This window comes from Akanthomyces muscarius, assembly GCF_028009165.1.
Source record: "Akanthomyces muscarius strain Ve6 chromosome Unknown contig_15, whole genome shotgun sequence".
Lineage (NCBI taxonomy): Eukaryota > Fungi > Ascomycota > Sordariomycetes > Hypocreales > Cordycipitaceae > Akanthomyces > Akanthomyces muscarius.
Genome location: NW_026611615.1, coordinates 1 through 875,598, shown reverse-complemented (window position 1 = coordinate 875,598; position 875,598 = coordinate 1). Strand labels below are relative to the sequence as shown.

Below are 875,598 nucleotides of genomic sequence, written 5' to 3'. Positions count from 1 at the left end.
CTAACCCTAACCCTAACCCTAACCCTAACCCTAACCCTAACCCTAACCCGGACCCGGACCCGGACCCTAACCCGGACCCGGAGGGTCACCCTAACCTTTGTATTTACTAGGCGAAGCCTAGATTTCGCTTTTAAAAGATACTTAGGGTTTCTTCTATAGGGAACGTAAAAAGTAGCTTAGGGTCTAGGTTTAGGTCTAGGTTAGGGTTTGAACGTGTCTTTTAACGCGAATTATTTCCGCTAGCGCGAAAATATAAGTCCTTTATAGTACTTTTAAACGTAGGGTCTAGGTTTGGGTTTAGGTTAGGGTCTCTTCTATAAGGAACGTAAAAAGTAGCTTAGGGTTTAGGTTTAGGTTTAGGTTAGGGTTTCTTCTATAGGGAACGTAAAAGGAAGCTTAGGGTCTAGGTTTGGGTCTAGGTTAGGGTTTGAACGTGTCTTTTAACGCGAATTATTTCCGCTAGCGCGAAAATATAAGTCCTTTATAGTACTTTTAAACGTAGGGTCTAGGTTTGGGTTTAGGTTAGGGCTTCTTCTATAGGGAACTTGAAAACATAGCTTAGGGTCTAGGTTTGGGTTGAGGTTTGGGTCTAGGTTAGGGTCTCTTCTATAAGGAACTTAAAAAAGTAGCTTTGGGTCTAGGTTAGGGTCTCTTCTATAAGGAACTTAAAAAAGTAGCTTTGGGTCTAGGTTAGGGTCGGATATAGGGTTACTTCTATAAGGAATGTAAAAAGTAGCGTAGGGTTTAGGGTTGGGTTTAGGTTAGGGTTGCTTCTAGGAGGAATGTAAAGAGTAGCGTAGGGTCTAGGTTTAGGTTTAGGTTAGGGTTACTTCTATAAGGGTTAGGAAAACGTAGTGTAGAGTTGGACGTAGGGTTGGACGTAGAGTTGTTATATGTCTTTTAACGCGAATTATTTCCGCTACCACGAAAATATAAATCCTTTATAGTACTTTCTAATATAGGGTCTAGGTTTAGGTCTAGGTTAGGGTTGCTTCTAGAAGAATCTTAAAAATATAGCTTAGGGTCTAGGTTAGGGTAGGACTTAGGGTTACTTCTATAAGAAATATAAAAAGTAGCGTAGGGTCTAGGTTACAGTTAGATATAAGGTGGCTTCTTTAAGGGGCATTAAAGGTAACGTAGGATCTAGGGTAGGCTATACGTAGAGTGGCTTCTATAAGGCATAGAAGAAAGTAGCGTAAAGTATAGGGTAGGGTCTTATAGAAAATAAAACGTAATAGTAAGAAGAAAAGAAATAACTATAAAGTGTAAGATAGAGTAAAAAGGTTTTATAATAATATATACTTAGTAAATAGTTTAATAAGATAAGTTATAATAGTGTAAAAAAGTCCTTTTTATATATACTAGTATAGAAAATAAGGTAGAATTAAAAGTACTTTTAGTATAGGGTAGGGGAATAAAAAATAAAAAGAAACTAGTATAATAGAAAAAGAAGAATAGAAATAGTAGATAAGAAAAAGTAATATAGAGAGTGAAAAATAGGCCTAAAAGAGGTAGGAGTGTCTTATACGACAGGTAGGGGTCCTAGGGCGCTAGAAACAGGGGTCTAGCTACGTGGGTAGCCCTATAAGACATGGAGAGCCTTGTAGAGAGCTGAAAACAGGCCGGGAAGAGTGCTAGTTGCCTTCCGAGACAGGTAGGGGTCCTAGGGCGCTGGAAACAGGGGTCTAGTTACGTGGGTAGCCCTGTAAGACATGGAGAGCCCTGTAGAGAGCTGAAAACAGGCCGGGAAGAGTGTAAAGGCTGTGAAATTGCCTTGTAAGACTTGGAAGGGCCTGGAATCACCCTAGAAGACCTGTCGGAGTCTTTCCGAGGCCTTTCTAGCTATATAATACCTTTCTTTCCCTCCTTCTTCCTTCCTTCTCTCTCTTACACACACACTTCTTCTTTTCTTTGTTTTTCTACCTCTTCTAAGTAGTCTTTCTACTTACCCTCTTTCTTCTCGAAGAAAACACATCTTCCCTTTTTTACTAAGCACTTCTCTACTCTTTACTCTCTACCCTTTACTTCCTACTCTTTACTCTCTATCCTTTTTACCTTTTTACTTTTACCTACCTACCTTTACCTTACTATAAGGTCCTTTCTAGTAGAGAATACGTTTATTCTCTTTAGATACTTTTCTCTACTAGAAGATACTTTATATTTTCTACTAGATGTCCTATCTCTCTATAGAGGATACCTAGTATCTTTATAGACGTCCTATCTCTCTACTAGAAGCACACTTTAGAAGTCCTTCTAGTAGATATATATAGTAGAGGCACACTTTAAAAGTACCCTCTAGTATATACCTCTTTCTACTAGAAGAATCTTAGTTTTTCTAGTAGGTGGCCTCTCTTTTACCTACTTTTTAAAATACACTTTATAAGTGCCTTTTACTAGTAAATCGTCCTATCTTCGCCTTTCTAGCGATAAAGAAGTATATAGTACTTTTAGTAGCTAGAAGGGTTCTTTTTTCTCTATAAAAATCCTTCCAGCACACGCCCAGAGCCGCCAGCACACGCCAGCACACGCCCGAAGCCGCTAGCAGCCTTCCGGCACACGCCCACAGCCACCAGCACCCTTCCAGCACACGTTGGCACACGCCAGCACACGCCTGAAGCCGCCAGCAGCCTTCCGGCACACGCCAGCACACGCCAGCACACGCCCGAAGCCTCCAGCAGCCTTCCGGCACACGCCAGCACACGCCCAAAGCCTCCAGCACACGCCTGAAGCCGCCAGCAGCCTTCCGGCACACGCCAGCACACGCCAGCACACGCCCGAAGCCGCTAGCAGCCTTCCAGCGCCTATAGCAGCCTCCAGCACTGGCCCAAGGCCGCTACGATGGCAAAGGACAGGTGCCCGACCTGTAAAGGCTGGTACGCTGACTTGCTCGACCATATACGCAAAAACCACCCCCAAGCCCACTATACGGACCGTCAGTTGCAAATTACAGGCCTTGTTAGCTGCCCTGACTGTGGCACAGCCTGCCGTGGCCGCCACGGCGTGGCAACCCACAGAGCCAAGGTCCACGGCGTAAAAGGAACCTCCCAGGTCTCTACACTTCCACGGGTACACACACAGCCTGTACAAGTCAAAGAGCCCTCCCCCACGCCTTCAGACGACTCGACCCTCCCTATAGACCTCCTAGTACACCTAGAAGGCTCTATACAGTACCCGGAACCCTCTCCAACCCCCTCAGAAGGCCTCTACGACAGCCTAGAAGACTCCCTGGCACCTTCTATCGAGCTAGGAGACGCTAGAAGCTGTACGCCGGCCTCCCAGGTCTCCTCGGTACCTGTGGAAGACTCTCTAGCGCCCTCTAGCGACCCTTTCGCCTCCGAAGACGACGTTCCAGCGCCTTCCCAGGCTATCCAGGTCCAAATAGGCACAAAAAGACGCCTATCAGGACCTTCAGAGGGTCCTAGACCTGCTAGAAGACCCGTCCCACCTGCAAAGGACGCCCCTAGCAGCCAGGAAGAGACAATCCGAGCCCCAGAGAGGCTAGCAGGCCTCCACAGCTCTATCAACACATCCCAGGCCGCTGCCTGGTTCGAACCACCCACCCCAGCACAAAGACCTACCCTATACACATCCTCCCCGAGCGCCCAGGAGGCCCACGCGGCTATTCTAGCACCTATACTCGCCAAAACAGCTATACAGCAGCTGCAACGCTTTATGAAGGTACCTATACCGACCTATAAGCTCCGACCTAGGCCTGCCCGGATCTTCCATCTAGCAGCGAACCGGCTTGCTGTAAAATTCGTCGCTAGGCCTTCGGAAACAACCCTCCTACACTTCCTACTACTCCCTAGGATCCTAGGGCTCGGGTTAGAGCAGGGAAACCTCCCTAGGCTCTTAAAGGACTATCCAGACAACCTAGATACCCTAGAGGTCCCTACCTACCCTATACGAGAAGACACGTCCTTCTCTACCGCCGAAAAGAAGGCTACACACCTTCTAGAAGCCGGTTTCCTAGGAAGAGCGTCTAGGACGATAGTGGACAATTCGCCACTAGCGCCTATAGACGCCTCTACCCTAGAGACCCTCCGTCAGAAACACCCTATAGGGCCTTCTGACCCCTTCAACGCCCCAACAAGCCCGTCTCCAGGCCAGAAGATCCCTATAGAAGCGATCCTATCCACTATAAGCTCTATAAGCAGGGAAAAGGCCGCCGGACCGTCCGGCTGGACCCGGTACCTGCTAGACATCGCTATAGCGAAGGATTCAGCGGTCCTAGAGCTCCTACGGCTGCTGGCGGACATGATACGGCAAGGCACAGCACCTGGAAAGGACCTCCTAACGTCCTCACGGCTTATTGCCCTGAAGAAGAAGGACGGGGGTATAAGACCTATCGCGATAGGCGATATACTCTATAGGGTAGCTACGAAAGCGATCCTAGCTACCCTATACCAGGACGGCATGCTCCTACCGAACCAACTAGGCGTTGGAAGCCCGGGAGGCGTGGAACCAGCGATCTTCCTCCTTTCAGAGGCAATTACAGGGGGGAATAAGCTAAAAGCACGCTCTATCGGCTCGTTAGACGCCGAAAACGCCTTTAACGCCCTCCCTCGGAAGGCTATAGCGGCTGCTGTTAGCCTCTATGCCCCTGTATTTTACAGGTCAGCACAGTGGGCGTATAACCACGCCGCGGTACTCTTCCTAGAGGACGGAAGCACTATAGCGAGCTCTTCAGGGGTACGCCAGGGAGACCCTCTTAGCGCCTTTATCTGGTCCCTAGCGTACCGCCCTACCCTAGAGGCTGCACAGAAGGCCCTGCCAAAGGACGTCTTTATCTCGTACCTAGATGATACCTATATTATCTCTAGAGAGAAGGACCCTAGGGAAAAGGTCTTCCAGGCCTTCCACGGGTCCCCAATCAAGCTAAACCCCTACAAATCCACCTTTTATACCCTAGAAGAGGTCAGAAAAGAAGGACTTAACGCCCTAGGAACCTATATAGGCCCCCTAGAGCAAAGAAGAGCCTTCCTACAGGGTAAGATAGAGACTCTTAAGAGAGTCTTATCTACTCTAGAGAATATGCCTAAACAGTATGCTCTCCTTCTCCTACGAGGAAGTATAACCTTCCTACTTAGGCACCTTCTTAGGCAGCTAGCTCCTAGTGGCCTGGAAGACCTATACTACGAAATCGACCGCCTTACCCTACACACCGTCGAAAAGCTCGCCTCGAAAGATCCCTCAGCACCTATCCAAGCCAACCAGGACCTTCTAGCCCTCCCAACACGTATGGGAGGCCTAGGACTTACCCTGTACGCGGAGATGCCTCACACACACTATAGCCACGCCCGGAAAGCGTCCTCTATAGTGCTCGACGGCTTCCAGAGAGGCCCCCTCCTCTCTAGCGCCCCTATAGCGCTCCCAACGGACCTCCCAGCGGACCTGGCGTCCTTCCCAGCGCCTAGCTGGGGCGTGCAGGTACCCCTGGAAGCCCCGGAAGGGCCCGGACAGGTCCGAATCCCCCCAGATAAGCCCTCTATAAAGGACATCAACCAGGGAAGGCTCCAGAGGGTCAAGGACCAGCTTACCCTACACGGACAACGGGCCCTACTGGAAAATTCGACCTACCTTAGCCGGAAGTGGCTGGAAGTGCTGCCAACATCAAAACAAACCAAACTAGCAGACTTCCAAGTGACAGAAGGCCTTAGGGTACGTCTTATTCTTCCTGTACGCCCACTTAACGTACCCTGTACCTACTGTGGCTCTATAGTCACGATAGGACACGAGGATACCTGTAAAGGCGCTGAAAGGCACTGGCAAATCCGCCATAACGCCATCGTCAGGGCCCTGTTTAACGCAACCGTTGCTACCCTGGACCCAAAGCTCGAGCCGAAGCTCCAGGGTAACCAGGACCTCCGCCCAGACCTATCCACAACCTTAAATGGCTCGGTTAGGTACTATGACGTCCAAATTGTCGCTATAAACAAGGCGTCAGCACGAGAGGACCCCCAGAAGGCCCTACAGGAGGCTGCAGACGCTAAAAGGGCTAAATACAGGTCCCTAGGACCCCAATTTTACCCGATTATTATCTCTGCCGGTGGCCTGATGGAAAAGGCTACCACGAAGACCTATAAGGACCTACAGACCACTATAGGACCTGTGGCAGCCACCTGGCTAGACACAATGGTCTCTTTAGCGCTCTATAAAGCCCGGGTACACTCTAGCGCCTCTATCGCTAGGAAGCAGCCGCCTCCTAGCACCTCGTGGGCCGCTATACGCGAAGGGCTCCGGGGAGGACCTGCCACACAGACCCTCATGCCCCCCCAGCACGTCCAGCGGTCCTTTCAGCGCTCTTCAGCGCCTACAACAGCCGCCCAGCGCTCTTCAGCGCCTACAACAGCCGCCCAGCGCTCTTCAGTGCCTGCAGCAGCCGCCCAGCGCCCTTCAGTGCCCGCAGCAGCCGCCCGGCGCCCTTCAGAGCCCGCAACAGCCGCCCGGCGCCCTTCAGAGCCTGCAACAGCCGCCCGGCGCCCTTCAGAGCCTGCAACAGCCGCCCGGCGCCCTTCAGAGCCTGCAACAGCCGCCCAGCGCCCTTCAGAGCCTACAGCAGCCGCCCAGCGCCCCACGGGCGCCTCCCGGTACATGCAGCACCTGTTGGAAGGAACCCAGCGCTCTCCAGCGCCTTTAGAAGGCTCCCAGCCACCGGAATCCTCGTCCCAGCGCTTCCAGAGGGAATATAGGGCCATGACAGCCGCCCAGAAGGCCCGGAATAGAGCCGCTAAAGGCCTGCCGGACCTCCCCTCCCCGCCGCCGCCTCTCCGGCGCTCCCAGCGCTGCACAACAGCCTCCCAGCAGCCACCCCAGCGCTCCCAGCGGTCAACCAGCTCCCCAACCGCCTCCCAGCAGCTCCTAGGCAACTAAGAGCCACTATAACGCCCCTCCACCCACTATAACACCCATACCAACACCCTCTACCAGCTAGAACACACATTCCAGCACCTTCTAGCAGCTAGAACACACACTCTAGCGCCCTCTATTAGCTAGAACACACACTCTAGCGCCTCAAGCAGCTAGAACACACACTCTAGCGCCTCTATCAGCTAGAACACACATCTTAGCACCTTCCACAGCTAGAACACATATTCTAGCACCCTCCCTCCACCTACCCTACACTACCTCCTACCCTATACTACCTACCCTATACTCTCTTTCTTAGGACACTCTCCTTTTTACTTTCTTTCTTTACTATTACTTTCTCTAAATGTATTATTAGAAAATTCCCGAGCGAGCTAGCTTAGATAACTCAATTTACAGTGTCTAACCCTAACCCTAAGTAACCCAGCGCTTCCAGAGGGAATATAGGGCCATGACAGCCGCCCAGAAGGCCCGGAATAGAGCCGCTAAAGGCCTGCCGGACCTCCCCTCCCCGCCGCCGCCTCTCCGGCGCTCCCAGCGCTGCACAACAGCCTCCCAGCAGCCACCCCAGCGCTCCCAGCGGTCAACCAGCTCCCCAACCGCCTCCCAGCAGCTCCTAGGCAACTAAGAGCCACTATAACGCCCCTCCACCCACTATAACACCCATACCAACACCCTCTACCAGCTAGAACACACATTCCAGCACCTTCTAGCAGCTAGAACACACACTCTAGCGCCCTCTATTAGCTAGAACACACACTCTAGCGCCTCAAGCAGCTAGAACACACACTCTAGCGCCTCTATCAGCTAGAACACACATCTTAGCACCTTCCACAGCTAGAACACATATTCTAGCACCCTCCCTCCACCTACCCTACACTACCTCCTACCCTATACTACCTACCCTATACTCTCTTTCTTAGGACACTCTCCTTTTTACTTTCTTTCTTTACTATTACTTTCTCTAAATGTATTATTAGAAAATTCCCGAGCGAGCTAGCTTAGATAACTCAATTTACAGTGTCTAACCCTAACCCTAACCCGGGCCCGGACCCGGACCCGGACCCCGTGGCGGACGGGTACTTCTGCACGTGCTTGGGTTGTTTGGGCTCCCTGTGTTGTGTGGGCTGCTTGGGCTCCCTGTGTTGTGTGGGCTGCTTGGGCTCCCTGTGTTGTGTGGGCTGCTTGGGCTCCCTGTGTTGTGTGGGCTGCTTGGGCTGCTTGTGTTGTGTGGGCTGTTTGTCTTGTTTGGGCTGCTTGGATTGCTTGGACTGCCTGTGTTGTTTGGGCTGCTTGCGCTCCCTGTGTTGTTCTCGGCTCGTTGGGCTACGTACGTCTACTACGTTCACTTGGGGCTGTCTGGGTTCGTTTCTGGACGCGCTATGTTAACCTTGGCGTCTTTACTGCGTATTCGCGTTCCCCCCCGGCGGCGTGCGACTGTCCGGGGTCTCTTTGCGTGAACTGCCTAACCCTGGGTTTCCTCGGCCTCTCTCCACGCTCGGTACGGAACCCTTGCCCTGTCTGGCCGGTCCCTGTCTTCTTCGCGTTCGCTTGTGGCTGCTTGGGGCGTGTCCTCGCCTTCGTTTCCTGCTTTGCTCCGCTACTCCGTCCTGCGTCCCGTTCTTCGCGGTTCCCTTGCGTCGACGGCCTGTACTCGGGCTTTCTTTGGGTCTACTACGTTTGCTCTGCCCTATCGGTGCCTCTTTGGCCTACTGCTGGTGTTTTGCGGTGCTGCCGGTTGTTTTGGCTTTCCGCCGCACCGGGTTGACGTGCGCCTGTTCTCTGTATGCGTTGCCTGCTTTGCCCTCCTACCAACCCTTGGCCTGTCTTCTCACGAACTACGTCTTCCTCTCGCCCACCGTGCTTTCTTTTGCCGTACTACGGACCCTTTTCTCGCCACGTGCGCCCTGAAACGGGTCGACTTCCCCTACCTATGCCTTGTTATCGCGTAAACCGGCTACCTATGTTTACGTATGCTTCTTTGTTATCTTTCTCTTGTACTGCCGGCTGTTTTCGGTCTCTGTACACACCGTCGCTTTCTTGGGGCGTACCACGTCTATTTCCCTTTTTTCGCTTCTTGTTTGGGTCTCCGACGTAACCCTGGGCTCTCCTGTGCCTAACCACATCCGCGTTGGCTCGGTTGGCCTTGTCTTGGTTCTGCGGCCTGTACTACTGTCGACTTGGCGTTAAACCGGTGAACCACGTCTATCTGTGCTTCTCCACGGCTTGGACGGGGTTACCTACCTCTACCAACGCTTCCTCACCGCTTTTCTCTCTTGCTGGTCGCTGTTTGGCCAATCTGCGCTTTGTCGGGGCGTACCACGTTTGCTTCGGCTTTTTTGGCGCTCTTCCGGCTTACTCCCTTTACTTGGCCTTATCTGCGCCTACTCCGTCCACCTGCGTTTCCGTACTGCATGTGTCGACTGCCTGTCCTTCGTTGCTTGGCGTTGCGTTGTCTTGCTACCGTACCCTGGCTTTTGTTGTGGCGAACCACGTATACTTTCGCCTGCTTGCGGTTCTTTTGCGTGTATAACCCCTACTTCTGTTTACTTGGACGTTAAACGGGTCAACTACGTCTACCTTCGGTCGTTGTGGTTGTAATTCGTGGTAACTACGCTTACTTCGGCACTGTCTGTTGCTTGTTTGGCTTCTTTGTGTAAATCCCGTTTAACCACATTATACTACGCTTGTTCTACGCTTGTTCTACGCTTCGGCGGCTTAACTACGTACTTGGGGCTTGTTTCGTCCCCGGTTGGGCTATCCACATAATACTGGGTTTGTTCCTGGCCCGTTTACGTTTTCCGCGTAACCCTAACCCTTGCTTCCGGCTTGCTTATCGGTGCTATATAACTCTGTCCTGCCTCTGGTTTGTTTGCCTTAACCACTTACCTTGGGACTTGCTTTACGCTTATTTGGCTTAACCACGTTATACTTGGGTTTTTGTACGCTTATTCCGATACACCACACACTTCCTGGCTTCTGCGTGTCTTCCTTGACCTTATACTGGCTCGTTAATGTGGTGATGCCTCCCCGAACACTTAATAACTCCCCCTAACTATCAACGACTCCCCCTAACCCTCAACGACTCCCCCTAACCCTCAACGACTCCCCCTAACTATCAACGACTCCCCCTAACTATCAACGACTCCCCCTGACCCTTAACGACTCCCCCTGACCATCGGCGACTCCCCCTAACCCTCAACGACTCCCCCTAACCATCAACGACTCCCCCTGACCCTTAACGACTCCCCCTAACCATCGGCGACTCCCCCTAACCCTCAACGACACCCTTAATAACACCCACTATAATATATTATACACTCTTAATAACTCTCTCCTAATTCTCTTTACTATTACATCTTAATACTGGGTTCCCCTCCAACTATCTGTTGAAACTTGCCCCTGTTATATACTATGTCCTCCTACCGATGGTACAACCGGTATGGTGAAACATACCCCTACCAAACCATTGTACTTGGTAATTGACCCTATTCGCCTGTCTCTCTACGGTGGAAATATGCCTGTTGATCTTCTGTGTCCTCTTCCGATGGTCCTCCTTGACTGGGCACACTGTCCCGTGCTTGTACTATAACCCTTAATACGGTAACACACACAATACTCACCCTAACTCGCTAACTACGCCTTGAAACTATCCGCTAATAATAAATTGCTTAACACCTTGTCGTTCTCCTTCTAAATCGCAAACTCCTGCTCTCTGGGCTGTGTGTATATCTCCACGTCCAACCCTGCTTCTCCTGTCTTCTTCGTAACCGCTGGCCGCGCCAAACCTATCATCCGTCTGACTTTTTAATAAACGTCTATACCTCCTCTTATGGATACTGCGCCTGCTTACACTATATTATGGTGGACGGTTGGGTCTGTGAATAATTGTTGGGTGCGTGGGGTTATGTTCAATTTTATATCCACCTTGTTCTATGACACATCCACCCTATAATCTCTACCGCCTATTTAACATATAACACCTTACTACTACAATGAAAATACTCTTACTCCTATACTCTTTAAACTGCTCCTATATAATATTAATAACTTTTTTCTCTTTTACCTCTTTTTATCTGGGTAATAAACTATATATTCTCTTTTTAAACCCTACGGCCACTACCCTATATCACACAACCTAAGCCACCTTTTAACCTTATCCACCTATTCTTCTCTATAATGCTTTACTCTACTAACCCTTTCCCTTTTACCTTAAATATAATATATAAATAAACTCTTTCTCTAATTACCTTTCTCCACCCTTAAACTTTTTCGCTTCGCTTTATCCTCTACTAACCCGTCCTTAATGGTTACTTTCACTTTCCTAAACACGGACGGCCTGCTATACACACCACTGTAAACCTCCCCTACCCTGGACACTGCATCACCACTTATACTATACCCGAAATTACCGATTTTAATGTAAACCAAATATACTCTGTTATATTTCTGCCACACTTCCCCCCCCTCTGCCTGTATATGGTTATATCTGCCTTGGCTATGGCCGGCCTTGTCTCTGCTGTTTCCGAACCTTCTGATCGATCTTTGTGAATAAAACACACATCTGGTTGCTCTCCATTCCCTGCCGCCCCTCTACCCTTCTCCCCATCCATTGATAAAATGCCGCCGTGCCTGCCTCTGCGCCGACCTTGCCGGCAACCCACCGCTCATATATGAAAATCGTCGCGCCTAACACGCGAATTAACAACCCGCCGTGCTGGCACACGCCGTCCTCCAACCTCTGCCACCGACCTTTATCGCCCTCTACCGCCCGCCATTGTTCGCATATTTTCTGCGGCAACCCACATTCCCAACACCCACTGAACCGTTCCATCCGCTGCTTGGTCCATACCTCCTTCTCTAATGCCGCCCTCGCCTCCGTCACCTGCCGCTTTAATGTGCCTGCCTGCATCCTCACACAATCGGCTTCGTCGTGGTCGTCCGCCCGACCTATCAACCGGCACACCGCGCATCGTCCTGCCGCCCAATCCTCTAAATGGATCTCAAACTCGCTCCACGTCTGCGCCTCCTCCATCTGCCTTGTCAACGCTGCGCACTCGGCCACCCGTGCCGCGGCCGCCTGCCGCTCTATTGTCGGCCTTGCTTCGCTGTATGCCCACTCCGCCGCCTGCACTGTATCCTCCTTGTCTGCGGTCGCCGCCGCCTCCCCGCACACGTCGCACACCTCTTCGCCTTCGCCGCATTCCTCCCGGTCCACCTGGCCGTCCATCGTCCTGTCCAACGTGATCCGCCGACACTGTCTCTTGCTCGTGTACTCCACCGTCGCCGCCTCCCGTGCCCACGGGCCCTCCTCCGCTGCCCCGTCTGTGATCGGCCCACACACCACTACCGACCGGCTCCGTCGTCCATCCCGCCCGGCCCGCCCGCTCTCCTGCACTAAATCCCGGATCCGTCGCGGCATCCATGCGTGCACCACCAACCGTACGTCCGGCACGTCGATTCCCATCCCCAACGCATTTGTCGCCACAATCACCCGCTCGTCCGCCTTCCACGCCTCCATCATTCGACTTTTCCCGTCTCGCGTGTCGGCGCTGCTGTAATATGCGCTGCATCCTAACGTCGCCGCTAACGTTCGCACACGCTCTACCGTCCCTGCGTATATAATCGCCCGCCCTCCGCTGTCTTCCGCCTGCCATGTCTCTATAACCTGCTGAACCCGCTTGTTCTCGGCTTCCTCCTGCCTGGCCTGGGCTGAACCCGTCTTGTTGCCCGTCGTCTTACCTGTCGTCTTGTCTGCTTGTGTCTCCACGTCCCCACCCTTCACCACGTCCACCCTGTACGTAATGTTTCGACGTGTCGTCGGCGATCGGAATACGCGACAACTTTGCATCTCCACCGCCGCCACTTCGGCAAACGCCGCTATCTCCGCCGGCCCCAACGTCGCTGTCAAAAACACCCGCTGTATACCCCAATCCCGAATCACCTGCCCGACCTTCCTCATCTTCGGTCGAAACGTCGCACTCGCGTCTAATAACGTATGGCACTCGTCCACCACCACGCGGTCTAATACCCCTTGCTTCTGTAACCGGTACACGTAATCGCCAAATCCCTTCGTGCATGCTGACTCTGGCGTCACGAACACCACGCTGCTGTGCGCTATGCCACGTCCGCTCTGCCACACGCTTGATGTGATGCCCGCCGCCTGGCAACGCGTATGTAAATCCTCCTGCAATGCCACCAACGGTACAATCACAATTGTCGTGCTGTCTGGTGAACAATACGCCGGCAACATGAATGATACGCTTTTGCCCTCCCCGGTACTCGCAATCTGTAACACCGCCATATCGCCCTGCACGATCGACTGCACCACCGGCTCCTGCTGGCCGCGGAACCTCGCACCGGCCCCGACCATTTGCTGCAATGCGCCGGCCGTGTTGATATGCTGTATCCGCTCGAACCGTCGCCGCTTGGCCTCGCTTCTTTCGTTATCGTATCGTTCCCTCTTCCGCTTCGCCCCCGGCTGCACCGTATGCCCGCCCCGAAATCCGAACAACCGGTGCCACCGCTCGCTGACCGAACGGAACCTCTCTCGCATCGCCGCCGTCCCGTTCGTGTTCTCGAACATATCACGGGCGTATATCATACCCGCCACGTGTGACCCGTGCCCGGCCTGTAAATCCACCGGGTCGTCGTCGATCCCGTCTTTATCCTCGTATCCCTCCGAACTCTCCGCACTGGCGCCCAAAAACCGCCGCGCGATCGCGATCGCCATGTGCCGCCATCCCGCGATCGACACCTGGCTTCCCACATACCGCTCGCTGTACCCCTGCATCACTCGCCGTACCCTGTCTGTCGTCCATTTGCGCTCGCGGATCCAATCTTGCCAATCTGTCGGCAATGATGATGCGCACGATATCATCGACCGGCCCGACTCGCTCTCGTACCCGTCGTTCTCTCTGTCGCTCCCGCTGTGGTACCCTTCGTCCTCCCCGGGCTCGCCCTCCAACACCTGCGCCGCCCACAAAAATGCACTTACACGCCCCGCGCCCTTGACGATGCCTTGAATCCTTTGCCAAAACGGCAACACCAACCATAAATACCACACTAATAACTCCCCCACTTCACGGGGCAAAAAACGATGGATGATCTTCGCCTCGTTGGTCTGGCGGAAATTCTTGTGGTATGCCGTTACGAACCCGACCTGCTCGTGGCTGATGAATATGTTGCGTGCCCCGCCGTTGCGCGTGTTGCGGAACCGGATCTCTAACGACTCGCTGGCCCGCGCCGGCTGGCCCGACGTCATATGCATTAAACACCACATCACTTCCCGGAATCGTTCGACACACCGCTGGTACCGCCGCACGGCCTGCTCTCGTAACGGGGTTCGCAAACTGCTCTTGGCCGTGATCCACGCGCGCCGATGCTTCTCCTGCTCCACGACACGATGTATCACATACCCTTCGCCGGTCCGCGCCTACTCGTTATGCTCGTCGGCCAAAAACCAATACCCATCTCGCTGCTCGCTATTGTTGTCCTTAATGCTGCCCCACGGGATCGCCGGCAACTGTCTGATCTCGCCCTGATCCACTAACGTCAACTCCTCCAACATGGTGCGCGCCTTATCGACCATCCCGTGGAACATGCTCGCTAACTGGGCCATGCCTACTTTCGTCTGCTGGAAACGCAACGTCTCACCCTGCCAATCGACGGTCCCCGCCGCTGTCGTGTTAAACCGGATATGCATTCCGTACGTTCGCGTCTCCAACATCCATTCCATCGGCACCGGGTACTGGTCGCTTTCCTCGCCGATCCGCGCCATAAATCGGCGCACCATCTTGCGCACGCGCGGGAACACGCCCGCCACCCTCTGCTTGGCTTCTTGCTCTGTTAATACCACCGCGCCGTTCCCCCCGGACAACTGGCGCCGCTGGTCTGCGGCAATCACTCGGCGAATGTCCTCTTTCCGCGCCTGATGCGCGCTGTACACTGCCATCATCCGCGCCACCTTGATGATGGCTGACATTTTGGGCGTGTAATTCATCGGGCTGCACCAACCACCGTCCTCCCCCTCGATACCTATCACGGCCATGGCGCTTATAATGGCACTGCTGTACTCGTCGTCTTTAATGTCGTGGTCTAACAAATGCATCACGGCTGCTAACCCCTGCTGGTCGAACTCGGCGTCGTCGACCACGGCCGCCTCGGTCGCCGGGGTGCTGGCTCTGCTCGCGTGACTGGCCGTACTCGCCTTGTCGGGCGTCAACTGCCTATATATCGCATCCTGTCTCGCCTGGGCCTGGCGTCGGACCTGGCTGATGGCCGCCTGGCTGCGTGCCTGGGCGCTGCTCTCCCACGCATCCCATGCGTCGCCCTGCTCCTCTGTCATCACGTACGGCGGCCGCTTCTCGTCCTCCACCTGCTCGGCGCGGTATATAATGCGAATTATATGTGTCCACGTCTCTTTATACCGTGTCCATGAATCGCTTTCCATCCGCGCGTCAAACGGCCGGCTGGCTCTTTTACTGGCTTCCCTCCGGTTGATCTCGAACATGGTCGCTAACCCGACGTGGCGGCGATGGCATACCCGCTTGGCTGCTTCTATCACTCTTTCGATACTGAGGTGCATCGCGTCAACTGCCGCTTAATGTACATCCCGTCGCAGTATTAGTGTTATAGTAGTAGTGGGCTGTTAATTGCTGTTTTTTAACCGCTAATCAGCTATCTAGCCCACCATCCATCTATCAGCCCTGGCGCCGAATGGCCCTATAGAGTATCGCGTTGTCTTCATCCTTCTCATTGAACCACTCCATGAGTAAACTCATACCTATGCATAAGTTATTCGTCTCCATCCCACCCCAGTCTTCCCTCTGCTTTTCCCCGATCCGCAGCACGTCTTGTATATGGTATGGTGTCTTGGGCGCTTTCCCTGCTAACCATGAGAAAATATTCTCCACGGCTTCCTTTGCACCAGACATCGCAGTTCCTAAAACTTGCGCTAGTAGGTTGGGGTATTGGCACGATGTGGCCGTGGTCCGCCGTATAGCCACCCTACTATCTTCTCCGATATCAACCCAGCGGCTACATACCTGGAATGGTAGCCCGCATTCTTGGCATCCGGAGTATCGGCCACGTCGCGCTGCCTCACTCAGCCATGTCTGCACTGCTTTAATATCTTTGTTGATTATCCTCTCTGCACTGGTGCGGTCTGTCGCCCGGGGACAGACTGATGGATCCTCGTCGTCGGCGTAGTGGTGAGGCTCATTGTGGACCAGGCAGAATATACAGCTATACTCCCAATGTCGTAACTGCTCCTTGAATATATGTCGCACCCATGCGTCTTCTCTAACCCTCTCAGTCTTTTGCCAATAGAGGAACTCTTCCTTCCGTTTCTCTAGGAAAAGAGCCGACGTTGTTGCCTCCTGCGTTGTATAGTCTGTGCTCGGATGCTGTCGAGTGGTCAACGTGCTCTTGCCTAACTTGTTGTCCTCGTCGCTAGTGATCGACCGCTCTGAGCCACCCCATCGTAGGCTAGTGTCGCTCCAAGGTGGGTTGAGGGGGGCATTCTGGCTTGTTAATGCCCCCTGTGCTGTATTGTCCGCGCTTGGAGGTTGTTGAGTGGTCAACGTGGGCTCTACTGTCTGTTGCCCCTTGGCGCTGGTGGTCGACCGCTCTGAACCACCCCAACGTAGACTGTCGTCGCTCCTATGCACATAGATGGGGGTATCTTGTCTACGGCTGCCATCTGCTGCTGTCTCTGGCAGTTGTGGTGTATGCATCTGGTTGCGGTCGCTTTGTTGGGTGTTATCTGCACCGCTACGACAGGCACGAACGCTATTCGTGGGGAACGTCAGGGGTATAGCCCTTCTGCGTCTCTGAAACAGCTGGGCGGCTACCCTAGCCGACGCCACTGTTGCCGTCCTGTGAGACTCTTCCAGCTGTGGCTGAATTTCGGTCTGAGCGGCGACTGCTACTGGTAGCACCCCCCTGCAAAGACGCTTACTAGCCGGGCCGTTGTGGAGGACTATGTCATCGTCAATTGCGGCGGCGGCGTCGTCGTCGTCACTGCCACTGCTGTTGTGATTGATCGCGGTGTGGCTGTGCCTCTCTCGTTTTAGCGACGCCTGTGGATGACTTTCTGTAGTGCCACGGCGAGAGCCAGCCTTACTAGGGATACGGAGAAACTCATGCCATCGTGTGGACGCCCATTGATATAGGTTTAGCAACTGTGGCTGTAATGTGGTCGGGAATGCGCCGTCCAGCCCGTAGGTGGACCCTCGTTGTCTTGGTCGGTGGCCCGCTTGCCAGGCGAAGATGATGTTCCGGTCAGCCGCTGCGCTCTTGTCATCGTACTGGTTGAAAGGCTCGTACACCTCCCGGACGTGTTTCTCCGTGACGCCGATAGAGAGCTGACGATAGATGCGCGAATTGACTACTTGGCCCCATTTCTCAACCGTAACGGTCTTGAGCGTTTTGTTGAATCGTGCGGATGGCCACGGCTTGCTGTCTGGCATAGGGTGCGACCGAAAGAGCAAAGGTGAGCTCGACAGGAGGGGCATGTGGTGTACCTCGCGGTAGAGAAGGTCTATAAAGGGCCGTATGTATACTAGATACTTGAAGAGGGCGATGCTTAGTTCGGCCCCGAGGAAGCGGGCGACGATGAACTCGTGGTTGGTCGACCGTTTAGCCTTGTGGTGCCGCGAGATGTACATAAGCTGGGACCCGTACACGAAGAGACCCCGTGGGCCATACTCAGTATTTTGACACCACAAGCTTAATAGCTCTGTCCATCGCGCGGCCTGGCCACCCTGGGTTTGCATGGCCACGCCGGCGGACGTGCGGAATGCCTCTTCCTTCTTGAGGTATGCTTTAACCGCTTGCCGATCCCAGCGACCGCGCTTTGACAGGCCTGTCCGCCGAGTAGTGCACGCATGCTCTGCCAGCTGCAGATATGCTGATGTCAGCTTGTTCGCCGGCTCGGTAACAAACGAGTATCCGCTTGCTGTATTTGCTATGATATCCTTGATGCCTGCAAGGTCAACGGCCGGTCCTAGCCCTAGCATCAGCTCGTCACAGAGTCTGCCTGACTCCTCAAGATAATACTGGGCAACGAGGCGGAACTGTGCCATGGGCAGCCACGCAGAGTCGTTCCAGCGCACCGAGCCGCCGTCATCACTCCAGAAGAGAAGGACAGGAGGCGCGTCTGTTCGGGCTATCACGCGGCCGTAGTTCATCAGGCTGAATAGCTCGTCAAACGATGATGGGGCTCCCATGACCATGAAGCGCTGTCGGACGCTATTGAGCAGCTGGAGGGATTCGGTATGTGGTCTTTTGCTGATTGCTAATGCTTTATACGGCCGTATTGGGAGTATGCTCTCTAGGAATAATAGTCGTTGGTTGTAGAGCTGGGCGGCGAGGTAGGGTGTATATGATCGCGCGGATAGGAAGCTTTGGCGCGCGTCCGAGAACCCCAAGATGCCGCTGAAGAAGACGATTGTCAGCGATGCTGGGTTGTCGTGTAGTGGCTTTTCCTTGCAGAGCGCAAGGCTAATTCCAAACAATAGCTCGAGCAGTCTTTCCTGGTCTGGGCCTTGTTTGTTGTCCGCAGTTGGACGGTAAGTAGTCCATCCTCCTTGAGCCGCCGTAATAGCTGACTTCTTCAGTGCCTCGTTCTCATAGTCTGCCGTCATCGAATTGTCCGTCTCGTAACGAGAGTCATCGTCCGTGGTGTCAATAATATCTTCCTCCTCCTCCTCCTCCCCTTCCCCGCTCTCACCACCTTCTTCCACTTCCACTTCTTCGTCTCCTTCTCCTTCTTCTTCTTCTTCTTCTTCTTCTTCTTCTTCTTCTTCTTCTTCTTCTTCTTCTTCTTCTTCTTCTTCTTCTTCTTCTTCTTCTTCTTCTTCTTCTTCTTCTTCTTCTTCTTCTTCTTCTTCTTCTTCTTCTTCTTCTTTATCCTCGTTATTATCGCTATGCTCTCCGCAACCGTGCTGTACATGATCGTAGACATGACGAGTTATATGGGCGCCGGAAGGATGCTGTACCCCTGTTTCACGCTCTGCCCAGTAAGTGTCCTGCCAGAGCGCATCAATCAGTTGCGTTGTAGCTTTGTCGAGTCGGAGGCCGGTTAGCTGTCGCCGTAGAGGCGCAACCATTCGGTAAAGTCGGAGGACGAACGCCAACAGCTTCCGCTGGAGCACCCTGTACCGCTGGGTCGTTGTGGCTAGCCTGACTAGGCTGAAGGGCTTGGGGGCGGCGGTGTCCGGTTTTACGCTCTTGAGCCAGCGGCGGATATTATGGCTGGTTCTTCGTGCTGTCTCGTCGCACCGTTCCATCATAGGATCGACCAGGGCCACGATGGAGGCAATTCTAGCCTCGTCGTCCGCTGTGGTTACTAGGCCGCCCTCCCAGTCGGGCGTGCCTTGGCCGACGACGAGTGGGAGAGCGCGAAAACGCTGGTTGGCCTGCTGCTCGGGCAGGGATATGAGCTGCAGGAGGGCGGCCCGGTCGCGGCCATGGAACATGGCCTCCCAGCACGTTCTCTCCATCCACGGGCTCTCTTCGCCAAAGGTCATCCTCCGGCCACTAGCTTGTGCTGGTGTGCCGTTAGACTGGGCGGCGTCCTGGAGGGATTCAATCCGTGCCATGACCTTGGCCTCGTGTTGCCTGACGGATAGGAGATGCTCTGCCGAGACTGCAGAGTGAAATGGGCGCACTGTGCTGCCGTTGTGGCTGATCAGCCAGTACTGCGACCTGGGGCCACGACACCACGTCTGAAGGTAAACGTATTCGATGAGCTTGTCGATCTCCGCGAGACGAGGCCGTCCGCATGCCGCCGCAGGACAGACGGGCTTGGTGCTTGGGTTATCGCTGTCGGGGTCGGTGTCGCGGTCGCGGTTGAGGCGAGAGTAGTGGCGCTTCAGGATACCGAGGTTGATGTTCCGCTCGCCGCAGGAAGTGCAGTAGTAGCCGTCGACTACCTGCAGGTGTGGGTGCTGTGGCGATCCGTCGGGTCGGGGCTGCACATTGGCTGGGTCGGGGCTGTAGAGTTGGAGCTGGCGCAGAATGCTCGTTAGGTGCCTTCGTTGCCGTAGCGGGACCTGGTGCTTGTCCCGGAGGTGCGTCGAGGGACGAGAACCCTCCACCGGTAAGGCCGTCTTGCAGGTATCGCGACAGCAGAGGAGGACGTTGGCGTCATAGTCCACGGTGAGAGCGAGATCGCTTAGGTATCGTAGCTGGGGATTGCTCATGATTTCTCTATTTGGCGTCAACGAACTACTGCGGTCGGCCACCACCGCTTTTGTTGGATCTACTGTAATAAGTTGTTAATGGATGGCCAAGTGAATTGGATCCGATCGAAACCGTGGTATTATGGCTCTACTACTGTACTACTAGGTCTACTGTGACGATTGATGGGATGCCCCTTTCTCGTTGGGCTGTGCACGGACTTAAAGTATGTAATTTCATGAAAACACGAAAATGCGCCTAAAAGGGAAATCACTAGTGGCCGCGGGATGAACCTTGCGTTCTAGTCAGGGTTCGTCAAGGCTAGTGCGGGTGCGCACGGGTAAAATTGTTGTTTTTCAGCATTTACGCAGTACTCTGCCCACAGTAGTAGTGATAGGTTACCTGTGGACAGTTGTGTTCCGCCTTTACTGGTCTGATCCATGTATGGCGATAGGTTCGCGGTGTAGATAGCTTGCGGGCTGACCGGCAATGTCGAATCCTCCATATTCTCCGCAGAACGCTTCTAGGGGACGGCCAGTCGCATGGCGATATCCGGAGCTACGGGATCCGCTACACGGAGGAACGCGTGCCATTGCCGTGAAACATCATGATACATGCGAAGAAGCCCAGGTTGAAGCTTGTCAGGGAATGCGCCATCCAGGCCGTACGTCGAGTGCCTTTGCATTGGCCGATGGCCGCTCTGCCACGCGAACGCAATGTTGTCATCCCATCTAGAAGCCGTCTCGTCATAGCGGTTAAAAGTAGTGGCACCGATAACGTGTTTCTCTACAATGGCTACAGACAGCTGCCGGTAGAGCTGGGCGCCTATACCCGGTGGTACTGCAGGTAAGTCCAGAGCGAGCTGCTTGAGGTGCTTTGAGAATGTGGATGTCTTCCATGTGTAACCTGTAGCCGCTGGTGAAAATAGAAGTGCTTCCTCTTTGTCTGCATGGAGGCAAACACGGCGTAGCATAGACACCGTTGGCTGGATATAGACAAGGTACTGGTATAGAAGCTCACCCAGCCGAGTAGGCAGGAATCTCGCTACTTGAAACTCGCTATTGGTACTGAGCCGACTTTTCACATGACGAGTGATACAGCAGGCTGACCCTCGGTGGAAAACCACACCTCGAAGCTGAGAAGATGTGTTGACGCGAAGAAGCGTCAAGAGTTCAGAAATGCGGCTGCCCTGGCCACCATATCCATGGACGGCTATCATTAAATCTTTTAAAAGCGCATCATGCTTCTCAATGTAGCTTATGACTGCGCGCAGATCCCATCGCCTTGTGCCGTCCCCAATACGGTCTTTTCGTAATAACCCATCTATTGGCGCGATGCAAGCTCTTTTCACAAGCTGTATGTACGCGCTCGACAACCCGTTGGCGGGGTCTGTCACGAAGGAGTAGCCGGCAGACCTTTCTGAGATTCGGTCTCGGAGTTCCCGGACCCGCGGTGGAGGAGGTTGCCAGCTGTATAGCAAGTGCTCACTCTGCTTGGCAACCCGTTCGGTCGCTGCAGCCAGGAGGTTACGAAACCCGTCCATGGTCAAATGGTGCTTCCCATCCCAGGAGATCTCCTCCCCGTCCTCGCTCCACTCAAAGAGAAACGCAGGGCCATCTGCACGGCTCAGACTTATGCCGTACGCCAAGAGGCTGAAAAACTCACCAAGAGGCGCGAGGGTGCCGTCACACATCTTCTCACGTCGCACACGGCAGAGGAGGTCGAGCTGGCCACGTCTCGGCCGCGCCGGCAGGCCAATATACTCATGGGCCACACGAGGCAGGGTACCTTCTAGAATGATGAGGCGTGCGCAATAGATGAAGCCTGAGAGGTGCGTTGTATAGGTCGCCGGGCGTGCAAATTCAGCCCCGTTGTCGCCAGAAAGGCCACACACAGCGCTAAAGTAGACGAGCAGCGTGGAGCTTGCTTGGCCATCGTCGAACTCTTCCATGGCCATGAAAAGACAGAATCGCAGCACAACATCTAGCTGTCGATCTTGCGCAGGCTTCGTAGTAGCCTCCTCCTCCTGGCCACTCTCCGCGTCAGGATCGCTCACTGGGCTTGCGCGGCCTGACTCCATGTAGGATGAGGGCGGCGTATTCGCCTCCTCCTCATCGTCGCCGTCATCTGCACTGTCGTCTTGGAAGTCAGAGTCTTCCCTACTGCTGCCATCGCTATCGGAGTCGTGCTCAGACTCGGAGCTGGAACCGCTGAGCAATCCATAGTTCATGTCATTGTGCTCTCCCACCCCGGCGGCTGGAGAGAAATTCATTGTATCGTTGACACATGGGTCGGAGGCAGTCCCCGGATCCATTCGGGTCCCATGGAGGCCGCGTGTGCGGCGGACGCCACCGGTGAACTCGACAGTCCCTGACCACACCGGATCTTCCCATAGCTTCTGTAAAGCCTGGCCCTGCTCAAAGGTAATGCTCCGTCTCGTTACCGCCTTGGCGGAGGCACGGGGCATGCGCCATAGTCGCAGCCACATGCAGAGACAACGCTTCAGAAGACGCCGATACTGGCGCTCGGAGCGCTCATGCACGACGAGCTGAAACGGCGCCTTGTATGGTCGGTCGATAAACCTACCACGCAGCCATCGTCGTATGGCCGTGTCGGTATGAGCCACTGTATCTGCGCATCGATCAAATAGTCTATCGAGCGCGTGCATGATAGTTTGGAGTCTTGCTTCATCTTGTGCCGGACTTTCCAGTTGGACACAGCCGTACGCACCAAGATAGTACGGTCCGTCTGCCGCCGGCGTTTGATACAGTGCAATGAGAAGGCGCCGGTCCGCCTGCGCGAAGAGCGTCTCCCACTGCGTTCGGCGCATCCAGTTGCTCACGAGGAGAAGGGAAGGCTGTTCCCGCACCGTTCGAGGAGTAGATTGCGTAGACGACGGTAGAGGCGAAGATAGCGATGTGCTGGTGAGACGATGCAGCTCAGCGTCGCAGATCGCCTCGGCCTGCCTATCCAACTCGGCGTCCTTAACAGCCAGGGCCGCCAGGTCGGTTGTGCCAGCAGTCGGGTCGGCAGACACACGCCAAGCGGCAAGGATGTCACCAGGGAGCCAGCTCTGGAAGTGGATGCCCTCCTGGAGGTGCTCTCGCAGCCACGGTTTGGACGAACGTCTCGCTGTGATCTCGCGAGGATGCTGCTTCTTCAGGTGTCGGGAGAGGAGGTCTAGGCTTGTGGAGCGAAAGCGGCAATGAGAGCATGAAGCCGCTTTCTGCACGGCCAGGTGCGGATGCTGCGGACAGCCATCTTCCCTGGGTGGCAGCTGGCGAGGGTCAGGGAGCTGCAGCGCGTTGATGAGCTTGTTCAAGCCGTGTCTTGCCTTTCTCGGGATACCATGCTTCTCCCCAAGGTGCCGAGACACACGGTCTTTGTCCGCCTTTAAGGCGAAGCCACATTCGATGCATATAATCGCTAATTCTGGCTGATTGAAGTAGAGGCCGAGTGCAGCCATACGTTGCACGTCCTCGGGTCGCAGCGACCCGCATACCTGGGGCGCCGCCGTTGGGACATCAGGTCCCCCCATAGCGCTAGAGGGGGCCCGCTAACTTTCCTCCCTTGAACCCCGAGCGAGTAGCAGACCGAGCCTACTTGCAGGACGGAGCGGGAAGAAGCGAGCCACATGTAGAAGAAGCTTACAGACAGTAAAACAAGGGAATTTGCAAAGGAGAAGCAGTGGCCGCGTAGCATATACTATAAAGCACCTCTACGGCAATCTTAATTTCACACGCGTTTGAGTACACTCGTACGCGTGCAGGCCGACCTGGGCGCTCCGCGGCCTGCGCATCACTGTATGGTGTCGTCTGATTGGCTGCCTACGGTTTTGGGAACGGGCCCCGTTTCGAGTGCTTTGGGACGCGTCTCGCGCACCAGGGTGGCCATTTGGGGGAAACGGGGCCCGTTCCCGAACTGATCTGGGCAGGGGTCGACGCACGTAGTTGATTGGGCGAAAAGCGGGAACGGGCCCCGTTCCGGTAGACAATACTTGAGTAGTCCATGGTTGACTTGCTTTACATCGCTCGCTGCACGCTGCGAAGGATATCCCGCCTCTACCCGGGGCCACAGTGGAAGTCAGGCCAAGTTCACACGCAAGTGCCAGAAGACTAGCAGCCTCTCCCACCTGTGTTGAGGAAGACCGCGTCTGAATCTAGTACGGTCGGCCAAATAAGGCGCAAGTGAGGACACCGAAGCAATAGCAGGCGGCGACATTGTCGACATCACGTCCCCGTCAAACTAAACAAGAACCAGGTTACCAGGGCCGTTTGGCCAATTTTCCTTGCTCACCGCCTAGATAGCGGCGAATTTTAAATGGTCAGCTATGGGTATGCCTTGACGAAAGAGCAGATCCAGGATGCCGAGGAGGAAATCTCGCGGGAGGAATCCACATACAGATTCGCTAGACAAGTGGACAGGCCATCCATCGGGCGTCAGTTAACCAACTAAACAAAAGCCCGACCAATATCGGCCTCTCGTCGACGTAAGGGTTCGTTGGTTCCAACATCAGCTTAGTCGACTGGTCTGGGCGAGGTCACGGCGGCAGCGTCGGCCGCGTCGGCCGCGTCGGTAGTCGCGACGCCTCATGAACTTGTCACGCGGGAGTAGCGGTACATGGAAGTAGTATTAGCAAATCGTATGTTCTTCGCTCTATAGACTTGCGTCACTATTGTCGCTTTCAGCACCGGCAGTGCTGTTCCCACTGCTGCGCTCTATGTCTTCGTCTTCGTCCGCGCTCTCGTCACCCTCGTGTAGAGCCCTATCGTCAACATATCTATACGTCTGAGGTGCTTCTGCTTGGTCTAGAAATTCGAAAAGTAGCCTATCATCACCTGACCCGTTATGCATGCTCTTGATTTCTTCTAAGAGTCTAAGTTTGGTGATAATCAGGCTCCGTTTACCTGAAGGGTCCTCAAAGAGCTGCTCAATAACGTTAACAAATTCTTGGAGACGGCATAGCTCACCACGGGCTTGGGCAGACGGCGGTTCGGTGAGCAGAGGCATGGCACCAACGGCAGCTCGGCTGGCGTGCCGCAGAAAATTCAGGACAGGTAGTGTGGGCAGGATCACGGTCGGCGTCGCCCCCCCATGCGGCGAACCACTCTCGACCGGCACCTCCCACAGCTGAAGGTCGATCGAATCCGGATCATTGAAGTTCCAGAAGCCAGATGGTGGACTCCCTGGCAAGCTCAAGTGCCGAGGTCCGGCCACCGGCAAGAGACATGCAAAGCACCTTTGAAGATCACCAGCCAGGCGCACCACCGTATCCAATGGTTGGCGAGCTACCCAGCCTGTTGTTATGGACAGTCCGCGCACCGCGCGGAAACTTTGGACGAGCTCTGCATTTCTATAGTGAAGCGCCTGATATGCTCTTTTCCACTTCGGTGAAAGAGGGAAAGCCGTTTTTTTTATCTAGACGTTCGCGTCTTAGTATAATGCTGAATCTACTCATGACCATCTACGTACCTCGAACGTGTCCGCTAAGTACCGGTATGGGTTGATGAGGGGAGCCCAGAATTGTATGCGAAAGAATGTTGGCAGATGGTTATAGCAGCAGCTCCGTCCGTGGCTTACGCTCATCTCTTTCGTCCGGTCTGGATTGAACATGACGGTGATGTAGCGACCAATGGTGTCCCGAAACAGGTTGCCAAATGGGACCGCGTCCGGGTGGCGCGCTGCGTTGTATAGATCGCGTAGTCGCTCGTAGAAGACCCGGAACGCGTTCCCGGCCCATGTCACTTTGTTCGGCGTCTCGAACAGTGTGTCGAACACGTTTCTGCTCCATAGCTGCTCTTTGGGAGCCCGTTTTGCCATCCAGTTTGGTAGGCCCGTAGGGAGGTGTGGTGTGCTGTCCGGCGTCCCTGCGAGCTGCCGAATCTCCCACGCCTCGTCCAGAATATCCAGTATAGTATGCGGGGTGACCATGCGCCCAGTAGGAGTTTGAATGGACTCGAGAGCTGTCGCGAGCGAGTTTGGTCCATTGGGATACTTACGCCGTATTTGGCTGTTCTTTACTTGGTCGTATTCCTCCAATGCCTTACGCCAATACAGCAACAGCTTGCTCAGCATGTGGAGCCCGTATTCTCTTGCCACCTCCTGCGCTGCAATGTGAACCGCCGTTTTTTCGTCCGTTATGGCTATGTGTAAGCTGGCTCGGTCGTGTTCGCGTAGATGTGCTGCTTTGAGCATTAGGTCTTCGATGATGTACGCAGCCGACACGTTACTACACGCAAAAGCCCGGACACTAGACTGGGCTGCCCATTCCGGGTGCAGAGGATTGCGAGGTATGTACAATTGCAGCAGCTTCGGAATGGACAGGTGACCGTGCATCCAATCGAGCTGGTCTAGTCTGAGCCAGAGAAAGCCTAAGTCGCAGACCGTTTCGCGTAGGCCGAGTCCACGTCGTGTGTACTGGACACGCCGTCCATCTTTGATCTGCTTCAATCGCCATTGGTTCTCCCATATCCATTTGTCGGCGAAGTAGTCCCTATCGCTATTTAAGGACGACACGAGCAGTCGCAGAAAAAGCTCGGCGGTATAGAAGCACACGAGTGACCGTGAGCTCCGCTTGGCATGGGAGGATGCCTCGTCTTTCTCGCCGCTTTTAGCGAAAATATAGTCGAGTGGTTTGACAAACCGGCGCGCCATGGTGCAGACAAAGTCATTCACGTCTGCTGTTGGCAACACCCAAAAAGGCTTATGCTCAAGATCTCCCACGGACGTACAAGAGGCACCACCTACAGTTTGGTGGTCTAAAGTCCCGTCCTGCTCCCCTCGGTTAAACTTACCACCATGAAGCATCGTGAGAATGGCGTCAAGCCGAAACATGATCTCTTTGCGGACGGCGTACCCGTTCGTGGGCGCGTCGTGGTCTGCTACAGCATCAAGATGGCGTTTATTGGCTTCCCACGCCCCCACCAGCTTCCGCCTCTGTGGCGCCCCGGTAATGGCGCTGGCACGGTCATGGCCCGCAGTGAAAACATCTTTCATCATGGTGTCTGTCAGTGCCAGGGCTGCAAGCGAAGGCGCGGCAAACGGCCGGTAATCACTGGCAATGACAGAGAATCGTTCTTTATCACAGTTGTACGCCTTCGCATGGACGACACCTAGTTTTGGACAGCTGGGGTGGCCAGGGTCGGTTGGTTGGGGCACACGCGCCGCCACACTTCGCACTTTGGCGTCGTAGGTAGCCGCATCACGAAGGTGGTACGTGCGAAAGTACTCGGACTGGAGCCCCATATCTAGCGAAATGTCTCGAAGATCAGCGTGAAATTTCTCTAGACATCGTTTCTTCCACAAAAGTGTGACGGGGACTTCGTCCCGACCCTCTGTGGTGGACGCCGTGGCCAGATCGCGGAGCCCGATATCCAACCAGCAGGACCGGAAGTCGAGGAACATCGGGTTGAGTGCGCGCATCAAATTGCTCACAAAAAGGTCCAAGGACTGACCAAGAGTCGGCTGCGCAAAGCTGTTCTTAGTGTCATGGACCTGGAATAACAGTTTGGGGTTCTGGAAGTAGGCGAATGCAGATGCGCCGTTTATGACGGAAATCCTGATTTGAGCGCATCTTGCCTGGAAGGCCTGCCAAAATTCGCCAAGGTACTGCCCTGGAACGGTGTAGCGTAAGTGGGCGGCACGAGAGCTGTCGTCTGCCGACCAGCGGTCCGTCGCTGGTTTCTCCTGATAGGATTTGCACTTGGCATTGGCGATGGCAAATGTGGAAGGCATTTCTTGTCGAAACAAAGCCGGTAGCGTGGACTGGACGGCTGGCAAGATAGCACCGTTCACCAGTTCCTCCTGGCGCGCGAGCGACAGGGTGTAGGGAGACTTGGCGGCACGTTGCTGTCGTGCTCGCTGTGGCTTTACCGGCTTGCCATCGTTGGTGTTGGGGAAAAAGACAAACACGTCCATAGGAATGCCGCCGGCGACGAACGAACCGAGCAGCGTGTGTCGTGTGTGGCCCAGGTCGACGCCATGCGGCGCGATGATCTGATTCCCCGCGATGGACCGCGTATAGGGCGGGTTGAAGGAGAGCCGGAATGAGTTGTTGTCAGGCCGGATGGCGGCGAGGCTTGTGGGGCCGAGCCAAATACTGTCCACATCCCATGCTCTCGTGATGCGCACGTCGTGTATGCGGATGTCGCACTCCGACTTGGACAGCGACAGCGATGCTGGTGGTTGGGCAAGAAGTGACTGCCATTGTCGACCCTCGGTGTTACGAACCAGAATGCACGCAAGGCAGACCGGGGAAGCGGCCCAAGGAGCGACCAGACGGGCGCCTGCAGGTCGCCCGATTAGGATGCTAAGTCACGTGACTGGATCACCGTGGATCACGGTGAGCCAGCAGCGATCCAAGGTAGCATCTTCATCGGATGGATCACTCAGGATCACTGGTGATCCAAGTGATCCAAGGAATACAATAGAGAGATAGACGGGTACTTAAGGAGGAGGTATTCCAGTAGCTAGGTAGTCTAGATCTCTATTGATCAATCTAAGCAATAGTTTCACTATTGAGAGTTCTACTCTTAACGAACGCCTACGATACTGCTCAACGTGCTACCCTGTAGCTTCAAGCCTGACTTACTCTCTAAGAAACAGACCTACTGTGACTTAGTAAATAAGCCATCGTTACACTCGGTTCGCTCGTGCTGCGGTTCCAGTGCAGGCTCGAGCCTATCTCGGATCCACTGTGTCATTTCCTGTATGGAAAAGCAGTCCCGGTCTACATCAGGCGACTGCTGATGGGGCTCTTGACCTATATGCTCCGTCAGCTCTGCAGATATGTTGGTATGTAGAGGATACATACAAGCGCAGCGACCAGACAGCATCTCTTGGAATATGCGCAGGTAGGCATCGGATTGACGTGAGAGAAAGGTACGACCGGCGGTAGACTCAGCCGACTCAATGGCGGCAACAATCTCATCAAGAGGATGGGGAGCAACGGATGATGCTGACCCAGCTTCAGTGGGTAGTGCGTGCTGAGGTCCGTCTGGAGAGGACAAAGTCTCGACGCACGGCGTAGAATCGTCCCCAACATACCCCTCCACACTGAGATCCCAACTCTCATCCGACACAAACAAGCCGGACTCATCTCTCGCACTGCATTCTGGCTCAGAATGGTTGTCTTGGTGCTCACCCGCGCAGTCGCTGACCGTCTCGTTCACGTTTTTCGTCTCGTCGGCGGCGGACGGGTGGTCGCGTTCTTCCTCGTCATTCTCTGCGGTGGTACCAAAAAAGGTCTCGCCCGTCGACACAACAATCACCGATCGTACAAGCGTGGCGTCCGCTCCATTAGCTTCCTCTGCAGTGTGCTCATCGCCCGGGTCGGGCGGGTCGGCCGCTGTGGGGAAGGTCGCACTTGTCGATTCGACTGGCGGTTCAATCGGAGCGGGTGACAGGATACGCACTTGACTCTGGGGTGTGTTTGCCTCGTCGATGTGCTCCTGCCAGCGCGTAATGCGCTGCCTGGCCCTGTGTTGCTGGACTCGACGGGTGGAGGAAGATGTTTTGGTCGCCGACAGTGTAGGTGGAGCGTCTTCACCTCGCTTATCCGGGATAGAGACACTGCCAGTAGCAGGCCGTAGAGCAAGGCAAACAGGTGCGCTCTTCACCGTTGTTTTCTCGTGCTCTCTTGAGACTTTCGTTGTTTGGTCTGAGAGGAAGGCGTTCGGCGTAGGGCTCTTGCGCTCACGGAGGTTGTATCGTTGCTCGGGTGCTGTCAGACATGGTGGACTCTGCCTCGTCAAGTCAGGTGCTTCAACGCGGCCTAAAGCAGCACTATGAAGACCATATGTCTCGCATGACTTTTGAAGTTGATCCTTCGAACGGCTTTGTTGGTCTTGCCGTTGACCATCGTCGGTGTCTAGGACATTGTCTTGTCCGGCATGTGTTGACGCCGCGTTGTCTCTGATCTGCTCTTCAGCATGATCGACTGTGTCTATAATGCTGATGGCAGGTTCTTGCGCCACCTCGGCAATGGTTTGGTCTCGTCTTGCTTGGGTGGCGGCTTGTCGTCGACGGAGTGACCGCTGTCTCTCCAATTCCCGCCGAAGTTGTTGCTCTTCGGAGGTGAGACTCACTTTTCGCCGCGTCATGGCAATCCTTCAAATCACGTAGTTGGGTACCTGTATACACGTTTTATTTTCAAACTTGGTTATTATTATAGCAAGAGAGCATAGAGATAGCTGTGTTGGGTCCTATTGCAACCGCATCCTTCTATCTAGGGTAGAGCCCCTGGGCGCAGACAGGAAAGAATGTGCGACGACACCACCGCTTGGCCATTGTTGTCTCTTTCCACCCCCTATTCTGCGCCTGTACACTCGCCGTACAAAGAACGAGCGGGTGCAGTGTGGTAACGCGTCGCAGTTGAACAGATCATCTCTTCTTTGTTTACACATGGCCGTCACAATCACACGAGGCTGAGCTATGGACAAGGGGTCCGACCGAGCATTTCGACCAACGGGAGGTACTGTGGCTTTGACAGGGGTACCGACCATCCATTTCCATGGTCTGCATTGGCTGCCTTGCCCTTGGTGGGGAAAACGCGCTCGTTAGGAGCCGGGATGTGTAACGCTGCGGCCCGTGCCGTATCGCAGCTTGATATCTGCGTCGTCTCGAGCCAGATCTGCTTCTGCTCCATCCTACCGCACGTTAACAGGAAGATGGCATGCGCAATCCGGAATACCACTGATTTGCAGTCTAAAATCTTCGTAGAGCCGACCAAAATGTCCATTACAATCTGCTACAGTCAGCTATCAACTTTTTAGAGCGTGCATCCTTACCGCCCGTTCGCTGTTCCCACCTCTTGCTCTTACTCTTGCTAGTCACTTCACTTTTTTTTCTGCCAAGTTTTTTTCTATTTGCTATCCAACTGTCTAACCCGACCCCAAACCGCCCCCTAATCTAACCCTAGACACTTTTCTCTAGTAGAAGATACGTAGTATTTTCTACTAGATGTCCTATCTCTCTATAAAGGATACCTAGTATCTTTATAGACGTCCTATCTCTCTACTAGAAGTACACTTTAGAAGTCCTTTCTAGTAGATTTATCTAGTAGAGGCACACTTTAGAAGTACCCTCTAGTATATACCTCTTTCTACTAGAAGAATCTTGGTTTTTCTAGTAGGCGGCCTCTCTCTTACCTACTTTTTAAAAATACACTTTATAAGTGCCTTTTACTAGTATACTGTCCTATCTTAGCCTTTTCTAGCTATAAAGAAGTACCTAGTACTTTTAGTAGCTAGAAGGGTTCTCTTTTTACTAGAAGTACACTTTAGAAGTCCCTTCTAGTAGAAATCCTTTTCTTATAAGAAAGGCTGTGTTTTTTTATACCTTTTCCTGCTTTCTATAGTAACTACTACTATAAATAGCCCTCTAGAAGCCTTCTAGTACCTCTTATAACTCTATCTATTATAACAGGTCTTAGAAGTGTCTTTAGCGGCCTCTTTCTAGTACTAGTACCTGTGATAGTAGCGCTAAGGCGTCCATAACACACGTCGGCACACGTTGGCACACGCCAGCACACGCCAGCACACGCCAGCACACGCCAGCACACGCCAAAAGCCTCTAGCAGCCTTCCAGCACACGCCAGCACACGCCAGCACACGCCAGCACACGCCTAAAGCCTCTAGCAGCCTTCCAGCACACGCCAGCACACGCCAGCACACGCCAGCACACGCCCGAAGCCTCCAGCAGCCTTCCGGCACACGCCAGCACACGCCCGAAGCCTCCAGCAGCCTTCCAGCACACGCCAGCACACGCCAGCACACGCCCGAAGCCGCTAGCAGCCTTCCAGCGCCTATAGCAGCCTCCAGCACTGGCCCAAGGCCGCTACGATGGCAAAGGACAGGTGCCCGACCTGTAAAGGCTGGTACGCTGACTTGCTCGACCATATACGCAAAAACCACCCCCAAGCCCACTATACGGACCGTCAGTTGCAAATTACAGGCCTTATTAGCTGCCCTGACTGTGGCACAGCCTGCCGTGGCCGCCACGGCGTGGCAACCCACAGAGCCAAGGTCCACGGCGTCAAAGGAACCTCCCAGGTCTCTACACTTCCACGGGTACACACACAGCCTGTACAAGTCAAAGAGCCCTCCCCCACGCCCTCAGACGACTCGACCCTCCCTATAGACCTCCTAGTACACCCAGAAGGCTCTATACAGTACCCAGAACCCTCTCCAACCCCCTCGGAAGGCCTCTACGACAGCCTAGAAAACTCCCTAGCACCTTCTATCGAGCTAGGAGACGCTAGAAGCTATACGCCGGCCTCCCAGGTCTCCTCGGTACCTGTGGAAGACTCTCTAGCGCCCTCTAGCGACCCTTTCGCCTCCGAAGACGACATTCCAGCGCCTTCCCAGGCTATCCAGGTCCCAATCGGCACAAAAAGACGGCTATCAGGACCTTCAGAGGGCCCTAGACCTGCTAGAAGACCCGTCCCACCTGCAAAGGACGCCCCTAGCAGCCAGGAAGAGACAATCCGAGCCCCAGAGAGGCTAGCAGGCCTCCACAGCTCTATCAACACATCCCAGGCCGCTGCCTGGTTCGAACCACCCACCCCAGCACAAAGACCTACCCTATACACACCCTCCCCGAGCGCCCAGGAGGCCCACGCGGCTATTCTAGCACCTATACTCGCCAAAACAGCTATACAGCAGCTACAACGCTTTATGAAGGTACCTATACCGACCTGTAAGCTCCGACCTAGGCCTGCCCGGATCTTCCATCTAGCAGCGAACCGGCTTGCTGCAAAATTCGTCGCTAGGCCTTCGGAAACAACCCTCCTACACTTCCTACTACTCCCTAGGATCCTAGGGCTCGGGTTAGAGCAGGGAAACCTCCCTAGGCTCTTAAAGGACTATCCAGACAACCTAGATACCCTAGAGGTCCCTACCTACCCTATACGAGAAGACACGTCCTTCTCTACCGCCGAAAAGAAGGCTACACACCTTCTAGAAGCCGGTTTCTTAGGAAGAGCGTCTAGGACGATAGTGGACAATTCGCCACTAGCGCCTATAGACGCCTCTACCCTAGAGACCCTCCGTCAGAAACACCCTATAGGGCCTTCTGACCCCTTCAACGCCCCAACAAGCCCGTCCCCAGGCCAGAAGATCCCTATAGAAGCGATCCTATCTACTATAAGCTCTATAAGCAGGGAAAAGGCCGCCGGACCGTCCGGCTGGACCCGGTACCTGCTAGACATCGCTATAGCGAAGGATGCAGCGGTCCTAGAGCTCCTACGGCTGCTAGCGGACATGATACGGCAGGGCACAGCACCTGGAAAGGACCTCCTAACATCCTCACGGCTTATTGCCCTGAAGAAGAAGGACGGGGGTATAAGACCTATCGCGATAGGCGATATACTCTATAGGGTAGCTACGAAAGCGATCCTAGCGACCCTGTACCAGGACGGCATGCTCCTACCGAACCAACTAGGCGTTGGAAGCCCGGGAGGCGTGGAACCAGCGATCTTCCTCCTTTCAGAGGCAATTACAGGGGGGAATAAGCTAAAAGCACGCTCTATCGGCTCGTTAGACGCCGAAAACGCCTTTAACGCCCTCCCTCGGAAGGCTATAGCGGCTGCTGTTAGCCTCTATGCCCCTGTATTTTACAGGTCAGCACAGTGGGCGTATAACCACGCCGCGGTACTCTTTCTAGAGGACGGAAGCACTATAGCGAGCTCTTCAGGGGTGCGCCAGGGAGACCCTCTTAGCGCCTTTATCTGGTCCCTAGCGTACCGCCCTACCCTAGAGGCTGCACAGAAGGCCCTACCAAAGGACGTCTTTATCTCGTACCTAGACGATACCTATATTATCTCTAGAGAGAAGGACCCTAGGGAAAAGGTCTTCCAGGCCTTCCACGGGTCCCCAATCAAGCTAAACCCCTACAAATCCACCTTTTATACCCTAGAAGAGGTCAGAAAAGAAGGACTTAACGCCCTAGGAACCTATATAGGCCCCCTAGAGCAAAGAAGAGCCTTCCTACAGGGTAAGATAGATACTCTTAAGAGAGTCTTATCTACTCTAGAGAATATGCCTAAACAGCATGCTCTCCTTCTCCTACGAGGAAGTATAACCTTCCTACTTAGGCACCTTCTCAGGCAGCTAGCTCCTAGTGGCCTGGAAGACCTATACTACGAAATCGACCGCCTTACCCTACACACCGTTGAAAAGCTCGCCTCGAAAGATCCCTCAGCACCTATCCAAGCCAACCAGGACCTTCTAGCCCTCCCAACACGTATGGGAGGCCTAGGACTTACCCTGTACGCGGAGATGCCTCACACACACTATAGCCACGCCCGGAAAGCGTCCTCTATAGTGCTCGACGGCTTCCAGAGAGGCCCCCTCCTCTCTAGCGCCCCTATAGCGCTCCCAACGGACCTCCCAGCGGACCTGGCGTCCTTCCCAGCGCCTAGCTGGGGCGTGCAGGTACCCCTGGAAGCCCCGGAAGGGCCCGGACAGGTCCGAATCCCCCCAGATAAGCCCTCTATAAAGGACATCAACCAGGGAAGGCTCCAGAGGGTCAAGGACCAGCTTACCCTACACGGACAACGGGCCCTACTGGAAAATTCGACCTACCTTAGCCGGAAGTGGCTGGAAGTGCTGCCAACATCAAAACAAACCAAACTAGCAGACTTCCAAGTGACAGAAGGCCTTAGGGTACGTCTTATTCTTCCTGTACGCCCACTTAACGTACCCTGTACCTACTGTGGCTCTATAGTCACGATAGGACACGAGGATACCTGTAAAGGCGCTGAAAGGCACTGGCAAATCCGCCATAACGCCATCGTCAGGGCCCTGTTTAACGTAACCGTTGCTACCCTGGACCCAAAGCTCGAGCCGAAGCTCCAGGGTAACCAGGACCTCCGCCCAGACCTATCCACAACCTTAAATGGCTCGGTTAGGTACTATGACGTCCAAATTGTCGCTATAAACAAGGCGTCAGCACGAGAGGACCCCCAGAAGGCCCTACAGGAGGCTGCAGACGCTAAAAGGGCTAAATACAGGTCCCTAGGACCCCAATTTTACCCGATTATTATCTCTGCCGGTGGCCTGATGGAAAAGGCTACCACGAAGACCTATAAGGACCTACAGACCACTATAGGACCTGTGGCAGCCACCTGGCTAGACACAATGGTCTCTTTAGCGCTCTATAAAGCCCGGGTACACTCTAGCGCCTCTATCGCTAGGAAGCAGCCGCCTCCTAGCACCTCGTGGGCCGCTATACGCGAAGGGCTCCGGGGAGGACCTGCCACACAGACCCTCATGCCCCCCCAGCACGTCCAGCGGTCCTTTCAGCGCTCTTCAGCGCCTACAACAGCCGCCCAGCGCTCTTCAGCGCCTACAACAGCCGCCCAACGCCCGTCAGTGCCTACAGCAGCCGCCCAGCGCCCTTCAGTGCCTGCAGCAGCCGCCCGGCGCCCTTCAGAGCCTGCAACAGCCGCCCAGCGCCCTTCAGAGCCTGTAACAGCCGCCCGGCGCCCTTCAGAGCCTGCAACAGCCGCCCGGCGCCCTTCAGAGCCTGCAACAGCCGCCCAGCGCCCCACGGGCGCCTCCCGGTATATGCAGCACCTGTTAGAAGGAACCCAGCGCTCTCCAGCGCCTATAGAAGGCTCCCAGCCACCGGAATCCTTATCCCAGCGCTTCCAGAGGGAATATAGGGCCATGACAGCCGCCCAGAAGGCCCGGAATAGAGCCGCTAAAGGCCTGCCGGACCTCCCCTCCCCGCCGCCGCCTCTCCGGCGCTCCCAGCGCTGTACAACAGCCTCCCAGCAGCCACCCCAGCGCTCCCAGCGGTCAACCAGCTCCCCAACCGCCTCCCAGCAGCTCCTAGGCAACTAAGAGCCACTATAACGCCCCTCCACCCACTATAACGCCTCTCTACCCACTATAACACCCATACTAACACCCTCTACCAGCTAGAACACACATTCCAGCACCTTCTAGCAGCTAGAACACACACTCTAGCGCCCTCTAAGCAGCTAGAACACACGCTCTAGCACCTTCTAGCAGCTAGAACACACACTCTAGCGCCTCTAGCAGCCAGAACACGCGCTCTAGCACCTCTATCAGCTAGAACCCACGTCCTAGCACCTTCTATAGCTAGAACACATATTCTAGCACCCCCCCTCCACCTACCCTATACCACCCACCCTATACTACCTACCCTATACTCTCTTTCTTAGGACACTCTCCTCTTTACTTTCTTTCCTTACTATTACTTTCTCTAAATGTATTATTAGAAAATTCCCGAGCGAGCTAGCTTAGATAACTCAATTTACAGTTTCTAACCCTAGGTAACCCTAACCCTATACTAGTATTATAAGACAGAAATAGTCTCTACTAGGGAATATTTGCTATCTAGGGAAGTATAACTTATAGCTGTTATAGTTACACGCCTTATTTCTATAAATTTACCTATTTATATTCCACCTAATAGTAATCTTCTATTACGCGCTTACTTATACTAATATATACGTAATCCTTATAGTGTAGGCTATTTAGAGTAGGCGGATAAATAAAGGGGATTAGGTAGTATTTCTGTGGTTTAATAAATAATCGTAATTCCTCTTAGCTCACTATAATCCCTAGCTAGCTCTAGACAGTCTTTTATATATTTTCTCGTTAAGCCTATCTAAAAGCTTTTTTATATTTGCCAGCCTAAAGATAGCCTATGACCTTATTAGCGTATACTATAGTCTAATACTCACAGTAAATAGCCAGCCTAAGATCGTCTAGGTAGATAAACAGGCTGTTAGCTAAGTCTAGCTATATATCTAGGTGGCTTTCTATTACTAGTTAGCTATTTTCCTATACTATAATTTTATAATTAATTACTAGGTCACGCCTAGGCCTCTTAGCGTTATGTGCTTTACTCTTAATAGCACTATAGCTATTATAGCTAATTAGCCGTTTCTATAGCCCGTGTCTATCTTATATAGTGGAGGTTTAACGTAGCTTAGCTGTTTCCTAGTCTATAAAGGAGTGCTACTTCCTAGATGCCTATAGGTAGAGTTAAAGTAGGTAAGGCTAAAGCCTGTTTAGAAATACTATATTAATACTATAGTTTACCTAGCGTATCTAAGGTCAGTGTCTGCTTTACTATATAAAGACAATTTAGTCGTTATTAGTAGTGTTAGACTTATTAGATCTGTTAAACAGCGCACTACCTTTATAGATATGTTTATTAGTAATAGCGATAGATAGCTAATAGTATAGTCGCGCGCTAATACCTATTAGGAAGCTTTCTAAGTGTGCGCTAAGCTCTTAGAGAGTCTTTAAGAACGTACTTATTGTCTATTAAGTGTCTCCTAAGGCTAGGGTGAATAATAGTGACGTCTTATCGCTCTAGCTAAGGCAGGTATAACGTAGTATTTTCGTAATAGGGCGGATATAGACTAGATATTAGAAAACTAAACGACCTACTACTACTAGTAAGAAACACGCTACCTAGAACTCGTTATTTATACTAAGCTAGTTCTTAATATAGCGGGTAATATAGTATATATAACTAGCATATAGCACTACCCTGTAAAGCTATAACACTATATTTTCACACTATAGTAAGCTAAACTCTATAATATAGGCTCCCTAGCCTCTAGTAATATAAATAGCGACTATAAGATTTTTTAGTATTATATTATACTCTTCTAAGTAGATACTAATAGCTTATATGTCCTATATTAGTAGATCGCCCTTATATATATAGTGTATAAGTAGTTACTTAGTTAACTTATAGGCCTATTATAAGACTAGCTTATAGGTATTAGCTAGCTTATTACTTAGGTCTATAATAAAAGAGTAGCCTACTATTCTCTCAGCTATACGATCCTATATCTCGCCTAGCTTCTTAGGCGGGGGCACTATACTATAAAAAAGCTGCCTACTTTACTCTATAGCCTTACTAACTGCTTTCTAAAGAATACTATAAAAGCCCTTTATAGTAAGGTACTACCTGCTATCTAGGCTAATCTCCTCTCTATCTTTACTTTACGTAAAGTAGAAAACCGGCCTATCCGCGCTACCTAGCGTCACGCCGTATATAAGCAGGCTAATAAATTCACTAAATAGGGAAAAGCTGCCGTTATATATACTCTTAACCTAGACCTTCTATAGTCTTTCAAGCTAACCCTATAGGGGCCTAGTAGGAAGTCTAATATAGTTGTATAAGATATAAGGCAGTGTCCCCTCTAGTAGTATTAGCTAGATATAGTAAATAAGACTAGATATAGTCGTTATATACTACACTAAGCGTGTAAACGTTAAGCCGTCTAGGCCTATAAGCCTACTAGTAGCGGCGAAGTATATAAGGAGTATAGAGCTAGTAGTAGTGTTATTAAAAGTCTCTCTCACTATAAAGAAGCAGAACTAGAGGACTATATCTACTTAAGGGTCTTACTAGACTTCTTTTATCTTATATATACTAATATATAACTATAGTACTACTTAGGCTTTTAGTATAGCTATTATGTATATAGAGGGTATATCTATCTTACTCTTAGAGCTCTTATTAGATACACTTCCTAGACTATACTTAGCGTCTAATATACTAGGGTAGCTATCTAGCACGCTATTATCGCTAGGAGTGTGTCTATTACGTCTTATAGCGGCTAGCGCCCTCTAATAGTAAGGGAGCTTTATAACTATAGGGAACTAACCTAGCGGGTAGTAGTTAGTAGGCCTGTTCTACTAGGTGGCTAGTATTGCCTATTATATTAGGTCTGACTATAGCTACTCTAGGGCGCGCCTATATATAGGTAAAAAGCGGCGCCCTATAACCTACTCTGCCGTCTAGGCGGGCATCTAAGCTAGGCGAAGCTATATATATAGACAGTGCTTAAAAAGACGCCTATACTAGCGCTCTAAGTAGGTATAGGCTATAAGCTTAAACGGCGTCTTATATAGCCTATTAGGATACCTACCCTAGAGCTAGCACTATATAGCTATATCTATATAGCGGATAGTATTAGCGTATTAGTTAAATAGGTAGTTAACTATACCTATAATAGTGCGTAGCCTCTTCTTATCGTCCTAAACGCTAATAATTAGGCCCCCCTTATAGCTATTATAGAAGTGTAAAGGGCCGCCTAGTATAGACGCTAGCTACTATGTCTATACTAGTATAGAGTGGTCTGCCTACTAGAAGATCCTATCCTATTAAGTGTAGCGTATTTAGTTTGTCCTTATAATAGCTTCCTCCTCTAGATTAAGGCGGGGCGGTCCCCTACCTGCCGTTTTATCCACGTCTATAGGCCGGCCGCCGCTCTATTAGCGCTCTGCCTTATATAGTGTATTAATAGCGCTATAGATAGCCTTAAATAGCGGGGTTAAGGGCGTAATAGTCTAGGGGCTAGTAGCTAGTAGTGGCACCTTAACCCGCTATACTTATTATATATTACTAGTAATTTAGGTTTAGAATAGTATATCCTTTTTAGTGTTATCTTAGCTCTTAGTCGCTTATAATAGATACTCCTTCCTTAAATGTTATAATAGTATATCCTTACTAAAGGACTTAAATAGGCAGTATTAGTATACGCCTCCCTATAAGATAGCGAGGACTAGGTGGGCTAGAGACCTGTCTGTCCTAGGCGGGAGCTATATAGGGTTAGGCAAGTCTAGCTTAGTAATAATAGCGTTAATAGTCGCCCTTATTTTCTTATTAATACTATACCTAACTAGTAAGTACTATAACACTTAGCCCTAAGTTATTTTAAGCGCTAAGCTATAAAGGGCGTATAGAAGGGCGGGTTTATAGTTATTTAAGTAAAGACTAACTACTTATAGCTAGCTAGCTTCCTATAAGGAGAGATATTACTACCCTATACTACTACTAGTAATTAGTATTATACTATTTAGACGAATATAGATAGAATAAGGTAAGGTATATTTAGTCCTTTACTATATAGTAGGTGTGTATATTATAAAACCCTCCGCTAAGTTCTCTTACTATATATAGCTAGTATAAGGGTTCTAAAATAATATAGCTATTTTATATTAAGTGTCCTTCTCTCTTTCTTCTTTCCCTTCTAGACTACCCTATATAGTAAGGCTATAAGACTCTTATTATAATTTCCTATTTATAAAGTATAGGTATTCTTTTTTCTCTATTTAGTAAACACTTTATAAAGGTGTCTACCTTACTTTATAACTTCCCCTTTAAAGTTATATAGTAAGAGGGTATATATAGTGGTATTTTAATTATATATAACTAAGCTAGTCGCCACTCTATAACGTGCCTTTAATTCTACTAAATCGAAATAGGCGTTCCTTTAAAGCTTATATATACTCTATAATAGGAAAGGCGTACTAGCTTTATATAGAATAAATCTAATAAGGGAATATAAAGTAGGGCATAATAGAGTATTTCTATAATTTACTAATTTAAAATAGCTGCTATACTAGCTAATAGTTTAATAGGCCTGTACTAGCTTACTCGCCTACTTTAGCCTACTTACTCGCTCACTCCTTCACACTTCCTACTAGCGACCTACTATATACTATAGCTAGTTACTAGTATGCCTATATAGCCAGCTAGAAAATCGGTTTTATAACCTATTCCTAAGCGAAAAGGGTATTTTAGGACCTATCCCTAACTAAAAAGGGTATTTTAGGACCTATCCTGAGGGATTAGGCTATTATGATTAGCTATAACTTAGAGCGGGCTACGGCCAGGGTCGAGGGCGACAGCGACGGCGGAGGGAGAAAATAGGGCCCACTCCTCAGCCAGGCAGAATAGGCGGCGTGTAGGGTCGAGTTATAGGCGTGTGTGATTAGCTGAAAAGCAGGAATAACGGTAATTCCCGGACGTAATACTAGAGTAGTTTTATTAGGGGCTTACCCTTTAAACCCCCTTAGTTCTTAGCGCTTTATATAATAAGTTCTCACTCTATAATAGTACAGGCCTATCTTAGCTAAATACACCTATTTCTAATAGAATTTAACCCTATAATATCTATTTAACCTCCTCCTGCCTGTTTTATTAGGGGCTTGCCCTCTAAACCCCCTTAGTTCCTAGCGCTTCGCGTAACAAGTTCTCGCTCCGTAATAGCACGGGCCCTATCTTAACTATATCACAACTATTTTCTATAGAATTATTACCTATAATATCTATTTAACTAAAAATCACTAAAATATATACTCTATATTTTTATACTTAATTTAACCCTCTTCTTTCTATCCTACCTCTCCCTTTTATTTTACTATACTCTATACTATAACCTATTATAACGACCTAGGGTCTAATTTTATAACGACCTGGCCCCTAGTTCGTCGCTATATGAGTGATAGGCTCACTTCCCTGTTAATAGTACCTAGGGTCTAATTTTATAATAACCTAACCCCCTTATAGTTTTTATAGAGTCTAAATTTTTAGTGCACTTTATAACAACCTAGCCCCTAGTTTGTCGCTATATAAGTGATAGCTTTTCTTTAGTATTTATATTCCTAGAATTATATTATAATAAGAATTTAATGTTAAAGCTTTATTATAGTTTATAAGATATAATATTAACTTTTATAAAGTAACTTAACTTAAACTAACTTAATTTCTAAAAATTATAATTAATTACTTAAAAGTTTACTTTATTATACTAATATTTAATATACTATCCTTATAAAGTAAAACCTTAATATTAAAGTAAGTAGAGTACTCTATAAGTAGTATATAGCTTTTTTTAGTGTTTATATTCCTAGAATTACACTAGATATATTAAGGCGCTACTACTAGTAGTTATACTTATTAACATATACAACCTAAATCGTACTAAGAAGCCCTAGGCAAGAGACTCCCCGGGGTGTGGCTTCCTCCCCCAAACCACATATCCGGGCATGTATGAATGTATACGTGGATCGCAGAGCTCCTTACGCACACTCACAAGAAGTACCTATCATATTTAGCATCTTTATCATTGTACAAGTTTTTATAGGTATCGCAAAAAGTTTAGCTGACTGGATACACACCTCGGTCTCTTCTGAAGTCCTGTCGAATACTCTGTTAAACAGCTGATACGCAAACCCGCCGAGACCCTCCAGGAGATTAGCCTGCCAGGCAAGCCCTATGCTCCTAAGACGGCTGTCCTTGGCCCATCCGCCAATCGGCATCTTGAGCGGAATCTGCTGGACGTCGACAAAGCCAGCAGCCTCGTACGCCTCTTTGAGGATGGCGCCGAGGATAGCAGGCCGGTTCATCCGTTCCGAGGCTGTAACCAGGTCCCCGAAATATTGCGCCAGCGCCCCGTCGGGATTTAGGGTGTCATCGTCGCAGCAGATGTTGCCGTCGATTTCCTGCGACTCGAACCAGCCGCCAGGCTCGAGAGAAGCAAAAGCCTCCTGCGCAATCTGCGTCTGAAAGTTACCCCAGCACCCGACAGTGCTTCTGGTGTGAATGTAGTCGAACTTGTGGGTAAAGTCCCATGGGTCAGTACTGGTTTGAAAAAAAAAAAAAAAGATTGTCAGCAGAGAGTTTCGTGTCGTAGGCCTTTGTCGACTCACGCATCTTCTACGTAGAAATGAACGTTTGGCGGTACTTCGTCTGGCTGGATGGGAGACAAATCTGTGCCAACAATTATGGACCCAGGGAACAAATCGCCCATCTCGATGGCCCAGTCGCCGAGCCCGGTTGCCACATCAATGACCCTCAGAGGCGGATTCGTACGTGAAAGCGGGGCAAAGTACAGTTTGTTGCCCAGGAGGTGCTTCACGCAGTCGCTCTGGAGCTTTAGGCGATCCTGCTCGGCGATGTCGTTTGGAAACGGGTACGCTAGTTGGATACTGTTAGACACAGTCGGCGCGCTGGACTTGACCGCAGCAGGCATACTTACAGCCGGCGTGATAGGCATGGTAAGTACGGCCGAATTCTTCAGGGTACGCTTGCGTGCTCTCTGACAGTGACGCTGAGTCGCTCCTGTGGTTGATCAGTAAGGTGGTGATGTGATATACGAGGTTTCTTTGGAGGTGGTCTCACAAGCTCCAAGCCTTTTGATTCAAAGTGAAGAAAAAAACAATTAGCGGCCAGGACTATAAACCACGTGGATATGTATGCAGATCAAAGGGTGTGAGAACCCAAAAGCTCTTACTTCTGGCTCAATGACATTGTCGTGCCCGAATATCTTTGTCACGTCAAAGTCGAATATGCCTGCCACGTCAGCGTCCTCGCGCTGCGGATTGCGCTGGCTGTCGTGCTGCGACAGCTCGTAGTGACCATGGCTTTGCATTGTGTTGCGTGTGTCTGACGGGAAAGTCCTCGATGTGCATAGGTGAGAAAGACGGAAGCTTCCAATAGGCCCAGTGTAGGGGGGCGGGCAGTCGTCATATGTGACGGCACATGGTGTGGCAGATCTCGCTACCAATTAGTCGGTAACTAGGAGGGGGGTAAGACACAGCGCATGCAAAGACAAATCACTAATAATAACTGATACCTGAGTCGTACAGGCTAGGCCTCCGTAGTTAGCGCGCGCAGGGGGCTGTCAGCTCCAGCCACAAGAATATAGCTAGCAGCTGACAGCAGCAGCGGAAACAAGAACGAAAGGCATTGGCTAAAACAAAAAAAGTCGCGCTGCACCAAGAACTAGCAGACAGACAAGTTTATGACCATTCCAAGTCCAGGGAGACGAGCACTATGTTAAAGCATAGACAACTCATCATCATCGCATCATCATCAGCATCATCATTAGGAGCGGCTGAAATCTGGAATCCAGCGTCCGACAGTGTTCTTTCCTTTTTCTCAGGGGAGTGTGGGCCGCGCAACCCCCTGTACGTCGCTTTGCGGTAGCTACCAAGTGGTTGGGTCGAGAATGTCTTACCACAAAGAGCGGTGTAACTAATAAAATTCCCGGTATGTAGGAACTGACCGGCAGATGAGGACGCATGGACCAGACTATCCACTCGATGGCAATCCCGGGAGTCAGGTAAGGCATATGTATGGATGTACGCACTTGAAAATTGGATCACATCATTGTCGAATTACCTGTCTACCTATGCGTTAGCCTATAGGGAGCAAAAGCAAAGAAAACAGCCAAACGCAGCAGAGCATGCCACATAAGAACATGCAAACAAAGACTTGGTAGTCGGCTTGGAGCTTGCCCCTAGCAGGCAGTCTTCCCCGTTCTTGGCTTTTTCCATGTGACGCGCCCCTGCTTTGCTTGCTACCCGTTCGATCCGGGCAATAGACTGGCTCAACGTACGCCCCTGGAACATAGCGCCCCGTCTTCTGCGTATGCCACGCGTAGACACCCTGAACCATGACGCCCAAGTCCTCGGCGTACTCTGAGGCCATCTGCTGCCAAAGGCCAAAGTCCGGCAAGCTCTTTTGCAGGAACGTGAATTCGCCTAGGGCGTCGTCGTGTATGTCGAGAGCTCTCGCCCAGGCCTGTTGCAGCGTGCTCAGCCCGAATTCCCTCTGCACGACCATGACGAGGTTGACCACGTCGCCGCCTCGAGCAAGCTCTTTGGGGAGCGAGATGAAGTCGTTGTGGTAGCCGATGAGCAGGCTCGCCAGGCCGTGCATCCGGCGAATGGCCGGGTTCTGCAGCACGTGGTTCGGCAGGAGACGGTAATTCTTTTGCATGCATAGGTATTTAGCATAGCAGTTGCCTCCAGATGTCTGCAGACGGAGCGTCATGTAAGCATTAAGCGGTGGCGGCGTGTCCGCCGCGTTGAATTGCTTCTCCGCCCCATAGCCCGTCAACAATCCTACGATGGCGTCAACGAAATGTCGATATAGATACTGAGGCATTTCGCACGCCAAGGCATCTTGCCGTATCAGATATACCTGGCGATAGAATCCTGCACGGGGCGGCTCCCTGTCATCTATACCAAGGAGAAGGGCGGTGGCTTCGTTGCGGACTCGTTCCAGCTCAGCAGCATCCGCCTTGTCTAGAAAGTCATCGATGATGGCCAGACATGACGTGAAGCGTGCCACTGGTCGCAGTTCCTCCAGACTCAGCGACGGAAATGCCCGGGCAGCAATGTCGCTTAATCTGTGTCGCTTGTACGCAGCGCGAGCAGACGCAGATGTAAAGTCGCAGTCGGTGTCGATCCACTCGCGATATTCGGATGCAAGGCTGTCAATATGCTGGTTGACTCTGTCCGGAAAGGGATAACAGGGACGAGGTAGGAGGGATAGTTCTTTATAAAGGAGTTCTTCCTGAATTGGATCCATGATGCAGGATATGCGACAACTCCGTTATTGAAGAGCAACCAGCTAACACGCCGCGGGGTTACCTGGGCAGTCCGGATCTGATAATTTTGAAGTAAAAGGGCGTTGGCTTGTCTAATCCTTCTGGTATCGTCGGCAAAGTTTGCTCCTATTTTAATATAAGTAGTTCTCCGCTCTGTCTCGAACCTCTTTCAGTAAAGAAAGGGTCACCAGTCCTATTTACAAATGTGGTTCTGAATCAGGCCCACGGATTTGCTTTCGTGGTCCAGATCTGGCACGGCGTCTAGCCTCGGAAACGGGGTTGACGAGGCTTGCTGTCAGTATCATCTTGATAGCACGCCCTCCACACGAATCATATATTGCTTCTCGTGGACCGAAGTGAATGGAGCCCGCTGAGTCAATGTCTCGGTGTTTATGATGTGGCTTGGCCTAATTGGCTACGGCATCTATCATTAGCCCATCATACATCAGTCCCGCAAGGCATACATTGCATGCAGGACTGGGGGTTGCGACATTAAATGGATGCTACCGTCGCATTACAACAGCGGGTTCCCCGCTGCTCGCTTCCTTCGAAACTATATCTACCTAGTGCGAACAGCTTCAGTAAACTTCTTTTCTAGCCTGCCTTCGTTCGGCTGCTCCAAGGTAACGAAAATAACGAAACCCTCCGGAGTGCAACTCCAATCAACAGACACAATGGGACTTTCAATTATAACCGCCTACACGGGTTCCAGCATGGAATTTGTGGGTATAAGCTTATTTGCGGCTATCTTATGTCTGTATGCTACTGTTGTTGTCACCTACCGCGTCACCTTCCACCCGCTCTCCCAGTTTCCGGGCCCAATGCTCGCCAGGGCGTCTTATGGTTATGAATTCTGGTTTGACGTTGTCCACAAAGGCCAGTTTACACGCAAAGTCGCAGAGCTGCATAAAGTATACGGTAATCTGCCACAGAATCAATCGATAGTTACTTTTTTTATAACAATGTATACATTCCAGGCTCCATTGTACGGGTTAATCCGGATGAGCTGCACTGCAATGACCCTGCTTTCATCGACATCTTATACCGGCAAGGAAAGGAAAAGCGCGACAAATCTAGCCATTATTTAGCTGCATTTCCCAGAGGGTGAGTTTATTCCGAAGTATTGTGCTGTTATCAACTACTCTTACTGAACTCTTTCCTTCCAAGTGTCAAGCTTGTACGTTTCACCTTCAGCACCACATAGGTACGAGCACTTACTAATGGTCATCCGAGGCCACCGTCGGTACAGCCAACCATGATGAGCATAGGCAGCGGCGAGTTCCTGTTGCAAAGTATCTTTCACGTTCCAGGATATCGAAGCATGAGAGTGTAGTCCACGAAAAAGCACAGCTTCTCTGCGCCAAGCTGCTGGCCTGGGACAAAAATGAGCCCTTTCAACTGACCGCTGCATACTCTTGCTTCACAACAGATACGCTGACCAAATATGCCTTTGGGCATAGCCTGGAAAACCTCAAGGGGCCCGGCTGGAAACCGACCTTCAAAGGTACTGTTGACAAGATGACGGGCTTGTTTTATCTCAGTCGACATCTGCCCTTTCTGGCATGTCTTGCCGAGTATTTACCCCTGTGGGTTTCCGAAAAGGCCTATTTCAATTTTATCGTAGCATTCTAACTCACTAAGGAACGTCTGCCGATACATCTCAACCGAGATCTACGCGCTGTTGGAGCTCATTCGCGTTTGTCATACTTGGGTTGCTCTGTGAAATGGATCAAACTGATACTTAGCTTACAGATCGTTATCCCGCAACTTGTACAGGACAGCTTAGACAGTGAGTCTGGCAAGGTCGTCCACCCAAACATTGTTGATGCACTCCTCGAGTCAGATCTTTCTCCGAGCGAAAAGACGTTGGAAAGACTTACTGGCGAGGCAGTCGCGCTAGTTCTGGGCGGGACTCACAGTATATCCACCGTCCTATCGATCGCCACTTTTTACCTTCTCAAAGATGCCAACAGCCTAGACAGGCTGCGCGCGGAGTTGCGCAGCGTAGTACGGGATGAGACGGCATTGCCGCCATGGTCTACCCTAGAGCAATTGCCGTACCTCAACGCGGTAATCCAGGAGGCCCTGCGATTGATGCATGGCGTCGCAAGCCGAATAAGCCTCGTCGCACCAGACGGGGACCTGGTTTATGTGGCACCCGATAATTCATCCCACGTTATCCCTTGTGGTTCTGCGATTGGAGTCTCGACGTACATGATACACACCGATCCGAAGCTTTATCCTGATCCCACGTCATTTGTGCCACAGCGATGGCTGAACGCGAATGGGTTTCGGAATCGGGAGCTAGACAAGTATATGCTGTCTTTTTCCAAAGGCCCTCGCCAATGTGTTGGCATGCAGTGAGTATAAACCAACAAGGCAACACAGAACTGGGCCGGTCTAACTCTGACAATCCGATTTAGCTTAGCGTATTGCGAGCTGCATATCGCCATGGCAGCGCTGGCGCTCCGTGCACTACCCCACATGAGGCTGTATAATACCACAGTCGCGGATGTCGCCTACGACCACGATCAGCTTATCTCCATGCCAAAGACGGGTAGTATCGGTGTGCAGATTATGATTCATTGATATATGGTTATTCTCATGTACATTCTAGTTATTACAGATTGTTCAATCAGCCCTTTTACATGTAACACAAAGAACTCGCATTGAACATCTCGTGTCTTCCGGACGGCCCTCGGTGCCGGCTTAGGAGACTGTGGTGTCGCGATTAGTCCCCGAATTGCATGTCACTAACGTCAGCCACCCACTCGGGAACACCCCCACTTGGGAACACCCCTTTTACACTAAAACACTACCTTTTCAACTAGAGATAAGACAGTACTAGTATACGTTAAAAGGTTAAAATTATTATCAATAGATAGATAATCCGCAACCTAAGCTATATATCTTTAGTTTTCATTAATAGTAAATTTATCCCTAATTCTAGATATTTCTAAAGATTAGGTATAAAATTTGTTAAGGTTTAGTAGGAGAATACTAGTAGTTTCTTAACACTAAAGAACTAATTCTAATAGCTTACTAAAAATAGTTATTAATCTTTTATAAATACTTTAAGCCTTTTAAACTATATATCTATTAGAAGATAATATATATATAATTCTAAAAAAGCTTTAATATAGACTAATAGAAAGTAGGTAAATTTTTACTAGTAAAGATTTAAAAGACTTATATATATATACTATATTAGTATCTATTTATAATATTAATAGAATAAATAATAGATTCTTTAAAGAGTCTTTCTATATCTATTCTATTATTATAGCTATTTTCTAAAATTAGATAATTATTTTTTAAATTACTTAGTATTTACTAGTAATTTATTTATTATTACTTTAACTAATTATTTCTATTATATAGATTTTAATACTAAGCTAAAAACTCTTTCTTAGCTTAATATAGCTATAATAGATTTATTAATATGTTTTTAATCTTTTTAGATATATTAGCTATAGATATATAATCCCTGTAAAAAGCGCCTTTTTGGTGTGAAAGGGGTGTTCCCAAGTGGGGGGTGTTCCCAAGTGGGGGGTGTTCCCAAGTGGGTGGCCGACGTTACTAGCTTGCATTCTCACCTAGTAACGTTAACAACCCACTTTCGGGCCATTCTCACTTTCGGGCCAGTAATTTCCAGCCACCTCCATCCCTAACCTATATTACTAGAACTGTGTTTTCTTATATAATAATGATAATTTTAGTATTAAAATTAAACTATTATATTATTATACCTTAATATACTAAATAAGAGCTTTAAAATACTATATAGGACATTATTAGTAGCTATCGTATCTAGAAAGCGGCTAGCTAATAGGGAATACCTTATTAGATAATATAGAACTATATAAATAGCTAAATAATATAAAAAGAGGCCTTTAAGCTAATATAATAGCTTCTAGCCTGTTAAGAAGTGTCTCTTATTACCTAAATCTTAATTTAAGACTTTATAAGTAACCTACTAAGCTATAAGGGCTACTTAAAGATAGCTAGGTTCTTATTTATTACTAATAGTAATCTTTAATAAATTAATATAAATTAGTTATATAACTCTTTAGCCTAAAATATAAAAGTTAGGTCCTTAAAAGGTAAGAGACTTAATTTCTAATATCTTAATAGTACTTTAATTTATACTATATAAGCTTTCTTTAAGCTATTAATAATCCTAATACTTATAAAGATACTTTTAGAGAACTAATAGAATATAGATAAGATAGGGCTTATAATAGGCCTTTAAGAGAATAGCTTAATATTAGGGTTATCTTAGAAGAAGATTACCTTAAAGAGATAATTAGGGTTATATTATTAGAGTATAATCTTTAAGTATATTTTAGCTATTAAGATAAAGCTAAACCTATTAGTACTATTTAATATAAAAAATATTTAATAATAGTAGTTTCTAAAAGAATTAAAGCCCTTTAAGAAGTGGTTTTTTAAGATAATAGACTAAAATTAGATAAATAATATAATTATAGTATATTAGTTTAAAATAATCTTTATATTAAAAATAAATCTAATTAATAATAATAACTAATACCTTTTTATTATTAATAGCTATAATAGCTACTATATATTTAAGTTTATATATAAATATTATCTTTATAATATATTCCTTTTATTCTTACTAGCTTATAGCTTTTATACATTTTATACATTTTATACATTTTATACATTTTATACATTTTATACATTTTATACATTTTATACATTTTATACATTTTATACATTTTATACATTTTATACATTTTATACATTTTATACATTTTATACATTTTATACATTTTATACATTTTATACATTTTATACATTTTATACATTTTATACATTTTATACATTTTATACATTTTATACATTTTATACATTTTATACATTTTATACATTTTATACATTTTATACATTTTATACATTTTATACATTTTATACATTTTATACATTTTATACATTTTATACATTTTATACATTTTATACATTTTATACATTTTATACATTTTATACATTTTATACATTTTATACATTTTATACATTTTAATCTTTTAATATATATAATAGTTTTTAGTCTTATTAAAGTTAGTTATAAAAAGGAGCTAGGAAAATAGCTAATAGATAATAACTTATTATTTTTTAAAAAGTGAAATTTTCTTTAATACTATATAATTACTAAAAAGACTAAAATATCTAAAAAGAATATTCTTATAGAGTAAAAAGTAGCTAGCTTATAGCTAGTTAGTATAGTAAAGCTATTAATAAGCTTATTAATAGCTAAAAGCCTACTAATATACTAATAATAGTATTTATAGAGGTAGAAAAAGCACTTAATATTAGTCTTTTAGAGGTTAAAACACTTATATAAAGATAATAGCTTTACTGCCTTCTTTAAGCTAGTATAAGCTATTTAACTAATTAGTATATAATCTAACTAATATAGTAGAAGATTAAGAAATAATTTAATATCTAATAAGTTTAAATTTGTCTTTAAGTAAGTTAAATATTAAAGCTTAAAGTAAAAGTAAAGCTTATTAAATCCTTTAAATATAAGTTAGTTAATATAAATCCTAATAAAACCTTTACTATAGTTATAGACATTAAAAACACCTATTCTTAGCTAGAAGAGCAATTAATAGACCTCTAGTACTAGTATACTATTATACTATTAGAACTATAATTATTTAGCTCTTAGGCTATTTAATAGTGTAATTTTATAATTAGTTGATTTTTAATGTATTTATTATAAGGCAGTTACGCGGCGCCTCCTGACTAGAGAAACTGGCCCGAAAGTGGGAATGGCCCGAAAGTGGGTTGTTGACGTTAAGGGCCGTTGGGATGGAACGAGGCGAGGGTGCGCTTAGCCTATGAAGGGCCCCGTCTTCTGCGCATGCCACGAGCAGACACCCTAAACCATGACGCCTAAGTAACCCCCCGAGGTGTCCTGAAGCAATCGGGCACTGGCACACCACAGGACAGCTTTTTCCGTTTTTTATTCTTTCAACACAAACACAAACAATCGCAGCGTGGCTAGAATATTATTATTAGGGTTACTTATTTCGACCACCACGGCTGCGTGGTATCGCGGTATGTATTACCAAAGCAATGGACGTCTCCGCTAGCCAGATGAAGCCTCCAGTCATCCACAAAGTCGACGGTGGTGTAGCCTGCCTTATGGTACACACTTGTAGCCACAATCTCAAACATATCGCGACCGTTAATCAAGGGCCCGAATGGCTTCGGAGTCACGTAGTGCGAGTCGCTCAAAGGTACACCATTGACAAGACTGGGCAGAGGCGACTCGAGAGAGAAGGGCTTCGAGACATCAATCTCACGGCGACGCTCGGTCACGGCCGTCTCGTTGCGCGCGTCACCTCCCGGCCCATGCTTATCAATCAACTCCAAAACTCGGCGTCGAGCGCCGCTTCTTCCGCCTCGTCTTCGCGGGTCCCGATACTGCGCTTTCGGCTCGGCGAAAATAAGCAGCCGCGGTCGTCTTTACAGCAATGAGTGCGGGCAGCCGGAAGATTTCGCCGTCGGTAATAACCGTCTCCTTCTTCAGGAGCTCAAGGTTGGCCGTCATGCGATCACTGCTAATTTGGGCTGCCTGGATATTTTCCGGCTCTGCGAGGAATTGGGAGATGGTTGGCCCAAACTTAACTCCTTTACCATTGACAACTGGCTGGCTCGCCGCCGAGACCGCGCTCCTCGGCCATGCGGAGCCAGGTTAGGCCTAACTGCGGATCAATAGCGACAATAGCCCAGCCGCGCTCCGTCTTGACAGGAATGGCTTGGAGCATCTCGTCGACGTGCTTGACAAGAGCCAGGTAGAGTCGAGAACCAAAGGGTCCTGCATCACCCGAGCCTTGAGAAAATCCATCCCTTGGGGCTGGTTGTTATGATCACCGCCGACAATGATGCGACCGGCCGGGAACTTCTGAGCATTATATTCATACGGAGGAAGCATTTCCATGTTACCGCCGGCATTATAGGTTGAATCCTTTAGAGTCAGGGGAGATGGAGGAGGGCGCGCCGCGACCCCGCCGACGTGATCGCCGCGGAGAGTGGTGTAAATAAGGCCGGTGGAGTTGCGACCAGGGTTGTGTCTGCCTTCAATTATGACACGCAGCGAAACGACCCTGCCGTCGGGCCCAGGCATGCTCGTGTACCCAGGCTCAAAGTAGTCCTGCGCCCAGGGATCATCGGTGGCGAGCTGCGTGATGGGGCCGGGCACCTGCGCCCGCTGCATGCTGTCTTCGATACTCTTGATGAGGCCCTGAAGATAGTTGGTGATTGAGGGGGTCAGTGAGCCCTCTCGGAAGCTAGACGTGAAGACTTTCTCGATCGGCTGGCGGTGGTGATGGAGCAGCACGGGCGCAACGCGGAGCATGACGCTATCCTTGGATACGGCCTCGCCGTCCTTAACCGTAAAGTCGACGGTGGTGCAGCCGTCCCAGCCGCCATTACGGCGTGTATCGCGGGCATCGATGCCCAGAGTCAGTCCTTGCTGCAGGTCTAGAGCGGAAAAGACGGTATTGTTGTTGACTATTTCCCAGCTGTTGTCCTTGCCGGCACGGAAGATGCAGACGAGAGAGCGTGCTTGCGTGTCTGAGACAGAGATGGTGCCGGTGGCCGAGTTGCTGAGTCCTTGAATCGGCATGGTGCGCATGGGAGCCATGTTGCCAGGCGCCCGCTGCGTGTCGTCGTCGGCATCGCGGCACTTGGCAAGCTTGCCGAGAATATCGGCCAAGTTCTTGGTTGTCAAATTGGAATGGAGTTTCTTGCAACGATTACCCTAGTCACCGATGTTGGCGAGAAAAATGGCACCCGAAGTGTCAGTCCAGTTGGCCTTGCCCTCGACGTCGGGCTCACCTTCAATGTCGACCACGCCGTCACTATTCGTGTCAACGCGGAGATCCGCGTTGAAATCGTTGGTGCTGGTTTCGGTGCTTGTGCCGGTTCTTGTGTCCGTGTTGACGGCTCCGGGGCGTTTTTCTTCGAGGCACTTTTCGATCTTCGTCCACGTAAAACCCCCCTGGATCTCGCCGCCGCATGCGAGAGTCGCGCGCTGACAGGCGTCAAAGTCATTGTCGAAACAACACAGAGCTGCTCTTTAGTGGGCTGTGGACTTTTTTTCTCGAGACAATCGGATATTTTCTCCCAGTTAAACTCGCTTTGAATCTCGCCGGCGCAGACTTGGGTCTCGCGCTGGCAGGCCTCGAAGTCCTTGTTGAAGCCAGCGCAGAGCTGCTCTTTTGTCGGAGGAGCGGTGGCCCGTTTATCACTTGGCTGAGGTGTGGCCAGGGCAGCGAGACCGGTGACTGGGATTGACTTCATTGTGGTGAGTAAATTGTAAATGTCCCGGTAGTTGTCAAGTCTCAGGGGTTGTACAAGAAAAAGACAGGAGGCGGCTAATATGCCAGAAACGAGAGTGACAGGAAATGGCTAATACGCCGGGACAGAGTGCCTGGATCTAAATGGAGAATGAATTCTGAAGAGGTTGAACCTTCGATGGGCGAGAAACCCATTTACACATAAAAGCATTTTGGCACAGTGAGTCGATTCGGAACTGTTCTTCGCTCTTACGTAGTAATCAGGCGTTCGAATTCCATGAGTCGCGCCTTGCCTCAATTCAGGAGCATATTTGATGCAGGCAGTCTTGCACTACGTTATTCCACGAATTATGGATAGCATAGAGTGATGCTCGACAGGGCTTAGAGTCGAAGCCTGTAATTTATATCGCGCGATTTGAAATTTGCAGGACGACTCTTACCTAATTAGGAGACAGTGGAGTAGAGGTTCTATCACATTTTATAGGGGTTTATATAGAGTTAAAGGTTATAAGTGTATTGCCTGTCTAGCTAGATTAGAGGCCCTACCTAGTAATAGAAAGTGTACTATTAAGGCGGCTGCTAAGGCGGCCGAGGCACCTACTACGGCAGGTATTAAGGCAGGTACTAAGGCAGGTGCTAAGGTAGGTGCTAAGGCACGAGATAAGCCTATAAGACTAGTTAAGAGAAGCTATATAGGGCTATTCGCGATATAGAATACGGCGGAGGAGGCGTATTATAGGCAAAATAGACAGGTACTATAGTAATATATATCGTCTAAGACCCTATAAAGCCTACTAGGCTAATCCTCGCCTCTAGCTATACCTTAAACACTATAAGTAAGTCCCTAATAAGCTCTTATATAGCTACTATATAACGCCTCTTATAGGCTATAAGGCTACTACTAGCGCCTTTATAGCTATATACTGCCTTTCTATACTAACTTATAGAGCTTCTTAGTGCTAGCGAGCCTCTTAGAGCCTATAAGGAAGTTATTACTTATAAGGTAACCTATAAGGATATAGTATTACTATTTTCCTAGTAGCTTAACTTACACCTAGAGGTAGCTATTAGGCGTAGCTAGTGGCTATTAAGTGGCTAGTGGCGAATAGAGAGAGGATTTAACTTATATACACACTTAAGGATAGCTTTTTACTCTAGTATATCTACTTAAAGCTACTAGTAATAATTTAGGTTATTTAGGGTTATTAACTCGCCCTACTCTAATAGATTAGCTATTATATAGCTATATAGGAGCCCCTATTAGGTAGTAAAGCTATTAGTATAAAGGTAGTAGTAATAAGGGTTAGTAGGGTTCCTTAATAACTCTTTAGCTTTTATAGCCTACTTAATTATCTTATCTACTACCTTCTAACTAATTTGCCTATAATAGGTAGTAACTTAAAAAAGTTATCTTAGTTAACACGCCTTCTTAAGAGTTAGTAATTAAGAAGGTAATTATAGTACTTTAAGTATACTATAACTATACTATAAATCTTCTTATATATTATAAAAAGGTTAACTATATAGTTATAAATAAAATTCTTAAACTCTAAGTAGCTACTTTTAGCTTATAAGGTAGTAATTATACTATAGTTATAAAGGCTATAAATTAGTATTAAATAGGTATATATATTTAGTATAAATAATTAATAATATTTATATCTAATATTAATAAAAATTATATTAGTAGATAAAGAAAAGATTACTTACTAAGTTAATCTAACTATTTTAATACTAATTTATCTTAATTATTAAGGAACTTATTTTCTATTATAGTGTTTTAGATAAGATCTTACTATTTAGAAAAAAGTGTTAGGGCGTTATATATAGAGCTACTTACTATTTATAATATCTCTTCCTTATACTATTATATCTCTTAAGGCGCTAAAAGATATATTTATATATATCTTACCTACTAATATAATCTTAAGGTTACTTTTTAGTTACTACTATATAAGTTATATAACTAGTAAGGTTAATAAGGCGGAGGTTTATCTAGTTTAAAAGGCGCCTTTTTACTAATATCCTCCTCTTTTAGTAGGCCTAAGGTATTACTACTAAGCTATTTCTCCTTTAAATTATATAATATATTCTTTATAATATATTATATATAAATCTATTACTATACCTTAAGAAAGGTAGTTTTTAGAGTGTTCTTAATAGCGTTATTAAAGTCTATAATAACTATATTAGGTAAGGCGATTCTAGTATAATTAGTAAGCTCTTAAAGCTCTTAAAGCTACTACTTAAAACTATCTATATCCTCTTTTAATACTATATTAAATACTACTAAAAATATAGTATATAAAGATATAATACTATTAATTTAAAAGAGTAATATATTAAAATAGTTAACTTTATATATATTATCTATAATTAATACCTTTAGATTTCTCTACTAATAGTTAATATAGTCCCTATATACTTAAAATATATAAGAAATACGCCTATTAGTACCTTAATAGATATTATAGTAGAAAATTTCCTTATTACTTTATAATAGCTAAAAGAAGGCTATAATAAAAAAACTAATACTATACTTATATTAATAGATCTTAGCCTAGATTAACTAAAGGTCCTATAGGTAGATTAGAAGCCTAAGGTTCTTATTAGTTAATTAGCTAATAATAACTATAAAGGTTAATTACCTATTAGTGCTCTTTATAATAATAAGTTTATAAAGTCTCTTTTTATTAAAAACATATTAAGAATAATATTAAATTAAAGCTAAGCTTATAAGCTCTCTTAGTAGTATATAATTATATTCTATAATATTAAAAGATATAGAAAATGTTTTTAAGAAGTTATTAAATTAAATAGTACCTTTAAAGCTATAATTATACTTTTTTAAACTAGTTTTATATATAGTTATATTATTAGTTTAATTCTATAATTCTCTACCCCTATTATAATACTAGTACTTAATATTCTTATAGTTATAATAGTTATATTTATTACCTAAAAAAGAAATAATAAAGCCTAATAGATTTTACTATAATTAAAGAGTATTTAAAACACTTTTAGCTAAGATAAACTAATTATCTTTAAGGACTAAAAGTGAATTTATTATAGTATGTTATTCTTATTTTAGGCAAAAAGGGGCTTATAGTGGAATTATTATAATATTCCTATTATACTACTAGTAGTATTACTAGGTTAGGAGTTAAAAGACAGCCTCTAATTAGTCGAAAAATACACTAGCGTCGTGCTAACTATACTAGCACAGAGCTAACCTAATCAGGAAGAAGTCGTCCTGCAAATTTCAAATCGCGCGATATAAATTACAGGCTTCCTTAGAGTCGGTTTGGCACGATTGACACAAAGTGGGGAATGCCACGCCATATATTACACCAGTATGGACATCCCGCGAGGAAGCGCCCCTCACCCTGAGCTAGCGGCGATCCCACCAACTACTGAGCCCTGTCGTCGGAATGCTACGATAGTTGCGAGGGAAGTGGCATCGCACCATGGAGAAGGTAATACTTCGATCAGAAAGCACCCTGAGATAGTCAGTACTGTGCGCCTTTGTATCGGAGCATCGTCTCATCACATTTACCTCTTTTTCTCGGCAAAGTGGACCAATATTATCATGAAGCTCATAACAAGGCGCTCATATAACAAGGGCTACATACTATCAGGCTTGGCCTGCTTAAATTTTTCTCGCTGGATTTGGATACGCGCTATACTGGTACGATTGATGGGAGACTAGCGGTTTGAGAAGACTATATTAAAATTACTGGTATTATTGATCTCGTCCTATGACGTCAAGATGCTATCGCGCCAGAACCTACGAGCTATTTATTCCGGTGCTTCCCTCCATGCCACGCTATACATGGGGAAGGCGTGAGCTGTGATGCTGCGCATGTTTCCGACGGGCGCTTGCCTATTTCTGAGGCTCAGACACCTGAGACGTGGGAATCTCCAAAATCTCGGCTTGCTTCACGGTTATCGCCGCAAGGTGTGAGTCGAGTCGTGCGTTGTGAGCAACGGTGGTCTCAGCCAGGAGTTGTTGTGTCATGGAGTGTTCCACACGGCCACACAGCCGAAATCACGCTACGCGCTCGCGCCGGCCTCCAAATTGTTGAACTGGATAATTCAGTCAAAGCTGATGATACAGAGTCCTTGCCTCTACCACTACATTCGTTTTGTCGCATTTGGCTATTCGTGAGCGCATGTTGACGCCGCCGTTTTCAGGGTCTCAGAGTCAAGTATCGCCAACTTTGTCCAAACCAGGCGTTAGCGACGGTGATTGACAGCGCATGAACAGCTCGATCTCCACCGGGAAATTTTCCCGTCGAGACAAAGCCTTTGAGATTGCTCACTTGTTGGCGGCTTTACGCGTATGTGCGCCGTGGGGCATAACCCGGTCGAGAAGCAGACCGCTCAATTGGATATTGATAATGGTTTGCTTAGTCACTCTTGTTGATGTAATGGAGTGGGCTGGCCAAGCTCGCAAGTTTATCGCAGACATCATCCGATGGTTGTCGAACCGCATTTCTTTGAATCCCTGATGGGCGCATGGTAGAATCGCCCACTTTCGCAGCTTTTCACGCTCCACAACATTCACTTCGGCGTGGCCGTAATAGCGATTTAAGACTCGCAATCATATCTCTTGATCGTGGTAGTTCGGATGAATATGTCTTTTCAAGGTTGACACACAGCTTCGTCCAGCTAGTATCGCGAGCCTGGTCCAGTGTCGCGTGGCATGACTTTTGAGTAGGCAAACCGAGATGAGACAACGAGAAAACTGGACCATAACGTCAACCATCCCCTTCTCGGCCGCTTACCACCATCACACCAAAGACTCATTAAAGGACCAGCGTTTTTCATGCAAAGCCCCCCCCAGATTTCCGTTTTGAAATTTAAATATGTATTATGAGGCCTGATTGAAGACCAGATGGAATATGCAATTAAAGATGTTAATGGTGGCATGAGCATTCGAAAGGTGGTGGAGACCTGTGGGTTGCCTCGTGTAACCATTGGCGATCGAATGGTCTCCAGAATTATTTACAATTTATAACGACTATTTAGTTGGGTCCTATTTAATTGCACTGTGGGAAAAGGAATGGTCTCGCCGGGCGCAAATTTCAGTTACCTGTCTAATATGTTAGCTGTCGGACCTATTTCCATTTTCATTTTACGCCATGCTAAACGTTGCGTTGGGTTCTTCTCTGGAAGCAGCTTGCCGATCTGGACCCCGCAATACATTTCCATAGCCTTTCTTTCATCTACCGGCGGGTAGAACCCTCTCTAGTAAACCTAAAGGTAGATTATACATATCTCTCTCTTGAGATGCATCTAAAGAGAGAGAAGGACAGACAAAGAGAGAGAAGGACAGACAAAGCGAGAGAATATAACTACGCGATTAGTGTGTTATTCAGATGTCTTTACGAATATACTGGACAGGGCCTGCGTACACCTTTCTAACCCTAGCAAAGAACCAGATGATTGAGAAAAAAAGCGTAGCTCCATACATCAAGATGCTCCAGTTAGTTCCGCCATTTATAGCCACACTACCTGGAAAAAAGAAAAATTTGAAAATACACAAAAGCTATAGCACTGCAAGCATGTTGATCGGGCCTCCAAATTGACCCAGACTCCATCGCGAGGGGGGCAGTTTCTCTCCACAACACCTCTTAATTGCAACACAAGTGATGGAAATAATGTAGGAAGATATGAGGGCTGCTGTTCCGAGAGATGCGATGGCGTTGAAGGCCACAGTGGAGTCGATGTTGATAAAGGATAACAAAATGGTGATGCAGTAAGAGACGGCAATAGCGTTGAGGGGAACATCCCATCCTGGGTGTACCTGACGAGTGCACAAGTTTAATTAGTCACGTGCGCAATTATACCTGGAGTACTTACATGGGCAAGGGACGTCGAAAATGGCAGCTTTTTATCACGAGCAAAGGCAAACATTTGACGCGATGCTGTAGCCACATTTGTAATGCATCCAAATGTTGTCAACGTAATTAGAATCGCAGTCATGACAGATGTTCCGATGTGTGGCTCTGTTGCAATAGAAAATGTCTGGACAAATGGCATAATGCTTGGGTTGGAAGAACGGCTTGAACATCCCCGAGGCAAAAACAAAATATAACAAGCATAACAAAACCGAGGGAGCCGTTGATGACATTGGGCACATCATGGCCCGAGGAAGTGTAATTGAGGCATCTTTGATTTCCTCCGCCATCTGCAACAGTCAGAGTCATCACTTCACGGAAAGTCTAGAACACTTACATGGGTCGCGGAGTCGGGTCCAATAAATGTGAACACGGGAGACGGCATGTCCACAAGAGTGGATAACCCAATGCTACTTCAACCACCCCCGTTATTAAATGTCCCAAAGACCTTTTGAGGCCGTACTTCGAGGCGCCAAGGCCCAAAGCGGGACAAGAAGGGCAATGAAGCCGCAGATGTGAAACAGCAGCACAATGCCTTCAACGAGCGGCAGTCTTTTGGCAAGATATGTGTTGAAGATAATAGCAATGAAGTTGAACAATAGAATAAGCAGCGTTGTGTGCCGTCTCTCGAAAACATACGAAGGGTTATTTATGACAATCGGACTTTGGATCTCTGAGGACGTGAGGACAGCGATGCTGGTGATTCCCGTCTCTTGACCGAGAACACAGACACGTCCGGTCCCGTAGCCGAGGAATCTTTGGCCACCTGCGGGCGCAAATTCAGAGACCCAGTGGTACTGTCCGCCGGCAGTCGGTGCCATAGATGCCATTTCGGCCATAGAGGCAATAACGGCGAGGAAGCCCACAAAGTTGCCGAGATAGCAGTATATCAAGCCCGCAGCTCCGCCATTTATGACACCAAAAGTGCTCGCGCTGTTAGTTTTGTCAGTGTCCTTGCTTATCTGTCTTAACTCGCGCTTCAAAAATAGAAACCTGCGTCAGCTGTCCTGCCCATGTACTCATGAGGATACAAGTAAAGCCAAGCATCACTCATGAGGATACAAGTAAAGCCAAGCATCGATAGGAATCCAAATTACGCTGCCATGGCCGCGAGTTAGCATTACTACTGCGGCCTTGGAATGGGAACAGCGAGTCAAGACAAACCTTGAAGTGCTGCGATTTCCCCATGCGCATCATGTCGTGCTGATCCATTCTGGTACCAACCTTGTCTAAAGTAAATGCAGCTCCCGCTATTTCGTCCGATGCGACGCCGTCTTTCGCCGGTACAGCAGCAGCAGCATGACTAGCCGCTTTGCCACCATGTTTAGTAGCTTCTGATCCCATCGTGCTTTAGGGTTCGACGATAGACGAGTATAAACAACGTGATTGATGAGTACAGGTGTAGGCAAAGTGCAGAAGTTCAACATGAGCGGTTGGGCGTCTGATGATGCGGCTGATTAGTCACTGTGACATGGTTACATTCATGTGGGTGAGGAGGGGTAAACGTTGTAGCCATGCCATATTGCATATCCTCGAATCCCACGGTGCGAGCCAGCCTTTTTTAATACATTACGAAGCCTGATATGCAGGTCTAACAGGAGAAGTCGACGATATTAATTGCAATGATACGCTAACAGTGGCCTGCAACTGCGCGAAAGATGCTGTGAACCCTGTTTTACAGGAGCTATATTCCAGCCAACCCCGCTACTCCCAACCGGGCTCGTGTACGGGCGCTGAAGCACATTTGGGGTCGTAACACTGGCAGGGGAAGTATTTTGAATTTGCTACGCAGATCATTCCGGTATTCTGCCACTAACGAGCTTTTACATGGCACTGGCTCCGTGTGCGCTGTTTCGCTATTAGACATTAGACGCCGGCAAGTGGGAAGAGTGCGCTATGTAATTTGATGGCCATTAGGCTAAGGACAAGTTGAAACAGCTGCCATGTCCTATTGAGTAACGCAAGCCGGACGATGGTATTGCACCGGTCTCGTTTTCCCAACTGCCTACGCACCTACAATTTTAAATAGACTATCCTTGGCAGCCCGGCATGGCGGGACTTTGATGTTAACTACAACAGATTAAAGTGTGGAGGAGAGCGCTGAAATTGGGCCAGCGAGGCGCGCGGGGTGTCTGGGGCCGCCCCAACAGGGGCGGCCGCCGCATTTAGGCAACGATTGTGAACTGGCATCCCCCGATGATGTGACAGTATGACAGATGCAGACTCATTCTACTCAGGCCATGGTCGAAACAATCCATTTGCAGCTGGAGGCCCTACAACAACGACTTTAAAATGCGGGCTTCGCGGCGAATAGTGGCCTATAGCTGAATGTAATCTCTAGTGCAGCTTGCTTCGGAAACTGTACCGTCCGCCCCAGCGGCGTAGCCACCCACGCCGCCAAAGTCTCCCTCGCGTGGCGTATTATTTACTCCCATAAATATAGTTGAAAAATTGTTCTTAGTTATTTTATAAGATATATTCAGTTATCCCATCAATAATATACTCGCACTCCTTTTCTGTAATTGAAAAGGATAGGCAGTTGAACTACTTATCTACCGCCAAGCTCAGCTTCCAATGCACCAGTGCTGTAGGGATACTCTTGTGGGCGCGGATCCTCAGCCTTCCACTGCTCAGGTAGCCCGCTAGGAGGCATCGGCACCTGGCCGGGTTGATCTTGCCGGGCTGAGTTTTCTTGGTTGTCTGATGTTGCGATGGTTCTGACAAGCTGGCGGAAGTGCAAGACTTCGTCGAGAATCATGTGGCGCATGTCGCCAATCTCGTCAACCACCTCAAATGCGAAGTCGAAAGTTATCGTGCATTCAGGTTCGTCCGACACATCGTGCCAGATCTGGAGGTAGGGGTGCTCGAGAGCAGCCTCGACCGTGATGCGACTCGATGGGTCGAAAGCGAGCATAGCGTCCAGCAGATCGTTGGCGTTTGTGTTGGCGTTAGGGAATAGGGAATGGAAGGGCTTTCTGGCCATGAAAGGGAGGTTCCGCACGTATTCTTGGGCTCGGGGCGAGCCAATGCGGCGGAGAGCTTCCTCATTAGGAGTCCCAAGGATGTGTAGAATCTGGTTCAGCTGGTCGACGTAGTCCCTGCCCTTGAAGAATGGGCGGCCCCCGATAAGCTCTGCGAGGATGCACCCGACGGACCAAACATCAACTGCGTTCAACCCATCAGTCAATTGGGAAGCGGCGGCGCGCTGCGCGCGCAGGTGGGGGGTATCCATCAATACACCAAGAAAAGCGACTTACTAGCTTTGGTGTAGCTCTGAAAACCGAGCATGATCTCCGGCGCACGATACCATCTTGTCGCGACGTACTCGGTCATGTACCCGGCATTTTCTTCTGGGTCAATTGAGAAGCCTCGCGCCAGGCCGAAATCAGCAATCTTCAGCTCACAGTCCGCGTTGACAAGCAAATTGGCAGGCTTCAAGTCTCGATGAAGCACATTAGCCGAATGGATATATTTCAACCCACACAGAATCTGGTAGATGAAAGACTGGAAGTGCGCATCGGTTAGAGGCTGGCCAGATCGAATGATGGCTGCCAGATCAGTCTCCATCAACTCTGTTTCGAGACTGTGTGTTAGCTTGTCGTGGATGTAGGGCAGCGCAGTGGGTTGGTGTGGCCGTACCTTCGTAGAGATAGGCCTCGTTAAAGTGGTTTGGTCGAGGAATGTCCATGTCATAAAGGCAAGTGATCTAAATTGTTTGCAGAAAAACTGTCAACATAGTTTGCGCTGGCAAAGTCTTGCAGATGCTGACGCGTGGGATTCAGAGTAAGGGTAGTCCTACGTTTCGATGGCCCCGGAAATGCTGCAAAAGCTTGATCTCGCGCAAAGCGCGCTTGGCTAAAATCTTTTTGCTGAAGATGTTGGTGATCTTCTTAATAGCGACACCCTCGCTAGTCGCATTTTGAATGGCGGCGCTTTGCGAGAAAGGTGGGAGTCAGCCTGGGCTCGGACAGCATTGCAGGCGTGCGAAGATTCGAGGAATCCGTAATCATGGTCCGGCGGGCTTACCAAACGATGCCATATGCTCCCTGGCCAAGCTCCTTTGTCACGGTGTATCGTTCCTCGACGATAAAGTCCTGGTTGAACACCTTAAAGACCTTGCGGCCTGATAGTTCGGCCATGTTGGATCACTCAGGCTTCAGGCGTCGGCAAAGTTGTGCGGAGCGCGTTACAGGCAGGGCGAAGATGAATCGCAGTAGAGGCAAGAAAGAGCGGTGACTAGGTAGGAGATAAGTTTTCACTTTCGATATAGAACTTTCTTAGCAGGCCGATGGCAAAGAATCAAAATGAGATATTTTGTTTATGCAAGAAATGAACAGGCTTGGTCCAAGTCTAGGCTAAGCTGACAGCTTGCGATAGAGGAGCATGAGGAGGAGGGAGGTACTTCTGAATGGCGGGCCGCTAGTTGGGTTTAGGGCTAGCGTTAAACCGCAAATGTCCCCTTGCCGAAGTTGCAAAACGAAAGACACTACGACACCGTTTGTAAAGAGGGATCAAGGATAATGAATTCATGGTAGGTGTTATGCAGTTGTTCGAGAACGAGCTGCATACAGGAAATGAGGATATATATTACCTATAAAGCTAAAAGAGTGTGCCCTGCCGCCTCTAGGCCTAGTCCAAGGGACGTCAACCTTAAACGCCTAGCACCCTCTCAGGTGATGATGGGTCTACCATAAAACTCCTTCAAAAATACGTAATCATAAACAATGACTTTGAGCTTTAGTGTTATGTCCTGTTCAATTCAAACGATTGTACAATATAAACAGCTTATTGTTGATGGAAGAACTATAAGCTTGTTTCTCTCATAATCTGCCTAATAGTTGTTATTTTCGTCTAGTGCCCTGTCCTTTTTGAAGTCATTCCAGATCTCTACTGCCACAGTGTCATCGCAGAGGATTCTCCATCCAGCAACCGCCATGCCTTTACCGGCTTGCATGGCCAGATCATGCGCCGTTTCTGTGCCAGCGCACGCTGTAAAGCCCTTAGTGTGGTTGTATGCTCCAGGTGGGCAAGGGATGGCGAACCCCCCGTGAAAGCTCGGAACCACATACGACACGTTGCCCTGATCGGTCGACCCAGGTAACGGTTGAGAGTGCTCAAAGTCACAGACAACGGGGGAGTTGATAGATGGGTTTGCCATAGCGGCCGCGTACAGGGAACATATCGTACGATTGGGTCGAAGATCTGCATAAGCGTTGTGGCTGCAATTCGTCGACAAACAAGTCAGTGATTTTGGAACCATCATTTTTGAGTGAAAGCATTTCTTCTTTCAACTTACACTTCATACGCAACTTCACATTCCGTTGCAATCGCTGCTCCATCCATGCATTTTTTAACTCTTCCTTCAAGTGCTGTCGCCTCTTTCAAGCTTGCGCTACGCACATAGTATTGTGTTTTGGTAAAGCTTGTAATGACGTTCGGGCGTTGACCACCCTCAAGAATCACAGAGTGAATTCTATCATGCGGCCGCGTCTGTTGACGCAGCATACTGACGCCATTGTAACCAAGCACCACTGCATCGAGCGCATTTCGTCCCTGGAACGGTGCCATGGCAGCGTGCGCCTCGCGACCCGTAAAAGTGACATTGAACTTTGTGTTGGCGAGTGATGTGGCATATGCGGATCCAGAGGGCACGCAGCAGCCTTGGCCGCCTAAACTTACTGGGGGAGGCATCGGCGGCCCAGGGTGGACCATCAGGCAGGCGTCAACATCTTTGTACGCACCAGCGTTAATAAGTTCGACTTTGCCGGCCCCCCCTTCCTCGGCGGGAGTGCCGTACAGACGGACACGCCCGGGGATGTTGGCAGCTTTGAGCGCAGTGGCCACACCTAGAAAAGATGCGATGGATGAGGCTGCAATGAGGTTGTGGCCGCAAGCATGTCCAATACCGGGGAGTGCGTCATACTCTGCATTGTACACGAGAACGCGGCCGCCTTGGCCAACTTCACAGGAGAAAGATGTTTTCACACCGAAAGCGTGTGGAGTGACTTCAAAATTGAGGGACCGCAAAAGCGTGACAATGTTATCGTGCGCTTTAAATTCTTCATATGCGAGTTCTGGATTGTCAAAAATCTAGAATCTTGGTTAATGATTTGCATCGGCCAGTTGTTCTTTTCGCTTGCTTTTTTGTTGATTGCACGTAGTTCCCTGTCATAACCGTCAATTGCACGTAGGGCAATCTCGTCGCCGTCGGTCGCTGAGGTATTCTGGAACGTCCCACCAGACGCGAACCCTTCATCTTGAGAAACTGAATCTTCGACGCCCTTCATCTTAAACGGATTGCGCAATTAGCGTTAACGTGAAACAAAGTGTGATGGCCAATGTTGCTGCATTGATCTCTTGAAGTGGCGAAAAGTTCAGAAGGTTAGGCTTCGCGCTGGATGATACCAGCTCTCCCATCATATAAGTACTTGCTCGGCTGTGCATCGTGTATACCTGCGCTATGCTCGGTAAAATGGCTCGCGATTGAAGCAAGACGGTCGGCTCTGAGACCAATCGCCTTCTTTGTTTTCACCCGACTCAGTCTAGTTAGTAAGTTAGTTTCTTACTGGCGGTTTAGTTGGCTCGCGGAGCCGAGAGCGCCTTCTCCCAACAACCCGGTGGGTCAGTGGGGAGAAGGCGCTGCGGTGATGTAGCGGTGGCTCAGGGAAGCGCACAGTACCCTATCCAATAAATCGGTAAACCAGAGATTGTGCAAGTTTTGAGGAGATGATTGGTGTCAATCCAGTTTCTGCCAACTGCTTGATTGTGCCTTGAAATATCTACTTTAGCTGTCTGCCAACTCTTACAGGGCCGTAGAAGCCTTGCCAGCGAGGATCTGCCTAACGGCAGACATGGGTAATCTTATACCAGTCTCCTCCCGGGTAGAAACTATTCTCTGGAATGCCTGCGACATTCTTCCCGATTTTAATTTGGACTGGACCCATTCTCTATGAATGCAATCTGCAGTTTCTATTCCCGCGACAAAAAGCGGCCATTGAAAGCGCGCCCGCATAGGGTCCAGCGTGCCGCTGGACAGTGATCGCTGAGCGAGAGTTAAAGTGGAACTAACGAAGGATTGAATGAGAGGCGGAGTAGGCACGCCAAGGCTGTCCTCTGGGAGAAAGCATAGAAAACTGTAAATCCGAAGCGCATAGTAGAATGGGACCATATAATCAGCATTCAACATTACTCGAGAGCGCGGGTGGGAGGTTATCGTTGTGAGGCGAATCAAAGATCGCGATCGCTAGTTGAACAGGGTCAGTATGTACTGCGGACTTGCATCGTGAGGTCGCGATGAACCTACGGCCTCAAACCTGTCGAATTTGTCCTCAAGTGCTGCCTTTTCTGTATTTGAATCGGGTAGTGTATAAGCGACCCGATTTACCTCCGCATAAAGGGTCATGACGTCGTAGAAGAATGTGACAATCGGCGCATTCTGCACGTCATCGATGATCTCGCGCTCTGGGTAGTCGTCCCCAAACATGGATTCCAACTCGACGCCAGACTGCTGGTATATTTCCCGCGATCGCTGCGACTCCGCACACCAGTGCAGGGCCAGCGAGCCTCCGTAACCTCTGATACTTGCGAAAATGTCCTCGTAAAACGTCCAGACCATTACGCGAGCAAGGTGAGCTTTCTTCGCTGGTGTAAGCGACTGCCACCGAGCCGAGCGCCCCCCAGCAGCCGCTGCTGAGGTAGATCTTACGCTAGTGCACAAGTCGGCCAGACAGTTTTCTCGAACATAATTGAACGCACTTGCGCTCCATTTCGACATCTGGGGTACATCAGCTTCTTTCACCACTGACATATATCTGTAGAGAAAGTAGAACGCGGTGATCACGTCGCTGGGATTTGAACCAGATCCGGACTCCGAGGCGCTCATGAGCAGAAGCACGCCAGCGTTTGCATGTGCTTGTGCTGCTCTGCACATAGCCTCGTCGTAATTCTGCGATGTTGCGAGATCCATCAATGATGCAGCAATGAGCAGATGCATAGTCATGGGGACTTGAGAGCCGTGGTCTAGCATGATCCTATAGCTTGACCAATGTACATCCTTAGATATCGTCATTGTCGGGTAGACACTGGTATAATATCGAAGTGCATCGACCTCTTTACCGGTCCGCACAAAGTTCTGGGAAAGGGTTATGTGTTGCCATAACGCCCCTGCACTTGAAACAGCAGAGGGCACACGGTCGATTCGGGAAAGATCCGGTGATCTAACCACAGGTAACAGTGACTCGTGGCTGACAGAAGTGTTAGTCACACAACGCGACGAGAGCCGTCGATGCAAACCTACCACAGTAATGGCTTGGCGGCAGCGGCTGATGCGCTCTCTGCTTCAATGTCATGGGCAGTGGAGAAATCAAGACAATCGATGTCGAATGCAGATTCCAGATCACAATCCCCAAGTATTGGGAACAAGTCTGGGTAAGAAGCATATGATGCTAAGAATGGGAATGGGTCGAAAGCTTGCCGTGCTGTCGCTTCATGCCTGCGTGTCGGTTGACTGCTGCTGCTTGCCTCCGGGATCTCGTTACCTAGGGCAAATGTAAACGTCTTCGAAATGTCATCAACCGCATCTCTGATCGCAATTGAGTCGCGTGCCACTTTTGGGGATAGTTGCGGCAATAGAGTCCGGTGTCTGTTCCGATATCTCGCAGGTGTTCGTGATTTGCCGCCCTGCTTTGCCCAGTCACAACGTAGTCTCAACCGCTGGCACCGAAGGCATCTTGGACTCTCTTCGTCGCACTTGACTTTCTTGGACCGACATGTGAGACAACCTGTAGGTGTGCTAGTTAGTTCTCATACGGCCCATGGCTCGGGGTTGAAAGGAAAATGAGACTGGTAAATTGTACCATTCTTGGACCGCGCATGATGCGTGGTACTCATTGGAGGGCCACTGGATGATTATGCGCGGGGTACAGCAATAATTTCGCGATAAAATGTGCGCATTCACAGTCCTTGGACAGATGACACGATTGAGAGTGTCAGGTTGGTTGCGAATTACCGATAACCACGCGCTTTGCCTTCTCCATCTACCGGCTCGCCGGTGTCGGGCTGTGGCTGCGGTGCGGGGTGGTACTATTTGAGAGTGGGCTGGCTTTTAATTGGCCAAACTAGCCGATCGGGTGCATGAACCAGAGGTCGCTCGATAATTCCCAAGCCAATGTCTGGTAAGGGTTGGAGTTGGGGCTGCAAATTAGTGGTGGCGGCAGCTGAAAACATGACACAGCCAAAGCCAAAAGTATTTCTGCCATAAATTCCCCGCAACACTCTTCTCTAAAGCCACGTCGGCTGTAGTTCCAATCGGTCTGGTTATAGTCAACTCCTGGAGCGAGACTATGGAGTGGCGCAAATCCGGGGTAATGCAGGACCGATGGACGAGTTGTAGCCTGAAGCGCTGTCAATAAATATCACCCCGTTCCAGCTTCACTGAGTCACTTCATTGTTCTACTAGAAGACCTAAGATTTTGCGACAGTTCTCCCAAGAATTCTAGAAAACTACTTATTAACATTTTTTTTCGGCATGGCTTCCAATCAAGACTCCGGCTGCAAGGTGGAGACAAAAGACCCTGTCGTGCAACCTATCTCACTTTGTGAAACCAAAACCAGTGAAGACAGGTTGGTACCGATGACAGCCGAGGATGAAAAAGCCCTTGTGCGAAAAATTGACAGACAGTAAGTCAAGCATTGCTAATGGTGCCAGAAAACCTGGGTCTTTCTAACCATGGTTGGCATAGTTTGATGCCGTTGCTCCTTGTTTCGTACGCACTGCAATTCTTCGACAAGACCACGCTAGGATACACAGCAATTCTTGGTATACAGGAAGACACTGTCAGTATTACAGTTGAAACCCATCGTATCATAGGCCGTTTACTTACCTAGCCTATAGCACTTGACGGGGTCTGATTATTCGTGGGTATCCTCCATTTTCTACTTCGGATACTTGATAGCGTCCTACCCTGTATCGCTTGCTTTCGTCAAGCTGCCAATTGGTAAATTTCTCTCGGCCTGTGTGCTTGTCTGGGCAGTCATACTGGGCTGTCATGGTGCAGCAGCTAACTTTGGCGGTTTAATGGCGATGCGCTTCCTCCTTGGTGTATTCGAAGCATCAATCTCCCCTGGCTTCTCTTTGGTAACCGGGCTTTGGTACAAACCGTCGGAGCATGCCGCGCGCCATGGGATCTGGTTTGCCGGCAACACAACAGCCGCTATATTTGGTGGCCTCTTGGCCTACGCCATCAGTCACATCAATAATGGCCTGGCTAGCTGGCGTTGGCTATTCATTATATTTGCTCTCATTACGTTTTTCTGGAGCATAATACTGTTTTTCTTTCTCCCTGACTCGCCGCTGAATGCGCGATTCCTCACTCAGGATGAGCGCGCCTACGCAAACCGTCGGCCGCAGCAACAGACCCACAGCTTCAAGACGACAGAGTGGAAAAAAGATCAGTTCGTGGAAGCTCTGCTGGACATCAAGACTTGGTTGCTTTGTGCGTACACCTTCTGCACGTCCCTCCCGAATGGCGGCTATACGTCCTTCAACGGCATCATCATTCAAGGATTTGGCTTCGATACCTTCACAACGCTGCTTCTTGGCATGCCTGGTTCCGCGTTTGGCCTATTCTTTGTTCTAGCTGGAACTTATATTTGCCATCGCGTCAAATACTCTCGATGCATCGTTGCTGCAGCTTTGCAGCTAGTTGCCCTAGTGGGTTGCATAATGGTGTACGCATCCCCAATTTCGGACAAGTGGACTAGACTGGGAGGAATATGGCTGTTTCCCGCGTATGCCGCGGGATTCCCTTTGTCGCTCTCAATTATTGGGTCCGACATTGCCGGCTACACCAAAAAGACGACAGTACTAGCGGTTTTATTCATTGGGTACTGCGCAGGAAATATTGCCGGGCCACAGCTATTTATCGCGAAAGAGGGGCCAACCTATAAGACCGCATTTCAAGGGATAATGGTATGCATGATCATTGCGTGTCTCTCCATGGTTACTTTGAGGCAATACATGGCTTTGCAAAACAAGCGACGTGACCGGGAACAAGGTGTTTGTATTGATCCAGAGACCACGGGCAATCAAGACACGCAAGAGCATCTTGTTAGAGCTGGTGTAGACGAGACTGACTGGTCGAACAAGAGCTTCAGATATTTTCTATAGCGGTGCATTGCTAAGCCTCAGTTGTTGGAATCTGCCTGCGCCGGAATTTCTGCCGGCCGTCAATTTCCGAATTTCCGAGCTTGGGGTAGTGTTTAGGACAGCATGACCAAATTTAAGGTTATTATAGATTCAGGTTAGTTTAAGTCCTGCTTTATGAGAAAGAAAGAAATAGCACTGTTCAGCTGTGGCGTCCGCAGGGCTATGCAAAATCCACTTATAGGGTTCGTGCCACGTGTGCATTTAAAACCACACCTTATTATATTTCGGGCCTCCCACTTCGTGGGTGCACAATGATACGTCTTTCGGCAGTCCCCGATCAGACGTTAGCCTCTTCTTTCTCGGCAGTTCAAGAGATAGCGCCATCACGAATGACCCGGGCAATGTCCACAGACTTGGCAGCTTTTTACTAGTCAGGCACGGCGCCATTCTTTTTTATTATACCATGCGGCCTGCCTATGCACAGCCGCTCGTTAGAGATAATTGTGGAAAATATGCTCAGCCGTTGGTTGTGGTGTTTTATGAAACGGGCGACGAAATGCATGGCGTGTACAACGAGTCGTGATCCGCGGCTAGTCCGAGTAGGGATCTCACGTTGCAGCGGCGTTGAGCTCCCACGTCGTTTTTTTTATAAAGCCACGAGGCGACTCCTTGAACAACTCTCTCTTTTGGTTTTCGGCACGGACTAACTCTTCTTGCTTTACTTTCCTTTACTTTAAGCATTTGCCACTAAAGCAGTCACGTTCGCTAGAAGTCCATAATATTCATTTCTAACATCTCAAATCGCCCATCTCTTTTCTCGTCTTTCGCAAGGAAAACAGCAACAATGAGGTTCTCCATCGCCACTATTGGTGCCGTCACCCTCGGAAGCGGTGTGATGGCCCAAGCTGAACAAGCCAAGAACATCGTTGGAATCCCTGTCTTGAAGGAGATAGAGGAAGTTGAGGGTCAATGGAAGTTCGACGCCTGCCATAAGGTTGACTCTGCGGTTGACGGACTCATCTGGCCTTGTGCCTCACAGCTCAGGACCCGCGTCAAGTTTTGCCCCAAGTCTGCTACCACGGCCGAATCGCGCATCGCGCAGCGAGAGTGTCTTTGTGCCGATCCAAGTTCATTCCTCGCGGACGCTGTTGCCTGCTCAGAGTGCAAGATGCAGAATGGTCTGCAGCCAGAAAGACAGCGCGAGCACTGGATCAAATACTACAAAGAGGTGGACGACAAGTACTGCCAGCCTAAAAATGTGCCTTTGAGCTTTGAACAGTTCTCTACTGATCTGAATAACAAAATGCCCGTGCCAGAGGGTGGAAGAAACTTCAACCTTCACGTCGGCAAGGTTATCGACCCCAGGGCATACTACAAGTCGGCTAAGCTTGAAGTTCCCAACGTTCAGGGCGCAGGCAAGTTCATTTCTGCCAAAGCCGAGACCGGAAACAACAACGCCACCGTTGTTGTATCGGATCCTTTGGCCGGCCAAGTTAGAGTACCCGTCTTTATTGCTGTCGAAAATTTGCCTACTGCCAACGATACCAAGACCACCTCGGCTATTAGACCGATCTCCTCCGCTCCCTTCCGAAACAATACTGCGTCGATCAGACCTTTCTCCTCTGCATCTACCTTCCTCACTTCCACGAAGACGAGCTCCACCGCATCAAGCAGTGCCTCTCTACTTCCTGCAACTACTCTTGCCCCTGCCCCTGACAGTGTCAGCGGCCCTGTGGAAGAACACATCATCGTCATTGACGGCCAGCGTTGCGTCGTGCTCATCATGTGGGTCATTGTTGATTGCTCTCCCAAAATGGATGCCGCTGGCAACTTTGCCATCGACTTCAAGAACATCGGAGTCGACAAGAAGGAGCCGGTCATGATGGTAGAAAATGGCTCGCAGTTTGACAAGATCAAGGACGCTATGCCCGATGCTGGTAAGGATCAGAAATTGGCAGAGCAATGCAAGGAGCGCGTTGGTACTGTAGCCCCGGTGGTTGCCGCTCCTGGAAGCAGCAAGGTGGCTCTCCCCGCTGAGCAAGGCGCCGGTGAATCGAGCATCCCGTCTTCCAAGAAGAATAACGGCAGCTCTGGCAGCCAACCTGCTGATAACCAAGAGAGTTGTCCCGACGCTACTGAAATCCCCAAGACGCAAAACGGCCCCAGTGTCGGCTCTAAGGCCGGTGTTTCCGCCCCCAATGGTGCCAAGCCGACTACTGGTGGTAGCCCTACTCAGAAGCTTGGCAGCACTCCTGCCAAAAACTCCGGCATTACTCCTGCTCAGAACGGTCAGCCTGACAACGAGGACTGCATTTGCCCGACGGACAGTGCTGCTTCCACCACCCTCGATGCGACCGAAATCTGCACTAAGAAGGTCAAGACCGAGACCGACTGCAGGGCGCTGTCGGGAGAAGACGTGCGAAAGTGCCTGTGCTCAGAGGCCGGCTTTGAGAACCTCCGATTTTTCGACGAGGCCATTATCTGCTCGCGACGCTCCGGAGATCTCCGACAGGGAGAGTTTGAAGCTCAGGTTTTCTTCGAGACCAAGTCCCGATACTGCGAGCGCAAGCAATTTGGAAACGATTTTACCGCAGCGTACGAGAGTGTGAACAGCGAGTGGAGAGAGGCCAGAGCCCCGACTGCTATTCTGATGTAGAAGTGTCGTACGAGGTTTGATGAGGTAGTAGCTAGTTTTTCCTCGCTTGGCCGGGTTTTTTAATAGCTTACATTCTTACATTTACTTTTCAAATAATCTTTTTTCCAAATCTCATATCAAATGTGGGAGAATTGATTCATAGATTTACATTTTCTGTAAAACATTCTAATCTGACTTTGGGATTTATGGTACGAAGCAATGTTCGTGCGCAAAAGAAACAATGTGGAGCGCTGCAACGGGCGCGCCCTGAGTGATCCTTCTGTAGGCCGCCGTGGTGGCCGGCCGCATTGAGTCACTGGACCTTGGAAATAACGGCGGGGTACAAAGCGGCAATTATTTGCCGTGAAAAGGCCACACAGGCGCTTGCATTAATAAAGCGGGTTTCTTTCGGCAGATTAATTCTGGTGACGAACTAGAGAAGGGGATAACTCACTGCTTACATTGGGCATCTCCATATACCTCTGGGCTGTAATATAAATGCAATGCAGACTGATATCTACCTGACGCAGACTGCAATACTTATGCAATGCAAAGAGTAATACTTATGCAATATAGGAAGCCACATATTGAAATACCAAGTATTCTATAGTAATATTGACGTGTCTTGGATGACATCACGTAAAGGTGCTCGTTGACGCCCGTACATCGGTTTGACGGATAAAACCAGGTGGATCCGCCAGTTCTCTGAGTATAGCTCGCAGATTGCAGCTTGCAGTCCCGATAAGTGTTTTCAAGTTATTTCCCAGAGCGGGCTTCCAGGTTAAGAGTTCATACATTTTCTATCCGTTTCCGATTTACCCTCTTGACCGTAGATATGGCTGCAAACGAAGAGCCAAACGAAGAGCCAAACGCAGCCTACAACAGATCCAATACCGAGCTCTTCGATTACTCGATTGTCCATTCCGAAAGCGAGGGCCCTTACTCAAAAAACCTCCATATTGATGTTGTAGTTGTTGGTGCCGGTTTTGGTAAGCAATTGTTACTTTCAAGATACGTTCCTTTTAACAGTCTTTGCCCACTGCAGCTGGTATCTTTATGCTGAAAACTCTTCGCGATGCGGGTTTGAAAACTGTCATTTTCGAGGCTGGCAATGACATTGGCGGAACTTGGCGCTGGAACTGCTATCCTGGCGCTGGCGTCGACTCCGAAGTGCCCGTTTATGAGTTTTCTTGGCCGGAAGTCTACAACACCTGGAACTGGTCCACCAACTACCCGGATTATCGAGATCTACGAAGCTATTTTGACCATGTTGATAAGATTGTGGGCATCAAGAAAGACTGTTCTTTCAACACGGTAGTTGTTGGGGCTCAATTCGACACCAGCCGGGGGAGGTGGTCCATCCGGACGGCGGATGGTCGTGCAACAAGCGCGAAGTACTTGATTTTGGCCACTGGATTTGTAAAATGTCTTGTTTCCTACCTTTCCGACACATGGAAGCTAATGAAGTTATGCGCTATTTCTCAGGCTGCCAAGAGATACATCCCGTCATGGCCCGGCAGCGACAAGTTCAAAGGACTTATTCACCACTCCTCCTTTTGGCCAGAAGAATCTATCGACGTTACTGGAAAGCGCTGCGCCGTCGTTGGTACAGGAGCTTCGGGCGTGCAGATGACGCAAGCGTGGGGTCCCAAGGCTGGCACCCTCCAAGTCTTTCAGCGGACACCGAACCTTGCATTACCCATGCGAAAGCGGGAGCTGACGGTAGCAGAGCAGGAGAATAGCAAGCACCTCTACAAAGACCTGTTTCAACTCCGCGAAAAAACTTGGGCCGGCTTCTTCTTTGACTGGTGCGAGCGCAGTGCCCTAGAAGACAACCATGAGAGGCGCGAGGAGTTCTACAACAAACTCTGGTCCGAGGGTGGGTTTCGGTTCTGGGTCGCTTCGTACAAGGACCAGATGCTTGATGCTGAGTCTAACAAGGAAGCTTACAATTTCTGGGCTAGCAAGACACGGGCGAGACTTTCCGATCCCGTTGCAAAAGACGTGCTTGCACCACTTGAGATGCCTCATTACTTTGGCGTCAAAAGACCATGCCTCGAGGATACCTACTACGAACAATTTAATCGAGAGTCGGTTCACGTGGTTGACATCAAACAGAACCCCATCAGAGAGTTCACTACCACTGGCATCACGCTTGAAGATGGAACACACCACGAGTTTGACGTGATCGCTCTTGCTACGGGATTCGTGAGTTTACTTCTTTACGATTGACAGCCATATCACTACCTTCAACTAGTCTTTTGCTACCACTCATCTCCTGTCTCATTCTGCAAAGCGTGTCCTGAGGGATGTTTTCAGCGGACCACAAGTCCATATATACTTATCAATAACATCTTCTCCTAGGATGTCGTCACCGGCGCCATGACCCAGCTCGGCCTAGAAAGCGTTCACGGTACGAAACTGGAGAATGACTGGGCGTCTGGTGCGAAGACATATCTGGGTTTAACCATCAGCGGGTATCCAAACATGTTCTACATCTACGGCACCCAAGCTCCAACTCTTCTCTGCAATGGTCCAACATCTGCAGAACTGCAGGGCAGGTGGATTGCTGACGCCATCACAAAGATGGAGTCATCCGGTATCAAGTACATAAATGCAAAACCCGAGGCTGCAGACAAATGGAGAAAGCACATTCTGGATGTTTGCGACAAAACTCTTCTACCTACTACCAGGTCAACATATATGGGAGGCAGTATACCTGGCAAGGTCTACGAGCCGGTCGTCTACTCTGGTGGTACTGCGACATACGCTGTTGAGATTCGAGAGGCATTGGACAATATAGCGAGTGGCTTCGACCTTGTTAAGGACTGACGGCTCTGCATAGAAGACAGATTACGTGAGCGATGTATCAGGGCACATCATTGACAATCCATGCCTTTTCTTGGAAAGTGAATAAGTTATCCACTCAACACTATGTTTAGTATATATAGCGAAACTGCGTGAGTTGCTTGTCCGTGTGGTCCTCAATATCCTTGACCACTCTTTCACCCGAGCTCATCAACTGTTGTTCGCAATCGCGGCGCCCATTCTCCCAGACAAGATTTGCGCGGAGCAGTAAACTGCCTATGAGTCCTATAACGTAGCAAATTATGATTGCGAGGAACCCGGTTTTGTATGTGGGGTATTCTCGCTGTAGAAAGAGCTGCGGTCCTATGATGTTGCCTGTACAGTAGGCAATAAATATCTGTTCCACGTTAGGGCTCTGGTAAAAGTTGAGGATAATGTCATGATCCTACCATTGCATTTACTGTCATTTTTTTCGTGAAGCCTGCGATATTTGCAGAAAGCATAGACAGGATGATAGGTAGATTTGGCGTGTAGCCCATAGTGAGGCAGTATCCAAAGAAACGGCTCCATTTGCCATCTAGTTGTCCAACCATGGCCGCGCCAGCAATTGCAAATGCCATGTCAAAAACAATCCACCATGTCCGTGTGTTATGCAGGAACGTGCTGCCTATTGTTGCGATCAAGACAAAAATGAGCTGAAACACGTACGCCACCATCTGTACCTGAAGAGTCTTTAATGTTTCAAAGCCCATACCGTGGATAACGATGGAGCCAAACTGAATGAAAATTAGCGAGAGACGGCTTCGTAGACTGGAGCAATACTCACACCTTGGACACCACCGTTCGCGATCTGCCCCGACAGCTGGATCAGCACCAGCAGCCAAACTTGAAGGTCACAAACCGCTTCCAAGCACTGAGACCAATCTATTTTCGTGGCTTTGCTGCCAGTCATGTTGGTCTTGACTCTTTTCACGGCCTTTTCTCGTTCCTCTTTGGTCGGGAAACGGGCCTTGCCGGGATCCTCCGGCAGAAAGAAAAATATGACCACAGACCACGCAACAGTGGCGGCCCCGAAAAAAAAGAAAGACGGCCTATTGGACCGGGATTAGCCTCAGCCATTTCAAGTATGGAAACGAGTCACAAACCTTCCAAGGCGCAATTGTCTTGATGTGCCCAATCCCGTACGAGACGAGGCCACCAAAGATACCGGCAAATGTATTGCCCAGGAACCAGGCAGCCTGTCTCAGTGGCTGTTCAGACCTTGTGTACCACATAGAAATGACAACCGTCAATCCAGGGGCCACTGCGGCTTCAGAGACTCCAAGGAAGCAGCGGTTGGCCCATAGACCCGAATGGTCGTGGCACACAGCCGTAAGCATCAAAATCATGCCCCAAATGGCGCTGGTGGGACTAATGAGCACTTGGGAAATAATTCTGCGGAGAATGAGGGGACTCACACAGACAAGGCTATAACCTTGCCGACAGAGAATCGAACCATTAGCAAGCCAAAAGGATATGAGGCAACGAGGTAGCCGAAGTAATAGATGCTGTTCGACCATGAGAACTGGGTTCCAGTGAGGTGCAGGCTCTCATTCAGTCCAAGGATTGATGTATATGCGAGGGCTGATTTGTCCAAAAATTGAAACATGTACGAAACTGCCATTACTGGCAGCAAGCTATAAAGTATCAGACAATAAAGCCGTCTGTTTGAGAACTCTGTTCACTGACCATATGTCGATTTTTCGGACAAGCCTCCGCATTTCCCTTGGGTCTTCTTCTGTAATTTCGATGGTTTCGTCCACTGCCTTTTGTGATTCGTAGTCCATTGTATCGTTGTGAGGCGCCATGTGAGCAAAAGACTAGTGGAGACTGTACGACGTGTACGAGTATTCGCTAGCGCTATCTCGTTACAGATAGGACAGAGTTGAGGGCTTGCCAAGTCAGAGCAGCCTCGTGGCTATATACAATGCTAGTTCTCCCATGATAAGTCATCTGTATCTGTGGTCCAACTATTTGTCTGCTAATAACCCGAGGAGCGGCGCAACAAGCCAGGTCAAAGGGGGGTTTGCCCTTTGTTGTATTTCCGCATTGGGCACGGGAGCCGACGTCTCGCAACACTAGCAAGCGACGTGGTGGCGCGGCCTAGTGGCGCGGCCCATTATTAAAGTTACCTCCCCGTGGGGTAAAGACGTCTCCTTCTACTCTGATTGCGGTCAAAGTAGAACGGTGGAACATCATTCTTCGCTTTATGAGGTGATGAAAAAGAGCAAAGCGAGGTTTCGCTATGTAAATATATGATATGTGGGGAGTTTAAAAATCAGACGATGAATGGCGTGCCATCTCCTGAACGAAACCAGCGGCGAGGGTCCGCCCAAGCTACACTGGTTGCTTCCGGAGGGCCCGCGGAGTTCCTCAGAAAGTCCTCGGTACGCTCCATATTCTTGCTCAGACCCACCATGGAATGGAATCGAGAGACTATCCAATCTCGCGTTGGCTGGTCTCGTGTTTCCAGAGCCACGACGAGCAGCGGCCAGGCGATACGAACCATGGCGTCGACGCCTTGATGTCGGTACGCCTGCCGGGCGAGGCTCATGATGGAATTGACGTGCGCTTTCGGGTCCGCAATGACAGGTGATATCGGGCTGTTCTCTGTGAGCCGGGACAGTAAAATAACAGCGGCGTGGTAATGGGGCACGATGCCTCGCAGATTGGCCACTAATCTGTGTGAATGGTCTGTGGAAGGCAGGAGTCCGCTGGCAACTTCCAACAGCTCACGGTATCGCGCGGCGATGAACTGAATCAGGAGCTTTGTGGCTTCAGTTTGATTTTGCGACTCTTCCACATCTCCAGCTCTCAGTGATTGGGCGACGGCTGCAAGAGAGTACCTGGCCCGGTAGCAGTACACCATCAGTTCGAAAACACTCCTGTTTTCGATGTCGTCCATCAGCTCGTTCTGCGGGTACGCGTTACCCCACATGATCCGAAACAGGGAATTTGAAAATGTGTGTAGGCTCTCAGTTCCCCCGGGGTCAGTACGTCCCAGAACTTCGTCCAAGGCTGCGTTGAACGATCCGCCGATGCCATAAGTTGCCGCGCTAGCGTCACACAGCGAGATCCATATCAGAATACGTGCCGAGTATAAGGAAAGTCCTTGCTCTGACCCGCGTCGGCATATGGCCAACGGTGTCGCCAATGTCTCCAGGTCTCTTTTGATATAATGCCCACGGTGCCGTAGAATCATGGCAGCACCATGAAAATGATGCGTGAGTCCCGCAAAGCCATCGCCACTGAAGTTTTGCTCATAGAGCAGCATAACATAGAGCGCCGTGAAACAGGCATCAAAATTAAAAGACTCGTCGCTTTCGGAGCCCGTCTCTATCTCCTCCTTCAGCCGCCCCAGGGCCGACGAGTAGTGGCATAGATGGCTCCAATCTTGTTTGTGGGGTGTTGTACTGGTCTGGTCTCGGGGCTGGATTGCCCGGCAGCCCAGTGCCAATACAGTGTGCATGACAAGCGGTTCGGATTGGGCAATATTGAAGATGATGGAGTAGACGGAGAATTCTGGATTCTTTGTGTGGTGGCGTCGTGCAAATATGGTACGAAAGTATCGTATGGCCTCGTGGTCTGTAGGCGTCAGACTGATGGAGCTGGGGCTGGTACTGAAAGCCGGCAGATGTAGAGTCATCTCCCCTCGGCTTGCCTGCGTTGGCGTCCTTGTGGACTGCACATCACGCTCAGCCGGGTTGCTGTAGTCGCAGAAACGGCGGAGTCGGCGACACCGTTGGCACTGAGGCTGCGCCTCGTCGCATTTGACTTTCTTGATACGACACGTCTGGCATCCTGTCCGGGACCGGCTGGCCTTGCGCCGGTCGCAACTACTAGGTGTGGCGGCCGGGGTTGAGTTCATCACCTGGCGTCGGCAAGAGCAGCTAGCGCAACTGCGCATCGGCAGGCTGGCTGAAATAGGTAAGAAAATTGTGAAAGAGTGAAAAAGTATTCGATGGGATGGAGGTCCGCGTCGGGCATCAAATAGTTGGCGCCGAGTCAGCTCAGCCGCTAACTAGGCTAGTTAAATGCTGAATGGAGACAGGGAGTTTTCAAAAAGTGGCAACTAAGCCTTGCGGTTGACACACTTTTTCCGCACTGTACTAAGTCAGTATTCCGGGGAGTGCCATTGCATATCTAGCCCGAGGTACTACACTGGGCTCAAGACTTCCCTCCTTGACATAAACTACACTACCACTATTACAAAATTCTTTCTAACAAATTTGGCCTGCTTGCCAAGCACTCGGTATATTTTCAATGACGAAGCCACCAGTCGACAACAAGGAGGCGCTTGCCATTGCACAGGCCTGGATCACGCAGGCGGATGCAGCCCTATATCAGACTAACCAGTCGCTTCACGCAAATCCCGAATTGGCCTATCAGGAGCACAAGGCACACAATAATTTGTGCAATTTTCTCGAAGACCAAGGTTATTCCGTTACTCGCAAGGCATATGGCCTAGACACGAGCTTCGAGGCCAGCTCCGGTAGTGGCGGTCGTGAGGTTGTCATATGCGCCGAGTACGACGCGCTGCCTGCGATTGGCCATGCCTGCGGCCACAATCTCATCGCCACGTCATCTATGGCAGCGTTTCTCGGGGCATCGAAAGCTTTGTCTAAACTACAAGTACCAGGTCGAGTTCGGATCCTGGGCACGCCAGCTGAGGAAGGTGGCGGAGGCAAGATCTCACTGATACGGGCAGGCGCTTTCAGCGGTGCTTCAGCGTCAATCATGTCGCACCCTGTCACCCCCGATAGTCTTTCCACAGACACAGAAGTCTCCGGCTCGGCAGCTTTGAATCTCGTCGCAAGCATTAAATTCCGAGTCGAGTTTCGTGGTAGATCTGCTCATGCGGCCGGTGAGCCGTGGAATGGACTCAATGCTTTGGACGCTGCCGTCGCGGCGTACAATAATGTCAGCCTTCTACGCCAGCAGATCCGCCCAGAGGAACGGGTCCACGCGGTGTTTGAAGACGGAGGCACTGTTCCCAATGTCATTCTAGACTACACACGCATGAATTGGTACATTCGCAGCCCAACAATCGAGCAAGGGGAGGAACTCCGCAACCGTGTTGCGGCGTGCATTGAGGCTGGCGCCAGTGCAACCGGGTGCAGTGTTGGATATATCCGGTGAGTGCTTCCGACATAACTTATCTGCTATTACACCATAGTAATACTGAAACAATGAATCAGGGCGGAAGATTACAAGAACGTCGTTGGAAACCGGACAATTTGCGAAACGTATTCGAGGGTAATGGCAATGGTCGGTCGCAAGGTGCTAGCAGAGCAAGAAAAGCCGCTTGTGGCGTCTACGGATATGGGCAACGTGAGCCATGAATTGCCGAGTATGCATGGCGCGTTTACGATTCCTGCGTGCCCTGGTGCAGCGCTTCACAGTAAGAAGTTTGCGGCGGCAGCTGGTGAGAGGGCGGGACACGAAGCCGCAATCGACTGCGGTACAGGAATGGCGCTGCTCGCTATTAACATTCTCTCCGATGATCGGCTGGCTGAGGAGATGCAGCAAGACTTCATCAACAAACGCGAATAGCTACAAACTCGAACAAAATCGTGAGAAAGGCCATATAAGCCTAATAGTAGCTGTGGTTGGCGATTGAAGTAAACATGATTCGGTACCGCGACCTTCATAGTGCATGTTCCGTGTTCCGACACTCAGCAACAGGTGCCCACCACTGACCAGTATGTACCTAGCCAGCACTAGCCTGCCGTGCATGGCAACAATATTTACTACATTACCTAGCGTGCTTAGTTACCTACCCGGCACGTAGCCACGCCAGAGCCATTCCACATCTGAATGTGTAAGGCTACAGACGGCTATAGACCAAGTAGATACACTGGACAGTAGGGCGCCAGAACCATTCTACGAAATGGAGACTGAAGATCAAATTGACGCATAGTCTTGCTCTGTGATTTTGCTCGTTCGCTCCGTTCTGTCTCGTACGACAATTGTACTCTCATATTCCAAGTGACCAGTGACCAGCGGCGCCGATTGAGACGCTGACTAACGTTGGTGATTAACTAACCAGTACGTAACTAGTCCTCGACAGAATAGCTGTGCACTTTAATACGTGGAGCGCGGCCTAACTATGCAGGTGTGCATGGAAGTGTATCACGAGTCACAGGTACGCAACAGGAAAGAACTGATTGAGAGGAAAGTGTAAGCGCATAGATGATAGTGCTCACTTCACAGTGGAATTTCTCGTACTTGCCAATCCTGGTGCAACTGAATTTTGACAGCTCACAAAAATTGCCTCCACAGCCACATTTACGTGAGACATCACGAACGCGTGCTGCGCGGGCCAACGCTGGCCTGGCGGCCCCGCCGCGGACCCTGACATCTTGCTTGTTTCAGCGGGAATGCGCCTAGGTTGCCGACGCATCTTTGGCAATGAAGACATTGAATCGAGGACAAATTAAAACTGGCACTTACTCTATTTGGCGAGGCCGTGCAACCATCCCACTCGCAATAGCCTGCCACTTTTGGAAAGGATCCGTGACTTGCTGTCAGTTGATTCTTGTCACGTACGGAGTACGTGACAAGTTACCACGCGACGGACCGCAGCTATCGTCAAGGTTCGGGGCTAGTGGTGAGGTAGGCGCTGTGGAGTTGGATCCGAGGAGTTCAATTCTGGGCACAGTCAGTGTGTTTCTTTCTCCCGCAAACGCTGTTGCCGCTCCACTGTCTGGCTAACGTTACCACAATGCAAAGGATATAATTCCTAGGCAAGGCTTTATTTGTGTGTTATTAGCTACCGGGGTTGGACATCGAATCGATGGCCAAGACAGCCAAGACGAGCAAGCATAATGTAAGCCGTCCCTTTGCTAAGCCCACAGACCGGCAGTTGGTCGCTATCTGCGTCGGTTGGCAAAAAGGGCCTTGTCTAATGAGGAAGGAGCTTATTGATCATCGACATCGGCCGTCGAATGTAACCATGGATGGGAACCTACAGAGATGGCAGTCTACCTTCCGGGAAGCTATAAATCGACCGAATCCCACGTCCCTATCATGTGTCAACTCAACTCAGCTTCTCAGGCACTTTTCGTTCCGTTTAAAAATCCAACAAGCCAAATTCTTCGACATCTTTAAACATGCTTTTCCAAATGTTGGGTATATGGCTCCTGGCGCCTAAAGCCGTTGCATTAGCTGGTAACGTCAGCCACCCACTTCTTGGCCCTACCCACATCTCGGCAGCGTTTCACACCAAAACACACACTTTTAATCTAGCTATATTATAGCTACTAAAGAAAATTAAAATATACTAAAATATAGATAATATATTTTCTAACTTAGTATTTACTATAAAAAAGTATTAGTATTTTTTATAAAATAGTTATTTTTAAAGAGATTTTTAAAGTTAAGGAAAATAGTTTACTAGTTATTCTACCTATTTTATTTTTATTTTTATTTTTTTAAATATCTTCTTTAATAAACTTATAATCTTAATAAAATAATTATATAAGACTCTTTTACTTATAATCTATATAAAAAGGATTTTTTTCTTATTTTTAATAAAAGCTTAATAATAGTTTAATATAAAGTACTTTTTTAAAATTCTTTTTTACTCTCTTTTTTAGGCTTTCTTAAATATCTTTATATATATAGAATAAAAAGACTATCTATTAATAGTCTTTATAATATATAGTTATATCTAATTATCTATAATTTTTTAAATATAATATATAAATATATTAAATAGTTAAATAAAATAAAAAAGTGTTAAGATCTCTGAGTACTTTTATAAGGTACTATTATTAAAGAGCTTTAGTTACTAGATGATCCTTAGGTTTTTAGAATAATAGTGGAATTATTGCTGCCTCCTCGCTACTCCCTTATTAACAGCCCGCAGCTATATAGTAGCTTCTTTACACGTAATACCTCTAGTTACCTATAACCTCCTACTAACTAACGTGCCCTATAGGTGCCCTAACAGGCTGCCCTTCCTTCTTACACGCCGTCCTAGCGCGAAGCCTTCTCTCCTTCTACTTCCCTATATACATATAGCTAATACGCTATTACTCTATACTACTTCTATCTTAGAGGTTCGCTTCTTATATAGTTATAGGGCTAGGGTTTACTTTATAATTTACTTTTCTCTTAGTAATATTATTACTACTTATATATTACTACTTATATATTATAGAGTTAAAGCTTCTTTATAGTAAGCCTATTATTTATTTAACTTAGTTTTAGCGCCTTCTAGCCTCCTTTATAATAAGCTTCACTTTATTCTTATATTATATACTATTTATCCTTCTTATTATCACTTCCTTTCTATTCTTAAGTTTAGCTGCCTTTTACCTTTATTCTCGCCTTCTTAGCTACCTTACTAGCCCTAATAAGCTCTTATAATAATAAATAGCTATTAAAGACTTAATTTCTTACTTCTTCTTTCCTTCTTCTTTTAATAACCTTAAATTATATATTTTAGTATTATCTTTATATTTACTTTATATATTATTATCTTATTTACTACTAACTTAATTTCTAGATTACTAAGTTTAGTTGCCCTACTACTATTTTTTTTTATATATTTATTTATTATTTAGTTTAATAAGGTTATAGCTAATTTATATATAAAATTAAATATATTTTTTTTTAAAAGAAATTATTATATAGGTTTATTACTTCCTTACTAGGTCCTTACTAACTTATTATAGGTCTACTATTCCTATTATAACCCCCTTCCCTTTTATATAAGTCTATATAAGTTTAAAGTAGGTTTATAGCTAACTTACTATTTAGTACTATATAGCTTTATATAAGTAAAAATAAGAAAGGTCTATATATTATTAGCCTATAAGTACTTCCTTATTATATTATTTTTACTATTAACTTATATTAAAGTTAAGATACTAAGTGTTATTACTACTTTAAGTAGCTTATTAATAAGGGTACCCTTTATTAATATCTATAAACTAATAGTAAGTACCTTTTTCCCTACTAGTTCCTTATAACCTAACTATAAGCTAGATAAGTTATAAAAGTGTTTTTACTATTAAGATAGTAGTAAACCTTATATTATATTTACTATAAGTAAGTAGTAAGTTTTTAACTTACTTTAAGTTGCCTATTATTATAGCAATTTAATAAGTAATTCCTTTTCTCTCTTCGCCCTTATTACTAACTTATTACTAAGGCCTTATTCTTAAAGGTCTTTTAACTTAAGCTTAGAAGGTACTAGGTTATACTAATAAGGTTATTATAACCTTATAAGGTCTAAAGCGCTATACTAACACTATTATAGACTAGGGCGCTTATACTAATACTACTATATATATATAGATTTTCTATATAAGAATAGCTTACTATTAGGGTATTATTACTATTATTATAGCTATAAGTTTACTACTTTCTTATAGTATCTTTAAAGTTAATTTATATATAGGCGGATCTTAATATTAAGGTCCTACTAGTACTAGCCCTACTAGATTTTAGTTAGGATAATAAAAAGGAGGAGGAGGAGTAGGCGTTATACCCTTATTATATTATTACTAGCTTTTAGGTAAAAGTGTTTTTAAGAAAAGTAGAGTTTTAATACTATAAGCTTAATTTAAGCTTAAACTATTTTTATAGTATATTTATAGTAATAAATTTATTAATAAAAATCACTATTTTTCCTTACTTCTCTTATACTTCTTTTTTACCTCTTTTACTTTATAAACTTAATTTATAGTTAAGACTATAGTCTTAACTTATACTTTTTAGGTAGTGTTAGATTTATAAAGTCGCTATACTTAACCTAAAAGTTTTCTATATTATTATAGCCTTTTTATTTTACTTTAAAGAGCTTTTATTTACTATTATATTTATACCTTATAATTTCTTTAACTATATACTTATTATTATTTTTAAATAGGGCTTATATATTTAGTATTATACTTTTATAGTAATTATATAGTTTAAAACTAGATATATTAAATATATTATAAATTCTTAAACTTTAAGGTAGATTTAGTTTATATACTTATTTAGCTATCCTAATTACTAAGATAATCTAAAAAGGTCTTATATACTTCTTTATAAGTTTATAGGTAGGTTATATTAGTTTTAGATTTTTTATTAATAGTAATACCTAGTTCTTTACCTTATATTCTTTAAGCTATTTTTTATTATTATAGTATCTTATATACTACTTATTAGCTTCTTATATATATTTTATAGTGTTTTTATATATAATAAGTATTTCTTTTATATATTCCTAAGTTTATATATTACCTATATTTAGGGTAGGTACTAAAGGGTAGGTAGGTATATAGCCTAGTAGTAACTTTATAGGTATATTATAGATTACTATTTACTAGCTTATATTATAAATAAATTATATTATAGATAGTTTTTTAACCTAATTAGTCTATTTAGTGTTATAGAATATATATAGGTAGTATTTTAGCGCCTAATTTATATATTCTATTAGGCTGTCTATTTATAGGTAGAATATAACACTAAGTCGCTACTTATACGCTATAAGGTAATAAAAGCTTCTCTAAAAGCTAGATATAAAGATACTACTTTAGTCTAAAACGATACCTTTAGGTGCTCTATATACTATAATAATTTTCTTATAGAAGATTTCTATAAGTCTATTACTAAATAGGTATATATTTATAGTAATATAGATATTATATTATATTACCCTATTTATTATTACTAGTATTATATTATATTTACTATATTACCCTTATTATTCTAATAATCTAGTAATAAAGTCTATTAATATTTCTTTAAATAGGTAAGATAGTAGTAGTAATAGTATAAAAAGGCTATAAAGTTAATATATTTTAGGTTTTATTATTTAATATATATAATAGTATTTTATATATATATTAATATTATATCTTATTCCCTACTAAAAGAAAAATATAGCTATTTTATATAGTATCTAGTAAGTTCCCTAATATCTTATAGTAAGGTTATTATAATATAATTATAAGATCTCTACCCTCTCTCTAAGTAGTATATAGATTCTCCCCTTATTTACTAAAAGACTTACTATATTTACTATTTAATAGGCTCCCTAAATTCTTAGGTCTTCCTTATTACTATTATATAGTACTTTCTTAGTTTATTTAATAAAGATATCTCCTTATTAAGCTACTAGTAGCTACTTTTATAGTGTTTTCTTACTTAGTATATTATTTATATTATTACTATTTCTTTATAGTATATTCTCTAGTTACTTATTACTCTTAACTACCTAGGTGCTCCTCTAACTTACCTTAGTATAGTAAATTCTTATATTATACCTATTATTCCCTATTTATATAAAACAGTTTAAAAAGTATAATAGTAGTTATTCTATATATAGCTTATTTATATCTATTTTATAGTCTACTTAGTATAATAAAGTATCTATAAGGTTATACTTACTTAGTCTAAAAATAATTTTAAAGTTATATAGAGATAGTTTATTTATTATTACTACTTATCTATATAATAGTGTCTTTTTCTTTATAAGATAGTTATAATTTAGGTAGTTTATAATAATATTAATAATTACTATTAGGTAAATTAGGTAGTATCTTTACTAATAGAATACTATTAAAATTACTAGTATCTTTATATTTAGTATTTAGTAATTTAGTTTAACTCCTTATAGCTTCCTTAATAAAAATACTATAAAATACTAATAAGTTCCTTATAATTATAATAGTATTATTTTAATTATAAAGTCTAATATATCTATTTTTATATATATATAGGCTTTTAGATTAAACTATATAAATATAGGCGCTTTCTTAAATAATAGCTTAAGGTATTAGAACGCCTATAATTTATAGATATTTAGTATAAATTTTATTAGTACGCCTCTTTTTATTTTTTCTATTAGAGGTACTATAATTTTACTAAAGTTCTTAATAAATTATCTATAGAAATTTATAAACCCTATAAATACCTAGATTTTTTTAATAGTAGTAGGTTATAGCTAGTTTACTACTCTTTTAATATATTCTAAATCTATTTTAATTTTACCTAGTTTAATAATAAAGCTAAGGAATTTAATTATATTTATATTAAACTTACACTTTTTTAAGTTTAAAAATAGTCTAGCCTTATATAGCTTTATAAAGACCTAATAGATATACTATAAATAGTCTATAAGGTCCCTACTAAAGACTAAAATATTATCTAGGTATATAATATAGATATAATTAATATCCTTATATAGGGTAGTATTAATATATTCTTAAAATAATATAGGCGCTTTAATTAGCCTAAATAGTAATACTAAGTACTTAAAGTGTCTAAATTAATAGTAAAATACTATCTTTTACTTATTACCTTTATAGATTCTTAGCTACCTATATATATCTTTTATATCTAGCTTAGTATAGAACTTAGCGCCTTATAATTAATTAATTATTTCTATAATTAGAGATAATAATACCCTATTTTTCTTAGTAATTTAGTTAAAGCTATAATAATTAATATATAAGTAGAGTTTTCCCCCCTTCTTTAATATAAATAAGATAAGAGCTCCTACTAAACTAGTAGATCTTCTAATCTATCCTTATTTTAGCCCTTTATTAATAAAGTTATATAGCTTATATAGCTCTCTTACTATAAGGGGGTAAATAAGTCCTTATAGTAATATCTTATTATCTTCTAGTTTAATAGTATATATAGGCTTATATAATAGTAGTAACTTTATAGCTTTTTTAGGTAAAAAGAGCTCTATAAATTCCTAGTATTCTTATAGTAACCTTATATATATTCCTTTTATAGTTATAATAAGTAGGTCTAGCTAGCCTCTTACTAGTATTATCCTAAATTTAGTGTTCTTTATAGCCTTTTAAGCTCCTTTTAAGTTTAACACTATCTTAATATCTTTTATATTAATATTATAGTTCTAATAGTCTAGGCTATTATAAATTAAAATATTTTATTCTCTAATCTATTATTAACTAAAAATAAAGTCCTTTAAGGATATTATAACTAAAAAAGGAACTTATATCTCTTTTCTATACCTAAAGTTATCTATAACTTATAGCGTTTTTATAACTTCCCTATTTACCTAGACTCCTTTTTTAGTTAAAAGATATATTAGTATAGTTAGTTTAAAAAAGCTATAAACTTCTAATCTTTTAACTATACACTTATTAATAATATTTAAATTACTCCTTATATTAATTATTATTATTACTTTTTTTTAGCTATATCTTATTTACACCTTTATTATAACCTTATATTAAGGGTAGATTTAATAGTAAACCTTATCTTATTATATCTCCTTTATATAGTAGTTCTTAATTAGGCTATTATTTAGGTATATTACTATATTTTTACTCTAAGCTACCCACTTTATCTTAGTAATTTTTAGCTAATCCCTATACTTATTAGTAATATAACTTCCTCCTTTATAGATAGTATAATTATCTATAAAGTAGTTTCTTTATAAGTAGTTACTTTTATATTTAAAATATCTTATAGAGAAGTCTTTACTAATATATAGTATATTTATAATATTCTAGTTACTTTATAGCTTATTTTTATCTAATATAGTAGGTTAAGGCCTTAGGATTATCTTAGTTTATAAGATTATACCTACTACTCTTTTAGTATTCTCTATATAGGACTTTAGCTTTTTTTATATTATAGGATTACTATTATTACTTATTACTATTTAGAGCTAATAGCTAAGTCCCTTTAAGGCTATTATAATTTAGAAGCTAAGAGGTAGAGAATCTAGTAACTCTATTATAGCGTTCTCTATATAATATAGATATTTCCTTATTAGCTTATTAGTATTATATTTACACCTTAGGAGGTTATAGGTTACTTACTACGCCCTAACATTCTTATCCCCTAGTTCTTCTTTATACTATAAGTTAAAGTCTTCTTAGGTAACTCCTCTATAAGTTCCTTATAAAGTTATAGTAAAGTAGTAGGCTTATTATATCTATATATCTCCTTAAAGGCACTATACTATATATATTACCCTATTAAGGTTATCTATATAGTCTTCTATATATGCCTAGAAGTACGTCTATAAGGTAACTATAAAGCTTATATACTCTTAGAATAATTGTTTAGTAAATACTATACTAAAGAGCTTTATTATTACTATACGTTTCTTATAAATTAGTTCCTTTAAGAGGTTTTCTAATTTTAGAGTTATTATAATTAGATACCCTTTTACTAGCTACTTATAGTATACTACTAGTTATACTTACTTTTATTCTTTTACTACTTTTTAGATACTAACTTATATCTCCTTTACTATTATTAAGCTAATAGCTATACTTACTATACTACCTAGTAGGTTAGACTAAACTAGTAATATTATTTATTATACTCTTATAGTAGTCTCTTTACTTACTTATAGTAAGGTAATAATTTATTTAGTTATAGTACTATAAGTAGTTTAGCGTCCTATATACTAGGTAGTAGCGATAATCCTATAAGGTGCTATTATTAAAGAGCTTTAGTTACTAGATAATCTTTAGGTTTTTAGAATAATAGTGGAATTATTACTGCCTCCTCGCTACTCCCTTATTAGCAGCCCGTAGCTATATAGTAGCTTCTTCGCACGTAATACCTCTAGTTGCCTATAACCTCCTACTAACCAACGTGCCCTGTGGGTGCCCTGATAACTTTATACTTAAACCTTAATACTTTATTTTTTTATTTTAAAAGAATTACTACTATTTAGAAGAGTTTAGTTTAAGTATAAAAAGGATAGAGTATATAGAAATCTATAGAAAGAAATTAATTTATAATATTATTTCTTTTATATATAAAAAGTGGACCTAGGGTAGGTGGGTAAAAAGTTGTACTTTTGGTGTAAAAACGCTGCCGAGATGTGGGTAGGGCCAAGAAGTGGGTGGCCGACGTTAGCATCCCCAGAGGCCGCTACGTTCGACGAGACCACAGCTCAGGCAACTGGTGTGGTCAAGTCCTTTATGGCAAAGACTTTCGAGATGTATCTGCGTCTTGGGTAATGCCAGAATCATCGCCTCTGCCTGCCCAGTACTCTGTGCAGCCAATCTACAATTATCAATGGGTTGGAATTGACGGAGCCACCGCAAGTTGTCAGGCCATCCTTCAGGCTGGAACGTATGCCACGGTCAGTTGTGATGAGCACTTCAACGATACTTTCCTCGGGATGGGCTTCTAGCAAACTTAATCCACGGTTCTTACTGAGACGAGAAAGATGCAAAACAATGCCCTAAGTTACGGGTTTTGGTACGAATTCTACCCAAAGGACTCCTGGCTTATGGATGAGCCAGATAGTTAGCATGGCCTCGCCTCTTTCGCCAGTAAATCCAAGCTTACAGTGGCTTTATTAGTCAGCCCCGGAGACAGCGTTTTCGTGCAAGTCAAGGCGCACAACACCACATCAGGTTACGCGTGAGTACTGACTAAATTCTTCTTCGAGGTTTAAAATTATGACTATTTCGACAGATACATGAAAAACCTCTCTACTGGAAAGGACATCACGATTAACTTGGAAGCTCCTGCTGGCTCCTCTCTGTGCGACTCAACAGCCGAGTGGATTCAGGAAAACGCTACTGGTGGCAATAGCGGCGACGCCGGCCTGGCACCTTTCAACACCTTCTCCTTTGACTACTGCCACGCGTTAGATGTCAGCGGAAACAACTACAACCTTCGAGGATCTGAGAAGTGGTTCATGCAACCCAACGGCAACACCATTTGCTATCCTTCAAATGTTTTGGGAGGTTCCGTCCAGATCAACTACAATGGACCACGCGCGTAAAGAGCAGCTACTGCAACTGGACGGCAGCCTAACTTAAAGCTAGTGTGGTGACATTACGTTGGGCTTCTTTTCTTCTATTATGGATGCGCATTCTGAGTCGGCTAAAAATTCTTAAAAATAAGGCAATAGTTAATGTTACTGCAAATGTGTCGTTTTCTGTTCCACCTCGCATTGCAATCCTTTCTACTGCCAGTGCTCAGATTGTAGCCACGTGTCATTGTTGGAGAACGTTAGAGCGTTAATTTCACCAACAACTCAGCGCGCTGTTGGCTGTTGCTTGTGTGGAAGCCAGGTTGGATGGCAATCTGATTGCCTCCGCCAAGATCGGCGCTTTCCGTGTCGCAGTTAGTCCAGATGGTGTTGATTGCCTGCTTAGGACCTCCGCCAAGACTAAGAATTTGCTAATCAGAAAAATCTATCAGAAATACCAACGGTTAAAATGTATACGTACAAGCCTTAGCGTGCATTGAAGTAAATCTCTTCGGCGATGTTGCTGCAACACCATCTGGCCGGCAGGAACAGCGCCAGCATAGACTGCGACACCAGCGCAAAGTGACGTAAAAACCCATATTATGAGTTGGAGATTCTTGGAATAGGTAAATGTATATATGAAAGCTATTTTCTGGGAGACTGGCTTTTTATGTGTGCCACGTGGGCATCCTGGAACCGAGTGATCCTCTGTTGTTTAATTGGCTAGCTAAAGCGATTCTCAGTCAGTGAGCCCTATTTCCCGTGGGCTAGACGGTGTTGCTTGATAACGAAGTCAACATTTGGTCAATGGCGCTCAAGAGCTCGCCCTCGCTGGATCTGCGACCAAATATTTGCGACCGAAAATTCGTCAGACCTTCGACTAATACTAATACTTACTGTTGGCTTCTGAACGCCGTTATAGCGCCAGCCGTTGGTGTGAAAGCTGGGCACACTTAGTGAGGCGCTTGATGTAATTATCCACTGGCAGTGTGGCTTGGCATAAGTTAATGAGATCTCAGTATTAGCTTTAAGGTGACGATGACGACACGTGCGGCAATGACATTGATGTATGACTTAGGAGAGGGCCTATACTGTGATGACGCCCTCGTTGTAGACCGCAGGTACGTTACCCGACAAGAATGATCCCGACAATGTTATTGTGTGATCCTTCATGTCCAAATCAAGATACGATATGTACAAAAGACTCTACGTTGAAGAATGCGGTTATTGTTGTATTGATCTTTTAAACTTTCTTGATCGGGCTCGTTTAACTCATGCTTTGGCGAGGATAGCTCGACTTTCCTTCTGCACCAGAGACGCAGAGCCAGGGTTAAGTGGTATTCAAATATTTGTAACTATCGCGCTTGATATACTGATAGAAGCATCTCTGACTCACTTTGTTGTTTTCGCTCACAGTGAAAGACAGTCTCTGTAAGCTTCTTGCTCATGGTAAAAATGTGAATGGTCCTTGCCAGCAATCGTCCCAGGATCCTTCTCCCCGAAGCCAGAAGCACTGCAATCGGGCCAAGAGTCGAGGAGGTATGCAGCCAAACTCATGCTGCATGTCAGTCAATAAACGACCAACTAACGCTCTCTCAGAATAGGTGCCTTTGTCCGCAGCGTATCCAGCAACTGCAACCGGCCACAAGATACGGGTACTTAAATCCCGATCGAACTCTACTGCCTCGCTAAGTAGGTGAAGTAAACTAATACGTTGAGCGGAAATTTGGGCTGAACTCCAAGAAGCGAAATCGTCATCAACCGCCGAAGCTGGAACACAAGCGCAGCAATATATACCAACTGCGGCTTTAAATATCTGTGCCAGCAGTAACGCAACGCGTCCTCTTGGTATACTGTATGATTCTTGCCAAGTATCTGCAGAGAACGCTTCGACCTGCGCGGAAATCCTTTGCGCATGTCGCATCACAATCATGCCACCCGAGCCTGTGTGCGCCATGGTCCTAAGTCGCGAAATTTCGAGGATCTGGGCCCAGAGAAAGCTCGGGCAAGGAAAGTTATTCTCCAGCGTAAAACAGTACATGTCTTTCAGCTCTTTATCACTAAAGGCGTATATCTCGTCAAGCTTGGCAGCGTAACTGGTAACTGTGTTCGAGAGCACGCCGCAACTATTTCTGGTTAATTGAAAAGGTCTCTAAAATGTGGAGGTACTGGTTCAACGAACAGTGTCATGCAATGAATCGCATTGCCGAGGCCGACCTGCCTCTTTGCAAGATTCATTGGTGTTCCACAAAGCCGGAGAATACCTAGGAACCCGCGAAGATGAGCTCTTCCGCCAGCTAGGTTGAGATACTCCTGATTGAAACCCAAAGATTAGCAAACGCTAGAGATAGCTGAAATTAGGGGTTGGATGCCATTACTTCGATTCCTGTCATGTCACAAATCCTCTGGAGGACTTTGTTTTCCACAACATTTTCTATGTCGGTCACTTGCCGGCTGAGGGTTCTAACTGAACTGCTCAATAGATGCCCGAGCCGGACCCAGAGATGCACTGATGATGGCGTCGGCTTCGGCAGGGTATTTTCGACCCCAGCAATATGTGAGAGTCGCATACAGAGCGAATTGGCAATAATGATATCATTGGATGGATTATACGGCTGCGTCCGACACAGTGCCCTGTGGGTGCTTTCTGCGAGATCGGTGTCTCGCTGATCTCTCTGCACCACGGTGTTACCTCCCCAAGTTAGCATGTATGTATCTCCATTTTAGATTGAGGTTGATGGGACCAATGCCAAGATTACAAGAGGAATCGGGTTTGTCTAGGCGGCAGATGCAGTCAATCAATGATTGCCCGACTTACAGAAATGCACAGCTTCAAAAGCCGCCCATCCTTCAGGGATAAGCCACACGGGTACAGGACCAGTGAAAAATGATTGATTGTACCAGGGCCCCGAACTTGCATACGTGGCCAGTTGAAGTTCATAAAGCCCTCGTCGGTACTTTGTTGTGCCTTCATTCTCCGCCCACAACTGTTCATCTTGCCTGCCTGAACGGTAGCCAGGCTGCCGATGAGGAAGCCCATGAAGCCAGGATCTCTCACAATGGGGTTTACCCGGAAGTGAGTCAGCATTGCCAACTGAGTGGTTCATTCCTGCAGGGTTGAGCTCATAATGGCATGCCATATTGCGCTTTGTGCAGCTCGCACATTTAGGCCTTCGTTCGTCACATCTTACGCGGCGTATCCTAACCCAGGATGCGTCCATTAGTGACGACCGCATAGATGACGTGTTGCGATTGCTCGGTTGGAGAACCAGGAACCCCCTCACGACGACTGCGAGAAGGCGTACGGAAAGGGGGACCGAATCCTGCAGTGGCGCCGCTCGGCCTCGATCACAGGGACGAAGATACAAAAGAAGAGGAGAGAACTTCAAGACTCACCGGCAGCCAAGACAGCCCGTTTTTGCTCTCGTTGCCCACTGTTTCTTCCGCCGCTGAGTCGAGGATGGCGCCAGCGACACGAGAGGGATTTGGCCAGGGTTGGTATCGCGTTCGGTTGACCGTCTTCCACGTTCTAACGATGTTATCGGCATGACGTCTTCAGGCTTTCGCTCTCTAGAGTTGGAAGAGACAGTCGCTGCGGAGTCAATCGATCGGCAGCCTTGAGCTCAGGCTGTAGGCAGGCCAGATGAGTCGTCACGGGGGGCGGGGATTTTCTGTGACCGGCAAATGCGGCCTGTTTTACTACCCAGCGGGATGGGGGGCGGGAACGGCGGAACCTTGCTAGCAGCGACAGCTACGAGCCTGAGCGTTTCCCCCCGACACAATACAGAGTATCATTAAAAACAAATTTGCAACCAGCCTTTCCCGTTGCCCATGCCTTTTGCATCATTAGTTCTACGACTGCTCCGATTGCACGTGAAATTGCTATTGATTCTGGGCCCTAAAAGTGGCAATCTGAGGACGTACTAAGCACCTAGCGCTGCTATGTTCTCAGAAGCTAACTTAGCATGGTGGTGACCCAACCACTACTTAACGTCGGCCGCCCCTAAGCCGTCACCCCCCCTAACCGTCAGCCTCAACGCACCCACTCTATCACCATAACTACCTTTTAGTAACCGCGTTTTCTTATATAATAATATTTATTCTCTATTAATTTTAGTGTCATTTAATTACTATAAGTAATTATACCTAGGAAAGCCTAAATAATACCCTATAAGACGTTTATAGTAGTGTTAGTATCTCTATAAGCATAAAGTGATAGGGAATTCCTTAGATAACGCTATCTAGTCGCGTTAATAGAGCCTTAACTAACACTATTAAGAAATTCTTTTACCTTCTTATTATTCCTACTATTAAAGATATCTAACTAGTATAATAATATAATATAGATAAGATAGGCCTTATAATAAGCTAAAAAGATAATAGCTTTATATTAGGATTAGCTATAAAGAAGATAGCTATTAAGAAATAATCTAAGCTATATTATTAAAGTATAATCTTTAAGTATATCTTAGTTACTAGCTAGAAGCTTAACCTATTAGTTATCTTTTAGGGAAAGACTATATAATAATAGTAGTTTCCTAATAATTTAAAGCCTTTTAAGAAGTAGAACTTTAATACTTCTAATAAAGGCTAAATAAATAATACTATTACTATCTACTAGCTTAAAATAATCTTTATCTTAAAGATAGTAATAAAGAAACCTTTCTACTAGTTATTAGTTATTAATAGTTATAAAAGTTATTATATAACTAAATTTCTATATAAATATTATATTAATAATATTTTTATCCTTTTCTTACCTACCTATAGCTCTTATATCTTTTAACCTCTTAATATAGCTATTTTTAGCCTAGTTTAAACCTATTATTACTAGTAGGTTAATTACTAACTTTATACCTCTAACTTAGTACTAATTAGAAAGTAGATATTCCTTAAGTGTTATATAAAGACTTAAAAGCTTAGGATAACTTTAAAAAATATAATTATAGGCTAAAAGGTGTTAGGGCTATAGCTAGAGAATACTATAAAGCTACTTATAAGCCTATTACTAGTTTATAAGCCTTTACTACGCCTAATTACACTAAAAACATAATTAGAGTAGCTTCTTAATTATATAAATATACTATTAAATAGGTAATATATAAAGAGGTTATTTTCTAACCTTTTAGCTAGTAAGAAGGACTCTCTAATAGCACGTCTTATTATAAGGAAGGTATAGAAGAGATTTAATATATAAGATAGTATTATTACTACTTTAAAGACTAATTTTATTAGGCTTTAAGAGAAAAATAAATAGGCTATAATATAGAAGCGTACTTAGGTTCTCTTAAACTTAAATAACTTATTTATTAAAGTTATAAACGTAGAAATAATATATTACTAGCTTAATATATAACTACTTAATACCTATAAGCCTAGTATAATTAACTTAGAAGAATTTAAATTATCTAATAATAAGGCTATTAAGACTTAATTTTTTAATAATAATTTATATTTATTTGGTTGTGTTATAAGGCATTAAAGTGACATAGTTGTGTCGCGTTAAGGCTGACGGTCAGGGGGGGTGACGGCTCAGGGGTGGCCGACGTTACTAGCGCGCGAGGTGTACTGACCCAACTATGCCAGTAGAAACATAAAGAGACGGCGCGATTTATCCAGCTCAGTGAACTTTGTGTGAATACTAGCGGACTGCCTTTATTCCGCGCCAATGTTCTGCCTGCCGTAACTAGCTATTGCCCTAGGCTCTGCGAGTTATGGTACTAGCCTTCCGATACAATACCATTCTGCACGTGGAGGGTTACGAATATGCTCAGAACAGTGGTCGATTGGAAATTATTTACAATCTTACTGGGGAGCATTCAAATAAGACTCGGATGCGCCGTTTATCCAATTTCACAGAAGTCCATGTCGCCGTTTGTAGCACCCCTACATTCTAGACTTGTGGAATTCCTCTACCCACGCCCTCACAAACGCGACCTCCTCGTTGTGCACGTCCACAATCTGCTTCGGAGGGTAGCCAGACTTATACTCGCTGGCCGGGATATCCGATTCGTCCCAGTGGTGAGTTGCAGGGTCAATGAGAATGAACGGTTGTTCAGTTGTCGACTTGCGACCGGCATTTTCGCCAAGACGGTGCGGTGTTGCCCCACGCCAGGGATCCTGTTTGCCATCGAGAATAGCCAGGCGTGGAGAAGAAAAGTTGACGCCGCCCAAACGATTGATAGACTCCACGTTTGGCGGGTCAGAGATACCAAAGGCCTGTTGGCATCCGGCGGAGCGGTCGTCTACTGTTACCGCTCGAGAGAGGATACCTCGGATGTCTTTAGGTACACCGGCACCGGAAACAAAGAATCCCCATCTTTCATGCTTGTCAGGTGAGGCACTTCGCAAGATTATAATAGGACTGGAGTCTCAAACTTACTGGGTGCATGTCTGATAGAACCAACTATAGCCGTCGTCGAGCTGCGCATTTCGCTGGCGTAGCTCTATTTTTTTAGACTGTTCATCAGAGTTACGTTGCTGGAGACCAACGTAGTTCAGAAGTGTGGTCGTGGTGTCTGTATTAAACCCTGCGTCTTGCACGAGCTGCTCCGCCGTGGAGCGACTATTTTCTAGGCCTGGGTATGCAAGCTCCTGTGAGGTGATTGTGGCACAGTAGGTGCTCAGAGAGTTGTCGCTCTCCCCATGTACCCAACTTTCGCCTTGCAGTGCAGAGAACGGATGAGCAATGTTCGAGCCAAACGAGGAATCGCTGGTAGACGAGTTGTAGCCAAAGAGATTTTTGACGGTGCTGGCTCTTGAGCTATCCTCACTGAACAGTGCCGTATCGACTACATACGTCAAGTTGGACATGATGGCACCACAGTTGCCCGGGGCAAAAAGCCTGGTTGCCTCAGTGTACTCCCAGTAGTCATAGACTGCCCTGGTGACGCCCGAGGAGGATATGGCGCCCCAGTAGGCCTCTGGATACAACTTGCGAGTGATGGCCGCATATGCTCCTGCGTAGGAGCCACCGTAAATAATCCACGGCGTGTCAGCAGATGTAAGATTGAGGTGCTCCATTCCAGGGAATTGCACATTCTGTGCAAAATAGGCAGCATCGGCCGTAGCCTGTTCCGTTGTGAGAAAGCGATAGTTCTCGCGGGACAAGTCAGGAACCGGGAAACTAGTGCCATAGTAGCGATGCTCCAAAACAAGCACAATGCCACCAGTAGCCCTAGCAAGGAAGGGCCCGATGCCATTGTTCAGAGTGGGTTTCCGGTACTCAGCAGCTGCCTCTCCCGCCGCAATGACTATGACAGGACCACCAGGCTCATAATGAGAGGTTTCCAGAAAGTAGCGAAGAGGAAACAAGTCGTCTGAGTGCGGCTCATACTGCGTGTCGTTATGAAAGTGGTCCACAGGCACAGAGAAGTTGCACTCCTGTATATTGGAGCTCTTTAAGGCAGCACCTGTGTGCGGGACTCTGGCGGTGTCGAAGTTGCTTGTTGGAAGGCCGTTTGGCCTGATTGCTGTTGCCGACTGGGCAGTGAGGAAGATGGCGGCTGCATGACAAAGGCGAAGACTCCACATGATGGCCAAAGTGAGTGCCTCTCACGCCACAATCGAGTTATCAGAAATGGGCTACGGAGTAGTAACACAAAATGGCAAAAGAGATGCTCATTCTTTAGTAGTTTTCCCACAGTTGTAATCATGCGATGGCAAATTTGCCACTTAAGTGGTAAACTTCCCGGCCTGCCTCTTCAGGAAGGTCACTAGCTTCCCATTGTTACCATCCGTTACTACCATCCACACAGATAACGGAGACATGATCAAGATTTGTACGTAAGAAGTATTGCGATCGACAAGTCTCTTTGGAGCTCGATTGCAAAAAAAAAAATTGGTCGTCGACTTCGGCAAAGAACAAACGGTTTCGCAGGCTATAATACTCCGTCTCCTGGACTTTTAGAAGTAGGACCTCTTAGTCGTATAACTAGCAGCACGAGCGGTATCCGCAGAACCTTTGGAATTACACGTTTACTAGTTGGTGGGTGCGTGGCAGCCAAGCACACCAAGGCCGAGTTACAGGTTTGCAGGGGCCGATGCGGGGCATCTGCCTCTAGGGTGCGGCTAGTCTCGCAAAACAAAGAGCTTTGCTGTGGAAGTGTATCGTGTGTGCTGCGACATTCTTCAACTACATTGAGAAAGTGGCATTGCATATTGAGATCTCAAATCGTCGATGAGACTACCCCTCGACTGAAGGCGGAGCGTTGGCAGTTTAAAGCTGATACGTATACTGGGCTTACATGCTTTCACGTCGATGGTCAATTTCTGAACCTGTTTTACTAGGATACCAGCCAACGATGATATGGAGAGGAATTATCTGTATGCAGATTGTATTATTTGCTTTGCATCATAATTATTTAAATAATGAGCCCTTCGGCCAGCTATCCCATTGTCGTTTTAGACCACGGCTGTCTTGACAGGTGCAAATGTGTCTTGGTTGTAGACGCCAGCGCGGGAGTAGACATCCTTGTACTTTTGTACGACATAGTCCTCGACACTCACAGGGGCATATTTCTCGTCGTCAGATTTGGCACGGCATTTGTCCAAGCATTTGATGATGAAGTCTGGGTTGCCGTTATAGTTGAACGGAATACTGTATCGCTCAGTTCCCGAACGGTTGATGACACGATGGACGTTGGAGATGTAGACATCATTTGTCCACTGCTCGAATAGGTTGCCCATGTTCACAACGTAAGCGCCCTCAACGGGGGGACAGGGATACCAGTCTTTGGCCTCATCGTCCCAGACCTCAAGGCCCGCTACGTCGCCTTGGAGGAGTAGCGTAATAACACCAAAGTCTCGGTGTGCACCGATTCCTATAATTTGTTAGCCAAGAGCAGTTATTTTTGCCACTTGCCGGTACTACATATGACTCCTTAGCTGAACTCCTTAGCTGAACTAACCTCGTTGCAGCGCGTGCGCATCAGGCGGCTGAGGGGGGTAGTGAAGCATCTTGTAGAAGCACATAGGATCCTTGCAGAACTCATCAAAGTAGCTCGCATCGTACCCAAGACTCATAGATGTGGCGCGAAGTACTTCCTCTGTAAGCTTGGTAATTTGATCCAAATAGTCCATGCAGATTTTGCGAAAGGGCTCCCCGAGAGATTCGGGCCAGACGTTCGGGCCATGAGCGAACTTTTCAGCCTTCACTTGCGGGTGGTCCAAAGGCAGATCACGGGAAACGTAATAGCCTTCCTTCAGATCAGGTCGCGTATTGGCTTCGATCATTTGGCCATGCATAACCTCGTAGCCACGGTTGTACTTGTTCTATATTACCGAGTTAGACTATTGTGGTGAGGAGGAACACTGGGAGCTCCTAGAGCCTACCTTGGATTTGTCCAGTTTCATCTTCTCACCCTTGTCGAGAGCAAAGAACTCTTTGGATGCCTTCATGATGTCTCTCTGAAGCTGCAGAGTAATACCATGATTGACGATTTGGAAGAATCCCTGTGTGGTACAGGCCTCGTGGATTTGATCCGCGACATGTTGCATACGCTTGGCGTCGCCAGAAAGAAAGTCCGAAAAGTCAATGACGGGGGGCGACTTGAGAGAAGGCATGTTGTAAAAATTATAGTTGCCAGATGTAATGGTATAAAGAGAAAACAATGTATCTTAGATATCAGGTGATGGTTCCTGTAGATGTGTGTTGCTTTAGCCTGTGAATGGTGTTGTAAATAGAATCTGTTTCTGTGGAGGATTACCCCTTTATATAGTTCTATCAGTCGAACATAAGAGCCTTCATGCGCTGCATGGCAGTAAGCAATGCGCAAAGCCCTTTGAGGCTCGCGCAGTCAGCTGCTCCAGAGAGACAGCAAGACGTCTGCAGAGTTATGTCGGATTAGTCGTGGCCGATATATCCGGGGATCGCATCAGAGCAAGCATCCACCAGCCGAGAACTCTGCTCAACTTTTTTTTCTGACTGAATAGTTGCATAGGATGAGGCCGACTCACTTCCGTGAGGTAGCGTGATCGTCGCCAAGCGTTTTCCACACCAGGGTGTAAGGCTAAGAGATCTCTTCCGAGTTGCGCTGGCTAGGGTTCAGTAGCGGGGCACTTTGTCAAGCTGAATTGGGGGCTATTCTGGCATCTGAGCTCTGAAATGTGTCGATCCAAAACTCAGCTTGGACTAGTCAAGATCCCACCCCCTTGTCAGACTAGACCAGCCGGCCTCGCGCGCAGTTACCTGAAATACTTTGGCAATTTAGCCACTCTAAGAAGCATAAGCCGATTATGTCATGGTTGGTATCGCCATCTAGGCTTGCCTAGCTGATGCGGCAAGCGAGTCCCGGTAGGATTCCCGTGCATAAACGAAGGATTATGCCGGTACTTTGAGAGTTTGTGATTTCTATGATCAGCGGATGGCAAACATGCGTCATCATCGAATCCTTCGAAACAGAAGCCGAAATACGTAGCGGGACGCGAAATCATACGAATGATTGCAGATCACAGCAGATGCGTGAGGCCACAAATGGGTGTGAACAGCCATTGACATTCAATCAGGGATTGTGCTTATTGCTTATGTGTAACATTTGGTGAGCTTGGCGAGCGCGCAAGACGCACTTTCATGTATGTTCTTCTGCTACAGTTTGGCCTCATTGATTGACAAGAGTTGTAAAAAAGGGTTTACGGGGAGTCACGCGAAGGGAGCGGCATCCATTTGTGGTAGCAGGTATTAGACAACAGAACAAATTCAGCTTCAACGAGCAGGCGGTTTGATCATCGTCACCTCGTCTTTTTCTAATCTGGAGACAGGGCTTTGTATAACATACTACATAAAAACTTACGAAGAATAAAATCCCGCCATGGACCTTAACGCTGGAAAATATGGGCGTTGTCGTTGATGAGCCTTATCTGCTCCTTCCGGAACGTGTCAGGCTCTAAGTGACTCTGGCCGGGCTTGAAAACGAAGTTGTGGGGGTTTTCCTTGCCATAGACAGGCCATTCTGGCTCTAGTCCATCCCACTGGCCCTGTCGACGCCATGAGTTAGGGTCGTGGTCCACGATAAAGCTGACCCAAGAGCGACTTATAAGTTTTGCGAGCTGGAGGTAACTGTCTGGTTTTCCGGTGAATGGCAGCGGGTGAATTGGTAGGTGGTATCCTAAGCCCTTGGTGTTGTCAAAGACAAATGATACCTCATGAAAATGAGTTGGGGCCTGCTGTCCATGGGGGATGGCATCAAAGCGGTAGCAATACGCCGGCATACCAAATCGCGCAGCTGCTTCACACATAGACCTGCGAGGGGCGATGAAGACTGCATCACCAGCAAAGGTAGATGCGCGAAGATCTGCAGTGAGAATGAAAGTTATTAAATTGTACGCGGCGACAGTCTTAGTCAGTCTAAGTGAACTTACAGGTAGGACTCATGCCATCAATTCGAGGGCTTTCATAGTTCGTGCAGTTGCCATCTGGCGCGTCAGGACAAATGCTTGGCCAGTAGGTCTCGAAAAGCCGATCTGCAAGCTTGGCGGGCAGTCCGAGTTGGTAAGGGCGGCCGGTGAAGACTTGCGGGTCTGTATGCGACAGTTAGCTAGGTTCGAAGGAAGCTTAGGACTACAGAGAATGTAGTACGTTTGAGGTAGGTCAGAAAGTCTTCAGGCTTGTCCTCAAGTGGTGGGACAAACCAGTGGCCCTCGTTTGTGGTGGCGCCTGTAATAATTGGTATCCTGACAAAGCTACCTGAGCTCAGCTGTCGCGATGGATACTCGCGCAGAAAGTCACCGTCCACAATCGGAAACCACTTTTGACTTATATCGCGAGATCCGTTGAAGACAGCATTGAGCTCTTCAAGCTTCCCAGTACGCAAGCATGCAAGACTATCTGCAGCGTTGGCGCAAGTCTCCTCGGATGTCATGTCGTTGGCTGCGGCGTACTCCGGCGATGGATGCACGTGTTCTGTAACATTGTGGTACAGAGGTTGATAAAATTCAGTGCCATTGAGAGCTCGCCAAGGCTCGGGGTTTCCGCTTTGCATGATGCCAGCAGAGAAGAGGCCATCGTCGCGACCGCCGTACGCCAGCATGTGGAAGCCGACGCTATTACCACCGCAACTTTGGCCCCAAATGGTGACTTTGCGCGGGTCGCCACCAAATTGACGAGCATTTTCCTGGATCTGTATGCGACCGTTAATACGGCAGTGCTAGTGAGCTGCGCGTGAACTAAGCCTTACCCAGTGCAATGCCAAACGCTGGTCTCGAAGACCTAGATTCGTGGCGCCTTCGCCACGGATCTCATTGGAGTACAAGAACCCAAAGCCGTTCAGACGGTAGTTCAGACTAATGGCAATAAAAGGTGTACCGGCTTTTTGAGCGTTGTCAACAATCATGGACATGTTGAAGCGAAGGTCGCCGCTACCGCCCATGTAAAAGCCACCTCCGTGGATCCACACAGCAATGGGCAGAGGCTCGTCTTGAGTCCCTGCTTGATCGGCCTGAGATACATGGGGCCGAATAATGTTCAGGTACAAGCAGTCTTCTGAGAGTGGGTACCCCCAGCTGTCACCACCAAGACCGATACAATTTGGCGGATACTTGGCTGCCTCTCTCGTGCCAGTAAATGAGGTGTTGATGCTCTGTGGCAGTCTCCACCGAAGGTTTTCAACGGGCGGCTGAGCGTAGGGCACGCCCAGAAAAAAGTCTTGGTCGTAGTTGGGTGAGTAGATACCAGTGTAGGTACCATTTCGCGTATGTAGCAGAGGTGTGTCGGCATCTGCATACGCCATAGGATGCTGCGCGAGTATGTCTTCGTCATACTCGTGAAATTTATAGTGGTGATGGCTTGCCCGAGCTGCGCCCAGACAGCTTAATAGAATAACTGGTAGGTGTGCCAACATGTTTTCAAATAAAAGAAAAGGCAAATAATGTTAGAGATTGGATAGTTGCAAAAAGACAAGAGACGAGCAATTACGACGGGCGACGTGCGAGACCAGCTTGTTTCTATGCGAAAAGACGACAGTAGACGCTGCAAGGCAGGATGCATCCTTCGACGTCACTCGGCATTGCAAGCGTTTAAACTAGCCGAAAAAAAAAACAATACAGAATACCAGTAAGAAGTAGATATGCTCAGACCCGCCCTGACGAGATTATGCAGCCTGCAAAGCCCAGTGGACAACCGTAACAAGGCATGCAGCGAGCGGGCGTACAAGGAGCCGTCAATTGAAGATCACTGCCAGCCTTGGTTTACTGTAACTAGTTCAGCCACTGGAAGTCGCAGCTGGCAGTCGGGTGCGAGGGCCGCGCTAGTCTTACACCAATCCAGGGAAGAAGCAAGCAGGAATCTGACATGCGTCCGATGAGTTCAGCAAGTTTGATTGGGAAAGGATTACCAGGCCTTCATTGTACCAGTATGCGATATTTCTGCGCCGCGAAGAGCCTCGTCTACACACAATATTCGCTCCGACGCTCGGATCCGTTGAATCGGGGGGGTGGGACCCGCGCAAAGCGATCTACAACGGGAAGGCAACCCCTAACTTGTCCGTACGTCAGGCTCTGCTGAAAGCAAGCTTCAGGCCCGGTAGGTTAATGTACACCCTGCCGACTTAGCCGTTTTCGTTCGTTTGATTTCAAAGCAGGGTCCAGGACGCGAGTACAATAACGCGTTTGATGAGAACCTCGAAAAATCTTAGGCGGCCAGATCTTTTCCCAACCCTTCACTCACTTACCTTGCCAGTCTCCAGAGCTAGCTTGATCAAGGCCGCAATCCCTAGCAAAATTGTTGTCCGCCACCACATCAATTACCACTTGCTGCAGCGCGCCCAAGTTGCCACAAACACCGCAACAGCATGGACGAAAAAAGGCAAGAAAAAGGCAATAGCCAGGAGGAGCATGTCCCGACCCTGCTGCCCGACGCCAGCTCAGAAGAAAAAGACACGTCTAGCGATGACCATGTTTTCGTCCCACCTGACGGCGGCTTGACTGCCTGGCTACAGGTGCTCGCGATGCTGTTGATTAGTATGGTCTCATGGGGCTCTCCCTCGGCATTTGGCGTATACCAGCTTTACTACAAGGACACTCTGAAGATCTCGCAATCGCAAGTCTCGTGGATTGGCTCCATCCAGTTCCTCCTCACCTACGGCATGTGCACTGTGTCTGGTCGGCTTGCAGACGCTGGCTACATCCACTCCACTGTTGCCGCTGGAGCGTTCCTCGTGGTGCTGGGAACCTTCATGACGAGTCTTGGCAGCCAGTACTGGCACTTTCTTTTGTCCCAGGGCTTGTGTGTCGGCTTTGGCCTTGGTACGATGTTCATGCCGCCTCTGGCTGTGGCAACTTCCTACTTCGACAAGCGGCGCACAATGGCCGTTACTTGTGCGGCCACGGGGACTGGTATTGGTGGTGTCGTATTCCCCGCCATCATTCAGTACTTGATTCCCAAAGTTGGTTTTCCGTGGGCGGTTCGCGTTTCTGCTTTCGTCGCGCTGGTTGCCACTGGAACAGCCCTGTTGTTGCTTCGACCTCGCCTGAAACCTCGCAGATCTGGCCCTCTTGTTGAATGGTCTGCTTTTACCGAGAAACCGTACCTCTTCTTCGCGATTGGAGCATTTATGCTTTATTGGGCCCTTTTCTTTGCTTCTTTCTACGTATGTTTGATCCGTCCCTCTTTTTTGGTACGACTTTGCTAACATACGGTGCGCACTGAAGATCAACAGCTTTGCTCGAAATATTCTTGGTTTTTCCACAGAGGATTCGATTCAGCTTCTCCTCATTTCTAATGGCATGAGCGTTCCTGCTCGCCCGCTGATTGGCTTCGTTGCCAATCAGCATGTTGGCGCCATGAACACGTACATTGTCGTGACGGTGGTTTTTGCCAGCCTCATGCTGACTTGGATCGCCGTTCACGATCGGGTGGGGATGTATATTTTCACAGTATTTTTTGGCCTCGCCAATGGATTATGCCAGGGCATGTTTCTTGGCGCTCTCGCAAGCCTCACTCAGGATGCAACAAAGATGGGTAGCCGGTCAGGAACTGTCCATACCATCGTGGCATTTGCTACACTAGCTGGGCCACCTGTAAGTTCTTCCACCAAACAGCTCCATTTAATGGGTTCCCGACTAATCAGGGACTTTTTGTGGACGAAGACGGCGGGTGCCATTATTGATCGCTCCGGTGGTAAATATACAAATGCTCAGATATGGGGGGGCTTGATGATTTTTGTTGCGGCAGCCTTTTTTACTGCTTCGCGTCTCTCTAAGACGGGGCCAGTTCTTCGCGTGAAGATATGAAGTGTTACAGGTTTGCTAGTTATGAGGCACTTCATCTAAACGCAGTATACCTAAGCTCTGCAATGCAATAGGATAATCCGTCAGCTCAGAGAGACTGCTTAAACAAGTTGTTATTCTGCATCACTCCTAAGCTTCGTCTCGCACGCCATGGATGAGCTTAAGTTTGGTGCCGACTCATTTGCAGCCAGCCCCACGGTTCGCTCATGGCATCCCTTGAAGCCTTGTTAAGGGTTCGCGTGCACCCGAGAACTAGGGAGCATAGCAGCGCCACATGTTCAGAGTGCCGTCCCTCATACTCAAGCGGCTGCAGCTATGGCGTGATGTCAGTAGTCGTCGCATTTTTTCCATGGCAAGGCTTTCGGGCTACCCCACGACGCATCTTGGTGGGTACAATCATTCATCAAGTCAGACACTACGATAGCCTCGCGCTATTCCTCAGAAGTGTGTAAATAGCGAAAGGCGCGGGGTGCGATTATCACCAGAATATCGGGGGTCGCAAATCGGCAGCATCCTCACTAGCGGTAATGAGACGAGAGGACTGAGCGACTGCCGATGTCCGAACGGACCCTGCCTCAACACTAACGCGGTCATCATGCATCCAAAACCTGAATCCCCCTAATTATGTGACAAGTGGTTTCCGCCAGGCAAGCATTGAAGAAGCGCTGACTAGTAGGGGTTGCGAGAAGTTCGTATGGACACCACACCAAGCATGCAATGGATTTAGACGAGGAAAGTTACAGAACCGCGACGAAATGCAGCGTTGATCTTACATCTCGGCAAAATGCTTGCCGTGTAGATCAGATTACTGGTTCTGACACGATTGATGATCATGATGGCATCCTTCGGCGTTATTCATTTCCAACTCGGGTCGTAAGCTCGCCGTGTCCCGAGATGCGTACTAAAAACTACTGAGGAATGTCTCAAAGCCCTTATTTGAGCTGCTTCTTCGACTTTTCACAACTCCACAGCATCTTCTTTCGGCTGTTCGCACGTGGCTGAATGCTCATTGACTACTTTTTACATTCTCAATTGGATTCTCAATTGCATTCTCAATTACATCTTTGACTCAAGCAGTTTGGACTTCAAGATGAACATCGGAATCGTTGGCGCAGGTATTTCCGGGCTGTACACCGGTTTGCTTTTACAACGCGAGGGTCATAAAGTGACCATCTTTGAAGCCTCGGACCGTGTAGGTGGCCGCATCTACACATATCGGTTTCCATTACAGAGGAGATTCGAAAGCGGTGTATCTGAAGAGGACGTATCTGCACACGGTAGATCTGAGTTGGACACTTCCAGCGGTGCCTACTTTGAGGCCGGAGCGATGCGCATCCCGCGTTCATCGCTGCATTCTCAAGTCTTTGACTTGGTCCGCTATCTCAACACCTATGGCCCAGCTGAGAAAAAAGTCGAGCTGATCCCCTACATTCTCGATCATGAGAATAATCTTTCATTTTTCCAGAACAAGAAAGGCAGGCTACAGGATACTCGATGGGCCGCCAAAGCAGGACTACCGGAGCAATTTCACGGCAACTCGGCGCAGGAGCTCCTGGGCAGCGTCGTCTTGCCGTGGCTCACTAAGCTGCGTACCAATTTTGACTCTGGTTTCGAAGAGCTGCTAAAGTACGACGAGTACTCCTTTCGCGCGTATCTGCGGCTCGTAGCCCGCTGGCCGCATGAGGTGGTTGACTTTGTTGAGCTACTTTGTTCGCAGACCAACCAGTACGATCTATCATTCACCGAAATCATCATGCAGAACCTGGATTTCGATACACAGGAGGTAAGCCTTGCCACGTTAAAAAAAAATTGACTGTTAACCTGGTCACTAATGTCATTTTCCTGTGTTTCTGTATAGTGGGCGACTGTCAAGGGTGGCATGTCCCGCATTACCGAATGCGCTGCGACCATACTTGGCTCCGACAATATCCACCTTGGCTCGCGGGTTGAGCGGATCTCGTATGTGGACGATGGCCGAGTGGAGCTTGGCATTGAGGGCGACCCAGATCAGATCGCCACCTTTGATGCGGTGGTCCTGGCGATGCCCCCGTCGGCGCTCCACACCATCGTCGACCGGCCCAAATGGTCATTCATGAAAGAGCAGTCAATCCGTGGCACGCACTTTGAGCCACTTTATAAGATTGGCCTCCATTTTCGTACAAGATTCTGGGAAAAGTCTTCCACACCCGCCCTCGGCGGTCAAAGTACTACCGATCTCCGCTTTCGCTGGATTGTCTACCCGTCGAATGACATAGGCGGAGATGGGTCTGGTGTCTTGCTCCTCTACAGCTGGATGACTGACGCTATGAAGTGGGCAGGCCTTTCACCAGAGGAACGCATCAAGATCTGCCTACATGATCTCAACAAGTTTTACGCGGATGAGCCTGATATCAATGTATATGACCAATACATTGAAGCATACGATGTCCTGTGGATGAACGAATTTTGTGGCGGTGACGCCATGTTCCTCCCAGGGCAATTCTCGCGTTACCACCACGTCGCAAAACAGCCGGAGAGAAACGTCTACTTCGCGGGCGAGCATTTGTCAAAGCACCATACATGGGTAAGTTCCTATTACCAAATTTCACACCAAAACCTCCGGTCTCTTTTATTTCGATCTGTTTTTTTCGGCTCTTCATCTGACATGTTGTACGTGACTAGATCGCTGGCGCAGTGGACTCCGCATTGAATACAACGGCTGCAATTTTGGGTAAACAAGCACAGTTCCACTCTGGTAAAGCGGTTGACAAACCTGTCACAATTATCCCGCTTGGTAGAGAGCACGTGCCTCTAGAGGAGGAATCAAGCAGAGTCATGGAAGAGAATGTGGCCCCCATGATGGACATCAGCAGCCGTCTACTGAAAGCTTTCATCATTCCCAGGCACATGAACGTGCAGTATGTTGAAGTGGCTTAGATCCAGCATGGTGCCGCCTGTAGTGTCCAGCCCTGAGGGCCTAAGGGTCTCATGTATCTCTCTGTCTCTTGCCTGCACGTCATGGCTTCAGCTAGGTATGCATTCCAGTTGGCGGCATACAAACAGCACATCGCCAACCGCTATCCAGTGTCAGAATAAAGCAAAGTTCAATTACATGCGAAGCTTGCGACGTCGCCCACAGAGACTACTTCGGCATGGACAAGGGCAAGTCAAACAGGGCTCTCGCCCAATTAGTATGGCGCCCCCAACGGGGTCACTTACAGCTACATCGCTGCATGGTTTTCATTAACCCTTCTACGTTTGAGAACTCTCCTCGCAATCATTCATTTGTCTATCGCATTATTGTGACCAATTCTCTTCTCCATTAGATTGCAATAAGAGGCGAACTGAAAGCCACCTTAGAAAGTACTGTAATAGGTGATCAGTAGCTTTCAGCGCCGGTTTCGCCAGGTAGCGGTGTGCGACGGCTGATTCATAGCGCTCACTCACACCACGGCACACTACAGCGTCGCCACTTAGTTACAGAAACAAGCCCTAACTTACACAACACACTCACGGCGGCACGTTGCGTAGCTAGGACCAACTTTGAGAATTGGCATTAATCAGCTTTGTGTTTTCTTTTTCCAAAGAACGGACAAAAGCCTCCGCTACGACGAGAAATATTCTATCCATTCCAATCGCAGAGGGATTCGTGCGTAAATCGTGACTCTCTTCAGTAACGTTAACTCTACGGCATGCAAGACGGAAAGTGAGACCGCAGTATACTGGGCCGCTGGGTCCTCATCGCGGAAGGCTAGGGGGGCAAACGACCAACTTTTGACACGAAATTAGTACTCCCTGTGTATAATTAGTTTTATTGGGGGGGACTACAACCACGCTTAACATCTTTAGTCATAAATGCGGTCTATCTACAGTGGGTCCCAGGTAATTCCGCTCGCGATAATTTCGAGAGGGGTACCGGTACCTTCCACCAGATATTTTAAACGCCTATAGCGCCACTAATAGTGTAATAAAAAACAAATTATATTAGGAATAAAGAAAGTATTAAATTCTGCGTCGATTAATATAATTAATACTTTATATACTATCCTCTATTACTATAGAGAGCCTAAATACGGTGTAGTATTGTCGAGATAAGCTAGTAAAGAAGGTTATCACTAAAATCCTCCTAGCACTCCACAGTAGCCCTTTCTAATAAATTAAATAATTTAAGCGTGTTTAGTATATTATTAAGCTTAAGATAGCAGTTAATAATTTTTTCTTTAAATAATGCCTAGACGTTCTTAATAGGGTTAAAATTAGGCGAATAAGGCGGCTAGTCTATAATATTAATACTAGTACCTAGAGCGAACTCACGTAACTAATTTTAGACTCTATAAGCTATATATATAGGAGTGTTATCCTATATGAATATATTTTCTAGTTCTAGAATTATAGGCAATTCTGACTATAGGACGTTAAGTACTAATTATAAAGAGACACTACCTTAACAGGAGAGAGGATCGCTTTATATTACGATTAAAGACGATCTCCTATACGCGCTAACTACGCCCTAAAATATTAAAGAATCACGGCCCTAGGGCGCCTTTAGCTGGACTCTATCCTTATTAAATCTCTTATCCTATGCCCTATTAGTTATTAAGTTATAGCTAATTCTCTAGAGGGTTACTAAAACGCACCTTTTAAGTAAAACACCACTTTATCTTTATATTATCACTACACACTATAAAGACCTTATTAGAAAAAGAGTAGCGTACTTAGAAAGAGATTAGCTTCCTGAGATACTCTTATATAAATCTCTAACAAATTACTATATGTCTAGTTATTAATCTAGGCCGTTAAATTACGCGCTTATAGAGGATACCCTAGCTTTTTAAGTAGCCGATTAGAGTCGTTATAGAATAACAAATATTTACCTATTCAATAAGAATTCTGTTTTAGATAAAAGGCTCTTTATTAATAATTCGTATAATACATCCTTTATCGCGTTTAGATATCTTCTTTAGCTGCCTAGGGCGGGGTCTATCCTGACCCTTAATTTAGCGTTTATAGCGTGTCGTGATACTAGAGACGCTCCCTTTTAGTACACGCTCTATACGCGCCACGTTTTCGTAAGAATAACTAATAGACCAGAGGCGCCATACCTTTCCCCTCTTATAAGGACTATAATTAGGATTTTAAGTGTATCTAGGCATCGTGGCGGGGGATAATTATAGTTACAAAGTTGAGTGTTAATTTTCTATAGGACGCGTTTTAGTACTAGTATATAATTTTGGTGTTTTGCGAGCGGAATTACCTGGACCCACTGTATGATGCTTTCGGATTCGGAAAGCGTATCGCAGGCCATAGATATCGCTGCGACGAGTCCAACTCGACCCAGATCACAGGGACAGGTTAAGCACGAGTACTAACGTCGGCCACCCACTTAGGAGCCAACCCACCTAGGAGCCACCATTATTAATTTTATACCTACTAATAAAATGCCTTATTATAACTATAAATAATATTAATTAAATATTAAATAATTATAAGGTAATAGCCTTACTATTAGAGATCTTTATATCTAATAAATTAATTATTCCTACCTCTTTTATACCTAATAATTATATATTAAGCTAATAATATACTAAATCTACCTTTATAACTATAATAAAGGATTTATTAGGATTTAGTTAAACTCTCTTTTTCCTATAAGACTTTAAGTTATCTATCTATTATTAAAGATAATTAATTTACCTTTTAGAAGTAATATTAATACTATTATATATATTAATTCCCTTCTATATCTTCTACTTAATAAAATAGTATATAGGTAATATTTTTTAGGTACACTTAAGGCTAGAAAAGAGTTACTTAACACCCTAACTATTAGATAGTGTTATAATATAAGTATAATAGCTTATTAAAGGTATTAGAGGCTTCTTTAAAGTAACTAGGTGTTATAGTGCCTCTAGAAGAAGTAAAGGACTAAGTAATAGCCTTACTATATTAATAGGCTAAAGTTTTACTACCTACTAGCTAGTAATAATATTTACTTTAATTATTCTAAGCTTTTATACCTCTAAATAACACTTTAAGAAGATCTTTTTACTAAATAGTAATAAGTTAGTAATAGTTAGATACCTATTAAGATAAGCTATATAATATCTCTTTATAAGCCTAAAAATAGCTATATTAAGAGGTTAAAGTATATAATTACTATATATTAGTAGGAATAAAATAAAAATATTATTTTAATAATATTCTTATAGAAATTTAGTTATATAATAACTTTTATAGCTATTAATAACTAATAACTTATAGTATAGTCTTTATAGCTTTATCTTTAAGATAAAGACTATTTTAAACTAATAGATAGTAATATTATTATTTATCTAGCCTTTCTTTATAGCCTTAAAGAACTAGTAAGTAAATAGCTTTAACTTATCTAAAAAGTATTACTATTAAATAGTATCTTTTTAGAAGATAACTAGTAAATTAAGCTTCCTTTTAGTAGCTAAGATATTATAATACTAAATAATACGCTTAATATATACACACTATACTACCTTTATATTATAACTATAAAAGCCTAATACCTTATAGTAGGTAGTAGAATTTTAACCTTTTTTCCCTTAATATAATATATTTTTAAAATACTATAATTAATTAATTATAAAGCCCTATATTTATAGACAGGAATTGCCCTTCTAGGTATTCTCTTTTAACCTATAATAATAACTTATTATTAAAGCCCCTACTATAACGTATAAGACATAAATTTAACCTATATAAAGTAACTTAACCTAAATTAACTTAATTCTTAAAGATCGCGATTAATTACTTAAAAACGTCTTTTATTATACTAATATTTAATATATAACCCTTATAGGAGTAATACCTTAATATTAGAGTATATAGAATATTTCTATAAGTTAGTATATAGCTTTACTTAGTATTTATATTCCTAGAATTATAGTATACTTAATAATTATACTCTAATAATAAAGCTTAAATTACTTCTTTATTACTATTTACTTCTTTAATAACCTAAATATTAAGCTATTTTTTTACTAATTTATTACTAGGCTTATCTTATTTATATTATATTAATATTAAAAAAAGATATTATATAAGACTAGAAGGTTAATATAATAAAAGAATTCCTTAATAATATTAATTAATATACTATTAATTCTCTCTATATTATAATAATAGCTTATTTACTAAGTTATAGTAGGTCTATTTCTTAGAGAGTAAGTTAGGCTTAAAGCTATAAGGTAGTACGTTTAAGTAGTATTATAGGCGTTTATTAAGAGTAGAACTCTTAATAGTGAAACTATTACTTAAATTAATTAATAGAGATTTAGACTATCTAGTTACTAGAATATCTCCTCCTTAAGTACCTATCTATCTCTTTATTATATTTCTTAGATTACTTAGATTACTTAGATTACTAGTAATCCTAAGTAATCTATTTAATAAAGATACTACCTTAGATTACTACTAGCTTACTATAATTTATAGTAATCTAGTTATATAACTTAGTATCCTAATTAGGTAACCTATAGGCGCCTACCTAGTTGCTCCTTAGGCCGCTTCCTTAGTCTGCCTTATATATATTCTAGTTTATAATATAATACTCCTCCCCTATTAGTCTTATCCTTAAGGCCACTATAACTAGCCTATCTTATCTTTTATATTTATAGGTCCTTTCTTCCTCCTATATTATTATACTTTATTATATCTAACTATATTACTAAGCCTTATTTTACTAAAACTAAATAGTGTTTAAAACTAACTACTACTATTAAAGAATTTAGAGTTATTATTATACCTTATTCTTTTTACTATTCTAAGAAGCTTTCTTATAAAATAATAGAAGGTATTTCTTATTATAAAGAATATATCTATTAAGGTCGTTCTTATAATAGCTTAAGGGTACTAGTATCTTCTTTTAATTAGATTATTTTAGAATCCTAACATTTATATTATAAAAAGGAGGAGGCTACTACTCTTCTTTAATGTCTTTAGTGAGAATCTTCTAAAATGCTAGCTAAACTAGAGTATCTATAAAAATAATATAAGTCTCTTATAACTTATAGTTCTATTATAGTTAAGTATAGTCTTTAGTTACTAGATAAACTTAATAAGTCTAAATAAGCTAAGTTAGAGGCTATAATAAAGGTGTAGTCTTTTAGCTATATAGATATAGTAGACTAGAATATTATTTTCTTAGATTTATTATAGATACCTAAAAAGGAACTTAATAAGTAGAATATTACTTATTAAACTATTAAAGTAGGTCTAAATAACCTATAAGGTTCTTAATAGGTTCTTAGGTGTTCTTAGAGTTTAGGTATCCTTTTTATTTAATAAGATATTCGCGTTTTTTATAGTTTCCTTATATTTTAAGTATTTATTTAATTTTATATATATTATTATTTTCTATAATAATATTTATAGTAATTATAATATTATTTAGTGCTTTTTTAAGTAGTAAGATATAGAATATAAGATAGATCCTTATTTTATTAGGTAATAATAGTTTATAGTTAGTATTTAATATTTTTTATTTAATAAAGAATAGTCTAATTTTCTTCTAATTAAGTTTATTACTAGGTTATTTTATTTTAATATTTTTATATATAAGGTAGACTTTATATCCCTCCTTTAAGATTAGTACTAGTAATCTCTTTTTATTTATATAGTATTTTATATAGTTTTATAAAAATATCTATTTTTATTATAAGTGTTTTTATATATCTATAATTATTACTATATATATTATAACTACTAGTATATTTATATTCTATATTATATATATTTTAATAATAGGGTTAAATCTATAATTTACTTTAAATAGTAATATTTTTATATTATTAATTTTAAAGCTATTATAAGCCTATTATATAAGTAATAGCTATTCTACCTAATTATCTTATTAGTAGTTAATATAGCTTTATAGATATTATTTTAGTACTTAGTTTAAGATCTTAGTCTAACTATCTAACTATAAATAGAATATTATAAATAAGCTTTATTTAATCTTTATTATTTCTATAAGGCATTTCTAGAAGTTTAATATAAATAATTTATTATAATTTAATATAAGTTTTATTAGTAATCTATATTAAGTAATAACTATTTTAAAGAATATATATACTAGGTTTTTAGTATTATTAGATTCTATATAAAGAATATAGTAGGTATACTTTATAAGTTTATTAATAATAACTAAGATACTATTATAGTATACTTTTATTATAGGTTTTTTAGACTTTAGTAGCTTAATAATAAAGTCTATAATAATAGTTTACTATACTCTTTTAGATAGTAATATTAGTTATAGTTTACTATAAGGTATATATTATACTAACTTTACTTTATTATAAATATTATATTTTCTAATAATTTCTTATATAATCTTCCTACTCTTAGGGAAGTTATATAATCTTTATAGTTAACTAATTATTTTTATAACACCTTAGTATCTATATAGTAAGTATATATATATTTCTTCTATAAGCTATTTTTATAATATAGTTAAGATATATAGTTAATTATTATAAAAATAGTTATTTTCTTTCTATATAAGAAATAAGGTTAATCTCTAAGTATTAATTAAATAGTCTTTTTAAATTCTTAACTTAATTCTTTATAGTTAGATATTATCTAGTTATACTTACTAAGTTATATTAATTTCTTAAGTGCCTAGTATAAGGTTCCTATTTTTAGTTTAATATAGTAAGGGTATATTATCTACTTACTATTCTATCTTTAAATCCTCTTTTTAGCTAAGTATATCTACTCTTCTATTTTTAGATCCTTTATAGTATATAATTTTAAAATTATAATTTATAAGAGTTTTATACTATCTAATCTATTATTTATTTAGATCTTTTATAGTTATAAAGGAGGTTAGGTTCTTATAGTTAGTATAGACCTTAACCTTATAGTTCACTCCTTTTAGATAATACTTCTATTCCTTAAAGGCTTTAATAATAGCTATAAGTTTTTTATTATATATATTATAGTTTAGTTCTAGTTTATAAAGTTTCTTTAAAAAGAATATAACTAAGTAAAGTTAGTCTTTATTATCTTATTATCTAAGTTATCTACTAAACGTATAGTTAGAGGTATTAGTTTTAACTTTAAAGGGTTTATTAGGATTAGCTATAAGTAGAACTAGCTTATCTAGGATTTTTTCCTTTAGCTTCTAGAAGGTGTTAGCTTTTTTATCTATCTATTAGAATTTATTATCCTTCTTTATAAGGTTAGTAAAAGGAATTATAATTTCTCTAAATCTATAAATAAAGCGTTAATAGAAGTTTATAAATCTAAAAAATCCCCTTACTTCTCTAATATTAGTTAGTATAAGCTAGTTCTAAATATCTTTAATCTTAGATAGACTTATTCTAATTTATCTTAGTATAATTTTATATCTTAGGAATTTAACTTTATATTAATAAAATTTACTCTTAGTTACCTTAATAAGGAGCTTATTATCTTATAATATCTATAATACTTTATATATATATTTCTTATATTCTTTAAGTATATTAGAGAATATAAGAATATTATTAAGATAGATAATAACAAATTTATTAAGCTATTTCTATAAAATGTTATTAATTATAATTTAAAATATTATAGGTATATTAATAAGACTAAATAGTATTATAAGATACTTAAAGTGTCCTCTTATAGTTTAAAAGGCGGTTTTCTACTTATAACCCTTAGTTATATAAATTAGATTATAAGCTTCTTTTAGGTTAAAAGTAGTAAACTATTTAGCTTATCTAAGTTTATCTTATATCTTTATAATAAGTAGTAATAGATATTAGTTCTTAATTATAATCTTATTAAGTTACTAATAGTTAATATATAGTTATAGCTTTCTATTTTTCTTTAGTACCTATAAGATTAGGTATCCTATTAGGGACTCTAATAGTTATATATATCCCTTTTATAATATCTTATTTAGATACTCTTTAAGAGCTTTATCTTATATAAAGTTCTAAAGATATATTTTATTAAATATTAGTTTAGTACTAAGCTAGAGCTTAATCTTATAGTCTTAATATAAATACTCTAATAGTCTTATTTCTAGCTCTTTACTAAATAGTTTATTATACTTTAAGTATTTTTTAGGAATCTCTATTATACTAACTTTAAACTCTTTAATAATTATATATATTCCTAAAAGCCTATCTTAATTTAATTAAGGTACTCTTTATAAGCTACTCTTATTATTATAATTATATCCTAGTAAATCCTATTAGAGTTAGCCTATTTTCTAGTTAACTTAGGGATTACTTACTTATAACTAAGATATCCCTAATATAATATTATATTTTAAGATTACTATAATATCTAAGGTAATATAGTATTTTATATCTTATATATTAATTAAAAGTTATACTACTTCTATATTAACTACTTTTTAGCTAAATTTTACTATATATCCTTTTATAGTTATAAGTTAGTAAGGCTTATCTTTTATAGTCTAAGATAATTATAGTTTATTAATAAGATTTAGTAAGATAAAGTTTCCTTATACTCTATTATTAATTATTATTTAGATCTTTCTTCTTATAATTTTTATAGTAATTATAACATATATAGTATTACTAATATTTATAATATATAAAGACCTATTAGATCTCTATTAAGGAATTAGTCTTAATTATAATAATAGCTATTATTTCCTAATTCTTATTTAGTATCTTCCTCTTATTAGTCTATTTTTTAGAATATCTTAAAGATAGTTAGTTTTCTTTTATTAGAGTTTTAGTAATAGTTAAGTTATCTACCCTTTATATTAATTAAGTATAGGTTAAATACACTTCTTATCCTTATACTATTTCCTCTATCCTTATAGTATAAGGTTATAATATAGATAGTATAGGCGTTTTTATCCTTAATATAGTATATTTAGGTATTAATTTTAAAAGAGATTAGTAACTCTCTATATTCCTTAATTATCTAGTATTAAAGTTCTTTTTTAGTAAAAGGTCTACTATATATATTACTATTAAGGAACTATTAATATTTAATTTTCTTCTAAAGGTAGTATTTATAGTTATTAAATAGGTAAAAGGCTTATAAGATTATTATATAGTTATAGTATATTATACTTACCTTAGGTGTCTTAGGGTTAACTCTTAAAATTAGTAATTTTCTTATCTTAGTATCTATTAGGATAGCTATAAGTATAATAGGGTCTAAGATATTAGTTCCTTAGATAAGAACTAGTTTAAGTTATCTATTTTAATAGTAAAAGTATCCTTTAATTATATATTATTTAATTAGCTCTAAAGGTGTTATAAGAATATAGTTAAATACTTCCTTTATATTTAAAGTAATAAGTGTAAGTTTATTATCCTTATTAAGTACTAGTTAGGTTCTAAATTCCTAATCTTTATTTAAGTTAGTATTATCTACTAAATAGTAATAGCGTTTAGGCTTAAAGATATATTCTTTACTATTTACTATACTAAGGTTTTAAGTAAGTAAGTCTTTATAGTTAGCTATATAGAGTTTTTATCCTTCTCCTATAGGTTTCTATTATTTCTTTAAGGCACGACACTTATTAGTAAAGTGTCTAGTCTTATTATAGTTATAATAAGTTTTACTTTTTTCTTTATTTATAGCGTCTAACTTTATTAGGCTTAGGTAAACACTATAAGCTATAAATCTGTCTTATTATTATTTTGTGTTTAGTTAGTATTATTAGGTTTATAGTTTAGCGTTTCTTTACGCCTATCCTCCTTTCTTAAGGCGTCTAGTATAATTTTAATTATTAATTTTAATTACTATTTCTATAAATATATTAAAAGAATCTAATTAATCTATTTTATATAGGTTATCTTTTATATCTTTTTAAAGTCTATTATAGAAGAGTTCTATCTAACTTTTATTATTCTATTTAAGTTTAGTAGTAATTTATTAGAACTTATATATAAAGTGTTAAGTAGAACTAGTTTATCTTAAGGTCTTAAGTTTATATATAACAGTTTAGATTTCGTCTAGGTCTTTAAATATAATAGTTAGGGCTTCTTTAAAGTTTATATAGTAAGTAAAGATTTAAGTAGTTTTATCTTTAAGGGTTTTATTATTAAGATAGTCCCTAAGAGTTAGCTCCTACTATTCTATCGCCTTACTAATAAGAAGGTTTCTAATATAAAGTATCTAAGTAGTAGGGTTAGAGATAGTAGTGTTAACTTAAAGGTAGGCCTTAGCTTAAGTTAGGAATATATATATATCTCCTTTAGTGCTATTAAATAGTTTAGGTTTAGGGAACTTAAGGAGTGTAAGGGTTACTAAGTTATTCGCCTATATAGATTAGATCTAGGCAGTAAGGGCTTTAATTTACTACCTTATCTACGCTATATACTAGGCAGGGTTAGTAGTGCTTCTACTTATAGTAGATATTATAAAGGTTAACTACTTAAAGTTTTAAGGGTAACTTACTAAATAGGATTAATTAAAATATAATAATAGCTTATTTACTAAGTTATAGTAGGTCTGTTTCTTAGAGAGTAAGTTAGGCTTAAAACTATAAGGTAGCATATTTAAGTAGTATTATAAGCGTTTATTAAGAGTAGAACTCTTAATAGTAAAACTATTACTTAGATTAATTAATAAAGATCTAGACTACCTAGCTACTAGAATACCTCCTCTTTAAGTACCTATCTATCTCTCTATTATATTTCTTAGATCACTTAGATTACTAGTAATCCTAAGTAATCTATCTAATAAAGATACTACCTTAGATCACTACTAGCTTACTGTGATTTACGGTAATCTAGTCACGTGATTTAGTAACCTAATTAGGCGACTTATAGGCGCCCGCCTAGTCGCTCCTTAGGCCGCTTCCCTGGTCTGCCTTACGTGCATTCTAGTTCGTAATATATATTAAGTCTCCTACCTCTTAGAGTCTTAATTTCTAGATTTTAATAGAGGAATCTTTATAGTTAGTTTTTACTAAGTAGTTTAGTATTACTATTAAGATATACTACTCTTTTTATTATCTCTTAGACCTAGTTATAAGTTAGAAAGAGGCCTACCTTATCTTAAAGTAAGATCTAACTATAAAGATATCTCTTTTAAGTATTAAAAAGGCGTTATATTTACTTAAATATATCCTTTTTAACCTATTTTCCCTTTAACTAGCTACTAAGTGTTTATTTAAAGATTCCCTAATATCTTCTAGTTTCATATTAGCTTATACTACTAATAATATCTTAAATTATATTTTAAAGGTCTTTTTTAGTATATTTAGTATTTATAATAGTCCTATTTAAAAGGAATTAAATAATAATAATATTTATATAAGTTATCACAGTTATTATAAGAAGGTGATAGGGCTGGACGCGACGCGTGAGAGTGGCTCCCAGGTGGGTTGGCTCCTAAGTGGGTGGCCGACGTTAGTGATCCCGCCATAGCACCAAAACGCTACATTAGCAGCAGCGAGGCTGCTGCGCGAAGAGCATAACTTCAATTGAGAAAAGTGAGCGAATTAAGGAACCAAAGATATCGCAGTCAGATTGGACCGAGAGAGACATTATCAATCGCAGAGCGTGTGTACACTCTACAGCACATGCATCTCACAGCATTAAGTCCAAACCCAGCATTCAAGATGTATTCGAGGCTACCAGCAGATCACTATGGTTGCAGGATGATATAATTGAATCCCTAGATTAACTGGAATAATCTACATTTTGCATTTTGCCAAATACAATTCTGATTATTGTTTATTGGAGTTAATGTAACATTCTTCCCACAACATTTCTTAGGTTTACAAGGTATGCCTAGAAGAATTGGAGATTATCCTGATGCTTTTGCAGGATGAAATTTAATCAGTAGTGTTGGATCTATAGCAAGTGTAGTTGCCGCTTGATTATTCTTATATATTGTTTACAGACAATTATTAGATGGTAAAGTTGCAAGTAGAAATCCTTGATTAATACCAGGATTCTATACTGATATTTTACAAAGTAATTTAAACAGATCTTATAGTAGTTAAGATTGAGAATTGTTAAATCCACCGAAGCCTTATGCTGAATTATAGCCCTTGGGATGCAAATTGTACTTCGCCTTGAATATGACCGGCTTCTGGAAGTTGGTGGCTAAGGCGTTCGCGACTAAGCTAAATCGCTATTTAGTGCATTCAACTCAACTACGTATTTCACCTCCTGGTTAAATCACCTTGCTCATACGCCGCCGGATATTTTCCTTTGTATTGATCAACCCTATAGCCACGATTGGCTTGTGGCTGGCGACGCTGACCTGGCCAAAAATTAGTCATAGTGCTTCAGAGCCAGGTCTATGTTTTGCCATGTCTTGCGAGGCAAGGCCGCGGTAGCCCAAAGATTGCCTGCCCAGTCTTTCCCAAGAAGATAAATACAATCTGGGCCACAACCCAGGCGGTTATTCATGATGTGGTAGTACAGACATGTCATAGTTCCAGGCGGGGTGTCTCCCGACGTGCTGTGCTCCGTCAGTGCCGCGGCCTCAAAGTTGACGGTGCCTAGGAGGTCCTCCTCGAGGAAGCTATTACACACAATGACATGTGCATCTCGTGGACCATAAAAGAGTTTGAATGTGCCACCATTTTGTGTTGCGCGACGATAAATTCGCAGAAAACTCAGATATTGTTGTTCAGTAGACTGCTCGCGCATGTGGCGGGCATTCTCCCTTACCAGGACACCGAGTCCGCTGCCACTCGCAGCCTTGCCTGTCAGGAATGAAAAGGCATATCCAGTCATATTTTGGACATTGACTCCGCTGGCGTTTTCTTGCCGTATCGATGACAGCAGCTGCCTACCCTTCAGAAAGTTGACCAAGGTGATGGGCCTGTGACTATAGACTGTGGAAGCGGCAAGTCTCGCGAAGTATGCTAGAAGCACCGATTCGTCTTCGTAAGGTCTGTCCCCGCTGCCAACCACTTCCAGCGACGTATCGGAGGAGATCTCATCGCGACATGCCAGCTGTAGCTTGTTTAGTGCCTTTTTGGGGAGGAAGACAGTCTTCACTTCCCGAGGGGTCCAGAACAGGCTCCAGACAAACCGCAGGAGAAACAATACGAGGTTCATCCCAATCAAACGGCATTTTTGAACGACCCATTCCTCCTCCGGAGCAGCGAAATCGTTGTTTTCGGCCTGCAAGAGCACATCCTCTTTCGTGCCTAGAAGCCGCGGGACTTCACTCTCCCTGCCCTCCACCATGAGCGACCACGCGCGCAGGAAGTCGCCGAAACCCTGTCCGCCCATGACTGAGTGTGGCCAGCCAATACTGACGAGTGTTGCGTCCTGGAATGAGACAATGTGTAGAGACATTTGCGGCACGTCACGGTCCATCATCTGATCAAAGGTTTTTGGTGCATCTTGCGCGACCCCCAGCTCGATTAAGTTGTACTGGTTCGGCTGCACACTGATGCCCTCTGTTGGGAATGGCAGCTTGCTGGCGAGTTCATGATCCGCAACAAGTGTATCGGTCAGGTCGTCGTGCGAGAATCTCACCGGCGGTCTCTCGATGGAAAACTTCTGCGGTACGTGAATTTCCAATTTTCCGTCGGACTAGACGATAATAAGCATGGTACTGCACAAGAAGCGTGCCTGGACAATGGCAACTCACCCGACACCGTACTCGTCCTCCAAGCTTCCGCCAATCACTCTTCTCCAACAACCGTGCCAAGGCGGTATGCAGCTTATAAGCGTCAAGCACATGGTCAAATCGGAGCGTGCAAACCATGATGAGTTTCCGAAAATTGAAATCTTGCAAGTGGATTGGGTATACATCGTCTTCCTCCACGGTACCTTTTGTGCCGGCTGACTGCCGATGTTGGCTAGCGCAAAATGAAGCCTTTTCCATGTTTATCTTAGTCGCCAGTAACTGGAAATGACTGATATAGCTTCCTGTGCCAAACTAGTGCATGGCGCGTCAGGCTCAGCTAGTAATGTAGGTCGAAGTTGTTTTGGGCTGACTTACAAGAGATGAGAGCAGGGGCCTCGGCGCGTAGTCAATTGAATCTGAATTTCTGGAATAATCTGTGTATAAACACGAGATTGTATCCTTCGCAAATTGGACCGTATGGAAGCGCTTTCTGAAAGCGTGTGTTCAGACGCGTCCGATGTCTCAAACAATATTAGTCTCCATTCAATCGCGACTGTTGTAAAGTTAGCCCCAACCTCAGCACGCTAGGAGTTGTAGACCTAGACAGCGACTATCACGAACTCGCGGCCGACAAGTCGAAAGGCGCCGAGAATTTATCGCATCATAAAGGCATATACTTGCATTCGTACACTTGCTTTAGGTACCCAAGCTAGCGCAAAGCACATCGACCGGACAATACGCGGAAAGGCGGCCATTACGATCGCAAGTGGCGCAGCCAATCTGTAGGACTGCGGAGACGTCGGTGTTCGATACAGCACGCCACTCTGTTCATGACTTGGACAGAGTGTAAGAAAAAAAAGTCCGCCGTCCTCGTAGGCCCCCGAGCTTGCGGAGTTGAGGAGCTTCCGACGGAAGGCAGGTCCGTGAGGTGGGCCACGACGGAGACGGAGCTGCTTCCGAACACGGAAAACAAGTCCGTAGGGACGGTCGGGCTACCCAGCGGCGATGACAAGATCTGATAATCGCTACTTACATTAGGTGTGCTAACACGCGACGGCAGCTGTCCAATCACACAAACAGGGGTAGAAGCTTGTACACTCGACGGAGATCTGCTGCTGGAGAACGTACAGCACGCATACATGGTTACGCTTTGGTCTTCTTGTTGCGGCAGAATGTGCCAAAAAAAAGCTGTTTCCGGAGCTTGCCATGGTGGGCTTCAATAAGTGGGTTTGTGCCTCGGCATAGGTCATTGATCACCGACCATAGTCTCCGTTGCAGCAGGCTGTAACTACGACGTTGAAGGATTAGAAATATCGATGCAGCGAGGCCGGCTTATAAATCCGCATTGCTGCCCTTGCCGGAAAGTTGGTGTTTAGTTCCTCGACGTCGGTAACTACCAGCAAGGTGCCCGCAAACTGTTAGCTGAGATGAAGCTTAATACCTAGCCCCTACATAAATAGCTCTGCCCCGTAATACATCATCGATACTACTTTTTGACCTCATCACTCCTTCGTCTGTTTTCTTAGGTCCTGGTTCCCTTTTTCCTTTAATATACAAATATCATTTCACAGCAGACATGGCGCCCAACAAGACCCTCATTTTCAAGCAAATCCCCAAGGGCCTGCCAGTTCCCGGTCAGGACCTTGTCGTCGAGAACCGCGACATTGACCTCGAGACCCCTCCCAAGGGCGGCCTAGTGCTCCAGGTACTCGAGGCCTCATACGACCCGTACCTCCGAGGCCGCATGCGCGAGGCCGGCAAGAAGTCGTATGCTGCCGCTTTCGAGATCAACGACCCCGTCACCAACGCCACGCTGTCTCAGGTGCTCAAGAGCGACAGCCCCAACTTCCAGGAGGGCGACATTGTGCGCGCGCACACACCCATCGCCGAGTACGCGCGTGTCGAGGACCCTGCCAAGGTGCAGGCGTACAAGATTACGAACCCGCACAAAGTCGATCTGTCGTACTTTTTGGGCCCGCTAGGCATGTCCGGCCTGACGGCATGGTCGAGTTTGTACAAGATTGGCAAGCCCAAGAAGGGTGAGACCATCTTTGTCAGTTCGGCAGCGGGCTCCGTGGGCCAGATTGTTGGCCAGATTGCCAAGCATGAGGGCTTGACCGTCATTGGCTCAGTCGGCTCAGATGAGAAGCTGGACTTTATCACTAAGGAGCTCGGTTTTGACGTTGGCTTCAACTACAAGAAGGAGAAGCCCGCCGATGCCCTGTCGCGTCTCGCCCCAGAGGGCATCGACATCTACTACGAAAATGTTGGCGGCGAGCATCTCGTGGCCGCGCTCGACAACATGAAAGTGGGCGGCAGAATTCCCGTCTGTGGCATGGTATGTGTTTCAGCAATCCTTGGTCGAAAAGGCAAAATTTCAACACAAGAAAGTAATTAGACTGACACATTTGAACAGATTAGCGGGTACAACCAAGACGCGAGCGAGCGCGCTGGCATCCAGAACCTCTTCCAACTTATTGCGAAGCAAATCCTTATGCAAGGCTTCCTTGTTGGTACACCCGGCTTCGGTCCCGACTACTTCCAGGAGCACCAGGAGAAACTGAGCTCTTGGCTGGCCGATGGCACGTTTAAGTCGAAGCTGCACTTTACCGATGGCATTGATAAGGCGGCCGAGGGCTTCGTCGACATGCTCGAGGGCAAAAACTTTGGCAAGGCCATTCTTAGAATTAAAGCTCAGAAGTAATTCGGTGACGGTCGCCGAAACGGACTACCTGTGTTCTCGTTGGGCTCCTATTATATTAACACAGGGGATTTGCCTGAATCGCCAAGTTCTGCCTGATATGTACAAATTTGAGTCTATTTCCGAGGTATCTCATGAAAAACCCACACTCTAAAACGCCACCGTGCAACTCTTCATCTATATTCTGCGCCGCCTCAAATATGCAGTCGATAACAAGTACATTGCTCCTTTACTCATCACAGCTCGTCGTGTGCAGGTCGGCCGCTATCCTCGTGTAGATCAATGCCCTTCTTCTTCCGCCACTTTTCCCACAGCACCCAAAAGTCTTTTTCCATAGCCTTGTCCATCTGGTCGGGCAGCACAACTTCGTAAGTTACGTACAAGTTGCCAAATTCGTGTTTGTGGTAGACGGAATCACCATCTTCGTGCCATTTGGGCATTCCCTCGCCAATGACCGTCTCGACATGGCCGCTCTGAACCACTTGCCCTCGTTCGCGGCCTAGGCGCACCACATGCCGGTCAAGATGTGTGAGGTTCCGAGTCCAGTCGCCCATCCAGGCTTCGCGCAAGCTGAGCACCTCGGTCCAGTAGAGATCGTCACCTTTGCGGCGGAAGAAGACACCATCAACGTGGTCGGGATTGTCCTCTGGTGAAGGGCTTTTCTCTGCCAATGTGACCAGCAAATCGCCAGCGACCCAGTCGGGGCTCTCGTCGGCTTCGTTTTCGTAGGCGACACGCGAGTCGCGCTTTGCACCGCGGTCAATCTTGAGTGTTACCGTCGTGGGTTTCTTTTCGACTCGCATGCCGTGGCATGTCGGGCATACATTCCGGATCGTCTTTCCTCGGCCGCCGCACGCGTCGCAGCGCATCTGCATCTGCTGAAACATGCCAGGAGCAAGCTGCTTTTTGACAATGCGCACTCCGTGGCCATTACAGGTAGAGCAGTGGTCGACTTGTTTATCTTTACTTCCGGTACCCTCGCATGTCTCGCAAATATGTTGCTTGTTCCACTGGAACTCGCTTGTGGCACCGTTGTAAAAGTCGCGGAGAGAAATTTCGACCTTGACCTCGACGTTATGCCCGCGCGGCTCGCCAGGAGAAGCGCCAAAGTGGCCGTGGCCACCGAAGAATCGGCTGAAGAGATCAAACGGGTCGCCGCCGCCCCCTCCTCCATTGCGCTTATTCTGCACGCCCTCGTGTCCGTGTCGATCGTAGATTTGGCGAGTTTCGGGGTCGCTCAAGACTTCGTAGGCTTCGGACACGGAAACGAACTTTTCCTTGGCGGTATCATCACCACTATAATCGGATTAGTATCGCGTTTTGTAAACCATCAGAGCGGACGTCGGCGTACGGGTTCTTGTCTGGGTGAAACTTTTTGGACAGCTGGCGGTAGGCCGTTTTTAATTGCTTGTCGTTGGCAGACCTGTCGACGCCAAGAATCTGCAGAACTAAGTATCAGTCTTGAAGATTTTGAATTGCAGCAGTCATGCGGCGCACCTTGTAGTAGTCCTCGGCGCAGAGCACAAGCTGCAATAGTGAGAGCAGCAGCACCAGCCCGGCAATCTTGGCTAACATTGTTACCAGTAGGAGAGAGCCGGATTCGGGACAGGTTGCTGAATAAAACAATGACAGATGGTTTCCAGATCAAGAGTTCGGCACGTATATAAAGGAGTGACTACTCTACATCCAGGCCAATTGCAGAGAGGGTGAGTATCAAGGAGAGAAAGGTTGCGTCAATCTAGACAGACAAACAATGCGCGGCGAGGAAGCAAGAAAGGCGCTTTGTAACCGACCAGCGTGTTAACAATTTTAGTGGGGACGGCCCTGGCTTCCGCTTATCGGTCTAGGACTCTACTGGTAGGTAGACAAGTTTAGTGCGTCAAGCTGTACGGATACAGAGTACTGGTATTTGCTGTGGCGATTGCACGACTGGACTGGCCTTGGCATGCGCATGACAAGTTCATCTATCCAGAATACTACAACCATGGCAAGTGTCTGATCTGAACGAGAAGCATCTGCTTCCTTACTGGCAATTTCCTACTATTGGCTAATCAACGAAGGCTATGAACAAACTCAGAAAGATAGCTTCAAAGGAAACTCCAAGAAAACGGGGATGTTGAGGATCAGCAAGCTGAAAAGACGACAAAAAGAAGAAAAGCAATTCGCCGACTCTATTTAATGGCATATGTTACCTACCAATGAACCGCATGAACCGGATCCCCACGGCTCGCCGCCGCACAGTGCCTGTGTCTCGCAGCGCATCGCCCTAGCAGCCCCGCCCGCCATCTTCACCAGTCAATTTGAGATTTGAGTCACCACCATCGCCAAACCTTGACAGCTGGCTCCCTTGGTTGCGCAACGCCGCTCTCCACGTCCAAAAACAGCTTGCGCTATAATTGACCTGTTCAATACCGGAAGACACGGATACATATCCGTGATTTGATCTACAACGACTCATTACTCGTACCGTAGCCCCAACAATCGGGTCTGCACATCGCAAAACATAAAATTTCCGCAGCTCGCGATTGCTGCCAGAGCTCACCCACGCGATGCCGTCGGTATCAGCAGGCTATGCGCCTGATCTTGACAAGCTAATAAAGTCGCTCAAGGGTCAGCCCCTCGATGCCTCTGTCGAGAACCTCCTCTCGTACGCTAAACTCTTACTCTTACCCATCATTATGTAGCGAGGAACAAACCGTCAACTAACAAGGGTATAGCCTCCTCAAGAGACGCCAGATCAAGGGTTCCGAACCCTGCGCCATCGCCACTGCCCATATCCTTCTCCAAGTCGTCGCGCGCTCGAAATGGCAGGACGTCGACGTCCTCATCGACAACGTTTCCCAGGTCGGCCGTCGACTCGTCAAGGCACAGCCTACAGAACTCGCCATCGGCAACATTGTGCGCCGCGTGCTCGGCCTGATCCGCGACGAAGCCGCTGAAGAGCGCCACGATCCAGAAGATGAGACACAAAGTGAGGCATCGGTGCCTGCCGCCCGCCCCGACACGGACGGCTATGCGTCTCCTAAGCCGCGACCCCAGCTTAGCTCGACGCTCAGCTCGGCCGGTCTGCCCAAGACTCTCTTCCACCTCCTCTCTGCCTCGCCCGATGTTGACCTCGCCTCGAGCGGCCCTGGTTCGCCCTTTCACAACTCGGGCACCTCGACGCCGACAACATGGAAGGGCACTTACAGCCAGATCCATGCCCTGCGATCTGAAGTCATTGATGGCATCGAGGAGATTATGGACGAAATCAGCCAGGTGGATGATCAGATTGCGGCTCTCGCCGATGCGCAGATTCGGCCCGGTGATTTTGTCCTGACATACCGTCCGTCCACCACGGTCGAGCGTTTCATCCTACGCGCCGCTCAAAAGAGAAAATTTACGCTGTTTCTGGCCATCGAAGCTCCCAGCAAACCCATCACCGAAGTGCCGCACGCTGCGTTCCGTAAGAAGCTGACGGCAGCTGGCATCACCGTCATCAACATTCACAACTCGGGCCTGACGGCCTACATGTCCCGCGTGGATAAGGTGATTCTTGGTGCCAAGGCCATTGTGGCCAACGGCAGCGTCATGGCCACAGCCGGGTCTGCAGCCATTGCGCGCGCCGCTAAGGAGCATGGCACTGCCGTTATAGTGCTAAGCGGTGTATACAAGCTCAGTCCTGCTAATCCGTTTGCGGAGGATAGTCTCATCGAGTGGGGAGACTCGTCAAGCTTTGTTAACTTTTCCAACGGTACTATGGTGAACAATGTCGAGATTCGCTCCGCTCTGACAGAAATGGTGCCTTCTACATTCATTAATACATACATTACAAACCTGTAAGTCTATCGCCGAGGCCGTCTTTGGGCAGTACTAATCGTTGTCAGGGGCACACACTCACGCGACTACTTGTCCAGTATTATTGCTGACCATTACAAACATCAAGATGTTAATTTTGATTTGGTTGGAGAACGTATGGTTTGATTAGCACGGCACAGTAACTGCAGCAAGAGAGGTGGTAGACACTCCATATAGATTCTTTCCCTCAAGGCTCAATACCCAAACCACATATTAGCATCTACTTCGCGTGATGCTAAGCCATGAGATTCTCCGCCGACTCGACAGTAAGTATACCGTAATAATGTTGTTGAAGAGTGAGTCGGGGTAGCATCTACTCAACGTCAACGGACTGAAGCCACTGTAAACGGCCAGCGAAACGACTCTATTGTATGCAGCAGCACAGAATAGCAGCTGCTCACGAAACACGTTTTATGGCCGATAAAAATCCTCATGCTCGGTAAATGATGCCGAGCATATGTAGTCTTGGTCTAGCTCCCCGCTTCTTACGGATGATGTCGTGGCCCGTCCAATCACCCAGGAGGCTGACGCAAGCCCGCCCACAGGGCTGAGAGGAGACGCGCAACTCACTGCGTTGGCCCCAGCCCAGCAAGGCTGCCCACTGCCCGCCACGGCTGGCCGAACAGGCAACCGTGGTTAAGTGACGTTGGCGAGGTAGCGAACGATCTGAGTTATTCTCCTCCCTCCAACATTTGTATCGCTTTCAGTCAACTGCGTGATACTGACCATCTCCGGGCCATCATGTCTGGCGCTGCACCTCTTCACGGCGGCGATGCACCGCCGCCATACTCAGAGACAGACATATATTCCAACTCTGGTGCTGGTGCTGTCCCGTCAGCGCCGCCCACCCTAGCCGACGACGTGACATCCCGCATGTCGTCAAACGAAGAAATTATCTACACTCCCCCAGATACCCCCCGCACAACCAACTCCCGTAGCGTCATCACTGGCATTCCGCAAGCCGGCGCCGACCTGTACTTTGAGACAAGACCCCCGCCGCCGCCAGGTGTGATTCCCCAGTCGACGCTCGTGCATGCGCTGCATCTCGAGACGCAGTCACTGCCCGATGATTTTCCCTTTCCGAGCGACTGGGAGAAGCGTGACATTAATGCGCAGGACTGGGCCACATTCATCAACTTTTTACTGCCAGATCACACCACGCGCGGAAACGATGTTATCCTGGAGCGCAAACTCCGCGCCGAGGCGGAAAGCGAAGCCGGCGACAGTGTGAGCAGTGGACGCTCGCAGGCTGAGCTCCAGCGGCATATGATGCGCACAGCCGGCCCTGAGGCTTTACAGGATGAGGCCCAGCGACAGGCGAATGCGATGGCCACCGTTCATGAGTGGAACGATGGCTTCTTTACGCCACGAGGCATCACCATTAGTATTGCCGCAAGCGAGGACGACGAGGTTGATTATGGTGCGACTGCGCGGGATGGGGAAGAGCAACCGGCCCCTGGTAGTGGGTGGTGGCCGAATGCGTCGTCTTTCAGGATCGACGCCGGCGGCATCGCGTATGGCAAGAAATTCGTCATGGATGGCAGGGGTATCCGCCTTGGCTCTCTCATTATGGATGCCAATGGCATTCGAACGGCGGGTCATGATGGTGACGCGCCGGGGATATTGCAGGATGCAGGAGCGGGACCGTCGTCACGTAGCGTGCCAGATGCTGAACCCACGCGTGGGAGAGCTCAAGCCAGTGACAACATGACAGGCAAAGGTAAAGGCACGGCTCGGGATCGATCTGCCTCCTCGGTCTCATCAGCATCGTCTACATCTTCAAGCTCTAGCGTCTCTTCGCTAGATTCACTACCCGACTACGACGAGGTGCGCGAGCAGCAATTGCCTGCTTATCTCAACATTTTACGGGATTGGACCTCCAAGCCCAGTCACCTTCGCACCAACACGGATGTAGTCTGGCTCAAAAACGAGCTCAGTCTCGCCAAGTTTCACACCGCCAACCCCACCACGGATAAGAGGGAGCTCAAGGCACAGATCAAGATGCTATTGAAGCAGTGGAAGCAGATCCAACGCGAGCAGCGCAAAACGCAGCGCGGTACTCGCAGCGCACGCAAAAAGCAGCGTCGGCAGGAAAAGCGTGAACGCAAGCAGTGGAGGAGAGACATGAAGAGGTCGCAAAGGGATGTGCGACGGGCAGAGAAGGAAGCGAGACGGCACGGCGGACACATGCCCCCGGTGCCCTTTGTACCTCCTCTACCGCATGGCCGTTCTATGCCAGCTGTGCCCGCTGGGCCAGCTGTGCCCGCCATGCCAGCTATGCCATCGATGCCCGCCCTGCCTCACGGGATGCATTGCCCGCCCTCCATGCGTCTCCATAACCACCACCCTCACCAACGCCACCATGAACATGGAGTTGGTGGTAGAGGCGGCTGGTCTCATCACGGACGTGGCGGATTCGGCCGGGGTGGATTCGGCCGGGCCGGATTCCCCGGCGCTTGGCCCCCTCGCAATCGTCACGGACCACCAGGGTGCCGGTCTGACAGCGACCGACAAGGCGACGCGCCGCCTGCGCCGAATCCAGCGCTGGCGGCCAAGTACACGGCGGCGCAGGGCATCGAAGACGCCATACGCAAGCAGCAGGAAAAGGCCGACAACATGTTCGAAGGGCCCGGAAAGGACGCGATCCAAAGCGCCATTGCGTCCATGATGCAATCGCTAGAATCTCTGCGGATGGATGCTGATGAGGAGTATGCGCGCCATGTTGTGGGCTCGCATGTTACTCCCGAGAGATCGGTCATAACAAAGGGTGTATACTGGACGACATCAAAAGACCGTGAGTGGACTGCTTCCGCTTGAAGGGACGAGTTAAGGGACTAACTTTTTTTTCAATCCAGTTTTAAGCTTTACAAAGGGTGCCAAAATTACCAACGTCACGTTTCCTTCGGACGAATGGTGGCATGGGACGTACAAGGGCAAGAGCGGATTCTTTCCGGCTCATCATGCAAAACTGTTGCCATTGTAATCTGCCAGTTGCCTTATAGTTTAAGCAGGTAGTTTGCGACGCGCGCTGGTTTGGGTTAAGTCGTTCTTCATCTTATTTTGAAGCCCCTAGGCAAATTAGGCACCCTCGTTTCCATTTGGCATTTTTCAAGCCTGCAAGTTATTTCGGATTTATCAATATATACCAGTAATAGTCATGGCATTCCATATCTATCGCTCGCCGAGAAACAATTCATTTTGTCTAAACCCTAACATCGCAAACACATATATGCAAATCCGCCCTCTTATCTAACCCTTGAAGATGTTAAAAACAACGAAAGCACAACTGCTCTACTTGCTCGCCTCCTTGTTCCGACCCACAGGAATCTTGAACTTCATAGGCTTCTTTCCAGCCTCCGGATCGCGGCCTACCTCGCCGACCGCCTCGCCCTCGTCCAGGTGCTCGCCATTGGTCTTACTACTGCCATTGGTCTGCGCCGCCGCCGCTGCCTCCTCGCTCTCCTCCTCAGCCTCAATCTGCTTCTTTATGTAGTCGAGGTCCAGTCGCATAGAGAGCGCATCTTCGCCGTCGGCGTAGTACTTGGCTTCGGGCTTTTCAATTTTGAAGCCCAGCGTCGTCTCGTAAAGGTGGCGGGCGGCCACGTTGGATACGCGAACGTGGAGGGAGACGTATCTGGCCTGGTACGTTTCCACCATGGCGAGTTCTAACGTCGCAAGAAGTTAGCAATATCCCTTTACATTCTCCAGTCCTCCTTCCACTTACGACTCTGACGCATAAGCTTCTCGGCAATGCCCAGCCGGCGATGCGTGCGCATGACGCTCAGGCTGGTAATGTGGCCGTGGGGGATACCGTCCGACGGCTCCTCCTCCATCTTTGCAATGACATAGCCGACAATCTTCGGGTAGTCGTATGGGTCCTGGGACGGGCGGGAAACATCGACGGCCACGAAGCTGAGCTGCGGCCACGACAGACTATGGTAAAGGTAGTACTTTAGGAAGTAGTTCTCGGGGAGGTTCTCGAGATTGGCGTGCTGGATCAGCGGCAGATCCGAGTTGCGCAAGGGGCGAATATCCATAGCGGGCTGGAGGTCGAGCGTTGAGGAAGGTATCTGCAGAGGCCGAGTAGTGACGAGGGACGGAGAGGGTAATGTGTCGCGAGATAGCGGATTCGATGCGAGGACGGAGTCTGAACGTCGGCTTCCGGGCGAGGAGAGGTAACGACGGGACGTATAAGATACCTGGTCCAGTCAGAGGTCGCGATTCGGGGGAGGGAGCGGACGAGGAGCGGTGGTAGTGGTCGGATGCAAAGGCTCTTTACTGAGTACGAAAATGAAGCTCGCCGATGCTTCGTCGCTCCCCCACTACCTACCTAACTACCAGCCACTACCAGCGTCTGTAAAAAGTGGAACCCAATGCGTCTTCGACGGCGAGATGGTGAGCAAGGCCACGGATGGGAAGCGATCGAGAAAGTGTTAACCACCCCAAAAAAAAATCGGAAAGATCAAGTCTGCATGGGTGGTTGGGATGTGAGCCGTCGTGTAACTTTGTAGATCTGTTGCAACACAAGCCATTGTCCAAAAGCAGGGGAGACGCAATCAGGCACATCTCCTCTGGATCGTGTATGAAGTCCGGTATTCGGCCTGGTGCGCTTCGAAATAAAATATCCGATGATTATAATAGTCACAGTATGACATTATGAGAAATTCTCGATATATCATTTATTAAGCCTGCATAAATGCTGCAAATTGCTAACACCTCGTCATGCCCCGCCACCATGCTGCAGATGGTGGGGTGACAGATATTTCTACAGCGCCTTCATGACAAACTTGCGTCTTGCAGCCTCGCTCAAAGCACCTCACCTCCCTTCGCCACAAGATGGCGTCCGATCCATTCGACGACGTCTTCACCCTCGAAGACCGCTTCTACCGGCAAGGCTACCAGCAGGGCCTCGAGGATGGCGAGGCCGCCGGGCGCGTCGAGGGGCGCCAGTTTGGCATGAGCACCGGCTTTGACAAGTTTCTCGAGAGCGGTCGCCTTGCCAGCCGCGCCATCGTCTGGGCAAACCGTCTCCCATCATCACAGAACACCACATCTTCCAGCTCAGCTGCGGGCGCTTCAGCTGCGGCAGACACAGAACAACCCAAGCAGGCCTGCACGCTGCCGACATTACCAGACAACGCGAGGCTTGGCAAGAATATCAAAATGGTCTACGCCCTGGTCGAGCCGGAAACGTTATCTACATCCAATGTGGACGAGGCTGTACAAGACTTTGACGACCGCTTTAAGCGTGCGCAGGGCAAAGCCAAGGTCGTCGAAAAGATGATTTGCTAAGCCTCATTACGATGTTATGAGACTTGCGGCGTTTGGAGTTTCCGGACCACTTGGGAGCATTAGAAATAGACTCAACACGAATCACTGGTTTCAGAGATGTGTTGCAAAACTAGCTTTATTGATGTCACAGTACAAAAGAGAAAAGGCTAGGCGTCTATGCCTCCCCAGTTATATACAATGTCTTCTCCGTCTATTGGAATGATCTGCAAGGGTATCTGCGAAATGTCAGTCTCGTGTTCAATTGTTCGGTCTGTCGAAGACTTACCCATCAGGATACGACCGGTCCGTCAGCTCATACTTGTGCACGTTCCACTCTCCGGAGGAGAGCGACTGTCCGCTCGGCAGCGGCGGAAGGCCATTGACGAATAGATCCTTGGCGACGTCCTTGGGGGTGGCCTTGGCCAACGCCTTGGCCAGGCCGGTCGTCTGGCCCTCTTGCTGCGCAGCCACGAGAGCCTTCTCACCTGCCTCGCCAATCAGCTCGACCTTGGGGTTGACAGCGCTGCCGACAGTCAGCAGGCTCACGACGTCAGCCTGGCTGACAACGCTGAGCTGTGGGTAGTTGCGACGCGTGTCGCGCTTCCAGTAGGGGTTGCCGGCAATGTCACCCGCGGGTAGCGTGACGGGATCCTCAAACGACGCCGGGTCGTTGGAGCCTGGCGCAGGAAGGCGGTAGTACGGGTTCAGCGGCACGCCATTGGAGCGGTTGGGGTCAATCGCGAGGGCTTTGCGGAACGACTCCCAGATGCCGGTCGACTGAAGAGTTTGCTTCTGTTCGGGGAGTCGTGTGTGGTCAGCTTCGGTTCGTTGTGTTCGGTTTCGCGGGCTGCGTGAGGGTAATTTTTTTATTGTCGAGGGAAATTGCAGTCGCATGCGCATCCAATTGACATGAGGCTTGCAAAAGGCTTGCTTACCTTGGCGATGGAAACAACGCCGCCCGCGGCTTTGGCTACCGCATTGGCCGACATGTTGGCGTGGATGGTTTGGTGCTGGAGGAGAGAGTGTCGTGGTGAGCTTTGGTGGTGAGAGTTGCGTTGCTATTGCCGATGGTGGGATTGGTTAGAGTTTAGCCGCCAATTTGCCGAAGAGCCTACCCTGGAGCCGCATGTCCAAAATTAGATGTGCTGTCGAAGCACTTGGACGGTGAAGTTTACCAGAGAGAACCTGAAATACTGTCGAAAGTAACAAGCACATTAACTGAAGTGGCTAGCGAAATATGAGGCCGTTTGGTTAATGTCCCTATTTTGTATGAGTAGCTGCGGATACACCTCCGCACATCCGCGTTTGAAAGCACTTTTTCCCTCACGTCATATCATGGAAAATCCAACAGCTCGAAACATTCATGCAAAAAATAACACCACACAATGTAGCAAAATTTGGTGACCACCTTAAACCGTTTATTTGACCCGAAATTTGTGTCCATTGCGCCATGGCTCACCACCATTGTGGCTTATTAGACTCGCTGCCAGTTTATATCAACGTCACTGGCAACCACCTTTCACATGCACAAGTACCCAGTGGCCAGAAACATTACAGGTGGTGCGCCGCAGTGCTTTGAGCGAGTCAAATGCCAGAAAGAGAAATCAGGCTTGGAGAAGTACACCGCCGGCGCAGCCGCTCACCACCCAAGAAAAAGCGAAGCCTCCGCGGCGCCGTCTGTTCCATTCATCTCCTCTGCCCAGGCGAGCAAACGAAACATAATGCAGTGCCGAGACTCCGATCAAACCCATACCAGGCTCCTGTCACGACTACCCGCGAAAGAGCGGATCCGGGTACGACTGCATGTGCTCGGCGGGCAACTGCTACACATGACCTGTATAGCTACACAAGAAATTGTGCGCCTTCGCCTGCCCCAAAGTAGACACGCTTGAGACAGAGATTGAAGTCCACACGAGACGATAATGAATACTCTCCCCATTTCACGCGCTTTACGCCCTATAGCGTTACATACCTACGAGATACGAGCTCCCTCACTGCGCATAGCTGGCGCACCTCGTCCTCTTCTGCAAACTTGCAGGCTCATGTACTCGTAAACCGTCGACATGTTGCACAGCCAGAACACATTTAACTTTACTTACGCGGACTAGTTTCTGTACTTTGCGCAGCTAGCTCTGCCGCACCGTCTTGCGCGCGTCCGATGCATCAACGTGGCGTGGCAGGATCTGCTCAACTACCACGAGGAGAACATGCCACGCGACATGAATTTCTAGGCGAGCTGTGTACTGTGCTAAAGAGATGCGCCGGATTGGTGCAACTGATGGTTCGGCGGGGTCTTATTTATGCGGAGGGCGGGCAAAGCGCAGACGCGCTTTGTGCTGGCCTCGCTGGCCCGGTGCTGGCCAGTTTGACCTGACTATGACGTGGTCGCAGCTGCGAAGTCCTCAAGTCTCAGCAGAGCGTGAGTATCCGTCTCGGCTCATGTATATACTGGATTATGATTTGGCGAAGGCTCGATGTTCGGAGCGCGTCATGCGTATGTCAATCGTCCTGACCAGTGGCAAGCACAGGCGGCCAGCCGAAATCTTTGGTGGGATTGAGCGAGTCTGAATTACGTAAAGAATATGCTTGTAATGGTCTGTCGACGTAAAGCCATCTCGATTGTATCAATAGATGGTAACAGTCGTTTGCTGAATTCGGAGTTGCTTAGTTCTATTGCCGCTGCCGGTGCCGCGTTTTGCAATTATGCTCGGCGCTGCAGCTTGTCAGCAGGTGTCTGCGTTTCTTTGGTCCCGGCTTTGCATACAGTCTGACTTCGAGCAGCGCGGATAGAAGATCGCGTATAGCTACAGTATTGTTAGCGACATGTATGAGCGAGAAGCGAGGTCGGTTGCGTGAGGGTTTCGTACACAAACAGCACAGTGGCCATGGCGAAAGCGGCGGCCGGGGCCATGAATTTCTACAATAGTCAGGTTTGAGGTTTCTTAACTGTGCCAGGCTGCTTACTCTTGGATCCATTATCTGAGCAGTTTATCTCTTGAACCACCAAGAAAAAAGACCAAAAAAAACCAAACAACAACGGGCAGGCTAGGGGCGAAACGTGGGAGCGCCCGAAGCGTCTGATGCAAAGCAACCAACCCCTGGACCGGCTGTTGTGCGCCGGTGAGCTGGAGTAGCTGATTGACGGAAGCTAGTCTGTAGGGCCTGAATTACTGGTACAAACGGCTAGACTGAGCTGGGATGCAACAGTGGCCGGGGTGAGCGGGTTTTCGTTTGGGAGGATCAAAGAGAGGTGTGCAGCTGGTAAATCGCCCCGCGGTAACGGTCTGGACTCGCAATCATATCATGGCCCCATGGTTGGACGGGGGCTGCCTGGGAGGGGGGTTTGCATGACAGCGGTCTATTTCCCGGGTCATTCTGATTGGGAACTTTGAGAGAAAAAAACTGCTTCTAGGACAATTCTGGCCACCCGTAATCATTTCGCCTGATTAAATCCGTGTTCGTGCTGTGTAGCGAGTGCTGCGCAGAGATTGCCAGCTTGATGGCTGTTCCAAACAGGCTGCCAGGCCTTAGCTCCATGCAGCGTGCTGCGTCGTACGGTGGGCGCCAAGTGCGCAAACGCCGTAGAAAGTCGGAAAAGGAAAGGAAACCGAGAAGGAAAAGAAAAGCCAGTCATTGATTTCGCTATTTGCATACAGGAGATGCATGCAGCTAAATTGGGGGGTTGGTAGTTTGCTGGCGCAATCTGTCGCACATCCCACACCACCGCAGCTCTCCCGCCCGCGCTCAAGCTCGCTCGCTCGCTCGCTCCTTCGCCCTCTTTCTCATTTCATTATTACTTCCCGACCCTTTCCTCAGCTCTCCTGCCGCAGCAGTCTCTCGTCTCTGTTCGCCATCGCCGTAATTGCTAGGCATCTGCGTTGTACCAAGATTGACAAGACCCCTCGCTCTTTAATTTATCTCGCGCAAAACACACATACACAGCTGTCGCAATGCCTCCTACGCTTCGCAAGCGCAAGGCGCCTGAGCCCGCGCCCGCCCCGCCGGCTCCCAAGAAGGCCGTTGCCGCTGCTGCCAAGAAAGCGGCAGCTCCCAAGAAAGCGACCGCGCAAAAGAAAGAGTCCGCGCCCGAGAAGGAGGCCTCTGCTGTGGCCGCTCCTTTGCCCGCGACAGCCAAGGGTGCCAAGCAGGTAGCTGTCGGCGATCTTGTCAGCCTCGACGACTTTGGCGGTGAGGTCGAGACCAACGACGGCGAAAAGACGACGCTGAAGAAGCTCGTCGACGAGAGCAAGTCTGGTGTTGTGATTTTCACCTATCCCAAGGCTTCCACGCCTGGCTGTAAGTTGGATCCCCCGCGACGCGACGCGCTCGCGCATGTTCAAGCTTGGGCAGCTGCTCGCAGCCCTTGCTCACCCCTTTCCGACGATGTACTGACAGTAGTTGAAACAGGCACCAAGCAGGTCTGCTTCTTTCGCGATGCGTACGAGACCCTCACCGCCGACGGCCTCGCCATTTACGGCCTTAGCGCCGACTCTCCCAAGGCCAACACTGCCTTCCAGACCAACAAGAAGCTGCAGTACCCGCTGCTTTGTGACCCAGACTATACTCTGATCGACGCCATCGGCCTCAAGAAGAGCCCCAAGGGTACCCAGCGCGGCGTCTTTGTCATTAGCAAGGACGGCAAAGTGCTCGTGGCCGAGGGGGGCAGCCCCCAAGGCACCTTCGATCGCGTCAAGGCGCTTGTTGAGGAGCTTGAGAAGTAGGTCTCTTGTCGTACGGATTGGGTCTCCTAGGCTGAGTTATACACGGAAAGGAGTATGGGGACCTTACTCTGATGGACAGGGAGAAACACGGTGACCATGTTGGAACTGTGATGGAATCGCACAAGGTTGAGACGGGATGATAAAAGAGCATGTATAGCATTTATTTTATGGATTTGTATCGAGATTATATAAACAGTCACTGCATTCCAGCGGCAGTCATGCTTCAAAGCTGTCTGTTAACATTGGCTAGCTCTAAATGCCGACGCGGGGATTTTTGATGCCGACCTGCCCAACAGCTAACTGTCCTGACAACAGCGAATGCCTCGCGTTCGCAGCCATTGAGACGCTACCCCCCGAATAAGGAACTTGGGATGCTGTCAGTAAGTCCAGACCTGATTTGCGCACACAGTGCTTACAACAAAAAGCCTGCGATCAACAGACAGGCATAGCCGAGAGAGCCGCAGCGACTTCTTAGCTCACGTCGCCAGCGCTGCAGGTGACGCCGTCAAAGGCGCGAGGGTCGCACTGCGCGTCGTGTTAACCTTCGATTTGAAATGTCAGTTTTTGGTAGACTAGTTACCTGCTACATATCAGTTAGCAAGCCTGCTTCGCATAGTTAGCCTGCAGCGCCCACGGATATCATACCTTGGCATTCTGCAGTCCAGTAATATTAGTCACATATTCAAATCGGAACAACAAGGCTATGCTGGAGACAGAAAACATACGTTGAGCCTGCAAGCGTTACCGTAGACGACACCGTTGGAGCAGGTGATAGGAGCGTACTCGTCCGTACAGAAACCATCGCAGTTGGTCTTCTCAACGGGGGCGGCGATGACGGCCGTGGCAATGGCGAGGATGGCAAGAGTGAACTTCATCGTAAATCAGACTAGAGGTTTCTTGATTTTTGATCAAGGAGAGGATTAGGGGAAGATGAAAAAAAAATGTATACCCTGGCTCGGCGAGAAGACCTCTTTTATAAGTGTCTCAGTGCCGCAGGCAAGCGCCACGGACGAGGCATGCTACCAGCCACAAAAAAACGGCAGGATTCCATCCTTCATGGTGTTGCCTACATTGGGAAACCGGCACGTTTATTAGTACTCGGAGGAGACATTTCGGTGACATCAGGAGACTTCTGTGTCATTACGCATAGCTTCGCATCATGTTACCCCATTTCTGCATTCGCCCAGGACATGGCGCCACGGTCACTAGCCAGCTGTTGAGTCGAGCAACGAAAGCGAATACATGACGAGTAGACAGGTAAAGGGTGGCGAATGGTTAGGGCTCTAGCTGAATGTTCGAAAAGTGTTGCTTGTGTCCTTGACCGGCCTGCCTGCTGCTTGACTCATAATTCAATTAGCGCTTTGCCCATGCCAGTAAACGAGGAGGAATTCTTCCGTCTTTATTTCGCAATATATGTACATAAATGTCTTTCTAACCCGCGTCCTCTTCCCAATCATCTACGCAGCCCCACCATCGATAATGAAATACCAAAAGAAGGAATATTAATAGTCAGAATGCGAAATACCATGCCCAATAAAAAGTATCGTAAATGTCAAGGTGCCTTTGCCCGGGGTTGTTTTCAGATCGTTTCAACCCGCCAAAAGAACATGAAAGTAACAAAAAGGGTTCTAGACCGTACAGTAACCTGCTGCCAACTCGTCTTCCCAAAGGGATCAGGCTATACAGGACAGCCAGCTCGCGATTATGCCAACACCTCCCCTCAGAAGATGCGCTCTAGCCTTTTGTAGACTCTATTCTCGAGCCAAAAACCTCCATGATTAACGCCATATTGTTCCCTTCACTTGTGTTCCACCGACAGCCCCAAGCCGGCACGTCCTTCTGCTCGGGCGTGTCGCAGCTCGCGCATGACAAACTCGTAGGTGAGCATTGTCACTGTTGCTGCCGGCACTGCGCGCATCATGTTGGTTCCGAGACCGGCGTAGAATGCCCGCCAGCCTTCTTCTCGTAATATGGTGCGAAAGGTCATAACAATGCCCTTGTACTTTGGCGTATAACTCGAGCTAGAGTTGGCTTGTGCTTGGACCCCTGGTGTGGCGACACCGAGACCCTGTAGGTACTGCTCGCCTGCTACGGGTCGCCGTTGCGTTTGAAGTCGTGTGCGAATCACTTCGTGCGGGTATGTTGCGCTGCTGGCGAGAATCTTGGATAATATTGACGCGGACAAGATACCAGACCAATGGGCCTGCTCGCCAGGGGCCTCTGGCTCACCCATGCCTTGTCCGGTAAACCTCGTCTTGAGGTATTCGTAGGTTGGGAATTGCACCGCCACGTGGGTCAAACCAAGGAGTGCCGGTGTTAGGCCCGAGTAGAAGGAGAGGAGGCCCTCGGAGCTGTACATTTTGCGAGCGGCATCGAGCGTTGACCGATAGTGCCAGGCTGTGTGTAGTGTTGGGCGCGCGGTTGGTGTGTTGCCGGGCCTGGGATGATCGTTACGGTGGGCGTTGGGGTTGCTCTGTGACATGAGCCGGGTCTTGATTACCCAGATCGGGTTGGTAGCAATGGTGCTGCTAGCTCCTGCAATAATAGAAGACCAGAAATTTATAAGATGGACATTGTCTATCATGCTGTCAGTAAAAATATATATCGCTATTGTCGAAGATTCTTACGGTGATAGTCGGCCAGGTACACTTTGGATTTGTTGTACACTGTGAACCAGACTGCCCAGGTAGGGAGATAGCCGAGAACAATCGGCCCCAGACCACGGTACATGCCTCGAATACCCTCTTCTCGCCAGATCACACTGGCCGTGCCAACCAGGCCATTGTACATACGCGAGTGGCCAGCCTTGACGGCGGCCTGCGCCTGGAGCTTGGTCTTGATAACATCGAGCGGGCAAGTTACCACGCCCGAGGTAAAACCACCGAGCGCACCGGCGATAGCATTAAACTGCGACTCTGAGGCTCTGGCCGCCCACTTCTGCAGGGGCGAGGGCCCCTCGGCCTGTTGTCGGTTCATCGTGGGGTTTGCGGAAGCGTACGGCGGTGTCGCATGCCCTGCGGTCGGGATAGGCCGGGATTGAGGGCGTTGATCGTGAGACATGCCAGGAGCGACAGATGTAGCGATCGAGACGACAGGATGATATGCTGGCGATGTCGGTATCTTGCTTAGGGTGACGGGAGGTGGTCCGGTCGAATTCCGTGGATAGCACACCGTCTCCGAGGACTTCGACGTGGGCTAGAGGAACGTCGAAGGAGCCTCGTGGGACGGTGCGTCGGCGGAGAATAGTAGAGCGACGTGCGAATTTCGATTCTGGTCAAATTCTGTGTCGAAATCGATGCATCCGAGAATGGCGTCTGGCGGTTATGCTCGCATGGGAAATGAACAGGGCGGCCGACTTTCGGCTGCTGCGGGGGAGCAAACGCCTCTCTCGCTGTGGTAGCTTTTTTTTCCTTCCGCGGCGACTTCTGTAGCTTCGTTCTAGCGGCGGCAGCGGGCTAACGACTACGGCGCCACCAGTAGTATTCGGGCAGACGCAGATGAGGTAGAAAGTCGTGGGAGCCAGTCGCGGGAGTGCTCGGCCGGCAAAGAACCGGTGATATGATATGCTGCCGGGGAAAGTGTGGGAGGAAAGTGGGAAAGGTAACCACGCAGAGCAGGTGAGAGCTTGGTTGACAGTGGATAGTGAGGGTGGAACTGCTAACGGAACAAGGGTGGGCGACCGACAAGCAAGTGTTGGCACCTCTATCAACGCTTGCAAGCGGGGAGACATGAAAATGTGAGAGCAGAAACTAATATTGCTAATTAAGAGACTGCCGATGTTTTTTTGCTGTAATTTCTACTGTCGAGAACCCTGCTGCAGCTTCCTGCTCGTGCTCCGGCATTGAGGCTGGTGATGTCACAATCCCTACCTGCTATGGCTGTCCCAGTGGCATCATTTCGGCACGATGTGGAATGACTACAGGATTATTTTGAGAACGTCAAAGACGTGTCTATCTTCAACATGTGAATTCATTTCGTGCGACCATAATGTAAAATTTCTCGACTACAAAGTAAGTATGGTCCCTCGAAAACAGCCCTGATAAACGCCGCTCCCGTCGACTACCTCGGATCTGAGACATACCAGTAATAACGGAGCCCACGCGCCAACAAGGAAGAAATAGCTTCTCAACAATAGCTACGGATACTGCTCAACCAGTTGCACCAACAGTTTGACACCGGACCATCCCTCATAGCCCAAAGTACGTCAATGCAAAGGATACCAGGCCCGGCATCATCTGCACTGTCCAGATCCTCCTCGTCGCTGTCGCGCCGCCGTACGCACCGGCCACGACGACATTGGACAGGAAAAAAAGGCGCAGCTCCTGCGCAAAAACCGGCACCGGGTGCAGCAGACTCCAGGCCAAGCCGGCCGCCAAGAAGCCGTTGTAGAGCCCTTGGTTGGCGGCGAGCGCCTTGCTCTTTTCCGCAAAATCTTTGTCGAGCTTGAACGTTCTGAGACCGCGGGGTGTCGTCCAGAGAAACATTTCCAAGACGAGGATGTAGACGTGCTCGGCGGCAACGAGGCCGGTTGCGATTTGGGAGAGGGTGATCATGTTGTGAGGTAAATCTTATGATACAGTTTCGGAAGCTGTGGAAGTACGCGGGCTCAATTGAGAAAGTAGTCAGTACGTAGAGAATTTGACAACTGTACGAGATTTAATAAAGGACGAGAGAAATATGCCATCCGACGCCTGTCAGATTTAAATTTCTGCTGCTTGAGCTAGTAGACGCCATCAGCACAGCAACAGCGGAATGTCCGAAACAAAAACGCCGTCTGTGGGCGCACTGCCCTCCGCAGGATGAGGAGTCACCACAAAAATATGCCAAAAACCTGAGCGGATCAGGCTGATGATCCTGAGACTGAATCTCCCAACTTAATTATCAATCGATTGAAGCTATCGTGTAAAAACTTGAGACGGGTTGTAGAAGGTTGTACTCAGTAAAAAGGTGTACCACCTGCGGCTATTCGTGTCCGGACTGTCACGTGACATCCCGAGCTCTCCCAGCGCCAAACTAAAGCATACCTGCACCAAAGCCACATGGCCAATCAGATAACCGCTGATGACCCATCGTCTTTCCTCTGCGCGCAAAACCGGCCTCACCTTAGTATCCCTCGCCCACTGCACTGCACCAGACAACCACGCAACTCAGTCCAACGACACGCAGTAACCATGGTCTCTCTCGCCCCCTTTGTCCTGCGCCGCCCATGGCTCACCAAGATGCTGATGCCTGCTGCCACCTGGTACGCCAATGCCGCCGGCTACCGCAAGCTGGGCCTGAGGTACGAATTGCTCAATTTTCCGGCGATAATTTCCCCCAGCTTCCCGAGGAACGACGACTGCGCGATGCCAACAAGCGCCACGACAGCCGGAATCGAACCGAGGCAATGTAATTTCTGGTCATTCGTGGCCAATTGTTCACTTGGTGGACAGTGGCACATTTTCGCAGCCCCCGACCGGGTTCATGCGCAGCCCGTGCGGCAAGGAGTCAGCTCAGCGTTATCCGCGCAACCCTGACTTCTCAACCACCCCAATTGCACCGTTGACGATTCTTCGACATGAAACCATTACCAAAGCAGCCCTCGAATCCGAAAATCGCGTCGCCTCACATGAAGCCGAGGGGAAATCGCCCGCTCAGCCAGAGCCGCATGCTAACCGCATATCTACAAACAGATTTGATGACCTCCTCGAGGAGGAGCGCGAGGCCGTCCAAATTGCCATCAGACGCCTTTCTAGCCAGGAGTCATACGACCGTATCTACCGTATCCGCCGTGCCACCCAGTGCAGCTACCAGCACAAGCTGCTCCCCAAGGAGGACTGGACTACGGCCGAGGAGGTAACTTACCACTTCCATCTTCGTCCTTCGACCGTCGACAATTTTCATCATACTGACTGGCGTAAAATAGGATACCCCGTACCTTCGCAACATCATCGCTCAGGTCGAGGCTGAGCTCGCCGAAAAGGATGCGCTCGACTCCATGACCGTCATCAAGAAGCACTAAACTATTCTTAGAACTGAAAAAAAACCCCTTGTTTATATAGAGAGCGAAGGAGGGAAAGAAGTTCCAAGAAAACAAAAAGGTCCGGAAAGCGAGCAAGACATTAAACTATTAAGTATGGACTTGGCTTCGGGTCCTGTGTATCCTATGTATAGACAACTAGGTCTTGAGTGCAAGACCGTGTTTTCTTTCTCAGCCTATTGAAAAAGAACTCAAATCTCTTTTGTCACATCATTGCTACCATTGGAGAACACTAGTGATTGTGATGCTTTCCTATCTACAGATCATTATCTGACGACCATTTGTATCTCAGTCCACTATGCATTGCTCTCTCATCTACTAATACAAAGATACCAGCCATATCCTGATCTTCCAATACACCGGCCACACCCAAACATTCTACATACTGACTTTCTCGATCACTTTTCTCCATAGTAAATGTCCGTGATAGGATGACACCAAACATAGATGCACGAGAGCGCCATCGTCGGCTCTTGTTTCCCCTGCCTTTGGGCCGTGAACCCAGCTCCATTTACCATTCCCGTCTCTGATAGCTCGTTCTTACCCGAAACCATTGCTTTTCAGTATTCCGTTTTTCATTGGCCCCTGCTAATGAGACGCCGCAACGCCGCATGTAGTCGGACCTGGGGGTATATGTACATTCAAGCACAACGTCGCTTGTCATCCGTTTCTGCACATCAAATTCCCCTTTTTCGTTACAAAAGTACAAAAACATAGTGAAAGTCTCCTTAGTGGCAAGTTCTGCTCAGCATCACTGCCAGGCACGCTGGTAGAATAACAAATATGCGACTTTGTTGTCCTTGATGCTTTCTTTGACGTACTTGTCCTTGTTGGCCCCGTTGGTGGCGCCATTGACAACGTTGCTCCATCGCTTTCCACTGCTTCCCGCAGGAGCAGTCACCTGATTCCATCCCTCCTCGTTGCCTTCATCTTCATCATTCATAGCGCCAAAGCGGTTGCTAGTGGCGGACTGGCTGTTATCCTTGCGGATATCCTTGATTTCCTCCTCAGAACCGCCTTCAGCGACCTCCTCGCTGCGGAGACGCCGTAGGACCGTATCATCAAGGCGAAGCCACTCGCGACCGTCCTGGCGACGCACATCGGCAGTGTAGTGGCCACCACTAGCATTCTTTCCGTGGTGATAAATGACGCTGATCAGCTTATACTTGGGCAGAGTGCCATCATTCAAGCTCTGGCGAGTCTGGCGGGAGAGAGCCTCGCGTGGAATTTCGAGGTCAAGAGGGTATCCGACATTCTTCCAGATCTTTGTCGTACCACCTTCAGCATCAAACTGGAAGCGCTTGAGGTGGAGGATGAGCACAGGAGGCAGAGTCTCGATGAAGACCTGTTTCGTCGCAGTGACGTCTTTGCCGCGAGGCGAGTTGAAATCACCCTGCAGGCGCTCGGGGCGGGTGAGCCCGCGAAGGGCATCGACAACGTTTCTGATCTCAGGCGAGCCGATGTCAAGCTGAAGAGGCTGGTAGGGCTCCGTAGTAATGGAGTCCTTCAAACCAGGAACGCGAAACTCGGATCGCAAAAGACCTCCAAAAATCTTAGTGACGGGGGTAGACGAGTTGGAGCCTGAAGAGCGAGTAACAGCAGCACGCTGCTTGCGGCCAACCTCAAGCCAATCGCCGTTAGGATCAGCGGAAGCGTCTACTGAAGTAGCCTCGGAGCCAGCAGCTTGGCTGGCAGCCTGTGATGCGTTGTTCATGACATGAGTGCATTCGTCATCAAGAGACTGGAGTAGGAACCCAAGAAACTCCTCTGCGTCTTGCTGGTGGCCCCGACGCATACTCGCAAATCGCGAAAGTTGTCGTATAGCTTCGTACACAAATTCGGGGGTGAAAGGCTCTCCGTAACGCTCAATCTCCTCGCCACGGATAAGCTTGCGCAGCTGCTCGTTAGTTGGTGCCGACTTGAGGATATTGTATTCGTGCATAAACATAATCATGGCGTCGAGGAGTGGCGTCTCGCTCTTGAAGCTATGAGCAGCACGCTTGCTAATCTGGTCGAGGAAGTTATAGAATGGGGAGCAAAACATGAGGACTTGAAGGACCGAGTTCATGTAGCACATGTTGCCGGTGTTAATCAGGCCCCGAGGCTCCAGAAAGACAGTCATTTGGTCAGCTCCACCAACCTTGTATGAGCGAATAGCCTCCGCGACAGAGTTGGCATTGGCCTTGAGTGCAGACGAAACGACACCGCTATTGCTTCCCTCAGGAGTGACGCCGTTTGTCTCGTCCGAAGCATCATTGCCTCCATTTATGTTGACAACAGCGGCAACGGGAGTCTTGGCGAAGAGATTGGCCCAGCTGCTCGGGGGCGCACGCGCGACAGGAGCAGACTCGCTGGCCTCAGGGGCAGGTTGCTCAGATGGGAGAGCTTGAGTCACTTGTGTCTCCTGGTGGGCGTCTGTAGTCTTTACTTGCTTCTCCGTCTCTGGCGCGGTAGAGTCATGCTGCTTGGTGGCCTGAACACCTGCTGCGGCATCCTGCTGAACCTTGGGGAGTGAAACAGCCTTGCTATTTTTGTCGATCCGTTGCCGCGACTTGCGTAGGCGCGTGGTCCGTACGGGAAACTCGGCGTCAGCACACGAGTGCCACGGTAGTGGAGGGCGGAACGGTGATTTGTTAGTCGCGACAGGTGGGAGAGGAGAGGCGGGCTGTTGTGCGACTGGTTGGGCCGCAGGGGGCGGGTTTATGATTTCCTGTATTTGCGGCGTTGGCGGCGTGGGTGGAGGCTGAATCTGCGAAGAGTGCGTTGACGAAGGCGTGTGCGGAGGAATGGGAACAGTCGTCTGAGGTGGTTGATAAGGAGTCGACAGACTGGGAGAGTTCTGAGCGTGGCGAGAGTAGTTGGGAGGAACACTGACGCCGACCATGGGCACATATTGTGGCATGGTAGGCGGCGAGCGACCGTATCCCTGGTAAGGCGGGCATCCTGGCGAGGGCATTCCCCCGTTTTGGAACTGCGGGGGCATACCATAGTATTGCTGAGGGGGGGCATATGGATTGTGCTGGTGGCCGTAGTTTTGATACATGGGATTCATCTGCTGATGATACTGCGGCATGTATTGCTGCTGCTGTCTTCGTCGGGCACCTCCTCCTGCCGGGCCGGGCCCGCTCATATCCATGGGCATGCCGCTGTGGGCGTGTATGTTCTGCCCAGCCGGCAGATGGTGGCGGTTACTCATCCTGCCGGCGTGGGGAGTATGCTGATGCCTCCCCGTGCTTGGAGGGGCTTCGGAGCGTCGGGGTAGGGCGCGCGGTGGTGATGCGCAATAGTGTCGCCAGGGGCTCCGCTGATGCAAAGGAGCTGCGTCGGATGCGTAAGAAATTGCTGACGAGAGGAGCTGGGCGATACCGGAGTGACTCTAATGCGGTTCGGCCTGATGCGGTTGCTTCGTTGGTGACACGCGCAGACAGGCGCGGAATTGGGTCGGGGGTGATGGGGAAAATAGGCAGCGAGAATTAGGAAAGGTAAGGGCACAGGCGAAACAAATAAAACGGAGGGGCAGAAGAAATTGGAAAGAAGTTGAAAGATGCGCCAGGCTGTTGCTGGAGCGAGGCGAGGGGATGGGAGAAAATCAAGAGAAGATGAAATTTAGGCCGACGATGAGGTGGAAGAAGCAGCGCACGAACTGGAGCTTGTCAAAGATGCGCCTGGGCTGGCGCCGCGGAGGAGCGGGCGAGGCCACCCAAAACTTTTGTGGGCTCGAGCTATGACTAAATCTGTCCGCCGGCCGTTGGCGGAAATGTCTGAGGTAGCAATTTCGGAGCAAGTATGGAAATAAAACAAGATGAAGTTGAAAGAACAGTGAGGTTGGGCCTTTTATATAGACTTCCCTCCGGGGAAGATCAATCTCAAGCTTTGGGAGCCGCGGGCGGCTCACTGCACCCATTTATCTGCCCAACATGCAGCTTAGAGGCACAATAAATTTTGGAGCCTCGAAATATAATTTGAAACTTTGAACTATAATTATGCCACAAACACCCGTTCGTTGTAGAATTACCCTGTTGAACAAGGCGAGGGCTATTTCAAGGGAGTCTTGCTACCTTTTGACTTTTTACGCTTTTACCTGTATCCTTCGCCATGCTGTACCAGGCCAAGGGCGTCTACGAGGCGTGCGCGAGGCTTGTGCGGCGGCTGAGGTACCTAGTGCACTAGGCACGAACAAAGTAGAATTGAACTGAACCAGCATCAAAGCTGACACGCCGGAAGAGCTTCATAGCAGGCGATAAGCCACATGTCTTTTACCGAAATAACAAAAAAACGAATTGATATGTAACGCCTGGATCATGCCCAAGAAACGCACGCTTCAGCCCTTGAAGCATGCATCATCGCCGATACCACCACTGACACCGACAAAATGGAGGAATATTGATATACACAGGTGCCACCCAAACCCTACTCATCCTTAAACAGCCAGCGCCCCCCAGGCTTCATCGCCTCTCTGTACCGCTCCCGGACCGCCCGCTTCTCTCGCTCTGCTGCCTCCTCCCGGTTCAACTCCAATTCCTGCGTGCAAGGAAAATCCGCGTCCCAAAATCCAGGAGGCGACTGCATACGTGAGTATCGGTGTCGGTGTCTTCCGTATTTATTCGCGAGGTCCTGCGTCTTTGCCTGTATCCAGGCTTCGGCTCGCTCCTCTGGGTCCATGATCGCCAAACGATAGGCATAGTCGCCAAGATGCTGCTCTAGCAATTTTTGCTCTTCCATGCGTTGTGCCGCCGTCAATGGTAGATCAGGCCGTTGCGAAATTGCCAAGGCGCGAAATTGCTTGCCGCAGCAGTGCATCTCCGCGCATCCTGTGAGACAGGCTCTATCATTCTTGTCTCTGACTACATCAGAGTAGGCAAAGTCGTGGCCTTCGTTGGCTACGGGATTGATTCGAAAATCGTCCAGCCGCAGCTCTCGAGGTGGCTTGTCGCGAATCTGGCCTTGTCTGGCCGGCCGCTGCGGCGAACGTTGCGGCGACCGAGGGGATCGTTGTGCGATAGCGGCTGGAGGGAGAACGGGCCTGCTCTGACGTGCCTGCTTTTCGAAGGGCAGCTCACGCCGCTCGGGGATGTTGAGTTCAGCAGTCATTGTAGAAGGACCTTTTCGAGTTTGACGGGTTAATCGAGACAGTGCTGGACTGTCATCAACCTCTCCCTGTTGCAGAAGCTGCTCCAGACGATTCTCAGGCGTCTGGTAGCGGCTCTGCACATTTTTAAGAGGCGTGATTTCTTGACCAGTTCTAACCGAGGTACCATCGTCCGCAATGTCCGCAATGCCTTCATCAAGCTGTCGTTTCCGCAACAGTTTGGCAGGCTTGTCTCCTCCCGAGCGATTCATTCTCCTGTTGGCGCTAATCGGCGTAAGAGCAGATGACATGAGACTAGCTCTCGCGCTCTGAGGTACGGGCACGTCGAGTCGGACGTATCTTGCAACCGGTGTCACGACTGCATTTGTGTCTGCCGGTGTAGTTATATGGATCGGCGGAATTCTCGGGGTCGAGTCTGCCTCTCTTGGCTTGCGAGGTGTCGTCATATGGGTAATATTTCCCAGGTCAATGCTCTCTTGAGAGGCAGCTAGTCGTGATTCTCCAATTACGGGACTTGAATCCTGTTCCGCCTCCTCCTTCACACGGACGAGTAGCCGCGTCGCCGTGGTGCTTTCGTCGCTTCTGCGTTTCTTGACTGGTCGCTCCGAGACTACAATAGGGCCATCCGACGACGGCTCTCTCTTAACGAGGGGTTCAGATGGCGCTTCGGCGGTAGTAGGGAGAGAGGGTAAATCGTTTGCTTCGGATTCGCCCTGCGTCGAGTCGAGCGGTCCCAGCACGGTGCTAACAGAGCGACTCGAGGTAAATGACTTAGGAACTATGGGAGGCAGTTGCGGTTCCTCTGACTCTGGTGCCGCGTCTTTAGGGTCGGAGGTACTAGAAAAGCTGCTTCCGAATGACGCAGCAACGGGTTGCAAGGTAGCCAATGCCGCCGACGCGCGACTTGATATCTCTACCCCATGCTCGTCTTCGGCAGCCTGAACTTGTTCCTGCAGTGTCTCGAAGCGTCTCTTCCATGCATCACGTTCGGCTTTGCGTCGTTCAAGAGCACCGCGGGCTTTGCGAAAATTCTCGTTGAGCAGCCGGAATCGTTGCGCAAGTTTGGTATATTCAATCTTTTGCGCCACTTCTGGGTCGGATGATTCGAGTGCTCCGTTTGGCATGGATGAGCCAGGAGGTGGAAGAGGCTCAAGGGGAAACCTGTCTATAGTGGCGTTGAGATGTCGAAGTTTGTCGAGCTCAGACCGAAGAGCCGTGTTTTCTTTTTCGAGCGAGTCATTTTTGGTAGCCTGTTGTTTTAAAAGGGATTGGCATTGAACAAGTTCCCGCGCATCGATGGAGCTCTCCAGATCTGAAGTAAGTCAGTATGTAGTACACATGGCTCGGCAGGCTGAAGTATGTACCAGCCGCTATGTCTGCATCTATTTCGTTGCATATTCTTTCCAGGGCCTCCTGAAGAGCAGGGCGACCCTTGTCGAACCAACTCGTCATCTTGTGCCTCGTAGAAGCTGGATAGGCGTTGCGTAGAATTAATGCCAAGTTTGTAGGACGCGTAGCCACACGCGATGCGGCGGTGCGGCGCCACTACACGTGATGTCACTGGGGAAGCACCCGGTCACAAGGTTTCAGCAAGGGTATAGATGAGATGAATTGGTAAATCTAGTGCCGTATTTAATACAGAAGAAGCCTTCAGGCATTAAAGTCTTCCGCCATTAGAGTATGTCTTTACTCATGAATGCTCAGCCGCGCGCCCAGCGAGACTCACCGCTCCTCAGCCACAGCACAGATCATCCGCCGCAGTCTGTAGCGGGTGCTCCGGTGAGTTAGAGACGCAGCTGGCAAGAGCTGCAGGCCGGCAGCTGGCAACAACGTGCGTGCGGCACAGTGCAAACGGACAACGTGGGCATCGGGCAGAAGCGAATTGGCAGATAGCGAGAGTATCAATTGTTGATCAAACATTTATATGCTTAGAATACAAATTCCGCATTGACGTCTATTAAAACTCATCTGCTTGACTTTCCCCAAGCCTAACTACTTAGTACCCGATTTTGGAAATACCATCCGTCAGGCAAAGTAGGGCGTGCGCTAGCCGTTTGCTTAGGCAGTATCTACGCTGGTGTGGGCAGTGAACGGCCCGCCCAACCCAGTAAAAAAAAAAGTGCTAAGCTGAGCGGCACTTGGCCCAAAAACTTTTCGCGATAACTGCTGCAGCTTTTCTATCTTGTGCATCACCACATTCCGAGCTCAATTTCTATTGCACTTGCATTCGGCGCCAAGTCACAATTACCTTTGCATCCCGTATGTCTCCCATGCCATCGCTGGACCCTGCAGTCACCTCTCCTTCCACTTTCACGTCCAAGATTGGCTGCGACCCAGGCTTCCTTTTAGCCCAGCACTTCGTTGACGACACCACCGCCATCATCTGCTCTGTGCGCGCAAATCGCTGACCTGTTCATCTCCTAGCTTTCTATTTGCACGCTTCCAACCATCAAAATGGACTTCACTCCTTCGGACGCTGCTCCCGCTCCTAGCCGCGGCGCCTGCTACTCTTGTGAGTCCATCTGCTCCACGCAAGCCCAAGCATTGAATCCGGCATCACCGAGCTGCGCTTGACTCTAGGCCCTCTTGTAACCTAGGCAGCGCGCTCGACTGTGACTGTAACTCTGCGAGGTCTTTCAGACTTCCACTGGAAGCCTTGCCGCTTGCGCCTCGATTTGTGCAGCTCCTTCACTCAGATGCTAACCAGATCCCAGGCGGCAACTCCGGTCACCAGGTAACCGCAACAACAAACTTTTCTCATAGCGTAACACACACTTACAGTTTTCAGGCTCGCGATTGCCCCTCCAAGGGTCCTGCTAAGTGGTAAGCTCCCAAAGCATGCACACTGCTCGCCACCCACTAACAGTGACACAGCTACAACTGCGGCAACGAGGGCCACATGAGTATGTTTCCCGCTCCTTAACACCGAAAACTTCTGACAAAACAGGCCGCGACTGCTCCGAGCCCATGAAGGAGAACAAGTCCTGTTACAAGTGCGGCCAGCCCGGCCACCTGTCTCGCGAGTGCCCCACCGCTGGAGGCAACGGCCAGTCCACCGAGTGCTACAAGGTAAGTAAATAATACTCATTTACCAGAAAAATGTATATTAACAGGCACAGTGCGGTAAGATGGGCCACATTGCTCGCCACTGCACCGAGTCCTCGTATGGCGGCAGCTACGGCGGCGGCGGCGGCGGCGGCGGCTACAACGGCGGTGCTGGCAAGACCTGCTACTCTTGCGGCGGCTACGGCCACATGTCTCGTAAGATGACCTCTCCAAACATTGCACGCATTTGACTAACACTTCTCAGGCGAGTGCGTCAACGGCATGCGCTGCTACAACTGCGGCGAGTCTGGCCACTACTCTCGCGACTGCCCCAAGGAGTCCACCGGTGGCGAGAAGATTTGCTACAAGTGCCAGCAGTCCGGTCACGTCCAGTCTGCTTGCCCCAACAACTAAATCGTGCGGTAATGGGACACTCGGATGGTCCGAGATGAAGTTGACGTGGCAGCTCCATGATACCCACGATTATTTCTTGGCTGTTTGTTTTACAAGTTTCATTTGTTACATCTTGGCTTTGCAACACTGTTGTGTTTATCGACGAAAAGCTCGGCATTTTACGCTACTGGAACGGACATATGGAGATTCTAGGGACAAGATTGATGGCCTCGCCGGCAGCACGACGAATGGATCTCTTGGGCATTAAGTTTTGTTCTTTCACTTGGGTGTTTACGAATTTAAAAGTTTGGCAAACGACGATGGACGTTGGCACGCGACCATGAACAATGAACGTTGGTAGCTAGTTGATACTAGGGCAGATGAATACGCGATTTGGAAAAGGTGTATCGACGTGAAGATGCTGAGTGTATGCAAGTTGTTACATTTCTATATGATACGCGAAAAAGATAAAGTACACAAAAAGAGGCCGGGTCAAAGAGAAATGTGCCTCTTCCGACTTTTTCTTCTCTCTTGTCTTTTACAGCATGGACTTGGGAAAGTTGCGCATGGCCTGTCGCACGCCGAGATCGCCGAGGATCTCCTCGGAGCCGCCAAGGATCGAGTCAAACTTGTAGGTGCGGTTGAATATCTCAATGTGCTTGCCCATGCCCGTCTGGGTCAGACCGCGGCCACCCCAGATCTGGACAGACTCGTCGGCAACTTCGTGGGCGGCGCGGGTGCAGCTCATCTTGAGCAGGCCGATAGGGCCGGCGAGGTGCTGAGCCTGCTGCTTATAGGGCATGTGGCACATTTGATAGGTGATGCTCTCGAGCCAGGCCTGGTGAGACTCGACGAGGGCAATCATTTTGGCGATGCTATTTCAACATTAGCATCGCTGTTCTGAAATCATGAGGGGAGAAGATACATACCGATGGCGGATGACGGCCTGGTCAATGAGACGCTGGCCAAAGACGAGGCGCTGGTTGGACCACTTGAGGCACTCCTCGACAATGGTGCGGATAGAGCGGACCGTCGCTGTGCACATCATCCAGCGCTCGTGGTTAAAGTTGGACAGAATGACGTGAATGCCCTTGTTCTCCTCGCCGAGTAGGTTCTCGACGGGAACCTTGACATTGTCAAAGGTGACGTATGCAGTGCCGGCGGCCGGTGAGTACGACGTCTTGATGGGCTTGGTCTCGACGCCCTCGCCGCGGGGAATTAGCAGGACCGAGAGGTGCTTGCCCGTGCGCACGCCGGTGACAAAGTAGTCGCTCCAGCAGCCGTTGGTAATCCACTTCTTGGTGCCGTTGACGATGTAGTGCTTGCCGTCGGGTGTCTTTTCCGCCGTAGTGCGCAGGCCAGCGACGTCCGAGCCGGCGAAGGCCTCGGTAATGGCGAGGCAGAGCTTCTTCTTGCCGCTGAAGACCTCGTCGGCGATTTGCTTTTTCCAGGCCTCGTCGTGCGCGAAGTTCAGCACGCAGGTGAGACCAATCGTCATACCGGCCATGTTGCCGTCCTGGAAGCCTCGCTGCATGGTGCGCGAGAACTCCTGGCCGATGATGAGGTCGTGGAAGTAGTCAAACTGCTCGCCCTTCATGACACCGCCAAAGAGGCTGACGCCGTTCATGTGCTTGCCCGGGCCTAGGCGCATGTGCAGGATGCCCTCCTTGGCCATGCGGTCAATCATTTCCTGGGAGATGTATCGGCCTGTGGCTTCGCAGTCTTGCGCCTCGGGGATCAGGTGCTCGTCGACAAAGACGCGGGCGGCCTTCTGCAAGGCGCGGTGCGAGTCGTTGTAGTAGGGCGTCTTGAAGGCGGGCGTCAACCAGAGAGGCTCGGCGTAGGGAATCTGGGATAGGTCGCCGGGCTGCGGGACGACGACCTGGGGCGTCTCGCCCTTGACTGTGCCGATGGCAAGGTCACCGTACTTCTTGAGGACTTCCTGACGGTGCAGGTTGTAAAAGGCCGTGGTGGCATCCTGGCCAGCGACCTGCTGCAGAACGGCCTCGCCGCCGGGATGTGCCATGACAAAGTCGGTCAGATCGTAGACGATGCTGTCGATGATGCACCAGAGAGAGTCCTCAGAGGTGTGCTCGCGCACTTCCTCGCGGGTAAACGTCTCGGCTGGAGGGGCCATTGTGTGTAGCGTGGGAGAAGTCGGGATGGAAAGCGTGTAGAGCTGGCGACTGAGTGCTTCTTGTGACGAGAAAACAGAAGCAAGTCACGGCGGCGATTCGAGGAGGATAGAGGATGAGGGAATAAGGTTGGCAGAGAGAGGATTTTTGGGGAGAACGGCGCACAAACAGCCGGAGTATCATTGAATGCCGATTGAGACTCGAGACCCACCAATTGCCTCGGCAAGGTGACGATGTTCCCGGCGTTGTTACGTGGGCAAATTGGCCGGGGCTGCTTATCGCTAGCTGACAATAGCTGCTGCTGATTGGCTGATCGAAATCTGGGGGAGCAGTTAGCATGTGCGTTTTCCCCCGCCGGCCTTTACCGCACAGCCGGGGTTGCATGTAACTACGGCTGTATCTGAAAAGCAAGATACGTGAGAAGAAATGTGTGCTTGAGCAAATATAAAAGCGCCCGTAGTAGCGTGAGTTTCAACTGACTGCTGCTGGGTTGGAAGTACCCTCCCCAGATTGGTCGGTAGGTTTCAGTCGTGGCCCTTCATGAGGCGCGCTGCGAGACAGATAAATAAAATGCCAATGATACTACAATAAGCTCTTGTTTCTAAAGCGGTGTTAATGTCAATAGTCTTGCAGCAACGACCGTGTGTCAATGATGCTGCCGCAGATATTTATTCACTCCCAAACAGATGTGTCAACACGAGAAACACTGACTGGCATGATACTCGTCGCAAAAGTTGAGGCATTGTTAAAGTACACAGTAATTTTCTCCGTCTGTGATGGCGAGAATGCCTGTATTTACACGCTACTGATAGCCAGCAGGCAAAGGCGACCACATCATGACCTAGGCTTCGGCATAGAAAATCAACATCTTTTCATTGTGATGAATACGCGAATGATCAAAAGATATTTAAATAATGCGATCTTTGAGCTTAAAGAGACCAGAAATGCTTTGGACACCCAGCTTCTCGCACCCGCTTTGCTTCAGCGCCGAGATTGTTTTTAAGCTCCGATGCAGCTCCGACGCAATTTCGCTCGTCGTCATGGCTTCTAGCAGGTACTTCAAGACGTCCCTCTCACGAACCGTCAGTCGGTTGGGGTTGACCGCGGATGCCTCGTCGCTCTCGACAGGGCCTTCCAGGATGGCCTCGATGGCAAACACCAAGTCCTCCGTTTTCTCCTCCTTTTTCACGACCCCAGTCGCAGTCTTGCGCAAAACAATATTTTCCAGCGTGTCCGAGGCAGGGTTGTGCGAGAGGTAGATGGCGGGCAGCGCCGCGTGGCTGTCCTTGATTGCCTGCAGCACAGACGCCTCTCCAAATGTCTCCATGTCTAAAAGGACGGCATCGCAGCGCGTGGACGAAAGCGCGCCTTTGAGCTCGTCAGGTGTGTTTGCCGTACCGACAATATTTGGGTACGTGTCTGAGGAAAAGGCTTTTTGGAAGTAGGCAACGACGTCAGGCTTTCCATCAGCGAGCACGACGCGGATTGCTCTGCCAGTGAACGCTGGAGCGCTAGCCATGCTGGGGGTTACCGCACGGGGTGTAAATGCAGTAATACTTGGGCTGCAAAGCGAGGCGTTTATTTCGGGTCGCAATGGGGACGGATGAACTGCTCAGCATGAGACGGACTGGTCGTCCTGAGGTGGTGTTTATTTCCTTGACGTACGGAAGCATCGGCCCAATCAATCTGCGCCACGACGGTTCTCTGTCAGACTGGAGACGGCGCCTGTATCCACATCGTGTATCCGTACACCTGCTGTTCTTCTCACTACGTTACTCTGCACTTGATCATTGTTTCATCTCTCTTGATCTTGTCTGGTACTATAAAACCAGCAAAATCATTTGTTTCAACTCCCAAACCCAAGCATCGAGGGCGCTATTCAAGAAAACTGGATGACAGCCTTTCCGGCCTTGCCACGCTGCCCAGCATACTTCCACGCCTCCAGCGCCTGTTCCGCCTTGAATTCCACCACGGGGAGCGTCTTGAGCAATCCGCTGTCAAAAAGCGTTGCCGTCTTGCCCAAGTTCTCCCCGTTCGCCGTCACAATAAAGTACACAAATTTGGCATCTGGATTCTCCTTTACTTCCTCTGGCTTTCCGCCATTGAATGCCCACGCCGGGGGCGGATCCGCGACCGTCACCATGGTCCCGCCCTGTCGCAGGCTGTGCCAACTCCTGCGATAGACCTCACTGCCGACCGTGTCAAAGACTGCGTCGACGCTACCCACAGACGTCTCCCAGTCTGCTGCATTGTAGTCCACGCAGCTGCTTGCGCCTAGATTCTGCAGGTGCGCATGACTCTTGGGCGACGCGAGCGCAACCACCTCGGCACCGAGCAGCTTGCTCGCAATTTGCACAAGCATGGCGCCTACGGCCCCCGAAGCGCCAGTAATCAAGAGCTTGTTTCCCTTTTCAATCTTTGCATGCTCATACAGCGCCTCCCATGCTGTCAGAACCGGGATCGGCAGCGCCGCGGCCTCGCCCATGGAGATGCGCGCCGGCTTCAGCGCCACTTCGGTTCCCGAGACGGGCACATAGTCGGCCTGGCCGCCAGCTTTCGTCGCCGCCTTGATCATGGCAAAGACCTCGTCGCCGGGCTTGACGCTGCCCTTGTAGGCTGGCCCGAGAGCAGCTACGGTGCCGGCAATATCGTGCCCGGGGATGCGGTTGGATTCGTACACCTCTGGCCACGAGACTTCATCGGCGGTGATGCCGGCGGCGGATACCCGGATCAGCACCTCGCCGCTGGTGGCAGACGGCACAGGGAAGGTGCTAGAGAAGCTAATCTGGGGCGACGATTTGTCTCCGAGGATCTGCACTGCGCGCATTGTTTCAGGCATACTTGATTGTTCGTGTTGACGCAGCTTTGTAAGGCTATTAGCTGTATAGAGTCTGATGCTTTTGCGTGACTGGCAGTGTCTGGCAAATCGTTCCTTTATACTTTGGGCAGCGGTGCGAGGTGAAAGCGGGCAGGTCGCATCGGCAATCGTAGGCTAAAAAAATCGACCCTCGATGAGTAATGACGTAAAACTACTAGAGTCTTTTGGTCTCCTATCCGTTCGTTTGTATACGAGAGCTCATGATTGGCAATGGCCAGATCAATCAGCTCCGACCGATCCAGCTGCGGCGTCGGTTCGGGACCGGGCCAAGTGGAGCTGCAATACCCGATGCGGAGGCCCGAAGTTGAACGCCGCGATGGAGGCGACGGGTTCGTGAGGCCAAATTATAGTGGGAGAAACCAGAAATCAACGTAAATTCATCTCAAACGTTGGACTTGAAACATCACAGCATCCTCCGGAGCTTCGAGGGAAGCGACTGCGGAGCCTTGACATGGTTCAGTGTACTGTAAACTCCGGACAATCCCCAGGTTTACCCGCGGGCAGGTGCTTACGCACGCATGACCATTTACCAGTCTCAGCTCCGTCATTTACCAGAAAATTTCAGTTCCTCGTACTTTTCCAGGATTCTCTCCCCAACCGCCTCGCCACTCAGGTACGCGCCCGTGCTTGTGCCAAGGGCAACATACGGCGCCGTATGCTCGCCCGCAAACCACAAGCCCTGGTCCGGTAGGCCCTCGCGCATCGTCTTAATATGCTCATCGCCCCTTTCTAAACCAACCTGAAAGTTGCCGTAACTCCCATTCCCTGCAAGCTCATCGTTGAGCCACTCGGTAGCCACGCATTCCACTGGCTGACACACCACCGCATCGGCCATGTAATTGGGCAGCCGAGAGTAATACGGCTTAAAGTATTGGATGATGAATTCCGTCTTGTCTCTTTTCTCGGGACGCTTGGTGAGTTCCGAGGTAAACCACTGCGATTGCTCGCCATAGGTGTAGAAGAGTAAGGTCGGGTGCGCGTCGTCATTGCCGAGGCTGGACAGCTCTACCGCTTCCTGTGGCCAGCGGCTGGCGTTGTGTTCGGGGTGATAGGTGGGCGATACCCACTGAATGAACCCTTTGGCAGTTTCTGGCTGGTCGTCTTTTGCTCTCCAGAACGCTTCGGGGAAGCTGATATATACCTGCACTGGTAAGCGATGTAGAATCGATGGTGCGTCGTAGGAAATACCTTTTCCAAGCAACCATAGCTGATGGCGTCGATGGCAGAGGTAAGCGAGGTTGGAAGAGGAGGGTCAAAAGCCTTGTTCTTGTTCTTTTGCAGCCATCCCAGCGGGACAGTGACGACAACTTCGTCAAATTCGTGAATCTTTCCATCTTTGACGTGAACAGTAACCTTTTCCTTTGCCTCCTTTTTATATGTAATGCTATCGACGATAGTATTGAAGGAAATATCTGCCTTGTCCCCTGCGGGCTTGGCAACGCGCTGTAAGACCTTGCGATACGTACCAGCGCAGAACAAATTCTCTGCTTATTATTAGGAGCGTTTCTCTACTACGTCTCTTTCTGACATACCGTCATCGATACACTCCTCTAGCCAGAAAAACTTTAGGCTTTGCTTTGTGACCGGCGATCCGATAAAGGCTCCCCACGTCTCGCAGATCTGATACACTGTGTTGCGCTTGGCCGCTGCGTTGGGCTCATCATCTGGTATCTTTAGCGGCACTTTTTCCCTAAAGAAATCCATGAGACTCTTTTTTGGATCAATCTCTGCCTCTGATGCTGTTGAGTATGCAAAAGCGTCGTCGATAGTCTCCCACATGATGGTCTCGTATCTGAGGCTTTCGGCGACATCCAGCTTGACTCCGGTCTCGTCAAACGCGCAAGAAACCTCATCAATATCGTCGATGCCTGTGCCAGTGTCCATAGCCAGGTCTAGGATGACGTTGCCCGTGGTACCGTGTATCCAGTTGGGCCCCATGTCAATCCAGTGGCCGTTGCTGAGCTGCGTCTGATGCACCCGTCCGCCGACGCGGTCCCGCCCTTCGAGGATTGACACCTGGAAGCCGTTTTGCAAAAGTACGTCGGCGCATCGCAGGCCGGAGAGGCCGGCACCAACAACGGCAATGTGCGCCCTGGACTTGGATGCCATGGTCATTGTTGGATAGGCGCAGAGCAATGTTTGCGGCCATTTACTCTGGCATGCCTGGCCAGCGGGGCATCGTGATGGGCACCACGTGAATAGAGCACTGCGCCGCAAACTACCTGGCATGCATTAACTTAAGCTTGGATACAACTTCCGCTTTGAGCTTTGCGTGGCTTTGATAAGAGGAATCTTGCGACAGCCGCAGTCTGCGAACAGGGCCAGTCGCATTCGCGACCGTGCCTTGCATTTACCCTACCATCAGGGCATCGTGACCGGATGTTGCTGGTAGCGTGAATCTTAGCTGCAAATTCATCACTTCAGGTACTCCAAGCCTACAGTTGGCGTTTCTAAGGCACGGCCGATGATGAATCAACGATGACCACGAGTTGGAATGTGGTAGTTACTAGGCACAAGAGTCGCCCTGTCTTGGCCACATGTAGCTATCTACCTATCTAGTCTAATAAATCTCGGTGTCAATCTCAGTGGCGTGCCGCAAGCTGCCGTGATGTGGGCACGGTGTTTGATGTGCAGCTGTACTAGGAAATAAGTCGAGGAACGACGACCTTTGGGGGGGTGAGAAATAATCAGCTTCAAAGTAGATATATGCACATTTTATTTGTGAAGAGACAAAATTCCGACGTGTCGTGCCTCCCTACCTAGGTAGGTAGGGAGGCACATCAGCGGCGCAATGCTCTCTTGGGGGGCGCAATGCTCTCTTGGGGGATCGCGAGGGCAGTTGTGAGCCAGCGCAATCGCACAGCTGGTCAGGTCAAGTGACACCGCTGACATGGTCCCTCTAGGTAGGTAAGGTAGGTACCTATACAGGGGTAGCGGTAGCCACTGAAGCAGGGTCCGCGCACTGAAAGCCAACTGAAAGCCCCTCTCAATCACGAGCGCAGGGCAGTTTTATTAGCGGGGCCAAACGCCAACTGACCCCAACACAAACCCTTGCTACCTAACTAGCCACTAGTGCCCTGCTGTAGGCTGCTGAGCACAACAGATGTCACTCCTGGCACCACACTTGCGCACACATTAGGTACTGCCATGTCGTGCAGCACCCCGACATCTGCCTGGCCAGACTCTCAGACTCGCACACCGGCTGCACTGAGCTGCATCACAATCAGCCAGTTCTGCTTCGCCACAGACCACTCAACTCGACCTCTGTAGATTCCATTCATCGTCTATATGTCCACTCCGCCCTCCGCGCCATGATCTCGCTTCCCCGCATCTTGACGGGAGTGTCGTGATATCTAGGCACCTACCCAACTGCGCTCGACAGGCAGCCGCGGAACCGGTAATACCTTGGGCACATTCCCTACCGCTACGAAGAAGACACTTGACTTCATACCGGTTGGAATCTCCACAGATACATCATGGCGTCCTTCTTCCCGTCATTTACAAGCTCTAGCATGCCCAAGCGGCTGCTGCGGTATGCGTTGTCGCGCCTGGAGCTGCTGGATGCCGACGCGCTGAATCTTGACAACCTCGACCTTGCACTCGGAAAGAATACCGTTCTGGAGTTTCGAGATGTTGGAGTCAAACTGGATGTATGGAAATCCCAGTAGCCATAGTGTGCCGCGCTAACTGACGCTGCGACAGAAACTCCAGAAGCTGCTCAGCCTCCCGCCCGCCTTTATCCTCCAGAAGTCCAAAGTTCTGTTGCTTCGAGTTACTATACCCATGGACTTTTATAGCAGTCCCATCGTCGTTGACGTGGATGGTGTCGATGTGCAGCTCAAAGTCCTCGCTCTCGACCGGACGCCGACCCATACGACTGCAACAACCGACACTGTACCGAGTGCCGTGGATCTCGCACAGTCTTTCCTCGACACTGAGTCTCCAGCCGAGCGCCGCAAGCTGCAAGACGCCCTAGATGCCGAATCGCAAGATCTCGGAGCGTCAGTTTCCATGAGCGAGGACGGAAGCGAGGAAGGATCCCCCACAGGTACAGGCCAGGCGCTATCTCTGCCTTTGTTCCTTGCCGACTTTCTGCAGGGCATACTCGACCGTATGCAGGTCAGGATCAGTGGAGTCAACTTTCAGCTGCACATGGAGACGCCGACCGAGCTCGGATCTAACCGCTTGGAACAAGTTACGTTCCAAATTTCCCTTGACAGCATAGACATTGAAGGAGTCACCACGCCATCTTCCGCGGCTAGCGATGCGCCCAAGATCGTCCCCAAGGAGGGCAAACGCCACATCTCTATAGACAATATCCAGGCATTCTTAATATCAGAGGCCAACATCTTCCCGACCCTCTCACGGTCTCCTTCGATGCTCTCGCCGTCGTCAACGTCGTCGCCGTTCATGACCCGCAATCCGCCCTCAAGAGAGCCTTCTGATATACCCCAATCCATGCTTCAGTCACAGCAGTCCATCAATCTTGAGCAGAGCTTCAGGGAACATCTTACCGAGGAGGCTGAAATCACCGAGTCTGACAATCCCCTTGGAGACAGTGAAGACGCCTTGGCTATTCCTTACGAGTTGGAGACAAACGACGACGAAAATCCCGCCACCCCTAGAGCCTCCATTTACCACGATTTCGGAGACTCAATGCATTCCGACAGCGATGAAGAGCCTGCATTTTCAGTTGCCAACTCTCAGCGAATAGAAACATCGCAGTCGTCAACTTATATGACACCCTCGGGATTCATGCGAGAATTGCCTTTCCGTCCTGCGAGTATCCAAATGCAACCGTCTGGTCTTGGTTCAGACAAATCGCAGTCCGATGACCTAGAAGAGTCGCGTCTCTATAGCCACGAGGAAGCTGAAAGCATGTACATGAGTGCTTTTTCGCACGGTGTTGCGCAGTCACAAGTAGTGCAGGAGATGGCGGAGCCCATCACACCACTTGAAGTGCTCGAACAGAGCGCCGAAGATGTTGTTGCCCGCAAAGCAGAATTTGTGGTTTCACTTGAACCGTTGCAGTCTGAGACCAAGTCAGAAGTGGAAGTTCTTTCTGGCAAGGCAGAAAATGAGCCTGATGACAAGGTAGAACTGGTGTCCGAAGAGCTGCGGCAACCGTTCGCAGATATTACGTCTATGCCCGGTGCGTGGGGCGAAGAGTCAGCTTGTGAACCAGGGCAAGACACCCCTGAGGCTACCGTAACGGCTGCTGCTCTACCTGAGCCCATTCACGAGAACGTTGCAGAGTCAGCCCCCAAGAAGGCCCCTGCAGGCGAGCCAGAAAGTATTGGCGATGACAATATTGCACCAGAGGATGCACCAACACCAATGGGACCAACCAAAGTCGTTAAGAAGATTCTCGAGCTTGAGAAGCTGTCTATATATGTGCCATCTTCGCACCGGCATATTGAAATCCATACGACGGGCGACGAATCCACGCCGCATCTCGCCGCATCGATGACTCGGTCTATCTACCCCCAGGCTCCTGGAGCCTTCTCGGTACAACTTCCCGAATCTCAGACGGCAAAGAAAGAAACCACGGCGACGCAGCTCGATGACACACTAGAAATTGTCATGTCACCAATGACAATCAACTTCGACGCTTCCATCGCATTCCTGCTTTATATGATCACCACAAAGCTGCTCAGCTCCGTCACAACCGATGCCCCGCAAAAGACGTCGCGATGTGCTACCAAGAAAGACGAAAAAGGAAACCGGCAGTCACCAATCAAAATTTCCCTCAAGCAGCTTTCTCTCAACTTTTTGAATCATCTGAGTGGCATTGCAGATACCGCTGATAGGTTCCTGGACCCCTCTGCCTTTGACTTCAGACAGGAGGTCTTGCTCAATTTGACACTGAAAAACCTGGCTGTGTCAAGGACTGTGGCCTCGCCCGCGTCCTCGAAAATTACAAACGCTATTTCGTATGAAACCACAATTGCGCTTGAACGGCTTCGTCTTGGGTATGCGGACGGCGATATCATCTCGTTTGAGGGTGGCAAGTCGATGAGCACTTCTATGCGCGATACATTCTTGTCGGCTGGCAGTGATCTTGCGATCAAAATTCTAGAGTCTCCAGAAGGCATTCGCACGGAAGTGGAAACTCTAGCGCTTGTATTTCAGCTGGAGCTACAACGCCTGGACGAGACATTTAGCTGGTTTGGTGGTCTGAGCAGCTTTCTTAACATGAGCGCCTCGATAACGTCGAGCACGCCGCCTTTTAAGACGCCGCCCACACCGCAGATGAAGCCTCGCGGCGTGCGCTTCGATACACCAATTTATCCGGAGGACAAGTCGGTGGCGTCTAGCAACAAGCTCAACGTTCGGATTGGCGGCACTCGTATCAATATTCTCGGCAGGGAGTGCAGTATCTCATTGGAAAGCAACGCCTTCAAAATTGTCAGCAGAGATGAAGGCATTGGCATTACATGCAACCGCATTCGAGTATCTGGCCCCTACATTAAAGGCTCCGAGGCGGAACCTGCTATCAATACGGAGATCAGCGGTATTCGTCTAGAATTCTTGACTGCGCCGAATAATTCAGATTTGGAGAAGCTGCTCGAGCTCATCATCCCGTCTAAGGTCAAGTATGACCATACAACTGACGAAATTATGGTCGATACACTGCTACGACAGCGTCGGAAGGGCTCTGTGCTCCGGGCCGCTGTAGATGTCGTCAGCTTCCGCATCAAAAATATTGGCCAAATGGCAGTGCTGCCCAACCTGGCCGAGGAACTTGCTAAGCTATCTACCGTTGCCAAGTACCTGCCCGAAGATGACCGGCCGGGTCTGCTCACCCTGGGAAAGATCCAACGTATCAGCGGCAGTGTCGACGTCGGTGGTGCTCTTGGCTCCTTCACTGGCGGAATTGAAGAGTTGGAAGTTAGTCATATCACGCTCCCCTCGCTCGTTGCCTTGTCTGTCGGCGGTGTCTCTGTCAGCAGAAACAAAATGGAGGAGCTGGTCAAGTGCACGCCATTTACCGCCTCACAAGAAATACCAAGTCGCGGGCCTGTCTTCATGGCTCGGATAATTGGCGACGAGATTGAACCGACTATCAAGTTGAAGCTCCGATATCTTGTTGTTGAATACCGTGTGCACACGATCATGGACCTGCTTGGTCTCGGCGAGGACACCACTCCACAAGAATTTGATGATTCACTCGCAGCCTCAGTAGCAAACCTGGGCGACCAGACTCACTCGGCATTGGCTCGTCAGCCTCAGTCACCCAGTCAGTCATCCAAAGGAGCGAAACCAACGAAGCTGGACATTGCCTTTTCTGACTGCCTGATCGGCCTCAACCCATTGAACCTGCCGTCGAAGCTCACGATTGCTCTGACCGACGCTCACTTGGATGTTATGCTGCCCAAGGACAATCAGATGAGAGCCTCATTCAATATTAACAAGGCATCCCTCCTCCTTATCGATGACTTATCAACCGCTATTGACGAGCCTGCACCTGTCAAGATCAAGCGACCAACATCATCCGTCACATCTGCCCTTGTTACGGACATGTGCTCCATGGGATATGTAGATATCTGCTACATTTCCTCGGCCATGGTTGTGGTCAAAGTTGCTCCAGGCGAAGATGGTGGGCAACAGGTGGCTGTGGATCTTAGAGATGACTTGCTTGTTCTGGAGACCTGCGCCGACTCTACTCAGACGCTGATCACGCTCGCGAACGCTTTGAAGCCTCCGACACCACCGAGCAAGGAGAACAAGTATAGGACCAATGTTGTGCCGGTCCAGGATCTCCTGGCCTCAATATCTGCGGAAGCATTCGGTAGATCCGAAGGCGATTATGACTTTGACCAGGACTTTGCTGGTGCGCAAGAGTTGGCTGGCAGCGTTTCGGATGCCGGCGGGAGCGAGACTTCGTTCCCCGTCGACTCACAGTACTACGGCACTGCATCGACGGGCGAGGAGCTGTTTGATGCCACTAAGAGCATGCTATCCGAGGGCACTCGAATGGAAGAAACCACCGAAGGCGTTCTACTCACTGGGTTTGATCCGACCATTAGTCAGGGCTCGGTGGATAGCGAAGAGCTCGAGATACACGACAATTTTTATGGTCAAGACGCTGCTGGTGAGCAGGCTGCCAAGGTCTGGAACTCGTCAAAAAACACATACGATAGTGCGCCTTCCACGCTTGTCAAATGCAGTCCCGTCAAGGTCTCAGCGCGAGACGTTCATGTCATCTGGAATCTGTTTGATGGGTACGACTGGCAGCACACTCGGGACACCATCAGCAAAGCCGTGCAAGAAGTTGAGAACAGAGCCATGGAGCGTCAATCTCGTACTATCAGCGCGCAGATTCAGGAGGAGGAATTTGACGATGGCGAAGCTATTGGCGACTTTCTATTCAACTCGATTTATATCGGCATTCCTGCGAATCGCGACCCCCAAGAACTGTCCAGAGCAATTAATGAGGGGCTCAACGACGCCGCGACTGAGACCGAGTCAGTTGCTACCACGGCCTTTACTACAACGACTAGCCGTGGTATACGACGCCAGCAACACAAGCCCAAGCGTCTGCGGCTTAGCAGAAGCAAACACCACAAGGTCACATTTGAGCTACAAGGTGTGAACGCGGATCTTGTGGTGTATCCTCCAGGATCTGGCGAAACACAGAGCAGCATTGATCTTCGTGTGCAGAACCTGGACATTTTTGATCACATCCATACGTCTACGTGGCGAAAGTTTGCCACATATGACCAAGATCAAGGCGAGCGTGAGATGGGTACCAGTATGGTGCACCTTGAAGTTTTGAATGTCAAGCCGATTCTAGAGCTTGCAGCTGCGGAAATCGTTCTCAGGGCTACGCTCTTGCCATTGCGGCTGCATGTTGATCAGGATGCGCTCGACTTCATCACACGATTCTTTGAATTCAAGGACGACAAGGTGCCGGTACACGCTTCACCCAGCGACGTACCGTTTGTCCAGCGAGCCGAGATTAACAACGTATCGGTAAAGCTCGATTTCAAGCCCAAGCGCGTCGACTATGCGGGACTCCGATCAGGACACACCACCGAATTTATGAATTTCATCGTCCTGGAAGAATCTCGCATGATTCTGCGCCATGTTATCCTCTACGGCGTGTCTGGATTTGATCGTCTTGGTAAGATGCTGAATGACATTTGGATGCCTGATGTGCGGACAAATCAGCTACCTGGAGTGATTGCTGGACTGGCACCTGTGCGGTCGCTTGTTAATATAGGCAGTGGCTTCAAGGACTTGGTCGAGATTCCGATTCGCGAGTACCAAAAGGATGGACGAGTTTTCAGAAGCATCTCCAAAGGCGCGACAGCATTTGCACGGACTACTGGTACAGAAATTGTCAAATTGGGAGCCAAGCTTGCTGTAGGCACACAATACGCCTTGCTCGGGGCCGAAGACATGCTCGCGGAGAAGCGCACAGACGAAGGCAACTGGGATGACGATGAATTGGATGAGGAAGAAAAGAAGCAAATCTCACTCTACGCTGACCAACCCACCGGCGTCCTCCAAGGAATTCGAGGAGGATATCGATCACTGGCGCGTGACGTCAATTTGGCGAGAGATGCCATCATTGCCGTGCCAGGGGAGGTGATGGAAAATGCGTCGGCGGCGGGCGTCGCCAAGGTCATGCTGAAGCGGGCGCCGACTATTATTTTCCGCCCGGCCGTCGGCGTCACGAAGGTAATCGGGCAGACGCTCATGGGTGCCACCAACGCGATGGATCCGAATAACCGAAGGAGAATTGACGAGGTACGTTGTTCTAATCCTGACAACTGATGAGTACTAACAACTAGCAGAAATACAAGCACTGATTTCCAGTTTGACTCCTTGTGCACGAATGCAACGACTTGATTTTCAACCAGCACAGTCTATTGCAATAGAGACTACCAGTTTGTTTTCGTGTGTTTCTGTTTTGCGTATCATGGCTGGAGTTCTGTATCGGCGTTGGCGTTTGCTTCCTTTGAAGATATCTCGGCATATACTGTTTTGGTAACTTGAAAGCCAAGAATGGAACGGGCGTCTACCCGTATTCTCATAGTACTAGATTAGAGTAGATGAACAATGACGGTACATATCAAGTTCAATAGCCTGAGTGTGCCTGTAATGGGCGCATACCTCAATGATAGGCGTAATTGAGAGGATAGTCTCGGACCGAGATATTTACTAGTTATGCTAAGCTGCCGTGTTGAAGGGACCACAAACCAGCCTTGATATCGTAAATTACACCAGGTCTTTGCAGATGTGCAACGTAAGTCGTTGAATTGTTCTATGCTCTAGATATCTCATAATACGTACACGGCGCTCTCTATACTTTTCGCATTGCAACAAACCCTCGCCCTTCCCAACTCGGTTGCCTTAACTCCGCGAGATCGTGCAACAATGGGGTCGATCAATAACCATCCGCTATTCCTCTCATCTTCTCATCCTTCTTTCGCTTCTGATTCGCCGCCACCCACCACTGATGCGTCTCATCCTCGCCCGTGTAATTGCCCTGCTCGTCCACCTCATTCCATGGCTTCGGGCTCAGGATATAATGCACGTTTTTTACCTCGTCATCTCGCCAGATATCGTCGTGCACGCCTTTCCTGCGCATCGTCTTGAGCGCATTGTACACATACGGCAAGGCCACCCAGCGGTCCCGCCACAGCTCCGACACGACCTCCTGGTCAGGAAAGTACATGTCGTGGCCATCCTTTTCAATCTTGTCGACAATCTGCTGATACAGCGCCTTGGACGGGCGCAGCACCGCCAGTCCGCCGTTCATCATGGCCACGGCTCGCCCGCGCGGATCCGCGCCTTCGCGCTGCGCGTTCTCCGGATCGGCCGCTTGGCTCGTAAATGCGCAATTCTCCTTGACCCACGTCTTAGGGTAATGCGACCTCTTCAATGGATTGCATGCGCAGACATGACTGGCGGCAAAGACTCTTGCCGACGTTTCTTTCGTTCCGTTCTCGCTAAGCGCTGGGTCGTCGAGCGGGATATCCATGAGCTCGTCCATGTTGCGCACCACGAGCATGTCTGAATCGAGCTGCACGATGCGGTCGTACTCGGCGAGGGAAAACGTGGCGAGCTTGGTAAATGTGTCAGCGAAGCGAGGATCGGCGGAGAAGTCGCGCGAGCCGGCCGACGGGGTGAGGTGGTCGACACGCTGCGCGGGAACCCCCCGAGCGGCGAGGGCGGCGAGCCCAGTGGCGGGAAAGGTGTCAGTGTATAGCGCGAGGAGAGGATAGGCGGATCGGACTTGGAGGAGGGAATGGTGCAGGGTGAGGACGCCGGCGAGGTAGTCGAGGTTGGTGATGAGCGTCGCCCAGACTGTATTTTTGCGACGGTCAGCGGAGGGCCGGGATTCAAGGGGACGGAATGGAGGAACTGACCTTTGTCGGAGGGGGCAGCTCTTTTACGCCCGGTCTGCGTCATGGCGACGGCGGTAATGCTACTCGCAGGTAGCAGAAAGTATGTATGGGGAAAATAGAAGAGAAAGGCGTGGGAATTCGCAGCGCGGGTGGCATTTCTCTCATCGGATTTTTAAGTACCACAATCTTGATGCGCCAGTGACGTGCCCGATGGCGGGGTCCTACGACTGGCTGACGCGCATCGAATCTGGTGCTGTCGATTTTTGGATGCGCCACACAAGTTAATTTTGAGGAGCCGATCGGTGTGACACTACGGATAGACGGACCTGAATTAGGGAGGGAAAGGGATATTGAGCAAGCACTTCGCCAATCGCTTGTCTGTATGCCAACGTGCCATCTCTTCTGCACGACTAATTACTAGTATTCGTTGATGCTTCACAGTTTACGCGAAAACAGCGAGGAAGAACCGGCAGAACTGAACGCACGCTGCCGTCACAACCCAGGTACATGGTGCTGTGCCTACCTACCCAGGTATCCATCAGACGCACGGTTTATCTGTATCCTGCGCCGTCAGACACTCTGGGACGCTGGACAGGGCGGACACCCCCGAAATCTAAGCCTTGGAACGTCACCCGCCTCAGCCTCAAGGCCATTCGGAGACGGCATTACTTATGAACCAACTTTTTGGCAAGGCTAGATGGTTCAGTTTTGGTGATTGACTTTTTACTGAACCGGGTTGTCAGGCTGCCAGGAGTATACTTTTGTACATCACTCACAACCTAACACCCCGAGACAACCACGAGAACCAATCCCTGGAGCAACCCACTGATGCGTGGAGCTAGCCAGCCTCATTTGTAGCACGCTTCGGACGTTTCCTTGCTGAGACAAAACGAACTCCGATTTTCCCTTTTCCCACGACTACAGACGCGCCTTGTGGAAAATGCCGCACATCACTCCCCCGTCGGACGTGTCGCCGGGCGTCATGGTCACCGGCGTAGATCCTTCGAATGCCGGCGCTGCCGGAACCAGCATCCAATTGTCAACAATAAATGCTGCCTTCTTCCCCTGACAGCTGATTCATAAAATGTACCTCCATTCATATTGCGCGACAGCATGAAATTCTTCATCGTTATTCCCACTCTTATTGGGGCCGTCCAGTCTCTTCTGGTCCCTAAAACGCAAGGCCCATACTCTGTTGCATCCAAAGTACAAGATCTCACCGATGTCAGTAGGCTAGATCCATATGCTCCCACGGGGAGATCAGCCTTCCGCCGCATTCTTATTTCCACCTTCTTGCCCTTGAACGCGAGCCGGTTCCCCTGTTCTCCAGAAGTGGTTCCTTACTTGCCTCCAGAAACAACGCGTGTGTACACTCAGTTGGCGGTAGGCATGGGACTGCCTGCCGCCTTCGTCAGTGCGTTTGAGGTTGACTACTGTAAGCTACCACCGGCTGCAGCTTGCAAGGATTCCAAGAAAGGTGTGGCATTTCCTGTCGCCATCTTTTCGCCGGGCCATTCAGCTTCGAGGCTTTTGTACACGGCACTTGCGCGCAGCCTAGCAAGTCGCGGCTACGTCGTCATCACAATCGATCACCCACACGACGCGGATATTGTTGAATTTCCCGACGGCACCGTCATTCGCGGTCCCGACAACACGACATCCGAGAGTGCCATACTCCAAAACCTACAGGTAAGAATCGTTTGCGAGTATCGGGGACAAGCGCTTACAGCAAAATAAAACAGGTTCGAAGCGGAGATATTTCCTTCGTCATAAATCAGCTGCACAACAGGACTATGCTCAGTCACTTAATAAAAGGGTTTCCTCACCAAGTCGACGTCTCTAGCATCGCCGTCTTTGGCCATTCCCTTGGAGGCGCCGCCGCCGCCGCCGCCATGCTTACCGACAGCCGCATAAAGGGTGGCTTGAATTTTGATGGTGAAATACATGGCCCAGTAGTCGCCGATGGACTGGCCAGACCATTCGCCTTGGTCAGCTCGGCGGCAAACAAGGGATCACCAGCCCTCGAAAATTGGAACCCATTCTGGGACCATCTCAATGATACCCGAGTCGAGCTAACCATCTCCAACACTACCCATGTTTCTTTTCTAGACATACCCTTGCTCCTTACAATTTTCCCTCTCCCAAGCGAGCTGAGGCCCAAGATAGAAGCCGCATTCGGAGCCGTTGACGGGAGACAGATGGAGAAGATCGTTGATGGTATCTTGACGGCCGTTTTTGACGTGCTATTTCGGGGTTGGGTGGTGCCGTTGTGCGACTTAAAGCGCAAGTTTCAAGAAGTATCCATTGTGCGAAGTTCTTTGCCGCAGTCCTGCTCTGCGTGAGGCCTGAGAGCAAAAAAAGAATCTAACTACCAAGTCCGCAACAGTTGATTAGTCGAACGCTTTACTTTCTGCTAGAAAGAAGGGTTGTTAACAGGGACTGGACCGGGGGCAATGAGAATAGACCTGAGAAGCAGATAACAAAAGGACGCGGCGAACGGCTCCGAGTAAGATACTTCGAAAGGCATTCATTTTAGCCCCAACGCTCTCATAGAATCTTTCACACAGTATTTGGCCACTCCTTGACAGAGACTTGTTATTATTTCAGCAAAGCGTGGGGGCTACACCGCAGCAGCATACGCATCTTCTCGTGTACAATTAGTCTCAAGTGATTCCACTCTAACCAGGCAGCGCCCAAGGGGAGCGCTATCGCGTCCTTATAAGCTGATCGCAATAGTATGACAATTCCGTGTGAGGGCGAAGAGAGAGCTGCGCAAAAAGCGGCACGCATGAACTCAAAGGCGGATGCGCGAGCGACGGCCCAACTACGTCACTTTGTTTTCCCAATGCTACACGTGCGCATGGCTGGCCACTCAAAGAAAAATCATCGAGGGCTGCCTGCGATCCTCCTGACCAGCAATATTATGCACGCCCGACAAGGCATTTTCTGCCTTGCCTTCACGGTGGCGTGTTTACCGAGCGCTGCAAGCGGGGTCTTGGCAGGCGCGTTCCGGACTGTTCGCGAAGCAAAGCGGGTTTGCTGGTCCTACTGCTAGTTACTGTGTAACTAGTTATCCTGTATCATGTGCACCTCACCAAGACAAAGGCACCCCCCCCCCCGTTTATTCGCCGATAGCTATGCATTTCTCCGAAAAGTGGCTGTGTTACGTTTCGCTTGGCTCTTTGCTTTTATTTACTCACCTTTGTCCTTCTCGAACGACGAAAAGGAACATAATGACATCGACCCTGACCTAAGTACGGATAGCGCTACAGACATCCTCACCTAGTTACTCCTAGGATGGGCACCCAGCGCGGCACCCAAGGCTCACCAACACAAGCAGCAGGTCGCGACGACCTACTGCAACAGCGCCAGGAGCTGCTCAACCTCACATACAAGCGCGGCCAGTTCGCCACCTGTCCCGCGTGCCGACACGGTAGTACTACAATAATCGCCAAAGAGCGCCTTGCAGGATGGCGGTTGGTCTTTTATTTCATTCACCCAGCTTCACATCCACGATCGCCGGCTAACTGAACGAAACTAGATACGCAGCCGGCACGGCCGTGGCCATCATCTTTGCGCCCCTCACGCTCGGAATTATGCTCCTTGTCCTCCCATTACTCTTTAAGCCGCAGTTCGCAATCCATTCCTGTCGGCGTTGCGGCCTGCGCCTCGCCATCACTACCGGCGGCATGAGCGACTTTGGTTTCACGATTGCCGCCGACGTCTCCGAGTCCAACTTTGCGCCGGCCGAGGACGACTGGCGACCCGACTTGGCGCGACTGCCAGGCGGCATGCGCGTGGCGCGGTCTCCCCTGGGGCCACGACCGGAGATTACGGAAAAGGAAATGAAGACGTGCAGTCAGCGCTTCGCAACTTTGAAAGCCAGGGCGCGAATAAAGCTCGTATCTGATGATTGGCTCTGCGGTACAGTCAGGTGCATGGAGATGACTGGTGCTGATAATCCGCCGACTGCGCGAGAGTTAGAGGAAGGAGAAGGAGAGGTCTTTTGTCAAATTTACCTCAATAGCGTTGACGACCTCGGCTCGTACAACAATTCCAACCCACACATCATAGTCAGCATGCGAGCTGCAGCAGCAGCCCGTTTGCCAACAGCATCAGACAGGAAGCAGCCACCGCCACCACACACCGCGGCCAACAACGACGATTCGCAGCCCTTCGAATTCACCGAAGCCTGTCGCATCCAATTATTCCCTGGTGACGACTACTCCGTCCACTTCTACCTCCCCTCAAACGCCCCTCCGTCCTACTCGTCGTCCTCATCGTCCTCATCCCCGCCGCCTGTCGTCAACAGATCTCCCGTCTCGAAGCGCTTCCGCACGCAGTTCTGGGGCGCCATGCCCATATGGCGCTGGAAGTCGTCCGAGGGCAATCTTCTGTGGGTCTCGCGGCGGTTCCGGGACGCAGAAATGACGAAATTGGATGATAGGCTGTGCCTCGTCGACGACTACGAGCGGATATTGGCGTCCGTGGACGGCTGGCTTAGTAGGCGAATTCCTGGTGTAGTCTCCTCCTCTGATGGCTCTGGTGGCATGCTGCGTGAGTGTAGGCTGAAGCTTTATGCTGATTTAGACACTGGAGTGCTGGGAGAAATATTGGGCAGCTACTGTGCGCTCCTTGCGCAGGTGAGAAGAGCCACCAAGGTACTGGAGAGAGAAGACCGGGAGAAGCGCAGTGCAACATATTAGCTCAGTGAGCATCACTCAATTTCGCCTCTTCAAGTGCATTCTTGCGTCCAAAGTTTCGTGAGGGCTATCTACTATGCACGTAAATACAGTGCGACTGGAAGTAAGGAGTACATGCATCCGGGCCAAGGAAGTCGCGTAGCCTTGCATCAGGAAGTCTCGCGACCCCCGAAACATAACCTGGGTTGGTTTGGGACTAATCATTGGGACTGCCAGCTGAGCCTTTGGGCTCGGACAGCACATATAGCGGGTAGTCTACCCTTGGCCGAAGTTGTCGTATATGTCTATGCCGTGGCTTTTGAGTCGAGAATGCCCGCTGCCGTTTACATGCGCGCCCTCGCTGCTAAAGGCACGCCTTGTTTAAATCGCTCTCGTGAAGGATAATCCAATTCTCTCCTAAGGTTGCTTTTTCCATTTGTCGTTCGTACGCCATCAAGACAGAAAAAATGAGACTAGTAGCCGTGAAGCGACGAAATTCCACGGCTGCTTCAATTGACGAGGTTTATAGCATGTTGACCATTTGTTTTGATTCATGAATTGACTAATCACAATATGCTAATTATTTGATTCGGCACCTTCATGCTTGGCGAGTCAAGGAAAAAGTGCCCAGCATAGCCACTAGGGAAAAACCTCATCTTCTGGTCCGGGGGGCGTGGCGTTGCGGAGTTGGTGGGTGTGCAGGCTTAACTCAAGCCATCTGCCTGCCCACGCGCTTTATTATCGGCGCTTCTCGCCACATTCTACTCGGGAGGCTTCCCAGGTGGTGCTATCAGGTTAGAGCCATCAAATGGCAGTCTTTGTACCTGCGTGCATTTGCCTGGGGTCTTCTCGCCGTTGAATCGAGCATCGATCCAAGCCAACCATTCCGCCGCTGCGCCGATCACCACAGGAGAGTGATCTAGAGCGGCATACTCGCTCAAATGAACCTCGTTCGAATCACTGCAGGCTTGCTGCCACGACTCGTGTGTGACTTGCGGAACCACAGCGGTGTCATTGAGACCCTGCACGACCAGCATCGGAGCTGACGTGCGGCCGCCAGACGCTGGAGCCATCTCGGCCTGCCATCTCTTGAGCAAATTTAAATCAGTGGCAAGGCCTTTCTCAATGATAATTTGATCTCGAGATAGGCCAACACTGATGGTTCCTTGAGCTGCGAGGCAGGGCTGCGCACTATCCGCAATGGCCATTCTTTGCCGCTGGATGTCGCCGAGCATAGTGAAGTTGTAGGAGGGCGAGAATCGCTGAAGCACTTTGGCCACAAGGGTCAGATAGCCGGATTGAAGGATGAAATTGATGTGGTTTCCAAGCATATCTGCAATCTTGACCGCTGCGGCGAGAGAAACAGTTCCGAGATATGCCTTGTCTGCCTTGACAAACCCACTCTCTGCTAGTTTCCACACGGCACCGCCGCCCTCCGAATGGCCCACAGCCATCCATTCATTTGTGAATATCTGGCCCATAGCCTTTCTCGCCGCTGTCACGGAATGCACAATATCTTTTACCTGGACTGGAAAACTGCAGTATTTGTGCTCAGTTTCGTTGTTTCCCGGGCCAGCATAATCCGTAGCAACGACAGCGTATCCTCTTTGAACAAGGAGCTGCACTGTCATAGTCATATAGAGCCGGGCCATTCGATGGTGCGCATCCAGTGTATACACCACTCGTGCCATGAGCATAGGCGACAAGTGGGAACAAGCCTGCAGCAGAGGAGTCATTCTTTGTGGATTTCTTCAACTGCACTGGCGCAAATGGTAGGACAATAAAACCGGTGGCGGGTACAGAGGAGTTGTCAAGATCCTGAGATGTGTACTGTATGCGGTACACGGTCGTCCCGGGCTTGACCAGCAAGCCGGGAGTCTTCGGGTCCAATGGTTGTAGCTTCAAAAGGTCGCCGGGACTAGAGCCCGAGAAGTTGCTTGCAGTTAGGAACCATTCGAAGTCAAAGTCACGCCCAAATGTATCAAGATCCGCGGCATTGGCTTTGTTAAGGGTTTCCAGACATTTATCGTCACAACCGTTTGCGGTGGCAAACTCGGCCGTGAGGTTGAAATTGGAGCCTTGTCGTGCAACCGAAAGACCCAATATCGCGAAGTAGAAGAGCCTGAAAAGGTTTCGCATTTCCAAAAGGGATATGGTGGAAATGGAGGAGGTATGCACGGCGGAAAAGTTCAATGACGCGGCGTACTTGTTCAAGGTCAAACGAATAGAGGAATTTGGAGCTTTGAACGAAGTAACAAAAAATCTGGAGCTTCCCAGTCGTTGTATTTAACCAAGACTCTTGCACAATATCCGTGCTGGCCTCCCTCCTTGTCTCGAAGATGTCACACTTTGGACATGCCATTGCGAATCGTAGAAAATTGCCGTGGAAACTGCTGGATACGCCCGCATGTTTTAAAAGGTCCAAACTACCCTGATCCGCCATTGTGGGAGAAACTTTTTTAATTCGAAATAAAAATGTCCGTTGTCACCAAGCGTGCGTCGGGCATCCCATGTACTGGTAGCATTGGCTGGCCAGCCTCATGTCGCTTATCATCCGGTTACGAGAGCCGCCTTAACTCCGACCACTTTGTCCTTCTCTTTCCTTGTACAAGTAATGTTCCCGCCGATCAATTAATGCACTACCCCGGTCTACCCTGACCGTTAAGGACGAGCGGGGAAACGGGCGAAAACAATTACCACGGTTGGCAAAGGAACGCATGCTTTCAGGACGAATTCCGCATCGTTTTATCAAAGGCATGGAGAGATAATATCTTAATTATTGGCAACGGCCTAACCACCTGCTACTCAAATCCTTTTTAATCAGTTTAATTGTTGCGTGTCTACTATACTAGGTACGTGTAAAAGTATAAACGACGTAGTATAAAATGGTAGTAGCTAGCTAGGTGTAGGGTATAAGTGTAATAATAGCTTATTTACTAAGTTATAGTAGGTCTATTTTTTAGAGAGTAAGTTAGGCTTAAAGTTATAAGGTAATATATAAAGTAGTATTATAGGCGTTTATTAAAAGTAGAACTCTTAATAGTAAAACTATTATTTAAATTGATTAATAGAGATCTAAACTATTTAAACTAGTAATAATTCTTCTTTTATATAATAGTTTACCTTTTTATTACTTCTTTTAGATTACTAACTTACTTATTCTTATAATCTTTTTATAACTTACTAGTTTATTTATTTTAGTAATTTAATAAGATTATATAACTATAAAGCTTAATTAGAGAGCTTATAAGTATTATAAGACTATTCTTTTAAGTTACTTTTTTAATTACTTTATATTACTTCTTATTATTTATAATATAATACCTTTTCTTTATTAGTTTTATTTTTAAAACTATTAATTTTATTTTAACTATTTATTTAGTAAGTATAACTTATTAATAACTATAAACTAGATTAAATTAGTTAGTTTTAAAAAATATTATACTATCTATTAGATATATTATAACTCTTATTTACTACCTACTATTTTTAAATAAATAGTAATATAAAATATACTAACTAAGATATATAGGTAGTCCTAAAAGTACTTATCCTTTAGTTATAGTATAACTAGTTATAATAACTTCTTATAATATAATATACTCTTAATAATAGGGACTTTAATATTATAGGTTTTAGTTTAAACTTCCTCTTATATAAATATAATACTAAAATAGTCTAATTATAATATAGTTAATAAATAAGTGGTATAGATAAGTAAGTAGTATACCTTTATTATAAAACACTAAATTCTATCTTTATATTATAATTACTTAATAATAACTTATAAAAAACACTTTTATAAAAAGTAATATAATTCTTACCTTACTTATTATTAAAAAGTCACCTAAATTAAATATCTATAAAATAATAAAAATCTATAATATCTTTATAATAACTATTTAATATTAATATAATACCTAAAACTTATAATATAATTATATTACTAATTTAAAAAAGCTTACTAATTTAAAAAAAAAAGAGTTATAATAAAATATATTCTCTAATTAGATTTATAAAGCTTTTATTTTTAATATATAAATATAAAAGATATAATAAACTAACTATTAGCTAAATATAATAATAAATATATTAAAGTATATTAAATAAAAAAACTTATATAATTATAATTAGAGTTTATTATATATTTTTAATAAAGATATAATTACTAAAAGACTAAATATAAAAATCTAACTATTATTTATAATTAGTTTATACTTTTAAAAAATATAATTATAAAATATAATATTATAAAGTCTAATATTTATAATTTTAATAAAACTAGGTTTTTAATAAGCTTTATTATAATAAAAAGAGTTATTATAAACTCTAATTAGATTAAAAAAGTAAAAATAATATAGTTTAATAATAAAAAATAAGTTATTATAATTTAAATAGTAAATTTTTAAAACTTAATAATATTATTATATATTATAATAAAAAGCTAAAAATACTTTATATTTTAGTATAAAAATAAATACTTACTTTTAAATTACTATATTAATATAAACGTAAATAGTTAAATAATAAATAAAATTAGTATAAATTAAATTAAGTATTTTAATAAATATATAAAAGATTAAAAAAAGGGTAATTATTACTTTTTAATCTTAAATAGTTATAAAAGTTATTATTTAATTATATTTAAACTTTTTTATTAAAAAAAGAATATTATTACTTTTTATATATTTATATATTTTTCTTATATATTTTAACTTTTAAATATTAACTATTTTAGTTTATTTAAAAAAGCTTATAAATAATAAATTAAAGATTTTATAAAAACTAATATTATATATATTATTAAAAAAGATTTCTTTTTTATATTTTTTAATACTTTTAATAAGTTTATTATAAAAAAGATATTTAAAATAGTTTTTAAAATACTAAAATTATCTCTTTTAATTTTAAAAAGATTATTTTTACTTTAAAATTTAAATTTATAATATTAACTCTTTTAAACTTATATTTAAAATTAGTTATATTTTAAGTCTTTAGATATTAAATATAATAAATAAAGTAGTTTTATAGTTTTTAATTTTAAAAAAATAAATTATTAATTATTTAAATAGCTTTTTAACTAAAAGTTTTAATATATTTAATAGTTTTAAAAAAAAGTATAATAATTACTATATATAAGATTATATTTTTATATATTTAAATATAAAACTTTAAATTTATAAATAAACTAATTAGTAAATATTAATAAATTAAAAAAATAAAATTATAAACTAAAAGATTTTATTTTATATAAAATATAAGAGATTTAATAAAGTAAATAGATATAAATAGTTAAATAAAAAATAAAGTATAAACTTATAGTTATTATAAAGTAAAAGTTAGAATATATAATTAGTAATATAGTATATATAGTTAGACTAGATATAATATATATACTATAATTCTAAAAATATAAATACTAAGTAAAGTTATATACTAACTTTTAAAAATATTCTATATACTTTAATATTAAGATATTACTTTTATAAGGGTAGTATATTAAATATTAGTATAGTAAAAAGTACTTTTAAGTAATTAATTATAATCTTTAAGAATTAAGTTAATTTAGATTAAGTTACTTTATATAAGTTAATTTTATATTTTATATATTATAGTAAAAGCCTTAATAATAAGTTATTATTATAGGTTAAAAGAGAATACTTAAAAAGGTAATTTCTATCTATAAATATAAGACTTTATATTTAATTAATTATAGTATTTTAAAATATATATTATATTAAAAGAAAAAGGTTAAAATTCTATTATTTACTAAAAGGTATTAAACTTTTATATTTATAATATAAGGGTATTATAATATATATATATTAAATATATTATTTAGTATTATAATACTTATATTATAAATATAAAAACTAGTATAGAAGAGGATTTTAATTAGTTTTAGATATTTTTTAATATTATAGTTAAATTATTTATAATTAAAGGTTAAAAGGTTAGTAGAAATATAATACTTAATTATCTATCCTAATTACTTATTAACTATATTATAGTAATTATAATATTATTTAGTACTTTTTTAAGTAATAAAATATAAAATATAAAATAGATTTCTATTTTATTAGATAGTAATAGTTTATAATTAGTATCTATTTTTTTATTTTCATTTTAATAACTTTTATTAGTTAAAACTAAGTACTTATTATAATACTTTAAGTTTAAAAATAAAATTTAAAATAAACTCTCTTATAACTCTTTAATACTTATCCCTTTCTTAGAATAATACTAACTTAAAGTTATACTATCTTTATAGTAGGTATAATAATAAATTTAGGATTAAAAGCTAGCTTAACTAGTTATACTACCTTCTTATTACTATCTCCTTTTAATAAGCGAGCTTTATAATTAACTTAAAACTATATTAAAACTATTAAAGATATTAAAAAAGAGCTCTTTTTTTTAATCCTAATTTATATATAGGGCTATACTATTAACTTCCTTTATTACCTCTATAAGGTAAAGAAATATATTAACTTTAAGATATTTTTATTACTTTATATAAATTATAAAGTAGTATAAATTAAGTACCTATATTAGTATAATTTAATAGTAGTATAATTTATAATAGGTATAGTATAAAAGACTTTTTATTAGAGGATCTTTCACTACTATTAACTGTCTTCCTATTCCACGTATTATAGCTTTCTTATACACACTACCTACTATATCCACTACTTTTAGCTATTATCACGTAAAATAATCACTGTCTTTTATTACCATCTTTATTACCGCCTTTATAAGATGTCCTTTAAAGCAGTTTATTATCTTTTATAAAGCTAGTTCTAACTTTTATAAAGCTAGTTCTAACTTTTCGTCCACACACACCTTATAGCCTCCCTTAGAACTAAGGAGCTATAGGTATTAGAATGCAGACCTTCTAATAATAGTAGCGAGTTGCGGAGATTTTTCCTCTCTCCCAGGGTTAGGGTTACTTATGGGTCGTCGGCCGCTAACTCCTTCCTAAGGGTTTCCCTACCGCCGCCCTAGCACTACTCCTATCGCTCGGTTGCTAGAGGGTAGACTATGGTAGCAATGTTAGCGTAAGAGCGAGAAGATTCTGACCACAAAACCCAGGGGCGCAGGGCCCCTGCTGGTCCCATCAAAAGACCAGGTGACAACAGTTGTTAACGCGACCCAACCACGGCGTAAGCCTAGGCGCATCCGGCCATCATTATCGTGATCACGCTGCCAGATATCGACTAAGACAGACATATGCCATTGGGCGCGAAACTACTATGGCTGGAGGACAATTATGTGGAGGGATTACCCGGAAATATTCTGTTAAGAGTATCAGCGCGACTTGTCGCGGTCTGTGCAATCTACTCAGTGGGTGCAATTATATAACAGTAGTCTTTCGATAGCTCGATAGCACGTCTGAAACCTACTCTAAAGCGTAGTACAGTCGCTTATTACACACACACACATTTTAAAGAAACAGATCTACTGTGACTCAGTTTTAAGCTATCGCTACACTAAGTCTCTTCCAGTCTCCAACCCGTGACAGATACCTCCCTACTAAGCAGTTCAAAATTACTAAAACAGTTAGAAACGCCCCGAATACAAGTCTACCGGAATGATATTTTTGCTCCCTTACTGCCAGTATTTGTTAAACGCTTGCTTATATGCCGTCATCATATCTTCCTTGCGTAACGCTAGCCTGCGCAGTATACGTGCCCCAATCCGCACAGGTCTTGTTGAGCAGCTCGTAATCGATCAGCGCCCGTGCTTCTTCTGCCCGTTCCACAAACTGAAGCGCTAGACCCTGGTTGGCATGCCACCCAATGTGACAATGCATCAGCCAAATACCGGGATTATCCGCTTTAAAAGCCAGCACCAGATGCCCGGAACCAGGAAGTAAGGCCACATCACGACGCATTGGATTGGTCAGGCTGAAGAGATCAGTCGACTGGTTGAAAGTGCTAGAGCCTTGTGCCAAGATGGAGAAGTCGTGCCCGTGTAGGTGGATAGGGTGTGCAACAGCATTCTGAGCCTCAATAATAACATAGATCCAGCTGTCTGCTTGATCGAACGAAATAACGTGGTTGCGTCTGGTATAAGTGTTGTTGTTGTTGTTGTTGTTGTTGTTGTTGTTGTTGTTGTTGTACAGCTGAAGTAGGGTAGGATTCTTCCAATCGACATAGAATGATGTATTATTCATAGCCCAGAGGACGACACCTTCATTATTGCTGGGTGTAAGACTTACTGCTTCCTGATCGGACTGGTCTTGTGTGCCAGCGCTGAGCGCCACCTGGGGGATCAAGCTTGCCACTGGCTCATCAACACACGCGTCGACGTAAGGATACCCCGAGGTAGTTGGTTCTGATGGCTCGTCCCTATAGTATACTATGCCACGGACGTCGCTGGGATTTCTGCCACCAGCGCAAGACTTCTGCGGGATAGCACGCATCCAGAAATTATCGGCCACAGATTGCTGATCTGCTCTGACAACGATGTCGTATCTTTCACCTATTTGAGTAACATGATTAATCCTCAGTTGATGGTTCATTAGTAAGCCTTGATGACTTACCCATGCCAATGTTCAAGATCGTGGTATTATACGGCACAATGGGCACAAAGTCGGCTGCGATGACAGTCATCGTATGATTGTCAATGGTGAATTTGAACTGTGTATCAATGGCGCCATTAATTAACCTTAGTCGGTGCGATTTGTCTGCTGTGAATGAAGTGTTGAATCGATAGCCAACGAGGGTTCCAGAGTTGTTCCATATGTTGGTACCGTTAATGAGGCCGTTGTCTAAGGACGGCGGTCCAACTAACAACGCCGAGGAGTAGAGCTCATCCGCGGTCCGATGCGTCCAGTCCGATAACAAAATAGGACCTATGTCAATATCGTAGTTTGCAGTTGCCGGGCCATTGATTTTAATAGCACCAGCGGCACCATCCCAGGCTTGTAGACCAATGTGCGAATGATACCACGAAGTGCCGTACTGTGTGGCGCGCCAGGTGTAAGTCGTTGATCCACCCGCATAGATTGGGCATTGTGTAATGGCCGTTACACCGTCCATTTGGTTGGTGTAGTTTTGACGAATGCCGTGAAAATGAACCGATGTACCATTCTTCGACAGCGTAAGATTGTTGTTGATACGAACCACGACAGTGTCGCCCCAGTCGGCCTCAATAGTTGGTCCGGGCACCACGCCGTTAAAGGCATACACGGTACGCGGAAAGCCATCTGGTGCAGCAGTGATTTGGACCAAGTCAAAGGTGTACTCCTTCACGACGCCAGTATCGGGAACTTCGTCGTAGTAGTTTGTGTTGATGTCGAAATTGCACCACTGTGAACGAGTTGTTGCAGTGTTCCCAGAGCAGGCTCCACGGGGAAGCATGCTACTGCAACTGGCAGCAGAAAACAGAAAAAGAAGAAGAAAAACGATAAGATGCATACTGTGTGGTTTTCTCTGCCAGTAGATGAAGACTTTGTAGTGGAACTTTGTGACGGCTTGTAATGCCTGATGGAGTGGCTGGACAAGGACCTCTTGAGCTCCAAGACATCCAAATTGACAACACCTTTATATACATATCTCAAACAAAAAGGACCATCGTGTCTGCCTTGACTTACGCGATGTTTTAGAGTTTCTGGTATTACTAGTATCGAATCATCGTGACTAAGTTTATTTACGCGATGTTTTAGAGTTTCTGATATAACTAGTGTCCCATAGCTAGTTTTCGGCCCTCTCGGCTTTTTCGGCGCCCGACTGTTTCGTTTGCTTGTCTTTTGAGCTTCAAATTCTGCTGCTGCTGTCTTGGTCGGCGAGAAACTTAGACTCTATCAGGGCTGACGTGGACATGCTCCTCCCTGGGGTCAACGAGCGGAGCCACACTGTGGAGGATTGCCATTCTAAATGTCAAAGCGTATCAATAATGATAATATTGACGTGGGTGAATGTGGAGGATTGCTTTTCTAAATGTCAAAGCATATCAATAATGATATTGTTGGCGTAAGTAAATGACGAATCTGTATGAATAGAAGCCTTTAAGAAGTTTTATTTATTGGCTTGGACGTCCTCTAGTTCTGAACTAGAATGGCACTAACATCTGCTCATCTGCTCCTAGACAGTCTACTTTCTACGCTTCGTTCTACGCTTATTATCGTTCCATCAAGCAGAGCTCCAACCGGGAGTATGAAGTTTTCTTTGGGTCCTGAAATCTTTGGCTTCATTCTGGCTGCTGCTGCTGCTTTAGCTGCCGATGGTAGCTTTAACTTGCTTTGCTACACTACAAACGGGTCTTTTGGAGCTTCTGAGCTCTATTATAAAGATGGTTTGTTTTTTTCCATCTGATCAATACAGAAACATTAACCACGTATAAACAAGTATAGGATTCATCATGATATCGAATGTGACCTCTCCTTCGAACCTGACCTCCATTTACTGTAAGAGTGATCGCCATTTCTTTCTTCTCGGGATGGCTTGACATCATTCTAATCCGCCCTTTCCTCAGTTACCCGGGATCAGAACTTCCCCACTGCACCCTGGACGGTCTCTGCCAACACGACCAGGTCCCCTAACCCACAATTCGGCAACGGCAAACTCGCCCTTCCGGCGGATGACGACTTTACCCACTCAGAGGTGACTGTTACGAACAGTTCGACCGGGTCAGCGGAATTGCTTCTTTATGGGGGGACTGTCTTTGCCCATGTGAATGGCAGCCTCAAGAACCCATTCTACGCGGCTGCTACCGATGATGTGTACATTTGGCAGCTGCTGTGGAACCCAACTGATCCGAATGGCAAGGAATTTACCCCGGTGGTGTTGCGTGCGAGCATTGTGATGTGATCTGCCTACGGTTTTCGCATACCTAGCCTAATAGCGAACTACTCTGATAGATTTTCGCTGTATCGAATAACACGACATATAAATAATACTACTTAATGGCCTCAAAAATCGGCTATATATTTAAAAGGCAATCTTGAACTCTAGAATCCCTACGGGTATGTAGTCTGCACTGCTCGTATCGACAAAACATACATTCTGACCCTATTTATAATCGCTACGTATTTACTTTCTCGGCGACTTGCCCCGGTACGGCCCAATCACCAGACAGAAATTTTTAATTACCTAATCACAGTTACATATTCAAGTCATTTTTAACCAAAATAAGCTATTCCACAGCAGTTCCTCATTTTACCTATTATCTATAAGTGTTTATAATATATACGTAGATAGATGTACTTTCACCCCTTTTCTATTACACTTAGCCTTTAAACTTCTAATACTAAATTAATACGCTAATTATATTCTTCTTTAGTGTAGGTAAAAAAGACCCTTCTACTAATCTTATAGAAAGTGTTTAATATAGTATCTAAAGTAGGCCTAATCCCCACCCTACCTCTAATAAGTAATCTAGTATAACAAACTATTATAGCGGCACTACTCTACGCTATATACTACTATTACGCCTATATTAATTATTAGAATTACTTTTAATTATAATAATAGCTTATTTACTAAGTTATAGTAGGTCTATTTCTTAGAGAGTAAGTTAGGCTTAAAGCTATAAGGTAATATATTAAGTAATATTATAGGCGTTTATTAAGAGTAGAACTCTTAATAGTAAAACTATTACTTAAATTAATTAATAGAGATCTAAATAATCTAAACTAGTTATAGTCCTTCCTTTATATAATAGTTTATCTTTTTAGTATTTCCTTAAATTACTAGCTTACTTACTCTTATAATCCCTTTATAGCTTACTAGCTTACTCACTCTAATAATCTAGTAAGGTTATATAACTATAAGGCCTAATTAGGGGGGGCTTATAGGCGCTATAAGGTCGTCCTCTTAGGCCGCTTTCTTAGTCACCTTATATTACTTTCTATTATTTATAATATTAATGCCCTAATCTTTTACCTTATAGTCTAATAGTATAGGCGTTTATTATATCTAGCTATACTAGAGGCCTTTAACACTATAGAATATACTATTACTATAATATACTATAATTAATATCTACTTATAGAAAATCGATATATAGCTAATTTGCTATAATTAGAAGCTATAAAGGATTAGTAACTATAATATAAAGTATAAAAGAACTAATATAATATATAGGTATACGTATACTAATAAGATAATAAAATAACTGCCTAGTTATACTATATAAAGTGGCCTAAAGTGCTTTATAGTCGCCTACTAGATATTATTATAAGCTTTAGCTAGCTGCCTAAGTATATCTTAGATTAATATTCTAACAACTTAGTGCTTAGCTACTAGTTATAAAGGTACTAGGCTTTAGCCCACTATTATAACTAAGATAGTATAGGTTAAGTATTAGCTAGCTGAGCTTAGGGTTAACTTTACTAAGACCCTAGCTAAACTCTATACTAACTCTATATAAACCTAAACTACTATAAAATAAGAAGGGCTTACTATCTTCCTATTTTTTCTCCTTCTTTTCTTTAAGAGAGTTAATAATAATTATAACGCCTATTTATAGACGCCCTAAGGCTAGTCTATAATAATTAACTCTTTTTATTAAAAGAATATAAAATAAAAGACTACCTAACTTATAAGGAGCCTTTAAATAAATACTATTCTCTTTAAGAATAAAATAAAGTGTTATAAAAGTAAAACACACTTATATAAGCCTAAATAAAAGTAATATAAGAATAACTCTAAGCCTTATAAGGTATAAGGAATCTACCTTATTATACTACTTAAGCCCCCCTAATCTAACTAGGAAATAACACCTATATATCTAAAAGGAAACCTCTCTTACCTAAAGAGAAGTATAATAGTAAATTAGATTTATTTTAAGGTTAGAAAAAAATAATTAAGTATAAGTTAGAAATTAATATAGACTTTATTAGCCCTTTAAAGTCCTAATTTATATATATTTAAAATAACCTTAACTTAGTAGCTTAATAAAAAGTTATTATATATTTTAAAGAGGGCGGCTAATATAGTAATACTAATTTATATAATTTCTTTTACTATTTAAGTAGAGTGTTTAATAACTTATACTAATAGGAACTTACTTTAAATAGAATTAGTTAACTATAATAAGGGGAATAAAAGTCTTTCTTTAAGTTCTATATCTATTTTAAGTAATAGCTAGCCCTAATAGGAGGTCTATTATAGATAAATAAGATTAAACTAGATAAACTTTATTTTATACTTTTAGATACTATAAGATATCTTATTATTAGCTAGGGGGTTTTTAAAAGCTATTATAATATTACTATATAATAGTTATAATCCTTTATAGTTAACCTAAAATCCTACTAGATTAAAGTAATATTAAAACTACCTTTAAATAAAAGAAGTTAATATTATATTAATTATAAAGGGGACTTTATTATAATAGGAATTAATATACTCTTAATACTACTTTTAGTTACTATCTAAAATATCTAAGGGAATTTAGGGTAAAAGTAAACTTTATAGGTTTTAAAAGAAGTTATAAGGGTATAATAAGAATTTAGTACTTATTTTTAATATAAGTAAAATAGATACTATATTAAAGAATATAAGTTTATATAGGCCCTCCCCTTAATAGGTATTAATTAAATAAATACTAGTTTAGAATCTAATAAATTTACTATAAGTTTAGAAAATAATAAATCTTAAAGAAAAGTCTTTTTTTAAGATAATTAAAATAGTTAGTCTTAAATAATATACTAAATACTAAGTTATAAAATAAAATAGCTTAAAAGTAGGTAGAAAAAAGAATAAATACTTAACTCTTCTTAATACTAGCTATATTAGAGACTTTTACTTTATTTAATATTCTTATAGACTTAAGCTATAACTATTATAGAGCTATCTAAAAGGGTATAGTTAAGTAATTAGGCTTTTAACTTATACCTTTACTTATTAAATAAAATATTTAACTAATAATAAAGAAAAGCTTTAAGTTTATAATCTCTTATATAGTATAGGTAAGTATTAATATTAATAGTTAGTCTTTTTTAGTACTATTCTATATTATCTTTTTACTAACTTACTTTATTATTTTAAGCCTTTTATAATTAAAGTATTATAACTTAGTCCTAAATATAAGTATAAGCTATATATACCCTTAATTAACCCTAGACTAATAAATATATATACTAGATAAAAGGTTAAAGGTATAAAGATATTCCTTTTTTAATAAATACTAGCTTTATAAGGTATTAAAATATAAATATATAAAAACTAGTTAAGAAGTTTTAGTATTTATAATAAGTATCTTTAAAATTAACTCCTTATTATAAAAGTCCTTATTTTTTAGGAAATAGCTTCTAACTTAATATAAAGAATATACTAATCTATTTTTAGAAAATACTATATTAAGCTTTTTACTAAATTAACTAAGCTTTAATTATATAATTAATATTAAAAGAAAAGCTAATAAGATACCTAAATAACTCTTATATAGGTGTTTATACTAGATATTATATAAATAATTATTAGAGTTATATTAATAACTTATATCTTTATTTAATAAGGGCTAGATTTATATAAGTTCTTTATTAACTATAATACTTATTTTACTTATTAAAAAACCTAATAGTAAATAGAGATTTTATATAGACTATAAGGCCTTTAATATAATTATAAAGGAAGACTAATATCCTCTTTTACTTATTAAAGAGACCTTATATTTACTCTTAATAGTAAAATAGTTTACTAAATTAGATATCTAAATAGCTTTTTATTAGCTATATATAGCTCTTAGATCTAAAAAGTATATAGTGTTTTATATCTATTTTAGCCTTTTTAAGTAACTTATATATTTATTTAGACTTATAAGTACTTTTATTAGTTTCTAATATTATATTAACTAGGTTTTAAGTAAGATACTTAATAACTTTATATCTATATACCTAAATAATATAATTATTTATAGCTTAAGTATATTTAAAAAATATAAGGAAAAGATTAAGATAGTATTAGATAAACTAGTAAAAGCTAGACTATTTTTAGATATTAATAAGTATAAACTTTTAGTTATAAAAGTTAAGTACTTAGAGTTTATAATAAAGGTAGAGAAATTATTTAAACTAGACTTAGAGAAGATTAAAGCTATATAGTAGTAAGAGGCCTTTATTAAAGTATATAGAGTATATAGCTTCTTTAACTTTATAAACTTTTATAAGGACTTTATTTTTAATTTCTTTTTACTTACTAAACCCTTAATATATCTTACTTATAAGGGTGTCCTATTTATATAAAAAAGGTAAGAAGATGATACTTTTAAGTAACTTAAGTGTAATAATAGCTTATTTACTAAGTTATAGTAGGTCTATTTCTTAGAGAGTAAGTTAGGCTGAAAGCTATAAGATAGTATATTAAGTAGTATTATAAATAGTCATTAAGAGTAGAACTTTTAATAGTAAAACTATTACTTAGATTAATTAATAGAGATCTAAACTATCTAGACTAGCTATAGTCTTTCCTTTATATAATAGTTTACCTCTCTATTACTTTCCCTTAGATTACTAGCTTACTTACTCCTATAATCCCTTTATAGCTTACTAGCTTACTCGCTCTAGTAATCTAGTAAAGTCACGTAACTATAAGGCCCGATTAGGGAGTCTATAGGCGCTATAAGGTCGTCCTCTTAGGCCGCTTCCCTAGTCGCCTTATATTACTTCCTATCGTTTATAATATAATACTCCTCCTCTATTAGTTTTATCCTTAAAGCTACTAATCCTATTCTAGTTATTTATTTAGTAGGTACGTAAAACTTCCCTCCTTTATTATTATATACTAATAATATATTAGGTTATATAGAAAAACCTTATTCCTAAAAATCTAATAAGTAAGACGCCCTAAGGTCTTTTATCGCTCTTTATAGCTAAGACGCTAAGATACTATATACTTATTATTTTAACTATTAGTTAAAGTGTTATCTAATAGATAGTAAGACTTATTATAAAAAGTATATCTATTATAGTTATTCTTATAATAGTATACTAGTAGTGTCCTCTTATAAGTTTTATTCTTCCTTCTTTTATATATTTCCTTACTAATTTGTTTTTATAGTTTTATATCTACTTATATAATAGAAGAAACTAGATAATATTAAGGAAAAGGCTAAGAAGTATTTAGTTAAACTATAGGTTTAACTATCTTAAGCTATAAATTATTTAATATAGATCTATAAAACTTATCGTCTAGTAAAGAATAAGAGCTAGAAGCTATTTAAGCGGGGTATTTAAGAGCTAGATAAGGAGGATAATATCCTCCCTACCCTAAGCTCTTATAAATAGTAGGTTATTTATAATTTATAGGCGTTAGGTGTCCCTAATAAGCCTAACTAGTTATAGTTTAGTTTAGGCGAGATTTCTAAGCTAGGCCCCTTACTAACTACTAGTAAAAGCCTTATAGTAGGTCTAAGTAACTTATAAGGTTCCTTATAGGTTCTTAGGTGTTTTTAGAGTTTAGGTATCCTTTCTATTTAATAAGATATTCGTGTTTCTTATAGTTCCTTTATACCTTAAGTATTTATTTAATTTCGTATATATTATTATTTTCTATAATAATATCTATAGTAACTATAATATTATTTAGTGCTTTCTTAAATAGTAAGATATAAAATATAAGATAGATTCTTATTCTATTAGGTAATAATAGTTTATAGTTAGTATTTAATATTTTTTATTTAATAAGGAATAGTCTAATTTTCTTTTAGTTAAGTTTATTATTAGGTTACTTTATTTTAATATTTTTATATATAAGGTAGACTTTATATCCCTCTTTTAGGATTAGTACTAGTAATCTCTTTTTATTTATATAGTACTTTATATAGTTTTATAAAAATATCTATTCTTATTATAAGTGTTTTTATATATCTATAATTATTACTATATACACTATAACTACTAGTATATTTATATTCTATATTATATATATTTTAATAATAAGGTTAAATCTATAATTCGCTTTAAATAGTAATATTTTTATATTATTAATTTTAGAGCTATTATAAGCCTATTATATAAGTAGTAGCTATTTTACCTAATTATCTTACTAGTAGTTAATATAGCTTTATAGGTATTATTTTAGTATTTAATTTAGAATCTTAGTCTAACTATCTAATTATAGGTAGAATATTATAGATAAGTTTTATTTAATTTTTATTATTTCTATAAGGCACTTCTAGAAGTTTAATATAAATAATTTATTATAATCTAATATAAGTTTTATTAGTAGTCTATATTAAGTAATAACTATTTTAAAGAATATATATACTAAATCTTTAGTATTACTAGATTTTATATAGGGAATATAGTAGATATACTTTATAAGTTTATTAATAATAACTAGGATACTATTATAGAGTACTTTTATTATTAGTTCTTTAGACTTAAATAGTTTAATAATAAAGTCTATAGTAATAGTCTATTATACTCTTTTAGGTAGTAATATTAGTTATAATTCGCTATAAGGTATATATTATACTAACTTTACTTTATTATAAACGTTATATTTCTTAATTATTTCCTATATAATCTTCCTACTCTTAGGGAAGTTATATAATCTTTATAGTTAACTAATTATCTTTATAACACCTTAATGTCTATATAGGGGGTGTATATATATTTCTTCTATAAGCTATTTTTATAATATAGTTAGGACGTATAGTTAATTATTATAAAAATAGTTATTTTCTTTCTATATAAGAAATAGGGTTAATCTCTAAGTGTTAGTTAGATAGTCTTTTTAGATTCTTAACTTAATTTTTTATAGCTAGATATTATCTAGTTATACTTACTAAGTTATATTAATTTCTTAGGTGTCTAGTATAAGGTTCCTATTTTTAGTTTAGTATAGTAAAGGTGTATTATCTACTTACTATTCTATTTTTAAATCCTCTTTTTAACTAAGTGTGTCTACCTTTCTATTTTTAGATCCTTTATAATATATAATTTTAAAATTATAATCTATTAAGGTTTTATACTATCTAATTTATTATTTATTTAAATCCTTTATAGTTATAAAGGAGGTTAAGTTCTTATAGTTAATATAAACCTTAACCTTATAGTTTACTCCTTTTAAATAATACTTCTATTCCTTAAAGGCTTTAATAATAGCTATAAGTTCTTTATTATATATACTATAGTTTAGTTCTAGTCTATAGAGTTTCTTTAAGAAAAATATAACTAGGTAGAGTTAATCTTTATCGTCTTATTATCTAAGTTATCCGCTAAGTGTATAGTTTAAAGTGTTAGTCTTAACTTTAAATAGTTTATTAGGGTTAGCTATAAGTAGAACTAGCTTATCTAGGATTTTCTCTTTTAGTTTCTAGAAGGCGTTAGCTTCCTTATCTGTCTATTAGAATTTATTATCTTTCTTTATAAGGTTAGTAAGAGGAATTATAATTTCTCTAAATCTATAAATAAAGTATTAATAGAAGTTTATAAATCTAAAGAATCCTCTTACTTCTCTAATATTAGTTAGTATAGGCTAGGTCTAAATATCTTTAATCTTAGATAGACTTATCCTAATTTATCCTAGTATAATTTTATATTTTAGGAATTTAACTTTATATTAATAAAATTTACTCTTAGTTATTTTAATAAAGAGCTTATTATTTTATAGTGTTTATAGTACTTTATATATATATTTCTTATATTCTTTAAGGTTATTAGAAAATATAAGGATATTATTAAGGTAGATAATAATAAATTTATTAAGCTATTTCTATAAAATATTATTAATTATAGTTTAGAATATTATAAGTGTGTTAGTAAGGCTAAATAGTATTATAAGATACTTAAAGTGTCCTCTTATAGTTTAAAAGGCGGTTTTCTACTTATAACTTTTAGTTATATAAATTAGATTATAAGCTCCTTTTAGGTTAAGGGTAGTAAACTACTTAACTTATCTAAGCTTATCTTATATCTCTATAATAAGTAGTAATAAGTATTAGTTCTTAATTATAATTTTATTAAGTTACTAATAGTTAATATATAGTTATAATTTCCTGTTTTTCTTTAGTACCTATAGGATTAGGTATCCTACTAGGAACTCTAATAGTTATATATATCCCTTTTATAACATTTTATCTAGATACTCTTTAAGAGTTTTATCTTATATAAAGTTTTAAGGATATATCTTATTAAATATTAGTTTAGTACTAAGTTAGAGCTTAATCTTATAGTTCTAGTGTAAATACTCTAATAGTCCTATTTCTAGCTCTCTACTAAATAACTTACTATACTTTAAGTATTCCTTAGGAATCTCTATTATACTAGCTTTAAGCTCTTTAGTAATTATATATATTCTTAAAGGCCTATCTTAATTTAATTAAGGTACTCTTTATAAGCCACTCTTAGTGTTATAATTATATCTTAGTAGATCCTATTAGAGTTAGCCTATTCTCTAGTTAACTTAGGGATTACTTACTTATAACTAGGGTATCCCTAATATAATATTATATTTTAAAATTACTATAATATTTAAGGTAATATAGTATTTTATATTTTATATATTAATTAGAAGTTATACTACTTTTATATTAACTACTTTTTAACTAAATTTTACTATATATCCTTTTATAATTATAAGTTAGTAAGGCTTATCTTTTATAGTTTAAAGTAATTATAATTTATTAATAAGATTTAGTAAGATAAAGTTTCTTTATACTCTACTATTAATTATTACCTAGATCTTTCTTCCTATAATTTTTATAGTAATTATAAGGTATATAGTACTACTAATATTTATAGTATATAGAGACCTATTAGATCTCTATTAAGGAATTAGTTAGAAGTTTAGTAATAGCTGTCTTTTCTTAAATTCTTCTTTTATTTATATTCCTTCTTTTATAATTATTAGTAGTAGTCTTCTAACTATTTAGAGCTTAGGCAGCTTTCTATTTACTTACTAGTTATATTAATTAAACTTAGGCTAGGTGAGTTTCTTATTACTATATAGTTTCCTTTATCCTTATAATATAAGGTTATAGCTTAAATAGTATATATATTTTTATCTTTAATATAGTAAGTTATATTATTATTCTTCTTAAAAAGTAACGTGTTAGAGGTTCTCCTCTAGATTTTCTAGTATTAGAGGTCTATCTCTAAAAAGAGTCCTTAACCTATATACTATAACTTAGAGAACTATCTATATTTAAGTTTCTTCTAGAGGTATTTTTAGTATCTATAGTGTAGGTAAGAGGCCTATAAAATTATAGCGTATTCTCTATATAATATACTTATAATAGGGTTCTATTAGATATAGGTAGTACTTATTCTAATAGGTTAGTATAGTAATTCTATAAGTATTATAGAGTCTATAATATCTATACTATAGATCATAACAGCTATAGGTTCGGGGTCCCCTTCCTCTATTAATAGTGTACTAGTAAGGGTGCTAGGTCCTTAAGGGTATAGAACACATATAAAGGCGTCGGTTAGGTTAAGCCTAGTTATATATACTAGTAGCTAAGTGCTATGTTCCTAATCTTCTTCCTTAGGTACTAACTAGGTTCTAAAGTCCCAGTCTTTATCTAAACTAGTGTTATCCACTAAGCGGTATTTATCCACTTCTAGGTATTATTTAGTATTAGAGACGTATTCTTCACTATTTACTATACTAAGGTTTTAAGTAGGTAAGTCTTTACGGTTAGCTGTGTAGAGTTTTCGTCCTTCTCCCACAGGCTTCTATTATTTCTTTAAGGCGCGGCACTTATTCGTAAAGTGTCCGGTCTTATTATAGTTATAGTATTTCCCCTTTTCTTTATATACAGCGTTAAGTTCTATTAGTCTAGTATAGTGTCTATATATAGTAGAGGTTTATTAGGATTTGCCTATATTAGGTTTATTAAACCTTATATAGTTATTATACTTTTATCTACCTATTTTTTCTTAATATCGTTTATATAGTTAGTTATTTACTTTAATAACTATCTTAATAAAAGTATTAAGTAGTTTAGGTTGTTCTTCTTAGTAGATAATATCTTTAACTTCTTCTTTAAGGCCTTAGTAGAAGATTTTAATTAAAGCTTCCTACCCTTAGTTAAGTTTAGCTATAATCTATTTAAACTCTCTTATATAGTAAGTAGTAGATCTAGTTTATTAGAGATAGGTAAGCTATTAAGTAGCTTCCTTATACTTATTAGGGTTTCTAAAGGCACTAAGGAGTTAGTCCTTAAAGGTTTTATAGTCCGAAAAGACGTAAATAACGTTTATACTAGCTTTAACGCCATACTTTAAGTACGCCTATAGTATAGGCTCCCACTATTCTATAGCTTTTCTAGTTAAGAGGTTTCTAATATAAAGAATTCTATCCTTAGTAGTGTTAAGTGTTTTATTATTAACCTAAAGGTAAGCTTAAGCTTAGGTAAGGAAGTTCCTTATATCTCCCTTATAACTATTAAACGGTTTAAGTTTAGGAAACTTAGGTTTATTTATCTAAGCCCTTTTAGGTATCCTAGAGGTAGTAATTTAGTTCTTATATTATTCTATAGTTTTATAAAGGGTATTAGTATAAGAGAGAAGGCTTTAGTTCTACTTCTTAAGCTTAGTAATCTTAGCTATAAGTTACTAGATCTCTATTCTAGGGTTAGTAGTTCTTCTACTTATAATAGACATATTAACTACTTAAGGTTTTAAAGTAACTTACTAAATAGGATTAATTAAAATATAATAATAGCTTATTTACTAAGTTATAGTAGGTCTATTTCTTAAAGAGTAAGTTAGGCTAAAAGCTATAAGGTAGTATATTAAGTAATATTATAAATAGTTATTAAGAGTAGAACTCTTAATAGTAAAACTATTACTTAGATTAATTAATAGAGATCTAAACTATTTAGACTAGCTATAGTCCTTCCTTTATATAATAGTTTACCTCTCTATTACTTTCCCTTAGATCACTAGCTCACTCGCTCCTATAATCCCTTTATAGCTTACTAGCTTACTCGCTCTAGTGATCTAGTGAGGTCACGTGACTATAAGGCCCGATCGGGGAGTCTATAGGCGCTATAAGGTCATCCTCTTAGGCCGCTTCCCCGGTCGCCTTACGTCACTTCCCATCGTTCGTAACATTAAGTCCCTATTCCTATCTAATCTCTACTTTACCTTATAAGATCTTAATTAAAATATAATTATTAAAATAAATTATTTAAGAATAAGGCTTAGTAGTTATCTATTATAAGTAGATAATAATAGTATTTTATACCTAATAGTATATTATTTTACTAAACTCTTACTAGCTAAATATAACTATACTATTTATAATAAGGAACTCCTTATTATAATAGTATATCTAAAAGCTTAAAAGGTTAAGCTATAAAGATAAGAAAATATATTTATAATCCTTACTAACTATAAAAACCTTAAATACTTTACTAAACTATAAGTTATTTCTAAATAGTAGGTATAATAGTTAGAATTCTTATCTTTATTTTAGTACTAATTATACTATTAACTAGGCCCTTTTATAGCTTATCTTAACGCCCTTAGCCGCCTTAAATAGTTTAAAGATAGTTTTAACTAACCTTTAACTAAGATCTTAAAGCCTATTAATATTATAGTAATTAAATTTAGTTATACCTTATCCCCCTTTTTAAATAAAAGTTTAATAACTTTATAGAAGACTAGTTTAAAGGTAAATATATTTTATATAGAAAAGGTAAAAGCTATTTAGGAAAGAGCTTACTCTTTTCTATTTAAAGTAAATTATAGGGAGTAAATAGTAGACTATACTATCTTAGTATATAAGATACTTTAATTTTATAGCTATATATAAGTACCTAGTTAGGAGCCCCTAATAACTATACTTATTAAACACATTTATATATCTAATATAGTAGTATATTTAAAATAGAATAATATATTTTAAATACTAATTTATAACTATTACTAATTAGGATTATTATAAGATATAGTGTATTATATTAGGAATTACCTTTATTATAATATATATAAATTAAAGAAACTATATTAGAGCCTCTTATAGCTTATCTTAACTATAAATTAATATTAGAAGTAAATCTTAGTTAATTTTATAATAGATCTACTAAGTAAAGGACTAAAATAACTATATTTTTTTATAGTTATTATAGACTACCTATTAAAATATATCTAGTTAGAAGTTATAATATTAATAAGTACTAAAGTATATATAGAATAATTTCTTTATATATAGTAGCGTTTTTATAGTTTTTTAGACTAACTTATTAATAACTATAAATTAAATTAGGTTAGTTAGTTTTAAAGAATATTATACTATCTATTAGGTATATTATAACTCTTATTTACTACCTATTATTTTTAAATAGATAGTAATATAAAATATACTAACTAAAAAGTATAGGTAGTCTTAAAAGTACTTATCTTTTACTTATAATATAACTAGTTATAGTAACTTCTTATAGTATAATATACTTTTAATAATAAGGACTTAAGTATTATAAGTTTTAGTTTAAACTTTTTCTTATATAGATATAATACTAAGATAGTCTAACTATACCTAAATAACCTATACTTATTAAATAAGATATTAGTAGGCTATATCTAATAGTTTTTATAATATATTAAAAATAGTAATAACCTAATATAGTTTACTATTATTTATATATAATAATAGTAGAAGAAAGTGTCTAACTAAAACTAATATCTAGTAGAAAAATTCTAGATTAGTAATAAGGTATAACTATCTTTATATAATATTATAACTAACTATCCTAATAAAAAGTTTAATTAGGTCTACTTTAAATACTATATTATAGCTACTTTAAGTCTATTAATAGTAATATTAGACCTACTTAAAAGCCTCTATAAGATATTTTATATTAATTTAGTTAAATAAGTAATAATAGACTTTTTACTATCTTAAGTATAGAATAATTAGGCGTTTAAGCTAATCTTAGTTAATAATAAACTAGGGGATAGTTAATACTTAGAATAGGTTATTAAGGAGGTTCTTTATATTTATAATACTAAAGGTTAGGGTAAAAAAAGGGAAGTCTTAGTAAAATAGGTAGGCTTTTAGGACCTAATATAAAAGCTATTTAACGCCTTATAGAACACTTTAGTACTAGCTATATTTAAGGCCTATTAGGGCGAAGTTAATAGATATAATAGTATATAATAAGTATACTATAATAAGTTATAATAGGTAGGTAAAATAGAATAATTAGAGAATATATAGGTATAAATAGTAAGAAATAATTAATATTATAATATTTTAAGGGGGGGGGCTACTTTATAAACTTATAGCTTTATTAGTACTATATTTTAGATTTTTTACTATTTAATCTAAACTTATAATAGTAAAAACTAATATAAGAAAAAATAATTATAATAAATTCTTTAAACTTTAAACTAGTTTATTTAATATATATATTAATAGTAATATAAAAATTAATTACTCTAATAGGCACCCTAATTAGGAACTACTATTCTATTTCTTTCTTAAATAGGATTTTATTTAATTCTTTAAGGTGTTTATTAAGGTTTATATCTTTAATATTATAGGTTTAGTTAGAATAATAGTAGCTATATAGGCGGTATAAGGTGCTATTAGTGAAGAGCTTTAGTTACTAGATAATCCTTAGGTTTTTAGAATAATAGTAGAATTATTACTACCTCTTTACTACTCCCTTATTAGTAGCTTATAGCTATATAGTAGCTTCTTTACATATAATACCTCTAGTTATCTATAACCTCCTACTAACTAGTATGCCCTATAGGTACCCTAATAGGCTGCCCTTCCTTTTTATATACTATCCTAATATAAAGCCTTCTCTCCTTTTACTTCCCTATATATATATAGCTAGTATATTATTACTTTATACTACTTCTATCTTAAAGGTTCGCCTTTTATATAGTTATAAGGCTAGGGTTTACTTTATAATTTACTTTATATATTATTATCTTATTTACTATTAACTTACTTTATAAATTACTAAGTTTAGCCGCCTTATTACTATTATCTTTTTATATATTTACTTATTACTTAGTTTAGTAAAATTATAACTAATTTATATATAAAATTAAATAACTTTTTTTTTAAAAGAAATTATTATATAAGTTTACTACTTCCTTATTAGGTCCTTACTAACTTTTTATAAGTCTACTATTCTTATTATAGCCCCCTTTCTATTTATATAAGTCTATATAAGTTTAAAGTAGATTTATAGCTAACTTACTACTTAGTACTATATAGCTCTATATAAGTAAGAATAAGAAGGGTTTATATATTATTAGCCTATAAGTACTTCTTTATTATATTACTTTTACTACTAACTTATATTAAAGTTAAAATACTAGGTACTATTATTACCTTAAATAGCTTATTAATAAGGGTGCCTTTTATTAATATTTATAGACTAATAGTAAGTACCTTTTTCCCTACTAGTTCCTTATAATCTAACTATAAGTTAGATAAGTTATAGAAGTGTTTTTACTACTAAGATAGTAATAAACCTTATATTATACTTACTTTAAGTAAGTAGTAAGTTTTTAACTTACTCTAAGCTACTTACTATTATAGTGATTTAATAAGTAATTCCTTTTCTCTCTTTACCCTTACTACTAACTTATTATTAAGGCCCTATTCTTAAAGGTCTTTTAACTTAGGTTTAGAAGGTACTAGGTTATATTAATAAGGTTATTATAACCTTATAGGGTCTAAAACGCTATACTAATATTACTATAAACTAGAGCGCTTATATTAACACTATTATATATATATAGATTTTCTATATAAGAATAGCTTACTATTAGGGTATTATTATTACTATTATAGTTATAAGTTTACTACTTTCTTATAATATCTTTAAAGCTAATTTATATATAGGCGGATCTTAATATTAAGGTCCTACTAGTACTAGCCCTACTAGATTTTAGTTAGGATAATAAGGAGGAGGAGAAAGAGTAGGCGTTATACCCTTATTATATTATTACTAACTTTTAAGTAAAAATATTTTTAAAAAAAAGTAGATTTTTAGTACTATAAGCTTAATTTAAGTTTAAACTATCTTTATAGTATATTTATAGTAATAAATCTATTAATAAAAGTCACTATTTTCCCTACTTCTCTTATACTTCTCCCTTATATTTTCCACTCTATAAACTTAATTTATAGTTAAAGCTATAGTTTTAGCTTATACTCTTAGGGTATTATTAGATCTATAAAGTTACTATACTTAATCTAAGAGTTCTCTATATTACTATATCTCTCTTATTTTACTTTAAAGAGTCTTTATTTACTATTATATTTATACTTTATAATTTCTTTAACTATATACTTATTATTATTCTTAAATAGGGCTTATATATCTAGTACTATACTCTTATAGTAATTATATAGTTTAAAGCTAGATATATTAAATATATTATAAATTTTTAAGCTTTAAGGTAGGTCTAGTTTATATACTTATTTAGTTATTCTAATTACTAAGATAATCTAAAAAGGTCTTATATACTTCTCTATAAGTTTATAAGTAGATTATATTAGTTTTAGATTTTTTATTAATAATAATACCTAATCCCTTACCTTATATTCTTTAAGCTATTTTTTATTATTATAGTATCTTATATACTACTTATTAGCTTTTTATATATATTTTATAGTGTTTTTATATATAATAAGTATTTCTTTTATATATTCCTAAACTTATATATTACCTATATTTAGGGTAGGTACTAAAAGGTAGGTAGATATATAGCCTAGTAGTAACTTTATAGGTATATTATAGATTACTACTTATTAGCTTATATTATAAGTAAATTATACTATAAATAGTTTTTTAACCTAATTAGTCTATTTAGTATTATAAAATATATATAGGTAGTATTTTAGTACTTAATTTATATATTCTATTAGGCTATTTATTTATAGGTAGAATATAATACTAAGTTATTACTTATATACTATAAGGTAGTAAAAGCTTTTTTAAAAGCTAGATATAAAGATACTACCTTAGTTTAAAATAATACCTTTAAGTGCTCTATATAATATAATAATTTTCTTATAGATAATTTCTATAAGTCTATTACTAAATAGGTATATATTTATAGTAATATAGATATTATATTATATTACCTTATCTATTATTACTAGTATTATATTATATTTACTATATTACCCTTATTATTCTAATAATCTAGTAATAAGGTCTATTAATATTTCTTTAAATAGGTAAGATAGTAGTAGTAATAGTATAAGGAGGCTATAAGGTTAATATATTTTAGGTTTTATTATTTAATATATATAATAGTGTTTAATATATATATTAATATTATATTTTATTCCCTATTAGAAGAAAGATATAGCTATTTTATATAGTGTTTAGTGAGTTCCTTAATATCTTATAGTAAGGTTATTATAGTATAGTTATAAGATTTCTACCCTCTTTTTAAGTAGTATATAAATTCTCCCCTTATTTACTAAAAGACCTATTATATTTACTATTTAGTAGACTCTTTAGATTCTTAAGTCTTCTTTACTATTATTATATAGTACTTTCTTAGTTTACTTAATAAAGATATCTTTTTATTAGGCTACTAGTAGTTACTCTTATAGTGTTTTCTTACTTAGTATATTATCTATATTATTACTACTTCTTTATAGTATATTCTCTAACTACTTATTACTTTTAACTACTTAGATACTCTTTTAGCTCACTTTAGTATAATAAATTCTTATATTATACCTATTATTCCTTATTTATATAAAATAGTTTAAGAATTATAATAGTAGTTATTCTATATATAGCTTATTTATATCTATTTTATAGTCTACTTAGTATAATAAAGTATCTATAAGGTTATACTTACCTAGTCTAAAAATAATTCTAAAGTTATATAAAGATAGTTTATTTATTACTACTACTAACCTATATAATAGTGTCTTTTTCTCTATAAGATAGCTATAGTTTAGGTAGTCTATAATAATATTAATAGTTACTATTAGGTAGACTAGATAGTATCTCTACTAATAGAATACTACTAAAATTACTAGTATCTTTATATCTAGTATTTAGTAATTTAGTTTAGCTCCTTATAGCTTTTTTAATAAAAACACTATAAGATACTAGTAAGTTCCTTATAATTATAATAGTATTACTCTAATTATAAAGTCTAATATATCTATTTTTATATATATATAAGCTTTTAGATTAAACTATATAAGTATAAGTGCTTTCCTAAATAATAGCTTAAAGTACTAAAATACCTATAATTTATAGATATTTAATATAAATTTTACTAATATACCTTTTTTTATTTTTTCTATTAGAGGTACTATAATCTTATTAAAGTTCTTAATAAATCGCCTATAGAAATTTATAAACCTTATAAATACCTAGATTTCTTTAATAGTAGTAAGTTATAACTAGTTTACTACTCTTTTAATATATTCTAGATCTATTTTAATTTTACCTAGTTTAATAATAAAGCTAAGGAATTTAACTATATTTATATTAAACTTATACTTTTTTAAGTTTAAAAATAGTCTAGCCTTATATAGCTTTATAAGGACTTAGTAAATATATTATAAATAGTCTATAAGGTCCCTACTAAAAACTAAAATATTATTTAAGTATATAATATAGATATAATTAATATCCTTATATAAGGTAGTATTAATATATTCTTAAAATAATATAAGTACTTTAGTTAGCCTAAATAGTAATACTAAGTACTTAAAGTGTCTAAATTAATAGTAAAATACTATCTTTTATTTATTACTTTTATAGATTCTTAGTTACTTATATATATCTTTTATATTTAGCTTAGTATAGAACTTAGCGCCTTATAATTAATTAATTATTTCTATAATTAAAGGTAATAGTGTCTTATTTTTCTTTATAATTTAGTTAAGGCTATAATAATTAATATATAAATAGAGTTTTCCCCCCTTTTTTAGTATAAATAAGATAAAAGCTCTTACTAAGCTAGTAGATCTTTTAATTTATCCTTATTCTAGCCTTTTATTAATAAAGTTATATAACTTATATAGCTCTCTTATTATAAAGGGGTAAATAGGTCTTTATAGTAGCGTTTTACTATCTTCTAGTTTAATAGTATATATAGGCTTATATAATAATAGTAACTTTACAGCTTTTTTAGGTAAGAAAAGCTTTATAAATTCCTAATATTCTTATAATAACCTTATATATATTCTTTTTATAGTTATAATAGGTAAGTCTAGCTAACCTCCTACTAGTATTATCTTAAATTTAATATTCTTTATAGCCTTTTAAGCTCCTTTTAAGTTTAATACTATCTTAATATCTTTTATATTAATATTATAGTTCTAATAGTTTAAACTATTATAAATTAAAATATTTTATTCTCTAATTTATTACTAACTAAAAATAAAGTCCTTTAAGAATATTATAACTAAGAAAGGAACTTATATCTCCTTTTTATACTTAAAGTTATTTATAACTTATAGTGTTTTTATAACTTCCCTATTTACCTAGACTCCTTTTTTAGTTAAAAGATATATTAGTATAGTTAGTTTAAAGAAGCTATAGACTTCTAATCTTTTAACTATATACTTATTAATAATATTTAAATTACTCTTTATATTAATTATTATTATTACTTCTTCCTAGTTATATCTTATTTATACTTTTACTATAACTTTATATTAAAGGTAGATTTAATAATAAACCTTATCTTATTATATCTCTTTTATATAGTAGTTCTTAATTAGGCTATTATTTAGGTATATTACTATATCTTTACTCTAAGCTACTTACTTTATCTTAGTAATTTTTAGCTAATCTTTATACTTATTAGTAATATAACTTCCTTCTTTATAGATAGTATAATTATCTATAAAGTAGTTTCTTTATAAGTAGTTACTTTTATATTTAAAATATCTTATAGAGAAGTCCTTACTAATATATAGTATATTTATAGTATTCTAGTTACTTTATAGCTTATTTTTATTTAATATAGTAGGTTAAAGCCTTAAGATTATCTTAACTTATAAGGTTATACCTATTACTCTTTTAGTATTCTCTATATAGGACTTTAACTCCTTTTATATTATAGGATTATTATTATTACTTATTACTACTTAAAGCTAATAGCTAAGTCTTTTTAAAGCTATTATAATTTAGAAGCTAAAAGGTAAAAGATCTAATAGCTTTATTATAATATTCTCTATATAATATAAATATTTCTTTACTAACTTATTAGTATTATATTTATACCTTAAGAGGTTATAAGTTACTTACTATATCTTAACGTTCTTATCTCCTAGTTCTTCCTTATACTATAAGTTAAAGTCTTTTTAGGTAACTCCTTTATAAGTTCCCTATAAAGTTATAATAAAATAGTAGGCCTATTATATCTATATATCTCCTTAAAGGTACTATATTATATATATTACTCTATTAAGGTCGTTTATATAGTCTTTTATATATACCTAAAAGTGTATCTATAAGGTAACTATAAAGCTTATATACTCCTAAAATAATTATCTAGTAAATACTATACTAAAAAGTTTTATTATTATTATATATTTCTTATAAATTAGTTCCTTTAAGAGGTTTTCTAATTCTAAAGTTATTATAATTAGATACCTTTTTACTAATTACTTATAGTATACTACTAGCTATACTTACTTTTATTCCTTTATTACTTTCTAGATACTAACTTATATCTCCTCTACTATTATTAAGCTAATAGCTATACTTATTATACTACCTAGTAGGTTAGACTAAACTAGTAATATTATTTATTATACTCTTATAGTAGTCTCTTTACTTACTTATAGTAAGATAATAATTTATTTAGTTATAATACTATAAGTAGTTTAGCGTCCTATATACTAGGTAGTAGTAATAATCCTATAAGGTACTATTAGTAAAGAGCTTTAGTTACTAGATAATCCTTAGGTTTTTAGAATAATAGTGGAATTATTACTGCCTCCTCGCTACTCCCTTATTAGCAGCCCGTAGCTATATAGTAGCTTCTTCACACATAATACCTCTAGTTGCCTATAACCTCCTACTAACTAGCGTGCCCTATAGGTGCCCTAATAGGCGGCTAGATAAATAGTAAGGGGAATAATAGTAGTAATTAGAATAGTAATAACTAGAATGCCTATTAGAAGGCAATTAGGAATAAGACTTATAATAGTAATATAAAGAGTAAAAGCTATATAAATTATACTTATACTAGTTTAAAAGGTAATAAAAAGGCGTTAATAGGAGTATAAAAGTAGTTAGGTATATAAAAGTAGCTATTAATAATATATTTATATATATACTTTTTTTATTATAGTATATATTATACTTATCTTAGATATAAATATAAGAGTATAAAGTTTCCTAAAAGTGTAATTAGATTAGTAGTAGTTTTATAATAAGATAGATTATATTAAAGTAAGGGAGAAAGAGGGTTTTTAGAAATATATACTATAAGTACTTAAATATTCTAGCTAAGCTAATTAAAGGTATTAATAGTACTAGTAATATTAGTTTAGTTAATATAGTTTCTATTTAAAGAACTAGTAAGGAGTACTACTTATAATAAGGTAGTAATAGTGCCTTTACTAGTACTAAGACTAAAATAATAAGAAGTAAAGGTATTTTAAATAAAGATAGGGTAGAGTATAGTAGTATCTAAGGCGTTATAATATTATTAGATAAGGCGTGCTATAATAGGCTATAATATAGCCTTTTTAAAGCCCTTCTCTTTTAACTTACTTATAGTAAAAGTCTTTATAGCCTTATTAAAGTTATAAATCTACTATATATTATAGATAAGATAGTATAAGGTAGGGTTTATTATAAAAATAGTAGGGGCCTATTTATAAGTTTAATATCTATTATTATAAGATATATAAACGTTTTTAGGCTTTAGCTAGTAGTTAAGTATACTATTATTAATATCGCTTTTAAGATAGGTTAAGTAAGGTATATTAAGTTTATCGTCTAAAGTAAATTCGTTACTATTAAAGTTACCCTCTATAATAAAGCTAGCTAGAGAACGTTAAGGGCGATAATACCTAGTATTTAAGTTATAGCTATTCCTATTAGAAGGAGGGGGAGGGGAAGATATAGTAATAATAGATATATTATTAAGTTTAAAATAAAAATATAATAATATATAAGGAAAGTTATTAAGTTTAGAAGGGTATATAGTAGGATATAATAGGAATATTATTAAGGTAAAAAGGGAATAAAGTAATATAAATATAGTATTATAAAGAAATAGAATAGTTAATAGAGGGAAAAGAGGAAAATACTATTAGGTATTATAATAAAGACTTTATTATTATAAATATTTTTTTTAAAAGGGTATAGTCTTATTACTATATAGTTTACTTTTTTATAATTACTTTATTTTATTTATACTTAAAGTACCTAAATAGTATTATATATTATATAATAGTTTATAATAAAGGCCTAATTAAACACTTAAAGGAGTAGGTAGGGCCTAGTTATAGCTATATAATTACTAACTACTACCTACTAACCCCTAGCTAGTAGTAATATATAGCCCTATTAGAGTTACGTTTTTCTATACTACGCTTAGAGAGCTTAAGAATAATATATACTAAAAAAAAAAAAAAAATAGTTTTTACTAGTTAGTAGAGGGGGATAGATAGGAGGGGTATATAAAGGTACTAGGTTTTAGCCCACTATTATAACTAAGATAGTATAGGTTAAGTGTCAGCTAGCTAAGCTTAGGGTTAACTTTACTAAGACCCTAGCTAAACTTTATACTAACTCTATATAAAACCTAGACTATTATAAAACAGGAAGGGCTCGCTATCTTCCTGTTTCTTCTCCTTCTTCTCTTTAAGAGAGTTAATAATAATTATAACGCCTATTTATAGACGCCTTAGGGCTAGTTTATAATACTAGTAGAGTAAGTGTCTTATTAGTAATAGTATAATAGAGGGTCTTTTATAGGTACTTTTATATACCTTAGATAACGTTTTTAATTACGTTAAAGCCACCTTATTATTTATATTATATTACTTATATTAGTAGGTTATAAGTTATAAAAAGAACACCTTCTCCTAATAGCTACTTTAAAATTATAAGTTATTATTAGAAGTTAGGTTTATTTAGAAGTAGTTTATTAGAGGGCGGTTTAGAGTTAGGTTAGATAGTTAGATAGTAAATAGAGAAGAAATTAATAGAATAATAAATAAAGTAACTAGTAAGAGTAAAAGTAAAAGGTGGGAATAATAAATAGGTAGTAAAGATATATACTCTTAAAAGTTAATAGCTAACTATAGTAGATTATAATAGATATTTTAGTTAGCTTTATAAAGATTTTAGACTATAAATTAGTAGTATTTAAGATTATATATACTATCTTCCTATTAATGTATAATATAATAGAGTAAAAGTAGATCTAGTTTAAAATAATATAAAATATAAAGTTATAACTCTAATATAAACTATAATATTATATATCCTAACTTTTAGTAAGTATATTTTCTCTATTAAAAGTAAAATAAATAATATAAACTATAAAAATAGATAGTTACTACTCTTATTAAAATTATAGTACCTTTTATTAGTTAAATTATTTAATTAGACTTTTTATTTATAAGTTAGCTTTATATAATTATAATAGTGTAATTCTAGGAATATAAACACTAAGTAAAACTATATACTAACTTATAGAAATATTCTATATACTTTAATATTAAAGTATTACTCTTATAAGGGTTATTTATTAAATATTAGTATAATAAAAGGCGCCTTTAAGTAATTAATTATAATCTTTAAGAATTAAGTTAATTTAGGTTAAGTTACTTTATATAGGTTAAATTTAAGTCTTATATATTATAGTAGAGGCCTTAATAATAAGTTATTATTATAAGTTAAAGGAGAATACTTAGAAGGGTAATTCCTACTTATAAATATAAGACTTTATAATTAATTAATTATAGTATTTTAAAAATATATTATATTAAGGGAAAAAAGGTTAAAATTCTTCTACCTATTATAGGGTATTAGGCTTTTATAGTTATAATATAAGGGTAATATAGTGTGTATATATTAAGTGTATTATCTAGTATTATAATAATTATATATAAATAAAGAAAAGATAATCTATTTAACTATAATATATTATTATATTATATCTAATTAATTATATTATATTAAGTTAGAAAAGTACCTATTTAGTATTATAATACTTATAATAAGAAAAGGAAAAACTAAAGTGTTTATATAAAAAACTCTTTTATAGTACTAAGTTTAGTATAGTAATATATTAATATATAAATAAAAGTAATAAAAGCTCTTCCTCTTAATTATAATTAAAGTTAAAAGTTTAATTAAAGAATTAACTTAATAAAAACTAGTAAATATATTATTATTATTATTATTATTATTATTCTAACTAGGCTTAGCCTATCTAGTACTTCTATAAATAATAATAAGGGGAGGAAAAACTAGAGTACTTAAAGGAAAACCTCCACTTCTATCTATTCTAATACTAGTCTAGTCTAGTATATAAGTAGGGTTACTATAAACCCCTTCTCTTAATATTTTTAAGTGCTATCTTTATATACACTAAACATATCACCTTATAGTAACGTTCTAGTTAGGCTAGTATAGGTTAGGGGCGTTGTAAGGTTATAGCGGGTATAGTAGTGTAGTAATAGTAGGGACGGGAAGGTAGCTAGGAGGTTATATAGTTTATAGAAGTAAAAGAGAAGTAAATACACTTTATAATAGCTATACTATCTCTAATATAGTTAATACTTAGCTTTATAGTGTTACACTAAAGCTAGTATATAGTTACTTAAGCCTCTAGCTAATTTTATAAAAATAGTGTTTATTATTATTTATAGTTTAGTATACTATTAGCTAGTCCTTAGATAGTACCTATATTTATATAGAGGTAATAAAGGGCCTAAAAAACGCCTTCTCTTCTACTTTCTTCCTTCCTTAATATTATTAAAAGTATATATCTTCCTTTCTATATATACTACCTACTATTAGTGTGTATATATAATATAGCGGCCTTAAGTCTATAGTGGCTATATATATATATATATATAATTAGTAATTATATAGGTTTTTATTATTAAGGTCCCTACTAACCTATTAATAGATCTACCTACCACTACGCCGCCTTCTATACGTCCCTCCTTCCTTACTCCCTATACCCGCCTCTAGTATAACCCTAGGGCTCCCTTATACTAACTTCTTAAGGTAGAAATAAAATAAAACGTAATTCGCTAAGTCTAATTATAATATAGTAAGTCCGGCGCTATATTAGGCCCGGTGTGAGGTTAGTAGTTAACCGTTCCTAGTCCGCTATTAACGCTGGCGCTAATAAGCCCCCTCCCCCGCTCCCCCCCCTAGCTCGGGCCCCTCTAGGCACTAGGGTGGTACTAAGCCACCCTAATTAGTAATATAGTATAAATAGTTAGACTAGTTATAATATATATATTTATATTATAGATATAAATATAAATAAAAAAGAGAATTCTAATTAATTTTTAGATATTATTTTATATTATAGTTAAGTTATTAATAATTAAAAAGTAAAAAGTTAGAGAATATAAATAACTTACTTATTTTAGTAATTTACTTATTAACTATATTATATATAATATAGTTAATAAATAAGTAGTATAAATAAGTAAGTAGCACACTTTTACTATAAAATACTAACTTTTATCTTTATATTATAATTACTTAATAATAACTTATAGAGAACACTTTTATAAAAGGTAATATAATTCTTACTTTATCTACTAATAACAAATCACTTAAATTAAGTATTTATAAAATAATAAAGATTTATAATATCCTTATAATAACTATTTAATACTAATATAATAACTAAAACTTATAATATAATTATATTACTAACTTAAAAAACTTACTAATTTAAAAGAGAGAGTTATAATAAAATATATTCTCTAACTAGATTTATAAAGTCTTCCTTTTTAATATATAAATATAAAGAATATAGTAAATTAACTACTAATTAAATATAATAGTAAATATATTAAAGTATATTAAGTAATATAGTTAATAAGTAAGTTACCTAGATAAATAAGTTGCCTACTCTATCTAGTTTTTAGTACTTTTTACCTTATTACTTTTATTACTTAATAATAATTTATAGAAATCCCTTTAAAAAAAGTAAATATTATTTTTATCCTTTAAGCTCTTAAAAAAGACTTAAAGCTAAGTTATAAAAAAGCTATATTAATCTATAATATACTTTAAATAACTATTTATAACTAATATAATAGTTAAGTTATATAATATAACTTTATACCTAATTTAAAAAAACTTATTAATTTAAAAATAAGAGTTATAATAAAATATATTTTTTAGTTAGATTTATAAAGACTTCTTTTTTAATATATAAATATAAAAAATATAATAAATTAACTACTTATTAAATATAATAATAAATATATTAAAGTATATTAAATAAAAAACCTTATATAATAATAATTAAAGTTTATTATATATTTTTAATAAAGATATAATTATTAAAAGGTTAAATATAAAAATTTAATTATTATTTATAATTAGTTATACTTTTAAAGAATATAATTATAAAATATAGTATTATAAAGTCTAATATTAATAATTTAAAAAAAACTAGGTTTATAATAGGCTTTATTATAATAAAAATAATTATTATAAGCTTTAATTAAGTTAGAAAAGTAAAAGTAATATAATTTAGTAATAAAAAATAAGTTATTATAATTTAAATAGTAAATTCTTAAAACTTAATATTATTATATATAATAGTAAAAAGTTAAAAATATATTATATTTTAATATAAAAATAAATATCTACTTTTAAATTAATATATTAATATAAGTTTAAATAGCTAAATAATAAATAAAATTAATATAAATTATATTAAGTATTTTAATAAATATATAAAAGATTAAAAAAAGAGTAATTATTACTTTTTAATTTTAAATAGCTATAAAAGTTATTATTTAACTACCTTTAAGCTTCTTTATTAAAAAAAGAATATTATTATTCTTTATATACCTATATATTTTTCTTATATATTTTAACTTTTAAATATTAATTATTTTAATTTACTAAAAAAGACTTATAAGTAATAAATTAAAGATTTTATAAAAGTTAATATTATATATATTACTAAAAGAAACTTCTTTTTTATATTTTTTAATACTTTTAATAAGTTTATAAAAGAAAATATTTAAAGTAGTTTTAAAGTACTAAAACTACCCCTTTTAATCCTAAAAAGGTTATTTTTATTTTAAAATTTAAGTTTATAATACTAAATCTTTTAAACTTATATTTAAAATTAGCTTAAATTTAAGTCTTTTAAATATTAAGTATAATAAATAAAATAGTTTTTTAGTCTTTAATTTTAAAAAAAAAATTATTAATTATTTAAATAGTTTTTTAACTAAAAGTTTTAATATATTTTATAGTTTTAAAAATAATATAATAGTTATTATATATAAAGTTATATTTTTATATATTTAAATATAAGACTTTAAAGTTATAAATAAGCTAATTAGTAAGTACTAATAGGTTAAAAAAATAAGACTATAAAATAAAAGATCTTTTTTTATATAAAATATAAAGGTTTTAAAAAAGTAAATAAATATAAATAGTTAAATAAAAAATAAAATATAGACTTATAGTTATTATAAAATAAAAATTAAAATATATAATTAATAATATAATATATATAGTTAAATTAATTATAATATATATATTTATATTATAAATATAAATATTAGTAAAAAAAAGAATTTTAATTAATTTTAAATTATTTTTTATATTATAATTAAGTTATAAATAATTAAAAGGTAAAATATTAGAGAATATAAATAAACTTACTTATTTAAATAACTTACTTATTAATTATTTTATACTCTAACTTTTAAATATTAATTATTTTAGTTTATTTAAAAAAACTTATAAATAATAAATTAAAGATTTTATAAAAACTAATATTATATATATTATTAAAAAAGACTTTTTTTACTTTTTTTAATACTTTTAATAAGTTTATTATAAAAGAAAATATTTAAAGTAGTTTTTAAAATACTAAAATTACCTTTTTTAATTCTAAAAAGGTTATTTTTATTTTAAAACTTAAATTTATAATATTAAGTCTTTTAAACTTATATCTAAAATTAACTAAATTTTAAATCTTTTAAATATTAAATGTAATAAATAAAGTAATTTTATAGTCTTTAATTTTAAAAAAATAAATTATTAATTATTTAAATAGCTTTTTAACTAAAAGTCTTAATATATTTAATAGTTTTAAAAAAGATATAATAGTTATTATATATAAAGTTATATTTTTATATATTTAAATATAAAGTTTTAAAGTTATAAATAAGCGAATTAGTAAGTACTAATAAGTTAAAAAAATAAAACTATAAACTAAAAGATCTCTTTTTATATAAGATATAAGAGATTTAAAAAAGTAAATAAATATAAATAGTTAAATAAGAATAAAATATAAACTTATAGTTATTATAAAATAAAGATTAAAATATATAGTTAATAATATAGTATATATAGTTAAATTAAATATAATATATATATTTATATTATAAATATAAAAGTTAGTAAAAAAAAGGATTTTAATTAGTTTTAAATATTTATTAATATTATAGTTAAATTATTTATAATTAAAGGTTAAAAAGTTAGTAAAGATATACTATTTACTTATTTATATTACTTATTTATTAATTATATTAAAGATAGTATTTAAAAATATTAAAAGAAATACTTTATAGTAGCTTTACTTATATATTAAATTAAACTAGAATTAAAAAATAAATAAAAGTAAAGGTTTTCTTTTAAGTACTCTAGTTTTTCCTTTTTTTTTTTTATAAAAGTATTAAATAGATTAAGTTTAGTTAACATAATAATAATAATAATAAAACTAATAAAAGACTTGATTATAAAGCTAATATAAAACTATAAAACTAATAATATATAAAATATATATTATAACTAATAAGATAAAATAAAAACTATTAGTATTATAACTACTAACTATAATTACTAAATATAAGGCTTTTATTAGTTTAAATCTATAATAGACCCACTTTTAGCTAGCTTAAATCTTCTATAATAGATTATAATTACTTTAATTAATTAAGTAGCTTTTAACTACTACTACTAGACCCTTATAATATATATTATATAAATTGAATCCCTTATAATTCTAACAGACAATCTAAGCGAAGTCGCGCTGGTAGCACTATAATATCAACCACCTGCAACGAGTGCCTCAAAAAATGACGCCGAGGACTTTTTTTTCTCTAAAACCTCCTTCTGCTCATAGCTTTGGTTCTAGGTCGCTACACACATGCGAACTATGTGAGTCTTAATAAACCCATGTTTCTCACGGTAGCGAGAAAGAGCATAAGCAGGGCCGCCTAGAAAAATGCCACCAAACTACTAGTAGTACACTTGCCTACCTTGTCTTTGGGCTACTTCTTAAGGATCAATTTTAGCGGCTGAAGAACACCACGTAACGTCAGCCACCCACTTCTTGGCCCTACCCACATCTTAGCAGCGTTTTACACCAAAACACACACTTTTAATCTAGCTATATTATAGCTACTATAGAAAACTAAAATATACTAAAATAAAGATAATATAGTTTCTAACTTAGTATTTACTATATAAAAGTATAATTATTTTCTATAAGATAGTTATTTTTAAAAAGATTTTTAAAGTTAAGGAGAATAATCTACTAGTTATTCTACCTATTTTATTTTTATCTTTATTTTTTAAATATCTTCTTTAATAAATATATAATCTTTATAAAATAATTATATAAAACTTTTTTACTTATAATATATATAGAAAGGATTTTATTTTATTTTTAATAAAAGTTAAATAATAGTATAATATTAAGTACTTTTTTTAAATTCTTTTTTACTCTCTTTTTTACTCTCTTTTTTAGATTTTCTTAAATATCTTTATATTTATAAAATAAAAAGACTATTTATTAATAGTCTTTATAATACATATTTTTATCTAATTATCTATAATTTTTTAAATATTATATATAAATATATTAAATAGTTAGATAAAAAATAAAAGTATTAAGATCTCTTAGTACTTTATATTTAAATTTTAACACTTTATTTTTCTATTTTAAAAGAATTATTACTATTTAGGAGAATTTAGTCTAAGTATAAAAAAGGTAGATTATATAGAAATATATAAAAAGAAATTAACTAATAATATTATTTACTTTATATATAAAAAGTGGGCTTAGGGTAGGTGGGTAAAAAGTGGTACTTTTAGTGTAAAAACGCTGCCGAGATGTGGGTAGGGCCAAGAAGTGGGTGGCCGACGTTAGTGGCTTCAATTCCGTTGCGTCGCCCCACATCTGCGAAATCCGACGTAGTATAAATAGTCAAGCAGCTCTTGTGTTACATGCCTGCTTACCTCCGTTCCTAGTAATGTCATCCTGGTGAAATCCTTCCTGTGTCTCGCAAACTCTATCTAGGATCTTGTCAAAATGGTTCTCCGCAAGCTGCCACAGCCCGCTCATGCTACATCTTCCAAGCCGAACATTGTCTTCATTTTAGCAGATAATCTAGGATGGGGTGAGCTCGGCTGCTATGGTGGAGGGACTTTGGTTGGTGCCGCGACGCCTCGAATCGATCGCCTCGCCTCGGAGGGGCTAAAGCTGCAAAACTTCAACGTGGAGAGCGACTGCGTCCCAACTCGTTCTGCTCTCATGACAGGGCGTCACCCTATTCGAACTGGCTGTTTACAAGCCGTCCCAGCAGGGTTCCCGCAGGGCCTCGCTCCCTATGAGATCACGCTAGCTGAACGGCTGAAGGAGCAAGGCTATGCGACTGCGCACCATGGAAAATGGCACCTGGGCGATGTGCAGGGTCGGTACCCGTCAGACCGCGGCTTCGATGAATGGTTTGGCATCCCTCGCACGAGCGACGAGACGCAATTTACAAGCTCCCTCGGGTTCGACCCAAGTGTGGCTCAGCTCCCCTACATCATGAATGGTATCGCAGGACAGGAGTCCGAGAACGTCAAAATCTATGACATCGAGCAACGTCGCCTGATTGACGAGATGCTCGTGGAAAAGTCCAAAGACTGGCTGAACAGACAGGTGCGAAAGAAGGAACCTTTCTTCTTGTATCACCCGCTCGTGCATCTCCACTTCCCCACACTGCCACACAAGGACTTTGATGGGAAAACCGGTAAAGGCTTTTTCTCAGACTCTCTTGCAGAGATGGACTATCGCGTGGGTCAGATTCTCGATCATATCGACGAGCTTGGGCTACGTGAGAATACCCTGGTGATATTTGCATCTGATAACGGGCCAGAGTTCAGGGAGCCCTGGCGAGGTACTGCTGGGCCATGGACAGGTACCTACCATACTGCCATGGAGGGCAGCCTCCGGGTTCCCTTTATCATTCGTTGGCCCGGTCAGGTTCAACCGGGCTTCGTATCTAACGAGATTGTACATGTCACGGATATATTTTCCACGCTCCTTTCCATTGCAGGTGGCCGTCCGCCCAGCGATAGGCCAATCGACGGCGTTGACCAGACCGAATTCTTCAAAAACCCCACAACGGTTCGCTGTCCCCGCGAAGGGTTCTGCTTTTACATAAAAAATGATCTTTTTGCGCTAAAGTGGAGAGACTGGAAAATGCATCTGATTTGGTCGCCGGCTGTCAATGAATCCAAGGGCAAGCTTGAGTCGCCCTATCTGTTCAACCTGATTCGCGACCCCAAGGAAGAGAGTGACGTTGCCACGGCCAATAGATGGGTTCTCCAGCCAATGGAGAGACTACGGACTGATCTAGAAAGAAGTTTGGTAAACTTTCCAGCGCCGGAAGACCCGCAGAAAAAGAAATTCATGGAAATGCATGGTCACAACTACTGAGGCAGCCATCCCGGTTGCTTCGCGCAGCTGCTCCTTCACTGTAGGAATCATCTAAAGCATATATTCGTTTATGAATTAGTGCAGCGAAAAAAAAAGGGCATACTAGATCAAACCTTGGCACATGATGAAATGAATACATTTTAGTATTAATCTACCTACCTACTCTTCTCATAGAAACTATATGCGAGATACTTTTTGACTGGTACGCTACCATCGCATTATAACTACGGACGCTCACACCGGAGATCGGCCTAACTCGGTAGGGGCATGCTAGTTCAAGGCTTGGCAATTCACGCGATCGGAAGGCCTGATCAAACGCAGGAATTCCGTTGAGTGGTTTTTTAGATTGTTATTAATTATCAATTTAAGATGAACCGTTGTGACATTCAACACGTCGGTGGTGGCTGCTGGCTACGCACTTAAAAGAGAGCGGCCAAGGCAGCAGCAATAAGTGACATGCCGCCCTTGAGAACTGAACCACCGGCGGTAACGACGGGCATGCTGGTAGTTTGGCCGTTGTTACCATTGTTTCCGTTGTTGCCGTTGTTACCATTACCGTTGTTCCCGTTGTTATCGGTCTTCGTGATGGGCTTGCCGCTGGCATCACAGAGCAGAGGGCAGCCGTCAATGGTCTTGCATGTCTGCCCATTGGGGTACTGGTGAGCAGGATTGCACGAGTAGCGACCCTTGCTATCATAGTCGCCGGCGCCGGCGCACTTGTTGGCGGGGTTGGTCGAAGTGGGCTGAGCACCAGAGGTGGTGGTGCTCATGATGGGAGTGCCATTGCTATCACAAAGCACAGGGCAGCCATCAATAGTCTTGCAGGTCTGCCCATTGGGGTACTGATGAGCCGGGTTGCATGAGTAGCGGCCCTTGCTGTCATAGCTACCACCGGCAACGCAAGTCGAGGTGGGCTGGGCAGTGGAGCTAGTGGTCATACCACTACCCTTCATGATAGGAGCGCCGTTGGCGTCGCAAAGCAGAGGGCATCCGTCAATGGTCTTGCAGGTCTGACCGTTGGGGTACTGGGTAGCAGGGTTGCAAGAGTAGCGGCCCTGGCTATCGTAATCGCCGGGTCCCGCACAATCGGCAGCGGAGACGGCGGCGATGCCAGAAACGATGGTGAAGACGGTAGAGGTTCTCATTGTGATGGATTGGATGAGGTTGCTAACTTTCAGGAAACCCTTATCGGAGGAGTGGCATTACCTCCCTTTTATAGACCGCGCTGCCATTCAATGCACTGTTGCAAAACCGTCTGAGACCTGGTATAGCCAGATGACTTTCTGCGCTCAGCCGGTTGTTATGCTCCACTGTCTTCCAGATCCAGATACCTGCGCACCGTTAGCTAGTTTCCGATCTACACCCGCAACCATAACCATGACGCGAGCTTGGAATGCTCTTCAAGACAACACGGATTCGCGGCTGCCCTCTTCTACTCTTTCCCATTTAATTTCTGCTCAAATCGCCGTGCTCTGGATGCATATTTCTGGCTGTCGTTTGATAACAGCCTCGATTTACCGACTCCTCGAGAGAAGAAATGAGCAGGCCTCTTACGTTGTCTTCATATAGGAATTAGCCTAGCACTTGTACCAATACTAGACCATACATGCGCAATGCTTGGGCGAGCCTCTCGAGCACTCTGGAAGTCAAGTCTCGGAATGCAGTCTTGTTTAGAGCCGTACGGTGGTCGGTTTGTCGGAGGACGGCTGATCACATTCGGATCTCTAGCTCCAGGTCCCCACTCCTTACAAATGCACTTGAGGCGATGCAGGAGACAACGGGTGCGTGCTGGCAATGCAGGCCAGAAGAAGCGCCAAAATTTGACTACCGTTTTTCGGAGATTTGGTTAAAGTATCTCAAGCTACTAACTATTGCCAGGGAAATTTTTTTGGGCACATAACTCGCCTGATGCTAACGCGTGCGAGTGCAAGACATTGCATACCAGTTAGGCGTAATGGGACTGCGAAAGCATCCACTAACGTTAGTGGAATCCTATGACTGCCTCCATCGGCTACCCTACGACTAACTTCAGATGAGCCGCTCAATTGTCGAGAGGCAGTCAAAGAACTAGGATTCCGGGGAATCATTTCCTCGATTGATTCGTCGCCATACAGCTGGCCTAAGCCGTCGGTTCTTAGTTTCATCATTTCATCATGTATCCGTCTCGCATATTTATGTAGTAGTCATGCTCTGGCACCTTTTCTGGCAAGCCATAGAAATGGAGCCTGCGGTGCCAATAGCAAAAGCAAAATGCTCCGTGCAAGGCGCCACCTTCCATCGTCGGCATCGCATGTGAATAGGCTGCACGACCAATTGGATGTCGCGTGAATAAATGCGCTTGAGACAGCAAGTCGAATCGGCCAACTAGATGAAAAAAAGCGTTCCAAGGCAAAAGAGGAAAAGTGAAAAGCAGGGTACAATGCACGTGCTTGTATGCACAGATGTTAGAGTGCGGGCCGGTACCAATGGAGAGAAATAAAGGACGATAACAGTAGATCAATTCTAGGCACCACAAAGAGCAAAAACGAAAGGATAGGAGCGCCGTGTCTGTTCAAATGCCATGGAAATCTTGCCACCAAAGTATCGAGATAGACACGGGCACCACTGAGGTTAGAGCACATCAGAATTTTAATCCTAAACCTTGGAAATAAGCATAGCATATTATTACGGAGTGTATTCACTGGTGGTGTGTGCAGGGTACTGCGACGCTAGTCCAGTTGTTCTACGACTGCGTGTCAGACTGCAGTTCTCATTACAAAATCAGTGTAACACTACAATCTTTTTCTTTTGATTCCGCGTGATTCGGGCTCATCCGCCCACAGCCCTCGCTCATTTTCGAGGCTTTAGTCCTGCCTCGAATTGACAATGATGCTCACCCCGCTCCTGCCCAAGCTCTCATGAGCAGATCTCGCACTTGGCTGCTCCTCCACGCCGGTCGGGAAATATTTGAGCAACATGTAACTTAGCTACTGATCGCGCAGTGATCCCTGACGGTCGGGAACAGGCCATGTCGGCCAACCGCGGCGGAGACTCGACGAGCTAGCACAGGCGGTGGATACGTAAATGATCGGCCTGGACGTGGAGTGGCGGGAGCCGCAGCCGTGGCAAGTGGCACAGAATCCCTTGCGTGGCTGTCAATGGCTGCATCTGGCGGACAAGATTCGGCTTCTGTGGACCATCTGATGCACGTCGACTCATCTTCTGTCATCAAAATCCGTCAGCACCGGGCTAACTGGATTTGAAGGACTAGTTGGCTCATTAGCTCTTCCTCCCATGAATTAGCCCTGCTTTAATAATCTGCCTCAAGGCTCAAATTTTATCTGTCTTCATAATCTACTCTTTTGTCTCATCATAGCGGCGATATACTGCAATAGGCGCAAAGTGTCTGCTGGCAGACATACTGAATGCTGAGCACAATAGCCGAGAAAAACCTTCAACACGAAGTTAGAACAGCTACGTAACACTGGCACCATTCTTTCATCATGGCTTCGACACAAACGACAACCACAACCATCCACTTAAAAGATTACGACTCTTCCAGCACATCGGCCCCTGTCAACACTGGCGCAGAACCTGCCCAAGATGTCACATTGAATACATCCACGACCACGCGCCGCCGCGGTGCGCAACCATTTCCCGTTCGTGCAGACGACGATGCCGCAATTATTGAGGCGTCTCGTGCGCTTGACGAGGAATGTCCTGATGGCGGCTATGGCTGGATCATCGTGCTTAGTGGTGCCATGCTCATGTGGTGGGCGTCCGGAACGACCTACGCGTGGGGGGTCGTCCAGCGCAAGCTTGTCGAGGAGCATCTGGCAGGCCCGGCTACTCTGTCGTTTATCGGCTCTTTACAAGCATCCATGCCCGCATGGTTTGCAGTGCTGGACGCGTTCGTCATGCGTCGCTGGCTGGGGTCAAGAAAGCTCGCCATGCTGGGCATGTTTACCATGGGCCTTGGCGGCATCCTGGCCAGCTTTTGCACAGACAGTATTCCCGGCCTCTTCGTTACCTTTGGCTTCCTTGCTGGCGCGGGTGGAAGCTGTGGATTTGCTGTCGTCGCGGCTGTCCCTGCGCAATACTTCAATACTCGACGTGGCCTCGCTAATGGTCTCATCTTTGCGGGAAGCGGCTTCGGCGGCGCCACGAACAGTTTTTTCATGGATGCGCTCATCCGCAACTTGGGTATTGCGTGGGCTTTCCGTGTGCTCGGCCTGGTGACCATTGCGACTGGTCTATTCGCGGGCTGGTTCATGATGGAAAGGACAAAGATCCCTGATAAACGATTTGTTGATATGTAAGTTGTTCATGCCCGCGGAGTTATTACCCGTATTAATACGCGGGTCTAGGAAATTGTTTAAAAACACGAATTTCACACTCTTGTGGCTGTGTGCCGCTGTCGGCAACTTCCCCATCTTCGTTCCGCCCTTCTTCCTCCCCCTCTACAACCAAGCGCTGGGATTTTCTTCCAGCACAGGCGCTGGTCTTGTAGCGGGGTTCACCTTGTCATCTGCCATTGGCCGTATTCTTTGCGGCTTTTGCTGCGATAGATTTGGTCCCGTGAATGTTCTTCTGGCATCACTGCTACTGTCTGCTTTTAGCATGCTTGTCATCTGGCCCGTCTCGCAGTCTCTCGCGCCCCTCGCAATTTTCTGCATTCTCAATGGTGTCTCGAACGGCGGATTCTTTTCCTGCACGCCCACTGTTGCCACTAGTATCTTTGGTAGCCAGCGCGTGAGCGTCGTTATGGGTATGATCATGACTGCTTGGGCTGGGGGTTATCTCTTGGTATGTTTTCTTGTCCACGGATATCATTTTTGCGCTTCTCAGTCTAACACACAAGCACAGGGCTCTCCCATTGCTGGTTACCTGCTGGAGGCCTTTGGTGGAGCTAGCGGTGGCTTGAAGGCGTACCGCCCTGCTATGTTTTACGCAGGCAGCCTCGCTTTAATTTCCGCGATTCTCTTGGCAATTGTCCGCTTTCGTATCAACAAAAAGTTCCTCGCGGTTGTATAAATATTCATATCTTACCGGATGGGCGCTTTCATGTGCGGCATAAAATTGAACAGATGGCGCACTACATTGGGAAACACAGGTTCATCAATCATACGCTGGTACTGGCAGGAGGCGCAGGGTTGTTCTTGGGTGAGCTCGAAAATACGTAGAAAAACCTCCAGAGTAGAATATAATGCCGCTTTACTGATGAATTCTCGCGATGTAGACTCTGTGATGTCCACGACTGGGACTAGACACACGCAACGTAATTATATCGATAGCGCCCCACCAACGCACATTCGATTGAAAACAAAGTCGAAAGGGCAAAGTCCTCGTAAAATAGGGACATGCTTGGGGTAATGATGGAAGTCGCAAGTCCAATCCGTGTACGGTATATACCGCCAACTGAGCCTTTGTTATGTTATGTACTAGACGCCCGGAACTTGCAGCGATCCTTGCATCCTGTCAACCTCAATTAAAATATGAGCTGATTTCGGGAGAGGAGAGATCCAGCCGGCAACTGCTCCGACGTGTCTGCCCCACAAAGCTTAGAACTATGTTGGCTGGCGCGATTTAACTGTGTTACAGCTTGCAAGTGGCGCAACCCCTGGACATTGCTGGTACAGGTAGAGCCAAAACCGACAGCCGGAAACGAAAACGACGCGATAGGCTCAGAATGGATCTGTTGAATCAGCCAGTCGAGCTGCTGCTCCTGATCGCGAGCTTCCTGTCTTCATACAGCGATCTGAGTAACTTCACGAAAAGCTGCAAGCTTCTCCACACTCATTTGACAAGCCTGTTGTACCAAAGAGACCACACCGAGGCAAATAGCTCAGCCCTGAGTTGGGCAGCACAGAATTGTGTACCGGCCACGTTTCGGCGAGCTTCCAAAGCGGGCATCAGTATCAATGGCCGCAGCGCGACTACTCTCCTCCACCTAGCCGCCGAATTTGACAGCGTGGAAGTCATTCAGCTGCTGCTGGACAGTGGTGTTTTTATTGACGCCCAATCGGAGACCGAATCAACCGCGCTGCATACTGCGCTGCGCTCATGGAGCTGGGGTGCTGCTAAATGCCTGCTGCAGGCCGGCGCTGCAGTCAATGCTGGGGATAATGAGCAAGATCGGCCGCTGCATCTCCAGGCAGTTATCATTCCCGTTGAGTTAGTCCAAATGTTGCTGGTATCTGGTGCTGATCCCTCAGCTCTGAACAACGGTGGCTGGACTTGCGCAGCCGTACATGCGTTTCATGGCCGGGCTGCAACTCTTGCCCTTTTACTCGATGCTGGGGCGGATGTGAATGACCGAACATCAGGATCGCCACTTATCACGTTGGCCGCCGCAGGCGGAAAAGAAGAAGCACTTCAGCTTTTACTTGATCGTGGAGCAGATTTATCTGTGCGAAATGACGAAATGCTTACCGTTTTCCACATGTGCATCCTGAGAGAAAACTTCGTCTTTGCCGAAATTCTTCTGGATCGTGGGGCCGAGATAGATATTCCTAACGGTAGCGGCGCTACAGCCTTACATGCGGCTATAGAACAGAGTAGCCCAAAACAGGTCGAATTCTTGGTTGCGCACGGCGCAAGCATCTCGACACTATGCAATGAATTGACACCACTTCAATGTGCAGTCGCCACCGGCTGCTACGAGGTTGTCAAAATCTTGCTGGAAAAGGGCTCCGACGTCTCTGCCTGCGAAGATGGGCAGAGGCTACCGCTTTGCACCGCCGTTCGGCGAGGCTACACTGAAATCGTCCGCGTTCTTCTGACGTGGGGAGCAAGTGCCTATTTTACCGACGCCAGAGGCTGCACCATGTTGCAATTCGCCAATGAAGCAAATTCTCCTGATATCTTCAAGCTTCTACTAGAGAGTGGCACTGATTTGGACCGAGTTGGCCGCGATGGTTGTTCGCCACTATACAGAGCCGTATGGCGCGATAATCTCGAACTCGTCGAACTTTTACTGGCGCACGGGGCGAATGTCAACAACGAAGCTGACGGAGACTGGTCCCCCATCAAGCAGGCAGCTTCAAGCGGGAACTTGGCAATTCTGCAGCATCTTGTTCGGTGGGGTGCCAATGCGGAGGCGGACATCGTCGGACAGAGGTCTAGTCTCGTCATGCTGGCGAGTGCTGGTGGAAAAGTTAACGTCGTGAAGTGGCTACTTGCGAATACAGGGCTGAAGTCTCAAGACGTAGATACCTTTGGGCGAACCGCTCTACATTACGCTGCTAGAACTGGCAAAACGCCAGTGGCTCGATTTTTCGCAGAAAATCACCCAAGCATATTCAGGGTTCAAGACTTAACGGGAGCGACAGCCTTTATGCTTGCCGCACGAAATGGCCAAACTGCCTTTCTACGGTCACTCTTAGACACCGTTGGTACCGACGCTTTAGCTGACAGAGACGATGGTGATCATTCTCCAATTTACTGGGCCAAAAAATGCCGCGAACGTGAGGCAGCTCAGCTGTTGTCAAATTACTCAATTGACGCGGAGTTGAATCTGCCGGCCGACTTCCTTGAAGATCAAGACAGTTGCCAGGTCCACATCAACACAAAAGCCTGTTACTGTGATATATGCGGCTGTCACTCTACGGCCCCGCCCAATATTGAGGCATTTGAATGTCATGAATGCTTCTCTGGAGAGGACGCTTTCGTTGTCATCTGTGGCATCTGCGCTCGCGACAGAGGGAAATGCCTCCAGGTAGGTCATGAATGGGGAAAGCATGTTTGCGATTGCATAGATGAGGATGAAAAGGCCGAGGAGCGACGTGAACAGGATTCATCAAGTGAATCCCAAGATGAGAGCGAGAACGAGGAAGAACAGACTTCAAGCGAAGCGGAAGATGAGAACGAAGATGGGAATGAACAGGACTCAACTAGTGAATTGGAAGCCTAGAGTCGTGCACTGTAACTATACCGTCCACTTCTCAGCAGGGTCATTCACTAAGAAACACAGGGTTAACCCCTTTTTCGATACTTACATCAATTCTATCAGTAGCGAAGACAAATTGGTAGTACTCTAGGTGCAAAATGCTAGCTTCTTGTAAGTTTTTGTACGCTCTGAAGTGTAGTTACGATGTGCATTTGCCAGCATCGTATCACGATCTTGCGCTAGAGTAAGGTGTTTTTTCTCCCACATAAACTGCAGTGAACTAGCCAGTACATGTCAAGCCGGCACAATATTGCCTCGAATATGACCTTGCTTTGCTACATACTTCACTGTAGGAAATGAACTGAACTAACTCAAATATAGCGGGTCGCCAAGATTTTGGGCGCATCACACGTATTGAGTAATTTGTTAGAGCAAGTGACGGTGTCGTGCCGCTGATAGGATTGTTCTTCTCCTAACACGGAGGTATGGGAAGCAATGTTGCGTGTAATACCACGGAATTGTGCGTCTATCCTTTTTGGGGATACTCTACGGCCGCTTTTACCATAAAAGTTGAAGCATTACTTGAATTTCGACTCAAGTCTCTGATTGATAAGATGCGATTGATAAACACTCGTAACGGTCGTATTGCGCCACTGTAGCAGGATCGCCCCAGACGCGCCGAATCACGAAGAAACATGCACAAAGTCAACCCCCACAGCCTCCAGAGGGCTGAAATGAGCTGAAAAAAATTTCCTCGGTGGAAGGGGGTAAGTCCGATACTGCCGAATGTATGATCATTTATTAATACTCCTCATAATCTCAATCTCACACTGAATGGCCGATAAAACACTGCGAGCTTTTGGAGTTGGCAGCGAACGACATTCAACACTCGCCTATCGCTGGTTTCCGCCATTTCCCGATACCCTAGCCGAAAACGTATCCCGAAGAGAGATTCTCGCGAAAGTATAAAAACAATGAAGTCAAAAGTTGATGCTGAAGTGCAATACAGTGCACCGGAAGAAGAACCCTCACTGGAAGAAAAACGGCGCGATACTCAAAGGAATCATACCCACGTAGCGGATAGGGATTCCGCAACTCCGCATATTCACAATCATCAGGAATTTCAGTTAGGTGTGCAGAAGGCACTTGCCTTGAGGAAGGCATGGTCGCATACCACTTTAGCCATCGCGTTTTCCAGGTATGCAATTAGCTATTCGGTCGACGGCCAGTATTCGCAACTAAAAGCACAAAATGATCTCAGTCTCTTCGTTACTACCTTGATCATTACTTTCTCCGATTATTCCGGCATGTTGGTAGAGCCATATGTCACCAGCTCATTTAAGACGCACTCTGCTATGAGTGCCGCGCATGTCGTTGTAAACATCACGCGCATCATCGCATATCCGGTTATTGCAAAACTTAGCGATGTGAGTACCATCCTGTCAGCTGAACATACATTGCGATATCCTGACAATCTGAAATCCCAGGTATTCGGACGAGCCGAGATGTTTGCATTTTCCATCTTTTTCCAAACACTTAGCTACATTCTCTTTGCCACCAGTCAGAATATCGGAAACTATTTTGTGAGTATGGGTCATGAGCTTCTACTCCTGCGCACGACTTACGCAACGATAGACAGCTGGACTATTTGATGCGGTAGGGTCGACTGGATTCGGCCTGACGCAGCAAGTTTTCATTGCAGACTCTACCAGCTTGGTCAATCGTGCATTTTGGTCGACTTTACCGGAGACCATCACAACTCTACCCGCTCTCTACCTCGGATCGGTCATGGGAGAAAGCTTCTTGAAAAACACGAGCTGGAGATGGGCATTTGGCACGTGGGCAATTGTTGTGCCAATTGTATCCATCCCCTTGATTGGTATTGTAATGATCCTCCAACGCCGTGCAAGGAAGCAAGGACTGCTGTCACGTCGTCGAGCGGCTGACGTTGGGACCGAGCTAGATGTCTCCAAGTGGAAACAAGTGTATCTACTTATATGGACTGAGATCGACTTGCTAGGTTTACTTCTTCTGGTGGCTGGAATGTCGCTCATTCTGATTCCGCTTTCTTTGACTGGGTCTTTGAACCCTAACAGATGGAAGGAAGGATCATTCATCGCCATGATTGTTGTTGGCGCCATACTCTTCGCCTCATTTGTTGTCTGGGACGTCAAGTTTGCAAAGAGACCATACATCCCTGCTCGGTTGGCAAACCGAACTGTGATTGCTGCCTGTCTAATTCAAGTTTTCGACTTCATGGAGTACAGTCTGTTTACAATCTTTTTTTCAAGCTATTTGCAGGTCGCTGGTCACTACTCGCCGGCGCACGCGACGCGCATAGAGTGAGTACAGGATCTGTGTATTACTTTCTTGTAGGCTCAAAACTTACAAAACTAATGTTTCGTCAAGTAACTCGTTACGGGTGGCCTTTCAGGTCAGCGGACTTTTTGTCGCCATTGGCATGAAATACACGAGAAAATCAAGAATGTGGGCTCTCATGGGTCCGCCTCTGGTTATTGTCGGACAGGGTGTTATGATTTATCTCGTCAACCCGGGCGCGAATACGAGGACCAGCGAGGCTGCATTTGTCACTTGTAAAGTCATATCAGGTGTAGGACGAGCTCTTTTCCAGACAGCTGCCCAGGTATCCGTGCAGGCTGCCGTGTCTCAACAGGAGGTTGCTGTTGCGACTAGTCTTTTCCAGGCCGGGAACAGCGTTGGCGCCGCAATTGGAACAAGGTGCGTTCACAAAATCATACAACAAATCATTCAATATTTCTAATACACGCAAAAAAGTGTATCTGGAGCGATATGGCGAAACACTTTGCCTGATAAGCTGTTGAAATATCTCCCGGACGGCGACAGGTCCAAAGCAATGAGTATTTTTCAGTCTATTGTGACGGCGAAAAAATACGAAATTGGGAGTCCCGTTCGCTTAGCTATTGATCGGAGCTTCCGTGAATCTCAGATGCTTCTCGCCATTGTTGCAACGGCCCTGTGCGTACCAAACTTGGGTATCATGTGGTTCATGAAAAGTATTTCCTTAGAGAATGAGAGCAGAGAGAAAGTCAACCAAGAGTTGGCAGAAAACGAGGAAGAAGCAGGAAGAACAGATGGTATGGCAAGGCTACCCATTAAATAGGGGTATTATAGTTGGACTGTTCCAAGTATATATACTTTTAGATATATATAGCTATCCTCAAGGAAGTTAAGTCACCCATGTCCGTGCTGTATTGTGAATGCCAGTGCGTGTACAGTAACTAGTCAATGGCCGGCAACAGCATCCATCGCCGCGCAATTTATTTTTTTGGGGCATATTTCTGGCGCATCCGGTCCAGAAAACCAAGAACTGGCTCGCCGCCAATATTTATGACGTCGTAAATGGCAGTCCAGCCCAGGCTGTGGTAGAGCATTTGGCCGTGCGGCGAGCCGTTCAAGAGCCCATGCGCGGCGCCATTGGCAAGCGCCCAACGCACCAGAAAAGCCATCACGCACGTCGCCAAGCCGCGCCGCTGAAACTCCATCTCGGTGAAGATGCCATCGAAGGTTGCAACACCGTCCTTGACAGTAGTCTTGCCTGTAGATGCTACCCTTTCGCCAGCCATGATCTGGACAACACAGCAGGCGTTTTTCTCCTCGATCTGTGCGACAAATGTAGGGTCGACAGCAGAAAGCCTTTCCTCTGGAGTAGCGTCCCCTGGCGTGGGAGACAGATTCGCAGTCATAATCTTGCCGCCGTCACCGACAAACTTGGCGCCGAGCTGCTTGGCTGTGGCTGCGTAGTTGCTGTCGCCATCGGCTGTTGTGATGATGGCGAGCATCCGCAGAGTAGGCTCTTCGAGCGCTCGGACGAGGGCCTCAAACTGCGAGGCGACTGGCTCGACTGCGACTGTGTCGCGCAAGCATTCGCTGTCGAGGCGTATGACGGTCAGGCAGCCTAGGTCCTCTTCTATGCTGTACTCTCGAAGGAAAGCCCAGCTGGCGAAGGTATTCTCGACATGGTTGGCTGGCAATGCGCGGCGAAGCTGCTCCGTACTGCTCATTTTGGCTTTGGTTTACGTGACGCAGCCTGAGTAACAAATTAGAGCAGAGGGATATCGAGAGCGGGTGGCCGTCCATCTCGGCGCATTCGACCCTTATATTAAAATTGGGGTCTGCTTTGCGAAATTTTATAATTGTTCCATAATCTGTTGTGAGAATTGTTTGACTCATTCGGTCAGCCTCTTTGGGCTTAGGAAGCTCTTCTGTCAATTTCCGTGCGCGTGGCAGCCACGCCACAAACACGCTTGGTGTGCTGACGGTGCCCAACTAGTTAACCTGTCTTTGGCAAGACGACGCAATTACACGGCGGGAGCGGCTGGCTAAGATTGGTTGAAGGGCAGACTCACGATTCGCGCTTTTGGGGTCCAATACGGGCAAGAAGTACGAGGTCTGATAATTAATTCAACCATAAAGCAGTATTTCTCAACGCTGATTAGGGTGGTATTGTTAATTTTATAACTTGAGCCCAATTTCTGTAAAACTTAGTAGAAAGGGGAAGTTGAGGGATGGAACGTGAATGGCCGAGGGCTAACAAGGAGCATTCTACAAGTTAACTCAAGTGCTTTCTAGGAGTTGAAGCTTCGCTTTTATAAGATTCTTGGAACTTGAAATATGCGCCGAAGCTTTTGTAGTGCCAGGGGAGCCCTGGGTGAGACTACAGAATTTAGTCAAGTCGGGTTCGACGATGCCAACCGCATCAGCAGGCTAGAGGGGTTGCAGTGGTTTTTTATTTTTTATTTTTTATAAATCTTTGCTACTTTTATAGCTCCTAGCTATTGTTGTCTGTTGCCACGCCCCAAAAGTACGCCACCCAAGCACCCAGAATAAGCAAAATAGTCGCTCCAAAGCAGCACAAACTCACGACACGGTTCCTATTGACATGCCCATCCTGTTCAAACTCGCGCTTTCTCTCATTGATTAAGTGTCCCTTTGCCAGCCTCTGCTTTCGCGTCCACTGCAGCCGGCCGAGAATGACGTCAAACTGGCTCCAGACCAACAACAGCAGCGCAACAGCGACGGAACCCACGGACAGAAACACGTAGACAACTACTACGCGATCGTAGCTGTTGTTGTCGCGGTCCTGTATGACACCTGTGATGATGCGAATGATAATGTTCATGCTATTGTTGATGGCATTCTTGATGGCGTACCCCGATCCAAACACTTCCTGGTACCACATTGTCGTCCGAATGCTATCGATGATGACGGTAGGTCCGAGAGAGGATGCAAAGGCGTAGACGCCAAAGCTTGCTGCTGTACCGCTCACGGTAGGACCCCACGCCGCGAGGACCATGGAGGTGAGCATGCCGATGCCGCACACGGCCATGATGCTTACGCGCTGGCCCACGACATCGATGAAGACACCGAGTGCAGGAACGAGGAAAAAGCCGAGGTATTGTGACATGGCTGAATACCACCCGGCCGTCTCGGCCGTCACGTTAAAGCGCTGCTGCGCGAGCTCGGTGGCATTCTGTGTAAAGACTGACGCCGTCGATGTCTGGAAGAGTGTAAAAGCGGAAATAAGCCAAAACGACCAGGGCAAGCGCAACATTTTTCCCCATTCAAACTTTTTGTTGCTCTCGGTGAGGGCCTCCCCGGTGGCTGGATCGGCCGAGGGCGCGTAGGTGCGGTGGCTCCAGCGCGTGAACCACCAAAATATAACTGTCACGACATTGGTGAACAAATTCATGAATACAGCGCACCAGTACACCCATGAGAAGTCCCCTGTACGCTTGGCAATGATATTTGCCGTCGCCTTACCTACAAAGCCTCCGACTTTACCGAGGCCGAGCTCGAGGCCGAGGGTGGAGGCGAAGCCGTTGGAGGGCGCGAACCAAGAGGAGAAGACCTTGTACTGGGCGACTTGGGTGGCAATGTCTCCGAGGGCCTGAATGATGACGCCGCCAATCATAAACTTGTAGCTGCGGACAGTGGTGGCAGCGGCAATGAGGATGGCGCCGACGGAGTAGATTGCGTTACCATAGAGTAGCGCATTTGCGCCGCCGATGCGGTCGGTGATGGGACCGCTGATGAGAATGAGGGCGGTCTTCATAAAGTCTTCGCTGGCCTCGAGGACGGCGTACTGGGCATTATTGATGTGGAGTTTCTGGATAACACCTGTGAGTACATGTTTTGACGGAAACGTGGGATGTTCGAATGTTATGGTGATTGAGTCAGTGTTGATTTACCTTTTTGATGGTACTTTTCATAGCTCCCGTGACACCGCTGCTCCAATGTGAGCCGAAACCGATGAAGCTCACGAGAAAGACGGCGATGAGCTTGATGCGGAGCGGGATAGCCGTCTCCTTGGCTGGTATCGATGCCGCGCGATTTTCTGCCTGCTGCTCATGGTCGCTGTCGACCGAAACGACATTCGCCTGCACCTTGGTCTCAGTCTCGGACCTCATCGTAGGTAGAAGATACGAAAGGTTGGATGGGAGTGAAACATGGCAAGTCAGGGGGGGCTAATGACTCTTATAGATCAGAATATGCAAATGACCTCTGTTTTCGGGGTTGTTTCCGGTCTGATTGATAAGATGTGGATAGTGGATTAACGGCAGTTCGTTTGCCAAGGCGCAGGGCTTGCCATGAAGTGGACAACGGGTTCATCAGAGACTGTGAGCTCTTTGGCATTTCCTTATATTTTTGTGGGAATTAACATGGACCACCGGTCAAATTAGCGATTCGCTGCCATTACTTCGGATGTACGAAAAACTGTAAAAGATGGAGGACACCCACGTGGGTTCGGCGATTTCTGCGAGCGGTGATTCTCGGGGATACGAACGCTACAGAGGGTCTCTGCTAGAATCGTGAAGTTTGCAGCGACAGAAAGAGCTACACTGAATCGTATTTACGAGACATGGCACTCTTTCAACTTTTGCACAAATCAATATATCATCATTGGCTTAATTGGCACATCCACGATGGCGCTGCAGAGTTTCCGAAAACTGCGAAGGTAATCCAGGCTCGACAAATTAGTCGCCATCGCCAAACTCTACCACGAAATAAATGTCTCGCCTACAAGCTTAGGACGCGTATAAATCTGTGCAAACGAATGAGAATGCATCCTTGCAGGATCCTCTACAAGGATAAATGCCCCACGCGCTAGCTTGTCTTTACCACGTAACGGTCCCATCCGCATTGCTGAAAGTTCCATTAGGACCGTCCCTTTGTGGCGTAGCGAGTTTAGCAGTCTCCGTCGCACCGCTCTCTGTCGTGACTTTGAAAATTGGTCGCACAGAAGCCAGGATCACTGGCATCAGTTTTTCCAGCCTTTGGCCTCATATTGACTGGCGTGGTGGCAAGTTATCGTCTTGATAGCAGCCTCGCTAGCTCGATAAGCAGGGAATGCGAACCTAGGAAACTGGTCGTTCGGATCATTGCGACCAGAGCAATATCCCAGACCAGACGAGACAAACACAATTCGGGGTGAAGTCAACTCCTCTAACAGAGCCAAGAAGGCCTCGGTAGCTACGACATGGGCGATGGCGTTGAGATCGAAGCCATCCTGCCATGTTTGTCGCAGCGTGGTGCTCTGCGGAAGGTGACCCTCGGTGATGGCGCCAGCGCTTGATTAAAACATCGAGACGCCCAAAGTTGCGCCCAACGGGATCGGCCGCAACCTTTGTTGACGCATCATCTGTGACATCGATACAGATGCCCTCAACGGAAAGCCTTTGGCTCCCTAGCCCCTCAGCAGTTTTGGTGCCTTTTCTTTCGTCGCGATAACCCATCTATACATGGTAGCTTGGATCATCAGTCGTGATTTCACTTGTCACCTCAAACCCGAGACCCTGGTTAGCGCCAGTGGTGAGAACAATCGGATCGGCTGCAGTCATGGTGCGAATCTGCCTATTTGGAAGCAGCGAAAAAAATCGAAGTCAGTGTTTCAAGTCTATGTAAAGGTCCGCCGGATTCATGCAAGACTATGTAAAGGTAGAGGGCTACTTTAAAAAGCGCTGCGTAGCATCATCACCAGGGTGCTAGGCGAAACCTGCTTGGGAGCACCACGAGCTCCAGCAAGTTGCGCGGATGGCCACGGATTTGCCAGCTTTTATGTCCGTTCAGCCCAATTGCTGCAATGACTTTGTGCAATCCTAGATGTTACGCATTGCCGGCGGGTAATTGAGCACTGGGAAGCTATTACAGCGAAGGTGCAAACAAGCTGTTGAATCCTGCGTTATCGTAACATAAGCGTCATCGCTGTACGTACATAGTTTCGGCATTGCTTTGTAAAGGGCGCTGACTGTATGGTTCGAGTAAGACCATCTGGTCTCACATTCCCCGACAAGGTTGGGCTGTCGCGTATTCAAAGACCTGCTAGGGTCTACAAGCAAAGACTCAGCACATTCGCCACCCTTTTACGGCGGTAATTGATCACCTACGACGCGCTCTCATTACATTGTTATACTGAGTGGGCGGCAGAAAGCGGGGCGTCTAAGGATCTATCGCGACCATAAATTCCGGAGTTCCAGTCCCCTTTTGTCTAACGTTAAACGGTGCATCCTCGTTGGCATGCACTACTTCGCTCCTTAGATTGGCTTGTCCGCTCCGCGCGCGCTCCGCGCCATGTTTTCGACATTTTCTGTCCGAGGTGATGGCGACGTGCCTCCTTCGGCGCGTCGCCGTCCCCCACATGTCATGCAGGCGTGCACGCGATGTCATCGAAATCGCATTAAATGTGACGATGAAAGGCCATGCCGATCCTGCAGGGAAACCAGATCCCCATGCTTTGACCGAAGCTTGAATGCACGAGCTACGGCCAGAGTAGCAGTCGAGTTTCTGATCCCGCATCGCCGGGTGCCGAGTGCGCATGCTAACTCGCCAGTACACGCAGCCGACCGCGTCCACGATCGCATATCGAAGGCCTCCCAGCAGAGAGTCTAGGTGCTTCCACCAATACAGGCTCAGACTCAACTCAGAGCGCGAGAGAGTACGAGGGCCAACGTCCACCGGAAGCCAACTCCTGCCCCGATCAATCGACAGGATCGTGGCAGCTATTTGTACAGCACTTCAACAGTGCAATCAGATCTGGAAAGTCTTGTCCCGACGACTACGATGAAAATCTCTTAACACTAAGTCCATCGCCACCCCCAGTATCATTTTCAGGGACTACGCCGCTTGATACTCTGGACAAGGCCGCAGAAGAGCGCCTTTTAACTGCGTTCCTTCAATCATACCAAGTGATTGCGCCCATCATTAGCGCGTCATGGCTATGGAAGTATCATGCGCACCTGTGGTCGCACGGGCCAGCACGGCAGCCCTGCCATTTTCTTGATATACTCTTAGCGCTGAGCGTCCACCAAGCCATCTCTTTAGCGGACGATGATGCGAATGATCCGTACCAGATGGGCGGGCCACCGGGCTATTATTATTTTGAAAGGTCGCAAACTTACCTTTTGAAGTCGACGAACCGTCCAGATTTGCTGACTGTACAGTCATACATGTATGCAAGCATATACATGATGCACCTTCATCAGGCATACAAGTGTCACCAGATGTTGGCACTAGCTGCACGGAATGCGGACATGATGGATCCTCAAAATGTCCCTCCATTCATGGAGAGGGTCAACAGCGTTATTGTCAGAGCACGAACGTGCTTGGCACTACAAGCTCTCGACAACGTTTTGTCAACAATAGCCAGCATCCCGCATCTCGTTCCCCGCCAAAGTTCTCAGGATTTGATCAAGGTTGCTCTTCAAAAGTCTTCCGAGTCCATGCAGATATTTGAGAGAATCTCCGACACGGAAAGCTTTGTGCAGGTGACAAAGTTGGCACAATTGGTCCGCGATGCTTCTGAGAGCTGCTCCCTCTACCCTAGCAACAGAAGCCGATCGAACAAAGGCTCAAGTTTCGACAATTTGACGGAGTTTTGCGGGATCACGGCCGCGGCCGTCAAATCGTCAATCATACCTATACACGTCTGGGCCTGGCTCGCTACCAACGGCATTGAAAGGTCCAGAACAGAAAACCAGCCCGGACGCTTTTGAAACGGGATGCGAGGTTCCGATGTGGCTTAATCGACAGAAGCTCTTTCTCCGAATGTGCTATCACATGGCCTGTATGATACTCCTTCGTCCGTTCGCATGTGTAGCCCCTCGAGGCGAAGACCAAAATCTGACGGCAAATGAGCTTTCCGTGGCTTGCGCGAAGCATGCATCCGCACTGACGGTAACCATCGACGCGAATCTGGACAGCGGCTCATTCAACGTGCTATCTCAGGCTACTGGCTGTCAATGGCTCGCAACGCTCTGTCTTGTCGGCTTTACGACGACGCATCCCACTGGTCCTCATACGCCGGCGGCCCGAAAGACTTTGTCACTCTGCGGGACCAATTTCGAGAGATTATCAAAACATCGGGTACCACAAGCAAGAGAGGCGATGAGAAAAGCAAGGTTGCTTTGCGCGATCGCAGAAGAAGAGGTACAGCAGTCCATTGCAGCTTTGTCCAGCCTGCAGACGCCACTGGACTCGGCGCTGGACGTACCTTTCCCGCCAGTCGGTTCAACAGAGCATGTCGATTCAGACACTCCTTTTCTTTTTACTGATCTGGGTATGGAAGTGGAATGGGGCAATATTCCGGGCGAAATGGACTTGGGCGACAGCATCCATACTACAAGTGCGGCGCGAACAAGCTAATAAGCAGATAAAATAACTTCCAAGAAAGCTTTCGAAACAAACAAAAAAGCTATATTTCTATTGCTAGCTATGTTCAGTCTTTGTTTAATCTGGGGAAGAGTTTCAGCGCATTTCTAGAGCAAACGCTCTCGATATCGACACCCGCATCGGCCGCGACACTGTGCATCCGTTTGGTGAAGTACGTTATGCTATCGTTAGGTGCGTTAGGGAAGTCGCTGCCAAAAAGAATATGGCTTGGATCCGCAACTTTCACCAAGCCGGCGAGCGTCGCAGGATCGCTCGAAAGAGCCGTGTCAAAGTAAAACATTTTTGCATCCTCACGCAGTTGCTCAGCCGTGCGGGCAACAGAGTGCGCCGTGAAGGGCAGCAAACCCGCGACGCGGCCAATGAGGGCCGGGAGCGTGCCGCCCGCATGGGACAAGATTATTTTGCAATCCTGGCAGTACTCGCGGAGCGCACCCGACGTGATGAGGTCAATCGCAGTGCGCCCTGTTTCGTGGGGGTAGTCGAACATGGGCTGGGGTAGCTTGCTGTTGATGAGTGCCGTGTCGACAGAGTGCGTCGGATGAACAAAGACGACGACTTTGCGCCTGTTAAGCTCCTCCCAAATGGGACGAAACTGAGCGTGTCCAAGGTAGCCATTCGCGTCTCCGTAGCGTGTGTACACGATGACCCCGTCAGCGTGCAAGTGATCAAGGCCGTAGGCAATTTCTTTGAGGCACGCATCAGTGTCAATCAGGGATGGAAGTACGGCAAAGAAGCCGTATGCATCTGCGTGGCGGTCGCGAATCGCGGCGACGTATTCATTGCACTCTCGCGCGAGTGTCGCCGCGGTAGTAGGGTCGCCCGTACATGCTGTGCCAGGTGCTGTCACAGAGAGAATGGCTGTTTTCACGCCTATAGCCTTGCAGAGATCTTGGTCTGCTTCGAGTGTCCAATCCGGGACAAACCACCCGGATGGATCTCCACCAGCTTCGTTGAGTTCTAGCAGGCAATGCTGTTAAAAAGTGGCTGGGCGGACAGGCGGGCAAGTCGCTTACTTTTGGTGAAGACGGGTGGGTAAACGTGATGGTGAACATCGATCGACATTGTGAAAAGTAAATAGACAGAAAAAAGGCTAGGTTGCAAATATAGCCTGGAAGTCAGTGCAAATGGTTTTGAAGTTTTCTTGGAACGACAACCTCTATGATTTATTGTGCAGGCAATCAAGAGAAACTTTGGCTACATTTATATCCGGTGTGGGCATTTCTAGAGTGCCACTTTCCGGTCGTTTAGTCGACAATTCTGGAAGTACGTGAGCTCAAAGGAGTCGTGAGCCAGATTGACCCGATTAAAGTGCTTGCGTCAGCTCCACTTTCCGATGCCCAAAAAGGCATTACTCCTTTTGTCCTGTCTTGCCAGGCTCCCTTGCGCGGATGAGGACGGGAAAATGTTATCGCGCTCAGACAAGAACCCTCTTTGTCGAGTGGACTCTCCCTTGTCTCGGTCAGCAAACAGTTCAGATATCATCGTCATGGACAGGTGGTAGCTCTGGAGTGAAGAAAACGAAAGCAGATGGTCGCTTCTGTGTCAGAGAAACCTCTAAAAACGTGAAATAAACGTAAATGAAACTATGGAGTATAGAAGACTATTGGCATACTCTATGCGCTCATTCACGATTGTTGTTTTGTTTTTAATTCAGGAATTGAATTCTATATTTTATCTCGTCGCTATTCTGTTGAAGATTGTCTGGGTGGTATTTCGTGAAATCGCTTCTGTTCACACTTACCAAAGAGCGGGATTTTACTCCCTCGCGAGACGAAATAACGAAAAAAGGACTTCAGACGGCTTCTCAAAGCGATTAAACAAAGAATTACTATATCTACAGGCTGCCAAAGGCCATAGGTATTAGTTGTTCCCCCCAGGATAAGTATGCTTTATGATGCAGGGTAGGCGTTGTAGCTATACCTCGTGGGATGCGGCATCTCAGTAGCCCGCCGGTAATTTGGCTTCGAGTCGAGCTCGAGTGCACATGCACTTGAACAGTCACTATTCATTAATACGTCCCGTTTTTTATTCACTGCTCTAAAAAGTGTTTTGCGCTTTTTAATCACATCTGCGCCGCCGTTTCTGGCTGCGCGCATGTACAACGCAGCGGCTACAACTAGCACCAAGAGCTTCTACTAGATTGCCCTAATCAACAATCTTCCAAAGGGGCACGTCGGTAACATCGTGCTGCCAGCTATTCCTGAACTCCGCAGTATGTGATTGGACAGCAACCGACGACCAGCATGATCGACAACAACGTTTTTTCCAGATGCAGTGGCAAGCAAAAGAAAAAAGGAAAAAAAAAAACAACCATCGTCTGGATCTGTGACAATAACAGACAGTCAACAATTGAGTACACATGTCTACAAAGAGGTTAGGAACATCCGAACATTGTAAATTCCAGGCGCGGCTCGGATGTCAGGGCATCCGACGCGGTTGTGGATAGATCCAACGTAAGGGCAGGAATGACCCCAGCAGGCTACAGCCGAGCCAGATTCAGTGACATGGCTCGGAAATCTTGACCTCGCACGCGGATGCAGACACAGGAATGCCCCCCCCGCAAGCCATGGCCGGGAGAAGATCTGGCCAGCGTGGGGTTTCCCGAGCAGGTATGCAAGTCTGCTACTACTAGTACAGTTGAGACGGCACATTATGCTCGGTCTGCCGATGGTATGCGGCACGACCCACCAATGGCGCGCTTGACCTATCCTGCCACGATTCCGACCGCAGTTCCATCTGCTTCATGTTCTACTCTTCTTTGTCCCTGTCGATCTCACTTCCAGTCAGGGTCCTGCTCAACAGCAACGCGCGTAGGCAGGAGAAAACCGTGGATTTGATACAGGGCATGATATGCCACTTGTTTCCTCTGACTGGGTTCTCGCTTTAGAGCGCGCGTTGCATGACCGCGTCGCGCTTTTGACCTGCACTACGACGGAAGGGAGACAGCCACCGTTCCATCCAATACATGTACAGCTAGGGCATCCACAGCTGAGCCGCCTGCACTAGTTTGTCTGATTGGCTGAGTAGGGAGAGACACGGAAGCGAGAGACATTAAAATTGCGAAACAGAACACGCGCGGGCTCACTCAATACAGTGGAATCGAGTTCTCCGAGTCCCCACAGGATCAACAGGGTCGTCACCCCCAACCATCATTGTCGACCCCACAGGGCTGACCTGCCGTCCCAAAAATGGCAATCCTAGACAGAGCCTCCTTGTCCTATGAGCTCCCGTGGATGCAGGTAGCTTGCGAGCCAAACGTCAGGCCTGGAACGAGCCTGTGGGGTCCCGCACAACTGGGTCTTCAAGTTCGGACTGTTCTACGCCTCTAGATGAACGACAACACCGTTGCTTGCATCCCAAGCAGAGTGGCGCCGATGGGCCGAAGGCCTTGGCGGCGAGACTCGGCCGCCACCAATCTCCCCGGTTACAGCTGTTTTGTTAGTAAACTTTCCACCCGATGGGGATGTTGCTGTCCTAATGCGGAAGTCTGAAAACTCCAGGTATGAGCTGCAGATATGCGTTTCTTTATGCCTCAGACTTGAGTTCGTGTCGTGAGTGACGAATGGTAACTAGCCTGTGTTTTCAAAACAGATGGAAATTGAACTTTACTGTAGTTCCAAAACAGAGGCAAAGAGCATCGCGTCTGTGTATAAGTATGCCTCTCGAGCTCGAGTTTTGGAAACTTTTTTGATCATCGACAACCACAGCCAACAAGTTTGCTTTTCTTTTCTAACCCTATTCCAGCGCATAGACTGGTTTAGAACACATTCACTTAATCATTCACTCGTTGACCTTCATTCAAGATGCATCTGCCATCCATTCTCAGCGGCTTCATCGCCGTTCCCCTCCTTACCAGCACCGTGGTTGCTGAGTCCGGTCGCTTCCTCAAGGTTGTTCGCAACAGCAACAACGGCCGTCGTGCCGTTAGCTTGCCCCGCGCCGTCGAGAGCACCTTTGTGCTTCAAATCTCCAGCCCTTCTTTCAAAGGCTCTTGCTACTGCCCCGGTGAAGCTCAATATGTTGGCTTCAACGGCATCTCCACTAGCAACATCTATGGTGCCATGATCTGGACACTCATTGACGGAGAGCTGTACTCAATCACCGAAGGTGGTGCTGTCTCTATCCCGTCTGGTCAGGACGCTGCTTTCGTCGCCTCGCTGCCGAGAACTGGTGCAATCACCACTACCTTTAGCACTGTCAACAACACCCTCGTTTGGGAGAACCAAGGCTTCCCGTCAGGCAGTGCCCAGTTCTGCCAGCGCGGCCTGGATGGCGCTGTGATTGCGTATGGCGCTGGCGCGCCTGAAGGCTGCGTTGAGACTGGTCTTTCGATTGTCACTACGTTCACTACCAGCCCTCAAGCAACTTCCCCCACTGGTCCTGCCAATGGCAACGGAAACAATGGTGCTGCCGTTGGTCAACCTGGCGGTCCTGGTCAGCCCGGTCAGCCCGGTCAGCCCGGACAGCCCGGCACACCCGGCACACCCGGCACACCCGGCACGCCTGGCACGCCTGGACAGCCTGGCACTCCTGGACAGCCTGGCACCCCTGGACAGCCCGGCACGCCTGGCAGTGGCGGTAACGGGGGCAACGGGGGCAACGGCGGTAACGGCGGTAACGGCGGCGGCGGACAGCCCGGTCAGCCCGGTCAGCCCGGGCAGCCCGGCACGCCTGGTCAGCCCGGCACGCCTGGTCAGCCCGGCACGCCTGGTCAGCCCGGCCAGCCTGGCAGTGGCGGTAATGGCGGTAACGGACAGCCTGGTCAACCCGGACAGCCTGGAAACGGTGGAAACGGCGGCAACGGCGGGGATGGCCAGCCTGGTAACGGTGGAAACGGCGGCAACGGCGGTGATGGCCAGCCTGGTAACGGTGGAAACGGCGGCAACGGCGGTGATGGCCAGCCTGGTAACGGTGGAAACGGCGGCAACGGCGGGGATGGCCAGCCTGGTAACGGTGGCAACGGCGGCAACGGCGGTGATGGCCAGCCTGGTAACGGTGGCAACGGCGGCAACGGCGGGGATGGCCAGCCTGGTAACGGTGGCAACGGCGGCAACGGCGGGGATGGCCAGCCTGGTAACGGTGGAAATGGCGGCAACGGCGGTGATGGCCAGCCTGGTAACGGTGGCAACGGCGGCAACGGCGGTGATGGCCAGCCCGGTAACGGTGGAAACGGCGGCAACGGTGGTGATGGCCAGCCCGGTAACGGTGGAAACGGCGGCAACGGCGGTGATGGCCAGCCCGGTAACGGTGGCAACGGTGGAGATGGCCAGCCTGGCCAGCCTGGAAACAACGGCGGCGATGGCCAGCCTGGAAACAACGGCGGCGATGGCCAGCCTGGAAACAACGGCGGCGATGGCCAGCCTGGTCAGCCTGGAAACAACGGCGGCGATGGCCAGCCTGGTCAGCCTGGAAACAACGGCGGCGATGGCCAGCCTGGCGAGCCTGGACCGTCCGGACCTCCCGGACCTCCTGGACCTCCGGGACCTCCTGGACCCAGCGGCACCGGTGGCGGCGATGGTGGCGAGCCTTCTACCACTCCCGCGCCTGGTTCCTCCACAACGCCTGGTGAGACCACGATGCCTAGTGGTACCATGACTGGTGGCTCGTCTACGCCTGCTCCCACCGACTCCTCCATGACGCCCGGTTCTTCCATGATGTCTGGTTCGTCCATGCCCAGTGGCTCTATGACTACACCCTCTCCCACCAGCCAAACCACTCCTGTTGGTAGCACCTGCCCCACGGCGACGTGTGCCGCTGCCACGATCGCCGAGGGCGCTCAGTCTGTCGTCGACGCCATCGACAAGGTCTCTGATCTCTCCATGGCTCTCCAGGATCCCGCCAACAACATCGGTACTGGCCCGGCTGGTATCGCCGCCGGTACGCAGGTTGCCATGGGCTTTGCCAACATCGTGACTACCATCACCGGCTCCCTCGGCGCCATCACCTCCCTGCAGCCTCTCGATGTCGAGTGTGACGCCACCGCCGTCAACATCGCCTTGACCAAGTTTGTGAACATCCACCAGGCCCTCCTCAAGATTGTTTTCGGCAAGGGCTCCGTCCTTGAAAGCATCCCTGTCGCTGGTATTGCTGTCGCCGCCGCCCTCCAGACCCTCGAGGGCGCTGTCGACTCGCTTGCTTTTGCCATCATCAACCTCATCCCTACCCAGAAGCAATGTGCCATGGACGAGATCATGGCTCTGAACGGTACCCTCACCATGACTCAGGGCACAGTCGACTCTTGCAACAAGCCCGACATGTGCTCCGCTAGCGCGATCGGAGATGCTGGCCAGGGTGTTATTGACGCCATCAACAAGATCACCGACCTCTCTATGAACCTTCAAGGACCCGCCAACGGCCTGTCGATCACTAACCCTGCCGCTTTTGCCCAGGTTGCCTCGGGCTTCACTCAGATTGTCACCCAAATCACCGCGGATATTGCTACGCTGGCCTCTATGCCTCCTCTGGACCCGGGCTGCGCTGCTGACGGCGTCTCCATTGCCCTGACCAAGTTTGTCGAAGTCCATCAGGCACTTCTCAACATCATCATTGGCAAGGCTGGCGTGATCTCTCAGGTCCCTCTTGCTGGTGCCCCTGTTGCAGCCGCTCTCCGAGCCCTCGAGGGTGTCGTTGACGGCATTGCCAACGCCATCATTGGCCTCATTCCGTCGCGCAAGTGCTTCACCACTCAGCAGACCAACAACCTCTCTGGCACTCTGAACGACGCTCTCAAGGCCGTCCCTTCATCTTGAACATAAGAGCGCTAGGCATTAACAACGCTTGCAACTGAAATACTTATTCTATTCTTACTATTTTTCTCTACTTTATATTGCATTGTTCCTAATTTTCTCAAATTCAAAACTTTCTCACTTTGACCCTTTTTCAAACTTTTCCTCATTTCTTGACACTTACTTATCTTCAGCACAACGGCGTTCGCTCTAGTCACGCCAACAGTTCGTCGCTCTAACAGGCATCAAGGCTGGCACTTGCTCACAAAATATACAACGGGCGCGATACTCGAGAGTTTCCAATATTGCAGCAGGCACTGCTGACATTTTAGCCCCCAGTCCTAAAACCTCTACTGGCTCTATCCTTACGCCGCTTTTGTTTCGCGTCGACCACAATTAGCACCAAGCTCTCCATCACTTCCCATCACTTTTGCCATTTCCATCGCCATTTACTAAGGGATAGCGAGTCAGACCGTTAAACTATCCCAATACAATTTTTTGACAGCCCCATGAAGCAAGCTAGCTGCTTTCACTATTCTTTTGTAAATTGGTTTCTATCTCACAAGGCCAACCTTTTCAGTAACAAGTGTAACGTCGCTCTATTAACGACAGCACCCTTTCATGTAGTGCCTTCCCAGGCCTCGCAATAGCCTTATAGGTTGCCACAGGCAGGCTACGAAAACCATGCTGTGCTATGTCGAAGCTGCGCTAACAAACCTCCCATATCTGACTGCCCATCGCAATCAAGCGGTTAAACACCTCGTCGCGCTTGACAACCGGATCGAGATGATGGCATTGACCAGTCGACATTGTCAGCTTCAGGCCCATGACGGACTCTTTGTCCAGCGCCCACTGTACAAAGTGCTTCGTCTTGAAGCTCATTCCATCAACCTTGGAAATGTCTGCAATGTCATTTATCATAACAACCCACGCCGTTTCCAAATTTTCGTCATGACTTTGCCAAGCTACTGATGGAGTAGTCGCCGCCGTAGCTAGATGCAAGTATCCTGCCTCGCCATTGTACCGTGCCGGGAATTTGTAGGGTCCAGCGTCGGGCACCTCGCGCGTGGTCTGCCCAAGATCAAGCCGCGCTTGCGCCTGCGTACTTCCACGACTCGCCCTCATCCTGTCTGTCTTGTGGAACAAAGTGACGGCGCGCTTGGAGCCGTGCTTGAAAAATCCCATTACACGCTCTATGTTCTTCGATCTGTGTTCATCGTTGCCGTCTTGGCCGCCGTCGTCAGTATCTGGTTTGGCATCTTCTTGAGGTTGTTCGTGGAGGGTCCCTGAATAATAATTAGTCGTCAAAATATTAGTAGAAATTTTTAATGGTTGCGAACCTAGCTCGGGTACACTATCAGCATTCGCTGTGGCTTCCATCTTCGGGGACCCCTGCGAAACGGGAGGGGGAGGGAGTGGCGAGCTGATTCGCTCGCCAACGCGGAGCATAGTGATGGCAAGCTGGGCGTTGGTCGGCACTCCCTTCAGTACGGTGTTGCGAAGCTTGCAGCCGTTGCGCCAACTGGGAAATTCTCGGTCAAGGAAGGCACAGCTTCGTCGAATCACCGGCTCGCCAAACATAATAAAACCTAGCAACAGTTCCATGCTTTTTATCATGACGTCCCGCGAAAAATAAAAAGTGATCAATGTCGGGACTGCAATAGACGCGGCTAGTAGCAGTCTAGAGTGATCACCCGGAAACAACGGTACAGGATTAAGCACGTTTCCGAGACGTTCCCAGACATCGATGAACGCAAATAACGTGTCCAGAAGCGGCTGTGGGTTAAAATCCTCAATCGCATGCTTCATAGGCTCCTCCGTTTTATCATTATTCGACTCTTGTCCATCCTTGTCGGTTTTGCTTTTCGCATTCGCAATCTTGCCCGATAGTTTGGCAATACCCGGCGAAGGGTCATCTTCTGGTGCACCTTTATCCTGATCTTTGTCGGATGTTATACTCATAATCAACTACAAGAGGAATCGTTAGCGCCCAGTCTTCCCCTGCAATGGCAGTCAAGGATTCCACGTACCTTGGAAAAGCTGGTGATGAAACTGTGGGCTTCTTGCTCGACGGCTTCTCCCTTGTGGGTTTCTGGGCCCCCCGTAACGCTCGTCTCCGACGCCATGACACCCGCAGGGGCTTTTTGCACACCACCGGTTTTGGCATCGACGATGGAGGGCGGTATGTGTGGGAAGCACAACGGCCGGGAAGCAGGGAAGATGACCATCACTATGATGAAGAGGAAAAGAGTCGGCGCGAGTAAATTCACAAGCCACGCAGCAAGGTACACTGATAGAAATTTTGACGTTCTCTGTGGCTCGCTCCAAGAGCGCAATCGAACCATGTGCTTGTAGAGAGCAAAGAGCCCGATGATGACAGTCATATAGAGGCGCGCAAGCTGTGCTTGAAGCTGCTCCGGCGAAGTCTCCCCTTGTTCACTTGAAGCCATGTCGAAATCTGTTAATAGCCGGCCTTTTGTGGCCTTGACCCGAAAGACCAGCAAATTAAATCGCCGTATCGTGATCCATGCATCATCCTTTGACATGCCCAAGATGTGAGGCTGGAAAGCTGCGTCTGCGTCTATCGCATTGCCATCGCAAGTGTTCTCTCCAGTGCCGTCTGGTGTTTCGCCTATTTGATGGGCTCTTGCTTGCGCCAAGGCATGGCTTGCAGTCAGTCCCTGGGTTGCAGTCGACGCACCATGCTCATGCGATGCAAGACTCTCAGGCCTTGAATGCTCAGCAGAAACCGAGCCAAAAGTCGTTCCCGGGTTCGTCGTGCTGGAGAGGTCTAATGGCAAACTCATGAAAGGAATGGCATTGATCAGAGTCGGTTGCGCTTAGAGTCACATGGAAACGTGGCAGTTTCCAGCAGTAGCTGGTCTTATAAGAACGCCCAGGTGCAAGTCAGTGTCGCCTCTCTACTGCACACGGTAGTGTCACCAACAAAAGGGTGGTTCAGGGCCTTGACGTCATGATTTTCAACAATTTGACATCTCCCGAGAAAAGCAAGACTATTGTAGTACTGGGTTCTAAAACACAGGATTGATGTAGACGGATGACACTGCTTCCGTTACGGGGCTGCACTTTAATGGTGGCTTGGATGATGGGTAGGGGGCGCCTGCGCATAAGTAGTGTCTGCCCCAAAGGCACACAGTTTCAAAGTGATCTGACGGCTGTCGCTGTCATATTCCACGTGCAAAGGAATGGTATGTTCGAGTTATAGCGGTCTCGTATAAAGGAGTGAATCGTGTCCTGCGGCTAGGCACAGGCGTCTGAGATGCAGCTGGATCCCTGCGCAGGAAAGATGGAAGCGGCAGCAATTCCTGTAAGAAATACTTGCCATCAGGTCAGAAATGGTTATAAGAAACCACTGTGTAGAAATTCAAGTCTTATTAGTGCAACAATGAGGCTGGCTAGTTGGCTGCTTGACAGTGAGACTTGGACGTCAGAATGCGCGAGCACATGACATCATAACTCAGCCACCCGCTTTTGCCAGGACATACTCTGTACCAAGGCAAAGCCAGCAATCAATCAGAAACTACTTCAAGGATATGTTTTCGAGTTATGCTGCCGAAATTATCAAGGCAACTCTGTGCAGGAGTTTGGCATCCTGCAGATCCTGGGTCAAGTGGACAATGAGCGCCATGCCCGTCGTTCCTTGTAGGCGCTTCACAGGACGAAGACGACCGTGGATATCGATACTTAACAACGGTCCCCACCTATGTAGCAATTGACTGGTACAAAGTGCCGAAGTCCTCGCGCTCAATGTAATTAATCACGATCAATTCCAGCTACGCGGAGATTCTACTGCATAATATTGCACACCTCCAAACTTTGCGCAGAAACCGTTTTGTCTATAAAATCATTCAAATCTCATCACAGCTAATTCCGCAAGACGAGCCAGCAATAAAAACATCAATTTGGCAAGGACAAAACCAGCAGCCGCAAAGCGACAAGCAAATATTAGACAATCCATCGTAAATCGTTACTCGTGAAACATATTCTGCAAATCATTCTCTTCGTCTTCGTCTGCTTCTTTCCTCCTCTCGGCCTCCGTCCCGTCCACCTTCTAACCTCGGCTGCTGTTCTTGAGCGTTCGGATTAGCGCCGAGCGCTCCACCAGCAAGCACCTCTCCAATGACCTGCATCCAGCTTCCGCGGCCGTCAAGAGCATTCGTTACGCCGTGCGCCAGGCGTTCGACAGCCTCGTTGTTGGTGCCACCTACATGCCATACTCCCTGTACGTCCCAGTCATCTGCTCGTTGTGGCTCACGCCGAAAAGCGCCAGATCGGCTCGTCCACCGATGATGACTGGCAGAGCGTCCATCTAGTGATCGGCCGTGCGAATCGAACCGGTCGGGTAAATCTTCCACTTCTTCCTCTGAGCCGGAGTCATGGCTACCACGACCACGCGGACGATCATGAGTAGTGTCTGAGGAGCGACGGTGATGAGCAACACGCCCATCATAGACACCTGGAGTGCCGTAATCCTCTTGAGATGAGGTGTCTCCAGCGACGGCCTGCTCTTGTTGTCGCCGGTGCATTTCCATTGTATGCGAGCTCTTGGGCGACATTGGAATAAAAGACACCGACTTCGCCGCTGCTGGTGGTTTCTTCGGACCGACGTCATTAGGGGAAGTATTTACAACGGCTGCTAGCTAGTCAGTACAAGAGTCTTCCTTCACGTTGATACGATCGGCTATAGCCAACGCACCCTCTGAAGGTTCTGCAATATCTGCATCTTGGGTATGGTAACTCACATGCTCGGGTGGCCTGCTGGGCCCAGCGGTTGGGCCTGGAGGACCACTTGGAGGCGGGCCAGGAGGTCCCGGTGGTCCGGGCGGCTCCGGTGGGTATCCAGTCATCGGCCCAGGAACGGGGGCCGGGGGCGGACCGGGTGGTGGCGGAGGTGCATAGCCCATGTAGTCTTGGGGGACGTAGGGCTGATATTCGTGCGACTGGGCAGCAGCTGGATCGCCGTAAGGATGATAATCCCCAGGACCTGCAGTGCCGGGCGTCGTCGGGTAGGGAGGATAATAGGCACCTCCGGAGGCATGCGGGGGTGAAGAGGGCCTATCATCACGGCGTTCGCGGCGGTCATAGCCGTCATCGTACTCTGGAGACAGTTAGCCAAGTGTGGCGCAGTGAGTAGAGCAATATGACATGTATCTTACCATCTCGCGACGGCTGTCGCTCTCTAGACTTGCGTTCGCGCTTCTCGCGATCTTTCTTATCCTTATACTCCTTGATGCCGAAAGCCGCTGCGCCGGCGGCAGCCATGTTCCGAAGGCGGCTCCGGCTTCTCTGGCGTCCGTCGTCGGAACCAGAGGAGGAGTCACGGTCGCGCCGCCTGCTTCGGCGCCTCCTGCTTCGGCGATCGTCGTCGGAATCGTATCCTCGTCGGTCAGGAGGAGGGGGCAGCTCCCCGTTGCCGTACTCAACTAAGCCTAGCTCTCTATCAGCCCCAGCATCGGAATGTAGGGATCGGGCCATCGACCTGCTGCGGCTGCGACTTCTGTCCCGCCGGCCATAGTAGCGGTCGTCATCAGTGTCACTCCGTGCGCGAGAACGTGAGCGTTCCTTCTTTTCTTGGTGATTCTTGTACAGTTTGCCGGCGACGCCAGCGGCCGCGGCCGCGCCAGCAATCTTGGCACCAGTTCTCAGACGAGACTTGCTTCGGGACCGGCCATCACCGCCACGAGACTTGGATCTGTTGTGCAGGTGGCGCAGGACACCGGCTGTGGCCGCAGTGCCCAGAGCGGCCTTGGCGATTCTAGACATACTTCTGCGGCGGCTGGGGGCACGACTAGATCGCGAACGGGAGCGTGAGTCGTGGTACCCGTCGGATGTGTAGCCGCGAGTGCGACTGCGACCGCGGTGAGCTTCCTCCTTTTCAACCTTGTTGGTCTGGAAGTACTTGGCGGCACCAGCAGCAGCCAAGGCAACAGCAGCGATACCAAACCCGGTCTTGATTCTGGAGTGGTGATTGGGGGACTCATCACGATCACCCCAGCGGTCTTCATAGGCGCTGTGAGCTCTCTTGAGCGCCTCAGTACCGAGGGCACCAAGGGCGGCACCTGCAAGAACCTTGCGGCCACGGTTCTCAGGGAGGTCACCGTGGCCATCGCGTTTGCTCTGCAGCAGCGCAGTTACACCAGCACCGGCAAGAGCACCCTCGGCGAGGTGAAGTTTGTGATGGTCAGAGCTCTTGCTGCGACTGCGGGAGCGGCTTCGGCTTCGGTGACGACGAGAACGAGATCTACGACGGCGACCATTAGAGACATAATAGTCTTCATCCTCGCTGTAGTACTCTTCCCGACGACGGCCATCATATCTGGCCATGCCCCAGTCACGATCACGGGCGTAGGGATCCCTGCGGTAGTAAGGGTCTCGAGGGTCGCCGCGGTATGGTCCAACCGGGCCAGGTCCGAATTCGCGACGCTCATGTCTGTAGTAGTAGTCATCTTCATAAGGGCCACGACGGACGACCTCGCGATCAACGTCACGCTCTCGGAGCACCATGGGGCCGGCTTCAGGGCGCTCTTGGCGGTTGTAAAAGTAAGGCTGTGGTGAGGGAGCCTCCTGGACAATAATCTTCTGCGGCTCGGGGGCCTGTTGACGGATAATGACAGGAGGTGGCGTTGGTTCGGCCGGGGCGAAATACTCAGTTTCCTTGCGGTAGCGCTCTACGTCGTGACCACGGGCGTCCTCAAATGACTCGTCAACTCGCCTCTCGACACGGAAGTCGTCCTGTCGGGAGCGCCGGTCCCATTCGCGGTCGGTTTCCATGACGGTGCGGGTGCGCTCGGCGGGGTCAAAGTTTGATCGGGGACGGTCTAGAAGGTCGTTGGAGACTCGGCGCCCGCCAGAGGAGAAGCGAGAGCGCGTGTCGTCTTCGACTTCGATGCGATCCAAACGGTCGCCGTTTCTGGAGCCAACCTTGTAGCGTGTTACAGTGGTGCTGCTCCGCACGGCACCACGGTCGTCATCGTCGTCCTCACGGTAGAGTCGGGTCGACCTATAAGTGTCGCCCATAGCTATGGTGGTGGGCGATGTAGATGTAGAGTCGGTGAGATCAAGGTGTTGGGTGTGGTAAGATTCGGGTATTAAAGTAAAGTATATGCGACGAGAATGACGAAACGAAAAAGAAGCCGAGAAATTAAGAGGTGCGAGGCCAAGTGGGATAATAAGAGTGGCTGGGTTGGAGGGGAGCGGCGGGTTGGGTGGGTGGACACGACGGGCTTGGACGCGGGGCTCCTATTTGCTGCAACAGAAAGCAGGTGAGCAGCCGGCGCGTGGATGCTGATGGAGGCTGCTGGACGGCAGTGGATGGCTTGCGAAGCCAGCCCATGGCCAGGTCGGATCGGAGTACTGGTAGCTGAGCATGACGAGCGGAATGATCCACGGGGTGAAACAGGCTTGACATGCGAAGGTTCCCGACGGCGTGGTGTCGCTGAGGCTACCAGCTAGGCAGTTCTCATCGGGCGCGGGGCCAAGTCATTCAGACCATTGAGGGTCTCGCCAGCACTCGGACTGAGATGTCGATCACGAGGCCGCTGGGTGGGCGTTCATGGTGTAGGGCTGCCCCTTTGCTGTGCGTCATGCTGTGCGTGGGTAGTCGGGCGGTTTTAGTGTCATGGCGGTGCAGATGCCATGGTCCTTGTCTTTAAAGTTCAGGTTGCCTTTGTTGCCCCTCTTCTTTCCTTGGGCGGGCGGGCCGAAGCGGCATCCTCTCCCGCCAGGCCGCTTTGCAAGCAAGAGCACCAGAATCTACACGGCGGTAGATTTGTATATATTTCTACACGGTACCAAAGAGACGAGAAAAGCAACATATTTAGAGTCAATGCACACCACAACTGCTGATGCGGAAGCCAGCTGAGTGATGCGCGCGCGGCGACTGCAAGGCAGCGTGTATGACGTCGGAGCTACCCAAGAGGTACGTACCGCTAACCACGGACGACTGTTAGTTGCGGACGCCTCCATGTAGATCAAGTGCTTCCAGTTGACAAGCAATTTTTTTTCTGAAGGAATTCCGAAGCAGAATCCAGCTCATTCACCCAGGTACAAAGATTTCTCCGAGCTTGCCATGTACAGATGCCGTGCTGTCGTGCATGGAGGTGTCACGCCACTGACACCACTCACAGCGAGGCTACCACGGAGAGGTAGGTAGGTACTTTCGTGGGCAATGCGGTTTCACGGCGCTGCTGCTGAAATTCAGCTGCTGACTGCGTTGGACGCCTTTCAGCCACAGCACGCAGGCAGCTCAAGACATCTTCCCAACTTGGTGCGACTTTTGTCTGGCACGAAGAACTTCCACAGCTCTCTCAATGTAAAATTGTACCTATGTTGAGAACGACTTGATGCGACAGAATTTTTTAATCTCGAAAATAAATATACTATCAAAGCCATGTCTCGCATCTGGTGCGCTCGCAACAGTGAGGGATCCGCTGAGCGAGGTACCTAGGTACTACCACACGGTAACCGCACCAGGAGGTACCCACGGCAATGCTTGTCCCAATTGGGTTACCAGTCAGGGACCGACCCCGGCCCAGCGCCGCTGCGTGTCAAGGTGTCCTCTACTGTAGCAAGTTGGCAACCGATCTGGCATCTAGGTAGAGCCTCATTCGACCACTGCGCTTGCGCATCAATCCAGCTTCATCCGGCCCGCCACTCGATTGGCTACGACACATATACCCGGCCGGCATCCTCACAATCTACTTCTCGGCCGGACGACTACCCGCGCATTGGTTATGAGGTAGCCCACTCCGTGTCGCATCCTCTTCCACCCTCGCACTAGATCCCATCCAATTCGTCCCTCTTCCCGACAACGCGTTCTCTGGCCGGCAGCGCCAGCGATCCGCAGCCATGAACGGATTCGAAAAGCATAGCCTCGATGAGGACAACTTCGGTGCCAAGGGCAGCGTCGTCAGCGCGTTTGACGCCTTCCGTACGACCATCACCTTGCCTACAAATTACACACATCGTTTGCTAACATGCAATTGCGCGCGTGCACAGCCAAATCCAAACCCGAATACGTTACCCGCACCGCTGGCGGCGGCAAATGGACTGTCGCCATGATCTTCATCTCTCTCGTCCTCATGGGCTCCGAGGTCGCTCGCTGGTGGCGCGGCCAGGAGACGCACAACTTCGCCGTCGAAAAGGGCATCTCCCACGACATGCAAATCAACCTCGACGTCGTCGTCAACATGCTCTGCGCCGACCTCCACATCAACGTCCAGGACGCCTCGGGCGACCGCATCCTCGCCTCCGCCAAGCTGCACCGCGACCCGACCACCTGGTCCCAGTGGGTGGACAAGGCCGGCGTCCACAAGCTCGGCCACGACGCCCACGGCCGCGTCAACACCGGCGAAGGCTGGACGAGCCTTGCCAACAACGAAGAGGGTTTCGGCGAGGAGCACGTCCATGACATTGTCGCCCTCGGCAAGAAGCGCGCCAAATGGAGCAAGACGCCGCGCTTCTGGGGCACCGCCGACAGCTGCCGCATCTACGGCTCCCTCGACCTCAACAAGGTCCAGGGCGATTTCCACATTACCGCCCGCGGTCACGGATACATGGAATATGGCCAGCATCTGGACCATAAGCGTACGTTGCACCCTTGCCTGGAACCTGAACCGTAGCTGACCACTTTTACAGAGTTCAACTTTTCGCACGTCATCTCCGAGCTCTCCTACGGCGCCTTTTACCCGTCCCTCGTCAACCCCCTCGACCGCACCGTCAACGTCGCCAGCGCCAACTTTCACAAGTTCCAGTACTACCTCTCCGTCGTCCCCACCGTCTACAGCGTCGGGAGCAGCACCATCCAGACCAACCAGTACGCCGTCACCGAGCAGAGCAAGGAGATTGACGAGCACGCCGCAATTCCCGGCATCTTTGTTAAGTACGACATTGAGCCGATCCTGCTCGCCGTCCACGAGTCCCGCGACAGCTTCATCGTCTTCCTCATCAAGCTCATCAACGTCGTCAGCGGCGTCCTCGTCGCCGGCCACTGGGGATACACGCTGTCTGAGTGGTTCGTCGAGGTGATTGGCAAGAGACGCCGCACCAGCGGTGGTGAGGGCGTCCTCGGCACCAAGGGCGGATACGATGACTAGATGAGGCGTGGGGTTGCGAAAGATGAAAAAAAAAAAAAGGTAGCAAAGATGACTTACGGGCAAGTCATTACTGGCGTTCTGGTGTGGCGATGCATAAGCACAGTTGTTTGATACGGTATAGACTGGGCTTGTATATAATACGTGGCATTTTTCTGGAATTATTCACGAACGCATTCATTGAAATGCCAACCTCCCTCTTTCTAAACGTAACGGTGCGAGTTGCAAAAGTAGGACCAGTTGCAAGCGTGATACTCTGGTACAGTTGAGTGCTTAAAGCATGGAGGAATAAGAAGATCTCGTCAAGAAATAGCACTATGCTAAACACTTTATCAAAGGTACATACATGTATGCAAATTACATCTCAATAAAATTCCTCCCTATGCGGGCGTCTTTCTCAGGCCCATAATCACCTCCTTCTTCTCCTTCAGCTCCCCTTCCAGCGTCGCGTCCATCGCCGAGTCATCCACATCCAGCACACTCCCTTTGCCTTTGCCCTCTACACCACCACCACCACCGGTGCCTTCCTCATCGCTTTCGCTCGTCTCCACGTACGGGTTCGGACGCACTACGCCCAGAGTCACCGTGTCGCCTGGAGCGGTAGTCTTGTGGTACACGCGCAGGCCGACGACGGCGACGGCGTTCCAGGGGTCCTTGGCAAAGAGCCCGTTTTCCTCGTCGCTGTCCTCCTCTTCGGCGGAGCTGTCAAACATGTTGGGGTCGTCGCGCTCCAGGGCATCGATTTGAATATCGAGCTCGCCGTCGGAGTAGTCGGTGAAGGAGGCCAAACTCTCATTGTCCGAGTCCGATTCCGGCTCTTCAGAGTCTTCGGACTCCTCCTTCGCCTCTTCTTTCCCAGTCTCTTCCTTGGACTCCTCCTTGGACTCCTCCTTGGACTCCTCCTTGGGTTCTTCTTTGGGTTTTTGCTCAATCGCTTCCTTTGTAGGCCCCGTGAGTTCCTCCTTGTCTTCTATCTGAGATTCCTTCTTCGAGGCTTCCGCAGAGTCTCCCTTAGCCACATCCTTGGCCACTTCTTTGCTCTCACTTTTCCCATCAAGGTCGGCACTTTCAACCTCCTTCTTCATCTCAGCTGCCTCCACGCCGTTCGTCTTGGAAGTCTCATCCTTGGCAGCAACCCCATCCGCTGTGGCCTTCTGCTTCGCGAGCTCCTTGGCTGCTGCCTCCTTCGCCGCCGCCTTCGCCGCCTTTCTCTCTTCCTTGGCCTTGGCATTTTCCGCTGCCTTGGCCTTCGTCTTCTCCTTCTTCTTTGCCGCGCGGGTCTGACTCCTCTCATGCTCCTTTTTCTTCTGATAATACGCATCCTTGAAACGCTTCTGCAAGTCGCGCTTGGCCACAGCACGTTTCTTTTGCATCCTGCGGTTCTCGTACGCCTCGCGCACCTTTTTCTCTTCCTTGGACTCGATGATCTGGCCGCGACTGTGCGCCAGGTCGTATGCTTTGCCGATCCGGCTCACCTTGTCGCGCTTCGACTTGGCCCACTTGCGGATGGTCGCCTGCACAGGCAGCACGTAGTCGTTCCTCCACGCCTTAATCTTGACATACACTTCGTAAGCGCCGGCCTCGAGATCCAACTCTACGTTGGCTGACCGGCGCATGCGGTGGGCTGTCTCGCTGCGCACAATGTAGCCTGCGACGCCAGCCTTATGCACGCGGAAAGACAGCTGAAACATGTACTGACCCTCGAGACCACGAAAATAACGATCGTCAAGCTGTGATGCCACAATGACTACTGGTCCCGACTGAGTCGTGCTGAAAGAAAAGTACGTCTCGTTGTACTCTTGCACCCAGGGGATATGGAGAGTCGTCCATATTTGGGACACGTTCCACTCAGGGCCGAACAGACGGACGCGCTCAAAGCACTGGTAGTGGCGCAGCAGATCTTCATAGCAGATCCAAAACTCGCCATCTTCGCCAAACTTGTGTTCGAGTTTCTTCATCCACTCGGGGCTCCATTCCTTGGAGCCGTCCGCCCACGCGCCCTTCCACTCACCCTTGCCCCAAGGGTTACGCAGCAGAATCAGGCGCTGACCTTCAATCTCGACGACGCGCTGAATGGAGTAAGCATGGTTCTCGATGATGCCCTTTCGGCTCCCGAACCCGCCGCCGAAAACACCGGTGCTGCAGCCAAAAAGGAATTCCTTGTTCGCTTGCAGCAATTGCTTCCAAAAGTGCTCCTGAGCCTTGTTAGATCACTGGAAGGCCAGATATAGGTAAAAAGAGGATCTAACCTTGTCAAGAATATCGGTGGCAAAGAACTCGGAAGCTACACCGCCGGTAAGGTCCTCGACTCCTTCGCCGCCGAGCCCGCCTTCAATAGCGGCATAGTCGCCGTGGGCTTTAGCATAGCATTTTTCCAATAGCGGCAGCCAGGTCTCCTGTGGATGCTCGCACTGCGCAAAGTAGAGTGAGTTGCTGTTGGACTGAAAGATGCGCGTGTATGCCTCTTGCGGGTTTCTATAGTCCAGCTCGTCAAACATGATGCGGTCATTCTGCTGAGCATCGTAGTCCGCCTTTGTGAGGTACAGCTAACACAATACATCAGCACTATAAAACCCTCACTGCACTGTTCAATACTCACAAAATCGTCAACAATTTCCGAAATCCACTCCCCATCGCGATAAAAGACAAAGCCGTACACGCCCACATCCTGGTCGTGCGCCACGCAGAGCTTCTCAATCAGCCCCTCTTTGAAGCTCAGCGCGCACAACGCCGCCATTAGCCAGCAGTCCCCATCGTTGCCTTGCTTGACGTCGTTCGCCGTCGGGCCATTAATGTAAAACCGCGGCTTGGTAAAAATCTCTGGGACTCGCTTGGCGCTGCGCGGCAGTAAATCAGCGCCGGGGGCCGCTGGATGCGCGCCCGTCTCGGGGTCTGGCACCGCGTTGGACAGTGACTCGAGGCACTCGCGCTGGTTGAGCTTGAGGTCGAACTCAATGTTAAAGTGCGGATCGCGGTACTTGCGGTTCACGCGACGGCAGTCCTGCACGATTTTGGCAACCTTGGCCCGGCAGGTTGCGGCGGCGACTTCGTAGGAGGCCTCGGCGCGCTGTGTGGAAGGTGGCGGCGCTGCCTTGGCTGCCTTTTTGCTCTTGGTTCGCTTCTTGTCCGGGATAACAGCGGTCGCTTTTCCAAGTCAGTTCATCAGCTAGAAAGCTCTAGAGGGCGCTCATTTTGTTCCGTACCTTTTCCAGGAGCTTTTGTATGGAAGCTCTTCCAGAACATGTCCACTGCGCGTTGGGGCGTCTTTCCGTCCATGGTTAGTAGCGTGCGGCCCAAAGACGCAGCCTATGCGTGTAAATCACCAACAATTTTTGGTAGTTTGAAGACAGAAAGAGGGGGAAGAGAGGCTTGGGTGGCTCCATGTCTTTCAGTCTATATATATATATATATAGTTAAGCTTCATCTGCGGGACGATCCGTTGCCGCGCCCAATCCCACACGGCTATGGCAAAGCCCCTAGATCGCTCTTGCTGTACATTTTGGGGCACAGGATGCGAAACGCGCTTGCCATTGTCTCCTTTCAGCTGGTGGCTTTTCTCACAGGGCCCGGGGCTCTCACCTGCGGGACAAGGCTGCCAGGTGTACCACCGACCCTGATTCGTGCGGCATAACGTCGGCCACCCACTTCTTGGCCCTACCCACATCTCGGCGCCGTCATTCCACCCACTTCAACACCAAACCTACATTACTAGAACCGTGTTTTCTCGCGCAATTATAATTATCTTAACGTCAAATTTTATATATATAATAATGCCTCCTAAATATACCAAACAGGCCCTTTAAAATGCTATTCAGGACGTAATTAGCGGTATAAAACTCTATATTGCTGTATAGCGGTAGGAGGTACCGTAGTTAACAATATAAGAACGATTAAAGGGCAGAATATCACGCAAAGAGGCCTTTAAGGGCATATAAAAGCTTCTATCAATATAGGAAGCAGATTTAAGAGGCTAGATATTAATTCAGGACGCTCTAAGCAACCCACCGACCTATAAGCAGATCTAGCAGATAGTAGGCGAGTTAGCTAGAGTTAATAGCGATACAGAACTAGTCGGTAAGAACTAGATATAGGGTTTTATTTAAAGAAATCCAGAAATTAAGACCTTAAGAGGCAAGAGACTTGATTTCTAAAGGGCTAATAGCGCTTTATCTCACATTATATAGAGTTTCTTTAAGCTTCTAATAATTAGCGCTATTAATAAGATACTCCCTAGTAACCGATATAATATAGACAAGACTAGGCTTATAATAGGCTAATAAGAGAACGGCCTAGTACTAGGGTCGTTATAGAAGAGAATTGCCTTAAAGAAACAGTCTAGAATATACTATTAGAGCATAATCTTTAAGTGTATCTCAGCACTAGGGAAGAGCCTTACTCCGCTAGTCCTTTTTAATAGTAAGAACGTTTAAGAATAGTGGTTTCCTAAGGAACTAGGCCTATTTAGAGACTAGAAGTTCTAGGCAATAGACTAAGGTTAGACTAATAATAAAATCGCACTCTATTAGCTTTAAGCTATCTTTATTCCAGAGATAAAACCGCCATAAAGCTAGCGCCGCCTTCTTATTATTAATAGCCACAGAAGCTATTATATAATAGAATTTTTATATAAATGTTATTATCATAATATATACCTTCTTTTCCTACCAGCTCATAGCTCTCACGTTCTTTAACCTTTAGATATAGCTATATTTAGCTTAATTAAAGCCTGTTATTATAAGGAGCTTAGTAAACGACCTACTAACAACAACTCCTCGCCTATTAGAAAAAGGATTTTTCTTAAAAGTTACACTATTGCCAGGGCAGCTAGTCTATTAAATCAAAATATTTATACTAGGTAGCGAAGGTCTAGATTATAGCCAGTTAACGTGGCGAAGCCACTAATAAGCAAGTTGCTAGTTAATCTAGTCATAATAACACTAAAAATAACACCTTTAGAGCCGAAAATAATACTCACGGAAGCCCTACTAGAGGTCAAAACACCCTCTAATAAACACCCACTATAACGCCTTTTTACCGATAGTACGAACCCTTTAATAAGCCGGCGTACTATTAAGCTGATATAACGGAAGATTAAGAAGCAATTTGATACCCAAAGAGTCTAGTTGGTTATTTCAGAGTGAGAGAATATAAAGCTTAAGGCATCAATAAAGCTATCAATACAAAGAAAAAAGAAGAAAATCAATCCTAATCCTAATTCCGTCTTTATTGGAATTATAGACGTTAAAAACACACGCAGCCTACTTAAGAGGCAATTGACTAGACGCTCGCGCGATATTCCGATAATTGAAGCTGATGAATAATTATTTAGTCAATTCTGTATCTGCTAGTGTATTTACTTTTTTATTATGACTTGATTTAGATATGTTATGGAGCTTCTAGAAAGTGGTGTATGAGATGTGTGTCGCGCCGAGATGTGGGTAGGGCCAAGAAGTGGGTGGCCGACGTTAAGTCGTGCTTACGGCCCAATTTCACTAATAACACATAAAAGGCCTGCTCTTTGGACGCCACTTTGTATCAGCCCTGGCCCGCAGCAGGGCCAATTTATTGTATGGCTTGAGTTTAGACGGTGCTGCTTGGCTGGAGCATGGCAGCTCATGTCGCTGCCGAAACATAGCTGCGAGTACCTAGGCGCCAAGACTGCAGGATACACCCACTGCAGGCATCACGGCTCACGTCCAGGTCTACACATGATATTATCAATGTAGAGGTACGGATATAGATCTTTAGTTCACCCAACCTCGCCCCGCGGCGTGCAAGCAATAAGTGCTGGACTGAGGAGGCTCGAGTCTGTGAGACAGCTCTACCGCACAGCCGCTACCACACCGCTAATAAGTTGGAGTTCCGTAATCATCGTGTACGGATAATCAAAGGCGAAATCGTGAGCCGGATGCTGAATCGCGTTTCATCAAGTGCCCGTGAGTCAGGGCACGTCTACTGGTATATGCCGGCCGGAGGCTCTTTGAGAGCTCTAGATTGAGATGTGGTACTGATGGCGGCCACGCCATGGAACATGGCGTTCTGCACGACGGGAAGAGTGTCGTGCGCCGCCGGAGTAAATGAGGAGGGCGTAAATGAGAAGGGCGGCCACGGTTGCGCAAGAGCTTGCTGATAGGTCATAGGTACTTGTGATTCCTTGTTCAAAAAGTGTGGTACAGCTGAGATTACTTAGATGCACACCAGGGAAAATACAGTAATCAGGCTCCTCGTAGCGAACCCTGGGAGATATTTTAGTCCAGACTTTACGGCCAACTTGTGCAGCGGAATGAATACGACGGCCGAGATGGGCTTGCAGCCATGACAGATCATAAAAAGGGCACGGTCTACAGAAGCATCGTGTGCAAGATTGAAATGTAGATCTCAGAATGAAACGGCACGCAGACGGGAAAGAAACCGAATGCCGAGATTAACGAAAGGACCTTTTTTCTTCTCCGAACAGCCCAACGAGTCCAAAGACCCTGCCGACACGTCGCTTTTCGCCTGATGGATCGAGAATCGCTCGCGGCGGGAGTTCGTTGCTATCTGAAGAAGAAGAAAGAAAAGAAGGAGAGCAAAAAAAAAAGAAGCTCTCGCCTTGGGTGACTCGCTGCTAGAGTGGGCCTGGCCTAGCTTTTGGTGCGTTGCACGTGAGAGCCAGAGTCACGTGGGGCCAGCTTGTGAATTGGCGGTGCTTGATTGGCGCAGCTTGAACCGAGGATCCGACCCAGCCCGTGGACCGGGAGCCTCATCACCAGCGCTTTCTCCAACCGAAACGAACAACACCACGACCTCACGCCACCGGGGTTCTGCCAGATTGACGACATCACCGACCGATCCTATCGACGACTCGATTTCCTCCGTCCCACGTCGCCATTCCGCAATCATGATCGCCCAGCGTGTCGGCATCGCTGCCATGCGCAGAAGTAAGCATCCCCGAACATGACCTCACATGCTCGGCATCGCCTTTGCGCCATTCGTGCCCTTCATTGGCGTCGTCAATTGGCAAGCCGCGGCATAGGACGGCCAATGCTAATCTCTTGTTCCCTCATTTCCAGCCGCCTTTAGCCAGAACATGCCCCGTCTGGCCATGGCTGCGCGCATTTCCACCACCCAGGTTCGGTAAGCTCTCCCGTGACAGCACGACAGGACAGGACAGGCCCTCGAGATCGAATCCCGAATCCGTTGCCATCAATCACCAGAGCCCTCTTCGAAGCTAACATGCCTGCTTTCTCTTCTAGTCCCATCGAGACCACCCACCTGTCGCCTCCCGAGGGCCAGGACATCCTCGCCAAGCAGCGCCTGCAGCGTCCCATCTCCCCCCATCTTGGCATCTACAAGCGCTCGCAGACCTGGTTCTCCGCCTCGGCCTGGACGCGTATCACCGGCTGCACGCTCTCCGGCGCCGCCTACGCCTACTTCCTCACCTACCTGATTGCGCCCCTCGCCGGCTTCCACGTCGAGTCGCAGAGCCTGGTCGCCGGCTTCGCCGCCCTGCCCTTTGCCGTCCAGGGCCTCGTCAAGATCGGCCTCGGCTTCCCCTTTGTCTTCCACTTCATCAACGGCATGCGCCATCTGAGCTACGACTTGCTCAAGGGCTTCGCCAAGAAGCAGATCCGCGCCAGTGAGCGCACCATTCTCGGCCTCAGCCTGCTCAGCACCCTCTACCTTGCCTTTGGCCTGTAAATTGGCCTGGCAGAAAACAAGGGGAAATAGCGGAGCCTGTTTTAATTGTATGAAATACTCGCATAGATCTGGACATGGGAGTGGAAGGCGGAGTCGACGGTGTGGCATGCGCGCCAATTGTGTAACTACGGATATCATCGAGCGGACTATTCGGGGCTTATAGAAGTTGAAAATGGCGTGGACGGTTGGCCATATATTGACGTGTTAGAATACGTGCACAATGCACATTTCCTTTGTTAGCACAAATCAAAAACACATATCCAAAGGCACATGCTGCTACGAGAAGTGACGTGCAAGAAATCTCTTTTATTGTTCAGTTGGAGAAGCAGAAAGCATCAACCGCGGCTCTTCCTGTGGCCGGTTCTACCTAACTACTTCAAAAATCGACGGTATACAATGCTCATTCCGTAAACGCCGTGTTGCGCCTTGCCAATGTCCAATACCCAAAGTCAAAGGAGTTTTACTCAAAAGAACGTGCCTCGAGGACAGTCTTGACCAGTCGAGTGTTGTTTGACGACGCGATTTTATTGCCAACAATGGGTCCGATAAACTCATTCAGCTCATTAAGCTCAGCAGGTGTAACAGAGCCAGCACCGTTGAGTAAAGAACTGTCGATGTGCGCGACCAAAGATGCAACAGCCTGGACCAAGCCTTGAACGAGCATCTCGTATTCGATGGAGCCCTCCGACTTTTCTTTGAGAGGCTGCAGAATGCCCGAGTCGAAGCTCTTGAGATTACGCAGAACCAAGAGGCGGACAGCCTCAGGGCCACCAGCTTCAAGAATTCCGTTCACAGCACCGTACAGGACCGCGGGAGGCTTCGTGGGGTCCAGAAAGTAGCGCAAGCAAGTACGGGTAAGCTTGGGACGCAGTAGCGAGTTGGAGGCCGAGTACTTGTGCGCCATGCGACCGATGAGGGACGCAGCCAGCTGCCTCAGCTCGTACTGCTCTTTCATCGCATCGACACCATCGTCACTGCCCAGCTTCCGCGCCATTAAGCACGTCAGCACCGGGGCAGAAAGCGAGGAAGCATAAGGATCCAGATACAGCGTCTTGTTCTCAATAAGAGCATTCGTCAGTTCCATCATCTGCTTCAGTGTAAAGGTGTCGTCGAGCTGGTGCGTCACGCGGTCCATGATAAAGTTGATAAAGTACGGCGCAAGCTGATGCAAGCCAGGGTCGTCCCGGACAGAGCCGAGGGCTGCTTGGCGGAGACGAACTACTTCTTCATCGGGCGTCTCGTCGAGGATGGCGGCTTGGATCTTGTCAAAGTACAGAATGAGCTCCTTGCTGACAATGTGCTTGACGGATGGGTTCGCCGGCGAGCTTTCGTTGCCCGCCAGGGCCGAGAGCGCCGGGTTTGCGCCTGTGCCCTTGGGCAGCAGGTCCTGCGACCTCGACTCGGCCGTGGTGGGGTTCTGGGGGATGGCAGGCTGGACGCCTTCGATGGCAAGCCAATGTGCTACGAATTGTTAGCCTGTTGACATTTCCGCCGAGTCGCCATCTTATACCTGTAAAGTTCATGTCGCGTGGCACCTTAGGCAGTGGCGCGTTGATGAGCTTCTCAAACTCGACTTCCTCGTCGTCAATGTAGAACAGCGGCTGGCCAGGCCCGAGGCTGGCCTCGCCGAACCGCAACGGTCTTGTCGAGTCGTATCCGTAAAGCGGCTCGGCGTCGAGGACGCGCAGGGCGAGGGAGACGTCGTTGACGGTGAGCGTCGTGCGGCGCGCGGCGCGCATCAGGCGCAGGCTCTCGATGATGACCTGGCCGACACGATACTCGACGTCCTGCGCGAGCGCCTTGGTGGCCTCCTCGTTGAGCGCCCCGATGCCGACCGACTCGGCTACGTCCTTGATGTTTTCAGCATTCCACAGAAGCTTGGGCACTTCGGACGCCATGGTGTCGATGTGTTTCGCCTCGTGCGAGCGAACGCGGTAGAATCGAGCGGTGCGAGAGCTGGTGCTGCGTGAGGTGCAACTACTTTGCGCCCGCGCATGCGAGATAGGGCATCGACAAGTGGGTGGTCCGTGCATCTGGAATGGGAGTATAGGGTAGGCCCAGCTGCGCAACGAAATTTCCATATATTCGCACACGTCTCGATGGATGCAAAGTTCATTTGGAAAATCGGCATGGATAAAACAGTATTGGGTACTCATCCAAAAAAAAAAAAAAAAAACCAATCAATAGAACACAAACGAATAGGGAACAACAGGACGTTCTTGCTATGCGTCGTGTCACGATATCGCCGGTTACTAGACGCGGGTAGTCGTCAAAACTGGCATTGTGGACGGTCAAGAGTGACATTATCAACTACAATGGAGATTCTCTGTAACAGGAGAATGCATGTCGAAGGTCACAAACCAAGCTCTAATCTACAATCATCTGCCAAACAAAGAAAATGAGAGCAGCATTTTTCTGTGCATAGCTAGCTGTCCAGTCACTCCATCTAGGTCTGATGGTGTAAGGCGAAACACTTCTACTAGGCTAGGACAGAGCTCTGTGGGCGACGAGGAAGTGTGCACGCATCTCTTCCGGACAAATACTTGGCACCTGACCTGACCTGCATCAACTTCTAAATTGCTCCAGCCTTGGCGCGGCCGCCTTTGCGGCTAATGATATGGTGTTCCGCGTTATGATCAAGTGCGTCGATCACGCAACCTTAGTGTGACAACGTAGCCACAGACTTGTCCTAACTTGCTAATTTAGGGCGTTGAGGAATTAGAGAGGGATGAGCCGAGAGCTTATAACGTGAAGCGGAGTCCCCTGAGATTATCTTCGCAGCGCATACGCCAAATTTAACTTTATTTGCTAACCGCAGCTTGGCTTAATACTTTATTAAAGCGCATATAAAATGGCATGACTTTCAGTTTGGTGGTCTAAGCTTTGCCTAACCGAGTCAGTGCTATATTTGAAGTACTATAACTAGCACGATTAAGAGCGGCAGTTGTCGTGCCTTACGATCGCGCATCCCACTGTGGAGCTGCCGGTACCAAACACCGAGATTTGTTCGCAACTTCTTATAGATATAGACAAGGGTTGGAAGCTTGACTCAGGCAACCGTGAATGCACCACTGCTCGTATCAAGGCGGAGTCGTGGAGTGCACGTATCACGGAGTACTCATCAATTGACGTATGTCGAGTAAATTAACAACTGCGTCGCAGCTATCTGAACTCAGTATTTATAATGTCCTTCGGGACGCATTCTTTCATGTAGCGCCCATAGCCGCTTCCCAACCATCAACCCTTACGACTCTATCCAATCCCACCTGCTCGCCGCGAGTATGCGTTGGTGTAACTTTGTTACACTGAGCGAAGTCCTATGGCTCTCTTGCCTTAGCTCTGGGTCTGCCAGTATCCTCCCAAAGGAGAGCCTTGTCCTGAGACAAACCCCTCCGAACCAAAAAGGCTTCGTCTATCGCGGTGATGGAAGATCACCCCGAGACATTCGTGGAACCGGCGGATTCCAGCCACAAGGCGACGGCTGGGAGGACTATGATCCATCTTTCGACCTTGATCGACACTATACTGCTGGTCCAAACGGTTGCGGGCTAGACGACTTCGACGAGCCCCATTTCGTCTTTAGGACCGCCTATGTTTCGACGGCACTAGGGCAGCCTACAGCAGAAACGTATGGCCAATGGCTTTACGAAATTCGTGCAACACCAAACATTCTGGACAACGATTTCAGCGAAGGCGAAGTTATGGCGCTTGGCGGAATCCACTGGAGACAGATTCGAAGATATACACGAATGAGAGACACTACCGACAACAGAGTTGATGAAGCGTCCTGGATCGATAATCCTGAGTATGACGCCGAAACATACGAAAGAGGGCCAAATGACTCTAGATGCCGCGTTAGCACCACCTTTCCAGGCATTCTAGCTGGTGATTCGAATAACACCGATTCGGACAGCAGCAACTCTGACAACGAGTCCAATGAAACCACTCCTCCACGCCGCCTGTTCAGCGCAGCGGACCGTTTCATGGACCAGACTCCTGGCGTGTTCGAACTATACGGTGGATTTCCGCCTAGCTTCACACAGTATGCCCCTAGGGACGATGTTCCCGGGCCGGACCATCCTGCGCCGCCGGAAGCAGCAGATGCCCAAGGTAAGAGCCCTGGCGGATATTTCGAGGGATTTGATTCGCCTTGTAGTGTTTGTGCTAACAACTGCCAATAAAGTCGGGAGCCTTTTGCAGCATTATATCGACATGGGAGCTCAAGAACTCGACCGACTCTTTCCCGATGGCAACCAGATGCTACAGGAGCTTCTGAGAGATATCAACCCTGTTGGGTGTCCCTCAGTCACAGGCTTCGGGTCGCATTTGGGTAGATCAAACCTGAGGGTTGATCAGAGAGCTCGCAGAGGTAAGCAACTTACATAATTCTAATACTTGGATTTGAGTTGACACGCTTCAAGCAGTGGCCAGTAAACAGGGTTGCTGCAAGATACTTTCAGGTTTCAGAAAGAAGACACAGGAAAAAGGTAAAGGAATCACATTCAATAGGCCAAAAGACTTGAGACAAGAACAAGTTGACTAACTGCCACGGCCTCAGGTGCGCAGCTAGATGTTGATATTTGCAAGAATAGCCATCTCAACCCACCTTGCACCACCATCAAAGCCCCCCGCGGCAAGTGCGGTAGGTTCCTTCCTGATTGAAACTGTTCTAGTTTTACAACTGACACGTTGAAGTCGCCGTGCCGCAGGAGTACAAGGACAACGTATCTGGCGTGAAGGTGCACGACACTGCCGGCATTTGCCGTTTTTATTTGTAAGTGAGCTTGTTTTTGCCGGCTAGTCACATGAAGACTGACACGATTAAAATTTCAGGAAACCTGAGTGCCAGGGCGAGTACTTCGAAGGTGGTCACCACGGCGTTGATCTCTATCAGTCGCGCCCCAAATTCAATGACAAGGTCGCTTCCTTTCTTTGCAACACGCTCAAACTAGATGCGGCACCCGAGCGATGGGAATGGGCCCCAGAAAGTGAAAAGGCACTCTGCGCTCGTGTGGATAAGTTGTCCTTTGACTTTGAGCTGGCTAACAATTATGGATCGGGAACGTACGATAAGATCAAGCTGGACTTCAAGGGCGCGGGGCAGAAGCCACACGTCATAGTGGAAGGCCCCTCGCCAGGCTACAAGACTTATCAGGAGATTGACATGGTGGACATTTTTGGAATGGAGACTGTTGCGCTTGACCAGATCAAAAGACTCCGCCTTCTTGATGAGATTACAGACCATTGGTTTGGAGGAGACCCCTGGGATGTCTTTGGTAGGATCGCTGCGCGCTTCTCTTTGTTGGGAATTGACAGCTAATTACCCTCTAGGGATCACGCTAAAGGCACGATGCGCAGGCTCCGGGATCGACATTGTGCTCGACAAGTTCGCCTCCCTTAACAAGGAATTGCAGGCCAAGCCTACCGAGCCAGGCCGGTTCCAGTATAACAGGGACTGGCAGGCCTGGGCCGACAATGTTGACACCAAAAACTGGGCTGCTAAGCCTCTATGTAGCCATTTCCAAAGCCTCGACATCAATCTGCACATCGCCGATGCAAACTGGGCTGGAACTGACAACAACCTATACGCCAAGGTGGGCGAGGGCAGGTTTCTGCTCGCTCGCCATCCTTCTCGCCGGGAAGTGTTCACCGTCGACATCGATCTAAAGAAGGCTTACAGCACCAAGCTCGTCCCCGTTCCAAAAGTTGAGCTTGTGGGTATCTCGAGTGAAGGCGGAAACGACGCGGTGCTGCCTAGCGGTAAGAAAAGAACTAAACCTTGACAGCGAACCTGCTTCTCTGATGGAAAGCGACTAACACATTCATCTGTAGAAGTGACGGTATACGGAATCTGCTCGGGAGCACATACATCACTCTCTGTTAAGCAGGAAATCAAGGACTGGGTGTATGATGGCCAGCAGTTGAACATTAAGCTGACTCCCGAGATGTGGGTAAAGGTTTAGAGATGGTCGCAACATGTGTAGAGGTTTTCCCCTAGGCACTCTAGTTTTTCCTTTCCTTAATCTGAATAGATATTTTAGATGAGCTCGCTACTTGTAACCAAAGGTGTGATTTAATGCCGATACCCGCGAGTTGTGGCGTCTCTGCTGTAATTGTTGCACTGTCTTGCCTTCTCCTAGCCCTGGCGCTGGCTTCCACCACTAGCGGCCTGTCAGTAGGTTGCGCTACATTCAGATTGGGTATTTTTGAATGAGAAAAGTGCAAACAGGGCACTGAAAAAAAGGTCGCGTTTCTGGAGAGGGCCATGACTGATGCTGAAGGCGTACATACGATATGGTTTCTATATTGGGGTTGATTGGACGATATACCGGTGATGGGTCGCCTTGCCGTGCGCCGCAGCCGTCCGTTTACTTCGCAGCTCCTATGGCTGCTTGAGATGTGCTCTCACATGTCGTAATGACCAGTCAATAGTTTTAGATGTTATCTACAAAAACTTCCACCCATAATATCTCCGACAGCTTTGGCCAGTCATGCCAACTTTCCCGAGCCTGCCATTGTGCCCTTCTGCGACACACTACAGACAAGCGTAGCCAGCAGCTACTGACGGGCCTCTAGGTCTCACACCACCCTTCCGCTTGTCCGTCCTCCTTCCCATGCAGGCAGCGGGTGCAGGCAGCGGGTGCGATCAACTTCACAGGCACGGAAATCGAACTAGTGATCCATCTGCAGCTATTCTGACGTCAACCAATCCCACGCTTCGCCATAGTTAGAGGGCTGTGGACCCCGCTCCTAAGAGGCTAGAGCTGTCGCGCATCGTCGTCATAATAGTGGAAGCTCAAAGAACCCTGGATCGCCTTTGCCGGCGCTGTTTTGCTAAATAAATAGCTAAGCTTTGCTGTCCCTGAACTCTATCTGCTTTTTCGTCCCATCTACCACCCCTGCAACCCTGCACAAAGAAATCTACGTACCATCGCAATGGCTCCCAAGATTCTCGTCGTCCTCACCAGCGCTGACAAGATTGTCAAACTCGACAAGCCTACAGGCTGGTATTTGGTAAGAATTACGTTGCCGAAACAGAAATGACTGAGTGGGAATTTTTCTATTAGCTCCGGAGTTGCTAATCGCAGCTTTACAGCCCGAACTTGCTCACCCCTACGATGTCCTTGCCCCCAAGGCCGAGCTTGTCCTTGCCTCCCCCAAAGGCGGGGTCGCACCACTCGACCCCAGCTCCGTCGAGGCCTTCAAAAACGACGAATCGTCCAAAAAGTTTCTCGAGAAGAAGCTTTGGGAAAAGACCGCACCCCTCAAAGACTTTGTCGGCCGATCGAGCGAGTTTGCCGCCATCTTCTACCCCGGCGGCCACGGCCCGATGTACGACCTCGTCGACGACAAGGACTCGATCGCGCTGATCGAAGAGTTCTACAAGGCCGGCAAGCCCGTTTCCGCCGTGTGCCACGGCCCCATTGTGTTTGCCAACGTCAAGATTGACGGCAAGCCACTGGTCGAGGGCCGCGAGGTCACCGGCTTCACCAACGAGGAGGAGACCCAGGCCGGCCTCACCGAGGCCATGCCCTTCCTGCTTGAGGACCGACTCAAGGCCGTTGGCGCCAAGTGGAACCAGGCGGCTGAGGCTTGGGGCGAGAAAGTTGTTGTTGACGGCCAGATAATCACTGGCGAGAATCCTGCTTCCGCTCATGCTGTCGGCGTTGCTCTCGCCAAGGCGATTGGTACGTCAGCTGTACTCGATATGTGAAGTTTTGCTAAAAAGTCTTTAGGCGCATAATCCTGATGTCAGACTCGATGAATTATTGAAACATGTTTACGATACAAAATTTACAACCTTATTAGCAAACCGAAGTTCCATCTCAGTGCACCCTCACCCACCATGATCACTTGTGCCCCGTCGTAGCCCAGGATTACTCAGTAAGAGGATGCGCCGAGGAAGGATTATGAAGAGGAGCAAGACGGATCAATCGAAGAGAATGTATAGATAAGAGCTGCGCATCAGCTGTCCGACTTAGAAAGTGTAGAAGATATGTGTGTTCTCATGCGACAGTCATTGTCTCTTCACTCCGCCGATAGATTGAAATATGGCGGACCGTGGCAGGTACAATTCCTTGTGAGAAAATTGATCACTGATTCACACCAAAAGAATCGCCTTCGAATAGGGAGCCAACTCCACCTTTGTGAGAATGATGTGCAACATGAAGCAGTTGGGCATGGATCGAAGAAGATGCGCATGCTTAGACTGGTGCAGTGACCTTTTTACAAGTAGGCACACTAAGGATCCGAAGACATCGTTACAATTTCCAGAAATGCAGAAAACGCCCACCCACGGTATCCTAAATTGTGACGTTTCTCATCTTACTAGAATGCTAAACTAAAAAAATAAATATCGAGTGAGAAAGGTGACTCGTGTAGGATGCCATCCAGTGCCCGGCAAGCTATGGCACGTGGGACATCGCGCTGCCACGCTGCTTACGCGCGGCCGTCTTGTAACTCCTGAAGTTTTTCTACTCTACAGATTAGGATGTTCTGACTCATGTACGGAAGAAATGTAAGCTGTCGGTGTTTTTGCTTGTTTCACAGAACCGGGCAACAGGCGAACTTCACATCGTCCCGTAAAGCACATGTGTATGTCGTCGGTAGCAAGTGGGTAGTTGGATTTGAAGGAATGGCGGGAGCGGGTAAGCTCCATAAGTCGACCTGATCTTGGAGATTGCTTTCTTCCTCGTGGTCAAATGCGGTGACGAATAACGTATCTCTGATTTGCCGTTTTCCGGATCAGCTCATGATAACGTCAACAGCCCGACCGGCCGAGCGCTGTTGTGGGGGCAGGGCCGCGCCTCGCAGGCTAGCTGGTATAGGGCACATTCTGGATTTAAACTCCCTACAACTGCTTCCTGTGATACTGTCATCTTCACATGCAAATCGAGCATATCGAAAACTTTGATCTCTCCCGCCAACATTTCGCGGGGTTGCGACGCGTTTTTGTGCCCGGAATTGAGATTTGTTGCATATCTCGCGTTGGGGCGGAGCCGGAGCCAATCTGGTGGACACATGAGGATTCAACATTAAAAAGCCAACAGCCTTATTACTGGCTCAGCTCGAAATTATCTTAAATACGGCTCATCGCTCGCCCTCTGGTGTTGTCCGATCACCCCACGGAAATGTCTTCCCCATCAAGCAAAATGGCAGTCAAAACTCCCGTCCAGATTTCGCAAAAGGTCATCGTACCATTGAGCGTCCTCATGGTAGCCGCTGCTATGCTTTCCTTTCTCGAACATGATGGCGTGTTGAATTTTCGCACCACCCCAAAGTTGTTCACGACGAGTCGTGTGCCGGTACAGTCAAGCCTCAGCAGTGTCGCAGCCGAATACGGACTCTACTGACACGGAGACGCAGACGGGCGAGCATTTCCTCTCCTATCGCCAACGAACTGCCCCGATGTGGATATATCGCGGTCTACACGCCATTCCCGCCATCATTTGGAGCATTGGCATGCCGCTACAGCATGTGGATAGCCTTCGCAAGAAATGGCCCGTCTTGCACCGGACGGCTGGTTATGTGCTCCTCTCGCTCTCGCTCCTTCTGAGCATCACAGGCTACTGGTTCTTCATTTCAAAAAATGCCTACAGCCACGAGAACTTTTTCCACATGCACAACTTCAACGGCGTGTCGCCCATTCCGTGGCCAACCTTTGAATTCTCAACCTGGCTCTTGGCACCATTTTACTGGCTTACCATGTATAAAACCGCCGTGACTGCGCGCGCCAGGAATTTCGTGCAGCATAGGAAGTGGGCTGTGTTGCACACGATATGTGCTTCTGTCATCGCCGCCGAACGGCTCGGCCTGGTCACGTTGTACGCCATTGGTTTCGGCATGGCGCGTCTGCCACAGGCAGTGGTGCATGACTTTTTCGGCGTGGGGTACACAGTCGAGGAAATGGCAGAGGCAGAAATGGGCGTGTTTGCGTTCGCGAATGTGCTGGCTTTGGTGTTTGTCCTTTCCTGGCTATACTACGAATTTGGGCGCGCTGGATACTTTGGCAAAGTGGAAGTTAAAGATTCTTCGGTAAGCGGCATGTCAAATAGTACAAAAAGGATAAAGTCATTATAGGATAGAAGTGCCACATCGAGTAATGAAGAATAAAATAGGATGAAACGAAACTGTTCCACTAGGGAGTGGCCGGCAACAACGGACGGCACCTATAAACATTGCAACAAGCGTTGAGATACATGTTAAGACTTACGTCAATATATCGCAAAAGATAATGACTTTCACCTGGATCCTCTAAGACGCACTCTTTGCATAGCTTCGGAGCAGGAAACAATGATTGAGAAACGGTCGACGAGCGCTAAGCCAGCCACTGCTACAGCCACTAAAAGCACCGAGCACGACAGCTGACAACGCCCGGCGATGTCTACTTTCTAGTTCACTAGGTCGATACCTAACTGCTGCATGCCTTCGAAACCCTCGTGCCAACAATCTCGCTCTGGCCCTCAAGTGGGCAAATATCAGTGATGGTTTCAATCAGGGCATTCTGTGCAAGCTGTCTGAGACTTCACCGCGCCTATCCCTTAGAGACTTGATGAAGCCCGAGTCTGCTCAGTGCTGGTGGCGGCGTTTCTTGGCGCCGCCACGTCCACCTCGTCCACCATTGCCACCGGCGCCATCGTTGCCATTTCTGGTTTTGCCGCCATCGCCTCCTTGACCTCCTTGGCCTTGACCTCCTTGACCTCCTCGGCCATCTTGACCATCTTGATCTCCTTGACCTCCTCGACCATCTTGACCTCCTTGACTTCCTCGACCATCTTGACGATCTTGACCGCCGTTGCCACCGTCACCGCCATTCTTGTTGCCGCCGTTCTTGTTTCCGCCATCGCCACCATTCCTGTTACCGCCATTGGTTACCTGGGGCTGATTGCCACCGAGAACAACCGAGGGTGTTTCTTGAGGAAACTGCTTGGTTGTGACGGTCTCGGCCAGTAGCGCATCGACAGCAGCAAGGTTCTGCTTCGCTTCATTCGATCCAGCCTCCTTGTTGGCCTGGACGGCCTTGCCAAAGTCGGCTTGGTTAATCTGCACCTGGTCCAGAACAGCCTTAAGGTTTTGTTCGGTGTTAATGTTATTGGGGCTGTTTTTGGTCGCGCGCGTGTCAGCCTGCTGCACGGGAAAGCAGCCTCCAAAGGGTCCAGCTACTGCGTTGTTGCGACAGCGGACTGTGCAAACATTTCCGGTTGAGCCTTTTACATAATTAGCGATTTTCTTGGGTCACTTCTTCTTGTCCCAATTTCAGAACTTGCAAACTCACCACCAGTGCATTTAAGGTCGTCGGGCATTTTCACCCTGACGTCGAATGCCTGTGCCTTGGCCTGTGACAGGCCATTGGTTCCAGGAACATTGTCGACCACGGTAAGGTTCTGCACTCAAGTCAGTTTTGCCATGTCTCTAGATTCCTGAAGGGTCAGCGCTCACCTGTAAGTTGACACCACTATTGCTTGTCTGGTCTATGTCGCAGAAGAATGGTCCTGCGCCATCGGCATTGACCTGATGAATAGTGACAGTAACTTCACCACCGGCTTTGACCTGAGTCACAGCGCCTGCCGATAGAGCGTTCTCCGTATTCTCGCCAACATCAATGTTTCCTTTCAACTCGGTGCGACCGCACTGATTCACAACATTTGCCTGAATCTCCGCGTCACGGATGATGGTTGTATCTTGCTGGCAGGGATTAATAGTGATGCAGTTGCGAGCCACAGCAGGATCAACTAGAGAGAGGTTGAGCAATAAGATTTATTAAATTATGCGGTGATGCTTACCTTGAAATCCCACGCTTGCTGGTGAGCCTTTGATGCCTTGAGCATTAAGAATGACGGCGTGGCAGGCGCCCAAAGAAAAGAGCGGCGCAGCCGCTATCAAAGATGTCGTCCAGCGCATCGTAATTAAAAGTAAAAAAGGCGCTTTATGCCAAATAGAGTCCAACTTTTGAAAGAAAAAAAATAGATCTCCAGGATCACGAATGTTACTACCAACAACAGACAATCAGAGAGCCACAGACCAGCGAATTTTGACGTGCATCAACTATGTTGGGATTTGAGAAATGAGACGTGTATATATATCCGAGAGTCATACACATCCACATAATTCCGGTGGAATCTGGTGATAATCCACCTCTCCTCATAGTCTGTTGTTACAATTGAATGGATTCGGTGGAACTCAGTTGTAGTAGGCAGCTCCGGCGGGTTTCGCAGCTCGGCCCAACGGGCGACTTTTTCCCAATGTGGACGATATGCCGCAGCTCCCGGGTCCATTTTATCTTGTCATTCACCCTCGGTATACTTTCGGCGAAATAAACGTCGCTCTGCGCACATCTCCGCCCGCCGAAGGTCGCCGCTCTTGTCGAACGCCGATTGTGTGTGGCAGCCCAGCCAAATTGGACTGGTCATGATTACATTACTAGTCATGTCTTCCATTGCGATTTCACGCTCTGCATAGATGGTGCGTTTTGGCAATTAATCGTACATAGGTCCGCGTGGGGCCTGGTCCCTGTGTTGCACACAATGAGGCCTTAGCCACATGGCATTGTTACTTGGCCGTTGGATGTGATCAACCAAGCCGACTATACATGACTTATTTAAAATACAGCTGTCATGACTTGAAGGAGTTCGAGCGTTGGACGGTAAATTCTCCGGAGTTGAGCGTAATGAGGAACATGTTGGCTCATTCGCATATGTGATAATAGTTGCCGCGACTGTCAGCCGACAGAGCCACCTGACATGAGTCACTCGCAAAAAAAGAAATCTTTGGTGGCTCTGCTTTGGGACTACTTGGGAGAATGCTTTCCTAATGCTGCTCCGTTTTGCTACGCATGGATAATGGGTATTCGATCCGAAACTTGGAAGATGGCGCATACAATAGCCCGTGTAGATAATGTGATCTGCCCGCGTGTGTATAGAAAACCCATGACTATATAGACTGAACGGAATTATTACGGTGGGTATAGGATGCAGTGCAAAAAAGGATCACGTCAACCATGAAACGAGCTGTCAAGGTAGAAAATCACTGCGACCACTCGAGGTTGATCCTGTTCACTAGGCAGGGTGAAACGCACGGCGGTGACGCCGCATCGGGTTTTATATTCGGCTTTTCGCAAGTGCGCCACATTTTTCGGAATCCACTTCCGCTCTGCGCCAATCTAGTTCGTTTCCCTCTCACAGGGCCTGTGGTCGCTTGAATGATCCTTCCACTCTAGTCTGATCTTGGCAGCCAACTCGAAACAGTTGTGACAGCCTTCTGTGGTTCCACCAAGCTTCCACCAATGCGACGGGATATCCATGACTCGGCTGATGTTCAAACGGCTGATCCGGCTTGCACCCAGCGGCTATAAAGGAGGATATCCCCGCCGCCCGAGCGAGGAGCGGAAGTTTGAGAAAAAGCCCCCATGTCCTGAAGATGTGAGACATGGGGTGAAGGCGAAACCAGTTTCATCAACGGAATACTCTAGCACAAAACTTTAAATGCCGCAACGCAATGTTGTTTTAGTGTCTGGCTCGGAATATTCAAGTTTCGAAAGGGGATTTCACATGAGACCTGCTCTTGCTTTGTCAGTCTTCCTGGGTTTTGAGCCTGCCCGCTGTTGTCGGCTCGTCCGATATATATACAGTTGATGGGCCTCCGAATGCACTGGGCCGCTAAGCCAAAACTATACCAAAAATTGACTCATTCAACCGCAAAGGAACTCACTACTTTATCCGTCACAGCAAGATAAACCATCATCAATTTATTGGTTTGATGAAGTTGATCAATTTTTTACACGCCTCAGTAGCGGCGCTAGGCCTACTGTCGCCAGTCGCTGCGAGAGCGCACAGCCGTAGCCACCGTTTCGTTAGTAAGTATTTCAAACAATTCACTCTGCATGTCAAAGTTAATAACTGTCATGAAAACAGTCCGCAGAAACGTGGTAGCAAACCAAACGACCGGCAACGCGCTCATCCCTGTGGTAGTAGGCGGCCCGCAAGATCTGTTTGTACCAAATCTGGTGCGCGCAAATGTCGGCGATGTTGTGCAGTTCCAATTCAGCAATGGAAATCACACCGTGACTCAGAGCACCGAGACGGACGGGTGCCAGCCCATGCAAGCATCAGAGCCAAATGCTATACACAGTGGCCATATCCCGTTCAAAGCGGGCCAGGTGAACGTCGGCACATTCAACATGGTGGTGACATCCACAGAGCCCATGTTTCTATACTGTGCGACTGGTCCTCATTGCCAGACTGGCCAGGTCATGGTCATTAATCCGTAAGTCCTTTTGGAAATATCACTTCAAAAAGGGCTGTCTCGAGGGCTAATCAAGGATGGGGAAACAGTACGAATGATGTTCAGCTGGCAAACTATGCCAAAGTGTCGCAGTCAACAACAGCCAGTGTTGATGGGAAACACGTTGCAGGTGGCATCGTCGGGACGATCCCTCTCGAGAAGGCTGCATTTGTCCCAGCACCACCGGAAGAAGAATAGCAGGGCTCCCATGTTTCATGATTGTTCACGAGTAACTATCCGCGCGCTTGCGTGGCAGGAGACAGAGAAATGGAAAAGGGCGAGGATGGTCAGGCCCTGGTACTCATAGCCTAAGCGACATTTTCTGTAATAGCATTTCCTGTGGTCAGCGCCTCGGCGAGGCTGCAGCGGCTGGGCCGCACGGGTTTGATACCAATTCGTTCGGCGCAAAAGGGCTTTGCATCATTGCAGTTAAATAGGAAGAGCGATTGGATGCAATTTTTGAGTCGGTTTGACAAACCTTTGCGCATCGTATGCGGCGCCCCGTAGTCATCGCAGTCAGTGAAATTGACGTCCCATTTCCGCTGCAGTACTTGACCTACACCACAAACCGTTCATCCCTCGCCTTTTACCAGTTCTCCCAAATTTTTGATGCACCTCAAGATATACTAGTATATCTCGTTATCCATACTGAGCAGTAGGTTAAAGATTAGCTTGCTATCTTTAGTTACTGGGTAGCTCGTTGACTGCGCCCGTGTAGTCGCGTGCGAACATTGAGTCGGCAGACGTGTATATCACCCTTCGGTCGCGTGTTCACCCGCCGCCAACTTTGCAGAACATTTTATTGGGTTTGTAGGCATGACTGCTCAAAGATTTGAGAGTATCGGCGTAGAGCTGTTTGGCCTTTACGTCGGTATGGAGCTGTCAGCAGCCGCAACAGTGGCAACCCCAATCTGCAGTTTGGAGTCATTTGAGGGACCAGTTTGTCCTGTTCTTTGTCACGGCCCTTTGCATAGTTCTATAGCCGCTGTGCTTTGCTAGAGCAGTCCTTGACTTGACTTGTCGTGTCAGTGAATGGGATCATTTCCGATGTAATTAAGCGTCGAGCTCCTGCAGCAAAGACAGATCAAGTAACTATAACTAGTGGGGGCTGTGAATTCACTCAGCCGCAGCAGCACAGCAGCCGTATGCGTGCCGACAAGATGCAGGTCAATGCGTAAAACCTCACCTAATAGATAGCGAATATGGCATCCAACTGGTACAGCCAGACCACCCCACCCTCGTCTCCCACCTTTCGGCGACGCGCAACAAATAAGTCCCTTGGTCATCGTCGCTCCGGCTTCGCATCAATGTCAAAACCAAATGCAAGATACTAAACTCCCTTGCCCACTCGTCAATAGTCGGTTTTTGCTTCTTCATCGATAGCAAATCTTTTCTAGCTCAAACCCCTGGGAAATGGAGCGTACGTGCGCCGACTGCGATCTGGATCTCCCTCGCACATCCTACACCGCAAACCAATAGTCCAGGCGTGCAGGCATTTCACGGTGTGCCAGCTACGTTCATGGCCACCACTCTGACCGACGAAACGAGCCAGCTTCTGGGAGTGGCCGTTATAATTTATAATCTAGCGCCAGTGTCAACAATGACCCATTTGCTGAAGGTGCATTTCGCTGGATGGCTAAGGGTACATACACGTCTGGCCCGCGTTCCGGCCAGCCTTCCGTTCACAAATGGTTCAAATCGGGCAGCGTCTTCTCCGATGACTTTTTCACTCTTGACATAAAAGCCGTGGACAAAGCGCTGGAATTCATTGACAAGTTCAATGAGCTAGGTGTTGTTGGCAAGGTCATCAAGCTCAACATATCAACGGTCTGGGAGTTTGTAGAGGGTCATCGTGAAGGCGAAAAGATTCTCGTCGAGCCATTCATCAGAGACTACCAAAAGTTCAATAGCAACAGTGGCTGGACAAACGACGGCGATGGCTGGGCGGAGGTTATGCAGGCTCTCAGCCATTTCAGCTACCACATTAGCGGCGGGTTTTACGATTTATGCGACATTCAGGGTGGCATCTACTCAAGAGAGGTTGTGCTCTCTGACCCAGTCATCCTCTCGCGTACTCGTCAATTTGGCGTCACGGATCTCGGTCCTGCCGGCATCAGCTCATTCTTTTACGAGCACCGCTGTAACGACTACTGCCGCCCACACTGGAGCCGCCCTGCAAACCCGGCGAGGCACTTTCGCCCTGTGAGCGGAACCTCTATGCTCCGTCGCGATGTCCCAACAGGCGCGGGAGGACATCCATTATCTGGAATCGTTGGCTTCTCGAACAACGCGATTGCTGAGGAGGATGAGGAAGATTATTGGTAGAAGGATTGCACTTGAGAACATAGACCGCCAACCAAAGAATTTTTTCTCACATTTCCTACACTTGTTCTGATGCTTCTTTTTCTCGAAAATAGGACTTCTCCATTAGCTGCGCGAGATCTATAAGTTGCAGCTCGTCGGCCCAGACGGCTCTGTCGAGTTCAAGATTTCTGGTACAAAATATCGATGTGTAGGGGCAATAATACAAGCGAAGCCATTGTAACAAACAGAACACCTGCGCACTGGCGAGTCTTGAATGATTTCGTCTTCCTTTGTTTTCGTCAGTGTTGGCGTGTCCGGCCTTCGCAATTGGCTTGACTGTGACGACTCGTTGCCAAAATCCGTAGCGTCAAGGTTTACGGTTAGTTGCTGCAGACATTTGCCCCCACCGGTACTCGGGCCGTACGGGCTAGGGCTCCGCGGGATGCCTGTGGCTGAGCATCACGAACATTATTAAGGTTTATGACTTGGCAACGCTTGGCAGACACTGTTGCCTGTCGCGTTGACTTTTCAGCCTCGATAAACCCATGGATCGACATCAATCGTGACTGCACTGTCCCAGCGCTTACACCAACGTGGCTCGCCGAAGCCAGAGTGTATCCACCGGCTGGGAGTCATGATCTTGGTTTCGTCGAGCTCAGGTCTCAAGCCTTCCGGACTATTGTAGATGAAAGCCAAAGGGCCTTGCTGATTCAGCGGTGTTCCGAGTTTCCGAGTTCTTGTCGACAAGATACGACTCACCGTGTCGCCCCATTAGCTGCTCCACCAGGAGTCGGACTATTTAATCAACGTTCGCAGCCCGCCGAGGCTGTTCAAGACCATCAACAAAAAACACAAACAAGCATCTTTCATTCAAAACTAATAAAAATGTCGACGAAAAAACCAGACCTTGGCCTGCAAATACAGGTCGCGAAAACAGCCGACGAGGCCTCCCGGGCCTTTGGACCCATGTGCGAGGCGTTCGGCGTCCAGACCCAGGATACAATCTTCATCGGCACGTGTCCGGGCTGGGACACCCCCGCCGGACGGCAAAAGCATGCGGACCGCCTCGGCGCCCGCTTCACAAAAGCGACCACGAATCTTGCCGGGAAGCCCAACACCGTCTTCCTCCTGGCCACGGTTGTGGACCCCGCGTCGGGCGACCGGGTCGTTGCCGGCATGGCCGTCTGGGAACAGTGCTCGAGCGTCCCCGGCCACGGCGACTTCCCGACCGAGGACGAAGGCGCCGACATGGGCATCGAAGAAATCTACCCCGGCGACCCCGTGCAGCAAAAGTACTGGACGGCCATTATGAGCTCGATGCACAAGCAGCGTTGGGAGGTGGCGAAGTCCAAGGCCACAGAGTCCTCGCCCGCCATCATGGCGCTCGATATCTGCGCCGTCGATCCCCGGTTCCAGGGCCATGGCATCGGAAAGAAGCTTGTCGAATGGGGCTTGGAAGAGGCCAAGGCGAGAGGCGATCTGGAAGCGGTTACGGAAGCGTCCGTGATGGGCCGCCGCGTGTACTTGAAGCTGGGCTTTGAGCAGGAGGGCGGCGATATTGAATACAATGTCGATGCGTCGGTCAGCAATCTGCCGCTTCCTTCCAACATATTTCTTCGCACGAGAAAACCCTAAGCTAGACGGTCGCTGCTGCTCTGATTTATTGATTGGTCGCTCACCCGCCGAAACTTGGTCGTTGATGAGAAAAAATGAGTTAGCTATAGACTTGAAAGAATAGAATATGTCAAGGGTGTTAGCGAGGCGCATTCAAATAGACTTCAGGGGCGCTTTTTGGGTCATGAGAGTTGAAGATTTAGCGATCTATATACCAATTTTCATTATCTTTTTTCTTAACGCTACCCAACGTGTAGCTTTTTCTCCGTCACTTGTGAAAGAGTTAGGGTTCTCTCATCTATGGCTCTGGTGGTCCAATGTACCCCTTCATCAACGTCGCGAATTTCTGCGCGGCATCTTCACCAAATAGCAACTGTCTGTTGCTCTCTGTCTCCTCCGCTTTTTCCCCGGCTCGAGTTTGCATTTGCGCCTCGACTGCTTCGAGTAACAGGGCCAACGCCTTCTGAAATGCGACAATGTCCGTGTGGTTAATCTGCCATGCCTCCGCGACAGCTGCGCCAACATCGAGAGCGTCGCGCATGGCCAGGTTCACACCCTCGCCCGCATAGGGCGTCATGAGATGGGCTGCATCTCCAATGATGGTGATACCAGGCACGTACTTCCAGTGGTGGCCGATGGGGAGCTTGTAAAACGGGCGTAGGTCGTATCTGGTCGTAGCGCCACGGTTTACCGGGGCTGCGCTGTCGTCGCAGGCTGCCTTGATGAGTTTTTTGGGCATGTCGGCAAACGTCTTGTAGAGAGAATATGTCGTCACAAGATATTGATGTAGTGCGTCGGCGTCCATGTCGTGGACTTTTTCGCGCTCCGCAAAGTCTTCGTGGGCAGAGGCCATGGTGATGTACAGGCGCTCCGACTGTCTTACCCCGCGCTGGCCCATAATGATGCCGTCGCCGTCCTCCAGAACGCACATAGTTCCGTCGCCACAGAAATGTGCCAATTCTGGATAGCGCTCTGGCAAGTTGGTGATCGTAAGAGTAAGATTCTGCAACCCCGTGTACTCTGGTTTGGCGTCAGACACGAGCGGTCGGATCCGCGACCAGCTGCCATCTGCGCCAACCACCACGTCAAAGACTTCAGCGTGGTCGCCAAAATCAAGTTTCGTCTTTCCGTCGCCGACGCGCTCCGCGGAGCTAATCTTGCTGCCCCATTTGATCTTATCGTCTGGTAATTTTGACAGAAGCAGGCGCATAAGCTGGTGTCTCGCTATCTCAGGGCGGTTGCTGCTGCCCTCGTCGGTGTAGAGGGCAACGCCTGCGGCGTTAATAATCTTCCAGGCCTCGGAGCAGTCGCTCGTGTAAGCGAAAAATGTGTCCAAGAGGCCACACGCCTGAATAGCCTTGAGACCGGATTCTTCATGAAGGTCAAGGCTTCCAGAAGGTAGATCGAGCTCCTCCTCGGTAGGACGTTGGCGCAGCTCGTAGACAGTGGCTGGAACGCCGTGTTGATGAAGCACCAGCGCAAGAGTAAGGCCTCCGGGGCCGCCGCCGACAATGGCAATCTTGGGGTGCGCTGAGCTCATTTCGAGTTATTATGCGATGGGTATTGTTTTATGGTGGTGATTGGTGAGAAGAGGATGTCTTAGTTATGCCCAGGAAAACCTTAGCTTCATGATGGAAGTGCCGGGCCTTTATACATAGTTACACCTGTCATTTACATGCTAGTGAGGTTCGGCACCGCCATCAATGGTCCACTTTGGTTTCGGGACCGAGAGGCTCGACTTACAGCAGCTCGGTTGCTAACAACACCAGCAAGTTTATTTCGGCGATCAAGTAAGATGATAAGATCTCACTCGCCCAAATGTAACATTAATTGCCTCAGTGAATTTACCCATTTGTACCCGAAAGTACCGATCAAACAATGCGTTATTTCCATAGATTTTGTTGCCTGCCAGAAAATGCGAACTGAGCGCTAAAGCAGCATAGTAGAAGTCAGCAAACAGCTTCAGAGCCAAAACTCCCCTTGAGCCGTCTTGCCAATACTTACAAGTAGATCTATACATTAACGGCATGAAAAAGCATACCAGTCACCGACTTTGTTCCTTCAACAAAACTTTGCTTAACAAACTTTGCTTTCTGACGAAAGGCTCATACAAGTTGCCGCCTCCGACGAAGACGTTAGACGAAGTGCCGTTGTCAGCGCTAACCTGAGCCCGAGAGAAAATGCGACTGACTCGTTTAAAGTGGCCAGTCACTACCTAGTCGCAGATTCGGTAGCATAGCAGCTCTGAAAATTCCCGTAATTAGCACTTCAATCGCATTTTGAGACTGACCTCTCTGTCTTTCTTGTCTAGTATGAGCGCAGTCACTTCAACTCGGGATCCGTGGAAGTCGGAAACGGACCACCCCTCAACCTAAATTCTACTTGGACATACAAACAGCGACATCATTTCTTTTATTTGGATCGATTCAACACTCAAATGTCCAATGTGTCCATTGCAGTGCTAGGCTTTGTTTCTTCCCTGCCTGCCGATAGCCTTTGGGCATGGCATCACGGGCTACTTCCCAAAAATAACCACAAAAACAATCCTTCCATTTCCACCGAAACAAATGTCTTCTCAACTGTCCTCGTGCTGCAATCTATTCTCACCGGTACCCGCGACCTTGGACTTTGCCCTGTTAGTTATCTGGCCCTTAGATGCCCCTTTTCTTGGCTCATAAGCGAATGCCGGCAATCTCTATGGCTGTCTCTCTCCTCACTATCGCCCCCCTACCCTCGTGCTATAGTAGGCATTCGCACCGCTATCAGCGCTGTGGAAAGTGAGAACATTCTGGTATTAGCGAGCCTCTTCTGTAGCATCTATGCCAGAACTTTCATCTTGGCGCGTTGGCTGATTGTTGGATCGTGGAGTATTGTATCTATTCTGTGGTGGCCACTTCCAAGAACCTCTTGATAGACATGGCAGACAGCAAAATATCAACGCCACGAGACCAAAACCAACAGAAAGGCCTATCGTAAGATTGCCTAGTCCCCCAAAGCCATCTCCTTCCTGTGGCCCAGAATGAGCTTGAGTTGTGGTTGCGATAGATGAGATTAGATCAATGCTAGTCGTTGCTGAGGAGGAGGGCGAGAACGAGGTGAGCGTTCGCTCCATAACAAAAAGCCCACTAGCCGAGCGTTTAAAGATGAGAGGATTGTGACTTTGGACTGCAAAGCTCAAGAGACAGCCTCTTTATTATATCTGGTGCCAGTTTGTTATCGCGCTCGAAGTGTTGTTGGTGGCGTGGATGTTCTCCGTCAGCTGATGCAATTAGTGCGATACTTCTGCGAATCCTGCAGCAGAGTGGGAAGCACGCCAGCCAGCCTCGTTGGGAATTCTGGGCAGAGCAGCTACCAGGCTAGACGTGACAGCAAGAATGACGTTCTTGCGCTTTTTCGTGTTTGCAGGATCTTTGCAAGATTGTCTGCTAAACAAGAACCTGCAAAAGGCATCTTCATTGTCATGTGCATAAAGAATCTGATGTTTCATAGGGGCAAGTGGTGTCCGACGAATCTAAATATAAATGCCTGGATCGGTTAGGCCAGCTGTGCATATCAGTCAAAGTTGTATAATCTTGCACATCATTAGCATCTTTAGTGTTTCTCGTCGGTATGAAACAGCTTTATCTCCATACCCGGTACTTTTGATGAACACCACAGATAAGAACAGCAGAGTACAGACATAGTGTCCGTTGTGTAGACGTTCAATTCTTTCGAAATCATAGTCTATAAACGATTTAAAGTTACGATGATTCGATTTTTAAGTTCATAATAAGTCCCGAACGTGACGAGTATTTTTCTGAGCGCGTGTCCTCTGGCAACAGATGCCCGTCACCACTGGCGCGGATTGCCTCTGTCAGAGTACATCTCCCGGTCTGCTTAAACCCAAGGCTCTCATACAACTTCACCACTGCCTGATTATCCGGCTTGATCATTAACCGTGCGTGGACTTTGAATGGAGGTGCTAAATACGACGTGAGGTAGTCGAGCGCGGCTTGACACAGCTGCTTGCCGCGACCGCCACCCCGGTGCTCTGGGAGCAGAAACAGCCCAAGGAGCTGCCACTTATCCTCTGCAGCGGAATCGATCGAAAGCTGCCCAGCCTCTACAGGAAGTGAAAAGTCCACGCTCGACATTGGCCCCCGGAGAGTGACTTGGCCAACCCACTCGCTGACTTCTGGATCCTTCGGTGAAGTTGCAGCGCAGATAAAAGTCTGTCTATCACCAGCTGATAGGCTGCTTTCCCATTCTGAAGTCGTAAAAGCGGCCTCGGTTGTGTATGTCGATGCAAAGGACGAAGGCGAAATCTGAAGCCCGCGCAGTCGCAAATCTCGATACTGATGGGCGGATGCTTTCAGGTCGCTAGTTTTCGGCACGCGAAAATAAGAGTAGGTGAGCTCGGTAGCCATGCGGAATTTCCCTCGCTGGGCTCTTTGCAAAAAGAAAAAAAATGGAGAAGGAGGCATGAAATAGAGATTTACGCAAGAGAGGTGCACGCGGTGTTTTATAAATCACTCCGGTCTGCGGCATCTCGAAAGTTTGTTGGCTAGGAAGTGGAGTGCGACCGGCAAGATTTATTTTCGCCGAACGCCCTGCTATCTCCGAACCTGCTCTTCCGTACTGCATAAGACCAACGTATTCTCGGCAAATCAACATTAAACCGACCCGATATCATTTCCGCTTTTTGCTCGCGGGCAGAGAAGGATGTGACTATGCCTCGCACCAGAGCAAATCAGCGTAGCCAAACAGCCCAGTCACGCACGGCACCGGCGGCGTCACGGCGAGGCCGTTCTTCCGTCGCACCAGTCAAGAAGTCGATCGCGTTAGTAAAATTTGTCCGTCAATACAAGAAAAGCTCTAATATTGTGGCTTAGGTGCTCTAGATGTCATGCACAAAAGAGTCGGTGTTCCGGAGGGACGCCGTGTGCGAAGTGCCTATCGGCAGGGTACGGCGAACAGTGCCAATATGTTTCCCGAGATCGCATGGTCCGGGTAAGCGAGAGGTAAGACGTTGCATGTTCTATTTATCTACAGCGAAATAATCTAATGATACTTCCAAAGTTACCTAGAGCAACTACATCGCGACAGCCAAGAGCTTCACAACGACCGCGTTCCAGCACAAAACCAGCACACTCCAGCGCGTGCTGCTCCACAAACTCAATCGAGTGAACCTGTCGCAAGCTTACAGTCTAATATTTTTTCGGAGAAATTCCCCTCCTCTACCAAAGCAGACTCGGTCTTACCTATACATATTGGCGAGACAGCCGCTACAGTATTCGCTGCGCGAGTGTGCCAGTGCGTTGGCGGCTCGGAAACCTCGACGCACTCTCTTCGGTGGAACTATGTCGACGAGGCAGATCTTGCGATTCTTCTCAAGGAAGACACACCATGGCCGAGCCTGGCGCAAGCTAGACTTTTGGTACAGACGGCACTCACACATGTGAACCCAGCATTTCATCTTGCGCTACGGAAAGATACATTGCACCTGCTAAATGACGTGTACAAAAAGAGGAGTTTTAGCAACGTTGGTATAAAAAGCAAATATTTTGCGCTCTTTGCGCTTGGGAGATTATATTCCACGTCTCCCTATTCTGGAGACTCGGCCATACCGGGTTCGGCGTATTTTGCTCAGGCTTTGAGCTTGATGCACATCCCGCCTGAGCGACCGAGCATAATGCATTTAGAGGCAATGCTATCCGTGGTATGTTTCCTAAATTTCCTTGATCTCCTTATTGTCTTTATGTACTTTCGATGTTGCTCTTGCTTTCGCCTTGAACTTGGACCTTTGGCATTGCTCCTGCTCTGTTAAGTCACTTGGTGTTTACTTGGTTTGAAGTCGAGTCATTCATTAATTGTTGACAGGCTTTATTTTACCAATACCTGAACCGGTTTCACTCCGCATATTCCCTAGTAGGAAACGCCTTGCGACTCGCACTAAGCTTCCGCTTGAACTACAATACATCCAACGGCAGCTTGAGCGCGGTGAATCGAGAGCACCGTGTGCGCTTATGGTGGTCAATCTACATTATGGACCGCTTCTGGGGTCTCCGTTCTGGTCTGCCAGTACAGGTCAGCGACGACGATATTCACGTCAGCTTGCCCAAGACTCCCGCCGGTGACATGCAAAGAGAGCAGTTCTTGGACCCGGCGCTGCAAATTGCTGGCATTGGACTGGCGCGATTGGCCGGTACTATCTCGCAAGACTTGTATGGGCCGAAGAAAAAAGACGAAAACTTTATGCAACGAGAACAAAAGCTTTTGGCCCTTTCCCAGCAGTGGGTAGAAGCGCTGCCCGGGCACCTGAGACTCCTTTCATTCGGACCTAGCCCGAAAACTATTACTGTGATGCATCTACAATTAAACTACGTGAGCTGCTCTAAGCTAGTGAAGGTCTTCAGCGCTAACAATTATCACAGTGCATCATGCTTGCTATCAGCCCGGCGTTGCTTCATATGCTGTCGAGCAAAGCAGAAACGGGCTCTGATGCATTCCATACATCACCAGCTATATCGAAAATTCGGGAGGTCTGCGTTCATACTGCTAAACATTCTTTCGCCCTATGCGTAGAAGCTTGGACCAGTGGATCGATCGGCATGTTTAGCTACGATTTTCCTGGCTTTCTCTTTACTGCGGCGTTGGCTCTCCTCGTCTCTGCCTACATCCAGAAAGAGACAATTGTGGGTATTACTGCCATTGACACTGTGAACGAAGTGCTGCAAAAGCTCGCAGATTCTGGCAATCTGTCTGCTCGGGATTTCTTAGACCACCTCAACTTTGTCATCAAGTGTTTCGAGGAAGCCAGCATTAAGTCGTCGAGACCGGCCGCTGAACTAGCCCTCCAGCAAGATGACGACGTGTCTGTGTCTCTGTCGAGACCTGCCTCTGATTCTTTGCGACCTTCACATGAAGTTTGCAATGATGGATTTGATGTTTTCGGAAACATTGCCTCCACGTTCTTAGATGCGGGCGCGATTGCGACGCAGTCGGGTTTCAACCAGGCTAGTATGCAGGACTTCCTTGCCCAAGCTGACACAAGTCTCACACATGATGGCTCAACGTTTCTCGACGACCCAATGTTATCATTTTGGTGGCTTGATAAACCTTTATATATCGAATAAAATTGATGGTTTGTCTAAGCGCGGACTTGTAGCGCGAGTCCATACTTGCGAACACGAGCTCCCAAGACTGCCGCAGTGCCCAGCATCATGGTGAGCCCCGCGAACAATTGAACGTAGAGGTAGCTTCCATTCCCCTTTTCTAGCAGTACGCCGGCAATCGGTGGTCCTGTCAGCGACGCAAAGCTTATGATCGTCATGACCATCCCAAGACGGGTTCCCAGCGTCTTCATGTCCAGGCAGATGGAGGCTAGCGTCGCCGGCCACAGCGCCTGGAACGACGCTGCGAAAATTCCATAAAAGACCACAAAAACGTACAATCCTTTTCTATCTGACACGCAATTCCATATCAGCATCATTATGCCGGATAGCAGCGCTGACGGTATCGTGAGATTCATCGGTCCCGTGTACCGATCGGCCAGGAAATTGGGGCCGATGCGCGTGAAGACTCCAGCACCATTCATGATCAACAACAAGTCGACGGCATTCTCTTGACTAAAACCGATCACTTCTTTTGCAAAGTTGCTAATATAGAAAAAGGCAACATATAATCCCCAGAAGGTAAGAAACATGCCCACACTGTAAAGCGTGTACGACAGGTCTCTAAAAGCCGCCAAATCCACAATCGGGCCGGACTTGCGCGGCGGAATTCTTTGCTTCATGAGCAGCCCCGATGGCAACAGCATAGCCAGAGTCATGAAGCCAAGAACTCGCATCGTCCATGGAAACCCAATCTTTGGCAAAAGGCGGCTGACTATGGCCGGGAATAAGAGCCCGCCGACAGCAGAGCCCGCACCGGCTACCCCAATCACCACGCATCGATGGCGGCTGAAATACGTCGGCAGCAGAGAAACCACAGGGCAGAACATAAGCCCACAACCCAAACCCATGCAGATGCCCTGGCTGAGGAACAGCTGCCAGAACTGCGCGGCAAAGGAAGACGCAAAGATGCCGAGCACCGTCAAGACGGCTCCGATACTCCACGTCAGTTTGAAGAAGCCTGCATCCGCGGCGCGGCCGGAAAATGTGCCGACAAAGAAGAGCATAAAGACCTGGATGCTGCCGATCCAGGAAATGTCAGATGCCGGTCGGGAGAGAAGCTCGCCGTAGTAGGTCTGGAAGACGCCAAAGGCCGAGACATAGCCCCAGGAATTGCAGACGGTGAGGTGGGCACCGAGGACCTGCGCCCAGGCGACGAAGCCTCCGTCTGGAACAGCCCGGTGTTCGCTCTCCGGGATCCGAGACCGGAGTTTGGAGTCCAGAAGCTCGCACAGTCGCTTATGCTTATCTGTCTTCCACGACTTTGCCATCAGGTGCAGGAGTTCTTAGAGCGAGGGGGAGAGGAAAGGATTCGTTGTATAAAGTAGCGTGGCAAATGATACAGAAGTGGACGTGGATCGTGCTTGCTATTGGAATTGAAGCCATACTACCGGGTCTTTTATATAGTTGTAAAACTTTGGTACTCATACATCGCGAGTCCGGGTCTGGTCACGAGGATGTGGTCCGGTACTAGCATGGCCGGCAAAAGTTGAACTTGCCGGTGAGCTGGGCACACAGGCTCGAATTATGTAGAGCCGGCCAAGGGTGTACACCTCGGCCAAAGCTGTGGTTATGAAACACACAAACATTGCTAACAATGGAGCAGGAAATCGGTTGATGGAGTATTCCCACCCATTTTATTCAATATTCGTGAAAGACTGTCCTCGTCAACGATGCGAGGCGCAAATCGTTTTGGCGACACCAGTTGACCAGCTGTGTCCACACCTCCTATCATTAAGGCTATGTTCGGTGTACACATCTCTGAATGTATGTTTATGCATTCATGCACCTATTTAACTTAGTCCAATTTATTAATTCGCCTCAATTCAAACATGTGACTGGCCTGCACGCATGATACAGTGTGGTTCACTCCGTCTCGGCTCTTTACAATTAATCATCCTATCCCCTAACGTAACGGATATTCCGGAACCCACACGGCCGCCTGTTCAAATATCACTAACAATAATCCGTAGATGCGCCAACTTCCAACAATTGTGTAATTCTCATTTACAACTTGTCACTTGACGAAGATTATAGATGCAATATCTCCAGCGAAGACGGGTCGGGCGAGATTTTGTCAGCACCAGTGAATACACCCCAAGATCGTTCACTACTTGTGTTTAGCTGTAGTATGCTTGCAACTGCAGCGGCTGAAACTTCGATGATGCTGAATGGCAAGCTACCAAGCCTCCCATCGCCGGTATGCATAGTGGCGGGTCCTCGGCTGCTGCATCGATTGCCGACGCGGAGGGCCAGAAGCTGGCTGCACTTACAAACAACGCTCACCAAGTGTCTACAACAAAACACCATACTGAATCTTTAAAAAGAGATACCTCAGTGAACGAATTTAGCCTTGGGCAGGAGCCTTTCAGGTCAAACTTGTGCACATTCGAGGAGAAAGGGGAAAGCTTCCTACAGCCGCGTCGAGTTGGGCATTCGAACGCGCCGGCAAAGACATTCGAAGCACCTTCACTTTGGGCAATCTCCATGGCCCCCCGAAATCGGACGCGAAGTTGCCAGACCGGGGGGTAGGGGGTGATCAGTCTTAAAAAGACAAAGATTTTGGCGTGGGCGCGGTTTGTTACAATCACAGTAGGATGGCACACAGCTACTGAGGAACAAATCCGCGGCCGTCAAAAAGAAAATGGACTGGGTAGCAGCCCGTCATAACGTTCAACGCCGTGAACGCGCAAAGGCATTTTTTTCTCGACAAAAAAATAACATTCGCTTCTATTCTTGTTTGAACAATTGTGCTATAAATCTTTTCTCTCTTCAATATCGCTCTGCAACTCTTTCAAAAACTTTGCCACGTCAGATAGGCGCTTCGCCTCCGCCTCCTTCAAGTACCACTTCACCCCCTCCCTTGTCTCCCTCTTCACGTACGGTCTTGTGCGCATCCAGCCGCACCACTTCTCAATCACCCTGACCGCATCCTCCGCCGGCACCTCGAACCACTCCACGTGTTGCTTGCCGCAGCGCTCGCAGTACAGCCGCACGCGGTGCTCCATGAGCTCCGCGTGCACAAGCCGCTCGACGCGGTGGGCATGCGGCACCGCGGCCGTGCACGTCATGGCCGTGGGATATACGGCGGCCGGCTCGCGATGGCAGTCCTTTTTCCACTTTTCGAGTCGCGCGGCGACGCTGCCGGTGGTGAAGCCAATCTTGACGAGGTGCTCGTTGCCGGGGACTTGGTAAAGGTAGACGAAGCCGTCGTTGACTTCGTTCTCGGACCTTTCGGTATCAGTATTCAGCAGCTCTCGGGTAATGTCGCGAATTTCGTCAAAAGTGGATTTGCTCTCGTCGACCATGTCGCATTTTCCAAGAACGTCAAATCGGCTTGTCTCGTACCCAGTATCCCAGTAGGTGCCTGGGTCGTCGTCCACCCTTTGAATTCTTGGCGTCGGCGGAGGCGATGCGAGTTTGCTTGAGTTGGTATTATTTCTCGTGATTTCTTCCTTCTCTGTCGGCCGTTTCGATGATTTGCTCTCTTTATTCCTCGCGTTCATCTCGTTCTGACAGGCCGCACGGAACTTGCTTATGCGCCTCGTCCACTCGTCTTGTTGCTTGTAAGGCGGCGCGCGATGCACATGACACAACATATAGTGCTGCATAACCTTGGTAAGGAGCATTAGGGGGTCATCTTCGTCCTGAGGCGCCATTGCCATGCGTATCATCTTCGTGATCGTCTTGTCGCAATAAAATCGCTTTTCCCGTCCTACCGCGTTGCCGCAATTCTTGCCATCCTTTTTCAAAGATGTACACTTGGTCGGCGCGGACCCCAAAATGTTTCGCAGACGCTTTTGGAGTGATGGCGGGCGAGGCTGACCCGGCAGCACAACCAGCCACTTACTAATTCGAGCTTCTCGCGCTGGTGGATGGTCATGGTAATAGCAGTGAGCCAGCTTGGCAAGACTATCGAGATGTGTCTCGACTTCCATCGACGTGTTGCTCGGGACCCAGAGCAGCTTGACGACATCGTTCATTCGGTCTGCCTTCTTTGCTGATATCTTGTTCTCACAGGACTTATTGTCCTTTCGAGTGGCGCCACATCTCATGTCGGCAAGAGATAGCGCTATCTTCCAAGTCCTCAGCTTCAGAGCTTCTTCCGCGGCTTGGGGGTCTTCATCGCCCGACGCCGTGGATTCGGCCGGAGTGACTGGGCGGGCATACTCCTTTTGCGACGCTGGTGCTGTTGCTGATGCAACAGAATCGACGGCAGCGTCGAGCGTTGCTTTCGTTATGTTTTTTCCCGGGGCTACTGCGGCAGTCCGCTTTGCTGACTGCGGCGACGTGGGCGGGCTGGGATACGAGTCCGCCGGCGACAACTCGACCGCTGCGCATTCCGACAGCGACATGATGAGTCGCTGGCGCAAGCTAACGCTATCGCCGCTCTTTCATGAGGATAAAAGAAGCAATCATCCAGCGCAGCTCGCCAGACGGTTCAAGCCATCGATGGAAAAACGAGGAGAAACGCCTCGAGTTCAGCTGCCCAGCCAGCCCCTCACTTCCGGCGCTTACAAACGCGCGTCGTTGGCTGGAGGCCGTCAGCGACAGCGCACCTTGCATGCATCTCATGCAGGAGTGTTCTCAGCCTCTTTTCCATCGCAATTCCTATTTTTTGGGGAAACGACCATTCGCAGAGAGCTTTCTGCTCTGCTGCTTCATCCTCTCACCAGCATTGGTCGCAAGCTCTGCCTGTGGCGTAAGTCGAGACCCCCAGGTTTGTACACCGAGAGCAAAAGCCTATTGCTATTGTGGTTTTATGTAAGATCAGCGGGGGGGATAAACCTTGATGTTCGTCTGAATTCCTTGGATGGAAACCGAATTCCAGGTAATTTTATGAATTGTCCCATTGTGCACCCCTGTTTTCCCTCAACCGCCGATCGCCGTTACACAAACGGTGGCGGAGCCACTAACACAAAGCTTCAATGACCTCATCTTGATGGCATAATTACAGCGCCGAAAAAAATACTATTTAATTACACCTGGGTTAGGTTTGATTCAGATCCCCTCGACGTACAGCTCTAGCGCCCATCCGGCATAGTCCCAACATCTTTATTGCTACAAAACTTTCATCACAGTCTTTAGTTTGCCATGTCGGCAAGGACCGTTACCATCAAACCCAACTTGCCCCAAAGGCGCGACTCTGAGCAGCTCGCACGCTGGAGGAGTGACGCGCGAAATGTACCCGTCACGCCTGCCTTTGGGCATGAACATAAGAGTCTTCATGGAAAGGTCGACCCTGAGGCGGCAGGTCAAGATTATTTCGGTTTGAAACCAGCACTTCATGGCAATGTCATCTCCGCCACATTTACTGTCCCGCATATTTTGTATGAAAAGGGAAAACTGCAATGGGTAAGCAGCTTCAGCATAGCCGATTGTTACCGTTGTGTACTAACTGTGCTAGGAAACTGGCCATCGTTTCTGGCGTTCTGGGCATGTCGACTGTCTGTCGCACTTGTCGCTCGAGCAGGCCCCTTTGCGACATACTGTGGTGGCCTGGACCGGGGAAATAAGCCAGTCCGAAGACAAGTCTACGAAGTCCTCGGTTGCACCATCGTCTACTACCATTGATCCGACTTGGCATGTTCAGGAAAATAATGACTCAAATATCGACAAAACTTTGTTCATCAGTACCAAAGAGCAGGATCGGCTGGAGACGGATTTGTATGAGAGCCGCGAGAGAATATTGCCAGTCTGGCTCTGTGCAGACTCAGAACGCAAAGACAGCGGAATTGAGCTGAAAAACCAATCGAGATGGCGAGAATATGCTGAGCACGATCTATACCCGCTCTTCCACTACAAGCAACGAGAGCCAACAGGTGGCGGTGATGAGAGGCTCCGATGGAATGACTACCACCGGGTCAACGCAGCCTTTGCCGACAAGATCTGCACAAACTACAAGCCGGGCGACATTATCCTAGTACACGACTACTACTTGATGCTCGTGCCCCAGATGATTCGTCAACGGCTACCCCATGCCCGCATTGCCTTTATACTTCAGACGCCATTTCCCACGAGCGAGTTTGTGCGATGTCTCCATCGCCGGCAAGAGCTTCTCGAAGGTGTGCTCGGCGCGGACGTGATCGTCTTCCAGGCCCATCTCTACGCCGAGCACTTTGCCAATTCTTGTGCCCGAATCCTCCAGACAGAGGTCCGGACGAACCAGCTCATCCACAGCGGCCGCTGCATCCAGCTGGCGCACATACCCACCGGCATCAACATCCAGCACATTTCCCAGCTCGCCTTCAACCCGGCCGTCGATAAGGTCTGCGAGGACGTTGTGCGCGCCTTTGCCGGCAAGAAGATCATCCTCGGCCACGACCCCATGAACAGCCTGTCCGGGCTCGACAAGAAGCTCCAGGCTTATGAGCGCTTCCTGCACGACCACCCGGAGTGGCAGGAGCGCGCCGTCCTCGTGCAGCTCACGAGCCCGGCCATGCTTGAGGCCGGCGGCACCGAGGAGGCCGAGTTCGCGTCGCGCGTCAACCTCCTCGTCGCGACCATCAACTCGCGCTACGGCTCGCTGGGCCACACGCCCGTGCAGCTCTCGCCGCTGCCGCCGCAGCAGGACGCCTACTTTGCGCTGCTGCGCCGCAGTGACGTGGCCCTCATCACAAGCGTCCGCGAGGGCATCAGCACCACCGCCCTCGAGTACAGCATCTGCCAGCGCGACCGCCGCGGCACCCTCATTCTCTCCGAGTTTAGCGGCACCGCCGGTGCGCTGAGCAACGCCGTTGTCATCAACCCCTGGGACGTGTCGGCCGTCGCGCGGCAGATTTACACGGCGCTCACGGCGACCGAAACGGACAAGATGGCGAGCCATGAGGCGCTGTTTCGGCAGGTGCAGGATATGGGCGTTGAGCGCTGGGCGAGGAGGCTTTTTGGTATACTGGAGCGTCTGCCAACGAAAGAGGGTTCTCATGGCACCAGGACAAGTCCAATTCCTGAATAATAAGCATGTTTTTGCTTTGTAACAGAGCAGCGAATAGAATAGAGAAAAAGAAAACTTGGATGCTCCTCCGTATCGGCATCAAATGTCACAGTTCAGCCAGAGATATGCGTCGATGGAGCTCGCGAGGTTTTATTACCTAGTAAACCATGAATGCATCGAGATTGTAGAAGTCCTGGAGTCAGCCGCGAATAAATAAACACTGTGACAGAAACTGGTTTGGGTCGCAGTGACAGTAACACCTTTAGGTTGGGACAGCAGTCACCCGATCGCTACGTGTTCTGCAAGTTTTAGCAGCCGTTTAAACTCGTTGATAACTGGAGTGAAGAGAAAACTCTGCTTGTATAAATCTATGACATCCAATACAACATATATCTATCGCTACATCAAATCAAAGTATAGCGCAACTCCCTACTCGCTCGAGCAGTCAATCGTGTCCGCCTGATCACACCACAGCTGCGTGATGGGCGCGCCGCGCACCCCTCGGGCCAGCATGCGCTCGCGCATCTCGGAGAGCCGCGGGCGCGCATCGTACATGGATCTGTTCTTGCCGTCAGCGTCGTACCGGCCGGACCACCAGCTCTCGCCCGCGGCGGCGGCGCGCGGCCAGACAATGGTGTCGAGGCTGGTGGCGTCGACCGTTTCCGTCCAGAGGGCCAGCTCGCCGCCAATGACGTTGGCGGCTGCGTCGTCGGAGATGCCGGCGCGGGGATCCTGGGCGTAGATGAGACGCCAGTTCTTGGTGGGCGCACACCAGTCGGTGAAAGGGTAAGCGCCTTGAAAGGCAGGGCCGTTTTCGTAGTCGATAAATTCGCCGCGGCCGCAGTCGAGATACTGTTCAGTTAGCATGGGCTCTTTCTTTTTCTCTTTTTGTCCTCTTCTCCCTCTGTCTGGAAGTTTTGCTGTTGAGTACTTACATAGGTATCCGAGCTGCTGACAATCACTTTGTGGCCCGCCTCGGCCAGCTCCTTGACCTTGTCCTGGCCAAACCACGACTGCACAACCACGTCCTTGCCAACGGTGGCGTTCCACTCGTTGATCATCTCTTCCCAGACCATGGGCACAAGGCCCAGCTCGCGGACCTTGCTGTGCGCGTGGTCCAGGAAGCGCTGCAGCAGGGGCTGAAGAATCGAAACGTCATTTGTCTTGAGAGCCGGATCCAGAAGCGAGTTGTTTGCCTTGTACTCGTCGCCGCCGGTGTGGAAGTACGCCGCATAGGGGGAGAGACGCGGCAGCAGATCTTCAAACAAGGTATCCAGGAACTGCTCGACCTTGTCGTTGCCGAGGCGGAGGGAGCCGCAGGGAGGCTGCGCGCAGTACTCCCCGTAGGGACGCTCGTTGTAGGCCACGGACAAGCCAGGATAGGCGCGCTCAATGCCGAAATGGCCCGGCATGTCGATTTCCAGAATCACCTGCACGCCGCGGTGGACGCCGTATTCGTGCAGATCCGCAATGGCAGCCGGCGAATATGTCAGGCCCTTGCTGTACGCGTGGCGCTCGGCGAGCAGCGGCAGGGCTGGAATCTCGAGGGGCCAGGACTGGGTGTCGGTGATGTGCAGGTGCAGCACGTTCATCTTGGCCATGGAGAGGCCGTCAATCGTGCGCTTGATATCTTCAATGGCGAACCAGTGGCGACTGACATCGAGCAGCATACCGCGGTGCGGAAACTTGGGCGCGTCGGCGATGCGCACAGGGGCCTGGGTCATGTACCAGGCGCCGCCCGAGGAGTGCTTAAAGAAGAGCTGGGAAAAAGTCTCGAGGCCGCGCATCACGCCGATGGAGGATTGGGCCGTGATGCTGGCTCGCCCGTCAATAGTTACATTGAGAGAATAGGACTCATCGCGCTGGCCGGCGAGCGGCTTGAAGGTACTTGACTCATCCTTGCTGGTCTGGGTGATGGTCAGCGACTGCACGCGGTTCTTCCTGGTCGGCCCGCAGCGCGGCTCAAAGTCGGACCCGGGCTTGTACAGCATCCACGGCACGTAGCCATCGTCGAAGATGGCCTTCAGCGAGCGCGCGAGCGCGCCCTGGACAATGGTCTTGGAGGTAAAGTTGCTGCCCGCGGGGGGGTTGTAGCCGGGTTCGTAGGTGAGCTATCGTATCTGCAGTCAGCATTTGCATTTTTATAGTCGGTAAAACGTGCTTGGAATTTTTCCGGACAACATACGGGCGCGCCATTATAAGTAATATTAATGGTCTTGTCGATGAAGAGCGTCTTGTTGCCGGTGGAGATGTCGATGGGTATCGGCCAGAGCGCGGCCGCTGGCGATATAGCGAGTGCCGCTGCGAGAGAGGAGTACAAACGCATGACGTGTTTCGAATGGCGGCGTGAGTCCTAGAGAGCAAATTCCAAAACAGGAAGCAAAAAAAGTCCTGAGAAAATACAGAGCGCAGCCCGCTACTTATCACATCGTCGGAAAAAAAACAAGTCACTGCCCGGTAATCTAATCTTCGAAGCTAATTAACCGTGACGATTGTTGTCACTGCGCCCCCACGCGACGCCCGCTGTTCGTGGGGTACAAAAGCTCCACGATTTGCCCTCTACTCGCCTGGCTTGGTCCAGTCTTTGCCGAGTAACGTTACGTGATGCCTGCCATTCACTTCTCGAATTAAGATCTGACATTTGTGCTTCAATGCATCTCGCTCGCTAAAGCAATTGTAATTCATGTTTTTACATCTATTCCTTACTAATATTAGCAACCAGCAGGTTCTTATCTCTCCTGGCCAGAAGCCAGCGTTCGCTTTTCGCCCCTCGATCAGTTGCCCGACGTCTTTTTTCTCTGCGCGCTCGGCAGCAGCTGGTACAGCGACTCGAAGCTCTTGTGGTCCGTCGGCCACTCGTTCATCCACACATTCGGATCAAGCATGGGCGTGCCGACCACGTTTGGCTTCGACGTCAGCGGCTTGACGCCCGCGCCGCCATAGTACATAAAGTCGATCCTGTCGGGCGGCTCCTCAGATGCCGGGTGCACCGGCGACCAGGTGTCGGCCGGGTCCTGCATGGGGTCGGGGTACAGCTCGCGGAAAGTGTCCTTGAGGCCGGCCTCGAGCGGGTACTTCGACGTCGGCCACTCGTAGTAGCCGACGCCGCAGTGCGCGTCCTTGTTCGCCTCGGTCCAGTCCAGCTGCGAGGGCGCGTTGAAGTCGCCCGTCAGAAACACGGGCACCTTGTCAGCGTTTGGCAGGAGCTTGGCGATGGCGGCGGAAATGTCCATGATCTGCCCCGTGCGGCCCGACTCGGCCTCGCGCGCCGTGACCTGCTCCGCCGTCATGTTGCTGAAGCAAAAGTCGTAGGGCCCGTATGGGGTGTATCCGAGATGTGCCGTGTAAAAGATGATCTCGCTATCCTTGCCATCGAGCTGGATGCGCACGGCGTCGGCTGCTTCGTTGGCATCTAGGTTCTCGACAATGGGGTAGCGGGACAGGATGGCCTTGTCGCCCTTGTCGTGGTGGTAGTAGCCCATGGCCTTGGCGAGACGGGTGCCTGCGTCGCCGGGCTTGACCGTCTCCTGGAGACCAATGACGTCCGCGTTGGTGCTCGTCAGGTAGCTGACCTGCTTGTAGTGGCTCTGGTAAACGTACTTGCCGCCGATCCAAATGTTCATCGTCGTCACTTTGAGCTTGTCGACCATCGGCGCGTCCACGGCCACCACGGGAATCGTCACTTGTAGCGTACTTTTAGAGCCATTCTCAGCGGTAGCTCCAACAACAACGGTCGTGGTGCCATCGTCGCCCTTGGCAGGCGTGCCCGAGATGAGGCCGTCGCTGCTGACCTTGACCCAGCCAGACTTGGACGAGTCGGATACAAGCTTGAAGCGCGGAGCCTGCAGCCGCGCCTTAACCAGACCTCCCACGCGCGCCGAAAATGCTTCCTTTTCTCTTGCATTCTGCGTGGTAAAATTGCGCACAATAAACTCAATCGGGCCCGTCTCGCCACGGTTCACCACCCGGAGGGGCCCGACGAGCTTGTTGTAGCCGTCCTTGGCCAGGAAGTAGGCCGTGTACTCGCCGGGCTCGGCGTAGGCGACCTGGATCTGGGCGGTGCCACGTCTGTCGGGCGCGTAGGTCCAGTAGAGGTACTGTGTGCGCTGGTCCGCGCGGGCCGGGTCGTAGCCCTTGGGGTAGACGGCAACCCAGTTCTTCTTGTCGACGGCCGTAGTGCTGTAGTCAAAGGTGAAGACGGGCCTGCTGGCGTCATACTGAAGGGTGCTGGCGGAGGCGGAGGTGCTGCCGGCGCTGACCTGCCAGGTCAGCAGTGCCGGGACCAGCGCGGCGACGAGCTTCCGAAACTGCATCGTCAAGGTTTGGATGTTGTTGGAAACTAGACAGTGAGGCTTGTGGGTATAATGGCAACGGCACTCGGCGGGGGTATTTATGTGTTTCGACACCCCTCCTAGTCGTCGATTGATTCCGGCTAATATATCGAGCTCTCGTAATTAATAAATGAGATTATTCTATCACGGCATAGTCGTTCGTTGCCGAAGAGCTGAGGCCTCATCGTGGAGACGGGCTTGGACCCAATGTGGAAGGTTCTCAGTCGCACTTGGCGAAAGGCTAGGTTTGTCGTCCAATAGCTTTGGGTGCTAATTCAACGTGGATTGACTAGTAATGTGGGTTTTATCCAGTCTACCTCCGCAATGTCCTCACTTTTACCTAGTCTTGTTAGCACTGTCGGTTTCCATTACGTCTAGGTGCGGTTCTAGCGTGAGGCCTGCGGCCAAACCTTCATGCCTCGGCATGCAGATTGAGTGCACCTAGTTCCCAACTTTTCTCACGTCGGTGTTCATTTAGTCACCGATTCTAGTTTGTTGGCTGGGAGCAATTATCGAGTGCTTGGTACTAAAGTCTTCGACTCGAGAAACGTTGACTAAAGTTAGCCGTGTCCCTTTCCAATATCATGCATGGGTGGTGACAGCCTGCCCCTCTACTACATAGGGCTCATGATTGCGGATCCGAGCCGCCCCAGACGGCCGTGCAGATCGGGGAAAGACTGAGCGAATTTCGGTACCGAAAGAGTGACATGCGGTTCGTCATGTGCCTTGGCAGCAGCCAATGTTCAATTAGCGGTCAGTGACCGTACCCGCGGATGTCCGGGCTCGCCCAGGAGGTAACATGCCAAAGAAACAAAAATAGGAGCTTGTCTTCTCCGTGCATCTCGAATCGATGTATAGCCTGGTTAGAGGAAGCTGTCACGCGAGCTGCCTGCGAGCTGCCGAGATGCTAGGAGGCGCTAGTTGGCAAATGTAACAGTTTAAAGCTGTCTACTCCAAGTCAGGCAGGTTACACCAGATTAGTAGGAACCGTGTCTGCTGTGGAAATTTGCGATTCGTATTGTGGTGTGAGATTAGCGACATGGCCATGCAAACGACGATTCGAGTATCGCAGAACAAAAATGTCTGCGGGAGACGCATCGTACGTGACAGTCGGTGTTGGCTTTGAATGCCGGGAACCGATATAAACCGGTAGCACTCCGCTGCAAGAGGGCAATACCTTGCGCATGGTGGTGGAGGGGGTGCTAATTCGTCAGCTCGTATAGATGCCTATGTATGCGTCAGTCTGCCAAGATCAAACTGCTTCAGTTCTGCTCTATGTGTTGTGATGATTATGGCACCTCAGAGGCGATCGTTTCCAGTCCGAGGCTTTTTTTTTTTGTGGCTTTTTTTTTTTTTTTTTGCTTCACGATGGCATGCGCCGCTCTCCGGACGTGCGTTGGGCGAATCTAGGATACTGTCGTTTTGCCTGTGATGCTACGGACTGGCGGACTGGCGGACTTACGAACTTACGGCGGCGCTCAAAACCACGATGAGAACAAAAACAACCAAAAACATCAGAAGAAAAAAGAAAGAGAGAATGCGTTTTCAAATGGACATGGACTGCAGTGCGCCACTGTCTTATTAATCCGTGACTTTAGTGTACCTTTTCGCGCCCCAGAATCGGGAAATAACTCGACAGCCCCCCTACCCTACATAGCAAGCAACGGGATAATGTATTTACGCGGAGTTTGTTGTGCGAAATAACGGGGGCTGAGCACGAGATTACTGGTAGTTGACAGGGCCATTATTATTTTTAGCCGACAGCGGACTGGCCAACATGCACGGCACGGCACCACTGTGGGCAGCTGGTGATATTGCATGGGGCTTGCGACATTGGATCGGTTCGATGCATAGCAAAAAAGCCAACCTGCTACTTGACGATCAATAGAAAACTTACAGGCACCAGATTTTCGCGAGTATACGTCAGGGGCAAATTGACTGACACGAGCTCACGGGAAATCAACCTACAGCGAGCGATATGAGGAGGGAAAAATGCGCATCAGAAAAACACGGAGTGTCGAGCCTTAATAAATCAAAACGCAGATGGGCGTCAAATGTCGCGATTGTTTTTGGCTCATTCCAAAACAGAGCGCCACGAGAGATCTCAGGCGTGCACAAATCAGGCACAAATCAGGGACAGCATCTACGAATAGGAACATATCCTTAAGGACAATCAGGTACGAGATCCACCCGTGGCACGCCAATCCCTGAATGTCCTTGGTTTTTCACGGGCGATGTAGCGGGCGCCAAACCCAAGTCGGGATGGTGCGAGAGGCTGTGCAGTCTGTCTCAGACACGCCGGCTCCTTGTCCTTTTTTTTCTGGCACTATTTTGGTGGTTTTGGTACGGCGACTGGGCGAGAAGCAGCCGCCTCCTGTCCAGGGGAAGATGTGAATCACGTGAAGCGCGTCCGGGCGCCTTGTGCTGCCTCACCTCCATTCCATGACCTCGTTTGCTTTCCTTCAATTCCTCATTGTTTCCTCTGACTAGACTTTCTTCGTGTTTTCCCTCATTTTTTCTTCTTTTTCTCTGCATCATCTCACTACGCCGCTCGTTTTCTCAACGCGGCCTGTCACTCGTTCGACAAACCAGACCAAGTTTCATCTTCACACTCCCTTTTTTTCTTTCTTATTACGCGATCCCTACACAAACAGCCGTTCACCATGCATCTGACCTCCACCCTCCTCGCTGGCGCCGTCGCCGTCGCCTCGGCCGCCGCCGACAACAACTACCTGGGCTTCAACTCGGGCGCCACGCTCGCCGACCGCTCCGCCAAGTTCAAAAAGGACTTCGAGGCCGAGTTCAAGACGGCCCAGGCCCTCAACGGCGCCCCCGGCAAGTTCAACGCCGTGCGCCTCTACACCAACATCCAGGCCTACTCCACCGACGACCCCATTGAGGCCTTTGATGCCGCCATCGACACCGAGACGTACATGCTGCTCGGACTCTGGGCCTCGGGCACCGACAACATCGACAAGGAGCTGAGTGCCCTCAAGAAGGCCCTCGACAAGTACGGCTCCAAGTTCACCGACCTTGTCATTGGCGTCTCCATCGGCTCCGAGGATCTCTACCGCAACTCCCAGACCGGCACCAAGAACAAGGCTGGCGTCGGCGCCGACCCTGACGTCATCCTCTCCTTCATCAAGGACTACAAGAAGGCCTTTGACGGTGGCGCCCTAGCCAAGGTCCCCATCGGTCACGTTGACACCTGGGACGCCTGGACCAACAGCACCAACAAGGCCGTCATTGACGCCGTCGACTGGATCGGCGTCGACGAGTACCCCTACTACGAGAGCGGCAAGGGCAACGACATCAAGAATGCCGGCAAGCTCTTCGACAAGGCTTACGACGCCACCCGCGCCGTCGCCAACGGCAAGCCCGTCTGGGTCACCGAGACTGGCTGGCCCGTCACCGGCGAGAAGTGGGACGAGGCTGAGCCTTCGGCCGAGAACGCCAAGTACTACTGGGACGAGATTGGCTGCCGTCAGCTCTTTGGCAAGACCCCTACCTTCTGGTACAACCTTCGCGACTCCAACCCCGACAACAGCATGAAGTTTGCCATTACCAAGGACCTGAGCACCACTCCCCAGTTCAACCTGACCTGCCCCACCACCTTTGACACCGACAGCAGCGATTCTTCCTCTTCCTCGAGCTCCAGCGCCAGCTCCGGCTCTAGCACTGCCAGCTCCGGCTCTTCTGGCTCGTCGGGCTCGTCCACCTCGGCCTCTGTCCCCACCAGTACTAGCTCATCCGGCTCCGGTTCCTCCGGTTCTGGCTCGTCCGGCTCTGGCTCTGGCTCCTCTGGCTCTGGCTCGTCTGCTGCCACTTCTGGTTCTGGTTCTGGCTCTTCTGGCGCTGGCGCCAGCGGATCCGCCAGCGGCTCTGCTCAGCCGACCAGCGTCAACAAGGACTCTGGCGCCGGCAAGATGGCTGCCTCGAGCTCCGTTGCTGGCATCCTTGCCCTCGTCGGTGCTTTCTTCCTGCTGTAAGCGCATTAAGTCGCTTCGACTTGAATGTACATCAGCTGGCTAGCCAGTGCTGCCTTTTTATTTTGTGTGTCCTTGTTTGCATGCTGGTCGGATATGGGCACGGATAGACATTTGTACTTTAATTCCATAGACGCATCAAGTATTGAAATTCAGATTTGCACCTAATACTGTTTAATGTTTTTGGTTCAATATCTTGGTTACTATCATCACTACATCATCCACAGTTTGTCCGCTATTCGATGCATTGTCGGCTATAGATTGTCCACTGTAAATTGCCCATTGTGCTCGTTTATCTGATCCGCTGCGGCCTCGACCGTCTCCATTTTATAGGATTTGTGATTTTAACTTGTCGGTGCGTGTGTGTGCCTGCATGCGCAGCCCTCATGCTTATGTCCAGACTTAAGGCCATCCGAGCTCGCGGTGCTGAGGATGATGTGAGAATACATGGCAAAAAGCCACACCCTACGCCTCGCCGGGTAGTGTCCGAAGCGGACCTGCATTAGCGGCGGATCGCAAAGTCACCGAACTGGTGCCACGTTTTGTAGGGCAGAGGACCTTTCCGACTGGGTCGCAACGTATAAAATTTCCGGAGTGCCAGAATAGGGCGTTCTGGACTCGGCCAGTTAATCTGTTATATACTAATCAGGAACTCCCCGCGTCGCCCTCGGCCTAGGTTAAGAGTAAGCTCAAACTCGGACTGATTTGCACTTGGCAGCTGAACGACTCCCAGAGCCTCGTAGCTGGATATGACCTAAACGACTGTTGGCCTTTGAAACATGTTTCTATATCCAATAGCAAGCGAATTCACAAATGACCCTATTGGTAGAAGATTGACGAAGAAGCGACCGAGCATCTCAAGCCTCTCTGCACCATCGGCGCCATTTGCTTCCTCGCGTGTTAGTGCTGAGGCCGTCGCTCCACACGGAATCCGCCCTGCTAGTACTCCGTTTGCTGCTTACACGGGTACCTAGCCGAGAAGGGCAGGCCCGGGATCATTAGAGCGAAAAAATTGACTACTTAGGCAAATAGAGTCGACAAACAAAACGTAAAAAAGAGGGTTAAATGAGTGGACAGGCTGATTGGCACCCATCTCTCGGACATATTTGGCGTTCTGCCTCACCTCGATCCTTCGCCGACGCCCCCTTCAGCTAGATGGGAGTACGGAGTTTCTCTCGCAAGTCGGCATTGACGCCAAGACCTAGAGGGGGAAAAGGTAAGCATCTCATACCGTTGTAGAGCGGTTGGGCAAGTATAGTAGTTCGTTCATAGCTGCCGAGGGCAAAGTGAAAGCGGCCAAGTATATAAGATGCCGGTAGAGCCCTCCTAGACATGAAGAAACTCTTGCCCCCAAGACACAGACTCCCGCCTCTACCCTCATACCTCTTATTTCTGTACAGAGTTATTTGTATCAACCTGAAACCAAAATGCTCGCCAAGCTAAGCATCATCGGCACCCTGTGCCTGGCCCTTGCCGCCGCCAAGCCCCTCGACATGGCCGACACCATCACCACCGTCGCGGCGCCCACGCCCACCGGCGACAACTACGACCCCTCGGACCTCGACCCTGCCAACCGCGCGCCCGTCACGCCCGTGCCCAGCATCGTGCCCGAGGAGGAGGCCCGCAAGAGCTTGTCCCTCGGCACCGCCGTCGGAGGTGCCCTGGACCTGCCGCCCGCGCCGACCGCCGGGCCCGAGGCCATGGCTGTCGCGGCGGCGGCCAACAACGCGTACATTACCATTGTCAACAAACACAACGCGGCCATCACCACGGTGCACGTCAATGGCGAGGGCCCTGCGCCCAAGGGCAACGTCGGCGCCGGCAAGCTGAACAAGGGCCAGCACGGCATCTTTACAGTCGCTCATGGCTGGAGCGGCCATGTCGCTCTCAACGTGGCCGGAAAGTAAGCAGCCTAAGCCCCAATCAAAGATGATGAGACATTGTAAAAGTAAGAATGCTAATGGATTTAGGTCTGCGACTACCGGCGACGAGTCTCTGATTGAAGGCAGCTTCAAGAACCAGGGCCACGGTTTCATTGGCGACATCAACGTCAGCTACGTGTAGGCGCCGCTCCAAACCCCATTCATTTTTGCTCTGCAAGCCACTGACACCGTACTTGCAGTGATGGATTCAGCGTTCCTGTTCTCTGCTGGTGCAACCAGAACAAGAAGACGGCCGGCTGCTCCAAGAACCTCTTTGCCCTCGGCCACTGCGGTGTAAGCCAGACAAACCAACCCGCCCCCAAACGGAACTCACTTCGCTAACCACAATTGTTTACTGAACAACAGACCCCCAACGGCCAAGGCTCGTGCAAGAACCCCAACCGTGGCAAGGGTGGCGTCAGATCGCCCGCCCCCTTCTTCAAGCCTTGCTTCTACCCGGGCGGCGCTTACACCTTTGACAATGACAGCGCGGCCAACAGCCTCAACGGCCGCTGCCCCAACGAGCACTACACTTGCTGCGTTGGTAACGGCTGCCACGCCTAAATGTGGAGTCTGCTACTTGATCTTGGACATGATACTTTCCTGGGATATGATAGGCGGAATGGCGAAAAATGATTGTATATATTGGTGTCAAGTTGCACCTACCTGGTATATAAAGAAGTACGGATTTACAAATACTACTGCACTGGTCTGTTTGAGACGAGTCGTCCTAGAAACCCGTCTTATAGAAAGAGAAAGATGAGGCAAGCAGTAAACGTGGCTTTAGATAATTCTGATACATGATTCTCGAAACATGCCGTATTCAATGCTGCTAGGGGCACACCTCCTACGTTCTATTGCATTTTCATCCCGCCTCCGAACACCACTTCTCGAATGTTTGCATATATCTTTTGCAAAACCAATACAGTTTTCTTTCCTTTGCCTTGGATGATCGACAGCAAAACCGCCTTTCCAACCACCCTCGCAGCCGCCCTTTCACGGGTAGTCTTTCATTCCTGCCGACTTGCCGCTGCGATCCTTCAGATACATGAATCGCTCATCCTCTCTGATTATCGGCGGCAAGTCTTCATTATCTTGTAACAGCTCAAATTTATTGCCTTTACGCCCCCATATATCAATACCCTCGCGGACGGCGTCAGCTATGTGATCGCGGTCTCGGAACTTGTCGCCGTTCATCCACTTGTGCGAGAAGCTCGCCATTTTATTCAGATATAGTTCAACCGAATCAAAGCAGCTACTACAGTGCCAGCCTGAGTTGGCAAATTTTCCCGACTCCAGCCAGCGTGAGATGAAGTTGCTGCCGCGACTGCCGCGTAGGCTATTGGGCGTCAGCGTACGCTGCCCATCATAGTACGTCGCCTGCGGGTGGTGCCACTCAGGGCCAATGCTCTGGAATTGGAATGAGTTATAAAAGAAGCGTGTGTACAGAGTCAGGCGGCGTGGGAAGTTGCAGGCGCGGAGGACGCGGAGCGTCTCTGGTCGTGGAATCTCATCCACGTCGGCGACAACCATGACGTCGCCCAGTCGTGGGGCGCGCGGATCGGTACCGACCAGTTTGGGGAAAACCTGTTCGTAGCTGGCGTCACGCTGGAAGTACTCAAAGTCCCAGGTGCGCTGTGAACGGAAGCCACCCGGGAATTCGAGCTCGTGGTAGAGCATCTTGTCGTGGTACTTGGTAAAGCGGCTCCAGTTCTCCTTTGCTAGCAGCGGCTTGTCGTAGCCGTGAAAGGTCTTCGGTGACTCTACGATTATGAAGAGAGCGACTTCATTGTAAAGCGAGTCTATTCGAATCTCGAGACAGTCGAGTTCTGTGTTGATCATCGTGAGGTCAGAGATTTTGCGACGCGCCCCGCCAGTCACGGCAGGATATGGTGTGAAGCCATGCGCGGCGCAGAGCTCGTGAACCTCGGGCGAGTCGTGAAGGGTGCCGGTAGCGAGTAGGTCTTCTGAGCCGGGAAAAAGTCGTGAGAGGACAAAGGCGATGGAGACAAAGACCCCAAGGCCGAGAAGTATTCTGTAGGGCTGCTTGCTCGGCAGCCCCTGCAGTGGTATGACCATGCAATGCGCGCGGAAGTGCTGTGAGGACAGGCCGGGGATGATGTTGCTGGGAGTGGCAGAGCTGGCCGACACGGTTCAAGTGAATTCGAAAGAGTAGAACAGTTGCTGACGTTTAATCGGTAAAGTTAATCATTTCTGGCAGCAAGTTATTAAGAGTAGTTAGACGGGCAAGGAAATGGAACCTCAGCCCCTGTTTGTACGAGAATGCTGTTGCTCGGGGTAGGCTACCTACCACTGGACACGGCCAAGAAGCCCTACCCCTGACAAGGCTCCAGGTAATATTGGCTTTGAACAACGACGGGCGTATGCCGGAGACCTTTTCGAAGTACGGCTACGAGCTGTTATGGGACATCAGGCTGGGTGCAGCCTGGTGCAGGTACCACAGAGATCAGCCAATGCTCGTCAAAGATTCGGGCCATCGCCTGTGTTCCACTCTGGAAAAAGAAAAATCGCACACCATGGCCGGAGGCAAGTCCTATCAGTGGAACTGTCAAATTGCCTGCGGGCCGTTGCTATGCCTCGTTGGCTCGACAGTTCTTTGTCACTTGACGTGGACTTTCGGAGTGGTCCCCGGAACGTAGCGGGCAACCAAGCAACCACCCAAGAAGCTAACGGCACAGCCAAACAGCTAATAACGGGTGAGGCGCAAAGCCAACTCGACAGGGAACGGCCTTGGCAGCGAGCGGCCCGTATTGCCTAACTGAGCGCGGCTGCGCTGTCGGGCAGGGTCAACGCAATGCAGGGGCGAAGACAATCTCTTAGCATGCGGGTCTGCGTCTTCTCACCTAGATCCTTCTCAAGAGTTACTCGAACCGAAATTCGCACCGTACCCGTCTTTGTAATGTATAGCATCGCCGTCATGTAGCTAATTCTCTTCATCAGGAGCACGCGTTGCTCAAACACGCCCCAAGATGGAGACCTCTCGGCTTGACCAACGGCCAAGACCCCTATCGGTGATTTGTCTCCGCGCCGACTCCACACGGTCACCACATTTTTTGCCAAATAAGCCTTGTAATATGTCGGTTTCGTATGCCCCAGGTACTTATGTGTCTGCCGGTAGGAATCATTTTGACAGCTAGTTATGCGGTTGGATAAGTCTAGAGCCCCAATTCGCCCCGCTCTCACGCGACCAGTTCCCAATATGATATAGAAACTGCATTATTCCAGTGGGCGTTCAACCAAACGCACTTCATCTCCCTTCTTTGTGACTCGCTGGCTCGCGGCAGACGAGGACGAGGGAGAACCCCGCTCTTCTCCATTGCTGCATAGGTTTGGTGGAGGGGCTAGCCAAAGGGCCTCGTTTACACGGTAAATTGATGACTAGCCTAGGAATAGCTAAATGTATCGCATTGTGCTTTTTGTAGGGCTATAACCGCCCACAGCAGCATGCTCCCTCTCCTCTCCTGCCGTCGAGGCATTATGTTATATCAAAGAAGTTTCCACCCCATCGTCCGTACGCTTGTCCGCAAAATGAAGTTCTACTTTTGCTAGGCGTGTCTTCATCATTTCCATCACCGACCACCAATGGAAGGCCAACGAGGCTGGAAGTAGAGCAATTTCCTGCAGTGTAACAGCCTACTCGCTTCAAGGCTGCATGCATTGGTTCGATAAGCCGCAGTAGCTGCCTGTACTCCGCTATATCAGTAAATGGCCCTTGAGTTCAGACGAGGTGCATGCCACGCGAGCAGTGTCTGCTTCCTGGCTCTACTCCGTCGGCTGGACTTTGTCGCGAGCCTGGTGTAGTGACGCCGCAGGAGGCTATGAGGCAACTGCGAGGTGACGAAGAACGAGAAAACTCGCAGAGTGGAAGGGCTGAAGCAGTGCTAGGATGTCGCTATCTGATGCGGGTATAAATAGGCAATGCCACGTCCTTTCTCAACCGGCTCATCACGAAAAGCTTTCATCACCCTTCTATCTTACATTACAATCAAACCCAAAGTCTTAAAAATTCACTTCTCCCTTTTCTTCAATATGAAGTTCGTAATTGCCATCCTTCTTCAGGCAGCTTCTCTAGCAACCGCACTCACTCGCGGAGATGTCTCGTATGCTGAGGCTGAGGCAATCTGCGGTGACCTTGGAGTCCTCGAAGTGCCTTTTGGCGTCGACCCCTACACTGTTCGCGCGTGCAACGAACATCCGACAATTAAAGAGACAGATGTCTTGTCACTGGAAAAGCGCAAGTGCTGGTACGGTCCTCAAGACTCGGGCTGTTCCAAGAAAGGCTGGTGCTATAGAAACTGCGATAATGGCGGCACAGGTGCCTGGTGCTGGACTACCGTTGGTGGTCCACTTGATTCTTGGAAGAGTTGCAAAAGAGACAACGAATGTGGACGCAATGACAGTTGCGGCGGATGCGGCTGCAAAAAGTGCGGATGCGGCTGCTAAATTTGTTAAGGTAGCCACGATCATTGCTTTACCTAGAGTCAGGCTGTAATGAACTACCTCACCTATTGTATCGGCGTTGTCTTGAAAGTCCCTCTTAACACCCTCGGGCTATTTATAGACTGTTTCTGCATATCTAATGCTTTTTGGTTGAATACTGGGCCATTCAAATACCCGCCGATTGTCTCATTTCTCCACATCTTGCACAATGAGATCAAAACGGCAAACGCATCGAAACAACAAGACACCATAAATTACAGCACAAAGTTATTTTCTGCTTCAAAATGGAACTTGCGGGCTCTTGACAGTCTCAACCTCGCCGCAGCTTCTGGAGGTGGCCTCGGCGGCTAGGTACTAGTTGTCAGTTCCACCCCATGCAATCATCTGTTCGGTCAAGTCGTCGGTCAAAAAATTCCTTTTCAGCCCATCAGCGGCATTGGACGGTCCCGTGCTCGTCTCCCAGCAAAGCCAGTCCTCAGCCCTCGCCCCGGACTCATCCTGCAACACTCCGACAGCCACATTGAGCAGTTTTGGACGCGTTTTGGATATCAAGAAGATGACAGCGCCACATCTTCCGCAAAAGTAACGATTCACACCTTCCGAGCTGGCATAGTGCTTGATTGTCCCAAGCACGGGCGGGTTAGGCAACGGTTTATTGTTGAGCCGGAGATTGACGGCAGGGATGAATGCCCACGCCATCACTTCACAGCCTGCCGAAAGACGGCACGAGTCACATACACATAAGTCCGCGGTATATTTTCCGTTTCGAAGCCACCACGTTCCTCTGCTCGCTGACTTGCCTGTGGAGTCGATTGCTTTGTCTTCTGCCCCGAGGTCAACAAAGGAGAAAGAAAAAAAAAACCTGCAAAACTCTTGACAACTGACCTGACACCTCCGTCGCTCTCGTCACCTCGAATTGAAACCCTCCACATCTGCAACTCGCCTTCAAGTTCCCCTTCCTTCCGTCCTTTGCAGTTGCCGTGTCAAATTCGGACTGTAGATCATGAGTGGCATACTTCTTCAGCCGAGTGCCGTTCGCACTCTCCAACCAAACGGACATGCCACCGTCTTTGGTATCCGCTAGGCAGAGATACATGCTGAGTCTGCATATGGTCGGATCCTTAATCGCTCCGAGCGCTAACCCCGTCCAGGGAGGGGCTCTCTTATACAGGAACATGAGCGTCCCGCACGTTGTGCAAAAGTACACGTCTGCGAGGGTTGAGAATGCAGCTTTCGTGCAATACGGGAGCTCTGGAATCGGAAGTGGCCATGTGCACGCTGTGAAGCCCAGTGTTCCGGTACCGTGGCGACAGGAATCACAGCTGCAAATTCCTGCATCGAGGGGCAAACATGATTTCGGCAAATGCCAGGACAGGTTGTTCGCTCTGCATAGACATTGTGCGATGACCTCAACCGTGTCGAGGTCAGCCATCACGTCACGAGTACGAAGTGAGGGACAACGAACAAAGTTTTCCTTGTGCAGCTTTCCGTCGCATTATATTAGTGTGGCCTGTTGGATGTCGCGTTTGGGGGCCAATTGAGAGTCAAGCAGCATTGTGCTGTCATGTGACGTCATCGATCTTCCCCTGCACTGCATTATATCTCAGTGGCATAGCAATAAAGCTCTCGTTGTATCATGGCCCGTCCCGCTAGCTACTAGTATGCTGACGAAGAGTTTACTTGGTAACAAGCAACAAACAGATGAGCAGATGGGCGAGGCCGTGGGTTTCATGGCCTCATTTTTACAGGCCGCTTTTAGAGCACTTTCTAGCCATCTGGTGCCCGCCCACAGCAGCGATAATCCAACTACGCGTGCAGCAACCTATATAGCAAACTATGTGGTAACCTTTATCACGTTAGGCTAGACCGTAAATTCAGGTTTGACATTCGTCTGCCTAGAAAGGACCCATAAAGCAACTGCCTGTGAAGTTGCATTTCATTCTTTTATACCGTCCAACTACCAAGATTTAGCATAATAACCCTGACCCTAGGTTTTGTACACAATATTTCCCGATTTGTACCGTTTTTTTTTTCAAATTACAGAAATTCACAAAAACTGTGTCAGTAACACCAGCCATCATTGAAGTCAGAATTTCTCTGTGGTAATGCTAGACTGATTGAAGAATGTATTTGAGTGATGAGTTGTATGACTGTAGTATACATAAAATTGTCAATATTTGAGAGCAGAGTAACACTCGGTCGAGTCTGAGTGAAACCAATTGCAAGCTGGTGCATTTTTAAAAAAGAAGCAGGCTAAAACTAAACAAGACTTTGAGGCAATCATCGAAAAAGCCTCGATCCTTGTTCGATCTGGCCACGCCACGCCCCTGCTGCCCCCACGTAGTGCCGCGGGGCTCATTCAGGACCTGGAGGCCAGCGCCTGCTCATCCATCACACATCTCGAGCGACATTGACAATCAATACGCCAAGGAAATGTCCATGCGTGACAAAGTCTTCGCGGTTACAGGCGGCGCCAGCGGCATCGGCCTTGCCACGGCCAAAATGCTCGCCGAGCGAGGCGCCATTGTCTGCATCGCCGACGTCAACCTGCAAGCCATAGAAGACGCCAAGTTGTACTTCCAGGCGCAGTACCAGGAGCTTTGTGCGGAACGATTTGCCTTTAACAAAGTGGATGTGTCGAAGCGCGAGGACGTGGATGGCTGGATCTCCGACATCGTGGCCTTGTTTGGACGGCTCGACGGCGCCGCCAATGTTGCGGGCGTGATTGGCAAGAACCATGCTGCAGGGACACTGGCGGATCTGGAGGATGACGAGTGGGATCGCTTGATGAACATTAATTTGAAAGGATGCATGTATTCACTTCGCGCAGAGCTGCGCAGCATCGAGGACCGGGGGTCCATTGTCAATGTTGCCTCTATACACGGAACCAATGGTAGGCTTACCCCCTCTTAAAGTCAGAGCGAACAAAAATACTAATGATAATGCGGAATATAGCAATGGCATTACATGCAGCATATGGCGCGAGCAAGCACGGCGTCATCGGCTTGACCAGTGCCGCGGCTAAAGAAAACGGTAACCGCGAGATTCGCATCAATGCCGTCGCGCCCGGCGCCATTTACACGCCTATGATGCAACAATCGCTGATCCAGCTTGGACAAGAGCCAGCAGAACCAGAGAACAGCGATCTGAGCGCCATTCCGAGACAGGGAAGGCCGGAAGAGGTCGCGTCTGTGATTTGCTTCCTTTTAGGACCGGAGAGTACCTATGTCACGGGGGCGGTGTACCCGGTCGATGGAGGATGGCTGTAGAATATGCTTGCGGCAAGGGCTGAAAAAGAGCCGTAGCGGAAGGGCACCCTCAGCTTAAATCATGCATGGTCCGTGGGTTGGTCCAAAGGCATCTTGGCTGAGGGGAGCTGAAATTGGTCAGTGACTCACACGACTCGTGCTAGTAACTAGTTATGCCGTACAAAGACACTGGATTGGCAGATGGAACGTGAAACCATGCTGTGGAAACTCACATTTTTAAGATCTTACATCAGTATTTCTCGAAATCGTCTGCAACTGCTACTTACACGTCAACATGAATACACTGCCAGTCGAGGTCCGCTATTCCCAGCTGTTGTGGAACTGCCCTCTATCTGAGCCCTCCGCAAAGCGTCTCTTGGACAAACTCCAACTCAGTACCGAAACAGCCATAGTCGACATCGGATGCGGCTGGGGCGAACTGCTCCTTCGCGTGGCACAGCAGTCCGGCGCGCCGGCCTTTGGCATCGACACCGACGACGCCCTGCTGGCGCGCGGCCGCGCCAGCGCCTCAGCCGCGCATGTGCCGGTCCAATTCGCCAACATGCGCGCCGACGATTTTGTCTCTCGACGCCCGCGCGCCATCTGCATTGGGTCGTCACATGCATTTGGCGGCACTCGGCAGATGCTTGAGGGTCTGGCCAAAGTTGTACCGCAGGGTCGGGTTCTCATCGGAGACATGTGCTGGGAGACGAGCCCTTCGAAGGAATGTCTCGACATGTTTGAAGACGAGGTAATGCCGTTGAGTAGCATCGTTGCGCTGTGTCGGGAGACGGGGTGGAAGGTCATGTACGTAGAGACGGCAACGCAGCAGGACTGGGACGCGTTTGAGTGCGGACATCGTGCCGGAACAAGAGAGTGGCTAGTGGAGAATGCCAGTGATGCAAGAGCTGCGGATGTGGAAGAAGAGTTGACGAAAAAGGAAGATGGCTATTTTAGGGTGTACCGCGGACATTTGGGGTTTGTGTTTGCGGTTCTTGCACGATAGCCATAAATGAGGACGACAGTGAATCACGACACTGGATGTAAAGATTGACAGAATGTACTCATAGCGATAGACTGAAATTTGAATCTGTCCTAAATAGACACTTTTGTACTACAATCCGATGCCTCTTGCACCTTCATTCCAAAGACCGTCTACGAACACTTGTGAACAGTGACGGATCGCCACTTTGGCGTATCAACAAAGGTCGAGTTGACCATGACTTCAGTCACCGTCGCCGGCTTCGAGAAAAGGTCAATCTTCTTGTGACCGACACTGGTACCATTCGACAGCAAGCTCCATTCGTTCTCCTTGCCCTGTTTACCCCAGACCTGGTACGTCCGGATGACCTGCCCGCCCGTCTGGTCTTCCATCAGCACGACGCGGTCAATCTCCGCGGGCTTGTCAAAAGTGAGCGTATAAGTGCCTTTAGCCTTGTTGCGCTTCTTGCACGACGGCTGCACGGGGTGGTCGTAGCACTGACGGATGAAATCGCCGAGCTCCTTGTACCGCGCGACGTGGGAGTCGGGAATCAGACCGCGGCGGTCGGGCGATAGGTCGAGTGCGAGGACGCAGTTGCGGCCGACCGTCTCGTGGTAGACCTTGATCATCTCGTCGAGGGATCGCAGCGGCGTGTCGACTCCAAAGAACCAGCGGTCGCCCGTCTGCAGCGTGGTGTCGCACTCGGCGGGTGTGAAGTAGGGGCTGTCGGACGCGCCTGATTCCGTGAGGCCACTATGTATCTGTCAGCTGGGGATGATGCTCTGATCATGATGAACAAAGAGCTTACGTGGACCAATTTTCCTCCTCGGCGTGACCTAGTTCATTGCCAATCCAGCGGACTACAAAGATTAGCTCCTGGATTCGCGAAATCTCACAAAGAAGAATCATACTGGAATTGTCAGATACACAAGTGCCATTGTCCTGGCAGCCGCCAAAGATGACGGCGTTGGGCTGGGCCTTTTGCAGTAGGGTTTGGATGCGCTCCTTTTGGTCGCCACTGTAGCCGCCGTCGAACCAAATCTGCACTTCATCAGCCAAGTCTGCATTATTACCGTTCCTCACTGCAAGCTCACCTCGGTCAAGTTGCCGTACTTGCCCCATAGCTCTTTGAGTTGCTCAAAAACAACGTCGTTGTACACGTCGGTGGTGATGCCGACCTGACCCGGCGCGGCCGTGACATTGCGGACCTGCGCGGACTGCACATTGAGGTAGTTGTTGACCACCACGCTATAATAAAATCCATGCCCGAAGCCGTACTTTTCCGTCGACTCGACAAAGCTCTCCACCACATCCTTGCCCTTGACCGGGGACTGCGCAATGGTATAGTTGTACGGGACCGTCTCGCCCGCCACGTCCTTGAACGTCACCTCGGTGGGCCAAGTGGTGAAGCCGCAGTTGTGCTTGGCGACGAGCGTGGCGTACTTGCCGCCAAAGCTCCGGACCGTCTCCATCCACTGGTCCGTGTCGAGCTGCTCCGGGTCAAAAAGGTCGCGCGCGGGGACGAGGGTGGGGTCGCCGTTGCAGCCATCCTGCGCAATGTAGGTGGCCATGTTGAAGTGCACCAGGCAGCCCATCTCGCGGTCCTGGAAGGCGAGCTGCTCCGCAGTCGGCAGAGCAATCTTGGAGCCGTCGAGGGGCGAGATACGCCACTTGCCGGGTGGCGCGATGTCTTGTCGTTTTCCGGGCGGGGGAGGCGGGTAGCCGGAGCCGTCCTGGGTCCGGACGCCGTGGGCCGCCGTTACGGAGGCTAGGGCCGCGATGAGTCCGGCGTTAGTCTTCATGGCTTCTTTGGTCGTGGTTGTGGGGTTTGATAGTGATGAGAAGAAAAGGCTGAGTGAGACATGGTTGCATGCAAGGAAATGACGTTACTTGCAGGTTTATATAATGTTGGCATCTCAAGGATCCGTACGCATCGGACCCCAAAATATAGGTATGCAGACCAGGATAATATGCAAAATTATCCGCCGGGCCTTGCTACGTCGTACAGTCCGCGCACGCTTGGAGACCACTGGCCCTCGTCGATCAAATCGGCGAATGTCATTTCGCAGTGGGCCATGCTACACAGCCTACAATTTCTTTATAAAACCCTCAGGAATGACCAAAGTTGTGCAAGTTCTCATCAATTACAGAAAGTAACATAATCCGTCTACGTCTGTACACAGTAGCCGTTCTATGAAGACTTCACGGATTGCGGCCCATTACGTAGCTCCTACTTGTACAATCGACCCTCAAGATATTTCAATACAACGACGTTCCTTGTTTCTTCCCATTTCTTTGACCGTGGCCGGATGGGGAAGGTGGGAGAATCAATAATCAGGGCGGGGAGCATTTAGCCGTCGGGCATTACTGCCAGACACTAGCTGTGGAGGAGCCAACGTGCGCAAGTCAGGAGGCAAAACGGCTAGCCTCTATTGATCTCGAATCGCAATATTTGCACTTATCACGGATCACTGCGCTGCGTCTGCAATGGCAGGTTACATGGTGCTGGTGGGACGGGGATGATCTCGGAGCTCCAAGTTCTCCTCCCTCCGCCACCGCCAGCCGGGGATGGGCTTGGAAAGGGAAAGGCGGGCGCCGGCAGATACATACCGATGGGATCGCAATAGTTAAATGCACAGTTTCTCCAGGCTCGAAACATGATAGTGAAAGATATGATATTTTTCTACGCGGAAAGAAAAGAAAGTGATCTGCAGAATGAAACTCTTCGTACTCTCGGCACTAACATGTGTTGCTGCGGCCCTGTGGCCGGTGCCTAAGTCTCTAGAGACCGGCAATGACACCGTGTGGATCAGCAAAGATATTCAAGTCTCCTACAGACATGGCAATGTGAGTACAAAAAAGCGATATTCGACTTTTACGAAATAATGAGAGAATTGCAACTAACAGAGCCCAGAACTCCTTCAACTTTGACTTTGGCAAAGGGCAGGACAATGGCCACGACGAAGTCACAGTCCGGGCTGTCGTGCGTGGTGCCATCTCGCGCGCCCTCGGCAACATTTTTAATGAGGGACTCATTCCATGGAAGCTTGTCGCGCGCAATGAGCTGGCCAACCATGAGCCCTCTGCCAGCACTGACAAGACCTACATCCGGAAGCTGTCCATTATCCAGACGGCCGTCGCCAACGACAGCAGCTTGATTGGCCCCAGCAACGAGTCGTACGCGCTGCGCATCGACGCCGATGGCACGGCCTCCATCACCGCCGCAGCGCCCGCTGGCATCCTGCGCGCGCTACAGACCTTCACGCAGCTGTTCTACCAGCACTCGAGCAAGCGCGGCAGCTACACCAGGCTCGCGCCCGTGCGGATCACGGATGCGCCGCAGTTCTCGCACCGCGGGCTGAACCTGGACGTGGCGCGCAACTTTTACCCTGTAAAAGACGTGCTGCGCACCATTGACGCGCTGTCGTGGAACAAGCTCAACGTGCTGCACCTGCACATGACGGATTCGCAGTCGTGGCCGATGGAGGTGCCCGCGCTGCCGGACCTGGCCGGCAAGGGCGCGTACTACCCCGGCATGAGCTACACCCCGCAGGACATTGAGTCGATCCAAAAGTACGCGCTGCATCGCGGCGTCACGGTGCACATCGAGTTTGACATGCCCGGCCACACGACGGCCGTCAGCTGGGGCTACCCGGAGCTCGTTGCCGCCGCCGAGGCGCAGCCCCGGGCCAAGTACTGCGCCGAGCCGCCGTGCGGCACCCTGCAGCTCAACAACCCGACCGTGGACCGCTTCCTCGACACGCTGTTCGACGACGTGATGCCACGCGTCGCGCCGTACGCGAGCTACTTTCACACCGGCGGCGACGAGGTCAATGCCGAGGCGTACACGCTGGACCCGACGATGCGCACGAGCGACAAGTCAAAGATCCAGGCGCAGATCCAAAAGATGGTGGACCGCAACCATGCGCATGTGCGCAAGGCCGGGCTGACGCCGATTGTGTGGGAGGAGATGCTGCTCGACTGGAACCTCACGCTGCCGCGGGACGTGGTGGTGCAGACGTGGCGTGGGGATGTCGCCATTGCCGAGACTGTGAAGCAGGGCTACAAGGCGCTCGTCGGGAACAAGGCATCCTGGGTGAGTTCGAGACATGTACCTTCTTCTGTGTAGCAACTTTGCAAAAAAGCTAACCCCCTTGTCAGTACCTAAGCTGCGGCATGGGCTCCTGGTACAACGCCGCCAACGGCGCCGAGTTTCGGCAGCAGTATCCCTTCAACGACTACTGCTCGCCGGTCAAGAACTGGCGGCTCGTGTACGCGTTCGACCCGCTGGCGGGTGTGCCGGCCAATCTGACGCAGCTGGTGCTCGGCGGCGAGGTGCACCTGTGGTCGGAGCAGGCCGATGGCGTCAACGTCGACGGGCTGCTGTGGCCGCGCACGGCGGCCGCGGCCGAGGTGCTGTGGTCCGGACGACACGACGCGACGGGCCAGAACAGGAGCCAGGTGGACGCGGCGCCGCGGCTGGCGGAGATGCGGGAGAGGATGGTGCTGGGTGGTGTGCAGGCGGGACCGGTGCAGATGGTGTTTTGCACGCAAAAGGACGCACGGGAGTGTGTATTCTGAACAGGTTGGCGGGGTGGTCCTTGACACCATATTACTGATGCTCGATTGATAGGGTGTTGGGAATTGTAGTACATATCCATATGCACATTGGACAGTTTGTGGCGGAGTAACCCAGTACAAGTCATCCACTTACAACTTGTTTCTGAGACTACAAGAAAGATGCACAAGCACATTGCTTGTAGTGAAGAGATGTAAAAGAAATATTGTATCGTCATTACGCATCTAGTATACAGACCAAGTCTAGCTATGTAAAGAAAAGGGGGTATAGTTTAAATGTTCTTGGAGTTTGCGGCAATCATGTTGCGGACGGGGAACTGGATCCAGGCGGGCAGCGAGCGGAAGCCGGTGATGAACTGCAGCCTCTCGGGGCAGACGACCTGCGCGCCTCTACGGGCAAAGACCTGGTTGGTGAGCTGGCGGGCGACGTCGTCGCTGGTGAGGAGGCGGATGCCGCCCTTTTCGAGCTCGCTGCTAAACTTGGCGACGAGGGGCGTGGCGACAAAGTTGGGGTGGACGACGGTCGTGAGAACGCCGGTGGCGTCGTAGGTGTTGCGCAGCTCCGAGTTGAGGGACTCGTGGAAGGCGAGGGCGGCGGCCTTTGTGGCCGAGTAGTCGGCGCCCTTGGCGAGGGCGACAAACGAGGCCATGCTGGCGACGGTGACGACGTGGCCCTTGTTGACCTCGACCATGTGCGGGACAAAGGCCTGGACCGTGTACCAGTGAGAGATTGTGTTTACGGCAAAGACCTTGTTGAGGGTGGCGGGGGGGATCTCGAGGATGCTCTTGGGGACGGTGATGCCGGCGTTGTTGACGAGGATGGACGGATGGCCGTACTCGGCGCGGACGGCGTCGGCGGCCTTGTTGACCGACTCGGGGTCGGTGACGTCGCACTTGAAGTAGCGGATGTGGCGGTGGCCCTCGAGGCCCTTGGGCAGCGCCTGGACGTCGAGGATGGCGCACTTGACGCCCTTGGCCGTCAGCTGCTCGACGACGTTGCGGCCGATGCCGCTGCAGCCGCCGGTGACGACGGCCACCTCGTTCTGCCAGTCCCAGCCGGGGGCTTTCGTGAGGCGCCACGCGTTGGACGCGGCCGAGTTGAGGACCGCGTTGACGCCCTTGACCAGGCCCCAGCCAAAGACGACCTTGAGGGCCAGCTCGACCGTCTCGGGCTTGACGTTGTCGCCGAGAAAGGACAGGCGCCTGACGACTTCGGCCTGCAGCTCCGGCGGTGCCTGGGTGAAGGCGAGCAGGGCGGCGCCAGTGACGACGGGGCTCGTGAGCAGCTTGGCGAGCGAGCCGAGGGCCTGCACGGGCGAGGACTCGAGGTAGTGGATGAGAGTCATGATGTCGGTGGTGTGTTGGTCAAAGGAGTGTTCGGCTATTGGGTGGGAGGAGGAGGAGGAGGAGGAGGGGATGGAGTAGGTTGCCGAGGAGCAGAATCGAAGGCGAGCTGCAGGAATATTCGATTGGTCAACGGGACAGCTAGGATGATGAAATGAAGGAAAATCCAATTGTCAATGACGAGAGAGAGAGAGCGCGACAAGGCACAAAAAGATTTAAGTAGCCTGTCGACGGGCCGGATCTGGAGGGGCTCGCTGCTCTGATCCTCGGCTTGGAGAGACTTCTCTCGGCTGGGGAGCTGCCATTTTGTTGGAGAAGCATATGCGCTAACCTGGTTGGGTGCCTAGAGTGGGGAGGGTCGATTTAAGCTCAATGCACAAGTTACAGGGCCTTGTTGGGGGCGTTGAAGCTGCTGATTGTGGCCTGTCGAATGTCTTTCAGCGGCCTCTAGCACGGTGACGCCACCAATGCGGGGGAAGGGACACCGCTGTAGCCGAGAGACGCCGCCTGTAGCTCATGCTAAGGGTATAACGGAGACGGACACGCAAGCAGCCTCGACAAATGAATTAACACACGGACGGAGAAGAATGGCCTGAGATGATCAAGGGTGCACATATGGCCCCGAATTCAATGCGAAAAAAAAAAAAAAAGAGAGAAGAAGAAAAGAAGCCACTTCGAGGCGCAAAGCCCGGGGGCCGGGCCAACCAGCGACCCCGGCACTGGGCCGTCCCCGCCACCGAGGCTTGCGCCGGGACACCCAGCACACCGTTGGTACGTAGTACCACCAGCACCGGCTCTCTAGCACGATACGAGAACCCGAACCCAGCTTGTCTCCCCTGTTCTAGCATCGCCAATTCTCCATTGAATCAGCAGGGCATTCATTGGCACATCGTTCCTGAACAAAGTCGCTCCGCCTCTCCCCGCTCCCGCCTGGGCCGCCGAGAGCCACGAGGTTCAAGTGCATGTTGCGTCTACTGGTCTGACATTTTCCTCAGCTGTATGTGGCTTAAAAAATTACCAACGTGCACCCAAATCCCCCCCCTCTCCAGAATTGGCTCGTGAAAGCGCCCCCAACTCTCTCTCCCTTTTTGTGCTGAATTCTAGCGACCCTTTGGTTCTGGCTCACTAGCGGGCGATCCCTGGCCGGGACCGCTCGAGCGCAATCACATGCCTCCACAACCATTGACCAGACACGGCTGTCGATAGTACAGGCTGTCGATATTGCAGGCTGTTCACTGAATCATGCATACATATGTAGTTTGGCATGCACATGGTGCTCGCCATGACAACTTGCGGCCACCCAATAGCAGTCTGGGGATTACATTACCCATATCAAGCTCGGAAATAACAATGCTGGCCCTAGTTCATCATTGATTCCATTTTATCAGTCTTTGATCCCCTCATATTCGGCGCTAGTGTGTAAAATCGCGTCCAGGTGCACACTCGATCGAGTCTATCCGCCGTTGGTCCTCGTGGCTAGGTAGCACCGCCGGTGGTGACGACGCCTTGAAAACGCGGTGTCAACAAAATCTATTCCTAACGGCCTGACTAGAACCGCGGTTGCGATCTGTCAGTCAATTTTTTGGGGGGAGGGGGGCCCCTCGCCTCGATCGCGGCATGGCACTGCGATTTCTCGTCCAGAGAGACACTAATAATACACCCAGAACACGGCAACTCTACTTGCTCATAACTCATCAATTCAGAGAATTCTTGACAACATCAAATTCTTGACCACGCCAAATTCTCGATAACAAAGTCCACGGCGGACAGCACCAACGTCCGATCCGTTACATGGGCAGCCTGTGCCAAATGATCATCCGGTACAGACGCGGCAAGTTCCGTACCCAGAGCCCAGTGACTTCATCCCATGGTTGCGACAAGCCTGTTTCAGTCCTGCTCTCGCTTATAACTTGCTCGTTGATTGATGGCTATTCTGTATCAACTCCATCCACCGTAGGGCTAGCAACGTCAGCTCGTGCATTCTGCAGCCAACTATCCGTACTCAAACTCTAATCTCCGTAGCAATCAAGGCCCCTCCCCACCCTCGTATTTAGAGCTCTGAAGCCCTGTCCGTTGTCGATACTGTCGCCAGTCTTTCAATGCAGCCCTCACCCTTCATGCACCCGACGGCTCGTCGCCTCCAATCACAGCCAGCGCATAAAATACACGGAGTTTCATCTCATCGATGCCCAGCAGCCGCACCGGCTTCCACAGCCAAGCATCTCCAACTAACTAAACACACAAGAAGGACCAAAAAAAGTTCCAGCTTACCCCAGGTAGTTATGGTGGGGCGTGGTCCGGACAGAAGCAGCCCGCCACCCCGAGAGGCACACCAATTTGCGGTGCTTCCAAGCCTCATCTGCCCGGCCCGTCTGACTCGAAGCCATCATCACGCAACAACACGAAGCACCCAGCAGCTCTCCCTCTCGCCGTATCTCCAGCTTATAGAATCACCGTCACCGTGGCTTCCTCATGACGCACGTCAAGGCTGGCCAGCGACGCCGCGCCAAGGCACCCAAGGTCCGCACTGGCTGCCGCACTTGCAAGTGAGTACCGAGCCGGCCCCTCAACGCAGTCTCCACGAGGTACGAGATCCGATCTCTCGCGCTCCAGGACCATGCACCCCAGACCCGTGCAATGACACGTCGCTAACGAAATGCGTTTTCAGAAGTAAGAATTGTCACTTTCTTCGCAGCGAAATTGCGCCGCCCAATCACTCATGAGTGAATCATGGCCCGCCGCTGACATTGCTTTAGTCCGCCGCGTCAAGTGCGACGAGGGTCGCCCAGCCTGCCATAGATGTACGTCTAGAAACTCATATCAAAGACATATTCCAGTGTCTAACCCGACCCAGGTACATCCACTGGCCGCACATGCGATGGCTACGGCCCCATTGTCGTCGCCACGCCGTCCCCGCCAGTCTCCCTCTCCCAGGTCAAATACTCGGGACCGGAATGGCGCTCCTTTCAGTACTTTCACGAAAAGACGCTCAAGCAGCTGTGCACATTCTTCCCCGACGACTTTTGGACCTCGTACGTCCTGAAAATCGCAAACACCGAGACCAGCATCTGGCATTCCCTCATCGCCCTGTCCTCGTACCACGAGCTCTTCTCCGAGCAGCGCATGCCGCGCCAGCAGGTGGAAGACTACTTTGCGCTCAACCAATACAACTCCTCCATTAAACAGGTCTTGAACATGGACAAGAGCTCTAAAAGCGCCCACATACAGCTTGCGTCTTGTATCCTTTTCATCTGCGTCGAGGTGAGTCAAGTAGCCCCGGCTTACGCTGAACATGAGCTGATGGACACGACAGACGCTTCGAGGCCAAATCCTGCAAGTTGTAAGGCTAGTCACTCTAGGGTATAGAATCCTACAAGCAGAAGATGCCCTGGATAAAACGTTTCGGCCGCCCGCCCCGGACGCATCAGACAGGCGAAAGCTTTTTGCTCTCGCCCGCAACTTTCTCAGCCAAGTTGTCTGCCAAATATACATTGTAAGTCCAGCTACACGAACAACTTCACTCTGATACACGCCCCGTCCCTAACAATACCTAGCTTATAAACGATCTTGATCCTGGCGTCAATGCCATTGCCGCCAATATTATCGAGAGCGGCCACGGCCCCGGCCCGCGTGGCTACCGCTTCAACACCACCACCGACGCCCAGTCCGTCCTCAACAGCATGCGTCTGCACTTTGACCAGTACGACGAGGGCGCGATCGAGGTAGCGCGCTCCAACCTCGCCGCGTGGACCCTGGCCTTTGACGCCTTCAAGCGCGCTATGCCGGCCCACCTCGTCACGCCCGCCGAGCGCCGCGCCATGGCGCTCCTCGAGCTGCGCCGGCTGTACTTTGCCGCCGAGCTCTCCGTCAACCTCGTGCGCGGGCCCGTGGACCCCATGCTGTGGGACGCCCACCGCGAGTCCTTTGTCAAGATTCTCGCCCTCGCCGAGATTGCCATGGCGCAGGACGACGACGACGGCGGTGACGGCGACGGCGACGGCGGCGGCAGCCGGCCCCAGTTTCACATGAACTCGGGCCCCGTGCTCGTACTGTACGGCCTGGTGCAGAAGTGCCGCGACATGGAACTGCGCATGCGCGCGATCCGGCTGCTCGCGTCGCAGAACCGCCAAGAGGGCATATGGAGCAGCAGGATGGTGCTGGGTACCGTCCTGCGCGTCGTGGCGATTGAGCAGCGTGGCCTCGTCAATCCCAGGACATGTGCTGATATTCCCCGCGAAAACAGGGTGAGCACTATCAAGGTTGTCGAGAACAGCCCTGGTGACTACACGGTAGGATTTCTGCTGCACACCGGTTGGCACTGGGAGAATGCCAGCGCATTCCTATCATAAAGTCATGTTCTTCTGCGTGGAGAGGGGAGAAATCCTTCTTCGTCAATGTATATATGTGTATAGTAGATTCGTCATGACCTACTACGCAGCGCCACGGCACGTGTCTTGGTTTGACAGTCTGGATCTAGGCGGTTCATATGCCAAGGCCAAGGAAATGATTAAAAAATGTACATATTATCATTTAGCATCCCATATCTATGTTAGCATATCGCCTTGTAAAAGACTTTCCATCGCGGCCAGTTCTCCCGCTCCTCCTTTTCCTGGGCTATTAGTATCGGTAGGTTAAACTGCCGCCGCCCCGTATCAACGTCCAAATCCTCAATCTTGACGTATCGTGTTCTATAATACAGCTTGTGCCCGATGAAGAAGACAAACACGACCGGCGCGCCCATCCACTTGAGGAAGAAGTTTTCTACAATATCCCGCGTGGCCATGTGCTCCGAGTTGACCGGCGACACGCCCACCCAGAACTGCGTGACAATCACCAAGCAGTTGAGCGCGAGCCCGACGTACGAGCCCGCCACGCCAAAGTGCGCCTGGAAGGGCAGCTCGGCGGGCTCGTGGCCGTGGGCGGCCCACGCGCGGCGGAAGCGGATGTGGCAGAGGCAGATGGAACCCCAGGTGAAGATGGAGGACAGGCCCGACGCCGTCAGCAGCCACTCGAGCACGACACGCTGCTGCTTCAGGTCCGCGAGGTACGCGAGCACGCCAATCAGCGCGGCGAGGGAAATGGCCACCAGCGGGCGGCCCTTGCGGTCGACGTAGCCGAGGATACGCGGCGCCTGGCGCAGGTTGGCCATGGCGGCGAGCGTGCGCGTGGAGCCAAACACGGCCGAGTTGCCGACGGACAGGATGGCGATGAGGATGACGGCGTTCATGACGGACGGCAGGATCTGGATGCCCGCGTCCTCGATGGCGATGACAAAGGGCGACGTGTTGGCGTCGACCTGGCTCGTGCCGCCAAAGAGGCGCGGGCTGTCGTACGGCACCAGCAGGCCGACGAGCGTCAGCGCGACGACGTAGAAGAGCGTGATGCGCCAGAAGACCTGCTTGATGGCCGTGGGCAGCGACTTGCGCGGCGCGGCCGTCTCCGCGGCGGCAAGCCCCACGAGCTCTGTACCAGCGAAAGCAAAGGCCGCCGTCGTGAAGACGCTGCAGATGCCCTTGAAGCCGTTGTGGAAGGCACCGGGCTTGTGCCAGTATTCGCCGCCAATGTAGCCCCGGTCCGGCGTGCCGCCGAGGTTCATCACAATGGCAAGAAGGCTGTGAAAATGTCAGCAACACAAGGCACAGACACGGAGGGGGGCGTGTGGATTAATCAAAACGTACATGAAGCCAATGATGGCAATCACCTTGACCATGGAAAAGATGTATTCTGCTTCTCCGTACCCTTTGACCCCAAACATGTTGATGGTCAGGATGACGAATAAGAAAATGGTGACGAAGACGCTTCTTGGAAGAGAATTGTTCCAATACTCAATGGTAAGTGAGGCGGCAATGACCTCCAGCGGCAGTACAGACAGCCATTGCAGTGCATAGCTGATGGCACATGTGGTCAGCCCCGGCTCCCATACGCTTGAGGATTTCGAGCGAGCACTTACTTCCAGCCCATGGCAAATCCCCATGAAGGGTCTAAAAATCGCGTAGACCAGGATGAAAAGGACCCGGCAATCGGGAACACGACTGCTAGCTCACCAAGGGCTTGGCAGGTACAGAACAGCATAATGCCAACAACTGAGAATGCCAATAATAGCGATGCAGGGCCGCCGACGGCGAGGGCCTTGCCACTGGCGACAAATAATCCTGCTCCTGGAAAAAAAAGCGTCAGCTCTTGCACATTTCTCCAAAGTCATCTAAACGTCAAAACATACCGACTGAACCGCCTATCGCTATCATCTGGAGGTGGCGTCCCTTTAGACTGCGCATCAATCCTCCCGTCTGTGCATTCTCAACGGTAGCGCTACGCAGGTCGTAGTACGGGCCAACATTCGAGCGCACAATCGTGTCCGCATGGTCCCTCGAGTAAAACTCGGACTGCGGATCCCGTCTGAAGCCTTGCAAGAACCGCCGCACCCGCGCCGGCGCCTCCTCCTCAAAGGTCGGCTGCATCAGGTACCCCGTAGGCGTCGGCGATGCGCTGTGCTTGCTCCAGTGGTCGTCCATGGTGTCACGTTTGCGCGCAAGCGGTGCGACAGTCGCGGGCGGCGACACTGATCTGTCGCATCTATTCTGACACACTTCTTTTGAACCCGTCTTTGGCCGTGCCGTTTTCTTTCAGGCGAGAGATTTGGACTTCTGGGAATCTGACGAGAGACATTCGCGGGTTATCAGTCAGGTCCCTTTGTTCCCTTGGTGGTCAGCGAAAAAACGTGACCCTCAGCAGAGAGTTGAGCTAGCGTGGGGGGGCGACGCCGTTGTGGCAGGGCGCCGTTGCTTTTTTCTTTCAGTTGCCGATCATCTCACGGCTGAAAGGCTGACATGAGTCGCGCCCGTACAGAGCAGGATCGAGAAGGTTGTGAGGATCGGGTGCGCCAGAGGATCCAATAGGGGCGAAGCTATTGCGGCCCAAAACTGATAATTATCTGGCACAGAGAGCGCCTTGTCCGTTGATGGTCTTGGTAGGGCAATCTGTCTCGACGGCAGCGGTCCACTGGTCTCAGATCCACAACGTGGGTAGAGGGCAGGAGGGGAACAAGGAAGGACCAGGAGCTGTCAATTGTTCGTCAATATTTTATAGCAAACAGGCAATAGGAGAGAATGAGAAAAGGCGAGGCTTGTAACATCTTCAAAGATAGAGTGTAGGCATACATAGCTATGCGTCAGTACGAAAGAGTATGTAAGCAGCAAGGTCATGAAATAAGTTGATAAGGTGTCAGGTCTATTCCTTATCATAGGGCTATCTGGCTATATTGATGCCCTCTTGATATGATGTATGCGAGGTGTACATGGTGGCGCTCGAAATAGCCCGCCACCAGGCACACCAAAGATTGGCCGCCCTCTATAATCGCCCAAATGGTCCAATACTCGCCAACAGTCGCACAATACATCCACCCATTTTCATTTTACATCTCCCTTTCTAGTCGCAGCGAACAACGTAGCTGTGCTCGCGGGGCTCAAAGTGAGACATGCCGGGCGTGCACGGCACGACGGCGTAGACCTCGTCGGTCGCGTCGCAGCCCTTGCCGGCCGTAATGTACAGCTTGCAGTTGGCGTCGCCGGGGGTGCCGTGGTGCACCTTGTAGCACGAGTTGCTGTGCTTGTTGGAGCACTTGTCGCCCTCGGTCTGGTCGCCGACCTTGCCCGAGTCAGAGCACAGCTGCGGGAACTGGTCCTGGATGCGGTCAAACTTGCAGCGGTACGCCGAGGCGGCGACGGCAAGAGCGGCAAACACGACGGCGGTCTTCATGATGAACGATGGCAAAGTGGAAGAGAAGAGGAAGAGTTGTTTCGGTTTTGGTATGTAGAAAGAGAATATGAAGGCTGTTTATTTTACTGACCAAACCCAACAAATTTACGCAGGATGCCTGAGCCTTTTATAGTCAACGAGGAACCTCTCAAGCAACCCAACCTGCTACCTACTGAACAGTTCCAAGGAAAACTTGCCAGACCTTGCCGGAGAGCATAGTCCGCCCCGCACGTTATCCTGTTTATCGAGGGATCCATGAGCTAAAATGCTTAAAATTCGAGGCTGAAGTCCGTCGACGTCTAGCTTGGGCAAGGTCACAATCGACTTGTCGCCATCTCTCAATAGCGTGCGGCTCTTTGCACGTACAGTGCCTCAAGGCCTAGTAGTAGCGAACTGCAACCAAAACAACGCGAGGCAAGAGAAGCAAAGATGGTACTATAGCCCAAAACGACTTGTCCTATATTACCGACAGCTCATTGACTTCACAAGCACTGAATCTATACAATAGGCGTTGTATGAGGGAACAGATGCCGCTCGTATACACAAAGTCCGTTGTGCTGACTGGCGCGCGCTAGCAGGTCGGGATGTGGATGAGAGACCAAGGCTAGAATCATTCCCAGGCCATTTTTGCCCAGTGTAAACGTACTGGACTATGCTCTGGGGCGGAAGGATTCAGGGACCTCAGCTCAACCTGCAGCAGGGCCTGGAGGGATAACAGCTGCTATACTCTTTTCGCTGCGTACGCGGGCGGGGGCCAGGGCCGCTACGCTCTAGTTTCCGTGTATAAGCATTCAGCTGCCCCGCCGCTACGATCGAATGAGGCAGGTTGGAATCGTAGCACGGAAAATCTGGGTTCTAGAAGTGAACGAGAACTATCCTGCATGGCTTGCTCGGGGTTTGGTGTGCGCATGTCGGCCGGATGCAAAACCACCCGGCTTTTTACAACGGAGAAGAGAGGTGAGCCTCCCGGATCCCTCAGATGTCAACTCCGGTGGCTGCACGTTGAAGGCTTCATTGGCTCTTGCAACCCACCCTTGATGAACCACCGCCTGTTGCCTTGTTGCTACTGCATTTGTCCATCGCTTCCCCCGAAGATCCACGGTGGCTTGCAAGAACTGGGTCAAACGCACAGGTTATACACTCGCCTTGGGGGTCGCAGCGTAGGCCAGCGAGACATTTTGCGCGTTGACCTCGTGGGTGAATTGGCTTCGTTAACAACACCGCAGTCCAATTCAAGGTAAAATTGAATCCGTAACGATACCATGATGCATATAGCATAAATCTCAGCTGGTTCAGTGAGGCGGCATCGATCTAGCCAGCTCATGTGGACACAATCAATAGAGGCGAGTATTCTCCCACCAGTGCAGGGTAGCCTACTGCACCATTAAATACAGCTCTTGCGTCGCGAGGGCACATCCGTAAGCCACCAGATACAAACTTCTCTCTAGCCAGAAAATCAAATCGGACCTGCCGTTAAGTACAAAGACATTGTGCCTAGCTTCATGTCAAGTGCGGATGGTTTTCTTTGGGCATGCACTTTCCCACTACTATTGAGCCCATGGTTTGATAAAATACTTGCTTTCTTGCCTCACCGGAAATCGCTAAATAGGCAAGGCATTGTAAGTTCCAAAATGTTATTGCAGAATCTGCGTTCCTTCGGCGGCCACTTCTATCAACCTAAGTCTCCGATTGCTATACATACGTGAACATAATCGGCGCGGATAAATGGAGGAGTTGGAGCCTAGGTATGCTGCAGCGTCTTGCAGGCGCGACGCAGCACAGCAAAACGAGGAATCAACACAAAGTTCAAATACAACCGTGAAAAATAAAGTTTAAAAAATACATTGTATTATTTACAAACCGTATTCCTCTTTCATGTCGTCCTCGGGAGGCAACTTCATATGAGCACCGTTACCAAAAGGCGCTCTCGTAACAGTTGAGCAATTAGTCGCCAAAGGCTGTCCAGAGAACCTCGCGTCCATCCAATTAAGCCACTCTGGCGCAGAAGCCGAAACTGACGGAGAGTGCTCGATTCCAGGGTACAGGCTGAGATGTATAGTATTGCCAACCCGGCATGCTCTGTCGACCGCGTTCTTTGTTGTTTGAGGGAGAATGCTAGTGTCATTGAGGCCCTGTACAACGAGTATCGGCGTCAATGCGCGGCCGTCCGACGGTGCGGTCTTGTTCTGCCATTCTTGCAGCAAAGGCAAATCGCCGACCGCTCCCTCTAGGCTGATGATTTCTTCTAGCTTCAAGTCAATCGTCAGTCCCGCCAGAGCAGTCGCGCAAACCTGGGCGCGGTCCGCGATAGCCAACCGTTGGCGCATTTTAGGGCCGAGCAGAGTCAGGTTATAGGATGGCTGGAATCGCTGAATGCCTATAGCGAGTGACGGCGCATAGCTCGCGAATCCTCCAGAGTCTGAATCTTCGCCTCCAGAATCGAGCAATCCATCAATAGCCATGTCAATTATGTGTGTGGCTGGTGCCAAGGCGACAGTGCCCAAGTACTGATGAGTTTCCGAACTGAGAAGATCACTCTCCGCCAGCTTCCAGACAGCACCACCGCCCTCTGAGTGGCCAACGCTCATCCATTTGCGGCTGAGCACATTACCGAAAGCGCTTCTCGCAGCGACCATTGAGTAGTATATATCATTTGCCTGCGCAGGAAAACTGCAATATTTGTGCAGGGTTTCGTTGTTGCCAAGGCCAGCAAAGTCCGTCGCGATGACAGCGTAGCCGCGCTCCAGGAGCAGCTGCCAGCTATCGTAGTCAAAGAGCGCCGGGCCGTTGGACGGTGCGCACCCGCGATATACACCGATTGTGCCATGCGCAAACGCGACCGAGTGATATTTTGAACAGCTGGGGCTGCCAAGGGGCGCATAGGGAAAAGCAATGAACCCAGTCGATGGCACAATCGTTTTGCCGTCCAAGTCCAAGGAGGTGTATTGCATTCGATATACTGTCGTCCCGGCTTTGATGTTGAGGGGCACAGGGTCCGCTGCTTGGAGCTTTAGCAAGTCTCCGGGCTTGGAGGCTGTGAAGTTATGGGCCGTGTCGTAAAATCTAAAATCGAAATCGAGACCGACTTGCGTGTGGTCATAAACGTTCGCGTGTCGCAGAATGTTGAAGCAATTGGCATCGCAACCGTTGGCCGCCGCAAAGGCACTGCTGACGTTGAAATTGCAAGCAATGTCTGCCGAAATAGCTCTGGCCAAGGCCAAGGCCAAGGCCCCAATGGCTGTGATTTGTTTCATTTTGCATAGAGGAGAAGTCTGAAAATGCTGGCAGTCTGGGAACAAGCAGCTCCTCGACATGCTGGTCAACTGACGTTGATTGGCCCGTTTTGGCAGCTACATATGTGCACTTAGGACAACCTCGTCACGCTGGGGTCTCCCCAGACTGCCCGGCTGGACTGCGTGGTCACTCACGCTATTTAAACAATTCTGTTACCATAGCCGCTTAAGATCTACCGATAAATTGTATGCTGTGTTGATCGTTATTTTGCCTCAGAGTTTTATTCTTTGAGGTGTCCCTCTCAAGTCTCAACTACTGCGGTCGAAGCCGGCCAGACGGAGATGGGGCGAGGCCTCGGGCGTAGTGTCTTGTGCGGGGAACAACACTCACGGTTCAAAAAAAAAAAAAAGTCACTACATGTTCGCATTCAGTCAGACATAATAGGCCTTAGTCCAAAGGTTCATAGGCTGGTTGAATATCCTTTGGTGTCAAATAGCAAGTTCACCAGTATGTAAACAAGGCTTGTATCTGCATGCAGGGACCACCGAGTGGCTCGAAGTAGCAAATGATGCACATCAGGTGTCTAAAGTGTCGTACTTAACCCTTTAGGCTTCCGCGGCGGCTACTGCCGCCCAACTGGATAGCGAGAAGACCGTGCACATGGCTGGAAATATGTACAGACGACGTTGATTGATAAACAAACGTTAATCCAGTCATACCTTGGCCATGTGGAAGTCGCCAGATAAACTTTGGAATGCTTTCATATAGCGATAAGAGGCCATTCCACGTTTGGAAGGTCGCAATCTCCGACGCGTATGCATTAACTAGCGAGTAACTACTCCGCATTGAAGAGTCTAAGCTGGCTACGACCTTTCAAAACGTGAGAGCAGAACAAGGAGGAAATTTCAATTCCGACAGATCAGGCTGCCTCACTGTACAACGCATGTCGCTGTGGCTGCACGATGTAACTTCCACACAGCAATTGGCAAAGCGCCCAGCACTTTCGTCACACTAGCACCATGTCAAACCAGGCTCTAATTAATATACGCAGCCTCAATTGCTTTATAACTTATTAGTGGTCGTGGGGGCCGCGGAGAATAAATGGCCCCTATAACGAGCGAGAGCGGCCACTAGCTTTATCTGAGGGAGGGCGCAGCCTCAGATTGACTTTAGTGCACGGTAGTTATTGATAAAGACGATCGTCGCCACCCCTTTCTGCTCACATCTCAAACACCTTTTACGGCAACCGGACGATGCTCTTTCTTCTTGCTTGCCCTCTCAAAATTGCTGTGTAGCGATCCAGGCACAGCACCTTGGCTTTAAGCCGCAATGGCTTCTCACGAGGCAGTCGGCGAGAAACCAGCAGAGTCACTGCCGCTGCGAGCAACAAAGGACTCCCCCTCTTTTGATCGCCATACGTCCAACGAGCTCACAAACGCTTCTGGGCACAAGCAAGAGCTGGGGCGAAATTTTTCGTTACTCAATATATGCGGCATCGCTGCTACGACGGGCAACTCTTGGACGGCAATAGGCGGCAGCGTGGTCCGTTCACCCTCTTACAGCGACAGACTGTCGGTCAGCAAAGAACACGACGAAACTAACTATCGCCCGTTTTATAGGCTATTGCTATCTACAATGGAGGACCCCCTGGTGTCATATATGAGTTGTGAGTGCTCTCACGCCCGTTGCCAGTCGAATATTGATTTCTGACCGTGATGCGCTACAGCATCGCTGTATCGGTATTCTACTGGCTGATCGCAGCATCCATTGCCGAGCTGGCATCGGCGATGCCATCTTCGAGCGGAGGTTCGTTTTTAAACATGCTTGCATCCCAGATTCTTCTTCTGTGCATTCTAATTTGACACTAGTATACCACTGGGCAACCGTAAACGCCGGTCGATACGGACGCATCTTTGGCTGGTTTGCTGGCTGGTGGAACTTTTTCGCCTGGATCTTCGGCGCAGCCTCCATGTCCTCCATTGTCGCAAACCAGACTGTCAGCATGTACAGCCTGTTCCATGTCGACTTCAAAGCGCAGCCATGGCACGTCTTTGTCAGCTACATGATTTGCACCTGGATCTGCTGTGCCATTGTTCTCTTCGGCAACAAAGCTCTTCCTGCTCTGGGAAACATTGGGCTGTTCTTCATCATCTCTGGCGTCTTGGTCACAATCATTGTCTGCGCAGTGATGCCCAGCGTCAACAACACCCCGTACGCCTCCAACAAAGACGTGTGGCAGCAGTGGACAAACGAAACCGGATACTCGGACAACGGGTTTGTTTTCGTCGCCGGCATGTTGAATGGTGCCTTTGCCGTGGGCAGCACCGATTGCGTTGCGCATCTCGCAGAGGAGATACCCGAGTACGTACAACCTGACAAAAAGCACATCGATTGTACTTGCAGCTGACTCGAAAACCCATAGGCCGAGTCGCAACATCCCGAAAGCTATGGCCGCGCAGTACATCATCGGTTTCACTACAGCATTTGTCTACATGATTGCAATTTTTTACTCGATTCACGACCTTCCTGGTGCCCTCAGCTCAACGCCGATATTTCCTCTCGCAGGCCTGTATCATCAAGCGACGGGCACACGAAGCGGCGCACTAGGTTTACTCGTCATTGCCTTCATTCCGACTTTTATTACTGCCATTGGCTGCTACATTACGGCAGGTCGCACATTCTGGACCTTGTCCCGCGACAACGCCACGCCATTCAGCCGTGTCTTTCGCCAGATCCACCCCCGGTTTCACAACCCATTCAATGCGACGCTCCTCTGCGGTGGCATCTGCACAATCATGGGGTGCATCTACGTGGGTTCGACGACAGCCTTTAATGCATTTGTCGGGTCCTACATCATCCTTTCCACTCTTTCATATCTCACTGCCATTCTTCCGCATTTGGTCAATGGTCGCTCAAAGCTGACGCCTGGGTGGTTTTGGATGGGGGGCCCAGTGGGGTTCATCGTGAACGCCATTGTTTGCGTATACATCCTGGCTTTCATCGTCATTTTCTGCTTCCCCTACTCATTACCGGTGACAGCATCGAACATGAACTATTCGTCGTTGATAACAGGCGGATTGTCCATTTTTGTTTTGCTGTTCTGGTTCTGGCGGCGAGGGGAGTACGAAGCACCTCAGGTAGGAGCTACAAGGTGATTTCGAGTTCTTCGATTGCAAGTTACATTCTGGTAGACACAAAAGGCCTCTTGATATCCGGCTTCAGAGCATATTGGTGTTTGTTGTTCGACAGTAATAGATTGCGCGCGGGCCTGGCTCATGACGACATGTAGTTGCAGCCGATAGCGCCGAGATGCTGTCAATAACCCCGCCTAATGCAGTCACACCTTACACCACATTAATTGTCGGTTAGTATGTAGACATGTGTCTACTAATATCAAAATGTCTGTGATCGATGCACTGTCGCAAGGCTCGGGCTGGCTTCGAGCTCCATTTATACATTGCTGCCTGGGCTCGCCTCATCGTCAAGTTCAGCCTCACTGCCTGCCTGGGGGGGGTTTGAAGAGCCGCAATTTGCTCCAAATTCTGGCGGCTCTAGGAGGAACAGAAACCTCGATTTATACATCAGATCTCGAAGCGTTCTTGTTCATCTCCTCGTCTTTCCATTGCGCGCCCTTCAGGACATGAATGTCAGACAAGTTGCGCCATGTCTTGTGATGTGCACAACTTCCCGTTGTCACTCACCAAATGATGCTGGCGCCACCGATGGATTCTGTCTCGGCACGCTCACCCCGTCTATCCTATCGCGGGCTAGTGCTGGCGGTATAAGCCCACTTAACGGTCGGCCAGACCTAGACAGGGAAAAACCGTGTGTCCAGCTCGTCATTTTTTTTTATTACAATATGCTCGCATTTAAAAATTGCAATGGCCCCAGTCTCAAATTCCCTCCTTCTCTTTCCTTCTCTTGCACCCGTTCACTCGGTCCAATTGCTTGCGTCTCTACGAAAGAACCGAGCAGGTTACCCAGGTTCTCCGAGTCGAAAAGCTTGAACTGCGCCAGCGTTACTCATGGCCGGACAGATTAGTGGACGCTCCGAGGAGCAGCGCGGGGACTCCTGCAACCCCGCGAACCGTGCAGATGCATCTACGGCGCCGCAGCCACGGGAGCGTTCGAATGACGAGGGCGACGAATATGGGGCATTGGCAACGCCAACTGAATCCTCAGCGTTGCTGGGAAACATTGACGGCCGATATGACGCTGAGAGTGGCGAGCAGAAAAAAGGAAGCGATTGGGATGACTTGCCTGCTCAAGGGGACCCCAGCTGGGCAAGAGAGATCAAGATGGTCCTGAAATCCTCGCCGCCTCTCATCATCACATTTTTCCTGCAGTTCTCGATCAATGCCACCAGCGTCTTCGCCGTGGGCAAACTTGGCAAGCAGCAGCTAGCCGCAGTCGCCTGTAAGTACACCACCTCTTTGTTCCGTCACACCGTGACAGGTTCGAAGCTGTCACTAGACCAGGCGCGTGTGCATGCTAACTCCTCACAGTGGCGAATATGACTGCAGCCATGACCTGCCTTGCGCCCTTCATCGGCCTCGCAACCAGCCTCGATACGTTGTGTGCGCAGGCTTATGGTGATGGCCGCAAGCACTTGGTAGGCATACAGTGCCAGAGATGCTTTTGGTTTCTGTCCTGCGCAGCTGTACCCGTCTCGATATTGTGGTTGTGCTCTGAGAGCATCCTGGGGCGTATTGTCGACGCAGAAACGGCCCGTCTTGCCAGCAGCTACCTCAAGGTTATGATTTTTTCCATCCCGGCGTACATCACTTTCGAGACCGGAAAGCGCATTCTTCAAGCACAAGGGCTGTTTCGCGAAATCTCGTACATCATCCTCATCGTTGCGCCGGTGAACATTTTCATCAACTGGCTGCTGGTGTGGAAGCTTGAGCTTGGATTCATTGGTGCCCCGATTGGTGTCGTGATATCGAGAAATTTTCTCGCCATGCTTCTTGTACTCTATATCAAATTCGTCAACGGTTCTCAGTGCTGGGGAGGGTTTGACAAGAAGGCTTTTGTCAACTGGGGCATCATGATCCGCCTTGCCTTGCCGGGAATGATCATGGTGCTGGCGGAATGGCTTGCGTTTGAGCTCATCACACTTTTGTCAAGTCGCTTTGGCACGGACTATCTCGCAGCGCAGAGCGCCATCTTCACGATTGTTGCGCTGCTGTATCAGATCCCCTTTTCGGTATCTGTGGCTTCCTCCACCAGAGTTGCCAGCTTGATAGGCGGTGGCGTCGTGGATTCGGCGAAAATAGCATCTAAAGTGGTAAGCTACGGCGTCAGCTTTCTTCTTCTTCTGGTATCGCAGGGAACTAATGGATTGAATAGGCTGTCATTGTTTCGTGCCTCATCAGCGCGATGAACATTGTTCTATGCGTGACGCTTCGATGGTACATACCTTTACTTCTCACAAGCGATGAGGCAGTCATCGCCATCACCGCAACTACCCTACCCGTTGTTGCCATTGCTGTTTTCTGGGACGGTGTCAGTGCAGGCGCCCACGGCATCCTCCGTGGCATCGGCAAGCAGTCGATCGGCGGGCCGGTGAATGTAATTGGTCACTATTTGATCGCACTACCCACATCATTGACGCTCGCCTTCTACTTCGATTGGAAAATCAAAGGCATGTGGACGGGCATCACAGGCGGTCTTTTTGTGTGAGTTATTCCCAACTTCCCCCGCGCAGCTTCAACTAACCTTGAAACAGTGTTTCTGTCATCGAATATTACTATATCTTAAAGGTCGACTGGCAGAAGGCCGCGTCAGAGGCGAGAGACCGTAATGCGTCCGGGTAGTGCGGGCAGCTACGCCACCTCTCACAATGCGCGCGCTAATACGGGAGGCGTGTTTGGACCCAAGGGGGGAAAGGGGCATCATGAGCAGCACGAGCAGAAACGGGTGTATCGATAGATTGCATATTTGCGGAGTTTTGAACAGCATTTTGTGCGAAAAGTTTGTTTCCTAGATTGCACGTTCAAGGCACACCCTAGTCAGAGAAAGAGAACCATGAAATATCTGGTAGCACAACTATGTCTGAAACGCGTATAACCTATGTGTGGCTGATGTTGGACCAAAAAAAATTGGCGAGACTTCTCACCACGCGTAGAAGTCTCCGATTTTGTTTCTCGGGTGCTCCGGGCACTTTCTTCATGCGCTAAACATATGCTATTGTCATTAGCACTGGACCAGAATCTTTTCGAGGCTCCCAGTTCTCCGCAATTTTACAGTTGTACAATTTTACTACAAGATGACTACGGGTGTGGCAGCCGTATTTGAGTCACTTCATCTACTATTTGTTAGCCTAGTCTTTAGCTTTCAGCTTGGCGTGCATCCACAGGCAAACAGGCTAGTAAATGCTCGTGTTGTGTTATTAGGGCGTCAAGGGGCGCGTCTTGGAAAAGCAACATCTGGAAGGCACGCCACATTGTCGCACGAATTGGTCTCCAGTGTGGCTGTCTGGGCGTAAGCAACCAAGAAGACGCTGCACAGCCTGGTCGCGTGCTCTCCCCATTTTCGCTGATCGTGGGCAGCTCGATCGTATTACCTGCTAGACCCAGCATATTACCGGCAGGCATTAATTTGCAGTGAATGCCTGCTCGCAAAGTCCAGCTACAATAAGCTCTATTTTAAATCTTTCCGTCAGGCCCGGTATAAATCCTTTTACGACCCACTCAGTAGAATAACACAAACCTGCTGTTTCCCGTCGTGAGATGCACGCCAAGCATAGGCGTCGCAAATAAACCGGGCGGCGCCAATGCCCGAACCGCTTCCCGTCAAAGGCAGCCAACAAAACAACAATGTGAGAGATCCTTGCCCACACGCAAGCCAGCTCTCGCAAGCTGCCCAACGGCCGGCAACTTCGGCCACGGCTGGCACGTTCGCCTACGTCATGCGCCTGGAAAGGGGCCGCTAAAATGTGTCTAATAATACAGAGACGGACTTTGGTGGAAGACGAGCCAGCACTACTGGCCAGCCACGGGGCGTCGCCAAGCCACTACTCCAGCTCTCAAGCCGCCTGCTCCAGTTGACGAGTCCGGACTTTTTCCCCCTGGCGTAAGGGGTGGTGGGTTTACGCGGTCGCTGTGTGCGGCGCCGAAGCGGCCCCCGTCTTGGCAACGCAAAACCTGTGCCAGTGTATAAGGGAGAAACATGCCGTTGCTTGGCTCTCCGGATCGTCTGGTTTGCTCACGCGACATTTGCATATCCTCCAAACCCTAAAAAGGTTGTTGTTGGAGTACTTTTTTGTTCGCCTTTCGACAACTCGATCGCCTCTGCCAATATGAATGGCAGCCACTCCCGGCCGATTGGCGATCGCCAGTGTCTGTCGAAAGCCCGGCAATATGCAGTCGCTGTAGCCTTGTTTGCGTCGCGCGCTCCTTTGGCTCTGCTCGCGCCGTTTCCCAAAGCAGCAAACCGAAAATTCGCCTTTGCCTTTGTGGCTGTCGCCATCGTCGCCGCCAAGATTATCCACGTCGTCGCTCGCGAGAGAGCGCTCCTGAGAAGAGACTTGGTCATTTGGATGCTGTCCTTTTTCATGCAAGACTTTGTCCTGCTCTTGGCCCTTCGATACTTGACAGAGTGGTCCCACAGCACCTCCCGAAAGCACATCCTGCTACGCATACTTGGACGGGCGTTGAACTCCATCGTGAGCCTTTTCTCGGCTCTGATCTCCGTCGTCAACATTACCTTTTTCCTCTATGCGAGAGCTGAGGTCCGCTGGCGCGATGTCGCCTTTGCTAGTGACTCGGGCTCTCGCGGCGTCCTCCTTTCTGGCCTCGTGACACTCCTCACAGTACTATGCTGCATTACGGCTGTCGCGGGTTTCTTCCAAAACAACATCTTCAGAATTGGGGGCGCCGCTATCGATGCGGTGAAATGGCCTTACCAGTATTTCGTGCAGCGACGCCGAGCCGATTCGAGCCACGGATTCGCCCGAATTCCCTCCGATGCGCTAGACGATCCTGTGAGCCTGGAAGAGAAACGAGACGACGACATCCGACCCGGGACCCCAGGATCAGCGGTCGAAAGCCGATTTTGGCGATCAGTGTGGAGCGGATTCATCGTTCTTCAGGTGATCTTCTATCTACTGCGCCCCTACGAGGGTGCCCTAATCTTCATGTCCTGGACGACGCCGCTCATTCCCTTTGTCGATTTCAAAGAGTCTGCTTCGATACTCCGCGATATCCGCCCTTACAACGACGTCGGTATCAACTACGCATGGGACGACAGAACAGCCCTTGCCGAGCCTATTCGGCTCGATTGGTTGCCCGAAGACAATGTACTGAAGGGATTTGAAGACTGGTATCAAGCAGGCCGGCCGCACTACAGCGCCGAGGCCGATCCCCTCAAGATTTCCAACATGGACCAAGACCTGCTGCCGGAGTTGAAAAATAGTCTGGCTGATGTGTCTATCAAGCATATTGTACTCGTTGTCTTGGAGAGTACTCGAAAGGACGTGTTCCCGCTTAAGAAGGACGACTTAATTTGGCGACGATTCGAAGAGGCAGCCCCTCACAACAAGCTCTCCGGCGAATCCATTGCTCGTCTCGAGACACTGACACAAACGGCAAACTATCTGACGGGCGATTACGACGACGGCTTCGAGCACGAAAACACCACTCGCAGAGGAGGAATCAACTTTAAGGACGCCAACACTGCCTCGACATATACGCGCAAGAGCATGATTGGAACAATGTGTGGCATCTGGCCCCTCGTTGCCGATTTCAACAAAGAGTACATCCACCACATTTACCAACCCTGCCTGCCGCAAATCCTGGAGGCCTTTTCGTTTCTCGATCAAAACGACACAGCAGAGAGCCCATGGCGTTCCCAATATCTTCAGTCCGTGACGCTTAGCTACGACCACGCCGACACGAGCACCGAACAATTCGGCTTTCCCAAAGACAATATTATCGGTGCACGCTACCTGCGGTCGAATGCCGCCAAATTTGGCAAGGTCGATCTTCCGGACATCAACTATTTCGGTATGGCGGAAGCGCCATTATTGGATTACTTCCGTGACACCTTCTCCTCTGCGAAGCAAAGCAATGAACGTGTGTTCTTGACGCATCTCACCAGTACGACTCATCATCCATACGCCATCCCGGCCGAAGAGCAATATGTTCCACTTGCCAGTGGCCGATGGGACGATTTATCGCATTACATCAACGCGGTCGGATACGATGATCGATGGCTCGGCAAGATCCTGGGCGTCCTGGACGACGAAGGGGTTGCCAATGAGACTCTTGTCATTGTCACTGGCGACCACGGCATCTCCCTGCCAGAGAACAACAAGCCAGCTTCGTACCACAACCCCAACGCTGGGTGCAACCATATCCCCGTCGTCATGTCTCACCCAAGCCTTCCTCCAATCGACGTCAACGACTCGGTGAGCACCATGGAAATTTTGCCTACGGTCCTGGATCTGCTTCGCGAGACGGGCTCTCTATCCGAAGCTGCCAGCAAAGCCGCCGGGGACCTAATGGTAAACTATGAAGGCCAGTCCCTCATTCGCAAGCTTAGACACTCTGACTACAGAGTTGAGAACCCGACAGAGGTCAGCAACGAGGACGAATTGCGCAATTGGCAATTTATCGTCATGAACCCCGGGCGAGCCATGCTGGGTGTCCGCGATAGACGGCACAAGACATGGCGCCTAGTCGTGCCCGTCATTCATGACGTGGAGTGGCAGTTTACAGACCTCGAGTCTGACCCCACCGACACGGATTCGGTGCAAGCTTTTGAGTTTCGCGCGTTTCTAGACAAGATCCAGAGACGCTACGGCAAGGAAGAAGCCAAATGGGCAGAGGAGGCGGCCTTCATTGCGCGGTGGTGGGTCGAAGAGAATAATAAGAGATACGAGTACGGACCTTACGCTGCTACACCAACATCGTCATGATTTGGCAGAAAGCCAGACAGCACATGCATCACAAGCGAGCATAGATATTCTTACACGATATATATCATGGGGTCAGTTCTTTTGACAAGGGCTCTGTCAGCTGAAATATTTAATACTGTATATATATTGTCATAATTCCAAGCACACTTTCTATCAACATAATAATACGGCGGTGCTCTAGCTTCTAACAACAGCCAGTGTGACCTTGATGCAGAGTCGGCTGGGACTGTCGACAACTACGCACGTGTTAGCATTTCTTGCACCAAGATGCGCACGACCATGCAGAAATTACTTACGGGTATTTCCTGGGGGCGAATAGCGGAATTCGTGTCGGTTGCCGGATGCCGACCTGATGCACAAATGGCCGCCCGTGACACCGGACCGTTCTTTGAAGACGAGCTCCGTCTGCACGGCGTCGGTGTCCGGGTTGCATCCGTACCTGACGTCGTAAATTGCACGAGGATCACCGCGCTCCGTCATGAACATTTTGGTGGTGTCGTCAGAGGCCGTGTACTGGTACGTCCATTAGCGGGTGTACATCAATTGCAGCAACACACGCGCTCATACCTCGCCGTTGATGACAGCCCTGATTGTCTTGCCGCCTTTGAGCTGCGTGATGACGCCGTTCACAAGAGTCAAGTCGCCCGCAGCGGCGCCAGCCGGGCTCAGATACAGGTGCTGATCACCCCCACCGGCGGCCCATTGGTTCATCAAACGGTTGTGAATAATGGGGTAGGACGCATTCTGGACCTGGATGGCAAAGCCCTGGTTGATGGTGTTGCTGGGCGTGTCCGTCGGCAGCGTACACGCAAGAGCCGCGGTGGCGGACGAGGCAGCGAGCATGATCTTGGAGAACCACATTGCGACGAGTTTTTGCTAGTAATCAAGATTTCTGTAGAGTGTTTAAATAGACAAAAGAGAGAAAAATGCTCCTCTGCGCTGAGTATTTATACCCGAATCTGTCTGTGGTACAGCTGCGGCCAGCCGGCGAGCCCTGCACGACGCTGCTGCAAGTATTCAGCTCCAACGCGCCAAGGCCATGCATGTAACCTGCAGCGGGCCATCCCAGCCTTTTTCTTGCATCAATACGAGACACAGTACTGGCACTATTAAAGCCATTTCCTGCAGGAGAAATGATGTACAATTGGTCGCCGGGCAGAACCTGGCAATCAAGGAGTGAAACATTGGGAGCTGGGAGGCATTTATGTCGCTGACTGCACCTCTGAAATGCCCATGCTCCAGCGGTTTTACGAAATATGGGAGTTTGTTTGCCTCAATGGGCAAGCTGCAGCTTCCACCATCTCAGCTGTCTGTCGCCCGCCGTCCATTTCATTTCAGCACCTTCAGCTGGACCCTCCTTCGTAGGTGGGACGCCGTTCTGGCCAGCAATCGAACGCAGAGACATGCATTTAATATCGACGACATTGGCGCGGGGTCCGTTTGCAAAGGATTTCGAGTGGCTCTTTTTGCAGCGCTGCCCTTGCGCCACAATAACAATGGCATGAAGCTGCAGATGCTGACAGGCACCAGGTGCAGCCGAGCGTTGCTTTCGCCATAGTCGTGCTACTGATTGCGACTCCTACTGGCTGTTGCGGTCTCGTGAGTATTGTTGAAAATTCCAGCAATGCTGCCGAGTATCAGTAGGCAGCGGCCGAGCTAAGACATATTTGACCCCAGTAGCTTTTGGGCTCACTTCCAGTGCACAACAGAACGATTGATGACCGGTCTAAGAAGTCAACCCCGCGCCAAACTAGTGCGAAAGAATGTCCGAAGTGGCGGTTCGGCAGGTTCTATACTTTGCTTCTCAAGTCGAACTACCAGGTCATCTCAAGTCCAGTCCAGATTAGCTCTCTGCGGCCGCGATTCCATCGTCATGGGGACGCTAGCTGTGGAAGAAGATCGGCGCGAGAGTCAGCATCACCCAGAGCGCGTCACGCTGCTGATCGTCGTTTGAGGCTCGATCCTTTTTCCTTTTCTGAAGGGGAAAATGGCTGCCGATATCTACCAAGCCCTCGATAGCTCCAATGGCGAGATACGATTGCTGCACCTCTGCTCTTCCAGCGGCGCCGCTCAGCGGTGGGAGCTAGTAACAAGCACTCTCCAGAGCTGCCCGCCTTTTACGGCCCTGTCCTATCTTTGGGGCGACGACGTAAAAAACGAATTCGTCACCGTCAATGACCAGCACATACCCATCACGTCCAATTTGGCCTGTGCTCTTCATCATGCCGCGCAGCATTGGGGTGGCGAGTTCCCGGCGCGGATGGATGCGGACTTTTACTTTTGGACAGACGCCGTATGCATCAACCAGGGCGACACCCGGGAGCGAGAGCAACAGGTGAAGCTCATGGGCCAGCTCTACGCAACGGCAGAGCTTGTTATTGCGTCCCTCGGTCCTCTCAACGAGGCGATAGAGCTCAGCATCGACACGCTTCATCGCGTACGCGACGAAATCAAGGACATTCCCGCAAATGCGTCGATGGACGAGAATATCAGCTGGCTGCAAAAACACCCAGATCTTATTGACGCCGACGTCGGGCTATTGGAGGACCAATTCGACGCAAGCAAACGCTGGAAGCTTTTGCGGCAATTTCTTTATCTGGAGTACTGGCATCGCGCGTGGGTCTTACAAGAGCTGGTTCTGGCACAACGCTTGCTCATCATCTCGGAGAGCAAGTCTCTGGACCCCGATGCTCTCTTTGCCGTGCTGAAATGGGTCCAATCCACGAAGGACATTGCACGGAACCGAGTACTTGTCCGTCCCGACTGGCTCATCACATCCGTGTGGAACTTTCTGACCTATGACAACCTGCTCGGATGGAAGTCTGTCCTGCGGATCAGCGATGCGCGGGAGAGCGACAAGAATGATCGTCTGCTGAGGGTCAATCTGGCATGGGCCGGAAACGACCTCCGAGCGACGGACCCCAGGGATCTCATCTACGGCACCATGGCGCTTACGAAAATGGGCTTTGACCCCGATTACTCCCCCACGTCGCAGCTCAGCACGCTGTATGCCCGGTTCATGCAGTGGTGGCTGGAAGAGGTCACGCTGTTGCAGACCAAAGATGACAATTGGGCGTATAACCATCTTGATCTTCTCGGAGAAGCTGGCATCGGCCAAGTGGCAGACGGCGATGACGAGAACAAGGACCTCGCGCGCATCGTCCCGTCGTGGGTGCCCAATTTCTCTCTCGGCACAAAGGTCTATACACCGCACCTCCTGCTGTCACCGCGAACCGCTGACAGTAAAGTCTTCCCAAGCGATGCGCCGCTACCTCGAGCAGACGGTCTTAGTCTCTTCGTTCCCGCCATCTCGCTTGACACAATTGTCAAGATTGACAAACTCAACGACATCAAGAACGGCCGAGGGCTTTTTGACTTTGTTGCCGCGTACTGCAGCCGACATGCACAGTATCCGACAGGATGCGCGTCGTTGCAGGGCCTATTTCGCACACTCATGAAGGACGTTCTGGAGACATCGGATCCTGATGATGACGATGTCATGATACGCTTCTTTGGGTTTGTGCGGGCTCTGATTCACGGTCCAGAAACGGGCACGCTGCCAGTGCAACCCGAAATTGCGTTGGAGAAGCTTGGATTATCTACCGAATCCGAAAGTCACTTCACCAAATCACTCTGCGCAGTCTATGGCTGCGACTTTGTTCCAGAAGAGCTGGAGGCGATGAAGAAATGGCTTCCGCTGCTGCTGCAACCGGCTTGGCACGGCCACTGGTCCGATCCCGAAGTGCTTGACCTATGTCTGCGGACTGTCCTGGAAATTAGGGAGCTTGATTATACATGCGTTGCCGAAACGTCGCTTGGCTATCTTGTCGTGGCGCCCGTGGGAGCAAAGTGCGGCGACCAGCTTTGCCTGCTCAACCGCAGCGACAGCGCCTCTATCCTCCGTGATGGAGGCGAATACTGGGAGCACGTTGGCCGATGCTATAGTTTTGGGCTCTCCGAGTACAGAACAGAGGTATTTGAGAAGACTATGAGCGAGTTTAGGATTTTAGAGCTACGTTGACTTGGATTGTGGCTTGTACTTCGTACGCGCTGCGGCTGACAAAAAGACTGCTGCCATCAAGCCAAAGGTGTGAAACTGTACTCCTGCATGATAGTCGTATTGTTCTCTTTCTGTTCGCGGTGGAAGTACGGTGACAAGCGACATGCGACGTGCTCATAAGTTTAAACCGAATTCTGGAGAGCAAATACGTAAAATCATCACGAAGTGGAAGCAGGCCACGACAGCAATTGCGCGTAGAAAGGGATTGCGGCCACGCGTTCTAGCCCATGAGGCAAGCCACTCGGTCAAGCCGCAGCCAGTCAGAAGTCGCGCGGCGCAGCCTTGTGATGCCCTCAAATATGTGATGAAAAAGCTCATGAAAGTCTCACCAGAGCAGCTCTCAACTTTCGCACCAGAACCCAGATCGATTCCAGGCGGTTATCCATACGCAAAAGATCATTACTGCTCGCAGAACAAATCGCGCATCATGTCCTCCGGCAGCGAGAACCCGCCACCCTCGTACAACGAGGCCACATCGCAGGCGACCAGCGGCAGCCTCCGCGACGAGGTCCGGCCCGAGGGCTGGGTCGAGGGCTACGTGGAACCTCCGCGCGCAGCTCATCAAGCCTCCGAATACCGTCCTCCGGCGGCGGCGACCGAGAAGCCCGCGCAAGCTACAGGAATAGCAGCGCTGGACGGAGAGCGCGGCAACGCTGCAGAGGAGAGCGCGCAGGACACAGCGACGGACCAGTCTCGCTCCCGGCTGGCCTTTGGCGGCCTGGACCTCGGGGGCCGTGTGCTCGGGTACGGCAGCGGCAACGACGTCGGCGGGTGGGGTGTCAAGATTGGGCCGGTGCTGTTCGGCCTGGTGGATGTGGAAGAGGAAAAGCAACGGCGGGAACGGGAAGAGGGCGGGAGAAGCTGATGGGTTGCGTTTACACACGGCCGGTGGTCTAAGCAAAGTGAGGGCGTGGGATGTACCCCGAAGCACTTGGAAGAGGGCACCCAATACCCATCATCGCTGGGACGGCGTAGAAAAAAAAAAGCAGTCCCTTATTAGCGCTCAATTCAGTTTAATGTTTTGGAATGAGTCAAAATTTATGCTTGTATCATAGACCGTCGCGCCAAGACGTTGCAAAGAAGCTCGGATACGACGCAAATTACCGTAATAACGTGTCTTGGGCGCCTTTTGGGCAGATGAGATGCCGAGATTGATGGGCGGCACGTGCCCCCTGCGGAGAACTGGTGCCAATCTACAAAACTAATAATAGTGTCGCATCAAACTCAATTCCAATGTCACAGCAAGCAGTAAGCCAGTGTCAGTGCAACGGGTAGTCTGAGACGCTGCTTGCCCCCAGGATGAGACGAGAGGCCGTCAGCTCCGCAGTTTGTGATCTGGCAATGGCTTTTGACAAAAGGGTTCGGCTTTCGCACAAAGTCCAAGAGAAAGAAACCGACGTCGAAGAATGAAGAAAAGGGAAAAGTCCCCCATTGGAGGATGCCCGTATCCGTACAGGCCTTTGGGGGATGGACACGCGGTTGCCGGCATGTTGGATGGTGGCTTTGGGACTAGGAGGGGGCGGTGTCTAAGATTTGGTTGAGGACCGACACCACACATGACCCAACAACCCTGGAAATTCATTTCACGCAAAAACACAACGTAATTTGACGCTTTTTACGGATACTGGAAAGATCATGTTGTGTCTTTGGTTTAGTGGTTTTGTTTTCTTGGCTTGGAAGCAGACTTGGCAGAGCATCTATCATTCTTGGCTGCAATCGTGACGGCGAACCAAGCCAAGCCAAGGCTGCACGGGATCTCGGATGTAAGCAGACCAAAGCCCAGCCAGGCAGCCATCCCCATCATGTCAGATTTCAAAAGAGATGGTCCCAGAAGCAACGGGATTTCCTATCGCGAGATGGCAACGAACCCCGACGTGAACTCCCCACGAGGCGCGCGTGGCATGCTGAGATGCTTGTCGCGGCCTCTCAACCTCTGCATCCACAAGGTAGTTTGTTCCGTCAGCATTCGCTGGCCGTCTTCTAGCGCCAAACGCTTCACCGCAAAAGAGACTCCAGCAGCCTAGATGCCATGTCGCAGGCAACAGGCTAGCAAGGTAGATCCCCCAACATGGTTGAGACTTGGCCTGGGAATGGAGACGAGGGGACCATCCGGGACTGGTCCCGAGTGGGGCCGGAGCGCCAGAAGATGGCGCTGCGTGCCTGCACCTGTATCGCCAAGAGGTTCTCTCCAACAGCAAAGCCCCCTCCCCTCCCTCATCCCAGTTGGTTCATCTTGTTTCCCCAACGATGGCCGCGCGTAGCTATTCCTGGAAAACGTCTAGACCGCTTGGCTGTGCCCTTGCATGTGTCCCCCGTGTTGGGCAAGAAAAAGAAGAAGGGGTTGGAAAAGTTGCAAGTTTTCAGTCGAGGAGGTATGGCTCTTGGCGGTATTTGTGTGTTTGTCAACGTGTCAGACAAGAGGTCGCGGGGGGTTCGGAGAATTGAACCACTGCTGCATTTGGCAGGGAGGGTAGCATCATTCCAGAAACGTATACGGACCATGGCAGTCTGGTATCTGTGTGGCCCCGTGGCAATCAGCGATGCAGCACACGTTTCTTGGGGAGACACGGTTCGCTTGGCAGATATGCACCATTACTACGGCGGACGGGGTCATGGTGGTGCGAGAGGGAGTAATACAAAATAAGCGTAAAGTGGTGTCTTACACGCAGAGCGGGTTTCGGATCCCGGGAGGGGGGGTGCAGTTTACTCACCAGACCTATTGCTTTCAGGAAACGAAGAAGAGATGACGACTGCTGCTGAAGAGGCATCTTTGTGCTCATCAGAGGTTCGCAAATAGCTTTACGTGTTGGCGCTGGCTTGCGTACTCGCAGCGGTGTCGGAGCCGTTGGATAGCGGCGGCGGGCGAGGGCCGCTAGCGGGGAAAACTGAAGCTGCCACGGCAAGATGGGAGCCAGCTTCTAGGGACCACAGGCAAGGAGGGACTCACCAAAATATGCCCGTTGATAGGAAGCACGAGGAGGGGTGTGTACAGCAATCAACTCTGACTTCTCAGTACTGATACGGATAGATAGGTAGGTAGGTAGATACAGAGCTTCTCCAAGGTAGGCAGAGATATCCAGGCCCACTCACTGTCCAGACACACACACACACACAGCGGTGCAGCTGCTGGAGCTTGCAGCGGGCCATCTCACTAAAAGCTCACTGTTTTGGGTGGCATTCTTGGTAATCCCCCATGTTCCCCTTACCCAGCAACCCGCTGTCTAAAAAGGTACCTCGTCGCCACGCGCTACTCTGCTGGATTCTGCAGGTACCTCTCCAGACCAGCAGGGCCTCGCGCACACACCCCGTCCCCATCACTGCTGCGCCCGCTGGGATTGTCGGCTTCAACATTTAAAAGCATCCGTCACGCGCCCTCCTCGCTCCCATCCTGTTCCCTCTCCCCTCTTCCAGCTCCTGGCTTCATCTCTGCTCCTAGCTCTGCTCGCTGGTGCTCGCTCCTCTTACGTACAAAAGCTTTTCAATACACTCAAGTCCGCCGCCTGACTCTTCTAATCTGCACGTCTACAAATCTGCTTGCCACTCCTGCACTTCTGTCAAGTACAGCGCTCCCCCATTTACACGGGCCCTCAACAAAACTTCAAACCACCACAAGACCTCTTTCCCCCCCATCACACACACAAACACACACACATCGCCGCCATCATGTCTAGAGTCACTGCTCCCGTCGCCAAGCTCTCCCGCGCCATCAGCTCGACCGCCGCGCCCGCCGCCGTCTCCCGCAGCAGCGGCTCCCTCCTCGACAGCACCGCTCACCACGGCGGCGCTCCTCTCATGCCCAAGTATGCCGATCTCCTCCGCGACCGCGAGCACAACAAGGTACGTCTCCATCACTTGCCCTCTCCTCAATCCCTCCCTTCTTGTCACCGAGCAGCCGCTGCTGACACGCATCCTCCCTCCCGCACAGTCCCGTGGCATCACCACCACCCACCGCCCTACTCCCCAGCCCAGCATCGCCGACCGGCCCCGCCCGCTCATGCAGACCTTCCACTCGAGCGCCAGCCAGGTCGGCGTGCCCCCGACGCACCTCGACGCCATGATCCTGCCCACCATGGACTTTTCCTCCGCAGCCCCCGTCGCCGCCGGCCCGCGCGTCCCTCTTCTCCCCGACAACTACGGCGCCGCGCACGCCCTCGCGCCGTCCGCCCCCGAGGTCGCCTTCTCCAAGCCCACCATCTTCGCCGCCGAGCCCGACCGAGTCGCGCCCGCCACGCCGCTCTCCGCCGTCGAGGGCCTCTCGCTCGACGGCATCGAGCTCAAGTTTGCGCATGACGCGCCTGCTGCCGACGGCAGCGGCAGCACAGCCGCCGAGCACGGCCACATGATCCGTGACTTCTGGAAGGGCATGGTCGACGACGTTCTCGGTCCCGTCCCCAAGACCATCTAATTGGCCTCTCAAGGACCAATCCTTACTCTAATGACTCTTGATGACCATTTGCTTCTCTCGGCACATTTTCTTTTTCCTTTGCAATCTGTTTCTTGCTCCAATCACCTCAAAGGAAACCTGTCCAGTGGACAACGGTGTTGCAACACCACTATATATATATACAACACGCAGGCTGGCATAATGCCACGAGCATAGTGCATGCGAGGCATTCCCTGCAAAACAAAACACAAACTCTTTTTAACTAGCTTTTTTTCTTGTACCTCTACCTATTGGCATAGCTTACTGTACAATCCATCTACCTAATACACTGCAGCTCCTCGCGGAAACGCCGGAGAGCTTCCCAATGCAAGCATGTCTTTTGTCTACCACCACAGTCTAATATCCTCTCGTGAAGCTTGCCTTGGTTTTCCATTCCTGCCCACTAGCGAGATTCTTCGTCTCGTCTTTAAACAGTATTTCCCGATTCATCCATTCATGCACGGCTATCGCCAGCTTTAGCTTCCTAGGTGGAGAATGCCGAGGTTCGAAAGACTGGGGCAGTCAGCGAAGGCAGACTCACGCGAGCTTCTGTCGTATTAGTCCTAGCTATTCGTATCTTTCCTACGTCCTATTTGATTCTTTTATCCTTTAAATTTCAAACCCATTCATCTCATCTCATCAAAGTTGTGCAGCCGCAGTCCTTCACGACCAATTGCAGCTACAAACCTCCGGTCGCTAGCATCACTCACACGGCTCTGAACCCACACAACACCGTTACAACACGCGGAACCATCTTCACCATGTCTTCGACTCTGGCCCAGCCCAGCTTTCTCAAAGCCCTCTATGTTGGCAATGCCGTATGTCCTCTAGCAACGTCATGCCCTCTCGTGCCGACTAACACATGGCCCTCCAGCTCTGGTTCACCAGGTACGCCCAGCTTCCCAACCGGACATCCCCCAGCTGCTAACACTCCCACCTCCCACAGCGCATTCTACCACTTCTCCTTCCGCCAGGATTTCATGATGCGCAAGCTCTCCCTGCGCCGCTCTTCCCCCGACGCCGCCGTCGCGGCCCTGCCTTCTGGCGACGCCTGGCACCACGACGTCATGGCCTACCTCGGGGGCATGAACACGGCCATGGCCGCGCTCGCCGTCTTTCGCGTCTACGGCCTCTTCAGGCGCGCCGTCACCGGCAGCACCGCCGCCTTTTCGATCCGCAACGCCGACGGCGACTTTTCGCCCGACTTCATGGTGCTGATTGTGCTGGGCATCGGCAACTGCTCGCAGGCGGTGCTCAACTTTACCCGGAGCCGCAGCTCGGACCGCTGGATCATGGGCAAAGGCCTGGATCGCATCACGGTCCTGGATGCCGTCTTCACGGTCCTGGACTGGGCTGCTGCTTTCGGCGGCCTATAAACAGCAAAGCGCGACGGCGTGGCAACGCAGAGTCAGAAAGGTTGCGGTCTGTACAAGTAGTGGACAGCATCTTCGTTACAATCATCCGGATCCAACGCACAACTCTGGATATGCAGTGTTTTAGTGGTATTGTGAGTGTGTCTGTGATTATGGCAAAAAGGGAGGTAGGAATGCATTCTAAAAATACAAAAAATGTACAACACCCGGAGTTCGCTGGTCGTCACCGACCCAGCTACTATTCGGGCGCTCGAGTGGTTGTCGCTCGGAGATCAGACGGGATCCAGAATTTGTCACTCGGCTATGGCCGTACATGTTAGAGCGCTCGTCAGACATGGTCTATAAAGCAAGTCGCAATCAGTGGTTATGCGGCAAGCCGCAAGTCTTCAAGAGCAGAACGTCAATGTTGGCGTAAGCCTGTACGTACTCGCGAAACACATCCGAGTTCCCTTCTTTTTTTGCCCATTTACTTGTACCTTCTACAAGAAGAGGAAGAAGAAGAAGAAGAAAAGAAAACCTGCTTGCATGGACACGTACAGAAAACAGAAGTCTGCAACTCGTTCATTGTCCGTACGATAGCAGACTGGGCTTCCACCTTTGGCTTTCGTAGCACCACAAAAAGCTAAAAGGGCCTTTAGAATCCAAACGACAGCAGTTCAGAGAATTGCGAGCAAAAATAAAAAAGATGGATCTCCGATGCGGGGAATCGAACCCCGGCCACTGCGGCACTCAATAAATCTTGAAAGCGCAGGATCCTAAAACCACTAGACGACATCGGAGTTTCGCCATGATGGGATGACCGGTCGGCTCGTTATTTCCAATTATACATGTGGCAGACTCTTAACTTTTGTAATGCTGTGCTCATCGGTTCAGTTCTCACCTGACGGCCTGCCATTTTTACTAGAGACGTAATTCGATCTTCTTTGTTTGTATCACGGCGTTTTACAGCTGTGGATCACAATGGGGTGTAGCAATCGAGTCTCAACACTTCGATTCCAGGGTGCACCACCAGACTACAAAACATGGACACACGCAGTGTAGTTCCTCGAGTGCAGCAAATTCATTTATACTAAGCCCTGGCCATCATAACTAACTACTATACAGAACATTTGTTCTTTACTTATTGGGATTTTATATCGTCCTTTCTTTCAGCAGCCCTGGTATCGCCTCCTTGTCTAACAAGGTTCTTCATCCAAATTGCAGCACGGTTTCTAATCCTTGGCACGAGAAAATGAAACGGAAATCTACCACCAGACACCATATCCTCCGTCTCTTCCTCTACCGCTTCTTCGTCGACGGGCGAGGCCTGCACTCGTCATTGTTGACGGGGTGCAGCATGACCTTGATGGGGTAGTTTTGCGTATTATGCTGGTACCCCTTACTCCAGTCGTAGCCGACGGCGTAGGCAAAGATGGTGCCGCTCTTGTTAAAGGTCGTGGCGGTGATGCTGCCTCCGACGTTGGGGTAGCCCTTGAGGCGGTGCTTGGCGTCCTTGTCCCAGAAGTGAAAGGTGCCGTCCGAGCCCGCGGTGCTAAAGGTGCCGTGGACGGGGTGGAAGGAGATGGCGTTGACGGCGTGCACGCTGACGCTGTTGTTGACGACGGGATCGCGGTGGCACTTGAAAGAAAAGTTTGATCTGTAAATGTTAGCAAGCATTTCCAGGACAAGGAGATGTAGAGGGGGGGCACAAACGTAGAATCCTTGTCCTCGACGTATTGAATCGCGCAGCGCCCCTCAATGCTGCCAATCGCAAAGCCGGCAGCGTCAGTGAAACAACTAACTACTCTGGTCTGCCATTTGAGCGGGCTCTGGAGCGTCTTGTAGATCTTGGTCGGGTCCTTGAGGTTGACAATGTTGATGTAACGGTCGGCGGTGCCTACGACACACAGGTTGTCGCGCACGTCGGCCGTGTACACGCGCTCCTGGCACTGCAGGGTAGCCGCAGCGCCCTGCTGACGCAGATCCCAGTACTTGACGGTCTTGTCCCACGAGCCGGTCACCACCATGGGGGTGCCGCTGCTGTCGAAGAAGCGGCACGAGCGCACGGGCTGGTCGTGGGTGCCAATGACAATGTCCTGCTGCGAGGCGAGGTCGCAGACCTTGACGTTCTTGTCGGCCGATGCGGAGGCGATTTTGGTTCCATCCTAGACGTCCCTCTGTTAGGATTTGCCGTAGGGCATGGCGTCGCATCGAGCACGTAGGAAAACTCACCTTGGAAAAGTCGCAGTCAAAGACGGGCTGGCTGTGCTCAAACGCGTGGCGGCCCTGGCTCTGGCCGTTCTGGTTGATCTCGTAGATGCGGACTTTGTTATCCCAGCTGGAGATGGCAAGGAAGTCCTGCTGGCTCTGGCCAGGCGAAAAGGACAGTGCCGTGATGGTGTCGGTGGGAGGATCGCTCAGCGCCACGTCTGACTTGAGGTCGCCGAGCGCATTCGACGTGGCCGACGCTGCCGATGTCGCGGATCCAAAGAGTCCCGACATGATGAGTTCTGCGAGATTGTGTCGTAGCGTAAATGGATGGTGGCTGGTGTTTTATCTCGAGTCCTCAAAGGCACGCGTGCTCGAGGGCGTCCAACTCGGGTTGGTTTTTCTTTGTGTCGGCGCCCTGTCAGCTCACGCGGAGAAAGCACGGCAGCGTGTTATTATATCTCTGCAGTTCCCCCTCGTGGCCAATCTCAGGAGCGCAGCTAGGCAGATAAGGCAGTAGTTGGCGGTTGTTCAAGGCAGAGACGGCAGTGAATCGTTGCCTGGGCTTCTAGCTGGAATCGCGAGCTTCGAGCAAGCTCCCGCTTAGAACGACACTCCCCTGTAAATGCATGCGCCCACCCAATCCGCTTTCCACCGCCCGGCGCCCAGCCCCACAATAGCACCAGGCAGAATTAAGAGCTCCAAATTTTCTGCCTCGACTTTTCTCTTTTCCCTTTCCTTCTTCATCTCCCCTTCGCTCAACAGATCGCTGTCGAAGCTCACACACAGAGATGTTTCATCTGAAAAATCTCTTCCTCTAGCTTTGGGAGAAAGTCCCCGGACACCTTCTTCTTCCTCACGGAAAAGAAGCATGCGGAAACGCGCCGCCATAAAAGCACTGCGGCTGACTTCCGTGCCTTGGCCGCCTCTGGCAATGACCATGCCCGGCTTGCCGCTACATTCGCCCGCCTCGAGCCGATGCGTCACCTCCTTCTCACAGCCGCCGCTCGAACCCTCACAGGATGAAGATACGAGTCCGAGTCGGGTGCGGTCCCGGGATGGAGTGTGCGTTTGGCAGACAGCAGGTGGGTGGTAGGTTGACGCTTGTGGCTCTTGCTGTGGTGGTTTCGGGCGCAGAAGGTATTTGTCGAGATCGATAGTAATGCGATTGCTGAGCTTCACGGCTCAGTTACTCGATGGGGCTCATTCTTGCGGCGAAGGGGGTTCCGAGTCTTTTTCCTTTTGGACTGGGCCCGTATTTCTTGTTGATGCTCTCCGGCATTGATCCCAAATCTTTTTTTTTACACTCTGGGATTTCTTTGGGAATTTCTTGGGAGATACGTCTGTTGTGCAGAAACGATCCAAGCTCATATGATGATGACAAATATTAGAGTCAAGCACCGAGCCAGAAAAACTGGCGATGTGGACCATATATATTTTTTGACTGATAGCTTGGATCTTCTCTTTTTTTTTCATTCTATTTTCCGTTACCCCTTCCTGCTTTGTTACTGTTTCTGTTTTTCTTTTGCTCCTCTCGTATCGCGTTGTCTGGCCGCCTCTATCCGTGCCTAGCTGCGCTTGCACTCGTAAATTTCCACCTCGCATTACGTCGCTGCTGAATGAACCACACGTCGCCCCCGGCAGTCGTGGTTATTCTTGTCTGGTTAACATGGTCATTCTAAGAGTATTCAGTCACCCGGTGGCAAAGAGATCAGGTGCTTGTAGGAGCGTTGCCGCGCACTCGAGCTGATGTGCTGTGGTGTAACAGCTCATGGGTGGACAGCTTGACGCCTATGTGGATTTACACGTATGGATTTTGTCTCCCGAGTACCGCAACCACTGTAAGAAGCAGCTCTAAGTCAAACCTAAAAAATTCAGCTTAATTCTGGGACTGAGTTTACTGCCTAGTCTTTTATCAATTGGCGTAACAATACAGGAGTTTGTTGCACGAGGAGCAACTGCCGGGTAGCTCCACGAGCTGGCACCCTGCAGGTCACTTGGGAGCTTGACACCGCCGACTCGGTTCATGGTTGCTTGCATTGAAGCCTCCGACTTAATCTGAAAATGTGATTGGCAAGAGTGTAGACTTTTTTGAGACGTTGACAAGTTTGAATCTGACTCTCAGTCATCCTGGCATTCGCCATTTTATATCCCAGCGTTTGACTCACAGGTGCAGCCTGAAATTTGTAAGGCTGCTACAAATACGGAAAGTCCGGTCATCCCCTTGCAGCACTGCGGCTGAAGTAGGAACAGCGTATTCTGGCAACTGCAACATCAGCCTGTAAACAAAACACCGCAAGCATGCCCATCTCTACCACTAATCTAAATACCATTGGCCTAGGTGTTGCCGCATTGTTTGCGGGTTTCAGCATCATTGGTATCGCGAATCCTCGGAAAGTCGATGACCTCTTTGGCGTCACCCACGAAAGCTCACTCAACACCGCCGAGGCGGGGGGAGCTACCGCTGCGGCGACCAGAACAATCGACTATACAACACTCGGTGTACTGGTCTGTGGGCGAGACTTGACCATCGCCGTCGCAATCTATTGCCTTGGCCGAGCAGGCAGAAATAAGGAAATGGGCACCGTGATCCTGAGCACCATGTGTGTCGCCATTCTGGATATTTGGCTTGCGTGGAGGAACAAGAAATACCCCGAGTAAGCCTTGAGCCATACATACCCAGACAGTCACTCGACGTGATGCTAATATAGGCTACAATATTCAGGGCATTGGTGGCCTCACTCGGAACTGTCGCAGTCGCCATGGTTGGTGTCAAGTTGCGAGGATGAATTCTTACGTCTTGGAAAGGCTGCAGCTGGCTGCGCTCGAGCAGACAAAGGCAAAATTACACACTCTCTACTCTATATGCCGTGATAGTTTTGAAATGATCGTTCCTCGTCATAACTGCATTTGCGATTAGATGCATTGTAGCGACCTTTGCCATAAATCAAGTACTTGCCGATTGGAGGTCCACAACATGACCGCGTAGAGTCTGGTGGCTTTGATGGAAAGAGACGAGAAGAAATGGCATACTCGAGGGGAATTGTCACGAATCCGTCATTCTTCTTGCAAAAGCCGTCGATACTCTGAGGTGGCGGTCTTCTCGCCCGTGCGATGAGGTGTAAGTCATGGCTGGACAAAACTACCCCCAAGTAGCACATGCGCCGACATACAGACTGATCGCATTTGACATGGCGGTCCTCATGCGCGACTGTAGATAGCCTCTAAAAAAAGCCATGGAAACTATACCGGCATGTCAAGCACCGGTTTTGGATCTGGTCGCAATGTTCTTCTTTCACATGGATTGCGTGCGACTGCTGCCCGCACCAGCAACGCCTGGGCATGTCCACGGTGCCAGAGGTGGGTGGTGCCGCCGACGACATGAGATGCTCGACCCGCAATGTTGACCGATCCGAGCAGAACGTGTTTTTGAGGTGGAAGATAAAACAAAAAAAGCATTGCGTCAATCCCACGATTATAACTCCCACAAGGACCAGACCAGGCTACTCAGCCCGATTCGCAATCCTCACGGCTGCGGCGTCACGGCTACAGCGGAGACGGGGATCCATACGATAGCGTAACTAGCAATTGGGGCCTTGGACAGCGGTGATATTTGAAGCCGTGTTCCGGGAGACAATGGCCAAGAAACCAAACAAGATAACCAGAGCTGAGAGGAGCGAAAAAAGCAGCGAGTCTTGCATGCCTGTTTAGACAACAGTTCGACTGCCGAGTCTGCAGTTTTGTCCCTTTGTCTCAGCTGCCAGAGTACCTTCTTGTCCCATCATCTTCATCACATGGCAAAGGTGGCGCTTTTTTCGGGAACCACGCAAAACCACGCTGTCATGCCGCTACTGCAGGCCACGAACCACATCTGCACCCATGCGAAACCAGACCAGGGGCTGCCGGCCTTGCTAGCTCTGGCCTGATGGCGCCGCTTAGGTTCACAACTTGATGCTAATAACGGGCGAAAACCAGGCTGAACTATAGCAGGATTTGGTCCTTGCATGTTGCCCCCCACAATTCCAACGCCTCTTTTCCTCTGCACGGATGTCCATTTCCCCTGCCCATCCCTGCGCATGCCGAGTAATGAGAATGCATAGTATGGGGAAACTATATAGCAGAGCGGGTGCTCCCTCCACTCCTTTGCCTTGACCTACTGGGTAGGTTTTTTGAAATTTGCGCATTTTGCCCCGTCGAAAGGTCGAGTTTGCTAGTTACACCCATCGTTGGCATACTGGCGGCTTACACCGAATCGTCGCAGCCACCCGCCAAAATCTATATCCTTTATCGACACCATAGAAAACCAACGCGATCAATAAATTGGCTTCGCCAAAGCCAATTGCATAAACCAGTACACCCACACCTCGATATGCGCGTCTTCCTCCTCCTCGCCGTCTTCGTCGCGGCCGCCCTCGCCGGGCTCAACCTCACCGCGCTCACCGAAGAGGTCCCGAAATGCGCCCTCGGGTGCGCCGTGGCCGGGCCGGGCCAGGCGGGCTGCGGGCTGCTGGACATGGAGTGCATCTGCGCGCGGCTGCCCAATATTTCCGCCCTCGGCGCGCCGTGCATGGTCAAGGCCGGCTGCAAGATTGACGACATCATGAGTGCGTCCTCTCTCCGCCTCGACACAACGACGGACGGGCTGTAGCTAACAAAGAGTTTACTTTCCACAGAAACCGGCATCGTCATTGTTGGCGAATGCGAAAAGGAGTACGCGCGAACGCACAATGGGAGCACCGAAGGCATGTATGCCCTGCCCACGGAGACGGGGTCGGCAAAGACGGGCGCAGCGGCGACGACGGGCGTGTACGGCGCTGGCTGGGCTATCATGTCTGCGGTATTCTTTACGGCGACGGCATTGTGGCTGTAGGTAATTGTTCTAAAAAAATTTGATCCGACTTGGTGGAGGCGTTATCAAGCAGGAGCTTTGGCGTTGGTGCTAGGCACGCCTTTTCCGTGCCCGTCGGCAAGTCTGGCTGACAAAATCGTGTTCTTGTATGTATTAAATTGGCGGACAGTTGATTCTAGCTGTCGCCCGGTTCTATAATGAATACGTGTCTATAATCAAGTTGAGGCAAGACGCCTCTCTATTCCTTTATCTTGCCGCGTTCATTGTCCGTTTTCCCTTTCGTAGTTAGTACACAGCAATGGCGCCGTTGTTACCGCCATCAAACGTGCCATGCAGTGACTCCAGTTCCTGGACGTGATGCGCCGTCGCCATGCCCCGGCGTCGCGCCGCCTCAACGCGCTGCCACGTGCACTCGCCGTCCGCCTCGAAATCAACAGGGCCCAGATCAGCCGACTCATCGCCAATGTGGTTCTCACCGCTCACCCAGCCACCCGGGCGCGGTGGCAACAGCCCGCTCGCCTCAAACACCACCGCCGGGTGCACCGTCAGCCGGCCGAGCTTGAAGACGTACTTGCTGATGGCCGTGGCGTGAATCTTGCTCTCCCAGCCGCCCGAGGCGTCCTGGCCCCTTCGGACGCGGCACCCCGCGAACCCTGGGTCGAGCCACTCGGTCGGCCGCGCGGCGCCCGCCGGCAGGAAGTGCGTCACAATGTACGCCCACTTGCGGTCCCAGCAGAGGATACGGCTCCACATCTCGTAGGAGCGGTAGGCGCCAATCTCGCGCTTGAAGCTGCACGAGACGGAGCCGAGCATGATGCCGAGCGAGCCCCGCGCGGGCCTGCCCGTCTTGGGGTCGAGCACGACCTTGAAGCGCGGGTTGGACGCGAGCTTGGCCAGCCCCGGCCGGCAGAGGTACGAGACGAGCTGCGTGCGCGACGAGTCGAGGTCGGCAAAGTACGTCGAGTTGGACTTGTGCAGGTTGTAGTCGATCTCGAGGAGCGGCGCGCGCGTGCGCGTGATGATGTGCCGGTAGAGGGCGCGGGGGCCGAGCTCGGGCGCGGGACGGATGACGTTGTGGTGGATGATGGGGTAGAAGATGCGATACTAGGAGGCAGGCAGGCAGACGTGAATTAGCATTGTTTTCGCGCGTGAAAGGGGTTTCCCGAGATTTGAGCCGCTTACGGTCCAGACAAAGGGCATGTTCTTCATGTTGAAGAGGACAAAGATGAGGAGGAGAATGCGCGAGGTGCGCCCAGGGCCGGTGAGAAAGGCGCGAACGGCCGTTTGCCAGTCGACGCGCGAGGCGGCGTAGCCCGCGGATCCGAGGACCAGCGGCACGCCGACGCGCACCATGACCTTGAAGGACATGTTTGGCGCAATGTGGTGGTGGCTGCTAGGTGACGAGAGTCTTGGTCGAGGGCGGGCGGAGGACGCGCTGAGCGATTGCGCCGCGCAGGGAGACGAGGACGACGAGGACCAGCGCAGCGGCCCAGAGAAGCAGTGTTTGGGAGTGGCAGATGATGGTCGTGGCGACACACTGACGCATGAAGAAAGGAGGAAACAAAGAGCGACAACAAGAAAAGGGAAGAGGAAAAATAGACAAGGTGGGAGAAATGGGCTTTGATGACGAGCTCCGGCTCCCCTTTAGCGTCGAGGACACCGAGAGGTCCGATGAGATAAAAATCGTCTGTGCCTGGGCCGAGGTACTTGCCTGTTCCAGCGGCCGCTGCGAGATGACTTATTGAACTTGTCCGCCCGCCGCAACGGGGGCGCCGTAGCGTAATTTTTGTTGGGGACGAGCCGCTCCGCCGACGAGATTCATTATTGTCAGCATGCCCGGCGATTTAGTTATTTCCCGAGTCCAACCCAGTCGGATGTATCTATTTCAATTTTCTCTTTCCCCCGTCGCCTGCCGAAGCTAATGCTGTATGCGCGTATATGAGAAAGTATCCGACTCGATCAAGCACTGGGCACATCAAACCTGACGGCGCAGGAGAAATAACAAAAGATGTACGGCATATTATAGCGCCTTTTCCAGCTCTTCCATGTCATCCAAGACGCACTTCCAGTTTGCCCATTCCGCATCACCACCGGGCAGTCCCCCCGCAAGCGGCAGCCTCGTGCCATCCTTGTCCCCAAAGCCTCGCAGGCGACTAATGGCCTCTTTGATCCCCGGAATCCCAAACCTGACCACAATCTCCTCCATGCAGCTCACGCGGTACTGCAGCAGCCTCCGCTCGCTCAGCTCTCCCTCGGACAGCGTCTGTTGACTGGACAGGTGAAACAGCCTGACCAGCGCCTTGGGAAAGAAGCCCGCCGAGCCGTCAATGGCGCCGCCGCAGCCCACGCTCACCACCGGCAGCAGCTGCTGACCCAGCCCTGTAAAGACGCGAAACATGCTCCCGTCAATGGCCGGGTTGGACGCAATCTGCGTGAGCTGCGAGACGTCCCCGTGGGAGAGCTTGCAGCCGACAATGTTGGGATGCTGCGCGAGCGTCGCAAAAGTAGCGGGCGTGACCTTGACCATGTTGGACACGCCCGGATAGTGATATCTGTAAATAAAAACATCAGTAACCTGTCATTCATACCAACGTCATCATTGATTACTTACACCAGAATCGGAATCGGGCTCTGGTCCGCCACGGCGCGGAACCACGCCACGATGCCTTCTTGCGGCGTCACCGGCGCATTGTACCCCGGCACGAGCACCATGCCCCATTGCGCGCCTGCGTCCTTCGCATCGCGCAGCTGCTCGACCGTCTCCTCGACGCTGTTCGTCGCCGTGCCCGCGATGAGCGGGTATTCCGGACACCCGGCCTCGTCGAGCGCGCCGCGGAGACCGGCCAGAAGCGCCCGGCGGTCGCGCGGGTGAATGTGCACCGCCTCGCCCGTGCTGCCGAGCACGACGAGGCCGGCGATGCCCGCGCGCGCGAGGTACACGGCGTGCGCGGCCTGCGTGCCGTGGTCGAGCGGCGGGGTGGTGGGGTTGTAGGCCGCCGAGGCGCGGGCCGCGAAGAAGGTTGGGATGGGCACGTAGATGCCGGGCGGAGGGGCAGACATTGTTGCTATTATAACGGGCGGATGCTTTTGATGAAATCAACTGGATGAATGTAAGTGGGCGAGGGAAGGTTGGGGCGTGGTTATGCGTCTATAAATGTTGCTTGCTTGCCATTCGGTCTTCGGGATAATGCATCACGGATCTGTTGGTGGGGGTCGCTCCGGTGGCGGAGAGCGGGCAAGCTTCCGGACTGCAAGACAGACGTGTATCTGGTACGAGCATCCTTGCATGTATGCACTTTGGGTACAGTGTTTTAAGTTTTGCACTTTTCTTATGTGTATAATGCATCGGGCTGGCCGTGACGCAGTTTGCTTGCCGGCAGAGTTGAACTGCCAGAGACGCTCGCTGCACCGACACCCAGCCAGACGCAGGGTATGCCTCTTTTCCGGCTTACCAATTTCACCATCTAACCAGATCTACGCCAAGTCCTGGTCTAATGAAGTCTACATTGTACCCCGCAAATCACGATCGAATGACCTCTGTCCCCCTGGCCGGCTCCAGCACCATCCAGCGACACTCCAACTCCTTGTTCTCGTTGTGCAGCTTGAGCTTCTCGATGATCTGGGAGGCAATCTCCTCAAAGTTGGACGTGGCCAGCGCCAGGATGGTCGGCCCGGCGCCCGACAGGCACACGCCGAGGAAGCCCGGCTGCGTCTTGGGCGACATGGACTCGACGACCTCGGTGAGGCCGGGGATGAGCGTCTGGCGGTACGGCTGGTGGATCCTGTCCTGCATGGCGAGGTGGATGAGCTCGGGGTCGGGCGGTGACTGGCCCAGCGCGACGGGCAGCAGGGCGATGCGCTGCAGGTTAAAGGTCTGTGATAAAGTCAGTCCCGGGGGGCGGTCTCCGTCTCTTGGCAGACCCGGGGAAAACATACCACATCGTTGCGCGCATACTTTTCCGGCAGCACGGCACGCGCCTCGGCGGTGGGCACGACAAACTCGGGCACAATGGCCACGGCCTTGATCTCCTTGTTCCAGGGAAACTCGATGCGGTGGCCGATGCCGACGGGTGGCTCGGGGGGCCTCTTGCCGGTGTCGACGCCGCCGGCCGGCGACGGCAGCACCTCGCTGAGCGGGACCTCTATGCGCGAGGCGTCCTCGGGCTTGAGCGGCATGAGGTACGTCCCGACGAAGCCACCAAACAGCGCCGCGCCAACGTTGTCCGGATGTCTCTCTACAAGTTCACAACGGTTAGCTTTCAAAGTCAGAACAGCTGGCCGACGGCCCGAGGGGTCACACGTGCCAATCATGAGGCAGTAGTCAAAGAGTCGGTTGTTGTCCAGGTGGTGCAGCCCGCCCAGCTCGCGGCCGAGAAAGACGCCCGCGACCACGGCGGCGCCGGAGCTGCCCAGGCCGCGGCCCAGCGGGATCGGGTTCTTGATGTGGACGTGCGTCTCGACGGGGAACGCGCGCTGGTCGTGGCAGCGCAGCACGTAGAGGGCGACGCGCGTGATGAGGTTGCTCTGCGGGTCGAGGCTGATGTCCGCGCCGCCCTCGCCCTGGCCCTCGTACGTGATGCGGCAGTTGAGCGGGTGCTCGGAGCGCGCCCGGCCCCGGTCGACCGTCACCTGCAGCTCGAGGTAGATGGACAGCGCGAGGCCGATGACGTCGAAGCCTGGGCCAATGTTGGCGCTCGAGCACGGCGTCTTGATCGTAAACGACTCCATTGGCTGTAGTTGAAACAGCAGGGAGACAGAGGCGCGGAGGGTCGGCGAGGGTAAAGTTCGAGGCCAATTGGTAAAAGGGAAAAGAAAAGTGGTGGTTTGTATGGCGGGGAGAAGCATTTTCGAAAACGGCCCATCTGACTCTTGGCGGGGCACCGATAATCGGAGCTCTGTTCTCAGACATAGGATGCAGCTTTGTTAGAGCACAAGGATACGTGGCTGCCACGACCAGGGTATACTACAAAACTGGAAGATAAAATGAAAATACCAACTCAGTCCTAATTGTTATTGCCGTTTCAATAGTACTGTTCTAGTCGTCCTCGTTTCTTTGGCGCATAGCCTCATCCACTGGCAGCTCCAGGATACTCAGTAGAGGCCGCTAATCTACAGTGGATCTTAGCGCCTCCAACAGGGCTGCCCGATCTGGCCATTCCATCGCCCTCACGGCCGCGATGTAAGAGAAATATAGAAATATGCATTCTTAAAACTAACGGCCGGGCGAAAGAGCCCAACCAAGTTCCATCAGGTTCAAATTCTAAATGATCAGGCTTCTTAGTGACTTGCGGTCCGGCGCTATGTATACCTCCTCGGCCTCCTTGCTCGCCCACAGCATCGACGTGTAATACACCAACGGAAGCTCCCTGTACGCCAGATGCGCATTAGCCCGAACAAACTCCCCAAAATCAGCTCCCTCAAACTTGCCTACCGCAAGCAAGACCTGCTGCACCCAAAACATCCTCTGCGTCAGGCCGTCGACGCTGGCGCAGGGGATGTCGAGTGCCTTGGCAATGGCCAGCGACTGTGTCCTCTGGCTCGCCGTCGGGTCCTGCTTCATCTCCTCGGTCGCGTGCAAGAGATCAAATAGTGCCTGCAGCATGATGCCATGATCTCTGCCAGTCCCGTCTTCGAGCTCTCGCGCAAGCACGGCGGCCATGACGGCGAGATCCTTGAGCGGCGGCATCTCCGACCGAGGCTCCTTTTCCGACGCGTAGCTCTCCACCATGGCGCCCCGTGCCGCGCTGACTCTTGCCTTGTCGTGCACGGCAATGACGTCGGGAAGGGGCTTCTTGTCCGGGGGATGGAACTGCATCCGCGCGGGGAGGCTGTTCCATGACTTGGCAGAGTAGTGCTCGCGCCACTCATCCCCGGTGATGCCAAAGAGGGCTTTGAAGGCTGGGAGTGTAAGCGACTCTATGGATCCAGACCAGTTGAGCGACTCAGCCTTTTCAACTTCTGAGTTGTTGGCCGCGGCGACTGCGGCGTGGACCATTTGCACCCAGAAATAGGCCTGGGTCTCCGAATATGGCGGGATGGCCGCGTTGACTGCGCGCTCCTGCATTGTCGAAGGCTGCAAGGCAGCCAGCGCCGCCTTGACGATCGCTCCTCTTCGCGCCCTAGATACTATTGTTTGCTTGACCACAGTCAACCCAAATCCGACCAGTCTGTCAACGTCAGAAGCCATTGCCGGTGGACCGAGCCCAGCTTTGAGGCGCCGTCTGGTTGTCACAGAGGGCAAGGGCTTCAGATTCGGTAGACACCAGCCGTCTTTGGCATCTTGCGTAAACAGTACATCCTCCGAATAGTGCTCACTCCACAGCCGTTCATCGGTGAGTTGGGGAGTTTTCAAAAGAACGTTCTTGAAATCGTCGCGCTGCAACGGCCGCGCCGAAGCCAAGCTGTTGATGTAATTGGCAGCAGCAACTTGAAGCTGCGCTAGCCAAAAAGTCGTCATTGTGCTACATCCTTTATTAGCAGGAGTTTTATGTAGAGTGACAGTTCTTGATGTCGCCTCACCGGTGACTTTCATCGCGAAAGAGCTCTGGATCCGCCGTTCGCAAGCGATCAAGATGCCCGACGAATGTCTCTGCCGCGTCTAGAATGGCACCACCCTGTTCAAACGTCTCGATGAGAACAAAGAATCCAGCTTTGAGATGGTTGTAGTGATCCCATGGGGCTAGTGATCCGTCTTCAAACGCGCTCCAAAAACTTTCCATGTTCTTGCCATCAGCATCCGTCATCGTCTTTGCTCGCTCAACGTCCGAAGCGCTCGGGGGAGAATTGGGGGCTTTTGTATCTGGGGTTTTAGTTGCATCACGACGCTTTCCCGGGAGCATCTTGGCGACCTCGTCAAGCACAGTCTCCGGGTTCTCAGTCGTTCTCGCAGAAAAGCCAGGGCAATTAAATATCTTTATAGGCTCTGGCCGCCTGTAGTTCGCAGCGACATTCGCGTATGCGGCCATGATTTTTGCCAAATCTTCAGTCTTTGTGTCTGGAGCCATGGTGTCTTGCACGGCGGGCACCACCAGGATCGGCGCATGATACAGCTCGCCATCGGTGGCCAAGGTTTTGAACCAGTCCAGCTGCTCGTCAAACATACTCATGTCTGCACAGTGATGGAGGAAAATGACTAACTCTACGTTGTCATAATAGTGCCGAAACAGGGGTCGCGCCTTGTCGCTTCCTGAGGAATAGTTAGCCGAACTCCTCAGCAGCAGACACAGTGGGAGCTTACCTCCTGGCTCCCACACCTCGAATGTGTGGCCGGAGGAATGTCTTATAGTCTCGACATTGAATCCAATAGTCGGTATCGAGTTCACCACCTCTCCAGTTTTCCAACGGTACAGAAGCGTCGTCTTGCCCGAGTAGTTGACACCCATGAGCAGCACCCGCCGCTCGTTGGTACGCCAGAACATCCACTTGGCACGTTCTGTAAAGAATTAGTGGCGATGCTACGCACAAGGATCAGATCACGCAACTCATTTTGTATTGACCGGCAGAATCAAGATATGTGAAGTCAGTTAGAAAGAGCGCCGCAAATCATGAGAGGGATGGCAGGTTATATATGCTGGTAGGCAGCAGGATATTCACCCCCTGGCACCGGCTATGCCCAGGCAGACGGCGATTCAGTATGATGAAGCCACGTCGCGATACTATCTAGGCAGCATAATAGCAGGGATTGGACATCGGGAGTTGGCATTTTGTTTATTTTAGGTTTGCCAAATAAGGGGACCAGCCCGGCATGGTAAGAGCAAGGCAGCTTTGACGCAATGGGCATTTATTACCACTCATTGCGCTCGCATACAATCCGAAACGCAAAAAAAGGCGCGACATCGACTCAAAATGAAAAGTGAACATTTTTTGTAGCCATGTGGCTAGCTAGTGCACTGGCAGTTCTGTATGGGCGGCATCCCTGTTCTCGGGTACATGGTGGCCAGCATTCCAGCGTGCAGACCCTCGAGGCACATAATAAAGAATGGCCTGGGACTTGGGCAACAGTCCCCAAACTAGCCATCGTTTGGAAATCCACACAATATCGAGGTTTATGCACATTTCATTAAAATCTGAGCCATCGCGGTTGGGCACCCGATATGCAATGCCTGATTTAGCTCCATCGTCCAGTGGACAGCGCCAGCTCGTATGCTGCGCGCCCGGACCGCTCACGCGGGACAGGGCGTACAGATCCGCACGCAGTGTGCCCCTGCAAGCCCATTTTCCATTCGCTACGTGATGTTCGCCTCCCCACGGGATCAATACGAAGTTCCCGCTGTTGCCGTGGCATACGTCGTCTGCCGGGTCACTCGGTCGCTCAGCCACCGAGGCCGTGGAGCGATTGTCCGTCCCGAGGGGATCACCGAAGAAAGAGGGCTGGCAGCTATTTTTAGTCGTTGCGAAGATGAACAAGATGGGAAATGCAACAGCGATGACAGGGTTAGAACAAAACAGTCGCTAAGGGATTTCTTTTCGATGGGTCGCCTGGTCTGATGAAAGTCGAACATCATCCGGTTCGACACCGTCTTGTTTGCGCGCGTCGCCTTTTCATGCCACTCACATGCCCGTGCCAGAAGACTGGGCTGAGATGCTGCATGTCTTGGAGTGACGGCCGCATCGTACTTGCGTCGGGCGATGATGCCAAACCCACATTTACACGGAACACTGCATGTCCAACTTCGTATCAGACGGGGCGACCTGACTGGCCGCTTCTCCAAGCATATTTTGCAAAGTGGTGTATATAAAGCTTTCAGCATGCCCGCATCAGCTTCATCATCTACATCTACATCTACATCTTCTGGAAAGCTTGCAATCCTGGCATCCATCGCTACATATAATTAAAACAACACCAAGCACTATTCTGCAGCTTTCGATCCCTGCACCTCGCTGCCTATAAATACAGCAACGCCAAACACGATGCATATCTCGGGAATCCTTGGACTCGCTGCTCTTGCCAGTACTGTCATGGGGGATACTGGTACGTACACACCATCAACCAAAGCAACTGAATCGCTAACATATCCAGTCTCCTACGACACTGGCTACGACAACGGCAGCCGCGCGCTCACAGACATTGCCTGTTCCGACGGCGACAACGGCCTCATCTCTCGCTACCACTGGCAGACCCAGAGCCAGATCCCACGCTTCCCGTACATTGGCGGCGCGCAGGCTGTCGGCGGCTGGAACTCGCCATCGTGCGGTACCTGCTGGAGGCTCGACTACAAGGGCCGCTCCGTTACCATTTTGGCCGTGGACCGCGCTGTAAATGGCTTCAACATCGGCCTGCACGCCTTGAACGATCTCACGGGGGGCCGCGGCGTCGAGGTCGGCCGCATCGAGGCCCAGGCTACCCAGGTTGACGTGAAGGAGTGCGGCCTGTAAATAGAATCTGCACTATTCGCTCGGGATGATGTAATGTTATTAACTATGTTATTATTAATGGAGATTATGGGCTAGTAATACAGGCTGTGCCCAGCCATCATAGCATGTCTTGCATATTCGCGGGGTTTTGGTCCACCATGCATATGTGCTCCTTCATATTCCCCCCCTCATGAAGCAGTGACCCCGTCGCTGAGATGCAACCAGCGATTTACTTGCCCAGCAGTTTCTCTAAACAGCGCCGAGGCGTATAATCTGTGAAACCGCAGTAGGACGCTGCTCCCGGTGGCGTCGCTCTTGGGATTGCAAGCGTAGCACTGCAACTGCACCTTTATCCTCTGCGTCCCTTCAGTGGCGTCCACTTCCTGTCGCTCCACGCTGATTCTATGACATCCCGCAAAAGTAGTCATGTCGGACCCAAACAAGAAATCGGCGTGGCTTTGCCCAGAGCTGCTTGGTGCCTTGCTCGCCTCATCGGCAAGATGAATGTCGGCCAGCCGAAACAGGCCGAATAGAACCGTATGCAGCCCAGGAAGTGCATTTTCAGAAAGCTCTGAAGCGCTCCATATGTGTGCAGGCACTGTAGTGGAAGCAAGCTCTGGAAGAAATGCATCAGTACCATATTAGATCAACGCAGTGCAGTGGGGGGTGAACATACTCGAGTATTTGCTGTCCTCTGGCTTGGATAGACCTAAAGCTGTTGCTTCGGGATAAAAGACCCAGCCATTGAAGAAACTCTTCGTCGCTTGCGCCAAGATTGTCTCATCCGAGATGCCCTTGTTGAGCGGCACAGTGAGTGTCACGCTGTGCGTGTCCAACACCCGACTTGCTTTATTCAGAGGGTTGACATAGTTGTGAATGGTGTGGGACTCGACAAAAGATGGTTCCGCAACATTTTCATCCGTAACACCCAATTTGGAGGATGCAGTGATGCGTCGCGCCGTGCGACTGACGTAGATGGATGTAGCAACAATAGCCGTGCCGGTAGCTAGGGTGGATGCAACACGCCAAACTGTTTGTGACCGGGTAGACATTGAAATGAAGAGCCGATATTCTGAATTGAGATGATTGGGTTATAGAGTGTTTCGTTTTATGGCTTTAGTTCATCACCCTTTATTTTTGCGCAGCTGTCAGCGACCTTTAAGAAGCTGGAGCTGGCGAAGCCTAGCCCGATTCAGCCCGGCTGGCCCCGGGTTGCACCGTGCCAACGGTCAGCTGAACACTTCGTACGCAAGCTTGACGGAATCTGTGCAAACAGGGCAACTATGACTCAATTTCAAAACTATCTATTATCGCAACCATGGCAACTTGCACTGCTGGCCGATTGCAAGTTTTCCGCTCCCGGATACCCACCAAACTCCGTCCGTCTCATTTTCGTGGCAGTCAATGCACGACCAATGACTCCATTGAGATACAGCCCGTCTCTCCATGCTAGGTTCCTCCAATTCACGATTCACGATCAATCAGGCCGTCCGAGTTTTGCGTGCTAGACTCGCCTCTCAGCAGCGCCCCGGACGGAGGGTGCGCATCTGTCCACGGCTCAAAGATGGCAGTGCTCTTCAGCATGCCGCCAATCGTCTCCCAAATTGTCAAAAATGCAATCAGTCCCATCACGATCACCATGAACTGAGTCGCGCTGAAATGCTCATGCGTAACTGGGATAATCATCAAGATGACGGCAATGACCAGACGCATGCCGATGCGCAGGTTCTTGGGCAGCATGAGGTCGTGGCGCACCTCGTCCGCCTTGTAGAGCATGCCGTAGGCCCAGAGGCACAGCACGCCAATACCCAGACCAGCGCCGAGCAGCCACCGCTGGCCCTCCTCAAACTCCTCCAACGCGACGCTCATGGCGCTGATGTGGCCGGCGATGAGAAACGCGGCCGCCATGGGGAGATGCAGCAGGAAGAAGCCAAACGCGGTCCACGGCGAGCGACGGATCGGGTGCGTGCCCGCGAGGCTGCCGTCGCCGCTGACATAGATCCAGTTAAGGCAAAACGCAATGACGAGGGTGCAGACGGCCTTGGCGTAGCCCGGCGTGAGGCCCGTGCCCGCCGGGTTGCCGACAATGACAATGTACACAAACTCGCCGAGGATGATGATGAAGAAGGCCGCCATGCGGTCAATCTCGTGCGCAATGTCCACGGCCGTGCTGTAGCGCAGCTTGAGGCGGCGCTTGAGCCACGGGCTCAGCGTCAGGCTCCACGTCAGCTCCTGGTAGACAACCATGACGGCGACGACGCCCGCCTTGGCGCCGACGCTCACGCCCTCGACAAACAGCGGGACGGTGATGAGCAGGCCCACAAACATGAAGCCGGCCATGATGCGCGCCTGCACCTGGTGCGCGTAGCTCGCAAAGGAGCTGATGAGGAAGACGAGCATCGTGGTGAAGCGCGCGGCGACGTACGCCCCCGCGGCGGTGCGCATCGCCGACAGGTCATCGTCGACGGCGTTGGCGTTGTTGGCGAACAGCACCAGCAGCGCCATGACCCAGAGGATGACGAGCCGCTGGATCAGGTCGTCGGTGTAGTACGAGTTCATAATCTCGCGCAGGTCCACCCAGATGTGCCACGCCGGCGTAAAGGTGAGAATGTACTTGGCGACGTGGGCGCCGTCCGGGTGCTCGCTGAGCTCATCGCTGAGGTTGGCAACGATTGCGACATCTACGCGGGCGCGCGCGTCGGCGTCAGTAAAGCATTCCTTTCATGTAGGGTGGCAATCGCCGGTTTCAATCGCACTCACACAGAAGGTCTAGGAACAGCTCGAAGCGACCGGCCTGGCGCTCCTCGTCGCTGTCCTTTTGCAGCTCTCCGTCACAGAACCACTGCAGCGCCTTGGGTCGCTTGATGATGTAGCGCTCGCCCTTGGCGCCCTCTTGAAGCTCGTCGCAGTTCATTGGTTCTCAGCGCACAGCGTTTGCGCGTGTGCTTTGATGCTTGTTTGCTCCCCGTGTGTCGTAGGACCTGCTTTTGATTGAGAAGGACGAACGGCAAAATTCTGGGAAGCTGCCCCGAAGTTTGGTGCCGGATATGGTTCACCGAGGCTAGCCCGAAACTCCAAGATTGTGTAATTAGAGTCACATTGCTGCTGCGCTAATGCTGGCTAGTGGCCCGACGCACGCAACTCTATTTTCGTCACGGCCTTGTGGCTTGTGTTTAGCAGCCGATTTGCGCACGACGACGAGGGGCCTGGAGGGATGGACCGTTTAAAATCTAAATTCGCCATCTCTTATATAGTGAGTATCGCTAAAAGGGGACTTTAAACATACGGCTTAGCTCTATCTGCTTAATGCATGATTTCACGACAACACCTCGGAGACAAAGGTTTGACGGACTCTATTTCTGGCCTACGCAGCAGAATCATGAATTCACAGGCTCAAGCATGTTTTCATTTATACATAAACGCATATTCGTACCAACTCTCGGCCCTGGATCGCCCTACGTTCTCATCTGCTTTCCACAATAGCGTTGAGCTAACTTAGCGCCGTGGACACCAAACAAGCCCTTTATACTAAAGTCGGCCATCCGAACTCTGGACACACCCCATCTTCGGCTAGAAGGCCTTGAAATCATGCTCCCTTTTTGGGTCCCAAAAGGTATTCCTAAAAGGTATTCCTAACACAATCCCTTAGTTCCACTCCTGAGGATGTCATCAGATGATGAGCTGGTAGCAGCCTCACGTTCGGCAATGCCGGATAGCTCGACGCAAACATACTTCAGCTTATCGGGCACATCATTTACAGCCTTCAAAACCAACCTTCGGAATGTTTGGTTGTCTGCTTTTGAGGGACAACTTTTGCGATATGATTCAGGGAGCGCCGGTGACGCCGTCGCACTGTTCCTTGGTTTTTCAAAGTATGCGGGCCCATGCGGTCAAGCTCTGTCAAGCTGTCGAATCCGAGCGTCTTGACTGGGAAAGGAAGCCGTAGTTCAGATGGCAGATAACAGTTTGTATACATAGTAACGTCGTCATCTTGGCTGGTAGATATCGAAATCGGCCTCTCGGGGTCTGAGAAGCGAATTCCCAAGACATCCGTACCAAGGTCGTCGATGTGCTGTCGCAGCTGTGCCAGGCATATATCTTCTGTTCCCTCAAGGTTTTCGTCTGATATCGGAGCCGAATTGCAATATGTAACTGAGAAATGCCTTCGCTGATCGAAATCGGTAATGTACCATGTGCAAGGCCCTCCACGAAGCAAGTTGCCGCTTCCAGCCCAGAGTCGATCTTCGGGACTGATCATAGCGAGCTGCCAGATGGCATTATAGAGAGGGCAAATATCAGACATGGGGAGTCGTTAGAAAATGCTATGCAGAGTAGAATATGAAACTCGAAGGTGACTCTAGACGCCGCTCGGGATCTATTTGTGCTAAATCGTGGTATGTCCGAGCAGACAAACAGCGTCGTGCATGGCAAACTGCTAGCAACTACGCTAGCTACATATACGCTGCTATTAGACTTTTCTTATACTATATTATAATATTAGTAAATATTTTATTTATATTAAAAGAAAAAGTTTATTAATTTATTTAACTAAAATTTATATTATAATGTTTTATAATAAGTTTTATCTTTTATGTTTTATAAAACTTTAATTTATATTAACTTATTTTTTATTTCTATTATAAAATAAAAATAAATAAAAATATTTATGATTTATACTTAGTTAATAGTTAATTTATATATAATAATTATAAGCTTTAAAAGATAAATTATTTAAATTTCAGATTTATTAGTATTTATATAATAAGTATTACTAAAATAGGACTTTAAAGATATAGTCTAGCTCTATCTGCTCAGTATATGTTCAACATGTCTCTCTTAAACCCGGGCCAGAACCTCTCTCTAGCATCCTCCGCAAATACCTGGAGGGAGGCGAGAAGCTGCACGAGGCCCCGTTGCGAGAAAGTATTTCCTAATGGCAGGATGTTCCCAACACCATGCAGGCTCCAGAGTCTACGGGAATAGACGCGCTGAATTGCCATTCGTGCCCTCTCACTATGATCCCGCACTGAAGTTTGGAATAAGTGTTGCCATCGTTTCCCCATTGCAGATTGCGCCATTGTAAAGTATGCCAGATGGTGGTACGCCTGGTTTCCGAGCCATAGGGTCCACCCGGGGAAGTCATGCTCACAGTTGAGTAGATCGGGTATCTCTTTGTAGAGCTGACGAAATTAATTGATTGGCCTGGTCGATCAATGCGGAGGTAATCAATTACTTCTTGCTCTCTCTCTTCGGGTCTGACCATGATGCAGAAGTCGCTCCTGCGGGTAACTGAACCAGCTGAGTATGCTGGTCCGTACTCTTTCATGAGGTCGATTCTATTTCTAAAATATCAGGAAATTCAATCGCCAGACTTCGCCAGACTCGAAAAGATACTGACCAGGGCTCATAGCAGATACTGTATTCACCACGATTGTTGTCTTTAAAATAGTCTAGAATTCTGGCATAAACCTTCTCTTCCATGAATCCAGATCGTTGTCATTGCAGTCACATTTGGTCGCTTGCTGGGTCATCTCATGGACGAACTGCAGAAAGCGATGTGGCCTCCAACGCTCTAGGGACCTGAGAGAGGTCGGTAAAATTGAATTCGTGCCAAAAAAGTAATCGGGGAGCCGAAAGGATCTGAACTAGACCTTATCAGCTGTAACTTTCTGGCACAATAGCGTACGACACAAACCTCATCTCTCAGCTCGGTCGGTAGAATACCAACACCATAATGGGAGACCCGAAGCTTTTTTCGCAGGGTCATCAAACACGGCGGCGTGAGCTGTTGCAGGTCTATACTTTGGTGATTTTCCGGCTCAATTACTGCGCTTACAAGCCATTCAAACCATTGAGCGCGTGTTACAGTGATGGGGTCTGCTGATTCTGCAAAATCCGTCGTGTTGCTCGTCATTTTATCATCTGTCGTACTTGTAGGTCTTGAGCCATGATGAAGTGTTTGACATGGTGAAAGGGGAGACGGGTACAGGGTCCCTGCGTCCATTGCGCGGGAAACGTCGTGGTGCTCCAGTTCACTTCCATTTTCCGGGTCTCGTAATCCCATGTGAGTTATGTCGGCTTCCTCGTGCTGCTGCATGGTTTCGATAATGAATAGTGTGCTGTCTGCAGTGCGACGTTGATCTGTGCGATGCGTTTGCAAGCTTCAGCAATCCGCTCTGCGTCACCCATCCGCAGGAATGGTATTTAAAGCTCGCTGGCCCCTTCCCTCGTAGCAATCATCAAAGTATAAACTTCGACAGGGTAAAGCCTTTTTTTTCGGGTAGTGACAGAGCAAGAGAAGCCAAGTACTTCTTTCCCTCACTGATGGAGTCTGGTTTTCAGGGTTTTTCAGACGCCTACCAGCCACAATCGGCAAGCATCGAGGCGCCGGATGCCACAGTGAGCAAAAATCAGATATAAGCATCCAACTGAATGATCACGAGCTACTTCATGACCGTCTGTTGAATCTGAGGCCCCATGCCCTGCTCGCAAAGCTTTGACGAGCCACGGGTAAGGATGAGTACCGCGCATTACCGATTCTTTGGACTGAAAAGTTTCTTCCAGAATTCGAGATGACGTTCCGAGAGACTAACCATATAGCAAACGAAGCGGATTTCCAGTCTGTGAGGAAGTCACAATCTAGTGCTGTACAAAGCATTGCGTTGCTCGAGCTCTGGAGAAACTTCAACCACGAAGGCTCAAAGGATACAAAGACTTTCTTTGCAGTGCGAATACTAAACGCATACGGAATGAAAACCCTCTTGTATGCCACCTAACCTATCTAAAAAAGATCCCTACAACGCATATCCTGGCTCTGGAGCACTGACAAATAAGATATGCGCGACGGTATTCGCAGGTACTGTCTAGGATCCGCTGTCGACGCAAGCTTCGCCGTCAACGCCTCCAGCTCCTGCCATGGGAATTGCCACTGCTATTTGGCGGCAGATTGGCATCAACAATAGTGATCCAAGCGCTTTTCACATCAGCAGAAGACTGCAGCTTGATGGCATATATTGACTTCTCCTCAATAACAAGGATCAGGTCCCGCCACTGCAATGTTCGGCATGATTCTTGGAAAACTCAACCGCACCGCGATCCATATCTAGTCTTTATTCTCCTTGCCCTGGTACAAAAGACTTCTGCCGCTTTTCAAGCCCGAAAAGAGCATTCTGTACATCTTCTCGCGGCAAAATCGAATGTCAAGGTCCAGGCGCTCTACCTGTACTCGGCAGTCTTTCCACAGACCCTTGTCGACGGCTTAAAGCGCCCACATGAAGTGCGAGATGCTTCTATCTTGAGACTCAATATTGAGTACTCGACAATTGATTTAGTCGACTTGCAGCCACAGATGGCTTCATGCCTTGTTCGGAAGACATTGGCGGAAAGGGGCCTGTGTTCAGGTGAATCAAGCTTGATCTCTATGGGAGAAAGTGAGGCAGGATGACTTTTGAACGACCGATGACATGGTATTGCAAGATGGAATTCACGATTTTTTTTCTCAAACACCAGGCAAAACAAGCAACCTGTACTGCAATTCGCTGAAGTGTATTTGTATTTTGTGCTGTCTATGTGCTCGAGCGTCGTTTGCCCATCAAACGGTAGCCACCAGCCCGGCCTGCCCTCCATCACTGCCGAACTGAGCTCCAACCGTCGCAGGTAACTACCATACTCATTCCAGCTAGCCTTTATGTTTGAGACCCAGTTGTCCGAGTGTTTTCCCCAATAAAGACAGACGTCGTCGCTACGAGGCTGCCAACGCTGTGTGTTCTGTTTAGCCACTCAAGTCACATAGCCAGGGCGTGGGAGTAATAACTAGATGCCTGCGGATACTTCGCAGCGTTCCCTACATTCAAGAAACAGTAAAGAACCTGCCAGCAGCTCTACGACACTTTGATATCACGCACGAAAGATACGTCTTTGCATACGCTGCGGCAATCGCACCCTTTATTTACCGAGATCTAAGCAAGGCCTTTCTCAAACACGTCCCCTGTCGCCCTCGAGTCATTTACACGCAGACATGAGAAGAAAAACCTCCTGGTAGATTTTTTTCTGTACAGAAAGTTTTGTTCCGCCGTTGCACGTTGCAGCCGTGGCCGATCATGGACGCGTTGCTACAAATGGCATCGCACACCGGCCGTGTAACGTGCCAACTCTCCTTGCTCACTGATAGCATGGCTCAACGAGTTTATGCTCTATGTTTGAACAAAGATGTGGAAAACTGGAACCCTTCGGCGCATTGACATTGATTCGGACAGGTGGCGGGTTACTGGGCACGGCAGCGGAGTCGGCTCGACGCTGAGCCAAGTCGCCGGGACTCCCAACGTCGGTTGGGTGGCATGGTGGGTGGCAAGATGGCAATGGTGGTGGCCGAAGGCCCAGGGTGTTGGGTCGCAGACCCAGCCCTTGTTACCTCGACGGTGGACTCTGGAATCACGAAAGTCGAGCAGCCAATAGCCAACTGCTTGGGACCACAGAAAGTGTCTGGCACGGACTGGGCTCTCACAAGCCACTGTGATGCTTCGTTGGGGCAGATCAGTATTCTATTGGTTTCGCGCTCCCAGTGTGCCTTCTCCACGACACGAAAAGTGGCTCCTCCCGAGGTCCGCCTCTTATTAGCACCATTATACTGTCTGTGTTATGAAAACGGCTTTTTTCTCTTCCGAGCTGCTCGAGCTCGACGTTACGCCACGGCAGATGTTAGTGGCCCGAACTAAGAATTCGTGGAGGTGCTTGTGCCTCGTTCGTCGCCGCGATGCTACCAGTTTCGTGGGACCGATTGTGCTATATACATGTTGCGTTTGCACTTGGAGGAGACGATTGTGTGTGCCTCTTTCAAAAGTCTAGAATTGCACCTGCGGATTCTGAGGTGAGGCTTTGTGGCGGCGGGCCAAGACAGGAACTATTAGCTACAACTTCCACCTGCCAAGCAGAAGTCTCGAAGCCGATGGCAAAGAAGCTAACTAACGTAGTGCTGTCGCTGCAAAACGCTAACAGGCCGCCAGAGTAGTGTATCTGTCATGACCCGGGCGCACCCCTGGCAATTTTGATACATCGTGTTTGGAGAGAGGGCTGATATCCGTGCGCGCGCGAGCAGGCTGGGCGTCTTCTACAGAATATTCCGTGGTCGGAGTGCCTCTCCTTGGCTTCGAAGGGATAGCTGCCAGCACATAAAAGCAAGTAGCCGAGACAGGCTGGCACACCAGAGACGAACATCTTGCACTAGAACTGTGCTAGTTTGATCGTTACAGTGCCTGCCCTAATCAAACAGCGAGACTACATTCACATGCGACGCTAGTCTAGCCAGTAGCGAGAGAAGGCAAAGAGGCACGAACCACCGTTCTAGTGCTGCTACGCTACGGAACTGGCACCAAGTCAACGCTAACACAAGACATGGCCGTGCCAGTAATTGCATCGAAACATTCTATGAGACGGTTACTTGCTCATCGCATTCCGATAATCTGGTCGATACTCAACGGAAGATAAATTGCCACACCACAGAGCTAGGATACATGTTGCCCTGTCTTGAAAGAGAGTGGCATCCCCCCAGAAGTTAGTCAGTGGATACTTGTTAACGGCTTCGGCCAGCTCACGCCTGGCTCTCATCGCCTCTCTCCTGTATCTCGTATGAGCTGCCAAACGGCAATGGGTTTGTTGAGTGGCTTGCATTGTGCAACATCAATTTGAGACGTGAGGGCGCTGCAAAGAGAGGAGTCTTCCTCCGCACAGCATGGGTAAGGGGTTCAAGGGTTCTCTGACGAAGCACGAGTCGCATCCAGTTCGCACAGGGTACATGGGGCCCTAGGAGCCGATCACCGGGGACCTCTTGCTCCGACACGATGGTCGACGCAACACTTAACAAGATTGATTGGCAAGCTCCTGTGCCAGTGTAACCTATTTCGATGGGCGCGTGGCGTTGAGACCTTTCCGGAGACGGTTATTTAATTCCGTTCTCGTAGGGCACGAGGAAGGTCTCATGCACACCTGCTTCTAGCGCCGAGCGCGTTGTACAAGGTGTTTCACAGTGCGGATTGCCGAGGAACTGCTCGACAGAGCCTGTGCAGCGTGTCCGCCAAGTGCTGCTTAGCTGTCTCTCCCTTTTTCATTTTACATTCGTCTCTCGGGGTTAATTTCTGGTCAAATTCAGCAGTGTGTGAGTGGGTTGTTCTTTGCCGCGCCCACCTTCAGCCAAGACGCCACCACGTTCGACAGTCCTTTTACAGCGAGTTTCTCTCTGTTGAGGCAGAGGGGCCGTCCGCCTCTATAACAGCGACCCTCTTTATAACTCTCCGCCTCCACCTACGTACATACAAACCACATGGTGTTGTTGCAGAACAGGGAGTTCGTGCAGGCCAGTCGAGGCGCAACGATTACCAGCTCTAGTTTAGCTCTTACTCCCATTGCAGAGTGCCGTCTGTGCCAATGTCTGTGCAGGACAATCCCGACTTGCCATCAGTGATCCATCGCTGCGATGTATCAGAGTGGAAGTGACGATCCACTGCCAGGTTCATGTGCAGCGGCCCAGGCAGACGGGTAGACGGACTGCCGATTGATAGGGAGGGGCAATATGGTAGTGGTGCTACGACGCTGTTTTGCGGAAGGAAAAGAAAGAACAACCTTTCATACCCTGTTGTATCACCAAGCGTAGAATTTGTATAACCGATCTGTCGGTTCATCTTTCGCAGCCTCAGAGATTTCAATCGGACATTTTCACGGCATAGCAAACTCTAATTACGCCTCGTAATAAGTTAGGGTGAGAGAGGCGGAGATGTTGTTCCTCGATTGGAAGCCAGAGCTTTAAAAAAAAATGGCATTCCAGCCAAGACTGCGCTAGCAGCAGCAGCGGCAGCACGGATGTAGACAGCAAGCCAGGAATAAGAAGAGCAGCAATACAACCACACCGTAAATTAGAAACCGAACGAAAAAAGAATAGATGCTACCGAGAGGACCCAGCGGGCGTAGACAACCCCAGTTTTAGTGACCCCTTGGCTGAAGCTGGGGGTGGATGTGTGTGGAGGAGCGCGCTGCGGTGCATCCTGACTCGGCGCATTGCCCATATAAACGGCGACAACCCTCATCCATTTTTTACTCTGGGATCTGCCGTTTCGATTCTCGTTTCTCCCGTTTTTGAATAATGGAGTGGACATGACATTTCGCCATCCCCGCGTTTGAATCCTTTCGCGACCAAAGATCTCTCGCTGCTTGATCGATGTTGGTGATGCGCCTACGTCGACTCATACTCCCTCAGACTATCAAGTGCGCCACCCGGGCAGCCTAACCGCTCATAACCGACAGCCCCGGCCTGAAGTCCCCGGACATTTACCACGTGCCATTCAATACATATTTCTGTATTTCTTGCTTGAAGAGGACGAATCCTCCACACCGAGCGCCAATCGCCGTCTCGACATGCGGTTCCTGTATGGTGTGTCGACGGTCCTGGCGGCCTCGATGCTACAGGGTGCCGCCGCCGCCGCCGCCCAACAGTCCAACGGGCTGTCATTAACTGATGCAATCAGCCAGATGCCCACATGCGCCGTATGTAATCACCACTTGGATGGTGCTGTCCTGAACATGGGCTAATTCGCTCGCAGTTGTCGTGCTTATTAAAAGTCGTCGGCGACACTGGCTGCAGCCCTACCGACAAGACTTGCATCTGCAAGACCAACTACCACAAGATTGAGACGATTGCCTCACCATGTATCCTCAAAGCATGCAGCTTCACAGACGCCCTGCGTAAGGAACCATACACCCTTCTCTACCATGGCGAGATTTATATACTCATACCCCAAAACAGAAGCCAGGAACCTAACCGCGCTGTCCTGCGACGCGCCCATCCGCGACAAGACGATGCGCTACAACGTCATGGCCATTGTCCTCGGCGTCATCACCAACCTCCTCGTCATCGTCCGCCTCATCTTCAAGCGCTTCTTCAGCTACCGCCAGTCGCTCGGCTGGGACGACTACACTATCATCGCCGCCATGCTCATCGGCATCCCCGCCACCATCATCAACGTCGTCGGCCTGACGGCCAACGGCATGGGCCGCGACGTCTGGACCCTCACCCACGACGAGATCAACCGCTTCGGCGCCTACTTCTACACCATGGAGGTGCTCTACCTCGCCGAGATTGCCTTTATCAAGCTCAGCCTCTCCATCTTTTACCTCTACATCTTCCCGGGCGAGTGGACGCGCCGTCTCCTTTGGGCCACCGTCGTCTTCAACACGGCCTCGGGCATCGCATTCGTCGTCGCCGGCATCGTGCAGTGCATGCCCATTGCCTTTTTCTGGTACCGCTACACCGACCCAAGCGCCGCGGGCCACTGCATCGACATCAACACGTTTGGATGGAGCCACGCGGCCGTCAGCATCGCCGTCGACGTGTGGCTGATTGCCATTCCGCTCAGCCAGCTGCGAAAGCTGCAGCTGCACTGGAAAAAGAAGATTGGCGTGACTTTGATGTTCTTGCTCGGTACTTTGTATGCTTCTCTCCCATCCCCCAACCTGTCCTTCCTACTAACCAGTCTAGTGTTACCGTCGTGTCCATTCTTCGCCTCCAGTCCCTCATCTATCTCGCCCGCTCCTTCAATCCGACCTGGGACCAGTGGATCGTGGCCTGGTGGTCGACTATTGAAGTACATGTGGGCATGATTTGCGCCTCTCTGCCTACACTCCGTCTCGTGCTGGTGCGGCTGTGCCCCCGAGTTTTCAGCACCAACATCTCGCGTAACAAGTCGTTCACGGAGCGCAATACACGGCCAAACAGCAGCACCTATATAATGCAAAGCAAAGAAGTGACACTATCAGAGATTGAGATTGAGCTAGGTGCTACGAGCAGCCCTGGAGCCAAACGTACGACTTTCTCTGCCCTCTCATTTCCTGTTCATCACTAACCCTTCACAGCTGTACCACCACCAAAAGACTACCCCGGGCCGCAGTCATCTAAGCCATACGTCCCACCCAAAGACTGGTGAGAGTGTCCAAAATAACATTCAAAGATACCCAATTATGTTATCATGTCTGCACAAGGTACCAACAGCACCAGTGGGATGCATGGCTGTTTTGTATGGCGTCTGTTTCTCTTTACTCCTAATTTGGCGTTTATGAGCGAGGTTACATAATCACTATTTTACCTATTTAATATTATGCTTTTCACGCAGTATATCATGAATAGCCTCCGCGGATATCGCGCACTAAATCCTCCAAAATGTCCTTGTAGCGTAATAGATCCGGTGATTCCTCAGCCCAAAATTCAAATTGTATCAAGACTTTCCCAATCTTGCCGCCGATGGGGTCCTGGCTCCCATGCCAGAACTGACCCGATGTTGGACCCCATATTGCGTCTGCACCGCCAGGGATCCAGTCGGCCTGGCCGCTTTTGACAATGGCGAGCAGAATCACGGACGCCGTCATGATGCTACGCAGATCATACCACAGGCCGTGGTGGCGGTGGCCCCTGGACCGCACGTCGATTGTCTTTAAGCAGCACTCAATGCCGGGCGCCACCAGCGAATGTAAGAGTTCCAATTCTTCATGGTCCAGTTTTGGCATATCGTCGATGGATTCGAGGCTGTCCGCGCCAAGGGTGGTGGTTGGCGGCGAGTTAAGTAGGCTGCTGATTGTGGGCTCCATGGCTTTTGACGCCGGAATACACCGCAACAGGTTCGGCTTAGCGACATGGATAAAATAAAACAGAAATGGTTGGTACAGCCACGTCTGCATCTCCAACAATCTATTGTCGACCGCCCAGCTAAGCTCTCGTGTAACGTGATTTGATGTTCCTTCATGTGGCGCGCGAATGACGGAGGTTGTTTCGTAGTGCTGCATGGCTGGAGGCAAGTGTGCCGACCAAGCGGATACCTGAACCTCAAACTCTTTTGCCATTCGTAGCAACGGCTTCATGTTCAGGATCCAAGCCGACCGCCCTTGACGAAAGAAGGTGTTGACGATGCGGTTGCCAATACGTCGAAGGGCGATTTCTGTCAGATAATAATACCAGCTTTCTTCCTCGTTGCAAAGACGCACCGCGTGTCGGCGAAGTTCCAAGTCTTCCGCGCCTGTCGAAGTGTGGTCATCAGTAGTCCCATCTTCGCTAGGGTTTTCTGTCGGTAGCGGCGAAGGCGGCGATGGGAACAAGTCAGGATATTCACTCAGGCTTATTTCAGACTGCTGCAGTGGCAACTCGACGCGAAATTCGCACTCTGACTTGAATGCAGACCAGTACAGGCTCTGTTCAAGACGCTTGAGCTTTCTTGTTGTGGAATCCAACTGGCTCGAGGGAGCGTTGAGAGCTTCTCCAACGTCCCCGGCTACCCCGTGAGTCATTCGGAGATGTACTTGGAAGAAGATCGAGGCATGTACAAAGTAGTGCCAAGATGCAAGTGGCCGTAATGTATACATGAGATATACTGCTTTTAGTCAGCGGGTCTCCCAGTTCTTCTTGATTCTCATGATTCCCCCGTGCCTCTAGGTCGTCATGTCGGAGAAAGGAAATTCGTGCCTACCTCCTGCGAAAAAGTGGCACTGAGCACCGAGAAGAGAGTATTTGAGGGAGCCGAGTCGTCGACATGCCAGCGCAAAGCAAGAGTCGGCCTGCTGTAGCTCCTTGGCATATATTGTTGAAGAGGATGCAGCAGGCCCTCTCATGGGATCATTCGTACACCGATAAATGTTTGGCGACTGTGGGATTGGCGTATCAAATGGCTTGACAACGGATCCCAGCGCACATGCCAGGAGCACCAAGCATGACCGGCCGTCCCATCCAATGCCTTGATCAGCGCATCGTCTGCCGTGCTTGACGAGCGCCTCGACGTCCAGGATTGGGTTCTTCGTATGTACATTTTGAAGGAACTTATCAACAAGCGATGGGATGTTCTCTTCATCCAGAGGCGTCAGACGCGAGGGGGAGGCAATGAGGTCGTCAGCTGTGTCAGCTAAACTGGGCTTAAAGAGGCTGCTTATCAAAGCGTTGGCAGGAAACTTGTCTTCGAAAATCTCCCAGCGAAGGACAGTGTCTGCACTAGCAGGGTGCTGCGGAATTTGCAAAAAGTCTCGAGACGGCTCCAGCTGTTGAGGCGGCAGAGGCGGCAGAGGCCGCTGAGGCGCGACATTAATTGAGGCTGGCGTGTGTACGGGTGCTGCTCGCTCAGAGACGTCGGGAGAAGGGCCATATGCTGGCCCTTGGTCTTTCAAAGTCAGTACTATAAATTTGATCACCCGCAACACTGCTTACATCGAGGCTGTACGAGGCCTTTGAGACTGGCAAGCTCAGAGCTAATATCCTCAAATCTCTGTAGCAGAGTGGTTGTGACAGTTTCCAGACTGAGCGCAAAGTCGTTAGCATGGTCGTGCGCACCAGCCGGGGCAATTCTTACGTCAGCTTCTCGGCCCCGTCCTCCAGGTACTTGCACTGCTGGCCTCCAGTGTCGCATATAGTACAAGATGGTCGTTTCTTATCGCATTTGATCTTGCGGAGTCGACATGGCTGGCACGCAGCTTGGCGTCTCTGTGGGGCCTGTATGAAAGCTGTATATTAGAGCTTGTCCACTACACATGAATAGAGGACAGAAGATTATTGCTGCCCAGCAGCTCATAATACGAAGGTACTGGGTTGGTGTGCTCACTGTATTGGGACTATCATTGTGTCGCTGTCGTTTCGCCGGAGGCTCAGCCGTCAATTCATCGGCAGCTGTCCGACTGTGGTAGCTGGCTGTGGCAGGGCTGCCATCTGGGGACCCCGGAGCCATGACGCGCGCAAACGGGTCCTTCCAAATATACTCTGGCCGTTTGTGCAAAGTCTTGGTTGCGCACAAGGCAGTCAGGGGACAATCTGGATGTCGTCTGAAAAAAAGATCGTGAGTGGTGCGGGAGTGCGGCGAGAGCGACCGAATGCCCCGAGGTGGGTGGTGGTTCGTTTTTATGTTGGCGGAGGCGTGGGGTGGCGCCTTAATTTCGGCGGGGGTAAAAAGAATGCTTTCGATCAGGCTAGGCGATGCCGGGGAACGAAATTGAAATGTTTGGACCATCGGCAAAAGTAATCATTATGCATTGGAAAGTTGAAGTCGGCCATCTACCGCTGGTTATGTAATTTCTTGGCTCAGCCAGCTGCCAGCAGTGGTACGTGCCAGCAGCCAGCAAACGGGTCTCTCCAGCCAGCGAGTCCTTGCCCAAACAGTTTCGCCCTTCCATCTGCATCGCGTGCATCGCGGCTGAGCTCTGTCGCCAGACTGCAGCATTAAATCTACTGCGAAAAGGTGGCCATATGGCCGCCCGACAAAGCTTGTGCCGCTGCACAGGTATGTGGTTTCCCCAGACTCGCTTTTCCCCGGATTCCCAGACAGTGCAGCAACAGCCGGCAGCCTGACTTTGACAGTGCCAGTAGCTCCCGGCCAGGTGTGTCCTTGTCAAGCCACAAAGCCAGACTAGAATCAAATTCAATTGCCGACCAGCCCGATCGCATCACCCGACGTCAACGATTTTCATTCGCGCGGCTAAGCAACAACGCCACGACTCGCTCGCTCGGGGACCCGAGTCCAACTCCCCGACGCCGCCCCAGTTCGCTCCGCTGAGGGGCCCCAGAAAATGCAAGACAAGGTTATTCTACCGCGTGCTGCCTTCGGGGAAGAAAAGCTGGGGAATTATTCTTCTCGAAACCGGGGCTTGATGCTTCCAATTGCCTGTTTTCTGCCGTTCAGCTGACCGAAAATCTGGGGGCAGGGCGTTGACGCGCTTTCTATATAAACAGCGGCATCGTCCCCTCTGTGTCTCTCATCAGCGTCGCAGTCAGTTCTTCTCACGCTAGCTCGAATACTTCCGGCTGGCATCTGTTTTGGGTTCCCCCACATGTTCTATTTGACTTAGGACCCGGACGCCTTCTTTCACCTTTGATTGAGTAACCATACGTGCATATACTCATCATGTTCGACTTCAAGGCCTTCACCGAGAAGCACAATGTCGCTCACAAGCTGTACAAGAGCTCTCTGCTCAACACCGTCTGTCTTGTGGCGGGCCTGTCCATCTTCTTCTTTGGCTATGACCAGGGTCTGATGGGCGGTGTCAACACGACGCGGAATTATGCCGAAATTATGGGCTTTGGACACTGGGACGAGCAGCAGGGTATCGTCGTGGTGGATAAGCCGCTGCTGCAGGGCGGTATTGTAAGTGCATACGACACGATTGGATGGCCTTGGCTGATCAGTATAGGTCGCCGTCTACTATCTTCCCGGTACTCTTGCCGGCTGCCTGCTCGGCGGCTGGATGGGTGATCGTTATGGTCGCATTACCACGATTGGTCTCGCTTGCATCTGGTGCATTTTCGCTGCTGCCCTTCAGTCTGCCGCCCAAAATGCCAATTGGATGTTTTGTGCGCGCGTGCTCAATGGTATTGGCACTGGCATTCTCAACGCCATTACCCCAGTTTGGGCCACGGAAACCGCAGCACACACCTCTCGCGGCCAGTTCGTCGCCTTTGAGTTTACTCTGAACATTTTTGGTGTAGTCGTCGCGTACTGGCTTGAGTTGTAAGTCTCCTATTCAAGCAGGCCCAGCATAAGAAATGCTTGTTGTCGCCTTTGCTCTTGTTGTCGTTGTTGTACTAACAGGAGCACAGCGGCACATCCAAGTACCATGATCCCGAGTCCTCCTTCATCTGGCGCTTCCCCGTTGCCTTCCAGATTCTGCCTCTTATTCTTCTCCTGGTAGTGATTTGGTTCATGCCCGAATCGCCGCGCTGGCTTGTCAAGGTCGGGCGCGAGGAAGAAGCCCGCTTCATCCTCGGCCGTCTGCGTGGTACTGAGGGCGAAGAAGGCGAGGCCGCTGAGGCTGAGCTCCAGGACATTGTCAACATCAAGAATCTCGAAGACGACACATCTGAGCAACAAAGCTACCTACACATGTTCTTTGGCATTGGATCCGGAAAGCTGCATACCGGCCGTCGCGTGCAGCTCGTCATTTGGCTGCAGATTCTCCAGGAGTGGATTGGTATTGCTGGCATTACCATCTATGGCCCTCAAATTTTTACCATTGCCGGCATCGGGGCTTCCGACCGTCTTTGGGTCAGCGGCATCAACAACATTACATACATGGTGAGTTGGCAAAACGTGCTGACAAGATCAAACGGCACAGAGCGCAGTCGCTAACGTGACCCAGTTTGCCACTCTGATTTGTGTCTTTACACTCGACCGTATCGGCCGCCGCTGGACTCTGTACTGGGGTGCTGTTGGCCAGGGCATCTGCATGTTTGCCGCCGGTGGCCTCGCCCGCGCCACCATCAACGCCTCCGACTCGAACCGCGCCCAGGTCGGCGGCGCCGCAACCTTTTTCGTGTTTCTCTATACTGCGATTTTCGGCGCCACCTGGCTGACCGTGCCGTGGCTGTATCCCGCCGAGATTTTCCCTCTCCAAGTCCGCGCCAAGGGCAATGCTTGGGGCGTCGTCGGCTGGTCCATTGGCAACGGCTGGTGTGTAGGTTACATATCCAAGCACACAGGCTCTAGAATTCGTTGCTGACTTTGTCAATTCCAGGTCCTTCTTCTGCCCACCATCTTTGACAAGCTCAAAGAAAAGACGCTGTACATTTTTGGCGCCGTCAACGCCCTCAGCATCGTCGCCGTCTGGGCGCTGTACCCCGAGTCCAACCAGCGCACGCTCGAGGAGATGGATCTGGTGTTTGCCAGCGACAGCATCTGGACGTGGGACGCCGAGCGCAACTTTGCCAAGCTCAAAGCCGAGAACCCGGACCTCATTAGAAGCCACAAGGATACGCGCGTCGTAGATGACCCGGAGCGCGGCATCTTCGGGTCACGACGCGCAAGCAAGGTGTCAACGGCACACCCTGTGGTTGAAAAGGAGACGACTTCAGATGATGTGGAAAAGTCGACTGCTTCTCATCACTAAACGTTGCGAGTATTATTTTCCCTCTGCGATCCCGGTTCGATCTAGGCCGTCTTTGTAAATTACTACTGTACAGAGCCAATATTTATTTGTCTTTCGCATCAGCCATGTCTTTCGTGCAATCATGTCTATATTCATGTTGCTCAAATCATTTCCAGAAGCCATATAAACATGCAACAGCTGCAAGAGATTCAACAGTTGCAACAGCTCTAGCTCTTCCATCTTTTTCTTGTTCTTCCCAACTTTACCTTACCGGCGTCTTCACTCACTTCTTCACCGTCGCCAGCTTTCCTCTCACCGGCACGTTCTCCTCCCTGCCCACCTGCGGCAGCCCTTCCAGCTCGACACCCTTCTGAAAGACCAAGCAATGGGTGCTCCCTCCAAAGTGAAACATGCCCAGCTCCGCGCCCTTCTTGACATGCTGGCCCTCCTTGACCGTAATGTCGCACGTGCTCACCTCATCCATGCCGATGCCCACAAACGCCACCAAGCCCAGGTCTTTATTGTCCGCCTCGAGCACAATCACCGCCCGCGCCGCCATGCACGCCAGGTAGCCCTGCGCGACGCTGATCCCACCGGTGTCAATCTCGCGCACCGCCGGGTCGCCGGGCCCCTCGAACAGCGGCTCGCTAAAGTACGTCCCGTCGACGACAAACGCGCGCCGGACGGTGCCCGACACGGGACTGTGCCAGCGGTGATAGGACAGCGCCGACAGGAACGCCTGGTACACGGTGCCGCCGACGAATTGCGGCGCGAGGGCGTCGTGCGCGAGCATGTCGACGAGCGAGTAGCGCTGGCCCTTGGCGAAGAAGTGATCGCGCAGCTGCACGTCCGTCTGGAGGTTGAAGACTTTGGACTCGCAGGCGTTGGCGATGACCGAGTCGTCGTCGGGGCTGGCGACGGGGCGGGCGGCGTCGTGCACCTTGCGGGTGAAGAAGTCTAGATTTTCCGGTCAGCATTCTCTTCTCTCTTCTTATTGGACTGCTTCCTGGAAGAAAGGGCAAAACGTACCGTCCCAGGATTTATAGCCCATGTGCTGCGCCTTTGGATCGCACTCAAACATTTCCTCAAAGCTGTGGTTGGACTTGTACGGCGCATTGGCGACTTGCAGTAGGTCATGACGGCCCGTCTCGCCAAACCAGCCGATGGCATGTTCCCCAAGCACCGATGCCGATTCGGGCGTCTTTTACAATCACAAAGTCAGCACCCATCGAAACCAAAAACGCCCGCATTGAAGTCACTCACCTGTAGATACTTGCCCCATTCATTGAGGACCTTTTTCAGCGCCCTGTTCACATCCGGGTCCAAAAACGCCGCATGCCCACTAACCATCCCAATCAATTAGCCTCCGGCTTTCCACCTGCAAACGACTCGGTGCGATTTTGGTTCAAAACTCACCTCGGGGTACCCATCGGGTAGTCAAACACGGCGCACATCGGCACTCCCACCACGCCCATGGCCGCGGCCGTCTTTGTCCACTCCGGCGCCCTCGTGACGATGTGGTTCAGCACCTGCAGCATGTGCGGGTAGTCGCGGACCTGCTTGTGGCCCGCCGGGTCGCGCAGGTACGGCTGCTTCTGGGGCACCTCGTCAAACATCTGCACAAAGTACATGTAGACGCGCGCATTGCCCTCGATCAGCTCCTTGAACTCTTGCAGCGCAGGCGTCAGCCCGCCCGTGGCCGTCCTGCCCGAGTCGACAGAGTCGATGACCTCGGCGAGGTACTGGCGGTGGATGCGGTGGTCGGCGGGCAGCCAAGCACCAGGTCTTTTTTTTTCACATCATAATCAGCTCATGCTATATAGATCAATGTATTGATTTGGGGTTCAGTACTTGTGCCTTCGATGCTCTGCCGGAATATCATGATGATCGCCGTGCTGATGAACCATGGTGTTTATTGTATGAAAAAAAAAATACCCTTTACTGTTTGTCAAGCTGGTGTGTTTGATAATGAAATGTGAAAACCATGGCTTGGATCTGGCTTCGATTTCTATATATATGAACTTCTCGATTTGAGGCTCTCCTGCCGAGTTATCCGACCGCGAGATGCCGACCTTGCGGTAATGATGTCTCGATGACGTACTGCACCGCCCGGTTTAAAACCACGCACAACGGCTAAGAGTGCCGCCATTGATGCCGGCGTTGCCAATGGTGATTTGACTTAAAATCCTGTTTGTTTAAAAATCTTCGATTTTTGATCATATAGACTTTGGTCGCGCAGACATCTCTTTATGCCTGCATGGCACGGGGTTGTAGCCGATTGGCGTCGTGCATGGTGGGCTGCCCTGTAGATCATTGAGGCAGTCAGAAGTGGTGGCCATTTTCTTTTGTCCCCAGGCGTTTCAAAGCGGGCTGGGGTGGTTCGCCTAGCAATTCAATACCGTGTTTCATGGCTTATTTGGATGAAGATTATTTCGTAGTCTTATTACAACCCCAACCAGGCAGGTGTGTTTTCTGGCATCCTCAGCAATTCCAAGCTGACATGGGCACCAGCGAGGCGCAACTCCAGACCAAGACGAACGAATCCCTCATTATCTCGTCTCTATTAATTTTTGTTTCAAAAAACCTGTAATTGAAACTCAAAAGGATATGATTGTACTGACGAAGTAGTACCAGCACATGGTTCAGCCATGGAGCGCCGTTTCACAGAAAGTACGATAGACCGTCTCTCTAGATCTCATGGGGATGAGCTAGCGGTTTCAAGATCCCAGTCTAATGAGAAAAGCTGGGCCAGGAGCTGCATTGTGCTACCACGGCCCAGTGCTAGACAATGCACCATCCCGTACTCCGTGGCAGCTTCCCCGCCTTTGCAATCATGATTTCACCGTGATGGTGGGAGGCAACCAGATATGGCAGACCGCTGCAGTGGGTGAAGAAGTTGGCGCGTCGGGTCCCAATCAGCTTGCAGGTACGCGATGGACAGGGGTGTGGTATCAGCCCAAGTGGTCCCGCTCGTTCATCATAGCTGCATTGAAGGGCCAGATAGCCGTGGAACATGCTCTGGTCTGCCTTGCGTTCTGTGGCGGCGAACGACAAGTGCGAGTCATGGAAAGGAGGCAATGGGGGACTGGCATGATCAAAGAGCGTTCCAAGAATCCTGTAAAACAATGCAAGGGCTGCTAAAAGAAGAGTTGGTACATGGTTGCGCCGAGGCGAAAGGCAATGACACAGGGATACAATATGGTCTGCTCGTGTGACTTTACATAATACCAGGGCTGGCAGAGATGTGAATTTCTCTGTCGTATCTGCCGGTAGCCGCGTCTTGTGCCTTGCGTATGGGTTGTTTCCGGTGATTCTTGTATCCAACCCACGTACTGGGAGCGTGCGAACCACAGAGTGTTACGCAAGAGCAAAGGTTCGAGAATATTCTTGTTGGTACAACCAGCCATATTATTCATGCATCAGCGTAGAAGGGTCGATGTTTGCGACAATATGCTCTTCTTGATTTAGGGCCTCGAGTTGTGCAACACTAATCATGACCCGACAGGGCCTAGAGCTTGTGTAATTGAGGGAGCCTCGTGTTTGTGTTGGTAGCACAGTGAGCATTTGCAGCACTCGCAGCCTCATATCAAACCCAAAGCCAGCTATGAGGACTATCGGGGCGCTTCACCAAGAGATAGCCATACTTTTCGTGTGCTGGTACGAATGGGAGTCGATTTTTGGCGAATCGCTGCACAGGTGAAATATTAGCGTCGGCGAAAGAATGATTCGCCGGTCGAGGGCCAGATGCTTGCTTAGACTATGCAGACAGGTTTAACGTAGGGCGCCTTCGCAGAACGGAATAGTCCTGTCCCAATCGGGATGGAAAACAAGACAAAGCCAGTATGCCAATGCGTGCATGGTGCGGCCGGTAGTTGTACGGAGACAATCAGGCGTAACAGTGCTCGGTGCCCAAGAAATCATATGCTCTTCACATTACGGATGAGCTGATATAAATGCCGATCGGATAGTTTAGGGCAAGACTGCGCATGGATGTATGGATCTGAAGTTCTAGGCAGCTGGTTCAGCAGCAAACTGCTAGAGGGGTGCAGCCAGTCGGGCATCTGTCCGTCAGAGCTTCGTTGGCAGGCAACCTACATGAAGTGCAAGAGGCGAGGCGAACCAGGAATATGACTATTGGATGTCGGTGCATGGCGCAAGCGGCAAAGGTCGCAGAACTGGCCCCCAAATAGGCGTGCATGACTGGCATATCTTGTGGGCGTAAAGGAGGAGGCTGGCCAGGTTTGGATCTGCACGCAGCGTACCCGTGCATGTGCGCAAGTGGCCCAGAAAGAAACGAGCCGCATTGAATGAACAGGCTTGCGTGGGAACAGTAGCGAAGCTAATGCTGCAGAACACAAGTTTAGCGTCTCCTGCAACACACAGGCAGAAGCGTCAACAGGGACATACAAGGCAAACTGCAAGGAATAGATGCAGTGACGGGTCCCTACACAACGCGGTTAAACTATTAGCAAAGGATTTGAAGGAGGATAGAGGGCCGAGAGATAGGTTGAGAGGTGTTACAGCGACGCTCACTGTGAGGTTAGCCTTCGAAAAATAAGAAGGCTGGGAGTCTGGTTAACCGACCGAGGTAAGCAGCTTGCCAGAACGGTTGACTGATGTGAGCGGGCCAGATCTGTATTGGTCATTTTGGGAAAAGGCTATTTGGCGGACGGGCAGGGAGGCGGGGAATAGGGTGGCGTTGCCATATGGCGAGCGACGGTTGAAAGGTTGTTACGAGGCATTGAGCCAATATCTTGTCTAGATATGAGACGCTAGGACGAGACCTCCGACTACAGATCCACGTAGGAGAGTTTTTGTTTCTAGCCACGAGTCAGTTACAGAAACGATTAGAATGGCAAGCTGCAGCTCCAGAGACCACATGGCTTTTTTTTTATGAGCCAAGTCACAGAGTCAGATAGTTGGGCATCTAATAAACGTACGAGCGGCTGGCGCTGCCTGGTGCGGTCTTCGTGCTCACCTTTTGGCTGGCGACAACTATGCACGAGGCCGAGCCCATGCTTGGGTCTGGATTAGCTTCACCAAGGCTGGCGGTTTGAGAATCATGGTCCGACTCTGCACTTTGAGAGCTGACTATTGAGGCTCTCTCGCTCGTTGGCGGCGAACAGGTCGGGCGCTCGTCCGGTTTTGGCGTCCATGTTGTGTTATCAGCGCCTGGAGGGCCATCGCGTAGAGGGCACCCTCGACGAGATCCAGAAACGGAAATGGCAGGTGATAAAAATAGAAAAGCGATGGCCAGGGGGATGTTGGAGAGTAAGACACGGAGTAGACCGGGGTATTGGCGGAGCGGAACAGCGAAGCTGGAATCAAGGGTTATGTTGTCAAAAGCAAAAAAGAAAAAGAAAAAGAAATTGATGATGCCGAGTGATGGGTGACCGTTCAGCAAACGCAGACCGAAGCGGGCAGCTGGCAGCTGGCAACAGAGAGTGGGCCTTGCAATCGCTCGAGTAGTTACCAGTGTGTGTGGTGGCTTGCAGTGGACAAGATGTGATGCTCGCGGTATAAAACAAATAAATTGACAGGTCCTGAGCTGTGCTTAGCGCCAGAAGAAAAATTGACGGGTTAAAGACACGGCACTTGAAATGTAGCGACAACTGTTGGGTGCTTCGATTCACAGTCAGGTGCAGGCCAGGAAAAGGACTGGCGTACCGTCGCAGCCGACTCCGATGTCTCTTCAGAATTTATACAAACAATACTGCCCTACTAGTGCATCCCTTCTGCAATGCAATCGGCCTGGCCAAGTACGGCGGCCTGTCCATACACAATATCCGGTTGACGCTCCGGTAGGACAATGTCCGGCTGGCTGTGTGCTGCTTGCAGATGCACCGGTCAGCCTCAATTTGGGGCAAAGGGGCGCGAAACATGCAGGCAGCCTCGCAGTCCCAAGGCTATTAGGTTTTTGGAATCATTCTGCCTTCTTTTCGTCTCATATGTAGGTATTGACTGGCTTTCCAGTACTTGCTTGCTCTCTGCGGCGACCCGACCGTGAGCATTGGGTCGATGATGCAAGGGGCTGCACAAGGGGACTACTGGGATCAGGTCTGGGTATTTCGGGGCGGGGAAGTTGCGAGCAAGGTACAGCATAAAGACATATGTCGGGTTTTATAGCGCAGATGAGATATAGCCTTCACATGGAATCGGGATAAATGGCCGAGTCGGGGGTGTTTGAGCAGGCCCGTCTATATCTGAAGCATCATAAGCTGCTCCATGTGGTGGCTGGTAGTTGTCGGCGGCCATTGATAGCGTGTCTTATCTTGCAGGCCCTTGGACCTTTTTCTGGTTAATGGTACGCTATATTTTTAGATGGCTCTGGGTTAGTTATTATTATCTGCCTGCCGTCAGCCTCAGACAACCAGAGCAGCCCAGCCGGACCAGTTTCGAGACATTCCCCTCCCGTCCAGACAGGATGCCAGGCACCACGGCATGGGCATGGGCAGGGGGGCCAGGATGGACAAGGGCAGGGCAGCAAGCGCATGTGGTGGCGCGCCGTTAGTTAGGGCCGCCTAATCTGGTAATTCTGGTGCACGCGGGCGCAGAGCCGGGATGACCTAGTCTTGGGGCCGCGAGGACGCTACTGGTAACCCGCACAGGCGACGAGGAACAGCGGCCAGGTTTCGCCGCCGAGGTGGTCGTCCAGCGGTGACGAGGAAACCTTAGATCGGGGGCAGCGACAAATAGCGTGGGCGACGACGCAGGGAATAGTCTTGTGATGGCGGCCATTCTGTGCTTATTGTTATGCGTGGCAGAATGGTGGTGATGGACGGCACTCGCATGACGGTGCACGGGGCTGGTTGACGGTCTGCACGATGAGGTTAGTACATTTGCATAAAAAGTCCAGGCGCCACAACAGATTGGCGTCTGAAGAAGAAACACCTGATGGGATTGGTCGGGCAGGGGGATAACGGCTGGGCGTGTTGATGACGGCCACGCTGCGACCGCCCCCGAGAGCCTGCAGGCAAGCAAGCCGACTCTATCAGCAACTTACCAGTAAACTAGTAGAGGGGTTGAGGGGCATCCGGGGCATGACGGCCGGGGCACAAGAACCAGACTAGGCAAGGTGATGGCGTCGTGCTCCGTCGTGGTGCCTTGGACGGGCTGGGGGCTCGTATTGGGAGCATGGCGCCAGCCATCCATTTTGGGTGCAAGTTCCACTAGGGTGCAGATTTTTCTGGGTGCTGATAGTGAGTCGTCGTGTTGTTGTATTTATCCCATGCTTTTGTTGTTGTTGGATTCGTGATTGTTGTGTCGTGTCGTGTCATGTCGTGTCGTGTCTGCTCTGCTCTGCATTGTCGTGTTTGGTGATGATGAAGCTTTCCCCCAACACAGCAAGCCTGTATCCGTAGCGTTGATCGCTGTAACCCGCTAAAAAAAAGTAGAGCCGCCACAGTGTTGGATAGCTCGCGCCACAAAGCCGGTCGGCATGGCTCCCTAGTCAAAGTCTCATACTGAACTAGTACCAGTATCCGGAATAGCCTGCTAGCTGCTGCTAAGAATAGTGGCCCTGCCGTTATTGCTACCAGCAGTTTGCCATCCGTTCCAACATTGAGTTGCCGCCAAACGCAGACTAGCATTAACTAATTCACTAACAATTCGCGCCTTGCCCGGCCTTGCCTTGCCTGGCCTTGCTCTGCCCCTCGTTCGGCCTCGTCACTCTCCCCTCTTTTGGCCTCGTCCCTTTCTTTTCCTTTCTTCTCCTTCGCTCGTACCATCACCAAACATCGTCGTCCTTCCAATTCTATCCTTTGTCATACTTCCCTCTGTCACCTCTCCCCCTCCCCCTTCACCACACCCCTCCCCCTTCCCTCTTCCCCTTTTGCCCCTACACACCCTGCTACACCCCCTCCCCTTGCCCATTGACTTTTTTTTCCTTTGGCGGGCCATTATCCTCACCTCAAAGCTTGCCCCCTTCCTCACACCATCTCACCTTGCTACACCTTTGTCTGCTTTCCGTTCTTTTTTTGGTACCTTTTCTGCACAAACCGTTCTCCAGCAGAGAGTGAGAGTCAGGGACGAAAAAAAAACTAAAAACAGCTCGCTTGTGTCTGTCTACCATCAATCAGATTTGGTAGTCTGAGCTTCTATACGCTTCACGTCACAACCGATTTGCATCTGCTGTTTCTCTCTGTTAGCTCTCGGTCAAGCTGCAGGCTTCTCCAAATTCTTGCTTGTGTCGTTCGTTTACCGCCATACAATCACCACATACTTACCACTAGTCGTTTGCCTCGAACGTCTTGCTCACGCCTCTTCTTTGTTCTCTTCATACACCTTAGAGCACCACTTGGCTGTGTGTTTGCTCTGCCTCGCTTTAGCTAGCCCGAAACGCGTCATTTGTCGCCATCTCGCCAGGACACGATTTGCGATTCTCGATTCTCGATTCTCTTCTCCGCCATCTCGCTCTTCTCGTGCCGCAACCCACGCAACTTGCCCGGTTACCAGATTCGTGTCTCTGCCGTCTCCGTTCCCGCTGAGCCTGGCCCCCATTCTCTACTCCGCCATACTTGATCCTCCCTCGCAAAACTCTATTCTTGTTTAGGTCCGCGCCTTTTTCATTAATCCTCCCCGCGGATCCACGTCGACGCCTGTCATCTCGCCTTGTCGCCCGGTTTTGTCGTTCGACTGCACGGCATCCACGCGCTCCGTTTCTTCGGGCTCCATCGATATCGTCCAGACCTTCTCACCACGCCCTGGCCGCGTCCTGGCCCACGCTCTCTCTTGTCGAAGCCTCTTCCTTCCTGTCATCCAGGCCACGAGGCCCCTGCCCCCTCGTCGTATATTGAGCTCAGCCTTTAGCTTTGGCGTCAGCTGGCTTTCGACGACCTCGACCCTTTTACTTGCAACTGTCCAGCAGTCATTAGGCGGAACTGGCAGAACATTCCCGTGTACCATTTCCAGGTTTACAAATCCTCGAGAGACAAACTTGATTGAACAGTGTTTTAGCTGAGCGTCTTCATCGCCTGCCAGTCTCCAGAGGCTCCTTTTCAGCAATAGCTTTCGGTACTGAGCTCGTCGATTTGATCGTCTTGCCCCCCATCCCCAGCTGGCAGACTCCTCTACAGTTCCTCCGGCCCAACCAGGAACTACGTCTTCAGCTGACTTGTCGATTTCCTCGCCATTGTCCTCTGAGCTTATTACCCGCCATGCCTAAATGAGTTTGGAATGCTCCATCCATAGATCCCGTACGCCCCTTCTGGTCCATCTCCGCCACCGTTCTCGAGCTGGCCGCCACATCCAGCTCGCTTGGTCGCCCTGTGCATTGACGAGGCAGCAGGAAAAAGTTCATACTGCTCACTCACCCGACCGTATGCTTTCCCTCCCACCCTTTTATTGCCAAGCCCCGGTCTTTCTTTTCTATAGCTTGTATTTTATTCCAGTCCCTTTTGTACTTGCTCTGCCATCTCTGCACATGTCTCAGCCTCTCAGCCTTGTTCATTTACGCTCCTCTTCTTGTCCTGCATGCCCATTGCCTCTCTTTCAACCGCTCCTTCTGCTTGCTTAATGACAGCATGCTGACCCTTCAGAAGCAACCAATACCGTCGTACGGTTATAGGGCTATCCATGACCTGCCGACACCGCCCGCAGCGATCGAATCCCCGGTTTTGACCACTTTGTCGAACATTTCGCATTGGCGAGAGCCTCAAGATCCCCTCACAATGTCGGTCCCTCACCGTGGCCTGCCACCTCCTGCAGGCATGCCCTTGCCGTCTCAGCAAGCCGCAGCACCCCATCCGCCAATTCACCCACCTTCCCATCAACCTCCGCCGCCGAGCCACCACAGTCGACAGCCATCCATGCCACCACAGCCGCCGCCTTCTGCCCCTTCTCATCACCACCACCGAGATTCTTGGGGTGGTGCTCCAGGCCCCGCGGGTCCTCTTCCGCCTGCTCCGCAGCAATGGAACTCAGACGAGATGCGGACTTGGCTGCAGGCTCGAACCGAAGAAGAAAAGACAAGGCAGGAGGAAGAGAAAACAAGACAGGAAGGACTCCGTCTAGAACAACGCAAAATTGAGATGGAAATGCTCCGGTCTTCCCTTGGCGGCGGCATCCCCCCTCCCATGATTCCTTTGGTATTTACCGGCATGGGCAGTGGTGGTGTCTTACCTCAGGCTGCTTTAGATTGGGCTCACCAGTTCATGAATACGCAACAAGCGCACTATCCACAGCTACCTCCTCCACCACCTCGACCAATCTCGCCTGAATCTCAGCGTGAGGCTGCAGCACAAGCCTCTAGTCAATATCATCCGGCTAATCCCCCACCCCCAGCGCATGGAGGTGGTTACGCCGCCTATGCAACTTCGCCAACAAGGGCCCGAGGGCAGAGTATCTCTGGCGTGATAGCCCGGCCAGCCGCCGGCTCCAACCTCTCATCAGCAGGGACAAACACACCACAATCCGGAGGACTTCAGCCAAGTACATCCACACTAGGCCCATTTCAGCTTCACCAGTCCAGTGGAGGGCAGTCGAATCAGCAGGAATCTGAGCTCTACTTTCATCATTGGCAACCTCCGGTAACCCAGTCAGGACAATCCGCTGGCGCATCAAACAGGCCCAGCAGCCCAGTAGGCGACTCGCAGAAGAAGCGCAAAGCTGGAGTAGATCCGCCACAGCACAGCCGTGCGAGCAGCAGCGCACAGCGTCCACGATCGCCGCCATCTTTTATTCAAAGCGAGTATGGAGGAACCTCGGGCCGCAGGCTTCACAAACGGCACAAGAGCGACGTCTCTTGGTATCACGGCCCGCGACATGGCATGGGTTCGAGCCACGAATCAGGGCGCCGCGATCCCACTCCTGCGCGGGACAATTCCTCAACCTCGTCCAAGGATCGAGAGGCACATGAAGGTAATATACCGAAAGAATATATCTCTACTTACCAACTAACCAGTGAAAGGATCTCGGCGGGAATCACAGCCAGAGACACACTCACGCCTACGTCGCGAAGACGACGGACAAGCCCGAGACCGCGATCGAGAAGCTGCAGCTCCCCCTGGCGAAAGAGCTGCGTAGCACCCCACAATTATCGTCGAATGTTTTATTTTGCTCAAGCATACACCATTTTTACACGACACGAATCTTATGAACAAGTCACGTCGACAAGAACGAATTTTCTATGTCAATTATGTCATTTCAGCATGGGAATGCGGGACATGTTGTCTGATGCACATTGGGTGCATCTTGTGTGTGCACTTTTGGATACAGTGCTGCTGCCTCTACTTTGGACGCAGTACTAGGTTGCGTCCATTTTTGGACGCAGTGTTTTGGGTCGTGTCTTTTCAATATTCGTTTCATATGCTGTTGTTTATTTGTATTTGGTCTGTTTCTACTTCTACCGTGCGCGCACTGCTTCCTCGAAAGCAGTCGCCACAATTGTTTTTATTCTTTTTTTCTCTGCTTGGGAAGTTTTCTGTTTTGGTACACGCTGCGACATCTTTTTTTAGTCATGACAGGACGTCATATCGTTAGACTGATGTGGCACAATCTGAACTTAAGGAGTTTCTGGATGTATTGTACATGGTAAAAAGTAAATGAATTGATTATCAGTCATGATGTATCTCACGCAATCTTTGGCGCATGTCTGCAAGCACACTTTTCAACGAGCCATTATACAATTATTGATTGCTCCTGTATGACGTGGTTGTATTTATTTTGTCCCAAGTCCCAGTAGATTCGTTACTCGCCGTATCCACGCCATGATTTGCGTCATCTTGCCGTTACCCCATGATTAACTACCATACACCTCGAGAGACTTGACTGGATCAAGTACGGAAAAACAAATAATCTTGAAGAAAGGAGAAGAACAGGTGTTGGGGGGTATGAAAAGGAAAGGTAATGGCTAGTAGACTAAAAAAATGTATAAACCTTTTTTCTTTCGCCGTAGTAGTAGTGTATCGAGAGAAAGATGAGAATAGGGTATCTATCGTGACAATGAAAGAAAAGGAAAAGAAGAACATTAGGAAATGGAAAGAATGGTGTAGCGGTTTGGTGGAGGAGGGGGTATTTTTCAAAAACACAAATCCGCTGATGGGCCAAAAGAAAAAGAAGGCATTGCCGAAAAAAAGATTCAGAGTCCATGCCCATACAAAAAGAACAAAGACCGGAGGCAGAAAAGATTCATGACCGTTTCTTAAGCTGCGTTTTCCATTCCGCCCTCGTCACCTTCATCAGCAGATCCTCGTCCTTGATCGGGATCCACGCCGTCAAAGCCTTCATGGCGTTTTCAAAGTCCGAGTCGAGGAGGACTTCGCGCAGCGCCTGGATGAGCGCCGCGCTCGTGGCATGCAGCACGTCCAGCCCACTGCTCGGCGTTTTTGCCTTTGTTGTTGATTTCGTGTGGACAGTCGTCAACGGTGCTGCTGCTGAGTTTTCCTTGATCGGCGGCATCGACGGGCTATCGCTCTGCTTCTGCGTCGCGTCGTCGGGGAGCTCGCCCTCGGCAGCGTCGCCGAGGAGCAGAAAGACGTCCCAGACGCGCAGCTGAGCGGCAAACGGAATCGAGAGGTTGAAGAGCGTCAGGTACCAGCGGGTGCCGTAGGCGGTGCTATCGATGCACAGGTCCGTCATCTTGCGCGCCACATCCTTGTGCAGCCACGTCGTCTCAAACTCGCGCAGCGCCGCCATGAGCCCATCAAAGCCCGGCTGATAGAGCCGTTCTAGCCCGCGCAGCTGCCACATGCGCACCAACATCACAAAGCACTTTTCCTCCTCAAAGTAGCATAGCAGCGTCGCCGCTAACGAGGCCATGCCTTGGACATAGCCTGTTTCGGGGAAATATAGCGACAGGGCGTGGAGCACGCGAAATAGCAGACGCTGGCCCCCGCGGTAGCGTCGTCGGAACATAATGTGGCGGCTGATGGTGCGGGGCACGTCGAGATCGATCTGGATGTCGTCGGCCGAGGCGCAGTCTTGAAGGCGGCGAAAGGCAGTTGTAATGTCGTCTTCGGTAGCGGAGCCGGGGTGCTCCTTGGCAGAGGTCGCGAGGAAGGACCACCAGGCGGCGGCGCGCCAACGATCGGGAATGCCTTTCCATGTGCGCTCAATGAGCTTCGGGTTCTTGGTGTCGAACTCAAACTCCATGCCCTGGCCTTGAGAACTATTGCGGTTGACTCGGGCCATGCGCCGCCACTTTTCGGAGCGATCAATTTCTTTGCGCTTTAAAGCTTCGGATATCTTTTCGACACGGGCCTCTTCAACGCTGTCTTGCAGGTTCGGGGAGACGGTCAGCATGTCGCCGGCCTCGTCCATCCAGCGACGATTTCTATTCTGTGGGAGCAGGTTGCCGGCCTGGCGAATGACGGAGCGCGAAGAGCGAAAGGACACAATCGAGACTTCGGAGTGCTGGGTGTTGAGGGAGCGCGCCGAGACCTTGCGACTGGGCAGGCGCATGCCGTTTTGGTTCGAAGTGAAGCCCATGGGGTCGCGCTTAGTGAGGACATTGCGGCGACGCGGCGAGTGATGCAAGGAGCGCATTTCGGTTGGGGTGCCGACACGCGACTGGGTGCGCGGGGTGCCAATGAAGCCGTAGCGGTCAACCATGGCGCCGTCGAGGTCGTCCCAGTCTTCGAAGCCGCCGGCCGGGTCGGTGGACTCTTTTCGGTCAGGACGGTCATTATGCTGCGACGAACAGCTTACGGATCTTGGCACGGAAAAGGCTGGCGCGAGAGTATTTCCGTTTCTGGGGAGACGAGAAACAAGAGTCAGTAGAGTCCGAGACTGGAGAGAGAGCGGCCGCAGCAGCCGGGGCAGCCAAGGAATATTCATACGCAACGGACTCGTCGTCTTCTGTCAGGACCTCGGGGGTAGGCTCCAACCGGTCGCAGTACGAATGCCTGACGGTGTCGAGCAGAGGGGCGGGGGGCTCCCCCGAGGCATAGAGCTGCCTGACTTTTTGCGACTCTTGCTCGACGTCGGGTGCCATGACGCGAACGTCGGGGGTCGGCGACGCGGTGCCGGGAGGCACGCGGGCATCGTCATCGGCGGCGGCGTAGCTGGTGGCCGAGGAGACAGGCCGGGGCACGGCAGCATTGGACGAGCGCTGGGTGGGCGTGGCGCTGCGGTCGTCGTCGGTGAGGGACATGCGGTCCATGGCGGCGACGCTGTCCGGGTCGAACATGAGGCTGCCGCGCTTGGAAAAGTTGAGAGAGGAGATAAAATCCTCATCCAGCAGGCTGTCGGTGGGAATGGCGATGCCCAGGGGCGAAAACTCGGCAAGGCTGTCGCGGGCAGGCTCAGGAGGAGACGACATGGCCAAGGTCGATCGGGAGGAGCTCTGCGCAGGGGACACGGGTGGCTGAAGCTTAGCGGAGGAGGCTGGGGCTGGGGTCGCGGTACCAGGGGCCAGGCCAGCAGCGATAGCAGGAGTGTTCCCAGCAATACCAGAAGCAAACTTGCCAGCAATATGAGCCGTAGCAGGTCTCGCGTTATTACCAGCAGTCGAACCGCCCCGCAGCTGGGATACGCTCTGCCAACGTCGGGGGGCTGTCGGCGCGGGCGCGGGCTTGCGCTGTTGCTGGTGCTGCTGCTGCGGGTGAGCAGGGGGGCCGTCGTCGTCGTCGCGGGAGCCGCCCCAGAAGGACAGGCGTAAGCTCTGTCGCCGGGTGGTGAGCCAGCGGAGGGACGAGGCGCGCGAGGGCGAAGCGGGCGGCGATATGGGGGCGGGCAGAAAGTCGGACGCGGTGATGGCGGCAGCAGGATGATGATTATAGGAAGAAGAAGAGGAGGAGGAGGAGGTCGCGAACGAGGAGATGCGCAGATCGAGGGGAGCAATAACAGACGAGGGCGAGGCTCTGGAGGCCCCAGCGGCTGCAGCGAGCACAGGGCTGCCGTTAGTGGATGCTCTAGTGCCCCAGGCGCTGTATCTGGAAGGAGCGGCGGCGGTGCTAGCGGCCACGGACGCCCTGGCTGTGACGGGCCGCACGCCGTTTAAGCTGTGCCGGCGCGGTTTGGTATTGCCAGAAATAGCAGAGCCAGTGACAGACACAGGGCTGTGCTCAATATGCGACGCTTCTCCCGACGAGCCGTCCTTGGACGTCGGCCGCCTCTCGATAAAGCAGTCGTCGTCCTCGTTGGGCTCGGCCACGTTGAAGCGCACCTCCTCCTCTGGGATGGTCTTGGTCACGAGGCTGCTGCCGTGGCCCGAGTCGCGCTTCCACACCTCGTCGAGCTGCGGCAGAGGCGATCGCAGGGCCGGGTGCTGCTCCGTCGGGGGCGCAATCACGGGCATGCTCAGCCGCGGCGGCGCGACAACGACGGGTCCTCCTGCGCCGTTGATCGAGGTGGCTGCAGTGCCGGCGAGCGAGACGGCAGATATCGACGCCGCACACGAGCACGACGAGGACGCCGTCGTCGTGGTCGAGCTCGACGGCGAGCGCTGCAGCGGCGGCGGCCGCGAGCGGGCAGACGCAGAGGTGGTGCTGCGCGTGATGTGGACAGGCGGCTCGGCGGCGACGGCCTTGTCGTAGCGGAAGCCAACGAGGTTGGAGTCGTCGCGAAAGGTTGGCTTGCGGGCGACAGGCCTGCTGCCGCCGGTCCTTACGGAGTTGAAACGTGTGGGCGGTGCCATGGGAGCGATGACTTCATCCGTGTCGTTGCTCAGTTGGATAACAAGAGTTTGAGTTGCAAAATGACGGAGCCTGTCGGTATGTATTTGGAATTGGTCGCAGCTTGGCTGGTTTGTGATTCAGCAAGGCTGGTCCGACGCCGGTGTATTTGTAAAAGTGCAGCGTGATTCTGCTCCAGGCGCAAAGGATGTCCTTGATGCCCACGGACGGAAGGATTTGTTGCGCTTTGAGCTTCGGCGCAAACGTTCTGTAAATGGCCCCAGGACGCAAAGCCAGGTGGTTAGAATCCTTCGCAAGAGAAATAGGTACTGATCTTTGACGGTGTCAAAGGCAGCGCAGGCCGTGATAAATGAAATGGTTCCAAGGCGCAAATAGTGTTAGATTGAGCAATCTAGCTGCGGGCGAAGCGAGCGATGCAGCGGGCTGAGAAGTGCGGAGAGCGGGCTGGTCTCGATTTTCTTTGATTTCCTTCTTTTCCGTATCCGGGTTGAATGTCTTGAAGTTTTGAGATTCCGGGGATGTTGCGCCGAGAATGCCCTGGTTCTGGTTTGCTGTGGCGTGGTTGTGTATGTGGTGTATGTCTTGATCGGCGGCGATGCGCAAACGTATGACGATGAGTGTTGGTGTTGTTTGTTTGGAGGGGGGATGACAAACGAGCCAGGGAGGGAAAGGGCAACAGAAGATAATGTATGGGGAGGTTTGGCAAAAGGGAAAGAAGAGAAGTTGAGAAAAGGGTAGAAACGATTGCCACACACACACACACACACACACACATCTCACGACATTATTGTCTCTGATTTCCAAAAAGACGGACAGCAGCAAAGGCCCTTGTTTAGGCTGGGAGGGGCGCAAAGGGAGCCTGCCGAAGGGCCATGTCCGTCTCCATAGCCGGGTGACCTGTTTGCTGCCAGTCTTGCATGTACTCTCTACCATCTCCATACAAGCGGTACATCTGTTGACTCGACAATTCTTTTTTTTTTTTTTTCCTTTTTTTTTTTTTCCTTTTCTCACCGTCAAGCTAACTCTGTTCTAGGCCGTCTACCGCCATCGTAAGCCCGCCCCTCGTCGAACCAGCTGGCACACGGTGGGGACGCCTGGCTCGGCAGGTGGAACGAGTTACAAAGGAGACGACAGTGACCTGTCATTGGGTGCGAGCTTGTATGCCCACTCAAGTACTCCCAGTCGCAAGTCCACCATTCTCTAACTCGCTGGTTTCATTTTCCGTTGCTATTCGTTACCATTGTTTTCTGTACCATTGTTGTTACTCTTGCGTTTTGCTCGTCTCTGGCTGTTACAGAATACCAAGACGTCTGTACTTTATGCAAACCCTCCGTGCTGCGCCAGGTGCCTGGGTGCTTGGCTTGTGCATCTCAGGTGCAAGAGTCAGTCAGTCAAGACAAGAGCAAACTCAACCCGTTGTCACCAATAGCCACGCCCAGTTTACCAAGCCCATTCTAGCGCTCCGCCAGGCCTGGCTCGAATTTTCTAGCGTCCGGTGCGGCGGTATCCGTAGGTACCTACACAGGCATAATCGCTCACAGGCTGCCCAATCCGCCAATGCACATGTTGTACTCGCTGGTACCCATCCCACCCACGACCATCTGCAGCTAGCGACGGAACAGAGCGGTTCTGATTCCCGTGCATGGTCTGTTGTCATGCTCATGCTGCAGAGAAGGAAAACAGTGTGGCTCCCCAGCCCACCGGCTTTTACGGTGGTGGTCCAGCCAGGAACTGCCAGCTCGGTGGACTCTTTTACAAGAACGACTATTCTGGACCCTATTATTGCACCCCGAAAAAAGAGAGGCCTTTTCTTCCTCTGGTGCCTACCCAGGCGCTGGGAGTTGTGATTGAGCGCACATCGCAAATGCCCAGCGTTGCAGAGTCCTCTCCGAGAAAGCAAGTCGGTGGTCACAAGGGGCCCCCAATTGCCAGCAAAGCACACAACGTGACAATTCTAGCCCTGGGCAGCCCTTCTTCTACATTGGGCAATCTGCCCATGTCCAATCCCAGCACGACAAGTTTGCCTACTGCAGGTACAGACGACTTGGGGCGGTCGACTAGTCACCGCTGCCACCACACCGCTGCCCAATGTGGCCCAAGGTACATGCATGTACACCGCACATCGAACCTTTGCTGTCTGAGTTCACACGGGCTCCCGAGGAAGAAGCCCTAAAAGAAAACACCTGCTGAGTTCTCCGTTCAGGACAGAAACATGCTCTTGTCTCATTTCGCCACGCTCGCTTCCCCCGAAGGCGGCAACACGTAGTTGAAGTTTTGGTCCGTCGCATCGGAGGATAAAGCCAGCCATTCGTCTGTGCCCAAGCAGTCTTACTTAAAAAGTGGCGCGGCGAGAACCAGGGCCAGGAAAAGACATGGTGTGTAATAAAGTCGAGTGATACGGTTCCCGACGAATACTGCCTTTTCGGCAGGCGACTGATAGGCTGTTTGCTTTTGTTGTCTCTTTTCTGGATTCTTCATGTCCCTGCACGCACTTTACAGGGCGACCCTTGTCAGGCAGACAAAGAAGAGAAACGAATCAGCAGAGTCAGAACACCACCACACCCTTCCCGTCCTGCAAGGTACCAACGCACTGCAGCTGTAGCTACACGTCGCGGCATCTCACTGGTAGATGATTCAAATATTCTACCAATAGGGCGAAGGAGGCCAGCCTAGCGATCAGCATACTCCTAGTCCGCCTGCCTGGGTGGGCTGCTGCCTTGGTCGCCCAGCTGGACCACCTACTGGCACTTTCAGTATGGTACAACGCAACTACAAGCTGCTTTTTGGGATACGAATAGCTCATTTCCTGACCTTGGTCGCGCTCACGCCGACGATTGGCCAAAAAAAAGCAACAGCTCACTAATGAAGTGAAATAACGTGTTCCAGGCTAGAGGGCCAATAGCGTAGCGCAAGCCGTCAAAGTAGAGCGTTGGACGGTCAAGACTGTGTAAATGAGGGTACGCGAGTTGGTCGCCGAGAGCGGCCGCGGGCGTGCGCAATGACGCTCGTCAGCATGTGTTGATGCCGAAACCCAGAATTGGTTTGCGCCCGCTAGGCATCACGCCGCAGTACCTGTTGCTCCCTCCTTCAATGTGTTGTCTCAGGTCCCATCTCTCTGCCCGCCCCAACCAGGGCGGTATCACGCTCCTGCTGCGAGTCTGAGACAGGCGTGAGCGGCGACAACAACACCCGATGAGTGCGCCTCTCGTCATTTTTCAATTTCACGCTCCAAAGAAGAAAAAACAGGAGAAGGCGAGAGGCAATCTGCGCAGGCCGTGGCATTTTGACGCTGTTGCATGGCTTGTTCGTCCCGACGCTCACAGCGCTCATCCGGTGACGAGCGAATTTTGGGGCCTGTTCTTCAATGAATCCGAGAGAAAGAGAGATGGTTTTGCGCCCGCACCTCGGTCCAACAGCGCAAGCCAAGATTCAGGTACCAGCGGACATTGTGTTGTCACCGGGCCACCACCGTTCTTCGGCCCTGGCACCACAGAGGCCCCCGTGAGAAAAAGAAGGAAAAGAAGAAAGTTGAACGCCACTTCCGCCTGGTGGATGGGTCCGCCCTGATTCGGCAATTGGTCCTGTTTTTATTTTTTTCCTATTCATGTGCCAGCGCATCGCCAGCAGCGCATTAGTTGGATTTTGCGAGCGACAAGTAGGTGCACCACATTCCCTTTCCTCTTCTCGTCTTGACACGTCGCGCTGAAGAAGACGAAGAAGAGAAGAAGAATCCGCCAACGCAAAGGAGACCTGCTGCCTGCTACAGTGACCATCGCTGCCAATTATCCCGCTCAAAGGACTGGCCGCCGCTGCAGACGGCACCTGTTGTGGGGGAGGGGCGGCGCCGTGGCGGGCCAGGCGGACAGGCTCCTCTAAAATATTGCACGCCCGCACCACACCAAAACGGAGGATACTACCCTGCACCACAAGTTTGAAAAGTTTTTCCCTCTTTTGCCTGAAACTCGGCGTAACTATTCTTGGTCATGTAAAATGCCGTTGGTCCCTTGTTGGACTGTAGATCCAACAGACTCGACCGAGAGGGCTTGCGGCCTCTGGAGCCAACACGACGCATGTCAATGTATGAATGGCATGGTAAGGCGAGTTTTTTACGCCATGACTGTTTGCCACAACACACACACACAATCTACAAAGCACCAACAAAGACCCTTTTCTTCCCCATCCAATTCCCACTAGGTCTGCGTTCTAGACTTTGTCCTTCATGCAAGCACTTTAGCAAAAAGACCCTCTTTTCTTCCCGTGGTGGTTCCCTTGTTCCCTTCCCGCAAGGACCCAAAACCGATGACACAAAGACAATGCGTCATTGGTTCCATGTCCGGCTTCTCGCCCAGGAAGAAGAAGAGAAAAAAAACCTGCCGAGGAAAAAAAAAAAAGGCATGACCCCTACATGTAAATGTAAAAAGTCTGACAAGACTGAAATCAAGATGGTCCTGTTAAATGTCGCTCACAACCAAGACCATGTTTTCTCTCGTCATCGTGACCGCTGTATCCGGTATAGTCTTTCCGGTAGTGGTTTGTTGCCAAGTTTCCTAGCTTAAAATTCTTCTTCTTCTTTGCATTCCTTTTTCTTCCGAGGTACTGCGTAATTATACTGGTAGTGTCCAGCAACGGTTTCGGACCGCTCGGGTGTGCTGTGCCTCGACAAGCAACAAGTGTACCCTGTACTTAGTACATCGCTGGCAGTACCACACTAAAAGGGCTCGCGGTGGACCAAGGCCGAGAGGAGCCATTTGCTACATTGTATCCAGACAGCTGGGTCAAGCCCACACCCCCATGGCACAACTTCCTCTTTTGGCCACTCAAAGTCCTTGGAAGACCACTCGGACAGAGCTGGAAAAAGGCATGTGAGGTGAGCAGTCGGTGTCTCTTGAGATCGGGGCCTCTTCTCAAAGCAAAAGGGCCGCTCCTCAACGCCGTGGTTGAGAAACACCGTTGAGCAGCTTGCTCATCGACGGCATTGCTCCCTGATCGTCGGGCAAGCTTAGACAGCCGCGTTCTTGCCCTTGGATAACACTCTAATGAACTGCTTATACTTAAATCTCACATGCGTCCCCTGCCCATGCTCAGGAATAAAACGCAAATTCAGCACTTGCAGAGGTGAATACCCTTGCTGCCCGAAACTAAAAACGCAAGCAGCAAGAGCAGTAAGTTTTACGAGTTGAAAAAGCATTGTCGACTCTTGCTTAGCTGTACACTTCATCCATTCCGTGTAGACAAAATATGGTATTTCAACCGCAAGTAATTCATCACAAGCATTTCGCAACTGCAAACTCGTTTCACCTTCATGATTTGCAAGCCGAAGCCATTGACCGTGACATCCGTCCGTGGCCATGACAGTCACCTACACACAATCACATTAAAATCTCATTGATTTACACCATTGTATCAATCATCATCCATTGTATTCTGTAGATAGTCATTTTCATTCCATCGCCATGGCGGCCCTTCAAACCTCCTCATTTTCCCAGTCCTTTTCCGCAAACATGGGGTCCTTGCGCCCGCCGCCGCTCGCCACCTCGAGCTTGTCCAGGAACTCGGGCGGCACCGTCGGTATGTACTTGCGCTCGCGCTCCCTGTTGACGCCGCCAAAGCCCGCCCCATACGAGATTAGCATGTCCGTCACCGAGGGCAGCGTAAACGGCAGCATCAGCGCCGGGTCCATGAGCAGGTTCGGTGGCGCCTCGTCCTCGTCCCAGTCATCGGCCTCGAGGTCGTGGCCCCTGCCCGGCGTGCTTTGCGCGCTCGGCGGCGACGCGCTCAGACCGTTGCCGCTGCTTCTCTTGACCGGGGTTGAAGGCACGCTCGCGTCTTTGGGTAACGGCGACGCGGCTCTGCTCCGCCGGCGGTCGCGTTTCAGGGCTGCCTCCTTTTGAATCTCCAGCAGGTACTTAGTCGCGCTCTTGGGCAGTCGCTTCTCGCCCACCTCTGCGCGATAATGCGTCGCTGCATGAATCAGCTGCTGCGGCGTCAGTCGTTTGAGCTGCTGCAGCGTTCCCACCAGCGCCTCGAGGTCGTCCTCGCCCAGTGACGAGAAGCACTGTAGCCACTGCAGCAGCTGGATGACGGGAGCCAGATGACGCCTGCTAGCGTCTGCCGTTGTTTCTCCCGTTGACTTTGTCTCGCCACCCTCATAGTGCTCGGCCTGCCGGTTGTTCGTTCGAGCCCACTCTTCCAGAAGTGAAACATTCATGCGAATCTGCATGGCCTTGGTCCTCGCCAAGTATTTCCTATTGGACATGACACGGTTGAACAGCTCGGCTCCTATCCAGTACAGTAGCTGTGAAATGATCTGTGTCGTAATCACCGAGTGAATGTCGTACAGGTCCAGTACAAACACTGTAGAGGACAGCAGCGATGTGACGTTGCGCGGCGACGGCTTGGCTCTTGCCTTGGGTGACGGTGGTCTGTACCGCTTTTCCAGGGGCTCCTCTTTGACTGTAGTCTTTCGCTTAAATAGCTTCCACTCGTTTTGAAAGGTGATGCCTTCAAAGCCAGGGATCGTCTCGTGGTCCAACATGGCGGGATCCAGGACCTTGTCCAGCCGTCGCTCGGCGTCGCGCACAATGAGAATAAAAATCTCGTTTATGAGGTCTGCCAACTGTGTCTGAAATTCAGACGTTGCCTCTACCAGCCCTGCGTCCTTCTTGAGGTAGTGTAGCAGTAATGTGGCGTTGGAGATCCAGAAAGCTAGAATGGTCATGTCCCACTGGCATGCCTCGACCTTGTCGTTAATAAGGTCCATAGCAGTGACTAGTAATCGCTCCAAGAGGTCTGGACTGGCGTGGTAGTGTGCGTATCGCGCGCTGAGAAAAATCATATTTGCTGGTACCGGTTTTTGCGATGGCGATCGTTGCGGGGTCATCTTGGTAATAATGATATCGAGTATGCGGTCGAGTTCGTGTTCTTGGAAAACAAACATTTGGTCGTGTAGGCACCTTCCCCAGTCGAATTCCTGTTGCTCTTCTTCCAACTCTTCCGCGGGCTGCTGACGTTAGCAAATTGCAATAATCTTGTCCACACTGGGTACCGACCTCTGGTTGATCGTCCATTCCCACATTCCCCAGATCAACCTCCAGATCGCGCGCACTCTCCATCATGAGGCGACGGCGCATTTCGTTCTCGGCCATTTCTTCTTCAAATCGATCCTGAGAAAACCCGGGATTGTAAAAGTCGTCGCCCATTCCCGCATTTCCAATGTTGTAACCGTTATCGTGGAGGTAGAAGGACATGTCGCTGTCAGGCGGTACAAAGTCGAACGCAGTCCGGCCGGTGGAGGTTTTCTGGTCGGAGGAGGCACCGTTATCGAGAAGGAGTTTGGCAATATTCTTGTGACGATTTGTCATTGCCCACATCAGAGCACTCCATTGATTCTGATCTTGCTTGTTGACATCGACGCCAGTGTCGATGAGAGCCTTGACTACACCTTCGTGGCCCTGTGCAATGTTAGCATAATAGCAGACGCAGGTTTGCATGAGATAAACATACAAAGCAACTGGCGTAGATGAGCGGCGGCGTGCCGTCCTCGTCTGGAGCGTTGACATCGATATAGGCTTTGGCTTTGCCCGTAAGCATCTTTGTGATTTTTCCTACGTCACCATTGCTGGCGGCCATGTTGAGAGACTTTTGTAGGGCATCCTTCTTCTCATCTTCCGACATTTTTCCATCCTCAGCAATCGCGTTGTCGTCTTCCACGCCGTGGCCCGCTTGGTGAGCCGCGGCTTGGGCAGCAAGCATCTCCATGAGTCGAGCGTCGCTGTCCTGCGGGCGTTTTGTAATGTCGCCTTCGTAGTCGTTGTCGTTGAGTGAAAGATTGGCAAAATTGAGCGGCTTCGCAACGGCTGGTGTCGTGAGAAATTGAGATTCGCCTGGAGATTGCGCGTGTCAGAAGTTGATCAGGGGCGGGGAAGGGGACCGGCGGTGGGAGGTTGGACCGGCCCCCTTGGGGTCGACTCACCTTGCCAGCCGTCGTATATCTCCGTCTCGGGGACGATGTATTCCACGGGAGCATGACGGCGGTCGTTGAGAGAGGTCGGGAGGTTGGTCGGCATTGGGCGAGGTGGGTAGTGCTCGCCGTCGTCGACTGGCGATGTCGATTCCTCGGGATCCATGGTGCGCGAGAGGAAGGGAGGGGCAGCTCCGCACTGCCGGGCTCGTGCGAGGACTATGCGGCGAAGAAAAGTGTCATGTGCGCCGTGCTCGAGAAAAAAAGCACAGACAATCGGTAGCTGAAGCGCCTGCCAGGTTCAAGCGAAAAAAAAAAAGTTGCAGAAGCCAGGTCGTGTGAGGATTGATGCAGATGAAGGTTTGAAGCCCGAGGTGGGTGGTACGCGGTGTGGCGGGTCCAAGCCACACCATCGTCATTGCGGCATAGCAGCGGCGGCACAACCTCGACGTGACACATTCATTATATTGCCAGAATTTATTGCTTTCAATTTTATTTACTATGTAAACTTATGCTTCTGTCTTGGTATATGTATATATTTCACTCATGAGTTCGTCATCTATATACTACTGTGTTCAGCACATCGTCAGCACACACATACAGGGTCATTGAGCAGGGGCCTTTTGATGCCGGTGCCTAGATGGCTCTGCGGCCAAACGCGCGCACGCGCTTGACGCCGCCGTCGGGGATCATGACGAGCTTGATGTGAGTAAAGACGCTGTCGGTGTCAGCAGAGGCGAATTCGTGTTCCAGGTCAGCCTTGGTCTTGCTCGGCGCGACAACCTCTTTCCAGCCGGCGTCGTCGGCGGCCGGGCTGGCGCTCGTCGACTTGATGGCCTCGAGGCGGACCTTTTGCGGAAAGTTGCCGCGAAAGTGCGCCGTGTCGACGACCAGCTTGTCAATGTAGCCGGGCGCGCCGAGCTTGACAATCGTCCAGTCGACGTGGTCTTTACCGCGGGAGCGCGCCGTCTCCCAGCCGTCGCCCATGTCCTTACCGCGGCCAGGCAGCAGCAGGTTGTCCTTTGTGCCAAAGTGCTGGTCGCTGCAGGACACGGCGACGCCGCCATTCTGCGCGGCCGCGAGGTCGAGGACGGCGTTGGGGTCGGCCGGGAAGACGGGCACGGCGTGGCCAAACAGGCGGAAGCGGGCGATGCCGCCGTCGGCGTACATGTTGAGGCGCACATGCGTGTACTGCTTCTGGGTAGGTTCATCAAGCTTCCACGAATAGCGGTGGGAAGGACCGCACTCTCGGATACCCACAATGGTTTCCCACCCGCCGCGGGTGCCCTGCCACGACACCACCTCGTCGTCGTTGTCGCTGAAGCAGCCCTCGACCGAGATGAAGGGCGCGTAGTTGCCGGTGAAGAAGGCCGTGTCCACCTCGATGCCTTCGACGGTGCCCGAGGCCACGCCCAGCCGCATCACCACCCAGTCAAAGGGCTCTTGGTTGTGGCGGCGCGTCTCCCAGCCGTCGAACCAGGCACCGGTGAAGACCATCTTTCCGGGCTGCGAAATGGGTGCGGTGGGAGTCAGAAGATTGGACGCCTCCGCGAACCACTGGTCTGAAAAGGCAAGAATCTTACCGCCCAAAGTAGCCGAGATAAGGTCTGTACGCGTCAGCAGGGTAGGGGCTATGGCTTGCGGGGGCTTGACACCAGAAGGAGCGAAAAAGTACATACCAATGCATGTTGAACGGAACGTCTTGTCAATCTGGTCAGCAGGGACGACGCTGGTGCGAACGTCGTCGCTAATCTTGTAGCTGATTTCGTCAATGGTAGTAGCCATGGTGACTGTAGGTTGGGATAGGTATGTAAGTGAGTTGCGTGTAGGTTCAACTTAATGAGGTTCTTGTTTTCCGATCTTGTTCTTAGGATACCCCGCGATTTTTTGCTTGGATGAGTTGCTCACACGACCAGTGAATGGAGCCCCTCTAGCCGGGAAGACGGGCGAGGCTGTATTTAAATTGTGCGGCTTCTAATCAGTGGGCGCGCGACTTCGGGCCACTACGGAGGGAGTGGGCTATTGGAGGTGGGGATCGGGGACCTCCGACGCCGGGTCACGGCCGGTGCCCAAGCCCAAAGACCACAAGGGCAGCAGGCTGAAATCGCGTGCCGAAAGCATGAAATTGCGGCCGCTCAAGGGTGATTTGGGCGAGCTGCCCCTCCGTGCGGGGCTTTGGCCGCTGTTCTCGCAAGGTGAGGCATGGATATCTTACTTACGCAGCCGACAACAGGTGGATGTACATCCCGATGACGGCCTTGGCTTGGCTTTCCCGAGAGAATTGGACGCACATGGCATGTAAGTGCCAATCAAATGGTGCAAAGTGCATCAGTCAACGAAGCTATCAGGTAATAAGGCGCGTCTCGGCACAATGGTGATGGCGGCTTTACTCGATGGCTTGACGTAAAGTCGGAGCCCACTCTTGGCAGGCGGGTCTGGCATTTCGCTGGAAGTGTTTGAGGCTTCATATTGATTTGCGCGTCTATCTGTCGGCATACTGTGAGTCTAATCTGCCTGTGTGTGGTATGTAACTCTGCTTTACTATGAGTAGTTCATTTTCCTTAGATAAGGAAACGTAGCGTGGGGGATACAGCGTCTACTAGAGTTTCACAAGCCGACGACTTACACAGCTGACCCCCAAGTCACACAATTGCTAATCGATCTTGGGCTTGGCCAGACCTTGCCCATTTAGGAAGGCCACCTATACACTCGCTGCCTTGCAGGGGTTCATACCGACATCAAGCGTGTCAGCCACCACAGGACGTCTTGTTGCACAACGAACCAAAGGTGGCACAATGTGCTCTGGGCTGGCTGTCATGCTGCGAGCCGGAGGGCGCCGAGGCAGGCACGCGCCGCCGCTCTCTGCTTAGCTTGGCGCATCTCCCCTCTTACTGCCGATTGTCTGAAAAACAATGGACAGTTCATTTTCTGGAGAAAACTTTGCTCAGCCAGTCAGCCAGTGGCGAATGTATAGGTGGCCTTGTGGGCACGACTAGGTGGCCTGCATAAGTGGCTTTTGGGCTAAAGTTTAGCGCCATCGTCGTCCCTTGCTAGACCGACGCGGGCAAGTAGCCGGCCGAGAAGCGGTCGACGGCGAGCGACCGCCCGTGGGCTCTGAATTACGAATGAAGCTGGTAAAGATGGTGAGAACAATGGCGAGAAGTCGCATCCTGCTCGTCTGTAGATAGCGTTATCTCTGCCTATACTGCCTCCAAAAGGATGAAAAGGAAAAAGAGCAAGAGACGCCAGACAGTTACAGCGCGAGTAAACTTTGACTCAACGGACGCTCGGCGTTGCAGCTAGCTGACTCTTGGATTAGGATTAATATACCATCAGGCTCTCATCTTGGCCAGATGAAACCTTCAAAAGCATAATAGAGAATTTTCAAACCAATCCGATATGCATCTTTGCGCAAAAGCGAATTTAGATCTACGTAGCGACAGGACTAAAGCATAACTAAGAGAGTGTGCATGTTCATCCAGAGCGAGTCAACCTGGGGCCATAGTGCTGTCTCAACCTGTAGCATCCTCCACAAATGGCTCACCTAGCTGCAGCTAGCAGCCAACAAGCAAGCACTAAAATTTCTTCGCCGTTACGTATCAAGAGAAAATAGACAATCTGAAGACAGAGAGTCCATTCAAACTTCGTACACAATATCCTTCGACAGCTGGCGATAATGCGTGTCCACTAGCTTCCCTAGAGCATGGCCAAGAAAGAGGCTCTAATGGATGGCTTGTTGTATATCGCGACATCACCGTCTTTGTCTACTCTCGGAGCCAGGTGCATTCTGAGCGCAGACGGCTGCGGCTTCTTCAGCTTGTCTGCGTTGTCCACAGGAGCATGCTTGGGAGAGGCAGCGGGCAAAACAGCATTCACGGGCGTGGCCGGTGTGTCAGGCGCAGGTGGCGGGCGTGCAAACCCCTTCACCTTGTCCGGACAACCACCGGCAGTCTTCCCCTCGTCCGCATTCTACTGCAGCGAAAAGCTCCTGATGCATCGGATCCAAGACCATGAACATTGAGTTTGTGCCTTGTAAGCAATCTCGACGACTGTCTTGCACCATTCATCCCATTCGCGAAAGACTGTGCGAAGCTTCCAGATCCTAGCTTTTCGTGCGTCGTGATGGGGCGAAGGTCCTTGCCATTCGCTTTATCCACGAGGAAGAGATCGAACGCGAGGGCAAACTCGGCAACGCCCGCAACTTTCGTCAGCCGGCAGACGTTTTGCTCGTGGATTCGACTGGCCCAGTCGCGGTCTGGCATGACAAGGTGCCAATGGATCAGCTCGCCGATGTGGATGGAGATGTTCTTTACAATGCCTTTACCCCCGACAATCCATGTGAACTTTATCCTGCTAGTGTCGGGGGTCACTGTTCCCGTCGACGTAGTTCTTGAAGAGAATACAAGTGGCTGGCGAAAAATGTACGAGAACCATCAAGAATATATTTGCGACACTGTAAAAATTTCTTCCACTGGTACTTTACAGCAGACGATAGACGCAGCTCATCGCGGGCCGAGCCGCCTTGGAAATTGAAGGCAGATGCAATCGTGGTTACGCCCGCACGCGCCAAACACGCCCGTGGCCGCGGATAGCAGCCATCGAACCCTGGTGCTTCAACGCAGCATCCTAATCGCGGGGGCCAGAAGGCCATTTAAGCGTGCCAATTAACGATGATTCACAGATGCGGCACCCGGATCCTGTAGCCTCATCCGGTGTGGCGATCTGGGGAACCATCTTGTGCCTTTGGGTGGGCGGGTAAGACCGTTGTCGAGGCTGCAGTAGAGGTCGTCGTACCTTGACGCCACTGTAGCAAGTTGCACTCAGATGGTGCTATCCAACCCTGAATGCATGGCAAGCGGCTTCTATTCTGTGGTCAGCATAGTTTTGCGTTTACTTGGGCGTTCAATTTATGCGAGCTATCGTGCAAAAGCTAGGCACGCATTCAGGAGTCAGCAGGGCGGTTGGCGCCTAGAGTGGACTGCCGGTTCACCACCGGACCGGAGCGGATGGTTTGTAAGCGGCCGACTCCTATTGGCCCGCCCGTTTGAAGCTGTCGCCGGCTCTTCAAACATAACAACATAGACGCGGGACTGTTTAATACACGGCATACTTCCTTCTGCCGCAGGATCCGAAGCTAAACTGAGTTGATTGACTCTGTACCCGCCACAGCTGCTGTATAGTTACAATGGCCCCTAGCACCGCCCTTTCGCAGGGCTCGGCTCCCATCCAGCGCAAACAGGTGGCCGAGGATAAGACACAACCCAATCATGACACTTCGCAGCAGCAGGAAGATGAATTTTCCATGGCGCAGCTTTGGAACGGTGAGTGGTCATTGGATCCCGCACGCGCCGACTCTAACACAGCGCAGGCACCGGCTTCATCGCCCAGACAGCCGTCGTCACCTTTTCCCTCTCCCTGTCCGGCCGCCTCCTGGCGCGGCCGCTGGTCCTCTTCTCGTGGCACCCCCTCTCGCAAATCTCCGGCCTCTTCCTCCTCGTCCAGTCCATCCTCGCGCTGCAGCCAACGCACACGGCCGGCCAGAAGCGCGTCGGCCAGGCCGTGCACGCGTACCTCAACCTGGCCTCCTTTGCGGCCTTTACCGCCGGCTTCGCCGCCATCTACCTCAACAAGGAGCGCAACGGCGCCGAGCACTTTGCCAGCCTCCACGGCGCGCTGGGCTGCGCGCTGACGCTGCTCCTCTGGGGCCAGTACCTCGTCGGCTTCACCATGTGGGCCACGCCGGCGCTGTACGGCGGCGCGGCCCGCGCCAGGGCGCTCTGGAAGTGGCACCGCGTCGGCGGCTACGTCAACCTGCTGCTGCTGCTGGCGACGTTTTGCACCGCTGCGGACACGGGGTTCGTGCGCAACGCGCTCAAGGTTGAGTCGTGGGTCTTTTACGCGCCCATGGCTCTCATCGCCGTGGGGGTCCTGCCGCGCATTCACACCTACAAACTGGGCTTCTCGAAGAAGGCGTAGCGCTGGCACGGATGACAGAAAGGATAATATGTGTGCCTTGTGATATAGAGGTTGTTGCGACGTTTCAAATGCTGTTGATGCTTGGTTGATGTCATCTAGGATGGCATACTGATGACGAAAAGGGCAGCACTCGAACTGAGGAGTCACAGAGCGAGAGCTAATTGTTAGAAATAAAACTTGAGTCTCTGACATATTCTTCTAGCTGTTTTTTGTATCTACCGAGTAGCTACCGTATGCAGCTACCGCCCGTAGGGAACGGAAGACACTCGGTAAACGCAAACAAGTTCCCTTGGCTGCGTCTCGCTTTGCATTTGCATCCGCATCTTCCTAGTGCTCGAGTACGTTCGACACAACAAAATTCTCTCCAGCTCGAGGACTTATTTGATTGCTTTAGTCGTTCATTCATCAACATATCTTACGCGAGGTTTTTATCCATTTCATCCTAGCCCGTTCACCTTGCAGACAGCTGTTGGCGATGGCAGCAGGGTCGGAGGTTACCTTATCAGTGTACACAAGTATGTGAGATTTTTGTTATTTGTAATCAACCCGCTTATAAATCACTCTTCAATTTCCTAATCGGTTCACATGCTTGGCTATACAGTACTATATGTTTTAGCGCGCGGTACTCCATGAGCTTTCCCGCAACTCATCCCAACTCCAATCGTCACAACAACTATCAATACCTCACTTAAGCATTTCAACGACCATGCAATCTTCAAAAGGTCGCCCAGTAATTGTCGTGCTCGGCACGACAGGAAATCAAGGCGGCGGCGTTGTCCAGGCGCTCCTCAAGTCTGGAAAGTGGCACGTCCGAGCCGGAACAAGCAATCCCGATTCGAACAAGGCCAAGAAACTCCTGGAGGGATCTAAAGATAGCTTGGAGCTGGTTGAAGTTCATCCTTATCAGGTTGAAACGCTTCAAAAAGCTTTTGCTGGCGCCTATGGAGTTTTTGCCATTACCAGCGAGAGACATCCCGATCGGAAACTGGTGCACGAGGATGAGATGACGCACGAGATTGAGGCTGGCCGGAACATAGTGCAAGCTGCCGTGGAATGCAATGTGAAGCATTTCGTGTTCAGCAGTCTGCCTGATATGACCAAGGTGACTTCCGGTCGCTACCCCAAGCTCTACCACATGAGCAACAAGCACGCGGTCGAGGTGGTTGCGAGGGAACAGCTCCAGCAGAGGGTTACATGCCTGGTGCCAGGGTTCTTTTATTCCAATCTGCAGTGGGCACAGTACTCTCGGCGTCTGGGTAGGCCCTACTCGCAATATACGATATGGGTAGTCAATCGTCCTTACTGACAGTGCACTGTAGAAGACGGCACAATAAGATTTTGTTATCCTCTTCCATCGGACCAAAACGCCCAGTGGACTGATCCTGCATATGACATGGGAGTTTACGCAGCGAGTGAGTTCGGTGAAGATGAGCCGAGGTGTCAAAATTGTTACTGACTGCATTATGTGACAGAGGTATTCGAATTGGGCCCTGAACGCACAGGGGGCGAAACCTACTACCCAATGAGCTCTTCCATCACACCGCAGCAGATGGCTGAGACGTTTACCCGTATCACCGGCCAGAGGGCTTACCATGACCCGACCTCGGCGGAGGAGTTTGGTGACTTGACGGCTCCCTTGGTAGGACCAGCCTTTAAGGATGATGCGATGCAAATGATGCAATGGGCCGCGGAGACACCAAAGGACACGGTTGCATACGGCTCCAAACAAATCTCTGCGGACGCTCTCGGACTGGCTGCGAGCTCGTTTGAAGAATGGCTCAAGCGAACTGGCTGGACTGGACCGGAGCATGGCCAGTGAGGTGCATGAAAGTGGCAAATCAGGCAGCAAGCTGGGATATACTGAATGTACCAAGAGAAGAGTATGCCTCCAAAGTGCAAGGCCGACATGACGGGCAGCTTATTCAGAGTGCAGCAGGGCGGGGGAGCCATCCGGCACCCTGGGAAGCCATCAAGACCCAGTTGCCGCAAAAGCTCGCAGTGATGTCGGATCGGAACCATCTGCTCGGACACCATCGGTCGTATGTAGAAAGTGGAATGCTGAACTCCAAGCAGTCGCTAGTCCGTTGCAATACCCGAAGCAGCCTTATGTGCCTGTCCTAAGAGAAGCATTTTCCAAATTATCCCCACTGTGGAACGCGATGTCCATGTGATTGGGTTGCGTATTGCATATATATTCTACGATATGAAGTTTGGAGCACAGTTGTGGCTTGCCCCCGACATTCATTGGGACGGACTAGCCGCTGCTTTGGGACGAAAAGAACGGTCGGAGGATGGAGAGGATGGGGGGAGACAAGCGAGACTAGGAGACAAACGAGGAACTTGGCCGAAGGAAAGAAGGCCGCTAGAAGGAATGAAGACTTACAGGGGTGCAAGAAAAATAGTAGGAAATGCCCTGGGCGGCGACGCCACCGACGCCGTGGGCGGAAGCAACGAGCGACGGTTGGTTGGACTGCGGGGAGGGTCGACTGTTTTTCTTATTACATGGGTGCAGGCACGCAATGAGATAAAGGAGAGAATTAACGAGGCCGTTCGGTAGCTGCGGTGATTGGTCTGTGAGGGTGTTACTGGTAGCTCGCAAGAATTTGGATTTGTCAAGTGGCACAGTTGTTATGAATCGCTGTCTGCTCGAGTCGTTGTTGTTCGAAAACGTCACAATGGCCTGATGGGCAGGATGCAGGGCTGTATGCGTGTCTCGGTTAGTGTGAAGGCGGCGGGCAGGCGGGCTGAAGTCTTGGTTGAGCAGCAGGGCTCTGGGATGCGCTCAAAGGCCTTGTTTTATGTACACGCAGTGTTGGTACGGACTCGCGCAGCAGTGCGAGATCGCTTGTGTCTTGCTTGTCGTGCTCTTTTTACCTTTATTAATGAGCTGATGCGGTGGAGCGGGAGCGCCGTGGCAGTCGCACGCGAGAACCCGGCTGCCTTTTACCCTCTCCCTTCTCCATGCCCATACGACTCGCGATGTGTACCTGAAGTTTAATCTTAATCTTATTTTTCTTTCCTGCTCATCAGCCGGACGCGGTGCTAGATGGCTGCTGCCCGCGCACCGGAGCCGGGTGCTGGTGCAGAGCGGCGCGCCGCCAGGGTGAAAGCATCCGAGACGCCGTGTGACGAGAAGTGCCATGTCGAGGTTTTTATTATTCCCGGCAGGCTGAAGTTGCCATTCCGGGAGAAGCAAATGATGCGGGCGATGGATCTGGTACCGCAGTTACACCAGATGCTAATAACGGCGAGACACGATGGGGTGGTACTGGGTACGCCCGGCAGTCCCGGGAATGGCTTCAATGCGTGGGCCAGCTCTCGGCTGCTATTGCTGGAGACGCCGAAAAGGCCCGCCAGCTCTATCGAAAGGTTTCATGACAGATCAATTGTGCGCAATTTGGCGCGCCGTGCCCGACCATCAGACCATGGACTATTAAACGTTGGGCGGCGCATAAGGCTACGCGAAAGTCTGGTCAGATTCGGTGACTTGAAATGAGCAAGCGAAGAAGACTACGGTCGCTGGGCGGCAATAATTTAGTTATTTGTGGAGGGATGGCCCGGAAGCTTGGGCCGCAGGGCAGCCTTTGGAGAGCCCTAGGGGGAGGGGAGGGCGGAATGTGGTGCGAGTTGGGCATCAGGGAGATGAAGAAGTAACATTGGCAAGATTAGACGGACGGTCGGACAAGACGTAGAGAGATGTGGTGGTGTTCAAGGCGTTGTGAAGGACAAAGACCCTTGCTGTGTGATGGATGTGTCTGGCACACACACCGTCGTTCCGACGGGCCGGTACAGCGAGGGATCGCCATGACGTTGTCGTGGGTATGACGTCGGTTTTATTATTAAAGAAAAAGTGAAGGAAAAATGATGCCCAGATGACAGTGGCCAAGACCGTATTCGTGTCGAATCGAGTCTGGCGTAAGCGGGAGGCGAAAAAGATGTTCGTCTTTGTTGAGAGAGGCGTAGCGGCGTAGAGGCAAAATGGCCAAAGAAGAAATGGTGCTGAAAAGGGGAAAGAAACAGAAGCTAGTTATGACGACGTGTGTATCAGATGATGCCTGGGAGGAGAAGGGTGGGTGGCTCAAGCCGGGAGCCGTACTTTAGCTAGTTACCAGTCGGCTTTGGGTGGGTGGGCGGACACGCGCTGCCGGCCAGCATCTTGGAACCAGACTTGATGCTAAAAACAAAAAAAGAACGACAGCCAAGACACATGCCGATGTGGCAAAATGGATATTGGAGGATGGATATTTGTTATTCATGGTGATGGAATACGAGAGGTTAGCTTCATGTTTTAACTTGTTAGTGGGTGTTGTGTTGGCGAGCGAGCCGTTTTGGACACGAAGCCTGTCTGGTCTGGGGTGCGTTTTTTTTTAGTGGCTTGAGCGTGTGTCGCAGCCAGGTAGGTAGTAGGTACCTACCTACGTCATCGGCACGCGCGCGCACCAGGAGGTGATAATTCCAGCCGGACCCCACCCACCCGGGGGGGCCAACTGAGGCTTGCAGGGGGTGCAGAGGGAAGAGAAAAATAAGAGGGAGTAGATGAAAGGAGGGAGAGTGTATGGGAAAGTTAAAACAATGAAAGAAACGTGGTTGGAGTTGAGAGAAAAATCACAGAGCTGGAGTGTACGGAGTAGAGATATATCGACCTAGCATACGGATACCTCGTAGTTAGGGGCTCCAGGCGTCTGACTAGGTGCTGCTAGGTGAAAACATTTCCATCTCCATCTCCACCTCCACCTTATTTTGGGTATTAGCGCACAGCCAACCTCTTCTAGGTACACTAATGGCAGGTAGGTAGGTAGGTAGCTGCATAAACAGAACTGGTAGAAGCCGTTCTGCCCGTCGCCCGTCGCCCATCTGCCATCTGCCCTCCATTTACCGCCTTGCGCGCGCCCTCACCCGTCTGTCCTCTGCGACTCGCATATGCATGATCCTCCTCTAAGTCTCTACCAGCACCAGCAGCCACTTATCAACCGCTCTCTCTATCCTCTGGCTTGCTTGCCTGCTTGCCGTGCTGTGCTGGCATATGCACCTCCACATCAACTCCGCACTTGCTGCCTTTTTCCTTCTCACCAGTGACCAGCTACCTGTCGTCACTGTCTTGCCTCTCACCGTAGCCGCATCCTAACCCAGGTAGCTCCACCTCGACCACCACACCACCATTACCACCACCACCGCGCACCCGTTTTACTTCTCACCTGCGCCTCATCAACCGTCGTCTCCTCCATCTACCGACCACTCTTCTCCAGCCCAGCCATTCGGACCAAAACGATTCCTTGCCTCCTAGCCAGCTCGCCTAATTACACCCAAATTCGGCCCCCTCGACGTCAGCGCTGCTGCTTGGGAACCTCGCCACGCGCTGCAAGCTCCCTGGTTTGCAAACGCCAAGCAGCAGCCACCACGCTTTCTTCCAACGGCGGCCAGCACTTGCTTCCCCATCGCCACCCATACTCTCAGATCCGGTCGCCTGATTCTCGCCAAGCTCCGCCTCGTCGACAAGCTCGACTGATTTCTACCTACCGCCGCGACAGGTACTGGCTGCCGATACTGCCACCACGCGTCATTATAGCAGCCCGCCGCCCGATCCTGCCACTCGACATTCGTTCGACAAGTCATTCGCTGCACACGGGCTGCTCGCAAAGCCCCCAGTCCCCCCGCTGCCCGCCAGCTTGTTGAGACATGGACAAATGATCATTGACAGTGCCCCGAGTGCCCCTGCGCCTGGCCCCGACTCGACGATGCCATCTCGACGTTCCAGTTACCCGCTCTCGGCGGCCACCGAGGCCGCCGCTCGCGCCATGGCCATCAATGCCCGCGACGCTGCCCAGGGCAACGGAAGTGCAGACGCAGTCGACCCGGCCGACACCGCCGCCATTGCTGACATGGATGGCGCTTTCGACGGCCATGCCGGCCTAGACGGTCCTCCCTTGGCCGCCTCCATCTCTCCGCCCCAGCTCCAGCTTAACGAGTATCGAGAAAGGCTCGCTCGCGACCTCGAGCGCCGGGAGCTTCAAGCTAGAGGCTTGCTGCCCGTCACGCCCGCCGTCGACAAGATTCGCGTCGCCCCCATCCAAGAAGAAATCACGCCCTCCCCACCTTGGGTCTCCTCCAATCTCAACACCACCTCGTCTACAGAATCCGGCAATACCGTCCGCGGTGGCATGACGCCTGCCATCATCGCCCGTACGCCTTCCTACCCATTTCCCAGGATGGTCTCTACCCCAGGCGCTTTTGGTTCCAGTCACCCCTTTGCCAATATGGCCAATCCCGCCTCTCGCATGAACATCGCCATCCCTCAGCAGGAACCTAGAGGCGTCTTTGAGCGCGTTCTCTCCGAGTCGTCGACGCCCGCATCCGCCTTTTCCTTCAACCCCGCCGGCACGCCTATGCCTGAAAGCTATGACTTTCCTAGTCCCGATCTCTATAACCTGTCGCTGCTGCTTTCATCGGAACCGGGCTTGGATGCGTGGTGGAATACAGTGGTCCAGATTATGAGAGATGTCTTTCAGGCCGAGCGCGTTACTCTCTCCGTGCCAGCTGACGCTGCAGATTTGGAAAACGTGCCTTGGGGTCAAAAGGCTACTTACAATGAGCGCCAAGAAGACCATCTCAGTGTTGGCTACATGGCCAAGAACAGTAGCGCTGTTCAGAGCAGCGACGCCGATGCTACAGACACTCTGCCATCACTCGACGACATCACCTCGCCAGGAGACGCGGCTTCTCGCCCTGGAATTACCAGTCGCCACTCATTCACCAGCTACGAAGAGAAAAAGGACCCTATTCCAGTAACACCGCGTCGGCCTAACCATTTGTCGCGAAGCAAGACCTCGGCCCCATTCCCATCCAGAATCTTGCGCTCTGGGACCCGTCTTGACAAGTCCAAGCTCGAGCAGCACGACGCTCAAGTCGAAGACGACCCCGCCATACCGAGTTGGGAAATTCCCTTCCTAGCACGCTACGAAGGTCAAGGCAGAGTCCACTCTGTCCTTCAAGCCCTCGATTTCGAGGCCGATCCGCTCATTGACCACGCTGGCGTTGTCAGAGTTCTAGAGAGGGGTGGCGCCGTAACCCTGACAAGGTCATACCCGTATCTCCCCCCAGATAACCAAAAGGATGATGCCTCTAAAATGGCTGCTGCCGATTCACTCAAAAAGGCCAGGATACACTCATCCGAATCTCTGACCAAGCTCTCCTCCATGCTACCCAACAAACCTCCTTCCAAAGGCAAACAGTCTGGCTTGGACAGCGTCATTCACGAAGAGGAACAGACGACGCCCCCTACTCCAAGATATGAAGAATACGAGCAAATTGCAGCCTCTCCTTGGGCACAGTCACCCGCTCCCTCACCAGCCGTTCGCTCCGACACTGCTGAGAACCCCTTCTTTGCCGAGGCCACTGTTGACGAGGGCTCATTTGATCCAGCCACCGGTGCTGCCGACTACAGCGACATGCGACCACCCGAGGCCATTGGCCTGGACAATTCGTGGACTGTCATTCATGTTCCGCTCACCCATGTTCTTCAGTCACGGCAAACTCGACCATTTAAGCTCGACGCGACCAGCATGGAACAGAGACTGCAGGGCCAAAAGCCCGACAGCCCGCCCTCTCGGGCCAGTGATTCCAAGAAGAACAAGCCGGCGCCCATAGCCATCTTGTCCATCTTGAGCACCGTAACGCCTTATCCGCCAAATCTGCGCAAGTCGCTTGAGCACCTTTCGCATCACATGGCAACGTCTTTCTCTCTGGCGCGCCACTACACAAACCTCGAGACAGAACTTGCAGGCATACAAAGGCGGCGCCCTCCGACCACGGGCTTTGGTGCCGTCGCGCCATATGGACGATCGTATGAGAGCACAGCTGCGCTGGCTGCAGCCGATATCATGCAATTGAGATCATCTGCCGGGAGCATCACTAGTCCTAGCGACTACTCTGCCGTGTCAAAAAGTGCCGCGGGCTCCCCGCTCGGTACGCCTGGCTGGAAACGGCAGCCCATCCAGAGTCCTTCGGCTCTTTCCGGGGGTGGAGAAAGCTACTTTAACAGCAAGTCATCGTTGCCTAGTAGGCACGAAGCTTCACTTCAGAGGCCCAAATCTAGCTCCATGGAGCTTTCGCCAGGTGATAAGAGATCCTCGCGGCTCACTTACAGCAGCGCTTTGTACGATAACATGGAGGGATATGAAACATCTTTGGACGGCCACGAAGAAAGCATCGCGATGCCTTCTAAGAAATCCCAGTCAACGAGCAGTAGCGAGCCACTTTTTGAGTTGGGCGAGCCACCGGTATCCTCCAGTCTCGAAGAGAAATCGGAAACTGAGAGGCATGCTTCGCAGCATCAACACCATCACCACCCGCACACCAAGCTCCATTCCTATGGCGCCGACTTTGCTTCCACGTTTCAGTCTCTACCGCCCAGTTCGAGCTTGATGAGCCGGCCGCCTCCTACACCTCTCCTTTCAGGCCCGTCGCGCAGCATGTCGGTTCTTTCCTCGGCAGCGAGCGACATGCCCCCGCCATCCGACAGACTGAAGAGCCTCATCTTGGATTCCCTCCCAGCGCACGTTTTTGTCTCCTTACCACAAACCGGTGAAATTGTTTGGGTCAACAGCCGTTATCTGTCGTACCGTGGGCAGACTGTCAACGATCTTGCTGCCGACCCGTGGAAGAGTCTCCACCCTGACGATCGCGACGAGTATCTGAAAGATTGGGGACATTCTCTCCGAACGGGTGACCAATTTTCGCGGACAGTTCGCATCAAGCGGTTTGACGGTGCTTACCGCTGGTTCTATGCCCGAGCTGTCGCTTCCAAAGACAAGAGAGGTGTGATTATGCAGTTCCTTGGCTCGTACATGGACATTCATGATCAGCACATTGCCGAGCTCAAGGCTGCGCGCCAGGAGGAGATTGAAGCTTCCGAAGCCAAACACAGATTGCTGGCAAACCTCATACCGCAAATCATCTTCACGGCGACGGAAGACGATGGCGTCACGTTTGCTAATGAGCAGTGGCTCTCGTACACGGGCCAGAGCTTCGAAGACGCGCTTGGCCTGGGTTTCATGGACTTTGTACATCCCGAAGACTTGGCCAAGTGTCGTATCCCCATCACTAGGCCGTCGTCCGAAGCAAATCTCAACCCACAGAGAGGCAGCAGAAAAGGAAGCGATGCGGGCTCAAGGTCCGTGCGGTTCGGACATAGAAGTTCGGTTACTAGCTCTACCTATGAGATGCCGACGGCGGATCTGGCTGAGCTCGCGAAGAAGGGCATTGTTAGAATCGGCACCGACACCAACGGTAGAGTCTCATACACCACGGAACTGCGACTACGATCCAAAAATGGCGACTACCGCTGGCATCTTATCCGCTGTGTCGAAATTGACACGATTGATTTCGGCCGCGGTGCCAGCTCTTACTTTGGATCGGCGACGGACATTAATGATCACAAGCTCCTCGAGGCCAAGCTCAAAGAAGCCATGGAATCTAAAGGCCGCTTCCTTAGCAACATGTCTCATGAAATCCGAACACCCCTCATCGGCATCTCGGGCATGGCTAGCTTCTTGCAGGATACCACGCTGGACGAGGAGCAGCGCGACTACACAACCACCATACAAACCAGCGCCAATAGTCTCATCATGATTATTAATGACATTCTCGACTTGTCCAAGGCTGATGCCGGTATGATGAAGCTCAACTTTGAATGGTTCCGACCTCGATCCATCATGGAGGACGTCAACGAGCTTGTGTCTACCATGGCTATTGGCAAGGGCTTGGAGCTCAACTACCTCGTCGAAGCCGATGTACCATTGTGGGTTAAGGGCGACAAGATTCGGATCCGACAGGTTCTGCTCAACGTCGTGGGCAACGCCATCAAGTTTACCGATACTGGTGAGGTCTTCAGTCGCTGCAAGATTCACGCCGAAACGAATGGACAAACCGGCGACCACGAGATCATGCTAGAGGTTTCTATCACTGATACCGGACGTGGTTTCTCCAAAAAGGAAGCAGAATTGATTTTCAAGCCGTTCAGTCAGATTGACGGGAGCAGCACAAGACAGCACGGCGGCAGTGGATTGGGGCTTGTTATCTCTAGGCAGCTCGTTGAGCTGCACGGAGGCAAGCTCGAGGGTTCAGCTGTCCCTGGCAAGGGATCAACCTTTACCTTTACAGCACGGTTTGGTCTGCCCACTGCCGATGACCAACCGAATTTCCCTCAAAGCCCCGGCTCGACCATCTCGACCTTTTCACGCCAGGAGTCTGACAATGGATTCAGAGGATCGCCGCAGCTTTCTGCTACGTTGAAGCGTCGCAGCTCCGATGACCCAAGCCCAAGTGAGAGTGTGCCCGGCTCGGTTTTGGCCCGCCACGGCAGTCCTCGCGCGAGTGCCCTCGCCAAGCCGGCTGCAACTGCAGTCCCTTCTGGTCCTCTAGTCGGTGTAAATCCCGGTCTTGCGCGTTTCAGCGAGGCTGCCAAAGCCAGTGGGCATGATTTGAGTCAAATGAGACTGGAGATTCCGTCTGGTCGTGACTCACCTGGGCGAACCGCCACTCCGGACCACTCCGGACGACCACGACCAACTGGTATTGCGCCGCCTCCGGTGTACTCCATTCTCATCATATGCCCCCAATATCACAGTCGCGAAGCAACTGTACAGCATATTGAAATGACCTTGCCCAAGGATGTCCCACACGAAATCACTGCCATTCGCACAATTGAAGAGGCGCACGACCTGATTGGCGGCGACGATCCCGTTACCTTCAGCCATATTGTTATCAATCTGGGCTCAGCGGAAGCAATTCTCGCGTTCTTGGAGGAAGTCACGACCTTTCAAAAGGTGGAAAAGACTGTCATTGTGATTTTATCAGACTCGTTGCAACGCACTGCCGTGATGAAGTCTGCCGCAGGTACCAAGACGGAGCAAACGCTGGCTAGCAACTCAGTCACCTTTATTTACAAGCCCGTCAAGCCGTCGCGCTTTGCCGTCATCTTTGACCCAGACAAGCGACGAGATTTGAGTACCGACTGGAACCGATCGAATGCGCAGCAGCTTGTGGAGAAGCAGAAAGCAAGCTACAACGAGATGTCGATGCGCATGGGGCACAAGGGCTACAAGGTGCTCGTGGTGGAGGACAACAAGATCAACCAAAAGGTGCTGACCAAGTACCTGGAAAAGATTGGCGTTGAGGTGGAGATTGCCGAAGATGGTCTCGAGTGCACAGAGCTTGTGTTTAGCAAGCCGCACAATTATTATTCGTTGATTCTCGTACGTATTACCCTGCAAAGGTCCTTGGGAAGCATGCTAACAAATCAGTGCGATATTCAAATGCCACACAAGGATGGCTACGAGACGTGCCGCGATATTCGCGAGTGGGAGGGCAAGAATGGCTATGACAGGCTGCCGGTGATTGCGCTGTCGGCGAATGTCATGTCGGTCGTGTTTGACAAGTGCACGGCTGCCGGATTCAGCGACTACGTGACGAAGCCGGTCGACTTTATCAGCCTTAGCAAGGCCATGGTGAAATATTTCTCCTAATCACCTCGCGGCAAGCCGACTTGGAGACGAAACAGTCGAGCTTGCAAGAAGTCGACAGTATGGTCTGGCTAGAAGTTGACGGAGAGACCATAACTGTCGACGAAAAGAATTGTACATTAACAACCAATACACAAAAGACTACGGCATAAAAAAAAGAAACGGTGGGATGGACATGTGGAGTTTTTCTTGTTTGATATCTGATATCCTTGTTTTTCTACTCTTTGGTGCCGCAGAGACACCTGACACAGGACAACTGTGTACATTTTTTTTTGTTTCTTTGGGGATGATGTCGAAACGTCATTCTTAGTTTTCTTTTTCTTTTCTGCTACTAGCATGGCCTTTGCGAGGGGAATACCACATAAAAAAAAGACGGAACCCTGACGGATTGAATTGGACGGACGGCAGACGGACGAACGGATTGGTGGGTGGCTGGAAATGTACTTTTATATACACATTTTGTTTCTTATTCTACAATACCACTGTTAGACTTTTGCACCCAAAGGAGGCCCTTCGGTAAAATAAAATGTGGTTTATTGTGCCCTTTTTGCTTGCTTGCTATCCATATATAGAAAATGCCATGATGTAATTCATTATTCTTGATACAATTTTCAGTACACGCTCCCCTCGATACTCCGATCCGCCTTTTCCGCCGCCTCTAGATCCTCCAAGCTCCCGCTGCCCAGCTCCCCCTTTTCCTCGCCGGGCGTCTTGACCAAGCTTGCCCTCTTCGCCACGTCACCTTCAGAGTCGCTCAGCGGCGGCGCGTCGCCAAGCCTATTGACAAACGGGCCGATGCCCGGGCTCGCGGCGCTGCCGAGGCTGCTGGCCGAGAGCTGGCGCGCGTGGTTGTTGTGGCTGTTGATGGTGGACTGGAGGAGGCGCGCCTCGATGGAGTTGAGGATGCTGCCGCGGCGGCGGCGGTGGTGCAGACCCGTGGCGGCGGCGGTGGGGGCGTGCTTGGACTCGCTGTCGGAGTCTTCGTGCTGCTTGTCCGAGTCGGAGTCGACGACCGAGGTGTGGCCCGAGTAGCTGCCGCCAAAGTCGCGCCCGAGATGCATAAACTGCGGCGACTTGATGGTGGAGGCGGCGGTGGCGGCGTCGGGCTGCTGGAGGGTGGTGGTCTTTGTGGTTGATGCGGTGCGGGTGATTTCCACGACGGGCTTCTTCTTGTCGGCGCTGGTTGCGGTGGCGCTGCTGGAGGATGGGGTGCCGTGGTGGTTGCTGTGGATGTGGATGTGTTCGTCTTCGTCGTCGGAGCTCATTGCCGGACGCGGCCGGTGTCGATGATGCGCCGCGACCGCCTTGTTTGACGTCACGGCCGCCTGCTCCTCATCTTTTTGCCGTAGCGTCTCCAGGTCGTGCCTTTTCAGGTACTTGCTCGTGTGATTGCACCCGTCCGGACACCCTCCCCATCGTCTCGTCACGACAAAAGTCTTGTTTCTCTGCAGCTTGACTTCATCCCTGCCTGGCGTACCCTCCCCAATCTTGCCTTTTTCCTTTTCCTTTTCCTTCAGTGCCGCCCGTTCGCGCTTCAACTCCGACCACGTGCGCAGCTTCGTCTCGAGGTTGTATTTCCCGTTATCCTGCCTTCGCATGAGCAGAAACTCGCAGTGGTCGATATTCCGCAGATCCTCAAAGTACTCCACCGTGAAGTGGTACCACTTCATCAGGAACACGCGCGACATGAGCCCGTGCGTGACCAGCACGCACACGCTCGCAAAGTCGTCCTCGCCAAACTGTCGCCACAGGCTCTCGTTGAAGCCGCTCACGCGGTCGTAGGCGTCGGCCGCGCTCTCGCCGTTGGGGATGCGGTAGAAGAAGTGGCCGTAGTCGGCGCGCTCCTGCCACATGCGCTCCATCTCGGCGCTGCAGGGCTGGAAGTTGCCAAAGTCTTGCTCGCGGAGGCGCGGCTCCTCGTAGACTTTGATGTTGGCGCGGCGGAACGGAGAGGGGCCGTCGGTGTCGGAGGTCAAGGTGGTGAGGATGCCCTCAGTCGTGTCGCGGGTGCGGCGGTAGGGCGATGTGAAGAAGTGAATCTTGTCGTCGGGACGTAGGAGCGTGCGTAGGCGCCGGCCGGCGTCGTAGGCTTGGGCCCAACCATCGGAGGTGAGCTTGACTCGGTGGTCGGGGACGGACTGATGGATGTCTCTGTTTTCTAGGCCGGTCAGTTTGGTGGCGCGTAAGCTTTGTACGTTGTCGGTCAACTTACTGTTGCCCTCGGATTGGGCGTGGCGGATGAGGATGATGAGCCGTGGCTTGGCCATGTTGGGCAGCTAGCTGTTGCACCTCGACAGCTGATGGGAGGGCACAGCGTCTGTCTTGCTTGGCTGTGTAGTATCGCAGGTTCGGCTGGTTCGTACAAAAAGGGACGAAAATAGATTGGGGGCGGGAATCGGGTGGCGCTGCTGACAAAAGAGAATCACACGATTTGGGCGGATGATGGCATGTCACAGAAAGAAGGAAAAAAGAAGCTCCAGAAGACAAGTCAAGTGTCGCAAGTCAAACCCCATGGTGGGGGGGGGGCGGGAACCAGCCCACAAGGTTCCGATAACCGGCGACACTGAAAGACGCCAACGCTCGCTAATCTCGAAATAGACGCCATCGATGATTTCTTATTTACTGCCAGCATGACTTCAATGTCGCTGCCGGCTAAACTTGTTTGGAAGGTATATAGGTGGAGAATGAGACCACCAGCGATGTCGGTGCGAAGTAGCGATTTTGTAGCTATTAGACTGGCAAGACGCAGTTAGTCTTCGACTGCCTTGTGCCTCAGTTGCGCATTTTCGTCCCTGCCATTATTTCGCCAGCCAACTTGTATTCATGTCAGTCGTACGGTTTAAGTGTGTTTCCTGACTCTCGACCTGTTGTCATGGGAGTGGGCGGCAAACTGCGGGGTAAGGCTGAGCAAGAATGACCAGCTGAAAAATGCGCCAATCATCCTTCTTACTTAATCGCTACACGGATACTGGTCTGCCTTGGGGACTAGAGGGACCCAATGGGCGGTGTGATTCAGGTCTTTACTTCCTTGCTCGTTACCTGCAGGCGTTGGCGCCTTGGTCTATCTGACGACTTCATGTGGTTGACATTGATCCGCGTGTCTTGCGATAATCACGAGGCCGGTCGTCTACCCGACAAGGCAACATGTCTGACGCTTCATCTCATCATACGGACATGCCACGACGAACCTCGCTAGCACCGGTGATGTCCTTCAAAAAAAGCAAGACAAGTCAGGGCAACACCGATGACGAGGGCCTGGTAGCTAGTTCTTCAAAGAGACAGAGGCTAAAGGACAGAACGTACACCAAAGCCGCCACGGCGAACGATTTCTTTTACGAAGACTACACTATCGGTTGGATCTGTGCCCTTTGGAAAGAGAGGGCGGCAGCAAAGGCTATGTTGGATGTGGTACACGACACGCTACGAAGGGCCGAAAATGATAGCAACACGTATGACTTGGGCAGTATTGCCGGGCACAATGTTGTCATCGCATGCCTTCCGTCAGGCTACCACGGTAACAATAACGCGGCGATTGTTGCGAGCAATATGCGCCGGACTTTTTCGTCGATACGGCTATGCTTGATGGTTGGCATTGGCGGCGGCGTACCCGGCAAAACAGACATCAGACTCGGCGATGTTGTTGTTGGCGAAGGAGTAGTGCAACACGACATCGGAAAAAATGTCGCCCGAGGCAGTCTCGCGCGAACGGGCCATGTGAATAGGCCGCCCCAGGAACTGCTAACGGCTGTCGCCAAACTCCGAGCAGATCATGAAATAGGCTTCAGCCAAATTCCCTACCATATCTCTGAGATGCTCGAACGATATCCGAAAATAACACAGTACGTTTATCGTAATTCTTTGCAAGACCGATTATTCGACAGCAAATACGAGCATGTTCAATCGGCGGACGGAGTGATGAACAACTGCGAACTTTGCGACCCCTCCAGATTGGTCAAAAGACTGCCGCGAGAGCAAACAGATGCAGAAATTCACTACGGAATCATCGCGTCGGGAAATCAAGTCATGAGGAACGGCAAGACTAGAGACGAGCTAGCATACAAGCTAAATGCACTATGTGTCGAGATGGAGGGAGCGGGCGTAATGGACGGTTTTGCCGGTCTAATCGTCCGCGGAATCTGTGATTACTCCGACTCTCACAAAAACAAAGAATGGCAAGAAGTTGCAGCAGCTGCAGCTGCAGCCTATGCAAAAGAACTTCTTTCAGCCATACCTGTCTACGGAGACAGAATCGTGCCGACAATTGCGTCGTCTTCAGATCATGTGGGTAGGTAGAAGCCCGAGCCCTACGGCGTTGTGTTCCTCGCTAACGCGGAACCTAGATCGTCAAAGACATCTCTTGGACTCTTTGAAGTTTGATCGAATGGATACACGCCGCACAAACATTGAAGCAAAATATTCGACAACATGCCAGTGGCTATTGACCAGCTCTGACTATGTGGACTGGCTAGACCCGAACCAAGCCGACAACCACCATGGCTTTCTGTGGATAAGAGGCAACCCTGGCACTGGCAAGTCGACGATCATGAGCTTTACTTGCAAAGAAATGGTGAAAGAAAAAGAGAGGATAGTCATCTCCTTCTTCTTCAATGCAAGAGGCGATGGTTTGGAGCGCTCTACTCTTGGGATGTACCGTTCTCTCTTGTTTCAGGTTCTGAGCGCATTGCCAAGGCTCCTCGACGTGTTCGACGAGCCAGAACACAAGGCTTACCTGGAAGAGATGCATACTGCTATGCTGGGCCACCAACACTTCGAGTGGCACATTGGCGTGCTCCAGGATTTACTTCGACATGCGCTGGTGAAGCTCGGCCAAACAGTGTTGACAATCTTCGTTGATGCTCTTGATGAATGCGCTGCTGATCAAGTTGAAGAACTCGTTGAGTACTTCGAAGGTGTCGGAGAAAATGTAATGCTGAAAGGATCGCAGCTCAACATTTGCTTCTCTAGCCGCTACTATCCACATCTCGACATCCAGTACGGTCGGAAAATTAATCTGGAGGATCAAGACGGCCACAAAAAGGATATTGCTATGTACATACAAAACAAGCTCAAGGTCGGCAAAAGCAAGACTGCTGAGGAGGTCAAAACAGAGATTCAGACCAAGGCGAAAGGAATCTTCATGTGGGTTGTTCTGGTCGTCGACATTCTCAAGGCAGAATACAAGAACGGCCGGGTTTTCGACGTCAAGAAGAGGCTTTCTGCCTTGCCAGCCGAACTAGGCGACCTTTTCAAACAAATTCTGTTACGGGACCAAAACAACCTCCGAGACCTGCAGCTTTGCATTCGATGGATTTTATTTTCAAGACGTCCATTGAAGTTGGAGGAGTACTACTTCGCGGCTGTATCTGGGCTCAATCCTGGCGAGTTGCGGGCATGGGATCCAGTCGAGGTTACCACAGACGACATGAGCAGATTTGTCATAAGCTCTTCGAAAGGGCTCGCAGAGACGACCAAAACCAAACTCCGAACGGTTCAGTTCATTCACGAGTCGGTACGAGAATTTTTTCTCAAGGACGGCATGCATCAGTTGTGGCCCAATCTCGCTGCTGCAGATTTTGAAAGTGCAAGTCACGCTCAACTACAGCAATGTTGTTACTCCTATCTCGGAGTCGACACTTCAGGTTACGTACGCTTGTCTCTGCCAAAAGCAAAGTCCGATGACGCCAAACAACTGCGTGCAGCTGTGTCGGGCAAATATCCCTTTCTCAAATACGCAACTCGCCATATTCTGTTTCATGCAGATGCTGCAGCCCATTCTGCTTCACAATGCGACTTTTTGGATCGTTTTCCTCTCAAGGCCTGGATTACTGTGGATAACCTCTTCGAAACGCATGAATTCCGCCGCCACACGAATGCAAGTCTTCTGTACATTCTTGCGGAAAAGAACTTAGCAAGACTTATTGAAGAAGCACTACGCTTTAACCCAATGAATGGAATCAAAGGAGAGGTCAACGAAGAGCGATACCAATATCCACTATTTGTTGCCTTGGCTAATGGTCATCGAGATGCCGTCAGATCGTTATTGCAGACAGAGGCTGTCCGCTTAGAAGATGACATCTTGGCGCGGCTGGATTATGGTTCAGATTTTCGTGTAAGACGGGGGCAAACACCGCTGTCGTGGGCTGCCGCGAAAGGACACGAAGGTTTTGTCCGGCTACTGCTTGAGACAGGCAGTGCTGTGGAGGAGAAAGATCTATCATCAGCGAAGGCATTAGTATTTGCGGCCGAGAATGGACACACCGCTATTGTGCAGCTTCTACTTGCGAAAAACCGCGATATTGGGGCGAGAGTTTCACATTCATCTTTGCTACTTCTCGCTGCCGCTAGAAATGGGCATTTTGCTGTTGTGAAGCTTCTGCTCGAGCATGGCAGTGATCTTGACGCGAGACATAACTATTTACGCACACCACTAATGCAAGCTGCTGAGGGTGGGCATATTGATATTGTGCAGTTATTACTTGAGAATGGCGCAGATGTTGATTTGGAAGATAAAAATAGCTGGACGGCGCTCATGTTCGCCGCTAGAGGAGGAGAAGAGGCTATTGTGCGGCTGCTCCTCGAGAAAGGCGCAGCTTTTGATGCGAGTACTATGGACCAGACGCCGCTGCTGATAGCTGCTCGCAATGGCCAAGAGGCTATTGTGCGGCTACTCCTCGAGAAAACCGCAGCTACTATCAATGCGAAGAATGATAGGAGCGAGACGCCGCTACAGAATGCCGATTTAAATAGATGTGAGGCTGCTGTGCGGCTGCTCCTCGAGAAAGGCGCAGATATTGATAGGGGTTTTCACAAACACGGCATGACGCCGCTGCACTACGTCACTACCTTAGGCGATGAGGCTGTTGTACGGCTGCTCCTCGAGAAAGGCGCGGCTGTTGATGCGAAGGATAGCCTAAACCAGACGCCGCTACATTATGCCGTTTCATCAGGCGACGAGGCTGTTGTACGGCTGCTCCTCGAGAAAGGCGCAGCCGTTGATGCGAAGGATGACGCGAATTTGACGCCGCTAAGGATAGCCGCTCAACTAGCCGACGAGGCTGTTGTGCAGCTACTGCTCGAGAGAGGCGCAGCTATCAATACGGAGCATAAGATAGACAAGACGCTATTGGTAGCAGCTGCTAGTTGGGGCAACGAGGTTATTGTGCAGCTACTCCTCGAGGCGCAGCTGTTGATGCGAAGGATAACGCGAACGAGACGTCGCTAATGGTAGCTGCTTATAATGGCCACGAGGCTATTGTACGGCTGCTCCTCGAGAAAGGCGCAGATACCGAAAGTGAGTCCGACGTAAGGACAACGCTACTCTGCGCTGTTCAAGTGAAGCATGCCGCTATTGTGCGGCTGCTGCTGGAACACGGCGCGGATATCAAGGCAAGTGATTCTTGCGGCAACACCGCACTGTCGTTGGCCAGGGCGAACTGTGACGAAGCTACTATCAAGATATTGGAGTCCTGTTCTTGCCCATCTGCGGAATAGATATTGTGATATAGGCGTGATGAATACCCGAGACGGATAACGTCGGCCACCCACTTAGGAACACCCCCACCAAGGAACACCCTTAATAGCTTATAAAGCTATAAATAAAAAGCCTTATAGTAATTATAGATAAGTATAATTAATTATTAAATAATTATACCTTAATAGCCTTATTATTAGAGATCTTAATATCTAATAAATTAATAATACCTTACTCTTTTATACTAAGTAATTACTAGTTAAGCTAGTAATATATATTATTAACCTTAATAATTATTATAAATAATCTATTTAGATTTAACTAAACTTTTATATACTTTTTAGTATAAAAATTAATAATCTCTTATTAAAAATAATTAATCTTAGTTTCCTTTATAATAATAATATTATTTTATATATTAATTCCCTTTTAGAGCTTTTATAGTATTAAGTAGCTTATTAATAAGGTCTTTAATAAGTATTTAAGGCTAGAAAATAACCTTTTAATATTAAAACTATTTAATAGTATAATAATAATAAGAGATAGCTTTTTTAAAGACTTTTTTAGTATAATTAGATATTATTAAAACTTTATTATAAATAAGGGACTTATTAAGGGCTTTATAATATTAATAGGCTAAAATTTTAATATTTACTAGTTAATAAAAATATTTTTTTTAGTTATTCTAAGGTCTTATACTTTAAGATAATACTATAAGAAGAGCTTTTTACCTAATAATAATAAGTTAATAATAGTTAAATACCTTTTAAGATATAACTTATAATAGCTCTTTATAAGCTTAAAGATAGTTATATTAAGAAAGTAAAAGATATAAAAGCTATATATTAGTAAGAATAAGATATAAATATTATTATTATAATATTCTTATAAAGATTAGGCTATATAATAACTTTTATAACTATTAATAACTAATAATTAATAACTTAAAAGTAATAGTCTTATTTTAAAGATAAAAATTATTTATAACTAGTAAATAATAATATTATTATTTATCTAGTTTTTCTTTATAATATTGAAATACTAGTAAGTATATATAAGGAACTAGGGCGCTAGGTAAACCACTTAGCTATAGAGATTAAAAAGATTAAGCAATACTAGACTGTAGCTAAGTATCCCTAGCATCCACTATATAGCTTTAAGGTCCCTAATAATATAGAGCTTTTATTATAGACTAGCCCTAGGGCGTCTATAAATAGGCGTTATAATTATTATTAACTCTCTTAAAGAGAAGAAAGAGAAGAAATAAGAAGATAGTAAGCCCTTTCTATTTTATAGTAGTCTAGGTTTTATATAGAGTTAGTATAGAGTTTAGCTAATATCTTAGTGAAGTTAATTTAGAGCTTAGCTAGCTAAGACCTAACCTGTGCTATCTAAGTTATAATAGTGGGCTAAAGCCTAGTATCTTTATAGCTTTAAGTTATTAAGAAAGTACTATTATTAAATACTATTATCTTAGAAGATAACTAGTAGGTTAAACTTCCTATTTATAACTAATATATACTTAATAATTATACTCTAAAAGTGCTACTTAGACTGCCTTTTTAGAGCTATTTACTTTTCTAATAATCTTATTATTAAGCTATTCTTTTAGAGGCCTATTATAAGTCCTATCTTATTTATATTATATTAGTATCTTAGAAAGATATTATATAGTATAGGAATTTTAAGAAGTTAGAAAAAAGTCTTTATAGTATTAGTTAATATACTATTTACTCTCTTTAAATTAATTCTTTTATCTTCTAAGGTCTTAATCTCTTTATTTACTATAAAGATCTTACTAATTAGTTCTTTCTAATTAATTATAAGTTACTATTAGATAAAGAGATCTACTATATTATCTTTTAAATCTAATAATATATAAGTATATTACTAATAGAGTCTTAAGTTAGGATTTAGCTAGCTAAATATATCTTTTAAGCACTTAAAAGGTATTATATTAACTTAAAAGCCTCCTTTTTTAATTACTTTCCTCTTAGCTAGCTAATAAGTATTAGTTAAGGAATTCCTTAATACCTTATACTTATAGATTAGCTTATACTACTAATAATATCTTATATAGTATTTTAAAGGTCTTATTTAGTATATTTATCTTTTATAAAAATAATAATAAAAAATAGCTTAATAATAATAATAATTATTATATACGATATTATAATTATTATAATATAGTTAATAGAGAGTTAAAGACGTGTTAGGGGTGTTCCTAGGTGGGGGTGTTCCTAAGTAGGTGGCCGACGTTACCGCGCCCCATCGCCATGTCGGGTCACTTACAGTGGTGTAGATGGAGAGCAGATCTGCGGCAATACTACGTCAACACTCACCACAGACCGTCAATCCACTTTCCTTTAATTCCAGTTGATGGAAATGATCCTTGATTCATCATTTCTCCGTTTCGGCTATCAACTTCTTCTTCTTCTCCACCACCTTTTGCCAGACTACTTTGGAGTTAGTTGATTACACCGCGTTATGCAGTCGCTTACATAATGACCCCGGGTCGCATGCACGCCATCCAGGCACCAAAGCTGCAGGTCGTTTTGGTGAGCGCAGCGCTAAATTGGCTTGCTCTTGACAAAAGGCAGCCCTCAACGTTTGCAGCTTCATAGCCCTTTTACAATCTCGCTCACTACCTCGTTCATAATCACCGACTGCAACAACCAAAGAGTTCTTCGAATACCCATTCAGTCGACACCTCGCTCAACAGCGCATTCCAACAGGTTTCTCGCCATCGCAGTCCTCTCAGCGCTCCGCCTAGTCGCAAACTCTTGTCCAAGAACCGAAATCAAAACCACACATCCAGAGCCAAGGCGTGCATAGACACACAGTAACATCAGCAACATGTCCGCCGACGTCCCCGAATCCATCCCAACCTCCGCCGACCCTCGCTCCCAGCGTCCCACCAAGCGCCGCGCCCTCTCCCCGACCTCTGCGCAAGCCGCCTCCCTCGACGCGCTCTTCGCCAAGCCCGACCGTGACATCCGCCTCCCCTCGGACGGCCGCCCGACCAACTCCGGCAGCCGCCCTCCCGAAATCGTCACCAACGTGCAGGGCTCCTCGGCGGGCGCCGGCTCCGGCGAGTTCCACGTGTACAAGGCGGCGCGCCGCCGCGAGTACGAGCGCCTGCGGGCCATGGACGCAGAGGTCAAGCGCGAGACGGACCAGGAGGTGTTTCTGAGGGTAAAGACGGAGAGAGAGAAGCGGGACGAGGAGAAGACGAGGAAGAATAGGGAGCGGAGGGAGAAGATGAAGGCGCGCAAGGCGAAAAAGGGCAAAGCTGGCGGTGGCGGGGGTGAGGGAGGTGATGGGACGACGACGAATGGGCAGGGCATTAAGCCGGCGCGGGTCGTCGCTGATCGGGGAGATGACGATGAAATTACGAGCGAAAATGGCAATGCGACTGCGGCTGCGTCAGAGCCAGGACTCGTCATTCACGACGACGATTAAAATAGATCAGATGAACCCAAAAGCGAGATAGATTGTATATACAGTGATACCCATACTACCAACATCAGTCACCACCCGCATCTGTGCAGTATGCATCTCCGAAAGTCCTTCTTTCCTTCTTTCCGTTGATATCTATTCGCCAACATGGCCCTGCCTTGTCTCGTACAGTATCCGGGTATCTTACCCACGTTCTCTATCCCCTCTTGTGTGTCTATCTCTCTCTGGCATTGTTTAATTTTCGTTACTTGTTGTTTTTCTCGGCTTTTTCTTTTTCTTGTGCAGTTGAATTACTCGTCGACACCGCCGCCTCCAACACCAGGGGCGCCGCCCTGCAGCTTCTTGGCGCTGCAAATGTCGTCGACTCTCAACAGCAGGCAGGCAGACTAGGGCATGTTAGCACATCTTCCTTCACTCGCGTTTTGTGGGCAGTAAAGCTTACCTCGACAGCAGTCTTGATGCTCTGCAGCTTGATCGCCTGCGGCTCCCACACTCCATACTCCTTCATGTCCACTATCGTGCCGCTGTCGCCGTTTACACCCCACGAGCTCTTGCCCTCAGCCTGCTTGGCGCGGAGATCCGTGAGCACACGGACGGGGCTCTTGCCGGCGTTTTGGACAAGAGTTCTGGGAATGACCTCAAGGGCATCAGCAACAGCCTTGTAAGGCCACTGCTGAACACCCTCAATCGACTTGGCGCGCTGGTTCAGGCGCACTGACACAGCCATCTCGGTGGCACCACCACCGGGCGACAGGCGGGGGTGGAACATGACGTTGCGGGCGACGCCCATGGCGTCCTGCAGGTTACGCTCAATCTCGTTGAGCACGTCCTTGGAGGGACCGCGGAGCAGGACAGTGCAGGCCTTGGGGTCCTTGCACTTGGTGAGGAAGGTGAAATACTCGTCGCCAATCTTCTCAATCTCGAAAAGACCACACTTGGTGCCGACGTCCGAGTCGACGAGGTCCTCGACGCGATTGACAATGGTGGCGCCTGTAGCACGGGCTATTCTGTTGTTGTCGGTCTTGCGGACTCTGCGGAGAGCTGTGATGTTGGCCTTCATGAAGTAGTGCTGGGCGAGGTCTAATTGATAAATGTTAGCATAATTTTGGGACAAAAAGTGACGTTACTGACCAGATACACCCTTCTCGGTGATGACCAGGTCGGGCTTGACGGCAATGATGGCCTCGCAGATGGTCTTGATCTGCTCCTCCTCAATCTGCAGAATGCGGTTCCAGTCTTCCTCCTTGGAGATTTCAATGTTGGTCTGGGACTCGCCCTTCTTGTACTCGAGGGGGCAGTCGAGGAGAACGATGCGGGGGTTCTCGATGCGCCGGCGCATCTTGGGATGTGTGATATCTTTGTTGAGCATCAGGCCGTCGAGGACCTGGCTGTCCTCAATCTCGCCACCGGGCACCTTTTCAATACGTGCGTAGCGCTTGACGTCCACCTCGGTGTTTCCGTTGCCGGCCTCCCAGGTGACGGTACGGACAGCCTTGAGGGCAAGGTTGCACATCAGGTCCATCCAGCGGCTGACAAACTTGGTGCCGATGGAGGAGGAGATGAGCTTGGCCATGGCCTCGTCGTCGTTGACGTCGATCGGGGAGGAGACTTCTTCAATAATCTCGAGAGCATCTGCGAGGGCGCGCTTGAAGGCGGAGATGATGACTACGGGGTGAATGTTGCGCTCAAGCTGGGGGAGAGCCTGGGCAAGGATCTCACCAGCTGCTGGTGGTCAGTACGAGCATGCGATATGGATGCGTGGAGCTCTGCGTACCCAGGATGATGACGGTGGTGGTACCGTCACCGACTTCCTCGTCTTGTGTGCGGCTGAGCTCAATCATGCTCTTGGCGGCCGGGTGGGAAACCTCAATCTCGCGGAGGATAGCGTGGCCGTCGTTGGTGAGGACGATGCCGCCCATGGGGTCGAGCAGCATCTTGAGCATGGCCTTAGGACCGAGACATGATCGAATAATGTCGGCAACCCTATTAGCGCTTCTGGTTAGCGATATGGACCGAATTTGTCGAGTAGGCAAAGTGGCGGTGCACTGTTGAGGTCGTCGTCACGTACGTCTTGGCGGCAGCAATGTTGGAGAGCTGAGCTCTTCTTCCGGTCTGCCTTTCACCACCGGCATTGGTGTCTGCCGAGGATAGATTGTCAGTACCAATTGTATTTTGATTGTCTTAGCACGCGGCGCTCAGCCGAAGCAAAAGGCGGCGCAGGCAGCAAGCTGGAATCGGCGGAGGCGGGGGGTGCAAAAAGGATATTTTTGGTGGGACGTACTCATAACCACAACAGGAGCTTGCATGTTGGGCGAATGTGTGCTTCTTTGGGGGAAGAGATTTCAGAGGAAGCAAGGGCACGTCGAGGACCAACACACGCGACAAGGAGAAGCAGTGAAGATATGTAAAAGGCAGGGAGGTAGCTGGTGACGGGTCGTGGAGGGGTGGTTTTGCAGGAGAAGGCGGATAAAAGTTGGGGTGGGCCGTATCACGACCTCTGCCTTTGCTAGGCGGTGCTGGCGCTGCCAACAGGGTGCTGATGTGAGGTACCACCCGTCAGCTCTTTGGTGCGCTTTTGGCGGAAAAGCGAGACGCTAGGTACATGGGCAGCCTAGCCCGCCAGATCCAGCAGCTTCCATCTACCCAGGGCTGTTGGGGCGCTGCCAGCCCTGCGCCTCCTGCTATTGGCCGCTGGCCTCTGCTGGCCCGCCCACACAAGACCGAAATTGGGGTCCCCTCACTCAGTCCTGTCCGTGCAGGAAGTATCTTTACACCCAAGGAAGCCGCAGGGGTACCTCGAACCTCAGCAACGCCGCGACCGCCTACCACGATAAGGATTTACGCATTCAGCTTCACTGATCCCCAATCTACAACTCTAATCTGTCGACAGTTGTGATAATCATATCTAGCTTGCTATACTCAATGCTCCAATTTATTGTCCTCTTTTCCAACCCCAAACCATCACATGTGCCCCCTGTACTCCCGCTATACGAAACGCCATCGCATCGCGGATTACCTCAGCGCCTTACCCGCTACAGTAACCAGCTTGCTACGTGAGATGCCCAAAGAGGCATTCTGCTCGGCAAATATCTGACACGCGCCCTCCGCTCCCCCAAAATTTACGCTATAAGCTCACCTCCGCACGCCGAATGCCATTTCTCCAACGTTAGCCCGCTGCCGCATGGCCGGTGCCTCGTCTGCGAACCGTTTGAGCCGAGGCGTAGCTCCTCAATGGGCCACATGTGTACCCTCCATCTTTTCAATGGACAACCAGGCACCCAAATCATCAGGATCGTAGCGCAGAGCGATGTGTGCTTCATCGAGCCCTTTGCGTCTTGCTTGTCGTGATGCGAACGTGTAGGCAAGTTCGTGTCACTGCGACGTGCCGTCCGGTATGCAGCCATGAGCAACGAAGCGCCAACCACAACCGCCGCATCGGCACCCCGTAGTCTGCGCACTGCCGTTTAGCCCCTGTTTCCAGGCCGATCACCACTGCTTCGGAAGACCGATCATCCACTTGCATATTCAGACTCGTTGTCCACTTCTGCAGCCTCATTGCCCGTGGCCTAGACCAAGAGGTTGGGCTTGCTCGAGCTGGTGAAGCTATCAGATACTCTTGTCGGCGCCCTGCGATCTTAATCACCCCAATGAGAGTATACGACCAAATATCAACATGTATTTAGGCCAGATTCCGTTCCGGCGCAATGCTCTCCCCAGTGGACTAGTAAATAACTACATCTCCGCCATGTCACTACCGGTAGCTAAAGCAAATTCCATTTCAAGCTATTGACAAGATGTCCTACAGTACTTGTACTCGGTTGAAAACTCACTGCTGCTGCTATATTTGAGCATCACAGCTCGCGCGACAAGGACGATGGCGTTCGGCTCGACCGTTTCGCGCCGTGGCGACGCATCCTCTGCGAAAAGAGGCTCGACTCCGGGAGTTTCTCAAGCGGCAGCTGGTCGCAGGTGGACAGCTGAAGCGCGACCTGCAGCCTCTAGCTATGTTTTCTTCTGCGTTTGGTGTGAGCAATCCAAGTACACGGTCGCGTTTAACGTAGTCTGAACCCACACGCTCCGCATCTTCCTTTCGAATTGCCCAGCTTCTTCTTCTTCTTCCTCGTCGTCCAGATCTGTATTGCTCCCGGCATGGAGTTTTTCGAGTAGCATCTCTGTTGACTGGCAAGCGCGCTTCGAGTTGCCCTTGGTCGCGGTGGCGGCCCTGTGCGGTGGAAAGATGCGGTCAAACGCAGCAGGATTCTGTTGGAGGCGGCCAAGATCCATCGAGATACCCTGAAGGAGTCTGTCCCGAACCGACATGATCTTTGGTGGCTTCGTAGTTGCAGAGGCAGGAGGACCTGTACTGGGTGCCACGATGGTCTTGGACAGATTTAGCTGTGCCGGTCGTCGTCGGACTTGGCGGAGCAGAGGATTTGGCAGAAGCTTGGGGTGCTTTATTGGTGGTGCTTTGGAAGAGCTGAGACGCTTGCTGACTCTCTCGTTCTCTGTTTCACCCATCGTGTGAATTTTGCTGTGAATCTTCGCAAGTGACCGAACCAGCTGGTCGGCCATGGCGCAGGCTTATAACAACGATTTGCGTAAATGAAGGACTGTGAAGAAACGAGAAACGAAAAACGAGAGTCGTTCTTCGTAAAAGACTTTATGGGCCGGAAAGAACGCATTTCGAGGGGCAAAACGTCTGGCAACTGTTTGTTGCCAGCTGGCAACAAACGGCGCGCTCCAGAGACTACATCCTTCAGCATCAAAATGGCTATTGCGGAAAAGCATCCTCCGTCTATCAATCCCGGGTTTGTGACAAATAGGTTGGTGTTAACTGCAATGCTACACAGGCGGGAAAACGCACAGCAGGCATGATGAGTTCTGCGCGCAACCCTGGCATTGCTGCCTTGCGCCCGCTGTCACTGTAGGGTCTGCACTGGCTGCCATTCTCGTCGCTGTCTCACCACCTCGACCGTGAACAAACACCACGGCCCAGTTGTGTAACCGTGAACGTGCACATACCTCGGTTGCCTAATATGGATTTACAACGATAAGAAGGATGGATATAAAAAGGATAGATAGCCCATCCCCCTTTTCCTGAAAGCCTTGACCAAACTACTCTCGAACAAAACAGCACACACTAGATCGAGGCTAATCGAATCGTCATGTCTTCACCCGAGCCCGAGCCCCAAGCCATCCCAGCCCTTGATGAACTGAAAAAAATTCTGGCCGAGGAAAAGCACTTGTACGCGTGCGGTGGTCGGATTCCCATTGCAACACCCACCGTTGAGAGCGAAGGCGAGGCATCACCATCGACTTCTTTCTCTACACGGCCGCGGCAATCGGCTCCAGTCACGATCCGATGGGATATGAGTGGACTATCGCATGCCGACGACTCTCCATGTCGTCGCAAAGTGACCCTTCCCGCTACCCAGAAAGCCGATCGCGATGCCCTTAGCGGTCTGATCAAAGATTGCCAACCAGCGACTTTTGGCTTGAAAGGCCAAGATGTTTATGACGAGACGTATCGCAAGGCACTAAAGATGAATCCAGACGCGTTTTGCAGCACTTTCGATCCATACTCGACTGGAATCATTGACATAGTCGCGCAAATGCTTCTTCCGAGCTTCGGCCATTCGACAACACGGCGAGCAGTAGATGCGAAGCTCTACAAACTCAATGTGAGTGGTCTAGTAGAGCCATTTCGTTTTACCGACAGTACTGACTGCGGACTCTTCTCTCTCCAGATTTACTCTGGCCCATCTGGCATGTTCAAGGCTCATGTTGACACGCCTCGTTCCCCGACACAATTTGGGTCTCTCGTCGTTTGTCTCCCCGTGGAGCACCGGGGCGGGCAGCTTAAAGTTCGCCACCAAGGTGAAGAGACGACCTTTGATTGGAGCATGCTTGCCGATCGGGACGAGACTATGCATATCGAGTGGGCAGCTTTTTACAGCGACTGCGAGCACGAAGTCATGCATGTTTCTAGCGGAAACCGGCTCACGCTTACTTACAATCTCTTCGCGGTTCATGGGGCCGGGCGCTTGACGGGCAATTCATTGACACTGGACCCGACGCGCCTGCCGTTGTACCACGCCATCGAGAGAATGGTCAACCAAGACCCTTTTTCTGGAAACGGTGCGTTACATTAGATTCAACATTACACAGACAACTTGTGCTGACTCGTGACGCTGTAGGCGGCACGCTGGGCTTCTGGTGCTCCCACGCCTACGCCTACAACGACAGTCAGGAAGCGCCCCTTCCTGCGACTCTGAAGGGCGCTGATGCAGCTATCTGGGAAATTCTTAAGGCACTCGGCATCCATGTTACGGTATCGCCAATCTTGAAAATGGACGATGACATTCGACCTTACCTTAAAGAACGCGTTGAGGATAACAAATACAACGAAAAATGGGTGCCTGCTCAGATGCCGTCACAGTGGATCATTGGGAAAAAATTCGGCATCATGGCAGACCGAGGAGGTTCAGTGGAAGAGACTAGAGACCATTACAAGATGTACAAACGTTGGGGGTCCTACAGTGACGGCCCAATTTATTGGCTCACGACGCCAACTCATGCTCAGCTCCAACTCATCTACGTAGCGGTAAGTTTCCAGCCCCATAGATCGAAGGGGTTCTTTTTTTTTGCACGCTAACTCTCCCATGTTAGTACGGCAACGAGGCCCGGGCCAAGGCCTTGTACTCACATTGTGCCATTCTCGCAACTCTGCCCCCAAAGGATTCGGCCTCTACCGGATAGAGACCATGCTTTTTTGGCTGCATCGCTGCGTTTATATCTGATTGCACACTTTTGGCCATCAGGGCTGAGCATAGCTGGAATTGGCATAGGCTAGTGAACGGGTTGCGGCGGTCCTAGAATGCCGGAGCATCATTTCACTACTTCGCGAAATATATATAGTGGAATAGCGATCAAGAAGATAAATTCAGAAACCGCGCTCACTGGTGATTCTTTTCACCTGCTTTCCGTTTGACTTACACGTGCCGGATCATCGGCCGCTGTGACAGCAGAGTTTCACGGCAGTTTTTAGTGAGCATTCCGTTACCGTAGAGTAATCGGACCGCCCGAGCGCAGCGCCGGGCCAATTTGTTCGGCCGCCTCCCTCGGCTAAGCGGAGTGTGGCGACGGATTAGCGTCTAGCGCCCTCCGCATTGGATCGAACCTTGCAGAAGATATATAACTGGCAGCCGTCACAGTTCGATCTGGCTTGAATTGACTTGAATCATAGAGGCACACAGAAAACAGTCGGCCAACATGGGAAGAGCCCAAGAACACAACCAACACTCCATGGTCGCGGATTGGCCCAAGGCCGATCCCAAGACGTGGAACAGAGCCCAGCGCCTCGTCGACTACCTCCGCCTGTATCCCATCTACCCGGACGAGCCGCCGCCCAAGTTCGCAAAGACGGACAAGATCCCGTTCATGCCCGCGTGGTCGCAGCACCGCTACATCCTCGTCTACGCCGCGGTGCCGCTGCTCCTGCACCAGGCGTGGGTCTCGCTGACGGGCATCCCCATGGGCAAGATCGCCGCGGCCCTCTTCTACTACACGGCGTACAAGCTCATCGCCGTGCGTGAGGTGCGCCTGCTGCGCGGGCTCATCTACCAGCACGGCGTGCTCGACGGCGACGTCGCCCGCGACGGCATCCCCAACACGGGCGCGTGGAAGATCATCGGCGAGCTGGAGAAGACGATGGGGTTCCGCATGGCCATGGCCGCGTTCCTGACGTACGACCCGGCCGTCTCCCCGCTGCAGGCGCTCCGCGACACGAGCACCTACGCGCCGTTCCTCGCCAAGCTGTGCCTCTACGGCGTGGTGCTCGACTTCTTCTTCTACTCGTACCACCGCGCGTGCCACGAGCTGCCGGGCCTGTGGAAGTACCACCGGACGCACCACCTGGCCAAGCACCCGACCGCCGTGCACTCTGGCTTCGCCGACGACGAGCAGGAAATCATCGAGATCCTGATTGTGCCGTTCCTGACGTACCTGACGCTGTCGGCCGTGGGCCTGCGGCTGGGCTTCTACGAGTGGTGGATCTGCTTCGAGTATCTGACCTGGGCCGAGGTCTGGGGTCACTGCGGCCTCCGCGTGCACGGCGTGGTGCCGTCGCCCATCTCTGCGGTGCTCGGCGTGCTGGGCATGGAGCTGGCGCTCGAGGACCACGACCTGCACCACCGCAAGGGCTGGAAGAAGAGCTTCAACTATGGCAAGCAGACGCGTGTCTGGGACCGCCTGTTTGGCACAACCACCGACAGGCTGGAGGCGGACAAGTCAAATATCGATTATACGAAACGCGTACCAATGTCTCTGCACTAGATAGACGTGTGTTCAATAGACGACTCTTGCATATTAATGTTTACTTGTTCTCTCGGTGATTGATAACGATTGTGCTGGTGCAACGAATCATAACATAAACTGGTTCAATAATAGGGATGAAGAATTGACTGCTTAATTGCCATGGTGAAAATTCGGACGTTCTTTTGCACGGGCTTTATCGGTAGTGAGACTTGCTGCTGACCACTGGTGTAGGGTAGGGGAAACCATTTACAGCAGGACTGGTAAAGGGCAGTAATTTTCCCGGCTACCAGATTAAGAAAATGAAATCAACGACGCGAAGCATCTGGATTGAGAGCTGATACGAGACGGAAGAGTGATGATGCTTTTTTCACTGGCCCTGTGGCTCCTCACCACTTCATTAGGTCGTCAGGAGCTTTCGCGCATTTCTGCTACAGCTACACACATGGGCAATCAACGAAAACGCAATTATATCGCCTGTAGTTCTACGTAACCTTGACAATGTTGCTATCCACGCGCGAAGAGGTTTTTGCTCTATTATCAGCTTTTCACATGTATCGCGCTGTAACTCGCAGTGCCTGGAGACCAGAGCAGTGCCCAGCCGGGCAACCTGGAGTCTGAGGTGCGCGAATACTTCCATCTAACAGTCGAGGGAGGCTAAAGAATGCGGGTAATACCGGCCTTAGGACATCGAGTACTGAGATTCTTCCTGATGAGGGAACACCTTTGCAGTCCTGCCAGGAAGCGGTATCCAACAGCGTCGTGATGTCCACAGCAGGCTCATCACTGAAAACGCAGCTGCGACAACACCATTTAGTGACAGGTTTATCCGCTTACCCGCAAAAAGCGCGAAAATCAAGTCAAAAATACAATCCAATTAATGAGAGTAAACCAAACGCCCCGATTCAGTCGCAATATACCTGTGAAACCTCGATCAGACACTTTCAGACGCCCAAGGTCGGCACATCTTGAGCGGGCATAATTCCGCAGGCAAGATTCAGGCATGGCGCCATGATTGATAAGGCGTACTATTACAGTCTCACAATGAAACATGGTTCGTCGGCTTGCATAATTTAATTTATCGTCGCCTTATGCGCCTGTTTCCTCACTGCCCCCTTGCACTGCAGGCCTGGCGCCACTGACATGTCTTCCCCGGACTGGTTCACCATGGTACACACGAAGTACGCGTATATGCAGCAAGTAAAACCAGTTTTTTGTCCTCAGTGTATTTTTATTTTTATATGCATGCTGCAACGGTTTGACATGGGGGGGCCTTCATATAAGTAGAGCTGCAATAATAGATGCGACCAGGTCACCCCCCTACCTACCCTCGGCAGGCTACATCGAGAGTGGCGAATATGCAGGAGACATGGTGTAATTTACCGTGCATATGCGCGCCGATAATAACAAAAATAACAAACCATAAATCAAGTGATTCTAGCCATCTATTCTGACCAGCATCATTCGGATGCTGGGTTCGGCGCCTAATGTTACGAACGTGAGCCGGCGACCATTTGGCCGGCGACCATTGGACCGGAGACAGCGACAGGCTGGACTCAAACTGGACATATTGAACGAGGCTACGCACGCCAAACGCGGCTCTGCGCCCTGACAGCAGCATTTTTCTTGACCAAAAACATTTGCACTAATTTGCAGTGTAAGGAACTGGTGGTGCAGTCTCCATTTGGGCTGCTGGATTGGACAGTCGCCACTGCTGGTGGCTTGGTGGCGTGGCTGCACCGACTAGGTAGTTAAGTTCCCTTGCCGCTTTGTTTTGTGTTCATCATCTGGTCGCTTTGCCAAGGCCCAAAATTGTGCATTTTATGCACAGCAAACGGTGGCGAATACGTTGGGGCAAAACGGTTGCCTGAGCGCTTCACTCACGGGTTTCAAGCTATCGCATCAGCGTGTGTAGACAATATTTATCGTATGCGACGCTAATGAGAAAACATAAGCATACTATTTAAGATGCGTTGCTTCGTATTCTGGGTATTAGTCTTTATTTGTGCAACATCCGGCTCGAGACTGTTTATTCCACCGTCTCAATCGTCCCATTTGCCATCATCTTTTCGTTACGTGCCTGGCTATGAATCCTCCAAAGGTAATAAAGCTGAGCAATGCCGGCGACTCTGTTGTATGGATTAGTTCTCCTCTTTCTGTTGAGGACACGTGCAGGACTGAACTAACACAGATGCGATGCAGCAGCAACCACCAACCAGCGCCAATCGCTGTTCAAGGCTCCCGCTGAAGCTGCCGTGGCTGATATATATCCGCTTGTCCAAGCCTTCCGAGCCAGCAGAGAGATCCCGTCGCGAGTAGCGTCCGTCACGGCTGCTATAGCCCTTGATCAAGAGTGCCGCCGCTGGAATGAGTGCCACCTGCGTTATGGCCAGTGCAGGCATAACCCAGGCTGAAGGTCGCGGGTCGGATTGCGATCGCGGCCCAATCAGAGGTACAAATAGCACCACACATAAGCCGGCCTGCTGTAGCGTTAGCAAATCATGAAGTGAGGCAAGGATCGGAGGCAACCCACGGCGCCGACAGAGTAGGCGGACGCGATCAGAAGGTCGTGGCCCGGGTTTCTGGCAAGAACGGGGATTGCAAAGCCTAAGATTGCAAGATCAACCACCCAGCGAACAATACCCCAGTATCTGAATCTCGTATATGCATTGTTGATGAATGGGTAATGCCCGAAATTCGTTCGGAGTAGATTGCTAGACATGATTCAATGGCGCTGGTTGCTTTTGAAGATGAAGAAGAATATTCCGATGAGCCCAGCCGCTCCGGGCGGGTTTTCAGGAGAATTTATTCAGTCGAAGCTTGCAAGATAGATTGCTTCGCCTTCGGTACTTGTTCAGCCTTATTTCCATCGATGACGCCAAACCCGACCCAATTCCCCGGTGCCAAGCCAGACCGGGCGCAAAAAGAGCCTGTGAGCGCGAACAGCCAAGAACTGGCCACCTTGGTTGTCAGACTGCCAAGATGATAGCATGTTCTTGGGCTACTGACGGAGGATCATTTCTTTTGGGACGTCAATGTGCACGTTCTTTGCTGCTGCTTCGCAGAGGTTTCTCCGAGCCGTTGCAGGCATAGGGGCAGGTCGCGATGTGACGTCATAACGAAGGCCTCACCTCAGCACCAATTCGGGCATAAGTCATGGACTCTCTGGTAATATATAAATAGCCTTGGAACAGATCTGAATGGTGTTTTCTTCTTGAAAACATGAGCTGAGAAAGCCTCAAGTATCAGGTCGCTGAGATGGCCAGCTCTGGTTTGGGACTACCAGCCTGCAGCATGATGACGGAGGTGCTACAAGTCGGAGAAATGTTACAGTCGACGTAGTAAGGCAAAGTTCGCTGGCCAGAGACCAACGATATGTCTGCACTTGTTGCACATGTGCTGTTCTACGAGGCCTTGAGCAACATGCCCTGTTGGCTGCTGTGATGACGTTTTACCCTCTCACGAATGACAGCCGACATACATTTCTAGGGTGTGCCAGCTCCGTTTCAAACGCTGCGCCGCGCATGAGATGCTCGTTTGCACATCTGCTTATGCTTGTGCTCCAATTTATGCACCGGTGGCGTTTTCTGTTCAGGAGGGCTAAAAGCAGCGAGGCTGAGGGCGAACCAACTCGCCACAGGGATGTCGACTCTCTCTCTGCACCGTTGAAGCAAGCGGCCAAGAATAAAAACAAAATAAAAATGGGTGGCCACAAAATTAACCCACGGGACGGGATAATTATGGGCGACGCGCCATCCAGCCCCTGCAACCTTGTGACTTTTGCCAGTCCCCCATCCCATGTGGTGTCGTGACGGGAGTGAGACTGCTCCCGGCGGATTGTGGAGGTGGCGTTCGAGCGAGAGAAAAAATATATTGAATCCTGCTCAGTATAGCCGACAGGGGCAAGCACACAGGAAGGAAAAAAAAAACTGACAGATCAGATCGCAAGCGAGTGGCTTCACGCTACCCATGTCGAGGTGCAACGGGCGCCTGCAGTGTCACCCCTGGCTCGTTGGACGGGCTGGGAGGGCCAGGAGGGTCACTCTACTCTGGGCGCGCCTCACCACAGCCTCCCTGAGGAGCGTCAGCTTATTGGTTCGTGTCCGCTAATTGAGCCAAGGCTGCGCTAGGCATCATGGGCAGCTATTGGGTGGAGGGCGCAAGAGGGCCGCCCGTGGGTTTGCGTCGTTTGAGATGTTGGAATTATCCAAGAGGGCCGCCGCCCGCTGAACCTCCGGGACGTCCGAGGATGCCGTTCTAGAAGGGGGCGTGATGAAAAATATGCTGGACTATGTCGATGATTGACACTCGAAACGGCATTGGTTCTGCGACAGGACGCCATGAGGCTGGGCTGATTACTGGCGTTCCCTGTGCCAGGCATGGAAATCATCATATTATGCGTCGGCAGTTGGGGTCGTGATGCGAGGCTTTGCATGGGCGGCATATTAAGCTCGCGGGGGCTCTCTTGTTTTTTCCCTTCCCTTGCACGAACCCAGTCCTGTGGCAGATCACCGTATTGTTTAGTTTGCAGGCCCGGGACATGTCTCGGAGAACGATGCTGCATTCCATCATTTTGGCCGGAGCTGACCTGCCGGAGCAGAAGATGGGCAGCACTTGTTTGAAGAAGAAGCACCACGAGGCTGAACCTGAGCCCTGTCGACTGCGCTGCCTCACGCACGACGCCACGTTTGTGCGAAAGCAAAAAGGAGGCTTGTTGGATCCAGAACCCTGGGACCAGGATAGTAAACCCTGCACTCGCTCTCGTGTGCCGCCATCCTCTCTCCATGCCGGTGTGATATGTCATTGAGCTGGCACAACGTGCATGTTGTGTCATGGGCGCGCGATGCCGTAATGTTGTACAACGTGGACGGCCAGACGAGGCAAACATCGTGTGGGCGGCCTAGGCGCCCGAAAATGCCAATACTTGAAATTGATTCCCTCGGGCCGTCATAAATGATACATCCACTCAAGGGTCTGCATTGATAGCATATCTTGCGATCAGCATATATCAGTGATTAGCCAATTGCACAGCCCAAGCCTCCAGCAGTAGATAGGCGACCATGGTGATTAGAATATTACCTGGCTGATAACCACTGTGTACTTGATTGTGACTGTGTGACCTCGGGACCTGGTGTCGGAAGGCTCGCCGTGACAGCTGACAGCTTCGCCGTGTGCACAGCGTATTTGCCAATTTGATGAGCTTCTTCTTGACACGCCGCGCCGGGTATCCGTAACGGGAAGGCCAAGCGCGCCGTGACGACGCTTTTACGGGGACATTGCCAGTTGGTGGTCAAGAAGCCCGACCCGTCGAATCACGGGCAGCCGTTTCTTCACGGGCCCTGCAACGAAGCAAACCAGTGGGGAGAGGGGTCTTTTGACGGAGTTACGAGGCAATAATTGAGATTGCCCTGAAGAGACCGTTTCACGGCATGTAATTTGCAAAATGGGGGTCAATGACGTAGAGAGCGAAATTATTTTCCAAAACTGGTGCACGAAGAAATGAAAAACTGTCGGCCCCATCCGAGCACCAGCCAGCACGGGCAAAGCTCACGATGCGACATCAAGCAAAACGTAATAGTGCGGTTTCGAGTGCAGCGACGATCGCCTCGTCAGTGGACAAGTGATGACGGCATCGTGGGCCAAAGGTCTGCAAGGACGATCTTTCCAAACAGCCGCCAAGGACTAGAATAAGATGAAATAAAATGAAAAGTTTTTTATTAAAAAAAAATGAAGAATAGAAAAAAGGTGGTGGTAGCGATGGCATAAAATTGTCTTGAATTATTACGAGATTTCAACCACACCGTGTCAGTCGCCGTGTTACTCGAGCGTAGCACCGCGCCCGTAACGTTTCCTCTTGGGCAAAAAAGTACGGCCGAGAGCAAAAAGAGAGCCCCCTTGCCAGAACAAAGAAAATCGGCGCGGCCGCGAAACGAAGAAGCTACCGGCCGGACGAGTGACCTTGAAGGGTAGCACCGGTCCGAATGGGCTGGGAATTGGGGGGGTGCATTCGGTGCTACCCGGCCTCCGAGGGTGCAAGCATATGATATCGCAGTCTCTTTATTATCATTTCCAAATGCGTATCATCAGAAATCAGATTCAAAGAATTAGTCAACGAATCCCAGATCGTAGTACTGCAACGGAAAGTTGCAAGATGCCGTGTGCCGAGGAACGTGCAATCCGCAGTTTGGCATCAGACTGTACGGCCGCCAGGCGCCCTGTCGTTCCTGGCCCAACGCTGTGCTCAACCGGGTTCGAGGGTCTGTGCCCGAGCAAGGCCAGGAAGGAGCCGAGGCAGAGAGGCCATATGCAGCGTTCCTGAGCTAATAAACGGGCTCTTTTGGTGCGCTTTTTCACTCTCTCTCGATGGGTTGACAATCCCGCCATGCATGAGCCAAGGGAGCCACGTCAAACGATGGGCGCGAGAGAGAGAGAAAAATCGCTCTCTAATAATAAACCGCTCTCCGATCCGTGCGTCTTGCAGCAGCCATACTCTGGGCGAGGCCCAAATCCTACTTGTCGCCTTGGTGCGCCGCCCGCCGGGAGCTCTAGCCACGGCGAGTTAGCGCTGGTGGTGTTGGTGTGGCCTTTTTGTCTAGTTGCATGTTGGACGGCAGTAGCGTGCGTTGCACTGCAGGTCCAACGATGATGCTAGGGGAGGAGGTGTGCGGGGATGAAATCGTTGAGAATGACGGGCTATGATTGTAGGCGAGCATAACTTTTCCTGGAGACTTTGCCGAGATGGTGACATTATGCTGTCAACGCCAGCGCGGTCGTGGCGAGAGTGAGGCTGATATGCCTTGATGCTGTGCATAAGCGAGCACTGTAACAGCCGTGAGGGCTAGTTACCTATATAAGCCATGGTTGGACTCCTGGTTAATGCTCGTCATTGAGATTAATGCCTAGTCTTTTGCCAGTTGGCGTAGCAGCACAGGAGAATGTTACAAGCACCGGAAGGCTACAGGGTAGTCGCCTGCATCAGGTTGTTCTTTCACGCATTCGTGTTTCTCACAACCAGCTTTCTGGTTGGGCATTGATATGTGGTATGAAGAGTCGTGGGCTTTGCAAGTACACTTCGTATGCAGTTAATGCTTGAAGAATGCTGCACGTAAGAATGTAAGAATGTAAGAAGACTGCTTGCCTCTAGCTGCAGAGCAAACTTGCCTCGCCGCGTCACGCAGCGCGAACATGCAGGCTTGGACAGCAATACAATAACGCGGGGTTTGTTTTCACTCAACATCTGCAAGTAGTGGAATGGCGCACGTTTACTGCCTCAGTATCGTATGGCTGTGCTTTGCATAACTTCATTTGCTGCAGCAGTCCATGGCATTCTATTACCAGTGGATTGTGCTGTTGGAATACGCACTGGTTTTGTTCTTCTCCCTTCTCTCTCGTCTCTGCAGTACTACACATTCATTCTCGATTCAATCACATCACGCATGCAGGGTACAATCACAATCTTTTTTCAAACCAGACTCATGTACTTATGAGCCTGCCTCATGACAAGTCCCAGCCCGCAACGAACAACGTGGGCATCATCGCACCGCAACACCCGCCCCCAACGCACTTATAACCACACAAAGTGCTAAAGGGTTTGCGTATTTGCTTTTTTTTTCATGTCTCTTGTCCCAACTGTCTCGGAGGCTTTGAACCTAGCGTGCGCCCACTGAGTCCAACCTGATGATTGCATGAACCTGCTTGTTCGCCTCAATCTCGCTCGGTCTGTCTCCGGTGGGCTGCACGGTGAAGAAGGACCAGGAGGATGACAGACCCTTGCAGATTGTGACGTGCATCACCCATTTGATGGCGGATCGTTGAAAATAAAAAAGTCAACGTAGCATTTTTTGAAGGGCATATGTACTACTACCTAAAAACAGAAACACAGAAACGGGCGATTCCGTATCTCTCTCTCTCTCTCGACGAATGACCCTGCAGCCGGGACCGAAGGAGCTGAATGCAAGCCTCGTCAAGCGAAAGCAACACTGACGGGCGGCCGCTAACAAGACACGGACCGTTGCCGCCCGCGACTCCATCGTCACCGTTTCAGCAAAGGACCCCCCCCCGCCGCACCCCTTTCAAGAAGAAAGCTCGCCCTTTTGATAATACATCTTTTATTTTTATTTCAGACTTTATTTCAAATACACATTGCATGTACATATGACACAAGACACAGATGTCTTGCTGCGTCGTGTCGTTTGCACGCTCGGCAATGTTCCGATTCACAAACGCCACCGGCCAACCCCTGCGCCAGACTCGGACAGATTGATGATGCCGCCGTCAATGAAAGAAGAAGCCACCAACTCTTTTTCCTGCCAAGCACACACACACCTTTGATGTGTGTGTGCGTGCAAGGCTTGGCCCTGCGCCCTTGGCCTGCGTAATGAACCAAGACCTTTTCTTCGCCACTAGCAACTTAGGCCAGCTGCCACACAACGCCCGTTCTTCTTTGTTCTTTTGGCTTGGATTAAGAACCCCCCCTGGTGGTCGTGAGGCTGAGGTTGATCAAGTGGTTTGCGCGCCGTGATCCCGGGCTTGTCCGTTTCGCCTCAGCTGTTGATACATCCGTGCCCGTCATGGGTTATTCTTTCATGCAGGGGGGGGTGGTTTGAATTATTCCCACTGCTGAGCTTATTGTGCAATTTTATTCAAACCATTTATTCCCGTGACGATGAGCCTCAACTCACACCGTGGTGTAGCAGCAACCCATCCTTTGAAGCCCTGCTGCTAGCGCCGCCAAGCCCACCGAGTCGAGAGGTCCGAATGACCTCTCATGCGGCAGCGCACCCGTATCGGCATGGTTCGAGGTCAGTCAGTCCAGCCGACCGTAATGTTCCACGAACGCGTTGAGCCAATACCAGGCCGTCCTCCTGCCACACCACTTTGTTGCGGGTTGGTTGCAATGGGGGGTTTGCCCACTGTCACTGTGCATGCGGCCATCTTGCCTCGCACGGGCTGTGCCGAGTCCCCCCCCTCCTACAATACGGGAAACCGGGTTTGCATTGTTGGTTATTGGGTGAATGTCTTTGACTGCCTGGCTGTGGCTTTTATTCTATTTCCAATTTGTCTCTTCTTTTCGAATTGGCAAGGTTTTGGTCGTGTGAAGTCGTCATTACCAAGACAGTAGGCTATGCCCGGCCGTCGACCGATGATGGCTCGTGCTGAATGGCATGGGCGCCCTCGTCAAAGTAATCGTCAAAAATTGCCTTGTTAATCCTAGGCTAGGTTTTGAGCCCCTCTGTTGGATTTTGCCAACGACGCACAGGGCAGGAAGAAATCTACTAGACGAGGCTTTATCACGCCTCTTTTTTTGGTCTTGGGCACGCGCTGCGGCGCTTTCTAAGCAAGTTGTCCTGTGCACTATCTGGAGCTGAACAGCCCCGAAGTAGCCTCGCCGTCGGAGAATTGCTGGGGTGCCAAACGCCTCATTCCATTTCCCAGCGGGTTGGCTCCAGAACTTCGTTTTGCGGATTTTGTCCGGATTGGACGGCAAAGTGTACCTCCGTACCAGCTCTGGTCTAGCGGGGGGCCCGACAAGAAAAGAGGCAAAAAGCCACCCGTCCAAGTGACAGTAAACGAGCCTTGCCAGAAGCTGCAGGTTTTTTTTTTTCTTTCTTTTTCATTTCAATTCGGTTCTTTGTTCACCCGAGCTGCTTTGTGAGACTCTTGCACAAAATCCCACCGTGATGAGGTCTTGGCTCCCGCTCTCCTGCCCCTGTTGGGAAAATCTTGGCCAGTGCGCGAGCGCGCCGGAATGTGGCACAAAATAAAAAAAAGTCATGTATTAAGTCAAGTTATTATTTTCTTGTCTCGCAGCCCTGCGTTGCTGGGCGCTTACGCCTGCCCTGGCTCCCTGAAGCAGCGAGGGGGGGGGGGCCTGCCGATCCCTCCTACTAAATCTCACCCTGCCACAACGAGTGTAGAGTAATCTGAATCGGCAACGTGAATCTATTTTTGTTTCGCCTTTTTTGGTCCGCTAGAGACGATGTGAACTCAAAAGGTGCATCTAGTTTGGCTGACAATTACTGCTCTTGTCCGCGGCCCTGACTCGAGGCAACGTGCCGGATAGAGACAAGATTCCAGCCTCGCGCGCGCCGCGCAACACTCAAAAAAACGGGTAGCGTCGAGATTCCCGTTTGTCTGTTCTTTTTGTCGCTAGCGGGGGATTTCTTTTATTCTTTTTTTTTTGTGCAACCCACACCGGACAGGGGGCGGGCCGGCCTGTCAAAGGGGAAGCGGGTGGTTTTGTTGCGCACACTCTGGACACGCCTCGCACAATTGTGAATTACAAGCCAGCAGCCTGTGTATGGCTGTGTTACGTCTAACAAGACACGGGGAAATAATGCCACAAAAGTAAAGCATCGCGAGCGCACAAGTCGTGTTTCTGTGGTCTTTCAACAAAAAATCTGCTGCTCTCGACTTGACCCGTCCATCGTGGACCAGCGAAATTCCCCAGCTCAACCCCCGCGGGGGATCCAGTCATCCCCAGAAAACCAAACCCGTAGGAAATCGAGCTCAATAACACAGAGTCGTTATAGACATGAGACGATATTGACTTGTTCTGACCCTATTTCCCGATCCAAAAAGACCATCCTCCTCCAGCAGCCTATAGTTTTTGCTTTTCCATGCTAGGGGGCTTTATTTTCTTTTCCTCCCGCTCCGGACTGGCATGCCGCGGACGATACACCACGCGAGCGCCTCCCAACGGGTCTGCAGAAACTAGCGAAAAAAAGGAGATTCGCAAAGAAGCAAAAAGGAAAGAATTTTTCCCACCATCTCTTGTTCTTTTTTTTTTTGCCACTTCTACACCATAAAAAAAAGGCCGCGCAGTCAAAAAGCCACCCAACGCAGCGTTAGTCACGGGCGAGGGCGATGGTGGCGCCCACGACTGGCTCTCATTAGCATAGAGATAGATTGAGCGGTTCTATTATTTTTGGTCCTGCATGGGATATCTGACCAGGCGGCGCAGAAGCTTAGGAACCAGGGGCTAGAACGCAGAATCTACTGTAGCTTTTTTTTTCCCGTTCGCCCAACTGTTCAGCGCCATGTGGCGAGGCACTCTTCATTGGCTTACTCAGTACCTGCGGACACTGGAATTTACTCCACAAAGCTTTGGCAATTTAACCCCCATTCATTTTCATTCGCTATTCCTTTTTCTTTTTCTATGATCCTCTGCCGGTTGGGAAAGGATGGATTAATTGGGGGGCGCATCTCCAATCCCCCCCCACGCCCCAATGGCATCCTGGAGAACAGCATGGCAGTGGATATGGCATGCGGTATTTGGGGCGGAGGGACACTCCACTGCCATGCGAGGTTTTGTGCTGGGCATCGCCAGGAAAAAGCAAATAACAGGTCCGGCGCACAAAACGGCGCAGGTTCCAACGGGCGACAGCTCCCTCCGTGCCTCCGTACTCGTACAAATTACGTGCCTTGTTGTCTGACTACTGGGTACTACTGAGCAAACCCCCAAGCAATGTCTGTTTCGCGTGCATGACTTGCCGAGACTATAAAAAGAAGACTAGACGGGCTTTCATGTCTTGCTTCGGTTGCTAGATTGGTCCTCCCGTCGCATCCGCCGCCGCTGCCGCCGCCATCGTGGACGACCGCTAGCCTGGTGTCTGTGTGTCTGGTGTGTCTGTCTTGAGTCCCCTCTGATCGGCCCCTCCCCCGTCGTAAATTGCATTTTGTCTGGGACCCTCTCTCCAACCCCATGCCCGTACCTCTGTTTTCCTTTGCAAGCCTCCCCCGCAATCATGTGCAGTCCTTTCCCGAGCCCAATGTTGCTCTCTTTTCACTTCCCGGCTCAACAAAGTCCAGGGGGCCAAGCAATCAGCTCTGTGGGGTTGGGTTGAAGCCTTTCCACTCGAGGGGCAGACAGACCGGGAAAGAGGGCCAAAAAAAGACGGGGTGGGAGAGATTTGAATGCGGAGAAGCCGCTTGGCAGGACGCTGTGATTCGTCAATAGCGTTGTAGTCCAGACGGGCACACGCTAATATCAAAGAAACCGGGTCTGGGATATGCTCCAAGCGAAGCTGCGCTCCTCCTCCCCAGTTTTCTTCTCTTTCAAATCTACCAGTACTACTCAGTAGCATCATCGCATTACTACAGGTGTGCGGAGAAGCATGCGGATGCGGACAAGGGAATAATATGTGGTGGCGTCTGATGGGCTGCAAGTTCGCTTCGTGATCGTCGCTCATTGGCGTTTGGGAAGGGGATGGCTGGCATTGCATCACTAGTTCGTCCTCCCCCCCCAGTCTAGCCCAGATGCCCAGCGAGCAGGACGAGGCCACGATGCATGGGCTTTTTTTTCTCTTCGCGGGGAATGTAACAGGTCAAATACGGCAGACGCAATCAACAATAACCACGACGAGGGTATCGGCATGGATTTGGGGGGTCATGCTCCAGGGCTGGGCATCATTGCAACGCTTTGTAAAGATGACCGGCTCGAGAGGTTTCGCGGCACTTGTCCGAGATTTCTTACCTGGTCTGCCCCCTGGGTTGGGCAATAATAAATATGGCTTTCTGGCACAAACATCAAGTATGTGGCGCGCCTTGTAATCTTGCCTGGCTCAAACACACAGCAACGTGAGCCAGAGACACTGCGTTTTCCCCCAAGACAGACAGGCAACGCCGCATTGTGGGTAACAGGAAAACGAGGCGCGCTTGGGATGCCTGCCTGCCCCCTCGAACTTGCACGAAGGAAATCCGGGGTCTTTGATCTGAGTGGCGAGGGGTCGTCAAACAGGTCTTGCTTCTACCTAGTGGTGGTGGCTTGCAGGCTGTACCAGTACCACTGTCGTCAGGATGTGCATCGCCCATCAAGAGTGCTAACAGCAGTCCAATGGGCGCATCTACACAACCACACACACGATGGCCCGCAGCGTCGCACTGCATCTCGGCATGGCTACGGGTATTAGAGCCAAGTTTTCTTTTTTCTGGTCCTTGTCTCTTTGTTGCCGGGCAGCACATCGCATTGCATCATGCTGCATCAAGCCCCCTTTCTGCATGGCTGTCTGTAGGTCGTCGTTTTTGGATGCAATACAGAAAATCCGCGACGGCAACATTCCGTGCAGCTTTCCAGACATGAATGACACAGCCGAGTCGAGACGCAGCGCTCTTTCGAGTAAAGCCGTCCGGCCTAGCGAGTAACCGTTGGACTTGCTAGACTTGCTAGTGCCGGTATAAGGAGTGATGAGCAGAGTGCACTCTCAGTATCCGCGGTGCGAAAAAAGATTGCGCATTCCAGCGTACCGCGAATAGCAAATGCGCATCTTGCTCAACAAGTGGCGAGACCCGTGCGTAGTCAGATTTTTTTTTGTACATCCTCGAGACCCGGTATTGGCTGGCTGTCGGCAGTCTTGGATCATCGAGCCCTTATCACCAACCATAGCCTGGTCGCCGATCTGGCTTCCCATTCTGCCCAGCCCGCTGCGTGGTGACGGAGGTGGTGGTGGTGGCCCTACTGATGGGCAGATACGCGGGAAAAATGCGACGACTTGCTGTAGTAGGCCAAGTAGTGGCGAAACCGAATCTCCTGAGAGCAGGCAACCAGACAGGTTTATTCGGCCCATGTTTCCTCAGTGCAACACACCATGGCCATCGGCAGACTGGTCCTAAACCTGCCCCGAGATCACATCGCACACAAGAAAAGGTGTGTGGCATCGCGGCAGCAGCCATACAGAGTCGACGACCCAGCACACAGGGTCGCAGCAGGCACACAGCGAGATGGAGAGGGGGGGAGAAAAGTTGGCCCTCGCCGCAGACCATCGCCACGATGGCTGGCGCCCAGGAAAATGGAACAAGTCGTGGTGGCTTGGGGCTGACGGATGATTGGGTCATGGCAAGTCGCCACCACCAAAAAAAAAAACGATGCAACGCTTTCTGCGTAGTGTCTGCAATGGTGTGGTCAAGCAACAAAGTACTGGAGACACTGGAAACGGGGTCCATTGGCCTGGACGGCAAGGCAGCCTCCGACACAAGCGTGCTGTGAGCCTGGAAGCCTGGTGAGCAGATTGTCTCGCTGCCTTGTGGGCTGGGCAGCATGCCGCCAAGACGTCGCAGAAATGCATTCCTTTGTTGGGTGCGCTGCGGATGCGGTGGCTGATTTGATGTGGGAAGCTATTGCTTTGGCTAGTGGCACCATCTCTACCAGTAGTTCCAGGTGGCACACACGGGACAGTGTTGATGAAGAAACCCGTCACGCCGTGTGCGAAGCAGGGGACTGCAAGTTGCGTAATGGGGTTCGCGGATGATGGAGAGACAAACCCGCGCGCCAGCACGCATGCATGCATGCAGCGATCAAGCCACGGGGCAAACACAAAAAAAAAAAAAAGAAGTCGAAAAAGAGGTGCAGGGTGAGGTGTTGGCAGCGGCACCTGGTACCTGTGTGGTGTTGCGTGATGTTATGGCGTCAGCTTGTATCCGTACCTGTCTGTACTCCGTACCTTGATGTGCCAGTCTTCGGGGCGACAAGCGTGCATGACGAGGCCTGCATACACAAGGACACCACATGGCCCCCAAGACACTAGGCAGACGACCGACGGGGTTGAATGAAGAACTTGTACATGAAAATTGTTCACTACTTGTTTTATTTTTGTGATGATGAGCACAATGCGTTTTTGGAATGTGAATGCCGGGAGTGCACGCCGTCACAAACGCACGGCAGTATGAGCAAAGCGGCCGATGTCGGGAACAGCTGGCCTGGGTGACTCTTTTTACAGAGTGTTGACTCGTTTTCTCTGGGCCCTCTTCTTGCGCTATCGACGGGAAGCAGATCCAACTCTATCCTGATGGGGGAGGTCGAGAAGGATTACACTGGGTAACGAGGGATGTGCTTCCAGTAAAGAGTAGAGGAATAAAAAAAAAATTACATCAACCGTAGCATTAAACAGAATTGCACCACCAGGTCCGTAATATCAGTCAACAGTCACCTCATCCAATGCGTGGGACGTTTTGGCAGCCGCCGTGGCAGACTCGGCTCCCACGGCGGCGCAAGCTGAGCTGCCACTGTCCCGTCACAGGGCATTGTTGTAGGGGGTCAGAACACGCAACAGCCCCCGTAAAACACACCACTGCGGTGGGAAATGTCGTCAGCGCCTCACTTTGTCTGCGCGTTGGAACCTTTTCCGGCTGCCCGGCTTGAGCCGGTTCTGGTGACGAAGAAGAATTTTTACTTTTTTCTTCTTCTTCATTTCTTCTAATCTGTGAGGAAGAAAAAAAAAAAAATCAGTCGTTGCACGGATTCTGTCTGAGTGGTGAAGCGGCGCGCTATGAAAACGGTAGAACCGGCCGCCCCGCGACGCCCACCACCGTCTAGACCGTCCCGCTGGCTTAAACATTTGGGAGAGTTACAAAAAAATTGTGCAGTGTGGCATAATTGTGCTTGACTGTACTCCGTAGGTAGTGCAGCTGCACCCCCTCCCCCCGGCGATCAAGTGCCCACCCCCAAGCTGGGTTGCAGCTGTGTATCCACACTGGCCGCCATCTGCTGCAGGGCATGTGGGACTTTGTGTTTTCCTTCTGTCCCATTTTATTTTATTCCATTTTATTCCTCACGGCAAGGATCCACTGTAGCACACCTCCACCCCTGTCACAGCGCTACCTCTCTGGCCTGGAGCCATCACTGCCCGTTCCGTACTAACGTCCGCCCGCCTGTCTCTCTCCTAGCTCGATATTATTTCTATTTTTTACGGGGCCTCCCAGCGCATGACGGCAGCAGAGGTAGGCAGGTACGCAGCGCTAAAACTTTCTCGTCTTGGGCCGTGTGGCCCTTGTCCGTCCTGACCTGCACAGGCTGCAGTCCTCCCAAGACCGGACCCACCTGGCCCAGCCCACTTCCCATGCCGCCATCTGCACAACGTACTGGGTACTGGTGGTGGTGGTGGTCTGGTGCTAGGTGCTGCTACAATTCACCCTCACTACTTTAACACGCCGCTGCCCTCCTCCTCGAACCAGACTCCAATCCTCCTCATCGAGCTTTTTCTTCAACCACAACTCTCTCTTACTCTTCTTCACATCTCACCTTCCTTTCTTATTACACAATCACCAGCCGAGATTGCAACGCTTGCTACGAGCTCACCACAACCTTTGACCTGCACCTCCGGTCCTCGCACCACCTTGCTGTCACCTATCCACGTACCACCCACCTCGAGAGTATCACGACTGCCACCACGACAGCCGTTCTTTTTTCTTCCTCGAACCGGTAGCTCGATTTGGTCCTTGACAAGGTCCTCATTCTACTACTACATCCACACATCCACGCAAACACCACACAACCGTCATCATGAGCCTCGATCTCTGGACCCATCAGTTCTGCCTCGCCTGCGACAAGCAGGTTCACGACGGCGGTGCCTACTGCTCCGAGTCCTGCCGCCTCGCCGACTTTGAAAAGTCGCCCTCATCACCATCCTCCCAGGCCAGCTCTCCGGGCTTCGCTCCCACGTCGGGCCCTTGGTCGACCGCCGCTCCGGCCACCAGCGCCCGCCCTGCTGCACGCTCCAAGTTCTACCTCTCGCCGGCATACGACTTTAGCAACGCCCAGCCGTACGGCACCACGCCCACGGCCAAGCCTCTGCTCGGATACTACTCGTCGTTGCGCTCCGAACGAGCCTCGCACTCGCTGCCCCTCCGCCAGCTGACGCCCTCGAGCTCCCACAGCAGCCTCTGCTCCATGCAGAGCACCTCCTCGGACGCCTCCCGCCTGTCCGATGGTGCCAAGAGGGAGCTGCAGGCCTATGCCGTGTCCTTTGAGCAGGTCCGCATGCAGAGACGACGATCTCAGTAATGGAGAAGCTTCAGACCTTTGACATCTGTACACCACTGGGCAGGGTTCATCAACGACATGCACACCAATCACCACACCACACCACACCACACCACACCGCACCGCACCACACCACACATTCTACATGACCACGACACGCACTCTACTCACTACTCAATCACATCTACCACCTTACGACGACGACTACAACCTTGACTCTTTCACACACTGTTTTCCTAGCGACCAATTTGTTGTACCAAGACGGGCATCACAACGGCGTCCTTGCATACCAGAAAAAAGCAAAATCATCTTGTTCATTATAATATCCTATTTCGCATTTCATTTCTCATGTTGGGGCAATCACCGCTGGGCGTGTGACTGAGAGAAGCTCAGCAGCGTCTGGACGGTTTCTGGAGTTTCTTGGTTTGATATTTTTCTGGGCTGCTGCAACCGAGCCTCGAGTGTTTTTTTTATTTTTATCTTGTGCATCAAACATAGAGGAGGAGTTGGCAGACCATGTTGAACAGCATAAGCAGGGTTTCATTGTTACGAAATTGGGCAACTTTTTCAGTCGACCATGACCCGGCGCGGTATGGCTTTTCATGAGATAGCAGAGAATGAATGAAACACACACACAAGCAAGCAAGCTATTTGCTTTCTTTGACTACAAATTTCTGCTGCCTTTTGACTGGACGTGAGACTGTATGCAGTAATAAAAACTGTGCTTACTGTTGAGAAGGGAGATGGAATGATGACTGTGACGAGGCGGGCCTAGCCTGGATCTCGATGGGCCAAGATTTTCTCCGTGGTCCTGCATTTTCTTACACATGCAGCGTTATTTAGTTACTGCCTACGTTGGGAAAAAGCCACGACGATGCAATGGATTTCTGTCTCAGACCCGCAAGCAATTTTTCACCACAAGTTCCTTTCTCATTTGATCGTAGCTTAACTTGGTAGGCGAAGCGGAACCTGCATGTCTGACAAGAGATCCCAGGGTTCAGATGGAACATGTGAAAATTTTTCATCAAGGGGATGATGGAGGGATGGGCAGTGTGAAAGAATGCTGGCGCCAGGAACGAGATTACACCAAAATGCTGCAAAGTTTTTTTTTCTTCCACCGAGGTGTGGTCGTGCCATGCCAGGGAGAGAGTGACCAAAAAAAAAACAAGATGTTGCACAAAAGTGGTGGCGCCCGATGTGAATTTCCCTTTGCGGAAGGATCATGTCGATGCACCCGCGCATGGGTCTGGCCCTTCGCCGCCCGAGGACACACACAAAAAAAAGATGATGGATGTGTGCATGAGTTCCGGGAATCGGGTCTGTCAGACACACGGGGCCGGGGACAGACTTGGTCTTTTCAGTGACACGGTGCACCGTGAAGGAGAAAAAAGTAATCATCGGTGAATCAGCCGTATGGGCAGTGACGCCGTGATGATGGGGCGCCGCAGTCCTTGGTGCACGCAAACCTGGCATCAGGCTACTCCGTCAACTCGTAGCATTTTGAAGCACCATATATCGTATCATCATTAAGCACGTGTATGCAGCGGGGAGAAACCCTCTTCCTCCCCCCTCCCAATTGTCCACTCTGTTACAAGTAGCCAGCGAATGAGGAAATGCAGAGACCAGACATTAATGCCTTCCAATTATTGCTTGCTTTGAAACGCACAATGCGCTGGCAAACACAAGCACCAAGGAATACGGAATACTATTCTTTCACCAGGGCAGAAGGGACAGACGAAGCAGAAGCATTGACCAGCAAGACGGAGAGAGAGAGGGTGTGAGCCATGGATATCCGCATCTGTCCGGCGCCATCCGTCGGCCGAAACACACAACGCACTCGGGGCTTGGGCTTGGGCTTTCTTTGCAGCTCGCATGCGCGGGTGGCGAAAAAGCAATCAGACGATGTGAAAAAAAAAAAAAAAAAAAAAAAAAAGCTAAATTCTCGGCTAGATTAGCAGAAATGAAAAGGCAAGAAGAAAAAGCCATCGCTTGATGCATTGGGCCAGGCACGGCCAATGCGTCCGTTCCCTTTTCTTCAGCCTCACCTAGTCTGGGCAAGCCATGGCGTCCGGTGTTGTCCGCCTACCATGGGCAGCCCAGCATCAAAATCGTCCGAGGATTGAAAAAAAAAAAAGATGGAGCGAACATTAAAAATCAAGAATTTCGAATTAAAATTAAATTATGCTGGGGAAAGGAAGGGCAAGAAATAAAATAAAATAAATCTGACAATTGCGGGATGTAGATTTGGCCCGTTCGACCTAAACCCAAAACTACCACCAAGGGAGCCTAGCGACCTGTGAAAACTTTTACGGGGGGTTACATTTCCGATGAATTTGGGGGGTTTTTTTTTTACTTTGTTTGCTTGGGGGCGGAGAATGGGTTGCGCCATGCACGGGTGCGAGAACCGGGGTTGCATTGGAAAAGCGCAACGCTAGCTACGGATTCGGAAGTAAAAGAGAGAGCCGTTTAACAAAGGTGAATTCAATTTGGAGAGTTGCCACTGATGGAGGGGTGTAATAGGAGACTGCGATGCTGCGCCGTTCTGTCTCATAAGCGTAATGTAGGAAGCGAGGGGGGCCAGTTGGGCGCACCCGCAAGTTGGACGCTGATTCGAGATGCTGCATTGATGCTGTGAATGCACATGAAACCAAACAGCACCAGCTTGGCTCCATCACATACAGCGTGCTCATTGGCAGAGAGCTTTGGATGCGCGGTGCCTGCGCCCAACCTCGGCCTGCTGGGATGGAAATCCGGAGTGACGATATCGAGGCCATAATCACGGCCAATGCGACTCTGCTGATGCACTTGCGTCCAGGCTATGTATGCAGTGTAAGCCCGAGTCGCCGACAGCAGTCAGCAATTCATCCCGACTCGCACCATGGTGTTCGCCCAATTGGAGAGGGACACGGCGAGGTAACGTTGATAAGCTGAGCTTGCATGTAGGTTGGGGCGCGACGTGCATCGCAGCCCAAGGCTCCATGCCAACAGGACAGCAAGAACAGCACAAATTTACACAACTGGTTAATTTCAGTTGACACGATAATTGTCGTTTTGTGCAGAAATTTGCCTAGGTCCCTGCATGGCCGTTATTTCAGTCCGTCTCCCTTGCAGCGCGTGTGCCTGGCCCGTCCCGTCCGCTCCGTGTCATGCCGTTGTTCCTCCCCCCCCCTTGATGCGTGCATCAAACAACACTTGCTTGTCCACCCTCACCTGTTCCACTCGGCCAGCCTTTTTGCTTTCTTTTTTGTGGAATAATCCTCTTCTCGACTGTCTTTGCGTGAATTGATGTACATGCACTGCTACGGGGAAGATCGGCCCTCTCGCATCGTGGGCATGCGACATTGGCCCTCCCTGCAGCACACATCCGTGGCAACGAGGCTACCCAAAAACAGCACGACGTCACCATCACAGACAAGCAACATGGTTTACATGTTGGATTAATTCCCTCAAGACACGACCAATTGAGCGAATTAATTGGCAATATGCTTTATTGAGAAAAAAAAAACGTGGCATCCTCTGAACCAGTCTCTCACAAAAGCTTCCTCGCCACCCGAAACAAGGCCCGAAACACAATTGTCCGATCGGCTCCCTGGGGGCGTCCGATGCAGACTCTCGACTCTTGACCTCTGGCCAATGGCTTCTGCCGGGAGCCATGTTTAACGTGGATGAAACGAGTGGGCGTAAAGCTGCGGCATTAAAAACGTAGTCGTCCAGAACTCTTTTCTCTGCCGTGTCCATCACCAAGCCCGAGATCTGCGGTTGTATGTCCCCTGCTACAAGGCTATATGTGGCTGGGTTGCTGAAACGATGCACACATCATAGCATGTCTTTTATACCCGGCATTCATCCATAATTGCGCATTGATTCTTGCGTAAGCGGTAGAGGTATAATGGCATAAAAAGTTGCCATTTATTCACGAAAAAAGCACAAGCTTTCTTTATTACTGTAAACTTGCACGCGACACACGGTGAATCAGTCATGCCTAGCCCGCCAGGGGGGGCTTAGCAGCCAGCCAGGGTCCCTAGCACAAAGGGGCCAAGAAAAAAAAAACAGAATTTTAATGTTTTTTCTTAGCAAAAATATGCCGAGGAATGATATTACTTTGCTAAAAATACAGAAAGCAGGGCCACCCCTGGCAAGCGTCATGGAGGATGGGAGCAATTTTGCCCCGAATGAGATCGATCGAGCAAAGCCGCCAGGCAGCAGAGCCGGGGTTCGGAAAAAGTTTTTCAAAAGGGATGAAAGCATGGATTACGACCAAGTAATTTTTTTTTTGTTGTACGGGCACCACTTTGCGCTGTGGATAGGCAGCAATCAAGCAATTTCTGCCCCTTGGTGACATTTTTTTCAGGGATGAAAGGGGTTTTTTTTTCCCATTCGTCTCGATTTTTTTTTATCTTGGGCGCTTGGCCCGGGTGCTGAAATGAATCTGCACGAACCATTCTTGGTTGCTTTTGTTGGCCCCCCACTGCTTCCTGGCCTTTGTCTCGGCTGATGCAGGCACGCCGTTCATATCCGGTCCATCAGTACCGGTGTTGCCTTGGAGTGTTGTATGTACACTTGTATATGTACACTTGCGTTGTATGTGCACTTGGCTTTGAAGTCAAGCTCTTGCACCCCTCTTTTCTTCTTTTCATCGAGTCAACAAGATGATTGTATACATTGGACAAGTCAAGAATAAAGGACCGAAGGTTGGGAGGAAACCTTTGAGGGTAAAGCCCAAAGCCGCTACAATAGCGCAAAGGTGTAAAAGAAGGATAATTTCTTCAAGTCTGACTGGGCTTAGAAAGAGCAGACGATGTGAAAGAAGCCTTGTTCTAAAATCAAACTGCCAAAGGCATCGTCAAGTCGAATGATGAAGCATACAGCGTCATGATCCTAGACTATTAAACCATGCCATTTATCCTCTTGCTTTTCCAAGATTGTCTTGCTGAAACAAGTCACTCACCATTACCGCACCTTTAACCATGAATCACAGCGCAGGCCAGACTCACCCTTTCCTCGACGCCACCACAGCCGAGCTGTCGTGCGTGTCCGTTGCCGACCGCGTCATCCTCGTCCACGACCTCTTTGAGCGCGCCATGGGCCTCCCGCAGCGCGTCGTCTGCCTCCCGAGCATGGGCGACCAGCTGCTGCGCTTCCAGATCTGGGCCGCCCGGATGGGCCTCGCCACCGCCGGGGACGACGCCTCGCGGGCTGCCGCCGCCGTCTGCTGGGAGCAGCGGCTACAGGACAGCCAGCAGACGGCGACGCTGCACGGCGTCCACCTCCACCTCGACCGCCTCGTCAGGGCGCTGCGCAGGAAGGGCCTGCAGCAGAGCAGTCCCGTCGCCGTGGTGGAGCACTTCCTGAGCCCGACGATGTCGAGGACGCGGTGGCGACGGCGACGCGTCCCGCCGGTGAGGCCCGAGGAGGGGGAGGAGATGCTCGTGGCGGCCGGGTGGGAGAATGGGCCGCTCCGCAGGCTGTGGCACGAGAACAACGCGCTGATTGAGAGCAAGATCCAGCCGGCGGTCTACGGGCTGTGGGATGTGCTGCACACGTGCGAGGGCATCGTCGAGCAGCCCGCGTACTGGGCAGATGACGAGGATTTGACCACGGACGATGATTAGCAAAAGAGGCCGGGTAGGTAACTGAAGGTAGATTGTGTATTTTCTCACGGGCGGGTTAAGATTGCCATTTTCTTTTTTCTCGCAAATGATGTTCAATTCCTCTTAATTCGTGCTCATTCGTGGGCTTTTCTTGTCTTGTAGTGTATGTGATTGGGAACTGTGCGATGGCTGCGCCGATGACCGGCCGCGGCGCTAGGCTCGGGCTAAGCCGACGGGCCGCCGATCCCGTCAACTTTGCGGCTCGCCTGCCATTGCAGGCATTCATTTGAAATTTTTTTTAAGATAGCGTTGGAAGGAATGACTGCATCATCTCGTCTGACCCGATACTAGACGGAAATTTGTCTAGTAGAGAATGCTTTTTTTGAAACTTGTTCGGAGGGAGTGAATCTAGCTAGCTGCTGGTGCGAAGCACACCCTGCAAGCTGTTCCCTTGGCGTGTGATGGCCGTAGTAATGTATTCTTTGTTCCGGCCGTGGGCCTTTGAGGAGTAAGAGGGCGTGTGATTGTGATCCACGCTGTTCGACACGAGCACCCTGGCGGTTGCAGTTGGCTGATGCTGTCGTGGCACCAAAAGCTGTGTTGGCTGTCAAACGTCCACGTCGAGAGGATCCACAGGAGCTTCCAGAGCTTCCAAGCTCCCTCTGACAAGTTCACGATGGAGCTTCTCGGAGACTCAGTGTTTCAACATGCCCATACCGATACACTGCATCGCCGGGCTCCATTCACGATGGATATTCACATTCTACAGTCCAGCTTCCCTGTCCCCCGACCAATCGCGGAGCCACCCGGGTGCTGTCGATGGCGCAGGGCTCCTCTTTTCCACACCGAGCTTTTGTTTGCTGCTAAATCTAAGCCCGGAGCCTAAATTTCGATATATTGAAAAAGGATTCTAGAAGCAACGACATTGACAAACACCGCTCATTTGCTCAGGCGGTGTCGTTGAAAACTGGTCTTATTTATGGAGCGCTTCGAACGGGCCAGGCTCCATTGTGCAGGGAAGGAGGCGAAAAGGATGCTAATTTACCGTCTTTTGGACTGTTTGTTAATTCCGCCTTGCAAGGGATGGTGGACGTTTGCGTAGTTCTGTTCTTCTTTATTTTCGATTCTTTATTTTTATTTCTTTGGGCTAGGGCGTCTGTCAGTAAAAAGGGCTCACACCCAAAAGTTGTGCAGTCTTCATAAAACTTGCATCTGCAGTTTTGTGTGGGCCCAACGTTGGCGCGGCGGAGGCCATTTCAAAGGCTTTTGCCATCAATATTGAATATGGCCCTAATGCTACAGGCAAATAAATGTATTCTGTCGAATCCTTGCCCACTCGGACGTGGCTGCGATGGCGTCTGTACCAGTGCATAAACCGCTCGTCATGCCAACCAGGGCGCTTCTACCTGCCTGCAAAAAGAAAAGAAAGGAAAGAAAAATAAATAAAAATCTAACAAAAACGAAGTCCCAGGGTTATTAGCTTGGTTCATTTCTTCTGCCTCCGTCTATCATGCTATTTAGCGCGTGCGAGTCGCATACTTGCTTTTCCTCTCCATCTTGGAGACAGGCTGCATGTCTCAGGTGCCAAGAACCCAAGCACGGGAAAGAAAACCGCCTCTCGCGATCCGCGGGGTGGTCGGCTCCTCTCTGGCGTGGCGTTGCATATTGATTCCTTCTGCCGCAAATCATTGGACGAAAATAAAGTGCTCGTCTGCGCATTGCACGTCTCATTGGCGGCTGCGGACTCGTCCACGTCACGAATGCTCTTGAGGCCTTTGCGTTGGCGCCCAATCTAAACGACTACACCCTCTGCCTAGCTATTGTTACTCGGCATTGCATGGTCGAGCCTGGAACAGCACACCTGATTTTCCAAGTGAGGCATCCATTCGCACCAGTCCTCGGTCTTTCGAGGATCGGGCTCGATGACCGACGCAAAACACTGGATGAGACATGCTGGCGCGGCGTGCATTCCAAGACCTCGTCGGCAGATGCAGAACAGATACTGGACCCTGACGACGTTCCAAGTAAATTGCAATCACATGTGGAAGAGTCCGGCCGCTCTATTACGCAGCCTAATAAAGCGCCCATTATCAGCAAAGGAGAGTAAGATTTGTGGCGATATCCATGTTCCCGTACCACCATTCTTATCCTTCATCGGGATGTGAGTGGAACATGGCGCGGGGTCTCGAGCTTCCCCTCCCCGACTTCCCCGCAGCCAAACCGGGTGATGGAGATAATTCGGTGTTTTGGAGGCTTTCAAACAACCGCAGATGACATTGCCGTCATAAGCTCTGATCCAAGTAGCAATACCTCAAGCGCAGCTTCCGACACACCGTTATTCCGTCTTCTAATTCTACGCCCAAACGCATCAAAATGTCCGACGCAAACAGACTCGCCAGTCTTGACGTACGTGCCTTGCACATCATCCCAGCATCACAGTGCAGCTCACAAAGCAAGAATTGCTGACACGACCATCCCCGCCAGACATCCATGGTAAGCCGCCTCCCGGCGCACAGCCAGGTGCTCTTCGAGGCCAAGACGGCCAAGGGCCTCACCTTTGCCGAGATTGCCTCGCACATTGGCCGCAACGAGGTCGCCTGTGCCGCGCTCTTCTACGGCCAGGCGCAGGCCACGGCCGACGACGTCGCCAAGCTGTCGGCCTTGCTGGGCGTGCCGCGCGAGACCCTCGCCGCCCAGATGATGGGCTTCCCGGATCGCGGCCGCGCGGGGCCCATGCCCCCCGTCGAGCCGCTCATCTACCGCCTCTACGAGATTGTGCAGAATTACGGCTACTCCTTCAAGGCGGTCCTCAACGAAAAGTTTGGCGACGGCATCATGAGCGCCATCAACTTTAGTGCCAAGGTCGAAAGGGAGGACGAGGAGAATGGGGACTCGTACGCCGTCATCACCCTGCGAGGAAAATGGTGCGTTTTTTCTAAGCCTCGGCCTTGAGAGACTGCTTACATCACTTCTTCTGACATGTACTGATGCTGTAACTCAGGCTTCCCTATTCCCGATTCTAGAGATCACGTACAAGGACGAGGGCCTTATATTATCGATCAAGTTCCAGTCACTCGCCCAGAGTAAGCATAGTATCATATTACAAGGAAGGCAAGCAAATAATGAAAATAGCACCCTGATACTGGTATGCCTTTGTCATTCGCAAGTGAGATTTGTGTCGTGAAGCGATGTGATAGACCGCGATGGCATCATCCGCAAAGTGCTACACCGCAGCGTCGTACACTAGCCCCCATCTGAGGACTGTCAGTGCCACACCAGAATGGAGAAAAGGAGCGATTAGGCCTGCTGGAAGTTCTTCCGACGAATTTCTGCACATGATCATGGAACTCGACAGGACATGGCCGACCAACTCGAGTATCGCCGTCTCTCACTTCACCAAGACGGCCGCTTCCTCCGCTGTCGTGTCATTGCGTCCACTGCAGTGCCCGAAAATCAGCGCATGGAGGGCAGCTGCTACGGCGACCAGTGCGAGACGTACGTGGCCGATGTCAAAGTGACTTCGGCCACGCCGCTGTACGAAAAGAGACAACTGCCACAAGTACCACCGCGGTACCTCTGTCGACACTGCCAGGTGCTGCAAGAAGGACCGCGGCGCAACGTCCTCTACGGCAAAGACTCCTCCGGCTCGTCGACCAAGCTATTTGTCAACCACCACTGTGTCGGTGCGTAGACGCTTCTGAAGGCGACTTCGGCAGCGTATGTTGTGGTGTACAAAGCACAACTGGCACAAGTACCGCCACAGCGGCTTTGTCCACATCCTCAGCTACTATGAGAAAGGCCGCCGGCGTAACATCCTCTGTGGCAAAAGTTGCATCCGCTCGTCAACCAAGTTATTTGTCAACCATCGCTGCCGGCGCGCCGAAGCTCCCGCCCAACTCAATCCGCAGAATACGAAAACTCCCGGGCACCATCGTATTCTTCCGTGCTTCCTGACGCAGTGCCACATCATCACGTTGACGCCGCCTTGCCACTTTCTGGAGAAGGTCTGCGATGTCGCGATGGAGAGTTTACGATGTTTTACGAAAGCAAGAGGTCACTTACAAACGTAATTTCCAGCTGCGACGCCAAGAGGTTGGAGAGCGCTTGCCTAGCTAGGCAGGTCCCCCGCACGCGCGTGAAGCCCCCAAATTTGTAAATGAGCGGCGTAATCACAATCAGATGAGAAATGCGAACTAGAGAGGATTTTCGCTACAAACAGCCTCAACAAGCTAGAAACAACTGCTCATGCAGGCGGCATCGGGGATCTTGCAGATTTGTGCCTGGAGCCTTGGCCAAGCCGTTCCCTCTGCGGCCTCTCACGCGCCATTCTCTCACACGACTGTGACAAAGTTCGCAGGCGTTCAGAAGGCGACACGTGGATTGTTGCCATTGCATTTTCTGTGACCGCGCGTTGCCTCGCCCGGAACACTCCAAATACACTTCTCTGCCGGACCATCGCACTTGTGTTGGAGATTGATGATGCGGAGAACCCGATGTGGGGTAATTGATAGAGCCGGCGCTAACATTGTCGGAGTCGACCAGAAATAGGCCAGAGAGCTACTCGTGACCAGATTCGGAGGGATGCTATGTGTCATGACTCGCTTCGATGAGCAGGATCCCGAGTGCTTCTCAAGCCCAAGTTCCCTTGTTACACGTCATGGCAAGTGCTGGCGGTCCAGTGTTTGGGCAGCAAGAGGACTGGAACCTTACGACATGAAGCGTCCTGCCTTTTTCGATGGCAGCACCGTTCTCAAAAGTGACATCTCGAGAAATGTCCAAGCGATGGCGGGTCGCGGTCGACGTCGACAAAGAAAGGGCCAAGCTCAGCCCGAAAGCCTCTTGACAGACTCGGCCAACCAACAATCAAATGTTCAGCCGCTATGCCTCGGTGACTATCAATTCCGAGTGCTTCTTGGTCCTAGCACTTGGCTATTTCGCCAAGGAGACCTGCTTTAGCGCGGACAGTTTTGCCCGGATTTCCAACTCTGCAGCCCCAAATAGCTAGTTAGCTGCCGTGAGGTTGCAGCCCGCGGCAATCGATTTTGGTATCTGCACTTGCCCGTGTAATCATTCGACGCTAGAAACCCCCCCGCAAGCCACTTGCAGTCAGCCATTTTCAAACCAACTTCCGTAATAGTAAGGTGGGCGGAACGGCCCCATAATGCTAGCCTACACGTTCATGGCTTCAACGGGAAGCTGGTCGCCAATCCGCCCAGCCTGTTGGATGCGCTAAAATAGGCTGCAAGTTTGAGTATTAATCAATCGGAGAAAGTGGTAATCAGCCGTTAAGCCACACTTTGCTCCAACTCTGTAGTCGTTATGTAACAGTATCGCTGGATCGTAGCCAGCTCTGTTTAGGAAGTTGATGATACGGCGACGAGCCGACACCGGACGGAAGACTTACTGCGTATATATACTCGATGAAGCGACGCAAAAAATGAAAGGAGTCTATCTCCAAGCATATTCAATCCCGACGCAGCAACTCTCATCTCAAGATGCAGCTCAGACACCTTTTCCTTTCGCTTGTGGCCGCTGCAACATGCAGAGCCGTGGCAGTTGATCGCCCGGCCATGTGCGGTAACCCGGCTCCGAGCAAGGAATATCTTCAGGTTCTCGCAGAAGCCTCAGTCGCAGAAGCGTCAGCTTCAGCTCATGCCTCTGTCAATGCGAGGGCGTCCAGGACCGTGAAGACGTGGGTTCATATCATCGCCTATGACCAGACACGCTCCGGTGGCTACGTTAGCGTATGTGCATTATCCAGAGTGGGAGAGGAAACAGGTCGAGGACCAAATGTTTGCTAACGGGTATTCTACAGCGCGACGTTGTAAATCAGCAGATTCAAGTCTTGAACAACAACTTTGCATCGACAGGCTACCAGTTCAGCCTTCAAGATGTGTCGTACACCGTCGATTACAGATGGTCGGACATTAGAACGACATGGGACTTGACAAGCCTCAAACAATCGCTTCGCAAGGGCACCTATTCCGACCTGAACCTGTACTACTTCCACAGCATCGTCGACAACGCCACCGGATACAAACTGACGGGATACTGCAACTACCCCGATAATGGAAACTATAACAGCGTCTTTTATAACGATGGATGCAACCTGCATGTCGAGAGCATGCCCGGAGGAAACTTTTCGCCATGGAACCAGGGCAAGATCACGTCCCACGAGGTTGGGCACTGGTTTGGCCTGATCCACCCCTGGGGCGACAGCTCTAGCAACGGCTGCTCTGGAGTTGGCGATCAGGTTGACGATACACCGGCGCAGTACGCAGCCGACTACGGTTGCTCCGTCTCCGACACCTGCCAGAATCTGCCTGGCAATGATCCCATTCACAACATTATGGGCTACAACGACAAGTACGTTTTCATCTCAAGAAAGAATAACTTGCTCTTTGTTCCCGTCACTGACTTTTCATTAGCTCTTGCGTCAATGAATTTACAGCTGGTCAAATCACGCGGATGAACACCATGTTTGGGTACTACCGAGGATAAATATCACAGAGCGCTGCGACATGGGTTTGGACTCGCATGGAAGCTCATGGGTGGGAACAGGCGTAAATGGTTCTACGAAAAGAAAGAAGATGTCAAAAAACAGGTGGAGTGCAAAAGGTCAGCGAGGAGTTATAAGGAGTTAGATTGAGAGGCGCATTGGGGTCGGATTGAAGCATCAGATAGGCAAACATGAAACGTTCAGGGGCAAGACGGAATTGGCTATTGAAAGTAACAGAAGTGTGTAGCTATCAGTAGACTCCAACGAGAAGATTCAGCGCAGTGCGTGGAAAGGCTTTTCGAAATTAGACCTCGTTGAATGCTAGCTACTCTATGTAAGTGAAAACATTGTTGCTATTTTTGTGCTTCCCCTTCCACGTTGAAATAATGTCAATGTGGTAAAGTCCCGCTTGTTGCCTAGCCCAAGCTCTGCTTTGACAGACCTTGACTCAGTCCATCATCTTCCGCTGATATAAGCTTTGTGTTTTCCAGGGTTGTATCCTCCGTCATACCAAGCATGAGTTTGTTGATCGGCGTCTGGCCCTCCTTCAGCGACCTCCACTTCCAAGCCTTGGCCAGCGGTTCGTCTTGGTCTTTGCCTTCCAGAATATTGACCACCCACTTCCCAATATTGGGCAGGTACTTGAATGCATGCCCACTACCTCCCGTGACACATACAAGTCCCTCGATGCCGGGGACTCGATCGATAAGATAGTGGTTGTCAAACGAATCCGTGTACCAACACAGACGGCTCATGGCGACTGGGATCTTCTCCTCCACGAGCGCCGGCAGGTAGGTCTCGACAAACTTGGAAATCACCTGGTATGCTTTTTCTGGGATATCTATAATGGCAGTGTCACCAGTCCAACGGGTCCTCGGCACGCTGCGGTCCTTGCCGTCTCCTTGCGCGACTGGGTTGGTGTACTTGATGCCGCGATACCCGATCTTGAGCACGCCGTTGTGGTCGACGGGGAAGCCATACAAACCGCCATCGACTCCTTCGCGTTGCTTGAACATGAAGGCAGGAAAGTTGGCGTGGCTGAACTTTTGTCGAAGGGGCGACTCCTCCGGGATCTTGTAGAGAACGACGGACCCTGCGGTGGTTTCGCAGAGGCCGTCAAGCTCTGGGATGAGAGACGGCGTCCAGCCTCCGCAGGCCATGATGACCGTTTCCGCGCGATGCTCCTTTCCATCTGCGGTTTTGATGCCAGACACCTTGCCGGTGTTTTCGACGCGGAGCAGAGAAGAAAAAGTCCCCGCTTCAGCGCCGAGGATAAACTTGACACCAAGCTTCTTTGCTTTGTAAAGGGCAAAGCAGCAGGCTTTGTCGGCGACGACAACTCCGCCCGTCGTATCAAGGACGCCGACGGTTTCTTTTGCGAACGGGGTCAGAGCGTGCTCAAAGCCCTTTGACTTGGCAATCTCCATGTCCTCGGCTTCGTTGGTGATCAGGGCAACTTTTTGCTGACCCGGAGGATTGGCATTTTTGGCGGAGGCTTTCTCAAAGTCGCTCAGGACCTTTTGATCAGTACACATCAGGACGCCATTGTTGATCCAGATCGAGTCGTTTTTGGACAGACCCAAGTCATTTTCGGAGCCGATGGACTTGATTTCCTCGTTCCACTTGTTCCAGAGTACGATTGCCTCGGAGCTGAGGTCTGTGTATTCTTTCTGGCTCCCGTAGGCAGATCTAATAATTTTTGACGCATCTAGACAGCGAAAGACTTAGAACATTATACTTGGAATAGCGTAGCGCAGCATGAAAACTTACCAACGGATGCTCCATCACAGCCTTTCAGGTATGAGTACCGTGACTTGTCGACAGAGTGGCGATCAAAGACCGTTACGTCGAGGTAGCCAGAGCTGGCCAGGTGCAGCGCCGTACTGAGACCGAAAATGCCGGCTCCGACGACGATGATGGGCCTTTCCTTGTCCATGGTGACTGGCATGTGAATGAGCAGTAGGAACAGGTCGGTGGCTTCACGTATTCGAGCACAGAGTAGACGAGATGGGAGCAGCTGTCAAGAATACTCGTCACAGAAGAGGCACCTTGACAATCACATGTATTTCAAATACAGCACCTTCCGCAGTAGAACCGGGGACCTTGAGAGTATCGAAGACACATCTCCACTGCTGACCATGAATGCCGAGAAGCGGCACCAGGCCCGTCGCCGGGAGGGGACGGGTAGACAGCTTGGCGATGACTATGTGGAAACGACGCCTCTGCCACGATATCCACCCACACTACGCATTCCTTCTCTTTACCCTGAAAGGAAAAGAAGAACCCCGGAAATATCGGCTCAGCTTGCCGACGACATAAACGAGAGCCTCGCCCATCAGGGTTCTTTCGTTCCCCCCGCACGCAGACTTTTGCCTTTGCTCGGGTTCGATCCCTCTTCGAAAAGCTATTACTAAAATCGAAACACTATGGATGGAACAAGACTCCTTCAGCCGCTCCGCATGGTCTGACTCGTAGGGCCAGTATGACTGTAAACTCGCGCAGCCAAGCCGTATTAGCAAGGGCCTCGCATGGCAAGGTGCGGGTCCAGACTAAGCTGCTGTGGAAGGAAATGTAACCCAGGGCACATAATCAATCTCGGTTGCTTTTAACGGAGTATTCTGTGGTGTGGATCTATATTCCCGGGCTGCTCAATAGTGGACGACTGATGCCGGCCGTACGTGTAAGTGCGTAAATCCGGTGGCCGAAATGGCCGCGATCTGACTTTGCGCATTTTGTCCAGCTTGTACAGTTCTGCATCGACCAATTTATTCCAATCTATTCTATACTCTATTTGCACATGAAACATCCAAAATGGCGTGAGGAAGACCATGAGTCACATTATAAGCAGAACCGATCGTGTAAAAGGGTCATCGCACGGAGTGTATCCGGCGACGGCACGACGCATGAGATGCTCCCATAATCGTCCGCTATCTTAGTAGTTAGCTTCCGAGAACCGGACCAGTGTAAGTTGTACGCACCGTGAGGTAGCAGCGTAGATTGTATGCTCTCATTTCTTAGATCTGCCAGTACCTGGCTCGCCAGCCGACGGCAACCCTCCGCGCGAGTGCAAACCAAGGTGATGACGCTCGCACTCTGCGCATGTGCAGATTTGCCGCGCCCCAGTAGTAGGCTTTTAGCACATGACAAGAAGAATGTTGGCGACTTTCGGGAAGTATTCGTCGTCGCGGTGATTTCCACTGTAGGACCCTTTCGGGTGGATGCAGTCCTGCCGAAACAAGACCATGTTTTTCGTGGTGCATGCAAGAAGCACACATCGCTCTTCACAGTGATGGCTCTGCAAAACGTGAGGCACGACTTGAGCGAAGCACAGTCCGTGTCCGAATCAGTAGACGACTCGGCCTTGTCCACGGCGGCGCGCACCACCATCGTGCCCGCTGCCGAGGGGTGCTTGACGTTTTTAATGCACAGCGCCATGCCCGTCGGCGCCGCAGCCATGATCTGCCTAATCGCCAGGGCGTGCACAACCTCTGATCCTTGCTGAGTGAGGGCCGCGACTTCTGGAAATGACATGTGTGGAATGAGCTGCGCGCTGGGCACGCGCGACGGATCGGCCGTCAGGATCCCGTCGACTTCTTTCCATATCTGCAGCTCGGCGGCGCCTAGACCGATGGCGCAGAGGGCGGCGCAGAGATCGGTGTATCCGCGACCAATCTCGGAGGCGAGCATGCCGCCGCGGTTGAGGCCGAAAAATCCTGTAATGACTGGCACGGGGGAACCGCAGGCTAGCAACCGGGAGGCAATCACGAACGCCAGTTCGGCGTATAACTCGTCCGCGGTCGTGGCGGAAGAAGATTGCGGTAGGATAGTCGATAAATCCACATATTCTGCTTCGACATTCTGTTTTGGGCCGCTGTTAGCGCTGCAGACACCGTGGATCGCGGAATCCTCACCAGGTCTTGTAAAATCGCAACCATGGATAGACAGCTGAGTTTCTCTCCCAGGCTGATCACCAAGTCCTGTGCCCAACCATAGTCATAGTCGGAAGAAAATAGAGTTTCAGCAACGGCGGAAACTGTATATTGACCTTCCAACTTCAGCTTTTCAGCAAGCATATCTCGCGATTCTTTGCTCGGAAGCGAAGGTGCTGTAGCCCTGATATGCTCGTATATAATTACCCGGAGGCTATTCTGTAGCGTCGCCAAGTTGTCAGTCGGCCGTGCACCACGAACTCTTCCCGCCTCCAACGTGTTGAAAATCTCTATTAATCTAAATTTGCGCCTTGTTAGTATTTAATGCGTTTTTCTTTTACTTTTGCCCCAATCTCATATGTTGCGCTCACCGTGTTGTGGTGCCCGCCGCCTTGGAGGTTGTGCTCCATGCCGAGCACACCACTGCAACCCGATGCTGGGCCAACGTTTCCCTGCATAATTTGTCCCAACGTTAGTTTTATGCTTTTATTTTGTGTTTCTTCGATGATTTCATTGTTCTATGCGAAAGGTAGTCTGACTACCACACCAACCATAGTTACCTGATGATATTTTTCGCAATCTGCAACCAGAATATGGTAGGTAAGCTAAATGTAGATTGCAGAGCGGCAATAGGTAGAGCGACGTACATGGACAGCATACTTTCCTATGCTCGTGCCGCCATATTTTTGGACTACCCAATCCGCCTCTAGGTCGTTGCCGTATGTCAAAACCCCCATTGTGAAGGCAGTTGAGTTTACTGTCGCTCGCCGTGCAGAGTTGCCTTGGGTCTCTATTCTACTTACTATGCTTGCAATCCCGCGCTTACCCTTATCAATGATAAGTTTCTCCGAGGCTCTCTCCTAGATGCGCAAATAGAGAATATCCCGAATGTGGAACATCGCATCACGCCCCGAATCGCCCGTACCAGCCCGAACCTTGATGAGGCCTGATTCGCCCGAGCTTCGCACCACGCCTTTTCTTGCGTAATTATTGGCGGAACTGGTTATAAGCTACGAGAGCCTGGCTTTCCCTCTCCTGCATGCACACGAATCGCTATCAGGGTTGTATGCAGTGGTGCTAATTACGCAGCATCGCCATTGTTGCACAGCCTCGCTCGCGAATACCACCTCGAGCGACGACGCTCTTCTGTTGCTATGCCCTCTCGCCCAGGTGCAGGGCTGGCTCGTTTGAGCAGATTCTCGAGCTCTGGATCGTGAACCTAAACCCGGCTCGTTCCACTTCTCCGCCCCGGTAGTGACAGTCTTGGCAGCGCCTTGCAGATGAGATGCCGTTTAGCCGGCCCTTTCTGCCTTTGGGTCTGGCCGCTTGGATGCTGACTATACGACATGCATGCGTCAAGTTTATGCGCCAAGTTGATGCGAACGGACCGCATTTCCTGCCACCTTCAAGTTTCCACTGCCGGCGCGGAATTCGCTGCTGCGTTCCTTTTTAGGACGACAGTTTTTCCGTCGCAATTGCTTGCCCGGGGGGGGGAGAGCTCGCCATTCGAGGTGGGGGAGGAGAAGAAAATCCAGCCCGGTCCGAGGAATATCAGGAACGCATTATACATGTGGCACAGCTTGCTTCCCGCCCCTCTTGCTCACTTACATGTCCACACATGGGCCGGGAACAATTTAGATCATCTTTAACCATGCATTGACTCCGTAAACTAGCGAAAAACTAACAAAGCAGGGTCCTAAATCTGCTGCACAAGTGTCGTAGGGCGGGCCAGAGGCACCGAGTCGAGACCAGAAACTACATCCATGCCGACAGCGACATCGTCCTCCCTGTTGACGACCGCATCCGCCGCTCGCATCGCCACCAAGCACGCCATGGCGAGCGCCTTCTGGTCCTCCAGCCCGACCGAGATGCGCACAATGGCCTCGCTCAGCCCGTACCGCGCCGCCCACGGCTTCTCCTTGGCGAAGACGACCTGCACGTACGGCAGGGCCAGCGTCACCTGCGCGCCAATGGAGGGGCCCTTGCAGACCTGCAGGGCGTCGAAAAAGGCACCCGCCGCCTCGACGCTGCAGAACTCGAGGGTGAGCAGGTAGCCAAATCCCGGGACGAAGCCGTCGGTGGGCTGCCGCATGCGCGCCACGTAGTTCTTGGTGGACCAGCAGGTGCTGGGGTAGTAGACGTGGTTGAGCGGGCTGCGGTCGTGGTGGTGCTTGGTGAGCGGCTCCAGGAGGGAGACGAGGTAGGAGGCGTTTTGGTTGAGGACGGCGGTGCGCTCCAGGTAGTCCCGGCTGTTGAGCTCCAGCTGCACGGCATCGGCGCCGTAGAGGGTCGGCACGAAGCTGGCGGCGAGCGTGCCGCGCAGCTTCTGGTAGTGTGGGCTGCATGGGTTGATGGCGATGCTGCCACCCATGACGTCGGCGTAGCCGCTGAAGGTCTTGGTCAGCGATGTGGCCACAATGTCAGCGACGCCGAGGACATCCACATTTGCGGAGCTGCCAATTGTGTCGTCGACGACGACGACAAAGCCATATTTGTCGGCGAGTTTGCGGATGCGGTCCAAGTCCACAGTTCGCAGGAGCGGGTTCGAGGCACACTCGCACCACACTGCCTGAACCGGTAGCTCGCTGCTCTCCGCTGCTTTGGAGACGAGCAAGTGCTCGAACTGATCCAATTCGTCGTCCGTACCAAATCCATAAAACGTGCAAGACTTGGAGAAGTCCTCTTGCACCTTCAAGGTAAGCTCGTAAGGGAAGCCAAAGACGACCATCTGAGAGCCGGGCCAGCTTCCCAGGGCGCTGGTGCAGTTGTAGATGGCCGACATGCCTGTTGGATACAGGAAGACATCTTCAGACTTGACCAGTGCTTTTCTTGGGCCTCCGGCGGGAGCACGATCTAAGAGACTGGCGATGCGCTGCTGAATGACCGTCTCGGCTTTCTCATCTCTGGGAAGCGGCGTGTCGTCTGCACTGGCCACTGAGACTGATTCAAGTCCTGGAAGCAAATCCTGTGCCAGACGGGACGAGATGCCGCATCCAGTGAGGCGCCAGAAAATCATGGCAGTTTTGGTGTTTTCCGCAGGGAAGAAGATTGCATGCAAAGTCTGCCTGCCCGCGTGCTCAACCTCAAAGCCGAAGGATTGAATCGAGATGTCTTGCTCATCCAAGCCTGCTGAACCGTCGGGAGGAGAGCACAAATAGGCTTTGCACGCAACAGCGTAGGTATGTGTCGGAAATAGCAGACAAGACTGCTTGTCGTTGCCAAACTTGCCGAGGACAACATTTTGAGCTTTGGCAATGGCCTCGTGAAGGAACGATCGCGGATAGCCTCCTTTCTGGACAGTCCGAACGCGAGACTCGCCAGCCGAGAAATCAACCACGTCTCGCCATTTGGGCAGATGGACTGAGACGGCGTGCGGTCTATCAGGCACGCACTGGCCGAGGGAGGGGGGTTGCGGCAGAGCAGAGTATACAGGCATTGTGCTGGGTCTTGCGAGTAGCGACAATAATAAGAAAAGCTTGTAATGAAGCGTGATGACTCTTGCTATATCTGCAAAGACAGAAGTTGACCGTATCGACTCGTCTGTATATTTAAGAATTACACTTGCCGGCAGAATTGCCAAGCTTCAGTCTGCCAATGGAACGGGCAGTCACCCGTGGCCAAAGGGCCCTCCCCGAAAGCCGGAAGAGCCCTTGACAGGGAGATCCCGCTCGCTTCATCTTGCCAGCCTCAGAGCCTTTCTTCTCCAGAAGAATTACTCATATCGGGGACCCATCACGGCTATGTCGGAATCAGCTCGCTGAACGAAGCATCCACATCTCGACAATTCCCATGCGGGCCGCCCTTCATGTACCTCTCAAGGTCGTGCATGGAGAGCCGAGTCAGCTCTGCCGACCAGGCTCGTGGCGTTCCTGATCGGATTCCGGCTCGATGGGGTCTTATAGTAAGATTTTATGAAATTACGTTATATCCATCGGCGTATCTCGGGGGCGCAGCAGACTATATCAATGCGCACGCTCATCAGGCTCTGGCAGTCAATGCAGTGAGCTGAGTCGCCATTATCCGAGTTCTAGTGTTGCTACACTTTCATACTGAAACAAACAAAGGAGAATAGAGATCTTGCATTGATCATCATGGAGTACACGGTATATGGCTACGAGGTAATATGCGCAGAGAATTCTAAATTTCGTGTGGAATCGGTGCTAATCTAGTCTAGGGTAACCCGCGGACACGGATTATCCGAATTATTGTAAGTGATGATGACACGCAACAAATTTTGAGCCATGTTTCTGACAATTTTTCTTCATGATAGGCCCATTCGCAAGCTATCAAAATTAATCTGTCCGAGGTAATACCACGTCAAAATCTCAACAGAGATGCGTTGACGGAAAAGTTTCCGCGCGGTCGCGGGAAGATTCCGGCGCTCGAAGGCGAAAACATTAAGTTGACAGAGGTACCGGCAATTGCTCATGTAAGTAGCATTACATCAAATCATTGTTATTAGAAACGATTTTTTTTCTAACTGCACGTAGTATCTAGCAAAGGTTAAGCCCGGTCGCTTACTTGGTGATGGGTCGCTGGAGCAAGAGGTTGAGGTCATGTCCTGGGTCAACTGGGCGAACCAAGAAATGCTCATGATCATGAGCAAGTGGTGCGAAAAAAAAAATCTCATCATTCCCATGTGTGCGAGAAGCAGCCGCTAATAATCTCCTCACTACTTCCCAGGTTTCTGCCGCTCATCCCCGGACTGGCCCGGCCCGCGTCATACGACAAGGCCGCCGTCGACGCGGGCAAGGCCGCCACGCTCGCGTTCCTCGACGAGCACGAGGCGGCCATCAAGGACAAGGAATTTCTCGTCGGCGACGGCTTCACCCTTGCAGACATTTTCGTTGCGATCTACATCTCGCGCGGGCTCGAGTGGGTTCTCGGAGCGGAGTGGCGGCGGCAGCATCCTGCGACGATGAAGCATTTCGAGAGGGTCGCCAGCTGGGAGCACTGCAAGGCGATTGTGCCCGAGTTTAAGCAGGTTGAGGTGGAAGTGCCCAATGTCAATCCATACGCCTCCTAGAGTTGAATGGCGAGGATAAAACAGGGTTTCGAACAAGCTCGGATCATCACTTGAAAACAAAAGATTTATCGAGAAGACCATATTGTGTAAGCCGGCGACATTATAAAAGTTAGACAGCCACCAAGAATTCCGTGGAAAATAGTGTTTATATAATTTTAAACAGGTATTACAATTTATCTATATCAACAGCTATTCCAATATTCCTTTTTACTTCATAGTAACCAGCTCCTCGGCGCTCGTGGGGTGAATGGCGACGCAGCTGTCAAAGTCGGCCTTGGTGGCGCCCATCTTGATGGCGACGCCGAATCCCTGGAGCATCTCGCCGCTGCCGAGGCCCATGATGTGCAGGCCGACGACCTTTTCCTCGGGGCCGGTGGTGACGAGCTTGTAGCTGGTCGGGCCTTTGTCCTCCTGCTCCATCATGGCGTAGTACATGGCCGTGAAGCTCGTCTTGTAGACTTTGACGTTGTCCTTGCCGTACTTTTCAATCGCCTGGGGCTCCGTCAGGCCGATGCTGCCGATCTCGGGGTGGGCAAAGACGACCGAGGGGATGTTGTCGTAGTCGAGCCTGGTGGCGGAGAACTGCTCGCCGCCAAACAGACGGTGGGCGAGCTTGCGGCCGGCGGCAATGGCGACGGGGGTGAGCTCGACCTTGCCGGTGGCGTCGCCGAGGGCGAAAATGTTCTCGACGCTGCTGTTCTGGTACTGGTCCACCTCGATGTAGCCCTTGTCGTTGATCTTGACGCCGGCTTCCTCCAGACCGATGCCGCGTGTCTCGGGAGTGCGGCCGATGGCCCAAATCAGGTGGTCGACATCGGTCAGGGTGGTCTCCTTGCCGGAGCCATCCTTGTAGGTCACCGACAGCTTGCCGTTGGCGTCCTTCTCGACCTTGGTGGCATTGCTCTGCTTGTGCAGGTTGACGCCCAGACGCTCGTATTCTTTGGTGACGGACTCCTGAATCATGGGATCAAAGCTGCGGAGGAAGGTATCGTGGCGGATGAGCAGATGGGTCTCGGTGCCGAGAGCGTTAAACATGCCAGCAAACTCGACAGCAATGTAACCTGCACCGACAATGGCAACCTTTTTGGGCTGGGTAGCAATGTCGAAGAACCCATCCGAGTTGGTGCCGAGCTCAGCGCCAGGAATGGAGGGAGGCGCGCTGGGCTTGCCGCCCACGGCAACGAGGATCTTCTTGGCATTGACAAGGACCTTGGAGCCATCGTCGAGAATGACCTCGACCTGGTTTTTGGAGACGAGGCGACCGCTGCCGTGGAGGTATTCGACCTTGTCGTTGCCGAGATTGCGCTCGTAGATGCCATTGAGGCGCTTGATGTAGGCGTCGCGCTTGTTCTTGAAGGTGGGCCAGTCGAAGGGGGCACTCTGCTGGACGGAGAAGCCGTAGGCCTTGGCGTCGTGGATGGTCTCGGCAATGGCGGCGGCGTTGAAGGTGACCTTTTTGGGAACACATCTAATCACGGTTTTGTTAGCGCTTGGTGCGTCATGGAAAATGGTGCGAACGCATCATCGGTAACATACCCAACGTTGACACAGGTACCGCCGAGGCGCTTGTTCTCAATGACCATGGCCTTGACGCCAAACTTGGAGCTGGCCATGCGGGCAGAGCCCAGGCCACCGCTACCGCCGCCGAGGACGAGGTAGTCGGTCTCTTTCACCGTGGGCGCCATGGCGGGCGAGGTTGTCGATAGGTGTCGGGATAACGAAGCGATTCGCAGCGGGGCAGCAGCCGAGGTGACTTGGGTGGTTCGAGCTATGCGGGCGAACGATTGCATGGAAGGAAATAGCTTCAACAGAGGAACTGCGAAGCGGCGGGATGTGTTTATAACACCGGCGACAAGTAGAGAGGATAGTAGAGGGGTAGTAGTGGTGGGGGGAGGGGATGACGTCTTTTATGGTGAGCGATTGAAGCTGTATTTTGGAATCTTTTGACATTAGCGTCGAGGCTCAGGGCGGGTTTGGTTGGCTGGCGAGCTTCAGTGGATGCTGCATGCAGTCGGTAGCGGCCGGAGCTGCTGAATAATCGCGCCTATCAAGTTGAAGAGGAGAGAATCTCAAATACCACCATACCGAGCTAACCACAGCAGGCGCGAAAAGTCCGTGGATGCCAGTCATTTGTCAGCCCTTCGGCCGAATCTCGAACGACATCTCTGTACATTCGGACTTGATCGTATATTCTCTACATACGTGCGAATATTCCATATTCCATATTCCATATTGCTTCTGTTTGTGATTCAACCAACGATGATGTCAGTGTCGCAGATTGGACCAAGCTTAAATTACAGGCGGCGCGCCCCTAGCAACTGGTGCTACTGGTATGCCTACAGCGAGCAAACTCAACGGGTGCCTGTGTGGCTGACGCGCCGCTCGCCCGCCATCAATCAAACTTTGAAGCCCCCCAGGCATCGCTGCTGGGGGCTAAAAAAAAAGAAAAATTACAGAGTTGGCAGTAGGAACAAAGATTGGAATTGATGGTTTATAGAAAAATTCCGCAACGCCATACAAGACGCTGGCGATCCCAACTCTCTCTCCCCACCCCACACTTGCATGGCTCTGCTGGCTGGTAGCCTGGTAACTACTGGAGACGCTTGCGCCACACCCCCAGCAAATAAAGCACAGCCACCCAGCGCCCAAGCTCGCCAGCACCTCCAGCCTCCAGCCTCGCCTCCAGCCGCCGGCAAGCTGAAATTACGTAGTCCTTCACACCTCCTGCACAGCTCCCGACATCCCCGTCGCCTGGCCTGCATGGCGCATTGCTGCCCTTTCTGATTCATTTAGCAAAGCCATTGAAGCTCTACCGAGACAGCGTCCTCAAAACCGCCACATCCGATCGCCCCTTACACGGCGCTTCTTCAACCCCCACCTCATTCATCGTAGAGACGACCAAGCTCGACTGCAGCCCAACATGTCGGCCGACGCGGGCCCCAGCTCTGGTATTAAATCACCAATTCTGTTAAAGTGAGGACCGTCGCAGTATTGACAACGTCATCTCTAGCTGCCCAGCCGAACCTCAACTTGACCCCCGACGAGAAGCGAGTCTATGGCCAGCTCTTCCGTCAGGCTGACACCGATGGCGTCGGTGTTGTCACTGGCGACGTCGCCGTCACATTCTTCGACAAAACACGTCTTGATTCTCGTGTCCTAGGAGAAGTTTGTTTCTTCCTGCGAATTCATACAATCAGGATATACACTAACCTACTCATCCTCTAGATCTGGCAAATCGCCGACAAGGAGAACAGAGGCTTCCTCACGCCTACAGGCTTTGGCATCGTCCTGCGCCTCATTGGCCATGCGCAAGCCGGATCGGAACCGACAAAAGAGCTGGCACTTCAGCCTGGGCCTCTGCCGCGATTCGACGGCTTCGCGCTACCCTCAGTGGCATCCCCTATACCAGCCCAGCATTCCGGCACCCCAGCCGGTGCTCGCATCCCACCCCTGACGCCCGACAAGATCACACAATACAAAAGCCTCTTCGATCGCCAGCCTCTGCAAGGCGGCATGCTCCCTGGAGAGCAGGCTCGCTCTATTTTCGATCGATCTGGGCTCCCAAACGAGACTCTTGGCTCCATCTGGGGTCTGGTCGACACCCAGCAGCGTGGAGCGCTTTCTGCGCCTGAGTTTATAGTCGCTATGCACCTCCTCACATCTACAAACTCTGGTGCCCTCCGCTCGCTGCCTACTGTCCTGCCACCTGCTATTCTAGAAGTCGCTGCTGGACGTGGACCGGCGAGACAATCCCCACGAACCAGTAACGCTGGCCTCCCCCGCCAGCTCACTGGGCAGCTCTCTGGGCAGCAGAGAACAGGAAGCCCTCTTGGACGTCCTCCTCAACCAGGCGGCGACTGGCTCGTAACGTCCGCTGACAAGGCGAGGTTTGACCAGCTCTATGCAACCCTGGATAAGACAAACAAGGGCTACATCACTGGCGAGGAGGCTGTTCCTTTCCTTAGCCAGTCCAATCTCTCCGAAGATGCCTTGGCACAGGTCTGGGACCTGGCCGATGTCAATTCGCAAGGCCAGCTCACTCGCGATGAGTTTGCTGTTGCCATGTACCTCATCAGGCAGCAGAGGCTTAATCCTTCTACACCACTTCCCTCTACTCTGCCCCCTAACCTCATCCCCCCTAGCCTGCGTACCCAGGCGCGCCCGCCTCCTGCCACTGGCTCGCCATTTGACCCGCCGCCCATGGTCAGGCCCCCTCCGCCGCAACCGAAATCTGCCATGGATGACCTATTTGGTCTTGACACATCGCCCATACCGGCGCCTCCCGCCCCACGACAAGACCCCATGTCCACTGGCGGCTCTGGTACCGACCCCTTTGCTGGCGGTCCTACTAATGCCACCCCATCCTCACCTATCACTGGTGGCAATAACTTCAAGGCGTTTGTACCAAGCTCCTCTTTCGGTAGGGGCCTAACCACGCATAACACTGGCTCCCCTGTCACATCTCAGCCCCCAGCCTCCGAAGATCTTCTCGCAGACAACAACCCTGAGGAGAGCAAGAATATCACTGGTGAAAGCACTGAGCTTGCCAATCTTTCTAACCAAATCAGCACTCTCTCTACGCAGATGCAAGAGACTCAGTCTAAGCGCACGGCGACTCAGAATGATTTGAACCAAACAAACACCCAGAAGCAAAACTTTCAGCAAAGGCTGGCTCAGCTACGCACGCTTTATGAAAAGGAGGCCCAAGACACACGTTCCCTGGAAGAGCAGCTGCGGACCTCGAGAACCGAGACGCAAAAGCTGCAAGGTGAATGCATGACATTGGAGGGCACCCTGTCGGACGCCCAAGCCCAGCGCCAGCAAGTCCTGACTGCGCTGCAGTCTGATCAGCAGGAGAATACCAGCCTTCGTGAGCGTATCCGGGTGGCCAATGCCGAGCTAACGCAGCTGAAGCCTCAAATTGAAAAGCTCAAAATGGAGGCTCGCCAGCAAAAAGGTCTGGTAGCCATCAATAAGAAGCAGCTTCTGACTACAGAGGGTGAACGTGATAAGCTCAAGACAGAAGTGGCGGACCTTGGTAAGGCCCCAAGCGAGGAGACGTCTCGTGGAGGTGATACTACCTCTGCCGCCAATACTCCTGGCGCTGGTGTCACCAGCCCTGCGCTCTCGACGGCGAGTGGAAACAACCCTTTCTTCAAGCGCACCGCTAGCTCCGACATCATGGGCGTCTTTTCACCCCCTGCCGGTACGGCCGGTACGGACGACATTTTCGGCCCCTCGGGTGGTGCAGCTGGACAGGCCCCTGCCCCGTTCCGTCCCCAGACCACTGGAAACTCGACTTCGAGTGGTGGACAGGCCCCTGCTCCGTTCCGACCCCAGACCACGGGAACTTCCACTGCAAGCGCTGGCTCCTTCTCAACTCCTCCCAGTTCAACACCGGTCTTGAGCCGCCAGACTACTCTCCGAGTTGACAACCCACCCCCTCCACCGGAGTCGCGACAGATTAGCTCTAGTTTCCTGCCTTTTGGCGCTCCGGCCGAGTCTGTCTCATCTTCTCGTCAAGTATCACCACCGGCTTCTCGGGCTGACGGGTCGGTTACCGATGGACCAAGTGCTGCTAGCAAGTCAATTGACGAGGGCGGCAAAGAGGAGGAGGCGAAGACCCCCACTGCAGGCGATGGCAAGGCTATTGCGAGCCCCGGCAAAGAAAATGCGGCGCCATTCAGCGATGATACGGACAAGGCCAAGGCTGACTTTGACAATGCTTTTGCGGCTTTTACTTCGTCCAAGTCTGCGCCCACTGCTGAGGCTACTGCGCCCAAAACCCAGTCGGCATTTGACACCGAATTCCCTCCCATTTCAGAGATTGAGCGTGACGATGAGTCTGACTCTGAGAGCGACCAGGGTGGCTTTGATGACGATTTCGCTCCTACCTCTCCAGGAAAGGATAAGGCTGCCCAAAAGGCCACTCCTCCTGTCGCTGCACCCTTGCCTGAGAAGGTCGAAGAGACTGCTGAAGCCCCCAAAGAAGAGAAGTCTACTTTTCCTGCCATTGTAGCGGCTCCCACAGCTGTTCCCACAGCTGCCCCAACAGCTGCTCAAGGGTCATCTGTGGACGATATCTTTGGCCCCTCTGCCTCTAGTACTGGTGCCGCGGCTCCTGTCGCTGCCACCCAGCACAAGGGCGTGTTCGACGATCTAGATGATGACTTTGAGGGACTGGAAGAGGCCAAGGAGGGCTCTGCGGATGATGACTTTGCCAACATCTCTCGGTCTGGCTTTGAGGACTACAATGCTGGTTTTGACAGCCCGCCCGCAAGCCAGGCCAAGGGTGACCACGGCGGCTTCGGCAACGAAAGCAGTTTTGACTTTATCCCGTCCAATCCCGCTGGTGCCGAGTCAAAAGGCGCCGAGTCGCATGACTGGGACGCCATCTTTTCGGGCCTCGACTCGTCTGACCCTGCCGGCAGCACGGCGGCAGACTCCAAGAAGGACGAGAGCAAACTGCTCGATCGACCTCCCGCCGTCGGGCGTGCCCTTACCGACAAGGGCGAGCACGACGATCCGATTCTGAAGAGCCTCACAGGAATGGGCTATTCACGACCCGATGCCCTCGCTGCTCTGGAAAAGTACGACTACAACCTAGAGAGGGTGAGTAACGAACCAACTTGGATTTATCGCACCACTGGCTAATACAGTAACTCCAGGCCGCCAACTTTCTCGCCAGCAAATCTTAGATGTCCTTTGCCATGAGACTGGTCTTTGTTTGAGGACAACAGCCAGGCCTGACCAAAGGCTTACGACATATGAAAGGGCGGATGGAGCATATTTTACTGACAGCTAGTGACATTGCCTCTATAATATTGGGTCGGAAGCTATCAGAATGGGGAAGTACGAACTGTCACTCTCATTTGAACGTTTTTTCTTTATCATTTGTTGTGTGTACCTTTTCCTTGATGGAGTTGTTTTAGGTCCCTCATTTGCACAGTATTTTCTAGTCATTCCGCATTACTTGTAGTAATTCATAACTCTTACTATCCGCACACGACACTGGCACCCCGTGAATGCACTATAATGTGCCATTGCAAGAGACGCTCTATTCTTCTGCAGCATAATTGTGTAGACGGGTCTTGCATGTTCTTGTAAATTCCATCTCTCTTTACAAGAGCAACCTTCATCATTCAGCTTTCCCAACATGGCCTCTGTTATTTAATCTTGGCCATGATGGTCTCTGGTCCGCGCGACACCTCGACCTGCGCGGCCCTCGCCTTGACGGCATTCAGCATGGCGCGCTCAAAGTCGTCCCTGCTGCGCAGCGCGGCCTCGACCCAGCTGATCTGCAGGTCCCAGTACCTAGCTTTGAGCGCCGCAAACTCGTCGGGCACGGCCGCGCGGTCCGCCGAGAGCAGGGCGAGGAAGCCCTCGGTGACGCGCCACGTCTGCTTGATGGAGGCGCCGACGTCTGGGTTCGGCAGGCTGCCGAAATACTCAAACGCGGTGGCGATGTCGTTGAAGAGCTTGTCGCGAAAGGGGTCGGCGCGGCGAAACTTGGCGCCCTTGTTGCGCACGCTGGAGAGGTAGCGCACGAGCAGCTCGTCGGCAAAGATTTCGATGAAGATGTCGACGAGGGAGTGGTGGAGGACGGCGCGGTAGTCGTTGACGTACTCGTCGAGGGTGACGACCATCTGCTTCATGGCCGTGGCGGTGTACCACCGCGGGGTGAAGAAGTCGGGCATGACGGCCTTGAAGTCGATGGCGAAGACGAGCTGCGCAAACTTGTTGATGCACCAGGTGCTGCAGTCGACGTAGCCGTCGCGCAGCGCGCCGAGCTCCTGCTCGACGCGCTCGAGGTACTGCGGCGTGACGTGGGGCTCAAACTTTTGCCGGAACGAGGAGAGGTAGCCGAGGCGCGTCTCGTCCTCGCCGTCGTCGATGCACGCAATCTGGTCGTTGGCCGTCGCGACGAGCCAGTCCTGCAGCGCCTGGAAGCCCTCGAGGTCGGGCACCTTGCCCGTCTCGTAGCGCAGGGCCTCGTCCTCGAGCATGCGCTGCTGCTGCTGCTGGCGCTGGCGGAGCCGCACAAACATGGCGTCGATGACGCCCTCGACGACGTCGGCGCGCTGCGAGTTGACGGCCGCGTCGACCTGCTCCCGCAGCATGCGCCACAGCGCGACGAGGTTCTTGGTGCGAAAGTACCCGTACTCGTCCGTGTCGAGGTTGCTGCCCTCGACGGCGTTGCGCTCGGCAAAGTCGCGCTCCTCCTGCGCAAAGATGCGCTCGATCCACTCGTCGAGGAAGCGGATGATGAGCTGGCGAAAGTCGCGCACGAGCTCCGCCTCGCGGTTGTCGATGACGTGCGGCGAGAGGTCGGCCTGCGCGTAGCCCATCTTGGCCATTTTGCGATAGTACTTCTCGGGGAAGCTGATGATTTCGAGCGTGTGCGCCGACGAAGCCTCGGGGTCGTCGACCATGCCGACGAGAAAGTCGCGCATGAGGGCGTGGTAGATGTCCGCGTAGACTTTACCGATGTTCCAGCGCTTCGGCATGAGCGGCGTCATGCCGACGCGCACGGCGTTGAGGTCGTTGAAGAACCACTTCATAATCTTTTCCAGGCTCTTCGGGTCGTCGAGGAACTCTTCGCGCGAGGCTTCAAACTGTGATTCGGCGCCAAGCTTGATGGCCGCAAGGAACTTGTCCTTGTAGCCGCGGACCTTTTTGGCGCCGTCGGCGATGCCCTGGAAGCGCACGGCGATTTCTTTATGGTCTTTTAGGGCGTCCTGCAGGGCGAGGACGCGCCGGTCGCTCTTCTCCTCGGCCTCCATGATGACGGCGAAGCGCACCACCAGGCCGTTGTTGTCGTTGACGACGAGGCTGATGAGGTTCATGGCGACGAGGCCGACGTGCTCGTCGAACCAGTCAATGACGTCGTCGAGACGCGCAAAGTAGTCTTCCAGGGTCGCCTCGAGGGAGGAGTCGTCAGCGCGCTGAATCTGCTCCATGGCGTCGTCGCGGATGTTGCGCAGCTGCGTGAGCTCGTAGTGGCAGGGCAGCAGATTGGGCATGTTTTCTTGGTCCTCGTCGTCGGCGCGCAGCATCGTCTCGACGACGTTGAGGCGGTCGTCAAACGCCTCGAGGTTGCGGCGCATCGTCTCGACGGCGACAAAGTTGCGATGGGCCTGCGAGACCAGGTTGATGCTGGCAAAGTCCTGGATCATGGTCTGCGACTCGGAGCAGAGGCGGTCAATGTGCATCATCTCGTCCTTGATGAGCTGCACGGTGCGCTGGCCGTCGGCGAGGCCGTTCATGCCCGACTGGGTGCGCTCGAGCTGCTCGCGCAGGCCGTTGCGCAGCTGCCCGTCGACGGCACCCTTTTTGCGCGCAAACTCCTGCTTGAGCCCGGGGATCTTGTCGAGGTCGTCGGGGTGCCGCAGCAGCTCCGAGAGCTTCGGCGCGGGCGTGTCGTCCATGGCAGTGGTCGGGGGTTGTGTTGTCGTCGGCAGAGAGGCTGCAGCGGACGGCCAATCAGACCATGGTGCGGGGCGTTGAGAGGCCAGTCAAATGCACCAATTGCTGTGCCTGTAGACTGAGTTGTATTTTAATTCTGCCGCTCGTTGAATTCGGTTTCGCTATGTCGTGAGGTTCCTGTGTTTCCCAGCCCCTGGTGACAAGCTGGTTTCGAGGTTGAGTGGCCTTCAGCCACAGCAGCGCACGCTAACTTGTGGCGCCCGGCCAAAACCCAAAACGCACCTGCGGCTTGACGGGCGGCTGTGAGAAGCATCTGCTTGTACGTGCCACGCACCCACCCAAGGCACGTGTATGCAGTAACACCGCCACTATACTTTCACAGCTACTAGTAATATACTAGTAAAATATTTTTCTTAAGTAAAGACTTATTAGCTAATTGTATTCTATAGAAAAAAATATAAATAACTTTCTAACAAATTTTCATTTTTTATTTTAAGCTTATTTAAAATATAACTATTTTCTTTTAAAAACAATCAAAAAAAAAGCTTTTTAATGTGTTAAAAGTCTAAGTGGCTATAAATGTATAGTAGCTATATTACTATACAGCACCCACCTTGCATGGGTGCGTGGCACATGTACCTGAAGAACCTACACTTACCCGACGTGATAAGTGCGCATCACGCAACAATGCCATCAAAGCCAACTCAAATCATCAAGGTCTCATTAAAGCCAGCAGAGATTTAATTGCATTTCGATGGCACTGTCTCACTAGGTCTGCATAAGCCGTAATAAGTTGTGTATTGGCGCTCGACGATACTATAGTAAACGACTGGGCGAGTTCTAAGAAAAAATGCACCTGGCAGCGCAGGTCATATAAGAGAAAGCAAAGCACCTGCAAGAACGCGTTGGCACATTTCTCAACGCAGTACTGCGGTGATGGTGTTGGAAGCAGCAATGCACACCAACCCTCATTTTGCCACTCCCGCGCCGCGTGAATGTCATCACCAGCAACGTGCTATATTTTTCAAATGCAATTGCAAATCACAAGTATAAAATAAAACACGTGCCTAATCAACCAGTTCCGAGTCTCACGTCGACGCTAAAGCTTGCGCCGAACTGCCACTCCCAGTCTGCAAGACCTGCAATTCATTCTCAGGTCGTCGTGGAGCCGTTGCCAGAGGCATATCCTAGGCAGAAACGCGTCAGTTTTGCTGCTGAGGACATGGAGCACAATGCCTTACCTTCCAAGCCTCATCGAAGCCTGCGGATCTTACGTAGAGATTGCCGGGCCCTTCCAGCGCATCGACTGCCATGTGTTGGATCTTCCGCCAAACATCGTCGTCTTTTAGAATGGCCCATGGCTTATCTTGCCACTGCTTCATAAATTCGTGGCCCAGGGCGATTGCTCTAGCTTGTTTGATGCCGTGGCCATCGTCGCCAAAGCTCTGCAGCCTGTTGCCAATATCTATATCCAAACGACCGCATCAGCCACAGAACAACACCGAGAATATACATGGAATCTGTAACGAATGATTTCCACTAGAAGTCTTCTCATGAAAAAGCAAAACAGGAGTCTTGCGTACCTCTGACAGATTGTCCGCCAGACGGGACTTTTGGCTGGTATGATCGAACGTGGTCGAGGCCAAGCGGTGTCCGACCTCGTGCCACATACTCAATGAGATCCATCCGAATCTTCCACTCCAGAAAACGACGCTTCTCCTCGCGCGTAAGCCAGGGCAAATTGAGCATAGTCAGGTAGATGAGAGCCGAATTGACGTGGTGACTAACAGATCGAATGAGTAAAATGACTCCCCAAGCGGCTCCGCGCGATGTCGAAAGAGCGACACCCCCCCCCCCCCCCAAAAAAAAGAAGAACTCACACGAGGAAGAAATCATATTTCACATGGTAAGGAGGGCGAATAGCAGCCGCTGACGCGACAAGGTTGATAGTATGTATCATTTCCGCAGTGCGCTCCTCAAGCTCGTCATCATGAACTCTCACCTGTTCGAGTACAGACAACATCGGCTCTTTGACCCGTGTCAAGATACCATCAACAACTTTGCTCTTATCGGTGAATTTCGTAGCACCATCAAAACGACGGTCGGCCCGAACTCGCTCAAACATAGTCGACAAAGCCGGCATATGATCAGTCGGATCTTGCGCGACAGGAGCATTGGCGACATTGTTTGCCCGGCGCTCGCTCTCAAGCAGCAGCTGGTCAAGTCCCTCTCCTTGATGGACACAAGTCTGCGCAAGTGCTTCTGCCACAATAGCTGGCTGTTCCCATTCCAGGCCATACATGAGCTGAATGAGGGGGTGCAAAACGCTGGAATGCAGGCGAACGAGCAAGTCATCTGCCGCAGCATCTCCCTTGAATAGGTATTCCCGCAGGACCCATTCGTATCCATGTTCTTCAATCTGGGCTTGGAAGTATGCTAGGAAGTCAGGGTAGTACTTCTCATCCCCTAGAAAGGGTGCAGCTGATGCCCACGAGGCCTCAAGGTCGGCCAAAACTCCGTCATGTAGCGGCTGTACTGGTTTTTGAAGTTCGTGGCGCAGATCAAATGCCTTTTGAATCTGGGCAGCATTGGCACCTGTCCCAAAAAGCGCAAGGATATGATGTGGCATCTAATAAAGAGTGTTTAGCTAAGCCGGCTGGGAGATCGACTGGTTTGCGCGTTGTGAACGCCTCGTTCACACCTACTTACATGATCGTGGAAGCCAAGGCTGTTGAGGAATACATGATGCAGCTATATTAGGGCCATGCGTCAGCAACCGGCGTAAGGAGATGGTGCGCAAGTCGAACTTGCATTGAGATCTTTTTCCAGGAGTACTGCAGCGCAACTGGCAGCCTCGTCACTTTGAGTAATCCGCCACAACCCAGTATTCGAGGGCGATATACGAATCTTGGTTGAGGTTGGTTTAGATAGAGACATGCTTTACGCTCGGTGGTGTAAATATTCACGAGTTTTCGAGGATGTTTCCGGTTGCTCGATAAAAACAAAAAGAAATATCCAACGTTGAACGACGCAGCGCCATGGAAATATAAATACTTTGCGGCGCTGCGAGTAGCGTATTTTCACATTCAAGCCCCGTGGATAATGCACAAGCACCTTCTTGAGAGAAATCCCATGTTGAAACAAAGTTTGCCCAAAATGCGCAGAATTCTGTTGTATGACGTGGTCCTTTCCGGCTTACGAGAGGCCAAACATCTCGCGGCGCGAGAAAGAGCGAGACAGGGCAATAAAGTGGCGATTTAGTAGCAGATTATCAAGCAAAATTTGCGGGGCAACAAATCAACGAGCTGCGATTGGATTTGCAACTAACCTGACCGTTACAGGTATGCAAAGAGCTCGTAGGGCCACACCGATGCGTGGCTAGCGTAGGGTCAAAATACCGCTTTCGGGAGACGCGGGGCGACATTATAGCGCAGAATTTTGCAATCCAAATTGTACTACCCGTCTTCCCCGGAACAGAAAAGAGGAAGGACGAAATAAACCTTGCGTAGTATATTGGTCTCCACAAGCCCTTCTTGTCAAAGCCAAGTTCGGCGGTTATGTTTCTTGTCGCCAGCTACCTGGGCCTGAAGAGAAGATGCTCACATGAGACCAATGTACTGCAGTGAGGTTTCTAAAGCAGGGTAAATTCTAAAGTATACTATAACTCAGGTGCAAGCATGTGTGGAAACACTGATTTCCCCGGTTCCCTGCGTTTTCGAATGTTTGCCATCTGCTGCGTAACTGTTTAAGTGGGAGTTTACAAAATTTCTCTCTCGAAGAGTCTTGGACCATGGCCTCAAACTTGTCAAATGCTTGTAGGAACTCATTGCTCCATCCTCAGTAGACTTTTTCGGGCCGTGTCTACCACGGCTACTGGTACATCTGCTGTCAAGGGTGGATGGATTCGCCCTGCCGACGATTTCTTTTGTAGGTTTTCCGTTTATGCACCCTAAGTAAAGCATACTCTCGGGATACATGCTCTTATGAACTGATGTATTTGATTTATGCGAGAGAGCCCTAGCTAGTCATAGCGGTTGAGCGTTGATTGGTATAGTCGCTGTAGATGCGAGTCGCCGGAATGAGCAGATGTAATCTCAAGCCCGAGAAAAGCAGAATGATAAGGAACATCGAGTGAGAGCATGTCAAGTAGTTGAAGCTCGTTCTTTGAGAATGTTGGGAGATACTGTTGCGCCTTGACTTAGAAGTCTGGGAATGGGCAAACACGGCACGCACGCTGAGACAAGATTTGAGCAATAATATTCAACTAAACAAAACGAGAGCACGGTTGTCTGCGGATGCATCGACGACGAAAACGATGTCAAGCCCTCGAGTATTCGGCTGATGTGTCCACATTATGCTTAAACCTTGGATAGCGTCGGGTCGTGAGACGCTGGGTCGTTCTGACTTATGACTGTGCTAATTAGTCAGGGCGAGTCGCGAAAAGGCGAGGCACGAAAGAAGCCGCGCCACAGGCAATTGCGCAATTGAGTGAGCTCGAGGCGAGGAGACAGATTTTCTCAATCTCTCTCATCACCCAACTCACTATAAAAGTCGTTGCACCGCCGCGTCGTGTTGTATATCGTGCGGTTCAATCAAGTCGTCTCATTTCGAAAGGCAGCTTGAGCTTTATCCACGATATTCACCAAAAGATCATTCACCTGCAACACACGAGACCAGAAATGACGAAAGCCAATCTCACGCTCTCCTACACCGGCGGGCGGCCGTCCACGATCGGCATCGCGGCCGTCAACGAGGTTCTGCGCGCCGTGGGCGTCCGCGTCAGCCAGACTCCCGTCCCCGCGGAGGCCTACCCCATCCTGGAGGCGTCAAAGACTCGGGCCATCTCGGAGGACGAGCAGGCCGAGCTCATCTCCAAGTTTAGCCTGGACCGCAATGGTCTCCTGGCGCAGGTTCAGCTCGCCGGCCGCACGCCCGAGGTCCGCGACGGCGGCAACCTGAATACCTCTGAGCACAACGTCGCCCCCTACCCCAAGGTCTACGACATGCAGGCCATGGACGAGGCCGGCAGGAAGTTTGTCCTCGGCCGCTTCGGTCGCCTCCACGTAAACACCGCCGACGAGGGCGGCGTCGGCATCGACGAGGTCATGACTGTGGTGTCGGGCGGCCCGATGACGTGGTTCTTCCGGCTCCCCGACGGCGTCATCGTCAAGCTCTCGGTGCCCGCCGTGGAGATTGGCGACCAAGCCTGGCGCCTCAGCTATCCCGGCAAGCGTCCCCACGGCGCGTTCCTGGACGCGCAGCATGGTCTCGTCGTGGCGTACGCACACGGCCCCAAGGAGTTTGTCATACGCTACGAGTCCTCGAGCGCCGAAGGCGCAGCGGCGTTGGGCACCAATCCGTGGATTGACTTTGGCGGCAACGCGCCCCGGATGCTCGACAACGTCTCGTCATGAACTGATCGTACACCACCTTGTGAACAGGGCGACCGGGGCCATGCGCGCTGCACGCGACAGCCCGCTTTCGGATCAGCCCTGGTTGCCTGAGACTTCGAACTTCGAAACTACATGTTTTGCTTTTCACAGGCTGATTACAGCACGGCTCGGCGAGGCGGCCTAGGTAGACAAATAGCGAATGCAGAGAAGATTGGCGGGATATAACTTAAAGTGACGAGCAAGAGTGCAAAGAGGAAGGGTAAAAAAAGATAGAGAACAAATGGTTGATATTTAAACCTGCATTTAGGTCTATGTCTCCTCGCACCAATCGCGTAATAATTTTGCCTCGCATCTACACCGTCCTGGACTGCTATGAACCTCATCTACCATTCAAAAAGTATAGTGCATCGCGGATCTCCTCGTCTTGTCCTGACAAACCCTGCATATTCCAATGACAAAAGACAAGTCCAAGGGGCGAGGCTCCAACAATCGCGGATCCTCGCCTTGACCAGGTATATATCATGTCATAGTGTAGATCATGCCAACTCACGGCCAAGGCTGGTCCGGGCCTGGAGGTTGGGACTGCGTGGATCCCATCTCCAGCCCACTGATACTCTGATCCCAGTCTTGCCAATCAAAGTCATTTTCTATCTCCCCGTCATTGGCCAATATATCGTCGAGTCGCACTCCGGGGGCTGAGAACGTGTCAGCCCACAGATAGGGTTGTGTATTGGTGCCCCCCAGAGGCTGCATGTCAAGTCCCGAATTCTGCAGCTCCTGTTGAGCCGACCTATTAAGGGCTGCCGCCGGATTCAGATTGCCGATATCCCAAAAGTCAGTTACCGGTTCGTTGTGATGAGGCATGCGCACATCCACGTAGGAGAAGGTGTAATCGACGCCACCTGACGATACTGCTTTTGCGCACTGTGGCAATAGCGTAGCGGCGGGGGGAACACTCTGGAGCTGTGCTTCCTGGGGAAATTGTTCAGTTGTTGAATGCAAGTTGCCTGCGGCGGCCTGGGGGTCAAAGCAAGGCGTGGTACTGGCGCCTTCTGACTGCAGCAGCAGCCTCCAACGCTCTCTGGCCTCATCCATAATGTGCTCTGCTCCAGGCACAGGACCGAAGCGAGTCGTCTCCGGGTCCATGCGCTCCGCGGAATCTAGTCGCCGCGCCTCCTCTGGGTCGGCCCGAAGCCTAGCAATCTCCGTAGCGCGATGTTTTCGAGCCCGGGCAAACATCCTACGCAGAGGAATAAACACAGCCGCATAATCGGCCTTCTTTTCCAGCTCTGCGGGTACTCCCCCGTACGGCGTCACAGCCTGCCAAGCACGTTCAATGAGAGCCGTCCAGGAGCGCCGACAGATCTCCACCAGAACGTGGGTGACGGCATGACAGACTGTATATGTCTTGAACAGCCAACGGTATTGCTTATAGCGAGCGTCGGTGCCTAGTTTGTGATTACATTCCATGATCTCAATCGCAGCAACAAAGAGTCTTTGACGGGCCTCGCACGGCAGCTGCTCTTTAGCGCCAGGGAGAAGGAGGGGGTAGTAGATATCCAAGCATGTCTTGGCTATGTTGAGACGCGTAATCATAGCAACGGCCCAACATAATGGACTAGCCTCGTCGACTACATGTCGAAAAAGGTTATCTTCTATCCTTTGATATACCTTGATAATCATTTGCTCCTTTTCAGCAGTGCTGCTTCTATCTAAGCTGCTTTTGTCGGAGCGCAATGCCGTCGTAGACGATGTACTGTAGATGCGTCGCGTCATGGAGCATAATTCAAATCGCACTAGAGCGACTGCGCAGTCCGACCTCCCTTCGCGTGGCTCTGGAAAATCGGTAGATTCCAAACAGATATCAGCATCGTTGATGTTTAGTGGCATTTTAGTATCGTATTCGTCGTCAGGAATCACCATGCTAGTGCCGAGATCTTCTGCGGATCGTAGGTCGAGTGTCAAAATTGCCCACCATAATCTTCTTCGGATCTCTGTCTCGAAAGGGGATAGGCCTATGTGGCTGCCGTCTCGGTGTAGGCCCATGCCTTGTGCCAGGCGCACAACTAAACTTGTCAGAGCCCAGCAGAACCTGCTGGTATCAGGTCGCCTGCTGATGAGAAGGTATAACGTGAAGGCTTGTAAGACGGTAATATCCGAGGTATCTAAAAGATTTGCTCTGGCTAAAGCTTGCTCGACAGCGAAGCGATACTGTGCAAGTACCGTAGACTTTGCTGCTCTAAAATTTGTTTGGACCTCTTCTGGTTCTAGCGCCGTAAGAGCGGAAAAGTAAATGGCAAAAGCTAGAGCCTCGTTTGCCGGCGACAGCGACGTGGCATCTTTTCTTGCCTCTCGCAGTAGTGGTTCAACAGTCGGGATATGCAGAATCTTGACTAATGGCTCGACGTTTTCTTTGTAAATCGACCAGAGGAACGTAGCTTGGGGTGGATAAGGGTACAACTTGGTTAGATCGGCGTCGACCGATGGAAATCCTAAGAAGAATGAAGGATGGTCGTGGAGGGTCTCAAGAGACTCTGTTGTTTCTATGGGGTATTCATCGTAGTCGGATACGTTGTCGTCGTCGTCGATACTGAGTCTCTGTGATTCGGCACGAATATCGTCAATCTGCCTGCTGGTTAGCACATCTGTGACGGCGAAGCGCGAGGGGTGATCGAGGCTCACCTCGTCATTCATCTTGGACCAAAAGCCGCTGCTAACATATCGAACAGTGCCTTTATGGTCTCCAATAACCATACGACCAAGCTGCTGGCCAACATCTCCCCCCGGCAGGACATCGGCATTCGTCTCATCAACACCCTCGGTGGCAGGCCGACCAAAGAAATCCGTGCCCGAGCCTTGCGAGACGCCATCACCGCCGACGGCCACTTGTGGAGACTCTAGATGCGCGAGCCGGCTGCTCCCGGAATCGACGGCAATCTGCCCGCTCAGCTCTTCCACAATACACTCGAGCTTGCGCAGCCGCGTAGTCAGCTCAACCTCTCGCTGGCCAGGACTCTTTGGCGGCGCATCGGGGTCCTTGTTGGATTTCTGCCGGCGCGCGGCGCGACCGGGGGCGGGGAAGATGCACGGAGTCTTGGCACGTCGGCAGTTGGAGCAGGGCATCTGCTTGTCGCAGCGGACTCTGCGACGACGGCAGGTGACGCAGGAGCGCGGATTGAGGGCAGTAGTAGAGCCACCAGGTGACGTGATGGCGGAGGTATGGGCATCGGGGCCCGCGGTGTGGTATATCGTGGCATTCCCAAAAGAGTGCGGCTGGCTGGCTGTATGTATAGCTCTGCCTATAGCTTGACCGGTTCGCTCCTGGAGTGGTGGCGAGGCCAATGCGGTAGCGGGAGGCTCGTGGCGTTCCGAATTGCCGTGTTGATGTAGGTCATCGGAGTAATTCATGCCGCTGTATGATTACTGACACTTTCACGTGGTTTGACTGTTCAGTGCTGCAGTAGCAAACAACGAGAATTGTTCGGATACTTTGCCCAATGTTTCTTTTGCCACTGTTAGTCACAGGTTGATAGTATCGCGATACAAGTAAAAGCAGTATTCCGTTCTTATTCGTGGTGTTGAAGGTCTATGATACATAACTCGTTTGCGGCCACACAGAGCTCTGTGGTGAGCTCGTACATAAGTGGGGTAATCGGTGGCTCTGGCCAATGAGAGGCCTCCATGCAACCTCTTCGCCAGCCACTGCCACCAGAGGCTGGGCAGGCTGTAACAGCCAGTCCTAAAAAAGAAGAAAGTTTCTATCTAACTATACACTATAATACCTATATATTATAACTATAAAAGATTAGTACCTTATAGTAGATAGCTAAAAAAAACTACTTTTTTTCCCTAATATACTATATTTTTAAAATACTATAAGTAATTAATTATAGAACCCTACTTTTATAAGTAGGAACTACCATTTGCCACAAAAGGAAGCAAAGGACCCCTGGTGCTATGATCAAGCTTGTCGATAAACACCCAGAGCTTGGGGTGGTCCGGGATGCAGACTGCCTCGATACGATTGGGGCTATTGGCATCGGCCGAGTGTTTGAGGACGGCTATGCCAAGACGACGAGATCGCTCGGAGGCACTTTGAAGCACTTTGATGAGAAGCTCCTGCATCTGGTGCCGCTCATGAAGACGCGGGACGGCCGAAAAATGGCCGAGAAGCGGACGAAGCGCCTGCGCCAGTTTAAGCAGTGGTGTGACGAAGAAAACGAAATCACTATACCCGTGCCTCGCGAATAATGCGCAGGAACTGCGTCATTGTTGGACAATAGTCTTGGGAGCTGCAAACAGCCGCTTGCTCAATTTACCTCAGAGACCCCTACAATGCGTTGGTAAGGTATTCTCCACGACTCGCCAGGATTCAGTGACCGTGATGCGGCGGCATCATTTGCAAAGGGAGCTACAAGTTTCTCCTTCAAAGAAAGAAGTTCATCCGTATTTCCACGTCATAACTGTGGGAGACCATAATATATTCTCACAAAGAGTACATGTATAATACAAGGCATCATGGCCTAAAATGCATAGTAAACCTAAAACGCCTCGCAATGCGTTTGCTTCGCAAGCCCCGAGCTGTCAAATGCTACTCGACCATTTCGTTTTCTGATTCGCTCGACGTTCCCGCGCTGCTGGTATCATCATCGTCATCGTCCTCGCCCATGCTCTGCTCCGCAATAACATCGCCCTCCAACAGCCCTCCCACCGCACCATCACTGTCCTCATTGTCGTCCTCGTTCACCTCGCCCTCCTCCACATCCTCGCTCTTGCGCTTCTTGGCCGCTTTGTCGCCGCCGCTCTTAGCATCAGCGGGCCCATCCTTGCGTTTCGTCCCAATAGTACCTGGTGCCGCCGCCGCCGGTGATACAGTATCCTTGGGCCCTAGTATATACGTTTCTGGCAGGGGCTGCCCGCTGCGAAGCACGACAATCGCGGGAAACTCGAGGACGCGCGTATTGGCCAAGGCGTCGCGGAAGCAGTCACTTGTTTGCAGTGGCGAAACTGTGGTGCGTTGATCGGGGCGCCGTGTTTGCGGACGAGCGAGGAAGAATTGGTATTCGCGCTGCTTTTCATGGGGCCACAGGTCGATGCCCGGCCCTGTGCAAGCGAACCACAAGCCAGTCTGCGGATCTTGCATGGTCGTCGGCGACGGCCAGCAGCGTGACTCTGGGCAGCTTCCGTAGTATAGGGTTTGCTCTTCGGTCGCGCGGCCTTCTTTCTTCGCCTGTCGTCGCTTTGCGGCTTGTTGCTCATCAAGCATCGTCCGGTATGCTTCGTGTAGCGGTATATTGTCCATGACTTTTGACAGGAACCTCGTGGCGTTGGTTGCTGTTCTCCCCTCGTCTTGCGTTTGCGCACCGGCGTCGGTCATCACAAACCATTCCACTTGCCAGTTAATCCTCGACGTCCTCCTATTCAACGTCGTATTGTTTTCCTTTTGCCTCGTCATGCCCGTTGGGACGCAAATCACCTCGATGTTGAGCTTGCGCAGCTTCTGCGCCAGGAACCGCTCAAAGTTCCGGCCCTTGGCTTCGCGCAGCAGCCGCGTCACGAGCACTTTTCGCTTGCGCCCGTCGCGGCCCGTCTTCCAGCGCACCTCTTGCATCGTCATCGGTCGCAGCTCCTCGGGCTGCACTAGGCGGCGCTCGTCGACGAGCACGCGCTCGGTGCGCTCCAGTGATCGCTCGATGCCGTGTAGGAAATTGTAGTCGTGGTCGACGCCGGCGGGCGTGCGCAGCCGTGATGGCGGCAGGTAGGTCGTTGGGTCGCGCGCGCCGCTGCACTCGGACCACGCCTTGTGCTTCTTGATGCAGGCGAGCGAGCAGCTGCGCAAGCCGCACCGCGGGCACTTGTATTTGGGCGCCGCGATGTGGCAGATGGCGCACAGCGACGTTAGCATTGGGTCAGCCATGCTGTGCGTCAGCGTTGAACCTTGGAGAAAGTGGGCGTTTGAGAAGAACTGAGGTGGAAAGACGAAAGCCGTTGCGGTGGCTGTGGAAAAAAAAGTTGGAGACTGTCGCGCAATCTTATCGCGCCCGCTCACTACTGTCGGTTGTCGGCGGCCCGGCGCGCCACCAAACGGCACTTACATGAAACGGAAATGTTGATCCTGCCAAAGGGCAGACTTTATTTTCTTATATTTTAAAAGAAGATAGGATGCCAATGCTTGCATTCTTTCGAGTCATTTCTTTCTGTGTGTGGCCATTTGTGTCCCAGTTCTGTAACCTTGTCTCTGGGCGGTACCATGAGAGTGCTTAAATGCTGTGGGAGGACTTGTGTCCAACGACTGCCATTTCATTTTAAGCAGAGCCGTATGCGGTTTGTCGGGTGTACCTTACGAGTAAACGGCGTGTGATTCACACACGATGTATGGAGAGAGCGAAGTAAGCCATCGACGAGAAAATGAGAGCAACGAAATAAAACAAAATTACGACATGAGAAAATGAGTAAAGAACTGAGCAGTGCGAAACAAATGAACAAGTACGGTAGGCTCAAGCAAAAAATTAAAACGTAAAACAAGAGGAAAGGAGCAAAGCCAGACAATGGTAGGGAAGCGACATGGAAACAGCGACGTAAATAGAAACGCAGAGCCAAGACAAGGCCGACGGAACGAGGAAAAAAAGAAGAAGAAAAGAATAGCAGCAACAAACAAACAAGTAAAGCGAACAGACTATTCTGGGTTTGCGTCAAGCTGTAGCATAAGCCGACTAGACGACGAACAGGGCGCTCCATATTGTCGGCTCTGCTCGTGATGACTGGGCCAAATTGGTGCATAATCAAGAATTCATCCGCAGAGAGCAGGACTCGCGGATGTTGAGATCGAAGAGCCCTGCTCCCCGAAGTAGGTTTCTTTTCGTCGCCCCGTACCATATGCGAGAGTCGAACGTTCTCGACACCCATCACTTTGGCCTGTTCACTATACGAGGCTGAGCCCCTGGCTGCCTTTCGGTTTTCCTCAAGATCAAACTTGTCCAGCGGTAGCGGTAGCGGTGCCTTGGCAAGCCAGGCAGCATTACCTGTGATGTATACCCCGTACTTTGACCCATACTCTCCAATAATTATGTAAATCTCGTGGCGATCCTGCGAAATCATCAGCCGTCTCTTTGCGCCACCAGCACATGATTGCAAGAAACCGTCACGTTTGTTGCCGTGGCGCTCTGCGATCCAGCATGCCATGTCCACGGTTTCCTGGCGGAGAATTGCGTCATATCTGTCGGTTTTCATGCACGGCATCGCTTCGCAAATGGCCAAGGGAGCATTGGAGAAATCATCGGGAATTCGGCGACAAAGATAGCCGTCGACTTGGGCCTCCATGAGGTTATTCATTGCTGACTTGAGAAATCCGGCAGTCGTTAGGTATGGCATGGCCCTCAGATGCAGGCCTAACCGCAGCATGACCCAATTGGATAAAGGTGTCTTTTCCGCCACTTCATTTCCTGTTTTCTCACGCATCTTCTCGGCATTCTCCTTTTTGAATTTCTCACACAGTAAGACCCGCGCCGTAGCAATCTCCTTTCGTACCTCCTCGAGCAAGAAAAGCAACGCCGAGTTAGCGTACATTTCATTGACCGAAGGTCAATTAAAATCAGAGCGCTTAACCATGTCGACATTCTCTGTCTATGATGTGTCGTGAGGGCCTGCTTCATCTTCTTTAATTGGATCCACACCCGAAATTGTCATGTTCTCAAATGCTTGCCAAAGATCATCATCACCGTCTACAGCGGTTAGTTCATGATCGAACTTAAGCACTTTGGGCATATATACGGCGCTATCGTTTTTAACATAACGCCGTGCCATGTCCTAGCAGGAGCGTGCAGTGCGAAAGAGCGTGCATTCGATACCGTTAAGCCCATTCGGGACGCATAGCAAGCGATAACAGTCATTATTTGCTCAACATCATTTATTTTGCTGCCGAAATGAATTCTGACGCGGCCACCGAAGTCTCGTGGAGAAGGTGCAGGGTTCTTCACCACTTCGCCGCATCTTTTCACCTCACGTTACTGTACTGGTACTTTAGTTTACCGAGAGTCTTGGGACTGGCACTGGCAGCACATGGATGACCTGTCGAATTTTTCATCCACTTCATCAATCGGGCAACACACACACTCACCAATATTTACTCAATTTTGCAGCTCGCCGGCGTAAAATTTCCAGCGAATAAGCTCGTTTTCCTCCTCCTCAAGGGATTATACCCGGCGGTATCCCGAAGCCCTCGTGGCTGCGCGAGCTCCATAGGCCACCCCGCTACTTTGGTGATGATGAAAACCACCGATTGATGCGACAGCGAATCAACGCGATTGTGTCAAGAGACGGCACATGGGGCTTCGCTGTTGTGCGTGTTAGCTTTGAATACGATGCGCTATTTAAAAATGCTATCCAAATTCTTCACCGCCTCGTCGAGCATCAAAATGAGGGGGACGCGAGAGACAGGGCAGCAGACCAGGCAAGGGCTCTAAAGCAGCCAGGAAACTATGGCCATCCGCCGGTGCCTGTCGATACGGAACCCAACGACGAGTTTCTTTGGCGATTCCGTCTAGATCTGCTCGAGGACCACGCGCTACAAGACGCCAGCGTACAACAGGTGCGGGCGTACTTTAACGATTGGCTGCAGTTCGTCGGGCGACCCTACGACTCCTTGGATACACGGTACCGGGCGTGCATCATGATGGACAAGGAAACTATGGAGCTGCTGGGGCAGCTGCCGCCTGATTTTCCAGAACCGGACAAAGCATACTTTAGAAGTGACTACTGCGTTAAGATGGTCGAGGCTGTGGCTAAACCTGATGAGGCGTATCTAGTGCATCTCTTTGGTGAAGACGGTCTGGTAGAGTACTGGTTTAAGCGCAACTTTTTTGAGCGGCCTATAGAAAACAGTACTGGATATGTGGAGGAAAATGGCAAAAGAGTCCTGTACTACGGATCGATGTGGAAAAGAAAGCCGCGACAGAGAACGTTGCAGGCTCCTGTCGATGCGAGGTCTGTTAAGCCCGGGCCATAAGTAAGCATTAGACATTACTTATACGGCGTTGAGCACTAACCCACTAAGTGCATCAAACTTTAGTGGAGCACGAACACTAGGCGCCGTGTCTTGGGCACAAGTCGCTGCGCATGCCAAAGGCTCTCCGCGATTCCCCGGCCAGTGTCCCAAGACACGTCCGCCACGAAGAACCGACCTACAGTCACAACATATAAGGACCGTACAGTCACAGTCAATCTCAAAGACAACGGGATTATTCAGCGACACCGGACGCGCCCAGAATCATGGACCAAACTGCAAGTCGAGGCAGCAGTACGCGCCGACGCAGCCACCAGGTCGATCACGGTAGTGGCTGCACACCTGTTACAGTCGGGATCGGTCAGGTAGATGCATTCAAAGACAGCGCGTAGTACTTGGTTCTCTATCTAAAAGATGGTCTTAATTACTTCTAATATAGTCAGTTAAGATGACTCCTTGTGGCGAATATCTTCAGCTGTACAGGGACAATTCAGTTGTACAGGGATACGGGTTGCGGCAAAAGGTGCCTTATATTGTGACAACACCAACTCAAGAGCGGCGACGTTCAAGTTATCACCCGTCTAAAAGAAGCGAAACTGCTTACAGAAAACTAAGGGTGGACCAGTAACTTGGGCGAAAATGCGGAACTCGTCGTACCAACCTACGGAGTTATCGTCCACGGCATCCCTACTAAGTCACTCAACGTCAAGGACCAGGAAGCTACGATCCACCAGATGCTAGCGGACAACTACGCAGTCATCCCAAATGCCAAGATTTCCTACATTAGGTGGCTTACAAAAGTAGGCCACCTCAAGCGAGCATCGTCAATCGTAGTTGAATATACAGAACCAGAGATGGCCAAGGCCGTCATCTACGCCGGCATGGTATGGGATGGCCAGATCCATCAATGCCAGCTTTATGACCGCGCCAACCGAGTGAAGCAATACTTTAACTGCTATAATTACGGACATATTAGCACTCAATACAACGCATCCCAAATTTGTGACTATTGCGCCGAGCAACATGAGTCTAAACACTGTATGCGGAAAGGTGTGGACAGTGTGGCTAACAGACAGACCGTCTGACAGACCGTCTGGCAGACTATCTTCAGACCGCAGACCGACCGACCGGCGATTGTCGTCAGACCGACAGACCAGAGCACCTGGTCGGATTGGGTGGTCTGAGTCGGTCTGGGATGAGTACTCGTCTGGGATAGGGTGCTATTGACGGCCGCGCTGACCGCCGCTGATTCAGCGCGCCCCGGGTGCTAGCTCGGGATGTTGTTTGGAGAAGGCTCACCAAGGCTAGCGTTATAGCAGCATTGCCCAGGTTCCTCTCCCGGAGAGGAAAATAAGGCAGTCGGTTTTCCATAAACGTTTAAGCTATAACTGTAGCACATCTTTTAGCGGCTAAATGTAATTTGACGCTGTTTCGTCGCGAGAGTTGGAATTATCGCGCTGCCGTGGCCAGGCCTAGCATCATTCTCGTGGCTGGTGTAAGTCAGTTTTAGGTTGTTGAAACCAGTTAATGGGTCGTCGTTGAGCCTCATTGGCATTTTACGTGGGCAGGTGCTCGAAGCACTTTTACAACAAAGAAATTGTAGAAACTTGTCCTAGCCTTGATATGCATTGAGTAATTGATATCTCTCTGGAGGGTTGACGAAAGCCATCGCATGTGGGATCCCACATCTGCTGTTGCGTGCCATTTACCCAAGCACTGTCTCTACAACTTTGAGTAATAGTTCTACAGGGCCAGCGGTTTTCTTTCGACACCGAAAATCTCTTCGTGCGTGATTTCTACGAGACATCGGTTGTTGTAAGGCGGCTACACCCCTATACCCCATGCTAAGTTTAATAACTGCCCTGTGTCTCGCCACTTTCTTTGCTACGTTAGTCAATCACCGCATCACAAGAAGAGTCGAGGGTTTTGTACTTCTTTCGATTTTATTTTACCGCCATCTAATGTACGACTTCTAGCTTGAATAAGTGATAGAGATAGTGATAGTGGAATGCGCCGACGAAAAAGTGTGCCTAGCAATTTCGTCTGGCCAACCGGCGATGGCGAGCTCCCCGTCAATAGAAACTTTTCGAATTAGCTGGAAATTGTAATATGCGGTGGGCGGCTAGAGCTCTCCTCGCGGAAGTCTTTTGGCGGACTCGTAGGTGGCTGATACTGAGTTGGGCCGACCGGGCTGGAGACCATCCAGCGAAGCATAAGCCAAGCATCCGGAGGAGTTTCAGCCCCCCTCAGTTCGAGAACTCGAGACTGGCGGAGGATCAGCCTCCCGATTTTCGCATCGAAATATGCCTGCGTAATGCGAGCTACCTGTTTGCCAAATTGAGTGCAGACTAGGATCAACTTGGTATGATGATTGGTGAAACAGGCTTGCTGGTACTGGAACTCTATCATCTTGACTGTAGCCTCGACTTCAGATTTTGTAGCGATACCTTCCCCTGGAATGGACGAGTCAAGCATGACGCAGACGGCATGCGGCTTATCAGCCGCTGGAACGGCAAAATATGCCCAGGTTCCTCTATACGGGTAGTTTACCTCATCCACCGTGTCGTAGTAGTATTCTCACCGAGGTAGCTCGAGACGAATGGCTTCTTTGATATGCTCTCGATCGCAACTCCAACGCGTTCTTCCATCGTGGCGGCTAGACTGCGGTCAGCATTCTGTTATATTAGATGAACGGGCATAAAGGGCAGATTGAAGCTCACACGGCCGGCTCCCATACATTTCCCTCAACGCTCTCAAGGGTCAAAAGACGAGCTCTAAACCAGTCTGATCTGAAGAGTGCGACTTCCAACAGCAACAAATTCTCTACGCGCCACCGAGTCAAGTCCAGCCACTCCCTATCATCCCAGCCGCTGTCCGATTCCGACTCAAGAATCACCAGCGTCCAATCGCAGGGGCTGAAGAATTGCAAAGAATCGCCGCTCTGCTGCGGCGCGTTCAGGCCGTCAACATCCAGAGGCGCGCCTCGAGCGATGCCCACGAATTCCGAGCTGCTCGTCCGGGATAGTGGTTTCTCTGTCCTCGCGCAGAATGCCGTATAATTTGGTAAGGCAATCCAGTTGTGAACGCTCTAGCACGAGACGCTGCGCGGCACCCGCGTTCGGATCCAAATTGTTCCCAGTGCACGACATTTGAACAGCAGGGGTTTTCAGAGCAAGCCCAGGAAGATGCTCTCGATGTTGTGATGAGATTGTGGGTAGGTAGGCGTGAGCTGGAGTGCGAGTAAGAGATAGAATGTAGATGCAAAATGCATGTTGCCCCTGTTGCTGGCCTGGATCTATATTGGTGTTTGGTGGTTGTTTGCTTGCCCGTCTGACGTCGATATGGCGTGTCGTCCGAGCAACGAAGGTGTCACGACCTGCGAGCTAGGTAAGACGCGGGATCAGAAGTAGGAAACGGGTGATAGACGGGTGTACTACATAACATCTTGCATCGCTTGCAATCAGTACCCAGGTACTCAATTCCACCTACATTTCTCCTTCACGGGCCTCGTCAGGCAGGCGAGTGGAGCACGCAGCATCGGCACAGGCGCCAGCTGCCATTCCGCCGCCACCAACAGGGCCGATCATATTTTACGTTTGTCTAACTTCTTATGAAGGCTTATCAATTAGACCGATATATACCACGCATCTTTCAAGGCAAGTGAGGTGGAATTAATATCAATTCATCCGACTTTCTCAAACACATAGAACAAAAGATTATCAAGCCGTTGGTAAGTGCAATAGATACAACATATAGAAATTTCAAAGGAACGCCAGGCCACAGGACCCATCAACTGAAAGCAAAAGACCTGATAACTGTCAAGCGCAGAAATAAGAGAATGGCTCAAAAACTCGCCTGCCAAGTACATATAGCCAATTGGCTACATATACACCCAATAACAATCTCAACGCAAGAGGATATATAGTAACCCGTCATCATGACGCGACAAGAGGACTTGTTCGAGAGAACAAGACAGAATGATACAATGAAAAACACAAAAAGAACTATCCAAACCTGTCATTTTCCATAGCCGATACTTTATATACGTGCTTAGCGAGTGCCACCAAGGGCGCTGATGCGGGCACCAGACGGCCTGTGCAGAAGAGAGTCGCTGTGTTTGGCGACGACGCCATTCTCGTTGGCGCCAGCAGCGCTGTCGCTGCGGTTCTCCTCGTAGTCCTCCGCCTCGTCCTCGACAATCTTGGTGGGCACGTCCTCGCGCTGGTGGTAGTACTGAGCGCTGTTGCGCTCGGGCGTTGTCGTCGACGAGACAAACGACATGGCGGTGCTGCTGCGGTTGGGCACCAGGTCGGGCGTCGGGGGGATGCTGGACGGGCGGCCGGAGCGGCGGCGCAGTCTCTCCTCACCAACCTCGGAGGTGGCGGCAGAGTGGCTGTCGTCGTCGCTCTGAGCGGCACCGGACAGGTTGCTGTGGCGGCGCGAAGGCGTCTCGGCATCTTGCGCCATGTGTAGGCTCTCGACAGCAGCCTGGCACTGATCGGCAATGTTGCGAACAATGTGCGCAATCGCGTCCGTCTTGTCCTTGAGGTGACGGTCCGCGACATCGGCAAAGCTGGCAGCGGAGAGTCTCTTGGCGCTGCGAGACAGTCTAAGAGACTGAGTCTGCTCCATAGTCATGCCTTCGGTGCTCTCCTCCTCTTCGCCGGGCACGTCGTCGTAGAAGCCCTCCTCAATCTCCTTGACAAGTTCGTCGGGCTTGGTCAGCGACTGGATCAGGTGCTCCATGTGATGGCTTTGACCACCGATGAGGCTGCGAAGATGCAGAACAACACGGCGAGCCTCATCACGTTGGCGCATGAGAGTGCTGCTAGTGTGTTGCAGCTGTGAAAGCTCCTTCTTGTTCTTCTTGCGCTCACGCTCGAGCTCCTCAGCAATCTCTTGCTGGAGAACAAGAGCCTCAAGAGCATCATCGCGCTGCTTCTCGGTGCCGCTGAGGCGGGTGGACATGCGGGCGTTGTCCTCCTTCTGTTGGTCAATGAGACCGCCGAGACGACGGTTCTCGCGCTTGTGTGTCTCAATCTTGACCTTGAGATCCTGCGTCTCCTTGGTGAGTTGCTCGGCAAAAGCCTGGAACTTGAGGAACTGTTGCTTCCAGCTCTCAAGCTCCTCGACGAGGTAGTTGTTGCGCTTGTTAACCTTGTTAAGCTCAGTGTCCATGCGGCCCTTCAGGTTGATGAAGTCCTGCCAAGCCTCCTGGGCATCACGAGAGTACTGGTTGCGCTCTCGTACAATTTCGTTGAGGTGGCGCATAGAGACCTTGGTCATCAGCGGCTTCTTGACGGATCCGCCAAAGACCGCTTTGATGCCGGTGTTGCGTCCGAGCTTCTCACAGACGTGGTCCATGACAGCCATGACAGAGTCCTGGTTCCACCACTCGGGATCTTGGATGGATTCGACCTCTCCGCGCATGACAATAATCTGGCCAGCAGGGACAAGCTTGCCACCGCCGTAAGCGGAACGAAGGTGGTGTGGTACACCAGCAGGGACAACATCGCCGTTGAGCGCCTGGGTCAGGCGAGTCACGAACTTATTGCGCTGGCCAGGAGTGAGAGCGGTAGGGGGGCTAGAAGTAAGAACAAAATTGCGGTCTAAGTCTACGACGAGGGCGTCGTTGGGTGCATTGAAGAGTGATCGGCACTCAGCAGTCACACCGAGGATGTAAGGGCCGGGCTCCTGGACAAGCTCACTAGCATGGCGTGCATGTACAACAGGAACGTACAGACCACTCCACTCATAGACTCGCACACAATATCGGACCGTCTCAGCCGCAACAGTGAGCATGGCAGGGTAGTGACTGACGAAAATGACGCGGCGGGTAGGGGAAATCGCAGCCTCAATGACACCGACAATGTTGGGAATGGACAGGCAGTTGAAGAGCGGCCACATGGCGAAGTTCTGGAATCCAGTGGGCGACGAAGGAAACTGGTAGCAGAGCGCGTAGTCTTTCATGTCAATACGGACGAGATCGTTGAGGCGCGGCGCGGGGAAGCTGAGAATGCGAGAGACTTCCTCGGCGTGGAAGAGGTTCGTCGCCTTGTTCCAATGAATCCACATGCCACGGAGGTAATCGCCGAGGAGGTTGTACAGAGGGTATCGGGAGAGGAAAGAAAGACAGTACGGGATCCAGTACGTCTCGTCCGGATTGTCGTAGAAGTCAGACTCTGTTCGCTTGCGAAGGTCACGGATTGTCTCGGCTCGTTTCTCATCGGCCCGTGACCACACACGCAGGCAAATACCGTAGAGGGTCTGGGAAGAATCCTGCTGCAGAACGAAAGAATGGTGAGAGCAGTGAGGCTGGTTACGGCCAGTGCAAATCTCGACGTCGTGAGGGAAACAGGCCTAAGCAGGCGCGGTTAGCGACAGTTTCACCCAAGATTGCGACTTTCATGTACGAACCCTCATAGCGGCGTGAAGAGCTCTGGCAATTTCGTTGTCCTGCTCCAGGCGAGGACTGCTTCCTAGAATCTCTGGCAGCCAGAATTGGCTAACAGCACCTTTCATGTGGCCAATTTTGCCCTGAACAGGCGCGGGGGCCCGGACCCATTGCGACGGCTCGCGGCCGACACCACACACGAGGTAGGCATGCGTGAGAGTCTTGGGAGTACGTTGTTGGGGCTTGGCGTTGAAGCTCGAGGGAATTGGCTGGGTAATGCGCGAATGCAGCGAGGACGTTCGGCTGGGGATGAGCATCGTGTCGCCGTTTTGGTCGCGAGTCAACGGGCGGCCCTCACGCTCGCCGGTGCGCGGGCGCGTGAAGCTAGGATGAGCGCTGAGAGATGGAGGCATGATGAATGAGTAAAGCTCTGCTTCGCTCAAGACTCTCGATGCCTAGACTAGTCGGTCGAAGAAAAAAAATGGAAGGACGTTTGAAACCAATTTTTATCTAGCCATCGACACCTAGGTGGGAAAGGCAAGTGAGAGGAAGGGCGAGGCGGTGGCACGGTTGATATTAGGACTAGAAGTGGACTGGTCAGGGGGGCCAACAAGATGACAATGCCGTGCCACCATGTACAACAGTACCAGTATCGAGAAGTACCTACAGGTACAAGTATGATTACAGGTAAAGCGAGGATGCTTGCGAGCGGGACCTGCAGAAGCTGCTGCAGTAGGCGGGAGATCCGGGTCTCAACCTTGTCCATGTTCACATCAGGGGCTCTCGGCAGGGAGCATGGGCCGCCTGGACTCATGACTAGCCTGTTGGTGGACAAGTGGACGACGCCGGAAGAGCAGCGGCAGCCCGGGAGAAGAGAGAGCTTCAGGAGCCGTCCCCAGACACTTGACACCCCAGCAGGGTACCGCCGCCAACGCGGAGCCCGTCGACCATTGTGGGTGAGGATTTGCAGAGTCCAGTGCCCTGCGGTGCCGGTGGTGGAGCTTGACGGGAGCGTTAGCAGCTTGATTTGGAGCGATTCTTCGTTTCAGCCCATGGGTGACCCCTGTTGCCTTTGCCCGGTAACGACGGGCTTTGGTCTGTTCTTTAATTGCATCAACTAGAGTTTTATCGAGCCCCTAACCAGCTGGTAGATCGCGACAGCAGCACTCAACACAGGCTCCCAGATAACGGAGAGCGCTGAGGAGGCCCTGGCAATTCGGCAAAGACAGACTCGTCTGTACCGGTGTACCAGTACAACGCTCTCTGTCAGGTCTCCATTGCACCAAGCCGCTAGTCACTCTGGTAGAGCGGCGCGTGTGGCGCCGCGCAGGGGCCCCCTGGACAGAGACCAAAATTGAACTCGGCAGGCTGCAGGCGTGCTGGTCTTTCAAGTCCTCCTCTTCGGCAGGGCGTTGGACAAAGGAAATTGTTCGTCAATGTGCGCTAGGTCGGTGGAGAAAGCGGACGAACAGACGGAACCTGGCTGGAACATTGTATCAGCCAAAGCAAAAAGTGACAGGTACTCTCCGCACTAGGAGAGAAGGAAGAAGGAAGAAAAGAAAAGACTGACAGCGGATGCTGGGGCGAAAGAAAACAATCATCGCAGGAAACAGGCGGCAGGAATCAGATTACTGGCCGCGCTGAAGCGTGGGGTTCTGTCTCGGCCCCCTACAGATGACCCTTCTCCTTGCAGTCTCGTGTCGACTTTTTGTCTTTTCTCGTGTTATAGGTTGATCTTTCAGAATGTAGTTGCGGAGAGCAATGGCGAAGTATCGCTCAAAGGCTGTTGGTGATGATGAAGCTCGTCCGTTTGTCAAGCTTGCCAGTCTGCTAGCTGCCGGCGCCCTACCACTCACTACCAAGGAGCCTCCGCCAGGCAAAGCAGGGAGCGAGCCCCCGCGAGTCCGTACAGCCTAGCAATATGTGCTCTTGCAATTTTTATTATAGCCTGCATGCGCAATCTATTTCAAACTCGGATTATCTGCTGCGCATCTGCTTCTCATCTGCCGATACACTCAGTTACTCTGCACGACGAACAAGCTTATAAGTACCAAATGCTAAATGCTCTCAATGTACTGGTAGGGCGGCAGCGTTGGTCCAGCCACTCCGTTTGCTGGAGCTCTGCCATCTTTCCTGACAAACCCTCGGGCACAACGCATTGCGCTCATATCTAATGATTCTTCCGGGACCTGTCATCCTTGCCATCAAGCATGATGATGTGCTGCTCGTTATCGTGGCCCGCCTCAGGTACGACGTTGGCATCCATGACCACTGAACTAATGCGGCTGATGGTCCGTCAATAGTCTGCTCCCTCACCTGAACAAGTGCGCATTCTGTGTCGCAAGCCTAGCCTAGTTAACATCTTTGGTCAAAAGATGATCCGGTTTCATCAAGTTGTCAACACATCGCAAGTTGCCACAGCCATGTCAATTTGCAAGCGTTGGCGTGTCTGAAAAGGGAGCTGCGGGAACAATCCTGCGGACCATCCAACCATCGTATCAAGGCCGCGCTCCGCCACAATTTTTTACCGACAAATGCAAAGCAAAACGTCCGACCACAGCGCATGAATTTGACGGCGATCAGCCAATAGCGGTGCCGAGCCACTCAACCCGCAGAGACGGGCAGCCTGCCTGCGCAACTTCGCAACCAACCGTGTTTTCTCTGGAACGGCTCTGTCGACTCCAGTCGCGCTGCCCCTGGACCAGGGGCTTGAGATGACTAGCGCCCTTTTATCCCAGCTTAGCTCTCCCGGATCCCAGCAAGTCCAGTGGCCCAATCGCTAGTCTCGCTACCATGCCATGTGCCGCCTGCGGCCCGGCTCGTTTCATACCGCATTGTTAGGCATGGTCTCTCATCAACGAGACGAAAGCTGTCAATTGATATTTCAAGAGTCCAAACGCTCATCGCGACTCTCGATACGATGCGCTGCGCGGGGCGTTCTAGAGTGCCCTTGTTGGTGCGTGCTGCTTATCTCCGAGCCCATCAGCCCGTGCCCCTGTGGTCGATGCTTTCTATCAGTAAATTGACAGCTTGCTTGTCCGTCGCGCCATGGCCGCCGGGCGCTCTACCCGCCAGCAAAACAGCCACCGGGCAAAGTTATCAGCAAGCCCCTCTCTCCTCTGTTCGATGGGTTATCAATTACCAGTCGCGTCGTGCCAGTATGTCCAGCTGCAGTCTCCGAGAGTGGCTGCATGCTTCTAATAATTCTCGAACGATGATCACCTCCGAAAAACAGGCTCGGCGAAAGCCTGTCTTCCCGTACCCGCAAGTCGCCCATCATGCAAGCGTGGCAAAAAGGGTCCGAGCCACAGGCCAACGAGAATCGAGCTGCAAGCCACCATCACCTTTTAGGCGGCATCACTCTCTAATTTGCTTTTGACGTGCAGTAGTGTGCATATGCGACGCCCTGCTGCATTGCATCAAAGAAGACCGGCGCAAGTACTTGTCGAGATTGGTTGCGCTACCAGTAGTAAAATGCCCCCCAAGAAGGACCCTTCGCCAGTCGACCTTTAGTGGCATTCGTCATCAAGTGTCCACTGCGTTCTTGACTGAACGCCTCTCGCAGTGGCCGTACTTTTGCTTCTTTGCGTGGCCGTCTAGTCTGAGGACTGCGCGCGGTGGTCTCAAATCGTGGCGAGCGCTGAATCATTTGTCTGATTCTCACCAGCATCCGCCTCCCAAGACGGCCAACTGGAGCGGAGGATTGCAAAATGCTCGCTCGCTCACCAAGTTCTCGTCGCAAACCTGCCCGTGCCTGCCAACTGTCTCGGCCAGATGCCACGCGAGTTGCAGTCCCAGACTGATCGGGGTCTCTTTGCTTTTTATGTCTACTCTTCCTGTCTCGCCACAGAACTCAGCCATATTTGTTTCGCCAAGTTTGCAACACTTTTCTTTTGCTTGTTTGAATCTTTGTCTCTTATTAGCTCCGCCATTCAAGAGCCACACGTCATGGTGGTGTGGTTTGTGCCAATACTCGCCGGGTCTTTTCAGTGGCACATCCCCTGCTCGTTCAACATCTGTGTTTAGCAATGCGCTATTCCGCTATGACACGGACCGCACAGCCAAAGGACGAATATCAAGCGCAGGAAGATGTTCTTATAAACATGCGTAAGCTTGCCAGAGTTTGTACAAACTAGTTGGGTTTGATGGTTCCGTGCTCTTTAATTTTTATTTGCTGAGGATGTCTCGCTGCCCCGCGGTCTCCCTGCAGGTATAAGACATGTTAGCCCCTCAGCCGTGCAGGTGAGCAAGTGAGGAACCAAACAAAGACAACCAGCCACCAGCTTGACAGACAAACAGATAGCGTCGCGGGAAACTGGGGTGGTAACGGGGCCTGTGGGGTAATCGGGCATATCAATACAGTTGCATGCGGCTGTTTGATACATCGTGAGTGACGAAGCTCGATCATGACCCAGTAGCAGTTGCTTCTTTGGGGGGCTGGCTATCTTCTCACGCTACCTTTCTATACATGTGCTATGTACGTACTGTTTACGACCCTAAATCCAATCGATCGGGCGGAAAAGGTTGGCCTGGTCTCGCCGAAAGTACAATGGTCCTCATTGCATGCGCTCTTGCCAGCATATCCTGGTCCCGGCTCATTGTCTTCTCCAAGATTGAGTACGGGTCATCCCAGCCCCTGTCTCGCATTGCATCAATGGCTCTTTTCAGCCGGGCAATGTACCATTGGTGTGCTTCCGATCCTTCTTCCGCAGCAACGGCGCCCAGAATCAGCGAGCAAGACGTAAGGTCCATGTACATACATGACCTTCCAGGCAGCTCCGATAGTGCTTCCTTCAACTGGGCTGCCAATTCTGTTGCTCGTCCTATCGGTTGCGGCGGGCAGGTCATGTTGAGTATCAACTCCATCGCCTTTGCAGTGGACCGAACAAATGGGTTTTGATGCGTTCGCAAGACGTGGCACTTGATCGACACACGAAGCCAAGCCTCTGAAGCGCGCAGCGGTACTTTGTTCGCCTGTGCTACCGAATCCGGGCTCTGGTTTCGAAGCTGGCGCAAGTACGCTACATCTTTTGCCATGGAAGCTATCGTCAACACTGCTTGGTTGCTGCTGCTGTCCAGTGTCAACTCGCGAATAATGTCTGAATGAAACACCCGAGGGAATCCGAAGACCTCATTGGGGCCGTCTCTACAGAAAACGAGTCAGTTCCTGTTTAAATACCAGAAGTAAAGAACTTGCCTTACAGCACCATCAGGTCGTCGAATGTAGCTGAGAGTCCTTTAATCCCACGCTGCCGTCGCGCTTGAACGGCCCCAGTGATGCCGCGGATATGCATCTGCCAGTTTTGTTCAGTCCCCAAAAGTCTTTCGCTTACCGCCATAGTCAATGCAGCCCCGAGAAAGCCGTCCGTGTGCAATTGGTGGTTTTTAATTCGGTCAATCATCATATCCACTGCTTTTTCACGATGCTTTTGGGCCCTGCTTTTCAAGTTACTGGCGCACCAGTAATTCATGGCTGCCGCCATCGTGGCCTCGAGGAAAGCCGGCTCGGAGGCGAGCATTTCTCGCCACGATGCATACTCCAAGTCAGCACCACCTCCACCATCATGTCCGCTCAGAATAATGGACCAGAATTCTTCCACTTTGAAAGGTCAGTACCTCCACTCACTAATCTCTTGTAGTAGTAGGCATCGCAGACTTACATATCTCTGCGGACCTGTGTGGATCTGAGTGTGATATGGCTTTTGACAAAACGATTGCTAGCTCTTTCGCAGTGTACTTGTGACAGGGTGCCAGTGGTATAGAGACGTTGGATATGGCACCGTTTGCCGAAGCTTGCGTCTCACCTCTATTCTTTACAGCTGCTTTGCGCTTTGCCTGAAACTTTTGCTTTGTAGTTCCACTATGGCCGCGATCTTGGGCCTGTGCTCGATCCGCTCTCCGTTGGGCGAAGACAACCCTCGTGACATGCCCGCGAACTTTTTTGGCGGCGGACGGTGACTGCCCAGCGCCGGTCGACGTTACAAATGTAAAGCTCATCAGAGAACCGAATGCCTCATTTAGGTTGTTCAGCTTTTGCATAAGGACGAACCCAAGTGAGCGGGAAGTGCTTGGAACTCGGGAGGCCAAGCAGATTGGCGAATTCGTCAGCATCCGGCCTTACCGGATTAGGCAATTGAGTTTGCATTTCCAATCGCAGCGCGGAGCTGCTACCAATCAGACAAGCTTACCGCCACAGGGGCGGGGTCTGTACCAATGCTGCTCATTAAGGGTTCTATACTGAGTTACCCGAAGAGGACTGACAGTTCACTCGAGGTTGATATTCGTCTAGGGGGTGAGTATTCAAGATGTTTGGTCATTAGGAACACGCCTGCTAGGTGAGAATATAAGTATCTCCAGATTCCTCTATGTGTGAACCGAAAAGGCAGGCACTTCACAATTACTTCATCTTCTGATCAGTCTGTTCCATCTAATAGGCAATCGGCACATACTATCATGGCTAGACAATGGATCTTGACTGGCCAAGAGGGCTTTGAAAAGTCACTCGAGTTCCATGAAAACGTCAAAATCACCCCTTCCAACGAACTCGGCCCGAAAGAATGCCTTGTTCGTTTGCACTCTGCGAGCCTAAACTATCGCGAACTCGTCATTGCCGGGCCTATCGTAGGCAATCCTTTGGTCTCAATCTCGGGTTCTAGTATGCTAACAAATTGCATAGGGTGTCAACGGTCCGATTACACCTCCCGTCGTCCCTGCTTGCGACGGAGCCGGAACCGTCGAGGCCGTTGGTGCATCCGTCAGCGAATTTAAAGCAGGCGACAGAGTCATCGTTCACCAAAGCCCAGATCTTGCCAAGAGAGAGGGGAACGATGCTCGCCCTAGCCTTCGCGATGCTCTCAGCGCCCTTGGTCAAGTCCCCGACGGCACTCTCCGCACGCACGCGGTCTTCAAGGAAGCTGGACTTGTCCGCGCTCCAGAGTCCCTGGACTGGCTTGAAGCTGGCACTCTAACTTGTACTTGGCTCACTGCATGGAACTTGCTCTTTGGCGTCAAAGGCCAAGAGATCAGACCAGGTTCCTGGGTCTTGGTGCAGGGGACGGCTGGCGTCAGCATTGCCGTTCTGCAGCTCGCCGTCGCGGCGGGCGCCACAGTCGTCGCGACCACCTCGAGCGAAGCAAAGGGCGCAAGACTGGTGAAGCTGGGTGCGACTCGCGTGGTCAACTATCGCACAACTGTTGCATGGGGAGCCGAAGCACGAAAGTGCACTCCCGGGGGCCGAGGTTTCGACGTTGTAGCTGACATTGGTGGCAACGAGACGCTGCCGCAGTCGCTTGCTGCTGTCCGCGTCGACGGCCAGGTCGTTGTTGTCGGAGGTGTTGGCGAGCCGAATGCCCAGCCGGTGCCTGCCTTTTCCGCGCTGCTTCATACATGCATTCTCCGCGGTATCCTGGGTGGCAGCAGGAATGACCTGATGGCTGCCGTGGATTTTATCGATGCGAAGGGTATCCGGCCGGCGGTGGATGGTGTGGTGTTTGAGCTGGCCGAGGCCAAGAATGCGTACCGACGATTGAAGGAGAAGAAGCACTTCGCCAAGATACTGATTCGCATCGACTAGTTGTTTGATTTGGCCATAGCCACGGCCAAAATGAACTTGATAGTCTCCTGATATGTCGGACAATAACCGTGGTATTGAACTTTAAGTTTCACTTACTGCATGCCAATTGCTAGCTCCTTGATCTTCTTCAGTACCTCATCTATAGCGGCCGAACCGCTAATTTGCCTATCAGCATCGATGTCCAAGCAATACAGCACCACGTTGCGGTACTTTGTTCCCATCACAGCCGGCAACCGCTCGACGACTAGTCTCTTGAGAAAGTCCCTCACAATCCCACTAACAATGCCAACCTCTGATTAATTTTTAAGCCTCGCAACCCCCGTAGTCGCGAACGGTCTCCATAGCCTTAACTCGAGCAGCACGACGTCAAGGCTGTAAGGGTCGTGGTTCATCATATACCGCTGTTCGGGCTGAAGGCGACGAGGCTGTGGGTGCCACGGGGGATGCATGCACAGCTGTCCTGATGCACTTTGGAGCGGATCTGGAAGCGCGCAACTCTCAACGCGAGACAGCTCTTGTACAGGCGGTGCCAGAAGGTAATTATCGAACGGCAGACTTTCTGGTGAGAATAAGCGCAGGTGCTTGGTCGAGGGACGATGATGGCAATGTGTCGCTACTGTCTATCGAGTCCGAGGAGGCTCGGAAGTGGTGCGTAGAACATGGGCTAACGGCGACTTAGGATGGGATGCGGCGAGGCTATAGACGCTATTTTGCTACACAGTTCGAGGACGCCGTTCTGCAACGCAATGGACGACGAAGATTGCCCTGCTGGCCTGGCGGCGCCAAGTCGGCCCCCAGCGCCCGATCTCCAAATGCATCCTTTCCGCTTCCGTGCCGCCGCAGGCCATGCTGCCACTGGTTTCAACCGGCTGAAAGCAGGAAACAGGAAGAAATAAATCGCGGCAGTCGAGTTTTGTCTCTCGAAGCGTTCGGACGGCTGGTAGATGCCGAAATGACAGACGCCACAGCCGCTAGAGCTGCAGAGTACACCAACGGGCGCATTCAATTACAATAGTTCCGAACGAGTGAGTCACGGCCAACGAAACGAGGCTGGACTTATCTCATTACAATTCGTTCATCCAATGAATGGTAGTGGAGCTACGATTCGTCTATCAAATAAATGACAGTGAACATGCTGCCAGTAAAGTCCCTTCCCTTACATTTGTTTCCAAGTTTCCTCCGTCTTCCCTAACTACCGTTATTTTTTTCAATTACATCTCCCTGTTGGTGCCCGACTTCTGCCAGTGCTCAACAATGGCCCCGTCTAGCATCTTGGCCAAGGCCCTCCAGCCCGGCGACACAATCGCCTTCGTCTCCCTCTCCGCGCGCCTCAATGACATATTCCCTGACGCACTCGCGCGCGCCACCTCTCTCTTTCAGAGTCACGGCTACAAAGTCCGTGTACTCTTCACATCCCGGCAAGACCCTGACGTGCAATGCGGTATTGCCGATCGACTCAGCGAGCTCCGTGAGGCAATGCTCGACCCAGATATTGCCGCCGTCGTCTGCACCATTGGCGGCGAGACCTTCACAGAGCTGCTGCCCGCGCTCGTGGCGGACGCGGCGCTGCACGCGCATGTCCGGGCGAATCCAAAAGTCGTCGTCGGATATTCTGACAACACAGGACTGCATTGGCTCCTGCATGCCCTAACTGGACTGCGCACATTCTACGGGCCGACGGCGATCCCAGAACTAGGCACCGCTGATGTCCGAGACGACCAGGAGTCGCCGCTGACGTTTTGCGTCAATGCGCTCTTGAATGCTGTCACAAAAGCCGAGCCTCTTGGTAAGATATCGCGGTCACAGGTGTATGCACCAGAGCATCCCGCATTCTTTCAAGGCCCGACCTCTGTCGAGGTGCAAAAGGTAGCGCCATCACCTGCGTGGCAGTGGCTTCGTCCAGGCAAGGCTCAAGGAAGGCTGTTTGGAGGCCTACTAGGCGCCGTAGTCCGCTTAAATGGAGTGCATGCGATTGCTCCCGATTGGTGCGACCGCATTGTATTCCTGGAGACGGCTGTAAGTGAAGCCGACGATCTTGGGGCTGTGCGCACCGCCTTTGCCGATTTGATTGCACAAGGCGTATTCGACGCGGCGGCTGGCCTGGTCGTCGGGCGGCCATTTGGCTATGACTCGAAAGAGGCGAGGGAGGAATATGCACAAGTTATTACAAGCCTCTTGTGCGACGCTCACCATGGGCCGCTTGCCGGCAACCGATTTCCTATATTGTTCAATGTGGACATTGGGCACACGACCCCGATGGTCACTCTACCTATCGGTGCACTGGCGGTGCTGGACTCGGAAACCGACGAATTTGCGATATTGGAGGCCGGGGTAGAGAGCGGGTAAAGTATACAGCGTCTGGATACTGTTTGCCTTTGTGCGGACTGCTTGAACACAAGTGGGGGTGTATAAAATTGGATATATATATCAGTCTTGCGTCCGTTCTCTACAATGTTTTTCAGCGATGGCCATGTACTTATTACTTATTGTGCATGAATGCCTGTGAAATGCCATTGTAGCATACCGCACACTCGTGCGCTCAGCATCGTGGCGGCGGGCTTAGTAGGACGCCTGCATCTGCAGCTGACAGCAAAGAGGGATGCTCAGCCTCGAGGCGAGGCCTCAACAACTGTGTCATCCATCTACTGAGTTCAAATATATCTAAAAACCTCCCAGCATGCACGGCATACCCGATCAAATTGATTGGCGATTTCGGCGTGGACAAACAAATGGAAGCTGCGGGTTTGGCGTTGGCCATCGCGGGGCTCGCCGGACAAGCCATCTCGGGGATCACGACGCTCAAGGCTTTCTTCGCAGCCATGCGCAACCCAAACTCTCTACTTTGAATTCCGAGTTGGATTCCTTGACATCGATTTTGCTCGGGGTCCAGCAAATTCTGCGGCAAGCACGACGGGATGACGGACACGCCCAGCGTGATCAGCGGCATGCAGCATCTCAAGTGGCATCAACCGTCGCCGACTGCCTATCCGAGAAAGAAGCTGCACCATCCACGACTAATGAAGCAAGTGCTAATTCAGCGCTAAAGCATACTGCACTCACGGCGCTCGACAAGCGCATGGCACTGTGCGCAAAAGAGGTCGTGACCTGGAATACAGCTTCCAACGGACTCAACATTGGTGTCTGGTCTGACATGCGGACATCTGCCCGCAAAATAAAAATTGCGACGAGTAAAGATCTCTTCGAAGAGATTTCCACCAGGATTACTTCTCATAGACAAGCGATTGGAAACTCACTATCTAGCTTGATCTTGTGGGTGACTTACCCCAAGCACCTTTCGGAAGACCAATTCGTGCTGACAAAAACTGCCATAGCTAGCGCCGCTGCTGAAGAAAATCTATCGTTGAGACCGTATAGCTGACGACGCTGTCGTGGAGGAGATCTGGTACAAAAGTACCGAGCTCATCCCCCTTGGAGTAAGATCTCGCTGGTTCTCCCAGATACTGTCGGCTGATTCGTTGTCTGGTCGAGTTGACCGGTGAATGTTGCGTTGCTTTCTCATGTCACACAACTTCAGGACTTTATTTCGAACTTTTTCGGCTCCGATACAACGCTTTGCGCAATCTTGGGGAGATTGGTCGATTGAAGTACTTCGCCACTGTGAAAGCGCCAAGGTCAGCTTCCTCGAGCACCCAGTCACTGACCCATCAAACCGTGCTGTGAAACAGTCGTGATCATACAGCTTCACTACCCAGTACCAAGGGCAGCATCGCACGGCCGGCCGCAGTCGGAGCTGAAAGCGAAGCCCATACATGTATCCATCAAAGCTGCAGCTCACGATTTAAAACTTGGCGACAGATGAAACGCCATCTGTAAGATGTGCACAGATTAGAGCTTGAGTCGCGAAAAGTTCTTCACAATGGGGGGCCAACCACCAAACACCGCTGCGAGCGCATCAACCCTCTCACCGGAGAGCCATGTGGAGTTGTATTTTCTCGTGCGTATGACCTTACACGCCATTAATATACAGTTCACAATACAGCAAATTTGAAGGTCAAGTGTGAACTTTGCACGGAGGAGCGGACATTTTCCAGGCTTAATGCGCTGAACAGGCACTACAGAGTGTGCCGCCCCAAGGCTGAAATACCACAGGGAAGTAAAAGTGCAGATGCTACAACAAAGACCCGTGGATGTTTCTTCTTATTTTTTCTTTTTTTTTTTTCTTTTGTTGATATTCGAAGCAGTGGTCAGATACTACCGGGTGCGTCATTCTGACGACAAGGTCACCGAGCGCCTAGTTGAGAGCAGCAAGCGAAAGCTACCACAGACTGCAGAAAATCGTTATCGGGTCAATCATAGACCAGTCTGCGTGGCTAGTCGTAATGAAGATGTGGCTCGACTGTACCTTGCCAGGCTAGAGCCCTGATCGTGGAGAGCCCCGCGAGACCCTTTCTCAATAGATCAGCGCAGCCATCTTTCAGCCGCACATCACCGCCCAAAGAGGCGGAATAAACCAAGTCTTGTATCGTCAGTCTAGCCAAAGATCTTAGCTGGGTGGCTTGTTATGATCATGTCGTGTCCTCGTAAGGGCTCCCTCCAATCGGGCTCGGGGACACGATGGCATCCGGCCGGTGGCAGGGTCTGCGCCGTGACGACAGCCAAGTCTTCCGCTGCCTCTTCTCTCTGCAGTCACGTAAAAGCACCTTTCGGGGAATATTTGCAAGGATATAAGCTGGCTACAGGCAAGTGCAAGTTGGATGTCACGGAAAGCAGGGGTCTGTCCCGAAAGCGAATCTTCTGGTACTAGTGACAGAGGCTTGCATAGAGGCGGAGGAGACGTTGCGTGCAACACCAGCTTTGCAAATAATAAGAGGCTTACATGGACGAGCTGGCCATCGTGTCGCAGCGCCATAGGCAGAATAGGTCGGGGTGTTACATTGAGGAGACGCACTTGATCGACCCAGGATTGTATGCAGACATGTATCTAGTAGAACATGGTGGTGGTGTGCTCCCTCGGCCATCTAGTGAAAATAAGACGGCAATTAGTGGTGTACATCACAATCGTGTTCTCGCGTTGCTCTTTGCTTAGCATGAGCAGCTATCGCGCCACCGATTGTTGTGACGGGCAAGTAGTTCATCCGAGGTACGTCGCATCCAGCACCGGAAGACAGATTGCCGCTGTCAGCCCTGCAAATCGAGGCCAATTGCGTTGAACAAGGCAAACAGGCTATATGCCCAAATCGGCTGCGACAAAGAGGCTAGGCGGGGTTGCGAAGGAGGGGAAATCAAGCGGTAGGAGGGATCTACCCGTTCAGCTGACAGAAGTTGTTGGCAGAGCGCCTGAGGAAGACGATCATTGGACAATTGAGTTCAACAAAATCTTGTGAGGGTGGTTTGCCACATGCACATTGAGCCCTGAATTTTGGAACCCTGGAAAGATAACGGCGCGTGCTTTCTGGACCCCTCTGGATGTCACTGATTGACGTGTCGCATAAGAGAAAACAGCCCACCATCCGACAGATCTGAGGAAGAGCATGTGCTTGACGCCCCTCTTTCCCTTGAGTCAGTGGAAGAGAGAATTAGGGCTAATAGATGAAATGTCGATGGAGAATTTGTCGACATTTTCTTTTCTTTGCGTTTGCATGCAAAACATGAAGACCAGGATACAGCGATTCTGACATGTGAAGGTGGGTGGACATGGTACAGCGAACCAGGATGATCCACAGTAAATTAGGTGAGCCCGATTTAGATTTGCCAGGCGAGGCGACATTTTGATGGATGGGATGGCATGATGGATCCTCGGAAGCAGTCTCCGTGAGCGACGGGTACTGAAAATTTGACGCCTGGCCTGATTGAAACCCGGTTGCACTGTCACTTGACGTTTGAGCAAGGGAGAGTCTGTGTTGGACAGGGGTAAAAGGATCCGGTCGCCGAAGCTGGCATGCGACGCCATAGGCCCATAGCCAAGCCTTTTTGACAGCAAAAGAAAAACTTGCAATGCCCGAGATGCAAGACTCCGCGGCTAGGGCCGGACTTTTTCGTTTGGCGCGTTTTGTTGCCTCGTTGGAATAGGCATTTCACCATGCGTGCAGGCTAGACCCAACTTTTCTTTCTCGTGCTCATTTCGGCCGGCCGATACCATCTCGGCGCGCCAGTGGGCTCCGACCGGGTGGCGTTTTTCGAAAATAATTGGCCGATTTTTTTAAGAAACAAAAAAGGCTCATGGGTGTCGTACGTAATTACTAGTCACGCCCCGTAGGAGCGCCGACTGTGGCGATCAAATTGGGCGGCGAGCGCTCATGCTCAACTAGGACTGGCTTGGCTGTGCAGCTTCGGCTCGGAGCATTCGTGCATGGCAGGATGGCAGGACCACGATGGCAAACATGTGGTGAGCAATTTCGCCATGTTGAAACCAGGCTGGACATGCCCATGTTGACGTTCCGGTTGCTTTTCGTAAACAGAGTTCATGCTAGCAGTCATTAGCTCGAGCTTACCTGTCAACTGTGCCTGCCGAATGCAACACGGGGTAATCGACTTCGCTGCTTTGCGACGAAACAGCGACTGAATTAGCTTTGATCTGACAGCGGTGACGAGAGTCAAGATTGGGGCGGGTGCTGAAACAGGGACGCGATGTAGCGCAAGATAGGAGGCTCGATGATTGTGGCACGGCAGCTATCGGTATGGTGTTATCGGCAGCACACACACCACACCTGATGGCTTGGCTTTGATACAGAACTATGCTTATCACTGCAAGCCACATACGAGCCAGCGGTACAGCGCCGTATCATGGTGCAGCGTTTTGGCCATATCCGTATGGCAATTACGCTGATTGTCCACGCCGGCAGTCAATTGAGCAGGCCAGCGGAGCTGCTATCGCAGGAATGCTGTCTGCTGCACCGTAGATGATAAGTTCCCATGATGCAATACGCATAGCGAGATGTGCCGTACATTCTGGAGCAGCTCGTGTATGTATCAGTGCGTAGGGGGCCGTAGTGTCGCATTCGCCATCGCTGACAGGAGGTATATTTGCCGTGCGTGCGTGTACATATGCTCGACTCTTGTTTTGGGCAGTGCCCGACCAGTTCTCGTGGCGGGATAAGGCTTCCGCCATCGATACCGTCACGGCATGGCCTTGGGGCCAGTGGCTTATGCGGACAAAGGTACCAGTATGGCCCCTCCCATCCAAGAGCAGTGTAGCAGCACGCACGTATCGTGGCCGCAACGGTTGGGCGAGGAGAGAGCGCGCAAGCGTGGTGGCAGGAGAAGGTTGAGGGAGACGGTGGATCCTGACGCCGGAAAAAGGAGCCAGCGCAGGCTGCAAGGACTTCCTAGACTCGAGTTGGCTTGGCTGTGCAACATACTAGCGTCGAGATATGGAGTGTAGCGTTGGAAGTAGATTAGATGTTTGGGTGAATCAGAGCAAGCTGCTGGCAGACAACAGGGTGGCATTGGTGGCATGGTGGGCAGAGCTTTCACATGCCAGAAATCGCAAGCGTGCGCAAGAATGGTGTGGGTGGCGGGCGGACCAATCAGCGGCCTGGATTGGCCCACCAGCTTCCCTGCTCGCCAGCTGCCAGCGACAAACGGACGCTGCCAGCTGGCGGCCCGTTTGCACCTCACGCACCTGCAAGGTTGGGGCCATAAAACAGCATACTAGTTGGTGAATTAGTACTGCTAGAGAGCAAGTGCGGCCGCACTAGGAAGAAAAAACCAAGATTAAAAAAAAATCCAGCGCCCGCGCATGGCTGCTTAATGGTGGCCACTATCACATGCGTGGCGCCCACCAAGACGTAACCATCCCTGCTCGAAATCAAGAAACGGTCTTGCACCTATCGACGAGTCAGAAGTAGATAAAGACCTGCCGCATGCTTCCCTTCTGCTTTGCGTGCTCCTCTCTGCTGCTCTCGATATTTCCTTCATCCAACATCTCTCGAATTCAACGAGATTATCCTCGATTCCATCTTCGACCCGAACATACCCCTCATCCACCATTTCTACAACACCTCCACACTCTACAATGGCTGTCGCTCAGGTCAACGGCAACGTCGAGAGCTCTGCTCCTCAGTCTGCCTTTATCCAGGTACGTGCTCGACGCCATCCACGATGATGAAGCCATCGCCAGCTAACACTGCCTTGCAGCACCTCCTCAACTACCCCGTCATCTCCGACAGCGTCAACACCGTCTCCAGCACCGTCCACTCCAACCCCTACGCCCAGCGCTCTCTCCAGCTCGGCGACTCTGCCTACAAGACCTTTGCCGCCCCCATCCTCCCCTACTTCGCCAAGCCCTACCAGTTCGTCTCGCCGTACGTCCAGCGCGCCGACTCGCTCGGCGAGCAGACGCTGACCCGCATCGACGAGCGCTTCCCCATTGTCAAGAAGCCCACCGCCGAGCTCTACAGCGACGCCAAGGCCCTCGTTTTCCTGCCCTACAACAAGGGCCTCGAGGGTCGCGACCACGTCTTTGACGTCTACAGCGCCGAGGCCAAGAAGCAGTCTGAGAAGGGCTACCTGGGCCAGGGCAAGGCCGCCGTCGCCACCATCTTCCAGGTCAGCAACGAGACCCTCGCCCTCGCCAGCAGCTACGTCGCTGTCAAGAAGGCCGAGGTCACCAAGGAGGTCAAGGAGAAGATTAACCAGTAACTGTCTGGCAACACTATCTCTGTGTGAAATCATCGCCAGCCGTGGCAATGACTGATATTCTTGTTATGGCGTTTTTGTGACTTTAGCCTGATGGAATGTGACTCCATGTCGAGACACCCCCCACTCTCTGTCTGGTACACTACATCACGGCGCCTTGGTCTGGGCTTATACCTTTTTATATTTGCTTCCCTCCTTTTTTCTTGGTTCAAAAAACCTCGGGTTCATTGGGCAAACAGTGCTTGCCAGTTGTTGATTGGTTCTCGTCTTTCTTTTGTGGCTACCCTCTTTTGCAGCTCAAGGGCGATCTGCTGCCCTGACCAGTCGTTGACTGGCGCGGTCTGGAGAACAATCACTACTTGGCACGAAAACAGGCGCAAAACGCATTTGGTATATTTGTTTATTCTTTTCTGGTTTCAAATTGCATAAAATGGCGATGACTTGGATGACGCAATAAAAAGCGAGCTACCGATTGGACGTGTTTTTCTATCCTTAATAGACATTTTTTCTCATGACTGCTCTTCAACACATGTGTTTATCGTGACTGCGCATTTAATCACCCCACCAGTTGGCGGATCAGCGACCGTTGTGATAACACAGCTGTATTGAGTCAGTGCTTCGCATACAGCCGTTCATCAAATTTAGCATCGTGCTTTGCCTCATGACATGTGAAAATGTTTTAGTGCGCCCGCTATCCCTTCGTGCTAAGAAAAAAATTCTTCAGGAGATGGCTCGTGAGCCTATACTGATTTCCCGGGCGCACCCGCGCCGCACCGAATTCCTGGTCCCAGACTCACAAGCATCGGGACCCCGATCGTACGTCTCCCTTGCCTAGCGCCTTTCGGCTCCGAGGCCGCCCAGAGGACGCCAACTCCCTGAATTTTTTCTTCTTCCAAAGTCGCCACCGCCGAGCCGAGGCGGAGGATTTTCTTGCTTTCCCAAGGGGAAGAGAAAACCTAGTAACCGAGCTGCGCATGATAACCATGCTGCGAAGAGAAGCTGCTGAGAATCTTGAATCACTCCGCATTGGTTGTAAGTAGACGCGGCAAGCCATCCTCAGGAGAAGTACAGTTGCCACCTGTAGGGTAGTACCTGTGATACTTGACATCTATCATTGCCGCTGGTCGATTGTGAGTCAGGCGGCCGGAAGGGCAATGTTGTTGCTGTTTTTATTGTTGTTCGTCATATAGATAGGCCTATTACAAGTTTCCTGCATCATTTAAATAGAGTGTAGTCCGTTTTGAACTTTGTGCAGTTGCTTCCATCTCCTGTCTCCTGCACATAGATAGCATGACAAAGCTTTTAGATTTACCCCGGAGCTCTTGAATGGGGCAAGTCGAAGAAGATGATCCTCCATGTCCCTACCTGACACTAGAATTCCGCACAGATTGTACGCCAAATCGGCGGCGTTGATGAGCTCGGCCGGATCTTTGGCGATGTAAGAATGTATAGCATCTTGCCACAGCATCGCTGGATCCTAGCCGAAATGCGCCTGGTCAGCAAAGCTCTCTGCAGGGCCGCCTCACCGATGCTGTTTCAGCATATTGTTGCACTCTTCTCTTTGTACTGGCCGGAATTCACCGTGGATGACATTCGCGACTTATGCAACAGCAGCTACGCCTCGCATGTCTGTCATTTGCAAATCGGGCTAGGATATTTCACTGACTATCATCTACTCGAAGCACAGGCTTATCTCGAGGAGCTCGCGGCGAGTCTTCCGACTCTACTTTCAAAACTGCCCAATCTGTACTCGGTTAGCTTTGAGCTTGACGAGTTTTCGAGCCTGAATTCAGATCTCATCGAGGCGGGGAGGCAATTCGCTAGTGTTGTTGCCTCGACTCTTCACTCTACGGATCTACCAAATCTAAGGAAACTGAAAATCCATCTCCCTCTTACTCACTCCTTCAGTTATCTCTTTCCTACGAACAATATGAGCTCTCACCTTTCTGTGGCTGCCAAATGCCAACGACTGCGACACCTGTGTCTCACTGTGACGAGAAGGACCAGCCTTCTTGGCGATCATTTTAAGAAAGGTCGTATTCTGCCCGAGGATGCAGCTTTGCCGAACGAGGATTTTGCGGGGAATTTGTTCCAGCTTCTGGAAGCTGCTGAGAATCTTGAATCACTCCGCATTGGTTGTACCAATCCTCTGGACTTTGATGGTGTTACCTTTCCGTTACGCCTCCGAACTGTCATTCTCTCGAGACGTATCTTGACCTCCAACAACTTATCCTTGATTCTGGGTAACTCTCATGCAATCAGATGGGTTAAGCTGAATCGTGTTCAGTTGAAGAGCGGGACGTGGCGGCACGCGTTAATGCCTTTCGCAATCTCCACCCAAGCAGCTGCTCAAGTTCTCCATGAGCATTTGTGGCTATTCATCGACTGGCGAAAGCGCACATCTGCGGAACCATATTGTGCGTGATCGGAGACGGTATGATGCGGTTTCTATAGAGACAAAAAGCGAATCGGACCTACCAGCTCTATACTGTCTGCAGAGAATTGCTAGCAAGAACAGGGCTGCATTGGGACTTTCAGCCAATTTCGAAACAGCCATGGAGAGGGACTTGAGACTTGAATCAGAACCAGAAGAGCTGCTGCTGAGCATACAGGATGACGGCGAATGGAATGAAAGTCCTCCTTAAAATTTAAGTAGAGTTGATAAGCGTGGCCGGTCCTCAACCCTTTTGTCAACGCATCTCCAGAGGTCTGTTTGCTTCGGTCCAGAGTGGGCTCGACTAGAAGACCCCAAGGCAACTTCCATATCACAACTACCTCGATTAGAAATCAATACATAAAATAGTGCTGTAAAGATTTTGTCTGTCTGTTGCTTGCGCGTCAGGCAGTTAAAATTGCTCTACCTTTCTAGGCGACAAGAGCCCAATCAAGCAGTGAAACGATCGAGGTACAAAAGCGGCGGAAGAAAGAGTTTTCATTAAAAATTCTAGTCCATGTCAACCTAGAAAGCAGGACCATTCTGTCGATCCATGAAGAAACCATGCGGATCATATTCTGACTGGATGGACATGAGTCGCGCCCGGTTTTGCTCGCCATAGCTCTTGAGCACTGGCTGGGTATCCAGCGCATCATTCATAAAGACGGGGTTATAACTGAAAAAAGGTAAATGTTAGCAACTATATCGCGGGAGGGAGATTGATCTGCGTACCTGATGGTTTCCAAATCGCCGCTCTTGTAGTTTGTCGGGTAGATGCCCGAATACCTTTGCACATGCAGGTCGTGCGCATCCTGCACCATGGCCTTGATCCAATCCGTGCAGACCGAGTCGCAGAGGGGGTTCGCCCACGCCAGGTCGTACTCGATCCAGACGCGATCTCCATTGTCCGGGTTGACGCCGAGCGCGTTGCCGCCGTTTCTGTCCTTGGACGCCTGCGCAATCATGCGCGGCATCGGCTGCACGGCAAACGCAAAGATTTTAAAATCGAGCAGGTCAAAGAGCGCTGCGTCGGCCGACTTCTTCTTGACCAGGTTCCAGTGGTCGACGAGGAAGTCCGTCATGTTGCCGACGGGCATGGCGGGGAACGAGTTGACGCCGATGCGGAAGCGCAGGCCCTTCATGTCGCCGGCGATGATCTCCTTGCTCAGGCTCTCAAAGGTGCGCACGCCCGTGTCGGAGCTGAGGTACTTGATGGCGAGGAACGCGTCAAAAACGCCCGCGGGGACGGTGAGGCCGTCGTAGAAAAAGGTCACGAGGATGACGGGCACGCTGAGGGCGACGACGCCGGCAAAGTCAAAGGTCGGGATGATGGCTGCCTTGGGGTCTGTGTTTTCGGAAGTGAAGCGCGCTACGGCGTTGAGTACTGCCTCGTGCTTGTCCTCGGTGTAGGTGCGCACGCCGCCCCAGACCTGGCCCTTGACGCCGACCTCAAAGGTCTCCATTGTTGTCTTGGTGACGACCGCATAACGGTTTCCGCCGCCGCACAGTGCAAAGTATAGATCGGGGTTCGATGTGGCGTTGGCGTGGGCGATGGTGCCGTTGGCAAGGACCGTCTCAAAGTTGAGAACATTGTCGCAGGCAAATCCCTGGGTATCATGTGAGTTTGGTGGATCGTGGCAATGCGTAACAGGCTTGGCTGAATTATAGTGGGAGCAACAGTAATAAAAAAGGGGAATGCAATGGCGTGAAATAAGAAGATCATTCATAAGAAAGTAGGGAGATGTTGCTTGTGCCACTTACATGCTGCGCAGAGAGGTAGGAGAGGCCACCGCCGAGAATGAGACCTGTAGTGCCCACATCACCAAGACGGCCGCCCGTGACCGTCTGGCCGAGCGGTTGCAGAGTGCCATACACATCTTCCCACTTACACCCGGCGCCAATTTCGACAGAGCTGCCGTCCTCGGATGGCGTCGCCGTCTGGAAGTTGGGCCGGAACGCGACCAGGACACCGCCGCTGACGCTGGAGAAGCCCAGGTTGGGGTTGTGCCCACCCGCCTTGAGCGCGAATTGGACAGACTCGTACTTGTTCAGTGTCTGCACGGCAAAGGCCACCTCCTCCGTCGAAGAGGGGAAGAAGGCGCATGCAGCGCGGTTCAGGCTGTTGGCGGCGTTCCAGTAGTCGAGGTTGGCCGAGTTGTACTTGCTCGCGTGCAGGACGGTGTGGATGCCGTACGGTCCGAGGGGATCCCATACGAGATTATCTGGGTACTGTTTAATAAGGGCGTCGCAAACCGCCTTGGTGTCTTTGGAGGGCCAGTAGCTCCCGGCGTGGATGCTCGTGACGAAGAAGGCCAGGAACGGCACAATGACCGCAAAGAGGCGCGCCATGGTTCAACTCAAAGGTACCTCGAAATGTATAATGAAAACGGCAAAGTATAGAAGTGGCGTCCGATGTGGAAAAGGCCCCATCTGCGTGCTGCAATACTCGACTTCTTATATACATGCCCATTATTGGGAAATATGAACAGTGGGACGGCATTGGTGACGATCAGCTCGGGTTGCGTTCAGAGTCAGATAGGCTCACCGCCAAGAAAAGGAAACAATGGATATAGATGGCCTCGATGGATGCCCGAGCCAGTTGGGAAATCAATGCCCCCTCAAGGAAAACCCCGCAGCGGGAATCATGAGATTGCCCGAGGGTGGTTGCATCTACGGCTTAACAGTCACGACTTGCACTACTTTCTTTTTGCTTTTTTTTCTCTCGCTACCACTGACATCGACGGTCCAATTACAGTTTCAGCTGTCTCTAGAACGGTATAGCCCGTACGAGCTGTTGTCTCCCATTCTTTTCGGGGAAAATAAACCAATTGGGCCAGAAAGTTATTAGTGTTATTGCTTCCCCAGAATCTTCGTGGAGCCCGGCCGTTGTGGCGCCATGTCAGCATACTTGCCAGTAGGAAGTTGTCCCGTCCTCCGAGCCTGTGCTTACGAACCCCGGCACATATGAGCCATCCTTGGGCAATATAGAGAATACGCGGAAATGGAAAATTAACTAGCCCATGCCTGCCCCTACCCCTGTTCGGAAACGGAAAATTTACATCTTTTGTTGTTTGCGATTGGGCTCTCATGCACGAATGACAAGAGTCCCACTAACTAAGTTAGAGTGCGCTTTGACTTTTCGCCTCGAGATCAGGCGAGCAGCGACGGCTTTGTGGAATTTTCCAGTATCGGGCTCATATTTTTCTTCTTCTCTTTCCAAAAAGGCAAGAGAAGGACAAAATTGGCTTATGATGCTCATCAACACTGTGTTCCTGAGTCATCCAGTTGATATGCGCTGTGAGATTGGGATGCTCGCCCGAGACATTTGCTGCTTGACGGAGGCGTTCCGGCGGGGAACCCAGATGTGGTCTGCTCAGCTCGGCTCGCTACCGCCACCTTGGGCTCTCGCTGATTCCGAGGTATGGCAGTGGTTCACATGTTTTTGAAGCACCATGGGCGAGAGCAGGGGTCTAAAGTAGGCACTAAAAAGACGTGCGGCTTTTGCATCGGCGAAATGAAGATGTGCGATTGTTAGTCGCTGGTGGCTTTGCATAACTGGGTCCATCTTGCATCGGAATCCAAAGCACCCGACGCGAAGCTGCATATGAATGCACAACTGCAGACTGCAGTGCAGGATCGGACTTGCGGAGTTGTCCAGCTTGCTTGCATAAATGAGACAAAAGCAGGGGTCCGTACGATGATGTTCGGCTATTTTCGCTGCATTGTCTTTTTGGCAAGGCCCCATGCAAGGCAAGGATACGGAAAGGCGACATCGGAAAACAGGACCAGCTTGGCTTGCAGCCGTTGAGGCGTTCCCTTCAGACCAAGACAAGTTGCTATTTTGGAACCCAAGACCGAGACATTGTTTGCCCGCTAATGCATATATTCAGTAAACGCTATTTAATTTTTTGGAACAGGAATCTCCTGCGTCGAGCAGTGGATCCCTCCGCCGTAAAAGGGCAACTCGTAAATGTACACTGGCTCAATCTCTCGCTGAGGATACAAGTCTTGAATAATCTTGAGAGCGGCCTTGTCTGACTTTTTATCGCCAAACTGTGGGAAAATGACGCCATCATTCACCACCAGGTAATTCACATACGTCAGCGACGGATAGTCCTCCTTTCCGCTCTCAATTTCCTTGCGCGCCCGCCGGCCAATGTCCAGCTTGCCCAGGTCCGCCTCGCCGACCTCTGTGATGTGGAACCGCCGCCCGCGCGCATCAGTCGTGCTTGCGAGGATATCGTATGCCTCCTGGTACATTTGCACAAACGCGTCGCTGCCATCCTCGGTGCTGCTCGGTCGGCTCAGGAGTACTTTGCCCGGCGCGACGAAGCGCACGAGGCCGTCGACATGGCCGTCGGTGATGTCGAGGTTGCGGCGGCCGGGCAGCCATATAATCTTTTCCACGCCGAGCGTGCGGTAGATCTCCTCCTCAACCTGCGTCTTGTCCCGGCCCGGGTTGCGGTTGTCGATGAGCACGGAGCTCTCGGTGATGAGCAGCGTGCCGTCGCCGTCGACCTCCAGGGAGCCGCCCTCGGTGACGAGCCACGACTGGACAGCGGGGATGTTCCTGAGGGCGGCAATGATTCCCGCGAGTGAGTTGTTGGTGCCCGTGGGGTATTTGTTTCCCCACCCGTTGAAGTTGAAGTCGACGGCGTGGAGTTTGGCGTCTCGGTCGTCGTCATTTACTACAAAAGTTGGCGCCATGTCGCGCATCCACAGGTCGAGCTTAGGATAGCCGTCGACGGGGAGGAGCGTGATGTTTTTGGCGCGCTTGAAGCGCGACTCGGCGTCTTTAAGACGCTCCGGTGTGACGACGAGCGTGACGGGCTCAAACATCGCTACAGCTTCGGCGATGGTGGTGATGTCCTTGGTCACGTCCTTGAGGCCCTGCTTGTCGTCGAGGTAGGCGTTGTTGGCGGCGGCCGGCCAGGCCATGATGACGCCGGACTGCTTGTCCCATTCCGCGGGGCGGAAGAAGGCGGCGGTTGCAAGATGAGCCATGGTAGCTATGTTCAAGATTATTGTCAGTTTTGACTGTAGAAATATGGTTGGAGGGTCTGCTCACCCTTTGTGTGGTTCTCTGGTTGCAATATTCAATTTGCCTTTTGTACATGCACTTCTATCTACTCTCACATTGCGACCGTAGATGAGATGAAGTCTACCGGGAGGCCGCTCCTGATCCGCAGTCGATACGGAAAAGTAAGATGCGAGTCCTGCGGAGGCTGAGCTATGCCCAATGGCAAAATTTTTAAGGTTCCCGTCCTTGAAGCGCTAGCCTTCGCCTCGCGCAAGGCGCAGCGGCGAATAGTCCAGTGACTGGTTAAGGGTGCGGCTAGTAGGTACTTGTAAGTGTATCGATTGCTTTACAAATGAGAATCATGCAAGAAATATTATAAATCGACTTTTCTCGCTTTTAATATGCCTTCAACAATTTAACTACAAATACAAGCACAAATAGCGTGCTCTTTGAGCAGCGCAACAACCGGCTACTACTCCCTTGGCAGCCGGTCCACAGGCACATGTACCGTCACCAATTACATCAGTAGCGAACCAGGTAAAAGTTATCGCAGGTTTTGCAAACTCATCATTTAGTCTAAGTTCCATACTCTAACTCTTTACAGTTTGCCACTGCTAGCGGGAGCTCGCAGAATAGATTGCTGACTCATTGAAGCAATTAAATTCCCATCCTCTTCCCACTGCTTACTCTCGCTAAATGTTCGACCATACCCAGCTCGGTGATTGACTGCCTCGCTTAGGTGCTAATTGTTTAAGTTTAGCTGCGGCACGAATACCCGCAGAGCAAAATCCAAGCTTGCGCAAGCCTCTGCATCATAAAACGACAGGTGATTTTGTGCCGCAAAAACGACAACAAGCCGTCTAGCGCAAAACCCAAGGAGGCCATCTAGCCCTCTTCTGCGTGTAGTTGGTGTTTCAGTTTGAACCAATCTGCAGAAGACTTGGTCGTTAGGGTCAATTGGTCCTGGCTTGTTTCGATTTCGTTTACCAAGCCTAGCAGATTCTAAGCTGTGACGCCTTCTGGACACGGACGAGCGTCAAATATCTCATGCGACAGTCCAAAGAGGGTGTTAAACATGTCCGATTTTGCTTCTAATAGCTTGCCAGTCTTGACCCATTTCTCTTCCGCAAGGCGGTCCCACCTCAGGCAGTGTTGCCAATGACTGTACCGACGAGTTGGGGTGGCCGAGTAGTTGAGAATTTCCGGTTCATCGCGGTGGAAGTCTGCCAGCAATTCCACGCAAAGACGTGGCATCCCCGTCGTTTGATCCTTCTGTTGGACGGTCACGCGATACGTGACGAAGCTTTTCGTGCGACGCAGTTCGCTTGGTGTACAAATCAGCTTCGCATCTGTAGATAGCCCGCGCAGGAAGTGGCCTAGAGCCGAGTAAAGGCGGAACCCATCGGGCACAGACTGGCACGCAATTTGAATTGCGAGGCCAATGGCATAGCCTCCATAGGCAATCGGGGTGGTATTGCCCATTTGCCGGGGAAAGTGCGAAGAAACATAATGCCCATCAGCTTATTCGAGAGATAAGTGCTGAGCTAGGGTAGTTGCCATGGTTGTTGAGGTTGAAGTGTTAAAAGGATTGACGGACACAACGGGAATGATTTAATATATAAATAAACATTTAGAAACACGTGTTTACTCCTCGGGATCTCCAAATTATTTTTATATAACCAATCCAGGCCATGAAACTCTGCCAAAAAAAAAAAAGTGTAGCCGCCCTAACCTTTCGATTACTCTTGTCACCACTCGACAGGAACACATCGAAGCCGAGGATGTCGTGCCCGGATTCGGCGGAGAACTGGACTTGCACAAGGGGATTTGTTATCTTCTACGGCGGCGTTGGAAATAAATAGAGTTTACTGAGTTTGGGTGGATCGTAACCTATCTCCCACGTGTTTCAGCTTGCGGTGGCTTACACAAATCACCAACTGAAGACGTCCTCGTGGAAGTACTAAACCCGTCAGCCTGTACTAGAGCCGCGGGCGACGTAGATGATCCCCCACAGACAAGTCAAATATGTTGCCCTAGGTTGACCGCGCCTCTTTCAAAACTAGACTAACAAGGTAAGACCTCATGACTTGGCCGTAGTAGGCGCGTCAAAGTGCAGTCTCGCGCCTGGGCGGAGGAGACGGCTGGCGCAGACAGTTAAAGTGAAGCCTACCACGCGCAAAAGGCCGCAAAAGTCCGCAAACAACCGACTGACATCGAAGCGGCAATTTCCAATCAGATTTTTCAGCCACCAATATATGTCGCAATAGACCCCCAGCACGTCGGTTTTTTTTTGGAATCGTAGCACGCGAGAGGGTCTTGTCTGCCGAGGTTTCTCTGGACAGAGCGCTGAAGGTGATCCCTGCTCGTGGCCCAACTTCGGCGGGATGGCCTCATCATTCACATCGCGTGCATACTGTACTATGGACAATTTAGCCTTTGCATCAAAAGTCTCTAATAATCGAAGGCCGACGTATATTACAAATGCATATTTACATCCGTTGTCCCGCATTGCGCTATTCATCTTGCTGATAAATTGCGTTCTCGAAGCCTCGACGTAACAATGTCGACGGATATAAAAGTATGGCCTTGGCAGTATCATCCATACAAGTATCAAACCCTCCACCAATAATCGGAAAGGGCACATTGAGCAATACTCATCCATCTCGTCCATCACAAATGTCTAGCATCACGAAAGTCGCGATTATCGGCGTATGTTAACAAATAAATAAGATCTTTCTCAATTTGAGTGCACAACTAAACATTCGCAACAGGCAAATGGCAACCTAGGACAGGCCGTCCTGCCGTCCATCATCAACGCGTCGTTTGAAGTGACAGTGATCACTAGAGCAGAGTCGACCTCAGCGTTCCCGCCCAATGTGAAGGTGGTGAAAACGGAATATACTGAGAAGAATATTGCAAAAGCCTTACAAGGACAAGATGCCGTTCTCTGTCTTATCGATGCCGGGGCTCTACAGGTAGAGAGTCTGATCATCGACGCTGCAGCTTCAGCTGGCGTGAAATGGTTCATACCTAGCGAATTCGGCCACAATACCTTGGACAGCCGCGTTTTGGAGGCACTGCCGATCTTGAAGGGAAAAGTTAAAGTCACAGCACAGCTGCGATCTAAGGAACAACAAGCAATGCAATGGACGGGTATCGTCACTGGTCTGTTTTTTGACTGGGTACATTAGACAAATTTCGCTGCAATGAAGAGCTGCTGACTACTTTTAGGGCTTGACAAGGGGCACCTTCGGCTTTGATCTTGCCAAGAAAACAGCCCAGATTTGGGACGATGGAAACACAAAGTTTCTGGCCACGAATATTCAGGATATTGCTGCAGCGTTGGTGACGCTGCTCAGCGACGCGCACGCCAGAGAAAATGCTAAGAATCGGTTTGTCCATATTTCGTCCTTTGCTACGACGCAGAATGAGACCCTCGGCTTGTTGGAGAAGTTCTCTGGGACCCAGTTCACCGCTACCCACCTCGACAGCGACGGACTGAAGCAGCAGTCACTTGCGGATTTAAGCAAAGGGAACTACAGTGCGGTTTTGCCATTAATTCAATACGCAGCTCTGGGTCGGGATGGGTTGAGTCAGTGGTATGAAGAAGCTGAACAGGGCAGGCAGCTGCTTCTCCCCACTCCCCGAGAGTCGCTCGAAGAGGCGGTACAGAGGGTTGTGACTGAAGTGGCAGAAAGTCAGAGAAGCTCCCTTTAAATGGTCTGCTAGAGGAGGATATTGTTGATTCTCGCAGTCAAAAAGTGTGTAGAGTTGGAGAGGAATATGTCAGCACATCTAGTTGCAGTACGCCTACGTGTATTAGGGCTGGATTCTAGGATCTAAAAGACTCTGCTAAAAAATAACAGCAAAAGCTCTGCTATCCAAAAAGTACAAGAATGTGTTTTCTAGCATTCTAAAGACGGGCGCGTACTCGGGCAGGTGCTAGTTCTGTGGCCTGTCGCCTGTTTGGCGGCTGACCTGTTACATTTTCTGGGCCACTAAATACAAGCCAACTAGCTAACTTTGACCAATATCTGCAAGAATATCCGTACAATGTAGCTATTAGCCGATAAGTTCTGGTTGTCCTCCCCTTCTGTCCCCACTCACATCGTGGCTACCACGGTGGAATACTACATCCAACTCCTGAATGTTTCCCGCTTTTGAATCTCTTCCTGCACTTCTATTCTCACTCTCTACAGCCAATTCGCTTCATTTTCGTGCACAAACTCCTTCCAGGTAGTCGGCTCTTCGTTAAGCAGTTTTAAGCTCTCCGCTAAATCAGCTTTCTCGTAGTAACCCGGATCGTCGAGGAGGAGCAAGGTTTCGAGCATCTCCTGGGCCATAACGTCCGGAAAGAATGACTTTGCTACCTTGGAGGGAACATGTACGTAGGTAGCAGGCATATTTAGTACACTTGAGAACTCTGAAACAATCTCAGAGGGCGTGTAGTACTTTGTGCAGGCGTAAATTTGCTTTCCCAGACAAGTTGGGTAGTTTCGCATTGTAGCTGCCACGAATTTGCCTTTCATAATATTAGCCTTAAGTCATAGTAAAACCAAACTTCAACTTACCAGTGTCGCCGGCAGCGTCAAACAAAGGGAACTGTGCTTTCTCTGATACCGGGACGGCCATGGAATAATGGCCATTGTCTCCCTTGCGAATCATTGAGAACAAGTTGGACATGTATAAACCTGCCAACACAAATGTAGCTGGCACACCACTGTCCCGAATGTACTGCTCAATCTTTGACTTTCCCACAAAATGCGTAATATTGGGAAGACGGCCATCACTGGCTTTGGTTGTGTTGATCAACGAAGAAAAGATCAAGTGTTGCACACCAGCAGCCTTACAAGCATCTGTGACAGCTTTGCCCTGCGAGATCTCAACCTCTTCCGAGAAATTCTCCCAGAAATTGGTAACCAAGAAAACTGTGTGAGCTTTTTCGACGGCTGACGCAACTAGTTCAACTGAAGACATGTCCGCCTGACACCACAGGTTAGCCATCAACCACGTGCATAGATTCGGTGACTCGTACTGTTACGATCTCGACCCCTTTAGCAGCAAACTCCTGTGCGGCTGGCTTGGAGGCATCTCGAGTGATGGCTCGAATCTTGAACTCTGAAGAAAGAGCGTTGTCATTGAGGATAGCCCGGACAACCGAACCGCCTTGAATGCCAGTGGCACCAAACACAGCAAGAATCTTAGACATGGTCGTTTTTGTCGACGAGCACGGAAGTGGTTGGTTGGTTGGAGGATGATTTTAGTCTATGAACAAAAGGATACGGTGCGCAGATCGAGTATTAATAGTTGAAGGAAGTGGTTCACCAACGCGCCTCATAAGCTCTAGTCATTCTGCCAATATACTTAGAATAGACACGATACTGAGAATAAACAGCAAATTCTACGGCCAATCTCTCGCACTTCGCACCTTGAGCAATGCCGAGGAAGTCTTGTCGATGAGTCAATTGAGATATACCGGATATAAATTATACCTGGCCCAATCAGATCACGGCTTACGCAGTTCGGACTTCAAACGATCCCGAGAAGTCTCGCCGATGAGTCAATCGAAACGTAGTCGACAGGCAAAAGTCGACCAGCAGAAAGTCCGCAAGTCCGCAAGCAGCAAGTCCGCAACAGCATGGCATTATTACCGAGAAGTCTACAATCGTTAGCTGAACAGGGAATGTTGAGCGGAGGAAACCTAAATGAGACTCCCCGGCGTCCTGAAATAGATGGCGCGTAAATCCACGTGCGCATAAGTGGAAAGCTGATGGCTGGTCAAGAAATGGACAAGTGCGGGCATGCTTGCATACCTTTCTGTTAAAGATCAGCCAAAATCCCCGTCTTTCCAGCCTTGTAACTTTTCTAGTTCTAGCTCCCGTCCATATTGTGACCACTTTTGAGTGCGTGGCACCTGTGATGTTCTGATCTATGTTGTGTATTAAACGTGAGTCTTGCCCCCATCTCAACACTAGTCGAGCAACCTCGACTAGCGCAAGTTGCTAGCACAAGAATGAACTTAGTGTCACTAGAAACATGGGGAACACTCAGATTTCGTTAATCTGATAAAGATCGTTAAAACAGTAAACTTTTAGGTCGTCAGAGGAGCTCAAAGCTTCTGATCCGGCCTAAAAAGACATTGAGATGTCGAAATCATAAGTCGCTTGGTTTTGTAGGATCACTTGATCCTCACTGTCTCGAGCCGCCTTCTAGGCCCCCATTCAGTTTTCACGCTCATGCGAAGTAGCCCTATCTCAAGTATACAGAGTATTATACCGCATTTTCTGAAACTCGAGTGCTGACACAGGGAAACTGTTGGCGTTGGCAATTTGAAGCAAACTACGGTATCAGGGCAATCGAGACATTTCGCTTCGCTTTAAAAGGAAAAGCCGTGTATACCTTTTTGGTATGATCACATTGATGTCGTACTCCATGCTCTCCGGAAGGCTGACCCTCTAAACACTGCCAGTAAATTTACCGTTGGTCCAGTGGTGCAGCATCTTGCCGACGATGACGATCACTGCTGTCACATCCGTCGGTAGAACAGGAACAAATAGGCTTTATCGGTCAGAAGCAAGATTGAAGTGAAGACACATCGTAATTTGATCATCATAGTAACTGCTCACTCAACAATCTAATCGCTAACTACTGGTCGAGCCCCGCCCAGTTAGCGGCCTGAGTTGAGACTTGATCGGCACTCTCGCCTTGGCTCATGCTAGCATGTGCTTTTTTAATAAAGTTTCACTTGAATTGATTGGTTAGAATTCTTGGTGACCACCTAGCAGGGCCGCCAATGGATTTAGCTTGGCTCTCACATCTCCTTCACCTTTATCAGGCCGGTAGTAACCGGCCAAACATCAAGCACGACAGTGACAGAGTCCCACAATCATCCGTAGATCAGCTCTAGATGAGGGGGATCAGGTTGGAAATCCACAATTCAGCCAGAGACGTCATCAGTCTTTTCTTGCTAGGGAGCGTCATATGAGGTATTTTGTAGCATTGCGAGTTGAGGTGACCTATAAAAGAAGCGTTTCTACTATTTTCGTTGCTCTTTCCTAATCCTTAAAGGGAGAAAACAAAGCACAAACAATTCCGCAATTCCACATATATCTTGTCGAGTCTCCACCTCAGTATCCCTCAGCAGCCATGTCACTACTCACTCGCGCCTACGGACTCTCCAGTGTTGATGATACTCGAAATCTTTATGACGAATGGGCTGCCACTTATGACATTGAAATGGCCGAAAAGGATCAAGATTATGTTGGCCCATTATTGACAACTTCTTACGCTTTGAAGGTTCTGCAGCCATTGGGCGTGAAGATTGAGGACGTGACGATCCTCGATGCTGGTTGTGGCACCGGTCTTGTCGGGCTTCACCTAGCAAAGGTCGGCGCTAAAAAGATTGACGGAGTCGATCTAAGCCCTGGTATGCTCGAAGTTGCACGAAACACGGGCGCCTACAATAAGCTGGAGGCGGCTGATCTCACCCAACCACTTGCATACGAGAACGGGACATTCGGCATGGTCGTGTGCGTTGGCACGTTTACTCAAGGCCATGTTGGACCAGCGACGTTCGAGGAATTTGTGAGAGTTACTGAAACCGGAGGTTATGTTATCGCCACTGTCCTGAGCAGCATCTGGGAAAACCAAGGCTACAAAGCCAAAGTGGAGGAGCTAGCGCATACCGGTAAAGTGCAGATTCTGAGTACCAACTTGGAAGACTATAGGCGAGGTGCCGGTATCCAGGCACGGATGGTTGTGCTGCGTGTTCTTGTCTGAAATGTTACGAGTGATTTGAGAGATTTTGCAAACTACTTCTTCAGCACCTTTTTTGCTTTAGTATCAGCTTTAGCAAATGAAGATCATGTTGTCTAGGTTGCTTGTTCGATGGTCACATCCGGAGCCCCATGATCCAGGCCCGCCTGATCTGACTACGAAAGGACAAGCGAAGAACCTGCTGATCGTGTCTCTCCAGTGGGGTCGGCAACATGTGGCTCTGGTTTGCCGAATAATCAAATTCACCATTGACCTACTGGATTCAATTGAGCATCTGTAGCTTACAGCAAAGGGAGCAGGGAAGTCCCGGGTAGGTGGGACCTACATGAGGCTGTAACTGCATTTCGGCGCTAAGCCGAACTGGCACAAACGGGCAAAAAACTCGGCGAGAAACCCGACATGGCGTCCCGGCCTAAAGTCGTGCATCCTTGACCCCGCGCAGTTCCGGTCAATTCACCCCCGATCATCATCTCCCAATCTTACGGCGGCTTTTCCGTAGTCTCGGAGCTGGATCCTCAGGTGTCTCGCAGCAGCGTGTAGCTGCAGGTCTCCGCCGACACGACCGTCACTGTGCACGCACTTATCTCGCCCATGCAGCGGGCCCGTACCATCTCGTATTCTGGCGCGGCTCGACCCGGTCTTATATAGTCCATCTTCATCTGATATTTCTCGCTCGGAATGCCGGGACCTGGCAGCGGCGGCCCTGCGCCGGCGATAGGGCAAGACCAAGAGGCACACAATGGACCGCCGACGATCACACGAAAGATTACTGCGTGCGTCGCGTGTCGTAAGCAAAAGGTACTCGTCTGTCTTGCTCTGTGAGTTTTGAAGGTATTCGTACTTACTGAATGCCAGATAAAATGTCATATGAAAGATGCGCAACCGCCTTGCACCCGCTGCAAGAAACGTGGGCTGCCATGCACCGTCAATCGCAGCCTGCAGATGCTGCTTGAGAATGATAATGTGTAATTGACCATCGTCATACATTTGCAAATCTGTCAATTACTGACGCACGTATGTAGTTGGAAAGGCCGAATGGAAAGAAGAATTGACCGGATCGAAGCTGTTCTTCGTACTGGCGCCGCTGGTAGCGCCGACAGTGCAGAAGTCATGCGCCTCCTCGATGCCGACCAAGACAGTGCCGACGATATCACCATGGTCGCGGATGCTGCAGATGACACGACGATGATGTCCGAAGAGCCGCAGAACCGCAACTCCCAACAAGAGTCTCTCAAGGAAACCAATCCTACTGGAAATAACTGGAATATTGTTATGGACCTCGACTCCGGCCCTGGTTCGCTCCCTGGCTTTTACATATCGCAGGGAGAATCGCAGCCGCGCCGCGCCAACTGCAGCGACATCATATCACGCGGCATCATCACCCTTGAAGCAGCTCAGAGCTACTTTGACGCGTACCAGACCAGGCTGGATCACTTCCCGTACCGCATCCTCGGCGACATGGAGATGCGAACCCTCGAATATGCTCGTTCCTCGTCACCACTGCTCGTCGCCGCCGTGTCCACTGTCGGAGCGCTGCATCTCGCCTCCCCCGACTATCAATCCTGCTGCGCAGCCTTTCTCTCGCAATGCGCCTCGCAGACATTTTCCAAGGACGTCAACATCGACGACATTCGCGCGCTCTGCATCGGCGCTTTCTGGCTAGGCGAAGTCGCGTGGACACTGGTTGGCACCGCCGTGCGCATGGCCACGGAGCTGCACCTGCACAAGAGCTTCTTCAAAGCTCTGCACGGAGACAAGAAGGCATATCTTCATGCCCGATTATACTACCTCGTGTATATTTGTGATCATCACTTTAGCATTCCGTTTGGGCGGCCGCCACTGACGCGGCAGTGCGAGGCGATTCGCAGCGTGAGGAAGTTTCTCGACTTTCCACACACAACAGAGGACGACGCGCGACTAGTCAGTCATGTTCTACGTTGGACCGTATTATCGGAGGCTGTCGACTCGTTCGGTGTGGATGTCAACCGGCCGCTGGGCGACGCGGACCTGCCTGCCTTGCGACGATACAACATCAACATGGACACACTTCGTGCAGAATGGATGGAGCGGTTTGCACCAAATCCCCATATCGGGAACTACCCGCGCAAAGGAGTCGCGCTGCAATACCACTTCTCCAAGCTATATCTTTGCTCGCACGCGTTTCGCGGCAGCGCAACCAGGGCGGCACGCATGCAGACGCAGTCCGCCGAAGTCATGATGGAGCTAGACGAGATTGCCAACGGCGCCGTTCGAGCAGCCATGTCGATTCTGCGTTCGGTCAACGCGGACGAGGAATTACAGTCCTTCTTTGACGGCCTGCCCATTTATTTCGGCACCATGCTCGCCTTTTCGATTGTATTTCTCCTCAAAGTTTCCTCCAAGTACTCGAGCTTCATCCAGGTGAATAGCAGCGAGATCCTGCCTCTGATATCGGAGACGGTGACGGCGCTGGAAAAAGTGACGTCCAAGATGCACCGACGGCACTTGCTGGTGAGCATGACCAAGGGCATGCGCGGACTGGTGCAAAAGATGAAATTGCAGGACGCACCTAGACCACTCCCAACCGCCGCTGTGAATCCAGCCGACGCGCAGCCGTCTGCGCAAGATCCCACACTGAGCATGGCAGCCGACGGCACTGATGTTCTGGGCATGTTTGGGGAGTCGCCGAATAATTTTTTCATGGGCACGTATGACTTTTTGGTCGACCAAGGCGACTTTTCGGAATTTCTTTAGCGATAGAAGTTTGTACAATACCGCTGTCTATCGCAGGAAACAATGCGACCGTGGGACGAATAATAATGATATGATGAATTTAGCCACCATCTGAACATTGGCCCCGCTCCGTGTAGGTGGGCATGCCGGACCGGCGACAGTCTGGTCCTCATTGAGCCGAGTAATAATCGCTAGGTTTTCTTCATGTGCATATAGGAAGGGGAAATTGTCTTGCTTGTAGTAACATAGGCTGAGTAAGAAGAATCACTGTCCTTCGAATCCCCGCGTTGCAACGCGAGAATCGGCCTTCTTTCCGGCGGCACGCTAGGCTAAATGACACGCAAGCGAGCTGGCGATCATCTAACACTCCTCGACGAGGCCTGAGAATGTACTCTTGATTTAATCATCTTGAATTGTTTCGTCTTGAATCTTGCGTTCCGAAGGAGCATATAACAAATACGAGAATTTGTCACCATGTCAGATGCACGATCTGGTTAGTAGACTACTTGCCCTCGTATCGCACGACAGACGCTGACTCTCATCCGCAACAGTAACTCTTCACGGCAGAACGTATCAACTGCCTAAAAAGCCCACAGTGATCATCTGCGTTGATGGATTCGATCCCGAATACTTGGAGGCCGGTATCGCGGCTGGCATCCTCCCCAACATGGTCAAGCTCATGAGCGAAGGCTTCCGCGCCACCGCCCAATGCTCGATGCCGTCCGTCACAAACGCCAACAACGTGTCCATCATCACCGGCGCGCCCACGGCCGTCCACGGCATCGCCACAAACTACTTTCTCGACCGTGCCACCGGAAAGGAGACGATGATTGTCGACGACTCCCTCGTGCGCGGCTCCACTATCCTGGCCGAGATGACCGCGCGGGGCGTCCGCGTCGCCGCCATCACCGCAAAGGACAAGCTGCGGAAGATCCTGCAGCGCGGCCTCGACCAGTCCCACGCTGTATGCTACTCGACACAGCTTGCTAGTGAGGAGGTGCTCGCGTGGCTGGGTCACGACGCGCGGCCGGACCAGTACTCGGCCGAGCTGTCCCTGTACGTCCTCGAGGCTGGCGTGAAGCTGCTGCGCGAGGGGAGAGCCGACTTGCTGTACCTCACACTCTCAGACTACGTGCAGCACAAGTACGCACCGCACGAGCCCGAGGCGCAGCAGTTTCTGGCGACGATTGACAGAAGAATCGGCGAGTGTCTCCAGCTGGGCGCCGTGGTGGCCGTCACGGGCGACCACGGCATGAGCGACAAGTCAGACGCCGACGGAAACCCAGTGGTCTTGTATGTACAGGATGAGCTGGAGAAGAGGTTCGGACCGGGCTGTGCTCGCGTCATCTGTCCAATTGCCGACCCTTTTGTCGTGCACCACGGCGCCCTCGGCGGCTTCGTGCGCGTCTACGTCCCTGACGCTCACGCGGCGCATGTTCCCGCCATGGCCGAGTACATCGGCGCCTTTGACAAGGTGCAGGTGGCGCTACTGAAAGCGGAAGCCGCGTCGAGATTTGAGATGCCGCTGGATCGCGAGGGTGATTTTGTGATTGTGGCCAGGGAGAATGCGGTACTGGGCTCCAAGGAGGCCGAGCACGACTTGTCGGGGCTCAAGGGCCATCGACTTCGCTCCCATGGAGGTTTGTCGGAACAAAGCATCCCGCTGCTGCTTTCCATCCCTGTGAGGAATGTAGAATATCAAGGTCGGGAGTGGAAGAATTACGATATTTTCGACATAGCATTGAACAGCCAGTAGAACAGTAGCACCATTATCAGTTAGAAGTGTCGTTGCTTATAAGTGCATTTTGTCGGCGGAAGACAGAGAGCGGTCGCAAAGCGGCAGATGTTCACTAATGCCAAGATCATATGCGTGCTCGCTGAGAGTACTTCGAGACCTCGGCTCAAGAACACAAATAGACCGATAATGGTTCACACCAAAACACAAAGTCCTGGGAGACCTTCCGCGTGTAGTGTTGGCCGCCCATTGTACTCCTCCACTGGTGGCACTGCCCTACTTTAGCGGCCGCCCGTTAGAATACCCCGCACCTTGTTTACTGTCCAGCCCTACCAAACTTGAACGCAGCACTGCATATGCCAGACCAGTGGGCTCAATCACGAAGACAGACTTTCATGTCAGTCTTATACCCACGTCGTCTTTCTGGCCGGCAGATTAGAGTACTAGAGTTGCACCATGGATCAGGCTCAGACACTATCAAGACCCGTCTCATTCCCGCAAATCTCTCTGCCGATCCCGACTTTGAAGCTCTGTCGTATGTATGGGGAAACAGGAGTGCCAAATGTCTAATCCGCTGCAATGGCGTCGAGATTGAGGTTACGCACAATCTTTATGAAGCTCTGTTGCACTTGAGACTGCCACGCGGGCCGCGACTCATCTGGGTCGATGCGATTTGCATCAATCAGAATGACATTGAGGAGCGCAGTCAGCAGGTGTCCGTGATGCATCGAATATTCAGCCAGGCCTCGATGGTCGTCGTCTGGTTCGGCCGTGACGGCGGAGAGAACCTGCATCTAGCCTTGGCGGCGATAAACTCGATCTGCCAACGCTGTGCTGAGTACGCCGCCGCCCGAGACTTGAGTTTAGCTCAATTGAGTTTCTCGCACTTGGAATCTGTCACTGTAGTCGAAAATGCATCTCTAGATGACTCATTCGACAGCGAAACATGGCAATCACTATCTCGTTTCTTTTCACGTCCTTGGTTCGAGAGGGTCTGGTGTGTGCAGGAAATCATCCTCGCAAAGCAGGCTGTGATTCTGGCTGATACGTGGCAAATTCCTTGGGACCGAGTCGGCACTTCGGCGACAGTCTTGTTCTCGCAAATCTCTCGACCAACCGACCAGCATTCAGGTCCCCGACAGAGCGACAAAGTCACTTCTTGCGTTTCTGCCTTTCAACTTTATTTTCACACAAGAGAAACCACTCTCCTGGGGAGTCTTGACGCATTCCGCGGTTGGAAGGCTACAGATCCGAGAGATCTAGTGTACGGGCTGCTCGGACTACAGAACGATCTGCCAGGAGGCCGCAGGCTTGAGCCTGACTACAGCAAGACCACCGCAGAAGTCTACGTCGATGTCGCTATAAATGCAGAAAGAGATGATGACCGATTGTGCTTTCTTTCTCATGTTCAGCACGAGGATTCGTTTCGACAGCCAGCCGACTTTCCGTCATGGGTGCCGTTCTGGCCACGCTCGAGATCGGTGTCGTTTATAAACCGTGGATCGTGGTATGCCGGTGGGCAACAAGCTTTCAACGTGTTGTTTCCCTCACACCGAGAGCTATTGGCACAAGGTATCGTTTTCGAAACGATCTCCTTCGTGAGCGACATCCACCCGGCCGGAGTCGATGAGTACGGTTCGGTGCATCCCTTTCCAGACCTGGTCCACGAACTGTGGAACAACTGCGTATCCTTGAATCCTCAAGTCGAAGCCCTTCAATGTAGGCTTGAAACTCTGGGAAGAACTTTGACTGCTGGGTACACGGCGGAAGGGGAGGCTCTGCATCAGCTTGATGGGCACCAGAGGTCGATATTTTACGCCGATTACCTTGCGTTTATCAACCACATACACCAACACATGGTTCAGAGAAGCGAGGCCCCGGACGCTTCGGGCTTGAATAATTGTGAGGGAAACTGGAGAATTTATGCGCGCGGTGTAAGTTATGCTTGCCGCGGCCGGCGTCTTTTCCGTACCACAGGCGGAGCTCTGGGCATAGGTCCAGCTTGCACTAGCATAGGCGACGTTGTATGCGTGCTGCAAGGTGGGAAAGTACCGTATGTGCTGCGTGCAGATGTAGATAGCTTCCACTTCCTTGGAGAGTGTTACGTTGATGAAATTATGCGCGGGGAGTTATTCCAGCGAGACACTCTCCCGCATTCGAAGCTGACGATGCTCAGTTTAAAATAGCTTGTTTATTATCAGTAAAATGTCTTTCGTCAACGGCGCGGCTTCTAAAACCTATAATTGGCAATATTACTTCCCAACCAGAATTAGCTTGACCTGTTACACCCTTGAATCGAATGGTATGCGATGACTACTAAGCCCCTCGACCTGTACTCGCTGCAGCCGGTGTCCCAGTGCTTCATGTACGGGATCAAAGACGCTGAATCGGGATTTTATGTAAGTTACACATACACGTTTGCTATTTTAAGTCGGTAAGCAACGCGGAGCGAGGGAACCCTAACCGAAATGATCCCCTAAATTCGGACTTGGGAATTCAGGCTGCAGCTTACGGATGGTAGCTCACAGACGCAAATGCACAAGCCTAAATGGCACCAAAAGCGGGATTTTGTGCCAAGTGCTGGAACATACTACGGAGATGGTTAGCTCTTTAGGCTCAGAATAATAATCCGTGTTGCAGAGTGACGTTTGCCCAGTCGGTCGCATCCATTTCCTGGCACCAAGACACTCCCGCTTGCTCTTTTCATCTGGTACTTTTGCTGGCCTGCTGGTGTCCTTTTAGTGCCTCGATTTGGTCAGTAGTTTTAGCTACCAGTAGCGCCACTTCGGCAAATGACATCACACGCACTTATATAAACAGTAGCCGTCTGCTCTCTCCGTTCTTTTGTCGCTGCGAGTTGAAATACTAGTGCCATCATCTACGCTCATTATCAGCCGCGTCATAAAAACAAAACGGAAATTGAGTAGTATTCGACCAATTAAGCTGGAAATGGCCAGTAATAACGAAATCATCTCGCGGCGCGAAAATTTCAGCAAAACGCATTTCCGCCCGTCTGTAGATAAGATTAGCGAGGGTAGCGGGAGACATTGGTATGGCATTTGGTCGTTTGCCAAAACTATAACATCGCGATACATGAATGGCAATCAGCCAACCGCCGTGTTGGACATTGATCTGCATGATCTTTGGTACAAGCTTATCCAGGTGGCCAAGATCACACCAGCCGACGAAGCGGATGCGGACAGGATCGTCGCACAAGTAATTCGCATCCGAGAACTGGGAGACTTGTGCCGCCATGCCGCTCCCCAGGACACCAACATCGATAGCCAAAAAGATATTCGAAAAGAAGTGGCCATCACGAGCAGCGGTGCTCGCATGTGGACAGACTTGCCGTTCCTGGTGCAGGATCTGCGGGCAGCATGGACAAACTCCCTGTACACCATGACGACCAAAGAGTGTGAGAATCTGTCTGGTGTCACAGCTCGTTTATCGGGCGGCAACGTTTGCGGTGCGCGAATGACATCATGTGCTTTGATATTGTTCCAGGCAGCCCTAGAGACGCAGCGCCCGATTCTTCAGCACGACAAGCCCATCAGTGACGGCGTCGAAGAAAAGATAGCGGTTCAAGACTTGATGCCGGCCGTGTTTACTTGGTTGTACTGGGGAAGCTACAAGATTTGGCAGCTCTGCGCACGAGAGCCATTTCAAGTTGATGCCGAGCTTGATGCCATGGACGAGCACTGGGCCGAAGTCGGGGAGCTGGCCACCGCACGAGGCGTGATGGAGGTTGGATTCAACCGGGAGAGAATGTGTTTTTGGATGAACCGGCTCAAAGAGATTGCGGAGGCGACACAGGGAAAAGATGATGATTTTGCGGAAAAATGTAGGTGGTGCGCCAATCTCTTGGGCCAGTGGGATTGCACCATGGGAGGGAGGACGGCCGAATGAGTCGAGCGCACATTTTGCAAAAAGACGGAAGGGAAATGAAACTGCTCTCTGATCATAGCTGCTTTTCTTTCTCTGAAAAGTATTGCGGTTAAATTCTTTTGGGATTGTTGAAGCTACAAGAGGTTGGAAAGACTTGGTGGTTACAATGTCCTCGCAGCGTAAAAAGAGTGCATGATATGATGACAAGTCAGCATAAAGGTTGGCATGGAAAAAACAGTAAAAAGTATAATTGAAATAAATAAAGCCAATAATAGTATCGAGATCGAGCCTCATAGAACAACCACATCATATGCCAGTACACGCCGCAACACAGCGCTCGTCATATCGGTCACCTGTACCCTGCCGCAGCAAGTAGCGGCTGTCGCTCTGGGCCGGCGGGCCTAACCAAGTGGGTGGCCAAAAAGTATTCTTGCACAGCAACCGGCCGGGAGGTGACGCGTAAGCCACATCTGGCTGTTAGTGCATCTGCAAGCCGTAGCCGGCCGGTACTTGGAGTGACCCACCGGGCCAGTCACAGGGCTGGCCCAGGCAAGTACCAACCTTAGGTACCTTACCTACCCGCTAGAGCACTAAAACACCGCTGGAAGCGACACTTTATAATAGACTGCCCATTAAAGCACCGCCACTGCGAGTTTCACTGCTTGGCTTCTGCTTGTTATCCAGCGTTATAATAGAACGTTTCTGTGATGGTAATAAAAGTAACAAGACAAATTCCCTTTCCTTACAAGTACCCAGCTATCTAGCACCTCTATTGTTTTGCCGGCACCCACTACCTACCTAGGCACGTAGGTGACGTTGGGGCGGCCGCGTGCCAGACCATCCCGCCCTTAGCGTGCGGCCATGACAACATCGCCCGCTGCCTGCACGTCTCAGTACTCGCATCTGCGGCTCCCGACCGTGCCCATCTCCTCATCTCTCCGCCACCCCCAACAGTTCATCCCACGCCACCCTCGACAACAACTCTTCCTCCATCTTATGGCCTCGCATCCTACTGCTCGCTCATAGAGCCACCGCGGCCATCACCATAACATCATGTCTTCGGCGTGCCCTTCTGCCGGCAGGTTGACGGCGGCCCTGCTCTGGTCTTGGCTGGCCCTCGCGCCGACGCCGGGCCTCGCCCTCAACGCCCAACCCGACGCCGCCGACATTCTCTTACCTCCAGGCCCTGTCCTTCCCGGCGAGCATGAGACACCACAGCCTGCCGAGCATGTCTTTAGCCTCCGACAAATCTTCCATCACGGCACCAACCTGCATCCTGGCCTGCATCGGAAGCGCGACGTCACCCACGATGACTCCAACGTCTTCCTCGCCGCCGAGGATGGCTTTGGCCGACATACCCTGCCCAAGCTCAAGGCTCGCAGCCGCGTCGATACCATAGAACGACTTCGCGACCGCAGGCCGTCCGTCGTCGACCCTCTCGTCACCCAGTCGCGGCGGCAAGGCTTCATGGCCGTCATGGATGCCTCGGCCTGGACCATGGACTCTGTCCTGTCGCCCGACATTACCGATAAAGAATCCGTACTCGCCTTGGCTTACATGACGGCCGACGCCTATGTCGCGGACGAATCTCAACCCGACTGGGAAGAAATTGGCGCTCCCTTCAACAAGACACTCGACTTTGGCTGGGAGAGCGACGGTCTTCGCGGCCACATATTTGCCGACGAGAATAACTCGACCGTCGTTATCGGTCTCAAGGGCACCACTGCCGCCGTATTCGACGGTGATGGAACCACGACCAACGACAAGACAAACGACAACTTATACTTTAGCTGCTGCTGCGCCCAGCAAGGCCAGTGGACCTGGCACCAGGTCTGCGACTGTGCCTCGGGAACCTACCAGTGCAATAATACCTGCGTCACCGAGGCTCTGTGGGAGGAGAACCGATACTACACCGCAGTCAAGGAGCTCTACCACAACGTCACAGACATCTACCCGAAGTCCCAAATCTGGCTCACCGGTCACTCGCTTGGTGGCGGAATGACGTCTCTGCTTGGCCTCACATATGGTCTCCCTGCCGTCACCTTCGAGGCTGTGCCAGATGCACTAGCTGCGTCTCGTTTAGGTCTGCCCATGCCGCCAGGCTACTATACAAAGTCGCCCCAGATGCGAGAATACACAGGCACATATCATTTCGGCCACACTGCTGATCCTGTCTACATGGGCAGTTGTAACGGTGCGACAGCATCCTGCTCCTTCGCCGGCTATGCGCTCGAGACGCAGTGCCACTCGGGCTACGAGTGCGTCTACGATGTCGTCGCCGATAAGGGCTGGCGCGTCGGCATCGGCACGCACAAGATCCGCAACGTCATTAGCGATGTCTTGCTCAAGTACGACGAGGTCCCCAAGTGCGAAAAGACACCCGAGTGTCGCGACTGCGCCCAGTGGAAAATGTACGAAAGCAATGGCACCGAGACCACCACGACACCACCCACGTCGACGTCGACGCGCACCAGAACCCGCACCTCGACCTGCAAGACGCCCGGCTGGTGGGGCTGCCTCGACGAGACGACAACAGGACCGACAACGTCTCCCCCGACCACAACCACCACGACGTCTACCTGCAAGACACCCGGCTGGTTCGGATGCAAGGACAAGACTACCGCCACAGAGACGACCACTACTACAAGCTGCGAGTCCCCAGGTAGGTTCTGGGGCTGCAACGATCCCACAGAGACCACCTCCCTGGCCACGAGCACCCCGACCATGACCATTACCACACCGCCCATCACTTCTACGCCAACGCCCACGTCCAGCACTTCTACCCCGACGTCCACGTCCACCACTGCTAGCTCTACAAGTTCGCCGGCGCCCGACAAGGGCAAATGTCTGCGTCGCAGCTGGCTGGGCTACTGCAAGGAGTGGGAAAATGACAAATCCGCCAAGAGCGACGAGGTCATTGAGCTATAACCGGTCGCGGAACATATTATATATAGACATCACACACCATGGATCAGATGTAGCCATGGTATACTACACCAATTTTGGGAATGTTTTGCTGCTTTACATTTACAGCCCGCTTGGATAGACGAAGGGCGGGCACCTGCGTTGTGGTAGAATGCGCCGCTGAAGGCGTTGGGATACTGGACAGATTTGATTGGCATTACATAGCGCGCGCGTTGGAGAAGGCCTTGTTCACTCTCCTGTTACTTTCATTATTTTTCTCATGAGTGACTAGATAGATTGGCGTTTTGAATATACCTATACCTGATTCACATACGGTCTTTACCGCAACCGTGTACAGTGCGAGTCGGTCAACAGGCTCCAGAGACGCATTTCTTGTTCAGGATGTCGAGAAAAGTGAGTTTGGGATGATTGCGTTGTATACGAGCCTGCTCTACATTCAAATCTAGACTAGCTAGACACACTCACCCAGCTTGGACTGCGTGCAGAACCCAGGAGCCAAGTTACCACCAACTATGCCCCGGGCGAGCATGCGCTCCCGCATCTCCGACAGTCGCGGCCGCGCCTCATATATTGATCGCATCTTGCCACTTCGGTCCCTGCGGCCCGACCACCAGACCTCGGCGCCCGCCGCGGCGCGCGGCCATGCGATCTGGTCAAACGTCGGGCCATCGACCGTCTCGGACCACAGCGCCGCCTCGCCGCCAATCACCCTCTTCGCCGCCTCTGAGCCCTCGAGCCCAGCGAGGGGATCGTGGTTGTACACGACGCGCCAGCTCTTGTATGGGTCGCACCACGAGTTGAACGAGGTGTTGGCGGTGATGGCGCTGTCTGCGTAGTCGACCCACGACCCGCGCCCGCAGTCGAGATAGTACGCGTCGTACGACGTGTCAATGACGCGATACCCCGCCTTGGCATACTTTTGCACGCTGTCGCTGCCGAACCACGTCTGGACGATGGTGCTGTTGGTCGGCAGCGGGGCCTCCCACTGGCCGACCATTTCCTCCCAGACGAGCGGCGTGAGCCCGTGCGCGCGGACCTTGGCGTGCGCGTGCCGCAGGAACGCGTGCAGCAGCGGCTTCAGGACGGCCGTGTCGTCGGTGCGCAGCGCGGGGTCGAGGAGCGAGTTGGACGCCTTGTACTCGTCGCCGCCGGTGTGGAAGTAGGCCGCGTGGGGCGCGACGCGCGGAAGCACGTCGTCGAAGAGCGTGTCGAGGAAGGCGTAGACGGCCGTGTCGTTGAGCTTGAGGGAGCCGCAGGGCGGCTCGGCGCAGTAGGTGCCCCAGGGCTTGGCGTTGAAGGCGTTGGAGAGGCCCGGGTAGGCGCGGTCGATGCCGACGTGGCCCGGCATGTCAATCTCGAGGATGACCTGGACGCCGCGCGCGGCGCCGTAGGCGTGGATGTCCTCGAGGTCGGCGGGCGAGTACGTCAGGCCTTTTGCGTAGCGGTGCTTTTCGGCGAGGAGCGGCAGCGCGGGGACCTCGAGCGGCCAGGACTGGGTGTCGGTGATGTGCAGGTGCAGCACGTTGAGCTTGTTCATGGCGGACCCGTCAACGGCGCGCTTGATGTCGGCGACGGAGTACCAGTGCCGCGCGACGTCGACGAGCAGCGCGCGGTACGGCATGGCGGGCGCGTCGGCGATGGACACGGGCGCTAGGTTGGTGTAGATGCCGTCGCTGGAGGAGTGCTGGTAAAAGAGCTGCGTAAAGGTCTCCAGGCCGCGGAGGATGCCGACCGAGGTCTTGGCCGTGATGGTGGCGGCGCCGGCAGATGTCAGGTTCAGCGCGTACGACTCGTCCATCTTTTCAAACGTGGGCCGGCATGGGTCCTTGCCCGTCTTTTTGAGAGCGAGGGACGTGATGGTCGCCGTGCCGCTGCTGGGCGCGGGCTCGTAGTCAGAGTTGGCATCGTGCAGCATCCACGGCACGAGGCCGTGCTTGAAGACGGCGTCGAGGGTGCGGGCGACGGCGTCGGGGATGAGGGTGGTGGTGGTGTTGGTGGTGGTACGAGAGGTGATGGGAGATAGAGGCGCTCCGTTCAAGGTGACGCGGATGTCGGGACTGAGAAAGAGCACGTCGTGGCCGGTCGAGATCTCGCTCGGGATCGGCCAGATGGCGCGGACGGGGCCGACGGCGGCCAGGGCGCCGCCGAGGAGGGTGAGGGACTTGCTCAGCATTTTGGTCTACAGCTGGGGACGAATACAGATTTACAGGCGCGAGGAGACCGCGCGTTTATGTAAAGTAATTGAGCAGATACTCTCTCCCAGCCCGTCGACCTTTCTGGTCGAATTGGAAGTAGTTCCCCACAGAGTATCTTGTAAATGAGTCGAGCCGACGGGAATTAGAGCCGGCGGACCCCCGCAACGTTGCGACCCCGACGGGAACTAGCAGGTTCTTGGCTGCAGGGTTCGCAGAGACTTGATCGCCATTCTCTCGCCCACGAGGAGAACATACATGATATGGTGGTGGAACCGGGAACTAGTAGCAGGAAGCTTGGTGCTTGGAATACAACGTTACTCTGCTTTGCTGCAGTCTCCGATTGTCGTCGGCAGATGGATAGGCAAGGACTCGAAAGATTACCTGTTCCTGGACCGCACGATCCTCCGCTTTGCGAACCTGCCGCAGTGGATAAGCCCCCGCCGCCACCCACTACAGAACCGAGATAATGAACCATAGGGCTTTCCATTCATTTGCATCGTTATTAAAGCCGCGGCGGTGCGCGTTATGGGGCCTACATTGGGCCTGCTCCGAATCGGGCAGGTCGGGACAAAGCCTTGTGAACTTACGGCGTAGTCATGGGCGTTCTTGCTGGCCCTTGCAGAATCTCACAGCATGGTTGGAATGGCATCCGGCTGGTTCGGGAGAACAGGAAGACCAGTGTTCGGGTAATTACCCAACTTAAGCAGAATGCACATTGCGCGCAGCAGCTCCATTTTGCTCTGCGGAGTTTTGTGCTAGACATTTATGGCTCGTTGGCTCGGTGTAAGTGAACGCCTCCATGTTTCTTCGGCCAACGTCGCAGATCTTGGCAATGCGGCGGACGGTTCCTCCCAATACTTCTTTACTGGCTGTTATTAGTGTTGCATGGCTCGCAGGAGTTTACCATGTGCGGATCACGCATGGAGCAGATGTAGTTAGATGGAATAACATCTGGCGTGTCTTTGGGTAGCTAATCTAGCTGCTCTTCTGATATTGGGAGTTATAGTGGCGCCAAACAAAAACGAATGGCTTTGGAGTGACGGGTGCTCTCGATAATCGAAGCATGGTTCGAGGCACCGGACAGCAAGACGCTGTTGGCCGAGGACAGCGACCGCAGAGTCGTTGGCAGCATAGCTACAGGTGATTTATACGCACTAGTCAAAACAGCAAAGAGCAAATTCATTGGACTCGGGGTGAATTCCGTCGACAGCATAGCTGTAGTGCCAGCCTGCCTGATGTATAACGGAGCTCATCGGCCGCTCTCCTAACCCCGAAGCTGACGCGACAATGCCTGGACCGTAGCCTCCAGGGATCCTTTATCTGCGCCAAGGATTCTGTCCACCGAGCCATCGGCAGAGACCTTGACCGAGCTGCGCGCTTTGAGACCCTCCACAGCTACTCCCCGCGGCGCGCCGTCCTGAAAGAATACAAATGTCGGCATCGCTGAGATGTTGTATCGCTGAGCAACATTTTTAACATGGTCAACGTTGACCTTGACGAACGCGAGTTTGCCTTTTGAAGAGTGTTCTTCTGCCAGTTTTGAAAAGATTGGCGCAATTGCACGACACGGTGGACACCAGTCGGCATAAAAGTCAACTACTACACCGGCGGTGGAGGAGAGAACAGCGTCAAGCTCGGCAGCCTCGCTTATTTTGACGACTTTTTCCGAGGTCTCGGGGATAGGTGAGCGGTTTTTGAGCAGGGCCTATTTTACCAGTCAGCATCACGGGCAAGTCTGTGCTAGGACCTCGTGAACAGGGCAGGAGACGTTGAAGAGCCGACAGCGGAGACAGGGCTTTCGCCAACGACTAGCGAGTATATTTAATCACAAGTAGGAGAAGACTCACTGGCCCGATCAAAAAAATAACCGTTAGCGCCACAAGGATCCATGATAGAGTATCCATTTTCCTGCGCTGGTGTTGGGAAGGTCGGCAATAAGCGATACGCGTGGGTAGTTGCTAGGAGGAGCTGAAGCAGGTGAATGCAGAGCGAGTTCAAATGAGTCGAACGTGCGCCCGCACGTGACTCTCTACAACAAAGATGCCTCGTCACAACAATGATGGCCAATCATAATACTTTACACGCGCCCGGTCGCTATTGGGTCATGTGTCTATTCACCAACAATTACTGAATTAGGAGAGCTGCTTCAGCGTCCATGGTGACATGTTGGCGGGCTCACCCTTCTCTGCGCTAACCGGCCCTCTCCACCACTGCAATAAGTGCCGGATGCCAATCAGTATGATGATTCTTACTATGTATGACTAGCACAAAACAAATAAAAAATGCTCCAAAGATACAATTCATTTATTTAGGAAGAATCCCATAATTGGAAAAGATAAAGTCAATTGATAGAAATCGCTGAAGGCTAAGACGATTAGGTTTAATTCAGAAAAGTCTGAAGATATACACGCGTAATTTTGGAGGAACTAGCGTGTACGCTAATTATATAACACATCCTTCTTGACACCGAAGGTGACTGTGCCCGGGTATGGTCATTGAAATTGCTCGCGGATTTGTGTGATGTCGGCATATAAATGGTTGGTTGCTCTCCTCGCGGCTGTTGTATAGCGCCAGCGTGCTACCGAGATGCAGTCAAGCTGCTTCGCCGACTTCTCGCTGCCGTACTAACGAGCACATGATAGTGTCGTCCTCGCGCACCTAGATTCGTGCCCGTTCGGGTCTTGAAGGCTGCCAAGACACGGACCCGATACGATTCGATTACTTGGCGTGTCGACCAAAGATGCTGCGCCTTGTTAGCCTTTATCAACAGTGCACTGACGGGGATGTAATTTCACACTCACTTGTGGAAAGCCTGTCCGAAGAAGCCCGGCTTGGCATGCTGGTCATTGATGCTGTTGCGTCGGGCCGTGTTCTCTGGAGCGTGGCGCTGCTGAGCCATTCCCGCAATGCCGTGCTGCGCGCTGGTGTTCTATTCTACTTGTCAACAAGGGGCGCAGCGGACCCTTTCAAAAGTAGAAAACATACGCTGGTCTTGGGCTGCAAGTCTGCAAGGTTTTCGGGTGTTTTGCTGTTGGAACTCATGTTTTCTGTAATGCGTGATGAAACGTCGCGTACCTACAGAGGACAAAGCTTGGCGCAGGGCGAATCATCTCTGCATATATAGTCCAATGGCAAAAAAAAGAAAGATCCGGGACTTTGATCCGAAATTCCATATCGGGAAACTGCCAATGGGGATTGATCCAGACTAGCATCTGGATGTGATGACCAATCGCAAAGTCAATGCTGGTGATGGGCGCGTCGATTCCACTAACCGCCCATCGCCCGCTATTCAATACGTCATGGAGTTGCGCAGAGCTGGACGGAACAACAAAGCCGCGAGCGAAAACGTAAAACTCGATTTCCATCCAGCTATCCCATGATTAAAATCGAAACTAGCTCGCTCCCTCAACAAAACGGCATTTCCCCGAGATGCCCAATGACGCGCACTAGCCCACCAGCGGGCGGCTCGCGGCAGCAAACTTATAACATGTGCGCCCTCGCATTGAGGCCATCTGCCTAGAGCTGCCAATCTGCAAACTTAAAAGCACATCACACACAAATCAATACTTTAGCAATGAATACTCTTCGCTCCTGCCGGCCGCTGGCTCGCCAGGCCGTCTCCCTCGCCCAGCGCCGCCTCGTCGCCTCGGACGCGCCCACGCTGTACACGGCGACGGCTACGACGCAGGGCCCGCGCGGCGGCCAGATCGACGGCAGCGAGGGCTTCCGCTCGGCGTACGCCATGCCCAAGGCCCTCGGCGGGCCCGGCGGCGAGCAAAAGACCAACCCCGAGGAGCTCTTCGCCGCCGGCTACAGCAACTGCTTCCAGGTGGCCATGAACCTGGCCGCCAACAGCATGAAGGTCCGCCTGCCGCGCAAGATGGAGGACTGCCAGGTCAAGGCCATTGTCAACCTGATTGGCGACATTCGCGCGATGGACATGGGGTTCAAGGTCGGCCTCGAGGTCCGCGTCAAGGGCATCGAGCAGGCCGAGCTGGAAAAGGTGGTGGAAAAGGCAAAGGAAATCTGCCCGTATCATCGCGCGACGCACGCGGCGGTGGAAACGGACATCCAGGTCTTTAGCGTGCAATGATGGGTTTACAAAATTGCGGATTAACGGAAAGGATTAGCGACGGCCGACTGGAATGATGCTTTGCCTGGGCCGCTACAGCGGTCAAACCCACAGCGGCAGTAGCTACATATGTATAAATACCACATATTTGGGCGTAATTGACCCATTCGACTTTTGATATTACGATTGAGACCGATGTCGGTTGGCGCTAGGTTGGCGCCTTGATTGGCTACTTCGCAAAGCCTGCCCTATCATCCACCTTGGACAATTCGCTGTGGTTCTTTTTTCTTTCTTCTTCATACTGGATGTGTAATTTTTTTTTTCTCTATATCTATTGTTTCTTTGCTACTCCTGCTAAGCAATAGTCGCCTTTTGTCTTCTTCCCCGAGTCCTAATACCGGCCCATAGCAACCAGCCCGTTTCCATAGCGCGCTCCACCAGCCACGAAATTGACCAAATCTAGACATATAGGCCGTCGTACGCTGAAGTTTACTTGAACACTGTCCGAAACATCACAGGGACATTTGCAATACTCGCTAAGCAGGTTTCTTTTCCTTCTGCGAAACGAATTTGAATGCCACGCGGGCGTTGCGGTGGCAATGCGCCAGAGCGACACCAGCATGGGGATAAATCCTCTTGAATATATCGCCCGAGTCCAAGGTTCGGTAAATAGCGGCAAAATTAACACGAGGTGTACAAGGTTGGTAGATTTATGCGCCGTCAGCTTTGCCCTAGAACGGTAAGCACGATGTCCGGCATTTACTACTCAGATGGCGCTGGCGCTTACGGCGAGCTGCATCGATGCAACCCTACATGGCCCTCGTTCATTCTCAGCTGCGGCGACCGAGGAAGAATGTACTGGTTCGAATGTTTCCGGTAGTGGAAAAACTCGCAAGGACACACGTTTTCTGGTTTCGCGGTGCTTGAAGAAAAATTAGATCTATGCTGTGCACTGCTTGCCCGGACAGTTGCACAGGCGTGAGCGATAATGATGTAAGCAGCGCCACCATTGGCCGCAATGGAATGAAGCCGAGTTTACGAGAACGAGGAGCTAAATTCGTGGTCTGGGGAAAGAGAGACAGGAGCAGTTCGGTTCGCATGTTCGAAACTGATTCTAGAATCAACATCGTGTGGCGGTCGTTTAGATTTAGCGGGACGCATCGGCAAGAGATGTGCTGCTCTAGCTAGCACCTACTACCGGGCGGGATTCTGCCAGAGAATTCTGATGCCGCCAAGCCGTGAATGCTAGTACTTACACTGGAGAGTTCTCGTCTTTCTAAACACACGCTAGATTGCCTTTTTTTTTTTTTTTTTTTTTTTTTTTTTTCAAGAACTTCGTTGTCTGCATCGACGACAGGAGAAGGCACCCAGTTCTTCCGCATAGCAACAGATCCCCAGCCAGAGCTTTGCACAAGATAAAGGCATTGTGTCGGCATCTGAGATGCAGAAAAACACGGTTGCCTAGACGCTCTACGCTAGAGCGTGGATGCGTTGGTTCTCAACCCCGTGCGAATGCCGGTCTGGGTTCCTGATCAATCACACTTTTCATCTCTCATGATTGATCTGCCATAGACTCGGAGACCATTTCTCTGTTCTCGTCAACGTCGATTAAACTACAAGAGGCTTCACATTTGAAGATTGAAGTCTTTATGGATTGCACACTGGCGCTCTCTTGGCATGTCGGTAAGACATTGTGTAAGCTGATTCCCACTTTCTGGGCCGAAACGATCGGCTTCCGCTTCATCAAACAGCCAGCCAGCCTTGCCTCGGGAATATTATTAGAACTGGGCCCATAATGAAGAATAAACGACTCGTCTCAAGTGTCCCTGCCGTCACGCTCGGAAAACATGGGTGCGGAGGGTCGCATGCACCGTGCAGCGTTGCGGAACGGGGCTCGTAAGCAGTAAACAGGTGGATTGAACGGGTAGTCTCACGCACCCCCCAAGCTGCAGATGGCATCGTGTGCCCGTCAAGATTGGCACGCGCTGGACAATGGTTCTATTATTCTGGAGCCAAGCCCGAAAAGGGCAGAATCTTACGCCCATGCGTCGGTCATATTTTACGAGCGTCGGGTGGCCCTCCCATATATAGGGCTTGCCGTGGCCAAGTCTCCGGAACCTTGAACCATAAGCTCATTCCGCGCATTGTCGTCTTCTTCGCCCGAACTCACAGACCACTCGACTCTCATTCTATTCAGCAATTCTTTCACCCAGTACGCAAATAATCACAATGAAGGGTTTCGTTGCTGCCGCATCCACCCTGGCCCTCGCTGCGAGCGCCAACCCTCTTGCCCCGAGAGAAAACACCTGCGCGCAGGGCTCCAAGCCTCCGTACGGCGCCCTCACCAACAGCGCCTGCCCGTGCTGGAGCTGGTACAAGATCCAGACGGGCGACGGCGACTGCGGCAAGGTGGCGAGCAAGTTTGGCGTCAGCCGCGCCGACATCATCAAGTGGAACCCAGACGTGAGCAAGACGCTGGACGGCACCTTTTACGACTGCATCAACTTTTGGCCTCAGCAGCAGATTTGCGTTGGTAAGCGATGAGAGAAAATGGAATAGTTGAATTGGCAGGAAAAAAAAGACGGCTAACATTGGGCGCGCTCTTCAGGTGTCACGCCTCCCAACCCCCTGCCCGCGGCTCCGTGCAACGCCGACGCTCCGTACCCCGTGGGCAAGGACACCGTCTGCGGCTGCAAGAAGTGGTACAAGATTGTGAGCGGCGACGACTGCGGCCCCGTGGCGGGCAAGTTTGGCATCTCGTCGGACCAGCTCATCAAGTGGAACCCGTGGCTGTCGGCGGATGTCGACGGCACTCACTACGCTTGCATGAACATGTGGCCTGGGGATAACCTCTGTGTTGGTATGTTGCCTTGTACTTTGGCCGATGCTGCTTGAGGATATGCTAACGGTGTCATATTTAGCCGCTTGATTTTTATTTATGACAAAAGTATATATATCTTCATCATTTTTTTAGCGATTTTACGAAGCCACACCTGTACATACACTTCTGGCTACTGGGATGGAAACGGCCAATTACTTGTACTGACCGAGAATACGTGTTGATAGACGACACAATATATACATCAATAGGGGCGCTGTGAGCCATATGACGAGACTACGTGACTTCAAGCATGACCGCTGTGTCTTACTGCCTCGCCGGATGGCATCACAGCTCCGTCACCATGTTAATGAGCCGCTTGTAAAACGCGACGCGACAGCCATTCTTGTTTTAGCTTATAGATTTGAGCTTTTAGCAATACTCCATTCCCACTGCAGAATTTATTTCGCCGTCTCTGAGCCCTGGCGCATCAATGCGGTCTGGAGCACGTAGATGTGCATCCTTCCGGGCCTGTTGGTGACGACGATACGAGGCGCACCGGACAAAGTGTCCCGATAAACATGATGCCGCTTCAACGAATAAACGGGAATAAAATGCTTGCCTAGCCCTCCATTTCAGCCTCCAGCCATGGCTACCACACCATGACGCCCATGACGCTAGGTCGACTAACACGTGCCAAGACTGTTGCTGACCGTTGCAAGGTGTGCGGAAGCTCCAGCCGTGCATGCACGGCAGCCAAGCTGAGAAAAATGTCGCCATGCTTTCGACAGCCATCTCCTGCAGCAGCGAGACAGTCCGATATCATGGCGCTGTATCTCTTGTTATCAATGTTGGGCCACGGATTATTAATGACCCCTCGTCAATCACATGCTTTTTTTCTCCTCCCTCACTAACGAAATTGACTGAAGCCAAAAGAGCTTCGCGCTGAAAGCTTATAACAAGGCGGCCCCACTACCTCCGAAATCGAACACGCAACACCAAAACGGCCGACAAGCTTCCTTTTCCTTTGTCCACGCCACCAGCACACACCGAATTGCCAAGCTTCGGCTGTCCCATCCATCTCATGGAGAAATTCAGTCAATACCGCGATCGGGGTATGCTGCACTTGCCTCCGTCCTCCCTGCCGTCATCGCTAACCTCGCCCCAACAGCCACCGGCATCGCGCCCTTCCTCCCCGTCACGACGACCCTCTCCGCCGTGAGCGCCGCCTACCACGCCCTCGTCTTTGCGCTGCGCGTGCCCTTTTTCGTCGCCTTTGCCGTCGGCTACTTTGCCCTCTTCCACCACCTGCCGCTGCCCGTCATCGCGCGCAAGGTCGCCCTGTGGTGCCTGCTCGGCATCCCGGGCATCTGGTGGGTGGACCTGCAGCTCGACGGCGTCAAGCGCGGCACCCTCGCCGACCAGCCTCGCCACCGCTTCCCGCACGGCGGCACCGTCATCGCCGCCAACTTTACGAGCCCCATCGACGTCGTCTACCTCGCCGCCATCTTCGACCCCATCTTCACCGTCGCCTACCCGGGCACCCGCAGGGTCCGCCGCGTCGGCCTCTTCGCCGCCGTCCTCGCCGCCCTCGCGCCCCCGCCCTCGGCCGCCGACCGTCCCCGCGACAGCGAGCTCGTGTCGCTGCGTCAGCTCCTCGAGCAGTACCCCGACCGCCCCATCGCCGTCTTCCCCGAGTGCACAACGACCAACGGCAAAGCCATCCTGCCGCTGAGCCCGAGCCTGCTCGAGTGCCCGGCCGACGTGCAGATCTTCCCCGTCAGCCTGCGGTACACCCCGGCGGATGTCACCACGCCCGTGCCCGGCCGCTGGGTGTCGTTTCTGTGGAACCTGCTGTCGCGGCCGACGACGTGCATCCGCGTGCGCATCGCCGAGGGTCAGTCCAACACGTCGGCGGCGAGCACCAACGGCGCGTCCACGAATGGCCAAGTACGCTCGCGTGGCGTCGATGCGGGCGATGTGAGTGCAGATGAGCAGCGTGTGCTGGATGCCATTGCCGAGGCGCTGGCACGTCTTGGTAGAGTCAAGCGTGTGGGGCTCACAGTGGAGGACAAGTCGGCGTTTGTCAAGGCGCTCCATCGCAAGAGATCGTGAGATGCGAGGAAGAGGATGGGGCGACTCTCTGTCAACGACCAAGATGCTACTACTAATGGCTTTGCTGCTGATGGACCGCAAGGGCATCATGCTTCAGAGAAATGTGTTGAAGGAAAGAAAGTGTCGGATTATTTGCATTTACTTGGAGCCCGGGGATACCACTGCTTTGCTAGCTTCTATTTATAAAAACACAACTATGATGTTACAAGCTCTACCCTTCCATGTTTTTATAAAGTGATGCAATGCCACAATTATCGTATAACTGGTAGGCGTGTTGGTGGCGCTAATCACGACGCACTTGGCGTCCTTCAATATAGACCACAGGGCCGTGATACTTTCTGCGACCGCCCAGAAAATAGTATGCGAATGCAATTATGCCGGTGGCGACGAAAAGCGGCGACGCCCAGTTGAACCCCGCGGCTGTGACGGGATTCTCCTGTGGCCAAAAACACCAGAAGAAGCTATAAAATGAGAAAACTACGGCGACGATGTTCATGGGAATGCCCCAGACCCCTAAAGAGAATTTCGCGGGCGGCAGTGTTTCTGGGAAAGCGATACGCCGCCACAGGAGACAGCCAATACTCAAACAGTAGCACTGCAGGATGGCGACTGTGCTCAGCGAAATCACGGCATAAAAGGCCACGGGGCTGCCGATGTAGATGAGACTGAACAGCGCCGTGGTCGCGCCGGTCACGATGCACGCATTGGTGGGAATGCGCCGCTTCGGGTCGACTTTGCCGATCCAGTCGGAAAACGGAAGACCTTGATCTCGGGCAAACGCAAAGATGTCGCGAGTCACGGATGCGAGGTACGACAAGTTTCCAAAGATGAGAAGCAGCAGAATGACGGCGAGCACCACGTTGAGCCACGGCAGTGGCATGGATTGTCGGAGGACGAAGATGACTGGATAGCCCGTGGTGTCGTCGAGGGCAAGGCCAATGTCCGGCATGTGGTAAGCAATCGTCACGAGCGCAATGAAGATTGTGACGTAGTTGAACAACCAGGTGGCCATCATGACGCGAGGGATAGAGACGGATGCGTTGCGGACTTCTTCCGCCATGTGTACTGCCTTGGCAAGTGTAAGTGCTGGTCCCAACGTCGTCTCGTAATGCTCGAAAACGTACCGAATCAATAGCAGTCTGGCTTGCAAGTGCAGGTAGTTGGCCAACCATGGCGGATAAGGCGATGCTGTTCCAGCCGCCATGATTCTCCCAGCTGCCCCAAACCTGAGAATGGGATGCTCTTGGCGCGTTCACCCAGATAGGGATGATGAAGCCAGCATAGGCAATAATGTGCAGCGCGAATACTGCGTTTTGCCAGTACGGCAGCCACTTGGCACCAAAAACATTGGCAGCGACGGCTACTATCGAGATGCCAATCACTATGACTGTGCCGTGCCAGTTCGGTGCCGATTCCGCGTACGCTTCACTGTTGACCTTGATGATTGCCTGGAGGAGCGTGCCGATGAGGATGAGGCCCCAGGCGTTGCCGGCTTGCCACGCCAGCGTCGAGCTCCAACTATCCAAGATTCGTTTATCCGTCAGCAAATGGACGTGGAATACACAACCAATGAAGAGATGTACCCCGTAAAGTAGGACAATATCTTTTGCGCGCGCTCCGGCGCAAACTCGGAAACCCAGTGGTACTGGGCGCCCACAATGGGCGCCATGCTGGCCATCTCCGACATGCTCAGGTAGACGGGGCCGAAGCCGAGAAAGCACCAGAGGCTCGAGTAGAGCAGGCTCGGGTGGCCACCGTCGACCAGCGCCGGCGAGATGCCAAAGATGGCGAGCTCCCAGGCGGCCGTCGCGAGCGCCACAAAGGACAGCATGGACCAGAGGTGGAAGCGGCGGACGAGCTCCTGGCTGCGACCCATGCGGCGCATGTTGGCCATGTCGTCGCGCGTGGATCTGTGATTCGTGCTCATCCCTTCGTCAGGAGGCTCCTGGTCGGGCGCTCCGGAGACGGACAGGCTCGCCATCTTGTCTGCGCTGCTGCGCTGGACGTCCACGTCAGGCGAGGTCGTGGAGCTCATGATGCTTGCGGCTTGACGTTTGGAAGCGGGCTGTAAGATTGACGTCTTTTCATGCACTGAAAATAGGTAGCAATTGAGTCTCCTCCGTCAAGTCCATCCTCCGCCTCGTCCGAAAGAATTTATTTGCATGCAGACGAGCTCTAAATATAGGGCATACCCCTAGAAGGAGAGGGGTGCATTGTTGTGCTGGCAGCGTCTCATTGCTAAAAGACTTGGCGAGCAAGGCTGCGTTACTACCCTGGGCTGGGTGCCTGTAGTGCCGTCACTCGGCTCGGTTCCGCTGGCAGACTGGGTGATGAGAGCTGTTGAACGAAACTGCAGCGGCGCTGTGTCACATGCCATCGCTAGCAATTCTGTCTCATATTTCGAGGAAATAGACCTATGAAGCTGGATTCTCAGGAACGAGCGAAGCGGCGGTGGAAGCAAAGGCGTAGGGTGGGTTCCGGAGACTTTATTTTACTTCATCTCAAGTTAATGCGGATGAAATTGAACCAAAACGCTAGCTAACTAGCAGCCCTTATTCGTACGTAATATGCCCGTGCAGTGCCAAACAAGGATTCGTATTCCACACCCATGGGGGCACTTTGTCGTAGCTAGCAGACGGTAAGTATAGTGACACTGTCTGCAGGGGTTATTCTCCGCTTATAAAAGTTTCCAAAATGTAGAGTAGAAGAATAAAAATGTTAGAGCGATTTCTCGTACATTAACAAATGAATAGCAGAGTACTTGAGTTGGTCATTCCTTGGGCCACTTCCGCACTCAAAAGACAGCGACCTGCCATACACGGTGCAGTCACTCCAGACACAACCACGCCCGCCTTTTGCAAAAGTTCAATCGCCTCTGCCGCCCACTTCTGGCATCTCCCCAGGGGCACACCCGGGTACAAAAGCTCGTCGTCGCACAATCGCATGGCTGGAGCGCAGTTGTCCCAGCAGCCCTCGTCCATCCGCTGTAAGTCATGGCTGGCCCCGCGCCCCAGCTCGTGCATGCTGACGAAGGTTATGGACTTGGACGGATGAATGTGGGTGGGTTTGGTTTCGTACTGCATCGCGCCGTTGTTGACGGTCCCGATGACGTGGTAGGCGACGCCGCGGTGCTCCTCGGTCTGCACCCAGAGCCGAGGTGGTTGCGAGGCTCGCCGTGTTCTTGGACGAGAAAGACTGTGTAGAGACTCATTATGGAGAGAGTGCTTTGTGAGGAGGTCGGAGGCGAATATCTTGTCCCTCTTAGTAGTCAAATTTGGTGGCGCTTGTGCTTTATCAGGCAATGTGAAGTACCATTGCAGGCAGCAACGTATCCAAGATCGTCTGTCCATTCAACGGCCTTTGGTAGATGCAGAAAAGTCCTCTGAATTGATGGACGACAGAGTTATGTATGCTCTGCTTTTGCTCGAATCTTATTTCTTTCTTGTATTCAATAGCTTTTTACTTTACACATTCACGATCGGACGTCGCAGCTGCTGGACACATTCTGCCAGCCCAGCTATGCCCCAAGTATTCCACGGAGAAGACCCGGAATCTTACATCTGCGCCCCACAAGATCACACTTATTTTCAAGCTTATTTTCAAGGTTTGGATCTTATAGCGTCCAACAGACCTTGTTTGCAGATTCAGGGCGTGTATTCAGACAGAGTCTGTGTGGTTGCAGACGGGTATTGGATGACCTCGGCCGAATTAGGGTCCTGACATTACTCTTGCGAGAAGATGTATATCAAGTATTATTAGCTTCGTATTATTTAAGTGGAACGTATTTAGCTAAATCCCAATAAATATATAGTTAATAGGCTCTGCGCAAAGAGCGGCGAGTGTCGATAGCCCTACCAACTTGGGCGTCTTCTCCCCCCTCGTCACCTCCACATCGGTCACTTCTTGCGCGCCACAATAAACGGTCGCTTATCATTGCCTTTTGAAGAGTGCATCTCATCCGCCAGAATCTCAAACCCAGCTGACACAATGTGTTTTCGAAGATCAGCGGTGGTGAAGCTGCCCGCATACGGAGCCCACCCAAAGCTATGCATGACGGGCAGAGCCACCCATCGTATGAGCGGGTTCATCTCCCCGACACAGGGCGTCTTGCTGATGAATAGTCCTCCATCATCTAGCATTTTGTGTATATTTATCATGGTCGCGGGGGTGTCGCGCACAAGATGGAGGTAGTTGAAGCCCAGGATGGCATTGTACCGGGACGCTTCGGTCGACAGACTCTCGGCCGTTGTCGCTCGGAACTCGAGGCCAGAGAGGGTGGCATTCGCCGCTAATTTCTCCTGCGCGATCCCTATCATCTTTGGCGACAAGTCCGTGGCGAGATATCGACGAACACTTGGTGCGAGAAGAAGCGCAGCGGAGCCGGTGCCACAGCCCAGCTCCAGCACAGCGTCGCCTTCCTTGAGGAAGTCCCTGGTTCTCTCCAAGGTACGTTCAAATCCTGCTTGGTCGCTGACTTTGCTCGTGGAATACTTGGCGGCGCTGCGGTCCCAGAAGTGCTTATCATGATCGATCGTCATTGTGGTCTGAAAATAGTGAGGACACCAGTGAGCAAAAGAAGGCGCGGGCTTGTCTCTACAGTAAAGAAGGCAGAGCACCCCGGTATTTATTGCCATAACTGGCGCCAAGACTGCGGTCTTCAAGTCTGCTTCGCAGCTGAGGCTGATGTGGACAGGTGGCTGTTGGAACTGTGGTGCCTAGAAGCGGCGACAGAGGAACGCCACGGGCTGAACAGCAAGATTTCACGAGACTGCCTTGCTCAGTAGTTACTTATCCTCGACGCCCTTCGGGCTGTGCTGCACGCTAATACTTAGATAAATAAAAGTCTGAGCTGCTAGACAAAGGAGAGCTGCCCGACTTTATTTGTACTCAATTTCTATCCATCACTTTTTCACAGCTCGAAACACTCATCTCCTCCATCAACTCCAGAGCTGCTTGCTTCAGATCAGGATGAGTCTGCATTACGATATCCAGCTGCGTCTTGGCCGCTTCAAGGTTCTTCTGGGTCCGCTGACAATGCATCGCAACAAACCGTTCGTGAATACCCTTGAAGTGGAATGCAGACTGGAAGAATAGCCTCGCTCCCGAGTCTCGAAGCAACACAGATACTTTGGGGGTCATTCTTCTCAAGTTTTCTCCTTCGGCGATTTTGGTTTCGAGATACGCACGGTCCTGCGTGAAATGATCGTGGCTGGAGACACCGTCGTTGTTCCAGCCAGGAACATCTGCAAGAAACCAGGGGTGATGGACAACCGCTGGCAGCGGCGCGACAAACGCCCAATCCCAATCTATCACACTTTTACATGTTAACAGCTTTATCAAGCGTATGTAAATGGGTAGCTTTACCCTGTCAATTCAAAATTCTCGGCTCTCAAGATGTTGTATGCATTCATGTCACCGTGTGAGAATCCAAATTCAGTATAGTTGTCAAACTTAGAAGCATAGTCCGGAATCATAGATCGCATGATGAGATAGTCGACAGCATTGCCCCATCGCGCAGTCTTGTTGAGTGTTCTCCGAAGACCTCGATCGAGACTCTTCGTGAGCCACGCCGCATAAGAATCTTTAGTATCCGTCACGAACTCTGGTGGTGCCTCGATTGTCCAAAGCTGCAATAAAAAATCGGCGAATCCGTCGAGAAACTGATGGCGGCTGGAACGAGGTATCTGAAGGTTCCAGACCGATAAAGGCTTGCCCTTTACCCAATCCAAATACACAATGCGGTCTTCTTCTACCACAAAAATGTCTGGTGCTTGAAGGCTAGGTCGCTGCTGCCTGATGTATTGCAACTTTTTGATGCCCTTCAGATCCGTCTCCCAGAGCTCGGGGTCGATATTTTCTCTCGCTGCCCATACGACAGAGTCTTCAAAGATTATTTTGAAGACGCGATGCGATCCTCCAGCCCGGGGCTCCTCCCGAGCAAACGAGCAGGAAATGCCAGAACGAAGGCGACTAGCGTTTGCCAGTATGCCTACCATAGCTGCGATGGTGCGAATGTATCGACGTTAATAGTGTGGGATCGTGGACCGTGGACTAGTCGAAGGTTGGAGAAGGCCAAACCAGCTCATTCGAGTAGGCAAATAAACCGTCTGCCCTGACCGCCATTTATGTACAATGCTGAAGGCTTCAGAAGCAAAGTGGGGTGTGGGTGAAAGGCGAGGTGACACGAGGAGGCTTCTGATATCAAGCAATAAATACGTCACGGGTCAGGAAAGGCCCGTTCCCGTTGCGTAAACTGTTTCTGCTCGCCCAGCCATTATCTTGCATTCTCTCGATTGATGTTCCAACAGGCAGGTCAAAGCCCACACAGATGATCTCGCAAGATTTAAAACCGACTGCACTTGTAGAGACTGGTAAGCCATCATGTTCGGCTGTCTACGAAGCATCAAAGCAGCGGGTAGAAGTGAGCAAATATTGTAGAAAACTATACTAAGAAAGCACTAGGTGCTACGGTAGGAGCGGGAATCTCCATTCTGATCCAGCATTTTGCGTTTTGGATCAGTTCCGATCAATATGGTTATGGTTCGTATTGCTGGTAGGACTGGTGTCGACACAAGAGCATTTATACATCCGGAATGGAGGATGTCCATCAAAGAACCACAGCGTCGACGTTCCGTTCTCCAGCCGATCTGCAGGAACCTTTTCTTTGTCAGAAAAAAAATCGACTTCACGAAATGAGCGCTAACGTACCTCATCGCTGGAAAACATGATGTTCGCTTTGCCTTCTGTGCACTCCAGCATCCCAGTGCCTTCGTCTCCGAAGAGGCGTCGCAGACCTACCAGGTCTTGGAGCCCGGCAGCTTCCACCAGTTGAAAATACTCAGTGGCAAATGAGGCATACGTGCTCAACTCCGGCGGCTCTGGCTTTGTAAAAGGCACAAAACTGAACTCATACGGAAGGCACCGACCGTTGTCGACGAACCAAGAGTTTGGAACGATCTTACCGCCATGTTTGGCCATTTCGCTGGTGTATTGCCACGGAGTGGAGACTCCCTGCTTTTCGACAAGAATGGTGTCTTTCTCCATATCAAAATGGCGATGAAGAAGAGCCACGCCGAAAAGGCTTGAGACTTTGTGGCGCAAAATAAGCGACTTCAACTTCGACTCCACGAATGCGAGGCCATCATTGGCTTGGAAAGCCCGATTTGCGTCGTAGAGAGACGAGAGGCTATGGAATGCGGCGTGATCAAAAGCTTGAGCGATTTCCATTGTATTCAGAAACTTTGGATTACGTAGCTCCACGATCTGGTGGTAATGCCACCAGGAACAAAACTATATATGCCCAATTTCTTGTGCGATGCCCCGCCAGCGCGCAGCTTTAAACAGCGTAGCAAGCATCAGCAATGATTTAGAATTGCACAGGATAGTTACCGCATCAAATAGGGCGCAGCTCAGCTGATCTTATTGAGTGACCAACGGGCAGCCGTTGCGCGACATTGACGTGACCGAGCATTGGGCCATGCGTTGTTCTTGCTACACAAACTTACGTTCAAAGACAATAAGCGACCAAGCTATCCAAGGTGCCCCATACACCCGAGGTGAACACGGCGTACATGGCGTTAATTGTAAATGCAGGCCATCTGCTGTCCGCATCACTCATTTTGCCGGGATGCAGGCAGGTTATGATATCGATTGCGAAGGCGTACAGAAGCGTAGCAAACATGTTCGTCTGGAGAAATAATTTGAGATGAATTTTCCTTGTTTTTTTTAAACGTATTATTCTATATTCGACTTTACTTGTACCATCCAACCCCGAGCGCAGCTATCCAAGTGTCTCTCGAGCCATTTTATCTTTTTTGAAGCACCCAACGCCATCCATGAAAATCCAAAGTAGTTTCGTAAATCTAGAAAATGTCTATACCTATCAGAGTAAGAATGAGCAGTTGGAAATCGCAAATCCAGATCCAGAAAAGGCTGCAAATATCGTGGCGCCCATTAGAAGAGGCTGGCGTCGCCGGTTCCGTTGGCGCCGTCCTGCTTGTGGGTCATGGTCTTGACCACGGTGTCGAAGCAGCCCGAGCTGGCAGCCACGAAGCCCAGGAGAGCAGGCGAAGGGCTGAGCACCTTGCTGGTGAGCTCGGGATGAGCCTGCAGACTGCAAAAAAGTTAGCAAAGTATACACTTGTCGGATGGGTGTCTTGCGGGTCCATACCCGACGAAGAAGGGGTGATCCTTGATCTCGATGGTCTCGACACGCTCGCCCTTGTCGTCCAGAGAGGTGAGGCTCAGGCCAGCAGCGTCCAGCTTCTCAATGTACTCGGGGTTGACCTCGTAGCGATGACGGTGGCGCTCCTCAACAACCTCGGCTCCGCCATACATGGCGCGCAGCTTACTCCATTCCGTCCCGGGCTTGAAGTGAGAAGTGCGGGTTCCCAATCTCATGGTACCACCCATTTTCCTGCAGTTGTTAGTACATGCAACGAAGCGTTCTACCAATACCTCGACTTACTCCTTGGAGCCTTCCGGCATGAAAATGACGACCTTGTTGTCTGCTTCAGGGGACATTTCTTCCGAAATAGCATCACTGATACCCATGACATGACGAGCGTATTCCATGACAGCCACCTGGAGGCCAAGGCAAATGCCTAGGAAGGGAATCTTGCGCTCGCGGGCGTACTTGGTAGCCTCAATCATGCCATCGACACCGCGAGAACCAAAGCCACCGGGCACAATGATACCCTCAGCTTCGCAAATAGCCTTCCAGGCATTGTGGAACTTTGTAGGGTCCTTCTGCTGCATGTCCTTCTCCAGATGCTCAGAGTCAACCGAGACGAGGTTTAGCTTGCGGTCGCAGCGCATGGTGGAGTGCTCCAGGGCCTTGTGGACACTCAGATAGGCGTCGTCGAAGGAGACGTACTTTCCGACCAGAACGATGTTGATGCGCGGCAGGTGGCGCTCGGGGGTGACAGTCCTCTTCCACAGGTCCCAGAGGGCCTGGCCCTTCTGAAGCAGAGACAGAGGCACAGTTAGCTTGTCCAGTGCGAGGCCATCCTGCAGAAGCTGCTGAAGGCCCTGCTCTTGAAGTAGCAGGGGAACCTGGTAGATGGTCTCCATGTCGCGAACGCCAATAACTTGCTCGTATTCGACTTGGCAGCTGCTGGCAATCTTCTTGATGGTGGCGTCGTCGAGAGATCGTTCACAGCGGCAGGCAATCTTTCTCGCGTTAGCAATGCCAGTGTCACGAGGATCAATGCGCCTACCATATCAGGGATCAGACCGGCGCTGCGCATTTGTCTAATGGCGTGCTGGGTAGGCTTTGTCTTCTCTTCGCTGTTGATAATGGGGACATATGAAACGGAAATGTTGAAAAAGTTGTGGCGGCCGAGCTTGTGTCTGAGCTGAACAAGAGCCTCGGTGAAAGGGCCGGACTCGAGATCACTACGCATTGTTAGTAAATGCAGAGCTGCATGGTGGGCTTAGTACATACCCAACAGTGCCACCCTGTTGAAGAAGCGTTAGACTACATCAAGATTTACTACATTTATTTTGTCGGCTTCAACTTACGAGTTCAACTAAATACAGTCAGTGAACGGTCGCGAAGCAATTATTCCGCAAGCGACTTACCAATGCACACGTCGGGAGCCTCGCCCGAGTCATCGACAGGGGTGTTGGCAACGCGCTCGATTCCTTCTTGGATGGCGTTTGTGATGTGGGGGACAACCTGGACAGCTAGAGGTATCTCGTTAGCTTTTGTTGGCGGTCCAAACTTCGTTGAAAGCCTACTTTTTCCCAGGTAGTCGCCACGGCGTTCCTTCTCCTACTTGTTATCAGCCATAGGTCGCTAATTTCGTCCATGATCAATCGTTCGTACAATAACCTCGGCGTAAATCTTTCCAGTAGTCATGTTGCTTTCACGGCTGAGACGGATGCCAAGATAACTGCTGTGTGTTAGCGAGGTCGACCGCTTTCGAGATAAATTGTAAAACATGCCGCTCGTAGTTGCCGAGATCGAGATCGGTTTCTGTCATGCATTAGAAGCGCCGCATATAAATGTCCGTCAGGCAACTCACCGCCACCATCGGCCAGGACGAAGCACTCTCCGTGCCTAACAGTCGGTCAATGTCAGTCAATCGCGTCGCGTCGCCTTGGTGAACATACTCTAGAGGGTTGAGCAGCCCAGCGTCTGTGTTGAGGTAAGGATCGATCTTGAGAGCCTATGACTTTTGTGAGAACCGTGATATATAGGCACGAGTCAAATGCCGTACCGTCACGCGAAGGCCCATAGTCTTCAGTAAAAGACCGGCACTGCTGGCTATTGATCGGTGACTGTTAGTGGTTGAATCGCAAATCGCAATAGGTCGTTCGTACCAATGATGCCTATAATTTTTGTTAGCCTTGCTGCAAGGGAAAACACGCGACGTCGGAATAAGTGCTGCCGTCGAGATAGCACCATGACAGTTCCCCGCCATTCACGTCGCGTGTGAAGCAACCGTTGAGAAAAGTCCTCTTACCCTTGCCGACACCGGAGATGACTCCACCATTGACAAGAACGATCTTCATGTTGAGATTCGAATTGGGTATAAAAAAAGACAAGAAGTTGCCGGCGTTGAAGTGGCTATTGCGTTTGAATGGCAAAAAAAAAGTTTGCCCACCGCGATTCTGGTTATCGCAAAACTTGGCGCCGCAAAATGCAAAGAGGGTCCTGGATAAGGCGGCGCCCACCAAGCTGATGACTAAGACGTTTCTTAGCCTACCCGGTAGTTGCGACGCGTTTACGCTTTGAAGCGATGAAATAGGCGATCAGCATTGATCAGGGACCTAGGAAGATAATTTACGATTCTTGGGTACAAGATAAAATGAGATTGTCATTTTTGGGAGACGCTGAGAAGTTGCACCTTGGTATCGAGAAGCAGCATCTCATTTCACACACCGGTAAATAGGTTAGCGGCAAAGCAATAAAAGACGAAAGAGAGAAACTCGCACTAAGGCAGGCGGCAGAGTCTGAGATGGAAATGGGCCCGTCTGGAGATCGATTCCTATTAAATCATCCGGAATTTTCTTCTGATGTCTGGTCTAGCACTCTGGAAAGCAACCGCTCAAATGATGGGTTTACAACAACGGCATGCTAACGGACTCGATTAATATCAGTTTTTTAGAAGTAAAGTAGAATGATGCTAGCAATACAAATATTTTCTAAACTTTTTCCCTCTCATATCCCGCGTTATTGCGCCAACTTTCTTGGCGGCTGGCCCAGGCCTGTGCATCACCGACTGCTTCCAGTAGGATGGGTGGCCAAGCCAGCGTCAGTCTCAATTAAATTTCTTGCATTCCGCCTTTTGGAATATTGGCTCATTTATTCTCTTTATTGAACTACTCTATGCTAGTCTACTCCACAGTCAGTACTCATTCGTTGCTGCGCACCACTGCATTGTCCAGCCTGACTGGAATGCGCTCCGTCATCTTGGCCTAGCAACCACCAAGCTGGGAGTCACAACGAAGGCACCTGTTAAATAGGTGAGCGCGTTCAGTACTATTCCGCTCTCTCAGACTATTCTTCATCTTTTTCAACCCGGGCCACTACTAGCTCGAATTTCTGAACCTTTCTCATTGACAGCTTCCTTCTACGCATTTTTCTTCCTTTTCGTTTCTTTCAAGTTCTACTTTTACTCCTTCGCCTCACTTACACCCACCTACCTAGCCCTTTCCACTGCTGCGTCACAATTTGCCTCGGAGAAGCGACGGCTGCTCGTCACTTGCACCGTTCACCATCATGGTCCTGCCTGAGAAGCTTCTCGGCATCGGCATCGGCCTTGGCAGCTTGCTGTCGCCGGTCGATGCCGCCGCAGCCTCGCACAGGGTCTTGAAGCTGCGTGACCTCGGTGGTCTCGCCGGCTCTTCGACGACTGACCTCGTTCGCTTCAGCGGTACTCTCAAAGTAGCTCGCGGCATCGTGGAGGAGCACAAGCGCTCCGACATTATCGAAGTTCCCACTAGCGGACTAGTCTCCATCCTCGACCGCATCAAGGCTCTTGAGAAGGAGGTGCAGGACCTGCTCGATGGTAAAAAGGTGAACAAGGACAGCAAGGCCATCGAGCCCTCGGCGTCTGATTCTGCCTCGGTTGGCTCTGCCTCCTCTTCGCCCGATGCTTCCTCCTCTGCCGGTCCATTGTCCGGCGGTAGCAACTCGGACTCTTCCGCCAAAGACCCTTCGACGGGTTCTGGTTCAACTGGCTCAGGCTCAACTCAGTCCGGCTCGACCTCGTCAGGAAGCTCTCCATCCGCGACCGCTTCGGATACTGGATCGTCCGCTGGAAGTAGTAACGGCGAAGATGACTGCGCCCCCGAGCATCTTCTTTACCGCCTGGGAGGCGGCTCTCTGCAGCGCCGCTCCATGACTGTAAGTGATCATCCCCTGTTCCGCCGAAGCACTAACTGCACCCTAGACTCGGTCTCTGGTGGCAAGAAGGAAAAGCAGCTCCCCAGTGGCGCTGCTGTGTTCAAGGAGGGCTCTGTTTCCGTCGGCACGGACAGCGCTTCTCCCACCAGTGCTGCTGGCGGCACTGAGAGTATCGGCGGCACCACGGACTCGTCGAGTGCGGCCAATTCCGCTGCAGAAAAGGCCGTCGCTCTAGAATCGCAGTTTGCTACTCCAAGCTCGGCAAGTGCCGATGAAGGCGCTGTGAAGCTGGACGGCCACACTCTCAGTGTTACCTCTCTTCCCGCTGCCACCACCGCCGGTCTGGGATCGAAAGTCAAGGGCAGCCCATCAGAGAGCGACGACGAAACGACGACTACCACGACAATGACTTCGACAAGCTATTCGACTATTACTGTTCATGTTCGCCCCACCGCCACGAAGGCTGGATCCAATGGCAAGTTCCTCAACAACACTGCCATTCCTGAACGGGTTACTTCTGCTGGACATCTTCTCCAGAATGGTACTGCCATTCCAACTGGACCAGGGACCACGTCTCTCTCGGCTGCACTTGCAGGGCAGGGCGGTTTGGTCCAAGATGATGATACCTCCAGGTCTCTCCCTGGCGCACCCATTTTCCAGAAGAACGCGACTGCCCCGACCTCTTCTGAGTCTTCTTCTGGTAGCAGTGAGTCGAGCTCTATGAGCTCATCAAGCTCCGCCAGCTCATCGAGCACTACTCGCTCATCCAACACTACCGTGTCGTCGAGCTCGTCTAGCACCACCAACCAGTCAAGCTCCAGCTCGACCGCACAAGTCAAGACCATTACTCCGACCGCGACCAGAATTTCGCTCAGTGACCCTGATAGCATCACGATTCTGCCTCAGAATCAGAAGAACATTACCTTTCCCTCTGCAACCAGCAGCACTCCGAGCTCTGCGATAAGCAGCACCGCCAGCTCCGCTACTAGCAGCAGCACCGTCACTTCATCCAGTGCAAAGTCCGCCACTTCTGCTAGCAGCCAGCCTCTCCTCGAAAAGAATATCACGGCGCCTACCTCCCAGACCATGACCTCATCCCCATTCACGACAGCCCTTTCTACCGACAAGCAGAGCTCGTCTGCCCCGCAAAGCATGTCCAGCAGTGCTGCGGCTCTCGGAGAAAAGGTGGCCGTCTCGGAACCCTCCAAGCGCACCTCGACTACCACGTCTACGGTGTCCATCACCGTCCCCGCAGCTGGCGGCGACACAGCAATCTCGACAACCAGCAGCACCGGTGGTGTCTCTGGCGGCGCGGCAACGGAGCCAGAGGCCACCACCGCCACCACATCTGCTCTTGTATCCCGCCCAGCCTTTTTCAACGGCACGCTTGACAAGCGCCAGAGTGGTTTCCGGACGGTGCGCACCCTGCGAGGCAGGACCGCAGTTGCAGATGAACAGTGTTAGATGAAAGTTGTATTTCTTTTTGGCGTTGAGGGTATCCTTTTTTTCACTGGAATGATTTGCTTCGGGCGAGAGTGTGATTCCGCTAGCCAGTGCTAGCGGCTCACATCGCCTTGTGCTCTTCATTACCCGCCACTCGCTTGAAATATTTCCTTTGTCTAACAGTGTACATCTAATTCTGGGTATTTCCTGTATGTTTTTTTCCTATGTATGGGTATCCTTATGCCTGGGGCCTTCCTTCGCACCAAGCTTTCCTATCTTCAGGTCAATCCTCTCGTTTGGGTGGCGCCGTCAAGGTTCCGCCTAGGTTGTTTCTCTTTGTCATGCAAATGGGCTGGTACCATCTTTTTGGGTTGCGCTTCTTCGGCCCGCGATATTGTTATACAGTTTTTTCGCCGGATTTCCAGCCGAGGCCGGGCCTGCAGGTTCTTATCCGGCGTATATCCCTTTTTTGACATTCTTTTTCTACGCTCGTTATGTTGGAAATCGTTTGTGGGAGGAAATCGTTTGTGGGAGGAATAAAGTTCGGCATTCGGGAAGGACGCGCCATGGTCACACTAAAGGCGGCGGCGCGCCCCGATAACCGGCCTGGCCAGACCAATGCCTCGAACTGCAACTCGGGACTATTAATTTCGACACGTCGCTCGCTTTCAATAAAAACAAGGCCCACAAGTGTGGCCGTTGCCAAAACAAATTTCTGTTCCGCGACACTCAAAATGCGATGTGCTTTGTGATGTGATGTATCCCGAGTATTTATGCTTGCGCCCCGACTGCAACTCAGCAACTATTAATTTCTACAAGCCGCTCGCTGTTCAATAAAAATGAGTTTCAACAGTATGTCCGTTGGTAAATATATTTCTGTCCTTCCACTTCTAAATGCAATGTTCTCGTTGGTGTGATCTATCCCAAGTGCTCCTGTGCACCGGGATGCCTGCATGAGTTTTTGCAAAAGTGCGAACCGCCATATATCTATTCATGTGGAGATGTAGTGCAGCGCTATGCAGCATCCTTCCGAAGTGCGGAGCGCCGGCAGATTCTGCGCACCGTATTACGTGTAGAGTTTTCATAAGCAGGGCGCCAAGGATGCCCCTCCGATAACTCGGACTTGGGAATACGCCAGCATCCGGCGCCGTGATGGCCGTAATGGTGTGTTGGCCGGAACGATTCCGGCCAATGAATCCCCGCTTTTCAGGCCGGGCAGACTCGGTATCGGGTGGGCCGCATGACCCAGCCAGCGGACGCTCCTTGGAAATGCGCCACCCCTTGTCTCGCTGCGAGCATCATGACTGGTCCTTTGTCTGCCCCAGCCCGGTGGACTTAGCGCTGTACTTGGTGTGGACTACATACTGATATGGAGTACCCCGGAGCGTGGTGGAGGGAGAAAGCCTGGAGGGGGCCAGTGCGAGGTCGAGAATTGGCGAGCATGACCGTGGTGAACTGTTGTGGTGAGAACCGGGGCAAGAGTTGGTTGTCGCGTTGATTGTGAGAGTGATGCGTTGGGTGTCGGTCCAGGACGCCATGGCCGCATAGCCTTTTCCAGCCTGCCAGCCCAACCTAAGTCGAACTTGTTTATCTGTCGGAGTAACTGGTAGTTCACTCCGTGTCTCTGCTGGGAGCTGGTTCTGTGGTGTTTTTGCGTGGGTGGCCGTGACGACCTCATCCTGACATGGCCATCTGCCGACCGTCGCAACGCGAGCCACGCAGGCCAGTTATCTTGGGCTTCATTAATTTCTCGTTGGGTCTAGAATGCCCAGATTAGCAAGGGCTTGGAGCCCTGGAGAAGTCATGCAGGCGTGACCACTTGTCCCCCGCTCCATGAGGCCGGAAATCGTTCCGGCCACAGAGTACTTAGGCGACGCGACGACCCTGCCATGGTGTTGAGGTTTTTTGAACTTTACTTCTCACTCAAAAATTCACCAGAAAAATCCAGTAAATTTGGCCTTGAATTCAAAGTTGCTTCATACTGGTTGAATACTCTATCTCTTTGCTTTTATTCTTCATTCTTCACTTACACGACTTACACCAAGTCACTTACACGCTCCTAAGCACACACACTACTCTTGTCTCAGCCAACCCACACCGCATCTTACCTATCACTACTTACACCACCACGCCCACCAACACACATCACAATGGGCTCCATTGGTGCTTCCACATTCAATGTCCTCGACGACACTCGTCCCGAGGACACTTCCATGCCTGCCTTTATGGTTTCCACTACCCGCGGCTTCCTTCCCCGTGCCGACCCTGTCGTTACCCTTCCCAAAGAGTTTGAGGCCCTCGAGTCCATCCTTCAGCGCATGCCTGTCAAGACCCTCTCTGGCGAGCCCGGTCTGTTGGCTGAGTCTAAGCTTGGTCCCGAGGTTGACAGCAGCTTCCCTGACCTGACTGATGCAATGGACCTCTACAAGGACAACCTCCCTGTCATGAACGCCCTCTACCGTGACTACTCTTTCCTTGCCTCTGCCTATCTTCTTGAGCCATGCCACGAGCGCTTTGTCCGTGGTGAGGAGTACGGCCTCGGTCGCCAGACTCTGCCCAAGCAAATCGCCCACCCGATTGCCCGCTGTGCTGAGATGTAAGTTGACCAAACCACGACCTCATTGTCAGTTAGGGCTATAGAACTAATAATCATATAGTTGCGGCTTCCAGCCCTTCATGGAGTACGCTGGCTCATACGCTCTCTTCAACTACCGGCTCGAGGACCCCTCCAAGGGTCTCGAGTATGACAACCTGCGTCTGGTCCGCGCCTTTGAGCACGGTCTGCATCACGACTCCTCAGAGGCCGGCTTTGTTCTCGTCCACATTGACATGGTCCGCAACTCTGGTCCTCTCGTCGCCGGTGTCATGAAGAGCTTCGAGGCTGCCACCAAGACTGCCGCTGGTGGCAATGTTGCTGAGCTTCGCAAGGGCCTCAACGAGGGTCTTGAGGATATCCTCGGCGCCATGAAGAAGATCAACGCCGTCATGGAGACCATGTGGGCAAAGTCTCGTCCTACCGAGTACACCAGCTTCCGCACCTTCATCTTTGGCATCACTTCTCAATCCATGTTCCCCAACGGTGTCGTGTATGAGGGTCTGAACGACAACAAGCCCATGTCTTTCCGTGGCGAGAGTGGAGCCAACGACTCGATGGTGCCGCTCATGGACAACTTCCTTCAGGTCCCCATGCCTGAAACCCCCCTCACCGAGATCCTCAAGGACTTCCGCAAGTACCGCCCCAGCAACCACAAAGCTTTCCTCCTGTTCGCCAAGGAGCGCTCCGAGGAGCTCAACCTTCGCAACTTTGCCCTCGGCCTCAAGGGCTCCACCCCTCCCGCCACCGAGGAGGAGCGCGATCTCCTCCGCATCACTCGCAGCCTCTGGCTCCAGATCCTCAACCAGGTCCGCGACTTCCGCTGGCGTCACTGGTGCTTCGCTCGCGAGTACATTCTCAAGCGCACCTCTCACCCTACGGCCACTGGTGGCTCCCCCATTGTCACCTGGCTGCCCAACCAGCTCTTCGCTGTCCTTGACGATATGGCTGTCATCCACAAGATTGGCCAGGAAGATGGCAAGGGCCTTGGCGCTACCGCCGAGGACGTCATGGAGGCTGCTCTGCGTCAGCGCGATACTCTCCAGAAGGAAGTTGACAAGTACTGCGCTGAGCGTGGCGTCCAGCGCAGCTAGATGTAGATATACCCGCACGCGTCAATGTTGTTACGAATTCTCGAATTAGCAGGTAATTTCGCTTGAAAAGTTAGGATATTAAATAAAACTGTTAGATATTATATTCCACAAGAAACTCTACTCTACCGCAGATCTAACTATTTCTCAACAGTTACAGTACCATGCCCTTGACCTGATCGATCTTCTTGAGATTGACGTTCTTGAGCATCATCATCCAGATTAGAGAAAGACCCATGATGCATGTGCCCGCAATAAGCATCAGCTTTTGACTGCCAGCGTAGGCATCCATGATGGCTTTACGCTCTGGGGTGCCGACGGGATAGCTCAACTGGACATCAAGGTCGTCATAAATCGCCTGCCACTGGTCCTTGGCAGAATCTGGGAGAAGTTGCTGAAGCCTGCCTGGTAGGGTATTTGTCCAAATGCCACCAGAGATGCTGTTGCCGATTGCGCCGCCGATGGTCGCAATCAGCGAAAGAACAGCCATGGCGGAGGCAACTTCGTCGTGAGACACTGTCGCCACAACCGAGACCTGCTGTCCACCGATAATGACACCACCACCAAGCGACATGAATATTTGGCACATGATAATGTATCCCAGGCTGTGGTTTGGCTGACGGAAATAGATCAAAAGACCGACACCGAGAATGTAGAGAGGAATACCCCACATGAACACCCATTTGTAGCGACCGGACCAGCGAATCAGGATACCGACAAGGAACAGCTCAATGCCGCTGACGACGTTGAAAATATTGTTGATGTATCCAGCTCGGGATTTGGAAATATCATAGACGACCTGCAAGTACGAGGTAAAGTAGCTGTTCCAGCAGGCGTAAGAGATCTGATAGGTGGCGGCAATCAGGCAGGCTCCCATGACGCAGCGAGACTTGAGAAGCTTCCAAGGAACGACAGGGACACTGGCACCGAGGCGCTCCCACACAGCGAACGCGATAATAAGAACAAATCCGAGCACCAGCATCGCAATGATGTAGCCGGAGCGCCACTGGTCCTTGGAGTCGGCAGCGATGGTGAAAGGCAGCAGGAAGAGGACAAAGCCGGCACTGAGCAAGAAAACACCAATGACTACCACCAATTAGCGTCCATATGCATGTTGTAAATAATGCGCAAAGACTCACCATCGAATTCAATAAAATGATATTTGAAGCTGTCCATCCAGGTGCGGTTGCTGCGCTGACGGGTGAGCAGACCATTCTCTTTAGCCAGGCGCTTTCCGCGCTGCAGCAGGTAGATCATGGGCGCAGAAACGGCGGGAAGGACAATGGTCCAGGCGCCGAAGCCCCATCGCCAGTTGCTCTCGTAGATGGTCTCGGCGGCCTTGGGGCCTCCAAAGGCGGTGATGATGTACGACGACGAGGTCAGGGCATAGGCAAAGGCACGCATCTTGAGCGAGGAAAAGTCGGCCGTCATGATGTCGACGGCAAAGATCATTCCGGTGAATCCGATGTTATAAAAGACCTGAAACCGCAATCATGTCAGTCTTTATGTACGTCGCATATGAAGAATTATTGTTATAAAGTCAGACTGAAGAGGCTCACGTTTGCGGCGGCGTAGACGGCAAAGCTCTTGCTCGCGGCCATGAGGATCAGACCCAGCGTCGACAGCACCATCATGGCAGAAAAACCCCATGTTCGGTCCCAAATGTTGAGAATCTTGGCAATGGGCATATACGTCGCGGCAGACATGATGCTTGTCATGACATTGATGACGGGCATGAGCGAGTGGCTCTGGAAACCACTGGTGACAAAGGGCGTGAGAGTTTCGGAGAGAGACCCAATCATGGCTCTACAAAAGTACAACAGCCACATACTTTCCAGGTTTTCATCGTTAGCATAAGAGTTCGCGCCGCCTGCAGAAATCTATGCCGCAGCTGTGGAAATAACATACCAGCAATACACCGCAACCAAGGAGGTCTTGCTCCAGGACAGGGCGACGGCCTCGGCGATGCGCACGCCATCCTGGTCGTCGTCTGAGACTAGATCCTGGAACTTGATGACCTCGGGCTCCTCGATGGGATTCTTGCTGTCGCGCGACTGCGGCCTCATGCTGTTCACTTCAGTCATCGTGCAGTTTGGGATCCAAAGCGCGGGGGGGATGTTGTCGAACAGACAACACAGCCGAGACAGACAACGAGAGGGCAAGTTATTCTCTTTTTATGACCAGAGATGGACCCATGCTAATTTTCTTCCACTCCGTCGCTCTCGAACGAATCCACGTTTCCGAGCGAGTCCACTGCAGAAAGTGCCGTTTTTTCCGGGCCCAAACGGGGGTTTCGTTGAAGCTAACACGAACTAGCGAGCTAGAATGGATCTTATCAATCAGTTGCACAAGACGCCATTTTCGCGCGACGTCTTCGCACGACATAGAACACTGTTGGCGGATGCTGAAGCGCGGAACAAGATGTTTGCTTTTCCACAAAAAAAAATCATTGGTAAGCCTGTATTTGTTAGCTTGATCAATTTTCTCTTTTGTTTCCATCATCCCAACGCTTGACGCGCTTTGCGGTTGCGAATAGACGGGAAACCCTTCTCCACTAATTCCAGGGCTGAACAAAAACTCAGCTGTCATGGAGCGCGTTGTCGGAGGGAATTGTCCCTTCTATGTGGATGCCGAGACGACTGCGGAGTCTCGACCCTCACTGTTGGACCATATCAGAACTGCAATATTGTTTCTTGTGGCCGCCTCGTTTCGTACGCCTCCGCTGCTCTGCGGGGACAAATAGTTTCTGGAAATCCCCGAAGCGAAGCAGGGGAGCGGACCAGGGTCGCGACTCATGAGCTGATTGGGACAAGTTTTATTGCCGGCCGTGGGCAAGCTTCTTGTTGGAATTTTCCATGCAGTCTGGCGTCGATCATATGTCGCTGATTCGTACATTGACTGGGAAACGTAAAGGAACGAATAGAAGAACAAGTACCTGACCACACGTACTTGCAACACAGAATAAATCTACAAATTTACTGGTCGAGTAGCTTTGCGTTCGCTGGTGTTATCCCGTTCGCAAAAGGCAACGAGCGGACATTTCCGGCTTCGTAATGGACAGTAGCTTCCTCATCATGACATACTCAAGTGCCGCGGCCGACTCTATCCCGACGCCTCTAGTGGCGCAAAATTTTACATAGCATTCTCCTCTTTCCTGTGGATAGTATGGGCTTTTTTCACAACCGGGACATTGGCCTGGCAGTCCACACGAAATTGCACACATGACCAATCCGCATGTGGTGCGGGGGCTCGTTATCAATCGCATCTGATAAAGCTCAATCACCGGGCAGTCTTCGGACGCGAGGCCCCAGTCTCCCACGTTGCGTCACAAAACAAAGTTTTCGTTATTCAACTCTTTCGCTCTCATAGAGTACATGCAGAGTATGGTTGAGAGTTGACTGTACTGAATATGAAGGCAACCTTGCCACGACTCGTTGGGCTCGCCCCGTTCACCGTCCTTCCTCCCGGGGTATGCGCCGACGAGCCGTCGGACCGGGCGTGTGCGGAGAGCTGCCAACTGGTCCTCAACCGCATAATATTTACCGATTCCGTGCCGTACGGGAAACTGGAGGAGAAAAAATGCACAAGTAAACTGGGCTTGACATCGACGTACCTCTGCGTCGACCTCAACTGCGGCGCCCCAACGCGCAGGATCGCGTTGCAGTGCGAATTTAGCACTGGCCAAACACGGTTCAACGTCTTGTTACCGCAATCTTCACGACTCACGAGTTGTACACGCGAGGGCATTTCGCATATGGCACGGATCTATAGAAATGACACTACTGACCCGAAAAAAAACAGCATGCGCCTCTTCTCCCAGCACCTATAAATTCTCCAATGGCTGGCTGCAGACGCTCGCACGGGCTGCAAGAATTCTGACGTAGTTCAAATACATCTTGAGGCTAACGTGAAACCCAGGACGGCTGGAACTACACCAATCTTCACCACTTCCATATGGGTACGTTGGCCACGCTCCCTGGTCGTATCTCCGAGCTTAGTGGCTGAATATCCAACCAGTGCGACTGTCATAGCATTCTGGGCCCTAGTGGTGGCTATTGGACTTGTCCACAGACTGCATCTAGCAGCCTGTCGCATATCATACTCCTATGGCTCATTGCAGCTAAGACAGCTGCCGCCTGGCCGATTTCCCTGGCTGAAGCGGCGGTTATTCCTACCAGCGGCGTTTAGCTACCGGTGCCCTCAAAGCACCTGAGGCTGCACCGTGCCGCCGCGTACATGTTCGCTAACGATATTTGCGTTTCTCGCCATCAGCACGATGTACTCGGTGATTGGGCTACGGTTTTGCGCGTGAAAATTGTTAGCATGTAACCTCCTGTGCGAGGCAATGCTTATGGGATGCGTGCCCTTTACATGACGGTCCATTAGTTTTGACGCAGTCCAATCCCCGAATGACCGAAATGACACACCGAGGACCAAAATACAGGCTATCCATGAATAGACCTAGCAAGCGCACTTGGTGGCCTGCGTTGGGCATAGAATCTAATTTACACTGCCAGCAGCCATTGCAACTGATGGCCGTCGACGCTTTATGCGCCACTTGCATGCTGATGAAACCATGACGGCGGTATTACGTTTCCGCTTGGGTGAGCTTTACACAAGAGAAAAGACAGTACAGCCAAGGGCTTGGAGATGCTGTATTAATTAAACTTGTGCCTGACGTCATATATTGCGTATTAGTAGACAGTACACATCGCGGCAAATAAAAAGCGAGTGTGGGCAGAGGAGACTTGTCTTCTCACTTTCTCATCCACTCCCAGAACAAAAGAATACCATGGCTGCCGAGCATCTTTACTTAGATGAAGGGCAACGTACTTCGCTCTTACGAGGGGAATATGAGAGATCAGAACAGTACGGAGCGGGCAAGCTCGAGCTTTCCAACACGCTCTCGCAGCCTCACGTATCCAAACCAGGCGATGATTGCACAGTGTATTTTATTGGTACAGCAACTACAATTATTGAATGGAAAGGCTTTCGTATCTTGACGGATCCCAACTTCCTACATGCTGGCGATTCCCTCCATCTTGGGCCGGGCGTCACCGCGACGCGCCGCACGAACCCTGCGACAGAGCTAGATCAGCTGCCCGCCCTGGACTGCATTCTGCTTTCCCACTACCACGAAGACCACTTTGACAGGCATGTGGAAAAGTCCCTAAACCGGGCATTTCCCATTGTGACGACGCCGCACGCGGCGCAGCATCTTGTCGTTGCAAAGGACGGCACGAATCAGCCATTCCAGCAAGTCACAGGGCTGGATCGCTTCGAAAGCGCTGTGCTGCATGTCGACGGCCGGCGCGCCATCAAAGTCACCGCTATGCCCGGCAAGCATGTGCCTCCAGGCCCAATCGCTGTCGCCAATGACTTGTTGCAGGCCGTTCCGCCGACGGCTGGTTGGCTGCTCGAGCTTGGACACTTGACCGAGGGTGGCAGCGCGATGGAGAGCGAGGAGCTGCAAGTAGGCTACAGAATTTACATATCAGGAGACACCCTGCTTGTGGAAGACCTCGAAGAAATTCCCAGGTGGCTCAAGGACAAGCAGCTGGATTTGATGCTCGTCCACCTAGGCGGGACCACCATCCCAGGGCCATCGCTGCCGCTGTTCATGGTGACGATGGACGGCGAGCAAGGGCGACACTTGATGCAGCTTCTGAACCCCAAAATCACCATACCGATTCACTACGATGATTACGACGTGTTCCTATCTCCACGCGCAGACTTTGAAAGGGAAGTAAAGGACGCTGATTTGCACGACAGCGTCGTTTACCTGGACCGCGGAGAGACTTATAGTTTCAGTGTGAAAGAGTAGTCCGTAGCATAGCTATCACGCTGAAGTTTTAAATCATGCGGACCCCGTTTTCAAATGAGTGCACCGACAGATCTAGCTGGGCGACAAATGTAGCTCACAAGGGTTTCGAGAGATGCGGTCTAGAGGGTATGCTGGACGACGCAAGACTCAGCTTTGTATGTGCGTTGAAGACAGCAACCTGTACGATGGATTATGTCCAAGACAGCTTTGTATGGTAGCCGAAACTACGGAACGACGGAATTACAAGAGCAGCAACCCCGGTGACATGTGGTTCGTGCGGTGCGCCCGCAGCGGGCGTCTATGGTCTCACGAGCAAACAAGAACGGAACAATTGGAGGCGACAAATTATAAATACCAGAGTCGATCGAGAATTTGCTATTTTTGTTCTCTTTCAGAATTCCCAAATCCAAAAGATAAAAAAGAGTACCAAATGAGAAGCAGGCCGCGGCGCACCGCGCATCGCTCTACATGGAAGCGGGATGGAGCATGCGGTGGAAACGAGCACAGCTGTCAGTCATCACACGCGCGCCAATACTTCTCCAGTCAGCTATATGAAGCTAACCACGGGCCCCTCGCATAGGCTTGGACACGGGACACGGCGACCAGTGCTGCGACAACGACGCGTACTGCTTCGTGAGCACGAGCGGCGAGTCGCGCTGCTGCCCGCTCGGATCCAACTGCGTCGCCGACTCGCAGTGCAACAGCAAGTCGTACTACTGCACGCGCACCGCAGCCACCACTCTCATATCTTCCTCCATCGTCGCGAATGCGACCGAGACGGGCTGCTGCGGCCGCAGCTGTCCGCAGCCAAAGTACTTTCTGTGCCCGGCGGCGCTGGGCGGCAACTGCTGTCCCTACGGCTCCGAGTGCCGCGCCGACGGGAGCTGCGTGGCTGCAGCATCGAGTTCCACCACCACCACCACCACCACGACTAGGATAGGCACGGGCACGGCGTCGGGCTCGCCAACGGCGCTCTGCCCCAGCGGCGGCGCCAGCTGCACAGGCACGGCGCCAGCGGCCGAGCCGCGCCTGTCCACAACGACAAAGACGGGCATCGCGGTGACAGTGGTGGCCGGGACGGGCGTCATCGTCGGCATGCTCGCGTGGCTGTGGATAACGAGGCGACGCGCCAAGGCCCGCGCGGCAGCCACGATGGCGTCGAGAGAGGAGAGCAGCGTGAGCGAGGTGCCTGGCGACAGCGTGCCCGAGGCGGGCTACTTTGGCATCGGCGGGGCGGCGGTGCCGTCTGGCGCGGCGCGCGCGGTGCCGTCGCAGCCCAACACGCCGGGCGACATTGCATCTCCCGTCGAGATTGACTCTGCGGCGGCCGGGGGTGAGACGCCACCGCTGCCGCCGCCGCCGAGGGCAGACGGCGCGCAGATGGTGGTGGAGAGCGGCAAGGTGTACGAGCTGCCGGGCACGGAAGTCGAGGTAAACGCCAGCGGCAGCACAGAGGAGGGCGGTGAGCGGGATAAAGAGACAATGGTGTAAATGTTCCAATTCATATTCCTGTCAATCTATTTACCAGAAAAACTCCGAGCATATTCGTACATGATATTTGCCGACAAAAGAGACAATGAGAAAAGCCAACCAAATCCAGCCAAATCCAAACCGAAAGCCAAACCGAAAGCCGAGCATCCCAGTGCAAAACAAGAATTAAAAACCTTTTGCCAATAATTGATACAATTTCGAGATCAAAGACCACAATGTTTGGTCTCGTGTAGAAAATTTCCGTGGTCCGCGCGTGCCACAAAGAAGAATGAGTCTGTTCGGCGGTGGGCAGTCTCAAGCGACCACGCCTCCAAAGGGCGCACATGTCCGGAGATCCTTGACCAGGTCCTCGACGTTGCTGAGATATCTGCTGAGCAGCTGCTGCTTGTCCTGCGTCGACAGCGTGCCGCCAGCGGCCTCGCTCCCAGCGCGACCACGTCTCGCCCCGTCACCGGCAAAGGCGCCGGCGAGCTTGCTCGGACTGCGCTGGAGCATATCCGGCAGCGAGTCGCGGCGGTCGGCGACGCGGGGGATGGAGGGCGTCTCGGGCATGAGGTAAAAGTAGAGAAACTCGACGAGCTTGAGCTTGACCTCGCGCGAGGTGGAGCGCGACTTGAAGAGCGAGGTGACGGTGAGGAGGCCGTCGAGGCCCTCAAAGACGCGCGTGTTTTTCGGCATGTCGATGAGGGCGACGACGAGGGTGAGCAGGGTCGCCGATTGGATGGCCGGGCAGTTGAAGGGTTCGAGTAGGTCGAGGAGGAGCTGTGCGGCGGATTGTTAGTATAAAAAGATCTGGTGTGTGTGTTTTGTGTGTTTGTGATGTGCAGGAATGGGCCGGCCTTACATTCATGTTTTGCTCGCGCTGAAAAAGGCCCTTGCTGGGAGGATGCAGCAGCATCGCGCCCTGCAGGAGATCGAGCGCGCTGAGGATGAGCAGATCGTTCTGGCCGTCGCTGCCCTTGGCCATGAGGCGGTCCAGGGTGCTAATCAGGCGCAGGCCGACGTTCCACTCGAAGCCCTCCTGCAGCTTGAAGAACTCGCGAAACGCCGGGTCCTCGGACAGCTGGCCGAGGTCCTTGCGCGATGGCGACATGCTCACGTCGTTGCTGTCTTCGTGCATTGTGTCCTCGCCGCCAGGGCTGCCGCGGCCTCCATCACGCCCCGACGACAGGCAGATTTGCGCCAGCAGGCCCTCGACTTGGCGCAGACCCTTGCGGACTTTGGGGCCGTCGTAGGAGGAGAGGTTGTCAAAGGCGAGGGATAGTAGATTTTCCATGTTGATGTATCTTTTTTGGGGGTGCAACTCGTATCGTAGAAAAAATGTCGTTGTCGGTGTCGTTGCCGCTGTGGTCTTGTTTACTTGAAGGGCAAGCTTTTCTTGGAGACCGTTGGCGCCGCCGCGCGAGGGAGGAGGTCGTGTATGGTAAAGATTCAGAGCAGCATCGGTACAGGTGATGGTAACGAGAAGGACAGGACAATGAAAAATCAAAGTAAGGAAACAGGAAAGATGTAGACTTTAACAAGCCCGTTTGACCAGCAGGGGATTGATTCCCCATTCTTTGCGGATCCCCTGGGCTGTTTGAACTTGAATGGCATTCATGCGCTGTATTGCCCCGGCAACCGCTGTGGTGGGCCGCCGCAGTGACGGCACTGGCCTGTAATTAATGGGCAGACCATGATGGTGCAAACTTTAAACGCCTCGTAAGCTGCACTGGCCTTTCTTTTTATTAAAAATAGTTGTAAAAAGTGTACAGAAGGTGGGAATGCATGTTTGTCAATTTCATCATTTTGTTTGCCCTGCTGCGCACTGAAGTGGCGAATGCAAAGGTCGTCTACAGCTGCGAGGGAGGCATACCACAAGCCCAACCTGGCTGGGCCGCCAGCTCGGCCATTTAACACACAGCCACAGCTTTGACAAGCAATTTCGCCCTTCTTTCTAACGTCAAGATGATCTTCTACCATACTGATCTTATACGATACTGCAACCATCTGGAGATGGTCCACCGTCTTGCGCACAAGTTTATTGGCCTGCAGGGCCATCTGTCTCGTTGAAGGACCTTTATAGTGTGACACCACCTCCAAGCATGTCTCGGCGAGCCGTGTTCCATCATATGCGATGTCAAAGTGGCCGAGATTGAGTCCCCAACCCGCCGACTACTGTGCCATTGCGCTGCAGCCGGGCATCTGCTGAGTATGCAGCGAAGAGCTTATTCGACAAGGCTGGCGGGCCAAAATCTCATAGCTTTGCCGTCAGAGCGACTGTAGCCCCCGTCGCATACTATTATCCGTCTTTTCCAATGTCTCAATGACACTGCTCATAATGAGCACGCCTCACCCCTCCACTGCCATCGTTCTTCGGGCTACATTGCGGCCATGGCTAACGAGCTCAAGTCTCACGTTGGCGTACGACCCAAATCACTCGTCGCAGCGAGTTACTACCAGAACAGACTCATGTGGCACTGGCTCGCCGACTCTAGTAGCTGGACCGGAGAGCCCGGCAACACAGGCACTGCCGTCCAGCCTGGTAGCTGCGAGAACAACGAAGCCTTCGATCTTGGAACGCGCGGCCGCCCCTTCTGCACGTACAGACGTTTGGGGGCCATGCTCGCTGATCTCCGTGAGCCGATTGCCCGCAGGATCACCCCGAGGACTGACAAGCGTCCGTCTCCACACCGAGCCTGCCCGGTACGTGCGGAGTTACTTGTAAAGAATCACGTCGCTCGCGAGCAGGAAAGAAGAGATGCCCCGAAGAATGTGCTGAACACGGTGAATCTACCTTGGAGGGCTCGTCTGGTCATCATGTTGCAGTGTGGCGAGACGCAAGAGTGGTTGCAGGGCTTGTGGCAAAGACCAAGTCAGGCAACGGCCCGCTGACTCTCACCGGAGATCGCAGCGAGCATTGTACTGAATGACGATGTGAGTAGCGTCGGCCTACAAAAGACCCGGGGAGGGAAAAGGCTACCGCAGTTGAGCGGTAGTTCGCCACAAGACACTGCGCGATCGCCGTAAGAAACATCTGGCTCTGACAATATTTGGCAACATGCTGCGCCCCAGCTCAACTCGACGATCTGCAGTGTCACAGCCTTGTCCTACTGCCGAATCACTAACACAGAAAAAGTCTCGATGTGATTATTCGGGCAACCGACCTTCTCCGTAGTCATCAACTGCGCGATTCTCCAAACTTTCAAGTACTTGTAACACTATAATAGATGCTCCAGCAGAGGCGGCCACGCCCAGTGTAGGATTCGCCCATGGCGTGGAAAGCGGACAAAGCCTTCCGCGCACAACTACCACGATGTCTAGATGCAGAGACAGCTAGCTAGAACAGTATTTGGAAGTTTGACAGCCTGCTAAGCCTTGCTGCATGACGTCGGAGGCGAGAAGGCTTCGCGATGGACAGGTGCAGTTTGTCAACGCAGCCTTGCTCGACGCCTCACGCCTTAGGGAAGTTGCCTGAAGTGTTTAAACTGTACTTTCTAGGGCTCCTGGGAATTTTCTATAGAGTCGGCTACTACAATTTGTGTTTACATAGTCTGTTTCTCTCGGGCAACCGTCTTCTTTTGACGAACTGAGTTGACTGATGCCAGCCATGGAACGACTCTACGCAGCCTTCGTTCTCACCTCTCTGCGCAACTGCTCGCTCCCTTCCATGGACACACACGTCGATGATCTATGCAACGGTGATCAGCATAAGTAATACAAATGCTCTCTTCCATCTTACATGCAGCATGCAAAAGCAAGGGGCCGGCATTGTCACACGTCCACTGGCAGTGGTAGAAAAAGTCTCCGTCTCGTGTATATAAAGGAGTGCAGAGCACCGTGGTTTTTCAATTTTCTCATCAAGCAATCAAACTGCATAAAAATCTCCAATACTCAGAATGAAGTCCACTCAGCTCGCTGTCATCATCACAGGTGTCCTCAGCACCGTCGCCCTGGGCGAGTCCGTCGTCCGCGCTGCGCCGGCGCCGGTCGAAATGGTACGCCGTCAAGTGCGAGGGCGGCATGCACCCGGATGCGCGCTGCACCAACGGCAAGAAAAAGGACGGCTGCCGCTGCGACAGCCACGGCACCTACCTCTGCGACCCGTCCTCTCTGCACAAGGCGGGCGGCCAGTGTGTCAAGTGCGGCTGCCACGCAGGCTAGGTGAGGACCCTTTTGTAACAAGAAGCAACACATCAGTGTATAAAGGCTAACCAAAGTTTTCCTTCAGAGACTGAAGCATAAATCAGTCTTGGCATTGCACCAGAATGGTTTCATGGAATGGTAGTCAGGGCATCTTTTACATTCAGGTGACTTTGCTCGACGAGCACCAGTAGATAGTTTACACAATAAATCGATTGGCCATCGTGATACAGTCTATTAAATTAGGGTGACTTTGCAAATGGAATAGTTTCAGTTCGTACAAGGGTACCACGGCGGTTGCCATTCTTGTTGTCTTTCACTTAACACTCACCTGCCATTTACTGCGCAGGTACGTACACCTCGAAAGCGAGGCTCGGACACCCGTCCGGCGCCTTTTACCTGGATAGGAATTATATGACGTTAAATAAGTAATACTAACCATAAACATCGCCACGCAGGTAATGCTGCCTGCCAGGATGCCAGGCGCCGCCGATCTGCCACTGTTACTGCGCCCGTACCCGGGTCCACTGCGGTGTCACCGTCTTATAAAAGCATCCTCTTACCATCTCTCGGCCTTCTTCCTACATCCTCTGCCAAACGCAGAACAAAATCCATCCAGAAAATACACTTTCATCAAATCATCCACCAAAACTTGCACCCGAGATCTTTTCCCACAAACAACTATACAGCCATGTCTTCCTCCCACGCTTTGGAGTTCCACGGCCCCGGCTGGCACGACGAGGCCCGAACCCCAGTGGTCGATGGCAAGTACTACGATCGCGCCACGGGCGAGATCCGCACCGCATCCGACGGCGACCATCAAGAGTACATGGGCCCGCCGGCTGTCGGCATTGTCATCCGGAGCCAGCACATTGACACCGTTCAGTGCGTATACCGTGCGTCGCGGACGCTCCCCATGGAGACGCTCCTGGGTCACATCATGAAGGTTGTCGGGGAGAAGAAGTTGGAGCTGGATTCGGTCATTGCCACGACGTATACAATTCGGGTTATTCTGTCGCACGAACTGGGATCGGAAGAGTTTAGTGAAATTGCGTCTACCATGGCACAGGGCATCTAGGACTAGATTGACCCAGCACACTCGCCAATTACTCATTTGCTATTCCATGGGCTACTTATTTGCTATGTTTCAGAAAGTACGAAACAGGAAATTGAAGTTGTTATATGTCTTCCTACCAAGAACGGTATCGGCATCTAGTTTCCAAGTCAAATCTACAAATCAATGCCAACTCCATTAATCGCAGACGGTGTTTTAAACTGGCGATATGAAGCTTAGGTGATGCGTCCCGTACAATAAAAATGCAAACGCCACTAGAATTCACCGGCCGAGTAGCCTGCATGCGCGCGGCCGCCTGATCACATCCCTTGATAGACTTGGCGTGTAGTTGCATGAGCCTTGTCTCCCCCGCTTCCTGCCTCGAAGACTTTTGTTCTCTGGGGTGCGCCACTAACAACATGTCCTAGTTGCAGGGAGCCAAACCGTAAGCTCCTCCGAGAAATATCGATCCCAGTAACTGTCATCTTATATGCCATCACTAATATCGACTGGTCAGGTGATAGTCAGAAGTACTACTTTGTCTTCAACAGGCGAGGCCATCAACACTTGCGTCTATTGTCGATTAACTACACTAGAGGTGTCAAGGTCCTAGCAGAAGAAGCAAGCGAGACCTTTTTTGACTATCACCAGAAAGCCTATTTCAAGCTGCTACCTAGCACAAACGAATTCCTGTGGGCAAGCAAGAGGGACAGCTGGAATCACCTCCATCTATTCAACTTGGAGGACGGCGAGCGTAAGGCCCAGATCAAAAAAGGCGAATGGAATGTGCACTCCATCGGCCATGTTGACGGCAAGAATCGAAAGTTGTGGGTTCGCGCGCTGGGTATAATCCCATACGAAGACCCGTATTATGCTCCTCTCGTCTCTGTCATCTTCGACGGCTCGATGCTGCGGGTCATTACTAACAGCAACGGAAGCCATACTTGGCAATGGGGGCCACGACGGCACTTCTTGATCGGTACATGGTAGTAGACTATTTGCCCCAAACAACCGTTCGAGAGGCGGGAAACGGGGAAGACGTTGTCATTGTGCGGCAAAAGCAGCTCAGCCTGGATATGGTGGGCAAGTGGCGACCTGTCGAACACTTCAACGCAAAAACCCAGATAGACGGCACGCTAGTATACCCCAAAGACGTTGACGAGACAAAGAGTTATCCCGTCATTCATTTTATATACGCTAGTCCGCAGGATTTCTACACGGCCAAGGCCTTTCGACCCTCTACGGACTTCCGGATCCTTGCTAACAAGGGATACATTGTGGTCCGCTCGGACGGCATGGGCACAAACTGACGCTCCAAGTGCTTCCACAACGTGTGCTTAAAAAAACGTAGTCGACGCCGAGTTCCCCGACCGCATCGCCTGGATCCGCGCAGCCGCCCGGTCGCGGCCCTCTATGGACTTCTCCCGTGTCGGCTGCTACGGCTACTCGGCCGGCGGCCACAACGCCGCCGCCGCCGTGATCCACCACGCCGACTTTTACAAGGCCGCCGTGGCGGGCGCCGGCAGCCACGACAACCGCCTCGGCATCTTTCTGTGGAGCGAAATCTTCATGGGCTACCCCGTCGACGCGAGCTACGAGCGCTGCTCCAACGTCACACACGCGCACAAGCTCATGGACGCGCTGATGCTCTGCGTCGGCGGCCTGGATCACAACGTCGATCTGTCGTCGACAGTGCGACTGGCGCACAGGCTGATTGGGGCGAACAAGAACTTTGACATGGTGATTGTGCCCAAGGGCGCGAACCGCGCGGGCGAGACGCCGTGAGTGGAGCGTAAATTGTTTGCTTTCTTGAAAAAGCCCTTGCAGGACGTGGAACTTTGTAACGGCGCTCATCTTTCGCAGAAATAAAGCGAACAGCCCAATGGGAGGATGCATGCAGAGCATCCTTTAGCTCCGCCCCCTAGTACACTTTCGCCGTCATCGCGAGGTATCGCAACGCAAGCTAACCTATGCGAGCGCTGATGTGTCCGAGAAGTTGCAGGAGCTGAAAGGCTTCTTGCGTAGGACTGGCGGCCTCTGTTCGCTGGCTGAATGGTGCCAGCCTTGAGCGAGCCGTCTATATATGAACAGGTCATTCCTTGTCACATCCCCGCCGCGTATGCCATCCAAGGGAACTTCATTATACCCTCGCATTATTCACATCATGCAATTCGCAATTGTCGCCGTTATGTTTCTTGCCAGCTTGGCCATGGGCAGCCCCTTGGAAGAGAGACGCCCCGTCTGCAGCGAGAACGGCGGCAAGTGTGATCACCGCATCTTCTTTTGCTGTGAAGGCCAGAACCTCGTCTGTGTGAGTAGTTTCCAGCCGGAAATATTTCGTTTGGCAGCTGCAAAAAGATCCTGTGCTAACCATCGGCAAGGTTGACGGAGTTTGCACCAACTAGCCCGCGCGCGCAGGAAGCTCAGGTGGGATGCTCCGACTATCCAGCACAAGTGTGCTGATCCCATTTGCGTTTAAATGTTGTCCGGGCATCGACACTATTTAGCTTTTATTTTATTATAAATTCCAGAAAGCACCCCGAACAAAAATTCTCATTCTCGATCATTTGATGTGCAGAGGTCGGCAATGTTGGGCATTGGCGTCCGAGTCTCCTGCGCGTAATGAACTGCGCGGAGAAAACGCCGATGCCAGCTGCAGGGCCAGTCTTGATGCTCCCCGCGATGCCTCGTCAGTGCCCACGCTTCTATACCTCTTCGCCTTAAGGAACTTATACAGTTGCGAATGGCAAAGAGTGACGGGATTGCGGCTACAATTGCCTAGAATTCATCTACAGGAAGTGGGTAATGGCAAGAATCGTGGGGTTGTCGCTTGGAGATGCCCATGTGTGTCGTCCCTATTTCCAGATCAGGCATTCTAGCAGAAATTCTAGAACGCCAAAGACCGACCGGCTGGTCAAGCCAGCAATGATAAAGTCGCTGTATCCTGGCGTCATTCTCTGGACCTTTTCTTTTTTCGGTAGTTTCAAAAGCGCATACATGATGGAAAAGGAACATGAGCACTGTGAAAGAGCCACAGCACCAGAGATTGTCTATGAATTTTGCCAAGGCACGTGGGGTAAATGGAGCGAGTTCTTCAACCGCGGGCTTTGGATGCCTGCGAGATCCGAAGCTGCCGGAAAAGCGCAATACACCAAAGTACACCTTTGAAGATCTCTTTGCTTATGACCTTTTGCTACTTACGCAGGGACAAAACTTTCTTTTGGAACTGTCTTGATTTCCTTCGTCTCTCGTCGAATCACTCTTGATTGACTACACCATGTGGGAGTGAAACCCCCGGTCCAATATATACATCGCACCATCTGGCTACCCTCTCCAGCATATCTACCCAGTGCAACATTGGGCTAGGAGTGTGTCCCTGGCCCGGATATGAAACAAACTCGTGCGGCAGGTTGTGAGCCCTGAGAGCGCGGCGGAAACCTTGGGATTGGGTAAAGGGTGCACGGTTGTCCTGGTCGCCGTGAAGGATGAGTGTCGGCGGGATCACAGCCTTACCGGTGCGATGAGCCTCGGCCACTGCGCCGGCCACCTCCCACAGGGCGCTGCCTCGGCGAGCGCTTGTGACGTCGCGCCCTACGGTCCACGGCGCCTGCCCGCCGCCCAGCTCGGTCAGAACGGTCGAGCCAAGGTCGGAGGTAAGAGCAAGGCTATCCATGTCGCATATGCCCCCTCCAGACACGGCTGCATTAAAGTGCCAACCGAGCTCGTGCTGGCCGTTGCGCACGCAGCACAGATAGGTCAGGAGGCCGCCCATGCTCCAGCCACTGACGAGCAGCCTCTTCTCATCCGCGAAGCCTTTGCGGATAGCATGGTTTGTGATGGTTATGACGTCGTCATAGTTTTCTCGGCCGTGACCTGTCCTGCTATAGGAGGCGAAGTGGGATCCTCGGCCATACGAGCCGCGATATTGCGGCATGAGCACCGCATAGCCTTTAGCGAGCAGGTATGACGCCCAGTATAGGTCAGACGGGTCAAAACGATTAAAGTCGCGGTCAATCGGCCCTCCGTGGATGAAAACTACCGTGGGAAGCGGCTTTGCAGGGGAGGCACCCTGGTCGGACCCGATCTGGCCGGTTGGCGCGAGGTAGATGCCGTCGAGCTCCACCTCTCCGTCCGAAGATGGGCAGCTCAGAACGTGAAACGACCCAAACGTACGGTCTTCAAAGACCTTTCCATGCTGAGAGAGTACAATTGGTGACTGCACATCATGCCTGGCCACAACCACCTCGGCGGGCGTGTTGATATCTGACAAGTTTGCGGCGACGGTCCAGCTGCTCCGCTTAGCGTCGTAAGCTATGTCCCAACTATAAAACACGACGGGCTTTTCGAAGATACGTTTCCCGCTGATATCGCTGATGAGCGTGCCCATCCTGACGTTGCGGCTCACAAAGACCTTGCCACCAGAAACGACAAGGCTGGACGCGTCGTCTTCATCTCCACTGGCGACCATGACAGGCGTCGCCTGCGTTTCTGCAGGATCAACCGAGTACACGGCAGCACCGCTCAAATAAGATCCCTTGACAGCAGTGTCGATAAAGTAAACTTTGCCGTCCGGCGCCCACGTCAGCGATTCACCGAGGACACCGGCTACGCAAACTTCAGTCTTTTCGCCGCTCTCAACAGCTACAGTCGCAATAGTCGTGCCTGTCATGAATACTTCCTCGCTGTCCATGTTTGCCACGGTACCAACAATCACACTTGTTCCATCAGGACTCCAGTGAAACTCGATAACGTGACCCTTTCCAGTGTCCAGCGTCCGCGTCTCTCGTGTCTTCACGTCAAGCAGCCGCAGCCGGGCATGCTGGCTCGTGTCCTGGCCCCAGACGGCTGGGTCTGCTGCGCCGCCATTCTTTTCTTCCCTTTCCTTTTGCTCGCTGGATATTTCATCTGCCGATGTATATGCAATCACATCCCCGCTGGGAGAAAACGCAAAGCTAGCAATACTCGACTTGCTCCCACTATTCGATATCTGCACCGCATCGCCGCCGTCGAGGCGGAGCATCCATATGGCCCTGCCGCTTCCGGGGTCACCACGGTCTGATAAGAAAGCTACCCGGTTTCCGTCTGGATGCCACGCCGGGCTGTTGTCCCTTGTCTTCCCAGATGTGAGCGGGCGAGCTGACCCAGGCCCCGAAGCCGAGGCCAGCCAGAGCTTCGATGTAGCGTGTTTGCCTTTGCGGAGGCCGCCGGATTGAAAAGAGGTAGTGTAGACAATCTTTTGGCCGTCCGGAGAGAACTTGATTTGCTTCGGAATCTCCAGGCTGCAGAGTGCTTCGGCCAACTCCCTGTCGAATGGCGAGGGTTTATTGGTATCCGCCATGTTGGAAGAGGCGGCAGTGTCGCGAGACGTTGTGGTGTTGATTCGTTCAGAAGTATCTAGTTTTAATCATTTTACTTCTGATGGCACTGCATATTGCGAAAATACCACCGAATAGAGTTGCTCAGCGTTTAAATAAGAGATTTGATGGTCCCTGCCGCGTTGCAATCAGGCCGCGTCGGGCGTACGTAATTGTCTCTAGCAACGAGAGACCAACGAGGCTGAGCTGGCATGTGGCTGCTCCACGCCATTCATAGCACCTGCATAGAAGGGAAAGGTGACTAGTTAGGCGCCCTCCATTTTCCCAGCCTTGTTCTGCAAGTTGTCATTTCCCCTCATCTTGCCCAAGTCGCGCTAAAAGGAGCCAGTTCAATGTATTCATGCCACAAAAACAGCTAGCTAACCATATGTTTTGTCAAAAGTTCTCTTTGTAGCCTGGTTAGCTGTCAAATTTTCGTTTGCACATGCAGAGAGACCTTTGGGCATCGCGATCAAAACAGTGGCTTTAATCGGTTCCTCCTACGCATTATGGAGGTCTAAATCCCGACATGGGGAATTAGCTGAATTTCTCCAAACAGAGTGTCCCAGTGCTGTCTGGTCAGACGTATCCTTATGGGCCGTATCGGTGCGACTATATGGTGTTCTGTCGCTCCCTCGGTCTATAGTCAACGCGTGTGCTCCTTTGTCGGCCTATGATACGGTTCCTGGGTTGAGCCGGCTCGCGCATCTTCCAGGAAACGGAATTACTAGAGCTCTTGCGACGAGCTTACCCTTTGGTCGAGTATAGAATCTGCATGAAGTGGCCCTTTGTCGTGGCCAGCGCGGCCGTGGCAGACGGTACCTTCGAGGACCGTAGCGCGAAAGACCGCGCGTTTAATTCTCAGAGCATCTGGCAGCATCCACATACAGACCATGGCCCAATTCACTGCTTGAAGAAGCTGCGGGAGTTTTGGGCGTCCGGCAAGACTGGTTGGGACGAATGCTTCGACGAGCCTAGTCCGTGCTGAATGCCGTTATTGCTTTCGGAGGCTATGGTGAAGAATTACGAACAAAGGAATTCTAAACCGCGAATGCTTTTCGGAGATGCAAAACATAATTTCAATGCCAAAGAAAAACCCATTAACCGCAGTGACGTCACTGCTAGCGCCCGCTCAATGACTGCCAAAGGATTAGGATGTCAACGTTTTCGGCTCATTTTGTTCCTTCTCTGTTCTCTTCAAAGAAACATCAGGATAGACAAACAGTGGGCTGCTGTATGAGATCAATAGCAGAATTAGCGAAGTCTTTTCCTGGAGCAAAGATAAAGGTGATTGCCGAGGCTGTGGCGCGGCGAATATATCTACTGGTCGCCGCGATACCCGCAGCAGGTGGCACGCGATGTAGCAGTACACTTTACTCTACGGAGCATGCACTACCATAATGAGGATAACTTACTTATAACGGTTTTATCATGGCACACGCGACAGACCAAGATTGGGTTGCAGTGGCGTCGTCCAAAGCAGTTAGTGCAACGGTGATTTTGCCCACTTCCAGCCTTTTGCCCCAGCTGAATCAAGCTTTTGGTTCGTCTGGCAAGATGATGATCAGGTGTCGTGCACACGACGAAATCAATGACGTCGTCCGCCAATCAAGCTACTCTTTTCTAAGTACAAAAGCGCGAGCTCTTAACATTTCTGTTTGTGGTTAAATTGCTACGAATATTACATTGTCCATCTATTTTCTACCCGCCATTTCAAAAGCTACCTCTTGGCAATCAATCTTCTTCCTCTCAGTACTATTTCTTACAACCCCAGCCCATTCACTACATCCAGTCAAGATGGCCATCACCACCGCAATCTCCGACCTGGTCGACTTCATCTACCAGGCCATCGCGTCGGTATTCAACGGCATCTACGGCATCATCCACGCCATTCTCAGCACCATCACCGGGCTGTTCAGCGGCATCCTGCACGTCGTCGGCAACACAATCAGTAGTTTGGGGTCCGTCGTCAGCTCCATCACGGGGTTCATCGCCGGTACGTTGAACGATGCTCTTCGGAAGAAAGCTAGTAAATCATGTTCCAACACTAACACTGATATCAAGGAAACATTGTCATTCTTGGAGTCGGCGCAGTGCTGGCATTCTTCTTCTTTCGGTCTACTGCGACAGGCCAACGGGCGGTCCAGCAAACCAAGGCCAAACAGTGATTTGACGGTTTTTATCGCGAGGACAGCACTATGATTATGGCTTAATTTTATACCCAGTTACACGGAAATTCTAAGGGATCTTTCACTCTCTGTCGGTTTTGTGTGAATGCGATGCTGCCAACAGCCATGGCATGCCAGGCAGACGGTCTAGTAGGTCTCAGCATCACAATGATGGCCTACTTCCCCACGATGGCGCAGTCGCTGCTGTTCGTTGGCATTGATATGCGATCAATCGTGCGAGCAAGTAAAAATTGCTGTAAATGCTTCGGTTTTGATGTAAAACTCTGTTTCTTCGGAAAACGTGTCACCGGATTGGGCACTCCATCACCGTCATTCATAGATGCCTTCCATGAGCGCCGTCGAGAGGCTACCGAGTCTTCGGCCGAGAATTGCCATTGATTGTAAATCTTTGATTGGTTAATACCATGCAAAACGATCAAGCCTGTGCATGGGCGTGCACAGAGTAGATGTACACCCTTCTCTTTCGTTCATGCGTCCTTCATCCCCGTTACACCTGGCTCACTAGCGCATCTGTCATTGACTCCCCGATGAATAAGATCTTACGGTTCCTGCATCTCGCTTGAAGGTCGTCCATTAACCCCTTCTGGGATAACCCCCCAGCGTATAAACACTGTTATTAGTAGTGGTGTCGGTGCCTCGGCAGCATTGGCTGGTGGAGGACCGACTCCCGTTGCAGAAAGGCCGCTATTTTACTGCTTCAGCGCTCTTGGCCGCTAGAAACTCCGACGCCCCCAAGACCCCTGATTTTGAACCCAAAACTGCCGGAGGTGTGCTGCAACGAGCACTAAATTCATCAAAAATGATGCTCTCGGGCCCCTTCCCCGGCTTTGATAGCGCCTCCTAACCGCCACTAGCGATGCCACCTGAGCCACTTCACATGAGTGATGATTTTGTCTTGGATCAGTTTCTCTACCTTGCGCTTCTTGCCACGTCAACATCATTTTCAGGCAGAACTCAGCTCACTCTTTCAGTACCGGCTTGCGATTTTCTTTGCTGTTTTCTTTGCGTCTCATTCTGCCGAGCCTCTCGCATTGCTTGATCCGCCATCCCCTGGCACCCACCAGCCTCTTCCCATCCCGAGCGGACCGTGGGCAGCCACGAGAGCAACCGGCAGTGCGCCCCTCTTCACTTCTTCCCACTCCAAAAACGTGTTGCTCATCTATCCGAGGAAACCGATCAACAACACCGCTCGGCATCTTCTTTCGGCACCAGAACACGTCATCGGCTACGCCGGCACTACCTACTCCTCCCCCGCGTGACGCCAAGTGAAATATCGCTGCCTGTTCGTATCCTCAGCAAGTGTGCTCGTGGGTGGAACTACTCCGAAGCGCCTCGAAACCCGACGAGTTCGCGCTTCTCCCTCGTTGGACACAAGATCTACATTTTTTTTTGTTTCATATATATTCGTCAGAACTCCCCCCATCTCTCTCAATCTAGCGGAAGATGGGTCCGGCCAAGAGTGCAGCTGTGGAATCGCCAGACGACACCACCAACCCCACACAGACGACGCCAACGCCGACGACATCAGGCGCCCGCACGTCCTCAAATTCGTTCTCACTGCCCGCGGCGATCCCCCCTCGCACCTCTAGCAACGGCAGCGCGCGGATATCGTACGGACAGCAACAGCAGCAGCAGCAGACGCCGCAGCCACCCGCTTCCACCCTCTCCTCCATTGCCGTCTCGCCGGTCCCCTCGCCCAGGTCCGGCAGCAGCTTCCCCGAGGACCACCAACAGCACCGCCGCCGGCCCTCTGCACTCAGCGCCGGCGCTGCACCCTCGTCTTTCAAGTCGCCGACCCGGCAGAGCTCCTCGGCCATCATGCAGCACCAGCTCTCGCCTACCGTCGCCTCGGACCCGTCGCGGTACGCCACGGCGGACCTCAACTTCACGCCGCCGCGCTCCTGGACCGCCGACAAGGAGCGCATCGTGCGTGGGCCCTTCAACTACACCATCAGCCACCCGGGTAAGGACATTCGCTCGCAGCTCATCGCCGCCTTCAACGCGTGGCTGGAGGTGCCGCCCGCGAGCCTCGAGGTCATCACCCGCGTCGTCGGCATGCTGCACGAGTCGTCGCTGCTCGTCGACGACGTCCAGGACAACTCGGAGCTGCGCCGCGGATTCCCCGTCGCGCACCACATCTTTGGCGTCGCCCAGACCATCAACTCGGCCAACTACATCTACTTTGCCGCCCTGCAGGAGCTGCTCACCCTCAACAACCAGCAGGTGCTGGCCACGTTCGCCGAGGAGCTCGTCAACCTGCACCGCGGCCAGGGCATGGACCTCTTCTGGCGCGACACCCTCACGTGCCCCTCCGAGGACGACTACCTGGAAATGGTCGGCAACAAGACCGGCGGGCTCTTCCGCCTCGGCATCAAGCTCATGCAGGCCGAGTCGTCCTCGTCGTCCGTGGGCGGCAGCAGCAGCCCGCCGCTCGACTGCGTGCCGCTCGTCAACCTCGTCGGCCTCATCTTTCAAATCCGCGACGACTACGTCAACTTAAAGTCGGACGAGTACTCGCAGCACAAGGGCATGTGCGAGGACCTGACGGAGGGCAAGTTTTCGTTTCCCGTCATCCACAGCATCCGCTCCAACCCGGAGGACCTGCAACTCGTCAACATCCTCAAGCAAAAGACGACGGACATCCAGGTCAAGCGCTACGCCGTCGCGTACATGGAGAGCACGGGCAGCTTCGCCTACACGAATCAGGTGTTGGCGACGCTGATTGAGCGCGCGAGGAAGATGGCGCTGGAGCTGGACGGCGGGCGCGGCAAGACGGATGGTATTCTGGCCATCCTGGACAAGATGGTTGTGGAATGAGAATGTTGTTGGCATATTTGTAGTATTCACGCGAGGACAGGACGAGTTTGAGAGCATATAGCGAGCATTTACTCGGAACACTTATACCAGGACATTTTCCACTCTTTAATAATGAAAGTTGATTCCATCTGCTAAAAGTTACACAATAGACTCGTATAATGAAAGTTTATTCCATCTGTCAATATTTACACAATAGATTCGTCATAAGTCATTGTTTTGCTTTCCTCTATATATACAGTTCTGCTCACGCAGCAGAAGCCCCCCAGCACTCACGCATAGTCCACCAGGCTAGTCTTGCGCTTGACCAGCCTCACCCAGCGTCTCCTCCTCCACTCGCCCTTCAACCCATTCCCGTCCTCGCCCTCCTCCCAGCTCGTGTGGGAGACGTTCTTGGCGGCCTCGGCGTCCGGGTGCTCGACGACGCGCGACCGGCGCAGCACGTCCTCGTCCTCGTCGTACATGTCGTAGACCCAGCGCTCGCCCTCGGTCTCGACCTCGACGCTCGTGATGATGCGCTCCTCCACCCACTCGCGGCTCCAGAGGTCGAGCGCCCACTTCTTCTCGCTCCACTCCCAGCCGTCGGGCGGCGCGACGTCCTCGAAGAAGCGCGTGCCGCCGGGGCGGTCGCCGGCGATGCGCGGCGCCGACAGCGGGTCGTACGGCGAGGGGCAAAAGACCCACGGCTCCCACTCGCCGGGGCGCGTCTTGCGCTGCAGCTCAAAGATTTCCACCTCGCGCGTCTCGGGCGCCGTGTCGAGGATCATGTCGGACGCGATCCACCGGTCGGCAAACGACTTGGCCTTGTCGCCGCCCTCCTTGGCCTCGGCGGCGACCTTGCCCATGCCCGCGGCGGCGAGGTCGCCAAACTTGCCGGCCTTGAGGTCCGCGACGAGCTGGATCGCGTAGGGGTGCGCGGAGCAGATGTGCGCCCAGCCGCCGCCGAGGAGGACGAAGCGCCAGGGGACGAGGTGCGCCGTCGTCATGGTGACCAAGATGCCGACGACGGCGCCGAGGAAGACGGCCGAGGAGAGGGCCTCGTCGCCAAAGTTTGTCAGGGGCAGGACCTTTTCGACGACGAGGTCGTGCGCGTGGACGAAGCCGCCCATCTGGTTCTGCAGCCGGCGCATGTTCTTGACAAAGTCGCGGCTGAGCTCGCGCACGGGCGTGACGGTGACGGGGGGCGCGAGGGGCGGGCCGGCGGCCGAGTAGCCGACTCCCTGCTCGCTGGAGAGGGTGCCGCGCGGGGGCGCCGGGTGCCGCGCCATGAAGCTCGGGATGAGCACGGCGAGGACGAGCAGCACGAGCGGCAGCACGACGACGAGGTGCGGGTCGAGGCAGACAAAGGTGTAGACGGCGAGGAGGGAGAGCGTCTGCGTGGGCTTCTGCCACTCGAGCAGCGACTCGCTGAGGTCCTGGAGCTTGAAGAGCACGCCGGCGCGGGCGTTGAAGCGCCGAAAGTTGTACGACATGGTGCCGAGGCTGAACTCGGGCGCGCGGTGGGCGTGCGCGACGGACTCGTCGAGCGTGAAGCTGACCTCGCCATCCTCGGCGGGGATGACCTGCGCGAGCAGCCTACAGTGTTTGTTAGCGAGTGGTGAAGGTGGTGGAGGTTTGGCGGGTGGTGCGCAAACCTCTCGACTAGACGGTCTTGAATGTTGGCTTTTTCGCGGAGCGCGGCGAGCCCGCCAAACAGACCGTATCGCTGCGTGGGCGTCGCATCGTCGGCGGCGGGTGCGTTTTTGGTGTCGGACATGATGTTTGCGCGTCTCACGTCGAGAGATGAGTGCGCGTGGCTGGGTGTTGAAATGTCAAAGGTGACGCCCTGGCTAGCCGTCGACGTTTGCGATGGATGAAGAGGGCATGTGACGTTATGCCGACATGCCGAGGCGGGCGGCGGACGGCACTGGCCCGCTGCTACCCCAGAGCCGGTGGGGTTTGTTGGGCGTTGCGCCGTGTGCCGTCTGGGGATTGGGCTTGGTGGCAAAGATTGCTCACCATGAAAAAAAAACGCAAATTTAAAAATGAAGAAAAGAATCTTGGTCTTGCCCGTATTCTTTATTCCCTCAAGGCAAAATTCTGTTTTCGTCTGGAAAAGTCAGCTCAAGTTGTAGTGCAACGTAGCGTTCAAGATCGATGCTCCAGCCTCACAAGCCACACCCGCGGAACTGGCGTAGCCCCCAAATGCAAATTGAAAAGTCCACTCAATCGCACCTCTCTTGAGGAATCGATAAACGGGCATCTTGGGGGCCATGACCGTATCGAGGCAAACGGAGAGTATTTCCCGGTGGCTTCTTTGGCTGATGAGCTGAAGACAGCTGAACCTTACCCAGCTGCTGCAGACATCACGGCATGCATGGGGCTGAGAGGTCTAGGTGCCCGTGTATGCAGACTATTAAGCAAATTCCATGCACGTAATATAGAACAGTGCATGCATGTCTCATCATAGAAGACGCTCTATACTACTACCTTCTCTATAAGCAATTGATCTGCAATTGCGGCCAAGATAACGCCACGTGGAAAAAAGAAAAAGTATAAAGTCCAGCTCAAGTCTTCCGACTTACACGACTTCTTTCTGAGAAGCAGGCAACTATCATCTCTTCCAAAATGGCCGTTATCCGTCTTGCTACGATATTCGCTTTTGCGTCCTTGTCCCTTTGTGCTGCCGCATTGGACCTGCATCATCCAGGTCTCAATGCCGTCCGCGGAGAGCATGAAGCTCGCAGGCCGCATCCCATCACTACCATCACCATACCCTGGGTCGGGGTTTATCCGACAGCAACGACCATCACAGTATGCGGCGGTACAACAGTTATTGTGCAGATCCCTCTGATCAGTGATTGCACCTCGTCTTCTTCGACAAGCTCAACGGCTCCCCCAACCACGTCTTCCAGCACCAAGCCTACTTCTTCCTCTACCACGTCTTCTACTACTCGGGGACCTACCTCATCCTCTACGAGTTCAACTACCACTCGGATACCTACGTCTTCCTCGACTACATCCTCTTACACTGAGTCTACCTCTTCCTCGACCACATCGTCTACTGTGCCTACCTCGTCCTCGACCACCTCCTCTTCCACTGAGCCTACCTCATCCTCGACTACGTCGTCTACTACTGTTCCTACCTCATCCTCGACCACCTCCTCTTCCACTGTTCCTACCTCTTCCTCAACTTCGTCGTCTTACACTGAGCCTACTTCTTCCTCGACTAAGTCGTCTACCACTAAGCCTACCTCTTCTTCGACCACATCTTCTACTACTGTGCCTACCTCTTCCTCGACCAAGTCGTCTACCACTGAGCCTACCTCTTCGACAACCACATCTTCTACCACTGTGCCTACCTCTTCCTCGACCAAGTCGTCTACCACTGAGCCTACCTCTTCGACAACCACATCTTCTACCACTGTGCCTACCTCTTCCTCGACCAAGTCGTCTACCACTGAGCCTACCTCTTCGACAACCACATCTTCTACCACTGTGCCTACCTCTTCCTCGACCAAGTCGTCTACCACTGAGCCTACCTCTTCGACAACCACATCTTCTACCACTGTGCCTACCTCTTCCTCAACCACCACGTCTGTTCCAACAACAACATCCACCCAAACTACCACCTCTTCTACCACTAAGCCAACGTCTTCTTCGACAACTTCTTCTACTACCGAGTCAAGCACTGGGTCTTCCTCAACTACCTCGTCTTCTTACACCGAGCCCACCTCGTCCTCTACCATCTCTTCTACCACTTCCTCTACCACTGAGCCAACCTCGTCTTCCACTACCTCCTCCACCACCGAGTCTACCACTGAGCCTACCTCGTCTTCAACCACGTCTTCTTCCACTTCGGAGCCCACCTCTTCCTCAACCACCACGACTGTTCCAACGACAACAACAACAACAACATCTACCCAAACTACCACCTCGAGCACGATCACATCTACCTCAACGACATCTATTCCCACGACCACCTCTAGCACGACCACTTCTAGCACAGCATCGTCTAGCACGACCTCGTCTAGCAAGACTTCTTCCCGCACAACCACCTCTGATACCACCTCGTCCAGCAAGACTTCTTCCCGCACAACCACCTCTGATACCACCTCGTCCAGCAAGACTTCTTCCCGCACAACCTCTGACACGACATCGTCAAGCAAGACCTCTTCCCGCACAACCACCTCTGACACCACCTCATCTAGCAAGACCTCTTCTCGCACAACCACCTCTGATACGACCTCGTCTAGCAAAACCTCTACCCGCACAACCTCTTCTAGCACATATTCCACCACCACCACCACCATCCCAGTCCCAACACCCGGCGGCCCATGCCCTGCCATCAAGCCCGCCTGTGCCGCCGCCGGCCTCAACATTGACTACTACCCCAACCCCTTCACCGGATACAGCCGCCAGGACGGCCTCCCCTGGTCCTACTACATCACGCAGAAGCTACGCCCGCTCGTCTCCTCCCTCACCAACGTCGCCTTCTTCCCGCAGGACACGGGCCCGCCCCCCAACCTCCGCAAGGTGTACCCCAGCGCGCAGTTCCCGAGCGCGTGGTACGCCGTCGGCTGGACCAAGCTCACCAACGGCGGCATCAGCGTCGACGCCAACAACTTCACCCTCGTGTACTCGGGCTTCTACCGCGCCGCGGAGACGGGCCGCCACTCGCTGTGCACGACGGCGGACAATGAGAATGACGTCTTCTTCGGCCACGGCAACGCGTTTAGCTGCGTCGACGGCGCGACCGACACGCGCGTCAAGCCGCTGGTCGTGTCGACGGGCGGCAACTACCTCAACGGGCTCAAGTGTGCGGACGTGGACTTGGTCCGGGGCGCGTGGTACCCGCTGCGCAGCGTGGCGGGCAACTGGCAGGGACCGTCGGCGTTTAACCTGACGATTAAGACGCCGAGCCAGTCGTTTGAGCAGCGTCGGAATGACTTTTCAGGACAGGCGTATCCTCGGAGCTGCGGATTGTTTTTGTGATGAAATTTAGAGTGAGAGGCTTTTAGGCCGACTGCGATTTTGTGTCTCATAGTTCTTAAATGATTGCTGAACCAGTCTCGATGAATAAAGCTACTTTCCGAGTTTCGCAAAACTTCACGTAGCGAGGTTTCTTGTCCACCTAGAAAGGCAATGTCATGTGTTTGTTTCGATCGGAGATTTTAACTCGGGTCCCGGGTAGGCAGAACGAAGAGTGAATTACAAGGTGATCCACGGCTTGTGTGTAGGTAGACAAGTAGGCTATTCGTGCACTGGGGTTGGTGGGGGTAAAGGTCGCCACAAAACTGGCAATGGAATCAGACGGCATGAATTGCCCGTTTACTTGTATTATGCAGATTTCGATGGCAGGGCTGTTAAAGCCGGTCTCGGTGGCGGATGGCGACAGCTGGGTCCACGTTTCAAAGCTGCAAAGGGCACCCATCCACCTAATGGGTCCTGTATCACCGTGTGAGGCGTGGTATATAACGCGACGACATCGCGCTGCCGTCCACGTAATAAAATGAAATGACGTTGCAAAAGACTAAAATAGAATAACAACTTGCTGTGCAATCTCTCTTCTCTTAAGCCTGCAGCACTATGACAGTGCGTGCATCATGGATTTGTTTGCGGCCACTAACGAGCTTAGAAGCCCGCACAATTGTTCCGTATTAAGTTATGTAGGTAGGGACCAATTGTCATCACTGCTTGCTGTGAGAGCTCTCTCTGGCCGCAATATCAACAACGCGAGGCTGCAGAAGCCAGGCTCCTACCGGTATCGCGATGGACAATGAAAAAGGGTCACCTTTCCCCTGCCAGGTCGAACATCTTGCCGATCATCAACAGAAAGGCCGCTGATATAGCCAACTAGCCTCAGTGGTAATAATTCCGCCTGCTATTACGGCAATGCAGGTCGGCCGGAGCCCCTGTGCCCCTGACATGGCTCCTTTTCCGGGGCTTGATTGGCGCGCCACATTTTGGGGGGAAGCACGACAACAACGAGTAGTCTGGCCGCGTGCGGGCTCACTGTTTTGTTTATTGTTTTTTAATGTTGAATCAAGTTTTAGCCTGGTGTTTATTGCGGTCTGATGATTGCTGGGCCACTTTCATAAGTATTTTGGCGCTCCTCCTGGCCCATCGGCCGTCATTATTAGCGGTGGTTGGAGAAGGACATGAGCCCCGAGGCACCAGCCGATGGTGGCGAGATTGGCTGGCAGATGGAGGTACCCTGAATTTTTAGCGGGCCGGAAGGCTAGCTCCTGGTTTAGCGGCGCACCCACTGAAGCCGTGGCGGGCAGCAGCAGGAGCTGGCGCGTGGAGGAGGGATGGGACGATGCCTTTGTTATTTTGTGGTTGCTGTGGTCCTGGATGCCGATATTAACAAGAAAAAACAAAGGACGACAGTTTCTAGCAAGTATTTAAGAACGCAGCTGGGATCAAACTGCATACGATTGTCTGGCTGCTTGAGGCTTGTACCTGTACCAAGGGTCTGTGCCGCCTCGCGCCGGGCCGTGAGTGAAGGATGCATGCCCCGCAAGTAGCCGGTACCTGCAAGTGCCAACTTAGCAGTACCTACATAGACAGCAAGGCAGGCCCGCTGTAGCCAGTTGCAAGGCCGCCGTTTTGCCCGCTGACCGCCTGTGTGGCGCGTCAAGGTTTACACTGGCAGCTGGTGCCTGTCAACTGCGCGCTGCTGGGTCAGGTCACTAACTAGCGCATGCTGCAGCGCTCGTGCGAGTGACAGGCTGACAACGATGCAGCAACCAGATGAGAGCTAATGTCGCGCTGCTACACATTGCATTGCGAGAAAATATGCCAGAAAACGCAGAACCACTACGAACGAATCGATTTCCATTTTCAGTCATTGGACGGCTATTTTTAATTCCGAATTCCCAACGTGGGATGCCGTTCTAATTACTACTGCTGTTGTCACCGTCCCAGGGCCCCTCCAGTGGGTCTCAACCTCCGCATCCCTCATCTCGAAAAACAACCAAGAGCTGGCTTGAAACGCCGCCTTTGGCTCTCTCCTATCTTCTCTCTTCAACCCCAAGCTCGACTCGCTTGGTCCGTGATTCTCTCCTAGGCAGCTTCCTGCCCGTCACCTGCCCGCTGCTGCCCGCTGCAGCTTTTACTCCCCTTCTTTGTCCTCGACGTCGCCTCGCTTTCGCCTCCTCGTCACACCTCCTATCTTGTCCCTGCCTTTTTTCTTGCCCATAGGACCCCATCAGCTTCGGGATGAGGTAGCCTTTCGAATGCACTCAGCTCCCCGATCGGACTGAGGCCCCTGAGACGCTGGCTCGCCGTGAGCACCAATCCGCCGTCTCGCCTTTTTTTCTTCCTCGGTCCTTCCTTGCCTTGCTGTCGTCGGCTCTATGACCTTGAGAGGAAGCCGGACAGCTGGGCCTCGAGGGCGGGAATCCTCTCCCACCAGACTGTACGCCATCGCACAACCAACGACTGCTTTCTCCCATGCCTGCAGCTAACGTGAATCCTATTTCTAGCCCCCAATCCGCTTCCAATCTCTCTTCGACCAACTCGACCGCAGGCACCAACCCGGTGTGCAACGCACCAATGCTCAGCGCGTCCTCTAGCCACTCGCACTTTTCGTTTAATCGAAACGGCGATGCTGCACGCCAGTCCTCTGGCTCTTACGACTTCCTCCCCTCTGTCAGCTTCGACGACCTTCACGCTAGTATCGAATCCGCGTCGACCGACTTCAAACTCACCCAGTTTCCCTCCCCCACAGGAACTGGTAGCATCCTCGACCACAAGGGCAAGCCTGCTGCCAAATCCTCGGACAAGACGAGCTCGGCGCAGATGGCCACTGGCAGCAATCGAGGCTCCGTTCCCTCGGCGACAACGACAACGGCTACACGCGCGGGACGCTCTGGCTCCATAATCGGGAAACCCAACCCTTCTGGTCGGCAGCCCAGCACATCCTCAATCGCCTCGTCATGGTCATCATCTGGAGAAGGCCTCACGGCTCCTGCCCCAGTCCGCGCCCGCCGCCAGAGCCAGTACCCCCCCGTCTCCAATGTCAGCACGGCCGCCAAGGCGCCTCGCAAATCGGTAGGCCCTGGTATTCTGGTTGACTCGGACACATACTCTAGTGCCCAGCGTCGACGGCCGAGCATCATCTCCGATCGTGCTGGTTCGGATTCGACTAGGACTTCGATCGATGGTTCCGATTCGACCAGGCCATTCAACACCTCCCGAGCCTCCAAGGCCAAATCTGTCCAACCTCCCCCGCGCGTTGCCCAGCCAGGCCTCAGTGCTTATGGTGTTGAATCGAACCGTCTGTCGCTGGCCGCTCGCTCGCCACGTCTCAACAGCAACAATCGTGGCGGCCTCAGCGCGTCCTCGGCCGTCAACAAGAGAGCTTCTATGATGCCCGGCACCGGCCACTCATCTCACGCCAGTGGCTTGGGAGCGAGAACCATCAGCCCTACAGACACTCGCCGTATGAAGCGCATGTCCATGATGCCCCCGCCGCCGCAGCCAATGAGCCAACCTAGCAGCATGCCACCCCCACCGCCAGTATCGATGGACAATAGATCGAACTCGGGATCGCCCTTGATCAATCCAAGGAAACCATCGCTCACGCCGTCCTCCGCTCGTACCACTCCAGATCACACCCGAAAATCGCATGCCTCTGGCCTTTCGGTTGGCTCCGCCAGCAGTTTCACCATCACTCAGCCATCGACTGGCTCCACGCATCTACGCAACCAGGCATCGACTTCGAATTCGCGCCTGCCGGCACCCAAAAATGGTGGCATTTCTCAGAACAATTCTAGTCAGAACGAAGCTGATGAAGATGTTCCCCCGGTGCCCGCCATTCCTAAGGTGTACGAGTCGCCCAAAGACAATGCGCCGGCTGGTCCATACTTTATGGACAAGAAGCGGTCCGCCCTCGGCTCTGTGGAAACCCTCAGCATACATAGCAACTCGACGGGCAGTATTTCATTGCCTGCAATGCCCGAACCTGCAAAGCCCAAGCGCCGTCCCAGTGCCCGAAAGAGCACAATTGCCACATCCAATAAAGAGGAGAAGCAGGCAAGCCAATCCAGAAAGCATTTGCAGCCCCTAACTCTCCCGCCTCTCAATCTTGCCCCTCTGAGCATTCCGACCGCCGCCAAAGTCGCCGCCCTGCAGGATCAGCCTGTCAAGGAGCCTCCGAGTAGCCCACCGCCTAGTCGACAGGTCCCCAAGACCCCGACGACTCCCATGACTGCCTCCAAGAGTTCTTTTTTCCAGAACCGCTACGATGATACCATGGAATTGCCAGCGCTGAGAAGCAGCAGCACTGTACATCACAGCCACCGAAAGAACGTGTCTCCCCCCGATGCGGGTTCGTCCGATTCGTCGTCGATCATTATCCAGGAGCCTAGTAGCCACAAGTACAGCATGTCACCCTACCTTTCATCATCTCTTCCCAAGGGCGGCTTCGATTTTGATGGACACAAGCGAACCAAGGCCAGCGGTGACTACGCTACCGTCACTGGCAACTTTACCGAGAACAGGCCCTCGAAGAAGCCGAGCGCCAAGTCGATTGATACCAGCAAACATGTACCAAAGTCGCCGGCGCCGGCGCCCACTCCTGATGAACCGCCTACACCTTCGTCCATGAGCTCACTTCGACGTAAATTGAGCATGTCTTGGAAACGCAGCGCATCCAAGAACCACGGCGATGCTCACGATACCGGTGATAAGTCTTCGCAGGATGCAGTACCCCGCCTGCCGATGTCAGCCACGACAAACAACCTGTACAATGCCAAAACCCGTAGCCCAACGATGTCGGCTGCCATAAACACTTCTAACGAGCAGCGAACACGAAAGAGTTCTGCTCAAAGCCTGACAATGCTACCCCACTCGAAAAGCGAATCCTGGGGCAGTCGCAAGGAGACTGGTGACTCCAACACGATGCCTCTCAGCCGAATCAAAAATTCTGCCACGTCCAAGTCCCTGAAACCAAAGAGCTCATCGACGACCTTGCGACAGGCAGGCGCCTACAGCGCAAACGAACTCGACAAGGATGATTTGGCAGCCAACGATGAGATGCGCAAGATGGGTTCCCGACGCAAGGAGACTGACATTGCCGCTCGAACTTTAGATGCTCTCAAGAAGAGGGCGACTCCGAAGGAGCGTGTGGGTCCTCAGGAAGCCATCCGTATCGCCATGCTCAATATTTACGAACGAGGCGAGATTATTGACTATAACGATATTTACTTTTGCGGTACGCAAAGCGCTCGTAAAGTCGTGGGCGACTTGCAGTCGGATGCCCCGAATTTCGGCTATGACGATGACCGCGGTGATTACACCATTATAGCCGGCGACCACCTAGCATACCGCTATGAGATTGTAGATATCCTGGGAAAAGGTAGTTTTGGACAGGTACTGCGATGCATTGACCACAAGCTCGGAAAGCTAGTAGCCATCAAAATCATCCGTAACAAGAAGCGCTTCCACCAGCAAGCTCTGGTAGAAGTCAATATCTTGCAAAAGCTTCGCGAATGGGTAAGACTTTCGGCACTCACACTCCATCTGACATAAACTGACTGAATGTAACAGGACCCTCAAGATAGGCACAGCATGGTCAACTTTACGCAGAGCTTCTACTTTCGCGGGCATCTGTGCATATCCACTGAGCTGCTCGATATGAACCTCTACGAATTCATCAAGGCGCATTCGTTCCGCGGCTTTTCTCTCAAAATCATTCGCCGCTTTACCAAGCAGATCCTTAGCTCCTTGATTCTCCTCAAGCAGCGCAAGATTATCCACTGCGATTTGAAGCCGGAGAACATTCTGCTCAAGCATCCTTTGCATTCCGAACTAAAGGTCATCGATTTCGGCTCGAGCTGCTTTGAGAACGAAAAGGTTTATACCTATATTCAATCTCGTTTCTACCGATCCCCAGAGGTTATCTTGGGAATGACTTACGGTTTGCCAATTGACATGTGGAGTGTCGGCTGCATCCTCGCTGAGCTCTTCACTGGTGTACCCATTTTCCCCGGCGAGAATGAGCAGGAACAGCTTGCTTGCATCATGGAAGTTTTTGGTCCACCCGAGAAGCATTTGATTGAGAAGAGCACCCGCAAGAAACTCTTCTTTGACTCGATGGGCAAGCCTCGCTTGACAGTGTCGTCCAAGGGCCGCAGAAGACGCCCTTCCTCCAAGACGCTCCAACAGGCGCTCAAGTGCGACGATGAGGCCTTTGTCGACTTTTTAGCACGCTGTCTGCGCTGGGACCCTGACCGCCGCCTGAAGCCCGAGGATGCTGTTCGTCACGAATTCATTACCGGTCAGAAAATGGCTCCCGTGCCTCGCATGCCGACAAGAGAGTCGTCTCCGGTCAAACGAAACAATACCATAACCATGTCGAGACCTTTGCCGGATCCTCCTAAGGGTCTCGGCATGCTGCGCACTGTACCCAGTCCGAGCAAGGGTTCCGTGCCGATGAATGCAGCATCGAGACGAGTTTCTGGAGCGACAGGTGCCACGGCGGCAAGCCTGAACCGACGCACAAGCGCGGGGCCAGGCAGTGTGACATCTTCATCTAGCGGGCTACCACGAATCACAGCTCGATCAGCAAGTGGAAAACCTGATCTCGCCGCTGCAGGCGCTTCAGCAGCCATGAACCGCCGAGTCTAGAAGGCAAGCCGGCGGTCCGAGGCTTGAATCATTTATAGTCTCTTACATGAAGGGGATAAAGTGCGCCATTACATTTGTTTTGATGATTATGAGGCCATTCTGCATTTTTTTTGTGGCAAGTTTGACACGTACACGAGACTTGTCCATTTATCGCAGTGACGTCTGGGACAGGTCTTGTTGGTTTTTTTGTTGCAATTTTAATCATGGAAACTGGGGTCTTATTCATCATGGTCAAGGGGGTCCGATTGAATTGATGGCCGTTTTTGCAAGGACTGCTTTTGAAGGGGAGCAACCCCATGCGGATACCCAAAATCATTAAGCATCATGGAGGCGGTAGCTTTCAATTTTAATTTTATTTCAATCTGTTGGGCATGATTAACTGACTGTGCTGTTTTTCGAGTGTGTGTGCGTGTGTGCGCGTGTCGTACACGCTTGTATTGTGTATGCGTGTGTATAAGTAGATTTGAAGACAAGAGTTTGGGACATTGATAGGTGCATAGCAAGGCGAGGAGGATCAGAGTGACGGGCAGCAAAAAAAAAAAAAGACAAGTACCTCTGTCATGCAGATGAATTCTTTCGAGGCCTCCCGACACGTCTTGACCTGCTGCACTGCCATCATTTGTCAACTGGCCATCACATGAAGAAGTTGGGAATAATGTACTGAATAGCTGCATCCGGCCTTCCTATTCCAGTGTCATTTTGCTTGCTTCATTTCTACACATGTCTGTGTTTCAGAAGAACGAACCAAAAACAAAAAAGTTGCCCCATGACGAAATCAAACATTCAAACGTGCATCAAGGTACTATGGCGACCCCTACAGAATGTGTGGAGAGCCAACTACATGGCTGGCTCTCGGGGACAGCGACGAGGCTGAAGACGAGGCTGACCACCACCCACACTGGCGCTTCATAAACTTTGGAGAACCGGACCGAATATCCCATATAATTGCTTTTTTTTTGTGAGTTTGTACTGTTATTATATGATAGAAAGAAGAACAATAGTAGTAACAAGAGATGAGTTGCAAATTGGGGACTAAACCGTCAATAGACGACCCTGTTCATGTGCCCGTGGCCTGATTCCTGCTGACCTCGGCACTTTGACTTTGTAGTGCTGAAAACGCAGGTGAACGAGAGGAACTGCGGTAAACCACGGGCATGTCTCCTGCTGCAGCCAATATGCTCGAACGGGAGATGTTTTGTTAATAGCAGATGATGTTATCCATAAGATTCTTTTTAACCGAGGCTTTCGTTTTCCTTGTTTGGTGCGAGCTCATTCTTTCTCTGCGCAAGTGCTGCGGTGGCTGTGATGGGCGGTGACTGCGTTTTTCTTATTGAGGCGCAGCAGCTTCAGCTGGGTCTCCCGCTACGGAAGTCACCTCTGCGAAGGCACGATGCAGTTTCTGTGTAAGACACGAACTGCCATGACTTTTGCAGGTTCCGAGAATAAATGCCCAGGAAAGTTGCCACAAACTCGATTGCTCTTTTTACTACCCTCGGAAGATTGTCTCAGAGTAGCATCGTCCCAACTTGGGAGGCAGAAGCAGCGAAATGCCACGTCCCGCCCGGGCGGGCGCCGGTGGAGAAGGCCGGCGACGCCGCCGCCGCCCCAGCGGGGGAAGCGGCCCGGAGCCCGCTAACGAGAAACGCCCGGAGAGAAAGCTGGAGCGCGTTCCCAAGTATCCGGGAGACTTGTCCCTCGGGCTTGCCCTATTCCGGTAACAATTTAGCTTCTATAGCTGGTGGCCGCCGGCCGGAGAGTTCATTGATTTTCGTCAACGTCTGGAGACCATTGGATGCGAATCCCAACGGCATTCAGAGAGTGGCAACGAGCCAGAGCCTAGTTGCTAGTTTTCGCGCAAAAGTGCTGTTTCGAAACACAGCTTTGGACCTCGGCACTTCTCTGTGTGTTGCTCCTGTGAATGCCAGTAATAAGTGGAAAGGCGTCTCTTTAGCTGCCAGGGCGGGTTGCGGCTTGCAGGAATGCAGTAGCACTCGTTGTTCAATCATCAGCCTCGAAATATGCAGCTGCACGCAGGGACCTCTCTTTCACACCGCGGTCTGTCACAGCGCCCGGTGTCTATTCGTGGTGGTATAGGTGTGTTTCACGGGCACCGTTTCGGATATTTTTGCGTGTCATGTATTCGGTGGGCGGGAAGCTGAACGGCCACAGTTGCTGCAGGCGGTGCGTCCTGCAGCAGCCTCACAGGGAGCAGATGCGGCAACGAACGGCGCGAGAGTGCGGATGCGCAACCACGGCTCTCTGCATGTGCCTGCATGCCAAGGAATGACAGTCATGACTGTCGAAACGCAAACTGCCAAACTGGGCAAACACAAACGCTCAGGGCTGGGGACAGCCTCCACCGCGATGCTGCCAGTACAGTGCGCTCGGTGGCTCAATAACAATACGTAGGCACGGTAGGTTGTAGTGACGCCCGGTGGGCGAACAACGCCCGTCGACTCCACAGGCGAGCATCGCCCCAGAACCTATTCTAGTGTCGAGGAGATCATCACTAGTACAAAGAGCTCATGTGCTGGTGACTTTTTGATTCTTTTTCTTGGTGGCGTTGATCCTCACTCTGGCCCAGAGTAATGATGCGGGAAGGCCAGACTAGGCAGCTTTTGGCAGCCGATCGCGACCCAAGGCCTGGTGTCTAAGACATGCAGTAAGAATCCCAGACTTGCATGCGATAGGCCGACCAGTTGTTTTGCGTATACTCTGTCATCTTGTGTTTTTTTGGTTTGTTTGCGGCTCGAGCTTTGCTCGGCAACAACACTATACGACGCCAATCGGGGGATTCATGTGGTTTGTTCCGGAGTGCGGCGGGTTAACGCTCGACCGTCGGCCGTTAAGAAGAGTTGCTTTTTGAAGTATGCAGGATGCCTTGCTGTGTGCTCCGTATATACTGCACATCCTTGCGGTGCTGGCTGGGGAAATTACGCCTCGTGATGTGCTTTGGCATCGACCCGTCCGTGCCGTGCCTCATCTCGATTTGCTTATGATTGTGGTTATGTGTAAGACGCTTGTTGCTAAATTTATTCTCCGGCATGCAGGGGCCTGCCCTGTTTTCTCGTGTCAGTCTGTTGGCAAGTAGTGAATAGGCCGATGGTCGAAGCAAGGATGGGCCGCCTGGTGGCGGGCTAGCGCGCAGCACACGACACGCTTGTCATCACCTACTAGCCAGGTGTGCAGCTAGGCGTCACGGTGATTGTAGGACTTTCCATGGCGTTCGTATCTAAATATCGACTGGGCGTCGCATGAAGGAGAGGAAGAAGGATGTTTGTCTGATGGTGGCAGGGTCATCTGAAACCTGGGACAAGAGTCACCCCGGTCAGACTACCTAGGTTAGGGGGCCGGGAAGCTCATCTGGCGCCTTTTTTGCCATGGAGCAACATGGACCGCGATGCGCCCAGGATAAGAGGAGAGGCGCCGCCAAACTATCCTGTTGGCGGAGCGGCCCAGTCCATGTCTGTGGTGCGAGGCTGCAGTGGAGTTGTGGGAGGAGGCTGTGAGACTATAACGACTTGGTACATGCTAATAGCAGGCATGACGGCATCGGGTCGGTTCGGTGGAATTGCCGATTGAGAGGCGGTGATGAGTCAATTTGAAGAAACGAGCCCATTGAAGCAGAGAAGAGTCGGACGAAAGAAAAAGGGGATGCTGCCAGACAGTGGCAGAAGGGCACGGCGTTGGCGATGCATGGTGACGGGACAAACAGACAAACGGGACGAGGCTGCCTGGGGATGCCTAGGACGGCTACCCTTACGTACCTACTGGTACGTCAAGATGACTGAGCCTGCGGGCGTGGACGGTCCACGTGAGCCCACACCAACGTGGCTGCCTGGGCTGAGCCGCAGCGCGTGCTACAGTGACTGTGCTGGTGGCTTTTCGGTGACTCGACGCCCTGCAATGCCGCATCGCAGGGGATTCACCCGCTGTACGACGGATGGTACAGGGGAAGTGTCTGCTGAACTGCACTGCACTGCACTGCACTGCACTGTAACCGCACTACACTGCACTACAATGCTTTCCTCTTACCACTCGACTCCCCGCGACAGCAGAAATCAGGTCCACGACAAGCCTTGTCTGCGTCCAATTCGGCATTCATTGTACATTGACTATCAAAAAAGAAACATACAAAAAATTGCCAAGCATTCCAGGCTCCTCGCACCGCACTGTGCTTGCTCAAGTTCAAGCACAATGTCCCTCCGCTACCACTGTCCCAACTCCCATCAACATCAAGTCATGTATAATGCCAACTATCCAAGTACCAGTAACCCAGTTTGCAATGCGCGGGTCAGCCAAGTCAACTCTCTAGTCAAACATGCAATGCTCATAAACCTTGGTCCTACCGCCAACAAGCTATACCATTCCGTCCTCTAGAGCTCGTCGTGCCCTTGACCGTCTCCATCCAGACACACCACCCCTGTCGCGCCTGTCCGCCTGTCCCACACATCAATTCAGCCCTGCTGCACGTTGAACCATTTAGGCCCCCAAAAACTGGGTTCGTGGAGCAAACCGGCAGTCGACGCCCGTAGCAGCGGTGGATGACTCTTTGCTTTTCCCTTCTCCTCTCAATGCCGCCAGGCAGCGTCTCTGTGTAGTTGTAGTTATCTGGCGTCTGTCTTCGGGCTGCGCCCACCTCGGGCGAGGAAGTCTCCAGCGTGGCCGGCGACCACACATGTTCGGATCAGGGAAGATTCAGGGAATTCGGGGGATAAAAGCAAGCTAAAAATCCCCAATTGCCCAATCTGGCTTCATCTTGCTTGGCTGCGCTTCTCTCGCCAACTCACTAGTTAGTCACCGGTCACGCACACCCCCTTCTCATCATCAACACCAACACACCTTCTTCTCCCCAGCCAGGTACTAGTTAATGTCTAGTTACACGGTACTTGCGCGCCGCTCGAAGACGCTATTTCTCGCCATTGCTCACCCCACAGCCTTGTCCCCCCTGCTGTTCTGTGCCCTACGCCCTTTGTCTTCCCACACGCCTGCCTGCCTACCTGGCTAATTCCACATCCGCTTTTTGTTTGGCGTCTCCATCTTCCCGCCAGCCCCCAAGCCCGCAAGCTCCCATGCATCGTAGGCCTTTTCGCTTGCTTCTTTAGTGGTGGTGTTGGTGGTGTGTAAGTGGGTATTCCCAGCATTTCGTCCCATCCATCGCCCACACCCATGTCCCTTTAGGCTACCGGCCCAGGTATAAGGATACAAAGTCCCTGTCTCTTCCGAGCCCTCTTCTGCCTGTGCTGCCTGCAATCACTCGCTACATACATCTCTCTCTCTCTCGTCTCTCGTTCTTGATAAAAAGTCAAAACTTTCCTTTCGCTTCTGTTTTTTTCTTCTTGTTCTTCTGCTACATCAACATTACCCTCTTGCTTGCCGTTCTACATCTATGACCTCTCAACACTGTCGTGCACCACTCTCTTGCACTGGGTACGACTTACTTGGACACGAAAGACATACAAAAGTCTACAGAAACAATCGACAATTTCTTGGCACTGTAGACGCTGTGCTCGATATACAGTGCTAAAAATAAAATATCGCTGCTCTCTCGTGGCGACCCGTTCAGCGACTCCCGGTCCCTAGACTAGACAGGCAGCTCAACCTACTTCACAACTTGCCCAGCATGTGCTACCAGCTCGTCGAGCTGTACTCTGCCTGCCACTGCCTCTACTACCAACACGCCGTCGACCGCTGTCCCTCCTACGGCCGCCGCGGCCACGGCGTCGAGAAGCGCACCATCCTCGTCGGCTACGCTTGCTCCGCCCACGCCTCCCGCCAGGCCGCCGCCGCCAATCACCACACATACTCCGACTCGGGCTACAGCAGCTACCGCTCAAGCTCCAAGGGCTATAGGTGAAACGTGCTGTCTTGCGCCGTGGGCTGGAGTCGCCAAGGGTTCGGCCAGCTTTTGAACCCGTTCCGCCTCCACGACTGGGTCGTCTTCCTCTACTCGACGAACCCTTCGCGGCTCTCTTCTCAGCTTGCTGCTGCAAGACACGCGACGAATATATGACCAAAGAAACGAACTGCACCCATCGCCGTCTTTTTATGGACGCCGGTGGGACGCGTACGACAACCAACGCTTCTCAATACGACATATACACCTGTACATCTACTTCACGACAACGCGGCATTACGACCTCGACTTGACGAAAGACAGGCTGAGCAGGCTCAGTCCTCTGGCATTTTCCTGCCGCGTTTGTGGATTTTTCTACTCATTTTATTTCTCTCTGCATTCGTCTGCGCCAAAAGGCGCATATATATCATTTGCTTCGACAAGCCGGCGACCACATCCACGCATTTCGTCCTTTTCCTCCGGCCTGTGGCCGAGTACAATCTTTTACAAAAAAAAAACCCCCCAAAAAAAAAAAAAAAAGCACGCTCTCCTCCTTCGCCTTAGCATATATTGATGCATAACGGATACATGATACACGCATAGGAAAATTTGGGTTTTGACTTTTTCGCTCTTGCTTTTTTATTTTCCAGCGCTACGCTGTACCGGCTACAGCTCCGGGTTTGGCTGCGCCGGACCTCTCCGGAGAGTACTGGGTACTCTCCATTCTAGATACACGTTGGACGAAATACAACTATGTCATGATCTTCTAAAAACAATCATATTTTCAATTGATACTAAGTTAGGTCCGCGTGGTAAAACTAAACGACGACGCTAATGATGTCCCCCAAAGCTGAAGAATTTTAAAAAGCGAGATTAGAGAGATAGCGTAGTATTCCGCATCGAATTCAAGTAAACATAAATGGCACTCACCTTCTTTTTTTTTTTGTCGAGAGACTAAAAGTCCAAGAAACCGACGGCAACCTTCGTGGGTAGCTAACTAGGTTAGTGTGTGGCTCAGGCCACCGAGCCGTGTGCGCCACCAGAGTTGCCAAATCGAGCGACCGCTTAGAGTGGGACGGCACCGCCGGAAGCACTTGCTGTGACCGGCGCGCCGGGTTTCTGGGTTGGCGTGAAGCCGGGCGACGCTGCCGGAGTCCAGCGCGTCCGGCTGCGGTGGGGTTCCAAGGCTGCCCGAGGGAACTCATAAACAAGGGAAAGCTGGCCAAGATGTCCGTCCTGGCGTGAGCCTTCCAGTCAAACGATTTACCTTCGTGGATGGTCCCAAGACCAGTAGCGCACAACCTCGGATGTTTGCCACCGCGTCCAACCATACTGCCCAGACTGGGGGGGGACGAATCGGGGGCCGGTGAGCGACCAGCAGCTTTTCATCTCCGACCCGGTCCAGATGACGGCACGGATGACAGTGACGTGGGGCAACACTATGCGGCTGCCGCCCGGCCACATGGCCGTGATTGTGTCTTCGTCAGGCCGCAGATACTGCAGATCAGAGATCTGGGTTGCATAGGAGGGGTCAACCACAAAGTCTACCAATCCGTCGCTAAACAGTCTGTTTGCAAACGCAGGTGTGAGACACCGACGCAGTCTAAGGAGGCCAAAGATTTTCTCCCACTCGAAACAATGGTCACTCAGGTCAAAGTACGAGTTCGGTTCACCGCGCGCATTGCTCCGGGGGAACACGGCGCGGATGAGTACCTCCTCCGGCGACAGCGATGGGTTCGCGAGGCTCCAGAGCTTGGCGCAGGACCCGTACGTGGTCAGTATCCAGGCTCCCTGGACCCGTGCGGCAAGCATGCGCGACCGGACTGCTTCAAACGCGATCTCTTCCGCGGCGTAGAGGTCACGAGGCGCGCCACTCACAGCGGCGTGAACGCCAATCGTCATTGTTGCGGGGTCTGGGAAAACCCAGGGAGTCGGGCAAGATTCGATCTCTTCGTCCGAGAGGGGGGATTGGTATACATACTGGGACAACGCTCGTTGCCAAAGCTTCTTGCTGTCATTTTGTGTAGCCTCATTGATCGTCGCCATCAGCCAGAGGTGGCCTAGCGGGGTGTCAAGAAGCCGAATCGGTGTCGAAATCGCCAAAGCCATAACTCCTCCAGGCATGGTGTAAGTTGATTAATTTGCGTGTTGCACAGGGTGAATGGAAATGATGTAAGTAGCCTTGCGTGGTTTGATAAGTAGATGTTGAAAGCGGATGTCGTTTCTGGATGCAGAGAATGGTGAATGAAAAAAGTTAGAGTTTGTCGGATATATCGAGGCTTAAAATAGATATTCATGAACCTTTGCTCGTCGCTGGTTCTTTGTTCTCGCCGTTCGCCCTTGAGAAGCATGGTTAGGCATGAATTAGTTTGGGCCTTTGCCGCACAGCGGTCGCGGCCCTTGATCTCTTACTCACTATTAGGGACAGTAAACTTTGGTGCGAATGATCTGTGACCCTTTATCAAATATTCTTTGACAGTCTTTTGTTTCTGACTTTCCTTTGCACATACCTGCGCTGAACCTGGCCCAGGCTCGGGCCTTTGATGATTTATCACTAGCGCATCGTCCGAATTGTCTAGCGGTCTCGGTCAATAGAATGTGTACTTTGTTTAATTTGCCCTGTTGTTGTCTCTTCTTTCACTTCTGCATTGAATATGGAATAATCCCACACGTCCAGTACTGCACAAAGACGCCGCACTCTCCTTTGTAGTAGTGCTTATCTTGAAGCTTAGGGCGAGGCTACGTAACGTAAGGCGACTTGGCTAAAGCTAAAAGTCAAAACTCAAAAGACACATGAATGCCGACTTGTAAAGGCATTCATAATGTACCACCGCAGGGGGTTTCTACCGCGGGTTGTGATAAAGACTGCCCGACGAAAAATGGGCAAACATCCGTGCCGGACAATGAGCTAAAAAAAAAAAAAAAAAAAAAAAAAAAAAAAAAAAAGAGGAAAATTAAACACAAACCACAAAGAAAATAAAGAAGCCCCGAACTTGCCTGGTGTTGCAGATATTGTGATTGCGCCCATTCCCGATCTTGTAGACACACGGACCTGTGACGGCTCTTGAGGGCAGCAGTTCAGTGGCTGAGTCCCGGCGCTTATCCAATTCGTACAAACTTAACTCCAAAGTGCAGGAGCCTGAAACCAATATCATGTTCTTTTTTAAAGTAAAGAAATATCTAGAATCAGGGCTCACGGGAAAGTGCCAGGATATAAATTACAACAAGTCAATATTAGTCAAAATCAAATGCGTAACTATATATATCTCAAGGTTTTATCAGTTTGTCGAGCATGACGTCCAAGTTAATTACCCCCGCGCATATCTCCTCTTCTTCACCTTGTTGCTGCTTTCTGGCGTCCATACCCTGGGCCAAAGCACTGAACGTGGCCCGGCTCGCCTCCTTTTGCTCAGTAGAACCCTGGCGGCAGCTCCGTGGTCCAAAAGCACGTCCAACTGCTGTCCTCTTCCTGGTAGTAGCGCTGGTAGCAGCGGTCCAGCGTCCCACCTTTCTCAGGCCTCATATTGACAAAGGCCGGCTGCCACTCGCGGCACGGCAGAATTGTCTTCTGATCGCCCATCCGGCACACAAGAGACTCTCCTGACGGTGGTTCAAGGTCGCAGACGTATGTGGATGACATGAAATCTACCAGGAGGTCCATCTTCCTGCCGCGCTCCACGTCCAGAACAAAGTCCACGTCCGGGCGCGGACACTCCCTCATCTTGCTGAACATAAATCTGAACTCGGCCAAGTGTGCGGCCAGGTCAAAGTAAGAGCTTTTAACGTAACGGCGTTGACCCCGAGGAAATATCGGCAAGAGCGGTTTGCTTTGTGCCTTCATGCAGAGCCAGATCCTGGCGCAAGGACCAGACACTTTCAGGCCCCAGGAAGCCTCGGTGCTGGACCTGGGTGTCCAGCGCAGATTGACTTCATCAATCAAAAAGTCTTTCGCCTCTCCAACGTCTTTTGAAGAGTTACTCGATGCAGCGACGCAGAAGACTGTGGCCGCGTTGGCATCCGCGTTCCGGTCGGTCCAAATACAAAATCCGCATTTCTTCAAGAGATGCCCCCATAGCTTCAGAGAGTCTTGTTGGTGGTAAGAACGAGAAGCGTCGTAGAGATTCGATAGCTCCGAATCCCAGACGAGGTCACTTCCGTAAGCCGACATGGTGTGAGTAGTTTTCTTGACGTGGTCAAATTGTCGTGCTGTGAATAAATGCTGTCTGTGTGATTGCACAGTGTGATGAGAGTTGTGAGAGTTGTGAGAGCTGAGAGAGTTGATAGTTGAGAGAGTTGATAGTTATGAGAGTTGTTAGAGTTGTGAGAGTGATACGAATGAGTGAAGAGAGTATGAATTAGTTGGATTCATCGCCGCTTAAATAGTCAGGCAACTGGCCTCACTCGTTGGTCGCCCTTTGTTTTTGTGGTCGTTGGATGTGTAGGATAACCCGCGCTACTGAGACTTGGACAACTGTACCTTGTCTCTTCACGTTTTAGTCGTACTACAGTAGTAGTCTCTGACTTCGCTTCGCCTTTCCATACGCGTACCTCTTTCTAGACGAGGGCAATCAAGCGCGAAGCAACCTCAATGCTTTGTTGCGGAGACGCCGCGGTCTTCTGGTTCTAGTTTTTGCGCCTCGGCGGCCATAATGGGGCGTTGAATAAGATTGATCTGCGTCAGTTTTCGTTGGCTTGCTCTTTTTTGTGAACAGAAAACTCGAATTACTTGCAAAGCTTGAAGATTTATCACCAGCATCTTGTCCGAGCTTGAATAGTCTTTGATTCTTGCATCAACACATCCTCTGTCCAAGAAACAATCTCCTCTACTCTGTATCTTTAGTCTTGCCCTTTGTTCTTCTCTTCCTGCCCTTAACCGGTTCCCGGAATGAGCCACCACGTCCAATACCGTACCCTGCTGGCGGACTCTCCGCCGAAGCAGCACTGGTGGCACTCCCAAGGCTGGTTCTCCCAGATAATGTATGCCCGGTGCCAGTCCGCCGAGATGCCCACAATCGAGCCATCCGGCAGCCTGCAGTCAAGAACCGAGCCGCGCCGCCCCTGCGGCGACACCTGCGTTGTATTGCGCACGTCCACCAGCTGGTCCTCTGCCGTGCCCCGCGCGATGCTGCGCACCAGGTCCGCCGTCGGGTTCGGGTCGCGCTGTACAAGGTCAAACAAAACCTGAAAGTGAGCCTCGTGGCCGCGCAGTGGAAGGTAAGAGACCTTGGCGCCGCGTTCGCCGAGGGGAAAGATTGGCCATAGGTGGTGGCCGCTCCGGTCGTCCTCGGTCGTGTACGCCCAGAGCCGGGCGTACGGTCCTAGCGAAGTCATGATCCACACGGTCTGCAGCGTTTCCCTCGCCTGGAGGATATACCTTGATGCGGTGATGTTGGCCAGTAGTTCGAGGTCCTCAATGTCAAATTCCGGCTCGCGGGCACACGGGGCGCAGACCCAGAGCAGGATGGTCTCTTTGGACGTTGTGCCATGCGTGGCGATGCAACGCCGAACCACAATCTCGTTGCGTGATCTTATTCTCTTCCGCCTCCCCCATGTTAGAAAGTCGATATTGACGGGCAATTCTCCACCACGGAATGCGAACTCGAAGAATATGTAAAGCCATAACTTGGTGGTTGTATATTCGGCCAGGGACTCGGACAGCTTGTAGAGGCGTGCCAGTCTGGGCTCTCTCAAGTCGATAGAAAGAGACATGTTGGCACCCTAGATTTCCTTGGGCGACTTCGGTAAATCGTGGACTGAATAAGACCAGTAATTGTCCAACTGGACCTGCTGCAGTTTATATAGATAAACACGGGCTGCAGGCACCACGAGCCTGTTGCACTCGTGGTCAGCCACATTGCAGCATCGATCTTCTACAGCCGGGGCCTTCTACACACAATTGCATGTAAGTGACGTGATTCACACTTACACATTCGTCCCGTATCCAATAGGTAATTATAGATTTTAGCCGCTGGTGGCCCGTCGGCCTTGTGGTCGCCGGCTGTTTGCTGTAGCACGCGCTCACTTATGCAGACGTGCATCTACGAACTCGAGCAGATTGATCTGTTTACTAGACTTACCGCTACTTGAGAATGGGAAAATATGAGCTTCAGGCGCTGGTGGCCCGTTGCACTTGTGGTCGTCGGTCGTCTGTCGTATCACACACCGTTTTACACAGACGGGAATATTATATCTTGTTTGTCACACAGCATCAATCCTCCTGCTTTTTTTAACTCTTAATTACCCTTCCCTTATGCGCATCCGGATCAAGACCCTGTCAGGATGCACTTGGCCCTGAAGCAGGCGACGTGTTCTGCCATCACCGTGGGCGGAGAGGTCTGCACCCACCCAACCCATCTGCTACCATACTCGGCGGAGCAAAATTATCCTTCCTCCGTAGAATTTCCGTATATTCTGGACTCCGCATCCGACGGTTTGGACTGCTACACGTACTCACAGGTCTTGAAATACCCTCTGCACTCGACAAAGCCGTTCTGGGAATACATCATCGCAAGAATTGCCTTCGCTGGACGCAGCTGGGTCATTAGTCCTAGCCTACCACCGCTGAATGACTCACGCCTACAGTTCGCTGACATGATGATTGCGTCGCTGGGACAAGGGCTATTTGGGTGTCATCCCATCGTTCCCTGGCATGAGGCACGAACTAGCCAGGAGCCTTTCCGAACTCGAGACACGGGCGGCCGCCAGTAGCAAGGAGATCTTGACGGTGGAGACATCAAAAGATTCACATGGATCATGACGTCCTTTTTTTTGCATTATAAGACATGGGCACATAAAAGAAGACGTTAGCAGTAGGCTTTGGCCAATTTCATGGCGCCAAAGAGACCTATCTCGACCCGCGCGGCAACGACAGCAAACCTTTCTCATAATTCGCGAGAATCGGCGGCCAACGGAAAAAAAGGTAGAGGCTTATACTGTTAAAAAAGCCGGCACATTGAGTTTAGGAAATGGTTTCTAGCAAATTCAGTTGGGGCGCCCAGCACGAGACCACCCTCGGTTAGCGATGATAGAAGTAAGCCCTGGGGTGTGTTCTTATCTTTCCAGAGAGCTGAATCCTCTAGAATTTATATTTGCATTTGTGTTATGCTGTCAAAGTATTGTTCTAATTTGACTTGAGAGTCGCGCGTCTGGTTTCGTGCCCAGAAGCAGCGCGCAAGACGCAGTCCTTGAGGGCGTAAAGATCCGAAGCAGGTGCACAGTGGGCCGAGCAGTCATCCGGATTACATCCAGACGATTACTACTTTCAAGGGCAGGCCTGCGAGGGATGTCCAGCTGTTGACGGAAGACCAACTCTCACTGGTGCCTAGCATCTCGTGCCACGTGCCTTCTCCATTTTCATCCAACTTGTCTTCTTCATGCGCAAGTGCCCTCTCCGCCTGATCAAAGAAACGTACAGCCAAACCTTCGTTTTTTTTTTTTATGTAGATTCGAGTCCTACAAGAGATTGTGTAATAGCGAAGATGCACAGGCCTTTCGACGTGCACAACATAATTAAGCCCAAGCCGACACTGCCCGAGGGTTTTCTTTGTCACATCGTCATACTGTAGCAAGATTCCACTGCATGTTTTTCGATGAGCTATCGGGAATAATAGTCGCCTCGAAAGTGTAACAATATTCGAGGCTGGTTTGCGCCCGTCACCAAGCAGGGGGATCAACTCTCGGAGTTTTACTTCCGGACCCTAAGATGAGGGCGCCTTGCGCGAAAAGAGCTTCTTTTTCTCGGTTAGTTGGTTGGGGGGCATTTATTAGTAGCGGCAACCAAGTAGTTTGTGCAACGTTGGTCCCAAGGCCAACTTGCACCTCCTCAAGCCAATGTTGGTGCGCCGTATATAGAAATGTCTTGATGCAGGTTTGGCAGGTACTGTAGAAAGACGACCCGAGCATCAGAAAAACGATCCGAGCATCAGAAAGGCGACCCGAGCATCGTGGGAAAAGCATCAGCAAGGCCAATCCAGCAAGGCGAGGCAGCACGGGCAGCACAAGGGCACAGTCCGCTCGTTAGACTCTGCGAAGTCTGTAATTGCCTTTGTGTATTTTACTGTGGGGATGATTAACGGGCTATCGGCTCGCATAACTTGGAAGAAGGTAGCTCATGAAGGTGGCTGGACCTGCCTGTGCTCAAAAGTTGTCAGTAGCACACTTGGGGCTCATTGCTAGCCATGCTAGCGACGGCTAAAATTGGGGAAAGGCTCTGCAACTTTAGTGTGAGCAAGATGCGGACAATGCTCCCTTAAACCCCCTGGTAAGAACAAAAGATGTATCCGTAATGTTATGTCGATCAGCAGCTTTTTGGCCGTGCACTAGGTGTAGGATAGGAGGGGGATCTTGAAAGTACTTAGGCATTCTTGCTCTGTCTAGCTCCAATTGGATAAATAACACTTTCGGCACAAGGCGCACCGTGCTATTGTTATTCTGGTTCGCGCTTCAAGAAGAAGAAAACAGCTGTGAGCTAACTTTATTGCTTTGAACTCAAATTATTAAATGTCGCTTTGACCGTGCTACTGCCTGTCAACCTCATAGCAATCCGGGCAACGCCCAGTATTTACCTCGGCGACGAACCGTGCGCCTTGGCAGACAAGGGCTTAGTTCAGCTTCTGCGGAGGGGATTAGGCTTTCGGCCTGATAGTCTACTTAGCTCTCCGTTCTTCTGCCGAGAGCAAACGAGCAAGAATCCTTGCTCCTATGCCTCTATTCCGCGGCCGGGTATCTCCGTAGTAGTGCTATTTACAGCATAGTAACACGGGCCGGGGCAGCAGGGCCGAAGTACCTAGCTTTACTGTACACGGTTATATTTATAGTAAGGGTGAAGGCGTGGCAACGCTGGAAGCCCTCACAGGTTGATCACAATTGATGACCCGACTTGCCTGACCACTAATTTTACTGATTATATGAAGATACTACTGATCTACTAAGTAGAAAAAAGTCGTGGCTAGCTTTACTCTACCCGATATAGTCTCAAAATAGATCTAATTATTGGCCTCTATTATGAATGATACATGGAGATTCTCTTTAGGTAGATGTTTTTTTATCTTTTTTTCGTTTTATGCCAGCTCGAGAAGGAAACTCTGAGAATGTACCTGATGCTGTTTTTTAAACTATGCTTGATCTGCCATTAGCTAGATGTGGTTACCTCGGGTATGTTCTCGGGCCTCTTGTGGTGGGTTGAGCTGAGCTGATAGTTTGTTGTCTAGCTTGGTTCTCTCGTCATCGTGGCCTGGCGAAGGTCTAGACGGTCTCAATACGAGGAAAAAAATCCTGTAATAAGTGGGCGCGTCCGTGAGGAATTCATGCTCACCCAGGACGAGATCCAATGTCCAAGCGTGGCCGGTGGCCGACCGTCTTGGCGGAGAACCCGACCAATAGGGCTGTTGTCTGTGCAAAGATGTCCTGAACGCCACACCGGAGAGCGAGGACCAAGAGCGGGCCCCTCGGCTTCTACCTATTCAGACGGCTAAAGAGTGAGCGGACTTACACAGACAATATGCAGCTCGGTGAATGGCAGAGGTTAAAGTTCTCGGGTGCTGGTTCGGCCGGGTCATGGACCTGTGATGGCGGATTTTGTTGAGTCTTTAGCGCTGGGGGCTATTCCTCTCCTGTGATAGGAGTATCTCGAGGTAATACGAATTGTCCACCTCATGGGAATCCAGCAACTATTTAAAGATGGGATCGCCGCAGCCAAATTACCGATGCTTGAATCAGCCAAGCTCTTATACACGCCACACAGGACTGTTGCAGAGTGACAGGTGATAACGTTACAAACTTATTCGTCCTGAGTTCTATCTTATTCAATATCCTGCCTTTTACCTAAGCACGTCCACGCTCGGCCTTTGAGCAATTTATTACAGAAATGGCCCCTACTGCTAGCATCATTGCGCTGGCCGCGACAGCCCTGCTTGGTCAACTGTCACGAGCCAGCTATACTGAGCAGCCACCGTGCACTGATCCGTTTACACCGTTTGCAAAGTTGGGATGTGTCTCCAAGAGCGATTTCGACTTCCGCTCCGCGGCTGATCAAGCCAGCATGACCGTTGCCAAGTGCACGGCTGTCTGCAAAGGTGAGACGGTTTTATCCTCATGTCGCTTGCAAGCCCATCCACAGCCCCTCTAACTCTCGGTGCAGGCAACTCTTACCGTTATGCGGCTCTCACCTATTATGGTGTTTGCTACTGCGGCAACGTCATTACAGGCCAGCAACAAGACGATAGCAAGTGCAGCTACAAGTGCACCGGAAACCCAGATGAATCCTGTGGAGGGCCAGACTCCTCCTACTCCGTCTGGCAGGACCCTACTTTCCCCAAGACTGCCGATCAGGTCTCGGTGAGTGACTACCAGGCGCAGGGCTGCTACACCGACCAGTCGCCGCGCTCTCTCGGACACCCGCAGAGCATCGACGGTGGCGTGACTCCGGAGAAGTGCATCTCTGCCTGCAAGGCGCAGGGTTATCCGTATGCCGGAACCGAGTACGGAGGCGAGTGCTGGTGCGACAGCTACCTTGCTTCTCAAGCCAGCAAGGTGTCAGATGCCGAGTGCCAGAAGCCTTGCTCTGGTGACGGCTCCAAGACGTGCGGAGGCGCAAACCGCATCAACATCTACTTTGCCAAGGATCTCGAGTCCACGGAGCCGTGCACCTCAAGTGTGACAACTAGCAGCACCACTGCGACGCCGACGCCGACGACAAGCACGAGCTCAACCAGCTCCGTTACCACAACGACTGGCACCAGCACTACCTCGACTGGCACTGGAACTACCTCAACCAGCACTGGCACCGGCACCACCTCGACTGGCACTACCTCGACTGGCACTACCTCGACTGGCACTACCTCGACTGGCACTACCTCGACTGGCACTACCTCGACTGGCACTACTTCGACCGGCACTACTTCGACCGGCACTACTTCCACTGGCACTACTTCCACTGGCACTACTTCTACTGGCACTACATCGACCGGCACTACTTCCACTGGCACTACTTCCACTGGCACTACTTCGACCGGCACTACTTCGACCGGCACTACTTCGACCGGCACTACTTCCACTGGCACTGGAACTACTTCAACCAGCACTGGCACTAGCACCACCTCAACTGGCACTACTTCCACTGGCACCGGCACTACCTCAACTGGCACTGGTACAAGCACTACTTCGACAACTACAACAACTTCGTCAAAGACATTCACGACTTCGACCCGTACCTCGACTACATCATCCTGTGTTCCTGCCCCGACACAGGTCTGTGTTGAGGGATCCGATTGGATCGGGCACGAACCCATCTGTGGCGTTCCCTTGCCACCAGTTAGCTGCAGTGACAACAAGGGCGACTATGGCAAGAATCCGTTCAAGCTTTTCAACCTTCCCGACAAGTCCAAGTGCCCAATCTTCCCCAAGGCGTCACTGGCATGCATTGAAGCCTGCGGCGTTCAGCTGAAGCAGTGCTTGAAGGCCACTTGCCTGTTCGGGCGTGATGGGCTCGAAACTTCTGAGAATGACGGACATGGAAAGCGCACACTCGGCCTCATCAAGGACATTAAGTGCAAGAAGCAGTTTGCGCTCTGTGTCGCTGCGAACAAGCTGATCAACCCCAATGTGTGCAAGGACTACTGTCCTAAATAGGGGATTCTAGTGTAATTCGCTTTCAGATTCTGTCTTAAATTCTGTAGAGATTTTCTTTTCAATATTAAATAAACTTTTCGCTTCTCAATCTCAAATAACCATAATCTAGCGCCAGCAGCCCTCGTGGCGGCGGCCTGCCGCCAGCGCCGTTCAACGGTTACGGGGGCCCGCCACACCCCTCTACTAGGTAGGTAGGTTGTGCCTGTTTCGCTGCAAACTTGATGGCGATGGCGAAGAGCTAAGACGATTGTCATATTAATACTACTGAGCTCTAGCTTACATTCATTTCTTCAAGATGAACAAAATTCATCTTGGTTCGTCGAATGGCAGGTATTAATCAGGTCAATGGTTTGGCTGGCAGCCATGGATGTACTCGCCCGTTGGGTACACCCACTGTAGGTACCGACCTACGTGCCCCCGCTGCCTACCTACCTACCATACCAACTGCCTAGGTACAGTGGTTGAAGGTAATTCCGAGCGAACTGCCATTAAGTCGCCATACATTAGTTAGCGCTCGGAATTACCTAGAGGCACTGTACGCGAGGGGAGCCTGTTTTTGGACAGGCACAGGGCACCAGAGACGCCAGCCGTCCCGCTAACTACCTAGGCACCGATTTGATTTTGGCAGGCAGGCAGGCCGGTCTGGGATATTTACAAGGCCCTGCCTGATGCACCATGCAAACGCACCATCTTCAGCTCGGCAGCATCATATGTTCTGCCATCATTTCTGATCCTACCATCTGCTACTCCGTGCTCCTATCAGTATTTATATTTTCATCCCTCAATTCTTGCTACAACCCCTCATAATCCATGCACTCCTCCTTTTAAAATCGATTACAATCTACCCGTCCCGGCCGCCTAGTCTCGTGCAGCCGCCACCCCATCACATCATCGCTCTTTCATAGCTTCCTTACTATGCGCCAGTTTTCATCTTGAAATCTTGAATCGAGATCTGCGGTGCATCAAATCGTTGCAGACTGTCCTCGAGGAGACATGTTATCCACCCTCTACTCACACACAGAGGCCTGGCCGGTCGATCCTCATCAGTCTGTCGACTCCGGTTCAGGCGTTGGCAGCTTCGACAATACGCCTGCTCCGAGCAACCGCTCATCACTATCAATTACACGCTCTGTCGTAAAGACTGGAATACATAATCGGCCCACAACTCCCGTGAAAAAAGCCCTTCGCCACCGTGGCCACCGATCGAGTGCGTTGACGCGAATGATGGAGGAAGCCGGTGATGCCGAAAAGGAGCCTTTAATTGTGCTCCACGACAAAGATAACCAGTCTTTCATACCACTACGAAGATCTTCGACTAGTTTCAGGTCCAGCATGGTCGCTGTCGGCGCTGACAGGGAGAACACGCATAGCCTCAATACCACGGCCCAGACTGAACAGTCCGGCAAAAGGCGACTGAAAATTGGTATTATTTCTGCACATTCCTTCTGATCTCATCTCACTAATTAAGTTACTTTTTCAGTGCGGAGGCTTCCTTCTTCAAAGCCAACTCCAGCTGCCAGCGAGAGACTTCGTCCGAGTTCGATCAAAGCTCCCTAGCAGGATGGCTCCGTGTCTCGCCAGCTTCACACCCCAGTATCAGATGCCAACACATCGCACATGCAACGCTTTTCAGTCGGCAGTATCGCTGCTTTTCCGCCATACGACGTTCCCGATCCAAGAGACGCTTTCCAACTTTTGGACGAGAAATCTTGTAGCGTGGCGTCCTTCAGCACACTTGGATCACACCCAGGCCATCATCACGTGGTAGTACAAATGCCCTCACCAGGCCAGAATAACTTCGCGTGGCAGCATGCTGCAGGTATGTTTGCTCCTTAGCTGGCCAACTACGAATCTAATGCGCTCCTCAGATGCACGCCACAGTCTTTCTGCCTGTGTGACATACCCCGTAGGCGAAAAAGAGGGCTCCGGCAACCTGTTTGCTCCTGTACCAACTCGCCATGTACGACCAAAGCTACCCTTGGTAGACATTACCCACAGCTGCTCCGACAATGTGAACGGAACCACTCAAGACATTTCTCTATTGCCGAAAAGCGCCCTCAAGCGCAGCTATTCGGTCGGTTCGCTTCTTGACTACACTCGAGCCTCAAAATGGCTACGCGAAATGCTATGGTATCCCGAAACCTACACGACAAAACTCACCAGTCGTTCCACAAGATTCCGCCCTCGATCCCAATCTGTAAGTACTTTGGAGGCTCCGTCTTTGGTTGATATTCAATTAGCACGAAGGGTTACCGGACTCTCAAAGTACTCTACAAGATCAGATTCGCGCTTCGATGGCTTTTTGTTTCGTCGTGCTGTAAGTGACTTGGAGAGACTAGTGAATGAAGCAGTTTCTATGGCTTCTCAAGTCGTTGATCTCCCCCACAACCGAGCTTTCTATGCGGCCCGCTCTCGGGAAAGTAGCGAGCTACAAAGCTCCAGCTCGGACAGGTCTTGCATCGAAAACGTTTCGTCGGGTGAGACAGACCATTTTTCTTCCCCTAGGCCTCTTGGCCAGCATGCCGATACTTTCTCCGCAGCTGAAAATAGACCTCGTCTGCACGAAGTCATGGAAAAATACTCTGATGACGGACTTATGCCAAGATCAGAAGATTACTCTCAGGTACACCGACACGTTACTTTCCAACTTCCAGCCGCCGCAATGGGAGAGGATGGCAACCAGTCTTTCTCGGTGCGGCCTCATTTGCACGGCACAACGCATCCTAAAGGTCCTCGGGGTGGCCAGCGAGCTTTTACGACACCCTACCAAACAGCGTCTGACGCAGTACCACAAGGTGGTTTTCAGTTTGGCGACGAGCAGCTTCCAGAGCGGGATATTGCAGGGCGACAACTGCCTGTCGACCACGTAATCAGCCTGCGACGGCGCTCACATGTCAGCCTACGAGCGGGTGAACGATTCAATTTGGCACGATCGCATCGACGACAGCCTATCGCCAGAGATTGGTCGACAACTCGCAAACGCTTCGTCGCTTCCGTGGCTTGTATTAGCACCGCTCTAATCGGTATCATTCTTGGCATTTACGCTGGGCTGGTTCCATCCATTCAATACTATGTCGTTGACCCGTCTCACATTGTTGTGCACGGAAACACTGGTTGCTTCTTTGGGATGGCAATTCCAACTCTTCTACTGTGGCCACTGCCATTACTTCATGGTAGAAAGCCATACATCCTGACTGGGCTTGTTCTTGCAATGCCACTTTTGTTTCCGCAAGCGCTCGCAGTAACCTCTCAGAGATTGGTGGATTCATTTCAGTGGAGAGTGTTGCTGCTTGCTTCAAGGACCCTCATGGGTGTGTCACTTGGATTCGCCAGCATGAATTTCCATTCTATCCTCACTGACCTCTTTGGTGCATCTCTGATGAGTGTGAATCCCCATCAAGAGGTAGTTAATCACTACGATGCGCGCAGACATGGAGGCGGTATGGGAGTCTGGCTCGGTATTTGGACTTGGTGCTGGATTGGTTCTCTTGGTGTAGGCTTCCTGGTCGGTGCAGCAATCATTGACAAGTATACGCCAACTTGGGGATTTTATGTCAGCATCATTCTCATCGCTGTGGTACTATTCCTCAATGTTGTTTGTCCAGAAGTGCGCCGCTCGGCTTACAGACGCTCCGTTGCGGAAGTCAGAACGGGCTCCGATATCTCTCGTCGTGTCGCGCGTGGTGAGATCATGATGCACAGGGCGAAGACTGGACCCAGGTGGTGGGGAGAAGAAGTATACCATGGCATTGTTCTGTCTATGGAGATGCTTCGACAACCAGGTTTCTTGGTGATGACAATATATTCCTCCTGGATTTATTGTCAGGTTGTCCTCATTATTGTTCTTTTGGGCTCTTTGGCCTCGAAGTACTACAGATTTCGGTCGCCTGAAGTTGGCCTGCTGGTTGCCAGCATGGCGCTGGGTGCGCTCTTGGCAATTCCGTTCCAAAAAGCAAACTTGTTTTCTCGATCCCGCTTCGCACAGCTCAATACCAACAAGGCAACCCTCGACAAGCGCGTTGTTTGGTCGTCCCACATGGTGCGCCGCACGGTATTTTCACTGCTGCTCCCTCTGGCCGGCATCTGCTACGCAGCTGTTTCTACCGGCCCGCCTATGCATATAAGTTTACCAACAATATTCTCTTTTTTCGTTGGTTTCTTTTCCTGCCTAGCCATCTCTGAATGCAATGGGCTCATCATGGAAACATTCGACTGTTCGGACTTGAGCCCGGGAATGACGGGCCGACAACGCGGTTCTTCTGCGAGAAACCCAAAGAGAACAAATTACTCCTCTTTTCCTCGAGTAACTGCTGGGTTTGCACTGACTCACACGTTTGCGTATATTTTGGCTGCAGGCTCCACGGCACTGGGTGGGCATGTCACAAGAACCCTCGGGCAGCAAGTTGCGACTGGTGTTGTTGCAGGCATCTTGTTTGTTCTCACCATACTTTTGCTTCTTGTTCTTGTTCGCTTTGTGGAAATTCAAATCATTCCACGATCCAAGTTTGACGAGATGGACCGAGTGGTAGAAGCAAGACGAAAGTCAACCATCCGACGAGCATCAATGCCAACTGATCCGCAGGCGTTGATAGAGGAGGAGCAAGCGTGGCGCCCAGTCATGATTGGCAACCCCATTGGAAAGACACGCAGAATGAGCATTCTTGAGCTCGGGAGCATGACGCGCTGGCAGGAAATCCGGAAGAAGAATCGTCTTATTGACGCTGGTGCGCATTTGAACCGTGGTGCTTTGGGCCATGGTTTGGGGGCGTTGGACGATCAGATGAGTGACTTGAAGCGAAACCTGCACATTGGTAGCGGAAGAAAAAAGGGCAGACGAATGTATCGCTCGGACGAAAGCAGCGGGACTGGAAATGACCCAGACTTTGACGGGTATTCCATGAGTAACCTCAGTACCCCAGGCAGAAATCGTCACGGAGGTGAACGGGATGATCCGATGGATACGGCCATGATAGATGAGGAACTAGGTCGCCGCGCAACAGAGATGATGCAATGGTCACCTAAACGCTAAATAGCATAGTGCAATATTCCTAAGATTCAACTTTTAGAGCGCCAATAAAACTAAGAGATTGTCTATGAAAAGATTGGATATCGTCATGAGCGCCGAATAATCGTGAAAACGCTTCCCAAATGAATGGCCTATATCAATACCAGGTCCGCAAGTATTTAATTGTACACGAATTTATCCCAGATAAATTTTCTCTCTTCTTTCTCTCTTTTCCCCTCGTCTTCTTCGTTCTTGGCTCCCTCCCTCTTCTTTCATCGTCCGACTTCAGCCCACGTTCAGCACCAAGTCCTCTCCTCGTCGTGTCGGCGTCAACCGCGGCAACCAGGTCGGCGTACTAGGCAAATCTTGCGTGGCGGGATACTCTGCGGCCCGGTAGCCCCCTTGCGTCCTTCCATCTCCTCCCCCTCCACCACCTTGCGGCGTCTGCGTCTGCTGCTGTTGGGGCGACTGCTGCCAGCGACTGCGGATCCCGAGGTTGCTCTGGCTCTTCGGCGGCGGCTGCAGCGCCATGTTGGCGGCACGCTGCGTCCCCAGCCTCTTAGCCAGCAGCAGCGACGACGCCGACGGCGAGGACGCCGACGCGGTGGCGAGGGCCTCCTGGCTGCTGTTGTCGTGCGCCGCGGGGTTGTAGGACTGCGACGGCGGGCGCCAGAGCTCGTGCTGGTGCTGCGAGTGGCGCTGGTAGGGCTGCGGGATGGGCATCGGGTGGCCTGGGTAGCGGCTGAAGCTGTCGCGGTCGGTGGTGATGTTGGGGATGGTGGGTTCTTGTGGTGGTGCGGCGGCGGCTCGGCCGGGACGAGGCTGGGGATACATGGGGAAGGGATGCGGGAGGTGGCTTGGAGGACGGCGGCGCGGCTGACGAGCGGCCGAGGGGAGCATGGATCGGTCGTCGCGCGGTGGTGGCGCGGTAGAGGTGGTGGTGGGATATGGAGGGCCATGCTGGGGCTCGGGTGAAGGTGACGGTTCGACAATGCGCATGGTCGGCGAGCCGGTCCGCTGCTGCTGCGCATAGGACGCTTGCGACGGTGGACGTGGCGCAGGAGCGCCGCCCATCGTGCTGTTATGCGCTGGCGGACGCATCATCATCATCATGGAACCGCCACGGCCTCGACCGCGTGACACGCCGTTGCCGCCACCTCGAGAGTACCGAGCTGCAGCGTCCGGAGCGGGTGCATCACCATGCGGGAGATGTGGCGGCTGTCGCTGAAACGACTCGCGCCCGAGCGTCGGGCTGGGCTGGCCCGTGTCCTGCTGGTTGAAGAGCAACATGCGCGACGGCGCCACGCCGGGGAAGTGGCCGCGGCCGCCGCGGGGCGGTGGTCCAGAGGTGCCGCGGCCGGGGATGCGCGGGTACGAGACGGGACTTACGCCGCCGCTGGTGTTCTCGGAAGGACCTGCGGTGTTGGCGATGGTGGTCGCGTGGACGTCGTTGCTGCCAGTGTTGGAAGCGGTGGCGCGGCTGCGAGGCGACTCGGCAACGGGCGAGAGGTTGTTGACCGGCCCGGGCGTAGTGGCAAAGGGCGACTTGAGGTTGTTATCGTCGGCAGCGTCATCAGACCCTATACTAAAGGTGGTGACGCCGCTGTCGGCGGATGTGGCGCGCGATCGCCCGCCGGCAGTCAATGAACGGCCTTGAGATGCGGTCGTTGTGGTGTTGATGTTGGGGAGCGGAGTAGAGACGGATCGCGGATTGGGCTGTCTAGAAAAGAGCGGCGAGGGCACCGTCTTGGGCGTGCGCACGACGGAGCGCACGCGCGGCGTTTTGGGATCTGCTGTCGCTGCCTCTCGCTCTTCACCCTTCTCCTGCGTCTGGTCGCTCCGGATCAGCGGCGTCGCGGCCAGCACCTCTGGGGTGTTTTGTATACTGCTCGGCAGCTCTTGTTCCCTTTTCGGCTCGTCGGCAGCAGCTGCCAGCGGTTCGCGGGACCTCCGCGCGGGAATCTGCGTCTGCACGGCCGTCGTGACGATGCCCGACCGGGCCGTCGCGACGCGCGGCACGGTGCCGGCGCTCAGCGGGCTCTGCATCTCCCTCTCGAGCGCGCTCTTGGCGTCGCCGAGGACCCAGTTGCCGCAGCCGTCGGACACATAATACGGAGCGGCTGCCGCGGCGGAGTCGGGCCCGGCGGACGGCGGACACCAGATCTGGCCGGCGCTCGGCGATGTCGAGCGCCGGAGCTCGTCCTCTTCAAACTCGGTCAGGGTGCTGTCGCGGCCGGCGCCGGCTTGCGGCCGGCTCTGAACGAGCTTCTTGTCCTGTGCGGGAGGCGCAGGCGGCGGCTTGGCGTCGTCGGGGATGACGAGACGCAGAGAGTATGGACGTTGGCTGTTGGCGGCGGCGGCGGCGGCGGCGGCGGCGGGTGGCTGTTGTGGTGGTGAAGGTGCGGCAGCAGGGCGCATGAATTGAGCGGCAATGGGATGCAGGAATGCCTGTGATTGTTGCGGTGCCTGGTTTCCGTGACTTTCTTGATGCGCCGGACGCATCGCAGGCGGCGGCGAGCTGTTCTTGGGTGCCACGGGCGGCATGTCCGGCTTCGCAGGCAACAACTTGGAAAGCGGTCGCAGCCTGGTCGGTGTAGCTGCGGGCGTGCCCCCGGACAGCTTCGACGGCGAAATGGCGAGGCCAATGGCGCTCGGCCGCCAGCTGTCGCGATTGTACGGCAGTTGCTGCTGCTGCTGCTGTTGCTGCTGAGCCGCATGGCCACTGGCACCACTGCCGCCGGGCGCCGGCATCGCTGGGTAGCGCGACATGCCCGGCGCCTCTCGCGCGATCCACGAGCTGCGGCCGCTCGAGTGCGACGTCTTGTCGAATCCGTAGCCCCAGGTATCGCGCGCCGGCCTGTAGCTCCCGCCTCCGCCTCCGCCACCGTTACCACCGCCGCCGACAAAGCTGCCAATGGTCGATCCGCTGTGGCGGCGGCGGCGACGCAACAGGAATCGCACTAGGAGGATGAGGCCAAAGGCGACGCCGGCGGCGATGCACACGGCTCCGATGGAAATGCCGGCGATTTGGCCCTTGGAGAGGGGCCGCGTGCTGGGCGGCGCGTCTTGCGTCGGGGTGGGTGTAGATGTGGCCGTGGACGTAGTGGTTGTCCGCGAGGTGGAGGAGCTGGCTTTTGTGTTGCTGGAGCTGCTAGTCGCCGTCGCCGTCGTCAATGTAGTTTCGGTAAAGGACAATGTTGAGCTGCTTCTGCTGCTGGTGTCGGTGTCGGTGTCGGTAGCGGCGATGGTGGTGTCAGTCGCCGTGGGAATCGGCAGCGGCGTCGCCGACGAGGTGATGGGCGCAAAAGTCAGGATGCCGCTCTGCGGGCCAAACCTCAGTGTCGCGGTGATGGTGCCTCCGTTGGGCTTGGCCACGGCCGTCTTGTCGCTGCAAATCTGGTACGCTCTCGAAAAGGCGACGTCTGCATCTACAAAGTCAGCCCCTCCCAAGTTCACACAAAAGTCAGGATACAAGTCAACGCACCTCCAGATTCCACGGCGCTGCAGAAGCCAACGTTGCGCTCGCCGGTGAGGCACTGCAGCGCGCCCTCGCCAACCGTGTAGCCCGAGCGGCCGCGGTTCGCGCAGACAAAGTCGAGAGACAGGTTCCGGTCCGTGTCGTCGCCGCGCGCGTAGTTGACGGTCAGGAAGGAGACGAGGCACTGCTCGGCGCAGGCGGGTATAAAGGCGGAAATGTCGTCGCGGAGGTGCGAGGGGATGGCGGCGGACGCGAGTCGTAAAAGAGTGACGAGGGTGAGTGGTTTCAACGCATGGCGGCGAGTCTTGGACATGTTCTGTTGCGATGCAGATCTTTCGAGCCTGTCAGCGCCAAAACGACTTCAGGGTGTAAGTGAGAGTAAAATCGGTCGTACTTGGGGGGTTGTGAGGACGGAAGATTTAGTGCATGGCCTGTTGCCGTGGGCACATCTCAACCTCTCCTTGTCGTTGTTATATTCAAGATGCCGATAATATGATCGTGTCGCGAATCACGGCTGTGTGTGATGCCCTTTTTTTCGTGCGAATCCGTCGGGTAGAGATGTTCGTTGTCCGTGAGAGGTTCAGGCGGCTAGAAACAGATGACACAAAAAAACGTAAACAAAGAAATACAGTCAATGTGTAAAATGTGTATATATCAAACGCGCTTGAAAGACGAAACAAATGAAATAAAATGGTCGTCTATAGGTACAGTGAATCAATGGTGAGAAGAACAAGAGGCTGTCAAACAAGAGAGAGGAAAAGGAAGAATGAGAGGGGAATGCCATCTTCTTAGTCCGCCAACATCATCTCTCGCTCACACGCCTCTCACGTAGGTCGCGACCCGCCCATATAACAGCCCTCATCTCAGCCTATCGACTGACATGCTTGCCGCCGAGCCCAAAGAAAAGGGCACTTTGCCTGGAAGGGGAATGCAGAGTCGGCAAGGACACCAGATGGCAGTGTGTGTGGAGGCGGGGGGTATGACGATGGGAGAGAGGCAGAGAGGAAAGCGCTTCGAACAATGCCTAGTCATCATACTGCATGAAAAGGCACTAAAATGGACGTGAATCGACAGGGGTGGTCTATGCAATGCACTCTGTCGTGGCCAAGCTGTGGCTAACCGCCCAACTTTTGCTGTTTAAGCGCCCAGCACACATTCAGCTCCCCGCCCTCCCGGCCGCTTGTGTGCCGATTGTCGCACGTCATTCTCGAGGAAATACAGCAACTTTCTTGTCCGAATATTCTGAAGAGGAAGAAGAATTGAATAAGCATCATTGAATCAGGCAGCTCTGTAGATGGATTAGAGTAACCATAAAAAGTGGTGGGCTTTTGATCGTGATTCGATGTGTCGTGGCTTGGCTTGAACCTGTTTAGCGTGTACCTCGCTGGGGCTGGCTTGATTGGTCGTCGACGGCTCCCCGTCAGCCTGGGTGTCTTGCAGCCTGTGAAACGCGCCACCAGGCCCCATGTGTGATGTAGGACGAGACGGGAATCAACGTGTTGCAGTTTGGCCAGGCTTGACTTTTTGCGAGGCAGACCGAGGCATGTAGCGCAGCCAGCCTCGCTGTTGGGAACCCCTCGCAGGGCGGGAGGCACATTGTGACACGAAAATCGTTCATAAAATTTCTAGATCTTCTACCACAAAAAAGATAACATGTTAAAAAAAGGAAGACGTCGTATAAAGGGTCCAGAAGACAAACAAACTCAGGGCTATGCTCAGACGATCCGGCGCGCCACATACCACAGCAACGCCATCCATGTACGGGCCTCTAGCAGCGACAACCCTGACAAGCAGAATACCACGACTGCCCATTCATCCTCGATTCCGTCTCCTTTCCATCAACAGGGTACTCAAAAAGAAAGACAACGCCAACGCCAGAAGTATGGGGTAAAATAGTCAACGGATAGTGGGATAAGCGGTTGGCGTTTCGCAGTGGCCCGCCATTTACATGGCCATTTCGGCCTGCAGCTTGCGCAGCTCTTCTTCCTCGTCGTCTTCCTTCTGCGCGGCGGCCTGTGGTCGGTTGGAGACGGCTGCATTCCGCGTTAGCACATTTTTTTTCGTAGTATAGCGTGGCAGGCAACTCACGATCTTGGCTGGGAGGCGAGGCCAGTACTGGGACTGTGCCCGTCTTGAGCATCGCCTCGTCGAGCTGCTCCTGCTGCAGCTGGTCCAGCTCGTCCTCCAAATCTTGCTCGTCGACGGCGTTGCTGAGGCTCGATGACGTGAGGGCGTTGACGATTTCGTCGCTGAGTTCGTTTTGCTCGCGGATTTTGTCCCTTGACCTTCGTGTTAGCATACGTTTTTCCCTCGCCAATATCCAGCCCACTTCCACGGTTGGGAAAATCACATACATGGTCTCGTCCACCTTTTCCGGTGTAAGCTTGCCGTGAATGTTCTTCATGGCCGCGCTGGCATTCTCCATGGCCTGCAGCGTGCTGCGGTTAATGTTGGCCGACTCGATGGCGTTGATCTGCTGCTCTAGCGTGCCAATCTGCGCCTCTGTCTGCTCCAGCGAGCGCTCGTGCGCCTTTTTCCGTCTCAGCGCTGCCTTGGCCGCTGTGAATTCACATCTATTAGTTTCGGTTTTCCCCGTTTTCCAAATTTCTCCGCCCCTTCTCCTGGGATCATGTCCGGCTTACCACTTGTGTTGTTGGCCGCCACGTGCTTGCGCGCTGTGGCGTCTTGGTCGGAGATCTGGTTCTCCAGGTGCGTCTGGCGCTTCTGCAGCATATCCAGCTGCGAGCGCAGGCCCAGGATCGCATTCTTGGGCGAGTCTTTGCGGTTCTGCGCCGAACCGCCGCCGCCGAACCAGCCCCACATGATATCGTCTGGTTGCTGTGGTCTTGTGTCGCGAGGACTTGAGTTTACAAAAGCTCTCGGCGACGAAAGCTGGTCGTATCGTCAGAGATGGCTCTTGCTGCCGTGGCTGTCGTGTTCTCGATCGAATCGCAAAAGGCGGGCGGCCTGGCTGCTCTCCCACTGTATATGGTGGGGTAACTCGGCGTCAGAGCAACGGAAGAAGAGGCACACGTCGGACTAGATGTATCGTCGTGCTCGGCGGATGTGTCTGTTGAGACGAACAAGTTCGGTCGCAACAGACGACTCGCGGTGGTATGTAGGTCGGTTAAGATTAAAAGCAACTATGGATGACGGCTGCCTGTGCCTGGGCCGCGTGGTAGGTCGCTGCTGGGGTTATGACGAAGGCGCTGGCGTGCCAGACGGGTATCCGATGTTTTGCCACGGATCATGTGACGCCACCGAGTGATAGATATGGCATGCCAGCCATGAGCATCAGATCACGGACAAGGAAAATGATGTAGAAAACATACAATAAAATGATTATACCATTTTCATGTCTCACACTTTTACCGCCCCAATATACTTAATGGTTCGTTGCGCTCCTGGTGGTGTAAATAAATGAATCTCTAGTACCTTACATAAGTACACATGTACAGAGTAGACGCCAGTGAATTTAAGTTGAATGCATGTTTAACAAATATCCTGAAACTCCTAAAATAACACTCCAGGTCCAGCGCTTTCATCGCTTCCTCTCCAGGTAGAGAGTTTGCCAACAAAGGCTCGGTAGCCGCCAAGAAGATGGCCAAATGGCAGCCAGCCCTCATAGTACAGCAAACATAAAAGCCTGCTTGACCAGCATCACTGTTTTCCATACACCACTTCCTTCCGGACCAAATCCAAATTACCAAAAATTCCAAGTCGCCCCGGCCGCACCACCATTAAGCGCTTTAAAAAAAGTATCGTTCTGACGTGGTGTGGTGCATACCCAAAGCCGTCGCCGTGCTCCCCAAGAGCAGGCGCTAGTCTAATAAAACGTTGCAAAGAGGATTGTCAAAAAGAATAGAAAGTCGCCATGTCGTATTTACTGAATGAATGCATCGTCCTTGCCCACACCGGACGCCATCAGTCTTTTTCTCAAAGACGAGGCTGTCAGTATGTGGCACTGGGAGAGTGCTGTGGGGGTGTATTAATGTTGCGTGGCATGTCGTAATCGAGTTTTGCTGGCGCCTTCTTATTTGTCCTTGGCAAACTTCTCGTCCGTGTCCTTGTGCCAGACAACATAATTGGGAAGACCAACGACGGTGTAGCCGGCGCGCTTGGCCATTTTGGCGAAGCCTTCCGTCTCGGCTTGGTTCTCAAAGGCGTAGGCAGGGAAGTTGACTCCCGATCTGTGGACATCTGCCTTGACGAGAATGCTGACACCGCCAATACCATCAAGTTCGAGCTCTTCGTCCCTGTTCTGGTTGCGGTCTCCCATGAGGCACATGTACGTTCGGCCAGTCCTGAATTGCTTGTATCCTGCGGACAGTTAGTCGACCGATCAAAATCGTTGTTCGGTCCGATGCTTACCTTCGACAATGACAGTGTCCTTGTCCAGCTTCTTGGCCAGAGCAAGGGCTTGGTTCGACTCGACCCACGAGTTGTAGTCGACTGAACAGTGTTAGTCCTAGCACAGCAAAACTGCATACGAGTCACTTACATCGTCCCTCAATGTCGTGACCATTTTGCTCGTAACGATGGAACCAAATGTCTGACATTGGTTAGCATTGCATAACTTTGCATCACCCATGAAACATACTAGGTACAACGACGTCCTTGTCGTGGGCGATGAAGTCCTCAATCAAGGTGTCGGGGCTTTCTTCAATGTCAGAGTCACGCCAGTATACCCAAGAATGCTCAGGCTTAAGGGCGGAGTAGAGGAGGTAGTTGCGAGCTCTGGCCATGGCCTTGCGGCGAGGGGCCTGAGCCGCAAACGCGTGTCGCTCCTCGATGTCCTGGCTCAACTTGTAGCCAAAGTCTTTTTCAACAACGACAGCGCTTCGGAACGGGACCTTGTCGGGTCGGCTCTGGATGCGGTCCAGCTCGGCAGCGAGGGCGGCATGGGTGTCGTCTTCCGAGTCCGAAATGAGGAAGGCCAGGTCGATCAAGTGGTGGGGGTACGTCAGCTTGGCGAGCAGGTCAAAGTATTTCGGCAAGAATTTGGAGGCATCCTTGAGGGGAGTTAGGATGAGAACTCGCTCTTCGTTGGTGATGGCCTTGGTGGTGGAGGTGATGGGGTTCAGGTTGACGTGCTGAATGCTGGTGGAGTTGACCTCGATCGGCGCGTGGGGGTTGTAGAGAACGGGTGTTTGCAGATGAGCATTCCATCTGGCATAGTCGTTTGCTGTCATGTCCATGGGCGACTTAGACGGGCCCCAGCAATAGAAGCTGCAGAGGGGTTAGCGATGGCGCGATCAAGGGAGGCAGGACGGCCAGTGCAAGAGAATGGATGTGTACCTTTGCATCTCGGACGCAGAATTAGACACGCCGCGCCATAGCAAAACTAAGGCTGTGATGATAGCAGCGAGGACGATGACTCGTTTGCGCGCAACGAGGTTCAAGATAGCCCGCGAAGGGGGAAGCTTGGACTGCGCGGCCTTCCAGTTGAGGCCACCTTTGGGAAGAAGCATGCTGGGCGGTTTACTGTCACCACCTCTGGGCAGAAACGGGATGAATGATGGCGGTTCTGCGGGATGTTACGCCGTGGTCGGGTTGTCGCCGTGCTAACACTCGAAGAGGCGGATATCGATCGTAGTCTTTGACACGCCTCAAAAGATAAGGGGTGGTTGTATCGACGGGTGAGCTGGCGTAACGAACGGCGTGGGCGGGTAAGGAGAAAACGAGTGGACGCGATCAATAGAGGCGTGAGGGGGAAAAGAAGCTGGACCTCAGGTCGGTGTCGAAAGCCAACTGGGACGAAACTGGGCAGACCAAAGAAGTGGCGTTGATGAGGCAGAAAACGGCAGCGCTGGCTATCAGGAGAGACTTTGAGCCTTGATGTGGTAGAACGTGGCTCGTCCACTATCGACGGGAAGGAAAAAAAGCTTGAAGCTTCGATGTACCTGTAGGTACATGGTCAGTCACGCAACAAGCTATCATGAAAATGTACACCACATGTACCGGTCAAGTACCCGCTTGGCTCGTCCGCATCGGTACGGAGTGCGCTTGTCCAAATTTAGCTCAACCTGCTTCGCCCCTTTCAAGAGAAGACAAGGCGCTATAACAAAGTAGCAATCACTAAAACGCATACTAAACAAGTCATGCAAGGACAAGGACGCTATGCTTGAATTTTTAATAAAGATAGTTGCAGCTTGAATCGTTGCCCTGTTCTGCGCGTCGTCAGTCGGCCAGCTTGATGGACTTAGTTACGGTCGGGGTTTTCGGTATGCAGCCAGCGCGTCCGATAAGACAGATTAAGCTGGCCAATAATGACTGCCGCAATGGCCTTTTTCGTCTGTAGTAAGGCAGTGGGAGACCCTAAAAGCTGAGACTATGGTAATCCCGGATGGTCTGGCTCTGTACTCGCCAGTTTCACCACGACTTTATCCGCCTCAAGAGCCGATTTAGGTGAAGGTAAGATATTGAAAACTAAAAAATGATTAAGGTATCTGTGACACGAGCCTTTTAATTTCGTTTCCATTCTCAACGGCCTGATCGGTGAGAACAACAATTTGCGCATAAATGTAGGGTAGCACGGTAGGCCGAATCAACAGAAGCTAGGCTCAAGAACGCCCAGAGCTGATATGACACTAGTAGAGCTCCCGAGCTGCCTTCCAGACGGCGTGAAATCTCACAATTTGTCATCTGTATCCTGACCTGTCACCATCCATTGAACTGTGTCTTTACATCGCCAGGGGCTCGAGAAGCCATCAGTACCATTCCCGAATACATCACCATCTGCATATACGAAAATCAGCGTCGCACGGAGCTCTACTGTGCATGATTGCGGGACGTTCATTCACTCTCCAAACCCTAGCTCTCACACTGCGACATACGTCACAGGCTCGAGGCAAAATCGCGGCACAAGCTGCGAAGAGCTCGAAAATACAGTTGCGGGCATTCAAAATTGCTACAATGGCTGGGACAAGGCGATCCTCACGGCTAAGTGCCGCCAGCGAGGCGATGCCTCCGCCGGCCGCGCCCGCTGCACCCACAACCAATGGTCGCAAGCGCAAGGCCGATGCAAAGCCCAAAGGCGAAGCACCCTCGACGCCCAAGAAGAAGCGCATCATTACGCCCCCGCCGCTGACGCCCACCCCCAGCGCGGTGGGAATCATTGCCGAGCCAGCCTTTAACAAAGGCATGCAGACGCCCAAGCCGGCGGCGGTCGCTCGCCTTGCCAACCCGCGCGGCACCAATGCGATGCTGCTGTCACCCGAGACGTCGCGGCTGATTGCGCCGCGCGATGAGGAACCGCCGTCGCCGTCCAAGGGCCGGGGCAAGACGACGACGCAGAACCTTTTACAAGAAGCGTGCGACCATCTCATCAGCGTCGACGAGCGCATGCGGCCCCTCGTTGAGAAGCACACATGCCGCGCCTTTTCGCCCGAAGGCCTGGCCGAAAAGGTCGATCCGTTTGAGAGCATCTCGAGCGGCATCATCTCGCAGCAAGTCTCTGGCGCGGCGGCCAAGTCCATCAAGAACAAGTTTGTCGCCCTCTTCGCCAACGATGCTGACGGCGCCACCACCACCACCAGATTCCCTCACCCGTCCGAGGTGGCCGCCACGCCCCTCGAGAAGCTGCGGACGGCGGGCCTGTCGCAGCGCAAGGCCGAGTACATCCAGGGGCTGGCGGAAAAGTTCACGTCGGGGGAGCTGAGCGCGCAGATGCTGCAGGACGCGCCGTACGAGGAGGTGCTGGAGAGGCTGATTGCGGTGCGCGGGCTGGGCCGATGGTCGGTCGAGATGTTTGCGTGCTTTGGGCTCAAGCGCATGGACGTCTTCTCGCTGGGCGACCTGGGCGTGCAGCGCGGCATGGCGGCGTTTGTGGGACGCGACGTGGCCAAGCTGCGGAACAAGGGCGGCAAGTGGAAGTACATGTCGGAGCAGGACATGGTGGACTTGTCGGACAGGTTCGCTCCCTATCGGAGCTTGTTCATGTGGTACATGTGGCGCGTGGAGGAGACGGACGTGAGCACCATGGAGACGTGAGGAGATGGGCGAGGGATATCGACGCTACAGTGAAGCTGGACTTGGTGAAGTTACGAGTGACGATGAGGCTTACGAGCAAGGAATGTGGGATGGTCGGGAGAAACTTTATTCTGTGGTTGGAGTTTGGAAATATATAGGCTATGCTGGGTTATAGGAGTCGGCGATATCGGTGGGATGATTTCTCTTGCTCTGTAAATTATGCACTGGTATGCGATAGTTGGTCGGGGACGATTCTCTGTGTTTTCCGATTAGGTCCTCTGCTAGATGCGCATCAGCCTGTACGCCAAGCAACCCCAGATTCTTGCTGCAGTGACAGCTTCTGCGCCCTGTTCGCAGCCCTGCCGTATTTTGTATTTTGCACCTGGAGCCATCTCGTATTCTGCCGCCGGGCTATCACGAAGGGAAGAAGCTCCCCAGACCCCGCCACATCGACTGGACGACGCTAGCGGGCGGAAGGGCAGGCATGCGTCGAGTCCACATCAGATTCATCAATTCAATATTATTAGGCAATTTTACCGTCTCCACTGGTCAGCCACGACAAGGCTTCATCACCCATGCTCGGTCGTATTAATATCGAGAGTGGTTCGCTTTGCTCCGGGGAACGAGGCTTTTGCAGAATGAGCGCTCGTGGCCGCGTGCAGACACGTGCTTGACCTGGCCAGCAAGGGCCAGAACCATTGCCGACAAGGTGCGAGATAATGGACCTGTCGGCGATTACAGTGTGCGTGTCTTGTACCACGCAATTGTCCAGGGACATTTGGTGGGATGGGCTGACGGTCTCATTCGCTCGCCCTACTTGTTGTTGCAAAGCGGGAAAGACGGAGGTCATTGCACGACACGAAGAGAGAGAGACAGAGCGAGAGCGAGGGCCACCTGGCGAGTGACAATGCATGACACTATTCTATGGGTCGCCTGCAGGGCGATGGAGGGAGGAGCCGTAACTAACAATACCAGTAAACGTGTTTTGGGGGCCAATTGAATTACCAGTAGGTCGGGGTTGTGTCTAATACGCAGGGGGAGGACACGGGCGGGCGCCGTTACAGAAAGAGACGGGAGACGACATATCGCAAAGTCGTCAGGATCAGGACGGGATGACACCAACGGATTGTGCAAATGTACCGCCTAATAAATCTCGCATCTGGCCGAAGCGTGCGCTCCTGATGTCATGTGTGACCTGACAAGTTGCCAAAGATGTTCCACACTGCCAACGACATCCCGGTCCGTTCAGTGACACCAAACCCACGATGAGGGGCAAAATCAAACCAGGAAGAAATCCGGAACGCAAATGCTTATTTTACCTTGCATTTGCCCAACCGAACTACAGCGGTGGTGGGTAGGGGAGAGAAACTTACGTGGTTGGAGCAAGTGACAAAAGGGGGGCTTTCGTTGCCGGTAAAGAGAGGGAGGCGCATCTGGAACATTGAGAACGGCACGCTAGCATGTGGTGAGCTATTGGCATTTCCTCTCTCCTTGAAGTTTTCTTCCTTTCTATTTAGCGTCATGCAGCCAAGCATGGGTTTTTTTCTTCGCCGACATCAAGGAATACGGGGGCGTTGTATTGCCAAGCATGGGCTGCCAGTATTACAAGTTACGTGGCGACTTTTTCGCTCTGCACACGCACGCTGTGAGACCTGCCATGTCACGGCGGCGCAGTACAACGTGTCGGACTCTTTTTCTTCTTCCGAGCTTCTTCCGAGATGGGGAAGCAAAGAGAGGCTGAAGAGCCAAGACGGTTTAAAGAAAAACTACACAAGGCGAACTCGTATCAAATGGGCGGGCTTGGCCTACAGGAACGGACGGAATGCGCGGATGTAAGTTGCCGGTGGTGGCGTGGCGAATAAAAAAAAAATTGGCTAGAGAAGGAGGAAAGTGAGAAAAGGCTGGGCGCTGTCCGCATTCTGGGTCAATTAGCGCTGTCAGATGCCAATTGAGTAAAAAACGACGAGTGTAACTCGACTGAGGTGTTGCGAAATCGTAGAACGGCGGTTGAGTTGGCGACGGCGGCAGCAGCTCGAGCTTGTTCAACGCTCCCGCTTGCTGTTTCACTAGTCGCTCATCGCCCGCCCAATGGTGCCAGGTTCATTTGCCCAATTGACAATTGCCAGTGTGTACCAGTAGTGGAAAATTGCCATCTGGAGAGTGCGAGACTAGATCGGCGCAGGACCCATTGGGGCAATTGCCGATCATGGCACCATTGCCCATGGGATGTTTTGATACCGTGGTGCGGCACTGCGGGCAGCTTTTTGTGCAGAGTCTATTGTGCACTGCCACCTTGGTTTAGACCAACTAATCATCATCAGTATTTTTGGTGTGGCGTGTGCCGCGTTCCAACCAGTTGTCAGTGTTCTACAATGTGTGCTTGTGGCAAAAGGCCAAGAGCGTTGGCGTCGTCTTGGCGGTCGTGGAGTCTACAGAAATAAAAACCGCCACCGGCTTTCTGTTTGCCGTCTTGGTGTTTTGAAACAAAGTCCGATGGGGATGTTCGGCCGCAGTTTTGATCGCGGTGCGCACTGGCTGTGTGGCTGTGAGAGACCAATGGTGTTGTTTATTAGTCTGGTTGCTAGCCGTGCTAGCGAAGGAGGTGGGACGCGCAAGCATCGGCCGGTTGAAAGGGGTGGAGCATAAACTTTTTCCGATGTGTCTGATGCAAAGAGGTAGGAGGGAGGGCAAGCAGAAAAGAAAAGTGGTGAGAAGAAGAAAATCGTGGCTAGTGAGGGTGGGTGAGTACTGGTGGTCTGGTGGTGATGGGGGAATGAAGAGTCCGCAATAGGTACCTAGATAGCTAGGTAGGTACCTAGCAAGAATGCTCGGTGCGATGTGGGCAAAAGCAAGCAACCGTCTTGATGAGAGTTTCGACCGTTTATATAGATGATACGTGGCATGTGGTTGGTGAGGGAGTCGGAAAGTATCAGAGTTGACTGTGAGAAAACTAGGGATTGGTGAAGAGAGGATTGGATAAGAATTGAGCAGCATCTCAGTTGAATCACGATTCATTGCGACCGTCCTGTGACGAGGCCTTGTATCGGATGGGCCCCCTTGGAGGGACAGCAGCAGGGGTGAAGACGCTGTAACGATGCGCTGTGGCGTGTCAAATCGGACATTGATACTGGTGTTTGGCAGGGCGGCTTGGCATGCTACATCACTCTCGCTCTCAGAACAGGATTTGACGGGACTCGTAGCGGCGCGGCTAAATTATTTAAATCTCGTTTCAACTACGTACTCTTATAATCGACCTTATTTGCACTTGGCTATAAATACTATTTGGATTTTTTCACGCTGCTGCATCCTCCGTCTGCTGAAAAAGCAGGCAAACAGGCAGTCAGTCAGTCAGTCAGTCAGTCACTGTGACGCCCGGGCCGGCCCAGCAAAGGTACATGTGCCTGCTTCAATGAACCATGGCACCTGAACTTGTGGGGTCCGGCTCCGCCCCATCTCCATGCATGCCTCCCGCTAAACAAAGACCTGGCCTGGCCTGGAGCTCGAGGCAGCTCGTGCCTGTTTTGCTCCTCCCGGGCCGACCTGGGTGGCGAGTCTGCAACAGCTGCGGAGGCCTACCATTATCGCCTTTTCCCCTAGCAGTCAGTGCATGGTCATCCTCCAATATAGAAACTTCTGACGGAGTAACTGTAATCGTCTTCTACCCAATTCTTCGTTCTTCGTGCAGTCGTCAAGGGGCAGCTTTGCTTTACATGTCCATCTCCTACCTTGGCCTAGGCCCAAGCGGGCATCCCCTGGCCGAGCGGCCCGTTGTGCCTCCTGTAAAAGCATCCCGGCCAGTGGTCGATGGGGCCCCTGGTAACCAAGGCACAGCGCTATTGCACTGTGCCAGAAGCTTTATTAGCCACTAGCACCACTTTCAGGTAGCTCCGCCCGTACCTGCAGAGGTACCGCATCCTCCGCAGTGCTGCCCCCTCCTCACAAAGTACCTCCTCAGGGCCCATGCTGAGGTGCCCACTGCTCGACTGCTAGTGCCCCTGGAAGCTCCCAATCTCTTTTCCCACTCTCGCCCTCCCCTTCCCTTGGCTAGAAAACCTCGTCCTCCTTTCCCTTTCGACTTCTCTCCTCGTTGACCCAATTCATTTCCAGCCGCTCGTTTTCTGGCCCCCGAAAAAAAAGAACGTATTCGTCCTTTTTTCGCCTTTTGATCCCTTTTGCTTCTCTTCTTCCTCTCGTTATCAACGCCACACGGTTAGCAAACGTCCATCTCAACGTCCGACGCCCCTATTTCACCCCAGCTAACGCGCGTTGTTGTCCTAGGAACCCCATCGCTCGACGACCACCTTCCGACCATTGTGACCGTTTTTTTGCAACTCTTGTCCATTCTACTCTGGTGCGTTCCTATCGTCCCCGTTGCCGCGTTGACTTGAAGTGGCACCTTTCCTTTGGGTACATATTTGGCTTTTGTCCGCTGCGCCTGCATTCCAGTCGCTTGCCCTGCCTGCCTGCTTCCTTCCCACATCGCACGCGCTTCGTCCCACCTGTGCACGGTACCGGACACCTCATTTCTACGCCTCCATTACGCTGCTCAGCCTGTCTTGCTTTCAGACGACCATTTTTACCAAAACATCATCTGTCGAACCATACGCAAGAGCTTCATCGCCCGGGCTTCCTTCTCAGTTCTAGCTACAACACGTCTCATCAACAGACGTAACGGGAAAGAGCTTCGTTTGTTCAGGCTAAACGCATCTCCGACTTGTCAACACCAGCTTTTTAACAATCATTTTCAACTTCGAGCGACACAGCATATTTTTTTCGGCATCAAATTTTACTTGCCACAGCCATCAACGTTGATTGTATTCTTCAATCTACAGCACATTGCCCCGTGTCCACTTCAAGCAACGCATCCAGGCAACGCAGTTCACCCCTGCGGAAACTGACTCTTCGTTTTTAGATTAAAATGCCTTCTCTTCAGAAGCTCATGGTCATCGCGACCGCCAGCGTCGGCGCCCGTAAGAATACTCATCCACTGCCCAACGGTTCGATTATCGGCTGACCTCTCCCAGTTGCTGCCAGCAGTGACTGCACCACGGATATCACCATCGACACTCTGAACCCCACATTCGACTGTGATACCATCGATGCCAAGGTCACCGTCTCCCCTTCTCTGCAGGGCAACCTTCAGATCGACGGCCCCAAGGTCTTCAAGCAGGACTTTATTGTCAGCAACACTTCCAGCCTGCTCGGCATCTCGTCCTCCTCCCTCACGAGCATTGGCGGCAACTTCCAGGTCCAGGATGCGGGCCTACTCGCCAGCATCAGCCTGCCGAAGCTCACCAAGCTGAACAAGCTCAACTTCGCTCGCCTGGGCCAGCTCTCTACTCTGCAGTTCTCTTCGTCTGGTGTCAGCGAGGCCAGCACCGTCAACATTGCCGATACCTTCCTCAGCGACATTAGTGGTCTCAACCTCGCTACCGTCGAGAGCCTGACCATTAACAGCAACAAGAGACTCACCAAGTTCGACTCCAACCTCGTCAACATCACCAACACGCTCATTCTCACCGAGAACGGCAACGATATGCAGGTCAACCTCACTGAGCTCCAGTCTGCCTACGAGATCCAGATTTCCGGCGTCAAGAGCCTCAGCACGCCCGCCCTCGAGCAGATTCAGAACAGTATCAGATTTGAGACCAACCCTAACCTCGAGACCTACGAGGCTGCCAACCTTACCAGCGTCGGTACCTCCAAGAACGGTGGTTCCGTCTCCTTCATCAACAATGCCAAGCTCGCCAACATCTCGTTCCCTTACCTCGCCACCATCTCTGGTGATCTGACTGTTGTCAACAACACCAAGCTGGACGAAATTACTGGTTTCCCCGAGCTCAAGAGCGTCGAGAACATGCTCCTTGGCGGATCCTTCGAGAAGTACGTTCCTTTTCTGCAAACCGTATATATCGTCTTTTACTAACAACTCGCAGGGCTGAACTCCCCAAGCTCGACGACGTCAAGGGTACCATCAACGTCAAGTCCACCTCCAACCTGACCGACGTCTGCAAGTTCTTCAACGGTCTCAAGGGCAAGGTCGTCCAGGGCAAGGTCAACTGCCAGGGTGGTCTCGACAACAAGACGGCTAACGACCAGAACGGCCTCAACAAGACCGGTAGCTCCGGCAACGGTGGTAGCGGTGCTGGTACTCCTAGCTACAGCACGGCCGCCATCTTCCTTGGTCTCATTGCTGGCGCTGCTCAGCTTCTGTAAAAAGTCGCTGTGCTTTCGGAGGATAGAAATCTACGGTGGGAAATGGCGTCATTCTCTGCACCCCAAAATATGTCACCTGCTTTTTTCTTTTAGCCTGCACTTGTGGTTGTTTTCCGCTGGCTGCACACTGTGTCTGCTGCGCGCAGCGCCTCGTGTATCACTCTGAGTGTTTGCCGCAGACGCGCTAGAACTTATTAATTACCCTGTATTTGAATGTTGGCACACGAGCTGAATTGATCTTTACTTTTGCGTTTGTCTCACGTTTGACGCGCCATGTCGTCCCGCGCCCTTACCGTACTGTGTTTCACAGCCGTTGTTATGAGCTCTTTGGCTCTGCTTGCTTACAATAATGATGACTACTTGGTTAGATTATAATATATACATCTATTTGGTGTACACGCTCCTGTCAAAGGCATCGCTATTATAATATCTTGGCGTGATTGTGTTTCCATTGAAAACGCGACCTTGCAATTCACTTACAGCCTGGACAATGTTAGCTGCGTTGAGACGGAGGCAAGTAAGCAGTTTGATGGTGGTGTACTTGCCCTCAATGCTGATATTTGGTCTGTAAACTTGATAAAGACTCGTTGTGTCACCGTGTCTATGTAGACTCGTTCCACGCGGCCATACTATTCAGCGTTAGCATTGCGTCCCCCCCGTAGCCACCCACATAGTCAAGACTCCCTGGATGAGTAAAGAAACATACCTTTTCGCCGCATTCTTCGCCAATCTCCTGCCCCAGGCCATCTTCCACTTCCGCCGCCAGGTCCGGCATATTATCCAGCATGTTCAGCAGCACAATCACGTCGCTCAGCCCTTGCTCCTCGTTGCCCGCGGCATCCTTTCTTTTCCCGCCGCCGATGATTTTGCCCTTGTTGGCGGGCTCGGCCCAGCCGCCGCCGTCGGCGTCGGCTTTCTTGCGGCGCTTCTCGACCTGCACCCGGAGGGGGTTGACGATGCCCGACGAGTCGGCGCCGAGGCCGCGGCCCGACTCCCAGCCGTACTTGGACATGAGGCGGTGGGCGAAGCCGGCCTGACCGGGACGGGAGGAGCGCGGCGGCGAAGGTGAGGAGGAGCGTCGTGCTGGTTCTTGGGCGGTGGTGGTGTTGTAGAGGACGGGGGCGGCGGAAATTGTGGTGGATGAGGTAGGTGGTTGGGAGGAGGACAGGGCGATGCGTCGGGCGTATGCGTCGTCGCCGGAGGCATCGCTGGGAGGAGGAGGAGGAGGTGCTGCGGATGTTGTGGGAGGAGAGGCTGGTGGTGGGGGAACGGCGGCGTATGATGGCGGAGGAGCGAATTGATCTAGGCAATTTGTTAGCATGGAAACTAGAAACACAGTTGTATCTCTCAGGTGTTGGGTAAATGGCTTACTTTTCGGGCGCATGCCGGCTCTTTCGCCTTCGTCATCATCCGACGACAGGTCGCTCTCTGGCGCCTTGCCCTTGCGGTGCCGGTACAGCAACGCCTTCCACTCGCGCACCTCGTCGACCTTTTCGTCGCTGCGCAGGTACTCGTCGACATTGGTCGGCCGCGACGGGTCATACACGTCGTCCCAGTCCGTCTCCATCTGCTGCTGCTGCTGCTGGCGCTTCTTCTTCGCCTTGCGCCCGCCGCGCTGGCGCTTCTCGCCGGTGCCGTAGAGCCATTCGTCGTCTTCGGTCGCGGCCCAGTCTGCGAGCGTGCTTTTGGAGGCGGGCGGCGCTGCAGAGGCGTCGGCGGTGGGAGGAGGTGCAGCTTGTGTCGGATGAGCAGCAGCAGCAGCAGCAGCAGCAGGTCTGGCAATGGATTTGGGAAAGGTTGCTGCTGCCGTAGCTTTGGCTTTGGGCTTGGTGGGTTGAGGGCGCCGCGTGGGCTGGAAGCGCAGCGCAGGGTCAATGGGCTTCTTCACGGGTGCGGCGGCGGCGCCGTCTTGGTTGTAGAGGACTGGACCGGAGGAGATGGTCGCGGACGGTGCTGGGTCGTTGGGGTCGTGGAGGTTCTCGTAGAGGGAGAGGCCTCGAGACGGTGGAGGAGGCGGCGGCGCAGCCATTTCGAAGGCGCGGATAGCGGTCGTGGTGTAGGACTATATTTTAAGAACACATCGAAGATCAAAGCATGAATGATAAATGCGGGTTATGACGCCGTAGCCTGCATTGCGCAGCTGTCGAACGATGATGAAGCCGTCACAAGGAAACACGGATAAACAGCGGCCGGGCGTGTGCAGCCCTTCGGCGTTTGCCTTGAACAAAAAGCTAGGTACAGCTGCATGCTCGCTGCCCCTCCAGTGGCAACGCACCCCGCCAACTTTTTAGATCCCGCAATCCACTTTCTCACCACCCTCACCTTCCAGACCGCAAACCCAAGCTCCGTTTGCCTGTTACTTCTCTTTTCTCCTCGCTAAAGATTTTTGTCAGCGTCAGCGAGGAGCACCAGTTTATTACTACGCACATTCATAAGCAGACGAGGCAGAGCTTGATTTCCTTCTTCGTTCTTCGATTTGACAAACAAACACACACACAATGGCTGATCTTGCGAGCCGCATCACCAAGCCCGACGACAAGCCGGCCGATGCTGCCCCCGCTGCCGATGCCCCCGATGCTCAGGTCGACGGTACACCAGAGGCACTGGGCGGCTCTGGCCTCCAGGAGCCCGAGTGGGATGTCGAGGTCTCGCTGAGCGACCTTCAAAACAACGAGGCGACGCCCTTTCACTCCGCCACCAATTGGGAGGACCTTGGCCTGTGAGTTGCGAGAAACCATGGAGACCGTTACTTGATTTGTTTGCGTAGCCTGCTAACCCTCTTCCGACACCAGGTCCCCAGACATCCTCAAGGGTCTGCTTGCCCTCAACTTCCTGAAGCCGTCGAAAGTGCAGGGCAAATCGCTGCCGCTGATGCTGTCCAACCCACCGAGAAATATGCTGGCGCAGTCGCAGTCGGGCACCGGCAAGACGGCCGCCTTTGTCACGGCCATTCTCTCCCGCGTCGACTACAAACAGCCCGATGTGCCGCAGGCGCTTGCCCTGGCACCGAGTCGTGAGCTTGCCCGCCAGATTGAGGGTGTCATCAAGGCTATTGGCAGATTCATCCCCGAACTCAAGGTGGCCGCCGCTATTCCCGGTGCCCTGCCCCGTGGTGAACCCGTCAGAGCGTCCGTTATTGTCGGCACTCCCGGCACCGTCATGGACATTATCCGCCGGAAGCAGCTGGACGCCACGACATTAAAGGTACTCGTGCTCGACGAGGCCGACAACATGCTGGACCAGCAGGGTCTGGGCGACCAGTGCTTGCGCGTCAAGAAGTAGGTTACGATTGGAAAATGGCGAGTGTAAGATGCTAACCGAGTGGCAACAGGATGCTCCCCGAGACGATCCAGACACTCTTGTTCTCTGCCACTTTTCCCGACAAGGTTAACAACTATGCTGGAAAGTTTGCACCGAACGCGCACTCGCTCAAACTGCAGCGAAGCGAGCTCACAGTCAAAGGCATCTCACAGATGTTTATTGACTGCCCTGACGACAACACGAAGTACGATGTACTGTGCAAGCTGTATGGGCTGATGACGATCGGCCAGTCTGTCATCTTTGTCAAGGTAAGAACATTGGTAATCCAATGAACAGTTCAGTGCTGACAAAACGCAGACGAGAGAAAGTGCCAACGAGATCCAGCGCCGCATGGTTGCTGATGGACACAAGGTGTCTGCGCTACACGCCGCGTTTGATGGTAGCGAGCGAGATGATTTGCTTACCAAGTTCCGCACCGGTGAGAACAAGGTGCTGATTACGACCAACGTTTTGGCGCGCGGCATCGACGTCTCGTCCGTGTCCATGGTCATCAACTACGACATCCCCATGAAGGGCCGCAACGACGAAGAGCCCGACTACGAGACGTATCTTCACCGTATCGGCCGCACAGGTCGCTTTGGCCGTGTCGGCGTCAGCATCAGCTTTGTCTACGACAAGAAGAGCTTTGACGCGCTGAGCAAGATTGCGGAGCAGTTTGGCATTGATCTGGTGCATCTGGACACGGAGGATTGGGACGAGGCCGAGGCGCGTGTCAAGGAAGTCATCAAGAAGAACCGCGCGCAGGCCAGCTACGCGCCCAGTGCCACGGACAAGCAGGGAGGAGCAGGAGGAGCAGGAGCAGCAGCCCCAGCGCCGGCAGCCTAGGAGATGCCGGCGACTGGGAGCTGGTTTACGTCTGCCAGGAAGCTTGACATGGGCTGGTGAGGGAAAACACGTGAGATACCAAAGTAAAAGCTTCAATAATACTTATTTCCCCTATTTTATCCATTTCCGTTGATCCTTTCATCTTGTCTTTTTTGCATTTATTTTCTTTACCTTGTTCATTCACTTTTCCCCACTGGTGCAAAGGTACGTCGCGGGACAGACATATGTTTGTCTGCCAGTCTATACAGAGGGCTGAAAGGGGAAGGTGAGCGACAGATGATTGTTCTGAAGAAGGCAAGTATATGCTGGATATGGACTTGGTGTGGAGTGAGGCTTGCATGAAGGTGCATGTATGAGGTGTTGAGTGCATTGGATTGATGGTTGATGGACAATGATGTGCCTCTTGCCTCGCTCTTAGCAAATCTCGAGCCCGAAGCTTGTGTGGGCCGCTGGACCCTTGCTCGGAGGAAAAGTTGCCAATCAAGAGCAAGCCATCGGTAGGCTTTGGTCTTTGGAAGTGCAGGCCTCAGGTAGCACTGCAGAGGAGGGAACTGGTACGTACCTACGTGTCTCTGCCAGCTGGCAATGATGATTGCGTTTGTTTCTCCTGCAAATGCAAGCGCCCAATCTCGAGCCCAACCATTTCCGTCAGCAATGCGCAGCTATTGATACGCGTTTTTGTGTTATTATAGCCCCCATGCGCTCAGCCATTTTTTCTCTCTCTCTTTTCTTGCTTCCCTCGGCACCAATGTAAAGTGGTCGCATGATTTGGCCCGCAGCGACTAGTGTTAGTGGTGGGTTACCTATTACCGCACCGACCAGACAGTGGCAGACACACCCATGTCGTAAACCCTTCACCATCGGTGCTGACCAGAAACACCGCCATTTTGGAAATGAGCTTGGGCATGAACCCTTGCTCACGATGGCTACCCTGTGCTCGATATTTGACACCACGGTCAGGGTTCAGGCAGTTGTTTCCATGACGACCTGCGGAACCACCCATGACCAATGTCCGCCCAAGATGAAATTGCATCCAGTTGACCGTGACATTCGGTCGACCTCAGACGGGGATTCCGACAACGAACCGCCAAAGCCGGGTTTGAAGCCCTGCTACGCTAATTAGTTGGCTAGCAGACAGGCTGGGTTCGCCAAACAAGATCGGGTCGACAGTCAAGAACCACTGTGGCACGAAGCCCGTCCGGCCAGCTGTCTCTGATGCAACGCCGCTTGCGCACCTCGCTGCAGGGAGGAGATGGTGTGCCAGAGTACTACGACTGTGAATGAAAAGCAAAGGACACGATAATCTGCCGCTCCTTGCCAGCCACGTTGCATGCAGCTTCCTGTACGACTAATGTGTGTGACGAAACAACTCATGCCCGGCTCTGCGCGCATCCTTTGGGAGAGGGACGCAGGAAAGAAGAAAAGATTTGATACGTCCGATGCAGGGCTTGCATTACTAGTGAGCCCAACCCGCCGGCTGCAGCTTGTAGTCAATCCCCGCGCTTTTTCTTCTTCCTTTCGATGGCGGATGCATGCCGACTTATGCACGTCGGCCAGAGCTCCGCAGTCGGGCAGCCATGTGTGCCCGTCGTCACGAACCATCCCGTCCTGTCGGGGAAGAAAGAAAAAAGCCCAAGCAGCACCACCATCTCGTCTGGTTTCACTTTGGCCTCGCGAGCATAGATATCGACTCTGACGTATCCCAGAGACCCAATTGAGTCGGGACAAGGGCTGCAAATCTTGTCACTTGGTCAACACTAGCCATCCCCGCCGCCCAAGACCAGACCGGGGAGGGGGACCCTGGCAAGCGTAGCAGCCGTTTGTGACGATGGTATCCCGGCCCGCGACACACAAAGACACACGCACACAGAGGAGGGAAACAGAAAAAAAGTACACTCCTTGTAGACACACGGCAGGAGGACCCTGGTACAAAAAAAAACGACCTGTTGTGGTGTGTTTATGCGGAGCCAAAACAAATCACTGGGCTAATTCTGTGTGACGGGCCCATGCTCTCTGCAGGACGCAGGACTTGATAGACCTCTCCTCTCCCCCGCCGGTCTGCAGATTTTTTGCTTTCTCACTCTTGAATCATAACGATTGTTACGCTTTTCACCGCCCAAAGTATCTACCTAACCTCTCATCATCATCACACATCATCGACCTCACGCGCAGACCATCACGCCGTGAGCCCATTGCTGCCTGACATCATCCCAACTGGCAGTAATCCCCAACGTGCCCCATCCACACTCACCACCACTTTGAGGGACACTCTGAAAAGATATCCCCAAAGAATTTTATTAATTTTATATCCCTTTTGTTACTCTTGCTTTTGAGCATAGTGTTGTAACAAATCTCTCTCAAAAACATCAGCGGCTAGCTTTGAAATCCACCTCTCTCGCCTCTCACCTCACCTCTTCCTCCATCTCCCGTCTCATCCTCCGTTCGCGGCTCTCTTCGTCCTCTGTCAACATACACACAAGCCAGCCAAATCACAATGGCTTCCGAAGAGCGACAGCAGGGCCTGAACGTCGCCCAGTGGAATACTGTGCAAACATCCGACTTTTCCAACGTCAACTACTATGGAGCTCCAGAGTACGAGGCCGAGGAAGAGGAACAAGATCTAGGTGAGTACTCAACTTTCCCCCAGAAAAGTCAACGGATAAATTTACTGACAGTTCCAGACGTCGAGGACCTAGAGTACACAACAGACGCTCCTTTGGAAGAGCACGACACTGAAGGCGTGCCTCCAAGTGTCGATGCCACAGCCGCAGCGGACATTCCCGCAGATGACAAGACTCCCCGATCCTCCAAGAAGAAGAAGGGCAAGTCCAAGTCCGCATCTCCCGCCAAGGAGGTAAAACCTGCTGAGGAGCCGCCTGCGCCCAAGTCCCCGCCCAAGTCCCCGAAATCCAAAAAGGACAAGAAAAAGGACAAGAAGAAGGAGAAGAAGAGCAAGGACAAGGCCGCCACCGCCGTCGAGACAAAGGCACTCGCAGAGGAGCCTACGTCAGCTGATGGTACTCCCGAGGCCGCTGCCACGGAAGCTGCTGCCGATGCCGCGACTACAACGAATGCCGTTGACCCAGAGACTGTTACGACCGAGAATGCCACTGAGCAAGATACCCCTAATGAACCTGTTACGACTACGACCCAGAATGAAACGACTAATGCCGAACCTAATGACTTGGAAAACAATGACAAAAACAACCAAAAAGACGAACCAGAAGAATCCAAGACAACTGCCGCCGTCGAGGAAGCCGCTGCTATATCGGCGGCTGAAGACGCTACGGCCAAGGACGTCGTCGCCTCCGAGACCAAGGAGGACGACGCCAAGCCTTCAGAGACCGAACCTGCCGAGGATGAGGTTACGAATAACGATGATGTGAATAATGATGATGACGATGCCAAGACGGCTGTCGCAGAGGCTGCTCCTACGGCTCCCGTCGAGGAGAGCAAGGACGAGGTCGCTGCGCCGGCTACGGAGGACGTTGCGGCCGCTGCCGAGGAGCCACAGCCAGAAGCTACCAAGGCCGCCGAAGACACTGCTGCTCAAGAACAAGAAGAGGAGAAGAAGATCGACGGGCCGGAAACTGTTGCTGCTGTGGCTAACCCGACGGAGGATGCAGTGCCCGCTAATGAGTCCAAGGACGGCGAGGAGGACAAGAAGGAGCAGCAGCCAGAAGAGGCCGTCGCTGAGTCGGCACAAGAGGAAAAGACTGCCGAAGTTGAGGCACCCGCTGCTGAGGAGCCATCTAAAGCAGGAGAGGCCCCGATTGAAGCTGTCGCTGCCGCCAACGAAGAGCCCACTGTTGCTGTTGCTGCCGAGCCCGCGTCTGAACCAGCTGCCGATGCCGCTCCCATCAAGGAAGAGGTAGATACGACCAAGGAGGACGACGATGTTGCTGCTGCGCCCGCTGCCGAGAAGGAGGCGAGCAAAGATGTCGTCGAGGAGACGCCTGCGGAAGAACCGACTGCTACTGTGGTTGCGGAGCCTGCTGCTGACTCTGCCCCCAAGGACGAGAAGGCTGCTGAGCCCGAAACTGCGGCTGCGCCCGAGGTTGTCGAGAAGGTGGAAGAAAAGTCTGTTGCCGCTGCGCCTCTTGCCGCTGAGGAGGAGAAGAAGGCGAATGCTCCGGAAGAGGCTGACGCTGCTGAAGCAACACCAGATGTGGAGGCCGCTGCAGCTGCTGAGACGGAGGCGCCGGCTGCTGAAGAGGCCGCTGTCGTTGAGAGCAAGGCTGAGGAGACTCCTGCAGCTGCCGAAGAAGCTGTCGAGGCTGTCGCCCCTCTGGCAACTGAGACTGCTGATGCTGCAGAGAAGAGCGAGCATACTGCTGCTTCCGAGGAGGCTGTGGAGGAGAAAGCTCCCGAGGCTGCTCCTCCTGTTCAAGCTGCTGTGGCTGCCGAAGAGACCAAGACCGAAGAGCCAGCCGCTCCTCAGGAGCCTGTTGGCGCTGTCGAAGCCACCACTGAGCCCGAGGCCGTCGCTACTCCTGCCGCCGCTGAGCCCGAGGCTGAGGCTTCTGCAGCCAAGGCCGCTGATCCCGAAGCTGACAAGGAGGAAGAAGTTGCTGCCCTGACGGAGCCTGAGCACAAGATTGCAGATGTCCCTGAGGAAACCGCAGATGTTTCAGAGGTTGTCGAGAAATCGGCCGAGGTTCAAGAGCCTGTCACTCCCGAGACTGCGGCGACCGAGACCGAGACTGCTGCTGCGCCGGCCGAAGAGGAGGCTGCAGAGGAGAGTGAGGCTCCCAAGGACTACATCCCAGCGACTGCGGCCGAGAGTGCTCCTGTTGATGCTACCTCTGCGGAAGCTGAAGAGAAGGTACCTGCCGAGAAGGAGGCTCCTGTTGAAGTACCCGCTGTTGTGGCTGAAGAAGCTGTGCCCGTCGCCGCTGAAGAGACCAGGCAAGATACTCCTGCTGATGCTGAACCGGTGGTCGCTGCTGATGTAGCCTCAACTGAGGCACCTGCTTCTGCTGCTGAACCCGAGACGGCCAAGGAGGAGGCCGGAGCTGTGGCGGAGGAGGCTGCTCCCACTCTGGAGACCCCGGAGGGCCCTGTCACCGAAGCCATTGCTGAGCCTGCCAAGGATGTCGAAGAGACCCATGTTGAGACAACCGATGAGGCCAAGATGGAGGAATCTGTCGCTGCTGCCGAGACATCTGTCGTCGAGCCTGAAGTTACGCCTGTAGCTGCCAAGGACAAGACAGCCGCTTCTGAGCCAGAGACCACCGATAAAGTGGCCGCTGCCGAGAAGCCAGCTGAAGAGACGGCCACAGCCGTTGAGGAAGTGACTGCTCCTGTCGAGGAGAAGCCTGAGGACCCTGTCACCGAGGCCATTGCCGAACCTGCCAAGGAAGTCGAGGCGCTAGTTAAGGAGGTCAAGGCTGAAGAGCCAGTTGCTGTCGAATCTGCCCCCGAAGCTACCAAAGAGACTGCACCCGAAGTGACCGAGACTGCTGCCGAAACTGCTGTCTCGGAACCTGTCGCTGAACAGGCCGCTGAGCCCGTGAAGGAGGCAGATGTTGCTCCCGAACCTGCCAAGGAGGAGGCTCCTATCGCAAAAGCGGAGAATGCCTCTGAGGCTGCTCTTGAGCCACCTGTCGAAGCTCCTAAAGAAGACGCTCCTGCTCCTGTCGAGTCTGCTAAGGTAGAAGCCCCTACTACTGAAGCTGAGCCGAAGGAGGAAGAGCCTGCTCCTGCTGTCGCAACCGAGCCAGCACCCCAGGCTGAAGTCGCCAAGGAGGAAACCACTGCTGTTGAGACGGAGGCAGCGCCAGGGGAGACAAAGGCTGACGAAGCTGTCGCTGAAGGGGAACCCAAGGTAGAGGCTGCTTCCGAGCCCGTTGCCGGGGAGGCTGGACATGAGCCTTTTGCTAAGCCTGAAGCTGCTGCTGAAGAGACAAATGTTGAGGAGCCGGCTACTACTGAAGAGCCAGCGCCTGGCGCTGAAGTTGCCAAGGAATCCGAATCGCAGGTCGAGAAAGACATGGCCGCAGAGACTGAGGCTCCTGCGGTAACCACCGAGGACAAGCCGGCAGCCGCTGCCGAGGAACCGACTATCATTACTCAGGAGGATCCCACGGCCGCCGATTCTACGCATATTGAAGAAGCTGGCAAGGTGGAAGAGATCTCTGCCGAACCTCCTAAGGCTGATACTATCCCGGTAAATGAAGAGGCAGCTATTCCCATCGAGACTCCTGAGGACGATGCCACTGAAGCCATCGCTGAGCCTGCTGAAGCTGCTGAGGTCGCACCTGTTTCTACGGCTACCGAAGAGAAGGCCATTGAATCTGCCACTGCCGAGCCCTCCGCTGCTGAAGAGGCCTCCGCTGCTGGGTCCAAGGAGGCTATTTCTGCTGAGCCTGAAGCTCCTACACAGGAGCCTGCTGAGGCGAAAGACGAAGTTGCTGCTCCTGAAGTGAAGGAGTCTGCTGTCGAGGATGCTCCAGTCATCGTCTGTAAAGAGGCTGAGACTATAGCTCCCGAACCTGAAGCTACTGAATGCAAGCCGGGAGCTGTTGCCGAAGAGGTTGCTGAGCCTGTCAAAGAGACCGAAGCTGCCCCCGAGCCCGTCAAGGAGGAAGCCGCTGCTTCTGAAGTTGAAGAGGCCGTTGAAGAAGCACCAATCGCCGAGGTCAAGGAGACTGAGGACACTCAGGAGCCCACCGCTGCGGAAGAAGCCGTCGAAAAGGACAATGGTGCGGAGCGAGAGCCTGCTGGTGAAACTACCAGCGAGGAAGCTGTGCCCACTGTCCCGGCCGAAACTACTACCGCCGCTGAGGACCACGCCGAACACACTAGCGAAGCAGAGCGAGAACCTGCTGGTGAAGAACCCACCAGCGAGGAAGCTGTGCTCGCTAAGCCCACCGAAGCTGCAGAGGAGGCCGCCGAACCCGAGACTCATACCGAGTTAAAGGAAGAAAACGCCCCCGCTGCTGCTGAGCCTGAGCAAGTGAAGACGGAGGAGACTGACGCTGCTCCTGAGACCGAAGCTCCTGTCGCCGAGGAGAAGGCTGCTACGGAACCCGAAGCTGTCACTGAGGAAATGCCCGCTGCCGAGCCCAAGGAAGAAGCTGCTGCCGACAAGACCGTGGAAGAGCCCGAGGAGAAGACTGAGCGTGCTGTTGAGGACGAAGCCGGGCCTGTATCTGAAGCCACCGCCACAGACGCTGCCGCGGAGGAACCTGCTGCTGACGAGGAGCCTGCTGAGGCCACTGAGGAGCAAAATTCTCGCGAGAAAGAGATTGCTGCTGGTGGTCTTGCTGCTCTGAGTGCTGTTGCTGCGGGTGCGACCACGGCTGCTGTTGCTAAATCTTCTGACGACAAGGACGAGGCTGTTCTTCCAACCGCATCTGAAGAGCTTGCTACTAAGGACACTGAGACTGCCCCTGGAGCTGAGGCTGAAGCACCCAAGGAAGTCACCGCCACCGTGGAGTCTGCCCCCGTTGACGCTGCTCCTCAGCAGCCTAAGCAGCCTGTCGTGGAGGAGGAGCACCCTGCCGATGAGGCCGAAGCCGCTCCCGTACCCGAGGCTGAAACTCCAAAGGAGGCCTCTGTCACCGAGGAGCCTGTCGTCGAGGAGGACTCTGCTGCCAAGAAGACCGAGACTGATGTCGAAGCACCGGTCGCAGAATCTATCCCTGCTGCTGAACCCGCTGCGGCAGAGGAGTCTGTTGCTAAGGGAATCGAGGCTGCTCCCGAAGCCGAAAGTGAAGGGCCCAAGGAGGTTTCCGTTGAGGAAAAATCCGAGACACCTGCAGAAGTCACTGCTCCCGAGGAGAAGACAGAGAAGCCAGAAGTAACCGAGGAGGCAGAGCCCACACAAGAGGTTTCTGCTCCCGAGGAATCGAAGGCCACTGACGAATCCGAGGAAGCAGAGGATGCCCCCGCTGAGCCCGCTGCTGCTAAGCCAGTTCTAGAAGAGGAGCCTGCTGCCAAGCAGGCTCCTATTGAGTCCGTGGTAGAAATCGCGGCCGAAGATCCTGCTGCTGAGCCTACCGCTGCTGAGGCTGAGGTCCCTGTCGAGCCTGCTACCGAGGCTGAGGCTTCTTCTGAGCCTGTTGCTGTCGAAGATGAGGCACCTCCTGAGCCTGCTGCTGCCGAAGTTGAGGCACCTACCGAGCAGTCGAAGGAGGCTGAAGATGATAAGCCCGACTCCAGCGAAGATGCCGCCGCGGCTGCCGCTATTGCTGCCATTGCCGCAACGGCCGGTGGTGCTGCCACTGTGGCTGCTGTCAAGCATGCACATGGGAAGGATGATGAAAAGGAGGAGCCGGCTACTGAAAAGACTGCCGAGAAGGCTGTTGAGGAGCCTGTCGTGGAGAAGAAGGGAGAGGAAGTGGAAGCTGAGAAGACCAAAGGTGAGAACCAGTTAGCTGATACCCAACTTGAAGTTTCGCGCGTGGAAGATACCCCTTGCAATTTGGAAGCTGCCGCGGAGGATAATGATGTTTCGGAATCTGCAAAGAATGATCAACCCAAGATTGAAGAGTCAAAGGAGTCAGAGGCGTCGGAGACTAGCACCGTGGTCGCCGACGAGCCCAAGGGTGAGAAGTCGACCGAGAAGGATCACAATGACGGCGATATCGCTGCCATCGCCGCTGGGAGTGCCGGCGCTGCGCTTGTGGTCGGCGCCGCTACTGTGGGTGCTGTCTCTCTTAGCAAAGAGATCGAGAACGGCCACACGGTGAAGCCCGAGGTCGAGGCTGAGTCTGCCAAGGCAGCTGAGAAACCCATTGCAAAGGATATCCCTATTGCTGAGGTGACATCTCCTGCTCAACAAGAGACAGCTGAAGCCCTTGCCGAACCCGCCACCGAGCCTGTGCCCGAAGCCACCGAGACAACCGCCGAGGCTGCCACCCCAGCCCAGCCAGAGGAGAACACAGCTGCAGCAAAATCCACTGCTGTTACTAGCGTAGGTTCAGCTCTTTTCGGCACTCAAATCGGCTTGATTACTGACACACTACAGTCAAAGCCAAGCCTCTTTGTTTCTCTGGCCAGGTTGATTCTCTCGCCTTTCTCGTGGCTGCGCTCGAAGCTCTTCAAGACCAAGGCCACGAAAAAGTCAACACCCCCTACCGAGGGCAGCTCATAAGGCAGCCCTCTGGCTCATGACTATGAGATACTAAGCATCATTATTGTGGAAATTTATGTTTATGATATATTGTACCGTTCAAGTCCAACAGGATTTATGTGATGATACGCGAGGGATCCGCGTTTAAACCACGGTCAATCGGAGGCAGTCGGGAGCAAAATTTGATGGAACATGGTGCGATGATATATGCCTCACCATTGCGCGCAGACCAAACACAACAGGTATTTGCGCGCCCGTCAAAAGCCAAACATTCTTGCGACATGGCATTAATGCGTCGGCTTTGCATCTCAACGCTGGGGATTGGCTGCCTGGGGCTGTTTTGTAATTTGGTGTACTTGTTCTCTGTACCGTTTTGCGCTGTTGTCGGTTGCTGTCGTTGCTGCTTTTGCTTCTCAACACTGGACCAGCACATGCTAACAACTCTGCAGAGAAAACTAGGGACCGCCGTGACGATCGTATTGAGGACAGCGAGCGACGCCACCGCCGCAGACGCAGGCACTCTACATCGAACCGCGAGGATGGCGAGGAGAAAGACTCTGGACGCCGATCCTCGCATACTAGCTCGCATTATAGTCATCGACACCGGTCGGACGGCACCCGAGGTGTTGATGAGAAAACGCCGACCAAACGCCGCGACAGTGGATACTCTGCGCAAAACAACAGTCCTACTGGAAGCAAGCACAGGACGTCTGAAGAGCCGGAGAAAAAGCGCAGGTCGCCTGAAGAGTTGGAAAGGAGGCAGAGGACACCGGAAGAGCAAGCTGACCATGAAAAACGCAAGGCAGAGCATCGTCGCCGTCGGGAGCGTGAGAGAGAGCGGGAGCGCCTGCTTGAGCGGGAGCGTGAGGAACGCGAGAAAGAACGACAGAAGGAGCGTGAGGAAAAGGAACGCGAAGCTGAGCGACGCGAGACGGAAGCACGTCGAGCTGAACGCCACAGGCGTCGCCGTGAGTCCGTACAGAAAGAGCCAGCAGTGACAACGGAAAGACCGGAGAAAAGCGCACCGGATGGTGACCATGAGCGCCACAAAAGTCACCGCCATAGATCTCGTCGCCACAGCCACTCCGGAAAAGAGCGACCAGATGAGCCGCCGAAGCACCGCGCAAGCTCCTCGCAACGAGCCGAGCCAACCCCTCCGGCCTCTGCTCGGGGTTCCGGCACTGACGACGCCACGCGCACGCCCAAAGACTCGGACGCGGACTCAAAGTCTCGTGCGGGAGAAGACGAGGCACGTCGACGACGTCGACGCCGTCGCGAAGCCGAGGGCTCAGTGAAGAGCGAAGGCTCTCGACGGGAGCACGCCAGGAGGGAGCGCCCCAAGGACGAGGTTAGGGAACGCTCCAAACGAGAATCCCCGAGACGAGAGTTCTCAACACCGATTGACGAAGACGCGAGGAGGAAGAACCGGCGCCAAGATCGCCAAAAGGAAACGGAAGACGCCAAGAAGCCCAGCGGGTTCAAGGGCGTGCTCAAGAAGCTGTTTTCGAAGAACGAGAAATAGACTGTACGAGCCATGATGCGATGGAATCCTTATGTATTACGACCTTACGATTCTCAAGATGTATTCTTTTAGGGTTTTGCTGGATTATGAGATATGCCTTGGAAAGATAGATTGGTTTTGCTTTGGAACATCTCAAAACGGGACTGCTGAGTCGAGGCCAGCGGGATATTTGGAAGTTTTCTTACATGTCGTTTCGTTTCTTTTGTCTGTTACAAGAATGCTCCAAACAGAGAGCTGTTTTCGGCATTTCAAATTGAATGTTAAATCATACTGGTACTGCAGATATTTTACTCACATTTTTACTGCTGGCGATTTGTCACAGTGTCCGAGCCTGTTCTTGATTCTTCACTTACACGAAATCGTGGTATTGCCTGTACAGGAAGCTCACGTGACTGTCAGAACTATTCCCGACCTCGAAGGCGCTCGGCGGATGGTTTATCCGCAGAGCCCTAACTTTTCCTTATGGTGGGCATCCACCAAAAAAAAATTAATGTGGGCAGCCCACCAAGAGCTTCACGGCGAAGCGAAGGACAAAAAAAGTTCCCACTTCCGCAACCACATCGAATCAAGTCAACCAAGGCGCAGGATTTGACCTCTTTGCGATCTTTACGAACAAAAACCAACAACAATTCTCACCAAACCCTTTCAACACCGTCGAAATGGCTCCCATTGCTGTATGTACATGATGTCGCAACCGCTTTGCTGCAGGCGAGGAGGTGTAAAGCCCTTCTTCCGCCGAGCGACGAAAACCCACCGAGGTGTGAAAAAAGATGCAGTAGGCTAAGATGTCATGTCAATTTAGAAGAAGTCTGGCAAGGCCCAGAAGCAGACCAAGAAGGTGAGTTTTACGATGCATTCCTCCTTGCCCAATTATTTCGAGGAACCCGGGCGCTCCTCGAATGGACTGCCAGTTTTGGCGGGGTAAACTTTTTGCTAACCTGGGCTACTGCAGTTCATCATCAACGCTTCGCAGCCCGCCGCCGACAAGATTTTCGACGTCGCCGCGTTCGAAAAGTTCCTCCAGGAGCGCATCAAGGTCGAGGGCCGCACCAACAACCTCGGCGACGACGTCGTCATCCAGCAGCAGGGCGAGGGCAAGATCGAGGTCATTGCCCACAACGACCTCTCGGGCCGCTACCTCAAGTACCTGACCAAGAAGTTCCTCAAGAAGCAGCAGCTTCGCGACTGGCTCCGCGTCGTCTCCACTTCGCGCGGCGTCTACGAGCTCAAGTTCTTCAACGTCGTCAACGACGAGGCTGACGAGGACGACGAGTAAAGCAGCACAATTCTTTATTGAAGCTGTGCAGAGACGGAATGTGGTCTCTTTTTTCCTATGAAAGGGCGACCATGTTTTGAAAATGGGTTATGAGAAATTTGAAAAAACCGGAATGGGCAATATGTATGAGGGATGATGCCCCCGGGGATGGAGGCGCTTTCTGGCTGGCGAACCGGCTCGTAGAAGGGCTGGCGCCTTTCGGGAAGGGATATAGAGTCTCTGTCGCTTAGGAGGAACGTTTCCAAAATACAACCCACCGAATCTCTTGATTCAACAAATCTGCGATGGCCATGCCAACTTTCCTGTGACTGTAACAATGATATACCCGTACGCTCCACCCATCTTTTATATATACAGACAACGCAATGCTTTTTTGCATGGCTTGTTCACGGCAACGTCCTCATCAAGCCCTCAAACACAACTAGTGCCATTGCATTCGCCGGAAACGCGCGCAAGAAGCACGGCAGGAACCCTCGCCAGTAGCCCTTGAAGCCCGCCTCCCTGTACACATCGACCGCCGCCTCGCGCCACCTGCGGTACTTGCGCTGGCCGTCGCCCAGGCCGCCGCCCAGCGGATCCGTCATGATGCGCTGCTTGACGAAGTCCGCCGGGTAGCACGTCAGCCAAAAGACCTGCGCCGACAGGCCGCCCGCCCAAAAGTTGACGGCCGGCTTGCTGAGGGTCGTGTGCTGGCGCATCCAGCGCGAGAAGAGGTCGTAGGTGGACCACCAGAAGAAGAAGAAGCCGCGGAAGAGTAGCGTGGCGCCGAGGCCGTGGTAGACGCCGCGCACGCCGTGGTGGCGGTATATCTTGGCGAGGCAGTCGACGGGGCCCGAGTACAGCCGACCGGCCTTTGTGGCGGCGTACTGGATCTGCAGCCGCGCCTTGATGTGCTCGACGGGCGCGGCGATGAAGGACACGGTGGCACCGGCGAGGATGCCCGCGAGGCCGTGGCCGACGGAGGGCAGCGCGGTGCGCGTGGCGGGGGAGGAGGAGGAGGAGGAGGCGCGCGAGGGGAGGAGGGTGCCGGGCGCCCAGACGTCGACGTGGAAGACGTGCTGCGCCATGAGCCGCCGGTAGACGCTGAGGGAGCCGAGCATGACACTGTCCATGAACATCCAGCCGACGAGGGGGGGCGTGGCGCCCTTGTAGAGCCCGCGCACGCCCTCGAGGCGGATCGTCTGCATGACGCACTCGAGGGGGCCCTTGAAACGGTCGGAGCTCTGCAGACGCACCTTGACCGTGTCAAACGGATGGCCGACTGGATGGAAGTGGCGAGGAGTTAGCATCGATCCTGCAGAGGAAGGAGAGAGATGTAGCGAATGAGAGGAGCATGGGCGTGCGCACCTGTGAGTTTGGCAATGCCGCTGCCTACGCCGGCAACGAAGCCCTTGTAGTCGTGGCTCGCCTTGGACGGCTGGTGCTGCTGCTGGGCGACCTGCGCCTGCGCGGCCTGCGCGTCGGCTGCCGCCGCAGACATGGTCGTCGAGTTCTTCGGAGAGAAGAAGTGTAGAAGCAAGAGGCTCGTGGTGTTATAAGAACATGGATTGGGCTGTTGATGCTTGGTTGATGTGCGCCGCCGGCTATGAGACGACGAGCGGCAAGCTTGGTGAGCTGCTTTTTTTTGGTCCGATGCCGCTCCGGGCGCGCTGGGGTCTCAGTAGGGTAGCTGCATGGACTGAAGGAGCAAACATTGCCGATGCCGCGGAGAGGTGCGGTAGAAATGTAAAAGAAATACATAAAACAGGCATTGTGAAAACGGAAGCTGTAGATACTTTTAGGGTGTTTGAGTAGTCGGAGATTGGCAGTGTGCGGACATTGTGTGCCACAACGGCATCTTCACAGATTGGCAGCTAGGTGCGTGTCCGGCCACCAAATCATCCACGCCAACGACACAGAAGGCGGTGCAGCTGCAGAAGAAGAGCAATGTAAAATTCAATCATCTATATCGTTGCCGTCTAATCCCAGCGCTCAGTGTAAATGCCCAAATAGTCATCATACGCAAGAAAAACAAAAGCCAGAACCCCGGTAATCCATCCCGCGTCCAAGAGTTTGGCCCGGCGCGACCAAACACCCCCCCTGCTTTCGTAGCTCACGTCAAAACCCAGAATGCGCCATGTCCCAGCCATCCGACGACGACGCCTCGTCCGGCGGATCCAGCTTCAGCAGCGCCTTGCTGATCGCCGCCGTGATGCCCGGGATGCGCGAGTGGTCAAACATGTTGAAGTGGTGGCCGTCGACGTCGATTACGTCGGCAAACATGTCGGCGTCGTACCGCTCCCAGCCGAGCATCGCGCACCCGCGGTTCGAGTCAATCGACGCCGTCCAGTCCTGCGCGTAGAGGCTGTCGCGCGCGCGAATCAGAATCGCCGGCGGGCGCCGGCCCGCCGCCTCGCCCTCCCAGCGCGGCAGGTCCCAGCGCGCAATCATGCGGCGGGCCTCGCGCATGGCGCGGATGGAGAGCACCTGGTTCTTCGTCTTGCCGGCCTCTTCCCGCGCCAGCGCCGAGGGGTCGTCGTCGGCCGCCGAGACGACCTGCTGGCGGCGCTCGGCGAGCAGCGCGGGGAAGGCGCTGTCAATCATGAGGATGCCCTTGACGCGCACGTCGGCGTCGCCTTGGAGCTGCCGCGCCACCTCGAGGCTCGTCATGCCGCCGAGGCTCCAGCCGCCGATGAGGATGTCGACGGGCGTCATCGTCGTGCCGCCGGCGCGCCGCTTGGCGGGGAAGGCGTCGGCGGCGACGGCGGCCTTGACCCAGAGGACGTACTGCGCGGCCATCTCGGGCAGGCCGCCCTCGAAGCGCTTCTCGCTGTAAAAGTACGGGTTGCGGACGCCGTAGACGAAGCGCTTCAGGGGGTCCAGGCAGTGGTAGGCAAAGGTGGTGCCGCCGCCGTCGTGGAAGAGGAAGACGGGCGTCTTGCCGGACCACGACTTCATGCGCGCCCAGTTCTCGGGCTGGACGAGCTCGGGGTTCTCCTCAATCATGCCGGGCATTGCTGGTGCGGTGGGTTGCCGCTCGCCGTTTCTTCCCTTCTATGTCTGCTTTTGCTTGATTTGTCCACCGTGTAGCGAATGTCAGTGTTCTATTCCCGTTTGTCTCCGAATCAACGTTGCGAGAGTCTTGCTGACTCTCCCGGATAAGCGCACCACCCAAAGCTGATGTGGCGGGGGCAGATTTCCGTAGCGCCTGCGCGAGACGAATTTCAGCCCGAGTGAGTCGACGCCAGGTCTCGCAATCGCAGACGCATATGATTAAATACCAATCAATATTTGGCCCATGAAAAAGTCAACTAAGCCATTTGTTAGCTATGAATTCCATCATCTTCGTGCCATCATTTGTTTTCTTGATTTCGTCTAGTCTGCACGCACGTGACGGCGCTCACCTCATCGACAGCGCCGGCTTGCGTCTTGGCCTGGGCTTTCAGTGCAAATCGAGATTTATAACATTCCCCCCCGATCTTGCTGCAAAGTCTACACTTTGTGTCACATTAGGCTACCGTGATAATTCTCCGTGGCCCTTGTCCGACAAACTTCCCGTGCATCAAGGTGCTTCGGCTGTAGCCACTAATACGAGGCTCTGGCTTCGGCCCGTCAGCATCGGCTGTTCATACTCGAAATAGAATTATTCCCCGTTCGGGACGGTGGTATACATCCTGCATCCGTTTGAGTCAACCGTCCATGAATGAAAATGTTCTGTTATCAATGGCGAGATTAATATTGTAATGTACATGATATGAAAATATACAGTTCAAGTGCTACTCTTTATGGCGATGGAGCATCCATGTAGCCCTGAAGTTTCCACAACAGCAGGTGCAGCTGAATCATGGTCTTGGTCGGCCAGCTCTTTAGGACCAGTAGCTCGTTATTACGAAACATCTCCGACTCGCTGCGCAGCCTAGCAGCCTCTGCGTCACCGAGGAGCCAGAACAAGTTATGGACTGCCATCTTGCCACCATAGTTGACGCCTTCAACGTCAAAGGTCGCATGCTGGCGCGCTGTAGCTTCGTCATGGGCCTGTGGCAGCCATAGAATGCAGCCGCGTCTCTTGACGTCCTTGATGTCCTCCCATTTCGCGCACGGCTGCACAAACTTGTGATTTGCCACGCCTGCTCTCCGAACGAGTTCACCGGCAGCCTCAGACCGCATACTCTGAAGCACCACCTCGCTCATGTTGTGCCGCCACACGGGCGTCCTGGCTTCTGGGCTGACGGCCATGCCGGCCCGGCGTGCAAGCAATGCGCCACGCAGCCTCTTATTCGGCCCCGACAACGTATCAAAGACTGATTTTTGCGACGCGACGTAACCCGTCACCCGGGCAGCGACTTCGTCCCGTCCGCCCGAGGGCTTCACGGTCAAAGCGGCTAGGCCATTTGCACGTACTTCTTCGTTCCTTTGTATGTGACTGTAGGCGTCGTTTGCGGGGGCCAACCAGCCCTGATTCGTCTCCGGGTGCCGTACCACGTCGAATCGCTGCAAAAAGTATCGCGGTTGATGTGTCTTGGTCACGGCACAATATCGCATTGGCGTCGCAAGCGCTTGTGCTACGCGTCTGTTAGCAACTGAAGACTGCAGGACGGCATGATGCAAGCTAAAACAGGCCAACCGTACCGAAGGGGTTCCTTCCGAGATGCTTCTGGAACTGGCCGTTCGCTGGACGCGGCGGTTCTTTTGTTTGCCGTTTCCGTGACTTGATCCAGGCAGGGTCAAACAGGGGAGACATGGGAAGCTCTCCGCTTCCCGTAAATATAGTCTTCTTCTTGACATCCAGTGTGATTTTCTCGCCGTATTCGTCGTCGTTGAGCCGCGCGCCAACCTTTTCAAGCAGCGCCTCGTTTGTCAGGGAGGCGCTGCGATGCGACGTCCATCGCCGACCTGAGCACGCCAGACCAGAGGCGCACAATTTGCGCGGCACTTCCGTGGTGCATCGCCTCATGATGCCTCTGCTCGTGGCGCCGGATGCTTTGCTGCAGACACGCGACAGCTCGGTGGTATCGCAATTAAAAGAGGATATCGTCGGAGAAAAAGGTTGGCGCTGGAATCTGCGCTCCCGGGGGACTTGAGCCAGTGGAGCCCACCCACCTGCAACGGCGCCGCCGTGCATCGAAGCTCCAAGCTTCTCCCCACGCGACAAGCTTCTCCAATCCCGAGCTTTGCTCATCCAACAGAAAAAACCACAACCATGTTCCGATCGGCAAGGATATTACCAGCGCTTCGACAGCTGCCCACGCGGCAGGCGAGATGCTTTGGACACTCTGGATCGTCTGGAGCGACGCCGACCATGGACTACCTGCCGATGCCCTACATTGAAGAGACCTCTGTGAGTGGCGCAACAGTGGATTGCCGTGAGAAATGCTAACCGACGCATAGGCTGCTGGTCGCAAGACGTGTATAGTTGCAGGAACCCTCGAATTCTGGCTAATAATCGACTGACCTTGTTCTTTCTCTCAGGGGACATTTTCTCCAAGCTACTCCAGGTAGGATCTGTCGCCAACTCAACTGGCTGCAGCAGCTGACATTGAATAGGAGCGCATCATCTGCCTCAACGGCGAAGTAAACGACTACATGTCTGCATCGATCGTGGCCCAGCTTCTCTGGCTGGAATCCGACACCCCCGACAAGCCGATTACCATGTACATAAACTCGCCCGGAGGCTCGGTGACGTCAGGTGGGTTGAGCGCCGGTCCCAACAAGAGATACTGGCCTCTGACTGATGATGGGTTTAGGAATGGCTATATATGATACGATGACATATATCAAATCACCCGTCTCGACAGTCTGCATCGGCGGCGCCGCATCCATGGCAGCCATTCTGCTGGCTGGTGGCGAAGCTGGCAAGCGATTTTCGCTGCCACACAGCTCAATCATGATACATCAGCCGCTCGGCGGCACACGTGGGCAGGCCTCGGATATCATGATTTATGCCAACCAGATCCAGAAGATCCGCGAGCAGTCGAACAAGATTATGCGACACCACCTGAACAAGGCCAAGGGCCACGACCGATATACCCTGGAGGAGGTCAACGAGATGATGGAGCGCGACAAGTATCTTAGTGCCGAAGAGGCGCTTGAGCTGGGAGTCATTGACGAGATTCTGAACAAGCGAACGGAAGCCGATGCCAAGGAGGAGAAGAATGACCAGACTCCGGGCACTCCATCTTGAGGCAGAGGGACGCATACGGGATATGTCAAATATGCAGCTTGTACAAATATGAAAACGAAATATCACGGCAGATCATGATTCGCTCCTGATTTCACGTATGAAGATTGTCGCAGTGCTCACTGGCGGAATGGCTGTAGCAGCTGGAGCTATACTACCGATGTCGGACAAGGCTCAAGTTCACATGGCAGGGGTATGCTGTGGGTGTGTCGGCATGTCCTTTCAGGACTTTATTTTTCATGAATTAATTGGAATCAGCGGCAGCGTATCACGTAAATCATTGAAGGTAATTCCCATTCTGGCCTGTATTGATTTTACTGAGCCTTGACTGCCTCTTTGTTCGACCCCAAGAAAGATCGGCCGTAGCCAAGGAGATTAACAGCAAGCACCCACCACAGCCAATGGCGCGGGAGCAATTACAAGAATGAGCCGCAAGCGGGCCTCCATTTTGGCGGGGAGCTTTTACTGACAGTGAGTCGCCAGCTTGGAGCCCAAGTCACAGGGACAGAGATCACAGGGAAGATCACAGGGACAGACACCAAAAAAAAAGGCTACAAAAATAAAAAACCCCAACCACAGAGCTGAAACTAAAAATTTCATTGTCTTTATTTATCCTTGCTGTTTTCTAGCCTCAACGCGACATACTCGGCAGCTGCGTCTGCCATCACCACCGATTAACCGAGACCGTTGTCGGCCGTTGTCTGCTCGTCACGATCCTCTACTTTTTTCTCTCTACCACCACCACACACATCCGCACAATGCTGTCCCATTGCCTGCGCCAACGGAGCGTCGCCGGCCTGGCGAGCTTGTCCAGAGCTTCCGCTAGCATTGCCAATGGCACACAAAATAGGTACGTGATTCAATTGCTCATCTGCTGCGCCCGTCATGCGACCAACGACCCTGCTAACGCGTTTGCGCCAGCCGCTTCCTCTCGACAACGGCCCCTCGCCGCGCCGACGACGAGCACAAGTACAACCAATACTCGGGCACCCTCACCCAGTCCAAGTCCCAGGGCGCCTCCCAGGCCATGCTCTACGCCACCGGTCTCTCCGAGGCCGACATGAACAAGGCCCAGATCGGCATCTCGTCCGTCTGGTTCGAGGGAAACCCCTGCAACATGCATCTGCTCGACCTCTCCAAGGCCGTCCGCGACTCTGTGAAGAAGGCTGGCTTCATCCCATACCGATTCAACACCATTGGCGTCAGCGACGGCATCTCCATGGGCACCACCGGCATGCGCTACTCGCTGCAGAGCCGCGAAATCATTGCCGACTCCATCGAGACCGTCATGAGCGGCCAGTGGTACGACGCCAACATTAGCTTGCCCGGCTGCGACAAGAACATGCCCGGCGTCGCCATCGCCATGGGCCGTGTCAACCGCCCCAGCATCATGGTCTACGGCGGCAGCATCAAGCCCGGCTGCACAAAGGCCGGCGCCCCCATTGACATTGTCTCGGCCTTCCAGGCCTACGGCCAGTACATCAGCGGCGAAATTACCGAGGAGGAGCGCTTCGACATTGTGCGCCACGCCTGTCCCGGTCAGGGTGCCTGCGGTGGCATGTACACTGCCAACACCATGGCCACTGCCATCGAGACCATCGGCCTGACCCTCCCCGGCAGCAGCAGCAACTTGGCCGACAGCCCCGAAAAGATTGCCGAGTGCGAGAGCGTCGGCGAGGCCATCAAGAACCTTATCAAGGAGGACATCCGCCCCCGCGACATCATCACCCGCCAGGCTCTTGAAAACGCCATGGTCGTCATTACCGTCCTCGGCGGCAGCACCAATGCCGTCCTGCATCTCCTCGCCATCGCTGATGCCGCCGGTGTCAAGCTCACCATCGACGACTTCCAGAGCGTCTCGGACCGCATCCCCTTCCTTGCTGACCTGAAGCCCTCTGGCAAGTACGTCATGGCCGACCTGCACAACATGGGCGGCACCCCTGCGCTGCTCAAGTACCTCATCAAGGAGGGCCTCATTGACGGCTCCGGCATCACCGTCACCGGCAAGACCATGAAGGACAACGTCAAGGACGCCAACGAGTTTCCCGCCGACCAGGACATTATCCGTCCTCTCAGCAACCCCATCAAGCCGACTGGCCACATTCAGATCCTGCGCGGCTCCCTCGCGCCCGGCGGCTCCGTCGGCAAGATTACCGGCAAGGAGGGCCTCCGCTTCGAGGGCAAGGCCCGCGTCTTTGACAGCGAGCCCGACATGATTGGCGCCCTCGAGCGCGGCGAGATCAAGAAGGGCGAGAAGACCGTCGTCATCATCCGCTACGACGGTCCCAAGGGTGGCCCCGGCATGCCCGAGATGCTCAAGCCCTCATCTGCCATCATGGGAGCCGGCCTCGGCAAGGACGTGGCTCTGCTCACCGACGGCCGCTACTCTGGCGGCTCGCATGGCTTCATCATCGGCCACATTGTGCCCGAGGCGCTCGACGGCGGGCCCATTGCGCTCGTCAAGGATGGCGACCACATTGTCATTGATGCCGAGAAGCGCGCCATTGACCTCGAAGTGCCCGAGGAGGAGATGGCCGCCCGCAGAAAGGCCTGGAAGGCGCCTCCCCCGCGCTACACCCGCGGAACCCTGACCAAGTACGCCCGCCTCGTCACGGATGCTTCCAGCGGTTGCGTTACCGACAAGGCTCAATAAGCGAGCTCTATTGTGCAAGAGATGGTTGGTCCCTGTCTGGTAAAAAGTTTCGTTTTGGGAGTTTTTTGGAATGCCTTGTAGTGGTAGTGTTGTATGAAATTACATTTAGCCGCAGCTATTTCACTATTGAAAACAAAAAACAACAATGAATAACAATTCTGAAAGCAATCCATCGGCTAATTCTATGGCAGACCGGCGCTTAGCTTGCATCCCATGTCGGAGATCGACGATGGTCTTGTCCACGATGTGCGGCAGCTAACTGCTAGACTGGCTGGTTGGATCTGTGTTGCCCCAAAACATTTAACCCCCTCTCAACGGTCCGCATACACGCGGGCGGGGGCAGATCCGTTAGAATCCGTATCATCCGAAAGCAGTCGTAAATTAACCATCGACGGATGAGTTTTACCGTCGTATAAACTCTATGCTGGCACGCCCGGTGCAGCCGGAGCCCAATGCCGACGTCATCTGGCCGTCATGGAACGACATGTCCGGCGCCGTTGATGCATGCAGCCGGACCGGTTTCGTTTTATTAATATCTCGCAGCTGCATATTTTGATATCCCTTGTCATAATATCAATTGAATCGACGCGTTAAAGAAGCAGAAATCTATCGAAAATATGCCCGGTGAAGTCATTACACAGGCGAACCCGCCAGCGCTGCCGAGCCACCTGCCAGCATCCACACTGGAGCTCGCGCCCAAGGTGCCGCAGAAGGCTCTCGATAAGGCGACGCTCCATGGCTTGCAGAGTTTCCAGAAAGCGGCGTGTTATATTGCAGGGGGTATGTTTAATAAAGATTAGGCAAAAAAAAGGGCGATTGAGGCGGCTGACTCGGGATCCAGCAATGATCTTTTTGCGAGACAATGTGCTTTTGGAGCGTAATCTCGAATTCAACGACATAAAGCCCAGGCTTCTTGGTACGTCTCTTTCACTAGCTTTTAGACGCAGCTTCTAACGCCTTGTTGCAGGCCATTGGGGTACTTGTCCGGGGCTCATCCTCGTCTGGTCCCACGTCAACCTGCTGGTCCAGCGCCACGATCTGGACACCATTGTCGTTGTCGGCCCTGGCCATGGTGCGCCCGCTGTGCTGGCGTCGCTCTGGATCGAGGGTTCGCTGCAGAAGTTCTACCCCGACACGTATGGCGCGGACAAGAAGGGCTTGCAGAATCTGATTTCGAAATTCTCTGTGCCAGGAGGCTTCCCCAGGTACGTCTCTTACACTACAAGGCGACACTTACAGCGCGAGCCTTGAGCAATTCCGAGTAAAGCACATCTCATAAGGACATGTATTGCTGCTCGGCGTTATCTGGGGGACCTGTACCGTGAGAAAATTTGATCGCTGACGACCTTGTCATAGTCATGTCAATGCGGAAACGCCAGGTGCCATCCATGAAGGCGGAGAGTTGGGCTATGCTCTCGCCGTATCGTTTGGTGCTGTGATGGATCGACCTGACCTGTTGGTAACATGTATCGTTGGCGACGGTGAGGCTGAGACAGGTCCGACAGCCACGTAAGTGCTCCTTTTGAGTGTGTCATGTCTTTTGTTGCTGACCTTCACAGGGCCTGGCATGCTATCAAATACATTGACCCAGCTGAATCCGGCGCCGTTCTACCGATCCTCCATGTCAACGGCTTCAAGATTAGCGAACGCACCATCTTTGGCTGCATGGATGACAAGGAGATTGTCTCGCTCTTTTCTGGCTACGGATACCAAGTCTGCATTGTGGAAACGCTGGACAAGATTGACCAGGAGCTTTTCAACGCCATGGAGTGGGCTGTTGGCGAGATCCGCGAGATCCAGAAACAGGCCCGCTCAGGGTCGCCCATTGTCAAGCCGAGATGGCCCATGATTGTGCTCCGAACCCCCAAGGGCTGGACTGGACCCAAAAAGGTCGACGGCGAATTCATGGAGGGCTCGTTCCACTCCCATCAAATCCCTGTCCCAAAGGCCAAGACCGACGAGGGCCACTTGCACATTCTACAGGACTGGCTCAGCAGCTACGGAGTCGATTCTCTGCTCAAAGACGGGAAGCCTTCAGAAAGCGTGCTTTCGGCGCTACCGAAGAGCGCGTCCAAGCGCTTGGGCCAGAACAAGTTGGCGTATGACGCGTACAGCCCTCTCAAGATGCCCGACTGGAAAGCGTTCGGCATCACTAAGGACAGTGCCGCCAGCAGCATGAAGACCATAGGCGAGCTTCTGAAGCAAGTTGCCATTGACAATCCAAAGTCGTTTCGCATGTTTTCTCCCGACGAGCTGGAGAGCAACAAGCTCAATGCTATTCTGGATGCCAGCGGCCGCAACTTCCAGTGGGATCAGTACTCTCGCGCATCGGGCGGACGTGTCATTGAAATCCTGTCTGAGCACTGCTGCCAAGGCTTCATGCAGGGCTATACGCTCACGGGCCGAACGGCAATCTTCCCCAGCTACGAGTCTTTCCTCGGCATTGTGCATACCATGATGGCACAGTACTCCAAGTTCAACAAGGTAGCCAGGGAAGTCAAGTGGAGAGCCGACCTGGCCTCCATCAACTACATTGAGACGAGCACCTGGGCCAGACAGGAGCACAATGGCTTCTCCCACCAGCAGCCGTCCTTTATCGGCGCCGTGCTGAGCCTCAAGGCGGAGGCCGCCCGCGTCTACCTGCCCCCCGACGCCAACTGCTTCCTCTCCACCGTGGACCACTGCCTGCAGTCCACCAACAAGGTTAATCTCATGATTGGCTCCAAGCAGCCGACGGCCGTCTACCTCTCGCCCGAGGACGCCGCCACGCACTGCCGAAAGGGCGCCTCCGTCTGGAAGTTTGCGTCCACCGACGACGGCGGCGAGCCCGACGTCGTGCTCGTCGGCGTCGGCGTCGAAGTCACCTTTGAAGTCATCAAGGCCGCCGAGCTCCTGCAAAAGGTCGCCCCGAAGCTGCGCGTGCGCGTCGTCAACGTGACGGACCTGCTCGTGCTCGCACCCGAGGCGCGCCACCCGCACGCCATGACGCGCGACGAGTTCACGAGCATGTTCACGCGCGACAAGCCCGTCTACTTCAACTACCACGGCTACGCGCACGAGCTGCAGGGCCTGCTGTTTGGCCACCGCAACACGCACCGCATGGCCGTCAGAGGATACAACGAGGAGGGCACGACGACGACACCGTTTGACATGATGCTCGTCAACGAGCTGAGCCGCTTCGACATTGCGCAGTGGGCGCTGGAGCGCGCGGCAGCGTTGGATGCGGCCACGAGTGGCGGACAGGGCCAGGTGCAGGAGCAGATCAAGGAGGTTGAGCGGCAGAAGGATGACGTCAAGAAGTACATTGTCAAAAACGGAGCTGGTGAGTATTGCGGAAAACCTGATATAGAAGCATAACTGACAAGGTCGCAGATCCGGAGGAGACGTATAACAAAGCCCAGTTTCACTGAGACTAGGGATGACTGGAAATATGACTGGACATCCGTGTGTTGGCTGCTGCTGGGCAGTACTACTAGGGATGACTTGCTATGGATGCGTCAGCTGCTTTTGGGCAGTATCCACAACCTTCAATATTCTTAATCAGATTCCCGAAGCTTTTTAATACATCTTGGAGTCGACCGTACAAATATCCAGTCGACAGGGATAATCGGCCAACTATGGGCGTACTTGACATGAACGTCTTTATTAGTAGGATTGGCACCGATTAGATATAGTTGAACTATTAGTGACCCTAGAGAACTATCGTATACTATCCTAGAATTATTAAGCAAATGTATAATTTACAGTTCGTAAAGCATAGTACGTCGAATGGTGGCTTTTCGCTACCCACTCGGGCTAGCTCGGAGGGTATAGGAAAGTAGGCAAAATACTTTTCATCATCATCCATATTTTTACTTTGGTATCTTTGCCTTGCAAATTGCCAGAAACGCAAGAGCCGCAGTCTTGAAAAACGTCATGAAATCGTGAAGCTGTCCGTCGTTGTGTACCGCGCTGTAGATCTGGATAAAGGTCCCAATCTGGGCTGCCGCTTCTTTGCAAACTTTGACGGGAAAATTCCCTTCCGAATCAACAGCGACCGATTCGAGCACGTAGGGCGTCAGAAGACACATGACGCCGAAATGATAGTAGGTGCTGGGCAAAAGCAGATGAGAAAGACGAATAAAAACCACAGCCAGGCTCGGAGAACTTACTGGGCAAACATCATCAACGGAGTTTCGCTACTGCCGTTGCTGGTGCAGGCGAAGAAGGAGTCATACCAGCGCATGCAGTCTTGAAAAACTTTTATCGTCTGCTCGAGGGAAGTCTTGGGATTTTCCCGGACCTTGTACACCCATTCTGTAAACTCGAACAGTTTGGCGGCAATCAATTTTGGGTTGTTGGGCAGTAAGCTGAGATCTCTGGAAACAAATGCGTCATCTAAGCGATTTAGTGACATGTCTTGGGGGATTGAACACACCCAAGGGAGTTTTTACCAATAATAGAGCAGGAAAGGTCGGCTTTTGAGCCTGTACTTCCAGAGTTGCTGTTATCATCATGCAAAGAAGACGTTTTCAAGTCAACTTTGACGGTCAGCTCATCCAGAGTTTTATTATAATTCTGGATCAAGAACAACGACCTAAAGACAAGGGCCATTAGTTAGACTCTGGCACAAAGCAGACATGCATGGAGTTTGATACCTGTTGAACGAAACTGCAGCACAATAGACGTTTGCGTGCGCTTGTCGATGATCAAAGGTTAGTACCGACTGCTTGGTTCCCCATTGTTCCGTAATGGCAGCACCAAAATCTCCGGCAAAGCCCAGGCCGTCTTTCATCTTGCCACAGCCAAGACAGTACAGCGCCAGTATACCCAGCGCCTGTATATCTGCCATGCGCTGCGGTAGTCCGGCTGCGTTGTACAATGAAGCTATGGCCTCCTTTGCAAAACTGTCGCCAAGCTCTTCTTGGGATTTGTCCTCCAAACGAGGCGCAATGATGGCGGCAACCGTTCCCTGGACCAACAACGTTGCCAAGGCGAGGAGGGCGTCCAGGAGAGCTGGGGAGCAGTGCGGACCAGAACCAGACTCGAAATCGCGGAGAAATTCTTTTTCGCTGATTGGGCAGAATGAAAGACAGTCTCGTGCCAGGATGGTGTCCAATAGTTGCGGAATTTGCGATCTGTAGTAGACCAGGTTGGTCCGAAACCGCATTGTCGCAGTGGGGATTGCCGTCGGCGACGTTGCATCTGACTGCACTGAACTTATCGAACTATGCCGGGTGCTTGGGAGAAGTGTCCCAGGACTAACGGGCGAAAGGGGGGTCCGCATAGAAGACGAAGAGCGGCCTAGCACAAAACTTGCAGTTAGGACGCCAAAGTCGTTCATCCAAGGTATGCAGCTAAATTGAGCTGTCCAAACAAACATTTCTTATCGTACCTTTTCTGCTTCCATTGCGGCTAGTGGATCTTTTCGTTAACATTTCTGCAACTTCGGAGCGCGGCTGGCTATCACGCAGCCGCTGTACGATGTTCATCATCTCCGCAAAACTCGTGTTTCGAGAGCATATGGCATCTAGCACAACTTTGTCGTGCAAATGTTCCTCCTCTTGCTTGGCCAGTCTGTCACGTAAATCTGCTTTGGAGACACGTGTGGTCGCCAGATAAACACAGTCCGTGCCAGTCTCATGGCACGACTTGCAAGGGTGCGTGCCATCTCCGTCGCACTACTCGCCGAAAAGCAAAGCCAGACGTTGATTAGTTGCGTAATCAACCAACTGACGGGCATCTTCATCTCACCTTTCGCTTTCTCTGACGACAGAGCTCGCAAGCGTGATGTGCGACTGATTGCCGACGCGGCATACTTGCAGGGAGCCCTTTTTCGGCTTCGCAACGTTTTTTTTGTTACCATCTACTGGTGCAAGGGAAAAGAATGGGCGAGTCGTCCAGTCCTTTGTACCGGGATTGAGCTCCGATACAACTGGGCCACTGCAGCGGACAGGGAGATGGTGGGAGGGGGGCTGAAAGCGGCAAAAGGCAGGGCTGTGGCAGGCAAAGCGTCACTGTGCGCGGGGACCCGAGGAGAGCAAAGTGAAAACTGAGGCGTCACTGGCTCGTAGACTCCACACTTTGCACCCTGAGTAGATTGATACTCAACACCCTCAGCGTCCCGCTGCGGGCAAACAGAGTGTGCGCTGCTACCAAGTCTAGTCTCACTGCAGAAACTGGCCCGTCAACTACAAGATTGCAACCCAGGCTTGCCAACCGACAGACGCTCGCCCCCATCCGGCCAATCAGCCGCACTGGGCAAGTGCATGATAAGTTGTTCAGCACCTGGCGCATTTAAACAATGGGGTATCGCCAGTAGGGGTTGCTGCGCACGCCGTGCTAGGGCAACGGGGTTGTTCGGGTGGCGTGTTGGGCAGCCAGCAGCTAGCGAACGAGATGGTGTCGAGCCCCCGGTCTGCCGCAGATGGGTGCAAAGAGTAGCGACCGAGACTGCCAGAGGCGAACTTTTGTGCAGGGCCTTGACATCTCTGGTCATCAACAACCCTGCCCGGGGGCGTCGGGGAAGAGGAGTACTCGCAGCTGCATGACTAGTTGCCACTGCAGGCCATGATGTCGTAACATTCTCACACTCATTGGAACGCCTTGTTGAGGGATCCGGGAGGTCACTTGACCCGCCTGCAAGAGAAGAGTTTCGATGGTCCCGGGTCTGGGTTGTGATCGTGATCCCCATTCGCATGTGCTTTGCCAGTATTTGTGGGCTTTTGGCAATGGCTACAGGTTCCGGGCAATCAATGTCATCTCAAATTAGATACTCTACTGAGAATGTATTGTTTATCGACCGTTCAAGTGCTCAAAGGCTCCAAGAAGATCTTCTGCCCACCTTTGCCACTTACTACGTCACTAACTCACCAATAAGGAAGTCGTACTGCTGTTCCGGCCGTTTGGATGCACTAAGATCCAGGCAGTTGCCCGTGGCTCTCTGCACGTGAGGAATACCCTGTAAAAGCAAACTTCCTCGAATTTGTGGTATTTTTATTGGCTATTATCCTTGCAAGTGAGCCTGCTGGAGTTTTCGCGCTGGCCGATGGGAGTGATGGGCATTCCAGCGAGTGATCCTATTGTAGTCGAATAATGCGTTCCACGGACAGGGCGGGTTTGACACAGTTGCGCTGCCTCTTGACGCCAGCGGACACATTGCAATGACGGGGATAGGGACGGATAGGCTCACGGCGAGACCACCACGCATTACGCCGAATCCCTGCCTGCTCATCAGCCACGGTAACATCAGACACTCGGCTCCGTCAAGGAGTCTTTGTGATTACTTATTGCACGACAATGAGTTAAAGAAGACTAGTCTCCGGGTCTCCAAAGCAGATGAGACCAAAAATTGTTTGCTCCCAGTACTGTATCCCGTAAAACTACGGGCCATCGTTGTCACTAATTAAAGAGGAGTACCGCCCTCGAAGGGGAGCAGTCCCACGCAGACAGCCTTCCCTCCCTCCAACAAGGCTTGGAGAGCCACAGAATGCTTGGCTTGTTATTAATGTACCCCATCCGAATATAGGTAGAAACTGGCCGCCGTGGCGTGGACGCGAGCGCAGACATGCATGGCCGTTATTTGGGCCTCGCCACTTGGTGGTTACCCCTGCTTGACAGTCACCAGGACGAGTTCAAAGACGCGATACCCTTTTCCTTTCATGGGAAGTTACATTGTCCTTAGCTATGGGTTGGTTGACTGGCTACAGAGCCTCGCCATCTCGAGCTGCTCGTCAACCCGGCACACCAGGACTCTGTGCTGTGCATCTGGCCCGCTAATGTCTTCAACGGTTCGCGACATGCTTTGGCTGTTAGCGCCGCTATCCAGGATAAAGCCCAAACACTCCAACTCGTCCGTGACTGCACTGCGAAGTTGCGAGCTCTTCTCACCAATGCCACCGGCAAACACCAAGGCGTCCACATCACCACGCAGTGAGACATAGTAGCTCCCCACAAACGCACATATGCGGTCGACAAATATATCAAAAGCAAGCCTGTGCTTGGTATCATTTGAGGTGGCGATTATGCCGAAATCCTTTGTTCCAGCGAGGGCGTGCCACCCGCTCTCCGAGTTGAGAATCTGCTCGGCGCGGGTGATGTGCAGCTCATCCGTGGCGGAGGACGACAGCTTACCCGCAGAGCTGGTATAGTGGAAGACCAGACTGATTGGAAATTTTAGTGTCAGCCGATAGCGACCAGCGCAGGCCTTTGTGGCGGTGTGTGCGGCGTACATACCTGGGATCAATGCTCCCGCTACGCGTCGCGCCGGGGAGGCCAGACACCGGCGTCAAGCCCATGCTGGTGTCCCAACTACGGCCGTGCTTGATGGCGCAGGCACTGGCTCCGCTACCTAAATGCAGTGCAATGATGTTCAATCTGTCCATGTCCTTTCCCAGGTGTAGAGCCGTCTGCCTCGCGATGTACGCATAGCTGAGCCCGTGAAATCCATACTTGCGGAGGCCCTTACGAGCTGCCATGTCCTGGTTAATGGGGTATGTGGCAATATGCTTCGGAATGGTCTTGTGAAATTGAGAATCGAAGCAGGCCATGTTCTTGCTGTTGGGAAGCAGGTTGAAGCAGCATCGGATGATTCCCATGGCGTTTCCATTATGTAACGGAGCCAGGTCAACCAATTCTTCCAGCTGCTTGTAGGTTTGCTCCGTAACGATCTGGCAGTCCTCAAAGTCACCGCCGTGGACAACCCTGTGGCAGATCAAGCCAATATCTTCCATGCTCTGGACTTGGCGCAATTGAGAGTCTTGGATGAGAATATCCACCATGGTTCGGAAAGCCGCTTCGTGAGATTCGCCTGCTTTCCCTGCCTTGTCATCCTTGACGGATTCGCCATGCCGAGAATACTTGAGCCTAGCGGACTCTCCGCCAAGTGCACTGACTTCAGCGTTACCGATCTCCGTAGGCGATCCGACGCTCTCTCTAGTGTAAGCTGATAGCTTGACGGAGCTGGACCCAGCGTTTACCGCGACAATGACCTTCATGGTGGTGTGAGGGTAGGGAATCTAAAACAAGGGACGGGAAGTGAAATTTAGCTGTCACAAATTATATGTTTGTTCTTGACAATGTTTGACAGATTGGATGATTGTGACTACGATATAGCGAGTGTCCTGACGTTACTATGGCGTCATGGAGCTCCGTTGCATCCGCCCAGCACCGCTGCTACTACTTTGGCGTGGTGATGGAGAAGTAAAGTGTCAAGTTGCAAAAAATTCATGATGGCACAAAATCTAGCATGGAAAATTACGTTTTCGTATGGACCTGACCTGATGGTTGTCTCAAAATCACTTTAGGCTCGCCCAGAGAGAGACGACCACGGTGCCCAGCACACAGGCCGCTAACAGCGCATAGTTCGTACTGGTAGACTAGTCTTCTCTGCAAGAGATCAACCCAGCGTGATGCTGGGGGCTCGCTGTGACGAACCAATTCAATCGAGCATTCACGTCGGCCGACAGAACGGGCTCCGGGGCCTCCGATTGGCCGCATAAGCTTTGGCCATTCAGGCTGAGAGGCAGGCAGTTGGTGGTGGATGCCCACAGGCGAACTGCAGTGATTTACTTTGAAAAATATGAAAGCAAAGAAAAGCCATGGCCCACGATGTCTGGAGCTTACTGCAGCGCGGATCGACGGCCGGCAGTGCCTAGCTCAGCCTTTTGTGTTACCTCGCAAATGTTGTAGCCCCGGGGATAATTAGCCGCAGAACTATCCTCGAGAAGGCCAGCCACAAATCCTACGCAAGCCCTACACCAGTTGACCAGCTCGACGTGCCCATTCGGTCCACCGCGCTCGAGTAATGCCCTTGATTCAAAGTTTGGTCGTTGAAATTGGTCGACCCTTTGTGGATTGATTTCAAAACAAACAAGAGTGTCTAGGAAAATCTCGCCATGCCGAATCCTTCTCGCCCGTTTTTCATGCTAGCCTAAGCCTCTGTAATCGTGTCGCATACGGAACCTTTATTCCAGGGCACACCTAGGCCAACGGTACATAATGCGGTACGACACGAGGCAGGGAGGGGTGTTGGGGTGGTGTGCCCTGGGTTAATTGTTAAGACCCTCGACTATGGTTACATGGTTCTAGACCACCTGTCGTCGCTTCCAACCAGTAACAATCCCCGGACCGCTCCTCCGGTGTGGACGCCACTTGTCTTGGGGCTAGACAGGGGTTAATGGCTAACTCGTGTCCTTTAGCCGTGCAGACGGGTAGCAAAATAACTCGTAGCTCCATCCGTGGTCCATCTTCTATCCGCTGTACTTGCATACAAAGGCACAGATTAAATATAAGTAATTATTGGTAATTACCGTCAGCTCTACAAGAGTGTTTCATTGCATTTTCGACTCATCACATCGTACCAAATCACATCTACAGGGTTACAGCACGTTTTTTGGTGGCTTGTTCTGCTACCCACTTTGTTGCCTGACAGCGACGAAGACTGTCGGATCAGTTCCTTTGTGATGTAGCTATTTCGCCGTCCTTCCCCCTATTGTCCGAAATATGACACTGCAAAAGGAATAAATAGCTGCGGTCAGCAGGTGTTCGTATCAGGATCAGTGACCAATTCTGCAGATAGCCCTTGTCTGTATGTAGCTGAACGATGGCATCAGATACTACAAGGAGTTACAAGTAAATCCGTTAACTTGAGATCTGATAGTGAGCTCCTTATTCCGGATAACCTCCGAGCCGGCGCTCCTGGAGGATATTCTTCGAGCGCGTAGCATGTATCTCCCAGTAGCTCTGTCATTTTACCACAAGAAAGAATCCTTGCGAGAGAACTAGGAATGGCCCTGGCCTAATACGAATAGCGTGATGCGTTTACTTAAATACTCCATACCCTCCGCTTCTACACTTCTTCGTCCGCATCCCATCACCCGCAGTATTAGATGAAGTAAACGAAGATACCATCTAAACAGCAAATATGCACCTTACATATTAGGGCCACCAAACACAGTTTCTAAAAAAAAAAACGTCAAACTTCTTGTCGTACTGTGTATAAGTCTCAAACCGTGTCAACATGTCAAATCCGACAGCAGCCCACCACGGCAGGGACCGGAAAAGAAGCTTTGCGGATGACGGGGGCGACGAAGAGCACGAGCTGGAGAGGAAGTCCCAAATGGCAAATTTCTAAAGCGAGTGGTCATTGCTTGCTCTTTTGCTAATAAAACACCGAGACCCAGACCGCCGTGCACACGGAGAACCAAGAACGTGCTTACATGGCATCCTCTCGGCGCGGCGACCGCAGTCTCGAAGCACGATATCAATCCGCCCTCATGGCAAGCGAGGTGCACAAAAATTGCACTGACCAAAATCTTCGACTAACCTGTAAAATTGTAAAAGACGATGAGATGTATGAAAAGGAAGACCAGAGGCCGCCTGAGCCCTGGCTACTGTCGCCGAACGGTTATCGTGGCAGGACTTCGTCACAGACGGATGCATGCATTACTGCCCTGATGGCCAGAAACTCAGGTATGACACACGCTGTCGAGCACACTCATGCTCTATCTAAGATAGCACCTTTCAACAGCCCAGTATGGACTGCGCAAATATCACCTACGCCGCCCTGCGACAAGTGGTCGGAACCCCCCCGAACACCAACCAACCGAATACGAAATTCCAAGTGAAGCCATGGCAGGCCTTTCAGAGTTGGGTGCCAACGCCGCACTACATTTTGGCAGGACAAGCGAGATTTGATATTTATCTTTGTTTTGGAGAACCAGCAACATCCCTGACATGATTTCCAGTGCGCAAACTTCGTCAAAGAGATCTTTCATCAGTGGTGGATCATCGTATGACGCCAAACGGTATGTTTGGTTCCAGAACAGGGGACAAAGAGCCGAGGACTGAGTGGCTTGATGCACAGCCCGTGGGTCGTTTGGCAGACATGGATGGCGAAGTCTTCCTGAGCCTTATTCCAGACTGAACTCGGAGCAGTGCATCGCAAGATGTTGCGTGATCACGCGAACATTCTATCATTTGCAACCTTGAGCAGACTAAGTTGGCAAGCCGCCGAATCTCATGGTAGCTAACTTAGCTTTTTATCAATCAGCGAGTGCGACCACTAGCACTTATCAATCAGTGCGAGTGTGGCCGCAGATTACAGTGCATAGAATGAAAACGCGACACGAACTGAGCAACTCACAGAGGATAGAATTCACGGAACTCATTTCGAGCAGCCGAACGTAAAAAATACACAAGTGAGAACCGCCTTCTAGGAGGGTAATGCCATGATGCTGTCTGGGTAGCCTGCGGTGGCAAATCTTAATGTGGCGAAACTAACTAGCAGGCACGGTCGCACAAGAGATACCCGCCGACGGTGCATTTCATGATTTAAGAACAGCTTAAGCAGCAACTGCCCAAATGATGTAATTATTTTCCATTAAACGGAAATCTGGTGTCTGTAGCAAGAATACAAGGGACTTAATACACCGTTATATTGGCGTGGGCGCTCGCATACGCACACATACGTCCACCGTTACGCCTTCGCAAGAATAGAAAATCGCTCGACAATACAATCGCGAGCTCGCTGATTTACATTCTACTTCACCTACTGGTCGACTGCTTCCCTACCTACAAGTGTTAGGCATGCCATTTGACCTGCTTAACGGCTCGCGGCTCGGTCCTTGACTGCCTGCCCGTTGGAAGCCTCGCTGCCACTCTGCTGGGTGAATGTCTCTTGTTTAGTTGACAGTAGGCTGTCGCTGTGGTGCCGTCTCGCTGCATCGCTGCATTGCTGTGGCGCGGGGTCAGATGGCAGTGATAGTCAGGAGAGGAGGGCCAGGAATCAGGGTCGATTAGCTGCTGCATGACAGAAGGACGGGCCAAGAGTATGTATACTCACTTCAGAATTATTATCAATAAACAAAATCTATTTAATTCATTCTATTAGCTTCTTAAAGCCGCCCTCGGTGCTTTTAGCAGACCAGTGTCGCATGCGCAACCGCCAGTTAGTTAGCGAGCGCCCGCCGTCCTGCCCATCCAGCGACGCAGTACGTGGAAGGTTGGCCATATCCCTTCAAGGGGGGGGGGGGGGGGGGTGTACCCTTGACAAGAAGACACACTGCGAGAAAGAAAATTGCTTTAATCTCTTGTTATATGAGACAGGTGAGAGAATAACCCGCCATGTGTGTTGGTATGACGTGGAGGCTAGCATCAGGGCTGGTATTGAAACTTCTCGGTGCTCACCAGGTGGCACCTTGGCTGTTAGAGCCGGCGAATAACCCCGCCACTCCGGTTGTACTCCGTTCGGATTCTCGCCAACGATAGTGATCCTGAAGGCTATGCTAGGCGTCTATTCCGCTTGACCAGCGATGGCGTGGCGGTCGCCGACTTTGGACCATTGCGGTCAAAAGTTTGGCCATGCCAACGCGCTGAAAAAGCTTTGTGAAAGACATTGAGAAATTCTGTACTAAAGTCACCAACCTAAGAAAGCAGTAGCAGGCCGCTCATCGCTGCTCATCGCATGTCATTGACAGCCCGGAGGAGGTGCAGATGCTGCGAGCCTAGGTGCAATTGGTGCCAGAAAATCTCTCAAGCCTCATATTTTGGCAATGACACGAGCGGAGGATGTTGCAACTTTCCATGTAATTGAACAGCGTCCAGAGATTCGCAGTAGACGCGGGCCAGCACAGGTGGCCCAGTCGCTGCGCCAAATCGTACACTCCGCCCAGCTTGCGTCGAGAATAGGCCCAGGAGGCTCTAACACGCGATCCGTCAGCTCGATTTGCCGAATACACTCGCTTCTTTAGTCAGAAAGCTCAAAAAGAGAAGGGTTTGAGCCATGGACCTGCATTGTGCCTTGATGTGCAGCGTCGCCGCCACCACTGTTGCCTACGAGCGCGAGGATATACAGCAGTTGGGAGAGACCACCTCAATTACGCTGAAAAATCACTACACACCTCAGCGTGTAGTGCCAGATGATAATGTGCTACTAATAGTAGCAATAACATGATAAATTACAAAGTGTGTTGATAGCATCGATATTTTTCCCACGCACCTCCAACGCCTCTCTCGCATCTAATTAGGTAGTTCTAGCACGGTGCCCATCACTGTCTGTCGAAAGAAGCTTCCTAACTAATTGATGATTTCAGCGTAGCCAGCGCCAGCCAGTCAACTAATCGGCAACTAACTTAGTGAATACTCGCCTGGCCAGCCAACCAACCGCCTAGCCAGCTAGCCAGCCAGCTAGCCAGCTGCCAGCCAACCAACCATCACTTCTAATGGAACGAACAGTAGTTAGCCAGCAAGCAGGAATTCCAGTACAGCTAGCATCAGTGAGACAACCAGCTAGCCAGCTAGTAAGCCGGCCCACCGGCCAGCTAACCAGTAATTCTAGCGTAGCTGACACTACCCAGCCAGTCGATCAGCCAGCGAGCCAGCCCGCGAACCAACCAGTATTTCTAGCAGAGCCAGCGGTAGCTACCAATGTAAGTACCCTGATTGCGCAGGTGTAACTAACAACTAGCCAGGAAGACAAACCGATCAGTTAGCAATCCAGCTAAACGGCAACCGGCTCCAGCCAGCAGCCCTTGAAGACGGGCGCCTATGAGCCAAAACGAAACATATCACGCTGACCCCTTACACATACGCCTCAGAATGGTTTTATCCATGACAGAAGTCTGCTGAAACGATCTTTGCCCTATACTGCTGTAGGACTGTTGTGGGTGGAGAAAGCGGTCGCGATAGTGGCCGATCGGCGGGCAACAAAAGGGCAAGTAAACTCGCTAGCGAGTGCTGTTAGTAGTGTCACCCCATGTTGCGACAATAGTCAATGCTGCATTCGCGAGCTGACGAGAAGTTCTTCATGATCATTTCCTAACACAGCTTCGGTAATCCGCAAATAGTAGAATGTAGGGCCCGGGTGCATCAGGCGGTCCTGCAGGTATCTGGCAGACACCGCCCTCCATAGCCACCCGAGCCGCGCGAGCCGTCAGAGAACCAAGCGGAGGTCTCAGTCTCGAGACTTCCTTTACTTTACGACCAGAAGAGAATTTGGTACCTAGAATTCGACGTCTTACTGAACTTAATTCAAAAAAGCTCCCAAAGGAGCTACTCAGCTTGTAGTTACTGTAGAGGCTTTGTCTTTTTGTATAGCCATGCTTCGCCTTTGCAAAGACGAAACCGTACTTTGTTGGAATAGAGAATTGCTAGGCTAGCATCACCTGGCCGTAAACATTGCGTTGCTGCTGCGACCGCCCCGACCGACCTATGTGGAGGAACTTTGGGAAACATGACGAGGACTCGGGGTCGAACTTTTTCCAAAAAAATTTACAGAATGAAATTGACTTCTGAAAAAAAAAAAATGCAAGAGCTCTTCCAACGCCAATACACGCACCAATCACATTGTTCGAGATCGACCGCGTTAATCACCCTGAGATGCTTCCTGCATGTTTCGCAGATTTAGCTCAACGGCCGCCCCGCGCATTTGCATCGCATCGCATGGCCCCCATTTCGACCCTAATGTATTTAGAAGACATCGTTGAATGATGTAATCATGCAGGACTGTCTGCTGCTACGCCAAGTTCGGCGAGCTTTGCTCTGCGAGAAATTGACCGCCAGAAGTTGTGGCCTGGATCCTCGTACCTTTCCAATGGACATGTAGGACACGGAAATGACCGATATATTGATGGGGTCTTACTGGTAGCCCAGTGTCACAGCCCTAAATTCTAGGGCGGTCACCTTGTTAGTCGTTGGGATATGGCGCGGCGATCATCGCTGTCAGCACTCAGCCGCACGCAGCATCGAGCAAAAGAGGCACCGGGGCCTCGCCATTCCCATTCTACCCAACTATACCCGCTCAACGCTATAATGGCCGGATATACGAAGGATCCTCCGCTGCGCCCCGGGCCTAATTCCTCATCTTTCCCAGCAACTGGAGCCGAAGATGTGGTTGAATGGCACCCTTTAGACAATCGCAAAAAGTTATGGGCCCCCAGGGTCAAAACGGGTTGCCTCACGTGCAGGTATGCGACTGGCCTAAACCCAGTGGGATTAGACTTCGCAACCCCGGAGTCTATCTTGCAGCTAACTAAGGAGCAAAGGAAACGACGCGTCAAATGCGACGAGACAAAACCAGCGTGCCGAAAGTGCATCAACGCTCAGAAAGAATGTGCATATCCCCGACCCCCGCCGCCGGCATCGGCCGTACGCCGCTCGTTATACCCAGCGCCAGTGATTGGAACAGCACAGGAGCTGTCGCTGAGCAGGCACTTCCTCGGAAATGTTATTACATTTCTCTCCGATGAATTCAATGGAGAACTCTGGCGCTATGCGTTGCCGCAGGTGATGCACAATGTCGAGGCAATCTGGCATGGTAGCAATGCTATCGCCAGTTTGTCAATGTCGCATAGGGTCACTAACGACGGGTCGGCTAAAGAGAGCACACGACAATATTCGATGTCGATGAAGCATATCCTCGAGATAACACAAGCGCCTTCGATCACGCCCAAGAACAAAACCATCGTCATGCTGGCAAATGTTCTTTATGGGATTTATGCCTTGTTCAACGGAGATACAGTCGCTAACATGGCTCTCCATGAGAAAACCCGTCGCCTGATTCGACACTGGAAATTCTGGGAATGCACCGAGTCTTCGTCGATGTCGAATTTGTCAATGCAGCTGCTGCATCATTTTCTTAAATCCAGCACATTGAGGCAAGGGGCCTTGTTTATTTCTTCCGAGCCCCCCAGCCAAACCTGGCTCGAGGCCATTATATGGTTTCAGGAACGACCACTGGGCTCCATTATCCAAGCATACGTGGAGTTTGAGATGATATGGACCAGCCTACGGGCAACATTGGATAATCTGCCCTTTCGACCGACTAAGAGGGATATCATGGTCGCTTCTGCCGGCCGCACAGTGCTTCGTCGGCACTTTGAGAGATGGGAGAGACGATATAGAACCTTGAGGTACACCAATCCGCCCATCTCCTTACATGTCTACATATTCAACGTACGCTCTATACTGGCAAACATCCTGTTTAAGCTGGATCTCGACCAGACCGAGCAACTCTGGGACGAAACTTGCTATGATGCCTGTGATGCCGAATTCACTAAAGCTTTTCTTGCTCTCGAGGAGGCACTCGGAAAAGAAAACAAGGCAACGCGCAGGGCAGAGTTTGACACGCAGTTCACACCGTCGCTCTACAAAGCGCTCACCTTCATCGCCAAGGCATGCCGGCGACCAGTCCTTCGGCGTGATGCCATCACGCTTCTGCGACACTCCCTCACTGTCGCACAAGGTCGGCTGTCCAACATTTCGGGAAATCCCGTCATGGAGTTTGTCGCCGATCAAATCATTGACTTGGAGGAGATTGCGTGGAGGGACGAGGCCGCTCGGGACGATTGCGGAGAAGGCTCGAAATGTGTCAAGGATAAGTTTGTCTGCAACATGCACCGCGTCACCAGAGTGCTTGCGCCTCGCGAGATCCCGGAGAGAATCGTTCATTATACTCTTTTGACGACTAGGGATGTTGTGAACAATAAACCGGGGGTAAAGACTAATGTCCGAGCTGTGTTTTTTAGCTGAGCGCCACTACCCTCCCTGTCGAGCTTTATATTCCTCTACATGTCAGATCTTGCTCGTATGACTGCTTTGTCCACAGATTCCTCTTTTGCTGTTTGTGCTCGAGATAAAGTGTTGCTCTACACCGCAAACACCCTCATGCCTCAGTACCGCCTCTAGGGTATGAATGGTACTCCACTGAAAGCATTGAGCATATCGGATAAATTGTTATAGAATGCATTATAAATAGAAGTATCAGATAAAATCTTACTCCATTTTTTTAAGGATCAGTGTTATAAATGGTAGGTCCAATATGCGCACACTGTGGACTTACGCAGACTGATGTCTCCCGGCTGGATTTCAAATGCGTTTTGGCCGTAAGTCGCGACGTGACCCCCGGTATTCTAAACGTTGGACCAAGTTTTTTGACTGACATCAGAAAAGAAAATAAACAGAACTGGGCGATATCTAATCAACGCTCCTACAGTAGTAGAGCCCTTCCCACAAGGTCTCATCAGCGTGGCTTACTACGCACAACTACCACGGTGATAGGCGTCTCAATGCGCCTGCAGACACACCAAATGATAGCCTCAAAACTTTCAACTAATGCTTCAGCGATCAGCCCAACGTGCCAGTCAACTTTCTGTTGGGCCTGAAAGCCGGATTTAGCCATCGCAGCTTGTTATCTGGAATGTTAGGAGAGTTGATACCAAGCAATACTACATGCTCGCAACATCGAACTTTTGTGGCCTCGCTATTTCAGAATAGGAAAAATTGAATAGGAAAAATTGAAGAAAGCATGCGATATTCTAGTCCCATGCGCCCTACACTACTCTACTTTAAGACGCGCCTTTCTGATAGCTGCAGAAACTTGATCAGCACAGGGCGTCCCAGTCAGTAATGTACTGCCTTGGGCCAACGAAGGATTCGTACCCCGCGGGACAGGCTTCCCCGCATTCGTTGGCTCGACATCTTGCACCGCTTCTTTAAATTTGACCTGTATCTTGCTGAGTCTTGCCCAAAAAAGATAGGGATCAAAATACACGAGCTGCATGAACACGCCGACTATACAAATCGCAATGGAACATGGCATCAGATCCGCGTACCGGGAGCCACCACAAGCTCCCCCGGTGTTCACCAGAGACAAGGATTCGCTCATTCGAGAAGCCGAGGCCGTGAATAGAAAAACAAAGGCGTTATTGGATGAGATTTCGAGCGCATTTACCCCAGAAAATGCCACATTCGCCGAGGTTGCTGAAGCCATAGCTCGTAACTATGACCGGAACACCATCAAGACGAGACTAATTAGCTTTTACAGGAAAGTGTCCCCTGATCCTGAAATGCGAGAGTATTCTAGAAAAGCCGACGACATTATCGACAAATTCGATGACAGTGTTATACTGCGCCAAGACATATTTAATCTTGTAAAAGCGCTGTACGACAAGAGGCAGACCCTTGGGCTTGATGAGGAGCAGATACGTTTAATTCGGAGGCTACGCCAGCAGTACATCGCATGCGGACTCACGATCCCCCCAGGGTCCGATCGCGGAAGATTTTCCCAGATTAATGCACGACTCCAGTCTCTGCAGGCAGAGTACAGAAAAAATCTCAATGAAGAGGACGGTTGTTTGTGGCTTACGCCAGAAGAACTACTTGGTGTGCCGGATGAAGTTGTTTCGAACCTCCAGAAGGGAAGGGTCTGGCGAGAATGAAGGAATGCTCCGGCTTACGTTCAAATACCCACATGTTCATCCCACTATTGAACATGCGACAAATCCCGAGACACGCAAACGTGTGTTTCTCGCCAACGACAACAAGGTGCCAAATTCTCACTTCACTGGCATATAGACCGTGTACTGATGAAGACAGCTTGCGCAAAATGCTGCAGTGTTCAAAGAAACACTTCGTCTACGAGATGAAGCCGCAAGACTTTTGGGGTTTGAAAACCATGCCGAGCGGAAACTTGACGGTAGCATGGCTAAGAGCCCGAAAGTCGTCCAGGGCTTTTTGGATGATCTACATGCCAGACTCGTGCCCGGCGCGCAAAAGGAACTCGATAAGCTCAAAGGACTCAAGGCTGAGCACTGCAAGAAGCACGGAATACCTGATGATGACGAGTTCTATGTATGGGACAGAACATACTACAAGCGCATACTGCTGGAGGAAAGCCACAATGTGGACCAGCTCAGGATTGCTGAGTATTTTCCTCTTGGCGAGACCGTGGACGGCATGCTCAGAATCTTTGAAACAGTCATGGGTCTGGTATTCGTCAAGTTGGATGATGGCGATCTAGCGAGACTGAGCCTAACTGGCAGCGCTGAAGATGCCAAATGGCACGAGGACAATATCGTGTACAGCGCCTGGGAAGACGAAACTGGCGGCAGTACGTTCCTAGGCTACCTTTACATGGATCTTCATCCGCGCCAGGGCAAATACAACCACCAGCAGCAGTACAACCTGCAGCCTGGTTTCACACTCAACGACGGAACGCGACACTTTCCCTCTGCCGCGCTCATCTGCAATTACAGCTTCCCGACACCCGGCAGGCCCTCGCTGCTCAAGCACCACGAGGTCGTCAATCTCTTCCACGAACTGGGCCACGCCTTGCATAATATAACCAGCAAGACGCGCTACTGCAAGATGCACGGCACGGCAGGCCCCCGCGACTTTGTGGAGGTGCCATCGCAAATGCTCGAGCACTGGTGCTGGACGCCGAGCGTGCTACAATCGCTCTCGCAGCACTGGGAGACAAAGGCGCAGATGCCGGATGACTTGCTGCAGAGCTTGATCGCGTCAAAGAATACCACTGGGGCGTTGGATACACTGCGAGAGCTGCGCACGGCCAAGTTCGACCTGATGTGCCATATGCCCAAGAGCCCCGAAGAGGCAGCGATGCTCAACCCGGCCGTCATTTTTAACGGATTGGGAGCCTTCCTCGGCCTTATCCCCGGGCTAGAAATAGAGACAAAACGATTGTAAGTTGAAAACTGATGCATAATAATCAGGAAGCTAATCTAGTACACCTAGGGACTGGGGACACGCATACGCCAACTTTTCTCATTGGATGGGCGGCATGGAGTCGAGCGTTTACGGATATCTGTACTCTCAAGTATACTCTGCCGACATGTTCTACTCGGCGTTTAAAGAGGATCCGATGAGCACAAAGCAGGGACGTCGATATCGACACGCCGTGATTGAAAGGGGCAATACCCGAGATGAGATGGATGGTTTGAGGGAGTTTCTTGGGAGAGAGCCCAACGCAGAAGCGTTTTATGAGGATTTGGGAATTTCGATTGGGCCAATTGTTGCTCACTCGAGCGACAGAGCGGCCGGAAACTAGATTGATCTGCTTGCTGCGCAGACTTTCCAATGGCAGTCTTGGTGCGCCAAGGATACAGCTTTGCGATGCAAAGGTGGAAATATGCTGGAAAACAGTCGGAACGGACGGGAAATGAACATTGTAGTAAGAACAAATAGAGACAAATATTATTTATGCCCAATTATGAGGTCAGCTCTACCAAGCCTTCTCCGTCCTTCCAGACGACCTTGTTCCCGTTCCGCCACAAGCCCTCAGTCAAAAGGGGCCGACCTGGTTTCCGATCTCTAGGAAGCTCATTCAAGAACCCCCATCGTGTCTTTTCCTTGTAACCACAGTTATTCCAGTCATTGATCACTGCGTCGACATTCCTATTGTACAGTGGCAGAACCTCCATCAGGGCGCGGTCGTGCGCCAGGCAGACGAAGATATTTTTCTGGGCATCCAAAATCTTGACCTTGTCCACGCTCTCCTGCGCGAGATCGCCAAACTCGTATGCCCCATGCGGCTTGCGCGAGACGTCATAGAACGGCCTTGATCGCGCTTCGTCGGACGAGGACTTGGTGTGTTCGCCGCCGTTTCCGTTGGTAGCAGTGCGGCCAACCGTAGGGTGAAGTGCTGTGAACAGGGAGCAGGGACACATGGGCGGATAGTAGGCATCTAGCTGACCGGGAGGGATTGTTGCTGGCATGGGAACGTATTCGGTTGGGCGGAGCATGCCGGCGTAGTGAGAGCAATCGCCGCCCATGAAGATGAAGCTGTCTGGAGTGGTGCGTGCCAGTGCAGAAATGTGCCCGACGGCGTGCTCATCGAAGTTAGCAAAAACGTAAGAACAGATGGATGTAGACTTACACCAGGTACATCTAGCAAGTAGAACGATCCATCGCCAAAATAATCATGGGCGGGGAACCCTCCAACTTCGAGCGGAAAATCTGGTTCATGAATGCGATGACCCCTATCTCGCGTGTTAGTGCATACCATGGACTGTCCGAGCTGGCGCATACTTGAGTGAGCTAGACGGAACTCGTCCGTTCGGGTCCTCCGGCCATCCTGGCACAAAATTCTCTGTAAATCCTGGCCCTACCACAATATCTGTCGAGGACGGATACTTGGATCCGTCGCCAATGTGGTCCCAGTGCCAGTGGCTCCAAACCATTGCCTCTGTCTAACATGAGCCACGCGGGAAAGGAAAGACAGTATAGAAGAAATCGATCCTTTTGGCTCGTGTGAAGAACTTACTAAGATCGGATAGGTCGAAACCTTGGTCAACAAGAATCTCATCCACGCCACGGCGCACATCCATCCCGGGCACAAAGGAACCGATTTTGCGTTGAATGTCGGGCGTCGTATTCCAAAAGTCCTTTCGAAGACCGCAATCGAACAAGATATACTCTGTGCCACCGGATTCGGCCTCGTGCTCGATGAGGAAGCACATTGTCGTGAAATTCAGCTTCTCGTGGCCCGTAATGGTGGGTTGGACAAAAGCATCGGCGTTGCAGACCAGCTTGCTCTCTGTGTCGATGGCCCGCACCAACACAATATTGTCCGACGCTGGTAATATCACTTTCGGCGCCGGCCGAGCCGATATTTTGGGTTCTGGAGTCGCCATGCTGTAGCAGCTGCTTCTCTGTTGCTTCATTTTTTGAGTGCTCGTGATGAGTATGCAGAGAAAGTGTAGCAAAGGCTTGGTAGGCGGCGCTCTCCCATATATATACTGATCAGGCTGCCTTTGGGTGGACCTTGTGACCCCGTTATGATGCATTGTCTGCCAACCAAACCTGCAGCAAATGCGGGCAGATGATGCTCAAAATCCAGAGTAATCTTGGTATGACCTGCACGAAGGTGATGCAGCTCACCTCAGCTCTTGCTCAACCAGCTTTGGCCCGCAGTGCTCGCGGCACTGATAGGCCTGTCAAGTCGCACAGCGGCATCGCATGCAGAGAGCCTGCAGCAAGGCGACCCAAATACGAGAGCTGGTTAGCATGACGATTGCTGTGGTACTTTTCGTTGTTACGTCCTTCGCCAGCCTGCAACCGGGAATTTCTGGAGCTCACCGGCCGGGTTGCCAGGCTAGAGCCGCCTATCGGTAGTATGGCTTCGTGCCGCACCCAATACAACTATGAGAGCCGCGTGAAATTCCCATTCTGGCTTCAGCCTGTATCTCATCTAGTCTAGATGAGAGCAAGTATACTTGCTATTTCGCGCGGCAGACTCATTAAGGACACTAAGTCGTTCAGCGATGAGGTCCTGATAACAAGCGATGGCCAAGGCACTATACATAGGGCCTTTTTCCTATGAAGAACTTAGAACATCAAATAGATAAATGAATTTGAAAGACCCATTATTGCGGTTGCTATATTGCCAAGCCATACTCACAGATTTTGGAGTTATTGGCGGTTTGCGATCACTGTGAGCTGTGTCATGGCAGCAAATGCTCTTTCCCCGCTTACCATCACGACCCTTCGACGGGCAACCTCTATGTAGACGCCTGTACGGTGGAGCGCGAGATTCGCGTCTACAAATTGCTTCTACAATGGATGCATCTCCGGTTATAGCTCGTATGGCATACCTTTACCGACTAAAAAGAAATATCCAAGAATTCCCACGCGCGCAGAGACCTGCCATGGCTAGAATCTCTCTGGCCATGCACTAACGTTACTACCCGCGCTTGTAAAAGTAGTGAGAGAAGACCATTGATATTAGTGGGGAGTATAATTAGGCCGAAATCGGCAAAAAATGCGAGATTGATAATATTTACACATATCTCTTACGGAGCTACTCCTGATAGACAGACGACAGTTGTCCAGATGGCTGCTGATCCGGCTCGTAAGCGTAGGAAGCTTGGCGCTGTCATGTATAGCTGCACAACCGTGGTTGATGAGCCGCAAGCTGCCAATAGAGCCGCTGCTTACATTGAAATGATCAGTGAAGCAGCACAAACATTAACACATGTGGCGTGTGCGGACTTTCTTCTTTAGGATAGTTGGCTCCTAGCTCGTGAGTTGTCATCTGCGCGTTATTCGCAACGTGTAGATACTATAATGCCCCAGCTCAAGCCGATGCCGCGGAGCATTTCCATTGATTCCGCACTGCGGGAGCACTAGCCTGTCCTGACTACGGCCCGAGGCTGGCGCTATTTTCACAAAGTCTCCCAAGTTCTTACTGATAGAATACCGAACCAAAACTAGCCAATCTAGAATGGGAAGGTCGCCCATTAGCTTGTTCACTGGCGGTTATCCACTGGCGGGGCTGAGTAGAAAGCCCAGTGCCGGAGCAGGTCTACGCCAGACTAAGACGAGGCCGACGACGCGGCGAGTGTCGACCACGAAGCCTCAAATTCTGGCTTCACACGTTGTGAGCGGGCTGTGGCTTGCCGACCTACCCGTCGAGCTGCCGTTTTTGATATACGCGTCGTTTTTGATTCGTGGGTGAATCTTCACTATTAGGTAAAGTTCGACGGCAGCTGTAATTCGAAGCGGCGCCAAAATCTGCATGATCTGGGGAAACAGTGCAACGCTAGTCAGAGAACCACGTGTTAGGGATATGCGATTTAAACTATTATGTAAGTGGCAAGCCTTATCGTGACCACGACCATGTGATGTCTGGGTAGATGAATGAGGGAGCGGATGTTATAGCGAATAGTTTGAGTAGTAGAGGCTTGGCTAGGCGAGCAACGACTTATGTAAACCACAGGCAACGCTCGCTCATTAAGTGATTACCGCTTCATCACAATCGTCCTTTAATACTACTCAATAAAACGTATTGTACGAGTCTATAAATATGAGACTTTCACTTGTCACTCTTGTTTCGAGCCTAGCGGTCGCCAGTGCCGGCCCGCTCGCCCACGAGCAGGACAGACCTGCCATGGTCAACAACTAGATTGCCAACTTCACCAGCTCTCTGCCCCGCGGCAGCCTTAGGAGTCGCCAGTCCGGCTCCGTCTCGCCCTGGGCCGGCTCCGTGCAGGAAGGCAGCGGCTGGACCTTTGTGACGGGCACCTCGGTGGTGCCGTCGGTGTACAACCAGGGCAACGCCGGCGCGGCGACGTGGGTGGGCATCGACGGCGAGAACTGCGGCAATGCCATCATCCAGACGGGTTTCACCAACTGGGGCGACGGCGCGGTCGAGACGTGGTACGAGTGGTGGCCCAAACCGAGCTACACGTACAGCGGCGTCAGCGCCAGGGCCGGCGACACGATCCGCATGAGCGTCTGGGCTTACGGCACCCGCAACGGCAAGGTGCTGCTGGAGAACCTGACCAGCGGCCAGTATGACTATCGGACGTTCAGCAACATGAATGCGCAGCTGTGCCTGACTGATGCCGAGTGGATCGTCGAGCAGTTTACCGACACGAGCAGCGGCAACCACGTCTACCTGGCCGACTTTGGCACGATTGACATTACAAGCACCCAGGCTAAAGGAAACCGCGGGACTGTCGGTGCGGATGGTGGCAACATTGTCGAGATTTACGATGGGAATGAGCAAATGACCAGCTGCGGCACCAACCAGTACGGTGTTGAGTGCCGCCACATTGGCTGATAAGTGGCGGACGGAAATGGTTTCATGTATGTATATACAACGAATACAAGTAGAGAAGAGAGGTTGACTAGATTGTCAACAAGCATGAGTGTAATGATTTATTAAGAAATATTTTACGATTCATATTGTTTTTATTGTCCGTGTAAGCTGGAAAACGCCAACCGGATAGGCTACTTCGGTTAGTGCAACATCGTACATTATGGTGCCTGTGGACACAGATTCGAAAAGGAAACTCAGTACTAATGAGGCGTAGCTATGATGTGAAGCCAAATATTCAAGCCTCCAAAAAAAAAAAAATGTACAGAGCAACTGGATAGTATTCCTGGCGAACGTCTTGCTGTACACGCAGCTGACTAAGGCGTCGATCTACCATATCGGCGACGTAGATGCTAAAAAGCGGGCGGCGAGACGGACCTCGGTCGATGTCACCGCGCGCACGTCACTGACTTACAACAAACCGTCGCACGCGACATCTGGGCTGCTTCCCCGCAAACAACATCTCGAATCTTCACCATTCGCGATCCTTTACATTTGCGCACTTGCAACTCCTCACCATCGCCGGCACGCACAACCACTAGCAAAATGGCGCCAGCCGAATCAGCGCCACCACCAGGCAGCCCCGTCGCCGCGGCGCAGATGCAGCAGGCCTGGAGCCGGCACTTTCCCTACAGCGCATCTACCACGCACCCTGCATTCTTCACAGACAGGCTGCGACGGTCCTCGGTGTCTGCAGCGCCGCAGCAGTTGAATAGCCCGGTGACCCAGGGATACATCTACCAGGACGGCACGAGACAAGCCGACAATGCAGGGAACCTGCCCAAGTTATGAATGAGGGTGGGCGGTAGAAATTGACTGGCAGCGTGCGCCTGGTCGTTGCTGTATATAATCTTATGGTCTTTGCATCAAGCCATCGACAAGGAGAATTCAAAATTCGGCTCGGCACATGTTGGGTACCTGATCGTGGCAAGAGACAGCTGATATTTCTACGACGGCGCATGGGACATATCCGAGACATGGGCGTCCCAGCTGGGACGAGGAAACAATTGGGAAGAAGAAATATTTTCAGAGCAAGAAGAAGAAAAACGAGTGCTTGTTATGAGTGAAAAAAGAAACGCCAATTTCAAGAGCCGTGACCCCGATAATACCTTGTCACTGGCGTACTCTCCATGCAATGTACAGATAATAGACCACCTCTTGACAACAATTCTCCATGGCTGAAATCAACAGAGAGCTCGTTAATTCTTGACAGAAATGACAATGACCAGGATAATGATCAAGACCACCAGGCCAAGCAGGGCCATGAGCTTGACATTTTTCCACCACATCTGGCGCTTGAGCCCGCGACTGCGCACGCGGAAATCGCGCGCGCTGCCCCCCAGCCGGTCCGTCTTGTCCACCAGCAGGTCCAGGCGCTCGCCGCGCTCGAGCAGGCTCTCAATGTTCTTGGTCATGATGCCGCGGACGTCGTCAATCTCGCGGCGCGCGTTGCCGATGGCGTCGCTCTGGCCGCCGCTCGTGGCGCCGTACTCGACCATGAGCGTCTTGAGGCTGCCGTTGAAGGACCCCGCGCCGTAGTTTGGCATGTCGGAGAAGTCGCTCGTCTCGGGGAAGGCGGCGAAGAAGCGCCGGCGCACCTCGACGAGGTAGCCAAAGGGCACGCGCCGGCCGAGCGACGTGTCGGCGATGACGAGGAAGGTGAGGCCGCCGGCGGCCGGGTGGTCGGGGTGCTCCGAGGGCGCCTCGGCAATGTAGTGGATTTGGTTGCTGCCGTGCGTGTAGGTGAGCTTTTGCGGCTTGGTGTGCTCAATCTTGGGGAGGATGAGGGACGCGAGCGACGAGGTTTGCGACGAGGCTGAGGTTGTGCATTCTGAGAGGATGGTCGTTTTGTGAGCGATGCAGGAGCTGGAGAAGAGCGGGCCATGTTAGTATTGCGGGCTATCGTGGGTGTGAAGCTTGGAGAAACCTTGTAGGAGGAGGGCAGCCGGGGGTACATACTAGAGGAGCGGCGTCGCTGGTGTCGACGAGGAAGCCATGACTGGTGATGGAGCAGTGTCTTGGGGCGATCGGGATTGCTTCTGCGACGGCGATTTGGTTTCAACTATGCGCGCTGAATTTGAGCGACAAACGGAATGGCTGTGGCGGAAAGCAAGGACGTTCAATAGAATGCAGGTGGTATGAGGAAGACCAAGGTAGGTGTTGGGGGAGCGTTGCGACGCCAATGACGCATGCACTGTAGCGATGGGGCAACACGTGCCGCAAGGCAGCAGAAGGCTCTGAAGCTGCTGTGTTTTCAACGCGCACCACAGCGGATGGGCACCTACAGGGCTGCCGTTATAGCGGCCGACCGTGTTCTCAGTGGCTTTCACGCTGTGGCGCTTCTGTTGCGTTCCTGAAAGCCAGCCTCACCAAAAGCGGGTCGGCGTGGCGTTGATCCGGCCATACAGGGGCTGCGTCCGACTCACTCACCCAGCAAGTCTGGTGTAAATTTCAATGTCCAGTTTTTTGTATATCATATTCACAAAGGGGAAAGCTACAGCAACGAGCGTCTCAGATTGCGGATACTCAGCTCACTCAACGCGACGGAAATGAATCAAATACTTTAGGACGCCCTGGCCATGATACGTGTTGCTTGCAGACGGGCCTGCAGCGTCCAAAATCCAGTCTGCAGGAGACTGCTGTCGACCAGCGCCGAACAGCAGCAAAAAGCATCGAGGCCACATCGCGTCGCAGTCGAACGGCCGCCAGATAAGAAATTCGGGCAAACGTTCTATAAAAAGCCAAAGCTCGAGCCAAGAGCCGACTCAATCGGCCACGGCCACGATCCGCGTTCAAGACTGATATTAGACAATGACAAGAAATACAAAGGAAAGCATGGAGTGTTCCGGTCGACGGTGCTTCACCGGCTGCAGTTTGTCCTGCAGCAACAGCTCGACTCGGCCCAATTTGCGCAGGGGGGCATCAGCGAGGATGAGCTGCGCCGGCAGGGCTCCGAGTTTATGAACGCCATCGACGAGGCCTTTTCGCTGGCTGAGAAGAACATTACCCGGCGCGACAAGAACCCGCTCTTCTGGAACCTGCGCGATGCCTTTATCCAAAAGGACGTCAAGGGCCTGCAAAAGGAGATACAGTACTGCTTCCAGTCCTTTGTCACGCAGCAGCGCTTCTCCAAGGGCGTCGAGGAGAGCCAGACCAACATCCTGAACCTGCGCTACCCGCACGAGTGGTTCCCCGCCACACGCGCCATGCAGCGCAAGATTCACGTCCACGTGGGCCCGACAAACTCGGGCAAGACGTACAATGCCCTCAAGGCGCTCGAGGCGTCCAAGTGCGGCGTCTACGCGGGGCCGCTGAGGCTGCTCGCCGCAGAGGTCTACCACCGGCTCCGCGCCAAGAACCTGCCGTGCGCCCTCATCACCGGCGAGGAGGTCCGCATCCCCGAGGACACGGACCAGTACTTTTCCAGCTGCACGGTCGAAATGGTGCCGCTCAATCGAAAATTCGACGTGGCCGTCATTGACGAGATTCAGATGATTGGGAATTCGGACCGAGGCAGCGCGTGGACTACTGCTTTCCTCGGCGTGCAGGCCAAGGAGGTCCATGTCTGCGGCGAAGAGCGCACCGTGTCCCTGATTGAGAGCCTCTGCGCCACCATTGGCGACGAGTGCATCGTGCACCGCTACGAGCGCCTCAGCCCGCTCAAGACCATGTCTACGGCGCTGGAGGGCAAGTACGACCGATTGGAAAAGGGCGACGCGATTGTCGCCTTTAGCCGCGTGTCTCTCCACGCTCTCAAGCGCCAGGTCGAGCAAGAAACCGGCCGCCGATGCGCCATCATCTACGGCACGCTGCCGCCCGAAGTGCGCGTGCAGCAGGCAGCGCTCTTCAACGACCCGAACAACGACTACGATTTCGTCGTGGCTAGTGACGCCATTGGCATGGGTCTCAACCTCGAAATCAAGCGTGTCATTTTTGAATCCGTGCACAAGTTCGATGGCTTCCAGCACCGAATGCTGAGCGTCCCCGAATTCAAGCAGATTGGCGGTCGCGCCGGTAGATACCGCACTGCTCAGCAGGCAGCGCAGGACGTCGAGACCACCGCCGAGCCGGGCAAGAGCACGGAGCAAAAGATTGGCTACGTGACCGCCATGGATAGGCAGGATGTGCGTTCCATCGCCAGGGCTTTTCAGCAAAACGTCGAGGACATCAAGCACGCGTACATTCAACCGCCGCCGAGCGTCGTGGAGCGCTTCGCCTCGTACTTCCCGCCCGACACGCCGCTGTCCTTTATCCTCATGCGCATCAAGGCCGCCGCGAGCGTCAGCCCGCACTTTCGCCTCAACATCAGCAGCTCGGCGCTCGAGATTGCCGACATCATACAGGACCTGCCGCTGTCCATCTACGACCGGCAGAGCATCTGCCACATGCCCATCTCGCTGTCGAGCGAGGGTGCCGTCGCCGCGCTCAAGGCCATGGCGCGCGTCGTCGCGCACAACGAATCCGGCGACCTGCTCTCGATCCAGGAGATCCCGCTCGAGGTGCTCGACCTGCAGCTCACGCAGCTGTCGGGCAAGGAGGCCACCGACTACCTGTACAAGCTCGAGTCGCTGCACATGGCGCTCAACGGCTACATCTGGCTGTCGTACCGCTTCACGGGCATGTTTCGCAGCATCGAGCTCGCGTTCCACGTGCGCTCGCTCGTCGAGGCCAAGCTGATTGACTCGCTCGAGAAGCTCAACTTCACCGACGAGCAGCTGCTGTCGCTGCGGCAGCGGAAGCGCCGCCAGGCCAAGGCCGCCCGGCTGCGCGAAAAGGTGGCGGCCGAGGCCGACAACGAGTCGTCGTCGGCGGGCAGCGACAGCGTCGTCTTGGATATCCCGTCGCCCGAGGCAGTCAAGCAACGGGGCGAGGTGGCTGCGTGAGATGAAAGAAAAAAGAAAGTGTACAGCAACATTGTATCATAAAAGCCAAAAATCGGCATGCATTTTTAATGGAAGACGGGGTGTGGCCTCGCTGCAGTGGAGCAGCATGTACAACACGACATGTAAAAGCATTTAGACACGAGCTATTCACTTTTTGTATATTATCTAGAAAAGATGCGAGAGTAGGTCTCATTTCAACGATTTAATTATCGAGTCAAAAAAAAAAAATATAGTGCAATAGTTGCGTGGGTGTACGAGCTAGTCCCTTTGTGCATGCTATTCAGGAAAATCTTGTGTTTGTATGATTTGATTATCGAGAAAAAACCGCTAGTTCGGAGTTGCTATTCTATTGTATGCGCTTGCTTTTAAAATCTTCATGTTGACGGCGTGTCGTGGTATCTTGAAGCTGCTCATCATTCGTTCCGTCTTGTCGTCAGCAGTCTGGGTACTCTTCGTGGTAGAACGTCTGCGTGTCCGAATACAACACATTCGCCCTGTATTCCAACCTTGCGTCGACTTACCGCCTGCCTCTGCTTGTGCCGGTGCAACAGGGTCGCCGCAGCGAGCAATCGACACGAGGCAACATAATCCCTCGTCGCCTAGCCTCCAGTGCTCATAGGCGGATTTAACGACGGCCTCCAGCAGGTCGTCGTAGTGGTGCCATCTGGGAAAGCGGCAACAGGCACGGCATTCCCTAGTCGCTGAGCCTCCAGTGATCATAGGCGGCGTCGATGACGGGCTCAATCAGGTCGTAGTTTTCCCAGCTGTCCTCGACGTGGTACATGGACGGCAGATCATCCGCGAGGGTGCGTTCGTAGTTGTCGAGGTACCAGTTGTTGCCGCTTTTGTCTCTGTCGTCGGCGTTGTAGTAGTCCTCGACAAACTTCTTGCCGACCTCGCTGAGGTCCTCATTCTTGAGTGTGTAGTCGCAAACGTCAAACAAGATTTCGCGGCCGGTCTTGCGGCGGGCCTCCACATCGGCAATGGCTGCCGAGTCAAACGTATCCGACATGAGGTTTGAATTGATAAGCCAGGTGAGGAGAAAGCCAATGTGGGTGCCGCCGGCCTGGGGGTCGAGGTCGGCGGGGAAGTCGGCGGCGCCTGAGTGCCATGAGGCCTTGTCGATGGCTATCATGTTGGGGTGGCAGATGCGATTTCTCGGGTGAGGGCTGGTCTAATGTTGACTGGAGAAGTATGAGTGTGAGAATACTTTGATGATTTAAGAACCGAGTGTGTTGGCTACGGAGAGGGGTAAACAGAAATGATGATGAGTTGGAGATGTCGGTGAGGGGTCATTGGGTCAAGCCGGCCAGGGTAGGCATCAAACAGTTGCCCCTTCAGGCAATGCGGGTTGGGCCTACCCTGGCACAGGCACAGGCATGCAGGGTACGTACCTACGCACTCCACTGGAGCGCTGAGTCTAAGTGCTGCCAGCGGCTGTTTTACGTTAGCTGTCTCTTGTTCAAGTAAAGATATGTATTTGTAGAACTCAAATTAGAAGCGGAAAGCTCGTCAATTGGCCAAAAGCCCCCCCATAGACGTTGAAAGATACAACAAGAGCAACAGCAACTACGATAAAAACAAACTGCTGCCAACTCGCCACAGCCTCGCGCCGCAACTGAAAGATCCCAGGCTACGTAGGCAAGAGACGCAGCGGCGACGCTACGGGTTTCGGGATACTCTTTTCGAGCATGTCGAGTTTTGCCGCGGTTGGACCTCCAATTTCCGCGTGCCTGAGCTTACACTTGAAGCCAAGTGTCTTAGCGGGCGTGACAAGAACGAGACCACTGCATGTCAGCCACTGCTAACGTTATAACTAGATAGAGGAACAATGGACCGGCTGAAGGGAAATAAAACGCGGGAATACGATACTCGGAACAATGCACACGCTATAAAAGATACATGCTTTGTTGCTAGTGCCGTTTTATTCTATCCTCCACATGCCGAGAATCGTGATTATGGGTACGTGTACTCAGAAGCGAGTACAGTAGAAATACGGAAAACATTCCAATCATGCAGGCAATGGTACACGGCGTTTTTGTAAATAGTCGCGCTGTGTCACTGCGATCATCAGTGACTAACGTTACCTGCCTACCTACCTAGACAGGTACCTACTCGGCGACCCGGTTTGGTGGGGGTTTGTTGCCTGGCGCGGGGCAAGCCAAAGTCCCGGCCGGCCAGCCCGCTGCAACTGACAGGCGTATGGCGCTTCTTCACTTTCGCTCGGCAACCTGGTTCTCGGCCTTCAACTCTCCATTAGCATTCTCACTTATCCATTCGCAAATAAGCATGCGCACCGCCAGCTTGCGCCTTCATCTTGTCCAATAATTTTCATTCATCCCAGCAGCATCACACATACGCCAACTCACAGGCAGCCGCGGCGGCTACCCACTGCGCGCGGAAGCTGAAGCCTCGTGCCGTCTGTTCGCCGTTGTTGAGCCCCTTTGCTTGCTTTCCGCATCAAAGGCGCAACGCTCACCAGAAAATGGACAAGTCGAAGCTCTGTACCCCTTGGTCCGTTCAGCCTCATCGAAGCGTGACACAGGCGGGCCCTTACTCTGATCGCGCGCCGTCCCCGCCCTACATTACCCTCCACTCCCACGCCATGGGGAGCCACGAGGCCGGCCAGGATGCCTACACCCTTTGGCCCTGCGTGGCGAACCTCTCTGCGCTCCGTCTTACGCGCGAGGAGCTCCGCATCTTGACCCGCGATCAGCCGCAGGTGGCTAGCGACGGAGCCGGATCCTGGATGTACGAGCAGCGGCGTGGGCCTCAGCCCGTGCTCGACTACATGAGCATCGGCCCTACGAGCAGCATCCGCGACCATGAGTACCTCAGGCAGAACAACATCTCCATGATTGTGGTTGTGCGGGACGCTAGGATGGTCAACATGCCGTCGCTGAGCGTGACAAAGGCCTGCGAGGAATTCAACATCGAAGCGTCCTTCGTAAACGTCGACATCGAGAACCCGCTGCACCTAATCCGTGAACTCCCCGAAATCACCTTCAACCTCAACAGCCACATGATCAACCTGCACAATCGGTCTCAAGCAGAGACAGGTGTCCCGCGCACCGGCCATATCCTGGTGACGTGCGATTCCGGTAACGATAGATCCGCTGCCGTCGTCGCGGCGTACATCATGGCCGTGTACGGAGCATCGATGCACAAGGCGGCGCAGTTCCTGCATAGACGGCGCTTTAGTTGCAACTTTGACGAGGGTGCAAAACGCATGCTGCAAACGTGGGAGGAGCTACTGCTGGCGCAGGCAGCGGTTGAGGCGGATCAGCAGGCTACGCAGCGCAGGGCCGAGCCGCCAAAGTCCAAACGCCGTCTCGATGACATGCTGGTCCCCGATATCTTTGTTGAGGGTGGTACCACTTGCGTGAGCTATGATGAGGATCGATTCCAGGAAAGGAGATTTGCCCCCTTCAAGGACTCGGAAGTGGACATGGAATAAAGTGGTGACAACTTGTTCCACGGGAACAACTGTTTTAGATCTTCACATGGCATAGCGTTCCGGAGTTCTTTTGTTTTCTTGCTACTGACTTGCATCAGTTACCACGGAGTTTCTTTTTCCATTTTGATAGATGAATAGAATCAGCTGTTGCATAACTTGCATAATACCACACACAGCAGATTTCCGTTTTTCGGCCCCTGCGCTTGGTAAACTGAACGAGTGCTGCCGCGGGCAGCTGTGCAGAGATGTGCGCCTTCGCAGCTTCGTTTGCTGCCAGCTGGCGGCGCTCTATGAGCTGCTATGCATTTCCACCAAAAACGCGCCGTCTGCAAGAATGCTTCAGAATCAGTGTCTTGCTGTTCCAGTTTTTGGAGCCTTGGTTTTTCTCCATTGGCATCGCAATGGATCAAGGCATGATTGATTGGACGATGTTCCTGGCAGACGATCCATGGTTTCTTCCCGACCCGCCACCAGCAGGGATGGAGCTTGTCGATGCGCTGCCGACCAATGTCGAGACGGGACCGAGCCTGGAAGACTTGCTGCAGTGCCCCTGGCATCCGAATCCGTCTGAAAACTGCTGCTGGCGCCGCGCTGCTAACGACCCGTTCATGGGCGTTGAAGAGTCAGTGGCGGGTCTCGGCCACTTCGGAGTAGGATTTCCAGACGGCCACTATCCAGAGACGGTCCCGGGGTCATTTACCAGCACGAGGCTTGAGCTCGGACTACCCATTTCTACTGTTGACGCGAGTTTTCTGGACAGGGCTTGGAACCACGGGAACGACGACGGCTGCTTCCCAGACACCACCGAGGCGAAGGCATCCCAAGAAGACGAAGGCCAGAGCGAGCGATCCCTGGTTATAGAGGAGCCTGTAGAGCTCTCTCAGGAAACATTCGAGATGCTTAATGTCACAATGGAGGACAGCGAAGAACACGCTGTGTATAGCGAAGCCATCCTCGACCCGGGCACGGCGAAACCGGAGCCAGCCGCCGCCGCCGGCTGTCCCACATCCACTTCAACAGATCAATGCACCGTTTATCAAGATATTCCTGCGCAAGAAACTGCGAAACGTCCCGCGGATAAAAACGACAAAGACGAAAGTGATGACGGGGCAGGACCTCCAGCGAAGGTGGCTCGCAGGCCCAGGAAATATCAACGCAAACGAAAATTTCAGGACCTTGACAACAGCTCCGAAACAACCAAGACGGGACAAGACGACAGCGACTCCGATTACGCCCCAGACCCTCACAAGAAGAAGCGCGCGCGCATCACCGCCCCGACGGTTTACAAGACTCCGCCAGCCACCGCGAAGAAGCCTCGAAGGCTCAAGGGAAAGCAGGTGTGGTATGCCACGAACACTTCGCCAGCTGCCAAATATCGCATCAATACGAAGAAGCCAGCCCGGGATGGAGAGATGGGAGTGGCGGCCGTTGCCAACTATGCGCCCAATGCCAACACTGCGCGCTTCGCCGCGACTGCAAAGCGGGCTCGCTATGCCTTTGAAGCAACCACCGTTCGCCCGCAGCCGGGCATCTGGTACGAAGACGCCGAAGACGCACAGTATACGTATTCTACATTGCAGGAGGAGTTCCAGAGCGTGAAGGAGCAAGCTACGGGCAGTGGTCGGAATGTGCAGCAGGTGGTTTTTGCGGACAGGGCTGGGGACGCCACGTTTGCGGAAAACGCCACGTCGGCCGAGATGATTATCAAAATTGGATAAATTATTCGGGATTTTTTTGTTAATTTAATGGGGTCTTCTATGAGTGAGACTTGGTGCTAATTGAGATGGTTATTTATCTTCGAGGCGGTCGTTGACGTCGAACTGGGGGAAATAGCGTTACGGGGGTGGCTGTCGACTTGGCGATGGAGCGGAATTTGGTTTTGGGTCACAATGAGGAATGAATCTTGGTAGTCTTAGTTTGGGGTCATCTAATGAATGAATGAGTTCTTGGTTTAAACAAGCTGCGTTTGGCACTTCTAAAATTGGCTGATGTCGGGCTCAAGTCGCGCCGCCACCTGGCTGCAAACGAAGCTACCGGGTGCATGCATTCAGACAACTACTAGTAACAGAGCTTGGCCCAGTTACTGAATATGCAAACATTCCTCTGCCCTTGTATACAGGTATAACTACATGTGGATGAATCCAACGTAGTAAGTGTCCTCCCCTTACCCGCTAGGTGCTACATGGTCAGGTGGTCGTTCACCACCTGTGGCATGCAAAGAGGTGCATGATTGGCGGACTCCAACGGGTGTTCAGATTCTTTATTCGGAATGGAAAAGTCTCCACTGTTTGAGAACATTAACTTTGCTCAGAGCAAACATACTGATGATAACCGGGGTTGGATACACCGACTGCAGGCCGCCGGCTGTTGTCCAACGCCTGGGCCGTATGCAGTGACTGGTGCACCACCAGTTGCTACCCAACATCCTGCACGACATACAACTTGCTTTAACCATCTTTCCAGCCACTTCAATGGGAAGCACTCAATCTCAGCTTCAACATCAATCGACTAAGCCGCACTGCAACGCCGCCATGATTTCGCAGAGCGCCCGTTCGCGCCAGCCTCCTTCCAAGCAGAAGATCAAGGACAACAGCGTCTTCAAGAGATGGCTCCAGATTCAAGCGAGAGATGACGACGATGGGATCAGCCCTCTTCTGAGTGCGCCGCCAGAGGATCTCAGTGATGCCGCTGCCGTGGCGTCCGCGCTGACGGTTACGCCGCGCGAGTACCAGAACGAGCTCTTTGAGAGAGCAAAGAACAAAAATACACTCGTGGTGCTAGACACTGGTATGTAATGAAGAACTCGCAATTGCTAAACGCTTTGTTGACTGTGGCCAGGCTCGGGCAAGACCCTCATTGCCATCATGCTTCTACGCCACGTTCTGGAGCAAGAGATGGAGAACAGATCCAACGGCTGCATGCGAAAGACTGCCTTTTTCGTCGTCGACAAAGTTGCTCTGTGCGTGCAGCAGTACCAAGTGGTTCGCGCAAACTTGCCGTACTCAGTCACCAAGTTCTACGGCGAGCTGCAACCCATGGAGCAAGCCCAAGGTCACTGGGACGAGCAGTTTGACGAGAACATGATTGTCGTATGCACCGCGCAGATCCTTCTTGACTGTCTCAGCCATGGCTTCATCGGCATGAGTCAAATAAATCTCTTGATTTTCGACGAGGTGCATCACGCGAAAAAAGAGCATCCATACGCCGCCATCATGAAACGATACTATCCGCGAGGCAGTGACGTCAAGCCGCGAATTTTGGGGCTTACTGCCTCGCCCGTCGATACAGGAACTATAGATATGGACACGGCAGTGCAGAGATTGGAAAGCCTCATGTGTAGCGAAATCGCGACCGTGTCGGACGAGGTGCTCGAGGCTGGCTGGGTCAAGCGCGAGCAAAAGGAGAAGTTGCGCCTCTACAAACCGCTGAGGCGCCTCGAAGAATCATACACAGAGCTGACGAGAAACGTCGAAGAGTTTGCTCGCCACGTTCCGAAGCTCAACAGCTTTGTGCAGTGCGCCGTAAAGATGGGTTCGGTGCTCGGTCCATGGTGCGCTGATCGCTTCTGGCAGGCTCTGCTTACGGATGATGTGATGAAGAGCATGGCCATACACTCGGCCAAGTCTCGCAGAGTCGACTTTAGCTACGATAAGTGGGAAGCGGCATCCGATGCGTTGGAGAGTCTTCGGCCGCTGGTGGACAATCATGAATTCACCGCCCTCCCAACGGAGGAAGGCGCCATTTCGTCCAAGCTCTCTGTGCTTCGAGAGATTCTATGCGCCGCGTTCGAAGAGAGCGCATCGACAAAGTGCCTCGTTTTTGTGGACGAGCAATTTGTGGCCATGATGCTGGCAGACTACTTTGCTCAGCCTGGTATTGCTCCAAGTGGCATGATTGGCGACTTTATGGTTTGTGACGGCAGTTTTTAAGTGCAAGTCACTCAACTAACAGGTGCAGGTCGGCTTATCAAAATCGACAGTTCTATCAAATCTCTCCCAGCGACAGCGAATGACGAAGCTAAACAACTTCAAATACGGCAACACGAATTGCCTCTTTGCGACCTCGGTAGCCGAAGAAGGCCTCGACATTCCTGCGTGCGACCTAGTGATCCGATTCGACATTTGTGTTTCCGCCATTCAGTACATTCAGTCCCGAGGTCGCGCCAGAAAAGCTTCGTCTGTTTATATCACAATGATGGAAAAAGATAATCTTGTTCATCTGCGTCGCCTCGAAAACGTCATGATTGACGCACAGTCTCTTCGCTCCTTCTGTCAGAGACTGCCGGCAGACCGAAAGATTGGATTGTACGAGCGACCACCTTCAAAGGAGCTTCTCGTCGCGGATACCGCCACACTCTCTGAGCAGAACAGCATGACTGTACTCGCCAGATTCGTGTCCACACTGGCTCAGGGCACCAACACCAGCCCTGTTCCAGAATACATTGTCTCTGGGGCCCCGGGCAGCAACTTTGTGTGCTGGGTCATTCTCCCCGACTCGGCGCCCTTCAAGTCCACGACGGGAAGCATAGAGCAAAGCAAGATGAGGGCTCGATGTGCGGCGGCGTACGAGGCATGCGTGCGCCTGATCGAGTCGGGCAGCATCAACAAAAATCTCCAGCCGACCTTTAAGAAGAACTTGCCGAGAATGCGGAACGCGCGATTGGCACTTGGCGAGAAAAAAACGAAAGAACACACCATGTTGATCAAACCGAAAGTGTGGACATCGCTACCACCCGAGCTACCCACACAGCTGTTCCAGACCTTTATCGAAATACAGCCCGAATCTGCAGGTTTCACGCCCCTTGCATTACTGACGCGAGAAAAACTGCCGGATATAGAGCCAATCAAGCTTCTCCTCACGGCAAATGTCACCGTGTCGGCCAGATTGATACCTGGTGGACCTACAACGGTGTCACTGGAGCAAGTGCAAAATCTGTCGGCATTTACGCTCTGCCTGTTTGATCATGTCTTCAGTAAGGAGTTTGATGCCAAGAATGAGGAGATTCCTTTTTACTTTGCCCCTGCGTCCGTGGCTCTGTATCAGCGAGAGAAGGGAGGCATTGACTGGCAGCGATTAGAGCAGGCTGTCCTGTCCATGGCTCAAAGGCCAGTGATTGACGATGGTAACATTCCTCGGCAACAATTTGTTATTGATCCGCATGACGGATCCAGAAAGTTTTTCGCAAACGAGATTGAACCTGCTCTGCGAGCAACAGATCCAACCCACGCGGGAGTTCCTGAACATAGAAATAATGGCTACTTGACATCAGACAGGTCCATCATGCAGTACAGTTGCAGCACAAGACTGCCGCATCGAAAGAAAATCGTCTTTGATACCGAGCAGCTCGTGTACAAAGCCACGCTGTTATCTTTGCGCCGAAATTACTTGGAGCACGACGACGTAGAAAGCGCCAAACAAGATCAACCATGTGTCATCACTCTCCAATGTTTGGAAGTCTCTCCGATTCCAGCTGATATTGCTCGTGCAGCCTTGCTACTTCCATCTGTTCTCTACCGCCTCGATACTGCATTGATAGTAGCAGAGATCAGTGACATGTTGGGATTAAACATACCTCTTCGGCTGATGTTGGAGGCCTTTACAAAGAACGCGGTTGATCCTGATGACGAGGAGGTCAATCATGAACACGAGCAGCAAGGTGGACTGCGCAATTACGAGCGATTGGAGTTTCTGGGCGACACCTTTCTGAAAATGGCAACCACAATTGCGCTGTACACGCGCAACCCTGGGGCCAATGAGTTTGAGCACCACGTAGAAAGAATGCTGCTGGTCTGCAACAAGAACCTGTACAACACGGCATTGGAACTGGGCTTGCAGAGCTACATCCGCTCCGGCTCATTCGACAGACGTACATGGTACCCCAACCTGCCATTGAAGCGGGGCAAGCCGGCAAAGTCAACGGTCATTCAGAATGTGGGAGACAAGACGATTGCCGACGTCTGCGAGGCCATCATCGGCGCGGCCTACATGGGTGCCGTTTCAGACGGCAGCATGGATGAGGCGGTCAAAGCGGTGACCAAGGTTGTCAACAACCCCAACCACGACATGGGCTTCTTTTCCGACTACTATGCCGGCTTCTCCGCGCCCAGCTGGCACGCAAGCCCTGGCAGCGCCGGCGTCAGGGCCACGGTCGAAAGGATGGCCGGGGTGCTGGGCTACCGGTTCCGGTCGCCGCTGTTGCTGCGCTGCGCCTTCACGCACCCCTCGTGCAAGGGCGAGGAGATTGGTAACTACCAGACGCTCGAGTTTCTCGGCGACGGCCTGCTCGACATGGTTGTCGTCGACTACCTGTTTCGCGCGCACCCGGACGCCGGCCCGCAGCAGCTTACCGAGCGCAAGATGAGCGTCATCAGCAACCAGTTTCTCGGCTGTCTCTGCGTCGACCTGGGACTGCAGCGCGAGATCCTGAGCGCCGACGCGCAGGTGCCCGTGCAGATCAAGGGCTTTGAGGAGAAGCTCAACTACCTCAAGGACAAGGCTGAAGACCCTGCCGCAGAGCAAGGGCGGCCGGCGGCTAACAAGGGCTACTGGACGCTGGCGACGCGGCCGCCGAAGCTCCTCGCCGATGTCGTCGAGGCGCTCATCGGGGCCATGTTTGTGGACGCGCAGTACAACTACGACGTCGTGCGTGGTTTCTTCCAGAGGTTCGTCCAGCCGCACCTCGAGGCGGACATGAACGGCTACGACGCCCTGGGCCCCGGCCACATCATCACGCAGACGGCGCACCAGCTGCAGAACCAGCTGGGGTGCAGCCGGTGGCGGTTCTGCGTCGACGAGGTGCCGTGCGAGTCGCGCATGGGCCTGCTCGCGCTCACGGCCAAGGACTGCATCTGCGCGCTCATGGTCCACGGCGAGGTGCGCTGGCACGCCAAGGCAAGCAGCGGCATCGAGGCCAAGAGCAAGGCGGCGTCGTGGGCGCTGCGGGATCTCCGGGGCATGAGTCGGGACAAGTATCGGGCGGAGATGAAGTGTGACTGCGACGTCTCTGGTCGAGACTGAGTTTTGGTCTTGTCTCGGAAAAGGGGTTGAAGGGTGCAACACAAATAGTACGTGAGTTGTGAGTAGCAAAAGATTGATTATTGATCCAAGGCAGAGTTTAGATTGATTGCGTAAATTGTAGTAAAACTGCTAGTGATTTGAAAGAAAAAAAGAAATTGGTATTGAGCTGTTGCTTCGCAGCGTGTGTGTGTGATGTCCTCCCCTTCTAACCCCTTGGCGCCCGTCCAAAGAGCGCGCCGTGCATAGTCCCATATAGAAAAGAAAGAAAAAAAGCCCTCCCTCCTCCAGATGATTAGATTAAAGAACGTACCAGTCGAAAAAGTAAACCCTTGCCAAAATGCCCTCCACTGTCGTAAAATATGTACATCGTACCCAGCCAATATCTGCCTGGACGAGCTGCTGCTTCAAATGAGTCCCCTCCTCCCTTTCCCCCAAACGTCTTCCCAATAGAAAACAAGTAAGGAACACAAAGCAAATAATGAATATTGTGCGACGTCAGAGTCGCTGTGTTTTCGTAATCATCAACAAACTCCTCTCCGAGTCCGCGTTGCAGTCGTAGCTTGTAGATGGGTGGTGACTTGCCCATCTACTCCACATCAGCCAGGTTACCATCGCCCTCGTCTTCCAACGACGTGCCGACGCGGCGGAGACGAGCGCGGGGGCCCCCGCTGCGAGTGAGCTTCTTGGCCTCCTTCCGGCGACGAGCCGCGACAGCAGCATCGCCTTCCTCGCTCGCCGGCGGCGCTTCGACGATGATGCTGAGGCGCGGCAGCGGCGACGAGCTCAGCTGCCGCCGTTGCTGCGTCGCCTTGTCCTTGCCCTCGAGGCCGGCGCTGTCGTCGAGCGCGGCAAGCTCGGCGTCGTCGTCGTCGTCGGTGTCGTAGTCGAAGCCCAGCGCGAGGAGGCGCTGGCGCTGCGTCAGGTACATTTGCGGGACAAACGCGCCGCCAGACACGGACTCGGGCGTGGCGATTGACGAGCAGCGGTCTTCCTCTTCGAGCGCTGCCGCGTCGTGCAGTTCCGGGCAGACGGGCGACCCCAGCCGCGACACGGGCCGCGCGTCTTGCGGGATCAGCATGTCCAGTGACTGCTGCGTAGCAGCGTCAGTGTGGTGGCCCTTGAGCGTCTGGTTGCTGTCGCGCTTGCCGTCCGAGACCAAGGCCGGCTTGGTCGGCTGCCTCTGCGTCTCGGCAGCACCGCCAAAGAGGCCGGGCAGTGCGCCGCCGCCGCTGGTGAAGAAGCCCGACTCGTTGAAGAGCAGGGCCTCGTCTTCGGGCGTGCCTCGCCGCTTGCGCTTCTCCACAAACGCGTCGACGTCGGATCCGTCCGTGGTGATGGAGCAGCTCTCCACGTCGTCGTCCTGCTGCGCGCGGTCAATGTCGTAGCTCGCCCGCGCTTTGCAGCAGCTCTCGTCGAGATCCATCAGGGAGCGAAGGTCCACCGACGTGGTCGCCGTGGCGCGGCTGACAGGGCGGAGGTTGACACTCGATACGTCGGATCGCTCCGTGGGCTCCGTCGACGCGACCGACCAACAGTGCCTTTGCGAGGCGCGGCTGTCTGTCGCGCGCTCCGTCGCGACGGATCGCTGGTCCTCGTCCACGTCGCCGAATGACTGTCGCCAGCGCAGCATGTTCTCGATGGACAGGTTCTGCTGGTGACTTGTCGGGCTGCTTCTTTGGTTACCTAGAGCACTGTTAGTCTGGACCATTCTTTTTCCGTCTAGGTGTAAAGAATGCCTTACGTGAGGCAGGCCACTTATTGACGCCATCTTCGCCAAACATTCTCTCCACAGGCGCCTCCTTGATGGGTTCGCCCATGTGGTATGCGCTCATGACATCCACGGATTGGCGTGCGCGGCGGACGGAGCCCAGAGCCGACGACGGACGCTCGCCGCTCGATTCTGCCTCGCTTCGGCGGAAGCGAGGAATCGACGGCGGAAAGGCATCGTCGCTCTCCTCCGCGCCCACCTCCTTCCGACTGCTGCTGGCCTCTTCCAGCTTTGGAAGCCCTATGGATGCGACACTGGCGCGGCGCGCCTCGGTATACACGGGGCTGTCAAAGATGGACGTCACCCGAACTCGTGTAATGGGCAGCGATCGGGCCGTGTGGAGACTCGAAGCGCGGGAGCTGGGCCGGTATGCGTCTTCGGCTTCTGGGTCCTCAAGAATGATTTCTTTATTGGCGTACTTGCGGTACTTGGACGCGCTCGTGTTTTGCCGCCGCGGTACGACCTGCGCTGACCGTGTGGCGTAAAAGTTCTGCACGGCCGGGCTTCCCAGAAGCAGGCCGTTTTGTCCAATGTTTCGCTCGGCCACGTCCTCGCCGTAATCGCGCGAGCCGGACGCTTGTAGCCTGGCTCTAAAGTCCGAAGGCCCAATCTGCCCGTGTGCATCTAAAAGATCGACGTGCCGGCCCGCGGCGGAAAAGGTGTGTGTGCCGGGCCCTGTGCTCGTCCGTGGCAGTAATAAGTCCGAGTATGATGAGCTCGCTGAGGACAGTCGCTTGGCAGAATTAGAAGAGGGGATCGTCTCGCTCTGCCACGGTCGCGGGGACTCTCCGCTCGAAGCCGCCGTCGGGGGTGGTGTTGGGCCAGAAGCCTCGGCTTGTGTTTCGTGGGCCAATTGCTGGCGGTACGTGCTGTTGCGGCTCACGAGGTCTGCGTCGCTTCGGCTGCGAAATTTTGAGGCCGCCGGCAAAGTATAAGTACTGCCTAAGCACAAAGGTTGTCAGCGAATCCATGTGGGCTGTGAAAAGGAATCGGGCGAGGCATTCGTACTGCGCTGCAGGGTTATTGTAGACGGCGAGCTGGAAAGCGACGTCTTGTCGCTTTGCCGCCTTTGTAAGAAGGCGAGGAAGCCCATGGTGTTAGTGCAATGGGAGTGCCGACAAGCACCACAATGCTCTCAACGAGAGCAAGCTCTCATGTGTGGGATCTGCAAGCTTATATTGCTTTTTGGGGGAAGCAGGTCAAATGGTCTGGCCGGATCGAACGGGGGGTCGGGCGAGGAGAGCGCAGATACGGGCACCTCTTTAATGTAAATGGGAGCTGCGCAGTGTGGAACAGAGAGCACCAGGGGGGTGGACGGACAGCGGATAGATGAGAAATACCCTCCTCGATCTACAGGCTGCCCTGTCGTGTCGTTTCGTCCCACCACCAACTTTACGCTTGGGTGGGACTTGGCACGGATATTTAGACTTTCACAGGTGCTGATGCGTATCTCCCCCCCCTGGTTAGATGGGCTTCCCGGCTAGTGTGCATCACCAGGTTGGTGACAAAACTCTCACAGCAAGTGTAGCAAAGACGGCCCCTGCATGGTCTCAAGAGTGGCTTCGGCCTACGCCGCCAATAAAAGCTGCCGGCAGCCAGGATACCAGCGCCGCATGAGAGTGCCGTTGCTTCTAGACACTGCACTACTTGACTAGCTAGTTAGTTTACGAGGGCGGTTGGCCGTTGGGGGATGCAAGTGGCAGATGCAGCTAGCCGGATGAGGCCCTGCCAACCCCCCTGGTACCTGGGCGTTTTCCGCAGTTGCCGGCTAAAGCCTTCCAGAGAACAAAGGGCAAAACGGGGGGCTTGATGATGGAAGTCCCATTAGCAGGGTGCCAGCCATATGCGCACAATGGACTTGTAATGGAGAGCAGAGCGAAATAGTTGCAAAAAGCCAAGGGGACGACATTTTGCGGAGCGGGTCTCTACGTTCCACACGGACGCACAGGCTGGCTTTCTCTAAGCACTCTCTTTAACAATGTCTTGGTTGGAAAAAGCCCGGTTGGGCGTCGGCTGGCTCAACACAGACGAGAGCGCCGCCGCCGCCGCCGCCGCCCCGCGACGCTACAGAAAGCCTCGAGTCTCGAGTCGGTGATGGCTTGGAGGGGCGCAGTCCGTTGCCTCCATTGCCGTCGCCGCCGCTGTCATGGCTTGGTCCGGGCTGCTGCTGCTCTGCGCTGCAGGGGTTTCCTCACCTGCATGACGCCGCTGCATCATGGACCAGTCCAGCGTTGCGAATAGCGCCATCTGACACGTTTTGACAGCCTGAAGCTTGCCCCAGGTTAGCGCGACGCTAGAAGGGCTCACGGACCGCGTCTATCGGCCAGAGAGTTCATCATGCATGTCCAGCTCTGCAGCCGCTTGGACAAAAAGGATGCTGTCGGAAAGCGGTCTACGAGCACACGTATCTGGGCAATGCTTGCTGCTGTCGTGTAGTTGGGCAATGCGGGCTTGCCCGTTCTTGTCGTTCATTGTCGAATTCCGCGTTTTTGACTCAGAGGTTCATGAATCAGAGACAGAAAAAGCAGGTCCTGCATGCGGATGCATGGCCGCGCTGCAATCTTAAATACCCGTCACACAACATGGCCTCTGCCTGCTTGTCGGGAGCTTCTTCCCGCTGGCGGCCGACGGAACGAGAGCGCCCTCTCTTCCACCTGCAGATTTCCGTAGAATTTGGGCGAGTACATACGGGAACCGCCGTGCAGTGAATAATCTTCGTGGCTTGCTTCTTGGCCCGCCCTTCCATGGAGAAGGGGTCCGCCCTGGTGGCTCTCTTGTCTGCTCTTCAGCAGCCAATAACCTTTAGTTGCACAAGAGCCTTCTGCACGTTCGCTGTGCTGCGCCGAGAAGTGTGAGGATTTCATCACACCCTGGTCTTGGTCTGTGGCATCGCAACCGATGACGAACTTTGGCCAGCTGATCCACCGGCGCAGGCCACAGGCTTGTGTACTGCGTGTGACTTTCGTTGGTAGCACGCCGAATTCTCTTTCCACTAGCTAGTCATGGCACAATCAATACATAGACGAATCCTGCAGCATGCTTGTCTATTGCTGCAGTGCACCTACCGCTCCGTGGTCAACCTGGTTGTCCTGTTTCTCTGGCCGTTTCACCACAACAGCAGGTTACAGCATCACATTCATTGTCCGTTCACCACAAACTCCTCTTGTCCCCTCCGATGACAATTACTCCAAGATGCGATGGATGGATGGATGGCGGCCTGCCGATCACCCACCTGAACCCGCACAGCTACGAGCATCTTCCCTGCAAGCTCAGTGGCTCAGGGTGCCAGTCTGTGGCTTGCCCTCTCAAATGAGTTTTTTTTTTTTTTTTGCCGAGTTGGCTTCCAGGCAAAATGGCTCACAATCTGGCACAGACATCCGCGACTCAGATTCCACAAGTGCCGAAATACGACTTTTCCAAGGCGAGCCCGCCCAGTATTCGGACATGCTGGACATGCTGGATCCAACTTCTGCGGGAAGGCCAACAATTCGTAGTTGCGAGTTTGGCAACTAACTTTGGCTGCATTGATGGTGGCTGATAGCGCAGCAGCTGAAAACTCCGTACGTAAGCTTCAAATAGCCCCATGTGCACAGATTCATGCGAGCAAGGAGACCGGATGAGCTCTGCATCACCCCGATCGAGCTGTTATTGCGGGTGTTCCGATGACGGGTGCTCTGATGATTGCTTGCTTTTGCTGCGCCAATCTTCGGAATCACAATGGCCGCACGAGAGAACGCCAGCCGAGATGTGACCCAGCAACGTATGTCAGTTCTGCGAACCAGCGGTTGCAGAATAAAGGAGGTCCCGCCGCCAGAAAGGGCCCTCCTCGGCCAACAGGGGTATTTGGGAAAAAGGGCAACCGAGCGTCCGGTGGACGAGATCGACCCACGGCAATGGGCCTGGCAAGCGCCACAGTTGCAATGACTGGCTGGAGCTCTGGTGGACTGGCAAGTGGATGTTTCACGCTCATCCAAAACCCTGGGTCCGGGGACATTAAGACCGTCATGGCTAGTGGCCGGCTGGCCTATCGCGTTGTCGAGTGAATAGGAAGTGGCTTGCGTAGCGCAAATTATCGGGAAGACTTTTGCCGTTTGGACAGGTGGACAGGTTCTTCTTCGTCATACGGGTAGCACAAAAAGATTAAATTGATTACTCTACTCCCGAGTGTTTTCAGCCCAAAGACTGTACAAGCGATCATCAGGCCGGCGTTCAATTGTTCCTCTTTAGTTGTGTCTTGCGTGTACTAGTGGCTGCTACTCCAACGTTCAACTGGTGATGGGGGAAACTGTACCCGTACCTCTCAGCTACGGCAAAGACATGTCTGAATTTAATTTACCAGTAATTCAAAAACTTCAACAGCCGTTTCTGAGAGCCGTTTTGCTCTTTGCAATTTTTCTTTCGTCAAAACCCGGTCTCATGTCCAACCCGGAATCTCGGGTCAGAACCATCAAGCCCAGAATCACACACACAACGAACGCCACGATGCTCGCAGCCCTGCTGTCTCTGAACCCATGCCCAATTTCCCACTCCGCGATCGAAGGCGTTTACGGTCATGGATTCCAAATCCCATGCGGGCGTTTCTCATCCCCTCCAAAGAAGCTTAGCCAATGACTGGTAATGACGTGCAGATGATTTGAAAACAACGCACATGCAAGACAGCTTGGGGCATCTGTGGAAACTACCCCAGGTGTCCAATTTTCAACTAGCGATATGCACCTACCACCAGATTATCTCAAAGAGCTTGACTACTGAGTAGGCCAACATATGTAATTTCTCATTCCACTGTAATATTTCAATCTTAAAACCATCCAACGCGTTCTGGAAGCTGTTGGAGTTTCGAGGCGCGCAGGGATCCTATGAATACGCTGCTGGCGAGGTGTCCCAACGGCGACGCCTTGTCCATGGTCGCTGCTTACAGCAAGACAACCGGTCAGTGTCTTGTCAACGCAGACCCAAAAATCCACTTTACCGAATCCACGGAACTGGGACGATTGAGTCTCAACGGACTGTGCATTGGCCAGCCGGCTCACGTTTCTTTCTGGGTTGGCGTGCCGACCAAGTGCTTCCTTGACGTCGAGAAGGGGCAAGCTCTGGTCCGAATATTGCGCGAATGTGGGTGCCAAAAAAAACCAACAGCAATCTCATAGATGCCACTTTACGCAGCTAGAATTTTCTCGTATTTGTTTAGGATGCAATGGTGGCGCTGTGGGCACTTTGCGCAATTCGTCCTCCGCGAGTTTCCCCCACCCCCGGGCCAACAGACGAGCACATAACCATGTGGGCGGGAACCTGCGTTGATTACTGTGACCCAAGGGGGGTGTTTATTCTAGAGAAATAATACAACAGCAACATGAGATATTCAACGAGCAGGGGCCAGCAGACAACCATGCGTAGTACAGTAGTACTTGCCTGTCGCCCCGCTAGGCGTTGTTGATGGGATGATTGATGAAGTTCTCTCAAGTGAGTGGCAATCATCATATTTGTATTGGAGCAATCTTAGATTTTATATTCGCTTTCACTCCCTTTTCCATTCATTGATTCTTTGGACCGATTCTCATGTGACCAGCCGTTCGCCGACAAATCTCTGCAAATATTCCCGACGCCTCAGAGCTGCAAGCACCAGATCACCACATGTCAGCGGAAGCTTCGTGGCATCCATCCTGCAAGAAAAACATACGCTCCTCCAGTCAATCACAGAGACTCTTGCACGGTAGATGCGGGGGTACCTTTTGCCTGCTCTCTCGGCATATGCTCCTCAGTAGACCACGTAGGCGCACATACGACGTGTCGCGTCCCCGATCCAAAGGGTTCATCTAATGTACGGATGGCCGGAAAACATGCTTACATATTTGGCCAGGCTGGCGACGAGGCTACCATTCTACGCGTCCTGTAGTCGCTCGGACCGGGCTTCGTCCCAGCTCTGCTCAGCTTGCCAGCATAACGCCACAAACCGGCAATTGCGGCGTCTCTGGTGTTTTCCGGGCGAGGGCATCAAGTGCCGTCGTCGCGAACCCCGAGGCTGCCAACCACATTTTGATGCGGGCAATATATTCGCGGCATTTGCTATCATTCATACTGCAGTCACTGGTAATCTTGCCGCCGTTGGCCGGGCTCATTCCTGGCCCATCAAAAATACGCCGCCCGGTCAACCGTCCACCCAGGTACTGCAAATTGGGGCCGAACACTTCTACCGACGGTGTCTACAAGGCGGTTGTTGATGGCACTGCTTCAATTAGAGACTGGTACTCACGTGTTTAGAAATCCCAGCTGAGGATCTCTGCGCCAAGTATTCGCCTAACGAGAAGAACCATATCAGCCTAGTTGCCCAAGTAACCCCCAGTCCAGTATTGACAGGGTTCCCCCTGCGGTGTTCAAAATCTCATCTCGCTTTCCGCAGAATGGCGGATCCCCCAGAGTAAATTAAATGGCGTAATTTGACTGAGAAGCTTCACAATGGCATTCATCGCACGACTGCCAATATGTCGGGAAATGACACTTGAGTTGGTGCACGGCACCGCAGCCTTGGCACAGCACAGCCGGGGACGAACTACTGGTACACGATCCGTTTACCTGATGCCGTGTATTTAACGCTCATCGATTAGTAGTCTATGATTCTTGCCCCAATTTTGTACAGTTGCCCAAATTGTTCTATCAGATAAATTCCCGTCGACTCGCCTCATCGTGCTGTCGAGGCGTCTCCTTCCTCACAAATTCCCTTTTTTTCTCCCCAGGCCGCGTCTCGAGCAAGTCTATTTCTCCGCGTTTTTCGCATCCGCTCTCTTTTTGGTCTCGCTTTTCTTTCCTTGGTTCCACTTGTCATACTTTTCCTTCAGATAGCGATATGTTCTGCCCCAGCCACCCATCAGGAGGCCCTTGATACTCTGACTGGTACTCGGCCAGTTGACCGTCTGCTTGATGACTTGGCGAACGAGAGCTTGGAGCTCTTCTGGCTTATCGGCGGCTATTCTTCGATCGAACTCGCCGCCTTGGCGTCGCTTGTTGGATGACGGATCATCATCCCGAGTCGCTTTCATCATAATGGAGAATTCCTCACGGGGAATAGCAAACTTTTTCTGATACTGAAAGTAAAGGCGTTGGCGGAAGCTCGAAGGAAGGCGTCGTACCATGTTGCCGCGTTTAATTGGGTCCATATCTTGCTGCAGTTTATTGTCGCCATTGGGATCAAGCACCCATTCCTCATCATCTAGTCGGCAAGGTCCTGTAAATTCGACATTGGGCAATGTCTTGACCAATGGCGCATACAAACGACGGAAGTGTACAACATTGTTGTTGACGATGTTGTCGACTTTGCTCTTGTTCTCGGTAGGAAGGGCCATACGAGGATCGCCAAGGTAGCTCAAGCCTGCGATGGTGCTATAGAGCTCACCCTCGGTGAAGTCCGGGGGCAGAAGAAGCATAGCCGTGCGCAGCGCAGCAATCAAGTTGTGCTGGTTGGCAAGACGGACTTGTGGGTGATCGCGAAGAATCTTGACGGGCTTCTGCAGACGGCCCGCAAGATATAGATTGTCCCAAGTGGAGAGGTCGTGAACCAGGTTGTCGATACTCGTGACACCGTATTTGATCAACATGCCGTTCATTTCAATGAAAGGATTGAAGTAGACACCAGCGCCCCAGTTTTGTACATGAGAGACGGCGCCCGAGCCTAGTGAGGCGATTCCAGAGTAATGTTTGCGGTGTTGCTTTATATTCAACGAATGCCAGTGCTGGGTATGCGAGACGCCAAAGATAAAGTCAATCATCTTGGGCGATCCTTTCTGCGCCTTGACCAGTGCATCCGGAGGCTTGGGATGCACAGCACGAAAGTCGGCCTCGCTGATGCTGCGGCCAAGATCCCCTTGCGGAAACACGCCGGAGCCATATGCGAAGCAATAGACGATGGGCGCGTTGAATTGCCGCAGCATCACACGCAAAGCCTCTTTTAGCTCGTAGTTGATAATCATGTGCTGGTTCACGCCAAACAGGCGATGTGGTAAGTCCTCGAAAGACTTGATCGCGAAGTCCACAGATTCTTCCCAGTCATCTCCGTATAAGTTATATTTGCCCTTGGCCGACTCTTTTTCGCGCTTCTTCAGTAGAGGCGCATCCGTCTCTGCGCTGGCAATGCTGGCGTCATCCTTCTGTTCGGTCGAAGCGCTTCGAGGGTTCGCGTCTTGAAGAATCGCTGAATTCGAAAATTTCCGGGTGCCTGCAAGGCCAAATTGGCGGCGCGAATGCTTGTCACTGCGTAGTACTGATCTCTGCGCAGAAAGTGTTGAGCAAGGGGGGGACAGGCGGATGGTGCTTATCGATGCGGTCTATCGGACACGTTAGGCGAGGCCCAATTGACCAGCTAATGTAGGAAAATCGCAGTCATACCCGAAAACCTGAATACAGTGAAGCCATTGTGGTGTAGTCGCGTCGGATGTCGATGATGGATGATTGAAAGTTGGGGCTTTACCCGTCGAGCGTTACAAAGATAGCTCCATCAGCCTACAGGCTGTAGTTCAAGAGGTATAAAAGCAGTTCCAGTCGAGATTAATTGTCTTCCGGCACAATTGCAGTATTTGGCGAGGTATGAGCGGTCGGGAATGCAGCAGTCGGCACAGTTGGAGATGAGGTATGACCGGATGACAGGGCGAAGCTCAGCAGCAAGCTCCATGTGCTGTGCGGGTCGCGACGTCAGTCCCGAGCCATCACCGCACGTGACAGCAACGAGTGGCCAACCGCAAACAAGACTTCGGCATATCATGACAAAAGCTCGGAAATATATAAAAACTCCAGACCGAGCATTGGATGACTTCTGAGATGAGATTCTTACCCCAAATGCAAGAGTGCTCTCAATATGTCTGGTAGAGGCCGACCAACGGCGCGCGCCCGTCGCCTAGTAGCTTACCCTAGAGACCAGATTTTACACTACGACAGCCACCTTCCAGCGCCACGTCACGATTAAGGAAACTTCAAAGCTTAAACAGCTCATATTCAGACGAAGGAATCCATCTTGACCGGTTAGTTGATCAATTCATGTATATCAGACGGGGTGCGGCAGCCTGGTGGGCACTTGACATAACTATCTAGAGTCGACAAACCGGGTGATTTGTCTCACAGTTAATAGAGTGCAAAACGAGCGTGCAAACAAAGCGAACATAAATTAGAAGGCTAGGACAAACTGAAAAAACAGGCAAGTAACCTGCGCCCCCCCCCCCCCCCAAAAACAAACGTGAAATATATAGAAAAAGAAAAACCTTGTAAGTGTTTTCGGGTCGTTCGATCGGTCGCCTGCGTGCTAGTACAGACATTTTGAACCCGCCGACAATCGGCATCCTGCTAGCTTAACTCCTCGCATTCTAGTTATATTTTTCCTTTCGCCTTGGTATATCAAGGCGAAATCTCACATAGTTTTAGAGTGGATGATCATCTTGAATACGCCTCGTTCCACTTATACGTGCGGCAGGGAAGCCAAGAAAAGGCGGTAATATAACAAAAGTTCCGCATTGCTATAGGCTGCCTTGCGCAAATCCACATTCTAAATGATTCTAAACGAATCTCTTGACAATCCTTACTTCGAAAGGGCGCGCTCGACACGACCGAGTGACACTGAAAGGCGGGCATTTGCGCGACTAAGACGTGCGCTTACTCGCCTGAGTCACCGTTGCCTAAACACACTTGGCTTTAAAGAGCGGCATCGCCTTCGCCTGCTTACAAGAAATTATGATCTGATTAAAAAACTTCAAAGCGATGGCGCTAATATCTGGAGGGGACGAGTATCCCGTCTCCACGAAAAGAATAGCCCGAATCGCTGCTCAGCTCTCGGCTCTGCCTCTCGAATTGATTGAGCCTGTTTTGGCGGAGTTGCCGCTACATCATATTCTACAGCTGCAGTGCGCGAGCACTGCCGGCGCCTCCCTTCACGATGCGATCCGAATCTCACCCACCTGGGCATGGCTGTTTCAGCACCACGGCGAAAGACTTGCGGCGCTTTGGATTGCCGCGAATCGGCTTTCTATGCTCTGGTGCGGCCGCGACTACATGCAGATGACGACAGTGAAGCAATGGTCTGAATTCAGCGTCAAACTCCACTGTCGGGCGGTGACTTCCAAGCCAGAAGACCCGGCAAGCCATACCTTGGGAGTCTTGGAGAAGCAATTTACCGTTAGCTTTATGGCTTTCCTTGGAGATGATCGCCAGGTATATCCGCCAGGCTTCCGCATCGTTGAAAGTGCACCGTGGGGCCGTGGCCTTAAGAGGGCTGACCGTCGCGCTGCGTGCATGTATTTGCCGGCCACCTTGTTGTCCTCCTTGATCAAAGAGAAGAGATTGCCTGAAAGCTTCAAGAAAATGCGCACAGACGCATTCTCAGCCTCTGATTACACGTCTTCGCCACCCAGTCTGGACTTCCTCGACCAGGCCGCAGACGCTCTCCATACTCATGAATGGACTTTCCAGGACGCCATGCTCGTCCTGCCGTGGATTATCAAGGCGTTGGAAATGCTTCGAAAAACCCAGAGTGATGAACTCATCGTCTTGGCACAGCTATTTGACGATTTTCCAGAACTGCTGAAGATGCCTCTGGCCCCGCAGCTCATGGACCCAACTCGTCAACCACACATTGCCCGCAACTTGCGTATGGATGCTCGCAAAGCTTCTCACTTGCCAATTTACGCAAGGCTAAAAAAGATCCACTACGGCCGGCAGAAACTTTTTGTTGGTCGGTCGTGGTTTCGCTTTCGCTACGCGCACTGTTGCTTGGTGCCGTACAATTGGTGTTTCGACCTCTTCTCCAAATTCAGAGGTACATACGATCCGACCAAGAACGACCCTATAATTCCTTCCGAAATGCTATCCCTTTTCAATATCGCAGAATTAGGCTTCAATGACATCTATTCTTATTCGAGCAATTCTATGAGCCGGGTAGCGCGTATGAATGGCCAGACTTGTTTCGTGTTCCGGCCAGATCAGAATGTCTCCTTGCCTGCTCGTCCGAAAGAGCTTGAATGGCTTACTGCTTTCACCAAGTGTGTCAACTGGATTCGCTCTCAGTTTCCGGGCGAATATCAGGCATCCTACACGAATGCCCTCGTGTCTTCAGTGCCTGTGTTTTCCAAGTCTGCATCGCGGGCAACTATGGACGCTGTCGACTACGAAGAATTCGTGCACCGAGCCCCGGTATCTGAAATTGCAACGCAACTTCAAATCGACTCAAAGATCTGCGATGAGAATAATCGCAAAGTCCGGTCTAAACAGCCAAGTCTGCTTGCGCTGTATATCTCCGCTTTGACTCCCCTCCGAAAGAAAGAGCTGCTACAGCAAATGTTCCCCTCGCGCGAGCTTGGGCCTGAAACACGTACATTGATATTTGAAAGCGTGCTGCAAAAAGTTGTAAGTGTGCTTCAGTCGAACCCGCTTTCCAGAGACTGCTCGTCCCCGGAGGACGGGATGTCTGAAGCGGACGCCGCAGCCGAATTACCTTCCAGCGAGGGTCAGCAAGCTTCCGCACCTCAGAATAAGATGACATCCGATGAGGAGTTGCGAGTATGCGAGAGAATACTGGAAAATCTACTTTTGACAAAAGACGACCAAGATGGCAGTATCCACCGAGTATTATCTGAGGTTCGATCAAAGATCAACCAAGACAAAGGAGTCCACGCGAACATCAAAATTTCTTCCTACAGCCCTGCATCGAATGCCGACCGCGCGAACGTCGCTGTGTGCTATATATGCCGTCTTCGCCGCCATGAAAGTCATCCATTTTTGCCGGCTTTGTGCAAGGCATGCGGGGACTTCAACCTGTCCGCTTCTCGCATGTCGCTTCCACGGAACCTTCAGCTCCGGGGCCGCACGGCTCTTGTCACTGGTGGGCGCGTCAATTTAGGCTTCCACACAGCTCTTCGACTTTTACGATGCGGCGCCTTTGTCATAGTCTCAACGCGATATCCTGCCGATGCTGTCATGCGATACCGGCGTGAAGCGGATAGCGAGACGTGGGAAGCACGCTTGAAAATCATCGGCGCGGACTTCCGCTCTGCGGTGGATGCCATGGCACTGACACGACAAGTCAAGAATATCCTTGATCAAAACTCTAGCATACTGGATATCTTGATCAACAACGCGGCGCAGACTCTTGCAGACAGAAAAGAGGCTGAGGTTACTGCCATCAATAGGGAGCGTGATCTTCTTGGAGACTCGATGGGAAGTTGGCAAGCCCTTTGGCTACAGAGCACACCCTATACACCAAGATTGCGGGGTGCGAACGACTCAAGCATTGAAACCGCGTCTTTCACTGGCCTGCTTGGATCGCAGGATGTTGCCGCTCCCGTCAAAAGCACGACTATCGTCGTTCCTTACTCCAAGTCATCATGGGTCCAGAGCCTGCATGAAATACCTTACGAAGACCTGATCAGCGCTCATAGCGTCAACACATTTGTACCGTTGATTCTCATTCGTGAGCTTCTGCCAGTGATGCGGCGAAAAGAGGGTGCGGGCGAACGCTGCGGATACATTGTGAATGTCTCGTCCAGGGAAGGCATATTTGAAAACAGAAAGGGACATTCGGCCAAGAGAGGAAAGCATGTGCACACAAATATGTCAAAAGCTGCTTTGAATATGATTACAGAGACGGAAGCTGCAGAAGCATGGGAGAAGTATGGAGTCGCCATGAATACGGTTGATCCTGGCTATATGAGCGCGGCGCCCGAGTTTGAGGATGCATTCGGTGGCGAGCGACCGATTGGATGGGGCGATGGCGCTGGCCGTGTTCTGTGGCCCATAGCTGTTGGACAGAAAGCGACAAGCAACGGCAAAGGAAAAGTGATCTGGGGTCAATTCTTGAAACATTACGGTGCAGTCCGAGTCGAACCTGGATTTGGCCGCGGATGAGTGTTGATGGACATCACACAACACGGCGTTATGATAGTTTAAGAAAAGAAAAACATTCAAAGTCTTGAAAAATAACGTGCGAATACTCGCTACGAAGACAGAGTCTGTCAAGTTGCCAAAGTCCATAGTCTGAGCTGTTTGCTGATTGATATGAGATTCATGTCATGTGTGATCCGGGCAAGAACATGGGCGACTTTGGAGACGGTGCCGGATACTCTGCCCCCGAGAAAATGAAATGGCATTCAGTCAAGTACGGTCATTAGCTACTCGTGATATACGTCGAACACATGTTTCGGAGCGGAGAGCAATTGAACAGTACTCTGAATATCCGCGAGGCATTCGGCAGTACGGCACACACTGTAGTCCAACGCCACGCCGAATCGCCGAGAGTGGCACATGGCAGCTTGAGAGCTGGGAAAGTACCTATCGTAAGTGAGATGGAGCAATCCGAATTTGCAATTCGGAGGTGGCGCAAGCCTGCTGTCGTTGATCCGGGCCCGGTACTGCAGCTACAAGCGAATGTCGCTACGTCGACCAGCAGCCTGGCTGCTTAGCCTCATCACTAACCAGCGTAGTGGGCATCGCAGGATCCTCCACAAAACCACCTGGGAGCAGGCACTGTTACAATATCGAATGTGTCACTTTCACAATGACTACTCATAGCCTTGTAGCAGAACTACTGATAGCTCCCATTGCGGGCAGTCACTGGACCGACCATGGCGAATTCGCCGTGCCTGCCTCACCTCCTGCCGTCTGCGCTCCAGCGCTTCCCAAGACTTGTCTTATTTAAGGTTGAAGTTGATCGCAGAGCTCAAATGATTGTCATATTTCCAGTTTTATTTGTGCAGTTTAATTATTCAGAGTTTTCCCTTTTCAAACTTCCCTCCTCGGCCTGCGCCCTTGTCAAACTTCTTAGCCCCTTGCACACTCTCCTCGGCCACTACCAAAGCCCCCCTCTCGAATTCGAATCGTAGCGCATCCTCGAGACTTGGTGAATCATATGCGCTGTAGTGGGCAGACACTAAATCTGCCTGCATACACTTTTGCGGGAAGCCAAGCAAATTGCGAGCCAGCGCGCGCGCCGCCTCGACCGCCTGTCCCTTGGGCACCACGCGGTTGGCCAGGCCAAAGGCGAGCGCTTCCTGTGCATCGACAGGTCGGCCTGTAAGGATCATGTCTAGTGCTCTGCCTTGACCGACGACTTTGGGCAGTCGTACCGTGCCGCCGTCGATGAGTGGAACACCGAAGCGACGACAGAAAACGCCAAAGACGGCGGTGGTGTCGACCACGCGCATGTCCGCGAGGAGCGAGAGCTCTAGTCCACCGGCAACGGCATGCCCAGAGATGGCGGCGATGATGGGCTTGCTCAGTTGCATGCGTGACGGGCCCATGGGACCGAAAGCTCCGTTGACCTTGTCGACCGGGCCGACAGCGACCTCGCCGGTACTGTTGCCGGCTACTTCGTGCAGGTCATAGCCGGCGCAAAAATTGGTGCCCGCGCCAGTGAATATGCATACTTTCTGGGAAGCGTCGTTTTCGAATTTTTGAAAAGCTTCTGCCAGCTTCAGTGATGTGGCATGGTTGACGGCGTTTCTGACTGCCGGCCTGTTAATGGTGATGGTTGTAATGCCTTCATTGCTCGGCTCGTATAACACGGTGCTTGCTGTCATGACGGCGTTCAAGCCAAAATCGTTTATTGATAAGAAAGAAGATGAGCTGGACTTTGCACGTATGAGTTGTTCTAATGTGTTGGCAGGTAATAATAAGTATTAGTTTGCCCAAAAGCCAATGGGCCTCGGCTGAAGTTGTAAGAGCCGTGTACCCCACACTTTCATCTGTGCTGGCTGCAGGCCGCCTACACAGTGACCTCTAGGCTATATGAGGTCGCGACCAAACCAAGCAGATGCGGCGGTTTCGTCGATGGAAGAATCGAATAAAAAGAAGCAAAAATGCAAAAAACAACATACAGCAGCCGGTGTTCGCTGGTCGTCACCGACCCAACTACTAATCTGCCGGTCAGTAGCTTGACTTCAGCGGAGCAAACGGGACGCGGTATTCTCTACTGCCTGTGGCCGTATGTACCGTGTAGGTGCGCCAAATTCGCATATAACCGCATTGACTGTCGCTTTCTTGTCTTTGATGAACAAATTAATTATTGTGCTCACCAGGGACGAACGAACGGTTAACCTTTTTCTTCTTTTCATTTCTCCTTTGCGATGAAGGAGTGCTACGTTTTGACTGCGCGAAACGAGGACAGCTTTCAAAGAAAATAGCCATCATTTCGTTTTTATCCGTATAACAGCTATCGCTGCACTCTGCGAAGCATGAGCTTGTACTTGGGGAGCGGGCACAATCTCAATTTAGGTGCTTCTTACTGCTCGTCTTAAGTCTCTTCAAGTAGGCCAACTTCCATCCACTCGCGGCGTATCTCATCGTCACCTGCGCAAGTCCGTCGGGATATCTCAATATTGCAATGCCTTCCGGTTACAATCAATAATGCCCATCGAGATCGTATAAAGCCAGCCAGTCCACTTTGTTGTCCAAGCGCAGATGAATAAAGTGAGCTAGTGCATAATTACCTTTGCTGTCTAATCGGTGTACATTAACGGGATCGACCACAACTCGCCACCATGCCTTAGCCTAGCTCCTGCACAGCAGCCTTGACCGTTTACTTACTTCCGTCGCCACAAGCGACCTATCTTCGTCACCGGCACGGCCTGCAATCTCGCACTGCGGCGCATCCAGTGCGACTTTGAAGGACAAGGAGGGTTCTGTACTGCATAAGAGCCTTTGTAAGTTGACTTCACCGTCTACGTGCCGTGCCGCATCTGACATGTTCGCGCTAACACTGGGCCAACGCCAGCTGCGGTCGGCTTTTTTGCAACAACTGCCAGACCGGCAACCATTCCTACGCATTTTCTATCGACAGCTGCCGGAAAGGCTCACACAGCTGTGCCAATCAGTGGTATACCGCTGGCGCGCGCAAGAGAATCATCGGCTCATCTGACATGTATGCATCCGAGGAATGCAAGGTGGTGCACCACCCAAACAAGATGGTCTACACAAATGACGAGGGCGAGCGTAGGGAGATTTACATGCCCACCCGCGATTTCTACAAAGCAATGGCTCACATTAGAAAAGAAGAATGGGACGAGCTGGCCAAGTTTCCTAGATGGGGTAAGCTCTCCCCCCCCCAGCACGAGTTACTTTTTCTCATGCACGTCTATGTCTAATACAAGTTTGTCGTGCAGAAAACCAACGCTATACTGAAGCTGATAACTTGAAAAACATTACGGATCTCACAGCCTTCTATTCGGTGCCTCCTCCCGAGTATGATGATACCGCCCAGGCAGAAGATGCGTCTAAAGAGCACGAGCATGACACCAGCGAAAAGAAATAAAGGCACATGAAGTGTCAGTAGGATGGAGGACTCTTTTCAACAAAGATTCTGGAGTTATGCCAATGACATATAGAGCAGACTACCAGCTAAAAAGACTACACAGTTTGATATATTTGCGAATAAGCAGCTGTTCAGACCAGTCTTCTCGTGCAGCGCATCATTCTAGCGGCTCAGTGCCCTCGTCACGAACGAGTGACTGGTAGTGTACTGTCGGCGCCCGAAGCCTAATACTATCACTTTTTCCTCTGCTCGGATCGCGATCGTGGAAATTATACGGCATGAACCACACAGAGCTGGCGCTCGTGTGCTGCAACGTGTTTGGGAGATCGCCCGAATGGGGAACGTGGTGATTGCCCAGGTTGAACCACACGACCCTGAGGCGAGGAGAAAAGTTAGCTACTTGGAATTCCGAAGCCACGCCTTCAGGGACTTACAGATCTTCCTGCACCACGGCCTCGCCGTCGATGAACTTGCTAAAGTCAATCATCGGGTCATTTTGGATGAAGTTGCTTGCAGGAGTGCTGCTCCGCGCCTCGGTGTCTTTCTGCCTCGAGATCCAAAGGTCCTTCTGAGCCCACTCGGCCGCGCGACCCAAAGCCTCGGACCCTTGGAAGGTGAGGTGCGCGGGCGCTCCCATGCCGCTGCCAGGCATGATGCGGTAGCCGCGCTTCTCGCCCCAACTGTTCGACGAGTCATTGTTCAAGACGACAAAGTGAGACGCCGAGTTGGCGGGCCAGTTGAGCCCGGTCTCGGTTTCGACGACGCGCCGGTTAAGCTTCATCGTGCTGCGGTCTTCACCAGGGGCCCACGGATACCGCGCGGTCGTGGGCTCAATGTTGACACGCACGAATGTGTTTTGTTGGCCGAGAATGTCAAAGTCCGCTTTGAAGTTGATGACGTGGTCGTGGAGGCTGCTGGCGAATTGGTCGTGGACACGATAGCCATATGTCTCGCTCTCGCCTGGGACGTAATAGGCGCCCTGGATGTACCCGCTCGCTCGAAACTTGACTTCTATACTTCCATCCAGGTAGAAAATATAGTCGATAGTGTAGTCGTAGTTGCCGACGACGGCAACTGTCCTGACCACAAAGTAATTGTTCTTGGAGACGCTTACATATGAGGTGGTTGTGTGCCGTTGAAGAGGATAATCAGCCTGGTGTTCAAAGAAGCAAATCGCGTTGCGATGAATATTCATCTCGGACCGCAATGAGAATTGAACATCCATGTACCGCGAACCTTCCGGGCAGTCGTAACCTAAATCCATTAGATATCCTTCTACGTTGACAGTGAGGGAACGCGGCATACCTGGAACCAGCTGAAACATCGTTCCTCCCATACCCCAAAACGAATCAAGGTATTTTGCAGCGCCCTGCACTGGATCGCTACCTGCATACTGAGAGAGCGCCTCCTGGAGACCCAGTTCGTACAAAATCCTCTCGCCTTGGAAACGAATGTCGTAAAGCGTCAGACCAGTCGCGACGGAGAAAGCCATGTGAAACTCGAACCCTTTCCAAACAACAAATTTCTGCTCTTTGTCGAGCAAGAAGTTCTGTTTATGGGAGCCATCTCCTTCCGATGCGGTATCCTCTTCGAGCGGTTCGCTATAGCCCGCGAGGCTGTCAATGTGAGTCCATTCTCCGTCAAGGTTTGAGGGCGTAGTGACGAAACCAGGCGTCATCCACGCAGCGCGGAATTCTTCGGTAGAATTGTACAAGATGTTGTTATAGAACCAATGCAGCACTTTCCATTCCCTGGAATCTCTTCCAGTCGTGTCTATTTTGAAGAACAATCCTTGCGGGAGCAAGGTCCTCGATTGCCATTGCTTTCCCGCCCTTTGGAACACGCACCAACGAACGGTTCTGCCATCGCTGTCGACCCAGGGGTCCCGAAACCCAATCTCCAGGCCGTCTGGGCTAGACTTGTTGCCCGAGTTGATGGAACTGCCAAGGATACTTTCGGTGATGTCGGATATATCTTCTGCAATCGAGTAAGGCCAATCTCGAAGTGAAGTTCCGTCCGGCACCAAGTTCGGGCTGGAGCTCTTGCCCGAGTTATGGTACAACGTCAATGGGCGAATCTCGGTCTCTGCCGATGGGGGCAGAGGTCCGACGGAGTACTCGTCAAGAGTCGCGTCGACACCAGATCCATTGTAAATGAGCACAGTAGCCCAGCGCGGCGGTTTGACTTCAGATACTCCATCCACGTAGCTCAGCGCTTGCGACTTGTTAGGTCTCAAAAGTTCCGTGCGAAGGACAAAGTTTCGAAATGCGGTCGCAGAAGCTGGGGACGACAGGTTGAGATTGTTCGGCCCGATATGCAAGTAATGGAGTAGGGCCTGCGTCTCGGCCACGCTCAGGTCTGCCCAGATATTATGCCGTGTTTGCTCAGAAGTGGTGAGCTTGCCGGATAGACTAGGTGAAAAAAGACTGCTAGCAGTAAGGGTTTCGAAAAATGCATAAAGAATAAAGATGAAAACAACTATTGCCACGATGGAGAACGACAACGTTCCGGCCATTGGGCAGGGAAACCTCATGGTGGTCCTCGGCCCTGGCAGTCGGGAAACCAAAACACCTGCAGCGAGCTGTATCGAATCACTTCAAGGCAGCGAAATGAAGAGTTATGTTGCGCGAATTTGCTGATGCGTGCAATATGTTACCCCGTGATCCAGGTCGTGCAGAACCCTGCCCACTCTCATGGCGTAGCCTGACTAGTGTGCTCTGCACACGCCTTTACAGTAAACGATATCAAACATACAGTTACTATGCGTCACATAATGACACCTGGCCTGCAGCTTCACGCTAAAGTACCTGGAAGGATCTGTTTACCTGGCAAATTAGTGCCGTGTAGCGGCAGGCGGCAGAAGATTGCCCAACAGTATGCGACAAGCTCCATCCAGCGGCAGTAGTATGCGTTCGCGGGGGCCGTGGCGCCTGCGCTAGTTACAAGCACGCATACGCAACCCAGGTCGCCGACGAAATCAAGCCTTTTCCATTGGCGGATAGCTGTTTGTGAGTTGTCCAGGGAAGCTTCTGCAGCTAACAAGATACTCTAGGCTATGCATGCACCTGCAATGCGTTCCTTCGCTCCGGCCTTGAGACACCGGGGCGCAGAACGTTTGACTTGAATGGACTGGATAGAGGGCAGTGAATGCCCTCAACAGACCACTCGTAAACCAAATTTGGCAAACGACGGGATGGGCAATCGACACAGGCTCTGCTTCGACAGTCCTTGTCGCACACTCGTAATCACCCCCCACCCTCCTTCATGTCCCGTGCTAGCAGCGCCAAATCTCGGACCCTTATGCTTTAGGTTGTGATGGGAATATATAAACCAAGTTCCTCCAGCATCGACCTATGTCCTTTGTCATTCCTGTTCGTTCTCAGAAAGCAACATCCACATCAGATACCCTGTAGTCGCATCAGTTCAAAATCACCATGCAGTTCTCCCACTTTGTTACCATGTGCTCTGTCGCCTTTGGCGCGCTGTCGATGGCTATGCCTATATCTGATGCTACTATAATGAAGGCGAGTGCAGTGCTCCCCACTAGTCAATGGGATGATGACTTTGACATCCTAGTGTTTTAATGCTAACAAGCGTGGTGTAGGCCGCCGAGCTTGTGGCCAGAGGTGAATGGAACAACGGCAATCCTACATGCGAGCATAAGGCACAGAAGAGGGACGCCGAGTGGGATCACATTACTGGTACAATCTAGGTGATTAAGAGCCATCGGGAGGAGGAGATGGCGAGGCTAGGCAGATGGTCCGTGGGGAGAGCTGGAAAGACACGGGAGTGAGCAGTGCATGCGCTTTAGGCAGTCTCGGTTTAGTTTTCCGGAGCGGTTTTCCTAAATCCTCGTGCAAATGCAGAGACTGAGTGTAGTGCCTTGAGGACTTGGTATCGGTATGTCGCTATAGTCTAAGTAAACTTGAAACCCCCGGCCTGACCGACGCCATGTGACTCGTCACCAAGTGCAGCTACAGCCATATGCATCAACTTGCGATGCGACGGAGGCATCGAGCTGCCTATATCGATTAGTCTCTAGCGTAAGATACTGTACTTTTGTTCATTTACTTCATAAATTTTGGTAATGAAGGGGGGGGGGGGGAAGCACAGTGAATGTGAGTGAATTCTTCAGCCAAAATGCAAATGAATTGCGGTTACATTGACAGATAGCATCTTGATAAATCTATATTGCGCTTAGATTGGGGTGTATTATACGACAATTGGTCCTCAAATTCGAATGGTTCTTTTGTTACTGGAGGTCCGCCTTGGGCCGCCACATGCTTGCGGGGGATGCTATGACAAGGCTAGTACAGAGAGGGGCGTCTTTCGACTTCACAACACAGACAGACGCCCGCATGCAGCCACAACTACTGACTGCACACCTGCATGATAGAGAGCCTGATATTACGTCCATAATGCCCCAGAGACGCCCTTTTCTTCAAGCCCCCGGAACGTCCCGCCCGCCTTTTGGGCCCTGTGCTCCTGACCTGCGGCCGCACCATCCTGCTGCCTATTCCACTCCTGCTGCCTGTCTTCGTTTAAAGAGCCATTGACCCAGAATTCCGCCGGCATACGCGGCGCACACGGCACAAAAGGTCATTATCAGCATGCGCGAAGTACTCTGCCGAAGAATCAAGGGCGTGAGATAAGCTAGTATGGCCAGCATGGCGGCAATTCTGTGCCGTGTTGGACCAACATCTGCGAGGCTGCGGAGCGCAAGAAGGCTTCGACGTGATATTGACCCAAGCAGACGATGTAACGCACACGCACGTCTATTCCTCCCCGCGTAATAACACAAGGCCAGCCACATTCATCGTTTCCATGAGCGTCATCCTCACGCTGTCTGTCAACTCTGCAGCCAAGGTCTTTTGTTGACATTGACACCAAGTGTATCGTATTTAGTCACCCAAGCACGATACGGTGGTCAGCAATGGCTTTCCAACCGCCGCCGCAAGCGCCGCCGATATTCACGCACTCGCCCGAAAGCTTGAGCAGCAAAACAGAGCAAGTGATTGCTTGCAACAAAGAATTGGTAGATAACATTGTCAAAAATGTCTCGGTGGAAAAGGCAGAATTCTCGAATGTGCTGCTTCCATTTGTCCAAGGGAGGAGTGCCATGTCTCTTGACATGAATCTCATTGGCTTTCTTCGGTCTGTAACCTCAGATGCAAAAATTCGCGAAGCGTCAGCTTCAGCCGAGAAGACATTCAGCGACTACACCACTGAATCTTCCATGCGCGAAGATTTGTACCTGCTCGTCGAAGCTATCTACCGCAAGCAAAAAGACGACCCCGCGCTAGATGCAGAAAGTCGATTCCTTCTGGAGAAGGAGTACAAAGCCTATATGCGCATGGGTTTTGGCCTACCCCCTTCAAAGCGTGATCGCCTTCAAGAGATCAAGAAGCGATTGCCGGAGCTCTACATTGCCTTTTCCAAGAATCTCGGGAAGAAAAAAGAAGGCATATGGTTCACACCAGAGGAGCTTAGCGGTGTTCCAGATGACCTTCTCGAGACACTTGAAAAAGGCCAAGAATCAAGCGAAAACGAGGGCAAAATGAAACTGACATTCAAACCCACGGAACTGCGTACCGCGCAGAAGTATTGCACGGTCGCAGAAACTCGAAAGAAATTGTAAGCTCATGCACTGTCAATTGCTAGATTGAAACTGACCAAGAAACAGATTTTTGGGCTATGAGAACCAATGTCAAGAGAACCTCATCTTGCTCCAGGAAGCAATCCCGATTCGCGATGAGGCTGCGCGGATGTTGGGCTATGCCGACCATGCGACTTTTGTCCTTGAAGACAGGATGGCCCAGACGCCCAAAACTGTCAATGACTTTCTGGACGACCTGCGAAAGAGACTGGCAAATGGCGCCCAAAACGAGCTTGAAAAGCTCAAAGAGCTGAAGCGCAGTGAACCAGGTTGCGTGGACCCAGATCGCTACTACATCTGGGAGCATTCATACTACAGTACACTGATGCTGGAACGCGATTTTCAGCTGGACCAGAAAATGGTTTCAGAATACTTTCCACTGCAGACTTGCCTGGCACGTATGCTCAACATCTTTGAGGAACTATTTGGGCTTGTTTTTGTGCAGGTTGAAGGCAGGGACCGGGATGTCATCTCGGAGACTGGAAACGGCGACGATATTGTGTGGCACCCAGATGTGCAACTCTTTGCGGTATGGAATGATGCCAACGAGTACAATGGCTCTGCCTTTGTCGGGTATCTCTATTGCGATCTCCATCCGCGTGAGGGAAAATTTGGAGGCGCTGCCAACTACACCTTGCAGCAAGGCTTTTCCACAGACAATGGCAGCGGTCGCCACTACCCTGCAACAGCGCTGGTGTGCAACTTTAGCGAACCGACTGCCAAAAAGCCATCCTTGCTAAAGCACGGTGAAGTCGTCACCATGTTTCATGAGCTCGGGCATGGCATCCATAATCTCGTCTCGCAGACGAAGTATGGGCGCTTGCACGGCACTAATACAACGCGTGACTTTGTCGAGGCACCGTCCCAAATGCTCGAAAATTGGTGTTGGATATCGTCACAAATCCAGGCACTGAGCAAGCATTGGTCCTACCTTTCGACCGAGTATGAAAAGTCTTACATGGACAGCGGCCCCCATGCCACTGCCACGCGCCCCGAGGAGAAGATGCCCGAAGCAATGGTGCAGTCCATTATCCGCACGCGATATGTCAACGATGCTCTTCTTAACCTGCGCATGCTGCATTACAGCATTTTTGACATGGCAATCCACCAGCCCAAGTCACATGAGGAAGCCCTCAACATGGACGTGTCTAAATTGTTCAACAAACTCCGCCACGACATGTGCATGGTGGACGACATGGGTGATACAGACAACTACCACTGGGCTCACGGCGCGGCCATATTCAGCCACATAATGGGAGGTTACGATGTCGGATTGTACGGTTACTTGACGTCCCAGGTGTACGCTACAGATATGTTCCGCACAGTATTCAGCAAGGATCCAATGAACAAGCAGGCAGGTAGACGGTACCGAGACATTGTGCTCAAGCCTGGTGGCAGCCGCGAGCCGATGGATCTGTTGAGGGAGTTTCTGGGCCGCGAACCTTCGAATGAAGCGTTTTATGAAGAGCTGGGTATTGCTTGAGGGCATGCGCCGGCAAACTCGACTTTATTGAGAGTTTGTTGAGAATAAGCGTGGTCAGGACGTATTCTAAGTCCAGATAGTAGTGATGAAAAGTTCAATGCAAGATTTGTTTGCAGAGCTTTAGATATGCGAATAAAATTCAAAGTCTAGTCGAGCTGTAGAGCCTTACTTTACAAAGCAGGAATATTTCATGGGCAGGGTCATCCAATGATCTGCATCAGATGCTGGATTGATGATTCAGGCTTCCTCCAGTCGCAAGCTCATGTGGGTCGCACCCAACGTCACCAAAAATCCTCAGCCTGCCTCCTGGACCCCTTGTTTCCTCTCGTCAAACCCGCACACCACAGCGCGACGATGCCTGTGCCCACGATATTCTACCTCTTCGAGCACGGTCCGCCCCAATGGCTGCGCGACTGGGCCGTGCCCATCTCCGTTGCCGTCGCGGCGCTGACGCTGCTCTACCTGATCAAGCGCTACACCGCGGGCACCACGTACGAGACCACCAAGCGCATGCACGGCAAGGTGGTCATGATGACGGGCGCGACATCCGGCATCGGCGCCGAGGTGGCCTTTGAGCTGGCCAGCCGCGGCGCGCAGCTCGTCTTTCTCACGCACGCGCCCATGACGGACCCCTTCCTCGTCGACTACATCCAGGAGCTGCGCGACCGCACCTCGAACCAGCTCATCTACGCCGAGCACGTCGACCTCTCGAGCCTCCACAGCGTCCGCAAGTTTGCCACGGCCTGGATCGACAATGCGCCCCCGCGCCGCCTCGACATGGTCATACTGTGCGCGTCCACCATGACGCCGCCCGGCGGCGCGCGCCGGGAGGTCGACGGCGGCGGCGTCGAGGAAATGTGGATGGTCAACTACCTGGCCAACTTCCACCTGCTGGGCATCCTGAGCCCCGCGATCCGCGCCCAGCCGTTTGACCGCGAGGTTCGCGTGGTCATGGCCACGTGCTCGTCGTACATTGGCGCGCCGTCGCTCCGCGAGGCCATGACGCCCGAGACCTGGACCCCGTCGCGCGCGTACGGGCGCAGCAAGCTCGCGCTCAACGTCTTTGGCATCGCGTACCAGAAGCACCTCGACGCCTACAAACGCCCCGACGAGATGCCCATGACGGCGCGCGTCGTCTTTGCCGACCCGGGCCTGTGCCGCACACCTGGCACGCTGCGGTGGCTGACGAGGGGGTCCATCACGGGGCTCATCTTTTACGTGCTCGGATACTTTTTCCCTTGGCTTCTGCTCAAATCGGCAAGTGGCGGCGCGCAGTCGATACTTTACGCGGCCATGGAGTCGGATCTGACGAGGAAGACGGGCGCGCGGCTGATCAAGGAGTGCTATGAAGTAGATTTCGCACGGGCCGAGGTCCAGGACGAGGAGGTTTCCAAGAAGCTCTGGGAGGAGAGTGATGCGCTCATTGAAAAGACGGAAAAGAGACACGCCAAGCAGCGTGCGCAGGAAAAGGCCAATGATGTCAAGAGTGAAGAGAAGAAGAAGGAAGACGAGCAGGTCAAGGAGATTGAGAGTCTCATGACGGCAGTAAAAAAGGGAAAAGAACAGCAAAAAGAAAAAGAAAAGGAGAAGAAGGGTGGAAAGGCAAGAAAAAGGGTCAAATAAGAGGTCATTTCACGATTGTACGATCAAACTAGCATGGCTACTTTCGGCATAGACGGAGTTCAACGGAAAAACAAGATGCATTATTAATTCGCAGAATGCGCGAGTTTGGTGGGCAACCTGGGTGATTCTTTGTCTAACATGGACTAACATAGCTCGTGTATGTAATCTGCCACTGTCTATAAACTCGCGTTGCGCACTTCTATATTCCATCGTCGTACTTGTATTGAACGACGCCTTCCGCCGCGGCATAATCATTCCACGCCTTGCATGTGCGATTCAGCCGAGCATAGTCAACCAGCTCCCTGGCGACACCGTACTGCTCGACAAACTGCAGAGCAAGCCCCATGTCCGTGTGCCACCCTATGTGGCAGTGGACCAGCCACGCGCCCGGGTTGTCGGTCTTGAAAGCAATGACGAGATGGCCCGACGCTGGGATCACCGCAACGTCACGCCGAGGCGGATTGAACAGCTTCACCGCAGCAGACGAGTCGTAGGGCCCGTTGCCTTGCGCCAAAATGTAAAAGTCGTGGCCATGCAGATGAATGGGATGCGGGACGGGAATGGTGGAGTGGATTATGAGATACTCCCACTTGTTTGCCTCGTCGAGCTGAATGACATGGTCTTGCGTGGCGAAGCTGGCGATGGCGTTGTTGTTGTGCATCTGAAGCAATGTAGGATTGGTCCATGAGGTATTGAATGAGACAGAGTGCATCGTCCATAGGAAGACGCCCTCAGCTCGGTTAAGGCCGACCACTTCATCGTCGGAGTGGTCCTGCTTGCCAGCGTCAAGGTGCAGATGGGGCACTAGGCTAGCCATGGGTTCGTCAACACAGGCATCTTTATAGTCGTAGCATGTAGTTGATGGTGTGTTGGGCTCCGTTCCGTAGTAGATAATGCCTCGTATGTCGTCCGCATTGGCATTGCTGGAGCATGATGACTGCGGAATGGCGCGCATCCAGAAGTTGCTTGCCAAAGAAGCCTGATCTGCCTCAACAACAATGTCATATCGTTGTCCTAATGATGTCAGTCATTGGACGTATAAGTCAGCCAGAGATGGAATGGCAGAGCACATACCCATGGCAATGTCTAGCACCGTCGTCTGATATGGAACGATGGGGACGAAATCCGCGGCGATCACAGTCATGGTGTGGTTGTCGATCGTAAACTTGAAATGGGTATCGATTGCACCATTGATCAGTCGAATTCGATATGATTCGCCAGTGTTTACCGGCACCGCGAGCCTTTTGCCCAGCGTTGCTGCGTTGCGTGTCCATGTGTTCGTTCCGTTGAGGAGACCGTTAGCTAGCGTAGGAGGACCGTGATTAAGAGCAGACATGTACAGCGCGTCGACTGGTGTATGAGTCCAGTCAGACAAGAACAGAGGTCCCAAATCATGATCGTAGTTTGCCGTGGCCGGCCCGTTTATGACGATGCTGCCCGCAGCGCCTTCCCAAGCCTGCAGTCCAATGTGCGAATGGTACCAGGAGGTCCCATACTGGATCGCCTTCCATACGTACGTCGTGCTGCTCCCGGGAGGAACGGGACATTGAGTGATCGAGGAAACCCCGTCCATTTGATTCGTATAGTTTTGTCGGATGCCATGGAAGTGGACCGTTGTGCCGTTGCGGGCGTCAAACAGATTGTTGGTGATGTGCACCTTGACAGTGTCGCCCCAGTCCGCGACAATGGTCGGACCTGGGAAACTGCCGTTAAAAGCATATATTGTGCGCGGAAAGCCATCAGGGGCCGCCGTGATTTGTTCGAGAGTAAGGTAGTACTCCCTCGTTCTGCCTGTCTTTGGTGACTTGTCATAGTAGTTCGTGTCAATGTCAAAACCACGACACCACGTCGAGCGTGTTGCAGCAGTATTAGTGCATGGAGGTCGCGAGACACAGGCGCTCACCGAGAGCCGAAAAAGCAAAGCAGTTACTGCCAGCAAGAGAAATGTATATTTGATCATGGTGTATAGGAGCTGCTGTGATGGCCTGGACACCGAAACTATTGTAGAACATTGTCTCAGCTTTCCACTCCCAGCTTTAAATCTTCTTTAACTCATGTAAGAAGACTTTGGTAATCACCAAAACGTTATTCTCTCAAGTAATGATTATTCTACATGCAAAAGGTAGGCTCCCGAGCACTGCAGTTCTGGGTTGGGGTTGCCGGGAGCGTGGATTCCGTGCCCACTTCACTGCATTTTATTGACATTGTATTGGCATTTTATTGACTACCCCGGATTCAGCTATGCAGAATTTGATAGGGCTGCTCTATATTTATATCACGGATACACTCCATTTAGCATCAGGCTGCAGATGCATGTTTCATGGTGATTTGTAATGATTCATCATCGAGCATAGCTGAAAACCGGATTGATCATCGAGTGAATCGAGAAGCGGTCTGAAAAAGAGGTAGACATATATATTGTGGATGCTTCCTACAAGCTTTACAGGAATACTCAATATGAGCATCATTCGTCATTTCTATGAAGAAAACGAAAGCAACCTACGATACAGACGGTCGTAGGCAGACATGTTCCATCGCCTCGCAGACGCTTTCGGTTATGCAGTCACTGCGGCCGTTGTCGGTCTTCCCGTGTCATCGGCGGCCGCCAACTTTTCTCTTTACGGCTATGACTCAGAGAGTGCGTTCGGGGCCAGATCTCTCTTTTACAAGGGTGGTGAGTTATTACATTCGGCCGCCTGTCTCCGAGCTTGGCGTTAAAATCTTGGGCAGGCCACGTTCTCCTGGCTAATCATACATCACCGGACTTGATCCCGATATACTGTATGTACAAGTCTCCGGAAGGTGTTCTTTAGAAACGCAGTCTGAATTGTAGTACCTGCTAATCCAACACATTTGTAGTTGAGTCGGGGCACGAGGATGGTACAGAGACCATCCGGAGTGTACATGCCAACATGACTGGGACGCCGCCGTTCTCTAGAGGGACCCTGCAGCTACCTAACACTAATGACCACCAATACATCACGGTACAGAATGCGCCTGATGCAGCACCGTCACAAGTCCGGATTTTGGTATATGGCCACACCATACTCGTGAACGACGCGGGGATCTTAAGCGCCTCGTTTTATGCAGAGGAAGCAGACACAGCTGGTGTATGGTATTTGGTCTGGGAGCCGAACAAAAACGAAGCTGGCAATTTGGAGCGTGTTTTTCTGCGCAATCGAAGGCTAGCGTAGAGACAGACCACGTTGTAGAAGTCTATTTTCGGGTAGGGTTCTCTTTACTTTACAATGGTCTGGAGTACAGCCCGCCTGATGTATGTAGCTAGCAAGCTTGCAAAAATGCCACTTGAGAGGTTCTGGGCTCGACAATTCTCCGCAAAATCTACGGATCACGCCAGCTACCGTGCATGCCAGGTCGCGCAAGTATGGTAGCACGACTGTAAAAAGAATTCATGCCGGTGATATCCGTAGGCCTTTGACGTTTGATGCATGGTTCAGGCTGTGACTTGACTCCGCAGCTTTTAGAAACGAATTGCCGCCACGACTAAAATCAGAAATACAATAGCAGCAAAATCTTGTATTTTTCGGCTTTCTTTTCAGTTCGTCGGCAGTTTAATGTCGGATGGTCTTCCGGCTACCTCCCGTTGTTAGCGGCGAAATACACTTTGGCCTTAACTGACACGCCCCCGAGGTGTGAAAACCCACGCCGCTTATTAAGTAGAAGTAGTGACTTATTTATTATATTCTCTATCTTTCATTAGTAATTATATATTCTGTTTCTCTAATTTTTCTTCTTCTTCTTAGTCTTTCTCATCCTCTTTATCCTTACTAGGTATTTTATTTTCCTTCTTCTTTTTATTGTCTTTTGATTTCTTTCTTTTCTAATGAATAGCAGCCTCGCCGTTGACGCCTTTTCTTGCTAGCCCCTGGCATGCCTTGGCAGACAGACCGCGCTGCAGTGAGGCGCAGCTACTTCGCGCCTGTGTATCCGTAGAACACCGCCTCGGGGCCATATGCATGCCAATCAACTTCGCCATTGGCCACTCGACTACATAATTTTGATATGCCGTGGTCCTTGGGCGCTGTCGCCAACACGTCTCGTGCTGGCAGTTTCTTGGTTAGAGTCTTCACGAGCATCATACCTATCGAGACAACGTGAGACATGCATGCGGGAATATTCCACAAGAAGCAACACCCAGATATTCGTTGATGTACTAGCCGCGAAACCTCGTATGCATGTCAAACTTGAACTGTCAGCCCAGGGGTCAATCGAGACCTGAGCTTGGGGCATGTCCGTGGCGGCCGCTTTTATTCGACGCTACCAGCAACCCTGGCTCCGGACCAGACGGCCTGCTCAGGATTCCTCTGTATAATTTACGCCTCTCCTCTCCACCCATGCCAAGCAGAGGCTTAGCCAAATATGCCTCTTGTCAAACATCAAGATGCTGTCTACGGGCTAAAGAAGGATTAGATGTTTCATGTCGAAAGGACGTGTTCTTTTGTTCGCAACGTCCACAGAGACTTGACGTTGCACCTTTCACAACGGGCACTAGGTCCAGCGTTGCGCGACATTGAGGTTGTGAATGGTAACAGACTGTCATTGTGCCCCCGCACTTGGGACGGTCGAGACCCTGAGAAAATAGCAACAACCCACTTTGCGATTAGCGGTGTATAATCAGGGTCGTAGAGGCCGGACCAGAAGCTGTTGCAGATCAGGAGGCGCGAGGATATATAATAACGCCCAGTGGCCCGCGCTAGCATCGCGTCGGCGATGGTTGTCTCTCAGCCGCACACCCAAGCGAAGCCATCAGCATGGCGGTCGACTCTGAGTCGAAGCTCGCAAGTGCACCGGTCGTGGAAAAACCACAACAATCGAATCAAGGGTTCAAAGTGAATGGGCTTCGAAATGGCAACAAAAAGAGCAGCATCGACACTCCTGTAGTAAGCGGTGGCTACTCAGAAATTGATGGAATTGCGGACAAGTTTCGTCGTCATCTCGTCATTCCTATCATCAGCAAATCTACAGGGGCTTCGTCTTGGACTGCTCTCGTTCCAGGGAGTATTATTACAGAAAGTGGCATTTCCGTCGACACAATCAACGATAGCATTTCAGAGAAGGAAGATTGGCGAGCTGGGGATGTCGTTGCGGACTCTGTTACCGTGAGAGCGGTTATCGGACCCCGCGGCCTCCTCCTCTCGGCGCAGCAGCCCGACAAGTCGCAGCAGAACACGTCGGTGCTTCTTGATGAAAGTGGCTCATCCGCCAACGTTTCTTTGGTTGTTCAGTCTGATGGCACACTAGAGGTGCACAAGACGTGCTCGCACGACGGCATTGACGAGAATGGTCGACCGTGGCTGGAGCGCCAGAACAGGTTCCTAGAGACGAGCATCGCTGTGCAAGAAACAGACATATTTGTAAAACCCTTGCGGTTCACGGCAGAGGACGAGACATTCTCCATCGACTTTCCCTATCTGGCCAGCCAAACTCTAGCACAGCTTGCCATGGCGGGCATGGGCGGCAGCTTGTTGCTGGATACCACAAGCGGGCTGCTCGGCGAAATGGCTCTGAATGTCTGGCCCAAGACTGCAACAGAGGCTCCGAGAGATTTCATCGAGAAAGCGCATTTCGACAGAATCGACAGACGCGTAGCTATTGCCCGTGCCGCTGTGCCAGAGCTGGGCGCCATCATCGACAGCAGCGAGATTGTGCTCAACGGCCGAACGCTGCTGGGTTTCCACTTCGTCATGGAGCAACTGCGAAGCCACCCCGCCATCGACACCATTTCTCCGACGCTCATCGGAGAGATTCACGGCGACCTGAACCTGCACAATATTCTGTGCTGCGTCGGACCGTCTGCGAAGCGGCCGGTCGCTCTGATAGATCCGCGAGGCGTGCACCTGCTCAGCGACTTTGCCAAGACGCGCGACTTTGAGCCAGGCGACTATGCGTACGAGCTCTCTAAGCTCAAGTTTTCGCTTTCGGCCTTTTCAGAGATACGACACGGTTTCTTGGAGCTGCAGGGCCAGGGAACAGACTTTAAGATTAGCTTCAAGCACCACTCTGGCTCCGAGACAATGAGGCAGGCTGACGCAGGGTTCTTTGATGCGCTTTCTACAAACGCCGAGTTTATGAAATGGGTCGAGATGGTTGAGCCTGCTGGCTTCGACGCCTTGCGAAAGCGAGTCTTGCTTGGCGAGGCTGCGAATTTCGTCGCCGATGCTGCCTGCGCATTGGGCCGCGACACGGTGCATGAAGTGATCCCGCTCTTCCTGATTGGCTTGGACAAGCTCAACAGTGTTCTGGCCATCTTGAATGATACGATATCTGAGCACAAGTTGGATGACTGGTTTGCGCGTAGCGAAGAGCAGGACACAACGACTGGCATCTTGGCAGTGCAGCAGTCGCTTCTGAGAGGTCGAGCCGCTGCGCCGCTCTGGGACGTGCTCGAGATTGCGGTTCCATCCGACCAGGTAGCTGTTATGCAAGGTCTGCTTGAGACTCTGCGTGGTAAATGCTTCCCATTACATACCAACGTCTACACTTCCTCCACGTCAAACTCGAAACTCGAGTTTCCTTGTTTGGTAATCCACGGTCTTCAGAAGGCACATAGTCCAACAGAAGCAATACTGTTGGGGGTGACGCACGCAAATGCTTTCTTCAAGGCTTCTGGGGTATCGGATAGCGTAAAGAGTGCGCTGCGAATCATTTCTGTGCAGGCCACCGGTGATGACTCCGGCTCGTTCGGACGACAGGGCAGCAAGCTCCTGGCACCGGGTCCCTGGGGCGCTTCGCCGCTTGGGCTGGTCCTTTTGACGGCGCAGCAGCTTCGTTTCACGAAAGGCGGGCGTTGGATCCTGGATGGCACAACTTTCTTCGTGTTGAGCAGGAAGCTCGAGCCACTGACCAGCGACGTCTGCGTGCTTACTTGCCCTCCCGCCGCAGAGGACATTTCTAACCCTGCTCAAATGGCAATGCGAGAAGCCCTGACAAAGTGCAGGGTGCAAGCGAAACCGACGCAAAGCTCTCCTGAGAAGCCGAGCATCATGCCGTCCGGGGCCGTGTTTCTCTCGACAGAAGTAACCACCGCCTTGACGCAATCTGCCAAGCAAGGCACGCAGGCCAGGGGCGACGTCTTGACGGATATTATTTTGGCGGCAAAACTGGACAAGGGTTCGTGGATTAGACTTTATGGCGCCATGGGGTGGGCGGGCGACGTCGACGCAGCATGGAGTGCAGCGCAGAAGCTGGTGTCTGTAGTTGCAGCCGAGGCTGAGCTCGTTTCGGGTGGTGACAAGGTTGCGATGTACAGGTTTGGCTCGCTGGAAGAGTACAAGTCATTGGTTGAAAGGGCAAAGAGCGACCCTGACATGAACAGCCTGGCATTCCTCGCTGCTACCCTGGCTTGGCGGGAACAGTGGGCAATTGGCGAGTGAGTCCACGCACAGCGGCATACTAAAGTAGCTAAATAACAATACTCAAGAGCATAAAGTGATTTAGCGACATATCCGGTCTTTCTGCTCACAAAAACAAAATTAAAAAAGCTTGTGCGTTGATGTACTGGTGGCAAACCGGACAGCAAAGTTGTAAGTCGATCCTCGGCGAAGCACGCCTCTCTGCACCTGTCCAGCACGACAAGCCAATGCAAGCATTACATGGCTCCACTGGAGAAGAAAAAATTACTGCATGTTCGACGTCTGGGTTTTCGCGTGGGGCTTCTCTGGCTGCAACGCTTGTATTGTCTAGATCTTACTGGCGTGGGCATACCCGAAGGATTTATGCACCCTAGGAGGGGCGAGAAGCAGGCCGGTGTTGAATAACCCTCGTACGGCTTCAACACATGCAAGACATGCGAATCCGAGGCAAAACCCTAAAACCCATTCTAGCCTCCAGCCTTGGCAGCCCGCCCAAGACTTGCAGTTGCCTGCCAATGGCTGCGCAGTGGCGTTGCGGAATGGTGCTGTACGACCAATTGGCATCCTTGGGGAAAAGGTTCAGGTCAGCCGTGGGAGGAGGAGCCCATCTCACGGTCCTCTCCCCCGCACGCACTTTCAAACTTCACCAACCCAATTGCCCACACCTTTGCATTGTAGCCCGCAGTCCAATTTCCGCCAGCACGGCGGTCCAGCTTGATGCGGCTAGCCTCCGTCCTGCGTGGCTTGGAGCCTGCCCAGGAAGAGGGGACCCGACATGCACTTGAAGCACCAACTTGCCAGAGAATAGACTGGTGCTAGCTAATAATAATTGGGTGGCGTGCCTTGTACCCCGGTCGCGGGTTCGTCCCATCCCCAGAATTTTTCTTTTCGTCCGGTCCCACACCGCTGGCGTGTGTGTCTTTTGCCTTCCCTCCCCCAGAGTCTCAGGTGCAGCAACCTCTGGCATGTCAGCGGGACAATCTCCCCAGAAAGGAACACACTGCCCGCTTGCTCCTCCGTGTACTCACGTCCGGTGAGCGCTGGGTTACCAGTTCGTTGTGTACATGATGTGAGAGCATAGATGAGCCCTGGCGCTTCGGTCTCAGATTACTCTGGCTATAACACGGACACGTTAAGACGGCCTCTGCGAGGAAGCTTGTGAAGATGCGCGTAGAAAGAGGGTATGAGTGGCGTACTGAGTACGCTATTGGAAAGCAGATGACCTGTCGAGCAAGCCTCCTCAGCGAACCATGTACACAAACTTGACAGCTAGCTCGATGCCAACCCGGTCCAGCCGGGCCTGGTCTCCCTTTTAGGCACAGACTACCACATGTTTTTTCTCTTCCTTCCTTCGTATGGCCTTTTTTTTTCGGCCGCGGTTTGTTTGGGACAAGGGCATTAAAACAAAATGTGACCCGCCATCCCGATCTTGCCTTTCCCCTTTGCTTTGCCCTCCTCCCTCTCCGCAAACCCCCATCCCCGCAAAACCTGATCCCCTGCCTTGTCTCTCGCGTGCCCGACACAGACGGCCGCTCGATAATACTCCAGTAAAAAGACAAAATTCGACATTTCGATTGCAAAAAGCGAAATAGGTCAAAATGGCTGGATATCAGATCAGCAGAAAGGAGCTCGTCATGGACGCGCTGAACCGCGGCGTCGTCTGGGTCATCATTCTCGGATCCGTGATTACTGGCGCCACGAGCCATCAGCCGCAGGCTTTTACCATGCTCTACATTTTTGTACGACTGAACCAGCCATCTTCCCCGATGGCTTATTGAAGAAGTTTGTTATCAGGATGGAATTACTAACGTTGTATTGTAGGGCGCTCTCACGCTCGCACTGTCCGGCGTCATGTTCCTTCACGCCGTCTTCCGGGTCGTCACCAAGAGACACCCCGAGACCAACATGCGCAAGGCCCTCATGAAGTTCCCCTTTGAGCTGCTCCTCGTCGCCTTCCTCGTTCTGTGCACCTACTACGGCTTCTCTGTCAAGGGCCACCGTGGCGCTGATGGTCTCTTGGATGGAGATGTCTCCAGCCGCCGCGTGGCTTGTGGTTTCCTTGGTCTTGTCGCTACGTATGTATTTCTTTTGACAGCGCACTCTTTTTCCCGCATGCAATCATTGACTAACACCTTTGTTAGTGGCGCTGCCATGATGCATGCCCCCGCCGCCATGGTCAACTGCATCAAGGCCAAGCACGCGGAACACGACAGACGCGAGAAGCACGATGCCGATGCCACTTCCCGTGTTGTCTAAATCGAAGCAACGAATGGCAATGTATGATTTCAGGCTTGCTTGCGTGTTTGAAATGCACGATGTAAAGTTGTTGGTGCACAACAGAGATACCACTGTGTGAACATGCTTGTTCGGTGTTACTGGGGCCAAAACGCAAAGCCATGGGGGATGCCTCGGGGCGGTAATGTTAAATAATGAGATTAGAATATGCACGGTTGGCCTGAGTGCCACGAAGGAAATCAAGTAAATTCTAACCGTTTCTTTTTTGGCGTTTTTTAAGAGAATAAGTCGAGTCGTCAGATGATCTGCACACATCTATCTGTATAAGTCGAGGCGCACCTGTCAAAAGATTGCTTTCCCCGCAAACCCAGATTCCTCCACTAACTACATTGTCAAGGTACCAGCAATGGCCACCATGAGCGATACTATTGCTATGACGGCTGTCATCTCAACCCAAGATGACGGTCCATCACAAATTCGGGAGAGCCTCGAGATGGCCGCCCTCGGCCAAGGCGCCTCCCCAGAACCCCCATCGTCACCAGAACCCTCATCGCCACCAGAATATCCCACCGGCGCCAAGCTCTGGCTCATACTCGTCACCGTGGCCGCCGTCCTCGTGCTCGCCTGCATCGACATGAACATCCTGCCCACCGCGCTGCCCGCCATCACGAACCACTTCCACACCGTCCGCGACGTCGGGTGGTACGCCTCGGTCTTTCGCCTGTGCGTGTGCGCCTTCCAGTTCGTCTTTGGCCGGGCCTACGCGCTCTTCTCCGTCAAGCGCGTCTTCCTCGCCGCCAACGGCGTCGCCATGGCCGGCGGCCTGCTCTCCGGCGCCGCCACCTCGTCGCGCATGCTCGTCGCCGGGCGCGCGCTCGCCGGGCTGGGCTCGTCGGGCCTCTTCGCGGGCTGCTTCATCATCCTGGCGCAGTCGCTCCCGCTGCACCGGCGGCCGCTGCTGCTCGGGATCATGGGCGGCGTCGAGGGCGTGGCGGCGTGCGCGGCGCCGCTGCTGGGCGGCGCGCTGACGCAGTCGCTGGGGTGGCGTTGGTGCTTCTACGTCACGGTGCCGATTGGCGCTGCGACGCTCGTCTGCACGTGGCTTTGCTTCTCCGACGCGGCCAAGCCGGAGGAGGTGGCGCGCATGAGCCTGCGGCAGAAGCTGGTGCAGCTGGACCTGCTCAGCAATTTGATCTTCTTGCCGTCGCTGACCAGTCTCTTCCTGGCGCTGTCGTGGGCGGGCACCAAATACCCATGGAGCGACGGGAGAGTGATTGGGACGCTCGTCACATTCGCTGTGCTTTTGGCTGCGTTCATTTACAATCAGATGCGTCGCGGTCGAGCTGCCACGCTGCCTCCTCACATCATGAGGCACCGAACAGTCATTGCAGGGATGGTATTTATCCTTTGCATGAATAGTGCAGACAGCATCCTGGACAATTATTTACCGACTTACTACCAAGTCGTTCGGCATTATTCGCCCGCGAAAAGCGGCTACATGATGCTTCCCATCATTGTCGGTGCCATTATCGGCTCCCTGATCCATGGCGCGGGCACGAGTGCCTTTGGCTATTACGCTCCATTCATGCTATTCGCGTCCATCTTGGGGCCCATCGCGCTGGGTCTGACGACAACCTTTAGCGCCGACACCAACTTTGTGCAGCTAATCGCCTACAGCTTCATGTTTGGGCTAGCGTATGGCATCGGCTTCTTGGGGCCGCAGAACGCCGTCCAAACAGCCCTCGCTGCGGAAGACATTCCCTTGGGTCTGTCTGTGATACTGTTTGCGCAGTCGTTTGGACCCGCGGTGGCTGTGACGGTAGCGCAAGTCCTTTTCTCTTCCAAACTATCGTCTAGCCTCGGCCGTCTCAACGTTGGCTTCAACCAGACAGAAATGGCGGAGAAGGGCTTGCTGGAAATCTTTCAGGACATTCCTTCGGATGGCATTGGAAAGGCCCTGGATGGCTTTGAGGAGAGCATTGCGAGAGCGTGGTATCTTGCGGTGGCTTTTGCTTGCATGACCATGGTTGGCACCTTGCTCGTGGAATGGAAGTCGGTCAAAACTAAGAAAGAGTAAGATTGGCAACAATCCTGTAAATATTATGAATAACTGTCCTTGTGTAAACGTTAGTGCACAAGTTTAATACAAATGGCTACGTACTTGTTGTTTCCAGACGCGAGCTGCGTCCACTGAAAACCTGCACGTGACGCACCAGTCCACACCACACAAGACAAGCTCTTCCATCCAGACAATTCATTACTCTCCATCTCTTTTCTTCCAGCTACGCGAAAGCTGCGCACATAACCAGAGATGGTCAGCACGCAATGGTATTGAACAGAGCTGAGATGGAGCGTCGCTGATGTCTCCGTTGCAACTTCTGACGTGCCGATCTGGGTGTTGCGAGCTTCAAGATGGCATGCTTTGGTTCCGTTAATTCAAGGTAAGAAATAACCCCTTTTTCTTTCGCTCTGCATTTACATGATGATATTTGTCACCAAAAAAATATGTTTCAAGACGGGAATGAGTAACCACCGTGATTCTAACACATAATCTGATGCACCTTGCATACCATTTATTCTATTCATACAGTACTGGAAGCCATTGCTGACATGAAGTTTTATAGCACCCTGCCCCGACATGACAAGATCCCCGCCCCGATACGACGAGGTTCCGTAAACTGTGATAGCGGTCGACCCGATCGAAGAGTGTCCATCTAGCCATGTCGTACAACTAACTGTGACGAGCAAAGGTAGGAGTGCTGTCGCATTACTTGTGTGAATCGCCAGGTGAGGATTAGGCAGGACCTGTGAAATGGCATCAGTCGACCCAGAATGCTCGATTGATCAATGTTGCCAGGGTATGCATCTGCTTTTGTAAGAGTGCTGCAGTTTCTGCCTTTCGACTACACAAGCAAAAGTCGGCATGGGTCATGGCAACATCTGCCTGCTGCTGCAGAATGGGTTCTGCCTCTCCACTGCCATGGCCTCGTTTGAATGAGGCATTCTACCATGCGTCTACGAATGCTGAAGTTCGTCGGGTCGTCTAAATAACCACCACCGTAGAATCGGGCCGTCGTGTTTTCGTAGGATGCCGACTGTAAATCGTCATCGGCACACGTGTCGCAAGCCGTCACATCGGCGGGAGACTATGATAATTGTTGGGGCGCGCGGATCGGAAGCGGCACAACGTTTTAATGACAATGCATATCGGGCTAGGCATGGTTAATAAACAAGTCGCTTGGCCAAGGGGCGCCGCCACAATGACCTGCAGGCTACCAATAGAATACAACGTCGACGGAGCCTCGGCTTGCAGGGTGAGAGAGGCTGCGACTTTCACAAGCTAAACTGCACCCAGGTTTCTGCGTGCCCTGCTGTTGAGAGATGGCAAAAGCTTTAAAGAGTAGCGATTGCTGTGCTTCTGAGACAGTCTGTGCCGAAGACCGAGCGCATTGATTCCATGAGCAAGACGAAGCCAATTTACAAATTGGTGAAAGCTAAGAAACGCAGACAGAGATTCAATGGCCAGCTATAAGTACTGGTAAGCTTACTGGCCGTTCAGTCTTTGCATTGCGTTCGGCTATACCCCACATTGTCGGCAACTTGGTCGCCAGATTACGGGGGAAAACCTCTATGAATGCGGATCCAGCGGGGAGGCTATGCCCAATGCAAAATTGACCAGAATAAAAACCGCGCAAGAATTGCTTTACAGACTCGATATTTGGGGCAAAATCGTGCGTGGGTAAGGTGCGCGCGGAAGAGTGATCAGCCGTCCACTGCGCTGCCCCAACAAGCCCACCAAACGTCCGAGCCCACAGCCTGAGCGCCCACTGACAGCTGGCGGACCGGGACCCTCTGCGGCCGGCATTCCGGGGCCACTCCAGCGCAGTGCTGCGGCCGGGGTTGCAAACGAATGCATGCGGTGCAGAAACACGTTCGTCGTTTCAACACCAATCTTGTTTCTCGCGATATCCTTTTCCATTCTCATTCTCATTCGCATTCTGCTGCCTGCCTCTTCATTGCCAGTCCAGGTGCCCTTTCTCACGACCCGAGCGATCAATTAAGCATCCACCCCGAGAAACACTCTTGTCTGCTTGGTCCCGGCCTGTGTCTTCTCTTTCCCCCCCATGCCATTGCATCAGCCAATCTCCCACACAAACGTCGCCCCTCTCATCCTCCCCCTCTTCCGCTAGATCCAGCTTGCATGTAGCCGGCGCCCCATCATTCCCCCCTTCAAATCGCCTACACGGTCAAACGCCCCTGACTGCCATCGAGGCATAAAGCCAGCCAGAATGCCTCCCGACGCTCACCAGCGACGCCGTGCGAGGCAGGCCTGTACGCACTGCAATGCCCGCCGGGTCAAGTGCAACGTCACCGAAAAGGTGCCGTGCGACAACTGCGTCGCCGCCGGCACCCAGTGCCAGCTGAGAGTGTCGCGTCGCGGCAAGCATCCTCGCCACCGTCCCGGCCAGGACCACAAGCAGTCGCTGTCGCCGCAATCGCAGTTCAAGTCGCCCTCTCTGCCAGAGTCCAACTCGTCGTCCCAGATTCAACCGCCCGCGCCGTCGCCCGCGCTCACGCACCCGTCCCTGCCGCACCAGCTTCCGCAACAGCTCCCCGTCGGCCCGCCACACCCCGATGGCCTCGCTCTCACCGGTACCAGCGCCTCCCCGCCCGACGACCCTCCCAGCCTCGTCTCCAAGAGCGAGCACACGTCTCCCAACGACGACGAGATGTCGCAGGCTTCGCTGGCCCTCGCGTCGCTGTCCCGCGGCGTTCGACGTGACAGCAAGCCCGACATCAGGCCCGACTACAAGCAAGAATACGGCGCCTCCGTCTTCTTTGGCGAGTCGTCGTCGATTCGATACGTCGGCACCGACAACTTTGCGTCGTCCGTTGCCAAGCTCGACTCGGTGCCCCATCAGACGGGCGCCAAGGACAAAGACCGCCCTGTCAACTCCAACCCCGTTCTAGACAGCCTCAAGAGCAAACCGGACGGTCCATTCACTCTTCCCCCTCGACATGTCACCACAGCTCTCCTCGCCGCGTATTTTCAATGGTTTCATCCCTTTTGCCCCATTGTCGACGAGCAGGATATCTGGCACCAGTTTGAAACCGGCTCGCTCTCCACGCTGCTGCTGCAGTCTCTGCTCCTCGTCGCCACGTCCCACTGCGACGATATTGTTCTCACCGACGCTCGCCTTGGCAACAGAAGTCAAGTGAAACTCACCTTCTATAACCGCGCCGTAGAATTATACGACGCCAATGTCGAGACCCAAAGCCTTGTCGTTATCCAGAGCCTCATCCTCTTGAGCTTCTGGCGAGGTCGTGTGGCAGAGGAAAAGGACACCAGACACTGGCTCGGCATCGCCATCAGCATTGCGCAGCGCAGAGGTCTGCACCGCTCACGCAAACAAGGCAGCCTCGGGCCAGACGCCCGGGTACCCGACCGCCAAAAGAAGCTGGCCAGAAGGGTCTGGTGGTCTGTCTACATGCACGAGAAGCAGACAGCTGCGACACTTGGTCTGCCGCAAAGAGTCCGAGACGAAGATTGCGACGTCGAAAGCTTAGAGGCTAGCGACTTTGAGCATGCATTCTCGACATCCAGGCCACAGGAAGAGAAACAAGACTCGATCGACTACACACTCCGCATAACGCAGCTCAGCAAATTCCTCGGCAAAATCGTCGACGTTGTCTATTCGCCTCACCGGACTTCCACCGAAGCAGAGCGTACCGCGATCCGGGACGAATTAGTCCAGTGGAAGCAGACCCTGCCTCCTTCGCTGCGCATCGACGAGGACACCGCCACGCAGCCGAGCCTCCACGCGAGCATGATCCACATGGCCTACAACAACCTGCTCATCCTCCTCTACCGAAACTGCTTCACCGACCTCACCTTTGACCAGGAGGGCCAGTACGCGCTGCAGGCCGGGGCGCGCAACGTGCGCATCATCGAGGACATGCTCCCGCGCGGCATCATGCGCCACGCGCAGATCCACGTCATCACCAACCTGTCCAACACGCTCTGCCTCAACGTCATGGACCTGCGCTCCGCCAAGGGCATGGCGCGCACCAGCGCCGAGCACCGCTCCAAGATCTGCCTCCTCGGCCTCGCCGAGCTGCAGAACACGTGGGAGTTTCGCAACTGGATCCTGCAGCTCTTCATCCGGCGCGTCGACGGGCCCGGCGGCGACCGCCAGCGCAATGAGGAGACCGAGGCCAAGCAGATTGCCATCAAGAGCGAGACGCCGCTCCAGGCCTCGTACGGCGCGGCCATGTCGAGGGAGAGTTCGGGCGGCGGTGGAGGTGGCTTGTTCGGCAACCTTGCGGAGCTCGAGGGCTTCACGTTCAACTTGAACAATGAGATGATGGAGCCGATGACGTGGCCGGTGGACGAGATGGAGCGGTTCCTGTTTTCGCAAATATACAACTCGAATCCATTCTGGTAAAAAGAGGGTTTGGGTTCTATAATGAGCGCTGTTGCTGGGATTCGCAATGATGGCGTCGGCGTTGTTGTACTTGATTTATCGTCTGTTACAAGCGAAACGGGGTTTCTTTCATTATATACAGTACTGCCAAGGCAGGTTTTGGTTTTTAGTCTTGCTGGCAGAATACACAGTTGATCCAGTGCATCTTGATTAACACTACATGCAAAGTGGCGTTCTCTACCGCAGCGCATCCAGACATCATCTCGAATGCCCCGCCTTGGTTTCGAGGTAGCTCTCCAGCGCACTCCCAAATACTGCAGGCAGAGTCCGCCGGCCAACTTGTAGAGTGTCACGCGACCAAAGTGGCATGGGCGGGAAATAGCATATAGGTATAACAGAACAAGGGTATATTATGTAAAACTATTGTAACACTGCTTTTCAAACTATGATGCGCCGAGGCAAAATACAATAGGGTGCCTGCACGCTACGTGATGCATGAAGATTGCGATTCCATTCTTTCTACTTCTTCTCAGTGGCAATGTGCTCCGTGCCAGTCTCCTCGTCGGAGGACACATCCGAGTCCTTGACTAAGCTCTGCTCGTCGGTGAGGTAGACGTTGCGGTTGAGGAGGGCAAAGATGATGAGCGGCACGCACAGCGAGATACCAGTAATGGTCAACAGCCTCTGGATGTGCTGGTATCCGCCAATCATGGCCGTTCGCTCGGGTGTGCCGACAGGGTAGGAGACGATGAAGTCGAGGGGTTTGCCGTACGCCTGTTGAGCCAAGGTGGCGTTGATGGGAGCAAGGCGTTTCTCCAGCTCTGGGGGCAGCAGCTGCGTCCACATGGCGCCAGCGACAGAGTATCCCAGCGCCGAGCCAATGTTGTACATGGCCAGGAAGATACCCGTGAGGACAGCCATCTTTTCGTGGGGCACCTGTATCTGCAGAGACGCCTGCGTGGTGTACGGGAACAGACCACCGGCAAAGCCAAGCACGACCTGGGCGCCGATGACGCCGGCCCGGACACTGCTGTTGGCGTCGACAGATCCTCGGAAGTGGATCAGCAGGCCAAAGGCAACCATGAACAGACAAGTACCGACAATGATGAAGGGCTTGAGACGTCGGACCTTGAAGACGATAGCGCCCAGGCAGGTGCCGACAATGACGCTAACAAACGAGTACAGCAGGGCTATACGCGAGGTCGACTTGACGCTAAAGTCAAACGCAACTTGAAGGACGGTGAAGAGAAAGTCGGCTTGCATGGTCCAGGCAAAGTTGAGGAAGATGGCAATGCCAAAGGGGGCCCAGACTGCACGATCCTTCATGAAGCGGAAGGGAATGAGCGGGACAGGGGCCCGCAGCTCCCAGAAGACGAAGACGGGAATGCAGCAGACGCCGATGACGAGAGGAGCAATGATGCCAGCAGAGCCCCATTTAGGGGGCACACCGCCTGCAGAGCCGCCAGCAAGAGTGAGAGGGGCGAGGATCAGGCCGAAGACAGCAATAACCAGGATGATGCCGATGCCGTCGAGCGCCCAGAAGAGCTCGTTGGAGAACTTGACGAGGCGGACAAAAGCATTGCTGCCATCCGTCTTTGCGAATGGGTTGGCCGAGCGCAGAGACTGCGAGAAGTGGCCAAACAGGCCGTGCTCTCTGACCTTGTCGCGAATGCCGACCCAGGAGAGGCTGATGATAAGAGGCAGAGCGCAGACGGGGTAGATGATGGCCCACATGCCGATGCCCCAGTTCCAGGTAATGTGTTTCGTGGCAGAGGCCTGAATGTCACCCGTGATCCACGCGTTGATGATGAAGGGCAGCGCGGGGATGTAGCTGAAGAAGAGACGGGAGCGGGCGGTGGTGATGTCGGCGACAATGACCTCGACGAGGAGAATGACAATCGTGTAGCCAATCTGGTAGATGACGCTGCCGGCGCAAAACGTGCCGATATTGGTCGCGGCGGCCTCGATGATGGTGCCGACCGTGTAGCAGACGACGGAGAAGATGAGCAGCTCGACGCGGCCAAAGATGTCGGCGAGCTTGCCGGCGGTGGGCTGTGCGGCGGCGGCAATGACGGCGCGGACCACGTTGATTGTCGAGAGCAGCGAGTGCTTGCCGAACGAGTTGGTCGCGTAGGTCTGGTAGTTGAAGCGCAGGCCGCCGTCGAGGCCGTAGGCGTAGGCGAGGATGAAGGCGCTCGCGAAGATGATGATGCGATCGCCCATGGTCAGGCTCGCCGAGATGGCCTCTATGCGCGCGACACCCGGCGACTTGACGCCGCGGGCAATGTCGGCGAGCGTGACGTCGGCCTTGGCGACCGTCTCCTCGACCTGGCCGTCGCGGCCGCGCAGGTTAAGGCGCTTCTGGGACTGGTAGCTTGCCATTGCTGCGGACACACTGTCGATATGATGCTGTTTCTAGTGTTGCAGCTGGGCAAGGTTGCCAGTCGTTCGTCGGGAAGGACGGAGTTGGGGAGAAGGTGGAAATCCTTGCTGTCAAGGAAGTCCGGGATCTGCTCTCCGCTAAGAAGCCGGCCCAGAAAATGGCCTGACTGAGGTGCAAGGTAGTATTGTTGATGAAAACGACAAAGTCAAAAAAGTGAGACAGCCGAAGACGGGGGGGGCAACCAGGTCGTTAAGTATTGCCGGCCGACCAAACGCCAGCTGCAGACCCTCCACCTACCCTTTGCGCCATCGATTGATTAGATTACCCACCCGAGAAGCAAGAAGAAAAAACAGACGAAATTTATTTGATCAGGCGACTAGCTTCGCATCCCCTCCAATGTTCATGCAGGATGCAGACGCCTCTCGGAGCAGCCACCCTTGTTGATGCTCATCCCGCTCCACCCGCACTAGACGAAACTAACTAGTCACAGTCTAGCTCACGCCTGCTGGTGCGCCTCGTTTTGTTTCGAGGTTTGTCCTAGTTATCTGATCTGATGAAGGCTGCTTTTGGCGGCATGTCTTGCCGAATATTGCACACTGCTGACTGCTTGCAGGTTCCTGGCCCTGTTGCCTAGATGCAGTGTTCGACCCGCGGTTGTTCTCGATGCGCGATATGCCTCCCTCCAACCACCATGACCTCGGATTCGCCGGTGCACGGCTGCATCCAGCAAAGAAGCGACCAACCGACGTGGGATATCCGAACACCGGTGGAGCGACTGCCATCCAACAGCTCTAGCGAAAGAGCTGGGGCGAATCAACGAGGGCGACCAGATTTTCCGCGGCCCAGTGTGGCTTGGCCAGGACGAATTTTCCTGTTACGACTCCTCTTCGATGGCGCGGTTTTTTTTTTTTTTTTTTTTTCTCAGCACTGCTGCTCTTTTTCTTTGGCTGCTCCGTCCAATATTCGTCGTCGCTTGCAAAGCGCCAGCACGGATTCCCAAAGTCGTGCGTCGCCTCGTCTCTGGAATGCCATCCATCACCCAGCAACTACCCGCACCCGGCCTGTCCCCGCGCTAGCTCCGGCCCTGTCTCAGACAAAATCCTGCCGAAGCCTTCAGCTCAACGAAGCAGTAACCATATACGGCATACCCACCGAACTGTGGGTTGCGACTGAAATGCTCAGCTCGTGAGGACCCCTGGACCCTCGTGGATGCCGGGAATTTTCTGCTTTGGCAACGGTTCATTGCCCCAAATGCTCCATTAAGTTCTTGGCTCAACCTCTTTATTCGCTGCCTCATTTTGTCCGACTCATGCGGCCAGCGCATCGGAAACACGCAGTCGGAACTGGGCCATGGTAGTAACGGCCATCATTCTCCGCTAGCGTTCATGGCCGCCAGCTAGCTCCCGGCACTTGTTCAACAGCTTGTCATTTTCATGGCCCAAGAGTCTAATTTGACTTTCTGTTCTTCGTTGTGCCATTTCAATCTTTGACAGCGCAAATTTCATCGCAAGGTCCAGACCTGTAAAGCGACGGCCACTAGTTCCGCTCTCAGACGGAGACCGCTCCTGGGTCGGACATCCGACCAGCCATGTTTCAATCTGATAAGTTCAAGCCTGTCTCGCCAAGTCGAACACTGGAGCCAGCACCCTCAAATCAAATTGAGATTTTGTCCTCGTACCCGCAATACTGGCATGCTCGGCCAAAGTCTTGCCTCAGGTGAAGACTGAACTTAACTGCAGAAACAATAGCGACAGACTTCCCTTTCGTGTTGGTGGCTGGCAAAGTCTAATCGATCAACTGATTGATAAGCGTTTTCTGTTGAAACAAGTAGAAACCCTGGAATTGCCGGATTTCTCCCTGTTTGCCTTTGGCGCCCGTCGAAGCCACTTGCTTTGCTACGCACGAGACAAGTTAGGCATGCAGTTTGCCAACTGCTGTTGCGCATTTACCACCAACCGTGACTGCAGTCGACGAATAATAATCCGCTCCTTTTGTTGCCAACGCGGAGCACACTTTCGCGGCCGATGTGCTACAGCAATAGCAGCCCAATACGAGTGCGTACATGTAGCTGGAAAATATTGACGTACAATCATGCATAGGCTGCAGCAACCCGACCAATTCGGCACTTTGTTTGCTGTGACGAATGCTCTCACGTCGCACCAGCCGGGGTTTTGTACGAAGAGCTTATTTCGGCGTGCAGAACACGAAGAAGTGGTGTAACACAACCCGATGAATGCAATTAGTCCGTTACGACGGGCGCAAGGAAAGCGTAGCTATATAGATGTTGGGATTCAGCCGCCCTGTCGCCGACGGTTCTCTCTCCTTCTCTCATTTCCAACACGATACATATTCCAGTTGCTCGTCTCAGTTTCGCCGAAATGTATCTCCAACTATTTTCTCTTCTGCAGCTCGTTGCCATTGCCGTGGCCCATCCTCAGAGGTTGGCAGATGCTAACTCCGTACGAAGTGTCTCGGAGGACGGACGATGCGGGACAGGATTTGGCACGGCCTGCGAGGATGATGAATGCTGCTCTAGTGCAGGGTAGGATCTCTCATTGGTCGTGTTATTTGGTGATTCCGTCACTAAAAATAAAACAGCTGGTGCGGAGTTGGTTACCTGTATTGCTCCGCGCCGGCCTGTCAGATTGACTATGGCCCGCGGTGTGACGCCAACGTACGACCCAAGGGACCGGCCACTGAAAAAGTTGCACGACCACGCACTGGTAACGTTCCTTACGGGGAGGCCATATATCACTGTGAAAGATATGGCGATGTCGCCCTGACCTTTGATGACGGCCCATACATCTACACCGAGGATCTCTTGAACCTTTTGGAGGTGAGCAGCCAGTCCCATGGCGACCACGTCTTGCTATTTCTAACGGCCCATACCGTAACAGAAGTACAAAGCCAAGGCAACATTCTTCGTCACTGGCAACAATCTCGGCAAAGGCGCCATCAACGACCCAGCCCACTCCTGGGGCGGCCTGATCAAGCGCATGGCCGCCACCGGCCACCAGATTGCCAGCCACACCTGGTCGCACCAGCGCCTCACCACGCTCAGCGAGACGAACTTCCGCAACCAAATGTACTTTAACGAGGTGGCGCTCGCCGACCTCCTCGGCTACTTCCCGACGTACATGCGCCCGCCGTACTCGGCCAGCAACGACACGACGGACCGCTGGCTCGGCGAGCTGGGCTACCACGTCACCTACTTCAACCTCGACACCGAGGGCTACCTTCACGACAGCCCGGGCCTGATCCAGGAGTCCAAGGACATCTGGGACGACGCCGTGGAGAGGGCGGACCCCAAGACGACCAAGTGGCTGCAGATTGAGCACGACACCGTCTTCCAGTCCGTGTACAACTTTACCGAGCATGCCCTCGAGTCGCTGTTCCGAAACGGCTTTCGGTCGGTGACGGTGGGCGAGTGTCTGGGAGATGCGCGTGAGAACTGGTACCGAAAAGTGTAACGGGTTGAAAGCCTGTAGCCCCGTGAATGTACATTTGTCTCCACGGAAAGACGGCTGAACCCCTTTGGAATCCGTTGTGAATCGTCGGTGTTCAGTAAATTATTGTAAATGAGAATTGCATACCATAGTTCTATAGTTTCTAGTTTATTTTAATAAGAGCCACTGGAAAAGAACGCATTTCCAACTACAGCGCTGATGCGGTTGATCAGTTGGAGCTAACCTACACCAACCGGCAAACGCATCGAGCAGGATCTCTTACGACCGTTTCCCACATGTTCCTAGATAGTAGCTCCCTTGTAGCTCGAATGCGTCATGACTTGAAGCCGTCTTACTAAAGCCCAGTTTTGCATGTCAGTTCTGCAGCGGAAAAGTCTTGGCAATCCCAGGAGCTCCTAACGCCACGATGCGCTCTGCCACCCGCGTGGTGCGAGCGTCGGGTGCTTTCGTTCTTCGTCTACGTGGCTCTTATTGCTCTCCTGCATCCTTCTGGTACTTACTCAACCACCGCAAGGTTCTTTTGTTTGCCTGTGCCTTGCCTGCTCTCGACATGATGATCTACGCGCGGGCTCTCTACTACGTATGGCTCGGTCGAGGCTTTCGGTCGAGGCTTAGCTGCAGATATTGGCACTTTTGTCCAGGCTTGATGCAATCAATCTGCAAGGCTTATGCCGATCATCTGTGATGGCTGGTTCGGCAACGAGGCTGACGACGGGTTCCCGTAGCCGGAATTTGCCTCATTCACATGAGAAAATCTCGCCCTGGCTGCTTGGCTTGGCGATTTGAAACGTGCCGCACGTGCTAATATTTACGCAGCCTGTTTTGACAGCTACGAGGACATCTATTCAATGAAGTATGCATAAAAGCGTGTGTGTTACTGAGCACATGGCGCCAGCGTTTTCCCAAACGCGTTGTAGGCTGCAAACTATTACGTCGGCGGCGACTTTACTGAACCAGGGCAAGCAAACTTCGCAGGCTGCTACTGTCCCAGTACTTCTAGAGGCAAGGTAGTTACTTCTCTGGTTCCAGAATAAGGCTCCGAAAAACACTTGGCTGCGCTTGGCACCAATGGCTCTCACTAATTTGTTTTTTAATAAACAAGGACCACAACATCCCAAGCCAGCCCCGATTTAGCGCCGTCAGCTGCTGGAAATATCCTCTTTATAGCGTCATTTCGCTGGGCGACAGCCTACAGGGCTGGGGCTGTGCCGGCACTTGGGCAATGATCGGCAGACGCCCGCTGGAGCCTGCCAGAACAGGGGAGTCCCGCAGCCGAGGCAGTATTAATAAATCGGGTGAGCACAGCGATGGGCTGAGACATCCAGGCACGCGCGCACTTCGAGAGGAAGACGTTGCCTGCCCGGTCGAGTTGGCGGAGCTGTTCACGACAAATCACCATCGTCTTATTTGTCGGGTTGGTGCAACGCAAATAGAGTTATATTTGGAATGAAAACAGACGGCCCTGTATGAATGAAACGAGATGCGTGCCGCGAGAAAGTTTTACTCTAGGCATCTAGATCCATTTCACGGGGGAAGGCGAGTTTTAGAGTTTGATGGAGCAAGCCTGGCCCTATCTAGAAGGAGAAGAAAAGTTTCGCCTTGGCGGCAACTGCACTATTCATGCAATCAGTTACATATTACTCTTCGTCCGGGGAAAGCTGGACGGGGGTTCTGCCAGAGGCATTTACTGGCCCCCGCGTGGGCAAGTTTGAAGTCATCTAGTCATGGCTTTGAACTCGAGACACGCAATGTCGCAAGCGCGTCTGGCTCTGCACTTGCAACCGTCGCGGTGGTCTCGCAATCTGTCGTCCGTATCAAACACATCTGCGCGCCACTTAAGCATAATTATTACAAAAGAAGAAGAAGAAAATAAGATAGTCGCGGGATAGTGTCGTGTTTTGAGGAGGCTCTCATCTCAATCGTGCAAGGCCCCCCTTGCCGGCTGGCCAGGAACAGCAACCAATAGAAATGGCTAGAGTTCTGTGAGACTGGGGCTGAAATTAGCACGTCTAGCCTTCCCCAGTAGTCCAGTGACGGCAGCCCGTCAGCCTCAAGCGGTCGGTTCCATGAGGTGGTGCCGCAAGTACTGGTACGGACGGGGTCACCGGCCGGCGCTAGGCATTGTGCGTGCCGGTGGCAAGGCACAACGTGAAGCGTTTTTCTTGTCCTTGTGGAGCTTCGAAAGGCAGGCACAGAGACCTGACTAGGGAGTTGCCACTTGAGTTGCTGATTTGATGGGGCCTACTTTCCACTCTCTAGGCCGGCAGGTAGCCCCCAACTCGTCTAGTTATTATAAGACGAGACAGTCCCCGTCCTGCTCCAGAGTCTCCGTTCCCGACCATACATAATAACAACCCAGCTGTTCCCATCTCATTATCTTTGCTCATATACGTCTTCTCATTTACAGACTAGCCAAAGAACCAAATCAATCACGATGCAGTCCAAGATCATCCTCGCCTCCCTCGTCGCAGCCGTCTCGGCCAACAACCTCCTCACCATGCGCCAGGTCGGCAGCCCGCTCGGTGACCTCTCCAAGGAGTGCCAGTCGGACCTCATGGAGGTGCAGAGCGCCAGCGACCTCCCCGCCGTCCCGACGGCCTTCATCACCGACGCCCTCCAGGCCGCGAAGACCCTGACCGACCCCTGCGCCTATACGCCTACCGGCTCCGTCGCCTCCGAGTACACCAGCTTCGTGTCGGCCGCCGAGTCTTGGGCCAGCGCCCACACCAGCATCGCCTCCAAGATTGAGAAGGACTGCAACGCTGCCCTCCAGAACATTGCCAACCTCTGCCCCTCTGGCAGTGCCGGCAAGACCACCTCCGGCTCTGGCTCGAGCGCGTCGGCCACCGACAACGCCTCCAGCTCAGGCGCGTCGGCCACCACCAGCAGCAGCGATGCCAAGTCGACTTCGGATGGTAAGACCTCCGCTGCCGCCAACGGCCCCGTCGCCGCCGGTGCCCTCATGATTGCTGGTCTCGGTGTCGTTGCCCTGCTGTAATTGAGTAGATGGCCTCCTTCCTGCAATCGGATGTATATAGCTGCTGGGTCTTGAGACGGTCACACTAGGCCAGTTTGGTGGTCCAGACAGTTCTTTGGAAGCAAAAAGCGTCCAGAATGGGATTCGGCGCAATTGATACCTTTAGTGCCCGCGTGGTGCACACAACATATCTAAATGAACATAATACCACCCTACACTTTACTTTTACTACTCCTGGTCCCAATTGAACATGTCATGACGCGATTTGCCGAACACAATGATTTACCACATACGTGATAGCCCACGCGGGTCAGAAACACCAGTTCTCCCTTGGGATGTGAAACGGGCTCGAATTGCGCCCAAGTAAGGTAGTAATTATCCACGCTAGCGTGGCCAGCCAAGTCGCTGGTCTATCGCAGTCTAAAACATGGCAGCACCATCGTTGTCATTTCCGCAATCTCATTTTGCGAGCTATCCTAGCAGCCTTGGCGAGACGCGCTTGTACTGGTCAGCAGCGAGTTGAAAATTGCGAGAGCAGGACTGAACCTTGCGCTTTTGGGCTTGTGCTGCGGCGTTCTTGTGGAAGAAAGTTCAAATTGGTATCTAGTCAAATAATGCTTTCCGTTCACCGTGTTGCCCATCGTGTCGCGGCCTCCTCCCCATCTCTTCCAGCTCTACGCCTGCTCCTGCAGCTGCTCCTGCCGCTCCTGTAGCTGCGGCGGCGCGGCCACGCCCTCGTCCATCTTGACGACGCGGCAGGCGGTGCCGTACGCGGCCGTCTGGGCGAAGCCGCCCATGCTGGCGGCGTCGAAGCGGAGGCAGATGACGGCGTTGCCGCCGCGGGCCTTGCACTCGTCGACGACGCGGGCGATGGAGTCGTTGCGGCAGGCGTACAGCATGCTGGTGAACCAGCTGAGCTCGCCGCCGGCAAACGACTTGGCGACCATGCCGAGCGTGGCACCCAGGTTGCGCGAGCGCACCGTGATGCCGTAGACGGTGCCGAGCACCTGCTCGATCTTGTACCCGGGGAGGTCCATCATGGCTGCGCGATTATGCGTCAGCGAAAATGACTTTTTTTTTGGTTGCTTTTTCTTCTTATAATGTAAGTCCCAGGGCGGGCAATATCTCGCGTGCCGATATTGCCGGTGGCGCGCCCGGGGCTGAATTTGGGGCAAGGCAGAGGCACTACTCACTGGTCGTCACGACGCCATCAGTCTCGGTGAAGCAGTGCAGATCGGACAGCTGAGGAGGAATGTTGGCAGGTTCCTTGCGGTCTCCCGAAGTCTTGCTCTTTGACCCGACCATTCTTTCTTATAATGATAGAAATACCAGTCGCTTTTTTTTTGGCGATAGGCGGGTGAATATAGATTGATGCGGTTCAATGGAGCAGTAGCTTGTAAGCTCGTTATATACAGTCCGAATGCTGGAAGCTTGATTCGTACAGTGTCTATGGACCAAGAAATTATTACAACAAGTGCGAGGCATGGGACGTCTTTATACTTTTTGAGTCTCCTCCTCGCTCAGTTCTCAAGCTCCGACCAGCCCCGATCGGCAGCCATGAGACCCCTTGAAGCTTCCGTCGCCCCAAGGTGCAGCATACCAGTATTCGACGACAGCTTCCAGAATATGGGGCAACGAGGCGTGTTACGCCCGGCTGTACTGTACTGGTAGGCCTGTCCCTGCCCATCGTCGCTGGGCTGAGCGCCGCCGTATACATCGTATTTTTTGCGGCTGCAACGCGACTGGTCAGTTTAAGCAAAAGAGGGACCTTGGTCCGCCCAGCAATCGTCAAGGTCGCGATTCAGCTTGGCGGGCCGTGGAAATGACCATCTGTTGTGGCAACAACGTCTTTCGCGTAGCGACATCGCGTAGGCCTCAACAGCAGCTGCTACTCATTCCTTCACGACAGGTTGATAGAACATCGTGCCGGTTTCTTCAATATCATTAATCTGTAATTAAGTATCCATGAACGTCGTGTAATAATAATAAAAAATAAGAGTCAATCACGAATAAGCCCCCACCATTCCTTCTTTTTTTCGCTCCTCTCACGGAGCGCCGGGAATCTTCACCATGGCCTAGACGGCGCGGCGGCCAAACTTCTTGACGCGTTGGGCATCACGGCTGCTCAGCTGCACGGCGCTGAGATCGCGCTTGCCCGGGTGCACGTTGGCGGCGGTAATGTTGCCGCAGTCCGGTCGCTTCAGCTCGTTGCCAAAGGTGTCGGCCACCCAGAGCAGGACGCCGTTAGTCCAGCCAAAGCCCTCGACGACCTCGTACTCGCCACCGCCGCCGGCGTGGTTGATGGTCGTGTCGTCGTACTTTTCAAACATGATGCCCACGTCGGACGTGCTGAGGCCGGAAAGCTGCGGGGTCGCCGAGGTCGAGCCGCCGGTCGCGTACCAGGTGCAAAAGGTCGAGTCGAGGTAGCGCTGACCGAGAGTCAGGGCCAGCTTGTGAACTTCCTTCCACGCGGGGTCGTCCTGGCCAAAGGTGGCCGGGGTATTGGTCAGGCCCTTCATCAGGATGTGCATCAGCGGCGGCCACACGTTGGGCTGATCCCACTGCTGTCCGGTGCGGAGGTTGGATGACGGGATGCCGCCAGGCTTAAGCTCGAGGTACTTGGCAATGCGGGAAAAGGCATTCTTGACTGCGTACGGGTTGTTGCGGATATACTCGGGGGCAGCACCCATCCAGAAGGGGTAGAACTGGGTGACAGTGAAAAGCTCCTGCATACCGGCGGGAGCAGTCGCGTTCTCGAACGACTGAGTGTCCGCATCGCTGGGAACGTAAATATGTTGGCTTGACGACGTTTGGTTGTAGTCAAAGTAGCTGTAGAGCGTCTCGTTCCAAAAGACGGCGTGGATGGCCTCGGCGCGGTCAGCCGCCTTCTTTGTCCAATCATCAGCTGCGCTCGAGTTGCCCGTCATATTGTAAAAGCCAGCAATTGCCTGCTCGTTTCCGTAAAGGATCGAGTTGAGATCGACAGGAACAATGTTGAGGATGTTGAGCGATCGCAGGGGAAAGTAAATGTCCTCGACCGAGTCGCGAGGGTTGCTCGACCACTTGGCAGTGGAGTAGTCGAGACCAGACTCGGCGCCAGAAGCAAGATTAGAGTAGAGAGTTTCCTGCTCGCTCTCATTAAGCGGCTTCTTCACGGGGTAGATGATTTCCGAAGCGGCATAGTAAGACTGGTTGTTTGCAGTGATGTAGTCCTCGCGGAAGGACTCGGGCCGAGGCTGCGTGTTGGAGACGGCATAGCTGTGTTCGTTAGCCCTGCTATCAATTGCATCAAGAATGTGTTTTGCTTACCGGTTGAGAGTATAGGTCTTGTTTGCGACAGTCACTTCAACAGAACGGTTGTTCATGAAAAACTCGTGCTCCTGGACGAGGATGGGCAGCGCGCGCTGCAGAATGCTACTATCGTTGGTGTGACTAATGTAAGCCTTGACCATCTGCGACAGCAGCGGAGGCTGCGAACGATTCAAGTAGTAGAGGCGCGCGCCGTTGGGAACGAACCCAAACTGCTCAATGAGGTCCAAAAAGTTCTCAATGGTATTCTTGCTGATGTCAACGAATGCGCCGCCGGTACGGAGGAGGCCCTCGACAATCCAGTAAGAGTCCCAGTAGTAGGGCTCGCGGAAGCGACCACCAGCAACAACAAAGGTCCTGTTGATGGGGATGAAGCTGTTGGGGCAGTTGGTACAGTTGGTGGTAGATCCGGCGTACTCGCGCGTCAGATCAGGCCAAATGTCAATGACCTTGTTCACGAACTCCTTGATGACGGTATCGTTGAGCTTGTCAACAAATTTCGCATCAGTCTTGAGCTTGTCCTTGGAGACAGCCTTGAGCTCGCCGCCGGCATCGTCAAAATAGGTGGTAAGGAAGTCGTTTAGCTCAGTGTTGTTGGAGAGCGGCTTCTCAAGCTTGTCAAAGGCAGCTTGGATCTCAGACAGTGGCTTCTTCGCGGGCCTAGGTTACTAGTTAGCTGCTGTTCGTCGTGATCGCGCAAGCTATCGCAAGGTGCGCTCCGGCAGCTAAAATAGTGTCTTACATGTCAACAAATGTCTTGGAGTCTGTGAATGGGCTTGCCAACTCAATCTCCTTGAGGATGTCTCCATGGCAGTAGATTGGAGAGTCGCAAGGAGCGATGACGGAGCCATTTTGGTACAGAGCCGTCACCACAGGGAGCGAAGCTGCCAGAGCAGTCGCCAGATTCTTAAACGACGTCATTGCTGTAGATTGCCTCTGGTAAGGAACAAACTTGGTAGCACAAACTTGTGTCGCGTCCGGCTAGGGGGGCTGCTACTTATATGCACGAGAGACAAAAAGCTGCCAACTTAAATTTACTTGAAAATCAAGCCTGGGTACTTTGGCGGGACGCCGCGAAATGCTCATGACGCCCCGCTGCTGCTCAATTGCCGCCACATCAACAAGGATGGTAAACAGCTACAGACAAACCCGGGCTAGATCCTCACGGAGAGAGGTCCAGGCTTAGCAAGTTGGGCGCTCCAGGGCGTTGTTAGCCCGCCAAATTGCGCCGCCATGGAACCAAGTCCGGGGATCCTGCTTGGTCTCCGCACTAATAAGCCGGGGTGTCCAAAAAGTCTGCTCCAACAAGGTGTGCCGCCACTTTTTGATCTATTAGTGCCCAGAGCATCAACGCAGTACTTTTTCGGTCAAACTTGGCTGAAGAGGGTCGATGGGTGGATGTTTTCCTTTTGCATTACTCGCAACACTTTTCCACCAATGTGGAGGGCAATTCGATCGAGGAGGCAGTCGCAGTGGGAGAGGCAGTGGTTGGTGCAGCGACTGAGCTGACGGCCAGATCGCGGTGTTTGCTTATAACTAGCTGTAGTCAGTCTGTCGATGTCGGGCGGACGACGGTCACTGTAGCGGGAAACTGGGCAAAGCGAGATTTGCGAGACATGGGAAACAGGCGTGAGCTGGGGCGTTTTGGCGTTCAGGAATTGGAGCCAGAGAAGAAAAATTGCAGGTCATGGGCAGCACGACAGCGCAACCGGGCCTCGTCGCTCTCCACAGCTTCTCTCCTGCTCTGCCTCTAATCCCAGCCCCCGCCGATTTACCTACTTTTGCGGCCGTAGTAGCGCCGTGCTCATTGCGGAGGCAGCGGAGCACATCACGGCAGTATGGCTGTGGCGCTGGGCTGCTGGACTGGGCTAGCCACTTCCCAGGCTAGAACGCGAACAACAAGCTCATGTGGGCTGCTTGGCTGCCTAGCAAATCACCGTGTTGACGTCAAAGGCGTCTTTTAAGCCTTGGGCTAGCCAGTCTGTCAGTGGAAGTTTCTGGGGGGAGAGGATGAACGGAAGCTTTTCCGGCGCCAGCACAGGCTCCCACGCTCCTTGGCGCCACTGCAACGCAAAGGGTAGTACCTACGAGTGGGTTTCCTGTCAAGCTTTCGCAAACCGAAATAAGCGAGACAGCATTTGTGCTTGGTTGACGGCGAGAATCTCATTGGTGCTGATACCGATAATGAAGCTCGCAAACTGTCATTGCCAGCGCAATTGTGGTGTTTTGCAGCTTGGCAGCTGGCAGCTGGCAGCAAACGCAGCGCAACAAACGACCGGCCACCGGCCTACCTTACCGACCCTACACCCCAGCTGTGCACCACACTATCCACTCCTCCCACTCGTACAATGCCTGTGCCAGCGCAGCACGGATGGATATGTCATATTTCCAGCCTGCAGCATCGATGAGGCTCAGCAATTCAGCTCCAGCTCTCAGCATGGGTCGTCGGTACTAGTCAGTGCTGTACATGGGCCAACTTATTTACGCCCTCTCGTCGAGGCGTCGTAAGAAAAACCCTCATCTATATACAAATTCGGCCCGTTTCCCGCCAAGCGACAACCGTGCGTCTCTCTTCCATTTACCGCATCGGCGACGAAAGGCTTGGATCTACGACGCTAACAACAACACAACCCGGCGAGACCATGGCCGAGAACGCTTTCCTTATCCGAAAGACGACGACTGCCGATGTGGCAAAGCTCCCCGCCGTAGAGCGTTCTGCTGCAAAGGCCTTTCGCAGCATCCCAGAGCTGGCCTGGATCGCAGACGACGATCCCCAAACGGCCGCACGGCACCTCGAGCTGATGGAGAGCGGCGTGTCTTGGGTCGCCGTGCCGGACTCGGGCGGCGGCGAGTCATTGCTAGCAGACGGCCACGGCCCGATCGGCTTCCTCAATGGCCGGCTTCTCAATGGCTTCCTGCACATCTGGGAAATGTCAGTCGACGAAAGGTGCCAGGGTCGAGGCATCGGGAAACGGCTCCTGCAGACGGCCGTCGACCATGCCAGGCAGCGGAACTACAAGGGCCTGACGCTGACGACGTTCCTCGACGTGCCCTGGAACGACGGCTTCTACAAGGCGCGTGGCTTTGTGCTGCTCGCGCCGCAACATGTTTCTCCGCCCCTGAGTAAGATTCTCAATGACGAGGCTAGGGACGGCTTACCCCGCGAGCGACGCTGCGCCATGATGCTGGAGCTGTCATAATTAATTCTGGTGGTGTGTGGTTTGGACAGGGATTCGCACCAGCCGAAACCGACCTGTCACTTTTTTTTCCGGCCCAACACCACCTTGCATCTAAAACCCGATCTGTACCTGGCAGATTGGCAACGGTTCACGAGTTTCCATCACTAGTAAATCGGTGCTAATTGTCTTGAACTGCAACGATCTCGGATTGCAAATCCTTCACTCGTCGTGTCGTGCATAACGCTTACACGGACCGACCTTTGCCCAGGCGCTTTTGCTCTAGCGCACATGGGGGCTAGCTGCTCTCCCTTCAACATGCCGAGTTGTACAACATCCCGTGCAGGCTAACTTGAATAGACCTCAGCAGGTACGCAGAAGGAGACATCCAGCCACTCATCACTGTCAGCTTCGTTGGCGATAAGCACACCAATGCAGGCTTCACGTGATGATGCCGGTCAGAACATATAGCCTCGTACGATGAGGGGTAAACAGCATTCGGACATATGAGCACCCGAGCAAAAATCATAGAAACGAGTTTACAATCAAGAATAGTTGTTGACTCAAAACCCTGCTCTTTTTTCCTCAGACCGCCTTGTAAAAGCACCTCCCGCGCGAGCATCCACAAAAGCTTGTCATCGCAGCCACAATGGTCGCCGAGCTCCCGCACCCCCGCCGAGTCGTCACCGGCCACGACGGCGCCAGCAAGGCCGTGTTTGTCGACGACGGCGAGGTGGCCGCCGTGCAAATCACCGACACGGTTAACTTTGCCGTACTGTACGAGACGCACGAGTTCCCCGCCGACAACAACGAGTGGAAGGACCCCATCAGGAACCGCACCGAGAGCCTCGCCAACCGGGACGGTGTGGTGGTGCGCGTGGTCGACTTTAAGCCCAACAACACTGCGGTGTGTATATACCAAAACCCGCCTGCCCGCCCTCTTGGCACAGACCGTCCGTCCGGCTAGTCATGGCTAATGTTGCGTGAATTTGTGTAGCTATTCCATCGTACAGAGTCCCTCGACTTTGGCATCATAACCAAGGGCGAGATTGTCTGGTGAGACCGCCCCCCCTCACCCGATTGATGGCTCTCCCGTGTGTAACCCTGCTGACCTATCCACAACAAGCCGTCTTGACGATGGCGTCGAAAAGACACTCCGCGCGGGTGACGTCTGTGTCCAGCGCGGCACCATCCACAGCTGGGAGAACCGGACGGACGAGACGTGCCGCGTGACGTTTGTCCTCGTTGGTACGTGAACAAACCAAACAGCCGGAACTTTGCATCATGCTGACGTGTCAATGGGCAGCGGCCAAGGCCATCAACAAGGATTTGGACACGACCGGCTTTGTGGCGGAGGAAATGGCAACCGGAGGAGAGTAACCAGTATAATCCATCGGAAGCGCAACAAAGGATCGAGGCGGCCTCTCTTTACTGCAACAAAACCAGAACGGTTGGTGGATTTCATTTTCGCTTTCCGCAATGCTGCTACGGCCACTTACAGATACGATTTTTTTCACGTTAGTCTTTCCACCTTCCTTTCGCATCGAAGACATGTCCCACGGATTTCAGTAGCGTGAACGGTTTTCTTCTCAATCGGCGTTCACTTCATCAGAAAATTCTCTCTTTGGGCCCCCCATCAACCGTGCCCTTGCAACGTCCGGACACGCCGGCCAGCCACTTACCATTCAAGCATTGCAACATCCCTCCTTGTCCGCAACCCATTCCCAATCCACCCAATACATCCACAGCCGACCCCGCCCGCGAAATTCTCCTCTGTCAGCCGCCCTTCTTCTTAACAATCTTTATCTCGCTTCTGCCTCCATCAAATGGATTCGGTCGCGTGGCCAAATGGCAAGGCGTCTGGCTACGAACCAGAAGATTGTGGGTTCGATCCCCACCGTGACCTGAAGATGTTTCTTTTTTGCTCTTGTTTTTGTTCATTGTTATTTTGTTTAGTTGCTGAGCATCTGGCTGTTGATTTGTGGCCATGGAGGACCTGCGGGATGGCACGTTGGAGTTTTTTTTTACCTGGCCCAACCCGCCCCACTCACTGATCAGCCCAGCGCAATAGACAGAATAGAACGGCGAGACTATTTATGAAAGCACTTTTTTTTTGTTCGTGTCTCGGATAAAGCTCCAACTCGCTGTCAAGTACACCACGTCTTCCAGTTACCACATGTATTTGAAATCCGTCTTGCTCTGGGACATGTCCAGTGTGATGTGATGCCCTCCTCTGACACAGCGCTCATGGACAGTTCAAACTGCGACTGATTACTCTTCTCGGGTTTCGACCTAGATACAGCCGCCCTACAAACATTCCCGAAGTTTTGCTTCACGGCTCCGTCAAAAACGATTTTCTATCCAGCTCCTGGCGTAAATATGACCCTGAAAACTCGCTCCAACCCAGCTGTCGTGGCCACACAGCGAGCGTGCTGCAGCACTGTCGCGTGACGCTCGTATCGACAGTGGCGATGAAGCTTGCCATGGTACCAAAAAAACTGGAAAGGGGTAGTAGCGAACTCGAATACCTAATTTTTGCAGCCCTCGAGACCGGTGCCTTGGTTGGAGGACTACCAACGTCGACGTTCGTTTCCGTTGCTGGTAGTTTGTCTTTGGCGTGCTCGTTCAACTGCGTGCCATTGTAGTCGGTACGGTTGCCCTCGCTCGCCATTCCGGCTGATTTGGCCCCTCTCTCTGCAATCTCAAGAGCATGTACCTCAAACTCCATCAGGTATCGGTTACATAAGACCTCATGGCCGTTCTCGGACTCATGCAACTTCGCCAGAATGTTGGTGACGTCTTGCAGCATTGCATTTATAGCATTGCAATATACATGGACCTGATTGGGGGTAAGCTGCTTCTTTTTGGCTTTCGCTGCAGTTGCCCGTTCCAGCCATCTCGGTGAAGAAACGATCCGGAAAGGGCTATTGCCCGTCTCTTCCATCTCCTTCGGTAGTTCCTCGATTAGCCAATCCAGGAAATTCAGCAACATATCTTCAGTCTCAAATTTGACCTGTGCGGGTAAAGGTTTACGCAGCTCATTTCTTCTCAGAGAGCAGGCTGTTGCATGTGCTTCTATTATGGACGCCCTTCTGTCGCTTGCCGAACTTTTTTTAATGGTCGCATTCTCGAGCAAGTTGAGTGTGTCCTGTAGGGTAATCAGTAAGCCTGAGTGACATGGTGACGTGGAACCGATGACCTTTTCGCCGTCCTCGCCCATCTTGAAACGACATATCTGATGCTTTGCTGAAATCTGCTGATGGGTTAGTGCTAAAGAGAAAGAGTGCCTTCTCGGGTTCCTCGCGGCGACTGAAGCAAGCGATTGTGCGTTCCCAAACAGTCCTTCTTAGGTAGCGTGGGCCGGGCGGCGCGCCAGGCTGTGTGCAGATACAGATGGCACGCACCCCGCAGCGTCGAAATCCTTCGAACCAACCAACCACCAAAGACAGCACATCTTGCTTTAAAAAGGAACCGGCATCCGTAGCCATTTTCCGCCCGAACGGCATTCCGAGGGCAGCGCGCATTGGCCTCCAATTCCTATCCATTGGCGCAGCTATCAGCCATGACCGACCACGGCGACATTGAGCCACTCCTGGCGGGTGCATCCGTGGAGCGCTCGCCGGTTTCGCGACGCACATTCTGGAGAGTCGTCCTCTTGAGCTATACCATGCTATTCTGCTCGCAGCTTTACGCGTCGTCCTTCAACACTGTTCTGTTTGAGACTCTGGAAGGCCTGCTGTGCCGCGACATGTACGACGATGTCGGCGACCCGTTGGCGGATCCGCGCTGCAAGGGCGAAGCTGTCCAGTCGGAGCTGTCGCTGCTGACGAGCATCGAAGCCAGCTTTGAGATGATTCCACCCATGTTATGCGGCATCGTCTATGGCCTGGTCGCCGATGTGTACGGCCGCAGGCCGATCCTGATGCTGTCCACATTTGGCGCGGTGCTTTACGGTGCTTTGGACATCGCCGTCTGTATGTTGTCTCGCGGTGCGTTGCGACATGGCATGCTGAACAAGAGCTGACGAATGTTTAGGCTGGTTTCATGACTACATATCCATCAAGTTCTTCTGGGCCGTCCCCGCCGTCTACTTTTTCACAGGCGGCGCTTTGGTGTCTGCAAGTATCAACTACACCATCGTCACAGACATTGTCCCAAAGTCGCAAAGGTAGACTCCTCTCTCCCGCCAACGAAGGACATTATTGCTCAAACATGTTTAGATCTGCAGTTTTCTTGGCCATCAGCAGTGCGTTTCTCATAGGTGCCTTCTTAAGCGCCTATCTCGCGGCTGCACTATTGCCTCTTGGGCATTACCCCGCAATGTGCGCGTTGATCTTGATCCAGATTGTCGGATTGTTCGCGGCTTGTCTGATGCCAGAGACTATTGCTATTGGAGAGAAGCCACATGATGCCGTTGAGGATGCGACGCCTTTCAGCAAGAAGCTCTCAGCAAGAGTTGCTGAATTGCGCGCCCAGTCAGTCTCGTCTCTGAGAGACATGTTCTGGGGCAGCAACACGAAGTTGACCCTATTACTCCTCAGTACCCTCTTTACGGGCGTTGGAAAGCAATTGGTCGGCAGCGTTATGAAACAGTATGCTGTCAAGCGTTATGAGCTATCCTGGGCAAGAGTACGTCTTCCTCCCAATATGTCATAGTATGCTTCTTTCTCACACTTTTACAGGCCGGTATAATCCTGTCCTACGCAAATCTCTTGCGGCTCGCACTTTGCTTTGTGGGTATCCCTCTACTCGCGGCTGCTCTTCGGAGGGCTAAAGTTCTCCCTATCACGCAAGATGCCTGGATCTCGCGCATCAGTGTCCTTGTCGCTGTCATGTGCAGCTCTCTAGCCGGCGCTGCCACCGACGTCGGTGCTTTCACTGTGAGCATCATCTTGTACGCCTTCAGCTACTGCTTAGAGCCTACAGTCCGTAGTCTTGTCGTGTCCATGGGACGGGACGCCGGCACTGGCAGCATTGTCTCGGCCATGGAAGTATTGACGGCGGTGAGCATTGCCATAGCGGGGCCGATCATTGCGGCGACTTTCCGCCTTGGCATGAAGCTTGGGGGCGACTGGATCGGACTGCCGATGTACATTGGCGGCGGGATCATGGTGCCGGGCGCTCTGATCTTGTGGCTGATGCGATTCGATGAAGAGATTGCGGAAGAACTGGCCGAAGAGAGCGACGGGCTTTTGTAAACGCAGTACTCATGTACAAATCTTTCACTATATACTGCAATACATTGCAAATGAGTTCTCAACCCGAAGCGAGCTTTCTCTACTTTTGGGAAATGAATTCCTCTAGAGTTTGCAACTTATAGCAATGTGTATCCACCATCCACAATCAGATTAGCACCCGTCATATAGCAGCACGCATCACTCGCAAGGAACACGTAAATCTAGAAAAGGTTAGAGTTGTGCTAGTGAGAGTAAATTTGGCATAGACCTACTCCCTTGAGCTCCGAGGTGGCTGCCATGCGCCGCCCGGGAATCAAAGAGGTCCACTGCTCCATACGCTCCTTGGGCTGGTTATACAACACTGCGTCGGTTAGCATGTCATGAGCTTCCATAAAGACCAACCTACTTGAGCACTTACTATCGGTCTCGATAAAGCCAGGCGACACACAGTTGACGCGCGCAAAGTCGACCCATTCCACCGCAAGCACCTTGGCGAGCTGCACGACCGCCGCCTTGGAGGCATTGTACGCGGCCTGCTGCTGGGGGATGTTGACGAGCGTCGCGCTGACCGACGCTGTGATGATGAAGTTTCCACGCCCCTGCCTCTTGAAGACGCGGCCCGCGGCCTGCGCCGTCCACATGACGCCGTCGTAGTTGACGCTGCTGTTTTGCTGCCACGTCTCCTCGGTGTACTCGAGGCTGGGGATGTCGGCGCAGACGCCCGAGTTGGCGACCATGATGTCGAGGCGGCCAAAGTCGGCGACGATGCTGTCGACGGTGTCCGCAATGGCGGCGCGCGAGCGCACGTCGCCCTGGTAGGCGGCGACGCGGACGCCGGTGGCGGCGGCAATGTCCCGCGCCGTGTCGTGCGCGCTGGCGCTGGTGCTGTAGATGATGGCCACCGCGGCGCCCGCCTCGGCGAGGCCGCGCACAATCTCGAGACCGATGCCGCGGGCGCCGCCCGTGACGGCGGCGACCTTGCCGGCGAGGGAGAACTGCGAGAGGACGGGGGCGTCCGAGTTGTCGGGGCGGTAGAGCGGCATTGTGAGGGGTAACGCGGGGGTGCTGACTGAAATCTGTCGAAAAGGAAACAGTACCAAGTTTCAGGGCTCTAGGAAGCTTTTGTATATTGAATTGGATATTTAGGACCCCAAAAATTCCGTGAATAGGACGCTGCCCTCTAACTACTGGTGGTTTCGACGGGCGTAAACCCGCGAAATTGAGAGCCGCTCCAGTGGTGTTGAGCTTGTACAGCCGCACCAATAAACTTCGGCGTTGGCGTGGAGCTCAACCATCTCCGCCGTGCCTCGAGATCTGGGGAAGAGTCGTAGGAAGCCAACGAGCTATCGGATTGATGGACGCTCTGGTTCTATTGTTGGACAATGTTGCAAGTTGTTTATGCCAGTTACATCTTGCCTCGCAAGTGTCCCGGCACACTGATCGTCGCATCCGCCGCGTCAGAAGCCCGTAAACTGCTACTCAATCAAGCTTTGCGTCAAGCGGGCGGCTTGCGTCAGTACCTTGGCTAGTGCCCGGGGGCAACACAAGACGGGTAAAAAGTTTCTAGGCAATAGGGTCGGTCTGCAGTCTGCTTCGCGAACCAGTTTGCCAGTTGACGCATCGATTGGCGGGGCTGGACTTTGCCGCCTCGACACGGCAGGGGTGCACTGGACTTGTTTGTCTGATGTCCGATGCTCATCGACGTCGTCACGATTCGGCTGGCTCGGTTTAATCACTCCATCCACAGGGCTTTGCCACGTTGCATTGCGGCTGACGCCATCTCCGGGAATTTTGCTGGGCTCGCAGCCGGGCAGTGCTAGCGGGCGAGACAAACTACCTAGCCCGTCGCTATATTGTTTCCGAAACGAGGTATGATGGAGACTTGGGGGCTTGTAGACGAAGCAGAAAGGCGGAGTGGCATGTTGAAAGCTGCATGTCTAAATCGGCAAGCGCGATGAAGCTGAAGAAACCCGGGCGAAAGATGTTCGATGATAAAACAGAAACGACTCTCCAGGACGCATATCAAGCACCTTTCAGCGCCTGGCGTCGAGAGCTTCGGCCATGCGTGAGATCAGAGTTCAGCGCTTGCATCGGTCTACAGAAGCCCTGTACGCCCTGTACGCGTAGGTACCTAGGTACCGAGGTAGGTACCTACCTCTCAGCCTCCGCAGCTGCAACACGGCACCGAAGCCTGTAACTGAGTGGATCCAGTTGCCCTGCCTGCGTGTCGGCCTGCAGGAAACGCGTTTGCACCCAAAATTAGACACGGCTGCGCCCCGCCTTGGTGGCCTTGCTATTGTGCTTCGTGCTTGTTGCTACGAAAGAAGGGACGACGATTGAGCAAAAAGTCCAACAAAAAACCCCCCCCGAACTCACAAAAAAGAGAAATAGGAAGAGATGGAAAGAGTATTGGCGGAAGTACATACATTTAAGAAGCAAAGAAAGCAAAAACAAAAACTCCATTCGACTGGAGTGGCGCATTCTCTCGTCACCCACACATGTACCTACCACTATGCAGCCCCCAGCTACGGCCCCGCTGAGTAAGACTGCCGCCGATGCATCCTAGATTCGTCGGCTGCGTTTCATCCCTTTTGTATTAATTGAGCTTCCGCTCCTCGGTCTCTCGATTCTGTGTCTTTTGGCTCGTCCCTCGATTTTCGGTTCGTTTCCCCGCGCGAAAGCCGAGACGCTGTCGTCATTGCGAATCAACTACACTCCGACGCAGTGTTTGCGATCCCAACCCGGGTCTTCTCCCTTGCGGCTCACCATGTTGCTTGTATGAGATCATGTCGCCATTTACACCCAACGAACGCCAAAGGCGCATTCTCCAGCTATCTTCGGAATGGGGCGTGACAATTCCACCGGCCCCCAAAACCCTCACCAAGCCGCTGCAGCTTCCCGCGTTTCAGAGCCCCGGAGACGATGACGCTGCCGAGAGCTTGATGCAAAGGAGAGCAGCAGATGCCGCGCAGCTTCGGCCCAAGGGTGGTCTCTCGCGCGCATTTTCCACAAGCAATTTGAAAAAGGGCAAGCATTGGGATCCTCGCGAAATTGTAGAGGCTCTGGCCACACACGTCGCCAATGGCGGCTCACCGGGCGTGGCCGAGGCCTTGATTGCAAAGCTTTCTGCTGCAGGTGTCGACCTAGCAGGAAACCAGAAACAAAAGTCGGGCCTTTTGAGCCGCCGAAAAAGCGTGGATCTTTTGCCAGACCGAGCCCGGCTGCTCCGTCTCGCCACCGAGAGCGGCAGCGTGGACATGGTCCAGGTCTTGATACCACATGCTGACGCATTGGCCATCGATGCTAGCGTTCCCGCTGCGATCCGGAAAAGCGACAATGCAATTGTTGAATTGCTATTGAGGTACGGCGCCAACGTCGGTGAGACGGCCGACGGCCAAGATGCTTTCCGCCAAGCTTGTACTACACACGGTCAGGCTGGTATGATTGGCATGGTTCTTAACTCGGCGGGGCGACCTTCACCGGCCCTGATATCGCAGGCCATGGGTGACGCTTCACGCTCAGGCTGCCTGGATAACGTCATACAACTTAGCCGTTCTGCTGGAGACGGCAACTACAATCAAGGAGAGGCACTCATCACGGCAGTCAATATGGGACGACGTGATGTCGCCCTAGCCATCATCACGGGAAACAAGCCACCGCAGCCTTCGTCGCTCAACAGCGCATTTATCACGCTTTACTCACATCCCTCCATAAGTCCAGCTACCAAGCTCGATATCGCCGAGCTGTTGTTGTGCGCGGGTGCCTCAGGCGAGGCACCCGCATTGGCCCTAGAACAGGCCTGCAAGTCGCAATTTTATGACATGGTCTTTCTTCTATCCTCCTACAACGTCTCCATCGAATACAACGATGCATCCGCGCTCAGGTATGCCATCAACAGCGGAGAGCTGGAGCTTGTCGAGACGTTGCTACGCAGCGCGGCGCCTTTGAACCCGCAATACGCATCCTCGTGTGTGGGCCTCATCCCGAAGCAAGCTTCGTTCGAAGCACGATATTCTCTTCTGATGCACCTCCTACGGCGCGGTGCCAATGGACATGCCCTGAGCCAGTGTTTGGTAGATGCAGCGGAGTCGGGCGATCTCAGCTCCGTTGACTTGCTTCTGAATCCACGATTTCCCCAGCAAAGTAATGCAGTTTCAAACGGTGCGGCTTCGCCACTCAATTCCCATGCAGTGGCTTCGGCCGATTATCGTGATGGCGAGGCTTTGCGAACTGCAGTGATTCGAACCGACACCATTCTCGCCCAGAAGCTCCTAAAAGCTCGTCCCTCGCCACAGACCATCACATCCGTCTTTCAGCTCACGCGAAAATTGCCTCTGCAAGAACGTCACCAAATGGTTAGCTTGTTTTTGGAGGGGTCTCTTTCTGGGGATTGTCTCCATGCCGCCCTGCAAGACGCGCTCGCGCCGCCTCAGTCTCAAAGAGATGACAATCTCATTAAGCAGCTGGTTGCGAGTGGCGCTGATATAAATTACAACTCTGGAGAAGGCCTCGTGCCTCTCATCAAGCAAATGGACTTGAATCTCATTGCAATTATGGGACCGAGTATTTCTCCTCAGACGGCCGCCTCGCGTATCCCAGATACAATGAAGGTCCCAGACCCTCGGTCAAGATTCGAGATGATCAGCATCTTTCTTAGTGCTGGCGCAGTAATTGGTGCCTCAGAAGTGGCTACTGCAACTCTAGAAACACTAGCAGAGAAACCCGTGGACATGTCACTTCTTCGGCTACTTCTGGAAACAGGCAGCGCTGATATCAATGGCTGTGATGGCACCATTATCACGAGAGCCATCGAAAATCCAGATCCGAAGGTTCTTGAGCTGATACTGTTTTATGGGAACCCATCAGCATCGTCAATAGCGCGTGGCTTGGACGCACTCGCCCCCAAGCTCTCAAACGATGTCAAGAAGTGGAAGTTTGAGGCCATTCTGTCCAAATCGACGAAGACTCTCGACTTGAATCGCGTACTTATCCTTGAAGTACAGTCTATTGTCGAGCACAAGGCTCTGCAGCCAAGCTTGGATGTTCTGGAAATGCTTCTGAACTATGACGCAGACCCCAATGCATTCAACGCATCTGCGCTATGCCATGCAGTTATCGCGGCCGATAATCTAGTCATCAACCACCTTCTGAAGAGCCGTATAGCCCTCAAACCTACATCCCTAGGCTGTGCTTTGCCACACGCGCTCCGTATTGCTGATCAAATGGCACGCAAGTCCGTCACAGAGGCCCTCGTTGGAGGCGGAGCGCCGCCTAACGAGGTCAACAGAGCTCTCCAACATGCTATCAAAGTCCATTCGCAAGATAAGGAGCTCATAGGGCTTCTTTGCTCCAAGGCAGATACCGCAGACGGCGACGTGCTGTCTCTCGCTGTCGAGAAGGAATCTCCAGAGCTAATCTCGCTACTACTAAAAAGTGCAAGCTCTTCATCTCAGGCACGTAGTATCGCGCTCACACGGGCTATGGATATTAAAACGCGAAATGTGCGGCACGATATTTGCAAGCAGCTTTTGGCTTGTGGAGTCCCGGCTGACACTGCCTCCATTGCTCTCCTGGTTGCCGCCCGCGACGGCGATGTTGCTCTTGGCGACACATTGATGGCCCACGGCGCAAGCAACACCAAGAATAACGGACAGGCCATTATTGAGGCCTGTCGTGGTGGGTCTATTGACGTGCTCAAAGTCCTACTCAAACCAGATGGCCAAACGTCAAAGAAGACGCTAAATGAAGCGTTCCAGGCTGCCACCGAAGTACCTGATCTGGATAAACGCGCCGTCGTATTCCAATATCTTCTCCGCTGCGGCGCCTCTGGGGAGTTTATTGATGCGCAGCTTCAGTCCGCGGCGAGGTATGGCGAAGCGGGAGAAAGTCTTCTCAAAGTGCTCCTTGCGGCTGGAGCGGATCCCAACTATAACAGTGGTGAAGCCGTCGTTGCTGCTACGCGAAGTGCGTTTATGCGCAGCTTGCAGCTACTTTTAGGTACATGGGACGATGGACAGAGTCAAGTACGTGATATACTTCGTGATTTTGTTCCTTTTGCTAACCAATTGTTGCAGAAACTACCGTCACAGCCGACGCTGGTACGCGCGCTGAAAGGGTCATGGAGCCTTAACCGCGATACACGCTATGCCATTGTTGAAGATCTAATCAAGGCCGGCCTGCAGCCCTGCGAGGACTTACACATGGTTCTGAATGATGCGGTGAATGAGGAAGACCCAGAAGAGCGGCTCGTCCGGCTACTTTTGGACAGTGGTGCATCAGCTACCGCAAACAGCTGCAAGTCCTTGGTGGATGCCGTGCAAAACATGGCATCTCCGTGTCTGTCACTCATGCTCCAGCGGGACACTGCTCAGAAGCATGTCAACCATGCTTTCAATGGAGCTTTTACAACAAAGACTATCAACAAATGGTTTACTCACAGAGGTCTCGAAACTGCACAGCTGCTACTAGATAAGGGAGCAAGCGGAGATGCCTTGAGCAACTCTTTATTGATGGTCATGCAACGCTCAACGCCTGAAACCATTGATCTTGCAAATGAATTCGTCGAAATTCTGGTCTCTCATGGTGCCGATGTCAACTACAACCGCGGCCAGCCTCTCCAACAGGCCGCGTCGGTGGCCAATATTGAGTGGACACGCAAGCTTCTTGGCTGCAAACCCACATCGGAGACACTATCTTTAGCATTTCAGTGCATATTTGACACTGCGCTCAGCCAGGACGAAGTGCTCGCTCTATTTAAACTCTTTGCCGAGTATCGAGACGGCGAAGCCCGAATAGATGTCATGGTGACGCTGCAAGGCTCCGAGCCAGTCTTGGTGCGCGCTATGAAGCAATATCCACGATCGCCTATGATCTTGTCAACACTCCTCGAGGCAGGCTATTATCATGATCAGCTCACCACGTATACCTTGCATCCGGACGTTGGTGAGGAGGAGGTCACACTACTATCTTGGGCCATTGCTCAGCCCCAGAAGCGCGTTAGTAAAGCCGTCATTGAGCTTCTCATTGAGCGAGGAGGTAAGTGACACAGACAACGAGTTTACAGCGATTCAATGCTAACAGTGCTGCAGCCAAAGTCAACGTGGCATCTTCCTTGTCTAATTCCACTCCCTTGACGCTCGCCGTTTCGCATCGACGCCCAGACGTGGTTAAGATGCTTCTCATTGAGGGCGCCGAAGTCGACGTCCTCGACTACATGAACCGCACACCCCTCTCCATGGCTACTGAAATGGAAGGCGACGTCGCCGTCCAGATCATGTCGAGCATTCTCGCCGCCGAGCCCCCCCGCGACGACGGCTCGCTGCACAACGCCGCGCGGGAGCTCAACTTGGCTGCCGTCCAAGTCCTGGTCCAGGCCGGCCACGATCCCGATTTCCCAAGCCCGCTCCACGACGGCCGCAGCGCGCTTGGAGAAGTCTGCTTGCGGGCTGCGACCGATACCGAAATGTCGCTCGAGCGCGAGCGGCTCACGCTAAAGGTCATGACCTTTCTCATTGACGCCGGATCCGATCTCGCCATCCAGTCCAACGGCAAGCCGCTTCTGCACCTGTGCTTCGCCTCGTTCGCGCCCGTCGCCACAACACGAGCGCTTCTGAAGGCCGGCATGTGGAAGCACATCAACAATCCCTTTAACCGTTGTACCGACGAGCACTATACCTACTCGCCGACCATGTACATTTCCAAAGTCATGCGCTCGCTGCCCTGCTGCGAGGAGCTCCTTGCTGTACTGCGCGCTAGCCGTGCCTCGGATGCTTACTACGCCACCAGCGGCGATGCGCAGCCTGACGACGCTATCGGCCTCCCGGACGATATGGCCGCAGCGGAGCGTGCGCGCCGCGCCCGGATCGAGCGGCTCACGCATGATACGGAAGAGCACGCCATTGCGCTCGCGCGGCGCCGCGAGATGGCCTCGGTCGAGCAGCAGATTGCCGCGCAAAAGGCCGAGATGGAGGACGCGCGGCGCCGGCGGCAGCACGGCGATGATCTAGGCGCGGTGCGCGCCCGCGCGCAGCTCGAGGAGGCGGTGGCCGCGACGACGCTCCAGCGGCGTCTCGCCGACCAACACGCCGTGACCGAAGCGGCCATGAATCGCACCCGCGCGCTCGCCGCGGCCGAGACGGACGCCGAGGACAAGCGCCAGCGCAAGGCCGTCGAGTGGGAGGCGCGCATGAACAAGGAACGCACGGACAACATGCGCGCTCTGAGCGCGATCAAGATTAGCGAGAGGGAGGAGCTGGAAAGGGTGGACCGCGGCGCGGAGCAGAGAATAGCAAAGAGGATCGAGGCGCAGAGGAAGCTGGTTGAGAGCCAGGAACGCCTGGCGGGGAGGTTAGCGAATGGGCCGAGTGTTGGTGGTGGGCCTTCGAGACAGCAGATTGGGTACGTGACGGAGATGAATTGAGAAATGCGGCAAGGGAAAGGGGGGGACTCGGGAAGAGGATAATGATCGTTTTTACGCAAAAGTGGTATTCATCTCATCTCGTAGCCTTACAGCGCATAACAACGCAGCTAATGTCCGTACTCCGATTTGTATAAAAACAACAGAATGTAAATTCTTTTCCCTTTTCCTTACACTGGTTTCAACAATGTTACTTTGCAAGGCCCGTGTCCCTTTATTCCTTGCTGCCCTTGAAATTCATCTTGATCGAGTCGGCGCCGGTTTCCACCACGCAGTAGCCCTCGGCGTCGGCCGACTCGCCGCTCGCGGCCTTGTCATACGCAGCGTCGCTGCGATCGCACAGCACGCTCAGGTCCGCTTCGCTCAGGATGTCCTCGCCGCCCGTCGTCTCAAAGACCTGGCCGTCCTTCAGGAGCAGCCGCTCGAGCGTCTTCTCATCCACCTTGACGGCCTCGCCACCTCCGTCGTCCATCTTCTGCCCCATGGTCCGGAAGCCGCCCTTTCGAATCACCAGCTTCTCCAGGCGGCGCTTCGCGTCGGCCGCGAGCAGCAGCTCCTCCTCGACGGTGCCGCGCGTGGCGAGGCGGTACACGATGACGGGCCGCTGCTGGCCGATGCGGTGGCAGCGGTCCTGCGCCTGCAGGTCCTGCTGGGGGTTGAAGTCGGAGTCGAAGAGGACGACGGTGTCGGCACTGGCGAGGTTGATGCCCTGGCCGCCGGCGCGGGTCGACAGGAGGAAGATGCGATGGTCGGGGTCCGTGTTGAAGGCGTGGATCTGCGCGCGGCGCGACTGCTGCGCGACGCTGCCGTCGATGCGGCACGCGTTCCAGCCGCGCAGCTCGCGGCAGTAGTCCTCGAGGATGTCGAGCTGCATGGTGAACTGCGAGAAGATGAGCACCTTGTGGTCGTGCGCGAGGAGATGTCGCAGGAGCCGGTCGAGGAGCAGCATCTTGCCCGAGGAGGTGACGATGGACTCGTCGACGGGGATGTCGGTCGCGACGGCCCAGGGGTTGTAAAAGTTGTGCGGCGAGTTGCACACGAGGCGGTGCTGCACGAGGGTGTTGTTTAATTTCTTGGCGGAGATTTGCTTCTCTGTGAACGGTATTAGCGACTGGTTGGGGAAAGAATGTCGGGTAGTGCCTTACTGGCTAGCTCGAGTGTCTGGCCAAGCTCAATCTCCTCGGGTGATCTCGAGTCTGGCTCTGCGTTGGCTTCTTCGGAGCTTCCCATCTCTTGAACGAGTTTCGCTTCGAATTCGGCGTCGGAGAGCTCATCGTCGTCTTCTGAGTCGGCATCTTTGTAAGTCTGTGATTTTCTGGAGCGGCCGCGTGTAGATGCTGGCGTGGAACCCCGGCTTGACCTCGCACTCTTTGGCTCAGGCTCCGCCATCACAGTGGCCTGGCTTTTGCGCTTCGGGCCTCTCTTCGCGGATGGTGTGGCCACAGCCTCTTTCTTTGGCGCCTCAGCTTTGGCGGAGGCCTTGCGAGTGCCCATCATCCTGGCAAAGGCATTTGGTGTAGCGAGCGGTGCTCCTTTCTTGTCTTGTAATCGCTTGCTCGCGGGGCTGGCGCGGACAGGAAGCACAATCTCGATGCCGTTGGCCTTGCGCCTTTGCGACGCTGGTTTCGCCGACCTGATTTTCTGTTCCACCTTGTTCTGGAGGAATTCACGGACGTCAACGTCTTTGTTACTGAAGACGTTGTAGAGATCCGTCTGCTCTTTTGTCATTGGCGCAAAGAGAACGTATTCACGCTTTTGGGGGAGGTATGCGGCGACGTCTTGCTTGATGCGGCGGAGAAGCAGAGGCTGCAGAATCAGATGCATCTTTTTGACCAAGTCTTGCTTCATTTGATCTTGAATGAATTCTTGTGTACCCTGTTCATCTTCCAGCCCGGAAAAGTCGAACCAAGATTCAAACGATTCCCAGTCCGTGAAAATGTTGGGCAGCAAAAAGTGCAGCAGGGACCACAGCTCTTTGAGGTTGTTTTGCAGTGGCGTTCCAGTAATGAGCAGACGAGTAGCTGAGGTGAATTGACGCAACTCTTGGAACAGCTTGGCTTCGGCGTTCTTCATTCGATGTCCTTCATCCTGTTGATTGAGGTGATTAGCGCGAGTGATGTGGCGATCCGCAGTTGTCTATTTACAATGATGATGAACTCCCAATTGATGCGCGACAGAGATGCTTTGTCTTGAAGAACCATCTCGTAGGACGTGCACACCACTGGAAATTTATCGGTCGGCCGACTATTTTTCAGATGCTTCATAATCTTCTTGGAAAAGATCTCTTGGCGTTGCGCGGGAGTCCCGTGGTACATGACGACGGGGATGGATGGGGTCCATTTCTCGAATTCGTCCATCCAGTTGGACAGGGTGCTCAGAGGAGCGACGATTAGATGAGGGCCGAGGTAGGATTCCTGCTCTCGAAGCAACGCGATAAGCGCTATCGTCTGGACGGTTTTACCTGAGAATTGTTAGCATGCGTAATCGCTAAAGCATTGCAGCAACCTCTTACCCAGTCCCATTTCGTCTGCAAGAATGCCGCTCATACCCTGCGAACAGATTTCATACATCCAAGTGAGTCCCTCTAGCTGGTAATCACGCATGGTGCCATTTATCATGCACTCTGGCTGTTTGGCCATCTGCAAATTATGTTCGCCAAGAGTTTGCCCGTCGAGGCTACTTCCGACTCGTCCGAGGACCTGCGTCTTTTTGGTCAAAATGTCGCTGAATGCAGCACTCTTCATAAGAAGCTCATCAAGCTCTTTCGCCTTGGCCTCTCGTTCAGCTTTGGTCTCGGCCTTTTTCGTTCTGCGCTTGCGGGCGACGGTCTGGCGACGCTTTTCCTCAGCCGCATTGTTGGCCAGACGAGCCTTCTCCTCTTCGTTTTCTAGTTCATCATCGTTGATTATCTCGGACTTGGTGCGCGGGGAGCTTGCTTGCGGCGGGGAGCTCGCGGGGCTTGAACCCTCTTTCGTTTTGGACACGACGGACTCGACGTCGGAAGACGACCCTGCCTCCATATTTTCCGCGATGTGGACTATTATGGCTATTCAAGGCTCCGTGGACAGCGTTCTTTGCTTCAATTGAGTCGATTGTGCAATTGAAGATTCGATTCACGCGGCAGGGTTGGTTCCGAAATGTGGTGGCGGGTGGCCCTGAGAGGGTCGTGAATTGCTCCTCAGATTGCGTTCACCTGGCCGAATTAAACGTTGCGGCGATGACGTGAAATGAGCAGAACGTCGATTCAATCAATGGCAATTGAAAGGAGTGCCTGCGAGTATTCTTCTTTTTAAAGAATTAATACAGATCCTCCAGCAGAAAAGTGTATGACGTCGCAGTTGATCTTGGCTGTGCCATTCGCTGGAACGCGACGCGACGTGAATGGCGCGCGAAGTCACGTGTAGTTAAAGTGAAGAAGCGAGCTGTGTCGGTAATGATGGCGACATTGCCAGGGAAGTGGCCATTGAACGTGCGGGTGAAACAGTATTAAAAATTCATCATAAGCAAGTCTAAGACATGTCCCCTTGGTTTGGTTTGGGCTTGATATGGGCTAATGCCTGGGGCTGATCATGGGGAGACGATTAGGACGTTAAGTGCATGACCAGTAACTACATCATACATCCTGGGGTCGGCGGCGATGTCCAGGTACCCTGTACACAACTACGGGTCGGCTCGGGGAGCCTTTGCGCAGACCATTGGGACTTTGCTGCTGATGCACAATGAATTATTTGAGCTTTCTTTTGCACGACTTTATTTTCTGCAGCGTAATGCTATTGCAGCTTGCATACTGCAAGGATTCCACAGCTGCGTATACCCCTGTTAACTCTGCTCATCCTGAGTATGTTTCTAGACTCGTATTTTAAGACATTGTATGGCTCAGCTCGAATTTGGGGCCGCGCTTAGCTCGCACGCTTGGTGGAGGAGGCTCCCGAGACAGGGCGTTGATCCGTTAGCCAACGCACCAATGCCTTCGGCTCACGATACGATGAAAGGCGGCGAGGCCAGCTTCGAGGAGACAATACAACTGCAGGTTGAGAGCTGGATACAGGCCGCCGAAAGGCCTGAGTTGACGGCGCCACTCGGTGACGTGCCGGGGGCCGACACCTCACTGTTTGATTGGAGCAGTGACGCACTCGCTGACTGCATTTCGCCCAGCGTTCTAGTACCAGAGCTGGCCCAACGCCAGTTGCCTGTCGGCAGCCTGCGGCGTTGACAAAGTACCTTTACTACGCTTAACTATATAAAATTGCCATGCACGTTGTGCATTTATTTTCTGGCACTGAGAAGCTGCAAACACACTGGGAAGATTGATGGCTAGGGAAAAGAAAAGACTCTAGCTTGATTCAACGTATGGTATCATTGTGCGGCGTCGGTGACAAGCAACTTGTGGTCAATTCTGTAAAACCGCCATGCCACAATTGTCCAATCCCGCGACAAAGAATTATTCCATGCCTGGCGCGAGCTACAAGGTAGTAACTTCGTGGAATCACTAACCGCTCAAGATTTACGTGTACACAGGGTAGCTATGCTGGCCCATAGTTTGCGGCTCAAGGGCGATACCAATGAGCAGTCAAAGGCTGGCAAAGGCCTCTTTCAGGCTACATCATACGAAGCGCAAAAATGGTTTTAGGAATTGTAGTACTTGGACAGGTGTAAAATACTGAATGAGAAAATATATCGGCATCTGGATACGGGAGAGTAGTGAAGCTGGACGGCTGCATCGAGCTGCTCACTAGTCCGTTTTCTTCTTCTGGGCCTTGGGGACACGCACCCACCAGTACAGGCCACACGCAGCAAAAACATTGAATACAATGAATACCCACATGATACCAAAGTTGCGCCAGATGTCTGAGTAGTCAGACGAGACAGAGGTAAGAAATACATTAGTATCCCCAATCGGGCAGAAGTCGCACGCCTCCACCGCCGAGCCATTGTTCACATACCCCCCCATGGTACCCATATAAGGTTTCATATACTCATCGCAGGTGCCGTTGAACGGATTAAAATGCAAAAACTCGTTAGGTGCACATTTGACCTCCGTGTTGGCGATGCCGGCAGATAACATGCCGCTGACTAGATAAGTGAAGGGCGAGATGCGGTACATGAAGATCCAGAAGCGCGGGAACTGGGCAGGGGTCGCGAGGACGCCGCAAAATAAAAGACAGAGCAGAAAAAGCATATTACCTGTGTTGCCAGCGTTCTCGGCCGATTCAAAGGCCGCAATCATAAAGTGTGCAAAGGTAGACGAGAAGAGAAGAAAAGTCCAGACAAAAAGCCACATTTGTGCCCCACGGAGTATGACAGAGTCGGTGGGCTCGGCGTTGTGGTAGAGACCAATGGGGTAGTACCAACATGCAAAGAGGAGGAAGGACACGAGCGTGTTCCACGGGAGCTCAACAATGATATTGGATACCATGAAGACTCGCCAAGAGTAGGTTTTTGATGGACGCTCGCGGGCCTCGTACAAGTTGCGCTGGGCGACAAATTGTGGCATGATCTGCTGAATAAACTGCCCAAAGAGTGTCAGAAGCATGAAGATGGAGAACATCTGGTTCTGAAGACCTTGCATTGTATTTGGAGTTCGGTACAAGGAGAATCCGACGAATAAAGCCGAAGCCACGCAGAGGGCTATTTTGGAGTAGATGTAAGTGGGAGACCTCCAGATCTGCTGAAACACTCGGAGCTGGACTTCTCGAAGCTGCGAGGCAAATGGGGCAGCAAATTCGTAGAGTGATCTATCCTCGAGATTTGGCTTCGGCATGTCCCGTCGAGCACTGATCTGTCGGGGCTGTGCTCGTTTTAGTTGCGCAAGATGTTCTTGGACGCGATCGTACTCCGCGGAACTACGCCAGATATTGAACCAGTCAATATCTGAGTGGGATCCGGGGGCAGCACCAATCACTTCCAGCATCCACTCGGCGGGATTGCCGCCTGGAGGGCACGACGGCCCTCCATTGCGGACAAAGTAGTCGATAAGTGTTTGCGAGTCTTGGCCGACATCTCCATAATATACAGTTTGACCCCCGCTCTGAAGAAGAAGCAGGCGATCAAAGCGCTGGAACAGCATAGCAGAAGGCTGATGAATCGTGCACAAGATGGCCTGGCCATTTCTCTTCAGCTTGTCGAGGAGATCAAGAATAGCCCATGATGTCTGCGAATCGAGCCCCGAGGTAGGCTCGTCCAGAAAGAGGAGCAGCTCCGGCTTCGCAGCGAGCTCTACGCCAATAGTCAGACGCTTACGTTGCTCAACATTAAGGCCTTCACCGGGAACACCAATAGCGGCATCTGCAAAGTCTGTTATGTCGAGAAGCTTGATAACCTCGGTGACATAATCAAGCTTTTCCTGCCGGGGAATGTTGGCGGGCTGGCGAAGAAGAGCAGAAAATTCGAGTGCCTCGCGAACCGTTGCGGTGTTCAAATGCAAATCCTGTTGCTGTGCATAGCCAGTTTTACGTTGAAAAGAGTCGTTGCGCAGTTTTCCATCGACAAGCATCTCTCCTGTGATGACGCCGATAGTCGTACGACTGGCCAAGACATCTAAAAGCGTGGTTTTGCCAGCCCCAGAAACGCCCATGAGTGCGGTCAAAGTACCGGGCTTCACCCACCCGTCGATGTGATCAAGGATCCTGCGATTCTCTTTTGCAACATTGATGTCATAGCAGACATCCTTCCAGTGGAAGACGGCAGTCTGGTGAGCTATCATGGCAGTGCCGTCCGCTCGCGGCTTTTCCACAGCGATACTACGGCTACTACCGCTTTCGAGATCCTCTCGCTTGCTTCGCGACAAGGGCTCGCTTCCGCGGTGGAAGACCAAGATTTCGCCTTTGGACTTCTTCTCGGTGATAAACTCGGTGGCAATGAGATATACGCACGTGAGAATGAGCGTGAACGCAAATATGATGCCAATATTTCTCCATTTGTTGGCGGCATGATAATTGTAGACTGACTCTATGTAATCATCCCCGATAACATAGGATCTACCGGGCACTGATCCCACAGTAGAGCAAACTGTGTTTGCAGCACCAACATCTGCGTAGCTGGGACCTGAAGGCACGTAGTTGACGCAGGGGAAATCGCGGTTATGAAATTCGTTGATCATCAGAGATTCAAAGCCATAGCTGATGGGATTGATATATCCAATCCAACGCGCCCATCCGTGCATGTAGGTGATCGGAATGGCGAAGCCTGTGTACATGGCTAGCCCGAGAATTAAAACCGCCGAAGGGGCTAATGCCTCCACGAGAGTTCTCGAGAGCGATGCGATAGCCCGAAAAAACGAGGACGTTGTCAGAGTGAGTGTAAAAGAAGTAAAGACAAAGAAGAAGAAAGGGCCAGGTTCTCGTCGCAAGTTTGTCATGAAATATAGCACCACGTTGAAAGTAATGGTATTGAGGACCTTGTAAGGTAAATCCATCAGCATGGACGCAAAGGCTTCAGCGGATGGATGATAAAGGGCATATCGAGAGTGCTTCTCTACAATTCCACGTTGGGCGTAAAGAGTGAGCATCTCAAGGCCAGAACCGAGGGCGTTGATAAGAACCGAGAAGAAGAGGAGGGCACAGCGCTGAAAGAGGGTGCTGGTGTTGGGCTCAAGGTTATAAAAAACACTAGCAATGACGAGGGCCATGACTGAATTTCCGAATAATGAAGAGATGGTGATGCTTGGGTCGGCTTTGAGTCGTTTAAAGCTGCGCCACAAGCATAGCTTTACTTGTTGCGTGTAGGAAAGGGTGTAAGGCGAGGCGACTCGCTGAACCTTTGCCTGCTGAGCTCTTCGTGACTGCTTGAACTTATCAAGATGAGCCCCGCCAAGCGGAAAAACGGCATTGTATGCTTCAATGTCCTGCAAGAGCCGTGTTCGCTCCGCCGAGCTCTTCCATTTCGCGGCAAACTCACTGGCCGTCCGTGGCACACAGTTTTCACGGCCCAGCTGCACGACACGCTCCAAGTCACTAGTCATGGAAGTAAGAAAATCGGCATCTGTTTGTCGGTCCGGGCACACGAAGCCTAAATCGGTAAAGTACTTCTTCGCAACGGACGTTGGACCAAAGTAGATCTGGTGACCCTCGTACAAGACCGAGACCTTATCAAAGCAGTCATACGCCGCCTGGGGCGCCTGGTAGATGGCCACGCAAGCCGTGATGTCGTAACTATCCGCCTGTAAGCGGAGGGTCTTGCAGAACTCGATGGCGTTGGCGCTGTCGAGACCACGGGTGGAGTTATCCCAGCATTGCAAGGGCGCTGAGGTGAGGCAAGCTTCGGCGATTGTGACACGCTTTCGTTCTCCGCCAGATATTCCGCGAACGAAATCGTTGCCTACAACAGTATTCTTCGTGTGGCTGATACCAAAGCTGGCCATGACGACGTCGCGCATGTGCGTAGCGTACTCGTCTACGGTCGCGCCACCCGGAATGTGGCGGGGAATTCGCGCCCTGGCAGCAAAAAAGAGAGTGTCTCCCACAGTGAGCTTGGGAAAGTGGACATCGACTTCGGCCGTGTAGATCGCTTCACCTCGAAACTGTTTCGCCATTTGCCGTGCGCTCACACCTACAACTATTAGCAGGAAGACTCCACGGCCACCGATGTTCGTGACGTACCTTGGTAATTCATGTTTGAGTTTTTATCGACGTAGAAGCCGTGTGTCTCTCCAGCAATCGTCTTTAGGAAAGTCGAACATCCAGATCCGGGCGGGCCAAGCACCACGAGCATCTCGCCAGCTTCGACCATCCCATCCAAGTTTTGCAGAATGTCGATTCTGCGCTGGCGCTGGCCCATAATCCTTCTAGCCAACCCGACCGCCCCTAGCCAGACATTACCGACTGTTTTCTGGTAGTCAGTGTCAGAGCCGAAACCGTACGCATTTAGATTGCTAAAAGCAACGCCCACGGTACGGAGAGGATGTGCCTCGCGGTCTGCGGTATGCATCTGGAGCATGGCCTTGCGCCAAGCCCTGGTTTCGAAGTTCTTGCTGTTGGGATCCAAGGAAGATCCAGGCTCGGCAGCAAAGGGGTTTTGAGCAGGCGTCAAACGCGCGCTCTGGTATGAGAACTGTCTGGCCACCGTATGAACTTTTTCGTCTCTGATACCCGAGTCAGAAATGCCTTCCTGAAGGTTGGAGAGCTCGGAGCATCGGTTCGGTGGGTGCAGCGCTGAGCCATCAGCATTCGCATCGTTGTAGCCAGCCTGGGCCACAAAATTAGTCGTCGAGGCCATCTCTGCCACTTTACAGCTGTGTCGAAAGGGCACCACTGAGCATTGATAAAAGGTGCTGGTAATGCGTGAAGAATAGATAAGGAATTCTGCAAAGTCGAGCTACAAAAAGGAATTTCTAGAAACACTGAGGCATTAAATGAAGCAATAAGAAATTGTTGAAAAAGACTTCGACTTACTATGAATCACGTTATCCATGCCATGCAAGATTGGTAACAATTTAGGCTTCGTATGGCTTACAAGTGCCAGGTTCAATGGGCTCAGCCATGGGGCCGATGAGCTCCTTCATTGTTCGTGCGGAAAGCTAATAGTATCAGCTATGTCCAAGTGGCTAACATCAGCCACGGCCAAATGGCTGACATCCTAACGTCAGCCATTATTATGCTGCACAGTTGAGCACAGGCGCAGCGCGAACCACACTTTAACTAAGGCAGTTAAGCATAATAGTAGCAGGAAGTAATAGTGGACTAATTATGGTATTACTGTTATTGTTTAAAACTAAGCATCAAATATTGTCATTTGAGTATTAATTTAAGGTTTTTTTTTTTTCAAAAACTTGAAACAAAATCAACAAAATAATAAACTCTTTTTACTACTAGTGAAGGTAAACTTTTCCTACTTGAGTGACGGTTAGCTACTACTAGTAGGGCTGGTCGATTCACTAGCAAGACAGTCTTTGAAACGCCTTATGTGACATTTACAAACCCGCGATCAATGCTGGTAGCACTATATCCTCTGAAAATTTCCAAAGTAAGCTGCTATCCTCTGCTCTCCATGCTGCTCCTGTCCAGTATGTATTTCTAGAACCTTGAAGTGCGTATAGTTTCTTGTAGAACTCATCCTTGATATCTTTGGCGCTAACCTGAAGACCATATGGAGCATGAGATCTAAAATCAATAAATTCGGGTTCTTCTTCATGCTTGAACTTGTCCGGATTCTGCTGCTGCAACCGCTTGACCGTGTTGATGATGTCAGTCTTGATTTGCTGATCAGACAGCGGGAGGGATTTGCGACTTTGCGGAGTTCCGTAAGTGACCATTTGGTATCCGGGAAGCGAAGCTGGCGCGAAGCTGTACGCTCCCGGCAGATGTGGCAAATTGTATTCTGCGTCCTGGATCGCATTGGTGATGCTCGCGTTGTTGAGAAACCCGGTGTTCTTGATGATGCCGACGTAATATCCAGCACTGATAAACTTGCCAAACAGATCTTTCTCCCTCTGGTCAAGGTCCAGTGGCCCTATGAAATCCAGCTTCGGTGGTACGGCCACAAGGAGCTTCTTTGCGATGACGAGCTTGTTGCCTGTGGGCGTAGAAACCACGAGCAACACACCTATCTCGCCTCCTCCTCGATGTGCGGCTGATACCTGCGAGTTCAGAAGAAGACTAGAAGATGAAGCCAGCTCTGTTTCAGCTTTGCTATACAGCTCGCTGCTGTTGTGGTGGGCCGTAGTTAGAAAGCCGGTGGACAAGGATTGCACCATGTTGTATCCCCAGTAGCGGTACTGTTCAATAGTTGGATTTGCCAAGATGTTCCCGACACCCGGGTTATAGTTGAACATATTCGTAACAGTTGCCTGAATACCGTACTTTCTAACAAAGTCTCCGAACGATAGATAAAAGTCCTCCGGCACCGGGCTTGGCAAGAATATTCCATCATTCAACTTGGGGTATTTGGAACGCTGTTCCGTATACTTCGCAAAGGCAACGGAGATTTCTGCATCTGTCGGGGTAGACGATCTTGCGACTTCCTTGCCGGTACGAAAGTCGTAAAATTCGGACGAAGCGAAAAAAGATTCGGCTTTAGCGAGAGGGAGGTCAAAACGCCGGAAGTAGTCGTTTACAACAGAGATGTTGTGCCAAATCATGACTCCCAGATCAATAGGAGTGCCGGTCGCGGGATCAATATGTGTCTCAGTGTGGCCACCCAACCTGTCTTTTTTCTCAATGACGATGACAGATTTGCCTTTGTCCTTCAGGCTGATGGCTGAATAGGTGCCTGCGGATCCGCCGCCGATGATGCATACATCTCGCCAAATAATGTCGCTGGACCTGAAGTGTTTAACGTCAAACTGTGCAGGAACAGTTTTGGCATGAGCAATCGCTGCGAGAACATCAGCGAAAGCCAAGAGAAAGGCAGCGTTGGTCAAATGCATCGTGAAGGTGAGTGCGGCTGGGAAGGCGGCTGTAATGTTGGTGGTGGATGGCGTAGCACTAGAGCGGACTGCTACGGCAGTTTTAAAGTAAGTATACCGTCACATGGAAAAAGCGCGAAACTATAAAACAGCTAGATTTCCCTTGCCTGACGGGGGGAGAGGTCGGGCTTCGTTCAAATGGAGACTGGCTGCATTGGGACCATTGCCAATCGTTGAGTCCTTAGCTTTTACAATAGTAAGTTCCCAAAGAAGCTACCATAAACGCCAATGAAAATATGGCGAAAATAACGCGTCCCGCTCCTTACGTTTAAAGTTTAGTGCCCGGTCGGCAACTCGCTCAATCGGGGTATTCCCCAATAGGCCAACGCGGGGTTTATTCGGTCAAAGTATTGCTAACGGTCAAATAAACTGGATCATGTGACAGTTGACGAGAACGCAGGTGGGGTTACTATTGGGGGGGAGCCTGATTCTGGATGGGCGAGAAGCGGCTCTCGTCAGCCATAACCACATTTTGTTCTGCTTGCTGTCCTGCCTCACCTACGAGGTAACGTATGCAATTTACGGTCCACCCCAAAACGTAAGCCACTTTCCTGTGCATCTGTAGACTCTGAATGACGATGTCACTGGCCCCAACTGTGACTCTGCCGAGCCCGCAGGATGCCCCCTGCAAAAGCGGCAGCAGCAGACCAGAGAAACGAAGGCCAGTACGTCGCGATGCTGAGAAGAGGCGTCAACAGAATATTCAAGCGCAGAAAAAATACCGTAAGTAAATGGATCATGTGCTCCCTCATTCAAATTACTGCATCAAGCCCGAAGTTGGCTTGCTGATACTCGGAGCAGGAGAGAAACGCAAGGCCCGCCTAGATGATTTCGAGACGCTGGCGGCGTCCCTTTCGCAGGGTGTGGCGATGCTGTGTTCAGGTACGCCTAGCTCGTATGCGGTCAATTTCACCGAAGACAAACAGCCAAACTTCGATGGAAACATTGAATCAGGTCTCATTGACGATACCAATGAGTCCGCTACCGATGCGCTCGATGCCTACACTTCGGCGTGTGCGACTCCCGCTACTTCCTTGTATGGTGTCTCCTGGGACCTGAATACCTCCATGGAACCCTCTCATCTTTTTTATGGCGAGAATATATCATCCAGCTCCCAAAACTGGTCGCGTTATATCGACTGCGGCTGCCTTTACCCTCACCTCCAAGTTAGCTCATCACGACCTAGGGTATACTTGGAGCTGGAAGCGGATGCGCCCAGCCGGAGCTCATGTTCAACTGATCCCGATGTCAATACTTTACGTATCGAGCGATACTGTATAGTTCAGTCCATGGCGTCTCTTTGCTTGCATATCGGAATGACAAAGGACATGCTGTGCGACGACAAGGCTACATCTCCCTTTTTCCGGCCGACTGGTAAGATAGTGAACGGCACCGGCGCGGATACAGTGGTCAAGATGGTACAAACCATCTTCAAGACTCTCAAGCCGGACATGCGGCCGACAAGGGAACAGATCATTCGCCAGCACGCGGCATTCATCGACGTCTTGCCTTTCCCCACACTCAGGCGGAATGTGATCAACAGCGGAGAAGCAGTTGACCTAACAGAGTTTTATCACGACTTGATTGATGGATTGATCTGCTGGGGGGGAGCTACGGACCGAAGCAGTGTTACAGATTCGACCACCGGTGATATTTCAGCGGCAACACCGTGGGATAGTAGAAGCTGGGAGGCTAGGGGGTGGTTCTTGCGGAAGTACTGGGCGCTACTGGGCGGCGAAGAGGGGGAGCTGGTGCGTCAAAGCGAATGGTGGCGGAACATGAGAGGAGACGATACGGATCTGTGGTTTAAGATGTGAGACGCCAGCATCCTACCACGATAGGTAGTTAACAATACCCTATATATGGTATGAGTAGTTAATACAAAAAGCGAGCGCATAACCAATCTCTGATCATTTACCACGGCGATAAAGAGATACGGGCAGCGCTATCTATACGGTGGCTCGGCATCTGGTTTGATAAGAAACTCATCTTTAACCACTATCTTAATGAGTGGACGTAGAAGACTCGTAGGGTAATCAACCACCTTCGAGTTATGAATAATACCGTGCGAGGCATAGCAGTAACAGCGGCCCGCTAAGTAGCATGGGCTGTTGCCATGCTAATCCCATTCTATAGGCTTGATGCCTTGCTGCCTAGTATGGATATAGGTAATTCGCGCTTTAAGAGGAATTATATCTTGAAAACGAGCCTGGGCATGATATAGTGTGTACTGAATCTTGCTTGTAAGATGATTCTGCTAATATAGAAGATAACACCCTTAGAATTTTTATAGAAAGAAGCGGGCATCCCGCTAGCGAGTGTCCTACTTCGCTATATTTAAGAACACATAGTAGTCTAGTATACTATACTAGATAAAGCATACCTAATTAGTAAATAGCTATAATAGTTATAGAGAGAAGTTAAGTTAAATAAGAAATTATATATTATAGAGTGAATAAAACTATAGTATTCAAGGCTCTTATAGACTTTATCCCGTACTCTTAAGATTAAGTGATAAAGACTTATCCTATAGAGGTTCTTTAATAATATATAAGTAGAAGGACCTAGAGAGAGGCTCACTAAAGATAAGACTATAACTAAATTTAAGTAGTGGCTTGCTAGTTGACCTATAGGCTATAAAGTCTTTAGTGATAGCTTTAAAACAGATAAAGATATAGCGGGATATAGTTTCGCCGTCTTCTACTATAGACAACTTCTAGATTAGTTTTTTAGATAGTTAGGACGATAAGAAGTGCTTAACGCTAAAATATATAGTGTGTTTATAGGACTAAAAGCGGCTATATAATAGAATAGCCGCCTTAAGCTAATTATAGTCTGCCTAAATAACACGTCTATAATTATTATATTAGAGTGATAGTAGCAGATTCTTAGTAGGCCTACTTCTAAGAACTCTAAAAGATTAGGGATAAATATTTACATCTAATCTTAGTTAAATAGTCCCCTAAATATACTAATATCTTTAGTAATAAGCTAGCTAACTAACTTATAAAGTATAGCACTATATTCCTTATAGATAAGCACCTACTATCTATCTTATATAGGAAAAGATCTATAAAGAAGTAGATAGTAGTTAATTACTAAGCCTAGTAGGTATTAGTTAAGAGGGCAACCGACTAGACAAGGGCGTGGGACGAAATCAACTCAGACCCATCCATCCACCCACTCATCCACTTACTGAGAGCGCCCCCAAAAATGCGCATAGACGCGTCAAATCGACGCGTTACTATATTTTTAGACGCGTTTTAAAGTGCAAGCAGTTATAAAGAAGTCAAAATCTCGTCTTCAATAAGGTAATCCATATGCATTACCCGATTAGGCATAGTGCATCAAGTACTTAACAAGTTGTTAATCAAGGCGCCTACATAGTCAAGTCAAGCTTCAATCAAGCTAGGTTACCCTTCAACCAAGCAAGTTCGAGGGCTGAAATTAAGCTTGACTGATTGTTAGCCACACTGTTTCAAAGCAGCTTTCGGATCAAATGTTATTATACTAAGAAACAATTCTGAAAATTTATAGAATAAAAAATCCGATTATCGTGAAATCCATAAATTTCACCTCTTCTTTGTATAGTTCGATAAATATTAAAACACCAAGTTTAATATTGTAAAGTGCTCTATAGCTACCAACGAAGTATAACTATACCTTAATCATTTCTAGCATAACCCTGAGCAAAAGGTTTTCTCTGCCAAACTTCCCTTCCAAGATCGCAACCTCTCCTTCTAGCTCACTGAATAACTCTCTCAAAGTGCGAAGCGTGAAGCTTAGACTTGCTGCTTTCTCCATGATATCAAGTATCTCTCTCTTCATTTCAATGCTTAGCTTGCCTTCGATCTTTCGCTTCATAAGAAGAGCCTGTAGATGCATGGCGTCCCTCGCGAATCTGGTGTGTGAATCCAGCGTCTGGACGCAATGAATCAGTGTGAAGGGGTACTTTCCTTCGTCCAAATCTTCAGCAAAGCCTTTCTGCTTGGCATAGTCAGCCGAGGTAAGGTTCTGATAGTCATCCCGGATCTGGAAAAAGCGTCCAATCAGACAGCTGAAGAGATTGAGGCCCCCTTCGGGCAGTTTGTTCATCATTGGGCTTTCAGCAAGCATCAATTTTGTGAGCATACGAAACATGCCACCAGTCTTCTTGTCGACCATTTTCAGATACTCTGACATGGACGGGCATTGCGTATTGTCCGTCCAATATAGGTCGTAGCTCTGTCCTACATGAAGCTGCTGCATCTCTTCGATGAAAATGCCGAAGCATGCGGGATTACTGAGCTGGGAAGCCACAGTTGTCGCTTGGATATACTGATATGTCGCACTGTTGATCGTCTGCGCCGTGCCGTAGATGCTGTGGGTGGAAGGTTTGCCACGGCGAAGTGGAGAATCGTCTTGGATATCATCGAGCCTACACCCGTTAGCTTTTTCGCATCACACCCACCAGAGTGGGAAGCTGGGGAGAGACAAAGGAGACAGTAACAAGGGTATGCATTCAAGGCTATACTTACATGAGAGAGGCGCCATGCAACATTTGGATGATACTCTTGATTCTAACTGTTGATTCGACGGGCACATGTAGCCATTTGTTGAGAGAATCGATTGCCTGATCCCGGACGCCTTTAGATGGGAGTGACCTCAAGTAATGATATGGCTGAAGAATAACCTGGAGATTGAAGTCAGCTGCAAATCAAAGAATATATCCCTCGTCCAAGAGCCAATAGGGCAAACACGTTTCAATTTACAATATCATCCAGGTCCGATAGACTACGGTCAAGGGCGGAAGACTTGGCATTTCTAGAAACAGGCAATCCCATTACTGACTTGAGCGTGTTTCCCAGATTCTCCACGCCGTTGACACCGTTGACACCGTTGACACCGTTGACACCGTTGAAAGCACTGGGACTATCGGCGTCACTGACACCATTGATATCGTTTGCAGCATTGGTATCATTGACATCATCGGCGTTGTCCCTCATGATACTGTTCACCATCGTGGGTTTGTTGCTGAGGCCATTATGAGGCAGGAAATTGGCGGCAGTGCAATTATTTGTGTCCGTAAGAGACCATGTCGCAGGGTATTTTTTGACGCCATGCTCCGCCCTCAGAATCTGAAGTTCACTGAATTTGGAGTCCTTGTGGTATCTGGGACATTGAGTGCTCCAAGCAAGGTTGCCCGACAAGGTGTACTGCATGATCTCAATGTATCTCCGTGCATCAAGAGAGAGGTTTGTGCGAGCACTAACGTCCTTGACGACACGGACATAGTTGGCACACTCAGCGCGTATACGCTCTTTCAATATCTCCCTGGCTGCTTCTTCGCTGCAATCCTGCTCTCTCATCACGACTATAAGCGCGTTCTGCGCGTTGGTGTCGTTACGCTCCTTTTCAAATGAAAATAAGTCATTTGTGAGGGATGCAGTGATAAGAGCAGGCGTGAGGAGCTGTTTAACTTCATCGGCTTCGTTGTCTGGGATGGTGATGGCGCAGCCGAACGTCACAAGTCCATGCCAAAGCCTTTATAGCATAATTTTAGCATGAGTCATGGCAAATACTAAGGCAGCCGTCGAAACTTACATGTAGCCAACGTCGAGGGCCCGGTATGGGATGTATTCCTCGAGGGTCTTAAAATCGGTCTCTTTCTGCCGTCTGTTGGAGTGTTGGACGCCAGAGGCCCAGCTCTTGGCAACAGTCATAGCTCTCTCCTGGTCGATTGCCATCATTTCCTGAATGATCTGAGCTGCGATTTTGGCTTTTCCAGACGCAGCTCTTCCCTTAAGATCACCACCTTTCTGCAATGTCTCTTCTATTTCGTCTAGAGCTGCGTTCTGGATATCGTTGTCGATGACATCTGCGACTCAATTAGACATGTCCGCGGAAAAAAATGCAGTAATGAAAGATACCGTCATGAATGAATCCAAATTCGAGAGCGTAGCTGGTAATCTCCAATCTGTCGGGTAGACACTCGGGCACTGCGACAGTGATGAAGCTAAAACTGGGGCCTAAAAGCCCGCCGTAGGGGTTTTTCAGAGGCCCAACGAGGCGGCGCCAGTCTTCCTGGGCCCTGAACGCGCCAACATCCTCGAGGTCGGCGGCCACATGCGTCCGAAGGTCGATGCCGATGCAGAGACCCTCCTTGTCGTGAGCAGAAGCGTCAATAATTGTAGAATACCGGTACTCCATTTTGCATAAAAACGCTGCAGGCAGTCGTGTTGGCGACGAGGTAAGGACTCTTGGACTTTGCAGCGATTAAAGAAGAGCTATAAGAGACCAAAGCGTATGACCACAGAAGCAGAAAATGGACGGCGATGATGAAAATGATATCACTCCAATAGCCATTCATTTACTCCTGAACTCTTTAGAGTCTAGCCAGATATTCTTTTAGTTTAAGAGCATAATAATATACTTTAAAGAGATGCACTCGTTAAATGGCCAAGATCGTCTAAACAAAATTGTCAGAGTGCGTAATTTGTTCATTGGCCCTCCCGCTACACCCGAAAGGAGATGTTACCCATCTGGAACCTCGCCTTGTGGCAGAATCATGTAATCTATGGTAGTAAACCCCAGATGGGGAGTGACTGGATTAGGCGATTTGCCGAGCCTTGCGGCTGCACAACAGAACTGCGGGGGGGGGGGGGGGGGGGGGGGGGAACTAGCAAGGGCAGTCCCAGTGACAATGGGCTCTGAATTATCTTAATACTCAGTTTCTCCATAAAGGCATTGAAGACTATATGCTTAGTTTCTGCTGTAGCCTACCTGCAGGACCATTTTAGCTCAGTCTCCCCCGATTCCCATTGCCCAGGTTCCCAGGGTCATCATGTTTTTCTCATCTCAAATGGAGGTTTTTCTTCCCAAAGAAGCTTTTTCCTATGGAATAGCTACTGTCAGTATAATTGTCATTTATGCTGTTACTCTTGTGCTGCATCGTCTTTATTTTTCCCCCATTGCAAACTTTCCCGGCCCGAAGTTGGCCGCAAGTACAAGCTGGTATGAGATCTACTACGACGTTGTCAAGAAGGGGAAATATCTGTTTGAGATTGAGGAGATGCATAATGAATATGGTAGGTGATCCTTCCTCCCCCGTGGTGCAAAGGCGAAACGCGGAGCAGTCACTAGGAAGTAGCTTTGAGACGCTAATGCTTAGAGTAATATAGGGCCGATTGTGAGGATTAATCCGCACGAGCTTTCAATTCGCGACAACGAGTTTTACGACAAGCTCTACGTAATAGGATCTGTTCGGCCATCAGACAGATATGAGGGGTTTGTCGACGGTGTCGTTGACTTTGAAGGGTCTCATCTTGCCACGATAGGCCACGACCTTCATCGCAAGAGAAGAAAGCCCCTTGAGCCGTATTTCTCTCGCATCGGCGTCACAAAGCTGGAGCCCATGGTGGCAGAAGTATGTAAAAGTCTGGTTGTTGATCGCTTTGACAGCTTCAGGGGAAGTGGCAAGGTGGTGCGACTGAATCACGCCTTCACTGCGTTCTCGGGGGACGTGATCCGCAGGCTTTGTATGGACGATCCGCCCAGTTTCGTGGACGATACGGACTTCTCTCCAGAGTGGTTTAATCTTTTTCATGATGGAATCGTATCATTACCGCTGCTCATGGGCCTGCCTTGGCTGATTCAGTGAGTAGGCTTGGCAAGTTCCGTAGGTACGTTCATTCGCTGACCAGGACAGTCTCATCCGTCTTATTCCTGAAAGAATCCTCGTGAAGCTGAACCCCAAAAGCCAGACATTCAACAAGTTTAAGCTGGTATGTATATCCGAGCCAGAGTACCAACTTGGGGACCAGATTTTCCGTGCTGACATTCGCCGACTCTAGATGTGTCAAGGCCACATCAGAGATGCGAAGAATGAGAAGGCTGCTGTGGGCTCAAAGAGCACCCTGACAGCTGGCACAAGTGATACATTGTTTCGGTATCTGGTCAATAGTAACCTTCCGCCGTCTGAGCTCGCGGAAGAGCGTCTGCTGAGGGAGGCGCAGGTTCTCATTGGTACCGGAACTATAACCACAGCCGGGACAATGGGTTTCCTCTGCTACTACATCATGGCCAATCCAGCAATCAGAAAACGCCTAACAGCGGAGTTGGCTGAAGTCATGAAGGGTTATCCAGAGAAAAAGCCGACTTGGGCCGAGCTGGAAAAGGTGGAATATTTACAGGCATTAATCAAGGAGGGTCTTCGGTATGCTTTTTTGGCCCCCCTCGACGAACTGGTGACAGACGACTAACCATTGTATGGGTAAATAGTCTTAGTTACGGCACAATGCACCGCCGTCCTCGCGTTTCGCCCAAGAAACCTCTCGTTTTTAGGGAATGGGTGATCCCCGCCGGAGTTCCTGTCGGCATGTCGGCGTACTTCCAACACCGTGATCCAGTTGTGTTCCCGAGGCCGGCGGACTTTCTCCCTGAGAGGTGGTTAGGAAACCCCACACCAGAGATGCAGCACAATTTTATCCCGTTCTCGAGGGGATCACGATATTGTCTGGGGATGAAGTAAGCTAATCTTTTCCAGGTTAAATGCCTCCAGTCTGAATTTCTTACGCTTTGAGAAATGCAAGTGACACTGACAGTTTAACATAACAGTCTGGCGTATTGTGAAATCAACTTTCTCCTCGCCGCGCTTTTTCGCCCTGGGGCTGCTGAATTTGATCTCTATGAGACGGATGAGTCTGACGTGAAGATGATACACGACCTTATAGTACCTTTGCCAAAGCTTGGCACAAAGGGCGTCCAGATTATTTTTCGGTAGATAGTGTCTAGTAGAATGAAGCTAGTAGCAGCAGTGGTTATTTTACACCAGCAGGTAACGTCGGCCACCCACTTTCGGGTCACCCCTAGATACGGGTTAGTATAACACCTTATAAGCTTATAGCTAAAAAGCCTTATAGTAAAATAAATAAAATATATATAAATAAAATAAACCTATTATATAATATTATAGCTTATAGGGAGCTTAAATTTATTAATATTAATTATTAGCTAGTCCTTAGTCCTAAGTAATTACTTATTTAGCTAGTAGTATATATTTTTAACCTTAATAACTTAAATAAACTATAAATTAGGATTTAGATTAACTTTTATATATTTTTAAGGCTTTTAGATATTAACTTATACTTTAAGTTATATTATTTAGGCTTTTTAAATAGTAATAGTACTAACTTAGTTACTTAATTACTTTTAGATCTTCCTTTATACTAACTAAGTATTATAGGCGCTACTTTTAGGTATAATAAAGTTATTAAGAAGCTACTTTAATTAATACCTATTAGAGGGTATTATAATATTAAGATTAGTAGTTTTTTAAGTTTTTTTTAATATTATAAATATAATTATTAATATCTTAATAAGTAATAAATAGCTTATTAATAACTTTACCTTATTAACTAGCTATATTTTAGAGCTAAACTAGCCTATAAGGATATTCTTTTTTATAATACCTTACTTTTTAGCTACTATATAATACTTAAGAAAAATCCTCTTTTTAATTAGTAAAGAATTATAATTATTAGGGTACTTTAAAAGCTTAATATAATAGAACCTCTTAATAAGGCTAAAAATAGCTATATTAAGAGACTAGAGGATATAAAAGCTATAATAAGGTAAAAAAAGAAAAGTAATATTATTAAAATAATATTCCTTAAAGAATTTAGTTATATAATAATTACTATAATTATTAATAATAAGAAGTTAGTATTTATTACCCTCTAACTTTATCTAAGATAGAAAGATATCTTTAAGCTAATTAAGTAATGTGGTTAATAAGCGAGTAGCGTAGATAAGCAAGCAGCATATCTCTACTATAAAACACTAACTATTATCTTTATATTATAATTACTTAATAATAATTTATAGAAAACACTTTTATAGAAGGCAATATAATTCTTACTTTATCTACTATTAAAAAATTACCTAAATTAAGTATCTATAAAGTAGTAAAGATCTATAATGTCCCTATAATAACTATCTAATACTAATATAATAGCTAAAACTTATAATATAATTATATTACTAATTTAAAGAAGCTTACTAATTTAGAAGAGAGAGCTATAATAAAATATATTCTCTAGCTAGATTTATAAGGCCTTCCCTCTTAGTATGTAAATATAGAAGATATAGTGAACTAACTACTAGCTAAATATAGTAGTAAATATATTAAAGTGCGCTAAGTGAAAAACCTTATATAATAATAACTAGAGCTTACTATATATTTTTAATAAAGATATAATTATTAAAGGGCTAAATATAAAGATCTAACTATTATTTATAATTAGTTTATACTTCTAGAAAATATAATTATAAAATATAATATTATAAAGTCTAATATTTATAACTTTAATAAGATTAGGTTTTTAATAGGCTTTATTATAATAAGAATAATTATTATAAGCTCTAATTAGGTTAAAAAAGTAAAAATAGTATAGCCTAGTAATAAGGAATAAGTTATTATAATTTAGGTAGTAAATTCTTAAGGCTTAATAGTGTCACTATATATTATAATAAAGGGCTAAAAACACCTTATATCTTAGTATAAAGATAAATACCTACTCTTAGATTAGTATATTAATATAAGTTTAAATAGTTAGATAATAAATAAAATTAGTATAAATTAGATTAAGTATTTTAATAAATATATAAAAGATTAAAAAGAGGGTAGTTATTATCTCTTAATTCTAAATAGCTATAAAAGTCACTACTTAACTACCTTTAAGCTTTTCTACTAAAAGAAGAATATTATTTTCCTATATACTCTAGCTTTTAGATATTAGCTATTTTAGTCTATTAAAAAAGGCTTATAGGTAATAAATTAAGGATCTTAGAAAGGCTAGTATTATATATATTACTAAAAAAGACTTCTTTTTTATATTTTTTAATACTTTTAATAAGTCTATTATAAAAGAAAATATCTAAGGTGGTTTTTAAGGCGCTAGAATTACCCTTTTTAATCCTAAAAAGGTTATTTCTATCTTAGAACTTAAGTTTATAACACTAAGTCCTCTAAACTTATATTTAAGATTAGCTAGATTTTAGGTCTCTTAGATACTAAGTATAGTAAATAAAGTAGTTTTATAGTCTTTAATTCTAAACAAATAAATTACTAATCACCTAGATAGCTCTCTAACTAAAAGTCTTAATATACTTAATAGTTTTAAGAAAGGTATAATAGTTATTATATATAAGGTTATATTTCTATATACTTAGGTATAAGGCCTTAAAGCTATAAATAAGCTAATTAGTAAGTACTAGTAGGCTAAAAAATAAAGCTATAAACTAAAAGATCTCTTTTTATATAAAATATAAGAGATTTAAAAGAGTAGATAGATATAGATAATTAAGTAAAGGACGAAATATAGGCTTATAGTTATTATAAAGTAAGGGTTAAAATATGTAGTTAGTAATATAGTGTATATAGTTAGACTAGATATAATATATATACTTATACTATAAATATAGAAACTAGTAAGGAAAAAGATTCTAATTAGTTTTAGATATTTTTTAATAGTATAGTTAAATTATTTATAATTAAAGGTTAAAAGGTTAGTAGAGGTGCGCTGCTCGCTTATCTACACTACTTACTTATTAACTATATTATAATCTTATTATTTATCTAGCTTTAAGAGGATACCTAAAAGTACTAATTCTAATATTTTTAAAGCTTTAAGGGAAACTATTATTATTAAATAGTCTAGCCTTTAAAAATAACTAATAGCTTAAATAGCCTACTAATAGTTAAAATATACTTTATAATTATACTCTAAAAGTATTATTTAGATTATTTCTTTATTATAAATTTCTTTATTAATAAGCCTAATATTAGACTATTCTCTTAGACCCCTATTATAAGCCCTATTTTATCTATATTATACTAATTCTCCTAATAAATTTACTTAATAGCTAGTATCTTAAAGATAGTAAAGTATTTCTAAATAATATTAGTTAAGGTACTATTTATATATTAAAAATTAAGCCTCTTATCTCTTAATATCTTTACTTTTAGGTTTTAAAGTAAAAAGCTATCTAACTAGTTCTTCCTAAAAGGTCTTATATTACTATTTTAAATAATAACTTACTTATATAAAAGAGAGTTACTAGTAATATCCTATATTAGGACCTATCTAATAAGATATCTTTTTTAAGCACTTAAAAGGTGTTATAATAGCTTAAAAGCCTATTTTTATACTATCTAGCTATTTAATTAAGCCTATAGTGTTAACTAAGGTACTATCTACTTTTTCGCCGCTTATTAGCCACTTATACTACTAAAAATATCTTAAATTATATATTAAAGCTATTATTTAGTATATTAACCTATAATAGATATAATAATAAAATTTAAGACAATAATAATAATTATAGCTAGAGAAAATATATAACTAGTAATAAAGGTTTGCTAGTATTATAGCGGGCGTGACGCGACCTATATCTAGGGGTGACCTGAAAGTGGGTGGCCGACGTTAGTACTCAAATAACAACAGTTCTTTTACCCAGTTTTAGCAGCAGTATATTTCTAGCGCCACAAGCTATAACTCTTACAATCAAGCTAAAAACAAACTAACGTCGGCCACCCACTTTCAGGTCACCCCTAGATACGGGTCACGTCACGCCTACCCTAGCACTAGTAAACCTTTATTACTAGTTATATGTTTTCTCTATCTATAATTATTATTATTACTTTAAATTTTATTATTATATCTATTATAGGTTAATATACTAAATAATAGTTTTAAAATATAGTTTAGGACGTTTTTAGTAATATAAGTGGCTAATAAGCGGCGAAGAAGTGGATAGTACCCTAGTTAACACTATAGGCTTAATTAAATAGCTAGGCACTATAGAAACAGGCTTTTAAGTTATTATAACGCCTTTCTAGTACTTAAGAAAGGTATCTTATTAGATAGATCCTAATATAAGATACTATTAGTAACCCTCCTTTATATAAGTAGGTTAGGTAACTTATCTAGTAAGTTACCTTTTAGAATAGTAATATAAGACCTTTTAGGAAGAACTAGTTAGATAGCTTTTTACTTTAAAACCTAAAAGTAAAGATATTAAGAGGTAAGAGGCTTGATTTTTAATATATAAATAGCGCTTTAACTAATACTATTTAGAAATTCTTTATTATCTTTAAGATACTAGTTATTAAGTAAATTTAGTAAAAGAATTAGTATAATATAGATAAAATAGGACTTATAATAGGGGTCTAAAAAAATAGCTTAGTACTAAGATTATTAATAAAGAAATTTATAATAAAAAAATAATCTAGATAACACTTTTAGAGTATAATTATAAAGTATATCTTAGCTACTAGTAAGCTACTTAAACTACTTATTATTTTTAAAGGCTAGACTATTTAATAATAATAGTTTCCCTTAAAGCTTTAAAAATATTAAAATTAGTACTTTTAGATATCCTCTTAAGGCTAGATAAATAATAAGATTACACTTAATTAGCTTAGAGATATCTTTTTACTTTAAATAAAGCTAGAGAATAATAAATACTAACTTCTTATTATTAATAGCTATAATAGTTATTATATAACTAAATTTTTTAAGGAATATTATTTTAATAATATTATTTTTCTTTTCTTACCTTATTATAGCTCTTATATCCTCTAGTCTCTTAATATAACTAGTTTTAGCCTTATAAAAAGGTTCTATTATACTAAGCTTTTAAAGTACCCTAATAACTATAATTCTTTACTAATTAGAAAGAGAATTTTTCTTAAGTATTATATAGTAGCTAGAAAATAAGAAGTTATAAAAAATAATATCCTTATAGGCTAGTTTAGCTCTAAAATATAGCTAGTTAATAGGGTAAAGCTATTAATAAGCTATTTATTACTTATTAAGATATTAGTAATTATATCTATAATACTAAAAAAGGCTTAAAAAACCACTAATTTTAATATTATAACACCTTCTAATAGGCATTAATTAAAATAACTTCTTAATAACTTTATTACACCTAAAAGTAACGCCTATAATACTTAACTAGTATAAAAGAAGATCTAAAAGTAATTAAGTAGTTAAGATAGTACTATTACTATTTAAAAAGCCTAGATAGTATAACTTAAAGTATAGGTTAATATCTAGAAGCCTTAAAAATATATAAAAGTTAATCTAAATCTTAATTTATAGTTTATTTAAGTTATTAAGGTTAAAAATATATACTACTAGCTAAATAAGTAATTACTTAGCACTAAGGACTAGCTAATAATTAATATTAATAAATTTAAGCTCCTTATAGGCTATAATAGTATATAATAGGTTTATTTTATTTATATATATTTAATTTGTTTTATTATAAGGCTTTTTAGCTATAAGCTTATAATATGTTATACTAACTTATATCTGGGGGTGACCTGAAAGTGGGTGGCCGACGTTAGTGAGGCACTGGCAATTAATTTCACATACAGAGAGAGAGTTGAAACCGATGTAGGCAAAAGGTAGACTAGGGACGCCAAGCTCGGCCTGTTCCGGGATTACCGCCCGTTACCTTAGTATTGCTGCAGCGGCGCCGCGGCCTCCGACTTGTACTCTATACACCGCGCATCGCTCTCTCAATCTCTCCGAGCCTAAATGTAGCCTGACTCAGGTTTGCTTTCTGTGTCTCCCCCAGAAGTTTACCACCGGCCCTCTTCAAGTCTGCAAGCATATCCATCAGCGACGTCAGCTGGATAAGAATCAGAGTGCGGACTAAGTACTCCCATTCCCGAGGGCAGGTGATCTCATAGTCACCAAAAAAAAGCTCCTGCCAGCCGTTTGATGCGTCAAAGACGTCTGAAGCGCTGCTGAGACTGCATTGGGTATAGTCGATCGTGAAAAGATCGGGGGCGGGGTTTGCAGGAAGACGGCTATCATTGCCATCAACGCAGTGGGAATAGTACTCGGTAGCTAGCTTTGGCCCCATATCTCCTGATGCTATATCATTTTCGACCCGAAACAATAAGCTGATGCATTCGCAGGCTGTCACGATCTTCTCGGTCATGAGAACCAACAACACCACGGTAGCTCTCTTTGCCATGCAGTCTCCGCACCTCATCAGCGAACGACAGCACGCGATAGCGTGTTTCTGGCATGCGACGATGGAGTCTAGCTCGGCACGCTTTCCGTAGATGTAATTAGTCTCGAGTTCCTCCACAGCGAAGACGATCGCCGCCAAGCAGCGGCAAGCTGAGCTGCTGGATGGGAACGCAATCGAGGCCGAGCTGGACGCCTCAGGTGGTATGCCGACATCTTTTGAGCCAATTGCAGAGTAGGAATAATTTTTGAACCGAGTTGTAGATCGTAGTTTGTACGGTACTGCTACATCGCCCGTGGACAACGATCGCGAGTGGATGTTCTCAGACGTTGTGTCAATCGCAGATCGAACCGGTTCGGGTTGTGCACAGTGAAACGTTTCGAACGACGGAAATTCCAGGCTAGGGTTAGAAATAAAAGTCGTGTACTGGCTACTAAGTCGTTGATCAAACTCAGAGACTAAAGACGGGTCAAGCGTGGTCTGCACGTCCACTGATCGACTGTGTCGATGCTTTGGAGGCGACTGCTGACGAATTTTGCCGTTGTCAACTTTACCATCTGATAATGTCCCAAGATAATGATACCAGCCATCAGATGATGTCACCCTGTCGGTTTCCGTGTCGGCTGGGCTCGATGAAGACGACGCCAACGTGCCAGCCACAGCATGCCGGGAAGACTGCCGCTGAAGTTGATCGATTTCAGCTTCAAATGGCTTCTTAATTGCAGCTTTTCCCACGCTGAACTTGCAGCTCTTTGCCAAGGACTTGCATCGTCTGCAGCCATCGCGAATAGCGTTGCATTTGACCTACGTCGGTAGCGCACACACGTCAGCGAAAGGCTCTCAAGACGTATCTACTCCTTATAATCCCCGGAGCTTTGTATGGTACTACCTTTTTGGCTTTGCATCGATCACAAGCCGAGTTTCTCTCCAAACTCGATGACCCATGGGGTCTCTCGATAAATACAGTCTCCTTGCCAGACTTCCAGTGCAGTGTCCCAAACATGATGGCAGCCTATGTCTTGTGAGCGGAGGTTACACGACGGATAACGACGAACAATCTCGGTGCATTGCCTCTGGGCCCGACAAAGGGAGTGGTGCGCTGAAACTCCACGACGCAGGCTAGCGATGTAGTGGACTCAGACGATGTATAGCCACGCACTAATAGACCAATAAATGGCAAACTTTGCGGCGGGCTGTTTGGAATGAAGACCATAAGTATACTAAAGCCAAAGACTTGTTCGGCTGAATACGATAGTTGCCTTTGCCCTGGAGTAGCGGCAGGGCGTGAAGGATTGCAGGCGGCTGAGGCTGAGTGCTTGCAGCGTCCTAATACGCAGGATTCAGTACAGGTAGCTGCAGTGTACTGGTATACTGGTTGCCTGTTATAGGGAGCGAGAAACACTTTCTGCAAATTTTTTAGCGGAAACTTGCTCCCGTGGCGTTCGGAAGAGGCGGACAGATCCGTTGAAGTCTGGCCGTTGACGCCAACGGTTCCACCATACACCCCGATTAGACTCGACGCTGCGCGCAATTGCGGGACTTTCATGATAGCATGCAGAGATGTATTGACTGCATCCATATAGTTGTTAATAACGCACAGATATTGGGTGGCACCCTCGAATGTCACTGCGTGGCCACAGTTGGTGTTTTGGCAAGCCCATCAGGCTCGGCATGCATTGCGACCAGTAGCCTGCAGGCGACCCAATTTGGGCGATTCGTCATCACGGCGTAAAATCGCAAAGCGTCCCTCAACAATTAGGCGCTAGTGGTGCTGGTGAAATGCGACGTTGAGAGCATTTCATGCCCTTTTGAAGCACTATGTAACCTCTTTGTTAAGCATGTGCCAGTTGCAGCCTATAGAGGTTCTTTGATCCGTCGTGATGCTCGAGATGATTATACAGTACACAAAGGTGCTTGACGATAAGCGACGGGAAGTCGCGGGCCATAGCAGGAAGACCAGCCTCGTTGCGGTGTGCCGCGATTACTCTCGCGACGTTATCACAGGACTCCTAATAAAGTGAGCCGAACACAGTTATTGGATCGAATTCTAAAACGCGCGTTAGTCTTAATGATATCTTCACTATATGCTTCAATCTGCACATACCATACATATCTAGCACATAATGATAGAGCAGGAAACTAGATACTATGAGCGGTGCCGCGACCTCCACCATAGCATCCTAATACGAAAAATACGAAACCAGGTTAAATATGTGAGATTCTATATTATTTTCCACTTTATTAGATAACCTTAAAGCCTCCACCAAATCCAGGGGTGCCCAGCCTGCCTGTACCGCGCCGGCTACAGTAAATCACAGAAACTCGAGCACGTGCCAAGCAGAGAACAACAAGCGTTCGCGATACCGCTCTCTCAAGCTGGCCCGAATCAGCTAATATATCTCTCTCAATAGCGCCTAGTAAGACCTAACCTACCGTCTGCTGCTACTTTGGTGTGCCTCACGGTCAATGCCCACACGCGAGTCACCCAGAACCAGCTATAAGGTCGCTGCAATTTCTCCGCATTCAGCTTTGCTCGTGTTTTAGTTTCACTGCCTCGGTCCACAACTAGAAGTACAGTTAGCGAACTAGTTAGCGTTAATAATAGGCCTTTACAGTTCTATAAGGACAGATACTAGATTATAACGTCAATACCGCCGATGTCTTCCGTGAAGATATAGACGACATCCGTCAACAGGAACAGTGCTCAGTGGTAGAGGTCATCACTAACCGAAACGGCCAGCACAGGGGACTCTACATATTACGTGGAGTGAACTTCATAGCAGGCGTAGATACCTTTTGTTCTTAGGAGCTGGCCACATATAGGGAGATCACCGTCCGCGATAAGCATCTACTGCTCATCTTGCAGATACGCTACGTCCAAGTGAATCTCCCCGTGTGACTTTCTCGCCCATACTAATCAGCTAAGTAGATACAAGGCGCTAAGAGCACCATACTTTCGCTAATAGCCAATAAAAACAGCGACTCCAGCTTCTTTGCTTTTCACCTCTGTATAGGCACTCTCCGTGAATGGCTGCTGAAAAAGGACATCCATGATGCTCTGTGTAGAGAAGTGGACAAGGAACGGTCATTCTTTGACTTGCTCGTGGGATAGAGCCTATTTATACAAGCCTACAACTGGTCTAGTCAGTACAAATAACAATAACACATTTCTTTCAAACAATAATTTCCATACATGGTTCCTTCCGGTCTTAGGATGACTGTTCTATTGTAAACCATGAGCTAACTACCTATTGCGGTCTCCTACGACGACTAGCGGCGGCCATGACGCCCGGCGACAGAGTCTTTACACTCAGCGTGCCCCCACATGGAAAGCTGCTGCCCGGCCGAGACACATCAACCGAAAAGTGGTGATGCTCTCAACGAAAAACGCTCGCCTGTAGATCTTGGCCGTGCTCCTGGAAATGGCTGGCAAAGTGCTCTTTGTTCCCAAGGATGGCTTCACAGCCTTGCTATGGACACGTAAACGGCATTTGCAACCGATTTGAATGTATGACTTTTAGGTGCTTCACCAAAGCTCTCATTGGCCAAGTTTTCGTGCGGTCGACACCTCCGTGATGTCCTTGCCAACGGCAAAACGCGCAGATTAGTCCTGTTTCATCGCTCTTTGGCGTGCAGTCTGACATATTGCAGTGACGCGACCACCCTTTCTTTTCTCTGCCATCCTAATCATCTCCAATAGAAGCGGACGGTGATGCGTGGTCATCCCCCACCAACTTGCGCTTCTTTTGCCGAACCGTCCGACTCTCTCGGTGGCCGTAGAGCCGGCTAACCCGTCCGATGAGCTCAAGACGCAGCTCATGAAGCTGATCTGTATCAGTCATGTCGGCAGCCACTGCGTACGACTGCGCAACATGGGCTCTCTCCGGTAAGTCATACCGTACGCTCGGCGGCGCAATGATGTCGGCAGGCTTGATGCCCTGCAGCTGACGGTCTATCTCCTCCACGTGGGCATTGGTGTGAAATTCCTGTAGAGCCTGCCGAAGTCGGATAGCCTTGAGGTACTTGGACAGCTTCTCAGCTTCTTTGCTGTACAGATCGTATTCCTCCCGCATGGTAGTACCCGCAGCGGCTTCCCTGCTTCGATATCCTAGAGGGAACCAAAAGCCCGACATAGATCGCTCATTATCGTTTTCATCTCCCTTCAATCTTCTACGCAAGCGAGAGTCTTTTCGATTGAACTGCGCATGTTGGTAATTTGGCACATTACAAGCTGCTGTGGCGGCACGTAGGTAGGTGCGCTGGTGGCCAGAACTGGTTCTAAAAGGGTGCTGAATAAAGCGGAGTTGTAATGCAGCAGAAAGAAAAAAAAAAGGAGAGAGAAAGTGCTCACAGAGACGGACAGCAGAACAATTAAAACAAGGAAAAGAAGTCGCATTAGTAATGTTGCGGCGCATAGTACCCGAAAGCCGTGGGCATGCTTAGCCTCGTTGCGCCGTTGGTGGTGGATTTGGCGCGGGGAAGCCTGCCGCCAACCTGCAGCCAACTGCATGTAACATGGCGCGAGGAGAACATCAAGACATCGTCGCACGCAACAAGCAATCTACAATAGTGCCACAATGTTCGAACCCACGGGAGAGCCTGTGACGTACAAGGCCAACTGCCACTGTGGTCGGGTCAAGTTTACAGTGGCGCTGCCCGATATTCGTAACAACAAGGTGCTCAGCTGCAACTGCTCCATCTGCACCAAGAACGGATATCTTTTGGTCTACCCAAAGGTGGAAAATGTAAAGTTCATCTCTGGAGAAGACAAGCTCAAGTCGTATCGCTTTGGCACGGCGACGAAGCCACACAAGTTTTGCCCCGAGTGCGGCACCAGCATCTTGATTGACTTTTCCGAGACGGAGCACCCAATGTCGCGTGCCGTAACGGCAGTTAATGTAAGTGAGAAGAAGAAGAAAAGAAGAAAAAAAGGGGGGGGGAAGGCCTTGCGCAAATCGGGAATCACATAATAACAAGCTCTAGGCACGCACTTTTGTGGACATTGAGGACATTATGGCCGACTTGAACCTCCATCGGATCAATGGCAAGGACAAGATGCAGCCGCCGTACAAGGTGCCCAAATTTTGACGCCGAGACCAGGCAACAAACAGTGCTGGTGAGGCGGTTAGGGAGAGTTTGGGGACTAGGCATAAAAGCAGCAAGATGCTGTGTTTATAGCGTATTTAAATACTAGAAACAAAGATTAATGATGAGAACCATTGTGACCTTGAACAAGCTGCCTATGTTACCTATACCTACCTAAGGTAGTTAGCGGTCTTGTCGCAAGAAACCGCTGAACGATACCAGTGGGATTGCGCTACAGTGGGCTGAAGGTAATCCCGAGCAAACTGCCACCAAATCGCCAATACTTTAGAGGTAGTTACTCGGAATTGCCTCGAGGCACTGTGAGGGACCTTGACTTCCGGCGCTCGGCTCACTAAAAAGACCAACTCACGGGCCCCAGCGGACCATTAGCGGACCCTCGTCCTTCAGGGCCCAACCTCAGTGGGGGCTTTGGTGGTTCTTCAGCGTAATGGCAACTGAAATATCGAGTCAGAGCAAACAAACGGCGTCAACCTTTTCTTCCATTGTCACCCTCCCCCCCAAAAAGGATCTCCGAGCAATGAACTACTTCTGGCCCCCGACCCGGCCAGACGCTCAATGGGTTTCTGTGGGACCTCTCGCCCAGTTCCCAGACGTGGCTGCCGATGATGGCAATCTAATCCAGCCACGGGCGTGTGACGCCAAGAGCCAGCCCGGCTGCCGGATCTTGGTCGTCCCCAAGTCGGATCCTTCGCATTCTGCCGAGATTGCCATTCCTGCCGGCGCGGCCACCTCCCCGAGCGAGGGCCAAGACTTGAAGGATCAGGTGGTGGTGTTTCGCTATCGCGACAAGGTGCACGCCGTTGACCATGTGAGTACCTAGTTCATCAGCAGCCGATCTGAAACTCGTGTGCCGTCCTTCTCCAGCACGCTGCTAACCGTCGTCCCCAACCCCCTACTCCAGCAATGCCCGCACAACGCATATCCGCTGTCCAATGGGACGCCCTTTGACATTGAGGACTTTGGCGTCGTCCTCAGCGCAGGTCTCACCTGCCCAAAGCATGGCTGGTCCTTTGATTTGTTCACTGGCCAGTCGGACCGCGGTCTCTACAAGCTTCCTGTCTGGGAAGTCCAGCTGCGCGATGTGCACGGCAATCCATTGTCCGGCAGTCTCAGAGGCAACGACCCTCCCGACGGCAAAACTGTATGGGTGCGGAGACGACAAAAGATCGGCTAAAAAAGGACAAAAGGTTATTCCCCTCACCACCTTTCCGGGCAGGTCGTCCCAAATTGCGTGCAGACAGCATGGCTGGGCGGGCGATTCGTGCGCTACCCACCCTGTGGTGCATGAGCCACGATGCGGCCACCCAAGTTCCACCATTCGATCGCCGGTGCTTTCCGCTAATTGGGGTCTTGCTGGGTACCTTTGTTCAATGGTCACGCAGATGCCCGTATCATGCTTGCATTATGCACTGCGCCGCTGGCCAACAGTTCCACTCACAAAGCAACCGACCACCAGCCTGCGTTGCCTGCCTTCTTCTTTAGGCAAGTGCTTCATTGGGGGCCTGGCCATTGGACCTCTCGGATGCAACCCAGGCCCGCCTTCATTATTGCATCATGCCTTGAATCAACTGCCTCTCGGTAGATCCAAATCTACTGGTACAAAAGCACATCTTTTCCCCCGCGATTATGTGACTGTCTCCTGCTTCCTTTCTTCCACCATCCCTTCTGTTTCAGAAGCTGTCACTCACACCAGCTTCCCCTCCACATCCACCAGTCATGGCTTTCCTTCTCCCCGTCCTCGTGGCCACCTTGGCTGTCGCCTCTCCCGTGAGCCAGTTTGTCACCAAGCAGGCTCTTCCTTCTGTTCCCGAGGGCTGGACGCTCAAGGCCGCTGCGCCTTCTGACCACCAGCTGAACCTCCACATCCGCCTCAAGGAGGAGAACCTCGACCAGCTGCAGAAGCGCACTCTGGAGATCAGTGACCCTGCCCATGCCGACTACGGCAAGCACCTTACCAAGGCCGAAGTCGATGCCCTCACTGCTCCCACCAAGGACACCGTCGACTCGGTCACCAAATGGCTCTCCTCCCACGGCGTCGATGCCGGTCAGGTCAACAGCGGTTTCTTGACCGTCTCCGTCAGTGTTGACCAGGCCAAGAAGATGCTCGACGCCGACTATGGCCTCTACGCTCACGCCGACACTGGCCGCGAGACTATTCGTGCCACCAGCTACAGCCTGCCCGGCTCTGTCCATGGTGCCATTGACATGGTCCAGCCTACCACTCTCTTTTCTGATCTTGGCCTCAGCACCTCCAAGAACATGATTCCCATTCAGAAGGCTCTTGCGTCTTCCAACCAGGCTCGCGACGGCGATATTTGCTCCCAGGAGGGCTCCTCGACCAAGTGCCTCCGCCAAAACTACAACGTCCAGGGCTACAACGCCTCCAACGGAAAGACAACATTTGGCATCACTGGCTTCTTGGGCGAAGTCCCCAGCCCTGATAGCCTCAGCAACTACCTGCAGAAGTATGACAGTGATATTCCTTCCGACACCTCTTTCAAGGTTGAGTCCATCAACAATGGCCCCACTGAGCCCGGTGGTCAAGGCGAGGCTGATCTCGACGTTCAAATCTCTGTCGCGTTGGTCTACCCCATCGACACCGTCTTCTACTCTACTGGTGGTAGCCCTCCTACGACCGGACCTGGCGGTGAGCAGAATGAGCCCTACCTGGACTGGCTCAAGTACACCCTGGCTCTGGACAGCCCATCCCAGACGTACTCCATTTCCTATGGCGATGATGAGCCCACCGTTCCCAACGACTACGCCGATGCGGTTTGTGCGCAGTTCATGAAGCTCGGCGCTCGTGGTGTCAGTGTTCTCACAGCTTCCGGCGACTCTGGCGCTGGAAACCGCGCCGCTTGCTCAGGTGGCAAGGTCACCTACAAGCCCTCGTTCCCCGCCAGCTGCCCCTGGGTCACAACCGTCGGAGGCACCACCGGATACGGCTCCAACGAGCAAGGCTTCCGTGACGGAGGCGGTGGCTTCTCCAACCACTTTGCCACCCCCGACTACCAGGTGGACGCTGTCAACGGTTACATTGGAAAGCTGGACAGCGCAACCAAGAGCGCTTTCAACGCCTCCGGCCGTGCCTACCCCGATGTTGCCGCACTCTACACCAACTACCCCATCTTCAGTGGCGATTCGGAGGGGAGTAGCGGCGGCACCAGCGCCTCTACCCCCACTACCGCCTCCATCATTGCCCTGCTCAACGACTACCTCGTGTCCAGCGGCAAGAGCCCTCTCGGTTTCCTCAATCCCTGGCTCTACAAGAAGGGCAAGGAAGGTCTCCGTGACATTGCCAAGGGAGGAAACAACGTTTGCTCCTTGCAAAAGGCTTTCCCTGCCGTTGAAGGCTGGGATGCTTCTACTGGTCTGGGTGTGCCCGACTTTGCCAAGCTCAAGGCGCTTCTGTAAGCGAGGCATGTAAATACATACATACTTATCACATATATCCTGTAAATGAAAACTACTACATGAGAAATGGCATGAAGTTTTGACCATCTTTACTTGTTCTCCCCGATGAATGAGACTTGTCTCGGCTCTGCCCCCCACGCAACCGTTGCGGGGAGTTCTCCGATATAGGCCACTAGCAGAAGGCCCTATCTCGGACACTGGCGAGACAAGAGATAACTCATTAGTTAAGGTGCATGCATTTTCCAATATTTAAATCTGACCTTGTGTACTTGTCACGGGGTACAAATATTCCAGATCCATCATAACTGCACCGGTATTCGAGCCTTTGCTTTTCATCGTAACCGGTGCGCGCCCCGTGTTGCCTTTTGCTAACCTCTACCGCCGTTGAGTACACCCAATCATGAACGACACCACAGCCGAAACAGGCGACGTGGAGAGGAGCATCGCCATCTCCCCTGTGCGTGCCGCCGACGAGGATCACGATGCCGCCAAGGCGGCCGGCCCCAGCGCCAAGGTCGAGGCCGCCTTTTCCGAGCTGGCGCACGCCAAGCGCGGCCTCGAGCAGCGCCACATCCAGATGATTGCGCTGGCCGGCACCATCGGCACGGGCCTCTTCCTCGCGACCGGCAAGGCGCTCGCCAACGGCGGACCCCTGGGCCTGCTCCTCGGCTACGGCCTCGTCGGGGTGCTCATCTGCGCCGTCGTCTTCTCCGTCGCCGAGATGAGCGCGCTGGTGCCGCTGTCGGGCGGCGTGATCCGCCACGCCGAGCACTTCTTCGACCCGGCGCTGGCGTTTGCGCAGGGCTGGAACAGCGTCTACGCCAACGCCATCCTGCTGCCCGCGGAGATGGTGGCGTGCGCGGTCATCATCGACTACTGGTCGCACAGCATCAGCCACGCGGTGTGGATCGTGGTCCTGGGCGGGCTGCTGGTGCTGAGCAACTTTTTGCTGGTGAGCGTGTATGGCGAGCTGGAGTTTGTGTGTGCGATTCTCAAGATTTTGCTGATTCTCGGCGTCAACATCCTGGCAAGTTCACTCCCCTGCTCCCCGAGGCCGATCCCCGCCCGCCCCCCCGGACCCTTCACTAACACAGGTCTCTTTGTGTGCAGAGCATCTGCATCACCGCCGGCGCGGGCCCCAAGGGCGAGGTCATTGGCTTCAAGTACTGGCGCGACCCGGGCCCGTTTGTGCAGTACCTCGCGATCCCGGGCGCCTGGGGCCGCTTCGTCGGCTTCTGGCGGGTGCTCGTCAGCGCGGCCTACGCCTTCTCCAACGTCGAGAACATTTCCGTCGCGGGCGCCGAGACGCGCAACCCGCGCCACAACATCCCCAAGGCGGCGCGGCGCGTCTTCTGGCGCATCATGCTCCTCTACCTCGTCACCATCTTCTGCGTCGGCCTCGTCGTGCGCTCCGACGACCCGGCGCTCACGGCGCGCTCCGGCGACGCGGGCGCCTCGCCGTTTGCGATTGCGGCGGTCAACGCGGGCATCAAGGCCGTGCCGTCCATCATCAACGCCGTCGTGGTGACGAGTGCCTGGAGTGCTGGAAATTCAGGTGCGTCCTTCTTTTCTCTTCCCAACAAGGTACCGGGAAACGCTGACACAACATCGGCAGCCATGCTGGTGGGCACGCGCACGCTCTACGGGCTGGCGCTCGAAGGCCACGCCCCGAGATTCTTCACCCGGACGAACCGCTTCGGTGTGCCCTGGCTGTCCGTCTCGGCCGTCGGCTCGCTCATGTTTCTCGGCTTCATGACGCTGTCGTCGAGCGCCGCCGTCGTCTTTGGCTGGTTCCAGGACCTCGTCTCGGCCGCGTCCTTTGTGCACTGGATCAACATTGAGCTCGTCTACCTGCGCTTCTACTACGGCTGCCGGAGGCAAGGGATCAGCCGCGACGAGCTGCCCTGGAAGGGGCCCCTGCAGCCGTACGGCGCCTGGCTGGCCCTCGTGTCCTTTGCCGTCCTGCTGCTCACGGGCGGCTTCTACGTCTTCATCGACGGCCACTGGAGCGCGCAGAGCTTCGTCTCGGCCTACTTCAACGTCCCGCTCATCTTGGCGCTGTACTTTGGGTACAAGATTGCGCGTGGGACGAAATTGGTGCCGCTCGAGAAGATGCCGATTCGCGACTTCTTGGAGGTGGCGCGACGGGAGCCGGAGGACCTGCCGGCACAGCCAAAGGGATGGCGGCGCCTCAACATACTTTGGGGGTGATATGTAGTGCTGGAAGATTTGTGGTGAACAAGTATTGAGAGTGGTGGAACTTTGTCGAGCACTTGAATCAGTACGAGTAAACTGTGAACTCGCCACATTGAATGAGTATCGCGTTATTGCCTTGGAAGCCTTACCAGGCTGCGCAATGATTCAAAACATGATGGGCAGTTTAGTTCCTAGAAAATACCTGGGCGGCTATCCACGCTATAGTCTTGTCTGCTCATTTTTGTCTCATGTTTTCGCCGTCTCCCAGGGTTGTCGTTCACCGGTATCTCTGAAGCTTTCTGGGGCCAGTGCGATGCCTCCACCAGCGCAGGCCTCGAAGCATGGCGAAAATCTATTTTTTTCCACGCCAAGCCAACTAGCTATCACAAGCCAGTATATATGACGAAATGAAGCATCGGGTCCGCCGCTCAAGGTCCCCTCATTGGCTGTGCTGGACAATTTCTCACAGCCCGGTCTAGCGCAGCCAATTTCTCACAGCCTTATTTGCAGTTCCTACGCCCTGCGTCGCCCGGCCAAAGCTTTCACGTCTTTGAATTGTGCATAAAAAGGAGAGCAAAAGTAGAGAACGATCAAGGACCAGTCAACTAAGCATTATACATTAGCAAGACAACCAAACGACAAAAAAAAAGAAATTCCCAACCGGCACCATGCCCAACGCAACCACCACCCTCCCTTCCCTCCCCAACGTCACGGCCTGCCAGCCATACCAGCCCACGAGTCCGACGTACAAAATTGAGGACATGATTCGTCCTGGAGTTTGGTTTGCCGCTGCCAAGGGCAACGTCTCCGCCGAGGCCATGGCCATGTGTTGTGGCACCAACTCCGTGCAGCTCTTCGCCCAGACGTGCGAGCTGTTTTGCGAGGTCCCCGAGCACAAATACGCCGACACCACCAAGAGCGATGGGTTCAACGAATGCCTTATGGACAAAGGCGTGCGCGCGGATCTGAATTACGGCCAGGGGGGGCAGAGCGGCGGAAAGCCGTCGTCAGGCGGTATCATGATTGGGGCGGCTAGGGGGTTGGTGTTGATGTGCTTGGGACTGTTCGCTGTTCAAGCTTTTGTGTTTTAGGGTAGCGCTGGAGAAATTGTTGCGGTGGGCATGTATGAGCATGCAGTAGTGGTTTGATGTCTGGAACCAAGGCCAGCAAAGCAACCCTGACCAGAAGGAGGTTCAGGTACTCCGCAGCGACGGAGAGTTTGTGCAAAGGAAACAGTGCCGGTATTAGCAAGGCATGTCGATGTCATTTGAACGGTGCACTGGTAACAGCTTATGCAGCGTGGTGTCTTAATTTTATTTCTGCCCTCAGCTTATTAGTAGGAGATGACATATGATAGGCTCTTGCAAATTGTAGTAGAACTTCTACTGCCAGATCAGATCACCACGTAAGTGAAGTGCTAGAGGAGACCTGGGCTGGGACAGATGCAGGTGAATATGTAGCAAAGTTGGGTCTAGGTGAAGGGCATACACAGCTGGAGTCATGGCGAGATTACCACGATTCTGTTTGCTGACTGCTATTATTGGCGCCTATTGCCGGACACGTCCGCCACGACAAACTTGGGTCACTTGCGCGAGTCGGTCTCTGGCGGGCTATGCTGCAGCAGCACATGTTATGGGACGCTGGTAAGTCTTTGTCGTGCATGTGAAAGAGCTATTAGGCTTTTGCTCCATGTGCAGTGCGCAAGGGTCGTTCTAAGAGCTGCAAGTACTGATTAGCTGTTAATGATGGGGCACGGACAAAGAAGCTACAGGCGGTGGCACTTTTAAGATGTGCAACTGTGGTGATTTGATTGAACCTTGCCCTTGCAAGTTCCCTGTATGATCCTCGCTCTGCTCAACTTCATGGAAAAAAACGTGCTAGTCTCCAAATTACCTGCTAAAACTAGACGTTGCGAGAATGTTGAGATGTTGAGACAGCCTACTAGTGCTCCATCTTGATAACGTTATTATGCCGGGCCGAGCTGCCGCAATACCGGCAGGGCTAATGCGGGGTTGTGTCTGGGCTTCAATTGCTGCCAAAAGTCATTGTATAGGAACAATGAGACGGCGATCGTCAATCACATGTAATTTTCAGCAATTTGTAGAACCAGACATTGAAGAGCAAAGTGGGCGCGTCGTGTGACGACGTAATCTTGCCATCTTGTTCATATCCTGTAACTATCGCTTCGAATGCTAGACTCCACGCCATCTGATTCGTTGGGGGCAAAGTGCGCAAGCTACTAGTAACAACAAAGTTCACTGTAGCCCATGTGCCTAGTAATCCCAGGACTACTATTGGCATGAAAGACTTATAAATATGTCAATTGCCGCCCATCCTGTCTATGAGGTCCGATCTTGACTGTCTCTTATGCCGGAATTGCGGATGTGTTTTCTGACCACATGGCTGCCAGATCTGCATGGCGCGTCTCGCAAAAGGCCTTCGTGCCATTGAGCACCCTCATGATTATTTTCGCCCTGTTCTCATTTGTCGGGTATCGGAGCCCCCTGAGGAAGGATGGGAGCGCTATTCTCTTCACTACGAGTCGTATGCCAGTAAGCTTCTTCCTCACCCAACCCGCGCCGCAATATACTAATCTAAGAGAAAGACTGAAGAGCACTTTCTGAACTATCGCAAAAAAGCAGCACCACAGTGGATATACAAAGGGATGCATGTTGTGCCAGCCATCATCCGGAGCATCGCCATGCCATTGCAGCACATCGAGAGCCTGCGCAAGAGATGGCCTGTCCTCCACCGCACGGCAGGCTATTTTATTCTCTCCCTCTCGCTGCTGCTTAGCATGAGCGGCTACTGGTTCTTCTTCTCCGACAATGCCTACACACACAAAAATGTCTTCCACATGCACACTTTTAAAGGCCTTGGCCCCGTCAGCTGGCCCACGTTCGAGCTGACGCTCTGGGTGATTGCGCCGTTCTACTGGCTTACCATTTATAAAGCGGCCGTTACGGCGCGGGCCAAGGATTTTGTGCGCCACCGAAAATGGGCGGTTCTGCATACCATTTGCGCCAGCTTCATTTCTGTCGAGCGATTTACCCTCACCGCCCTTTATGGCATTGGCTATGTGCTTAGCTTCTTGCCGCAGGACAGGGTACACGAGTTTTTCGGCGTTGGACATGAAGTGGAAGACATAGTAGAGGCGGAACTCGGTGTGTTCGCGCTGGCCAATGTGCTTGCACATGCTGTAATATTGTCGTGGCTGGCCTATGAGTGTGGACGGGCTGGATATTTTGACGGCGTGAAACGGTGCCTATCTTCAAACGTAGGGGGTAACAAGAACCCGAAGAAAGTGGAATAGGAGGAGATACCAAAGCATGGCCGCGAAGAGATGTCATGAGAATTTTAATTACTATGAAAACTCGATGCAATACCGCCCGACTCCATCTCGCTATGGTAAAAAAGAAATCCCAAGAAGAAAAAAAGTCAAAGAAAAGGCCACAACGCCAAAAATCTCCATGTATGCAGTTTAAATAGTAGCAGCAAATTCATGCTCTGCCAACTAATTAATGGGGGCAGTCATGTTGGTATTGCCCTGCTTAAGGATGGTCTTCTCCCTGGGGATATTGTCCAGGAGCGAGTCGGGCAGGTTCAGGTGATCCTTGACAGTTTGCTTCGGCGTGAGCGCGAGCCACTGCGCGACGGAAATGTCGGTAAACTTGGGTGCCTGCAGCACCTCGAGGAAGACGAGGTCTTCGGTGCCCGTGTTCTCGACATAGTGCGCGTCGGCTTTCGGGATGTAGCCCACGTCGCCCGCCGTAAAGTCAAACGTGCGGCCTGCGTCGGGGGCCTTGTAGATAGTGGCGCGGCCGGAGCCCTGGAGGAAGTAGTCCCACTCGTCCGACGACGTGTGCCAGTGCATCTCGCGCATGGCGCCTGGCCGCACGGTGACGAGAGCGACCGAGAACTTGGCCGCGATGGGGAACGTGGTGGGGTCCAGGATCTTCACCGTGCCGCCGGGGGCCTCGAACGGCTTCTGCTGCGACCAGTGGTAGGTGTAGGCGTTGGCCGGAGGGATGGCGCCCGCCGCGCCTGTGACGTTTTGCTTCTGAATGTCCTTGGGCTGCGGCGTGCCGTTGAAGATGTACAGCTCCTTCTGGGGGATGTCCTTGAAGGCGTCGACGGGCGCGTCAAAGTTCTTGGCCAGGACGGACTTGGGCGTGCGCGCAAACATTTCCGACACCAAAAAGGTGCCGTTCTCGTCAAAGTCGCCCTGGTCAAAGACGAGCAGGAACTCGACGCCCTGGTCGAATGCCTGGATCGAATGCGGCACGCCGGCGGGGAAGAACCACACGTCGCCCTCGCACAGGTCGTCGGTGAACGTCTGCGACTCGTCGTTGATGGCGGCGATGCGCACGCAGCCCTTGAGGACCAGCGCCCACTCGGCCGCCGTGTGCCAGTGCAGCTCGCGGTACGCGTTGGGCCCTAGCTTCATGTCGACACCCGCCATGGCGCTGGCGCTGGGCAGCACGTCGCTGTTTTGCTGGCGCGCCCAGCCCGACTTCTCGCCCGTGCCGAAGCGGTTGTGCGACAGGCCCAGCGGCCACATGGCGTTGGGGACGCTGCCGGCATCGGTGCCGGGCGGCGCGAAGAGATCGGGATTGAGCTTCTCGTACTCAAACGTGCGAGGGCCGTCGGCGCTCGACCCCTTGCTGCCGCGATAGGGCTCCGGCTTATCTACGCTGTTGAAGTCAAGGTATAGGCCCTCGTCCGCGTCGGCGGCCTGGCCGTTGACCAAGGTGGGATTCTTGACGTCGGCGCTGTCCGTGGTCACGTCTGGGATCTTGGCGTTGCCGCCAAGAAGACTGCTGTCGCCGCGAAGGTTGCCCATCGGAGCCTGGACGCTAGCGATGGGGGGTGTGACGCCGGCGATCGGGCCTTGATTCCCGGCATACTTCATTCTGCGGTGCCCCTTGTTAGTGCTGACATGCAGGAACAATTGAGGAGTTGTCTTTTCTTTCTTACTGTGGCGCGCCATAAGCACTGCCTGCCAATGACAGAAGTAGTAATGTTTGTGGGCTAAAAATCATCGTGGCTGCAGTAGATCCGATGTGTCTTTGGCGTTATCGAGATCAAGATTGCTTCTGAACAGGGTGACGGAAAACTCGACGAAACTCGACGAAATGGCGAGGACCATCCTGCCTCTTAAATACTCCCTACTGCACTACATAGCCAGTGCTTTGACGCCAGAGCTCGGCGTCGGGATGCCGCCTAGCCCAACGAGTCAATATCGTCATGCGAGAGCCAGGGCGGCCACGAATCTAGTCTTGATGAGCCGCTAATTCCGGAGTGACAAAATCATCGAGACGCGATTTGCATCCACTGCCATTGGTGGGCACGGGGAGTCTATTTCTGGAGTCCGTAGCTCCACGGCATCCGTGCAAGGCCATGGGAACTGGAAACTACTTCGCACAAGCAAAATACCAACCAACTAGAGCTTCCCGCGACTGTCCGCCACCTCAGTAGCGTCTTTGGCGATGTTACGCCGGCACAAGCGTCCCGCGAGCTAAGAGCGTTGCAGCTTGCATCTGCACTGCCCCCAAGCTATGTGCTGGCCCTAGCTGCATTTGCGTCCATGCATGCGCTCTCGCGCCTCGTTTTTTTCCTCTTTTTCTGCGGTGGGCATGCGTAGACCATTTCTGCTTTCCCCATCCCACGCCACTAGATAACTAGCGAGGTAGTGTTGCCGAACACCCGATTGCGTTGCATATGCCCCCGGGCAAAAGCTAGCAAAAAGAGGGTCTTAGATCCGTATCGGCGCCGGACATTGGGGTTGCGGGAGTCCAGGCGACAGTTATTGTACGCACACGTCGCGACCGAAGCAGACCTGCGAAGTTGCAATAGGCCCTCTGCGCTGTTTTGTGAGCTGTCGACCCATTTGCGCGCATGGCCGTGATAACCGGGTCCTACGAGGAAGCTCTTGACAAGCTTCATTCGTGTTGCTCCTCCTCAGTGCGACCCTGGATGCTTGGTTGGACCCCGTTGCTGATGAGCAGCCGTGAGGCGGGAGACACGGACAGATCAGCGGGCACATCCGACTTACCGCTTCTTCTCAGGAGGCTGTGCAAGTTTTAGATGTATGACTTTCGTGATAACATCATTGCGAACAGTTGCCAAGCTTTTTGCAGCGACATTGTGAATGCTCCAGCGCTATGACCTCATGGGCTTGGTAACGTTAGCTCCGGAAATCGCAGCTCGTGAGGTCATTGGACTAGAGTGCAGTGCTTCTTGCTGAAATGACTCGATATAATGGCGCTAGCTAGGGTATTGGATCGGTGCCAACAATCCTGATGCAAAAAGGGCCCCCCAAATTCGTCACCGATAGTTGATGGACGGAATGTCCATGCGGCCGTGCGAGCTGCCAACTCAACATTAACCTTGAATCTTATGCTCGCGACGTGGCATGAGCCAATGATGTGTTCTCGGCACGTGCACTACGAGTAGTTGAGGACTTAGACCATGAGACGAATGCCAACTTCAAAAGTGCAGGTTTATCCTCGACCTGTGCAACACACCACAGCCGTTGCAGCGCCACGAGTTGGGCCGCACAGCCGGCAACTAGCAACGGGGAGGAACTGCAGTCTTCCCCGCCCCTGGACTAGCCCGAGCCAGGCATGCCGAGCGACTAACCTACAGCAGCAAATGATAGCTGCATGGTGGCGATCTGTGTAGTATGACGAAGCAAATCTCGCTTGGTAATCCTGTGATTTTACAGGAGCAAGGGCAAAGGAGGCAACTACACCTAGTCACGCAACTAATGTCGGCATCTTCGGATGATTCTCTCCGCCCAAGACAAAAACACTACTGAACATTTCCTTTATTGCTTTTGGCTGTAGGACAGAGACAATGCTCGCGGCTATATGAGAGGACTGATAATGAGGTGCCTGGAAATTTATCCGCATGCAGCATTCACCCTGCAACTGCAGGTGTATGTTAGTACAAGCCGCGGCTGACACGAAGGACTGCTATGCAGACGAGCTGTACTTGCAATACATTCCAGCCAACATTGATAGAACTAAGCATATAATGCGACGAAAGGACAAAAATCTGAAGCCCTCCCGAGAATGCCCTTAGAATGGAGAAGACGAATGCGTGATATATGTATCTCCGCTACGACTATGTAGACTCGCTGAGACGCGCGGCGAGTCGGCACACGTGCATTTTTTTTTGGACTAAAATGTGAAGCGAAAATTGCAAAAAAGAAAAAGAACCTGTACGGTACACGAGAAAAAGAAAGGAAACTCGCGGCCAGCACAATGATGTCGCGGACGCGGAGGGAAGCGTACCACCCTATGTAGTCGCGGCGCCGCGGTCTTCGCTGCCGAGATGACGCTGCCGTACATAATATAGTGCAGCCGCGGCGCACCCTTCATGCTCGAGTCGGTTCTACAAATCGACTGCCGCGACCATGAAGTACGAGCCGACATCGGACTTGGCCTTTGTCATAAATGCCACTCCGACATCATTGCCCACGACATTCCAGATCGTGGGACCGGGGACCGAGTTCAGCCCATTTGTCAAGGTCTTGTGTATGCTGTCGATGAAGAAGTCGCGCACTTGCGACGAGGACGTGGCGGCGAGCCACATCTCGAGCGTGCTCACCGTCTTGTCCACCTCGCTGAAGAACTGCATGCCGTTGGGGTGTTGCTGTGTCTCGTACCACTTGGATTGCATGTCATACACGGATTGGTTGAAGAGTCCCAGGCCCAGAAGCTTGTCAAACGCGAAGGGGTATGTGCCAATCCACGATGTGCCTGGGTCGTTGTAGTGCGTAATGATGTGGTTGCCTTTGGCGTTGGTGGCCAGGTCAAGGATCTTGTTGGCAAAGTCTCGTCCTTTGGCGGTGTAGTTTGGAGCGGATGCTAAATCTCCAAAGGAGGCGATGCCGATGGCCGAGTACATAGCAAGAATGGTCTGGTTCGCGGTCGCCTGGATCGAGTCGACTGCGGAGCGCTGCTTGGGTGGATAAAGACCGTTTTGTACGAGATAGTTGGCGTACTTCTCTAGAATCGGAATGTAGGGCTGTATCCATTGAGTGTTCTTCGACACCTTCTGGTATGCGTACACCATCCACAGCAATACACTCGTCTGGTCCAGAAGGAGTTTTTCTTCTGCCTGTGGGGTCTCTCCGGTCGCATTCGGGTAGTCTTTTACAAAGATTAGCATGCTGCGCCAGTAAAAAATTGTTGTTTCACATACGTTTTCCGATGTCGTGCACAGCGTAATTCTCAGGCCACTGCTTCGAGAACGTGAGCACTGGTTCAAGTAGCAAGCGGATATAGTCGGGCGCCAAGACGTAGAATGCTGGCAGAGCGCGTGGCAGCAAATCGGCCAGGGTGTTGACATTTCCGTCTGTAGATACTTCCTTCATGAAAGCCATTGCTTGGCTGGTATCGAACGATGAGGTTGGAATGGTAACCTGGAACCCGCCAAAGCTAACACACCAAGTTAGCGAAAGATTGCACACTGCGGGAGTCGACGATACTCACATTTGTCGCATATGACCTTCAAGAATATCGGCATAATTTGAAGATAATTTGTTCCCGATATTCCTGACTCTTGAGTCGAGCTGCTGCGATTCCTTAAGTGCTGCTGCATAATCGTCAAGGAAGTGCTCTGTAACGTTGACCAGTCCCTGGTACTTGGATGCATAGTATGGCGATTGTGCGTCGCCCAAAAACTGAATGGAACGGTCTTGTTGTATCCCAATTGCAGAGGTCGAAGGCGCGTCGGCTGATAATGGTTGCGCCATGGCCGCCAGAGAGCCCTCTCCGTAGGTGCCGTCGGTATTGGGCAAGCTGCCAGAGTTTACGAAAGCTGCGTGAACAGCAGAGGCGGCTCCGATCTGATATGTAGAAGCCTTTTTGGATGGAACAGCTAGTACAGTGTGGCCCCAAGTCGCCATTTGCTTTTTCTCACTGAACGCTATGGAGCGCTTGCCTGTAAGGCTGACCATGGAAGAGCCGGTCGCCTGTTGAAATTGGGCGTCAACATTGCCTTGCTGTGCAGTCCAAGAATCATCGATTGCACTCAGGACGGTAATTGAAGGAAGCGAAGATTGCCCTTCGTCGATAGAAACTGACAGGTAGCTGTACGGAAGAGACTGCCGTGTGTAGTCCGTCAGCGAAATGAGTGAGAAAAAGTCCAGGGTGAGTTTGGCCGGGCCAGCCTGCAGGTGAAGCAGAGTGTGTGTTGACGTGAAGCTAATAGATGACTGTGTCGCCATCTTCACTTTATTCGGTAAACTGGTACATCCAAACAAGCAATATGCCTGCTCGCCGACTCGCGCAATAACTTCCCACTTGAGCGGTTGCCCAGCCCAGAACATCGGCTGCGCAGCGGGCGCATTGTCCGAGCCATTACCAGGAAGCCAAACTAACGCAGGTTAGTCTAGAAAATTCCATGTAAACCCGCAACTTACCCGAAAGGTATGGATTTTTCACCGCCTATTGCCTGTGATTAGTTTCTTGGTAGCTCTGGGGACTGTGTCACTGTCTTGTGTTGCGCATCGATCATACGCACCAGTGGATATGCAGGCAGGGGGACATTGCCGGCGCTGGCGAGGAGTGCCAACGAGAACAGGCTCAAGGCCTTACCAAGAAGCTGCATGGCAATTGATTCTGAGTGGAATGAGACGAGATACGGCGGACTATGGAAGTGCTAGAAAGTAGCGGTTCCATGCGCGGGGTGGCTTTGTGATATACTTGCCTCCCATAGCCATATTTACAATAGAGCTAGAGAAACGAACCCGATATTTTCGGGTCTTTATAAACATTGCGCAGCAGAGAGCAACTACTAATGCATGGCAACCGAGCACTCGGCTGATTCTGCAGGCGAACGGCAGATGGATCTATCCGCTGACCGACGACGCCAACCGTGTGTGGTTTAGAGATGCAATGAGACGGTACGAAAATAGGTATTAATATCCACCTTTTATACCGTAGTCAGTTCTAGATGAAGAATCCATGTGACTATTGCTCGTTCCCCAAGTGACCTGGCATTGCGTGGCTTGGAGTTCGCAGCCGCGGCCGGTCTTGTGCTTATGGTGAGCCGCGAGCAGCTTTTCTTCCCGGCAGAATTTCCTGCAAGCTAGCGATAGCGTGAGATGCACTACCTTTACACAATACCGAATAAAAAAAAGCCGCCGAAGTGTCGTCTTTTGATGATCACTTCCGCTCACGGGTCCATTCCACAAGCAAGACATAACTATGTTCCCCGCAGCTGAGTTGTGATGTTGCACAGGAGACTCACTAGTTGGCTATAAGAGGCATTCGAGGCCACCCGGACACGCGGCTGGGAAAGCGTCGCAAAGTTTGTTATTACACTCAGCACAATGAAGAGAAGTTTTCTTTTATTGATCTCGGCGGCTACGCAGGCCCTTGCCAGTGGCAATGCCAATCATGAAAAACTCCTCCCAGAGCGCCGGGCTGCTGCTAGACCTAACATTGTTTTTATCCTGACTGATGATCAGGATGCTCGCATGCACTCTCTGGATTATATGCAGGGTGTGCAGACTCATCTGGTACGTCGATAACTCCTCTATAATTTCTAGGTCGTGATTTAACGTACGCGTAGAAAAGTCAGGGCGCGTCTTACCAGAATCATTTTTGTACAGTCGCTTTGTGCTGCCCGTCACGAGTCAATCTGTGGACTGGCCGAGCGCCGCATAACACAAACGTCACCGACCTCTCCCCACCTTATGGTAAGGAGTGAAGACTGATGGAACGATGAACTTCTTCTAATCAGAGTCATAGGTGGCTATCCAAAGTTCATCAAGCAAGGGTTCAATGATGATTGGCTACCAGTATGGATGCAGCAAAGTGGCTACCAAACGTACTACGTCGGAAAGCTCATGAATGCCTTTGACCTTCAAACTACAACTCGCCCTATGTCAACGGATTCAATGGCTCCGACTTTCTCTGCGGCGCGGGTGAGTAGTGTAGCAAAATTCGGCATCGCAAAGGATATTTTGAAGCTGACAAGTCCATCAGAGACGTACAACTACTTCAACCCAATGTACCAGCGAAACAGAGAACCGCCCAAAACATATCAAGGCCAGTACACCACTGATCTTCTGTGGAAGAAATCTCGTGGCTTTCTGGACGATGCGCGCAAGTCTAATCAGCCATTCTTCTTGACTATGGCACCTGTTTCGCCGCATGTTGGCCATGGACCTCGGCCTGATGGCGTCTCTCAGGAAGGGCCGATTCCTGATGGCAAGTACAAGAACTTTTTCAACGATGCCAAGGTGCCGAGAACGAAAAACTTCAATCCCGATACGGTAATAATTCCTTTCTCTCTTATTTCTCTCAAAAGCACACTTTGCTGTCTTTTTCTCTTGTACTTTCTCACTCACACTAACATTGACGGTAACAGCCGAGCGGAACCCATTGGCTCCTCCACTTGGACAAGCAAAACCAGACGACTATAAACAATGGCGATGAGTACTATCGCAATCGGCTGCGTGCACTGCAATCGGTTGATGAAGTTGTCAATAATACAATCTCCTATCTCACAGAGCACAATCTGATGGACAACACCTACATCATCTACTCTTCCGACAATGGTTTTCACATTGGGCATCACCGCATGTTCCCGGGGAAGAATTGTCCGTACGAGGAAGATGTCAATGTGCCTCTCATCATTCGGGGGCCTGGAATCGAAGCCGGATCCACCGTCAACCTTGCCACATCTCACACGGATCTCGCACCAACCATTCTTCGCATAGCCCAGGCGCCGCTCCACGATTATCTCGATGGCTCGGCAGTGCCGCTTATCGACCCGAACCCTCCCACCCAGAACTTTGAGCATGCACAGATTGAGCACTGGGGTGCCGGTGCGACCAAGGGCCAGCTGCGCTCAGAGTACCCGGAAGCGCCCGGCGTCGTCAACACGACATACAAGGCGCTCCGCATCATGGGCCCGGGCTACAACTATTACTATTCGGTCTGGTGCACCAACCAGCACGAGCTGTACGACATGTCGGCTGACTCTCAGCAAATGAAAAATCTCTACACGCCGTACTCATACAAGCCCAACGAGCCGCAAGGACCTAACAACCCTTTCCCTATCAACCGCCTGGAAAGTCGCCTGGATGCCTTGCTCCTCGTCCTCAAGAGCTGCAAGGCCAAGACATGCATTCAGCCATGGACCGCCCTGCACCCGGGTGGAAAGGTCAATAGCTTGCCAGACGCGATGGATCCCAAGTATGATGAGTTTTATCAGAAGCAGCAGCACAGAGTTTCCTACAATTGGTGCGACAAGGGCTATATTGTCGCTGCAGAGGGTCCGCAAACATACCTGCAGTTCCAGCATACGGAAACAAAGAGGAAACTCGGCGAGCCGACCTGGGATATGATTTGAGTCACGCAGGGGACGTGCACAGATTGTTCCTCCTGGAAGTCAGCCTGGACCTGACGCAGATTGCGACCTCGACTCTGTACAATGTGAGAGTAGAGACAGGACAGAATGCGAGATGTAGCCTATTTAAATGATGCCACCACCTAAATAGAATTACCTTGATGGGCGCACTTTCTCCCAGGTCCAAAATAGGGGGTGGATTTAACACACTATTGCCTCTGTTATTGATGTCATCCATATCCACTAGCCACCATTACTTACTTGGTCTACCAGTCTTGTGGTTGTTCAAATGCTCGTACTTGGAATAGATGCAAAAAGAAGTGTGAGCTACCTGACTACTCTATTTCAGAATATGCCCGCATTACAGTCAATGCCTTTGAATTATACGACTTTTGAGCCTTACTTTTGTATTGTATCCTCCGATGGTTCTCTTTTGGGGTATTGCCCCGCCGTTGCCTGGCGGAAATATTGGCGCCATGAAGCCTCGTTGAGTCCCAATGTGGCAGCTGCCGAGCGTACGGCGTGACTCAATCAAAGTTGAGCCTTATGATTTTTCCACGTCTTTGCACATTTATAAGAGACGGGTTCGATACAAGAGTGACTGAGCTCTCACATTTCTTTCGAATTTGTACTCCACCGGCCGCCTCCATCACGCAGGAAGGCTTCCCTCCATAGTCAAGTTAGGCCACTCGCCCCGCCAACTACCACCACCATGGGCTGCGGATCGTCAAAGCCTGCAAATCCAGCTGCCGCTTTGGCTAAGAATCTGGGAGAACAGGGGCCAGAGCTAGACTGGTACCACCGTCCGATATGGAGCCAGCACATTGACTACATCTACGAGACCGCCAAGCAGAATGGAGGCACGAGTAAGCTTCGCCGGAATTTCGGCGAGTTCCTGAACAGCACCGCCCAGGAGTGGCTGGGAGTCGAGTACCCCGAATGTGCAAAGGCTGGCACAACCGAGCCTTTCGAAGACGAGGCGATGCCCTTTGGAAACGACTCCGGCCCTTGTATCCCGACAAAGATGTTTGTGACGCTAGATGAGGGCTTCAGTGGCATCGCGTATGCCGCTACTCTGGTGGTTCACAGCCCGATGGCATGGAAGAGTGTCTCCGACGGCGCAAATAGCGCACTGCCCGGGAGCATCATGAATGCCCCGCCGACAAAACTTGCTCAGCGATACCTGAGCTACCTTGTGCATGGAATTGAGCAAAAGGGAGGAAATGTGAAGCATTGTGTTCTCAACCTCATCATTGGCTCGGTCATGATGACTGCTCGATACGAGCCTCACAATCTCATTCCCAGTGCATCTCTGATCAGCGAAAACGCGAATGCGGAGATTCCAGCGCCAAAGGTAGTTATGGACGAGGATGGTCCTGCGGAGTCGAGCGATCCGCAGCTTGTCTTTCGATCGCGCCTTTTCATGTCGGTGCTAAAAAATCTCGAAAACAAGTATCCAGGGTGCACAATCTGGGACGCCGGGAAAATGAGCTTCAACGTCGACGACAAGCCATACCCGTACCCTGCACGATTTCTCGTCTGCCGTGACTTCGAGAAGAGAAACAAAGACGTGGAAACTGTTGACTACAAGGTCAAAGGCCCGTATTCAGAGGGAAACGAAACTGTTGCAACAATTCTTCGCGCGCGTAATCCTTCTGAGGACCCTGGCGGTATCGTATGCCTCGCGATTGTGGTCAATGTCGACCCTGAAGATCCTTGGCCCAAACGAGACATGGACAAGCATCTTCCCATATTGGTAGCAGCCTTCGCAGAAGCATCGCTGCATGGCCTGCTCATGGCATTTTTGAAGGGCTTTGACAGATGTGCCCTTCGGATCTGGGCCGGCCAGGACACGAGGCACTGCACATTCATCGCACCGCACGCAAAAGGGCAAACAGCAGAGGATTTGCAGCAGTTCTCGGACCTGCTATTTGGCGGCAGGGTTGATTCGCTGAAGCCTGCGCTCAATCCCGAAGATGCCAGTGATCTGGAGGAAACCTTTGGCATCAAGCTTAAGAAGCAGCAGGAACATCGACTCTGGCAGTCTGAGAGCCATTTTCAGAAGATACGCCACGAGATGCGCGAAAGAGCCCAGGCCAACCCAGAGCGGTATGAGATGATCAACGTGCTGGCAGGCCATCAAAGCGCCGCCAAATTCATGGAAAACAACTTTGGCGACCGCACGATAACAGAAGAAGGGGAGCTGCCGCAGCCAGATCTGAAAGGTGCCGCGAAGCTCGAAAACAGTAAAGTTCTGGTTGCCAGAGACCCCAAACAGGAGCCGAGCAGCATCACCGCCGTACTCATCAGCATCCCCTGCCCTATTCCGGGGTATAGTCCCCTGATTGATAAGGAAAAGACGTGGCTTCAGACACCAGAGAGCAAGAGAGCCGAGGAGGCGGTGATGGCTCTCTTGAAGCAGTGGTACGGCCAAGGCAAAATATCCAAGGTGGATTGCTTTACTCAGATAATGATTGGCATGGATGCCATCATCTACCAGTTTGTCGATGGGGAAAAGTTTGTTGACTACCCAGAGGAGCGCATGGAGCAAATCAGGTGGCAGTAAGATGGGCCGTGGGCGACACGAGTTTATGACGATCGGAGCATTGTGATGATGAAGAAACAGCGGGATCCAAATATCTATTGATATTCTTGTTTGGTATAGCGCTCAATAATATTTAATGAACCTTTTATAATATTTCAAGTCGGCTACTCGCTATGATTCGCTTTTGCATGTCAAGCGGCCTAGGTTTTCCCTTAGAGCTGATCAACCAGCTTGTCGGCCACATTGTCAATGTTGGATCCATAGGAATCTGGCGAAGTCTACAAACACAAGGTCAGTATTTAAAATCGAGGAGAGTTTGGCAGCTTCAAAACTTCGTACCTGGATATAGAGCACACCGTCTTCAATAACGACCTCGCTAGAGCTCTGCTTCATCTGCGAGGCATCCACGATTCGGAAAGCAATCTTGCCAGACTCGACAGCCTCGTTGAAGCCCTCCTGGAGCATGTCGTCTGCGTCAAACTTGTGGCGGACAAGCGCCTTGGCGAGCGCATTGTAGTAGTAGTAGACAAATGAGCCGAGGTTCTCTTTGAAGTTGGCCTTGGTGCCGCTGAGCTTGGCGTAAGCGGCCTCGAAGCCCGGTTCCAGTGTGTAGTCCTTCTTCAGGATGGTGTTTATCTGGGTATTCACCTCGCCAATGTCGGCCTCGTAGTTCTTTTTGATGTCGAGGCGCGTCTCGTAGCCCATGCCCTCGGAGGGAACCTCGTTCAGGGCGGTGGTAATCTTCTTCTCGTTGAAGACGTCGTCAATGTTGCTGGCGAGGTTGCCTTCCTGCCAGAGGATGGCGAGCTGGCCGGAAGAGGTGATTCCGGCGCCGCAGTAGCTGATCTTATTGTCGACGTCAATGTCCATGACTAGGTTGTGGGCCGAAGCGACCTGGTTGATTTCTTGCTTTCCGTCGTCGCCGTGCTTGTCAATGTATCTGCGAAGGCCATTGACAGCGCATCGTACGTACCTAACCAGAAAGCAAAAGGTTAGGCCTTTGTTCTATTCAATGACTCAGTTGCATATTACTTACTCTGCAATCATGGCCCCAGTGGACTCCTTTGCCCATGAGCCGTCGGCGCCATAGGGATATATGTTCTTCGGGTCAATATCGACAGTCCACGTCTGTCCAAGAATTTCGCTAAGCTCTTTCTCATATTCTTCCTTCTTGGACTCCCAACTGTCACGAACTGTATTCGTTAATCACGGGTTTAGCAGTGGTAGCAAATGGTACGTACTGTCCTTGCGGATGGCAAGGGGTAGCTTCTCGGCAGGAGGAAGGCGGCTCATATTGAAGAAGGGTATGTGAAGGTGATGTAAAAAAGTAGAAGTTAAAGTCAGAATTGTCTGAAGTGAGTTCTCGATGTCTGATTAAGTTTTTGAATAGGGTGCAGTTGGTCCTGCCTGGAGGAACTGCCAAGCTTTATACGCATTGATTGCAGATCTCCAAGATCATTCCGCCGGCAGGCAACAGCCTTGAATACGCCCAATTACAGACAGACTAACGAGTCTTTCTCGTGAAAAAGACCAAAATGGCTTGGCTCAGAGTCGCTTGAGGCTCTTTCTGCCAAGTCATCGCGCCAGGCACACTGCCAACAAGGTTGCCAGCCTCGTGTAGCTTTCAGCCTTGGGCCACGCATTCTCCAGGAACCCCTCTTTGCAATTTTAGCGAGGCTTCAAACTAGGCCTGAATTCCGCGTACAGTCAGGAGCTGCTGCCCGGACCTGCCGGCCCAGCCACCGTGGAGGCGCCACACGAAGCTGAAGCTCCATCGGCCCCGTTAGGCGTTTTGCCAGGCACTGCGTTGCTAAAATGGGACGAAACGCGACCAGCCAGCGGTTACCCATGAGCAAAGGAAGAGGCAGCCGGCTAGTGAATAAGAAGAGGCTGCCTTCTTGGATTCGACGCATATTCATTCTGATTTGCAGTCCAATAAATCGACAGTCGCAAGAGATGCCACTGTATGTATTGCAACGGCAAGCTTGTTCGTTGACTACTGACTAACACGGGGTAAAAAGGCCACTGAAAGCTCGTGTTACTGTGCGCGACCTGTGGGAATCTGAGAGCTCCGATGCGCAAAAGGCTCTCCGCAGCGTCCAAGAAACAGTTGGCTGGCCGGTGCGATGCAATCCCGATTTTGCCATTCTATTGGAAGGACTGCAGAGTGCGTACCAAGACGCAGGTGAGTTTGTGACGGTCGTCGCCGCACTTATACGCATCTGGTGCCAGGAGCTCGACAGTCTTTTGAGCGATGCCGCCAACGAGGAGTGGGCAGAAAAATTCCTCGAAAACATTGGCGAAACTGGCATCAAGACTATAACACTCTTGGTCAATGTAAGAAAGCGGCTTGAGAATCCTTGTCCTTTTTTTGGGTCCCTGTGACTGACCGTAGCCGGGATAGATTGGCAAGCCTGGAGTCGCGGGCACTACTTGGAGCTCGTCGTCGTCGACTTTTACCCTGGCGCTGCCAAGCACTCGCATTACATTTGCGCCTGATCACGCTGCCGAGCTTCGCGCCGATATTTTCGGTGTATTTGAAGCCAAGGAGTCACCTGCGCCAGACGGATGGGCCGACCTCGGTGACCCCAGGCTCTCCCTTCCGGCCCGAGGGGCCGATTCGATTGTGGCACCGGTTCCTGCCAAGGGCGCCACATTCTTACCAACGCTCAACGATGTACCGCGGCCTGACGTCTTGCAGTTGCAACCGCCGTATCGCTTGATTGTGTACGATCGAGGGAGCTGCATCGAGGTACAATGCAGCCACTCGCCGTCGCTAGAGCTGCTCGCGGGCTACTTGGAAAAGTGGTGCCGAGCCATCCCCAGCCGCTCCGACCGTGTAAGTCAGCCCCCCGAGGACTATTTACTACTCCAGTGACCATGTTCTGACAGGTGAAGCCTCCCTTGATGAACGTTCGTCTAAACAAGAGCGCATTCGGTCTTGGAGTTGTTTACGACGCACTTACAATTGCACCGCACGACAGCCGCGAGCTGACGCTGCTACCCCCAGTTCTCGTGCTGAATCTAGTCGAGAATGTGCTTGGCTATAAGCTGTTGCACGAATACCCTCAATCATGGCGTTTTGTGCGGGAAGAAATGCTCAAGATAGGCGCTTAAACTATATTTTGTATACAAAGTCTCTCATGAGTCATGCCTGCACCCTTTAACTAGCCCCCCACGATTTCTTTTGTGCTTTCAGCCGCCAGTGTCCCAAGTCATCGAGCATCAGCGACGCCTTGATCGACCGCGCTGCCTCTTGTAGGCTTTCCTCTGATTCAAAATTCTCCGCGGGCCACCCGCCCTTCTGTGACTCTCCTGCACTCAAAAAGGCGACCGCTAAGGCTGACGACTTCCAATCCATATGCAGCCTGCTTCGAGAGCCCATGACCACGACGGTGCCCAAGAACAACACTTCCAAGGTAAACACCGCGGCAAAAAATGCAATGTATCCCCAGTGTATGCGAATACATGTTTTCTCCACCAAAGCCGTACCACGCATCTCTCGAAGCATCTCCGGGCCGGTCGTGTCTGTCCTCATCTGCGTGCTGATTGCAAGTGCCAGGCCCTTAGCGAAGCTGGTAACAACATCAATGTCAGTAGTGCCGTTGCGCCAAAGTTGACCATCCCAAGGCTTAGATTCAGATGAAGAGTGCGAAGTGGCAGGTGAGAAGAATGACGTCCCGAGAAAATCAGCCAAGTAATAGCCTTGGTAGAACTCGAACACACATTCCGGTGGGTAGTAGTTGTGTGGTATCCGAAAAGATCCTATCCCAGCAGGTATTGAATCCACACGAACGGTGTTGATCTCATTTGGAGTAGCAGTTCCGGTACATTGCTGCCATTTGCCGTTGATTATGCTGCGATTCATAGCCAGCTGCCACATCGACCCCCTGGGGTACTGCGGCATGTGGTGTAGGTACTCTTCAGAGATAACCTTTTCACTGTACACACCGCGGACCACGCTGGCATAAAAGGTTTGAACGCAAGGTGAAAGAGAGAAGACAAACGCCGACGGCCGAAATTGATGAATATTGCGACCACTGTAGTATTTGCCACAAAGGGGTGGTTTGCAATCTGTTGAGTTGTCCCATAACATGCTCATTATGTATACGTCGAGGAGGCTAGTGCGGTTCCAGACTTTCGGCCGAGTCCTTGAATGATGTATGAGGCCCCGCGACAAAGCTCATGTTCAAGCCGTCACCGGTAGTAGCTATGTCAGGGCCCAAAGAATACTCGTATCCATAAGAAGAAGGAGATTTTTCAGCTCCAATTCGGTCAGTAATGTCCCATGCCTGAGAGCACATTGCCAGACTATTAAATGTCGCGCCGCCATCGTCTGGAAATGTGCAATTGCCAGTAGCGCATGAGATCGAGACACTAGCAGAACTGCCCGCTTGTGGATCAATGAGACCGCGGTACGGAGCCAACTGCATCACCTTGTTGAAGGGAGCTTTAAATATAGTGGGGTTGTACTTATCATTGATCACATTATAAGTGTTTGCTCGAGGAATACTTGCAATCTCTGTTCCGTTTCGCGCACAGCTATAGAACGACATTGTAGCTTGCGCAAAAGGATCTGTAGCTAAAGCAATTAAAGCGAGCGCTGCTCCGAAGCTGGCCAGGTAGCTGTTTAATGTCTTAGCATTCTGGTTTTGTTGTGTTGTGACCTCTACTTACGCTCTCGATTCAGACTTGAACTGTCCAAATATCATCATCGCCGAGCCCCAAATACTTCGGCTTGCCCTGTCGTACACGTCCAGTGCAGACAAAGTCTGTGGCTGTTGCGTGAATATGAGCCACTTTAATTGGCTTATTCCTAGTCCGACTAGTTAGAAAACTTGAAGGCTTCGAGAATGGTATCCCAGCTTACCTTCAGTCCCTGGCATTGCAAGTGAGCCTTTAAAGACGGCCGACAAAACAGATACGACGGCGTTGATCGAAATCTTTGGCGTCCATTCATCCAGTTGTCGATCTTCATACACATTGAGAATGATGATGATGGAAGCCAGGCTCAGAGCGCTCACAAACAAGGACAGCATCTCCCATGTCCAGAGAGAGGCGCCGTCAAAGAGCTGTCGGCGATGCTCCTGAAGTTGATTGACGCCATTGTTTGCGTTGTTCGGAACCTCGCTCATACTCACCGCATGATAATCCTCGTCACCACTTGATGACTCCGTAGACATATCTGAAGACTGTACTGATGAGAACGGCTTGCGGTGGGTATGGAAGGTAGAGCCTAGACTGTGTGATTCGGACAGTAAAGTGTCATTATGTGTGGCTTCATGCGGGCGCGTCTTGCGCTTTCGTCCGAGAAGAAGAAGGACACCGAATGCGATGAGCCCAACAACGACACATATGCCAACACCAACGCCCACTTTCATTTCTGGGCTAAGGCCGTGATTGCGCGCCAAACCCTGGTCACCAAACGTAAGCCTCGCGTTGTTAACGCTCAGGGTCTGGAGACTGCTCGAGCTTGTCATCTGGGGTGTATCCGATCTTCACTCCGTAAGCGCCAATGGTTGCCGCGGTAATTGTCGAGATAAATGTGGACGTAAATCCAGCCGACACCCGAGTGACAGGCAGCAATGATGTCGTGTTGGTGATGATCTGTACACACGGAAACGTGGTGGGCAAAGAAGGATCGCTTGAGCTACTGCTGTAACGAAGACGGAAAGCTCCTGTCTCGATTCTGAATTGAACTCTGTAAGTTAGACATGAATTCGTCAATACCGGCATGTGGTGATATCGTACGTGGGACAACAGAGAGCATCGTTCGTAGGGAAGAAGTTCTCTCTTCAAAGCCCAGCAGCTCCTCCCACGGTGTAACCGGAGGGACACTGTCCAGGCGTATAATATTGGTCAGTTGACGCCGGCTTATAGCCTGATGGGTAGCACCCATCTGTCGCTAAGGGACCCTTGACCAGGTACGAGCCTCCTTGGGATCAACAAACTCTGCGTAACCGGTGTAAGTGGCACAGGACGGACTGGGTGTAAAAACAGTCGTCAGTGGCGCTAGAGATGTCATTTTCTTCCAGGACGGTTTGGCGTGAACCTTTTCAAGTAGTCGCAGTGGCACGAAAGCGTCCGAGAACTACGAGCGTAGTAAATATTGATTCCAAGAAAAACATGGAAAGAAGTTATTGAAAGGCAAAAAAAGGCATCTGCGCAGAGCGTTATAATAAGAACCCCGACGAGAGGGCCACCCTGTGCCCTTGCCGCCAATCAGAAGGCTGCAGCTGAGGCCTGGCGCTTAGAGTTGTGTTCGAGCGGCGCATAGCACCAAATGAGGAAAGATTCGTTGTGGATAATTTTCCAACCAAAGCATCCTCCATGTTGGCAGTGCATGATTTGTCTTTTCAAGGCTTGCCCCGGTCAGCCACAGCGGAGCGTCCTGAATAATGCTGCGACAGATTGGATAAATATCCCCTGCCTGGACCCGACCTGGGCGGCTAGAATGGGCGTTGCATCGCGGCTTACGGCCTCGTCGCGTATTATCTTCACCGCCAGTAGCCGGGATGCCTATTCATCTTTGAGAATGACCTGGTGAGTATTTGTGCTACTGCTACGTACGTGAGTTGCATATATTTTAACCGCACCATCTCTTTCGGGAAATTGGGCGGTAAAGGAGGGATGTCAGAAGCATCCAGTCCCGGTGTCCTCCGCTCTGTAGCCGCCGGTGTCGTACATGTGGCAGAACTGAGCATATCCACACAGCCAACTCTACACAGCCTTATCTGGAAGGCTTGCATGGATGCCAAATGTCGATGGGGGATTTTGGAAAAGGCTAAGTTCTCTATTCATCTCGACATGATCGGAGTGTTAGCGCCGACCCTTAGTAGTGGTTTGGTGGCTGTTGGCAGGCATTGTGAGCTGCGATTGAGCAAATCGAAGCCAACATGATTGCACAGGAGAAGAAAAGTAGGGGTATTTTGGCAGTCTGCAGCACAAACGACAATGATGAAAAGAGTAGCTAACGATCTTACAACCCATAGTGCAGGAAGAGAAACGCGAGTATCAATGGCACCAGCCAGTGAAGCTCCAACACACCGCCTTGGCACCCCTCTGGCAGAAAAAACAACATCCCACCAAACTCCCCCACCTCCCAGGTCGAGTCATCAGAATCGTGACAAGCCTCACGTTTGTCCTCTAGCCTCGAATCACGTTCTGTCTCAAAGAGATCTGTTCCGTTCCATTTCAGGAAAAAATCCCGAATAGCTGTCGCCAAGCTGTTCGCCCTTCGATCCATCACCACTCCCCTCCGGAGCCGTACCAGCACAGCAGCAGCCGCCAACTTCCGCCGCCAGCTCCAGTCCACCATGGCCGCCCTCAGCGCGCAGAGCTTCACGCCGGCCGAGGAGACGGAAATCCAGAAATGGGTCGCCAACTCGGAGAGCATCCGCTCCGGCGCCGACGGTGACAACGCGGGCCACCTCGACGCCCTCAACGCCCACCTCGCCACGCGCACCACCGTCCTCGGCAGCAAGCCCTCCAAGGCCGACGTCTCGCTGTACGAGACACTCGCCCCGGTCGTCGCCGCCTGGTCCGCCGACGAGCGCACCGGCGAGCAGGGCCGCCCCAACATTGTCCGCCACCTCGACTTTGTCCAGAACTCGCCCGTCTTTGAGCTCGCCGTCGAGGGCAAGGTCGCCGTCGACCAGGACGACGTCCGCTACGTCAAGCCCGTCGTCGACGCCAAGGCCGAAAAAGAGCGCCTCAAGAAGGAAAAGGCCACCGCGGCTGCCGCCACCGCTGGTGGTGCCGGCGCCGCTGGTGGCGTGGCTGCCACCACCACCGACATTGTCGACCGCACAAAGGAAAAGGTCAAGGAGCTCGCTGCCGACGCCAAGGAGGCCGTCACAGGCGACAACAAGAAGCAGCAGAAGAAGGAAAAGAAGGAAAAGGCGCCCAAGCAGCCCAAGCCCCAGCCGGCCGCCGCCCCCCTCAGCCCGTGCCTGATTGACCTCCGCGTCGGCCACATCCTCAAGGCCATCAACCACCCCGACGCCGACTCGCTTTACGTCTCGACCATTGCCATGGGCGACAAGCCCAACGACGACACGACCGAGTACGAGGGCCAGGTGTGCCGCACCGTGTGCTCGGGCCTCAACGGGCTCATCCCCCTCGCCGAGATGCAGGGCCGCAAGGTCGTCGTCGTCTGCAACCTTAAGCCCGTCAAGATGCGCGGCGTCAAGTCGTGCGCCATGGTCCTCGCCGCCTCGCCACGCATCAAGGAGGGCGAAGTCGACGACCACAAGGGTCCCGTCGAGCTCGTCGCCCCGCCCGCCGACTCCAAGGCCGGCGATCGCGTCTTCTTCGAGGGCTGGAGGGGCGAGCCCGAGGGCGTCCTCAACCCCAAGAAGAAGATCTGGGAGATGTTCCAGCCCGGCTTCACCACCACCGACTCGCTCGACGTCGTCTTTGACGCCGGAGCTGTCGAGGCCCTCGGCAAGACGGACCTGGGCAAGCTCGTCACCGAAACAGGCGGTGTCTGCACTGTGCAGACTCTCAAGGGCGCTACCGTCAGGTAAAATGGCCAACAGGGGAAATATGGTACAGAGCCGATATATAGAAGCCCAAAATAAAGAAAAACTGCAAATAAAGCACAGCGTTGAGTTCAACACTGTAATTACGAACAATACCTTCCACTCGTAATGTCAATGTGACTCTTTTGTGTGAATGTTTTGCTGAATTTACATTGTAATGTACACCAGCTCAAGGCTTGCAAGATTGATGCTGGGCAGTACTGCCTATTCCTACACTGAGCAGAAGTCGTAGTCATCTTCTTGACAGATATATACATCGAATTCCTCCATCTCCCCCCCAACCCAAAAAAGATCCTAGTAATAATAATGAAGAATGGAAACTCCAGGTAAATGCATGCTGGTCGCGCTGAAACTTTATATGCCCGGGCACTTTTTCTCCCCATGTTATTTTTCGGTATGCAAAATGTTATGCGCCAAAAGAGAAGAAAAAAACCGCTAATGTTGACTCCTTCCGCACTCTCAACTCCCCTCGTAATCTTACAAATGTCGTTTTAAATGGTGTATAGTTGCAGGAAAATGGTTATTCAAGAAAAGAAGTATCGACTTCCTCGCAGGCGGCTGACATCGAAGTCGCCTTTCTTGGGAATGTCGGGAATCGTCAGCGGAAGCCAGACGGGAACTGGTAGTCGCTTCTTGTTGGCCGCTTTGGCTTTTGTGTTAGGTCGGTCACGGAGGGCTGCATTCTCGAAAGCGGAGCCGTCCATCTCGTTGAGAAGCGCATGGGATCGCTTCAGCTCAGATTCAACAGCGGAATCTGAGCCTTCTTCCGCAAGCGCTCTCTTGTTTTCATTCGCATCAGCCGCGGCATCTTCAGCCGAGATTTCGCCAAGGCCAATGTCACGGATATCTTCTGCGATGCCCAAGTCGGGCTCTGCGCCGGCCATTTCCTCGTACACGGCAGCAGGCGTAATGATTTGTTTGGCGGCTTCCAAATCCCATGGATTGCCAGAAAGACGCAAGGAATTCCGCTTGTGCTCGAGGAGGAGTTCTTCTCTTGGAGAGAGGTTGCTCTTTTTCCTCAGAGCTTTGATCTTCTTGGCAACTGGCGATGCAGCATCGATTTGAGACAGAAACAGAGATCCCTTGTGTCGTGTCTCAAACTCGGCAGCCAAACGTCCAATGACATCTTCCTCGTGAATCTTGATGAACGAATCACGGATGACCTCATTCATGACATTGACGTCAGCGGCGTGGGTCCAGAAGGAATCGTGGACAGCTGCGAAGTCAAGGCCACGATCGTGGCACTCGAGCGCAGAGAGAAGCATATGGCTAGCGTCGAGGGAGTGAATGAAGTTGGGTGGGAAGCCTTGGAGCTGCTTCCTCCTATTGACGGGGTCGGTAGAGTCGCTAGAGTGGTATGCAAGAGATTGGAGGCAGGTTCGGATTTCTTTGGCAGTCGTCTTGCGGTACGGCTGAGCGACAGGCATACGAAGCGGCGTCGTCCAGACCACCGTGGAACGAAATTGTTTAGTCAATTCGTCGAAGCCCGATTTCCCTGCTTTGGAGACCTTGCCTGCCTTGCCTGTCTTGGTGCTAGCCGACCCATTCGAATACTCGTCAGCGATATGCTGCAGCTGAGCAGGCGTCAGAGCCCGGCAGACGCGTCCACCAATCTCGCCAAGCCAATACTGAATATCGTGAGCACCACGGAACATAGTTGCAAGGGCAGTGAATACGTGTCGGGCGATATATGTCGACAGCATCAGGTTCGGAATTCCGCACTGTTTGCCCAGGTCGGGATACAAGGCATCAATTTGCTTGCAAACCTGCTTCTTGGCACCAGCAAATGTAACGCCATACACGTTGGTCATGACTGTCTGCTTGACCACCTTTCGAGTGATCTTGCCGTCAAGCACAACACCAAACTTGTTATTTGCTGCAGCGTCCTTGGCTATGGCCTGCTTGACTAGGTCAGCGACAGCTGAATAAACATCAGCAGGCCGGTCGCCTGGCTCCAGGTTGACTTGTCTTGCGCCCCACGTATCACCACCCAGGGCAGCATAGTGCTGCAGACCGTTGCAAGTACCGTCCTGCTGGATTGGGAGATGAGAGATGTAAGTGGTTGGGTCCTCCATGTCGAGCGCTCCCTTGAGCTCAAAGCAAGCTGCAAGGCATTGCCATGGATCCTCGGCCTTGAGCCACCAGCGACTTCCGTTGAGTGGGTTGGTCACAGTTTCGACGATCTTATCAACGCTTTCGTTTGCAAAGGCTTCACGCTCTTCAAAGCTGGCCTTGTCGAGGCCGTAGACATTGGCAAAATGAATCTTCAGCCATCGTAGACCTGCTTCGCCTAGAGGTTTGCCCTTTGAAAATGATAGCACAGCTCGTGCGTGGTCGGCACCCATATGGTTCAGATACGTAGGCATGGGATAAGCACGGCCACGGTAATCGACGTTATGTGGGAAGTAAATGGTCTGGTTTCGGAACGCTCGCGCGATTTCCAACTGCAGATTCATGTAGCATCGCTGCGAATGTAAGCCAGAGCGCTCGTTTTCAATGGCCTTGATGTCGCGAATCCATTTCTTGTGTAGAGCAGGGTTAACCGTCGAGTCAGGCTCAGCGGGCATGTCGAATGTTGGTTCCAAAGCTGGCATGTTGGCGATTTCTTCGCCTGAATTCCAAGCCTCCATCATGACGTTCAACACATCACGATTGATCCGCCATGCCGTCTGGCCAAGAACATCAAGGCCCTTGAAAACTTGCTTCATGTCACCACATTCCACAGCAGCTTTGGCATAGAGTCGTTGTTCAACGTTGCCGGGCTGGACTCGAATGACGCTAGTCTTGCTCTCAAGAAAACCGCCATCATTCATGTTCTTCCAAGGCTTCGGCTCGACAATCATCGGCAGGTGCTTGGCAAGAAAATCGCCTAGTGGCTCACGCTTGAGCTGTTCGACGAGGGTGTTGTGCATGATGAGCATACCAACCTTCTTGCCTTTGCGTGGCTGCTGAATGTGGGTGAAGGCGGGTTGGTACTGGCTGACCAGCTCTCCAGTTGTAGGGTGTTGTGTGATGACCTTGACCTTTGCTGAGTCAAGAAGGGCTTTGACGAGGAAGGCTCCGACTTGAGCCTTGATTTGCGTTGACCATGGCTGGCTGGTAGATTCCTCGATCCGCTTGACAGCTTCTTTGCTTTCTGTAATCTGTGACGCAGAATCGACCTCGTCAAGGTTCGCTTTGGAGGCATCGTATGTGACCTTGCGGCGCCGGACCGTCTTTTTTTCCTTTTTCTGAAGTTCAATGTCTTCGTGCGCTTGTTTGGCGACAGTATTGATGATTTTCTGGATTGCAATGCCCTTGTCGACTCCAAGCAGAGTACCAGCGTTAAGCGTGCTGAGAATGGTAACCGCGGCCAGTCGCGCAGGGTCTGCTTGTCGAATGAAGGGGCCGAAAATACATCGTTCGATGTCCCTTTCCGACTTGACCTCCTTGCCTTCCGATACTTCAACCTGCGCAATCTCATCCTGTATGCGTATCTCCATAGCACTGAGCCATGACGATGTGTAGCTAGCCAGGGAGCCTTCCTTATTAGGTCCACTCAGGCCAGTCGTGATTCCAACCTTTTGCAGCTGCTTGTTTTGGTTCCTCCATTTATTGACAGCAGCACTGATCGAATCACGTTCAAGTTGGAGCTGCAAGCTATGCAAATCGTCCTTGGAGAGGTTTGACGCGTCAAAGGCCTCAAGGTTCGAAACCAGCTTCAGGCCGTCCCTCAGGGCAGTCAGCGAATCGCCTCGCTGAGGGGTTGGTACGAGTTCGGGTGTAGCTCCAGCGCCTGATGAGGGAGAAATTTGAGTCGTTTCCGTCGGTGTCAGGTATGCATCATCCGTGGCAGCCTCATCAATAATATCGTCCTCAAACTCTGGCTCGGCAGAATAGTTGTATGTTGGGCATTGGGCAGTAATGACAGCAAGATCTTGGTCGCTTAAAATCTCGGCCATGCTCAGAACACGTAATCCAGACTCGCCTGGGGCCATCCCCATGTAACGCGTGATAAGGCGAGTCAGCCGTGCGCCACGTTCGGAGAGTATGGACGCCTTGAGCATGCAGGCGACAGTCTCGGCTGTCTGAGGCAGGCCTTTGTTGCGAATATTCATTTCGTAAAATTTGTGAAGCTGTTCAGCCCGTCGTCGATCTGGGCTCGCTCTCAGCTGCACCAGTGAGGCCCTCAGGTACTGGTTGTGAAGGAGGATGCGCTCCTCGGGAGAAAGACTCTGGTACAAGTTCATCCGTTTCAGGACCAGAGCGGCACGGTCCAGCTTCCCAACTCTGATGCAGGCATCAAAGACTAAAAGCATGTCGTCTGCTTCTCCAGGGATGCCGTGGGGGCTGATTTTAGTCTGGACCGGGGAGGTGGCGGGTGCCTCGGGTATCGTGAGGGGAGAGGAAGGGTCGAACGGAGACAAATCGTAGGGTCGGAGAGGAGACTGAAACGCTCCCATGGGGGATGCCGGGAAGTTGCCGTAAACAGAATTGTCGAGTTTGAAGTCATCGACGGCCGTTGCAAGAGCTCGGTAGCGAGGTCGTTGGGCACGGTTCTCTGATCGTTCTATGCGCCAGTGTCCTGGTGTTCTGGTGGAAATGTGGCGCCGAGTAATGGACAATGCATTAAATCGAGCGGGTATCAATCGTGATTGTGGTCGTGCATGGCTAAATGGCATTGCTCGAGTGGCAGACACGCCGCGGCGAGCCTGCCTGGAAAGCATTGCGAACGAGACGTGCTCTGCACGAGACGAGGCCAAGTGCGCTTGTCGTGGTAATCGCAGGATATTCGAAGAGGGGAGGATTAAATCATTGATGTGGTAAAAACAAAAATACAACAGAAACGGCCGAAATACAAGTAGAATACAGCTTGCCTCCCCAGCACAGCTTGCTTCACAGATGGCGCAAGAAGTTTTCGAAGCCGGACTGCCCCCGGCTCCAGAGAATTTGTCGCCATAGGAGGCCCAGCGTCCCCTGAAGAGGGTCACGTGTAGCCAATTTTTCTGCTCAGGAAATGTCCCCACTCGACCTTGGCGTGGCTGTGGCGAACGCCGGCAAGCTAACAGTAATGGAGCTTGGGGGTCTAAACAATTTTTGGCCAAGCTGCAGCGCATTTATCCAATTTCCTTGCAGCAACTGGCAATTATTCTTCAAGCCGCCAAAATGATTGCGCGGCCTGCAATGGCGAGTTTGAGTTGTCGCAGCTGCCAGACCAGCCTGTTTCGAGCCGTTTTGGCTGCGGGCCGGCCTGTAATTGCAGTATCAGCGCAACGTCTGCTGTCTAGGCCAAATTCCTCACTACACATCCAGCAACGGAACCTGTCGACCACGAGACGTCACCGGATCGAAGACGGCACAACAAAAGCTATCGATAATGTATCGAATGAGACGAAACAGACCGACGAAGAAGACACGCCCTGGTTCCTGGACGAGGAGCCACCTCAGCATCCGCCCAGCCAGCACCAGCAAACACTGCCTGTCGCCCCAGAAGGTGCGCCACTTGTCGTCGAGCCCATGATGAAGTACATTTTCGAGGACATGGGCTTGGATGACCTCGCACTCTTTGACCTGCGAGAGCTTGACCCGCATGCCGCACTTGGTCCAAATCTCATCATGGTGTTTGGCACAGCGCGCAGCGAGAAGCATCTCCATGTTTCGGCCGGCCGCTTTGTGCGCTGGATACGTAAACATCACCAGTTCGAGGCCAAAGCTGACGGCCTCATTGGCGCCGGGGAGCTGCGCACCAAGCTGCGCCGTCTGCGCAAAAAAGCCAAGCTCATGGGCACTAACGCCAACATCATCCCCCGCGGCGACAATGGCATCTCCACTGGCTGGATCTGCGTCAGCTTCAACACCGACGACGGCGTGTCGGACGCCGATGCTAATTTTGACGCAACGGGTCGCATGGCTGGATTCGACGCCGGTGCGGCCGGCACAACGATCGTGGTTCAGTGTATGACAGAGGCCCGGCGCCAGGAGCTCGACCTGGAGGCGCTGTGGGAGGGCATGCTGAAGCGGAGCTTCAGAGACAACAGAAAGGTCCTCGGCCAGGAGCCGCTGTCCGCGGAAGAGCTAACGGACCAGGTGGCTTCCCGGCTGCAGCTGCCAGACGGCTACAACAAGGCCGCCCAGCAATGGCAAGCCATGGAAGATGCCTCGCAGAAGCGATACTTTTCCACAAGCGCACGGCGACTCACAACCGACAACACTACTACAGCGGACCCTCAGGCCACACATCTGAACCTAGACTCGGTCGCAACGCATATCCAGGACTTTCAAGCCTCCGGCGCACCCATGGACGCCCAAGACCTCGTCCAGCTCATCCGCCACGTCTTCCAAGCCGGACCCCACGACCCCGACACCGCCCCTGAGCGGCTCAAGCTCGTCGACCAGCTGCTCCTCGCCGGCGAGGAGCGCGGCATCGCGCTCCTGTCGGGCGATATCCTCATCACGCTCATCGAGTCGCTCGTATCCTCCCCCGCGTACGGGCCGGCGCTGCAGCGCGCCCAGGCCAACATTGAGTTCCTCCTCACCGAGCGGCGCATCGCGCCCACCAACGACCAGGTGCATCGGCTCATGGTCGCGTACGCCCGGCACCAGGACTGGGACCGCTTCTGGGACGCCCTCCGCGTGCCCGCGCGCTTCCAGCAGCCGCGCAGCGCCGCCCTCTACGAGCTCGCCTACGCGACAGTCACCGCTACGGGAGACGCCCGGCTGTGCACCGAGGCCCTGCGCTGGCTGTACCTCGAGATGGGTCGCGAGGAGCCGCCGGTGCTGCCAACGGGCAGCCTGTACGACGCGCTGCGCGCGTGCATCCTGGTCGCGGACCCGGCGGCCGAGGAGCTGCTGCACCGTCCGCCGCCCGACAGCGAGATGACGACGCTTGAGGCGCGCAACCTCGAGCGGCGCGAGTTTGTCACCATGCTGCGGGACGTGGAGCGCATCCGCGGGGAGCTGCAGACGGAAGAGGCCAGAGTGGAGAGGCAGAATGCGCTGGATGCCGAGATTCGGAGCAGATTCGAGGCGTAGGATGCAGTGTTGCACAGCTGTCGAGTGTAGGAAAGAAGAAGGACTTTTCTTGTATTATCAAACCTCATACCATTGTATCATCATCACAGCCATGTAACAACAAGAATAAACTGCAAAGCATATCAATCAATAGCATAGAATAGACGTAAATTCACTCTCGCAGCAACAGAGTTCGCTTCCTTTCATCGAGAAATGTCTAGGAACAATCTAGATTACAGGCACACATCTTCCTGATACTGCCGGCGCTACAAGTTAGCACTGGCCCATTTCATGGCATCGCGCAACATCGGCGCCACTTGCTTTCTGCTCGAATCCAGTGCAAGCTGTCTCCATGCATGCCTGGATCCTGGCTCGTCCAAAATGCCATCGTTCCACAACTCCAGCTTCAGCTTCTCCGTGGTATCCTCTCTAAACTTCTTGACCGCCTTCTTACCGCCACCAGTAAGACCCCATACGAGCAGGTGTCGCTGAAACTCGCCGCCCGGATTAGACGTGGTCATGATGGACGCGATGTCGAGCTTTTGCTCCTGCGCCCACGAGTGCAGCGCCCGCAGCATCACATCTTCGCCGCTTTCTTTGCTCGTGGAGGCCGCCTTTTCGAGGAAAAAGTCGAAATTTTGCACAACACAACTAATGCCGAGCTTGATTCCGCCATTCTCCCACTCTTTGTAGTCCTTGCGGAGAATGTCACGCAGGCTGAGCTGGGACAGGTCTTCCTTGGCGGCTGTGATGATGTCAAAGTATGCCGTCTGGTCAAAGTTGGGGCCGTGCATGAGCTCTTCTTCCAGTAGTTTTGCTGCGCGAGAGTCTTTGGGGCGAATCTTGGCGGTGGCTGTCATATTGACGGTGTCGATGAGTATCGGGGCCAGGGCAACCTGCGCGAGCTGGTTGAGGTCCTTGCTAATATTCTTGGTAGTGACTGGCGACTGTTCGCCGTGGGCCAAAATGCGCCAAGCATCTGCATAAGTGTCTACCACGAGACTCATGCAGCTGCCGCACGTCTCGATAACACGCGGCGCAGCCTGCACGGAAACAGCGCCCTCGTCAACATGGTGATCGATGCAGCTAATAACACGGCTGTCGTATTTTCTCAGATCGCCAGTGAGGACATTGTGGTCAACGAGAACCCACTCTGTGTCTTTGGGGTCCAAATCCTGCGGAAGCTCTGACAGGGTGATGAGATCGGAATCATCGAGATCGGCCTTGGCAAGAATCGGGCCAAGTTCAATTCTCATGGCGAGGTCCTCCCGAGGCAGGTTTGACAAGGGGATGTGCAAGCGCCTAGGCGCAATATGAGATCGAATGTACGCCAGAACAACTGCTGAGCACAGCGAGTCGAGGTCTGTCAAGACTCGTCAGTAAAGGACTCATATGTGGCGTAGCCGAGGTTATTTGTTTTCTCACCAGCCGACTCATTGCCCACGACAAATGTCAGCGGCAGAGAACGCTGAGCAGGTGGCATAGCCAGAGCATCCTTGGCTGCAGCCAAGAATGTCTTGAGCGATATTGTACTGGTCGTCATGCTTGCTCGCGTGTGCACTAAAAAATGTCGCTGCAGGCAAGGACGAGGGCCACCAAGGCTTCCCAGTGGGCGGTGTATTAGATATGTATATGTCGCCTGTCTCGCTCGCATCTGCGGCGGGTGAAAGAAGAAAAGAATGCCGCCAATATTGGCAAGAAGTCAGCCACTCGATTGCTACACCAGACACCGGCTGCGCGCTTGGCCCGGTCGCGTATTCCAGGGTGCGTAGACTAGAACTTTGCGTAATGGTGGTGTATGTACAACACACTTGCAGTTGAGCAAAAGTGTACGCATGGCGGTCGAAGCTGAAGGCTGCCACATTATTTGCTCAGGGCAGCGCCAGATGCTGCGGGGTGCGTGCGTCACAGCGCAGTCCTAAAGCGGTCTGTCGAGGCGAGTCGGCTTCTTTTGTCTCAAGAGAGTCTCGAGCTGGGAACTTGCATTCGATGAGGATTTTTGCTGCCAGCAAAAGCCCAAACAGTCATTTGATCAAATGATATGTGATGTGCCCATGGGGTAATGTTTGTACGAGGGCAGCTGCAGCCCGGCTATTGCAAGTACCGGGGTACAACGCTAGGTTGGGAGGCGGACATGGATGCGCTGCAGTAGATGGTCAGAGAATGCATTGTCGTGCCAGATGTTGACCACAGTAAACTTGTAAGCAATTGGATTGGTCGACTTCAGATATCGTAAATTAACTAGTCGAAGGATTCGGATTTTGTTTTGTGTAGTTGAGAAAGGATGGTATCGCGGTACGCTGGTCGGCTAGAGATGCTGTCGGTCCGCGCTGATAGCAGCTGTTTGCTTGCCAGGGAGCCACTGCTGGGAGCTGCCAGCTGCCAGCTGCCAGCTGTGAGCTGTGAGCTGGCAGTACTCCGTACAGCAGCCCGTGCGCTGTCGCGAGGTTTGCGCGACAATCATAATTCAACTGGCATTTATACCGCAAGTCATCTAACTCTAGCAAGATTGGATTCTTTTCCCGACTGAAGCAAACCAAACTACTAAATTTAAGGCTGCAGTATTGCGCCCTTCGACTTACAACAGCTTCTTGGTCCCAATTTAGCCGCGCTCCCATGCCGCCCGGGCGTCGCCCCGCCATCCGAGTTCGGCCCCTCCTACATCGCGACCCCCGAATAAATCAGCCGTCTCTGCGCTCTCCTCGATGCCACGTCCTTTCTCGTTCTTCCTCCGTCTCATCCTCTTCGCACTCTGCTTTATCGCTTTGCGCCTCGTCTACACCAACCTCTCGCCCTCTTCGTCGCTCCCCCGGCCTCCTTCGTCACGCGCCGCCGCCATGCCTCACTCCGGACCACTCCGGCTCGCCGTCCTCGAGGCCGACACGCCACAGCCCCAGACCCGCGAGCGCATCGGCAACTACACCTCCGTCTTCACACAGCTCTTCCAAGGGGCGTGCGATAACTCGACGCCACCGAAGAAGCTCGACGAGGAGCTGACCATTTCGGGCCACGGCATCGTCGACGACCTCAACGCCTACCCCTCTCTCGACGACGTCGATGCGATTCTGATCTCCGGGTCGCGCCACAACTCCTTTGACAGTGATCCGTGGATCCTGAAGCTCGTCGAGTACACACAAGCGGCGCTCGCGACGAAACGCGTCCGCATCATTGGCATCTGCTTTGGCCACCAAATCCTGAGCCGCGCTCTAGGGTGCAAGGTCGGCCGCAACGCCAAGGGCTGGGAGGTGGCCGTGACGGATGTTGGCCTGACACCTGAAGGCAAAAAGGTCTTTGGTATGGAAAAGATGGTATCTAACAGCCCTAATTGCCGGTGACGCTTTATAAGGCTAACTTTGCGACAAGCGAATCCACCAGATGCACACCGACATCGTCGCCGACTTCCCTCCCGATGCCGTGCCCCTCGGTGGCAACGATATCTGCTCCGTGCAGGCCATGTACGCTCCTGGCAAGTACATTGCCGTGCAAGGGCACCCCGAGTTCACACAAGACATTGTCACCGAGATTCTCTTCAACCGTCACACGGTCGGCGTCTTTACAGACGAACTGTACAATGATGGCATGGCTCGCGTCGCCAATGAGCACGACGGCTTTGCCATCGCTAGAGCATTCCTCAAATTTTTGCGGGACTAGACATACAGAACATAACAGAATATAGACACAATAAATGTACATCAACATAAAAATGTGCGGCCTGTTTTGATACCCAGCTCTGTTGCCTTGTATCTGACGTGAGTCGCACGAACGTCCAGCTTGACAGCGATAGGCTCCCTTTCATGTATTTCTCTTCAAGCAGCCGTCACCGACTCAGGCCTGGGACCTGCTGGACTACTTCTCTATCGCCGCCGCGTTCAGTGATACATTTGAAGGTTTTTCAATTTGCTTCACTTGGTAGAGAGCGTGCGCTGCCATTCGCCGGCCGAGCTTACACTCTGTATGAGAACTCCATACAACGACTAAAGCGATTCCTTTCTCCTGCGCGGGGCTTCAGGCCAGGCGGTAGCTCGAGCACAGTAAAAGGAAACGGCGGATGAGAAGAGTAACCATGCAGGCTTCAGTATACTCAATCATCCTGCTACTCCAGATTTCCTTCTCCGTCGGGCGCGCAATTGTGAGAGGTCGCGGCTTTTCCACCAACATTGTCGTGCGAAACTTGTCAAGATGGTACCCGTTTCCCGTTTCCTTTTACAGATAAAGGAAATGTACAGCTTAAGAATTACTATAAATTAGCTAGTACAATACAAGAGTGAGAGCTTGTAGCCGACCACTAGCAAATGTCATGCCAGTCACTCGGCAATTCGACAGCTCTTCCTCTGGGTTCAAAGTGGCTTTATAGTCACGTCGACACGCCTCGTGACCCTCTTTTGACAGTTTCGTTTTCTGCAGTTTTGTTATTTTGAGTTCTCGATCTCATCTCGCTATGTATTTCGTGCATAAGATCTAAAGTTCCTGCAGTAGCAAACAGCATGTCACAGAACCTGGCCCGGTGTCCACCCAACAAAGAACGAGGGGCATTTCCAGCCAGTAGCCCCTACCACAGACCCCAAAAGCACTTCCGGATCTCTTTCATCCTTTGTTATTATGATAAAAGAGCTTCATGATTCGAAAAACTTATCCCCTGTCAAAGTCTATGTGGCAAAGAAAAAGCATGACAGAGGACTATGACAAAACTGCCTGTACCTCCGCGCAACACACACGACGACTTGCAGGCTCAATCGACCAAAATGACATTCTCGAATTCATTCGGTATACGGTGCGTCGGTAATGCGGCCTTTTACGCCAGCAAGAACGAATCCGCGTTTCTGGGCTGCTGTACCATCGACCCCGACACCACCGACGACGGCCGCTGCCCAGATGACAAGATGCGGCCAGCGACGTTTGACCCGGCCGCATACAGCGAGATCATGGCGCAAGAATGCATAGGAAACGATGACACTATCCTGTGGTATACCTGCGCGAGCACCTCCCCACCTTTTTTGGGCTGCTGCAGCGAAAACCCATGTGCCAAGGGAAGCTGCTCGCCATCGGCTCTGAGGGCTGCAAAGCTGAGCAGCAACAAAATGAATGCAAGCTTGTTTCTAGGGGGCGCATTACCGGCGAAGCCTTCATCGAGGCCTTCCACAACGACAACAACAACAATGAAGACATCTGTGCAGGCGTCTGCGGCGACAAGTGCGACGAGTGCGACATTGACGCCCTCCGCTTCGGCGACTGCCGCGAGCGGCGGCAGTGGCCATCAAAGGATCCATCCAGCTACTGTTGCTGGAATCGTGATTGGAACTGTAGCCGCCATCATGGCCGTGGCAGTGACGATATTTTGGTGGATGCGCCGCAGATATGAGCATACCAAAGAAAGTGCCTTCAAAGTCAGAAGTGTCTCTAAAATCACGTCGGATGCACCTTTCACAGGTGATTCAACATTGTCGCGGCTGTACAACGCATACTATCCTCACCCAAGCCATTCTTCAACAGTTTCTGGATATCACCCTAGACCTGGACCTGCCAGCACCGGCAATCCAGTGCCAATAAATTATCACAAGGCGCTCGTGGCGAAGAAAACGGTTGACTCTGTTGAGCTCCCGGGTAGTGTCTACTTCAAGACGCCAGCGCAGCCGCCGCTCGCGATGGAGCTGTCACCACGGTCGCCGCACAACCACCAAAGTTTTGCTGCAATATGAGACAAGACCGAGATTTTCTGCCGACAGCAAGTTCTACGTGCTCGGCTCAGACTCCATCAGCGGTTGTTGACCATTCTTGGCAAGCCTCGAGGGTGCGTACTTTAAATGTGATTCGTGCCAGTCCCCATCGGGATATGGGCATTGGAAACGCGCGTCGCGCAATACCAGCTATTTCTTCGGATTCGCTGTTTCTATTTTTGAATCCGAACAGTTGTAGTCGCAAATTCGACGCGTATCACTCCTAGTTTCGGGACGCTGCGAGGTTTCCATTCCTGGTGCTCTTAACTACTGGATCATCATATCATTCGCCTCGTATTGCGCGTCGCCCCCTCGGTACCTATCGGTGCTATTCTACTGTGTGCAGCAGACCATTACAGTGACTGAGAAAAAAAGTGGAAGTGAATCGCCTGAAGGTCCAGACCAGACCGAATCAAGATCAGACCGCGGCGCAGCAAGACATCGACCCGGAGAGGGAAAGGATACGCCAGAGGGAACAGGAGGGAGTTCCACACTGTCAAAAGCCGAGCATGAATAAGTCCCAGGGGGTTGATGCAGAGGGGACATTTACAAGGGGGCCATTGCATGTTTTTGTCGTATCTTTTTCCATTATTTTCGTTATGAGGCAGACTGCCACAGTCTAGATCTACCCGATCGACGCTTGGCTGCGACAACTCCCTTGTCTTGGCTTGGACAATTTCTCCTTCTCAACAACAGTGGAAAATGGCAGCTCGGATAATTGCTAGCAAAAAAGTTATTTCTATTACAAGCCTGCAATACTAATGGCAAATAAATACCCTCTACCGTTGTAATCATGACGACACGGCTCGTTTCCGTTGCCGCAAGAAGCGTAAACCCAAAATCGCCCTGTCCACTAACAACAACCGGCCAGCACTCTAGCCTCTCCACCGCGCCCACGCAAAGGGACTGTTAGCGGCCTCTACAAGTGCTCTGCTCTCGTCCCAGCCGAAGGAGAGCGAGCGCGGGGCCAGAAGGATTGCACCTGGGGAGGGTGGAGAAGGTGAAACGTCATGTACTGCAACTAAGTAAGTGCTGATCCGGTCCGCACCTCTTCTTTGTCCATCGCGGGAGGTTTTCGCCCCTCCAGGTGCTGTACTGGTAGCAGGCAACAAGGCAGATCAGGGTACTTTTATTGTGAGCCGCGGAACATCGCAATCCCCTTATGAGACACGGGTAGAGGTCAATAGACCGGCGCGTGAAATCCAATGGCATTTCAAAGCTTCGCGCGAATACCCCTAGAGTCTCAGCTTGATCTCAACGCCAAGACTTTCGCCCAACGGCCAGAGATTGGCAGGGCTCAATTTGATCGTGTGTGCCAGAGGCGCAAGGGAGTTCCAGAAGCTGGAAGGCTTTCTTGGCCGCGCTCGGTCTGGAAAAGTCACTCCGGAAACAATGCAATGCGTCATCCACGCTCCGAGGTAGCTGAAGAAGCGTCCAAGTTTTTGGCCTACAAGAATCCACAGTCTCGCCTGAGGGTGTGAGGCAAGCCAAGCGAAGAAAACTTAATATCCAGTGCTTGTGGCCGTACGCTGGCGCTGTGAGCAAGCAATGACCAGGCTCAGCGGTGGTTTGCGGGCCAACCGCTGTGCCCAGCCGTCCCGGTTTTGTTTTGGTCTGCACTAGACGGCCGTATCCGGTACACACACCTGTCGATCTCGCCCTCGCTCGAGAACCACATCTCGGACTAGACTGGTAACGGATCATCTTAGTTTTTCGTAGCGACGCGACAGACCCCAGGGATGGAAAGAAGGGGAAAGTTACGCAATCTCTCCTGAGATTCAAAAGGCTATAAAGCCCATCCCTCTCCCGCGCTACGAGTCTGATATAGAGTTTCTCCTGCAAAATCTACGTTACATATCCACACTACACACAGTCGTTTCGTCTCATTTACATATAGAACCACCACCAAAAAGCCGCCTTTAGCCCATCATGAAGTACTCCGTCGTCTTCCTCGGCCTCGCCACCACCGCTCTCGCCCAGGGCAACATCATCTCTAGCGCCATTGGTGGTGCCAGCAGCCTCATCTCCAGCGGCGGCGGCGGCCTTGTCTCCTCGGCCTCCGACGCCGTCTCCAGCCTGCTCCCGGGCGGCAGCAGCAGCTCCTCCGCCAGCGCCACAAGCTCTGGCCAGGCCTCTTCCACCAGCTCCTCTTCTGGCGCCACTCCCACCATGACGTCTTCTTCGTCTGGTGCCGCCGGCGGCAGCAGCAGCAGCAGCAGCCGCGCTTCTTCCAGCTCGTCCGCTAGCAAGAGCTCCTCCAGCTCCGGCAGCGCTGGCGCTTCCTCCTCCAGCAGCTCCTCCCAGAACGCCGCTCCCACCAACGGCGCCAACTACCTGGTTCCCGTTGCTGGTCTCGCCGCTGCCGTTGCCATGCTGTAAAAACAGATTTACTACAATAATATGGGATCTGCAGTACCGGAATAAAGGGCTGTATGATGCGAATACACAAGGTCGAAATGGCTTTGTTAAATATACTTCTTGGGGGCAGGGCATGTCGATTATACTAGGCAGTTCAAAAAATTCGATAGTGATCTAATTATGATAAAACTTTGGATTCAATACGATCTTCGCTAGAATACCTTGTGACTAGTTATTACACAGGTGGCCTGCAGCCAAAACTGGTAGCAACACTCTTGCCCCCAAACGCGCCAATCAAGCCTTCTACGGAAGAGTAGACGCCGAGAGCCGTTGTAACCAAGCCTCCCGCCGTGTACAGAACATTGAAAGTGTTGAGCACTGGCCGCTTCTTGTATGCACGCCAATACCGCTGCATCCCCGTGTCGACATACGAGTAAGTCCGCGTTCCTGGGTCGAAATGCTCCTCGCCCTGAATCATGGCATCGCTCTTGAGTTGGAATCCGAGAGCGAGTACCGCAGGTGCGGTGTAGGTGAGTGTGAGAATAAAAAGGGCACCGATGAAGCCCGACACAAATGAGAGCTGCGGCACGGCTGCGGCCACCAAAAACGCAAAAATCCAGAATAGAGGTATACACATCGCCCAGGCAATCTTGCCCTTCCTCTCGGTCAGCGGCGGGAAGTTGAAAATGTCCTGAAAGATGTCCATGTAGATAACTTTGAAGCCAATGTTGCTGTATAGCGTGGCGGCAATGATGCCACTAACTAGGAAGAGCACATTTGTCGCCGTCTGGAAAGCATAAGGCGACAGGCCTTGCATGACGGGATTAAAGGCAAATTGACCCTGAAATGAGTACACAAACATGCCAAAGAAGATGTAGATAATGTAGATAAAGGCCTGCCCGCAGAGGAGCGCTTTCCAGAAATCCATCGGGTGGCGCATCTCGGCCATGAACGCCACAAAAGCCATGCAGCCACCGTATGAATACACGGCCTGGTTGAGGCCGTTGAGCGACGCCACGAATCCCGAGCCTCCGCTTGCCAGTCCCTCGGGAGGCTGTGCGGCAAATGTGCGAATCGGCCCGGGCCCAAAGTCCTTGCCATACGAAGCTTGCGTGGCTTTGAAGTTTGGCGGATAATGGACTACGACCCCAATGCTAGAACTTGATTAGAAAGTGAAAGAAAGAAAAAGAGAGAAAAGAAAAAAGAAAGCGACGGTTTCTGGACCAAATTATTTTACGTACCATATCAAGAGAATCGTCATATTCACCCAAACGGCAAAATTGGCAAGCCACGCCACGCGCTGCAGCGTCTTGACTTGGCTCACAAGCAGGCCCGCGACCATGTAGATGAGCATACAGGCGACAAAACACAGCCCATCACCATGAATCGCATCGCGCCCCTGCGAGATCTGCGAGATGCCCTGCCCGCTCTGGAGGATCAAGGTCGCGACAAAGAGCATCATCTGGAAGCTCAGCATAAAATTGATAAAATGTCGCGGCAGCGCGCCAAACAGCCGATAGAAGATGTCGCCAAAAGTGAGCAGCGGATACTTGTCCGAGTCCAGACCTAGATATGACTTCCATATTATGTAGCCAGAACTAAAAGTCATATTAGACAGTGAGAGTAACACGATCAAGCGTGTACTTACTAAGCTGCGAGGGCTCCGAAGACGGTGTAGAGGGCGACGCCGGGGCCGTAGCCTGTCTGCGCAAAAGCCCACGGTGTGGTCATGGGGCCTAGAATATCCGTCGTGATGAGGAAAAAGACAGCTCCCCAGCTCGTTGTCCGCAGTGCTCGCTCAGCCTGGGCCCAGTCCTGCTGCGTCGCTCGGCTCATCATAGCCGTGTCCCTATCATCGGGAACAGCCACGGCTTGACCCTTGACCTGGACAGGCTGTTTAGAAGGCAAATCATGCTTCTCGCTCAATCGCTGTACTGCCAAACGGTCGCTGATTTTCCCGTTTTTGCCTGCCTCGAGATATGCCTGGTTTACCGTTGATTCCTCGGTGCGAGTAAGCTTCGCCCAGTACACGTACTCTTCAAAAGTGACCGACGGGTCGCGAACACTATGCTTTGGCGAGGGATGCATGCTGAACAGAGACCATGAACTGATTGAATTGGATAATGAGACGAATGCAGGAAAAAATCAGGCTGTCTTTATAAACGTCGCTGTTTTCTCATGTGCTGCGATAGGGACGGATGAGTCAGAACCCGTTCAAAAATAGTGTCGAGTACAAATGTCGCCGAGTCACCTCTCTCGCCAATTAATACTGCTTGTCTTATCTTGATAGGCTTCAGGCTGGCCTAGGTTCAGAATGCGGGGAAGATCAAAGGTCGCTGTACAAAAGGCCCTTCTAATAAATGCAGGTGTTGAGACGATGTGACCTTGCGCGCAGTGCGGCTTGAGCAGCCTGCAGCCATCAGCCCTCACTGTATTTCGAGAAATAGCAACAGCTGCATATTGCGCCTTCGTGGCAGACAAGGTTAGACTTTTGCTACGCTGAGCCTTTTGTAGAGGCAACTGTAAATAAATATTACTGAATGCGTGGATTGATCGACAGACCATTTGTATTTGGGCGCCGTCGCGCTACGCGAAAAGAAGATGCGATGATGGCGCGATCTTGAATGCTTCGCCTAAATTACAGAACATTGCCCTTCTTGCGCCGTTCCTTCGATTCCATATCTTTAACGTTGATATTCCTCCAGAGGAACAAACACAGAATGCAGAGCGGCAGAAAACTGCAGCCCACAATGACAAATATTCTCTGGACATGGCCGTATGACAAAATAATAGCATCGCGGGCTGGGCTGCCCATAGGGTAGCCGAGCTGCAATGTAATGTCTGCATAGATCTCGGTGGCATTGCTCTTGAGCTCAGCGGGCAAGTTCTTGTAGAACTGCTGGGGAAGGGTATTCGTCCAGATGCCACCGGCAATTGCCTGACCAATAGCAGCGCCAATGGAGCCGAACAGACCGTAGAGAGCTAGCGCAACGGCAGTTTCTTGGTGGGTGATGTTTGCCATGATGGCAAGCTGTGCCGTGATGGCCCACACACCACTATAAATACCGTTGAAAAGCTGACACATGACGAGGTAGCCGACGTGTGAGGAAGGAGTACGGAAGTAGACGAGAAGTGCAGTACCAAGCACCGCGAACGGCGTCATACCAATAGACGGCCACTTGTAGTATCCATGGTATCGGATGAGACTATAGAAAAATCAGGAAAATTGAATAGATTGTCTCGGATTGGGACAATACTTACACTCCGGTCAGGGGACCAATGATTGAAGACATGAGCGAAAAGGCGTTGAGAACGTAACTGGCATTGGTAATGCTGAGATCGTGGACGACTTGAAGATAGGAATAGTAGTACGTATCCCAGGTGAAGATGGAAAGAAACATGAAGCCGTAGACCAGACAGGCACCCAGAACACTTCTGTCTTTGAGGTGCTTGAAGGGAAAATACTGGACGGTGGCAAAGAATCTTTCCCAGATGACGAATCCAACCAGTAGAACAACGCCGACGACAATCATGGCGATGATGTAGCCAGTCTTCCAGCCATGAGGGGCGTATTGCACCAAACTGAAAGGCAGAAGAAGAAGACTCCAACCGAAGATGGTGAGGAACATACCCACGACTATCAGACTCGAAGTTAGTAGCTGGAGGGAAAAGACAAATCGTAGCGCGCTCACCATCAAACTCGACAGCATAGTGCTTGACAGAATCCCAGTACGAGCGTGTCTTGACGCGCTCGGGAAACTTGCCCTCGCGCTGCGCCTTGCGCTTGCTGTAGAAGAACACCACCACCACTGGCGCCGCAAAGACGGGAATGATGATGCAAAAGGCGCCAAATGCCCAGCGAAAGTTGGAGTGCGTGTAGAAGAGGTCCGCAATCTTGGGCCCGCCAAAGGTCGCGGCAATGGTGGGCAGCTGCAGTAGGCCAAAGAGCACCATGCGGTTGCGCAGCGTCGTCATGTCGGCGTAGATGATTTGGACGACGTACTGCACGCCAATGTGGCCGACCCAGTAGATGGAGTTTGCGGCAGCAAACATCTCGACGTTGATGCACGCGGCCTTCATGATCATGCCGACAATGATGAAGAGGATCATGACGGCGAAGCCCTCGGCGCGGCCCCAGATGTCAATGACCTTGGCGATGGCGAGGTTGCACACGCCGCCGAGGATCACGGCCAGGATGTCGGTGACGCCGAGCAGGCTGTGCGCCTTGAAGCTGGACGTGACGTAGGGAGTGAGGGCACCCTGCACGCTCTGGAGCAGAGTGTCGACGAAGCTGACAAGGTACAGGCTAGGAAGCATTAGCTGCGAAACTTTCAACCTAGAATTTGCTTCGTATTGCTTCTGAAACTATGCGATACATCTGGAAAATGCGGAGTCCTTACAGAATGGACATGACTACCATGGTATTCTTGGACCAGACAGAGGTAATGGCCTCCACCCGCTTGACACCATCCTGCACGTGGACAGAGCTGGTTTCGGACGTGGGACCATCATCGTGAACCTCGCGAGTCTCGTCGTCGGAAAATGGCTTGCCGTCCTCCACGTCTCCGTGCCTAACAGTGCCGTAGCCGTGCTCGGCGGAAGCGCTGGCAGACATATTACTGCTTGGAACGTGCCGAT

At 50.9% G+C, this 875,598-nt stretch overlaps 284 protein-coding genes across 299 annotated transcripts; 148 read left to right on the top strand and 136 right to left on the bottom strand.

Annotated features, from left to right (window-relative positions):
• Positions 1–41,827: 41,827 nt before the first annotated feature.
• LMH87_008009 (uncharacterized protein) lies at positions 41,828–43,267 on the bottom strand (the record flags this gene model as incomplete). The annotated part of the gene is made up of 6 exons (XM_056202101.1): positions 41,828–41,938; positions 42,015–42,477; positions 42,546–42,813; positions 42,875–42,957; positions 43,018–43,070; positions 43,130–43,267. The coding sequence occupies 6 exons, from the start codon at positions 43,265–43,267 to the stop codon at positions 41,828–41,830; spliced, it is 1,116 nt and encodes a 371-aa protein (XP_056057884.1).
• Positions 43,268–44,015: 748 nt separating this feature from the next.
• Positions 44,016–44,619, bottom strand: LMH87_008008 (uncharacterized protein; the record flags this gene model as incomplete). The annotated part of the gene is made up of 2 exons (XM_056202090.1): positions 44,016–44,019; positions 44,237–44,619. 2 exons carry the CDS (start codon positions 44,617–44,619, stop codon positions 44,016–44,018), a joined length of 387 nt encoding a protein of 128 aa, XP_056057883.1.
• A 61-nt stretch (positions 44,620–44,680) lies between these two features.
• On the bottom strand, positions 44,681–45,213 carry LMH87_008007 (uncharacterized protein; the record flags this gene model as incomplete). Its single annotated transcript, XM_056202079.1, has 2 exons — positions 44,681–44,744; positions 44,795–45,213. The coding sequence occupies 2 exons, from the start codon at positions 45,211–45,213 to the stop codon at positions 44,681–44,683; spliced, it is 483 nt and encodes a 160-aa protein (XP_056057882.1).
• Positions 45,214–45,906: 693 nt separating this feature from the next.
• On the top strand, positions 45,907–47,821 carry LMH87_008006 (uncharacterized protein; the record flags this gene model as incomplete). The annotated part of the gene is made up of 9 exons (XM_056202068.1): positions 45,907–46,150; positions 46,210–46,336; positions 46,400–46,409; positions 46,466–46,818; positions 46,874–46,928; positions 46,985–47,021; positions 47,072–47,150; positions 47,215–47,592; positions 47,656–47,821. The coding sequence occupies 9 exons, from the start codon at positions 45,907–45,909 to the stop codon at positions 47,819–47,821; spliced, it is 1,449 nt and encodes a 482-aa protein (XP_056057881.1).
• Positions 47,822–51,283: 3,462 nt separating this feature from the next.
• LMH87_008005 (uncharacterized protein) lies at positions 51,284–51,812 on the bottom strand (the record flags this gene model as incomplete). Its single annotated transcript, XM_056202056.1, has 2 exons — positions 51,284–51,685; positions 51,732–51,812. 2 exons carry the CDS (start codon positions 51,810–51,812, stop codon positions 51,284–51,286), a joined length of 483 nt encoding a protein of 160 aa, XP_056057880.1.
• Positions 51,813–51,962: 150 nt separating this feature from the next.
• Positions 51,963–52,907, bottom strand: LMH87_008004 (uncharacterized protein; the record flags this gene model as incomplete). The annotated part of the gene is made up of 1 exon (XM_056202044.1): positions 51,963–52,907. The coding sequence occupies one exon, from the start codon at positions 52,905–52,907 to the stop codon at positions 51,963–51,965; it is 945 nt and encodes a 314-aa protein (XP_056057879.1).
• A 117-nt stretch (positions 52,908–53,024) lies between these two features.
• LMH87_008003 (uncharacterized protein) lies at positions 53,025–53,566 on the bottom strand (the record flags this gene model as incomplete). Its single annotated transcript, XM_056202033.1, has 2 exons — positions 53,025–53,243; positions 53,303–53,566. 2 exons carry the CDS (start codon positions 53,564–53,566, stop codon positions 53,025–53,027), a joined length of 483 nt encoding a protein of 160 aa, XP_056057878.1.
• Positions 53,567–59,113: 5,547 nt separating this feature from the next.
• Positions 59,114–59,850, bottom strand: LMH87_008002 (uncharacterized protein; the record flags this gene model as incomplete). Its single annotated transcript, XM_056202022.1, has 4 exons — positions 59,114–59,371; positions 59,428–59,611; positions 59,706–59,755; positions 59,803–59,850. The coding sequence occupies 4 exons, from the start codon at positions 59,848–59,850 to the stop codon at positions 59,114–59,116; spliced, it is 540 nt and encodes a 179-aa protein (XP_056057877.1).
• A 46-nt stretch (positions 59,851–59,896) lies between these two features.
• Positions 59,897–60,809, bottom strand: LMH87_008001 (uncharacterized protein; the record flags this gene model as incomplete). Its single annotated transcript, XM_056202011.1, has 3 exons — positions 59,897–60,427; positions 60,528–60,563; positions 60,630–60,809. 3 exons carry the CDS (start codon positions 60,807–60,809, stop codon positions 59,897–59,899), a joined length of 747 nt encoding a protein of 248 aa, XP_056057876.1.
• A 1,204-nt stretch (positions 60,810–62,013) lies between these two features.
• On the bottom strand, positions 62,014–63,604 carry LMH87_008000 (uncharacterized protein; the record flags this gene model as incomplete). Its single annotated transcript, XM_056202000.1, has 5 exons — positions 62,014–62,630; positions 62,723–63,037; positions 63,105–63,171; positions 63,265–63,397; positions 63,492–63,604. The coding sequence occupies 5 exons, from the start codon at positions 63,602–63,604 to the stop codon at positions 62,014–62,016; spliced, it is 1,245 nt and encodes a 414-aa protein (XP_056057875.1).
• A 692-nt stretch (positions 63,605–64,296) lies between these two features.
• On the bottom strand, positions 64,297–65,752 carry LMH87_007999 (uncharacterized protein; the record flags this gene model as incomplete). The annotated part of the gene is made up of 3 exons (XM_056201989.1): positions 64,297–64,684; positions 64,762–65,555; positions 65,606–65,752. The coding sequence occupies 3 exons, from the start codon at positions 65,750–65,752 to the stop codon at positions 64,297–64,299; spliced, it is 1,329 nt and encodes a 442-aa protein (XP_056057874.1).
• A 515-nt stretch (positions 65,753–66,267) lies between these two features.
• Positions 66,268–68,354, bottom strand: LMH87_007998 (uncharacterized protein; the record flags this gene model as incomplete). 2 transcript variants are annotated; one of them, XM_056201975.1, is made up of 6 exons in its annotated part: positions 66,268–66,708; positions 66,769–67,039; positions 67,271–67,596; positions 67,687–67,708; positions 67,762–68,245; positions 68,321–68,354. In XM_056201975.1, the coding sequence occupies 6 exons, from the start codon at positions 68,352–68,354 to the stop codon at positions 66,268–66,270; spliced, it is 1,578 nt and encodes a 525-aa protein (XP_056057872.1). The 2 variants fall into 2 exon arrangements, with proteins under 2 accessions (XP_056057872.1, XP_056057873.1); XM_056201976.1 differs by having other exon boundaries at positions 68,308–68,323.
• A 742-nt stretch (positions 68,355–69,096) lies between these two features.
• On the top strand, positions 69,097–70,632 carry LMH87_007997 (uncharacterized protein; the record flags this gene model as incomplete). Its single annotated transcript, XM_056201964.1, has 3 exons — positions 69,097–69,143; positions 69,206–69,299; positions 69,358–70,632. 3 exons carry the CDS (start codon positions 69,097–69,099, stop codon positions 70,630–70,632), a joined length of 1,416 nt encoding a protein of 471 aa, XP_056057871.1.
• Positions 70,633–71,455: 823 nt separating this feature from the next.
• On the top strand, positions 71,456–73,267 carry LMH87_007996 (uncharacterized protein; the record flags this gene model as incomplete). The annotated part of the gene is made up of 1 exon (XM_056201953.1): positions 71,456–73,267. One exon carries the CDS (start codon positions 71,456–71,458, stop codon positions 73,265–73,267), a length of 1,812 nt encoding a protein of 603 aa, XP_056057870.1.
• An 814-nt stretch (positions 73,268–74,081) lies between these two features.
• Positions 74,082–76,078, top strand: LMH87_007995 (uncharacterized protein; the record flags this gene model as incomplete). Its single annotated transcript, XM_056201938.1, has 6 exons — positions 74,082–74,235; positions 74,292–74,665; positions 74,732–75,054; positions 75,101–75,125; positions 75,215–75,454; positions 75,611–76,078. The coding sequence occupies 6 exons, from the start codon at positions 74,082–74,084 to the stop codon at positions 76,076–76,078; spliced, it is 1,584 nt and encodes a 527-aa protein (XP_056057869.1).
• Positions 76,079–76,184: 106 nt separating this feature from the next.
• LMH87_007994 (uncharacterized protein) lies at positions 76,185–77,880 on the bottom strand (the record flags this gene model as incomplete). The annotated part of the gene is made up of 7 exons (XM_056201926.1): positions 76,185–76,451; positions 76,504–76,830; positions 76,881–77,030; positions 77,107–77,145; positions 77,200–77,455; positions 77,512–77,730; positions 77,783–77,880. 7 exons carry the CDS (start codon positions 77,878–77,880, stop codon positions 76,185–76,187), a joined length of 1,356 nt encoding a protein of 451 aa, XP_056057868.1.
• Positions 77,881–78,371: 491 nt separating this feature from the next.
• Positions 78,372–79,739, bottom strand: LMH87_007993 (uncharacterized protein; the record flags this gene model as incomplete). Of its 2 annotated transcripts, none has more annotated exons than XM_056201915.1 (1): positions 78,372–79,739. In XM_056201915.1, one exon carries the CDS (start codon positions 79,737–79,739, stop codon positions 78,372–78,374), a length of 1,368 nt encoding a protein of 455 aa, XP_056057866.1. The 2 variants fall into 2 exon arrangements, with proteins under 2 accessions (XP_056057866.1, XP_056057867.1); XM_056201914.1 differs by having other exon boundaries at positions 78,372–79,031.
• Positions 79,740–80,356: 617 nt separating this feature from the next.
• Positions 80,357–81,646, top strand: LMH87_007992 (uncharacterized protein; the record flags this gene model as incomplete). Its single annotated transcript, XM_056201903.1, has 2 exons — positions 80,357–81,228; positions 81,292–81,646. 2 exons carry the CDS (start codon positions 80,357–80,359, stop codon positions 81,644–81,646), a joined length of 1,227 nt encoding a protein of 408 aa, XP_056057865.1.
• A 9,409-nt stretch (positions 81,647–91,055) lies between these two features.
• LMH87_007991 (uncharacterized protein) lies at positions 91,056–91,832 on the top strand (the record flags this gene model as incomplete). Its single annotated transcript, XM_056201892.1, has 4 exons — positions 91,056–91,181; positions 91,269–91,347; positions 91,405–91,465; positions 91,520–91,832. 4 exons carry the CDS (start codon positions 91,056–91,058, stop codon positions 91,830–91,832), a joined length of 579 nt encoding a protein of 192 aa, XP_056057864.1.
• Positions 91,833–92,062: 230 nt separating this feature from the next.
• LMH87_007990 (uncharacterized protein) lies at positions 92,063–95,350 on the bottom strand (the record flags this gene model as incomplete). The annotated part of the gene is made up of 8 exons (XM_056201880.1): positions 92,063–92,222; positions 92,284–92,287; positions 93,657–93,928; positions 93,985–94,115; positions 94,181–94,494; positions 94,621–94,789; positions 94,994–95,003; positions 95,199–95,350. The coding sequence occupies 8 exons, from the start codon at positions 95,348–95,350 to the stop codon at positions 92,063–92,065; spliced, it is 1,212 nt and encodes a 403-aa protein (XP_056057863.1).
• A 2,338-nt stretch (positions 95,351–97,688) lies between these two features.
• On the bottom strand, positions 97,689–99,335 carry LMH87_007989 (uncharacterized protein; the record flags this gene model as incomplete). Its single annotated transcript, XM_056201869.1, has 2 exons — positions 97,689–98,121; positions 98,185–99,335. The coding sequence occupies 2 exons, from the start codon at positions 99,333–99,335 to the stop codon at positions 97,689–97,691; spliced, it is 1,584 nt and encodes a 527-aa protein (XP_056057862.1).
• Positions 99,336–100,205: 870 nt separating this feature from the next.
• LMH87_007988 (uncharacterized protein) lies at positions 100,206–101,366 on the bottom strand (the record flags this gene model as incomplete). The annotated part of the gene is made up of 3 exons (XM_056201858.1): positions 100,206–100,624; positions 100,712–101,075; positions 101,136–101,366. 3 exons carry the CDS (start codon positions 101,364–101,366, stop codon positions 100,206–100,208), a joined length of 1,014 nt encoding a protein of 337 aa, XP_056057861.1.
• A 1,251-nt stretch (positions 101,367–102,617) lies between these two features.
• Positions 102,618–104,527, bottom strand: LMH87_007987 (uncharacterized protein; the record flags this gene model as incomplete). The annotated part of the gene is made up of 4 exons (XM_056201845.1): positions 102,618–103,093; positions 103,161–103,319; positions 103,378–103,918; positions 103,976–104,527. The coding sequence occupies 4 exons, from the start codon at positions 104,525–104,527 to the stop codon at positions 102,618–102,620; spliced, it is 1,728 nt and encodes a 575-aa protein (XP_056057860.1).
• A 336-nt stretch (positions 104,528–104,863) lies between these two features.
• Positions 104,864–105,487, top strand: LMH87_007986 (uncharacterized protein; the record flags this gene model as incomplete). The annotated part of the gene is made up of 3 exons (XM_056201832.1): positions 104,864–105,029; positions 105,291–105,318; positions 105,475–105,487. The coding sequence occupies 3 exons, from the start codon at positions 104,864–104,866 to the stop codon at positions 105,485–105,487; spliced, it is 207 nt and encodes a 68-aa protein (XP_056057859.1).
• Positions 105,488–105,586: 99 nt separating this feature from the next.
• LMH87_007985 (uncharacterized protein) lies at positions 105,587–107,027 on the top strand (the record flags this gene model as incomplete). The annotated part of the gene is made up of 3 exons (XM_056201819.1): positions 105,587–106,384; positions 106,446–106,814; positions 106,884–107,027. 3 exons carry the CDS (start codon positions 105,587–105,589, stop codon positions 107,025–107,027), a joined length of 1,311 nt encoding a protein of 436 aa, XP_056057858.1.
• Positions 107,028–108,114: 1,087 nt separating this feature from the next.
• On the top strand, positions 108,115–110,099 carry LMH87_007984 (uncharacterized protein; the record flags this gene model as incomplete). The annotated part of the gene is made up of 5 exons (XM_056201808.1): positions 108,115–108,807; positions 108,883–109,587; positions 109,686–109,921; positions 109,986–110,035; positions 110,089–110,099. 5 exons carry the CDS (start codon positions 108,115–108,117, stop codon positions 110,097–110,099), a joined length of 1,695 nt encoding a protein of 564 aa, XP_056057857.1.
• Positions 110,100–122,089: 11,990 nt separating this feature from the next.
• On the bottom strand, positions 122,090–123,818 carry LMH87_007983 (uncharacterized protein; the record flags this gene model as incomplete). The annotated part of the gene is made up of 4 exons (XM_056201797.1): positions 122,090–122,094; positions 122,154–122,234; positions 122,401–123,523; positions 123,582–123,818. The coding sequence occupies 4 exons, from the start codon at positions 123,816–123,818 to the stop codon at positions 122,090–122,092; spliced, it is 1,446 nt and encodes a 481-aa protein (XP_056057856.1).
• Positions 123,819–125,136: 1,318 nt separating this feature from the next.
• On the top strand, positions 125,137–126,264 carry LMH87_007982 (uncharacterized protein; the record flags this gene model as incomplete). Its single annotated transcript, XM_056201784.1, has 2 exons — positions 125,137–125,898; positions 125,977–126,264. 2 exons carry the CDS (start codon positions 125,137–125,139, stop codon positions 126,262–126,264), a joined length of 1,050 nt encoding a protein of 349 aa, XP_056057855.1.
• A 233-nt stretch (positions 126,265–126,497) lies between these two features.
• On the bottom strand, positions 126,498–127,836 carry LMH87_007981 (uncharacterized protein; the record flags this gene model as incomplete). The annotated part of the gene is made up of 3 exons (XM_056201773.1): positions 126,498–127,557; positions 127,613–127,701; positions 127,759–127,836. The coding sequence occupies 3 exons, from the start codon at positions 127,834–127,836 to the stop codon at positions 126,498–126,500; spliced, it is 1,227 nt and encodes a 408-aa protein (XP_056057854.1).
• A 974-nt stretch (positions 127,837–128,810) lies between these two features.
• LMH87_007980 (uncharacterized protein) lies at positions 128,811–130,224 on the top strand (the record flags this gene model as incomplete). The annotated part of the gene is made up of 3 exons (XM_056201762.1): positions 128,811–128,908; positions 128,979–130,079; positions 130,128–130,224. 3 exons carry the CDS (start codon positions 128,811–128,813, stop codon positions 130,222–130,224), a joined length of 1,296 nt encoding a protein of 431 aa, XP_056057853.1.
• Positions 130,225–130,839: 615 nt separating this feature from the next.
• Positions 130,840–133,081, top strand: LMH87_007979 (uncharacterized protein; the record flags this gene model as incomplete). Its single annotated transcript, XM_056201751.1, has 2 exons — positions 130,840–132,892; positions 132,954–133,081. 2 exons carry the CDS (start codon positions 130,840–130,842, stop codon positions 133,079–133,081), a joined length of 2,181 nt encoding a protein of 726 aa, XP_056057852.1.
• Positions 133,082–133,389: 308 nt separating this feature from the next.
• On the bottom strand, positions 133,390–134,135 carry LMH87_007978 (uncharacterized protein; the record flags this gene model as incomplete). The annotated part of the gene is made up of 2 exons (XM_056201740.1): positions 133,390–133,763; positions 133,823–134,135. The coding sequence occupies 2 exons, from the start codon at positions 134,133–134,135 to the stop codon at positions 133,390–133,392; spliced, it is 687 nt and encodes a 228-aa protein (XP_056057851.1).
• A 799-nt stretch (positions 134,136–134,934) lies between these two features.
• Positions 134,935–135,390, top strand: LMH87_007977 (uncharacterized protein; the record flags this gene model as incomplete). The annotated part of the gene is made up of 1 exon (XM_056201729.1): positions 134,935–135,390. The coding sequence occupies one exon, from the start codon at positions 134,935–134,937 to the stop codon at positions 135,388–135,390; it is 456 nt and encodes a 151-aa protein (XP_056057850.1).
• A 190-nt stretch (positions 135,391–135,580) lies between these two features.
• LMH87_007976 (uncharacterized protein) lies at positions 135,581–136,358 on the bottom strand (the record flags this gene model as incomplete). The annotated part of the gene is made up of 3 exons (XM_056201718.1): positions 135,581–135,605; positions 135,656–136,161; positions 136,305–136,358. The coding sequence occupies 3 exons, from the start codon at positions 136,356–136,358 to the stop codon at positions 135,581–135,583; spliced, it is 585 nt and encodes a 194-aa protein (XP_056057849.1).
• A 2,961-nt stretch (positions 136,359–139,319) lies between these two features.
• LMH87_007975 (uncharacterized protein) lies at positions 139,320–140,162 on the top strand (the record flags this gene model as incomplete). 2 transcript variants are annotated; one of them, XM_056201705.1, is made up of 3 exons in its annotated part: positions 139,320–139,665; positions 139,777–140,086; positions 140,141–140,162. In XM_056201705.1, the coding sequence occupies 3 exons, from the start codon at positions 139,320–139,322 to the stop codon at positions 140,160–140,162; spliced, it is 678 nt and encodes a 225-aa protein (XP_056057847.1). The 2 variants fall into 2 exon arrangements, with proteins under 2 accessions (XP_056057847.1, XP_056057848.1); XM_056201706.1 differs by lacking the exon at positions 140,141–140,162 and having other exon boundaries at positions 139,777–140,090.
• A 180-nt stretch (positions 140,163–140,342) lies between these two features.
• On the bottom strand, positions 140,343–141,148 carry LMH87_007974 (uncharacterized protein; the record flags this gene model as incomplete). Its single annotated transcript, XM_056201692.1, has 7 exons — positions 140,343–140,455; positions 140,507–140,516; positions 140,571–140,615; positions 140,736–140,744; positions 140,816–140,959; positions 141,040–141,058; positions 141,114–141,148. The coding sequence occupies 7 exons, from the start codon at positions 141,146–141,148 to the stop codon at positions 140,343–140,345; spliced, it is 375 nt and encodes a 124-aa protein (XP_056057846.1).
• Positions 141,149–141,888: 740 nt separating this feature from the next.
• LMH87_007973 (uncharacterized protein) lies at positions 141,889–143,066 on the bottom strand (the record flags this gene model as incomplete). The annotated part of the gene is made up of 2 exons (XM_056201679.1): positions 141,889–142,667; positions 142,718–143,066. The coding sequence occupies 2 exons, from the start codon at positions 143,064–143,066 to the stop codon at positions 141,889–141,891; spliced, it is 1,128 nt and encodes a 375-aa protein (XP_056057845.1).
• A 940-nt stretch (positions 143,067–144,006) lies between these two features.
• On the bottom strand, positions 144,007–144,643 carry LMH87_007972 (uncharacterized protein; the record flags this gene model as incomplete). The annotated part of the gene is made up of 3 exons (XM_056201666.1): positions 144,007–144,093; positions 144,172–144,211; positions 144,294–144,643. 3 exons carry the CDS (start codon positions 144,641–144,643, stop codon positions 144,007–144,009), a joined length of 477 nt encoding a protein of 158 aa, XP_056057844.1.
• A 618-nt stretch (positions 144,644–145,261) lies between these two features.
• Positions 145,262–146,091, top strand: LMH87_007971 (uncharacterized protein; the record flags this gene model as incomplete). Its single annotated transcript, XM_056201653.1, has 3 exons — positions 145,262–145,371; positions 145,763–145,925; positions 145,996–146,091. 3 exons carry the CDS (start codon positions 145,262–145,264, stop codon positions 146,089–146,091), a joined length of 369 nt encoding a protein of 122 aa, XP_056057843.1.
• Positions 146,092–146,860: 769 nt separating this feature from the next.
• Positions 146,861–149,305, bottom strand: LMH87_007970 (uncharacterized protein; the record flags this gene model as incomplete). 2 transcript variants are annotated; one of them, XM_056201640.1, is made up of 2 exons in its annotated part: positions 146,861–147,454; positions 147,502–147,540. In XM_056201640.1, the coding sequence occupies 2 exons, from the start codon at positions 147,538–147,540 to the stop codon at positions 146,861–146,863; spliced, it is 633 nt and encodes a 210-aa protein (XP_056057842.1). The 2 variants fall into 2 exon arrangements, with proteins under 2 accessions (XP_056057842.1, XP_056057841.1); XM_056201641.1 differs by having other exon boundaries at positions 146,861–149,305.
• A 1,214-nt stretch (positions 149,306–150,519) lies between these two features.
• On the bottom strand, positions 150,520–152,650 carry LMH87_007969 (uncharacterized protein; the record flags this gene model as incomplete). Its single annotated transcript, XM_056201629.1, has 2 exons — positions 150,520–152,510; positions 152,563–152,650. 2 exons carry the CDS (start codon positions 152,648–152,650, stop codon positions 150,520–150,522), a joined length of 2,079 nt encoding a protein of 692 aa, XP_056057840.1.
• Positions 152,651–152,752: 102 nt separating this feature from the next.
• On the top strand, positions 152,753–154,657 carry LMH87_007968 (uncharacterized protein; the record flags this gene model as incomplete). Its single annotated transcript, XM_056201618.1, has 11 exons — positions 152,753–152,793; positions 152,862–152,876; positions 152,935–152,977; positions 153,371–153,457; positions 153,623–153,710; positions 153,913–153,932; positions 153,987–154,021; positions 154,073–154,101; positions 154,146–154,267; positions 154,318–154,459; positions 154,509–154,657. 11 exons carry the CDS (start codon positions 152,753–152,755, stop codon positions 154,655–154,657), a joined length of 771 nt encoding a protein of 256 aa, XP_056057839.1.
• Positions 154,658–155,174: 517 nt separating this feature from the next.
• LMH87_007967 (uncharacterized protein) lies at positions 155,175–156,773 on the bottom strand (the record flags this gene model as incomplete). The annotated part of the gene is made up of 2 exons (XM_056201608.1): positions 155,175–155,511; positions 155,566–156,773. 2 exons carry the CDS (start codon positions 156,771–156,773, stop codon positions 155,175–155,177), a joined length of 1,545 nt encoding a protein of 514 aa, XP_056057838.1.
• A 905-nt stretch (positions 156,774–157,678) lies between these two features.
• On the bottom strand, positions 157,679–158,444 carry LMH87_007966 (uncharacterized protein; the record flags this gene model as incomplete). The annotated part of the gene is made up of 3 exons (XM_056201596.1): positions 157,679–158,282; positions 158,329–158,379; positions 158,437–158,444. The coding sequence occupies 3 exons, from the start codon at positions 158,442–158,444 to the stop codon at positions 157,679–157,681; spliced, it is 663 nt and encodes a 220-aa protein (XP_056057837.1).
• A 206-nt stretch (positions 158,445–158,650) lies between these two features.
• LMH87_007965 (uncharacterized protein) lies at positions 158,651–159,610 on the bottom strand (the record flags this gene model as incomplete). Its single annotated transcript, XM_056201584.1, has 1 exon — positions 158,651–159,610. The coding sequence occupies one exon, from the start codon at positions 159,608–159,610 to the stop codon at positions 158,651–158,653; it is 960 nt and encodes a 319-aa protein (XP_056057836.1).
• A 583-nt stretch (positions 159,611–160,193) lies between these two features.
• LMH87_007964 (uncharacterized protein) lies at positions 160,194–161,764 on the bottom strand (the record flags this gene model as incomplete). The annotated part of the gene is made up of 3 exons (XM_056201573.1): positions 160,194–160,790; positions 160,838–161,133; positions 161,182–161,764. 3 exons carry the CDS (start codon positions 161,762–161,764, stop codon positions 160,194–160,196), a joined length of 1,476 nt encoding a protein of 491 aa, XP_056057835.1.
• A 1,361-nt stretch (positions 161,765–163,125) lies between these two features.
• Positions 163,126–169,467, top strand: LMH87_007963 (uncharacterized protein; the record flags this gene model as incomplete). The annotated part of the gene is made up of 3 exons (XM_056201562.1): positions 163,126–163,299; positions 163,352–169,405; positions 169,453–169,467. 3 exons carry the CDS (start codon positions 163,126–163,128, stop codon positions 169,465–169,467), a joined length of 6,243 nt encoding a protein of 2,080 aa, XP_056057834.1.
• Positions 169,468–170,045: 578 nt separating this feature from the next.
• LMH87_007962 (uncharacterized protein) lies at positions 170,046–171,073 on the bottom strand (the record flags this gene model as incomplete). The annotated part of the gene is made up of 2 exons (XM_056201551.1): positions 170,046–170,968; positions 171,031–171,073. The coding sequence occupies 2 exons, from the start codon at positions 171,071–171,073 to the stop codon at positions 170,046–170,048; spliced, it is 966 nt and encodes a 321-aa protein (XP_056057833.1).
• A 1,049-nt stretch (positions 171,074–172,122) lies between these two features.
• Positions 172,123–173,351, top strand: LMH87_007961 (uncharacterized protein; the record flags this gene model as incomplete). Its single annotated transcript, XM_056201540.1, has 3 exons — positions 172,123–172,187; positions 172,239–172,698; positions 172,752–173,351. The coding sequence occupies 3 exons, from the start codon at positions 172,123–172,125 to the stop codon at positions 173,349–173,351; spliced, it is 1,125 nt and encodes a 374-aa protein (XP_056057832.1).
• Positions 173,352–174,306: 955 nt separating this feature from the next.
• Positions 174,307–175,715, top strand: LMH87_007960 (uncharacterized protein; the record flags this gene model as incomplete). Its single annotated transcript, XM_056201527.1, has 3 exons — positions 174,307–174,485; positions 174,551–175,512; positions 175,600–175,715. 3 exons carry the CDS (start codon positions 174,307–174,309, stop codon positions 175,713–175,715), a joined length of 1,257 nt encoding a protein of 418 aa, XP_056057831.1.
• Positions 175,716–176,452: 737 nt separating this feature from the next.
• On the bottom strand, positions 176,453–177,830 carry LMH87_007959 (uncharacterized protein; the record flags this gene model as incomplete). Its single annotated transcript, XM_056201516.1, has 2 exons — positions 176,453–177,219; positions 177,305–177,830. 2 exons carry the CDS (start codon positions 177,828–177,830, stop codon positions 176,453–176,455), a joined length of 1,293 nt encoding a protein of 430 aa, XP_056057830.1.
• Positions 177,831–183,327: 5,497 nt separating this feature from the next.
• On the bottom strand, positions 183,328–185,056 carry LMH87_007958 (uncharacterized protein; the record flags this gene model as incomplete). The annotated part of the gene is made up of 2 exons (XM_056201505.1): positions 183,328–184,175; positions 184,237–185,056. The coding sequence occupies 2 exons, from the start codon at positions 185,054–185,056 to the stop codon at positions 183,328–183,330; spliced, it is 1,668 nt and encodes a 555-aa protein (XP_056057829.1).
• Positions 185,057–186,056: 1,000 nt separating this feature from the next.
• LMH87_007957 (uncharacterized protein) lies at positions 186,057–186,505 on the top strand (the record flags this gene model as incomplete). The annotated part of the gene is made up of 2 exons (XM_056201494.1): positions 186,057–186,102; positions 186,171–186,505. 2 exons carry the CDS (start codon positions 186,057–186,059, stop codon positions 186,503–186,505), a joined length of 381 nt encoding a protein of 126 aa, XP_056057828.1.
• Positions 186,506–216,120: 29,615 nt separating this feature from the next.
• Positions 216,121–217,515, top strand: LMH87_007956 (uncharacterized protein; the record flags this gene model as incomplete). Its single annotated transcript, XM_056201482.1, has 1 exon — positions 216,121–217,515. One exon carries the CDS (start codon positions 216,121–216,123, stop codon positions 217,513–217,515), a length of 1,395 nt encoding a protein of 464 aa, XP_056057827.1.
• A 419-nt stretch (positions 217,516–217,934) lies between these two features.
• LMH87_007955 (uncharacterized protein) lies at positions 217,935–218,660 on the bottom strand (the record flags this gene model as incomplete). Its single annotated transcript, XM_056201470.1, has 1 exon — positions 217,935–218,660. One exon carries the CDS (start codon positions 218,658–218,660, stop codon positions 217,935–217,937), a length of 726 nt encoding a protein of 241 aa, XP_056057826.1.
• A 2,337-nt stretch (positions 218,661–220,997) lies between these two features.
• LMH87_007954 (uncharacterized protein) lies at positions 220,998–222,528 on the top strand (the record flags this gene model as incomplete). The annotated part of the gene is made up of 3 exons (XM_056201459.1): positions 220,998–221,809; positions 221,862–222,300; positions 222,361–222,528. The coding sequence occupies 3 exons, from the start codon at positions 220,998–221,000 to the stop codon at positions 222,526–222,528; spliced, it is 1,419 nt and encodes a 472-aa protein (XP_056057825.1).
• Positions 222,529–223,183: 655 nt separating this feature from the next.
• LMH87_007953 (uncharacterized protein) lies at positions 223,184–225,406 on the top strand (the record flags this gene model as incomplete). The annotated part of the gene is made up of 1 exon (XM_056201445.1): positions 223,184–225,406. The coding sequence occupies one exon, from the start codon at positions 223,184–223,186 to the stop codon at positions 225,404–225,406; it is 2,223 nt and encodes a 740-aa protein (XP_056057824.1).
• Positions 225,407–226,356: 950 nt separating this feature from the next.
• LMH87_007952 (uncharacterized protein) lies at positions 226,357–228,524 on the top strand (the record flags this gene model as incomplete). Its single annotated transcript, XM_056201433.1, has 6 exons — positions 226,357–226,580; positions 226,644–226,809; positions 226,870–226,965; positions 227,018–227,724; positions 227,792–228,121; positions 228,179–228,524. 6 exons carry the CDS (start codon positions 226,357–226,359, stop codon positions 228,522–228,524), a joined length of 1,869 nt encoding a protein of 622 aa, XP_056057823.1.
• Positions 228,525–228,681: 157 nt separating this feature from the next.
• LMH87_007951 (uncharacterized protein) lies at positions 228,682–229,425 on the bottom strand (the record flags this gene model as incomplete). The annotated part of the gene is made up of 1 exon (XM_056201420.1): positions 228,682–229,425. One exon carries the CDS (start codon positions 229,423–229,425, stop codon positions 228,682–228,684), a length of 744 nt encoding a protein of 247 aa, XP_056057822.1.
• A 767-nt stretch (positions 229,426–230,192) lies between these two features.
• On the bottom strand, positions 230,193–231,831 carry LMH87_007950 (uncharacterized protein; the record flags this gene model as incomplete). Its single annotated transcript, XM_056201407.1, has 3 exons — positions 230,193–231,085; positions 231,185–231,530; positions 231,613–231,831. 3 exons carry the CDS (start codon positions 231,829–231,831, stop codon positions 230,193–230,195), a joined length of 1,458 nt encoding a protein of 485 aa, XP_056057821.1.
• Positions 231,832–233,992: 2,161 nt separating this feature from the next.
• LMH87_007949 (uncharacterized protein) lies at positions 233,993–235,413 on the top strand (the record flags this gene model as incomplete). 2 transcript variants are annotated; one of them, XM_056201396.1, is made up of 4 exons in its annotated part: positions 233,993–234,201; positions 234,261–234,806; positions 234,862–234,869; positions 234,935–235,413. In XM_056201396.1, the coding sequence occupies 4 exons, from the start codon at positions 233,993–233,995 to the stop codon at positions 235,411–235,413; spliced, it is 1,242 nt and encodes a 413-aa protein (XP_056057820.1). The 2 variants fall into 2 exon arrangements, with proteins under 2 accessions (XP_056057820.1, XP_056057819.1); XM_056201395.1 differs by having other exon boundaries at positions 234,252–234,806.
• A 64-nt stretch (positions 235,414–235,477) lies between these two features.
• On the top strand, positions 235,478–236,062 carry LMH87_007948 (uncharacterized protein; the record flags this gene model as incomplete). The annotated part of the gene is made up of 3 exons (XM_056201384.1): positions 235,478–235,484; positions 235,556–235,783; positions 235,839–236,062. 3 exons carry the CDS (start codon positions 235,478–235,480, stop codon positions 236,060–236,062), a joined length of 459 nt encoding a protein of 152 aa, XP_056057818.1.
• A 73-nt stretch (positions 236,063–236,135) lies between these two features.
• LMH87_007947 (uncharacterized protein) lies at positions 236,136–237,151 on the bottom strand (the record flags this gene model as incomplete). The annotated part of the gene is made up of 2 exons (XM_056201373.1): positions 236,136–237,046; positions 237,103–237,151. The coding sequence occupies 2 exons, from the start codon at positions 237,149–237,151 to the stop codon at positions 236,136–236,138; spliced, it is 960 nt and encodes a 319-aa protein (XP_056057817.1).
• A 1,472-nt stretch (positions 237,152–238,623) lies between these two features.
• On the top strand, positions 238,624–239,840 carry LMH87_007946 (uncharacterized protein; the record flags this gene model as incomplete). The annotated part of the gene is made up of 8 exons (XM_056201361.1): positions 238,624–238,759; positions 239,036–239,056; positions 239,117–239,221; positions 239,291–239,328; positions 239,454–239,526; positions 239,590–239,640; positions 239,715–239,742; positions 239,834–239,840. The coding sequence occupies 8 exons, from the start codon at positions 238,624–238,626 to the stop codon at positions 239,838–239,840; spliced, it is 459 nt and encodes a 152-aa protein (XP_056057816.1).
• A 52-nt stretch (positions 239,841–239,892) lies between these two features.
• LMH87_007945 (uncharacterized protein) lies at positions 239,893–242,838 on the top strand (the record flags this gene model as incomplete). Its single annotated transcript, XM_056201348.1, has 1 exon — positions 239,893–242,838. One exon carries the CDS (start codon positions 239,893–239,895, stop codon positions 242,836–242,838), a length of 2,946 nt encoding a protein of 981 aa, XP_056057815.1.
• A 684-nt stretch (positions 242,839–243,522) lies between these two features.
• On the bottom strand, positions 243,523–245,621 carry LMH87_007944 (uncharacterized protein; the record flags this gene model as incomplete). Its single annotated transcript, XM_056201337.1, has 4 exons — positions 243,523–244,100; positions 244,155–244,782; positions 244,845–245,446; positions 245,516–245,621. The coding sequence occupies 4 exons, from the start codon at positions 245,619–245,621 to the stop codon at positions 243,523–243,525; spliced, it is 1,914 nt and encodes a 637-aa protein (XP_056057814.1).
• A 1,206-nt stretch (positions 245,622–246,827) lies between these two features.
• Positions 246,828–248,097, bottom strand: LMH87_007943 (uncharacterized protein; the record flags this gene model as incomplete). Its single annotated transcript, XM_056201326.1, has 3 exons — positions 246,828–247,468; positions 247,532–247,933; positions 247,992–248,097. The coding sequence occupies 3 exons, from the start codon at positions 248,095–248,097 to the stop codon at positions 246,828–246,830; spliced, it is 1,149 nt and encodes a 382-aa protein (XP_056057813.1).
• A 157-nt stretch (positions 248,098–248,254) lies between these two features.
• LMH87_007942 (uncharacterized protein) lies at positions 248,255–249,852 on the bottom strand (the record flags this gene model as incomplete). The annotated part of the gene is made up of 2 exons (XM_056201313.1): positions 248,255–248,264; positions 248,315–249,852. 2 exons carry the CDS (start codon positions 249,850–249,852, stop codon positions 248,255–248,257), a joined length of 1,548 nt encoding a protein of 515 aa, XP_056057812.1.
• An 847-nt stretch (positions 249,853–250,699) lies between these two features.
• Positions 250,700–251,178, top strand: LMH87_007941 (uncharacterized protein; the record flags this gene model as incomplete). The annotated part of the gene is made up of 4 exons (XM_056201302.1): positions 250,700–250,779; positions 250,845–250,878; positions 250,962–250,983; positions 251,063–251,178. 4 exons carry the CDS (start codon positions 250,700–250,702, stop codon positions 251,176–251,178), a joined length of 252 nt encoding a protein of 83 aa, XP_056057811.1.
• A 504-nt stretch (positions 251,179–251,682) lies between these two features.
• Positions 251,683–252,929, top strand: LMH87_007940 (uncharacterized protein; the record flags this gene model as incomplete). The annotated part of the gene is made up of 3 exons (XM_056201291.1): positions 251,683–251,764; positions 251,833–252,420; positions 252,472–252,929. The coding sequence occupies 3 exons, from the start codon at positions 251,683–251,685 to the stop codon at positions 252,927–252,929; spliced, it is 1,128 nt and encodes a 375-aa protein (XP_056057810.1).
• A 377-nt stretch (positions 252,930–253,306) lies between these two features.
• LMH87_007939 (uncharacterized protein) lies at positions 253,307–256,202 on the bottom strand (the record flags this gene model as incomplete). The annotated part of the gene is made up of 4 exons (XM_056201278.1): positions 253,307–255,121; positions 255,176–255,472; positions 255,526–256,070; positions 256,130–256,202. The coding sequence occupies 4 exons, from the start codon at positions 256,200–256,202 to the stop codon at positions 253,307–253,309; spliced, it is 2,730 nt and encodes a 909-aa protein (XP_056057809.1).
• A 3,604-nt stretch (positions 256,203–259,806) lies between these two features.
• LMH87_007938 (uncharacterized protein) lies at positions 259,807–260,606 on the top strand (the record flags this gene model as incomplete). The annotated part of the gene is made up of 3 exons (XM_056201266.1): positions 259,807–259,846; positions 259,979–260,042; positions 260,162–260,606. The coding sequence occupies 3 exons, from the start codon at positions 259,807–259,809 to the stop codon at positions 260,604–260,606; spliced, it is 549 nt and encodes a 182-aa protein (XP_056057808.1).
• A 460-nt stretch (positions 260,607–261,066) lies between these two features.
• On the bottom strand, positions 261,067–262,504 carry LMH87_007937 (uncharacterized protein; the record flags this gene model as incomplete). Its single annotated transcript, XM_056201253.1, has 2 exons — positions 261,067–262,067; positions 262,117–262,504. The coding sequence occupies 2 exons, from the start codon at positions 262,502–262,504 to the stop codon at positions 261,067–261,069; spliced, it is 1,389 nt and encodes a 462-aa protein (XP_056057807.1).
• A 1,383-nt stretch (positions 262,505–263,887) lies between these two features.
• On the top strand, positions 263,888–266,569 carry LMH87_007936 (uncharacterized protein; the record flags this gene model as incomplete). The annotated part of the gene is made up of 8 exons (XM_056201242.1): positions 263,888–264,716; positions 264,790–264,975; positions 265,028–265,093; positions 265,165–265,248; positions 265,302–265,380; positions 265,440–265,882; positions 265,938–266,366; positions 266,439–266,569. The coding sequence occupies 8 exons, from the start codon at positions 263,888–263,890 to the stop codon at positions 266,567–266,569; spliced, it is 2,247 nt and encodes a 748-aa protein (XP_056057806.1).
• A 973-nt stretch (positions 266,570–267,542) lies between these two features.
• On the top strand, positions 267,543–268,350 carry LMH87_007935 (uncharacterized protein; the record flags this gene model as incomplete). The annotated part of the gene is made up of 3 exons (XM_056201229.1): positions 267,543–267,620; positions 267,703–268,294; positions 268,343–268,350. 3 exons carry the CDS (start codon positions 267,543–267,545, stop codon positions 268,348–268,350), a joined length of 678 nt encoding a protein of 225 aa, XP_056057805.1.
• Positions 268,351–269,758: 1,408 nt separating this feature from the next.
• Positions 269,759–270,686, top strand: LMH87_007934 (uncharacterized protein; the record flags this gene model as incomplete). The annotated part of the gene is made up of 2 exons (XM_056201217.1): positions 269,759–269,911; positions 269,973–270,686. The coding sequence occupies 2 exons, from the start codon at positions 269,759–269,761 to the stop codon at positions 270,684–270,686; spliced, it is 867 nt and encodes a 288-aa protein (XP_056057804.1).
• A 461-nt stretch (positions 270,687–271,147) lies between these two features.
• LMH87_007933 (uncharacterized protein) lies at positions 271,148–272,507 on the bottom strand (the record flags this gene model as incomplete). The annotated part of the gene is made up of 5 exons (XM_056201206.1): positions 271,148–271,368; positions 271,415–271,813; positions 271,882–271,990; positions 272,046–272,338; positions 272,390–272,507. The coding sequence occupies 5 exons, from the start codon at positions 272,505–272,507 to the stop codon at positions 271,148–271,150; spliced, it is 1,140 nt and encodes a 379-aa protein (XP_056057803.1).
• A 1,854-nt stretch (positions 272,508–274,361) lies between these two features.
• LMH87_007932 (uncharacterized protein) lies at positions 274,362–275,084 on the top strand (the record flags this gene model as incomplete). The annotated part of the gene is made up of 3 exons (XM_056201194.1): positions 274,362–274,458; positions 274,517–274,868; positions 274,937–275,084. The coding sequence occupies 3 exons, from the start codon at positions 274,362–274,364 to the stop codon at positions 275,082–275,084; spliced, it is 597 nt and encodes a 198-aa protein (XP_056057802.1).
• A 1,215-nt stretch (positions 275,085–276,299) lies between these two features.
• Positions 276,300–277,211, top strand: LMH87_007931 (uncharacterized protein; the record flags this gene model as incomplete). The annotated part of the gene is made up of 2 exons (XM_056201183.1): positions 276,300–276,306; positions 276,505–277,211. 2 exons carry the CDS (start codon positions 276,300–276,302, stop codon positions 277,209–277,211), a joined length of 714 nt encoding a protein of 237 aa, XP_056057801.1.
• An 864-nt stretch (positions 277,212–278,075) lies between these two features.
• On the top strand, positions 278,076–278,825 carry LMH87_007930 (uncharacterized protein; the record flags this gene model as incomplete). Its single annotated transcript, XM_056201171.1, has 1 exon — positions 278,076–278,825. One exon carries the CDS (start codon positions 278,076–278,078, stop codon positions 278,823–278,825), a length of 750 nt encoding a protein of 249 aa, XP_056057800.1.
• Positions 278,826–279,011: 186 nt separating this feature from the next.
• On the bottom strand, positions 279,012–280,344 carry LMH87_007929 (uncharacterized protein; the record flags this gene model as incomplete). Its single annotated transcript, XM_056201160.1, has 2 exons — positions 279,012–279,075; positions 279,128–280,344. The coding sequence occupies 2 exons, from the start codon at positions 280,342–280,344 to the stop codon at positions 279,012–279,014; spliced, it is 1,281 nt and encodes a 426-aa protein (XP_056057799.1).
• Positions 280,345–283,513: 3,169 nt separating this feature from the next.
• Positions 283,514–285,919, top strand: LMH87_007928 (uncharacterized protein; the record flags this gene model as incomplete). Its single annotated transcript, XM_056201148.1, has 5 exons — positions 283,514–283,623; positions 283,676–283,804; positions 283,863–284,502; positions 284,664–285,167; positions 285,218–285,919. 5 exons carry the CDS (start codon positions 283,514–283,516, stop codon positions 285,917–285,919), a joined length of 2,085 nt encoding a protein of 694 aa, XP_056057798.1.
• A 14-nt stretch (positions 285,920–285,933) lies between these two features.
• Positions 285,934–287,226, bottom strand: LMH87_007927 (uncharacterized protein; the record flags this gene model as incomplete). Its single annotated transcript, XM_056201137.1, has 1 exon — positions 285,934–287,226. One exon carries the CDS (start codon positions 287,224–287,226, stop codon positions 285,934–285,936), a length of 1,293 nt encoding a protein of 430 aa, XP_056057797.1.
• Positions 287,227–288,708: 1,482 nt separating this feature from the next.
• LMH87_007926 (uncharacterized protein) lies at positions 288,709–290,310 on the bottom strand (the record flags this gene model as incomplete). The annotated part of the gene is made up of 1 exon (XM_056201126.1): positions 288,709–290,310. One exon carries the CDS (start codon positions 290,308–290,310, stop codon positions 288,709–288,711), a length of 1,602 nt encoding a protein of 533 aa, XP_056057796.1.
• Positions 290,311–291,049: 739 nt separating this feature from the next.
• Positions 291,050–292,910, top strand: LMH87_007925 (uncharacterized protein; the record flags this gene model as incomplete). The annotated part of the gene is made up of 2 exons (XM_056201113.1): positions 291,050–291,310; positions 291,363–292,910. 2 exons carry the CDS (start codon positions 291,050–291,052, stop codon positions 292,908–292,910), a joined length of 1,809 nt encoding a protein of 602 aa, XP_056057795.1.
• Positions 292,911–293,318: 408 nt separating this feature from the next.
• Positions 293,319–295,215, bottom strand: LMH87_007924 (uncharacterized protein; the record flags this gene model as incomplete). The annotated part of the gene is made up of 3 exons (XM_056201102.1): positions 293,319–293,741; positions 293,825–295,000; positions 295,075–295,215. The coding sequence occupies 3 exons, from the start codon at positions 295,213–295,215 to the stop codon at positions 293,319–293,321; spliced, it is 1,740 nt and encodes a 579-aa protein (XP_056057794.1).
• A 448-nt stretch (positions 295,216–295,663) lies between these two features.
• Positions 295,664–297,202, bottom strand: LMH87_007923 (uncharacterized protein; the record flags this gene model as incomplete). The annotated part of the gene is made up of 1 exon (XM_056201091.1): positions 295,664–297,202. One exon carries the CDS (start codon positions 297,200–297,202, stop codon positions 295,664–295,666), a length of 1,539 nt encoding a protein of 512 aa, XP_056057793.1.
• A 2,681-nt stretch (positions 297,203–299,883) lies between these two features.
• LMH87_007922 (uncharacterized protein) lies at positions 299,884–301,209 on the top strand (the record flags this gene model as incomplete). The annotated part of the gene is made up of 1 exon (XM_056201080.1): positions 299,884–301,209. The coding sequence occupies one exon, from the start codon at positions 299,884–299,886 to the stop codon at positions 301,207–301,209; it is 1,326 nt and encodes a 441-aa protein (XP_056057792.1).
• Positions 301,210–302,633: 1,424 nt separating this feature from the next.
• Positions 302,634–303,692, top strand: LMH87_007921 (uncharacterized protein; the record flags this gene model as incomplete). The annotated part of the gene is made up of 4 exons (XM_056201069.1): positions 302,634–303,109; positions 303,177–303,266; positions 303,329–303,422; positions 303,495–303,692. 4 exons carry the CDS (start codon positions 302,634–302,636, stop codon positions 303,690–303,692), a joined length of 858 nt encoding a protein of 285 aa, XP_056057791.1.
• A 432-nt stretch (positions 303,693–304,124) lies between these two features.
• LMH87_007920 (uncharacterized protein) lies at positions 304,125–305,207 on the bottom strand (the record flags this gene model as incomplete). The annotated part of the gene is made up of 1 exon (XM_056201057.1): positions 304,125–305,207. One exon carries the CDS (start codon positions 305,205–305,207, stop codon positions 304,125–304,127), a length of 1,083 nt encoding a protein of 360 aa, XP_056057790.1.
• A 2,736-nt stretch (positions 305,208–307,943) lies between these two features.
• LMH87_007919 (uncharacterized protein) lies at positions 307,944–308,685 on the bottom strand (the record flags this gene model as incomplete). Its single annotated transcript, XM_056201045.1, has 2 exons — positions 307,944–308,413; positions 308,475–308,685. The coding sequence occupies 2 exons, from the start codon at positions 308,683–308,685 to the stop codon at positions 307,944–307,946; spliced, it is 681 nt and encodes a 226-aa protein (XP_056057789.1).
• A 1,337-nt stretch (positions 308,686–310,022) lies between these two features.
• Positions 310,023–310,858, top strand: LMH87_007918 (uncharacterized protein; the record flags this gene model as incomplete). The annotated part of the gene is made up of 2 exons (XM_056201034.1): positions 310,023–310,482; positions 310,545–310,858. 2 exons carry the CDS (start codon positions 310,023–310,025, stop codon positions 310,856–310,858), a joined length of 774 nt encoding a protein of 257 aa, XP_056057788.1.
• Positions 310,859–311,132: 274 nt separating this feature from the next.
• On the top strand, positions 311,133–311,843 carry LMH87_007917 (uncharacterized protein; the record flags this gene model as incomplete). The annotated part of the gene is made up of 1 exon (XM_056201023.1): positions 311,133–311,843. One exon carries the CDS (start codon positions 311,133–311,135, stop codon positions 311,841–311,843), a length of 711 nt encoding a protein of 236 aa, XP_056057787.1.
• Positions 311,844–311,992: 149 nt separating this feature from the next.
• LMH87_007916 (uncharacterized protein) lies at positions 311,993–313,621 on the bottom strand (the record flags this gene model as incomplete). The annotated part of the gene is made up of 4 exons (XM_056201012.1): positions 311,993–312,572; positions 312,628–312,679; positions 312,731–312,860; positions 312,914–313,621. 4 exons carry the CDS (start codon positions 313,619–313,621, stop codon positions 311,993–311,995), a joined length of 1,470 nt encoding a protein of 489 aa, XP_056057786.1.
• A 913-nt stretch (positions 313,622–314,534) lies between these two features.
• On the top strand, positions 314,535–316,400 carry LMH87_007915 (uncharacterized protein; the record flags this gene model as incomplete). The annotated part of the gene is made up of 3 exons (XM_056201000.1): positions 314,535–314,666; positions 314,734–315,915; positions 315,981–316,400. 3 exons carry the CDS (start codon positions 314,535–314,537, stop codon positions 316,398–316,400), a joined length of 1,734 nt encoding a protein of 577 aa, XP_056057785.1.
• A 269-nt stretch (positions 316,401–316,669) lies between these two features.
• Positions 316,670–317,743, bottom strand: LMH87_007914 (uncharacterized protein; the record flags this gene model as incomplete). The annotated part of the gene is made up of 1 exon (XM_056200989.1): positions 316,670–317,743. The coding sequence occupies one exon, from the start codon at positions 317,741–317,743 to the stop codon at positions 316,670–316,672; it is 1,074 nt and encodes a 357-aa protein (XP_056057784.1).
• Positions 317,744–320,213: 2,470 nt separating this feature from the next.
• On the top strand, positions 320,214–322,090 carry LMH87_007913 (uncharacterized protein; the record flags this gene model as incomplete). The annotated part of the gene is made up of 6 exons (XM_056200978.1): positions 320,214–320,261; positions 320,317–320,326; positions 320,498–320,542; positions 320,596–321,002; positions 321,055–321,234; positions 321,296–322,090. 6 exons carry the CDS (start codon positions 320,214–320,216, stop codon positions 322,088–322,090), a joined length of 1,485 nt encoding a protein of 494 aa, XP_056057783.1.
• Positions 322,091–322,290: 200 nt separating this feature from the next.
• On the bottom strand, positions 322,291–324,253 carry LMH87_007912 (uncharacterized protein; the record flags this gene model as incomplete). The annotated part of the gene is made up of 4 exons (XM_056200966.1): positions 322,291–323,353; positions 323,420–323,629; positions 323,692–323,899; positions 323,962–324,253. 4 exons carry the CDS (start codon positions 324,251–324,253, stop codon positions 322,291–322,293), a joined length of 1,773 nt encoding a protein of 590 aa, XP_056057782.1.
• A 913-nt stretch (positions 324,254–325,166) lies between these two features.
• On the bottom strand, positions 325,167–325,496 carry LMH87_007911 (uncharacterized protein; the record flags this gene model as incomplete). Its single annotated transcript, XM_056200953.1, has 1 exon — positions 325,167–325,496. The coding sequence occupies one exon, from the start codon at positions 325,494–325,496 to the stop codon at positions 325,167–325,169; it is 330 nt and encodes a 109-aa protein (XP_056057781.1).
• A 1,853-nt stretch (positions 325,497–327,349) lies between these two features.
• On the bottom strand, positions 327,350–328,750 carry LMH87_007910 (uncharacterized protein; the record flags this gene model as incomplete). Its single annotated transcript, XM_056200942.1, has 1 exon — positions 327,350–328,750. One exon carries the CDS (start codon positions 328,748–328,750, stop codon positions 327,350–327,352), a length of 1,401 nt encoding a protein of 466 aa, XP_056057780.1.
• Positions 328,751–330,059: 1,309 nt separating this feature from the next.
• On the top strand, positions 330,060–331,885 carry LMH87_007909 (uncharacterized protein; the record flags this gene model as incomplete). The annotated part of the gene is made up of 5 exons (XM_056200931.1): positions 330,060–330,272; positions 330,350–330,396; positions 330,457–330,536; positions 330,599–331,091; positions 331,153–331,885. The coding sequence occupies 5 exons, from the start codon at positions 330,060–330,062 to the stop codon at positions 331,883–331,885; spliced, it is 1,566 nt and encodes a 521-aa protein (XP_056057779.1).
• Positions 331,886–332,755: 870 nt separating this feature from the next.
• LMH87_007908 (uncharacterized protein) lies at positions 332,756–334,546 on the top strand (the record flags this gene model as incomplete). The annotated part of the gene is made up of 4 exons (XM_056200919.1): positions 332,756–333,146; positions 333,236–334,017; positions 334,080–334,408; positions 334,459–334,546. The coding sequence occupies 4 exons, from the start codon at positions 332,756–332,758 to the stop codon at positions 334,544–334,546; spliced, it is 1,590 nt and encodes a 529-aa protein (XP_056057778.1).
• A 1,484-nt stretch (positions 334,547–336,030) lies between these two features.
• Positions 336,031–338,649, top strand: LMH87_007907 (uncharacterized protein; the record flags this gene model as incomplete). The annotated part of the gene is made up of 1 exon (XM_056200907.1): positions 336,031–338,649. The coding sequence occupies one exon, from the start codon at positions 336,031–336,033 to the stop codon at positions 338,647–338,649; it is 2,619 nt and encodes an 872-aa protein (XP_056057777.1).
• A 177-nt stretch (positions 338,650–338,826) lies between these two features.
• Positions 338,827–339,510, bottom strand: LMH87_007906 (uncharacterized protein; the record flags this gene model as incomplete). The annotated part of the gene is made up of 3 exons (XM_056200896.1): positions 338,827–338,885; positions 338,946–339,162; positions 339,217–339,510. 3 exons carry the CDS (start codon positions 339,508–339,510, stop codon positions 338,827–338,829), a joined length of 570 nt encoding a protein of 189 aa, XP_056057776.1.
• Positions 339,511–340,636: 1,126 nt separating this feature from the next.
• On the top strand, positions 340,637–342,670 carry LMH87_007905 (uncharacterized protein; the record flags this gene model as incomplete). Its single annotated transcript, XM_056200883.1, has 1 exon — positions 340,637–342,670. One exon carries the CDS (start codon positions 340,637–340,639, stop codon positions 342,668–342,670), a length of 2,034 nt encoding a protein of 677 aa, XP_056057775.1.
• Positions 342,671–342,812: 142 nt separating this feature from the next.
• LMH87_007904 (uncharacterized protein) lies at positions 342,813–343,574 on the top strand (the record flags this gene model as incomplete). The annotated part of the gene is made up of 1 exon (XM_056200870.1): positions 342,813–343,574. One exon carries the CDS (start codon positions 342,813–342,815, stop codon positions 343,572–343,574), a length of 762 nt encoding a protein of 253 aa, XP_056057774.1.
• A 2,798-nt stretch (positions 343,575–346,372) lies between these two features.
• LMH87_007903 (uncharacterized protein) lies at positions 346,373–347,114 on the top strand (the record flags this gene model as incomplete). The annotated part of the gene is made up of 2 exons (XM_056200857.1): positions 346,373–346,546; positions 346,635–347,114. 2 exons carry the CDS (start codon positions 346,373–346,375, stop codon positions 347,112–347,114), a joined length of 654 nt encoding a protein of 217 aa, XP_056057773.1.
• Positions 347,115–347,893: 779 nt separating this feature from the next.
• On the top strand, positions 347,894–348,508 carry LMH87_007902 (uncharacterized protein; the record flags this gene model as incomplete). Its single annotated transcript, XM_056200846.1, has 3 exons — positions 347,894–347,950; positions 348,007–348,020; positions 348,079–348,508. 3 exons carry the CDS (start codon positions 347,894–347,896, stop codon positions 348,506–348,508), a joined length of 501 nt encoding a protein of 166 aa, XP_056057772.1.
• Positions 348,509–349,783: 1,275 nt separating this feature from the next.
• LMH87_007901 (uncharacterized protein) lies at positions 349,784–350,986 on the bottom strand (the record flags this gene model as incomplete). The annotated part of the gene is made up of 3 exons (XM_056200835.1): positions 349,784–350,141; positions 350,198–350,649; positions 350,717–350,986. The coding sequence occupies 3 exons, from the start codon at positions 350,984–350,986 to the stop codon at positions 349,784–349,786; spliced, it is 1,080 nt and encodes a 359-aa protein (XP_056057771.1).
• A 2,007-nt stretch (positions 350,987–352,993) lies between these two features.
• LMH87_007900 (uncharacterized protein) lies at positions 352,994–353,481 on the top strand (the record flags this gene model as incomplete). The annotated part of the gene is made up of 2 exons (XM_056200824.1): positions 352,994–353,349; positions 353,418–353,481. The coding sequence occupies 2 exons, from the start codon at positions 352,994–352,996 to the stop codon at positions 353,479–353,481; spliced, it is 420 nt and encodes a 139-aa protein (XP_056057770.1).
• A 1,580-nt stretch (positions 353,482–355,061) lies between these two features.
• LMH87_007899 (uncharacterized protein) lies at positions 355,062–355,562 on the top strand (the record flags this gene model as incomplete). Its single annotated transcript, XM_056200812.1, has 2 exons — positions 355,062–355,296; positions 355,366–355,562. The coding sequence occupies 2 exons, from the start codon at positions 355,062–355,064 to the stop codon at positions 355,560–355,562; spliced, it is 432 nt and encodes a 143-aa protein (XP_056057769.1).
• A 264-nt stretch (positions 355,563–355,826) lies between these two features.
• LMH87_007898 (uncharacterized protein) lies at positions 355,827–356,909 on the bottom strand (the record flags this gene model as incomplete). The annotated part of the gene is made up of 2 exons (XM_056200801.1): positions 355,827–356,645; positions 356,724–356,909. 2 exons carry the CDS (start codon positions 356,907–356,909, stop codon positions 355,827–355,829), a joined length of 1,005 nt encoding a protein of 334 aa, XP_056057768.1.
• Positions 356,910–357,561: 652 nt separating this feature from the next.
• On the bottom strand, positions 357,562–358,601 carry LMH87_007897 (uncharacterized protein; the record flags this gene model as incomplete). Its single annotated transcript, XM_056200790.1, has 2 exons — positions 357,562–358,093; positions 358,153–358,601. 2 exons carry the CDS (start codon positions 358,599–358,601, stop codon positions 357,562–357,564), a joined length of 981 nt encoding a protein of 326 aa, XP_056057767.1.
• A 460-nt stretch (positions 358,602–359,061) lies between these two features.
• Positions 359,062–360,386, bottom strand: LMH87_007896 (uncharacterized protein; the record flags this gene model as incomplete). The annotated part of the gene is made up of 3 exons (XM_056200778.1): positions 359,062–359,415; positions 359,478–359,776; positions 359,846–360,386. The coding sequence occupies 3 exons, from the start codon at positions 360,384–360,386 to the stop codon at positions 359,062–359,064; spliced, it is 1,194 nt and encodes a 397-aa protein (XP_056057766.1).
• A 415-nt stretch (positions 360,387–360,801) lies between these two features.
• Positions 360,802–363,026, bottom strand: LMH87_007895 (uncharacterized protein; the record flags this gene model as incomplete). The annotated part of the gene is made up of 4 exons (XM_056200766.1): positions 360,802–362,002; positions 362,061–362,727; positions 362,779–362,973; positions 363,023–363,026. 4 exons carry the CDS (start codon positions 363,024–363,026, stop codon positions 360,802–360,804), a joined length of 2,067 nt encoding a protein of 688 aa, XP_056057765.1.
• A 1,425-nt stretch (positions 363,027–364,451) lies between these two features.
• LMH87_007894 (uncharacterized protein) lies at positions 364,452–364,916 on the top strand (the record flags this gene model as incomplete). The annotated part of the gene is made up of 2 exons (XM_056200754.1): positions 364,452–364,512; positions 364,561–364,916. The coding sequence occupies 2 exons, from the start codon at positions 364,452–364,454 to the stop codon at positions 364,914–364,916; spliced, it is 417 nt and encodes a 138-aa protein (XP_056057764.1).
• Positions 364,917–365,083: 167 nt separating this feature from the next.
• On the bottom strand, positions 365,084–365,947 carry LMH87_007893 (uncharacterized protein; the record flags this gene model as incomplete). The annotated part of the gene is made up of 2 exons (XM_056200742.1): positions 365,084–365,511; positions 365,572–365,947. The coding sequence occupies 2 exons, from the start codon at positions 365,945–365,947 to the stop codon at positions 365,084–365,086; spliced, it is 804 nt and encodes a 267-aa protein (XP_056057763.1).
• A 412-nt stretch (positions 365,948–366,359) lies between these two features.
• LMH87_007892 (uncharacterized protein) lies at positions 366,360–367,809 on the bottom strand (the record flags this gene model as incomplete). The annotated part of the gene is made up of 2 exons (XM_056200731.1): positions 366,360–367,576; positions 367,656–367,809. 2 exons carry the CDS (start codon positions 367,807–367,809, stop codon positions 366,360–366,362), a joined length of 1,371 nt encoding a protein of 456 aa, XP_056057762.1.
• An 8,489-nt stretch (positions 367,810–376,298) lies between these two features.
• LMH87_007891 (uncharacterized protein) lies at positions 376,299–377,863 on the top strand (the record flags this gene model as incomplete). Its single annotated transcript, XM_056200718.1, has 5 exons — positions 376,299–376,427; positions 376,484–376,625; positions 376,687–377,368; positions 377,419–377,741; positions 377,793–377,863. 5 exons carry the CDS (start codon positions 376,299–376,301, stop codon positions 377,861–377,863), a joined length of 1,347 nt encoding a protein of 448 aa, XP_056057761.1.
• Positions 377,864–378,053: 190 nt separating this feature from the next.
• Positions 378,054–380,914, bottom strand: LMH87_007890 (uncharacterized protein; the record flags this gene model as incomplete). The annotated part of the gene is made up of 5 exons (XM_056200707.1): positions 378,054–379,297; positions 379,394–380,074; positions 380,122–380,210; positions 380,264–380,403; positions 380,513–380,914. The coding sequence occupies 5 exons, from the start codon at positions 380,912–380,914 to the stop codon at positions 378,054–378,056; spliced, it is 2,556 nt and encodes an 851-aa protein (XP_056057760.1).
• Positions 380,915–381,805: 891 nt separating this feature from the next.
• On the top strand, positions 381,806–383,783 carry LMH87_007889 (uncharacterized protein; the record flags this gene model as incomplete). The annotated part of the gene is made up of 5 exons (XM_056200695.1): positions 381,806–382,045; positions 382,092–382,408; positions 382,498–382,972; positions 383,037–383,351; positions 383,412–383,783. The coding sequence occupies 5 exons, from the start codon at positions 381,806–381,808 to the stop codon at positions 383,781–383,783; spliced, it is 1,719 nt and encodes a 572-aa protein (XP_056057759.1).
• Positions 383,784–384,045: 262 nt separating this feature from the next.
• On the bottom strand, positions 384,046–385,669 carry LMH87_007888 (uncharacterized protein; the record flags this gene model as incomplete). The annotated part of the gene is made up of 5 exons (XM_056200684.1): positions 384,046–384,719; positions 384,792–384,963; positions 385,026–385,104; positions 385,179–385,547; positions 385,614–385,669. 5 exons carry the CDS (start codon positions 385,667–385,669, stop codon positions 384,046–384,048), a joined length of 1,350 nt encoding a protein of 449 aa, XP_056057758.1.
• A 2,010-nt stretch (positions 385,670–387,679) lies between these two features.
• LMH87_007887 (uncharacterized protein) lies at positions 387,680–388,408 on the bottom strand (the record flags this gene model as incomplete). Its single annotated transcript, XM_056200673.1, has 6 exons — positions 387,680–387,770; positions 387,858–387,893; positions 387,964–388,107; positions 388,170–388,206; positions 388,284–388,294; positions 388,347–388,408. The coding sequence occupies 6 exons, from the start codon at positions 388,406–388,408 to the stop codon at positions 387,680–387,682; spliced, it is 381 nt and encodes a 126-aa protein (XP_056057757.1).
• Positions 388,409–392,925: 4,517 nt separating this feature from the next.
• LMH87_007886 (uncharacterized protein) lies at positions 392,926–394,784 on the top strand (the record flags this gene model as incomplete). The annotated part of the gene is made up of 6 exons (XM_056200661.1): positions 392,926–392,956; positions 393,049–393,079; positions 393,302–393,315; positions 393,639–393,986; positions 394,044–394,619; positions 394,669–394,784. The coding sequence occupies 6 exons, from the start codon at positions 392,926–392,928 to the stop codon at positions 394,782–394,784; spliced, it is 1,116 nt and encodes a 371-aa protein (XP_056057756.1).
• Positions 394,785–395,888: 1,104 nt separating this feature from the next.
• Positions 395,889–399,336, bottom strand: LMH87_007885 (uncharacterized protein; the record flags this gene model as incomplete). The annotated part of the gene is made up of 2 exons (XM_056200649.1): positions 395,889–397,449; positions 397,538–399,336. The coding sequence occupies 2 exons, from the start codon at positions 399,334–399,336 to the stop codon at positions 395,889–395,891; spliced, it is 3,360 nt and encodes a 1,119-aa protein (XP_056057755.1).
• Positions 399,337–404,798: 5,462 nt separating this feature from the next.
• Positions 404,799–407,460, bottom strand: LMH87_007884 (uncharacterized protein; the record flags this gene model as incomplete). Its single annotated transcript, XM_056200638.1, has 4 exons — positions 404,799–406,334; positions 406,384–406,785; positions 406,838–407,217; positions 407,307–407,460. 4 exons carry the CDS (start codon positions 407,458–407,460, stop codon positions 404,799–404,801), a joined length of 2,472 nt encoding a protein of 823 aa, XP_056057754.1.
• A 470-nt stretch (positions 407,461–407,930) lies between these two features.
• Positions 407,931–409,079, bottom strand: LMH87_007883 (uncharacterized protein; the record flags this gene model as incomplete). Its single annotated transcript, XM_056200627.1, has 2 exons — positions 407,931–408,901; positions 408,974–409,079. The coding sequence occupies 2 exons, from the start codon at positions 409,077–409,079 to the stop codon at positions 407,931–407,933; spliced, it is 1,077 nt and encodes a 358-aa protein (XP_056057753.1).
• Positions 409,080–412,479: 3,400 nt separating this feature from the next.
• On the top strand, positions 412,480–413,270 carry LMH87_007882 (uncharacterized protein; the record flags this gene model as incomplete). Its single annotated transcript, XM_056200614.1, has 2 exons — positions 412,480–412,615; positions 412,663–413,270. 2 exons carry the CDS (start codon positions 412,480–412,482, stop codon positions 413,268–413,270), a joined length of 744 nt encoding a protein of 247 aa, XP_056057752.1.
• Positions 413,271–413,503: 233 nt separating this feature from the next.
• LMH87_007881 (uncharacterized protein) lies at positions 413,504–413,903 on the top strand (the record flags this gene model as incomplete). The annotated part of the gene is made up of 3 exons (XM_056200603.1): positions 413,504–413,608; positions 413,665–413,785; positions 413,872–413,903. 3 exons carry the CDS (start codon positions 413,504–413,506, stop codon positions 413,901–413,903), a joined length of 258 nt encoding a protein of 85 aa, XP_056057751.1.
• Positions 413,904–413,976: 73 nt separating this feature from the next.
• LMH87_007880 (uncharacterized protein) lies at positions 413,977–415,089 on the top strand (the record flags this gene model as incomplete). The annotated part of the gene is made up of 3 exons (XM_056200592.1): positions 413,977–414,526; positions 414,590–414,682; positions 414,743–415,089. The coding sequence occupies 3 exons, from the start codon at positions 413,977–413,979 to the stop codon at positions 415,087–415,089; spliced, it is 990 nt and encodes a 329-aa protein (XP_056057750.1).
• Positions 415,090–418,954: 3,865 nt separating this feature from the next.
• On the top strand, positions 418,955–424,792 carry LMH87_007879 (uncharacterized protein; the record flags this gene model as incomplete). The annotated part of the gene is made up of 2 exons (XM_056200581.1): positions 418,955–424,522; positions 424,571–424,792. 2 exons carry the CDS (start codon positions 418,955–418,957, stop codon positions 424,790–424,792), a joined length of 5,790 nt encoding a protein of 1,929 aa, XP_056057749.1.
• A 608-nt stretch (positions 424,793–425,400) lies between these two features.
• On the bottom strand, positions 425,401–427,056 carry LMH87_007878 (uncharacterized protein; the record flags this gene model as incomplete). Its single annotated transcript, XM_056200570.1, has 2 exons — positions 425,401–426,947; positions 427,002–427,056. 2 exons carry the CDS (start codon positions 427,054–427,056, stop codon positions 425,401–425,403), a joined length of 1,602 nt encoding a protein of 533 aa, XP_056057748.1.
• An 877-nt stretch (positions 427,057–427,933) lies between these two features.
• On the top strand, positions 427,934–432,011 carry LMH87_007877 (uncharacterized protein; the record flags this gene model as incomplete). The annotated part of the gene is made up of 6 exons (XM_056200556.1): positions 427,934–428,628; positions 429,037–429,074; positions 429,130–430,298; positions 430,370–430,433; positions 430,489–431,373; positions 431,572–432,011. 6 exons carry the CDS (start codon positions 427,934–427,936, stop codon positions 432,009–432,011), a joined length of 3,291 nt encoding a protein of 1,096 aa, XP_056057747.1.
• Positions 432,012–435,116: 3,105 nt separating this feature from the next.
• LMH87_007876 (uncharacterized protein) lies at positions 435,117–435,722 on the top strand (the record flags this gene model as incomplete). The annotated part of the gene is made up of 1 exon (XM_056200545.1): positions 435,117–435,722. One exon carries the CDS (start codon positions 435,117–435,119, stop codon positions 435,720–435,722), a length of 606 nt encoding a protein of 201 aa, XP_056057746.1.
• Positions 435,723–436,009: 287 nt separating this feature from the next.
• LMH87_007875 (uncharacterized protein) lies at positions 436,010–438,025 on the bottom strand (the record flags this gene model as incomplete). Its single annotated transcript, XM_056200533.1, has 6 exons — positions 436,010–436,105; positions 436,162–436,799; positions 436,851–437,441; positions 437,494–437,702; positions 437,788–437,857; positions 438,001–438,025. The coding sequence occupies 6 exons, from the start codon at positions 438,023–438,025 to the stop codon at positions 436,010–436,012; spliced, it is 1,629 nt and encodes a 542-aa protein (XP_056057745.1).
• A 1,692-nt stretch (positions 438,026–439,717) lies between these two features.
• On the bottom strand, positions 439,718–440,237 carry LMH87_007874 (uncharacterized protein; the record flags this gene model as incomplete). The annotated part of the gene is made up of 2 exons (XM_056200522.1): positions 439,718–439,733; positions 439,792–440,237. 2 exons carry the CDS (start codon positions 440,235–440,237, stop codon positions 439,718–439,720), a joined length of 462 nt encoding a protein of 153 aa, XP_056057744.1.
• Positions 440,238–440,884: 647 nt separating this feature from the next.
• Positions 440,885–442,478, top strand: LMH87_007873 (uncharacterized protein; the record flags this gene model as incomplete). Its single annotated transcript, XM_056200511.1, has 4 exons — positions 440,885–441,400; positions 441,467–441,857; positions 441,917–442,323; positions 442,389–442,478. The coding sequence occupies 4 exons, from the start codon at positions 440,885–440,887 to the stop codon at positions 442,476–442,478; spliced, it is 1,404 nt and encodes a 467-aa protein (XP_056057743.1).
• Positions 442,479–442,991: 513 nt separating this feature from the next.
• LMH87_007872 (uncharacterized protein) lies at positions 442,992–444,053 on the top strand (the record flags this gene model as incomplete). The annotated part of the gene is made up of 1 exon (XM_056200500.1): positions 442,992–444,053. The coding sequence occupies one exon, from the start codon at positions 442,992–442,994 to the stop codon at positions 444,051–444,053; it is 1,062 nt and encodes a 353-aa protein (XP_056057742.1).
• Positions 444,054–446,061: 2,008 nt separating this feature from the next.
• Positions 446,062–446,754, bottom strand: LMH87_007871 (uncharacterized protein; the record flags this gene model as incomplete). Its single annotated transcript, XM_056200487.1, has 3 exons — positions 446,062–446,161; positions 446,220–446,512; positions 446,566–446,754. 3 exons carry the CDS (start codon positions 446,752–446,754, stop codon positions 446,062–446,064), a joined length of 582 nt encoding a protein of 193 aa, XP_056057741.1.
• Positions 446,755–460,308: 13,554 nt separating this feature from the next.
• Positions 460,309–460,809, top strand: LMH87_007870 (uncharacterized protein; the record flags this gene model as incomplete). Its single annotated transcript, XM_056200476.1, has 1 exon — positions 460,309–460,809. One exon carries the CDS (start codon positions 460,309–460,311, stop codon positions 460,807–460,809), a length of 501 nt encoding a protein of 166 aa, XP_056057740.1.
• Positions 460,810–465,755: 4,946 nt separating this feature from the next.
• LMH87_007869 (uncharacterized protein) lies at positions 465,756–466,400 on the top strand (the record flags this gene model as incomplete). Its single annotated transcript, XM_056200465.1, has 1 exon — positions 465,756–466,400. The coding sequence occupies one exon, from the start codon at positions 465,756–465,758 to the stop codon at positions 466,398–466,400; it is 645 nt and encodes a 214-aa protein (XP_056057739.1).
• Positions 466,401–468,752: 2,352 nt separating this feature from the next.
• Positions 468,753–469,402, top strand: LMH87_007868 (uncharacterized protein; the record flags this gene model as incomplete). Its single annotated transcript, XM_056200453.1, has 3 exons — positions 468,753–468,785; positions 468,864–469,303; positions 469,381–469,402. The coding sequence occupies 3 exons, from the start codon at positions 468,753–468,755 to the stop codon at positions 469,400–469,402; spliced, it is 495 nt and encodes a 164-aa protein (XP_056057738.1).
• A 335-nt stretch (positions 469,403–469,737) lies between these two features.
• LMH87_007867 (uncharacterized protein) lies at positions 469,738–470,070 on the top strand (the record flags this gene model as incomplete). The annotated part of the gene is made up of 1 exon (XM_056200441.1): positions 469,738–470,070. One exon carries the CDS (start codon positions 469,738–469,740, stop codon positions 470,068–470,070), a length of 333 nt encoding a protein of 110 aa, XP_056057737.1.
• Positions 470,071–471,874: 1,804 nt separating this feature from the next.
• On the top strand, positions 471,875–472,880 carry LMH87_007866 (uncharacterized protein; the record flags this gene model as incomplete). The annotated part of the gene is made up of 3 exons (XM_056200429.1): positions 471,875–472,123; positions 472,195–472,745; positions 472,808–472,880. The coding sequence occupies 3 exons, from the start codon at positions 471,875–471,877 to the stop codon at positions 472,878–472,880; spliced, it is 873 nt and encodes a 290-aa protein (XP_056057736.1).
• Positions 472,881–473,294: 414 nt separating this feature from the next.
• Positions 473,295–474,826, bottom strand: LMH87_007865 (uncharacterized protein; the record flags this gene model as incomplete). The annotated part of the gene is made up of 2 exons (XM_056200417.1): positions 473,295–474,586; positions 474,649–474,826. The coding sequence occupies 2 exons, from the start codon at positions 474,824–474,826 to the stop codon at positions 473,295–473,297; spliced, it is 1,470 nt and encodes a 489-aa protein (XP_056057735.1).
• Positions 474,827–475,716: 890 nt separating this feature from the next.
• LMH87_007864 (uncharacterized protein) lies at positions 475,717–477,544 on the bottom strand (the record flags this gene model as incomplete). Of its 2 annotated transcripts, none has more annotated exons than XM_056200406.1 (6): positions 475,717–475,805; positions 475,857–476,736; positions 476,790–477,117; positions 477,179–477,259; positions 477,368–477,387; positions 477,455–477,544. In XM_056200406.1, the coding sequence occupies 6 exons, from the start codon at positions 477,542–477,544 to the stop codon at positions 475,717–475,719; spliced, it is 1,488 nt and encodes a 495-aa protein (XP_056057734.1). The 2 variants fall into 2 exon arrangements, with proteins under 2 accessions (XP_056057734.1, XP_056057733.1); XM_056200405.1 differs by having other exon boundaries at positions 476,790–477,105.
• Positions 477,545–478,503: 959 nt separating this feature from the next.
• On the bottom strand, positions 478,504–480,243 carry LMH87_007863 (uncharacterized protein; the record flags this gene model as incomplete). The annotated part of the gene is made up of 1 exon (XM_056200394.1): positions 478,504–480,243. The coding sequence occupies one exon, from the start codon at positions 480,241–480,243 to the stop codon at positions 478,504–478,506; it is 1,740 nt and encodes a 579-aa protein (XP_056057732.1).
• Positions 480,244–480,898: 655 nt separating this feature from the next.
• LMH87_007862 (uncharacterized protein) lies at positions 480,899–481,833 on the top strand (the record flags this gene model as incomplete). The annotated part of the gene is made up of 5 exons (XM_056200382.1): positions 480,899–480,925; positions 480,982–481,014; positions 481,078–481,236; positions 481,298–481,416; positions 481,491–481,833. 5 exons carry the CDS (start codon positions 480,899–480,901, stop codon positions 481,831–481,833), a joined length of 681 nt encoding a protein of 226 aa, XP_056057731.1.
• A 207-nt stretch (positions 481,834–482,040) lies between these two features.
• Positions 482,041–483,518, bottom strand: LMH87_007861 (uncharacterized protein; the record flags this gene model as incomplete). The annotated part of the gene is made up of 2 exons (XM_056200371.1): positions 482,041–483,301; positions 483,370–483,518. 2 exons carry the CDS (start codon positions 483,516–483,518, stop codon positions 482,041–482,043), a joined length of 1,410 nt encoding a protein of 469 aa, XP_056057730.1.
• Positions 483,519–484,753: 1,235 nt separating this feature from the next.
• On the top strand, positions 484,754–488,531 carry LMH87_007860 (uncharacterized protein; the record flags this gene model as incomplete). Its single annotated transcript, XM_056200359.1, has 4 exons — positions 484,754–484,781; positions 484,844–484,998; positions 485,059–488,445; positions 488,502–488,531. The coding sequence occupies 4 exons, from the start codon at positions 484,754–484,756 to the stop codon at positions 488,529–488,531; spliced, it is 3,600 nt and encodes a 1,199-aa protein (XP_056057729.1).
• Positions 488,532–488,999: 468 nt separating this feature from the next.
• Positions 489,000–491,261, bottom strand: LMH87_007859 (uncharacterized protein; the record flags this gene model as incomplete). The annotated part of the gene is made up of 1 exon (XM_056200348.1): positions 489,000–491,261. The coding sequence occupies one exon, from the start codon at positions 491,259–491,261 to the stop codon at positions 489,000–489,002; it is 2,262 nt and encodes a 753-aa protein (XP_056057728.1).
• A 1,086-nt stretch (positions 491,262–492,347) lies between these two features.
• Positions 492,348–494,196, bottom strand: LMH87_007858 (uncharacterized protein; the record flags this gene model as incomplete). The annotated part of the gene is made up of 6 exons (XM_056200337.1): positions 492,348–492,446; positions 492,501–492,724; positions 492,843–493,042; positions 493,140–493,888; positions 493,969–494,010; positions 494,071–494,196. 6 exons carry the CDS (start codon positions 494,194–494,196, stop codon positions 492,348–492,350), a joined length of 1,440 nt encoding a protein of 479 aa, XP_056057727.1.
• Positions 494,197–495,938: 1,742 nt separating this feature from the next.
• LMH87_007857 (uncharacterized protein) lies at positions 495,939–496,673 on the top strand (the record flags this gene model as incomplete). Its single annotated transcript, XM_056200325.1, has 1 exon — positions 495,939–496,673. The coding sequence occupies one exon, from the start codon at positions 495,939–495,941 to the stop codon at positions 496,671–496,673; it is 735 nt and encodes a 244-aa protein (XP_056057726.1).
• Positions 496,674–497,198: 525 nt separating this feature from the next.
• On the bottom strand, positions 497,199–500,060 carry LMH87_007856 (uncharacterized protein; the record flags this gene model as incomplete). The annotated part of the gene is made up of 2 exons (XM_056200313.1): positions 497,199–499,277; positions 499,335–500,060. 2 exons carry the CDS (start codon positions 500,058–500,060, stop codon positions 497,199–497,201), a joined length of 2,805 nt encoding a protein of 934 aa, XP_056057725.1.
• Positions 500,061–500,609: 549 nt separating this feature from the next.
• On the top strand, positions 500,610–500,903 carry LMH87_007855 (uncharacterized protein; the record flags this gene model as incomplete). The annotated part of the gene is made up of 1 exon (XM_056200300.1): positions 500,610–500,903. The coding sequence occupies one exon, from the start codon at positions 500,610–500,612 to the stop codon at positions 500,901–500,903; it is 294 nt and encodes a 97-aa protein (XP_056057724.1).
• Positions 500,904–501,243: 340 nt separating this feature from the next.
• On the bottom strand, positions 501,244–502,569 carry LMH87_007854 (uncharacterized protein; the record flags this gene model as incomplete). The annotated part of the gene is made up of 1 exon (XM_056200289.1): positions 501,244–502,569. One exon carries the CDS (start codon positions 502,567–502,569, stop codon positions 501,244–501,246), a length of 1,326 nt encoding a protein of 441 aa, XP_056057723.1.
• Positions 502,570–504,933: 2,364 nt separating this feature from the next.
• On the top strand, positions 504,934–505,984 carry LMH87_007853 (uncharacterized protein; the record flags this gene model as incomplete). Its single annotated transcript, XM_056200278.1, has 3 exons — positions 504,934–505,487; positions 505,618–505,656; positions 505,705–505,984. The coding sequence occupies 3 exons, from the start codon at positions 504,934–504,936 to the stop codon at positions 505,982–505,984; spliced, it is 873 nt and encodes a 290-aa protein (XP_056057722.1).
• A 1,760-nt stretch (positions 505,985–507,744) lies between these two features.
• Positions 507,745–508,392, bottom strand: LMH87_007852 (uncharacterized protein; the record flags this gene model as incomplete). Its single annotated transcript, XM_056200265.1, has 3 exons — positions 507,745–508,157; positions 508,235–508,309; positions 508,374–508,392. 3 exons carry the CDS (start codon positions 508,390–508,392, stop codon positions 507,745–507,747), a joined length of 507 nt encoding a protein of 168 aa, XP_056057721.1.
• A 1,311-nt stretch (positions 508,393–509,703) lies between these two features.
• LMH87_007851 (uncharacterized protein) lies at positions 509,704–512,460 on the bottom strand (the record flags this gene model as incomplete). Its single annotated transcript, XM_056200254.1, has 2 exons — positions 509,704–512,013; positions 512,071–512,460. The coding sequence occupies 2 exons, from the start codon at positions 512,458–512,460 to the stop codon at positions 509,704–509,706; spliced, it is 2,700 nt and encodes an 899-aa protein (XP_056057720.1).
• Positions 512,461–515,874: 3,414 nt separating this feature from the next.
• LMH87_007850 (uncharacterized protein) lies at positions 515,875–518,044 on the bottom strand (the record flags this gene model as incomplete). Of its 2 annotated transcripts, XM_056200242.1 has the most annotated exons (7): positions 515,875–515,954; positions 516,025–516,048; positions 516,808–517,193; positions 517,245–517,283; positions 517,508–517,646; positions 517,708–517,721; positions 517,785–518,044. In XM_056200242.1, 7 exons carry the CDS (start codon positions 518,042–518,044, stop codon positions 515,875–515,877), a joined length of 942 nt encoding a protein of 313 aa, XP_056057718.1. The 2 variants fall into 2 exon arrangements, with proteins under 2 accessions (XP_056057718.1, XP_056057719.1); XM_056200243.1 differs by having other exon boundaries at positions 517,250–517,646.
• Positions 518,045–518,500: 456 nt separating this feature from the next.
• On the top strand, positions 518,501–519,620 carry LMH87_007849 (uncharacterized protein; the record flags this gene model as incomplete). Its single annotated transcript, XM_056200231.1, has 2 exons — positions 518,501–518,668; positions 518,724–519,620. The coding sequence occupies 2 exons, from the start codon at positions 518,501–518,503 to the stop codon at positions 519,618–519,620; spliced, it is 1,065 nt and encodes a 354-aa protein (XP_056057717.1).
• A 1,086-nt stretch (positions 519,621–520,706) lies between these two features.
• LMH87_007848 (uncharacterized protein) lies at positions 520,707–521,966 on the top strand (the record flags this gene model as incomplete). The annotated part of the gene is made up of 1 exon (XM_056200220.1): positions 520,707–521,966. The coding sequence occupies one exon, from the start codon at positions 520,707–520,709 to the stop codon at positions 521,964–521,966; it is 1,260 nt and encodes a 419-aa protein (XP_056057716.1).
• Positions 521,967–527,595: 5,629 nt separating this feature from the next.
• On the top strand, positions 527,596–528,221 carry LMH87_007847 (uncharacterized protein; the record flags this gene model as incomplete). Its single annotated transcript, XM_056200209.1, has 2 exons — positions 527,596–527,658; positions 527,718–528,221. The coding sequence occupies 2 exons, from the start codon at positions 527,596–527,598 to the stop codon at positions 528,219–528,221; spliced, it is 567 nt and encodes a 188-aa protein (XP_056057715.1).
• A 2,956-nt stretch (positions 528,222–531,177) lies between these two features.
• On the bottom strand, positions 531,178–533,001 carry LMH87_007846 (uncharacterized protein; the record flags this gene model as incomplete). The annotated part of the gene is made up of 3 exons (XM_056200198.1): positions 531,178–531,328; positions 531,385–532,259; positions 532,414–533,001. The coding sequence occupies 3 exons, from the start codon at positions 532,999–533,001 to the stop codon at positions 531,178–531,180; spliced, it is 1,614 nt and encodes a 537-aa protein (XP_056057714.1).
• Positions 533,002–534,552: 1,551 nt separating this feature from the next.
• LMH87_007845 (uncharacterized protein) lies at positions 534,553–535,656 on the bottom strand (the record flags this gene model as incomplete). The annotated part of the gene is made up of 1 exon (XM_056200185.1): positions 534,553–535,656. The coding sequence occupies one exon, from the start codon at positions 535,654–535,656 to the stop codon at positions 534,553–534,555; it is 1,104 nt and encodes a 367-aa protein (XP_056057713.1).
• A 1,018-nt stretch (positions 535,657–536,674) lies between these two features.
• LMH87_007844 (uncharacterized protein) lies at positions 536,675–537,154 on the bottom strand (the record flags this gene model as incomplete). The annotated part of the gene is made up of 1 exon (XM_056200174.1): positions 536,675–537,154. The coding sequence occupies one exon, from the start codon at positions 537,152–537,154 to the stop codon at positions 536,675–536,677; it is 480 nt and encodes a 159-aa protein (XP_056057712.1).
• Positions 537,155–538,348: 1,194 nt separating this feature from the next.
• On the top strand, positions 538,349–539,389 carry LMH87_007843 (uncharacterized protein; the record flags this gene model as incomplete). The annotated part of the gene is made up of 3 exons (XM_056200161.1): positions 538,349–538,381; positions 538,444–538,854; positions 538,904–539,389. 3 exons carry the CDS (start codon positions 538,349–538,351, stop codon positions 539,387–539,389), a joined length of 930 nt encoding a protein of 309 aa, XP_056057711.1.
• Positions 539,390–539,865: 476 nt separating this feature from the next.
• On the bottom strand, positions 539,866–540,881 carry LMH87_007842 (uncharacterized protein; the record flags this gene model as incomplete). The annotated part of the gene is made up of 3 exons (XM_056200150.1): positions 539,866–540,194; positions 540,244–540,655; positions 540,708–540,881. 3 exons carry the CDS (start codon positions 540,879–540,881, stop codon positions 539,866–539,868), a joined length of 915 nt encoding a protein of 304 aa, XP_056057710.1.
• Positions 540,882–542,818: 1,937 nt separating this feature from the next.
• On the top strand, positions 542,819–543,451 carry LMH87_007841 (uncharacterized protein; the record flags this gene model as incomplete). The annotated part of the gene is made up of 1 exon (XM_056200139.1): positions 542,819–543,451. The coding sequence occupies one exon, from the start codon at positions 542,819–542,821 to the stop codon at positions 543,449–543,451; it is 633 nt and encodes a 210-aa protein (XP_056057709.1).
• A 675-nt stretch (positions 543,452–544,126) lies between these two features.
• On the top strand, positions 544,127–546,181 carry LMH87_007840 (uncharacterized protein; the record flags this gene model as incomplete). The annotated part of the gene is made up of 3 exons (XM_056200126.1): positions 544,127–544,246; positions 544,304–544,413; positions 544,471–546,181. The coding sequence occupies 3 exons, from the start codon at positions 544,127–544,129 to the stop codon at positions 546,179–546,181; spliced, it is 1,941 nt and encodes a 646-aa protein (XP_056057708.1).
• Positions 546,182–546,634: 453 nt separating this feature from the next.
• Positions 546,635–547,916, top strand: LMH87_007839 (uncharacterized protein; the record flags this gene model as incomplete). The annotated part of the gene is made up of 2 exons (XM_056200114.1): positions 546,635–546,653; positions 546,712–547,916. The coding sequence occupies 2 exons, from the start codon at positions 546,635–546,637 to the stop codon at positions 547,914–547,916; spliced, it is 1,224 nt and encodes a 407-aa protein (XP_056057707.1).
• Positions 547,917–550,844: 2,928 nt separating this feature from the next.
• LMH87_007838 (uncharacterized protein) lies at positions 550,845–551,801 on the top strand (the record flags this gene model as incomplete). The annotated part of the gene is made up of 1 exon (XM_056200103.1): positions 550,845–551,801. The coding sequence occupies one exon, from the start codon at positions 550,845–550,847 to the stop codon at positions 551,799–551,801; it is 957 nt and encodes a 318-aa protein (XP_056057706.1).
• A 1,032-nt stretch (positions 551,802–552,833) lies between these two features.
• Positions 552,834–554,708, top strand: LMH87_007837 (uncharacterized protein; the record flags this gene model as incomplete). The annotated part of the gene is made up of 1 exon (XM_056200091.1): positions 552,834–554,708. The coding sequence occupies one exon, from the start codon at positions 552,834–552,836 to the stop codon at positions 554,706–554,708; it is 1,875 nt and encodes a 624-aa protein (XP_056057705.1).
• A 448-nt stretch (positions 554,709–555,156) lies between these two features.
• Positions 555,157–556,878, bottom strand: LMH87_007836 (uncharacterized protein; the record flags this gene model as incomplete). The annotated part of the gene is made up of 1 exon (XM_056200080.1): positions 555,157–556,878. The coding sequence occupies one exon, from the start codon at positions 556,876–556,878 to the stop codon at positions 555,157–555,159; it is 1,722 nt and encodes a 573-aa protein (XP_056057704.1).
• Positions 556,879–558,164: 1,286 nt separating this feature from the next.
• On the bottom strand, positions 558,165–558,804 carry LMH87_007835 (uncharacterized protein; the record flags this gene model as incomplete). The annotated part of the gene is made up of 2 exons (XM_056200068.1): positions 558,165–558,605; positions 558,748–558,804. 2 exons carry the CDS (start codon positions 558,802–558,804, stop codon positions 558,165–558,167), a joined length of 498 nt encoding a protein of 165 aa, XP_056057703.1.
• A 1,670-nt stretch (positions 558,805–560,474) lies between these two features.
• LMH87_007834 (uncharacterized protein) lies at positions 560,475–560,993 on the top strand (the record flags this gene model as incomplete). The annotated part of the gene is made up of 1 exon (XM_056200057.1): positions 560,475–560,993. The coding sequence occupies one exon, from the start codon at positions 560,475–560,477 to the stop codon at positions 560,991–560,993; it is 519 nt and encodes a 172-aa protein (XP_056057702.1).
• A 2,208-nt stretch (positions 560,994–563,201) lies between these two features.
• LMH87_007833 (uncharacterized protein) lies at positions 563,202–563,901 on the top strand (the record flags this gene model as incomplete). Its single annotated transcript, XM_056200045.1, has 3 exons — positions 563,202–563,505; positions 563,581–563,832; positions 563,894–563,901. 3 exons carry the CDS (start codon positions 563,202–563,204, stop codon positions 563,899–563,901), a joined length of 564 nt encoding a protein of 187 aa, XP_056057701.1.
• Positions 563,902–564,874: 973 nt separating this feature from the next.
• On the top strand, positions 564,875–565,905 carry LMH87_007832 (uncharacterized protein; the record flags this gene model as incomplete). Its single annotated transcript, XM_056200034.1, has 2 exons — positions 564,875–564,905; positions 564,962–565,905. The coding sequence occupies 2 exons, from the start codon at positions 564,875–564,877 to the stop codon at positions 565,903–565,905; spliced, it is 975 nt and encodes a 324-aa protein (XP_056057700.1).
• Positions 565,906–566,188: 283 nt separating this feature from the next.
• Positions 566,189–567,940, bottom strand: LMH87_007831 (uncharacterized protein; the record flags this gene model as incomplete). The annotated part of the gene is made up of 3 exons (XM_056200020.1): positions 566,189–566,974; positions 567,030–567,423; positions 567,489–567,940. The coding sequence occupies 3 exons, from the start codon at positions 567,938–567,940 to the stop codon at positions 566,189–566,191; spliced, it is 1,632 nt and encodes a 543-aa protein (XP_056057699.1).
• A 1,861-nt stretch (positions 567,941–569,801) lies between these two features.
• Positions 569,802–570,443, bottom strand: LMH87_007830 (uncharacterized protein; the record flags this gene model as incomplete). The annotated part of the gene is made up of 1 exon (XM_056200009.1): positions 569,802–570,443. The coding sequence occupies one exon, from the start codon at positions 570,441–570,443 to the stop codon at positions 569,802–569,804; it is 642 nt and encodes a 213-aa protein (XP_056057698.1).
• Positions 570,444–570,792: 349 nt separating this feature from the next.
• On the bottom strand, positions 570,793–571,901 carry LMH87_007829 (uncharacterized protein; the record flags this gene model as incomplete). Its single annotated transcript, XM_056199997.1, has 2 exons — positions 570,793–571,219; positions 571,270–571,901. The coding sequence occupies 2 exons, from the start codon at positions 571,899–571,901 to the stop codon at positions 570,793–570,795; spliced, it is 1,059 nt and encodes a 352-aa protein (XP_056057697.1).
• Positions 571,902–572,421: 520 nt separating this feature from the next.
• On the bottom strand, positions 572,422–572,949 carry LMH87_007828 (uncharacterized protein; the record flags this gene model as incomplete). The annotated part of the gene is made up of 2 exons (XM_056199986.1): positions 572,422–572,562; positions 572,614–572,949. 2 exons carry the CDS (start codon positions 572,947–572,949, stop codon positions 572,422–572,424), a joined length of 477 nt encoding a protein of 158 aa, XP_056057696.1.
• Positions 572,950–573,858: 909 nt separating this feature from the next.
• Positions 573,859–576,423, bottom strand: LMH87_007827 (uncharacterized protein; the record flags this gene model as incomplete). Its single annotated transcript, XM_056199975.1, has 15 exons — positions 573,859–574,018; positions 574,076–574,321; positions 574,373–575,076; positions 575,124–575,301; positions 575,351–575,364; positions 575,428–575,435; positions 575,488–575,592; positions 575,647–575,680; positions 575,735–575,801; positions 575,854–575,884; positions 575,934–575,968; positions 576,022–576,077; positions 576,129–576,175; positions 576,232–576,240; positions 576,375–576,423. 15 exons carry the CDS (start codon positions 576,421–576,423, stop codon positions 573,859–573,861), a joined length of 1,743 nt encoding a protein of 580 aa, XP_056057695.1.
• Positions 576,424–577,633: 1,210 nt separating this feature from the next.
• LMH87_007826 (uncharacterized protein) lies at positions 577,634–579,724 on the top strand (the record flags this gene model as incomplete). The annotated part of the gene is made up of 1 exon (XM_056199962.1): positions 577,634–579,724. One exon carries the CDS (start codon positions 577,634–577,636, stop codon positions 579,722–579,724), a length of 2,091 nt encoding a protein of 696 aa, XP_056057694.1.
• A 2,129-nt stretch (positions 579,725–581,853) lies between these two features.
• LMH87_007825 (uncharacterized protein) lies at positions 581,854–583,390 on the top strand (the record flags this gene model as incomplete). The annotated part of the gene is made up of 2 exons (XM_056199950.1): positions 581,854–582,299; positions 582,361–583,390. The coding sequence occupies 2 exons, from the start codon at positions 581,854–581,856 to the stop codon at positions 583,388–583,390; spliced, it is 1,476 nt and encodes a 491-aa protein (XP_056057693.1).
• Positions 583,391–583,541: 151 nt separating this feature from the next.
• Positions 583,542–585,471, bottom strand: LMH87_007824 (uncharacterized protein; the record flags this gene model as incomplete). Its single annotated transcript, XM_056199939.1, has 4 exons — positions 583,542–584,473; positions 584,527–584,866; positions 584,947–585,217; positions 585,296–585,471. The coding sequence occupies 4 exons, from the start codon at positions 585,469–585,471 to the stop codon at positions 583,542–583,544; spliced, it is 1,719 nt and encodes a 572-aa protein (XP_056057692.1).
• A 2,708-nt stretch (positions 585,472–588,179) lies between these two features.
• On the top strand, positions 588,180–589,211 carry LMH87_007823 (uncharacterized protein; the record flags this gene model as incomplete). The annotated part of the gene is made up of 1 exon (XM_056199928.1): positions 588,180–589,211. The coding sequence occupies one exon, from the start codon at positions 588,180–588,182 to the stop codon at positions 589,209–589,211; it is 1,032 nt and encodes a 343-aa protein (XP_056057691.1).
• A 430-nt stretch (positions 589,212–589,641) lies between these two features.
• LMH87_007822 (uncharacterized protein) lies at positions 589,642–590,702 on the top strand (the record flags this gene model as incomplete). Its single annotated transcript, XM_056199916.1, has 2 exons — positions 589,642–589,720; positions 589,792–590,702. 2 exons carry the CDS (start codon positions 589,642–589,644, stop codon positions 590,700–590,702), a joined length of 990 nt encoding a protein of 329 aa, XP_056057690.1.
• A 294-nt stretch (positions 590,703–590,996) lies between these two features.
• LMH87_007821 (uncharacterized protein) lies at positions 590,997–591,978 on the bottom strand (the record flags this gene model as incomplete). The annotated part of the gene is made up of 2 exons (XM_056199905.1): positions 590,997–591,464; positions 591,547–591,978. 2 exons carry the CDS (start codon positions 591,976–591,978, stop codon positions 590,997–590,999), a joined length of 900 nt encoding a protein of 299 aa, XP_056057689.1.
• A 2,602-nt stretch (positions 591,979–594,580) lies between these two features.
• On the top strand, positions 594,581–594,845 carry LMH87_007820 (uncharacterized protein; the record flags this gene model as incomplete). Its single annotated transcript, XM_056199894.1, has 2 exons — positions 594,581–594,679; positions 594,744–594,845. The coding sequence occupies 2 exons, from the start codon at positions 594,581–594,583 to the stop codon at positions 594,843–594,845; spliced, it is 201 nt and encodes a 66-aa protein (XP_056057688.1).
• A 670-nt stretch (positions 594,846–595,515) lies between these two features.
• Positions 595,516–597,663, top strand: LMH87_007819 (uncharacterized protein; the record flags this gene model as incomplete). The annotated part of the gene is made up of 4 exons (XM_056199883.1): positions 595,516–595,817; positions 596,313–596,323; positions 596,396–596,857; positions 597,230–597,663. The coding sequence occupies 4 exons, from the start codon at positions 595,516–595,518 to the stop codon at positions 597,661–597,663; spliced, it is 1,209 nt and encodes a 402-aa protein (XP_056057687.1).
• A 1,471-nt stretch (positions 597,664–599,134) lies between these two features.
• Positions 599,135–601,216, bottom strand: LMH87_007818 (uncharacterized protein; the record flags this gene model as incomplete). Its single annotated transcript, XM_056199871.1, has 1 exon — positions 599,135–601,216. The coding sequence occupies one exon, from the start codon at positions 601,214–601,216 to the stop codon at positions 599,135–599,137; it is 2,082 nt and encodes a 693-aa protein (XP_056057686.1).
• A 1,813-nt stretch (positions 601,217–603,029) lies between these two features.
• Positions 603,030–603,400, top strand: LMH87_007817 (uncharacterized protein; the record flags this gene model as incomplete). Its single annotated transcript, XM_056199860.1, has 2 exons — positions 603,030–603,228; positions 603,297–603,400. 2 exons carry the CDS (start codon positions 603,030–603,032, stop codon positions 603,398–603,400), a joined length of 303 nt encoding a protein of 100 aa, XP_056057685.1.
• Positions 603,401–604,864: 1,464 nt separating this feature from the next.
• Positions 604,865–606,238, top strand: LMH87_007816 (uncharacterized protein; the record flags this gene model as incomplete). 2 transcript variants are annotated; one of them, XM_056199849.1, is made up of 1 exon in its annotated part: positions 604,865–606,238. In XM_056199849.1, the coding sequence occupies one exon, from the start codon at positions 604,865–604,867 to the stop codon at positions 606,236–606,238; it is 1,374 nt and encodes a 457-aa protein (XP_056057684.1). The 2 variants fall into 2 exon arrangements, with proteins under 2 accessions (XP_056057684.1, XP_056057683.1); XM_056199848.1 differs by having other exon boundaries at positions 605,696–606,238.
• Positions 606,239–606,507: 269 nt separating this feature from the next.
• Positions 606,508–607,991, bottom strand: LMH87_007815 (uncharacterized protein; the record flags this gene model as incomplete). The annotated part of the gene is made up of 2 exons (XM_056199835.1): positions 606,508–607,810; positions 607,870–607,991. The coding sequence occupies 2 exons, from the start codon at positions 607,989–607,991 to the stop codon at positions 606,508–606,510; spliced, it is 1,425 nt and encodes a 474-aa protein (XP_056057682.1).
• Positions 607,992–608,842: 851 nt separating this feature from the next.
• On the top strand, positions 608,843–611,209 carry LMH87_007814 (uncharacterized protein; the record flags this gene model as incomplete). The annotated part of the gene is made up of 1 exon (XM_056199824.1): positions 608,843–611,209. One exon carries the CDS (start codon positions 608,843–608,845, stop codon positions 611,207–611,209), a length of 2,367 nt encoding a protein of 788 aa, XP_056057681.1.
• A 2,366-nt stretch (positions 611,210–613,575) lies between these two features.
• LMH87_007813 (uncharacterized protein) lies at positions 613,576–617,851 on the top strand (the record flags this gene model as incomplete). The annotated part of the gene is made up of 3 exons (XM_056199813.1): positions 613,576–613,637; positions 613,705–616,717; positions 616,772–617,851. The coding sequence occupies 3 exons, from the start codon at positions 613,576–613,578 to the stop codon at positions 617,849–617,851; spliced, it is 4,155 nt and encodes a 1,384-aa protein (XP_056057680.1).
• A 5,623-nt stretch (positions 617,852–623,474) lies between these two features.
• LMH87_007812 (uncharacterized protein) lies at positions 623,475–623,708 on the top strand (the record flags this gene model as incomplete). Its single annotated transcript, XM_056199801.1, has 1 exon — positions 623,475–623,708. The coding sequence occupies one exon, from the start codon at positions 623,475–623,477 to the stop codon at positions 623,706–623,708; it is 234 nt and encodes a 77-aa protein (XP_056057679.1).
• Positions 623,709–624,950: 1,242 nt separating this feature from the next.
• Positions 624,951–625,589, bottom strand: LMH87_007811 (uncharacterized protein; the record flags this gene model as incomplete). Its single annotated transcript, XM_056199788.1, has 1 exon — positions 624,951–625,589. One exon carries the CDS (start codon positions 625,587–625,589, stop codon positions 624,951–624,953), a length of 639 nt encoding a protein of 212 aa, XP_056057678.1.
• A 1,507-nt stretch (positions 625,590–627,096) lies between these two features.
• On the bottom strand, positions 627,097–627,855 carry LMH87_007810 (uncharacterized protein; the record flags this gene model as incomplete). Its single annotated transcript, XM_056199776.1, has 1 exon — positions 627,097–627,855. The coding sequence occupies one exon, from the start codon at positions 627,853–627,855 to the stop codon at positions 627,097–627,099; it is 759 nt and encodes a 252-aa protein (XP_056057677.1).
• A 701-nt stretch (positions 627,856–628,556) lies between these two features.
• Positions 628,557–629,396, bottom strand: LMH87_007809 (uncharacterized protein; the record flags this gene model as incomplete). Its single annotated transcript, XM_056199765.1, has 1 exon — positions 628,557–629,396. One exon carries the CDS (start codon positions 629,394–629,396, stop codon positions 628,557–628,559), a length of 840 nt encoding a protein of 279 aa, XP_056057676.1.
• A 4,156-nt stretch (positions 629,397–633,552) lies between these two features.
• Positions 633,553–635,315, top strand: LMH87_007808 (uncharacterized protein; the record flags this gene model as incomplete). The annotated part of the gene is made up of 2 exons (XM_056199754.1): positions 633,553–633,760; positions 633,826–635,315. 2 exons carry the CDS (start codon positions 633,553–633,555, stop codon positions 635,313–635,315), a joined length of 1,698 nt encoding a protein of 565 aa, XP_056057675.1.
• Positions 635,316–637,088: 1,773 nt separating this feature from the next.
• LMH87_007807 (uncharacterized protein) lies at positions 637,089–638,185 on the top strand (the record flags this gene model as incomplete). Its single annotated transcript, XM_056199743.1, has 3 exons — positions 637,089–637,134; positions 637,184–637,512; positions 637,856–638,185. 3 exons carry the CDS (start codon positions 637,089–637,091, stop codon positions 638,183–638,185), a joined length of 705 nt encoding a protein of 234 aa, XP_056057674.1.
• A 2,420-nt stretch (positions 638,186–640,605) lies between these two features.
• On the bottom strand, positions 640,606–644,111 carry LMH87_007806 (uncharacterized protein; the record flags this gene model as incomplete). The annotated part of the gene is made up of 2 exons (XM_056199732.1): positions 640,606–643,742; positions 643,805–644,111. The coding sequence occupies 2 exons, from the start codon at positions 644,109–644,111 to the stop codon at positions 640,606–640,608; spliced, it is 3,444 nt and encodes a 1,147-aa protein (XP_056057673.1).
• Positions 644,112–645,742: 1,631 nt separating this feature from the next.
• Positions 645,743–646,621, bottom strand: LMH87_007805 (uncharacterized protein; the record flags this gene model as incomplete). The annotated part of the gene is made up of 4 exons (XM_056199718.1): positions 645,743–645,831; positions 645,887–646,077; positions 646,153–646,357; positions 646,441–646,621. 4 exons carry the CDS (start codon positions 646,619–646,621, stop codon positions 645,743–645,745), a joined length of 666 nt encoding a protein of 221 aa, XP_056057672.1.
• Positions 646,622–647,831: 1,210 nt separating this feature from the next.
• Positions 647,832–649,269, bottom strand: LMH87_007804 (uncharacterized protein; the record flags this gene model as incomplete). The annotated part of the gene is made up of 5 exons (XM_056199707.1): positions 647,832–648,118; positions 648,170–648,250; positions 648,300–648,350; positions 648,399–649,027; positions 649,097–649,269. 5 exons carry the CDS (start codon positions 649,267–649,269, stop codon positions 647,832–647,834), a joined length of 1,221 nt encoding a protein of 406 aa, XP_056057671.1.
• A 1,444-nt stretch (positions 649,270–650,713) lies between these two features.
• LMH87_007803 (uncharacterized protein) lies at positions 650,714–651,790 on the top strand (the record flags this gene model as incomplete). The annotated part of the gene is made up of 1 exon (XM_056199696.1): positions 650,714–651,790. The coding sequence occupies one exon, from the start codon at positions 650,714–650,716 to the stop codon at positions 651,788–651,790; it is 1,077 nt and encodes a 358-aa protein (XP_056057670.1).
• Positions 651,791–656,687: 4,897 nt separating this feature from the next.
• LMH87_007802 (uncharacterized protein) lies at positions 656,688–657,985 on the top strand (the record flags this gene model as incomplete). The annotated part of the gene is made up of 3 exons (XM_056199685.1): positions 656,688–656,739; positions 656,794–657,652; positions 657,706–657,985. 3 exons carry the CDS (start codon positions 656,688–656,690, stop codon positions 657,983–657,985), a joined length of 1,191 nt encoding a protein of 396 aa, XP_056057669.1.
• Positions 657,986–658,369: 384 nt separating this feature from the next.
• On the bottom strand, positions 658,370–660,014 carry LMH87_007801 (uncharacterized protein; the record flags this gene model as incomplete). The annotated part of the gene is made up of 4 exons (XM_056199671.1): positions 658,370–658,468; positions 658,531–658,614; positions 658,692–659,287; positions 659,357–660,014. 4 exons carry the CDS (start codon positions 660,012–660,014, stop codon positions 658,370–658,372), a joined length of 1,437 nt encoding a protein of 478 aa, XP_056057668.1.
• A 469-nt stretch (positions 660,015–660,483) lies between these two features.
• On the top strand, positions 660,484–662,131 carry LMH87_007800 (uncharacterized protein; the record flags this gene model as incomplete). The annotated part of the gene is made up of 4 exons (XM_056199659.1): positions 660,484–660,704; positions 660,778–661,263; positions 661,317–661,554; positions 661,604–662,131. The coding sequence occupies 4 exons, from the start codon at positions 660,484–660,486 to the stop codon at positions 662,129–662,131; spliced, it is 1,473 nt and encodes a 490-aa protein (XP_056057667.1).
• Positions 662,132–664,625: 2,494 nt separating this feature from the next.
• On the top strand, positions 664,626–672,842 carry LMH87_007799 (uncharacterized protein; the record flags this gene model as incomplete). 2 transcript variants are annotated; one of them, XM_056199646.1, is made up of 5 exons in its annotated part: positions 664,626–664,755; positions 664,813–670,497; positions 671,660–672,182; positions 672,620–672,735; positions 672,805–672,842. In XM_056199646.1, the coding sequence occupies 5 exons, from the start codon at positions 664,626–664,628 to the stop codon at positions 672,840–672,842; spliced, it is 6,492 nt and encodes a 2,163-aa protein (XP_056057665.1). The 2 variants fall into 2 exon arrangements, with proteins under 2 accessions (XP_056057665.1, XP_056057666.1); XM_056199645.1 differs by lacking the exons at positions 671,660–672,182; positions 672,620–672,735; positions 672,805–672,842 and adding an exon at positions 671,106–671,231 and having other exon boundaries at positions 664,813–671,051.
• A 549-nt stretch (positions 672,843–673,391) lies between these two features.
• LMH87_007798 (uncharacterized protein) lies at positions 673,392–674,008 on the top strand (the record flags this gene model as incomplete). The annotated part of the gene is made up of 3 exons (XM_056199633.1): positions 673,392–673,406; positions 673,535–673,570; positions 673,685–674,008. 3 exons carry the CDS (start codon positions 673,392–673,394, stop codon positions 674,006–674,008), a joined length of 375 nt encoding a protein of 124 aa, XP_056057664.1.
• A 386-nt stretch (positions 674,009–674,394) lies between these two features.
• LMH87_007797 (uncharacterized protein) lies at positions 674,395–675,748 on the bottom strand (the record flags this gene model as incomplete). The annotated part of the gene is made up of 3 exons (XM_056199621.1): positions 674,395–675,269; positions 675,356–675,500; positions 675,701–675,748. 3 exons carry the CDS (start codon positions 675,746–675,748, stop codon positions 674,395–674,397), a joined length of 1,068 nt encoding a protein of 355 aa, XP_056057663.1.
• A 357-nt stretch (positions 675,749–676,105) lies between these two features.
• Positions 676,106–677,002, bottom strand: LMH87_007796 (uncharacterized protein; the record flags this gene model as incomplete). Its single annotated transcript, XM_056199609.1, has 1 exon — positions 676,106–677,002. One exon carries the CDS (start codon positions 677,000–677,002, stop codon positions 676,106–676,108), a length of 897 nt encoding a protein of 298 aa, XP_056057662.1.
• A 768-nt stretch (positions 677,003–677,770) lies between these two features.
• On the bottom strand, positions 677,771–679,166 carry LMH87_007795 (uncharacterized protein; the record flags this gene model as incomplete). The annotated part of the gene is made up of 2 exons (XM_056199597.1): positions 677,771–678,549; positions 678,617–679,166. The coding sequence occupies 2 exons, from the start codon at positions 679,164–679,166 to the stop codon at positions 677,771–677,773; spliced, it is 1,329 nt and encodes a 442-aa protein (XP_056057661.1).
• Positions 679,167–679,286: 120 nt separating this feature from the next.
• On the top strand, positions 679,287–680,168 carry LMH87_007794 (uncharacterized protein; the record flags this gene model as incomplete). Its single annotated transcript, XM_056199586.1, has 5 exons — positions 679,287–679,325; positions 679,376–679,394; positions 679,457–679,482; positions 679,532–679,673; positions 679,732–680,168. 5 exons carry the CDS (start codon positions 679,287–679,289, stop codon positions 680,166–680,168), a joined length of 663 nt encoding a protein of 220 aa, XP_056057660.1.
• A 755-nt stretch (positions 680,169–680,923) lies between these two features.
• Positions 680,924–682,818, top strand: LMH87_007793 (uncharacterized protein; the record flags this gene model as incomplete). Its single annotated transcript, XM_056199573.1, has 2 exons — positions 680,924–681,015; positions 681,087–682,818. 2 exons carry the CDS (start codon positions 680,924–680,926, stop codon positions 682,816–682,818), a joined length of 1,824 nt encoding a protein of 607 aa, XP_056057659.1.
• Positions 682,819–683,435: 617 nt separating this feature from the next.
• On the top strand, positions 683,436–686,228 carry LMH87_007792 (uncharacterized protein; the record flags this gene model as incomplete). Its single annotated transcript, XM_056199561.1, has 6 exons — positions 683,436–683,598; positions 683,660–683,734; positions 683,786–684,023; positions 684,175–684,327; positions 684,378–686,140; positions 686,191–686,228. 6 exons carry the CDS (start codon positions 683,436–683,438, stop codon positions 686,226–686,228), a joined length of 2,430 nt encoding a protein of 809 aa, XP_056057658.1.
• A 441-nt stretch (positions 686,229–686,669) lies between these two features.
• LMH87_007791 (uncharacterized protein) lies at positions 686,670–688,614 on the bottom strand (the record flags this gene model as incomplete). The annotated part of the gene is made up of 8 exons (XM_056199550.1): positions 686,670–686,910; positions 686,970–687,195; positions 687,252–687,394; positions 687,456–688,011; positions 688,064–688,101; positions 688,193–688,212; positions 688,281–688,478; positions 688,552–688,614. The coding sequence occupies 8 exons, from the start codon at positions 688,612–688,614 to the stop codon at positions 686,670–686,672; spliced, it is 1,485 nt and encodes a 494-aa protein (XP_056057657.1).
• Positions 688,615–690,481: 1,867 nt separating this feature from the next.
• Positions 690,482–691,793, bottom strand: LMH87_007790 (uncharacterized protein; the record flags this gene model as incomplete). Its single annotated transcript, XM_056199538.1, has 2 exons — positions 690,482–690,959; positions 691,033–691,793. 2 exons carry the CDS (start codon positions 691,791–691,793, stop codon positions 690,482–690,484), a joined length of 1,239 nt encoding a protein of 412 aa, XP_056057656.1.
• Positions 691,794–698,607: 6,814 nt separating this feature from the next.
• Positions 698,608–700,851, top strand: LMH87_007789 (uncharacterized protein; the record flags this gene model as incomplete). The annotated part of the gene is made up of 4 exons (XM_056199527.1): positions 698,608–698,762; positions 698,841–700,290; positions 700,641–700,679; positions 700,747–700,851. 4 exons carry the CDS (start codon positions 698,608–698,610, stop codon positions 700,849–700,851), a joined length of 1,749 nt encoding a protein of 582 aa, XP_056057655.1.
• Positions 700,852–701,381: 530 nt separating this feature from the next.
• Positions 701,382–703,642, top strand: LMH87_007788 (uncharacterized protein; the record flags this gene model as incomplete). The annotated part of the gene is made up of 5 exons (XM_056199515.1): positions 701,382–701,571; positions 701,621–701,726; positions 701,991–702,120; positions 702,172–703,277; positions 703,330–703,642. 5 exons carry the CDS (start codon positions 701,382–701,384, stop codon positions 703,640–703,642), a joined length of 1,845 nt encoding a protein of 614 aa, XP_056057654.1.
• Positions 703,643–703,802: 160 nt separating this feature from the next.
• LMH87_007787 (uncharacterized protein) lies at positions 703,803–705,227 on the bottom strand (the record flags this gene model as incomplete). Its single annotated transcript, XM_056199504.1, has 4 exons — positions 703,803–704,423; positions 704,471–704,573; positions 704,623–704,779; positions 704,858–705,227. 4 exons carry the CDS (start codon positions 705,225–705,227, stop codon positions 703,803–703,805), a joined length of 1,251 nt encoding a protein of 416 aa, XP_056057653.1.
• Positions 705,228–706,816: 1,589 nt separating this feature from the next.
• LMH87_007786 (uncharacterized protein) lies at positions 706,817–708,157 on the top strand (the record flags this gene model as incomplete). The annotated part of the gene is made up of 2 exons (XM_056199492.1): positions 706,817–707,046; positions 707,515–708,157. 2 exons carry the CDS (start codon positions 706,817–706,819, stop codon positions 708,155–708,157), a joined length of 873 nt encoding a protein of 290 aa, XP_056057652.1.
• Positions 708,158–709,392: 1,235 nt separating this feature from the next.
• LMH87_007785 (uncharacterized protein) lies at positions 709,393–710,190 on the bottom strand (the record flags this gene model as incomplete). Its single annotated transcript, XM_056199479.1, has 2 exons — positions 709,393–710,059; positions 710,153–710,190. The coding sequence occupies 2 exons, from the start codon at positions 710,188–710,190 to the stop codon at positions 709,393–709,395; spliced, it is 705 nt and encodes a 234-aa protein (XP_056057651.1).
• Positions 710,191–710,772: 582 nt separating this feature from the next.
• On the top strand, positions 710,773–713,076 carry LMH87_007784 (uncharacterized protein; the record flags this gene model as incomplete). Its single annotated transcript, XM_056199466.1, has 1 exon — positions 710,773–713,076. The coding sequence occupies one exon, from the start codon at positions 710,773–710,775 to the stop codon at positions 713,074–713,076; it is 2,304 nt and encodes a 767-aa protein (XP_056057650.1).
• Positions 713,077–713,770: 694 nt separating this feature from the next.
• On the bottom strand, positions 713,771–714,211 carry LMH87_007783 (uncharacterized protein; the record flags this gene model as incomplete). Its single annotated transcript, XM_056199454.1, has 1 exon — positions 713,771–714,211. One exon carries the CDS (start codon positions 714,209–714,211, stop codon positions 713,771–713,773), a length of 441 nt encoding a protein of 146 aa, XP_056057649.1.
• Positions 714,212–715,561: 1,350 nt separating this feature from the next.
• LMH87_007782 (uncharacterized protein) lies at positions 715,562–716,533 on the top strand (the record flags this gene model as incomplete). Its single annotated transcript, XM_056199441.1, has 1 exon — positions 715,562–716,533. One exon carries the CDS (start codon positions 715,562–715,564, stop codon positions 716,531–716,533), a length of 972 nt encoding a protein of 323 aa, XP_056057648.1.
• Positions 716,534–716,934: 401 nt separating this feature from the next.
• LMH87_007781 (uncharacterized protein) lies at positions 716,935–718,251 on the top strand (the record flags this gene model as incomplete). Its single annotated transcript, XM_056199430.1, has 1 exon — positions 716,935–718,251. The coding sequence occupies one exon, from the start codon at positions 716,935–716,937 to the stop codon at positions 718,249–718,251; it is 1,317 nt and encodes a 438-aa protein (XP_056057647.1).
• Positions 718,252–719,064: 813 nt separating this feature from the next.
• Positions 719,065–723,550, top strand: LMH87_007780 (uncharacterized protein; the record flags this gene model as incomplete). Its single annotated transcript, XM_056199419.1, has 3 exons — positions 719,065–719,320; positions 719,372–720,441; positions 720,491–723,550. The coding sequence occupies 3 exons, from the start codon at positions 719,065–719,067 to the stop codon at positions 723,548–723,550; spliced, it is 4,386 nt and encodes a 1,461-aa protein (XP_056057646.1).
• A 586-nt stretch (positions 723,551–724,136) lies between these two features.
• LMH87_007779 (uncharacterized protein) lies at positions 724,137–726,411 on the bottom strand (the record flags this gene model as incomplete). The annotated part of the gene is made up of 3 exons (XM_056199408.1): positions 724,137–725,233; positions 725,292–726,260; positions 726,327–726,411. The coding sequence occupies 3 exons, from the start codon at positions 726,409–726,411 to the stop codon at positions 724,137–724,139; spliced, it is 2,151 nt and encodes a 716-aa protein (XP_056057645.1).
• Positions 726,412–732,067: 5,656 nt separating this feature from the next.
• Positions 732,068–733,721, bottom strand: LMH87_007778 (uncharacterized protein; the record flags this gene model as incomplete). Its single annotated transcript, XM_056199397.1, has 2 exons — positions 732,068–733,633; positions 733,695–733,721. The coding sequence occupies 2 exons, from the start codon at positions 733,719–733,721 to the stop codon at positions 732,068–732,070; spliced, it is 1,593 nt and encodes a 530-aa protein (XP_056057644.1).
• Positions 733,722–735,053: 1,332 nt separating this feature from the next.
• LMH87_007777 (uncharacterized protein) lies at positions 735,054–738,191 on the top strand (the record flags this gene model as incomplete). Its single annotated transcript, XM_056199386.1, has 1 exon — positions 735,054–738,191. The coding sequence occupies one exon, from the start codon at positions 735,054–735,056 to the stop codon at positions 738,189–738,191; it is 3,138 nt and encodes a 1,045-aa protein (XP_056057643.1).
• Positions 738,192–739,048: 857 nt separating this feature from the next.
• LMH87_007776 (uncharacterized protein) lies at positions 739,049–739,861 on the bottom strand (the record flags this gene model as incomplete). The annotated part of the gene is made up of 1 exon (XM_056199375.1): positions 739,049–739,861. The coding sequence occupies one exon, from the start codon at positions 739,859–739,861 to the stop codon at positions 739,049–739,051; it is 813 nt and encodes a 270-aa protein (XP_056057642.1).
• Positions 739,862–740,741: 880 nt separating this feature from the next.
• Positions 740,742–741,591, top strand: LMH87_007775 (uncharacterized protein; the record flags this gene model as incomplete). The annotated part of the gene is made up of 5 exons (XM_056199362.1): positions 740,742–740,750; positions 740,836–740,983; positions 741,055–741,059; positions 741,155–741,368; positions 741,443–741,591. The coding sequence occupies 5 exons, from the start codon at positions 740,742–740,744 to the stop codon at positions 741,589–741,591; spliced, it is 525 nt and encodes a 174-aa protein (XP_056057641.1).
• Positions 741,592–741,748: 157 nt separating this feature from the next.
• LMH87_007774 (uncharacterized protein) lies at positions 741,749–744,106 on the bottom strand (the record flags this gene model as incomplete). The annotated part of the gene is made up of 3 exons (XM_056199351.1): positions 741,749–741,965; positions 742,026–742,845; positions 742,897–744,106. The coding sequence occupies 3 exons, from the start codon at positions 744,104–744,106 to the stop codon at positions 741,749–741,751; spliced, it is 2,247 nt and encodes a 748-aa protein (XP_056057640.1).
• Positions 744,107–746,524: 2,418 nt separating this feature from the next.
• Positions 746,525–748,730, top strand: LMH87_007773 (uncharacterized protein; the record flags this gene model as incomplete). Its single annotated transcript, XM_056199340.1, has 2 exons — positions 746,525–747,225; positions 747,275–748,730. The coding sequence occupies 2 exons, from the start codon at positions 746,525–746,527 to the stop codon at positions 748,728–748,730; spliced, it is 2,157 nt and encodes a 718-aa protein (XP_056057639.1).
• Positions 748,731–749,084: 354 nt separating this feature from the next.
• On the top strand, positions 749,085–750,353 carry LMH87_007772 (uncharacterized protein; the record flags this gene model as incomplete). Its single annotated transcript, XM_056199329.1, has 1 exon — positions 749,085–750,353. One exon carries the CDS (start codon positions 749,085–749,087, stop codon positions 750,351–750,353), a length of 1,269 nt encoding a protein of 422 aa, XP_056057638.1.
• Positions 750,354–750,552: 199 nt separating this feature from the next.
• On the bottom strand, positions 750,553–752,313 carry LMH87_007771 (uncharacterized protein; the record flags this gene model as incomplete). The annotated part of the gene is made up of 2 exons (XM_056199318.1): positions 750,553–751,367; positions 751,428–752,313. The coding sequence occupies 2 exons, from the start codon at positions 752,311–752,313 to the stop codon at positions 750,553–750,555; spliced, it is 1,701 nt and encodes a 566-aa protein (XP_056057637.1).
• A 566-nt stretch (positions 752,314–752,879) lies between these two features.
• Positions 752,880–753,547, top strand: LMH87_007770 (uncharacterized protein; the record flags this gene model as incomplete). The annotated part of the gene is made up of 3 exons (XM_056199307.1): positions 752,880–753,027; positions 753,084–753,134; positions 753,213–753,547. 3 exons carry the CDS (start codon positions 752,880–752,882, stop codon positions 753,545–753,547), a joined length of 534 nt encoding a protein of 177 aa, XP_056057636.1.
• A 1,578-nt stretch (positions 753,548–755,125) lies between these two features.
• On the top strand, positions 755,126–757,747 carry LMH87_007769 (uncharacterized protein; the record flags this gene model as incomplete). 2 transcript variants are annotated; one of them, XM_056199295.1, is made up of 2 exons in its annotated part: positions 755,451–755,473; positions 755,566–757,747. In XM_056199295.1, the coding sequence occupies 2 exons, from the start codon at positions 755,451–755,453 to the stop codon at positions 757,745–757,747; spliced, it is 2,205 nt and encodes a 734-aa protein (XP_056057634.1). The 2 variants fall into 2 exon arrangements, with proteins under 2 accessions (XP_056057635.1, XP_056057634.1); XM_056199296.1 differs by having other exon boundaries at positions 755,126–757,747.
• Positions 757,748–759,324: 1,577 nt separating this feature from the next.
• On the top strand, positions 759,325–759,982 carry LMH87_007768 (uncharacterized protein; the record flags this gene model as incomplete). The annotated part of the gene is made up of 3 exons (XM_056199284.1): positions 759,325–759,465; positions 759,548–759,801; positions 759,868–759,982. The coding sequence occupies 3 exons, from the start codon at positions 759,325–759,327 to the stop codon at positions 759,980–759,982; spliced, it is 510 nt and encodes a 169-aa protein (XP_056057633.1).
• Positions 759,983–760,367: 385 nt separating this feature from the next.
• Positions 760,368–762,038, top strand: LMH87_007767 (uncharacterized protein; the record flags this gene model as incomplete). Its single annotated transcript, XM_056199271.1, has 1 exon — positions 760,368–762,038. The coding sequence occupies one exon, from the start codon at positions 760,368–760,370 to the stop codon at positions 762,036–762,038; it is 1,671 nt and encodes a 556-aa protein (XP_056057632.1).
• A 2,212-nt stretch (positions 762,039–764,250) lies between these two features.
• LMH87_007766 (uncharacterized protein) lies at positions 764,251–766,407 on the top strand (the record flags this gene model as incomplete). Its single annotated transcript, XM_056199259.1, has 1 exon — positions 764,251–766,407. One exon carries the CDS (start codon positions 764,251–764,253, stop codon positions 766,405–766,407), a length of 2,157 nt encoding a protein of 718 aa, XP_056057631.1.
• Positions 766,408–766,905: 498 nt separating this feature from the next.
• Positions 766,906–768,768, bottom strand: LMH87_007765 (uncharacterized protein; the record flags this gene model as incomplete). The annotated part of the gene is made up of 1 exon (XM_056199247.1): positions 766,906–768,768. One exon carries the CDS (start codon positions 768,766–768,768, stop codon positions 766,906–766,908), a length of 1,863 nt encoding a protein of 620 aa, XP_056057630.1.
• A 2,379-nt stretch (positions 768,769–771,147) lies between these two features.
• Positions 771,148–772,239, top strand: LMH87_007764 (uncharacterized protein; the record flags this gene model as incomplete). The annotated part of the gene is made up of 3 exons (XM_056199236.1): positions 771,148–771,311; positions 771,368–771,605; positions 771,667–772,239. 3 exons carry the CDS (start codon positions 771,148–771,150, stop codon positions 772,237–772,239), a joined length of 975 nt encoding a protein of 324 aa, XP_056057629.1.
• Positions 772,240–774,670: 2,431 nt separating this feature from the next.
• LMH87_007763 (uncharacterized protein) lies at positions 774,671–775,234 on the top strand (the record flags this gene model as incomplete). Its single annotated transcript, XM_056199223.1, has 1 exon — positions 774,671–775,234. One exon carries the CDS (start codon positions 774,671–774,673, stop codon positions 775,232–775,234), a length of 564 nt encoding a protein of 187 aa, XP_056057628.1.
• A 653-nt stretch (positions 775,235–775,887) lies between these two features.
• LMH87_007762 (uncharacterized protein) lies at positions 775,888–776,518 on the bottom strand (the record flags this gene model as incomplete). The annotated part of the gene is made up of 3 exons (XM_056199211.1): positions 775,888–776,255; positions 776,407–776,455; positions 776,516–776,518. The coding sequence occupies 3 exons, from the start codon at positions 776,516–776,518 to the stop codon at positions 775,888–775,890; spliced, it is 420 nt and encodes a 139-aa protein (XP_056057627.1).
• Positions 776,519–777,288: 770 nt separating this feature from the next.
• LMH87_007761 (uncharacterized protein) lies at positions 777,289–779,443 on the bottom strand (the record flags this gene model as incomplete). Its single annotated transcript, XM_056199200.1, has 3 exons — positions 777,289–778,471; positions 778,523–779,182; positions 779,265–779,443. The coding sequence occupies 3 exons, from the start codon at positions 779,441–779,443 to the stop codon at positions 777,289–777,291; spliced, it is 2,022 nt and encodes a 673-aa protein (XP_056057626.1).
• A 1,721-nt stretch (positions 779,444–781,164) lies between these two features.
• On the top strand, positions 781,165–782,147 carry LMH87_007760 (uncharacterized protein; the record flags this gene model as incomplete). The annotated part of the gene is made up of 2 exons (XM_056199188.1): positions 781,165–781,645; positions 782,059–782,147. The coding sequence occupies 2 exons, from the start codon at positions 781,165–781,167 to the stop codon at positions 782,145–782,147; spliced, it is 570 nt and encodes a 189-aa protein (XP_056057625.1).
• A 200-nt stretch (positions 782,148–782,347) lies between these two features.
• Positions 782,348–783,661, top strand: LMH87_007759 (uncharacterized protein; the record flags this gene model as incomplete). The annotated part of the gene is made up of 7 exons (XM_056199176.1): positions 782,348–782,605; positions 782,696–782,754; positions 782,825–782,946; positions 783,005–783,074; positions 783,145–783,148; positions 783,221–783,579; positions 783,655–783,661. The coding sequence occupies 7 exons, from the start codon at positions 782,348–782,350 to the stop codon at positions 783,659–783,661; spliced, it is 879 nt and encodes a 292-aa protein (XP_056057624.1).
• A 1,599-nt stretch (positions 783,662–785,260) lies between these two features.
• LMH87_007758 (uncharacterized protein) lies at positions 785,261–786,896 on the top strand (the record flags this gene model as incomplete). Its single annotated transcript, XM_056199164.1, has 6 exons — positions 785,261–785,672; positions 785,734–785,866; positions 785,919–786,327; positions 786,381–786,431; positions 786,493–786,515; positions 786,605–786,896. 6 exons carry the CDS (start codon positions 785,261–785,263, stop codon positions 786,894–786,896), a joined length of 1,320 nt encoding a protein of 439 aa, XP_056057623.1.
• Positions 786,897–787,012: 116 nt separating this feature from the next.
• On the bottom strand, positions 787,013–787,918 carry LMH87_007757 (uncharacterized protein; the record flags this gene model as incomplete). The annotated part of the gene is made up of 3 exons (XM_056199153.1): positions 787,013–787,096; positions 787,148–787,236; positions 787,294–787,918. 3 exons carry the CDS (start codon positions 787,916–787,918, stop codon positions 787,013–787,015), a joined length of 798 nt encoding a protein of 265 aa, XP_056057622.1.
• Positions 787,919–788,856: 938 nt separating this feature from the next.
• LMH87_007756 (uncharacterized protein) lies at positions 788,857–789,215 on the top strand (the record flags this gene model as incomplete). Its single annotated transcript, XM_056199142.1, has 2 exons — positions 788,857–789,018; positions 789,087–789,215. 2 exons carry the CDS (start codon positions 788,857–788,859, stop codon positions 789,213–789,215), a joined length of 291 nt encoding a protein of 96 aa, XP_056057621.1.
• Positions 789,216–789,661: 446 nt separating this feature from the next.
• On the top strand, positions 789,662–795,294 carry LMH87_007755 (uncharacterized protein; the record flags this gene model as incomplete). The annotated part of the gene is made up of 3 exons (XM_056199129.1): positions 789,662–792,898; positions 792,950–793,910; positions 793,964–795,294. 3 exons carry the CDS (start codon positions 789,662–789,664, stop codon positions 795,292–795,294), a joined length of 5,529 nt encoding a protein of 1,842 aa, XP_056057620.1.
• Positions 795,295–795,505: 211 nt separating this feature from the next.
• On the bottom strand, positions 795,506–798,311 carry LMH87_007754 (uncharacterized protein; the record flags this gene model as incomplete). Its single annotated transcript, XM_056199118.1, has 4 exons — positions 795,506–796,383; positions 796,437–797,379; positions 797,436–797,752; positions 797,804–798,311. 4 exons carry the CDS (start codon positions 798,309–798,311, stop codon positions 795,506–795,508), a joined length of 2,646 nt encoding a protein of 881 aa, XP_056057619.1.
• A 1,712-nt stretch (positions 798,312–800,023) lies between these two features.
• LMH87_007753 (uncharacterized protein) lies at positions 800,024–804,504 on the bottom strand (the record flags this gene model as incomplete). 2 transcript variants are annotated; one of them, XM_056199105.1, is made up of 3 exons in its annotated part: positions 800,024–800,139; positions 800,248–803,838; positions 803,889–804,504. In XM_056199105.1, the coding sequence occupies 3 exons, from the start codon at positions 804,502–804,504 to the stop codon at positions 800,024–800,026; spliced, it is 4,323 nt and encodes a 1,440-aa protein (XP_056057618.1). The 2 variants fall into 2 exon arrangements, with proteins under 2 accessions (XP_056057618.1, XP_056057617.1); XM_056199106.1 differs by lacking the exons at positions 800,024–800,139; positions 800,248–803,838 and having other exon boundaries at positions 803,848–804,504.
• A 694-nt stretch (positions 804,505–805,198) lies between these two features.
• LMH87_007752 (uncharacterized protein) lies at positions 805,199–806,653 on the bottom strand (the record flags this gene model as incomplete). The annotated part of the gene is made up of 1 exon (XM_056199093.1): positions 805,199–806,653. The coding sequence occupies one exon, from the start codon at positions 806,651–806,653 to the stop codon at positions 805,199–805,201; it is 1,455 nt and encodes a 484-aa protein (XP_056057616.1).
• A 103-nt stretch (positions 806,654–806,756) lies between these two features.
• On the top strand, positions 806,757–808,509 carry LMH87_007751 (uncharacterized protein; the record flags this gene model as incomplete). The annotated part of the gene is made up of 5 exons (XM_056199082.1): positions 806,757–806,888; positions 807,093–807,230; positions 807,391–807,415; positions 807,494–808,110; positions 808,165–808,509. The coding sequence occupies 5 exons, from the start codon at positions 806,757–806,759 to the stop codon at positions 808,507–808,509; spliced, it is 1,257 nt and encodes a 418-aa protein (XP_056057615.1).
• A 1,840-nt stretch (positions 808,510–810,349) lies between these two features.
• On the bottom strand, positions 810,350–812,881 carry LMH87_007750 (uncharacterized protein; the record flags this gene model as incomplete). The annotated part of the gene is made up of 5 exons (XM_056199070.1): positions 810,350–811,109; positions 811,210–811,364; positions 811,444–812,215; positions 812,276–812,549; positions 812,602–812,881. The coding sequence occupies 5 exons, from the start codon at positions 812,879–812,881 to the stop codon at positions 810,350–810,352; spliced, it is 2,241 nt and encodes a 746-aa protein (XP_056057614.1).
• A 652-nt stretch (positions 812,882–813,533) lies between these two features.
• LMH87_007749 (uncharacterized protein) lies at positions 813,534–815,453 on the top strand (the record flags this gene model as incomplete). The annotated part of the gene is made up of 6 exons (XM_056199059.1): positions 813,534–813,759; positions 813,853–814,327; positions 814,380–814,455; positions 814,525–814,886; positions 814,952–815,197; positions 815,288–815,453. 6 exons carry the CDS (start codon positions 813,534–813,536, stop codon positions 815,451–815,453), a joined length of 1,551 nt encoding a protein of 516 aa, XP_056057613.1.
• Positions 815,454–821,239: 5,786 nt separating this feature from the next.
• LMH87_007748 (uncharacterized protein) lies at positions 821,240–822,725 on the bottom strand (the record flags this gene model as incomplete). The annotated part of the gene is made up of 2 exons (XM_056199046.1): positions 821,240–822,526; positions 822,612–822,725. The coding sequence occupies 2 exons, from the start codon at positions 822,723–822,725 to the stop codon at positions 821,240–821,242; spliced, it is 1,401 nt and encodes a 466-aa protein (XP_056057612.1).
• Positions 822,726–826,299: 3,574 nt separating this feature from the next.
• Positions 826,300–826,810, top strand: LMH87_007747 (uncharacterized protein; the record flags this gene model as incomplete). The annotated part of the gene is made up of 2 exons (XM_056199035.1): positions 826,300–826,620; positions 826,706–826,810. The coding sequence occupies 2 exons, from the start codon at positions 826,300–826,302 to the stop codon at positions 826,808–826,810; spliced, it is 426 nt and encodes a 141-aa protein (XP_056057611.1).
• A 445-nt stretch (positions 826,811–827,255) lies between these two features.
• LMH87_007746 (uncharacterized protein) lies at positions 827,256–828,002 on the top strand (the record flags this gene model as incomplete). The annotated part of the gene is made up of 2 exons (XM_056199024.1): positions 827,256–827,636; positions 827,730–828,002. 2 exons carry the CDS (start codon positions 827,256–827,258, stop codon positions 828,000–828,002), a joined length of 654 nt encoding a protein of 217 aa, XP_056057610.1.
• A 542-nt stretch (positions 828,003–828,544) lies between these two features.
• LMH87_007745 (uncharacterized protein) lies at positions 828,545–830,242 on the top strand (the record flags this gene model as incomplete). The annotated part of the gene is made up of 1 exon (XM_056199011.1): positions 828,545–830,242. One exon carries the CDS (start codon positions 828,545–828,547, stop codon positions 830,240–830,242), a length of 1,698 nt encoding a protein of 565 aa, XP_056057609.1.
• Positions 830,243–830,642: 400 nt separating this feature from the next.
• LMH87_007744 (uncharacterized protein) lies at positions 830,643–832,453 on the top strand (the record flags this gene model as incomplete). Its single annotated transcript, XM_056199000.1, has 3 exons — positions 830,643–831,269; positions 831,353–831,797; positions 831,858–832,453. The coding sequence occupies 3 exons, from the start codon at positions 830,643–830,645 to the stop codon at positions 832,451–832,453; spliced, it is 1,668 nt and encodes a 555-aa protein (XP_056057608.1).
• Positions 832,454–833,106: 653 nt separating this feature from the next.
• LMH87_007743 (uncharacterized protein) lies at positions 833,107–833,529 on the top strand (the record flags this gene model as incomplete). Its single annotated transcript, XM_056198987.1, has 1 exon — positions 833,107–833,529. The coding sequence occupies one exon, from the start codon at positions 833,107–833,109 to the stop codon at positions 833,527–833,529; it is 423 nt and encodes a 140-aa protein (XP_056057607.1).
• Positions 833,530–834,779: 1,250 nt separating this feature from the next.
• LMH87_007742 (uncharacterized protein) lies at positions 834,780–835,751 on the top strand (the record flags this gene model as incomplete). 2 transcript variants are annotated; one of them, XM_056198975.1, is made up of 3 exons in its annotated part: positions 834,780–834,784; positions 834,849–834,990; positions 835,044–835,751. In XM_056198975.1, 3 exons carry the CDS (start codon positions 834,780–834,782, stop codon positions 835,749–835,751), a joined length of 855 nt encoding a protein of 284 aa, XP_056057606.1. The 2 variants fall into 2 exon arrangements, with proteins under 2 accessions (XP_056057606.1, XP_056057605.1); XM_056198976.1 differs by lacking the exon at positions 834,780–834,784 and having other exon boundaries at positions 834,838–834,990.
• Positions 835,752–835,952: 201 nt separating this feature from the next.
• LMH87_007741 (uncharacterized protein) lies at positions 835,953–837,480 on the bottom strand (the record flags this gene model as incomplete). Its single annotated transcript, XM_056198964.1, has 2 exons — positions 835,953–837,351; positions 837,416–837,480. 2 exons carry the CDS (start codon positions 837,478–837,480, stop codon positions 835,953–835,955), a joined length of 1,464 nt encoding a protein of 487 aa, XP_056057604.1.
• A 2,356-nt stretch (positions 837,481–839,836) lies between these two features.
• On the bottom strand, positions 839,837–842,059 carry LMH87_007740 (uncharacterized protein; the record flags this gene model as incomplete). Its single annotated transcript, XM_056198950.1, has 5 exons — positions 839,837–840,597; positions 840,650–840,885; positions 840,940–841,825; positions 841,872–841,896; positions 841,973–842,059. The coding sequence occupies 5 exons, from the start codon at positions 842,057–842,059 to the stop codon at positions 839,837–839,839; spliced, it is 1,995 nt and encodes a 664-aa protein (XP_056057603.1).
• A 724-nt stretch (positions 842,060–842,783) lies between these two features.
• On the top strand, positions 842,784–844,813 carry LMH87_007739 (uncharacterized protein; the record flags this gene model as incomplete). Its single annotated transcript, XM_056198939.1, has 6 exons — positions 842,784–842,972; positions 843,026–843,152; positions 843,205–843,380; positions 843,442–843,445; positions 843,505–843,731; positions 843,827–844,813. The coding sequence occupies 6 exons, from the start codon at positions 842,784–842,786 to the stop codon at positions 844,811–844,813; spliced, it is 1,710 nt and encodes a 569-aa protein (XP_056057602.1).
• Positions 844,814–845,522: 709 nt separating this feature from the next.
• Positions 845,523–847,376, top strand: LMH87_007738 (uncharacterized protein; the record flags this gene model as incomplete). The annotated part of the gene is made up of 1 exon (XM_056198928.1): positions 845,523–847,376. One exon carries the CDS (start codon positions 845,523–845,525, stop codon positions 847,374–847,376), a length of 1,854 nt encoding a protein of 617 aa, XP_056057601.1.
• A 191-nt stretch (positions 847,377–847,567) lies between these two features.
• LMH87_007737 (uncharacterized protein) lies at positions 847,568–848,648 on the bottom strand (the record flags this gene model as incomplete). Its single annotated transcript, XM_056198917.1, has 4 exons — positions 847,568–847,633; positions 847,695–848,328; positions 848,392–848,548; positions 848,597–848,648. 4 exons carry the CDS (start codon positions 848,646–848,648, stop codon positions 847,568–847,570), a joined length of 909 nt encoding a protein of 302 aa, XP_056057600.1.
• A 663-nt stretch (positions 848,649–849,311) lies between these two features.
• Positions 849,312–850,472, top strand: LMH87_007736 (uncharacterized protein; the record flags this gene model as incomplete). The annotated part of the gene is made up of 4 exons (XM_056198905.1): positions 849,312–849,319; positions 849,377–849,692; positions 849,760–850,194; positions 850,254–850,472. 4 exons carry the CDS (start codon positions 849,312–849,314, stop codon positions 850,470–850,472), a joined length of 978 nt encoding a protein of 325 aa, XP_056057599.1.
• A 1,004-nt stretch (positions 850,473–851,476) lies between these two features.
• Positions 851,477–852,835, bottom strand: LMH87_007735 (uncharacterized protein; the record flags this gene model as incomplete). Its single annotated transcript, XM_056198892.1, has 3 exons — positions 851,477–851,981; positions 852,033–852,171; positions 852,226–852,835. The coding sequence occupies 3 exons, from the start codon at positions 852,833–852,835 to the stop codon at positions 851,477–851,479; spliced, it is 1,254 nt and encodes a 417-aa protein (XP_056057598.1).
• A 1,836-nt stretch (positions 852,836–854,671) lies between these two features.
• On the top strand, positions 854,672–855,883 carry LMH87_007734 (uncharacterized protein; the record flags this gene model as incomplete). Its single annotated transcript, XM_056198881.1, has 1 exon — positions 854,672–855,883. The coding sequence occupies one exon, from the start codon at positions 854,672–854,674 to the stop codon at positions 855,881–855,883; it is 1,212 nt and encodes a 403-aa protein (XP_056057597.1).
• A 539-nt stretch (positions 855,884–856,422) lies between these two features.
• On the bottom strand, positions 856,423–860,994 carry LMH87_007733 (uncharacterized protein; the record flags this gene model as incomplete). Of its 4 annotated transcripts, XM_056198867.1 has the most annotated exons (2): positions 856,423–860,470; positions 860,945–860,994. In XM_056198867.1, the coding sequence occupies 2 exons, from the start codon at positions 860,992–860,994 to the stop codon at positions 856,423–856,425; spliced, it is 4,098 nt and encodes a 1,365-aa protein (XP_056057593.1). The 4 variants fall into 4 exon arrangements, with proteins under 4 accessions (XP_056057593.1, XP_056057594.1, XP_056057595.1 ...); XM_056198870.1 differs by lacking the exon at positions 860,945–860,994 and having other exon boundaries at positions 856,423–857,553; XM_056198868.1 differs by lacking the exon at positions 860,945–860,994 and having other exon boundaries at positions 856,423–857,325.
• Positions 860,995–861,043: 49 nt separating this feature from the next.
• On the top strand, positions 861,044–862,909 carry LMH87_007732 (uncharacterized protein; the record flags this gene model as incomplete). The annotated part of the gene is made up of 1 exon (XM_056198856.1): positions 861,044–862,909. One exon carries the CDS (start codon positions 861,044–861,046, stop codon positions 862,907–862,909), a length of 1,866 nt encoding a protein of 621 aa, XP_056057592.1.
• Positions 862,910–863,154: 245 nt separating this feature from the next.
• LMH87_007731 (uncharacterized protein) lies at positions 863,155–864,542 on the bottom strand (the record flags this gene model as incomplete). Its single annotated transcript, XM_056198845.1, has 3 exons — positions 863,155–863,986; positions 864,041–864,251; positions 864,314–864,542. 3 exons carry the CDS (start codon positions 864,540–864,542, stop codon positions 863,155–863,157), a joined length of 1,272 nt encoding a protein of 423 aa, XP_056057591.1.
• A 1,183-nt stretch (positions 864,543–865,725) lies between these two features.
• LMH87_007730 (uncharacterized protein) lies at positions 865,726–866,539 on the top strand (the record flags this gene model as incomplete). Its single annotated transcript, XM_056198834.1, has 2 exons — positions 865,726–866,196; positions 866,252–866,539. The coding sequence occupies 2 exons, from the start codon at positions 865,726–865,728 to the stop codon at positions 866,537–866,539; spliced, it is 759 nt and encodes a 252-aa protein (XP_056057590.1).
• A 1,091-nt stretch (positions 866,540–867,630) lies between these two features.
• Positions 867,631–868,247, top strand: LMH87_007729 (uncharacterized protein; the record flags this gene model as incomplete). Its single annotated transcript, XM_056198822.1, has 2 exons — positions 867,631–867,851; positions 867,989–868,247. 2 exons carry the CDS (start codon positions 867,631–867,633, stop codon positions 868,245–868,247), a joined length of 480 nt encoding a protein of 159 aa, XP_056057589.1.
• Positions 868,248–870,531: 2,284 nt separating this feature from the next.
• LMH87_007728 (uncharacterized protein) lies at positions 870,532–870,981 on the top strand (the record flags this gene model as incomplete). The annotated part of the gene is made up of 1 exon (XM_056198811.1): positions 870,532–870,981. One exon carries the CDS (start codon positions 870,532–870,534, stop codon positions 870,979–870,981), a length of 450 nt encoding a protein of 149 aa, XP_056057588.1.
• Positions 870,982–871,195: 214 nt separating this feature from the next.
• On the bottom strand, positions 871,196–873,048 carry LMH87_007727 (uncharacterized protein; the record flags this gene model as incomplete). Its single annotated transcript, XM_056198800.1, has 3 exons — positions 871,196–872,114; positions 872,202–872,558; positions 872,609–873,048. The coding sequence occupies 3 exons, from the start codon at positions 873,046–873,048 to the stop codon at positions 871,196–871,198; spliced, it is 1,716 nt and encodes a 571-aa protein (XP_056057587.1).
• A 550-nt stretch (positions 873,049–873,598) lies between these two features.
• On the bottom strand, positions 873,599–875,575 carry LMH87_007726 (uncharacterized protein; the record flags this gene model as incomplete). The annotated part of the gene is made up of 4 exons (XM_056198788.1): positions 873,599–874,166; positions 874,222–874,597; positions 874,653–875,266; positions 875,361–875,575. 4 exons carry the CDS (start codon positions 875,573–875,575, stop codon positions 873,599–873,601), a joined length of 1,773 nt encoding a protein of 590 aa, XP_056057586.1.
• Between the last annotated feature and the right edge of the window lie 23 nt (positions 875,576–875,598).